The sequence below is a fragment of the Pinus tabuliformis genome, chromosome Q (assembly GCF_031772625.1).
Source record: "Pinus tabuliformis cultivar Carrire ecotype Pingquan chromosome Q, CPIR1, whole genome shotgun sequence".
NCBI lineage: Eukaryota > Viridiplantae > Streptophyta > Pinopsida > Pinales > Pinaceae > Pinus > Pinus tabuliformis.
Window position 1 is genome coordinate 439,281,910 of NC_142296.1, and position 1,153,433 is coordinate 440,435,342.

General features: G+C 38.6%; 4 protein-coding genes and 2 pseudogenes across 8 annotated transcripts in view; 1 reads left to right on the forward strand and 5 right to left on the reverse strand.

Annotated features, from left to right (window-relative positions):
- The window catches only part of LOC149220103 (uncharacterized), a 507,923-nt gene extending 218,272 nt beyond the window's left edge, over positions 1 to 289,651 (reverse strand). For both annotated transcript variants that reach the window (XM_089382726.1, XM_089382725.1), the window contains exons 1-4: positions 289,382 to 289,651; positions 243,805 to 243,899; positions 152,031 to 152,088; positions 73,691 to 73,882 (exon numbers count right to left, since the gene is read on the reverse strand). In XM_089382726.1, the coding sequence (XP_089238852.1) occupies positions 73,691 to 73,882; positions 152,031 to 152,088; positions 243,805 to 243,899; positions 289,382 to 289,487 (451 nt within the window). In that variant the 5' untranslated portion in view covers positions 289,488 to 289,651. The remainder of the gene's footprint in view (positions 1 to 73,690; positions 73,883 to 152,030; positions 152,089 to 243,804; positions 243,900 to 289,381) is intronic.
- Positions 289,652 to 321,290: 31,639 nt separating this feature from the next.
- LOC149220104 (putative calcium-binding protein CML27 pseudogene) lies at positions 321,291 to 322,199 on the reverse strand (annotated as a pseudogene).
- Positions 322,200 to 384,694: 62,495 nt separating this feature from the next.
- Positions 384,695 to 905,605, reverse strand: LOC149220105 (uncharacterized). Of its 3 annotated transcripts, XM_089382728.1 has the most exons (12): positions 904,922 to 905,600; positions 903,039 to 903,133; positions 817,327 to 817,384; positions 764,312 to 764,503; positions 725,873 to 725,949; positions 663,599 to 663,681; positions 604,726 to 604,777; positions 547,441 to 547,509; positions 490,395 to 490,481; positions 490,187 to 490,251; positions 489,950 to 490,044; positions 384,695 to 385,053 (listed from the first exon to the last, which is right to left on the reverse strand). In XM_089382728.1, exons 1-12 carry the CDS (start codon positions 905,040 to 905,042, stop codon positions 385,019 to 385,021), a joined length of 1,029 nt encoding a protein of 342 aa, XP_089238854.1. In that variant the 5' UTR covers positions 905,043 to 905,600; the 3' UTR covers positions 384,695 to 385,018. The 3 variants fall into 3 exon arrangements, with proteins under 3 accessions (XP_089238854.1, XP_089238855.1, XP_089238856.1); XM_089382729.1 differs by lacking the exon at positions 764,312 to 764,503 and having other exon boundaries at positions 904,922 to 905,605; XM_089382730.1 differs by lacking the exons at positions 384,695 to 385,053; positions 489,950 to 490,044; positions 490,187 to 490,251 and adding an exon at positions 545,465 to 545,523 and having other exon boundaries at positions 490,402 to 490,481; positions 904,922 to 905,601.
- Positions 905,606 to 996,656: 91,051 nt separating this feature from the next.
- LOC149220106 (uncharacterized) lies at positions 996,657 to 998,322 on the reverse strand. 2 transcript variants are annotated; one of them, XM_089382731.1, is made up of 2 exons: positions 998,222 to 998,322; positions 996,657 to 997,471 (listed from the first exon to the last, which is right to left on the reverse strand). In XM_089382731.1, exon 2 carries the CDS (start codon positions 997,458 to 997,460, stop codon positions 996,846 to 996,848), a length of 615 nt encoding a protein of 204 aa, XP_089238857.1. In that variant the 5' UTR covers positions 997,461 to 997,471; positions 998,222 to 998,322; the 3' UTR covers positions 996,657 to 996,845. The 2 variants fall into 2 exon arrangements, with proteins under 2 accessions (XP_089238857.1, XP_089238858.1); XM_089382732.1 differs by lacking the exon at positions 998,222 to 998,322 and adding an exon at positions 998,013 to 998,198.
- Positions 998,323 to 1,001,303: 2,981 nt separating this feature from the next.
- On the forward strand, positions 1,001,304 to 1,001,699 carry LOC149220107 (uncharacterized). Its single transcript, XM_089386995.1, has one exon. The coding sequence runs from the start codon at positions 1,001,304 to 1,001,306 to the stop codon at positions 1,001,697 to 1,001,699; it is 396 nt and encodes a 131-aa protein (XP_089243121.1).
- Positions 1,001,700 to 1,102,465: 100,766 nt separating this feature from the next.
- LOC149220108 (DEAD-box ATP-dependent RNA helicase 53 pseudogene) lies at positions 1,102,466 to 1,102,972 on the reverse strand (annotated as a pseudogene).
- Between the last annotated feature and the right edge of the window lie 50,461 nt (positions 1,102,973 to 1,153,433).

Below are 1,153,433 nucleotides of genomic sequence, written 5' to 3' on the forward strand. Positions count from 1 at the left end.
CATGATAAAATCCAATGGAAACATTGCAATCCCCCCAATCCTGAAATCCTGAAAAACAAATAAGTCTGCTGGATTTTGAGTGAGATCTAAAATTCTACTTTCTCCATATGAAATCCAATGAGGGCGAAACCACTCTCAAACATCCTGAGTCATTTCATGGTAATGTTAAAAATTTAAGTAAAAGGATATCCTTTTACTTTAAGAATTTAACATTAACATGAACTGCATATCAACACTAGGGCAAAAATTCACTTTTATAACTTTAGACACGCATCTAGAAAATTAAAAAACAAATTTGAAAAAAAAAAAATTTAAAAAAACACAATTCAATTGGGAAACGCGGGCTGTACGGTCGGGAAACGCGTTTCCGGCCGTACTGCCACGTTTCCGTTTCGGGAAACATGGCAGTACGGCCAGAAACGTGTTTCCTGGCCGTACCAAACGCATTTCTGCGTTTCGTCCCAGTTTCCAGCCGGAAACGCCCCCCCCCCCCCCCACGTTTCCTGCAACATAGCTTTCCACCTATCCATTGACATATAATTTAAAAGTGATCCCTACACTACCGGGACTCCTCCCATTGGTGAAAGTCCGTAAAGAGCAAGGAGACTTAGCTGTGGTGACAGTGGGCTAAGCCTCCACTGTTGCCCTTAACCTAGCAGTTGCCCTCTTAGGAACCCCTTTTAGGTCCCTCGCTGGTTTGAGTGGTAACACTGCCTAGAAATGACTTAATTAGATTATTAACCAGTTTTTAAATATTTCCTAAGTTTAAACTTAGGGAATATGGTTAATTAATCAGTATTAATTAAGTCAAGGCAAGAATCATCTAGAAAATCACATGGATCGATCCAAAGATGATCCTAGCCATCGATCATGTTCTAATATTGGTTGTTGGTGCTCTAACAGAGGATTATAAGAGGAGGTCAATGTGGTGATGGAGAATACACTTGAGAGGTTCGATTTCTGAGCAGATTGATTTCCAGAGTAGCAGCAGTCAGTTGCTGGAGAGAGCTAGAGATTGAAGAAATGTAAGAGGGGAAGAGACATTGAGGCTGGGGGAAGTATTCCAGATCCAGTGAGTGCATTCGCAAAAAGGAAGAAGAGCCATAGAGAAGCTGACGCAGGGGCAGCGCAACAACTTCTAGTGGCAAGTTCGATTTGTTGAAAGGGAAAGAGGTATTTAGTTACAGAGGTTGGGAAGGAGTCCCAGAGTGCTAGAGAATCATCTTTGTAGCCAGTAGAAGGCAGAACAACTTCATCAGAGACTAGTATGAGGCTAGACATCTAGCAAGTAGCGTAGAGGTTGACACAAAGGGTCAGAGGGCCGAATTTCTGAAGGCAAGTCGTGCCAGGAGTTTGCCTGTGGGGTGAAGAAAATTCCTCACTAGATTTTTGCTAGTATTTTTCTTTGTAGGATTGCCATATTTCGGCATCAAGTTGTACCCATATTTTCTCACTGCTGCTTATTAATAAAACCCTTAGACGTTGCACCGGTTTTCCCAAGTTGGGTTTTTTTGGAGAGTTTTGTCCAAAAATAATTGTGTTATTTTTATGTGTGTGTGATAAAATTTCTTCCAACATTTATTATTCCGCAGTTTTATTTGTGTATATTGCAGTGTGCTTTATTCAATATTTTCCGTAGCAAACAACAAATAAATTGTTAAATTAAATTAACAATTAGGAGAATAATTTCTAGTTGCTACAATAGGATTTCAGTTTGGAATTTTCACATGGTATCAAAGAGCAGTTGATCATCCAAAGAGCTCAAAGGCGAAAAGAGAAGGAATTTCGCTACTCATTGTGGGCAGCAGGCCGAAATTCCCAAGGGCAACGCAGTCATTCTGCTAGGAGGCCGAGTTACTTGTGGAGGTTCAATTTTTTTGAGTGGGGCAGAAAAAATTTGATCCCACTAGATCGAGTGATTCCATAGGCAGAGGGAGCAACTCAGATTTTTCGTTTAGCATATCTCTAGCTGGAGGCGGTGGTTTCTGCAGAAGTTTGCTAGAGCAGAGCCAGCGTCGGGTCGAAGAGAGAAGAGCACACACAGAGGGAAATTTTTCCTCGGAGAACTTCTAGTCTCAAGAAGTTTGATTTTTCTTTGCAAATCAACAGTCATTGTGAGTGGATCTTCTCACTCCTTAAGGGAGTGTGAATAGCAGAGCAACAGTTGAGCAAAAAGAAAGAGGAAGTTTTCGAAAGATCGTTGAGATGGTCGCTATTGGACTTCGTGATCAGGACAGGTTGGATGGAGCTTCCAACTATGTCATCTGCAAGGCGAGGATGTCCTACCTTCTAGATGAGTATGGCTTGAAAGCCTATATTGATGTGGTGGTAGCAGTTCCCAGGATCATATTGTCTCACATATAGCTGGCAAAGATACTGCCAAAGAGATATGGGAGACTCTCTCCACGCTATACCAAGTTACTTCCGAATAGCAGAATATGTACTTAGAGGAGAAGATAAGAAGCGTAGGATGCAGAAGGGGGAAGGCATAGACCCCTTCCTCACCAAGATTCAAGAGGTTCGGGACTAGTTGTCAACTGTTGGGGCAGCGCCTCAACCCACAGAGCTAGTATGATTGGCACTCAACAATGTCTCAGAGGAGTGGCATGTATTTGTCCAAAGCATCTTGGGCAGAGATACCCTGCCAAGGTGGGAAAGGATGTGGATCAATTTGCAGCAGCAGCGGATCGAAGCAGGTGAAGGAGCAAGAGGATGTGGCCCTTGCATCTAAGGGTCCCAGTTAGGGACATGGGGAGTAGAGGAAGAAGAAGAAGGACCTATCAAAGGTCAAATGCTTCAGATGTGGTGAGTTTGGTCACTACAGTACCCAGTGTCCTCTCAGGAAGAAGGACAAGGAGGAGAAGCAGGACTAGCAAGCAACTTCAGCAGAGATCGATAGTCTTTCCTCCAAGCTGGAGGAAGACTTCGCCATGTTTGCTGATATACCTCCAAGAGTGAGGTAGGGTGACTTGGTGTTGTAGCTCTAGAGCACTATAGATGGGAAGGATCCTTGAGGAGTCCACCTCATGGATCAATACCTTGCTACGGGACCCACAGTATTTAGTAGCAGGATGGATCTATGGCAGTTGTTGCAGTCAGAGCCAAGTGACAGTAGCGGAGACTAGTGGTAGTCAGATGCTAGGGAGCACAGTGCAGAGTCAGCAGTAGCACAAATTCTTTAGTAATAGTACAGATGCTAGTAGCAGTCAAAGACTGGGGAGACAAATGCATCACACTGATCACATTGTATTCAGTATTTTGGATGCTTTTCAGTTACATATGTTGCAGTTGCAGAACCGACATATGAGATGGAGTTGCATTGCAGATGTAGTGTTGGCAACAGTTTAGCAGCAACAAAGATGCAGCGTATATCAAAGTTGCACAGTGGTTGGTGGGCAGTATGGCCAGACATCAGCAGTGTGACAGGAGATGATGCAGAGACAGGGTGCTGCTATAGGGTGTGCAGTAGCACTAGAACGCATTCCTCTCTAAGAGGGAGTGTTAGTTTTTCTAGCATAGGATGTGTTCTAGCAACAAATTTTTTTGGAGAGACTAGAATACATGAGATCTCCAAAACCTAGAAATCGTTTCTCTAAATTCTGCCTAGAAATGTCTTAATTAGATCATTAACCAGTTTTTAAATATTTCCTCAGTCTAAACTTAGGGAATATGGTTAATTAATCCGTATTAATTAATTCAAGGCGAGAATCATCTAGAAACTCACATGGATCGATCCAGGGATGATCCTAGCCATCAATTATGTTTTAATCTTGGTCGTTGGTCCTCCAACAGAGGATTATAGGAGGAGGTCGATGTGGTGATGGAGAATACACTTGAGAGGTTCGATTTTTGAGCAGATTGATTTCCAGAGTAGCAGCAGTCAGTTGTTGGAGAGAGCTAGAGATCAAAGCAGTGTGAGAGGGGTAGAGACAGTGATGCTGGAGGAAGTATTCTATATCTAATGAGTGCATTTGCAGAGAGGCGGATTAGCCATAGAGAAGTTGATGCAAGGGCAACACAACAACTTCTAGGGGCAAGTTCAATTTGCTGAGAGGGAAATTCGTTTTCAGTTCAAGAGGTCTAAAAGGAGTCCCAGAGTGTCGGAGAAGCATCTTTCCAGCCAGCAGAAGGCAAAACGACTTCATTAGAGACCAGTCTAAGGCTAGACATCTAGCAAGCAACATAGAGGGTCAGAGGGCCGAATTTTGAAGGCAAGTCATGCTAGGAGTTTGCCTGTGGGGTGAGGAAAATTCCTCACTAGATTTTTGCCAATATTTTTCTCTGTGGGATTTCCATATTTCGGCATCCAATTGTACTCAAATTTTCTCATTGCTGCTTAATAATAAAACCCACAGCTGCTGCACCGATTTCCCAAGTTGGGTTTTTCTGGGGACTTTTGTCCAAAAATAATTGTGTTATTTTTATGTGTGTGCTAGTATTTCTTCCAGCGTTTATTCTTCTGAATTTTTATTTGTGTAGATTGCATTGTGATTTATTCAGTATTTTCCGTAACAAGCAACAAATAAATTGTTAAATTAAATTAACAATTAGGAGAATAATTTCCAGTTGCTGCAATAGGATTCCAATTTGGAATTTTCACATGGTATCAAAGAGAAATTTATCAGTCGGAGATCTCAGAAGTGAAAAGAGAAGGAATTTTGCTGCTCATTATGGGCAGTAGGTTGAAATTCCCAAGAAAAACATAGTCATTCTGCCAGGAGGCCGAGTTACTTGTGGAGGTTCGATTTTTCTGAGTAGAGCAAAAAAATTCGATCCTACCAGATCGAGTGATTCTAGAGGCAGAGGGAACAACTCAGATTTTTCATTGAGTGGATCTCTAGCTAGATGCAGTGGTTTTTGCAGCAATTCGCAAGAGCAGAGCTAGTGTCGGGTGGAAGAGAGAAGACCACACATAGACAGAAAATTTTCCTCAGAGAACTTCTAGTCTCAAGAAGTTCGATTTTTCTTTGTATATCAGCAGTCATTGTGAGCAAATCTTCTCACTCCAGAAGGGAGTGCGAATAGCAGAGAAGCAGCTGAGCAGACAGAAAGAGGAAATTTTCGACCAATCGTTGAGATGGTCATTGTTTGGCTTCGTGATCAAGATAGGTTGGATGGAGCTTCCAACTATGTCATCTGGAAGGTAAGGATGTCCTTCCTTCTAGATGAATATGGCTTGGAATCATCTATTGATGTGGTGGTAGCAGTTCCCATGAATGCAGATCAGATGAAAGAGTACAACAAGGAGATGGCACAGGAGAAGAGGTTGATCCTAGACAGAGTCTGGGGTCATATTGTCTCACATATAGCTGGCAAAGATACTGCGAAAGAGATGTGGGAGACTCTCTCCACGCTGTACCAAGGTACTTTCGAACAATGGAAGATGTACTTTGAGGAGAAGCTGAGATGCAGAAGGGGGAAGGCATATACCCCTTCCTCACCAGGAATCAGGAGGTCTAGGACCAATTGTCAGTTGGTGGGGCAGTGCCTCAACCCATGGAGTTAGTGCAATTGCCACTCAATAGTGTCTTAGAGGAGTGGCAGGTATTCGTCCAAAGTATCTTGGGCAGAGATACCTTGCCAAGGTGGGACAAGATGTGGGCCCAACAACGGATCGAAGTAGGTGAAGGAGGAGGAGAACGTGGCCCTCGCATCTAAGGGTCCCATTAAAGGACAGGGGGAGCAGAGGAAGAAGAAGAAGGACCTGTCAAAGGTCAAATGCTTCAGATGTGGTGAGCTTGGTCACTACAGTGCCTAGTGTCCTCTCAAGAAGAAGGACAAGGAGGAGAAGCAGGACCAACAGGAAGCTACAACAGAGATCGATATGCTTTCCTCCAGGCTGGAGGAAGACTTTGCCATGTTTGCTGATATACCTCCAGGAGTGAGGTGGGGTGACTTGGTGTTGTAGCTCCAGAGTGCTACAGATGGGCAGGATCCTTGAGGAGTCTACCTCATGGATCAATACCTTGCTACGGGGCCCACAATTTTCAGTAGCATGATGGATCAGTGGCAGTTGTTGCAGTTAGAGCCGAGTGACAGTAGCAGAGACTAGTGGTAGTTAAATGCTCGAGTGCGCAGTGCAGAGTTGGCAGCAGTGCAGTTCACATAGTGCAGAGTCAGCAGCAGTGCAAATTCTTCAGTATTAGTATAGATGCTAGTAGTAGTCAGAGACTTGGGAGACAGATGCATCATACAAATCACGGTTGATTCAGTATTTTGGATGTTTTTCAGTTGCAGATTTTGCAATTGCAGCAGCAACAGATGAGATGGAGTTGTAGTGCAGATGCAGTGTTGGTAGCAGTTCAGCAAAGTCAGCAGCAAGACAGATGCAGCGTATATTAGTGTTGCGTAGTGGTTAGTGGGTAGTATGGACATACATCGGCAGCATGACATGAGATGATGCATAGACAAGGTGCTGCTACAGGGTGTGCAGTAGCACTAGAACACATTCCTCTCTAAGAGGGAGTATTAGTTTTTGTAGCATTGGATGTGTTCTAGACACAAAAGTGGAGAGGCTAGAATACATAACATCTCCAAAACCCAGAAATCATTTTTGGAAATTCTGCCTAGAAATGACTTAATTATATTATTAACCAGTTTTTAAATATTTCCTAAGTCTAAACTTAGGGAATATGGTTAATTAATTAGTATTAATTAATTCAAGGCAAGAATCATCTAGAAACTCACATGGATCGATCCAGAGATGATCCTAGCCATCGATTATGTTTTAATCTTGGTCGTTGGTGCTCCAACAGAGGATTATAAGAGGAGATCGATGTGGTGATGGAGAATACACTTGAGAGGTTCGATTTCTAAGTAGATCGATTTCCAAACTAGCAACAGTCAGTTTCCAGAGAGAGCTAGAGATTGAAACAATGTGAGAGGGGCAGAGACCGTGAGGCTGGAGGAATTATTCCATATCTAGTGAGTGCATTTGCAGAGAGGTAGAAGAGCCACAGGGAAGCTGACACAGGGGCAGCCCAACTTCTTCTAGAGGCAAGTTTGATTTTCTGAGAGGGAAAGACGTCTTCAGTTCCGGAGACCGAGAAGGAGTCCCAAAGTGTTGGAGAAGCATATTTCCAGCCAACAGAAGCTAGAACGGCTTCATCAGAGACCAATCTGAGAACATGAAGTGCAGAGACTAACGCAGAGGGTCAGAGGGCCAAATTTCTGAAGGCAATTTTTGTCGGGAGTTTGCCTGTGGGATGAGGAAATTTCCTCACTAGATTTTTGTTAGTATTTTTCTCTGTAGGATTTTGAAATTTCAGCATCCAGTTGTACTCAGATTTTCTCACTGTTGCTTAATAATAAAAGCCTCAGTTGTTGTACCAATTTTCCCAAGTTGGGTTGTTACGGGGACTTTTGTCCAAAAATAATTGTGTTATTTTTATGTGTGTGCTAGCATTTCTTCAAGTGTTTATTCTTTCGTAGTTTTATTTGTGTAGATTACAGTGTGATTTATTCACTATTTTTCGTAGCAAACAACAAGTAAATTATTAAATTAAATTAACAATTAGGAGAATAATTTCCAGTTGCTGCAATAGGATTCCAATTTGGAATTTTCACAAAAGCCTTCTAGGTCATGTAATATTATGCATCATGGTTTCCTAGGCTTATCATTGTCAGCCATGGTTGGTTCTCTTTGACTCCACTCTTAGATCCTTTTGTCTGTCTTGGATTAGAGGGCTTAAGATGGACCTACTTCAACACTTGGTTTAGAGGGGCCAGGCTAGTCCATGTCTTGAGAGTACCTATGTCCTATCCACATGGTCATGTGTCATAGAGTCTATATGCATTCTTTGGCCTTGGTATATCATTCATTTTCAATTTTCAACATGGAAATCTCACAATTCACAACATTTCACATTTCCCAAGGCATTTCATGGATCCTAATGAGTAGGATCCTGAGGGTCAGAATTCAACAAAGGTTCAAAATTTATACTCTCCGTGCCACATGGAAATTTTGTCAAAATGTGAAGGCATCAAGGAGATATCTTCAATAAAAGGTAACCATCCTCCTTATATGGCATGTCTGGGCTCATTTTGGCATATTAGGGTCCATCCTTGATCAAATGTGACATGTTTTAAATCAAAGGTCATGTAAAGAATTATTCAAAGCAAACCCACATGCCCAAATTGGAAAATCCTACAAGGAATTGGAGATCTACCATTATGGCTCATTAAATGAAGGGACATCCCACACATGTGAATCTTCTTAAGGACATTTGCAAGGAAATCTAACTATTGGGGCTAGGTCAATAAAGAAAAAGTTCAAATTACTCAATGAAGTCAAGTTTCCAGGCATAAGGGAAGAAAAAGCATTACAAGTTAAGCAAATGGACTAGGTCGACTTCACAAATCTAGCCATCAAGCATCTCAAGGGTAATGTTGAAGATGTAAAAGTCACTCCAAGGGGATGTTGGACGTCAACTGGAAAAAATATAGCACTTGAAGATTGAGTGAGCCTCTACTCCAAGCAAAGAACCTTCAAATCAAGTCAAATCAAAGCACATTGAGCCTTCTTCAAGCAAGAGTTGTGAAAATTTCTAAACTAAAATTCTATTACTGCAGCAACTGATTTATTTCACCTACTTATTATTCTCAATAAGTTATTTACGAAATTCTTTCAGCAAATATTAAAATAAATTCTACTGCAGTTATCACACAATTACCCAAAGAAAAATACATGCACAAGAATAAATCACATCGACACAGTTATTTTTGGACAATTGTCCCTGGAAAAACCCAATGCGGGAAAATCGGTGCAGCAGATGAGGGCTTTATTAACCTTCAACAGCAATTACTTTTACAAAGAATGATTTTATAGAGAAACTAAAATAAAATACCTGAGACTTTCCCTCTAAGACCATCTGACACTTTGGAGACCCTGCTCCCTCTTCTGCGTCACTCTGATTGACCCAACGTGGCTCTGAGTAGCTCTGTGTCCCTCCTGCGTCAACCTACGTAAGCCCTGTGTCTCTCCTTTGGATTGCGTCTCTCTTTCTGCTTTGTCTTCCATTGCCCCTGCGTCACCTCCTCCTCAATCGTTTCCTACTGCTGAGGCCCTCCTCTTCCACCACCCTGCAACTCCCTTTGAAATCGATCTCCTCTTCCTTGAGAATCGAATTTCCTTGATATATTGAGTATCTACCAGTGTATTTCCAAATGACCCTCAAGTCTTCTTTTATACTTTTCCTATTGATGAATCAATGGTCGGGATTAAGTCCCTAATCAACAGCTAATATTAAAACAGACTTGATCCTCGTCTCTTAGAAGCTTCTCATCCTTATCTTTATTAATACCCATTAATATTTTTATTTTCCTAAGTTTAGACTTAGGAACCCATTAAAAATATTAATTATTTTAATAACTCCTCATCCGGATGGAATTTGTCTAAACAATTTTTGGGTCTTGGAGATCTCATGCGCCTTAGCCTCTCCTCCAAATTTCAAGGCTAGATCACATCCGATGCTACCAAAAATCAACACTCCCTCTTAGTGAGGAATGTGCTCTAGCAATGTTTCACTATAGAAACATCACACTGATCTTCCACATCAGTACCTGTGTTGATGTTTGGCTTGCTGCCTCACATCCCCTGCACTGCTACTTCCTCTACCGCTGCCCATGACCCTGCCACTACCACTACTGCTCTTGTACTGCAGCTTCCTCTCAACCTGTTGCATCATGCTACTCATAGCACTACCACTGCTAACTGCTTCACTGCAACTTTTGATACTTATCCATTATTGAAATGGATTCTTTACCATCCCCATCTTCTCCCTAAAATGAACAAACTTTGTTCTTCCTGGAGCCTTGGTGAGGATGTCTGCCACCTGTTCTCCTGTAGGAGTGTACCTCAACTGTACTGCCCCTCGTTGGACACGGTCTCTAACAAAGTGACACCTGATATCAACGTGCTTTGACCGATCATGAAATACTGGATTCTCAGAGAGCTTGATGCAACTCTGATTATCACACATGATCCTAGTCGTTTCCATCCTTCTCCTGAATAGATTCACAAGCAATTTCCTAAGCCATATGGCTTCGCACAAAGTTGTCCTAGCTACCATATATTCTACTCAGCTGAGATCAAAGTCACGGATTTCTATTTCCTACTACACAAGGAGGTCATTCTTGATCCAATGTTGAAACAGTACTCAGTTGTACTTTTCCGATCTACTGAACTTCTAGCCCGATCTGCATCAGTGAACCCACTCAGCCTGATGTCATTGCCTCTGGTGTACAATAGTACATGCTCGATTGTTCCTTGTATATACATGAGAACATGTTTGGCTGCTACCCAGTGCGCCCTCTTAGGTTCTACCATGAATTGACTGAGGGTGTTGACAATGTAACAAATGTCTGGCTTGGTCTTGACCAGATACATCAAGGACCCTATGAGCTGCCTGTACAAGGTGGGATCAACATTTTTATCTTCTGATGCTTCAATCTTCTTCCAGTTGGTGATCATTGGAGTAGCCATACATCTACAGTCCTGCATCCTGAATCTCTTCAAGATTTTTGTAGCATATCTCCCTTGTCCCAGGAAGATCTCACCCTTTTGCTACCAAACTTCCAACCCCAAGAAATAAGGCATTTGTCCCTGTTGTCGCACAGATTGTCACGATAACGCTCAGACCAGGAGCTGTCACCTTGATCCCCGATCTCTCCGTTTTAAGCCTGTCTCCCGCGGTTAAGGGGGTTAGACCCTATAGGAAAGTGGATGACCAACTGTGAACCAGTTGGGTTGGGAGACACGAAAGGAAACAAGCACTTAATTGATTTTATTAAATAAATAGACCAGTGACTTATGAAATAAATGACTAAACGATTATTTATCAAATGCTGCAGAAATATGGATTCACCAACAATCGTTTACCATCAAATAACTCAAACAAAGATTAACTTTTATCAAATGCTTAACGGCTTAATGATACTTCAGCAATTTAAAATTTCGAAAGATAAAGTTCGATACACAACCATGTAATTTTAAACGCTAACCAAATATCACATTCATGTAGCTAAACTTCAAAATGATCATTCAAGCATGCTAAATCACATAAAAATGATAAACATTAATTCCACATCAAAATTTTAGCCTCAGCAAAGAGATAAAAAGTAACAAATTCCTGAGCCAAGACTCAAACTGGCAAAGAAATTCCAGAAATATTTTTTTATATTTTTTTTTAAATGAAAATGAAACTTTAAATCCAAAAAAATGAACTAAAAAAAGGGAAACCTTTTATCAAATTTTTTTATTATTTACTTCTAACAAAATTAAATCTAAACTAAAAAAAAAACAAAACTCTAAAATCTATATCTAAAACTGAAGCAAGAAATTAAACAAAATATAAAACCAAAACCTTAACTGAAGACTAAAGAATTTTTATGAATTTTTTTAATTTTTATATTTTTTATGATTTTTTAAAACTTTAAACTCAAAATGAAACAAAACTAAAAAAACGAAAAATAAAATCTAATCTAATCTAATCTAAAACTATAAAAATCAAAACTAAAATCTAAAGCTTAAACTTTAATGTAAAACAAAAATTTAAAATTTTGAATGAAAGAAAAAGTATCTAAACTAAAACTATGTACTAAATTATTAAAACTTTAATCTATTTAAAAAAATGCTAACTCAAAGCTTAGAATCAAATCTAAATTCAAAATCAAATAGACCAAAATCCAAGTAGAAAATACAAAAATGAAAATCGAAATTTATTTTTTGATTTTTTAATATATATCAAAACCTACAACGAAATGAACTAAACCTAAACCTAAACAAAACTTAAATAAAGCTTGAAAATCGTATTTACGCTGCATAAATCGAATCTTACCTATGCATATACCCAAACGCAAATACAAACCAGCCTGTAAAAATAAAAAAAAAAACGTGGTCTTACTATCTTTGCAGGTTTTGTGACAGCGGAGAAGGGAACGCTTGAAGGTTGAAGATTCAGGCGAACAGTAGCTCGACGGGCAGAGGACTGAAGAGATGCACGCAGGCGAAGATTTTGCAAATGGGCGTGCACGTAGGAGGGGAAGGAAACGACGCAGGATTGCAAGTTAAGAAGCCGCAACAATGGAGAGGGAATCATTCACGAAGACAGCAAAATATTTGAAACGAAATGTTGGAGATGAGTGGGGTTTTGCGTGAGGGATGAGAGGATTGAGATGGAAAAATGCATGGAGGAGCTCGACTTCGACCAAATATGGAGCAGCGTACAGGTTTAAGGAGCGAACAACGTGAGGAGTATGCAGAAAAAAATTGATTTTTTGTGAGTGTTTTGAGTTTTTTGTCTTGCTGTGCGTGAGGAATGGTGGAGGTTTGATGCGTGATGATTCGATTCTGAGTAGGTAGCAACGTGGAGATGGAACTGATTGCCCAAAAAAAAAACAACTGAAGCTCTCCACAAAATCAATATTTGAAATTCCCTGCTCCAAATTTGCCTGATAAAACCCTGAAAATTTCTCAAAACCTGCACTTGTAACCTGCAAAAGAAAAGAAAGCCCAAAAATGATATGTGCATAAAACAAAATTAAAACCCTAGATCAGCTAAACAACATTTACAACTTTTGACTCTTAAACAGCCAGATTTATCAATAATCAACAGTAATATTATCAAAATCCCAGATTTACTATGAAAAACTTCAGAAATCTCTCATGTAAATTCAAAAAAAAACTTAAATGATAAACCCAGGATCGAAACTGGCTGGGCTCTGCAAGAAAATGCTTGCAGGAGTTGGCTGGCTCAGCCAAGAACTTCCCCAAACGCCCACTGATCTCCTTCAATAAGGGTTTCCTGCAAAACTCACTTCAACCATCAATAAAGAGAGAAAAACAGTACTAGATCTCAGATGCAATGGAGATACCTGCCATTATTTCAGAAATTCTAATACCATTCAAACCCTGGCAAGTGAACAAGATACCTGTGTTCAACAATACTCTACAATAAGCTGTTACTAATGGCTGAAAATAAAAATATGCAGAAAATAAAACAGCTCACAGCACTTCAAGAGAGTAACACCAGCAAGATTTCAACCCCAAAGTCTTTCTTTATTAGCACCAGAAAAAGTTTATAGGAGAGCTTTCTTCAGCACAAGACTCACAGATCCAATGATCTCAAATGACCCTTAGCACCCTATTTAAAGGAAAAAGTCCCAACAGCTAGTTCGAGTGATCCACGTCAAAATGATCTCGACCGTCGATGAGGATCAAGATATCTCTTAATCTCATCCGTCGAATTTTTAATGCATTAAAAAATTGAAATTCTGCATTTATTTACTCAAAATATTATTATTTTATTATTTTTTAAGTTTTTATTTTATTTTTTTTTTTTATTTTTTTTTTTTTTATTTTTTTTATATATTCCTTTTTATTTTTATTTTTATCTTTCAATTTTTAAATTTTAAATTTATTTTTTAAATGGATCCTCGAACTTAGCCTTTGGAAAAATCACCTAGGACCTAGGACTTAGGACTTATGAGGGGATTAAAACCTTTTCTAACCCTCAAGACACTTTACATCATGACTTTTACAACTTTACATCTCAAGGGGGAAAATCCATTTGACATAGACCCTCATAAACCACCCAGTTCTGCGACACAACTATAATCTAGCAAATTAACACACTAGGATTCTCCTAAGATTCTAATGACAAAATTCATTCTGGCTTTGGGGTTAGGCTGAAGGAAAACTCTGCCGATCATGGATCGGTGAGACAAAAAACCTTCCAGAATATAGATTATCACTAGAAAATTAGGTCCACCTAGGCAATTTACATACATGACTCATATCTGCTAAAATTATTTACAATTCACACATGCAGACTAGGTTTACAACATAATATGATCAAGTCGACGATGACTGTCGAATGGCACGGACATATCACTCAAGCGCTATCCCTTTTTGCAAAGAAAAGGGGGTTTACTGCTATGGGTAGTTGACACATAGTGGTCAACATCTGGCTCTACTTGGGGACACGTTGCTGCACTGTAGGAATGTGAGAATCCAGAATCTGCATCCACGCAACACACCACAAAACATAAGTAGCGTCCATTCAAGCATCATCATACAACATTTAAGCATAGGAAAGGTATAAGCTCTTCATTTATTAACTATTTAGTAACATGAAAAGTAAATCTAATTCTAAAATAGAAATAAAATGCTGAAATAATCAAGGAGTAGGGTTAGAAATACAATACAAAGGATGCCCTATGGCATCAGATATCATCTTTGAAGAACAGCTTGAGCATTTGGCCATTTGCAGGTAGATCAAGTGGTTCGCCATCCAATCTGCTCAAGTGGAATGAGTTTGGTCCAGCTACGTCTCGAATGATGTACGGTCCCAGCCACAAATTGTCAAACTTCTTATGTTTTCCTGGTTTTTCATTCTTGCGGTCCCAAAGCAGTACCATATCTCCCACCTGCAAAGATCTAGATCGAGAGAATTTATCAAAGCTTTTCTTAATGTTAGATTGATTTTTACATATAGCATCAAAAGCTGTTCTACGAGCTTCATCTAACTCCACAATCTGATCTATTCTATTCTGAACAACAAATTTATTAGTAGAGAAGTTCAGTAGGAGCTGATAAGCTAGTAATTTTAGGTGCACAGGTAAGGTTACATCCAAGCCATAAACTAATTCAAAGGGAGATTTACCAGTAGCTTTCTTCTTATTGATTCTATCTGCCCATAAAGCATACTTGATTTTGCTGTCCCATGATCTCTTATTATCTCCTACTACCTTCTTGATAATGGTTATGAGATTCTTGTTACTTGATTCAGCCAAACCATTACCCTGAGGATAGTAATCTGACGAATGAGATAAGACAATGCCATATTTGAAACAAAAAGATGAAAACTCTGAGGAACTAAAAGCTTTGGCATTGTCAGTAGTGATCTTAGCAGGGACACCAAATCTAGTAATGATATTATTTTCAATGAAATCCATAATAACCTTTTCAGTGGCATTCTTAGCAGGAATAGCTTCAACCCATTTAGTGAAATAATCCGTAGCAGTCAAAATCCATGAGTAGCCATTGCTAGAATTTTCATGGAACTTCCCTATGAAGTCCAGACCCCAATGCTGAAAAGGTGCCTCTACAATGACAGGTTGTAGGGGCAGGGTATCAAGCTTCTGTTTCCCAGTGAATAGTTGATAGGCTTGACAAGCTCTAACAAACTTGTGCACATCAGAAAAAATTGAAGGCCAATAATAACCAGCTCTCAGGATTTTGTGGGCGGTAGTTCTAGCAGCATAATGACCACCACAAAATCCTGAATGAAACTCAGAGATTAATTTCTTGGACTCAATGTCATCAACACACCTAAGCACTATGCCCTTAGGATTTCTCCACCCAAGGCCATCCTTCATAAGGAAATACTTAGCGACTTTTAGTCTAAGAGCCCTTCTCTTATGAGCAACTAAATGGTTAGGACATGCAAGATTCATCAAGTAATAAACTATGTCCTTGTACCACTCATGCTCTCCTAATCTTTGCAACTCCGGCGAAGATAGATCGCTAAGACAAAACAAATCAAGAGTCTTTTCGTTACCTTCAGTTGACATCTGAGCCAAACCTTGGCCTTTGACTAGCTTGGTGGGTCTAATCTCTAAATCATATTCTTGTATTTTAGTAACCCACCTAGCACGAGTCCCTAAGCAATTTGTTTGAGTTAATATATCTTTAACAGCAGAATGTGGGACGAAAACAATGATTTTAGAATAACCCACATAAGTTTTGAAGTGCTTAAGAGACTTGACCAAGGCATAAGCTTGCTTTTCCATGGTAACTTCAACTCGGAATTTTGAAGCGCTCTACTCATGAAAGCGATAGGCTACTCGTGACCATCTTTATTCTTTTGTAGCAGGACACCAGCAATGGTATATTCGGAAGCGAAAGAAAAAATCATGAAATCTTTGGAATAATCGGGACTAACTAAGACAGGAGCTCTTGCAATAGCACATTTGATTTCTTGGAAAGCCTTTTTGCTGTCTTCTTGCCAAAAAAAATTTGCATCTTTCTTTAGAACACTTTGAATAGGTTTAGCTATTTCTGCGTAATTTGGAATAAACCTTCTAATAAAATTTGTCTTTCCAAGGAAAGATTGAAGGGATTTAAGATTATGAGGGAGAGGAATCTTTTGGATTGCTTCAATTCTTTCAGGGTCAATCTTGATTCCTTCCTTAGAAATGATATGGCCAAGTAATTTCCCTTCTGTTACTCCAAAAACAGACTTAGCTGGATTCAAAGAAATCCCGTATTCTCTACATCTATCGAAAACATGCCTAAGATGATTTACATGAGTGATACCATCTTTAGAAAAAACAGTAAGATCATCTTGGTAAATTTCAATAAATTTCCCGATTAACCCCTTGAAAGCATAATCCATAGCCCTTTGGAATGTAGCCCCAGCGTTTGTTAACCCAAACGGCATTCTTATATATTCAAAGGTACCCCATGGTGTGGTGAATGTGGTTTTGTGACGATCTTCCTTTTTCACCCATACCTGATTGTATCCAGAAAAACCATCTAGCAACGACATCATTCCAGAATCGGTTACTCTTTGCAACAAAGTCTCCATGTTTGGCAAAGGGTAATTATCTTTCTTGCATGCTAGATTAAGGTTTCGAAAATCAACACAAAGCCTTATCATACCATTCTTTTTCCTAACAATCACCAGATTTGAACACCATGTTGAATGCCTTGTTTGAGCGATAATTCCTACTGCAAGCATTTTCGCAAGTTCTTTCTGAACTAAAGGGGCTAATTTAGGATTAATTTTCCTAAGTTTCTGGTGAAATGGTTTATCATTTTCATCTTTTAAGGGGATAGTATGTTCCATGACATCTTCCCTATAGCCCTTTAGTTCATCATAAGAAAAAGCTAAAACATCTCGATATTCGCGAAGTAAATCAATTAACTTTTTTCTTTCCTCCACACTAGGTACCAATGCTTATCTCGAGATATTCGCCTGGGTCCATCTTATTTTCTTCTCTCAACTTCGTGGCATCATGCCGATCAAAATGTTGCTCTAAGGAAACCACATTCCTAGGAGTAGGATTTATGATATGCTCATAATTTAAAGATCCATCCTCCTGAGAATCTATCCGGAAATCTTCAAACTCATCCAGACTATTAAGAAAACGAATGACCTGTTTTTCATCATTGAAGACCTGCCAATGCTCTGAGTTATCTGGAATAGATGGTCTAAATATTACTTCCATTTTTATCTTATCATTAATTAGCTCATCAGATAACTGGAAAGTAGTAGCAGCTACGACAAGTTCATCTGCCAAACTATTTTTCTCTCTTGGGATAGCTTTGAGGTCAAGAGCATCAAAGTGCTCCATAGTATCCCACACAACATTTCGATAATTCCTTAGTCTTTGATTTTTGCATGTGAATTTATTTTTAAGCTGCATGATAACTAAATCAGAATCCCCTTTAATGCTAAGCAACTTGATCTTCAAAGATTTTGCCAATTCAAGCCCCAACAATATAGCCTCATATTCAGCGACATTGTTGGTTGCTTCGAATTCTAATCGATAGGAAAACTTGAAAATGTGATCAAGGGGAGATTTAAGCACTATTCCAGCACCTTTACCATGCCTAGACGATGTACCATCGAAGTACATATACCAAACTTTATCCTTGAGATCCTTAATCTTATCATCGGGAGGAATTATGAAATTAGACATGATGGCATAGTTCCCAATGTCAGATTTCTCTTTGATTATCTCGTTGTGAGGTCTCTTAGGATCTTCGACATGAAATTTTCTTTCGGGCTCTCTATTTAGTCTTACAAAACCATCACCCCTAGGGGAAGGAATCATAGCATATGACCAGTTCATTTGAATACTTCCTCCTAGATCAGAGGCCCACTTTCTGGATAACAACATACCCCAGGCATCAGGCACATCCACAACAACAATATCCATGACAATCATGATGTCTGGGTAAACTGATAGATGAACTTGCAAATCTTTGATTAAACCATGCACTTCAATTTTCTTAGAATCCATGGCACATATGTTATAGTAGGGTCTAGAAACTCTTAAGTTAAGCTGTTCCATGACCCTTTTAGTCATTACACAAGCTGATGCACCAGAATCCAACATGCAATTATTCAATTTATATCCATTAACTAATAAGGTGATAAAGAAAGGCTGGTGATCTTTGTTATCAGCATCTAAGCTTTGCAGATATATGGGAGCATCGTGATAGTCCACTTCTCGAGTCTTCTGTTGAGAAGTGTTTACTTGAGAACCTTGAATAGCTTTTAGTAACTTGTCTCTTTGGGAAGGGATTTTAGCAATCTCGGAGACAGGAACCCAGATTTTTGCGTTGTTAAACCAACTTCCCAAATCGACATCTAATCCAGAGTTTATACCAGGGTTAAAAGTTCGAGGGGGAATTTGATTCCCGCTTTGATCCTTATCCCTTCTCTGGTATGTCAAACCCTTATCTCTAGCTATTTCCAAGATTTGCTCAGGAGAGGGTTTTTCACCATATAACCTAGCCAAAATGTCATCTTCATTTTCAAGGTTATTTATACTAAAAGCTGATGAAGGATTCATAATGTCACGACTCTTTTCCTTGACCTCTACCCAATCATCCATAGACAAAGGAAATTTGCTACCCACTACATTTATTTGATCACCTGCCCCAAACATTCCATTATCTAAAATTCTTCTAACGATGGGACAAGTGGCCTCTTCATGAAGAGCATCGCAAACTCGACAGTAAGGAGGAGCATTATCAACCAAATTAGTTAGCGGATTAGGAGGTCTTTGCTCACTAGATTGACCCTTCTTTTGCCAATTATTATTTCTATTATTATTATTTCGAGGCTGAAAATTTTGCGTTTGCGTTCTTTCCATTTGGATCAATCTATTCTGCAAAGTAGTTATCTCCTTATTATGATTGATTTCCATGGTTTCGATCTTTTGGAGCAATTTGAGAACAAGTTCGCTTTCAGGTTCTTGAACTGCTTTTCCTTTAGGTTCCTTTAGTTTCGTAGTAGCCCTATCGAAACCTGGGATCTCAAACTTCCCAGATGTTGCCTTGTCCTTTTCAAGCTCTATAGCCAAGGCTTGGCAATCTCTATAATCATTAAGCTTAGCACGCCTTAATTCATAAGATGGCTTAGGACTAAAGGCATCAACGTAAAAATATTGGAGAGATTTGTCTGTAGGTTTATAGTCTTGAGGTAATTCTCTAATAATACCATTAAACCTTTTATTAAATTCTTCAACAGTTTCATTCTCTCTCTTTTTTATTATGCTAATAGCTTTTACGAGGTGTCTTCCTTCTCTCTTATCTCCATATTTTTCTTTAAATGCATTAGTGATCGATTCTAAGGAATCAAATGAATTTTGAGGCTTTTCAGTAAACCATTCATGAGCATCGCCCCCCAAGGTTAAAATAAAAAGAGTCATTCTAACATCTTCATGATCGAAATCAGGAGACCTTGCATACTTAGCCATCCATATGCTAAAATCCCTCAGATGCGAATTTGCACTAATCGCATTATCTCCCTGAAAGCTAGGCAACTTATCTATCCCAACTGATGGAAGAGCATTGGGATACCCTGGAATGTTAGAAAAATTGCAAGGGGCATACATATCCATGATGTTGTGCCTAACTTGACTAGTAAAAAGCAAATGGATATCAGAGAGGGCTTCTTGTCCGAGGTTAACAAGAAGTGTACGAGAAGAGAGTTTGTGTAATCGTACCCTGAGGACCCTTTCAGGATCAGGAGTAGGATTGCACAGACTGCTTGGATGTCTTCTAGTATACACTCTTGAAGATAATATATGAAGTGGAGTCGCCACCTGGACAAGAAGTGAAACACGGAAAAGCTCGAAATGAAAGAACCAAGGATAGAAAAAACTCTGTCCCCGGCAACGGCGCCAAAAAATGTTGTCGCACAAATTATCACGACAACGCTCAGACCGGGGGATGTCACCCTAATCCCCATCTCTCCGTTTAAGCCTGTCTCCCACGGCTAAGGGGGGTAGACCCTATAGGGAAATGGATGACCAACTGTGAATCAATTGGTTTGGGAGACACGAAAGGAAACCAGCACTAAATAGATTTTATTAATTTAATGGACCAGTGCCTTATGAAATAAATGACTAAACGATTATTTATCAAATGCTGCAGAAATATGGATTCATCAACAATCGTTTACCATCAAATAACTCAAACAAAGATTAACTTTTATCAAATGCTTAACGGCTTAATGATACTCCAGCAATTTAAAATTTCGAAAGATAAAGTTCGATACACAACCATGTAATTTTAAACGCTAACCAAATATCACATTCATGTAGCTAATCTTCAAAATGATCATTCAAGCATGCTAAATCACATAAAAATGATAAACATTAATTCCACATCAAAATTTTAGCCTCAGTAGAAGAGATAAAAAGTAACAAATTCCTGAGCCAAGACTCAAACTGGCAAAGAAATTCTAGAAATTTTTTTTTTTTTTTTAATGAAAATGAAACTTTAAATCCAAAAAAATGAACTAAAAAAAAGGGAAACCTTTTATCAAAATTTTTTATTATTTACTTCTAACAAAATTAAATTTAAACTAAAACAAAAACAAAACTCTAAAATCTATATCTAAAACTAAAGCTAGAAATTAAACAAAATATAAAACCAAAACCTTAACTAAAGACTAAAGAATTTTTATGAATTTTTTTTATTTTTATATATTTTTATGATTTTTTAAAACTTTAAACTCAAAATGAAACAAAACTAAAAAAAACGAAAAATAAAATCTAATTTAATCTAATCTAAAACTATAAAAATCAAAACTAAAATCTAAAGCTTAAACTTTAATGTAAAACAAAAATTTAAAATTTTTAATGAAAGAAAAAGTATCTAAACTAAAACTATGTACTAAATTAATAAAACTTTAATCTATTTAAAAAAATGCTAACTCAAAGCTTAGAATCAAATCTAAATTCAAAATCAAATAGACCAAAATCCAAGTAGTAAATACAAAAATGAAAATGAAATTTATTTTTTGATTTTTTAATATATATCAAAACCTACAACGAAATGAACTAAACCTAAAACTAAACAAAACTTAAATAAAGCTTGAAAATCGTATTTACGCTGCATAAATCGAATCTTACCTATGCATATACCCAAACGCAAATACAAACCAGCCCATAAAAATAAAAATAAAAACATGGTCTTACTGTCTTTGCAGGTTTTGTGACGGCGGAGAAGGGAACGCTTGCAGGTTGAAGATTTAGGCGAACGGTAGCTCGGCGGGCAAAGCATTGAAGAGATGCACACAGGCGAAGATTTTGAAAATGGGCGTGCACGCAGGAGGGGAAGGAAACGACGCAGGATTGCAGGTTAAGAAGCCGAAACAATGGAGAGGGAATCATTCACGATGACAGCAGAAGATTTGAAACGAAATGTTGGAGATGAGTGGGGTTTCGCGTGAGGGATGAGAGGATTGAGATGGTAAAACGTGTGGAGGAGCTCGACTTCGACCAAATATGGAGCAGCGTACAGGTTTAAGGAGCGAACAGCGTGAGGAGTATGTAGAAAAAAATTGATTTTTTGTGAGTGTTTTGAGTTTTTTGTCTTGTTGTGCGTGAGGAATGGTGGAGGTTTGATGCGTGAGGATTCGATTTTGAGTAGGCAGCAACGTGGAGATGGAATGGATTGCCCAGATTGCCCAAAAAAACCACTGAATCTCTCCACAAAATCAATATTTGAAATTCCCTGCTCCAAATTTGCCTGATAAAACCCTAAAAATTTCTCAAAACCTGCACCTGTAACCTGCAAAAGAAAAGAAAGCCCAAAAATGATATGTGCATAAAACAAAATTAAAACCCTAGATCAGCTAAACAGCATTTACAACTTTTGACTATTAAATAGCCAGATTTATCAATAATCAGCAGTAATATTATCAAAATCCCATATTTACTATGAAAAACTTCATAAATCTCTCATGCAAATTCAGAAAAACAAACTTAAATAATAAACCTAGGATCGAAACTAGCTGGGCTCTGCGAGAAAATGCTTGCGGGAGTTGGCTGGTTTAGCCGAGAACTTCCCCAAACGCCCACTAATCTTCTTCAATAAGGGTTTCCTGCATAGCTCACTTCAACCATCAATAAAGAGAGAAAAACAGTACTAGATCTCAGATGCAATGGAGATACCTGCCATTATTTCAGAAATTCTAATACCATTCAAACCCTAGCAAGTGAACAAGATACCTGTGTTCAAAAATACTCTACAATAAGCTGTTACTAATGGCTGAAAATAAAAATATGCAGAAAATAAAACAGCTCACAGCACTTCAAGAGAGTAACACCAGCAAGATTTCAACCCCAAAGTCTTTCTTTATTAGCACCAGAAAAAGTTTACAGGAGAGCTTTTTCAGCACAAGACTCACAGATCCAATGATCTCAAATGACCCCTAGCACCCTATTTAAAGGAAAAAAATCCCAACAGCTAGTTCGAGTGATCCACGTCAAAATGATCTCGACCGTCGATGAGGATCAAGATATCTCTTAATCTCATCCGTCGAATTTTTAATGCATTAAAAAATTGAAATTCTGCATTTATTTACTCAAAATATTATTATTTTATTATTTTTTATGTTTTTATTTATTTATATATTCCTTTTTATTTTTATTTTTATCTTTTCAATTTTTAAATTTTTAAATTTTAAATTTATTTTTTAAATGGATCCTCGAACTTAGCCTTTGGAAAAATCACCTAGGACCTAGGACTTAGGACTTATGAGGGGATTAAAACATTTTCTAACCCTCAAGACACTTTACATCATGACTTTTACAACTTTACATCTCAAGGGGAAAAACCCATTTGACATAGACCCTCATAAACCACCCAGTTCTGCGACACAACTATAATCTAGCAGATTAACACACTAGGATTCTCCTAAGATTCTAATGACAAAATTCATTCCAGCTTTGGGGTTAGGCTAAAGGAAAACTCTGCCGATCATGGATCGGTGAGACAAAAAACCTTCCAGAATGTAGATTATCACTAGAAAATTAGGTCCACCTAGGCAATTTACATACATGACTCATATCTGCTAAGATTATTTACAATTCACACATGCAGACTGGGTTTACAACATAATATGATCAAGTCGACGATGACTGTCGAATGGCACGGACATATCAATCAAGCGCTATCCCTTTTTGCGAAGAAAAGGGGGTGTACTGCTATGGGTAGTTGACACGTAGTGGTCAACAGTCCCAAATCCTCCATGTTGAATTCTGTGGCTAGATTTTTCTTGTAGTCTTTGATGAGCCTGGATGATCCTGTCAAGAAGAGATCATCCACATATAACACTAGAGGCTCATTCTCTACAACTAGATAGTAGAGATTAGGGTCTGCGTCACTCTTCACGAACCCCATCTTCTGCAAGTAGCCATCAATTCGATCGTACCATGCCCTAGGTGCCTGTTTCAACCCATACATGGCTTTCCTTAATTTGCATACATGAGATTTCTTCTCATGTGCCTCAAAACCTTCCGGTTGTTCAATGTATACTTCCTCTTCTATTACCCCATTCAAGAATGTTGTCTTGACATCCATCTAATGAATCTCTCACCCCATCTGCGCTGCAAGAGATATCACGGTCCTAATAGAAGTATACCTGGCTACTGGGGTGAAGGTTTCTTCGTAGTCTATCCCTTCCTTCTGAGCATACCCCTTAGCCATGAACCTGGCTTTGTATTTCTCCACATTGCTATCTGCAGCATATTTGACCTTGTAGATCCATCCCGAACCTACCATTGATCTGTCCTGAGGCCTAGGTACCACTTCCCAGACATCATTGACCATTATAGAGTTGTATTCCTCCACCATAGCATCTACCCATACTTGATGTTGAACGGCCTCCTGAAAACTAGAAGGTTCCCCAACCTGAGCTACTAAGGCCTGGTATCTGTCTGGCTATCTTTGCTCCCTTTTACTATTCCTGGGTGCACCAATGAAGTCTTCTGCATCCCATAGAAATGTCAGATTTCCCAGCTCGTTCTTCCACTGATAGTAGGTACATCTATCAACTCCTCTTCTTCCTGAGATTCCTCCTGTTCTGAAGCCTTGTCTTTAGGAGGATTTATGGTACCAGTTTCCGCTAGTTGAAGTGGTCTGACCAACGGCTTGTCTTTCAACTGCTCCTTGGAAGGCATTTCTCGGGATTTTCTAAAAGCTCTATCCTCCATGAACTTTACATCCCGCTGAACTACCACCTTCCTACTCCCTAGATGATAGACTCTATATGCCTTAGCATTCTCACTATATCCCACAAGATATCATTTCTCAGCAGTTTGATCTAATTTCTTTCTCTTCTCTTCGAGTATACGACAATATGCTAAACTCCCAAATATCCTCAGATGACTGACTTCAGGTGTCTTCCCAGTGAAGACCTTCTCTGGACTGATCTTGCCCAATGCCCTGTGAGGAGTCTTGTTCTGGACATAAATTGCCATGTTGCATGCTTCTGCCCACAGGAATTTAGGCATATCCTGATCATACAACATTGCCCTAGCTGCGTCCACAATAGTCATGTTTTTCCTTTCTACTACTCCATTATGCTCTGGATTGTAGGAAGTTGTCCACTCTCTTCTGATGCCTTCCTTAGCACAAAAATCGGTGAAGTCCTTGTCAACATACTCTCCACCATTGTTTGAGCGCAACACTTTTATCTTCTTTCCTGTCAGATTCTCCACTAGAGCCTTAAACTCTTTGAATCGACCGAAAACCTCATCCTTGGTTTTCAGAAAGTAGATCCAAGTCTTCTTGGAATGGTCATCGATGAAGGTGACAAAGTATTTGGCACCACTAAGATCTTTTGTGGACATCGGTTCGCAGATTTTTGAGTGTATCAATCCTAGCACACTCTTTTCCCTATTGTTACTTCTAGAAAATGCAGCTTTGGCATACTTACTCAGAGTGCACCCTCTGCATACATCATCTCGTTCAGTACTTAGTTCTGGAACTCCTGATACTGTTTTCCTAAGAATTCTCAGAGCCCCATGGTGTAAGTGTCCCATCCTCCTGTGTCATAGCTCATTCAAGTCTTTGTCTCCATTACTGCCTATCAGTGCCATTGGTGATTCTAGCTGTAACCTTTACAACATGTTACTTTTGATTCCAATCTGAGCCTTCTTTTTCCAACTTGGGTGTTTGACATATAATTTCTCCTTAATGAAGAAAACGTCATAGCCCCTATTTTGAAGTTGAGATACAGAAAGTAAGTTCATCCCCAATCCCGGCACATGCAGCACATTGGTTTCCCAAAGTCTCTCTCCTGCTTCGGTTTGAAAAACTATGGTACCTTTTCCTACTGGAGTACACTTTGCCTTATTCCCCATGGGGATCTGGAAATTCATTCTTTCTTCCTGATTATCTGAAAAACGTTCTTGGATTCCTGTCATATGTCAGGAAGCTCCACTATCTATATACCAAACCTCTGAGGAGGTAGAGCTTGCAAGGCAAGCGACTTCTTCTTCCAATCTGGAAGCTAACATCGAATATTCGTCCCTTGTGCATTCTTCTAGAAATCTGTGCGAGTCCCCTTGAGTGGATGTCATTGCATTATGCTCTTGACCCATAATCGATTTTCCTTTCCTGTTGTCGGATCTCTGCTCTGATACCATGTGAAAATTTCTAAACTAAAATTCTATTACTGTAGCAACTGATTTATTTCACCTACTTATTATTCTCAATAAGTTATTTACGAAATTCTTTCAGCAAATATTAAAATAAATTCTACTGCAGTTATCACACAATTACCCAAAGAAAAATACATGCACAAGAATCAATCACATCGACATAGTTATTTTTGGACAATTGTCCCCGGAAAAACCCAATGCGGGAAAACGAGTGCAACAGATGAGGGTTTTAATAATCTTCAGTAGCAATTGCTTTTACAAGGAATTATTTTACATAGAAACTGAAAGAAAACACCTGAGACTTTCCCTCTGAAACCATCTGACACTTTGGAGACCCTGCTCCCTCTTCTGCGTCACCCTTGCGTCACTCTAATTGACCCAACATGGCTCTGAGTGGCTCTGCGTCCCTCCCGTGTAAGCTTATGTAGGTCTTGTGTCTCTCCTTTGGATTGCATCTCTCTTTCTACGCTCTCTTCCACTGCCCCTGCGTCACCTCCTCCTCGATCACTGCCTGCTGCTGAGGCCCTCCTCTTCCTCCACCCAACAACTCCCTCTGAAATCGATCTCCTCTTCCTTGAGAATCGAATTTCCTCAAGATACTGAGTATCTGCCGGTGTATTTCCAAATGACCCTCAAGTCTTATCTTATACTTTTCCTATTGATGAATCCAGGGGCCGAGATTAAGTCCCTAACCAATGGCTAAGATTAAAACAGATTTGATCATCGTCTCTTAGAAGCTTCTCATCCTTATCTTTATTAATACCCATTAATATTTTTATTTTCCTAAGTTTAGACTTAGGAACCCATTAAAAATATTATTTATTTTAATCACTCCTCATCTGGATGGAATTTCTCAAAACGATTGCTGGGTCTTGGAGATCTCATGTGTCGTAGCCTCTCTCCAAATTTCAAAGCTAGAGCACAACCGATGCTACCAAAATCAACATGAGCCTCCTATGCTAGCCGTTTGGCATATTGTAGCAAGTTGAACACTTTTTTAGGGCATTTTCTCATTGCAAAAATTATTCTCCATTGGAAAGACTTAGTCTCCAGGTTGTGGATGACAAGTCTAATCATTATTTTCAAGGAGGGTTTCAAACTAGCCATTATAAAGAAACTTCTATAAGGCTAGTCCGTCACCTTATTTGTTTGTTGTGGATTATGAGATCATCATGTCATAATAAGAACTTCTTGTGGTGCAAACAACTTGTCTTGTGGATTTTTCTATTCTTCTTCTTCTTAGCCATGTACAATTTTGTGTTTCATAAGATAATTGCAGGATTTTCCAAATTACACAAAGTTAGTGGATCAATCCATTGAAGGATTACATAGTCATGTGGAAGAGAAATATTAAGAAGCTACGCCTCACTTTCTCTTTGTTGGGTTAGGGTTATCAAAAAATGATCATTGGACTAGCCCTTATCAGTAGTTTCTCCTTCAAGGACAAGATCTCTCCTAATTTCATAATTGATCCATTGGTCAGAGGTATTCCAAGAGGGAATCATTCATAGTTGAATATGGCCACCAATACATCATCTTAGACTAGAGTGAAGGTGATTAGTCTCTTTGACTCCAAACTCACATCTTAGTCCAAAATACAAGGCTAATTTAGAAGGAGTTGTGATCACAATCTGATACCAGAAGAAGTGATTTGCAAGGAAAAGATAAGATTCAACTCATCTCCACCTATTTAAAAATCCAAAACTTTCTTTTCAAAATCTTATTTTATAAAATATAAAAAAACAAAAAAAATCAGAAAATATAAAAATACCAAAAACATTTCACTAGCTTGAGCTTAAATTCCATTTTCAGTCAATTTTATCACTTGGGTTCTGCTTAAATCTTATCCATTTTCCCAGAAATGGTATAGAAAGTTTCTCTTATGGACAAAAGTTGATTTGAAGCAAATCCAAGTGGCTATCCAAGGGTTTTTCACTAGCTTGAGCTTAATTTCCATTTTTCAACTAGTTTTATCACTTGGGTTATGCTTGAGTCTTATCCATTTGGCCCAAGAAAGGTATATCTTGTTTTTCTTGTGTAGGAAAAGCTGATTTGAAGCAAATTCATGTGGCTATCCAAGGGTATTATAGGTATGCAATATCATTTACAACAACAGATTTGAGTGTTAAATGAAACCTTTCTTCAAGGATTTGAGCCTAAAAGGTACATACTTGTAAACTTTTGTCATATTTTCACTTCAAGTAATAAATTATCATTATTTCAAGTAAATAATCAATTTTCAGCTTTCTGAAAATTAATTTTCTGCAAAAATACAAATATGGGTTTTGACCGGTTGGGCATTTGACCCCTCATTGGGTAACATTTTCCAGATTGTCATATCTTTCAAATTAATCATTCATTTTAAGGTTTGGATGTTCATATTGTTGTTTAATCATTGTCCTAACACTTCCACCCCTTAATTCCAACTTAATTTATCATTTGTACACTTGTGGGTGATCCCAAAAGGGGGTTTAGCTTGCTGGTTCATGCATTTTTTTGCAATTTTGCAGGTTTGAAGTTGCAGAACAACAAATTAAAATTCATTTTCAACCACATAACAAGGTCTATAGGAAGGTGTTTCATTTCAAGGTTGGTAAGGACTCTCAACACTCAATTACTGTGTTATTTCAAGGCTTATTTTCCATAATTTGAGTGTTGTTTTCTTGTTGGTCTGTGTTTTCTGCAATCGAATTTTCATCTTCAAATCAACGATATCTTTAAAAATAAACTTCTAGACTTCATTACACAAGAGGTAATATTAGAAATTGGTCTATTAACTAGTTTTGGAGGGTATTTAGTGTAGGGAATCCGCCCTTTTCTTTGTAGGAGTTGCCCTAAAGAGTGGGGACTCCTACCAAGGTGATAGTTGGCACTTGTCCTATGTGGTACCACCTTAGCATCTCATGAGGACCTTAACAAGACCTATTAATTTGGGTAGTAACATTTTTTGGCATCGTTACAAGGAAGGTTATCTACCCTAGTTGTTCAATGATATACCCTTGGGAAGTTTTATTTTGTTTGTACTTTGATGAGATTACTTTATTAGTACTAACTTGAAGGATCTCATCTGGAAACTTTATTTGATCAAAGCACAACAAAGAGGTATAGAACAAAATGAAACTTCCAAGGTGAGAGCGTATTTATCCTTTAGCCTGAGTTATATTATCAAAGAAGAAAACATAGATTAATGGCTAGGGAAGCTAATGATCAAGCATATTTCGATCCACTTCTTGCTATAAAAATTTATTTGTTGATCCTAATCCAAAATCAATGGCTGATCCATGGTTGATAGGTGTTTATAAACTATTTGATTATTCTAATATTTTTGTTCATTATCCTTTAGCCTGAGTTATATTTCAAAGAAGAAAACATAAATTAATGGCTAGGGAAGCTAATGATCAAGCATATTTCAATTCACTTCTTGCTTTAAGAAATTTATTTGTTGACCCTAATCTAAAATCAATGGATGATCCTGTTGATTTTTGGGTAGCATCAGATGTGCTCTAGCTCCAAAATTTTGTGGAGGGGCTAGAACCCATGAGATCTCCAAGACCATTAAATCGTTTGGAGAAATTTCAACCGGATTGTATTTTATTAAAATAATTAATATTTTTAATGGGGTTCCTAACCCTAAACTTAGGAAAATTAAAATATTAATGGGTATTAATGAAAATATGGGTGAGAAGCTTCTAAGAGACGAGGATCAAGTCTAGTTTAATCTTAGCCATTGATTAGAGATTAGATCACGATCGTCGATTTCTCAACAGGAAAAATATAAAAGGAGGCTTGGGGTCAGTTGGAGAACACACACAGATAGAGCAACACTTGAGCTAATTCAAAATTATGGGGCGTGGTTTGCTGAGAATTTCAGAGTAAGTTTTTAGTGTAGAGAGGGGCAGTTTGGCAAAGGGACTTTAGTCCAAGGCCAAGAATACATAGCAGATAGGCAGCACAGCACCAAGGAGAGACAGCGCAACTCCAGAAGGGTGACGCAGAGGCCAAAGGAGCTGATGCAGTCACTTAGAGGCACCATTGGGTTTTCTGTGAGGTAGATCAAGCAGCAATTCAACAAATCGATTTCTAAGATGGGAAGGCTCACTGAGAGGGTGACGCAGCTTCTAGAGGAGATGAGACAGTTCTAGCGCAGAGCTTGGAGCATCCATAGCTGCACAATGCTGGGGACAGCGGAGTCACCTTGGTGTTTGTTCATCCATTTGTTGGATTCGCCAAAATATTTGTCTCTGAATAGAGGTACTTATGCTGGGTTTATTCTCTATTGGGTGAGCCAGATATGGCACCCTAGTTGTATTTAGAAATCTGCTTAATAATATAACCCTCATATCTGTTGTGTTAGTGTCGGTCTAGTAGCCCTCCATCAGCGATCAAAGCTCTTTGCATTTGCATAAGTAGGTGTCTCATCAGTGTCAATTTTTGCATTCCATTAGGCATGCCATAACCCTGATGGAGGAGTTGGTGCCTTTGTCCCCCTCTTGGCATTGCTGGATCAAGGTTGTTTCAGTCCTTAGACTCTTTCAAGCTTACTTGTCTTGTCTTGAAGTCAAATTCTAGGTCTAGGGTTTTGGTCAAGTTTGTCTTCAAGGTCATTGTCTCTGAAGGTCAATAAGTGCCCAGCAAGCCAGAGGGATGTTTTTCAAAGTGTTTCTTCGAAAATTTCTATCTTGTACAGTTAAATTTCACCTTGGATTTAAAAACCCTGTTTTTAAAGCCAAGGTCATTTTTCAAAATTTTGTAAAAAATGGTAAAATTTCAAAAGGCTTCAAAGGACAGCATGTAACCCTGGCTCCCTTGCCAAGATCCCTCAGATGTTATCCCTGCAAAAGTATCGAGCAAAAACATCAAATTAGTCAATTTCAGGACAAAGGAAACCAAAAAAGTCAAATTTATAAAGTGTCAAAGAAAAACATTATAAAGTGGGTTTGGGCATGAAATTAATTCAAATCAAAGTTATAAGAGCCCAATCTCCCTCCATAGACCCTCATTGTGCATCTAAGTCACTTGCAAGAGAGATTGGGTGAGAAATTGGCCGAAGTTGAGAGCTGGACAGGCGCGCGACCCGTCAGACCAGGCGCGCGACCCGTCAGAGGCGCGCGACCCGTTGAGCGCCCTCCGACAGTGCAATTTTTTAACGGGCGCGACCCGTTGGGTGAGGCGCGCGACCCGTCAGCGCCCTCCTTATCAAACTGCCTGCAAATTCATCCAAGGAACCACCAAAATCGCCGAATTGCCTAAGGTAGGCCCTCCAACTTAAAAATTGTTGCTTGTTATGGTCAAAGGAAATCGTGATTGCATTTTTAAAGATCTATATTTGCAAGAGAAAAGCTCCATGTGGCTGTGGTTTAAAATTGTAAAAAATGGCTAGGGTTTTATGCTGTTTTAAGGTATTCCCTTGTAATCATTTTTTCCCCATTTCCCATTTCATTTTCCTTGTCTTCCTATGTAAATTTCCCTTTTAAATTTGTAAAGAAAACCTAAACCCTACCCCTCTTCCCTAAAAAATTAAAAAAATCAAGCCCTAATCCTACCTCTCATAATACCCATGTAAACAAATTTATATAATGATGCATGTGCAATGATTTTGCAATGATTTTTCCCAAAATCCCTATTTTATATATTTATTCCCATTTTCCCTTTAAAGTGTCCCTCCCCTAACATTCCCCTCGTGCTCCTTGTCCCCTTGAAACAGCATTTTAATCAGCATTTTACCAAGCAGAAACAGCAGTACATTTCAGCCACTTTGCTCCTTAAACAATGTCAGAAACCGAAACCAATTACGAGCAAAGTGATGACCAGGCATCAGCTTCAGAGATTGAGATACAGAGGAGACCTCATAAGGGTGGAAAGGGTGGTCATCATAGGCAAGAGGAGCCCACCTCTTTGACAGATTTACAAGCTTGTCCTATGGCAGTCTCATGTTTCCAGTACATGTCTTGCTATGAGTTTTGTGAGAGGATCTCTCGGATTCAGCACCACAGAGAGTTGGCTCGCCTATTTGTTTTACACTTGCATGATGGACATGTCAACCTTGCCGAGGTGGACTTTACATTGACACCCGAGGTGATTTCACAGGCCACAGGGATACCTAATGTCGGAGAGGTATGGAATAAGCGCAAGGTGCTGGACAGTGTTCATTTTGAACCTTTCATTAGACCAGCACTCATGAGACACTTGACAGGAGTGTTTCCCTTCAGATTTCTCAGGAGTGAGTATGCTCCCATGATGAGGCTCATCATGCTCTATTTTACCTGTGAGGGCAGATTTTCACAGGTATATTCGTACCATATTCGCCTATTGATGCACTTCACACGGGTACGAATGATGAACATCCCTGTTTTCTTCTATCAGAACATTGAGAGGATGGTGTCCATGATGCAGCGGAAGAGCCCAGCACAGCAATATAGGAGCCTTTACCATTATGGTTTGATTCAGCTTGTGGTCTTACATCAGTTGGCTCAGCAGGGCATCTCATGGGAGGAGTTTATCTCTCGTGAGCTTTTCACAGCACCACCACCGCCACATCCTGAGGTTATTCACGAGGAGGGAGGACCATCACAGCAGCATGACATCCTCGTGACTAGACATGTCAGCTCCTTACCATTGGTCACCTATCAGAGAGGCCAAAGGTCCTTATTTGCAGTAGCTCGGCGAGTACTTTCTCCACAGCATGTGGAAGGGGTCTCGCCTTCTTCATCGGCTCAGCGAGTGTTATCTCCACATCAGGTGGAAGGGGCCTCGCTTTCTTCAGCAGCACAGGTACCAGGGAGGGGCAAACAGCCCAAGATTGATGAGGGACCATCAGGTGTTCCGGATATAGAACTTATTGATCTTGATGTCAGTTCTCCTAGCCGAGAGTCCAAGGAGATCATTCAGCACCTTAGAGCTGAAAATGATGCATTGCAGAGGAGATTAGAGGGGGCACAATGGACAATCTCATACCTGGAGCAGCGCAACAAGCAGTTGGAGGATGAGCAAGCTCTTAATGAGTTGTGGAAGATTCGTAGTGACCGCAACTTGAATCGAAGAAGACCCGGTGATCTATTGCCCGCTGACCGAGAGTCCATGCTTATCCAGCTCAATGCGCACTTGGAGAGGCTGTTGGCTAAGGCCAACCAAGATAAGAAATTGTTAAGAAACATGAAGAACCATTATTGGGCGAGAATGCACGTGTGCAAGGCAAAGATGAAGATGTTCCAAAGGCGGTTGGCTAAGGCACAAAAAAGGAAAAAGAGGCCCGATCCCCTCCATATCTTGACTGAGGCTTCATTGAAGGACCAAGGCACTAAATAGCCTAGCCACAGCACAAATCCCAAAAAATTTTGAGCATTTTGGGTAAATTTTGGTTTTTTCAGGCAATTACAGGTTTTCTCCATTAACGGGTCTCACCCCCCGCGCGACCCTTCATCCTGGCAACTCCATTTTGCAAAAACTCAGCATTTCCAGATTTGTCATGAGAAGTTACATATGCTCATCAATGGACAAGAGATTTTATGAAGTTTTGGGCCTCCAGAAAGTCAAAAAAAAAGCAAAAAATGACTTTCTGCCACATTTTTGAGACACAGAAAGAAGTCTTGGGAGATTGCAATTTTGGAGGGGCAAATGACCACCAAATTTAGAAATTTCAGTTGGGTTGGAAAGTAGACTCACATACCTTTCCAACAAGCCTACTCATGCTCAATTTGGACACCTGGAAGTGCCCCAAAAGTGCCCTCAAAGGCGCGCGACCTATCAGGGAATTTTCTCAAAATTTCACTGTACAGCTCAGAAAAACGCAGATTTGACCATGTTTGACTTTTTGGAGTGGATTGTTATCCTCCTTGATGTAAATAATGTAATTTTTTGATACTTTTACACTTATGTATCTCTTCTAGAAGATTCATTCATGAAATAGGTGAAAATTAAATGAATGAATTGGTTTCCTAGCTTATAGAGGCAAGTTGTTTTGACTGCCTAGTTTTCAGTGCTTAGTTTAGAAGTGGTTGAAACAGCTCCTAGGATAGTGAGCTCGACCCCTAGAGGCAGGGAAAGATGTTAGATGATCTATATTATGTACTTTCTGGCTCATTTTCATGGTTGGACTCTTGAGGGGGAAGCTATCATTGTATTATTCACTGTATCTCTGCAATTTTTGGCTAAGGAAGACCAGGGTTTTGTAGTCCTTTTTGGGATTCTTGTGGTTATATGTATTGATGGTGTGTTTCTCTATGTACTTGTAAGTGTGTTATGTGAATCATTTCCTTTCTTTTCCTTCTGCACATTAAACAAATGAAGTGTTAAAGTAGAATTCATGACTGTCATGCTCTGCTTTTAAGTTTGTTTAATTTCAATGTTTTCTACTGTTTAAGGAGAATTCAAAGTTAATGTTTGCTCTCCTTAGCTCCTCACCTATCATTCCTGACCATCCACCTCAATCAAAGGCATCAATATTGTCTCCTACCTTGCCCCAAAGAACCCCCTGCAGAAACTGTGTCCAATCCCCGCACCCAAAATTGCCATCCCCTCAATTTGCCACCAAAAACCCTAAAAACCCTAAATCAACCCTTTTGATCAGTTTACTAGCCTAAAATCAGTGTTACCCTATTGGTCATCTCACCAATTGAAGATCTTTACCGAGATAGACCGGAGAGAGCCCTCTCCTGCCCCGTAGGGCTAGCTACGAGGCTAAGTGGTTTGATGTTGCCTTGAGGTTTACCTTTCTCAGCCTGAGGTGAAATTTCAAGTGCTAACATGTTGCACCAGTTTTCCCGCATTGGGTTTTTCTGGGGACGTTTAGTCCAAAAATAAGTGTCCTTTGTATGGTTGTCTCATTTATTTTTCAGTACTTGATCTGTATATTGGTGTAGGCTGCAGTGTATTTGCACTAATATTTTCTGAATATTTCTGGAAATAACTTGTTAAAATGTAGAACACAAGTAGGTGATGCAAATCAGTTTACTGCAGTAGGATTTCTGGTTTGTTAGATTCAAAAATTTTCACAGATCCATGGTTGATAGATGCTTATAAACCATTTGATTATTCTAATATTTTCATATAACCCCATGCCCTCCCCGATTCTTTTAAAGAGGTGCCCACTTTTAATAGATACCATTCTTAAGGGCTAGGGAATTCTAGCATAAATTTTCTCGGAGCATGAGAGTTATAAGAATAGGTCATCCAAATGTATTGTTTAAATGTTTTTTGGTGTCTATGATTGGTGATGCATCTAGCAGTTTGAAAGTTTTCTTGATGCTTGAATTAGTACATTTGAAGGACTGTTTTTTGTATTTTTTAAAAGATGGACTTAAAACAAAGACATTGTATTTCTTTTAAGCGAACTAACATTAAGCGGAAATATAATTAATGTATTGATGAGTTCAATGCTAGGTTTGGAAGAGTTGTGCAACAAACTTTACAGACACATCAATCTCCCGCTCAAGCCACATTGTCATATTACATGAATTTCTAGGGATCATTCAATTTATTCCTAAACCAATCCAAACTGAACACTATAGCTAAGGCAAAAGAAAATGTTAAATGTATTAATGAAAGTTGGACATTGTTTGGAAGGCTAGCTAACTTAGTTCTAGCCAGAGCTAAGCCTGAACTGAAGATGAAAACATCAACCTTGACAAAAGCTTCAGATCCCACATCTTTCTTGATTGGAAAGTTTGGTGAATTAGAAGTCTCTATCATGCAGAACCAGGCATCCATGGAAAACCAAAGAAATCAACAACAACCATTTAACTGGAATCCACAATAGAGGAGTGTATTTAGAGGTTCCTTTCAATATCAAAAACCCCCAAATAATCTTGAAACATCTAATGCAGTGGACCAACCATATCCACATTGGTGTAGGCCATGTCAATCCTTTCACGTAGAAGAAAACATGTCAAATAGTCCAAATCCTCAATTTAGAGAATCCAAAGGACACAAGTTTCATAGATACATGCAATATGATGTTGGGAAGTGGCACCAATATTACACAAGAATAAGTGAACACTTCACAGGTAGATACAATGACAGAGATGTTTCGAGAGATGCCATCCCCCGAAGAATGCATGAGAATGTTTGAATCTAGGTTCAAGGGATTGACATATAGCAAAAGGAACAAGAAGGAACCTGACATGAATAAAAAAGAGCCATCTTTTCTTCCAAGAAATGATTAAATTACATCTCTGCAAGTTCAGAGCACTCCTAAAGCCTCATCCTTGGGAAGAATAGAGTTTGACCTCACATGATAGGCCAATAATGCAAAGGTTCCAATGCCATTGGTAGAAATAGTTAATCTCCCAACATTTAAGAAGCATATTGGAAAGGCATTAGGATTCAAAGTGTTAAGTTTAGGTATGTTCTATGCTAAAGCAATTTATTTAAATTTTCACAGTTAGCAATCACATCAGCATTAAGATAAACTGCAGATAGAACATAAATATAATTTGCAGAAGACAAGCCAAGACAAGAGGACACAAGATGTGGTGCGAGCCAGGGACAAACCCCACAATGTGTGGGGAAACCCTTTGATCAAATCTTCTTTTATCTTCAAAGTTCAGTAGAGAAAGAGAGAGAGAGTACATTTACAATAGAAGTCAACACTTTGAATTTTGATTTCGGCATGAGATCAGTTGAAGACATATTGCTTCAACTGATTCTCTAAGGTGACTCGCTCACCTGTCACTGTGTTGCTCCTATCATTGAGCTACTCTTTGTCCCGGATTTGCACCTAATATTGCTGATCTGCATTTAATGACTGTTATGCTGTCCTCATCCTACAACATCCATCATCACTGCTGTACTACTGCATCACTGATATTTTCAGTATAGCGACCATCATTGATAACATCATTATTGTACCATGAATATCCCTTGAAATTACCACAGAGGTGATCTTTGCATCTTCAACGAGATCATGATCTTACAAGAACTAGATCATGACTTTGTCACTGATCATTCTTGACATAGCTTCTTCCATTATGCTGTAACTATCACTGTCATTACTATAGCAGCTCTTGACATTGCTTGAAACCTTCGTAACTGCTTCTCATTGTGCCCAGACTTCCAGTAATTTCCAAAAATCCTTTTCAACATGATTGTGTAGGATATTTATGCTGAGACTGAGGTTGTACCTTAAGGATCATAGTGATCTCCATTAATCCGAGACAGGGAGAACAGTAAGGGTTCTAAGTTCTTTACATCACATAGATTGCTTATGAAGTAGATCTAACGAGATTGTGATCTTACCTTCCATCTAGGCCGAGACTGTGATGGTTACTGCCTCTGTCATGAATCAGAGACTCACTATCACTGTCACCATTGATGCTGCGTCTCACCAATATGCCAAGTCTGTCTTACTGTTTTATGCCACTTAAAGTATGTTTGCTTGCTGAGATGCGAAGTCACTTTCTAGCTCTTTCAAGCCATCTGAGCTTTCTGCCCTTAAACCATCTGAGGTGCAAACAGACCTTTGATGCATGACTGTGGCTACCTTACATGACTGCGGCTACTGTGGCTCACTGCAATTACCTTACATGACTGCGGCTACCTTACATGACTGCGGCTACTGTGGCTCATTGCGGTTACCTTACATGACTGCGACTACTGTGGCTCACTACGGTTACATTACGTGACTACAACTATTGCGGCTCACTGCAGTTACCTTACGTGATTGTGGCTTCTACGACTTACTGTCGTTACCTTACGTGACTGCGGCTACTGCTCACTGCGGTTACCTTACGTGATTGCAGCTTCTACGGCTTACTGCGGCTATCTCACTTACTGCAGGATTATGACTGTGGCTCTAGTTACCTTTGACTGCGTTTAGAACCTCATATGATTGCGGCTGTTCCTTGTATGACTGCAACGATTCCTATTATGACAACAGATTAGATTAGGGCATCACGATGATTGTCTTCTGACCTATATATATATCAATCTTCATGAACAACATAGGATGGTCTCTATGATCAGCGTAGATATGTCTCTATGACCTGTGTATATCAGTCTCTATGAACAGCGTATGTATTTCTCCATGACCAGCGTAGATAAGGGCATCATCTGTAGCTAGGGCATCCAACATACTCTTTTTTTGTGTTTATCCTTCTCCAAAAACCCAAGACGTGGAGGGGAGATCCCATAAAGAGTGTGTTTCAAATGACTTCAAGTTCTCACTTATTTATACTAAAATTTAGATGATGAATAGACATGACTATTGGGCTTCTGAGCCTACTCAAGTCGTTGGTCGGCTTGATAATAATTCCATAATCAAAATAAATTCATATCTCCATAAATACTTATCGGAATTGGATGATCTTTAGATCAATTCTACACCTCTCGACGAGAGGGATCCAATAAAAATATCAGCTGCCATAAATAAGCTGACCCACATGGACTTTGGCCCTAGTTGCCAATTTAACACTCCCTCTCAACTACGGAGAACTCCATCCGTTGGTCCATAAGTCCAACTGTACTATCTCTGCCATCAGTGCCCCGCACTGCTCTGCCCAGCTCTGCTCAGTTCTCCTGTCTCAGCTGGCTCTGCTCTGTTCTGCTCAGCTCTACTGGCTCTGTTCAACTCTGCTAGTTCTGTTCAGCGCTGCTAGCTCTGCTCAGCTCTGTTGTCTTAGCTAGCTCTGTTCTGCTCTGATCAGCTCTGCTCTGCTAAACTATGAAGAAGAAGAATTGATCGAGAATGTCTCATACCATTCTCCATTGAACCGAAGTCAGTCTCAAAGTGCGTACCACTGGTCCCAGACCAGTCTCAACCGACCCAAAGTCAACGTCATAGTGGGTACCACTCCTACCACTGGTCCCAGACCAATATCGCAGTCTCAGAGAGTGTACCACTGGTCCCAGACCAGTCTCAGCCGACCTGAAGTCAGCATCATAGTATGTACCACTTTCACTGGTCCCAGACTAGTATTGTACTGACACGAAGTCAGTCTCAGAGTATGTACCACTGGTCACAGACCAGTCTCAACCGACCCGAAGTCAGGGTCATAGTATGGTAGAACTCCTACCACTGGTCCCAAACCAGTATCGCAGTCTTAGAGAGTGTACCACTGGTCCCAGACCAGTCTCAACTGACCCGAAGTCAGAGTCATAGTATGTACCACTCTCACTGGTCCCAGACCAGTACTGCACTGACACGAAGTCAGTCTCAGAGTATGTACCATTGGTCCTAGACCAGTCTCAACCGATCCGAAGTCAGCGTCATAGTATGGTACAACTCTCACTGGTCCCAGACCAGTATCATTGATCCCACATCAATGAAGGTCATCCTAGCGTAGGGAGTACAGTAGATACAACGATGTGTCCATCGGTACTACTATGGTCCCTAACTTCATTTCACTGCTCATTGATCAGATGAGAGGTACTTCCCATGAGTCCCAGACTCCATGGGTAGGATGCCTCGACAGGAGAACTTAATCAATCCTGTCCTCACAGGAGAACACATCAATCTTGCTATAATCGCCATGGAGAACACATCAATCCAGGCCTCATAGGAGAACTAATCATCCTGCTACACAGGAGAGCGAATCATCTTATTCCACAAGAGAGCAAATCATCTTGTCTCACAAGAGAGCGAATCATCTTGTCCCAGTGTGCACCACCAGGGGAGGGTGAGTCACCCTGTGGTCGTACGTTGCTCCAATAAGAACTGCAAGCCTCCAGAGCTCCCAGAGCTCAATGTATGCAATATGCAGGACCCTTGTACAAGGGTCTCTTGACGACTCCAAGTCGTTCGGGAAAATCATAGATTTGATCTTTCCCCCCGGGGCTTTAGCGACCTGTACATCATCTCAGTGCGATGGAGCCTCCTTGCTCATCGACTTACCATATACTAGATAAGGTAGTATCTGATGTCTATCTGCTGGAGCAATCGTCGAATACATCGAATCCCACCTCTGGTTGTTACAGAGAATCTCAGTGGTATTCATCATGTGTACAAACAGCTCACTGAAGAGCTTCCCCAAACAGTCAGCTTCATATGAGATCATACTCGAAGATATGTATCCGATCTCGGCGGTGCTTATAACAGTTGACTTCTGCTTCCTGCTTAGAAGTAGAATCCAAAGAGAACCAACACTAAGAAGTGCTCTCCACACTGCCTGCTCACTCAGCATTCGAATAATCATGCAGTTTCATATTTCTGGCAGTGTATCTCAATCCATGAGAGATTGTGCCACGAAGACATCTCAGAAGATTCTTGGCATCAATCCAGTGAGGCTCAACCGAATATGAGCTCACCATGCTAACTACAAAACATATGACCGGAATCAAACTCCCTCTTACTTCTGCAAATGAGAGGGTCTGCACCTGTCAGAAATAGTTCGTCTGCATAAGGTGTCGGTATGAGAGGTCTATCATCCACAACTTCGGGTAATGGTTTGGATTGGTGTCACTCCTAGTGAATCTCAACTTCATCAAACAGCTATCAATTCTCTCATACTACGTCCGGGGCGTTTGCTTCAAGCCATAGAGGGCTTTCTTCCACCTGTATACATGAGATTCCCATTCATGAATCTCAAACTCCACAAGTTGTTCCAAACCTGTGGACCTGCTACATGAGGGGAATGGTCCCTTGTAATATTTTCCTTTGGTATATCTCAGACATGTACCTTTATGCTCTTTTTGAATTCAGGTATCCCGGTCACCACTGACTCACAGACCTCCGGTGCTGAGTCAATGGACATGGTCCCCAGTGGACACGATACAACCCTGAACTCTAAAACATCTAGAAAAATCTATTTTCAAACATGTACCTTTGCATCGATGAGTGCCACCTTGAAACCTTTGACTTCCATTTCCGAGATGGATACTAGGTTCTTGCGATCAGGTACATAAAAGAGGTTCTGTAAATGAGTTGAGTTATCCCCATTCAGTTGAGGGATAACATTCCCAACATCCTTTCCGGGATAGGTGGCATCGGCTCCAAGTATAATCCCACGATTATCTATCCGATGAAGTGCCTAGGGTTCCTTGCTTTCTTTGAAGAGTCGACCATTTCTCCTTGATGAACTGTATTACCTGTCTTGACCCTGGAATGATTTGTTTATCTTCATCAAGAGAAGTGTCTCTGCCATTCAGACACTCCTTCGCATAATGGTCAAACTTAATGCAACCAAGGCATTTGCCTTTTCTTCCACCCTTAGATCCGTACTTCCCGATGAAGTGATCTTTACGAAGGCCATCAGAAACTTCTGCTGCGCCATTATGATAATATTCTCTGCTTCCATTTCACCCTGGGTGAATTATGAGGAACCCATTGATCCTTTTGTCTTGTCCCAACTGTCTTTGGTGATTTCTCTTTTACTCTTGCTTGGGCATTGTCTTCACCTCAACTCTGATACCATGTTAAGTTTAGGTATGTTCTATGCTAAAGCAATTTATTTAAATTTTCACAGTTAGCAATCACATCAACATTAAGATAAACTACAGACAGAACATAAATATAAATCGCAGAAGACAAGCCAAGACAAGAGGACACAAGATGTGGCGCGAGCCAGGGACAAACCCCACAATGTGTGGGGAAACCCTTTGATCAAATCTTCTTTTATCTTCAAAGTTCAGCAGAGAAAGAGAGAGAGAGTACATTTACAATAGAAGTCAACACTTTGACTTTTGATATCGGCATGAGATCAGTTGAAGACATATTGCTTCAACTGATTCTCTAAGGTGACTCGCTCACCTGTCACTGGGTTGCTCCTATCATTGAGCTACTCTTTGTCCCGGATCTACACCTAATATTCCTGATCTGCATTTAATGACTGTTATGCTGTCCTCATCCTACAACATCCATCATCACTGCTGTACTGCTGCATCACTGATATTTTCAGTACAGCTACCATCATTGATAACATCATTATTGTACCATGACTGTCCCTTGAAATTACCACAGAGGTGATCTCTGCATCTTCAACGAGATCATGATCTTACAAGAACTAGATCATGACTTTGGCACTGATCATTCTTGACATAGCTTCTTCCATTATGTTGTAACTATCACTGTCATTACTATAGCAGCTCTTGACATTGCTTGAAACCTTCGTAACTGCTTCTCATTGTGCCCAGACTTCCAGTAATTTCCAAAAATCCTTTTCAGCATGATTGTGTAAGATATTTATGTTGGGACTGAGGTTGTACCTTAAGGATCATAGTGATCTCCATTAATCCGAGACAGGGAGAACAGTAAGGGTTCTAAGTTCTTTACATCACATAGATTGCTTATGAAGTAGATCTAACGAGATTGTGATCTTACCTTCCATCTAGGTCGAGACTGTGATGGTTACTGCCTCTGTCATGAATCAGAGACTCACTATCACTATCACTATTGATGCTGTGTCTCACCAATATGCCAAGTCTGTCTTACTGTTTTATGCCAATTCAAGTATGTTTGCTTCCTGAGATGCGAAGTCACTTTCTAGCTCTTTCAAGCCATCCGAGCTTTCTGCCCTTAAACCATCTGAGGTGCAGACAGACCTTTGATGCATGACTGTGGCTACCTTACGTGACTACGGTTACCTTACGTGGCTGCGGCTACTGTGGCTCACTGCGGTTACGTTACGTGACTGCAGCTACTGCGGCTCATTGCGGTTACCTTACGTGATTGCGGCTTCTATGGCTTACTGCGGTTACCTTACATGACTGTGGCTACTGCTCACTACGGTTACCTTACGTGACAGCGGCTTCTACGGCTTACTGCGGCTATCTCACTTACTGCAGGATTATGACTGTGGCTCTAGTTACCTTTGACTGTGTTTAGAACCTCATATGACTGCAGTTGTTCCTTGTATGACTACAGCTATTCCTATTGTGACAATGGATTAGATTAGGGCATCACGTTGATTGTCTTTTGACCTATATATATATCAGTCTTCATGAACAGCATAGGATGGTCTCTATGATCAACGTAGATATGTCTCTATGACCTGTGTATATCAGTCTCCATGAATAACGTATGTATTTCTCCATGACCAGTGTAGATAAGGGCATCATCTGCAGCTAGGGCATCCAACATACTCTTTTTTTGTGTTTATCCTTCTCCAAAAACCCAAGACGTGGAGAGGAGATTCCATAAAGAGTGTGTTTCAAATGACTTCAAGTCCTCACTTATTTATACTAAAATGTAGATGATGAATAGACATGACTATTGGGCTTCTGAGCCTACTCAAGTCGTTGGTCGGCTTGATAATAATTCCATAATCAAAATAAATTCATATCTCCATAAATATTTATCGGAATCGGATGATCTTTAGATCAATCCTACACCTCTCGACGAGAGGGATCCAATAAAAATATCAGCTGCCATAAATAAGCTGACCCACATGGAGTTTGGCCCTAGTTTCCAATTTAACACAAAGCAACATGTAACCAGAGATCAGCACCAGAGAAGGAAGAAGATCCTCCCATTATTCCTTCATCAACCTTTGGCAGGTCAACCACCAACCCCTTGAACAAACCATTCTTTGTATCCTTGGTGGTAACAAAATTGAATTTACACAACTGTATGTTAGATTTCGGAGCTGCCATGAATGTAATGACTCTTGAGGTAGCAAAGAATATGGGATTAAAAACCTTGAGGCCTTACATGAATGTGTGCACTTTTTATTCCTAATAGATTCCATTTGTTAGCTAACTAAGGATCTCCAAGTCCATTTTGCAATACACTCAAATGTTTATGTCAACATGGACATAATGGTCCTAGATGTTCCAGCCGCGTGATGAATATTGTTATCCCATAAGTGGGCATGGGGGGGAATATTCAAATGGTTTTCTCATATGCAACCAACCCCACTCCATATGGTGAGATTGTTACATTATACAAAGAGAATTTTAGGCAGAATCATGTAGAAGATCCAAGAAAGCCATAAAAGGGTTTTATATGTCTAGAAGAAAGCATTGGTTCATACACAGTATTTGCAGCAGAGACTATAGCTCAAGTAGGTATTGGTTAAATGTGAGAAAATGAGTCGATGAGGCAAGCTCCAAGCAAGTTAAGGAGGCAGATATAATGTTCACTTCTTTTGATAATGAATTTCTTTTTTTTCTTATAGACTGGAATTTGAAGCTATTAACAATGTTGCCAATTATGAGGCACCTTTGCGTGGTTTGATTGCAGGTAGAGATTTAGGTATTAAAATTTTAAAGGTTATTGGTGATTCCGATCTCATTGTATGTCAAGTAAAAGGGTTGCATGCTTGCAAGAATGAGAAACCAAAAAGATATAAGAAAGAAATTCTAGAAGCAATAGAATCTTTTGATGCATTGGGATTAGAAACAATGCCTAGAACTTTGAATATGACAGTTGATGCATTGGCGGTCTCCGCTTCTATCTTCCAACCTTGTCCAAAAGGTTGCAAAATTGAAACAATCTATAGGCCTTTTGTGCTAGATATTATTGAGAACTGGCAAGTTTTTGAAGATGATGCATAGATCACCAAATTCCTCAATAACATGAAAGGATTTGCTGAGAATGAAGTAGACTAGCAGGAAGAAGATTCCATATAACAGTTGCCAACAAACAAAATCCCTTCAGGTCTAGTGCCTTTGGAAGCAACCTTTAGTAGAGATGATGCAATCAAGGGAAGGACTGAGACAATAAAGCCAGATGAATATGAAGAAACTAATTTTGGAACAAAGACAGATCCTATGCTAGTCAAAATTGGAAAAGAGATCACCTCAAAAGAAAAGCAGAAAATCAAAGCTTTGGTCACGGAATATAAAGATGTATTTTCTTGGACATACAATCACCTAAAAACATATAAAGGTGATATCATCCAACACATTATTCCATTGGTCAAGGATGCCAACCCATTTCATCAAAAATTGAGACAAATCAACCCAAAGCTAGCACCTTTGGTAAAGAAAGAGTTAGAGAAATTACTCAATGCAGGTATAATTGTTCTAGCAAGGAACACCACATGGTTTTCTAAGCCAGTAGTGGTTAAAAGAACACAAGACAGATCAGGTTGTGTGTAGGCTTCAGGAACTCAATATGGCTTCAATAAATGATAACTACCCATTCCCTAACATGGAGATGCCATTACAAAGAATCACAAGATCAGAAATAATGCCCTTATTAGATGGATTTTTTAGGTCACAATCAAGTTTTTGTGAAGGAATATTTGTTATAGAATTCCCTCTTTAATTTCTATGTAACTCCATTGCCCAAACAAGTAAGGCACTAGTCTCTCTTTCATCTATCACTCCCCAATTTTTCCTTTTCAATTTGTTCATCATTGCTAAGCTTTCTCATACTCCGATTACATACACATTATGTTTCATAACCCATAGGGAAGCCCCCCTTGGTTAGGATTCCATTTCCCCTAGCAAAACGTGCAAAGGAGATTTGGTGAGGTTAAAAATGACCAACCTTGTTGTTCCACAAATCTTCACATAAATTCTTGGACTTTATAATTTTGGGTGACATATTGTTTGATAATAGAGGTATTTCATAACAACTTCACAGATTACATCCTTTCATCCATTTTGGGACACTAGGGAAATAAAACATCCCATAGAGACTTTGTTGGATGACACTAGGACCATCCAACGTTGCTCTCCACCTTCCACCACTTGAACACAAACCATTCTATGTCTATGGGCTTTTAGAGGGATTAGAACCACTAGACAAAGCCACCAATGTCAAACACCAACGTGAAGATGCATTACTAGTAGTACTTCTTCTTCTTCTTCAAACTCCACTCCAATCGCCAACCCGAACATGCTAATGTCACCTAGGATTATTCCCCAAGTCCCTATTAGTGCAAGATACTCTCTAGAGGACATTAATTAAATGGAACTTGGTGTTGACATCAACACCATTTATTCAGATCATTAGCGAGGCTAACACCATTTATTCAGATCATTAGCGAGGCTAACTATCTCCTCCCCTTATGATAATTGCATCTTAGCTTATTTTATGTTTCTTTACTAGATCCCTTTCACATTCTAGTGTTTTCCTTCATTGGATATCTCAAGGTAGTAGGGGATCGTCGCCCCTCCCCCCCTGCACCTGCTCTTGAAGCGTGCTCCAAACAAAAGTGTTCAAACTTCAGGGAGCACCTTAGGGAGTGCGCTCCCTAGAGGTTCCAAGAGTGCTCCAAGAGTTTGCTACCCAGCAAAAAAAAATGCTCCCTGTCCATTTCACTCGCGTGTAGCCCAATATGGGATTTTTTTGGTTTTTGGAGGGAAATGGTTGGACCAAGGGGAATAAAAGGCCTCCTCCCCTCCCATTTAACATCATTTTATGAGTTTGTGAGATAGATTGAAAGGGTTTGAACCTTGAGGAGAATATTTGAGAGGATTGAGAAGCTAATATTGTGGGAGTAGGGAGATTGAAGGCTGCCACCACCAGCCAAAGAGGTAGGGACTAATCCGATTCTTGTTTTTTTCCATGTAACATTTGTGTTTTTAATATTGTTGAATGAATCTATCAAATATAGAAGTAGAAACTAGTTACTAGTCTCTTCTCCTACTCTTTCCCATTCCTTGCTCATTTTATTGCAGGAAACAATCTCAAGCTTCAATAATCATGACAGGTATATGGCTTAACTTTATCTTGTTTTAGCTATGATGATGGTGTTGGGAAACAGAATAAGAAGAAGTGATGAAGATGATGAAGAAGTGGGAAATGGCGGATTAGGGTAACCTGGAGAAGAGGAGTACCAAGAGGAAGAGAAGGGGGAGGATAATGGGAGTGAAGATGATGATGGAAAGAAAACCAAAATAGACCAAACACCCTTGTGGAAATATGTTACAATGCTTGGAGGAGGGAAAAGGGGTGGAACCACTAAATTTATATTCCCCCGTTGCAAATCTACTTACAGAGGTTCATATACCCGTGCGAGAAGCATCTATGTGGGAAAATGCCATGGGATGGGAATAAGCAAATAGGAATCAAAACATGTGCAAATATGCCAACACAATAGAGAGGCAAATATGTAAGGGAAGAGGAAGAAGCACAATACAAATAAAAAGATCAAACGTTGAACATGAGGCCACTAGCACAAATAGAGCATTCAATGGTTGAACAAGAAATCCATTGGCATCCACCCATGGTAGTGGATTCATAGCCATAGGCACAAACATCCCTTTAAGGCATAGAACAATATTAGAACTCCTTGATCAAGGTTGTAGGGATGACGTGGATGCAAAAGTTTACCGATTTCTCTTTGCATGTGGCATACCATTCAATGTTCTTCGCTCACCTTATTGGCATGAAATGGTTATCGCCATCAATGATGCCCTAAAGGATACAAGAGCCCTGTGTATGACAAAGCTAGAACTGTGGGACTTGATTGGGAAAAAGCCAAAATAAAAAATGCTTTGGGTAAATTCACAAATGCTTGAAATGAATATGGGGTATCCATTGTATCTGATGGTTGGACAAATGTAAAAGGAAAGCCATATTGATTTCTAGTGGCTAAAGTCGGTATTCAAGTCGGGCCTCAACAAGAATTAAAAGGAAGAAAATTATAATTTAAATTTGAATTTAATTTACCTCCAAAATGCTCAAGTCGGACCCAAAAGATCAGATCAACTCAGCCATAAAGACACACCTATTCAGACACCCTCAATCACTATATAAAGGCACTCGACCACATGACTTGGAGAAAAATTCAACCATCACATCATCTTCTGATTTTATGTTCACAAGTGCGAGTTAAGGAGGAGATTCTGAGGAAGTTTGAAGGAATATATTTTGATCTGAGTTGATCGAATTTCAAAGGCACGGTTGACTGAAATTTGGAGGCCAATTGATCGAATTTCAAAGGCAGTTGACTAAGTTTCCTAATGTCATTTTGATTGAGTTCTCTAAGGATTTGACCAAATCTGTTATGGGCAGTTTGACCAAGTTGCTTACCAAGGTTGGAATTATGAAATCTTGTGGTTTGTTTGACCTAATTTGACTTACGAATATCAGAATGTAAATTTGTTGAACTGAAGAATTTATCCTAGAAAATATTGCTAGGTTTTCTACAAAGTTTGGATTTTCCAAGTGAAAAATTTGTCTCTTTGTGTGCTTGGTTGTTTCTTCATGATCCTACTGTCATTATTGTTGAGATTTTCTATGTATAATTGTTTAATTATGTATGTGACATGATATGAATTAATGAAGAAATCATTGGGAGTAATTATCAAATTAAAAAATCATGAAAAATCAACAAACCATTGATAAGTGTTCTTGGTGTGTCTATTGTTGGTGCAGTCTTCCTTTCATCTCATGACTATTATGATAAGTTCAAGACGTACATCAACATTGCAAAACTATTAATTCAAACAATTGAAACTATTGGGCCATGTTACCGCTCAATCTAGCAGGGATCCTAGAGGGGTTCCAGAGGGACTACTACTAGACCAAGTGGCAACAATGGGACAAGGACCCACTATCACCTCATTCAATGTCCTATACTCTTTATGGAATTTCATCGATGGGAGGAGTCCCGGTATGGAGGAAATCACATGAATGATAGGATCAATGGCAAGGTATAACATTATTTCCAAGGCCCATTCAAAGGAGAGCCTCAAATAATGGTTCAAATGCTTAAAGAAAAGTTGAAAGGTCCCCAAGAAAGACCTATGAAGGATGAACTCAGGCTTAGGAATATTCAATAATGACGAATGCTTAAGATCAAAACTTTAAAAATCCCTCACTTGTGATTGATGTGTCTATACTCGGGTTCAAAGTGAGGCAAGGATGGCTCATTCAGTGGAAAGATTCAAATAAAGTGTGAGCTTTGGGAGAAGCTAGGGTGACTTTCCACGAAAAACCCCTTGAGAGAAATACTATAAGAGACCAAGGTTTAAGAGATATACTGTGGTAAAGGCTCATCCAATAATCACCTATAGTTAAGAGAAAATATTTTGAATGATGAATTACAAAGTGCAAACCTTCAAGAAATCTCCAAGTCAAAGCAACTTCAAGGGTTCCCTCTTGGTGTGATAGCTAGGGCATCAATTTATTGTTAATTTTTCTTAGGGATATATTTTCTTTGCTTTGATAATTGCATTTCTTTTTTTACATATTAAATTCACTCAAAAGCATCATATCATTATTCAGAGTTACATCATTATTTGGCAACATATGCAACTACATAGAAAGAAAAATATCATCATCAATGCAGCGGAACATAAAGGACCAATAGAAGAAAAGCATTCACACATAAAGACACCAGGATTGGTCAGAGACAAAGGCAAAACCCACTATGGGGAAAACCCTTTCAAATTCTTCTTCTTATTAGACTGTCAATGAATGATTCAACAAAAGAGAGTACAACGATCCATATCTTCATCCATACAACTAAACAATATCCATGAAGATGATCCTAGAAAAATGAATCGAAGGAAGATTCCAGCAAGAGTACTGATCAAATATCACTTCATCTCGCTGTAGTCAACTTCTATCATCTATGGTCAACTATGGTTAACTGCAGTAATTGACGAAAATCAAACCCTACTTTCCAACCGCAGGGAAGGCGTATTGTGCGTGCGGCTAAGAGGCTTCAAGTGCATGGATGAGCCGGCTTGCGTGTGGTTGCAACCGAGATTTATCCGTGACATGCCTGCAATTGAGACCCAAAACCCTAAAACAGAGATGCGAGCTTCAGACCCTATAATTTCACCTTCGTGCGAACCCATCCTCCACGGACCTGCCTCAAACCTGTGCAAACCAAAACCAAGGAAGAGAAATAGAAGAATGATCCCAGATGATTGTCCAAATGAGGGCCACTTGACTTATATTTATAGCCTTCAAAGGGTGTCCAATTTTCTTTAGGGCTGACCTAATCAAATGTGCACATGTGGGCTTTAATTCAAAAATACACTTTCCCTTGTCCAAATTGAGCGCTTCAATAGTCAAAATTGGTCCTCTTGAAAAGAGGAATCTTTTCCCATGGTTGGAATTTTTCATTGAGCTGCAAAATTAACACCCCCTCTCAGTGAACGAGAAATTCCAACTGCATCATGTAATCATTACAAGTACCTTGTCATTAAATCATATCCAATCTCAAGTATCTCATCATCAAATGTCGTCACTGTTCATCTCGATTCACCTCTACTTATTCTTGCTTATTTCTTGATTGTCGCTGCTCATATGCTGAACATTCTTGAATCTAAAAGAAGAAGAATTTGTCATTGGAGGGGAGCTTAAGCTACCACCATCAATTCATCTGCCAGTAGGGAGCCCAATGCTACAACCCGAGAAACATCAGAGACTTTATCATGAGGGAGCCCTACTCAACCTGAAACCACATCGGGGAGCTCAGTCTCAACCCGGAATCTAATGACAATGAGGAAGGTCCTATGGGAATCTCTCACCCCAATTCATCTCATAGGGGAGCAAACATCTTCCACCCTATTTCGAGCAATAAGAGTCACTTCATAGGGGAGAAACCATCTTCCTCCCTGTGTCAATGCAATATCCCATCCATCCTATTTCTCACTGATCTTCACAACAATTACCCTCAAGAGTCATGTGTTAGAACACCTACATCATAATCAACTTGCATGACACACCTCTAAGCACTCTCTCAACCCGTTGGCCAAACAGGGAGCGGTATTTCCAACAAGCCCAGCTTGTGGGTATGATGTCAACTGGGGTATACTCTGCATAGACCAAGATAGGGAAGCAACGTCTCCGACCCTATGGGTAACAGATAGGGATGATACCCTATTGTCTATAGATCCCTCAACCACAGGATCCCTCCATCTCAATTCCTCACGTTGGGAGCTCAGATAGGGGGGAAAGTCGACTCATTGTTCTCGATCAGTCCTGCTTTCTGTACATCATAAACATATCATTGTGCTCATATCTTGTATCAACATAAACAACTCACTAAAGAGTTCAATCATAATGTCTCAATAGCAGCAGACTTTTGTTCATGCAAGACATCAAACCAAATATTATAACAAATATATATATATATATATATCACAAAAATGATACCTTATTCATCCTCCCTCTGATGGAGATAGCAACCACAAGCCTAAGCTTTTCTCGTACAACAACATTGTCTCAATATATGAAGAGATATCAATTCCAACTATATATGGGATTCTTTTCCAATCATATCCCACTCTATATTATCGCAATGTATCGCTATCATATCCAGAACCTGTTCAAAAATAGCTTTCCAAAGAATTTTTTCAACCTGCCTCATAGCTAGCCATGCTAGCAACATCGTACTCAATCTTGGTCATGCTTAACACTACAGACATTTCATCAAAATATCATGGCAAATCTCATACTAAAGCAACACCCAGATGTGCTCATCCCATCAATAACGATCCCAAACAACATTAGTACATCCATGCAGTCACAGGTCATAGGAAGAATATCTCAGACCAAAGATTGATCGACCCATGCAAATATCTCGAAGGGTGCTCGTCGGCAACTCAATGCATATGAAGCGGCTTTATCATGAATTGATTCAAATTCTATGCAAAACATATATATACGGACGGGTGTTCACAATGAACATCAATGCTTCAATCAACTGTCAATTGCCAAGGCAGGTCCAGCAATATTTGTGCATAATTCAATCGGGGTGTCCAAGGATTTTCATTTCCAATTTCCAAAAACTCTTTAATAGCTTCACGATGTAGATTTTCTTTTCCAAACTTCAGAAAGTAATTTGTCATGCCATGATTCATCATTTCAAACTTTAGAGGCCAAATCCATATTACTTTGATCATCAGAGGCTCATTACCTGTCAAGAATAGACCATCGGTATATAAAACCAAAATCAAAGTCATACCTTGGACCGCTTTGAAGTAAAGGTTTGGATCGGCACATCTTCTTGGCTTCACCAGGTAACTGCCAATGCGGATATACCAAGCTCGAGGAGCTTGCTTCATACAATTATTTCTAAAACATAACACTTGACCAAACTAATATGCTCAACCTTGCACAAATCAATATTGTGCAAACAAATTACCTAAGTCAGCTTATCAAGCCTTAAATGCTAGATCAAAACTAATATCAAAGTCATAAAGTTTATGCCAATAACATTGTAACAAACTCTTTGGACTAGGTGTCAGATAGAATTCACATCCAAATACCAAGTCAAGACTTTATCTATTTTTATGTCATCAAATTGTTATTAAGAAATATCAAACTCCATCAGGTCATCCACATAATCATAATATGAATTATTTCTGTCGCTAGATATGAATGCATACATCATGGACAATGTCATATAAGTTCAATCCATTTATTGTGAGATTACTGCATTCTGAATCACAATTGTTTATACTTCAACCATTGTGCCAAAGCCAATGAAGGAAAATACAAAATCATTATTGAATACCAATATTAGTCACTGAAAGTCATTGTGCCCACATAGCATTATCATCAAGGCAAACCATCAGTTATCAAATCAAAACTCTAATTTGTTCACACTGAGTTCAATCAGGCATGTTACCACTCAAACTAGCAAGGGTCCTAGGAGGGGATCCTATAGAGCAACTACTAGGTCAAGGGGCAATAATGGAGCAATAGCCTATTGTCACCTCAGCTAAGCCTCCCTACTCTTTACAGACTTTCACGATGGGAGGATGTAGAAATTTCTGTTTTCCCACCCCGGTTTTCAGTTTCTCCTTATTTCTCCCATGTAGTTAAATGCCCATTCCCATAACCATACATTTAACAGACTGAAAAAATAAATATTGCTGAAAACACAAATTCTGGAAATTTTTCAGAACGCTGGAAATTGCAGAATTAAAAATCAGCAATCAAAAACAACCATTAAAACACTGATATTTTTGGTCAACTTGACCCTGGAAAAACCCCCTACAACTCTTGGGGAAAACCAGTTTGAGAGCTCTTCTTTATTTCTGAAAATTGCCTTTTTACAGTGAGAATTATTCAGCAAAAAATCAGCAAGCAAATTTACAACTTATCTCCTTTCCCGTGCCTCACACCAATCTGGAAATTACAGCAAACAGGACAGCAATAAATGTTGTACGGCCTCCGTTTTGTGTGCAGAAAAATCAGCAAACTGCTCCTCGATTTTTGTGCAAGAATCTGCCTTTCACTATGTGCTGAATCAGCTGTACAAATCTGCTCAACTGCTGCCTTGGAATGTGTGCCAAGCTGCTGTCTCCTTCTCCTCCCTGCTCAGAAATCTCTCTTGCTCTCTTGCTCTCCTTCTCCCAATCTGCTCATGAAAGAATGAATGACCTTTTCCTCCTTTTCCTCCTTTTCCTCCTTTAATATAACTCCAAGTGACTTTTGGGTGATCCAAGTGACTTTTGGGTGATCTCTAAATCCAATGGCTGAAATAGATTTAGATCAATGGCTGAGATTAAATGCTCATTTAAATCTCACTTTCTATTTTTTAATTCACCCCACTTTAATAAAGACCCACTTAGTCATTTATTTCCAAAGTCACTTTTCCTTTTTAATTTTTCATTTACTTTATAAAAGTTACTTTAAAATTAGACTTAGTAACTTTATCACTTAAAGTCACTTTTAAATTAAATTTAACTTTATAAAATTATAAAGTCACTTTAGGAGAAAAATTAAATTCTTTTGGACACTTTTCCCTAGGCCAAAGATCAAAGCCTAAGGGAACCACCTGTCCTCCGGTACCAAATTTCAACACTCCCTCTTACCGAGGAAGGTGTTCCTCACCACACCCATCTTGTCCCTGAAGTAGACATGCTTGCCCCGTGGTAAGGCTTTGGTAAGAATATCTGCAACCTGCTCATCAGTGGAAATATACTCAAGCTTCACAGCTCCCTTCTGAACATAGTCTCTGATGAAATGATATCTGATCCCGATATGCTTTGACCTGTCATGAAATACTGGATTCTCCGTGAGTTTAATGCAACTCTGATTATCACAATAAATCACTGAAGGTCTCAACGGCTGACCAAATAAGCCAAACAACATCTTGCGAAGCCAGATAGCCTCGCAACTAGCTAGACTGGCTGCCATATACTCTGCTTCCGCTAAACTCAGTGCTACTGACTGCTGCTTCCGGCTGAACCATGACACTACTACTAAACCCAACCCAAAACAGCACCCTGAAGTGCTCTTCCTATCAGAAGCACAACCTGCCCAATCAGAATCAGTGTATCCTGCCAATCTCACTCCATCTCCCTGCCTGTAGTCCAGACCATAATCCACTGTCCCCTGCAAGTACCACAAAATGTGTTTTGCAGCCACCCAGTGAACCTTCCTAGGCTCACACATAAACTGACTCATCGTGTTGACTGCAAAACAGATATCTGGTCTAGTGTTGACCAAATACATCAAGGAACCAATCAGCTGCCTGTACAATGTGGGATCCACCAACTCGGAATCCGAAGCATGAAGCTTCTTCCAGTTGGTGATCATCGGTGTCGACATGGGTCTACAATCCTCCATGTGGAATCTGCTAAGGATGTCCACAATATACTTCCCCTGCCCCAGGAAGAAATGCCCCTCCTCCTGCCACACCTCCAAACCCAAAAAGTAATGCATCAAGCCGATGTCCTTCATCTCAAACTCCGCCGCAAGATCTCTCTTGCAGTGCTCTATGAGTCTCTCTGCACCTGTAATGATCAAGTCATCCACATACAGCACCAGAATGAGAGGCTCCTCACCAATCACAATAAAGTAAAGGTTCGGATCTGCCTCACTCTTTGTGAAACCCATCCCCTGCAAGTATGCATCTATCCTGGAGTACCAAGCTCTGCTTCAGGCCATAAAGGGCCTTCTTCAATCTGCACACATGGGACTCCTTCCCATGCACCTCAAAGCCCTGTGGCTGCTCAATGTACACCTCCTCCTGTATGAAGCCATTGAGAAATGCGGTCTTCACATCCATCCGGTGGATCTTCCAACCCATCTCTGCTGCTATCGATATAATGGAGCGGATCGAAGTATATCGAGCCACGGGAGTGAAGGTCTCCTCATAATCAACTCCCTCTACCTGGGAGAACCCTCTAGCCACAAACCTCGCTTTGAATTTCTCAATGCTGCCATCTGCAGCATGCTTTACCTTGTAAAGCCATCTGGAAGTAACTACGGATTTGCCCTCAGGCCTCGGCACCACCTCCCAAACATCATTCTTCATGATAGAAGAATACTCCTCCTGCATGGCCTCTCTCCAGACCTGCTGGCTAGCTGCCTCCTCATAGCTAGAAGGCTCAGAGTCAAGGATGCTGGTAACCATCGCCATATAGCTACAAAACCTCTCAGGTGGTCTACTCTCTCTGACCGGCCTCTTCGGCTCAGCAACAGATGTGGCATCTCTCAAGGTGTCCTGAAGCCACTTGGGCTTCCTCTTCCCTGAGCGCACTTCTCCCACCGGAGAATGAAACTCCTCCTCCTCATCATCATCAGTAGCCTGAACTCCTGACTGTCTGTCTGCTGTCCTCCTGCCTGCACCTGAACCTGTAGAAGCTGAGGTACCGTGTGAACTGTCCATCAGTGGACTCCCTAATGAACTGCTCTGTGAACTGCTCTGCATGCTGCCCTGAGCACCACCCCTTTGGCTCGATGAGCCACTGCTCACTGACGGACCTGACATCCTCATAGATGTACCTCCTGATCCTTCTGATCCCTGCCCACTGGATCCCTGCGACTGACTCAACTGTTGCTGAGGGTCTGGCTGATCCAGATACTCTAACTCCCGTGACCTCCTAAAGGCCCTGTCCTCCTCGAACTTCACATCCCGTCTGACAACAACTCTCCTCTGTGCAGGAATGTAAATCCGAAAGGCCTTTGAGGTCTCACTGTAGCCCACAAAGATACCCTTCTCTGCGGTGGGCTCTAGTTTGGTCCTCTTCTCCTTGGGTATATAGGAGTATGTAATGCATCCAAAGATATGAAGATGACCAATATCAGGCTTCTTCCCAGAGAAAGCCTCCTCCGGAGTCATGTGCCCCAAGGCACGATGCGGACTCCTGTTCTGCAAATAAACAGCTGTGTTGCAGGCCTCTGCCCACAAGAACAATGGCAACCCCTGATCATGTAACATGGCTTTGGCAGCCCCTATGATGGATCTGTTCTTCCTCTCTGCAACCCCGTTCTGCTGGGGGTTGTAAGGAACAGTGAACTCCCTCCTAATGCCTGCCTCCGCACAATAGTCAACAAACTCTCCAAGGGTGTACTCTCCTCCATTGTCCGACCTCAAGGACTTGATCTTTCGACCTGTCTGAGTCTCCACAAGAGCTCTGAACTCCTGAAACCGCTTGAAGACCTCACTCTTGGTCTTCAAAAAATAAATCCAGGTCCTCCTGGAGTGATCATCAATGAATAAAACATAGTACTCATATCCACTCAAGGAAACATGAGACATCCGACCGCTCACATCGGAATGAATCAAATCAAGTATCCCCGTCGCTCTGTTGTCACTGTTGGGAAAAGGGGATTTGGCAAACTTGCCCATCGCACAACCTCTGCAAGTATCAAAGTGATCAGTACTGAAATCTGGCACACCTGTAGTGATCTCCCGCAATGTCCTCAAGGCTCCATGATACATATGTCCCATCCTGCGGTGCCAAATCTCACACAGCTCAGAACTGCTAGCTCTGCTGTCGGTACTACTGCTCAATGCCAAAAGGGGCTGAAATGCAAACTTGTACACCTTTGCATGGCGTACACCTATCACTCTAGCTGAATCAGCTGGAGTGCCCCTGGGATACATCAACACCTGTCCTTCCCTGAACAGTACCTCATATCCTCTGTCCTCCAAAGCTGAGATGGATATGAGGTTCTTCCTCATCCCTGGCACATAAAGAACCTCTGACACCTTCAAGGGAGGTTTGGACTCCCTCTGAAATGTCACTGTCCCCACCCCGACTACTCTAACAACTCTGTCATCACCGAGTACTACCTCAATATCAGTGCCACTCTCTGAAAGCTCTGAGAAGTACTCCCGGACTCCTGTCATGTGACGTGAAGCCCCACTATCCACATACCAGATACCTGTAGATGCTCCGCTAATCGAGGGAAAAGCATGCTCCCTCTGAACCTGTGTGGCAGGTGATCCTGCACTAGAGGACTCACACGTAGTGAACGCAAACTCTCGGTCAAAACGACCAGCAAAGTCCTCAATCTCTGCTGAAGCTGCCACGTCCTGGTTCTTCCCCTTCTTCCTCTTCTTCTCCGGACACACAACTGCATAGTGTCCCATCTTCTGACAATTCCAACACTTCACCTTGGAATAGTCCTTCTGTGTGTTACCCTGTTTACCTTTACCTTTGCCTTTGCCCCCACCACTGCTTGTGGAAGCCTGCTTCTTCCCTTTGCCTTTCTTGCCTCCTACCACCAGTGCTACATCCTCATCCTGCTCAACTGGCTTGGCTGCCCCAAGCTGACCTTTCCTGATCTCTGTCTGAATGCAATCATCCCAAAACCTCTCCCATGTGGGAAGGGTCTCACGTGCACAAACCCCATCAGCAAAGTTCAACCATGAACGGGGGAGGCCATTCACTGCAATCCGCACCAACTCAGTGGGTGGAATGGCCTCTCCAATCGCTGCCAACTCATCTCTCACATTGGTAATCTTTGTGAGATATCCAGCTGCACTATCATTCCCCATCTTAATGTTCTTCAGCTTCTCCTTCAGGACCATCTTCCGGTTCTCATTGGTACTCTGGTAGAGATTGGACAATGCTGTCCACATCTCATGGGCATTGCTCTTTCCTCTCACATGAGGAATGCAATGGTCTTTGATTCCGTCTAGAATCAACCTCTTACCCTTATTGTTCTTCTTTTTATACTCAGCCAACTGAGTAACATCAGTGGGCACAACAACAGGGTTCTGTGCGGTATGCACCATGATATCCCAGACTTCTGCCTCCTCAAAGATACTCTGCATTCTCTCCTTCCAAACACTATAATTTGTATGCCCATCCAACCTATCCTCCACCCTCAATCCCAATGACATCTTGCTGTCCTAAAACTGAAAGAATAGCACTGCTGTAGTAAAGATAAAACTGCTGTTTATGAAAAAATCAGCTTGCTGGAATTTTCTGAGTGAAAAATCAGCAACTGTATTTTTTCCTTTTGCTGTCCCAAACTGCCCTTCAGCGCTCAAGCTCTGATACCATGTAAAAAAATTTCGTTTTCCCACCCCGGTTTTCAGTTTCTCCTTATTTCTCCCTTGTAGTTAAATGCCCATTCCCATAACCATACATTTAACAGACTGAAAAAAATAAATATTGCTGAAAACACAAATTCTGGAAATTTTTCAGAATGCTGGAAATTGCAGAATTAAAAATCAGCAATCAAAAACAACCATTAAAACACTGATATTTTTGGTCAACTTGACCCTGGAAAAACCCCCTACAACTCTTGGGGAAAACCAGTTTGAGAGCTCTTCTTTATTTCTGAAAATTGCATTTTTACAGTGAGAATTATTCAGCAAAAAATCAGCAAGCAAATTTACAACTTATCTCCTTTCCCGTGCCTCACACCAATCTGGACATTACAGCAAACAGGACAGTAATAAATGTTGTACGACCTCCGTTTTATGTGCAGAAAAATCAGCAAACTGCTCCTCGATTTTTGTGCAAAAATCTACCTTTCACTATGTGCTGAATCAGCTGTACAAATCTGCTCAACTGCTGCCTTGGAATGTGTGCCAAGCTGCTGTCTCCTTCTCCTCCCTGCTCAGAAATCTCTCTTGCTCTCTTGCTCTCCTTCTCCCAATCTGCTCATGAAAGAATGAATGACCTTTTCCTCCTTTTCCTCCTTTAATATAACTCCAAGTGACTTTTGGGTGATCCAAGTGACTTTTGGGTGATCTCTAAATCCAATGGTTGAAATAGATTTAGATCAATGGCTGAGATTAAATGCTCATTTAAATCTCACTTTCTATTTTTTAATTCACCCCACTTTACTAAAGACCCACTTAGTCATTTATTTCCAAAGTCACTTTTCCTTTCTAATTTTTCATTTACTTTATAAAAGTTACTTTAAAATTAGACTTAGTAACTTTATCACTTAAAGTCACTTTTAAATTAAATTTAACTTTATAAAATTATAAAGTCACTTTAGGAGAAAAATTAAATTCTTTTGGACACTTTTCCCTAGGCCAAAGATCAAAGCCTAAGGGAACCACCTGTCCTCCGGTACCAAATTTCAACAGAGGAGAACTGGTATAAGGGGAATCACTAGATGAATGGATCAATAAGAGGATAAGAGTGATTCCTAATGCTTATTCACAAGAGAGGCTCAATTAGATAGCTTGCTTGCTTTGAAACCAAGGTCTTGGGCTCTCTAGGAAGGGCTAAGAGGATTCTTGGGCCTAGGTTTGGGAGATATGCCTTAACAAGGGGATTACTAGACCAAGGAATCGTTGGGGATATGAGGCTTCTATGTAATCATTGTGGAGTTGAACTTACAAAGTTGCAGGACCACACAGAGCCAAGTGGACCCAAAACTAGGTCAAGGGTGTGGAGTTGATCATCCAATGAGGTGCTTGACCTAATTAGGGTATGGAATAGGATCAAAGGACTAATTTTCTATTGAGATTTGTATGCAATGATTTTATTGAGGACACTAACCCAAGTCAGTCTAGGACAAGAATTGGTCTTGTAGCTAGGGCTTTCTATATCTTGAGATTCCATTGTTGGATTTGCCTCAAACTTGGAGGAGCTTTAAACAAAACCCCAGTGCAGTAGTGGACCAAAAATCGAGGTGATTGGATGGCTAGAATGGGATTCAATTGATGCCCTAGGAGACCTATAGGGCTAGGACTAGAAAGAGAAGGAGGAGGAAAGAAAAATATTCTTTTAAGTGACCACCAATGATTGGATCAATGCCTTCCCTTTGGAAGAAATGGATTCAAGGTGAACTTGTAATTTGGAGGGACTATACCCAATCAACGAGACATCTTGACAACTTCGCATGGCAATTAGAGCATGAGAGCAGCTGCCAGAAGATTTTATACTTCGATATGCAATAATTGATGACTTGTCAAGGTGTTTTCAACAAAGATAACATCTAGGAACATTCACCCATTCATACATGACGCGTGCAATGTATGAAATGCTTCAAAAGACCAAAATTCCCACCATTTCGCATAGGAAATCAGTAAATTTCAGACCTATATCGCGAAAATCCCAGCAACATTCATGTGACAAGGTAAATAAAAAGAATAAACATGAAATAGATGTTGATTTGTGGTAGCATCGGATGTGCTCTAGCCATGAAAATTGGTGGAGAGGCTAAGGCACATAAGATCTCCAAGACCCATAAATGGTTTCGGGAAATTCCACCCCGTTGGAGAAATATTAAAATAATTAATATTTTTAATAAGGTTCCTAAGTCTAAACTTAGGAAAATTAAAATATTAATGGGTATTAATATAAAACTGGGTGAGAATGTTCTAAATGACATGGATCAAGCCAAATCTAATCTTAGCCATTGATTAGAGACTTAATCTCGGCCGTTGAAGACTCAACAGGAAAAGTATAAGAGGAGGCTTGAGGGTCAGTTAGAGACACACCAAATTAATCAGTGAGTTCGATTTTCTGGAGCAGGGTTTTGCTGAGAGAATCGAGCTAGTGATCTGTTGCAGCAAGGGGAAGTTCGACACGAGGCCGAGAATACATAGCAGAGAGGCAGAGATAGTACCAGAGAGACAACACAGAGCCTGGAGAGGCTGACGTAGAGGCAACTGGGAGCTATGCAGAGGCTGAAGAGGCCAACATGGGTCACACAGAGGGTATGAGGGCTGATGCAGAGAGCCAAGGGGCTGACGCATAAGCTTTAGTTGCTACGCAGAGCTGACACTGGGCCTAGAGGAAATGCTAGGTGACTTTTCATGGGGCAGACTGAGTGCTAGTGAGCTGAGAGGGTGACGCAGTCCCTATCAGAGTGACGCAGAGCAGTGGAAGTTGCCATAGTTGCTGTGGGATCATTCATCCGGTGATTGATCAGCCGGAATATCTATCTTCGAGGAGAGGTACTACTGTCGAGGGTATTCTATGTTGTGTGATCCATTTCTGGCACCCTAGTTGTATTCAAAAATTGCATAATAATAAAACCCTCATAATTGTTGCACCAATTTTCCCACATTGGGTTTTTTCCAGGGACAATTGTTCAAAAATAACGGTGTCCCTTTTGTGTTTGTCTCAGTTATTTCAGTTGTTGATCTGTATATGAGTTAAGGCTACATTTGTGTTTATTTCAGTATTTATATTTATAAATAACTTGTTAATGGAATGAACAGGTAGGAGAAATTAAACCAGATAATGCAGTAGGGATTTCTAACGTGTCAGACTTAGAAATTTCAACAATAGATCACTTACATGTACAATGAGCATATCCAATCATCTAATTATGCCAATAATGAAGCTCCAAGACCAAGAAGATAGAATCCAAACATCAAAATTCATTCATGAAACCAAACTTGTCCTCCAAAAGGGAATGCAAAATTCTCCAAGTAGCCACTAAACCCAAATCCAGGTGATGATGAGAGAAATGAACCACCTCTCACCAATTTATGCCATATCTAATGAGTTTGATTTTCCTATTTGGCCTAATTAAGCCCCAAATAATAAAATAATGTGCAATAATAACATCCCTTGGTGACAAGCCCACAATGATAGCTCAATAACATAAAAATAAACCTCTCAAGAGGGCAAAATAATCAAAATAATGAGTCGTTGGGCCATTGAGAAGGCCTAATGAAATCCAAGTGTGCCATGGTAAGAGAATGGACTCCAAACATAGTGGACAAGGGGTTGGCCCCTTGTTTTCCAAGCAAGTCACTATGGTGCTCCCAAGTGGGTGTGGGAGCACAAGGACATCCTCATGAGTCTCCAACTGGATTGAAAATGCTTGTAAACCATCTATAAGGGCTAGGATGATGATATAATCCCTCCCTTTGTCTCCTACAGTGAGACACATCCTCATTTGGACCCTCGAATATCTGTCGAGTGTATGGTGCAAGTGTGGAGTTGGCTAGGCATGGTGAACTAGGTGCATCATCCTCATCCAAAAGGTGGAACACGAGCAATCAATGAGTAGTGTTCGGGATCCATGAAGTACTCTCTTATATGATGGAGGCCGATGGCTCTCAACACTCACCCTACAATTTCCAATGTGCCCTTTGGAGTGATAGAACCCCGTATAGGGAGACCAACCCCCAAATGGAGACCCACCTATAATCCTGCATAAGATCCAACGTGTCCCCTTTCCCTCCAATACAACAAATCATTAGAATAATCAAGTAAAAGAGCTTACAAGTCATGGAATCAATGGGGCACTTCATGGTGGCATGCCCTTCCATAGCAGGCTTTGGCATGTACAAGTGTCTCCAAGCTTAATAAAGGAGTTAATCAAGGACCCTATTAGGTGGTTTCAACCTTTAAAGGGGGTAACATGTCCATAGTACATCCATCAAGTGGCAAGTGGCAAATGATATAGTGATGAAACGGAGTCGGGTTCAAGGGAATTCTCCACGCCACATGCCATGGTACAAGGTTAGCTATGATAAGGGAAGCCCACACCTGGGTATATAAGTGTAGGAGGGAGAAAATCATGGTTCATGAGTTACCCTGACCTTTGTTTTTCCACCCTTCTTCATATGCCTTTTGCCTTTGATTGATTTTTCTTCATAACTACTCGAGGCTCCAGGAGATGAGAGCATGATGTGTAGGATGTAGCAATAGTAACCCCTTTTTGAGGTGGGCATTTCACTGCCCACCATGGATTGGAACAATCATGGGTTCCTTAATGATGAAGGGGGCTCATTTAGGGCCCATAGAAACCAGGGTGATGGCCATAAATAAGGGGTAGAGCTCATGTTTGGCTTTTTCCCACGTGCTAAATTTGTATGTCCCGGCCATATTTTTCATTTTTTGGTACATTTCTTATTGAGAGAGTGGCCAAATTATGATTTTTCTTTTCTTTTTAGCTACATCAACCTCTAGGGCATCATTCCAGGCCTGACCAAGGTGTGGACAAGGGGAGGGGAAGGCTAACCGTATGTGGACCCAGTGGACACATGTGGACCTGGATGGGAAAAATGATGAATGGGGTTAGAATGAGCGGAAGGGAGTGATGTATATGGTGTCTCGAAGCAGGACCACACAACCAAAATCAGGATTTCCCATGTAGTGTCAACCCTAAAGCTAATGGCCAGTAAAGGAGATCCCACGGGACTAGGATACAAGGGTAACCACCAGATCGAGTGGAGGAGGAAAGAGTACAGACCTAGCCCACTCTTTCTGCTAAATCCCCCCACCAAGCCCAAAATTGTCCATGAAAAGTAAGGAAAATTACTCAACTATACCAATGAAAAGTCATACCTTCAAGGTCGGGAGGCCCACCTTCAAACATGCAATCATATCAGATGGGTGAGGGACCACATGGCTAGCTCAGGTGGCAGAGATAATGGCACATCGATATATCTGGTGGCTGCAAGGGGTTGTTGGCTGTCGACTGAGGACCATCTAGGAAAAAAATTCTCCTATGCATACTACCCACAGGTGGTGGGTAACAAGTCCATAACCCAAAGCATATCTATGAACTATCAAGCATCAAGTCAAATTTCTAGAGCATCATCAATCAGCCAAGCTAATATGATCATTTATACTAAGTCAATTCAATAAGCCAAATCTTGTTAGACCCTTGCAATTGTTATTGAATACTATCATACACTAGCTTCAAATCAAAATGACATATTGATATGAATATTCCGGTCACCTGCAAACACAAGTTTAGTCAACACATTCACATTCTTTATAGCAAGTCAAACATTCAAACTTCCCTACCCATAGAACTTTCTGTTGTCTGCTCCATATCTATAGGATTGTCATACTCCTAGTGCATTCCCGATTTTATGCATAAAGCTTCAATTTTTGTGACCTACAGGCATAAGGTGTTCTTTTGTGCGGTTGGAGGCCTATAACCGCACTCTTGAGCCTTCTTTCGTGCGGTTGCGGCTAAGGGAAACCCTCTCTTCTCATACCAGAACTAGTTGTAGACCAACATCATCAAACATTTGTCTATTTATGTCAGAAAACTTCAACAATAAAGAATCTTCTATACATTTAATGCAAATGATAATAGGTGTAGGAATCTTATGGAGAGTTTCTCCCTCTGAATGGGAAGCCACTTCATTCATCATAATTCAAAACATCAATCTGTCTATCATAATACTGTCTTGCATCAACAGAATTGTTAGATCATGATATCCAACTATATCAAGTTTTAAACATATATCATGGTCATAACATGTCAGCATCAACTACTTCATCATCACATATTAATATGGCATCAAATTTTCATCAAGGGTTATATAACTAGGGCAGCTGACAAGTGTTTCATCAGACTTCAAGAATCATAATCACTACATCATATCTTTTACATTTATTCAATCATCAAGTCAGGACATTCAATTTTACCATATGCCATAATTACTAAGATAACCAAGGTCAACAAGAAGATCCTAAATATCAATCTTATTGTCACATTTTCATCATTAAGGTTACCATTCTTGTTACAAACATTATCAATAGTATCAAGCTATCGTATATAAAAAACAATGAGATAGCCTTCTTATGAAATCCATCATGTCTAAAATAAAATATGCTTGTCAAAAAAAAAATATAAAGTACACCAATATATCAAAGGATCAATGTTTCTATGTAGCTTTACCATGACTTAATAGAATGTAAGATACTTATCCAATACTAAGTTCACATCATAAGTACCATGAATCAAACTTACTTTCATATTCATATATGAGTCATTCATGAAGGTGATATTCCCATCATACCTTAGGGCTTACCTTGCCATCCAATATTGCCCCTGAAACATAACATTGAAACAATACACCATACATACCTTGTAGTATTTAGATACTTGTGTACCTTCTTATCTGACATTGGTAGCTGGAGCACTTTGTCAACTTTTTATCAGGTGCCTCTTTCCTTTTCTAGCACTAACTCTCCTCTTCCTGCACTAGCCATCTTTTCCTGCACCTCAGATGATCCTTAAGAAGGATCCATTTATCACATCTCATCAGGAGGTTAGAAGTATCCAAATATTCTAATATACATGCAGGAAGTATAATCAATGATTAAATCAATAAATCTAAACAAGAGTAAAGACATAAAGGAAGAGTATTTATCTTCAATGAAAGATGATCATCTCCCTCTTGAACCAGTCTTCAAGAATCATGACTGTCCATTGTCCATATAACATTGTTTCCTTCAATATTTCAACCAACTTCATCAGCAACCAAGCCTAATTGAGACTATACCATCTAGGGCTACATCAAATAAGTCACAAGTGCTAGAACATATTCACACTAATCATGCTAGGGTTTCTAGATTGCATATATCAAATCTTTGTCATAATTCAGGGTTTCTTCCAAACCCTAACCTCATAATATCCATCAAACCCTAATACACAAATTGCCTAGGGTTTCCTTCAAACCCTAGCATTCTTTTAAGTCTCCACCATTTTTCTCGCTTATATCAAAGGTGCCTTCATAGGGTTGATATTCAATGACTTTTCTTCAGCCCAGATCTGATACCATGTTAATTTTTCTTAGGGCTATATTGTTCTTTTCTTTGATAATTGCATTTCTTCTTTTACATATTAAATTCACCACAAAGCATCATATCATTATTCAACAACATATGTAACTGTATAGAAAGAACAATATCATCATAAATGCAACAGAACATAAAGGAACAATAGAAGAAAATAATTCACACATAGAGACACCAGGATTGGTCGGAGACGAGCAAAACCCACTATGGGCAAAACCCTTTCAAATTATTTTTCTTATTAAATTGTCATTGAATGATTCAACAAAAGAGAGTACAATGATCCATATCTTCATCCATACAAATAAATAATATCCATGAAAATGATCCCAGCAAAATCAATCAAAAGAAGATTCCAACAAGAGTACTGATCAAATATCACTTCATTAGGATGTAGTCAACTTCAGTCATTTGCAGTCAACTGCTGCAATTGACGAAAAACAAACCCTACTTTCCAATCGCAAGGAAAGCGTGTTGTGCGTGCGGCTGAGAGGCTTCAACCGCACGGATGAGCCGACCTGCATGCGGTTGCAGCTGAGATTTCTCCGTAACATGCATGTGGTTGAAACCCAAAACCCTAAAATAGACATGTGAGCTTCAGACCTTGCAATTTCACCTTCCGGTGAACCCATTCTCTGCGGACTTGCCTCAGACCTGTGAGAGCCAAAACGAAGGAAGAGAAATAGAATAATGATCCCAAATGATTGTCCAAATGAGGGTAACTTGACTTATATTTATAGCCTTCCAAGGGTGTCCAATTTGCTTTAGGGTCGACCTGATCAAGTGTGCACATGTGGGCTTTAATTCAAAAATACACTTTCCCTTGTCCAAATTGAGCACTTCAATAGCCAAAATTGGTCCTCTCGAAAAGAGGAATCTCATCCCATGGTTGGAATTTGTCACTGAGCTGCAAAATTAACATTTATTTGAAATTACATTGTCGGAATTTGTTCAAAACTGGAGGATGCCTAGAGGAGACATAAATGAAGAAACTTGTCTGGACAAAATCGTAAAATTCCTCCTCCCTAAAATTTTGCATCAAGCTCTAGAAAATATCCTTATCCTTAGAGGAAGAAGAAAAGAGGTGAAAGAATGATATTTCGTTAAGTTAATGTGACCACCAAGGATCTAGGACCAGTGCCTAGCTATTGGGAAGATTGGAGTCAAAATGATCAAGATTTGTGAACTTCGCTCTTTAAGGAGGCCTAAAGAAGCAACTTCACTAATAATGGATGAAGATACACAACAACTTTAGACCGTTATACTTTGATATGCAAGATTTGATGGAGTTTCAAGGTAAAAGGTGCACAACCCACCCTTAGGAAAATTTGCTCTTCTTGCCAAGATGAATAACATGTGCAACGAGCCAAGCTTGCAAGTGTTTCATAATTTTGTATTAAATTTTATGGCACAAGTAAAATCATGACATAGCATTCCATACATTATACATAATGCATTATGAAATTCGCATGAAAAGAGCACTTACATGACAAAAATAGTATATCCATCCATAAACTTGCCAAATAGAAGCTCCAAGAGAGATAGCGAAAATATTATGCATATCAAAATGCATTTAATGATCCAAATCATTCCACAAATTGTAGGTCCGAAATATTTAGAAAGATATATCCCAAATCCAAGTGATGATGAGGAATGAAATGAACCTCTCGTCAATTTATATGATCCTCTAAGGGATTTGAATTGCCTAATTGGACCTAATGATGCCCCTAATAATAAAATAATGTACAAATAACAACATTTTGGTGACAAGCCCACCAAATAGCTCCACAATATGAAAAATAAGCCTCTCAAGAAGGCCGAAATGATAATACAATAGCTAGGAGGGCCATTGGAAGGCCTGGTGAAGTCCAACATGTGCCAAAATGAATGGAAGGACTCCAAAAATAGTGATGAAGGGGATCGTCCCTTGATCTCCAAGCAAATGACCTGTGGTACTTCCAAGTGGTCGTGGGGGCACAAAGGCATCCTCATGGGTCCCCAACTGAATCAAACAAGCATGTATCCCATCTGCAAGGGCTAGAACAATGATGCAAGCCCTCCCTTTGTCTCCCATGGTGAGACACAACCCCATTTGGGCCTTGGATCAATTTCCAAGTGTGTGGTGCAAGGGTGTAGCCGGTTGGGCAAGGTGGTCCAGGTGCATCATCATCATCATCATCAAATAAGTGGGACATGAGCAAGCAATGAATAGTTTCGAGGGATCCCATGGCATGGCTATCTGCGCTTTGTTGTAGTGGAGGCCCATGGCTCTCAACACACACCCTATAAATGCCAATATGACCCTTTCGAGGGCTTGGACCCCGTATAGGGAGACAAAACCCCAAGATGAAGACCCACCCGCAATCGTGCATAAGATCTAATGCGTCTCCTCACCTTCTAGTAAAACAAATCATTAGTGTACTTGAGAAAATGAGCTTACAAAACATGGAACCAAGTGGGCATTTAACAGTGGCATGTCCTTCCATAATGGGCTTTAGAGTGTACAAGTGTCTCCAAGTTCAAGAAGGAGGTTAATCAAGGACCCTATTAAGTGTTTTCAACCTCTACGAGAGTGACAGTTCCATGGTACATCTGTCATATGGCCGGTGTCATGTGATATAATGATGGAACGGAGTGGGGCATCAAGAGAATGCTACAAGCCACGTGCCATGGTACAAGGGTAGCTATGATGAGCGAAGCCCACACTTGGGTATATAGATCTAGGAGGGAGAAACCGTGGTACATGAGTTAACTCGGCCTTTTTTTTTCCATCTTTCTTCATATTCCTTTTGCCTTTTATTGATTTTTCTTTTATCACTATTTGGGGCTCCAAGGAATTAGAGCACGATGTGTAAGATATTATCTTATAGCAATGATTACCACCTTAAGATTGGGCAATTCATTGCCCATGAGGGGTTGGGACAATCATGGGTTCCTTAATGATGCAAGGGGGCAATATGAGGGACCCTAGGAACCAGGGTGATAGCCATGATGATAGAGGTTGAGCTCATGATGACTTTTGACCACGTGCTAAATTTGTATGTCCCGACCATCTTCTGCATTTTATGGTACATTTCTTGTTGAGAGTGGCCAAATTATGATTTTTACTTTCCTTTTAGCTACATCAACCTCCAGGGCATAATTCCAGGCCCGACTCAAAGTGTGGACAAGGGAAGACGGAGTCTAAATCGTTGTGGACCCAATGGACAAATGTTGACCCGGATGGGAAACATGTGAAAAGGGGTTACAATGAGCGGAGGGGAGTGATGTATGTGGTGTTGGGAAGTGGGACCATGCAACCAAAATCGAGATTTCCCATGTAGTGCCACTCTAAAGCTAGTAGCCAATAAAGGAGATCCCATAGGACTAGGACACAAGGTTAACTACCAAGTTGGACAAGGGGACAAGAGTACAAACCAAGCCCATTCTTTCTACTGAATCCCCCCATAAATCCATGCCTATAAGGGTCCATAATAAGTAAGCAAAAATACCCAATTACATAATGAAAGCCATACCTTCGGGGTTGGAAGACCCACCTTCAAACATACGATCATGACAGATGGGCGAGGGTGCATAATGGTTGTCTCAGGTGGCAAAGATGGTGGCACATTGAGCTATCTGGTGGCTGTAAGGGGCTACTGGTTGTCGACTAAAGAAAATCTAGAAGAAAAATTTCTCCTATGGGTGTCACCCACTGGTGGTGGGTAACATGCCATACAATGTCATCCAAGTCATTACTGATAATGCTTCTAATTGTAAGGAAGCAAGCACAATCATTGAGAATAGATACCCCAAAATATTTTAGTTTGGGTGTTTGGTTCACACAATGAACTTTTTGATGCATGACATTATGAAGAAAAAGGAACATGAATACAAATGGATTGGTTCATTGTACAAGAGAGGAAAGTACATGATAAGATTTATTACCAATCATAGCAATGCCCATGGCTTTTCCATAGTCACTTAAGGTTGGAGCCATTAAAAATTGCAAAGGCTAGATTTGCTAGCTATTACCTCGCCTTCAGGCACCTTTTGAAGGTAAGAGAGGCATTGTCTAGCATGGTATCAAGTGAATCATGGCAGGTTTTTAAGCACAGGGTTGCAACCACATCTGACAGGGAAGATTTTCAAGAGGTGGAGGATATCGTTCTTGATGTTTAGTTTTTGACAAGTGTGAAGTATGATTTTTCAATTCACCAAGCCCATTTATAACATGATTTGTTTTGTAGATACAAATGCGTCGGTGATTGGGGAGGTGTATGAGCAAATGGATAGTGTGCTAGGGCAAATCAAAAATATTGTTTAGATGAAAGATGCCATCTTGTAAGATCATATTCACAAACATATGGTCAAAAGGTGTGATAATATTAATGTTCCACTCCATGCCTTGGCATATGTCGTCACGCTAAAATACTACTCTCCATCTTGGTTGGCCAAACCTGCACCTGGGGGTGGGATTAGGAGAAAACCCCATACAAATCCAGAGGTATAAAATGGGTACATGCTAGCTGTAATGTACCTCCTACTAAAATATACTATTATAACCCAATATAATTTTAAAAAATTCTTTGAAGACTTTTGTCAAACACTTTATGAGTAGAGAAATAAACACAAATAGAAAAAAAAATTCAAGAGCACAACCAATAATTCTATTAACTCAATTAGGGGGTTTACATGCAAATGAGAATTTGGAAACCTATGATACAGCCCCGGCAACTGGATAAACCAACGCAACCCTCTGAAAAGATGGGACAAACCCATAGAAAATGGACATGGCCCTCAAGGAAACACAACCTGGCAGATATGAGAACTTGACCCTCCTAAGGAAATCGACACTTCATAAAATAATCTTGTCATCCTGGTGAACTCGGCCCCTCCAAGAATGATCTTAGCCTCTAGAAATTAAATTAATCTTCAGTAAATATGTGAGCAAGCATTCGACCTCCAATGTGTGACAAATTTGGCCCTCCTTTTGCACTGGAAACTCAACCTCCAAGGAATGTAGTATTTGGGCCTCCAAATACTCAAACAATTCAACCCCAAAAATCAAGATTTGTTCTCTGACAAATAAATAATGGTTCAGCCCCAACAACAACAGTTTGATCTCCAACAAAGGAGCAACAATATAATCTTCGACAGATGAATATCAACTCGGCCCCAACAATAATAATATTATCTCTGGAAAATGATCAACTATGTAATCTTTGGCAGATGAATATCAACACGTCCCCAACAATAATAATATGACTTCAACAATTCGGTCCAATGTTTCAATGAAATTATCCCTTTGAATGTTCAACCTAGCAACAACAACTCAATCTTCTGGAAATAATAACAATTCGACACTTGAGAACTGCTACAAAAATCACCTACAATTTTGAGCACAAATGGAAAATCTGAATAATTTCTCCACAATCCCAATTAGGGTGGCTATGGATGACCATCAAAATCGACTAAATACTAGCTAGGGTGGCAATGAATGTCCACCGAAACTAGCTTGAGAGTCTTTCCTAAAACCCTCAAGAGGAAACTCGCTTGAGCTCCAAACCAATCATAAGAAATAATTATAAACCAAAATGAATAAGAAATGGGCTTCTCTCCCCTTTTATAAAATTTTGTTGGATCTTCTCCAATCTTCTAGATTTTTTAAATTATTTTATTAATAATCCACTTAGTGCATTTTCCTCCTATTTTCCAAGTGACTTTTGACCCCTTCTATTTACCCCTTAGATAAAAACACTTTTTCACATTTTATTTAATAAGTGATTTTCTATTACTAATTAAAATCACTTTTATCTCAAGAAAATGCTTAAACTACCACCATGATCACACTGACCTCCCAAATCACCTTCTTATCATTTGGTCTTGTAGATCTTTTTGCCCCCATTACACTAAGGTTTTTCTCCAATTAATCAGCCCAAAACAACAAGCGTAATTAGTTAAAATATGCCCATGAATAACTATGTTTTACGAAAACCATCAGAATGCAGCAGAACCAATATCAAACTGTGTGGAACTAATCCTGATGATGAAAAATAGCAAGTGATCCTAGTCGGCCCCCATAAAATTCCCTAAATCCCTCTGGGCCCACCAATAAGGTAATCCTACTCCCGTGATTTGGCTAACATAAGCTTTGGAAATCCCTCCTAATCTCACCACAAGGAAATCCAAAACTTAGGGACATTACACTGGCATTAGAAAAGTTGGTCCCTGATAAGGAGTAGTGTGCTAGATTGCATTGTGAATTAAGCAAATACCTCAGTCAAGCTGGAATGTTAGGTACTTTGCATGTGACATTGTGATCGATGATAGAGATAGACTGGATCTTGTTGAATGGTGGAACATGTATAGCTCTAGGGACCTTTAGCGAAATTGGTAGTTAAATTTCTTTCACAAGTGGTTAATACTTCTTCTACAAAGAGGTGTTGGAGCACCTATAGCTTCATCCACAATGTCAAAAGAAACTGCCTTAATGAAAACTGTGCAGAAAGCTTGGTTTATGTACACTACAACTTGAGGTTGTTGAAACATTATTGTGAGCGGGCTTGATTTGATAGAGCATATATCACTTGGGACAACCCGAAGGAGGATAATTTGGATGATGGAGCCTTACATTTAGAACAGTTGGAAGCATAACTTTTGGACGATGAGGATGACAGTCATTAAGCAACAACAACAACATTGCTACCCCCATCCACTAGCAAGGCTCAAGTTGCACCATCTTTGCCGCCACCTCCATCCACAACATTGCATGGAGGTCATGTGCATTCTAGTTCCGGATGTGGTTCACGACCATTGCAAAGTCAGACTATGCAGGAGGAGACTCCCATTGTTCATAGATCACGAGAAAAGAAATTAGAAGTTTCTCGTGGAAAGAAGAAATTTTAGTAGATAGTATATTTACTTGTCTTTTCTAGTTTCTAGTACTTTTTATAACTATTGACTCTTTCATATTTACCATGGTATTTTTTGTAAACAATATATGGCAATTTAAGTTTGAAGTTAGAAGTTGGCAATTATAACTCATTGGTAATGAAATATGAATATGACGCTTCTTGAAACATTTAATTTCATGTTTGATATTCTTTGTTATAGTTTGGTAATGGTTACAAGTACACCTTTAGTGATGAAAAATGTTATATATTGAATTTTGAAACTTTAAAAATTTAAGGTTGATGAGAATCAAGATGTTGTGGACCTATGGTTGATGATGATTATAATTACTAGACGATTGATGTTATATGGTTTAATCCATGATTTTATGCTTTTATAACTAATTCATCATTCTACATGCTTTTGTTGACATATAACATCAATATATATAAAAATATATATTATATAAAAAATGCTCCTGAAAAAGCTCCCAACCTGGAAGCTTCTGAAAATTGTCCCTCCCGCTCCCGCTTCCAAGCAGCCTTGGGATATCTTATTTCTATGTCTATGTTTACATCATTTCATTTCATGTTTTTTTTGTAAGTTCGGCATTGATGAAGCTACATCATGGCCATGTCCAAGAATAACACCCAAATAGGGCAGGGAATTGAACCAGTGACTTAACATCTAAGGGTGCCTTAACAACGCACCCGATCACTGTCTATCCAAGACCCTGTGGACATCATTTCATTACATGTTGCTCCTATACTCATTTATCATTTTATTTCAGAACACATCTCTTTTTCTTGGTTATTATGCTAGTTCTAGTCATTGATCCCTTTGACCTATGTTGGTCTTTTGCAGACATTAATACACAACTCCTTAGTCTCCAACTTTGATCTCCCTGGCTATCCTCCTTTGCTCTCCAACACATATGGTCTCTGATCTCATAAACCCCAGACCTAATTGATCTGGTACCATGTTGACTTATGCAGTTGCACATACAATAATATACACATATGAGCAGGATAATAAGTGTCTCAATATATTAATGTTGAAGCAAATACATCAGTGAAGTTTGGAAAAAAGATAAATTTAGACAAAGATATCAAACAATTAAAGAATATTAAGAACATTCACTATATATGCTCAGTCTCATATGTTAGTTGTTATGGCCTTGTTTGGAAGAGGCAGCGTTGAATTGCAAAATATGTAATTTTGTTATTTGGTAAAATGTAAGACTAGTGGCTGAAAAAAAGTTCTTAGGAAAGAATTTCAATTTGCTTGTAGTCATGGATTTCACTCAGAATTCATTCTAAGAACTAGATTATCAACCAACAAATGAATTTTTATTATTAAGCTTTTAATTCACGGTAAAAGGTAAATAGCTAAAAGCTTTCACTGACATTTCCATAAATCACATCACTGTCGGAGAGCTCTAAAAGTAATTACCTGAATGTAATAATGGATTTCACTCAGAATTCATTCTAAGAACTAGATTATCAACCAACAAATGAATTTTTATTATTAAGCTTTTAATTCACGGTAAAAGGTAAATAGCTAAAAGCTTTCACTGACATTTCCATAAATCACATCACTGTCGGAGAGCTCTAAAAGTAATTACCTGAATCAGATGTAGTCACATCTGAGAAAATAGTAAGAACAAGCCCAATAATACAAATAGCTGCCCCAATAAACTGCCATATAGTATATCTTGTCTTCATATAGAAACGAGTGAGAATCATAACCCATGGGATGGCCCAGCAGCTCAACAACGTTACACTAGTAATTGATGTGTACTGATACGCCTTCACATCTGTCATATAAATTTATAAAAAGATAAATACTTCTCAACGCAGATACCTAAAAGGTTCAGATTAATTGGTCAACACAAAATTTGAAACAACAAAGTGCAATGTGGGGGATTTCCTTTTCAAGGTTTTCTGATTTTCTGGTATCTTCTTAGATATCAAGAATACAGAAGTAAGGAATTTTCCTCCAAAACATCACAAATGAGACATTTTTCGCTCAATCGACCTCTAAAATCAAAGACCTTGAAACAATTTGACTGTTCTTCTTAAAAAAGAATCTACAAGTGCAACGGGCTGGAACTAATGTACAAATGAAATTAGGAAAATCAGTATGTTTGAATAAGCATGGAGTTGCAAGAAACAAAATGTGAGTGTCATAAATAATGTGTCATAACTCTTTACTTGAGGCTACAATATGTAAATGAAATGAGCTGGAACTAATGTACGAATGAAATTAGGAGCATCACTATCTTCGAAAAAAACATCGAGTGTCAAGAAACAAAATGTGCATGCGTTATAAATAATGTGACATAACCCCTTGAAGCTATAGCCGATACCTGGCAACTTGGACATACTTAAAAAAAAATCTTTTATTTTTGCATTTTCACATCAGAATGACTAATTACAACTATTTCATAAATGCTATAAATAGGCTAGTTACAATGTCTCCAAGAACTTGAACACAGACAACTGAAAACAAATTGTTCACCAAACCACTCGAGCTAGAATATTTTGATAAAGGAATATTTCATTTCATGACAATCTAGATTGGACATTTTCTCGTGAGTATCAATAATTTCTCTATTTTCTAGTCTGTCTCTAAGATGCTTTGTCCTTAGTCCTCTTTAGGCCACACAAGTCATTTTGGATCTATAAGGTTATAAATACATAGACTTCGCTACTCAGATAGAGCTCATGTCATTTCCAGTATCACAGGGATAAATGTTTTTAAAGGATTTTCCTTCACAATAAAAATAAACATATCGTTTTCAAACTACCACTCTTCCAGTTTCTTTAATGTCTTAAAAAAATTCTTCAAGTCATGGGAAGAACAAAGTACGAGATGTAGCCTAGGAGGTTATGGAGGATACATAAAAAGATAATAATGCCTGCCATCAACATGAATTCAAGACGGAGTCCATTTCGTTGCTATGTGATGCAATGTTGTGGGGGTGAGGCAGAACAAATTCAAATGACAACAAAAGTAATGGGACTCTGTAAAAAACAAACACATACTAAAAGGAAAGAAGTAATGGCAACAAAAATGTGTTGAAATGTATAGCTTGGGAGGTACTCCCACAACCCCTAGTGTACTGGGTTTGTGAGGAGTTGACCCACGAAATTGGAGCTTAATGGGCAGTGCACCCGAGTGGTGGGTTTTGTACCCAAAGGCGTGGGCAAAACACCCAAGTGAAAACTTAGTTGGTTATTCATTGAAAGCATGTGGGGCACCCTTGAAGGCCTAAGGGGCGCCTAGGGCTTCAATGGAGTGGCGAAAGAGAAATGAAAGAAATTTTATTTCTATCGATAATGGTGTTTAAGCATGTTTGGATTAGGTTGGCTTGGGCACAAGTGGTGAACCTTGGTGGCTAATGGACTCCACCATGAACACTATAAATAGAAGTCGAATTAAGCTCATTTGGATCATCAAGTGCAATCATCTTATGAAGGCATTTGCCTAAGGAAAGTCACAGATCCTTAAGAAGGTTGAGTTGGAAAAGGAAGACGAATAACTTTGTGATTTTTTGATCTAACCTAGGATGTGGAGGGTTGGATGTGTGTCTTGATATGGTTCTATGGAAGGGTGTTCTATTTTGTGTGTGAATCATCTAGGTCAAGTTTTTGTAGTATTTCAGTGAGGGTCGCAGACCTAAATCCTAGGTGAAAGAAGGCCACAAATCCTTGGTTGATGACTGGTTTTAGGGCGGAATACCCTTAGATCTAAACACAGTGATTAATCACATGGCTGAGGCTTAGAAGGTTTGAATGTAGCCAAAAATAAGGTGCAAACTGAGGTGGCCGCAGGTGGATCAGACCCTAGTTAGAGGTAGTCTTAGTACTATGGATCAGGGTCAAGTATTTCCTCAGTAAGGTGCCACATGACCGAGCTTCCTGAGGCTTGAGAAGAAGTCAATAAGGCACCTATTGTGGTTGTGTCTTGTGTTGATGATTGCAGGGATCATAGGAGTTTGTGTATAATAAATTAAAGGAACAAAATCATCGTGTTGCTAGAGTTGAAAGTGATTTTGTGTGTGTATATTCATTGTGTTGAAGCATTTGTTGAAGAGCCCTAAGAACAATGAATTAAAGGGGAAATTCATTGGCAAGTGGGCAGCTCGTAAAGACCCTAAGGATAGTCATCTTAGCGGAGCAAGGAGGTTGTTGTGAGGGCAATTATTGGTGCCCTAAGTTCTGTCACTTGACTCACTTTGTAGAAGCAAGTGGATAGTTGGTGGGCAGTCTTGTGAAGACCCTAAGTACAGTGACTTAGGAGGAGTTGAGTTATTGTTGGAGGGTAGTTTGTGTTGATTTGTGGTAACATCGGATGTGGTCTAGCCATGAAAATTGGTGGAGTTGCTAAGGCACATAAGATATCCAAGGCCCAAAAATCGTTTGGGGAAATTCCACCCAGTTGGAGAGATATTAAAATAATTAATATTTTTAATGGGGTTCCTAAGTCTAAACTTAGGATAATTAAAATATTAATGGGTATTAATATAAAACTGGGTGAGAATGTTCTAAATGACATGGATCAAGCCAAATCTAATCTTAGCCATTGATTAAGAACTTAATCTTGGCCATTGAAGACTCAACAGGAAAAGTATAGGAGGGGGCTTGAGGGTCAGTTGGAGATACACTAAATTGATCAGTCAGTTCGATTTTCTGGAGCGGGGTTTTGCTGAGAGAATCGAGCTAGTGATCTGTTGCAACGAGGGGAAGTTCGACACGAGGCCAAGAATACATATAAGAGAGGCAGAGATAGTGCCAGAGAGACAGCACAGAGCCTGGAGAGACGCGGAGGCTGAAGAGGCCAGCATGGGTGAAGCAGAGGGTGAGAAGGATGACACATAGAGCCAAGGGGCTGACACAGAGGCATTAGTAGCTACGCAAAGGCTAGCAGAGCTGACGCAAGGTCTAGAGGCAGTGTTGGGTGATTTTCGTGGGGCAGACTGAGTGTTGGTGAGCTGAGAGGGTGACGCAGTCCCTAGCAGAGTGACGTAGAGTAGTGGAAGTTGCCGTAGTTGCTGTGGGATCCATCATCCGATGACTGATCAGCCGGAATATCTATCTCCAAGGAGGGGTATTTCTGCTGAGGAAATTCTCTATTGGGTGAACCATTTCTGGAACCCTAGTTGTATTCAGAAGCTACATAATAATAAAACCCTCATATTTGTTGCACCGGTTTTCCCCCATTGGGTTTTTTCGGGGACATTTGTCCAAAAATAATGGTGTCCCTTGTGTGTTTGTCTCAATTATTTCAGTTGTTGATCTGTATATGAGTTAAGGTTGCATTTGTGTTTATTTCAGTATTTATATTTATAAATAACTTGTTAAAGGAAAGAACAAGTAGGAGAAATTAAACCAGATAATGTAGTAGGGATTTCTAACGTGTTAGACTTAGAAATTTCAACATGGTATCAGAGCATAGCAAATCACAGGAGAACTGAAGGCACCAGCAGAAATATGAAGAATTTGCAACAGTAGCAGTTGTCCCAAGAGACAACGTTGTTCCAAAGTAGAAGTAATAGAGAAGTGATGCAGAGGGCCTGTGTCATCATTTTGGGCTAGGAGGAGGGTCAGTGCAGAAGCAGAGAGAGGCAGATCAGACCTACATAGTGCCCGGTCATCTTTCTCAGCCAGGAAGGATCGACGTTGTGGCTAGGAGGAACAGATTTTGCCGTTGTCGGGATTGCGCAGAGCTTGAAAGGCTCAGTTTCTTCAATTGTCAGGGCTTGGGGAGCTGTGGGAAGATTGTGTTTGAGAAGATGGTGGGGTGTTGGTTCTATCAGAACATAACAGTGCCTAAGGAGATGGAACCAAGGTAGAGTGAGTCGCTACCTTGACGGATTTTTAGCCAAGAAATCCATATCCGAGTTGTAGTTGCAAGGAGGATTGGAGAGGAGTGGTTTGATAGCTAGCCAGAGAATTTCCAGGAGGGAAATCAGGACTTAGAGGGAGATTTCCAGGAGGAAAGTCGAATCTCAGAGGGAGTCCAGAAAAGGAGTTGAAATGGTAGTGAACAGACTAAGGGATCAGGACAGGTTGGACAGGGCCTCCAACTTTGTCATCTAGAAGGCCAGGATCCTGGTAGTCCTGGATCGACATTGCATCAAGTACTTTGCCTTGAGAGTTGTGGCTATCCCGGTCGACCTAGCTGAGAAAGAGAAGTATGAGGATGCAATGGCGAGGGCGAAGTGCATGATCCTAGACGGGATCAAAGATCATGTCATACCACATATTGCTAAAAAGAACACAGCAAAGGAGATGTGGGATACTTTGACAACCTTGTATCAGGGCACTTTCGTGTAGTGGAAGATGCTATTGGAGAATCAACAGCGATCGTATCAGATGCAGAAGGGAGAGTAGATAGATCCGTTCCTCCTCAGATTGCAAGAGATTCGTGACCAACTTACTTCAATGGGGTCTACACCGAATTTGGAGTTCATGGTGAGAACCGCCCTGAATGCAGTCTTTGAGGAGTGGGAGACATTTGTCCAAATATTTTGGGCAGGGCTACTCTTCCAAGTTGGGAGGAATTGTGGGCATCTCTCTGCCAAGAAGAGATCAGGAGGTTGACCAAGGCGGGGAGTAGTGGCAAGGGAAGTCGAATCAAGAAAGAGGAGGAGGAGGATGCGGCTCTAGCATCTATGGGACAGCAAGGGAAGAGGAAGAAGAAGGACATCTCCAAGGTGAAGTGCTTCCATTGTGGGGAGCTAGGACATTATGCATCCCAGTGTCCCAAGAAGAAAAACAAGGGAGAAGCTTTTGATTCTGAGGTAGCTCCAGCTAAGGCGAAGAAAGAAGTCGAGACTGATGACGACTGTGCCATGAGTGCTCATGCACCTCTAGAGAAGAGGTGGGGTGATATCGAGTTGTAGTCAGGAGGACTACATACTAGGGGTAGGATCCTTGAGGTGCCCAAACTCTTGGATCATATCCGGCTACAAGAGCCCTTAACGACAGTAGCATGATGACTGATGTCGGGTGGAGCAAAGTGTAGTGGAGCAGCAAGGCAGTGCTTGGGTGCAGAATTCTGAGGCAGCGTAGTGGAGGTTGCAGCAATGTGAGAGGCACAGAGGTGTATGCAACAATGCAGTAGCAGCAAAGGGAGCACAGGATAGCAGCAGAGGCAGCTTCAACATCACGAGGCTTCCAGACTAACTGGGATGTCAGTATTTGGGAGAATTCAGTTACCTACTTCTCGGTAACTGAGTTGCAGTGCAACAGTTAGCAGTGGTAGTGCTAGAGGCAGCATGGGCAACATATTGAGAGGGAGTTGTAGTACAGATGTAGCAGTGGTAGTGGCAGTGTCATGGGTAGCAATACAGGAAGTAGCAGTGCAGATGATGTGAGGAAGCAGGCCAAGCATCAGCACAAGTACCGATGCGGAGGATCAGTGTGATGTTTCAGTGATGGAGCATTACTAGAGCACATTCCTCACTAAGAGGTAGTGTTGATTTGTGGTAGCATCAGATGTGATCTAGCCATGAAAATTGGTGGAGAGGCTAAGGCACATAAGATCTCCAAGACCCAGAAATCGTTTGGGGAAATTCCACCCGATTGAGAGATATTAAAATAATTAATATTTTTAATGGGGTTCCTAAGTCTAAACTTAGGAAAATTAAATTATTAAAGGGTATTAATATAAAATTGGGTGAGAATGTTCTAAATGACATGGATCAAGCCAAATCTAATCTTAGCTGTTGATTAGGGACTTAATCTCGGCCGTTGAAGACTCGATAGGAAAAGTATAAGAGGAGGCTTGAGGGTCAGTTGGAGATACATCAAATTGATCAGTCAATTCGATTTTCTGGAGCGGGGATTTGCTGAGAGAATTGAGCTAGTGAGTTGTTGCAACCAGGGGCAGCTCAGCACGAGGTTGAGAATACATAGAAGAGAGGTAGAGATAATGCCAGAGAGACAGCGCAGAGCCTGGAGAGGCTAACGCAGAGGCAGTTGGGACTTACGCAAAGGCTGAAGAGGCCAGCGTGGGCGACACAGAGGGCTGACACAGAGAGCCAAGGGATTGACACAAAGGCATCAGTAGATGCGCAAAGGCTAGCAAAGCTGACGCAGGGCTTAGAGGCAGCGCTGGGTGATTTTCGTGGGGTAGACTGAGTGCTGGTGAGTTGAGAGGGTGACGCAGTCCCTAGTAGAGTGGCGCAGAGTAGTGGAAGTTGTCGTAGTTGTTGTGGGATTGATCATCCGGTGACTGATCAGTCAGAATATCTGTCTACGAGGAGAGGTACTTCTGCCGAGGGCATTCTCCATTGGGTGAGCCATTTCTGGGGAGTTATATTCAGAAACTGCATAATAATAAAACCCTCATATCTGCTGCACTGGTTTTCCCTCATTGGGTTTTTCCGGGGACGTTTGTGCAAAAATAACGGTGTCCCTTGTGTGTTTGTCTCAGTTATTTCAGTTGTTGGTCTGTATATGAGTTAAGGCTGCATTTGTATTTATTTCAGTATTTATATTTATAAATAACTTGTTAATGGAAAGAACAAGTAGGAGAAATTAAACCAGATAATGCAGTAGGGATTTCTAACGTGTTAGACTTAGAAATTTCAACAGTTTGGTCAGCTAAAGATGCAAGCAATTATGGAGAAGTAAAACTTCTTGTGAGCAGCAGTAGAGGTGGCAAAGGACTTTCCAAGTGTTCAAGGTGCGTGGAATGAAAGGGCCGGTTTGGGATCTCCTTCAACAAGTAAGTTAAGTGTGTCTTGTTCAAGGGTAGATTGATAGTCATATGTGTTTATATCAAGCCCTACTCTTTTCCTTGTATCAAGGCTAATTTTAAGGGCCATGATACTTGGTACGGGATCCCTGTGTTTTTTGTATTAAAGTTGTAATATAACAAGTTTTGGGTTGCAAAAAAATTCTTGTGTACCACTTTGATTCACTGTTGTACATTTTTTGTTGTGTAAAGTGCTTGTGTTGTGGCATTTTAGTGTGTTTGTGATCATGTTCTAGACATAGACCTAATTCTGAAGTGCCAAGGAAAAATCAACATGGTATTACAGCTACTTTGAAGGGACAGCTAAATTATAGTGTGCACAACATGTAGCTCAAGAGGGAGTTGGTTGCCTTGTTGTTGAAGGACCATCAGCATGGAAAAGTTGTCCACTGGTTTAAGGTATGAGAATAGGTTGGATGGGTTGTCAAACTATAGCCCTTAGAAGGACAGGATCAGGTTGGTCTTGTTAGTCAACATGATTCGGGAGTTCATTGACAAGGAGATTAAGAAGCCAAGTGACCCTAGGGAGTTGGAAGTGTATGAGGAGTTGGATACAAAGGCTAAGCTCATCATCCTAGACGGTGTCACAAATCACTTGATACCTCATCTGAATAGGAAGAACACTACCCATGAGATGTGGAAAGCCCTTTCTGTTCCAGAATAAGAACGAAAACTAGTTGTTGGTATTGAGAGATAATTTAAGAATACCAAGATGTTGGATGGCAAAGGAGTGGCTCTGTATCTGACGAGGATTACTCAAGTTCATGATGAGATTGCTACCATCGGAGTATCATTCCTAAGTTTGAGCTAGTGATGACTACTTTGAAGATCTTTACCAAGGAATGGAAGTCGTTTATCAAAGGGATTACCACTCAAGATAAGTTGTCGAATTGGAACAGGTTATGGGATGACTTCATCCAGGAAGAACTGTGGGATGAGGATCTTCACACGAAGAAGAAGTATGTTGAAGATAATGTGGCTCTTGCAAGTAAGGTGAAGGGAAAGGCAAAGAAGGACTTGAAAAAGATTAAGTGTTATACATGTGGCAAATATGGTCATTATGTGAGCAAGTGTCTACGAAAGAAGGGAGAAAATGAGAAGAGGAAAGGGAAGGAGGTAGTTGGTGCTACTACATCTTATGAGCTGGATGACTTCTCAAGAAGAATGGAGGAGGGATTTGTTGTAGTTTCTCATTTCTCTAAGGGTGTCATCGACGAGAATGCATGGTACATGGATAGTGGAGCATTGAAGCATATGACAAGTTTCGCGTGAAATTTTTGAGACTCTAACTAAATGGGACTGGAAGTTTCACAAGGAGGTTGGCGATAAGAGTTAGAATGTTGTTAGAGGGTTAAGTGTTTTTCCATTCAGGATGGAGTCAGGTGGATTGTTACAAGTTCAAGATGTACTATGGGTACCAGAACTTAGATACAACATGTTGTCTGTCTAAGTGATCGAGGAAAAAGAGTTTGAGGTGATCTTCCAAGATGGGAAAGCAAAACTTAGGCCCAAAGGCTCTAACTCTGTTGGAGCTATCATTAGAGTTAGGGAGCATGGTCTATATCAGCTTATGGGAAAGCCTATAGATAAGGGGAAGAAGCAGATTCTTGAGACTTAGAGGGAATCAAGTTCGAGTGGGAGTATGTAGGTTCGAAGGGAGAATTTGCAACCCAAGAAGAGTGCATGGTCAATGGGAAGCAAGGGGAATTTTGTTGGAAAGAAGGAATAGTGGAATGGCCTGAAAGCACTTTAGGATAAGAAGCGGGAAGCTTCGTGTGGCAGGGGCACTACCGAGGATAGTGTGGTTCATTCTACATGGTATGTTGCAGTGGTGAATGCTAGAGATTGGGCTAGTGTCGTTGACGATGATGAGTTACTTCTGAGTAGTGGAAGTACCTCCCTCACTAAGAGGGAGTGTTGAAATGTGTATCTTGGGAGGTACTCCCACAACCCCTGGGGTACTGGGTTTGTGAGGAGCTGACCCATGGAAATGGAGCTTCGTGGGTAGTGTACCCAAGTGGTGGCCTTTGTACCAAAAGTTGTGGGTGAAAGACCCAAGTTAAAAATTAGTTGTTTATTCATTGAAAGCATGTGGGTCACCCTTGAAGAGTTAAGGGGCACCTAGGGCTTCAATGGTGTGGCAAAAGACAAATGAAAGAAAAATAATTTCTATAGATAATGGTGTTTAAGCATGTTTGGCTAAGGTTGGCTTGGGCACAAGTGGTGACCCTTGGTGGCTAATGGACTCCACCATGAGCACAATAAATAGAAGTAGAATTGAGCTCATTTGGATCATCAAGTGCAATCATCTTATGAAGGCACTTTCCTAAGGAAAGTCACAGACCCTCAAGAAGGTCGAGTTGGAGAAGGAGGACGAATATCTTTGTGATTTTTTGATCTGATCTAGGATGTGGAGGGTTGGGAGTGTGTCTTGATATGGTTATGTGGAAGGGTGTTTTGTTTTGTGGGTGAATCATCTAGGCCAAGTTTTGTAGTATATCAGAGAGTGACGCAACCCTAAATCCCAAATGACATAAGGCCGCAAATCCTTGGTTGATGACTGGTTTGAGGGAAGAACGCCCTCATATTTGAGCACAGTGATTAAGCACAGGGCCAAGGCTTAGAAGGTGTGATGTAGGAAGAAATAAGGTGCAAATTGGGTGGTTGTAGGTGGATCAGACCCTAGTTTGAGGTAGCCACAGTACTGTGGATCAGGGTCGAGTATTTCCTCAGCAAGGTGCCATAGGACTGAGATTTCTAAGGCTTGAGCAGAAGTTAATAAGGTATGTATTGTGGTTGTGTCTTGTGTTGATGATTGCAGGGATCATAGGAGCTTGTGTATAGTGAATTGAAGGAGACAAAATCACTATGCGTTACTGGAGTTGACAGTGATTTTGTGTTTGCATATTCACTACGTTGAAGCATGTGTTAAAGAGCCCTGAGTACATTGAATTAAAGGGGTAATTCATTGGTAAGTGGGCAGCTTGTAAAGACCCTAAGGACAATCATCTTGGTGGAGCAAGGAGGTTGTTGTGAGGGTTGTTATTGGTACCCTAAGTTTTGTCACTTTGGAGAAGGAAGTGGACAGTTGGTGGGCAGTCTTGTGAAGGACCTAAGTAAACTGACTTAGGAGGAGTTGAGTTATAGTTGGAGGGCAGTTTGGTAAATTGAAGATGCAAGCAATTCTGGAGCAGCAAAACTACTTGTGAGTAGCAGAAGAGGTGGCAAAGGACCTACCTATTGTTCAAGTTACATGTACTAAAAGGGTTGGTGTGAGATCTCCTTCAGTAAGTAAGTCAAGTGTGTCTTATTCAAGGGTAGATTGATTGTCATATGTTGTTGACATCAAGCCCTAGTCTTTTCCTTGTATCAGTGCTAATTGTAAGGGCCATGATCTCTGGTACGAGAACCCTATGTTTGTTGCATCAAAGTTGTCATATAACAAGTTTTGCGTTGCAAAAAAATTCTTGTGTACTACTTTGATTCATTGTTGTACATTTTCTGTTGTGCAAAGTGCTTGTGTTGTGGCATTTTAGTGTCTTTATGATCATATTCTAGACATAGACCTGATTCTGAAGTGCCAAGGAAAAATCATCAAAATGAACGTGCTATTACAAATTAATACACAATTATCCCACAATTATAAAGTATATTATATCTAACAGAATAGATGGGCGTAGCCATATAAATTAAATAACTGATAAATGTGGATAGGTGTCAATCCATGACAATAATCAAAACACTTACTTGATCATACATAAATTAATAAAACTTTAAAAATCATAAAAATTAACAAAATTCTACCTTTATTTAAAATAATAATAATTATTGTTATTAATAAAAGGAATTAATTTATAAGTTAAACATATATACATTTAAAAAAAACGTATAACAAGATTCTTAACCATGGAGATTCACATTCACTTTATCATGGAGATTTTTAATTTGTAAATAGGCTTTGTTACAATAACATGTCTTGTTAATAGCACATGCTCAAAAAACTATAACTCATTTCATATGACACTTATTCATATGACATTTTTTTGTAATTAATGAATTTAATTAAAAGGGAAAAAGAACATAACTACTCTGGAAATAAGTCTCAATTTTTTATTTCTATATACTACAAAAAAATATTCTAGAATATGTTATGGAGCTTATATCTCTACTGTTAGCACTCCGTAAATCCCTTCAGGCTGAAAAAGGGCTACAGAGGTAACCACAAACCTCTTTGGGTCGGAAACTGGCCCTTTCCAACTGGAGGGGTGTTGATTTGGGGTAGCATCGAATGTGCTCTAGCCATGAAAACTGGTGGAGAGGCTAAAGCACATGAGATCTCCAAGACCCATAAATGGTTTAGACAGATTCTAACCAGTTTGGGAGATATTAAAATAATTAATATTTTTAATGGAGTTCCTAAGTCTAAACTTAGGAAAAATAAAATATTAATGGGTATTAATATAAAACTGGGTTAGAAGGTTCCAAAAGTCATGAATCAAGCCAAATCTAATCTTAGCCATTGATTAGAGATTTAATCTCGGTCTTTGAAAGACCAACAGGAAAAGTATAAGAAGAGATTTGAGGGTCAGTTGGAGAACACACTGAGGGAGACCAGTTAGTTCAATTTATGGAGCGGGGTTAGATGAGAAATTCGAACTAATGGTTTGGAGAGCAACAAGAGGTAGCGGGTATGGAACAGAGAGTTAGGAACAGCACGAGAAGACCAGCGCAGAGGTTGGAGAGGCAGACGCAGAGCCTCTCAAGCATAGTTTTCATAAATAACTTATTAAGAAATAAGTAGGTAAAATAAATCAATTGTTGCAATGATAGAATTTTCACATGGTATCAGAGCAAGTAATCAGAGATAGGAAGGGAAAATCAATTATGGGTCGAGATCATAATGCAGAGGCATCTACGTCAGGAGACTCGCAAAGATTTTCAGAAAATTGTACAAGAGACGGTAATTTCGATTTCTCTATGTTGGCTTCTACGTTGGAAGAAGAAGTGCCTTGTGTGACTAGCTTTGCATCATCAGAGGTATGTTATATAGACAGTGGAGCCTCTTGGCATATGATGGGAATCCGGGAATGTTTCTTAGATTATCAGGAGGAAAGGATGAACTTTCAAATCACCATGGGGAACAAGGCAAAGTGTACTCTAGTAGGGAGGGATACCATAGTTTTTCAAACAGAAACAGGAGAGTGGTTCCGTGCTACCAATGTGCTGCATGTACCAAGATTGGGGATGAACTTACCTTCTGTGTCGCAACTTCAAGGCAAAGTGTTAAGTTTAGGTATGTTCTATGCTAAAGCAATTTATTTAAATTTTCACAGTTAGCAATCACATCAGCACTAAGATAAACTGCAGATAGAACATAAATATAAATCACAGAAGACAAGCCAAGACAAGAGGACACAAGATGTGGCGCGAGCCAGGGACAAACCCCACAATGTGTGGGGAAACCCTTTGATCAAATCTTCTTTTATCTTCAAAGTTCAGCAGAGAAAGAGAGAGAGAGTACATTTACAATAGAAGTCAACACTTTGACTTTGGATATCCACATGAGATCAGTTAAAGACATATTGCTTCAACTAATTCTCTAAGGTGACTCGCTCACCTGTCACTAGGTTGCTCCTATCATTGAGCTACTCTTTGTCCCGGATCTGCACCTAATATTGTTGATCTGCATTTAATGACTGTTATGCTGTCCTCATCCTACAACATCCATCATCACTGTTGTACTGCTGCATCACTGATATTTTCAGTACAGCTACCATCATTGATAACATCATTATTGTACCATGACTGTCCCTTGAAATTACCACAGAGGTGATCTCTGCATCTTCAACGAGATCATGATCTTACAGGAACTAGATCATGACTTTGTCACTGATCATTCTTGACATAGCTTCTTCCATTATGCTGTAACTATCATTGTCATTACTATAGTAGCTCTTGACATTGCTTGAAACCTTCATAACTGCTTCTCATTGTGCCCAGACTTCCAGTAATTTCCAAAAGTCCTTTTCAACATGATTGTGTAAGATATTTATGATGAGACTGAGGTTGTACCTTAAGGATCATAGTGATCTCCATTAATCTGAGACAAGGAGAACAGTAAGGGTTCTAAGTTCTTTACATCACATAGATTGCTTATGAAGTAGATCTAACGAGATTGTGATCTTACCTTCCATCTAGGCCGAGACTATAATGGTTACTGCCTCTGTCATGAATCTGAGACTCACTATCACTATCACCATTGATGATGCGTCTCATCAATATGCCAAGTCTGTCTTACTGTTTTATGCCACTTCAAGTATGTTTGCTTCCTGAGATGCAAAGTCACTTTCTAGCTCTTTCAAGCCATCCGAGCTTTCTGCCCTTAAACCATCTGAGGTGCAGACAGACCTTTGATGCATGACTGCGGCTCACTGCGGTTACCTTACGTGACTGCGGCTACTGTGGCTCACTACGGTTATGTTACGTGACTGCAGCTACTGCGGCTCACTGCAGTTACCTTACATGACTGCGGCTTCTACGGCTTACTGCGGTTACCTTACGTGACTGCGGTTACCTTACGTGACTGCGGCTATCTCACTTACTGTAGAATTATGACCGTGGCTCTAGTTACCTTTGACTGCGTTTAGAACCTCATATGACTGCGGTTGTTCCTTGTATGACTGCAGCTATTCCTACTGTGACAACGGATTAGATTAGGGCATCACGTTGATTGTCTTCTGACCTATATATATATATATATATCAGTCTTCATGAACAGCATAGGATGGTCTCTATGATCAACGTAGATATGTCTCTATGACTTGTGTATATCAGTCTCCATGAACAACGTATGTATTTCTCCATGACCAGCGTAGATAAGGGCATCATCTGCAGCTAGGGCATCCAGCATACTCTTTTTTTGTGTTTATCCTTCTCCAAAAACCCAAGACGTGGAGAGGAGATCCCATAAAGAGTGTGTTTCAAATGACTTCAAGTCCTCACTTATTTTTACTAAAATGTAGATGATGAATAGACATGACTATTGGGCTTCTGAGCCTACTCAAGTTGTTGGTCAGCTTGATAATAATTCCATAATAAAAATAAATTCATATCTCCATAAATACTTATCGGAATCGGATGATCTTTAGATCAATCCTACACCTCTCGACGAGAGGGATCCATAAAAATATCAGCTGCCATAAATAAGCTGACCCACATGGAGTTTGGCCCTAGTTGCCAATTTAACACTCCCTCTCAACTAGGGAGAACTCCATCCGTTGGTCCATAAGTCCGACTGTACTATCTCTGCCATCAGTGCCCTGCACTACTCTGCCCAGCTCTGTTGTCTCAGCTGGCTCTACTCAGCTCTGCTAGCTCTGTTCAGCTCTGCTGGCTCTGTTCAGCTCTGTTGGCTTTGCTCTGCTCTGCTGAACTATGAAGAAGAAGAATTAATCGAGAATGTCTCATACCATTCTCCATTGACCCGAAGTCAGTCTCAGAGTGCGTACCATTGGTCCCAGACCAGTCTCAACCGACCCAAAGTCAACGTCATAGTGGGTGCCACTCCTACCACTGGTCCCAGACCAGTATCACAGTCTCAGAGAGTGTACCACTAGTCCCAGACCAGTCTTAGGCGACCCGAAGTCAGCGTCATAGTATGTACCACTCTCACTAGTCCCAGACCAGTATTGCACTGACATGAAGTCAGTCTCAGAGTATGTACCATTGATCCCAGACTTGTCTCAACAACCCGAAGTCAACGTCATAGTATGGTACAACTCCTACCACTGGTCCCAGACCAGTATTGCAGTCTCAGAGAGTGTACCACTGGTCCCAGACCAGTCTCAACCGACCCGAAGTCAGCATCATAGTATGTACCACTCTCACTGGTCCTAGACTAGTACTGCACTGACACAAAGTCAGTCTCAGAGTATGTACCACTAGTCCCAGACCAGTCTCAACTGACCCGAAGTCAGCGTCATAGTATGGTACAACTCTCACTGGTCCCAGACCAGTATCATTGATCCCAGATCAATGAAGGTCATCCTAGCGTAGGGAGTACGGTAGATATAGTGATGCGTCCATCGGTACTACTATGGTCCCTAGCTTCGTTTCCCTACTCATTGATCAGATGAGAGGTACTTCCCATGAGTCCCATACTACATGGGTAGGATTCCTCGACAGGAGAACTTAATCAATCCCATCCTCACAGGAGAACACATCAATCCTACTACAATCGCCATGGAGAACACATCAATCCAGGCCTCACAGGAGAACACATCAATCCTGCTACAATCGCCATGGAGAACACATCAATCGAGGCCTCACAAGAGAACTAATCATCCTGCTACACAGGAGAGTGAATCATCCTGTTCCACAAGAGAGCGAATCATCTTTTCTCACAAGAGAGCGAATCATCTTGTCCCAGTGCGCACCACCAGGGGAGGGTGAGTCACCCTGTGGTCGTATGTTGCTCCAATAAGAACTGCAAGCCTCCAGAGCTCCCAGAGCTCAATGTATGCAATATGCAAGACCTTGGTCCCTTGTACAAGGGTCTCTTGATGACTCCAAGTCGTTCGGGAAAATCATAGATTTGATCTTTCCCCCCGGGGCTTTAGTGACCTGTACATCATCTCAGTGCGATGGAGCCTCCTTGCTCATCGACTTACCATATACTAGATAAGGTAGTATCTGATGTCTATCTGCTGGAGCAATCGTCGAATACGAGATTCCTCAATAATCGAATCCCACCTCTGGTTGTTACAGAGAATCTCAGTGGTATTCATCATGTGTACAAATAGCTCACTGAAGAGCTTCCCCAACCAAGCAGCTTCATATGAGATCATACTCGAAGAAATGTATCCGATCTCGGCGGTGCTTATAACGGCCAACTTCTGCTTCCTGCTTGAAAGCAGAATCCGAAGAGAACCAGCACTGAGAAGTGCTCTCCACACTGCCTGCTCACTCAGCATTCGAATAATCATGCAGTTTCATATTTCCGGCAGTGTATCTCAATCCATTAGAGATTATGCCCTGAAGACATCTCAGAATATTCTTGGTATCAATCCAGTGAGGCTCAACCGAATATGAGCTCACCATGCTAACTGCAAAACATATGACTGGAATCCAACTCCCTCTTACTTCCGCAAATGAGAGGGTCTGCACCTGTCAGAAATAGTTCATCCGCATAAGGTGCCGGTATGAGAGGTCTATCATCCACAACCTCGGGTAATGGTTTGGATTGGTTTCACTCCTATTGAATCTCAACTTCATCAAACAACTATCAATTCTCTCATACTACGTCCGGGGTGTTTGCTTCAAGCCATAGAGGGCTTTCTTCCACCTATATGCATGAGATTCCCATTCATGAATCTCAAACTCCACAGGTTGTTCCAAACATGTGGACCTGCTACATGAGGGGAATGGTCCCCTTGTAAGATTTTCCTTTGGTATATCTCAGACATATACCTTTATGCTCTTTTTGAATTTAGGTATCTCAGTCACCATCTGACTTACAGACCTCCGGTGCTGAGTCAATGGACATGGTCCCCAGTGGACATGATACAACCTTGAACTCTAAAACATCTAGTAAAATCTATTTTCAAACACGTACCTTTCCATCGATGAGTGCCACCCTGAAACCTTTGATTTCCATTTCTGAGATGGACACTAGGTTCTTCTTGCGATCAGGTACATAAAGGAGGTTCTGTAAATGAGTTGAGTTATCCCCATTCAGTTGAGGGATAACATTCCCAACATCCTTTCCGGGATAGGTGGCATCAGCTCCAAGTATAATTCCACGATTATTTATCTGATGAAGTGCCTGGGGTTCCTTGCTTTCTTTGAAGAGTCAACCATTTCTCCTTGATGAACTGTATTACCTGTCTTGACCCTGGAATGATTTGTTTATCTTCATCAAGAGAAGTGTCTCTGCCATTCAGACACTCCTTCGCATAATGGTTGAACTTATTGCAACCAAGGCATCTGCCTTTTCTTCCACCCTTAGATCCGTACTTCCCGATGAAGTGACCTTTATGAAGGCCATCAGAAACTTCTACTGCGCCATTTTGATAATATTCTCTGCTTCCATTTCACCCTGGGTGAATGATGAGGAACCCATTGATCCTTTTGTCTTGTCCCAACTGTCTTTGGTGATTTCTCTTTTACTCTTGCTTGGGCATTGTCTTCACCTCAACTCTGATACCATGTTAAGTTTAGGTATGTTCTATGCTAAAGCAATTTATTTAAATTTTCACAGTTAGCTATCACATCAGCATTAAGATAAACTACAGATAGAACATAAATATAAATTGCAAAAGACAAGCCAAGACAAGAGGACACAAGATGTGGTGCGAGCCAGGGACAAACCCCACAATGTGTGGGGAAACCCTTTGATCAAATCTTCTTTTATCTTCAAAGTTCAGCAGAGAAAGAGAGAGAGAGTACATTTACAATAGAAGTCAACACTTTGACTTTTGATATCGGCATGAGATCAGTTGAAGACATATTGCTTCAACTGATTCTCTAAGGTGACTCGCTCACCTGTCACTAGGTTGCTCCTATCATTGAGCTACTCTTTGTCCCGGATTTGCACCTAATATTGCTGATCTGCATTTAATGTTTGTTATGTTGTCCTCATCCTACAACATCCATCATCACTGTTGTATTGTTGCATCACTGATGTTTTCAGTACAACTACCATCATTGATAACATCATTATTGTACCATGACTGTCCCTTGAAATTACCACAGAGGTGATCTCTGCATCTTCAACGAGATCATGATCTTACAAGAACTAGATCATGACTTTGTCACTGATCATTCTTGACATAGCTTCTTCCATTATGCTGTAACTATCACTGTCATTATTATAGCAGCTCTTGACATTGCTTGAAACCTTCGTAACTGCTTCTCATGGTGCCCAGACTTCCAGTAATTTCCAAAAATCCTTTTCAACATGATTGTGTAAGATATTTATGCTGAGACTGAGGTTGTACCTTAAGGATCATAGTGATCTCCATTAATCCAAGACAGGGAGAACAGTAAGGGTTCTAAGTTCTTTACATCACATAGATTGCTTATGAAGTAGATCTAACGAGATTGTGATCTTACCTTCCATCTAGGCCGAGACTGTGATGGTTACTGCCTCTGTCATGAATCTGAGACTCATTATCACTGTCACCATTGATGCTGCATCTCACCAATATGCCAAGTCTGTCTTACTGTTTTATGCCACTTCAAGTATGTTTGCTTCCTGAGATGCGAAGTCACTTTCTAGCTCTTTCAAGCCATCCGAGCTTTCTGTCCTTAAACCATCTGAGGTGTAGACAGACCTTTGATGCATGACTGCGGCTACTGCGGCTCACTACAGTTACCTTACGTGACTGCAGCTATTGTGGCTCACTGCGATTACGTTACGTGATTGCAGCTACTACGGCTCACTGCGGTTACCTTACGTGACTGCGGCTTCTACGACTCACTGCGGTTACCTTACGTGACTGCGGCTACTACTCACTGTGGTTACCTTACGTGACTGCGGCTATCTCACTTACTGCAGGATTATGACTGTGGCTCTAGTTACTTTTGATTGCGTTTAGAACCTCATATGACTGCGGTTGTTCCTTGTATGACTGCAACTATTCCTATTGTGACAACGAATTAGATTAGGGCATCACATTGATTGTCTTCTGACCTATATATATATATATATATATATATCAGTCTTCATGAACAGCATATGTTGGTCTCTATGATTAGTGTAGATATGTCTCTATGACCTGTGTATATCAGTCTCCATGAACAGTGTATGTATTTCTCCATGACCAGCGTAGATAAGGGCATGATCTGCAGCTAGGGCATCCAACATACTCTTTTTTTGTGTTTATCCTTCTCCAAAAACCCAAGACGTGGAGAGGAGATCCCATAAAGAGTGTGTTTCAAATGACTTCAAGTCCTCACTTATTTATACTAAAATGTAGATGATGAATAGACATGACTATTGGGCTTTTGAGCCTACTCAAGTCGTTGGTCGGCTTGATAATAATTCCATAATCAAAATAAATTCATATCTCCATAAATACTTATCGGAATCAGATGATCTTTAGATCAATCCTACACCTCTTGACTAGAGGGATCCAATAAAAATATCAGCTGCCATAAATAAGCTGACCCACATGGAGTTTGGCCTTAGTTTCCAATTTAACACAAAGGCTATGATGTTTTCTTCATCAAGGAGAAAGTATACATCAAACACCCGAGCTAGAAAATGAATGTGCAGATCGGGATCAAAAGTAACATGTTGTACAGACTACAACTAAAATCACTAATGGCACTAATAGGCAGTCATGGAGACAAGGATTTGAACGAACTACGGCACAGAAGAATGGGACATTTGCACCATGGGGCTCAGAGAATTCTCAGGAACGCTGTAACAAGAGATCTGGATCTTAGTACGGAACGAGATGATGTATGCAGAGGATGTGCTCTGGGAAAGTATGCTAAAGCAACATTTCCTAGAAGTAAAAATAGGGCCAAGAGTGTACTAGGATTGATACACTCAGATATCTGTGGACCTATGTCCACTAAAGCTCTTAGTGGTGCAGAGTACTTCCTTACCTTCATTAATGACCACTCAAGGAAAACTTGGATTTATTTTCTGAAAACCAAGGATAAGGTTTTCTGTCGATTCAAAGAGTTCAAGGCTCTAGTGGAGAATCTGACTCGGAAGAAAATAAAAGTTTTGCACTCAGATAATGGTGGAGAGCATGTCGATAAGGACTGCACTGATTTTTGCGCTAAGGAGGGCATCAGAAGAGAGTGGACAGCTCTTTACAATTTGGAGTAGAATGGAGTAGCAGAGAGGAAGAATAGGACTATCGTAGAAGTAGCTAGAGCCATGATGTATGATCAGGATATGCCAAAATTCCTGTAGGCAGAAGCATGCAACACGACAGTCTATGTTCAGAATAGGACTCTTTTTCAGGCATTGGGCAAGATTACTCCAGAGAAAGTCTTCACTGGGAAAACGCCTGAAGTTGGTCATTTCAAGATATTTGGGAGCTTAGCATATTGTCGCATACCCGAGGGAAAGAGGAAGAAGCTGGATCAAACTGCAGAGAAAGGATATCTAGTGGGATATAGAGAGAACGTTAAGGCATACAGAATATATCTTCCAGGGAGCAGAAAGGTAGTAGTTCGACGAGATGTGAAGTTCATGGAGGACAGGGATTTCAGAAAATCTCGAGAAATGCCTTCCAAGGAGCAGTCAAAAGAGGAGTCGTTGGTCAAACCTCTTCAACCAATGGAAGTAAAGAATTCTTCCTTGGATCAGGAAGAATCAGAGGAGGAGGAGGAGCTAACAGAAGCACCTGCTGGCAGAGGAAGAACAAGCAGGGAACTTCGTCAGATTCTGCGAGATGCAGAGGAGTTCATTAGTGCACCAAGGAATAATAAGAGGGAGCGAAAACAACCAGATTAATATCAGGCATTAGTAGCTCAGGATGGGGAGCTTTCCAATTTTCAGGAGGCTGCTCAACATCAGGTTTGGTTGGATGCGATGGTAGAGGAGTACAACTCCATAATGGTGAACGATGTCTGGGAGGTAGTACCAAGGCCTCAAGATAGATCGGTGGTAGGTTCGAGATGGATCTACAAGATTAAATACGCTACAGACAGCAGTGTGGAAAAATCCAAAGCCAGGTTTGTGGCTAAGGGATATGCTCAGAAGGAAGGAATTGACAACGAAGATACCTTCAACTCAGTAGCCAAGTATACATCTATTAGAACCGTGATATCTCTTGCAGCACAAATGGGATGGGAGATTCATCAGATGGATGTCAAAACGACATTTTAAAATGGGTTGATAGAAGAAGAGGTATCCATTGAACAGCCAGAAGGCTTTGAGACCTATGAGAAGAAGTCTCATGTATGTAGATTGAAGAAAGCCTTGTATGGGCTGAAACAGGCACCTAGAGCATGGTATGATTGAATTCATGGCTACTTGCAGAAGATGGGATTTGTCAAGAGTGACGCAGATCCAAATCTCTACTATTTGGTTGTAGAGAATAAGTCTCTAATCCTAGTATTATATGTGGACGATCTCTTCCTGACAAGATCATCCAGGCTCATTGGGGACTGCAAGAAGAATATAGCCACAGAATTTGACATGAAGGATTTGGCACAGATGCATTATTTCCTGGGGTTGGAAGCTTGGCAGAAAAAGGGGGATATTTTCCTTGGACAAGGGAGATATGCTACATAAATTCTGAAGAGATTAAGGATGGAGGATTGTATACCCATGGCTACTCCAATGATCACCAACTGGAAGACAATTGATGCATTAGAAGACAAGGATGTTTATCCCACCTTATACAAGTAGTTCATAGGGTCCCTGATGTATCTTGTTAATACTAGGGCAGACATTTGTTACGCTGTCAACACCCTCAGTCAGTTCATGGTGGAGCCGAAGAGGGCACACTAGGCAGCAACCAAACATGTTGATTATGGACTCTTGTACACCAGGAGTAAGGATATCAAATTGAGTGGATTTACTGATGCAGATTGGGCTGGAAGTTCAGTGGATCGGAAAAGTACCTCTGGGTACTGTTTCAACATTGGATCAGGAATGACCTCTTGGTGCAGTAGGAAATAAAAATCCGTAGCTCTGAGCTCAACTAAGGTAGAATATATGGCTGCAAGCACAGCTTCGTGCGAGGCCATATGGCTTAGAAAATTGTTTGTGAACCTATTCAGAAGAAATATGGAGGCGACCAAGATCATGTGTAATAATCAGAGTTGCATCAAGCTCTCTGAGAATCCAGTGTTTCACGATCGGTCAAAGCATATTGATATCCGGTGTCACTTTGTCAGAGACTGTGTCCAACGAGGAGCTGTACAATTGAGCTACACTCCTATAGGAGAACAGGTGGCAGACATACTCACCAAGGCCCATGGAAGAACAAAGTTTGATTATTTCAAGGAAAATATGGGGATGATAAGGAATCCATTTCAGTTGCAGAAATGGGGGTGATGTTACAATGCAGTAGTAGTCAACAGTAGCACAATGCAACATGATGAGAAGAGGTTGCAGTGCAGATGTAGTGTTGGGAAGAAGGACCAACAGCAACACGAATGCAGAGGGTGCTGTCGTATGGATGCAACAGTGTTAGAGGCAGAGCCATGGGAAACAGTACATGATACAATAGTGCAAAGGATATTGGGTAGGGAGGCCTAGCATCAGTATAGGTACTGGTGCCATATAGTCAGTGTGATGCTCAGTATGGAGTATTACTAGAGCACAATCCTCGCTAAGAGGGAGTGTTGATTTGGGGTAGCATCGGATGTGCTCTAGCCATGAAAATTGGTGGAGAGGCTAAAGCACATGAGATCTCCAAGACCCAAAAATGGTTTGGACAAATTCTAACCAGTTTGGGAGATATTAAAATAATTATTATTTTTAATGGAGTTCCTAAGTCTAAACTTAGGAAAAATAAAATATTAATGGGTATTAATATAAAATTGGGTTAGAAGGTTCCAAAAGTCATGGATCAAGACAAATCTAATCTTAGCCATTGATTAGAGATTTAATCTCAACCGTCGGAAGACCAACAAGAAAAGTATAAGAAGAGGCTTGAGGGTCAATTGGAGAACACACTGAGGGAGACCAGTCAGTTCGATTTCTGGAGCGGGGTTAGCTAAGAAATTCGAACTAGTGGTCTCGAGAGCAGCAAGAGGCAGCGGGTACAGAACAAAGAGTCAGGAACAGCACCAGAAGACCAACGCAGAGGTTGGAGAGGCAGATGCAGACACAGACGCAGAGCTTCTCAGGCAGACGTAGACGCAGCAGACTGCGTAGTCACTGGAGGGCCTACGTGGGTGACGCAGAGAGGCAGGAGCTGACACAAATGGTCTGGGATTTGCGCAGAGGCCAGAAAGCCTAACGCTGAGACTAGGAGAAGTGCTGGAGAATTTTTCTCTGTTGGGTAAGCCAATTTGGCACCCAGTTGTACTGAAGAATTGTTGAATAATAAAATTCTCCTCCGCTGCATCAGTTTTCCCACATTGAGTTTTTCTGGGGACAATTGTCCAAAATATCTTTGTTGATGTGTCGATTCTTGTGTATGTGTTTGTTTCTATATTATGGTGTGATATCTGTAGCAGAATTTCTTTTAATGTTTACTGAAGGGTTTTCATAAATAACTTATTGAGAAATAAGTAGGTAAAATAAATCAGTTGTTGCAGTGATAGAATTTTCACAAGGGGGCTCCCTCACTTTAAATAATGTCAAAATGTGAAAATAATAAGGCTTAAGGACATAAAACAAAGGCCAAATCTGTGACAAAAAGATATAACTCAATAATGGTGATTAACCAACTTAGGAGGAAGAGTTATTGGGCATGGAGTTATAATTCAGATCTTACAAGAAGTTATCAGGGCTTAATGGAGCACTTATGGAAACAGAGGCAAGATAGGTATGATATCAAGTTATTACATTTGTCATAGTATAGTGGCAGATAGAGTCTTTCATTACCTTCAAAGCACCTAATTGTGGGTGAGTTTTGACATAACTTGGATGTACACAAAATGATATTCAATCACATGAAACAGAGCATCCCTACCAGATGAATTCTGAAACATATATCTTTGATCAAATATCAGGAAGAAGAACAGTTCACCATAAAGGGGCTCCTAACCAAGGGTGAATTCTAGTATAGTTTTAGCAATCATTCAGAACACCAGCAAAGATGAATTATGAGATACTTACATCCAATTCAGACATGAAGAATTAACATTTAAATGGCATATACAAAACGTAAACATACACATAATAAGGGAAACACTTAACTAGAAAATCACACCACATGAATCTCTGGCAAAGTGCTGAATATTTTGCACTATGAATTTATTTATGTTCAGAAAACTAAAAACACATGCACAGCCTTCTACCAAGTCGAACCCCTTCTTCTTATATTCTTTAATATTAAATACAAATTAAAAATAAATAAATCCATTTGACTAGATATAGTGGATCTTTATCCAGCAAGTGGATCGAATCCACCTAGTTTAGAAACGTCATGTTTTTGGGATGAAATATTAAAAGAAAAGTCTATATGAAGTTCGCAAACTAATCCTAAAGCAAAACTCTATCTTTATCTCCGAATTATCTATTCATCCATTCCTATCTTATCTATCTACAATTATGATCATGTCACTTTTTTGAACTAATTACAAAATAGAAAAAACATGTATAACAACAATTGAAAAAATTGCGTAGCTAGTACCGCTAGGCATGCTCACATGTACTCTAACTGGTAGTAGACTGATGAGGATGCTGACTCGGTAGCTGAGGTGGAAAGTGGCCAATCTGATTGCTCTTGTATGTGAACAGGCTCCAAAACTGCCCAACCTTACCCTTTTGTAGCAACATTTCAAATTTGAATTTGGGCTGATCTCTCGCTCCATTTCAAAATTGAGACTAGTCAATTGATCACTGGATTTATTTCTAACATCCTTAAAAATTATTAGCCTTATCAAAACTACAAAATATACCCTACTACACAACTGGCAAATTCTGTTATATTACCTGCTCCTCTTCTTGCTGGTTAAAGGCTTGTTGGGTGTAGCTTTGACACCTATGTTGGAGGCTTTCTTGGCTTATGACTAGGCGTTAAGTAGACCTCTAAGTAGGAAATGGACCATTCCGTACGTTCTATTACAACTAGAAACCCAAAAGCATCCCTTTCACCTATGTGCAGCATGTGTGCAACAATTGCCAACACTCTGTAGCAAAATTTCAAAACTGTGTTTGGCACTTTCTTCCCGCCTCAAATCAATCAAGGTGGTTATAACTACTCCATTGAAGTTCTATTATACACCAGCAACCTCCAGAATGCAAAAATATCTATACATTTCCACATTTTCAAACCAAAATCCAAAAATTTCATCATTTTGTCAACAAAAACTATGAAAATGGGCCACCAAGTGACGTGTGTAACTCCCAAACGGTAGCACCTGTGTAAAATATGAGATATTTTTTTTGTATATGATATTGTTTTAAATAAAAAACTTTCTTAGTTTCTTCAAATTCTTCCCCTACTCCTCAGAAATTGTTCTGCAAAATCATGACTAAAACAGGAAAATACACAGTCTGAAAAATAGGCCTTAAAGATGCATTTGAAACTCCCGATCTATGACATCTATGAAGAAACTGGAAGAGGTTATTGTGCTTTGGTTCGTTCTTCAAAAAAACCTCTTTCATAGTTTTGAAATTCAACTCCATGTGGTCGGAATCAGTGTTTCAAACCGATGACTAAAACAGGGTATTTTGCGCAGCACTACGCAACGAACAATCTGAGTAGCACTGATGCGCAATGAATTTTCCACTGCCAGTGTAGCCTTGTTTCTTTTCAATTACTAACCGAGGATCAACCTATGGTCTTCTGAATTGATGGTTGATTAGCTCAGAACTAGCATGAAGGTACTGTGCATAAGATTAAGGCGGTATTCTGATTTAAATTACCCCCTGTCTTGTCCTGTAGTGCAATGATGATTTGAACTAATGACTTAGAGCATTCCACTTGATTTGGCATGAGTATAAAAGCATGGGAAATCATTAAAATGTTGGGAGTATAATGTCTCTTAGGTAATGGGGGGGGGGGAGGGGGTCAAGTAATATTATAAGTATTCAAACGTTGATGATGTTTGTCCACACCTGCTGAAAGTATATACACTAAGTGATCTCTTCTCTCCAATTTATCTAGTCAATCAAATGGCTACTTGACTGAGTTTTGCTCACAGTTTCCTTGAGCGGATAGAAGAAGAAAGATAGTGGCAACTCAAAATTCAACTGATTTTGAAAACCAACATCGGTAGAGACTACAAACTTTCATAAATCTTGCGACAAATTGGCTATGTGATGAAAAACCTCTTCTTTCAATGGTTCCAAGAGGCCAACAAAAGAATCTTCAAAAACATAATCGGTTACCTTCACCTGATGATCAGTGAGAGGACTCTGTTCTAGAGAAATGGGAGCATTCAGTTCATTAATCTTTCCCTCTTCAATTGAGGCAACCACCTTATCCACAACAATAATGTGCACATCCATAGGATCCAAGACAACCTAGTCTTCTTCGGCAGACTCTTCATTTTCTGAACCTGGAGGCATATCTTCATTTGCAAGAGGCTCTAAAACAACCCCTTATTTTTCGCTGCTCTCCTCTTCTTGATCATTGATCAGGCTCAAGAGAACAAACCCGCTGCATTTCTTCATTGACCTCTATCTGATCAGTTTCATCAGGCTCAAGAGACAAACTTGCTGCATTTCTTCATCGACCTCTATCTGATCAGTTTCATCTTCAGCTACAAAAATTGTTGCCTGCTAGGAATCTTCATGAATATTTGGGCAACAAACCTCTTATGTTTTCTGTTCTTGACATTGGGATGAAAATTCACAAAGTGCTTCTTTAATTTCATCATCCATACATTCTTCATCCCCATAAATATTTTCCAGATATTGGAAGAAATCTTCAAAACATGCACAACATTTTTTAGTTGGAGGCAAGGGAGGACAAAATTCCTTAAAATGCTCATAAAAGACTGTGTGAAAATCTGTAAGAGAACACAAACTGGCAGGTGGAAAACCTTCATACCAGGATCTAGCTTTGTCTTCTAAGGTTGCCATGAACATTTTCATTAAACAGTCCTCAGGAAACTTAACCCCAAGCTTATGTACATGCAAATGAAACTTGAACAGATGTAAAGCAGCATTGTCTCCTTTTTTATCTTTAAATAATGGAAGATAGGTTAACCAATCAACACGAGGCATAGGATTTGGAAAACCAGGAATACGAGATTTATCCATAGGTGCATACCTGGAATTTGTTCTTGAACCCATATTGAAAACAGTCAACCAAAATTAATGACCTTTGACTAGTGGAGTCACTGTGATCGTTTGATCTGCTGGATCCTTTGAAATCAGAGTTGTTAGGTAAATGATTCATCCTTTCTGTGTATGTTTGTTGTTCACCGTCAACAACTAGATTTGCAACTTGAGAATCTTTCCCGAGGAAGATTAAAAATTTCGTTCATTCCCTGGCAACGTCGCCAGAATGTTAGCACTACGTAAATTCCTTTAGGCTGAAGAAAGGGATACAGAGGTAACCAAAAACCTCTTTGGGCTGGAAAATGGCCCTTTCCAACTGGAGGGGGCTCCCTCACTTTAAATAATGTCAAAATGTGAAAACAATAAGGCTTAAGGACATAAAATAGAGGCCAGATCTGTGAAAGAAAGATATAACTCAATATGGTGATTAACCAACTTAGGAGGAAGAGTTATTGGGCATGGAGTTATAATTCAGATCTTACAAGAAATTATAAGGGCTTAATGGAGCACTTATGGAAACAGAGGCAAGATAGGCATGATTTCAAGTTATTATATTTGTCATAGTATAGTGGCAGAATGAGTCTTTCATTACCTTCAAAGCACATAATTGTGGGTGAGTTTTGAACATAACTTGGATGTACACAAAATGATATTCAATCACATGAAACAAAGCATCCCTAACAGATGAATTCTGAAACATATATCTTTGATCAAATATCAGGAAGAAGAACAGTGCACCATAAAGGAGCTCCTAACTGAGGGTGAATTCCAGTATAGTTTTAGCAAGCATTCAGAGCACCAACAAAGATGAATTTTGAGCTACTTACATCCAATTCAGACATGAAGAATTAACATTTAAATGGCATAGACAAAGAGTAAACATACACATAATAAGGGAAACACATAACTAGAAAATCACACCACATGAATCTCTGGCAAAGTGTTGAATGTTCTGCACTGATAAATTTATTTATGTTCAGAAAACTAAAAACACATACACAACCTTCTTCTCCCAAGTCGAACCCCTTCTTCCCCTTCTTCTTATGTTCTTTAAGATTAAATACAAAATTTAAAAAAAAAATCCATCTCACTAGATACAATGGATCTTTATCCAACAAGTCGATCGAATCCACCTAGTTTAGAAACATCATGTTTTTGGGATAAAAACTTAAAAGCAAAGTCTATATAAAGCTGGAAAACTAATCCTAAAGCAAAACTCTATTTTTATCTCCGAACTATCTATTCATCCATTCCTATCTTATCTATGTACAATTATGATAATGTCACTTTTTTGAACTAATTACAGAATAAAAAATACATGTATAACAATAACTGAAAAAATTGCGTAGCTAGTACAGCTTGGCATGCTCAGTGAACTCTAACTGGTAGTAGACTGATGAGGATGCTGACTCGGTAGCTGAGGTGGAAAGTGACCAATCTGATTGCTCTTGTATGTGAACAGGCTCCAAAACTTCCCAACCTTACCCTTTCGTAGCAACATTTCAAATTTGAATTTGGGCTGATCTCCCGCTCCATTTCAAAATTGAGACTAGTCAACTGATCACTGGATTTATTTCTAACATCCTTCAAAACTATCAGCCTTCTCAAAACTACAAAATATACCCTGCTACACAACTAGCAAATTCTGCTATATTACCTCCTCCTCTTCTTGTTGGATGAAGGCTTGTTGGGTGTAGCTTTGACACCTTTGCTGGAGGCTTTCTTGGCTGATGACTGGGCACTGAGTAGGCAATGGACCATTCCATATGTTCTATTACAACTGCCAACCTCAAAGCATCCCTTTCACCTGTGTGCAGCATGTGCGCAGCAATGTGCAGCAAAATTTCAAAACTGTGTTTGGAACTTTCTTCCCGCCTCAAATAAAACAAGGTGGTTATAGCTACTCCATTGAAGTTATGTTATAAACCATCAACCTCCAGAATGCAAAAATATCTATACATTTCCACATTTTCAAATCGAAATTCAAAAATTTCATCATTCTATCAACAACAAAAAATGCAAAAATGGGCCACCAAGTGACACATTTAACTCCCAAACAGTAGCACCTGTCTAAAATATGAGATAGGTTTTTGTATATGAGCTTGTTTTGAAAAAAAATGTCTCTCAGTTTCTTCAAATTCTTCCCCAGCTCCTCAGAAACTGTTATGCAAAATCATGACTAAAATAGGAGCACAGTCCCAAAAAAAGGCCTTAAAGACGCTTTCGAAACTCCTGATCTGTGACACCTATGCAGAAACTGGAAGAGGTTATTGTGATTTGGTTTGTGCTTGAGAAAAACCTCTTTCAGTTTTTTGAAATTCGGATCCATGTGGTCGGAATCAACGTTTCAAACTGATGTCTAAAACAGGGTATTTTGCGCAGCACTATGCAGCAAACAGTTTGAGTAGCACTGATGCGCAACGAATTTTCCACAGTGAGTGTAACCTTGTTTCTTGTCAATTACTAACTGGGGATCAACCTGTGGTCTTCTGAATTTATGGTTGATTAGCTCAGAACTAGCATGAAGGTATTGTGCATAATATTAAGGCGGTATTCTGATTTAAATTACCCCCTGTTGTCTTGTCCTGTAGCGCAATGATGATTTGAACTGATGACTTAGAGCATTCCACTTGATTTTTCATGAGTATAAAAGCATAGGAAATCATTAAAATGTTTTTTTTTAATCTAGGATAATCGGTAACTGGTGAGATTTATCCTAAATAGGTCCAGGATCAAATCCAACTCGCTGCCACTATAAACCTAGGCTAGGTGCAACAGCCTGCAAGCCGCACACAATAGCAATTAACTTATGCCTCAACAAGAGTCGAGACGTCCGCTCTGGGTCGCCTACTCTTCTAGCCAAGACACAACAGGCCATATACTCAATGAGATTTGAACCTTCATCTCGTGGGTTTCACCCAGCGAAACTCACCGTGGTGGTTAAGTAATATTATAAGTATGGAAAATGTGAGTGGTATCATGGGAAAATGGGTTGTAAAAATAGGGAAGCAAGGGTAGATAAGAATAGGGAATAAAATGTAGGATATTTTTAAGGACCATATCCCTTGAACATCAGAAATTTGACTGTAATAAACTCAATTGAACGATTTTGATAGACAGACGACTAACACATAACCCTTTCGGCTTGACGGTATAAAGATGTACGACCATGACTCCCATTGACTAAGACCCTTTCATGCTTTTGGTGAACCCTTTATGACAGAAACTTGACGATGTCGGACAGTGACCTTTGAGGCTATGACAACAACAGTGGTCATAGGCTCGACTTATTCAAAAACTGAAAATTAAAGGACATGGAAAATACATTTGACGATGAAAACTAATGACCCTATCATCTACCATCCACCTAATAGTAATTCTTCATAATTAAATTAAAATTCTAGAAGTCTAATTCCAAAAACGATATTCCTATCAACATAATTATATCTAACAAAATCAATAAATGCAATTTAACTTAATCATTTTGGAATACAAGTTCCCTCACCTTTTAGGCCGAGGCATGTACTGTTGATTATTTCTTGGCACTTCGAAATCAGGTTATGTCTAAGACATGATCACAAATACACTAAAATACCACAACATTAGCTCTTTGCACAGTGAAAAATGTACAACAGTGAATTAATGTAGTACATAAGAGTATTTTTCAACCCAAAACTTGTTATATTACAATTTTAATACAAAAAACATAGGGCTCCCATATCAAGGATCATGGCCCTTATAATTAGCCCTGATACAAGGAAAAGACTAGGGCTTGATGTCAACAACTTATGACTCCAATCTACCCTGAACAAAGTAAACTTGACTTGTTGACGTAACACTTCCATAGCCCTTTCAATCCACGTACCTTGAACACTTATGGCAGGTCCTTTGCCACCTCTTCTATTGCTTACAAGACTTCTACAACTTTTGAATACTTGCATCGTTAGCTGCTCAAACTACCACTATCAATCCTTTAAATGCTCCAATATGATTGATCTTAAGCCTCCAACAAAACAACCCTCTAGCAAATCTTTTTCACACCAAGGTCATTACTCATAAGGTCTTGAACTTCTGCCCTCTTTTTCAATGAGATCACTAAACTAGGGCATCACTAAAATCTGCCCTCACTCTATCTCTTTGTTGCCCCAAAGATGACAGATCTAGGGCTCAACAAACAACCCTCTTATCATTGATTTACCACACATGAAATCTTTAAACTAGGGCTCAAACAATGAGCCCTCACACAATGATGAGTCTGCTACTTTATCATTGAACTTAGTGCTTCTATTAAAGTTGTATAAAACTAGACATCAGCCGCTACCTCAACTTAACATTCACCAGATAGAAAACCAGTCTCTTACCTCTCAAGACACCTCCTCTAGTAGCCATGAAGGTCATAGTTTTGTGCACACAATATTGAGGTATTCGACCCTCTTTTATGGCTCCTATAATAACCATAGTTCTTCCCTGATTCGTCCTGTATATACCTCCAAACACCTGTGCAAACCTCACATCTAGGCACTAAACTTATTGTGTTCATCCTTAAGGATATGTGGCCCTTACTCCTACAACATACTGGGCCTTATGACCCTCCTAAACACACATTATAGGGGTATCATCCCTCTTCTAAGAATCAGAACTATAACGGCCTGTATCACAAAGAATTTATAACAGTTCTTAACCCAGAACCTTGTCCAATCACACGTCCAACAACTCCAGCTCAACCAATCCAAAACTTACGAAAACAGAAGAAACCATGTCCTTCTCCACTCTCGAGTTTGGCTCCTTAGGTATGTGGCTCCTCAGATTGGTTATCACTTTGATGAATGCACTTGTGATGTGCTCCAAATGATCACAACCTAACCTATACTTATAGTGTCTATGAGGGAATCGATTATCCCTCAAGGGGCATCACTCAAGCCCAAGTTGACTTGACTTTCTTTGACAAAACCCCAGCTAACTTTAGAAAAGATATGTTTTTCATTCGTTTAAGTCACCCATTGTAGCCTTGGGTCCCCTTTGTCCATTAAGGGTGCCCTCATGCAAACAATGTATAAACAAAAAATTCTCCACTTGGTCTCGCGCCCACAATTTTGGGTACAAAACCCACTGCTTGGCTACACTGCCCACAAACCACTTTTGTGGGTCAACTCCTCACAAACCTATTACCCCAAGGGTTGTGGGAGTACCTCCCAAAATACACAAATCAACATGTACCATATTTGCATGATCAGTGTAGCCATCTTTAATAGGTTTCCATTTGTAAGAAATAATTAGCCGACCTGTTTGGCATGTTATTGTATTCCTTTTTTTCATTCTATTATGTTCACACATTCTATTTTGTGTGCTACCATTCGTACCTTTATGTTGTTAGTATTGGTGAGTAAATTGTCTTATTCTTGTTGCATAATATCCCTAGATAGACCAAGTCATTGAGGCTTGAGAGATATATCAAAGAGTGCTACCTTCTCAGTGTGGAACAGTTCTCATCCAAGTCATCAAATTTACTTATAAGTTAGAAATTCAAAAATTTTCATGGGCGATCAAGTAACTTCCATGAAATTCCTTTAAATTCCAAATTCCTAAGTTGGGAATTAAATCAGTTTAAATTCCAGATTAAATTGGATTAATAACAATAACTTAATTTAAATTTTAAGTTCAAGTAATAAATTAAATTGGTGCATGAGACATAAGGGATTTGTCTTTGGGTGGGGATTTTAATACTAATGTTTATGGAGGGTATATATTCTACCCACTCTAGATTTGAACCTATGAAGGAAATGCATACTCATAACCATTAGATGCATTCAAATTAAGTTTGTTCAATCTAATTAAATTCAACTTTAACATTATATACTTCCAAACTTTAACTACAAATTTTATCTCAAAATTTATCACACTTATTTTTAAATAGGCAAATGAGAATTCATACAAAATTACATTTCAACTATTACAAACAAAAAATTGCACAAAGGTGTTAAAAATCTATTTATCACTACAAATGTACTAAAATCATAGGTATACTACCTATAGAAAATGTCCAAAATATATATAATTTTAAAAATCATTAGTTAAAATGGCGTTTCTAACTAGTTGCATTCTCCAAATAAGTTGGTTGATCTACTTCCATTGGTTCCATAAAATGTTTCCTGGCCTCTTGTTCTTTCAATTCCCCCTCTGAATGATTGGATTGTGATACCCATTTAATTACCCCAAATTGTTGAAAATGCAGCAAGAAAAGTCTCAATTTGATTTTTGCCTTAATTAAATTGAGGAAATTTGAAATTCCACATCAGTAGACAACTTGGAGGAGTTAACTGAGGTGACATGGCTCTTGTCACTCAGTTAAGAACACTCAATTTGAGTTAATGAGTTGAATTTCAGTTTACTTGAGTTGATTCCTAAAAAATAGGAGTCTAGCTCAGTTAATTCAAGTTAGGGACATGAAGTTTAGTTGTGTGTAGTGGGTTCCTAAATTTTAGGAGCCTAGGTTGAGTTAATTTATAGTTGTAGCAATTTAATTCAGTTAAATTGAGTTATGGTTAGTTAAACTAGTTCTAATTGTTGGAGGAACTAGTGGAAGGTCAAGTTGTGGAAGTGGAACTTCAACCACACTCAGTGATCATCCAGATAACTAATCAATCAACCTAAATTAGCTCATGCATGTAGAGAATTCGAGTTACCCAGTTGAGATGGAGATTCCAAGGCAATGTACTATCAGTTGTAGCATATTCCCATGTGTATAGGTGGTGCACGTAGTCAGAGGAAGGACCTAAAGGAATTGCGCAATCCAGATGAGGGAGTTTCCTAATTAATAGGGGCCTACTTTCTCAAGGATAGACCATATACTTGTAGGGTGTGCTCAAGCTTGAGCAAGCATATGTATTTCATCTCTATTCTCTGATTAATGCAAGATAGATAATAAGGGGTTTTGAGCAGTTGTTTTCCCCTAGATAAATCTTTATGCATATGTGATGTTTCTTTTTGCATGTCTATGATTCTTGTTCTAGATGGTGAATTAAATACTGCAGATCATTAGAGTAGCTTCATGTCTTGTGATTTAGCAAACTTAATGAGCAATGTTGAATTTACACATTCATTTCTATATGGTATCAGAGATTGAATCACTATAGAACAAATATTTCAAAGTTGTCATTGCAGGAGGTTCGAACTCGAATATCAGTGTTGCAGGTTTTCTTCAGGACTGAGAAGATGACTTTCAATGGACTCATGCTCGAGTATGCCTTGGAAGGCACCTAAAACTTTTTTGCATGGAAGGACTGCATGGAGGCAGTATTGGATGACAATGGGATGCTAGAATACATCAAGACAAATGTAGCAAAACCCCAAGCATCTGATGCCCAAAATCTTGCTCAGTGGAAGAAAGTGTGAACAAAGCGAGGAAAATCATATTAGAGGGAGTACGGGATCATATTGTCTCGAATCTCCACAGAAAAGAGACTTCGTTTGCGATGTGGAAAACACTAACATAATTGTTTGAGAATAATAGTGACCACAAGAAGTTGGCACTCAAGGACAAGCTTCGAAGTATCAAGATGAAAAAGAATGACACAATTCCACAGTATCTGAGCAAGTTTACACAATGTCATGATGAACTTGGCGGGGTCAGTGTTAATGTCCCTGAAGAAGACTTGGTAGATCTAGCCCTTTTGGGCCTTCCCAAGAGCTGGCATAACTATCAAGATTCAGTAAATGGTAGGGAGAAACTACCAAGTTGGGAGTGCTTATGGTCCGACCTGGTGCAGGAGGAAATAAGGTGGAATACCAGAGACAATACTTCATCCAAGGGCGAGGATGAGGAGAACTATGCCTTGGCTGGAAAGGCCAAGAAAGGGAAAGGGAAGAAAACCCAATCCAAAGCAAAATCTAGTCAAGGGGGCAAGAAGAAAGACTTGTCCATAATCAAGTGCTTTCCATGTCATGAATTTGGGCACTATGCCACAAAGTTTCCACATAGGAAGACAAGTAAGAAGACCTTAGTAGAAGAAGCGAGTGAAGCTTTGGATTCACAATTTGAGCTTGATTTTACTCTCATTGCATGCACGACCAACACAGTGCTGGGAAGTGTGTGGTACCTCGACAATAGTGCCTCATTCCACATGACAGGGAATAGAGAATTTTTCAATGACTTGCAGGAGAAAGATCTCCAAATGAACATTGACTTTGGAGACGAGCAAAAGTACAACGAGAACAAGATTGGTACAGTCACCTTTGAGAGTGATTCGGACTCCCCTCTCAGACTCAAGGATGTCATGTTCGTTCTAGGACTAAAGAAAAATCTCATCTTTGTAGAAGTGTTGGAAGATCGTGGTTATGATGTAATATTCAGTAAAGGAAAGGCATTCCTGAGACACATAGCCATAAGAAAATTGAATCAAATAGGGGTTCGAGTCAAGAACCTGTATGCACTTGAGGTAGAAGATGCATGCAAAGCCTTAAGGAGAAAGGCAAGGGTTAGAGACATGGTGGTTGAGAGGGAGCATGATTTACCTCTCAAAATGGAGCATCAGAAGTAGCCTCGGGAATTTGTGGAGCAACCATAAATGGAGAAGCAAAGAGGAGGAAAAGTGGAGACATCCACTCAAGCAGAGACCTCCAGCAAGGGGAGAGCTCGAGCCAAGTGGGCATAGGGAGAACGTGCAGCTCTACCTCCAGGAGCGAGGTGGAGCGATGTATATCCTTAGTCCAAGAGTTGTGGAAATTTGGGCAGGGTCCATTGAGGCGCTCTCCTCATGGATCATTACCTTGCTACAGGGGAACACAATATTCAGTAGCAGGAGGATCAGTGTCAGTCAGCTACTAAGGAGTGCAAAGGAGTGTTGATAAAAAAGTAGGAGGCTCAGTAGCAGCACAATTTTGCGAGTAGAGAATTGCAGACATAGTTGATTCAGTTTGTTTTTTTTTATGCTTCTCAGTTGCAGATGATGCAATAGAAACAACAATAGTGGGAGGTGTTCCATGCAATACATTCCACAGGTGCAGGATAGGGTTGGTTGATAATCCCTTTCTTGCTGAGAAGGATTGTTGAAAATGCAACAAGAAAAGTCTCAATTTAATTTTTTCCTTAATTAAATTGAGGAGATTCGAAATTCCACATTAGCAGACAACTTGAAGGAGTTAACTCAGGTGACATGGCTCTTGTCACTCAGTTAAGAACACTCAATTCGAGTTAACGAGTTGAAGTTTAGTTTACTTGAGTTGATTCCTAAAAAATAGGTTCCTAGCTCAGTTAATTCAAGTTAGGGACATGGATTTCAGTTGTGTGTAGTGGGTTCCTAAATTTTAGGAGCCTAGGTTGAGTTAATTTCAGTTGTAGCAATTTAATTAAGTTAAATTGAGTTATGGTCAGTTAAACTAGTTCTAACTATTGGAGGAACTAGTGGAAGGTTAAGTTGTGGAAGTGTAACTTCAACCACACTTAGTGATCATCCAGATAACTAATCAATCAGCCTAAATTAGCTCATGCATGCAGAGAATTTGAGTTACCCAGTTGAGATGGAGATTCCAAGGCAATGTAGTATCATTTGTAGCATATTCCCATGTGTACAAGTGGTGCATGCAGTTAGGGGAAGGACCTAAAGGAATTGCGGAATCTAGATGAGGGAATTTCCTAATTAATAGGGGCCTGATTCCTAAAGGAACGGCGAAAGGAAATAGGAGCTTGGAGGGATTTAAAATTGGCTAAGTGTTGGCCAGAGTCAGTTAGTCAGGTAGAGGGATAGATTATACACTTGCAGGGTGCGCTCAAGCTTGAGCAAGCATATGTATTTCGTCTCTATTCTATGATTAATGCAATATAGATAGTAAGGGGTTTTGATCGGTTTCTTTCCCCTAGATAAATCTTTGTGCATGTGTGATGTTTCATTTTGCATGTCTATGATTCTTGTTCTAGATGGTGATTTAACTTCCACAGATCAATAGAGTAGCTTCATGTATTGTTATTTAGAAAATTTCATGAGCAGTATTGAATATACACATTAATTTCTACACAAATTTTGTAATGCAATTAAGAACATATAATGCTAGGGTTCCAATATTGATGTTATGATTTCAAACTCTATTATATGATGTAATGTTTTTTTTTATTAATAGAAATGCTAGAGATGAATAAATAGGATATCCAATAGATTATGATGCCTTGGGGAGGGGGAAAACTTGACTTAAGAGGAAAAATATACCTTGGGTGAATATTTCACTTTGATGTGACGATTAGTCTTCTTAAAAAGCTAAAAGATTGGGAAGATGGAGGGTCAAAGTGTGTTTATAAAATGAAAGAGAAAATCCATTGAGGAGATTTTTCTTTTTGCCTTTTTGTTCTAATATTACTCCATTACTCTTCTCATACACTCATTTTGTTCCCTCTCTCACTCATAATTTCAATTTTGGCCTGAGAATTGGTGACAGTTTGTGTAACATAAATTGAATGTGTTGTAATGTTTTTTCCTTGGATTAGATGTCTTTATGTTAGGTCCCTATAATACTAGTGTATACCCCATATTGTTATTGTTTTTCCCCATGTAGCCCCCATATTGTTATTGTTGTGCCCCATAGAAGCCCAATATTGTTATTGTTTTACCCTTACATTATTATTTTTATGTAGGCCCTTGTTATATTGTGACTGATCTGAAAATCACCCTTGAGTGACCTCAGTTAATTAATTAATGAATGAAGGTATTACAGACTCATGTCTTGGTGTGTGTCTATGTCATTTTAGACAACGGATCGATCAGATTGCAAAATACACAGACACTGGAAATATGGAAAACAATAGAGAAACACAGTAAGCAATACAAAAACACAACAATTAATAAGGAGTTCACCCTATCCTCCAGGGATACGTCTCTGGTCCAACTCTCAGTGGTGGCCTTCTTTTATTGTGTCTTTAAAGCAGAGAATTACAATGAGGAGCTCAACCTGAGTCTCCTGAAACAGAATTGCTTGACAGGTGGTTCTTGGATTCCCCAAGCCACTAGAGTACACAGACTCTTTTCCTTACTAGCTCTTGACCTCTCTGGTCTTTAATGGGAGGAGCCCAATGTGGTGCTCAGTTCCCCGACAGATCCTCTCAGGGATGGCTCGATGCTGCCTTATGTTGCAGATTAGCTCGTCTCTCTATCTTTCTGCTCTTTCTTCACTGCCTCTTCGTTCTCTATCTTCATCTTCTTCTTTCTCCAGTTCTTCCTCTCGGTGTCCCATCTCTCTGTTTTTTGTTCTCTGTTCATGGCTTTAAAGCCAGTCGCTCTCATGACTGCTCGTTTCCTCTTCCGACCCCGTCAGATCGCTTGTTGTTGTTCACTTGGAGTCCCCTGTCTCGGCGTCATCATCAATGGCTCACCGGGAGTGACCACTTGTCCTCCTACGAACTGCGTCAGCTTTTCCTCGTCAGTTCAATTCTTTGGTTATGTCGAGAAATGACTCATCTGCCACCTCAACGGTCAAATCGGACCTCAAATCCTTATACATCGCAGCTCAATTGCCTGTCAAATCCGGTTCTTTCATCGAGCGCGTTCTCAGCCGTTACATCTAGAGCCCCCAGATTCAACGTCATTCGCTGATTTTGCATGGTTGACTTGCTCGACCATTAGCGTGCGATGAGCGGCAGTTTTCTCTCTCCTCCGCCTGCCATGCGTCGGGCGCTGAATGGAATCGCTAGGTTTCAGCCAAATCCGCTTACCGCCCAAGGGTGCCCCCGATATACTGCCGGTTTTGGAGCGTGGGTCCTGCCTTTAGCCTTTAGCATTTTCCCCATGGTTTTCCCGGCTTCCATGCAACCGAGCGCTCGGGGCCTCTCCTTCTCGAGGGGTTTTGCCCAGCGATGTGCGATCGCGCATCAGAAACTGCCTCCTTTTCCCAATCCAGGATTCCCAGGTGCTAGTTTCGCCTCCTGCACGGTCTCCATGGGCCTCGGTCCAATCTCTATCCACTTTGCACTGCTCGGCTTTGAACCCTTGAGTCCAATTCTGAGGTACTCAACATCTCCCCTGTGCGTTGTCCTCACCTTCCTATCTAAAACTGTGTCTTCCTGCAATTCATTAAGATATTCAGGTAGCAGGTCATCAATAGAAGGCAATTGACTCTACTCTTCAGGATCCTCAATTAGAGAGGGTTCAAACAATCTCAAGCAATCTGCATTTACGACTGAGTAGATGTGCATGTAAGTTGGTAGATCAAGGCGAAAAGCATTCTCACCAATCTTCTCAAGTATCCTAAAAGGTCCATACCTGATAGGCTTTAGCTTCTTACCTTCACCTTGCATTCTGTCTTTGCTGATATACAGCCAGACTTGGTCACCAACCTGAAAACTATGCTCCATCCGATGCTTGTCATGCCTAGCCTTATATTTGGCTTGGCTCTTTTCCAGCTATTCTTGTACTGCCTGGTGGATCTCTTAGATTTGTTCAATGAACCTAGTTGCCTTGTCCACATCACTGTGTCCATAAACTGTGGTATCTTTACCAAAGACAAAATCCAAAGGAGACCTTGGTGTGAAACCAAAACAGGTCTCAAAAGGAGATCTCTGGGTAGAAGAATGTTTTTCTCTATTGTAAGCATGCTCCACATAACACAAATGTTCATCCCAAGCTTAGGATGTTTGCTGCAATATCCTCTAAGTAGCTGGATCACTGTCCTCTTAACTACTTCTGTCTGGCCATCAGTTTGTGGATGAAAAGTTATGCTTTTCTTTAGTTTGGTGTCCATCAGTTCCCACAGACTTGACCAAAACTTTCCCACAAAGCGGGTGTCTCGATCAGTTATAATGGAAATGGGTAGTCCAAAATGAACCCATACATGTTCAAAGAACAGTTTTGCAGTTTGTTCAGTTGTAATCTGTTTATTACAAGGTATCAAAATACACATTTTGTTGAACCTATCCACAACAACATATAGATAATCATGACCTTTCCTAGATTTAGGCAGTCCTCCAACAAAATCCATGGAAACACTTTCCCAAGGGTGAGAAGGAACTGGTATTGGAGTGTATAAGTCTAGTTTTCTATTGTTGGGCTTGCTTTTAGCACACATAGTACACCCTCTTACATATCTAGAAACTGTCTCATTCATTTTTGGCCAATAACAAAATCTTTGCAGCTGTGCAACTGTTTTACTTACCCCAAAGTGACTTGATATCAGAGAAGTGTGTGCTTCTCTAATTATCTTTACTCTCTCAATTTGTGGAATGCAGAGTTTCCCACAATGGTATAAGAGTCGGTCCTTTACATGATAATCCAATTCTTCTACTCGTTTGCCTTGACTCAAAGTTGCATATACATCTTTAAAGTCTATATCTTGAGCATATTGTTCAATGTAGCTTTCATGTAGCACAGAATTATGCTCAAGTATAGTAGATGCATTTATAATGGGTCTAGATAACATGTCTGCAACTTTATTATGTATGCCTTTTTATATCTGATGACTAAATGAAACTGTTGTAGAAAACCCATCCATCTATAGTGTCTTGATTGCTGCAACTTAGTTTGGGAGTGTAGATATTGAAGTGGTTTATGATCAATATGTATTACTGTCTCTTTGCCCATTAAGTAATGTTTCCATTTTGCCACACTTTGAACTAATGCATACAATTCTTTATCATATGTAGGATAGTTAACTACTGCAGGATTAAAAGTCTTAGAATGATAACATATGGGTTTATCGTGCTGTGTCAACACTGCTCCCATGGCATAGTCACTGGCATCTGTTTGGATCTCAAATGGTCTTTGCAAATTAGGCAGTGCTAGTATAGGTGCTATACTAATTTTTTCTTTCAAGGTGTCGAAGGCTTTCTGATGTTTGCCTCCCCACTGAAACACCTTGTTCAATCCTGTTAAAGCATGTAATGGAGCTGCAATTGAGGAAAAGTTTGAAATGAACTTCCTCCAATACTGTGCTGCCCCTAAGAAGCTTCTCGCTTTTGTAGTAGACTTGGGTTTAGGCCAGTTTACATTGACTGCCACTTTAGAGGGATCTATTTTCAGTTCACCACCCCCTACTATATGACCCAAATAATTTCAAGATGTTTTGCCAAATTCACATTTTGAGAGTTTAACATGAAGTTTTTCTCTTTTCAAAACATCTAATGTCTGCTTAACATGATTCAAGTGTTCTTACCACGTTTTACTAAAAATCAGAATGTCATCCATATACACAATAACAAAATCATCAAGAAAAGGTCTGAGTACATCATTCATTAATCTCATGAAAGTAGCAGGAGCATTAGTTAAGCCAAAAGGCATAACCAGCTACTCATACAATCCCTGCTTTGTCTTGAAAGCAGTCTTCCATGCATCTTGTTCTGCAACCCTAACCTGATGGTATCCACTGTGCAATTCTAGCTTGGTGAAATAAACAGCTTCTTTCAATTGATCCAAAAGATCATCTATGCGAGGAAGGGGATAAAGATTTTTGATTGTTATCTTATTCAGTGCTCAGTAGTTAATGCACATTCTCCACGATCCATCTTTCTTTCTCACCAAAATGATTGGTGACCCACATGGTGATGTGCTAGGCCTGATGAACCCCTTCTCGAGCAACTCCTGCACCTGCTTCCTGATTTTAGCATTCTCTAAAGTAGGCAACCTGTACATTCCAATGTTAGGAAATGGAGCATCTTGCTGCAAAATAGTATCATGTACTATTTCCTTTTTGGGTGGCATACCTTTAGGTTCTTGAAACAAGATATCATACTTTGAAACAACCTTTTCTAAATCAGCTTGCTGTTTAGCATTACAGCCCTCAAATACATTGGTTTTTTCGGGTTCCTTTTCCTTTACAACCATCAGTAAGAATTGTTTGCATGAATTTATCATTATTTTCATCTGCTCTGAGTTTATGAGAGTATAATTATTCTTGAGCCTATGAGCTCTTACAAAGTATTCGATTCCATCTTTGACAAGTAGATACTTGTTCTCAACTCTATAGAAAATAGCTTTTCTATCATACAAGTAAGGACTTCCTAAAACAATTCCACATATATCCAAAGGAATTATGTCTAACTCAACCTCATCTACAAATGTTGACCTAAAAGAAAACTTGAGTTTGCACTGTCTAGTCACTTGTAGTTGTGCTTTGTCATTCAACCATCCTAATGGGTATGGTTTCTTGTGAGGTGTAGTTGCTAATCCCAATTTCTTTACAATTGCTTCATAAATTAAATTTACTTGTGAGCCACTATCAAACAAAGTATCAATATTTTGATGTTTGGAAATAACTCGAATATGGAAAACCTCATGTCTTTTTCTCTCATTCTCTTCATCAATAATAGATTGTGCAGAATTACTAGTAGATGCTTCAGAATTCTTACCTTTTATACTTGTGGCTGCAATGGTTGTTTCATCTCCCGAGTCTGAACCCAAATCTTTCTGAATAGCTGCAACAGTCTTCTTCTTGCCCTCGAACTTCTTAGGTCTCAGCTCTGGGCGTAGAATCCAACAATGCTCATCATCATGCCCATCCTTTTTACAGTGAGTGCATGAAGCCTTGATTTTCTGTGCAGTATTAGCCTTCCTTTCTTTCCATTTCTGCTTTCTTTTCCCCTTGATCTTGCTTGCAGTGGGTTGGGATGGTCCCCCAACTTCTGGATTTCCATTCTTTCCTCTAGCTTCTAGATGAGTAGCTTGTACAGATACCTAATCTATACTAGTGGGATTAAACATGAGGACGGTATGCCTCATGTAGCTATGTAGACCACCAATGTACTTCAAAAGATTTTCTGGTGAGTCTAATGAGATTCCTAGAATCAATGCTCTCTTTCTGAATTCTTGAGTGTACCCTTGCACACTTTTCTTTTTCAACTACCGAAGAGTTTGCCAACTCATCATGGCTTGTTGCATGTAGGCCAATGGATAGAACAACTTTTTGATTGCAGAAACAAATTCACTCTAGACAGAGATAGTCTTACCATGTCTTTTCATATCATCTTGAGTTCTGCCTTCCCACCAAACCAAGGCAGTGCCTCCTAGGCATAGGCTTGCCAGCTGAATCTTGCTCTTGTCTGAGTCGATGTTCTGTACTCTGCAATAAATATCAATTTGTCTAATCCAATTGTCCAACTTTTCTGCATTTAGCTCTCCATCATATATAGGTAAATCAAATTTAACATCTAGCTTGATCAAAGATGCTTTCTTTTTGTGTTCAAGGCTATTAGGAGGTGTGAGGAAGCTTTCCTCTTTCCCTTTTCCTTTGGAGTGGTCATGGAAGTGAGACTCATCTTCTTCTTTGTCTTGTTTAGAGCTTGATGAATATTCCTCCTTATGTTTTCTAAAGTCCCTATACATTTCTTCTACCATGGACATTATGGCTAGGAAACTTTCTATGAATTGAGGGTCTGGCCCCATAGAACCTTCCTCTGACATTGTCTTCCGAGGATAGACTCTCCAAATTTCGGGATTAGTTTCGACCAACTCTCCTTCTCCTAATTTGTGCTTTGATCTAGTGAGCATTCAACACAAGCTTGTCTAACCTTAACAACCTAAAGCTCTGATACCACTTGATCTGAAAATCACCCTTGAGTGACCTCAGTTAATTAATTAATTAATGAAGGTATTACAGACTCATGTCCTAGTGTGTGTCTATGTCATTTTAGGCAACGGATCGATCAGATTGCAAAATACATAGACACCGGAAATATGGAAAACAACGGAGAAACATAGTAAGCAATGAAAAAACACAACAATTAATAAGGAGTTTACCCTATCCTCTAGGGCTACGTCTCCGGTCTAGCTTTCAGTGGTGGCCTTCTTTTATTGTGTCTTTAAAGCAGAGAATTACAATGAGGAGCTCAACCTGAGTCAACCTGAGTCTCTTGAGTGGATTCCCCAAGCCACTAGAGTACACAGACTCTTTTTCTTACCAGCTCTTGACCTCGCTGGTCTTTAATGGGAGGAGCCCAATGTGGTGCTCAGTTCCCCAACAGATCCTCTCAGGGATGGCTCGATGCTGCCTTATGCTGCATGTCAGTTCGACTCTCTATCTTTCTGCTCTTTGCTTCACTGTCTCTTCATTCTCTGTCTTCGTCTTCTTCTTTCTCCAGTTCTTCCTCTCGGTGTCCCCTCTCTCTGTCTTTTGTTCTCTGTTCATGGCTTTAAAGCTAGTCGCTCTCATGACTGCTCGTTTCCTCTTCCACCCCCATCGGATCACTTGCTACTGTTGGCTTGGAGTCCCCTGTCTCGGCGTCATCATCAATGGCTCACAAGGAGTGGCCACTTGTCCTCCTACGAACTGCGTCAGCTTTTCCTTGTCAGTTCGGTTCTTTGGTTACGTCGGGAAATGACTCGTCTGCCACCTCAACTGTCAAATCAGACCTCAAATCCTTATACATCACGGCTCAATCCCCTGTCAAATCTGGTTCTTCCATCGAGCGCGTTCTCAACCGTTAGATCTGAAGCCCCCAGATCCGACGTAATTCGCTCAGTTCGCGCGGTTGACTTGCTCGACCGTTAGCGCGTGATGAGCGGCGGTTTTCTCTCTCCTCTGCTTGCCATGCGTCGGGCGCTGAATGGAATCACTAGGTTTCAGTCAAATCTGCTTACCACCCAAGGGAGCCCCCGATATACCGCCGGTTTTGGAGCACGGGTCCCGCCTTCAGCCTTTAGCATTTTCCCCACGGTTTTCCCGGCTTCCATGTGACCGAGTGCTTGGGGCCTCTCCTTCTCAAGGGGTTTTGCCCAGCGAAGCGCTAATCGCACATCAGAAACTGCCTCCTTTTCCTGATCCGGGCTTCCCAAGTGCTAGTTTTTCCTTCTGCGCAGTCTCCATGGGTCTCGGTCAGCGCGCTTTGACCGAGGTCCTCGTCGTTCCTCGCTGGCTGCCAACTTCCACTATTTAGAAGCCTTCCTAATCACTATGTGCTCATAATTCTTTGAAGTCTGTCCTGTTTTTTTACAACCATGGTGTGTTGATTATTCTTCATGGATCCAATTCAGATCAGTGACCCTTTAGAATCCTATATATACCAAGGAGGCCTTTTCATTTGTATCATTGAAGAATTGTTCAATTATGTGATGTAAAAGGAGGTTTCCCCCTTTAAGACACTTATTTTCAAGTTGTTAATCTATCTCTTCTTTTGTTTTGTGATCTAGTTATATAACCTTTGGTATCAGAGCTTTGGATCCTAGGGTTTTGTTGCTTCAAATATGTCATCTTGGAATTTTTACTATACTTTTTTTTTGCGAGGCTTCAGAAGTTGAACTTTTGACCACGTGGAGCTGAAATCTCAGTTAACATTGTACAAAAAATTTTAGAACTTGGTTTACTATAGTATAGGAGATATGATTCAAAAAAGTTAGGGTTTTTTTGTGTGCTCCTAAATTCTATCTCAAACAGGTGTCTCAGGGAAAAGCGTCATAACTTTCGTTTTAGACATCCAAATTGAATTTCGTCAAAAGTGGTTGAAAGTACACAAACTTTGATTTCATGGGTACCATTTTCAAGGCCAAATGCTGAAACAGTGACACATGGAATTTCATAGATGTTCCCTCTACTGAACTAGTCCATAAGCAGGTCATATTGGGAGCTTTGGCTTAACTATATATTGAAGAATCCAATCTTGGTCTAAGTGGTGGTGTTGGAAAGAGAACATAGAGTGATACCAAAGGAAGAAAGTTTAGACCTTGGGAGGCCGAAATTACAAATACACAACAATTTCATGAACGAGCTCCTAAAAACAAGAGAAATGTATGTATTTTTTTAAAATTTGCATAACTTTTGTTTGAAAAATCAATTTGAAGTGATTCAAAGGGAATATTGAAGAATAGTTATCATTATTTGGTTCTAAAATTCCTCAAAATAAAAAATAAAAAAAATGGATACACCTAGTAAACCAATAGAAAGATCTACTATGACACATGAAGAAGAGGAATAAAAGCAACATGATATATCAAAATTACGAGACCAAATGCAACAAATTTTTCTTTCGCAAAGAGTAACCAAAATTGAATTGGAAGTGATGATGAATGATTTAAAAGGGGACATGGATGGTTTAGAATTAAAAATAAAAAGGGACATGAAAGGTTTGAAGGATGGTTTAAAAGCAGAAATGGAAGGTTTGAAAAAATTGTTACGATAAATGCTTCCTGATGGCGACAAGGTGTTCCATGAAACTCATGATGAGAAAAAAAGGATTGTGAATCATGATTTTAGAGAGTCTAACTTTGGGTTGAAAACCAACCACATTCCAAAGATCGATATGAGGAAGTTTGATGGCAAGGATCTGGTAACTTGGATACTAGTGATGGAGTAGTTTTTTGATCTACACGATGTGCAATACACACAAAAGGTACACATTGCATCTTTATATTTAGAACCAATCAATTTGTATGGTATCGATGGATTTTTTCTCGTAAAACACTAGTCACCTGAACAATTTTTACGAAGGAGTTGATAGCACATTATGAGGATACAAAGAGAAATACATTCTTTAGCCAATTGATAAATCTCAAACAAAAGGGTTCAATGGCGAAGCACATTGAGGAAATCTAAAGATTGAATATCAAGGTAACTGATATTCCATAGGAGCATATTATTGATGTCTTCATAAGGAATTTAAAGGATAACATCCAACATGAGGTTTGCCTTTGGGAACCTAATTCCTCACAACTATAAATATGGTATACCACTCACAACTATCAAGATGGAAGTGTTGCTAGTCCTAGCCTCCCCAACCTACAAGGTTGACACCACAACAAGTGGAGGAAAAAAGAGAAAAAAGGGATTTGTTATAATTGTTATAGAAAATACAATAAAGGTCATAAGTATGCTGAGAAGAAATTATTTTACATAGATTGTGAAGAGGAGGAAGAAAATGAACAAGAAACATCAAAAGAAGAGGATATACACTAGGAACCAACCCTAGAGAAAGAAGAAATGAATCTGACAATATCTTGTAATGCATTGGTGGGAAATACCACTCCTCAAACTAGAGAAAATTTTAAGGATGGAATTTTATCTTAACGTTTAGAAACCTTGGTGAATCTTATTAGTCCCTAATATGCAAATTGTTAAATTTTTGGTGATATTTTTGTAGAAATATTTAGATTTCCAATGATTTTAAATTAGTTGATATAATATTTTAACGATTTTTAAAGTAAAATAATGGTGTACTATAAAATTTGGGCAAATCATTTTAGAAAAAGTGGAAATTGACGAAACTTTTTTTTGGAAAAAGCATGGAAAATTAGCCCACCTACGAATATTAGCCCCTAAAATTTTTCTTGCCTCAAACTCTCAATATAGAAGGATATGTCAAGAAGAAACAAATAATAGTGTTGACGGATTCGGATAATACCCATAATTTTATTCATTGTAAGGTAACCAAGGAATTGATTTGCTTGCTATATCCAACACTAGAGGGTCAAGTGATGGTTGCAAATGTAGGAACTATAAATTGCTCAGGGAAGTGCCATAATATCAAGTTAAAAATGGGGGAATATATATTGAATAGTCCAATGCTTTCCATTCCAATGGGAAGTGTTGATGTTGTATTAGGAGTCCAATGGTTACAATCTTTGGGGACGACAACTTTTAATTTTCAAGAATTTTTCTTGAATTCTTTTTGGGAAGGAAAGGAAATTGAATTAAGGGGTATCATAGGGAAACCAGGGAATATAATCGATCCTAATGGCATGACAAATCTTTTGAAGAAAGGACAATGAGGCGTAATTGCGCAATTATGATCACTCAGTGTTCAAACATTGAAATCATCCATTTCTCCATATATCCAAAGAGTCTTAGACAATCATTCCAAGGTATTTGAGACTCCCAAAGGTCTCCCACCTATTCGTGATCATGATCAGGTTATTCACTTGATTCCAATAAGTGTTCCTCCAAACATCAGACCTTACATCCCTATGCCCAAAAGAGTGAAATTGAATGTACAGTTGCAGAAATGCTAGAAGTAGGTATAATTCAACCTATCCAAAGTTATTTCTCTTCTCCAATAGTATTGGTGTACAAGAAGGATGGATCATGGCATATGTGTCCAAATTATAGAGAGCTCAAGAAGCTCACTATTAAAGATAAATTTCCCATTCCTATCATTGATGAATTATTGGATGACATACATGGAGAAATTTACTTCACCAAGTTGGATCTTTGTTCTGAATATCATCAAACTAGAATGAATACAAAAGACGTTCCAAAACAACATTCGGAACTCATGAAGATCATTATTATTTTTTGGCCATGCCTTTTGGCCTTACTAATGCACCTTCTAGATTTCAAGGTTTGATGAATTCCACTTTCAAACCCTTTCTTAGAAAATTTGTGTTAGTATTTTTTGATGATATACTTATCTACAACAAGTCTTGGAATGATCATGTTCAACATGTTGACAGGGTGCTTAAACTACTGGAGGAGAAACAATTGTATGCAAAACCCTCCAAATGTTTCTTTGGGGTGTTGGAGGTGGAATATTTGGGTCATATTGTATCTCATGAGGGTGTTATGGTAGACCCTAACAAAATTAAATCCATCAAGGATTCGAAAATCCCCACAACCCTAAAGTATCTTCAAGGATTTCTCGGGTTGACAGGGTATTATCGCAAGTTTGTTAAGAATTATGGGAAAATAACAACACCTCTAACAACATTATTGAGAAATTAAGATGAATTTTTTGGACTCCAAAAGCAACTGAGGCCTTTAAACATCTTAAAGAGGCAATGTGCCAAGCTCTGGTCTTAGCTAAACCAGACTTCACAAAATCCTTTATTGTGGAATGTGATGCCTCAAGAAATGGAATTGATTTTGTTTTAATGCAAGAAGGAAGACCCGTTGCTTTTGAAAGTCATCCAATCAAGGGAAAATATTTACGCAAACCTATTTATGAGAAGGAAATGTTGGCAATACTACATGCCCTAAAGAAATGGCGGCCTTACTAATGTAAAGACACTTCAAGTTAAAAACAAATCATGATAGTCTTAAATACTTTTTGGAACAAAGATTATCTTTGGAAGAGAAACAAAAATGGGTCAAAAAGGTGTTGGGTTGTGACTTTGAAATCATCTGCAAAAAGAGAAGGAAAATGTCATTGCACATGCACTCTCAAGAAGGGATGAGGATGTGGAAGCATTTCTCTATGCCATTTCTATTATCCAACCTAATTAGATAACTAAAGCAAGGTATGAATGGAAGAATGACGAAGAGGTGTGGACACTCATTCAAAAGTTGCGGCAAGATTCCAAGACATCTGATATATTCATTTAGAAAAATGATTTGTTATGGTAGAAAGATCACTTATATCTATGTAATAACTCCCAACTCAAACAAAGATTCTTTCGCAATTGCACACCTCTCCTTTAGGACGACACTCTAGATTTTTGAAAACTTACCACAGGGTCAAGAAGGATATTTTTTGGGATGACCTTAAAACTGATATTCAAAAATTTGTGGAGGAATGTTTGGTTTTCCAACAAAATAAGGTTGAGACAGTGAAAGCCCCAGGTCTGTTACAACCTTTATCCATTCCACATCAATGTTGGGAGGAGGTATCAATGGATTTTATCTCGATTTTACCCAAGTCTGAAGGAAAGAGTGTCATCACGTTGGTAGTTGATAAACTTACCAATTATGCACACTTTTGTGCACTATCTCATCCTTACAAAGCTAATATAGTGTCTACCATATTTATGGAAACTATTAAAAAGCTACATGGAAACCCAAAGATTATTGTAAGTGACATAGATCCCATTTTCACTAGAAAATTTTGGACAAAATTGTTTTCTTTTCTTGGTACTCAATTAGCTCATAGCTCATCTTATCAACCTCAATTTGATGAGCAAATTGAGATAGTGAGCAAAAGTTTGGAAGGATATCTTTTTGCTTTGAATTTGATAAACAAACACAATGGGTCAAGTGGTTACCTCTGGCAGAATGGTGGTATAATACTTCCTTCCATACCGCTACAAAAATGATCCCATTTATGGCACTTTATGGATATCATCCATCGTCTATCACATCGTCTTTAATATAAAATTGTAAGGTTCAAGAAGTGGAAGATCACATTGAGCATCAACGAGAAGTTCTCCAACTCTTAAAGGATAACCAAAATCTAGGGCATAATTGAATGAAACAACAGGCAAATCAACATTGCAGTGAAAGAAGTTTTGATGTAGGTGATTGGGTATTTTTACGGCTACAACAATACAAACAAATGTCCCTTAAGCAAGCTAAGAAGGATAATAAATTATCACCCAAGTACTATGGTCCTTACAAGGTGTTGCAAAAAATTGGTACTATGGCATACAAATTGGAGTTACCTGGATCTTCCCAAGTACACCCAGTTTTCCATGTTTCATGCGTAAAGAAGGTTATAGGTGACAAGCTTCCAATTCAAACAATATTGTCAGAATTTGACGAGGAAGGAAAAATCATATTGGAGCTTGAAGCAGTCATGGAAATAAGAACCAGTAAGTTATGGAATCAATTAATTTCAGAGTATCTCATGAAGTGGAAGAACTTACCTACTGAAGATTCCACGTGGGAGGATGAGTATTTTATACATAAGCATCCAAAACTACTCAAGCATTGTGGACAACACTTTTTTGAAGGAGAGAGGCACGTTAGGTCCCTATAATACTAGTGTAGCACCCATATTATTATTGTTGTGCCTTGTGTAGCTCCCATATTGTTATTTTTGTGCCCCACAGAAACTCACTATTATTATTGTTGTGCCCTTAGATTATTATTTTTATGTAGGCCCTTATTATATTGGCACCCTTTAGACTCTCATATATACCAAGGAGGTCCTGCTATTTGTATCATTGAAGAACTATTTAATTATGTGATGTAAAAGGAGGATTCCCCCTCGAAGAGGCTTATTTTCAAGTCGTTGATCTATCTCTTCTTCTATTTTGTGATCTAGTTACATAACACTTTGAGGACTGGAAGTTGTCATGTTTGTGTGTGGCATAGAGAACGCTAAAGAAGGGAGGGCCCAAGGAATGCAGAGATCAGAGAAGGACTCCCTTGTATTGTGCATGTTAGAATTCTAGTGAAAATGTGAATTCTTTGAACATGATAATTACTTGTGATCATTATTTTGATTCTTCTTATAAGTTTCTTAATCTTCTTCATCAAGAAATTATCAATAGATACAAGACAATATAGATCTTTGAACACAAGGAATAAGAGACACAAGAAATTTACCTCCAAGCCACGACAAAACCCCCACCATGGTGGAAACCCATTAATCCTTTCTTTATAGAATCTAGAGAAATCCAAGTCAAATACATATGCTTCAGTAACTAGCTTCTTCAATTGCCAAGTCAACCCTCCACTAAATATTTCCTTCAACTGTTCATAAGCTCAAATCAAAATTATCCTTCCAGCTCAGACTACTACAACAATATATCACAGTAGTATATCTTCTCCTTTCTATAGTAGCATGTTATAATAGCATATCACAACAACATTGGTTCCTTTTTCACAGAACTTTAGCTAGCAAGTATTTTGTAGAGCTCGAATAACTTTCTCGGGAAATCCACACATTTCAATAGTGTATCTACAGTAGAAACTCACATTTCTTTCTTAGATTCTTAAGCCATAGAAACCTCGCACAACTTGTCACAAGAAACTCACATTTCTTGCTACAAAACGTCAATGAACTTCCTCAGATGATGCTCCAACTTGCTGCCAAATGAATGAGCATGATGGCCTATATATAGTGGTTCCCACATTTGTTGAGCTGATCTTTCTCCTATGAAGGCCAAATTGGAAATTTTGAAGACAAATTTTCAATTTATAAAATTCAAATTTTATTTTTCTTTCATGTGTCCAAATGGGACATATACAAAATCAATTTTCTTTCTATAAAATAAATGTCTTCTTCAAACAATTGTGAAGACCGAACCTAGTTACAATTTCCAACAGTATAGACCTACATTTCCAATTGTGAATGTCTATGGGCCTGGTCAAGAAATGGAAATGTTGAACACTAGAATTATTTTATGTGTGTGGAGGAGAGTGTCTTTCACTTTTTATGCTAAATATGGTCCGAAAACTATGTGTTAAATCCTTTAGTTTTTCCCTCAAAACATCAAGATTTGGCTTGAGGGTGTTCAACTATGAGAAAGACTGCAACATAGTCAAGCCTATAGTTAGGTGGAGAATGGTTCATCCTTCTTTGATTCCAGATTACAAAATATTTGACTCAAGATAAGTATCTCTTATGCATGATTATTTAATTTATATTTTTAGCAAGTTTATATGTACATGCATTCGCCCTTCAACAAATTTATCATGGTTGTAGTTGTTATATTATTTAGTTGTAGCTTTTTATATGTATTAATTTTTGTGATAGCACTAGTTGAGGAATATAGGCTCTTAAATTCCTTCTTAAACAGGTCAAGTTGGAATTTCTGCTATAAATTTGATTCTGAGAGGTTCCGAAAGTAGAAACTTAGATCACAGTGAGGGGAAATCCCGTTAATCCTTTAGTTCAATTTTCAGATCTTGGGTCATGAAATTTTAGGAAATATGATCAAAGGAAGTTTGGATTCCTAAATGCATCTTTTAAAAGTTCATGTTTCTTCTACAAGGTTCTAGAAGTTGAAACTTGGACCATAGTGAGGAAAAATCCAACTAATCATCTGGTCCAACTTAAAGGTCCCATTGACATTTATGCTCTAACTTTTCTTCTGGGAGGTTCCAAAAGTTGAAACTTGGACCATAGTGCAAAGAAATACCACCAATCATTTGATCCAACTTTTAGATTTTGGGTCATGATATTTTAGGAGATATGATCATAGGAATTCAAGCTTCATGGATTCTCCCAAAATCATGGATCAAACAAGTAATTTTGAAATTTTTTCTATAACTTTTCATCTAGGAGGTTCCAGAGGCTGAAACTTGGACCATAGTGAGAGAAACTCACACTAATCATATGGTTCAATTTTTTGAACTTGTACTACTATAATTTAGGAGATATTCCCAGAGGAAATTGTTGTATTGGTTTGCATGCAAAGTGTTTGAAGAAATGTATGAATAGTTTAGTGATTCATTGCATACAAAATGTTGTTTTTTTGACGGGGATAATATTGTTGCATGATAACACTTCTATAGTTAATCTATGGCTATTTGCATGCAAAGCATTTGAAGATATATGTTAAAGGTGGTTTATTACAATTTGCATACAAATTATTTGATAGAATACCTCAAATCCAGAAATCAAAACTTACATGATTGAGTGGTATATTTCAATTAGTATGTTACAAGTGGAATCAAAGCAATGTTTCTTATCTAATTTCACCCAAAATATTTGACAAAATGTCTACAAGAAAAATACTACTTAATTGGTTGTATACAAATTATTTGAAGACAAGTTTGCATGTAAAGTGTTTGTCAAAATGTATGAGAGATGAAAATCAAGTTATTGCAAGTGTGGTTAGGATAAATTTAGCAGGTGTGTGTGATGAAATGGTATCCAAGCTTATTTTCAATCTAGTAAAAAGAAATAGAAAAATTTGAGTACCCCATAACCTTTGTAAGTCATTAAGGGAACTAGGTATGTGGAAAAGTGGTATCAGAGCACTATTCAACATTGAACCTAGATGGGCTCAAGAATAGATGAAATGGGAGATCTAATACTATGTGACAAAGTGGTATCAAAGTTAAGGTTCAACACTAAGCATGAATGGGCTAAATAAAAGATGAAATGATATAGTTATGCAGGCATGTGTATTTATATGTATTTTATTGTTGGATCTATGAATATATTGATGTTGTTTATAGACTGAATTGAGTTTGATGTAGCAAGGTAAACATGTAGGACACTGACTAGATTCCCTAGAGCAGTCCAATAGAATTGAAAAAGTTTATGGTTGAGTGGTGCAACCATAACTATGAGGGGGGATCTCTTAATTTATCTCTTGCTAGTTTAAATACTTTCCTTTAATGTTTTGAGAAGTTGTCATATGTTAATGAATAATAGCATAGGCATGATAAAAATTAAAGATATTAAATAATGATATGGTAGATGCATGAAGATATGTTGGGTGCATATAAAAGTGGATGGGCATGAACAAACACTCGAAGTTGTAGCACTCTCATCCCACAAATACCCAAGCAACTGGCCAACTGGGGTAAATATGCAACAAGAGGCCACTATAATGGGATTCAACCTCTTAGACACCTTAACGAAGTGGAATCAATGAAAACACACCACACATACATTCCACATCAGCATCAGAACTCCCAAGAGTCATCCAAACCACTCATGTAACCAGCCCCGGAGACCAACTGAAGTTTTAGACCATTAAACCCCCGGACGCTCCCTTGATATGGACGTGCATGCGCCCAGGAGGCTCCAAATGCTCCCACAACATGGGTATGCATGCGTCTCGGGGCTTTTATCCTTAGATATGTGCCCATGACTCCGATATTTGTGCTAATTTTCAAGCCCAGAGCCAATGTCACTGCCCATAACTCAATGACACTTTCAAAACTAAAAAAAAAAAGTTGATTCTGAGAGGTTCCAAATGGAGAAAATTAGATCATAGTGAGGGGAAATCCTGTTGATCCTTTAGTCCAATATTCAGATCTTCGGTCATGAAATTTTAGGAAATATGATCAGAGGAAGTTTGGCTTCCTAAATACGTCTTTAAAAAATTCATGTTGGAATTTCTACTATAACTTTCCTTCTAGAAGGTTCGAGAAGTTGAAACTTGGACCATAATGAGGAGAAATCCAACTAATCATCTTCTCCAACTTAAAGGTCTCGTTGACATTTCTGCTATAAATTTTCTTCTAGGAGGTTCCAAAAGTTGAAACTTGGACCATAGTGTAGAGAAATACCACCAATCATTTGATCCAACTTTTAGATTTTGGGTCATGATATTTTAGGAGATATGATCATAGGAATTCAAGCTTCATGGATGCTCCCAAAATCATGGATCAAACAAGAAATGTTGGAATTTTTTCTATAACTTTTCATTTGGGAGGTTCCAGAGGTTGAAACTTGGACCATAATGAGAGAAACTCACACTAATCATATGGTTCAATTTTTGGAACTTGGACTACTATAATTTAGGAGATACTCCCTGAGGAAATTGTTGTATTGGTTTGCATGCAAAGTGTTTGAAGAAACGTATGAATAGTTTAGTGATTCATTGCATACAAATTGTTTGATGAAATGCCCCAATGAAAATGTTGTTTTGTTGATAGGGATAATATTGTTGCATTTTAACATTGTTGCATGATAACACTTCTGAAGTTAATCTATAGCTATTTTCATGCAAATCATTTGAAGATATATGTCAAAGGTGGTTTATTACAATTTGCATACAAATTATCTGATAGAATACCTCAAAGCCAAAAATCAAAAGTTGCATGATTGAGTGGTTTATTTCAGTCAGTATGTTACAAGTGGAATCAAAGCAATGTTTCTGATCTAATTTCACACAAAATGTTTGACAAAATGTCTACAAGAAAAAGACTACTTAATTGGTTGTATACAAATTATTTGAAGACAGGTTTGCATGTAAAGTGTTTGACAAAATGTATAAGAGATGAAAATCAAGTTTTTGCAAGTGTGGTTAGGATAAATTTAGCAAGGGTGTGTGAAGAAGTGGTATCCAAGCTTATTTTCAATCTAGTAAAAATAAATAGAAAAATTTGAGTACCCCATAACCTTTGTAAGTTATTGAGGGAACTAAGTATGTGGAAAAGTGGTATCAGAGCATGATTCAACACTGAACCTAGATGGGCTCAAGAATAGATGAAATGGGAGCTTTGATACCATGTGACAAAGTGGTATCAAAGTTAAGGTTCAACACTAAGCATGAATGGGCTAAATTAAAGATGAAATGATATACTTATGCATGCATGTGTATTTATATGTATTTTATTTGTTGGATCTATGAATATATTGATGTTGTTTATAGACGGAATTGAGTTTGATGAAGAAAGATACACATGTAGGACATTGACTATATTCCCTAGAGTAGTCCAATAGAATTGAAAATTTTTATGGTTGAGTGGTGTAACCATAACTATGAGAGGGGATCTCTTAATTTATCTCTTGCTAGTTTAAATACTTTCCTTTAATGTTTTGAGAAGTTGTCATATGCTAATGAATAATAGCATAGGCATGATAAAAATTAAAGAGATGAACTAGTTCAAATATGCATTTCCATTGAATAGACATTAAATAATGATATGGTAAATGCATGAAAATATGTTGGGTGCATATAAAAATGGATGGGCATGAACAAACACTCGAAGTTGTAACACCCTCATCCCACATCTACCCAAGAAACCGGTCAACTAGGGTAAAATTGCGACAAGAGGCCACTATAATGGAATTCAACCTCGTGGGTGACCCTAAGGAAGTGGAATCAACGAAAACACACCACGCATACCTTCCACATCGGCAACAGAACTCCCAAGATCCATCCAAACCACTCAGGTAACCGGCCCTCGAGACCAACTGAATTTTTAGACCATTAAACCCTTGGGCGCTCCCTTGATATGGACATGCATGCGTCTAGGAGGCTCCGGATGCTCCCACAACATGGGTATGCATGTGTCTCAGGACTTTTATCCTCTGACCTATGCCTGCGACTTTGAGATTTGTGCCACTTTTTTAGGCCCAGAGCCCAGGTCACTACCCAGAACTCAATCACACTTTCAAAACTGAAAGATAACAATAGAATAAGGATACAAATGCAATTACTTGAACAAGTACTTGACTGGACCCCCACTAGCCATGACAGGCATTTCGTCAAACATGTCACAAATATGTAATCTATAGGTTTAAACAACAGATCTGAGCATAGGGGTCTTATACTTATCTGAGAATCATTGAGAAGCATTGTTCCCTTATATCATTAGTTTCATTATCATCTATTAGGTCATAGATACATTGTTCATTCATTTACAAATCAAAACATGAGAAGAGCCATACATCATCATTGTCATAATACATTCTTATAACCAACATAATAACAACATAAATATCAAGGATACATCAGCCATAGAATCCAAATATAAACCAATACATTTACACATAAGAATTCAAGGAAAGAACCTCTTATTAATGAATGCAAAATCTAACCCAAGATGGGACTACCACGTTCCACCATACCATAGATTGGCTGAGCCAAATCTCTCTTTAGCCAATCACCCACGTGCCTTATTCCAAGCATGAATGTGGGACTCAAACCAAAAGAACCAACCAGGGCATCCCGAGGCTAAACCACCTCACCCTCATCAACAAAAACTAGGCTTTACGACAATCCACACCGGATCATTATGCCAAAACAATAAACATGTAATAACATGCTTTACCATGATCTCCACAAGATCACTAGGCCAAAACAAGCATGGATGCCACCATATTTCTCCATCTACACCATGAGGAATTTTCTTGTATCCTAGTCTCTCAAGATTTACCACAATCCACAGTCTGATCCAGGGATCACTAGGCCCTAAACCGAGACTCCACCCTCTAGGCTTTACCATATATCCTGCAATTCACCGGCAAGGATTCCTAGGGCTAATCAAGGGTAACCACCTCTAGGATTTGCCATATATCCCGCCATTATTCGGTTGAGAATTCCTAGGCCCATCGAGGCACACAATACCTGGCTTTACTACAACCCATAGTCCGGTTCAGGGGTCCCTAGGTTAGTGGATTTACCGCAATCCACAGTATGGTGCAGGGATCACTAGGCCATGTGTTATTTTATTCAGAGATCTGCCTCACTCAACTTTGAATCCATCCGACAATCCATCTCAACCAAAACATGAGAACCCCATCAAACCATGGCTATTTGGAAATGACAAGGCTAGGCTGAAAACATTGTCACACCTGGAAAAACCCATGCCATAACAACAAATAACCACTTGCAACATCATACATGCCAAATCTAGCAAGGAAAACACACATGCAAATTGATACATACAAAGAATCTTGTTGTAGTCGCTTGATCTTGCTCTTCCTTGCTTGCTCGTTCCTTCCTCTTGCCTCCTTTTCATTTTTTGATCCAATGCCAAAGTTCTCTAAGAAAACTCTAAGTTTCCAAGAGTGAGAGAGAGAGAGAGAGAGAGAATAATGAGAGAGCTCCAAAACTGAATTGACAAAAGGTACCAACTGATCCTCAGAAGCCTTTTTATCAATTAGGCCTCTATTTTCTTCATTTTCCATTATTTTCCTTCATTTTCCTCCTCACATGCAACCTGTGACCTTTCACCTCCATTTTCTCCTAATTTCCATTATTTTCATAAATATATATGCCAAAAATGCCATTTTGCCTTTTCAAAGCCCTATCCATTACCTTTGCCAATTTGCTTAGCCATAATAAACCAATGAACACCCACTAGGATGTTTTTCCCAACATTCAGCTTGGAATAAGTGTCCCATCAACCGTGGTTATGATTTTGCCTTTATTAACTTTTGTTACATGGATTTTTCACCAGGGTTGTTACAGAAGCAGTCTACTATCATAACATGATTCAAATGAGTAATAGTGGTTAATGTTGAACATGTAACCAGGAACATGTTGACAACATGATTGGAAACCCAATGAAGGTGTTGCACGTAGTCTTGTAGAATCAAGGCTATGGAAGATAAGATGTTGATGAGAAAATCGTGCAAGTGACACTTATGCATGTTGATATGCATGTTGTGACAATGTTGTGAGTGCACTTCTCCTTGGGTTGCCTTATGGAAGGTTTGAGCCCTAGAGGGAGGATTTTAGGTACAAGTGTTTGTATGTGGGGTCAAGAGTACCTAGAGACCTAAAGGCAAGTGAAACCTTTATAAGCCACAAGGATATGAGACATCCTTGGCCAACCTAAGTTGGATACCCTAGAAGGATAGTGGCACAACCCGAGGGGTTGTTGTGATTAGAGAAGAGGGGTGCACTAACTTGGGTCAAGTGGGTTTATGGGAGGATGTCAGACTATTGGTTGGAGGTTGTCGGGGTTAGTACCCTGACCTTATTTGTCTCCAATATTGGTTATGCATCATATTTGGCTCTTGGTAAGTCGACTCCATTGTCGAGTCATGGCCTAGCCTAAGAATGACCCATTGTTGAACAAAACAGGAGCAACAAAACCTATGGATAAGAGAAAATAAGAGGTTTTCTTCCAATCAATGGTTTTCTCCGATTAAGTGTGCGATATGAGTATATGCTAGTGAGATTGCATGAAGGAATGATAATGTTATAAGACAATTGTACTGATATAATGTGTTTTGAAACAACTGATATGCACATAAGTGCAAGGGGGAGGGACCCCATAGCTATCACAAGAAAGAAATTTAGGTTGTCAGCCTACTAAGTAATTGAGATAATTTATTTCTTTGTTTAATAAAATTGCTATGTTTATTCATATGATGAAATTCCTAATGTGTTTGGAAGCTTTCCTTACAGAGTTGCATTAGAGGGAAGATGTAGATAAAGGATCAATCAAGGAGGGCTTAATTGGGTCAATATGAACTATATGGACAAAGAAATCACAATTGTGAAAATGGATTAAAAAGGGAGTTTCCCTTAACTAAAAATTATGTTTAGTCGATATATTTTATTTATGAAAATAATATGCATGCATTAATGGTAAGAAAATAGAAACTGGTACTTGTTATGTTTTGGGTAATATAGTAGGGTTGTCTAATGAATTCCATGTCACATGGAATGTTGATATTGCAAGTGTGCAAGAGTGATCTCTTGTTGTTAACTACCACGTGAAAGAAGTAGTGTGATTATGATTATGCTTATGAAACTTATCATGTGAATGATTGAAAACAAGAGAGGATAAAAAATAAATTTAAAAATAAATGTGTATGGATAGCATGGAATATGTGCAAGTATAGCACATGATTGAGAAGATGTATATGCACATGTTTAGGTTTATGATTGAAGCCATTGTTTGAATGTCTAAATTGGATACATAGTGCAAATGGCCTATATGAATATTAATTGAAAATTGTGTGTGAGCGGATGAAAAGATAGAGTTGTGACTAATATGAGAGGTTGAGATCATTTTAGGGGCTACTAAATGTTGCAAAATCAAGTATGCTAAGAAGCTATCTGAAGTCCTTGAAAATATATTATCTAATAATCCATGTGATGGTAGCCAAGTAAGTAGGGAAAGTAGCAAGGAAAGGTAAAAGGGTAAAAGAATTGGGTAAGAATTTCTTTCAACTAAATTTGATATCTTTTGTTTTTCAGATTAATGCATGTACTACATGGATGCTTAAGAAGGGTATGCTTAAGGTAGAAAATTATTAGCACAAAAAGTTTTAGTAAAATCTTAATAATGTGTGCATGCATTGAGCTTCCATGCTGAACAAATATTAAATGCATGAATAGTACACCCTTGAGATAAAATATGTTTGGTAATGCCTTGGGAGAATGCATGAAACTATGGGGATGTATGATTCAACAAATGTAGGGATTGCAATCATGTTCATGAGTCCATGAGTATTGGTCCAATAGTTTCTAAGCTTGAGACAAGTGATTCTATCATATAATGTTGAGTTTGTTGGTAAGAAACATGTAATCGAAGGATTGGTTTTTCCTAGTTAATGTGAAAATTGTATGGAATTGTTGATATATGAAAGCACTTTTATCATTAATACCTAGTGGGTTATGAAAAAGGCAAGAAGCCTTCAGTGTGTACAAATTTCTAGAATCTTTATGATTCGTCCATGAGTTACTATGGCATGATTTGGTCATGACACTCATATTATGAATCATGAAGGCACATATGCTTGGTGCATTGAGTGCATGCATGCTTGTATGAGACAATCAATTGCATGATTGAATGCCATGAAAATAATAATTTCTAATAAATTTGAGGAATTGTTGAGTAGTGAAATGAGTGGCATGAAGCCATCATCTTGCAAAGCAAAGTGGAAGCTAATCACTCATGAATTTCAATATATGTATATTTTAGTTTTGACCCTTTGGTTGTTGGAATAAAAATTTGAATGCATTATGGAATGCATGGAATGAATGTATGCAATAAAAAGCGTAACTATGGCTTCATTTCAATTTACTCTTAAATCAATTGAAATTAGTTTAATTACTGAGTATAATAATTATGAAATCACTTCAGAAGATGTTACAGATCTTGCAATGAAAATATTTTATGTATGAACACTTACCATTATTTGGATGAATGAAATTATAGATTCCAGTTGAAATGGCCTTGGTTATGATAATTAAAGTTGAGTACTACCATATTTAAGATTCAAATGTCATGAGAAGAATACCAAATTTATGAAATTTCATTTATATATGAAGCACGTATGGAAAATAAAAGAAAAAGGAAGAATAATTGATTTAAATTATTATGATTAATCTCATGAAAATTGTATGCTGACACAAGTGAGATGATGATCCATCCAGGAAGGATGAATGATGGTTGTGAAGCCGAAAAATCCTAGGGATAAGGCCATTGTGGTGACACTGGAACCCTATGAAATACATTGGTCACCATGAATTATGTTATGAAAAATGTGTTGTTCTATTTAGATCAAGTCAAAGGGATGCCTTGGATGGAAGACTCCATAAGTATCGAGACTCTTCTTGTGCAAAGAATCATTTCCAAGGAATGGATTGCCCAGGGGACTAGGGAGGCAGAGAAGGGGATGCTTGAACTTTCAAGATGTGTGACTGCAAGGAAGGGGAGACATAAATTAATTGGTTTTTAAAGATTCATGTACATACTCATTAGGATAATGAATGCATTGGGTATGTCCAAGAAAACAATGAGCTAAAATTTTTCCCTGTGGAACCCTTGTGAAGTAATGAACACCATGCAAGAATGGGCTAGAATGCTAAGAGGTCTAGAGGTAACTAGACTGTGAAGAATGAGTGAAATTTCTAAAAGTGGAAATTAAGTATAGGCAAAATGTTGCTCATGTGAAAGTGGCCTATCCCTTATTTTGCATATAATGGTTCTACACATAGCAAAACACCGAGAACAATGTTCCTAAAAGGGGGAGGGGATTGCAACACCCCTTTCATCACCCCAAATTTTGTAATGCAATTAAGAACATGTAATGCTAGGGTTTCAACATTGATGTTATGATGTCAAACTTTTTTATATGATGTAATGTTTGCTTTTATTAATAAAAATGTAAGAGCCAAAGAAATGTGACAACCAATAGATTATGATGCCTTCAAGAGGTGAAAAAAATTGACTTAAGAGAAAAATATATCTTGGGTGAATATTTCCCTTTGATGTGATGGTTAGTCTTCCCACGAAGCTAAAAGGTATGGAAGATGAAGGGTCAAGGTGTATTTATAAAAATGAAAAAGAAATTCATTGAGGAGTTTTTTATTTTTCCCTTTTTATTCTAAGAATTACTCCATTATTCTTCTCATACACAAAATCCCATCATAAATTCAAATATGCATGAGAATTGGTGATTGCTTGTGTAATGGGAATTGAATGTGTAGTAGTTATTTTTCCTTGGACTAGATGGATTTGAGGATTGGTAGTTGTCTTATTTTTGTGTGGCACAGACACCAATAAGGAAGGAGGGCCAAGGGACAACAGAGATCAAAAAATGACTCTCTTGTGCTATGCTAACCTGCATTGTCATTTTTAAATGTCTATGGGCCTAGTCAAAGAATAGAAAGGTTGAACACTGATATTTTTTCCTGTGTGTGGTGGAGAGCAACCTTCACTTTTTATGTTAAATTTGGTCTGAAAACTATGTGCTAAATCCCCAAGTTTGGTTTTTCTCTAAAGGCATCAAGATATGGCTAGGGGGTGGTCAACTATGAGAAAGACTGTAGCACAACTGAGCCTATGGTCGGGTGGAGAGTGGCTCACCCTTCTTCAATTCCATATTTCAAAATATTTGACTCAATATAAGTATCCCTTATGCATTATTATTTAATTTTTTTTTTTCAGCAAGTTTATATGTACATGCATTTACTCTTCATCAAATTTATCATGGTTGTAGTTGTTATACTATTTGGCTATAGCTTTTTATATGTATTAAATTTTGTAACAACATTGGTTGAGGAAGATAGGATTCCTAAATTCTTTTTTAAATATGCCATGTTGGCATTTATGCTATATATTTTCTTCGAGGAGGTTCCATAAGCCAAACCTTGGAGCATAGTGAGGGGAAATATTGTTAATCATTTGTTCCAAATTTTATATCTTGGGTTGTGCTATTTTAGGATATATGATCATAGGTATTCAAGATTCTTTGATGCTCCTAAAACCATGCATAAAAAAGGCCATGTTGGAATTTCTACTAAAACTTTTCTTTTGGGAGGTTCCAAAAGCTTAAACTTAGACCATAGTGAGGGGAAATATTATAATCATATGTTCCAAATTTTAAATACTATGTCATGATATTTTAGGAGATATGATCATAGGAAGTTGAGCTTTCTAGATGCTCCTAAAAGCATGCATCAAACATGTAATGTTGGAATTTCCCCTACAAATTTTCATATGGGAGGTTCCAAAGGCTAAAACTTGGAATATAGTGAGGGGAACTCCCACTGACCATCTAGTTTAGTTTTTAGAACTTGGATTGCTATAATTTAGGAGATATGCCCTGAGGAAGTTTTTATATTAGTTTGCATGCAAAGTGTTTGAAGAAATTCCTAAATGGTTTAATCATTCATTGCATACAAATAGTTTGATGAAATTGCCCAATGAAAATGTTGTTTTATGGATGGGGATTGTATTATTGTATGTTAGCATTGTTGTATGATAGTACTGTTGTAGTTAATCTATGCATATTTGCATGCAAAGCATTTGAAGAAATGTGTTAAAGTTGTTTTATTACAATTTGCACACAAACTATTTTATAGAATACCTCAATCACATAAATAAAAAGTTGCATGATTGAGTGCTATATTTCAGTTAGAATGTTACAAGTGGGATCAAAGCAATGTTTCTTATTTGATTTCATACAAAATATTGGACAAAATTTCTACAAGAAAAATATTACTTAATTGGTTGTATACAAAGAATTTGAAGAAAGGTTTACTTGTAAAGTATTTGAAAAAATGTATGAGAGATGAAAATCAAGTTTTTGCAAGGGTGGTTAGGACAAATTTTGTAGGGGTGTGTGCTAGAGTGGTATCGAAGCTTATTAACAAGCTGATAAAAAGAAAAAGAAAATTTGTGGGTACCTTGTATCCTCTGTAATTCATTAAGGGAATTGGATACGTGACATGGGTACATATTGGTTTGAGGCCTCTAATTGAATATTATTATGTAAGGTCAACACTAGGATCTTCAACATACAACACTTTGCCTTAAGATCCATGATTTTTTGCCTTTTCTCCTCGAAGAAACACATAATGTGTACATTTTGAACCTGAGATTGTTTCTCATTTTCATGGATTATGACTAAAAATTCCTTGATTAATATGTATTTTCTTTGCAAAGTTTCCTTATGTATTCACATGATCTTTTGAATTTCCATGAGGTCTCTCGGTTCCAAAGGATAATAATATAATTAACAAGGATAAACTCAAATAATGTTTGCCTAGTCTAAAAAGATCCCTAAAGAACAAAGAGGGTCTATCAGATATGCAAAGAGGATTCAAAATTAAAGTGAACCTACATATTGAGGATACTTAGTCCCAAGATGCCTTGAAGAGCCCACTAACAAAAAAATAATAATAGAACAAAAACCAGTTCCAAAGGCTTGGAAAAGCATACCAAATGAAAAATCACATAAAATCCATAAAGATGATTAATGAGAGGCCTAGCCCAGAAGCTAAAAGACTAACAAAGCCACTATAGAGACGACTAAAATATTAAAAGGTGTTGGGAGTTGATTTCTCAAGCCCTAACCCACTTGGAATTTCACTATAATTGAAACCCAAGCATATAACCCAATACTAAACATGAAAACTAGAAAGAGACGTGCTGAAAATGTCTCACATGTTAAACCATCGAAACATAAACTAGGTAAAAACACATTCTTACCAAGTCAGTAATTATGAATTAATTTCTATGTAACATGTAATATGTGCTCCATGAGTTTTAGTTCTATCTCCCACAAGAAGGAATAACAATAGAATGCAACACCAACCAAGGAAACTACAAATGGACCTTATTCTTGGCTAGAAAATATCTACAATAGTCCCACCTCTCATGCTGGGAATAAACGCCAAGGGATAACCAACTGAAATGTGTTTAACATTCACACACCATGCCCCATGGCCCTTGTCCTTGTTTCACAAATCAGGGTGAATGGAGCTTGCCTCTATTTAATTGATGCAGGAGAATCTACCAACCAAAATCATCCTTGAACTTCTTATGTCAAAATCCATTTACCAAAGGAAGTTCGTTTCCTTAATTTATTTAATTTTGTAATATTTTATGTTTTGTAACTCAAAAGAATCTATATTGTTAGGAATTTAGACAAGTGTCATTTGGCTTCTATGTAAAAGGGATAATCTAGCCAAATTGGGATTTTGTTAAATAATTTAGGAAACAATTTGAGTTTTTTGGTTTTGTACAGTAACTCTATGAAAATAGTTTTTATATATGTAGTAGAGAGTGTGAAATCCTTACCCATGGTTCTCTCACAAAATTCATTATACATATTTTTATAAATATGTTAAAAAAAGGGGGGACTGAATCAAAGGCACATGGATTCCATAGTTGGGGAGGAGGATTTCTTGCTTGGGATGACTGAGGTTTTCTTGTGTAGAGAAAGAAACTTGAATTGCCTGAACAACCATTAAAAGTTGTCTTGTGCATGAATTAATGAACTAGTTCTTAATTTAAATAGGTTGAAAGAGAAATTACAAAGCCCATGTTGCTTGAAAAATGGTAACAAGAAAAGAGGACAAGAAATTAACAAGGAGATTGTGCAGTGCAAGAAAGGGAGGATAGGACAGTAAATGTGAGACTACGTAAGTAGAGAGGACGTAAGGAGAATCCTTGTAGAACGAGTAAAAGAAGGTAGCAGAGGCATTCAAAAAAAAGAGGAAGCAAGCAACAGTTGGAAGAGAAAGCATGAGAATAAACAAAAATTTGAGCATTAGAGAAACAAAGAACTCTAGTCCAATCAGCAGGAAGTGCATAAGAGAACATAAGAGAAGAGAAGGGGATTGTCTCTCAAGTTCCCTAGAGGCTGTGCGTTGAGCTGCTAGTCTCAGGATCCCTATAACAACTTGGGTCCTTCGAGGCTATGGGTTGAGACAAGGTCTCTGGAGCCCTATAACAACTTAGGTCCCTAGAGGCTATGGGTTGGGATGTAATCTTTGGAGCCCTGTAACAACTTGGGTCCCTAGAGGCTATGGTTTGGAATGTAATATTTGGAGCCCTGTAACAGCTTGGTTCACCTAGAGCATGTGGGTTGATATAGCAGGCTTTGGAGCCCTGGACAGCTTGGGAAGAGGCTAATCTTAAAGCAGCATCAAAGGAAGACCTGATTGAAGACCTCTGGTTATTGCCTTACTATTACAATGGATTCTAGACTTCTTGGAAGAGAGTGAATCATTGTGTGCACACTTGGGGTGAGGTAGAGAACCTATGTACTCCTCATGCTAAAGAAGATGGTAGAAGTCAACTATGGGATTGAGGAAGAGGTCCTTTGGAATTCCCTATTTTTAGTTGATAGCTGGTGATCGATTACCTTAAGCAAGCATCCCCCTAAAACTCTGGAATCTAGCTCGGTGGTGACAACTGCAAGTAGGTGCGGTTGCAACTATCTATGGTTGGGTGGAGAGTCCTTGTCCAAGACTCAGTTTCTCTGCAAGTTTAAAACATAAGTAACTGTATGTGCTTGTTCACAAGTTGATTAATTTATGATGCATTTCTGGTTGAAATGGTCCTGGAATTTTGGACTGTGATAGTGTTGTTGATGCAATAGTATGTGGTTACTCTTTTGTGTGGATATGGATTTTATGGTTATGATAAATATGCATATATATGTATGTGTGTGTGTGTGTGTTGCATTTCTGGAAGTATTGTTGTAGTTAAATGATTTTCTCAAGCGTGTGCTTCTGGACTGTAAAGAGTTGATGTGTGAAGCACTTTCTAATGTCTTCATAACCTACAATATCCAATAGAATGTAAAAGAATAAACTTAATAACAAAGAATATGCCACTCCTTGACATAGGAATTTCATTTTGTATGAAATATATAACAATGTTGCTAATAGCATATATGTGAATAGCTTAATGACACCATGACTGCCACAGGTAATGAAATGATCCATGAGGATCTGGAATAATACTTGGAAGTATTGGGCATATAAACTCTTTTTATGAACATTAAATAATTACATAAGACACTGTTTGAAGGGTTACTTAAGAGACCTGTGCAAAAGACATTGTGTCAATGCTGGAAGGGTTATTCTTCCTTCAACTTTAGGGATAGTTGAAACCCATGCAGGTAGGCTTCCCCAGCCATACATTATCAGCAACCTGGTTGTCTTCTGTTAGCATTAGGGCGTAGCTAGCTCGGACCGAAGCTTTTGCTTAGTGCCATAGAGTTGTTTGCACCTTTGGCATGGATCTTGACACTCTTTACATGTGGTAGGTTAGGTGGATACCTTTCAAGAATCCACACCAAGCTCGTGGTAGGTAAGGGCTCTAGGAGCACCTACGCCAACATACCTGGAATTCCCTGTCTGAGAACGGAGAATACAAATGGGCCAGGAACACATTGGAGAATCTTTCATCTAATCTCAAGAGGGTAACATCATAGGGTGCCTTAATAAACCATTGACGTTGGCACCAAGTACCGACATTGATCCAGAGGTCTGCAGGATCGTTGAGACAGAGCCATGGTCAAAATAACCAGCTTAGTGAAATCATGACAGTATCCAGACTTGCTCTTATGACATTTGTAAATGTCCCTGCCTGATGCAACGCATAAGGTAGGGCCAAGACCCATTAGTCGAGCCATGGAAAAGACTGAGAAAATCTTGATGCGACCCATTGGCGAAACCTGATTTCCCTAACGTGATTGGACAAGGAAGGTTGATGTGGCCCAAAAGGTTCACCCTAGAACATTTGCGAGGGTGAAAGAGAGAGAGAGAGCCAAGTTAGCTCGTCGAGATGACATGGGCAAGTTGACATGAGCCCAACAGTAACCTCATTGGCCATAAAAGTGGTCCACAGGCCAGGTGGCCCAAAAGAATGAAAGGAAGGCGCACTGGGAAGCACCGAGAACACCAAGGCGGGATAACTTTAGAGGTCCTAACTGGTCTCTGGATCTATTGGCACATATTTAGGACAAGAGGACAATAAACAATCCTGATGTCACCCAAAAATAATAAAGTAAGGATTCAATATTAAGCGCTAGGAAGACACTAGCGTGATGGCACTGGAAAAGTGTGTAACTGATTGGTGGAGAAAGGGTCCCGCTGGTTAGTTCAGCCCGACGCTATGACCCAAATTCATCGATCCACCAGGGTAAACATGTGACAAAGAGTTACTATGATATGACATGACATTCTAGATCACATTAAGGAAATTGAGTCGACAAGATGAAACCTGATTGACCTTCCTCAGGGGCTACAAGACCCACAAGAGATAAACAACTAATCAAGGTGTCCAAACCCTGAGCTAACTTTCCCTTTTAGTGATTTGGACTCCTAATCGCTTGCATAAAAAGGAAAGCGATTGGTTGTGACCCTCCAGTCACATAGATAACCCTGCCTCCCAGTGACTACAATCTAGATTTCCTAGTTCTGAGCATGCGACCTCGGAATCTGAGCCACTTTTTCAGGGCTAGTATCCAAACCTCTGCCCAGAACTTGACAAAAATTTACAGAATGATGAATGACACAAGGACAAAGCCATTAATGCAAAACGGAGTCAAGAACTTTAACTAACCATGCCTAACCATGACAATCATTTCGTCAAACACATGGCGAACATGTAATCTACAAGTCATGAATGCATATTTAAACATAGGGGTCTGATACTTATCTGAGAATCATCAAGAAGGTCTAATTCCCTCCCATAATAGCTACAATAACATGTATTAGCTCATGAATTCATTATCCATTCATAAAAAAATCAAGACACATCAAGAGCCATAACCAGTATACATCTTATAACCAACCTATAAATAGTAAATGAACATCATATACACCATGATAAACCAACCATCAAAGGCACATAATAACACGTATAAATACTCATGAAAATACAAGAGGAAAGGAGCTCTTATTAACATATGCAAATCCAACCAAGTTAAGGACTTCCACGTACCACTCGAGCATAGATTGGGCTGAACCAAATCCCTCTTTCAGTTGGTCACCCTTATGCCATATTCCAAGCATGAATGTGGGATCTCATGAAATAAACCAAGCAAAACCAAACCAGGGATTCCAAAGGCCAAACCACCTCAACCGTCCACTAGTGATTCCACCTCATGTTCGAAAATCAGTAACCATCACCATATCGGTCTCTACCCAAGCTGTCCGGGGCTCCAGAGCATTTGTTCCAACCCGGCTCCAGGACTAGTAACTCAACCCACAACTACTACAGGGCTCCATAGCATTTTTCCAACCAAGGCTCCTGAACAGGTAACTCAACCCACCAAGGGCTCTACAGCATTTTTTCAACAAAGGTTTCCAGGACTAGTAACTCAACCCAAGTTATTCCAGGGCTTCCAAAGCATTTTTCCAATGAAGGCTCAGAGAACTAGTAACTCAACCCAAAACCATAAGGAACATGAGTAACAATAATAAAATAATCAAGTAGAAAACCCACAACACCGTGGTTATCTAGGAAATGGAAAGGCTAGGCAAACCACCATCAATCCAGGCAATCCTCCATGCCAATGATAGATCATAACCAAATAACCACATGCATATACCATGCATACCAAAACTAGCAAGGAAATCGTACATGAAACTCGATACCTGTAAAGTAATCCCATTGTAGTTGTTGATCTTGTTGTCCCCTTGCGCCTTCATGCTTTTCCTTTGCCTTATTTTCCAAATCCAATGAAAACTAGAGTGTTCCAAGCATGCTCCAACAATGCTCCAAGATTTCTCTAAGTGTGTAAGAGTATGAGAGAGAGAGATAATAAAATGAGTGTGCCAAAGACTGAACTGACAAAAGTTGTGAACTGATCCTCATAAGCCTTTTTATCATTAAGGCCTCTATTTTCTTCATTTTCCTCCATTTTTCCTTCAATTTTCCTCACATGCAATTATGTGGCCTTTCATCTTCCTCTTCTCCTATTTTCCGTTATTTTCATAAATAAATGCCAACAAATGCCACTTTGCCTTTGCCAAATCCTTTGCCAATTTCCATAGCCATTTATTAATCAATAGTGATCCCCATCATTATATTTTTCCCAACATTGAACTTGGAATACGTGTCCCTTGACCTTGGTTATTATTTTATTTATTTACATGGGAAATAAACCAGGGGTTGTTACATTTCATCTCCTATACATGCCTTGACTAGCATGAAACGAGACTTTCAGTGGGGAGGAAAGTAGCAAAAATCCTTTGATAGATTGAAATAAAATATCATTTCAACATCGGTGTTAGCATTACCAAATTTGCAACAGCCATTTGAGATAGAGACCAATGCAAGTGGATATGCCATGGGAGAAATTTTGATGCAGCAATGTAAGCCGGTCTGTTATCACTCTGAGACCTTTTCTAAAGTTGTTGTTAATTATCCTACATATGATAAAGAGTTGTATTATTTAGTACAAAGTTTTTAAAAATGGAAGAATTATTACTTAATGGGAAAGGAAACGATAATACATACATATCATCAACCATTACAGTATTTACAATCACAGACAAATATACAACAATCAAGACATATCAGGTGGATGGGATTTCTACAACAGTTTCATTTGGCCATCAAGTATATAAAGGGTGTTAGTAAGAAAGTGGTTGATATGCTATCTATACCTTCGATTAATGCATATATTGTCTTGTATAATGATTCTTTATCACTTGACAATTATGTTGAGAAATATGCTAGGGATCTAGACTTTAAGGATGTGTGCAAGAGGTTAACTCATGGTTAACAAGTGGAAGATTACCAGTTGTAAGGAAAGTTACTTTATCATGTTAATAAAATATGTATTCCAGAAAATGAAAGAATTCATGTGATTAGAGAAGCCCATACTTTTCATATTTCAGGGCATTTTGGTGTAGGAAAGATTGTAGCTCATTTGCAGAGATTTTGTTATTGGCCTTGAATGAGAGAAATAGTATCCAAATATGTTATAGATTTTGTATTTTGTGCCACTAGTAAACCCACTAACAAGAAATTGGGTTTGTATACATCACTTCTACTTCCTTCTCAGCGGTGGGAAAACATCTCTATGGATTTCGTAGGAGGTTTTCCTATAACCAAAAGAAGTCATGATTACTTGTATGTAGTTGTGGATAGATTCAACAAGATGTGTATTTTGATGCCTTGTAAGAAGCAAGTGACAACTGAATGGACTGCACAACTATTTTTCAACATGTTTGGGTTCACTTTGGATTTCCCACTTCTATTATATCAAATCGAGATTCCCAAATTATGGGAGAATCTTGGTCAAGCTTGTGGAGAATGATGGACACCAAGCTAAAGAGAAGTACTGCTTTTCATCCACATACCGATGGATGACGAAGGTGGTTAATAGGACCATGGTACATTTATTTTGAGGATACTGTAACAAGCATCATAATCTTTGAGATGAACAACTACATTATGTGCAACATGCCTACAATCGAGCATTACATTCATCTACACAGATCACTCCATTTGAAGTTTGTTTTGGATACTTGCAAAAGTCTCCATTGGATTGGGATTTTTGGAAAGACGTTGATTTTTATGAATAAATAGATGAATATAAGGCCCAAAAATTCATTTAAAAGATCCATATGGTGCATCAAGAAATCTAGGAACTATTAGAGAAGAGCCAAGCCTAGTATAAGGCTAAGCATGATAAACATAAGATGGATCACCATTTCCAAGTTGGTGATCGAGTTTGGTTACATATCAATAAAGATAGGTTAACAGGGGAAGGTAAGAAGCTCAATCCAATCCGATATGGCCCATTTACTATTTTGGAGAAGATTGGAACTAATACTTTCTGGTTATATCTACCACTATATCTTCAAATTTATTTAGTTGTAAATGTGGAGAATTTAAAACTGTACGAGTCACCGACGATCATAGATCAGGATGAGAATATTCAAGTTCCTTCCATTGACGATTTTTCTCTTGTGTATTTGGTTAAGTTGCAGGAAGATGTTATTCTAGACAGGGAGATGAGGACTTCATTTTGAGGAAATGTGGAATATATTTGAGTGGGTATTATGGGAATGAATCCAAGAAAGGCATGGTGGATTGATATAGGGAAAGTGAGGGAGAAATACCCTCACCTATTTGCTAAGTAATTTACCTTTTGATGGTCTAAAAAAATTCTAGTAGGCAGGATTGATCTAGGAGGATCCAGGATGGCCTAAAAATCAAAGTCCCCAAAATTATACGGAAGTCATGCCATGTTGAAAAGATCCATGAGATAATTCCAACACAACTTTAATCGCGTTGAATGAAGTTTGTATGAATAAGTTATCGCTTTCCAAAGTTTTGCGACAACAAGCAAAAAGGGAAGGACATAGTGACACGTGGAAGCCCCTCAGGGTGTTCTGTGGTAGGTCGTATGGATGACACTTGGCACAACATAGAGGTGATGTGGTAGTATTTGAGAATGACATGTGGCATGACATGGAAACACCTGGTCTCGACATGTGGCAGATGCAGGGTAAGTTGGCAGGTTAAGTGGACCAATCTGGTGGTGACACATGGCACAATCAAAAGGCATCATGTGGTACCTCGGAACGCAAAAATTAGGTTTGGTTCAAAAAAATAACACTTACGGGATTCAAATGTGAGACCTTTAGGATAACTGACCAATGGCTCCAACAATGCGCCACAACTAATGGTTATAATAGGCTTTAGGAATATTATATTTAAGGAATAATTGTTACTACATGCCATAAATGGGGGGGCTTACGGGCTTGACCCAAAGACCTTTTCCCAACCACTAGTGCAACCTCTATTGATCGGTACCTTTATCAAATGATGTATTAGACGTGGCCACATATTATTTGATGGCGTGGGATTAAATGTTTTATATATGGTATATTTGGTAAGGTTTGGTGTAACCAACATATGATGCACCAAGCTTTTTAATTATATGGTTCTAATGACATACGATATTTATCATATGGTTATAACAACATACCGATGTAACATGTTTAATATGCCAATTTTGTAATATGCCAACGGATGGGGGTCGCAACCTCTGTGGGCTCAACCCCGGGGTTGCAAACCCCAATGGCTATATATGTAAAATGTTTTTCCACTACGCCACAGAAGTGTGGTTGTGTTATTTTGGCTAAGCCCCTTTAATTTTGTAGCATGATTATCACTGAGCTTGTGGTAAATCATAGATTTTTTTTTCCCTTTTGTGGAATTTTGAAAGGAGATTTTTTGTGAGGGGTTATTAGAGGATTTTTAGATGTAGAGTAGATAGCCAGCTTTAAATATTTTGGAATTGATGTAATTTAAGTTATTTTGCATCATAATCAAAGAGGTCGCTCCACTGGAAACATACCCAGAGATGTAGCCCACATTGGGTGAACTTTGTTATCAATCTTGTTTGTGTTCTTTTATTTATCTACAGTTCTTTACTTTGATTATAATATTTTTTCTAATTTTTTCAAGCTTGGTATTTCTCATTCTATTTTAAGCCAGATAAATCATAGGCTCTTGATCAAAGATCACGATCAACTATCTCCACTAAAGCATCAAATTCATATTTTGCACTTTCTTTCAATCCAGATGTCAAGGGTGGCCATGCCTCCACAACCAATAATGTATTTGTATTTATCAGTGGTGGAACTATCCCCTCTTCCAATGACAACACACTATCCATCGTGAACCAACACCCATACATATATAGTCTGCACTTTACTATAATGGAATTCTCAAAGGGATATACACCCTGGAGCTTTTCAAAGGCCATGAGTATTGATCCAACAGTGGGAAATTGGATTTCCTTTTGCAAACTAAGCCTCTTGTTACTCTCCTATTAAAATTGATTGCTTTCATATTGTTAAGAGATGGGAAACAAATGATTAGGAATGTTTCTTTGCATATGAAGAGAAGCCTCAATTTGTATTGGAATAGAAGACAATGTCCAAGGTGCACATGCATTAAGGATACCTATCATCTCTTGATTCCAAAAGTGCTTGCTAATATTAATACTCTCTTTTCTCCCCTTTGATAGACTCAACCAAAGAAAACCATGCCCTTTTGTACCTATTCACTACCTCCCACTTTAATTCCTTTTTCCTCAGCATTGAGTGCTAAAAGACATTAGACAGTCTAAGAACATCTAGATGCTACAACAACATGAAGAGGGGTTATTATTATCATATCTGAATAATTTTCAACTACATGGACTGCAAACACCATATCTTCCTTGAAAACTTTTGAATTTCTTTTCTCCTCTTGAAAACATTGAACTCCCTTTAATACATCACACATGGAACCACCCAAAAATAAAATGGAACACATGACAAATAACTCCTCACAAAAAATCCTAGACTTCAATATCTTTCTTTATTTCTTCCTATATAAATTGGGCAACACTGCTAGAAAATGATGTAATTTCCAACACATGTGAACTTGGAAGATGTTCTATAGCCTTCAAAAAAGTTGATGCAACAACAAGTACTCTTTCCTGAGACAAATTCTCAAATACTTAAAGCTATAAACCTTCAATAGAGCCTCCAAGCATAAAAAAATTCAAGTAGCGAACATGTTGTAGCCACAACTACCAAGTTAAAGGGGCCAAGACTGGCACAGTTAGTTAATGCAAGAATATGCAGTCCAACACCAACAAAGATGTTATGATTTAACTTGTGCGGATGTAGACCTTTGTTGGTTTTTAAATCAATGCATTCTATCTCATTTAGAGAGGTATATAAGCAATCAATATGGAAAAATAAAATGGATTGTAGACATGACCCATTAACAACTGTTGCATCAAGCAAATTGCCGGCAATTATTGGTGCAGTTCCAAAGCACTGTTGAAAGCTAAAACGGCCAATATGTTTGCCGTAAATGATGTTATTTCAAACCTTCTTTCTACTATTAGCCTGCATGTGTAACCCATTAACTACAATGCTATTATGTGATATTCCTAGTTGATATTAACAGTGATAAAGAAAGCAAATACAACACAATCAACACAATAAATTGCACACATGACCATGTAACCAAAAAATGATCCAGAAACACACCAAAATGGGATAATTTCATTATATAATAGAGGGAGTACAATATGAAATGGAAGGAATGCACCTGGGCTTGCTCAAGGAAAGCTACAAGCCCCAGGTGATGAATAACAACTACCCAAATGTTGTAGAATGGCTCCCCTCCAAGAAGTCTGTGCTGGCCCTTATGGAAATTCACTATTGGATGGAAGAATTGAATATTTGACCCACTTCTATTGCTCAGAAAATTCTCCAAAATTATCCCCGGTCTCCTCTCACCAAAACCAAAAAAACCCAGAAATGGTTTGGGCTAATCTCGACCTCCCGGAATTACCCTATTTTGGAGCTATGCCCTCCTAGCCAAATATTATGTCCCCAGTAGCACAATATGCTGAAAAATACTCCTTATTCCTCCCCAAGTTGTTGTAGAAATGCTCAGGGAAATTCCTCCTGAAGCGAGAGAGTGATTCCACCACGAGTTTCAAGCACAAAATGGTTGAGCCCCAACACCACGAAATCTCTATCCAGTGACCCCCTGCGCAGGACCAAAGTTGAAAAATTTGTCTCCTTCAAAGGCAGTCACCCCTAGCTCCAATATTCTCCACAAATGCTGACCTACTCCTAAAGCAACTTCTCCAAATTTCTCCTTGCAAAACACCCCTAGGAACTCGCTGAAATGAGTGGCAGGAAATAGCTTATGCGTCCTCCTTGGAGTACGAACTGGTTAAGAGAATTGGTTGAAGATCACTCAAAGAATACACAAATCCCTCCCTCTATGGTAGTAGAATTTACCTCCCTATGGTGGCATTCGAAGTCCACTAAAAGTAGGGCGAGTTCCCCCTTTAGAAAACTATGTGCTAAGCAACACTTGTGACCTAGCTGAACAACTTGAGCAACAATGGAAGAGTTGAGTTAACAAAAATCCGCAATAGCTTCCATCCTCCTATTTATAATTTTCTCCTTGCCTCCTCATGCGGGTCCCTCCATCTAGCATTTCAACCTCCTTTCCTTAGCAATTCGAATTTCTCTCCAATGGGTGCATATTTCATGAGGGGGTGGCCCCCACATTCCACTAGCTAAGTAATTTCAACCTCCCCTTCTCCTAAATATTATTTCCAAAAACACATGGGTCCCCCATAATAGCAAAAAATGCAAAATTGTGAATCCTTCTTTAGCCAAAAGTGTTTTAGGAAGGGATATTACATATTAGACAACATATCAAGTTTACTTTTTAAGGTAGAATGAAAATCTAAGTTGCCTACAATTTACTTTTTAACATCCTAAACAATGTCATAGGGTCTCAACAATGCATTGATCACTAGCTTTTCCATATCATCTGCAGCAGAACTTCCTAATCGAAGTTCATTTTTCCTACACAAGAAACCATGATCTTCTTCACATAGACCAACAAGGTCAATAGCCTTTGGAATTGGATTATCAAATCATACATCAAGTTTAGATGACCCATTCTCTTCAAAAGTCACCAACAATTTCCCTTAGGAGCCATAATATGGACCTATCTTTGTACTGAATAGTTGTTGATTTTTGCAATCCCATACTTCCATTCTCCAAAATGCTTCAAAATGAGAAATGTTGCAACTCAACTTCACCCCACGTCATGCACAACTCTTGTTGTTGCATGTAGCATTGGCCCGGAACACTAATTCTAACCTTCTCTTGAAAATCCCATAGCACTCACAATAGGTGTATCTTTTGGGCACATTAGAATTTCCCATGGGATATATGTGGGAGCCTATGAATATCATACCCCACACTTACATGGTATAGGAGAATTATAATTATCCTCATCACATTTGCTTACAACATTTTCTAACCATTGTTGCAATATCTTTCTTCAAAGTCATTTATAAAGGCTACAAAATATTTATGGTCATTTTACATTTGAAACACTATTAAATCATATCCTTAATCTTCTAATGAGGATGCACCATGACCATGTCATGATAAGATTCCATTTACAAGACTTACATACTCAATCTTACATTCTTTGCTTGAAAATATCCAATGAATCCTATAGAGCTTTGATTTCCATTTGTAACAACATGGATGCTTTTGCTCATAAACAAGTATACTTTAATCCTTAAAAATAGATGAACCCAGATAATAGTAGGATTCAAGATTTCACATGGAGGGGAAACATATATTTGGTTATTCTATCCTTCAAAGGATTTTTTCCCAGTATCTACAACACTCTTCTATAATAGGAAATTATTTTTCCCATTAAGATGTATTTTGAATGGTCGTATTGATGATGTGACATTGTAATAATTTGTGGAAGATTATTTAAATATAACTTCAAGGATGAATTTTCTATGAGATGGATAAATATTATTCTCTCTCTCTCTCTCTCTCTCTCTCTCTCTCTCTCTCTCTCTCTCTCTCTCTCTCTCTCTATATATATATATATATATATATATATAGTTAGTTAGTTAGTTTTAGTATGGTGTAATATTTCAGAATGAGAAATGAAAAATACCCCATGATTTTAGCAATTATATTTCAATCTCTTCATTTCACCACTTGTATATTTTATTTTCCCACGATCCTAGGATTATCACCTAGTTAGGAATTAAAGAAAATACCCCAAGAATAGCCACAAAATCACATGAATTATGTAGAAAATAGGGTAATATATTATATTATGTATGTCTTATTTTCCATTTCATTTATTTATATTTAACATTATAAAATGAGGTACAAGATTTCTCCTTCTAATAACAATAGGATAAAGTAATTTATAATGCAATAATTCCATATCTAGTTCATGATTGATTTGGATATTTAATTGAATATAGATGATGTTGTTAAAGATGCATGTTACTAACCAAATTTTCATTAATAACCATTTTATAAGTCTTGATAGGCCTATTATATAGTTCATCCATGCACAAACCTAATGATATGTGTCCTTAAATTAACTTTTTATTCTATCATCAATAAATGTTCCATGGATGAATAAGTAATGAGATTTTGCGTTTCAACATGACATAAAAAACCATATAACTTTGGATTATACTTTCTAAAAAAACTTTTCATATACTAAAACATATAATGAATACAAATGTGAATTTACATACTAAGATAACTTCCTTCCAAGTCAACAAATGCCAATAAAGTATACCAATACCAAGGAACCTGCACAGGCCAAAAGATTGGATTGGAAAACTAAGCTATGATGACAATTTATCAAGAAACATATCTTAAATTGTTAATGTGTATAGTGTTCAACTTCAAAACAATAAATGATAGAAAATTCACACCTCATGAAAGTTTCAAACTGATGGGATTTTACAAACTAAGCTATGATGGATATCTATCAAGAAAATACATAGGTAGAACTAGTAATGAGTATTATTATAAATGTTCAAAACAATTATAAATGAAAGAAATCCCAGTGATGAAATTTTATAAACTAAGTTATGATGATAATTTATGAAACTGCATATATAAAATTGTGTGACTATATATTTTTTAGGTTAAAAAAACAATAAATTAAAGAAAAATTACACCCCATCAAGGTTTTTAAAGGTGAAATTGTCCCATTCCTTTACCTTTGTCACATTTATATAATACCAAACTTTCTATCCCAAAAGGTTAGTTCAAGTGATTTGACTTGCCATTCCAAATTTGTAAATGCCAAAGGAAGTGGAATTTACCCTAGATGTCATTCATGGAATGCGGGGAAACACATGGATGGTTTCCCCAAAGAAGTAGTTCATGGAAAAAATATAAAACAATTTTTTTATAATGTTATGTTTTCTAATATTTATTTAATATAATATTTTATCTAAACTAATATTACCTACTATTGTCTACGGGGTCTTGGATAGACGGTGATTGGGTGCTTTGTTAAGGCACCCCTTGATGTGAAGTCACAGGTTCAATTCCTCGCCCGATCGGGGTGATATATTAGACATGTTGAAAATGTAGTCCTACCAAGCTTACAAAAAAAAAATATTACCTAGTATTGACTAGCTATTATGCATGTGCATTTAATAGTTTGGATGTGTATAATGTTGTCCTAACTAATTAGAATTCATGCAAGGAGTGTTCCTATCTTATTTCATCAAAATTACAAGCAATAAATATATAAAACTATTTTTAAAATCTTCTATCTTTAACATAAACATTTACTAGGTTGATAAATGTTGTGCCTTGAGTAAATGGATGAGGGTTTATGGTTTATGATATCATAAGAATTTCCAATTTAGATTTTTTGTCACACTAAATCCATTAGCCATATATTGGAATTTACTACTTAGGTCCAATATGGCCCACATACTAGTGTATTTATCAACTCTCCTATCCTACCATAATGAAAGTAGGGGGTCACTATAATGGGCACCCTATTGCCAAACAATGACATTTTTGGAAGCTCTCAAGGAACAACCATGCAAAGAGGATGAGCTAAGAATCATTGTGTGAATGAATAATTTGATGAGGACTTGCCTAAACATTATCCACTAAGTATTGAAATTCCTTTTGATAAATTACCTAATAATGATATTAATTAGGAATATGTTGTTGTCTATGAAAATTTGAAAAAACATAACTTGTTAGGATATCATGCTGGTCCTATTCTACTAGAATCAATGATCAAAAATTGGTACAAAAGGTATTGGGAGCCGCGTGGTTGGACTTGCATAGGAATTCATATCTCTGCCAAAGCCTTTCCTAAAATTTATTTTACAGATGAGATACATCATGAAATGGTATCTGACAATGCATAGATGTGTCAAAATACCATGTACCTTTACCCTTTTTGAAATGATAATTCTTATATTAAGAAGAAATATATTTGCATATTTTTTTTTAAATAAAAATGGAAGGGTATATAAAATGCCACTCATGTCCTCCTCCTTAATGCTACTAACATAGAAATAAGGTATCAATATGAATCTAGCTCTAAAATATTTGCATCTTTGGTAAGAAGAAATGCATTAAGAAATGGTTTCATGAATATCTCATCCCTCCACATATGAATAAAAGTATACAAACTATTGACCTCCTTATAAAAAAACATAATGTATTTTCCAAAGGATAAATACTGAAGAAAAAAAACCTCATATAGTGCCAAATTCCACTAAAACAAGAGAGAATGGAATATCTAGAGTCACCAAACATAATTGCACAATATTGAAATCTCCATTCAAGAAGAATCAAATGTTTCATTTGCATGTGATCTTGACAACTCCTTGTAAATTGGCAATACCTCAACATATGCTTCATTATTTTGTAGTGGTTTCAAATAAGGCAAAGACGTTAAACAAACCGATTTTCACCAACCAAACCTTAGATGGAAGACCTTCATAGATAACCAAGCAACCAACCACATATAAATTATAAAAGACCCGCATCAAACAAACACTATGCAATTTTTAAATCCATTAACCCTGGACATCCATAAAAACCCACCATGAATTGAGCATAGGGCCAAGCTTGTTGCAATAACATAGATTGGAGTACACCTTCATGAATCATATTAAAGTAGTGGGTGCACAAAAATACAACCTTAATCACAACATATTGGTCCTATCACTACAAAATCTTGGACTTCTTAAGCCAAATTCTCAAAGCTCAAGTGAAAAACCCATTTCACCTCAAAGGGTTCTACTATAATCTCACCAACGCTCTTATCGTTTTTTTCTAACTCTCCTTCAGCTCAAGGGAGGTTATCCATAGGATAAGATTGTTATGACTTTGGTAAATCCAAGATTTGAGTTCAAAGGGAAGCTTCGAAAACACAGACAATCAAGGGATTACACAATTAGGGATTATCAAACTCAACTAATCGTGAAGTTCATCCAAGATAGAAAGCATAAATAATTTCCATAGTGATACCCAAAACCAAAAGATCCATTAATTCCAACCCAATTCTTGTGTTGTTCCCCAAAATTAATATATATGTTTCATTTTTATTTCTTACTTGAATATGTAGGCCAATGGGTTTTACTCTTTATTATAGGTTAAAAGTCGTGCTTTTGCGTGAAACCCTATAGACTAGTGAATGAAAAATGATTGGCTACTCACAACATAATTTGGTTCTTCAATCCAACTGACTCATTATTGAACCTCACTACTCATGACCAATGCAAATGGGTTAATTAAAGGGATAATGGAAAATTGTCATGCTTTTTCTAGGCCCAACATAAAACCTTGCTTGCCCAAGTAAGTATGTTGTAATGCTAGTAACATAAAAGAGGGGTTCACATCAGAGGGAGGTGGAGCAATGGAAACGTCTTCATATGGGGTTTCCATCTAGGGTTTGTAGGGTTTTTTAATCCTTTCTACTAGTATGACTAGCAGACATCCCCATTCTTGACATTTAATGGTTTGTTAAGGGTTTATACCCGTTTTTTTTTATTGTTTTTGTTGCTTTTGTGTGGCTGAATCTTGTGATTGTTAGTTTATTTTCCTAGTGGTGACTTTTAAATGGGGTTTTTTTTACCGTGCTTGTGGATTTTTTGGGTTCCTGGGTCTAGATATGTTGGTTGTCACTGACTTGGTGGGAATATAAGTGGTCCTTTTGGCTTATGTGGAGGTTGTGGATTATGATATGGTGAGCCCTATTAGGGGTTCCTCTCAAGAAGTGCGGTGGATACAAGCGGGGGTTTCATACAGTCCTCTGGGTTGTGGGTGCAGGTTTGAACCCCATGAATGGGTTAAATTGGAACCCTAGTTGTGTGGTTTCCAGGGTGTTAATTTTCCACTATTCTATGCTTAGTACAATCACTTAATGCAATTATTTCTTCAATTAGCAATCACTTAAAAATAAATAAAATAAAAAATCTTCCAATGACAGAAAGAAATTCTAGATAGAATTGCAAATCCAATATTCAATAGAAGACAACTAAGAGAAATGATAAGAGACACAATATTTGGTTAAAGACCAGGAAAAAAACCCCACGAAGCGGAAAACCCTTTCAAACTCTTCTTTTATTAGATTGTCATCAAATGTTTCATAGAGAGATACAATGTTCCAATTCAACAATAAAGAGTCAACGTCAATTCTTTGACTTATCCAATAATTCACTAACCAATATCCAAGAGATGAGCCCAAAAGTAAAATTTGGTCAAATTCAATAATAGTTAAAAGCAACAAATCATGCCCTAACCAATGAATGTTTACTTGTAAAATAATCTCCAAAAATTTTGGTCCTAGTAGTAGAAAACTCGGCCTCTTTTGTTGGTCAAAGTTAATTCAAAACAGTCCCAAAACAACTCAGTCAAAGGAGAGAGAATCCCTGCGGTCAACTTCAGATTTCTGTGGTCAAAGTCAACGGTCATCAATAGTCAAAGTACCCCAGAAAATTTCAATTCCTCCATAGAAAAACTCAGCCTCCTAAGATAAAAAAATTCCAAGTCAAAGTGATTCAAATGCTAATTCAAACTTGGTCAATGGTTGTTCAAACAAAATTTAACACAAAAATTTCAGAATGCCCTTCTTCCCTTCACATGTGTGAGCTTGACTTCCTTGATTGCAGACCTATACAAACCAATCACAAGAGGAGAGAGAAGAGAAGATGCATTGGTGTGATTTCCAAATGAGGTTGTCTTGATGTCTATTTATATGCTTCTTTGGAGACCCAATTATGACTTTAGGCCAACTTGTACTTTTGTGAACTTGTGGGTTTTCCACTAAAAATAATATTTTTCCTTGACCAAATTAAATTCTTCCAAGGGAAAGTAGGGGTCTCTCTTGATGAGGAAGGTTGTCCAAAGGAGGGAATTTGTCCCTAAGCTGCCAAATTATCACCCCCTCTCAGCTAGGGAGAAATTTCCGACTTGCATCAAGAATATCGTCATCTCAAATCAAATCATATCTCATCTCTTCTCATCTTTTCTCATCTCTGATCATCTCTTGAACACTCTCAAATCTAAAGAAGAAGAATTTGTCATCATAGGGGAGCTCAAGCTACCACCCTCTATCCAAGGACAATAGGTGAGATTACTTAAGGGTAAGGATCACACTCTATCCTATTGACCAGTGACAATAGGCGAGATCGACTTAAAGATCACACTTTATCCTATCATCTAATGACAATAGGGAAGATCGACTTAGGGGTCACACTTTATCCTATTGTTTGTTGATCTTCCCATATAGACCCTTAAGATTCAAGTGGTAGAACGTTTGCATCTCTTCACTTGAGAAATATACGACTTACCATTAAATGGTAAGGATCACACCCTATCTTAATCACCTCAACCCATTGGCTAAATGGGGAGGAACAATCCCAACAAGCCTAGCTTGTGGGTAGGATGCCAGCTGCAGTATACTCTGTCGAGTCCTAGACTTGATGGTAGGGGAGATACCAAATTTTCATAAATGACAAGGATTACACACACAAGCACCCTACAGTGAAAATAGGCGAGATCGACTTACCACGGGGGTAAGGATCACACCCTATATTATTTTCAAGAGTTCCCTCAACCCCATGAGCTCTCCAGGTCAATTCCTCTCCCTGTGAGCTCAAATAGGGGGGAAGATCATAACTCAATGTTCTTGATTAGGACCCTTGCCTTAGAGGGTCACCTCTATCAGTCAATGTTTCTCTCTGAAGTCTAAGAACTTCCCTTTCAATAAAGCCTTGGTGAGTATATCTGCTATCTGCTAATCAGTTGAAATGTGTCAGCATTACTTATTGTGAATCCAAGCTTCACCAGGTAACTATCAATGCAGGCATACCAAGCTATGGGGGTTTGCTTCAAACCATAAAGTTCCTTCTTCAACCTACAAACATGAGTCTTCCTATCTTGTACTTCAAAGCCCAATGGTTTCCCAACAAAATTATTCCTATATTATGCCATGAAGAAATGCATCTTCACATCCATCTGGTGAAGGGTCCATCCTTGACTAGTATCAATGGAAACAATAGACCTAATAGTGATATAGCGAGAAACAAGTACAAATGTATCATCATAGTCTTCTCCCTCTTTCTGGGAAAAATTTATAGCGATGAACCTTGCCTCATATTTCTTAATACTTCCAGAAGCTCTATGCTTGATCTTGTACAACCACTTCGAAATCACTATAGACTTTCCTTTGGGTATCATAACAACATCCCACACATTATTCTTCATAATAGACTCATATTATTTAGCCATGGCATCCTTCCAAACCTACTCTTTCATTGATTCTTCAAAGGTGGGAGGTTCGGCCTGTATGATGATGCTCATAACTACATCATATCTCTGGTACCAACACGGCTTCTTGATTTCTCTAAAGGTTCCTATGGAAATGGCATGTCTTTCAGCTTCCTGTAAGGTATCACAAGGCCAAAGGGGTCTCTTCCTGGTAAAGGGATCACTTGGAGGAGGATCCAAGGTGTCCATAGGCTCCATGGGATCATCAAGAATATCTGGCTCAGGCACAGAAGGGACATCTAAAAGGTCCATGTTATCATCTTTCTTCTCAATAAGAGGAGGAGGAGGAATATCCCTTGCTTTTCCAAGGACAGCATATTTATTGAATGCCACATCCCTGCTAAACTCTATATTCCTTTAACCAAGCATGTATATTCTAAAATATTTAGAATTATCACAATATCCAACAAAAGAACCTTCTTTCCAGTGGCTTCCAGCTTTTTCCTCTTGTCCTTCAGCACATGAAAATATACGGGGCAGCCAAATATCCTCAAATGTCCAACATCGGTCTTCACACACGTGAACACTTCTTCAAGATTATTTTCACCCAAGGCTTGATGAGGAACCCTAATTTTAACATAGACTATTGTATTTGTGGCTTCTCCCCAAAGGTACTTTGACGGTTTTTGATCATGCAACATGGCTCGAGAAAATTCCATGATATACATGTTCTTTCTTTCAGCCACACCATTTTGGTCGATATTATAGGGTACGGTGGTCTCCTTCTTAATTCCAACCTTCTTGCCAAAGTCAATGAACTCATTAGAAGTATATTCTCCACCATTGTCAAACCTGAAGACCTTGATCCTTTTCCTTGTTTGATTCTTTATTAGTGCCTTGAAGTTCTAGAACATATCAAATGTTTCGTCCTTATGCTTTAGGTAGAATATCCTTGTCTTTTAGGAGAAGTCATCCACAAATATTATATATTATAGATAGCCACCCAGAGATTTTATCAGCATGGGATGGCATAGATTAGACTTGATGAGTTGAAGAATATCACTAGTCTTTCTTTTGCTGGAGGGGAATGACCCCCCTTGAATTCTTTCCACTGGCACATCCTAAACATACTCCATCATGACTAGTTTGAACTTCAGGCATCCCATAAACTATCCTTCTAACTTTGGAAAGGGCTTCATAATGTAGATGTGCAAACCTTTGGTGCCATAATTCACTTTGATGATTGTTTTCATGTAGCATAGCTCGCAGTGGTCTTCCATTGAATCTATAGAGTTCTTCAATTCAAGATCTCAAGGTGAATTAATCCCTCATGCGAGATTCCATAGGCTAGGTGAGGACCTTTCCTCTTATGAAGTAAACTCTCATCCCTTTGTCTTTCAAGGAAGATATAGATACCAAGTTCTTCTTTAATCCCAAAACATACATAAAATCATGAAGAAGAACAGTTTCCCCATAATCCAAATGAGATTTTCCAGAACCAAAGCCCTTCACTGGATATGTAGAGTTGTCCCCAAGAATGATCTTTAGATTAGTTTCCCTCTCAACCAGATTTGGGAGGACTTCTTGATACCCATAGAAACGTCTAGAAGCCCCACTGTCTACCAACCAACTATCACATGAATCTAGAGTAGAGGAACTAGAAATTCCAGAAATAATAATATATTCAGATTGGGTGGCAGCTACATTATTTCCACACCTGGAGTTCCTTGATCTCTTTTGAGGATGATGGCCTTCTTCACGATCATCAAGAGCATCTCTTCTTCTTCTATCATCTCTTATTCTTCTATCATCTCCTCTTCTTTTGTCATTGAACTTGTTGTTGTTGAAGCCACGATTATTGTTGTAGTTGGATCTTGGAGCATCTCTATTTTCTTGACAGTCTCAAGCATAATGGCCATGTCTATGATAATTAAAGCATTCAATTCTCCTTCCTCTTCTATGGGATTCCTTTGATTCAGGGGCAAGCTTCCTTGAATAATATTGTCTCCCTCTTCCTTTTCTCTTCTTGTCTTGTGCAACAAATGTGGAGGGCCCTCATTCTTCATGCTTTTGAATTCTCCCTCTTGATATCATCCTAGTTCTTCTTGAGTACACTTACCAAAAATATCATCAAAAGATGGAAACTTATCATTATTTCTTATAGTAGTGATGAAGGTTTCCTAGATAGGAAGAAAACCTTGAAGAGTGACCAACACCAACTCTCTATCATATATAGGCTCACCAACTATCTGCAATTGATCCCTTAGTTGGGATATCCTCATGCCATAGGATTGCAAAGATTCCCCCTTATTCATCTTGATGTCCTTGAGTTGATTCTTCAAGGAAAGGATGTGATTCAAATTGTTGACCTTATACATCCCAACCATATTAGCATATATGTCCTTAGACTTCTTCAATTTTCCAACATAAGTAAGCAAATGATATTTCAAAGAATCAATAAGAATTTTGTTGGTTTTGAGCTTCCCTTTCTTTTATTTGGACTTGGAAGCAACAAGAGCATTTTCTAGTGGCTCAGGTATTTTTCCTTCCACATATTCCATGACATTATTATCATCAAAAATGACTTCTAACCTGATCTTCCAAGCAGCAAAATTTAATGAGTCACCCAACTTTTCTGTATCCTTGAAATAAGAGGTGGACATCTTGATTAGGTGGTTGCTTCCAAATAGATTCCTTCAAAGGTGATTGCTTTAGTCTCTTATTTCCTTGGGCTTATCTTCACCTTAGCTTTGACACCATGTTAATTTTCCATTTTTCTATGCTTAGTACAATCACTTAGCCCAATTATTTCTTCATTTAGTAATCACTTTTAAACAAAAAATAAATCTTTGTAGATATAACAATAAATCCAATATGCAATAGAAGACATCCAAGAGCAATGACAAGAGACATAATATTTGGTCAAATACCAGGGAAAAAACTCCAGAAGGGGGGGAACCCTTTCAAATTCTTCTTCTATTAGATTGTCATCAAATGTTTAACAAAGAGATACAATGTTCCAATTCAACAATAAAGAGCCAAAGCCAATTCTTTGACTTATCCAACAATTCACTAACCAATGTCCAAGATATGAGCCCAAAAGTCAAATCTGATCAAAGTCAACAACAACAAATCATGCCTTACCCAGTCAACACTTAGTGGTCAAATTAGCTCCAAAAAGTTCGATCCTGGCACAGAAAACTCGACCTCTTTTGTTGGTCAAAGTCAAGTCAAAACAGTCCCAAAACAACTATGTCAAAATAGAGAGAATTCCTGTGGTAAACTTCATATTTCTATGGTCAAAGTCAATAGTCATCAGTAGTCAAAGTAGCCCAAATTTTTTTGGTTCCTCAATAGAAAAAATCGGCCTCCTAAGATCGAAATTTTCCAAGTCAAAGTGAGTCAAAATGCCAAGTCAAACTTGGTCAACGACTACCCAAACAAGAGATAACATAGAAATTTTAGAATACCCTTCTTCCCTTCGAACCTGTGAGCTTGGCTTCCTTGATCATAGACCTGTATGAACCAATCACAAGAGGAGAGAGAAGAGAAGATGTGTTGATGTGATGTCCAAAGGAGGTTGCCTTGATGTGTATTTATATGCTTCTTTGGAGACCTAATTATGACTCCAGGTCGACCTGTACTTTTGTGTACTTGTAGGTTTTCCATTAAAAATAATACTTTTCCTTAACCAAATTAAGTTCTTTGAAGGGAAAGTAGGGGTCTTTCTTGATGAGGAAGGTTGTCCAAAGGAGGGAATTTGTCACTGAGATTCCAAATTAACATAGGGGTGTCCAAACTATTGCCACATGTCTGTTAAATGTTTATTTCATAGGTGTCATCTTGTGTAGGTTTTCCTTCCTCATTGGAGTTTCCACATGTGGAAACAATCAAAGTTATTTCTTAGTATTTCCTTAGTTTTACAAATGAGTTGTTTTTCGATCTATCCAAACCGATTCTTGGGGGTTTTAATGGTGTTGGTTTTATTTCTCGTGGTTCGAGCGGTGGCTCCTCCACTTTTTTCTTACCTCAAAAGTTGAATAATTTTGACTATGTTGAGGGTTTTATGTCAGGGGCTTCAAACATCCCAACTAATCACCCGTGCGAGGGGGGAATTCCTCAAACCTTTGTCAATCAGGAAGCTCATGTTGTGGATCCTCCTCTTGGTTTGGGGCTAAAAGTATCAGTGCATGAGATTTCTAATGAGGATATAAAGGAGGAAGGGGTATCAGGTCTTCCATCCAAAGTCAAGAAGGAACTTCAGGCCTTAAAGGGGCACCTCAATCCTGTGATGTATAGTCTATGTGTGGGGTACGAATTTGAAATGGTTGATTTTGTTGTCTTGGCTGAGAAATCACTTGTGTGCGAAAATTTCGACTTGGCACCATCATGGAGTGGCATGACACGTGCATCACACATGTTTTTTCTGAGGCTCTTGATGTTTTCCTCTTAGCCATGGGATGGATTTAATTGTCCTTTAATATAAAGGAGGATGCATGCATATTTGCAAATGATGTGTGGTCCGTTGATCTTTAAATTCTAGATGCCTCTTTTTGACACCCACGAGAAGAAGATGGATGAAATCCTAATGTGGGTTTGTTTTCCAAGTTTTCCCTCAAACATGTAGAATTATCATAGCTTCACTAACTTGGGCAATACTCTGGGGCATTTTCTGGATGTTGATTACTCCTTTCTAGCATCTTGGGATAAGTCTATTGTTAGGGTTTTGATTTCCTAGACCTTCGTAAAAATTTGCATGCCACTATGGATATTGTTAAAGGGGAGAGTTGGCTTCAGGATTTGGATTATGAAGGTCTACCCTTTCATTGTCAGAGATGCCATAAGCTTGTTCACCAGGTGGGTAATTGTAATCTCTCTTTCAAGGGTATATCAAATGAGGGGAAAAATTCAAAAAAGAAAAATATAAATGGGGTGGCCTCAAGGGCTGCTCGGGGAGATCCTTCTATGGACAACAACTAGGCTCAGGACACTGTGACCAATGTATCTACCATTCCAAGTTTAATCTTGCTCTCTCATTCAGAACCCTTATTAGTTGCATCTTCATTGTTGTCTGTGACACTAGATGCTCCATTTCTGGCGATCTCCTTGAATCCCAGTAATTCGGTACCTCTATCTCAAAAAAATTTACATATTGGTTCTTGTATGGACTCTTTGAGTATTGGTATTCATTTTATTTTGGGTTTGGTTTTTGAAAAAAATTATATTTCTGCTATCCTTACCCCTTTACAAAATGTCCCTTGTACTATGCCCTTTGGGTCATTAGACTATACTTCCCTGTGTGCCTCTGTGATCTTAGGTTGTTTTGGGGATTCGAGTGAGGGAGATATCCTACACATCTTGTGATCTCAACTTGTGATCTTGGGATATGGGGGTCCTCCTAGTCGTTTGGGTCTCATTTATTTTCCAAAATCCTTGGGTAAAGGGTGAGGGAGGAAATTAAATATTTCTCGAAGGTCATATCTCAAGAAATATTCAGTTTTTTAGAAGGGCATCAAATTCATGAGGCCATTGGTGTGGCCCAGGAGGGATCACAAAGTATAAAGTTGCTGAAATTGAAGGGTGTTGTTTTCAATATTGATTTATCTAAAGCATATGATAGAGTCAACTAGTCCTTTTTTCGATTACTTGCACATGTGGGCTTTAATATTCATTTCATAAATTGGATTATGGGACACTTAACCTAACTCCTTTGTAGTCTTGATAAATGAATCTGCCTCTCAATTTTTTTCAAGCACAACATGGTCTTCATCAGGGGTGCCCTTTATTCCCACTATTATTTGTTCTTGTTTCTAAGGGTCTCATTCTTATGATTAAGGATGCAGTTTGTCGAAGGGAATTTCAGGGTGTTGTTGTTGTTCAACTGGTGTCCATCACACACCTTCTATTTGTTAATGACATCCTTATTTTCTGCAATGGATCAGGCTGTGATATAACTAAATTGGCTGAGATTATGAGATTATTTGGTGTTGCGACAGGGATGGTGATCAATGTCAGGAAGTCCTCCATTGTTGTTCATAATTTGGAGGAGTAGGAGATTGTCTATATTCGATCCATTTTCCCTTATGAAATCTTAAAGCTTGATTCTAGGTTCAAGTATCTCTAATTCCATTTAAAGATGAACATTTACTTTAAATTTTATTGGCAATGACTATTGGCTAAGTTGGAGAAAAGGCTCAATGTTTGGTGTTTTTAGTGGTTGTCTAGGGTAGGCAGACTAGTACTAGTTAAAACAGTTATGGAAGCAAATCCGTTTTATTGGATCTCTCTAGCTTAGATTCCTAGGGGTATCTTGGAGAAAATCCAAACGTTGTGTTTCAAATTTCTGTAGGCAAGATCGATGGAACAATTTGTATTGTATTGGGTTTGTTGGAGCATGTTGGCTACTTCGAAACTCCTTGGGGTATGGGGACTCAAAAATATTTTCCTATTCTCAAAAGCCCTTGTTGCAAAAAGTGTGTGGAGGCTTCTATCCTCCCAGAGTCATTGGACTCGGGTGATTATTCAAAAATATGTTGCTCCTTTGTCACTAGAAGACTGGGTGCGATATCCAATCAAGCCGAGACATAATATCTCTGTCATATTTGGGGTAGTTCTCCACTTTTTCGATCCGGTGGCTTCTGGTTTAGTGTGGCAGGTTGGTAATGGCTATTGTTTGCGCATTGGTTATGATTTGTGGCCTAGATGTCTATAGGAACATATTATTTTTCCACTTTTTTTTTTGTTGATCAGGTAATTACTTGCCTGGCACATATCAATTCCCTTGATCGCACTACTCTGTGGATACTGGGATGGAAAGGTGCAAGGAATCTATTCTTAACTCAAATTCTTAGGGTGGAATGATTGTGTTATATTGTTGTGTTGCGTTTTGCACACATCCGACTCAGTAGTAGAGTGGATGAGCTTGCATGGGTATATGCTCCATATGGTATATATACTCCGAAGATTAGATATCTATGTCTTAGTTTGACAGTGCAGGAACAAACCATGGACTAGTGGTGGGTATTTTTGTGGAAGTCCAGGTGCCCGACAAAATCCAAATTATTAGTTTGCGCTATCATGGTGGGAAAGTTTCCTACGTGTGATATAACAGAATGTTGGTATAAAATTGGACCAGATTAGTGTGCTTTATGTATGACCAGTGGGGAATCAATTAAACACCTCTTCATACGCTGCCATTTTGTTGTTCAGTTTTAGGATACATGCAAATCTCTTGGGGGCTACATTGTCAGTGGTCTGTTTATCCTTTTCGGTTGCTTGGAGGTGTGGATGGTGAACAAGAAGACAAAAGACTATAATGCTCTCCCTCTGATCCTGAGCTGGGGTATTTCGATAGCACACAATATGGTGATTTTCTTGAACTCTCCTTTGTACCCAGGAAAACTGGAATAGAGGTTCTGACAATTCTTTCTCATTTTTCACAGGTGTGGTTTTCCCAAATCGGTAGGCCTATTGTCATTGAAGATCCTGATCAATCGAGGCCATGGGGATTTTTCGATGGTGCATCTCAGGGGAATGAACCCACTCATGGTGGGCGTTTTGTTCTTCACCTAAATGAAAACCATAACTTTCATGTAAATATGGGTTTGGGTCAGGGGTCAAACAATTGGGCTAAGGTTCATGCTTGTCGTGCTCTTATCACTTTCGTTGTTGAAAAAGGAGAGGAACAGGACCGTTGCCCGATTTTCTAAAGAGGTTCTACTCATGGATTAGGGATTATGGATAGTGATAGAGTTTTGTGGCCTTTAGCAGTTTTAGTATTTCCATCAACACTATGTTGATGGGAACCTTTTTTAATTTATGCATATACTCATATCTATATTGTTGCTCAATAACCATTTGTATGAATTATATTATAAACTGTTGTTTGGGTATATTTTCATGATACAATGATTTTTCAAAACAAGAATTTATTTTCTTGTTATATTTTTAATGAACTAGACTGATAGTATACTTTTATGTACACTCATATGATTTTTCTTGTATTGAGATGGCCATAGATGGATTAGGGATGATCCATACAGGATGTCTATGAAAATTGTGTATTTACAAAATGTATTTTCTTTTCTCTATAAATGGGAATACACGTTTATTTTTGCAGGAAAAAAAGTATGTTGTAATGCTTAGCCCAAAAGATAAAGGAAGGTGAACATTTATAAAATCGTATTAGTTTTCTAAAAATACATATGCATGAAAAAATGGTGAGAATAACAATATTATAAATATATAGATCACTCATACGTGTTTACTTTATGCATATTGTTGTGATGAAATTAAACCATAAATTACCAGGTATGCTTCCTCTGCTTCTTATCTAGTTGGAATTTGATTTTTTCGTTTACCTAGTAGATCATACAATTTTTGGTTATTGGAAGGCCATTGATTCAGACAACAAAAACACTTGTTGTAGCAACTACATCAACCCCCCTCAATTCATCCTAGTTCCTTGTTGCTTGGAGGAATCTAAGGAGTGCACCTAATAAAAGGCCTCTTAATCCATCTTACAAAGCCTGGATGACATTCTCCTAGCTATGATCAACATTTTGGGAATCCTAAGACCCCTTAGGGAGGATTTTAAGCTTGACTAACAACTATTTCTTATTCCAATGATACATGGGAGCACTAGTGGTTAGTTCAATGATACAATAAGCCTAACAACTCCTCAGACTAGTGAATTGACACAAAGAGAAAATATTTAACTTGATTTTTCTTGCAATTTTTTGCCTTTTCATGATAGTGTGTAGCTCACTTGATCCTTAGTGGAGAGATACCTCCCCCCTTTGAGCCTCATCCCAACAACTTGACATCAAATTTTCACTCGCAATCTACTTTGTGGCACCTTTTCACTTAGTGTATCATTCTCCTAAGCATTAAGATAGCATAATAACACCCCCTTGGCCATCAAGCTAGTGAAATAGGGCCAAAAACTTGGTCTTCAATCTCAACTTTCCTCTTCCATATCACTCCATTGAGCCTTTACCTAGAGACGTGGTGCATCACTGAGCCACTATGTAGCGATATAATCTCATAAGTGTTGGATGCTACAAATGTTTTTTTAAGACAATTAACAACACTCCACATTAAATATCAATCTGGGGGTCATCTTTTTTTTCAAGGTTACATGCAAATTCTATGTAGGCCTGAAATCCCTTTCTAATGTTGGTGGTTCTAATGGTCGTGTAGCTAGAAAAATCACACTTTCATATTAAATCTCACTCAAACGATAGAAAGACAGGAACTCAATGTAATATAAACTTCAATCCATCATGAGTAATATATATATTTAATCTATGGAAAAATTCTCAGGAACCATAACACTTAAAACATAGTCTTATCCCATTAGCAATTCATCCTCTGCAAGCAAGCAATTCATCCTTTGCAAGCAACAAAAAATGAGCTACTCTATAAGGATTTGATGATCAAACCACTCCGCAACAAAAATTAAACTATGCTGCAAGTAACAAGAAATAAACAAGCAACAACAATTGAATCACACTGCAAATAATAGGAAGTGAATAAATATGTAGGTAATCAGAAATAAACCAATCTATGAGTAAAGGCAATCAAGTCACCTTGCAAGTAACAACAGTTAAATCATTCCACAATTAATAGCAAACAATCACCCATCAACTGAATCACTTTGAAGATGGATATGGTAGTTTGTTATCTGTATGCAGGTATTTAACACAAAGAAACTAGGTTGAAGGACTATCCTGCTAGATGCTATAAGCATCCGCCTCTCGGTAGAAGGTGTCACATACTCTTTCCTCTTGCTATTTCCTTTATTTGCATATGCATGTGCTTGGTATTGGTTGGTTTTTAAGCATTTTTGTTTGTGAAAAGCCCTAGGAAGGCTTGTGGGTGCAAAGTATTTTATCAATGTAGGTGAAATCTCCATAAGAAGAATTAGTGGCTCCACTAGGGAAGTCCCAATGGTCCTTTTTCACGGTATTTGTTTGATTATTTAGTAGCATTTGTTTACTTTTATCATTTTTGTGTATTGAAAAGGAGTCATAGGACAACTTGTATCTGAAGCCCCTTTTTTCCTGAAAAATTCAAATTTGGGCTTAACCCTTTCACTTCTCCTCTACAGATCTAACAAGGAAATGTTTACCATTAACAATGCTCTGGTTTCTTCTGTGACATAGCATTGAAGCCTCCAACCAAGGTTTTTGACATGGTTTCTCTTGCAATTTCTCTAGTTTTCTTGCATTCATTTGTAAGTAGTTGTGGTTCATCTTCATATCAGATATTCATGCATCTTTTCTTATAATTGAAAATCTTAGATCTACCTCAAATAGGTGGATTTTTCTTCTTTGGTATGGTTTTGAATACTCTTGGGTTTGATTCTTGGAAGAGATATTGGGGGTTATATACCTCTTTGCCACCATTTTCTTGTAACCCTTCACATTTTTATCTGCTTGTGAGTGTCAGTGAATTATTGAATAATTTCTTTGAATGCATGATTTCTTGCTATTAGGGTTTTGTTTTTGAGTGTGTTTTCCTTGTGTTTCCTTTGGTTTCTTTTATTGTTTGCTTGCATTTGTGATCCTGATATTTGTTGTATGTTTGAATGATAAATGACAGGGTTTTAAGGACTATCTTTATTCTTGCATTTGAAATATCTAGCCTTCCCATAAATAGGTTTCATTGAAAGAGAAATATCGCATAATCATTTTTTTGCACAACTTTCTTTGAACACAAGTCATATCACCACCAAAGTTGCATGTTATTTACCCTTGACTTAAACAACAACCATTAAAATTAACGATTAATAAAAATTAATTTGACATCTTTTCTTTTCTCTATCATCACACCCACAATATCTTAGGTTTTAGGGCCTTGGAATAAGTTGGTGAGTTAAACTATCTAAGGCCACCAAAACAAACAATAGAATCTTGACTTAGGGAGAAGAAATCCATTTGCAGTTGCATGTTTCCTGGGAAGCTCTTTAAACATAATGGTCAATCATGAAGTCACATTTGGGCAAGTGGAGTGATTTACCCCACTTCACTTGGTCTTAATGATGTGGTATGTGCATACTCGAGGGGTCTACTTAAGTAGGCTTTGGGCTCGATACCCCGCATTTGTATGTAGATTTGACTAATAATTGTTCCCCCAGGTTAGGTAGTTGTATGTGGTAACCTTAGTGAACATAATCTTAGGGAATTTACATGGGTCATGGCAAATTGTATGCGCTTGTTGTATCTGGGGAAGACATTGGTCAATTCTCAGTCAGTTCTCCTACATGGTTCCCTCACATAATTAAGGGTAATTGCACAAGATGTAAGAGCCATTAAGAAAGAGGATAGTGTAAATATCCCAACCATATCTTCACAATTGACTTGCTAATTGATTAAACAAGCTCCAGATGTAGGAATATCCCTTTGATATCTTGGTTTACATGTTTTCTCCTTATATTTGATAAGCATGTGCAATTTATTCATGTCTAGTAGCCTTAGGATATTTATTTTATGCGTGTACACATATTTTTCTTCCACCATGATAGAGTTTAGTTTGCATTTTTCTCATCGCCCTGAAGGTCTTTCTCCCCACGAGGAGGGTCTGCTTTCTTGTAGACATATACTTAATCATTACACCACCATAGACACACATGTTTTAGGGGTCACTTTGGGCATGCTCATGGGTTCCGACATATTGGGAATGCTTTCTTGTAGACATACATTTATGGGGTCCACTGTCAGTTCTGACATATCAATAGGTAGTTCATTCAAACCCAATGGTGGATTTCCATTTGTTTGGAATCCTCATAAAAATTCCATGCCATTACCTAGCTCAACTAGGGGCACTTTTGTTTTTGGTGGGTTCACATCACCTTGGGGTAATCAATCATTAGGGGGATCTACTTTCCAAGGGACTATGTCATTTCCTTGGAATGTCCAAGGTTTGGTGAGACTTTCTATAATACCATGTTTATTCCTTAGGGTACCAAAATTTTTGGACAACCTTTTTGTCCAAGAGCATCTCCTCTTGACATACCCTTTGGTTTGAGAGGTCAATAACCTTTTGGGAAAACTTTTGCTTCTAGGGGCATTCACTATGGGGTAACTAAACCTTCACAATGTTTACATGGGAACCAGAGTTAACACCTCTAGTCAACCAACTTCCTAAATTCAAACCACCACTAGAAATCATGTTATGGGTGGAGCACCTCCTCCACTTGGGTCACAAGGGGAACCTACCCCCCCAGGCATTATTCAACTCAACCTTCTTGGCAACCCTGATGCTATTTGATCTTTCAAAGTTGATAAATGATCCCATAAAGCACAACCACGCATGCCCCCCATTCCCACCTAAACTATCAACAAACATACCCCAATTTGAGGGTAAACCTAGTGAAGACCTTACAACTCATATTACCACTTACCACTTATGGTGCTCGTCCAACTCTTTCATGGATGATAGAATTAGGTTGCGTATTTTCTAATGGAATCTCACCTATGGTGCCACTAAATGGTACATTGATCTAGCAAGTAACTCTTATGACAAGTTTATGTCTTTAGCTCAGGACTTTGTTAACCATTATCAACTACATGTTAGGTATGAAACTAGAAACAATAGACTCACTATCTTCCTTTAGGACACCTCCATCCACATTTTTTTATCATATTCATGAGTAGAGAACGAGATGAAGCCTATTCCAAACCAATTTCATTATGAGTTTCTACGTGAAGTGTTTGCCAAGTCCCTCTTGCCTAGGATTGTTGAAGATGTTGCTAAGGTAGGCATATAAACTGAGGCATAATCCATCATGCATTCCCATCAATTAAACTTGATCTATTCTAAAGCGGGTACTAGATATGAAATCATTCCTAACACTCCTCAGTCATCGATTGACATATCGAATCGCAAGCCAGGATCCCACACTGATGGTGTAGTGGGGTCCATATCCTCATGAGACATAGACCATCTAACCACTCAGATGGGCCAAATGTCCATCTCTTCTAGTACCCCAACTACTAGGCATACCACTCAAACTCATAATGCTCTTATTCTAGCATATAAGGTGAACTCTGTCCAGTCCACACCTGCAAAGAATCCTTAGCAACCAGGAGGGAATAAAAAGAAAAAAAATATAATAATCCTTTAAATATATAACAAGGATCACATCAAAACCAAGTGACCACTCGGGGTGACATCAGAGAATAAAATAAAAAGAATATTTTTCCTTGCAAGATTTGTGTGGAGGACCACATTAGTCATGAGTGTTCCCTAGATGGATGAGATACATTGTTATTTCTCACAGCCAAACATTGATTGTCAGCTTGTTGTCTTGACAAATCCATTTCCAACCCAACAACAACATATGGTTGCAAACCCTCCACCTCCATAGCAAGGGGGCATTGGGAGAAATACTTCTCATAATGCCTGATCATCCACACAACATATCTTCATAGTGAAACATCCAATCAATGTCATGACTAGAGTACATAACTATGAGAATCCTAAGAATGGTACTACCACATCGAAACTCGTGAAGCCTTCTCCCATTAGGGGAATTTTTAGGTCTAAAATGAGCCTCCTAAGAAAAAATGTGTAACCAAAATAAACTTTATAAGAACCAATAGAAGTCAAGATGATGATGTCAACCATGGGGGATGATTCACCATTTTTGGAGTAAAAAAGTAAAAAGATTAAAAAATATAAAATAATAAAACTACTTTTTCAACTCATAATTTCAACTTATCTCCCTAAGGTTTTAATCAAATTTCAAGCGGGAGTACTCGTTGGATGCAAAATTCAATTCCTCATTCAAGGAGTACCCATTTTGCATACTTTCGATGGACCTTGCTACACAGTAAATTAGAAATACATGAAAAAATGTGATTGCAATCATGTTTTTCATGTATTTCTCATTTTTCGTGTAGCAGGGTCCATCGAAAGTATGAAAGATGGATACTCCTTGGACGAGGAATCAAATTATGCATCCAATGAGTGTTTCCGATCGAAATTTGAGTAAACCCATAGGGAGATAAGTTGAAAATACGAGTTGATTTTTTTTTTCCCTCTAAAATTTGATGATGTAATCTAATATGTTTTTTTATTATTTCCATTATTATTTTATAATTTCCTTAGGAGGCCCATTTTAGACCTCAAAACTCCCCTAATGACTCGATGGTATTCTTCATTTTGATAAAGCCATTTTTAAACTCTATGTTACATCCTCCTAAAGGTGCACTTCGTAAGAATATGCATAATCCTAATGCAAGGGCTATTCACAACTATAGTATTCTCAAGGATCTAGCCCAAGCACCTGTTGGTATGTCTGCACTAAAAGTTTTACAAAGTTACCTAATTCAACGTAAGGCAGTCTTGACTGCTATTGGTGGAATGGATCCATTAGATTCGAATCTTATCACCTTGGATTCATCATCATGGAAACCATGTCTTCCACATCATTTGGCCTTCCTGATAATGGTCAACATATTTGGATAACATGTTCATTGGATAGTCTTTGGAAAAGGGGGAATCTACTTGTATTATGTCATCAAAATGTTGGAAAGATCTAGGTTCACTGAATTTGTCATCATCTAAGTATGTGTTAAAGGCCTTTGATGGGCATACCTTATAACCTCAATGGGTTTTTCCTAGTTTTCCTATCGATCTCGGGGAAATGCTGCCAATCAAATTTAAGGTCATTGATGCACCATTAGACTATAACTTCCTGCTCAGGTGAAGTTGATTTTATTCCATGACTGCTATTGTGTCGTTCGTATTTCACATCATGATGTTCCCCCACTAGGGTAAAATAGTCACTATTAATCATTTTACCTTCTACAGCCTAAATTGTGTTTCCACAATAACTATTTGGTTCCAATTGGAGTATATTCCCCTTCTATCACTGAAATCATTGGATCAATGATGTTCAAATACTCTTTGTTAATGGGCATTTTTCCCTTGCTTCCTCTTGAGATGTTGTAGTCAACCAACACAATTAACATGATCACGTATGTCAATTGTGATTATGATGTCTGTGATGATCCTTAGATAATCCCTTCTCCTTCAAACATTAACATGTATGATGATCAGATGCCTTTTATCCCTGTCAAGTTGGCCTATAAATCTATTCAAATGGTGATTATTGACCCCGAGCCAAGTTCTTCCCATGATGTTAAGGTTGATGAATACTCCTCACTCACATGGGCTATTGATCATTCTAGTTCCCATGAATTATTCGATATTATGATGCCATATGATGAAGCAATATTGGAAGCCATGATGATACCTGATTCAACTTGGGAAGCATCCCACCATCGCTTATCATTCCTCCCTTGCTCAAAACACCTAAATGACGACTTGCACAACCTCATTTAATCAAAAAATTTCAATTGGGAATGAGATCCTGACACGGCACATGATGTGTTCTCTGAAGGGAAATCTGAAAACTTTTCACTTATCATACCCATTGATATTTTTGTGAAACTTGGGGTCATGGAAAAAATAATGATCAGAGCGGGTTTCATTTTAGATGAGATCACTACTTACACCACTCTTTTCAAAAAAAATTCTGATATTTTCACTTGGTCCTACAAATGAATTCTTAGCATTTATCCTAAAATTGTAGAGCATGAAATCATCACCTATGAAGGGGCCAAGGTTATTCAAAAACAACTCTAGCTACTCCACCCTCGCAAAGTTGTTGCCATCAATGTAAAAGTAAAAAATTTGCTTAAAGCTAAGTTCATATATTTGGTTCTCTTTATGGGATGGGTTTCCAACATAATTCCTATCACCAAGAAATATGTTATTATTTCTGTTTGTGTCGCCTATAGGAATTTGAATCAAGCATGTCCAAAAGATAACTACCTAAACTTGTTCATTGATCATATTATCGATGAATTTGTTAACGGTGAGATCCTTTCCTTCATGGATGGTTTCTTTGGCTATAAACAGATATAGATATGTTTCCCTTGGGATATGTTTTCATATAAAAAATTTCCGTTTGGTCTTAAAAATGTTGGGGCTACCTTCCAGCAGGCCATGTCATATTTTTCATGACATCAAGCAAATTGTGAAGGCATACTTGGATGACCTTTCTTCTCACTTTAATCGACAAGTTGATCATATTGTGCATCTACGAGCCATGTTTATGCGCTGTCGCTAGTACAATGTTCTTTTGGATCCCCACAAAATCATCTTTTTTATTATTTCTAAATGAATGTTAGGATTCATTGTGTTCGAGTATGAAATAATGGTTGATCCTTTTATGGTTAAGGCAATCATCAATTTTCGTCCTTCTCGCACTATTAGTCAACTTCAAAATTTGCATGGAAAAGTGAACTTCTTACATCGATTCATTGCTAACCATGTTGAGACCACAAAGGGTTTCATAGACCTTCTATAAAAGGATACACCTTTCGAATGGGATGACCAAACATAATGATCTCTCGATGCCCTTGAAATAGACCTTAATGTCAGCCCCACTAATGAAGCCTCCTCACTACATTCAAGACTTCATTTTATATCTTGTTACCTTTGATTCAACCATTGAAATTGTTCTTGTCAAAGAGGATGAGGACCACCATGATCATGCCATCTATTACCTCAATAGAGAATTAGTAGGGGTAGAACTTCACTATCCATACATTGAAAAGTTGGCTCTACTTATTCTCTCCGTTTTTCAACAACTTAGAAATTACATCCTCTTGTGTAAGACTTTCATAGTCATTGAATCCAACCCTAGGTTTAATTTTCTCATTCAACAAGTACTTAGTGGAAAGTGCTCCAAATGGATATTTATCTCGCACGAATTTGATTTGGAGTTTGTGGTCCAAAAACCCAAGAAATATTTAGTCTTCATAGAGATGTTAGTTGACCTTCCCCCTTCTTCTGACATAATAGTGGTTACAAATTCATTCCCTGATGAGCCTTTGTTCCTCATTATCACATTTGATCCTTGTTATGGACATATCTTGCTTTATCTCCATATTCAAATGTTTAGGCCTGAGTTTTCTCATGATAATTGTCAACACATACACCACAACTCCAAACAGTACCTCATCATCGATGGCAACCTTTATCTCCATATAGTTGATTTGGTGCTACATTGATGTCTAACTCAGGAAGAGGCTAAATATGTTTTGAATGATTGTGATGCAGTGGCATGTGGCTATCATCTCTCTCGGTTAGCCATTGCTCAAAAAATATTGCATGTTGGGTATTTTTGATCGTCCATATTCAAGGATAGTATGGTTCCAGTCCAAAGGTGTCATCATTGTCATATTTTTTTACCTATAAAATGCTTGTCCATCATACTCTGCTTCATCCAGTGGTTTTTGTCATACCCTTCGCCAAATGGGATGTCGATTTATGTAGTGTAAACCTACCTCATTTGACATTCATAATTATGTCATTATGGTTGTATATTATTTCATCAAGTGGGTTGAGGCTATCGCTACCTACTCAAACGATGACACCATGACAAATATATTCTTCTTCAACCATATCATCACTAGGTTTGACGTATCCAAAGAGATTGTGAATGATCATGGATCCCACATTCACAACCATATGATCACTGAATTGGTAGCCAAGTTGGGGTTTCGTTATGAGAACTCCACTCCTTACTATTCTCAAGCTAATATTCAAGCTAAGGCCATCAATTATGTCTTGAATACTATGATTGTGACATACCTTGGGTGGTACCCCCTCATTGTAAATTGTGTAATCATGTAATTTTAATGAAAAAAATCCTGAGAATTGGGACACGAATTCTTGAGTTTGACGAAGGAGAATGCTTTGGGTTTAAGGAAAAACTTGATTGTTTCTTACAACCAAGGAGGGATAGAAAAGGTGCCATTAAATGTGACTACTATAACGATTAATGGGGAAGGAAAGAGGACAAAGAGTCCATACTTTATTGGATGAGTTTGCAAGGTAGAATAAGACTACAAATTAAAGAAATAAATGGGTCACGTTGGCAGGCCTGATAGTGAGGTCAACCAATTACAAGTGGAAGGGGAAGTTGGTAACGACATTCCCATGATTAACAGATAGGACACGATTACATCCAAGTGCATACAAGAAAAACATTTAGTCATGAACAGGATTTGAGAAAAAAAGGGAACCTTGAGAAGAACATTGTGAAGGAAGACGAGATGATAGCCTAAAAAAGGAAGAAAGGAAGAGATATGATTTCAGTAGAGAAGGAAAAACAAAATCTTGGGTGTTGCTACAATAATGGAAGAGAAAAAAATTCATTCAGTTGAGCTTTGGAAGGTTGGGAGAACATCTCTCAAGTGAAGGAAGTAGTCTCTGGATTGCCTGGATGGCTAGACGGTGGAGGTGAATGATCTTTGGATTCCCTTGACAGTTGAGGTGGAGGTTTGTCTCTCTGATTCCAGGTAAGGCGAGTTTTGAAGATTTCTTACTCGTTTCATGGTTTTTTGCAGTGCGTTCTGGATTTTTAGGCTTGGTTGGAAGCACTGTGTATGATTGTGATCGAGGATGGAGGTGTTGATCCTATAGACTCCCTTATTTACTTAAGTGTGGAGGTGTTGACCTCTCGATTCCCTTGTGCTATTAAGGGTGGGGATATTGAGCCTCTAGACTCCCTTTTTTATTTAAGGGTGGAGGGGTTGAGTTATGGATTCCCTTGTGTTGTTGACAGCAGAGGTGTTTGGGCCTCTGGATTTCCTTGTTTGGTTGATGGATGGAGACTAGGAGTTCTTTGGATTCCCTGTTTTAGCTAGTGGAAATAATAGTTGGTGGGTGGAGGTAGTTTACCTCTAGATTTCCTATTTTAGATGGTTACATTGAGTAGCCAGTAGGTGGAGGTGTTTGGGCCTTATTGACGGCGTTGAATATGCCAACATTCAGGGCATCTCCCTAAAATGAGGTCTCAATTAGACCTCACATCATTTGGTGTAGGAGTCCAATCCAGTATGATGACCCATTTTCCATATAATTAAAGATTTTCCTCGCCTCTTGATGTTCCATTCATGAGAGTGTTACACTGGTACCTTCGAAAAGCAAGATGAGTGTGCCTGGTGAGTGTGCAACGTAACTGTGTCTAGGTTCTCTTACTGCAAAAGGGGGAAAAAGAGTGAGCCTGTAAGTGAGAGGTAATAGTACCACCCAGAAAGAGACACACATGAACCAGGAAGGTTTGTCCAACATCCAGTGGAATATTCCATAATAGATGCAACGGTCGTTAAAATCAAAGTAAAGGGGAAGATCTGTCCACCATCTAGTGGAATAGTCCACAACAGATGTGACGGTTGTTATAATCAATAAGCGAGGACGGTGTTGTAGCTCCCAAAGACAACCTCGGATTGCTTACAAGAATAGTGCCTGTACACACCTAAATCTGGAGTGTCTCAAATGATTCACAATAAAGGGAGACCTCGCTTATATTCTATATGTATATATAATGGATTGGTTCATTCCTCTAAAGGAGTAAGCCATGAATTTCTTGGTACTTCTTCCCATATACAAATCTCAAAAATATGCATAAAACAATGGAGGCCAAGTAGTCCAAGGACTTATAGTTTAATAGACTTTTGCAGAGCAACGATAGAGGACAAGGAGAAGGATTAATTCATCATATGGAGCTTACAACATCAAGAATTCTATGACTAACACATACAGCTTGCAACTATAAGAATTCCTATACTTATCTATGTCAGAAGTAGATATAATGAGCAGAAGAGAGGTTTTGTGCTATGATTCATGAAGAGCAACTTTTAAAGATATAATTTCAATAATCCATGTAGGCACTAGCATTAACAATGTTGATACAAATGAATCTGTGAGGAACTTACAGGCACATGTATAACATATTGATACCAGTGAATCTATGAGGAAGTCTTGAAATATTTCTAACAGCTGTAATTTCGTGAATTCAGAGAAGAAACATGAACATAATGGGTTTTAACAGAGGGAGAACATATTGTAATACTTGGAGGGGGAATCACCACCATTTCCTTCATATTCTGGAAAATATTTATTGTAAATCCATATAGTCTGGAAATAACATGTAATGTTTTATTTAGAATTTTTGAACCTTTCTTAAGTCTTCTTTTCCCCTATTTATCTGGAGAGAGGCGGAAGAACATTCATGACAAAAAAATATCTTTGGCCTAGTCTCAGCTATCGGGTCGACTAGCTGTCTCAATCATAGATGGCTCTGTGGCCCAAAAAACATTACAGAATTAAATGCCTCCTTGAAAGGAGGCACATTACAGTACAATAAATAAGTAAACAATCAGATAAAAATCTCTCCTTGCCCATCTTGTGATCGTCTCTGCTACAAGAGCTAGTCTGCTCACAGTATAGCTTCCTATGATGCTTAACCCACTTCTGTCATTTCTATCTTTATTGCATTCAGCGCTAACCTCTGAATCTGTGTCACAAAAGGCCCTTTTGGGTCTGCCCATGCTTGGTGTTGAATGCTCCATCTCCCTTATTGAAAGCCACGACTACTTTCGGTGCTAACCCTGTCATTTCCGTGTCACAGTGAGACTTTCTGAATTAGCGCATCCCAGTTTTAAATGCACCACCTGCTTCCCTTAAAGCCACAACTTCCAACCCATCATGCCTTTAAATCCTTGTCTTGCACTATCAATGCCTTGATGTACCTAGTGATGCCATCTTGGTGGAAATATGGAGGACTCTCTCATATTGGCCTTTGGCTATAAAAAAACATTGTGAAATAGGTGAATCCTGATCTCCCTCGGCTCCTTACATTGCTGGTTTCTTTATGTGACCAGGGGCCGCGACCAAGGGCTTAGCCTTTGGGCGTTGGGACCTTTAAGCCTGTGTCTGGGTACCTATTTCCTTTGTAGCGCAAAATCCCGCATCCCAGTTGTTTATAGTGCTTGTCCTTGAGACTTCCCTTTGAAACATGCAATCGCTGATTTGCGAGGTCGGGCCCACTGGAGATATCACAATTACACTACGGGAGGGGAAAGGCCCATTACCTTTTTTCCATAGCGCACGCCAACTTGTCCAGATGGGAAATCCTCCTGAGGTAGAAAAAATAAAACATCACATCCAGGAGGATTTCCCACATATCGCAATCGCAGGTTGGGAGAGACTGAGGTGCAGGAGTGCCTTAACCTATGTGATCGCTAATCACCGACCTGCAGAGGGTGACATCATTACTACCATGTGTCACCCTGTGAATGGTGACACGTGTCACCCGGAAATGACCCTATAAGACCCCTAAAAACATTGAAACTGAGTGACATGTGTCCCCCATATGGCCACATCACCTTCCATACTGCCGCGTGGAGGAGAGAGAAAGGGTATGCTCGACCTTGGTTTTTCATGAAATTCCTTTGTAAACTGATTTCAACCTTCCCCGACGCTTTTGCACTAAGGCCCAAATTTTGGCGATTTTTAGTGTTATCGGCATTGATGGCTTCATGATCTGGTGTTTGTATGCACCCCTTTGTTTCTGCGATCGCTGATCTGCGATATCGACGATCCACATTACGAACCCCCGACCTGCTATGTGCAACATGCCCCTAATATGCGATTTTCCTTTATACTTGGTCACTTTCTTTGTTTTTTGGACTTTTCAAGGGTAACTCCAACATGCTCTAACTTCTGATCCAGAAGTCTAATCTTGGACTTCCATATATTGTTGGAAAGCTCTTTCTGAGCACTATGGAATGGAGAGGGCCTAATTAAGCTCTGAGATCTTCTTTGGCCTAGGAATATGGCTTCAAACTTCACTGCTCTTGGGAAACCTTGACCAACTGAAACCCACAGTGCAGTGAGTCACAACATTGGCTCCAACTGGGGACAGTGCCTTTTGGCAAGGTGTTGAGAACTTGCAGACCAGTAGCTTTCCTTCCATTGGGCATGAAGTCTTCTTAAAAAAAATATAAGTATATGAAAATGGACTTTTTCAATCATAAAATGAGAAATTCAAATAACAATTACAATACACACACACACCGGTATTTACAATGAGTGTAAAACATATACATCTAGTTTTGAAAATAAAATTTGAGAAACTGGCCATTTACAGGCAGTTCCAACAATTCACCATCCAAGTTTTCAAGTAGGTAAGTGTTATTTCCCCTCTCTTCTGCAATTTTGAATGGGATGAACCATAAAAGATCAAATTTCCCATGTCTTCCTTTGTCTTCTTGTCGGACATCCCACCTAAGAACTAAATCTCTTGGTTGAAGAGGTCGATCTTTCACCCTCTTGTCGAACAGAGATTTAATTTTCTGTTGGTAATTGGAAAATTTGGCCCCCGCTCGTTCTCTATTCTCATGAAGCTCGACTAGTTGATTTATCCTTCTAGTCATGGCGCTCGACTCTTCCTTGTCTTCTTGTAGTAACTTCGCTACTGGCATTGCTAATTGAATAGTGAAGACATCACCCTTGTCGTACACTAGCTCAAAAGGTGATTTCCCAGTGGATTGTTTAGGTTTTACTTGGTTAGACCACAAAGAAAACTTCAGTTGGGAGTCCCAGTTCTTTTGATTTTCAGTGATGGTCTTCTTCAGCAGCCTCACCAAAGTTTTATTTGATGACTCAGCCAAGCCATTACCTTGCGGGTAGTATGTAGTGGAGTGCTCAATAATGATATTGAATTTATGGTAGAAGTTGGTGAACTTGGCAGATTTGAAGACCTGAGCATTATCCGTGATAATTTTGAAAGGATACCCAAAGAAGGATAGTGTGTTCTTCTCTGTGAATTTTATCACTATTGAGTCTGTAGCATTTCTAACTGGGATGGCCTCTACCCACTTGGTGAAATAGTTAGTGGCTATCAGTATCCACTTGTGTTGGCCACTAGATGGTGGGTTTATTTCTCCAATGAAGTCTAGTCCCCACTATCTAAAATGTTCATCCACATGTACTGGAATCAGGGGGAGGGGAGAAAAATTCTGTCTTTCAACAAACAATTGGAATTTCTAGCACAAACTGACCTGAGAGTAAATATCTCCAAAAAATGTAGGCCAATATAATCTCGCCTTGAGGATTTTATGTGTAGTGGTCTTCCAGCTATAGTGTCCCCCACAAACTTCTTCGTGGAAATCCTCAATCACTTTATGGGTTTCTCCCTTTACCAAACTTAGCAGTAATACCCCCACCTGGTCCTTCCAGTAGAGTAGGCCATTGGATATGATATATTTTCGTGCTTGCGACTCAAACTTTGGTATTTGGATCTATCCAACCCCAACGGGCACCTTAGGAATAAGAGGTAATGAACAATGTTCTTATACCAAGTTGATCCCTCATATCTGGCATAAATCTTCTGCTCAACTGTTTTAATCCTGCTTTGATGATCCTCGGGTCTGCCCTCCTCCATGACCAGGCTTATCCTAAGAGCTTGGCAGTTGGATTCAGATAAAATCTTTGCCAACACCTAGCCTTTGATGATCTTGGTAGGCTTTATTTCTAGCTTATATTCTCGTATTTTAGCTATCCACCTACCCCTCTTTCCTTTGTTGTCTCCCTGCACCAGGATGTCCTTGACTGCTATCATTGGGAAAAATGTTGTGATTTCCAATTGCAGCACATACATATGAAATTATTTCAGAGCCTTGACTAGTGCGTAGGCTTGTTTCTATAATATATTATATTTCAGCTCAACATCCCTTAGGACTTGGCTGAAAAAGGCGATGGGTTTCTCATAACCTTCTTTATTTTTTTGTAGTAGCACAACAACAATAGCGGGTGGAGAGGCAAAAGAAAAGATGTAGAAAGGTACTGAGTAGTCGGGGTTGGCTAGCACCGAGGCCTCAGCCAATGCTTCTGTTAGGTAAACTTGACTAGGGATAGAGTCAAAGTTGACCAGGTTAAACAGTGATGGTTTTGGGGCACATGGTATTGTGCACCCATAGTATTCTACGCGTGGTATTATATGTAATGGAGTTTATAAAAACCTGGAAGGACTTCATTGTAATGCAAGACCTGGAGGTGAGTGGTGAAGGCTCACTTGGTCGGATTGGCCAGGGTTTTGGCCAATGCTAATGAGATCTTATTAGGTTGGGTTTTTCCCCGGATTTGGGGTTTTCCCGGATAAATTTTTTTGTTTATGTGTTTATGGTTGTTGCTGGTTATTTTTATATTTGTTTCTCTCAGTAATTCTCTGTAATTAATTTGTGTTCTCGGGTAAATTTCTTAACAACTGGTATCGGAGCCAAAGGTCTCGAGTTCGAAACACACCTGGCTCGCGTTGAGGGGGGAGATTGTTGCGCTCCCCGTTAATGGTGGTGTTAATCCAGCTCCCATGCATTTCGAGGAGAGCATGGGCATGAAGAGGTCAAAGATTGAAAATATGAAAGAGAGGATAGATCAGGATTGCAGCAGCAATAAACAAAAATAAATAAAAAATTAATGAAGTCAAAATTATTGCATGTAAATGGGCATACTACTGTAAGACCTGGTAAGGCATGTGTACCCCTCGGTGATCACCGGTAAAGTCTGGGTTAGACCTAGGTGATAGGGGGATGTCGGGTTAACAATACCCCAGGTAAAAACTCTGAGGGGGGTAAGAGCTAGAGTGAGCGGGATTGTCTCACGTAGCAGGTTTGGCTAGAGTTAGTCAAGGAACCCCAAGTCAAGTTTAAGGGGGGAATTGTTATGTAAACTTGACTAGGGATAGAGTCAAAGTTGACCAGGTTAAACAGTGATGGTTTTGGGGCACATGGTATTGTTCACCCATAGTATTATGCTCGTGGTATTATATGTAATGGAGCTTATAAAAGGCTGGAAGGAATTCATTGTAATGCAAGACCTGGAGGTGAGCGGTGAAGGCTCACTTGGTCGGATTGGCCAAGGTTTTGGCCAATGCTAATGAGATCTTATTAGGATGGGATTTTCCCTAGATTTGGGGTTTTCCTGGATAAACATTTGTGTTTATGTGTTTATGGTTGTTGATGGTTATTTTTATATTTATTCCTCTCAGTAATTATTTATGTTATGCAGTAAATTTCTTAACAACGTCTTTGATTTTGATGAAAGAATTTATAGGGGCAGATCTACACCTGACTTCATTTTCCTTCTTGAGCATGTCCGTAATACCCTTGAAAATTTCTATGTAGTTGGGTATGAACCTCGTCAAGAAATTTATTCTCCCCAGAAAGGCTTGAACTTCTTTCTTGTTTCTGGGCAGGGGAATAAGGTTGATGGCTTTGACTCATTCAGGATCGATCTTTACTCTTTCCTGTGCTACTATGTGTCCAAGTATCTTCCCCTCACTCGGGGTGAACTGGGATTTCTTAGGATTTAGAGAGAGACCATACCTCCTGCATTTTTCAAATGTGAGCTCTAAGTGGAGGATGTGCTCTTCATCAGTTTTGGAGAAAAATGTGATGTCATCCAAGTAGACTACCATGAATTTGTCTTTCTCTCCTATGAAAGCTATGTCCATGTCTCTCTGAAATGTGGCCCCTGAATTTATCAACCCAAAACGCATACGGGCATACTTGAACGTTCCTAGTGGGGTGGTGAAAGCAGTTTTATTTTGATCCTTAGGGTGGACTACCACTTGGTTGTAGCCAGAGAATCCATCCATCATGGACATTCTGGCTACCAACCACCTTCTGCAATATATGATCCATCTTTTGCAGCGGGTATTTATTATTCAACGACGCCATATTTAGATTTCGGAAATCAAGACACAACCTTATCTCTCTGCTCTTTTTCTGGACAGGGACTAGGTTGGCCACCCATTCAGAGTACCTTAAAGGCATTATGATATTTGCCTGTAGCAGCTTTCTCACCTCTTTTTCAATGGAGGGGAGTAAGAGTGAATTTATTTTCCCGATTTTCTGTTTGCACAGCTTCATTTCACTCTTAAAAGGAATCTTATGTTGAATGATGTTAGTATCAAACGCTTTCAAATCCTCATAAGACCAAGCAAATACATCCTTGTAAATTTTGAATAGATTTAAATACCTTTGTTTGTATTGCAAGGGGATTCCTTTTGATAGCTTGATCATCTAGGGTTCCTCCTCTGATCAGATGTTTTAGTATTCTACTTGAGCATCTATCTCCGAGGCTATTGGTTTGGAGACTATGTCGTCCTTAGTAAAAAACATTTCCAATGGGACCAGTTCGCGAGGGATGGTATTCCCTTTCAATTGCAAAATTTTGCGCCTAGCCACTGTGTCTTTCCACGGAGTGGCTTCTCGATCTTCTTCTTCTTCTTCTTCTTGATCGATGGTGGAGTGGGCAAACTCCCTAATGACTTCTATGAATCTTTTCACTTGCTCATCATCCTCGAATACATGCAAGTGCTTGACATTATCAGGTATTGAAGTTCTGTATCTGACTTCTACCTCATATCTGAGGAGCAAATTTTGCGGGGGCCTGAAAGTGCTTGCCGCTACTGCAAGAGAGTCAGCCATCGTGTTTTATTCCCTTGGTAGGAACTGGATATTAAAGGCCAAGAATAAATTATCGATTAGATCCCACACTTGATTTTGATACGTCCTTAGTCTGGGGTGTTTGGCCTGGCATCGATTTCTTATTTGGCTCAAGACCAACTCAAAGTCTCCATAGATAGCTAGGCATTCAATATTCATATTTTTTTCCTTTTGTAACCCATAGAGCAATGCTTCGTACTCCACTACGTTGTTGGTCGCCTCAAATTCCAACTTGAATGAGAGGGGTATCGGGCTACCCTATGCAGATACCAACAATATTCTAGTTCCATTTCCCTCTTTTAAGTTTTCTCCGTCGAAGTACAATTTCCATACTTCATTTTCATGTAAGTGTTGGTATACCAACTGCCTTGTCAGGTGTACTGATGCTTCTTAGAAGAGGTTCTCATATTCTTCTAAGAATAGGCAAGATAGGTCGCTTTCTTTTCCATGAAATAGGGAGTTTTCTGAGCCTTTAGTTGGGGTCACAGTTTGCACAAACCTGGATTCTCTGTAAAGCCTCCTTTGCTCGCCTCCAAAAGTGGGAATTATGGCATAGGTCAGATCTAGCTTGATGGAGACCCCCACCTTGGAACCCCAAGATATTGACAAGAGCATTCCGAAGCGAGGGGGAATATCAACCACCACTATGTCCATTACCACACTCTTCACTGAAATCTAAGCTAGGTTCATGACCAGGTCCTTTATGATCCCTAAGAACTTGACTCTCGTGGATTCGAAGGAGTACAAGCCCTTGTATGGTCTGGTGATCTCCAAGCCCAGCTGTTCCATTACCACTAGTGGCATGAGGTTGTGTGAGGCTGAGTCCAACATGTAGTTGTGTAATAAAAGATCATGGATCACCAAAGTCACATAGAAAGGTGTAGTAGAAGGATCAGGTTCATTTACATGCAGCCCAAAAAAACCATTGGCCCCTCCTCTTCGAGGTTTAAACTATCATGGGTTGGTACTGAGGTAGAGGGATGCATGAATTGAGAGACTTGAGATTTATGAGTAGGATGCTTTAGAAGCTCAATCATAGGGACATGAATCTTTACCTTTTCAAGCTCCTTTTGGAGATTGAATGTAGGTTGGACTTTTTATATACCTCCGGGCTTTGTTCCTTCTTCATTACCAGTAGCAGTTTTTAGCGGAGTAGGTGCCTCCTTGTCAATGTGTCCCTCTGCACTATTCCTTTCCTTATTTGCAGATACTTTCATCTTGGAAGGGTCAGGATTTAGCTTGCCTTTCCCTTTGTCTGGTACTAGAGGAATAACTTGGGGAGTAGTTTCCTCTTGTTTCTCTGGTTCTCTTGACCTCTTCTTTGAAGATCTTAGATTATATTTACGTTGTGGTCGTGCTTGCATGAACTTTGCAAACTATTTGTAATAATAATCTATATCTTCCTCATCTGTTGCTTCTCCATCATGACTGACCTCCTGGTGAACCATATTCTCCTATTCTTCTTCAAGGAAAGCGGAATATAAGTTTCCATGCATCTCTCTTGTATCTGAAAATTGCCCATCGGGACCATATTCTAAGTATAAAGGATGAGGGATCTGGTCGACCTACTCCTTTCTCTCCCTTGGAAGTATTTGCAATGGAGGTATTCTATACTGTAGGTTGTAACCTCAGTTGTTGACTTGAGCATTCTGTTTGGAGAGGCTTTTGTTCTCAATATCAATATTTCCAACCTTCTATGATAAACTCCTGATGAGTTTTTCTATGTAGAGAAACCTATAGATTCACAAGCTAATGCAATTTTTTAAAGCAAGAGACAAGAATATACTTCTACTCTTTACAATGGAAGCCCATAAACATCGAGAAAACAATAATAAATAGAGGAAGAGAATCAAAGGCACATAACACAATAAATATCCGAGGAAAGCCACAGCTCAAAACCCCACTATCTGTTTTGTATTAATATGGAAAATCAAGATGAAATTACAATGCTTGTTCTCTCTAGAACAATCCCAACACTCAACAAATTCAATCTCCAACTCATAAGCAAGCTCAAGGCCAAAGCTTAGCCTCTTCAAAAGCCCTCCAAGTCTCTATTCCAATGTGTAATTACTATGGAGGATAGCATGTATTTAAAGGGAAATAAAGCCTCTAAAAACTGTGCAATCCCTTAAGGATCAGTTCTTGATTGCATACACTATCAGTGAAACTCAGAAAAATATAAAAAAAATAGTACACTGTCCTTGCACTCTAGTCTCAACTAGATCTTTCTCATAATCGACATGCATGAGTTTCTGATGAGTAAATATTCAATCAACTATATTAGCACTGGTGGAGTTCATTAGTGTCACCACTGACTGTTAACTCACTATTAGTTCTCTCAATCAGTTTGAGAACTAATTTAACTAAACTAACTCATGAAACTAAGTCTTCTATTTTACAACTCACAATTAACTCACACTAGACTCCTACAAAGTAGGGAGAACATATACATGACTTCAAAAAGACTTCCACCTCGAATTTCCTAAGTTAAGTAAGTTTAATGAACTTAGTTTAACTATTTTAAGTTGTTATGAGAATAGAATTCAAATTTAATTCACAGTTTAATTCAAGGACAAATTAAATTGGAATTTCTTGTTGCCATTTCTCAACACTCCCTCTCAACAACAAAGGGGTTATCAACTACCCCGATCCTATCTTTGTGAAACTTGAATTTACATCTTGACAATGCCTTTGTCAAGATGTCAACATCTTGCTCCTCCATGGGAATGTAATCTAACAACAGGATCTGCCTCAATACACGATCTCAGAGATGATGATACCAGATATCAATATGCTTGGACTGATCATCAAGGACTGGATTTTTAGAGAGTTTGATAGAACTCTTATTATCACAATAAATAATTGTCGTATCCATCTACTAACCAAACAAACCAACCAGGATCTTCCTCATCCAGATAGCCTCACACGCTGCCTGACTTGCAACCATGTACTTTGCCTCTGCCGAATTGAGTGCAACTGATCTTTGTTTCCTATTGTACCAATAAACTGTTGTTGACCCAATACTAAAGATCCCTCTTGATGTGCTCTTCCTATTGGATGGACTCCCTGCCCAATCTGCATCGGTGAAGCCTTGAAGCTTCACTCCCTCTGTCTGTCTATACCATAACCCAAACTGAGTAGTGCCTCAGAGATATCTCAATGCATGCTTTGTCGCCTTCCAATACAGCTTGGTAGGCCTATCCATCGCTTGACTAAGCTGGTTAACTGCATAGCACATATCCGGTCGTGTGTTCACCAAGTACATGAGTGAACCCACAAGCTGCCTATAAATAGTAGCTTCCACTACTTCCCCTGAAGTAGCATCCTCCTTCCTCCAGTTACCAGCTAGAGGAGTCTCCATGGGTTTACTGCACTCCATGCAGAATATCCTAAGTATCTTGTTGACATACTTGCCCTAAGATACAAACAACTCCCCATCTCCCTGCCATACCTCCATGCCAAGAAAGTAATGCATGAGCCCCATGTCCTTCCTCTCAAACTCTCTACCAAGTTCCTCCTTGCACTATTTGATGATTCTCATTATATGTCAGTATGAGATCATCTACATAAAGTACAATGATCAACAACTTACCTTCCACAACTATGTGATACAGGTTTGCATCTACTTCACTCTTTGTGAAGTCCAACCTAGTGAAGTAGCTATCTATAATGGTGTACCAAGCATAGGGTTCTTGCTTTAGCCCATACAATGCTCTCTTGAGTTGGCACACATGTGACTCATGGTCCAAGGTTTCAAAACCTTTGGGTTGCCCTATCTACACCTCTTCCTCAATCATGCCATTGAGGAAGGCAGTCTTCACATCCATTTGATGGATCTTCCAACCCATCTGTGCTGATAGTGCCAAAATAGATTTGATTGATAAGTACCTTGCAACAGGAGCAAAGGTCTCATCATAGTCAATCCCCTCTACCTGTGAAGAGCCACAGGCCACAAATCTGGCCTTATGCTTCTCCACACTACCATCTAAAGCCAATGTGATCTCACAACTGAATTGTCCTCCAGTTTCGAGACCACATCCGAAACATTATTTCAAACTATGGAGTCATACTCCTCCACCATCACATCAACCCAAACTGGTTGTTGCATTGCTTCCTGAAAAAAAGATGGCTATGTCACAACACATGCACCCATAAGTGCCATGTATCCAGTGTACCTCTCTGGTGACCTCCTCTGTCTATGTTGAGAAGAGGGTGTTCCCACATTCTCCCGTGCATCATCCAACAATATGTCAGCCTCTCTAGTGCACTTTCTTCCCTCTCTGGAAGACTCTTCCTGAGTGGATGTCTTCACTCTTTGAACCTCTGCATGTGGCTGCTCCACATCAATCTAAGGTCCCTCAACCTTAGGAGCTAAAAGCTCCTCATCCGCATGTAGCTCAAGCTCCCTCTCAAGGGATACTGATATGAAAATGGGGCTCTTAAGCTTCTTATCTAACTTACAAGAACCTCTCCCACTTCCAAAGATTTAGATTTTTCCATGTCTTAATGATTAACCCATGCAGAATTAAGAAATGCTTGAAACTATAGGTGTATGCTTGTATTGTTTTTTTACTGTTGAGTGCTTATGTTAATTTGCTTATGCTGCTGTGAAACACAAATAATAGTAAATAAAGAAGCAACTCAACAAACCCATAAGACAACAATATGATATGGAGTTCACCCTGATATCTTGGGCTACGTCTCCTTGAGCTTTAAACAACTCGATTAGGCTCTCTGGGATTATGGCTTCAATTCTTTTACAAATGCTACACTTAACTCCATTGGTTTACAATTGAACCAATGGGCTTAGAATGCCATCTTACCCCTGGCTGTTCTTGTTCTACAGATAGGTCTAGGCTTCTCTATACTTGACTCCTTCAGTCAGTGCTCTGAGCTTCTCGAGCTTTTGGCTTCTCTGACTCCCTCATAATTCTGCATTTGTCTCTGGAACTCCGTCTCCTATCTTTGACACACCTCAGACAACCAGCCACAGCTCGATCATTCGATCTCTTGTTGTGCTGCAACTTCACTGCAGCCTCATGGCTCTTTAGAAGTCTATTAGAGCTCTCTGGCTCTTCCTCCAACCTTTGGTGGCTCTACATATTACAGTGAGCTCAATTTGAGTCTCACACAACAGATACAATCAATAGGTCTGTACTTGGATCCCCCAAGTCTCTCTAGAGTACACAGACTCTCTGGAGTACTCTCTTTGTCTCTGTCTTAACCCTGGCTCACTTGCTGCCTTTGCTTCTTCAGGTCAGCTTGGCTCTGGTTTCTTTGCTTCCAGGTCTGCTTACTGCTTCCTGGGCTACCCCTTCTCCTCTCTGTCAGTATGTGGCTTTTAAGCCAATCTGCTTTCTCACTTTTTGTTTCCGCTTCTCGACTTTCTGGTTCCCTGCCTCCACTCGTTCGAATCCCTTCTTTCGACGGTTATAGTAACTGCATAACGCCTTATAGGGAGGTGGCCACCTATTCCTTTAACGGATGAGCGTGTCAAGTTCGCCGAAAACATTCGATCGTTTGAAACAGCTGTTATTTCTATTTACTCCAAGAATGCCCGCGAAACACGAATCTCTGCCAACTCATCGTCCACGTCGGACTTCAGAATCTCGCACAATCTTCTTTATAACTTCATCAAATTCGGTCATCCATCGGGTCGCATCTCCGCCATTGATCTGGACCCTCCAGATCCTACGGTCATCGCACATATCAGGCAGATAACTTGCTCGACATTTACCCGTCCGATGTGAGCGGTTTTCTCTCTCTTCCGCCAGATGTGTGTCACTCGCTGTGTGGCATCAGGCGAGACTTGGTCTAAACTGCTTACCGCTCAAAGCCCTTCCAATATCCTGCCGGTTTATGTGGAATCTCGCCTCGAATGGAACCGAAACACTTTCCGCTGCATTTCATGATTTTTTGGGTCCGGGCGCATGTGGCTCTCCTTCTTCGAGGGGTTTGCCTTGCGATTGTCACTCATCACATATCAGATTCCTCCCCTGTTGACTCAAACCATCGCTGACTTTGATAATTCGCGACAGCGCGTGTTACCATGGCCTGCCGCCCTGCGCGCTTGATTGACAGCCCTGGTTGATTCGCGCTGATCGCAGTTAGCAATTGTCATGAGGATTCCTCTGATAAGCTTGATCTTCAAAAGATTTTTAATCTTTGGCATAAATTATAGAGAGTTCATGAAGACTTAGAGAGTTTCAGGATCCATTTTGGATCATGCCTTCCCACTAAAAGAACTTTTGCTCCACCAAAAGACTGATATACTGATCTAAGCAGTAAATGAGAGTAACAACACCCTCTTCTTTCAACCTCCCTACACTTGCCTTTGCATAGTGCCTCTGAACCAAAATCTCTGACCACTTCCCTTTTTGGATGGGTTGGTCGTCTCGGGAAGAACTATTTTCCTCCTTGACTTCATGCAGAACTTCTGTTATGAAGTTTACAGAAGGTAGTTTGAACTTCTTTGCCTTGATACTTGATCCAAGGTGGCTCAAACGAATGTGAAGTACATCTGCTCCACAAAACTTTCATCTGTACCTGTTTGAAAAGCTACCAACAACAACTATTAACAATAGCAGGCATACATACAACAACTAGATGGACTAACTCCTGCTTCAACAAAGAAACAGATTTAACATCTTGTGAACCCTTCCATGTCTTATATCTTCATACAAATGATCGACTAGATAACCAACCAATAAAACATGCCTTCACAACAAATGACTCTTCAAGTCAAGCATGTAGGAAAAAGACCTTTAGGAATCTTTTCCCAAAAGATGAAACACTTCATCATTATCTCCATTTTGGAGACCAAGTTAACTTCTCCCAAGCCAACATCACATGCATCTCATGCTCATGCATGCATTCCATCTTTCAACTTTCGTTTAAGTACAATGTACTTTTGAAGCTGAAATTAACATACTGTTGCAGCAATAAAGTGAGTTTCCTACTCAACTTCTTCCCATTTACCATTTTGGTAAGATCCTACAACTTGCATTTATTCCACAAAGAAATGCAAATAGATGCATCAATAGACATGCAATCTTAATTGGATAAGAATTCTAACCATTTCGTACCAATCCATTTCAAAGGTCCCTCCTGTTAGCGCTTGAAATTTCACCTCAGGCTGAGAAAGGTAAACCTCAAGGCAACATCAAACCACTTAGCCTCGTAGCTAGCCCTACGGGGCAGGAGAGGGCTCTCTCCGGTCTATCTCGATAAATATCTTCAATGGGCGAGATAACCAATAGGGTAACACTTATTTTAGGCTAGTAAACTGATCAAAAGGGTTGATTTGGGATTTTTAGGGTTTTTGGTGGCAAATTGAGGAGATGGCAATTTTGGGTGCGGGGATTGGACACAGTTTCTGCAGGGGGTTCTTTGGGGCGAGATAGGAGACAGTATTGATGCCTTAGATTGAGGTGAATGGATGAGAAAGACAGGTGAGGAGCTAAGGAGAGCAAACAATAACTTTGAATTCTCCTTAAACAATAGAAAACATTAAAATTAAGCAAACTTAAAAGCAGAGCATGACAATCATGAGTTCTACTTTAACACTTCATTTGCCTAATGTGCAGAAGGAAAGAAAGGAAATGATTCACATAACACACTTACAAGTACACAGAGAAACACACCATCAATACATGTAACCACAAGAATCCCAAAAAGGACTGCAAAACCCTGGTCTTCCTTAGCCAAAAATTGCAGAGATACAGTGAATAATACAATGATAGCTTCTCCCTCAAGAGTCCAACCATGAAAATGAGCAATAAAGTACATAATATAGATCATCTAGCATCTTTCCATGCCTCTAGGGGTCGAGCTCACTATCCTAGGAGCTGTTTCAACCACTTCTAAACTAAGCATTGAAAACTAGGCAGTCAAAACAACTTGCCTCTATAAGCTAGGAAACCAATTCATTCATTTAATTTTCACCTATTTCATGAATGAATCTTCTAGAAGAGATACATAAGTGTAAAAGTGTCATAAAATTACATTATTTACATCAAGGAGGATGACAATCCACTCCAAAAAGTCAAACATGGTCAAAACTGCGTTTTGCTGAGTTGTACACTGAAATTTTGAGAAATTTGCCTGATGGGTCGCGCGCCTCTGCCTGACGGGTCGCGCGCCTTTGAGGGCACTTTTGGGGCACTTCTAGGTGTCCAAATGAGGCAAGAGTAGGCTTGTTGGAAAGGTCTGGATGTCTACTTTCCAACCCAAGTGGAATTTCTGAATTTGGTGGTCATTTGCCCCTCCAAAATTGCAATCTCCCAAGACTTCTTTCTGTGTGTCAAAAATGTGGCAGAAAGTCATTTTTTGCTTGTTTTTTGACTTTTAGGAGGCCCAAAACTTCATAAAATCTCTTGGCAATGGATGAGCATATGTAACTTTTCATGACAAATCTGGAAATGCTGAGTTTTTGCAAAATGGAGTTGCCAAGAGAAAGGGTCGCGCGGGGGGTGAGACCCGTTAATGGACAAAACCTGTAAATTGCCTGAAAAAACCAAAATTGACCCAAAATGTTCAAAATTTCTTGGTATTTGTGCTGTGGCTGAGCTATTTAGTGCCTTGCTCCTTCAAGGAAGCTTCGGCCAAAATGTGGAGGGGATCGGGCCTCTTTCTCCTTTTTTGTGCCTTGGCCAACCGCCTTTGGAACATCTTCATCTTTGCCTTGCACACGTGCATCCTCGCCCAATAATGGTTCTTCATGTTTCTCAACAATTTCTTATCTTGGTTGGCCTTAGCCAATAGCCTCTCCAAGTGAGCATTGAGCCGGATAAGCATGGACTCTCGCTCAGCGGGCAATAGATCACCGGGTCTTCTTCTATTCAAGATGCGGTCTCCACGAATCCTCCACAACTCATCAAGAGCTTGCTCATCCTCCAACTGTTTGTTGCGCTGCTCTAGATATGAGATTGTCCATTGTGCCCCCTCTAATCTCCTCTGCAATGCATCATTTTCAGCTCTAAGGTGCTGAATGATCTCCTTTGACTCTAGGCTAGGAGAACTGACATCAAGATCAATAAGCTCTATATCTGGAACACCTGATGGTCCCTCATCAATCCTGGGCAGTTTGCCCCTCTCTGATACCTTTGCTGCTGAAGAAAGCGAGGCCCCTTCCACCTGATGTGGAGATAACACTCGCTGAGCCGATGAAGAAGGCGAGACCCCTTCCACATGCTGTGGAGAAAGTACTCGCCGAGCTGCTGCAAATAAGGCCCTTTGGCCTCTCTGATAAGTGACCAATGGTGAGGAGCTGACATGTCTAGTCACGGGGATGTCATGCTGCTGTGATGGTCCTCCCTCCTCGTGAATAACCTCAGGATGTGGCGGTGGTGGTGCTGTGAAAAGCTCACGAGAGATAAACTCCTCCCATGAGATGCCCTGCTGAGCCAACTGATGTAAGACCACAAGCTGAATCAAACCATAATGGTAAAGGCTCCTATACTGCTGTGCCGGGCTCTTCCTCTGCATCATGGAAACCATCCTCTCAATGTTCTGATAGAAGAAAATAGGGATGTTCATCATCCGTACCCGTGTGAAGTGCATCAATAGGCGAATATGGTACGAATATACCTGTGAAAATCTGCCCTCATAGGTAAAATAGAGCATGATAAGACTCATCATGGGAGCATACTCACTCCTGAGAAATCTGAAGGGAAACACACCTGTCAAGTGTCTCATGAATGCCGGTCTAACGAAAGGCTCAAACTGAACACTGTCCAACACCTTGCGCTTATTCCAGACCTCTCCGACATTAGGTATCCCTGTGGCCTGTGCAATCACCTCGGGTGTCAATGTAAAGTCCACCCCGGCAAGGTTGACATGTCCATCATGCAAATGTAAAACAAATAGGCGAGCTAACTCTCTGTGATGCTGAATCCGAGAGATCCTCTCGCAAAACTCATAACAAGACATATACTGGAAACATGAAACTGCCATAGGACAAGCCTATAAATCTGTCAAAGAAGTGGGCTCCTCTCTCTTATGATGACCACCCTTTCCACCCTTATGAGGCCTCCTCTGTACCTCAATCTCTGAAGCTGATGCCTGGTCATCACTCTGCTCATAGGTTTCGGTTTCTGACATTGTTTAAGGAGCAAAGTGGCCAAAATGTACTGTTGTTTCTGCCTTGCAAAATGCTGATCTATATGCTATTTCAAGGGGGACAAGGAGCATGAGGGGAATGTTAGGGGAGGGACACTTTAAAGGGAAAATGGGAATAAATATATAAAACAGGGATTTTGGGAAAAATCATTGCAAAATCATTGCATATACACCATTATACAAACTTATTAACATGGATATTATTAGAGGTAGGGTTAGGGTTTGATTTTTACTTGTTAGGGAAGAGGGGTAGGGTTTAGGGCTTTTCACTAATTTTGCAAGGGAAATTTACATGGAATGTCAAGAAAAAAGAAATGGGAATGGGGAAAAAATGATTACAAGGGAATACCTTAAAACAGCATAAAACCCTAGCCACTTTTACAATTTCAAACTACAGCAACATGGAGCTTTTCTCTTGCACATGGAGATCTTTGAAAATGTACTCATGATTTCTTTTAACCATAACAAGCAACAAATTTTTAAGCTTGAGGGCCTACCTCACACAATCCGGCGATTTTGTGGCTCCTTGGTGAAATTTGCAAGCGGTTTTATAAGGAGGGCGCTGACGGGTCGCGCGCCTCACCCAACGGGTCGCGCCCGTTATAAATTTGCACTGTCGGAGGGCGCTCAACGGGTCGCGCGCCTGTCCAGCTCAAAAACTTCGTCCAATCTCTCGCCCAATCTCTCTTGCAAGTGACTTAGATGCACAATGAGGCTCGATGGAGGGAGATTGGGCTTTTATAACCTTGATTTGAATTAATTTCATGCCCAAACCCACTTTATAATGTTTTTCTTTGACACTTTATAAACTTGATGTTTTTGGTTTCCTTTTCTCCTGAAATTGACTAATTTGATGCTTTTGCTCGATACTTTTTGCAGGGATAACATCTGAGGGATCTTGGCAAGGGAGCCAGGGTTACATGCTGTCCTTTGAAGCCTTTTGAAATTTTACCATTTTTTACAAAAATTTGAAAAATGACCTTAGCTTTAAAAACAGGGTTTTTAAATCCAAGGTGAAAATTAACTGTACAAGATAGAAATTTTCGAAGAAACATCTTGAAAATCATCCCTCTGGCTTGCTGAGCACTTATTGACCTTCAGAGACACGACCTTGAAGACAAACTTGACCAAAACCCTAGACCTAGAATTTTGACTTCAAGACAAGATAAGTAAGCTTTAAAAGAGTTTAAGGACTGAAACAACTTTGATCCAGCAATGCCAAGAGGGGGACAAAAACACCACCTCCTCCATCAGGGTTATGGCATGCCTAATGGAATGCAAAAATTGACACTGATGAGACACCTACTTATGCAAATGCAAAGAGTTTTGATCGCTGATGGAGGGCTACTAGACCGACTCTAACACCTCCTTTGTTTGCACATCAGCATCAATATGTGAATCATCCTAAAACACATCAATCATGGAATCTTTATTTCCATCCCTGCCATTTTATTTTTCCACCTTCTCCTTTAGCTTTGGTGGAAGCAGTGTTGGATTCAAAGTCCAACACCTTTCAGCAAGATGCCCTTGCTTATGGCAGTAAGTGCAACACATGTGCATCCTTTTGACAACATGATTTGCCTTGTCTTGTGGACCTTTGGCTTCTTGCTTCTTTTCCTTCAAAAGTTTCCTGTATGTGGCCATCCTCTTCCAACATCTAGAAACATAATGGTTATCCAAACCAGAAAAGGAACATGCAATTCTTTTTCCATGCTTTATAAAATCAAAAGGAATGTTTTTAGAACCAAATTTATACCTGCCTCTTTCACCTTTATTGCCTTCATGAGGAGGTGAAGCAAATGAAGAAGTGGCTCCCTTTGGAACACCATCACTTTCTTCAAGGTTGTCAGAGATTCCACGACTCTTTGGTTCAAGTGTGTGCTTCTGAACACCTGCATCCTGCGAATGATGTTTCGAGCTATTGCATTGCTCCTGAATATAATCCTCACACTTCTGAGGTAGAGGACCTGCAATGAAACTCCTTTTTGGAGCTGTTTCAATGGTCTTCATGGCAGCTTTGGAACTCTCTCCATAAGATTTTCCATAGCCAAGACCCAAATACTTAGGCCTTTCCTCAACCATTATTGGCTCAACAATACCTTGTGCACGTTTTCCCAATCCTTTTCCTTCATAGCCCATCTTGGACATTAGCTTGGAACCTATGCCTCTGGTATGTTTTTTAAAAGAACCAATATAAGTATTCTTAGAAGAATTTGAAGACAAACAGGAATGGTTTACCTCTTCTTCAAGTTGATACTTGGCCAAGGCTTATTTGGCAACAAAGAGTTGTGACTCCAACTCATGCATCTTTTTCAAGTTCATATTTGCAATACGAAGTTGCCTCTCCATTTCCTGCAATTTTCCAGAAAGAATCTACTTCTCTTCCTCCACGGAATTCAATTGCTCTCTAAGTATGCTGCTCTTCCTTCCCTCCTCATACACTTCTCTCACCATATCCATCATGGTGGACATCTTGCTTCATGTCTCCATTAAAGGAACTTGGGGAGCAAGAAGGATTTGAGAAATCACTTGTAGAAGTTGTCATTTTCAAAGCGCACAAAAGAAAATTAAACAAGATTATTAAAGAGCTTATTCAGTAACCTCTTGCAACGACCATCTGTGCTTCAAGGATTGCCCTGAGGTCCTTTGGGATAGAAGAATGCCTTCAGCCCTTCTTCCTTCTTGTCCTTCCTGGACTGAGCTATCAATAGCTTTCCCTTCACCTCTACAAACTCAAACAATAGTCAGTCTGCAACCAAGCATACAATCAATGAGGCAATCAATCCTTGACTGTCCAAACACCTTTCAGACAAGAAATCTTTGCCCTGTCAATCAAGCATTCTGATACAACCTTCTTTGAAGGTGGGGTTAATCAATCTTAAGCTCTGATACCACCTGATCTGAAAATGGGGCTCTTAGGCTTCTTATCTAACTTACAAGAACCTCTCCCACTTCCAAAGCTTTAAATTTTCCCAAGTCTTAATGATTAACCAATGCGGAATTAAGAAATGCTTGAAAATATAGGTGTATGCTTGTATTTGTTTTTTACTGTTGAGTGCTTATGTTCATTTGCTTATGCTGATGTGAAACACAAATAACAGTAAATAAAGCAGCAATTCGACAAACCCATAAGAAAACAATATGATATGGAGTTCACCCTGATATCTTGGGCTACGTCTCCTTGAGCTCTAATCAACTCGATTAGGCTCTCTGGGATTATGGCTTCAATTATTTTACAAGTGCTAGACTTAACTCCATTAGTTTACAGCTGAACCAATGGGCTTAGAATTCCATCTTACCCCTGGTTGTCCTTGTTCTGCAGACAGGTCTAGGCTTCTCTAGACTTGACTCCTTCAGTCAGTGCTTTGAGCTTCTCGAGCTTCTGGCTTCTCTAACTCCCTTAGAATTCTGCATTTGTCTCTGGAACTCCTTCTCCTATCTCCGACACACCTCAGACAACCAGCCACAGCTCGATCATTCGATCTCCTGCTGTGTTGCAACTTCTATGCAGCCTCATGGCTCTTTAGAAGTCTATTAGAGATCTCTGGCTCTATGGCTCTGCCTATTACAGTGAGCTCAATTTGAGTCTCACACAATACATACAATCAGTAGGACTGTACTTGGATCCCCCAAGTCTCTCTAGAGTACACAAAATCTCTAGAGTACTCTCTCTGTCTCTGTCTTAACCCTGGCTCACTTGCTGCCATTCTTATTTATGTCAGCTCGGCTCTGGTTTCTCTGCTTCCAGGCCTGCTTACTACTTCCTGGGCTGCCCCTTCTCCTCTCTATCAGTCTGTGGCTTTTAAGCCAATCTTCTTTCTCATTGTTCATTTCCACTTCTCGGCTTTCTGGTTCCCTGCCTCCATTCGTTCAAATCCCTTCTTTAGGCAGTTACAGTAACTGCATAACGCCTTATAGGGAGGTGGCCACCTATTCCTTTAATGGATGAGCGTGTTAGGTTCATTGAAAACACTTGATCGTTTAAAATGGTCGTTATTTCTGTTTACTCCAAGAATGCCCGCGAAACACAAATCTCTGCCAACTCATCGTCTACATCGGACTTCAGAATCCTGCACAATCTTCTTTATAATTTTTTCAAATCCAGTCATCCATCGGGTCGCATCTCCACCGTTGATCTGGACCCTCCAGATCCTACGGTCATTGCACATATCGGGCAGATAACTTGCTCGATGTTTACTCGTCCGATGTGAGCAGTTTTCTCTCTCTTCCGCCAGGCGCGTGTCACTCGTTGTGTGGCATCAGGTGGGACTTGGTCTAAACCGCTTATCGCTCGAAGCCCTTCCGATATCCTGTCAGTTTCTGTGGAATCCCGCCTCGGATAGAACCAAAACACTTTCCGCTGCATTTCATGATTTTTCGGGTCCAGCGCATGTGGCTCTCCTTCTTTGAGGGGTTTGCCCTACGATATGCGATTAGAAACTTGTCACTAATTGCATATCAGGTTACTCCCCCGTTGACTCAAACCATCACTGACTTTGCTGATTTGCAACAGCGAGCGTTACCATGGTCCGTCGTCGTGCATGCTTGATCGACGGCCTTGGTTGATTCGCGTTGATCGCAGTTAGCAACTGTCATGAGGATTCCTCTGATAAGCTTGATCTTCACAAGATTTTTAAACTTTGGCATAAATTATAGAGAGTTCATGAAGACTTAGAGAGTTTCAGGATCCATTTTGGATCAGATACTCGCATGGCCTTCTCCTCATCTGCATGTAGCTCAAGCTCCCTCTCAAGAGATACTCGCATGGCCTTCTCCTCATCAAAGTTGATATCCCTGTGAACCACTGTCATCTGACTGGTTGACATATACACCCGATAGTTGTGGGGTGTATCAGTGTACCCCAAAAATATCCCCAACTCTGTTGTTGGCTCAAGCTTCTTCCGTGCATCTTTGGTCACATAGCAATAAACTGATGACCCAAAAATCCTGAAGTGACCAACATCTGGCCTCTTACCGGAATAAACCTCCTCTGGTGTCTTCATCTCAAGTATCTGATGTCGATTATTGTTCTAAACATAAATCGTTGTATTTCATGCCTCAGCCCACAAGTGTAGTGGTAGGACTTGATCATGCAACATCGCCCTTTCTTCCCGTACTATGCTCATGTTCCTCCTCTCAGAAACCCCATTCTGCTAAGGATTATGGGGTGTCGTCAACTCTCATTTAATCCCTTCCGCTACACAGAAGTTCTTAAACTCATTGGAGACATACTCATCACCGTTATCACATAATACCTGTGTTTGGTGTGGATGTTGTCGAGAAAGGTCCACACACATATGAATGGACTCTCTCCAGAATAGACTTTGCTCGATTGTCTCTGTCTCCAAAGGAAGACTTGGAGTATTTTCCCAAAGTAACACCCTTGCATGTATCAACTTGCTCAAGTGTACCTTTGGGAAGGTTAGTAGAGATTTGTTGCAATATCTTTAAAGCCCCATGATGCAAGTGGCCTAATCACTTGTGCCACAACTCGTCAACATCTCGGCTCAACATCTTTTCTTCTTTTGAACTCAAAGCAGCACAATCCTCTACCTCTATCTTATAGAGATTCTGAACTCGAATCCCTATCTTCTTTACTTGACCTGTAGATATGTGTCGAAGGAACGCCTTTCCTTTCGAAAAGATCACATCATAGCCTCTATCCTCAAGCATGCCAACAGATACTAAGTTCTTCATCAGTCCAAGTACATGCATAACATTCTTCAAGGTGAGTGGAGCCGCATGCTCCCTCTGAAAAGTAATAGTGCCCACACCAATAACACTATACTTACCATCATCACCCATCTCAATATGCATCTTGAGATCTTTCTGCTCCAGTTCACTGAATAACTCTTTGTCGCTAGTCATGTGGAATGAAGCTCCATTGTCTACGCACTAGACACTTCCCATCATTGAATACACCATGCATGCAATGATGGAAAATTCCAATTTGAATTGGGAGGCTAAAGCCTCACCTGCTACTCCTCCTGAAGAATTCTCCTTGGACTTCTTCAATGGACAATTCGTAGCAAAGTGACCCATCTTGTGACAATGAGATCATTTAACTTTCGTCAGGTCCTTCTTCTTACCTCCATGATAAGAATCTGATTTGGAATGAGAAATTTTACCTTTCCCTTACTTGCCTTAATCGCTAAGGCACAGTTCTCTTCATCATCAGTCTTTGATGAAGATCCATCCCTGGTGTTCCTCCTGATGTCATCCTGCATCAAATCTAACCATTGTCGTTTCCAATCTGGTAGCTTCTCTTGACCATTGACAGAGTCCTGATAACTATACCAACTCTTTGGGAGTACAAGAAGAGAAAGACTCACCATATCCTCCTTGACAACTGTGATTCCAACACTTCCAAGTTCATCCTGACATTGAGTGAACTTAGTCAAGTACTTTGGAATCGTCTCGCCTTTCTCCATCTTGATTTTACGAAGTTTATCCTTCAGTGCCAACTTCCTTTGATCACTGCTATTCTGATACGTTCATCAATGTTTTCCACATAGCATGCGGGGTTTCCTTTCCATGGAAACTCGAGACAATATGATCTTGAACTCCCTCAAGGATTATCCGCCTTGTCTTCGCCACACACTTCTTCCACTTGGCCAAGTTTTGTGCATCAATAGCTACTGGCTTAGGAATTGCTTGTTCAACAATTTCCTTCAAGCCATTGTCCTCTAGCACAACCTCCATCCTGTCCCTCCAAGCTATGAAATTTGAGAAGCCTTCCAAGGCATACTCAATCCTGAACCCATGGAATGCCATATGCCGATCCTGAAGTATGTATGCAAATTTGACTTTCACCTGTAACACAAAAACTCAAACTTCGAAATCTCCTCTAGAGAGCTGATTTTAAATCAATGATATCTCCTTTATTCGAACTCCGATTCGACCGATTTTTTTTTTGAATTTGGGTATCTTTTCCCAAGGAATCTAGTTTTGTAATTTATTTCATAAAATTTTGCACAAAATGTTTCATATCTTCTCTGCAAATTCTCGGCCCAAAAAACAATTTTGCTCTGATACCATGTAGAAAATTCTGTAGATTCACAAGCTAATGCAATTTGCTAAAGCAAGAGACAAGAATATACTTCTACTCTTTACAATGGAAGCCCATAAACATCGAGAAAACAATAATCAATAGAGGAAGAGAATCACAGGCACATAACACAATAAATATCCGAGGAAAGCCACAACTCAAAACCCCACTATCTGTTTTGTATTAATCTGGAAAATCAAGATGAAACTACAATGCTTGTTCTCTCTAAAACAATCTAGCACTCAGCAAATTCAATCTCCAACTCATAAGAAATCTCAAGGCCAAATCTTAGCCTCTTCACAAGCTCTCCAAGTCTCTATTCCAATGTGTAATTCCCATGGAGGATAGCTTGTATTTAAAGGGAAATAAAGCCTTTAAAAACTGTGCAATCCCATAAGGATCAGTTCCTGATTGCATGCACAATCAGTGCAACTTGGAAAAATCTAAAACAAATAGTACACTGTCCCTACACTCTAGTCTCAATTGGGTCTTTCTCAGAATCGACATGCATGAGTTTCTGATGAGTAAATATTCAGGTAACTAGAGTAGCAATGGTGGAGTTCGTTACTGTCACCACTGACCGTTAACTCACTATTAGTTCTCTCAATCAGTTTGAGAACTAATTTAACTAAACTGACTCATGAAACTGAGTCTTCTATTTTACAACTCACAATTAACTCACACTGGTTTCCTATAAAGTAGGGAGAACATATACATGACTTCCAAAATACTTCCAACTCGAATTTCCTAAGTTAAGTAAGTTTAATAAACTTAATTTAACTATTTTAAGTTGCTATGAGAATAGAATTCAAATTTAATTCACAGTTTAATTCAAGGAAAAATTAAACTGGAATTTCTTGTTTCCATTTCTCAACATTCTAGTTCATTCATCTTCAGGTCTGGTGATTCTCTATCTCGACCAGAGGAAGATGCCTCTTCTTTCCCTCTTTTGTTCTCAGTAGGTTCTTGCTTTCCTCTTGACTTTCTTACTGAGGCGAAATTTTCCTCCACCTCAAGTGCATCGATTTGGAGTTGATCTAGAGTGATAGACTTCCTTTCCCATAGAGTAAAGCCAAATTCATACTCAAATGCTCCCAAAAATGATACTCGGGCAGCAACTGGAGTAGGCTTTATCTCAGCTGGCAAGTTATTGTATTTCTTGTTGAACCTCTTTATAAATTCTGAGATATCTTCTTTTGGTTTCTTATTTATGGCGTTAAACTCTATGAGGAGGTACTCATGATTTCTCTTTTCACCCTATTTCTGTGTGAAAGAGTTTTCAAGTTCCTCCCAGGTAGTGATGGAGGCATTGGGTAGGGATTTGAACCACTTTCTAGCCTCTCCATCGAGGGATTGTACAAAAAGTCTCATGACCACATCTAGTTGTTCCATGTTTATGTTCTCGGCAAAAGCACTAAAGGTTTCAATGTGACTCTATGCCGTGTTATCATCTTCCCCATTGAACCTAGGCAGATGCTTTAGGTAGTCTTAGGGCATTGCACTCAGAGGCTGAGGTAAATTAAGAGGTGCATATTTATTTAGAAAAAAACTTGGAAGAGCCATCTGGATTAATGGAGGGGGATTGAGACTTGACTGAGGAACTTGGCCCAAAAACACAGTGGTAGGAGTGGCTAGACTGAATGCAGGGTATGTCAGGGCCTTAGGAACAAATCCTAAGTAGTGAGTAACAGTGGGCTGAGAGCTGGATGAGGAAGCTTCAAAGGCTGGTGAGATGGTAGTATCAGCAGGGGGAGTTTTCTCTTTCCAGACTTTCCTGAAAATTAATTTTTATGGGTCATATACAAATGGGGCTTTCTGCTGAGATGTATCTGAGCGAGTGTGAGGTCTTTTAAAATCCATGATGATGAATGATAATGGGGGGTGTGGAGTCGCCAAGGTGATGTGGATGCAATCAGAGCAGACTTTACTCACCTACACAAATAGTGCTCAACTTGTCGTATCCCAGGGGAAAAATCCTTCAATATGTTCCTGACAATGATGCCAAAAGATGTTGTAGCTTCGAGAGATAGCCTCAAATTGCTTACAAGACCAGTGTCTGGGCACACCTAAATCTGGAGTGTCTCAAATGATTCACAGTAAAGGGAGACCTCACTTATATTCTATATGTATATATAATGGGTTGGTTCATTCCTCTAAAGGAGTAAGACATGAATTTCTTGGTACTTCTTCCCATATACAAATCTCAGAAATATGCATAAAACAGTGGAGGCCAAGTAGTCCAAGGACTTACAGTTTAATAGAATTTTGCAAAGCAACGATAGAGTATAAGGAGAAGGAGTAACTCATCATATGGAGCTTACAACATCAAGAATTATATGCCAACACATAGAGCTTGCAACTTTAAGAATTCCTATACTTATTTGAGTCAGAAGTAGATATAACGGGTAGAAGAGAGGTTATGTGCTATGATTCATGAAGAGAAAATTTTAAAGATATAATTTCAATAATCCATGTGGGAACTAGCATTAACAATGTCTATACAATGAATTTGTGAGGAACTTATAGGCACATGCATAACATATTGATACCATCGAATCTATGAGGAAGTCTTGAAATATTTCTAACAACTCTAATGGCATGAATTCAGAGAAGAAACATGAACATAATGGGTTTTAACAGAGGGAGAACATATTGTAATACTTGGAGGGGAAATCACCACCATTTTCTTCATAATCTAGAAAATTTGTATTGTAAAGCCATACAGTCTGAAAATAACATTTAATATTTTCTTTAGAATTTCTGAACCTTTCTTAAGTCTTACTTTCCCCTATTTATCTAGAGAGGCTGACAAGAACATTCATTACAACAAAATATCTCTAGCCTAGTCTCAGTTGTCGAGTCGACTAGTTGTCTTAGGCATAGATGGCTCTATGGCCCAAAAAAAATTATAGAATTAAATGCCTCCTTGAAAGGAGGTGCATTACAGTACAATAAATAAGTAAACAATAAGATAAACATCTCTCCTTTCCCATCCTGTGATCGTCTTTGCTTCAGGAGCTAGTCTGCTCACGGTATGGATTCCTGTGATGCTTAGCCCACTTCTGTCATTTATGTCTTTATTGAATTCGACACCGACCTCTGGATCTGTGTCACAAAAGGCCCTTTTGGGTCTGCCCATGCCTTGTGTTGAATGCTCCATCTCCCTTATTGAAAGCCACAACTACTTTCGGTGCCGACCCCATTGTTTCCGTGTCACAGTGAGCCTTTTTGAATTAGCTCATCCCGGTTTTGAATGCACCACCTTCTTCCCTTAAAGCCACACCTGTCAACCCATCACGCCTTTAAAGCCCTGTCCTGCACTGTCGGCGCCTTGATGTACCTGGTGATGCCCTCTTGGTGGCAATATGGAGGAATCTCTCATACTAGACTTTGGCTGTAAAAAAGCGTTGTGAAATAGGTGAATCATGATCTCCCTCAGCTCCTTACACTATTTCTTTCTTTATGTGATCGGGGGTTGTGACCAGGGGTTTAGCCTCCGGGCAGTGGGACCTTTAGGCTTGTGTCTGGGGACCTGTTTCCTTTGTAGCGCAAAATCCCGCATCCTGATGGTTTACATTGCTTATCCCTAAGACTTTCATTTTAACCTTGCGATCGCCGATCTGCGGGGTCGAGCCCACCGGAGATATCACAATCGCACCACGAGAAGGGAAAGACCCATTACCTTTTTTCCAATAGCGCAGGCTGACTTGTCCGGACACAAAATTATTCTGAGATAGAACAAATAAAACATCGCATCTTGAAGGATTTCCCGCATATCGCAATCGCAAGCTGAGAGAGACTAAGGTGCAAGAGTGCCTTAACCTGTGTGATCGTCGATCACCAATTTGCAGGGGGTGACGTCATTACTGCCACGTGTTAGCTAGAAATTCCCCTATAGCACCCTTGAAAATGCTGAAACTGAGTGACACATGTCCCCTATATGGCCACGTCACCTTCCATACTACCACGTGGAGGAGAGAGAAAGGGTCCACCCAGCCTTGGTTTTTCATGAAATTCCTTTGTAAAACGATTTCAACCTTCCCCGGTGCTTTTGCATTAAGGCCCAAATTTCAACGATTTTTAGTGTTATCGACATCAATGACTTCATGATCCAATGTTTATATGCACCCCTTTGTTTCTGCGATCGCTGATCTACGATATCAGTGATATGCATTGCGAATCCCCGACCTGCTATGTGCAACAGGCCCTCGATATGCGATTGGCCTTTATACTTGGTCACTTTCTTTGTTTTCTGGGCTTTTCAAGGGTAACTCCAACATGCATTAACTTATGATCCAGAAGTCCAATCTTGGACTACCATATACCGTTGAAAAGCTCTTTCTGAGCATTATGGAATGGAGAGGGTCTGATTAAGCTCTGAGATCTTTTGTGGCTGAGGAAGGTCACTTCAAAATTCACTGCTCTTGGGCAACCTTGACCAAATGAAACTGAAAATGCAGTGAGTGACAACAGACATTTGTCTAGTATCTTGCGGAGTAGTCGACAAAGATCAGACAACAGTGATAACCAATAGATCACATTCCCAACAAGGTAAGCACTAAAACAATCAAAATAGTTCAACTATATTAGTACATGTGAAATAAACATGAAATAAAAATTCTCAAATAATAGTCTTACCAACATCCACAAGTCATGCATGGAAACGTGTTGGCTTGAACCAACTTCTGTATTAAGAAAAAGTTCCAAGACACACATTTACATCATATATCACTAGCCCCAGTAGTGGGACATTGGAGCCACTCCTTGCTCCTCAAAGAACTGACTGAAACTCTTTATGCTTTGTGGGAAGAGCCAAGGTGAAAAGTCCTTGCTCATATAATGAGGGGGGCATATATAACCAAGGGTGATGCTTGACCCTTGTGACTCTTGAACTACCCTCATGACTGTTCAACTTCCTATGACTTTTAAAATGACATGACTCTTCATATCCATGTGTGTCCATTGGACTTCCACTTTACATTACATTCGATTTACAATAGAAATGGCCTATAATAGTGATGTGGCCTTTAACAACTCATGACATGACTTGACATGAGACTACTGACATGGACTAGCTTGCTAAGGTGGAAATGTCAAGTTGTTGTTGCTGAGTGATAGATGTGTTCTTGGATGTGCTCTCTCTTCACTACATAGCTTGATGATGTGGGTTATTCAATGATTTTTGGTCTTGAGAGGTGGTTGCATGCATGTGTTACCTTTTCTTGTTCTTGATGAGCTTCTTTGTTTGTCCATATGTGAGTGAGTCTTCTAGCATGTTCGCTCCTTCTTCTCCTTCTTCATCGTCTCACGATGATCTAACAATGTACGTGTTCTTGCAATTCACTCATGATGGGACGATGTAAAATACAAAAACTCCCTAGTCTAATATGATGCATTGTTATCCATGGATTGGGCTTGGGACATGTGACAAGCTCGGAAAGAGGGCCCAGTAACTGCACATTGCGTCGTTCTAGGTGACAGGGAGGGAGGTTGATCATTGATACTGCACAGAGCGCAGATTAGTCTTGGATGAGGAACTCCTAAGCACAACCTTCACTACTGGGAAAAATTGCATAGAGGCCAATGGGAGGCAGGTTTGTGCAACTTTCAGAGGCAAAACAGGACTTGGCAGCAGAGGGACCTGGGAGGATAGATCTATGCAGTTCTTGGGATTAGTGAGTTCCGAATGAGGGAGGACATTGGGAGACATTTCTCCACAGTTCTGGGAGGCAAGGAAGGATTGGGTCTCTGTGCATTGCGAGGTTCCAGTAGGCAAGGACGAAGCTTGATGAATGATCTTGCAAAATGCATAGTTCGGGTCAGGCTTGAAGAAGCTACTACACAATTCTGGGGAGGAAGGTAGTTTTCTTAGCTTTGGAATTGTGTAGTGAAACTATCCCCGAGGATAGTGACTGTGCACTGCACAAATCCAAATAGTAGGGTTTCATCACTGAGGGCTGAGACTGCGCAGTTCAGTTGGGTTCTGGTGAATGAGAGTTGTTCGGTCTGGAGGATTTTCGGAAAAATGGCTGTGTGGGAGGCAAGCGAAATTGTGATCACGCACTTCACATATTTTGACGACATGACAACATAGACCACCGGAACAAAAAGACAAAGCATTACCCTCTGTGAGATTGTCTAGAAAAAAGCGACACTTGAGATAGACCTTAGGACGACCGTGACGACACTTGTATGACAATGCTTAAAACTTTGTGTATGAGTGTGACCAATGTTTACCTAGCTAGGAAAAATTGAACACACAAAGACAAACCTTCAAACTCACCAGAAAAGGATCACAAGTGTGATAAAAGACTCCAACATGCCAAAATACGATAGTTGATCAAACAAGCAAAAGAGGTGAAAAGACTTTGAGGAAGCTCATGAAATGAGCTCAAGTGCTTGCAACAATAAATGAAAGACAAAGGAAGGCTACGGAATTTGAGTGCAAGCCAAAATTTTGGAGGGTGTTGCAGTCACTACAACACTTGGCGACACACTGGTTGAATACCAGCTTCCCTATCTTGGTTCATTTCTAGTGCAGGGCCTTGGTCCTTTGGGTAGTATTGATTCATCGTGAAGATTACTTTGTTTTCTCCACTTACCCCATCGCAGACATAGTTCTCTTTGTACCTTCTCAGTTGAAGAAAACATAAGATTCAGCCATATCACAGTGTTTCAAATTTGGAAGGGTAGTCTAGCTCGCGAGCTTAAGATTTTCATAATATAGTTTTCATCTCTAGTGTTCCTCCGCTGCCAGCAGGCCTGGGCAGTACCCCGATGAAGTCACGCAGGAACACAAGCATTGCTTCACTTCTAGCAAGCATGTTCAATACCCTGATGGAGTTTCCTACTTCACCTCTCTGTGCAAGAAGCATTTATGTTCTTATTCTTTATTATTTTTAAAAGAGAACTATGCATCGACACTTATTTATTTTTGGGGCGGAAGGGGGATCCCGACTTATTGAGATGAGGAGAGGTTGTTATTTCAGAGAAGCATATAAATACTTCTAATTTAGGTTTGCTCGTTTAGATTTTACCCTTCTCCATTTATACTAGTTGGATAAGCTTGAAAACACCAAAGTAGAAAGCTGAGTATAGACATGAGGTTCACAGACTTGACACAAGTTCATGGTTGGACCAAAAATCTCCTAACAGATGGATCATATTTTCCGTCAAGACTTCATCGGCCAAAAGTTACAACCAAATACAAAGAAGACAGACATAAGACTGACCAAGGGTTGCAGTGTGACAAGACTCTTTGAACTTCAGCCACACACACACTTGGAAGCCGGACTCAATAATACATGCCACTTATTTACATAAGAAACATGACAGAAAACCAAAGAAAACATAACAACATACAATGAAAGACTATGTACATAGTGCGGGGCGTGACCCCAGATCTCATTGAAAATAAAATTTTAAGTCTTGGCCATTGACAAGGAGAGAGTCAATCTTCCATCAAGTGATTGAAGAAGATACGTGTATTGTCCAAGCTTCTCGTGGATAGTGTAAGGACCAATCCACGTGCATTGAAAATTAGTGTGCTTGCCTTTTTCCTCATGGGACTTGTCCCACTTTAAGACTAAGTCACCCACACTGAAGCTAGTCTTCCTTGTAGACTTTCTTTCAAACCATCTCTTGATACGGTTCTGATGGAGTGAAATTTTTTTCTTTTTCTTTTAGCCTTTCTTCCTGTAACTTGTGTAAAGTGTCCATCCTATGTTGAACTAAAAGACATGGCCTGCCCTGAGATTCCTGGAACAACTGGAGAGCAGGCAAGTAAATGTTCAGCGAGAGGATGAATTCCTTTCCATACATCCAGAAGTAAGGGGAATTATTCAAAGAAGGATTAGGTGTGACTCGGTCAGCCCATAATGAATTCACCAAAGTGGAGTGTCAGTTTCACTGTTAAGAGAATATGGTCTTTTTGATGATGCGAATGACATTCTTATTTGTGGATTTGGCAAGACCATTTCCCTGTGGATAGTAGTTAGCAGAATGTTTCAAAACAATACCATTTTCCAATCAAACTCATAAAGCTTTAATGAAGAAAAGTATGTTGCATTGTAAAAAACAAGTGACGTAGGAATGTCGAACTTGGAAATGACATTATGTTGTAGAAAGCTAGTGACTTCCTGATCGTTCACTTGTTTCAGCAAAACTGCCTCTGTCCACCTCGTGAAGTAATTTGTAGCAGTTTGGATATCGCCGTGATGCTTTGATGTATGAGGGAAGATTTCCCCAATGATATCTAAGCCCCATTGTTGGAATGGTTCTTCCACTGCAACAGGGTACAACGAGGTTGTTGGCCTCCGATTCCTATCGGTTCACCTTTGACATACCGACACTTGCGGGTGTAAGCATGAGCATCCTTGAATAATGTAAGCTAGTAGAAACCAACTCACATGACTTTGTTTGTTCTGGTGTTACCTGCAAAGTGTCCCCCAACTGGTCTGTCATGGAGATCCCGTAAAACCTGTTTTGAATCCTGTGCCTCCAAGCACCTGAGAAAAATTCCATTATGGTTCTTTCTGTATAGCACCCAATGCATGAGTTGGTATGATAGAGCTTTGAGTCGGAGTACCCTCTTCTACCGCAAATAGAAATGATAGGACATAGTGGCATGCTCAAGGTACTAGCGCACATCTGCGTACCAAGAGTTTCCATTTGAAGTGGAAGAGGCTCACTCAACATTGTACATTTCTATTTCTTGCTCCCAACCGACAAGCTCTTCTTCTTCCTCTTGTGCATGAACTGCTTCTACTACTAACTTACAAAGACCATGACCCTTGATGGTGTGAACTGGTTTAATGTCAAGATCGTACTCTTGTAGTCATGTCATTCAGTTCGCTCTTCTCTCACCTAGCTCCTGCTGAACAAGCAGTTATCTAACTGTTGGGTGTGGCAAAAAGATAATGCAATGGGTTTTTAGTAAGTACGGTCTAAAATGATTCACCGCCTTGTGCACTTCATAATATTGTTTGTCCATGGCAAGATAGTTAAGTTCTGGTCCTTGCAAGTTTATGCTCATGAAGGAGACAGATTTCTCATTGTTCAACTCGTCCTTCTGAGTGAGTACAACATCGAGAGAAGTGTCGAAAGAAAAAGTGTAGAGAAAGAAATCTTTACTGAAGTCTGGGATGTATAGTGTTGGTGCTTCTACTATTGCTTGCTTTATATGGGCGAACGCATCCTTTTCCCTTTTTCCCCAACTATAGATTGCGTCCTTCTTGATCATCTCTTGTATGGGTTTAACAATCTGAGCATATTCAGAGATGAACTGTATGAGGAAGTTGATCTTCCCCAAGAAACACTGCATGGCTTTCTTGTTTACAGGGTGGTGAATTTGTGTGATTATCTGAACTTTGTCTGGATCTACCTACATACCCCACTTGGTACGGAATGTAGTTTTGAGTCTGTTAGGCTCTACTACCAGAACCTTGTTATAACCTGAAAAATCGTCGAGCAAAGAAAACATATATGCTCAAGATATTGTCTGCAATATATGCCCCATGGATGGCACTGGGTAGTTGTCCTTGTCCAAGGCGTGATTGAGGTTGCAGAAATATACACACAGGCGGATCTCCCCAGACTTCTTCCTGACATGGACTAATTTAGACACCCATGTCAAATATCACACTTTATAGATGATTCAAGCATCCAATAACTTGGTCATTTCTTTCGGTATAAGGGGCTCAAGTGTTGGATGAACTTTCCTCAGTTTCTGCTGAAAAGGCTTGGCCCCTTCTTTGATCGGTATAACGTGCTGGATAATTGGCATGTCATATGTCTTAAGATCATCGTATGTCCACGCAAATACATCACAATACTGCTTGAAGAGGTAGATAATATCTTGTCACTCTTGTGGTGTACAAAAAGTACTGATATTCACATAATTCAGATCTTCTTCTGTTCCCATATTGATTTGTTCATGCGACAATGTAGAGTTGTGGATCTTAGCATTCACAGGTCCCTGAAAATGGTTCTGCAGGTCATACATCTTCTCCAGTGATATTGTTATCACTAAGGTTGTTCCCCAGGAAAGCTCTAAGGGGGGAATACGGCTGAGGTAACCACTAACCAATCTTTTAGTTGCAGATTCTAGCCAATCTGCAACCAAAGAGGGCTCTCTCTTTGTAATTTAGCTTTGTTTTTGAAGTGTTTTAGGCTAGTTATGATGCATAGGGTTTGGTTTTAAGTTTGTTTGATGGTGATCTTAAACAGAGCTGGGATGCAAGTCTAAACAGTTTATTCCATTGGGCACATGGGGTCAATGAGGACGAACTGCTGAGAGTGTTTTCTTTGGTAAAGGGAAATACTATAGAGCAAGATAATCGATCTTGGAACAATTTTGAAATCTAGAAATTGATGGAATGTAAGCCAGTGGATGAAGGGCATTTAAGAATCCTTCATCATGCTAGCAGAGGGAAGGTGCATGAATATTACCAAGGAGCAACAAAGAATTCCTAGGCAATATTTAAAGTGAAAGAATCAGTGGAAACAAGAGCAGCCAAGAATTCCTGTTCATGCTAACTCTGAAGAAAACATAATTAACAACAGAGATTGAACGCAGAGTGTATTCAAACAAATTTTGGGCTATTCTTTTTCTTTATTACTAAGATTATGAAACATATATGAGTTTTGCAAACACAGAAGACATAAAACGCAGGTTAGAACAACTTATTGATCCATAGACAGACACAGGAATTCTGTAGCAGGTCCCAGAACATCAAATCCACATTCAGACGGTCCAACAGCAGTGAACTTCAACAACTTTTGTATTAAACAGTCTCAGAATTACAGCGCAGTTCAAAGAATAAATCACCAACCCCAAATACATCTCATGGGGAGGTATTTATACAAAAAGGAGATACAAAATATCATGTAGATAACCTATCACACAATAACTTCCTTCACCTACTCTACAGAAGAAGTAAATGAGAGAAATGAATGCAGCAGTAAATGTTGGTGTGCTGGTTGTTTAGTCTGTCAGATATATTTGACTTTTTGGACTGAGTGAGTCGGCTGGTAGCTGCATCTTTACTCTGCGTTCCTGCGTTTGCTGTCTTGCTGTGTTTCTGTCCCAGCCTTGTCATCAGTGCTTGGTCTTGCTTTAATGAGCTGTGGTCCCAACCTGATTTCCTCTTTCTGCTGTCTTTATTCTTTGACAGGTGGCCCGTGCATTTGAATTTGCTGACCTGTAGCTGATCAAAAAAGAAAAAGAACCGAAATTACCTTGGTAAAATCTCCAGCATCTCCTGCCACCATTGGTCTGTTGGCAACTGATGTCTTTGTATTTTTATTAGTGTCTCATCAGCTTCAGTATATCTATAGAAGTTGGGCTGGACTTCAAAAAGATGATTTATCTCATGTTCAATGTAGAACAGATTTTCTAGTTTGTCATATAATATCTGTCCAGAGGGAGGCCCTGTGTCTTCTGAGGTGCTTGATGATGCTGTAATTTGATTGGAAACATAGTTATTTACCCTATTAGCATATTGTTCATGTGTTAACAATCTCCCACTGCTGGTCAATAAACTGGGTAACCCTTTGCTCTGCAATATTGCAAACTTTTCTTTGAAGGCATTTATTTCTGTCTGCATTTCTTGGCACTTTCTTTCTAAAGTCTATACAAAATTCCTCAGGGTGAGCACCTTTTTCACTATCAAAATGGTGTCTGTTCTGTTCCTGATATCCAAAGCTGCTAGTTGTTCTCTGGTATGAGTATTCAAAAATTGAATCATTCTATTGGCCTGTTCAGGCATGTTTCCCAATAATGCTCTGGCCTTTTGAGTCTCAAATTGAGCTATGCCTATCAATTCTATTTGCTCATGTATCGTCTGAATTGATTGCCATTGGTCAGTGATAGATTGGCCAATTTTGGCCCACAAAATTGTCTTGATTTCAGCCAGAGTTTTATGAAGAGTAAGCTCTTTTTCTAAGGATTTTATTTTATTATCCAAGGCCTTTATTTCTCTTGTTTTTTCAGCCACTGTTATCTTGGACTTGTCATAGCTTACTTCCAGCTTGGCCAACTTTTCTTTGGCCTCTTTCAGCTCTGACATTTGGACTTCTAGCTCTTTTACTGCTTTCATCATTTCTTCCATACTCATGCTAGATTCTGGTGCTGTTATTGCTGCTGCTGCTGAAGCATCTGTGGTTGATGTACCTGTTGTTGATGCTGGGATGATAGGAGGGATTGCTGGTGCATGTGTGGGAGGGACAGTGGCAACGGTTGGAGTTGTTTTAGGTGGCTAGGAGGTCAACTCTCCCTGCTTGGCTTGCAATGCTTTCTCCAATTCTTTCTCCATTTGAATTATCCTTTGATTCATCCTCATTAGCAAATCCATTGTATCTCCTTCTGCCTTCTCTTCTGCAAGTTCTGTAGTTTGTGGGTGCATGGTTGCAGGTAGCCTCAATTGCTTTCTAAGTGCAACAATATCTTCTTCCTTTTTCCTTATGAGGGCTTTGATGCCCTTGGCATCCTTAGGATCATGCCCTAGCTCAACAATAATTTCCTCCAAGGTCTTTATTCTGTTGTCTTTAGCCAAGGAAGATATTCTTTCCAAATCCAATTAGGCAGATGTATTGCTTAATGACTCCTTCAATTGATGGGCCAACAATGCCTTGTCTGCCAATGTAGCATAGACCATTTTTCCTGTTTGCTTGTGTAGCTCAATTTGGTCCATTGGGTGTATGTCTTTGGCGAGGACCTCTAGATTTGTCTTTATGTAGTCCGCAACTGTCTGTGGTTGCTGAACTTTAGGCTTGAAATGACTTAAGATCATTTTGGCGGTTGAGCACAGGTGAATCACTGTTTGAAAGATAAGGCCTTAAATACGAATTAATCGTAATACCTCTGCTTTAACGGCTTTTTGAAGTTTGCGCTTTTGGCTTTATCGCAATCGGGTGTCGGGGAAAACTTAAATCTTCATATTGACACCTTTTGAAATCCCCGATCGCCGATAGCGATATCGCATCGCATCGCATTGGGAGTATGGGCACTTTAAAAGACATGCATGGTATATCGCCGATCGCCGATAGCGATATCGCATCGCATCGGGGCGAACGGGAGTTTATCGCATCGCATCGGATCGAAAGGCACTTTAATTATGGGAACTTATGATTGCCGATGTCTGATAAGCTATTGCATGTTATCGCGTCGGAGCAAACCAATGGGTTTTTAAGTTATGTCTCCTTTTTCATTGCGCTATGCGATCTTGCGATCGCTTTATCGCAATGATAAAAGATTGATTATTTATATTATAAGACCAAAATTGGTTTGTCAAAAAGGTTTTTGTAATGTTTTCATTTTGTTTTCGAACCTTTTTGAATAATACAAAGTTGATACCAATCAAAACTAAAACGGACCCATTTCATATGATAGTTTTATGAATAAAAATGATATGAAATGGGGGGTTGTTGTAGAGCACAACAATTGGCGATTCGCTGGAAGAAATAGTTATCTCTGAAAAGTATGGAAATACTTAAACTTTTTCAAAATAGAGTTCTAATCAAAGGGGAAAATTCTAATATAACTAGGTATATATGCATTCCGAGTAAAATGAAACTATCTTTGCTAATTTCCTCTCTTATTTAAAATTAGATACATTCTAAGTTTTAAATAGGCCTCTATTGGTTTATAATGATAAAACAGAAAACCTTTCCAAATCAGCTTTTATAGTTAACTCGTCTATCATAGGTAGAGCCTCTGCTGCCAGCAAACGTTCATAGTTTCGACAGGGATACCTTTTAACCATATTATTGTCCATTATTCCATCCATTTAAGAGTGTGATTAACAGAATGAATTCAAAACATGTTTTCATATTTTGTATTTCCTTTCCTTTTTCTGTTATTGCTAAGATAAAAAGCCATTGTCCTGGTTTGGTGGCCAGCTGTTTGACAATGCCATTCACTGGTAGTAATCTAACCGAACAAGTTGGCTCATGATGAGACCCCTTGTCTTATAATTCTAAGCCATTACCCTAGTTTGGTATGCAGTATTGGTAATGTCGGTTAAACTATTTCCCGATGATCATGGTAAGCAGGCTTGTAATAAGACCTCTTATCTTTTATATCAAATATTTTAGAATTACACTCTGAGTAACCATAAACTTTGGTGAATGGGATGGACAATTTTCTCCTTAAGAGTAAATGGATGACAGCCTAAGAGTTGAAGATGCTGAAATTGGATTAGTTTCTGTTTTGATATTGATAACCTTTTTGTGACCAATTTGAAAACAGAAAATGATTTACAATACCTCTAAACTTTGAGGAGAGTTCACAAAAATTGAAGTGTGGTTTTGGAATGCAATTATACCTAGTTTCCTAGAAATTGTTCCTCTTATCTAAGCCTTCTATTATCTTAAAAGTAAATATCATCACTACTTCTGTTGAGCAACTTTTAAGTACAACAAAGGTCAATGGAAGATACCTTACAACTTTATTTTCTAATGGTCCTACAAACTACAAAATTCTATTAAAAAGGAGAAGGGGTTACCTTCTCAATTGAAGAATTTCTTTAAGATAAGGCCATTAACAGGGAGAGAATCTCTCAAACCTAATAAATCTTGTAATATGAAGGTCGAATGGCCTATCTTCTCACAAATCTGAAATGGCCCAAGCCACATCTTTTGGAACTTTGTGTGTTTTCCCTTGTCTTCATGGGCTTTGTCCCATTTCAGAACTAAATCACCGACTTGAAATTGTTTTGAACCGGATGAGACTGAATCAAAGGATGACTTGATGATTTGCTAATGTTTTGCATGAATAACCTTGGCTTTTTCTCTTTCCTCTTCTAATTTTAGAATTTGGTCATGTCTAAGTTGAATAGAAGAAGAAGGGCTTTCCTCAATAAACTGAACTAGGGCTAGGGAAGGAAGAACAAGATTTGTTGGTAGTACTGCTTCTTTTCCATATACAAGGTTGAACGGAGAAGATCCTATGGAAGCCTTCTGTGTTATCCTATCAGCCCATAGTGCGAATATTAAGGATTTGTGCCATTTTTTATGATTCTGTTCGATGGTTCGCTTAATAATTTTAATCAGATTTTTATTTGTAGACTCTGCTAAACCATTACCCTGGGGATAGTAATTAGCAGAATATTTTAATTTAAATCCTCTTTTAATAGCGAAATCAAACATAGCATTGCCTGAAAAGTAAGATGCATTATAAAAAACAAGAGCATTTGGGACACCAAACTTGGTAATGATGAATTGATCTATGAATTCAATGATTGGCTCAGAATTTGTTGTCTTCAAAGGAATTGCTTCAACCCACTTAGTAAAATAATAAGTAGCAGTAAGGATATACTTATGCTGTTTGGAAGAATGAGGAGTAATTTCCCCAATGATATCTAATCCCCATTGCTCAAATGGTTGTTCAATGTTGACTGGTTGCAAAGGGAAAGCTGGTTTTCTTTGCCTTCCACTAGAAGTTTGACAATTTCGGCATTTCCTTACATATTCATGAGCATCTCTAAACAGAGTGGGCCAGTAATATCCAGCATGAATGATTTTATGGGCTGTTGTATCAGCTCCAAAATGTCCTCCTGCTGGTCCATCATGTAATTCCTGCAAGACCTTTTGTGCTTCAGGTTTTTCAAGGCATCTTAATAAGATTGAATCATAATTTTGCCTAAAAAGCACATCATCAATAATTGTGAAATTTTTTTCTTTTAATCTAATGGCCCTTTTGTTTTTGTAAGACAGGTTAGGAGGTGCATATCTATTTTTCAAATAAAATATTAAGTCAGCATATTGTGATTCCGAATCAGTAATACTTATCTGGTTGATTTCTTCGGTTTGATCTGTATCACCTGATTCTGGAATGTTGGACGCGCCTGCCAATAACCTGCAAAAACCTTGGCCTCTAACAATCTTTGCTGGTTTAATTTCTAAATCATATTCTTGAAGTGTTGTAACCCAGTTTGCCCTTTTTTCACCCAGTTCTCTTTGGATTAATAGTTGCCTTACTGCAGGGAAAGGAACTATAACTTTTGTGTGGGCTTTTAAAAGGAAGGGTCTGTAATGTTTGACAGCTTTATATACAACAAAGGCTTGTTTTTCTACCTCGGAGTAATTCAATTCAGCGCCCTGAAGATTTGAACTATAGAATGAAATGGGTGCTTCCAAATTGTGATCTTTAAGTTGTGTGAGTACTGTTGCATAAGACAAGTTGGATGCAATAGTATACAGTGTGAAATGATTAGAAAAATTAGGAGTATTTAAGGCTGGGGCATTGATTATTGATTGTTTGATTAAATCAAACGCTTCCTTTTCTGTTGATCCCCACTTAAAGACTGAATTTTTCTTAATCATAGTTTGAAGTGGCAAAATGATTTGAGAAAAGTCTGGAACAAATCTTTTGACAAAATTGATTTGGCCTAAAAATGACTGCATGGATTTCTTATTATGAGGGAAAGGGATTTCAGAGATTTCTTTGATCCTATCAGGATCAATATAAATGCCATCTTTAGACACAATAAAGCCTAAGAGCTTTCCTTGGTCAAGAGCGAAGAAAGATTTTTTAGGGTTAAGAGAAATACCATATCTTTTGCAGCGTTGAAAGATTTGATTTAAACCCCGCAAATGATTGGACTTCTCCTTAGAAAATACAGTAATATCGTCTAGGTAGACGACTACTGTTCTGTTAATCAACCCTTTAAAAGCTATATCCATCACTCTTTGGAACGTCGCTCCTACATTAATAAGTCCGAAAGGCATTTTATGATACGCATATGTTCCCCATTTTGTTCTGAATGTGGTTTTGAGTTGGTCATCAGGATGGACCAAAACTTGGTTATATCCTGAGAAACCGTCTAGAAAGGACATTAACTCAGAGCCTGCTACTGATTGGAGTATCTGCTCCATAGTAGGTAATGGGAAATTATATTTTAAGCTCGCCTTGTTCAAATTTCTGAAATCTATACAAATCCTAATGTCGCCATTTTTCTTTCTTACTGGCACCATATTGGAGACCCAGTTTGAGTGCCGAACGGGAAAAATAATCTTAGCTTTCAAGAGTTTATTAAGTTCATATTTTATTTGACTCTCTAAGTTCGGATGTATTTTTCTCAGCTTCTGCTGAATTGGTTTCTGTTCGGGAAGCATTGGAATGGCATGCTGGATGATGGATGTATCATATGTCTTTAAATCATCATATTTCCAAGCAAAAACCTGTTTATTTCTCCGTAACAGTCTAATGAATGCTTCCTTTTCTTCCAAGGAAAGTCCTAATCCTATATTAATGTTTTGAGGAGTTTTCTCAGTGCCAAGGTTTATCAACTCAAACCTTAGGGTAGAACTTTGGAGCTTTGTATTAGTCACAGGTTTAAACCTGTCTTTAATATCATAAAGATCCTCAAGCTTCACCACAGGCTTAGGGATTGAATTCTCCTCGGGTTTACCTCTCATTTGATGGTCATGCTCATTTTCCTCGATGATTTGATCATCATAGGACTTTTTGGAAGTTAAAAACTGTAAAATGTCTTCATCGTGGTTGAATACTCTCCAATTAGTTACATTGTCGGGAATTGATGGCCTAAAAAGCAATTCTACTGAAAATCTATCTGGGCTATAGTCTTCGGAAGGTAGGAGCTCGGAAGCAACATTGGCTAGTAGGTCAGCTGCCGAATTTTGAGACCTGGGAATAGAAGAAATATTGAATGCTGAAAAGTGGGAGGTGAGTTCCTGTACCAGTGATTGATAATGTTTGAGATGGGTGGAAAGACAATGAATTGTATTCCTTACCTATTTGATAATAATTTCAGAATCTCCAAACACTTTAAAATATTGGACCTTGAGGCCAATAGCTTTATATAGTTCTTGGACTAAGGCTTCATACTCTGCTGTATTATTCGTGCATTCAAATTCTAACCTACAGGACAACATTGTTTTTTCTCCTTGCGGGCTAATCAAAATACATCTTGCTCCTGAGCCCTCACTAGATTTGGACCCATCGAAATATAACGACCAAAATAAAGATGTATTAACAATTTTATCTACAGTTTTCTTAGTATCATTGAAACATCTTGACCTATCTGTTTGTGAATAATTTTCGATCTGAGATGTAAAATGGTTTACTGAGGAAGGGGATGGTTGGGCAGCGAAGTTGCCAAAGAATGACTCTGATGAATAATTCCCCAAAATGTTGTTATTAAATGCTATTGGTTGGTTTTCTTGTTCAAATTCAATAACTGTATGGGTCATATGCTTTTCCCGATCGATTCTTATTTGATTTGGCTTACCCTTATAGGGAAGCCACATATGTGACCAATCGGTAGAAATATACCAATGTAGTTTTTCAGACCAATCCCTACTCAAGATCAAACCATAAAATTCAGGTATATCAGCGATTAGGATATCAATTCTTTGTACTATTCTGGGATCAGCAGATAACCTGATAGTTACGGAGTTGATCTCTCCCAAAACCTGTACTTTAGTCCTGTCCAACTGTACAATATGAATAGCAGAGTTCTGGGGTTCAATGTTCAGTTTGGAACAAACTAAAGCTGGCATTATGTTAGAAGATGCCCCTGAGTCAATCAAGAAGTTGTGCAGGTTTATATTGTAGATCTCATAGGTTAGAAGGAAAGGTGGAGTATGAGAATTTGATCTATCTCCTATTAGGACTGCATCAGTAGCTTCGACCATACCAGAAGGTGGTTGACCTGTATCGTTTGCAGCTTTAGCACTGGGAAGAGGTGAAGTAGGAACAACATTTAATTATTTGAGAAGCAATTTTTGCTGATGTTTCAATTTACTAAGTTCAAACATGGTAATGTTTGCCTTGGTCTTTTTCATGTCATCAACAATATTGTAATCCATTGAATCAGACACTACCAGTGTCTTAGATGTTGATGGGATTGTTGAGGTTGAAGGTTGGTTTTGTGGAATTGTTACAAGTGGCTTCTTCGGGGGTACCTTTTCCTTTGTTATAGCAACACCTGCACTTCTTTTCTTCGAAGTTGTCTGAACGGGTTCGAAGGTACCTCTACTCCTGGTAGTGACAGGAAATGCTTCTTCTTCGTTTTCTGTATCGGAGTTAAGTAATATAAAATCCCACATTCCATGACATTCAACAACTTCCTCTTCTTCATCAGTTGGTGTAGCTGTTTCTTCTTCTCCTTCTTCAAGATCTGAATCTGCATTTGATATAACATTTGGTGGTTTTGATTCAGTTTTCTTATAATTTCTAAAGGGTCTTTTGGTTGAGGTTTCGGCTACTTGTTTTTTGATTTCAACCATTTCATTTGACATAGTCTTGAGGACCTTTTGAAGACCTTCCATGTCATATGGATCTTTAGGGGTTTTCTTCTTTGAATCATCTTTAAAAGAAACTTTTTTGGCTTTTCTGCCTTCCAGAGCAGCTTTCTTCTCTAGAGCATTAATACGTTTCTCCATAGCAAGTGCTTCTTTCATGTTTTCAGCTAAAGTAGGTTTTCCAGCCCTGTCTACAAAAATAGCTATATTGGTAGGTAGGGCAGTTATATACCATTCGCTTCAGATTTGATCACTTGGTTTGGAGGCCGTTGGGATTTTATTTAAGAGTTTATTGAATCACGCGTTAAATTCCTTAATTGGTTCCCTATGCTCTATCCTAAGATTGGAGAGATCGTTTATTGGTGTAGCCAAAGACCTATCATCTCCATACTTAGTAAGAAATTGTTCTTGGCAAGTCGTCCAACTGGTAATGGAACCAGAAGGTAAAGAAAAATACCAGGATCCTGTTGATCCTTGCAAAGTATAAGGGAAAAGCCTAACAACAACATCTTGCTCTTTTACTCCCTTCAAGTTAACTGCCAACATGAAGTTATTAATATGTTCCTCAGCTTGCATTCCATTATCTGGGTTAAACTTGGGTAGCCATTTTTCAGGAGCATCAGGTAATGCATGTAATGGTGCAGGCATATTGACTACACCAGGCCTGGTCCATGGATCTGCCATTATAACAGCAGTAGTAGATGATACTACTGTTGAAATTCCAGATGTCTGGGAAGGAATTGATGTTGCGGAGTGAGCAGGTTGGGATGTTGAAGTTCCTAATCCCTGATGAACAACAATATGTAATGGGGGAGTGGATGGTTGACTTCGCACGGGGGAAGGTGAGATGGAGGATGTGGATGAAAGCTCTTCACTGTCAGATCCTTCAGTGTTTTTCTTCGCCTTTTTCCTTTTGGGTAAAGGGAACTCAGTGGGTTCAATACCGAGCTTTCCGCTCTGAAGTCTGGTGAGAGGGTGAGGTAAATTAAACTGTGAAGTCGCACTGCTTTGAGATACCTCAGATTTCTATGGTGAAATCGAGAAGCTCTGAAGTTTGTGGATAAGAGACTGGACTTCAGGGGATTCAAGACTTAGTTGTTCTGGAGTATGATGGGTTTGAGCAGTGGTAGTTGATTCCTCTTCTTCTTGTTTGGATACTGGAGAACCAGCATGCAATTGGGAAGTACGAGGTGATGCGAAGGGAGAATTACTCTTAGAATGGCCTGCAGATTTGGGTTTGCTTGCCATTCACAGTTGAGGCCCTCCTTCTAGCGCCAAAAATGTTGATGCCCCGAAAATCGTTGTATCAACATTGGGGGATAACCACCCGGTCCGGACCTTAATACAGCTCCTTTTCCGTTTGGAATGGTGGCTCCGACTGGGGATAATGGGACCAGTTTCCCAGCAATGAATAAACGGAATGAATGAATGATTGATTGACTAATCTAATGATAGGCAAATAACTTAATTTATCAGCGAAATAAAAATTACTACTAATCCCGGGAACTATTGTAGTTTGAAGTGTAGCGCTTGATGATCTATGTTTATTAACAGGCATGTAGATGACTCCATCTAATAAACATGGACATTTACTCATTCAAGGATTACTTTGCTTAAATAGTTAAACAAGGTGATTAACGCAATATTGCTACAGTCATCATTTATATCATCAATACATATATGATCAAAAGAAAAGCATTACCATAAACATCCAATAGTGGAGGGAACAAAGAAATGCTGTTAGAACACATATATATATTCGATAATAGCAAAGGCGATCAAATAACAATTCATATAAAAAGGATGGATTCAGACATAGATAATAGTACCATATGAGCTGTGAGTCACTTTCCAATATCAATCGCTATTTGAAATTCTTCCTCTAACGCAGAAATACTTTCAAACAAAGACAGTAGTGCACATTTGCATAAAAGCTTCTTTGCCAAAATCAGAATTATTGGTCCAGTTTTATAAAAGAATATGCCTGAAGCACAGTAGTGCAACTTCAAGTTTTAAGTCAAGTACAAAACTTTACGACCCTTTCTAAAAACATGAAAGGGTCTATAAATACTGAATTAAACTAACTATCTATGAAACTGAAATCCTACTTAATTGGTATCAAATGATTTTGAATATCTCCTTCTCAGCAACCTGGAAGTCGGCGGCATGAATCATCAAGTAGGTTGTTTGCCTTTAAACTTGAGCTGACTTATCGCAAGCATTGGCTCCACTTCGGGCGGTCTGTTGAGGCGAGAGTTAAGCTGGGCGGCATAGGTGGCATCCTGAATATCGGGGATAATATACCCGATTGCATCTGTAAGGCATTTGAGGGCGGCTCTTTGAATGTGTGGTTTTACCAAGAAGAACCAATAGGTATCCCATGTTAAACTGTTAATCCCAGCAATTAATCTCCCCTTTTCCTCTAGATCTGGATAACATGACTGCTCTAATGTTTTGACCGCCGTCAATTTACCTGGAGTGCATTGGGAAATCATGTTTGACAAGTAGAGAGTATTATTAACCAATTCAACCAAATTACTTGTGGTTGATTTGCACCTTGAAATTGCCCTCTCTGCTTTCATTAACTGGGACTGCCATTCTGTAAACAATATTTCTTTATGTGACTCTAAAATTCTTGGTAAATTTGCCGCTTGTCCCTGATCGGTATCTTGCCAGTCAAGAAATTCAGTTAATGTTTCTTCAGCTTGATCTAATTCTGTTCTAGCCTTTTCTGTTCGTTTACTTATTGATGCCGTCAATTCGCATAGTGGTTTCGCCTGGGCGATTTGTTGACATAGAAGCTTGATTTGTGCTATTAATGCCTTATTTATCTGTAATGCTTCTAATTTGAATTCGGTTATTTGTGGAACGCCCTTTGTCTTCTCAAGCTGTGCTGATAGTTGAGCAATTTTCTCATCTTTTGACTTCAACATTTGTTCATTTGCTACCCTTAGTTGTGCCAAGGCTTCAGACAACTCTTTCTGCTTCTGGATTGCACTTTGATCAACCCTCTGTTTCTCTTCCCGCAATTGTTGAGTTAATTGATTATTTATTTGTTGTTGTGTTAACAATTGTTGTTCTGCCTGCTCCGCTTTCTGCTGTGCTTCTATTAGTTGTGCTTGCAATAAAAAGATTTCCTGGTCTTTTGTTTTTAATAAAAGACTCACCTCTGATGCCTTGTCTATTGTTGCTGCCGAATAAGCTCCAGCATACTATGATAGTTTTGTAAGGTCATCAGAGGGGTCAAATTCCTCCTTCCAAACCACATTGCCCGTTACCGTTTGTTCTGGGAAAAGGGAAGGTTGATCAGTCCTTCTTCTCTTCCTCTGTCGTTTTACCACAGCTTTGTGCCTTGGGCTATAGAAGACATCCAAGGGAGGAATTTCTTCTATCTGCAAAATGATTTGATCGGAGGGGTCCTTCGGGATTATTTCTACTTCCTTTGAACTGGGTAGGCCGCTGGTTCCACTTGGAACCTGTTGTGAAGTGGTTTCCTGTGTATCTGTTGCTTTCGAGGTTTCGGTGTCCTTTGAACATTCAAGACTACTGATAATTAAATCAAATTGCTGCCATTCCTGGAGCAATTTTGGATCAATATGAGTATCCACATTCACCTCTATGTTTCTTTGTTTCTGCTCTTCAATTTGGGTTTCCCCTCGTACCTTCTCCTGTTCTTTGTTCTGGGTTTCCTCCTGCACTTTCTCCTGTTCTTTTGTTGTAACCGGAGGTTCCTTTGAATGTTGTTGTTCAGGCTCGCTTGGTCTTGTTGCTGGGGTTGTTGCTAACAGATCTAGAGGCAGAGTTTGCAACCTCTGTTCTCTAAGTCTGTTGAATTCAGCTAACCCTTCATCTTTGTATTGCATTATGGCCAGCGATCTAACCTGATACATTGATTCAGCTGAAGAGAACAGGTCGTCAAACTTATCTTCTACATGATCAAACTTTGTTAATTTGGCCTGTTCAAGTGCATTATAGGCGACTTTGTTGGGATCAAATCGCCTATTTGGGAGAGTCGCTAGAGTTAATGATTTCATTTTCATAGCTTCGTTTTCTGCATGTTTGAAATCATGCAAAGTGTAGACACCACATCTCAGAGGAAAGGAGGGCCAGACCTGCTTCTTATTTTTCTTGAGAGTTTGTGTAACTCCCTCGGCAATAATCTGATAGGCTATCTCCCTTGGCATCAGTTTTTCAGGTATGTACAAAGGAAGGACATGAGGTTCGGCTTGGCTGCAGAAAATTCTTACATAAGTAAATTTATCCTCTCTGAACCATCTTCCTATTGATGTTAAATCAATCCTTGCTTGGTAAGAAATTTTGGGAGCAGGTTTATTAAAAATAGAATAATGAATGGGTAACATGAAGCCGTTGCAGACTTGGTACAAATGATGCTTACAGGAAGTCTTCCACAATTTCTGATGGTATATGTGAATAGGCGTGGGGTCTTGTGGAGTCCACCTCCAGCCGAGTACAGGAAACTTAGAATTAAAACACAAGGTATCTAGAATATAAGCACTTTAGTAGAATGGGGGAATAATCCTTTCTGAGACGGAAGTTTTAGTTCTAAAACTAAGAACTGTTGTCACTAGCTTATCTGACAGTATGGTTGCCCAATCCATTATCTCACTATTACATGCCGCTTCCATCAAGGGAACCATTTCTATAGTGAAATTAGCGGAATCGTGCAACCCCCACAATCTGCACATCATTATCCCAGCATAACAATATGGAGAACATAGAGAATCAACAGAGTACTTACCGGAAGTTTCATGCTTGTGTTTCACCGGATTTTGCCTCCATTCCCGAATGGGTTCGGATTCAATTTCGTTCTCATTTCGGAATTTCTCTAGAAATGCCTTGTTGTATTTCTTCTCTGGCTCAGGCAAATGATACATTTGCCTCAAATCTTCAGCCTTGAATGAACCGAAGATTCTCCCATCTTTGGTGCAGAAAGTTCTGTCTGTGATTGGGATTTCCTCAATTGCCCACTTTACTACATCCGTATATGGGAGAATTTGCTCCCGAGCCGCTATCCGATGAAGGAAAGAGTCGGCCAAGTCTTTCAAAGTACCATCAGATTTTCTACTGGAACCCGCTATAGCTTGTACTGCCGTCACCTTTGGTTCTTCGGCTTCGATCAAATTATAGGTACTTTGCCAAGTGGTCTTGGCAAGTCCTGAACATGTAGTATCAGATATTAAACCTTTCTTTTTATTTACTGGATCAGCGGCAGCTTGTCCTGTGGCTGGTGCAGTGGAAGCGACTGTGGTTTTCTTAGACTTCTTCCTCATTCTGCTTGAATCTATTACTTCGGAAGAATTCTGCACAAGAGTGGAAATAAGCGTAACGCAGAGAATTGGTAGCGAAAACCAAATACGAGTGAGATATATTGATCAATGCATGATGAGGGATTAACTTAAAAGTGGCTGCGGATACAATCTATGAGAAGATTTTTCAAGCTTACTATTTCATTAAATGGCCATTAAAACCTGTCAATCCTTTAAATGCTCATCATATCTCTTATCGGCCGCATGATTTGTTTAAGCGTGCCTTGGACGTTTTGGCGGTTGAGCGTAGGTGAATCACTGTTTGAAAGATAAGGCCTTAAATACGAATTAATCGTAATACCTCTGCTTTAACGGCTTTTTGAAGTTTGCGCTTTTGGCTTTATCACAATCGGGTGTCGGGGAAAACTTAAATCTTCATATTGACACCTTTTGAAATCCCCGATCGCCGATAGCGATATCGCATCGCATCGCATTGGGAGTATGGGCACTTTAAAAGGCATGCATGGTATATCGCCGATTGCCGATAGCGATATCGCATCGCATCGGGGCGAACGGGAGTTTATCGCATCGCATCGGATCGAATGACACTTTAATTATGGGAACTTATGATTGCCGATGTCCGATAAGCTATTGCATGTTATCGCGTCGGAGCAAACCAATGGGTTTTTAAGTTATGCCTCCTTTTTCATTGCGATATGCGATCTTGCGATCGCTTTATCGCAATGATAAAAGATTGATTATTTATATTATAAGACCAAAATTGGTTTGTCAAAAAGGTTTTTGTAATGTTTTCATTTTGTTTTCGAACCTTTTTGAATAATACAAAGTTGATACCAATCAAAACTAAAAGGGACCCATTTCATATGATAGTTTTATGAATAAAAATGATATGAAATGGGGGGTTGTTGTAGAGCACAACACAGTGGTAGGAATATTATGTATTTTTTGGGTTTTTTATATAGTTTTTTATAGAATAGGGGTGGAAAAAATGATAGAGGAGCTATATAATAAAGTTAATGTTAATATGACTTTATGGATAGGTAACGCCAAGTTTATAAGGTAATAACTTAGGTTTTTAGGGAAATGAAGTAAAATGATAAGATCTTTTACACAAGAAATGTGGCTTGTTTTAACTAAGTAAACTCAGAGTTCAACTTAGCATTTCTCATAAAATGAAGTGAACTAGGACTATTGGGCAAATCGCAATGCCCTTGAGGGGATGTCAATAAGGGTACTTGGGGAAATGAGAGGGGAAATTAGTCATGCTCCACTGTTTTACAACCAAACAACTGCCATGGTACTTATGTCATCCATGAGATAAGTCTTTCTTGGAAAGACAAAAAGTGATCACAAACTTGCTTCTGCAACCTCAAATTGCCTACCCAGCCTAATACACCTAGCATTTTTTCTTCCTTTTGATTGGGTGCATTTGGACTAGCAAACCCTGATTTTCCTCTTTTTCTTTTGAATGCCCTCCTATCTAAGTCTACCCTTATCTCTTCCAAGGGCCTAGATTAAGCAGTTGGGCTCCTTTGTTTCTCTACCTATTTACACATCTGCCAAACTTGAACTATTTGGACAGATCTCTATTCTTTATTCTAAAGACAAGTAAATTCAAACATGATCTAACCAGGATTGAATTGTCTGGCTATTCATCAACTGTATCAAGAATCAACCACCTGTACACAATGAAATTCTCCAACAATGGAACAATAGTGGCATTTAAACTAGCACACTTTCTTGGTCTTTTGGTTTGGGGTTCATTTTTATCATTTTTTCTGACCAATCCATTCTTTTTGCCCTTTGATTTTTCTTTTAGGGCATACCCTCTTTTCATTTTTTTATTTTCTTCATTTGTTTACAAAATATGGAACCTTTGCAGCATGCAAGGATAAACATATTTGGCTCTTCTATAGTCAATCATGAAAAATGAAACCTATTGGTATAGGAACCTAACAAATACCACACCCTTGGGGATGAGGTTTCCTTTTCTTACACTAGCTGCATCCTGCAGAGTCTGCTCGTGCTCGTCCTCGTCTATCGCTGCGTCCTTGAAGATGTCAGTGTTGGCCATGAAATGCAGTATTTGTTGATCATCATAGAAAATGCGTAAGTTAGCGATGTTGTCTGGGACATATGGTTTATACAAAATATCAATAGAAAAATTGTCCCTTAACAATAACATCCTAGCAGTCGCATTTACTAAGGCATCCACAATTGCATTATGCATTCTTGGCACTGAAATATATTGAAAGCTTGGAAATGAGAAATGATTTGCCATACCTCTTGTTCATAACTCTTAAGACGAGGTGGCACACAGTGTATAGTGTTACGTACTTGACGCACCACGATTTCAGAGTCACCTACCACTTTCAGAACAACAACCTTGAGGTCAATGGCTTTCTGTAAGCCCAAGATGAGTGCTTCATACTCTGTGGTGTTGTTCGTGCACTTGAACTCCAAGCGACTAGAGAGAAGATGTTTCCTATGTAGCTGGTCTATTAAAACACAACCCACTCAAAGCCCTCCTGCATTTTGGATCCGTCAAAGTACATGGTCCACATATCATTTGTACGGGATTGCTTACCGCACTAGTACTACTGCTACTACTACTACTACTACTACTACTACTACTTACTGTACAAGTTTCATTTTTTCCAGTTGTGCATGGAAGGAGGACCAACTATGTGTCTGGTGGGATAGGGGATGGTTTTGCAAGATATCACCCCAACTGTGTCTCTAAAAAAAAAGTTGAACACAAGTTCTGGGAAAGCCAACGACTCGTTTTCTCCATTCAATGGAGTCACATTGTGCTTCACGTATCTCTCTGACAACACTTGGATCTAGTTGTTAATGCCCTTATACAGAAGCCATAAGTGTGACCAATCAGTGGAAAAGTATCCTTGCAGCTTGCTTGACTAGTCTCTGCTGAGAAATACCCCGTATGCTTCCGGGATGTCCACAATTACAATATTGATGCATTAATGAACTCGTCCATTAGATGATATCTGAATGATCACATCCCTGAGTTCACCAATTGTTGGCACACAAGTTTTGTCCAGTTAGATGATCTGTGCACTTGTCTTACTCCATTGAGCGTTGATATTTTTGGTGATGGAGAGGCATGACATTGACCAATGCACCAGAATCAACCAAGTAGTTGTGAACATTGAAGTTAAAGATTTCAAATGATAACAAGAATTGTGGTCAGAGTGAGTTCGCCTCTTCCATGCGGAACACGTTAAGCACAAATGCGAGAGTGTCAGGAGACTTACTAGATCCCTTGTTTGAAGAGGTGGCTTGACCAGTAGAGGTTTCCCCAAGTGCTCACAGAAGAATGTCCCACTGAATTGTGATTTTTGTAAGTTCAAATAGAGAGATATTTGCAGAGGTCTTCTTCATATCTTCTACAATGTTATAGTATATTGCGGGAAGACTCACCGAGTTGTCCAGGGGTGGAACTGAATTCATGGTTTCCAGTGGGATGGTTCCATCTTTGTTGCTTGTGGAAACACTTTTCTGTGTTGATTCGACCAAAGGATCCACTTTCCTTAACAAATCTTGTATTATTTTCTTCTTCGGTATCTCAATCATAGTGGTGGCCCCTTGACTTCTCAAGTTATATCAGTTATTTTGCTTCAGGGTCAGACCGTCACTCGAAGACTCCTTATCAGTGGTGGTCTTCTGGGCTACGAGAGTGTACTTATACATGTTTACTACATGCCCAGTGCTTAGAGCTTCATCAGGTGCAGCAACTGCTTCTTCCTTGTCATCAGGCTCAGGTTTCTCATTAACCATGGTTGTGTTAAACAACTGTGTAGCTAGACTGCTCATTCCTTGATTCCATTCTGGGCACGTTGTTTCTGAATGATGTACGCCATGAAACATGCAGTATGAATCTGTAGCGATTTTCTCAAGGTTCAAATCCATGTTAGAGCTCTGCGCAGATTTTCCTGGCTGGTTGTTGCTACTGGAAGCTACATTCTTCTTTTGTTGGTACTTGGAAGGCCTGCTGCTCATGATAGTCTCACTTGTCCTTTGTTTAAGTTTGGCCACTTCGATAGCCAGGGACTTGACGAGACGAGTAAGGTTCTCAATATCACTTGCTTCCTTTTCCTTAGCCTTTCTCACAGAGGTCTAAGACCTCTTACCCGTGTCTTTGGAGTCCTTAGTGGGTTCATCATCTGCAATGACTCCAATAGCATGCAGGTCTTTCTCCATGACAATAGCCTCTTCATAATTTTTTGTTAATGATGGTTTCACAGCCTGCTTGATGAAATTCGCAATACTGGTCGACGGGGCAGAAGTGTAGTAGTCGATGGTGATGGAATCATGAGGTTTAGTGTCATTCGAGAACTTGTTCAGAATACAGTTGAACCTATGATTGAAATATTTGACCTTTTCTTTCTACTCCATCTTGAGACTACCCAACACCTTCAGTAACATGGCACAGGTCTTGTTTTCAAAAAACTTCTCAAGAAAGATCCTTTTGAATACCCCCCAATTATAGATGGAGTTTGGAGGAAGATTGTGGTACCACACAACTTCTCTACCATCCAAGGTACATGGAAACAATCTACATGCAACATCATCATAACGTACGTCGAGTGTCTTCAAGTGTAGGTAGAAAGTGTCTAAGTGATCTTCTTCCTTCACAGTCTTGTTAGGGTCATATTTCATTATGAGCTTCTCGTGTGCCTTGGAATCTTGTGCAGGACACCCAGAAGTTCCAATGGGCCCTGAGTCATCCAATCCAAATTTTGGTCTGCAATGTTGTCCTCTTCATTGTCCTCCTCCTCCTCTTTTGAATCTGATGATTCCTCATTTGAATTTGTTGGCTCCTCCTCTTCTTCTCTTCCTCCTTCATTTACTTCCCCTCCGCCTCCTCCACCGAAACTTGAACCCGAGAGTAATAGGTTGTCTTATTCTTCCTTTCGAAAGAGCAAGGGTTCCTCTTCTTTTTCCATGGCTTTTTCCAACTCCTTAAGAGTGGCAAAGAGCGCTTCTTCGACAGATGTAACTACTACTCCTGTGGGGTAGTCTTGTGCTTCTTTTGAGAGTATGGAAAAGAGTACACTCCCTGAATCAATCCAATAGCTTTTGCAAATTGACGGGTGATAGGACGAACAACCCGGATTTGATGGTACGGGATTTCACGTTCAGTTAAGGGAAGTGAGAAATTACCAACTTCAGAATTACGAGTAAGGGAGAGGGAGTGAATGCTACTACCTTGACTAGAAAATGGATGAGTGAGTTTAGTGGGACAATCAACCATAAACTACTAGCAGCCCTCCTAGCGCCAGAAATGTTGATGATGCTCGATCCGCCAACATTCAGGGGATCTCCCTGATATGAGGTCCCAATTAGACCTCACACTGTTTGGTGTAGGAGCCCCATTCGGTATGATGGCCCGATTGCCATATACTTAGATATTTTCCTCACCTCTTACTGTTAAGCACATGAGAGTGTTACACTGGTACCTTTGAAAAGCAATGTGAGTGTACCTGGTGAGTGTGCAATGTAACTATGTCTCTTACTACAAAAGGGGGAAAAAGAGTGAGCCTCTAAGTGAGAAGTAATAGCACCACCCAGGAAGAGACACATGTGAACGAGGAAGGTTTGTCCAACATCCAGTGGAATAGTCCACAACGGATGCGACAGTCGTTAAAGCCAAAGTAAAGGGGAAGATCTGTCAACCATCCAGTGCAATAGTCCACAATGGATGTGATGGCCGTTATAACCAATAAGCGAGGAAGGTCTATCTAGTATCCTGCGGAGTAGTCCACAAGGATGAGACAACAATGATAACCAATAGAGCACATTCCCAACAAGGTAAGCACTAAACCAACCGAAATAGTTCAACTATCTTAGTACATGTGAAACAAACGTGAATTACAAATGCTTAAATAATAGTCTTACAAACATCCACAAGTCATGCATGGAAACGTGCTGGCTTGAATAGGCTTCTGTACTAAACAAACACTCCAAGACACATATTTACATCATACATCACTAGCCCTAGTAGTGGGACATTAGAGCCACTCCTTTCTCCTCAAAGAACTGATTGAAACTCTCTATGCTTTGTGGGAGGAGCCAAGGTGAAAATTCCTTGCTCATACAATGAGGGGGGTATATATAACCAAGGGTGATGCTTGACCCTTATGACTCTTGGACTACCCTCATGATTGTTCAAATTCCTATGACTTTTAAACTGACATGACTCTTCATATTCATGTGTGTCCATTGGACTTCCACTTTACATTACATTCGATTTACAATAGATATGGCCCATAATAGTGATGTGGACTTTGACAACTCATGACACAACTTGACATGACACTACTGACATGGACTAGCTTGTTGAGGTGGCAATGTCAAGACGTTGTTATTGCTGAGTGATAGATGTGTTCTTGTATGTGCTCTCTCTTCTCCTCCGCATAGCTTGATGATGCGGGATCTTCAATGATCTTTGGTCTTGAGAGGTGGTTGCATACATGTGTTGCCTTTTCTTGTTCTTGATGAGCTTCTTTGTCCTTCTAGTTGTGAGTGCGTTTTCTAGCATGCTCTCTCCTTCTTCATTGTCTTGCCATGATCTAACAGTGTACCTGTTCCTGCAATTCACTCATGATGGGACGACATCCTATCCAAAAACTCCCTAATCTAATATGATGCATTGTTATCCATGGACTAGGCCCGGGACAGGTGATAGACTGGGAAAGAGGGCCCAATATGTGCAGTTCTAGGTGACATGGAGGGAGGTTGATCACTGAGATTTCACAAAGCGCAACTCAGTCTTGGTTGAGGAACTCCTAAGCACAACCTTCATTGTCGGGAAAAATTGAGTAGAGGCCATTGGGAGACATGATTGCGCAGTTGAGACCATCAGTGGATGCTATAAGGTGGGACCCTAGGAGGAAATTTTGCACAACTTTTATAGGCAAAGTAAGACTGGGCAGCAGAGGGACCTGGGAGGACAAATCTGCGCAGTTCTTGGGATCAGTGGGTCTCGACTGAGGGAGGACACTAGGAGACATTTATATGCAGTTCTGGGAGGCAAGGCAGGCTTGAGTCTATGTGCATTGTGGTGTTCCAACATGAAGGGAGGAAGCTTGATGAGTGATATTGTGAAATCTGATATTGTGAAATCTGCAGTTTAGGTCAGGCTTGAAGAAGCTACTGCACAATTATGGGGAGGAAGGCAGTTTGCTCAACTTTGGAATTGTGCAGTGCCCCGGGGGACAGTGACTGCGCACTATGTAGTTCCAGGCAGTAGGGTTGCATCATTGAGGGTTGAGACTGCACAATGCACAATTCAATTGGGATCCAGTGTATGAGAGTTGTTTGGTCGGGAGGATTTTTGGAAAAATGACTAAGTGTGGGAGGCAAGTGAACTTGTGAGGAACTTGAAATTGTGATCACACACTTAGCATATTTCGATGACATGACAACATAGACCATCAAAAAAACAAGACAAATCATTACCCTCTATGAGACTATCTAGAACAAAAAGTGACAAGTGCGACACTTGAGATAGACCCTAGGATGACTGTGACGACACTTGTGTGACAGTGCTTAAAACTTTGTGTATGAGTGCGACCGATGTTTACATAGCTAGGAAAACTCGAACACACAAAGAAAAACCTTCAAACTCACCAGAAAAGGATCGCAAGCATGATAAAACACTCCAACATGCCAAAAGATGACAATTGATCAAACAAGCAAAAGGGTTAAAAAGACTCTAAGGAAGCTCATGAAATGAGCTCAAGTGCTTGCAACAATAAAGGGAAAGACCAAGGAAGGCTCCAAAATTTGATTGCAAGCCAAAATTTTGGAGGGTGTTGCAGCCGCTACAACAAGCCTCTAGACTCCTTGTTCCAGATAATAGTATCGATCTATCCTTTCAGCAATCCTCCTCAAGCCCTAGAATCTAGCTTGGGGGTGATTGGATACAATAAAGTCTTTGGTGCAATCCAATCTAAGGTTGGGTGGAGAATCATAGTCCCAATCTCAATTTGTAGACTAAATTTATAAGATAAGTGTTTATTCAAGCTCATGTACATTTAAATGTCATGCATATGCCTAGTTTGTTGATTTAATACCTATGCTAATGTTGAGAAATGTTGAATTCTTGTGTGAACATATAATGCTAAATTCTTTGCAATTGCAGAGGAATGGGTAACTCCTGAATGATTGGTATGTTAATTCTTATTTATACTCCTTTAAATTGAATGTTACATGTTGGCCATAGTGTTGATAGCTTGTTTAGATTAACATCGAGAAATTCTAATTTCTTGCATTGCTTGAAGGGTTTAAATCCATGTGTTGCTTGAGCATAAGTCCTAGTTCATAGTGTGTAAGTAATGAATATGGAAATCTCTTATGGAATAAGTTTTAAATGTTGTCTAAGTTTCATAAGCATCAGATATGGGAAATCTCTGTTGATGATTAAATTATTGGAACTGGATGGAAATCTCTGTTGATTATTAGACCACTGACATTGAATGTTGTAAATCTGGCCCTTGTGTATAAACTGTAGAAATAACTTGAAATTTGCTGCTGCTAATGAGTTAAGACTAAAAACAATAGACACAAATTTATTCTACTCAATCTGCAGAAGGGAAAAGATACAATAGAAACACATGAAATCATTCAATCACAATGAACACAATTTTTATTGGGGAATCCAACTGGGAAAACCCCCTCCTTTTTTTGTATTATATCGGATGAGAATATAGATCTATTAAAATGATTGCCTCAATCCTTGAAGCTCAACCTACGCTGCAATACCGATCTCTTCCTCCTAATTATACTCTGGAAAATACTTAGCCAAATCTAGGCATCCTGCTCCTCCTATTTCCTTGTACAATTCCTGAGAAAACTAACTCCTAAAGAATAGGAAAAGCTCCTATTTGCTTGCACAAATCCTAAGATAAAATCCTCACCTGCTACATGCAACCACTGCGCACTGTCTAGTATACAACAATAAATACAATTATGCCTTTTCCCCCACTCAAATATGCAATTCGAATTCCATGCATGACTAGGGCTATTTTTAGTAAACTGGCTAGTTAACTAAGAGATCAGTGAGTTAACAATAGTTACAACTACTCAATTGAACTCCTATTGACTCTATTCATGGCTAGAGCTCAGATAACTAAGTTTCACTAACTATAACTCCACTAGATTTCTAGACCTTAGCAATCAACTCATGTGCAACTCTACTTCTTGCCCACAAACTCGAATTCACTGACTTAACTAAGTGACTTGGCTATGTCACTCCTGCTAACTGCAACTCAAGTCATCTTGCTGACTCGGAAATTCAAATTTATCCATTTGACAAAGGCACAATTCAAATGAACCTTTTCTTGCTACAATTTAACAATCCCTCTTAGCAAGAAAAGGGTTCTTCACAACCCCAATCCTGCTGCTTTGTAGGAATGTATTGTAACACAACTAAAACTCCCTCTCACTGTTGTTGTTTCTATTACAACAATAGCAACTAAAAGCATCAAAAATACTGAATCAACTATGTCTCTAAGTTGCAACTGTCTCCTAAGTCTCAAGCCGCTACTAGCCTCTGCAGCTGTCACTCAAGATTTGAATGCATCAACTGGCACTGATCCTTTTGCTACTAAATATTGTGGGCCCCTATAGTAAGGGTAATGATCCATGAGAAGAGTATACTGCATTTTATACTACTCTCCTATGGACCTTGCCCAATTCTTTGCAACTCTAGGACTAAGACTTTACATTGCCCCACCTCACTCCTAGAGGTATAGTTGCATACATGGCAAAATCTACCTTAGATTGTAGATATTTTTAACTCGAACACCAATTTTTTTTACTTTCCTAGTAGAAACATGCTTTAGATACGATTTTCCCTTATTGAACATCACATCATATCCATGATCTTCAAGTACAACTACAAAACTAGATTTTTCTTCAGGCCAGACACATACATTACATTCTTTAGGTGAAGATGAGAGCTTGACTCCCTCTTAAAGGAGACAAATTCCAATACCTTTGGTACTATATCTCCCATAATCTCCAAGATTTATGGGTAATTGTAGGTCCTTCTCCTCTAGGTTGCTGAAGAACTCTTTATTTCCTATCATATGATATGAAGCACCAGAATCTAGGTACCGTTGACTCCCTTTTTTTGTGCTTGCAAAGCAAGAAATGAGGTTGAAATCTAACTTGAATTTTGATGTGAGAGCATCATCTAATGCTACTGCTCTAGGTTCCTTACTAGAATTATTATGTGGACACTTGGTTGCATAGTGTCCATACTCAAGGAAGTGAAAGCATTTGATTTTACCAAGGTATTTCTTCTTGCCATGGTTCTGGCTAGATTATGCCTTGCCTTTGAAATTCTTTCCTTTTTCAAATAGAGCACAATATTATTCCTCATTAGATCTGGATGAGACTCCATCTCTAGTGTTTCTTCTAATCTCCTCCTACATCAAGTCAGGCCAAAGTATCACCCAATTTGGGAGCTTATCTCTTCCATTAAATGAATCCTGATAGTCGTGGTAGGACTTCGGAAGACCAAGGAGCACAAGGTCACAAGCTCATATGGTGGCATAGTCTCTCCTACTCCTCCAAGTTCATCTCTAACCTGAGTGAATCTGGATAGGTAATGAACAATGGTTTCATCTTTCTGCATTCGAATGTTCCTGAGCTTATCTTTCAATGCCAATTTCATGGCATCACTACTGCTTTTGAATAAATCTATGAGGATTTTCCACATTTTATAAGTAGTCTGCTTGCCATCCAAACTCAAAACCACATGGTCTCTGGCTCCCTCTAGGATAATCCCCATGTATTTTATAGTATCTTTCTTCCACTGAGCCAGTTGTTGTGCATCTAATGCTGTTGATTTTGGAATATCAATTTGTGTGTACTCCAATACTCCATTGTCATCTAGCACAACTTCCATCTTGTCTTTCCAAGATATGAAATTCGAAGTGCCATCCAATGCATACTCAAGCGTCAATCCATTGAAATACTTTGTTCCTGCAATGAATAAAATACCTAGACCAAAAATATGCTATTCAAAATTTCTCTGAGAGAAGATTTGGAACCTGGTGTCTATGTAGTTTTCAATAACTCTGATACCATGTAGAAATAAATTGAAATTTATAGCTGCTAATGAATTTAGACAGAAAACAATAGACACACATCTCTTTTACTCAATCTGCGGAAGGGAAAACATACAATAGACACACATGCAATCATTCAATCACAATGAACACATTTTTTACTAGGGAACCCAACTTGGAAAAACCCCTCCTCTGTTTTTATTATATCATATGAGAATATAGATCTATTACAATGACTACTTCAATCCTTGAAGCTCAACCTGCACTAAAATACTGATCTCTTCCTCTTAAGTCCACTCTGGAAAATACTTAGAAAAATCTAAGCCTCCTGCTCCTCCTATTTCCTTGCATAATTCCTGAGGAAATTAGCTCCTAAAGAATAGGAAAAGCTCCTATTTGCTTGCGCAATTCCCAAGAGAAAAACCTCACTTGCTACATGAAAAAAATTTACACTCTCTAGTATACAACAATAAATACCATTGTGCCTTTTCCCTCAACCCAACTAGGAAATTCAAATTCCATGCATGACTAGGGCTATTTTTAGTAAATTTACTAGTTAACTGAGAGATCGATGAGTTAACAATAGTTACAACTACTCAACTAAACTCCTACTGACTTTATTAATGACTAGAGCTCAGATAACTTAGTTTCACCAACTATAATTCCACTAGATTTCTAGATCTTAGCAATCAACTCATGCACAACTCTACTTCTTTGCCACAAAATCGAACTGACTGACTTAACTATGTTACTTGGCCATGTCACCCCTACTAACTACAACTCAAGTCATCCTGCTGATGTGGAAATTTGAATTTCTCCATTCGACTAAGGCACAAGTCAAATGAAGCCTTTTCTTGCTACAAATTTAACATAAACAAATAGCTCAGGAGGGACAACACTATATATATATATATATATATATATATATATATATATATATGAATGCATATCTAGATGAATGTGTGCATAGGCCAGGTCAAGTCTCGACAAGCTCAAGGGATAGGCCGAAGGAGTGTTATATATATAATCATATACACATTATTTGGGACTAAAACTCTTAAGGTTCCAAAGGAAATAGGCCTCAAACCTCGACCCACCATATAGGCAAGTGTTATGACCAAGCACTAAGGTAGAGGCCCGAACTATTATAACTATGCATATAATTTCGAGAAGGGCTAGGCTTAAGCCATGGTGCCATAAAATTAAGCGCTATAATCGAGTTCCAAGAAGGGAAAGGGCTTAAGGATGAGCCGATGATTTAAATTATGAATCAAGGATGGAGAATTAACATGGAACGAAATAGAGGGTATGTGTTCTATCATATATGTTGGAGTGTTTTGACGTTTCATTTTCATTGATGCATGGGTTCGTAATTGAATCTTTTACATCAAACACGTGGAGGCACCAGATTCATCAGATGACCCCAAACATCGTATAACAAAGAAATTCAATTTTGCGAGAAGTAAGCCCTTTGGTGGGACCCCAAGGCCACATAGGTCAGTGACATGGATAGGATGTGTCATGGTGCTCACATGGAATGACACATGGCACCCTAATTCGAGTCTTTGGTGGGTCCAAAGGGGATAAAGGCAAGTGACATGTGGCACTCCTAGGGTAGGACACGTGGATAGGTTGATGTCAGCATGGCGTCCCACCAACTAACATCATGCTAGGGCCTAAAAGGTTTGAAAACACGAAGGGGATCGACATATGGGAGAAAACGACAAAAATATCCACAACATTTGTTGGGAAATATCCAGGGAGATGATAGGTAGATAGAATTTGGGAGGGAGATTATCTTTGGCAAGTGACAACAAGGTTGTCTTCCGGGAGTGCTAAGCCACTAGTGAGAATGGTGAGATGTGAACAGGGTGTTGACTAACGTTGACAGAGGCTGACAGATGAATAATTGTCTAGTAATTGATGGGTTGGTTGACATCTCAAGGCTAAATGGCATGGCATGGACAACCAACAGTGATGGGTAGGTCTGCCACACATAATTGAGTTGATGACATGGAATATAGTTATACAACCACGTGGGTACCACATGGTAGGTCAAGATGATGTGAAAGAGTCTACTCGACTTGACTTCAAGTGGCCATAACTCTCAATCTAGAAATTGGATCGAGGAAAATTTTGTATCGTTGGAAAAGTATCGATGAGATAGATGCGATGGCATCATTTATTTTGTGTTTTGAAAAGTTTGAAAAAGAGTAAAAATTTAGACCCTATATCCATAACCATATATTGGATGCTGATCAACATATTAACATGCTTCCTTTCATCTTCATTAAGGCCTATGGGTGGTAAAGGGGTATGCTACAGAGTGGTATCAGAGGAAACGTTTCAACACTGGACCTTTGGAGACCAAATGAGGCCTTAGAGTAGTGTCATAGGTGTTAAAAACCTTATTGCTGTGTGGATTGACTGTATGTGTTGTTTGATGTGGTTCTATTGTGATTTATGCATGTATCATGGTACTGATGATTATTGATATTAATGTACTAACATGAAGTGTATTTTTTCAGCTAGCCCCACACTAGCCGACTCTCAATAACAAGCCAAAGTCATTATTAAGTTACACATTTGAATTTTGTTTATTCTAAAAATTATGTGTGTGTATGATAACACATAGGGAGATACTAAGGTTAGAAGAGATGAGGAACAAAATGGTGCAATACAACATTGACAACTCATAACATGGATATGAAGAGGAAGAATCAGTGAGGAAGAGATGAGAGATAAGTTTTCCTTATTCGATGGACACATTGAGAAGTTTAAGGGCTTAAATAAGGAGTTGCAAGGCCGACAATGAAAGAATTGTCAGGGCACAAGAGAGGCAAGCAAAAGTGAATGAAGTCATGTTGCAAATCCTCTCATACTTATAGAGGCAAAAACAACATGAGTTGGAAGCTAGCCATCGAGGTAGGAAGAGTTCCACAAAACAAGAAGAAAAGAATAATGGAGTAGATGAGATCAGATTCAAGAAAAGACACAGGTTTCCAAGTGAGGACATCATAAGAGGAGGTATTCAATTAGATACCCTAGAATAGAGAAAAAGTTGTGATAGGCAGTGATCCAGTGATTCTCGTAAGCATCATCAAAATCACCATGACACAGGGAAGGATAAGGAGAATCCACAACTATTTGGATAATATGAAGGAAAAGGTAGCTAAAAAACCTCAAGGAAGTCATGCACTTTGAAATACTTCTTCATTCCCAATAACCATGTTTCTGACTCTTCAACCTTCATGAATTCTCCATCAAAGGTATGAGATTATTCATTCTTAAATTCTCCCAACATTAAGTTTTTCTCATTCCTCATTTTCCAGTGATGTCTCTTAGTTGCAACACTAAACAATTACGCGTGATTGTTTGTTCTTCTCTCTATAGTGGAATTCCTTCTCTCATTATATCTTCACTTTCTTGCACATTCCTCTTCTTATATTTTCTACCTTCTATGCCATTAATTTCTAATTCATGCTTCAAAAGTCCACATGGGATCTACTTTGGTTTATGTTTTCCTAGGTCACTGGAACATAGATCATGTTTCTTCTGCCTTGCAGATTTGATAGGCTCTATAATATCATTGCATTTACTTCTTCCTACTTCTCTTGAGCTCTAACTATATTTTCATTGTCAACCTTAGAACTCCTCAACTCAACCCTTAAAATTCTAAGGGTATCCATCCAATCAAGGGAGTCTTCCTCTCTCCTTTTCCCAACTAAGTCTCCTTCTTGAAAATGACAAGATTTATCAGTGCTATATTACAACATTCTATGCTCATTCCTTTATTTCCCTATTGTTCCTCAATCTCATCTTATGTGTTATCATATACATATGAATATTAGCTAATTCAAAATGAAATTAGACATAATTATCCATCACCTTAGTGTGTTTGCAATAATCATGTTGATATGGAACTAACTGAGACATCAAATATTAGGTTAGTATGTCAGTTAGAGAACATAATAACATATAAGAAATTTTTTATATCATTAGTCACAACAGTTAACATTCCAAACCCAACACACATATACGTAGAACAACCAATGATTAGTCTAAATATTATTCTCTGATATTCACCCATGCATACATCATCCAGGCCAAAGGTATTTTCAAGTACGCCCCATTTCACTTCTACCCGAGCTCAGGGCTACACACACATAATCGTGGTCATGGCCCCTTCTAAAATATCACCCTTTTCGAATTTCCATTGAGAGCCTAGAGCCACAGGATACAAAACATATAAAGCCACATTTTTATTAGCAAATGGACATAGGTGAGACCACTCTGAGTTGTCATTCTTTGAGTTTATGGCTTAAAGGCCTTAGGTCAAAAGGGCGTTGATGGCAAGAAATTATCAATAAAGAGGGAAAGCACCCCAAAACACTAGAAAATAATTGTTTCCAAGACAGAAAAGTGGACAAGGCCCAACATCGATTTCATACATCATTCATAACTTAACTAGGGAAATACTCTTGTCTACTCATAGCATATTGGACTACTAGTAAACTCATTTAAGCAACCATGCTTAATCATGTAGCTAACATTGTAGCTTAAACAATGGTAACACCATAGAGTTCTATGAAACTAGCATAACCATGAGAACATACAAGGAAGCATTCTTGATAAGAATACAAGAGCATTAACATTCGTCAATTACTAGTGTTAATCCACGCAATTTCATATCACATATTAGACATTATTAATTATCTATGGCACAAGTATATACATAAGTAAATGCACTTATCTGATTAACTTGAATAGCTTGTGATTGAGGGAGGGACTTCAACTCTCCACCCAATATTAGGCTAGCTACACTGCAATCTTTCTTGAAACTCACCACCCATGAGCTAGATTTGGATTATGAGGAGTTAATTGCTCTAGGGAATTTCACACCAAGATCAATTCATCTAGACCAAATATGGAGTGCATTATCCAAGTCATTTATCAATTGCCTCACACAGTAAGCACCATGGTGACTCTTTTTCCTCTCTAAAGTCAATCCCAGGGATCCATTCAAGGCTTAATGAAGTTTTGCTCATTCTAGGAGAATGATCTCACTATAAGGGTGGTTTATCAACTAGATTTTCAAGCATATCACTGTAGGAGTATATATCCCACTATCCAGGTGGTTTATCAACTTACTTGGAAAGCACTTAAGTGATTTATCAACTCAACCCATTTCAACAAGCACCTGAGTGTCTCAGTTTTTCAAGTGGTTTGTCATCCTTCCAAAAATCACCATTGTGTTTTATCATCTCATTCAATAAGCTCTAAGTGGTTTATTAGCTCTCTAGAAAGTACTTAGAGGTTCATTATCTTACTCAGAAAGCACTAAGTGAGTCAGTGTTTCCATCGAGTCTTCACTTGCCCATCAGACATCGAAAAGAAACCAATGGCCACACCAAATTTATAGAGAATGACATCCCATTATGGGGAATTGGCTCATATCCTTCTCTTCTCTTCTCTTATGCGCTACACTCACTCATTGCTCCTCTTCTCACACCTTTGCATACTCTGCTCCTGCGTTCTCATTCTCTCTTCCTATCTCCACTGCTTACTCCCTTGTGTTTGCTTTTGCATGTTGGTTGTTCTCCCAACACATCCCATGAGAACAAGGATAACATGGGCCTCATCCTTTACTCATGCGGCCCATACACAACTTCAATGCATGCTGAGCAAACCGTTAATTCCTCAAGGAGATAGATGGGGAAAAATAAAGGAAGTGGGTTTGGTTTTGGGTTTAACACATCAGAAGCAACTCCTCCTCCTCAAACCTTTGAATCTGTGTCCACTCCTCCAACTCAACCATATTTGCATTTTTACATTTATTTACATAAACAAATATACATGATGACATTTACATGGGGGGTAGCAAAAAAGGCTATTACAGGCTGTGCATTGCTATATCCTGTCTCACTATAATTTCATAACCTACTAAATTAACCATTCAAAAATGCATTATTTTAAAATCATTTTTTAACTTTAACGATTTAGAAAAAGAAAGAAAGACATACACCAAGGAACTTTAGTCCCATCAACTTCTATAAAGACCAATAATAAAATGGCAATATAAATTTATAATAACTATGAAAATAAATTTTAATTAAAGGAAAAAAATGAATAGTTTTGAAAAAACTTTGGTTATGGTTTACAAAATCATTTAAACCAATTTAGGTCCAAGAGAGAGCTTTATCCACTAGGTAAAAGCTATAGTCCTTGGTGGTGGTAGGGGATCATAAAATGTTATAAATATAAGTATGCACTTAAGGAAAAAGTGTATGTGAGCTTACTACAAATTACCAAATTTGAAAAAACTTCAAATGAATAATAAAGAGCCAATCATATCTTTGTAAATGAACTTTGAAATGAAATATATAAGATAAAACATAAATTTGTATATGATTGTTGTTTTTTATTTTTATTTTTAAAATCATAAAAATAGTTACATAATTAAAAATAAGTTTAAATTTTTTATTATAAATTCACCAAATTATTGTACATATATATGCAAATTTTTCTTATTAACCCAGATCATCACATATTGAAGATATCCTTACCTGTAGTTTTTGACCACGAAATAAAAATACACCACCATAAACCAAAGCTATAAGAGTATAAACCAATAGTAACTGAGTGATTGGTGCATCAACCCCTGCACATGAAACACTTTAGTCAAGTTATAAAATAATCACAATAGGATTATTAATGTTATGTTATTTAATATTAAGGAAAAAGTCATTGAGGCTCTGTAAACGACTAAATCATGTTCATTCCTATGAAGAACGAAAGGTTAATTTCTATGAACAATGGAAGTTTAATATTTAACAAAGGAGATGATTTTTTAATAACAATTTCTATGATATGATGGTTTCTCATGATGCATTTGTGGCGATTTAAAAAAATAAAATTTGTTAACTGGATGGGAATTTGAATATGGTGCAAAAATATGGCTCTTAGATATCTAAGATATATAAATTAGATATATAGTATATATTATAGTTTGAATATATAATATATATAGAGTATATTTTAAATATTTAGATTGGATATTTTCAATTAGATTAATATTTAAATCCAATTCAACCTTTTTGGTGGCAACCAAACTCACATGATAGTAGATATCACTACCACAAATGACAGTGAGTTTATTGGGACTTTCCATTAGGTGATCCTCACTTGTTGTTGGTGCAATTTTCCTAGCCATCAACAATTTCAGCACTAGAAGGATGGCCTGAGGAGCTAACCCTGTGGATTTTGTCTTTTATTGTTTTTAATTAAAAATGGGTCCTACTATCTTTGTGTTGGAACATACTTTTAGTTTGTCAAGGCCTATTAGTAACATTTCCAAAAATATAAGAATTTGATTGTTAAAACTTGAAATTTAATAATGAGGGTGAAATTTTTGTGTTTGATCATATTTACCAATTTAACCACATATGCAATCTTCTTGACATATTTGATGATAATGAAGTGTGTAGACGACTTAGTCTCATGTTAAGAGGAAGAATTAAGGTATAGTACTAGGTATTTCCTCCAAATTTTATACACAACTAGGAACACTTTATGGTATTAGTTTTAGATACTTATCAAGATTATGATTATGAAGAATTGTGTTTGGAGTTAAAAAATATGCACAAGAATGAAGGTGAGTCTATAGAAGATTTCCTTTTCATATTTAAAATAATTTTCTTAGATTCCCTCTAGATGAGAAACCTTCTAGAAAAAATTAATGGAAGGTTTTCTCTATCTTTGTTCTCTTCCTTGAATATAGAAACAAGAAAATGATGATGAATTAGATGATAATTTCCAAAATATGAATTCATATATAAAGGCTAGTCCATCACTTGAGTTAAATTCTAAGTTTGATTCCTTGCAATTCATTGATGGCATTGGAAAATATTAATCAATTACACATGGTACAATTTCATGAATGTAAGGATATATTAGAAGATATCAATATCAAATCCAAAATTGGTTCAAATGGTTTTGTAACATATGTTAGTACTTATTGGGTTGAAGGAAATTTAGTGGAAATCAATTCAAAAGCTTTAACTCAAGCAATAGATTTTGATATTGAAAATAATGTTGATCATTTAATCAATAAAGAAGCATCTAAATGTTTATTTTCTGAAATATTTATTGATTTGTGTATCTTGATCCATTTGTTGATCATAATAGAATTTCTTATTTTCAAGTTAGCATTTCTTTGTGGAACAACTTTAATTCAAAAGAAAAAGAAACTTCTGAAAATCAAAGAGATAATAAAGCTTCTTGGAAACTAGTTTAGGATTTTGAAGCAGAAAATGATCTTCCTATTGACATGAATCATGAATTACATGCATAATTATTTAGTTCATTTGATAGTATTGATAGTTATAGTTTTTTCTATGACTTGGAGGAAATGGAAGTCATTTTTTATGATTCATTTGGTGCTTATGACATTGAGGCACTTCACCCTATGGTGATGGTTATGTCAGGTTTTAATGTTATCAATTCCAAACTCAAATCTGCAATGCAAAACTAGATACTCCAATGTACAGAGTTAGATATAACAAACTCTCATTTAGTCTCTCTTCAATATAAAAATAATTATGTTTCCTCTAAAAAACATTTCATCTATGCATAATTATGCAATTATAACTTATTATTGTGATGAGATATGTATTCTTCCTATGAACCCTTCTCAAGCATCAAATGATTTCCAATTAATTTATCATATACCAATTGATTTTGAACCGGAAAAAATATGTTTTTATAAGTTTTCATTATATAATAATAAACATGTTCTATTTATTGTAAATAAAAAGTTGGATTTATTTTTCTTTCTGCATTTACCATTAATTATTTTTTATGGACATATGACTGTAGAATATCAACTATTTACTAGGTTATGTCAGTATTATGGCTATATTAGTACTAATGACTTACCTTATGAAGTGGCAGAAGACTATATGTTATTTTATCCAATTGATTCATACCAAGTTGTTGATAATTTGAAATGTAAACTTACGAGGATATACCATAAGAATAGAGTATTGCAATTTCAGCCAATGATTATGTCTTATCATCTTGCTTCGTCTTCCAGGATTAGCAATACCATCATTTTTTTATACTCTTCCATAAGGTCTAGTACTTGAAATTTCTCCACATGATTCTTACTAGATATACTATCCATCCATAAAACCTTTACAATCTTTACTAGAATTCTAGTTTAATTTTAATGACCCAGCCGAGAATTTGTTGGCAAAATAATTTCTAAAGAAATTCCCATTGTATAACAATGTTAATATTTGTTTTCTTTAAATAGAATTAAAAATATCATAACACTAATATTCTTCCATAGTATATAGTACTTGGGGTTCCTTTAGATTATTCTCAATAAATATCCTACACATCTATATTTTTTCCTTCAATAATTTCATGTTTACCATAATAAGCTTCAAGATAGAAAATAAACATGGTTGGAGGAAATTTTTAAGGAAAAAATCTTGTAAATAATAATGATGTTATCTTACTTATGAGGAATAGCATGCTTAGTAATATAATTATTATATTTATACAGTGATATGGGGTTTAGCGGTGAGTTTCGTTGTGTGAAACCCATGAGATGAGGGTTCAAATCTCATTGAGTGTATACATGACCTGTTGTGTCTTGGCTAGAAGAGTAGGCGACCCCATAGTGGACGTCTCGGCTCTTGTTGAAGCATAAGTTACCTGCTATTGTGCGGCTTGCAGGTTGTTGCACGTAGCCTAGGTTTATAGTGGTAGCCAGTTAGATTTGATCCTAGGTCTGTTCAAGTTAACTCTCACCAGTTACCGATTATCCTAGATTCAATATATATATATATATCTATATATATATATATATATATATATATATATATATATATATATATATATATTATATTATATTTGTTTCATTTAGATTATTCCAAATTCACTGATATTTTTTTATGTACATATGATTGCATGTTTGGAGTTACTTAGATGGTTTCACTAGCATTATGATTTAATTTAGTTTATGTTTATCTAGTGTATAATAGGTGTAGTGTAGATTAAATTACATTGACTCAATTTCATTTCTTGTTGTTTACTTTGTTTTTCATCTTAGTATTTATTTATACTTTTAGATTATTTTTTTTTCTTCAATAAGTCAATCATTCAAGGATGAGTTTTCCTACCGGACTAGAAACTTGATTGAGGTTGTATTTAGGAATGATGAGAAACAGATTGTTATAGCCAATAGCATAAGACATTTTTCCTTAGAGATTGGAAATATGTTTGGATGGTTTAGGGAAGTGTGTTCTAAAATTGTCTACATTGAATACATTGAAAAAAAATTCTATAATATTTGGTTTTAGTTAATCATATTTTCACTAATTCAATCCCATTCATATCTTCCAATAATAATCTTTGATCTCTTCTTAGACACAATTTTAATGGAAGTTCCTGATAATTTTTTAAATTGTTGCTTGGAGTCATTTTTATCAAATTAACCTAGTTGTCTCCATGGTCTAGTATTGTTCCATTGCCTCATCACACCATTTGAAAGTTTGGATTTAATGATCATCTTTAATATTAAAGAGACTGTGAATACTTTGGTGAAAGGTAGTAAATATAATTTTTAATATTGAAGGCCCCACATTTTCAAAAAAAATAATTTACCAAGACCTTATCCATGGTGGTAAGCTTAAACAAATATGTATTTTTTTCGAGGAGTTCTTCATGTTGGGAATTGAATATCTTTCTCTTGTTTTAATTCTTGGTGGTGTAATGTAAATGTGTTTGTGCATATCATTTACACTCTATTGCTTCTCATGATTTGTCCCATGTTGCTGGGAATCCAAAATTTATTTTTTAGTTTGATTTATTTTACCTTTACTAACATTTGCTCTTTTAGGATTTATTTAGCTTAATTTTATTTTGTTTTAGCTTTCATTCTTATGATTGGATTTTGTTTTAGCTTCCATTCTTATGATTGGATTTTGTTTAAGTATTTCTCTTTATCATTTTCTTAAATTTTGATCATACATACTATACATTTTTATTTCTTTTCGAAATTCTTATAAAATTTCCATTTTATTTTCAATTGGTTTTGTGTAATTTTGTTGTAGTTTAGTTTTAATAATCTTATTTATTTATTTATTTTTATTTTTATTTATTATTTATTTATTATTATTATTATTTATTTATTTATTTTTCAGTTGAATGTACAAATTTTTAAGATTGCAGGTTGTTGTAGAAGAAATCTATTCTAGTGTACAACTGAAAACAATACTTAGATCATAGATCACTAAGGATGTTTCATGTGAAGTAAAACTATAACACTTTTAAACCTCAAACAAAAGTTTATTTTACTATAGTGAATCTTTAAATTTCATCAATACTTATTTCTAAAAGTTTGATTTATAAGAAAATCACTCATATATTGATTTTTATGAAATATTCATTTATTGAAACAATTAAAGAAATACAAAGAATGACTAAAAGTGAAAACGAGTCTGTAGACTAACTTTTTATGCCTCAATTGTTTTCCAATCAAAGTAACTCTTGTAGCACTCCACTTCATATCTCTCAATTTTATATGCAAAGCAAAAGGGTGAGTGAAAGGAATTATTTGGATAATAAAAAGTTGTAAGAATTTTATATAGTGTGGGAAGTACAAGAAAACTTGTTGGGGCTATGGACACTTGTTGGCAATGGGGCCGTGGTTGTATGATACTAATACAAACTCATCAAGGCTATGGATTCTCACTGGAAGAAAATCAATGTCGAGACATAAGGCTATGATGAATGCAAGTGTGTAAACATTGTGAATATAATAGCTTTGGCCTTTTGGCTAATTTCATAGTTGGTTAAATTAAAATTCAAAATTTAAGTAATACAAAAAAATCTATGAGAAAAATATTGAGTGATGAGTATTTGGAATTTATTAAAAGAAAAACTTGATATATGGTGGTCGATCAGTACTTGAGGTCCAATTCATGGAGCTACTCATTGAACTAAAGAGAAATGTTTATTTTGGAATTTCAAGATAATTTGAATAAAAAAATGATAAGATTTTGAATGAGTTAAATGCCTTGAAACAGGGTGGTTGATCAATACCCGAGGTCTAATTCATGGAGCTACTCAAATATGTACCCTACTTGAACAACAAAAAGTTAAGGGTAAACAAGTTTTTTTTATATATTGAACTTCAACATTTGGGCCATGATAAAAATTTTGATGCCTTTCATCATAGAAGAGGATATTTTGAGTAGTGGGAAATGTAGGCCACAAGGCCAACAAGTTCAAAAGAACCTAATGGGAATAGTTTAGAGCACATGAACCATTAGAAAGGACTGGTCCACAACATTCAAAGGTGGTAAATAGGGAACCACAAGCCACCATATTAGTCTCTAGCACAACAATCATAGTAATTAGCACAATGATCATGCATAACATAGTAGTATCGTCCTACGTAGCATTTTCACACCACATCTTAGTAGCACTCTGTCCAGTTCATATTAGCAAAGCTCAAGGCTAGCCTCCAGTTCAACCAGTAGTGGGAGCCAAGCGCCTAAGAGGGGAGTGTTGTACTTTTGAAGATCCACATTATGAGAGGGAATACCCTCGATGTCAAGGAAAGTTTGACCTGGAAAAACCATAAACTGTAATGGGAGATTTGGAGAAAGCTCATCAGATACATGTGACGGTGAACAACTTCCAAGTTGAGCACTAGTCCATTGTTCTTGAGACAAGAGGTGTGATTGATGGCATAGGTTTCATTATTTTAATATATCTAAGTGCCATTGATTCTTTTATTTTTCATATTGCATTATCAAAAATTAAGCTTGAAGCAATATAACGACATGATTTCAGGCATGTAGGATGAAACAAAATGTGGGAAAGTTGGTAAAGGATCGTGAAGTTGAGATAAGAATGTGTAAGACTAAAGTATCTTTATATACTACAATCTTAGGATCCTATGATATTGTCACATGAATGGATTGGTTAGAGAAATATGAGGAAACTTTAGCCTCTAAGAATAAGGTGTTGCATTTCACTAATAACAATGGTCAGAGGAAATCCTTGTTGGGGAAGAATCGAGGACTGTCTTTAAGGTTCATCTCATTGATGCAAATTATGAGATGTAGGTGAAAGCGGTGTTAGTGATATGGAATTGCATCACTGAAAGACAAAAAGTATGTAGAGGGTATAGAAAAGTATCCATTCTTACTGAACTAAAGGATGTGTTTCCAGAAGAGTTTCCTGGGATACCTCCTAATAGGGAGATCAATTTTAATATTGATCTTAAACCTAGAATGGAACCTATCACTAAAACACCATATAGTATTCCAACTCTCGAATTGAAGGAATTGTAGATTTAGTTGAAGCAATTACTAGATTTGGGATACATATGACCTAGTGTATTAACATGGGGAGTGCTAGTGATTTTTGTTAAAAATAAGGATGGATCCTTGAGGTTATGCATAGACTATCATCAATTGAACAAGGTGATGATCAAAAACCAATATTCTTTGCCAAGGATAGATTATTTGTTTGACCAAATGAAGGCAACAATTGTGTTTTCTAAGATAGATCTAAGATTTGGATATCATCAGTTCATAAGTAAAGAATAGTATATTCCAAAGATAGCCTTTGACATAAGATTTGGGAATTTCTAATTCATAGTGTTTCCTTTTGGACTAACCAATGCCCCATGTGTGTCCATGAGCATAACGAACATAATATTTCTAGAATATATAAACAACTTTGTGCAAGTCTTAATTGATGATATCTTGATCTACTCAAGGACATTAGAGGAGAATACTGAACATTTAAGGCTCTCTTTATAGTTCTGTAGAGAAAATTAGTTATATTGGAAATTATCTAATTGTTAATTTTACCAATCCAAGATTCATTCTCTAGGACACATCATTTTTGGGGAATGGATAGCAGTGGATCTTGTGAAGATTGAGGTGATTAAGGATTTGATAGCCCTAACAAATGTTCATGAAGTACATAGTTTTATGGGGATGGTAGGATATTATAATAGATTCGTCGAAGGATTCTTGAAGATAGCAAACCCCAATACCGATCTTCAAAAGAAAAATAAGAAGTTTATTTAAACAGAGAAGTATGAAGAGACCTTTAAAAAGCTAAAGGGATTATTAATGACTACATTGATCTTAAAATTACCATACATGGAGTAGGAATTTTTGGTATGCATTGATGTATCAAAGGAAGGTTTAGGATGTGTACTTCTGTAATATGGAAGGGTGATAGTGCATGCATCAAGGAAGCTCTGATTGCATGAGGAGAGTTATGCAACACATGATCTGGAAATCTTAGCTATTGTATACACATCAAAGATTTGGAGACACTACATAATCATAAGAAAATTTGAATGAAAAGCTAATCATTATGGGTTACAAAACATTTTCACACAAGAAAATTGAAATGCAAGACAAAGAAGATAACCATACATTAATTAGTGAATATGATCTTGATATTACATATATAAATAGAATAGTTAACAGGGTGACAAAATATTTGAGTCAAATACCATAGATCTTTTTTATTATCCCTTTGAAGACAAATTTAAGAAAAATACTACTTAGATTGCAAGTTGATGATGATTGGTACAAGGAGGTTAAATCAGAAATAGAAGAAAAAAAATGAGGATTCTGAAGTATGAAGTATATACATTGGACAGTGGCGGTCTACTATAATTTCATGTAAGGATTTCTGTGCAATTGAATGAAAAAGTACGTTAATATATTCTGAGTGAAGACCATTGAGTTGTATACATGGTGCATCTTGGTGTCAAGAAGATGATTGCGGACTTGAAACCGCTATTCTTTTGGAAGGGTGTGAAAAATGACATTGTGAATTGTGGCAAGGTGTTTAGAGTGCCAACAAGCAAAGGCTTAAGATAGACATATGGAAAGGCTATTGGAACCTCATGCAGTACCAGAGTTAGAGTGGGAGGTTATCTCAATGGAATTCATTATGGGACTACTAATGACAACAAAGAGGCATGATTCTATTTTAATGGTGGTGGATATTAACCAAAAGTCCTCACTTCATACCAGACAAGAGTGCATATAAGGCTCTTGAGATAACTTGAGTCTTCATTGATGAGATATTGATATTGTATGGAGTGCCAAAGAATACCATCTTGAATAGGGGAGATGTGTTTATTAAAATATTTTGGACTAATTTTCAAGAGGCCTTGGGGACCCACCTAAACTTAAGCACAACTTATCATCTTGAGACTCATGAGATAGATGGAAAGATGGAAAGGACCAACAAAATCCTAGAAGATATGTTGCACATGTGTGTAATGGATGAACAAAGAATACGGGAAGAGGTTTGACCATTGATATAATAAGCATACAAAGACAACTACCTGAGTTCCATTAAAATGGAACCCTTCAAGTTCCTATATGGAAGGCCTTGTAGGACACCTTTAAGTAGGAATAGACTCAAAGACATCATTTTAATAGGGCTTGAGTTGATACAATAAATGGATGATCAGATGACGATGATTAAAGCAATGGTGTAGAAAGCTCAAGATCGAGAAAGGATCTATGATGAAGCTCATCATATTGATCTAAGTTATGAGATTGGAGACAAAGTGTTTCTAAGGAAAAGCATTTAAAAGAGCTTCATAGTTTGGAAAGGGAGTGAAATTGTCTTTGGAATCATAGAAAAGAAGGGACTAGAAGCATATAAACTTGCATTATTTGTATCATTAACATGCATGCATGACATGTGTTATATCTCTATTTTACGTCATTACATTTTTTATCCTTCGAATGTTATTGACTTGAGTCATTTGCACTTCATGGAAGAGGGGACAATGTTGGCCAAGCTAGTCTACATATTATAATTGTGCACTCAACAACTTAGATGTCGACTAGTGGATTGAGTGAAGGTCTAATGGGATAGTTATAGTTCTAGTTTAGCTATTTGGGAGGACACAAAGGAGATGCATCATCTTTTTCCCTTATTATTTTTAGACTTTAGGATGAAGTCTAGATTTAAAGGGGTTGTGTGTAGTGCCCTTCTCTAGTTGACCTGAGACAAACACTGCTAGTCTTACTTTGTCGTCTGAGACAATACTCTGACATGCACATTATTACTTGAGGACATCAAAATTTGATGATCCAGTTATTATTATTCATGGATGATGACTTGTAATGTGCTTATTTCAATTTTTACTCTATATTATGATCATAGTTATGATATCTATTCTAATTGATAATTTAATGTTGCTTATCATGCATATATTTTGATGATTTATCTTTTTTATTAGATGTTACTAACAATTGTTTGAGTGTGGTAGGAAACCACCTTAGAGCACATATGCATGATGAGGTAGTAATTTTGGTCTGGTTAATTGAGCACAATTGATGTTAAAAGAATGAATTTATCTATAATATATTGTTACAAAGTACTTATGACATGTTAGTGGTTGCAAGCACAAGTCAAGTTCTTAACTGAATGACTCACACATGGGTGATGGGGTTTTACAAAGCATATTATATCTTCATGGGAGAGGTGGGACAATGTCCCTGATTCCACCCACTAGCACTCCCTTCGTGACTTGGGTTAAAAGGTGTTGGATGCCTTCACCTTGAAGTTGCATGATGTCACAAGGGTTGGATCACAGATTCAGTCACTCACGAGGTTTCATTGAGGGGAGAGAATCAAGGTAGACACCTTGACCCTTAGCCACCATTAGTTTCACAACATAGGATGACCTTAGAGTTAACAATGGTCTCCTCCATCATGCATATGTTTCCTATATTAGTCACAAATACCTGAAGGGAAACATTGTGGCACCATAGGAACCATGTGAGGAGTTCTTGAAGGGAAAATATGACTTGGCACCATTGGTATCATGAAAATAGAAATGATATTATAATCCAATAAAAAAAATATGGACTAAACAATAGAGTTAAAGAATACAAACACAAATTTAAATTAGTGTGAAATACAAAATTTAATTTAGATGGGACTTGGGGAAAGGGATTATGGATATATTTGAATCCAATCTTAGAGAAATAAAAGAATAAAAAAATTATGCTCCATTAAATGTCTATCTATACTAAAACATGTGGAGATAATATTCCAAATGAAAAAATTAATAATAATTGCAATAATTGTTGAATAAAATATAATGCTAAAAGGGTTGGTGTGCATGTGTGATATCCCTCTTAGAGAGATTACCCTTGGGATGAAATTCCGAGTTATGGTTTCAAATAAACACATGATAGAATTGAAATTTATAACAAAGTTGTAGTACTTCATCAATCTATAAAACAATGATAATATTTTATTGAATTCATAAGTAGTATAATAAATAACTCAAGCAACAATTGATTCCATAAGAAACCACTATAAAGTAGGGCCAATTCAACAAGAAAATAGCAAATGTACAAAGATCCACAACTTTCCTAATAGGGATATAAACACAAATGTAGTTTGTATGCTTACAAAACTGTAGCCATCCTTGCCTTATCCATAAATAGTTGGGGACACAAATTGCCCTAAAATTCCATTAACTAATGCCACTTAGTTTATTGCTATAGTCCCCCTGTGTGTTCCTTCCATATGTTTCTCAGACATTGGTTCAATAAGCGACACCCCTTATGGCCTTGTATGCCGCTACAAAACCGCACCAATCAGCCTCGCTACTACACTGCACAATTATTCAACCCTTTTCGCCTCAATCCTTAGTTAGTTGACACCTTGAATTCACCCTTAGTTCCCTGATGCCTCCATTAAATCCATTAGCATCATTGTTACCAACATTGCTCAGATTTTCCAAAATATGGGTAAGAATTTGGGCCACTTGTTGTTTCCCTTGTACCATATGTTGAGCCATCTGTTGTTGCCCTCTAGATAGCTCACCCAAGATGTCTAAGGGATTAATCTTTGGTGTCTGCTCTTCCCTTTTCTGCCATGATTGAATCTATATAACTATTTCTACCCTTCTTTTTCCTGACTGTAACGTTTCCCCTATCCTTTGAGAGCATCAATAAATCATATATTCATAGGTTGGCATGATGCATAACTCTGATACCACTATGATATCCCTCTTAGAGAGATTACCCTTGTGATGAAATCCTGAGTTAGGGTTTCAATAAAAACATGACATAATTGTATTTTATAATGATGTTGCAATACTTTATAAATCTATAAAACAATAGTGATCTTTTATTGAATCCACAAGTAGTATAATAAATAAATCAAGCAATAGTTGATTCCACAAGCAACCACTATAAAGTAGGGTCAATTTAACAAGCAAATAGGAGAAATACAAAGATCCAAAATTTTCCCAATATGGATATAGACAAAAATGTAGTTTCTAGGCTTAGAAAAATGTAGCCATCCCTGCCCTATCCATCAATAGTTGGGGAAACAAACTGCCTTAACCTTCGTTTAAGTAATTTTTCTCAACTTACTGCTACAGTCCCCCTGTGTGTTGTTGAGGCCCTGGTTCAATAAGCGGAGCCCCTTATGGCCTTTTTTGCTACCACAAAACCACACCAATATTCCTCACTACTACCCTAAACCGTTATTCAACCCTTGTTTCCTCAATCCATAGTCAGTCGATACCCTAAATTCACCTTTTGATATTTGTTGCCTCACTTTCCACCAACCATAATTTTAGAACCCTTAGTGCGGCCCCTTAGGCCACTTGCTACCTTGAACTTAGCCTTATGTTAGTTTGTTGTTGTAGGGACTAGAAACTAGCCCTTGGAATCATAGTTGGTGAAGTAGTTTATGAGTTGGAGTTGTTGGAGGGGAGAAAAATCCACAGTGCTTTCCATATATCATGCATCAAGAAGGCAATGGATCAGAAAGTTACTACTTCAACTGAGCTTCCCACTTTGGATGAGGAGGGACAATTTGTATTGATTCAAGAACCTATCATGGTTTCCAAGAGAAGATATTTAGGGGAAGGATGATATCAAAATACCTTATTAAGTGGAAAGATTTACTCGAGGAGGATGCCACATGGGAAGGAGAAAAAATCTTGCAAGACCTAAATTTACAGTTGCTTAAGGACAAGCAATGTCGATAAGGGGAGATTTTAATGTCCTCTTCGAGTTAATTTCCTAAGGAAGGATGTAGTAGCCTATCTAACTCTATAGGCTATAGCAATTTCAAAAGGGCCAATTAAAATTTAATGTACTTAGGTAACACTAGATAATAAAAATTAAATTGGGAAAAATGGAGGGAAACTTGCAAGTCACTCAAATTTGAATTTAGGAGGGAAAATCCCCAAGGAGAAACTATATGATGAAGGGAGGAGAGTCATTATTATGAATTATTGAACTTCCTGAGTGCTCTTGGAGGGTTATATGACCCTTGTATCTGATTGGTTTTGGTGGTGAAATATTCCACCCTAGCCAATCTTTCCATCTTTTCTTGATACAGATGACCGAGTTCTAGATGGAAATCTATATATTTTTAGGTAATGAGTGGTTAGAACCTATCTTTCTGAGGAAGTTAGTGGCTAGAATTTATCTTTTTGAGCCATCGAGTGGTAAGACACTATCTTTCTAAGGTAGAAAACAGATAGAACCTAATTTCCTAAGGGCAACGAGGACTAGAAAAGGATAGAGGATTAGGTTTTTCGAGGCAACAAAGGGAAATAAACTGTCTAAGGCAGCAGGGGGGTGGCTAGTTTCTAATCTACTACAATAGAAAATTGACATAAGGATAAGTTCAATATAGTGAGTGGCCTAAGGGGCCACACTCATGGTTCTAAGGTTGCAACTAGAGGAAAGCGAGGCAACGAGGATCTAAGGGTGAATTCAAGGTGCTAATTAACTAGGGATTGAGGCAACAAGGGTTGAATAAAAGTGAAGGATAGCCTGACTAGTGTAGTTTTGTGGCAGTAAACACAACCATAAGGGGTGTCGCTTGTTGAACCAAGGCCTAACCAACAAATGGGAGCACTGTAGTAGTTAGTTGAGTGACATCATTTAATCAAATATTAGGGCAATTTGTGTCCCTGACTATTGATGGTAGGGCAAGGATGGCTACAATTTTGTAAGCCTAGAAACTACATTTGTGTTGATATCCCTATTAGGAAAATTGTGGATCTTGGTAAGTCTTCTATTTGCTTGTTGAATTGGCCCTAGGTTATAGTGGTTTCTTGTGGAATCAACTGTTGCTTGAGTTCTTTATTGTGACTACTTGTGAATTCAATAAAATATCATCATTTTTTTATAGATTGATGAAGTACTGTAACACTATTATAAAATACAACTTTGTCATGTGTTTATTGAAACACTAACTCAAAAATTTCATCCCAAGGATAATCTCTCTAAGAGGGATATCACAACATGAAAATAAAAGAACCTAAAAGTGATATTCATGAGAACTGTCCATGTGGATGAAGCATAAAATAAGAATATCCAACTATATTTTGAAATTTAGAAAAAATATGGGTGGTTAGGGACTTATATCTGATGCCTACTTGTTCAATCTAGTGAAAAAAGCACTTAAGCACCAACATAGGGGAATATGATTTGGATCAAAGGAAACTAAGAGAAGAAATAAGAAACATGTTCTGGTGAGGGGATATATCGTTTTTAAAAGAAAATAAGAAAATGAAAAATGAAATTCACGAGATCCTCAATAAATTGGTGACACATGGATAGGTGAATAATAGAAATATTAAATTTAAGAAAATGATAATTTTTTATGAGAATCCAAGTATAATACTAGAAATTTCTATAAAAGGACGATCAAGCTATGAGAGACTCACCTTTATGCACCATAATGTTGTATGAATGTCCTAATGCTATTTGGATTTTGAGTGACTAGTTGAGATCTGTTTGTGAGTTTGGTATGCATGGAGTTCCTCTTAGTGGGAACTTCTTGAGTTGAGAGATCACCTCCACATTGCTATTGTACTAATCTCCCATACAACCCCATTGTAACTCTGTGGTCTGTGGGGAAGAAGAGTACCCAAGGAGCAGGCAAGGAGGTTCACAAGTGGGTTGATAACATCTAGAAAAAGAGAGTATCTCTAATAAAAAAGAAGTTGAAGGTTATGAGACTACCTCCAGGAGATATTTGGGTTTGCTATCATTTGATGCTTGGTACTTGAGAGTATTTAATTTGTACATTATTATATTTTTATATTTTGTTATCATAATGTTTTCACTAGTAAAAAGAAAGTATACATTTAAAAATTTCTATGGTTGAAATTTATTTGTTTAAGTGGATACTTTTAGTGTTAGTTTTTTAATACTACCCATTTAGTTGAAGGGAAATCTGAAAAGGAACAAATCGTATTATTTTATACAAAAATAAGCTGGTTCTCTTTTGTATATGCATGTGTGTGTTTATTACTCAATGTAGAAAATAATATTTATATGGCGTTATTAAATTGAGAAAAATCAATTAAGCATGGTGTTAATCTCATTCCTACAATGTGAAAAAACAAAAGAAAAAGAGTCTTTGGGTTCTCTAGTCCAATGAGTTGTTTCATTTTAATTAAATATGTTGATTTTCTTGAAATGTGATTGTCATTGACCTCACCAACCTCTGATGTCAAATATGACGAGAGAATTTAAGGTCTTTGTGGTCATGATCTTGATGACTCATAGCGTACCCTCTACAATCAACCCTCTCATTTGATCTTAATCATTTATTTTTATCATTAAAAGATATTTTAATTTTTGTATATTAATTTGCTTTTTCTTTTATAGATTAATTTCACAAATCTTACCATTTTTGTAATTGTTTTGTAACTTTAGTTTCAGATTTAATGATAAAATTAAGAACATGTATATAAATATAATATCAAACATTAAGTTTAATTTAATATAATTAAATTATTTTATATAGAAATAATATTACCATAGTTTAACTTTTTTATTATAATATATCTACTTTATAGCATTATAGAATAATATTCCTATAAATTTGCATAGGGTATATTAGTTTACATTAATATCTAAAATAATAATAATGAAAATTTAAAATAACATTATTTAATCTATATTAATAGAGGTAGCATTACTATATTATAATATAACAATATATTAAAATCTTATATATAATATTAATTAAATTAGCATAGTATTAGGACATATATTAGTGTTTTAATAATAACATTTTTTTAATATAATTTTATTACATCATAGTATAATATTATCACTGTAAAATAACATTAGTTTGATTGACTTAGTACTAATATGTAGTTAGATATATGTATATATGGTTTGGTAATATGTAATAATATATAATAGGTTAGATAATATTGGAAATTTATATAAACTAATTTGATCCAGTGTAGGAATAATAATTAGTACTAATTTAACATAATGTCATAGGGATAGTATTAATATTATTTTAATGTAACATTTTAGAGTTAGATTAGAACAATTCTTAATTTAAGTTAAGTTAATTTTAAATTAGTCTTAAATGAAAAGTAACTAGACCCATAATCAATCAAAATCACCAGTTTCAATGAAAAAGGTCTAATTAGAACCTGACCAGATATTCTCCTTTATATTGACGGAGGGCCTTTTTTTTTGCCCATGAACACCCTGGAAATCATACAAGTCGAATCCCTCAATATCTATAAAAGGGACACTCGCCTCACTTCTTAGACCTGATTTGAACGATAATCTAAGCCTTAAGGCAAGATAGCTCTGCGGCTAGGGTAATCTTGATTATTCTTGAAGGAGATCGAAACATTGCAGACGGGTTTATGGTTTTTGGTTGATTTTGGGTTAAGGTCTTTTGTGGGTTATATTTATCTACTTTCATCAATAAATCTCTGCGGCCTTTGTGCAATCCCATAGATCAGCGAAGGAGATTGACTCTGTTATGGCACAAACTAGAGTGTAAATCGTTTGTTGCAGAGACTGGTTCGACTCTCTTGACAACAAGTAAGGTGTGTTTGTTCAGGCTGCTTGGTACAGCGCTACGGTGGGCATCCAAGGCTATTTAGCCTTCTCTTTGGAGCGGATCCTGAGCATAATTCTGAGCACCAAAAAAGGGGAGCCAACAGCAAAATAATTCCCTGATCTGGTCTTCCTTGAACTTCGCTTCTCCTTTTCTTAGACGTTGAACATGGACGTGAGCTGATCTAGTGACAGAGCGAGGGTTTCTTAAACAAGATATATCTCTGTGGATATTCATGTACCTGCGGTCCTTTAAAGTTCTGAGTATCTTGCAAAGGAGAATCATTTTCGTGTTTTATTAGACAAATCGGTTGGAGCAGTCTACTTGTTGACATTCAGGCAAACTTGGAGCATCAGACCTGTAGGTATTTGTCCTCCCTTGAATTAACAGAACAATGACATGTTTGAAGTAATCTCTGTTCTAAGTCTACAGATTAATTGAGGGTTTCTTTGGATCAAGGTCTGTTCATTATGACTTCTAGTTAGATAGCCCTTAAAATATTCAGTCCAGGCAGTCTTTGCGATCTCATAATTAGAGTTACACATATGTGATTTGGGAGGTCACTAGAGGTCAAACTTTCAATCCTTTGCTCAGAGGAACTAGCCCTTGTGAAATCAATACAAATCTCTCCCTCAACACTGAACAACAGTTGTCCTATATATCTGGTCAGCATACTTGAAGTTTATCAGAATAGTTGGCAAAGAAACACGGAGTCAGGGTTTGACCATTGAAGGGTACCTAAGTCACAAACGTTTAGATCAACAGAGACTCCATCTACAACATAAAAGTGTGAAGATAACAAAAGTCATCTACAAGCATAGCAAAAAGAAGAGAAAAGTGTTTCTGATCTATGATTAGTTACTTAGCATCGAGGTAAATTTATGAGCATGGTTGATTATATTCTGAAGCTTCTAAGGTATGATAGTATTTCATTTAAGTCCTCCACCTATGACACATTTCTTGAGATATGTGTAATAAAATCCATAAATATGTGAAGAACACTTGAAGCTTATTTAAGTGCATCAGCCCTAGTCCGTATCAGAATACTTGAACTTTATAGTCCGATGTAAGTGCATCAGCCCTAGTCCGTATCAGAATACTTGAACTTTGTAGTCCGCAATGCCTGGTACGTTTTCACATGAAAGGAGAATTTGGACAGTGTCACAAACTATGGTACACCTTGCAAGATAGATCTCATTTACATGCTAGAACTTGAGCGATTCATCATTTTGTTTTTTTCTATGGTACTCCACTTCGAAAGCAGTATGAGGAGTGCTAAGAAAAGGCAGTGACCAGAGTTTTAGACAGTGGAATCTGCATAAGGCATTCACAGAAAGGCAGAGTTTGAAGACATCATTATAGATTGTTGATCAGTGTTTCATCCTCAAATATATTGTTGGCAACATCTTCAGGTACATCAAGGGCATTTAATTTATGATTTAAACATTCTGAAAGCAACAGTTTGATTGTTTGAAGTTGGGAATCATTGTTCATTTATTAGCGGTAATATAGCCTCATTGAATATCCTTATAAGTGGGTCATGATCCTTGGTACAGGAGACCACAATTATTTTTTCATCCTTAAATTTCAAGGGTGGTTTGGTGGTGCTAGGGCAAGTTGAAGCTTGTAGGGCATTGGAACGTCCTTCCGGTAGGAGCTGGTAAAATAGGGTGTAGGAGCATATTTTCAGGAGTCCGAGCTTCTTGATAAAACTTGAATGTTTTTCTAGAGTACTAGGAAGTTGGGGCTTCCTTTTCAGTTGGAGCTAAAGAATTGCACTCATAAACTATATTAGAAAAGCGTTCGATGGTTTTTCTCTTGGAAGGGTTTCCACCTAAATATTTCTTGTGCACTATTCTTTTGATGTGTTGAAATTTTCATTTATTATTAATGCTCTAAAAATTTAATAAATACTAATTGTAATAAGAAATATTGATTCACCCCCTCTCAGTGTTTCCAACAATTGATATCAAAGCAGGTCCCTACACAATTTGTCTAACCACTGAAGGGAAATCTTGGAGTACACTAAGAATGGAGTTCCATTGTTCAATGAGAAAAGCTATGCACTATGGAGTGGAAGGGTGCAGGTATATATACTTTCACAGGGATATGAAATTTGGAGCACTGTTGAAAATGGTTACACTGCACCAACCTCTCCTCCAATAGATGAAGTAGGTAAGAAACATGTTGAGAATGACGCTAAAGCTACGAATGCCATTTTGAGTGGCCTCTTGAAATCTGTTTATGTTATGGTAATGGGATTTAAAACAACTAAGGAACTTTGGGGGAAACTTCAAAACATATTTGAAGGAGACACGAAGGTCAAAGAGGAAAAACTTCAATTTTTCAGAGCACAATTTGAGCAACTGAAGATGAGAGAAGACAAGAACATTGCAGCCTATTTTCTTCGAGTAAATGAAGTAACAAATGCTCTGGAAGGATTGGGAGAACCATTAGATAAAAAGGTCATTGTTTGAAAGGTTATAAGATCTCTTCCAACAAGATTTAATCCTAAGGTCTTCGTTCTAGAAGATAGATCAGATTTAGACAAACTTAGCATGGACGAGCTACATGGGATTCTTACAGTTTATGAAATGAGGACTGAACAAGATGTATCTACAAGTGAAGCAACATTAAAAAAAAAAAACAAAGTGAAATAAAACAAGAATCAAAACAAAATCCCAACCAAAGCAACAACGAGGACTCATATGAAGAAATAGCCAACCTCGTAAGGAAACTCAAAAAGGGAATAGACAAGTACAAAGGTAAGCTCCCCCTAAAATGTTTTAATTGTGGAAGCAACATTCAAGGCCTCAAAGAAGACAAGTAAAAAAAAGCAAGAATCAAAACAAAATCCCAACCAAAGCAACAATGAGGACTCATATGAAGAAATAACCAACCTCGTAAGGAAACTCAAAAAGGGAATAGACAAGTACAAAGGTAAGCTCCCCCTAAAATGTTTTAATTGTGGAAGAATTGGTCATTTCATTGTAAAATGTCCCTAAGCAAAATGCCCTGATAGTGATGAAGAAGAGGCTCCCAAGAAGAAGAAAAATTAGAGGGGGAACAGGAACAAAGGAAAAAGAAGATGTCCAAGAAAATATTATTCTCAAAAGAAGATAGTTCCTCATCTGACAAAGAAAGTGATAGTGATAGTGACTCAAAACAAGTATTGTTTATGGCATTTGAAAATCAAGAAAATGCAGATGCCTCTAAAAATGAAAAAGATGAGAAAGGAGAAGTCAATTTAAAGAAGTAATTTATTTGTGCCCTTGAAGAACTAAAGATAGAAAGGAAGAACATCAAGAAGTTGCAAAAGGAACTAGATAAGGTGAAGGAGCACTCTAATGATCTCAAGAAAAAGGTCAAAGACTCTGAAAAGATAATCATAAACTTGAAAGTTCAATTAGAAGAAGAACAAAAGATTAAAGAAACACTCAACAAGGAGTTGTAAACGGGTACCAAAACACGGGAAAGTTTGGAAGCAGAGGTAGTTTCACTCTGAAAGGAAGCACAAAAGAAGGATGTCCAACAGAACTTCATGAACAACTCTAAAGTGTTGGACGAAATCATCAACAGTCAAAGGCCATGTGATGACAAGTCAAGACTAGGATATAAGACAACCTTTGTTAAAGGATCAAGTTCCATGACAGGAAATAAGGATGAATAGAAAATATATGCTAATGTCATAAAAGAACCAATAAATAAGTCGGAACACTCGCCCCCAACTCAGGGTCAAAGGATGCCTAAGCATCAATCAGCTAGAGATAATGTCTAATAGGAAGATTCTGGAGAACTACACCACCTAGAAGACCCCCTTCTCTCAGGTACCAAACCATTTTCTTGGTGTATGTTACTCTTACACAAATTTTGGGCACAAAGTTGTGAATTGCAATGCTTACGCTAGAAACAGAAGGAATTATGAAAACTACCTAAAGGGTAGCTACATCAAGAGGCCTCGTGAAGAGTACAACAGGAATTACAACAACTTTGGTTTATTAAGCAATGAAGTGGAATGCTACAAGTGAAATAACTTTGGGTATACAAAAAAAGAGTGTAGTATGATAACTCCCCCAAAGGAAACAAAGCAAGAGTTCAACATTCCTCCAAAAATGTGGAAAAAAGAAAGATGAAGTATGCAACATTGCTCTTACAACCCAATGTAAGAAAAGTGAATGGTTAATTGATAGTGGTTATTCAAAGCATATGACAAGGGATAAAGACAAATTTGTAACCTTGTGAAAGTACAAAGATGGAACAATCTCATTTGGAAATGACAACTCATCTAAAATTCTTGGGAAAGACACAATAAAGCTTGGAGAAAAGTATGCCAAAGCAGAAAATGTCTTTCTCATTGAGGATTTGAATCATTGTCTGTTAAGTGTAATTTAGATGTGTGATCAAAAGCACACAATTTTGTTCGACTCCAAGAAATGTGAGATAAGGAAAAAGTAATCAAGGGCTCCAAATAACATATACTTTCTAGATGACATCGGAAAAGAGAAATGTTGTTTGGGAAAATAAGATGAAAGTTGTATCTAGCACAGGAGAATGGGTCACACCCATTTTGATAATCTTTTCAAGGTCAGTAAAAATGAAGGAGTTAGAGAAATACCAGAAATCGCAAAGCCAACAAATTACATATGCAAACATTGTCGGCATGGAAAGCAAACTAGGGTCGAATTCAAAACTGAGTATTCTACCTCGAAGTCATTAGATTTGGTTCACACTGACTTATGTGGACTTATGAGAACTAAAGGACTGGAAGGTGAACTATACTTTATATTAGTCATTGACCATTACACTCGAATGACAACAATAAATTGCATAAAGAAAAAGTCAAAAGCCTTTGAACATTTCAGGATTTACAAGGAAATGGTGGAAAATGAAACTGACTTGAAGATAAAATGCTTAAGATTGGATAATGGAGGTGAATTTACATCTAAATAATTTCAACATTATTTTGAAGAACATGGCATAAAAAGGCAATTCTCAGTAGCCAAGACACCTCAACAAAATGGAGTCACTGAAAGAAAGAACAAGACTATAGTAGAGATGGCCAAGGCTATGTTAAGTGACTCAAAATTGAGAAATATCTTCTGGGTTCAAGTTATAGAGGCGAGAGTCCATATTCTGAACAGGGGAATGCTTAGAAGTAATACTGACAAGACCCGATATGAGCTATGGAAGGGGAGACCAGCTAACATCAAGCACTACAAAGTTTTCATGTCAAGCAAATGCTACATAAAGAAGGATGACTCAAATACTGACAAGCTAGACTCTCATGTAGATGAAGGCATATTTGTTGGGTACTCAAGAAACGAAAAAGCTTAAAAATGTTATAATTTGAGGCTCAACAAAATAGTGGAAAGCATCAATGTGACATTTGATGAAGGCTATGGGAAAAAAACCAAACAAGATTTAGTAGAGCAAGAAATTGAAGAGCTAGAGCAAGAAGTAAAGGTCAAGGAAGATAAACCATTAGAAGAAGAACCAACTGATGATCATGGACAAAAGATGGAAAGCACATGTGGCAGAAGAAAGACATATTACCTTATTATCCACCACTGAGCCTAGCAGTTTGATGAATGACACATGGGAATTGGTGCCAAGACCAATGGACAAAAATGTTATAGGTATAAAACGGGTCTTCAAGAACAACATGAATGATTACCAGGAATAAATCTAGATTGGTTTGTAAAGGATATGCACAAGTGGAAGGAGTCGATTTCGAAGAAACATTTGCTCCATGGCCAAAATGGAAGCCATCTGGGCATTCTTGGTGTCATTAGCAAATTTCTTGCTCAACCTATCATTGTCATTGCCAAAAATGATACCATGCACATATACTTCTATGAGTGTTAAGTTGTTGTGTTCAATCTTTATGTATAAGTTGTTGTCGATATTTCCTCTTCTGAAATCTTGCTTCTGCATATATTTGTCCAAGCAAGCATACCATGCTCTTGGGGCTTGCTTGAGACCATACAGAGCCTTCTTTAACCTATAAACATAATCCTTCTTGTCAGTAAGTAGAAATCCTTCAGGTTGTTCTATGTAGATAAAAAGAATCAAGGTATATCAGATGTACATTAAATCATCCTTCCTGAATGGAGAACTGGAAGAATAAGTCTACATAGAACAACCTGAAGGATTTCTACTTAATGACAAGAAGGATTATGTTTATAGGTTAAAGAAGGCTCTATATGGTCTCAAGCAAGCCCCAAGAGCATGGTATGCTTGCTTGGACAAATATATGCAGAAGCAAGATTTCAGAAGAGGAAATATCGACAACAACTTATACATAAATATTGAACACAACAACTTAACACTCATAGAAGTATATGTGCATGGTATCATTTTTGGCAATGACAATGATAGGTTGAGCAAGAAATTTGCTAATGACATGCATAACAAATTTGAGATGTCCTTACTTGGAGAATTGACTTACTTCTTGGGACTTCAAATTTCTCAAGAAGATAATGGAATATTCATCTCTCAATCCAAGCATATTAGGGACATGTTGAGGAGATTTCGAATGGAGGATTGCATACCAGCCATCACTCTCATGGTGACAAGTTGTAAGTTGAGCAAGGACGATGAATCCAAGGATGTTGATAAGAGGTTATATAGTTCAATGATTGGATGTCTATTATATGTGACAACTTCTAGACTAGATATGATACAGGCAGTTGGACAAGTTGCATGGTTTCAAGCAGCACCAAAAGAATTTCATGTTCTTGCTATGAAAGGATCTTCAGATACCTTAAGAGAACCATTGGTTTTAGCCTATAGTATCCTAAAGGAAATGAACTGATTTTAACAACCTATGTAGATGTAGATTGGGCAGGTTGCATTGATGATCGCAAGAGCACCAGTGGAGCAACCTTCTACCTTTGTGATTGTCTCGTATCATGGTTGGGAAAAAACAACCTTTAGTATCCTTATCCACAGTAGAGGCATAATATATAGCAGCGACAACATGTTGTACTCAGGTCCTCTGGATGAAACAAACCTTGTAGGATATCTAGGTGAAGTTCAATGAGGCCATTCGAATGTTCTCTGACAACACAAGTGCTATAAGTATTTCCAAGAATCCTGTCATGCATTCAAACACAAAACACATTCATATCAAATACCATTTTGTTCGAGAACAAGTTGCAGAGAAGAACATCAAGGTTGAATACATTGTGAAAAAGGAATAGATTGCTAATATTTTCACCACGCCTCTACCTTGAGAGACTTTTGAGTATCTTCAGGAGAAGCTTGGGATTCTACCAGGTGTACATTGACATGCATTGATATGCAAGAAGGGGGAGCAAATACATGTTAAAGGAAAAGAGAAGCAAACAACTTATCAAGGGGAGCTACCCTTCATCATTGATGTCAAAGGGGGACATAAAACAAGTAAAAGACATGGAGTTAGGGGGAGCATTGATCACAGGGGGAGTACATGTGTTTCCATCAATGAAAAAGGGGGAGAATGTTGAAATGTGATTGTCATTGATGTCAACCCAAGCAACACTAGAAGATGTCTTGCCTTTGATGTCAAATATGACGAAGAAATTTAAGTTCTTTGTGGTCACGATCACTTTGATTGGATTCTCCTCATCATGTTGATTCTGATGGTATGTGGCATGCCATGAGGGTCCTCACAGTTTGTAAGATATTCTTGTTCAAATATGAATCCCCCTCTTGTGGTCAAAGTCCCCAAAATGAGATGAGGTGGCAACTTAACATTGGCTACATTATTCAAGTCATAAGGTTCAAAAAGGATTTTTATTTTAGAATTAATTCAAATATTGCTATGGAAAAATAATTTATGGAGGGATTCTAAATTTAAATCAAGCGGCCTACATTTAAGAAGGGGATTTTGGCTCTAATTTGAAATTTAAATTTCAATCTTTCCCTCCAAGTCATACAAGTCAGTTCCCTCAAATGGAACCCTTAAGATCTATAAAAGGGATACTCACCTCACTTCTAGGGCATGTTTTGAACGTTGATTTGAGGTAAGATAGCTTTGTGGCCAATGTAGTCTTGATTATTCTTTGAAGAGGCCGAAACATTGCAGAATGGTTTATGGCACAAATTAGAGTGTAAATCGTTTGTGGAGAAGGCTGGTTCGACCCTCTTGACAACATTGGTTAATATGACCAATTGATGTATAAGAATGTGAGTGAAATTGTTTTATGAATATATATAAAACATTGATTAATATGACCAATTGATGTATAAGAATGTGAGTGAAATTGTTTTATGAATATTATTATAGAGATAATTTTATGGTTAATAGAATGAGTGCTTCCTTATATCTAAATTTGGAATTAAACTTGTGTGAATGTCAATTGAAACTCTCTTCATGCTAGTTGTTGGATATCTTTTCATGAAGTGTTTTATATCTAGATTTGGAAAGTGGTTTATTTTAAGTTATTTGAATGTCTTGGATGCTAGATATTGGATAACATTCTCTCTCAATTGCATCAAGATATGGAATAATTACTTATATGTAGTACCATATATACCGAATGCTACGGATCTTGGATGCTTTTCCACATGAGACTTGCATTTGGATATTTGGGCCATAATAATTAGAACTTTATTCGAGTTATATAAATATTTGATTACCTAGATATCCATATCTATGTATGGCATTTGGATGCTTGATTTGAAGCTCTATGTTAACTACCTGCCTTTTGCCACGCCATTTTATTTTCAATTATGTCGACAAGATTGGATCTATGTGGCAGTAAAGCTATCCTATGTATCAATGTTGAGGTGTACATGTTGACATGGAGGCAAAATTCATGGGTTTTCTATAAGTAGATTAGATATATGGTCGAGGTCAAAATAATATTAATTATACTATCAACTATATTATATGTTATGTCTCACATGAAATATCTTATGTTTGCAAATCATTATAAACCTCTTTTTTTCATTTAATCCAACTAGTGTGATTAATAAACCTCCACAATTATGCAAGTAGAAAATGGCAAGCCACTTGTCAGACGAACATCACATTTTCCCTCTATTGTGAAGTTCAGGTTCAATTACTCTAAAGACTAATTTGAACCAAGTACATTTTTCAAAGGACAAATCATGGAAACAAATTGATTACTAATAATTTTAATTTTGATTGTTGTAATAAAATTACTTGGATTGTCTACTTCGAAATAATTTTTGACAAGCATATTGGCAATATTGTTTTGTTTAACTTTTATAGATTTATAGATAGGAGAAATAGTCATAAAGACCAGGAGTATAGGTAGAGTGAGAGAATAAAGGGTGAATTGGACAAATGAAAATGAAGGTATCTACTTATTGATAAATAAGGGACAATACACTTGCGACATCATAAATCAAACACAATAACATGCATAACAAATTTTATTTTATTATACAACAAGAAATTACTTTAACAGAAGAAAAGACATGTGTCAATAATATTGATAGAAAGGAATAACCATATGATTTTCCAAATGATTCTCATTAAATTATTGTGAAATATGAGTTGGAAAATTGAGACTATTGTAACAAAAAGTTTCAAGAATTTGAACGAATATACTAAGTGATAGATTAGTTTAAAAGAAAACTCTTTCAATGGAGGAGGGGATATACTTTCTTGTGAAGAGGTCGGGACATCTAAGATTAGGCTTGTGTATGTGTACCAAGCTGAAAGGCAAGAAGAGTCAGAAATCCTTTGTATATTTCTTGTATATTTTTTCCTTTTCTTTTTTTACGAAAACTAGTAGATTTTATTTATATAAAATACCATGGAAAATGCACATAGATGGGTTACATAAGTAGATAATCCCTATAGTTCCAAGGAGCTACAATATATTTGCATTCATGATTTATAATTCCAAAACCATCCAAAATACACATTCTTATAAAGATTTACCATATATGAAAAGATTGGGACCCTCAAAAAACAGAAAAAAGTCACAGTGCTATTTGTGAGAGAAAGGCATGCTATTAGGAGGTGTGGCCTTGTTAGCTTGAGTCTAACCATTTTGAACTGAGGGAGAGGGAGCTTCTACATTGAGACCCAGAGACATCAATCCAATGAATAGAGGAAATTTCCCAGGAGGTTGCATTGTTAACTAGCTTGAATTAATAATCTTGGGGAACACCTGCTCAATTATATCCAATTAATACTTCTGGTGCAAAATACTCATAAGGAATTTCCATCTAGAGTCCAAGATGCCTTCTACCATTGTCAATAATTATTCCATGGCATATTCTAGGTTCTCTTTCGATTTCTTTATTGTCATGTCATGTTAATGCAAGGAATTCCAAGTTACACATATTTCCCTATAGTCCATAGTGACCACATTCCTATTTCTTCCAACTAGGATCCCTACAACTAGCTCTACCATATCGCACTAGCAGGGGTAGAAACCCCGTATTAACTCCTTAAAACATATAGCTCTAAGCAACTAAGTGGAGAGTGTATGGCCAAGTTTCCTGTCACAAAATTTTTCATGAGCAGAGGTTGATATATACCACAACCTCTACATGTCAAGAGATAGAGAGGATTATTACCTCATGTGACAGTGATACATAACATAATGGTGAGAAGTGAATATGAAATTGCATATCTAACTTCTTATGTAGAATTATAATTGTTCGTGTACCCTCATTGGTCCTCATCAACATGACACTTGGTGTATGTTCAGATTTAAGGTATTGGATGGTTGACAAGTTTCCCATTAACTAAAAACAATATTTTTAAATTTCCTAATTAAGTGGCCAAATTGGCTTGGGAGTCGGGAAATCTCTTGTTATGTCATCACGCATGGAACCATTCAATCTTGTCGTTCATTTGTTTGACAAATGTTTTGATTCTGCTAAGAATGGCTTCTAGTCTAAGATATTTGGCCTTTGTTCCAAAATGCAAGTGTCTCAAGATGATAAATGAGTCCCCAAGATCAAGAATATTCTATCCCACGAAATGTATGAGATAGGATAATGCCCTATAAAAGAGCACATGCCTTTGATAAATTGTTGGAAAGAACTCCTAGTTTCCATGCATATTATCCTTCAATTCTTCCTTCAAGGTGAAATAACCCCCTCTTCACACTTGCATCCCCAAGATTACCTTTCAAATATCCATCAAAGAATAGAATGTGGTAATCTTGTGATATCCACCATTTATTAAATTCATTAGGATCCAATTGAAGATGTCAGCATGATTTGGTTGGAAAAGTAGGGGATACCATATATGAAGGAAGGTTCAGTTTGGCCGAATGAAGCCACCAAGTCTACTTAGTGCTATCTAGTAAAGGATCATCCCAAAGAAACAGGTCATGATAGAAGTATTCCAATTGAAAATTTAGAGCTTTATTAGCTACATGCTCAGGAAGAAAGAAAAATTGCTCGAAGATAACTTTATTACAAGCCAACCATATCCTCCAAATTAGAAAAAATTGGGATTTTCATCCAGAATTTCTAGAAATTTGGCTTACCCTAAAATGAACCACAATATTGATGATGCTAATTTACAGAATGGCCTCTCTAGCTTCTTGGTGGAATAAATTTGTGGAGCATTTTTTAAAAATAAATAAGTAAATACAATTCCAAACTTGTTTTGCAAATTGACATTCTAGGAATAGGTTCTTTATTGTCTCAAAGGATACAATAAAAAGTTCTCATCTTGAAGGACCTTATGTGCATCTTTTAATTAAATTCTCAGTGTTAGAATTTTCCCATGGGCTAATGTCCAACAAAAGAAATTAAATTTTGGAGGAGTGTTGTTGAACCTAATTTTCCTTCACAAAATGTCTTAGATATCAAAATTACCTATTTAAGCTAGTTACCAATAATGTCCCGCTTTTAGTGTATATTTATGAATTCCCCAATAGTGGTTGTCCTTTATATTAATATATTTGGGTGCACTACTGAATAAAGAAAATTCAAAGAGGTAGCTGAAGTGATTAACCATCCGGGGGGTTGCCAACTTTCCAACCACACCATGCACATGTTGAATCCAAAATTGATATATCCAGAAGATACTTTTTTCCAGTTCTATTGAGCCATTATTTGAGGCGACTAAGGGATTCCGATTTCAAATTGTTGGGTGGGGGGGTAAGGGGATTTACCCATAATGTTGCCCATCCAAATATCAATATGTTTCCCATTTCCAAGTGTCCAAGAAATATTGTATTTGATAATAGGAATAACAACCTTGAGCATTCACCAAATTGAAGAACTAGGATTGTCTAATCGTGGGAGATATACAAATCTCTTCCATGGAACTTTGAAATATTTCTTTAGGATTCCCCCTCCACCCCCCAATGCTAAATTTACTAAATGAGGATCCTTTATTCCCAGTGCACCAACAATTGGTAGATCTTTAAATATGGCCCAATTAACAAGATGAAATTTATTTCGAGAGGATTTCCTAAGATGAAAGTTATTTGAAAGTTTTATCTTGAATACCAGAAGGACTTGATAAAGAATATAATTGGAGGATTATAAGAGCTAATAAAACTACTTTCAATAGAACTAGCCTACTAACTAATAGGAGAAAGACTGAAAACTAATAAGGAACCCAAAATAAATAAATAAAACCCCATTCATCTTTAAATGGTAATGATAAAATTCTTGCAATGGAGCTCAAAACATGTTTACTTACATTCCATCCATATATTTGAGACTCGTTCTTGTTGATTTTTCCTTTTGGGACCATGAGAAAAAAATCTAACACTTTCTTAAATTTGGTGATCATGATGATTGAAGCTCCTTTAAGAAGGATCATATCATCAACAAACTGTTAGTGATTGACTCTTTTGACTCCTTGAACTATCTTTATTCCTGGAATAGGCCCTATTAATCTTTGAATTTCCAATTTCCTACTCAAGGAATTCACCATTATGATGTATAGAATTGGGGAGAGCGGGAATCCTTGCCTTATCCATATTTGAACATCGAAAAAATAGGAGGGTTTACCATTCCTTACTGGAAAAATCTAAGGGCTACTAATACAAGCTTTGATCAAACAAATAAACTTAAAGCAAAATCCAATTTTGTTTAAGACTTGAAAAAGTAAAGAATGGTTTCCCCTGTCAAAGGCATTGAGTATATCTATTTTTATTGTCATGCCTTTGTTCCCTCTTGTCTCTCTTGAGTGAATGACCTCCTACACTACCACAATGTTGTCCAAAAGTTTCCTATTTGAAAGAAATCCCCCTTTCTTTTCTAAAATAATTCTTGGAAGGAGAAGTTTTAAATGATTAGCAATGATTTTTGTAAGAATATTATAGGATACATTGCAAAGGGATATGGCCATGGAGGAGAAAAAAGATTTTTTTACTTCTTTAGGAACTGAACTAGAAAAGTGGAATTTATGGATCCTTCGATTCTAAAGGATTTGTGGACATATCTCAACTTTCTAATTAGATCAAATTTGATAAGATACTAGTAAATATGAAAACACTGATGGTAAACACACATGGACCCATGGATTTATCCAACTTGAGATTCCAAACTACATTTCTAACATCACTTTCCTCAATTTCTTTCATAAGGGAGTCATTGTTCATAGTGGTTATTAGACCAAGAATGTGCTCTAGCATCTCCAATGTATCTCCTCGATTGAGATTTGGGGGGTTGAATAAAGGTCCTCAAAATGGAAACCAAGTTCTTTTTTATATCAATGAAGTCATTAAGTAATTGATATTCTACTAATCTGATGGACATACCATTGTTTTTCCACTTCTTGGCTTTTTCTTACTTATGGAAGTAATTAGTATTCTTCTTTCTTGTAGAAAACCATAGACTTCTTGATTTTAACCTCCATTCTATTTAATTTTTTTGAATGGATTTTTGATAGGATATATAAGTTTCTCTTTCAAGATGGAGAAGTTGGAAGGTAATTTATTCTTAGTCTAACTATTAGTAAATGCTTGCCAAGTTTTATTTGTAGGATGTAATTTCTTGTTTGGGAGGAATGCAGATTTTTTTTGTCCAATTTTTCATAGTGGATTTAGTAAGCTTAATCTTTTTTTTCCTAGAGGTAAGTTGATGAACATAGCATTCCAATCCCATTTTAAAGCCTCCATTATGTCCTTTCTTGAATCTAGAGTGGAATTAACTTTGAAAGGATAGGACAATATTTTTGTAGTTCCTACATTTCCAAACTGATTGAATGATGATCAAAGGTAGATCAAGGAATTATTCTTGAATATACTATATGAGAACCAATTAAAAAAGTGTGATGAATAAGGAATCTATCCATTTTAGCTATTATGTGCCATAGGCCAAGTCTTTTGTGTTAATTTTTCTTAGGGCTATATTGTTCTTTGCTTTGATAATTGCATTTCAACATTTTCATATTAAATTCACCCCATAGCATCATATCATTATTCAGATTTACAACATTATTCAACAACATATGCAATTATATAGAAAGAACAACATCATCATCAATGTAGCGGAACATAAAGGAACAATAGAAGAAAATCATTCACACATAGAGACACCAGGATTGGTCAGAGACTAGGGAAAAGCCCACTACGGGGAAAACCCTTTCAAATTCTTCTTCTTATTAGATTGTCATTGAATGATTTAGCAAAAGAGAGTACAATGATCCATATCTTCATCCATACAACTATCCAACAACATCAACTAAACAATATCCATGAAGATGATCCTAACAAAATCAATCTAACAAGATCCAAAAGACGATTCCAACAAAAGTACTAATCAGATGTCACTTCACCAGACTGTAGTCAACTTCAGTCATCTGCGGTCAACTGTGGAAATTGACGAAAAACAAACACTACTTTCCAACCTTAGGGAAGATGTGTTGTGCATGCCGCTGAAAGGCTTCATCCACACGAACGAGCCGACTAGTGCGCGGATGCAACCAAGAATTCACCGTGGAAAACCTACAGTTGAGACAGTCAAAACCCTAAAACATAGATGCGAACTTCAAACCCTACAATTTCACCTTCGTGCGAACCAATTCTCTGCCAACCTGCCTCAGACTTGTGCGAGCCAAAAATAAGGAAGAGAATAGAAGAATGCTTCATGATGATTGTCCAAATCAGGATCACTTGACTTATATTTATAGCCTTCCAAGGGAGTCCAATTTTATTTAGGGCCAACTTGATCAAATATGCTTAATTCGAAAATATATTGTCCCTTGTTCAAATTGAGCGCTTCAATAGTCAAAACTGGTCCTCTCAAAAAAGGAATTTCACCCCATGGTTGGAATTTGTCACTGAGTTGCCAAATTAACACTCCCTCCTAGCTAGGAAGAAATTAAAACTACATCATGCAATCATTGCAAGTGTCCTGTCATCAAATCATATCCTGTCTCAAGTATCTCGTCATCAAATGTTGTCACCGCTCCTATTTTCTCATCTCTGCAAATCTCTTGTTTGTCTCTGCTCATTTACTTAACATTCTCGAATCTAAAAGAAGAAGAATTTGATATGGGAGGGGAGCCTAAGCTACCACCCTCTATCCATCGGGGAGCCACTGCTACTACTTAGAATCACTGCCAATGGAAGCCCAAAGCTACCACCCGAGAAACATCAGAGAGCTTGTCATTAGGAGCCCTACCCAACCTCGAACCACATTAGGGAGCACATCTCAACCCGGAAACCAATGACAATGATGAAGGTCCTATTGAACACTCTAACCTCATGTCCATGATAGTGTAACATCCTACGAGACACTCTCACCCCATGTCAAGCAATGGGTGAGATACCACTTACTAAGCAAGGATCACAACCATCCCATGATGCAATCAATGGGTGAGATACCACTTGCTATATGAGGTAAGGATCACAACCATTCTATGTCCAACCAATCTTCCCAACAATGAAACTCAATAGTCATGTGGTATAACACCTGCATCATAATTAGCTTGGGTTGTATACCTCCAAGCACTCTCTCAACCTGTTGGCCAGATAGGGAGCGATATTCCCAACATACCCAACTTGTGTGTATGATGCTAATTGGGGTATAATTTGCATAGACTAAGATAGGGGATCTAGCATCTCCGACCCTATGGGTGACAGATAGGGGATAAAACATCTACGACCCTATTGTCCAAAGATCCCTCAACCCTAGGAGCCTTCCATCTCAATTCCTAACCCTGGGAGCTCAGACTAGGGGAAGAGTTGGCTCAGTGTTCTCGATTAATCCTACTCTCTGTAGATCAGAAACATATCATCGTGCTCATCTATGGTATCAACTTGAACAACTCACTAAAGAGTTCAATCATCATGTCTCAATAGCAACAGTCTCATGTTCATATAGGACATCTAATCGAATATTATATTAGACCAAAAATATATAACAAAAAAGGATACCTTATTCATCCTCCTATATAGAAACCACAAGCCTAACCTTGTCTCATATATCAGCACTGTCTCAATATATGAAGGTATCTTACTCTCAGCTATATATGTGATTCTCTTCCAATCAAATCCCAATCATTATTATCACAATGTATCCCTGTCATATCTAGAACCTACTCAAACAACTCTCCAAAGAGCTTCTTCAAATTGCCTCACAGCTAGCCATGCCAACAACATCGTACTCAACCTCGGTCATGCTTAAAGCTACAAACTTCTCATCCAAAAATATCATGGCAGATCTCATACTAAGGCAGCACCCAGATGTGTTCATCTTATCAATAACAATCCCAAACAACATCAATACATCCATGCAGTCACATATCATAGGAAGAATATCTCAGACCAAAAATTGATCGTCCCATGCAAATATCTCAAAGGGTGCTCGACGACAACTCAATGTGTATGAAGCAACTCAATCATGAATCCACTCAAGTTGTTCACATAGAACATCAATGCTTCAATCAACTATCGATTGCAAAGTCATGTTCAACACTATCTCTTCATAACTTCTTGAAATTCAATCAGAGTGTCCAAGGATTCACATTTCCAGTTTCTTTAATAGCTTCACAATATAGATTTTCTTTTCCAAACTTCAAAATGTAATTCATCATGCAATGATTCTTCATTTCGAATTTTAGTTGACCACAATTGACTTCCTATAGTAACCAAATGTTTTCGGGACTTTTTTCTTGCCCAAATGTTTATCCGTTTCTTCAAAATTCTCCTTAGATTCTATATTTGAAGGGTGACCCCTGTGCTTGGACCGATTTGTAGCTTTGTCTTCCCCTAAGTTAAAGAATACCCAAGGGATATTTGGGTTTGTACCTAAGGGGGGGATTAAGGAGGTATACAAACTACAAGTGGGGGAAGGAGAGGATAAAATAAAATTACATAAGAGAGGGGCATTGCTAGCTCTAGCTCCGAATTGAGAAAAATAATGAGGATTCATAGGTACTTGAGGGTCTTCGAAATATTCTAGGGCTCCAAAGCTATCATGAGTATGAAGAAAAATAAGTTAATTTTCTCATTGATTTCCTTTCATGGATGCATCCATATATTTTTCTCTTGTTCAAGTCGCTTCTTCATTTCCTTGACTTTCAAGAGGGTGATATTACTGTTTCGATTGATCTATGGGGGGTTCAATGCCATAGACTTTGGATGGGGGTTTTTTCTGGAGACATGGGGACGAACTTGAGCTACGTTCAACTGAGCGATTTCTATCCATTCTCCTCTTCACTATCTGCCATTGATTTATGTTCACTAGCACATCCTTTTCTGGAGGGAAAAGCTTAGGACATGTTCTTGCAAAATGCCCAAACTTGCGAAAATATCGACATTTAAATGATAATTTTTCATAGTATACATAATGTATATGCTTCCATTCCCCTAGATTTTTTCCATGTCTACTACAATGGAGATACAAGCATAGGAAAAGATATAGTCTTTAGGAATTGTGTAGTTTATGCATCTACCTAAAACATTACCAATGGATTTCAAGGATTGATCATTCCCGTAATGAAGTGGGAGATGAGGGAGATGTACCTAGACTAAAATAAATGAGGAGATATCATTTTCTTGGTTGAAATATGGGGTCTAATGGTTCAAGTAAATGCCTTGAACTCCATGAAAATATGGTCCACACTAAAAAATAAAATCTTGGTTCTCCTTGTTCTAAAAGAGAAAAGCAAAATAACCATGCCCACAGAACTAAAAGGATATCCTTCCTTGAGCTAAGGGTTCCTAATATTTTTGAACCCATGTTACCACCTGTACTACCATAACTTGGGAGAAGACCATAGTATAGTGAACTACTTGATGTAACCCTTACTTTCCATAGTGTTTTCCATCTTACGAGATTTTGGTGGTAAAGGGATAACTAATAGTTCATCAATATTCTTAACAAGGCCAAGAGGAGATTGTGTTACAATTTTGTCTAGAGATGTTAGCATGTCTGGATATAGATATTAAGGAGGGCCTCTCCCCTCGGTAACATAGGCTACCATGACTAGAAAGGTCATATAGGTGAATGCAACAACTAGGGTTTACACTGAAACCCATTAAACATGGATATTCTCGTCTTGTATACTTTTATCGAGAGAAAGAGAGGGGTTTTGTTTGGTGGTAAGAGTTTTCACTATTAGGAATACTTATCAACAAGAATTCTTGTGAGAGACTAAAAATCCTTTTGCATTTGAAGATTTTTATATTTTTATTAGGCTTTTAGTGAAAATTGAATGCCATATATCTTTGGATAAATCTTCAGTGTGAATGTGATATAGTATAATCTACATTTTTGTAAGTTGTAAAATTTTCATATTAATTATCTTTGTGAAATTCTTTTCACGATTTGTTTATTTATTCAATTGATATTTTATATTGGATACAAGAATATGTATGAGAATTTTTAATTAACTATTGATTTGAAAATTATCATACATGTTCTCCTAACTATCTAGGATATATTAATTCGATGAAGTATTTCTTATAGTTAGAATATATAATACAAATAGCATATTTTAAAGCCTTAGATAAGATATTTTCAATCAAATAGATATTTAAATTAAATCCAACCCTTTTGGTGGCAGCCGGGCCCACATACAAGTGAATATCATCACCCCAAATGAGAGTGAATTTAATTGGTACTTGTTTTCAGGCGATCCTCGCTTGCTACTAGTGATGGATGTTTTGTAGCCAACAACATTTTTTGAAAATATAATTTTATTAAAAGGTTTTTTATGACTGCGAATTTTTATGTTATTTTATTTTTATTATTATTTTTAAATACTGATATACTATACTAGTTTTCATGCAAAACATACTGCATATGTTCCCATTATACAAATGCTGAGTACCTAAATGATGGATATTCCTTTAAAAGAAATTAAAATTGTAGAGAATGCATTATTCTTGTGCACAACTATTTTTTAAAATTTATAACGTTTTTTTTTTAATTAATTATTTTACTGTTTTTATTTTAATTTTTTATATGGAAGTCATTATATCCTTGAAATTATAAGGCTATGCATTAGTGTAGGGTATGAGAGATTCAACATAACCAAACAATAATATTTTTGGATCGTTGATCTCTTTCTTTACTAGTGTAGCATACAACTTTTTAAAAAAGTTATAATAGGAATAAAAGATGTTTGTATTTTAGATTTTGATATATGTTAAAAAAAAAAATATTAAAGATAGTCAACAAAATATATATATATATATATATATATATATATATATATATATATATATATATATATATATATATATATATATATATATATATATATTTATTGATCTCTTTCTTTACTAGTGTAGCATACAATTTTTTCTAAAAATAGGTAAGGTGATAAAAAGTTATAATAGGAATAAAAGATGTTTGTATTTTAGATTTTGATATATGTCAAAATAAAAAAAAAATGAAAGATAGTAAACAATCAATAGAGTAATTTCCTTAAAATTAAGAAATAGAGTAATTATGATATAATTGCTATAATGTCATCATAGCTATTAAATAACTATAATATTCTTATTGTGTATTCTTTTATGTCTGAGAATTGACGTCAACACTTCCTTGTTTAGGTGGTTGGGTGGAGGGTTTGTTTTTCTCCCTAATAAACTTCAATTTCCCAAAAAAAATGATATGTTGATGATATGTTGGCTCGCTACTTGGTCAATGCGAAATGCAATAATGTATAAATAAACAAGGATGTGACCATGTTAATTAAAATGTCTAACCATAAAGCTTACAGGATGCTCCCCTTATATATTTTTTGGGGATCTGGAGGACCAAGAATGCCTCTATTTTCGAACATACAACCCCAAAGGTGAGGCTTACATGCATGAAGATCACTGCTTACTTTCAGGAGTCTGGTCCATGGTTACTTAAGCCACCTAGAAGGACCTATGTCTATAAGGAAATCGACCTGATATCCTCGGTTGGATTTTTTGATGGCGCCTCCTTAGAGGGAGTTTGCGGGCGCGGGGCTAACATTGTGATGCATAATGTCAAACATTATTATATCTATTGGAGTGCGGGAGATGGTTCCAACAACAGAGCAAAGATGGTTTCTCTGTGTGGAGTTCTGAGGTGTGCGTCTTGGTTGACAATTGAAGAGAATGAGATTGTCGGAGATTCCAAATCTATTATTGAATGGGCGCAGGGTCACTCCTCTTTTGAGACACCCTCTTTATTCCATTAGATGCAACAAATCAGAGCATTGATGGGGTCCTTCAAGAACATCTCCTTCACCCATGTTTATCGTGAACAAAATACGTTGGCCAACTCTCTCTCCAAAAGAGGTTGAACAACTCTGTCGAGGGTAATCAACTACTCTTTCATTGTTGACGACTCTGTAAGTGGGTCTGGAGCCTTTACTTTCTAAGAGGTAGAGCTTTTCTTTTTGGTTTCTTTAATCACAACTTATGCAGGTTCCAGATGTTGTTCTGATCTATTTCTCTCCTGTTTTTTCCCACGAGGATGGCCTCAGTGCTCCTTGTCTCTGTCGCTACATTTGCTCTTCTTTTTGTCTAAGACTATCTTTCCTGTATCGTTGATTAGGGACTTTTGCGAATTCTTTAGGTTGCTTTTTGTTTCTATTGAGAACAATGCTTATTTTAAGGACCTAAGTCACATGATTCAGGTTCAAGTTCGGGTTCGACAATGATTTGGTTCAGTTTGAGTTTGAATTTTTTGATGACGTTCAGATGAGGTTCGCCATTAGGTCACTCTCTCTCTCTCTCTCTATATATATATATATATATATATACACACACACACACACACACTTTAAATTGAAATATAACATAAAATTGTAAGAAATCATTGTCAATAAAAATAAAAAATGCTATCATAAATTTGGAAATTGCAAAGATATATTACTAGCTTGACTTGCAATATGAAGTCATGAGCTTGAGCTATAAACTTGGTCAAAGGTTACGAGGTTTGATGAGATTCTCTAAATCTTATTTTATTTAAGTTCGCCAAATTTTGAACTTCAAAGATGAAATCTGCTAAACTTTGTGACATAAATTAAGACTAGTCAAAATAAACTATTATTAATTTCTAGACCATATAAATTAAACGATATGATTATATAACTTCTTTGATTTTTAATGAAAAAAAAGTTGTTTTTTCCTTTATAAAAAAATTTAAAACATCCTTATCAACCCATCATATATCATATGGATATCAAAAATGCAAACAACAAACACTTGATCGCAAAGAAATTACGGATCAACCCTCCAGATCTTTAAAAAATGCAAATCAAGCTCCTTAAGGAATTAATCATTTATAAATTGCGGTATGTTGTCATTTTAGTAATGTTGAGATAATGTGATTTAGATTTATGAATGGTTGGATTTCTGCGTGTTCGATTTATTTAGGTACATCATGATTAATTTAGTGACTCTAAGAATTTGGGTTTGTGTGGATATATTAGCCATTCTCATATAAAGCATTGTTCGCTTGTTTTTAAAATTTGATTTTTAATATTTAATCATTTTTTATATATTAATTTTAATATTTTTATTTTTATTAAATAAAAACATGTGTTAAAAAAAATATAGTTTATAGATGTTTTTAAAGATAGTTTTTTGGAAAAGGAAAATATTTATATTTTAATTAGAAGTATTTTTGTAGCGGGAAAAAATATTATAATTTAGTTATCAAATTAGTGGTAGGGACATCCATCTTTAGTTATTATATGTGAATGTAAGCTAATTCAGTATTGTTATTCAAATGAAACCATGCCTCCTGGAATTACTTGTTGGTGGTCCGTAAGAAGGCGAGCTTTCACCCCTGCGAAATGCCTCTAAGTTGTGGGTCGTTAACCTATTTCCTTATGTCTGAGGAAGATGAGCTCTTAACCAAGTAAAATAAATTTTAGGGTATATTCCAACCTCATTTTAATTATGAATGTTACATGTAATATAATTTTGTTTAACAAATTTGAATATAAATTTAGGGCACACTATGGGCCCATTTTAATGATAAGTGTTACCCGTGATATTATTTTTGTTTAAAAATTTTGAATATAAATTTGTATAAATATTCGTTAATGATTTAATAATATTTGTAAATTTATTATTGTATAAATTTATTAAAAAATATTTTTTATTAATAAATTTTAATAAAAAGATTTAAGGGTTATTAATAATATAGAGATTTGTTAATGAAATTTAAGAATGTTATTAATAATATTAATAACTTTAGAATATATTTTAAATCTTAATAAATTTATAATAGGACATTCATAATTATATATTAACATATTAATCTATATATTAACAAATTAATAATACTTCTATCTACACGTAATAATAAATTAGTAGTTTATTAATTTACACATTAAGATATCATGTTATAAATTAATATAATAACATATACATTAGCATGTGTTAATCACGATTGATGTGGTCAACCATAGTTAACATGGACATAATGTTCAACCATGATTAATGATATGTATTATGTTCAACATGTCTATAATTAACCAAATACATCATGCCCAACATACCTATAGTTAACCCACAGTTAACCATAAGCATCATGCCCATAGCCAACATCAACATAGATGTTAATATAGTCTTTACGATTAATAAATTTAACTTTAATAACTTTAATATAACTTTACTATATTCACTAATTAAGTTTTTTTAATATAACTTTTATAACTTTTTTCAATAGTGAAACCATATTCAATCATAGTCAAACTAGCTCAACTATGGTCAACTATGGTCACCATGATCATCCATATTTAACATGGTCACCCATAGTGAATATGGTCAACCATATTCATTTCTAGTTAAACATTGAAAACCATGGTCATTAATGTTCACCCATAGTCAACCATAGAGAATCATGTTCAAAAATTGACATCACAATGTGACAAATAAATATCAACATCACAATGTATCAAACAAGAATCAATGTCATAACATGACAAACAAAAAATCAATGTCGCAATATGACAAACACAAAATCATTGTAGCAATGTGCAAAACAAATAATCAACATCACAATGTGACAAACAAAAAATCATGCATAACCATGCATCGTTTTACGAAACAAAATCTTAAAACGTGGACAAACCAATAATCATGGATATTAATAATACATTAATTTACGCCTTCATTAGGGAATTTTGAGGTCTAAAATGGGTCTCCTAAGGAAATTATAAAATAATAGTGAAAATAATAAAATAAGATTACATTACATCATCAAATTTTAGAGGTAAAAAAGAAAAGAAAAGAAAATTTCAACTCGTATTTTCAACTTATCTCCCTAAGGTTTTACTCAAATTTCGAGTGGGAGTACTCGTTGGATGCAAAATTTGATTCCTCATCCAAGGAGTACCCATGTTGCATACTTTCGATGGACCCTGCTACATGAAAAATGAGAAATACATGAAAAATGTATTTCTCATTTTTCGTGTAACAGGGTCTATCGAAAGTATTCAACATGGGTACTCCTTGGATGAGGAATCAAATTTTGCATCCAACGAGTACTCCCACTTGAAATTTGAGTAAAACCTTAGGGAAATAAGTTGAAAAAGTAGTTTTATCATTTTATCATTTTTTAATCTTTTTACTTTTTTACTCCAAAAATGGTGAACATCGCCCATGGTTGACATCACCATCTTGCATCTTATTGGTTCTTATAAAGTTTATTTTGATTGTACATTTTTTTTAGGAGACCCATTTTAGACCTCAAAATTTCCCTAAGGATCCTACACATTAATCTACATATTAACACATTGACAAGACATTAATAATACATAAATTTAAACATTAACACATTTCACAATAAAAAATTAAAATGTATAATATTTTAGACATTACCTATAGCATTGATTGCATAGAGTGAAAATTCTCCATCATATGGATGGATTGGTTAGGGTGGGGGGGGAGAGTGATGGGGAGGAGAGAGGGAGGGAGAGAGAGAGAGTGATGGGGAGGAGAGAGGGAGGGAGAGAGAGGGAAGGAAGAAAAAATACATAAAGATATAGAGGTAGAGAGAGAGGGAGTGACATGGGAGAGATCGAGAGAGAGGGAGAGAGCAAAGGAGGTAAGACAAAGAGAAGAAGAGGAGAAAGGGAAGAGAGAGAGGGAGACATAAAGATAGAGGGGGAGAGGGGGGGAGAGAGAAGGAAAGGGAGAGGGAGACAATGATACAATTGGAGCATAGAGAGAGATATGTGGGGAGAGATAGAAGGAGTTGGGAAAGAAAGGGAAGAGAGGAAGGAAAAGAGAGAGGAGTTGGGAGAGATAAGGAGAGAGGGAGGGAGGAGAGTAAAGCATGAGGGAAGAGAGAGAGAGAGAGGAGAGAGAGGGAGAGATGGATCCAACTTAAAATGAGGTTTATATCTCAAGAAATGTGATCCCAAAAGAGACTTGATCCCTCTCGACACTTGATAGATCCGGGGTTAAGATGGATCTAGGCTAGTCTATACATAAACACATGTCACCTATGGTTGACTATGGTTGGATATCTAGTTAACATGGTCAACCATAGTCAACACAGGTGCCATGGTGAACCATAGTCACCCTGGGAATCAACTTTAATATTTTTCCCAATGCAAGAAACAACAAATAACATCGCAATGTGAAAAGCAACAAACAATGTCACAATGTGATAAATAACAAACAAAGTCGCCATGTGGCAAACAATAAACAACGTTGTAATTGGAAAAAATAATGACATCACAATGTAATGAGCAAGAAAAAATGTTGTAATTTGAAATAGAAGAAATGGCATTGAAATGTGATGAACAACAAACAATGTTATAATGTGACCGTCAACAAACCATGTCACAATGTGATGAAATTGAAATGTGACAAACAAAAACATTTCAAATTTATAAAGAAAAAATGACATTGCACTTTGATGAACAACAAATGCCATTTTAATTTGACAAACAATAAATGTCACCAGAATCCGACCTAGGTTTACTAGGTAGACCTATGTTTGCCAGGTTTACTAGCTTGACTTAGGTTTATTAAATTTACTAGGTTGACCTAGGGTTACTAAGTTGACCTAAGCTTATTAGGGTTATAGGTTTACTAGGTTTACTAAGTTGACTTAGGTTTACTAGATTTACGAGGTTGATTATGTTTACTAATGTTTTCTGGTTGACTAGGTTTACTAAGTTTATTAGGTTGACCAAGGTTTACTAAGTTGATAAGGTTGACCAAAGTTTATTAGGTTTATTAAGTTTACTATGTTTATTCGATTGACCTAAGTTTATTAGGTTGACTTACATTTATTAAGTTTACTAGATTTACTAGGTTGATCTATGTTTACTAATTTGACCTACGTTCACTAGGTTTAGTAAATTTATACTTGGTGGACCTAGGCTTACGAGATTAACTAGGTTGACCTAAGTTTATTAGGGTGATCTACATTTACTGGGTTTACTAGGTTGACCTAGATTTACTAGGTTTAATAGGTTTACTAGGCTTACTAGGTTGACCTAGGTTTATAATGTTGACCTAGTCACTACTAGGTTGACCTAAGTGTACTAGGTTGACCTATTTTTACTAGGTTTATGAGGTCAACCATGGTCAAGCACACTTTACTAACTTTACTAGGGTGATGTAAGTTCACTAGTTTGACCTATGTTTTCTAGGTTAACAAAGGTTTATTAGGCTTATTAGGTCTACTGTGTTTACTAGGTTAACTAATGTTGATTAGATTTATGAGGTTTACTATGTTTACTAGGTTGACTAATGTTGATTAGATTTATGAGGGTTACTACGTTTACTCAGTTGACCTAGGTTTATTGACTTACATTTACTACATTTACTAAGTTGAACTAGGTTTACTAGCTTAACCATGGTTTACTAGGTTGACCTAGGTTTACTAGTTTTAACAGTTTTGCTAGTTTTACCTAGGTTTACTAAGTTAAACTAGGTAGACCTACATTTATCATTTGCTCGATGGTTTACTAGGTCGATCTAGGTTTATTAGGTTTAATAGGTTTGCTTGATTTACTAAGTTGACTAGGTTGACCTAGGTTTAATAGGTTGACCTTTATTTACTAGGTTTATTAGGTTTATTAGGTTGACCTAGGTGTACTCTGTTTACTAGGTTGACCTAGGTGTACGAAGAATACTATGTTGACCTAGTTTCACTAGGTTTACCAGGTTGACCTAGTTTTACCAGGTTGACTAGGTTAACCTAAGTTTTCTAGGTTTATTATGTTCACTAGGGTTGCTTGGTTGACCTAGATTTACTAGGTTTATTAGGCTTACTACGTTGACCTAGGTTTACTAGGTTGATTTTGGTTTACTAGCTTGATTAGGTTGACCTAAGTTTATTAGGTCTATTGGGTTCACTAGGTTTATTACATTGACCTAGGCTTATTAGGTTTAATAGGTTGACCTAGGTTAAAAAGGTTGATCTATGTTTACTAGGTTTGTGAAGTTAACCATAGTTAACCATGGTTTACTAGGTTGACCTATGTTTGTTAGGTTAACCAAGGTTTATTAGGTTTACTAGGTTGGCCTACGTTTATTAGATTAACCTACATTTATTACGTTTACTAGATTTACTAGGTTGAGCTAGGTTTACTAACTTAAACAAGGTTTACTAGGTTGACCTAAGTTTCCTAGGTTTACCAAGTTGACCTAGGTTTACTAAGTTGATTTAGGTTGACATAAGTTTAATAGGTGTACCTAAGTTTACTAGGCTTACTAGGTTGGGCTATAGTTTAATAGGTTTACTAAGTTAACCTAGATTTACTAGATTTACTAGGATGACTTACGCTTGCTAGGTTTGACCTACGTTTACTAGGTTATTAGGTTTACTAGGTTAACCTAGGTTTACTATGTTGACCTAATTTTATTAGGTTTACTAGGTTTACCTAAGTTTACTAGATTTACTAGGTTGACCTAGGTTTATTAGGTTGACCTATGTTTACTAGGTCAACTATAATCAACCATGGTCAAACACAATAAACTAGTCAACCATAGTCAACTAGACTAACCCAAGTTGATTAGGTTAACATAGGTTCACTAGGTTGACCTAATTTTACTAGGTTTAGTAGGTTTAAGGAGTCGTCTATCGAGGCGGAGGAATTGCCCGGACGACCAAAAGTGGTTGGAATCCGAGCAAAAAAATTTCAAAAAATCTTGTAAAGGCAGTGTTTAAGTCGTGTTTTTGATGGTGGAAATGGATTCAACACCATCAAAAATGTCTAGGACACCTAAAATTTTGAAGTTTAACAACTATAACTTGGATTTACAAAAATCTTTGCCAGATTTTCTTTAAATATAACCGGAATTTCCATAACTTTTCGGGCAATTCCTCTGACTAGTTAGACTACGACATAGGTTTAATAGGGGTACTATGTCAATCATGGTCAACCATAGTAAGTATGGTGACCATGGTTGACTATGATAAATCTTGGTTGGCCATTATCAACCATGGGTAACTATGGTCAACCATAATCAAACATGAACAACGATGATGAACAATAGTTAATCATAATCTATCATAGTCAACTATAAAAATGTGGACGACTTTGGTCAATTACATGTTGACTATAATAATTCCTCCTCAATCATAAAAAAATTTAACCATAGACAACCATAGCTTACTACTCTTCTCCACACACAAATAACACAACCACATTAATAAAGTCATTAAAATACTTAAATCATACCATTTTCCACACCAAACCACATTAAGAGAGTAGTTAAAATACTTAAATCAATATCATTTTCCAACTTCAAAGCGCTTTTCAACCGCTTTTAAAAAATAAATAGAAAATGACCGTTATTGAAGTATTTCAACAACTTTATACTGGTAATAATAATCTTAAACTTAAACCCCTTACGGATCCGTATATATTGAAAAAAAAAACCTAACAAGATTGGACGTTCGGAATAATCGTGACACGTGCCCTCCAATAAGCTTGCATGCGACTCTGACAACCGACGTCACGCACGTGATTTCCAAGATCACGATTGTTGTTTCCATAAATAAGTTTCCGGTCGTACCATAAAAAGTTTCCAGGCCTGTATTTCTACCTATTTTCAGTTCATAAATTCAAGTAGACTGGAAAATATATTTATTCCAAAATCTGCTCAAATTTGAGGTCAGTTGTATATATAATCAAGCAGTCTGCAAACAGATATATTCCAAAATTTGATCTCAGTTGCTATCGCAGAACTGCTAAAGAGAAAACTGGGTGAAGTTGAAAATAATTTGCACATTAGGTCCGTTGGATCAGTTAAATTTAAGATGTATATAAATAATTTATTATTCGATAAAAGTGAAAATGTTAAAAATATATATAAAATTTGTAAAAATTCTGTTGATTATAAATAAATTTGAATGGTAAAGAGTTCCTTAACAGTGCACCCATAAACTATAAGGTCATATTAATTACAACTATAATAAAACTAAAACCATATCATTTTTCTCTAAAGTATTTTGGCAAAGAGTATCTTAACAGTATAACCATCAATTATAACATCATTGTCTATTCTACAACGCAGTACGACAAGATGGGTAAGTATGTATTTCTCCAATATAATAATAATAGTAATGAAAAAAAAATAAAAATTCAAACCAAAACAAAAATGAAAATAACTATATAGATAAAAAAAACTACAATACAATTAAACACAAAAATTAAAAAAAATTGAATTTAAAAAAATTTAATCCCTCTCCAGCTACATGATAAATCCAAAATTAAATGAATATAAACGAGTATTAATTACAACTATAATTAACCACTAAAACTATATCATTTCTCTGTACAGTATTTTGAAATAAAATGCAGTGAACTGAAATGATCCTGTCTCTGAGAGGAAATAAAAACCAGCGCACCTTTGTATGCCAATGCCGAAGATGCAAAGCTGCCCCCAGACCCGCAGAGAGAAACCAGCTGACCAAGAGCTAGAGCTCCAAGAGTGTACCGTAGCTGTTCCTTCATAGCTGATGATAGATTAACAGGCCTATACAAATATACTCTGCAATTAACACAATTGAAGGGAGCTTAAAATAAAGGACTGCAAGCCATTATTCGGTGGTTTTCAAGCGCGGTTGGCTCAAATAAAGAAGGTGCAGAGCCGATGTGTTGGGCAGAATGCCAAATAATCTTACTGCATTGCAGCTTACAGATTCCAGTCTACTAAAGTTGGTGAGGAAGGGTCCACCTCTCCTTAGTATGCGTGGTACTAGTTGGGGAAGTGATGTTTTTCCGGGAATTAGCAGCAGGAATTGACCAGTATGCGGGGTACTAGTTGGGGAAGTGATGTTTCTCCGGGAATTAGCAGCAGGAATTGACCAGTAAACATCAAGTAACCAATAACCAAAGCTAGCCATAGCCATGGGTTGGAGCTCAATAATGGTTCAGGATCAATCATAAATTTATTTTTTTGTAAAGTTAGTCGTAATAGTGGTTAGGATGAACAGCAATATATATATTTTTTTGTTTAGTTAGTTACAGTGGGAGAATATGTCACAGGGTGGTTAATCTTTATTCATAGAAAAGTATAAAAGAAATAAAATAAGTGAGAACTTATAAAAATTTAATAAAAAATAAAGTCAAAGTGCAACTTTTCAGGTTTTTTAATAAACAAAATTCAATAAACACGATCGGAAGGTTTCCCATGTTTTTTTTCAAATTCTGTATTAAACTTTATTATTTTTTATCAATAAAATTAAGTTTAGTGTAAATAAATATAATTTTTTATTTTTTATCAATAAAATTAAGTTGTGTAAATAAGTGATGAATAGTTTTTTGGGCATGATTTTAATGAAATCAAAGAAATTTTTGGAAATTCAAGTTACAATTGTCAAGTTTTAGAATTTTAGGTGCTTTAGGGGTTTAGAGGTGCTAAATCTATTTCTAAAATTGAAAAAAATGATTTAAACACTCTTAGTTTCATTTTTTTTGAAAAAAAACACAAAATTCCAACAAGGAAATCCCCATCTATATCTAGGCCATTCACCTACTTAAACTAGTACATAAAATTATACTTTTGTAAATTTAAGGAAATCCTGATCTATATCTAGGCCATTCACCTACTTAAACTAGTACATAAAATTATATTTTTGTAAATTTATGTTTCATCTGAAACCTTCTTAACTAACATGAAATAAATAAAATTCTACAATTTACTAAAAAAAGGTATACTATTTACTTTTTAACAATGATTAACAATTGAATTCCTCCTCTTTTACATTTTTTACAAGTAATTTATGCATCCATTTCACGCAATCCATGTGATAGTTTATGACTTTGACATTTAACTTTAGCAAGCAATAGAGTGTCTAGAAGGGACATGGCAGTTGGAACCTTGTGTGAAGTCTGTTCTGTTGGTGTGGCGCGGAAAGGTTGACTCTCTGGGAGGGCAGTTGCTAGATCGATCTCGCCCGGGGTACCAAACGACTTTGAAATGTTAATAGATATACAAGCCAACAAGTTGCGAAAACTAGATCAAACCTTAGGTCATTTGAAGGATCCTAAATGGAAGCAATTCTTTAAAAGAGTTAAGGGTTTTGTGAAAATATTCCGCAATCGAAGGGACGTTAAAAAGTTAACTAATGTTCCCATAGCCACGGTATGGCCCGTGAAGGCAGTAAGTCTTGCTCCTGTGACAGGGATTGCGGTCCCCAAAGTTCCGATTTGGCAAAGGAGAAATTTGGCACTCCCGCCTCCGCTTAATATGCATAAGATGATACGATCCAGATTTGAAAACATGATACACTATTCTTACAAAACACTTTCTGTCCAAGATGCATCTGTCATGGCTTCCAAGTAGTTTTCAACATCGAAGCTCCTGGGTGACTGAGTACTGAAAGAGAAAACTTGCCTTGAGGGTTATAGGGGTTCTAAATCATATCGATACTGGGGAAGCTGCTGGTGAGAAGGCTGAGCCTGTCACCACATTAGATATTCAGAACCCTTTACAAATCTCGATCAAATCGATTTCAGGGCATTTGATAATTTTTTTCAGTCAGACTAACGGATCTAGTAAAAGACCCCAAGCTATTGCTGGAACTCAAAACAGGGTTACCCTCTAGATTACAACACCTTATTTTCGAAGATAAGCAAATGGAAGATTTCTATCCTCTCTCTGTTTATAATATATGCAGGGATGCCAAAATTTTCTTGCCCCTTCGATTGTGTGGGGGAGCTTTGGGAAAGCCTTCCTCTTCCCATGCCTTCTCTTACAAAGACGTGGTCTGAAACTAGGTTCCCCAAAGTGCAGTGTCGCCTCAATAATGTCCTCTGCCCTCAGGCAAGGTGGCTCAAGCCCAGGTTGCTCTAGGTCCTTTTATGTAGACAAGGTTGAGGATGTCCCTTTAGTCAAAATTACACATCCAAATCTGGATGGAATCTATGAGTTGTTGCCAGGTAATGGCCTCATCTACTGTTTCAATGGGCTATGGCCATGTACAACAAGCCTTTACCAATGGATCCATTTAACTTGGATCAAGGCATGCATGGTCCTCTTATATTCTAAGGGTTTCTTCATCATCATTTTTTACAACGATGCAGATTATAATAATGGTCTTTCCAAGGGGCCTTGGTTTTGGGGAACAGTTGGGCTCTTCCTGACCCCTTAGTTCCCATATTTTGACCCCTCCACAACTGTGATCACAAAGCTACCCATTTAGGTTCAGCTCTTGAATTTTCCAGCCCATCTATGACATTCTTCAGTGTTTAAGGGTATTGGAAACATCTTGGGTCATTTTCTGGCCTCATATCCCTCGCGAGGCTAGTGTGGAGTCTTCACCTATGGCAGGATTTGCGTAGAACTCAACATCAACAAAGGCTTGCTTGGAAAAAATTAATTTAAAAAAGGTGATTTTCACTGGACCCAACAACTAGATTACGAGAACACTTCCTTTTTGTGTCGACTTTGCCATGAAACAGGTAATCTTCAAAACTGTTGTTCTAAAAAATCAGTCAAACGAAAGCCCAAATCTAAAGCATGGAAGCCATGCAACTTGCCTCCTCGAGAAGAGAAGGATTCCTCTTCCTCGGATCAAGAAGATGATGAGTTTGATGACAACGTGGTCTCATTGGACGAGGCCCAAAATTTAGATCTTCAAAAGCCCAATAAAGGAGGTCAAGAGATCCAATTTTGTCAGCCATAAGAGAAGAAGTCAGTAATAATGCTCCGACAAGTGCCATGAAGCGCACCCATGAATCAACCTCCTCAGACTCTAACAAGGATGCCTCCTTAGATTGTCAAAACAATATTAAGGTAGCTTTGGTAGCCACACCTCCATAAGGTTGGATCAAAGTAGCAAAAAGTAAAGGAAAAAAAGGATGCACCGGTGATCAACCCAAGTTGGGTGATTTCAATGTTTTTGTTTTTCATTTTTTATATATGTTATGTACTTTGTTTCATGGCCATCCTTTAGGCCAATTCTCCTCTCCTCATATATATTTGTTTTCCGCAATAAAATAATATTTTTTATTAAAAAAAAGATAATTAGCCATGGTTCTTAAAATTCTCTTTTTAATATACTTGGAAAAATCACAGTGTCATGTAATTATAAAATATATTAATTATAAAATAGTATTTATAAGTTTTAAAAATTCATTTTAAATCTTTTTTTATCTATATTTAAAATATCTATCTATATATATATATAACCATGATTAATAATCATTTTTAAAAAACTTACTAATTTTTATGATGTATATTCCAAAAATATTATTATTAAAATAGTATTGAGATGTTTTAAAAAATATTCCAAAAATATTATATTTAAAAATATTGTTATAATAATTTTTCTATATTTTGAAATAAAATTTAATATTTTGAAATTTAAAAATGCATTTTAACTTATATCTCATTTAAGTAAATCATTTTATTATTAAATTGTATTTAATAATTAATTATTATTTTGAATATCTTGAAATTTTATTATTGATATGATATTATTTTGAATATAACATATTTCAAAATGAAAATTAGAAATAAATTAGGATAGATTCATGTTAATTTTAGATTTACTAAATATTTAGAGAAATCAAATCTTTCGAGATGCAATTTTTTTTTTAATATAAAATTTGAGAAAATAGTTTTACATCTAGAGATTTGATTCCTCTCAACTTAAGATAGATTTATGCTTGTTCTTAATAATAATATTTATGTTTATGTAAATTTTACATATCTATTTATATATAGAAATATTTTTACTTTTAATTTCATAAAAAACATGTTAGGTTTTATAAGCTTATAATTTTTTTTTAATGTGATATGCAAAATCCTGATGTGTTCTATAAATTTATAATATGTTTTTTAATGTGATATATATATATATATATATATATAACTTAAAAATTATGGTAAACATTGAGTTTTTATATTTAATAATTAAATTTAAATATTAAATTTTGAAATATAATGATTATGACTTTGAATCATTATTTTAACTTACATTATAAAATGGATCTTAATTTATAGTTATTATTTATATTTTATATTTCACATATATATAAAAATATTCTTATTTTTAATTATAGATTTATTAATTTTTTAATGTTATATTAACTATATGTTTTAATATGAACAATTATTACTTAAATTTATTTTAATGTGATATGCATACTATAAATTTTTTCTAGAAAAAAATGTTTGTAATTTTATTAATAAAAACAAAATTACAATACATCAGATTAAATTAAATTGCTTTATTATTTTTATTGATTTTTTTCAATTGAGTCATATTATGTTTTATTATTACTAACCATCAACAACAACAATTCACAACTTTAATTATCTGAAATTAACAGTCCAATCAAATTTCTTAATTCTAATTGTAAGTTCAGTAGACATCAACCTACGAAGACTCTAATCCCCTAATTAAACGCCAACTTATTGAATTTGTAAATTTATGATATCAATCTCTTATTTGAACACCAACTCAACAAACAAACAAAATTTATAGACACCAACCCATAAAAAAAACTCCAATCCCAGCTGAGCATCGGCTCTTCTCAGATGGTTCTCACTTCACCATGAATCAACAAATATTTTCACTCTCAAGTTTGATTACAGCCACCTGGCCTGGACAATGGGCTTCCTTTTGAGTATTAGTCCTCCACATTCATTCGAATTGACCTTGATCCTTCGAACAACACACCGCTCCCAATCTACCTTACTGTTAATCGATGCCTGAACTTAAGGATCCACAAACATATAATGTTAACTGATGACATAACTTAAGGATCCACAAACATATACTGCTAGAACTCGAGGGAACGACAGTTACAACTGCGTGAAGGGTTTACAACAAAGCTCTGGTTCTTTATAACGAAATATGTGCTCTCAGGGTTCGAATCTCATCCATTCAATCGGACAGAGGTTTCAAATAACTTCAAACTCGTTTGTAGATACAAAACTTATAAACATGTACCAACAAAACTAATTTTCACACGTTGTTGACCGAGAACAATGGAAAAAATACTCAATACTTTCAAATCACTTCATTTCCTTTTGAATCTTAATCATATATTGGGCCAATGTGCTTTTATAATTGACTTTACCTTCTCAATGCTTTAATTAATAACTACAAATCTGTTAGAGCAAGAACTCTTTTTTGTGATGATTTGAATTTATTAATTACAATCCATGTAAGAAGGCTAATGCTTTATCTTTATCTTGATGGTTCATTATTTTTCTTAATCCCCACTATATATATTCTTTATCTTGATTGTTCATTATTTTTCTTAATCCCCACTATATATATTCCTTTTGGATCAAAGATTATCTTATCTATTCTTAGATTTTTTTTAAGCTCTATACGAGAATAAGATTCATGAATTGATTGCAGAGCTTACTTTCCACTTCGATTATGGAAACTTAATGGTGGTTAACTTGCCTGTTATCCATTGATGTATATATTTTGGGAAAACTACGAGCTTTATCTTTGACTACTTGAGCTTCTTGAGCATTGTACAAATGTGGCCCGACATCCCTCTGTTGTGGACACTCTCTTTTGGCGGTGCTTTTCTCCATAAGTCCAACACTTCAATAGATCCCTTGTATCACCCTTATTTTGTCCTGCCACAGACTGATTTACAGAACCTCTCTCTATTGCATTCTTCTCTGTTGACCTTGTCTAGTTGAAGTTATATTTTCTTTCTTTCCCGCGGTTTGGCATTTCTAGCCAAGTTCTTATGCCCAAATTCTTTATATTTCAGGCTTCCTTTCACCTTCCAATCCCTATTGAATTTTGGGTCGTGCTTTGACTATTCATAATAGTGCTTTAGTTTCTTAATTGCATCCTTTGATGTCTTAGAGTCATCGAATTCAATTTTATCCTTGAAGGATTGTGGCAGTCCATTGACATACCTCTGAATCTTTTCTTTTTCTTCCTTATGGTAATGAACATATCTTAGCAACTATAAGAATTTGGTGGTATGCCCATCATCTGACATTTTTACCAATTTGAGCTCATGAAATTCCTTAGATTTGTTGTCAAAGTATCTCTCAGATAGATACTTGTTCTTGAAATATTCCTCGAATTCCTTCGACGACAACTCTTTTTCATTTATGACTTTTACATTCCTTAAATCTTCCCACTAGATGTTAGAGTTACCTTTCAAGCTAAAAGTAGTTACCCTTGCTTTCATGTTCTTTGAATAGCTATGAATCCTGAAGACCTTCTTCATCCCAAGGAGTTGTGATTCAACATTTTTTGATTTCTTCACTTCACCATCAAATGTAGGAGGCTTGGCCTTCCTAAAATATTATGACATATCCCTCGGCATTAATGTTGTGGTCTTCTGTGAGTATTCTCATGCAATTGCTCAGGGATGATTTCCCTCCTTTTAGGAGTATCCAACATAGTGCCTCCTTTCATAGTTTCTTCATTTGACAACTTGTGCCTTTTCCTGGATCCACTACCATTAGCCCCATTGGTTCTTTCTTCTTTTCCCAAAGGGATTTTCTTGTTTCTATGACTAGCTCCCAACTCATGATGTTCTTTCCTTTGCAAGTCTGAGAGGCTCTGCAATATGACAACATCCATTTCTACTTGCATTTCATGCACTTTTAAAAATCCTTTCTTGCGCCTCAATAAGCCTCTCATTATCATCTTTACAAGTCTTTATTTCAGCTCTTAATCCCTCAAAGTATCCATCCAATAAGGAGAGTCTTTTGTAGAAATTAATAGAATTTTTCTACTACTAATGAATTCGAACTAAAAACAAGAGATTACAAATTTCCTCTACTATTCTGCAGAATGGAAATCACAATTTAGAAACACGTGCAATGGCATGCAACCATTAAAACCTCAAGAATGTAATCATTTACAAGGGAATCCAACTGGGAAAATCCCTTTCGCTGCTTTTCATTAATCATATGAGAATGAGAAACTATTACAATGTATTTCTTTGATCCTGAAGCACACCCCGCACTGTAAACTTGTTCTCCTACTTACTGTCCTGCTCTGGCCAATACTTAGCCAATTCAAGGCCCCAACTTCCTCCTATTTCCTTGCACAAACTTTGAGGAAATTAACTCCTAAACCATAGGAATTTCCTCCTATTTGCTTGCACACTTCCCAAGGAATAATTCACCTATTTAAATTCCAAGCCTGTACACTCAACAAGTATACAATTTATGATTACAATGTGCCTTTTCCTCCACTCTAGCTAGGCAATTCGAATTCCACAGATGTTTGTGCTATTTTTAGCTAATTGACTAGTTTAACTGAGAGATCACTGAGTTAACAATAGTTCTACTACTCAACTGACTAAACTAATGACTTGAGTTCAATTAACTGAGTTCAACTGAAAATAACTAAACTAGATTGCTAAATTTTAGTAATCACTACATGCACAACTCTACTCCAAGCCTATAACTTGAATTTACTGAGTTAACTAGTAGACAAGGCCATGTCACTCTAGCTAACTGCCATCCAAGTCATCTTGCTAATGTGGAAAATCAAATTACTCAATTTGACTAAGGCAAAAGTCAAATTGAGCCTTTCTTGCTACAATTTCTAACACTCCCTCTTAGCAAGAAAGGGATTTTGCACCACCCCTATCCTACACCTGTGGAATTCGAATTTGCCTCTTGAAAATGCCTTTGTCAAGATATTTGCATCCTACTCCTCAATTGGAATGTACTATAGCATCATAATTCTCCTCTGCACACAATCCCACAAGTGATGGTACTTGATATCAATGTGCTTGGACTTGTCATGAAATACTAGATTCTTAGAGAGTTTGATACAACTCTGATTATCACAATAAATCATTGTCGGATCCATCTCCCGACTAAAAAGACCCACAAGTATTTTCCTCATCCATATGGCCTCACACGCTGCTTGACTTGCAACCATGTATTCAACCTTTGCTAAGTTGAGTGCCATAGACCTATGTTTCCTACTATACCAGGAAATAGTTGCAGACCCAACAATGAAGATAACACCCGAAGTACTTTTCCTGTCTGATGGACTCCCTGCCCAATCTGCATCAGTGAAGCCTTGAAACTTCACTCCCTCTATCCTCTTGTACCATAACACATACTTGGTTGTGCCTTTGAGGTATCTTAACACATTCTTTGCTTCCTTCCAATACAACTTGGTAGGCTTTACTATGGCTTGAATCAACTGATTAATTGCATAGCATATGTCGGGCCTTGTGTTCACTAGATGCATCAAGGATCCAACAAGTTGCATGTAGATGGTAACATCTACTGCCTCTCCTAAAGAGGCACTCTCCTTCCTCTAGTTTGTAGCTAGAGGTGTGTCCATAGGCTTGCATTTATCCATGTGAAATCTCTGAATTATTTCAGAGGAATACTTCCCCTGACTCACAAAAAACTCACCATCACCCTGCCATACTTCCAGCCCAAGGAAGTAATGCATCAAGCCCATGTCTTTCATCTCGAATTCTCTTTCAAGGTCCTCTTTGCAAGAGTGGATCAACTGCTCATCCCTTGTAAGTATAAAGTCATCAATATAAAGTACCAAGATAAGCAAATTTCCATCTACCACAATGCGATAGAGATTGGCATCTATTTCACTTTTGGTGAATCCCAATCCACTCAGATATATGTCAATATGAGTGTACCATGCTCGGGGAGCCTGTTTGAGACCATACAAGGCTCTCTTGAGTCTACACACATGTGTCTTCCTGTCATATGTCTCAAATCCATCTGGATGCTCTATGTAAATTTCTTCCTCAACAACACCATTGAGGAAGGCGGTCTTCACATCCATCTAGTCGATCTTCCATCATATTTGCATAATTATTACTAGAATGGTTATTACCAAGGAATATCTTGCCACTGGGGAAATTTTTTCCTCATAGTCCACTCCCTCTAACTGAGAGAAGCCTTTGGCCACAAATATGGCCTTGTACTTCTCGATTCTCCCATCAGGTACATGCTTCACTTTGTGAATTTATCTGGAACCAAAAACTGACTTGTTCTCTAGCATCGACACCACCTCCCATACACTATTCTTCATGATGGAGTCATACTCCTCCACCATGGCATCAACCCACACTGGTTGAGAAACTGCTTCTTCAAATGAGGAAGGCTATGTCTCAATGAGTTCTGTCACGAGAGCCATATACCTAGTGTACCTGTCTCGTTACCTCCTCTGCCTGCGCTGGGATGAAGGAGTTCCCACATGATCCTGTGCATCCTGTACCAATATGTCATCTTCTATGGTTCTCTTCCCTCCCTCTTTGGAAGATTCTGGTTGAGTGGGTGCCTCCACTCTTCTCCTCTTGTATGTTATTCCACACGTGGATGCTCCACAACACATTAAAGCTCTACATGAGGCTCCTCCTTTGCATCTAGAAGCTCCTCCTCTGGTGGGATACTCAACTTTTGCTCTAGAGAGCATCTCATAGCCTTATACATCAAATTTGACATCTTTCCTCACTAATGTCACCATGAGTAAGGGAAAATTGATCTGAATGGTAATTGACATCCACCCATGGTATTTATCCACTTATGAAATATACCCATGGTATTGTAAGTGGCATCCACCCATGGTATTCATCCACCCAAGGTATTTATCCACGCATGGTAGTGTAAGTGGCATCCACCCATGGTATTCATTCACCCATGGTATTTACCCATGGCATTGTGAGTGAGATCCATCCATGGTATTCAATCACCATGGTATCTACCCACCCATGAAATTTACCTATGGTATTATAACTAAAAAAAGTTTATAAGTAACATGTTGCATTTTGTAAAAGGAGACAAAGGTGTGCTCACAGGGTTCGAATCTCATCCATTCAATCGGACAAAGGTTTCAGATAACTTCAAACTCGTTTGTAGATACAAAACTTATAAACATGTACCAACAAAACTAATTTCCACACGTTGTTGACCGAGAACAATGGAACAAATACTCAATCCTTTCAAATCACTTCATTTCCTTTTGAATCTTAATCATATATTGGGCCAATGTGCTTTTATAATTGACTTTACCTCTTCTCAATGCTTTAATTAATAACTACAAATCTCCTAGAGCAAGAACTCTTTTTTGTGATGATTTGAATTTATTAATTACAATCCATGTAAGAGGGCTAATGCTTTATCTTTATCTTGATTGTTCATTATTTTTCTTAATCCCCACTATATATATATATTCTTTTTGGATCAAAGATTATCTTATCTATTTTTAGTATTTTTAGATTTTTTTTGAAGCTCTATACGAGAATAAGATTCATGAATTGATTGCAGAGCTTACTTTCCACTTCGATTATGGAAACTTAATGGTGGTCAACTTACCTATTATCCATTGATGTATATATTTTGGGAAAACTACGAGCTATATCTTTGACTGCTTGAGCTTCTTGAGCATTGTACAAATGTGGCCCGACATCCCTTTGCTGTGGACACTCTCTTTTGTGGTGATTTTCTCCATAAGTCCAACACTTCAATAGATCCCTTGTATCACCCTTATTTTGTCCTGCCACAGACTGATTTACACAACCTCTCTCTATTGCATTACTTCTCTGTTGACCTTGTCTAGTTGAAGTTATATTTTCTTTCGTTCCTGCGGTTTGGCATTTCTAGCCAAGTTCTTATGCCCAAATTCTTTATATTTCAGGCTTCCTTTCACCTTCCAATCCCTATTGAATTTTGGGTCGCGCTTTGACTATTCATAATAGTGCTTTAGTTTCTTAATTGCATCCTTTGATGTCTTAGAGTCATCGAATTCAATTTTATCCTTGAAGGATTGTGGCAGTCCATTGACATACCTCTGAATCTTTTCTTTTTCTTCCTTACAATAATGAACATGTCTTAGCAACTATAAGAATTTGGTGGTATGCCCCTCATCTGACATTTTTAGCAATCTGAGCTCAAGAAATTCCTTAGATTTGTTGTCAAAGTATCTCTCAGATAGATACTTGTTCTTGAAATATTCCTCGAATTCCTTCGACGACAACTCTTTTTCATTTATGACTTTTACATTCCTTAAATCTTCCCACTAGATGTTAGAGTTACCTTTCAAGCTAAAAGTAGTTACCCTTGCTTTCATGTTCTTTGAATAGCTATGAATCCTGAAGACCTTCTTCATCCCAAGGAGTCGTGATTCAACATTTTTTTATTTCTTCACTTCACCATCAAATGTAGGAGGCTTGGCCTTCCTAAAATATTATGACATATCCCTCGGCATTAATGTTGTGGTCTTCTGTGAGTATTCTCATGCAATTGCTCAGGGATGCTTTCCCTCCTTTTAGGAGTATCCAACATAGTGCCTCCTTTCATAGTTTCTTCATTTGACAACTTGTTCCTTTTCCTGGATCCACTACCATTAGCCCCATTGGTTCTTTCTTCTTGTCCCAAAGGGATTTTCTTGTTTCTATGACTAGCTCCCAACTAATGATGTTCTTTCCTTTGCAAGTCTGACAGGCTCTGCAATATGACAACATCCATTTCTACTTGCATTTCATGCACTTTTAAAAATCCTTTCTTGCGCCTCAATAAGCCTCTCATTATCATCTTTACAAGTCTTTATTTTGGCTCTTAATCCCTCAAAGTATCCATCCAATAAGGAGAGTCTTCTGTAGAAATTAATAGAATTTTTCTACTACTAATGAATTCGAACTAAAAACAAGAGATTACAAATTTCCTCTACTATTCTGTAGAATGGAAATCACAATTTAGAAACACGTGCAATGGCATGCAACCATTAAAACCTCAAGAACGTAATGATTTACAAGGGAATCCAACTGGGAAAATCCCTTTCGCTGCTTTTCATTAATCATATGAGAATGAGAAACTATTACAATGTATTTCTTTGATCCTGAAGCACACCCTACACTGTAAACTTGTTCTCCTACTTACTGTCCTACTCTGGCCAATACTTAGCCAATTCAAGGCCCCAACTTCCTCCTATTTCCTTGCACAAACTTTGAGGAAATTATCTCCTAAACCATAAGAATTTCCTCCTATTTGCTTGCACACTTCCCAAGGAATAATTCACCTATTTAAATTCCAAGCCTGTACACTCAACAAGTATACAATTTATGATTACAATGTGCCTTTTTCTCCACTCTAGCTAGGCAATTCGAATTCCACAGATGTTTGTGCTATTTTTAGCTAATTGACTAGTTTAACTGAGAGATCACTGAGTTAACAATAGTCCTACTACTCAACTGACTAAACTAATGACTTGAGCTCAATTAACTGAGTTCAACTGAAAATAACTAAACTAGATTGCTAAATTTTAGTAATCACTACATGCACAACTCTACTCCAAGCCTATAACTTGAATTTACTGAGTTAACTAGTAGACAAGGCCATGTCACTCTAGCTAACTGCCATCCAAGTCATCTTGCTAATGTGGAAAATCAAACTACTCAATTTGACTAAGGCAAAAGTCAAATTGAGCCTTTCTTGCTACAATTTCTAACACTTCCTCTTAGCAAGAAAGGGGTTTTGGACCACCCCTATCCTACACCTGTGGAATTCGAATTCGCCTCTTGAAAATGACTTTGTCAAGATATTTGCATCGTACTCCTCAATTGGGATGTACTATAGCATCATAATTCTCCTCTGCACACAATCCCACAAGTGATGGTACTTGATATCAATGTGTTTGGACTTGTCATGAAATACTAGATTCTTAGAGAGTTTGATACAACTCTCATTATCACAATAAATCATTGTCGGATCCATCTCACGACTAAAAAGACCCACAAGTATTTTCCTCATCCATATGGCCTCACACGCTGCTTGAGTTGCAACCATGTATTCAACCTTTGCTAAGTTGAGTGCCATAGACCTATGTTTCCTACTATACCAGGAAATAGTTGCAGAGCCAACAATGAAGATAACACCTGAAATACTTTTCCTGTCTGATGGACTCCCTGCCCAATCTGCATCAGTGAAGCCTTGAAACTTCATTCCCTCTATCCTCTTGTACCATAACACATACTTGGTTGTGCCTTTGAGGTATCTTAACACATGCTTTGCTTCCTTCCAATACAACTTGGTAGGCTTCACCATGGCTTGACTCAATTGATTAATTGCATAGCATATGTCGGGCCTTGTGTTCACTAGATGCATCAAGGATCCAACAAGTTGCATGTAGATGGTAACATCTACTGGCTCTCCTAAAGAGGCACTCTCCTTCCTCTAGTTTGTAGCTAGAGGTGTGTCCATAGGCTTGCATTTCTCCATGTGAAATCTCTGAATTATTTCAGAGGAATACTTCCCCTGACTCACAAACAACTCACCATCACCCTGCCATACTTCCATCCCAAGGAAGTAATGCATCAAGCCCATGTCTTTCATCTCGAATTCTCTTGCAAGGTCCTCTTTGCAAGAGTGGATCAACTTCTCATCCCTTCTAAGTATAAATTCATCAATATAAAGTACCAAGATAAGCAAATTGCCATCTACCACAATGCGATAGAGATTGGCATCTATTTCACTTTTGGTGAATCCGAATCCACTCAGATATATGTCAATCTGAGTGTACCATGCTCGGGGAGCCTGTTTGAGACCATACAAGGCTCTTTTGAGTCTACACACATGTGTCTTCCTGTCATATGTCTCAAATCCATCTAGATGCTCTATGTAGATTTCTTCCTCAACAACACCATTGAGGAAGGCGGTCTTCACATCCATCTAGTGGATCTTCCACCATATTTGCATAGCTATTGCTAGAATGGTTATGATCAAGGAATATCTTGCCACTGGGGAAATTTTTTCCTCATAGTCCACTCCCTCTAACTGAGAGAAGCCTTTGGCCACAAATATGGCCTTGTACTTCTTGATTCTCCCATCAGGTACATGCTTCACTTTGTGAATTTATCTGGAACCAAAAACTGACTTGTTCTCTAGCATCGACACCACCTCCCATACACTGTTCTTCATGATGGAGTCATACTCCTCCACCATGGCATCAACCCACACTGGTTGAGAAACTGCTTCTTCAAATGAAGAAGGCTATGTCTCAATGAGTTCTGTCACGAGAGCCATATACCTAGTGTACCTATCTCGTTACCTCCTCTGCCTGCGCTGAGATGAAGGAGATCCCACATGATCCTGTGCATCCTGTACCAATATGTCATCTTCTATGGTTCTCTTCCCTCCCTCTTTTGAAGATTCTGGTTGAGTGGGTGCCTCCACTCTTCTCCTCTTGTATGTTATTCCACATGTGGATGCTCCACAACACATTAAAGCTGTACATGGGGCTCCTCCTTTGCATCTAGAAGCTCCTCCTCCGGTGGGATACTCAACTTTCGCTCTAGAGAGCATCTCATAGCCTTATACATCAAATTTGACATCTTTCCTCACTATTGTCACCATGAGTAAGGGAAAATTGATTTGAATGGTAATTGACATCCACCCATGGTATTTATCCACTCATGAAATATACCCATGGTATTGTAAGTGGCATCCACCCATGGTATTCATCCACCCAAGGTATTTATCCACCCATGGTAGTGTAAGTGGCATCCACCCATGGTATTCATTCACCCATGGTATTTACCCATGGCATTGTGAGTGAGATCCATCCATGGTATTCAATGACCATGGTATCTACCCACCCATGAAATTTACCTATGGTATTATAACTAAAAAAAGTTTATAAGTAACATGTTGCATTTTGTAAAATGAGAGATTTTCCATCACACTGTATCTTTTACAGTTATTCTCTATTTTAATAAAAAAAATCTTTGCGGTTTTTATTATTATTGTGTGTTCTCCTATTTTCTTCTGACATTTCAATTTTTCAGATCTTGGGGGCCTCCCCCCAAGATCCAAATCAATGGTATTAGATTTAAGTTACGACTCCATGAGAATGAGGGTTTGATGCATATTTCAGTTTCAAAGTTTGGCAGCGATCTTCAACAAACTTCATGCATGTGCTACGAACTCCACAGAGCACTTTCTTGGGAAAAGCGGGATGATTTTTTTTTCATTTTTTTGCATGATTTTTTTGGGTGACGATTTTGTAGATCAGATCTGAAAATTTTGGTGCAAGAATTAAAAAAATAAATATATCTAGATTCCTTGTGAAAAAATACCCAAGTTAAAAAAAGAACCAGTTGAATCGGAGTCTGAATGAGGGAGATATCGTTGATTTAAAATCAATTGTGTTGCATAATTTTTTTTTTACGACAATTTGTGGACGACGAATCTCCTATCATTTTTTCCTTTTTTTATGCAGAATTTCAGAAAAATGATTGCATATTTGAGCTCGTCTTGAAAAAACACCCAATTTCAAAAAATAAAATTGGTCGAATCAAAGTTCAGATGAGGGAGACATCATTGATTTAAAATCAATTATTTTTTTCAGAAATTTTGTGACGACAGGACAATTGTAGTGCCCATCTGAGTTTCCAAAGTGTCCAGATATGGATTTCAATCACATAGGAAGATGCAGAATGGTCATTCTATTTCCAAAAACAGGTTATAATAAATAATATGGGTTATATTGGCCGATTTATGCCCATTTTAAATTAGTTTTTATATTTGGAGCAACATTCGGAGCGGGTTCCCTTTGGAGACGTGCCCTCCCACCCTGCTTTAGTAGGAATCTGCTTCACATTCATTGGTTTTAGCATAGCAACATCCAACTTGGGTTATTTGGAGGCGTGCCCTCCCACCCCAAGCTCTGTAGGCACCTACTACTTCACCAATAATCAACATCACAATTATGGGTCAACTGCACAAAATCCTTGTTATCGAAGTCCATTTGCTAGGCTGCACACTGTTAGTATCATAGTTGGTCACAAGCATTATAGGGTATCTCTATCCCCGGATCTTCGTTTGTCATGGTTATGGGTCATCCACAAACCCACACTTCATCGCAGTCCATTTGCTAGGCCACACACTGTCAGTATCACAGTTGGTCACAAGCATTACATGGTATCTCTATCCTCAGATCTTCGTTCATCACGGTTATGGATTAACCACACAAAACCCTTCTTTTCAATGGCTCTTCATATTCAACAAAGGCTTCTTAGGAGGAAACTTCACGCAATGGGGACCATTGCTTCTTAAGGAGGGAGGAATGATTTGAATGGAAATTGACATCCACCCATGATATTTATCCACTCATGAAATATACCCATGGTATTGTAAGTGGCATCCACCTATGGTATTCATCCACCCAAGGTATTTATCCACCCATGGAATTTACCCATAGTATTGTATGTTGGGTCCCTATAATACTAGTGATTACCCCATTACTATTGTAGTTATACCCCTTATTTATATTGTTGTGCCCCTATTACCCACATATTGTTATTTCTGTGCCCCATAGAATCCCTCTATTATTATTTTTGTGGCTTTATATTATTATTGTTAGGTCGGCTGGATTATATTGTGACTCCTTAGACTCCTATATATAGAAAGGAGGTTTTGTCATTTGTATCATCCAAGAATTGTTCATTTATGTAATGTAAAGGAGGTTGCCCCCTCGAAGAGGCTGAATTCTAAGGCCTTGATCTTTCTTTTCTATCTTTTCTTGAGCTGGTTTCATAACATTTGGTATCAGAGCTTTGGATTCTAGGGTTTCGCTGCTCCAAACAGGTCATAGTGGAATTTTCGCTATAAATTTTTTTCTGTGACGTTTCAGAAGTCGCAAAAAAAACCCATTTGAGAAGAAATCGCGCTGAACCTTGGGTCCGAATTTCAGAGTTTTTCGCGCGATATTTTCGGAGATATGATCTGAGGAATTTGGTCTTTTTGCAGACTCCTGAATTACACTCAAAACAGGTGACCTGGGGAAAATAGTCATAACTTTCTTTCTGAGCATCGGATTGAAATTTCGTAAGAAGTTACAGAAAGAGGACGGACTATAGTTTTCTTTTATATATTTTTCAGAGATAAAGGTTGAAACAGTGACACGTGGCACGTCGTACAAGTTCGCTCTACTGAACTAGTCTATAATCAAGTCACTGTGGGAGATTTCGCATAACTCTTCCTTGGAGAATCCAATTTGGGTCAGACTTGTGGCATTGGAAAGAGGACACAGAGGGCTACTACAGGTCACAAATTCAGAACTAGATAATCAGAAAGTACAGAGATACATCAGAGGCAATATCGAGCTCCTACAAAGTGAAAAAAGGTGTGTAGATTTTCTTTAATTTTTGCTTAAGCTTGGTTTGAAAATTTATTTTGAAGGAATTCAAAGGGAATATTAGAGAATTATTATCGGTAACTGATGCCCCGAGGAAAGAAAATGCAAACACCTAGTAAGGAACCTGAAAGCTCTAGCATGACTCATGAAGAAGAAGAAGAAATGCTATATGATATATCAAAATTACAAGAACAAGTGCAACAAGTGTCACTTGCACAAAAAGCAACAGAATCTAAAATGGATGGTTTAAGGAAAGATGTAGAAGCTAAGATGGATGGTTTAAAGAAAGGTGTAGAAGCTAAAATGGATGGCATGGAAGCTAAGGTGAATGGCATGGACGCTAAAATTGATGGCATGGATGATAAGATGGATAAGTTGCTACAAGAAATGGTCACTAAGGGTGAAAGAGTACTAAAGGAAACTCATGATGAGAACAAAAGAAATGTTAATCATGATTCCATAGACTCTAATGTTGGATCGAAGACTCACCATGTTCCAAAAATCGATATGAGGAAGTTTGATGGCAAGGATCCCGCCACATGGATATTACAGATGGAGCAATTTTCGATCTCAATAATGTGCAAAACACACAAAAGGTACGTATGGCAACTTTATATTTGGAACCAAATCAGTTTGTATGGTATCAATGGCTTTGTTCTCGTAAACAATTTATCACTTGGGCAATTTTTACGGAAGAATTGATAGCACATTATGAGGATACAAAAAGCAACACTTTTTTTAGCCAATTGATAAGTCTCAAACAAAAGGGTTCAATAATGGAGCACATTGAGGAGTTCCAAAAATTGAACATAAGGGTAAAAGATATTCCAGAGGAGCATAGGATTGATGTGTTCATAGGGTCTTTAAAGGATAATATCCAACATGATGTGCGCCTTTGGGAACCTGATTCATTAGAGAAGGCATTCAGGTTAGCAAGAAAAATGGAAAGCAAAATTATGGCAACTAGGAAGCATACCATTCACAACTATAAAGACGGAAGTGTTGTTGCCCATAGTCTTCCACAACCTACAAGGTTGACACCACAACAATTGGAAGAAAAAAGAGCAAAAGGGCTTTGTTACAATTGTGATAGCAAATACACAAAAGGTCATAAGTGTGCTGAGAAGAAATTATTCTACATAGATTGTGAAGAGGAAGAAGAAAAGGAGCAAGAAAGGTCAAAAGAAGAGGATATATTCCAGGAACAAAGCCTAGATGAAGAACAAATAAATCCGACCATATCTTGTAATGCATTGGCGGGAATTACCACTCCTCAAACCATCAAGATAGAAGGACAAATCAAGAAGAAAAAGGTAATAGTGTTGATTGATTCAGGAAGCACCCACAATTTTATTCATTGTAGGGTAGCAAAAGAATTGAATTGCTTCCTATATCCAGCACCAGAGTGTCAAGTGATGATTGCAAATGGAGGAACAATAAATTGTTCTGGAAAGTGCCATAATATCAAGCTATCCATGGGAGAATATGTATTGACTAGCCCAATGCTTTCCATTCCAATGGGAGGTGCTGATGTTGTACTAGGAGTCCAATGGCTACAATCCTTGGGTACAATAGCTTTTAATTTTCAAGAACTTTTCATGAAATTTTCTGTGGAAGGAAAGGAAGTTGAATTAAGGGGTATTGCAGGGAAACCAGGAAAGATAATCAGCTCTAATGGCATGACAAAGCTTCTAAAAAAGGAGCAAAGAGGTGTAATTGCACAATTATGTTCGCTAGATGTTTCCACATTGGAATCATCTATTTCTCCAGATCTCCAAAAAGTCCTGGACAATCATTCCAAGGTATTTGAGACTCCCAAAGGTCTCCCACCTATGCGTGATCATGATCATGCTATTCATCTGATTCCAGGAAGTGTTCCTCCAAACATCAGGCCGTACAGATATCCATATGTCCAAAAAAGTGAAATTGAACGTATGGTTGCAGAAATGCTAGAGGCTGGTATAATTCAACCGAGTCAAAGTTCTTTCTCAGCTCCAGTAGTATTGGTGCACAAGAAGGATGGATCATGGCGCATGTGTCCAGATTATAGGGAGCTCAACAAGCTCACTATTAAAGATAAGTTCCCCATTCCTGTCATTGATGAATTACTGGATGAATTGCATGGATCAATTTACTTCACCAAGTTGGATCTTCGTTCGGGATATCATCAAATCAGAATGAAGATTGAAGACATTCCGAAAACGGCATTTAGAACTCATGAGGGTCATTATGAATTTTTGGTCATGCCTTTTGGCCTTACCAATGCACCTTCAACATTTCAAGGTTTGATGAATTCAATTTTCAAACCATTCCTTAGAAAATTTGTGTTAGTATTTTTTGATGATATACTAATCTACAGCAAGTCTTGGAAGGATCATGTTGAACATGTTGACAAGGTGCTACAACTATTGGAGGAGAAACAATTATATGCAAAAAGATCCAAATGTTTCTTTGGAGTCCAGGAGGTGGAATATTTGGGTCATATTGTATCTCATGAAGGAGTTAAGGTAGACCCTAGCAAAATTAAAGCCATTAAGGAATGGAAAATCCCCACATCCATAAAGCATCTGCGAGGATTTCTTGGGTTGACAGGGTATTATCGCAAGTTTGTTAAGAATTATGGGAGAATAGCAGCACCTCTAACAACATTATTGAAGAAAGATTCATTTTCATGGACTCCGGAAGCAACAAAGGCCTTTAAACATCTTAAAGAGGCAATGTGCCAAGCACCGGTCTTAGCTACACCGGACTTCACAAAAACCTTTATTGTGGAATGTGATGCTTCAGGAAATGGAATTGGTGCTGTTCTAATGCAAGATGAAAGACCCATTGCTTTTGAAAGTCGTCCAATCAAGGGAAAGTTTTTAAGCAAAGCTATTTATGAGAAGGAAATGTTGGCAATACTCCATGCACTTAAGAAATGGCGACCCTACCTAATGGGAAGACACTTCAAGGTAAAAACGGATCATGATAGCCTTAAATACTTTTTAGAACAAAGATTATCCTCTGAAGAGCAACAAAAGTGGGTCACAAAGATGTTGGGTTATGACTTTGAAATCATCTACAAAAAAGGGAAGCAAAATGTGGTGGCAGATGCACTCTCAAGAAAGGATGAGGATGTGGAAGCATTGTTGTGTGCCATTTCTATTATCCAACCAGATTGGATAAACGAAGCAAAGGAGGAATGGAAGAATGACGAAGAAGTGTGGGCACTTATTCGAAAGCTACAACAAGATTCCAGTACTTCTGATACATTTAGCTGGAAAAATGATTCGTTATGGTACAAAGATCGCTTATACCTCTGTAAGAATTCCCAGCTAAAACAAAAGATTCTTATGGAATTGCACACTTCTCCCTTAGGAGGGCACTCAGGATTTTTAAAAACTTACCACAGGGTTAAGAAGGAATTTTTTTGGGATGGCCTTAAATCAGATATTCAAAAGTTTGTGGCGGAATGTTTGGTTTGCCAACAAAATAAAGTTGAAACAATTAAGACACCGGGTCTATTACAACCTTTATCCATTCCAAGCCAACGTTGGGAGGAGGTTTCAATGGATTTTATCACAGGTTTACCCAAGTCTGAGGGAAAGAGTGTCATCATGGTGGTAGTTGACAGACTTACCAAGTATGCACACTTTTGTGCATTATCACATCCATTTAAAGCCAGTACAGTTTCTACTGCATTTATGGAAACAGTTCAAAAGCTACATGGAAACCCAAAGATTATTGTAAGTGACAGAGATCCCATTTTCACTGGAAATTTTTGGACAGAATTATTTTCTTGTCTTGGTACTCAGTTAGCTCATAGCTCATCTTATCATCCTCAATCTGATGGGCAAACTGAGATAGTAAACAAATGTTTGGAAGGATATCTTCGTTGCTTTGTATCTGATAAACAGACACAATGGGTCAAATGGTTGCCTCTGGCTGAATGGTGGTATAACACTTCCTTCCATACAACAACAAAAATGACCCCATTTATGGCACTTTATGGGTATCAACCACCATCCATCACATCATATTTAAGAGAAAATTCTAAGGTTCAGGCAGTGGAACATCACATCGAACATCAACAACAAGTCCTCCAACTCTTAAAGGATAACCTCGTGTTGGCACAAAATAGAATGAAACAACAGGCAGATCAACATCGCAGTGAAAGAAGTTTTGATGTAGGTGATTGGGTATTCCTACGGCTACAACCATATAAGCAAATGTCCCTAAAGCAAGCTAAGAAGGATAATAAATTATCACCAAAGTATTATGGTCCGTACAAGGTGTTGGAAAAGATTGGTACTATGGCATACAAATTGGAGCTTCCTGCAGCTTCTCGATTGCACCCAGTTTTCCATGTTTCATGTTTAAAGAAGGTTATAGGCGACAAGCTCCCAGTTCAAACAATATTGCCAGAACTTGACGAGGAAGGAAAAATTATATTGGAACCGGAAGCAGTCACAGAAACAAGAACTCGACAGCTACGAAATCGATCAATTTCAGAGTATCTTATCAAGTGGAAGAACTTATCCGCTGAAGATTCCACATGGGAGGATGAGAATTTTATGCAGAAGTATCCAGAACTGCTCAAGCGTTGAGGACAACACTTTTTTGAAGGAGAGGGGCATGTTGGGTCCCTATAATACTAGTGATTACCCCATTACTATTGTAGTTATACCCCTTATTTATATTGTTGTGCCCCTATTACCCCCATATTGTTATTTCTGTGCCCCATAGAATCCCTCTATTGTTATTTTTGTGGCTTTATATTATTATTGTTAGGTCGGCTGGATTATATTGTGACTCCTTAGACTCCTATATATAGAAAGGAGGTTTTGTCATTTGTATCATCCAAGAATTGTTCATTTATGTAATGTAAAGGAGGTTGCCCCCTCGAAGAGGCTGAATTCTAAGGCGTTGATCTTTCTTTTCTATCTTTTCTTGAGCTGGTTTCATAACATTGTAAGTGGCATCCACCCATGGTATTCATTCACCCATGGTATTGTAAGTGAGATCCACCCATGGTATTCAATCACCCATGTTATTCAATCACCCATGGTATCTACTCACCCATGGAATTTGCCTATGGTATTATAACTAAAAAAAGACTATAAGTAACATGTTTCATTTTGTAAAAGGAGAGATTGTCCATCACAATGTAGCTTTTACAATTATTCTCTATTTTAATAAAAAAAATTCTTTATGGTTTTTTTTATTGTGTGTTCTCCTATTTTCTTCTGGAATTTCAATTTTTCATATCTTGGGGGCCTCCCTGCAAGATCTGAATCACAATTCCACATGGTATTTATGTGTTGTCTCTGTGTATCCTACAAAGACTCCCATCTAATTTGTAGGCTCAAGCTTCTGCCTACTATCCTTGAAGACATGGCAATACACAGGAGCTCCAAAAATTCAAAAATGAGATACATCTAACTTCCTCCTAAAGAAAGCTTCTTCAGGTGTGATCATGGCAAGTATTTTATGAATGTTCCTGTTCTACAAATAAGCTACAACGTTGCATGCTTTTTCCCATATGTAATGGAATCCCTTGATCATGCGACATGGCTCTTACCAGTCTCACTATGCTTCTGTTCTTCCTTTCAACCAACCCATTTTTTTGTGGGTTATGAGGTGCTATATGTTGTAGCTCCTAGAGACAACCCCTGGGCTGAAGAGAGACCAATGTCTAGGACATCTTGATGAGTGCTTATAATATATGCTAGATTGTTCCCTTACACTCAATATTTAACTAGATTTTAAGTCAGAATTGGTTCAAAATCTTCTTTATGAAGATAAATAAAAATTTGGATGTAAAGTAATACGCATAGAAGCATTAATGTCTAACTCCGATAGCCAACAATACATGAGCATGCAATTTTATCAGTCATTTGTAGTATATTGGAGAGAAGAATAAAGGAGGAAAGAAAACCAACACACAAAGATTAAATTAAGAATCTAGTGCACCGAATTTCAACATGAAGTGGATGAGGAAAACGTTCAAATGTGTGATAAGATACATGGAGCGCATTTTAAGGATAATAATTCTTATCAGTCCTCTTGTTAGCTATAATAACCATAGTAATATGTTGAATAAATTTCATTGTTTTGGATTCGATAATATGGTTAATATTAGTAAAATAAGAGATAATAATAATAATAATAATCTTTCTCTTAGTAATGGGTTAGTCAACCTGTCGAGTTTTTCATTTCCCCTTTTAGTTTATAGTCTTCTGGAGAAGGGATTAAATTTTTCCTTTGCTCCTAAGAAAATCCCGGTGGAAGATATTATGTGTGACATTGAGTTTGGGATCAGGGGCTTATCGGATAATACTAAGGATATAATACGACAAGACTACATTGTTGTCCTTAGGAAAGAAAATCCCCCTAAGAACAACATTAGCAAGGAAGATTTTGATGGCCTCAAATCTTTGAACAGGAACCAAGACATCGTTGTCCTAAAAGATGATAAAGGTGGGGCCACAGTAATCCTTGATAAGAAGGATTATTGGAAGAAGATGTTGGATCACCTTTGTAACAATGAAAGCTATAGAAAACTTAATAAGAATCCCTTGAAGAGGATCTCCAGAAAGGTTGCTCTAGCTATAAAGTCCAGTAGCACTGTTGGCACCTTTAGCCACAAACTTATCGAGAGTAACCCTATCACTCCTAGGATCTATGGGCTTCCAAAGATCCATAAGGATGCGGCCCCCTTGAGACCCATTGTCAACACCATAGGAGGGCCAACCTATCTTCTAGCTAAATATTTAGCCCTGAAGCTTAAGCCCCTTGTTGGCCTTACAAAGTCATTTGTCAAAGATTCTTCATCATTTGTGTAAGTACCAACATTCAGACGATTTACATTTTTTTTTTTTTGTTAACAGCAAATACAACCAGAAAAGAAACGCATTGAAATTTCAAATTTATTTAGCACACACATTCCTGACACTCATTTCAGGAAAACATATCATAACATTTACATACGTTTAACTAAGATCAATAGTAATGAAATACATGTGTACCGTTCACCAGAAGGCGAGACTCCACTTGCTCTGCTGTTACTGGTATTCCCTTGTAGCCACCGCGAGTGAATGATGACGCACTTGATCCGAATGCGAAGACCCACCGGTTAACCTCCCAGCCTACTCCTTGGGTACTCTTCTTCCCCGCGGACCCCCGAGCTGCAATGGGGTTGTACAATGGAGGAAAACACTAGCTGGTAGAGGAGAGCACACCTTGGCTCAAGAGTCCCCTCTCTAAAATCCTCTACCTCACCAAACTCACTATAGCTTCGTAATCACTGCTCTGACATCATCTCATCCATCCCACCATAGGGATCCCCAAAAAGTCCTTTCTCCCATGGCTTGCCCCTTCTTTTATAGGAATCCTCATAGGTGACACTTGTCATGTCATGCATAATTAATTATTATTATTATTTTTTTTTATAATGCAATAGCTTGATTATTCACTCACCCATGTGTCATTCTCACATCAAGGGTCTCCCAAAATTATTTACTTAAATTTTTATTTAAAACTAATATTTTCCTCACCTCAACAAGATTCCTATTTCTTCTCCTAGTTGTCTCTTTATTCCCCCCTTTTATTCCTTAATTTGTGTTCATTACTTGAAGTCAATTAATGAGTCAATATTTTATCCCCAATCTACTCCCTAATTTAACTCAGGTTATTTCCTAGATGGATATTCTTATGTTGGTTGTTGACACATGGAGCTTCTCTACATTTCTCTAAATTTAATTTATTAATCTCATTTTAATTCACCTTCCTCTTTTCTTAATTAGGTTTAAATTAGTTTAGGATTAATCTTTATCCTTACCATTATGTTTGTCTTTCCCCTTTTTCCTAATTAAACCACATAATCTTCCTAGTATTTTCCAAAATGGGAAGGGTAGAGTTTTTAAGGTACTCTATTTTAATTCTTCCTATGATCCTCCTTATTCCAAGTTTTATTTTTGATTTAATTACATTGGTTTCTAATCATCATTTACCCTTGATGTAAATTTACCTAGTTTTCATTCCTTGCTTATATTTATTTATTTTTAATGATTCCAAGGATGCCAAGTTTGGTTGTGCCCTTCAAGAACTTCCCTAGAAGTTCCAAGGGTGCCACACCTAATAGCTTATTTGTGATGTCAAGGGTGCCAGTTTGGTTGTGCCCTTCAAGAACTTCCCTAGAAGTTCCAAGGGTGCCACACCTAATAGTTTATTTGTGATGTCAAGGGTGCCAGTTTGGTTGTGCCCTTCAAGAACTTCCCTAGAAGTTCCAAGGCTGCCACACCTAATAGTTTATTTGTGATGTCAAGGGTGCCAGTTTGGTTGTGCCCTTCAAGAACTTCCCTAGAAGTTCCAAGGGTGCCACACCTAATAGTTTATTTGTGATGCCAAGGGTGCCAAGTTGGTCGTGCCCTTCAAGAAATTCCCCTGAAGTTCCAAGGGTGCCACACCACTTGCCCTTCAAGAATCCAGTGATTACGAGGGGAAAGTATAGTGCAACGTCATAGACCACTATCATCTCTTATGTTGCATGCTATAGTGAGACTAATGGTGTCGGGGATCAAGGAATCCGCCTTGATGCACGCCCCCCGGTAAAGTCCTCATGAGCGACCCAACTTTGGAACCTGCCCTCATGGCATCGTGATCTTCAAGGCGAAGGTGTTTCAACCCTTCCAGCCCAAGTCACGGCGGGAGTGCTAGTGGGTGAGATCAGGGACTCTGTCCCACCCCTCCCATGTAATTCCATCCACTTGTACAACCCCATCACCCATATGTGAGTCATTCGATCAAGCAACTAATCTGTGCATGCAACCATTAATATATCATCAGAATATAGTTAAACATATATGGCAGATTCCAAGATCGACTTAGACTTTCAAAGATAAAGTAATATAAATTTTCATCAAACCAGGTGTCATCGACATGTCATATGCGAGTGCCTCTGATGGTTTCCTGCCATACTCAATAATCATCAGTAACAAGGTTTCTCAATGTTAGTCAATTATCATAAAAGCATCATTAACAATTCCTGGTCATTCACATCATTGTCCATTGTAAGTTTGAACTAAAGGAAGTAGGTAACATAGGGGACACATCCCTCATGGCTATCATCAATAATCATCAATGGAAACATACATATTCATTAAGCTATCAACATCGTAACATCGTAGAAATATACCTATCCATAAAATTTATCCTCATTATGCTTTTAGTAGAGCGCATACACATTCTTTACTACCCTCGTCATAATTTCAAATAGAGACCAACTTAACTATTTAATATTGCAATCATCAGAATACTGATAGATAAGATACATAACCATTCATGCTACCATAATATCAATGGAAAGCATTCATAACATCACAACCATGAATATCTCAATCGCTAATAATAGTGTCATGGGTCCAGATCCTCAATCTGAGGTCCTCGAAGAATAGAGTGTCTAAGATAATGTCGTATTAGGGTCAGGAAACTAGAGTGGGCACTACATACACCCCCTCTTAACAATGGACTTCGTCCCGAAGTCCTTAGAACATAAAGGAGAAACGGCGACACATAATCTTAGGAACCCTTCCTGAAACTCTTGCCAACCTTCTGGTGGGCAGGTTAAAATTTTCCCAAGGTATCTATAACACGAATTCCATTATAACTGAAGGACTATATCTGGGGAACATTTCAACCCACTTTTTGTATAAATGTACAAAACATATATTATAGATATTATTAAAATTAATAGTTAAAGGAAGCGTCATACATAAAATTTTCCAACAAAATCATCATAATCAAAATCACAACTATTTAAAGCAACAATTAATAACACCCACCTTCCTTCAAATGACAAATTGACTAATTTAGGAGAAATTTCTCTAGTTTTATTCATTCAATCATGCAATTAAGATAGCAATAATTTTGTATTAACTCAAATTCATAGGGGATGCCTATGCCTTTTTCATAGGAGGAACTACCCACCTTAAGCTTGGACTTCAATATTTGTAATGGTCAATAATAATTGTGTTAATTATTGTTTGATATTTCACCTATGACGTAATCCACCTTTGTTTACCATGTTCTAAATCTTCAATTTTGTTAGGAACTACAATTAGTACTTTGAAAATAAACATATGCCACTGCTTGTTAGGGGGACCTAACAATGCCTACTACACCTTCTTAGAGACTTGATTTACCTTCATGATCCATGTACTGAAAGTTCAATGTTGTACAACTACCATTTGCACTTTAAAATAAATGCATACCACTCCTTTCTAGTGGATACCTAATGGTACACACTATCTAGAGATAAAAAGATGTTAACTACATAGAACGTAATCATCACTTGCAATGAATGAGTAGTCCAAACCTTCATCCCTTCAAACCTAGCTACCCTACTTCCTTTCGCTAGGGTAAGCGAGTGAGGCTATCTGGGGCCTATCTTTATTTAATCCTACTGAATCTAATGATAAGGAGTGCAATATTGTTGCAATCTTTAAAGGTGTTGTGACTATTAAGGCTCTTAATTTCCCGGTGATGAGGAATGCATATTCTCGCAGTTTGGCCATCCAAGCTAATGGAAGACAAAGCATATAGCAAGTTTCACTAGTGACCAAAGATGGCAGGCAGACATCATTTACCCGTCTTTGCTTGATTCCAAGCAGAACTAAAAACTATATGGATTGAAGCCAAAGATATGCACAGAATGTAAAACAATAGAGAGAACCTCATGTCTAAAATGATCATTGACTATATCGAATGGCATTGGTAGAAGTATGGTGCTCCAGATAACCATAAACCAATACTATAGCTCTATTCTGCATTAAGAACTAGCAAAGAATCCAAAGAGTCATAAAGGCAAAGTTTTCTTGTTACATTACAAAACATTGAACAAAGAAGTCAATCAAATCAAACAAAGAGAAGCTCAAACTCCCTGTGAGATTACAGGAAGAGAGCAAAGAAAGAACGACTAAGTTTGGCATCTAACATTCAAGGTGATGTAATTGAAAATCTGCTGCCTATGGTGGACAATTTTGAAAGAGCCAAAACACAGATTAAGATATAAATCATAAATATTACAATGTATAATATTATCATGATTGTAATATGCTCCTATGTTGCTTCTTGTTGTTCTGGTCCATTTTCAATTGTTCTAATTGGAATTAGTCTCAGTTAATCCTTTACCATTGATAAACAATAAGACCTATTTAGTCATTGTATGTACATAATCACTCTTTGCTGGATCATTCTTTGTTGTTGGATAAAATAAATCTTAAATAAGGCTGAACTCTTGGAATCAAACTTCATCTACCAGCAAGGGGTTTATTCCATTATAAATTTGATAAATTCTTTATAGAAGTTTCAAGAATAAATATAGTTCTATTACTACTATTATGATTTAAGTTTATATATTAGATTACTTTTTATTGTATCAATTTATAGGGAACCAAAATGAGCAAGCTAAACATCAAGAGAAAAATCACAATAAGTCAAGAAAGTTGAATACTTAATAGAAACTAAAATAATTAGAATTACACTGTAAATTTTTATTGGAAATTTTATTTCAATTAAAAATAATACCTTCAATATATCTCACTTAAATTCTCCATGGCAAAACAACCTGCTCGAAAACATTAAAATATCAAATAATTTACAGACCAAAATACTCGACCAACCGCACATGATCCATAAAATTGTAAACGCAATTGAAATGGAAAATCGTTGCGAAGAAAATTGAAATACAAATATCGAAGAAAGATATTTTAAATATTCTAGATTTACCAAATTTTAATGAATGGAAAATGTCGAATGTATATGATTACATGTTCCATGTTTTAATGAATGGAAAAGGCTTCTGAATACTCTTCAACAACTTTATTTTTTTTCTTTGCCAATAAAGCAGGGAAACAATATATGTAGGAATTAATTGTGACAACTGAGAGTTCTACGTCACCATATAACTGGTAAACCCAGAATACAAAGAGATATATGTTCAAGAATTCCTTAAAAAGAAAGCCAGTAAGATGGCTAATGTCAGGCAATTGGAAAATTGAATTGAAAATATAGAAACTGTTTAAGATATGCCTTGAACCCCTGTTATTTTCTTAAACTGTTTAAGATATGCCTTAAACTTTTTATCAATTATTTTTATAATGCTTGTTATTACTTTTATGAACCCCTGTACGAAAATAGTTTAGCAATGTAGGCACAAAAACAATTTAGAAATGAAGGAGTCGTCAATCCTATCATTCTAATTTACTTTACAGATTGGCTTCCATTAGACGCTAATAATGCTCCTAATTTGCCTGGAGTATTTATAAATAGTTCGTAGAAATCATGAAAGGATTTAATGTTAATGTGGTCAATACTGTTGGAAAACCATTTGATCCCATGCTACATGAAGCAATTATGCATGAGGAAGAAGACTGTCACTGACTACCATTTTTATGTACAAAATATCTCACTTTAAGTCATGACAATTACAATCACCTCCCTCGAAATTAATGACTGCCAGATCTACCAACTTCTTACCCTCATTGGGCCCTAAAGCACTGAATGTTTTTCTCCATTTGTCCAAAACAAATTTGCATAGATCTTGAGCATTGAGTCAAATCAAACACTTAACAAACAAAGCTAGACAGCGCTTTGTTGTAAATAATGAATTCATAATGTTCTCTCTTCTCAGAAAACGTGTTGAATGTCATGTGCTAGACCATGGAAGTAAAGCTATAACCTTGTCCTCCAAACCTATTGGAGTTCATCGACAAGAACCTCCTTAAAAACAAAACCATGTGAGCAAAAGCGAGAAGGATTTAAAGCAGAACAAAACTGTTTTTAATATCTAAGGGTAAGATGAATGCAGCGTATATTCAGATGCCCTCAAAATTCTGGAAGGCTTACCAATTCAAAAGCCACGTCAAGTTCACAAAGCACAATGTGCAAAGTTTATATGCATTTCTCGAGATCATCTAGGACAATATACTGAAACAAATAATGAGGAATGAAAACTTTAAAAGAATATTAATGTTCAAGAGGCAAAATTAATTGTGTTTCATATGCTCTGACATCTTGATCCATGGACTGCTAGACGACAGTTGTATGTAAAGGTGTGTAAAATCTCTTCTAATTGATCTAAATCCACAAAAATCTTCTCTTTCCATAAGTAGATGTAATTTTTTTTTTAACCATAATTTGAACCCAAAACCTTGAATCAATCACCATATGCGCTATATATATATATATATATATATATATATATATATATATATATATATATATATATATATATATATATATATATATATATATATATATATATATATATATATATAATATTCTATAAATACACATTATCTCTTTCGATCTTGAAAAGTAATGTAAAATCGTTTTATATATATAGCTTTCTATCTCTTTAACTAATTTTAAAAATAATTTCATTTTTATTTATAATTTTAAAATTATAAAATTTTAAATTTATATATCCCCATTACAAAATATTTTATTTAAATATATCAATACAATATATAGTTTTGTTAAAAATAGTCTTCAAAAGTCAAATGAGATTGAACTTCAAAGTGACCACCTATCCTAATTCCTATAGGCATATACAGGAGGTTTTTATTTCAAGGCAAAGGTTTGCATGTTAATGCTTATGTTTTGTGCATTCACTGCAAACTGACAACCTATCCCCATGGGCACATATAGGAGGTTACCTTCTTTTAAAAACAACACAATATTTAATATCAAAATCAAATAAAAAACAATTACCACCGAGAAACAGTCAAAAGTAAGTATTGGAATCTGAATTTAGACATTTACCAAAAGCATGTACTTCCAAAAGAGTATTTAATAACACATTGCCACATGCCTCGCACACTCGTTTCGATTGCCTTTTCTCGAACTCCTAAAACATGAGATCTCACATGGTTAAACCCTAACCTGTCCACCCACCCAACAGGGAAAATGGTCACGTTGAATGGAAGCTGTAAAGATTTATTTCTGTCGAAAACAAATCAATGGCAACCACAACCTGAAAATGGTCGCGTTGAATGGAATAAAATTTTTTTAAATTGTGGAAACGAGAGGATATTAGAGGCCTTGAAAGGTATTTGTTATCTTCCTTGGACTGGAGTTTTTTTTTTTTTTTTGCAATAAACCACTGGTTCAAATCCTGTTAATGAATGATAAATAAATATAAATATACTCATAATATAATTCTTTTTCTTTCTTGCAATAAATCACTGGTTTAAATCCTGTAAGTGTCCAAAAATAAGATTAGTTTAGACATTTTACAGACTGAATATGTCTCTCATGAACTTACAGTCAGCCAAAAATACGATTAGCTTATACATTTTACAGACTGTATAATTCTCTCATGAACTTACAGTCATCATTTTCTTGAATTCTTCAAAGTCCACAAACCCATCTCCGTCGGAATCGGCTACCCTGATCATGCGCAAGCAATCTTCAAGGCTCCTTCGGTCGCCCATACTCGCCATAACACTGCGCAGCTCCTCTGCAGAGATATAACTGTCATTATCGCTATCGAATATCCGAAAGGCATCTCGCAGCTCGTTTAGGGTCCCAAAACCCCCTTCTCCCTTTGTATTGAAATGGATGAATTCCTGGAGATCGATAATCCCATCGCCGTCTGAGTCAATTTCTTTCATTATCAGATCCAACTCTTCTTCGCTCGACGCATACTTGAAAAGAGAATTGATAACTGCGCCCAGCTCCGAAGCATATATCTTCCCGTCCCCATTAGCGTCGAAGTGCCTGAACACCAGTTCCAGCTCCTCTAAAACCTCCATGCCTGCACATTTCTCATCAGTATTTATCTCTCGCTCATGGGTGTTCACACTATTTTTCCTTATCTTCCATAGGACCCTGATTTTCCTCCTCAGAAACTTGGGGAAACGCATTTTCGCAATCCGAACTCCGAGTCTGAGAGCCCTAGCACAGTTCGGTGCTTTTCTGTAACAGCATTCATGAAAATTTAACCAGAGGCGAGCAGGGCGAAAACAGGGGAACTGATTTTTCGTGTGCGACAACACAAGTAGGGATTCCGAGCCTGAAAGCCTCACCTCAGTTTGGCGCTTTTTTTATAATAATATTCATGATGGGTTGAACTTGGGAGGTGGGATGAAACAATTCTTAAATCCAAATACGATTTCGGGTATGGACGAAAACCAAAATTCAAAACTGAGGATTCCATTTAATTGTCACGACATTTATAGGATAGATTTCAAAATCCTCACTCAGCCATTCAAAGTAAGAGAAGTCTTCTGCAACCGCTGATAGGGTTACTTCTTAAAGAATTTTACAGTCTTCGCATTAATTCCAATCGCCACAAGAATACAGATGGTTACTTCAGTTATTTTACAAAGCAACACCCTGTACAGACATTCTTAGAAACGAAAAATGTACAGGCATTAAATAGAATTAAATAGAAGCCATGTCGGCTTACACAACAGTTCACTTGATCAAGTCGACTAATTATAGACCACTAAATATACCCAGTGAGGGTCTGCGCAAAACAGAGACAGGAAAATCAGATTCCTCTGTGATTTTCGTGGGTACAGTATAGAGGAGAAACTCGGACATTCTGAATTAATTCGATGGGTGCAGGAGTCTGTAATTCGTATTACAGGAGGACACTATTTTGAGGTCTCTGAAATTTCATGGATATTTGCAGTGGCACAAGTTGCAGTCTCAGCATAATCATTCATGATGGAGGATCACAATGATCCTACTACAGTCTTGACAGCTGTTATATTACACTCTCGGCATAACTATAATCATAGTGTCTCTGTCTCGGCATACTTACAAGATGAAGTCATGGTCTCGGTATCTTCAACAATGAAGGGATACACACTGAGAATACTCTATAAGAACAGTCACAGTCAAGGCGTAAGTATGATGATAAGGATCTTAGCAAACACACCTTGTCTCACGTTCTGGACGCAGTTATAATCATGACACAGTGAGTTCATGACCGTAACGTAGATATAATTGCAAAGGCATAATCATAATAGAGTATCTCGGTGCAGTTTCAGTAGATAGACTTCGTAGCAAGAGTGATGATCTTCGTAATTACACAGTGATAATCTCAGGAAATATGCAGTGATGGTCTCAGTGAATGTACAGGCATTCTTAAAAACGGGGATAAATAAGAACCCAGTGATAAAATGCTGGAATGTTCACCATTGGATTAAAATGTAAACATTGATATCCCAATGTTGAAATTAGTGTAAGGACCAGATTCATGAAATTTAAACAGAGATGTTTTAGATTTCCTCGGCGGATAGAATTTCAAAGGAAAAAAAAAGGACAACAGCTAAAATTGACGAATTTGTGAGCAGAGATTTTTTTAAAATCCCCCGCCAGACGATATTGCAAGGGATAAACGAAGGAGGAGGTCGGAGTTCGTCACATTAGTTAGAGATTTTCATCATATTATTTAACAAAACTAGCCATACATGCATGGGCCCATAGGCCTCAAGGGTTCAACATAGCTCTGATACCAAGTGTAAGGACCAACATTCAGACTATTTACATTTTTTTTTTTTGGTTAACAACAAATACAACCAGAAAAGAAACGCATTGAAATTTCAAATTTATTTAGCACACACATTCCTGACACTCATTTCAGGAAAACATATCATAACATTTACATACGTTTAACTAAGATCAATAGTAATGAAATACATGTGTACCGTTCACCAGAAGGCGAGACTCCACTTGCTCTGCTGTTACTGGTATTCCATTGTAGCCACCACGAGTGAATGATGACACACTTGATCCGAATGCGAAGACCCACCGGTTAACCTCCCAGCCTACTCCTTGGGTACTCTTCTTCCTCGCGGACCCCCCCCCCCCCCCCGGAGCTGCAATGGGGTTGTACAATGGAGGAAAACACTAGCTGGTAGAGGAGAGCACACCTTGGCTCAAGAGTCCCCTCTCTAAAAACCTCTACCTCACCAAACTCACTATAGCTTCGTAATCACTGCTCTGACATCATCTCATCCATCCCACCATAGGGATCCCCAAAAAGTCCTTTCTCCCATGGCTTGCCCCTTATTTTATAGGAATCCTCATAGGTGACACTTGTCATGTCATGCATAATTAATTATTATTATTATTATTTTTTATAATGCAATAGCTTGATTATTCACCCACCCATGTGTCATTCTCACATCAAGGGTCTCCCAAAATTATTTACTTAAATTTTTATTTAAAACTAATATTTTCCTCACCTCAACAAGATTCCTATTTCTTCTCCTAGTTGTCTCTTTATTCCCCCCCTTTTATTCCTTAATTTGTGTTCATTACTTGAAGTCAATTAATGAGTCAATATTTTATCCCCAATCTACTCCCTAATTTAACTCAGGTTATCTCCTAGATGGATATTCTTATGTTGGTTGTTGACACATGGAGCTTCTCTACATTTCTCTAAATTTAATTTATTAATCTCATTTTAATTCACCTTCCTCTTTTCTTAATTAGGTTTAAATTAGTTTAGGATTAATCTTTATCCTTACCATTATGTTTGTCTTTCCCCTTTTTCCTAATTAAACCACATAATCTTCTTAGTATTTTCCAAAATGGGAAGGGTAGAGTTTTTAAGGTACTCTATTTTAATTCTTCCTATGATCCTCCTTATTCCAAGTTTTATTTTTGATTTAGTTACATTGGTTTCTAATCATCATTTACCCTTGATGTAAATTTACCTAGTTTTCATTCCTTGCTTATATTTATTTATTTTTAATGATTGCAAGGATGCCAAGTTTGGTTGTGCCCTTCAAGAACTTCCCTAGAAGTTCCAAGGGTGCCACACCTAATAGCTTATTTGTGATGTCAAGGGTGCCAGTTTGGTTGTGCCCTTCAAGAACTTCCCTAGAAGTTCCAAGGGTGCCACACCTAATAGTTTATTTGTGATGTCAAGGGTGCCAGTTTGGTTGTGCCCTTCAAGAACTTCCCTAGAAGTTCCAAGGGTGCCACACCTAATAGTTTATTTGTGATGTCAAGGGTGCCAGTTTGGTTGTGCCCTTCAAGAAATTCCCTAGAAGTTCCAAGGGTGCCACACCTAATAGTTTATTTGTGATGCCAAGGGTGCCAAGTTGGTCGTGCCCTTCAAGAAATTCCCCTGAAGTTCCAAGGGTGCCACACCACTTGCCCTTCAAGCATCCAGTGATTACGAAGGGAAAGTATAGTGCAACGTCATAGACCACTATCATCTCTTATGTTGCCTGCTATAGTGAGACTAATGGTGTCGGGGATCAAGGAATTCGCCTTGATGCGCGCCCCCTGGTAAAGTCCTCATGAGTGACCCAACTTTGGAACCTGCCCTCATGGCATTGTGATCTTCAAGGCGAAGGTGTTTCAACCCTTCCAGCCCAAGTCACGGCGGGAGTGCTAGTGGGTGAGATCAGGGACTCTATCCCACCCCTCCCATGTAGTTCCATCCACTTGTACAACCCCATCACCCATATGTGAGTCATTCAGTCAAGCAACTAATCTGTGCATGCAACCATTAATATATCATCATAATATAGTTAAACATATATGGCAGATTCCAAGATCGACTTAGACTTTCAAAGATAAAGTAATATAAATTTTCGTCAAACGAGGTGTCATCGACATGTCATATGCGAGTGCCTCTGATGGTTTCCTACCATACTCAATAATCATCAGTAACAAGGTTTCTCAATGTTAGTCAATTATCATAAAAGCATCATTAACAATTCCTGGTCATTCACATCATTGTCCATTGTAAGTCTGAACTAAAGGAAGTAGGTAACATAGGGGACACATCTCTCATGGCTATCATCAATAATCATCAATGGAAACATACATATTCATTAAGCTATCAACATCGTAACATCGTAGAAATATACCTATCCATAAAATTTATCCTCAGTATGCTTTTAGTAGAGCGCATACACATTCTTTACTACCCTCGTCATAATTTCAAATAGAGACCAACTTAACTATTTAATATTGCAATCATCAGAATACTGATAGATAAGATACATAACCATTCATGCTACCATAATATCAATGGAAAGCATTCATAACATCACAACCATGAATATCTCAATCACTAATAATAGTGTCATGGGTCCAGATCCTCAATCTGAGCTCCTCGAAGAATAGAGTGTCTAAGATAATGTCGTATTAGGGTCAGGAAACTAGAGAGGGCACTACAATTTGTTAATGAGTTAAAGGACATGAAGTTTGATCCTGGAGACAATCTTGTTAATTTCGATGTAGTTTCCCTTTACACTAACATCCCTATTAAGGAGGCCATTGAGTTCATTAATCACCTTAATGATCCTGACATTGCAAATTAGTCGTGATATGTCTTACTTCTACTTTTGTCTGCTTTGAAGGGGAATTCTATGAACATACTTGTGGTGTGTCCATAAGATCCCCCCTATCCCCTATTGTAGCTAACTTGTTTATGGAATACTTTAAATTCAAAGTTTTGGCCTCGGCTCGATTTAAGCCCAAGCTTTGGAAAATATTTGTGGATGACACTTGCATCATATGGACGCATGGTCAAGAAAAGTTAGATCTCTTCCTCCAACATCTCAACAATCAATCTAACTCCATAAAGTTTACTATGGAGCAGGAAGTTGATGGTTTCCTGCCTTTCCTTGATGTCCTTATTTCGAAGAAGGATGATGGTTCTTTCTCCCACTAGGTATTTTAGAAGAAAACTCATACTGAGCAGTATCTTCATGCCAAGTCTCATCATTTCCCTGCTCAAAAGCTAGGTGTTCTCAACACGTTAGCTACTCGTGCACTGAGAATTTCTGACGAAAACCACCTTTCTAAAGAGAAAACCCATCTCCTTAATGTTTTCATTAATAATGGATATAGTAGGCACCAGGGTCTTAAAGCTTTCCTTAAAGCTAGCAAAGGTCCTAAGGTTAAGAAAGACCCCAATGATCGAATTTCAGGGGTGCATCTCCCTTTCATCCAAGGGACCACAGACAATATTGCGAGAATCCTGAGGAAGCATAATGTTCCCTCAACCTTTAGACCCCTTAACATCATTCGAAGTTCCTTAAAATGTATAAAAGACCATGTGGACCCCATGTATATGAAAGGTCTTTATGTTATCCCTTGTTCTTGTGGAACCCCATACATTGGTGAAACTGGACGCTCTATAAATCAAAGGATTAATGAGCACATAGATGACATCAAGCATTGGAGGACACTCTCTTCAGCTTTGATGGAACATCCAGAAAAGACGAAGCATCATATATGCATTGAGGAGGCACGGGTTATTGCGAGGATTGCTCACTTTCGTCACTGCAAGTTTAAGGAGGCCATTGAAATTAAAAGGAGGCGAAGTAATCTAAATAGGGATGATGGATGGAAAATTAGCAGTTGTTGGATCCTTGCTCTTTCCTCTTAGCTTTTTTCCTTTCTTAATTCCCGTGGTTGTGTCAGTTTCTTTGTTTTTCCTTTTCCTTTTTATTTTTAATTTTATACCCTTGATTCCTTAATAAATTTTTTAAATTTCTCGATATTGGTGTCTTTTGATTTCTCCCCCTAGGGTTTATTGATTCATATTTGTTCCCTTTACCTTTTGTTAGTTTATTTTGTCCCTTCAGTGGATTCCCCTTTTATTTTTGTTATTTAACTTAATTTATTTTTATTCTTATTTTCAACTTTTGACTTTGGTTATTTTTATTATTTTTTGGGATTTCTTATTTATTAATCTTTGCAATAAAAATAATTATTTTACATTATTTATGATATATTTTTACAATTCCTCTTATATTTAATAAAGCATCCCAGGCCTCATATTGAGGATTGGGTTAAAAATCTCATCATGATTCCAAGATTATTTATATATAATATTATTATAAATAAAAATAATTTTTCTTCTAATTCTTAGTCGAGTCAAAAGTAACCTCCTATTATGAATTGGGTAAAATCTTATCGTAATTTCAAATATATACATAAAAATATCATATATATATATATATATATATATATATATATATATATATATATATAAGTAAATTAGTCCTTCCCCTAATTTTAGACCCAGTCAAAAGTAGTTGTTTCATTTTAGCCGTTGGAATGATTTGTCTCTCTATTTAACCCATTGCCATGATCTGATTCTTCATATGGTCCCGATGGTGAACCACACTGGTTGGCTTGAAATGTGTTGACAAATGAATCTTGATGTGATTATCACCGAAAAATATTTTCTATATATATATATATATAAATTAATCAGTAATTTAGTCCTTCCCCTAATTTTCGACCCAGTCAAAAGTAGTTGTTTCATTTTAGCCATTGGAATGATCTGTTTCTTTATTTAACCCATTTCCATGATTTGATTCTTCATATAGCCCCGACGGTGAACCACACTGGTTGGCTCGAAATGTGTTGACAAATGAATCTTGATGTGATTATCACCGAAAAATATTTCTTAGAAAATAATAATTCTTATAATTCATAGGTATCTTAGATTAGCATTAGACCTAGAAGAATCCATGAATTCATAAAAACATAATTCATAAAAACATATCCAACAACTGCTATTACATGTAATATGAGAAGAAGGGTGAGGGTATATGGAACAGACACAAGAGAGAATACATACTACACATTCACATGAGCTGGAATTGCCAAAAGATTTCATTAATCTTCAACAGGGCATACATTTCATTTACAATTTGTAGAGCTTCCCTCTTGAAAACAAAAGTCGGAACCCTTGGTTGTTAGGTCCCTATATTACTAGTGTAGCCCCTTATTGTTATTAGTGCAACCCCCTTATTGTATTGTTGTGCCCATGTAGTCCCCATGTTGTTATTATTATGCCCCATAGAAGCCCACTATTGTTATTGTTGCGCCCCTACAATATTATTGTTATTTAGGCTCTGATTATATTGGGACCACTTAGACTCCTATATATAGAAAGGAGGTATTGTCATTTGTATCATCCAAGAATAGTTCATTTGTGTAATGTAAAGGAGGTTTCCCCCTCTAAGAGGCTGATTAGTAAGTCGTTGATCTATCTTTTCTATCTTTTGGTGAGCTGGTTTCATAACATTTGGTATCAGAGCTTTGGATTCTAAGGTTTTGCTGCTCCAAACAGGCCATCGTGGAATTTTCGATATAACGTTTTCTCTACGAAGTTTCAGAAGCTAAAAAAAAAACTATTTGAGCTAAAATCGTTTTGAACCTCCGGTCCGAATTTTAGATCTTGTCTCGCTATATTTTCGAAGATATGATATGAGGAAGTTAGGGTTTTTGCAAGCTCCATAATTCCATCTAAAACAGGTCATCGTGGAATTTTCACTATAATTTTTTTTTCGAAGGTTTAGACTATGAAATTACAACCCATTTGAGCTGAAATCTTGGTGAAGCTTGGGCATGAGTTTAAGATCTTGTCTCGCTATATTTTCGGAGATATGATCTGAGGAAGTTAGGGTTTTTGCAAGCTCCATAATTCCATCATAAACAAGCCATCGTAGGAGATTTGGCATAACTCTTTATTGAAGAATCCAAAATTGATCAGAATGGTGAAAGAGGACTCAGTGGGCTACCAAAGGCCAAAATTTTAGAACTTAAAGATTTGGAATTACAGAGTTACAGTTGTTTAAATATCGAGCTCCTAAAAGAAAGAAAAATAATGATGCGAATGAAGAAAATAGAAACACCTAGTATGGATGGATGATTTGAAGAATGCGATCGAAGCTAAGATAAATAGTTTTATATGTTCCATGGAATCTAATATCGATGGTATGAAAAAAGATTTGAAGAAAGGCATGGAAGATTTGAAGAAATACATGGAAGGTTTGAAGGAAGGTGGGACAAAGCTGCTACAAGAAAGGCCTCCTAGTGATGAAAAGGTAGTAGAGGAAACTCATGATGAGAAAAGAAAAATGTTAATCATGATTTCATAGAATCTAACATTGGATTGAAGACCCATCATATTCCAAATATTGATATGAGGAAGTTTGATGGCAAGGATCCCATAACATGGATACTACAGATGGAGAAATATTTTGATCTACATGATGTGAAACTGTTACAAAAGGTACGTATTGCATCTTTATATTTAGAACCGAATCAATTTTTATGGTATAAAGGGATTTTTTCTCGTAAACCACTTGTCACTTGGTCAATTTTCACGGAGGAAATGATAGCACATTATGAGGATACAAAGAGAAACACCTTCTTTAGCCAATTGATAAATCACAAACAAAAGGGTTCAATGGCAGAGCACATTGAGAACTTCCAAAAATCAAAAATAAGGGTAAATGATATTCCAGAGAAGTAGAGGATTGATGTCTTCATAGGGACTTTAAAGGATAACATTCAACATGAGGTTTGAATTTGGGAACTTGATTCATTGGAGAAGGATTTCAGGTTGGAAAGAAAAATTATGGCAACAAGAAATCCTACCACTCACAATTATAAAGATGGAATTGTTGTTGCTCCTAGCTTTCCACAAAATACAAGGTTAACACCACAACAATTGGAATAAAAAGGAGAAAATGACCTTTGTTACAGTTTTGATAGCAAATACACTAAAGGTCATAAGTGTGTTGAGAAGAAATTATTTTACATTGATTATGAAGAGGAGGAAGAAAAGGACCAAGAAACATCAAAGGAAGAAGATATACACCAGGAACCAACCCTAGAGAAAGAAGAAATGAATATGACCATATCTTGTAATGCATTGGCATGAATTACCACTCCTCAAACTCTCAAGATAGAAGGACATATCAAGAAGAGAAAGGACATCCTCACTTTTGCACAGAATTGAATGAAACAACAGACGGAGCAACATCGAAGCAAAAGAAATTCTGATATAGGCTACTGGGTATTTTTACAACTACAACCATACCAACAAATGTCCCTCAAGCAAGTTAAGAAGGATAATAAATTATCACCAAAGTACTATGTTCCTTACAAAGTGCTGCAAAATATTGGTATTATGGCATACAAATTGGAGCTTCCTTCATCTTCCCAAGTGCCCTCAGTTTTCCATGTTTCATGCTTAAAGAAGGTTATAGGTGACAAGCTTCCAGTTCAAACAATATTGTCATAACTTGACAAGGAAGGTAAAATCATATTGGAACCTGAAGCAGTCATGGAAACAAGAACCCGACAGCTACAAAATTGATCAATTTCAGGGTATCTCATCAAGTGGAAGAACTTACCCGCTGAAGATTCCACATGGGAGGACCAGAAGTTTACACAGAAGTAGCTAGAACTACTCAAACATTGAGGACAACACTTTTTGAATAAGAGGGGCATGTTAGGTCCCTATACTACTAGTGTAGCCCCTTATTGTTATTAGTTCAACCACCTTATTGTATTGATGTGCCCATGTAGTTCCCATGTTGTTATTATTGTGCCCCATAGAAGCCCACTATTGTTATTGTTGTGCCCCTACAATATTATTGTTATGTAGACTCAGATTATATTGGGACCACTTAGACTCCTATATATAGAAAGGAGGTATTTTCATTTGTATCATCCAAGAATTGTTCATTTGTGTAATGTAAAGGAGGTTGCCCCCTCAAAGAGGCTGATTTCTAAGTCGTTGATCTATCTTTTCTATCTTTTTGTGAGATGGTTTCATAACTTGGTTCTCTATCATAAACTGTTTTTATAGTGCCTCAGGGAGAGAACCCCTTACAAAATATTTCTTCTTGATTTGGCAGTGAATCATCATAACAAAAATATCAACGTGCTTTAGGGGCACAACTATACTAGCTAGATCCTAACTAACTAGCATAGAGTCTCTGAAAACAAAATATTTACATAAAACATAAAATATCAGTGTCATGATATACAAAATCAACAATATCATTAGTCATGATAGACAGGTTTAGGAGGCAGCGTTGTTGGGTTGATGATCTGGAGCACTAGAGGATTGATGAACTGTTTGCATCTTTTCCACAATGTTGGAGTTCGTAGAGGAGCATGAAAGAATCAATAATATGCAATCTTAATATTTGTGAGCCCTATATAGTTCAACCTAGGGTGAAACAAGGTCTTCACCAATCCTAACAACTGAAAATCCCTTCTTAGATAATTAACCACAGTTTTACCTTTCAGGGTGGAAGTCTTCTCATGAGATGAATCCACCTTGCTCTTGGCCTCAACTAACATCTGATTGTATTTTTCCCACAGGATGAACACTCCCACAAAATCCCAACAGTTAGGAAGCCCTACTCCGACTCTCTCCTCAAACTCAGAGTTGAAGGTGGCCACACCCTTCAACACCATGTCTAGTCATTCTTCAACTTTTGCTCGGTCCTCCTCCTTCTGAAATACTTTGGAGATATCCATGATAGCAGACACCCTATCCACCACATCTATAGCCCTCAACTCACTGAGTAGCTTCTCATTTATAAACTGGATGAATTTCTTGGCAATCTGGGAATTATTTTTACCTTCTTCCTTAGCAACTAGGAAGAAGAACTCATGGTCCCTGATCACAATATTCTGCTCGTCCATCAGATTTATGTGCTCCCATTTTTTTTTCATCTCTGTTATGACTTCATCCTAGACTAGTTGCTTTACTTGTAGGAGGGACATACTTCGTTTCAATTTGCCTTTGAGCTCAGAGATCTCCTGATTGGTTGTCTGTAGGTTATTACTCATCAAATCTGCATTAGTCCTAGTAGTCTCAATCTGCGTTTCTTTGTGCCAGGGCTCGCTGGGCCGTGTCTAAGTCCTTTTGCACCTTCTTGAGCTCCCCTTCCGAGAGCTGGAGCTCAGTGAGGGTCTTTGTAAGTTGTTATGTGGGATTCTGAGGGTTCTCAGGCACCAACACTGCACAAATGTGAGTGTCTATTCTCAACTAAAGTTCTGCTACCTGTTGCTTAAGAGCCACCACCTCATTGTTTCTGTCTATCAACTCTTTTTCCAGGATTTATTTCTCTTCCTCCACCTGTGCAAGTTCCTTGGACTGCACATGTTCACTGGCTGGCATCTTCAACTTGTGTCTTAACTCCTGAACCTTTGCTTGTGAGCTTTGAAGAAGGGCCTCAAATGCAACTTTATCCTCTAGATTCACCCCCAGTTTCACAATCAACTCCTTGAAGTTCTCATTCTACATATGTAGAGCTCTAGAGTTATCTCTTTCCTGCTTTAATCTTGTTGCAACCTTCTCCAACATTTTCTCAACCTTGCTTATGGCCATTTCATTTCGATTAATCTCAATGTACAACATCTCTACCACTTTCCTATGGAAGTTGATCTTATCAGGTAGAGGGACACTTTACAAGTCTAAAGAAACATCTAGGGCCTTGAATTGGGAGCCTGGTGGTAGTGGTTGTGCTAGTGGATGATGTAATGAGAATTTCATTTGATTTCTCTCTAAGTCCATAGAAACCAGAAGTCTAGTCTGGTATGGTATTGATGGGATGCCATTTGATGCTGCATCTCCTCCCTTATTTTCTCGTTCCTTTCTCCAATTGACTTTCTAGTAGGCTAAATAGGTTTAATTGTAGTTGCACTTCCTGCTGAACTTAGAATGGCTACCTTTGAGGATGATGAGGCAGAAGCTTGCAATGGGTTTTCCAAAGTCACCTGGAAGCCTGGCTAGTCTGGTTTTGTCTCCACCAACCTAGTCTGAATTTCTTCTTATTCTATCTCTTGGGTCTTGGGATTTTTGTTGATGTGTACATCTTCCATTTCCAGATCCCCTGTCTCATCAATAATATTTTTCTATGCCTTGTCCTTTGTTGTTGGAGTCTCAATCTCCATCTCTGTGTTAATAGGCCATGAATCAAGGTTAGCTTTCCATTCAAGCTTAGGCCTACATTCATGCTCATAAGTTGAAGCCTTTATGCTTTCCCTTTTCTTTGCAATGACACCATGAGGATCATAATGCCAAACATCTCCCATATCAAAATTCATTTGTTTCAGTAATTCCTTAGCTGTTAGGAAGGTCTATCTGGAGTTAATAATAAAAGGACCTATAGGTTTACCAAACTTGAACATCCATTTTTGGAAGGGAAAAAGTGGACTTGGTCCAAATTAAGACTTTGTCTAATGAACTCAAGGGAGAATATCCTCATAGGCATGAATACAGGAAAGTGGTAAGGAGGAAGCTCATACCCATAGATCCCAATTTCTGTGTAATCCTTAAACAGATACCAGTCTCCCACCCTGGTGTCATTTCTTAGTTGAAGGATTGCTTTTTGCTAAGGGAGGATTCTTGGAGGGGAAACATTATGAATAATTTTATAAGAAATTTCCATGTAGGAGGATATGAACCGGGAATAACCATCATTATTTGGGCTCCTCCTAACAACAAGTCCTAGTAAAAAATTGTCTTTCTTTGTTTGTTTGGGGCCATTAGACTAAGACCCAGGCACTCAAACTCATCCACATGGGTGTACACAAATAGATAAAACAACAAAGAATAATACCTGAAGTAGGAGGTGGTAGGAAAATGGCATAATTGGAATTTTATGGACTCGGCCAAGTAAGAAGGTATGTCAAACAAATGGCCTGGCTACATCATCTCCCTTAGAAACCCTAGGGATGATTTATTGGCCATATTGGCATTATCATCCCCAAAAAGATGAGAAATTATAGACAAAATAGGCTGCACAGACTTAGAAAAGATAGTTATTGGGAAACTATCAGCAATGGGCAAGGACTGCAAGCCAGGGGCTAAGACCATTTGTAGAAAGGATTGTTGTTCAACAACTAAAAGGGTAGTATAATTATAAACCATAGTGGTTTTTGTGAATTGCTGGGGTTTAGGGGAGCTTGAGTAAATCAGAGCTTTTTGGATAAACTTTGGGGTCACCTCTAGGATTTTGGATCTAGTGAAGGAAACAAAACAATTCTTTTCTTCTATGTATGCAATAGTTAACCAAGAAATGAACACAGGGAAATGATGCATAGAAAGGGTGATCTGATAATATATCCCTAAATCAACAACACAGAGTGGGTCCTCTCCTCTGACGTGGTGTCCATACATGTCGAACTAGAGGTTTGGTAGGTGGTAAGGACAAGGGGGGTCTGAAATTTATGCCTCCGTGTTCATGAGAAGTTCAAAATTGGAGGAGGATTTGTCTTCCCGAGCTTTGGGGGTCTTGGGGGCCATTTTCTTCAATTTGAATGACTATCAAAAAAATTCGTAGGTGGAGGGGACTGACATGTTCCCTGATTGGCCTGACGACAACTGAAAATGACGTTGTAGGGGAGTTATAGACCAACTTGGTGATCGAATGGAATTGTAGAGCAAACGAATGACGGAAGGAGTTTACACCAGGGAAGCAAAAAAAAAATCAAAAATCTGCAGCGAGAAGGGTTTTTATAGGCGGAGAGGGTCAACGGTCGTATGACATCGGATGAAATCATAGGGGGGACATGTAGAAGAGGACGATTGGGCGATGAAAATGATAGGTGGACGGGAGTGGGGGGTAAGGAAGTTATCATTTTACCTTTACTTTCATCGCTCGCATGAAAAATGGTGTTGGCAGAACCATGATGTGGTGGATGGTCCCCACCTTCCTCCGGTGGTTACCCCTCATAATTAATTTGGGCTGTTGGATCGATGGGCCTGTTCATTTGACTATTTAACTTTGGGGGGTAGAATCAGTCTATCGTTCGCGCAAGTTACCCTTCGAAATGTTTCTGGGTGGTAGCATCGATCTATCGTTCGCGCGAGTTACCCCTTCGAAATGTTTCTAGGGGCTGATTGGGTAGAGATGGACGATGATCCGCCTGAGATCTACTCGAGCTTTAACCAAAAGGGGGTACCTGTGCTAATTTCACTGTTTATCCCACTGCGCTTGCTTGGTGGAATATTCCATGGATGAGGGTTCTGGTATAAGAGCTCATTATTATGGCACCAGGGCCTAAGGTTTTCCTTATCAGCAATTTGATTATTTTTTAAGCCAGAAGTCTTGAATGCAACCATTTAGCACCCCTACAAAAATAATTAAGGGAAACAACACTATCAGTTCTCTTCTAATACCCTCTTTGGTACAAAAGTCCTTGAAGGTGCTAGAAACAAATTCTCCTCCATTGTCACTTCTCAGGGCTTTCAATTTTTGACCAGTATCCTTTTCAACCAATGCATTGAATTCAACAAATTTTGAGAAAAATTCATCCTCCCACATGAAGAAGATCCAACATTTTTTAGAAAAGTCATAAGACAAAATCACACAATACCTGTGTTTTGTTGTAGAGCTTGTCGAAAATGGTCCACATACATCAGAGTGGATTCGGTCCAAGATTGTTCCCGCTCTGCTATCTCGACCCTGGAATGTGGATTTGACATATTTCCCTAATGTGCATCCCTTGTAGACATCATGCTGATCAAGGGTACATTTTGGGAGATCAATGGTAATCTGTTGCATGATTTTTAAGGCCCCATGGTGTAAGTGTCCCATGTTCCTGTGCCAGAGTTCTCCAACAACTTGACTCTGCACCTTTTCTTCCTTTCTACTCATCGTAGTGCAAGATTCCACCTCAAGTTTGTAGATATTTTTCACTCTAACTCTAATCTGTTTCACTTTCTTGGTAGCTACATGTCTCAGAAAGGATTTCCCTTTATTGAAAATAACATCATAGCCTTTATCCTCCAATACAGCTACAAATATCAAGTTCTTCTTCAACCCAGGTACATACATGACATCTTTGAAATGAAGATGGGAGCCTAACTCTCTCTCTAAGGTTATAATTCCAATTCCTTTGGTGCTGTACTGCCCATCATCCCTAAGTTCTATGTGCATCTGGAGATCCTTGTCCTCTAAGCAATTGAATGTTGGGTTGTGTTATATTCTTTCCACGACTAGCCCACGTAGTTAACTAGGGGTTAGAGGGGGGGAGGTCATAGGGGGTTTGAGGGGCACCCGTAACCCCACTTTATGGGGTCCAGGGTGTTGGTCCAGGGCAACACCCTGGAAAATTTTGGTTTTGGAACCTATGTTAGGTTGGGTGGACCCACCTATGGTTTTGTGCATGATTTTTGCACATGTTTTTTGGACGCAATGGTTTTCGGTCCATGGTATTGGATGCAATGGTTTTCGGTCCATGGTATTGGATGCTTCGACATGTATAAATATGTATTGTAACATTGAAAGGAATATAATGAAAAATCAAGATGGTAGTCCCGATTTTGGGATCCAGGGGAAAATCTCTATGTATATGTGTTTTATGTGTTATGCTCACGCATTGTTTATTTTCTGTGTTTTAGAATTCATATGCAGGTAATTTCTATATGGGGTTAAAACCTACATTTGGTATCAGAGCAAGTTTTGGCTTCAAGGGGACGCCTTTGTTGCTGAGGGGTTTTGCTCGGGCCTATGGTAGACCCTGATTAGTGGGAGATCTGCGAGATCGATTCTGGTGGTGAAAGAAGATGGCGAGCAGTGGAAAGATAGATATTGAGAAATTTAATGGTCAAAGTTTTAAGTTGTGGAAACTCAAGATGGAGGATCTGTTGGTGGATAAAGATCAGTGGATCACAGTAGATCCAAGTACTAAACCAACAGGAGTGTCCGATGAAGAATGGAAGAAGTTGGATCGAAAGGCAAAGAGCACAATATGATTGTGTGTCTTAGATTCAGTATTGCTGAATGTATCAGGGGAAGCTACGACGAAGGCTTTATGGGACAAGTTAGGGACTTTGTACCAATCTAAGTCTCTAGTGAATAAACTGTTCCTGCGAAAAAAGCTGTATAACCTAAGGATGAAAGATGGAGACTCGGTGACAGAGCATATGGATGCATTTAATACTGTGGTAAGTCAATTAGCATCTGTTGATATTAAAATTTCAGATGAAGATAAGTGCATCAGTTTGTTGTGTTCTCTACCAGATTCGTGGGATAGTCTGGTTATTGCAATAGGTAGCAATGCAACTGCCTTGCAGTTTGATGAAATAGTCTCAACCTTGCTGACGGAGGAGATGAGATGGAAAAATATGGAGAGCCAGAATGGTGATGCCTTGTCTGTATGAGCACTGTCCTAGAACAAAAACAAAAATAAGTCATCGAGTGGGAGATCTAAATCTAGAGGGAGATCTAAATCTCCAGGAAAACCTGTAAAGGTGGTGTGCTGGAAATGCGGAAAGGAAGGCCACTTCAAAAGGGACTGTAAATCTAAAGCTCCTGACAAAGGAAAGGGATCTGATGAGGCTCCTTCTGCAGAGGCGAAAACCACCTCAGATGAAGGTGGGTATGTGTACTTGGCTTCTTCAAGTACACATGTAGATCATGAGGCTTGGTTAATTGACTCAGGTGCATCCTTTCACTTCACTCCCCATAGAGAGTGGTTCTGCGAGTATGAGAAATATGATGGTGGTGATGTCTTCTTGGGGGATGACAGGAAGGCTAAAATCATTGGTCGCGGAAAGGTAAAGTTGAAGTTGCAAGGTGGAAGAGTTAGAACACTTCCGGGTGTTCTATATATTCTTGCATTGGCCAGAAATCTAATTTTTGTAAGCAAGCTGGATGATGTAGGTGTAAAAACAGTGTTCGAGAAGGATACCTGCAAGATCATTCGGGAAAACTAGTATTGATGCGGGGAGTTCGAATTGGAACTCTGTACAAGATGCAAGGTAGCACGGTTGTTGATGGGTGCAATAGTTTTGTGGTTCTTGGAAGTGAAGCAGAAAATCTAGTGGTCTCTGGAGAGAAGACCATGTTGTGGCATCAAAGGCTTGGACATATTGGAGAGAAAGGCCTTCGAATACTTCATAGTAAAGGTATGGTAGAAGGTATGCATAATAGCTCTCTGGATTTTGATTTCTGTGAAAATTTTGTATATGGGAAGCAGAATCGGGTGAGTTTCCCCTCTGGTGGTAAGAGGGCGAAACAGATATTAGAGCTTGTGCACAGTGATGTGTTTGGACCTGTGAAGGTTCCATCACTGGGTAAGTCTGTGTACTATGTATCATTTATAGATGACTTCTCAAGGAATACATGGATATATTTCCTTAAGAAGAAATCTGAAGTCTTTGACAGGTTTAAAGAATTTAAGGCTCTCATGGAAACTCAGACAGAGAAGAAGGTAAAGGTGCTGAGAACAAATAATGGTGGAGAGTTTTGCAGCAAGGAATTTGAAGAATTCTGTAAGAAGTGTGGTATAGCACGACAGAAGACTACTCCATATACACCTCAGCAAAATGGAGTTGTAGAAAGAATGAACAAGACGTTGATGGAAAGGGCAAGAAGCATGCTCAGTGGTGCCGAGTTAGGACAGGAATTCTGGGCAGAGGCGGTGGATACTGCATGTTACCTGGTCAATAGGTCACCTTCATCAGCGTTGGAGGATAAGACTCCACATGAGGTATGTATTGGTAAGAAACCCTCTCTTTCACATCTAAGGATATTTGGATGTGATGCATATGTACATGTTCCGAAGGAGAAACGAACCAAGTTGGATAGTAAATCTGAAAAGTGCATCTTTATTGGGTATAAGGATGTTTTAAAGGGTTATAAACTTTGGAACCCAGTAACAAGGAAGGTTGTGTACAGTCGAGATGTGGTGTTCAGAGAGGTGAAATATGTTATTAAACATGAAGTCCAACCAAAGGAACCTGAGAAGATAGAGTTTGAGCTAAAGGAGGAAGAATCAGACTCTACAGCAGAGGAAGGATCAGAAGATGAAGAGCCACAAACTCCAGCTGTGAGAAGATCAGCTCAAGAAAGAAGGTAGCTAGAGAGGTATAGTCCATCTGATTTCTGTTCAAATTTTGCTTTGTCTATTACTGATGATGATCCCAGAACTGTGAAGGAAGCAGTGGATTCAGAGGATGGAAAACTTTGGAAAGAAGCCATGGTTGATGAAATGGCATCTTTGCACAAAAATGAGGCTTGGGATCTGGTGGAGTTGCCGGCTGGGAGGAAACCCATTGGCAGCAAATGGGTGTTCAAAAAGAAGACAAATGCAGAAGGAAAAGTGGAGAAATACAAAGCTCGGTTGGTAGCAAAAGGTTATTCCCAGGTGCCGGGAATTGATTTTGGTGATATTTTTTCTCCTGTTGCAAGGTAACTTCTATTAGATTAATTTTATCTGTTGCTGCTGCTTTTGATTTTGAGGTACAATAGATGGATGTGAAGACAAGATTTCTTCACGGGGATTTGCAAGAGGAGATCTACATGAAGCAACTTGAAGGCTTTGCGATGAAGGGTAAGAAAGAACTAGTATGCAAGTTAAAGAAGTCTCTGTATGGTTTAAAACAGTCACCAAGGATGTGGTATCAGAAATTTGATACATTTATATGGAGACTTGGCTTCACCAGAAGCAAAGCAGATCACTGTGTGTATTTTAAATTAATTGGTGACCGTGTTATTTATCTGGTCTTGTATGTGGATGATATGTTGCTGGTTGGAAATGACAAAGAAATTATCCAGGATTTGAAGACCCAATTGTCCTCCAAATTTGACATGAAATATCTTGGTGCTGCAAACTATATTTTGGGCATGGAAATTAAAAGATAGGGAAGAGGAAGCTCTGGTTAAATCAGAGGAAGTATGTCGAGACAATACTACAGAGGTTTAATATGCAGGATAGTAAACCGATGAAGGTTCCTATTCCTGTAGGTATGAGGTTATCTGCTGAACATTGTCCCAAGACACAAGAAGAGGAAGAGGACATGTCCCGTGTTCCATATGCAAGTGCAGTCGGTAGCCTGATGTATGTAATGGTCTGTACTAGACCAGACATTGCACATGCAGTGGGAGTATTGAGCAGGTTTATGTCAAAACCAGGGAAGGAGCATTGGACAGCAGTGAAGCGGGTTTTCAGGTATTTGCGTGGCACTAGTGATTATGGTTTGTGCTACCAAGGAAGACTAGGATTGGACAAAGTGTTGGATATTCGTGGCTTTGTTGATGCAGACTGGGCTGGAGATCTAGATCAGAGAAGATATACAAGTGGGTATGTGTTTAACCTATTTGGAGGTGCAGTTAGTTGGATGAGTAAGAAACAATCTGTAGTGGCACTATCAACTACAAAGGCAGAATACATAGCAGCCACTCATGCAAGCAAGGAAGAAATTTGGTTGCAAAGATTGTGTTCAAGTATGGGATTAGTACAGGAAGCTATCAGGATAGACTGTGGCAGCCAAAGTGCAATTTTCTTGGCAAAGAACCCTGCATATCATTCAAAGACAAAGCACATTGATGTTCAGTATCACTTTGTGAGGGATATGATAGAAGACAAAAAGGTGTTGTTGGTAAAGGTGGACACTTAGAAGAATACTGCAGATGCATTGACAAAATCTGTGAGCTCTGAGAAGCTCTCTTGGTGTAGAGAAACAATGGGCATTGCAGGGTTGGATAAATGACTAAGCTCTCTTGTGGCCCCCTGTGGAAAGAAAACGACAAGTGGGAGAATGTTGGGTTGTGTTATATTCTTTCCACGACTAGCCCACGTAGTTAACCGGGGGTTAGAGGGGCACCCGCAATGGAAAATTTTGGTTTTGGAACCTATGTTAGGTTGGACGGACCCACCTATGGTTTTGTGCATGATTTTCGCACATGTTTTTTGGATGCGATGGTTTTCGGTCCATGGCATTGGATGCTTCAACATGTATAAATATGTATTGTAACATTGAAAGGAATATAATGAAAAATCAATCTGGTAGTCCCGATTTTGGGATCCAAGGGAAATATTTGTGTATATGTGTTTTATGTGTTATGCTCTCGCATTGTTTATTTTCTATGTTTTAGAATTCGTATGCAGGTAATTTTTGTATGGGGTTAAAACATACACTGAATAATTCTTTGGATCTTTTCATATGGAATGAGGCACGTGAATCTAGATACCACACACTCCCCATTACAATGTTGGCCATGCATGCAATTAGGGTGAAGTCTAATTCAAATTGTGAGGCAAGTGCTTCACCTCCTGCTCCTCTTGAAGGCTTCTTGTTAGACTTCTTGTGCAGACACTTTGTTGCATAGTGTCCATATTCATGGCAGTGAAAACATTTTATCTTGCTTAGGTCCTTCTTCTTGCCATTGTTCTGGCTAGACTTTGGCTTGCTTTGGGCCTTCTTTCCCTTAGCTTTTTTGCCCTTCCCAACTAGGGAAAAATTCTCTTCCTCCTCAAATTTGGATGTCATTCTATCTCTATTGTTCCTTCGAATTTCTTCCTGCACCATATTGGACCAAAGTCTCTCCCAATTTGGTAATTTGTCCCTTCCATTTATAGAGTCATGGTAGCTGTGCTAGTAGATGATTCTATCTATGATTCCATGCTTATACAAACACAAGAATCTTCTAGAGTAGACTATAATTCATGTTACTTTACTTTCTACTTAAAAAGAAAGACAAAATTCATAAATAACTTGACAGAGATGCAACTTCCTTCAAATAATAGAGATCTTTGGGATCTTCTCCTTTCAAATACTTCTTAGGTTCTCCCTTTTCTTCAACTAAGTGAGCTTCACTTCTTTCCTACCTTTTGTTGTTTATTTTATCATTTGGACAATCCCTTTTAAAGCGTCCATACTCATTGCACCCAAAGCATTGAATCTAGGATATGTATGTCGTCTTCTTGAACTTTCCAAACTTCCCTTTCTTCAGTTTTCTGGTCCTTGCAATGAAGGCTTGAGATCTTTCATTTGATTCAGTATCATCCTTTGCCTTGGTCCTAGATTTTTCCAAGATACATTTGGCCCATAATTCATCAGAGGGTGTAGTATATTTCTTTGAGTAGATGCTTGTTTCAAAAATACTTCAATCAGGTGGTAAGCATTTAATAGATAGATAATCATCTTAGAATCTATAACAGTCTCCCCAAGCCTTTGCAATTGGTCTCTTATTTGTGGTATCTTCATTAGGTAGGTAACCATGTCTTCATCTTTTGACTTCCTTATTCTATGTAGTTTATTCCTCAAAGATATCTTATGGCATGATGTACTTATAGAGTACAACTTTACCAACTTATCATACATAGACTTGGATGTCTTCAAATCAACAATGAAGGGAACTAAGTGATATTTAATGGATTCAAAAATGATTCTTTGTGCCTTTAATTCTACCTTCTTGTAATTTGCTAACTCTTGAGTCTTCTCTTTGTCTAGTACAACTACTTCTCCCAGGTCATAGTCCATGACTTCATTCTTTTCAACCAAGAGTCCTGCTTTTTGATGATGTCTCCAACCATATTGATGTTTTCAAGACCTTCCAAGAGACTTCAAAGATTCCCTAGAATGATGAATTCTAGGATGCCTTCAATAATGGTGTCTTCAAACAAATTCAAAGAGTGAGAGATGATATCGAGATCCTTTGATGCTTCCTTGTCTTCAAGATGACGCACTAGAGAATATTCAACAAATACTTGTCCTTCCTTCCTTTAATGAGACCTTGATAATGAGGTCTTCTTCAACAAAATCTTGATGTGGAAACCATTCTTCTAGATCAATAGGTATTCTTATTCTTTCCTTGTGTCCTTCTGCAAATGATTCCCCTTGACAAGAAAACCCTTCTTTGTGTCCTTCTATCTTCCTTCTCTTATTCACCTTAGCTCTTATACCATGTTGGAAAATGTAATATGGCAACTATTAATTCAAATTTTCCTTAACCTTAGTATTTTCTTGTGAACTTTACTTATCTTATTGTGTTTTACTTATTAGATATTTCTCATCAAACAAATATTAAGAGCATAATAGTGAATACAATGGGCACAAAAATTAGGGTCTAAGCTAGGGAAAAACCCCTTCAAGGGGAAAACCCAAAAAATATCTTTTCTTCTTATGGAATCTACTTCAAATGAGACAATCACGACCCAAACCCTAGACGAAGTCCTCCTCTAAGTACCAAGTCATCGCTTCACAAAATCCTTCCAATAGGATTAGATCAACAATGCTCAATCATGCATCAGTTAGCTTCCAACTACAACTTCGACCACAGACTTTGACCTTACAACTTTGACTTGCTGCTTCAACCTACAACTTCGGCTTTGTAGCTCTTATAGAAACCCTAATATAGTCCTTCAAGAGGTATTTCTTGAGAAAGATGATGTTTCCCAATAGCAATGAAGTCAAATCAATATTCACTCTTCCAACAACTTGATCATGTAACTTGATCTCCTGTAATTGATACCTACAATTTCGAACTTCTTGGAAGCTGTATAAACCTTAGATTTCGTATGTGTGAGAGAGATAGAGCCCAAAAACAAACTTTCCTCCTTCTTCTTCGCTTCTCCTTGTCTTCTAGACCTTCACTCTTCCTTTCTTGCTTCTCCTAGCTTCAAATCAAACTTCTTCTTGAGAGATCGAACTTGTGTGAGTGAGTGTGTCAAATGAGGTCGAAGCTGCTTGTATTTATAGCCTTTCTGAGGGGTCAAATTCCCTCCTTTAGGCCAGCTTGTAGCTAACAAGGCCGACTTGTACTTTGGAGGTTTCTAGGACCTTATAGACTCAAAATAAATTCTTTTACAAGGTACATCTTTCCCAAAAGGGTCTTATAATCATGATGTTGACTCTCTTGACTCATGACAATTAATCCTATGACCTAACAAACCCTAGACGCATGAAGAACACACTTTTACCTAAAAGACCATTAGTAAGAAACACGAAACCCATGCTTTAAAATAACAACTTTTCTTTCTTCTTTTGTTTGTTACATAAGATATACATATTGAAATGAGTACAATAACAATTATAAAGATCTAAACTAGTTACATTTCCAACACTCCTATCTCGTGACATATATGAATATGTGAATGTTTGGGGATTTTCCCCACCCTCAGAGTTCAGTCATGGTGGTTCTGTTTTATATGACCTATTATGATTCAAGGGTCAGGCCCTTAACACTTTAGGGTTTATCCCTGTGCGACTATGCATATATGTATGTATGTATTGTGGAACTCTATGGAGATATCCTTCCTAAGCTTAGTATTATTTAAATAGGGATTAATAGCTAATTATTTTTTATTTCATAACACATACAACAAATATCTGCCCATTCATTCTCTCCAAGGCCCATTAGACAAATTTCAAGCCCATAACAGTTCAGAAATCTATAGGTCTCTTAGGCTAACAATAAGCAAAAAACAAGCTTATGGATATATACAAGTGTTGGGTCTCCAAAATGTCATTCATTTCACCCTCTTTTCTTTCACTTTTCTTTAGAATTTACCATATTCCGCAACTCCATAACCATGCACTAAGACCATCTTCATAATTAAATATGGGTTTAAACACATTATTTTCCAATACATTTATTTTGGTATATTGAGTGAATTTATGGTTAAATATTAGGAAAATAACATGTATTCACTTATATATAAAAGTTGTATGAGTTTTATGATGTTTGTAGGCACATTTAAAGATTCCAGGACAATCATATTTGACCTCTAAGTCTCAAATTCGAATTTCCTCTTCAAACTCTTGAAGATTTAAGGAAGATTTGAGATCATTGGTCAAGCACATTTCATGGAGAAAAATCATGGAGGTTTTCATAAGTGTCTCCTATCAAAGCTAGGAGATATTTGTGAGAGGATATCAAGAGACGTTAATTGCTAGATGTCAACATGTGGTTTTAACCACATGAGATATTTGTGGATCTAAGAGATATTTTTGGATCTAAATTTATGAGATAGTTATCTTAGTTTTTATATAAATAGGAGTGCTTTCTCCTCTTAAATGTGTGAAAAGTTTTGGAGCTATGATCATGCTTCAATGTAGAGTTTTGGATGTTAAGGATTGGCTCTATGCTTATGATTGATGTAATGAATACCATTGTAGTTCACTTTGATATGGTTTGTGTTTGATCAATAGTTTTTTGAACTTTCCACCTCTCATGCACTTTAGAATGGCCACCTAATGAGTATGGGATGCATTTTAATGTTTCATTTTTTTAGATAGATTAGTTTCTTTTATGATTCATTTTAAGTCTTTTAATTAGATGCATTGTTTATTGTCTTTTCTTCTCATTCCATTTGTGTTCTTTTGTAGGTCAAGCTTTATTGATTTTATGTCATAGACTCATTGCTTTTCAATTTGTTTTCTTTTAGGTTCATAGATAGTCACGAATGATTATAATTTGATAATGCACACATTAATAATTTTAATTGATCTCTCACTGCTTTCAGAATAGGTTGCCTTTAAATTTCATAGATTAAGAATTCAATGCTTTCTTAGTATAGGATTTGTTGCTTTCTAGATTAAATTTACTTTCAAGTCATTAGAATAGATTTATTTTCCAGTTGATAATATAGATTTACTTTCATGTCACTAGAACATATTTATTTTCATGTCAATATAGTAATTTTACTTTCATGTCAATTGTTATTTCAATTTCGTAGATTAAAAGATTGTTTTTCAAGTTCCAAATTTGAGACTTTTGAAAAAGAAAGTGTGCATACTCATCTTAAACATTTTTCATGAATATGTTTTATTTTAGTCTTGCAATTTCTTTCAATAGAGTAGAATTTCCTTTTCGAAATTGAAAATTGATTCCTAGCATATATTTTGGAAGTGTACTTCAAAAGTATACGATCCTGGATTGACATTTAATGCAAGTAATTTAACTGACAATTAAATTACCCAACAACATGAATCCATTAATTTACTAAGGAAATACACATGAAATCTACGTTCCTAAAGCAGGAAGAAAATCACATTTCATAATATATCACAATCATTAAACCAACACATTGAATCAAGATCAATACAAGACTTAAGCCAACACATTAAACACATTTTGAGCATTCAAGGTGCAAAGCTTGAGTATCACTTATCTTAGAATTTGAGAGGTCTAACAACTGAGTTTGGGACTTCAAATCTCCACCCAACCTTATACACATTGAAGCCAAGCCTTTCTTGTAATAGTCACCCTCGATCCAGATTCTAGAGTTGAGGATGAGTGCTTAAGGGATTAAACCAATTCTTCTAGCTAAATAGGGGCTCCAAAGGACCATCCAACTCCACCCACCAACTATCTAGTGTAGTCAGTTTCTCATAGGGAATCCATAGGTCCACCACCTCCACCCTTCATCTACCTGAATAAGAACTGTAGCTCTACCATCACAAGCTAAAATAGGAAATCTAAAGGCTCACCTCCACCCACCATCCAAACAAGGGAATCTAGATGCTTATACCTCCACCCTCAAATGAACAAGGGAATCTAGAGGCTTATACCTCCACCCTCAAATCAACCAAGGAATCCAAAGGATTATACCTACACCCTCAAATCAACAAGGGAATCTAGAGGCTCATCTCCACCTTCCACAATTGTTTCACACAGTGGTTCCACCCAAGTATTGGGAATATATAACCCACTATATAAACCATAAAACAAGCAAAGGGGGCTAAAGAACTCTCCTTACCAGGAATCCAAGGAACGTGCCTCTACCCAAGTTGTCAAGGGAATCCATAGAAAACCATCTCTACCCTCCAGCCTTGTAGGGAATCCAAATATTATTTTCCTCACCTGAGAGATATTCCTACCACCTCCCAATGCTCAACTAAATGATTTTTCCACTCCTAGTGTTCCAATAATAATGCAAAGTTGTCTTCTCCTTTTCCTCTTGCACTATGCTTTTCTTTCCTCCTATGCAATGCAACAAATTCTTCTGCAATCGTCTTCTTGTGGCTTTCTTTTCTTAGTGTTGTTCCACTGAGCTTCTTTCTCTACTCTCCTAGTTTCTCTGTTGTTATTCAAAATTAGTCTTCCCTCAATGTGTGAGTGTGTGATGGAAGACATGCCCTTAGAGAATGCTTGTCCATCCATGCGTGGAGTGTGACGATCTCTCTCCATTACGTAGTTGCAACCATTTTTGGTTGCGTGGGCCGACATTGTTGTTGCCCCTTCCTTCCTAGCCATGATGGTTCTACCCTGAGAGGTGGTGGGGGATGTTGTTGTGTCAATACCCCTTCCTCCCCACTTCCTATTGGCTTATTTCACTATCCCCAACTGCCAATGCAACCAATTCTCCATTTAATTTTGTCCTTTCTTCCTTGTGGATTTATCCATGGTAGGCATGGTTCCTTTGTCCTCTTGACCAACTTCATTAACTAATATGATCAACCAAATTTAAATCATATATGCTAGCCATTCATGGCTGCAATAAACAAGTCAACATTCATTCCAATCCCAAGCAATCTCTTTCCTCAAACTCTAGAATATGTGTCCCAATTCTCAAGCCTTTTAATTAAAATCAAAATATATGAGATATATTTACGATGAAGGGGAATTATCCTGGGGGTTGTCAGTTTCCACATTTCTTTTAGAAAAATTCTTAAAAGATTCACAAGTATCCAAAATCGCTTCAAGTACAATATTTCTAGCTAGGATATTTGTTTTTGTATCCTACTTCCACATCAAAAGTGAATTGGAAAAGGAGGCATATTGAATGGAGAATGCCAAATCTACCTTGATCGAGCACTTTTTTTTAGCGATAGTAAAGGAACAATATGCCCTTCCCATTCCTTTATCTGGTTCCTTCTAAATGAGTAACTCACCTTATAGGGTATATGGTTATCAACATTGAAGGTGGGGTGTTTTTGCTTTCCACCTATTAAGTCTTATACATGCGAAGGATAGGAGGGTATTAAAATTTCACATTCATCTACCTTGATTTAACCCATCATATGGATAGGAGTTATTACCACCAATATCTCTGTATTTAACCTACTTACATGTGAACCTCCATACCCTATTATGAAGTTAATGCTAGTCTCATTCAACATGGTAAATTGTGATGGAATTGGATTATCAACAAGTATAGAAGGTAACTTACCATTCCTCTCTAGCTTTGGAGTGCTCTCTTGTTCAATTAAGGTCACATAAAAGGGGATGTGGGAGAACTTGGAGTGCCTGTAATTACTTACACTCTTTAGTATTAACTCAGTGCCTTTCCAGGATTCATTGGGATAGTTGTAACACACCATAATTATTAAAAATTATAAATATAACCAAATTTAATACAAGGAATGATTGTATACAAAACTTGATATGCAATTTATTTTCTATTGTCTCATTGTTCTACTCAATTACCAACTCTTTAATATACCCTACATAGATGGGGTATTCCTCTTCTTTTAAGAACTTTAAACTTCTTCTCTGAAATCACCATAGCCTTCTGCTTGTTGAGAGATTTCTAATAATAAAATTTTCATCCACATCTAAGTTTTGGAGATAATGTTATGACCCTCAAAAGTTCCATTGTCTTATGCCACATCAACATATGACGCATGGCCGACACATGGTAGCCTTATGCCTACATGACACCATTGCAGTATGCCTTGTCATCTAACATGTGGCTAAGACATGGTGATTCTTGTGCCCTCATGTCACCACCACATCATGCCACCTCCACAAAGTAGGCACATCATCTTACCTAGTCACATATGGATTTGAGAAAAATACTAAAAGAACATTTTTCAAAAATCCATATTTTTTAGTATTTGCTATGGTCAACGAGTCAAATCTCAGGATGTCTAGATATTGAGAAAAACCTAAATGACCATTTTTCAAAAAATGGAATTCTAGATTAATAGATTTGTTAGAACAAGGGAACACTCCATATTAATGGCAATTAATAGATTCTGGTTGGGGTTCTATTAATTATATATGGATTTGAAAAAAATGTTACTGGCCATTTTTCAAAAAGCTAGTTTTCTAGACTAACAATTTTTTCAGAAGACAAGAACACTCCAAGGTAACAATAACTAATAGATTTTGGTTTAGATTTAGTCACTCACATTTAGATCCAAAAATATTGAAAGTCCATTTTCCCAAAAAGCTATATTTTTGGATCTTGTGCCCCATTTCACACCTCCACGTCAACCCCACCATGTAGGTGCCACATAATCTTCCATGACATCTCTTTCATACTAAAATGCTACATAAACACATGATGATGACACACATCAACATACCATGTTAGCATCATCAAACCTAAAACTATCACTTCATCAGTAACATGTCATAAGCCATATCATATTCTAGGTTAAATGTCTCCATATTCCCACCACATATCCTACCTTGCTAACATCTAGATTTAGGTTTTTCCATAAAACATAGTTTAGTTAAGTTCTGTATTTTCATATTTACGAATCTATCAATTAATGGCCTCTAGATGTACAATAGACATGAAGAATCCTAGTAACTAACATGAAATAAATATTTTCTAGATTCTAGATCATTCAGATATTTGGATTTTATAATTTGTTGGGAAAATATGTTGGGACTCATGGAAAGATATCATTTAATATATTCTGGATCATCCAGTTATTTAGATTCTATCATTTGCTAGGGAAATACATGGTAACTCATGGAAAATGATTTTCTAGATATTTATATTTTTTTATTTATTCCCTTTTTAGTAATCTTGTAGTCATGACCCCCACTGACCCATGTGAACAAGGGCTAAGGATAAAAAGCTACAATCCCCAGATTTTCCAAAACTATTTATAGACCTTCAGGTAGAATCGTGAATGTAGAATACTTATATGACTTGACAAGATTCAAAGGACTTATATGCTATAGTCAAGTCTTATTTACACAACTAAACAAAATTTGTATTTCAATAAATATGTATGAAGGTTCTCCTTGTTTCTCATTAAAAGAAAGAAGAAATTTCTACAACCCAGAACTTGTTGGAAAATCAAGAGACTTATGTATTTAGATGATTTTCCTTAACTTGATAATTACTTCTGATATGTGTTGGCTTTTTATTATTTTATTAGATATTTTTTCATCAAGAATTTACCAAAACAATGAGTATCACAACAAGACAAAGTACATAAGATATAGGCTCCAAGCTAGGGAAAAACCCCTCCAAGGGGAAAACCAAGAAAATGCTTCTTTTCTTCTTTAGAATATGCTTACAAAAGACACTTCCAACACCTAGAGACCAAAGCAAATGTACCCTCCAAAGCCCAAGCCAACCCCCAACAAGATCTTCCTTGAGATAGTTTTCGGAACTTCGATATTGCTTCTTTTATGCTGCAAATTTGACCCCCTGCAACTGCTTCACATAATTTTGCCCCCCTGCAACAAAACTTAGGCCCCTTGCAGCCGCTTCAAAAAATTTCGCCCCTGGAACAAAACTTCAGCCCCCTGGAAACTTCACAAATCCTAGAGCAAAACAAGAGAAGATGATCTTTAGACAAATTTCGGCTTCTTTCCTTCTTCTTTGTCCCTTCAACTACTTTTTACCTTCTTTTCTATTACAGATTGAACTTTCTTGAGTGAGTGTGTCAAATGAGTCAAACTACTCTCCTTTATATAACCTTTATTGAGGGTCGAATTCCCTCCCTTTAGGCCAACTTGATCTGCTCCTTGGGCCGACTTGGTATTGGTTTTATCCATGGCTTTTTCTTGACAAAATAAATATTTTTCTTCATTACAATGAGTCCAAATGGGACTATGACACATGAAAAATAGTATTTTTTATCCTAAAAAGACAGGTTAGAAGACCTAAAAGCATGAAGAACATGCTTTTGACTCAAACTTGAGTATGAAACCCATACTCAAAAAATAAAATATATATATTTTTTCTTTATTTTTCTTTCTTTATAAAGAATATATAATGTTGTCATTACAATTACATCATAATGAAGACTGAAGCTAGTTACAATTTTCAACACTCCCTCTTAATTAGGGAGGTATTCATGGTACAAGGAATCTCAATCTTGAAGCATTCTCATAAGAAGCATTGGATTGATAAGCCATCTTTTGTCAAACATATTTATCATAACCAACACTATCCCTAAAGGCCTTAACTAGACAAGCTCATCTTTAATTATGAGCATTATGTTGGGAGGCTTTACGTGACCTTCCGCACTATGTCACAAGGCACATACCCAATCTAGATGTTTACAAGGTATGTCCTTTTAAGACTATTCTTATCTTGGATTCCCAAACCTGGGTCTTCAAAGCATATTGCTCCTCTTTGACTATTCTTATCTTGGATGCCCTACCTCATCCTCAAAGAGCATCGGTCAACAATTTCTTTCCCTTGATTCTACAATCCATAAGAAGTTCCAATCTAGATGCTTATCCAATCCTCCAAACTCCATTATTTCTTTATTGTAGTGCCCACTCTAGTTTCCTGACCCTAATACGACATTATCTTAGACACTCTATTCTTCGAGGGCCTCAGATTGAGGATCTGGACCCATGACACTATTATTAGCGATTGAGATATTCATGGTTGTGATGTTTAAGAATGCTTTCCAATGATATTATGGTAGCATGAATGGTTATGTATCTTATCTATCAGTATTCTGATGATTGCAATATTAAATAGTTAAGTTGGTCTCTATTTGAAATTATGATGAGGGTAGTAAAGAATATGTATGCGCTCTACTGAAAACATAATGAGGATAAATTTTATGGATAGGTATATTTCTACGATGTTACGATGTTGATAGCTTAATGAATATGTATGTTTCCATTGATGATTATTGATGATAGCCATGAGGGATGTGTCCCCTATGTTACCTGCTTTCTCTAGTTCAAACTTACAATGGACAATGATGTGAATGACTAGGAATTGTTAATGATGCTATTATGATAATTGACTAACATTGAGAAACCTTGTTATTGATAATTATTGAGTATGGCAGGAAACCATCAGAGGCACTCGCATATGACATGTCGATGACACCTGGTTTGATGAAAATTTATATTACTTTATTTGTGAAAGTCTAAGTCGATCTTGGAATCTGCCATATATGTTTAACTATATTCTGATGATATATTAATGGTTGCAGGCACAGATTAGTTGCTTGACCAAATGACTCACATATGGGTGATGGGGTTGTACAAGTGGATGGAATCTACATGGGAGGGGTGAGACAGAGTCCCTGATCTCACCCACTAGCACTCCCACCGTGACTTGGGCTGGAAGGGTTGAAACACCTTCGCCTTGAAGATCACGATGCCATGAGGGTAGGTTCCAAAGTTGGTTTGCTCATGAGGACTTTACCGGGGGGCGCACATCAAGGCGGATTCCTTGATCCCCGACACCATTAGTCTCACTATAGCAGGCAACATAAGAGATGACAGTGGTCTATGACGTTGCACTATACTTTCCCCTCGTAATCACTGGATGCTTGAAGGGCAAGTGGTGTGGCACCCTTGGAACTTCAAGGGAATTTCTTGAAGGGCACGACCAACTTGGCATCCTTGGCATCACAAATAAACTATTAGGTGTGGCACCCTTGGAACTTCTAGGGAAGTTCTTGAAGGGCACAACCAAACTGGCACCCCTGACGTCACAAATAAACTATTAGGTGTGGCACCCTTGGAACTTCTAGGGAAGTTCTTGAAGGGCACAACCAAACTGGCACCCTTGACATCACAAATAAGCTATTAGGTGTGGCACCCTTGGAACTTCTAGGGAAGTTCTTGAAGGGCACAACCAAACTTGGCATCCTTGGTATCATTAAAAAGAAATAATAATAAATAAATATAAGCAAGGAATGAAAACTAGGTAAATTTACATCAAGGGTAAATGATGATTAGAAACCAATATAATTAAATCAAAAATAAAACTTGGAATAAGGAGGATCATAGGAAGAATTAAAATAGAGTACCTTAAAAACTCTACCCTTCCCGTTTTGGAAAATACTAGGAAGATTATGTGGTTTAATTAGGAAAAGGGGAAAGACAAACATAATGGTAAGGATAAAGATTAATCCTAAACTAATTTAAACCTAATTAAGAAAAGGGGAAGGTGAATTAAAATGAGAATAATAAATTAAATTTAGAGAAATGTAGAGAAGCTCCAAGTGTCAACAACCAACATAAGAATATCCATCTAGGAGATAACTTGAGTTAAATTAGGGAGTAGATTGGGGATAAAATCTTGACTCATTAATTGATTTCAAGTAATGAACACAAATTAAGGAATAAAAGGAGGGAATAAAGAGACAACTAGGAGAAGAAATAGGAATCTTGTTGAGGTGAGGAAAATATTAGCTTTAAATAAAAATTTAAGTAAATAATTTTGGGAGACCCTTGATGTGAGAATGACACATGGGTGGGTGAATAATCAAGCTATTGAATTATAAAAAATAAAAATAAAAATAATTAATTATGCATGACATGACAAGTGTCACCTATGAGGACTTCTATAAAAGAAGGGGCAAGCCATGGAAGAGGGGACTTTTTGGGGAACCCTATTGTTGGAAGGATGCGATGTTGTGAGAGCAGTGATTACGAAGCTATAGTGAGTTTGGTGAGGTAGAGGATTTAGAGAGGGGACTCTTGAGCCAAGGTGTGCTCTCCTCTACCAACTAGTGTTTGTCTCCATTGTACAACCCCATTGCAGCTCGGGGGTCCGCGGGGAAGAAGAGTACCCAAGGAGTAGGTTGGGAGGTTAACCAGTGAGTCTTCGCATTCGGATCAAGTGCTTCATTATTCACTCGCGGAGGTGACCAGCTACAAGGGAATACCAGCAACAGCAGAGCAAGCAGAGTCTCGCCTTCTGGTGAACGGTACATATGTATTTCATTACTATTGATCTTAGTTAAAGGTATGAAAATGTTATGGTATGTTCCTGAAATAAGTGGTAGGAATGTGTGTGCTAAATAAATTTGAATCTCAATGCATTTCTTTTTGGTTGTATGTGCTGTAAAAATAAAAATAAAAATTGTATACAGTCTGGGTAGGGTCCTCACATTTATGGCCTTCACTAAGACTTACAATGGTTAGTCCTAGTCTAGTGCCTGACCCATAAAGATAAGAACTATCTGATATCACTCCCTCTTAATTAGGGAAGAGATATCAACCAAACCAAGCTTACCTTTTAGGTACTCAAGCTTATTGTTTGGTAATTCTTTAGTTAGTATGTTTGCTACCTATTCATCTATAGGTAGATAGTGTAGCTCCACGACCCCAACTCATACCGAGCTTCTGATGTAGTGGTACTTGTTGTTTATATGCTTTGTCTTAACATGAAACATCGTGTCTTCCATCAATTTTATGAAACTCTCATTATCACAATGTATCCATGTAGGGATAAACATTCCTTAAAACAAGTCTAATAACAACTTCCTGAGCCAAACTAATTTCCGACAAACCTTGATTGCAACAACATATTTAGCTTCAACACTACTCAAAGCAACTGTATCTTGCTTTATGCTCATCCATGAGACTATGGAAGATCTGAGGTTGAAGAATCCACCTATTGTGCTTATTCCATATGTCTCACTGCCACCCTAATCTGAATTTGTATATCCCATGAGTTGGATTTCATTACTAGTGTACCTGAGGAAATGATATATAGTCCCACACAAATATCTTACGATATGCTTGGCTGCAATCCAATGATAATGTTTTGGCTCCATTTGAAACTGACTTAGGATGTTCACTACAAAACAAATGCTTGGTCTTGTGTTTACCAGAGATATCAAGGACCCAATTAATCGTCTGCAGCAAGTAGGATTCATCGGACTAGATTATGAAATCCTCAACTTATTTAAATTGGTAATCATATGAGTCATCATAGGCTTTCAATCCATCATGCCAAACTTTTGAAGTATCTATATCACATACTTATCTTGACCAAGATATATGTATCCTGGCTTTTGCCATACTTCTAGTCCCAAGTAATAATGCATAGTCCTAATATCCTTCATATCGTAATCAACTGCTAACTGCTTATTGCATTCCTAAATGCGATGCTCTACACATGTGACTAGTAGATCATCCACATACAAGAGTATGATAACTGGTTCACCCTGGACTACCTTGACATATAGGTTAGGATCAACAATACTCTTGGTAAAACCAAGTCTCAATAGGTATACATCCATTCTTGCATACCAAGCTCTAGGTGCTTGCTTTAAGCCATATAGAGCCTTCTTCAATATGCAAACATGAGTCTCCTTCTGATTTATTTCAAATCCTTGAGGCTTCTCAATGTAAGCCTCCTCATCAATGGTCCCATTCAAAAAATTTGTCTAGACATCCATTTGATGGATGTTCCATCCCATAGTAGAAGCCAACAAAACACATGATATTATTGTTGTAAATATAGCTGAAGAAGCAAAGGTTTCCTTGTAATCAATTCCTTATTTCTATGAGAAGCCTCTTGCTACAAACCTTGCTTTGTATTTGTCGATGCTTCCATATACAACATGATTTATCTTGTAAATCCACTTTGAAGTGACTATAGATTTGTCACTTGGCCTAGGGACAATTTCCCAGACATCGTTCTTCATGATTGACTAGTATTATTCTTGCATAACATTCCTCCACTCTTGATGTTTAGCTACATCTTCATAGGAGGAAGGTTCTGCTTCAATAACCCTTGTCATGTATGCAACATACCTTGAATACCTTTTCGATCTTTCACTTTCCCTAGAGGTTCTCGATGTTGTGTGTCCTTCTGCTTCTTGAAGAGTAGTGTTTAACCAAATATGGCTGTTCCAATTTTTTGGGATAATTACTTGTTATATAGGTTCACAATAACCTTCAAAATTCTCTTGAGTGGATGTCTGATCTTCACTATCATTGCCCCTAGAGATATCCTCAAAGATAGGTATTTCTTCTTCATTAGAGTTAACCAGAACATCCTTTGATTTCTTGTAACCTACGCTCACATCAAAGATGACATGCCTTCTTACTTCAATTTGATGATCCTCCTTAATATAGATTCTATATGCCTTTGATGAAGCACTATACCAAAAAAAGATGCCCTTTAGACTAGTAGGATCCAACTTCTTTCTCTTGTCCTTAGGTACATGAATATACACAGGACACCCTAATATTCGAAGATGATCCACACTTGGCTTCTTTCCTATAAATTCTTCTTCTAGAGTCATATTGTTGAGAATCCTATGAGGACTTCGATTATGCAGGCAAATGGTTGTCATGCATGCCTCTCCCACACATTTCTTAATAGTTTGATTCTTCCTTTCTGCCACACCATTTTGTTAAGAATTATAAGGAATAATGAGCTCCCCCTTAAACCCTGCTTCCTTGCAGAAAGCTATTAATTCCTTGGAGGTGTATTCTCCACCATTGTCGGACCTCGGAGTTTTGATCTTTCTCTCGGTTAGGTTTTCCAATTCATTCTTTAACTCCTAAAACTTTGTGAATACCTCATCCTTATTCTTGAGAATGTATAACCAAGTATTCCTTGAGTAATCATCAATGAAGGTTACATAATATTGATGCCCAACAAGAGACTTGATTTCCATAGGTTGACATACATCTAAGTATATGATATCTAATATTTCCTTAGATCTTGTGTCACTACTTGCAAATGGTTTCTTTACGTTCTTTCTTGGAGAACATACCTTACAGGTCCCTTCATGTTCTTCCTTCAATTTTCAAATGCCATTGACGATTTTACTTAGAGCTGGAATTTTCTTATAATGAAGGTGTCCATACCTTCTATGCCATAGTTCAGAAGGACTCACATCCAAGTGAATTGGGGCCTGGTCTAGAGGTGTATAGAGTCTATACAATGTCCCCTCACAAATCCCAATTACCCTAGCATCATCAATACTTTATCCCTTACCCCAAACCAAAACCTTATCATCAACAAAAGCAAATCTATCACCCTTATCCTATAGACAAGAAATGGAAAGTAAGTTTTTATTCAAACCTAGAAATACAAAATGTTATTGAGGCGAATGCTCCCACCAGACTTGAGCTCCAACGAAGTAGATCCAATGTCTTTCATTGGATAGCTCTTATTGTCTCCAAGTTCGATTGGATGATATGAGTTACCCTTAGATAGGGTTTGGAATTGACTACATTATTTCGTCACATGTCTGGAGGCATCACTATCAATAACCCATATATTCTCATCCTTGAACATGCCAGATAAAGCGGAGAACAAACTTCCATCTACTACTTCCTTTGTGAGGTTGGAGACGATCTTCAATAGACAATTCTTGATAGACGTAGTGAGATTTCCAATAACCTTGAAACCCTTCCTTATAACCCTTGCCATATTTCCAAGAAATATGTGATCTTCAGTCTCCTTCTTGCACCTTAGCTCTAATACCATGTTGGAAAATCATGAGACTTATATATTTAAATGATTTTCCTTAACTTCCTAATTACTTATGATATGTATTGGCCTTTTATTATTTTATTAGATCTTTGTTCATGAAGAAATTACCAAAATAGTGAGGATCACAACAAGACAAAGTACATAAGATATAGGCTCCAAGCCAGGGAAAAACCCCTCCAAGGGGAAAACCCAAAAAATGCTTATCTTCTTCTTTAGAATCTGCTTACAAAATAGATTTCCAAGACCCAAAGACCAAAGCCAACAAACCCTCCAAGCCCCAAGCCAACCCCCAGCAAGATATTCCTTGAGATAACTTCCAGAACTTTGATACTACTTCTTTGATGTTGCAATTTTGACCCCCTACAATCACTTCATAGAATTTCGCCCCCCTGAAACTGCTTCACATAAATTCGCCCTCTCGCAACAAAACTTTCCTCCCCTGCAACTGGTACCTTCACAAACCCTAGAGAGAAACAAGAGAAGATGATCTTTAGACAAATTTTGGCTTCTATCCTTCTTATTCATCCCTCCAGCTACTATCTTCTTTCTTCACTATTGCAGATCGAACTTGCTTGACTGAGTTGCCAAATGAGTCGAATTGCTCTCCTTTATATAACATTTCTTGAGGATCAAATTCCCTCCCTTTATTCTGACTTGATTTTCTCCTTCAGTCAACTTCGTCTTGGGCTTATCCATGGATTTTTCTTGACAAATTTTTTTTTTTTCTTTATTACAATGAGTCCAAATGGGACTATGTTACATGACCAATATTATTCTTTATGCTAGAAATACCTAGAAAGTCCTAGAAGACCTAAAATCATGAAGAACATGCTTTTGAATCAAATGTGAGTATGAAACCCGTACTCCAAAAATAAAATATAAGTTCTTTTTGTTTATTTATAAAGAATATATAATGTCATGATTACAATTACATCATAATGAAGACCGAACCTAGTTACAATTTTTCAACATAACTAAACAATTCAATGATTCAAATATATTGAACAAGTAATTTTTATATACATAGTTTTTGAACATATCATAGGGAAGGAAGAAAAAGATCATTGGAAACTACTAAGAATGAAAACACTCGGTTATATAGGAATTATCATAGCAGAAAAGAGAAGAAACTACATAATGATCAAATAAGTGTTCCTTTAATCAACATGTCACAAATCTAATAGTTTAATAAGTCAAATTATAGATAGAAATTTCTTTATTTATTTACCCACAACATACTTTAGAATTAATAATAAGAATAGTAGAATGAATGAGCATATGTAGAAATATAAAGTTATCTGAATACGATAAACATTGTTAGCAATAAACAAATAACTAAGACATTCTACCCATTCATAGGTGGTTTTGTTGTAAAAATCCAATCCTTGGAAAGGCTATGATACGACAATGGTGAAGTAGCAACAATTTTCTTGAGTTCAATCTTTTAGAAATTTAATCAAGGTGACTTCCACTACCAAGTCTTTCATAGGATAGAGAAAATATAGACACCCACATTACTTTCCTCTCACAACACACAAAGACTTCCTTCTCTTATTCTCAGTCCCTCAGAAGTCTTTTTATCTTGTACTTTTACATAGAAAGGTCCAGATTTGTCACAAAACTTATTGTAGATTTTCCTAGTTTCCTAGATCTTTCAACAAGTATCTACACTTATTTTCATGGTTGGTCTGATATATATACTCCTGGCATTTTGTTTCGTCCCCTTCACTTCTCTAAAAATTCCTTTTTCTCCTATTTTCCCATCTTGTTTTTTTCCATTTGACTTTTCCATGCCTTTTTCCCCTAACAAGAAGCCCCCCATTACTTCTAATTGTTCTAAGAATGTAGGAGAAACACTTTTTTGAAGTATAAGAGTGATCGATTAAATTTAGGAATTGGTTTTCTCCACTACTCATAGCTTTAATAGGGTAAATATGATAAGGTAGGATAGATAAAGGAACAATAAAGAAATCCCTTAAACTCCCTTACCTCTCCCCTCTTGTCATATCACAATTCCTATAAGTGCTCATAGTATATTGGTCTTGGTCCTCATAATTTTATTAACTGCAAAAGTAAAATATTCACAATGCTTATAATGCTATGGTATATCTAACCCATTGTGATTAATGTATCATAAAATAAAAATATCCATGCATGGTTTTAAACAAGTTCAATTACAATTTTATTCCAAGGAGATAAATTGTGATGTTATATTCCCCCCCCCGGAATAACATTGTCCTTGGTTTTCTTTTAGTACAACAATGTTTGGTTCTTCATTCTTCAACTATACCTACAATGTAGTGCACACATTTTTAGTATTGTCTACAATAGTCATAAACATATATCATAACCATTTTCCTATATAGCCATTAAATTTACCATAGGAAATCTTAATTTTCCACAAGGAAAACATGCATTTGAATATATTGAGGTTCAATTAATTACTTCTCAATATGATTATCCTTTGCTTCACAAGGCCTCCACAAGAAACAAGTTTATTCCATTGTTTTTTTAGACACACCCAAATGCACTCATGATCATACCTAACATGTAACATGAATATCCCACAATAGGTTCATTCCAGTCTCCTCTTCTTTCCAATCAATCACCATCTAGGGTTAGGCATCCCATTGAATTTTGTACAATCCCTTGTGTGATCCATCATTGTCCGAGGTTTCCTTCCATAGAGAGGGTACAAGTAATTATAGAGTATTATATCCAAGGTGTTAGGCTTTAGCTTTCTTTAAGATAACATGTCATAATGTTCTAATGTCACCACAATGGCCTTGTTCCCAGGATTCATATTCACAACCATCATTTATCCTCCTTGGATATATACATCATCTCACCTATATCACATGCATACAATTCCCGTGATATTAATCATTATAATTCAAATAAAAATTCTATGATTTCAACCTATTTTGTACATAAATAAAATTTCACAAATATGAGACTATTTCTCATAATGTCTAGAACTTTTGTAGGTGATAATACCTAGCCTTCTTATGGAGATACAATCAATGTCATATCCATGGTCATTTTACCTACAATCTACATTTTCACTTAGCCAAACAATTATTAGTCTTCATACATAAAATCCTTTCAATATAATATTCATTACAACCACTAAAAGGACCTCCAAATTGTCATATACTCAACAATCCAATCATGTTCAATTGCATACCATTTCAAATTTAAAGGAAACATTCATTGCATTATATAAATACATATCATCATTATTACATCATGTATTTTCTTTTCAACCATTCCAACACTTCACAATGCATTCAAGCATTTATTTCAGCAATTAAAATAATTATACAAGGTTGAGAGTGTCATAATTACTCTCCCCACTAAGATGCATATCTTAGAATTTTCTTAGCAATTAATTTTCCTACTTGACTTTCTTTGGATGAAGAGTTCGCAACACTCATTTTTAAACTCAACAATTTCTCAAAAAAATAATAATCACTTCTTTTCATGACATCCATTCATGAAATTGCTTGTTCCATGCAAGCATGCATCCATTCAATGCATCAAACTTGTGCATTATTATCATTTTTCAACAATTTCTCCATATTCACAGCTTCATGCCTCTATCATACTCTAATGAGTATTAATTCCATACAAGTATTTACATATCAATAGTTCCATGCACATTCTCATCAATTAAGGATAATCAGAACAATTTCATGTTCATGTGATAGACCAATACTCATAGCATTAGCAATTTCCATGGTCACTCATATTAGCCTAGAACCTTCAAGAATTCATGCATATGGTACCATTTTAAACACTCATCATTATTTGATGAAATTTTTTTCTTTAAGGTTAGAAGTTCTTGTGCCATTACCCATAGCCTCATGCATACACTCCAATCATTGCATTCACTTCACACATAACCATGCATTTTTTGACAGAATATCGAACATACAATTTTTGCCTATGAGTGCATCACTAATTTATTTAGCTGTTGTCCATTATGATAGCTCACACATGCACATATTATTAATATTTTGACCAAATATCGCGTGCTAGAAGCTTCTTTCCTTGATCATATCTCAAGTGGGGTATCATGTAATTCATGCATCCAAATGGAAAAACATTTCATCAAAATATAAATTTATCTTGAAGGAATTCTTATCCAATTCCTTCAACTTACCCATTGTTTTTGCATGATAGGTTTCCATACTTACATGGATGCCATCATTGTGTATACTCAACTTCTTCTTGAAAAACATCCTCTTGTAATTGTCCTCAAGATATTTAATGGCCAAAGACACTTCTACTACCTCAAATTCCACTTCAAACAAATTGCCTTTAATATCAAATTTTGGAGAACAATATGTTTTTTTTTAATTAATGCACAACATCATCCACACATCAATTGTTAGTTAATCAATTAAATTATGTGTTATAACACTCCAAATCCACAACCCAATTCATTATATAATTCATTTTATATTAGAAACTAATACAACATTCTCAAGCTTAGTTCATTTCACAAATGATCATTTTCCATTTCTATGGAAGCATATCAACCAATAAAAAAATATCATTGAAGGGAAGGCTCCCTTCCTAGATTCCTCTCAATTGTGACTTCACTATCTAGATATCCACATTGACCCAATTATTCCCTCCTTGATTGATTATTTATTCAAATTTACCTTTGGTTCAGCTCAGTAAGGGAATTTTACAAGTTCAATCTAAAATTTAACATATCAATTGTACACAATAATTTATTAGAATTCATTATATTTTCCAACAATCTAAATAGTCCAATTATTTCTTTTAATGGCCCAAGGGACTCTCCCCATTACACTTCTATGCATACTAGTTGTCTCAACATAAATAATATCAATATTGTTATCTTTCAATTTGATGACCATTCAAGACATAATTAGTCTTTATTTGAGCATATGCTGCGTTTATCTTTTCTTATAACCATTTTCTCTTGAAAAGTATTGCCATAGTCCACACAAGGGACCATCTTCTATGAAATATCAATTTGTTGCATTTTGTTTGAACCGACATGATAAGACCATTCAATGTCTTGATTTGACCAACATTTACTCAATTGGCCTTCACATAGACCTATGTACAAACTTGTACTTCATAAGAGATTCAACTAGTTTTAAAATATTAAGTCATACCTTTTTTTCAAAGATGACAACATGTCCATTTTATTCAATTAAATAGTTGGACATTAGTTCTTAAAGCATAAGCATAAGCTTATAAAATTTAGCTCATCTTCTAAGAGATTTTCTCTTTCTCTCACACAACATCAAGGCATTCAACCTTTAGCCTTACAAACACTTACTCTATTGGTCTCCATATTCATTTATGTGAAATAACTTATTTCACATTAATACTTTAGGTTCTTTCTCATATGAAGGACATCATCAACATGTCATTCCAATATCTAATTTTTCTCTCACATCCTTTCCATGGCATTTCCTTTTTAATTTCAAAGAATCTTCAAGGTTTTTCCATTTCCCCATTGGTAATTCACATAAGAACTCTTACCAAGAGGCTTTTCTCTTCCATTAGAATACATGATATACATACAACAATCTCACTCATTTTCAAAGCGAGCACTTGCAAGAGATTATCTAAGGAGATCCTCATCTCCATTAAGCATAAATATTTAGTGAGGTCATAAATCATACCAATTGCATGTATTCATGTTATGCAAGATACACGACACTTAAGGGTACCTTTAGGTATGCTTTGCATACCTTCATGACTTTACCCATGATCATTCTCACTTAGATTTCCAAGCTAACCTAATATATAGGACTTCACCTTTGTATTCATCCACTCAATTATCCTCAACCATACTCTTCAACAATATATATTTCTTTTACCAAGAGAGTCTTCTCTTACACCCTTGTTTCCTTGAGAACCATGTCCCATGTAGCCTCCCATTGAGGCAACCAAGTAGTATTAAATTTTCCTTGAAATTAGTCAATTAAACCTTATGCTTTGCATATTAGCTAAACTAATCTATGAAAATACCCCCTTGCAATTCATTCATCACAATAAAGCACATCCCTTATTCAACATCTCACTTCATATTCCATGCTCTACAACATCCCTTATCCTTTCTCTTCAAGGCACCAATCCTTAGCCATATTGGTTATCTATTGGAACTAAAACCAAGGCCTTCTATTTTAGGCCTTTCCATTTTGTACACCCAGTTCAAGGACTATTTATCATCCGTAACATAACTAGCTTCAACCATTTAGGCCTTTTTACCATTTACCAAACTTCCCATCCTGAAGGGAATATTTAGTATAGCCACATCATCTATTCAAGGATGAAATATTTCAAGGATATTTAAGTATGACCAATGCCACACCACCCTCTCATAGAGAGCTATTCCTTAACCATTCTAAGGCATCCACAACCTTCAAAACAATGTTTCTAGGAAATATCCACATTTCCCAAGATTCCTGCAAGTCATAACTCTTGACCCTTCAACTAAAATGTGTGACATCTCCTTTTCATTTCCACGAAATTTGTGATGTAATTACTTACTTGTAATATTAGGTTACCAACATTTATATTATGTACTAAACTTCATTATGTAGTGTACTGTTCTATTTTATTAATAAAAATTCTAGAGCTAAAGGAAGGGAGCAACCAATAGATCATCATTCCTTGGGGAGGGGGGGAGGGAATTGACTAGGGAGGAAAATATGCAAGGTGTAGGAATTTACAGGGTAAGTTCCTCAGATAGAACACCAAAAGACACCGCTCACAAACAGATCACAAATCAATACACCAGTATTCTTGACGTGGTTAAAACACTCAAAGAGGGAAACAGTCCACGACCTGAGCCAACATGGCCACTTCAAGCAATTTATTAATAAAATAATGAAAATTTACATAAGCTTATCTCATGAACGGTCACCCTACAAATGACCCTCCATGTTATTTAAATAGAGATCATGGACCAATCGGGTGTTAAGTCACAGATCAAGTGTCAGTAATACCGAGGAGAGAATGAACCATCGGATCACTTCACGTCTAAAACATATCGTGACCGTCAGATTGTAAGTTACAAAAGTACATAGTAAAGAAACACACTTTACCTAACTCTACACTAGACCAAGTTATACTTAACTATTTCCTATGTGTCGGAATATCCTAACATCCCCCCTTAGGAACAACTTGGGATAAGATTGAAGTATGTACAAATATGACACAATAGGAGAAGGAAGGAGGAATTAGAGCCTATCCACCCTTAGTGACAACTTCCTGAACTCCAACCATAATTCAAAATTTAATAAACTTCGCCTCGATGAGAGCCTTTGTAAAGATGTCTACAACTTGATCATCGGTTGAACAATATTGCACTTCAAGAACATGGTCATGAATGAGATTTCTGATGAAGTGCATGTGTAGTTCAATGTGTTTGTTGCGCTGATGTTGGACTGGATCTTTGCATAGTTGAATGGTACTTTGATTATCAAATCAAAGTGTAGTTGGATGCTACTGCTGAAAGCCAAACTCTGACAGGATCTGATGAAGCCACAGGGCTTCCTTACTAGCTTCTATGGCGCCATGATAATCTGCTTCTACTGAAGAAAGAGATATGACACTTTGTTTCTTGCAAGCCCATGTAATAGGTCCAGAACCAAGAGTGAATACATAACCTACAATAGACTTCCAATCATCAGGGTCACCAGCCCAATCAGAATCAGTGAAACCAACCAATAGAGGAGATGTTTTTGCATTGTAATGAATCCCAAATTGAACTGTACCTCGAACATAATGAAGTATTGTTTTAGCAGCTTTCTAATGACTTTCATGTGGGTTTTGCATAAACTGAGAAATAAGGCCAACAACAAAGGAAACGTCAGGACGAGTATGAGTCAGATACAAAAGTTTTCCTACAAGTTGAAGGTATAAGGTAGCATCAACTTAAGGGGAAGCACAAGTGACTGGAATTTTGGCTCCAGACTGAAATGGAGAAGGATCTATCTTACAATCTTCCATGTGAAAGTGGCATAGAAGATCGCAGGCATACTTGGACTGGGAAAGGGATATACCTTCCTTGGATTGCAAGACTTGATGACCAAGAAAATAATGCAAGTGTCCTAAGTTTGTCATTTCAAACTACTTTTTAAGGCTGGAATTCACATGGTTTATAAGGTTGGGATCACTACCAGTAAGGATAAGATCATGAGCATAAAGAACAAGAATGATAAGAGACTTACACACTTTCTTGGTGTAGACAGTATTGTCAGAATGACACCTAGAAAAGTCAATATCTAAAAGAAAGCTATCCATTTTGGCATACCAAGCCCGAGGGGCTTGCTTGAGACCATAAAGGGGTTTATTAAGCTGACACACAAGGTTGGATTATGTTTGCATAAATCCAGGAGGTTGTTTCATATATATTTCTTCATGCATGTCCCCATGCAAGAAGGCGTATTTAACATCCATTTGATGGACTTCCCATTTGAAAGAGGCAGCAAGGGAAAGAACAAGGCGGATAGAGTTCATTTTGACAACAGGGGAGAAGGTTTTAGTATAGTCAATGCCTTCAACTTGTGAAAAACCCTTAGCAACAAGATGAGCTTTATGTTTATCAACTTTTCCATCTGGTCCAAACTTGGTTCTGTAAACCCATTTGCATCTAACAAGTCTTCATCATTTTGGAAGAGGAACAAGATCCCATGTATCATTTTCCAATAATGAATGATATTATTCATTCATAGCTGCGTCCCAATATTGATGGCCTGAAGCTTCTGCAAAGGTGTCAGGATCACAATTTGCTGAAGTTTGAGCCAATAAAGAAGAGGCTCTATTGAACTGAGAATGTGTATGTTGCTGATATATAGGATCACCTGCAAGAGCACTTGCTGCATATCGAGTAGCATAAACCCATTTTGGAAGCTGATGACTTGAAGGAGGATCCTGAGAAGGTGGGGGAGGATTGTCATCCTTGCTGTCATCATCTGAAGAAGAAATATTTTCAGAAGTAGAAGGGATAGAGAGAGGTGGCACATCCGTCGAACTAGGATCGTAGACCGATATATTTTCAGCAAACTTTACATCTCTTCTAATGATAACATTTTCGGACTTAAGTGGAATAAGTCTATATCCTTTGACATCTTCAGAATATAAAAAAAAAATACATTTTTCACTCTTAGGTTCTAAAGCTTTATGTTTCTCATCTGGAATATGGGCCCATGCTTCACTTACAAAAACACAAAAGTGACGTACATCTAGTTTAATTGAGCTCCATGCTTCTTTTGGAGTGATATTCTTTAAAACCTTAGTAGGAGTGCGATTTACTATGTAATTTGCACATTTAATTACTTTTGCCCAAAAATTAAGACTAAGTCCTTTAGATTAAAGCATACAATTAGCCATTTCCTTTAAGGTGTGATTCTTCCTTTTAGCTACACCATTTTGTTGTGGAGTATATGGAACAATATGTTGTATTGAATTCCATGCTCACTGCAAAATTTGATGAATTTGTTGTTAACATATTCTCCGCCATTATCATATCTTAGCTTAAGAATTTGATGTCCATATTTTCTTTCAACAAAGGTCTTAAAGGCTAAGAACATGTTAAATACTTCACTCTTGAGTTTTAAGAAGTATACCCAAGTGCGGCTGGAGAAATCATCAATGAAAGTTAAGAAATACTTGTAGCCAAAGAATGAAACAATTGGAAGTGGACCACATAAATCACTATGCACAAGCTGTAAAGGCACTGAGGCGTGCCAAGAGGCACGTTTTTCAAAACTATCTCGATGATGTTTTCCGAGTACACATCCGGAACAAACACCATCTCTGCAAGATACCATAGGAAGACCTTTCACCATATTTTCTTTACATAGATTTTGAAGGGAACAATAATTTAAGTGACCAAATCGCTCATGTCAAAGTTTTCTCACTTCATCATTATGAGCAACAAATACCAAGGGAAGAGTTGATGACCCAAAGTTGTTAAACTTATACAACCTTGTAGAATCATCAACAATGCCAGTAGCTAAAATCAGTTTAGGATCTCTTAGGTCCTTAATTACAACTTCGTGAGGTGAAAATTCAACGGTTTTACTTTACCTGAATGAGTTATCTGATATACAGATAGAAGGTTGCAGGATAAGGTTGGAACACATAATACATCATTAAATTGACCATTGTCTAAATGAACAGTTACAGCCCCTACAACACTAAGAGATCTATCATCACCAACATATATATTTTTGGTGGTACGATCATTTAAAGAAGAAAAGATGGCTTTGTTTTTGGCCATGTGATAAGAAGCTCCAAAATCAATGATCCACTCATGAGAATGAGAAGAAGAAGACACATTTAATGCATAACCAATCCGAGATGCTTGACAACCACATGCAAAAAGTGTTATTCTTGATGATGAAGTTGAAGTTGAAGAGTGCTCCAAATGGATGTTATGCTTCTCCATTGCTGCTTCCAAGGTTTCCATCTTCTTAAAGCATTTAGATTCTAAGTGGCAATGTCTATTAGTCTTCTTCCCTTTGTTTTTATTTGTCTTATCATTTTGTTGAAATGATTTTTCATTTTGAGATCGAAATTGCTTAGGACCCTTGTTTGGTTTAGGACCATTCCTTTTAGGATACTGCTTCTTAGGATTCTTTGAATTTGGTTGTTGCTAGGTGGCTAAGGCTTTCTTAGAAGAGTTTCCAAGATTAAGAAGACCAAGATGTAAGAGTTTTTCTTGTTTTCTTATTAAAGAATCACAAAAGGCATCAAAAGAGGGGGACTTGTAGTCTTGTCCTTGAGAAATAAAGGCTTTTCTAGTAGAATGGAAGGTGGAAACAAACACAGAGTAGGCTGGTCCCAACTTAGTAAGAATGGAATAGATAAGGCTACCATTTTCTTTCTTAACCTTAACACCTTCCAAGAGAAGTCTAAGGGTCTTGAACTTGGACAAAAAATCTTCAATAGAAGAAAAATTATTGGGGTCCAACGTAAGAAACTCATTTTCGAGTTGATGGGCTCTAATTTCATTTTTAATTCCAAAAAATTTAGTGAGTTGTTTCATTGCTTCATTAGGGGTATCAAGTTCTGTGATATGGAATCTAAAGTCTTGAGAAATATACATCCCTATCAAACCACATGCTTGATCTTGCCTATTTTCTCATTTGGCTGCCTTATCTCCATCTTTAGGTTTAGTTTCTTGGCCTGAGGCTATTCTGTAAAGACCTTTACTTCTAAGTAAATCCATAATGTAGGACCACCATTGGAAGTAGTTGGTGCTGTCAAGAATAACTTAGCATGGACTTTCCATTTTAATAGAAACTGAAGTTGTAGATGCTAAAATTAAGTGTTCCAATGGAAAAATCTCGAAAAATTAGGCTGATTAAAAAAAACGACTTCCGGATGAAGAAGTTATGGATTTTTGAAGAAAAGTTGTTGAAGATGCCGACGAAGTGCGTGAATGTGTGGAAGTGAATGATAATGTTATATAAAAAAAAAATTCCCCCCCTTTCCAAGCTTAATCTAATTAGCTCACTCAAAAAAAATTTATGTGACCTACTTTTATAAATCACTGAAAGTCACTTTTACAATGGTACTTTATGAGCTACCCACTAAATTGTAACTTAAATAAAAGATAAAAAGACTTTAGAATTATAAATGACTCACTTTTTATAATGGGTAATAACACTTTTACATAAAGTAACTTTAAAACATAAGTTACATGTGCTTTTTGAAAAAGTAACTCAACAAAAAGAAAGACTTGAACTCAAGACCTTTATTCTCGTAAAGTAACTTTAGACCAAGTGAGCTAGTTTAAAAGGTTAGTAATTTTTGGAAAAGAGGAAGGGGGGTTTTCTTTTTTAGTCACTCAAGCTTTGGGGTGTGTGCTTACTTGAAAAAGTTATTTTTTCCTACAAAACAAAAAACCACACAACCCAACAGGGACATACAAAAAAAACAAACCTTGTGGCTTGAAGTTAGCTTTAGCCAGAACCTAAATATTTTCCTCAATGTTTTTGATTTTCCAAGATCACACTAAGGCGTGGAAAAAAAGAGCATACATATGAGAAAAATCCTTTCTGTTTCTGATTTACCCAGATCGCACAGAGTTGCAGGGCAAAGAGCATACACATAAATGAAAGGTATAGATCTAGTAATTAAAAAAACAGAGAGCTAAATAAATCGAAATAAATAGAGAGATAAATAACTAAAACTGTAAATAAAGACTGTATACCTCCAGATATTAAAAATGATGTATATAGGGCTACCAGAAACCTTTTCGTGTGAAACGAAAGGGGTTCCTCACTGGAACATATGCTCCTAACACAATATAGCAGTCCTCTCGGCTTGAAAGTGGTTAGAATAAGTAGATCTAGGACATGATAGTCAGATGCAGTTGTACAGTCTTCGAATTTGGATCACCAACGAATGCGGCCCTCAAATAGCTCCAATACCATGTAGGAATTTAGAGGGTAAGTTCCTCAGATAGATCACCAAAGGACACCGCTCACAAACAGATCACAAATCAATACACTAGTATTTTTGATGTGGTTAAAACCCTCAAAGAGGGAAACAGTCCATGACCTGAGCCAACGTGGCCACTTCAGGCAATTTATTAATAAAATAATGAAAATTTACATAAGCTTCTCTCATGAACGGTCACCCTACAAATGAACCTTCATTCTTTTTATATAGAGATCATGGACCAATTGGGTGTTAAGCCACAGATCAAGTGTCGGTAATACCAAAGAGAAAATAAACTGTTAGATCACTTCATGTCTAGAACATATCATGACCGTCGGATTGTAAGTTACAAAAGTACATAGTAAAGAAACACACTTTACCTAACTCTATACTAAACCAAGTTATACTTAACTATTTCCTATATGTCGGAATATCCTAACACAAGGGGGGTGGAATATATCATATCCTTGCTTGAATAAATATTATTTTATATTGATGCAATGGTTAGTATTACTAAGAAGCTTCTAAACAAATATTGAGGAGATGAAGGGTCAAGGTGTGATTATAAAAATAAGAAGGAGAAACCATCAGGGGGTTCTTGGTTCTTATTTTCTGCTTGGATTTTCTGGCATATTCTCATGCTCAAAAAATTTATTTAGAAAGAGAAATAGTGGTAGAAACAAAAGAGGTTTGGACCTTGTGATTTGTTAAGAGCCACGAGTGACAATCTCTGTGAAAGAGAGAGTTTTTCTTATGTGTGAAGGAGATGACCTTCACCTTTTGTGTTAAATATGGTCTGAAAACTATGTGCTAAATCCATAAGTTTAGTTTTCCATCAAGGAATCAAGATTTGGCTCAAGGGTGGCTAGCTATGAGAAATACTACAACACAACTGAGCCTATGGTTGGGTGGAAAGTGGCTCACCCTTCAATTCAAATTACAAAAGATTTAACTCAAGAAAATAAAATGTTATGCATAATTATTTGATTTCTATTTTCAATAAGTTTATATGTACATGCATTTACCCTTCAACAAATTTGTTATGGTTATAGTTGTTATACTATTTAGCTATAGCTTTTTATATGTATTAAATTTTGTAACAACAATGGTTGAGGAATACATGCTTCCTAGATTCCTCTTTAAACAAGTCATGTTGGAGTTTTTGCTATAACGTTTCTTCTAAGAGGTTCAAGATGCTGAATCTTGGACCTTAGTGAAGGGAAATATTGCTAATCCTCTGGTCCAATTTTTAAATATTGGATCTCGAAATTTTCAAAAAAATGATTAGAGGAAGTTGGGTTTCCTAAATGCATCTTTAAATAGGTCATGTTGACATTTATGCTATAATTTTTCTTCTAGTAGGTTCCAAAATCTAAAACTTGGACCATAGTGAGGGGAAATCATAATTGTCATTTGGTCCAAATTTTAGATCTTCGGCCACGATATTGTAGGACATATTATTAGAGGAATTCAAGCTTCCTAAATGCTCCTAATATCGTGCATCAAATAGGTCATATTAGCATTTATGCCATAAATTTCTTTTGGGAGGTTCCAGAAACCAAACCTTGGACCATAGTGAGGGGAAATCTCATTGATAATCTAGTCCAAATTTCAGATCTTGGGTTGTGATTTTTTGGGAGATCTGTTTAGAGGAAGTGGAACTTCTTGGATTCTCCTAAAATCATGCATCAAACAAGTCATGTTGGAATTTCTTCTATAACTTTTCATCTAGGAAGTTCTAGAGGCTGAAAATTGGACCATAGTGAGGGGAGCTCCCACTAATAATATGGTTAAGTTTTCATTACCTAGACTACTATAATTTAGGATATATTTCCTAAGGAGGTTTCTATATTAGTTTGCATGCAAAGTGTTTGAAGGAATTCCTTAATGGTTTAATAATTCATTTCATACAAATTGTTTAATGAAATGTCCCAATGAAATTGTTGATTTGTGGATGGTGATAATATTGTTGTATGATAGTACTATTGTAGTTGATCTATGCATATTTTCATGCAAAGAATTTAAACAAATGTGTTAAACTTGGTTTATTACAATTGGCATACAAACTATTTGATAAAATACCTCAATGACATAAATCAAAAGTTGCATGATTGAGTGGTATATTGCAATTAGTATGTTACAAGTGGAAAACAAAGAAATGTTTCTTATTTGATTTCATAAAAATGTTTGACAAAATTTATACAAGAAAAAGACTACTTAATTGAAAGATATAAAGTATTTGAAGAAAGACTTACATGTAAAGTGTTTGACAAAATGTATGAGAGATGAAAATCAAGTTTTTGCTAGTGTGGTTAGGATAAATTTAGTAGGGTTATGTGACAAAGTGGTATTATAGCTTATTGTCAAGCTAGTAAAAAGAAAAATAAAATTTTGGGTAAGTTGTAACCTCTATAAGTCATTGAAGGAAATGGGTATGAGACAAAGTGGTATAAAAACATGGTTCAACACTGGACTTGAATGGGCTCAAGAACAAATGAAATAGAAGCTCTGATACTATGTTACAAAGTGATATCAAAGCATGGCTCAACACTATACTTGGATGGGATCAAGAAAAGATGAAAAAAGAGCTTTGATATTATGTGACAAAGTGGTATCAAAGCTAAGGCTAAACATTGAACCTTAATGGCCTCAATAAAAGATGAAATGATATAGCTATTCATGCATGTGTATTTATATGTGAAATTATTTTTTTGTATATATGAATACATTGATGTTAATTTAAACTAACTTGCGTTTGATGCAACAAAATAAACATGCAATATGTTGATTGGATTCCCTAGAGTACCCCGATATAATTCTAAAGGTTTATGGCCAAGTGATGCAACCATGATGTTAAATTGGCAACTAGGGCCAAACTCCATGTGGGTTAGCTTACTTCTGGCAGCTGATATTTTTATTGGATCCCTCTCGTCGAGAGGTGTAGGATTGATCCAAAGATCATCCGATTCCGAGAAGCATTTATGGAGATATGAATTTATTTGTTTATGTAATTATTATCAAGCCGACCAGCACTTATGTAGGCTCTAGAAGCCCAAACATCATGTCTATTCAACCAATACATTTTTGGTATAAATAGATGAGGATTTGATGTCTTTTGTAGACACAATTCTTGAGTGATCTCCTCCTCTCCACGTCTTGGGTTTTTGGAGAAGGAGTGAGACACCAAGAGAAACACACACTGGTCTTAAGATGATGCCCTACCAACCCATGATGATGCCATAAATGATAACGCAGTCATGAACTCACAAGCAATGGAGATGATACGTGAAGGGTAAGCCGCAGTTACGTGAAGGGTAGCCGTAGGTAGCCGCAGCAGAAACTCAACGTTGTAACGTTGGACACTTACCATGCAGTCCATAGAAACGCTGGACACTTACACGCAGTTGATACACTGGTAATGAACCGCTGTGATGAAGAGGTGCTGCAGTATATCATGGTAAACGCTGTTCATGACTAGGACGCAGGCAATATATGCACCAAGTGAAGCTGAGCCACAGTAATGAAGAGGCAACGCAGTTATGGTTATACGTTAGGCAGTCTGATATATGGAACACAGTCTTATACTTGGAACGCATACATGTAAACGGTCATATACATTGTAAACGCAGTCTTGGCAATTAACGCTGGAAATAATTATGAATACGCAGGCAATAGCAACGCAGTCTTGAAGACTGATTCCTCGCAGTCAACACATTGTAGACTCATTCACAGTTCATACACAGTCAACGTATCTGCTACCCTAATCCATTGTAATAGCCGCAGTCATAATCACAGTTAGATAGAGCCGCAGGCATAGAAGAGAAACCACCGTAGATGGAAGAGCCGCAGTCAAGCAATGGAAGAGGTGCAGTCAAGACCTCGCATGTATGGGAGCAAATCCGCACTGCAGGAAGAATGACGCTGATCTCAGGTGAGTACAGGTTCTTGGTGTCAAGTTGTAGGTTCAGTATTTCGTAAGAATACAATCTCGGTTAAGCATATATGATAAGGGTTTTGGTGAAGTAATGAGGATGAAAATCAAACCCTTGCAACCCGCACTACAGAAACATCACTTCGGACCTACCTTCTAAACAGCCTAAGCACATGTACATAAATGTATATGGGTACTCTCTCAACAGCATGTTATCTAGGCAGCCACTAACACTATCTCAGCTAAGTGATTATCTCAGTCTTACACATATATATATGTCTGTCTTGACATAATGATGAAATATGTGATACTTGGCATACCTGTAACCTGAAGGAAATATCTTCGGATGAATAAATCAGAGAAGGCTAATGATGATCTCAGTATATCTATGAGCAGCATCTATGATTTGGGCAATAATGTTGTATGATCTGGGCACATGTATATAATGCAGTCTTGGGCAGCAACATGATATACTGTAGATGGGCTATGCAACGAATACATGAAGCATGGGCAACAGCATGATGGGCAGCACTATGAAATCATGTGCATGGGCAGCCCATGATACATTAGCAGGGGCAGCAGCATGATAATGATGCACATTAGTCTGAGAAAGATCATGGAACTGGACAGCAGCATGGGGCAATATGCAGTAGTGCAACTAGAGGACGAGATGCAGCACGATGATAGGTATCAGTTGAAGCAGAATGTCTTCAACTGATCTCGTCGTTATAGGAGATGATCTATGCTTAGATCTAGACAAGTCAAAGTGTTGACTTCTGTTGTAATTGTACTATCTCTCTCTCTCTCTTTCTCTGCTGAACTTTGAAGATAAAAGAAGATTTGATCAAAGGGTTTCCCCACACATTGTGGGGTTTGTCCCTGGCTCGCGCCACATCTTGTGTCCTCTTGTCTTGGCTTGTCTTCTGCGTTTTATATTTATGTTCTATCTGCAGTTTATCGTAATGCTGATGTGATTGCTAACTGTGAAAATTTAAATAAATTGCTCTAGAATAGAACATACCTAATCTTAACATGGTATCAGAGCGGAGGTGAAGACAATGCCCAAGCAAGAGTGAAATAGCAATCACCGAAGACTGTTGGGACAAGACAGAAGGATCAATGGGTTCCTCATAATTCACCTAGGGTGAATTCAAAGCAAAGAATGTTATCAGAATGGCGCAACGGAAGATTTTGATGGTCCATCTTAAGATCACTTCATTAGGAAGTTCGGATCTAAGGGTGGAAGGAAAGGCGAATGCCTTGTTGAAATAAGTTTGACCGTTATGCGAAGGAGTGTCCGAATGGCAGAGACTCATCTCTTGATGAAGATAACAATGATCAAAAGAATGACTGGTAATGCAGGTCATCAAGGAAATGGTCGACTCTTCCACGAAAGCAAGGAACCCCAAAATCTCTTTTATGTACCTGATGAAACCTGATGTCCGTCTCGGAAATGGAAGTCAAAGGTTGCAGGGTGGCACTTATCGATGGAAAGGTACATGTTTGAAAATAGATCTTTTAAAGATGTTTTTGAGTTCAGGGTTGTATCAAGTTGCAGGAAGTCCACTGGGGACCATGTCCATTGACTCAGCTCTAGAGGTCTGTGAGTCAAGTGGTGACTAGGATGCCTGAATTCAAAAGGAAGCATGAAGGTACATGTCTGAAATGTACCAAAGGAAAATATTATAAGGGTACCATTCCCCTCATGCAGCAGGTTCACAGGTTTGGAACAACCGAGGAGTTTGAGAATCATGATCAAGGAATCTCATGTATACAGGTGGAAGAAAGCCCTCTATGGCTTGAAGAAAAACACCTCAGGCATAATATGAGAGGATTGATAGCTGTCTAATGCAGTTGAGATTCACTAGGAGTGAAACCGATCCAAACCATCACTCGAAGGTTGTGGATGATAAACCTCTCGTACCAGCACCTATGTCTGACAGGTGCAGACCCTCTCATTTATAAGAGAAGATAGAGTTGGATTCTGAATGTGGGAAGATAAGCTGCAAGCTTGTGACTGCCTCAAGGATCTTAACTTTCAGAAGTTATATGGTAATGATGTCGGACCAGATTTGGGAAATGCCTCTGAGTTTCATAAACTCATTCGCGTTGATGTTCTTGGAGAACCTCCGTCCGGACATCTGTGTTGCAGTTAGCATGGTGAGCTCATATTTGGTTGAGCCTCACTAGATTGGTGCCAAGAATCTTCTAAGATATCTTCAGGGCACAATCTCTCATGAATTGAGATACACTGCCGGAAATATGAAACCACATGATTATTCGAATGATGAGTGGGCAGGAAGTATGGAAGATCACTAGAGCACTTCTCAGTGCTGTTTGGAATCTACCTCGATATCCTGGATGAGAAGGAAGCAGAAGTCGGTGACTCTGAGCACCACCAAGGCAGAATACATTGCTGATAGCATGGCCTTCTGTGAGGCAGTCTGGTTGCTGAAGCTCTTCAGTGAGCTGTTTGTACACATGATGAATACCACTGTGAATTTCTATGACAACCAGAGATGGGATTCGATTATTGAGGAATCCCGTATTTGACAGATAGACATCAATTACTACCTTATCTGGGATATGGTAAGTCGATGATCAAGGAGGCTCCATCACACTGAGATGATGTACAGGACAGATCCCTGAGGAAAGATCAAATTTGTGATTTTCCCGAACGACTTGGAGTCGTCGAGAGACCTTTGTAAAAGTGTCCTGCATGCTGCATACATTGAGCTCTAGGAGCTTTGGGGGGCTTGCAGTTCTTTTCGAGCAACATATGACCACAGGGTGACTCACCCTCCCCTGATGGTGCACACTGAAACAAGATGATTCGCTCTCTTGTGGGACAAGATGATTCGCTCTCTTGTGGGACAAGATGATTCGCTCTCTTGTGGGACAAGATGATTCGCTCTCTTGTGTAGCAGGATTGATGTGTTCTCTTGTGAGGCCTGGATTGATGTGTTCTCCATGGCGATTGTAGCAGGATTGATGTGTTCTCCTGTGAGGCTTGGATTGATGTGTTCTCCATGGCGATTGTAGCAGGATTGATGTGTTCTCCTGTGAGGCCTGGATTGATGTGTTCTCCATGGCAGCCTGGATTGATGTGTTCTCCATGGCGATTGTAGCAGGATTGATGTGTTCTCCTGTGAGGACAGGATTGATTAAGTTCTCCTATCGAGGCATCCTACCCATGCAGTCTGGACTCATGGGAAGTACCTCTCATCTGATCAATGAGCAGGGAAATGAAGTTAGGGACCATAGTAGTACCGATGGATGCATCGTTGTATCTACCGTACTCCCTACGCTAGGATGTCCTCCATTGATCTGGGATCAATGATACTGGTCTGGGACCAGTGGTAGGAGTTGTACATGCTATGACGCTGACTTCGGGTCGGTTGAGACTGGTCTGGGACCGGTGGTACATACTCTGAGACTAACTTCATGCCAGTGCAGTACTGGTCTGGGACCAGTGAGAGTGGTACATACTATGACGCTGACTTCGGGTCGGTTGAGACTGGTCTGGGACCAGTGGTACACTCTCTGAGACTGCGATACTGGTCTGGGACCAGTGGTACTTACTATGAAGCTGACTTTGGGTCAGTTGAGACTGGGCTGGGACTAGTGGTATGCACTCTGAGACTGACTTCAGGTCAGTGGAGAATGATATGACTCATTCTCGATCAATTCTTCTTCTTCATAGTTCAGCGGAGATGAGCAGAGCCAGCAGCGCTGAGCAGAGCAGAGCTAGCAGAGCCAGCAGTGCTGAGCAGAGCAGAGCTAGCAGAGCCAGCAGCGCTGAGCAGAGCAGAGCTAGCAGAGCCAGCAGAGCTAGCAGAGCCAACAACGCTGAGCAGAGCAGAGCCAGCAGCGCTGAGCAGAGCAGAGCCGAGCCAGCATAGCTGAGCAGAGCAGAGCAAAGCCAACAGAGCTGAGTAGAGCTAGCAGAGCTAGGCAGAGTAGTGCAAGGCATTAATGGCAGAGATAGTACAGTCGTACATATGGATCAGCGGATGGAGTTCTCCCTAGTTGAGAGGGAGTGTTAAATTGGAAACTAGGGCCAAACTCCATGTGGGTTAGCTTACTTCTGGTAGCTGATATGTTTATTGGATCCCTCTCGTCGAGAGGTGTAGGATTGATCCAAAGATCATCCGATTCCGATAAGTATTTATGGAGATATGAATTTATTTTGTTTATGTAATTATTATCAAGCCAACCAGCACTTATGTAGGCTCTAGAAGCCCAAACGTCATGTCTATTCAACCAATACATTTTTGGTATAAATAGATGAGGATTTGATGTCTTTTGTAGACACAATTCTTGAGTGATCTCCTCCTCTCCACGTCTTGGGTTTTTGGAGAAGGAGTGAGACACCAAGAGAAACACACGCTGGTCTTAAGATGATGCCCTACCAACCCATGATGATGCCATAAATGATAACGCAGTCATGAACTCACAAGCAATGGAGATGATACGTGAAGGGTAAGCCGCAGTTACGTGAAGGGTAGCCGCAGGTAGCCGCAGCAGAAACTCAACGCTGTAACGTTGGACACTTACCATGCAGTCCATAGAAACGCTGGACACTTACACGCAGTTGATACGCTGGTAATGAACCGCCGTGATGAAGAGGTGTTGCAGTATATCATGGTAAACGCTGTTCATGACTAGGACGCAAGCAATATATGCACCAAGTGAAGCTGAGCCACAGTAATGAAGAGGCAACGCAGTTATGGTTATACGTTGGGCAGTCTGATATATGGAACGCAGTCTTATACTTGGAACGCAGTCCTATACTTGGAACGCATACATGTAAACGGTCATATACATTGTAAACGCAGTCCTGGCAATTAGTGCTGGAAATAATTATGAATACGCAGGCAATAACAACGCAGTCTTGAAGACTGATTCCTCGCAGTCAACACATTGTAGACTCATTCACAGTTCATACACAGTCAACGTATCTGCTACCCTAATCCATTGTAATAGCCGCAGTCATAATCGCAGTTAGATAGAGCCGCAGGCATAGAAGAGAAACCACCGTAGATGGAAGAGCCGCAGTCAAGAAATGGAAGAGGTGCAGTCAAGACCTTGCATATATGGGAGCAAATCCGCACTGCAAGAAGAATGGCGCTGATCTCAGGTGAGTACAGGTTCTTGGTGTCAAGTTGTAGGTTCAGTATTTCGTAAGAATACAATCTCGGTTAAGCATATATGATAAGGGTTTTGGTGAAGTAATGAGGATGAAAATCAAACCCTTGCAACCCGCACTACAGAATCATCACTTCGGACCTACCTTCTAAATAGCCTAAGCACATGTATATAAATGTATATGGGTACTCTCTCAACAGCATGTTATCTAGGCAGCCACTAACACTATCTCAGCTAAGTGATTATCTCAGTCTTACACACATATATATGACTGTCTTGACATAATGATGAAATATGTGATACTTGGCATACCTGTAACCTGAAGGAAATATCTTCGGATGAATAAATCAGAGAAGGCTAATGATGATCTCAGTATATCTATGAGCAGCATCTATGATCTGGGCAATAACGTTGTATGATCTGGGCACATATATATAATGCAGTCTTGGGCAGCAACATGATATACTGTAGATGGGTTGTGCAACGAATACATGAAGCATGGGCAGCAGCATGATGGGCAGCACTATGAAATCATGTGCATGGGCAGCCCAATGATACATTAGCAGGGGCAGCAGCATGATAATGATGCACATTAGTCTGAGAAAGATCATGGACCTGGACAACAGCATGGGGCAATATGCAGTAGTGCAACTAGAGGACGAGATGCAGCGCGATGATAGGTATCAGTTGAAGCAGAATGTCTTCAACTGATCTCGTCGTTATAGGAGATGATCTATGCTTAGATCTAGACAAGTCAAAGTGTTGACTTCTGTTGTAATTGTACTATCTCTCTCTCTCTCTTTCTCTTCTGAACTTTGAAGATAAAAGAAGATTTGATCAAAGGGTTTCCCCACACATTGTGGGGTTTGTCCCTGGCTCGCGCCACATCTTGTGTCCTCTTGTCTTGGCTTGTCTTCTGCGTTTTATATTTATGTTCTATCTGCAGTTTATCGTAATGCTGATGTGATTGCTAACTGTGAAAATTTAAATAAATTGCTCTAGCATAGAACATACCTAATCTTAACACATGACTATGAGAGGGTGTAGTGCCCTGATATGGTTGACTAACTCTGATATTACATTAACCTTGATATAACCTTAGGGTTCATAAATTATTCTTTGAGAACCTTGAAGCGACAAAACTTCTAGAGTGTTTGTGTTTTAAATGTAAAATACACAAAGATATTTGTAAACAATATTTTATTAATAATATGAAATGTACAAGGATGGTTGAATGTTACAATGAGGGCCTTCTTATACTTAGGCATGCGACCCTTCATGAATGGACATGTCCATTAAGACATGCCTCTTCATTAACTAATCATTACTTAACTAAAATTATAATTATTATTTTTTCAATCATATTTATTTTATTTTTATATAAATTGTATTCGTAACATTGCCTCTCTCTTCAAGAAGCTTTGTCCTCAAAGCTTAATTCTTGAGAAGGTCTAACCAAGTCTTCCTTGAGTAATCATCAATGAAGGTTACATAATACTGATGCCCACTAAGAGACTTGATTGTCGTAGGTTGACATACATCTGAGTGTATGATATCCAAAATTTCCTTAGATCTTATGTCACTACTTGCAAATGATTTCTTTATGTTCTTTCTTAGAGAACATACCTTACAAGTCCCTTCATGTTCTTCCTTCAATTTGGGGATGTCATTAACCATTTTACTTAGAGAAGGCAAAATATTATAATGAAGGTGTCCATACCTTCTATGCCATAGTTCAGAAGGACTCACATCCAAGTGAACTAGGGCCTTCTCTAAAGGTGTATAGAGTCTATACAATGTCCCCTCATGAATCCCAATTACCCTAGCATCATCAATATTTTAGCCCTTACCCCAAACCAAAACCTTACTGTTAACAAAAGAAACTCTATCACCCTTATCTTGTACACAAGAAATAGAAGGTAAGTTTTTCTTCAAACCTGGAACATATAAAATTTTATTGAGGTGAATGCTCCCACCAGACTTGAGCTCCAACGAAGTAGATCTAATGCCTTTCATTGGATAGCTCTTATTGTCTCCAAGTTCAATTGAATGATATGAGTTACCCTTAGATAGGGTTTGGAGTTGAATACATTCTCCCTTCAAATGTCTGGAGGCATCACTATCAATAACCCATACATTCTCGTCCTTGAACATGCCAAATAAAGCGGAGAACAAACTTCCATCATACATACTGAAATTGCTAAAATCATACTTTTCTCATGGCCTTCATTCATAGAGTAATCACTACGAGTGGATTCGATTCCAACAACCTTCTAAGTCCAATTCCTAGAGAAAATATTTATATGAGCTCTGACAAGAACGATTTCTGAGTGTTAGGCCAAGAGTTCCCGCACTGCATTCTTTGTAACTTTCTAAAAAATGGAATCTCCAATCAACTGACTTAAAATCCCATACTCCAAGGTAAGAGTGTCACCTCCAGCAGTTGAAGTGGCCTTGCTTTCGTTTTCATCAGCACCATATAGTAGGTTCACAGAACCAAAAGATATCCCTGTAGGAGTTTCGAATGAAGGTAACATCCTTCGAGCCAAATCTCGCTCCTTGATATTCACGTGCTTAGAGAATCTGCTCCATAATGCCTGAACTTCGATGAGATCTTGTCGATTGCTCTGTCCATTTGGATCACAATACACTTGTTTCACGACATAACAACAACCTTCTACTATGTTCACAATCCAATCACTCTCAATCTTGTCATTTGGCATGGAGGGGCGCAAATTTTTAAGCTTCGAAGGAGATTGTTGATCAGCCAATGAATCCATAGTGTTGATGTTATCCTCATGTGGTATATATCCTCGCACAACAGCTAAAGGAACAATGAATTCTACACTAATTTTGTCAACCAAAGACATTCCATTCTCGACAAAATTAGGTGGAGAGGTTTCTTTTGCTGGGAAGACTTGGGTGCGTGGGAGGATTTGGTGTGAAGCACTGCAACAAATTTGTGACACTCTGCTTTGATCATTGGGGGGGCATTTTTCCCGCATCCAAATGGAAAATCACAAAATATTGATACAGGGCGTGGAGGAAATTTAACGGGTATTGGTGTTGGAGGAAATTCAATGAGTGGCGTTGAAGAAGAAGATGCTTCAGTTAGTAGAAGGAAAATATTCATCTCAACATCAGAAGTAGGAGGAGGAGAAGCTGTAGATGAATATAGCTTGGTAATATTAATTAGAGCAACAACAGCAGGAGGAGGATATGGAGTCGAATATGGAGACACGGTATTATCACTCTCATTATTGTTTGTAGCAACAACAACATGAGGATGATGCGTTGGAGATGAAAATTCCTTGGGGTTATCACCTTTAGTATCATTTACAATGGCAGACAGAGGGGGAACAGGAGGAGAATGAGATGAAGATGACACTGAACATACTTTTGTTTTATCACTTAGTGTAGCAGAAGCAACAGGAGAAGATGGGGATGAAGATACCTTGATATTTTGATCTACCGTAGTGGAAGCAACAAGAGGAGATGTGATTGAAGACACCTTGGTAATATCATTTTCATTATCAGAAATTGACATAACCTCTTCTTGATCTTCTGCAGAATGTAGTGATTCTTCATGAATAATTTCTGCAGATTCATTTTCTTCCTCCCTAATTTCATCCTCATCTTCATATACCCAATTTGATTATCATTCTCAATCATGTCAATGTTTTCTTGTGTTAGACATGTTGCATATGCTTCCAAATGTTTTGTTGATTTTGCAAATGATCTTTTTATTTTTTGTAACGATTCTCACATTTCACTTAATTTCTTAATGATTTCAGGACATAAACTTAATGACATATTATGCAGCAAATAACATCCAAAGGCTTGCATGGCTCTAGTACCACTGAAGCGACAAAACTTATGGAGTGTTTGTGCTTTAAATGTAAAATACACAAATCTATTTGTAAATAATATTTTATTAATAATATGAAATGTACATGGATGGTTGAATGTTACAATGAGGGCCTGCTTATATACTTAGGCAGGTGCCCTTTCATGAATGATCATGTCCATTAAGACATGCCTCTTCATTAACTAATCATTAATTAACTATAATTATTATTTATTCACTCATATTTATTTTATTTTTATATAAATTGTATTCATAATAGACCTTAGGTTGAGTATACAATCATTTTACTTTTATTATTAGTGTATGTAATAGTAATTGTGATGTACCAATTTGATGTTATGATGATGATGGTTGTGATGGACCTATTTGATGGATATGTCCAATCATGTTGATAAATTCATTATGTTTTCTTGTTTACATATTCTGAGGATTAACTTCTTGCTTACAATTAACGATTATGTGGATGATTATGTCATAATGATAATTTAGGATGTGCAATTATATCAATGACTAATTTTATCAACAAATATTGCTGATGATTATTGAGTCTATCAAGATACCACCTAGATGCACTTGCATGTGATGAGTCAATATCCTCTAGTTTGATCAACTGCATACTAATGACACTAAAATTTAAAGTTCAATTTAATACTGTACTATGATTACTAATGACATGACATTGGTTGCAGGCACAGGTAAGTTGTTTGGTCGAATAAATCACACATGGGTGATGGGGTTGTACAAGATATATGGAACTTCATGGGAGGGGTGGGACAACGTCCATGATTCCACCCGCTAGCACTCCCGCTATGGCTTGGGTTGGAAGGTGTCAGTATGCCTTCGCCTTGAAGCTTACGATGCCATGGGGGCGAACCTCAAATTGGGTCGCTGACAATGATTTATTGGAGGGTACACATCAAGGAATATTCATCGACCCCTTACACCATTAGTCTCACCATAGATGATGACACAAGAGATGATAGTAGTCTCCATTGTCATCACCAATTTTTCCACTCATAGTCACAAGATGCTTGAAGGGAAAGTATTATGGCACCCATGGAATTTTGAAGGGAAGTTCTTAAAAGGTGCGATTGACTTGACACACTTGGCATCAGGAAGAAAAAAGTAAAAGATTTTAGGTAGAGGAGGAATATGTGATGCAGACCATCTAAATGATGAGCTTAACCATCTTCACAAGGTGTTTGAACTAAATGGATACAATAGAAATACCATCAAGAAAGCTATGCACCTATCACTAAACAAGATTAACAATGATATTAAAAATCAAAATTTATCCACTCCTCAAGTCTCCCTTCCATACATAAAAGGCACCACTGATAAAATCTCTAAAATTCTTAATAAACATAACATTAATGTAGCATTCACCCCTGCTAATACTATCAGACAATTATTCAACTCTGTCAAGGATCCCATAAACCCTAAACATCAAAAAGGTGTTTATGTGATTCCTTGCTCATGCGGTAAAGAATACATAGGCAAAACGGGTAGGCCTTTTAATATTAGAATTAAAGAACACACTGCTGACCTAAGAAGAGAAAGGACCTCTAAATCAGCCTTAGCTGAACATGTTCACTCTTCCTCTCATTACATCTGCATAGAAGACGTCAAACTGGTTAGAAAAGAAGACCACTATCTCAAAAGGAAAATCAAGGAAGCCATTGAAATAGAAAAAAGGAAGAATAACCTAAATCGGGACGATGGATTAAAACTAAGCAACACCTGGAAACCATTAATTGAAACCTTAAAAGCCAATAATTAACTATATTCCCTTAAAAAACTTTAAAAAGGTAAAAATAAACAAATATTAAAATCATCAATTATGTAATATCCTCCTTAAACAATACATTTAATTAACAATCATAAACATAATTTAGTTATAGATTTCTTCACATATAATCATTTGATATCATTAAAAAAAAATAACAAATAGAAGGCATATAGGTGTAATTACTCAAATCTTAATAATAATAATAATAATAATAATAATAATAAATAATAATAATAATAATAATAAATAAACTCTAGAAATTATAGATAAATAACTCACTAAAACCAAAAAAATAAAAAAAATAAATAAATAAAACATAAAAAAATAAAAATAAAAATAAATAAATAAATTAAGCAAATAAAACAAATTAATCAAATAAATAAATAATTAAACAAAGAAATAAGTACATTAAATTAAATTAATAAACTTATTAAAATATATATATATATATATATATATATATATATATATATATATATATAATAATAAATAATAAATTTGTTAACTAATCTATTCGTTTAATTAACTATCAAAAATTAGTTAATTAGTAAAACATAGTAATTAATCAATAAAAAATAAAAATAAATAAATAAATAAAAATTATTTTTTCATAAATTTATTAAACCTAATAATTAATTCAAGAAATAGAAAAATAAGTAATTAGTAAACTTATTAATTAATGAATTAATTAATCAAATTAATAAATTAATAATGTAAATAAATGAATAAACATATTAGTAAAGAATACATAATTAAATTAATTAATTTGATTAATCAAACAAATTAATTTATTATTTAAAAAAATTAATGGATCAATTGAACCAATTATTTAAAATAGATTAATAAACATAATAATTAATTCTGTAGATAATAAAATTATTCGATTAAGTTATCCCCTTGAATAAATAAATAAATAAATTAATAATAATAATAATAATAAAATAATTTAATTAATTAATTAAATAAAAAGATAAGAGCCGGCCTATTTTCTTATTTCTTTTGTTTAATAACTTATATATATACCCTAATTATAGCTCTTGGATACATCATTATGATTTTAAGAATATCTATTGACGCATTCTCCCCTGATGATGGACTCACTTGGTAGTCCGAAACGTTGGGTTCATAAAACTCTATAACAGGTCATTCCTCCTCTACCTAAAACTATCCTCACCTGTATGGATTCATTATTTAAAAAGTAAAAGATAATTAAGGGTTGATGATCATGCAATGATAGACACTAATTCAAAAAATGTAGTCAATGAGTTTTTAGAATCAAATTAATTAAATTAGAAGCAAACCTTGGGAAAAGGAAGAACATGAAGAATTATAAAAACTAGACTAAATGAGTAACTATGCCCTCCCCATTTTTGAAAAACCTGAAGTATATAATGTGTACTAAAATAACTCCAAAGTATGTTATTGTTATAATAACAAAAGGGGAAGGGGACATAGAGTTAAATAGAAACATTAATCCAATGATAGTTTAACCTCATTAAGAAAAGAGGTTGTGTATGAAATTAAAGAGTAATAATTTAAAATTAGAAAAATTTAGTTGATGAGAGAACTTCCACGTGGTAGGAGCATAACACAAAGATCTCCATCCAATTTTTCTACTTGAGATAAACTAGAGAGTAGTTGGGGAACAAAATCTAAGACCTACTAGTTGAATTCAATAATAAACACATAATACAGATTATAAAAGGGAGATCAAGGGTCAATGAGGAGAATAAATGAGGAATCATGTTCAGGTGAAGGAAAATATCATTTTTAATAAGAAATTAAGTAAATAATTTTAGGAGAGCCTTGGTGAGAGGCTGACACATGGATAGGTGAATAATCAAATTATTGGATTAATAAAAATAATTATTTTTGCATGAAGTGACTATTGTCACCTATGAAACCTCCTGTAAAAGGAGTAAACTATGAGAGAGGGGACGTTTTTTCCCTATTGTTGGATTACTATCTTAATACTAGTGTTTAGAGTGACTACTAAGTTCTATAGTGAGTTTGGTGGAGTAGAGGCTCTTGGAGTGAGAAATCTTGAGCTGGAGTGCTCTCCTCCATTTACTAGTGTTCTTCCTCCATCATACAACCTCATTACAACTCAAGGGTCCATGGGGAAGAAAAGTACCCAAGGAGTAGGATAGGATGTCAATCAATGAGTTAGAAACATTCAGTTGGGACACAAAAATTTCTACATGTGTACAAGAACTACATTAATAGAGCACAAGAACCAGTGGAACTAAGATCAAGATTCCATTTCTCCTTGGTGAACAATATCAATGGTTTTCGAAAAGTTCTCCTATGTGATTATTTTTGTTGTAATAAATTATTGGATTGTAAATGTTAATGAAGTGATGTAATTTTGTAAATTTCTTAATTGTTGGTATATGTGCCTTGAATTATTGTATGATTCTTATATTGGTTGTCATTATTCAATGAATGATTAATTTGAGGAAACCCTCCCATGCTTATTACCTTGTAATTCAGTAACCTGGAACACATTGTTGAAAATAGCAACAAGGAATGCTAAAAATAGCATTGCTATAAATAACATTTCAGGATATGCTCCAACTCTGTTGGAAATAACAAAAAATAGAAATGCTAAAAATAGCATTGTTATAAATAGCATTTTAGGATAGATTCCAATTTTAATTAGTCCCTAAATTAAAATTGAGAATTAAAATTCGAATTTAGTCTCACCAGCAGTTTGAAAAATAATTAATTAATTCATCTTGAGTTAATTAGTTGGTGAAAATCAAAGATGAAGTCTTTTTGAAGACATGCAAAAATTATTCCTTTGATTGAGGAAGTTATCCCTTAATTAAGGAGATAAGGATGAGTTGTATTTGAGTTGTAATTAGTTAGCTCAGTTAAATGAGTTAAGTCCAGTTAAATTAGTTCCAAATAGTTGGAGGAATTAATTGTGAGTTCAGTCAGTTAATGCATGCATGCATGCAACTAGTGTTCTCCAGATAACTGAATATTCTATCATAAATAACCAATGCATGTCAGTTTAGAGAAAGACCCAATTGAGATTAAAGACAGGGACATTGTACTATCAGTTGGAGGAATTTTCCTATAAATGAAACTCATCCATGTAGAAGGAATCAACTCATTCAGGATTGCACAGTTATTTCAGAGGTCAATGTTGTGTGTGAGGTGAGAATCACACATGTTGCAGCTAGAGGACCCATGAGAATTGCGCAAGGAAATAGGAGGCTTGGAGGACTGAAGGAAGGCATATGTGTTGTCTATTCTGTCTATGAGCAACAGTGAGAGATTGTACTGAGAGCTGGATAGCTTGAGAGCTAAAGCTTTGTGTAATCCAGAGATATTTCCACCTTGTATGATAATACAGATAGCAGGGTTTTTAGCTGAGGTTTTCCCCAGAGTATTCTTCTATGTTTCATGTGTATGATTTCTTCTTCTTTGTTATATGTGTTTCGATTGATCTTGCTCAAATTGATTAAGATTCTGCAAAGTTTGTTAGTAGAAGTAGATTGAGTATTTTGCTTTAGTACATTGCATAATCAGATTAATCTATAGTGAGAATTTCTACATGGTATCAGAGGTAGCTGATCTATAGAGAAATTTCTACACACACAACTTATTTTGCTAATAAAAATGCATGCATGGCATCGTGCATATAATAATTTGTGTGATATTATCTCATGCTCAGTTTTGGTTTTAAAAAATATATGTGTATGTGTGTGTGGTGTACTTAAGAATGGTTCCTACAAGGGGGAATCTCTTAACTTATCTCTTGCTAGTTTTAATACTTTTCTTTAATGTTTTGAGAAGTTGTCATATGATAATGAATAATAGCATAGGCATGATAAAAATGCAAGAGATGAAATAGTTCAAATATGCACGTCCATTGAATATATATTAAATAACAATATGCTAAGTGCATATAGTATTAGATGTGCATGGATAAATAATTGTGTCCTTTTCAGACTCTTTATTGGTGTTTCCTCCCCCATTTTGAGACTTATGCTCTAAGTGCTCTGACTCATGCGTAGATCTCTCTTGGGTTTCTTCTTTAGAGTTTTCTTTGGAGCTTCTCTTTAAGCTTACACTGGGAGTTGGCTCCCTTATTGGTTCAATTTGCAATAGGTCCAATGGGACCTTTAATAATCTCTTTTCCCTATACATATGGAAAGCCTTAACACCATCTAGGGTTAAAAGTACCAATGCCAAATGCAACACTTGCGAATATGTTTCTGCTTGTAGGAAGAGGTCATCAAATGCGTCCTCTTCATGGGTGATTGCTTTACTTTTACCATAGTAGTAAAATCTTTAACAATGCCGTTTGGGTCATACTGCCTTCCCAGAAATGTGGCTAGTTTCAGAGATTTAATAATTTCTGCTTCTTTACATGCATGTCCAAAATCATGTAGCACAAATGCACCACATTGTAATGGAAATGTAGGCCAAATGGCCTTCTTCTGCTCTTTCAGTCCTCTGCTTAATCCGCCTTCCCCTGCTGTTTGGTAGGCTATTTCTCTGGCCATTAGTATTTTAGGCACATAATATGGGAGAACATGCGGTGAAACAATGCTCCCAAATACTTTGATGTAGGTAAAGGTCTTTTCCCCAAACCATCTGGCTACTGGCAAGATATCTTCCTTGGCCTCTCTAGAAAACCTAGTGGCGGTTCTGTTGTATGCTTCTTTATGGATGGGTAGCATAAATCCTTGACATATTTTATAAACATGGGGATAAAAATGAGATTCCCACAAAATCTTATGGTACATATGGATGGGAAGCGGGTCCTGTAAAGTCCACTTCCATCCCATATTGGGAAATTTAGAACTAAAACAGATTGCATCCATTACAAAAGCACTCATGAAAAGGGGGGAAACATTCTTAGAGAAGAATTTCTCTTCCTTCTATATTATATAATGGCCATAGCCAAATTGTCTAATAGAATTTGAGCCTAGTTCATTATTGTTGCATTCACTACTGCATCTATCAATGGGAGCCATTTCGAGGAAAACTTGGTGCTATCGGGTTTACCGAACAATCTACATATCATTGTTGTTGCGAAACTATGAGTGGGAGAAATGGATGTTGTAGAGTACATACCCGTTTTATCCCATTTGAGCTTGCCTTCACTTGATTTCCAGGTCTGCGTGACGTCTACTGGGTCCTCATTTTCCTTGGAAAATTGCTCAAGGAATTATTTATTGTAAAACTTTTGTGGCTCAGGTAACTGGTATATTAGTCGTAGGCTATTTGCTCAGAGAGACCCATGACCTCTTGCCTGTGATTCTTGAATGTTCGGTCTGCAATGTCTACCTCGTCAATTACCCATTTGACCATGTCCGTGTATGGGATTATTTTTTGTCGTATATCTATGTAGTGTAGGAAAGAACACGCTGTTTCGAAATAGGAGGCATCAAATGACTCCTGAGCATTTGTCGTGGCCTTTCTTTTCCAGTGGCTTGGGTTGCTCCTCTTCTAACAAGTTGTACATGGCTTCCCATGTCGTAGTTCCTCTGTCTCTGTTGCACGTAGTATTGGAGAAAAGAGGGATCATTTCTGATTTCTCGGACGCAATTGCCTTTCCCTTCTTTCCCATTGTTTCTAACGATGCTCCTTGCGGATTTTTCCTGAAATGAAGCAAAGCGGAAGTTATCAGATAAACACAAGCAAGAATGACAATGAGAATGACTGATACAGATAACCTAAAAAGGTGACAAGAAATTAGTTTTAATCAAATGCACATGAAAATATATCGTATCACGTCGAGTCGCGTTTTAACATAAATGCCATTAACCTATATTAAATAGCCACTAATGGTTCCTTGTTGCTGCCTTTATTACTCATTAATGTACCACAATGCAAAAACAAGAAGGAAAACTTTTAAAGTGGTAGGCTTAATATGCGAGAATGCTGATTTTACGATTGCGATGCAATATCGCAAATCACATTATCACACATTTGGTTGCGCACTATTTTGAAGTTCATTAGGATTCTGCGAGATGTGAAATAACCAGGATATCCTTTACCCTAGGTAGATTTTATAAAAATGGGGGTGAAATTGAGATTCCCACAAAATCTGATGGTACACATGGATGAGAAGCGGGTCCTGTATAGTCCACTTCCATCCCATATTCAGAAATTTAGAACTAAAATAGATTGTTGGAAATACTGGGGGGGGGCTGAATTAGTATTCCTTTTCAATTGTAACTTTTACCAGTTAGATCACTTATATTTAGAACACAAAATGAACAATAGGAATAAATGTTTTTACTAATATAATCTTTACAATGAATCAAGTACAATATATATAGGGCTCCAACCCTAGATGAAGACACCGATCTTCAATCTTCGAGGCTCCAACCTGTTTTAAAACACCAACTTGGACTTATGTGAGGCTTCGACCTCTAGGGCACCAACCCTATCTTCTTAAGGCACCAACCTTGTGTTTAGAGGCTCCAACCCCTAGGGCACCAACCCTTCTCTGCTACAGGGTCCGACCTCGTTTCTTGAGGACACCGATCCTCTAGGGCCCCAACCCTATCCTCCAAGTCACTTCATGATGACATCAACACATCATGGTCTCCAATATTGTCTCCAAGATCGGCTTCAAGATGTCTTCAATAATGCCTCAAGGTGTCTTCAATAAATTTCCCAAGAACTATCCAAGACAATGAAGGCTTCTCCAAGGAATGCTCAAGAATGCTTCACAAGTCAATAGTTCTTCACTAGTCTTCACAATTGAACAAGTAGTTGTCTTCGAATGCTGGTCCAGAATGTGCTTCATCAAGTGTGTTTTCAATAGGTGTGCTTCAATGCTGCCTTCAGGGTCTTCAATTATTCAAGGGTCCTCGAATAAGATATCTTCTGCACAACTGCTTTATAAGATTGCATCAGACTTTCACCTTGTCCACTGTCCAAAAGCTTCAATTTATTTGTTGCCCATGTCTTCAAATACCTCACTGATCAAAGCCCTAAGTACTTAAATTCAAAGTTTGATTCAAATAATGACTATAATCCTAGACTGAATGATAGAAAATAGGACAATTTTGAGTTTCAAGGCTTCTGTGCAAAGGAGATTTCTTCAAGTGGACCAGGCTTCCTTCTGAAACTTGACCAAGACAAATAATAGATTCAAACTTTAGAAATTATCTCTTGGTTAGCTTCAGATTCTTGCCTTATTTCCACCGCAGAGAGTACCACAACACCTCTCCAAAATACTTGTATACTCTGTGAGGTAAGTGGTATGCTCTTCTTGACTGAGTTCAACAAGTCTGAGCTTCCTTGTACTTTCTGTGATTAGGTTCTGTTCTCAACACAATCTTTGACACCCAAAACATAAATATCATTAAGCTATTTTTCCTCAGCCTTCAGTTCAAGAGGTGTAAACCCTTTGTTGTTATCCAAGATCACTTCATCGAATTGGATAAGGCATATGATTAAACATTTAATCTTATTTTTCCTCCTCGGGTTCTGTCTCCTTCTAAGCCTCCTATCTATATTGATCATCGAGATTGGATAATATGAATGTTGAGTTTTAAACATTAATATATACTAGTTTTTTGAGTTATATGAATAGATATGTCAGTTGGAGGAGAGGCCAACTTTTGTTGAAGCCGACATATCTTTAGGATATATTTTTTTAACATTTTTATTTGTCTGCCATGTGATGTATGCATTACTTCTATTTGCCATGTGATGTATGCATTACATTTGTCTGCCATGTGAAATATGGATGATATAAGAACCATGCAAAAGAATGTCTGCCATGCGAGTGTTGTATCTCATCAAAAGACTTGTCTGCCATGTAAAAGGCCTTGTCTACCATTGTATCATGTACATGCTGCAATTATACATTGTCTGCCATGTATGGCCATAGGAAACATGTATGCCATGTTTGTCTTCCATTAAACAAAGTAATTTTATGTACATGGTAATGGTATAGATGTATGATGTTTGCATAGGTGTTTAGGAATTAAGATTTTAGAACTAATGTTTAGGATTTATAAAAACAAGTAGACATTAATATTTAGGGTCATAATGTCATCATGATATGCTTCATCCATGTCATCTTGATATGTATATTTTATGTGAAGTTAGCTTCCTTGTATCTGTTGTTTTTTTTTATTGCTGACAGAATGTAGTGTTTTTACCCTTGAATTTACCTTCACACAATTTTAGTTTATGTTAATCTAAAGATTTGATAAGTGCACACTAAACTTTCAGTTTTAGGGCCAAGCTTTCTTCAACTTATCACCAAGAGCATATTAGGGCAGTATGGGCTTCTTCTTTATCACCAAGTGTTTTTAAGTGAGGTCTCCACTTGTTATGTCTTTAATCATCATGTCATCATGATAGTGCAGTGATACATTATGAACAATAGGCATCTAGGACAAGACTTCTTCTTAGTAGCTTGACATCTTCATTCATGGTATCCTTGTCAAACAAGAGTCTTGACTATCATTAGCCATCTTACGAATATTGACATCTTGGTCAATGCCATATTGACATCAATGACAACCTTGATTAACAATCTCCCCCTTTGTCATTGATGGCAATAATTTTGTGCTTCCAACATTCTCTCCCCCTTTGACAATAATGGAAAATGGGGTGCCCAGGTACTCCCCCTGTCCTGGTGCTCTTCTTTCTGGCATTGTGGTCCATGATAAATGTGCTTACATTCCTGCACATGATGAACCAACTCCCCTGTCTATATGACCTCCTCTAGCTCATGAAATATTACCTGCTTAGTGATCAAGTCGAAGAGATCTTCAATAATAGATCATGGATGAATAAGGGATCATATTCTTCAATGGAATTGCTCCTGAGAGACGATCTTTCAAAGGATGATTGTCCATGTGGCTCATTAAGGATTTCAGAGGATCCATCCATGAATAGCTTCTGCAAGTATGCCTAATCATCATAAGATCTCCCTAACTGTATGCATGATATTCCTTTGGCAGAGTCTCCTTGTCAAATGCTTAGACTGTCAAAGATCAGGTCAACAACATGAGTTGTTGGTTGGAGAGTTTAGGAGATTTTGGGATTGTATTTGCTTCCTTCTCCATACTTGTGTAACTTTCTTCTTTGGCATGGTTCTAGCTTGTGTAGGTGATCCAGGTTCGGGTGTGAAGAAGGACCCTTTACAGACCTTTTACTTTCGTGATGTGTTAAAATTGCATTTTAAAAGAACATTAATAAATACATTTGCATGCTGTAAAGAAGAGGAACATAAAAATCATAAGCACATGAAAACATAAGCGTTGATAACGGAATTCGTCCATGAGGGACTACATCTCCGGGCCCGGGTGTCAAGATGGTGTAGGCTGCTGCATTATGTGTTGTCAATAAGGTAATGTACACGAGATGATGTCTCGATCATACAAGGAAAAAATGCCCTCACGCAGGAGTGGCTCTAAGAGATATTCCACAACTAGAACTCTCAATCAAAAGACTCCTATTAGTATGACACAAAAACATGCGTGGTGCGCATCCTGCCAATATGGCACAAAAGGGATGTTAAAACAAAACACATGCATGATGACAACAAGAGTATTCCAGCAACATACAACAAGAGATCTCAAAACATAACGTAAAGAGTTATGACAACAAGTACATAATATGAAAGATTCCGCATAACATGAAGCAAGGAATCATGACAACATGAAATAAACAAGATCCTGCATCAATATCAATCAAGGATCCATGCAACATAATGTAAAAGAAGAAGCACATGGACAATAACCATATACCTCACACCACAGGCCATCTGAAGAAGTGGATGTCACACGGCTGAAGCTGCTCAGACCATTGCTCTCAAGGCATTGATCTTCATGAAGATGGCTGCTTGCACAAGAAAGTGGACATATGAAACATAGCTATCAAAAATGCTAAAGCTTGCTGAATATCGATTTCACAACATCGATTACAAGAAGAATCGATCAAAGAAGAATCAATCAAGCAAAATTGATCAAAAAGAAGAATTGATCACAGAAGAATAACTGCTCTGGACTTCTCACTCTATAGCTTGCTAGCTATCTGGATCTGTAGCGCTCTGGCTTATGTCACTGCAACTCTGCGATCTATCAGAACTTCAAGCGCCCTCTAGCTTCCATGCTTCTCTGTGGCTCTGTGGATTTGAAGCATTGCTCTGGCTTCATGCTCCTCTGCATACTCAGGCTCTCAGGCCTTTCTCCACGCAGCCTCTCCACGCAACCTTTTGGGCTCTCTGTTACACCGCTCTCGCCCTCTGTTACGCAGCCTTTCGCCGCTCTTGGCTCTCTGCATCCATGCTCTTGGCACTCTAGCACAGGCTTTTGGGCTCTTGGGCACTCTCTGGCATGCAGGCTCTCTCTCCCCCTTCTCCCGCCTCAGCTCTCTGTCACCCATCGTGTTTTATAACACGTTTGGGACAAGACTGCTTCAAAATCGGAGGTCTGTTGCTTAAGAATAGAAGCCGTTTGTATAGAACAATCGGCGGGCGCAACAACCTTTAAAAAATAGACTTTTTATCGTTTTAAAATGATAATACAAAAACCCAAAAAACACTGAAACACATTGAAAAATCAGAATGTTCGGATTTCAAATTTTGTAAAATCGAACCTATAAATCGATCGGGTCCGTGCTATATCACTTATCGCTATCGCTTTAGCTCAGGGTCCTTCCCTCGGCATCCGCTGACGCCAATTGTCGATGCCGATCGTTCCGATCGCCGATATCGGCGATCGCTAATCGCATTCGCTGATATCCAGGGGTCCTGATCCTTGGCCTTTGGGTTTTTCCGATTGTCAGCGTTGACATTCCATCGCCGATTTGCAAGCACCGATATCGCCGATCACTGCCTGAATAGCGCTAATGTCAGTCATCGCTTGCCTCTGACTGCGATTTGCCTTATAAAGGCTTAAAGTCCATTTTTATGAAAAAACCTCATTTTTTCAAAGGAACCATAGCAACTCTTTTCGCGATAACTTCATCATTCGGACTCGGATTGATGAACCATTCGCACCTCCACAATCAGGACGACTAGGTCTTCGATATGGTCCTGGTTCAAAGTCATTCCCAACACTTTGATTTTTGAGCCATCTTTGTCCTATGTGTCTCTCTGGAGCCATCTGGATCAATCCTCCCCATTTAGGATCTTTTTGTCCTCCAAAAGCATGGAAAATATTCTGCATCTTTCTCTCTGTCCTGTCTGCATCAAAAATGTCCTGAAAAGGTCTCGCTTCCACCTCCTTCACCTTTGTTCTTCGGAGCCTTAAGCGACAAGCCGAAGCCTGCTACTTCTGCAACCTGTAGTACACTGTTTGCAAATTACATGCTTTGAAAGACATGACCAACCAAAGACCCAAACGTCCCATACTTGCCACGAGTTTATAACACATACTCGGTAGTCAAGTTTACAACAAGATGGATGTAATACCCCAGCTATGACACAAGGCCAACTCATCATGGTTGCTTCAAAAAGTGATGGAAAACACATCATCATTGCAACACATGATTTAAATACATAAGGCCAAAAAATATTGTTTCGACACGTGATGGAAAGATAACATCACTTTCAGAGTTTTAACATGCAACTCAAAATACGACTCAAAAGATGACCAGACATCATTGTTGCTGACTATGTGATGGAAACACATCATCACGTTTACATTTTAAAATGCAACAAGTGATTTACAAAAGAATGACCATGAAAAGACAACATGTCTAGAAACCATTTCTCACTGATCAAGGTGAATGGGTCACCTCCTTGAGGTGGTTTTACTTGTCGAACAATTGCTTTACTTGCTTCACACACCGACACTTTGTCTTTAAGGTGCTGCTCTCGATGGAGTCTCCAACAAATGGCTCTTTGATGGCCATTTCTGTCACAATGACTGCAGTAGGCTTTCTTCCTCCATATCTGCTTAACCTGTTTCTTCTCATGATGTTGAGAGGGTCTTTCATGCCTCATCCTTGTGAATGTTGCCATTCTTTTCCAACACTTTGAAAAGGTATGGTTAGGTAAACCACAAAAGGTACATGTTTTTCGATGCCTTGATATTCGTTCATTATTAACAACATGATCATAATCAAAATGAACATTCGAAGATCGAAAATGGTTATACATTGCCTTAGCTCTCTTCCTGCAATGAAAACTGCCATGTGATGATGGGGATGCTTTCCCATCATTCTCTTTCCTTGACAAAGTCTCGAACAAATCTAACACTTTTGAGCACTCTTCTTTGGTGTACCTCGAGCCTGCAAATCGAGGTTCATGCATAACCTCCAAAGGTTGAGTTATTGCATTGGTTATTAGCACTAAGTTCTTTCTCCTCGTGCCTTGTCTTTGTAAGGAGCCTCATATTTGTCCCTATAATCGGGATCTCCAAGTCTCCAACAGACATCATATTATCAGAAGATGAAATCGAAAGGAAATCAACATCTTTTACCTTCTCTTTCGATTTGGAAAGATCTGATGAGGGTTTCTCATCATCCATTGTTGGTGGTTTGCTAACTGTCTCAGCGCATTCCCCAACTTTTTTCCTGACATACCCAAGTCCTGCTTGACTGGGTAATTCCTCTATTTTGATGGGATTGAAAATGCCTTGGCCATTAACGCCCAAGCCTTTCCCTTCATACCCCATTCTCTTCAACAGTTTGGAGCCAATTCTTGTGGTATGATTTTCAAAAACAGCGAAATCATCATCAGGAAACATACATGAAGATGGAGAACTACTTTTTACCTCACATGGGCCTTGTTGTAGCTTTTCCAAGGCCTCGTCCTTTGCTTGCAACTGTAGTAGCAAACTTTGTTTTTCCTCTTTCTCTTCATGTAGACACATCTTAAATTCATCATTCTCTATTTGAAGATTACGTTTGTTTTGCTTCAGTTCTTCCATGGCCTCTTTTGTGGCTTGCAATTGAAGCTGCAATCACTCCTTTTCCTCTGTCTCTTTTTGTAGAGTTTCATACACAATTTCCACTTTCTTGGAAATGTGGAGCATGGTCTCCTACATTGCTTTTTCATCCTCTGTCATTGCATGTTCCATTGTTCGCTCCGCAATTCACATCAACGTAAAGACCGCTCTGATACCACTTGATCCAGGTCCGGATGTGAAGAAGGACCCTTCCAAGACCTTTTACTTTGATGATGTGTTAAAATTGCATTTTAAAAGAACATTAATGAATACATCTACATGTTTTAAAGAAGAGGAACATAACAATCATCAGCACATGAAAACATAAGCATTGATAATCGAGTTCGTCCAGGAGGGACTACGTCTCCGGGCCCTAGTGTCAAGATGGTGTAGGCCACTGCATTATGTGTTGTCAATAAGGTAATGTACACAAGAGATGATGTCTCGATCATACAAGGAAAAAATGCCCTCGTGCAGGAGTGGATCTAAGAGATATTCCACAACTAGAACTCTCAATCAAAAGACTCCTATCAGTATGACACAAAAACATGCATGGTGTGCATCCTGCCAATATGGCACAAAAGGGATGTCAAAACAAAACACATGCATGATGACAACAAGAGTATCCCAGCAACATAAAACAAGGGATCTTAAAGCATAATATAAATAGTTATGACAACAAGTACATCATATGAAAGATTCCGCATAACATGAAGCAAGGAATCATGACAACATGAAATAAACAAGATCCTACATCAATATCAATCAAGGATCCATGCAACATAATGTAAAAGAAGAAGCACATGACAAATAACCATATACCTCACACCATGGGTCATATGAAAAAGTGGATGTCACACGGCTGAAGCTGCTCAGACCATTGCTCTCAAGGCATCGATCTTCATGAAGATGACTGCTTGCGCAAGAAAGTGGACATTTAAAACATAGCTATCAAAAATGTTGAAGCTTGTTGAATATCGATTTCACAGCATCGATTGCAAGAAGAATCGATCAAAGAAGAATCAATCAAGAAGAATTGATCAAAAAGAAGAATTGATCACAGAAGAATAATTGCTCTGGACTTCTCGCTCTGTAGCTCGCTAGCTATCTAGCTCTGTAGCGCTCTGGCTTATGTCACTGCAGCTCTGCGATCTGTCAGAACTTCAAGCGCCCTCTGGCTTCCATGCTTCTCTGTAGCTCTGCGGCTCTGTGGATTTGAAGCGCTACTCTGGCTTCATTCTCCTCTGCGTACTCAGGCTCTTGGGCCTTTCTCCACGCAGCCTCTCCATGCAACCTTTTAGGCTCTCTATTACACTACTCTTGCCCTTTGTTACGCAACCTTTCGCCGCTCTTGGCTCTCTGCATCCATGCTCTCGGCACTCTAGCACAGGCTTTCGGGCTCTCGGGCACTCTCTGGCATGCAGGCTCTCTCTCTCCCTTCTCCCGTCTCGGCTCTCTATCACCCATCATGTTTTATAACACGTTTGGGCCAAGGCTGCTTCAAAATTGGAGGTCTGTTGCTTAAGAATATAAGCCATTTGTATAGAACAATCGGCATGCACAACAACCTTTAAAAAATAGCCTTTTTATTGTTTTAAAGCGATAATACAAAAACTCGAAAACACTGAAACACATTGAAAAATCGGAAAGTTCGAATTTCAAATTTTGTAAAATCGGACCTATAAATTGATTGGGTCTACACTATATCGCTTATCACTATCGCTTCATCTTGGGGTCCTTCCCTCGGCATCCGCCAACGCCGATCGCCAATATTGGCGATTGCTAATCTCATTCGCTGATATCCAAGGGTCCTGATCCTTGGCCTTTAGGTTTTGCTGATCATTGACGCCGACATTCCATCACCGATTTGCAAGCGCTGATATCGCCAATTGCTGCCTAAATAGCGCCGATATTGGTCATCGCTTGCCTTCGATTGTGATTTGCCTTATAAAGGCTTAAAGTATATTTTTATGAAAAAACCTCCTTTTTCAAAGGAACCATGACAACTCTTTTCGTGATAACTTGATCATTCGGACTCGGATTGACGAACTATTTGCACCTCCATGATCAGGACGACAAGGTCTTTGACCTGGTTCTGGTTCAAAGTCATTCCAAACACTTTGATTTTTGAGCCATCTTTGTTCTGTGTGTCTCTGTGGAGCCACCTGGCTCAATCCTCCCCACTGAGGAGCTTTTTGTCCTCCAAAAGCATGAAAAATAATTTGCATCTTTTTCTGTATCCTGTCTGCATAAAAAATGTCCTGAAAAGTTCTAGCTTCCATCTCCTTCACCTTTGTTCTTCGGAGCCTTAAGCGACGAGCCGACACATGCTACTTCTGCAACCTGTAGTACACTGTTTGCAAATTACATGCTTTGAATGACATGACCAACCAAAGACCCAAACATCCCATACTTGCCATGAGTTTATAACACATACTCGGTAGTCAAGTTTACAACAAGATGGGTGTAATACCCTAACTATGACACAAGGCCAACTCATCATGGTTGCTTCAAAAAGTGATGGAAAACACATCATCACTGCAACACATGATTTACATACATAAGGCCAAACACTATTGTTTCGACACGTGATGGAAACATAACATCACTTTCAGAGTTTTAACATGCAACTCAAAATACGACTCAAAACATGACCAAACATCATTGTTGCTGACTATGTGATGGAAACACATCATCACGTTTACATTTTAAAATGCAACAAGTGATTTACAAAAGAATGACCATGAAATGACAACATGTCTAGAAACCATTTCTCACGGATCAAGGTGAATGGGTCACCTCCTTGAGGTGGTTTTACTTGTCGAACAACTGCTTTATCTGCTTCACGCACCGACGCTTTGTCTTTAAGGCGCTGCTCTGGATGGAGCCTCCAACAAGTGGCTCTTTGATGGCCATTTCTGTCACAATGACTGCAGTAGGCTTTCTTCCTCCATATCTGCTTAACCTGTTTCTTCTCATGATGTTGAGAGGGTCTTTCATGCCTCATCCTTGTGAATGTTGCCATTCTTTTCCAACACTTTGAAAAGGTATGGTTAGGTAAACCACAAAAGGTACATGTTTTTCGATGCCTTGATATTCGTTCATTATTAACAACATGATCATAATCAAAATGAACATTTGAAGATCGAAAATGGTTATACATTGCCTTAGCTCTCTTCCTGCAATGAAAACTGCCATGTGATGATGGGGATGCTTTCCCATCATTCTCTTTCCTTGACAAAGTCTCGAACAAATCTAACACTTTTGAGCACTCTTCTTTGGTGTACCTCGAGCCTGCAAATCGAGGTTCATGCATAACCTCCAAAGGTTGAGTTATTGCCTTGGTTATTAGCACCAAGTTCTTTCTCCTCGTGCCTTGTCTTTGTAAGGAGCCTCATATTTGTCCCTGTAATCGGGATCTCCAAGTCTCCGACAGACATCATATTATCAGAAGATGAAATCGAAAGGAAATCAACATCTTTTACCTTCTCTTTCGATTTGGAAAGATCTGATGAGGGTTTCTCATCATCCATTGTTGGTGGTTCGCTAACTGTCTCAACTCATTCCCCAACTTTTTTCCTAACATACCCAAGTCCTGCTTGACGGGGTAATTCCTCTATTTTGATGGGATTGACAATGCCTTGGCCATTAACGCCCAAGCCTTTTCCTTCATATCCCATTCTCTTCAACAGTTTGGAGCCAATTCCTGTGGTATGATTTTCAAAAACAACGAAATCATCATCAGGAAACACACATGAATATGGAGAACTACTTTTTACCTCGCGTGGGTCTTGCTGCAGCTTTTCCAAGGCCTCGTCCTTTTCTTGCAGCAGAAGTAGCAAACTTTGTTTTTCCTCTTTCTCTTCATGTAGACGCATTTTTAATTCATCATTCTCTGTTTGAAGATTACATTTGTTTTGCTTCAATTCTTCCATGGCCTCTTTTGTGGCTTGCAACTAAAGCTGCAATTGCTCATTTTCCTCTGTCTCTTTCTATAGAGTTTCATACACAATTTCCACTTTCTTGGAAATGTCGAGCATGGTCTCGTACATTGCTCTTTCATCCTCTGTCATTGCATGTTCCATTGTTCACTCCGCAATTCACATCAACGCAAAGACCGCTCTGATACCACTTGATCTAGGTCCGGGTATGAAGAAGGACCCTTCAAAGACCTTTTACTTTCGTGATGTGTTAAAATTGCATTTTAAAAGAACATTAATTAATACATCTACATGATGTAAAGAAGAGGAACATAACAATCATTAGCACATGAAAACATAAGCGCTGATAATGGAGTTCGTCCAGGAGGGACTACGTCTCTGATATCCAGGGGTCTTGATCCTCGGCGTTTGGGTTTTACCGATCGCTGACGCCGACATTCCATTGCCGATTTGCAAGCGCTGATATCACTGATCGCTGCCTGAATAGCGCCAATATCGGTTATCGCTTGCCTCCGATTGTGATTTGCCTCATAAGGGCTTAAAGTCCATTTTTATGAAAAAACCTCCTTTTTTCAAAGGAACCATGGCAACTCTTTTCACAATAACTTCATCATCCGTACTCGGATTAACAAACCGTTCACACCTCCACGATCAGGACGACGGGGTCTTTGATCTGCTCTTGGTTTGAAGTCATTCCCAACACTTTGATTTTGAGCCATCTTTGTCCTATGTGTCTCTGTGAAGCCACCTGGATTAGTAGGAGCTCAAGTCAAGTTACAATCACATGCCATATGACAAATGTTATGACACTTGAAGCATTCTATGTTGTTCATGAATAAGAATTCATGATTTCTTGCAAAATTGCTTTTCGAAGATAGATGGGGACCATAATATTTATCTTTGTGATATGCCCTACAATCTTTTGCCATGTGTCGAAAGTTTGTACAAGCATAACAATAACCAAGAAATTAACTTTGGTACTTGGGAGATGGAGATTTCCTTGATGTACTTCTAAAGCCTTTCTTCCTTGGCATTCCTTGATAATATTCATCGCCTTTTGTATTCTTGACATCATTTGCAAGTCTTCTTGGAGTAGGATTTCCTCCATAGTTGTCTTGACTCTTCTCCTTGCCTTTGCTCGAACTGGGAGCATCAACATTTCTTCTAGGCTTCCTCACATCCTTCTTGTTTGAAGCATTAGGGGTTGCATCATTCTTGCTTGAGGATTCACCTGCATAGCCAAGACCTGATTTATCAAGGGAAGACCTTTGATGACATAGGATGTCATCTAGGGTTTGAGAACTTTTCAAGTTCTTATTCAGCAAGTCAACTTCCTTTTTAAGAAAGACAGTTTCTTCCTTTATTTTCTTGCGTTCTTCATCCTTCTTTGATAGAATGATCTCCATTTCTTCCTTCATATTGGTTGCTTCACACGATTGGGCCCTAGGAAAAGTGATTTTTTATTTTAACTTGGTGATGTCATCATCCTTTTCTTCTAGTTGGCATATCATGGTGTTTCTCTCCTTTTTTGCTTCATCAACTTGTCCTTCTATGAATGTCAAAGCTTCCATCACCTTCTCAGCTCCTTGTGCTTGTTTCCTTACTTCTTTTAGTTGACATCTAAGGGAGGAGACCTCTTCCTTGTATTGACCAATCTCAGCTTCAAGTTTGTTCAAGCTCTTGTGCCTTTGTTCAGGATGGCTTGACAAGGTATCTTCCCATTTCTTTGCCTTATCCAATTGATTTTTCATGGATATGATTTCTTCATGATGCTTTCTCTTGTTTTGATGAAATTCTTCCTTAATCTTGACAAGCTCCTCATCTCTTTCTTGTACTTGAAGCTTGAAAATGTTAACTTCCTTCCTTGTCTTGTCCTGGTCACCAACTTGTCTTTCTTCTTAAGTTCCTCATTTTCCTTTTTCAAATTGTTAATCTATTCCATTGTAGCCATAAGTTTAGTGAGGAGATCTTCTTCAAAATATTTTTCATTCTCTTCATCATCTAGGTCTTCTTTAGCTTTGATGTTATCACTCTTATCTTCACCTTCCTTGACGGGCTCTGGATTTCCTTCTTGTTTTCCATCATTTTCTTGACTAGAGATCATTGTCAATGCTCCTTTTTAGTGAGGATCATGAAGTTTATCCCATATGACTTTTGCTGACGAACAGTTTTCAAAATTGGTCTTCATAGAATCAGGTAGCGCATTCAAGATTGCTTTCATTGATCTTGTATTATGTTCCTTGGATTCTCCATCCATCATGCTGTCAGCAATCACCGATTTCCAGACTTCAATGCCTTGAGTCTTTAAGAAATTCCTCATTCTTGCTTCCCATATATCAAAGTTGCCATTGAACAATGGAGCCTTCACAAATTGATTGACTTCAATTTTGGTGGTTGAGGGAGACACATCTTTAGGAGGATTGGAGAATTTCTTCCTTGGCTTCGCCATTTGTGTTTTAATGATCAACCTTCAAGCTATTAAGCTTTGAGTGAAGGTATTGGCTGTGATACCAATTGTTGGAAATACTAGGGGGGGGGGTGAATCATTATTCCTTTTCAATTGTTACTTTTACCAGTTAGATCACTTATATTTAGAACACAAAATGAACAATAGGAATAAATGCTTTTATTAATATAATCTTTACGATGAATCAAGTATACTATATATAGGGCTCCAACCCTAGATGTAGACACTGATCTTTAATCTCCCATGCTCCAACCTGTTGCCAAGCACCAACTTGGACTTATGTGAGGCTCTGACCTCTAGGGCACCAACCCTATCTTCTCAAGGCACAAACATTGCGTTTAGAGGCTCCAACCCCTAGGGCACCAACCCTTCTCTGGTATAGGCTCTGACCTCGTTTCTTGAGGACACCGATCCTCTAGGGCCCCAACCCTATCCTCCAAGTCACTTCATGATGACATCAACGCATCATGGTCTCCAATATTGTCTCCAAGATCAGCTTCAAGATGTGTTTAGATGTCTTCAATAATTCCTCAAGGTGTCTTCAATAAATTTCCCAAGAACTATCCAAGACAATGAAGGCTTCTCCAAGGAATGCTCAAGAATGCTTCACAAGTCAATAGTTCTTCACTAGTCTTCACAAATGAAAAAGTAGTTGTCTTCAAATGTTGGTCTAGAATGTGCTTCAGCAAGTGTGTCTTCAATAGGTGTGCTTTAATTCTATCTTCAAGGTCTTCAATTATTCAAGGGTCCTCCAATAAGATATCTTTTGCACAACTGCTTTATAAGATTGCACCAGACTTTCACCTTGTCCACTGTCCAAAAGCTTCAATTTCTTTGTTGCCCATGTCTTCAAATACCTCACTGTTCAAATATCTAAGTATTTAACTTCAAAATCTGATTCAAATAATGACTATAATCCTAGACCGAATAATAGAAAATAGGACAGTTTGAGTTTCAAGGCTTCTGTCCAATGGAGATTTCTTCAAGTGGACCAGGCTTCCTTCTGCAACTTGACCGAGCCAAATAATAGATTCAAACTTCAGAAATTATCTCTTGGTCAGCTTCAGATTCTTGCCTTATTTCCACAGCAGAGAGTACCACAACACTTCTCCAAAATACTTGTATACTGTGTGAGGTAAGTGGTCTGCTCTTCTTGACCGAGTTCAACAAGTCCAAGCTTCCTTGTATTTTCTGTGATTAGGTTTTGTTCTCAACATGGTCTTTGACACTCAAAATAGAAATATCATTAAGCTCTTTTTTCTCAGCCTTCAGTTCATGAGGTGTAAACCCTTTATTGTTATTCGAGATCACTTCACCGAATTGGATAAGGCATATGCTTAAATATTTAATCTTCTTTTTCCTCCTCGGGTTCTGTCTCCTTCTAAGCCTCGTATCTGTATTGATCACCGAGATTGGATAATATGAATGTTGAGTTTTAAACATTAATATATACTAGTTTTTTGAGTTATATGAATAGATACATCAGTTGGAGGAGAGGCCGACTTTTGTTGAAGCCGACATATCTTTAGGATATATTTTTTTAACATTTTTATTTGTCTACCATGTGAAATATGGATGATATAAGAACCATGCAAAAGAATGTCTGCCATGCAAGTGTTGTATCTCATTAAAAGACTTGTCTGCAATGTAAAAGGCCTTGTCTGCCATTGTATCATGTACATGCTGCAATTATACATTGTCTGCAATGTATGGCCATAGGAAACATGTATGCCATGTTTGTTTGCCATTAAAAAAGTAATTTTATGTACATGGTAATGGTATAGATGTATGATGTTTGCGTAGGTGTTTAGGAATTAATATTTTAGAAGTAATGTTTAGGATTTATAAAAACAAGTCGAAATTAATATTTAGGGTCATAATGTCATCATGATATGCTTCATCCATGTCATCTTGATATGTATATTTTATGTGAAGTTAGCTTCCTTGTATCTGCTGTTTTTTTTTTATTGCTGACAAAATGTAGTGTTTTTACCCTTGAATTTACCTTCACACAGTTTTAGTTTATGTTAATCTAAAGATTTGATAAGTGCACACTAAACTTTCAGTTTTAGGGCCAAGCTTTCTTCAACTTATCACCAAGAGCATATTAGGGCAGTATGGGCTTCTTCTTTGTCACCAAGTGTTTTTAAGTGAGGTCTCCACTTGTTATGTCTTTAATCATCATGTCATCATGATAGTGCAGTGATACATTATGAACAATAGGCATCTAGGACAAGACTTCTTCTTAGTAGCTTGACATTTTCATTCATGGTATCCTTGTCAAGCAAGAGTCTTGACTATCATTAGCCATCTCACGAATATTGACATCTTGGTCAATTCCATGTTGACATCAATGACAACCTAGATTAACAGAGATAGCATCCATTACAAAAGCATTCATGAAAAAGGGGGGGAACATTCTTAGAGAAGAATTTCTCTTCCTTCTATATTCTATAATGGCCTTAGCCAAATTGTTTGATAGAATTTGAGCCGAATTCATTATTGTTGCATTCACTGCTACATCTATCAACGAGAGCCATTTCGAGGAAAACTTGGTGCTATTGGGTTTACCGAACAATCTACATATCATTGCTGCTGCAAAACTATGAGGGGTAGAAATGGATGCCGTAGAGTACATACTCGTTTTATCCCGTTTGAGATTGCCTTCGCTTGATTTCCAAGTCTACGTGACATCTGCTGGGTCCACATTTTCCTTGGAAAATTGCTCAAGGAATTGTTTATTGTAAAACTTTTGTGGCTCAAGTAACTGGTATATTAGTCGTAGGTTGTCTGCTAAGAAAGCCCCCATGACCTCTTGCCTGTTATTCTTGAATGTTCGGTCTACAATGTCTACCTCGTCAATTACCTATTTGACCATGTTCACGTATGGGATTATTTTTGGTCGTGCAGCTATTCAATGCAGGAAAGAACATGCCGTTTTGAAATAGGAGGCATTAGATGACACCTGAGCATCTGTCAACGCCTTTGTTTCCAATGGCCTGGGCTGATCCTCTTCTAACAAGTTGTACATGGCCTCCCATGTCATAGTTCCTTCGTCTCTATTGCACGTAGTATCAGAGAAAAGAGGGATCATTTCTGATTTCTTGGATGCAACTGCCTTTCCCTTCTTTCCCATTGTTTCTAATGATGCTCCCTGCAGATTTTTCCTGAAATGAAGTAAAACGAAAGTTATCGGATAAACACAAGCAAGAATGACAATGAGAATGAATGATACAGATAACCTGAAAAGGTGACAAGAAAGGAGTTTTAATCAAACGCAGATGAAAAGATATTGTATCACGTCGAGTCATTTTTTAACATAAATTCCATTAACCTATATTAAATAGCCACTAATGGTTCCTTATTGCTGCCTTTATTACTCATTAATGTACCGCATCGCAAAACAGGAAGGAAAACTTTTAAGGTGGCGGGCTTAAGCTGCAAGAATGCCGATTTTGCGATTGCGATGCAATATTGCAAATTGCATTATCGCACATTTGGTTGCGCACTATTTTGAAGTTCATTAGGATTCTGCGAGATGCGAGATAAGCGGGATATCCTTTACCGTTTAGAGCGTAGTTTGTCTGATGGAGTTATTACCTTATAAAGCGCTTTTCACTACATGGTGGACTTAACTCTCAATTTATAACACTAGCTTCTATCGGGTTCGGGCTTTATCACATTTTAGAAGCTCGTGCATTTCATAAGATTGGACTTTTTAAATAAATTGACACGATGCGATGAGGTTGACTTGTCCTATCGCAATATCACGTCTCACATGTTTCAACATGCTTTGTGGGTTTGCGTCCTTTGTGAGCGCCGATATGCGATTGCGATAAGAGCTTTATTTTATGTGAAATGCCTTAGGTCTTAGCTTTTGAATAAAAAGTCCAATGATATCTAAGTTAAGTGCGGTGATCCTTTTGATCGCAATTCGTGGGTTTTGTTCGTTAATAAGGCTTTTAACACACTTGGTCCAATGGTATGCGAAAAGGCAAGAATTGCTAGTTTTCAAAGGGTTTTGACTTGATATCCTAATTTATTCCTAAAAGTTCAAAGGAAAGTGCCTAAGTACTAAATTTCTTTTTTGGAGGGTTTTTTTTATCAAGGGTCCCCATTTATTAATGGAATATTAGCTATTAAACTAATAAATGGGGGGGTTGTTGAATAACACAACAATTGGCGATTCACTGGAAGAACCAGTTATCTCTGATAGTGTTTTGAAATTTCTAAAACTTCCAAAATAAAGATAGTTTAGAAAAATAGGAAACCCATGAAATATAAGATAAGTAACATTTTTATGGATAACAAAAATAAAATCTACCTAATTATCATCCATTTGATTATCCCCTCCAATATGAAAATTGCGTTGTCTACATCAGTCACTACTTAGTTTTAAAGATAAAAGCAGGGGGTTCTCGCAAATTAGCTTTTAGATGTACTCAATTGTCATAGGTAGAGCCTCTGCTGCCAGCAGGCGTCCATAGCTTCGACAGGGTTACCTTTTAACCAACAATGATTCTGTATCCCATCTAGATAAGAGTGCAATTTTTAGAGATAAATTCAGATTCATATACTTACTCCTTTTTCCTTTCTTTTCTAAACAATTCATTTTTCTTAAAAATTTCACTTTTTCTTCTTAAAGATCATTGTTATCACTAAAAAATTGATCATCTAGCCTAATTTACTAGATGGATTGAAGTATACCATGTAAAGCCAATTTTACCCTAGTAAAATTGCTTTCACTATGAGAAATTACCTAATAAACCACCTTTATTAAGTCACAACCTCAATAGGAACCAACTCCTGTTGCAAAAGCATCTAGCTAAGGGGGCAAAGCCAAAAGGAAAGATTCAAAGGACAAGGCTCCCCAACCCCCTCCAGCCCCTAAGGCCCCAAAGTTGACACCCCAGTGTGCTTTATGTGACGTTGTTGGGCACGCCAACAACAATTATCTTGAACTTCCTCAACTTACATCGTTGGTTCATGAAGCGTTTCTTGAGTCGAATATTCTAGAAGTCCATGTTAACATATCAGTCCCACCTAAGAAACTCAAAACGCTTCGCACAAACCACCCTTGTGCCCTGTGTGATCTTCATGGTCACTATTCCCATTGTTGCCCTCATCTCGATGAGTTTCGCTATTGCCTTGGGACGATTCGTGACTACGAGGCCACTCGTGGTGGAACCTTTGCTCCTCTACCTATGGATTTTGGTACCATCAGTGAACCAGAACAGGGAAACTTTGGCCCTACTATTGTGATCCCTCCCCACGATGTCGAGATGACGGACACCACATGCCCCATGCTTTACCTGTTGTCATCCTTGAGTTCCTCGCTGGCAAACCTTCCTGAGGTTGCTGCGCGTGTTTCTATCGAACCTCTTTCGACAAAATCCCAGGTCTCAACATCAGTAGATCCTCAATCTACCAGTCCGTCGTCTACCATTCCAGATGATGCATATGTGAACCTTATTTCTCAGGTTGATGCACCAAGTAATACCGCCGCATCATGTAGTCAGTCTTCCTCCCGTCCGCCCATCTCCCAGACTGATGAGGACACCATGGAAGCTATGTCTACCCCTGATTACCCCTACACTTAAGTAAGGGGGCATTCCTTCAATAGGATTTCGAAGGCCATTTCCTTCCTAATTCTCCCAATGTGCTCTACCTCTAGAAATGTTGCTCACAACACATCCCTTTGATTTGCATGTATTTATTTCTGCCATGTAGTTAGGTAGATTGCATCATCTCATCCATTGTCTTTTGCACCTTTTAGATGAATCCATCATCCACATCGTATATCGGTCATGCCGACGTTGCAAGTCGCTTCTCCCGGAAACTTGCCTCCGCAGCCTAGGCCATTTTTACCCCCTTGCATACGTTATTCCTTTCAAACGACGTGTGCATTGGATTTGCCACCAATAATCAGGCCGAATATGATGCAGTGATAGGTTTGTTAGTCGATGCCCTTGCTCATCGCATCCTTCATCTTCATGTTCATTTAGATTCTTTGCTACTTGTCATGCAATTGAATGGTGTGTATCATGTGCATAACCAAGTCCTATTCAGAAAATATTTAGAAGTGAAGCTATTGGTACGTGAATTTGAAACCATTACTTTTCAGTCGTGTGCCTAGAGCCCAAAATCACTATGTAGATACCATTGCAAACAACATTCCAAATTGGCATTTATCACATGTATACCATAGAAGATAACCAAACAAATGGCGAACCATCATCGTCATATAAAATGCATAATCATATTATGTATCATATAAGTGTTTGGAGCCCGTAGCTCTAAATACATCTAGTACGCCCATAGCATACTCGGGGGCACATAGGCCCATACATCTCCTTTAGAGGATCTCGTGCCAAGTTGGGCCGAGATGCTTGAATCCATTTTTCGAGCACTCAGAACACTATGGCGATCCACAAACTCCTCTTGCTAGGGGGCATCATTCCCACCTTTGCATACCAGATCAGTATCCCATGCTTGGGGGCATGATGGTTTTCCCATAGCCATCTTCTCAATTAAATCTCGGCCTAGATCCCACCAAATCTAGGTATGGTCGATTATCCTCCCATTCCTTGGATAGTTTGTCCTATTGACCTCCCTGACGAGCCATATGCACATCACATATCGTAGACATTCGATACCATTTCTTCAAACATTCTACTCTATGTCCACATAGTCCACATAGTCCCCATGTTTGACTTAGTAGGTGAAAATGATTCTAGACTTCCTCTAGTAGTTCATTTTCGTTTTCCTCTTCCCTTAATTCTTCACTAGGAACCATTGTTCCAAGAAGCATTTAGGCCATATTTAGACAAGTAATGCCACTTGCCTAAAAGTGGTAGATCCCGATTCTGATGGTTGGTTTGTCTACTATGATCTCCACAAGATTTAGGGCCTTCTCCTCTTCTCAAATTGGAGGGAAAACACCTTTTTTATAAAAAAAATCCTTAATTTTTCTATCGCCCATTGCAACTAGATCGTAGCTCAGTTTGACGAATCGTTAGAACTGTTGGAAAGCTCTCATCGAGCTCTAAAACAGGTTTTCCTCTTTTTTTGATGATTTGACACTTCACCTGAAAACCATTTTTCCAAGAAGGTCGCTTCGTCGTCAATCAAAGTCGAATTTTGTCACAAAGCGAAACTTGTACTTTGAGGTCCACCTCCTCTTAATATTTGTCATACCATATGTCGATTTTCGTCGTAACCATCATTTACTCGTGTTTTCATGGTCCCCATTGGGCCTAGTCTGTGTGGCAACGTCATCGAGTCACCCTTGGTCAGAGCATCCGCGATGAGTTACCCTTGCATTCTTGGAGTCTATTTCATGTCCCATCATCTCATGTGCCAATATTCTATCCATATTTGCATATCGTTCATCTTGTGTTGCCCATTTTGACTTCGAGTCATACTGTCCCCATCCCCTCCGGAGTTGAGTAAGTCGCTACCAGGTCAACCACGCACTTTATGCTCTGACAAGGGAAGTTGTCTGTTTGTCCCTCAGTCCCATATTCCCATTATCCCTGGTGTCAGTCCATCAGTCACGTTACTATTTTCCCTCATGCGTTAGTTGAGGATCATCATTGCCTCATCTATCGTAGGCCCTATTCTATTGACATCATCTCATTTATTCCAGAAGAACGGCCTAGAGGGCGGTGTATCTCGGTTCCATCTTCCATTCTTGTTTGACGCCTTGGATCAAGCAGAGGGTCTCATTATTTCCCTTTGACTTGGTTGTTTCATGTTCATGATCCATACACTTGATGGTCTAGTGATGCAACAGATTGTACCAGTGATTCCCGGGTGTGTGTGAGATGTTTCAGACCTCATGAGGGGATGGCCCTTCAAGTAGCCCCCCACATGCTCGGATGCATATCCACTATGCTACAACCTCAGATGCAGTTCCGTAGAGTTGATGGGGTCGGTCCCTACTGATCGTGGTGTCCATAGCATGCACATCTCCTTCAGATGATTCGTTCAATTTTGCAGAGCCCTTCCTTGTTCAGCAGGGCTTCTCCGGTTGTTCTACCCTCCCTCCCACCCACTTCTTGAGGGAAGGGGCTTTGTATCTCATGTACTCAAATATTATTTTATTTAGTCCTGGCTCATGTTTTTACTAGGTGCATTATGTATATGGGACACATTGTATTATTTTCTGGCTCTGTTATGCTAGCATGTCATGTACCATTCAACATGTACTTTATTTCTTAGTTTCATATTTCTGGGCGAACCATTATTTTTGTACTAAGTTATCTCGGCGGGTATGGGTATGCCTCCCCTGCCTCATTGAGGTCCAGTACCACAACATAAAAGGAGACTTGCAGTAGTCTCGCCGCCTCTATCACTATCCTCTCCCAGATTCAACTTCATTGGTCCTTCTCTCTCTCTCTTTGACTCCCCTGTGTTGTCTAAGTGATCGTGTCTTTACAACGTACTTCAATCATACGTTTTTCTCCTAACGCTCGTACTTTGGGCGGAAATATGTTATCACCAAAAAATTGATCATCTAGCCTAATTTACTAGATGGATCAAAGTATACCATGTAAAATCAATTTTACCCTAGTAAAATTGATTTCACTGTGATAAATTACCTAATAAACCACCTTTATTAAGTAATTTATAGTTAAACCCATGAAGAATAATTAAATAAATCATTATTTAGTTGATTTTCTTCTAGGAATAATTAATTTAACCACTATTTTATTATTATTCCTTGCCAAATTTGACCCAATCATGAAAAATAAACAGATAAATCATTATTTTTCTTATTTTTCTCTAAGAATAATTAATTAATCACTAATTAATTGTTTTTCTTTGTTAAATTTGATTAAATCCCTTAGGAATAATTAAATAAATCCTTATTTGTTTATTATTCCTTAACTAATTCATTGAGTTGATAAATAAATCATTGATTTATTTATTATTTCTAAATAAAAGTTTAAATACTTTTTCCCTCCTAAACAAATATAATAAAATATTCCAAGTGGTTATTCCAAGAATGGGATCAATAATATTTTATTATTGCTCATTATTCAAGGATAACTCAATATTTTATTATAAATAGAAGGGTTTTCCATTCATTATTCACTTTTGATTATTTTCATTGTTGCACTCACTGTTGTAACTTTGATTATTTTCATTGTCGCACACCATATTTTTGCTAGGTTTATGCATTATAGAGGAGAGAGACTCTACATAAGATGAAGACGTTTGAGGATAGCCAAGAACCCATCCCATAGAGGGGGACTAGTAACATTTATCTGTTCTCTTCACAGGTGTTATTATAAAATTATTCTTTACATATCTGGTTTCCATTGGATGTTTGGAGTTATTACTCTTCCTTTCACTGTTTAACTATGATCGTAGCATAGATCAGAATTTTGGCAGGGTTTGTTTCTATCAATAGTTGCAGATCTACAATGTTTAACAGTCATTTCTATTGTTGAGATTGTTTGTCATCCACAATCTTAAGTGGGTTCTTTTCGTACATCATTGAGAACAAAACACTACAACAATCATTATCTTGGTTTGGTGGTCAAAATTGAAAACACCATTCACTGGTTGTGACTTAACTGAACAAGCTAGCTCGTGATGAGACCCCTTGTCTTTTGATTAACATAATATTAAGCCATTACCTTGTTTTGATGTGCAGTATTGGTAATGTCAGCTTGTTACTTTCCTATTATCATGGTAAGTAGGCTCTTGATGAGACCTCTTATCCTTTAAGTTTAAGCATATTTTAGAATTACTCTCTAAAAAGAGAAAAGCTTACTAGATGGGGAGAATCATTGACTCCTTAAGAGTTTCTGGATGACAATTTTAGAGTTAAAGATTCTTTTCTGTAGAGAGTCTTGGCTTTGTTATAGATACTTTTCTTGACTGATGGTAAAACAAAGGTTTCTTTGTAAAGTTGAGGTTTAGCAAAGAACAAGTAATTTTGGTAACAAACAAGCAGATTTCAGAGTAATAGAACTTAGCTTATGTTTCAAATGTGAAAATCATCTTCTTAACAATCCCTACTTATACAAGCGAAAATTCAAAATATAAAAGAGATTATTATTGTAAAGGCCAAAAGTAAATGTTATTTAACTTTTATTTTCCTAGAAAAAGTAAAGACAATAGTGTACAAGGGATAGAAGAGGTTATCTTCTATGAAAAATATTTTTTCAGAATCTGCCCATTAATAGGCAGAGAATCTCTTTTGCCTGATAAATCTTGCAATAAAAAGGTTGATGGGCCTATTTGTTCCACAATCTGAAATGGGCCAAGCCACATTCTTTGGAATTTGGTATGCTTACCTTTTTCCTCGTGTGATTTATCCCACTTTAATACCAGGTCTCCGAGATGAAAGGATTTTGAACTTATAGAATTTGCATCAAATGATGATTTGACTAACTGTTGATGATGTGCATGTGTAATTTTGGCTTTTTCCCTTTCTTCTTTGAGCTTAAGAATTTGTGATTGTATTAATTGCATAGAAGAGGAAGGAGTTTCTTCAATAAATTGAACCAGGGCTAGAGAGGGAATAGTTACATTTGTAGGGAGGAGAACCTCTTTCCCATAGACCAAATTAAACGGAGCAGTGCCTATTGAGGCCTTCTGTGTTATTCGATTTGCCCATAGAAAAAATGTTAAAGATTTGTGCCAATTTTTCTAACTTTGGTCAACGATTTGTTTGATAATTCTTATGAATTTTTTGTTTGTTGATTCGGCCAAGCCATTTCCATGAGGATTATAGTTAGCATAATATTTAAGTTTAAAACCTCTTTTAAGAGCAAATTTTGTCATAACATTGCCTATAAAATAAGATGCATTGTCAAATATGAGGGCATATGGTAGACCAAATTTGGTAATAATAAACTGATCAATAAATTCAGTGATGTTTACAGAATGACTACCTTAAGTGGAATTGCTTCCACCCATTTTGTGAAGTAATCAGTTGTTGTAATGATATATCTATGCTGCTTTGAAGAGTGAGGAACGATATCACGTATTATGTCCAGTCCTCATTGTTCAAATGGATGTTCAATGTTGACTGGCTACAATGGCAATGCGAGTTTCCTCTGTCTCCCAGCAGCTGTCTGACAAATTTCACATTTCCTTACATATTCGTGTGCATCTTTGAATAAGGTTGGCCAATAATAGCCAACATGCATGATTTTATGTGTCGTTGTGTCTCATCCAAAATGTCCACCAACTGGTCCATCATGGAGTTCCTGCAAAACCTTTTCTACCTCAGAATTTTCAAGACATCTAAGAAAAATAGAATCATAATTTTTCCTAAACAACACATCATTGACGATTTCATATTGCTTAGCTTTCATCCTCAAAGCCCTTTTCCTTTTGTAACTTAGTTGCGTAGGGGCATATCCATTTTTCAAATAAAAGATAAGGTCAACATATTTGGATTCAGTGTCGTTGAGGCTTACCTCTTATACTTGTATATCATCACCTAAATCTTGTAGTGCTAGTAAGTTGGATGCTCCTTCTAACATTCTGCAAAAAAGCCTTGACCTTTAACAATTTTAGTTGGCCTGATCTCAATGTCATATTCTTGTAGTGTTGTTACCCAATTTTCTCTTTTCTCACCTACATCTCTTTGCATTAATAGATTTCTCACTGCTAGGAGTGAGACTACTATATTGGTGTGAGTTTTGAGGAGAAAGGGTCTGAAATGATTTATTGATTTGAAAACAGCAAAAGCTTGTTTTTCAACATCCGAGTACTTTAATTCAATCCCCTGCATATTGGAGCTAAAAAAAGAAATTGGTGCTTCGGCTTTGTCTTCATTGACCTATGTCAATATAGCTGCATATGATGTCTTAGAAGCAAAGGTATAAAGTGAAATGATTAGAAAAATTTGGGGTTGCTAAAGAGGGAGCATTTATGATTGCTTGTTTAATCAGATTAAAAGCTTCATGCTCAGTATGTCCCCATTTAAAAACATAATTTTTCTTAATCATAGATTGGAGAGGTAAAACAATTTGCGAAAAGTCAGGGACAAATCTTTTGACAAAATTTATCTGACCTAGGAAAGATTGCATGGATTTTTTGTTATGAGGTAAAGGGATCTCAGAAATTTCTCTTATCCTATCAGGATTGATAAGAATTCCTTCTTTGGATACGATAAATCCAAGGAGCTTTCCTTCACTCAAAGCAAAGAAAGATTTCTTAGGATTGAGAGAAATTCCATACCTCTGACAATGCTCAAAGATTTGTTTTAAATCCTTTAAATGATTACTGTGCTTTTTGGAATACACAGTTATGTCATCTAAATAAATTACCACTGATTTGTTCACCAAACCTTTGAAAGATATGTCCATGGCTCTCTAGAATGTTGCACCAGCATCGATTAATCCAAATGGCACAAGTGCCCCATTTGGTTCGAAATGTAGTCTTTAGTCGGTCATCTGAATGTACTAGAATCTGATTATAACCTGAAAATCCATCTAGAAAAGACATTAGTTCTGAGCCTGCAACGGATTGCAGTATCTATTCCATATGACGTAATGGGAAGTTGTCTTTCTGACAAGATTTGTTGAGATTGCGAAAGTCTATACATATTCGAATATCACCATTCTTTTTCTGACTAGGACAAGGTTAGAAACCCACTTTGAATGCCTTACAAGAAAAATTATTTTGGCTTTAGAAGCTTATTCAATTCAGATTTGATCTAGTTTTCTAATTTCGAATGAATCTTTCTCAACATCTGTTGCATAGGATTTTCATCAAATAACATGGGAATGATATGCTGAATGATGGAAATATCATATGTCTTGAGATCTTCATAATTCCATGCAAAAACATTTTTGTATTTTTTTAACAGTTGAACAAAGGCTGACCTTTCATCTAGCGTAAGACCGAGTCCTAGATTGATATTTTGAGGTTTAAGGTCAGTTCCAAGATTAACTAATTCAAATCTCAAAGTTGAACTTTGAAGCTTTGAGTTAGTGGGTTTCTTGAACCTGTCCTTAAGATCATATAAGTCTTCAAGCTTAACCACAGATTTAGGCATGGAATTTGCAGTCATTTCTTGCTTAAGTTGGCTGTCATGTTGATCTTCATCAATTATCTGGTCGTCGTAAGAGCCTTCGGATGTTAGAAAACTTATGATATCCAGATCATTATTAAAGACTCACCAATTGGTGATATTGTCGGGAATAGAAGGCCTAAAAATTAATTCAATAGAAAAGCGATCGGGGCTATAATCTCCTGGTGGAATGAGCTTGGATGCAACATTAGCCAAAAGATCAGCACTTGCATTTTGGAGTCTTGGGATAGGGGAAATGTTAAATGTTGTAAAATGAGAGGTGAGGTCCTGGACTAATGATTGATAATGTTTCAAGTGTCTAGAGAGGTAGTGTATAGTATTCCTCACCTGCTTAATTACAATTTCCGAATCTCCAAATACTTGAAGATATTTGATATTAAGGCCAATAACTTTATACAACCCTTGAACTAATGCTTCATATTCGACAGTGTTATTTGTGCATTCAAATTCAAGTCTACATGCTAACATAGTTTTTCCCCTTCTGGGCTAACTAATATGCATCCTGCTCCAGCTCCATCGTTAGATCTAGATCCATCAAAATATAATTTCCAAAATAAATATTTAACTAGAGGTCTATCTACAAAATTTATACATTTAGAAGCATCTGTTTGAGAGTAATTTTCAACTTGTGATGTAACAAAATTTTCCAAGAAGGGTGAAGTATTTGCATTAAAATTTCCTAGAAATGATTCAATTGAGTAATTTCCAATGATATTGCTACTGTATGCGATTGGTTCATTTTTTCCCTGCAATTCCGTGACGATATACTTTTGATGTTTCTCTCGGTCAACCCTTTTTTGATTCGGCTTACCGTTATATGGAAGCCACATGTCGGACCAGTCAATTGTGAAATAGCCATGAAGCTTTTCTGACCAGTCTCTACTGAGGATTAATTCATATAATTATGGGATATCAGCCACAAGGATGTCAATGACTTGACACACTTTCGGGTTTGATGAAAGTCGAATAGTGACTTGGTTGAGTTTCCCTATAACTTCGACTTGAGATCGATCTAATCACACAATGCGAACAACATATTTTTGTGTCTCCACATTCAATTTCGCACAAACTGTTCTTGGTAGAATGCTGGTTGAAGCTCCAGAATCAACTAAACAATTATGTAGATTTTTATTGAAAACTTCAAAAGTCAAAAGAAATGGAGCGTGGGATCTGGATCTTCCTCCTATTAGAGCAATATCAATTGAACTGATCTTATCTAATGAGGTAGTAGGAGGCCTTCCCATTTCTTGAGCAGTCTATGAGATAACAACAGTGGGAAGAGGAGAAGTAGGGACTGCTTTTAGATCTTTGAGCAATAGCTTCTGTTGATGTTTTAACTTGCTAAGCTCATGGAATGTAATATTTTCCCTGGTCTTTTTCATATCTTCTACAATGTTGTATTCCATTTCATCAGAGACTAACAGGGTTATAACTGAAGGTGAAGAATTTGATTGAGGAAGAGTGGTTTGAGTGGCTTTGGAGGAAGATTTCTTACCTATTACATTATCTTTGGGAGTTGGAGTTGATGCTTTCTGTTTTGGATTTGTTTGTGGAAAATCAATAATGCTTCTACTCTTGGTTGCGACAGGTAATGCTTCTTGTGCTTCTTCATTAGGAAGAATGAAATCCCACATTCCTTGTAATTCAACTACTTCTTCGTCATCAGTTTGTTCTTTAGTCGTTGAGACTTCTTCTTCCTCCACATCTGATTCAGCATTTGATATGGTACCTGGAGGATTTGGATCAGAGGAAGGGTTTCTTTTGTAAGGTTTGTAAGCTTTCCTTGAGGAAGTCTCTGCTACCTATTTCTTGATGTCAACCATTTCATTAGACATGGTTTTAAGGACTTTTTGTAGACCTTCAAGATCAAAAGGATCTTTAGGTGCTTTTTTCTTGGATTCATCCCTAAAAGTTACCTTCTTGGATTTTCATTCTTCTAATGCATTCTTTTTTTCTAAAGCTAAAATGCATTTTTCCACAGCTATGGCTTCTTTCATATTTTCTACCAAAGTTGGTTTGGCAGCCCTATCGACAAAAATAATTGTGTTTGAGGGAAGAGCAAAAATGTACCATTCATTTTGGACTTCATCACTGGGCTTGGATGCTGTCGGGATTTTATTCAATAACTTATTAAAACGTGAATTGAAGTCTTTAACCGGTTCTCTAGGTTCAACTTTCAAGTTGGAGAGATCATTGATAAGAGTAGTTGTCGATCGGTCATCTCCAAACTTAGTTAAGAATTGTTCCTGAATAGCATCCCAACTATTAATGGAACCAGATGGTAATGAAAAATACCACGATCCTGCTGATCCTTGTAAAGTATAAGGGGATAATCTTACAACTGCATCTTCTTCCACCACTGCATTCAGATTTATGGACAACATCAAATTGTTTATATGTTTTTCAGCAGGCAGACCATCATTAGGGTTAAATTTTGGCAACCATTTCATTGGATGGGCAGGTAATGGAAGTAATGGTCCTGCCATTCGAACAACTTCTGCATTTGTCCATGGTATTTGAGCCATAATGGGTATCTGTGTAGAGGAAGATGTTCCAGTAGTTGAAGGTGATTGGGTAGAGGAGGTTTGTGGTCCAGTACCAGTGTAACCACGATCTGGACTTGTGAGGTGGATGATTGATTTTGTGATGAAGTGGATGGAATGAATGAAGGTGTTTCAGGTGATGACAAGAGAACTTCACATGAGCTTCAAACTGTGTTTTCTTAGTTCTCCTTCGGTTTGGTAGAGGGAATTCAAGTGGTGGGATCCCAAATTTTTCACTTTGTGATCTAGTTAACCTTTGAAAGGAAGGAAACTGAGAGGTAACACTAGCTTGAGATAACTCAGATTCTTCTTGAGATATTGAATCCCTTGCAGTTTATGGATTAAAGACTGCACTTTAGGAGTTTCAATAGAAGAAGATTGATCTGACTTCTTTGGGACCTCAGTAGTGGATTCTAAGGATTTTTTTACAACTTCTCACTTAGGATTTGGGAATTTAGAATATGATCGAGAAGTTGGAAGTGATGGTGAGGGAGTTTTACTCTTGGAATGACTTATTGATTTAGATTTGTTTGCCATTCATAGTTAGGCCCTCCTTCTAGCGCCAAAATGATGCAGTCTCGAAAATCGTTGCGACAACATGGGGTAAAACCACCCGGTCTGGACCTTGGTTAGCATCTCCTTTTCCGTTTGGTGTAATGGCTCTCATTGGGGATAATGGGACTGGTTTCCCAGAAAATATTTTGATAATGTTGGCAGGTTGATATATGATGTAACGGGAAAGTGATTGAGCTAGGTGTAATTTAATCTAACTAATAAACACATGCATATATCCTAATTTAACACTATTTAACTATAGATATACCCAAGAATTAAATACAATATGCGATCTACAATAATTTCTTACAACAATTGGTAATAAAGATCATTCAACTGCAATAAGAAGTTAAATCGTTTAACAATAATCGTTTTGGATAAATAGTTAGACAAAATGATTGAGAGAAATATATCGCATATAAAATCGTTCATGTATTCAGAATAGAATCAAAGCTAACATCATACAAAAGTGCAATAATGCTAAACTATAATTCAGACTTTCATACATAAAACAATTGAAAGAAGAAGTATTGCTTGATACATAAATAAAACATAATCATAAGATAAAAGTACCATGTATGATAAGTCTTGCTCATGTGCTTCAGCAATATTGACCCAATTTCAATCAATCCAACACATTCTAAGAGTACAAAAGTGCATTTCAGTAGAGCATGCTAGATATTTAAAGAAAATAGATCCTATTCCATTCATTTCATCAAAACCTCCTCAAAAGTACAGAAGTGCAATGTTTTGAAAAGTGTTTCTGATAAAATTTCTGGACCCCTCTCTAAATGCATGAGAGGGGTTTAAATACTAAACTATATGTCTTAAAATAGATTATTACAAAAAATAGTTGAAGAGGTTCAAACGACCTTCCTCAGAATATGCAAAAATAAAACTAAAAGAAAAATAAATAAATGTCTAGTTCCTTTGAACTTGATCTCTAAGATCACAAACATCAGTGGTTGGCTTGAGCTGAGGCGGTTGGCCGATTGCAGATTTTAACTGCCCAACAAATAAAGCATCTGTTAGTGCTGGTACCATCTTTTGTGTAGATGTTATTAAACACCTCAAGGTCATCCACTGGATGTGTGGTTTCACTAAAAACTGCTAGTATGCTTCCCAATTCAGCTTGTTTACCTGTGTCATTTCCTCCTCCTTTTCCTGCGATGCTTGTCTCCAATGCTGCTCTAACTGTTTGACATTCGGAAGAAATCATAGTATACGTTCCTTAACAAGATTGGCGCCAGGAAGATTTTCATTGACGACTTCTATTATGTTGTTTGCTGCTGCCACTGCTATCGTTGTTGCCCTTTCCACTTGTTTCAGTTGAGAATCCCAATCTGTGAACAAGATGTCTTTATGAGATTCCTCCAGCTTCGGTAGGTCAACCTTTCTCCCCTCCTCTGATTTTTGCCAGGTGATAAGGTCAGAAATCCTTTTATGGATTTCATCGTACTTGAGCCTCATGTCAATAACCTGGTTTGTTAACTTATCACTGGTCTTGCAATAAGGACTTATCTACGAGATTTTCTGGCAAAGTACTTCCTTCTGCTGCAATAATAGGGAATTAAGGTTGAGTGCTTCCTTGATGAATTCGTCGATTTGCGGATTTTCCTTAAACTTATCTATTATAGCTTGTATCTGTGCATCTCTTTCCGCTAAGCTGGCTTGATGTTGTATTCTCATTTGTTCGAATTCCTTTTGGAGCTGGGCTACTTGTAATTCTGCTTGCTGATTAGACTTTTCTTGAGCTAATTGTTGTTCTAGCAACAGAATTCTCTGTTCCTTTTCTTTGAGCAGCATTTGGACCTCTGTTTCTTTGTCAATAGTTGTTGTGGCATAGGCTCCTGCGAATTGCGACAGTTTTGTGAGATTTTCAGATGGGTCCATGGGTGAGTCCTTCCATACGATGTCCATTGGTTCATTTTTCAAAGTTGTAACAACTACAACGTCCAGCTTTCTTTTCTTCCTTTGTCTCTTGACTACATCTTTGTGGGTAGGGCTATAGAATACATCTAGAGAAGGTATTTCTTCGATTCTTAGAACAATTTCTGAAGTAGGAGTAGCAAGAATGATCTCAACATGCTGAGTGCTTGCAGCACCTTCCCCTGTCGTCTCTAGATTTGACTTGTGCTGGGTGTGCTTAGGAGTCCTTATCTCAGATGTTTGCTCAGGGTTTGAATCTGTGTGAAGCTTTTTGTTCCACTGTTCCCATCCCTGTTCCAAGTCAATAATTGAGCTTTCCCCTGATTGATGCAGAGGCAACTTCTGCTTGTTTCTTTGCTGAGGTTTGCTCGGTCGTCTCTTCTGTAGTTCCAACTGTGTCCTTTTCAGACTCTTTATTGGTGTTTCCTCCCCCATTTTGAGACTGTTGCTCTAAGTGCTCTGACTCATGCATAGATCTCTCTTGGGTTTCTTCTTCAGAGTTTTCTTTGGAGCTGCCCTCCAAGCTTACACTGGGAGTTGGCTCCCTTATTGGTTCAATCTGCAATAGGTCCAATGGGACCTTCAATAATCTCTTTTCCCTATACACATGGAAAGCCTTAAAATCATCTGGGGTTAAAAGTACTGATGCCAAATGCAACACTTGTGAATATGTTTCTGCCTGTAGGAAGAGGTCATCAAAGGCATCCTCTTCGTGGGTGAACTGCTTTACTTTTACCATAGTAGTAAAATCCTTAACAATGTCGTTTGGGTCATACTGCCTTCCCGGAAATGTAGCTAATTTCAGAGATTTAATAATCTCTACTTCTTTGCATGCATGTCCAAAATCATGTAGTGCAAATGCACCACATTGTAATGGAAATGTAGGCCAAATGGCCTTCTTCTGCTCTTTCAGTCCTCTGCTTAATCCGCCTTCCTCTGCTGTTTGGTAGGATATATGGCCATTAGTATTTCAGGGACATAATATGGGAGAACATGTAGTGAAACAATGCTCCCAAATACTTTGATGTAGGTAAAGGTCCCCAAACCATCTTGCTACTAGCAAGATATCTACCTTGGCCTCTCTAGAAAACCTAGGGGCAGTTCTGTTGTATGCTTCTTTATGGATGGGTGGCATAACTCCTTGACAAATTTTATAAAAATGGGGGTGAAATTGAGATTCCCACAAAATCTTATGGTACATATGGATGGGAAGCGAGTCCTGTATAGTCCACTTCCATCCCATATTGGGAAATTTAGAACTAAAACAGATTGCATCCATTACAAAAGCACTCATGAAAAATGGGGGAACATTCTTAGAGAATAATTTCTCTTCCTTCTATATTCTATAATGGCCTTAGCCAAATTGTCTGATAGAATTTGAGCCTAGTTCATTATTGTTGCATTCACTGCTGCATCTATCAATGGGAGCCATTCCGGGGAAAACTTGGTGCTATTGGGTTTACCGAACAATCTACATATCATTGCTGTTGTGAAACTATGAGGGGGAGAAATGGATGCCGTAGAGTACATACCTGTTTTATCCCGTTTGAGCTTGCCTTCGCTTGATTTCCAGGTTTGCGTGATGTCTGCTGGGTCCTCATTTTCCTTGGAAAATTGCTCAAGGAACTGTTTATTGTAAAACTTTTGTGGCTCAGGTAACTGGTACATTAGTCGTAGGTTGTCTGCTGAGAAAGACCCCATGACCTCTTACCTATGATTCTTGAATGTTCGGTCTGCAATGTCTACCTTGTCAATTACCCATTTTACCATGTCCGTGTATGGGATTATTTTTTGTCCTGCATCTATGTAGTGCAAGAAAGAACATGCTGTTTCGAAATAGGAGGCATCAGATGACTCCTGAGCATTTGTCATGGCCTTTTTTTTCTAGTAGCTTGGGATGCTCCTCTTCTAACAAGTTGTACATGGCTTCCCATGTCGTAGTTCCTCTATCTCTGTTGCACGTAGTATCGGAGAAAAGAGGGATCATTTCTGATTTCTCGGATGCAATTGCCTTTCCCTTCTTTCCCATTGTAACGATGCTCCCTGCAGATTTTTTTTGAAATGAAGCAAAGTAGAAGTTATCGGATAAACACAAGCAAGAATGCTAATGAGAATGGCTGATACAGATAACCTAAAAAGGTGACAAGGAAGGAGTTTTAATCAAACTCACATGAAAATATATCGTATCACGTCAAGTCGTTTTTTAACATAAATGCCATTAACCTATATTAAATAGCCACTAATGGTTCCTTATTGCTGCCTTTATTACTCATTAATGTATTGTGTCGCAAAAACAAGAAGGAAAACTTTTAAGGTGGCAGGCTTAAGCTGCAAGAATGACAATTTTGAAATTGCGATGCAATATCGCAAGTCACATTATCGCACATTTGGTTGTGCACTATTTTGAAGTTCATTAGGATTCTGCCAAATGCGAGATAAGCGAGATATCATTTACCATATAGAGCGTAGTTTGTCTGATGGAGTTATTACCTTATAAAGCATTTTTCACTACGTGGCGGACTTAACTCTTAATTTATAACACTGACTTCTATCGGGTCCGAGCTTTATCACATTTCGGAAGCTCGCGCATTTCATAAGATTGGACTTTTTAAATAAATTGACGTGATGCGATGAGGTTGACTTGTCCTATCGCAATATCACGTCTCGCATGTTTTAACATGCTTTGTGGATTTGTCCTTTGTGAGCGCCGATATGCGATTGCGATAAGAGCTTTATTTTATGTGAAATGCCTTAGGTCTTAGCTTTTGAATAAAAAGTCCAGTGATATCTAAGTTAAGTGCGGTGATCCTTTTGATCGCAATTCGCAGGTTTTGTTCGTTAATAAGGCTTTTAACACACTTGGTCCAGCGGTATGCGAAAATGCGAGAATTGCTAGTTTTCAAAGGGTTTTGACTCAATATCCCGATTTATTCCTAAAAGTTCAAAGGAAAGTGCCTAAGTACTAAATTTATTTTTTGGAGGGTTTTTATCAAGGGTCCCCATCTATTAATGGAATACTAGCTATTAATCTAATATATGGGGGGGGGTTTGTTAAATAGCACAACACTTTCGTAACCTGAAAACCCATGTGGATTCTATTATTGATGTTGATTTTCAAATTTACTTTTTGTTATTTTATTTTAAAGGAATGGGTATGCTTGCATTATCAAAGATGTTACAACAAATGCTAAACAACTGAACATTACATCTTTTGTATGAACTTATCATAAGATAACTTGTGTATCAATAATATGACAATGTTCCAATCGCAAGTTTTAACTTTCAAACCAAAAATTTGATTTTGATTACTTATATATGGATATCCTTACAAAAACTTTGAACAAGAAGTATTTTTCACAAGGCATGGAAACTATACTAAAAAATCTTAAATCAATGCTCATCACATCTTGATTAGCCATTTTGTGGTTCAGTTCAGCCAGAATTTGTTAAATTGTCTCTTCTTTCTTATTCATAGAAGAACCAATTGAGGGGTGCACAATTTCTATAACAATTATCTGGAGGATGGATACATTGATAGCATGTCTGTTAAGAATAACCTATTTCCTTAATCACTATAATCTCCATCTATTGATGGTGAATCATTCCATTAATAAGGAATTCCCCTTGTCCTTGGTGTCATCTTGAATCCTTAGCATTTTTGTAAAATGTAACTAGGTTCGGTCTTCATAATGACATGTAATTGTGACTATTGTAAATGATGTAATGAAGAAAATAAAATTATTATTGTAAGCCTTGCTTCATGGGTTTCATGAGCAAGTGATTTTATTTGTCAATGGCTCCCATTAAGAGCCTTAGGATTTATTATTGAGTCAAAGAGTCAATGTCATGTATAAAGAGCTCTTCTTGAGCATATGTAAAATATATATGAGTCAACTTAGTGTCTAGAAAAGCCCTCCAAAAAGACAAGCACAATCCTCTTGATGTCAGCCTGCAAAATGAATTAAATGACACATGTTGGCTCACCTAAAATGTCACAACTATTCGGATGTTAAGGTCGGCTTAATATATGGTCGAACAACTATATATAGGAGGCTAGGCTCCTCACAGAAACACAAAATTTCGCATATCCCTCTGAGATTTCGGGTGAGCAGAGGCAACAAAGAAGTTTAGATTCTTCTGTGGTTTTCAAAGGACAGTTACAGTGAAGTAACTTCACATAGCTCTGAAGATTTAGGTGAACAAAGACAACAACAAAATTCAGATCATTTATGTTTCGGTGAAGACTACAAATCAAAGGTTACAAGGTTACAGTTCAACGAGGAAGGGAATTCAAATCCTTCTTAAATAAGAAATTAAAGTGACAACAAAGAAGAAGATTGGTCTTAGTTTGATATTCTTGAAGCGGTCATGTTTCCACAAGCATAAATTCAGTGGTATCTCTGAGTGATTTTGGAGGACAGAGATAGTGAACAATTCGAATATCTCTATTTAGGAGGCCTAAGTGCAGAAGACAAGTTCAGATACCTCTAATTATATTAAGGTGTCTTGGTGCTACCACAGGGAGAAGGATCTAATGCTAATCTCAATCTCAATAATGCCATAGTTTGAACATGAAGTCTCGGTGCTCCTAGAAAGTGACAAGATCTCAATGTCAAATGAGTGGTGAAGAGTTCGGTATCAAAGAATTAGTGAAGATCTCATGGTCAAGGTAATGATGAAAATCTCGGTGGAAGAGGAATCAAGAAGAGGATTGTCAAGGGAATGTGTGTCTTGAGCTTGGAGTGGTACTAGGTCAAGGGTCTTGGTCTTGGTATTCATCAATTGGAATCTCTATAAGAAGAATTTGTGTGGGTTTTCTTCTCAAAGAGTGAGAGGCTTTAGCCCTAGCATAAAGCCAACATCTTGTGTTCTTGTCTCTTTTGTTTTGGTAACTATTTGATGAAGTAAGAAAACACACTCTAATAATAACAAGAGAAGATTGTGCTAATAAGAAAAAGAAAGTACCTCACGAATAGTTATCATCGCGAGAAGAGTCTTATTAACCTAATTGCCCTAGATTCTTCAACATGGTATTAGAGCTAAGGTGTTGAAGTCAAAGGTAGGGCACCAAAGAGACATTCAAGGATCAAGTTTTTAGAAGGGCATCAAAGCAAGTGGAAGGTTATCAAATAAAAGGATCAAGATCTACATTGAATAATCAAACCCTAGATCGAAGAAGCAGTCTACAACAACAAGAGCTTTTCTTTATATAGTCATCATCAAGAGGCCACAAAGACCCTCATCAAGTTATCTACAAGGCAAGATAAGCTCAAAGCACTTTAAGGATAAATATCACATCATCTTGGAGAAAGTCGAAACCCTAGAAACATTTCTGATCTACACTACAAGAGAAGTCAAAGTATATTAAAGGCAAGAAGGCATTATCATCATCTTCAAAGCTATAAGGAAAGTTCCCTCTCATTCAAGCAAGGTTCCTCTCCTTTCCCTTGAAGAATATCATCCATTGGAGCAACAAGTATATCTTCTTCAACCATCATCAAAATGATCAAGTAAGAAGATTTCATCTTCACTTGTAAAGTAAGTATTTTTCATTATTTAATCAATTTGGTAAAACGACTTCATGGTTGCAAGGAGATCTATAAGTTGGATGGCTCATTAAAGTTCCTTGCATGAAAAAGGAGGATAGACATAGTCCTCTAAGGAGGTGAAGTCATTGAACATATTAAAAGGTCTCCTCTAAATTCATGGAAAGGGATTCTTATGAAAGATCCCCTCATATGGCAATATTGGAGACATCATAGAGATATATATGATAAAATCATAAGAATGTTCTTTGAAGTTGCGGGAAAGAAGGTCACGTGACTTAGATCTGATCTACACAAAAATTAAAGGTATCAAAGGATGAAGGATATCTTCATAAGATCTCATCTACAAGATCTAGGAAAGAAGATAATCATCATTGATCTATAATGCACTAACTAATAATCAAGGTAACAAATATCCATGGGATAAGAAAGTTACCTCATTCGACAACTTGTGATTTCTATGCAAGATAGAAGAAGACAAGTTGAGGGAAAAAGTGTTGAAGGTTAAGGACTCAAACATTTGCTGGAAGGAAAGGAAGTTTGGAAAATTCTGGTTCTCAGAAAGAAAAGAAAAGCATAGTTGAATGCTATGGATGCAAAGACTATGAACATTACAATTGTCCTTAGCTTAAGAAGGACAATATCAAGAAGGATAGAGAAGAATTCCACTTCATCGAAGAAGTGGAGGAAGCTAAAAGAAGGAAGTCCAAGGAAGAGAAGCATTAGAAGCAAGAGCTCGTGACATAACCATAGGAGACATGAAGGATGTCTGATGGTTAGAGGATATAGCTCTTGGTGACCTCATCAAAGGAAGAAGTCATATAGGGAAAGTCTCATCATACATCAGTTTAAAAGGGAAACACCTACTGAATAAGGATGTGCGAGATGAAATCCTCATTGAAGGATTCACCGATCTAGAAAGGAAGCAAGTGTTTCATCAGGAACTCCAAGTTGTGAAGTTCATGAGATGATGGTACGATGACAAGAGAGGTGAAGTAGATCAAGGGGTTGAAGATCTTTTTAATCAAGGAAGCTGCTAGAAGAAGACTAGATGACCTAAAGGTAAAATGAGGTATGTATGCTTGTATTTAATATTACAAAGTCATGCTGTATAGTTGTAGGAAACATGGATCATTACTTCTATCTTGAGAAGCATGATCAAGGGAAAAGGATCTCCTCCTCTGAAAGGATGCAGGAAGGAATAAGTCCCACTAGATGAAATCAACATAATATGTCCTCATATGAAGTATGAGGTGGTTGACTATAATTAAGGAACTCTAATTAGAAGCTCTTGGAAATGGAATGTGAAAGAGGAAGAGATTGTGAGATATGCAACCATGATAAAGGCAATCAACATCCAAAAGACCAAGAAGATTTGATTAGGAAATCTCCCAGAAAGATATGAAGACTCTGATGAGAGTTTGAAAAAGATGGAGACCCTTGACAATGGATATCTTTGGGAGATGTGTCAACATGTATGCAGGATGCTGATACCTACAAGAAGATGTCATGATGAAGAGCCATCTCATAAGTTAGTATTTGATTTAATGTTATGTTTTGATTTCTTGAATAATATCTGGATGAGTTCATGCAGGGCTATTGGAACAAGAGTTGTAAGCGCAAGTACAACTAGCATTCATGTGGTGAATGGAAATTCCTGAAAGAAGCATGATAAGAAAGAAGTAGCCATATGAAGAAGGTTCCATATATGTACTAAGAAGGCCACTTTCCATGAAGAAAGGAATGACATGACGAACCAAGGAGGAAAGTAATCAATGGCTAATGCCCTGTAAGGAAGAAGCTCAACTAAATTTCATGACATCAAGGAAAGAAATTGATCAAGCAGCTGAAGGACCCATGAAGAAGAAGATGATGATGAAAAGGAGAGTCCCTAGTTAAGATGTCGATATGCAAAATGAATTAAATGACACATGTCGGATCACCTAAAATGTCACAACTATTCGGATATTAAGGTCGGCTTAATATATGGTCGAACAACTATATATAGGAGGCTAGGATCCTCACAAAAAAACATAAAATTTTGCATATCCCTCTAAGATTTCGGGTAAGCAGAGGTAGCAAAGAAGTTTAGATTCTTCTGTGGTTTTTGGAGGACAGTTACAGTGACGTAACTTCGCATAGCTCTGAAGATTTTAGTGAACAGAGACAACAACAAAATTCAGATCATTTATGTTTCGATGAAGGTTACAGATCAAAGGTTACAAGGCTACAATTCAGTGGGGAAGAGAATTCAGGTCCTTCTTAAATAAGAAATTACAGTGACAACAAAGAAGAAGATTGGTCTTAGTTTGATATTCCTGAAGTAGTCATGTTTCCAGTGTCATAAATTCGGTGGTCTCTCTTAGTGATTTCAAAGGACAAAGACAATGAACAATTCAGATATATCTATTCAGGAGGCCTAAGTGCAGAAGACAAGTTCAGAAACTTCTGGTTAGATTAAGGAGTCTCAGTGTTTCCACAGGGAGAAGGATCCAATGCTAATCTCACTCTCGATAATGTCACAATTTGAACATGAAGTCTCGGTGCTCCTACAAAGTGACAAGATCTCGATGTCAAATCAATGGTGAAGAGTTTTGTATCAAAGCAATAGTGAAGATCTCATTGTCAAGGTAATGATGAAGATCTCGGTGGAAGAGGAATCAAGAAGAGGACTGTCAAGAGAATGTGTGTCTTGAGCTTGGAGTGGCTACTAGGTCAAGGGTCTTGGTCTTGGTCTTGGTCTTGGTATTTGTCAATTGGAATCTCTATAAGAAGAATTTGTGCGGGTTTTCCTCTCAAAGAGTGAGAGGTTTTGGCCCCAGCAGAAAGCCAACATCTTGTGTTCTTGTCTCTTTTGTTTTGGTAACTATGTGACAAAGTAAGAAAACACACTAATAATAACAAGAGAAGATTGTGCTAATAAGAAAAAATAAAAAGTACCTCAAAAATAGTTATCATCGTGAGAAGAATCTTATTAACCTAATTTCCCTAGATTCTTCAACAAGTGTTTCTCCCAATTTAACAATGTTTACCGTCGTTCCTTGTATGATTACATCTTGAACCTACAATTTCCTTTTAACCTTTACAATTTTACATTCCATACATCACCCTCCATGATTATTCCTAAGATCCATCACCAATGGAATTTCTGTGACTTTATCCACATAGTCCCTCACAATATCAACCCTTTGAAGAATACCAATTGCTACTATGTAGGTGCAATAGAAATATTTATTGAAAAGAGAACTTAACTCACACAAATTACAGAAAAACACATATAAAAACCAGAGACACAATATTGACGGAAAAAGGCTGAAGCCTCATGTATTCTCTCTCACTCTCATTCTTACATCAAAATAATTGAAATAGTGTTACAAATAAATAGATGAGAGACAATGTTCTCAAGATAGTGCGTGCTATCTTAGACACCTTTGGTTGAGATAATTTCTCCTTTGGTTGAGATAATTTCTCACCAGACACACCAATATAGGAGTTACCTAAACTAACTCCTATCTTAGAGGAACAACCCAAGAGTTAGGCACAAATTCCTAACTTGGAATTTTTAATTAATTTATTTATTTTGGATTTATTATTGTTTTATGAGAGAGGCTAACATTCCCCCCTTCAATGATAAATCCAAAATAAGAACGAGGAACCATCTTCCAAGTTCTCATGTTGATCCTCAAAAACATTGCCTGAAAAAACCGCCAAAACTGAATGCTGGAAAAACTCAAATCTGAAGAGAACATGAATCAGCTGCATGCTTGATTCATCTCTGAATGTTGCTTGACAACTCCATCACTTGCCAAGCCGCAAAAGGATCCAACTGTCCTTTGTTTGAAAACAACATCCAGTGTCCACTAACACAATTTGATGAACGCCCACTGGCGTGTTTGTTGATGATGATTGCCCACTGGCTGAAGATGTCGAAAAACAACTCAATGTTGCTTTTGCTATGATGAAAGCTGCTCACTGCTGCTTTGGCTGTCGATCGCCCAATGGCGAATTTGCTGAAGCTCACTGCTGATGAAGATGCCCACTGGCTGCTGATGAAGATGCCCACTGGCTACTTCGCTGATATTGTCGAGACTTTCAGTCTGACAACCACTTGTCAATTTCATTGACATTTTCCCCCCTTTGTCAGCGGAAAGGAGAGACAATCTTCAAAATATATTTGGAGCTGTTGGAGCGACTGTTATTTTTATTAATGTGTCCACAACTGCTACTCTCCCTCGGTCTGGTAGCACATGACGACTTTGCATCAGTCACGCCTTTCAAACCAGCATACAGATCCCTCGGTCTTGCTGCTCTGATACCACATATTGAAAAGAGAAATTAACTCACACAAATTATAGAAAAACACATATAAAAACCAGAGACACAATATTGACGGAAAAACGCTGAAGCCTCATGTATTCTCTCTCACTCTCATTCTTACATCAAAATAATTGAAATAGTGTTACAAATAAATAGATGAGAGACAGTGTTCTCAAGATAGTGCGTGCTATCTTAGACACCTTTGGTTGAGATAATTTCTCCTTTGGTTGAGATAATTTCTCACCAGACACACCAATATAGGAGTTACCTAAACTAACTCCTATCTTAGAGGAACAACCCAAGAGTTAGGCACAAATTCCTAACTTGGAATTTTTAATTAATTAATTTATTTTGGATTTATTATTGTTTTATGAGAGAGGCTAACAATATTGTATTTCCCAAGCATTCAAATTTCTTACTACATTCTCCAAAACTCTTGCTAGATTATGATAAATGCAATGCAAAATGCAAACCTCATGGAATACCATAGAATTGCAGTTTTTGGACCTAATAATGATTTATTTCCTTCATTCAATGCTCTTAACATTGATATACTTGAAATTCATATGTGGGTTATCATTATCCCACCCGATTTGTATAGAAATGTGGTAGATGATTGAAAATCTAGATCCATAACTACTCTTATGTGTGATGTACAACTACATGGAAGAGAACATATGCTACACCGAAGATGAAGCCTCCACTCTCGAACACAATTAATTCCATTAAAGATAAGTCATGTCCAAAAACCCTTAAACAATGCAATTTCAACATTTTTTTAATTATATACATAATAATTTTTGTATCCATAAGGGAATGGGTTTTGTGTTTATGCCTTTCTTGTCCTTCATTATTCCTTGTTCCATATAGCATGCTTCATTTTCCAATCTACCTACCCTTTCATTTAGGAACCTTAACACATGACAATACTCAATCCTTTCAAATCACTTCATTTCCTTTTGAATCTTAACTATATTTTGCGCTAATGTGCTTTTATAATTGACTTTACCTCTTCTCAATGCTTTAATTAATAACTTTGAATCTCCTATAGAAAGAACCTTTTTTGTGGCGATTTGAATTTATTAATTACAATCCACGTAAGAGGGCTAATGCTTCATCTTGATTGTTCATTATTCTTCCTAGTCCCCACAAAAATATAATTTCTTCTTTTCCTTTTGGATCAAAGATTATCCCACCCACTCCTACTACCCTTAGATTTCTTTTTGAGGCTCCATAAGAGAATAAGATTCATGACTTTTTTTTTCCTATATCCACTTTAGAAATTCAAAGGCTTCCATTTTTTAAGGAAAAAGAGTCTCAACCATAGAATCTATACTCTTAATTTCCTCTACTAACAAATTTCCCTATGGATGGTGGTCCAATAGTAACTAGCTTGCAAAATCTTGTAAGATGTCCTCTTGGATAAAGAGTTTCCCCCATAGGGTCCACCATGGAAGGCATCAAAAATGTCATGGACTTGATATTGTCTTATAAGATTTCTCAAAATATAATATGGGCCAATTTTGAACAAATATCCCTTAATCCATGTATACAAAACACATTTTCTGATGATTTTGCATCTCACCCTATAGTAGAAGTGTTGAGAAAACTTTCTTGTTGCTAAATAGTTTTATATATTAGAAAATCAAGGGGTCTCTACTAAAATTGCAAAAATATGTTTATTTGGAACTCATCATCTACTACCTCATCGTCTATAGTGTTAGTTAACCTTGATAGAAAATCTGCAACAACATTCTATTTTCTAGGTTTATCAAGTATGATGAGATCAAATTGTTGCAATAATAAAATCTGTCTAATAATCTAACCACTTATGTTAGGTTTATTCATCAATTACTTAGTTGTAGTGTTGCAACTACTACAACAACCCTCCTCAATTTCTCTCAAAGTTCCTTGACCTAAAAGGAATTAAGTGGCCCACCTAATTAAGTTAACCTAGAAACATGTCTCCCAAACCTTGGTTATAATTTGTAAGTGTGATCAACCTTTTGATGACCTGAGATAGTAAAGGAAGGCTTGTGAACCTATTGGGATATGATTATCAATCCAATATGATGGAGGAGCCCTAATCATGTGGTAGATAAAGACTTTATAACTCTATCACAATGACGTAACTCTTAGAGAGAGCTTATGACTTGATTTTTCTTGCGAATTTGATTCTTTATGTTTCAGTGTAGCACACCCTTGACCTTTTAGCTAGTGCATAACACCTAGTAGTGGTATGGTCTCATACTTGGTCTTGCTGCTTGAGTCTTAACCCTCCAAACTTTGTGTAGTGCTCTTTTGTACTCCAATGTTGCACCATAGTGCTCCGCCAACCCTTTGAGCGACACTATAGACTTAAAATTTTGTCTTCGAGCCAATTTTCATCCTCTTTGGAGCCTCCTTTGCACATCATTAAGTCTCTAGACTGAACCATAGTGCCTAGATGGCCCTCAATGGAGTGCTATGATGTCTTTCTCTCTCTCCCAAACTCATCCTTTCCCTCCCTATTGTGCATGATTGAGCCTATAAGGGACACTATAGTGCACCATTGAGCCTTAGTGGATCACTACAACACTACCTTAAGGCTTAATAATGCAAAAAAAAAGGTTAATTTTTAACTTTTCTCTTCCTTTCAAGGACTTTTCTTAAGCTTTCTCAAGTCACTTCAAGTTAACAAAAGGTACAAATTCCAAGTTAATTAAGAAATTACTCCAGTAATCAATGCAAAAAATCTTAAGAAACCCTTTAAAAGAATTCATAATGCTCTTCCTTCTTCACATCATTCGACTATCTTCCTTCAGGAGTCAAATCTCTTTAGTGACAATGCATTTCCCTTCAACTTTCCTTGGCCATAACTAGTTTTCCAGCTGTTGACAGTGCTAGATAATCTGCCAACACTAAGGGGGTCTCCTAAGTATGAAGTCCCAATTAGACCTCACATCGTTCGAGATAGGAGCCCTATATAAATACTAGTCTGAATGCCATTGTATGTGTGTTTTGGATCTTGGATATTGAATGCAGAGATGATGTGAGACAAAAAGCAATATGTTAGAAGATTGAGGACGAGATCGACTTTCCATTAATGGCTTATGGAACATGATATAAGAACATAACAACAACATCATGAGCAATAACATGCCTTAAGGAAGCGTCAGATAGCTTAAACTAACTAAGACACACACAAAGGGAAGGTGCTAGCAACCAGTTGCAAACTAGCTCACAATCAACTGCTAAAATTAACATTGAATTAAGAGCAAATATTCAAAGGCAACAAACAAGTTGCATGAAAATGAATTAGTTCATAAACATGTAACCGATGTGTAAACCTCATGCATTCATAATTGAAATACCAAATAGCCAATATAACAACAAAGGAATGCACCGGAATCAATGCAAGAACAAAAAAGCTTCTCATTGATAATACACATACAACACGCTTGTCAAAACCCAATAGTGGAACGAGAACATTTCATATCATCTTCACAACATAATGCTAGCTTCACAATCCCTCCACCTCAAAGCTACCAAGAGCGAAGGCTTTCAACTCCTCAAGCACAAAGATAGCTACCTAATTACTAGCCTAACTTAAGTGCTAAAAGTCCATATGCATGAGGCATGAGGTTACATTTATAAAAATGAGGAGGGTGACTTTTCACCTTTTCCTATGACCTTTGGACTCCCTCATGACCTTTCAACTTCCAATTGACTCTTTATCTCCCTAGGACTTTCAAACTTCCACAATGGCTCTTATATTCTCATGTAATCTTTGGCATTCTCTTTTGTCCTTTTCCACGATCTCAATAATTTTCATTTATGACAAATTAATACATTTACAAAACACACTCATAAAGTGTAATGATATTTGACATAGTTCCACATAGGAAAGTCATTTGTCTTCAAAACTTTTTTGATGCCCTCGTAACATTGTAAGGTCACCTTGGTGTTGATTGGATCTTTAACGATTGTCTCCAACTAGGATCAAGTATCCATGAAGTGTCTAGATGTAAATGACCAACAATTGCTTCGTTGTCCCAACCTTGCACACACATACAACCATTAATTAGGGTGCAAGGTAGACACATTTTAATAGGATAAGAACTAATTCTTATAAATAGTATTAATCCAGAAAATAAAATAAGAATTTATAGCCCTAAAATAGTGATCTTCAGATTGCTTGGCTTAGTCTTCCTCCTTCCTTTAAATGTTCATCAATGCTTCCCTTACAATGGCCCTCAACGCATCGTATTGTATCAACAACATGTCATTTGTACTGTCCCTTTAATATATTTACATGATTACTCTATCATTGTATTGAACATTGATGTCATTTTGCCTCTCCTTTTATATTGTCCCCCCTTTTCATGCATTGTACTACCACCTCTCTCCTTGCGTTATGTGTGAATGCTTTCACTGAATTTGCTTACGCATGTAATATCTCCCCTTTACCGACATGGCCAAATGTAATAAGTATCATTGTCTTATCAAGACCTTTGTAGTATCGAAAATTGCTCACTTATATCCGTAGGCTTCCAACATTCCTAGTTGTTCCTAGGGCATGGTTGCACGCAACATAATACAATTGGATCCCTTGGTTCATTGTATTGGCCATCAGACTCTTTCACACTCCAAGCCTTCTATTGCAACGGTGGATGTATAAACTTGGTAATGGTGAAATTGTTGTAGCACATTGCAACATTAGTATATCAACAATATTGTGAAGGTATTCAATATAGTTGACAAAGAATGAAGAACAAAACATGGAGCAAAAATTTCTCTTCTCAATATTCTGAAACAGTTAAATAAGATTATATTGGAGACATCAACAATAAGTGACTGCAGTGACACTGAAATAAACTGGGCTAAGTGACACTGAGCTATGACACTTGGATGGACGGTTTTCACACCTAGTAGGCGGTTGGAATTAAATTCTCCAACAATCCCCCTTAATTACAACCACATAAAAATTCAATTAAGATGCCTGTTGGTATATGACTTAGCTAGGCTTACAATTTAAAAAATTGACTTCAACTACATTTACTTTTCTTCTTCTCTTTTTCCAGATCATGTAGCCTCTAAATTGTTTGAGCTTTTCCTTCTTGTTGTATTGTTCAAACCTTAGTTTCTTCATTCGCTGGCACAATTTTCTATTGTTCCAAGTTGTTTAAGCATGTCCTCAACCTCTTCAAAAATCGGCTTTCATGTGGACTGCTGCCACATGTCATCTTTCGTTGTGTGATCTTCATCATCAATTTGCTGCAACATAAGTTTATAATAAAAAAATATTTCTTTAGGACTCCAATACCTGAAAATTTCATTGATGTTTTCATCATCCAAGTTGTCTTCAACATTCATTTCTGTAGCTTCTATGCAGACTTTATCAAGGCATGGTGTTGCAAGCTATGCTTGAAGGAAAATTAATTCTTCTTCACAATCATCTTGTTTACTTGCACATTGGAAATCAATGGTAAGTGTAAAAGCATTTGCAGAACCACATTGGTTTTGTTCCTTCTACTCTACAATGAGAGCTTTCTCTTGTTGTGTTTCTTTCTTTGCCTCTGCCTTTGCCTTTGTTTTCTCTTGTGGGCTTCCTTCTTTGCCTCTACCTCTATCTCTATTGTTGTCTCTTCCAGGTTGCCTTCCACTTGGTTTTTAGATTCAAGTGGGATTATCTCACCAAATAACATCATGTCAATATGATGTTTTTTTTGCATCATCTGCAACAATTCATCATAAAGTAAGAAGTCTTCATCAAACTTTACATTAGAAAATTGAATTGTTGGATTCACCATAACATTTGCTGCTCGAATGACAACTTCATTGTCATTAACAAGCTCTATCGCTGGATTCATCAAATTTTCATCCACTTGTGACTGTGCACACTAGGATTCAAGAGCATTTGTGTGCTCTTTCTCTGCTTCTTCTGCAAATTTTTCATAGTCGTCCACTTGTGGCTAAGCACAGTGGGATTCAACAAACTGTGCATCTCGTTGTAGATATGTTGCTATAGATCCACCTTCATCTTCAACTTCAATGCTCCCCTTACACCAAAATTCCTCTCAAGGGTATCCCAGGCCTCCTCGGTTGTCTTGGCATCTGAAATCAAGGGCAGAATGTTGCCATCTACAAATTCTTTTATACATTGCAATGCAAAGGCGTTCTTTTTCCTCTTCACTTCCAATTCTTTCAAAAAAGCTTCATACATCTCTTCTTGTTGCTTTGACTTTCCTAGCCTCTTGGCTTTTCCCATTTGTTGACTGTTCGTTGAGTGTGACTCAACAAGTAAATCGTTTTGTAGACATAGTGGCTTCTGTTTGTGGTGGCTTCTTTGTTGCTTAACTTCCATAAAATAGACGTGTATAAATTTGTAATAAACTGTGCTTCTTCATGCTTCGAATCAACGTGATGGCCCAATAGAATTTAGTGAACGCTCTTTTGGTGAAGAGCTGTAAACTTCCATGAACTTTTTCATTTAGTGAATGAAAATATTTCGAAGACTTTTCGTGGTTTAAAAAAAAATTGCTCCTTATCAGCGCTTCTCCCGAGAATGTACACCTGTGTTGAGCTGCCTTTTTCTTTTACTTTTGTAAGTTTGAGTGCATCAACGCACTTGCTACTAGAGCATGGGTGCGTTGGTCACTCAGATTTTTTTTTTTTAAACTAAATAAAATTTCTCCTGACCTTCTCTATCCGTTGAAGGAGGTAACAATCCGCTCCATCCTCTTCACTGAGCTGACTTCACGCAACTAGCTTCTTCAAAACAACATAAGCTTCTTCTCCTCTTCCTTCTTGGTTTCTGTTGCTCTCTATGGAGTGATGAGTCCTAAGCAGCTTGAAACTCTGATACCATGAAAAAGAATGAAGAGCAAAACATGGAGCAAAGATTACTCTTCTCAATATTCTGAAACAATTAAATAAGATTACATTGGAGACATCAACAATAAATTACTACAGTGAGAATGAACTAAACAGGACTAAGTGAAACTAAACTAGGACACTTGGATGGATGGTTTTGACACCTAGCAAGTGGTTGGAGTTAAATTCTCCAACAATAAAGTGGTTGTGTGGCTTATCTAGCATATGGCGCTATTACACCTTGCAATACACCTTGCAACAATACATTGATTTCAACTTGAAAGACTTAACATAGCGCTGTAAAGTGCAAAGTTTCAACACTTTGTATTTGCAGTGGTTTTGAACGCTAAATTTCAGAGATTCATTTGGTGTGTAAATATGAAGGTTGCATATATGCTGCCCTCCTTTTTTTGGTGTGATTTTACAACAATCCCAACCCTTTCGTTCCAATCCCTTGGCTAGTTAAGAACTTATTCCTAATGATTCAGGAAAGGGTCGGACTATCGACTTCCGGATATAGGCAGGCACCAAAAATAAATCAATGAACAAGGCGAAAGGCATATGTTGAGATATACTTCAGAGAGGTCCAAGGACCCCTATTATCAAGGCTCCTTATTCCCAGAGGAGTTGCTCACGTTGTGTGGTGCTTTCAACTTAATTATCTGCAATGGTCTAGATAAATGGAAAAAGTTTGGGAAGTTCACTTGCAACACATACAATGGGAAAAGCATTGTTGACTACATTATTTGTTCACAAGGCTTGATAGAAAGGATAGATGAAGTTAAGATAGGTGAGCATATGTGGGACTTAAAATCAGACCGTAACCCAATTTGTATAAAGCTATCTTGGTTAGAAGAAAGTCAAAATAGGAGGAAAACCCAATGTTCTCGACAATCAATATCAAGGGGCAAAATTCTTCTAACACAAGAAAATTGCACTATCTTCAAAACAATGTTGGAGAGATCGATTCAAAAAGGAAAGAGTGGTTCCCAAAGCCTCAATAGTCATGAGTTAACAAATATAATTCAGAGTGCACTTGAGAAGTGCAAAAGAGCAAAAAATAGGAAATTTGAATCAAATTATTTTCCTATAAATGCTTGGTTTGATGAGGAATGCAAAATGGCAAGGAAAACCTTGAAAAAGGCAGGCGAGGAGAAGATGAATGTAAAGTTATATAAGCATATTTAAAAAAAGGAAGAAAGATGAGTTCATGCAAACAAGGCGAGAAGAGTTAATATATCTAGGCAAGAATCACCCAAAGCGTTTTTGGTAGGAACTTCAACCAAGGAAGAAGCAAATTGAAAATAATATTACAGCTAATCAATGGTTTGATTATGCAAGACAACTCTATGAGAAAGAATCAAAGGAGAAGCCTCCTCCCAGGATCAACACAACCACAAAGCTTTTCACATTACAGGAAGTAGAGACAGGAATTAAGAAATTGAAAATAAGAAGGCAAAGGACTTGGTTGAACTTCAAGTAGAATATCTAAAGTGGGGAATGAACATTCTTGCACCGCACATCATGGAAATATTCAACAACGTCATTCGACAAGGATTCCCAAGAGATTGGACAACTAGTCTAGCAATACCCCTTTTAAAAAGTGGAGACATTAATAATCCTTCCAACTATAGAACCATTATGATCAATCCTTTATTTGCAAAGTTATTCAACAACATGGTGGAAAATAAATCAGTAAGTGGGCAGAAGTCAAAGAAAAGAGGGCAAAAGGGAAAGCAACTTTTAGGCCGAAGCTTTCTATAGTAGATCATGGTATCACGCTGAGACACATAATAGAAAAGGTTTGGGAGGGCAAAGAAGAGGTATTTTTCTATTTTGTTGACTTCAAAAAGGCATTTGACACAGTCCCTAGAGATAAGTTGTGGAGTAGAATGGAAAAACTTGAAATTCCTTTGCATTATAGAGTTGTTGTACATAGGCTTTATGAAAGTCAAAATTAGAACTTCAACAAGCATTTCAGAAAGCTTTAGAAGTGACATTAGAATCAAGCAAGGTTGCCCTTTATCCCCTACTCTTTTTGGTCTATATATTGATAAATTGGAAGAGTGGCTAAATCTACAAGGTGGGGATGGTGTTCAGTTGGGGGATTTTGTGATAAAGCTTCTTTTATATGTTGATAACATTGTATTGATTGCTAAATCGGCCTAGGGATTGCAAATGCACCTATATGCCCTTGAGCATTTTTGTAAAGAAGTGGGGATGCAAGTCAACACCAGCAAGGCCAAAATAATGATTTTCTCAAATAAAAAGAAGCAGAGTCAACATACGTTCTTCTTTGAAGGCAACATTATTGAAGAAGTAAAGGAATACAAATACCTCGGGTTTGATTTCAACCACAAGCTTAATTGGGAGCACTGTAGAAATAAGAGAATTTTAGGAGGGTGGAAAGCATTATATGCTCTTCAAAACAAATGTAGGGAGGTAGAGTTATGGGATTGGAAAACAATTAAAATGCTTTTTGGGCTCCTAGTTTGTCCAATGATATTATATGGGTGTGAATTGTGGACTAGTAGCATCTCTGTCTCAAAATGGAAGCAAATTGAGAAAATCCAAAAATGCTTGATCATGAGCAAATTTAAAATTAAAAAAATTAGGTTTCTTATGAGATAATGTTGAGTGAAACATGAGCAACTTCCATCGAAGAAATTGCAATGGTGCGTCTCATAAGGTCTCTTCAGAGAAGTGAACAAATGGAAGAAGGTAGATGGCCTAAAGTTATCTTCGACGAAGGAATGAGTGAAAGAAAGAAATCATGGATGAGACAAAACAACAAATTGATGCAAAAATTGAATATTTACATTAATGCATGTCCCACAAATAGCAAGAATTTTAAGAGTTATGTTATGGAGAAGTTTCGTAAGCATATGTGGGGAAAAGAGTTGGGTAGAAAGAAGACGTACTATGTTCAAGAATTCAACCCCACGTGTGATCTCCAACAAAAAAAGTACACTGGAGTTAGCATTCCATGGGGAGCAAAGATTCTTATTGCTCAATTAAGAACTAACTCGCATCAATTACGGTGCAAAACAAGTCGGTGGAAAAGACCTAAAGAAGCTTGGGAGGAGCGGGTGTGTAGTTTTTGCACTTCTGGGACAGTGGAATCGGAAAAACATTTCATTTTGGAATGTGATGCTTTCAGAGACATTAGAGACAATTACAACAACATGTTAAGTTCGGTTCCTTGGCATTGTCTTTTCAGTTAAGGCATTGTTAGAAGATTGGGTCAGCTCATCATTAATTTGAATAATAAGAGGATTGAATTGCCAAAGACAAAAACACAGAGAAGCTAATAATGTCATAGACTATATAGCTAGTCTCGTGGACTTTAAAATCTCATTTATTCATTCAAAGCTCGTTCTTCGGTGGGCTCCCTAATAATAATGTTCCAGGATCCTTTATTTGAACGTCTCTTTCGACGGCGAGGATGATTGAGCCGTTGGTGCAGTTCCATTTTCATTTTAGCTATTATTTTGACCATTTACGCTATGGCAACTTACACCCAGACAAACACTTTCCAATCACCTTACTCTTTCATTACCCTCAAAGCCGAACAAGCCTTTGCTCTTCAAACTCAAATTCCACTCAGTGATTTCATGGCGTAAGGAGGGGAATCTGAGTCTAATCTATTGCTGTAGAATTAAACTACTGTTGGCCCTATTCAACCGTCATCAATCTAACACCCCATTCAGAAGAATGTGATAGGAATTGTAGCCCACTGTAATAGCTTTAGGTAAAATGTCCCTCTTTCGCAAAGCAACCGTGTATTAATGTTTCATTGGAGCCTGCCTATGGAGTTACTATTGCGCCATCTTCCTTTCATTGCCGTTTGGTGTAGCACATTGTACAGTCTTTGCATTGCCTTAACGCTTGGTATACAACTTCTCGTGCACTTACTTCATGGTTCTCTGTTCTCATTCACTGCGCCATTTTTTAATGCGGAATTGAAATGCCTTATTTAATAAGCAGCTTATGGTGTATTATTCCCACAACAACTCTCTATTGCACCATTTCAAATGTGACTTTATAACGTGTTTTGGCGCTGTCTTTGTGCACATTCTTTAATGCATTCAACCCTATATTATTTTGCATGGATTCACTATTCTTGCTATCACTGTGCAGCTACCATCAATCAACCTCTCGCCATAATTTCATGATTTTCACTGTGAGATTTTAGCCGTGGGCGCTTAGCGCAATGACTGGAGGCAAGATCTCAAAAGACTAGGAACCAAAAGAGCGCAGTGCGCTTGAATGCAACGTTCTGTTGTTTATTTGACTGCACCAACAGGCATAGTTATCATCATTCATTCTTAATCAGCGCGAGGTTGCATTATTAAATGCGTTGGAGGATCAATTTATGAATGCATTTGATATAATTTTGTTGGCTTTGAATGTTGCTACAACATCATTTAATATAACAATGGGCGACATGGCTTTTATGTGTTGTGTATTGTCCTCTCGGCGCATGCGCTAAGCGTAGTGGCCCATTGAGTGCAGGGTTGTAGCTCTTGGTCCAGCATATGTGCTACTATATGGTGTCTTGCCTATATCTCTCAGCGTATAGAATTATATCCTTCGGCCAATGTGGTTTCTGAGACATGTTGAGATGCATTGCCAACCCAAAGGTTTCGACAGGTCTGGATTGTGTCACTTTCTATTTTCTGAGCTCCAAAAAGATATTTTTTCATCAAAACGAGGACCATATACTCTATCTTTTGCAAATGGTGTCCCCCATTTTACCATGACACCACTCTTTTGATCCCACGAGTTCGCACACATGCTGATTCCTGCAGTGATTCCATACTGCGGCGTCTCTGCGCGAGATAAGTGAGAGTATCGACTGAAAGATTCGATCGACCTATCGACCCACCTAGCTTTATTTCTCAGGAGAAAAAAACGTTATAACTTATATATTTATAAAAGAAAGTTCCGGTTACAAATTTCTTTTCTTGATCAGTATATAGATCTGTCATACAGTTCGGGAGTTACATAATTGTTCTTTGTCCAAAAATACCTGAAAAGTAGTCCTTAGCAAATTTAAAAAACAGTTCCCAGATAGATACATCTTTTTTTCTTTGTCAAAATAATGCCTAATAAGTAGTCCTTAGAGAGGACCTGTTTCTTTATACCCAACATTTTCCAAAACAGAATGTGAAAACTTGTAACAATGAAAGTGTAGTAGTCTCTATCCTGTGAAAAGAAGCAGAGGCTAAAGGATGGAAATACTGCATGTGTCAGTCCTGGTTTCATGATTGTATGCAGCATAAAAAATGACTCCTGGAGTTTTCCCAACTCCTCTTTTTGAAAGCTTGTCTGCAATATGATTATGTTCCCTGTAGATGTGCCTGTAAGTGATTTGCTGAAAAGTACCTTCAACTAATCTTATGCGCTTCATCCAATTTGTTAACAATGGAGGGTGGAAACTAGATAGGCCCGAAACCCAGTCAATGATGCACTTAGAGTCCCCGAATATCTGTAATTCGTTGATGTTGAGCCATTTTGCAGCGAAGAGAGTACCCCATAAAGCTATAATTTCTGCCCTGTTGTTGGAACCCCTGCCTCCCTCCCACCAAAACTGATAGAATGTGCCTAGTTCCGAAATGATGAGAGCACCGCAGCCACAATTATTGTTAGAGGAAGCTCCATCGAAAAATCAACCGGGAAACTTTGCCTCAAATCCAATGCTTGCGCGTTTCTCAATTTTTGTACTTTTTCCCTTGGTCCAATTTCTGATAAATAAGCCATGATCCCCAACATTGTTTTTATCACGTCCACCTTTTTATTCTAAAAAATATTTCGGTTCCTGCATCACCAGATGCCCCAGAAAATGTAGAGTGGTAAAGTGCAATGTTCTTTATGAGACTTGAACCAGTGTTTAAGGCATGACTCTAAAGAATTAGAATTCCATGTAGCCACAATCCCTAGAATGTTTAGGACAGAATTCTAGATATTTATGGTTGTAGGACACCTCATAAATAGGTGAAGAACATCCTCTGAGTTCTGCATACAAAGGGAGCAGATGCTAGGTCCAGAGAAGCCTCTATGTGAGATTTTCCCAAGTGAGAATTTTGTTGTGTAAGGACAGCCATCCAAAACACTTAAGTTTCAGTGGAAACTCCTTAGACCATACCTTTTGATACCATATGTGAGCCTCCGCAGTGGGTAAAGAGTGTAAGATACTCTTGTATATTTCTTTGATAGAAATCGAATTCTTGAGTGTTTGTCCCGCCCATAACATCTGATCCTGCTCCTCTGTAATAGTTATCCCTACATCATTAATCTGAGATATGTAATGCTCCCATTCTGTCGCCATACAACCAACAAGACCAATTTCAGCTGCACTAAGCCATGACTGAAAATAAAATGGATGTTCCCCAAGAGTAACAATATGTGAAAGGTAAATGATACCTCTACCACGCAGATTTAGAAGGAGAGGTGCCGATAGGGAATGATTGCCCTGCAATCCCCGAATAGCATCCAAACCTATTTCAACACGGGATCCATTCCCAACCTCCCAATAGAGGCCCCCAAATAACCAGTGCCTGTTCCTCATCATGCTTCGCCAAATGAAGGAGGATATTTGTGTGGATTTTGCACCATCCTTGATCCATACTTCATATTCCTTATATCCCATGTACTTACCTCTAATGATTTGTGACCAAATGCCCCTACCAGTTAGTCCTCTCCATAAGCTCTTGCATATTAAAGCCTTATTGAAATAAAGTGTGTCCAATATCCCCCATCCCCCCTCATTGACAACTTTTGCTAGTCGTGACAAGCTAACCAGGTGAATTTTTCCAGTTTGATTTGTACCGGTCCATAGGAATCTGGCCAAAATAGCATCTATCTTATGGATGATTTCCATTGGCAACATATATAAATGCATCCAGTATATCGAAAGAGACTGTAAAACAGATCTGATCAAAATTAGTCTGCCACCCATGGTAAGCCATCTAAACGACCAATTTGCTAATTTGCCAACAAATTTCTGAATAATCCAGCCCTAGTCTGAATTCAGATAGTGGTTAGGCTTAATGTGGAAACCTAAATAAACAAAACCAGAGTCCAAGGGTCGAGATGTAATTCCAAAAAGTTCACAAATCTACAAGTCACCTCTTCATCCTAATGAGCAGAGATCAGTTCTATTTTGTGCTTATTCATATCAAGTTCGGATGCCGAACCAAAGGTCAAGAGGAGATGATGAAAGTGGGACCATTCCAGGATAGTAGCCTCTCCACTAAAGAGAAGATTGTCGACAAATATCAGATGAGAAATTTGAATTTGTCTAGTCATCCTAATGCCCAAAATCAGTCCTCTATCTTGGAATTTAGAAATCCTCTTACTAAGTGCTTCCATGACAAGGAGAAAAAGAATGGGAGACAAAGAACATCCTTGACGCATACCTCTGTATGCTTTAAAAAAGGTTGTCGGATAGCCGTTTATGATGAAAACAAAGTTAGCAGTGATCACGCATGCCATAATCCAATTTATGTTCGACTGAGTGAGACTGATTTTATGTAAAATCAGTCTCAAAAATTCTCTGTCAACACTGTCGAAAGCTTTATTTAGATCAACCTTCATTAAACAAGCATTTAGGTTCCTCACCTTAATAGAATGAATGCATTCCTGTGCTATGGCCACGGTGTCTTGTATTTGTCTCCCTTACAGAAACCCAAATTGATTTGGTGAGATATGGTCCGACAGATAAATCTTAAGTTTGCATGCAATGAGCTTAGAGATCATTTTGTAGACCAAGTTACAAAGGGAGATGGGGCGAAAATCTTTGAAAGAAACAGGAGACTTCTTTTTTGGAATTAGTGCGATAAAAGTAGCATCTATGGCTCCAGAGACAAAACCCTTGTTCCTAGACTCTTCAGCCACCGCTAGAAGTTTTGAGGACATAAGCTAAAAGAAATTAATGTATAATTCCACCCCCCTTCCATCGGGGCCAGGACTTTTGTCCTTGGCACATGCAAGGAGAACGCTATGAATTTCCTCTTTCGTAACCGGTCTGCCTATTATCGTTTCATGGCTAGGTGTTGCATGTGTTGACATGGCGTGCTTACATGCATAACTTCAACACCATGCCATCAAATGAATCCTTAAAGTCACTTGATATGTGACTCCAACATCGACACCCTCATGCATTTAATATGGACATGTCCTGGTGATTGTGCATTGTATATATCCTTATTGGCCACCTTCCAACATGTGATCCTTACAAATGGGTCAGGGGAAATATGACTGATGCAAGTGGAAGAGATATGAATGACACGTCACATCCGCTATTAGGTGGCTCTCAGGTGCTATCGGCTAGATGAGATGAATAGGAGAAAAGCTCCTCTGAGGCATCACCCACTTTTAGTGGGTAACATCTGGCTCCAACTGGGACATAAGTTCACCGTAGAGCGCATGATCGATGTACTTGAGCAGGGAGGTCATGAGAACTCCAACTATCTCTTGGAACCGCAAACCTGTAACCTGCACATCACAATGTAACTATTGGAAGCATGTGCACTGGGCATACTTTATTCACCCATGTTTTTCATCAAAAATGATAGTCCATACATAAAATTAAATCTATGTTAAGGTGCAAGTCTAATATAGATGCAACTATTCTAGCATGAGAACATGATATGATGATGTTAGCTATGCAAACATAATATGCAATGCAACTACACTAACATGCATGCAATTATATAATGTATGTGCTAAGTATAATCATAAAACCAATGTAACTAGCATATCATCAAATCAACAATGCACTTCCTACCTCTATGATGATTTATGAAATAAGTCAAAGCACAAACATAATGATCATGACACTCATGTGCAAGATCATAAGGGTGGGAGGTGGGAAAAAAGGACAACCTAGGATCATGTGAAGGAATCATGGACAAAAAGGGAGAACATGAATCAGGTCCACACCATCGGATCTTTCCCTTTATCCTAAATATGGAAAAGTCAATAATCAAGCTCAATAACATATTCCCAAAAGTCTCCTTAGACATGCAACACTCCTTAAGTTTCTTAGATTCATGTTGGATGGTAAAAAGGGACAAAGGATCACAATAACTAGGTTGCTCAATGTGAGGATCATATTGAAAAGGGATAACCATAATGGGCTCTTTAATTTCAAGTCTAGGGTCCAAAGATGGCTGAAAAATATCAATGGTCATCTCATCTTGATGATACAAACTATGAGGCGAGACAAAGTTCCTATCAACATCATCATTGATATCATAATTTGGGTCTTTAAAGTGACGACTAATAATCTCCCACTTCCCCTCTTCAACGTGCAAGTAATCTCCAACATCAACTTTTAAGAGACAATGGGATCACCTTCCTCTTCAATGTTCTCCATAGGTAGATCATTAGAAATAACATCCTTGAAAAAGGGAGGGCTAACCTCAACTACATTTCCCACAAATTCTTCTTCATTAGTATCATTGACAGGATCTCCATTGAAATAATCACTGCTCATATCCCACTTTCCCTCTTGTACATGCAAGAAGTCACTAATGTCATCCTTTAGGGAATCAATGGGGTCCTCATTTTCAAGATCTTCAAAAGGAACATCATCAAATATCACTTATTGTGTCAAAGAACCACCTTTATCATGTTCTTCTTCATGGACCAAGGGCTTCACGGAGCTTTCCTCTTCTTTGTTATCGTATTCAATTCCCCAATCTGCAATCTAAAATTCTTCAATACATCCTTCATCTACTTGATGATGTTCTATATTTGTGATTGCTCAGATCATCCCAATACTCCTTTGGTATATCCAACTCTATGACCTCCAATGAAATTTTTGTATTTTCAGAAAGATGAAGACAAAATTGATGTATGGCCAAGATGTTGTTGAGAAATGTAACTAGTTTCGGTCTTCACAATTGTTGTTTTACTCATTTCAATATGTATCCTATGTAACAAACAAGAAAAGAAAAGAGAAAGTTATTATTATTAAAGCATGGGTTTCATGCTCATTATTGATCGTCTTTTAAGTAAAAGCATGTTCTTTGTGCTTCTAGGGTTTGTTAGGTCTTAGGATTTATTGTTTTGAGTCAAAAGGTCAACATCATGTTTATAAGACCATTCCGGGCAAAAATATATTTGTAAAAAGAATTATTTTTAGTTTATAAAGTCTTTGAAGCTACAAAGTACAAGTTGGCCTTGGGAACATCAAGTCGGCCTAAAGGAGGGAATTCGACCCTTTGAGAATGTTGATTTTGAGTAGCATCAGATGTGCTCTAACTTCGAAATTTTGTGGAGGGGCTAGAACACATGAGATCTCCAAAACCCAGAAATCGTTTGGAAAAATTCCACCTGGATGAAGGGTTATTAAAATAATTAATATTTTTAATGGGTTCCTTAGTTCAAACTTAGGAAAATAAAAATATTAATGAGTATTAATAAAAAATGGGTGAGAAACTTCTAAGTGACGAGGATCAAGTCTGTTTTAATCTTAGCCGTTGATTAGGGGCTTAATCTCGGCCGTTGATTCATCAACAGGAAAAGTATAAGAGGAGGCTTGAGGGTCAGTTGGAGATACACTTAAGAGATCAGTCAGTTCGATTTTTCTGAGGCGAGGTTTATTGAGAAAATCGAATAAGTGATCTGTTGCAGTGAGAGGGGCAGTAGCAGAGATTTGGATCGAAAAGGAGTTTTGAGCCAATGAGTACTAGGCAAAGAGGCACCAATAGCATCAGAGAGGCAGCATAGAGGCCTACGTAGCCCAGGAAGGGGCTCACGCAGAGCTGACTCAGGCCAAGAGGGTTCTTGCAATGGCAGTGCGAGATAATTGTCGGAAGTTCAAGATTTTGCTAGGAGTTCGATGTTTTGAGCCAGGAGGGCTGAAGTTGAAGCTCCTATGAGCAAATTGATCCAGCAGAGAAGTGAGGCAGTGTCCCAGAGGCAAGGAGCTGGCCCACACAGAGCAGATTGTGCTGGGATTTTCGTAGTGCTTGCCAAAGTCAGCCATTCAGTGGATCGGTTGTGACTTGGAGAGCGAGGTAAACCCTCGTATGTATTTCTTGCTACCGAGATTTCTCTGAAAGGTTAGCCGATGTGAGAGGAAACCTGTTGTACTTAGATTCTGCTTGCTTGATAATACAAACCCTCTATACGCTGTATCGGTTTTCCTGCATTGGGTTTTTCCAGGGACATGTTGTCCAAAAATAAAGACGTCCTTTGTGTATTTGTCTCGTTCTATTTTTAGTTCATGATCTGTATGTATGTGTAGTCTGCATAGTGTTTTCATTGCTGTTTAAATAATTAAATAAATTGTTGAATGTAAAACAAGTACGAGATGATAAATCAATGATTGTAGTAGGATTTCTGATGTGTAGATTCAGAAATTTTCACAAAGAAGGCTATATAAAAGAGAATTTCGACCTCATTTGAGACATACTCACTCCATGAGTTCGATCTATCAAGAAAGTGTTCGATCTGTAACTAGGAAGCTGGAAGAAGGAGAGTGAAGGTCTAAGAGAAGAAAGAAGGATGAAATATCTTTTTTTTGGGCTCTATCTCTCTCACACGTATGAAATTCTAGAGTTTATGGGCTGCCGGAAGAGGCCGAAGTTGCATGTCTGAGTTGTAGGAGGATGAAGAGCAATAAATTGTAGCTAGAAGAGAGAATACTTTGTCCAAACCTCTTTGACCTTGGGAAGAGTTGTCTTGCTCTAGGAAGGTCTTAGGAGGAGGTTGTATTAGGGCTTCTGAGGAAGCTGCAAGGCCGAAATTGCAGGGTCAAAGTTCCAAGACGAGTTGCAATATCGAAGGTAGCAGGTCGAAGTTGCAGTGTAGTAGTTTGGTGCAGAATCAAGGAAGGACTTGAGGAAGGGCTGATAGTAACAACCCCGGGTTAAAAGTTCATGTAATAAAGGATAATAAAGGAAAAGGAATAATACCAAGGTCATGGGACACATATTCCAAGCTGAATGTTGGGGAAAACATACTAGTTGGTGTCACCTTCGGTTTACTAATGGCTAAGGAAATTGAAAAAGGCATTGGAAAAGACAAGCATTAATTGACATTTATTTATGAAAAAAAGGAAAATAAGAGAAAAGGGAGATGAAGGGTCACAAATTTCCATGAGAGGGAAATTGAAAGAAAATAGGGAAAAATGAAGAAAATAGAGGCCTCAATAATAAAAAGGCTTCTGAGGATCAGTTCATAGTTTTTTGTAACTTTGGCTTTGGAATTAGTTTCAGAGAGAGAAGAGCACCAAGAGGAGAAAGCTAACAAGCAAGCAAAGGAAGGCAAAGGAAGGACAAGGAAAGCAAAGGACAAGCAAAGAAGGTTGGATCAAGCAACTTCAGTAGGAGGACTTTGCGGTAACATGTTGCATGTGTGATTTTCTTGCTAAAGTGTGAATGCATGGTACATGCATTTGTTTATTTGGTTCATTTGTTGTCATTGGCATGGGTTTTGCCGGGTTTGACAGTGGTTTCAGCCTTGCATTGGCATTTTTGGATAGCCATTGTGTGATGGGATTCTTTTCTGGTTGAGCTTTGGATTGCCAGAAGGTTTTGGAACACAGTGAGGTGGTCTCAGGAAAATTCCCAACGGTTGAGGGTGGAGTTGGTTTAATCTCCGGGAAGTCCTCGACAAGTGGGTGGAGATAGACAAATTCCTCAAGGGAATGGTGAAGAAACTTCGAGGCATCAAAGCTTGTTTTGGGCTTTGTGATCTCTTGACTAGTTTTGGCGAGATCCAGGTGGCTTGAGAGTGGAGGTGGTTTAATCTCTGGGAATCCCTAGTTGTTTATGTCTTGAGATCCCACATTCATGCTTGGAATATGGCACGGGGGTGATTGGCTGAAAGAAAGATTTGGTTAAGCCCAATCTATGGTCAGGTGGTATGTGGAAGTCCTTGACTTGGTTGGATTTTGCATAAGTTAATAAGAGTTATTTTCCTATTGTAATCTATGAGTACTTGTACTTGTTATTGTGATGATTTGATAGTTGTTATGTCATGGTTAATAATCTGGTTATAAGCATGGATTTATAATGTGCTCTAGCTATGACTTGTTTAAGATTTGATAAGTATTTGATGGTTAATGAATGCATGGGCTAACAAGTGTTATTGCAGCTTTTATGAGAGAGCATTAGACTTTCTTGGTGATTCTTAGATAAGTTTCAGATTCTTATGATCAATATGCATTCATAAATTGAACTTTACCTGTTCACCATATGTTTGACGAAATGACTGCCATGGTTAGGCCTAGTTAGGTCAAGTTCCTGTTCAAGTTTTGTATGAATAGCATTTTCATTAAGTCATTTATCATTCTGGAAAGTCTTAGGAAGTTTTGGGTAGTGGTTTGGAGGCTAGCCTGGAATTGTGGCTTAGATCTCAGGACCGCACCCTCTAAACTAAGGATTTTTGGATATAACCACAGGGAAGCAGTGTCATGTGTGCAGTTGGAGCCCTATAACCGCACCCTTGAAGGCTTGTGCATGCGGTTGGGAGTCTAGGTCAGTGAAAAAGCAATCCAACTCAGGTTTTGGTCACCAGTGGTGGTTCTTTGGCCCCTGAGTGTCCTGTAAGCCCTATAGGATGTCAGTTTATGGTCAGAAAGTCTCAGTTGTAGGCCCCACTTCCTTAACTAGAGCTAGGAGGTCGGGTCATGTCATAGTGGCACTCCGTTTCATATTATCCGGAGGGCTTGTAAAAGCGGGTAAATGTGGGGACTTGGTACTAGGAGAAGGACTAGTCTAAGGTTTGGGTCTATGTATCTTACTTGATGTAGATTCTAAGAAGAGAAGAGTTTTTGGGTTTTACCCTTGGAGCGGTTTTTCCCTAGCTGGACGCCTAATACCTGTGTACTCTATTGTTGTAGTTTATGTTCTTGATATTTGTTTGATGAAAGATTTAACTAAAAGAACACAAGAAAGCTAATAAGTTCACATGCAAATATTAAGGTTAAGGAAAATAAGATTAACAGTTGTCTCTTTCCATTTTACAACATGGAATCGGAGCTAAGGTGAACAAGGAAGACAATTGAAAGGACTCTAGAAAGAGCTACTTGTTAAGGGGAAGGGAAAAGGAAACTCTCAAGAAAAGACTGAAGAAGAAGACTTCAAGGAGGATTGAAGACTCATTGGTAGAAAACCGAGAAGTAGGGTTTCTACATTAAAAGAGATCAAGTCTACATCAAGCTCGCATCAAAAGAAGATTTGCAAGGAAGAGTGTTGATCTCTCTTTGGAAGAAGATCTATTTGGAAGGCATCTTTAAAGAAGGCATCAAGGATCTTGGAAGTTGTTTTTGTTGAAGACTCTTCAAGAATCTTGAAGGCATCAAAGAAGGTTGAAGACATCATCAAGGAGAATCTTGATCTCAAGTAACATATTATTACATCATGCCTGAATCTTCAATTCATATGGGTTCTTTCTGCAAGGAGAGAAACACACTCATTGGGGCATCAAACTATCTAGCATGGAAGAAAAGAATTGACTTGATACTCACAGAACAAAAAGTAATGGAAAATGTTATTGGGGAAATTACTGTACCTGAGAAAGATAAGACACAAGAACTATCGAAGTACAAGAAGGGGGAAATAAGAGCTCAAAGGATCATAGTGAAACTGGTTGTACAATTATGAATACCACCCTATTTAAGAGGGAGTGTTGAGAAATGTAACTAGTTTCGGTCTTCATAATTGTTGTTGTACTCATTTCAATATGTGTCCTATGTAACAAACAAGAAAAACAAAGAGAAATTATTATTAAAGCATGGGTTTCATGCTCATTATTGATGGTCTTTTAGGTAAAATGATGTTCTTCGTGCTTCTAGGGTTTGTTAGGTCTTAGGATTTATTGTCTTGAGTCAAAGGAGTCAACATCATTTTTATAAGAACCTTCCAAGAAAAAATATATTTGTAAAAAGAATTATTTTTTAGTCTAGAAAGTCTTAGAAGCTCCAAAGTACAAGTCAGCCCTGGGAACACTAAGTCGACCTAAAGGAGGGATTTCGACCCTTTGAGAAAGCTATATAAAGGAGCGATTCAACCTCATTTGAGACATTCTCACTTCACAAGTTCGATCTATCAAGAAAGAGTTTGATCTGTAGCTGGGAAGCTGCAAGAAGGAGAGTGAAAGTTTAAGAGAAGGAAGAAGGACAAAATATCTTATTTTTGGGCTCTCTCTCTCACATGTGCAAAAGTCTAGGGTTTTTGGGCTATAGGAAGAGGCCGAAGTTTTAAGTCCTGGGACAAGAGATTTTATGGATGAAATTTGAGTGGATTCCCACCAAATTGATAGGTTAGGTAGGCTCAGAGTTGCGGGGGAGCGTGCCCCCCCCCCTCGAACCCGCTCCCAAATCGCGCTCCGGGTGGGAGCGGCTCGGGAGCGCGCTTCCGAAATTGCTCCCGAAAAAAATTTGCGCTCCCTGCCATTTTCGGGAGCGCTGTAGGGAGCGATCGCTCCGTCGCTCCCGGAGCGAAATTTTAAGCCCGGGAGCGATCGGGAGCGATCGCTCCCGAACATTTAAAAATCGCTCTGGGAGCATTTTGGGCGGCGTCGGGAACGATCCCGCGGAAAAAAATTCTGTGGACCCGAAAAAAAATAAATTTAAAAAAAAATTGTTTTAAAAGCCCAATGGGCCTAAAAAAAATTCATTATCACTTCATTGAGTTGAGTTTCTTGCAGAGCAAGAGCAAAGGAGCAAGGAGGAGCGAGGAGCAAGCCTGCAAAGAGGTAAGTAACTTAGTAATTTAGTTAGTTTAGTTAGTTTAATTTAGTTAGGTAGTAATTTAGTTAATTTAGTTTAAAAATCATGAATTTAAATTAAATTAATAAATTAAATTAATTAATCCCAATAAATTAAATTAATTTGCAGATTCAAAACCCTACAAACATCAAACACCATGGACTTGGCTATATTTCTTGGCATTTGCCTCTTCTTGGTCCCTTTTATGGTTATTATGGTGCTGGAGAGTAGGAAACGGAGGGGCCAAACTGAAGAGGGGGATGAAGAAGCTGGAGAAAGTCGAATTGATGAAAACCCCGATGAGGAGGAGCTGGAGGAGGGTGAACATGACCCTCAAAAAACTAAACAAGACCAAACCCCATTGTGGAAATATATTAACAGGGCTGGAACAGGGAGAGGGGGTGGAACGACTAAATTTCATTGCCCCCATTGTAACAATGATTACATAGGTTTGTACACCCGTGCTAGAAGACACCTTTGCGGGAAAAGGCCATGGGATGGAGACAAACAAATAGGAATCAAAACTTGTCCAGTGGTGTCAGCAGGGGATAGAGCCAAATACATAAGGGAAGAGGAGGAAGCCTAATACAAATCAAAAAAATCAAGGGGTTTCTTTGAACCAAGCTCACAATCACAAAGAACTCCTTCAGCATCCTCCCAAGGCAGTGGATATGGAGGCACAGGGTCATCAGCATTAAGGCGTAGAACCATATCAGATTTCTTTGATGAGGGGTGTAGGAATGATGTGGATTCAAAGGTTTACAGGTTTCTCTATGCATGTGGGATACCATTCAATGTTCTTCGCTCACCTTATTGGCACGAAATGGTTTCTGCAATAAATGATGCCCCTAAAGGATACAAGAGCCCTGGGTATGACAAGGCAAGAACCGTTGGCCTTGATCATGAAAAAGCAAAAATATCACATTCTTTGAATAAAATGACAAGTTCTTGGACTGACCATGGGGTGTCCATTGTATCTGATGGATGGACAAATGTAAAAGGCAAGCCATTGATAAGTGTTCTTGTTGTGTCTGTTAGTGGTCCCATCTTTCTAACTGCACATGATTACTCAGACAAGTTCAAGACCGCCATCAACATTGCAGAAGCATTACTTGAAATGTTTGACCGTATTGGGCCATACAATGTCATCCAAGTCATCACTGATAATGCTCCTAATTGTAAGGCAGCGGGAGCAATTATTGAGGATAAATACCCCAACATATTTTGGTCTGCATGTTTGGTTCACACATTGAACCTTCTGATGCATGATGTTGTCAAAAACAAAAATGCACAATACCAATGGATTGGTGATTTGTACAAGAAAGGCAAACAAATGATAAAATTTATTACAAATCATAGCAATACCCATGGCCTTTTCCGTAGTCACTAGAGATTGGAGTTGTTGAAGATTGCGAAGACCATATTTGGTAGCTATTACCTCACCTTCAAGCGCCTTTTGAAGGTAAGAGAGTCATTGGCTAGCATGGTATCAAGTCCACATTGGCAGGTATTAAAGGAAAGGGCTACAAATGCAACGGATAGGCGAGGTTTTGAACTGGTGGAAGAGGCCGCTCTTGATGGTCATTTTTGGACAAGTGTGAGGCAAGTATTGGATTTCACCAAGCCCATTTATCACATGGTTCAGTTTGCAGATACAGACAAACCAGTGATTGGCGAGGTGTATGAGCAAATGGATACCATGTTGGGGGAAATAAAAGATATTTTTCATAACAGAGATCCCGACTTGTACAATCTGATTCATGATTGTGTGTGTGAACGGTGGAACAGACTTAATCTTCCACTACATTGCTTGGCGTATATCCTTACGCCAAAATACTACTCTACAGCTTGGTTGGGCCAACCTGCACCAGGGGGTGGGATTAGGACCAAACCCCATTTAGATGTAGAGGTAACTAGAGGATATTTGGAAGCATTAGAAAAGTTGATACCTAACAAGGAGGAATGTGCAGCTGTGTGCCTTGAAATAGGCAGATACTTCAGTGGCACTGGTTTGTATGGTAACTTCCATGCAATGGACGACAAAGATAGATTTGATACTCTCACATGGTGGGAAACATATGGCGGCCAGGGACTTTTGCCAAAATTGGCAAAAAAAGTTCTTTCACAGGTTGTAAATACTTCTTCTGCAGAGAGGTGTTGGAGCACCTACAGCTACATACATAATGTGAAAAGAAACAGACTCAATGAAAACTGAGTAGAAAGCTTGGTTTATGTGCACTACAACTTGAGGTTGTTGAGTCATTACTGTGATCGGGCTTATGAGGATCCCACATATAAAATTTGGGACAATCACCCAGAGGATGACAATTTGGAGGATGGCATTGTACATCTTGAAGAACTGGAAGAGGAACTTGTAAGGGATGAAGATGAAGCAGCTGCAGCAGCCATGCCACCTCCACCTCCACCATCCAGTAGCAGTGCTCGAGGTCCGAGTCTTGTTCCTTTGCTGTCGCCACCTCCATCTACACCCTCACGTGGAGGTTCTAGTTCTGGTCGTCGGTCTGTGTGGGAGACTCCTAGAAGACCACCACGACCTGCTTATACTCCTGGAGACTCTCGTGGCAAGGGCCACATGTAGATTTACAATTTACTTGTCTTTTTTAGTTTCTATTAGACTTTAGTTTTCATAACTGTTGAGTTTTGAGTCCTTGACTCTTGACCCTTGACTCTTTCATATCATAATGATATTTTTTGTAAACAATATATCACTGTGACAATGAAAATTTGAAGTTTGAAGTTGGGCCTTGGCAATTATAACTCATTGGTAATGATTGTGAATTATGAATATGATGCTTCATGAAAGACTAAAGTTGTTTCATTTCATTTCATTATTCATGCTTCATTTTATAAATTTATAACATTTCATATCATGTTAACAGTTAGAAGTTAGGACTTAGAAATATCTAAGGTATTACTTCTTGTAATGGTTAAACTTAGCTTACAAGTACAACTTTGGTGATCAATGATGATAAATGTTATTGAATTTTCAATTTTGAAAGCTTGAAGTTGAAACTTTAAGATTGAATTTGATGAATCATGATTCACGAGACTCATTATGTTGCTGTTGTAATATGTATTTTACTAACTTGTGGACATGGTTGATGAACTTGATGACGATTATAATTTCTAGATGATTGATGTGATATGGTTCAATGATCAATCTATGTTTTTTTATGTTTTTTATGTCTAATTCATCATTCTACATGTTTTTATTGACATATATGTATCAAAAATTAAAAAATATAAAAAATATATGTATTTTTAAAAAATCGCTCCCGGATTCGCTCCCAAACCGGGAGCTTCAGAAAATGGTCGCTCCTGCTCCCGTTTTTTCTCCCGCTCCCTGCTCCCGCTCCCGCTCCCAAGCAACATTGGGTAGGCTAAACCTATCTATTAATGTTTAGGCTCTAAAATCACCAAAAAACATCTTTCCTAAAATTTTGCTCTAAGCCCTAGTTTTTCTCCCTAGCCTTAAAAGGACCAAATTTGAGAAGAGAATTTATGGAGAAAATTTAAGGTCAGTTACCAAGTGAATGGACCTGTTGACCACTACCGGTCAACTGCCCCATAGCAGTACCCCCCCCTTTTTTCTTTGCAAAAAGGGTAGCGCTTGATCGACATGTCCGTGCCATCCTTCAGTCATCGACAACTTGATCAATTTATGTTGTAAAACCAGTCTGCATGTATAAATTGTAAATAATCTTAGCAGATATGAGTCATGTTTGTAAATTGCCTAGGTGGACCTAATTTTCTAAGTGATAATCTACGTTTCGGAAGGTTTTTCGTCTCACCGATCCATGATCGGCAAAGTTTTCCTTCAGCCTAACCCCAAAGCCAGGATGGATTTTGTCATTAGAATCTTAGGAGAATCCTAGTGTGTTAATCTACTAGATTATGTTATGTCGCAGAACTGGGTGGTTTATGAGGGTCTATGTTAAATGGGTTTTCCCCCTTAAGATGTAAAGTTGTAAAAGTCATGATGTAAAGTGTCTTGAGGGATAGAAAATGTTTTAGTCCCCTCATAAGTTTTAAGTCCTAAGTCCTAGGTCCTCGGTGTTTTTTCCAAAGGCTAAGTTCGAGGATCCATTTAAAAATAAATTAAAAATTAAAAAAATTAAAAAAAATAAATAAAATAAATAAATAAATAAAAATAAAAATAATAAAATAAAACAAAAACCCTAAAAATAATAAAATAATAATATTTTTGAGTAAATAAATGCAAATTTTCATTTTTTAATGAATTAACTAATTCGACGGATGAGATTAAGAGATATCTTGATTCTCATCGACAGTCGAGATCATTTCGACATGGATCACTCGAACTAGCCGTTGGGAATTTTTCCTTTAAATAGGGTGCTAGGGGTCATTTGAAATGAGATTGGATCTGTGAGTCTTGTGCTGAAGAAGCTCTCTTGTAGTTCATTTTTTTTGTGCAATAAAGAAGACTTTGGGGTTAAAAATCTTGATGGTGTTACTCTTCTGAAAATGCTGTAAGATTGTTCTATTTTTTCTGCATAATTTTATTTTCAGCCATTGATGATAGCTTAATGAAGATTGATCTAGGCACAGGTATCTTGTCTGATCTTTGGGGTTTGAATAATAGTTTAGATTCTGAAATATATTGGCAGGTATCTCCATTTGATCGGGGTTTCACTATTGTTTTCTCCTTCTATGTTGATGGTTGACTTTAAGCTGTGCAGGAAATCTTTTTTTTAGATTACCGGGCGTTAGGGGAAGTTCTCAGCTGAACCAGCCAACTCCCGGGTTGTGTTTTCTGAAAGAGCCCAGCGAGTTCTTGATCCCAGGCTTATCATTCGAAATATATTTTTTATGAATGCATGCAGGGTTTTCTGAAGCGTTTTATATTAAAATTAAATTCTGATAATATTACTGTTGTTATTGCTAAATCTGGCTGTTCAAGGGTCAAAATCTGTAAATTACTCAGCTGATCTGGGGTTCCAAATTTTGCTTTATACACAGATTTCATTAGGGTTTTATTTTCTTTTAACTGCAGGTGCAGGGTTTTGAGAAATTCTTTAGGATTATGGAGCTGGAAAGATTGAAAATTTTGTTACTGGATTTTAAACACTTTTACTCTCATCCTGCTGCCATCTCCTCAAAGCTCCTTCAGGCCACCTCTCTCTCTCCAGCTCAGCCATCCATAAACGGTTCTATCGATTCCCTCTGCCCAATAATTACGCCAATCTACAAGGGAAGACGCAGTGAAATAAATCGTTGGTTGCAGGAGCAGCTCAACAGGCTCTACGTAACTGAGGAATTCTTTCCTTTCTCTGTCAAATAAAAAAAAAAAGTCCCTGTTATCAAGCTGAAGCCCTCATCGTTTTGATCTGAGAAGTCGCCCCAACGCAATCCTGTTCAAATTCGATAAGCACAACTGCATTAAAATACTCGATTTGTCCTTGGGGTTTCTCAGAGCTGTGTCCTAATTCATGGTTTGTCAACGCAAATACGCCTTTCTCCACCCGTAATCCCACTGCATAGCTTTCTTTTCTCTGTTGGCGGAGGACTGCTGAGTAAATGGTGTTACGGCTGAGGCATTTCGTTTTGCCTCTGGTCACGTCTGCAATTCTTCCCTTCCGCAATTGATCTCTATCGCCGTTGTCCAGATCTTCGTCTCCCTTCCGTGCGGCTGCATAATCTCCTCGTTTTGCAACAAATTCATTACTACCTGTGCACTGCTCGCCCATCCGCATCCTTTCAGTCCGCCGTCGAGAGCTGGAAATCGCAGTAAGAGCACGTTTCTTCTTGTGGGTATATACGTTGGTTAGCATAAGTTAAGGCATATTTTTTTTATTTTTTATGAAGGAAACATCTAAAAGGTCATGCGTTATTTCGCATTTTACTTTAGTATTAAGTTACGTTTCCATTATTTAGATTTAGATTTCAATTTTTTACATAGTCTCATTTATAACTTTAGACTAGGTTATATTAGATTTTAGGTTTTGTTTATTAAATTTTAGATTTAGGTTTTATTTAATTTTTAGTTTAATATTTATCTTTTAATTTAGTTTAGTTTAAATTTCTTTTGAATCATAAAAAAAATAAAAATAAAAAAATAAAAAAATAAAAAAATTCAAGTATAGATTTAGATTTTATTTAGCTTTAGCTTAAAATCTTTTGTTGTATTTGAAAAGGATAAAAAATATTGGTGGGAAATTTTTCCCAGATTCAGTTTTTCTTGGGAAATTATCACGTCATATTTTTCATGTTGAGATTTAAGTTTTCGATTTCTGATTGGGTGCATGAATATGATATCTGGTTAATGATTCATAATTGCGTGATTGTTTAAAGCATTTATCTTTCGAAATTTTTTTCGCTGGGATATCATTATTGAACTTTAATCGCTGAATCATTATAAGAGCATTGTGGTTTTACTGGATATCTTGCATTGTTCGATTTATTTGATGATAAATGATTGTTGTTCATGGTTTATATTTCTACAACATCTAGCAAGTAATCGTTTAAACATCAATCCCACAAGGCACTGGTCTTTTAACTTAACAAAATCAATTTAGTGCTTGCTCCTTCGTGTCTCCCAACCCAACTGGTTCACAGTTGGTTTTCATCATTTCATAGGGTCTACCCCCCTTAGCCGCGGGAGACAGGCTTAAACGGAGAGATCGGGGATCAGGGTGACAGCCCCCGGTCTGAGCATTGTCATGTCAATCTGTGCGACAACATTTTTTGGCGCCGTTGTCGGGGACATTTTATTCTCGGCGTTTCAACAACAATCATCCTTCTCATTTCTTATCTTTTCATCTGGCCCGGCAACGCCAACATTTTCGGCGCCGTTGCCGGGGAAAGAGTTTTTCTGTTCCTGGCGTTTCAACGACATTCATCTTCTCATCATTCTTTCATTTTTCTCATCTCTCGTTTGAGTTGGCAGATTCAACATTTTTTGGCATCATTTGGATCTCTTTCATCACCTTATCTTTCGTCATATCAGCAACTTCTCTTCGATTTGTTTCTTGTTTGGGTAGCGACTCCATTTTCTTATTTTTCCCAGACAAGAAGCCTCCCTCATATCTACTTGTTGGTTGTTTTTTGGATCTTAGAATTAGATTCATTGTTCAAGTGGCGACTCCACTTCTTTCATCTCTTAATTTTCTTGAGCAGAAATCTCTTTCTATCATCCATTTGATCCCTTATTATTCATCATGGATTACTCATTTAAACCATGTCATTTTACTGATAATCTCCATGATTTTCCGAAAGAGGCCATTTGTAAATTACTTAAGTTCTCAGGTGGTGATTCGGTCGCTGTTAGACAGCATTTAAACAGGTTTACTTGTGTAATGATCATATATTGTAGACTTCCTCAATATAATCGTGAAGATTTCAAGATGCGTCTATTTGTCCATTCTTTAAAGGGTGATGCTTTGAACTGGTTTAATAGTTTTCCTGAAGATTCCTTCATTTCTTTGCAAGACATTGTCAATGCTTTTAAAGATAGATATGGTGATCCAGATAACTCGCCTTGTGCCCCTAAAATTGTGCAACAAAATGAAAGTAATCTTGTAAAAGGTCCAGCTATCCAAGACAATTCTTCATATCAGAATGTGCCATCCACTTGTACCATTGCAGATCATAGTAGTGTTGACAATGAAAAGGAAGATCATAAGCAAATTATACAAGATCTATTGCTACTGGTAAGAAATATGGAGATAAATCAAACTAATTACGCCAATGATGTGAGAACTTTATGCACTCACCTGGAAAAGCGTAAAAGGGAGATGGAGATCATGCAAAATCAACATAGTAAGGAAATTGAAGCCATGAAGACTAATCATGACGCAGAAATTAGATTCATGCAAAGCAAGATGTCAGGCTTAGAGGAAAATATGACGACCATGAAAGCTGATCATGATAAGGAAATTAATTCTATGCAGACCAAGTTATTAACTATGGATGAAGAAATGACTATCATGACGTTCAATCATAATAATCAGTTAGCTACCATGCAAGCAAATCATAAAGAAGAAATAAACTCCATGCAGTATTGCTTGATGAATATAAAGGAAAAGAACGATAAATTAATAAAAGATATGGAAGAAGACCATGCTAGGCAAATCAATGCTATAAAGGTTGAACATTCTAGTCAGATGGATGCCATTAAAATACAGATTCAAAAGTTTCAACAATGGTCAAAGGATGAGAGAAACCAGGGGACATCAACAGATCAAGAGCCTTCTCATTTGTTGCAACAAGTTCCATCTTATTATGAGGAGGTCATTGGTTCGATTGAAAGATGGTTAATTGAAGGTGATCCAGATAGACTTAAAAATGATAAAGATCAGATGCAGGATAAAGAAAGACATGTCACGCATATCTTACATACTTCATCTGATAGCTTTGAAACAGAAAGTTCCATGTCATCAGTGATACAACCTGCCATAAAGAAAAAGCGCAAGAGAAAGAAAATGAGAAGAAGATTTGATGCATCAGACAGCCGCAAGCAGCTTGATTTTCAGATAGGAAAAAGTCCTACCATATGTAGAATTGGACATGGCACATCCGACAAGCAGCCGACAGATTTGCCTGAAAGCAGGCAAATGCTCAGTATACACTATATTGAACACATCTGATGCCATGGGGCATCCTTTGTATTGTATTTCTAACCCTACTCGTTTTTTTTTCCCGCATTTTCATTTCTGTTTTAGGATTAGATTTGCTTTTCTAGATTAGTTAATAAATGAAGAGCTTATATCTTTCCTGTGCTTAATGTTATATGACGATTTTTTGGATGGACGCTACTTATGTTTTGTTGTGTGTTGCATGGGTGCAGATTCTGGATTCTCACATTCCTGCAGTGCAGCAATGTGTCCCCAAGTAGAGCCAGATGTTGACCACTACCGGTCAACTGCCCCATAGCAGTACCCCCCCTTTTTTCTTTGCAAAAAGGGTAGCGCTTGATCGACATGTCCGTGCCATCTTTCAGTCATCGATAGCTTGATCAATTTATGTTGTAAACCCAGTCTACATGTATAAATTGTAAATAATCTTAGCAGATATGAGTCATGTCTGTAAATTGCCTAGGTGGACCTAATTTTCTAAGTGATAATCTACGTCCCGGAAGGTTTTTTGTCTCACTAATCCATGATCGGTAGAGTTTTCCTTCAGCCTAACCCCAAATCCGGGATGGATTTTGTCATTAGAATCTTAGGAGAATCCTAGTGTGTTAATCTGCTAGATTATGTTATGTCGCAGAACTGGGTGGTTTATGAGGGTCTATGTTAAATGGGTTTTCCCCCTTAAGATGTAAAGTTGTAAAAGTCATGATGTAAAGTGTCTTGAGGGATAGAAAATGTTTTAGTCCCCTCATAAGTTTTAAGTCCTAAGTCCTAGGTCCTAGGTGTTTTTTCCAAAGGCTAAGTTCGAGGATCCATTTAAAAATAAATTAAAAATTAAAAAAATTAAAAAACATAAAAAATAAAATAAATAAATAAATAAAAATAAAAATAATAAAATAAAACAAAAACCCTAAAAATAATAAAATAATAATATTTTTGAGTAAATAAATGCAAATTTTCATTTTTTAATGAATTAACTAATTCGACGGATGAGATTAAGAGATATCTTGATTCTCATCGACGGTCGAGATCATTTCGACATGGATCACTCGAACTAGCCGTTGGGAATTTTTCTTTAAATAGGGTGCTAGGGGTCATTTGAAATGAGATTGGATTTGTGAGTCTTGTGCTGAAGAAGCTCTCTTGTAGTTCATTTTTTTTGTGCAATAAAGAAGACTTTGGGGTTAAAAACCTTGATGGTGTTACTCTTCTGAAAATGTTGTAAGATTGTTCTATTTTTTCTGCATAATTTTATTTTCAGCCATTGATGATAGCTTAATGAAGATTGATCTAGGCATAGTTATCTTGTCTGATCTTTGGGATTTGAATAATAGTTTAGATTCTGAAATATATTGGCAGGTATCTCCATTTGATCGGGGTTTCACTATTGTTTTCTCCTTCTATGTTGATGGTTGACTTTAAGCTGTGCAGGAAATCTTTTTTTTCGATTACCGGGCGTTAGGGGAAGTTCTCGACTGAACCAGCCAACTCCCGGGTTGTGTTTTCTGAAAGAGCCCAGCCAGTTCTTGATCCCAGGCTTATCATTCGAAATATATTTTTTATGAATGCATGCAGGGTTTTTTGAAGCGTTTTATATTAAAATTAAATTCTGATAATATTACTGCTGTTATTGCTAAATCTGGCTGTTCAAGGGTCAAAATCTGTAAATTACTTAGCTGATCTGGGGTTCCAAATTTTGCTTTATACACAGATTTCATTAGGGTTTTATTTTCTTTTAATTGCAGGTGCAGGGTTTTGAGAAATTCTTCAGGATTCTGGAGCTGGAAAGATTGAAAATTTTGTTACTGGATTTTAAACACTTTTACTCTCATCCTGCTGCCATCTCCTCAAAGCTCCTTCAGGCCACCTCTCTCTCTCTAGCTCAGCCATCCATAAACGGTTCTATCGATTCCCTCTGCCCAATAATTACGCCAATCTACAAGGGAAGACGCAGTGAAATAAATCGTTGGTTGCAGGAGCAGCTCAACAGGCTCTACGTAACTGAGGAATTCTTTCCTTTCTCTGTCAAATAAAAAAAAAAAAAGTCCCTGTTATCAAGCTGAAGCCCTCATCGTTTTGATCTGAGAAGTCGCCCCAACGCAATCCTGTTCAAATTCGATCAGCACAGCTGCATTAAAATACTCGATTTGTCCTTGGGGTTTCTCAGAGCTGCGTCCTAATTCATGGTTTGTCAACGCAAATACGCCTTTCTCCACCCGTAATCCCACTGCATAGCTTTCTTTTCTCTGCTGGCGGAGGAAACTGCTGAGTAAATGGTGTTACGGCTGAGGCATTTCGTTTTGCCTCTGGTCACGTCTGCAATTCTTCCCTTCCGCAATTGATCTCTATCGCCGCTGTCCAGATCTCCGTCTCCCTTCCGTGCGGCTGCATAATCTCCTCGTTCTGCAGCAAATTCATTACTACCTGTGCACTGCTCGCCCATCCGCATCCTTTCAGTCCGCCGTCGAAGAAACATCCCGCCGTCGAGAGCTGGAAATCGCAGTAAGAGCACGTTTCTTCTTGTGGGTATATACGTTGGTTAGCATAAGTTAAGGCGTATTTTTTTTTTATGAAGGAAACATCTAAAAGGTCACGCGTTATTTCGCATTTTACTTTAGTATTAAGTTACGTTTCCATTATTTAGATTTAGATTTCAATTTTTTACATAGTCTCATTTATAACTTTAGACTAGGTTATATTAGATTTTAGGTTTTGTTTATTAAATTTTAGATTTAGGTTTTATTTAATTTTTAGTTTAATATTTATCTTTTAATTTAGTTTAGTTTAAATTTCTTTTGAATCATAAAATATATATATATATATATATATATATATATATATATTCAAGTATAGATTTAGATTTTATTTAGCTTTAGCTTAAAATCTTTTGTCGTATTTGAAAAGGATAAAAAATATTGTGGGAAATTTTTGCCAGATTCAGTTTTTCTTGGGAAATTATCACGTCATATTTTTCATGCTGAGATTTAAGTTTTCGATTTATGATTAGCTGCATGAATATGATATCTGGTTAATGATTCATAATTGCGTGATTATTTAAAGCATTTATCTTTCGAAATTTTTTTCCCTGGGATATCATTATTGAACTTTAATCGCTGAATCATTATAAGAGCATTGTGGTTTTACTGGATATCTTGCATTGTTCGATTTATTTGATGATAAATGATTGTTGTTCATGGTTTATATTTCTACAACATCTAGCAAGTAATTGTTTAAACATCAATCCCACAAGGCACTGGTCTTTTAACTTAACAAAATCAATTTAGTGCTTGCTCCTTCGTGTCTCCCAACCCAACTGGTTCACAGTTGGTTTTCATCATTTCATAGGGTCTACCCCCCTTAGCCGCGGGAGACAGGCTTAAACGGAGAGATCAGGGATCAGGGTGACAGCCCCCGTTCTGAGCGTTCGCGTGTCAATCTGTGCGACAACAGGACCAATTCCTTGTCCTATGGGTGTATGGAGTCAAAGATGCTCTATATAAGCCTAATTTGTTTCTAAGGAGGCCAAAATTTTATCGCTTAGGTATCTGTTGACAGTGCTGGATACCACCAACATACAGGGGATCTCCCTGATATGAGGTCTCAATTAGACCTCACACCATTTGGTGTAGGAGTCCCATCTGGAATACGACCCAACTATCGTTTACTTAAATACTTGCCTTGGCTTAAACAATCAGCACAAGAGAGAAGCGCACATGCGCTTTTGAATGAGCAAGAGTGTGCCTTGTGAAATGTTCAATTGTCAATGTATCAAGGTTCTTTCACTGCAAGGGAGAGAAAGTGAGTCTCTAAAAGATAAGTAATAGTACTAATCTAGTGGAGACACACACACATAAACAAGAAAGAATCGTTGAACATCAAGCAAAATAGTTCACATAGATGCCACGATCGTTAAATCATTACAACACATTTCCAATAAGTTAAGCACCAAAGTCACCAAAATAGTTCAATTAATTCAGTACATATGAAAGCTGACATAAGTCGAAAATGTTAGAAGAATAGTCTTAAAACATCTACGATTCATGCATGAAAATGTGCTGGTTGAAAGGATTCAAGTATTAAGCGAAAGTTCCAAGATACATAAGTACAATGAACATCACTAGCTCCAATATTGGAGCATTAGAGCTACTACATGCTCTCCAAAAGTACTATCTCTATCTCTCTAATGCCTATGGGAGAGGCCAAGGTTAAAATTCCTTTGCATGAGAAATGAGGATCCTTTTATAACTTGAGGCATGACCTTTCATATCCGCATTGTGAAAACTTTTGAATCTACACATCAGAAATCCTACTGCAATCTTTGGTTTATCATCTCCTACTTGTTATTACATTCAACAAGTTATTCAATTTATAAATAGTGATGAAAAACACTAATGTAGACTACACTGACATACAGATCATAAACTAAAAATATATGAGACAAACACACAAGGGACACCATTATTTTTGGACAACACGTACCCGGAAAAACCCAATGTGGGAAAACCAGTGCAGCAGCTAGAGGGTTTGTATTATTAAGCAAGTAGAATCTGAGTACAACAGGTTTCCTCTCACACCGACTAACCTTTCAAAGAAATATCGACAACAAGAAATACATATGAGGGTTCACCTTGTTCTCCAAGTCACAATTGATCCACTGAGTGGCCTGACTCTGGCGAGCACTGCGAAATCCCAACACAATCCCTGCGTGGGCCAGCGTCTTGCCTCTAGGAGACTGTGTCACCCCTTCTGCTTGATCGATTTGCTCGAGGAATACTGTTGTTCAGCCCTCCCAGCTCAGAACTTCGCTTCTCCAACAAAATCTTGAACTTATAACAAATATCCTACACTGCCATTGCAAGAGACCCTCTTGGCCTATGTCAGTAGTGCGTGAGCCCCTTCTTGGGCTGCTTAGGCCTCTGCGCTGCCTCTCTGCCTGGTACTCTTTGGCTCAGAATTCCTTTCCAATCTAAATCTCTGCTTCTGCCCCTCTCACTGCAACTCAGATCACTGGTTCAATTTTCTCAGCAAACCACGCCTAAGAAAAGTCGAACTGATTTGATCAACTTGGTGTGTCTCCAACTGAACCTCAAGCCTCCTCTTCTACTTTTCTTGTTGATGAATCAACGATCGAGATTAAGTCCCTAATCAATGGCTAAGATTAAAACAGACTTGATCCTCGTCTCTTAGAAGCTTCTCACCCATATTTTTATTAATACCCATTAATATTTTTATTTTCCTATGTTTAGACTTAGGAACCCCATTAAAAATATTAATTATTTTAATAACTCACAATCCGGGTGGAATTTCTTCAAACGATTACTAGGCCTTGGAGATCTTATGTATTCTAGCCCCTCCACAAAATTTCGGAGCTAGAGCAAATCCGATGCTACCCAAAATCAACACTCCCTATTAGCGAGGAATGTGCTCTAACAATACTTTCCAACATAAGTATCACACTGATCCACGACATCAGTCTTTTGAGTTGTTGATGCTCAGCCTTGCTGCCCCTCATCTATTGCGCTATTGCATCCTGTACTGCTTTCCATGACACTGCCACTGTCACTGCTACATCTGTACTACAACTTCTTCTCAATATGATGCACCATGTTGCCCATAGCACTGCCACTGCTAACTGCCACACTGCAACTCAGTTGCTGAGAAGTAAGCAACTGAAATAAGTCCCCCAAAAGATGACATGCTGGTCAGTCTGGATACCCTGTGATGCTAAAGCTACCTCTGCTGCTAATCTATGTTGACCCTCTGGTGCTACTGCACTGTTGCGATCTGCTCTGTGCCTCTTGCACTACTGCAACCTCCACTACACTGCTTCAAAGTCTGGCACTCTAGCTCTGCAACTGTTGCTCCATCATCCCTTACACCAACTGACTCCCGTCATTCTGCTACTGTCATTCTGTATGTGATCCAAGAGTTTGGGCACCTCAAGGATCCTGCCCCCATGTAGTCCTCCTAACTACAAGTCTATATCGCCCCACCTCTTCTCTAGAGGTGCATGAGCACTCATGGCACAATCCTCATCATCATCCTCCTTGTCAACTTTCGCTGGAGCAGCCTTCGAGTTAGAGTTCTCTTCCTTGCCCTTCTTGCGAGGGAACTGAGTGGTGAAATGTCTCAATTCCCCACACCTGAAGCATCTGACTTTGGTTATGTCATTCTTTTTCGTTTGCCCTAAATGTCTCGCTGATGTAAGAGTTGCATCCTCCTCTTCCTCCTTCTTCACTTTGACTCCTTTGCCGCTACTTCCTGCCTTGGTTAACCGCCTAATCTCTTTCTATCGAAGAGCTGCCCACATCTCCTCCCAACTAGGGAGAGAAGCCCTGCCCAAGATGCTCTGGACAAAGGTATCCCAGTCTTCAATGACTGCATTTAGGGCAGTCCTGACCATGAACTCAGGATCTGGTGTAGATCCCATAGAAGTCAGCTGGCCTCGAATCCCTTGCAACTTGAGATGAAGGGGATCGATTTCTTCTCCCTTCTGCATCTGATACTGTCTTAGCTGGTTATCAAGCAACATCTTCCATTGGACGAAAGTTCCCTCATACAAGGTGGTCAAGGCCTCCCATATTTCCCTTGTTGTTTCTTTTTCAGCAATATGTGGGATCACATGATCCTTGACCTCGTCCAGGATCATGCACTTCGCCTTCACTTGAGCCTCGTATTTCTTGATAGGATCAACATCGACCAGTACAACCACCACTTTCAAGGCATAATCCTTGATGCGATTCTTATCCAAGACTACCATGATCCCAGCCTTTCAGATGACAAAGTTGGATGCTCCATCCAATTTGTCCTGATCCCTCGGTCCATTGATTGACATCTCTGCTCAAACAAGTGTAGAATAGGTTATGTTCTCCCTCTCTTATTGCTGCCCCAACAAGACTCGAATTTGGATTTCTTTGGCGCTAGAAATCCTCTAAGGAACAAGTTCTTTCTAGACTCCCTCTGAGTCCTGATTTCCTTCACAAAAATCCTCTTGCCAAATAATTTCGAATCACCCTTTCTCCAATCCTCCTTTGCTATTGCTCAGCAACCCGGATTTAGATTTCTTTTTGCAAGAAATTCGTTAAGGCAGTGACTCCCTCTACCTCGGCTTTGTCTCCACAGACATTGTTCTGCAACAACAACAACAACGTCCCACCAATACCACAGATCGAATCTGCACTGCTCCTTCTATACCAGCAACTGGTTGATCTGAGCCCCTCAGGCTCTGCGCTGGCCCAAAGAGTTGACGCAGACACTGCAGGAGCTTCTCTTGGCTACTGCGTCTCCTCTTCCTAGCTCAAAAAGTTGACGCAGGCACTGCGTGAGCTTCTACGTCACTCCTTCCGCTGCTTCTCTAGCTCTAAAACAACATTGTCACTCGGGACAACTGCCTCTCTGCAACAGATTTGTTGGATATTCCGGCTAATGGCTTCAATGTCCTATGATCTGCAATGCTCTGGTACCGTGTGAAAATTTCTGAATCTACACATTAGAAATCCTATTGCAATCATTGGTTTATCATCTCCTATTTGTTATTACATTCAACAAGTTATTTAATTTATAAACAACGATGAAAAACACTATTGTAGACTACACTGACATACAGATCATAAACTGAAAATATGAGACAAACACACAAGGGACGCCGTTATTTTTGGACAACACGTCCCTAGAAAAACCCAATGCGGGAAAATCGGTGCAACAGCTAGAGGGTTTGTATTATTAAGCAAACAAAATCTGAGTATAACAGGTTGCCTCTCACACCAGCTAACCTTTCAGAGAAATATCGACAACAAAAAATACATACGAGGGTTCACCTTGTTCTGCAAGTCACAACTGATCCATTGAGTGGCCAGACTCTAGTAAGCACTACGAAATCCCAGCGCAATCCCTGCTTGGGCTAGCGTCTTGCCTCTAGGAGACTGCGTCACCCCTTCTGCGGGATCAATTTGCTGGAGGAAGACTGTTGTTTAGCCCTCCCATCTCAGAACCTTGCTTCTTCAGCAAAATCTCAAACTTTTGATGAATATCCCGCACTGCCATTGCAAGAGACCCTCTTGGCCTGCGTCAGCACTGCGTGAGCCCCTTCTTGCACTGTGCTACCTCTCTGATGCTACTGCTGCCTCTCTGCCTAGTACTCTTTGGCTCGGAACTCCTTTCCGATCCAAATCTCTACTTTTGCCCCTCTCGCTGCAACTCAAATCACTGTTTTGATTTTCTTAGGAAACCACACCCCAGAAAAATCGAACTGATTTGATCAACTTGGTGTGTCTCCAATTGACCCTCAATCCTCCTCTTATACTTTTCCTGTTGATGAATCAACGACCGAGATTAAGTGCCTAATCAATGGCTAAGATTAAAACAAACTTGACCCTCGTCTCTTAGAAGCTTCTCACCCATATTTTTATTAATACCTATTAATATTTTTATTTTCCTATGTTTAACTTAGGAACCCATTAAAAATATTAATTATTTTAATAACTCACAATTTAGGTGGAATTTCTCGAAGCGATTTCTGGGTCTTGGAGATCTTATGCATTCTAGGCCCTCCACAAAATTTCGGAGCTAGAGCACATCCGATGCTACCCAAAATCAACACACATGACTCTTGGCTTTCCAGCTTCTAATGAACTTTGGACTTCTAGAACCTTTGGACTTCCAAATGACTTTTGGAATTACATATGACTCTTGGTATTACATGTATGTTGGACTTCTATACATGTCTCTTTTGTCCATATATGACTCTTGGACTTCCACTTCTTTGTCTTTACAATGATTACATGATTACATCATGACTTCCACATCATCATGTGATAAGGACATGACAAGTCACTACTATTGATGACTTGGACTTGTGGTGACTGATGACATCAACTTTCTTCAATGGTGACATGGCTGCCACTTGTGTCTTTGCTCTTGCATGCAACTTCCGATTGTTGATGTTTTCACCCTCCAAAGGGTCTTTGATCTTATAGAGTCTTCAGGGTGCTTCGATCTGTTGAAAAATGTGTAACTAAGTTTGGTCTTCATTAGCATGAAATGTATTCTTGTATATATAAAATGAAAAAGAAATTATTATTATTATTGGAGCATGGGTTTCATGCTCAAGTTCTTTTATTTTATAGGTCAAGCACCGATTGCGTGTTTCTAGGGCTTTTCCTAGGTATAAGAGTCATTGTCATATATGGAAGACCCTATGGGCACATTGTGGATTGTAAAAGAATTTATTTTGTCTTGAAAAATGTTAAAATTACCTCCAAGATCAAGTTGGCCAACATGAGCTGTCAAGTCGGCCTAAGTGAAGAGATGTGTCCACCCTTGAAGGAAGCCTATATATAAGAGGAACTCGTCCTCCATTTGGATCATTCACTCACTCATCTCTCATATGATGAAGGAAGCAGCAGAAGGACTAAGAAGGAAGTGCGAAGAAGAAGTCGAAGTGTTTGGATCTCTCTACTTTCTTCTAGGAATGCGATGTTAGGGTTTTTGTACTAGGCAAGTCTAGAAGTTCAATTTTGGAAGCAAGAAGGCAAGCGAAGGTCTCTTAGGGTTTCCTACTAGCCCAGTGTTGCGGGGGAGCGCCCCCCCCCCCCCCCCCCCCTCGCTCCCGCTCCCGATCCGCGCTCCGGGCGGGAGCGGGTCGGGAGCGCGCTCCCGAAATCGCTCCCGATTTCGGGAGTGTGCTCCCTAAAAAAAATTTCGCTCCCTGCCTTTTCGGGAGTGTTTTCGAGAGCGTTTTGCCTTTTTGCATTTTTTTTTTTGTAGTAATGTTCGAAATGCAATTTTTCTTGAAAGAAACAAATAGTTTTTGAGTGGGGCAACTTAATGATCAAGTCTAGGCCCTAGTATTGATATGCTATTCATGGTAATGTTAAATTCTTAAAGTAAAAGTGACATTTTCTTTAATTTTCATTTTCATCCTTTTACTTAAATTTTTAACATTACCATGAAATGACTCAGGATGTTTGAGAGTGGTTTCGTCCTCATTGGATTTCATATGGAGAAAGTAGAATTTTAGATTTCATTCAAAATCCAGCAGACTTATCAGTTTTTCAGGATTTCAGGATTGGGGGATTGCAATGTTTCCATTGAATTTTGTCATGTATTAGGGTATGGAACTCATATTTAATCAAGAGTACCAATCCCTCTATGTACCTTGATGTTAGTGACATTGGTTGTCGAACTCCTCTATCATGACCCTTCTAAAAATGTACGCATCACTCAAACAAAATCTTGACTTGACATGCTATGCTTTTTCTATCTTATGTTAATGCTTAGAGGGTGATATTAATGACAAAGATCCCTATACAGATACAAAGGTAATGACAAAGATACCTCTGGATATTAATGCTTGGAGGGTGATATTAATGACAAAGATCCTGATTTTGCAACAAGACTAAAAAATTAGACATTTCTCGTGGTGGCAAGAGGCCCAAGCATAAGAAATAGATAATAGATTTACTTCTCTTCTCTAGTTTCTAGTAGCTTTTATAACTATTGACTCTTTCATATTTATTATGATATTTTTTTAAACAATATATGACAATTTAAGTTTGAAGTTGGCAATTATAACTCATTAGTAATGAATTATGAATATGATGCTTCATGAAAGTTGAAAGTTGTTTCATTTCGTTTCATTTTATAACATTTCATTTCATGTTAGATATTATTTGTTGTAATGGTTACACTTAGCTTACAAGTACAACTTTGGTGATCAATGATGATAAATGTTATATATTGAATTTTGAAAGCTTGAAACTTTAAGATTGATGAATCATGAGACTCAATATGTTGTATGTTACTATGTTACTAACTTGCGGACGTGGTTGATGAAGATTATAACTTCTAGATGATTGTTGTTATATGGTTCAATCTATGCTTTTTTATGTTTTTTATATCTAATTCATCATTCTACATGTTTTTGTTGACATATATGTATCAAAAATTAAAAAATCTAAAAAATATATATATTTTTAAAAAATCGCTCCGGGATTCGCTCCCAAACCGGGAGCTTCTGAAAATGGTCGCTCCCGCTCCCGCTTCCGCTCCCGCTCCCGCTTCCGCTCCCGCTCCCCGCTTCCGCCCCCGCTCCCAAGTAACATTGTACTAGCCCTAAGACTCAAATCAAGGCAAGCGAGGTCAAAGGAAGAGCAACAAGAGGGAGATTGAAGTCTCCTAGTGAAGCAGCAATAGTTGTTGGGGCAGAATTTTAGATTTATTGGGGAGGTCGAAGATATTGCAGCAGGAGGTCGAGGAAGACTTGATCTTGGAGGGTACTTGTCTAAGTCTAGGTCATGGTATTCGTCAATTGAAAGATCTAAAAGATAAGAAGAGATTTTATTGGTTTTCCCCTCAAGAAGAGGGGTTTTGGCCCTAGCTTGGAGCCTACATACTGTGTCATTGTTCTTACTGTTTTGGTAGTTGTTTGAGGTTTTTCATATTGAACTAACAAAGATCAAAGCTAATAAGTAAAAAGCTAACACAAGCAATTATCAAATTAAGAGAATTAACATATACATTGCACTATTGAACTCTCAACATGGTATCAGAGCTTTCGTTTTCTAAGGGCATCAAGAAGATCTCCTCTACAATGAAGAAGATCATCAAAGTATTGTAAGCCATCTCAAGAAAGGCATCAAAGAGGTATGGAGTTTCATATTCTCTTCAAAGAAGGAATCACTCATAGAAAGGAATGAAGGACTTTTCTCAACTCTCTTTGGTGTTGAAATTTCTAAGTCTGACACGTTAGAAATCCCTACTACATTATCTGGTTTATTTCACCTACTTGTTTATTCCATTAACAAGTTATTTATACATATAAATACTAAAAATAAACACAAATGCAACCTTAACTCATATACAAATCAACAACTGAAATACTAGACAAACACACAAGGGACACCATTATTTTTGGACAATCATCCTTGGAAAAACCCAATGCGGGAAAATCGGTGCAACAGTTTTGAGGGTTTTATTATTATGCAGATTTCTTGAGTACAACTAGGGTGCCAAATTGGCTCACCCAACAGAGATTGTTACACGATAGTAATACTTCTTCTCAGAGACATATTCAGCTTCTCAGCACTAGTTTGCCCCACGAAAATCCTTCTAGCGCTTCTCCTAGGCTCTGCATCAACCCTGCTAGCCTCAGCGTAGCTCTTGAACCCTTTGCGTCAGCCTTCTGCCTCTCTATGTCATCTCTCTGGCCTTCTTCGTCACCCACGTAGGTCCCTCAGCCTTTGTGCAGTCTCTAGCTGCCTTTGCGTAGCTCTGGCTACCTCTATGTCAGCCTCTCTAGTCAATGCGCTAACCCTCAGGCACTATCTCTGTCTCTCTGCTATGTACTCGCTACCCATTGCTACAATAGATCACTTGTTCGAATTTTCTCAGCAAACCCCGCTCCAAAAAATCGAACTGACTAATCAATCTTGGTGTATCTCCAACTGACCCTCAAGCCTTCTCTTATCCTTTTCCTATTGAGTCTTCAATGGCTGAGATTAAGTCTCTAATCAACAGCTAAGATTAGATTTGGCTTGATCCATGTCATTTAGAACCTTCTCACCCAGTTTTATATTAATACCCATTAATATTTTAATTTTCCTAAGTTTAGACTTAGGAAGTCCATTAAAAATATTAATTATTTTAATATCTCTCTAATTGGGTGGAATTTCCCCAAACCATTTCTGGGTCTTGGAGATCTCATGTGCTTTAGCCTCTCCACCAATTTTCATGGCTAGAGCACATCCAATGCTACTACAAATCAACACTCCCTCTTAGCGAGGAATGTGCTCTAGTAATGCTCCACCACTGAACATCACGCTAATCCTTTCGCACCGGTACCTGTGCTGATGCTGGGCTTGCTACCCTACATCCACTGCACTGTTGCTTCTGTACTACTGCCCATGGCTCTACCACTGCCACTGCTACATCTGTACTGCAGCTCCCTCTCAACATGCTACCCATGCTGCCCATAGCATTGCCACTGCTAACTACTGCACTGCAACTTAGTTACCAAGAAGTAAGTAACTGATCTACCCAAGTACTGACATCGTTGTCTGTCCAGAAGCCTCCTGATGCTGAAGCTACCCCTGTTGTTATCTTGTGCTCCCTTTGCTGCCTTTGCACTGCCGCAAACACCTTTATGCCTCTCGCATTGCTGCAACCACCTCTGTGCATCTTGCACTGCTGCAAACACCTCTGTGCCTCTTGCATTGCTGCAACCCCCACTGCGCTACTACAAACCCCAACACTCTAGCACTGCCTTGTCGCTTCATCGCATCTTGCTTCTACTGACATTCATCATCTTGATACTGCCATTCGGAGCTCCCGTAGCCAGATATGATCCAAGAGTTTGGGCACCTCAAGGATCCTGCTCCTCATCTTCTGTAGTCCTCCTGACAACAGTTCGATGTCACCCCACCTCTTCTCTAGAGGTGCATGAGCACTTATCACACAGTCGTCATCAGTCTCGACTTCTTTCTCCGCCTTAGCTGGAGCTGCCTTGGAGTCAGAAGCCTCTCCCTTATTCTTCTTCCTGGGCCACTCGGTTGCATGATGACCCAGCTCCCCACAATGGAAGCACTTCACCTTGGAGATATCCTTCTTCTTCCTCTTCCCTTGCTATCCCGCAGATGCCAGAGCCGCATCCTCCTCCTCCACTTTCTTAATTCGACCTCCTTCGTTGCTACTCTTTGCCTTTTTCAACCGTTTGATCTCTTCTTGGCGAACCGCTATCCACATCTCTTCCCATCCTAGAAGAGTAGCTCTGCCCAAAATGCCTTTGACATATGTCTCCCACTCCTCAGAGACTACATTCAGGGCAGTCCTCAGCATGAACTCCTGACCTGGCGTGGCCCATATTGAAGTAAGTTGGTTCGGAATCTCCTGCAATCTGAGGAGATATAGATATATCTGCTCCCCCTTCTACATCTGATACAACCGCAGCTAATTCTCTAATAGCATCTTCCGTTGCACGGAAGTGCCCTGATACAATGTCGTCAAAGCATCCCACATCTCCTTTGCCATGTTCTTTTCGGCAATATGTGGTACGACATGATCCTTGACCCCATCAAGGATTATGCACTTTGCTTCACCAAGGATTATGCTCTTTGCTTCACCTTTGCATCCTCATACTTCTCATTATCAGCTAGGTCTACTGGGATATCCACGATTCTCAAGGCAAAGCCCTTGATGTGATGTTTATCCAGGATTGACAGGATCCTGGCCTTTTAGATGACAAAGTTGGAGGCCCTGTACAACCTGTCTTGATCCCTCAGTCCGTTCATTGCCATCTCCGCTCCTCTTTTTAACTCCCTCTGAGATTTGACTTTCCTCCTGGAAATCTCCCTCTAAGTCCTGATTTCCCCACTGGAAATATTCTTGCCAACTGTCGATCCGCTCCTCCAACTCGGATTTGGATTTCTTGGCTAGAAATTCGTCAAGGTAGCGACTCCCTCTACCTTGGTTTTGTCCTGTTAGGTATTGTTCTGCTCCGACAAAAACAACACCCCACGAGCTCCACAATCTGCCCACAACTCCCTAGGCCCCGGCAACTGAAGAGACTGAGCATTCCAGCTCTGTGCAATCCTGACAAAGGCTAAACCACTCCTCTGGCCAACTGCGTCAAGCCTACTTGGCTGAGTAGGATGACGTGGCTCTTCGTGAGCCTCTTTTGCTTCTCTCTGCCTCTGTGTTGGTCCTCTCTTTGGCTTGAAATGATGACGCAGGCCCTCTGCGTCACTCCTTCTCTGCTACCTTTTGCTTAGGAGCAACTCTGTCTCTCGGGACAACTGCTACTGCTGCAAATTTCTGATATTGTTGGTGCCTTCAGTCCTCCTGTGATCTGCAATCCTCTTATACCATGTTGAAATTTCTAAGTCTAACACATTAGAAATCCCTATTGCATTATCTGGTTTATTTCACCTACTTGTTTATTCCATTGACAAGTTATTTATACATATAAATACTGAAAATAAACACAAATGTAGCCTTAACTCATATACAGATCAACAACTGAAATACTAGACAAACACACAAGGGACATCGTTATTTTTGGACAATCGTCCCCGAAAAAACCCAATTTGGGAAAACTAGTGCAACAGTTCTGAGGGTTTTATTATTATGCAGATTTCTTGAGTACAACTAGGGTGCCGAACTGGCTCACCCAATAGAGATTGTTACACGGAAGTAATACCTCTTCTCGGAGACTGATATTCAGCTTCTCAGCACTAGTTTGCCCCACGAAAATCCTTCCGGCGCTTCTCCTAGGCTCTGTGTAAACCCTGCTAACCTTAGCGTAGCTCCTGAACCCTCTGCGTCAGCCTTTTGCCTCTCTGTGTTAGCTCTTTGGCCTTCTGCATCACTCACGCAGGCCCTTTAGCCTCTGTGCAGTCTCTAGCTGCCTCTGCGTGGCTCCTACTATCTCTGCGTAGCTCTGGTTGCCTCTGCGTTAGACTCTGTAGTCACTGCGCTGATTCTCAAGCACTATCTTTGCTTCTCTGTTATGTACTCACTGCCCCTCGCTGCAACATATCACTTGTTTGAATTTTCTCAGCAAACCCGCTCCAAAAAATTGAACTGATTGATCAATCTTGGTGTATCTCCAACTGACCCTCAAGCCTCCTCTTATACTTTTCCTGTTGAGTCTTCAATGACCGAGATTAAGTCTTTAATCAACAACTAAGATTAGATTTGGATTGGTCCATGTCATTTAGAATCTTCTCACCCATTTTTATATTAATACCCATTGATATTTTAATTTTCTTAAAGTTTAGACTTAGGAACTCCCTTAAAAATATTAATTATTTTAATATCTCTCTAACGGGGTGGAATTTCCCCAAACCATTTCTGGGTCTTGGAGATCTTATGTGCTTTAGACTTCTCACCAATTTTCATGGCTAGAGCACATCCAATGCTACCACAAATCAACATTTGAGACATTCCAAGATGAAGACATTTGGGTGATTGATAGCAATGCATCAAGGCACATGATTGGTCACTCCCACCAATTGAAGACCTTATCAAAAGGAAAATCAGCATATTTTGTGGAACTCGACAAGAGCTATCCTATGAAAAGCATTGAATCATCATCCATAAAGCTAGAAGATGGAAGCAACATCCACCTCAACAACATTTAGTTTGTTTCAATTTGTAGGTTTCCATCAAGCTTCGGAGGGAGCTCCCAACAACTCTCAAAGATAAGTATCTCATGTCCTTTCATTTTTGGGTTCATGTACTCATTTAGTTTTGATTATATTAAATACTAATCACCTTTCTCCCTCTTCAATCTCCCTCATGTCACCTTTGTCTTGATTAGGGAAAACATCTGCAAGAAGGAGGATCTCTAAAAAACAAGGTTAGTCAAAGGAAAAACATCTGCAAGGAGGATCTCTCAAAATAAGGTTAGTCAAATGTATGCTTTGAATACATTGATTAAAAGGATTATTCATTTGATAATCTATTACTAACTTTGTTATGTCTAGCTATATTGAATCTTAGTGATTCTTGTTTGGGTGATTCATGTGAAAATTCCTAGATCTAACAACCTTTGGAATCCTACTGCAACCAGTTGAACTTGCTTCACCTAGATCGTAAATTACATTAAAACTTATTTCAGATTTCTTCCTGAAATATTGTTAGAATTGGTAACTAGGGCCAAACTCCATGTGGATCATCTTATTTATGGCAACTAATATTTTTCTTGGACCCCTCTCATCGAGAGGTGTAGGATTGATCTAAAGATCATCCGATTCCGATAAGTATTCATGGAGTTATGAACTTATTTGCGCTATAAGACAATTCGTCAAGGTCGGCCATCAACCAATTAACCCCACATGTGCTCAATGTTTTAATATAAATAGAGGTGGCCTTCAAGTCATTTTAACACACTTGGGATCTCTTCCTCTCTCTACTTGTCTTTGGGTTTTAGTAGGAGGAGAGATCCTAAGGAATAATGTTGCCCTGATCCAGAGGGCAGAAAGCCGAAACTGCTGGAAAAGTTGGAAATGCCGGAAAAGCCAGAACTCCTAGAAAAGCCGGAAACGTCGGAAAAGCCAAAAATGTCGGAAAAGCCGGAAAAGTCAGAATTGTCGGAAAAGATGGAATTGCCGGGACTGGCAGAATTGCCAGGAACAACCGGGAACTGCCGGAACTACCGGGAACAGCCGGAACTACCAGAACTACCGGGAATCGCTGAAACAGCCAAAGCATTTATCTACGAAGGAGAGCAGCATGCAAGGGACAGCGAACTAACATTGGGACAGTTGTATGGTACTCAGCAGCAAATACACCAAGCATGCAATGTTACAGCTAGCATGCAAGGGACAACTAGCATGCAACAACAAGCATGCTAAGGACAACAAGCGTGCTAGGGACAACAAGCAAGTAAGGGACTACAAGCAAGAAAGGTGCAACCAACACATAGGTCAGGATGGCAACATGGTGCTGCAATGGCACATAATGCAATACAATGATGGGTACAGTCATGATTAATGAAGCGTGATGAGATGCAACATAGTGATGATGGGTGTAGCGCGGTGAGGTGCAGCATGATGACGAAATGCAGCACAACGATAGGTGAAGGAGTCACCTTGGAGAATTAGTTGAAGCAACATGAGTTCAACTGATCTCATGTATCATCTTCTTAGAGATGATCTATGCTCTTATCTAGATAAGTCAAAGTGTTGACTTCTGTTGTAAACGTATTATCTCTCTCTCTCTCTCTTTGTTGAACTATTGAAGAACATGTAAGAAGAATTGATCAAGGGTTTCCCCACATTGGGGTTTGTCCCTGGCTAGCGCCACATCTTGTGTCCTCTTGTCTTGGCTTGTCTTCTAGGATTTATGTTTATGTTCTATCTGCAGTTTACTTTAATGCTGATGTAATTGCTAATCTGGAAAAGATATGGAGCTAACTGTAAAAATTGAAATAAATTGCTCTAAGCATAGAACATACCTAAAATTAACATGGTATCAGAGTTGAGGTGAAGACAATGCCCAAGCAAGAGTGAAAGAGCAATCATCGAAGGCAGCTAGGAAAGGACAAAGGATCAGTGGATTCCTCATCCCCCTTCAAATTCACTAAGGGTGAAGTTGAAGCAGAGAATATTATCAGAATGGCGCAGCGGAATATGGCCTACCTAAAGATCAATTCATTGGAAGACTGAATCTCAGGGTAGAAGGAAAGGCAGATAACTAGTTCGGCCATTATGCGAAGGAGTGTCCGAATGGCAGGGACATATCACTTGATGATGATAATAATCATTGTAGGGACATATTCAATGATCAAAGGAATGACAGGTAATGCAGGTCATCAAGGAAATGGCCGACTCTTCATAGAAAGCAAGGAAACCCAGGTATGAAGAATCAAATGTTGTTTCTGATAAGATAAAGAAGCGTTATATTGTATTGGTCCTCTCCTTCAGATTCTTTGGGAATCTGGCTTATAGATTGTAGTGCTTCAAGGCACTTCATCAGATAGATGGGTGCACCCTCTAATTTGGTAGAGATGGAAACAATTGTGGGATTATACTTGGAGTCGATGCCACCTATCTCGGAAAGGGTGTAGGGAATGTTCACTCTCAATTGAATAAGGATAACTCAATTCATTTACAGAATCTCTTTTATGTACCTGATCGCAAGAAGAACTTGGTGTCCATCTTGGAAATGGAAGTCAAAGGTTTCAGGGTGGCATTCATCAATGGAAAGGTACGTGTTAAAAAAATATAATTTTCAAAGATGCTTTTTCTCATGGGTTAAGGGTTGGCAATTTGTATCAAGTTGCAGGATGGTCCATTGGGGATCATGTCAATTGACATATCGCATCTATAACACCGGAGGTCTACCTATGGGGCCCTACTTGATGTGAGTCAAATGGTGATAGGGATGTCTGAATTCAAGTAGAGCATGAAGGTAGATGTCTGAGATGTACCGAAGGAAAATCTTATAAGGGGACCATTCCCCTCATGCAGCAAGTCCACAGGTTTGGAACAACTCGAGGAGTTTGAGATTCATGATAGGGAATCTCATGTATACAGGTGGAAGAAAGCCCTCTATGGCTTGAAGCAAAACACCCCGGGCGTAGCATGAGAGGGTTGATAGCTGTCTGATGAAGCTGAGATTCACTAGGAGTGAAACCGATCCAAACCATTACTCGAAGGTTGTGGATGATAGACCTCTCATACTGGCACCTTATGAGGATGCCCTATTTATGATAGGTGCAGACCCTCTCATTTGCAGAAGTAAGAGGGAGTTGGATTCTGGATGTGGAATGATAAACTGCAAGCTTGTGACTACCTCGAGGATCTTAAATTTCAGAAGTTATATGGTAGTGATGTCGGACCAGATTTGAGAAATGCCTCTAAGTTTCATAAACTCATTCGCGTTGATGTTCTTGGTGAACTTCCGTCCGAACATATGTTTTGCAGTTAGCATGGTGAGCTCATATTTAGTTGAGCCTCACTAAATTGGTACCAAGAATCTTCTGAGATATCTTCGGGGCACAATCTCTCATGGATTGAGATACACTGCAGGAAATATGAAACTGCATGATTATTCGAATGCTGACTCGATAGGCAGTGTGGAGGATCACTAGAGCACTTCTTAGTGCTGGTTCTCTTTGGATTCTGCTTCGATATCATGGATGAGCAGGAAGCAGAAGTCAGTTGCTATAAGCACCGCCGAGACCGAATACATAGCTACGAGTATGATCTCATGTGAAGTTGCATGGTTGCAGAAGCTCTTAAGTGAGCTGTTTGTACACATGATGAATACCACTGTGATTCTCTGTGACAACCAGAGGGGGGATTCGATTATTGAGGAATCCTGTATTCGATGATTGCTCCAGCAAATAGACATCAGATACTGCCTTATCTGCGATATGGTAAGTCGATGAGCGAGGAGGCTCCATCGCATTGAGACTGATGTACAGGTTGCAAACATTTTGTCAAAGCCCCGGGGAAAGGTCAAATCTATGACTTTCCCGAATGACTTGGAGTCATTGAGAGACCTTCTTATAAGGGTCCTGCATGTTGCATGCATTGAGCTCTGGGAGCTCTGGGGGGCTTGGGGTACTTACTGGAGCAACATACGACCACAGGGCGACTCACCCTCCCCTGGTGGTGCGCTATGAACAGGATGATTAGTTCTTCTATGGGCCGGGATGATTAGTTCTCCTGTGGCAACTGTGGAACATGATGATTAGTTCTCTTGTGGGCCGGGATGATTAGTTCTCTCGTGGCAACTGTGGAACAGGATGATTAGTTCTCCTGTGGGCCAGGATGATTTGTTCTCTGTGGCAACTATGGAACAGGATGATTAGTTCTCCTGTGGGCTAGGATGATTTGTTCTTCGTGGCAACTGTGGAACAGGATGATTAGTTCTCCTGTGGGCCAGGATGATTAGTTCTCCGTGGCATCCACTGACAGGATGATTTGTTCTCCTGTGGACAGGATGATTAGTTCTCCTGTCGAGGCATCCTACCCATGCAGTCTGGGACTCATGGGAAGTACCTCTCATCTGATCAATGAGCAGGGAAATGAGGATAGGGACCATAGTAGTACTATCGATGGATGCATTGCTGTATCTACCGTACTCCCTATGCTAGGATGACCTCCATTGATCTGGGATCAGTATGAGTGGTTTGAGACACTCTCTTGTGACATTGATCTAGGATCAATGAAACTGATCTGGGATCAGTATGAGTGGTTTGAGACACTCTCTTGTGACATTGATCTGGGATCAGTATGAGTGGTTTGAGACACTCTCTTGTGACATTGATCTGGGATCAATGAAACTGATCTGGGATCAGTATGAGTGGTTTGAGACACTCTCTTGTGATATTGATCTGGGATCAATAAAACTGACTTCGGGTCAGTAAGAGTGATGTGACACACTCTCTTCAAATGAAACTGACTTCGGGTCAGTAGAGAATGGTATGAGACATTCTCGATCAATTCTTCTTCTTCATGGTTCAGCAAAGCAGAGCAAAGCATAGCAGAGCAGAGCTTAGCAAAGCAAAGCTCAGCAAATCAAAGCAGATCAGAGCAAAGCAGAGTAGTGCAGGGCACTGATGGCAGAGATAGTACAATCGGACATATGGATCAACGGATGGAGTTCTCCCTAGTTGAGAGGGAGTGTTAAAATTGCCAACTAGGGCCATACTCCATGTGGGTCATCTTATTTATGGCAGCTGATATTTTTCTTGGATCCCTCTCATTGAGACAAGTAGCACAGGTTCAGGGGGGCATTAGCCTTCACGTACATTCAGCATTGTTGGCATTATGGTTGCTGAGTCCAGCTATGGCTTCAAATATTTATACCATTTGTTGCTCAAGTCATGTAAAAGTCTAGGGTGTGACATGTCTTCTCATACATTTGAATGAGTCCTCTTGGACAAATGATGTAATTTGTACCCCCACTTTACATGGGATGGATGATGTAATATTTATTGGTTTTGTCATATATAAACAATTGGTATATCCTCACTTGGTTGGGTGGATGAGTAAAATTTTGGTATATCCCCACTTGGTTGGGAGATGGATGTATGTATGAGTCATTGGTGATAGGAAGGTCATATAGCCATGTTATTCTTTTAGAAAATATTTTTGCAGACTTTGCTTGTACTTAGGGGGAGCATGGACGGTTTTAGTGCAACTCAACATGTACAAAAGGGAGCTCAATCAGAGAATTCAACATGTACTCAGGGGGAGCATGAACAACATAATGTATGTCAAAGGGACAAACTATCTTGGTCCACCCATTGCCCTTGATGTCAAAGGGGGAGAGTGACTTGGTGTGGTTGTTGCCATCAAGTCCAAAGGGGGAGATTGTTGGCATTATGATACAAGTGTTGTCCTTGATGGCAACTCACTCAGATGAAAGATCACAGTGCAACATGTCAACAACAATGAATTACAGTTCAAACTACAAAAAATGAAGAAATAGAGGTATACGTAGGTTCACCTTGACCAAGCTGTGTATACATGCAGGTTTACTGAACAAAAGGAGCATATATGTACACACGCACTTTCACAGAAGGAAAAGTGTGTATATTGTGGGAAAACAAAGTTTTTGGTCCAAGGTATTTGACCCAAGGTAATTGGTCCGAGGTATTTGGTCCTAAGTAGTTTTGGTCCATGGTATTGAGAAAGGCCTAAAACTATATAAAGAGGAGAAGATCATTAGGCCAAGTGGTGCAAGGATCTGAATATCTTATGAAGTGTTGAATCATATATGCAGGTTAATGAGCTTCTGATGGTTTGCTTGATCTGATCTAAGGATGCACCTATAAGGCTGATGAAGGTTGATGGATCAGGATCATAAAGGCTTAAGAGTATTATCATTATGTGTTTTGATCTTGAACAGTCTAAATCTGAATACTGACGCATGTTTTATTTTGTAAATGTGAAGATCTGGGTATGACTGAAGTTTGGAATAGTTGTAATGCTTAAGTTATCATTCACAGATCTGTACGCAGGCTCGCCTTAGTAAAAGGGCGTATACACGCTGGTTCAGCATATCAAAGTAGCACATACATCATAAATTTGAATTTGCAGATCTATACGTTGGTTTCCTTTGCTAAAAGTGCGTATACACACAGGTTCAACACATGGAAGAAGCGTATAACTTATGAAGTCTGATGTTTAAAGTTTCAGTTGTTTCTGTTTGCTATTGCAGAGTTCTGGGTTTTTCTTTGTGTTCTGGTGACTGTATTCTGATGACAGTGTTTTGAATGCAGATTGATTGTGATTTAGTGATGATGGGTGATCAAGTGATTGATTGATTTAGTTGTGGCTGATTCATAAAATGATGATTGGGTTTCAGTGATTGGTTGATGCAGATGTAGATGGTAGTATTGCAGTTCTGATTTTCTGAGTTTCAATGTTGTTGATGGGTCTAGTATGAAAATTGGATGAAACGTGGCCTTCAGATTGTCGTGTTGTATTCCAAGAGTATGCAGTCTAAAAAATCATGAAATGTGGTCTCTAGTGGAAGAGTGGAGTTTTCTGTACGCTGGCACCTACGTATTAGTAAACATAATGGCTAGTATAAGAGCTAGGGGTTGTAGCTCCCTTCCAGTAGTAGCTGGAGAACGAGAGAAGGTTGTAGCCTTTTGCAGGTGGGTGCCTGTGTATTGGTATAAGTCTGCACTAGTACAAGATTGTAAACAGATTTTCTTATTATTAAAAAGAAGAGAGAGACGAAAGCAGCAGGTGGTTTTTACCCACATTCGGTTTCCACCTTATATCTTGGTGTTCATGTGTGTTGCTTATGTGTGATGCCTTATTCTGCTTTTACTGAATTGTCTAATAAATCTCTGATATACTGGTTTAAGCTCAATACATGATAAATTGTCTAAATCAAAAGTTCTCTGCATATACGCTGGTTGCTTTAAGTACAATCACGTGTATAAGCTAGTTCACTTCACTGAAGTGGCGTATATAAATCTGTTTGGGAAAATAAAATTATAGATCTGATAATACTGATTCACCCCCCTCTCAGTATTATTTCCAACACTTATAGATTATTTCTTTTTTGTTATGTGCTTTTGCATGTTGTAAATATGCATATCACAAATATCCTAGCTTATAATAGTTTTTCTTTAGTCTCTTAGGGTTGGTGGAAAAAGTACTTGAACATTTGTAACTCTTATATGGGCTTGCAAGGATTTTTCGGTAACTTATCTTGTAACCATTAGACTCTAATCACCCTTCAGCCCTCCTTTCCTGAAGAATTTTCTAGGTGATTCATCTCCAAGCTCCTTAAAGAGCCATTTGGCATGAAAACCTAGTCATCTAATCTCTAAGAGTCTTGTTAGAAAAGCCTCCCTTGTGGGGGTAACATAAAACCACATACCAATAGGAGAAATATTGTTGAGGTGACAATGGTGGTTAATCTCATTGTTGTCATAAGACCTGCATTGCCTAGTGAGGCTTTACGTCAGGCCTGCTAGATTTTGTGGTAATAGTAACTTAAAGGATGCTACCTATATGGACATGGAGGAGTATGAAGCAAAGGTCAAGTGTGTGCCAGATGAAGATCTAATATTTTTTTTAAATACTAAAATACCTAAAATGAGAGAGATAATTCTCATTTTAGTAACAATACCCTCTGAACATTAATTTTTAAATTTGTATAGCTTAAATCAGAATGACAAGGATATTGCATAAAAACTTCATGGGTTTGGGATATCATGTGGCGTGGATTTTAAAACCTATTCAAGACATTCAAACCATTCTCCATAATGGAACTTGGAATATTTCAAACTCTCTAATGTATGTTCCATCAGACAACTGACCCCAAGGACCTTAGTAAATCCAAATTCCACTTTGGATGGAATTCACAAGCATGCACACAACTACTGAGTTGTTTGTAATGAATATTATTGTAAATTGGTAAGGTATTGGTAAGATATTGGCAATCAACCTCAAGAATGCTACTTTAAAGAAATCCCTTAGGTGCGCATTGAACAAGATGTTGCTAAGAAATTCCACAAGCATGTCCAACTCATCATGTGTGGAAGAGAGGTGCTTTATAAGGAATGATATCTAAACTATCCAGATGCATGTTTTGTTCATTATATCCTTGATCATTATCAAATCTTATCCTATTAAGAAAGCAAGAGAAAGAAGAATCTAGAGCCCCAATAGCTAATCAAGAGAATGTGGATAAAATAGAAGAAACGAAAGGAAATTTGCTGGCAATGTTGCCTCTTATGATTGATCACTCTTTGGTTGAAAGTCTGAGTGATAAAGGTATTAAATAGTCAAATTATTTAGGGGGCATAGACTTTCATTCTCAATTTACTAATTCAAAGTGGCTTGTTAAGCATAGCGACATCAAGACGAAGGATGTAAATCTATAAAAATTGTTTTGAGAAGATCAATGACTAGTAAGGAGGAGATCAATGTCCCATGGACAATGGGGTAAATCCTACAAGGAGGTTACAACTAAAGTTGTTTCCCCATTTGGTGTTTATATTAATTAGCAACATATTTTTGGTTTTTTGGTGGCTATGACGTCCCATGCTAATGAATTTGAAACTTATATCATGTAAAATAAAGAGTAAGGATGTCAATGCAAAAAATTGTGTTTTGAGATAATCAATGGCTAATAAGGGGGAGGTCAATGCCCCATGGGCCATGAGGTGAATCCTACAAGGAGGTTACAACTAAAGTTGCTTCCCCATGTGGTGTTATATTAGTTAGCAAAAAAAATTCAGTTGTTTGGTGGCTATGATGTCCCATTATAATGAAGTTGAATCATCTAGCATGGAACATTAGGACGTTGACCCTGCCTAACTAAAAATCAATGGTTAAGAACTTCTTGTGTAAGCATATTTTGGATGTTCATTTTTGCAAGAGGTGAAAGCCTTTGGTTTTGATCAAATTTGATATTTGGAAACACAATTTTTTTATCATTAAGCACGCGGATGGAAGTGGAGGTGTTGTTGTAGGCTTCTACTCCTAGATGCAAATGAGATTTCAGTAGGTATGTTAAAGCCTTTGAATTCAAAATCCCCCATCCTTAATGATTGTATGCCTTTGGATGAAAATAATTTGTTAGGAGTTTGACACTATGTCAAGGTGATTTCTATAAATGTGCTTTGGAAAGTAAGATGCAATAACATATTATGAGGATCCCAATTTTTAAGAGAGTTTTAAGGCTATGTTGTTTAAGGAGTTATCCTCAATGCTTTTGGGTCAAATTTTTAGTTCTCTAAAATGATGTAACTCACTTGGATCTAAAGCATCATTCCAAACTCATTGTTTCTCTTATAGCTATAATCGAGAACATTTTCTTATAGTTTTCTTAATATATTGTCCTGCAGTTATAAGTTCAAAAGTTCTCTTATTATTTCTATATTATATTTTGTATATTCCAAATTTGTTTATTTTTTTCTAAAACGATGTAACTAACTTGAATCTAAAGTATCATTCCAAACTTATTGCTTCTCTTCTCATTGTAACGACAATTGAGAACATTTCTTTACAATTTTCTTAATGTATTTTCTTGTACTTATAAGTTCAAACGTTTTCTTTAAATTCATTTTTTCAAAGTAGTAAATTTTTTATTTTTCCTTCTAATTTTAGGTGTAGCTTATTATTTTACAATCTTAATAGAACAGAGAAAAAATTAAAACGAAAATTTCATTATAATATTCTTGTAATAAATTTCTTCAAAGAATGAATGCTTAAAAAAATAACGATGGAGGAGAGAAGCAAAATGCTACAGAGCGTGATTTTCTAATCATGAGGGAGTTACAATTATGCCTGGTATATTAGGCTCTCTCTCTTCATTGAGCTGTGTGTATGGTATGGTTTCATTTGGACCATTTTCAATCACAATAGTGGTCACTTTGTCGCTACTGCACAAATAAAGAGCACATGTTAGACCTTACCATATTCACATAGGAGAAAAAGGATTTTACTCACTTTTACATATTAAAATGTCTTTGAAAAGTTATTTTTATTTAAAAGAAAAAGTGAGAGAATAGTTTCAGCAATTACTAGAACGAATAGATGGTAAGGCCCACAACAACAACTGCAAAAGCAACGTAATATAACCAATCAACCTACATCAACAAAACATATGGTCTTGAATAAGCTTTTGGACACTTTACATATAAATGTACACCGTGGCAATGTATCTTATATACAACTTTAATGCATGTGATTAACCTTAACATTGACACAAATGGAATACAATTTTACTCACTGCTTTATGATAGAAAAATATGCGGATGAGTACTGCCCACATGTCGGAAGTCAAAAGGGATAGATTAAAAAGTGTTGCACCGGTCATCTATAAAAGATAAAATTAAAGAAGCATGACATATTAGTAATGCAAATTAGACATGCGTAATAATTATGTTCATACAACACAACAAATAGATAATTCAATACAAATGCCACATAGAAGTCATATTTATCTCATTAGCCTTCAACTTAAATTGTATATCTAGCATTACAATAAGCTATAAGAGATAAGTCTAAGAAGCATCAGATAACAATAATGTAAATTAAACATGTGTAACAATTATGTCGATGATAGTTCAATAAATAGATAATAGTACAAATGCTACCTCTAAGCTATATTTCATATAAGTAGATTTCAATTTAAATTTTATATCTAGTGTTAAATTATATAAAGAATAACAGTAATTCAAATTTTAAAAGAATATTTAGAGTTATTATAAAATGTGACATATAATTCGTTTACTTGGAAAAACATAGTTAGCCAGAGTTCAAAACTCATGCATTTGAATATAAAGAGGGTATACAAATGAGCAAGTAGATTTTTTCAAAGAATGAGGAAGTGAGGATTGATAGAGAGCCACACAAAATTGCAAATTCATACCTTAATAAAATTGTTTTCCTTTTAAGGAAAACAAAGTCATATAATCAGCTTTCATTGAATATATGATAAATTCAACACAATTTTATGAATAGTATATCATTTTTTACATTTCACACAATACAAATAGATAAATGTTACTTTAGTATTATTATAAAGATTTAACTACCTATTGAGATACGGCCAAGTGATTGAGACAGGGCATCATCACAATAAAAAACCAAGTACAAATCGTAGTAATCATAGACTCCTGCTTTACATTAGGTAGAATTGGGGTTCATGACTTACTATAGATAAAAACATTTACCCTTACCAAAAAATATATGATAAAAATTGACAAATTACATAAGCTTACTACATTTACCCTTACTACATAAGCTTAAGCTTAAGGGGATACAATCTGTCTTGCCTTCCATATAGATAATGAAAATGATTGTGCCTAGTCTCATCTTACTTTATAAACCTTGATGGGAAAGAAAAATAAGAGGTAACAAGAATTGTTAAAAAACATGAAGATAATCACCATGGCTTTAGTCAAGGACTCTCCATTTCTATATAGATTTCTCCCATTCATTACCTACTTATACCTAGCGAAAGTTTAGGTCCAAGCCATGAGGAATATGTTTATTCAACAATAATCCCCTCCCTCTCTAAGATGGGGTCAAACAAGGGAAGGGTGATAACATAACAATTCTACACCTGAATGTGGGAATAGTATGTCCTAAAATATGAATGACGATATGAACCTCAAAGCTAGAGTCCACCAATTCAATTTCTTGGGAGAGTAGATATTCAAGTGATACAAACACACCACTTATGTGCCTAAACGTAAGACATGAATGGAAAGAAATAGTCAAACAAGACAAAAAAAAGCGATAATAGATGAAAATATCCAAGAAGATTGTTTGGTGAAAATCTTATCTTGACAAGGCATTCCTCCTGATCATTCCTAAACTAGGAGTATTCACATCAATCCTTGAAATTCATTATCTACACAACACTAGAAAGTGGCCTATTTTAGTCTAGAACTATGCAAGCACATTAAAGCCTTAGTCACACTTATTTTTTGCCCCTTAAGAAAAATTTGGATATTTTATTTTATTTATACAAATATTCCAAAATACATGTGCATGTAAAATGTCAATAAGAATATGATATACATACTTGGGTGTTGTTGTTGGCTCACTTTGAGCATGGGTTTGTTGAAATATCATAGAAGAATGGCATTGTCGTGTAGTCTCAATGACTCAAGTGTGCATTTGGGAGGGCTAAGGTGCTGCTAACAAAACCAAATAGAAGACTCTCACTCATAAAATGTGGATCATTACTCTACTAAATTTTTAAATAAAGAGGGTATGACTAGGTATGTTTGGGTCTCTAAACAACCAATCCAAGTGGATTTCAAAACCTAGAATTGGATACTAAGCACCTAATTCAGGAGATTTGTGGATATTTCTAGGTTTAGGCATCTTGAATTGCTAGCTCTGCATATTTTAAGACTTAATCCAATCAATGTAAAGGACTCAACATTGTGTGTTTGGATTAAGGAATCCTTCAAGATAGGTAGTTGACCCTTTCTAGACATCATTTGGTGGATCTACCATCAAGAAAATAAGAATTACTATTAGTAATCATTGCATGCTAGAGGTAATGCACCTTATATGTAGTCTTCATTGTATATAATATGTGCACATGTTGGTTCAAAATAGAAGATTGGGGTCCACTAGATTGTCCAACAAAGGAGTTGTCTTCTAGCAGTGTCAATGAGCATATCAATCTCCAAAGATCAAGAAGGTCTCACCAAGGTGCATTGCTAAGACTTTAGATGATTAGGAGAAAACAATAAAGGACAATCACAACCATTATTATCCTTAATATCTAATGGACAATATTAGCATTTCCAAGGATAGACCTTTTGAATCCTAACAAATGATTTACACAAATGTAATGCCAAGGCAACTAATTGTTTACTAAAATTCCATTGAAATAATGGTAGTGGAATACATTAGAATAAAGTGGGCATCATCAACATATAATATCAATAGAACAAATAAATTTTTAAAACAAGGGCACTAATCCATTTATATTCATCATTGGAAATAACATTTCTATTGAACTTACTATTGTTGTAGAGGAGCTAAAGCATAGGAATAAAACTTGGAGGAAGCAAAATAACAAGTGGATGGACAAATGGGGAATTAATTTGCAAGATTGTCTTAATTTTAGAGATGAAATATAAAAAAATGGGTGCTTGAAAAATTCAAGACTACCATGTGGGAAAAACAGGGTGGCAAAAAGAAATCACTATATGCCAAAAATTGTTAATTTTTTATGACAATGGTATGTTTTATGCTTCGAGAAATTTTACTTCAATTTCTTTATTAGCCCAATATCAATATCCAGTTTAGCAGTCACATCATCATGATAGTAAAATGCAGATAGAACATAAACAATAACAATAGAAGACAATCCAAGACAAGAGGACACAAGATATGGCACCAGCCGGGACAAACCCCAATGTGGGGAAACCCTTGATCAATTCTTCTTATAATTCTTCAAAAGTTCAGCACAGAGAGAGAGAGTACAATATACAATATTCACTTGCCCAATCACAGAGAAATTTGATCAGTAAAACAACAGAAATAGAAAGCCCTAACGAGAAAGTCAACGTTGGTCAACAGGGTATAATTCTTCCTCCAATTCAGCTCGGTCAAACCCAATCAACTCGACCTCCAACAAAAAGTCAAATCAGCCCAAAAACAGTTTGAAAAAGTCCAGTCAAAACTAGTCAACAAAAGTCAATGCTGCAGCAAACCCTAACATAGTCAACACTAGTCAAACAAAGGTCAAACCGCCTCAGATTTCATTCTTAGAACTGCGGCCTGCCCAAACAAAAATCCCCCACACAAAACCACAGTCAAAGATGGTCAACGCTGGTCAAAACAACCTTCTGCAATTTTCAATCAATGCTGGTAAATGTAGGGACAACAAAAGAACAGTCCCTTCTTTGCACGTGTGGAGAGAGAGAGAAGCCTCATAAATCTGTACCCAATCAAGAGAGATGTGTGAGTGAATGAAGTGTCCAAATATGCAAACGTTGAGGATGAATAGACATCACTGTTAGGCTTCTGAGCCTACATGAGTTTGTTGGCTGACCTTGACAATTTGTCCATAATCAAAATAAATTAATAATTCCATTTGTGCATGTCAGAATGGGATGATCTTTAGATCAATCCTACACCTCTCAGAGAGAGGAATCTAATAAAAATATGAGCTTCCTCATATGAGTTGTCCATGGTGAAGTTTGGCCCTAGTTTCCAAAATTAACACTCCCTCTCAACTAGGGAGAACATCACCTGCCAAATTGTCTGACAATCTGTACCATCACTGTCTTTGCTCTCCTGAACCATGAAGAAAGAAGAAATCATCGAGAATGTATCATACCATTCTCCACTGACCCAAAGTTAGCCTCCAATAATAGGGAGTGTGTCATACCACTCTTAGTTGACCCAAAGTCAGTTTCCATTGATCCCAGATCAATATCAACATCCTAGCATAGGGAGTACGATAGTACACGATGTGTCCATCGGTAGTACTATGGTCCCTATCCTCATTTCCTTACTCATTGGCCAAATGATAGGTACTTTCCATGAGTCCCGGACTACATGGATAGGATGTGCCAGTAGGAGAAGGTGAACCACTCATCTTTCTCATATGCCATAGGAGAAGGTGAACAACTCAACCTATGCATATGTCACCATGGCGTATCACAAGGGAAGGTGAACCACTCACCCGGTAAATCGCGCACCATCAGGGGAGGTGAGCCACTCACCTTATGGTTGCTCATCCCTCCAAGAAGCACCCCAAGCCCCCCGGAGCTCCCAGAGCTCAACATCCATCTCATACGAGACCCTCATAAGAGGGTCTCTCCACGACTCCAAGTCGTTCACGAAAGGTTAAGAATTTGACCTTCCCCAGGGGCTTCGTAAGAATATCGGCAACCTGATCATCAGTCCCAATGTGTTGGAGCCTTGTTGCTTCCCGTTGTACCATATCCCGATAAAGTGGTACCTGATATCAATATGCTTGGAGCGGTCATGAAACACGGGATTCTCCGAAAGACGAATCCCACTCTAGTTGTCGCAGAAGATCACGGTGGTATCCAACACATGTCCAAACAACTCATTAAAGAGCTTCCTCAACCAAACAGCTCACTAAAGAGCTTCCTCAACCAAGCAGCTTCACAGGAGGCTGAACTAGCTACAATGTATTCAACTTCAGCGATGCTCAAGGCAACCGACTTCTGCTTCTTGCTCATCCATGATATCGAAGTAAAACCTAGAGAGAAGCAACATCCGAATGTGCTTTTACGATCCACCACACCGCCAGCCTAGTCTGCATCAGAGTAACCATGGAGCCTCACATTCCCGACAATGTATCTCAGTCCATAGCTGATTTTGCCCCGAAGATATCCCAAGAGATTCTTGGCAGCAATCCAATGTATGTGATGAGGCTCGACCATAAACTGACTCAATGTATTCACTGTAAAACATATGTCCGAATGGGAGTTCATCAAGAACATCAGGGCCCCCATGAGTTGACGATACTCAGAAGGATTTCCCAAATCGGGTCCAACAACACTTCCGCATAACTTCTTGAAGTTAAGTTCCATCGGAGTAGTCACGGACTTGCAGTCCACCATCCCAAATATTTCAAGTATCTTCACAATATATTTTCCTTGAGAAAGGAAAATCTCATCTGGCTTTTGCCAGACCTCCAACCCGAGGAAGTGATGCATCATTCCTAGGTCCTTCATCTCGAATTCAGAAGCCAACTCCCTCTTACATTGATGAATAAGAGTGTCTGCACTAGTTAGAAAGAGATCGTCCACATAGAGTACCAAGATGAGAGGTCTATCATTCTCAACCTTAAAATAAAGGTTTGGATCAGCTTCACTTCTTGTGATTCCCAGCTTCATTAGATAACTATCGATCCTCTCATACCAAGCCCAGGGTCCTTGCTTCAACCCACAAAGGGATTTCTTCAACTTGCATACATGTGTTTGACGATGTTGAACTTCGAACCCCTCAGGTTGTTCTACATAGACTTCCTCCTTAAGTGAACCATGCAAGAAGACATTCTTGACATCCATCTGGTGTAGATTCCATCCTTGTGAGGCAACGAGGGCAATGATCGAAAGGATGGTGGTGTAGCAGGCAACCGATGCAAATATCTCATCATAATCTACACCTTCCTTTTGAGAGAAGCCTCGAGCAACGAATCTAGCCTTGAACTTTTCAACACTTCCATCAGCTCCATGCTTGATCTTGTAGAGCCATTTCGAGGTGACAACGGATTTGTCCTTGGGTCTAGGAACCACATCCTAGACATCATTCTTCATAATCGACTCATACTCTTTGTTCATTGCATCCTTCCAAACTTGGTGTTTGGCAGCTTCTTTGAATGTGCAAGGCTCAGATTGAACAATGGTGCTCATTGCAGTTAAGTACCCTTGGTACCTATTCGGCTTCTTGCTTTCACGAAATGTCCCCCTAGGTGCAACATGTCTCTCGACATCTTCGAGAGTCTCCCTAAGCCATGAGGGTCTCCTTTTTGAGGAGGAGGGCTCATGAGGGGGTGGATCAATGGGATCCATTGGTCCTTCAACATCGGGCATCGACTCATCCTGCGATTCTCCCTACTTTCCTGAATCTGCTTCTTTGTCCTTCCTTGGAAGAGGAAGGTTACTAATCTTCCCAAGGGAAACATCCTCATCGAAGGTGACATCATGACTTATCTCCACTTCTCTTTGACCAGGCACATAGATTCTATATGCCTTAGAAGTTTCATTGTAGCCCACAAATGTTCCTTTCTTCCCAGAAGCACCCAATTTGCTTCTCTTTTCTTTCGGCACATGAAAATATACGGACTACCAAAAATTCTAAAGTGAGAAACATCAGGTTTCTTATCAATGAAAACTTCTTCAGGAGTTTTGGAGTTCAACGCTTGATGAGGGCCTCTATTTTGAAGATACACGGCAATGTTTGTAGCTTCGGCCCATAAGAACCTTGGAGGGCTTTAATCATGAAGCATGGCAAGAGTGGCTTCTATGATAGAATGGTTCTTCCTTTCAGCAATACCATTTTGCTCAGGAGTATATGCGGTAGTAGTCTCCCTCTTAATGCCAGCTTCTCTACAGTAATTTTTGAACCCATTTGATTCATATTTGGTTCCATTATCGGTCCTCAATATTTTGATCTTCTTCCCGGTTTGATTTTCGACCAAAGCTTTGAAAAAACGGAACCATGAGAATACTTCGTCCTTCTTCTTCAAGAAATATATCCAAGCCTTGCAAGAGAAATCATCCATAAAGATAGCATAATAAAAATATCCTCCTAATGAGTTCACGAGCATTGCACCAGAAATATCATAATGAATCAATTGCAATATGTTAGTAGTCTTGCTATCACTTGAGGGGAATGGTACCCTTGTATGCTTTCCTTTGGCACACCCTTGACAAACACCTTCATGTTCTACTTTAAATTCAGGCATACATGTCATCATCTTCCTTATATCGGGTAGAGCCTTATAATGTAGATGAGCAAACCTCCGATGCCATAATTCAGATTGAAGTGATGTGTTGCAAGACATAGCTCCCAATGGGCTTCCTCCAACTTGATATGAGCTATCAACCTTGAAGCCAAGTGTAAATGCATCTTTGAAATTTTTCTTCCACACAGGTACCTTCCCATTGATGAATGCCACCTCGAATCCTTTGTCCTCCATCGCTGAGATAGATACCAGGTTCTTGTTTAGATCAGGTACATATAGTACTTATTGTAGATGAATGGTGTTATCTTGATTCAATTGAAGAGTAACATTTCTAACTCCCTTCACGGGATAGGTGGCATTGTCTCCAAGGATAATTTCCAAATTTGTATCCTTTTCAATAAGATTTGAAAGAGCTTCCTTATACCCAGTGAAGTGCCTTGAGGCACCATTATCAATCAACCAATTTCCCAAAGTGTCTGGAGGAGGTGCAGTAGAAAGGGCATATATAAGATATAATTCCTTTTGCTTGTTATCAAAAACATTAGATTCATCATACCTAGTGTTTCTTGATCTCTTGGGAGGGCAACCATTTCCTTGATGAGGAACAGGAGCATTCCTTTTTCCTTAGTCGTTGAATTTGCCATTCCTTTGATTGTCGTTACCCTTGAAATTGTTGTTGTTGTAGTTGTCATCATCATGAGGTGTATCCCTTCTATTAGGACACTCCCTAGCATAGTGACCAAACTTGTTGCAAATGAAGCATCTTTCCTTCCTTCCATTTTTGAAACCCGACCTTCCTTGCCATTGCTTCTTTGAACTTGCATTGTTCTTCTTTTTAGCATGAGCAGAGAATGCAGTAGGATCATTCCTATTGGAACGCATATCTAGTTCCATCATCCTTGTTTCTTCTTGAGAACATCTAGTCAACAGTTCTTCGAAACTTGGAATCCAGTCGTTGTTAATAATAGTAGTGTTGAACACGTGCCATTCACGAGGGAGTCCTCCAAGGGCAATGAGAGTAAGCTCCCTATCAGCAATAGCTTCTCCAATCAAAAGAAGATCATTTTTTATCTCAGTAATCCTCATGAATTAGGATTGAATATCTTCATTTCTTCCTTTATTTATATCCTTCAGCTTGTTCTTGAGGAAAAGAATTTGGTTTGCATTGCGAGATTTGAACATGCCAACCAACTTGTCATATATCTCCTTTGATGTGTTCAAATCGGAGATGTAAGCAACTAAATGCTTATCAATAGAATCCCTAATGATCTTCTTGGCTTTGACTTCACCCTTCTTGTACTTTGTCTTAGTGGCAGCCGGTGCATTTGAAGGAGGTTCCTAAATTTTTCCCTGCACATAATCCATAACATCTTGCTCTTCTAATGTCAAATCAAGAGACATTTTCCATGCATGATAATCAAACTTATCATGAAGCTTATAATCAGAATTGAAGTAGGATGTGGAGGCCATTGAATCTTGTCCCTGATCAGTGATTGCTCCTCTTAGTGATTTCTCTTCTCACCCTTGCTCGGGCTTTGTATTCATCTCAGCTTTGATACCATGTTATTTTTTTATGACAATGGTATATATTCTATGGTTAGAGCAATTTTACTTCAATTTCTTTATTAGCCCAATACAAATATCCAATTTAGCAATCACATCATCTTGATAGTAAAATGTAGATAGAACATAAACAATAACAGTAGAAGACAATAGAAGAAATTAAAGAGAAGCAACATTCAGATGTTCTTTTACAATCCACCACACTGTCAGCCTAGTCTGCATCAGAGTAACCATGGAGCCTCACAATCCTGGCAGTGTATCTCAGTCCATAAGTGATTGTGCCCCGAAGATATCTCAAGAGATTCTTGGCAACAATCCAATGTATGTGATGAGGCTCGACCATAAATTGACTCAATGTATTCATTGCAAAACATATGTCCGGACAGGAGTTCACTAAGAACATTAGGGCCCCACGAGTTGACGATACTTAGAAGGATTTCCTAAATCGGGTCCAACAACACTTCTGCATAACTTCTTGAAGTTAAGTTCCATCAGAGTAGTCACGAACTTGCAGTCCACCATCCCAAATCTTTCAAGTATCTCCCTCTAGAAAGTCAACGTTGGTCAACAGGCCAAAATTCTTCCTCTAATTCAGCTTGGTCAAACCCAGTCGAGTTGGCCTCCAACAACGAGTCAAATTAGCCCAAAAACAATCCGAAAAAGTCTAATCAAAACTGGTCAACAAAAGTCAACATTGCAACAAACCTTAGCATAGTGAACATTGGTCAAACAACCTCGGATTTCATGCCCAAAACTGCGGCCTGCCCAAATAGAAATCCCCCACACAAAACCACAGTTAAAGATGGTCAACACTGATCAAAACAACCTTCTGCAATTTTCAGTCAATGCTAGTCAACACATGGGACAACAAAAGAACAATCCCTTCTTTGCACGTGTGGAGAGAGAGAAGCCTCAGAAATCCATAACCAATCCAAAGAGATGTGTGAGTGAATGAAGTGTCCAAATGAAGAGGAGGCACCTTGTATTTATATGGAAACATTGAGGATGAATAGACGTGATTGTTGGGCTTTTGAGCCTACATGAGTTTGCTGGCTGACCTTGACAATTTGTCCATAATCAAAATAAATTCATAATTCCATTTGTACATGTCAAAATGGGATGATCTTCAGATCAATCCTACACCTCTCGGAGAGAGGAATCCAATAAAAATATGAGTTGACTCATATGAGCTGTCCAAGGTGAAGTTTGGCTCTAGTTGCCAAATTTAACAAAAATTCAACCCAACATGGTCACATGATGAAAAGACTTATTTAAGTGCCACAATCAAGGGAAAGGCTAAAATTTTAATAACACAATTCAAGATCGGATCTCACTATCTTAGATGTGAAGCAGGTAGATGGATAACCCCCAAGGAAGAGTGGGAAGAAAGAACTTGGATCTTTTGTGGGAAAGGAGTGGTTGACACTTAATGGCACTTCATCATGGAATGTTCGGCTTATGAGGACATTAGTAATCATTTTGAAAGAAATATTTAGGTGGACAGTTTGAACAAGTTGTTTGAGGAAGCAAGGCTTCATAAAACTGGAAACCTTTTGATCTAGATTCATGGTAAAAGGGTTGTAACAGAGATAAATTTGAAAATGTGATGTTTTTTTTGTTTGGAGATCTAGGTCCCTTAGATCGCTTGTTCTTTTGGATGTCATTAAAATTCCTTCAATTCAATTAAAGGTAAAAGTTCATACAAGAAACGGTGCAAAGCTAATGATTGACAATGCACATACAAGCAACGACGGTGTATTAAATTCCATCGGTGAATTAAATAGGTATCTGTACAACGAACAATGATGACAACTAAATAAATTTTCACAATGGGCACAACAATGTATGCCAACTGGAATAAAAAAGTACAATGACTTTATAGTAAAAGGTACAATGACCAAATAGTGATGGTGCAGTAAGAATTTGACGACTATGTGTTCCAGTTGGTGGCTTGTTTTTCAATTACAATGCATTTCAAATTTTGTACATTAGATTCGAAAAGGAGTTATAAGCAATTAAAAAAAACAAATTTCAAAAAGGTAAAAAAGTTATTTTTTCTTAGATATAAGTAAAAAAAATTAGAAAAGAATATGGCTGATATTTTATAATGTCAAAGTTTCATAAGTTAAATGGATAAAATTTTCGTGCCTAGAAAAAGAAAATATGGAACAAATTTTGCCTTAGCATTACTTTTGGGAAATTGTTACAGGGACAATTCTAAAGCTAGAACCCATTACCAATGACTACAAGAAGAAAAACAAAAATGCATTACTTCTTCTCATCTTTGCCTAGATGGTATTCTTATATTCATGGTATTAACACTGCCAGTGAAGTTCAGATCAAATTGAAGCATTTGTACGAGACTTTGAATGAATTTGAAATTTTACTATTGCAAAACAAGTTAACAACTCTAAAGATGATAGCATCAGATTTTATGTTAATTTTAGATAACAATGGTATGTTCTATGTTTTAGCACAATTTACTTCAATGTTCCTTTAGCAGCCCAATGACAATATCCAATTATTTCCAGTAGCAATCACATTAACTTAATCATATTGACTGTAAATGTAGATAGAACATAAAAACATGTATAGAAGACAAGCCAAGAAAAGAGGACACAAGATTTGGCGGATGCTAAGGAAAAAAGTTAAAACCCACTGTGGGGAAAACTCTTTGATCAAATTTTCTTATTATTATTCAATAGTTCAGCAAAGAGAGAGAGTACATAGATCAAATGCACTTGCCCAATACATAGTCAAAACTACCCTGTCAAAATCAACAGTCAACTGCAACCCTAACCAAAAGGTCAATGCTGGTCAAATCAGCACCAAAACATCCTCCAAGTAGCTCGGTCAACAACAGTCCAATCTGGCCTGCCCAAAACACCTCAGTTTTTGTGCCCAACAACTCAGCCTAGGAAAATCATAATTCTGCCCTAAAAACCGAAGTCAAAGATGGTCAAATGAGCCCTGGTCAATGTTGGTTTATTTATCTGAAATTTCGGCTTGCACTTCACCCTGAAATTTTCTGCCTCCTGCCACACGTGTGGAGAAGAGAGAGAGGCTGCCCAAGTTGTACAAACCAATCAAGAGAAGAGAAAGAGGTGAATGATGTGATGAGTGATGTCCAAATGAGGAGAGAGGTCACTCCTATTTATACAATTCGTTGAGGGTGAGTAGACACATCCATTGGGCTTCTTGAGCCTACATTTGCCTGAGGTTGACCTAGTCAATTTGTGCATGAGAGAGAATGAATTCAAAATTCCACTTTTGCTTGTCAGAATGAGATGATTTTTATACCAAAATTGGACCTCTCGAAAAGAGGAATCCAATGCAATAATCATCTCCATCATATGAGTTGTCTTAAGGTGGAATTTGGCCCTAGTTGCCAATTTTAACATTTTGTTACAGAGCATGTTCAGAAGATACAAGAATTGAAAAATGAATTATCGATAATTGATTTAGATATAAAACATAAAATATTCCTCACCATTATGTTTAATAGCCTACCAAATGAGTGTCAACATTTTGTAACTTCACCCTAATGGGGGTGTTGAATTTTGGGTAGCATCAGATGTGCTCTAGCTCCGAAATTTTGTGGAGGGGCTAAAACACATGAGGTCTCCAAGACCCAGAAATCGTATGGAGAAATTTCACCCAGAGTGCATGTTATTCAAAAAATTAATTAACTTTAATGGTGTCTAAGTTAAAACTTAGGAAATTAAAATAATTAAAGTGAATTAATGTAAATATGGGTGAGCAGCTTCTAAGAGACGAGGATCAAGTCTGTTTTAATCTTACCTGTTGATTAGAGAATTGATCACAACCGTTGATATTTCAACATGAAAAGTATAAATGAAGACTTGAGGGTCATTTGGAGACACACTAAGGCAAATACTCAGTAACCAGAGGGAAGTCGATTCTCCAGAAGTAAGAGTTTGATTTCAAAGGGGGAGTTGCAGGGTGAAGGAAGAGGAGGGTATCAACATCAGTCGGAGACTAAGGAGGAGGGGACACAGTGCATCAAAGAGACAATGCAGAGGGACAACTCGAAGAGGCAGCCCAGCAGAGGACGTAGTTGTCACGCAGAAGATGACGCAGAGGTGACGCATTGGACGTTGGAGGGTCTTTTGAGTGTTAGAATTTCTCCAGTGATTAGAGGAAAATTATCTTAGGTGTTTTCACAAAGGTTTCTCTATGTTCTGCAAATCATTCATTGTAAAGAGATTGTTGTTGAAGAATAATAAATAAACCCTCATCTGCTGCACCGATTTTCCTGCATTGGGTTTTTCCAGGGACTATTGTCCAAAAACAACTGTATTTTACTGTTCTTTTCTCTATGCTATTATGTGACAACCGCAGTAGAATTTACTTTGATGTTTAGTGAAGGGTTTTGTAAATAACTTATTGTGGAAAATAAGTAGGAGAAATAAATTAGTTGCTATAGTAGAATTTCATGTTAGAAATTTTCACATGGTATCAGAGCTGAGATTGGGCAACAGGATTAGAGAATCTGCAATGAGTCGTGGACACGATGCTACTAGAGAAGAAACTCAAAGGGACTCACGCAGTTCTCCCAAGAAAGAGGAAAGCATGAATAACATAATGGATCACGATAGTTCTGTGTTGGCTTCCAGACTGGAAGAAGAAGTCGCTTGCTTGTCAAGTTCTGCTTCCACTGAGGTTTGGTATATTGATAGCGGGGCTTTTGCGCACATGACGGGAATATGAGAATGTTTCTCGAGCTATCAAGAAGAACATATGAACTTCCAAATCACCATGGGAAATAAGGCAAAATGTACCCCCGTAGGAAGAGGTACTGTAGTTTTTCAAACAGAAGCAGGGGATCAACTTCGAGCTACCAATGTGCTGCATGTGCCTGGATTGGGAATGAACTTACTCTCTATATCTCAGTTACAGAACAAGGGCTATGATGTATACTTCATTGGGAAGAAAGTATATGTCAAACATCCGAGTTGGAAGAAGAAGGCCCAAATTGGAGTCAGAAGCAACAAACTATATAAGTTATAGCTAGAGTCTCCAATGGCACTAATAGGCAGCAGTGATGAAAAATATTTGAATGAACTATTGCACTGAAGGATGGGGCACTTACACCATGTGACTCTAAGAATTCTCAGAGAAACCATCACAGGAGTTCCATAATTAAGTACCAAAGGAGACGATGTATGCAAAGGTTGCATACTAGGCAAGTATGCCAAAGCGGCTTATTCCAAAAGTAATAATAGGGCAAAGAGTGTTCAGGGATTAATACACTCAGATATCTACGGACCAATGTCCACAAAAGCTCTTAGTGGTGCCAAATACTTCGTCACCTTCATTGATGACCATTCCAGGACTTAGATCTACTTTCTATACACCAAGGATGAGGTTTTTGTCGATTCAACGAGTTTAAAGCTCTGGTTGAGAATCTGACAGGGAAGAGGATAAAAGTGTTGCGCTCAGAAAAAGATGGAGAATATATTGATAAAGACTTCACTGAGTTTTGCGCAAGGGAAGGCATCAAAAGAGAATGGACAACTCCATACAATCCGGAGCAGAATGGAGTAGCAGAGAGGAAGAACAGAACTATTGTTGAAGTAGCGAGGGCAATGTTGTATGATCAGGATATGCCCAAATTTCTATGGGTAGAAGCATGCAGCACAACAGTATATGTTCAAAACAAGACTCCTCACAGGGCATCAAGTAAGATTACCCTAGAGAGTGTCTTCACCAGCAAGAAGCCTAAAGTGAGTGATTTCAGGATATTTGGGAGCTTGGCATACTACCATATACTCGAAGAAAAGAGGAAGAAGTTGGATCAAACTGCAGAAAAAGGATATCTTGTGGGATATAACGAGAATGATAAGGCATATAGAATCTACCTTCCGGGCAATAGAAAAATTGTAGTATGATGGGATGTAAAGTTCATGGAGGACAGAGCTTTTAGGAAATCCCGAGAAATGCCTTTCGATGAGTAGTCAAAGGATGATCCATTGGTCCAGCCACTTCAACCAACAGAAACCAGCACCAATATTTCTCCAAGGCATAAGAATCCAAAAGCATCACAGCAGGTGGAATCTCAGGAGGAGGAGCAAATAGATCCACCAACTACTAGTGGAAGAACGAGCCGGGAACTTCAACAGATACTACGAGACACAGAGGATTTCATTAGAGCTCCTAGGAATGAGAAAAGGGAGCGTAGACAACTAGATAGATACCACGCTTTGGTGACTCACGTTGGAGAACCCTCTAGTTTTCAGGAGGTCGTTCAACATCAAGTATGGGTAGATGCTATGGTGGAGGAATACAATTCCATAATGACCAATGATGTCTAGGAAGTGATACCTAGACCTCATGACAGATTAGTTGTAGGGTTGAGATGGATCTACAAGGTCAAGTATGTTGTAGATGGAAACATGGAAAAATACAAAGCCAGATTCGTGGCTAAGGGGTATGCTAAGAAGGAAGGGATAGACTACGAAGAAACCTTCGCCCCAGTAGCCATGTATACTTCTATTAGATCCATGATATCCGTTGCAGCACAAATGGGGTGGGAGATTCACTAGATGGACATCAAGACTGCGCTCTTGAATGGGGTGATAAAAGAAGAAGTATACATTGAACAACCAGAGGGCTTTGAGACATGAGAAGAAACTTCATGTATGTAGGCTGAAGAAAGCCTTGTATGGGCTTAAACAAGTGCCTAGAGCATGGTACGCTCGAATTGATGGTTACTTGCAGAAGATGGGATTTGTCAAGAGTGAAGCACATCCCAACCTCTACTATCTGATTGTAGAGAATGAGCCTCTAATTCTGGTGTTATATGTATATGACCTATTTCTAATAGGTTCATCTAGGCTCATCAAAGATTGCAAGGAAAACCTAGCTACGGACTTTGACATGAAGGATTTAGGACGGATGCATTATTTTCTGGGTTGGAAGTTTGGTAGCAGAAGGGTGAGATTTTCATCGGACAAGGGAGATATGCTACAAATTTTTAAAGAGGTTCAAAATGCGGGACTGTAGACCCATGGCTACTCCAATGATTACCAACTGGAAGAAGATTGATGCGTCTGAAGATAAAGAGGTAGATCCCACCTTGTATAGGTAGCTCATAGGGTTCCTGATGTATCTGGTCAACACCAGGCCAGACATTTGTTATGCTATCAACACCCTCAGTCAGTTCATGGTGGAACCGAAGAGGCCACACTGGGCAACAGCCAAGCATGTTGTTAGATATATATGAGGAACAGTCAAGCATGGATTAATGTACACCCGAGGCAATGATATCAAATTGAGTGGGTTCACTGACACAAATTGGGCTGGAAGTTTAGTAGATCAGAAAAGTGCCACTGGGTGTTGTTTCAACATTGGATCTGGAATGACCTCCTAGTGCAGTAGCAAACATAAGTTTGTAGCTCTGAGCTCAGCTAAAGTTGAATATATGGTAGCTAGCACAACATCGTGTGAAGCCATATGGTTTAGAAAGTTGCTTGTGAATCTATTCTGGAGAGGGATGGAAGCGACCAACATTTTGTGTGATAATCAGAGTTGCATCAAGTTCTCTGAGAATCCAATTTTTCATGATCGGTCAAAGCACATTGACATCAAGTGTCACTTTATCAGAGACTGTGTCTAGTGGGGTGCAGTACCGTTACAGTACACTCCGACAGGAGAACAGGTAGCAGACATTCTCACCAAAGCTCTATAAAGAACAAAGTTTGTTTATTTCAGGGAGAAGATGGGGATGATTGAGAATCCATTTTAGTAGCAGAAATGGATAGTACAGTATTTAAGAGGGAGTTGCAGCACAGATGTAGCAGTGACAACAATAGTGTAATGGGAAACAATACAGTGGCAGCAACAACACAGTAGATGAAGGGCAACAAGCCAAGCATTAGCAGCGCAGAGAATTGATGTCGTGGATCAGTGTGATACTTCTGCTGGGAAGCACTGCTAGAGCACACTCCTTGCTAAGAGGGGGTGTTGATTTTTGGGTAGCATCGGATGTGCTCTAGCTCCGAAATTTTGTGGCGGGTCTAGAACACATGAGGTCTTCGAGACCCGGAAATCATTTGGAGAAATTCCACCCGAAGTGTAGGGTATTTAAAAAATTTATTATTTTTAATGGTGCCTAAGTTAAAACTTAGGAAATTAAAATAATTAAAGTGAATTAATGTAAATATGGGTGAGAAGCTTCTAAGAGAGGAGGATCAAATCTGTTTTAATCTTAGCCGTTGATTAGAGAATTGATCACGATCGTTGATATCTTAATAGGAAAAGTATAAATGAAGACTTGAGGGTCATTTGGAGACACATTGGGGCAAATACTCAGTAACCCAAGGGAAGTCGATTCTCCAGAAGTAAGAGTTCGATTTCAGAGGGAGAGTTGCAAGGTGAAGGAAGAGGAGGGTATGAGCATTAGTGAGAGACTATTAATTTTGGGTATGTTCTATGCTTAGAGCAATTTATTTCAATTTTCATAGTTAGCTCAATCTCTTTTCCAGATTAGCAATCACATTAGCATCAAAGTAAACTACAGATAGAACATAAAAATAAATCGCAAAAGACAAGCCAAGACAAGAGGACACAAGATGTGGTGCAAGCCAGGGACAAACCCTAATGTGGGAAAACTCTTGATCAATTCTTCTTATATGTTCTTCAATAGTTCAACAGAGAGAGAGAGAGAGAGATAGTACATTTACAACAGAAGTCAACACTTTGACTTATCTAGATAAGAGCATAGATCATCTCTAAGAAGATGATACATGAGATCAGTTGAAGACATGCTGCTTCAACTAATTCTCCAAGGTGACTCCTTCACCTATCATTGTGCTGCATCTCGTCATCATGCTACACCTTGCCTGCTACACCATGCTGCACCCATCATCACAATGCTAGACCTCATGACCATGTTGTACACTCATACTGTTGCACCTAATGTTGCACTGCTGTCCATTGTTGTACCATGCTAGTCACCACTGTCCTATGAGGCATACAATTGTCCCACTGTTCATTCCAAGTTTGCTTGCTGTTCCATGCATTTTTGCAGTGCTATGTAGCCTGCCATCCCATGCATCTTTGCTGCACTAGTCACCTTGTTGTCCCATTTACTTTGTTGTCCTATTTAGCATAATGTTGTCCCACTGTTAATGACATGGCCATTCCATGTTTGCTTGCTTGCCATGCTGTCCATGCTCTTTGCCCTAGCATACCTTTTTTGTTGTCCAATATCCTTGCCATACTGTTGTCCATGACGCTGCACTACTGCACTACATCACTGGTTAGGGCATCACCCTACAGCCCTTTATCTAGTTGTTGTCTACGGCCTCACACAACAGTTGCTGTAGCTTCAACCTCCCTCCAAGCCTTCACCACACTGCCCTAAAACATCGTCAATCTGTCCTTAAGCTTTGTGGCCTTACAACCCTTCAATCCAACCCTTAAACAATACTTGTGAAGCCCTAAAATAGATCTGTTGCACCAATAGCAACTCAGCTTCTCTTTCAGAACTGCCACGCTGCTCCTCGGCTTAGTCTGCCCTGTTGTTCTTTGGCCTAGTCTGCCCAGCAATATGCACTAGGAACAACCCTTAACTTACCCTAAAAAATGCTCTTTCTCACCACACTATCACCACAACCCCTTACGCTATCTAGGACAGCCTCCACGCTGTCCCTTTGACCCTTCATACTACAGCTAAGGCTCCACTGTCCACACAGCTCTTCACGCTGTCTAGGGCAGCCTCTTTTTGGCTATGTAGAGGCCAACGTATAGGCTAGGGCTTCTTCTTGATAGCGTTAGTGCTTAGGTAGCGTATTTCTTCTTCTAGACTGCGTAGATACTAGGGTTGTCCACCTTGTAGCGTTAAGGCTTCTCACTTGACTGCATCCTCTAGATTAGGGCAATGTTCTTCTTGATTGCAGCTAGGGCAGCCTCAATCCTCCAACATTTAGGGCTTCCACTCTTAGATTTATCTTCCACTAAAAACCCAAGAAAAGTGGAGAGAAATCAAGATAGAAGTGTGTGTGAGAAATGACTCTCAAGTCATCTCCTTTTATATTAAAACGTTGAGCACATGTGGGGTTTATTTGGTTGCTAGCGGACCTTGACGAATTGTCTTATAACACAAATAAATTCATAAGTCCATGAATACTTATTAGAATCGGATGATCTTTAGATCAATCCTACACCTCTCAATGAGAGGGATCTAAGAAAAATATCAGCTACCATAAATAAGATGACCCACATGGAGTTTGGACCTAGTTGTGAATTTTAACACTCCCTCTCAACTAAGGAGAACTCCATCCGCTGATCCATTTGTTTGACTGTACTATCTTTGCCATCAGTGCTCTGCTCTGCTCTACTCTGCTCTGCTATGCTCTGCTTTGTTATACTCTGCTGAACCATGAAGAAGAAGAATTGATCGAGAATGTCTCATACCATTCTCTACTGACCCGAAGTCAGTTCCATATGAAGAGAGTGTCATACCACTCTTAATGACCCGAAGTTACGTTCATGGATCCTAGATCAATATCTTAAAAGAGTGTCTCAAACCACTCATACTGATCCCATATCAGTTACATTGATCCCAGATCAATGGAGGTCATCCTAGCATAGGGAGTATGGTAGATACAATGATGCGTCCATCGATAGTACTACTATGGTCTGTAACCCCATTTCCATGTTCATTGGCTAGATGAGAGGTAGTTCCCATGAGTCCCAGACTGCATGGGTAGGATACCTCAACAGGAAAACCACTCATCCTGTCCCTAAGTCGCCTCGGGGAAACACAGGGGAAGGCTGAGCCATTCACCTTGTACACAACGCACCATTAGGGGAGGGTGAGTCGCCCTATGGTCGCTAGTTGCTCCAATAAGTACCCCAAGCCCCCCGGAGCTCCCGGAGCTTAATGCATGCAACATGAAAGACCCTCATAAGAGGGTCTCTCAAGTTTCAACGACTCCAAGTCATTCGGGAAAGTCACAAATTTGACCTTTCCCCAGGGCTTTGACAAAATCTCTGCGACCTGTACATCAGTCTCAATGCGATGGAGCCTCCTCGCTCATCGACGTACCATATCCCAGATAGGGTAGTATTTGATGTCTATCTGTTGGAGCAATCATAGAATACAGGATTCCTCAACAATTGAATCCCCCCCTGGTTGACATAGAGAATCACGGTAGTATCCGTCATGTGTACAAACTACTTGCTTAAGAGCTTCCACAACCAGGCAGCTTCACACGAGATCATACTCGTAGCTATGTATTCAATTTCAACGGTGCTTATAGCAACTGACTTCTGCTTCCTGCTCATCCATGATATCGAAGCAGAATCCAAAGAGCACATCACTCAGAAGTGCTCTTGCGATCCTCCACACTGCCTGCCCAGGGAGCATTCGAATAATAATGCAGCTTCACATTTCCAACAGTGTATCTCAATCCATGAGAGATTGTGCCCTGAAGATATCTCAGAAGATTCTTGGCACCAATCCAGTGAGGCTCAACCATATATGAGCTCATCATGCTAATTGCAAAACATATGTCCGGACGAAAGTTCACCAAGAACATCTACGTGAATGAGTTTATGAAACTCAGAGGCATTTCCCAAATTAGGTCCGGCATCACTACCATATAACTTTTGAAAGTTAAGATCCTCGAGGTAGTCACAGGCTTGCAATTTATCATTCCACATCCGGAATCCAACTCCCTCTTACTTTTGCAAATGAGAGGGTCTGCACCTATCAGAAATAGTTGTCGTTACAAGGTGCCGGTATGAGAGGTCTATCATCCACAACCTTCAAGCAATGGTTTGGATTGGCTTCACTCCTAGTGAATCTCAACTTCATCAGACAACTATCAATCCTCTCATACTACGCCTGAGGTGTTTTGCTTCAAGCCATAAAGGGCTTTCTTCCATCTGCATACATGAGGTTCTCGATCATGAATCTCAAACCCCTCGGGTTGTTCCAAACCCATGGACCTGCTACATGAGGGGAATGGTCCCCTTGTAAGATTTTCCTTCGGTACATCTCAGACATGTACCTTCATGTTCTTCTTGAATTCAGGCATCCCTGTCACCATCTGAATCACATCGGGTAGGGAACCATAATAAGTAGATCTCCGGTGCTATAGATGAGATGTGTCAACTAACATGGTCCCCAATGGACCATCCTGCAACTTGATACAAATTGCCAACCCTGAACCCATGAGTAAAAGCATCTTTGAAAATTCTATTTTCAAACATGTACCTTTCCATCGATGAATGCCACCCTAAAACCTTTGACTTCCATTGCCGAAATGGACACCAGGTTCTTCTTGCGATCAGGTACATAAAGAGATTCTTGTAAATGAATCGAGTTACCCTCATTCAATTGAGGGGTAACATTCCCTACACCCTTTCCGGGATAGGTGGCATCGGCTCCAAGTATAATCCCACGATTGTTTCCATCTCTACCAAATTAGAGAGAGCACTCTTCTATCCGATGAAGTGCCTTGAAGCACTACAATCAATAAGCCAAATTCCCATAGAATCTGAAGGAGAGGGCCAATACAAGATAACGCTTCTTTATCTTATTAGAAACAACATTTGATTCTTCATACCTGGGGTTCTTTTCTTTCTTTGAAGAGTCAGTCGTTCCCTTGATGACCTGCATTACCAGTCACTCCTCTGATCATTGAAGATGTCCCTGGAATGATTATTATCATCATCAAGTGATGTGTCCCTACCATTTAGACACTCCTTCGCATAATGGCCGGACTTATTATAACCAAGGCATTTGCCTTTCCTTCCACCCTTAGATCCGGACTTCCCATTGAAGTGATCTGAAGGCCATCAAAAACTTCCGTTGCAACATTCTGATAATATTCTTTGCTTCGACTTCACCCTCGGTGAATTTGAAGAGGGATGAGGAATCCATTGATCCTTTTGTCCTTTCCCAACTGTCTTGAATGATTGCTCTTTCACTCTTGCTCGGGCTTTGTCTACACCTCAGCTTTGATACCATGTTAATTTTAGGTATGTTCTATGCTTAGAGAAATTTATTTCAATTTTCACAGTTAGCTCAATATCTTTTTCGGATTAGCAATCACATCAGCATTAAAATAAACCACAGATAGAACATAAACATAAATCGCAGAAGACAAGCCAAGACAAAAGGACACAAGATGTGGCGCTAGCCAAGGACAAACCACAATGTGGGGAACACTTGATCAATTCTTCTTATATGTTCTTCAATAGTTCAGCAGAGAGAGAGAAAGAGATAGTACATTTACAACAGAAGTCAACACTTTGAATTATCTAGATAAGAGCATAGATCATCTCTAAGAAGATGATACATGAGATCAATTGAAGACATGCTGCTTCAACTGATTCCCCAAGGTGACTCCTTCATCTATCATTGTGTTGCATCTCGTCATCATGTTGCACCTCACCGTGCTGCACCCATCATCACAATGTTGGACCTCATGACCATGCTGTACACTTCATACTGCTGCACCTGATGTTGCACTGCTGTCCATTGTTGTACCATGCTAGTCATTGTTGTCCTATGAGGCATACAGTTGTCTCACTGTTCATTCCAAGTTTGCTTGCTGTCCCATGCATTTTTGCAGTGCTATGTAGCCTATTGTCCCATGCATCTTTGCTGCACTAGTCACCTTGTTGTCCCATTTACTTTGTTGCACTAGTTAGCAACACCATGTAGCCAGTTGTCCTATTTAGCATAATGTTGTCCCACTGTTAGTGACATGGCCATTCCATGTTTGCTTGCTTGCCATGCTGTCCATGCTCTTTGCCTTAGCATACCTTTGTTGCTGTCTAATAGCCTTGCCATACTGTTGTCCATGACATTGCACTACTGCACTGCATCATTAGTTAGGGCATCACCCTACAACCCTTTATCTAGTTGTTGGCTACGGCCTCACACAGCAGTTGTTGTAGCTTTCAGCCTCCCTCCAAACCTTCACCACACTGCCCTAAAACAATGTCAATCTGTCCTTAGGCTTTGCGGCCTTACAACCCTTCAATCCAGCCCTTAAACAATACTTGTGAAGCCCTAAAACAGATCTGTTGCACCTACAACAACTCGGCTTCTCTTCCAGAACTGCCATGCTGCTCCTCGGCCTCCACACTTGCTGTTCCTCGACCTAGTTTGCCCTGTTGTTCCTTGGCCTAATTTGCCCAACAATATGCACTAGGAATAACCCTTAACTTACCCTCAAAACTTCTCTTTCTCACCACGCTATCACTACAGCCCTTCAAGTTGTCTAGTATAGCCTCCACGCTGTCCCTTTGACCCTTCATACTGCGGCTAAGGCTCCGCTGTCCACATAGCTCTTCACGTTGTCTAGGGCAGCCTCTTTCTTAGCTACGTAGAAGCCAACGTATAGGCTAGGTGTTAAGTTATGGTATGTTCTATGCTTATAACAGTTTACTTCTTTTTCTTATTATATTCCACCGATTAGCAATCACATGTACATAAAGTAAAGTGCAGATAGGACATTAAACGATCGACAGAAAACAAGCCAAGACAAGAGACACAAGATGTGGTGGCTAGCCAGGGACAAACCCCACAATGTGTGGGGAAACCCTTTGATCAAATCTTCTTTTATCTTCAATAATTCAGCAGAGAGAAATAGTACAATAAATCTGATTCATATCAGCAGTAGCAAACCCTAGATCAGTAGCATTAGCATTAGCGGCTTCATTATCAAACTAGGGCAGACCATATCTCACAAACCGACAGTCGGATTGACTTCATTCCACCACCAAAAGTTTCGGCTTTCAAAGGAGGTTCAGATGAACCTACAGCGTAGTTCAGATGAGGAGATCTTCTAGGCCACGTAAGTCAATCTTTACTTCTGCAGTTGCAGCTTCAGTTTCAGCAGTTTCCGGCTTCAAACTAGGGCAGTCAATATCTTGCAAACCGTTCGTCGGATTGACTTCATTCCACCACCAAAAGTTGCGGCTTTCAAAGGAGGTTCAGATGAAGCTACAGCGCAGTTCCAAAGAGGAGATCTTCTAGGCCACGCAAGTCAATCTTTACTTCTGCAGTTGCAGCTTCAGTTTCAGCAGTTTCCGGCTTCACATGTGTGAGAAAGAGAGACCCATTTCAGCGCAGTAGAGAAGAGACTCATATCTGCGCAGTAGAGAGAGAGAGATGTGATGAGATGAGTGAGTCCAAATGAGGAAAAGTCCTCTTATATTTATACACAACGTTGGTGGGTGAATAGATGCGACTGTTGGGCTTCTGAGCCTACATGAGTTGTAGGTCACCTTGATAATAATTCCATAATCAAAATAAATTCATATCTCCATGAATACTTATCGGAATTGGATGATCTTTATATCAATCCTACACCTCTCAATGAGAGTAATCTAATAAAAATATTATCAGCCATGAATAAGATGACCCACATGAAGTTTTGCCCTGGTTGCCAATTTTAACACTCCCTCTCAACCATGGAGAACTTCATCTACAATCTGTCTATCGGTCGTTACTATTCATCCATCAAATGCACTGCCCTGTATAGCCTGACCCTTGCCCTGCTCTGCTCTATTATGCTTCTTCTGCTTTGTCTTGTTCTGCCCTGCACTGATCTGTACTGTTTTGCTTTGTTCTGCTCTGCTCTTGCATTGTTCTGTTCTACTCTGCTTTTGTCCGAATTATGAAGAAGAAGAAATGATCGAGGATGTATCATATTGACTCAAAGTCAGTCTTAGAGTATGTACCACTGGTCCCAGACCAGTCTCAACCAACCCAAAGTCAACGTCATAGTGAGTACAACTCCAATGGTCCCAGACCAATATCATCCTCCACTGACTCAAAGGAAGTCTCAGAGTATGTACCACTGATCCCAGACCAGTCTCAACCGACCCGAAGTCAGCGTCATAGTATGGTACAACTCCTACCACTGGTCCCAGACCAGTATCATTGATCCCAGATCAATGGAGGTCATCCTAGCGTAGGGAGTACGGTAGTTACAACGATGCGTCCATTGGTACTACTATGATCCCTAACTTCATTTCCCTGCTCATTGATCAGATGAGAGGTACTTTCCATGAGTCCCAGACTGCATGGGTAGGATGCCTCGACAGGAGAACTAATCAATCCTGTCCTCACAGGAGAACACATCAATCCTGCTACAATTGCCATGGAGAACACATCAATCCAGGCCTCACAGGAGAACACATCAATCCTGCTACAATTGCCATGGAGAAAACATCAATCCAGGCCGCCATGGAGAACAAATCAATCCAGGCCTCACAGGAGAACACATCAATCCTGCTACAATCGCCATGGAGAACACATCAATCCAGGCCTCACAGGAGAACTAATCATCCTGCTACACAGGAGAGCGAATCATCCTGTTCCACAAGAGAGCGAATCATCTTGTCCCACAAGAGAGCGAATCATCTTGTTCCAATGTGCACCACCAGGGGAGGGTGAGTCACCCTGTGGTCGTATGTTGCTCCAGTAATAACCGCAAGCCCTTAGAGCTCCCAGAGCTCAATGTATGCAACATGCAGGACCCTTGTACAAGGGTTTCTTACCGACTCCAAGTCGTTTGGGAAAATCACAGATTAGATCTTTCCTCGGGGCTTTGACAAGGTGTATCAACCTGTACATCATCTTAATGCGATGGAGCCTCCTTGCTCATCAGCTTACCATATCCAAGATGATGTCTATCTGCTGGAGCAATCGACGAATACGAGATTCCTCAATAATCGAATCCCACCTCTGGTTGTTATAGAGAATCACAGTGGTATCCAATGTAAATCCAAACAGTTCACTGAAGAGCTTTCGCAACCAGACTACCTCACACAAGGTTATGCTAGCAACAATATATCCTGCTTCGGCGGTGCTCAAAGCCACCGACTTCTGCTTCCTGCTCATCCAGGATATCGAAGCAGATCCCAAGGTGAAACAGCACCCGGAAGTGCTCTTACGGTCCACCACACTGCCTGCCGAATCAACATCAGTATATCCAAGTAGTCTCACATCTCCGGTAGTGTATCTTAATCCATGAGAGATTGTGTCCTGAAGACATCTCAGAAGATTCCTGGCATCAATCCAGTGAGGCTCAACCAAATATGAGCTCACAATGCTAACTGCAAAAAATATGTTCGGACGGAGGTTCACCAAGAACATCAATGCGAATGAGTTTATGAAACTCAGAGGCATTTCCCAAATCTGGTCCGACATCACTACCATATAACTTCTAAAAGTTAAGATCTTTGAGGTAGTCACAGGCTTGCAGTCCATCATACCAAATCTTTCCAATATCTTTACCACATATTTCCCTTGAGATAGGAAAATTTCCCTTGGCTTCTGCCATACTTCAAGTCCTAGGAAGTAGTGCATCAGTCCTAGGTCTTTCATTTCAAATTCAGAGGCCAGCTCCCTCTTACATTTGTGAATGAGAGGGTTTGCACCTGTTAGAAAGAGGTCATCCACATATAATACCAGTATGAGAGGCTTGTCATCTTCAACCTTAAAGTAAAGGTTAGGATCGGCTTCACTCCTAGTGAATCCCTGCTTCATCAAGTAGCTATCGATCCTCTCATACCATGCTCGGGGTGCTTGCTTCAGCCCATAGAGAGCTTTCTTCAACCTGCATACATGAGATTTTCGATCATAAATCTCAAATCCTTCGGGTTGCTCCACGTAGACCTCTTCTTTGATCGAGCCATGCGAGAACGCAGTCTTGACATCCATCTAATGTAGGTTCCATCCTTGTGAAGCGACAAGGGCTATGATCGAGCGGATGGTCGTATATCTGGCAATAGGTGCAAATATCTCATCATAGTCTATACCTTCCTTTTGGGATAAACCACGAGCAACAAAATGAACCTTATACTTTTCCATACTTCCATTTGCTGCATGCTTTATCTTGTAAAGCCATTTTGAAGTAACAATTGTCTTGTCCAGGCTCTAGGAACTACTTCCCAGACATCATTCTCCATAATAGACTCATATTCTACGGTCATAGCATCCTTCCATACTTGATGCTTGACAGCATCTGAGAATGACGAAGGCTCATTTTGTATGATCGTGCTCATGATGGTCAGGTATCCTTGATACCTATTAAGTTTCTTACTTTGACAGAAGGTTCCTCAGGGTGCAGCATGTCCTTTAGCATCATCAAGTATCCCCCTAAGCCATGAAGGCCTCTTCCTAGAAGAGGAAGGCTCATGTGGATGAGAATCTATTAGATCCATGGGTTCTTCTACATCAGGCATTGATTCATCATCATTTTCTTTCGGTTCCCTGGTGTTGGCTTCTTGAGAGCTCCTCAAAGTCGAAAGATTGTTCACCTTGCGGTGAACTTTTCTTTAGGAGTCTTGGAACCCAATGCTTGATGGGGGCATCAATTTTGTACATATACGACGGTGATTGTAGTTTTAGCCCATAGAAACATCAGAAGTCTTTGATCATGTAGCATGGCCCAAACAGCTTCCATCATCGTGCGGTTCTTCCTTCCCACCACACCATTCTGCTCAGGAGTATGTGGTGTAGTAGTCTCCCTCTTAATGCCAACCTCAGGTATGCCTGAGTGAACCAATTGTAATATATCAGAGGTCTTGCTTTGGCTTGAGGGGAATGGTCCCCTTTTGAGCTTTCCTTCAGCACATCCTGGACATACACCTTCATTCTCTATTCAGAATTCGGGCATCCCTATCACCATTTGTCTTACACCGAGTATAGCTTTATAATGAAAGGGGGAAAACCTCTAATGCCAAAGTTCGGACTGAAGAGATGTGTCATAAGACATGACACCTAGCAGACTTCCATCGACCTGATATAATGAATCAATACTAAACCCAAGAGTAAAAGCATCTTTAACATTATTTTTCCATATACATACCTTGCCATCGCTGAAGGTTACCTTGTAGCCTTTGTCTTCCATTCCTGAGATGGACACTAGGATCTTTTTGAGGTCAGGTGCATTTAATACATCCTGGAATTTCTGGCCTTCTTGAATGCTTGTCCTCTTCCTTGATTCCTAGCTCTCCTCTTACCTTTGCTGTTGAATTTGTCATACCTTTGATTGCCATCAGAGGGATTTTGATCATCGTCCTAGAGTGAGTCCTTTCTATCAGGGCACTCCGTTGCATAGTGACTTGCTTTATCGCAAATGTAACATCGTCATTTTCTTCTAGCCTTAGGTCCAGCCTTTCCTTTTGATTTAGTCCCGGAATTATTTCTTTTCTTTGCATGAAAAGAAAAGGCAGCAGGAGGACCTTTAGGCATGGGCATTTCTTACACTTCTTCCCTTGTTTCTTCTTGAATGCATCTAGCCATTAATTCCTCGAAACTAGGAATTACATTATTGTTCAGAAGAGTAGTCCTGAACACATACCATTCAGATGGTAATCCTCCAAGAGTTGTGAGTTCCATTTCTCTGTCAGTAATGGTTTCCCCAATAGATAGGAGATCGTTCTTGATCTCGGTGATCTTTAAGAAGTATGCTTGCATACTTTCATCTTTACCCTTCTTGATTTCCCTCAACTTATTTCTAAGAAACAAAACTTGATTTGCATCATTAACTTTAAATAAACTCACCAGTCTGTCGTAGATTTCCTTGGAGGTGTCTAGATCAGAGATGTAGGCCACCAAGCGCTTGTCGATAGAGTCTCAGATGATCTTCTTTGTTTTGACTTCTCCATTTTTCCATTTGTTCCAGGCAGCAGCAGATGCATTTGATGAAGGCTCAACAATATTGCCTCTTACATGGTCCAGCACTCCTTGATCTTCAAGGGTTAGATCGATAGACATCTTTCATCCGTGATAGTCAGCTTTCTCACGGAGCTTGTCTTCGGTAGGAAAGAGTGTTGAGGACCCCATAGTTCTTTTAGGATAGCCTTGCCAATCTTCTCTTCAATGATTGCTCTTGCTCTTTCTCGGGCTTTGTCTTCACCTCAGCTCTGATACCATGTTCTGTTATGGTATGTTCTATGCTTATAACAGTTTACTTCTTTTTCTTATTATATTCCACCGATTAGCAATCACATGTACATAAAGTAAAGTGCAGATAGAACATTAAACGATCGACAGAAAACAAGCCAAGACAAGAGACACAAGATGTGGCGGCTAGCCAGGGACAAACCCCACAATGTGTGGGGAAACCCTTTGATCAAATCTTCTTTTATCTTCAATAATTCAGCAGAGAGAAATAGTACAATAAATCTGATTCATATCATCAGTAGCAAACCCTAGATCAGTAGCATCAGCATTAGCGGCTTCATTATCAAACTAGGGCAGACCATATCTCACAAACCGACAGTCGGATTGACTTCATTCCACCACCAAAAGTTTCGGTTTTCAAAGGAGGTTCAGATGAACCTACAGCGCAGTTCAGATGAGGAGATCTTCTAGGCCACGCAAGTCAATCTTTACTTCTGCAGTTGCAGCTTCAGTTTCAGCAGTTTCCGGCTTCAAACTAGGGCAGTCGATATCTTGCAAACCGTTCGTCGGATTGACTTCATTCCACCACCAAAAGTTGCGGCTTTCAAAGGAGGTTCAGATGAACCTACAACGCAGTTCCAAAGAGGAGATCTTCTAGGCCACGCAAGTCAATCTTTACTTCTGCAGTTGCAGCTTCAGTTTCAGCAGTTTCTGGCTTCACATGTGTGAGAGAGAGAGACCCATTTCAGCGCAGTAGAGAAGAGACTCATATCTGCGCAATAGAGAGAGAGAGATGTGATGAGATGAGTGAGTCCAAATGAGGAAAAGTCCTCTTATATTTATACACAACGTTGGTGGGTGAATAGATGCGACTGTTGGGCTTCTGAGCCTACATGAGTTGTAGGTCAGCTTGATAATAATTCCATAATCAAAATAAATTCATATCTCCATGAATACTTATCGGAATCGGATGATCTTTATATCAATCCTACACCTCTCGACGAGAGGAATCTAATAAAAATATTATCAGCCATGAATAAGATGACCCACATGAAGTTTTGCCCTGGTTGCCAATTTTAACACTAGGGCTTCTTCTTGATAGCGTTAGTGCTTAGGAAGCATATTTCTTCTTCTAGACTGCGTAGATACTAGGGTTGTCCTCCTTGTAGCGTTAGGGCTTCTCACTTGACTGTGTCCTCTAGATTAGGGCAACATTCTTCTTCTTAACTGCGGCTAGGGCAGCCTCAATCCTCCAACGTCTAGGGCTTCCACTCCTAGATTTATCTTCCACTAAAAACCCAAGACAAGTGGAGAGAAATCAAGATAGAAGTGTGTGAGACATGACTCCCAAATCATCTCTTTTTATACTAAAACGTTGAGCACATGTGGGGTTTATTTGGTTGCTGGCCGACCTTGACGAATTGTCTTATAACACAAATAAATTCATAACTCCATGAATACTTATCGGAATCGGATGATTTTTAGATCAATCCTACACCTCTCAATGAGAGAGATTCAAGAAAAATATCAACTGCCATAAATAAGATGACCCACATGGAGTTTGGCCCTAGTTTCCAATTTCAACAGAGACTAAGGAAGGGACGCAGTGCATCAAAGGGACAACTCAGAGAGGCAGCGCAGCAAAGGACACAGTCCTCACGCAAAAGATGATGCAGAGGTGACGCAGTGGAGGCTGGAGGGTCTCTTGAGTGTCAGAATTTCTCCAGTGATTGGAGGACAATTATCTTAGGGGTTTTCACAAAGGTTTCTCAATGTTCTGCAAATCATTCCTTGTAAAGAGATTGTTGCTGAAGAATAATAAATAAACCCTCATCTGCTGCAATGGTTTTCCTGCATTGGGATTTTCTAGGGACTATTGTCCAAAAACAACTATGTTGATGTGATTGATTCTTGTGCGTGTATTTCACTGTTCTTTTCTCTATGCTATTATGTGACAACTGCAATAGAATTTACTTTGATGTTTACTGAAGGGTTTTGTAAATAACTTATTGTGGAAAATAAGTAGGAGAAATAAATAAGTTGCTGCAAAAGAATTTCATGTTAGAAATTTTCACAAGGGGTGGATTACTCGAGGATGTCAGAAGTGAGGCCATGCCTCCCGCCAGACTCTCCATGAGAATGACAGGCAAGTGGGTTGTGTGGTAGGGTATGCAACAACAAACTCGTCTAAAGTTTTCCATCAATGCTCAAACGCATTTATGCGGAGGCTAGTGGGCATTGGGTTTCATACAACAATTGAAGGGCATTGTAATGTTATTATGGCGATGGCAACTCAGGGTGTGCGTCCTAGACTGGCGCCTTATGCCCAACTCATGTCTCGCTGATGAGTGTTGGAGATTTACAGGGGTGACCTGCATACCTCAGCCTGTGACAAAGGTGTCATACGTTTGCAGCAGGGAGTCTGTGGGCCCTCAACTTTTTATTTATTCTTGTATTCTTTATGGCGTCCTCTAGACTAGGCGGGCTTCCGAAGGCCAAATTGTCAATGGCTCTCACTGGGAAATTTGTATGAATTGTGGTTTAACGCAAGATCTATTTCTGGAAAAGTTGGTGGAGTTGGGCAGAGTACTAGTTCGACATTGGGGAGGTATCTTCCCCAATTGCCTCTCATTGCATCGGATCTATGGTATATCATGGTTCTTAAACCCACTGGTGCTGGGGTATGTGGTTGTCAACAATTTTTTATCTATGAGCGCCACAGCTAGTGGTGGTGCACTCTGTTGGGGCCGAACCAATGTTGGGTGGCTAGCATTGGGAGTGGAAGGGGTTTAGTAGTGAAGTTCATTGTGCTCAGTGGTGGGATTTTGATATAGCCGCAACTTGATTTCTAGAGGAAGTTAGATGCATTGGTGGAGTTGGCGAGTACTATGGTGGTTTTGGTGGTCCAGGGAAGGATGGCAGGAGAAATAGGAGGTGGGTGTGCTTTGAGGCATGGAGTGCATTGGGGGGTAGCATGGGGTTTGCTGCTAGCGTGGTCACCTTGGACATTCTCAGTCATGGCTCTGCATCAGAGGTCTTGTCTCGAGGGTGGTGGCAACGGAGTGGCCATGGAGCCTATCCCTTGGCATCAATATGGGAAAAAGAGGATGTCGGGGCGAGCACGACTACATGGGGGAGCTCGTTGGGCCCCCGTCGAGGACGTCGTCCAACACAGAGGAAGAAGGGAAACTCCTCATGCACACAACAACAACACCATCGCAACCATCAATGAACATGTAGTTGGAGGCATATGAGAAAAATCGTCGTCAGGAACACAAGACAATAATGTCAAACCTTGCCCAACTTCAGTATTTCCAGTGTCAATTGCGGGAATGAGTGGTGGTGGTTTGGCGCGAACATATGCACATTCTGGACAAGCTGGAGTAGCTGGAGACCTGGTTGGCTCACCTGGAGCAACACATGAGCTGCCCGTTTTGCCCTCCCCCTCCACCAGGGATGGGACAGGACAACCCAACCTCTATCAACTTTGATGATTGAGTATGTCTTTTGGTGTCTTGCTTATTTTGTTAGTCTTTTGGCATTTTTTTCCCTTATGATTATGGTTCGTTAGCCTTAGTCTTTTTTGGAATGTATGTTTTGGACTGATGGAAATGGTCAACAAACCTGGTCGAGGTGAGACCAATAGAATTTTAAGAAACAACCCTGTAAATATTTACACTTGCAGCTAATAAAAAGCTCTAACTTACAAAAAAACATTTTGTAACTTCATTTTATATCTCTTCTCGAAATAAAAACCCCACATTTGAAGAAATTGTAAGCTTACTCCTTCACGAAGAGCAAAGACTCCAGAAGAATGAAAATGTTCTAGATCAAGCATTTTCAGGAAAGCACAAAGGAAGAGGTTGTGACAGAGGTCATCGAGGAGGAAGATCTAACTGGCATCAAGGTAAAAAATGGAAATCAAATTATTCAAGTCAGACAAGTACTTCTAAAAGTTCTAAGCATTTCAATTATTATAGCAAGAATAATGTTATCTTAAACAAAAACATAAAGTTGAAAGCAATGAAGGTAGAGGATATTGTAGAGGAAGAAGTAGAGGGAGTAGACATCAAGTCCTTTTCTAAAGAATAATATAGTTGTTCCTCCAGAACCTTCCATTGATTATTTATTTATGGCTTCTCATATTGATACCTATGCTTATCAATGTATTTGGCATATTGATTCAAGTGTGAAAAGTTCTAAACATAAATTCTATTACTGCGGCAACTGATTTATTTTACCTACTTATTTCTCAATAAGTTATTTATGAAATTCCTTCAGTAAATATTAAAATAAATTCTACTACAGATATCACACCAATATACAAAAACAAATATATGCACATATGCACAAGAATCAAACACATCAACACAGTTATTTTTGGACAATTGTCCCCGGAAAAACCCAATGTGGGAAAACCGGTCCAGCAGAGGAGGGTTTTATTAATCTTCAGCAACATTTGCTTTTATAGAAAAAATTGCATAGACACTGGGAGAAAACAGCTGAGACTGTTTTTCTAGACTTTCTGACACCCTGGAGGACTTCCTTTCCCTACTGCGTCAGCCCTGCGTCATTCTGCATGGCTCTGTGTTGCTCTGTCCTTCCTTGCATCATCACTACGTCTCTATGATCTGCGTCTCCCTCTGTGTTGTCTCTCAGAGTCCCTGCATCACCTCTTCTGAGCTCCCTGACTGCTGCTAATCACCCCCTCTTCCTCCACCTTGCAACTCTCCCTCTGAAATCAATTTCACTCTCTCTGAAAAATCGATTTTCCTTGGGATACTGAGTATCTGCTGGTGTGTCTCCAAATGACCCTCAAGTCTTCTCTTATACTTTTCCTATTGACGAATCAATGACCGAGATTAAGTCTCTAATCAATGGCTAGGATTAAAATAGACTTGATCCTCGTCTCTTAGAAGCTTCTCATCCTTATCTTTATTAATACCCATTAATATTTTTATTTTCCTAAGTTTAGACTTCGGAGCCCATTAAAAATATTAATTATTTTAATAACTCTTCATCCGGATGGAATTTCTCAAAACGATTTCTGGGTCTTGAAGATCTTATGTGCCTTAGCCTCTCCACCAATTTTCATGGCTAGAGTACATATGATGCTACCACAAATAAACACTCCCTCTTAGCAAGGAATGTGCTCTAGTAATGCTCCACCATTGAACATCACACTGATCCTCCAACACCAGTACCTGTGTTGATGCTTGGCCTACTACCCAACATCCTCTGCACTGCTGCCTCTTGTATTGTTCCCATGGCTCTGCTACTACCACTACTACATCTGTACTGCAGCTCCCTCTCAACATGATGCCCATAGCACTGACACTACTAACTGTTGCACTGCATCCCCTGATACTTATCCATTTCTGCTACTGAAATGGATTCTTTACCATCCCCATCTTCTCCCTAAAATAAATGAACTTTTCTCTTACTAGGGCCTTGGTGAGGATGTGTGTCAGCTGTTCTCCTATAGGAGTGTAGTTCAACTGTATTGCTCCTCGTTGGACACAGTCTCTGACAAAGTGACACTGAATATCAATGTGCTTTGACCGATCATGAAATACTGGATTCTCAGAGAGCTTGATGCAACTTTGATTATCACACATGATCCTAGTCGCCTCCATCCTTCTTCTGAATAGGTTCACAAGCAATTTTCTAAGCCATATGGCTTCGCACGAAGTTGTGCTAGCAACCATATATTCTACTTCAGCTGAGCTCAGAGCTACGGATTTATGTTTTCTACTGCACTAGGAGATCATCCCCGATCCAATGTTGAACCAGTACCCAAAGGTACTTTTCTGATCTACTGAACTTCCAGCCCAATCTGCATCAGTAAACCCACTTAGTCTGATGTCATTACTTCTGGTGTACAATAGTCCATACTCGACTGTTCCCTGTATATATTTGAGAACATGTTTCGCTGCTACCCAATGCGCCCTCTTAGGTTCCACCATGAACTGGCTGAGGGTGATGACATCACAAATGTCTGGCCTGGTATTGACCAGATACATCAGGGACCCTATGAGCTGCCTGTATAAGGTGGGATCAACATCTTTGTCTTCTGATGCATCAATTTTCTTCTAGTTTGTGATCATTGGAGTAGCCATAGGCCTACAGTCCTGCATCCGAAATCTCTTCAGGATTTCTGTAGCATATCTCCCTTGTCCAAGGAAGATCTCACCCTTCTGTTGCCAAACTTCCAACCCCAGGAAATAATGCATTTGTCCCAAATCCTTCATGTCGAATTTTGTGGCTAGATTCTTCTTGCAGTCCTCGATGAGCCTGAATGATCCTGTCAGGAAGAGATCATCCACATATAATACTAAGACTAGAGGATCATTCTCTACAACCAAATAGTAGAGATTGGGATCTGCATCACTCTTGATGAATCCCATCTTCTACAAGTAGCCATCAATTCGACCATACCATGCTCTAGGCGCCTGTTTGAGCCCATACAAGGCTTTCTTCAATCTTCATACATGAGATTTCTTCTCATGTGTCTCAAAGCCTTATGGCTGTTCAATGAATACTTCTTCTTCTATCACCCCGTCCAAGAATGTCGTCTTGACATCCATCTGATGAATCTCCCACCCCACTTGTGCTACAAGAGATATCACGGTTCTAATAGATGTATACCTGGTTGCTGGGGCGAAGGTCTCTTCGTAGTCTATCACTTCCTTCTGAGCATACCCCTTAGCCACAAACCTAGCTTTGTATTTTTCCACACTGTCGTCTACAACGTATTTGATCTTGTAGATCCATCTTGAACCTACCACTGATCTGTCCTGAGGCCTAAGTACTACTTCCCAGACATCATTCACCAATATGAAGTTGTATTCCTCCACCATCGCATCCATCCAAACTTGATGCTGAACGGTCTCCTGAAAACTGGAAGGTTCCCCAACCTGAGCTACTAAGGCCAGATATTTGTCTAGTTGTCTTCGCTCCCTTTTACTATCCCTGGGTACACCAATGACATCTTTTGCATCCCGTAGAATCTGTCGGAGTTCTCAGCTCGTTCTTCCTCTGGTAGTAGGTACATCTGTTAGCTCTTCCGCTTCTTGTGATTCCTCCTGTTCTAAAGGAGAATTTCTAGTACTGGCTTTTGCTGGTTGAAGTGGTTTGACCAACGAATCATCTTTTGACTGCTCCTCGGAAGGCATTTCTCGAGATTTTCTAAAGGCCCTATCCTCCATGAACTTCACATCTCGCCAAACTACTACCTTCCTGCTCCCTGGAAGATAGATTCTATATACCTTAGCATTCTCGCTATATCCCACAAGATATCCTTTCTCTGCAATTTGATCTAACTTCTTCCTCTTCTCCTCAGGTATACGACAATATGCTAAACTCCCAAATATCCTGAAATGACTAACTTCAGGTGTCTTCCCGGTGAAGACCTGCTCTAGAGTAATCTTGCCCAATGCCCTATGAGAAGTTCTATTCTAGACATAGATTAGCGTGTTGCATGCTTCTGTCCACAAGGATTTTGGCATATCCTGATCATACATCATTGCCCTAGCTGCTTCCACAATAGTCCTGTTCTTCCTTTCTGCTACTCCATTCTATTCCAGATTGTAGGGAATTGTCCACTCTCTTCTGATGCCCTCCCTAGTGCAAAAATCGGTGAAGTCCTTGTCGACATACTCTCCACAATTGTCTAAACATAACACTTTTATTTTCTTTCCTGTTAGATTCTCCACTAGAGCCTTGAATTCTTTGAATCGACAGAAAACCTCATCCTTGGTTTTTAGAAAATAGATCCAAGTCTTCGTGGAATGGTCATTGATGAAGGTGACGAAGTATTTGGCACCACTAAGAGCTTTTGTGGACATCAGTCCACAGATATCTGAGTGTATCAATCCTAGTACACTCTTGGCCCTATTGCTACTTCTAGGAAATGCTGCTTTGGCATACTTGCCCAGAGCACACCCTTTGCATACATCATCTCATTCAGTACTAAGATATGGAATTCCTGTTACACTTTTCCTGAGAATTCTCAGAGCCCCATGGTGCAAATTTCCCATCCTTCTATGCCATAGTTCATGCAAATCCTTGTCTCCATTATTGCCTATCAGTGCCATTGGTGATTCTAGCTGCAACCTGTACAACCTGTTACTTTTGATTCCGATCTGTACCTTCTTTTTCCAACTCAGGTGTTTGACGTATACTTTCTCCTTAATGAAGAAAATGTGATAGCCCTTTCTTTGAAGTTGAGATACGAAAAGTAAGTTCATCCCCAATCCTAATACATGCAGCACATTGATAGCTCGAAACCGCTCTGCTGTTTCTGTTTGAAAAACTATAGTACCCTTCCCTACTGGAGTACACTTTGCCTTATTCCCCATGGTGATCTGAAAATTCATTCTTTCCTCCTGATAATCTGAGAAACATTCCCGGATTCCTATCATATGCTAGGAGGCTCCACTATCTATATACCATACCCCTGATGATGCAGAGCTTGCTACACAAGCAACTTCTTCTTCCAATCTAGAAGCCAGCATAGAGAAATCGAAATTTCTATCTCTGGTGCATTCTTCTGAAAATTTGCATGAGTCTCCTCATCTGGATGGCTCTACATCATGCCCTAGACCCATAATTGATTTTCCCTTCCTGTCTCCAAATATTTCCTCTGATACCATGTGAAAATTTCTAAACAGAAATTCTATTACTACAGCAACTGATTTATTTTACCTACTTATTTCTCAATAAGTTATTTATGAAATTCCTTCAATAAATATTAAAATAAATTCTACTGCAGATATCACACCATTATATAGAAACAAATATATGCACAAGAATCAAACACGTCAACATAGTTATTTTTGGACAATTGTCCTCGGAAAAACCCAATGTGGGAAAACCGGTGCAGCAGAGGAGGGTTTTATTAATCTTCAGCAACAATTGCTTTTACAGAAAAAATTTGCATAGACACTGGGAGAAAACACCGGAGACTTTTTTTTCGAGACTTTCAGACACCGTGAAGGACTTCCTTTCCCTACTACGTCAGCCCCGCATCATTCTGTGTGGCTCTACGCTGCTCTATCCTTCTCTGTGTCATCCACTACGTCTCTATGATCTGTATCTCCCTCTGCACTATCTCTCAGAGTCCCTGCGTCACCTCTTCTGAGCTCCTTGACTGCTGCTAATCACCCCCTCTTTCTCCACCCTACAACTCTCCCTCTGAAATCAATTTCACTCTCTCTGAAAAATCGATTTTCCTTGGGATAATGAGTATTTGCTGGTGTGTCTCCAAATGACCCTCAAGTCTTCTCTTATACTTTTCCTGTTGACGAATCAACGGTCGAGATTAAGTCTCTAATCAACGGCTAAGATTAAAACAGACTTGATCCTCGTCTCTTAGAAGCTTCTCATCCTTATCTTTATTAATACCCATTCATATTTTTATTTTCCTAAGTTTAAACTTAGAAGCCCATTAAAAATATTAATTATTTTAATAACTCCTCAATTGGATGGAATTTCTCAAAACGATTGCTGGGTCCTGGAGATCTTATGTGCCTTAGCCTCTCCACTAATTTTCATGGCTAGAGTACATTTGATACTACCACAAATCAACATCGAGAACTACCAAGAATATGAGTCATGACTGGTAAACGAGAACTTTTTCAGAACTTGCTCCTTGCGATAATAAGATGATTATTCTTGGTGATAAAAGTTCTCATGAAGTACAGGGAAAAGATGATGTACCATGAGAGTTTCAGGATATAGTCTTAAAATTATACAATTTTTTTTTGTATGTTCCTGGCTTAACAACAAATATGCTTTTAATTACTAAAATCATTGATGAAAACTATATTGTTGTGCTTGATAAGCAGTGTTTGATTAAAGATTGTAACAATAATATTATTTCCAGAGGATTGCATATGGAAAATTTGATGGTGTTCCATAGCAACAACAAGCTTTTCTAACATGTTCCACCTCAAAAAATCAATTATGGCATGAAAGATATGACCATCTCAATTATTTTTATTTAAAGTTACTACATAAACATAATGCGGTGAATGAATTGTCAAATATTGAAGATGTGAAAATCTGGAAGACCTAAATTTCTACTGTAGCAACTGATTAAGTTTCCTCTATTCATCAAATAATAGAACAACTTATTTACTGTGTTCTACGGTAAATATCGAAACCAATACATTGCAACCTCCACTAATTAAATTATATGTGGAAAGAAGAAACTGCGCAAGAAAGAAATACACACATGACATCGTTATTATTGGACAAATGTCCCTGGAAAAACCCAATGCGGGAAAACCGATGCAACAGTTGAGGGTTTGTATTATTATGTAGTAGTTTCTGAATACAATCTTTGGATGCCTTGTTGGCTATCCAATACAAAGAATCTGTCTGGCAGAAGATTAGTGAGAAATACCTCACACTATCACTGGCGATCCGACATTGATCCAGGCCCTGGATGGCTAGTCCTACACTACCTTTGCGCAACAACTGTGTCAGCCTACACAGTTCTACGTCAACCTCTCTGGGGATCTACGTCACCTCTTCCTGTGAAAATTTCTGACTCTACACATAAGAAATCCTACTGCAATCCTACTGAAATCCTACTTGTTCTTTACATTCAACAAGTTATTTAATTATATAAACAATGATGAAAACACTATTGCAGACTACACATACATACAGATCATAAACTGAAAATAGAATGAGACAATCACACAAGGGACACCATTATTTTTGGACAATCGTCCTCGGAAAAACCCAATTCAGTAAACTGGTGCAACATATAGAGGGTTTGTATTATTAAGCAGATTTATGAATACAACTAGGGTGCCAAATCCAGCTCACCCAACAAAGAATAAATCTGGCAGAAGTACCTCTATCCAGAGACAGATGAACAAACCCCATAGGTGACTACGTTGTTCCCTGTGTTGGGCAGCGATGGCTACTCCAAGCTCTGCGCTAGAACTGTGTCACCTCCTCTAGGAGCTACGTCATTGAGACATTGCGTTAGAGCTCTCCCTCTGCATCACTGCATCAAAGCTCTCCCTTTGCATCACTGTGACATTGCATCACTGAGTCATAGCTCTCCCTTTGCATCACTGCGTCAAATCTCTCCCTCTGCATCACTGTGTCAGAGCTCTCCCTCTGCGTCAGAGCTCTCCCTTTACGTCATTGCGGCAGAGCTCTCTTGGTGCTTCTCTGCCTCTGCTATGTATTCTCGGCCTTGGACTGAAGTCCCTCTACCAAACTGCCTCCCTCACTACAACAGATCAATTGTTCGATTTTCTCAGCAAACCTCACCCCAGAAAAATTGAACTGACTGATCAACTTGGTGTATCTCCAACTGACCCTCAAGCCTCTTCCTATACTTTTCCTGTTGATGAATCAACGACCAAGATTAAGTCCCTAATCAACGACTAAGATTAAAACAGAATTGATCCCCGTCACTTAGAAGTTTCTCACCCATATTCTTATTAATACCCATTAATATTTTTATTTTCCTAAGTTTAGACTTAAGAACCCATTAAAAATATTAATTATTTTAATAACTCCTCATCCATGTGGAATTTCTCCAAACGATTTCTAGGTTCTGTAGATCTCATGTGTACTAGCCCCTCCACAAAATTTCAGAGCTAGGGCACATTCGATGCTACCCAAAATCAACACTTCTCGGATCTCTTGTTGTTTGGAGATTCGAACTTCAGGCCTTCTGGTCTCACACCATGACTTCCTGCACCGAAACTCATCTCTCTTGGCTGGAATTTGAACTCCCTTTGAATCTCTACACTTCCTCTACTAGGCCTTACGTTGCCCAGCGTGGCCTCTACGCTGCCTCTTCTGGATCTCTCTCTGCCTCCTCTGAAATGTATTCCCGAATCAGGAAACTCTCTAACTAGAACTATCCATGCCCCTCACTGCAAGAAATCACCTTGATCGATTCTCTAGCAACTGTTGCGTTGCCCTCTCTGAGAAATTCGATCTCTTGATCTCTCTTCGATGTATTTTCCAAATGCCCATTGAAGTCCTTATAATCCTCCAGTTGAGTAATCAACGGCCGAGATTAGATTCTAATCAATGGCTCAGATTATTTGGACTTGATCTCCGTCTTCTTCTAGACGTTTCACCCTCAATTTGATTAATACCCTTTAATTATTTTAATTTCTTATGTTTAGACTTAGGCACCCATTAAAAATAATTAATTATTTTAATAAAACTGTCTTCCGGTGGAATTTCCCAAAACAATTTCTGGGTATTGTGGAATATGTGTGTCCTAGCCTCCCTACAAAATTTGAGGCTTAGAGCACATTCGATCCTACCAAAAATCAACAAAAGACGAAGGAGTATGCAAGGTATGTCTAAAAGAAAAGCAACATCAATTCAAATTTGATAACAACAAAACAAGGGTAACTCAGGTACTTCAATTGTTTGTGGTCCCATGAGAACCAAATCTCTTGGAGGTGCTAAATATTTTGTCACATTCATTGATGATTTCTCACAGAAAATATGGGTGTTTTTGTTAAGAATAAATATGATGTTTTTTCCATTTTTAAGCATTTCAAAGCCATGGTTGAAAATGAAAGTGGTCAATGCATTAAGATGTTCCAAAGTGATAAAGGAGGTGAGTATGAATCAAATTCTTTTCATGATTTTTTCTATCATCATGGTATTCAAAAGAAAACATTTGTTGCCAAAACACCTCAACAAAATGGGGTAGCAAAGAGGAAAAACAGATCTATTATAGAGATGGATATGTGTATGCTAATAGGGCATCATCTTAGTAACTAGTTTTTGGCTGACGTAGAGCAGATAAAAATACTTTTGCTAAATCACAATCTGATAAAGGAAATTTGTGGACAAACCCCCTATGAAGCTTGATCAAGAAGGAAACTAGAAGTAACCAATCTCAAAGTTTTTGGTTGTTTAGCATATGTACATATTTATGATTCAGATAGACATAAATTGGAGGCTAAGAGTAGAAAATGCATATTTATTGGATATAGCATTGAATCAAATGCATATAAGATATATGATCCAATAAACAAAAAGGTTGTTATAAGTAGAGATGTCATGTTTGATAAAAGACTTCCACATGACAATACAATCCAAATAGAAAGGTAAAGATTTGCAAGGTAGTGATGATGAGCATGAGTTAAAAACTCCTATTACATATAAGAAACATAGAAGAGAAGAGGACAAAGAAGAGGAAGAAGATAAAGTAGAGTTGAAAGAACAAGATGGCCATCAAAAAGAAAATGATAGTCAATCTTTGAATGAACACAGACATAAAAGACCAAAATGGTACTATACAACTCTTCAAGATGCAAAGCCAGATGAAATATAACAAGGAAAGAGAAATACAAGGTCAAAATCGCCTCATTAGGTAAATTTTGCATTGATGAGCAAAGTTGTGCATTCTTATGATCCAGTTTCTTTTCATGAAACAAATTGAAAACAAGAATGGAGAAATGCTATGCAAACTGGATATGATGTTTTGATAAAAAACAACACGTGGAAGTTAATTGAATTACCTTCAACTAAGAAATCACTAGGTTGTACATGGGTGTATCGCACAAAATTCAAATAAGATGGCTCTAGTGATAAATATAAAGATAGGCTAGTTGCAAAAGGATATGCACAAAATCAAGGTATTGATTATGATGAAACATTTGCTCCTTGTTGTTGCCCGGATTGCATAGGCATCGCGACAACGCTCAAGACGGGGGTTGTCACTCTGATCTCTGCCTACTTTGTTCTAGCTGTCTCCCAATAGCACGTTGTGGGGGGTAGTGTTGGAATTTCTAAGTTTAACCCGTTAGAAATTCTTCCTGTACTATCTGATTTATTTCTTCCTACTTGTTCAATTACTTAACAAGTTATTTACCATGTAAATACTGAAAATAAATACAAGGATAGTATCAACACATACAAATCATCAACTAAAAGTAAACAAGCACACAAGTGACACTGTTGTTTTTGGACTAATGTCCCTGGAAAAACCCAATGCGGGAAAACCGGTGCAACTATTCAGAGGGTTTTATTATTATGCAATTTCAGAATACAACCTAGGTGCCAACAATGGCTCACCCAACAGCGAATGCCCTCAGCATTAGTACCTCTCAACTGGAGACAGATATTCTGGCTAAATCACCGGATGAATGATCCCACTGCAACAATGCAGCTTCTGCTGCTTTGCGTCACTCTGATAAGGACTGCGTCACCCTATCTGGCTCTCCAACTCCCAGTCATTTTTTTAAGAAACGGTCGTTTCAAAACCAAAACGGCCTGGTTGATCCGAGTCAATAGCAAAAATGATGACCCGGCCCTTGAAACGGTTCAGTTGGCCGAGTCACCCATGACTCGGCCGAGTCATTCAATGACTCGGCCAACTCGGCCGTTTCCGTTATGACTCGGCCGAGTCACAAACAAATGGCCCAGGCACACGTAAATAGCGTTTTATTATTTTTTTAATGGATTTTTTTGGAGTTTTTTGATTGGTTTGGAGTCAAGTAGTTATATGTATTTGCTAAATGATTTTTGGGGTCCATTCCCCCCCCCCCAAACCCTATTTAACACACCCAAGTGCTCTCATTCACTCACAGGAATCTTATGCATTTGAGTGAGAGTCTTCTTTGAGAGTTAGTGAGCAATTCTTGAGCTTGTTTTGGAGCAGCAGTGAGGAGTCTTGGAGGAGCATTGTAGCTGGAGTGAGGAGCTTCTTGGGCAGCCATTTGGAGCAGCATTGAGGAGCTGATTCTTGGAGCAAGCTTGAGGAGGCAATTTGTGCCTGGAGATATTTTTTTTCACCTCTATAAATCTGTTTTTGCTTAGTAAATTTTAGGTGCATATCTAGAAATCTTAGAGAGTGTTTTTTGTCAAATAAATGAACATTGAATCAAGGTTTTTTTTTTTCATTTTCAGATTGTTTGCTTTCATTTCCTAGTCAAAAAATGGCACCTAGAGCAAGAGATCCTGCTTGGGCATATGTTGAAATGCTTGATAGTCAAATGCAATGCAAATTTTGCCATAGAAAAATTAAGGAAGGTCCCGGGGGCATTAATAGGCTGAAACAACACTTGGCAGGGATTAGAGGCCAAATTACCCCATGTACCTCACCAGAAATTGGGGAGATTAGGAAGAATTTGTTGGCCAGCTTTGAGAAATTTAAAGAAGATAAGGCTAGGCAAAGAGACATACAGGCTGAAATTGGGAGGAAGAGGGAGATACAAAAAATGATGGCTGCCAACCCCCATTATGATTTTGAGGGTTCTTCCTCTATCCCTCAAACTGATACATCCAACCCTTTCCGATATGTTCCTCCCTCTTTTGGTTCTGTTCAAGATAAGGGAAAGGGTAGAATGAAAAAGGGTGATGTGACTATCAAAAGTTATTTCACTCCTTCCTCTCCATCAGATGCACATGGTCCTGAAGTTAGTAAAACTCAAATGCAGCCCACTTTAGCTGACCATTGGAAGAAAGAATTGAGGGAGACTGCTTGTGAGTACATAGCTAGATGGTGGTATGATGCTGATATCCCCTTTAATGCTGCTCGTTCACCATATTATGAGTCTATGTTTGATGCCATACATGCTACTGGAAAAGGCTTCAAAGGCCCTACTATGCATGAGCTAAGGGGGTTTCGTTTGCAGAAAGAAATTCAATCCATTAATGAGTATTTGCAAGAGTTCAGGGACTCATGGGCAAGAACAGGGTGTACCATCATGTCAGATGGATGGACTGATCAAAGAAACTGTACCATCATAAACTTTCTTGTCTTCTGCCCACAGGGAACCATGTTTTTAAAATCAGTTGATGCATCTGATAAGGTAAAAGATGGCCACTTGTTGTTTCAGCTATTGGATCAGGTTGTTGAGGAGGAGGGGGTGGCTAATGTTGTTCAAATCATCACAGATAATGCCTCTAACTATGTTCTTGCTGGTAAACTGTTAGAGGAAAAACACAAGACCATCTTTTGGACCCCATGCGCTGCACATTGCATAGACCTCATGCTTGAGGATATTGGAAAATTAGATTGGGTCAAAAACACTATAGATCATGCCAAAAGCATAACAATATTTATCTACAATCATACATTGGTTTTGAGCCTCATGAGGAAACACACTGGGGGCAAGGATATTATTAGGCCTGCCATCACTAGATTTGCTACACATTTTTTGACATTGCAATCTATGCTTTCCCAACATAGAAACTTGCAAAAGATGTTTTCCAGTGATGAATGGAATCAAAGCAATTGGTCTAACAAACCAGAAGGAAAAGAATTGAAAAGGAAAGTCCATGAAGAAACTTTTTGGAGAAAGGCAGCAGAGATTGTGAAGCTTGTTGAGCCACTAGTTAAGGTGTTGCGGTTGGTGGATGGGGAAAGGTTGGCTATGGGCTTCATTTATGAGGCTATGGATCAAGCAAAGGAGCAAATAAAGACGGTATACAAGGATAGAGTGGCAAAGTATGGGCCCATTTGGGCAATCATTGATGAAAGATGGAACAATCAACTCCATCGCCCTATACATGCAGCTGGGTATTTTTTGAACCCACGGTATCATTATAAAGCTAAGGAGTCAGGAGCTTTGAGGGGGGAGGTCAGAGATGGACTGGTTGATTGCATTGAACGCATGATCCCATTGGAGTCTGATCAGTTGGAGATACACCGACAGGCCAATATCTTCAGCAATGCAGTAGGTACCTTTGGAAGAACCTAGCAGAGATTGCAAGAGAAGCAGATGAGCCAGGTAAACAAAAATTTCAATTTTCAAATTCTTAATAGTTTTATTTTTTTTTTAAAGTTTGTTAAATCATTTATAATTTGAAAGTTAGATATAATTTGTAATTTTGTTGAGCTAACTCATTACACTCCTATGTTTTTTGCAGCACAATGGTGGGAGGCCTTTGGTGGCCATTGTCCTGAATTGCAAAGGTTTGCAATTCGTATTTTGAGGCAAACTTGCAGTGCATCTGGGTGTGAGCGCAATTGGTCTGTCTTTGAGAGGATTCACACAAAGAAGAGAAACCGTTTGGATCAAAAACGGTTAAATGATCTAGTTTATGTCCAATACAACCTTCGGCTCAGACGAAACCATTTGCTGAACAAAAGACTTGATTCAGATCCCATTGTGTTGGAAGACATTGATCCAACATCAGATTGGGTAGTGGAGAGTCGTCCAGCAGAGTTTGATCCTAATGAGGATCTTGATGTAGATTTAGATATGGAGACATCAGTTGAACTTGAACATGTTGTTCAACTTCAGCCTGTTCAGTTGAATGCAGATCCCAATCCACCAGCCTCAGTCTCATAGCCAGCAAGGACTCCAGTTGTAGGTGCTTCCTCTGCTCAGCCACGACAGAAGCGCAGCCACATATCTACTCTATCTCAGCTTGCATCTGCTGCAGTTGCACAACCTACTAGTGGTACCACTTCTACAGTTGCAGTTGGAGATGATGATGATGAGGAAGAGCCATGGGGCCCCCTGTCTGACTCTGATGATGATGATCCAGAGATTGATCTACATGATCTTGGCTCCTCTGACAGTAGCTACTAGCCAATAGTACTGTAGTACTAGTACTGGAGTCTGGTCACCGTCACAGTTTACTTTTGTTGTAGAGGCCATTTCTAGCCTCCTTGGTTATGTGTTTTTTGTTTTGAGTCTTTGATCATGTATGACAGTTGACTATGTATTGCCATTGGGTACCATTTTGATATAATGGATTGGTTCATGAGCCTACTTTGATCATATGTTGTCTTCCATCTATATTATAATGCTATGTGTTTGGAAACATGAATGAAAAACTTTAAAATTATGTTTTTTTATAAAAAAAAATAAATATTTAATGTATTTTTTACAACGACCGAGTCATTGAAATCGAGCTGGCCGAGTCATTACCGTTCGGAGTCGGAGTCGGAGTCGATCCTCGGCCGAGTCGGAGTCGGAGTCGGAGTCTTAAAATTATGCTCCCAGTCTGCCCCACGAAATTCTCCCAGCGTTGCCTCTAGGCACTGTGTCAGCCTCTCTGTGCTATACGTTAGCTTCTGGAGCCTCTGCGTCAGCCCCTGGACCCTTTGTGTCTCACACGCTGGCCCTCTCTAGCTCTGCACAGCTCCTAGCTACCTTTGCGTGGCCTCTAGCTAGCTCTGCGCTAATCCTCCTAGTACTAAATCTACCTCTCTGCTATGTATTTACTGCCCCTTAATTGCAACTCAGATCACTCACTCAATTTCCTCAGCAAACCCTACCCCAGAAAATCGAGTTTTTGATCTCTCTTGGTGTTTTCTCAAACTGACCCTCAAGCCTCCCCTTATACTTTTCTCATTGGTCCATCAACGGCCGAGATTAAATCTTTAATCAACAACTAAGATTAGATTTGGCTTGATCCATGACTTTTGGACCCTTCTATCCCAGTTTTATATTAATACCATTAATATTTTATTTTTCCTAAGTTTAGACTTAGGAACTCCATTAAAATATTAATTATTTTAATATCTCCCAAACTAGTTAGAATTTGCCCAAACCATTTTTGGTCTTGGAGATCTCATGTGCTTTAGGCTCTCAACCAATTTTCATGACTAGAGCACATCCGATGCTACCCCAAATCAACAGGTAGTCCCTGTGGAATGAAATGAAGGAAAGCAAGTTGGAAACCAGCTTGTTTGGGAGACACGGATGAGTCGCCTAGCCAATTGGTTGAATTCGAGCAAGATTATTGATTAGATTAGATTTTAAAGTATGAGACCAATGCCTTAATGGAGTTACAAATTATTGCTTATAATAAATGGAACCAAATGACCGGATGGACATCCGTTGCTTAAGATTGACTAACCTGAATGATATGCAAACCTATGACCAATGTGTGATGCAGAGATTTTGGTTATTTTTAGTTAAATGCCTAATCTAGATGTAATCTTCCTTTAACTCTTTTGAAGTTGGGCTCCAAGATAGGTTGTGGGAAGGAGGCCAATAGGAAGCAGGCTAATGATTGATTAATGATACCTTTTGTTGTGCTCCTCTCATTTGATGCCTCCGGTGCTATAGAGATTGTGGCTTTGACGACTGCAAGGTCAATGTGTTAACCACCGAAGAGTTGTCGAGGCCCCTCAAGCTAAGTGAGAAGGGTTGCCCTATATCTCTATCAACCTAGCTTATGTTAGCAGGCAAATTATTAATGGAGTCTAAACCTAGTATGGTTATGAAAGAGATTATGGGTGAGGTTATCTTGAGTTAAGATTGATTAAGTTACTTAAGTGCTTATGTGAGACTTATCTTAATGCAAGAGTAATTAACAATGTTGTGATGCAATATTAAACAAGATAAGTGCTTAGAGATAAAAAATGTAAATTTCAAATAACCAACTTTATCCAACAATTATCATTAACACTAGATATTATGCCAATCAAGAAAAGCAATGTCAGATTTTGAGTGCAGAGATGAGATTAGCCAATTTCATATCTATGACAATTTATATCAATAGTAAAAGTTCAAAAAATTTAGATTTAATCAATGTTATAACAGCAGTGAGGAAACCACTTCAAATCATGAAATTTGTCTTAGACATAAAACACAAAAATTCTCAATGACCAGCAAATGTAAATTAACTTATTTAGTCCACTTTACAATGATGTATTTAGTAATATTTCAGATCTAGTTGTTAATTTACGACAATAAACAACCCAGATCAACAAGCTAAAAATGCCAAAAGTAGATGGTTAATATGCCCAAAAATAGTAAAAATACACTCGAACTCAAAAATTTCAATATTTAGGGCTTTTAGGAAGTCTGATTCAGAAATCGCAGAACTGATAAATTTATTACAACACTAATTTAGTGACATATCAACAATCTAAAAATACTGAAGATGATGCCCAAAATGTCTAAAAAATATTAAGTTTTTGCCGGAAACTAAAATTCATTTTTTTATATTTATCAAGTGTATGCTTCAGAAATATTTCAGACTTGAATTTCACAGTTATGCAATAAATTCCAACAAGCTAAAAAGTTAGATCTAGGTCAAATTAGAGATGCCCAAGTGGCCAAAACTTGTGAAAAATTATATTTTGCAATTCTAATTGATTCTAACCAATTAAAATATGGTTTTAGGTCTTAGATATTAATGATTTCACTGTTGTAACAAAACTGAAGCAAAATAATGGTTTAGAGGTCAAACCCTAGGCCTAAGGCCTTATAGAAACACTTGCCCAAGTGACCCAAAATTTTGGATGAATATGCCACTTGAAAATCAGAATTTTTGAGCCTCAAAACTTGTAAAACACCAAGTATTTAGTCTTAAAAATTTTCAGATAAGGGTTTAGGGCAAATTAAGGCAAAAGAGGCCAAGAAAAGGCAAAACAAGGCCAAGGAAAGCCAATTTGTGTGGATAAAAGGGCCAAAATGATAGATTGGGCGCTGAAATGGAAAGGGTAGGCCAAAAACTGAAAACTTGTGTCTCAAATCTTTTTTTCTCTTTCGGATCTTCAGTAAATGTCCTTGCAAAATTGTCAGTTGATCCCTTGATCCAACCTGCAAAAATGAAAATAAAAACACCCAAACCCCAAATATATAAAAAATAGATCTAAAACCCAACCCAAGTTAGAAAAATAATTTACAAAATATACATGGGTTTTTAAAATAGATTCTAAGAAAATAATTTTTATAATACATTTTCCTTGAAAAAATGGCTAAAATGCATCAGAAAAATTAATGCTCACTATAGCCCAAGCGAAAATTCAATCTACCATATAAAAACTGGAGATCCAAGCAAAGTAACCCTTGCCCACAGTCTGTGCAACTTGGAGACCAAGGATCGGGTACCTACAAACACTATGTATTATCTTAAAATAACAATATAAAGCACCGCGTAGGAAGCCTGTAGTCAATACATACCACAGATCAACGAACAAGAACACCTCAAGTTGCACCCCAAAGTCTTTTATTATAGTAGAAAAAATAGTTCCTAGCGAGACAATAGTTTACAAAATGCTTTAAAAACAATTCTAGCCAAAGATCAAGATGATTAGAGACTCAAGTGGCTCTCTAATTTATAGATAAATCCCCCAAATGGAAAATTAATGACTAGTTTCTTTGATCACTGTCAAAATAACCTTGGCTGTTGATAAACCCTTCAATATTTTTTAATTTTGGCCCTTGATTTTTTATTTTTGAAGAATTTTCGAATTTATCATTTAATTTCATTTTAATTAACTCAAAATTAATTATTTTGAGCTAATTTTCTCAAAAATTGACTTTGACCTAACCACCAAGGTCCAAAGGTCCAAATTTTCTTGAAAAATACAATATTCCCTTGGTGGAAAACCTTTAAAAATTGACTTTTTTAAGATCCACGAATTTTTTAATTTGAAGAATTTATTTTCCTAAGACAATTTAACTTGACTCTAATTAATTAATTTATGGCGTGGATTTAATTTTATTTTACCAAAACAATTAATTAATTTACACATGGGATTTAATTATTTTTCCAACCCTCTAATACATATGATATTTCATTTATAAGACTTAAAGAGGGAATACACATTTGTATTAGACCCTCGAGACACATAACCCATTTGCGACTCAATATGATCTAGTAAACCAAGTGATTTGTAATAAAATAATTAAGTCAAAATTTCAAGTCGCTTAAATTATTCCCAAACCACTTTTACATCAAAATCAACTAAAACAATAGGAATCACCTAATAATCCGACAATAAATTTCACCTTAGCTTTGGGGGTTTAAGCTGGATGGAAAAATCTCTTCTGATTAGCCGTGTCAAAAAGCACAAGTAATCAATGAGGTTAAAAAACCTCCTAGGATGGAATTCGTCATCAAATTATAGGCTTACCTAGGTTGTTACATAGACTCAAAGTTTTACTAAGATCATTTACAATATATAACTTGCAAAAGGGAATGACCATGACACATGCACTGCTGATATGTGATTCGATCCTTGTTGAAAAATTTGGTATTTCCGCTTCCCTGGAACTTCAACAAATCGAGTGCAACACTCCTCATTAGAGAAAATGTGATGTCTAAAATGGGTCTCAAAACAAAAATGTACAACCAAAATCAACTTTATAAGAACCAATAGGATTCAAGATGATGATGTCAACCATAGGAGATGATCCACCATTTTTGGAGTAAAAGAGTGAAAAGATTAAAAAATAAAAGAATATTTTTTTAACTCATATTTTCAACTTATCTCCCTACGGTTTTACTCAAATTTCAAGCAAGAACACTCATTGGATGCAAAATTTAATTCCTCATCCAAGGAGTATCCATGTTGCATACTTTTGATGGACCCTGCTACACAAAAAATAAGAAATAGATGAATTATGATATTGCAATCACGGTTTTCATGTATTTCTCATTTTTCGTGTAGCAGGGTCCATCGAAAGTATGCAACATGGGTACACCTTGGATGTAAAATTAAATTTTTCATCCAATGAGTACTCTTGCTCGAAATTTGAGTAAAATCATAAGGAGATAAATTGAAAATACGAATTGAAAAAGTAGTTTTTTCTTTTTCCCTCTAAAATTTGATGATTAAATCTAATCTTATTTTATTATTTTCACTATTATTTTATAATATTCCTTAGGAGACCCATTTTAGACCTCAAAATTTCTCTAATGACTGCAAAATTAATAAGAATTAAAATATTTTTAGCTTTTGCAACACAATTTGGATGGCAAGTACAATAGATGGATGTTAAAAGTGCATTCTTGAATGGATATTTACAAGAAGAAGTATATATGGGGCAGCCTAAAGGATTTGTAGCTAAAGGAATAGAAACTTAGCATGTAAGTTGGTGAAGGTTTTGTATGGACCAGTGTTGCGGGGGAGCGCCCCCCCCCCCCTCGCTCCCGCTCCCGATCCGCGCTCCGGGCGGGAGCGACTCGGGAGCGGGTCGGGAGCGCGCTCCCTAAAAAAAATTTCGCTCCCTGCCTTTTCGGGAGCGTTTTGCCTTTTTTGCATTTTTTTTTTTGTAGTAATGTTCGAAATGCAATTTTTTTTGAAAGAAACAAATAGTTTTTGAGTGGGGCAACTTAATGATCAAGTCTAGGCCCTAGTATTGATATACTATTCATGGTAATGTTAAATTCTTAAAGTAAAAGTGACATTTTCTTTAATTTTCATTTTCATCCTTTTACTTAAATTTTTAACATTACCATGAAATGACTCAGGATGTTTGAGAGTGGTTTCGTCCTCATTGGATTTCATATGGAGAAAGTAGAATTTTAGATTTCATTCAAAATCCAGCAGACTTATCAGTTTTTCAGGATTTCAGGATTGGGGGATTGCAATGTTTCCATTGAATTTTGTCATGTATTAGGGTATGGAACTCATATTTAATCAAGAGTACCAATCCCTCTATGTACCTTGATGTTAGTGACATTGGTTGTCGAACTCCTCTATCATGACCCTTCTAAAAATGTACGCATCACTCAAACAAAATCTTGACTTGACATGCTATGCTTTTTCTATCTTATGTTAATGCTTAGAGGGTGATATTAATGACAAAGATCCCTATACAGATACAAAGGTAATGACAAAGATACCTCTGGATATTAATGCTTGGAGGGTGATATTAATGACAAAGATCCTGATTTTGCAACAAGACTAAAAAATTAGACATTTCTCGTGGTGGCAAGAGGCCCAAGCATAAGAAATAGATAATAGATTTACTTCTCTTTTCTAGTTTCTAGTAGCTTTTATAACTATTGACTCTTTCATATTTATTATGATATTTTTTTAAACAATATATGACAATTTAAGTTTGAAGTTGGCAATTATAACTCATTAGTAATGAATTATGAATATGATGCTTCATGAAAGTTGAAAGTTGTTTCATTTCATTTCATTTTATAACATTTCATTTCATGTTAGATATTATTTGTTGTAATGGTTACACTTAGCTTACAAGTACAACTTTGGTGATCAATGATGATAAATGTTATATATTGAATTTTGAAAGCTTGAAACTTTAAGATTGATGAATCATGAGACTCAATATGTTGTATGTTACTATGTTACTAACTTGCGGACGTGGTTGATGAAGATTATAACTTCTAGATGATTGTTGTTATATGGTTCAATCTATGCTTTTTTATGTTTTTTATATCTAATTCATCATTCTACATGTTTTTGTTGACATATATGTATCAAAAATTAAAAAATATAAAAAATATATATATTTTTAAAAAATCGCTCCGGGATTCGCTCCCAAACCGGGAGCTTCTGAAAATGGTCGCTCCCGCTCCCGCTTCCGCTCCCGCTTCCGCTCCCGCTTCCGCTCCCGCTCCCCGCTTCCGCTCCCGCTCCCGCTTCCGCTCCCGCTCCCAAGTAACATTGGTATGGACTAAAATAGGCCCCTTGAGCATGGAATGAAAAGATTAATCAACATCTTAAATCAAGAAATTTCAAAAGAAGTGATTTTGAACCTAACTTATATATCAAAGAAAGAGGTAAATAAATTATAATTGTGGTTGTATATGTTGATGATTTGATAATTACAAGCAACAATGATGATTTGATACAGGAAGAAAAAGATAGTTTTTGTAAATCATTTGATATGACTAACTTGGGATTGTAACAATATTGCTTGGGCATTGAATTTTAGCAATAACCACGCAGGATTTTTATCTCACAAACAAAGCATGCATCATAATTGTTGGGAATATTCAAAATGCAAGACTATAATCCAACCAAAACTCCAATGGAAGTATGTAATGTCCCAAACTAGGAAAAACAATGATAAGCAAAGCAAACAATAGAAACAACACCAAGAAATTGAAACATTCACTGCACACCCATAGAAAGTCCAGAAATATCCAACAACTGAGCCATTTTATTATAATCTGGGAGCAAAGTACAATAATGTGGAAGAGGTGCACCTGGGCTTGCCTCAAAGGCAAGCATGATCAAGCCCAGGTGATAGTATGTCAAGCCCAGATGGCATAAATAGCTGTTGCAATGATGCCCTGCGCTGCCCTTGTGAAACTGTGTTGTCTGCTGCAAAAATGTTGTTGGAAACCCAGTCTCTGGTGCTCAGAAAATTCTACCAAATTAGCCCACACTCCTCAAGCAAAACCCATCAAAACCCATAAAGGGTTTGACTTGGTTTTGACCCCAGAAATTCGGCCTCCCAAGAGTTGCATCCTCCTCTAAGTGTTGTAAGGTACGACCTGCCTGTAACTCTTAAATAAGTCCTCCCAAACACCCAAAAATGGTTGAGATAATCCTCCCTAAACTTTCCCTTATCTCTCCCGGCCAATACTCGCTCCACATACTGACCCATGAATTTCCACATGTGCCCAATGAGGAATTCTTGGTTGGCCCTGAGTGCTGGCTATCACGCTAATACCAAACAAAAATCTCCAACTCCCAAAATCCTCCCAAAGGCTGGTCTTCCCTTGTACTTCCTTCACCAAAACTCGTCCAACAATTGTTCCTTGAAAAGCCACTGAATTATCTATTGCGTGTTCCACTGATGCATCCTCCTGGAGTACGCATTGGCTGAATGATGGTTGAGTTGGGGGCTCTGAATATCCACCTACAATCTCTTGGAATGATAGAAAGAAACCTCACTAGGGTGGCACTCATGGTCCACCGAAGAGAGGGTGAGTTCTCCACTTGGAGAGCTCGTGCTAAATAGCAAGTGACCTAGCTAAGCAGCTCGAGCAACTAAGGTTGAGTTTAATATGTCAAAAAGATGCCTTGGTGAAGATGAGCTCCTCCTATTTATAATTTCGTGGACCTTCCTTCCCATGTGGGCCCCTTCTCCTTGCCATTCGACTTCCCTCCAAGACTATTCGAACTCTTCACTTGGCCAAGTGCATTTTTCCCATGTGGGTGGCCCCCACATTCCACTAACAAAGTAATTCAACCTCCTTTTCTTCCCTAAGTCCCTATGTCAAAATTGAGTGGGTTCCATGGTCTCCAAAATCATCCAAAATTGTGGGAAATTAAACCTGTAATAAAATAATTTAGGAAGGGACATTACAAAGTAAATTTAAAACTTTCGAAAGATGATAAATTTGAAGTAGTGAATGAATTTCTTTATTGTCAAATTGTTGGAGGATTAATTCATCTTACTACAGCCATACCAGACATAATTGCGATTTGAATGTTATCAATATTGTTAAATTGTCTGAGGAAAACACATTGGAATGTAGCAAAAAGAGTACTTAGATACATCAAAAGTACCTTATAGTTTGGTATTATATTGGAAAAATATGATAACTTCATGTTGAATGGTTTTTCAGATGCAAATTGGGCAGGTGATATAGATGATAGAAAATCTACAACAGGTTGTGCTTTTTCCCTTGGTAGTGGAGTAATTTCATGGGCAAGTAAAAAGAAAACTTCAATAACACTCTCAACAACACAAGCATAATGTAAAGTAATTGTTGGAGCAACCTGTGAAGCAGTGTGGTTACAAAGGATTTTAAATGACTTGAAGCTTCCACAAATGCAACCTACAATTTTACAATGTGACTATTAAAGCACAATCAAAATGATGAAGAATCCAATTTATCATTTGAAAATAAAACATGTTGAAATTCAATATCATTATATCAGAGAAAAAGTGTAGAACAAAGAAATAGAGCTGATTTATTGCAGGTCCCAAGATCAAGTAGCAGACATCTTCACCAAGACACTCAATAAGGAGAAGTTCGAAAAATTTCGAGAAATGTTAGGGGTTATGGAAAATGAAATCATCTTTAAGAGGGGATGTTAGATATTGTAATGATGATTTCATTAATAATATAATAAAGTTACATATGTAATTATTAATTAGGTAGATAGTTATTAATTAGATAATTGTGTCCTAATAAGAGTAACAGAATCTCCTAAATATTTATATGATACCATATTATGTAATTTTAAAATACATTGAAAAATGCATCTCTTTCTCATTCGTATTTTCTCGATTTTCACTCATATTCTCTTTAGTTCAACATTATGTGGTAACATAAATCAAAGCATATCCATGTAATGTAGCTCATTGTTCTATTTGTATGCTATGTTTGTTGGAAGATTTTGATTGCTTATGTGCTCCACCATCCTAACATTGCAATCTTGCATTCCTCTTTACATATTAAAAAATAACAAATGAAAATTGGTCAGCAACATATATAAACACATAATTTACGTTAAATAGATGTCACGTCCTCAGTGAGATTTTAAGGGAAACATGGTTTAGAAATGTGAGAATACATTTTTTGGATGGAATTTGTTTCCCACTTATAAAAGATTAAAACTCACCCATTAAAACATTTTTCACAAGATGTTAAAAAGCATCATTTTGTGATGTTTATTTATGCCACTATATAACACATGTCAAACTAGCTTTAAAGCAATACTTTAGCCCATCTTTTTATTACCAAGGGAAGTAAAAACTCATAAATAACATTTTTTTTTGGCTTAGTGTAGCACTATGTACTTGGCGTGAATAGAACATCAAGATAAAGACATAAAATGCCAATGCAAGATTCCTTTCCGGTCCAATCCTTTAAGGGGTAAGAATTGCATTTAAAAGATTTCGCAAAATGTCAAGATAATTTATCTCAAATCACTTTATTACAAGTAGCTTAACATAATCAATTCTTGAAAACAATAGGTATTTCTTATCAATGCACAGTGTATTACAGTAGAAGATGGAATCATTTGCATTTATCAAACAATGTTGGAAGATTATGATACTAGGTTTTAAATCCAAGAAAGCTCTACTTTAGGCTGTCCTTTGATTTCTTGTTTTCTGGCTAATGAAACCAAACATGTAAGATACAGTGTTATTCCTTATTTCCTTCAGACTTGGGGTGTAATAAATAATGTACTCGTAAGGTTTAACAGGTAAGCATCATAATAGTCTTTTCCTTTGCAGGTATACTTTAAAGTTCATTGCAGAACTTATCTTTATCTCTTTTATACATCTTATCAAGTAAAACTAAGCCATATCTCAATTTTCAACATTTTATGTGAGCACAAGATGATAGAGCTCATATCACATCTATTAGCATTTGTAAAAGTTAGTGAGTTTGTCTACTATTTCTTAAAGATGCTTGTGGATAATTTGGTGTACTGACAATCCTTTCGTAAATTTATCCTATTTGTAATGGCACTATATTGCAACCCTGTTTGTTAAAATTTCCATCTCCTATCACTTTATTCAGACTATAAGAGAAGAAGATAACGTGGATATCGTAATTTAATTTAGAAGCAATTGCGTTAACCCATTTTCTCTAATAAGGCCTAATGTTCAAACTTCATGCTATAAGAAAAAAAAGATAAAATGAGTGTTGCTCTATTTAATCTAGAAAATTCTATTCTATATTTATCCATTTCCAAGTATAAAGCCCGATGTCCTTAGAATTAAAGAAATGAAGGCTCACCTTCAGAAGGAATGGCACGAGAGTGTAGAATGCAAACATTGATAATCCAAATCCAAGAAAGAGTAGAACCTGCATACATAATAACGTGATGTTTATTGGGAATGACCATTGTCATCATTTAATTTTAGCAAAAACTGCATGTCTATAGTCTCATTAAAGCTTGTATCAACCTTTAAAAATGGAAAGTTGGGCAATGGTAATGCAGGACATGAACTAAGAGTCAACTCCCCGACAATCTAGTGACAATGCAATGGAGGGTTCCAGCAATGGCACAGACAGCATACGGCAGGTAAGAAAGTAAGGTAACAAATGTGTTCAGCACAAATAAATGTTATCAGAACTGAACCGGTGACCGAACTGGAAAACTTTGTGGACTGAAAACCAGTCGAAATCAGACTGGTACTGGCAAACAAAACCTGACCAAAAAACCGGTCGACTGAAAACACAACATATTCAAATTTTAAAGAAAAACTTATATATTCATGTGCACTATATGTATCCAAACCATTTATGCACAAATAAGCAAAACTTCTCATTCATATAGCATGTAAGGGCGCACAACCAAAGTAGCATCGAGTGCAATGCGTATCTGAACCAAAAATACATCATTAAACAGGATTTATATGGCCTCTAACATCCCAAAAAAATCATGCTACAACAAATACCTACCTATCATCAAAATCATTGCCCATATTGGAATATTTGTCATCAATATCACCATCTAAGCATTAAAATAAGATATAAAAAACGTAGCATGTCAAGTCAAGATTTTGTTTGAGTGATGGGTACATTTTTAGTAGTGTAAAGATAGAGGAGTTTGATAATCAATGCCGCTAACATCAAGGTACATACAGGGCTTGGTGCTCTTGATTAAATACTAGTTCCATACCCTCATACATGTAGGGCACTGTTTTTTTTTGGGAGATCTACAATTTTTACTGATTGAAGATTTAATTATACATACAGTTGTGAAAATTCCTCAAACCTGGAATACCTACTGCAGCAACTGATGATATTTCTTGTACTTGTTAGATTTACATGAACAAGTTATTTGCAGTTTTCTACGGCAAACATTGAAATACATACACTACAACCTACACCATTTAAAATAATATGCCGAAACAAGAAACTGAACAAGAGAAAGATACAACACAAATGACAGTTATTTTTGGACAAATGTCCTCGGAAAAACCCAATGCGGGAAAATCGGTGTAGCAGATCTGAGGGTTTTTATTATTAAGCAGAAGTTATTTTTGAATACAACCTCTGGACGCTTGGCTGGCAATCCAGTACAGAGAATATCACTCAACAGAAGAAATTAGTGAGATTACCTCACTCTACACTGCAAGTCCTGACTGATCCGGCAGCTGAACCAACGAGTTCCCGGCTACTTCTGCGTTGCCCCTGTGTAGTCACTGCATGGGCCTGTGTTAGCCTCTAAGGCACTGCATCACCTCTTTGCTAGATCAATTTTCTCTCAGGAGTTGACTCCAACCCTCCCAGCTCAGAACGTCAACCTCCTCAGCAAATTTCGGACCTTTGCGTGGAAGGCTTTTGCGTTGCTCTGTGTGAGCCCTTCCTGGCTCTGCGTCACCCTCTCTGGGCACTGCACTGCCTCCTCTATGTGTCTCTCTGCCTCTCTACTGAGTATTCTTGGCTCCAGAGAAGATCCTCCAACCAAAACTCTCTCTTCCCCTCTCTGTGTGATCACTACAAAATCACTACGTTGCCTCTAGCTTCAGGAATTCGATCTGACTGACCAACTCTCTGTGTGCCTTCCAAATGACCCTCAAGCCTCCTTAAATAATCTTCTCATTGACATTCAACAGCCCAGAGTAGAAGCTAATCAATGGTTAAGTGTAATATTCCTAATTAGCCCCAGCTAATTGGAATATTCAATTTTGCCAAATTTTGCCTTCTATAGTTATTTTGTAAATAAAAAAGTGAGAAAGGGGGACATAACTCACTTTTAGAATAAAAGTCACTTCCTAGTAGCACAACGTTGTGACTTAAAGGCAAAGCCAAGGGGGCCAAAAGGGGGACGCAGAAATGGAGCCCATGCAGACACATGGAGGGACTACGCAGGAGGGGAGGAACACGTGGCAAAAGGGGAATCATGCAGGAGAAGATGAGCATTGGGATTGAGAGAGGCAAAAGCTATAAAAGAGAGAGGAGCCCCCTCATTGTGATCATTCAGTTATGTGCATTTTGAGCTAGTCGTTTCGACTTCTGAGCACGCTGGCTGTTTAGCTAGTCTGCAGCACTGTTTAATGCATTGAGTATCTCCGTTCGGAGATCTCACCCTTAGCTCTGGGGACTTCGAGTGCCTACTCGGGCAAGGTATTTCCATTGGCGTTTCAACAGTAGTTTATCTGCATTTTCAGCAGCAGTTTCATCTGCTTTCTGGAGGACTGCGCAACACTGAGAGAGGGACACAGTTCTTTCTGGAAGTAGTGTTGGATTGGGGTTTTGCAGGAGGGTTTATGCTGGGTGATTGAGCAGGGGACCAGCCCTTGCCTATTAGAGGATTTTTGGCAGAGTTTCAGGCAGAGTTTAGAGGGGTTTCCTTCAGTGGCAGCGTAGAGCAATGGGGAACTGCGCAAAACCCCAAGGGGGTGATTTTCGGGGGTCGGCTATTTCAGGAGAGCTTTCTGGGTTTCTTGAGTAGAGCCTGAATCCAGAGTTTCAGCTGACGAGGCTCAAACAGACAAGGAGCCCAGAGACCTACATTGCAGATTTCTTGAGGGTCTTAGTGATGGTGCCAGATCTATCCACGGCATGGAGGATCTATATGTATGTTGAGGGGTTAGCAGAGCCACTTCAGGGTCTAGTCAGATCCGCTAGACCGACCACCCTTCAGGATGCTATCAGCAGGACCCGGGACCTACAGGATGTCTTACCCAGGACCCGGACACCTTACCCCCAGAGACAGACTTTCCAGTCTAAGGGGAAGGATGTGAGGATTCCACCTCCAAAGGGGAATCCAGGACGAGTGCAGATTGACGATGATGTCAAGAGGGAGCTGAAGAAGAAGCGGTTGTGCTTCACATGATAGGAGCCATGGGCACCAGGACATAGATGTGCTGCTGGCAAGCCGCATTTCATTGAGGTTTTCTCCAAGAGCAGTGGAGAAGAGGATGACGAGGATGGTGTGGAGGCAGGAGATAGCCATGATGGACAGGGACCTTTGCCACCTCCACCGCCAGCAGTAGGTGGTGCATCTTTTGCACCCACCGGAGGGGCCCTTGCCACATTGCGAGGAGTTCCCAAGTATCTGACGCTACGCGTACGAGGGACGGTATGTGGCCAGCGAGTGTCAGTTTTGGTTGACAATGGGGCGACCCACAACTTCATCGATGCACAGATGGTTGAGCGGAGAGGCATACAGACAGAGAGCTTCGATGGGTTTTCAGTCTTGGTCCCAGGAGATCAGACCATGACGTGTGCTTGATATGTTCTAGAGCTTTCAGTGACGATGGGCACCTACACATTGACTGACCACTTTTTCGTGGTCGATATTCGGGACACCAGCATGATATTGGGTGTTCAATGGCTCATCACTCTAGGGAAGGTCACAACGGATTGGAAGACCCTAGAGATGGAGTGGGATGATGAGAAGACAAGGAGGCATGAGAAGATACGGGGACAACATACGTATCTGCCTCAGACTGTTTCGACTCATCGGATGGAGGCAGTCTTCCGAAAAGGAGACATGGTGGGCAGTAGAGCTACGTGCATCGGAGGCAGGGACTACAGGGTAGACAGTGCACCTGGAGATACAGTCCATCCTTGACCGGTATGCCATAGTATTTGGGGAGATTTCACCGGGTCAACCACCGGACCGGGGGTTTGAGCACACTATTGAGCTTGAGCAAGGCATACAAGAAGTGATTACTACCCCCTATAGGCATCCCAAGGCCTATCGGGACGAGATAGAGCGGGCCATTCAGGAGTTGCTGGCTCTTGGGCACATCCGACCGAGCACGAGTCCTTTTGCTTCTTCTATGGTGTTGGTGAAGAAGAAGGATAGTACATTGAGGATGTGCATTGACTACAGGGCCCTGAACAAGAGGACACTGAAGAACAGGTACCCCATACCCAGGATCGATGAGTTGATGGATGAGTTGAGAGGAGCACGGTTCTTCTCAAAGATTGATTTGAGATCAGGGTACCATCAGATTCGCGTGAGGGAGCAGGACATTCCCAAGACTGCCTTCAGATGTCACTATGGGCACTTTGAGTTTTTGGTGATGCCCTTCGGGCTAACCAACGCCCCAGCTACATTCCAGTCTTGCATGAATCACATCTTCCATAGTCACTTGGGGAAGTTTGTGTTGGTGTTCTTTATACTCATTTACAGCAAGATGTGGGAGGAGCATCTCCAGCATATTGAGATAGTATTACGCATCTTGGAGGAGCAATAGTTCTATGCCAAGCTCTCCAAATGTGAGTTCAGGTTGACAGAGATGTTATACTTGGGACACATCATTGGAGTGGACGGAGTGAGGGTCCACGAGGAGAAGATTAGGGCCATCAGAGATTGGCCAAAGCCGAGAAACATGACGGAACTTTGAGGATTCATTGGCATTTGTACTTACTACTGGAAGTTCGTCAAAGGTTTCTCACAGCTTGCTACACCTCTGACAGATTTGACAAGGAAGGAGGCATTCAGTTGGTCGGATATAGCGCAGTGAGCCTTTGACAGGCTCAAGGAGGTTATGAGCAGCGGCCCAATGCTTGCATTGCCAGATTTTACGCAGCCATTTGTTTTGGAGCGTGATGTGTCGGGAGAGGGGATCGGCGCAGTGTTGATGTAGGGAGGTCACCCTATAGCCTTTGAGAGCTGGAAGCTCCTTCCACATGAGAGGTTGTATTCTATATACGACAAGGAGATGTTGGCCATCATGCATGCATTGGCTAAGAACCAGCAGTATTTGGTGGGGAACAAGTTCAAGGTGAGGACTGATCACAACAGCCTCAAGTTCTTTTTGGAGCAGAAGCAGTTGTAGGAGAGGCAGCAGAAGTGGATCAGTAAGATCCAAGCATATGACTTTGACATTGAGTATGTCAAGGGTAAGAACAACATGGTAGCAGATGCCCTTTCACGTAGACCAGCCATGTTGTCTCTTATGAGCTTGGATACAGACTAGAGGGCTCGACTCTTAGTAGAGTACTCCAAGGACAGGTTTGCATGGGAGATTCTGAACGGGCAAGTGGCAGATGACAGGTTCAGGGTGATCGATGAGATCATCTATTATAGGGATCAGATCTTCTTGACTGAGGGGTCTCAGCTCAAGAAGAAGATACTCCAGACATCACATGATTCACCATTGGTAGGCCATCAGGGCTTTACCAAAACCTACAGGGCCATTAGAGAGAGGTTCTCCTCGAAGGGCCTCAAGGAGGACGTACTCCGACATATCAAGGAGTGCGATGTTTGCCAGCGGAACAAGGGAGAGATGAGCCATCCCGCGGGTTTATTGCAGTCGCTACCCATTCCAGAGCGGAATGGGAGAGCATTTCGATGGACTTCATCACAGGATTGCCCACGGTACAGGGCAAGGATTGTATCTTTTTCGTCGTTGACCGACTAACAAAGTACGCGCATTTCTTTGCCATATCCACACACTACACAGTAGCACAGGTGGCCGAGCTGTTCTTCAGGGAGATCTTCAGGCTACATGGTCTTCCTAAGACCATTGTCGGTGACAGGGACAGCTGTTTCATGGGCGGGTTTTGGCAGGAGCTTTTCTGGTTGGTGGGCACGGAGTTGACTCCAAGTACCAGTTATCACCCACAGACAGATTGGCAGACAGTGATAGTTAACAAGTGGCTGGAGGGCTACTTGCGTAACTATGTCAGTGGGCAGCAGCGAGCATGGCTGAAGTGGCTGCATCTAGGGAGTATTGCTACAATACTTCACATCACATATCCATTGGTATGTGACCATTCTATGCCTTATATGGGTATCATCCTTTATCTTTTGTTGACGTGATGTTTGGTGACAGCAAGGCTCCTAGAGCCAAGATTTGGATCCAAGAGAGTCAGAATATCCTCCGAGCTCTCAAGGATAACATGGCTACAACGCAGAACCAGCAGAAGCTGTATGCCGACAAGGGTCGAGTAGAGAGGCAGTTCGAGGTGGGGGACATGGTCTACCTACGATTACAGCCATACCGACAGTCGTCACTGAAGCAGAAGGGGGATGAAAAGCACAAGTCCCGCTTTTATGGGCCATACAGGGTGATACACAGGATTGGACAGGTTGCATATGAGTTGGAGCTGCCCCAAGGCAGCAAGATTCATAACATTTTTCATGTATCATGCCTGAAAAAGGCATTGGGGCAACAGGTAACAGTGACAGATGAGCTACCACTTATGGATGATGAGGGGCATTTGGTATTGCAACCGGAGGCTATCATTGATACTAGGGAGAGGCAGCTGCAGAGCAGGACGGTCCAGGAATTCTTGGTGAGGTGGAAAAATTTGCCGGATGAGGATGCCACTTGGGAGAATGAGAAGATCTTACAGCATCCATCACTTCAGTTGCTTGAAAACAAGCAACATTTTGCCGGGGGAGACTGTAATATTCCTAATTAGCCCCAGCTAATTGGAATATTCAATTTTGCCAAATTTTGCCTTCTATAGTTATTTTGTAAATAAAAAAGTGAGAAAGGGGGACATAACTCACTTTTAGAATAAAAGTCACTTCCTAGTAGCACAACGTTGTGACTTAAAGGGAGAGCCAAGGGGGCCAAAAGGGGGACGCAGAAATGGAGCCCACGCAGACACATGGAGGCACTGTGCAGGAGGGGAGGAACACGTGGCAAAAGGGGAATCACGCAGGAGAAGGTGAGCATTGGGATTGAGAGAGGCAGAAGCTATAAAAGAGAGAGGAGCCCCCTCATTTTGATCATTCAGTTATGTGCATTTTGAGCTAGTTGTTTCAACTTCTGAGCACGCTGGCTGTTTAGCTAGTCTGCAGCACTGTTTAGTGCATCGAGTGTCTCCGTTCGAAGATCTCACCCTTAGCCCTGGGAGATTTTGAGTGCCTGCTCGGGCAAGGTATTTCCATGGGCGTTTCAGCGGTAGTTTATCCGCATTTTCAGCAACAGTTTCATCAGCTTTCTAGAGGACTGCGCAGCACTGAGAGAGGGACACAGTTCTTTCTGGCAGTAGTGTTGGATTGGGGTTTTGCAGGAGGGTTTATGCTGGGTGATTGAGCAGGGGACGAGCCCTTGCCTATTGGAGGATTTTTGGCAGAGTTTAGAGGGGTTTCCTTCAGTGGAAGCGCAGAGCAGTGAGGAACTGCGCAAAACCCCAAGGGGATGATTTTTGGGGGTCGGCGATTTTAGGAGAGCTTTCTGGGTTTCTTGAGTAGAACACGAATTCAAAGTTTCAGCTTTTTCCGAGGAAGGGAGCAGCCCCAAATCATTATTTGTTTCCTAGCAGCAGCAGCAACATCCATGCAGAGAGGCCATTCTTTGTTATTCTGAGAGTATTTCTCCACTTGCCTTCTGCAAGTTGATGTGCCATATTTTTTATCACCTCCTGTACTTATCTTATTGCTCAGTATAATAAAATGGCTTAGCATTTTACGCTGCATTTCTTGAGTATCTGCTTATATTTCCAGTTTACATTATTATATGTTGTACCACAGTTATTTTGTCATTTTTGGGTTATTATATCATTTGCATGTATTTAGTTGGAGTTTTGCTGGGGTTGGGGAATATTCCTGATAAGGGATATTACACTAAGATCAATTTTTCTTGATTCTCGTCTTCTTCTAGAAGTTACACCCATAGTTAGATTAATACCTATTAATTATTTTAATTTCCTAAGTTTAAACTTTAGACTTAGCGACCCATTAAAAATAATTAATTATTTTAATAAAACTGTCTCCGAGTGGAATTTCCCAAAACATTTTTTGGGTTCTTTGGAATACATGTGCCCAAGCCTCCTTGCAAAATTTGAGACTTAGAGCACATCCAATGCTACCAGAAATCAACAATAGTAACATCCTAAACACAATTTGTCAATTTAATATACAGTACATACCTGGATTTCACTGTTGATGTCGATCCTAGGTTGTCATCGCTCCAAATTCGTCTCTGTTACCAAATGACCAAATCCTCCCTGCCAAACTGGACACAATCCTTGGTACCCAGTTCCAAAATACTTCGCAATTGAGTATTCTGCCCCTCGTGCCCAAAATATTCAAGAACAATTCCTCAAGTCTCCATCTCCGATTCCATTCTCCAATTATTCTCCCCTAGTTCCCCTCCTCGATGTCTCTGTGTACTTGGATAAATACCTCTTCTTAGGCGGTCGCCGCCTTCTTCCACCGCCCTCATCCGATGATATGTACTAGTCACATGGTTTACGTGTAGCCTCAAGGTGAGGTACGTATATGTTAATATACTTGATTGTTTGTGTTAAATTAATAAGTTTAACATTTAACTTTTTAATTATAATATTTAAATAAAAGTTTAACGTTTAACTTTTTATAATATTTAAATAAATGAATAGTTATCATATAAATATATCAAGTGTTTGTTGCATTAAATTAATAATTTAACTTTTAAAATTTTTAATTATAATATTTAAATAAAAGGAATATTTAAACATATTTACATTAACATAATTGAAAGTGTTAATTTTATTTTATTTTATCTAACAACCTTATAATTACAAAATATTTAATATGTATATTTGAGAGTGTCGAATTTTAGGTAATACTTCCTTTCTTAATAATTTAGGTATTTAAACATCTTTCATAATTATTTAATAAGTATACTAGTGCAAGACATGCAATGTATGCATATGTAGCTATCATGTGCATACATCGTATACATGCTAATACCCTTTTGCCTATAAATCGAAGTGTGTCATTACAATACATGAGATAATCTGATGGAAACGTTGCAATCCCCCCAATCCTGATAAATTGTTAAGTCTGTTGGATTTTGAGTGAGATCTAAAATTCTACTTTCTCCATATGAAATCCAATGAGGTCGGAACCACTCTAAAAAATCCTGCGTCATTTCATGGTAATGTTAAAAATTTAAGTAAAAGGATCAAAAATTACCATGAAATGCATAGCATTACTAGGGCCATAGGCTTGAATATTAGGCTACCCCACTCAAAAATTCGTGTTTTTTCTTTAAAAAATTGTTCTCGGAACATCTTTGGTCGAATTGTATAGAACCAGCCAATTTGGTACAAAACCAGCCGATTAACTGAAAAATGGTTGGTTCGGTATCTGGTTTCGAACCTAAAACCGGACTGGTTTGACCCCCAAACCAGTGGGACTGACCAGTTCTGATTCGGTTTTGAGAACACTGGTACAAGTATAAGTGCCCTCAATTAGGTCATAGGAAATTGGATTCCAAACCACACATATGGTGCAAGGCTTTTTCTTGATTGAATTAGCGTTAGAAGAGCTTTCTTAGGTGTGTCCATAAAAGGAAGCAAGGAAAATATGGCTGACCATACAAGTGGTGCAAAAGGGATTGTAGGGAGTTTAATGAATGACCATTGGTGAGCTCCTATGAAACCAGATTCGTCCCCTAGGCCCTACGTGTCCCAAATCTAGCGAATCGAACATGATTTGGGTGGATTCGTGTCTGAAAATTGGGACACGTAGTGTCCGATCGGGACACGTTTGAATCTGGAATGTGTCCCGATCAGGACACGATGTGTCTCAATTTTCGGACACGAATCCAGAAATCAAGAACTCGCGCTACATTATAAAGGTGTATTGCCCCATTCTATTTTCACATTCAGTTGTTTAGTTTGTTGTGGGCTTGTTGTGGGTGTTTGGAAGCAAGGAGCAAAGGGTGTGGGAGCATTTTCAAGGAGATCCAAGGATGATGATGTTGATTTGGGGTAGCATCGGATGTGCTCTAGCCACGAAATTTGGTGGATAGGTTAGCGCACATGAGATCTCCAATACCCAGAAAGGGTTTGAGCAGATTCTAAACAGAGCAGGAGATATTAAAATAATTAATATTTTTTAAAGAGTCCCTAAGTCTAAACATAGGGAAAATAAAATATTAATGTGTATTAATATGAATCTGTGTTAGAGTGGTCCAAAAGACATGGATCAAGCCAGGGCTAATCTTAGTCATTGATTAGGGACTTAATCTCGGTCGTTGAGATGTCAACAGGAAAAGTATAAGAGTAGGCCTGAGGGCCACTTAGAGAACACACCAGAGTCATCAGTCATTCTATTCTCTAGAGCGGAGTTTGCTAAGAGAGATAGAATCAATGATCAGGAGAGCAGCCAAGGGGAATTGAGTACAGAGAGACAGAGAGGCAGAGATAGTGTCAAGATAGCAACAGAGTAGCCAAAGAGAGAGACGCAGGAGTAGCCAGCGCTCACGTAGGGCCACGCAGAGGCAGCTAAGTGCTGTGTAGAGCACCAGAGGGGCCAGCATAACTGACACAGAGGCTCAGAGAGCTAATGTAGGGCCTCCTGGGGCTGACGCAGGCCAAGATAGGCTGACGCAGGGCCAACGCTGGGCTAGGAGAGGCTGACACATTCCAGATTGGGAAGGCGTTGGGGTTTCAGGGGCAGATTGGTGCTGAGTAGCTGCCAAAAGGATTATTCGGAGTTTCAGCCAGTAGACTTGTCTGAAACGGAGAGGGATTACTGCTAAGGAATTTCTCTGTTGGGTAGGCCAATTTCGGCACCCAGATTGTACTATGATATTGCTTAATAAGAAAACCCTCAGATAGTTGCATCGGTTTTCCCGCATTGGGTTTTTTCCGGGACATTAGTCCAAAAATAATGGTGTCATATGGTGTGTTTGTTCTTGTTTCTTTTAGTTGTTTTTCTGTAATATATTGAGCGTGCACTGGTGTTTGTTTTTAGTATTTACTTTGTAAATAACTTGTTAAGGAAAAATAACAAGTAGGTAGGAATAAATCAAACAAAGTGCATGGAGGGTTTCTAAATTAGGTAGACTTAGAAACTTCAACATGGTATCAGAGCGTGATTGCAGATCACAGGAGGACTAAAGGACATCAGCCGAGCAGAGCAATAGCAGCAAAAAACAGTTGTCTCGAGGTGACAGAAGTTGTTTCTAGTAGAGCAGCAACAAGGAAGGGTGATGCAGTGCCTACATCATCAAGGGTGAGCTGGGAAGAGGCAGCGCAGAGGTGAAGGAAGGCAAGAGAAGCCTCTCGCAGAGCCACACAGTAGTTGGGAGGGTTGACGCAGTTGGCTGAGGAGGTCAGGTTGTAGTGTTGGGATTGCGCAGAGCCTAGGAGCTCTCACCTTCAGGTTACTGGGGTTTAGAAGGCCGCAGGAATATTGCAGAGTGGAGCTGGTGAGGTACTGTAGTCAGAACAGTACATGATAGAGCAAGGCCAAAGGAGTTGTTACCGAGGATTTCTAGCCGAACAGTCCGGATCAGCAGTGCAGTTGCACAAGATGATCGGAGTAGGGAGCATCTCAACAAGTGGCAGAAGGATTTCCAGGAGGGAAATCAGGACTCAGAGGGAGTCCAAAAGAGAACTTCCAGACAGGAAGTAGAGACTCAGAGGAGTCGAATAGAGAACTTCCAAGAGGGAAGTAGAGGAGCATCATGGCACTACACGAGGTAAGAGACCAAGATAGACTGGACGGAGCATCGAACTTCGCAGTCTGGAAGGCCAAAATCTTATCCGTGCTTGACAGGAATCGTGTCAAGAACTTCGCCTTGAAAGTAATAGTTGTCCCAGTCGACCCCAGTGATAATGACAGGTACGAGGAGGCAATGGCGAGGGCCAAGAGCATCATCCTTGATGGGGTCAAGGATGATGTAGTACCACATATAGTAGAGAAGGAAATGGAATTTGAGATGCAGGCGGCTCTCAAGAAGCTATACCAGCATACTTATGTGCAAAGAAGAATGCTACTTGAGAATCAGATGAGGTCGTATCAGATGAAGAAGGGACAATCGATTGACACCTTCCTCGGAGGACTGAATGAGATCCGAGACCAGTTGACTGCTATAGGGGCGACACCGGATCAGGAGCTTATGGTGAGGACAGCCCTGAATTCTATCTTAGAAAATTGGGAAGTATTTGTCCAGAGTTTCCTGGGCAGAGGGACTCTCCCACCTTGGGACGAGATGTGGGCAGCTCTTCACCAGGAAGAGATTAGATGGCAGTCGAAGACGGGTAGCAGCAGCAAGGGGATCAAAGTCAAGCAAGAGGAGGAAGATGTGGCCCTAGCATCTGAGGGAAAGCAGGAGAAGTAGAAGAATAAAGATATCTCCAAGATCAAGTGCTTCCACTGTGGGGCGCTGGGTCATTATGCAACCCAGTGTTCGAGGAAGAAGAGTAAGGGAAAGTCTTTCGAGACCAAAGCAGCGCCAGCAAGGGCAGAGAAGGAAGTTTTGACAGACGATGGTTGTGCCATGAGTGCACACGCACCACTTGAGAGGAAGTGGGGAGACATCGAGCTGTAGTCAGGCGGACTTTGGGCGATGAGGGGCAAGATCCTCGAGCTACCCAGCCTCTTTGATTAGACCTTGCTACGGGAGCCCCAAAGAGAAGTAGCAGGACTGGCTGAGTCGAGTAGAGATGGATGCGAATGGAGCGACAGAGAGTGCTACAGTGCAGGAGTCCTGAGACAGCGCGAGGCTAGCAGGCTGCAGCAGTGCAAGAGGCACAGGAGTGTTGCACCAGTGTAGGATGGCACAGAGAGGTGTGCAACGGTGCGAGATGCAGGGAGTTGTTGTAGCAACACAGAGGTCATAAGGGGAGCACTTGTCAGCGACAAAGGGAGCTTCAACATTAATGGGTGTCTCTAGCCCCACAAAGAGGTCAGATGGAGGATCGGTTACTTCTCAGTAAGTGAGTTGCACTGCAGCAGCGGGCAACACGATGCAACATGATAAGAGGAGGTGCAATGCGAATGCAGTGCTAGGAGAAAGGACCAGCAACAGCACGGATGTAGAGGGAGCTGTAGTACAGATGCAGCAGTAGCAGTGGCAGAACCATGGGCAGCAGTACAGGATGCAACAATGCAGAGGATGTTGGGCAGGAAGGCCTAACATCAGCACAGGTACCGATGCCGGATGATCAGAGTAATACTCAGTGAGTATTGCTAGAGCACAGCCCTCGTTAAGGAGTGTTGATTTGGGGTAGCATTGGATGCGCTCTAGCCATGAAATTTGGTGGATAGGTTTGTGCATGTGAGATCTCCAATACCCAGAAAGGGTTTGGGCAGATTCTAAACAGATAAGGAGATATTAAAATAATTAATATTTTTAATGGAATCCCTAAGTCTAAAGTTAGGGAAAATAAAATATTAATGTGTAATAATATGAATCTGTGTTAGAATGGTCCAAAAGACATGGATCAAGCAAGATCTAATCTTAACTGTTGATTAGGGACTTAATCTCGGCCGTTGAGATGTCAACAGAAAAAGTATAAGAGGAGGCTTGAGGGTCACTTGAAGAACATGCTAGAGTGATCAGTCATTCTATTCTCTAGAGCGGGGTTTGCTAAGAGAGATAAAATTAGTGATCAGGAGAGAAGCTGAGGGGCATTGAGTACAAAGAGACAGAGAGGCAGAGATAGTGTCGAGATAGCAGCAGAGCAGCTAGAGAGAGAGATGCAGGAGCAGCCAATGCTCACGCAGGTCCACGCAGAAGCAGCTATGTGCTGCGCAGAGCACCAGAGGCGCTAGCGTAGCTGACACAAAGGCTCAGAGCGCTGACGCGGGGCCTCCTGGGGCTGACGCAGGCCAAGATAGGCTAACGCAGGGCCAGCGCTGGGCTAGGAGAGGCTGACGTAGTCCAGATTGGGAAGACGCTAGGGTTTCAGGGGCAGATTGGTGCTGAGTAGCTGTCGGAAGGATTATCTGGGGTTTCATCCAATAGATTTGTCTGAAACGGAAAGGCATTACTGCTAAGGAATTTCTCTGTTGGGTAGGCTAGTTTGGGCACCTAGATTGTACTCTGATATTGCTTAATAAGAAAACCCTCAGATAGCTACACCAGTTTTCGCGCATTGGGTTTTTCCGGGGACATTAGTCCAAAAATAATGGTGTCATATGGTGTGTTTGTTCTTGTTTCTTTTAGTTGTTGATCTATAATATGTTGAGCATGCACTGGTGTTTATTTTCAGTATTTACTTTGGAAATAACTTGTTAAGGAAAAATAACAAGTAGGTAGGAATAAATCAGATAAAGTGCATGGAGGGTTTCTAAATTAGGTAGACTTAGAAACTTCAATAGATGACTATGAGGATTGATGACTCATGAGGCATGAGCTACCTACTACCTTGAGGCTTGTATACTTGTAGTTGTTTTGTATTTTCTATTTCTATTTCCATTGGCATTGCACTACCTATGTAACACATTTTGATATTGATGACTTAATGAGAAAGCTATAGTATCTTTATCTTACTATCTTGTCTTTCTCCTATTGGATCATTGACGAATTGAATATGTATTATGATTTATCATTTATGTCACAATTGTATTTGTATGCATACTGTTACTTTGTAAAACATACATCTAGATGAAGATCTATGTTTGAAATATATATATATATATATAGAACATATCCAAACGTGTCCTGTTCCGGAGGGTCAACATGTCCATATCCGACACTCGAATCCCCGTATCCGTCAAATCCCAAATCCCCGTGTCAGGCGACTTAGGTGAGCTCCTATAGTTGATAATGTCTATTAGAGGATAATCCAATCAAGGTAACACTCTCCTTCGAAGTCTATTGCACTTAATTATGTTGTTGGTGATGGCTCTACTCAAGATGTAGAATTTTTTTGAATTCTAAGTTTGTTTGTTCAGAGAGTGCCTCTCCAAAGAAATCCATAAAGGTGTGGGCATCCCTATCGACAATAGGTATTGTGCTTGATATGGAGAAGAAGCTTGGGAGCTTGGACACAAATGTTGTGATTAGTTCAAAGCCAATATTTGAGCCTTTGTGCCTTGAGGGCATATGCATTTCTAATGATGGACCAAGGCTTCTCATTCCATATTGGGATTCTAACTTGGTGATTATGGGTGAGGACCTGGTGATGGGGGATAGTCAATCAAATGCCAAAGGGAAGATAGTGTTCCCTATTACCCCACTTTTAGCAGGGATACTCTAGAACTTTTTGGCCATGCCATATAAGCCAAAAGGATGTGCCTTATAGCCTTATAAAGCCATGAGGGTGTGCGTTATTTTTTGAAAGTGACTCTTAGATCCCCGTTGGTGTGGACAAGCATGGCTACTCCTGATTTTGTGTATTTCATAGTATTTATGGCTTTGTGGCACTATTGAATTCCCCCTGGTGGGCAATAACTCCATGCCTTGATGGGTATTCTCATACCCTGGGATGGTGTTTTGGATATCATGGATTAGGCACTACTAGGACTCATGGTTGACGGGAGTGCTTGCATCATAAAGCCTTGTTAGGGTGATCACCATATATACTTTTCCCTGATGATATCCCTTCTAATCCTAGTGCATCCCCTCACCACATGTGCCATGTGTCATTATGTATTTTGCACTCCCCTTTGGCGTTGGCTATGCATCTTGATATCCTCATAGTGCCCAATGCACTTGCATCTCCCAAGGCATCATGCTATGTCTTTTGAGGCAAAGAGGGTGTACATTTGATTCTCTATGCCATGATGAACCACTTGTCTCTAGAAGAAGTCAAAATACCCTCATAGGTTTGTTGTTACAATAGTGGACCCACTTTTGGGACAAGAGGGATTTCCATGTGGCATCGCAAGCAACCATGTTTGGAGACTAATGATGGGGTGGACAAAGAAGAAGGGTCAAACATGTGCCATCACAATAAGTTATTTACAAAAAGCCTTCAATAAACATTAAAATAAATTCTACTGCAATTATCACATAATAGCATAGAGAAAATAATAGTGATATACAAGCACGAGAATCAATCACATCAACAAAGTTATTTTTGGACAATTGTCCTCGAAAAAACCCAATGCGGGAAAACTGGTGCAGCAAATGAGGGTTTATTTATTAATCTTCAGCAACAATCTCCTTACAAAGAAAGATTCTATAGAATACTGAGACACTTCTGAGAGAAAACACCTGGGGCAATTTTTCTCCTCCTCCTGAGAAGTTCTGACACCTTGGAGACCCTTTACCCTCCATGCGTCACTTCTGCGTCAGCCTGCTTGAGAACTATGTCTCCAGTTGTGCAGCCTCACTGCTCTTCCCTCTGTGTTGTCTCTCAAATGCTCTGCGTTACCTCTTCCTCAGTCTCTGACTAATGCTGATACGCCCCCCTTCCTTCACCGTGCTAATCTCCCTCTGAAATCGAACTTCTTCTCCTTGAGAATCGATTTCCCTCTGGTTACTGTGTATTTGCCCGATGTGCCTCCAAATGGCTCTCAAGTCTTCTCTTATACTTTTCCTGTTGATGAAGCAACGGCCGAGATTAAGTCCTTAATCAACGACTAAGATTAAAATAGACTTGATCCTCGTCTCTTAGAAGCTTCTCACCCATATCTTTATTAATACCCATTAATATTTTTATTTTCCTAAGTTTAGACTTAGGAACCCCATTAAAAATATTAATTATTTTAATAACTCATCATCTAGGTGGAATTTCTCCAAACGATTTCTGGGTCTTGGAGATCTCATGAATATTAGCCCCTCCACAAAATTTTGGAGCTAGATCACATCCGATGCTACCAAAAATCAACACTCCCTCTTAGCGAGGAATGTGTTCTAGCAATGCCTCCCAATAGAAGCATCACACTGATCCCTATCATCGATCCTCTGCGTTGTTGATGCTCGACCCACTACCCCTCATCTACTGTGCTGTTGCACCCTGTACTTCTGCCCATGACATTGCAACTGTTACTACTACATCTGTATTGCTACTCCCTCTGAATATGTTGCCCATAACACTGCCACTACTAACCACTGCACTGCAACTCCCTATACTATTCGCTTCTGCTACTGAAACGGATTCTTAACCATCCCCATCTTCTCCCTGAAATAAACAAACTTTGTTCTTCCTAGAGCCTTGGTGAGAATGTCTGCCACTTGTTCTCCTGTCGAGGTGTACCTCAACTATACGACCCCTCGTTGGACATAATCTCTGATAAAGTGACACCTGATGTCAATGTGCTTCAACCGATCATGAAAAACTGGATTCTCAGAGAGCTTGATGCAACTCTGATTATCACACAAAATATTGGTCGCTTCCATCCTTCTCCTGAATAGATTCACAAGCAATTTCCTAAGCCATATGGCTTCACACAAAGTTGTGCTAGCTGCCATATATTCAGCTTCAGCTGAGCTCAGAGCTATGGATTTATGTTTCCTACTACACCAGGAGGTCATTCCCGATCCAATGTTGAAACAGTACCCAGTGATACCTTTCTGATCTACTGAACTTCTAGCCCAATCTGCGTCAGTGAATCGACTTAGCCTGATTTCATGGCCTTGGGTGAACATTAGTCCATGCTTGACTGTTCCTCATATATATCTTAGAACATGCTTGGCTGCTGCCCAGTGCACCCTCTTTGGTTCCACCATGAACTGACTGAGGGTGTTGATAGTGTAATTGTTAAAATTGGAAACTAGGGCCAAACTCCATGTGGATCACCTTATTTATGGCTTCTAATATTTTTCCTAGATTCCTCTCATCGAAAGGTGTAGGATTCATCTAAAGATCATCCGATTCTGATAAGTATTTATGGAGATATGAATTTATTTTGATTATGGACAAATTGTCAAGGTCGGCCAGCAAACTTATGTAGGCTTAGAAGCCCAACAGTCACGTCTATTCATCCTCAACGTTTGCATATAAATACAAGGAGCATTCTCCTCATTTGGACAATTCAATTCACTCATCTTCTCTCTCTCTCTCCTAGGCATAAAAGGAGCCTCTCTCTCTCTCACACGTGTGGATGAAAGGAAGTCGTCCTAGGGCAAGGAAGATGCAGAAAGGACGCTACGACAACAAGTCATCTCTTTGACCAATGTTGACCAAGCGTTGACCATCCAAAAGTGCAGATTGGGTGTGGTTGCCTCTCCTAGGCAGGCCGCAATTTTTGGCACGAAAATCGAGGTGATCTAACCTCTGGTTTGACCGGTGTTGATTGCCCTAGTTTAGGCTGCAGTTGACTTCAGAAATCTGCAAATTGACTGTACTTTTGGGGCTGTTCAAAGACTATTTCTTCAGGCTGTTTGAGGACAAGTTGACCAGAAATTGACCAAGCATTTTAGAGGTCAATTTCAGCTAGCTTGACCAAGTTTGACTTTGTTGATCTAGGGTTTGCTGCTGCTGATATAAAATTATAGAATTCAAATTTTGTATTATTTCTCTCTGCTGAACTATTGAAGATAAAAGAAGATCTGATCAAAGGGTTTTCACCGCATTAGGGTTTGTCCCTGGCTAGCCGCCACATCTTATGTCTCTTGTCTTGGCTTGTTTTCTATTGATCATTTAATGTTCTATCTGCACTTTACTTAATGTATATGTGATTGCTAGTCTGTGGCTCATAAGAAGAAAAATAAGTAAGCTGCTCTAAGCATAGAACATACCATAATTTAACATGTTATCAGAGCTGAGGTGAAGACAAAGCCCAAGCAAGAGCAAGAGCAAGAGCAATCACCGAAGAGAAGGTTGGCAAGGCTATCTGAAATAAATCATGGGGTCCTCAACACACTTCTCTGCTGAAGACAAACTCCGTGAGAAGTCTGACTATCACGAATGGAAGATGTCTCTCGATCTAACATTAGAAGAACAGGAAGTGTTGGACCATGTGAGACGCCGAATTGTTGAGCCTCCATCAAATGCATCCGCTGCTGCTAGGAACAAATGGACCAAGGGAGAACTCAAAGCAAGGAAGATCATCCGAGACTCTATTGACAAGCGTTTGGTGGCCTATGTTTTCGAGTTGAACACCTCCAAGGAAATCTACGATAGAGTGCTGAGTTTATTTAAAGTTAATGATGCAAATCTTGTTTCTTAGAAATAAGCTGAAGGAAATTAAGAAGGGCAAAGATGAGAGTATGCAAGCATATTTCTTAAGAATCACTGAGATCAAGAACGATCTCCTATCTATTGGAGAAGTAATTCCTGACAGGGAAATGACACTCACAACTCTTGGAGGACTACAATATGAATGGTATATATTCAGGACTACTCTTCTCAACAATAACGTAATTCCTGGATTTGAGGAATTAATGGCCAGATGCATTCAAGAAGAAACGAGGATGGAAGAGCAAGAAATGTCCATACTTAACGGTCATCCCTCTGCCTTTTCTTCTCATACTAAAAGAAGAAACAATTCCGAGGCTAAATTCAAAGGAAAGGCTGGACCAAAGGGTGGAAGAAAAGGACGATGTTACAATTGCAATAAAACGGGTCACTATGCAAGGGAGTGCCCTGATAAAAGGGACTCACACTGGGACAATGATCAAAATCCCTCTCACGACAATCAAAGAAATGGCATGTCAAATGGCAGAGGTAAATGAATATTATCTACCAGCTGCTCTATCTATTACTGCTCCCCCGGACTCACTAGGAAATTGGCTTATCGATAGTGGTGCCTCAAGGCACTTCACTAGTTACAAAGAAGCTCTCTATAATCTGATAGAGAAAGAAACCAACCTGGAAATTGTTCTTGGAGATAATTCAAAATATCCCGTGAAGGGCGTAGGAAATGTCACTCTTCAATTGAATTAGGGTAATACCATCCACTTACAAGATGTATTATATGTCCCTGATCTAAAAAAGAACCTGGTGTCCATTTCAGAAATGGAAGACAAAGGCTACAAGGTGACTTTCAGCGATGGCAAGGTACGTGTATGGAAAAAGAACTTCAAGATGCTTTTACTCTTGGGTTTCAAGTTGATTCATTATATCATGTCAGAGGAAGTCCGTTGGGTGTCATGTCTTGTGACAACTCTCTTCAGTGCGAACTATGGCTTCGGAGGTTTGCTCACCTTCATTATAAAGCTCTACCCGATGTAAGAAAAATGGTGACCGAGATGCCCAAATTCAAATTAGAGAAAGAAGGTGTATGTCTAGGATGTGCCGAAGGAAAGCTCAAAAGGGGACCATTCCCCTCAAGCCAAAGCAAGACCTCTGATATATTGTTGTAAGTTCACTCAGACATATTCGGTATGATGCCTGTGAACTCCTTGGGAGGATATTTATATTACCTCACTTTTACAGATGATTATTCTCGCAAGACTTGGATATACTTCTTGAAAAATAAGGATGAAGTGTTCTCTTGGTTTCGACACTTCAAAGCCTTGATTGAGAATCAAATCGAAAAGAAGATCAAGACCTTAAGGACTAATAATGGCACTGAATATGAATCTAATGAGTCTCATGACTTTTGTAAAGAGGCTGGCATTAAGAGGGAGACTACTACACCATATACTCCTGAGCAGAATGGTGTGGCGGAAAGGAAGAATCGTACTATTGTGGAAGTTGTCCGTGCTATGCTCCATGATCAAAGACTTCCGAAGTTTCTATGGGCTGAAGCTGCAAATACCACCATCTATGTACAAAACTGATGCCCTCATCAAGCATTGGGTTCCAAGACTCCCGAAGAAATGTTCACCGGTAAGAAACCTGACGTGTCTCATTTTAGAATTTTTGGAAGCCCTGTATATTTTCATGTGTCGAAAGAGAAAAGGAATAAATTGGGTGCATCTGGAAAGAAAGGAATCTTCGTGGGCTATAGCGAAAATACTAAGGGCTATAGAATCTATGTAGCCGCTCAAAGGGAAGTTGAGATTAGTCATGATGTCACCTTTGACGAAGATATGGCTCTTAGCAAAGTAGACAATCTTCCTACTTTAAGGGGATCTAAAGAAGCTGACATCGGGGAACTGAAGGAAAAGGAAGATAAGACGATGCCTTCATGGCTTAGGGGGACACTTGATGATGCTGAAGGATACATTGCACCTAGAGGAACCTTCCGTGAAAGTAAGAAGCCTAACAGGTATCAGGGATACCTGACCATCATGAGCACGATCATCCAAAATGAGCCTTCGTCATTCACAGATGTTGTCAAGCATAAAGTATGGAAGGATGCTATGACCGAGGAATATGAGTATGGAAGGATGGAAGTATGCTTGAGTATGTTGTCAAGCATAAAGTATGGAAGGATGCTATGACAAGAATTGTACACCTTTACATTGTTTGGCTCACTCATTGAACCCAAAATACTATAGCTATGAGTGGCTGAATGGTGGACCTTTCTGCAGATTCCCTCCTCACATGGATGGTGAAATCTCACAGGGGAGGAAAGAGGCATTCAGGCGGGTTTTTCAGGATAGAGCATTGCTTGATGAGGTGGAGGATGCCTTTGTAGAGTTTGGCACTGGTCGATTTGCATGATATGATGTGATTAGAGACAGCGGGGCTAAGAAGCCCTATTCTTGGTTGGCAAATAATGGGGCAACAAGCCCTCCTCTTCAGCAGTTAGCCATGAGGCTCCTCTCTCAGGTGACTTCATCCTCTTATTGCGAGAGGAATTGGAGCACATATGGGAATTTGTATAGTGTGAAGAAGAGCAGGCTTGAGTAGTCCAGGGCAGAGACAATGGTGTATGTGCACACCAACCTTCGTCTTATTTACAGGCAGAGGGAAGAGTGGTTGAGGGGAAAGACAAAGATGTGGGATGTCTTTCCTGATGATATGGGTCTGGACAGCAGTGTTGAGTTGGCATTGGCCAACATGGATCTCAATGATCCAGTGCTAGATCCTGTTAGATTTGATGACGTGATATTTTAGAGGGGTCATCCTCCACACCAGCAGATGCAGAGGCGACTATGGATACAAAGGAGGAGGAGGATGCAGAGGAGAGCAGTGGTGATCATGATGATGAGGGCATTGATGTTGATTCTGATGATGACTATGAGGATTGATGACTACCTATTGCCTTGAGGCTTGTTTACCTGTAGTTGTTTTATATTTTCTATTTCTATTTGCCATTGGCATTGCACCAGCACTACCTATGTAACACATTTTGATTTGATGACTTAATGAGAAAACTACAGTTGTCAGTGTCTTTATCTTACTATCTTGTAGTTGTAAGTTGTCTTTCATTTATGAATTATGAATCATGATTTATGTGATCGCTGACATGTATTTGAATTTTGTATGTACTATGCATGCTATAGATGAAGATATATGTTTGAAATCAATGAGTTTGTATCATTAATTAGAATTTGTGTAAGAAATATCTAATTTTTAATATATATATATATATAATAAAATAATATATAACGAATCCTACGTGGCCTGTTCCGAGGGGTCAACGTGTCTGAATCTGACACTCAAATCCCCGTATCCTATGAATCCCGAATCCTAGTGTCAGGGGACTTAGGTGCTTCTGTGGCATTGGAGGCTAGTTCCAAACGTCTCTGTTCTTTTCCCCCTTTGTACAACTAGAACTCTTTTTGCAAAAGGTGACAACATTTTGGAGGCCCAAAAAGCCCAAAGTCTATACATCCCCCTTTGTTTTGCTTTATATTGCTATACTAACATCATTTCCAAGTGTTTCAAGGCTTATTATAGGTTCTAGAAATTATTTACAACAATTGGAGGTAATTAGAGGCAAACCCTTGCCTTGGGATATGTGAAATTCAAGCTTAATTCTCTTGTATCATTTACAGTTGATATAAAGTGGTTCTCTTTTGAATATTGATGGCTTTTAGATCATATATTGGCTTCCCAAAACAATTTGCAAGTCTGATCATTCTTTTGGGCTAAGTCAATTTTCAACCCTCACGATTGAGGGCCATTTTTCGAGTAGTTAACTTGCAAATTGAATATATTTTCAACTACTCATCCAAATTTGGTGTTCTTGTGCTCATTGGAAAGGATTTTCATAGTACTAACATTTCCAACCAAGTTCCTTGAGTTTCAGGTCCACCAAGAGCTAGGTTTGAACAGAAAACCTATCTCCTTCTTACATCCACATAAAATAGATATAACACTTCCAATTCCTTTCCTATTGTGGAAAGAAGTCCCTATACTCAATTTGTGGTATTTTCCAAGCTTATCTCATTAATCTATTGAGTATTTTCTTTGTTAGTCTGCAATATAGTTTTGTTGTTACATCTTTTATCAAATCAGATTTTGTTAATTTTAGGTATGTTCTATGCTTAGAGCAATTTATTTCAATTTTCACAGTTAGCTCAATACCTTTTCCAGATTAGCAATCACATCAACATAATAGTAAATTGCAGATAGAACATAAATATAAATCGCAGAAGACAAGCCAAAACAAGAGGACACAAGATGTGGCGCTAGCCAAGGACAAACCCCAATGCAAGGAAACCCTTGATCAATTCTTCTTATATGTTTTTCAATAGTTCAGGAGAGAGAGAGATAGTACATTTTCAACAGAAGTCAACACTTTGACTTATCTAAACAGGAGCATAGATCATCTCTAAGAATATGATACATGAGGTAGTTGAACTCAGTTGAAGACATGTTGCTTCAACTGATTCCAAGGTGACTCCATCACCATGTTGCACCTATCATTGTGCTGCACCTCATCATCATGCTGCACCCATCATCACTATGCCATTGCTACACCATGTACCATCAACACTGATCTACACCATGCTACACCATTACTTCTGTCATGTTGTCACATTGCTTTAGTCATGCTGCCATTTTGCCTTAGTTGTTGGTTATGGCCTATGGCCTAGCCCAACAGCAAGATAGACTATGATCCCATAGTCTTAGGATACACACAAGGCTGTCATCAACATGTACAATGCTAATCTATGTGTTATAGGAGCTTCTTCTCATCAAGATAGGGAGGTAGCAATTCCTTTAGCCCATGTAGTACAACCCTTCTAAACTGCTAATAAGAACCTCTTGTGACAACGATTAGGATCTCCTCATAAAACATCTGAAGAGACCTCTCCTATCAACCTGATCCAAAACAAGTCAAAGCAATGACCCAACACAAGTCACTAATGGAGAAGAATACATACTTCTGCACTTCTATTCATGGGAAGTGTTTTGGTCACTGGTTAGGGCTCCCAATGTAACCTACAACAACCCAACAATCATGCCCAAAAACACACCTTAAATTATGCGGCCTCCTCTCCTCTCCAAGTTAAGTGACCTCGCTGTTTGAGGAGGCGCCTACAATTCCTTGTATAGGGATGTTTGACCCTTCAAACAGTGCCTACAGGCCTACGACCTAATCACAACAGGAAAGTCCCTTACTCGGCTTGTTTCAGGAGGATATCCCTGCATTTTCTAGCCCAGAACTTCGGCTCTCCTTCCAGCACTCGGTCACCTGAAGTTGAACTTCAAGTGTCCCTTCAAAGCCTCGTTGGCCTGTCTTCCTTACTGCGGTTAGGGTCACCCTTGGGACAACATATTAGATGAGGGTTGTCTTCCTTGATAGCGTAGAGGGTTAGGGCATCTCTTCTTCCTAACATGACTGCGTCCTAGATCTAGGTCATGCGTAGAGCTATCATGAACTAGGGCTCTAATAGGATTACGTTTAGACTTCATGCTTAGGCTCCTTTCCTCCTGCGTCTAGGGCTTCCTCCTCTTAGACTTCTCTTCCACTAAAAACCCTTAGCACAAGAAATTTTTTTAAATTTGACAATGGAATTTCTTTTAAATGTGCTAGGCTTAAGAATTATTATTATTATTATTATTATTATTTTTTAATCAAAATAAAATAAATCTAAATCTAAATAAAACAAATAAAACTCAAATCTAGAACAAACAAAAATCTAACTTTTGGATTTTTTTATTTTTTTTTAGGTAAATAAAATCAAGATCAAAATTGAAACTCTAAAATAAAACAAAACTAAATAAAGGTTATAAAACCTAACACATGAATATATACAAAATGAAATGAAATCAAACGCATAAGGAAACTTAACACAAAAATCAAAGTGCTAACCATATATCACAAATATAACCCTAAAAGAAAATCGAATTTGTTTTGTTGTCGTTCTGTAGGTTTGTGGAGGGGCTCGACGGCGGCAGGAGAGCGAGGGAGGATAGAGCTTGGTTTGTGACTGCGTGGAAGACGTGGAATGAAGGTAACACGCAGGGATGGATAGCAGTAGATTCGTTTTGCAGGTGTGTTGATGAGGGACGGAGCAAGGAGCCACGATGGAGGTGGAATGGTGCGATGCCGGTTTGGCGAGTTGCTGACAGGTAGCGATAGAAGAGTTGGCGGGGTTCTATGGGAGAAAAACGCAGATTTGGAACTGCAGCAAAGGGAGCCACGAGGGATACGTAGAGGAGGAGTGATGAGAATGAGGGCAGATCAGATGGAGCAGCGTGATAAGGGTTTCGATGTCTTTGAGTTTTCTTGTGCAAGTAGATGCAGAGGAGCAACGATGAAAGGGAGTTGTGATTTCCTTGCAGATGGATGCTGCGCAGCAAAGAGCTGTGTGAAGGATTCGGATATGCAGGCAGCAGAATGGAGGGACGCAGAGTTAGCACGTGAGGCTGCGATCTTGTGAGTTGATGAGTGCGAGAACAACGTATAAGGAATGGCAATGGCAGCATTGAAGGCTGCGTGGAGCTAGCAGTGGATAAAGGAGGCTACGTAGGCAAAAAGGGGCAACAACGCAACTGAGGGTAGAAGGACGTGTTTAAAAAAAAAAAATCGAAATTTTTTAGTAAAATGAAACCCCAGGCAGTAGTGGATAGGTGGCCCAGGAAACCTTTAAAACTCTCCAGAAATCTTAATAAAAATTTTAAATTGTCCTAATTCAGATTTGCCTGATGAAAACCCGCAAAAAATTTCCAAATCTGAAATAAATACCCTTGCAAGCGCTAATTATGAGGCCAGATCCTACCGTCCAGGGCCTAGATCTGGCTTCAAACAAGAACCCCCCTTCAGATCTGCAACCTGCAATGGCAAAAACAAAACGACCAGAAATAATATATACAATGATGGAACTAGAAACCCCAAAAAAGGCTAAATAATTATAGTCATCACAAGCTAAAGGCTCTAAGCAGCTAGATCTATCATTATGCCACACATATTTTAAAATTTTAAATTTAAGGTGAGGTGCTTCAGAAAAACCCTTCATGCATCGATAATAAAACTTCTAATGATAAGCCCGAGATTCAGTCAAGCCGGACTCTTCAGAAAATGCAAATTGGGAGTTGGCTGGTCCAACTGAAAACTTCACCGAACGCCCAATGATCCCAAAATCAAGAAATTTCTTGCACAGCTCGATTCAACCATTAACATAGAGAGAGAAAACGACAGTAAAATTCAAAATTTAATAGAGATACCTGCCATTATATTCAGAATTTAAATTACCACTCAAACCCTAGTGATCAAGCAAGATACCTGTGCTTAAACCACTCTTTAAAAGAACTATCATCAATGGCTGAAAATGAATCTATGCATGAAAATAAAACATCTTATAGCATTCCCATGAAGAGTAACACCAACAGAGATTAACCCCAAAGTCTTTCTTTATTGCACATGAAAAACGACTACAAGAGAGCTTTCACTTAGCACACGACTCCAAGATCGAATGATCTCAACTGACAACTGATCGCATATTTAAAGACAAATCTTCCAACAGCTAGTTCAAGTGATCCTTGTCAAAACAATCTCGACCGTTGATGAGGATCAAAACTTCTTTTAATCTCATCCGTTGAAATTTTAAATATTGAGGAAATTTCGAAATTATAAATTAAATGCATTTTAATTAATTCAAAAATTAAATTTTTGAATTAATTTCCTCAAAATTTTGACTTTGACTTAACCTTAGGGACCAAGGGCATAAAATTTAGCAAAATAATCAATTAACCTTAGTCCCTGGACCTTTTAAAATTTAATTTTTTAAAGGACCCTTGAATTTAGCCTTTGGAAAATTTAAAATTACCTAGGACCTAGGACTTATGAGGGGATAAATTGTTTTTCTAACCCTCAAGACATTTTACATCATGATTTTTACATTTTCACATCTCAAAGGGGAAAAACCCGTTCGATATAGACCCTCACAGACTACCCAGTTCTGCAACACAAATATAATCTAGCAGATCAAGCAATTTGTAATAAAATAACCTAACTAAATAGTTAGGATTATTCTCAAATCACTTTTACATAGACTCGATCTAGCACACTAGGACTCCCCTAACATTCTAATGACAAAATCCATTCCGGCTTTGGGGTAAGGCTGAAGGAAAACTTTGCCGATCATGGATCGGTGAGACAAAAAACCTTCCGGAATGTAGATCGTCATCAAAAAATTAGGCTTACCTAGGCAATTACATATACGACACGGATCTGCTGAGATTATTTACAATTTACACATGTAGAAAGGGTTTACAATATAACATGATTAGGCTGATGATGATGGCAGGAACACATCGATTAGGCGCTATCTCTTTTGCGAAAAAAGGAGGTGTACTGCTATGGGCAGTCAACACGTTGTGGTCAACATCTGGCTCTACTTGGGGACACGACGTTGCACTGGAGGAATGTGAGAATCCAGAATCTGCATCCATGCAACACACAACATAATATAAGTAGCGTCCATCCAAAAATCATCATATAACGTTAAGCACGAGAAAGATATAAGCTCTTCATTTATTAACTAGTCTAACAACATGAAAAACCCAATCTAACTACAAAATGAAACATTAAAATAACAGGGCATAAGGTTAGAAATACAATACAAAAATGCCCCATGGCATCAGATGCATTCAATATAGTGCATACTGAGCATTTTCCTGCTTTCAGGCAAATTTGTCGGCTGTTTCTCGGATGTGCCATGTCCAATTCTGCATAAGGTAGGACTTTTTCCTATCCGAAAATCAAGCTGCTTACGGCTATCTGATGCATCAAATCGCTTTCTCGTTCTCTTTCTCTTGTGTTTTTTCTTTGTGGAACATTCTGCTTCAAAACTCTCAGATGAAGTATGTAAGATATGCGTGACATGTCTTTCTTCATTTTGCATCTGATCTTTATCGTTTTCAATTTTATCCGGGTCACCTTCAATTAACCACTTTTCAATGGAACAAATGACCTCCTCATAATAAGATGGAGCTTGTTGCAGCAAATAAGGAGGCTTCTGATCTATTGATGTCTCCTTGTTTCTTTCATCCTCTGACCGCTGTTGAAATTTTTGTACCTGTATTGTAATGGCATCCATTTGGCTAGAGTGTTCAAGCTTCATAGCACTAACTTCCTTGGCATGGTCTTCCTCCATGCTCAATAACTTATTCTGAAGACATATCTGACTAGCTTCCATATCTTTTATTACTTTATCGTTCTTTTCCTTTATGGTCATCAAGCAATGTTGCATAGAGTTTATCTCTTTCTTATGATTTGCTTGCATGGTAGCCAACTGATTATTATAATCGAATGTCATGATAGTCATTTCTTCATCCATAGTTAATAACTTGTTTTGCATAGAATTAATTTCCCTATCATGATTAGCTTTCATGGTTTCCATCTCCTTATCTTGCTTTTCCAGGTGGGTGTACAAAGTTCTCATATCATTGACATAATCAGTTACAAATTTTTCTTGATTAATCTCCATATTTTTTACCAGTTGCATTAGTTCCTCTATAATTTGCTTCTGATTTTCCCTTTCATTGTCAACACTGATTTGACAATTTGTCCCTGCTTTTCCACTATCATGGATTTGATCTGCAACGGTACAGGTGGATGGCACATTCTGATATGGAGAATTGTCTTGAAATCTTTCATCGACAGTTGAATCCTTCACAAAATCACTTTCATTCTGTTGCATAATTTTAGGGGCACAAGGCGAGCTATCTTGATAACCATATCTATCTTTAAAAGCATGAACGATGTCTTGTAAAGAAGTGAAAGAATCTTCAGGACAATTATTAAACCAATTCAAAGCATCACCCTCTAAAGAAAAGACAAATAGACGCATTTTGACATCTTCATGATCATACTGGGGAGAACTACAATATATGAGCATTATACGAGAAAACCTGCATAGATGCTTTCTAACAGCGACTGAATCACCACCCGAGAACAAAGACAATTTATGAATGGCCACTTCCGGAATATCATGGAGAACATCAGTAAAATGACACGGGGTAAACGAATAATCCATGATGAATAATGAGGGACCAAATGGATGATAGAGAGAGACCTCTGCTCAAGAAAATCAAGAGATCCACAAGAAGCGAGCTTCGAGTAGAAATTCTTGTAGAAATGAAAGAAGTGGAGTTGCCACTTGAACATGAATCTAACTCTAGGATCCAAAGAAAAACAACAACCGAATATAAGGGAGGGCTTCTTGTCTGAGAAATAATAAATGGAAGAAGTGGAGTCGCCACCCAAACAAGAAATGAACCGAGATGTCTAGGTGCTAAAGGTGCAGATGAAACGATTAACGAGATAACGAAAGATAGGGCAATGAAAAGATCAAATGACGCCAAGAAATGTTGTGGCACTTGACAAGCTAATGAATGGCGAAAATGATGATATGATTAAAAACGATGAATGTTGTGAGGACCAAGGACAGAAAAACTCTATCCCCGGCAACGGCGCCAAAAAATGTTGTCGCACAGAGTGTCTAGGCACCGTGACAACGCTCAAATTAGGGGTTGTCACCCTGATCCCCGATCTCTCCGTTTAAGCTGTCTCCCTACAGCAAGCTAAGGGGGGTGGACCCTACGAGATGAAGGAGAATCAGCTGGGAACCAACCGCCCGAGAGACATAGCGAGGCAATCAATTATCAAATACTTGATTAAGGCTTAGCGATGATTTAGATTCAATTTTAAATGATTAATACCAGTGCCTTATGGAGTTAATGAAAACCAAGTAATTGATTAGCTACTGTTGCTAATGAAAAAATTAACGATTGCTTGAAAAATATTTGCAAAATATCTAACATGTGACGAGCATCAAATAATTCAAGCAAAACGATCAATTGCACAATGACTTAACAATGTTCCAGCAATTAAATTTCTAAAGTTTAAATATTTGAAACAATCATGAAATTTAAATGCTTACTAATTTCAATCCTAGAAATAAAAGATTTATGCTTGGAGAGCCCAAATCTAGGAAAAATTCACCACTTTCAATAGTTAATCCTCAAATATTGAAATTTAAGCACATTTAACTATAGTAAAAAGGAAATGTTGATACCATAAAAATTTTCTTTCAAATTTTAACCTTAGCACAAGAAATTTTTTTAAATTTGACAACGGAATTTCTTTTAAATGTGCTAGGCTTAAGAATTATTATTATTATTATTATTATTATTATTATTATTATTTAATCCAAATAAAATAAATCTAAATCTAAATAAAACAAATAAAACTCAAATCTAGAACAAACAAAAATCTAACTTTTGGATTTTTTTTTATTTTTTTTAGGTAAATAAAATCAAAATCAAAATTGAAACTCTAAAATAAAACAAAACTAAATAAAGGTTATAAAACCTAACACATGAATATATACAAAACAAAATGAAATCAAACGCATAAGGAAAACTTAACACAAAAATCGAAGTGCTAACCATATATCACAAATATAACCCTAAAAGAAAATCGAATTCGTTTTGTTGTCGTTCTGCAGGTTTGTGGAGGGGCTCGACGGCGGCGGGAGAGCAAGGGAGGATAGAGCTTGGTTTGTCACTGCGTGGAAGATGTGGAATGAAGGTAACACGCAGGAATGGATAGCAGTAGATTCGTTTTGCAGGTGTGCTGATGAGGGATGGAGCAAGGAGCCACGATGGAGGTGGAATGGTGCGATGCCGGTTTGGCGAATTGCTGATAGGTAGCGATAGAAGAGTTGGCGGGGTTCTATGGGAGAAAAACGCAGATTTAGAACTGCAGCAAAGAGAGCCACGAGGGATACGTAGAGGAGTGATGACAATGAGGGCAGATCAGATGGAGCAGCATGATAAGGGTTTCGATGTCTTTTAGTTTTCTTATGCAGCTAGACGCAAAGGAGCAACGATGAAAGGGAGCTGTGATTTCCTTGCAGATGGATGCTGGGCAGCAAAGAGCTGTGTGAAGGATTCAGATATGCAGGCAGCAGAATGGAGGGACGCAGAGTTAGCACGTGAGGCTGCGATCTTGTGAGTTGATGAGTGCGAGAACAACGTATAAGGAATGGCAATGGCAGCATTGAAGGCTGCGTGGAGCTGGCAGCGGATGAAGGAGGCTACGTAGGCAGAAAGGGGCAACAATGCAACTGAGGGTAGAAGGACGTGTTTTAAAAAGAAAAATTGAAATTTTTCCGTAAAATGAAACTCCAGACAGTAGCAGACAAGTGGCCCAGGAAACCCTTAAAACTCTCCAGAAATCTTAATAAAAATTTTAAATTGTCCTGCTTCAGATTTGCCTGATGAAAACCTGCAAAAATTTTCCAGATCTGAAATAAATACCCCTGTAAGAGTTGATTCTGAGGCCAGATCCTACCCTCCAAGGCCTAGATCTGGCTTCAACCAAGGACCTCCTTCAGATCCGCAACCTACAATGGCAAAAACAAAACGACCAGAAATAATATATACAATGATAGAACTAGAAACCCCAAAAAAGGCTAAATAATTACAGTAATCACAAGCTAAAGGCTCTAAGCAGCCAGATCTATCATTATGCCACACATATTTTAAAATTTTAAATTTAAGGTGAGGTGCTTTAAAAAAAACCCTTCATGCATCGACAATAAAACTTCTAATGATAAGCCCGGGATTCAATCAAGTTGGGCTCTTCAGAAAATGCAAATCGGGAGTTGGCTGGTCCAACTGAAAACTTCCCCGAACGCCCGATGATCCCAAAATCAAGAAATTTCCTGCACAACTCGATTCAACCATTAACGTAGAGAGAGAAAACGACAATAAAATTCAGATTTAATGGAGATACTTGCCATTATATTCAGAATTTAAATTACCATTCAAACCCTAGTGATCAAGCAAGATACCTGTGCTTAAACCACTCTTTAAAAAAGCTATCATCAATGGCTGAAAATGAATCTATGCATGAAAATAAAACATCTTACAGCATTCCCATGAAGAGTAACACCAGCAGAGATTAACCCCAAAGTCTTTCTTTATTGCACATGAAAAATGATTACAAGAGAGCTTTCACTTAGCACACGACTCCAAGATCAAATGATTTCAACTGACAACTGACCTCCTATTTAAAGACAAATCTTCCAACAGCTAGTTCGAGTGATCCTTGTCAAAATGATCTCGACCATTGATGAGGATCAAAACTTCTTTTAATCTCATCCGTCGAAATTTTAAATATTGAGGAAATTTCGAAATTATCAATTAAATGCATTTTAATTAATTCAAAAATTAAATTTGATTCACAACATCACGACTCCTTTCCTTGACCTCTATCCAATCATCCATAGACAAAGGAAACTTGCTGCCTACTACATTTATTTGATCACCTGTTCCAAACATTCCATTATCTAAAATTCTTCTAACAATGGGACAAGTGGCCTCTTCATGAAGAGCATCACAAACCCGACAGTAAGGAGGAGCATTATCAACCAAATTAGTCAGCGGATTAGGAGGTCTCTGCTCACTAGTTTGACCCTTCCTTTGCCAATTGTTATTTCTATTATTATTGTTTCGAGGTTGAAAATTCTGCGTTTGCGATCTTTCCATTTGAATCAACCTATTCTACAAAGTGGTTATCTCCTTATTATGATTAATTTCCATAGTTTCAATTTTTTGAAGCAATTTGAGAACAAGCTCACTTTTAGGTTCTTGGACTGCTTTTCCCTTAGGTTCTTTTAGTTTCGTAGCAACCCTATCGAAACCTGGGATCTCAGACTTTCTAGATGCGACTTTGTCCTTTTCAAGCTCTATAGCTAAGGATTGGCAATCTCTATAATCATTAAGTTTAGCACGCCTTAATTCATAAGATGGCTCAGGACTAAAGGCATCAATGTAAAAATCTTGGAGAGTTTTATCTGTAGGTTTATAGTCTTGAGGTAATTCTCTAACAATACCATTAAACCTTTTATTAAATTCTTCAACAGTTTCATCATCTCTCTTTTTTATTAGGCTAAGAGCTTTTACGAGGTGTCTTCCTTCTCTCTTATCTCCATATTTTTCTTTAAATGCATTAATGATAGACTGTAAGGAGTTAAATGAATTCCGAGGTTTTTCTGCAAACCAATCATAAGCATCGCCTCCTAGAGTTAAGATGAAAAGAGTCATCCTGACATCCTCATGATCAAAATCAGCAGATCTTGCGTACTTAGCCATCCATATGCTAAAATCTCGCAAATGAGAGTTAGCACTAATCGCATTATTTCCTTGAAAATTAGGCAATTTATCGATCCCAATAGATGGAATATCGTTGGGATATCCTAGAATGTTAGAAAAATCACAAGGGGCATACATATCCATGATGCTGTGCCTAGCTTGACCTTTAAATAGCAAATGAATATCAAAGAGGGCTTCTTGTCCAAGGTTTACAAGAAGTGTACGAGAAGCGAGTTTGTGTAATCGTACCCTGAGGACCTTTTCAGGATCAGGAGTAGGGTTGCACAGACTGCTTGGATGTCTTCTAGTGTACACTCTTGAAGATAATATATGAAGTGGAGTCACCACCTGAACAAGAAGTAAAACACGAAATAGCTTGAGATGAAAGAACCAAGGACAGAAAAACTCTATCCCCGGCAACGGCGCCAAAAAATGTTGTCGCACAGATTGACACGACAATGCTCAGACCGGGGGCTGTCACCTTGATCCCCGATCTCTCCGTTTAAGCCTGTCTCCCACGGCTAAGGGGGGTGGACCCTATAGGAAAATGAGTGACCAACTGTGAACCAGTTGGGTTGGGAGACACGAAGAAACGAGCACTAAATTGATTTAGTTAAATTAAGAGACCAGTGCCTTATGGGTTTGATTTTTAAACGATCACTTAGTAAATATTTCAGAAATGTAAACCATGTGTAGCAATCCTTTATCATCAAATGACTAGAGCGGTGCAAGATATCTGTTAAAACCACAAAGTTCTTATAATGACCAAATCTCAATAACGATATCCAGTAATTAAAAATTTTTGCAGAGATGAATGCTTTAAACAACCACGCAAATCATGAATCATTAACCAGATATCACATTTATGCAACTAAATCTTCGAGATGATCATTCATGTGCAGACTTGCATAAATTGAAAATTTAACTCTCAGCATAAAAAAAATATAGCGTGATAATTTCCTGAGAAAAACTAAATCTTGGCAAAAATTTCCCACAAAATTTTTTATGCTTTTCAAATATGGCAAAAATTTTTTGCTAAGAAATAAAACTAAATAAAAGAAACTAAGTCTACACTTCAGAAGTGTTGTTGCTTTTTTTTTTTTTTTTTTTTTTCAGACAGAAATTTAAAGCAAAAATTAAAACTAAATGAAACTAAAAAATATAAATCTACACTAAAATTTTAGTTCTAAAAAATTAACCAAAACCCTAACTAAAGGGACCTTTTATATTTTTAAATTATTTTTATGATTTTAAAATTTTAAATTTTTTTTTTTATGATTAATAAAACTAAAATTTAGATTAAAAAAACAAAACTTTAATAAAACTAAAATCTAGACTAAAACATAACTTGCAATTATAAATAAAAAAGGAACCCTTTTATATTTTTTAAAAGAAATTAAACGAAACCTAAAGCTAGACTAAATAAGATTTAACATTTAAGTAAATATATACAAAAAAAGGCTTGTATGCAACACGTGAATGAATCAAACTATAACGAAAATCTTTTTAAAAAAAATACCTAGGCATATCTGAAAAACCTAACTATATCAAAAGAAAAAATGAAAATCATTCTTACGCTATACCAATCTAACAGTTCAAAACGTATTCCCTAGCCGCAAACGCTACGATCAAAGAAATTCACGCTGATCCTGAAGTAAAAAAAACCTTACCCATACAGTTTCGTCCACGCATCAAAAACACATTACCTGGTCTGCACGAAAAAGGGCGTGATCTCTTACAGAAGATTTCGACGGCGGAAATGAGTGTTTGCAAGTTGAAGAATTGATGGGCGGATGGACGCAGCAGAGTTTAAACACTTCAACGCACCAAATATATCACCCACGCATGTGATTTTACTGTTTTTCTTTGTGCTCTTTAGCCTGACGGTGGTAGGAGAGCCAAGAAAATGTGACTGCGCGGCGGTGTTTGAAAAACTCTTTGATATTTCCTTTCTGGCCAGGTTTGCAGGTGGCTCGATGGCCTTCACGTAGATAGCAGAAGGAACCACGCTGGCAGCTGGACGAGGACCTGAAGCACGCAGGAGGAATCGATTTGCAGGTACGTGGAGTTCTTCAACAACTGGATGGTGGCCACGGTGCAGCAGCGTGGGTCTAAAAATTTTAACCAGTGCTCAGAAAGCTTGAATCATTACCCACGATGTTTGGCGGCAACCATAAATTTTTAAAATTTTGAATCAACTGCTCCAAAAAACCCTTGAAACGTTTCTCAAACAAAAATGCACCTGTAACCTGCAAAAAAAAAAAGAAAAAACCCTAGCATAAAACAAAAATGAAACCCTAGATCAACTAAGTAATTTACAGATTTTGACCCTTTAACAGCCAGATTTAGCAATAACAGCAGTAATATTTTCAGAATATCAGATTTATTATGAAACTTCAAATTTGCTGTGAAAAGACTTAGAAAAATCTCTCATGCAAACCAGAAAAGTAAATTTAAATGATTAACCCAGGGTAAAAATTAGCTGGGCTCTGCAAGGAAGAGCCTGCGGGAGTTGGCTGGTTCAGCCTAGAACTTCCCCAAACGCCCACTAGTCTTCTTCAGTAAGGGTTTTCTGCACAACTTAAATCAACCATCAGTAAAGAGAGAAAAAATGATATTAGATCTCAACAATCAATGGAGATACCACTCCCCGATACAAACGTGAGCAAGCCCGCTTCGCTCTTATAAATCACAGCGAGTCCCTCAGCGCTACCACATCTCATTGCAATCTGAGACAGAGGCGAAGGGCTCTTAGGAGGCGGGGACAACAGTCAGAAGGCCTCTCTCAAGACAGCAAGATCAGTATCTGGGTTAAAGGAAACACCGAGCTCCTCTCGGTTGGCAGCAAATATCAGACTCCCTCTGCTTACACTGCCCTCTCTAATCTCAAGCAACGTTCGAAGGCGCCCTGCCCGTCCCGGGATACAGTCGACACTCCACTGCCCAGGGTAACCAACTCTCTTTATTTCTGTGCATTTATTAGTGCTAATAGTTTGGTTTTTGTTCTCAGTTGCGCCCTCACACAGCATCTGAGCCTCCCGTCACATATTCCTCCGAACAAGCAGCCCTGTAGCATCACCCTCACGCCCTCCATAACTCCAGACACTCCTCGAGGCACTGCTGAACCTGATTCATACAGGATGGCTGAGCAGCACAATCAGCCTGCCAATCAGTCTCAGCCTAGAAACTCTATGGGCAATATTTTCAACAACAAGGAGTGTAACATGTGTAAAGCACATGTAGTCATGATCAATGCCCTGAACAAGCAGGTGAAGGAGCTGACTGAGGATTACCACGCTGATAGAAATTCCAAACGCAAAAAACTGGAGAAAAGGAAGAAAGAGATCGAAGATTTAAAGGATCGTTGCATACATATGGAAGCTGCCATAGACCATCTTCGTTCCCTCACCGAAAGCCAGCAGGCTGAAGCCTCAACTAGAGTAAGCAGGAGGGAACACCTCCCGGATGACTCGGTCACCCAGCACTCTCCTTAATACTTATGCACTGTAAATTTAGTTGGCTAGGAGGCTCGTTCGTCAGGCAATATAGCCGTTGGCTTTTAGTTTTATGTTTAATCAAGAGAAGCTTTGAGGATTATGGGTCTGCGCACCCACTTTTGAACCTCAGCTCTCAGAGCTCTCCCTTTTTTGTACTAGATTTCTGAATTGCTGTTTTATAATATACAAGTAGACGACTTCGTTAAAAAAAAAAAAATGGAGATACCTGCCATTACTCCAGAAACCCTAATATCATTCAAACCCTAGCAAGTGAACAAGATACCTGTGCTCACAATACTCTATAATAAGCTGTTATTAATGGCTGAAAAAACAAAATATGCAGAAAATAAAATAGCTCACAGCACTTTGAGAGAGTAACACCAGCAAGATTTGAACCCCAAAGTCTTCTTTTATTAACCAGAAACAGATTACAAGAGAGCTTCTTCAGTACAAGACTCACAGATCGAATGATCTCAAATGACCCCTAGCACCCTATTTAAAGGAAAAGATCTCAATGGCTAGTTCGAGTGATCCATGTCGAAATGATCTCGACCGTCGATGAGGATCAAGACATCTCTTAATCTCATCCGTCGAATTTGTTAATTCATTAAAAAAAATGAAATTTTGCATGTATTTACTCAAAAATATTATTATTTTATTATTTTTTAGGGTTTTTGCTTTATTTTATAATTTTTTTATTTTTTATTATTTTTTTATTATTTTTTTATTTTTTTATTTTTTATTTTATTTTTCAGTTATTAATTTATTTATTTATTTATTTATTTTTTTAAAAATGGATCCTCGAACTTAGCCTTTGGAAAAATCACCTAGGACCTAGGACTTAGGACTCATGAGGGGATTTAAAACATTTTCCAACCCTCAAGACACTTTACATCATGACTTTTACAATTTTACATCTTAAGGGGAAAAAACCCATTTAACATAGACCCTCATAAACCACCCAGTTTTGCGACACAACTATAATCTAGCAGATTAACACACTAGGATTCTCCTAAGATTCTAGTGACAAAATCCATCCCGGCTTTGGGGTTAGGCTGAAGGAAAACTCTGCCAATCATGGATCGGTGAGACGAAAAACCTTCCGGGACGTAGATTATCATTTAGAAAATTAGGTCCACCTAGGCAATTGACAGACATGACTCATATCTGCTAAGATTATTTACAATTTATACATGCAGACTGGGTTTACAACATAAAATGATGAAGTTGGCGATGACTGAAGGATGGCACGGACATGTCGATCAAGCGCTACCCTTTTTGCAAAGAAAAAAGGGGATGTACTGCTATGGGCGGTTGACCGGTAGTGGTCAACATACCTTCACTTGAATGAGTTATCTGATATACAGATAGAAGGTTGCAGGATAAGGTTGGAACACATAATACATCATTAAATTGACCATTGTCTAGATTAACATTTCTAGTCCCTACAACACTAAGAGATCTATCATCACCAACATATATATTTTTGGTGTTACAATCATTTAAAGAAGAAGACATGGCTTTGTTTTTGTCCATGTGATAAGAAGCTCCAGAATCAATGAGCCACTCATGAAAATGAGAAGAAGAAGATACATTTAGTGCATAACCAGACCGAGATGCTTAACAACCACATGTAGAAAGTGTTATTCCCGAAGATGAACTTGAAGTTGAAGAGTGCTCCAAATGGATATTATGCTTCTTCATTGTTGCTTCCAAGGCTTCCATCTTCTTAAAGCATTTGGATTCTAAGTGGCCATCTCGATTACAAAAGTTGCAATGCCTATCGGTCTTCTTCCCTTTGTTTTTATTTGCCTTATCATTTTGATGAATTGATTTTTCATTTTGAGGCTGCAATTGCTTAGGACCCTTGTTTGGTTTAAGACCATTCTTTTTAGGATACTGCTTCTAGGATTCTTTGAATTTGGTTGTTGTTGGGCGGCTAAGGCTTTCTTAGAAGAGTTTCCAAGATGAAGAAGACCAAGATGTAAGAGTTTTTCTTTTTCTCTTATTAAAGAATCACAAAAGGTATCAAAAGAGGGGGACTTGTAGTCTTGTCCTTGAGAAATAAAGGCTTCTCTAGTAGAATGGAAGGTGGAAACAAACACAGAGTAGGCTGATCCCAACTCAGTAAGAATGGAGTAGATAAGTCTACCATCTTCCTTCTTAACCTTAACACCTTCCAAGAGAAGTCTAAGGGTCTTGAACTTGGACAAAAAATCTTCAATGGAAGAAAAATTATTGGGGTACAACATAAGCAACTCATTTTCAAGTTGATGAGCTCTAATTTCATTTTTAATTCCAAAAACTTCAGTGAGTTGTTTCATTGCTTCATTAGGGGTATCAAGTTCTACGATATGGAATCAAGGTCTAGAGAAATAGACATCCTATGATTCCTATCAACCCACGTGCTTGATCTTGCCTATTTTTCCATTTGGCTGCTTTATCTTCATCTTTAGGTTTAGTTTCTTAGTCTGAGGCTATTCCATAAAGACCTTTACTTCTAAGTAAATCCACAATGTAGGACCACCATTGGAAGTAGTTGGTGTTGTCAAGAATAACTTGGCATGGACATTCCATTTTAACAGAAACTGAAGTTGTAGATGCTGAAACTAAGTGTTCCAATGGAAAGATCTCGAAAAATTAGACCTATTAAAAAAAAAGGCTCTAAAAAAGGCTTTCGGATGAAGAAGTTATGGCTGTTTGAAGAAAAGTTGTTGAAGATGCCGACGAAATGCGTGAATGTGCGGAAGTGAATGATAATGTTATATTTTAAGTGACCAAATCACTCATGCCAAAGTTTGCTCACTTTATCATTATGAGCAACAAATACCGAGGGAAGAGTTGATGACCCAAAGTTGTTAAACTTATACAACCTTGTAGAATCATTAGCAATGCCAGTAGCTAAAATCTGTCTAGGATCTCTTAGGTCCTTAATTACAACATCGTGAGGTGAAAATTCAACGGTTTTACCTTCACCTAAATGAGTTATTTGATATACAGATAAAAGGTTGCAGGATAAGATTGGAACACATAATACATCATTAAATTGACCATTGTCTAGATTAACAATTCTAGTCCCTACAACACTAAGAGATCTATCATCACCAACATATATATTTTTGGTGTTACAATCATTTAAAGAATAAAACATGGTTTTGTTTTTGGCCATGTGATAAGAAGCTCCAAAATCAATGAGCCACTCATGAGAATGAGAAGAAGAAGATACATTTAGTGGATAACCAGACCGAGATGCTTAACAACCACAAGTAAAAAGTGTTATTCCCGAAGATGAACTTGAAGCTAAAGAGTGCTCTAAATGGATGTTATGCTTCTTCATTGCTGCTTCCAAGGCTTCCATCTTCTTAAAGCATTTGGATTCTAAGTGGTCATCTTGATTACAAAAGTTGCAATGTCTATTGGTCTTCTTCCATTTGTTTTTATTTGCCTTATCATTTTGATGAATTGATTTTTCATTTTGAGGTTGCAATTGCTTGGGACCTTTGTTTGGTTTAAGACCATCCTTTTTAGGATACTGCTTCTTAGGATTCTTTGAATTTGGTTGTTGTTGGGCGGCTAAGGCTTCTTAGAAGAGTTTCCAAGATGAAGAAGACCAAGATGTAAGAGTTTTTCTTTTTCTCTTATTAAAGAATCAGAAAAGGCATCAAAAGAGGGGGACTTGTATTCTTGTCTTTGAAAAATAAAGGCTTCTCTAGTAGAATGGAAGGTGGAAACAAACGCAGAGTAGGCTGGTCCCAACTTAGTAAGAATGGAGTAGATAAGGCTACCATCTTCTTTCTTAACCTTAACACCTTCCAAGAGAAGTCTAAGGGTCTTGAACTTGGACAAAAAATCTTCAATGGAAGAAAAATTATTGGGGTCCAACATAAAAAACTCATTTTCGAGATGATGAGCTCTAATTTCATTTTTAATTCCAAAAACTTCAATGAGTTGTTTCATTAGGGGTATCAAGTTCTACGATATGGAATCTAAGGTCTGGAGAAATAGACATCCTACGATTCCTATCAACCCACATGCTTGATCTTGCCTATTTTCCCATTTGGCTGCTTTATCTTCATCTTTAGGTTTAGTTTCTTGGCCTGAGGCTATTCTGTAAAGACCTTTACTTCGAAGTAAATCCACAATGTAGGACCACCATTGGAGGTAGTTGGTGTTGTCAAGAATAACTTAGCATGGACATTCCATTTTAACAGAAACTGAAGCTGTAGATGCTGAAACTAAGTGTTACAATGGAAAGATCTTGAAAAATTAGGCCAATTCAAAAAAACGGCTCTAAAAACGGCTTCCGGATGAAGAAGTTATGTTGTTTGAAGAAAAGTTGTTGAAGATGCCGACGAAGTGCGTGAATGTGCGGAAGTGAATGATAATGATATATTTTAAACTGCCCCCCCCCCCCCCCTTTCCAAACTTAATCTAATTAACCGACTTCAAAAAAAATTATGTGACCCACTTTTATAAATAAGTGAAAGTCACTTTTACAATGGTACTTTATGATCTAATCACTAAATTGTAACTTAAATAAAAGATAAAGAGACTTTAGAATTATAAGTAACTCACTTTTATAATGGGTGAGAACACTTTTACATAAAGTAACTTTAAAACATAAGATACAGGTACTTTTTGAAAAAGTAACTCAACAAAAAGAAAGACTTGAACCCAAGACCTCTATTCTCATAAAGTAACTTTGGACCAAGTGAGCTAGTTTAAAAGGTTAGTAATTTTTGAAAAAGAAGAAGGGGTTTTTTTTATTTAGTCACTAAAGCTTTGTGGTGCATGCTTGCTTGAAAAAACCCTTTTTTCCGACAAAACAAAAAACCACACAACCCAACACGGACATGCAAAAAAAAACCAAACCTTATGGCTTGAAGTTAGATTTCGCCAAAAAGTAATATTTTCCTCAATGTTTCTGATTTTCTGAGATCACACTAACGCGTGGAAGAAAAGAGCATACACATGAAAAAAATCCTTCCCTTTTGTTTCTGATTTGCCCAGATTGCACAGAGTCGCGAGGCAAAGAGCATATGCAGAAATGAAAGGTATAGATCTGATAATAAAAAAAACAGAGAGATAAATAAACCCAAAGAAACAGAGAGATAAATAACTAACACTGCAAATAAAGATTGTATACCTCCAGATCTTAAGAATGACGTAGCTAGGGTTACCGGAAACTTTTTCGCATGAAACGAAAGGGGTTCCTCACTACAACAGATGCTCCTAACACAATAAAGCAGTCCTCTCAGCTCAAAAGCGGTCAGAAACAGTAGATCTAGGAAATGATAGTCGGATGCAGTTGCATCGGGTTCGGATTTGGATCACCAATGAATGCGGCCCTCAAATAGCTTTGATACCATGTAGGAATTTATAGGGTAAGTTCCTCAGATAGAACACCAAAGGACACTGCTCACAAACAGATCACAGATCAATACACCATTATTCTTGACGTGGTTAAAACCCTCAAAGAGGGAAATAGTCCACGGTCTGAGCCAACGCGGCCACTTCAGGTAATTTATTAATGTAAAAGAAAGAAAACCTACATAAGCTTCTCTCATGAACGGTCACCCTACAAATGACCCTCCATGAACTATCATCATCAGCCTGATCATGTTATATTGTAAACCCTTTTTGCATGTGTAAATTGTAAATAATCTCAGCAGATTTGTGTCGTGTATGTAATTGCCTAGGTAAACCTAATTTTTTGATGACGATCTACATTCCAGAAGGTTTTTTGTCTCACCGATCCATGATCGGCAGAGTTTTCCTTCAGCCTTACCCCAAAGTCGGAATGGATTTTGTCATTAGAATGTTAGGGGAGTCCTAGTGTGCTAGATCGAGTCTATGTAAAAGTGATTTGGGAATAATCCTAACTATTTGGTTAGGTTATTTTATTACAAATTACTTGATCTGCTAGATTATATTTGTGTCGCAGAACTGGGTAGTCTGTGAGGGTCTATATCAAATGGGTTTTTCCCCCTTGAGATGTAAAAATGTAAAAATCATGATGTAAAATGTCTTGAGGGTTAGAAAAATAATTTATCCCCTCATAAGTCCTAGGTCCTAGGTAATTTTAAATTTTCCAAAGGCTAAATTCGAGGGTCCTTTAAAAAATTAAATTTTAAAAAGTCTAGGGACTAAGGTTAATTGATTATTTTGCTAAATTTTATGCCCTTGGTCCCTAAGGTTAAGTCAAAGTCAAAATTTTGAGGAAATTAATTCAAAAATTTAATTTTTGAATTAATTAAAATGCATTTAATTGATAATTTCGAAATTTCCTCAATATTTAAAATTTCGATGGATGAGATTAAAAGAAGTTTTGATCCTCATCAACGGTCAAGATCGTTTTGACAAGGATCACTCGAACTAGCTGTTGGCAGATTTGTCTTTAAATAGGAGGTCAGTTGCCAGTTGAGATCATCCGATCTTTTGATCATGTACTAAGCGAAAAGCTCTCTCTTGTAATCTTTTTTATGAGCAATAAAGAAAGGCTTTGGGGTTAACTTCTGCTGGTGTTACTCTTAATGGGAATGCTGTAAGATGTATTATTTTCATGCATATATTTCTTTTGGCCATTGATATAGCTTTCTGAAGAGCAATCTGAATATAGGTATCTTGCTCAGTCGCTAGGGTTTGAATGGTAATTTAAGTTTTGAATATAATAGCAGGTATCTCTATTAGATCTGAATTTTATTATTGTTCTCTTGCTCTATGATTGATGGCTGAATTGAGTTTTGCAGGAAAATCCTTGATTATCAGATCATCAGGCATTCGGGGAAGTTCTCAGCTGAACCAGCCAACTCCCGATCCGTGTTTTTTGAAGAGCTCAGTTTGAATTTGATCCCGGGCTTATCATAAGATAATACTTTTATGGGTGATGCACGAAGGGTTTCAAGCTTAGTACCTCCTCCAAAATTCAAAAAAAAATAATTTTTATGTGCTAAGTTGTTAGATTTGGCTGTCGAGAGCCGCAGATCATCAGATCTAGGAGCGGAGTCAGATTCACACTCCCTAGATCTGATAGATCTGCCATTTATGTACATAGATCTGTAATTTTTTTTATTTTTCTGACTTAGGGTTTCTGGGGTTTCATTTATTTTTTGCATATTCGGGTTCTGGCTGTTTGTTTTCAGGAATAGGTTGCAGATCTGAAGGTGAAGTTTAATTTTGAAGCCAGATCTAAGCCTTGGAGGGTAAGATCTGGCTTAGAACTAGCTTTTGCAGGAGCATTCTTTCTACAGTTTGAGGGTTTGAAATTTTTTTAAATCTGGAAATTTCTGAAATCATTTTGAATTTCTGTCTTCTGCCTGGGGTTTCAATTTTTCTAAAAAAAAAATCGAAATTTTTTTAAGCTGGAACCCTCACTCGCTCATCTCTCCCATAGCTACATTTTTGTTCCTCCAGCTCTTTGCCTGCTACCACACCTACTCCATACGCAACCTTCCCCATTATTCCGCTGCCCAGCCTTCTCTAAATCAATGTAACCCTCATGTTGTCCATTCATGCACCCTTCTCAAACACTGCAACCTCAACCCGCTTTCTTCTTCGTCTCTCCTCTTCTCCGCACATCTATTCCTCCTCCACGTGAGCTTCATCCACCTATCCATTCAACTGCCTTGTCCGCATCTAATCTGCGTTACTCCCTTGCTACTGTCAACCTTGCCCCTCCTTTGCTGCTCTCCAACGCTCTCAGTCTGCCCAGCTTTCCTCCCACTGCTCAATCAAGCCCTCATCGTTGCCTGCAATCTTCTCCATCGCTACCCATCTGCTAAAACTTTCTTCCGTCCAAGCTTGTATGCAATCCAGCAGTTGTCACCCCTCGCTGGTTGCCATCCACAACCTTCCGCGTCCATCGCTCTGTCAACTTGTAGGAATATCAAAACAAAACTCATTCGACTTCCCTTTTTTTTATGTGTTACGTTAGATTTTTGTTTAGTTCTGTTTTGTATATTTAGATTAGGGTTAGTTTATTTCTATGGTCATTGTGATATATGCGTAGGGTGTATTTTTTTTTAATTTCATTAAGTTTCAAAAAAAAAGGAAAACTGAAAAAAAATTTCGATTTTTATTTTTTGATTTTATGATTTTTATTTAGAAATTACAAGGTTTAAAAAATAAAAAATTCTAAAACTAAAAAAAAATATAAATTTCTAAAATTAAAAATCCTAAACATTAAAAAATTAAAAAAAACTTTAAAAAAATCTAAAAAATTAAAAAATTAAAAAAAAAAAAAATCTAAAAACATTTAAAAATAAATAAATTCTAAAAAATTTAAATTTGTGATTTACATTAAGGGGTTTTTCACTTAATCATTAAAAAATTTCAATGTGGCCTATGGCCCATTAAAATTTCGATTTTTGACCCATTGATTAATTTTAAATTCCTTGGTGTCTCTGATGTTAAACACTAAATCTTAAATTCTCATGATTTCTCTGTTGTCAAGTGCGAGAAATGTTTTAAATTATATTGGTACAGGAGAAAATTTATTAAATCTAGATCTTGGGCAGTTAATGAAAATCATTTAAAATCTAGAATATCTTGCGTGATAAAGTGTTCGGCATTTATATGGATTATTTATGATTGTCACTTTTCGTCACATATTGAAAATCGTTCTGGGTAACTTGTTTTATTGATGGTAAATTCAAATATCGAAGGCACTGGTCTATAATTGTTTCTATCTTGTGGTCGTGTCTTGTTTACATTGGCATTTAATCTATCAATCTAATTTAATCATTTAAGTTCATCAAGTTATCCATCATTAAAATCTCCTAGAGTTTGTTTTTCACAGGCTATCCTCATCTATTCACCTAGAGACTACCCCCCTTGACTTGTCTAGGAGAGAGTCTAAACAGAGTGAGTAAGGATTTAAGAGTGACAGCCCTTACTCTGAGCGTTGTCGCACTGCCTACACACTTTGTGCGACAACACCCAGGAAAAACCCTACTTGGGAAAATCGGTGCAGCAGTTCTGAGGGTTTTATTATTAAGCAACTCTATTGAGTACAACTAGGGTGCCAAACTGGCTCACCCAATAGAGATATCTATTTGGCAGTAATACCTCTCTTCGGAATTAGATATTCAGCAAGTCTGCTCCACAAAAATCCTTCCAATGCTTCTCTGAGGTTCTGCGTCAGCCCTCCTGGCCTCTGTGTAGCTCTGAAACCCCATGTGTCAGCCCTCTGCTGCTCTGCATTGGCTCTCTGGCCTTCTGCGTCACCCACACAAGCCCTGCTAGCCTCTACGCAGTCTCTCTGGCTGTGTGTGTGGCTCCTGCTGGCTCTTCGTAGCCTCCTCAATCATTGCACTGGCCCTTCGGCACTATCTTAGCCTCTCTGTTATGCACTCACTACCCCTCGCTGCAACTCAGATCACTTGTTCGAATTTTCTCAGCAAAGCCCGCTCCAGAAAATCGAACTGACTGATCGATCTTGGTATATCTCCAATTGACCCTCAAGCCTCCTCTTACACTTTCTTTGTTGAGTCTTCAATGGCTGAGATTAAATCTCTAATCAATGGCTAAGATTAGATTTGGCTTGATCCATGTCTTTTAGAACATTCTCACCCAATTTTATATTAATACCCATTAATATTTTAATTTTCCTAAGTTTAGACTTAGGAACTCCATTAAAAATATTAATTATTTTAATATCTCTCTAAACGGATGGAATTTTCCCAAACCATTTCTGTGTCTTGGAGATCTCATGTGCTTTAGCCTCTCCACCAATTTTCATGGCTAGAGTACATCCAATGCTACCCCAAATCAACACTCCCTCTTAGCAAGGAATGTGCTCTAGTAATGCTCCACCACTGAACATCACCTTGATCATCCGGCACTGACACCTATGCTGATGCTTGACCTGTTGCCCAACATCCTCTCCACTGTTGCCTCCTGTACTGCTACCCATGGCTCTGCCACTGCCACTGCTACATCTGTACTGCAACTCCCTCTGCATTCATGTTGTTGCTGGTCCTTCCTCCCAACACTGCATCTGCACTGCAACTCTCTCTCATTATGTTGCATCATGCTGCCCATAGCACTACCACTGCCACTGCTGCACTGCAACTCTGTCATTGAGAAGTAACTGTCTACCCAACTACTGACATCCTTATCAGGCTAGAAGCCCCCTGATGCTGAAGCTACCTCTACTGCTATCATGTCCTCCACCTGCTCCTCTGCGTTGCTGCAACATCTTTGTGCCTCTCGCACTACTGCAACCACTTCTGTGCCTTTCTGCACTGCTGCAACCACCTATGTGCCTCTCGCACTGCTGCAACCCTCACTGCGCTGCCAGAGACCACTACACTCTAGCACTGCCTTGTTGCTCCATCCACATCTTGCTTCTACAGACATCAGTCATCCTGCTACTATCTCTTGGGGCTCCTGTAGCCGGATATGATCCAAGAGTTTGGAACCTCAAGGATCCTGCCCCACATCTTTTGTAGTCCTCCTGACTACAACTCAATGTCTCCCCACCTCTTCTCTAGAGGTGCATGAGCACTCATGGCACAGTGATCATCTGTCTCAACTTCTTTCTCTATCTTAGCTGGAGCTGCCTTGGAGTCAGAAGCCTCTCCCTTATTCTTCTTCTTGGGACACTAGGTCGCATAATGACCCAACTCCCCACAATGGAAGCACTTTATCTTGGAGATGTCCTCCTTCCTCTTCCCCTGTTGTCCTGCAGATGCCAGAGCCACATCCTCCTCCTCTTTCTTGATTTGACCTCCTTTGTTGTAACTCCCCCGCCTTGGTCAACCGTCTGATCTCTTCTTGGCGAAGAGCTGCCCACATCTCTTCCCATCATGGAAGAGTTGCTCTGCCCAAAATGCTTTGTACAAATGTCTCACAATCCTTAGAGGCTGCATTTAGGGTGGCCCTCACCATGAACTCCCGATCTGGCGTGGCCCCTATGGAAGTAAGTTGGTCCCGAATCTCTTACAACCTGCTGAGGTATAGATCTATCTGCTCCCCCTTCTGCATCTGATACAACCGCAGTTGATTCTCCAGTAGCATCTTCCTCTACACAGAAGTGCCCTGATTCAATGTCGTCAAGGTATCCCACATCTCATTTGTTGTGTTCTTCTCAGAAATATGTACTACATGACCCTTGACCCCATCAAGGATTATGCACTTTTCCTTGGCCATTGCATCCTCATACCTTTCATTCTCAGCTGAGTCGACTGGGATAGCCACTGTTTTCAAGACGAAGCCCTTGATGTGATGTATGTCCAGAACAGACAGGATCCTGGCCTTCCAGATGACAAAGTTGGAGGCCCCGTCCAACCTGTCCTGATCCCTCAGTTCGTTCATTGCCATCTCCACTCTTCTTCTCGACTCCCTCTGAGTCTCGACTTCCCCCTAGAAGTTCTCTCCTAAACTCCTTCTGAGTCTCGATTTCCCTCTTGGAAATCCTCCTACCAACTGTCAAACTACTCCTCTTTGATACTCTATTCACCTACAACACGGGTCTGAATTTCTTGGCTAGAAATCCCTCAAGGCAATGACTCCCTCTACCTTCGTTTTGTCCCGTTAGGTACTGTTCTGCTTTGACAGCAACAACACCCTACCAGCTTCCTAATCCACAATCTTCCCGCAGCTCCCTAGGCCCCAGCAGCTGAAAAAACTGAGCCTCTTAGCTCTGCACAATCCCAGCAAGGCTGAAATGCTCCTCTGGCCAACTACGTCAAGCCTACCTAATTGAGTAGGATGATGTGGCTCTTCATGAGTGTTGGTGTCCAAGTATGAACAAATTATTCAATCCCGTTTCCTAGATTAATTCATCAATCCAGGTGCGTACACTTTTCAAGGTAACACGCAAGGTATAAGTAGGAGCAAGGTTACAATCTTACATTGACCAAGGGTTCGTGACTAATAAATTAAAGCATCATCATAACAGTAATGAAAACTAAATTGTACAAAGAAAAGCATTCACAACAATCTATGGAAATCTGTAACAACAATAAAGAAAATACAAGTAAAACAATATACATAAAAAGGACACACGCACAACACCTGATTAGAAGAGTGGGCCCAACTCCCTGGCAGGGCTGTGCTTAACTCACATATTTGAGAAAAATATCAGAAGGCTGGAAATTTCATTAACAAGAATTCCAATATTACAAGACTCAATTCTTACATCAGCTAGCTCCCCTCTCTCTGAATTGTGTCTTTTAAATATACAAACATCCAAAGGAAACTTGCAATAAACTGATTTCAATATTCAAGATGAGATCTGAGAAATTTGTCCATCATGATTCAGCTGGAACAAGTCGAATTTGGTTATTACAATTGGGCAATTCTGGAAAATGGCCACAAGAGTAAATCTGCAAATATGTCCATTGAAGAACCATGACTGTCTCCCAATACAAACCGAATTTCTAAAAACTGCTCATTGCGAAACTGATTTGGTCCGTTCTGAACAAAATCCATGTCTCGGATTTTCCAGATTTGCTTTCATTTGCCCAAAACGTCCAATGCAAAACTGTCACTTCTTATGCCAACGAATTCCTGAGTTGGAATATCTAATTATCTGTTGAAGACCAAATCTGCAATCTAGAAGAGATCTTGGAGGCTAAAATCATGAGTGAGGTTATAATGAATGAATAAACCAAAATCATGCATAATAATCATTAATTATTAAAAATAAATGAGATCAGATATTATTTATCCACAAGAGCATAAATGATTATGAAATGAAATTATATAATAAATTATGGTAAATAATGTGATAAAAGAATAGTGGAAATAGATGAAATGAATGTTAAGAAGTGGTAATAATAATGACAAATTAAGAGCCCAACAGTGAGCCTCTTCTGCCTCTCTCTACCTCTGCATTGGCCCTCTCTCTGGCTCGAAATGATGAAGCAGGCCCTCTGCATCACTCCTTTGTTGCCTTCTGCTTAGGAACAACTTTGTCTCTCGAGACAACTGTTTCTGCTGCAAATTTTTTGATTTAGTTGGTGCCTTCAGTTCTCCTATGATCTGCAATGCTCTGATACCATGTTGAAATTTCTTAGTCTAACACGTCAGAAATTCTTCCTGCATTATTTAGTTTATTTCACCTACTTATTTATTCCTTAACAAGTTATTTCACCATATAAATACTAAAAATAAACACAAATGCAGTCTCAACTCATATACAGATCATCAACTGAAATAACAGACAAACACACAAGGGACACCATTATTTTTGGACAATCATCCTCGAAAAAACCCAACTTGGGAAAACCAGTGCAGCGGTTCTCAGGGTTTTATTATTAAAAAGCTTTATTGAGTACAACTAGGGTGCCAAACTGGCTCACCCAACAGAGATATCTATCTGGCAGTAATACCTCTCTTCGGAAGCAGATATTCAGCAAGTCTGCTCGACAAAAATCCTTCCAACACTTCTCTGAGGCTCTGCGTCAGCCCTCCTGGCCTCTGCGTAGCTCTGAAACCCCCTGCATCAGCCCTCTGCTGCTCTGCGCTAGCTCTCTGGCCTTCTGCATCACCCACGCAGGCCCTGCTAGCCTCTATGCAGTCTCCCTGGCCCTCTATGTGGCTCTTGGTGGCTCTTCGTAGCCTCCTCAATCACTGTGCTGGCCCTCTGGCACTATCTTTGCCTCTCTGCTATGCACTCACTACCCCTTGCTGCAACTCATATCACTTGTTCGAATTTTCTCAGCAAACCCTGCTCCAGAAAATTGACCCAACTGATCAATCTTGGTGTATCTCCAACTGGCCCTCAAGCCTCCTCCTATACTTTTTCTGTTGAGTCTTCAACAACCGACATTAAATCTCTAATCAACGACTAAGATTAGATTTGGCTTGATCCATGTTTTTTAGAACATTCTCACCTAGTTTTATATTCATACCCAATAATAATTTAATTTTCCTAAGTTTAGACTGAGGAACTCCATTAAAAATATTAATTATTTTAATATCTCTCTAACCGGGTGGAATTTCACCAAACCATTTCTAGGTCTTGGAGATCTCATGTGCTTTAGCCTCTCCACCAATTTTCATGGCTAGAGCACATCCGATGCTACCCAAAATCAACATACTAGACTGCACAATTCCTTTGGGGATTCGATTTTCTGCCTATGCAACAATTTCGAACTCCCTCCTATTCAACGTTGGCTCTTCCGGTCTGCACTCCTGCTTAACTCAGCTCTGATACCATGTCAAAATTTTTGAATAGAAATTCAACTACAATGACTGATATTATTTCTTCTACTTATTAATTAAAAAATAAGTTATTCACAGTGTTTCTACAGCAAATATCGAAATAAATTCTACTGCAACCTTCACAATTAGAATACTGCAGAAAGTAAATGCAAAGAAAAATACTAGCACAAGTATAATCACAATGACACAGTTATTTTTGGACAATTGTCCCCAGAAAAACCCAATGTGGGAAAACCAGTGCAACAAATGAGGGTTTCTTTATTCATCTTCAGTGAAAATCTCATGTACAAGATACAACCACCAGAATAGAAGAGGAATTTCTATGAGAAATTTTACAAATAATATTCTCACGCTTCTCAACGAGATTCTGACTCTGAAGAGCACCTATTACCCCCTCTACATCTCACTGCGTTAGATTCTACGTAGGGACTGCGTAGTCCTAGCGTCATAGACTCTGTGTTGTCCCTCCTTTGCTCCGCATCTTCTTTCTGATCCTGCACTCCTAACTGATGTTAATGCCCTCTCTTCTTCTCACCTGCAACTCTCCCTCTTATTCGATTTCCTCTTGTCGAACTTCGACCAGTGAGAAAATCGATCATACTTGGGTAATTGAGTATCTGCCTAGGGTGTTTCCCAAATGCTCATCAAAGTCCTTCTTATAATCCTCTAGTTGTGTAATCAACGACCCAGATTAGATTTTTATCAATAGCTCAGATCATATTGACTTGATCCTCGTCTTCTTCTAGAAGTTTCACTCTTAGTTTAATTAATACCCTTTAATTATTTTAATTTCCTAAGTTTAGACATAGGCACCCATCAAAAATAATTAATTATTTTAATAAAATTGTCTCCCTGTGGAATTTCCCAAAATGATTTCTGGGTATTGTGGAATACATGTGTCTTAGCCTCCCTGCAAATTCTGAGGCTTAGAGCACATCCGATGCTACCATAAATCAACATATCACAAATAGAAGCCAATGGAATGGCCAAAGAGATGTGGGATACACTTTCCACGTTGTACCAAGGCACTTCCGAGTAGCAGCAGATGTACTTGGAGGAGAAACTGAGATGCATTATAGGATGTAGAAAGGGGAACGCATAGACCTCTTCCTCACCAAGATTCAGGAGATCTGTGATCAGTTGTCAGTTGTTGGGGTAGTGCCTCAAGCCACAAAGCTAGTGCGATTGGCACTCAGTGTCTCCGAGGAGTGGGGCAGGTATTCGTCCAAAGCATTTTGGGCAGAGAAACCTTGCAAAGGTGGGACAAGGTGTGGGCCGATTTGCAGCAGGAGGAGTTGAGACGAGACTTAGTGAAGAGCTCCATTAGTAGCAGCAACAACAAATCAAAGCTGGTGAAGGAGGAGGAAAATGTGGCCCTCGCATCAAAGAGACCCAGTCAGGGATAGGGGGAGTACCAAAAGAAGAAGAAGGACCTATCAAAGGTCAAGTGCTTCAGATGTGGTGAGCTTGGTCACTACAGCACCCAGTGTCCTCTCAGAAAGAAGGATAAGGAAGAGAAGCAGGACCAGTAGGCAGCCTCAACAGAGATCGATAGGCTTTCCTCCAGGTTGGAGGAAGACTTCGCCATGTTTGCTGAAATACCCCAGGAGTGAAATGGGGTGACTTGGTCCTATAGCCTTAGAGTGCTACAGATGGGCAGGATACTTGAAGAGGTCCACCTCTTGAATCAAAACCTTGCTATGGGGGCCCACAGTATTTTGTAGCAAGATGGATCAGTGGCAGTAGATGCAGCCAGATGCCAGAGTGACAGATGCAGAGTCCAGTTGCAGTCAGATGCTAGGCAACGCAATGTAAAGTTGGAAGTAGTGCAGAGTGGCACAATGCAGAGTCAGCAGCAGTGCAGATGCCTCAGTGACAGCGCAGATACTAGCAGCAGTGAGAGACTCGGTAACAAATGCATTATACTGATTATTGATTTGGGGTAGCATTGGATGTGCTCTAAGCCTCAAATTTTGCAAGGAGGCTTGGGCACAAGTATTCCAAAGAACCCAGAAAGCGTTTTGGGAAATTCCACCCAGAAGTTCTTTTATTAAAATAATTAATATTTTTAACGGGGTTCCTAAGTTTAAAAATTAAAATATTAATGGGTATTAATCTAATCAAGGGTGAAACTTCTAGAAAATGCCATGGATCAAGTCAAAACGATCTGAGCCTTTGATTATGTTTTAATCTAAGTCGTTGGTTGTCCAACAAAAAGATATAAGAAGGGACTTGAGGTCATTTGGAAAATACACCAGGTAGATACTCAGTTATCCAAGAGAAATCGATTTTCTCACTGGCCGAAGTTCGGCAAGAGAAAATCGATTGAGAGAGAGAGTTGCAAGTGGAGGAGAGCCAAAGAGGGTTCAACATCAATTAGGGAGACAGGGATGAAGACACAAAGCAACAGAAGGAACGACGCTAGGAGAGGCAGCGCTGGCCTGAGTGACAAAGGCATTGCGCATGCTAGTCCAGAGGCCAGAGAAATTGACGTTGGGCAAGCCAGGGAGACGCAGAGGGTCAAGGAACCTCTCTCTCGGGTTAGACACTTGTTCAAGAACGTCTGTAAATATTTCTCAGTTCTATACTGCTGGGTGAAATTTTGTACATGTTGATTTTTGCTGAAGAATAATAAAACCCTCATCTGCTACACCGGTTTTCCCGCATTGGGTTTTTCTCGGGACAATTGTCCAAATATAACTATGTTATGGTGCTTGTATATGTGCCAACATTTTTCTTACATTTAATTTCTGGAATGTTTTTATTTGTGAAGGCTGTAGTAGAATATGTTTCAATATTTGCCGTAAGAATACAGTAGATAACTTATCTCTAATGTAATAAGTAGAAGAAGTCATATTAATCACTATAGTAGGATTTCCATTTTAGAAATTTTCACACTGATCACAATTGATTTAGTATTTAGGATGTTTTTCAGATGCAGATGTTGCAGTTGCAGCAGCAATAGATGAAGAGGGAGTTGCAGCGCAGATGCAGTGTTGGCAGCAGTATCACAGTGTCAGCAATAGCACAGATGCCGCAGAAATTAGAGTTGTGCAGTAGTTGGTGGGCAACAGCAGCCAGGCATCAACAACGTGACAAGAGATGATGCAGAGACAGGATGTTGCTACAGGAGGTAACAACTCTAGAACACATTCCTTGCTAAGAGGGAGTATTAGTTTTTGTAACATCAAATGTGTTCTAGCCTTGAAATTTTGTGGAGAGGCTAGAATATATGAGATTTCCAAAAGCCAGAAATTGTTTCTGGAAATTCCACCTAAAAATGACTTAATTAGAATATTAGTCAATTTTTAAATATTTCCTAAGTCTAAACTTAGGGAATATGACTAAGTAATCAGAATTAATTAAGTTATGGTGTGAATGTTCTAGAAACTCACATGGATCGACTTCAAGCTAACCCTAGCCATCGTTTAATATCTAATCTTGGTCGTTGAAGTCTCAACAGAGAATTATAAGAAGTTGATGGGGCTTGGAGAAACAACTTGTGCAGTTCGATTTCATGAACAAATCGATTTCCTGAGTAGCAGCAGTTAGTTGCCGGAGAGAGAGCTAGTGAGATCGAAGTAGTGAGAGAGGGGCAGGCACAATGAAGCCGAAGGAAGGATTCCAGATCTGGTGAGTGCATTTGCAGAGAGGCAGAGAAGCCACAGTGAGGCTGACGCAGAGCAGCACAGTAGCCTCTAGAGGTAGAGTCGAAATTGCTGGGGAGAAGCAGAATTTCAGTGCCAGAAGTTTGGCAAAGGTTCCAGAGGATAGTAGAGACATTTTCTCAGACAATAGCTAATCGGACGGCTTGAGGAGAAGTTGTTCCGAGCTGAGTGCAGGAGGAACTATGCTAGGGTGACGCAGTGACTGCGCAGAGCCAGTTTGGATGGCTCAATTTGAGTTGAGGTCAGTGTTTGGATTTGCCTGTGGAGTGAGGAAATTTCCTCACTAGATTTTTCTTGCCAGTTTTTCTCTCTAGGATTGCCAGATTTGGCATCCAATTGTACCCAAATTATTTCACTGCTGCATAATAATAAAACCCTCAGCTGTGGCCCCTGTTTCCCTGAGTTGGGTTTTTCGGGGACATTAGTCCAAAAATAAAAGTGTCATTTTGTGTTTGTGTGCTAGTATTTCTTCCAATGTTTATTTCTTCCACAGTTTATTTGTGTAGTTTGTAGTGTTGTGAGTCAGTATTTGTTGTAGCAAACAGTAAATAAATTGTTAAGAATTAATTTAACAATTAGGAGAATTATTTCCAACTGCTGCAATAGGAATCGAGTTTTCGATTTTTCACAAGGTTCGGGGACAGATGCACGAGACAGTTGGTGGTGAGTCCTCACATGCAAAGGGCAAAGCCCCTACCATTGCATCAATGTTAGGATTCCCTAGGGATCACACTTTCAGAGTTAGAGGGGTTCTAGCAGGGAGCAAGGTGACAGTATTTATTGATAGTGGGGCTTCCCACAATTTCATAGATGTAGATTCGGCCTCCTATGATAACAAATTCAGCCTCCTAAATGAAGTAAATTTGGCTTCCACGGTGATAGTATACGCCTGCAAATACAATCAAAAATTGACCACCTTAAATGAATGGCAATAGCTGAAGCAACTTGGCCTTCTTAGGGAAATCACCTCCTACAAATAGATAAATTTGCTCCAATTCACCTGCAACAAGATTAGTGATAAGTATGAACAATACATGCAATCCCAAATAGGGTGGCAATGGTGTACACCGAAATAGGATGGGTACTAGCTATGGTCGCATTGATGTGCACCGAAACTAGAGTGAGAGTCTCACCTGAAACCCTAGAGTTGAAACCCAATTGAGCTCCAATCCAATCACAAGCTACAATGATGAAGAATGGCCTTCTCTTCCCCTTTTATAAGACTTAATCGAATCTTCACCAATCTTCTAGAACTCCCTTTCTATTATTCTTTTATTGATGACTTTTTGCCCCTTTTTTTAATTAATAATTATTTGCCCCTTTTATTAAGAATATTATCAAAATTGGACAAAACTCCTTAGTCCCTTTAGCAATTTCTGCTCTTGCTAGCCTAAAGGAGATAGTTAGGTAAGCGGGAATGATGATCTTGGTGCTCAAGAAGTTGGGGACATTACAAACCAACAATTTACTCTCAGTCACACCAACACTTTCCTAAAACCTGTAAACAATAGGTTGCAAGAAGAGAAAAAGGAGTGTTCTACCCTAAGGGAGGGCACAATCCTGCAAAATAAACCCTTAAAGCTGCTTTAAAACTTCTGAAAATGGCCAGCTAACAGCCAAGGAATGAGCATGCTGCTGGAAAAGAGGGTACAAAATGCTACAAAACAGTTTGTTATCCAAAAGAGAGTGCTGAAGCATAGTTTCAGCCCAGAGATAAACTTAAAACAACACAGTAACTCCTAGTTTCAGACCTGGAACAGCCCTGAAGCAAAGCTGGACAGAGAAAGAATAGACTGAATAGTCCACACTAGCTTCCATAGCATGTTGAGATCATGAGATAGTGGATTTACAAATGAGGACCTGTCTCTAATAACCTTAGCTTTTTATGAAATAACAGCTTGACTGAATGATTTATAAATGACAAGGATGGTGCTTTTATACACCTAAACCTCCATTAGGGTTTACAGCACTACCCCCAAGATGGTGACTAGGCTAACGTAGTCAAACATAGATAAGTATAGTAGGATGGGTTAATTAGCCATATATAGGCTCAATAAATTCACCAATACCTCCAATAGAGGATCATCACATGGCTGTAAGTAAGGATTAGCCATAATCTCAACAGTATGAATCATGTTTTCCATCTGAATTCTTGTCTTGTATTTGCATTCCAGTGTCATTCTTTATTTCTCCTAATTGACTGTCTACAAGGACTTCCCACAAGTTCCTTGTTTCTCTTAATTCACATTCTAAAAGGAACTAGTGGGAAGTCCTCATGTGGTCCCCCTCGAGATCCATTGTGCGACTCCGCTGTACCAAAAGGATAAGATTAACAATAACATCAAAAGACTCAACCAAGTCCTTTTTGCTATAACTTTTACCCCAAAACATGTCACTTTAATTTTGAATCTAAATACTTGGACCATCCTAACTATAGTATTGTAGACAATACTGAAGCAACAATCCATTGTCATCATAACCTACCGCATTTGTTTCCACTTTATGATCCTCATGATTCACGAGTAAATTATGATAACAATTTCAATAACAAAGTTAGCAATACAAAAATAATCAGGCAGAGTCATTTTAGATTATTCTTTTAAAAATGAGTTTCTTTTAATTTCAAGGGTATGTCTCACTAGATTACTGCATATACAACAAATTAAATGAATGCAATATCTTGAGTTAGGGGGAAATGTGTAATATTATCAGTAAGAAATATCATTGATTAGATGTGAAGTTTGACTTACAATACTGTAAGACCAATCCAGACTTTCTAATTCCTTCCTCTCCAATATTACACTGCAAAAATCTTCAGTCAAGGAAAAGGTAACAATATTCAAAATAAGATAAAAATTATGACTAGATGTGCTAGAAAATCTTTCCTTTATCTCTCTTTCTCAATTTAACAATGTGCGATAATATTGATCAGAAATTGAAGAACTAATCATTTGCAAATAGCCTTTTACAAAGAATGTTAACCTGCTATGACCAAAAGAGGAAAGCAAACTTTGGGAACGATTCTCACACTGTTGATTTTTCTAGGGCAATGCCAGCACAATTTTCTTATATAGGTCATAAGCATTAAAGAACATTTTACATCATTAAGCAGTTATAAGAAAATCCATTCATCAGCATGAAAGAGCAGTAGTAAATTACAGTAGAAACAAAAGAAATAACCAAGAAACCATGAAACAAGAGACACAGAAATTAAGCCCGAGGCCAGGGCAAAAGCCACAAATTCTTCATTATGAGAGAGAGAGAGAGAGAGTTCATAGTTCAACAATACATCAAAAACAACGCCAAACCAATACCCAAGAACAAGATGAAATGCCAGGCCTTCTTCCTGAAATTTCGGTCCCCTTCTTCCTCCTATTCTTTGCTGGAACAGAGCTCGTGTGAAGATAGACTGATGTGTCCAAATGATGAGAAGAGGTCTCCTTTATATAGACTTTTGAGGAGGTCGAATGGGTGCCGTTTGTGGCTTAGCGGACTTGAATTAATTGTGAAGCCTGTTGTCACGCGAAGTGTCTAGGCAGCGTGACAACGCTCAGAGTAAGGGCTGTCACTCTTAAATCCTTACTCACTCCGTTTAGACTCTCTCCTAGACAAGTCAAGGGGGGTAGTCCCTAGGTAAATGGATGAGGATAGCCTATGAAAAACAAACTGTAGGATATTTTAATGATGGACAACTTGATGAATCTAAACGATTAAATCAGATTGATAGATTAAACGCCAGCGTAAACAAGACATGACCACAAGATAGAAACAATTATAGACCAGTGCCTTCGATATTTGAATTAACCATCAATAAAACAAACTATCCAGAATGATTTTCAATATGTGACAAAAAATGACAATCATAAATAACCCATATAAATCCCGAACACCGCATCACACCAGATATTCTAGATTTAAAATGATTATCATTAATGACCAAGATCTAGATTCAATCAGTTTTCTCCAACAGTCAATATAAATTAAAAAAATTTATCCACCTTGACCATAGGAAAATCATAAAGATTGCATTTAATGACCAAATGGCATTAAGGAACTTTAGGTTAAAAAAAAATTATTATTCCTTAGGAATTTTATTTAATCGAAGGGTTAAAAAAAATCAAAATTTTTAATGGGCCATAGGCCACATTAAAAATTCTAGAGTTTAAGCAAAAAAAACCCTGAATTTTATTTTAAATCCTTAGTCACCAAATTTAGATTTATGATTTAAAGTGTTTTTTTTTATAGATTTTTTAATTTTTAAGTTTTAGAATTTTAGAATTTTAAAAGCTTTTAGATTTTTTTTATTTTTTAATTTTTAGATTTTTTTTAATTTTTTTTTATTTTTAGATTTTTTATTTTTAAGTTTTAGAATTTTTAGGATTTAAATAAATATGAAAATGAAAATCAAAGAAATGAAAAGAAAACAAAATTGATTTTCTTTTTTAATTTTTATAAAACCAAACCAAATTAAAAAAAGGGGGACCTACGCTAACCCTAACTCTAATAATATACAAAACCAAACTAACTTAATGCAATAAAAAAAAAGTCAAGGTGTATGTTAACGCAATGTTCTCTTGTTTGTTGTTGCAGTTCCACAGGTGAGAGCTCGACGAAGGCAGCGTGGAGGTAGCGTAGGTATGGCAGCGTGAGGAGCTCAGGTTTGAGGGAGCAGCAGATTGCAGGTCGAGGAAGGGAGAGAGGGTGCGGATATGGTTGGAGCGATGCAATGAAGGCAAAGATGGATGGAGCAGCAGCTGCAGGTTAGTAGAACAGAGGGAGCTGCAAATACGTGAGGGTTTGAAGGAAATACGCAGGTTTGGCAGCTCGACGGGGCTGAGGGATGGACGTGAGTGTTCGCAGGTGGAGCCACAGCATATGGAGCAGCGTGGGGATTTTGGACGTTGGTGGATCGAAGTTTAGTGTGTGAGGGAGTGGCTGCATGAGGAGCAGAGGAAGGAGCTGAGCAACAAGCATGCGTTTTTCCTTTTGAAGAAGAATGGATGGGCTGCGGTGATGGCTTGGAGCTTTGACGTGGGTGCTTGTAGCGAATGAAAGCGTTTGACGAGATTTGCGGGGAGGAAACATACAGTAGAGGGAGCTTGTGGCAGCACGCAGGTGAGGGGAGACTGCGTGGAGGTTAGGCAACAGACAGAACTCAGGCAGAAACTCAGATTTCTCCAGATCTTTTAAAAAAATTCAAAGCCCAAAAATAATTTCGAAATTTTCCAGGAAACAACAGAGAAAACAATTTCGAAATCTTGTTCTTAGGAAACCCCAGGCAGCAGAGAAACTACAGCCCAAGAACCGAGGAGAAATTTATACTTCAGCTTAAAATTTATCAATGAAACCCTTATTGAGATTTTCCAGATTTAATTAAAATTTTTAAATCCTTTTGCTTCAGATTGCTCAATGAAACCCTCATTAAATTTCCAAATTTGAAACTAAATTCAAACTTTTGGACTGCGAAATCTGGACATGATCCCTGCCAAAATGATGCTGATGAAAACCAGAAATCCAGATCTTACCTTTCAGGGCCTAGATCTGGACTCTGCACAACTTTCAGCTTCAGATTTGTCAGGCCAGGCAGTAACTCTCCAAGGGTAGAAAAACTGATTGGTGTGTTTATTTCATAGGTATGTTATTGTTTTATACATTAGGAGTGATTGTTCAGTTCATCTTCCGATGACTGTTCACATTCCTGATTTATTTATGTTACAAATTCCCCAATCATGAAGATTAGGTGTCAACATTCCCCCCCTTAATCTGAAGGGATGTTGGTGAGTCCAAGCATCATTCTGAATCGTTCAAGCTTTTCCTTTCCAAGTGCTTTGGTGAAGATGTCTGCAACTTGCTCATTTGTGGAACAATGACGGAGATGGATTGTTTTGGCCTCAACATGATGTCGAATCAGATGATATTTAGTATTGATATGCTTTGTTCGATCATGGAACTTTGGATTCTTGGCCAACTTTATTGCAGAGGTGTTATCAATCATGAGTGGAGTTGATTGTACTTGTTTTACCTGCAAATCTTCAAGAATTTTCCTAAGCCACACAATTTCTTTCGTTGCTTCAGCTGCTGCTACGTATTCTGCTTCAGTTGTGGAATCTGCTGGAACTGATTGTTTGTGTGATCTCCAGGAGACAGCTCCTGATCCAAGACTCATAGCATATCCTGAAGTAGATACCCCAGTTTCTTTGTCTCCATCGAAGTCTGAATCAGAGTATCCAATCAAGCTGAAGTCGTCCCCCTGTGTATACTTGATTCCAAGGTCTTGAGTTCCCTTCAAGTACCTTAGAACTCTTTCTGCAGCAGACCAATGTCCCTCACAAGGCTTTTGCATGAACCTGGAGAGGATTCCAACAGTAAATGAAATGTCTGGTCTGGTAGTAGTGAGGTAGATGAGACTTCCTACAAGCTGTCTATACTTTGTTGCATCCTCAAATTCGTTTCCTTCAATAGATGTGAGCTTTAAGTTTTGTTCCATTGGAGTAGAAAGAGGATTGCACTCTGTCATGCCAAATCTGTTTAACAAATCTCCAATGTATTTCTTTTGAGAAAGAAATATGGATTTTGGATGTTGGGTTACTTCAATGCCAAGATAATGATGAACATCGCCCAAATCAGTCATTTCAAAACTTTTCCCTAATTCCTTCTTTATGGATGCAATGTAGCTTTCATTGTTCCCTATCATTAAAAGATCATCTACATATACCACAAGATACACAACTGTTTTGCCAACTTTCTTGACAAATAATGTTGCATCATCAAGATCAAAATGATTGAAGTTGAGTTTCAGAAGATGCTTAGTTAGTTTTTCATACCAAGCTCGCGGTGCTTGTTTGAGGCCATACAAGGACTTCACAAGTTTGCATACTTTATGTTCATGTCCTTTCACAGCAAATCCTTCAGGCTGGGACATAAAAACATTTTCTTTTAGATCTCCATTCAAGAATGCAGTTTTTACATCCATTTGATGGACTTTCCAACCGTTCTGAGCAGCTAGTGCAAAGAGTGTCCGGATGGTGGCCCATTTTGCTGTGGGGGCAAAAGTTTCCTCATAATCGACCCCTTCCTTCTGTGCAAAGCCTTTTGCCACAAGCCTAGCTTTGTGCTTATCAAGTGAGCCATCAGCTTTGTACTTGTTCTTGTAGACCCACTTGCAGCCAATTGGTTTGGTTCCAAATGGAGGATCAACCAGCTTCCAAGTGCCATTCTTTATGAGGGCATCATACTCCTTTTTCATCGCTTCTTTCCATTCATCATGAGAAGCAGCTTCTTTGAAGGAAGTTGGTTCAAAATCTGTAGACAAGTTCAATTCACAATCATAAGTAACATCCATATCAACAGGTGAATTAGAGTCATCTACATCACCTCCATTTTGTCGGTTTGAATTTCTGGTTCCTATTTTTCCAATTTCATCAGGATGAACACTTTCAAGTGTCTTTGTCAGCCACTTTGGGGGACCTTTCTGAGATGGTCCAGGCTGCTCTGTTGATTGAGTTGGGACTGAATCAAGATTGAGTCTCCCAATTCTATCAATTACATCACTTAAAGCATCATCTGTTGTTGGAGTTTCATGCAGAGGAGATTGTTCTTCAGAAGAAGATTCCACATTTTGTTCTAGTATAGGAATCCCCCCTTCAAGATGTGGAATCTGATTATCAAATTCTTGAAATGATTTCGTTTTTGCGAATCTATCCAAGCGATCAAGTTGCCGCTCAACAACATTGTCAGATTTGGATGATTCAAGAAAAATGACATCTCTAGATACAACAAACTTTTTATTTACTTCATCATAGAGGCGGTATGCTTTAGAGGTGTTTGAATACCCCAGGAAGATACACTTACGACTTCTAGCACCAAGTTTGTTTCTATGTACCTTTGGTATCAAAGCATAACAGGTGGAACCAAAGATCCTGAGATGTTTTACCGAAGGAACATGTCCATACCACAATTCATAAGGAGTATTGTTTCTTATAGCATTAGATGGACATCTATTCTTTATATATGCAGCACATAGAATAGCATCAGCCCAAAACATTATCTTTACATTTTTGAAGAAAAGCATAGATCGTACCATATTCAAAATTGTTCTATTCATTCTTTCTGCTACACCATTCTATTGGGGATTATAAGGTACAGTTGTTTGATGTTTGATCCCATGTTGGCGAAGATAGTTTTCGAATTCATTTGATGTATATTCTTTTCCATTATCAGTGCGAATAGACCCAATATGAGATTGTGCATCATTTTCAATCCATTTATGAAAATTCTTGAATGTTTGAAAAGCATCAGATTTGTTCTTCAATAAATAAACCCAACACATTCTGGTGTAATCATCAATAAATGTCATGATATATTTATTTCCATTTGTAGAAGGAACAGGCATTGGACCACATAAATCAGAATGAATGAGTTCAAGCTTCCTATGTGCTCTTGAATGTGAATCATGAAAAGACTGTTTGCTATGCTTTCCTAGAGTGCAAGCATCACATTGCTTATGTTTCCTAGGAATTGTAGGCAAACCAGCAACACCATTTTTCTTCATTAAGCGGAGACTGTCATAGTTTAAATGTCCAAATCTAGCATGCCATAATAAACTTGATGGAAGTGTACCTTCTTCATGATGAGAAATATATGAGAAATGTTGTGCATGAGCAGAAGTTCCTTGCAATTTGAGAAGTCTTTCTTCTTCTATTCCCCTCATGACAAGTGAGTGGTCAGATGCTTTTCTTACCTCAAGTTTGCCATCAAACATATGAATGGAGTGACCTTGCTGGCGGATGTGGACCAAGGACAGCAAATTTCTCTTGAGCTATGGGAGATATAGAACATGATCCAGAAGAAAGTCTGGAAGACCAGGCAGTTTAAGCCTGATTGTGCCAAGCCCTGATGGCTTGATTTTTGACTGATCTGCAAAGTATACTGCTCCATCAACATTGTCAGTGAAATCTTCAAAAAAATCTTTCCTATGAGTCATATGACAGGTTGCTCCTGAATCAAGCAACCAATCATTTTTCGAAGAAGCAAGTGAAGCATTAAACAAATCTTCATTTACTCCAATGTTACATTGTGCCTCAATATAGTGAGCGGATTCAGGTGCTTTACCTTTGTCTGTATCATCAGTTTTACCTTTCTGCTGGTTTCTTTTCTACTCAATTTTGTCCCATGGTAGCTTGCATGTAGAAGCATCATGTGATCCATTTCGTTTGCAGCGAATGCAATGCAAATCTGCTTTTTCTCCTTGAGAATGTCTGCTCCCCCTGCCTCTAAAGTATCTTTCTCTTCTTCTTCGTCCACCTCTTCCTCTTGTAGAATCTTGAGCAGGATGCTTTTCTTTATGAGCAAGGCAAACAGTCTCTTCAGAAGATTCAGGGACTGTCTTCTTTCCAAAGGCTTTCTCTCTTTCAGCAAACTTTTTCACAAGAGAGTCAAAGGTTATATCTTTAAGATTTCCATTTGCTTGTAAAGACTCAAGATAATTGGAGTAAGTAGGATAGAGTGCCTTGAGAAAAGCAATAAGAGGGATATCCAGCTCAACCTTAGTGGATTTGATATCATGCATTATGGATTTTACTTCAGATGCAAGAGCAAGAGGATCATTATTTTTCAGTTCAAGAGTAAAGAGTTTAATCATGAGCTGAACAACTTCAAGTGCAGAATGTGAATCATAGAGTTATTTGAGCTTTTGTAAAGCTTCAAAGGCAGTGGAATATGATGAAATATGGCGACTTACTTCTTCATTTACAGATACTGCGATTAATGCATATGCTTTGCTGTTCTTGTTATCCCAAATGACGAGCTCTTTGTCTGATGTAGGCTGTACTGGGTCATTGTCTCCTTCTCCGACACACACTCCCTTCCACAACTCATTGAAGATGAGGGTGTGTTTTATCATCCGGGACCATTCAGGATAGTTCTCCTTGCCAGTGAGAACTATTCCTACCATAGAGATGATTGAATGCATTCTGTAAAAAAAACTTTTGCTGATAGAAAAGAATACTTCTGCCAGTGTACTCAAAAAAGCATTCTCAAAGGATTTCAAATCCACAATGTGACTCATATAAATCCATCATTGTATAAATTCACCTCACATAAACCTCATATAAGTTTTATATAAGTTCATCATATAAATCTCATAAAACTTTGCCTTATAAATCTTAAAAAAACTCCACCTTATAAATCTTATATATCTCATATGAATCCACCATATGAATCTCATATAAACTTCATATAAGTTTTATATAAATCCATATAAATCCACTATTATATATGCATATGGCATACGTCTCCTTTTAAAAACTCAATTACCACGTGAGATGGTAATTTCAAATATAATGACAACCACAAAAAAAAGGATCATACGACTTATATTCAGCTCGTACGATGAAGATGAATAAATAACCAGCTCTCACCATAAATTCCGAATCTGTGAAATGCTCAGAAATGTGATCAGTTAATAGATGATTGCATCGATTCTTCAATGTCCACGGATTACTGCTTAGTTTACCTTTCACGTGATTACAAATTCAATCTTGGAATTTATATAAAGCAGCGTTTTAACACAGCATTTCTGGAATTTATATAAAGCAGCGTTTAACACAGCTATTCTAGAATTTATATAAAGCAGCGTTTAACACAGCATGACAGGGTATAGCCAAAACACATTCAATGTATATATACCAGAACGGAGCAGCATTCTAGAGTGCATTCAAATCAGGAGCAGCATATTCAATATAGGGTTACCATTCAACTCAGGAGCAGCATTCAAATCAGGAGCAGCGTTCATACATTCCTTTGGCATGTAGATAGACTCATTCCAATGCGTGCTCGCTTCTGCCTGCCTCCAACGCCTACGATTGTCAAATCCTCTAACGCCTCTGACAACGTCTAGAATGTATTTCAGAGGATGAGCAGCACAACTTACAGTGAATATGAAAAAAAATGGTGAAATGTCAGGCACCAGTGTTAAGGTGACAGTGCGGAGCAGGCTACCATATTTATGAATAGGCAACATTTTTGAATGGAAAGCAGAGGAGCAGAGGAGCAGAATAGGGAGTTACAACAGCTAAAAAAAACCTGGCTCTGATACCATGTCAGGCCAGGCAGTAACTCTCCAAGGGCAGAAAAACTGATTGGTGTGTTTATTTCATAGGTATGTTATTGTTTTATACATTAGGAGTGATTGTTCAGTTCATCTTCCGATGACTGTTCACATTCCTGATTTATTTATGTTACAAATTCCCCAATCATGAAGATTAGGTGTCAACAAGATTTGTAGCTGCAATACAACAAAAAACACACAAACGATATACACAATGACCCAAAAAACACTAAAACCCTAAAAACCAAAATCAGAAAACTAAAATTAATTACAGATCTATGTACATAAATGGCAGATCTATCAGATCTAGGAAGTGTGAGTCCAATCCACTCCAAGATCTGATGATCTAAGGTTCTCAACAGTCAAATCTAACGATTTAGCACAAAAAAAAAAATTAAGTTTTTTGAATTTTTAAAGGAGGTACTGAGCTCAAAACCCTCATGCATCACCCATAAAAATATCTTATGATAAGCCCGTGATCAAATTCAAACTCGGCTCTTCAGAAAACACAGATCGGGAGTTGGTTGGTTCAGCCGAGAACTTCCCTAAACGCCCGATGATCTAATAATCAAGGATTTTCCTGCACAACTCAATTCAACCGTCAACATAGAGCGAAAGAACAATAATAAAATTCAGATCTAATAGAGATACCTGCTATTATATTTAAAACTTAAATTATCATTCAAACCCCAGTGACTGAGCAAGATACCTGTACTCAAATCGCTCTTCAGAAGCTATTATTAATGGCAAAAAAGAAATTACGCATGAAAATAATACATTTTACAGCATTTCCATGAAGAGTAACACCAGTAGAAATTAACCCCAAAGTCTTTCTTTATTGCTCATAAAAAGATTACAAGAGAGCTTTTCGCTTAGTACATGATCAAAAGATCGGATGATACTGACTGACAAATGACCTCCTATTTAAAGATAAATCTTCCAACGGCTAGTTCGAGTGATCCTTGTCAAAGTGATATCGACCATTGATGAGGATCAAAATTTCTTTTAATCTCATCCGTCGAAATTTTAAATATTGAGGAAATTTCGAATTTTTCAATTAAATGCATTTTAATAAATTCAAAAATTAAAATTTTGCATTTATTTCCTCAAAATTTTGACTTTGACTTAACCCCAGGGACCCAAGGCATAAAATTTAGCAAAATAATCAATTAACCTTAATCCCTGAACCTGTTAAGATTTAATTTTTTAAAGGATCCACGAATTTTACCTTTGGAAAACTTAAATTTACCTAGGACCTAGGACCTATGAGGGGATAAATTATTTTTCTAACCCTCAAGACACTTTACATCATGATTTTTTACATTTTTACATCTCAAGGGGGAAAACCCATTTGCAAAAGACTCTCACAAACTACCTAGTTCTTCGACACAAATATAATCTAGCAAATCAAGCAATTTGTAATAAAATAACCTAACCAAATAGTTAGGAATATTCCTAAATCACTTTTAGATAGACTCAATCTAGAACACTAGGACTCCCCTAAGATTCCAGTGACAAAATCCATTCCGGCTTTGAAGTAGGATGAAGGAAAACTCTGTTGACCATCCGAGAATGGATCCGTGAGACAAAAAACCTCCCGGAATGTAGACGTTATCAGAAAACTAGGTTTACCTAGGTGAATACATACACGACACGGATCTGCTGAGATTATTTACATTATACACACGCAGATTGGGTTTACATTATAAGATGATCCTCAGGCTGACGATGATAGCTGGATGGCAGGAACACGTCGATCAGGCACTATCCCGCGAAAAAGGGGGTTTAATGCTATGGGTCGTTGACACGTAGTGGTCAACATCTGGCTCTACTTGGGGACTTGTTGCTGCACTGGAGGAATGCGAGAATCCAGAATCTGCATTCACACAACACACAACAAAACATAAGTAGCGTCCATCCAAAAATCATCATATAATGTTAAGCACAGGAAAGATATAAGCTCTTCATTTATTAACTAGTCTAACAACATGAAAAACCAAATCTAACTACACAATGAAACACTGAAATAGCAGGGCATAAGATTAGAAATCCAATACAAAGGTGCCCTATGGCATCATATGCGTTCAATATAGTGTATACTGAGCATTTGCCTGCTTTCAGGCAAATCTGTCGGCCGTTTCTCGGATGTTCCATGTCCAATCCTGCATATAGTAGGCCTTTTTCCTATCCGAAAATCAAGTTGGTCGCGGCCATCTGATGCATCAAGTCACTTTCTCATTCTTTTTCTCTTGCGCTTTTTCTTTGTGGCAAGGTGTATCACTGATGACGTGGAACATTCTGTTTCAAAACTCTCAGATGAAGTATGTAGGGTATGCATGACATGTCTTTCTTCATTCTGCATTTGATTCTTATCAATTTCTGTTTTATCCGGGTCACCTTCAATTAGCCACTTTTCAATGGAGCAAATGACCTCCTCATAATAAGATGGAGCTTGCTGCAGCAGATAAGGAGGCTTCTGATCTATTGACGTCTCCTTATTTCTTTCATCATCTGACTGATGCTGAAATTTCTGTACCTGTATTGTTATGGCATCCATGTGGTTAGAGGGTTCAAGCTTCATAGCACTGACTTCCTTGGCATGGTTTTCCTCCATGGTCAATAACTTATTCTGAAGACATATCTGACCAACTTCTATGTCTTTTGTTACATTTTCATTCTCTTCTTTCATGCCACTGAAACAATTTTGTATATAGTTTATCTCTTTCTTATGATTTGCTTGCATGGTAGCCAACTGATCATTATAATCGAATGTCATGATGGTCATTTCTTCATCCATAGTTAATAACTTGTTTTGCATAGAATTAATTTCCTTGTCATGATTAGCTTTCATGGTTTCCATCTCCTTATCTCGCTTTTCCAAGTGGGTGTATAAAGTTCTCATATCCTTGACATAATCAGTTACAAATTTTTCTTGATTAAGCTCCATATTTTTAACCAACTGCGCTTGACTGAAATGCATGTCTTTAACCAACTGCTTTAGTTCTTCTATAATTTGCTTATCATTTTCCCTTTCATGGTCAACACTGATTTGATAGCTTGTCCCTGTTTTTTCACTATCATGGATTTGATCTGCAACAATGCAAGTGGATGGCACATTCTGATATGGAGAATTGTCTTGAAATCTTTCATCGACAGTTGAATCCTTCACAAAATCACTTTCATTCTGTTGCATAATTTTAGGGGCACCATATCTATCTTTAAAAGCATTGACGATGTCTTGTAAAGAAGCGAAAGAATCTTCAAGACAATTATTAAACCAATTCAAAGCATCACCCTCTAAAGAAAAGGCAAATAGACGCATTTTGACATCTTCATGATCATACTGGGGAGAACTACAATATATGAGCATTATACGAGTAAACCTGCATAAATGCTTTCTAACAGCGTCTGAATCACCACCTGAGAACAAAGACAATTTATGAATGGCCACTTCCAGAATATCATGGAGAACATTAGTAAAATGACACGGGGTAAACGAATAATCCATGATGAATAATGAGGGACCAAATGGATGATAGAGAGAGATCTTTGTTCAAGAAAATCAAGAGATCCACAAGAAGTGAGCTTCGAATAGAAATTCTTGTAGAAATGAAAGAAATGGAGTCACCGCTTGAACATGAATCTAACTCTAGGATCCAAAAGGCAACAAACAACCGGATATAAGGGAGGGCTTCTTGTCTGAGAAAAAATAAATGAAAAGAAATGGAGTCGCCACCCAAACAAGAAACGAACCGAGATGTCCAGGTGCTAAAGGTGCAGATGAAACGATTAATGAGATGACGAAAGATAGGGCGATGAAAAGATCAAATGACGCCAGGAAACGCTATGCCGCTTGACAGGCTAATGAATGGCGGAAAAGATGAGATGATTAAAACGATGTCGAAGAAATGTCGTTGAAACACCGAGAATAAAATGTCCTCGGCAACGGCGCCAAAAAATGTTGGCGTTGCCAGTAAAAATGATAAAGATGAAATGAGGAGAATGAAGATAAAATGTTGTTGAAGCGTCGAGAATAAAATATCCCCGGCAACGGCACCAAAAAATGTTGTCGTTGCCGGCTGAAATGAAAAGATGAGAAATGAGAAGAATGATGAGGAAATGTCGTTGAAACGCCGAGAATACTCTATCCCCGGCAACGACGCCAAAAATGTTGTCGCACAAAATGTCTAGGCACCATGACATCGGCTCAGATCGGGGGCTGTCACCCTGATCCCCAATCTCCCCCCTTAGCCTGCTGTAGGGAGACAGGTTAAACGAAGAGATTGGGGATTAGGGTGACAACCCCCGATCTAATCTGTTGTCGTGGTGCCTAGACATTCTGTGCGATAACAAGGCCGACTTGTAGATTTAATAGGGAAAATATAAATTCAAATTTCAATTCTCATCCTTTATTTTTTCTCCATCATTTTGCTAGATAAAATTCCGACCAAAGCTGCCAACCTTTAGCTAGGGAGGAATTATTTCAACTGCTCCATAGATTTCATCTCGGTTGAACAATGATGTCTCAATCCACAACTGATAGTAGGGGAGATCAATTTACAAAAACCAAGTCCATGGCAGTCATATATGACCTTGGTAAAGATCACACACACCCTATGGTCTCCAGGTCAAGCTCCATGACCTAAAGGAGTATATCATAGATCTCATCTCATCTCATCTTGGAAGAATGATCCACAATGACAATAGGGAAGATCGATTTACCACAACCAAGTCCATGGAAATCATAAATGACCTTTGTAAAGATCACACACCCCCTATGTCCATTGATTGATCCTCACCCAACTTGATCCTCAGTGATCAAGTGGTATAACATCTACATCCAATACTTAGGGAGATGAATTTACCATAACCAAGTCCATGGCAGTCGCTTCCGACTTTGCTAAACATCACACACACCTGATCCGTAAACTGTCATGGATATTCCACATGATAGTTCGTCACAACAGATCTGATAATATAATATTAAAAATCTGAGATTCTACAGTATTATAGTTTCATTTAATTTCTAGATCTGTAATATTAATTATAATTAGTGCATACATGTAAAAGTAAATCAAGCAAAAAAGTAGAGAACGAAAAAATAATCTCACACACACATAATACACAAGATATGCTCTCTAGGAAACCCTTTCGGGAGAAAACCCAACTAGAAGGTGAGGTCGCTTCGCTCTCTTTCTCTGTCTGGAAATATGGTTGCAGATACAAAGTAATGTTTGTGGCCCGTTAGCTGCTACAGTGCACAAATCCTCTCCGTGTGCTCTACCTCCTATCTCTCCTGGCTATTTTTGCTCAACTATGGAACAAAATGCTCTCGAAAGAATGGAATGCCTCTTCCTCCTAGTGGCCCGGTTATAACACAGCATGATAGCCAGTATACCATTGGTTAAGTTTGACTACATCAACTCTTAACTATAGTTACAAAATAGACTCTTCTAGAGTCTTTTACATCACAAACACGTGGCTAGCCCCTTTTCCATGAATAATGGGGGTTGATGCAGCATCCTCCCAAACTATAGGTGTGAAAACAAGAAGGTCGACTTTTGAGTGGCATAACTTTTGCATACGAACTCCGACTAATGCAATTCTTGCGCCATTGGAAATTCTTTTGTGTGTAGAATAGCATGAAAAGGTGTTGCACTTGAGCGGCAAATTTTTACCCTCAAAAAATGTCGTTTGATGCCTCAAAACACTCCCGAAAGGTTTCAGACCCCATTTCGCCAAACTGGGTCCCACCAGTAAAAATGGTCCCGTGAGTTGATTCCTCCACTTTTTTCACTCCAAATGCATCGAGATGGATGACAAACAATATAATGATCCAATCGGATCACACCTCCCCATTTTGGGAGGTTTTTGGGCCCCAAAAGCTTTTACTGAATGAGGTGAGGAAATTTTTCCTCCACCTTCTCCCTGGTGTACCATTTAACTTTGCCTGGAAGTTGTCCCTTCAACCCAATCTGCCAAAGGTCTTGTTGCTCTTGTGTTGTAGTTCTGGACCTCTTCTACAAAACTGTATCTTTTGTCAACTCTGCCTGAACGTCTAGGGCCAAATCCTCCACAGAAGGTAGGACTTGTTCCTCTTCCTGATCTAGCATGGAAGGTTCATAGAGTTTCAAATTCTTCACATTTACGACTGAGTAAATGCGCATATCTGGTGGTAAACTAAGTCGATAGGCATTATCACCCACCTTTTCCAGTATCTCAAAGGGACCGTATCTAAGAGCCTTGATTTTCTTACCAGGCCCCTACAACCTCTCCTTGTTCAACTGTAGCCATACTCTGTCTCCCACCTTGAATGATTTCTCTGTTCTGTGTTGATCATGTCTGGCCTTATACTTCTCCTGCGACTTTTGCAGTGTTTCCTGTACCTGTATATGGATCTGCCTGATCTTCTCTATAAATTTTTCAGCCCTCAAAGCATCTCCTGTAAGGTCTTCCTTCACTCCTCCTTGCTACCCATATGCAATATCCAAAGGTGAAGGTGGCAAATATCCAAAACAAGTTTCAAATGGGGACTTTCCTGTAGAAGTGTGGACTGCTCTGTTATAAGAATGTTGTATATATACCAGATTTTCATCCCAAGTCTTCGGATGCTTCTGGTTGTAACCCCTCAGAAGTTGCACCAAAGTCCTGTTGACTACTTTTGTCTGCCCATCTGTCTGTGGATGGAATGTTGTAGATCTCTTCAACTTTGTGTCCATCTTCTCCCACAATGTAGTCCAGAATGCACTGAGAAATCTCGTATCTGTTGGGTCCCTATAATACTAGTGATTACCCCATTACTATTGTAGTTATACCCCTTATTTATATTGTTGTGCCCCTATTACCCCCATGTTGTTATTTTTGTACCCCATAGAATCCCTCTATTGTTATTTTTGTGGCTTTATATTATTATTGTTAGGTCGGCTGGATTATATTGTGACTCCTTAGACTCCTATATATAGAAAGGAGGTTTTGTCATTTGTATCATCGAAAAATTGTTCATTTATGTAATGTAAAGGAGGTTGCCCCCTCGAAGAGACTGAATTCTAAGGCATTGATCTATCTTTTCTATCTTTTCTTGAGCTGGTTTCATAACATTTGGTATCAGAGCTTTGGATTCTAGGGTTTCGCTGCTCCAAACAGGTCATCGTGGCATTTTCGCTATAACTTTTTTCTGTGACGTTTCAGAAGTCGCAAAAAAAACCCATTTGAGAAGAAATCGCGCTGAACCTTGGGTCTGAATTTCAGAGCTTTTCGCGCGATACTTGCGAAGATATGATCTGAGGAAGTTGGTCTTTTTGCAGACTCCTGAATTACATTCAAAACAGGTGACCTGGGGAAAATCGTCATAACTTTCTCTCTGGGGATCGGATTGAAATTTCGTAAGAAGGTACAGAAAGAGGACGGACTGTAGTTTCTTGTATGCATGTTTCAGATTCAAAGGTTGAAACAGTGACTCGTGGCACGTCGTACAAGTTCGCTCTACTGAACTAGTCTAAAAGCAAGTCACTGTGGGAGATTTCACATAACTCTTCCTTGGAGAATCCAATTTGGGTCAGACTTGTGGCATTGGAAAGAGGACACAAAAGGCTACTACAAGTCGCAATTTCAGAACTTGATGATCTGAAATTACAGAGATACATCAGATTCAATATCAGGCTTCTATAAAGTGAAAAAAGGTGTGTAGTTTTTTTTAAATTTTTGTGTAAGCTTGGTTTAACGGAATTCAAAGGGCATAGTAAAGCATTATTATCGGTAACTGATGCCCCGAGGAAAGAAAATGAAAACACCTAGTAAGGAACCTGAAAGCTCTAGCATGACTCATGAAGAAGAGGAAGAAATGCTACATGATATATCAAAATTACAAGAACAAGTGCAACAAATGTCACGCTCACAAAAGCTAACAGAAGCTAAGATAAGTGGCGTGGAATCTAAGATAAATGGCGTGGAATCTAAGATAAAGGGCATGGAAGCTAAGATGGATGATTTGAGGACAGATTTGAAGACAGACATGGCAGATTTGAAGACAGATTTGACAAATTTTCTACAAAAAATACTTACTAATGGTGAAAAGGTTGTAAAGGAAACTCATGATGTGAACAAAAGTAATGTTAATCATGATTCCATAGACGCTAATGTTGGATCGAAGATCCACCATATTCCAAAAATCGATATGAGGAAGTTTGATGGCAAGGATCCCGCCACATGGATATTACAGATGGAGCAGTTCTTCGATCTCAATAATGTGCAAAACACACAAAAGGTACGTATGGCAACTGTATATTTGGAACCAAATCAGTTTGTATGGTATCAATGGCTTTGCTCTCGTAAAAAATTTATCACTTGGGCAATTTTTACGGAAGAATTGATAGCACATTATGAAGATACAAAAAGCAACACTTTTTTTAGCCAATTGATAAGTCTCAAACAAAAGGGTTCAATAATGGAGCACATTGAGGAGTTCCAAAAATTGAACATAAGGGTAAAAGATATTCCAGAGGAGCATAGGATTGATGTGTTCATAGGGTCTTTAAAGGATAATATCCAACATGATGTTCGCCTTTGGGAACCTGATTCATTAGAGAAGGCATTCAGGTTAGCAAGAAAAATGGAAAGCAAAATTATGGCAACCAGGAAGCATACCACTCACAACTATAAAGATGGAAGTGTTGTTGCCCCTAGTCTTCCACAACCTATAAGGTTGACACCACAACAATTGGAAGAAAAAAGAGCAAAAGGGCTTTGTTACAGTTGTGATAGCAAATACACTAAAGGTCATAAGTGTGCTGAGAAGAAATTATTCTACATAGATTGTGAAGAGGAAGAAGAAAAGGAGCAAGAAAGGTCAAAAGAAGAAGATATACTCCAGGAACAAAGCCTAGATGAAGAACAAATAAATCCGACCATATCTTGTAATGCATTGGCGGGAATTACCACTCCTCAAACCATCAAGATAGAAGGACAAATCAAGAAGAAAAAGGTAATAGTGTTGATTGATTCAGGAAGCACCCACAATTTTATTCATTGTAGGGTAGCAAAAGAATTGAATTGCTTCCTATATCCAGCACCAGAGTGTCAAGTGATGATTGCAAATGGAGGAACAATAAATTGCTCTGGAAAGTGCCATAATATCAAGCTATCCATGGGAGAATATGTATTGACTAGCCCAATGCTTTCCATTCCAATGGGAGGTGCTGATGTTGTACTAGGAGTCCAATGGCTACAATCCTTGGGTACAATAGCTTTTAATTTTCAAGAACTTTTCATCAAATTTTCTACGGAAGGAAAGGAAGTTGAATTAAGGGGTATTGCAGGGAAACCAGGAAAGATAATCAGCTCTAATGGTATGACAAAGCTTCTAAAAAAGGAGCAAAGAGGTGTAATTGCACAATTATGTTCGCTAGATGTTTCCACATTGGAATCATCTATTTCTCCAGATCTCCAAAAAGTCCTGGACAATCATTCCAAGGTATTTGAGACTCCCAAAGGTCTCCCACCTATGCGTGATCATGATCATGCTATTCATCTGATTCCAGGAAGTGTTCCTCCAAACATCAGGCCGTACAGATATCCCTATGTCCAAAAAAGTGAAATTGAACGTATGGTTGCAGAAATGCTAGAGGCTGGTATAATTCAACCGAGTCAAAGTTCTTTCTCTGCTCCAGTAGTATTGGTGCACAAGAAGGATGGATCATGGCGCATGTGTCCAGATTATAGGGAGCTCAACAAGCTCACTATTAAAGATAAGTTCCCCATTCCTGTCGTTGATGAATTACTGGATGAATTGCATGGAATTTACTTCACCAAGTTGGATCTTCGTTCGGGATATCATCAAATCAGAATGAAGATTGAAGACATTCCGAAAACGACATTTAGAACTCATGAGGGTCATTATGAATTTTTGGTCATGCCTTTTGGCCTTACCAATGCACCTTCAACATTTCAAGGTTTGATGAATTCAATTTTCAAACCATTCCTTAGAAAATTTGTGTTAGTATTTTTTGATGATATACTAATCTACAGCAAGTCTTGGAAGGATCATGTTGAACATGTTGACAGGGTGTTACAACTATTGGAGGAGAAACAATTATATGCAAAAAGATCCAAATGTTTCTTTGGAGTCCAGGAGGTGGAATATTTGGGTCATATTGTATCTCATGAAGGAGTTAAGGTAGACCCTAGCAAAATTAAAGCCATTAAGGAATGGAAAATCCCCACATCCATAAAGCATCTGCGAGGATTTCTTGGGTTGACAGGGTATTATCGCAAGTTTGTTAAGAATTATGGGAGAATAGCAGCACCTCTAACAACATTATTGAAGAAAGATGCATTTTCATGGACTCCGGAAGCAACAAAGGCCTTTGAACATCTTAAAGAGGCAATGTGCCAAGCACCGGTCTTAGCTACACCGGACTTCACAAAAACCTTTATTGTGGAATGTGATGCTTCAGGAAATGGAATTGGTGCTGTTCTAATGCAAGATGAAAGACCCATTGCTTTTGAAAGTCGTCCAATCAAGGGAAAGTTTTTAAGCAAAGCTATTTATGAGAAGGAAATGTTGGCAATACTCCATGCACTTAAGAAATGGCGACCCTACCTAATGGGAAGACACTTCAAGGTAAAAACGGATCATGATAGCCTTAAATACTTTTTAGAACAAAGATTATCCTCTGAAGAGCAACAAAAGTGGGTCACAAAGATGTTGGGTTATGACTTTGAAATCATCTACAAAAAAGGGAAGCAAAATGTGGTGGCAGATGCACTCTCAAGAAAGGATGAGGATGTGGAAGCATTGTTGTGCGCCATTTCTATTATCCAACCAGATTGGATAAACGAAGCAAGGGAGGAATGGAAGAATGACGAAGAAGTGTGGGCACTTATTCGAAAGCTACAACAAGATTCCAGTACGTCTGATACATTTAGCTGGCAAAATGATTCGTTATGGTACAAAGATCGCTTATACCTCTGTAAGAATTCCCAGCTAAAACAAAAGATTCTTATGGAATTGCACACTTCTCCCTTAGGAGGGCACTCAGGATTTTTAAAAACTTACCACAGGGTTAAGAAGGAATTTTTTTGGGATGGCCTTAAATCAGATATTCAAAAGTTTGTGGCGGAATGTTTGGTTTGCCAACAAAATAAAGTTGAAACAATTAAGACACCGGGTCTATTACAACCTTTATCCATTCCAAGCCAACGTTGGGAGGAGGTTTCAATGGATTTTATCACAGGTTTACCCAAGTCTGAGGGAAAGAGTGTCATCATGGTGGTAGTTGACAGACTTACCAAGTATGCACACTTTTGTGCATTATCACATCCATTTAAAGCCAGTACAGTTTCTACTGCATTTATGGAAACAATTCAAAAGCTACATGGAAACCCAAAGATTATTGTAAGTGACAGAGATCCCATTTTCACTGGAAATTTTTGGACAGAATTATTTTCTTGTCTTGGTACTCAGTTAGCTCATAGCTCATCTTATCATCCTCAATCTGATGGGCAAACTGAGATAGTAAACAAATGTTTGGAAGGATATCTTCGTTGCTTTGTATCTGATAAACAGACACAATGGGTCAAATGGTTGCCTCTGGCTGAATGGTGGTATAACACTTCCTTCCATACAGCAACAAAAATGACCCCATTTATGGCACTTTATGGGTATCAACCACCATCCATCACATCATATTTAAGAGAAAATTCTAAGGTTCAGGCAGTGGAACATCACATCGAACATCAACAACAAGTCCTCCAACTCTTAAAGGATAACCTCGTGTTGGCACAAAATAGAATGAAACAACAGGCAGATCAACATCGCAGTGAAAGAAGTTTTGATGTAGGTGATTGGGTATTCCTACGGCTACAACCATATAAGCAAATGTCCCTAAAGCAAGCTAAGAAGGATAATAAATTATCACCAAAGTATTATGGTCCGTACAAGGTGTTGCAAAAGATTGGTACTATGGCATACAAATTGGAGCTTCCTGCAGCTTCTCGATTGCACCCAGTTTTCCATGTTTCATGTTTAAAGAAGGTTATAGGCGACAAGCTCCCAGTTCAAACAATATTGCCAGAACTTGACGAGGAAGGAAAAATTATATTGGAACCGGAAGCAGTCACAGAAACAAGAACTCGACAGCTACGAAATCGATCAATTTCAGAGTATCTTATCAAGTGGAAGAACTTATCTACTGAAGATTCCACATGGGAGGATGAGAATTTTATGCAGAAGTATCCAGAACTACTCAAGCGTTGAGGACAACACTTTTTTGAAGGAGAGGGGCATGTTGGGTCCCTATAATACTAGTGATTACCCCATTACTATTGTAGTTATACCCCTTATTTATATTGTTGTGCCCCTATTACCCCCATATTGTTATTTCTGTGCCCCATAGAATCCCTCTATTGTTATTTTTGTGGCTTTATATTATTATTGTTAGGTCGGCTGGATTATATTGTGACTCCTTAGACTCCTATATATAGAAAGGAGGTTTTGTCATTTGTATCATCGAAGAATTGTTCATTTATGTAATGTAAAGGAGGTTGCCCCCTCGAAGAGGCTGAATTCTAAGGCATTGATCTATCTTTTCTATCTTTTCTTGAGCTGGTTTCATAACAGTATCCCTGTCTGAAATGATGCTCCTTGGTATCCCAAAGTGTACCCAGACCTGTCCAAAGAACAAGTTTGTTGTTTCTTGTTTGTTGATGGTCCTTTTACAGGGCATCAGAACACACATCTTGCTGAACCTATCAACTACCACAAACAAGTAGTCATGTCCCTTCCTGGTTGTCGGTAAACCTCCCAAAAAGTCCATAAAAATGCTTTCCCAAGGACAAGTAGGTACAAGTAAGGGATGATACAGACCCTGTTTCCTGTTGCTAGGTTTGCTGGTACAACAAAGCATGAATCCTCTTATGAACCTAGTTACCTGCTCTTACATCTTGGGCCAATACACATACCTCTGCAAGTTAGCCACGGTCTTCCCTACACCAAAGTGCCCTGCAACCTTGGAGGTGTGAGCCTCTCTAATCAGCTGCAAACGCTCACCTTTAGGAAAACATAGCTTATCCAACCTGTAGAGTAACCCATCCTAAAGATGGTAGTCAACGGTGTTGTCGCCATCGTGCATATGACTCTGACTTTGAAATTGTTGATACACCTCCTTGAAGTCCTCATCTTCTGAATATGCTTCTATGTATGCATCATGGGTGAATGGCTCCATGTGCATAAGAGTCCCCAAAGCTGTAATCTTTGATGTGGGTGGCCTGGAAAGCATATCGGCCAACTTGTTTGTGATGCCCTTTTTATACTTGATCACCAAATGAAACTGCTGTAAAAACCCCATCCACTTGTCATGCCTAGTCTATTGTAGCTTATTCTAGGCCTACAGGTAACTATAACTGATGGTGATCCGTGTGGCTTAGTGTCTCCTTTCCCATCAAATAGTACTTCCACTTCTTCACAGCTTGCACCATGGCGTAGAGCTCCTTATCGTAGGTAGGGTAGTTAAGCATTGCCCCATGAAAAACTTCAGAATGGTAACATACAAGCCTTCCTCCCTGCATCAAGACAACTCCCATAGCATACCCACTCGCATTTGTCTCCACTTCAAAGGGCTACTGCAAGTTTGGTAATGAAAGTACTGGTGCTTCACTGATCTTCTTCTTTAACTCATTAAAAGCCTTTTGCTGACCTTCTCCCCATTGGAAACTCTTGCCACTTGTTGTTATGGCATGGAGCGGTGCTGCTACCGCTGAAAACGAGGCTATGAATTTCCTCAGGTATTGTGCTGCTCCAATGAAACTCCTAACCTTAGTAACATTAGTAGGCACTGACCATTTCATGATGACCTCCATCTTGGAAGGATCTATCTTCAATTCTCCTCCACCAATCACATATCCCAAATCAATGTTGCGAACATCGGCATTGGGATAAAATCAGCAAGGGTCCGGAAAACCAAAAAAACATAAAAATGGGGAAATATTGGTAAAAAATCGGCAAACATCGACAAACTTAAGATACCATAAAAATATTTTAAAAAATCGGCAAACATCGACTAGGCCAAAAAATCGTGATTTCGAGATAAAATCGGGATGTTATCAAGATGTTCGCAACACTGTCCCAAATACACCAAGGACTGCTGCGCAAAATCACACTTCTAGAGATTTGCTAGCAGCTGGTGCTTCTTCAATGTTTCCAGCACCTGCGTCCAATATGAAACATGCTCCTCCCAAGTAGCAGTATATACCAGTATATCATCCAAATAGACAATAACAAATGAATCTATAAAAGGGCGCAGTACATCATTCATTAATCTCATAAATGTAGCTGGTGCATTACATAGGCCAAATGGCATAACTAAACACTCATACAAACCTTGCCTAGTTTTGAAGGTGGTCTTCCATGTATCTTCTTCTTTGACTCAAATCTGGTGATATCCAGACTTCAAGTCCAACTTAGTGAAATACTTTGCTTGCCGCAGTTGATCTAGCATATCATGTCTATTCAACGCCCTGTAATCTATACACATCCGCCAAGCCCCATCCTTCTTTAGCACAATGATGATGGGTGACCCACATGGTGATGTACTCAGTCAAATGACACCTTGTTCCAGCAGTTGCTGCAACTGTTTCTTCACCTCACTTGCTTCTATAACAGACTACCTGTACAACCCAATATTTGGCAATGGGGAGTCTGGCAATAGTTGGATCTCGTGCTCCACTTCTCTCTTAGGGGGTAACCCTTTAGGCTCTCAGAACACGTCCTTGTATGCCTGTAACAACTCCTCAAATTGTTGTTTTTGTTTCTTAGTACACCCCTCTAGGGATGCCTTGCCTCATATTGACTCCTCTACAAATTAATTTTCTCTTAAAAGCAATAAAACATACTTCTTGTTGGAACTGATCAATTTCTTGGCTTGGTTGGCACTTACCAATGAAATTTTCAACTTGCCTTTGCGCGCGTTGATGATGAATAATTTTCCATCATTGATGAGAAGATATTGGTTAGCTATCCTCATGAATATTGCATCATGCATGTACAAGTATGGACTCCTAAACACAACTCCATATACATCAAGGGGAACCACATCCAGATCTACTTCATCAATAAAATCAGCACTGATAGCAAATCTAATTTTGAAGTCTTTTGTTACCTTCAGCTCTGCATCCTTATGTGTTGATTTTGGGTAGCATCGGATGTGCTCTAGCTCTGAAATTTTGTGGAGGGGCTAGAATACATAAGATCTCCAAGACCCAGAAATCGTTTGGAGAAATCCCACCCAGATTGTGAGTTATTAAAATAATTAATATTTTTAATGGGGTTCCTAAGGCTAAACTTAGGAAAATAAAAATATTAATTGGTATTAAGAAAAATATGGGTGAGAAGCTTCTAAGAGACGAGGATTAAGTCTGTTTTAATTTTAGTTGTTGATTAGGGACTTAATCTCGGTCGTTGACTCATTAACATGTAAAGTATAAGAGGAGGCTCGAGGGTCAGTTGAAGATACACCGAGTGATCAAATCAATTCGATTTTCCCAGGGCATGGTTTGCTGAGAAAATTGAACTAGTGATCTGAGTTGTAGTGAAAGGGCCAGAAGCAGAGATTTGGATCGGGAAGGAGCATCAAGCCAAAGAGTACTAGGAAGAGAGGTAGCAGTAACATCAGAGAGGCAGTACAGAGGCCTACGCAGCCCAGGAAGGGGCTCACGCAGTGCTGACGTAGACCAAGAGGGTCTCTTGCAGTGGCAATACAGGATATTCGTCAAAAGTTTGAGATTTTGATGGAGAAGCGAGGTTCAGAGCCGGGAGGGTTGAACAACAAACTTCCTCCAGCAAATCGATCCAGCAGAAGGGGTGATGCAGTCTCCTAGAGGCAAGACGCTGGCCCAAGCAATGATTGCGCTGGGATTTCGTAGTGTTTTCCATAGTCGGGCCACTCAGTGGATCAGTTGTGACTTAGAGAACGAGGTAAACCCTCGTAGGTATTTCTTACTGTCGTGATTTCTCTGAAAGGTTAGCCAGTGTGAGAGGCAACCTGTTGTACTTAGATTCTGCTTGCTTAATAATACAAACCCTCTATCTGCTGAACCAATTTTCCCGCATTGGTTTTTTTCGAGGACGTGTTGTCCAAAAATAATGGTGTCCCTTGTGTGTTTGTCTCATATATTTTCAGTTTATGATTTGTATGCCAATGTACTCTACAGTAGTGTTTTTCATCACTGTTTATAAATTAAATAACTTGTTGAATGTAATAACAAGTAGGAGATGATAAACTAGTGATTGCAGTAGGATTTCTAATGTGTAGATTCAGAAATTTCACATGGTATCAGAGCATTGCAGATCATAGGACACTGAAGCCATCAACCGGGAGATCCAGTGAAACTGCTGCAGAGAAGCAGTTGTCCCAAGTGATAGCACTGTTTCAGAGCCAGAGGAGTAGCTAAAGGAGTGACGCAGAGGCTCACATAGTGCCTGTGTCAACATTTTGAGCCAGTGGAGGCTGATGCAATACTTGAGAGCCTGAGACGCTCAGGTCAGTGAGTTTTCGGGGCAGGAGAAGCAGTGCAATTTCGATCTGTGGTGCTGGTGAGACATTGTTGCTATTGGTGCATAATAGTGTGTGAGGAGACAAAGCCAAGGTAGAGGGAGTCACTACCTTAGTAGATTTCTTGCCAAAGATATCTAGATCTGGGTTGTTGAGCAGCAACAAAGGAGGATTGGAGAGGAGTGATTCGACATTTGGCAGGAGGATTTCCGTGAAGGAAATCAGTACTCAGAGATATTAAAATCATTAATATTTTTAATGGAGTTTCTAAGACTAAACTTAGGAAAAATAAAATATTAATGGGTATTAATATAAAACTGGGTTAGAAGGTTCCAAAAGTCGTGGATCAAGCCAAATCTAATCTTAGTCGTTGATTAGAGATTTAATCTCAGTCGTTGAAGGACCAACGAGAAAAGTATAAGAAGATGCTTGAGAGTCAGTTGGAAGATACACTAGAGTGATGAGTCATTCATTTTGCTAGAGCGGGGTTGTTAAGAAAATGTGAATCAGTGATTAGCACTGAGGGGCGGTGAGTACTGGATAGAGAGGCAGAGATAGTGCCAAGAGACCAGCGCAGAAGCAGAGAACGAGACCAGCAGCCAATTCAGGCCACACAGAATCTAGCAGAGATAGCGTAGAGGCCAGAGGGACTGCGTCATCCACGCAGAAGCTGCAGGAGTGATGCAGAGGGTCCTAGAGGCTACGCAGTGCCTCAGAGGGCATACGCAGAGGGTGTTGCGGTTGACACAGGTTAGCAGGAGGCTGATGCAGAGGCCAGAAGGGCCAGGGTTGAGGTTCAGAGTCACTAGAGAGGGTTTCGTGGGAGAGGTTTTCTGAATACCTATTTCCGAATAGAGAGGTATTACTGCCGTGTATTTTTCCTTTGTCAGGTGAGCCAGTTAGGCACCCAGTTGTACTCAAGGAAATACTGCATAATAATAGACCCTCAAAATAGTTGCACCGGTTTTCCTGCTTTGGGTTTTTCCGGGGACATTTGTCCAAAAATAACGGTGTCACTTGTGTGCTTGTTTTCTTTCAGCTAATGATCTGTAGATGTTGTGATTGTATTTTGTTTATTTCGGTATTTAAATGTTTTAAATAACTGGTTCAGAATTTACAAGTAGAAGAAATAAACCAACAGAATACAGATTAATTTTCTAACGGATAGACTTAGAAAATTCAACATATGCCAGCTTTTGGGTGGCCTTTCAGTTGCTTACTTCTCAGCAACTGAGTTGGAGTGCAGTAGTTAGCAGTGACAGTGCTATGGGCAGCATGATGCAACATATTGAGAGGGAGTTGCAGTACAGGATGCAGCAGTGCAGGAAGGGCAGCAAGCCAAGCATCAACAACACAGAGGACCGATGCAGTGGATCAGTGTGATGCTTCTATTGGGAAGTATTGTTGGAGCACATTCCTCGCTAAGAGGGAGTGTTGATTTTAGGTAGCATCAGATGTGCTCTAGCTCGAAAATTTTATGGAGGCGCTAGAATACATAAGATCTCCAAAACCTAGAAATCATTTGGAGAAATCCCACCCAGATTGTGAGTTATTAAAATAATTAATATTTTTAATGGGGTTCCTAAGTCTAAACTTAGGAAAATAAAAATATTAATAGGTATTAATAAAAATATGGGTGATAAGCCTCTAAGAGACGAGGATCAAGTATGTTTTAATCTTAGTCGTTGATTAGGGACTTAATCTCGGTGTTGACTTTTACTGGGGCGTGGTTTGCTAAGAAAATCGAACTAGTGATCTGAGTTGTAGTGAGAGGGGCAGAAGAAGAGATTTGGATTGGGAAAGAGTCCAGAGCCAAAGAGTATCAAGCAGAGAGGCAGTAGTAGCATCAGAGAGGCAGCGCAAAGGCCTACGCAGCCTAGGAAGGGGCTCACGTAGTGCTGATGCAGTCCAAGAGGGTCTCTTGCAGTGGCAGTGCAGGATATTCGTCAGAAGTTCGAGATTTTGCTGGAGAAGCGAGGTTCTAAGCTGAGAGGGATGGACAACAGACTTCCTCCAGCAAATCAATCTAGCAGAAGGGGTGACGCAGTCTCTTAGAAGCAAGATGCTAGCCCAAACAATGACTGCGCAGGGATTTCGTAGTGTTTGCCAGAGTCAGCCCACTCATTGGATCAATTGTGACTTGGAGAACGAGGTAAACCCTTGTATGTATTTCTTGCTACCATGATTTCTCTAAAAGGTTAGCCAGTGTGAGAGGCAACTTGTCGTACTCAGATTTTGCTTTCTTAATAATCCAAACCCTCTATCTGTTGCGCTGGTTTTCCCGCATTGGGTGTTTCTGGGGACGTGTTTTCCAAAAATAATGGTGTCCCTTATGTGTTTGTCTCATATATTTTCAGTTTATGATCTTTATGTCAATGTAGTCTGCAGTAGTGCTTTTCATCATTGTTTATAAATTAAATAACTTATTGAATGTAATAACTAGGAGATGATAAACTAGTGATTGCAGTAGGATTTCTGATGTGTAGATTCATTTCACATTATGTACCCATCCCAATGGATCTGAGCTTGGATGATCACGAACTTCTAGCCCCAACTTCTTGACCAAATCTGCTGCAATGAGATTTGCCTGCGATCTTGAGTCAAGGAGAGCATCAATCTTCGTCTTCTTGACCTGTATATTTACATGGAAGAGTTTGGTCATTTCTTTCTCTTCCTGTTGTTGAAGGCTACTCAGATTCACCTCCTTCTGCATTGACATACAAATGATCTTCTCATCCACGTCTGAGGTACTTTCAACTTGGTTACTCAAATCAGTGCCCATGATATTCTTCTTCTTATTATCTTTCTTCTTGTTTTTCGGGTTTAGCTTTGGATGCAATTTCCAGCACTTCTACTCCGTATGGCCATCAATGTTGCGGTGGTTGCAGTGGTTGTTAAGATCTTTGAACTGGTGTGTTGTGTTTGCTGTCTTTTTATCTTTCCCCCTTTTTGCTTCTTCGTCCACTCCTTAGAAGTTTCTTGTTGCTCCTTGCTTTCGCATAGAATGTCTAAGCACCGCGACAACGCTCAGACCGGGGGCTGTCACCCTGATCCCCAATCTCTCCGTTTAAGCCGTCTCCCTAGGCTAAGGGGGGTAGACCCTTTGGGATAAAAGAAGACCAACTGGCAGTCAGTTGGCTTGGGAGACACAGCGAGGGAAACAAGCACTTGATTGATTAAAACCTGATTAGATCTTGTTATGCTTAGTACCAGTGCCTTATGGAGTTAATGATTAAATAATTGTTTATCAATTGTTGCAAAAAATATGAAATTTGTAATTCCAAGATTAACAATTATTTACCATCAAATAACCCAAGCAATGCAAGATATTCAATAAATGCACAATGCTTTAACAATGTTCCAGCAATTAAACTTCAAAAAATCAAATGCTTTAAATGACCATAAAATTTAAACGCTGACCAATTCACAAAATGATTCACCACTTTTCAATAGTTAATCTTTAAATAAACATTTAAGCGTATTTAACTATAGAGAAGTGGAACATAAATACCACAAAAGACACAAAAATGAATTTTCAATTTTTAAGTTAATCTTTTTCAAAAAAAAAAAAAATTCTATAAAATTTTCTAAGATTAAAATAAAACAGGACTAAAATCTAAATAAATAAAATTTAAATCTAAAAGAAAATAAAAATCTAAACTATAAAACAAAATTCTAAACAAAAGCCTAAAGATAAACTTTTTATGCTTTTGGGATTTTTTAATTAAATTTCTAAATTTAAATTTTAAATAAAACTCAAAAAAAAAATCTACCTCTAAAATCAAATCCTAAATTAAACTAGGATCAAAATCTAATAAAACAAAATCAAATCCTAAGTTATGCCTCTTTTTTATATTTTTATACTTTTTTAATTAAAAAAAAAAGACTAAACTAAATTAAAATTTTAATAAATCTAAAACTAAACAAAACAAATCAAGTCTAACCTTCAGATTTTTTAATTTTGAAAATTTATGAGACCTAACTAAAAGTTAATGAAATTAAAAAAAATACGTACACCCTAGCTAAGACTAAACCAAATTAAAACAAACGCATATCTCACAATGAAATCAAATGTATGTTTGTGGTTTTGCAGCTGCAGGTACGCGTGAGGAGCAGAGGACGTAGGCGGAGAGGGTTCGATGGAGCTGGCAACAGAATGGAGGAAATACGTTGCAGGTTGGAGCTTGGACGCAGAATGGGCTCGATGGACAGAGCTGCGGATGAGGCTACGCTTGCGTGAGGAGCAACAGATAATGGAGGACGCAGGGTAGTTTGCAGTTTGAGGAGGAACGCGATAGGTAGGAAGCAACGTGGGATGGGTTGCGATGTGTGTGTGGAGGAGAACATAGTAGAGAGAGGAGACTGTCGGTTTGATGGAGAGCTAAGAGAGACACGACGGTGGACGAGGAAGAGAAATGCGGGTAGGGCTACGATGAGAGGTCGAAGTTGCAGCTACGGGCTTGAAGGAAACAATGAGGAGCGGATTGAAGAGCTGAGTGTTTGTTTGCAGGTGCGTGGAGTGACTGGCAGGTTGAAGGAATATGAGGCAGCGGAGGAGGGAAATGTAGGTATATCGAAGGGCTGGAAGAAATGTGTGGAGGAGAGCTGAGGTTTCCAGATGAGGAAGAGAGGGAAGACCTGGCGGCGTAGAGGATTTTTGAAGGCAAGAAAAACTGTAATTTCCTTGCAGGTGAATGCTAGGCAGCATGAAGTTTTTTTTGGCAACAGGTGGTGAACGCTGGGCAGCCTTGAACTTCTTCTAAAACCTTAAAAAATTTCAACTCCCTTTGCTTCTGATGAAAACCTTGCAATAAATTTCCAGATCTGAAAGTGACTGAAGTTGAAACCCTTGGACAGCAAAACAGTGCCCTTGTAAAAACTGGTTGTGAGGCCAGATCTTACCCCCCAGGGCCTAGATCTGGCTTCCAACGAGAATCTCTTCCTCAAATCAGCAACCTGCAAAAAACAGAAAACCCAGAGGCAAAATATGCAAGGAAATAACCCAAAATTTAACTAAATAATTACAGTATTCACAAACTAACGACTCTAAGCAGCCAGATTTGTCAATAATCCACAGAAATATTTTCAGAATTTTAGATTTACTATGAGATGCTTCAGAAAACCCCTCATGCATTCAGAAGAGAAATTTAAATGATAAACCCAAGATCAAAACTAGCTGGGCTCTTCAAAAAAGTGCTTCTCGGGAGTTGGCTGGTTCAGCCGAGAACTTCCCCAAACGCCCGTTGATCTTCGAAATCTAGATTTTCCTGCACAGCTTACTTCAACCATCAACAAAGAGGGAGAAAACAATACTAAAATCCAAATCTAATGGAGATACCTGCCATCATATTCAGAAATTCTACTACCATTCAAACCCTGGTGACCAAACAAGATACCTGAGTTTAAAATCACTCTTCATCAAGCTATTATCAATGGCTGAAATTAAAATCATGCACAAAAATAAAACATCTTACAGCATTTCCAGAAAAGTAACACCAGCAAGATTTCAACCCCAAAGTCTTTCTTTAATGCATATGAAAAATGACTACAAGAGAGCTTTCTTTAGCACAAGACTCACAGATTGAATGATTTCAAATGACCCGACACCCTATTTAAAGGAAAATTTCCCCAACGGCTAGTTCGAGTGATCCATGTCAAAATGATCGTGACCGTCGATGAGGATCAAAATCTCTTTTAATCTCATCCGTCGAAATTTTAAATGCATTTTAACATATTAAAAAATTAAAAGCTTGCATTTATTCCTCAAAACTTTGACTTATTATTATTTTATTATTTTATTTTATTTTTTATTTTTTATTTTTTTATTTTTTATTATTTATATTTTTTATTATTTTTACTAGACCCTCGAACTTAGCCTTTGGAAAAAAACACCTAGGACCTAGGACCTATGAGGGGATAAAACATTTTCTAACCCTCAAAACACTTTACATCATGATTTTTACATTTTTACATCTCAAGGGGGGAAAACCCATTTGACATAGACCCTCATAGACCACCCAATTCTGTGACACAAATATAATCTAGCAGATCAAGCAATTTGTAATAACCTAACCAAATAATTAGGATTATTTCCAAATTACTTTTACATAGACTCGAAGCACACTAGGATTCCCCTAAGATTCTAATGACAAAATCCATTTCGGCTTTGGGGTTAGGCTGAAGGAAAACTCTGCCGATCATGGATCGGTGAGACAAAAAACCTTCTGGAACATAGATTATCACTAGAAAATTAGGTTTGCCTAGGCAGTTTACATACATGACTCAGATCTGCTAAGATTATTTACAATTTACACATGCAGACTGGGTTTACAACATAACATGATCAAGTCGACGATGACTGTCAACTGGCACGGACATATCGATCAAGCGCTATCCCTTTTGCGAAAAAAGGGGGTGTACTGCTATGGGTAGTTGACACATAGTGGTCAACACTCCTTCTTCGATCCACTTGATTGCGCTCTTTTCAGGGCTATGTTCTCCAAGCACTGTGCCTGTACACAACCCTCATCCACCGTTTTGGGCTTGAACAACATCAGTTGCTCACGCTGATAGTGGTGCAAACCCCCCCAAATACTTGAGGAGTACATATGGGTTCTTTGGAGAGATACCCAACATTATAGCCATCTTTCTGAACTATGTGGTGTACTCTTGCATGCTTTGGCACGACTTTTGCCTAAAGTAATGCCACTAGAGCCACTAGTTTTCCATGTACCCAATGGGATAAAACTGTGACTTAATGAGGGTTTTGAAATCCTCCCACTTAGTCATTGGAGGTTCTCCCTCCAACCTCAAGGTTTCCGTGTGGCTCTCCCACCAAGTCAGTGCATGGCCCTCCAATTTCAACCGCACGAATGAGATCTTCTACCCTTCCTCAATCTAATGGACACTGAAATAAACTTCTAGTTGTTGCAACCAGTGGTTCAGCTTCAGAGCGTCGATCTCGTCGTGGTATGGCTTGATATCGACTTTTGCTTCCACTTTAAACAAGGATTGGTTCATGGCACTCAAACTGGGTTGATCTTTTATGGGTTCTTTCTTCGGCTGGTTATCTACGTCATTCCGATCTCCCAATCCCCCTTTTCATTTGTCCTCTGCATTCGAATCCCCTTCTTCTCCAAATATCCCCAGCTTATTGCTCAAGGCCGCCATGAGGAGGTTGACATTGCGGTTTATATTTGTGACTTGTCCTTCGAGTTGTGAAAACCTCACCTCTACAAGATCACGAGGTTTGTTTACAGATTCGTCGCCCATGATTAGGGTTTTACGATTTTTGGCCTCGCCAATCTAGATCCCTGCAATCTCCACAAAATACCCAAAGAAACCTGCTCTTATACCAAATGATCCGTAAACTGCCGTGGATATTCCACTGGACAATTCGTCACAACATATCTGATAATATTATATTAAAAATCTGAAATTCTACACTATTATAGTTTCATTTAATTTCTAGATCTATAAAATTAACTGTAATTAGTGCATGCATGTAAAAGTAAATCAAGGAGAAAAGTAGAGAACAACAAAATAATCTCACACACACATAATACACAAGATATGCTCTATGGGAAACCCTTTCGGGAGAAAACTCAGCTAGAAAGTGAGTGTTGATTTTGGGTAGCATCGGATGTGCTCTAGCCTCGAAATTTGGTGGAGAGGCTAAGGCACATGAGATCTCCAAGACCCAGAAATTGTTTGGAGAAATTCTAGCCAAATGAGGAGTTATTAAAATAATTAATATTTTTAATGGGTTCCTAAGTCTAAACTTAGGAAAATAAAAATATTAATGGGTATTAATAAAGGTAAGGGTGAGAAGCTTCTAAGAGACGAGGAACAAGTCTGTTTTAATCTTAGCCGCTGATTAGAGACTTAATCTCGGTCGTTGATTCATCAACAGGAAAAGTATAAGAGAAGACTTGAGGATCATTTTGGGGACACACTGACACATACTCAGTATCCCAAGGAAAATAGATTCTCAAAGAGAAGGAGATCGATTTTAGAGGGAGGGTTGCAGGGTGGAGGAAGAGGAGGGCATCAGCAGTAGTCAGTGACTGAGGAGGAGGTGATGCGGGGGCATTAAGAGACAGTGCAGAGGGAGACGCAGTCCAGGGGAGACGCAGCCCTCACACAGGCTAACGCAGAGGGATGCAAAACCACGTAGAGCGACACAGAAGTGGGAGAAGGGTCTCCAGGGTGTTAGAAAGTTTCCAAAGGAAAGTCTCAAGTGTTTCTCTCAGTTTCTCTGTTAAATCATTCCTTGTAAAGCGATTGTTGCTCAAGATTAATAAAACCCTCATCTGCTGCACCGGTTTTCGCACATTGCGTTTTTCTGAGGACAATTGTCCAAGAACAACTGTGTTGATGTGTTTGGTTCTCGTGCATGTATATCATGGTTATTTTCTCTGTGTAATTATGTGATAACTGCAATAACATTTATTTTAATGTTTTCTGAAGGGATTTCGTAAATAACTTATTGTGAAGAATAAGTAGGTGAAATAAATCAGTTGTTGCAGTAGAATTTCATATCAGAAATTTTCACATGGTATCAGAGCAGAGATCCGGCAACAAGAGAGAAGAATCGACTATGGGTCAAGAGCATGATGCAAAGGCATTAACTCAAAGGGACTCACGCAAATTTCCAGAAGAAAGCGTGAGGGACATGGATCACGATTATTCTATGTTAGCTTCCAGACTGGCAGAAGAAGTTGCTTGCCTAGCAAGCTCAGCCTCCTTCGAGGTTTGGTATATAGATAGTGGAGCTTCTTGGCATATAACAGGAATTCAATAATGTTTTTCAAATTATCAGGAAGAAAGGATGAATTTTCAGATCACTATGGGAAATAAGGCAAAGTGTACCCTCGTAGGAAGAGGTACTATAGCCCTTCAAACCAAAGCAAGAGAGTGGCTTCTAGCAACCAATGTGCTGCATGTGCCATGATTGGGGATGTGTTGATTTGGAGTAGCATCAAATGTGCTCTAGCCACGAAATTTGGTGGAGAGGTTGGGGCACATGGGATCTCCAACACCCAGAAAGGGTTTGGGAAGATTCTAAACAAATTAGGAGATATTAAATAATTAATATTTTTAATGGAGTCCCTAAGTCTAAACTTAGGGAAAATAAAATATTAATGTGTATTAATATGAATCTATGTTAGAGTGGTCCAAAAGACATGGATCAAGCCAGATCTAATCTTAGCCATTGATTAAAGACTTAATCTCGGTCACTGATATGTCAATAGGAAAAGTATAAGAAGAGGCTTGAGGGTCACTTGGAGAATACACTAGATGATCAGTCATTCTATTCTCTAAAGCGGGGTTTGCTAAGAGAAATAGAATTAGTGATCGGGAGTTGCAGCTGAGGGGCATTGAGTACAGAGAGACAGAGAGGCTGAGATAGTGCTGGGAGAGTTGCGCAGTAGCCGAGGAGAGTGACGCAGAGCCAGCTAGGGCTCACGCAGAGGGAGCTGGGAGCTGTGCAGAGCCTAAGAGAGGCCAGCGTTGCTGACACAAAGGGCCAGAGGGCTGACGCAGGGCTTCCTAAGGCTAACGCGGACCCATCCAAGGTGACGGACGGCTAGTGCTGGGCAGAGAGGGGCTGACGCAGTCCAGGGAGAGGCTGACGTTGGGTTTTTTGGGGCAAATTGGAGCTGAGTAGCTGTCGAAAGGATTATCCAGGGTTTCAGCCAAGAGATTTGTCAGAAATAGAGAGGTATTACTGCCAAGGAAATTCTTTGTTTGGTAGGCCAGTTTCAGCACCCAGATTGTACTCTGATATTGCTTAATAAGGAAACCCTTAGATAGTTGCAGCGGTTTTCCCACATTGGATTTTTTCCCGGGACATTCGTCCAAAAATAATGGTGTCATATGGTGTGATTGTTTCTGTTTCCTTTAGTTGCTAATCTGTAATATGTTGAGCATGCACTAGTGCTTATTTTCAGTATTTACATTGTAAATAACCTATTAAGTAAAATAACAAGTAGGTAGGAATAAATCAGATAAAGTGCATGGAGGATTTCTAACTAAGTAAACTTAGAAACTTCAGCATGGTATCAGAGCGTGATTGCAGATCAAAAGAGGACTAAGAGACATCAGCCGAGCAGAGCAATAGCAGCAGAAAACAGTTGTCCCGAGGTGACAGAAGCTGTTTCTAGCAGCGTAGAAGCCAAGGAAGTGTCACACAAAGCCAGCTAGAGCCACGCAGAAGAAGTCGGGAATTCCGCAGAGCCTCAGAGAGGCCAGCGTTGCTGACGTAGAGGGCTAGAGGGCTGACGGAGGGTATCCCAGGGCTGACACAGACCCATCCAGGGTGACGCAGAGCCAGCGTGAGGCAGAGAGGGGCTGATGCAGTTCACAAAGAGGCAGTTGCTGGAGTCTAGAAGGCTGCAGAAATATTGCCAAGTGGAGCTGGTGAGGTACTGTAGTCATAACAGTACCTGACAAAGTAGGGCCAAAGGAGTTGTTACCGAGGGTTTCTAGCCGAGGAACCTAGATCAACAGTGCAATTGCACAAGACGATCAAAGTAGAGGGCATCTCGACAAGTGGCAGAAGGATTTCCAAGAGGGAAATCGGGGCTCAGAGGGAATCCCAAAGAGAACTTCCAGACGAGAAGTAGAGACTCAGAGGAGTCGAACAGAGAACTTCCAGGAGGGAAGTAGAGGAGCGTCATGGCACTACACGGGGTAAGAGACCAGGATAGATTGGACAAAGCATTGAACTTCACAGTCTGGAAGGCCAGAATCTTATCAGTGCTTGACAGGAATCGTGTCAAGAACTTCGCCTTGAAGGTTATAGCTATCCCAGTCGACCCTAATGATAACGACAAGTATGAAGAGGCGATGGCGAGGGCCAAGTGCATTATCCTTGACGGGGTCAAGGATCATGTGGTACCACATATAGTCGAGAAAGAAACGGTAGTTGAGATGTGGGAGGTTCTCAAGAACCTATACCAGCATACTTTTGTGCAGAGAAGAACACTGCTCGAGAACCAGATGAGGTCGTATCAGATGAAAAAGGGTCAATCGATTGACACCTTCCTCAGAGGACTGAATGAGATCCGAGACTAGTTGACTGCTATAGGAGCAACACCAGATCAGGAACTTATGGTGAGGACAGCCCTGAATGCTGTCTTAGAAGATTAGAAAGTGTTTGTCTAGAGTATCCTGGGCAGAGGGACTCTCCCACCTTGGGACGAGATGTGGGCATCTCTTCACCAAGAAGAGAACAAACGACAATCGAAGGCAGGTAGCAGCAGCAAAGGGATCAAGGTCGAGCAGGAGGAGGAGGATGTGGCCCTAGCATCTAAGGGAAAGCAAGAGAAGCGGAAGAAGAAAGATCTCTCCAAGATCAAGTGCTTCCACCGGGGGGAGATGGGCCATTATGCGACCCAGTGTCCAAGGAAGAAAAGTAAGGGAGAGTCTTCCAAGACTAAGGCGACGCCAGCAAGGGCAGAGAAGGAAGTTTTGATAGAGGATGACTGTGCCATGAGTGCACATGCACCACTTGAGCGGAAGTGGAGAAACATCGAGCTGTAGTCAGGTGGACTACAGGCGATGAGGGGCAGGATCCTCGAGGTACCCAGCCTCTTGGATTAGACCTTGCTACGGGAGCCCCGACGAGGAGTAGCAGGACCTGTTGAGTGGGTAGAGACGGATGCAGATGGAGCAGCAGAGAGAGCTACAGTGCAAGAGTCCTGAGACAGCACAGAGCTAGCAGGTTGCAGCAGTGCGAGAGGCACGGGAGTGTTGCACCAGTGCAGAGAGGCACAGTGAGGTGTGCAACGATGCGAAATGCAAGGAGTTGTTGCAGCGGAGCAGAGGTTAGAGAGAGGGAGCACTTGTCAGCGACAGAGGGAGCTTCAGCATCAGTGGGTGTCTCTAGCCCAATAGAGAGGTCAGTTGGAGGATCAATTACTTACTTCTCAATAACTGAGTTGCAGTGCAGCACGATGCAACATGATGAGAGGAGGTGTAGTGCGGATGCAGTGTTGGGAGAAAGGACTAGCAGCAGCACAGATGCAAAGGGAGCTATCATACAGATGCAGCAGTGGCAGTGGTAGAACCTATGTTGCAGGAAACGTGGCATAGAGGTCCGTTTCCGTACGGAAACAGGTACGAAACGCGGAAACGCATTTGGTACAGCCGTGAAACGCGTTTCCGGCCGTAATACCACGTTTCCCGAAATGAAAACGTGGCCAGTACGGCCGGAAACGCGTTTCAGGGCCGTACGACCCACGTTTCCTCATTAACTTGTGTTTTTTTTATTTTTTATTTTTAATTTGTTTTTTAATTTACTTTTAGGGTATGTTAGTGACTTCTTGTTGCTTCTAGATGCGTCTCTAAAGTTATAAAAGTGAATTTTTGCCCTAGTGTTGATATGCAGTTCATGGTAATGTTAAATTCTTAAAGTAAAAGTGATATTCTCCTTTATTTTTCATTTTCATCCTTTTACTTAAATTTTTAACATTACCATGAAATGACTCAGGTTGTTTGAGAGTGGTTTCGACCTCATTGGATTTCATATGGAGAAAGTAGAATTTTAGATGTCACTCAAAATCCAGCAGACTTATTTGTTTTTCAGGATTTCAGGATTGGAGGGATTGCAATGTTTCCATTGGATTTTATCATGTACTAGGGTATGGAACTTGTATTTAATCAAGAGAACCAAGCCCTCTGTGCATGGGAAACTCCCAATAATCAAGATCATGTAGGGTTCTAGGGTATGAAACGTGTATTTAATCAAGAGCACTAAGGTCATTCGACAATGTAGGAGGAGACTCCCAATACAACAATGGTCATTCTAAAGAATGGGATGTGGATGCAGAAAATCCTGATTTGGATCTCTCTCTTGCAGCCTTATAGTCTTTATTGTTCTTGCAGCCTCATATATTAATATAAATAAAGGCTGATTTTGAGATTTTGATATATAATAAAGGTTGCTTTTGGATATTCCGATATTTTTATTTTCATTATGTGATCATTCATGAGTAAATGTGATGTAAATTAAATCTTAATGTTTAAGTGTAATAAATTATAATGTATCATTTATGCTTTATGATTGCACATATATATATATATATATATATTTAAATATTTTCAATATATATATATATATTCACGTTTCCCCGTTTCCAAAATTTGGGGAGGTCGTGTTTCGTATTGCTTCCCGTTTCGGAAACTCGTACCCGTTTCCCCGTTTCATGCAACTTAGGGTAGAACCATGGGCAGCAGTACAGGATGCAGTAGTGTAGAGGATGTTGGGCAGAAAGGCCTAGCATCAGCACAGGTACCGACACCGGATGATCAGAGTAATACTCAGTGAGGAGTATTGCTAGAGCATAGTCCTCGCTAAGAGGGAGTGTTGATTTCGGGTAGCATCGGTTGTGCTCTAGCCACGAAATTTGGTGGAGAGATTGGGGCACATGAGATCTCCAATACCTAGAAGAGTTTGGGCAGATTCTAAACAGATCAGGAGATATTAAAATAATTAATATTTCTAATGGAGTCCCTAAGTCTAAACTTAGGGAAAATAAAATATTAATGTGTATTAATATGAATCTGTGTTAGAGTGGTCCAAAAAACATGGATCAAGCCAAATCTAATCTTAGCCATTGATTAGGGACTTAATCTCGATCGTCGAGATGTCAACAGAAAAAGTATAAGAGGAGACTTGAGGGTCACTTGGAGAATACACCAGATGATCAATCATTCTATTCTCTAGAGCGGGGTTTGCTAAGAGAGATAGAATTAGTAATCGGGAGTTGCAGCTGAGGGGCATTGAGTACAGAGAGACAGAGAGGCAGAGATAGTGCCGGGAGAGGTGCGCAGTAGCCGGGGAGAGTGAAGCAGAGCCAGCCAGGGCTCATGCAGGGCCACGTAGAGGCAACCAAGAGTTGCGCAGAGCCTTAGAGAGGCCAGCGTTGCTGACATAGAGGGCCAGAGGGCTGATGCAGGGCCTCTTAAGGCTGACGCAGATCCATCCGGGGTGACGCAAGGCCAGTGCTGGGCAGAGAGGGGCTGATGTAGTCCAGAGAGAGGCTAACGCTGGGGTTTCTGGGGCAGATTGGAGCTGAGTAACTGCCGGAAGGATTATCTGGGGTTTCAGCCAGGAGATTTGTCAGAAACAGAGAGATATTACTACCAAGGAAATTCTTTGTTGGGTAGGCCGGTTTCGGTACCCAAATTGTACTCTGATATGCTTAATAAGAAAACCCTCAGATAATTGCACCGGTTTTCCCACATTGGGGTTTTTTCCCGGGACATTGGTCCAAAAATAATGGTGTCATATGGTGTGATTGTTTCTGTTTCCTTTAGTTGCTAATCTATAATATGTTGAGCATGCACTAGTGTTTATTTTTAGTATTTATATTGTAAATAGCTTGTTAAGTAAAATAACAAGTAGGTAGGAATAAATCAGATAAAGTGCATGGAGGGTTTCTAACTAAGTAAACTTAGAAACTTCAACAGGATGAACTTACTCTTTGTATCTCAACTTCAAAACAAGGGCTATGACATTTTCTTCATTAAGGAGAAAGTATATGTCAAACACCCAAGTTGGAAAAAGAAGGTCCAGATTCGAATCAGAAGAAATAGGTTGTATAGATTACAACTAGAGTCTCCAATGGCACTGATAGGCAGCAATGGAGAAAAAGATTTGAATGAACTATAGCACAGAAGGATCGGACACTTACACCATGGGGCTCTGAGAATTCTCAAGAACATAGTATCAAGAGTTCCAGAGTTAAGTACCAAACGAGATGATGTATGCAGAAGGTGCGCTCTAGGCAAGTACGCCAAAGCAGCGTTTTCCAAAAGTAACAATAGAGCTCAGAGTGTTCTAGGATTGATACACTCAGACATTTGCGGACCTATGTCGTCACCTTCATTGATGACCATTCCAAGAAGACTTGGATCTACTTTTTGAAAACCAAGGATGAGGTTTTTGATCGATTCAAAGAGTTCAAGGCTCTCATAGAGAATCTAACCGGAAAGAAGATAAAAGTGTTGCGCTCAGACAATGGTGGGGAGTACATTGACAAGGAATTCACCAATTTTTGCACTAGGGAAGGCATCAGAAGAGAGTGGACAACTCCCTACAATCCAGAGCAGAATGGAGTAGCAGAAAGGAAAAACAAGACTATTGTGGAAGCAGCTAGGGCAATGTTGTATGATCAGGATATGCCCAAATTCCTGTGGGCAGAAGCATGCAACACGGCAGCTTATGTCCAAAATAGGTCTCCACACAAGGCATTGGGAAAAATCACTCCGGAAAGGGTCTTCACCGGGAAGACACCTGAAGTTAGCCATTTCAGGATATTTGAGAGTTTGGCTTATTGTTGTATACCCACAGAAAAGAGAAAGAAATTAGATCAAACTATTGAGAAAGGATATCTTGTGGAATATAGTGAGAATGCTAAGGCGTATAGAGTCTATCTTCCAGGGAGTAGGAAGGTAGTAGTTCAGCGAGATGTAAAGTTCATGGAGGACAGAGCTTTCAGGAAATCCTGAGAAATGCCTTCCGAGGAGCAGTCAAAAGACAATCCGTTGGTCCAACCACTTCAACCAACAGAAACTAGTACCAGCAACTCTCCTAAAGGCAAAGCTTCAGGACGAGAGGAATCTCAAGAAGAGGAAGAGCTGATAGATGTACCTACTATTAGTGGAAGAACGAACCGGGAACTCCTACAGATTCTACGGGATGCAGAGGACTTCATTGGTGCACCCAGGAACGATAAAAGGGAGCGAAGATATCCAGACAGATACCAAGCCCTAGTAGCTCAAGTTGGGGAACCCTCTAGTTTTCAGGAGGCCGTTCAGCATCAAGTATGTGCAGATGCTATGGTGGAGGAATACAGATCTATAATGGTCAATGATGTCGGGGAAGTGGTACCTAGGCCTCGGGGCAGGTCAGTGGTAGGTTCAAGATGGATCTACAAAGTCAAATATGCTGTAGACGACAGTGTGGAGAAATACAAAGCCAGGTTTGTGGCTAAGGGGTATGCTCAGAAGGAAGGGATAGACTACAAAGAAACCTTTGCCCCAGTAGCCAGGTATACTTCTATTAGAACCGTGATATCCCTTGCAGCATAGATGGGGTGGGAGATTCACCAAATGGATGTCAAGACGACGTTCTTGAACGGGGTGATAGAAGAAGAAGTATACATTGAACAACCAGAGGGCTTTGAGACACATGAGAAGAAATCTCATGTATGCATATTAAAGAAAGCCTTGTATGGGCTTAAACAGGCACCTAGAGCATGGTACAGTCGAATTGATGGCTACTTGCAGAAGATGGGGTTCGTCAAGAGTGACGCAAATCCTAATCTCTACTATCTTGTCGTAGAGAATGAGCCTCTAATCTTGGTGTTATATGTGGATGATCTTTTCCTGATAGGATCATCCAGGCTCATCAAAGACTTCAAGAAGAACCTAGCAACAGAATTCAACATAAAAGATTTGGGAAAGATGCATTATTTCCTAGGGTTGGAAGTTTGGCAGTAGAAGGGTGAGATCTTCCTTGGACAAGGGAGATATGCTACAGAGACCTTGAAGAGATTCAGGATGCAGGACTGTAGACCTATGGCTACTCCAATGATCACCAACTGGAAAAAGATTGATGCATCAAAAGATAAAGACGTTGATCCCACCTTGTACAGGCGCTCTTATAGTCTCTGATGTATCTGGTCAATACTAGGCCAAACATTTGCTATGCTGTCAACACCCTCGGTCAGTTCATGGTGGAACCCAAGAGGGCGCGCTAGGCAGCAGCCAAACATGTTCTTAGGTATATACAAGGAACAGTCAAGCATGGACTATTGTACACCCAAGGCAATGACATCAAGCTAAGTGGGTTCACTTACACAGATTGGGCTGGAAGTTCAATAGATCGGAAAAGTACAATTGGGTATTGTTTTAACATTGGATCAGGAATGACCTCCTGGTGTAGTAGGAAACAGAAGTCTGTGGCTTTGAGCTAAGCTGAAGCAGAATATATGGTAGTTAGCACAACTTCGTGCGAAGCCATATGGCTTAGGAAATTGCTTGTGAATCTATTTAGGAGAAGGATGGAAGCGACCAGGAAATTGTGTGATAATCAGAGTTGCATCAAGCTCTCTGAGAATCCTATATTTCATGATCGGTCGAAGCACATTAATATCAGGTGTCACTTTGTCAAAGACTGTCCAACGAGGGGCAGTACACTCCTACAGGAGAACAGATGGCAAACATCCTCACCAAGGCTCTAGGAAGAAAAATGTTTTCTTATTTCAGGGAGAAGATGGGGATGGTGAAGAATTCATTTCAACAGCAGAAATGGATAAGTATCGGGAGTTGTAGTGCAGCAGTTAGCAATGGCAGTGCTATGGGCAGCATGATGCAGCATGTTGAGAGAGAGCTGCAGTACAGACGTAGCAGTGGCAGTGGAAGTGTCATGGGCAACAGTACAGGAAGCAACAGTGCAGTGGATGTGGGGCAGCAGGGCAAGCATCAGCACAGAGGACCGATGCGGAGGATTAGTGTGATGCTTCTACAGTGAAGCATTGCTAGAGCACATTCCTCGCTAAGAGGGAGTGTTGATTTTGGGTAGCATCAGATGTGCTTTAGCCTTGAAATTTGATGGAGAGGCTAAGGCACATGAGATCTCCAAGACCCAGAAATCATTTGGAGAAATTCCACCTAGATGAGGAGTTATTAAAGTTATTAAAATAATTAATATTTATAATGGGTTCCTAAGTCTAAACTTAGGAAAATAAAAATATTAATGGGTATTAATAAAGATAAGGGTGAAAAGCTTCTAAGAGATGAGGATCAAGTCTGTTTTAATCTTAGCCGTTGATTAGAGACTTAATCTCGGCCATTGATTCATCAACAGGAAAAGTATAAGAGAAGACTTCAGGATCATTTTGGGGACACACCAGCAGCTACTCAGTATCCCAAGGAAAATCGATTCTCAAAGAGAAGAAGATCGATTTCAGAGGGAGGGTTGCAGGGTGGAGGAACAGGAGGGCACCAACAGCAGTTAGTGACTAAGGAGGAGGTGATGCAGGGTCACTGAGAGACAGCGTAGAGGGAGACGCAGCCCTCACAAAGGCTGACGCAGAGGGACACAGAACCATGCAAAGTGATGCAGAAGTGACATAGAAGTGGGAGAAGGGTCTCCAGGGTGTCAAAAAGTTTCCAGGGGAAAGTCTCGGGAGTTTTCTCTCAGTTTCTCTGTAAAACCATTCCTTGTAAAGCGATTGTTTTTGAAGATTAATAAAACCCTCATCTGCTGCACCGGTTTTCCCACATTGGATTTTTCCGAGGACAGTTGTCCAAAAACAACTGTGTTGATGTGATTGGTTCTTGTGCATGTATATCGCTGCTATTTTCTCTGTGTAATTATGTGATAACTGGAGTAGAATTTATTTTAATGTTTGTTTAAGGGATTTCGTAAATAACTTATTGTGAAGAATAAGTAGGCGAAATAAATCAGTTGCTGCAGTAGAATTTCAGATCAGAAATTTTCACAGTGAGCCCGCTTTGCTCTCTTTTTCTATTTGGAAATATGGCTACAGATACAAAGAAGTAATCTTTGTGGCCCATGGGCTGCTACAATGCACAGATCCTCTTTGTGTGATCTACCTCCTATCTCTCCTGGCTATCTTTGCTCAACTATGGAACAAAATTCTCTTGAAAAAATGGAATGCCTCTTCCTCCTAGTGGCCCGGTTATAACACAGCTCGATAGCCTACTAGTGGTTAATTTTGACTACATCAACTCTTAACTAGAGTTACAAAATAGACTCTTCTAGAGTATTTTACATCACAAACACGTGGCTAGCCCCTTTTCCATGAATAATGGGGGTTGACGCGGCATCCTCCTGAACTATAGGTGTGAAAATAGGAAGGCCAACTTCTGAGTGGCATAACTTTTGCACATGGACTCCGATTAACCCGATTCTTGTGCCACTGGAAAGCTTTCTGTGTGTAGGATGGCATGGAAAGGTGTTGCGCTTTAGTGGCAAAGTTTTACCCCCAAAAAAAGTCGTTTGATGCCTCAAAACACTCCCGGAAGGTTTTAGACCTCGTTTCGCCAAACTGGGTCCCGCCGGTAAAAACGATCACGTGAGTTGATTCCTCCACTTTTTCCACTGCAAATGAATCGAGATGGGTGACAAACAATATAATGATCCAATTCGGAACAACACCTAAGTCTCCTCATCCATTGGCCAAATGGGTGGCAATCCTAGCATGCTTAACCATCTCAATATGGCCCTTGGTAAATAATGACTTGAAGGTGACTTGTGGGTAGGATGCATACTCGAGCATGTACTCAGCCAAGTGCATGGCTTCAAGGAGTACCCCCACACCCAGGAGCCTCACTACTCATCCCCCCCCCCCCGCCCCCACCAAGTCCATGGCTAGTTGAAAGACTAGGGGAAGAGCATATGCTCAGTGTTTTTGATTAGCAGTGTTCCCTCTTAAGGAAGGGCACATTCTCCTGCACTCCAAGCTAGTCTCTGAAGAACAAGAACTTCACTTTGGGCAATGGCTTGGTGAGAATGTCTGCAACCTGCTCATCAGTTGAGATGTGTTGGAGGCTCACCGCTCCTCTGTACCATATCTCTAGTGTAGTGGTATCTAATCTCGACGTGGTTGAACTTGTCATGGAATACTGGATTCTTTGAAAGTCTAATCCTGTTTTGATTGTCATATTATATCACAGTTGAATTTGGCACATGATCAAACAACACTGCAAGGAGCTTCCGCAACCACACTGCCTCAAAACTAGCTATACTAGCTGCAATATACTCTACCTCGACTATACAGGTCTTGGCTTCCTGCCCATCCAGGAAATCATGGCAGACTTCAAACTAAAGCAACACCCTGATGTGCCATAGTTGAATCCATTAGATAATAAGAGGATTCTCACAGAAGCAATCATCAACAACTACGGTCGATTCCAGCAAACAATAAGTGGTTTCTTATAGAAGCAAACATCAACAACCAACTTTACAAATCAGCTACATTTCCAACTTAAATCATGTTACATGGAGCAGAACCATCCATATCATTCAAACCAATACAACACTCAAAATTCATCTAGTCCAGATAGAGTCGGCAATTTCATGCATCAGGTGGTTCAACGAGCCAATCAGAGAATCAACCAAGTCAACAATAGAGTCTCGCAGTTTCTGCAAATTTTCATCAAACAAATGACCATGGACTCACAGTCCAATACACCACAACCTCAGTAGAGATTTCACTGGGTTCGTGCCATACTTTCAATCTTACAATTCTTCAATCATCTTCATCTTACATCGGACGAAGAGGACCTCAATCCTTGTTAGAAACACATCATCAACACATACCAGGAAAGTTACAGGCTCTTCTTTAATATATTCAAATAAGCATAAAACTTCTCTCCATTTTCATCAAAAACATGATTTGATCAGGATGATCTTGACTGCTCCCTCTGATTCCAAAGCCCATCCAATCATGAGTCTTCTTGTCACTTGTTCTTCCATTCATTTTTCAACGACTACCACAGCCCAGACATTAATACAATCCTATAATCCTCACTAGGAGGCAATGTAAGAACAAATACAGCCAAACAAGATATACAAAGACAAGAGACTCATAATGTAATAACAATAGAAGCAATCAAGAAAGTACTTATCTCTTGAGAATGTGTCAACAGAGATAGAGTTGATACTCTCACATGGTGGGAAACATATGGCGGCCAAGGACTTTTGCCAAAATTGGCAAAAAAAGTTCTTTCACAGGTTGTAAATACTTCTTTTGCAGAGAGGTGTTGGAGCACCTACAGCTACATACATAATATGAAAAGAAACAGACTCAATGAAAATCGAGCAGAAAGCTTGGTTTATGTGCACTACAACTTGAGGTTGTTGAGTCATTACTGTGATCGGGCTTATGAGGATCCCACATATAAAATTTGGGATAATCACCCAGAGGATGACAATTTGGAGGATGGCATTGTACATATTGAAGAACTGGAAGAGGAACTTGTAATGGATGAAGATGAAGCAGTTGCAGCAGCCATGCCACCTCCACCTCCACCTCCACCATCCAATAGCAGTGCTCTAGGTCCGAGTCTTGTTCCTTTGCTGTCGCTACCTCCATCTACACCCTCACGTGGAGGTTCTAGTTCTGGTCGTCGGTCTGTGCGAGAGACTCCTAGAAGACCACCACGACCTGCTTATACTCCTGGAGACTCTCGTGGCAAGGGCCACATGTAGATTTACAGTTTACTTGTCTTTTTTAGTTTCTATTAGACTTTAGTTTTCATAACTGTTGAGTTTTGAGTCCTTGACTCTTGACTCTTGACTCTTTCATATCATAATGATATTTTTTGTAAACAATATATCACTGTGACAATGAAAATTTGAAGTTTCAAGTTGGGCCTTGGCAATTATAACTCATTGGTAATGATTGTGAATTATGAATATGATGCTTCGTGAAAGACTAAAGTTGTTTCATTTCATTTCATTATTCATGTTTCATTTTATAAATTTATAACATTTCATATCATGTTAACAGTTAGAAGTTAGGACTTAGAAATATCTAAGATATTACTTCTTGTAATGGTTAAACTTAGCTTACAAGTACAACTTTGGTGATCAATGATGATAAATGTTATTGAATTTTCAATTTTGAAAGCTTGAAGTTGAAACTTTAAGATTGAAGTTGATGAATCATGATTCATGAGACTCAATATGTTGCAGTGGTAATATGTATTTTACTAACTTGTGGACATGGTTGATGACGATTATAATTTCTAGATGATTGATGTGATATGGTTCAATGATCAATCTATGTTTTTTATGTTTTTTATGTCTAATTCATCATTCTACATGTTTTTGTTGACATATATTTATCAAAAATTAAAAAATAAAAAATATATATATATTTTTAAAAAATTGCTCCCGGATTCGCTCCCAAACCGGGAGCTTCTGAAAATGGTCGCTCCCGCTCCCGTTTTCACTCCCGCTCCCCGCTCCTGCTCCCGCTCCCAAGCAACATTGATTAAGACATTATATAGCTGATCAATCTCATAACCTTCAATGGAAGGAACTACAGGTATCGGACGAGGGAATCATATCGGTCGAACCATTACGTATACTGGATCATAGGGTTCGACAGCTCAGGAATCGTCTGGTAGACCAAGATAAGGTCCAGTGGGACAAGTATAGTCCTGGATCAGCTACTTGGGAAGATACAGAGAACATATGTCAAAAATACCCTAATCTATGTTAATTTTAAAGAACTTTAAACTATGTTTTGTATATATTTACTTTTTTGCAAATCAGAGACTCAGAACCATTTTGAATGATCATATATAAACGTGAATTTTTATGACATAATATCTGTTTAAATTCCGCTGGTACATGGATACCAAGACGGAATATGTTATTGATCTTACTAAATCATAGTTGTCAAAGTAAAGTCTAAAATATTTAAGTGATTTTGCTTCTAATGGGAATTAAGATATCATAATTCTGTTTTTTCTGTTTTATTTATGTGTATCAATATGATTGATGAGATAGAAATCAAAGAATAATTACATTTTAATATGAAAATCAATGACATGAATAGAATATGGCAAAATATGTTATACTGTAGTTAATATATGTGAATTATACATGAGTTATTTTTGAATATGTTAATGCACATTTTATAAATGCATGGACAAGTGTTTATGATTGCAGATAATATCTGTTACCAAAATGACCATGTGATGACAGAACCTCAGAACAATTAAGGCTCAAAGAGATTCTATGATAGGGTATTAACCCTAATTCTATTGGGAGGGGTGGAAGTGTTGCCCACCATTTATCCTCCGAACCCTGGAGTCATGGGAGGACTGTGCGAATCACGCTCCCCTAGACGTGTGATGATGACTGCTGAATGCCTACTGGGAATCAGGTCGGTATAACCGACGTTGTCATCCTTAGAGTTTATGAATGGTTAGGTTAGTAAAACTAATGCCATGGCATACTCCAGTAGAGGAAGAATAGGATGGGAGCGGAAGAGATTAGGAAGGATAGGATGATTTTAGAATAGCTTGGGAACCTGGTTAGGGCAAGGCATGACCATTAAAATCATAAACGTAAAAGTATTCAAAACACCAATTTTATAGTATCTTACATTAAATAAAAATTTAACCTCGATTTACAATCCTTAAAAAAATGTACTAATTTCTATCATAAGTAATCAGATAAGATAAAAACACGAAGTTTTGTAAAGGGGGAGTGTATGTAATGACCTATCTATAAATATAGAGAATGCAAGAATAATAGCAAGCATACGATGCATGCATATGATAGCTACATATGCATGTGTCGCATACACCGCACTAGTATTTATATACTAAATTAACTGTAAGTATTAAATATCATGACACTTCTTCGAATGAAGGTTCTACTCATCCATTAACACCCATATTGCTTAATGTATCATGATTAATGGGTAAATACTAAAAGAGGGCTATATAAATTATATATTTCAGATTATTAATAAAAACTTATATTAATAAATTAATAAAATGATTAAAAATATATATATAAGAAATTAATATAATGTTATAATCTTAATATTAAAAGTACTTTAATAAATCATAAAGAAATATAATTAATTAAATTATAAATGAAATACATATATACGTGACCATAACAGAGTTATAGATGATACGTGACATGGAAGGTGTCACCAGAAGGTTAAGCGGTGGGCTGCTGGTGGAAGAGCGGCCACCGCCAAGAAACTTGATAAAAACCACCGAGAAGAATTTTAGAGGGGTCCGGGGCAAGGAAGGTAAAGAACGGAGGAAAGGAAAACTGAAGGAGGAAGAACATCATAAAGTGAAATTATCCACAAGAATATCGCGGATTTTTCTAAGGTTCTGGGCATGGGGGAACAGTCTGCTTCAACTCAGAAGCTTACTAGACTCAGTAGCCAGGGTCTGCTCAGTTTGGCTGGGTGGATTCGGTCTTTTGGTAACCGACGCAGGGAGCTGGAGGCATCATCAACCGCAGGTGCACAGGTAGGTACCTCAACAGTTCTGTTAGTTGATTTTGTAAGATTTCAGGATATTATTTACAGGTTCATGATATAAACTCCTTTACTGTATTTACATCTGTTTTATGGTCTTTACATCCCTTCCCTCTACTCAAATATTTCTTGATCTTTAGCCTTCTTGGGTCTAATCAACCTTGTTCAAATCTCAATCACATCATCATCATCAGTGAGTCCACATTACCCACATCATTAAGGAGAGATCATAATTTGGACCATAAGCCATAAATTTTCTTCCAAACCCTACCTAGGGTTCACAAACCATAAACAATTCAATGTCAGAAATGATTAAAACACTAAAGGAAATGCAAGAGGCTTATCTTGGGGATCGTGACAACTCTCTCTTGACCTTTAGTCTTCTGCATTCAACCTGCAAAACAACCTCATCATCAAGATGTCAAATCTTCCAGAAGCTAGGGTTCCTTTATTTAAGTGAAAGCAATCAATCCACAGGCCCTGGGCTTTCATTTCCAACCCCTTTTATCTTGATAAGATTTTGATCCCAAACTATAATACTGATCTTCATCATACTCAATCAGCATCCTTGTATTCTATTATTCTTGTTATCAATTGTTCATTTGCGGTAGCATCATATGTGCTCTATCCATCAAAATTGGTGGAGAGGCTAAAGCACATGAGATCTCCAAGACCCGGAAATGGTTTGGACACAGTTTGGGAGATACTAAAATAATTAATATTTTTAAAGGAGTTCCTAGGTCTAAACTTAGGAAAAATAAAATATTAATGGGTATTAATATAAAACTGGGTTAGAAGGTTCCAAAAGTCATGGATCAAGCCAAATCTAATCTTAGTCGTTCATTAGAGATGTAATCTCGACCGTTGAAGGATCAACAGGAAAGGTATAATAGGAGGCTTGAGGGTCAATTGGAGAACACACTAGAGTGATCAGTCATTCGATTTGCTAGAGCGGGGTTGCTAAGCAAAGTCGAATCAGTGATCAGCAGTGAGGGGCGGTGAGTACTGGAGAGAGAGGCAGAGATAGTTCCAAGAGACCAGCGCAAAAGCAGAGAGCGAGAGGCAGTAGCTAGTTTAGGCCAAGCAGAGCCCAGTAGAGACAGCGCAGAGGCCAGAGGGACTGCGTCATCCACGTAAAGGATTCAAGAGTGACGCAGAGGGTCCTTGAGGTTGCGCAATGCCTCAGAGGGCTGACACAGAGAGGTTTGAAACTGATGCAAGGCAGCAGGAGGCTGACGCAGAGGCCAGAAGAGCCAGCGCAGAGCTTTAGAGACGCTGGAAAGGGTTTCGTGGGACAGGTTTTCTGAATACCTGTTTCCAAACAGAGAGGTGTTGTTGCCATGTATTTTTTCTCTGTCGGGTGAACCAGTTAGGCACCTAGTTGTACTCAAGGAAATACTACATAATAATATACCCTCAAAATAGCTGCACTAGTTTTCCCGCATTGGGTTTTTCCGGGGACATTTGTCCAAAAATAACGGTGTCACTTGTGGGTTTGTTTTCTTTTAGTTGTTGATCTGTAGAAGTTGTGATTGTATTTTGTTTATTTCGGTATTTAAATGTTTTAAATAACTTGTTCGAATTTTAAAAAGTAGAATAAATAAACCAACAGAATACAGATTAATTTTCTAACAGACAGACTTAGAAAATTCAACATCAATTTTATGGTTTTCAAGTTCAAACCCTCACTAGGGTAAATTTGAAATAGGTCAACACTTTGTAGCCTTACAAGCCCTCAATTAGATGATTAGAAGCCATACAGACTCAACAGGTGTAAGATCAATTGCAATCTTTAAGAAGGACCCCGGTTTTCTTTAATAGAGGTATATTTTCGGAGAGGCATCATAACTTCAAACTCTAACAGCTTGAGCTCTTGTAATAGATCAAGTCTTAAATGTAAAGAGACTAAATATCTTCAAGAAGAGGGATTAGCAGACCTTGATCAATACTTGGGATTCCAAAACAATGTGTTATACCTTTAATTGCAGACTTGCAACTTGTCAGAAATGTGTTTTTGCTCATAGTTTGATCAATCTACAAGCTTGTAGAGTATCCTCTTGACATGTTCTAACATTTTGCATATATCCTCACGAAAAATTCTTCTATCACGTAACAACAGATTCCCTTATGAAATATCATTAAAGTATATATATATATATATATATATATATATCTAGACCTCAAGATTTCAAGACAAAGATCCCAAGTCTCCCATAAATCAAGTGTTTTGGTCCTGTATGAATTTGATCATATTCCATACTTAGGCACTAAACAACACATACAATAGCAGAGAGGTCGACCTTCAAGTCAGTTAGGTCAGCTTATGTCAGTTGCACTTACACTTACATATATATGAAAGATACAAGGATTGAGATTTGAATCAGACCTCTCAAATCATGCTTGATCTTTTGTCAGAAATGAGCTCTCGGTCTTGATCTTGTTCCACAGGTGACATAATAGGTTGGATCTAATGACTTCTTCATACAAGACTTGACTTAATAGATCACCTTCAGATCTTCCAACCTTCATGTACTTTGGATTTCATAAGGAGGTAAGGTAACATGGATCTGACCTTCGTAATCCATGAGGGAGCTCAAACTTTTACACAGAGTTTGTATAGTGTATATTATAGGGCTTGAAAACAATGGTAAAACGTTAATGAATAATGCATCGAGTTAACAAAAGTATAGAACCTTGTAACGCACAACCAAGAGAAAAGAAAAAGGACAACTACTTCTGTGAATCCATTGTTTGATTGATATACAAAGAAGAACGAAGAGGCTAGCATTAGGCTACTTCTAAAACCTTGAAAAGCACAACCAAAAGGAAAGAGAACAGACATGTATTTCTAGGAGTACATTGTTTAATGATATACAATGAAGAAAGAGGGAGGCTAATATTGTTTCATGCAATAGATAAGGAACTGACATGAACAAGTATATTGAATTGTTTAGAGGAAGGAAGAGACATTTTTTCTATTGAATTAAATAGAATGAAGCTTGTTATCACACAAACTCACACTTCTTGAGATAAAGTTCAAAAAGCTTAAGTAGTGATTCAAGTGAAAGTAATAGGGGGGCACTGTCACCTCACCAACTCTCTTTTGCTCTTCAAGATAGCTCTCCTCCAACTCAAGCGGGGTTCTCTAGGTTAAGATTGCTGGATTTTAGGGCAATGAGTTCCAAGGTGATTTGAAGAGTAAATCTGGAAAAATCATTTTGAAAGAATTTTAGTGCATGGTTTGATAGAAGAACCATAGACTAGTGCCTTATTCTACTGCTATTTTTGGGGGCATATGGAGTCAACTAGGGACTCCCTTGGGGGAAGGCAAGTGGATCTAGGGAAATATCTAGGACTTTCCACTGCTAACCCTAGAAGATCCACCTAGTTTCTTACAAAATCCAAGAAGTTCAAAGGAAGATTCAGAAAACATTTATCCAAGAAAAAACTAAGAGAACGCCCCCTATCCACCAGAAATGCACAATTACACTTAATATCAATCGATACCTAAATGCAACAAGATTAGACAGGCCACTTATGAAATCAAGATCATCCGTAAATCCTAGCCATGAAATTCCACGGAAGTGGCAAAATCATCTCCAAAAGAAGTTTCTCTAGTCATCCTCCATAGGCTTTTAGAAAATCAGAAAATATGTAGAAATTTCAGAACTAGCTAAGGGATTTCTCCCCTAATTCAATCATGACAAAACAATGAAGAAGTGCATCTCTATTTATAGGAGATGATCAACTTCTTTTACATTAAACTTGTAATATTCCTAACTGAAAATTTGACAGTAGATACCAAAAATAATCTCTAGACAACAAAATAATCGCAAATAAAAACAAAACCAGCAATTTTATGCACAAATAAGCGCCAATAAAATCACTGGGCCATTTTATTAATCCATTGGAAAGAGTACATCAACATGAAGGAATAGTGGAACCTAGGCTTTCCAAGCAAGCGAAGCAAAACCCAGAAAAAGATCTCTGACCAAAATGATGTATGACCCTGGCAATGATGTAGATGGCCCAGTGAGAAGACTGTTGCAAACCTACCACTATAAACTTTCTCTCTCCAAAACTCCAATGAAGCACTGTGATATTTCTGAGTGAAATCTCCTAAAGAGTGTTGGGTTTTTGTCCAACACCCACTAGCAAACCAAGGGTTTCTGTCTTGGGGCTATAGAAGCTAGGAACTAGGTTCTCCAAACATCGTCAATAGAAAATATCAACAATCCAAGTTGTCCTCAAATGTTCTCCTCTTTCTCTTTTTTAAAGATCTGATGGACCCCTCTAAAAGCCTTTATTTTATTATTTTCTTAATCACTAGTACCTTTTCCCTACTTTTATTTTAATTAAAATACCTTTTTAATTTGAGAAAATGTTAAAATTGGCCACCATTCCTCCTCAAGCCACTGAAAGTCACTTCCCATAATCTCATCTTGTAGATCTTCTCTTTTTGGTTCCAACAAGCTATTACACTAAGCTATTCCATCAAGTATTCCTCCCGGAATGCTACCTTAAGTGTACTTAATTGAGTTAGGCTCCATAATAACCCTATTTTCCAAAATTTATCGAAATGCAATGAAACAAAAGGCAAGTTGTGTAAATGATGGAATATGCCAAGTAAATGCCATCAAATCCCAAAGAAACTCCTCAAAGCCCCATAAAGCCTCTCCAGAAGGTCTTGAGCCCGCTGATGGAGTAAACCTTCTCTTGTGACCTAGCTGCCTCGAACCATGGAAGTCCATGTTGACCACACCAAAAGGGAAACCAGAAAAAGGAACATGACAAATCCTCTTGCCCAAAGATTGCTTGCCCTCAAGCAATCCCTATCTGTCGACTGACCTAGTGGTCTTGTTAAGCTAAGAACCAATACCTGTATCCCATAAAAACCACTAGGTGATACCATGCCTCCATGCCACCCAACCATGAACCGATCCCTCAATTGCCCGGATCCTAGACTAAAATCTTACTCGTTCCGCCATCAACAGATCCCCTAGATCCCAACACCACCATGGCCAATAATCAACACCCCTACCCCACACTGGTTTGTGGGCCCCGTGCTGGCTCTGCGCAATTACTGCGTCAGCCTCACTAAGGATCTGCGTCACCTCTTCCCGGATCTCCTGCTGTCTAAAGATTCGAACTTCAAGCAATCTTGTCTCACACCCCGGCTTCCTGCACTGAAACTTGTCTCTCCTGGCTGGAACTCGAACTCCCTCTGAAGCTTTGTGTTGCCTCTACTTGGCCTTACGCTGCCCAACATGGCCTCTGTGCTGCCTCTTCTGGATATTTCTCTGCCTCCTCTGTGACGTATTCTCGGATCAAGAAACTCTCCAACCAGAACTATCCCTACCCCTCACTACAAGAAATCTCCTCAATCAATTCGCTAGCAACTGTTGCACTGTCTTCTCTAGGAAATTCGATCTCTAATCTCTCACCTGATGTGTTTTCCAAATGCCCATCGAAGTCCTTATAATCCTCCAATTGAATAATCAATGGCCCAGACTAGATTCTAATCAATGGCTCAGATCATTTGGACTCAATCTCCGTCTTCTTCTAGAAGTTTCACCCTCAATTTGATTAATACCCTTTAATTATTTTAATTTCCTAAGCTTAGACTTAGACACCCATTAAAAATAATTAATTATTTTAATAAAACTGTCTCCAGGTTGAATTTTCCAAAACAGTTTTGTATTGTGGAATACATGTGTCCTAGCCTCCCTGCAAATTTTTAGGCTAAGAGCACATCTGATGCTACCAAAAATCAACACTCCCTCTTAGCAAGAAATGTGCTCTAGTAATGCAACTTGTTGAAGCATCAACCTTCTCTGTAACATCTCCCTCTGCGTTGTTGATATCTGACATTGCTGCCCACCAACTACTATGCAAATGTTGCATCTGTACTGTCGTTGACCCTGCCACTACCAATACTGCATCTGTACTGCAACCTTCATAATTTTTGCATCTATGTTGTTGTTGGCACTGCCACTGCCAACACTGCATCTACACTGCAACCATTTCCAATTTTTGTTGCTACTGCATCAGCAACAAAAGATCCAAAATTACTGAACAAGTGTTCAACATGATGCATCTGTTACTAGAGTTCTGACTGCTGCTAGTCTATGCGTTGACCCTCTAAAGCATCTACGTTGTGGCTGACGCTGCACTGCTACCAACTCTGCTCTGCGCTGCTCAATTTCTGGCACTCTTAGCTACTACATCACTCCGACACAACTCTACATCAACTGATCCTTGTCCATCCTGCTACTTCTTAGTTGGGCTCCTGTAGAAAGGTGTTGATCCAAGAGGTGGACTCCTCAAGGATCCTACCCATCTGTAGCTCTTTCGAACTATAGTACTAGATCACCCAACCTCTCCCCTAGAGGTATCTAAGCAACCATGGCAAACTCCTCCTCGATCTTTACAAATGCAACCTTCGGATCATGCTTCTCGTCCTTGTCCTTCTTCTTGAGAGGACACTACGTAGCGTAGTGACCAAGTTCACCACACCGGAAGCACTTGATCTTCAAGACATCTTTCTTCTTTCTCCACTACTCCTATTGCCCCTTAGATGCAAGGGTTGCATTCTCTTCGTCTTCCTTGGGCTTCGTCCCACTGTTGTTGCTGCCATCAAGTTTGCACTTGACTAAGTCTCTCCTTATCTCTTCCTGCTGAAGAGCGACCCACATACCTTCCTAATTTGGCAATCTCTCTCTTCCCAGGATACTCTAGACAAACACTTTCCATTCTTTCGAGATTGAATTTAGGGCCAGCCTCACCATCTCGGTAGGCTAAGGTGTTGACCCCACAGCTTCCAACAAGTCTCGTATTTCCTAAAGCTTCGTTAGGAATGGATCATTATGTTCCCCCTTCTGCATCTGTGTGGATCTCATCTTCTGCTCCAAGTACATCTTCTGTTGCTCGAAAGAACCTTCGTATAGCATAGCCAATGCTTCCCACATCTATCGGGCAATATCCTTGTCAACAATGTGACATACTACATGATCTCTCACTCAATCGAGGATCAATCGTTTGGCCTTTGCCATCTCAGCCTTGTACTTCTTAAGCAGATCTAGATCTGCGGGTATAGCTACCACACTGTCGACATAGGTTTGAGATCGTGCCCATCCATAAGGCATGAGATCCTTGCCTTCCAGATCACATAGTTGGATGCACCTTCCAACCGATCCTGATCTCTTAACCCACTAGCTGCCATCTCTGCCAACGAAATGTCGAACTGCCTCCTCTCTCCTCTGCATTGTTGCTGGACTAGCCTACGCACTCCCTGCTGGAGTTAGTAGATCTGCTACTCCCTACTACTGCTCAAAAAATGAGAATTCAGACTTCTTGGTTGAAAGTCCTCTGAGGAAGAATTCCCTCAAGGTAGTGTCTCCTTCTCTCTTTTGATGTTTTTCTGCCCCAGCAACTACTGTAGAAAACTGCGTCTCACCAAAACACTGCTCTGCATTGCTCCCTCTGACACTGGCAAACTTCGATCTGGAAATCTCTCTCTGTCGACTCACTTAGAGAGAGATTTTCCCACGAAATTTTGCCCTCCTAGCCTGGACTAAGCAATCCTCTGGGGATTCGATTTGCTGCCTACGCAGCACTTCGACTTCCCTCCTCCTCTTCAGCGCTGGGCTCTTCTGGCTATGCTCTCTTGCTTCACCTGCAGCTCTGATACCATGTGAAAATTTGGAGACCCAAATTTCTACTGCAGCAAGTGATTAAGTTCCTTCAATTTGTTAACTACTGAACAAATTATTTATTGCATCCTACAGCAAATACCAAAACTAATACACTGCAGCCTTCACCAATTAAATTAAATTCGAAACAAGAAGCTGAGCAAGAAAGAAATACACAACACATGACACCGTTATTTTTGGACAAATGTCCTTGGAAAAACCCAATGTGGGAAAGCCGGTGCAACCGCTGAGGGTTTGTATTATTAAGTAGTAGTTTTCTGAATACAATCTTTGGATGCCTTGTTGGCTATCCAATACAGAGAATTTGACTGACAGAGAGATGAGCGAAATATACCTCACACTATCATTGGTGAACCACGACCGATCCAAGCCCTGGTTTGTTAGCCCCACGCTGGCTCTGCGCAGCCACGTGTCAGTGTATGCAGTTCTACGTCAACCTCTCTAGGGATCTGTGTCACCTCTTCTCGGATCTCCTGTTGTCTAGAGATTCGAACTTCAGGCCTTCCAGTCTCACACCTTGGCTTCCTACACTGAAACTTGTCTCTCCTGGCTGGAATTCGAACTCCCTCTGAAGCTCTGCGTTGCCTCTACTTGGCCTTACGCTACCCAACGTGGCCTCTGCACTGCCTCTTCTGGATCTCTCTCTGCCTCCTTTGCAATGTATTCCTGGATCAGGAAACTCTCCAACCAAAACTATCCCTGCCCCTCACTGCAAGAAATCTCCTCAATCGATTCTCTAGCAACTGTTGCACTGCCCTGTCTGAGAAATTTGATCTTTGATCTCTCACCCGATGTGTTTTCCAAATGCCCATCGAAGTCCTTATAATCGTCCAGTTGAGTAATCAATGACCCAGATTAGATTCTAATCAATGGCTCAGATCATTTGGACTCGATCTTCGTCTTCTTCTAGAAGTTTCACCCTCAGTTTGATTAATGCCCTTTAAAAATTTTAGTTTCCTAAATTTAGATTTAGGCACCCATTAAAAATAATTAATTATTTTAATAAAACTGTCTCTGGGTGGAATTTCCCAAAACAATTTCTGGGTATTGTGGAATACATTTTTCCTAGTCTCCCTGCAAATTTTGATGCTAAGAGGACATCCAATGCTACCAGAAATCAACAATGAAGAGATCATCAAAGAAAAATAGGACCCAAAAAATAACAGTGAGAAAACACACAAAAGTACACAAAAACAATGATAGCATAGATAATAGAAAATTCATGCTTTCCAAAGAAGAAAACAAAAGAGAAAACAAGCCAATCAGTAGTGTAAACCTTAACTCTCACCCAAAGCTACCAACTTGGTTACAATGAATATTTATATTTGGGATTAGACTGACCACCATCTTGTATCTATGCATTTGAGCTTTCCATCAAAATTATGTAAATCTACAAAGGGTATAAGATAATTTTATTATTGCGCAATAAATGACAACAAAATTAGGTCAATGGGACTGAGTACATCCAGCAAAAAGAACAATGTGGGAGTGCAAAAGCATCTCCTAGGACAAAAGCAACAAGAAATGAACTAGGCAAATATGAGAGTAAAACTCATAAAAGATGAAGAAAAGAGATAATTCAGGTTCATTATCACCTCCAAATGCCTTATCCATTCAATTATCCTATCAGTATTGTCTTCTACATAAATAAATCTAGCTTGAAAACTGTAAGGGTACAAACAGCTGTTAGTTTTTGTAGCTCGGACAGGTATTCTAGTCTCAGATGGTGTCTATAAGGCTAGGAGCACAGGTGGAGTAGTGTTTTTCAGTATTTGCCGCATCTAAATTGCAAAAGACAAATAATCTTTTCAGATAGGTGAATAATAACCAGTGACTGCAGCAGTATTAAAATTTTACAACAGATAGCCACCGATTCAAGTTATCCCTAGTTCAATGGGTGTATCAATTGGCATGAGGGGTCGTCAACAAGCCCCAAAAGAAGGTCATTTAACATTGAGACTGCCATCTTAATGCCCTGCAATATGCTTGTTGAACAATCCATCTCATTAGAAATATCTTACAATACTTAAACAAACGACATGGGCTATTACTTGTCCACCTATAAAGCTAGACAGCACAGTCAGTGGTGTGATCTTGCAATAGACATGCAACTTTCTTCAAAAGATCAAATTTAGCACGAGTATACTAAGTAAACAATGAACATGCTTTTGTGTAAGAGAAGACTGCATTAAGGATACAGTTGGATTGTACTTATGAGTGCTCCAAAAACACCAAGCATTGCTACAACCTCAACACGATCTCTATTCTTTACACAGAACTCCTGCAAACAAAAACCAATTTAGTTGAACTTCATATGACGGAACTTTCAAAGTACACATTGTATGCTATTGATATTTGACAATAAATAGATGCACAAAATGCATTGTCTTCATCACAATATGATGTACATTCTTCATCAAGAAATTAAATTATGGAATATAAGTCTTAATAGTCTGAAAACAATGGTGATTGGCTTATATACCATATAGTTTCTACAAAACGCATTTGTTGGTCTATTCAAGCAAAAATTATGTACTTCGTTTATTGCATAGTTCATTCACTGGAAGTCTACTCAAAGGGTATAGACAACTATTCCATGCAATTGTCAACGAAATTCAAACTCAAAGGTTTATGATTATTCCACATATTTAGAATCATCATTTATTCTCATTGCATCTAAATTGATCAACATGCATTACAGCATTAGCTCTCCAAACGTAAATTGCCTATGAGGAATTAAACCTTTTCTTTTGAAAAATACATCTTATATTAACAGAAAATATTTACGAAAAGAAGTACAAAAAGTGGAAGGGTATAAACAATGAATATCATAACCACTTCTGCAATGCCACTAAAAATGAAATAAAATCAGAATACCCTGGCATAAACTATAAGGAATTAAACTTGCCAATGATCATCCAGAAAACAGGTTTTTGTTTTCATGGAACTTTGGAATTGTTTTGAGATCGCTACTTTTTATTCCCTTCGAAAGTATGGAGAAATTATATTTTTGATAATGATGTTAGCTCTGTTTCTTCCATAGGATTTGACACAGAAATATGTTTTCAGCTCCAAGGCAAGGGAGTTCTTTCAAAGCTGGACACCTATTGGGTGCAGGGTCATTACACGACTCACTGAACTGCAGCATCTTCCCTAGAGCATATTCCTTCCAGATCGGGCAGCTACTACCATCTGTGTTCTCTCACTTCCCTCCCCACTACTCATTCGTTCCCTAGGCTCTGAATAGACCGCTGGCAGGCCTTCTTTCCACAGTGCCTTAATTAACAAAGTAAACCTCTATTAGAGATGCCAAGAACGTTGAATTTCTTGCAAATTTGGATCATGTCTCAGCTTTGTTAGTGCTGACGAAAATGTCTTGACTGCATTCTTGGTTTCTGTACAATTGTACATATTTTATTGTTTGTGTATATATTTTCTGTATAATGTAAGATTTATTTCCTCAAAACAAAGCAATGATGCTATGATTAACAATGACATATCTCCTCAATAAATACAGACTCTCCATAATACAAACTCAGTATAAAGAATCTTGAAGATGGTGTATTTACTGTTAATTATCACCATAGACATCATATAAATAAAAAGATAGATAGATAGACAGACAGACAAATAGATGTGTGGACAAATTTGGCCAGCATGACTAGCAAAAACACAAGTTTTTAAACTAGTTTTGGAGGAACAAGGAAACAAGAGCTATGTATAGGCCAAAAGTATATGGAACTAAAAAAAATGATATTTTAGAGAGGTTGCTTAATGTTTGACACAAAAATAAGTTTATTGTAATCAAGAAAAGGAAAGGTCAATCACATGAGACAATCCTGTGTAGGCATTGTTACCCCATAGTTTCACTTTAGAGTATCTCATTTTCTTTGCCATCTATGTTTCAGCATATGAGTAAATCTTGTGCCTAACTTGAGCTGATGTCAAGGCCCAGAGTTCCATGATTAGTTATGGCATCACAATGATTTGAATATATCATGATCAGCCAAAAGTCTGACCATTGCATCTTATGTATTGTACTAGACCATGTTTGATGATCTATGTAAAATGTTTTCTTCATCTAGGTGGTTGCATTAGACAATTTACACTCTTTGTGGTTTATCATGGCGTGTCCTTTTAGTCCCCATTTCAAGATAGTTTCTACCCTTATGGATCATACTAACCATCTCATAGAGGCCATTTATGGCCAAGATGGGTGTGCAGCAGTGTTGAAGTTGATCTACTAGGACACATGACTTAAGGAACCCCTAGGTTTTTTTCACTTTACCTTTATCTAAAAGTGTTATTCATGTATTGTAAAGGATATTATGCCTAGAGAGCATGCTTATTTTATCCCCAAGCATGGATCTCTCTATATAATTGTCACACTTTGTGTTGGGTAATTATCTCCCTAGCAATTTGGGGACTCACTACATGTATTCATCATTCGAGATCACTATACATATTTTCATGCGAAGACACAACACCCGAGGTATCTTCACAATTCCCTAGGTAGCTCCACAACACCCTAGGTAGTTGAGCGTTATTTTGCATGCACTTTATCCATTCATGCCATGCCACGTCATAACTCATAGAGCACCCAGTAACATCAACATATCTGGAGGCACATCTCACACTTCTTGATCAATTGTCCACCTTGGGTAGTATCACTTCACTGTTAGACCATCCACATGGATTATGTCGACCTTTTTGACCCTCCTAGACTATAATATCCCATTTATTAATTTTTACAAATTTCTCAAGATTTAGCTTCAAAAAATTAAGTTGTCAATTTGAAAATTAAATTTCACAAATTATACAATGAAATTAATGGCAAAACTAGGAAACAAAAACTGCGATTCAAAATAGACAAGAGATACATTCAGTGAATCTTAGCCTTATATTATTAAAGTGAAATGAGATATTACATGCTAATACAAATATCTGGAAATGGCTGAGGTGATGGCCTCCTAAGAGATCTGCACAACACTGTATATGGCCTTCAAAACAAAAATTAAATTGATAAATGCATCTATGAATTCTAAACGAATTCACCAAGGGATGAGATGGGTTTTCATCCATTCTCACCAAATTACCCAAGAGTTTTTGTCCTGGGGCTTCTTAAGTTGAGAACCACATTCGCAAAACCTCTCCACAAAAAAATACTCAAATCCAAGATGTCCCAAATGATTGGCTTTCCCTCCTTTTAAAAATTGGATAGACCTCTCTCCGACCTTCTAGAAGTACTTTATTTTATTATTTTAATTTCCATTCTAGAAGATTCTCCTCCTTATTTTATCACTTTTTCCCCTTTTTGGCCTTTTTCATCAATTAAGCATTTTCCCCTTTTTTTATTTAATTGACTAATTAAAGTCACTTTTAATCTAGGAAAATCATAAATCCACCTATAAGTCTTCTCCAGCCACTGAAAGTCACTTTTCATCATCCTATCCTGTAGATCCCTTCGTTCTTATTCCAGCGAGCTATTACACTAAGGTCTTCCTCTAAATAATCTACTTCACACAACACCTTTAGTGATTTTAATTAACATATGTTGATTATAGCCCTGTTTTATAGGAATCATCAGAATGCAACAAAACCAAGAACGAAATATGCAAAGTTTATCCTCACAATGAAATATGCCAACCAAACTCGATCAGACCCCATAAAACTCCTCCAAAACCCTTCGGGCCCTTTGATGACGTAATCTTGCTCCTGTAAACTAGTTGCCACCAACCTTAGAAATCCATCGTGATTGCATCATAAGGGAAACTCAAAATGGGGACATTACAAATCCTCCTACCCCAAGATTGCTTGCCCTCAAGCAATCCATATGTGTTAACTATAATGGCATCTATACCCTGATGCCATGATCCCACAGAAACCATTGTACCACATCATGTCTGCGTGCCATCCAATCATGAGTGGACCCCTTGATACCTGGATCCCAAACTAACCTCTGACTAAACCTAGCATCAATAAATGACCTTGGCTACGAATATCCTCCCAAGAATCACCCCATCAATAGAATACCAACTCATAATCTCTCACCAATCCATCCTATGGGAAGGATTGAATGCATGAACTCCTGCACATGGAACAAGTCTATTATGTTGATGTTGCTCCATGCTCAACTCATGTTGATCCACCCAGTCAACCAACAAGATCCACCTAGAAAACTTTGCACCTCTCTCTCCAATGTACAGAGGTGGGCTGATAGTGTTGCAAGCCCTATCGATGTACTCCTAAAGAGGGTTGCTCTGAAACTCCCAAGTATACTCCTCTTGCTTCCTTGCTAGGGATTTTAGTCATCCCTCAATACTAGACAACTTGGTTGTTGACTCGGCACATACCACTCTAAGACCCTCAATTTTATTGTTTTGTTGCAAGATGGTGCCTTGGACCATTTGGATCTTATGCTTCAACACCATAAGGTTTGTCTTGAAATGCGCAATCTTCTCCTTGTGGTTATCATCTGAAAGTTCAAGAACTTTGTTGGATGTTGTTGCCTCTACTTGCACCTCGTCAAGGGTTGGTCCAAAAGACAGATGCTCAACTACCATGACCACGACTCTATCTTGAGCCTTTAACTGGCTCTACAAAGATGTCTCATCATGCACACTATGCCTATCATCCTCCCCATTCCCTTGCACCTCGGAGTGCTCTTCATGATGGATCATCACTAGTGGCTCATCCCTCAAGTCTCCCAGAATGTCTTCTTCTTGGCCTTCTTCACCCATGGAAACAATCTACTGCTCATCATCCTCAACCGTTAAACATGCATGTATAGCTAGATTGGTGTCAACATCTCTATAGTATTGCTCATGCTCTATACTCCCATCAGGACGATCACAAGGAGTCTCCTCCTGTTCTACCTCCGTCATCTGCTGCTAGTTTTTGTAGTATCGGATGTGTTCTAGCCTTGAAATTTTGTGTAGAGGCTAGAATACACGAGATCTCCAAAACCCAAAAATCGTTTCTGGAAATTCCACCTAGAAATGACTTAATTAGATTATTAACCAGTTTTTAAATATTTCCTAAGTCTAAACTTAGGAAATATTGTTAATTAATCAGTATTAATTAAGTCAAGGAGTGAATGATCTAAAAACTCAAATGGATCAACTTCAAGATGATCCTAGCCATCGATTAAGATTTAATCTTGGTCGTTGGAGTCCCAACAGAGGATTATAAGAAGAAGTCAATAGGCACTTGGAGAATACACTTGAGCAACTCGATTTCTTGAGCAAATCGATTTCTTGAGTAGCAACAGTCAATTGTCGGAGAGAGAGCTAGTGAGATCGGAGCAATGAGAGAGGGGTAGAGACAATGAAGTTGGAGGAAGGTTTCTAGATCCGGTGAGTGCATTTGCAAGGAGGCAGAAGAGCCACGGGGATGCTGATGCTAGGGCAGAGCAGAAGCCTCTAGAGGCAATTTCGATTTTGTTGTGGAAAGACGAGTTTCAGTGCCAGAAGCTGGACAGAGGTTCCAGAGGCCAAGAGAGACATTTTCCTAGACAACAGCAGGCCAAACGGCTTGAGGAGAAGCTGGTTCGAACCAAGTGCAGAAGGGACTATGCTAGTGTGACACAGTAGTTGTGTTGAGCCCGTTTGGACGACTCACCTAGAGCTAAGGTTAGAGCTCAGATTTTCCTGTGGAGTGAGGAAATTTCCTCACTAGATTTTTGCCAGCGTTTCTCTGTAGGATTGCCAGTTTCGGCATCCAATTGTACTCAGATTATTTCACCGCTACTTAATAATAAAACCCTTAACTATTGAACTGGTTTTCCCAAGTTGGGTTTTTCTGGGAAAAATTGTCCAATGTGTGTTAGCATTTCTTCCAGTGTTTATTCTTCCGCAGTTTTATTTGTGTAGGTTGCAATGTGATTTATTCAGTATTTGTTGTAGCAAACAATAAATAAATTGTTAAATTAAATTAACAATTAGGAGAATAATTTCCACTTGCTGCAATAGGATCCTGGTTTGGAATGTTCACATCTCCTCCATATCACTCAACCATGAGTGGCTAGGCCCCCAAGGCCCCTTGCAGATGAAGCAAAGACATTTCCTCCTTAACTCATTCTTGTTGATTGTTTGACCCTTTGCATCCTTTTCTTCACCACAAACCTGCATCCTCATCAACGCCTCCTTGGTCAATTGCCTTTTGAACAGTTTTAAGTTTTGCTTAACCAACCCTTCGGCTAGTTCATAAGCAGCAGGTGAGACAAACTGTTCCTTCCTCCAAATGGCCAACAACCTGGACTGCAACATCTTGTAAATATTATCATGGTTAGCCATAAGTCCAATCGAGATCTCTAAAATCTTGATTTTCTTCCCAAAGGTAGGAGCCAAGGTGTCAAGCAGCCCTTCAACATTTTCTTCTATCAATTGGAAAACTTCCCTCATAATGTCATCATTTAAAGGGGTGTTGCCACACAATCTAGCAAGGGTCCTAGGAGGGGAACCTATGGGACAACCACTAGACCAAATGACAACAATGGAACAAAGACCCGTTGTCACCTCAATTAGTATCCCCTGCCCTTTACGGACTTTCATTGATGGGAGGAGTTCCAGTAGGATAGGAATCACTTAAGAAAGGAAGGATCAATGATCTATGTGAAGTGATTCCACTAAGCCCATTTGACAAGAGGCTCATTTAAGGCTTGATGAATGAAAAGCTCTCCAAGAAAGACCTAGGATGGAAATCTAGACATAGGGCTCGAGATCTTTGTAATGAGGATAGGTATATCTAGCTCAAGACCTCCAAGATGAGATAAGACCACTCGAGAAGCTTTGCAAGATGATTTATCATGTCAAATGGGCTTTCGCTATACTTGAGAGGCCTAATTAGGGCCTACGCAAGACCTAGGGTTTTAGGATATTCGTGGGAACAAAATTCTTCCAAGGTGCTCACTAGGTCAAGGTAAGACAGAAGAAAGGGTCTAGTAAAATTTATTCCTCTGAATACTATGTTCATGAGACCCTCAAGAATGTTGAGAAATCAAGGGCAATGAGATTAGGGTGATTTCTCTTATTTTGATAACTTCTTGTGATGTTCTTTTCCTTAAACTTGAAGTACTTTATTGTTAGCTTCTTCTTTACATGATTATTATAGTGTTCTTATCATCAAACAGCTACCAAACTATGAAGATCAAAAGAACAAGAGGACACAAAATATAGGTTGCTAGCCAGGGCCAAAACCTCTCCTCTTGAGAGGAAAACCCACAAGAATTCTTCTCTTCTTATAAAATCTTCAAATGACGAATTCCAAAACCTAAGACCCTTGACAAAGACCCTTCCAAGACCAAGTCAACTTCTTCTTTGATGAGCCTTCTCTTCCACAAAGTCAACCCAAGTCAAACTAGCTTCACACTTCAGATTTCGGCCTTTGCTTCAGATTTTTGATCACTAATTCCGGTTTGCAACTTTTGGGCTCTACTGCAGAAACCCTAACTTCGCACGTATGGGAAATTATCATGAAATATGCTTTCTCTCTCCTTCACTTAGGGTGCTTCTCATTCCTTGATAACTCGGCCTACAAACTTGATCCTTATGACCCCAAATTTCAATTCCTTTTATGACTATAATTTCTACAACAAATGGTGCCCTAATCCTTTCACACGTGTGAGAATACGTAGCCCAAAATCAATTTTAAAACTTCGATTTCTTTCTCTTATTGTTCTTCTTCTCTTCGTTGGTTATTAGGCTTCTTGTCTTGTAGCCGAACTTTATTGGATGCTCCATCAAATGAGGTCGAGGTTCTCTTATATATAGGCTTCTTGGAAGCCCTCAATAGGCCAACTTGACATCTCTTGTACGACAATTTTTTGACTGCTGGGCCAACTTGATCTTGGAGGGTCTTTATGTTAGATTTTTGTAGCATCGGATGTGTTCTAACCACGAAATTTGGTGGAGAGGCTAGAATACATGAGATCTCCAAAACCCAGAAATAGATGTGTTCTAACCACGGAATTTGGTGGAGAGGCTAGAATACATGAAATTCCACCTAGAGATGACTTAATTAGATTATAAACCTATTTTTTTAATGTTTCCTAAGTCTAAACTTAGGAAAATTGGTTAATTAATTAGAATTAATTAATTCAAAGTGAGAATAGTCTAGAAACTCACACGGATCGATCCATAAATGATCTGAGCCATTGATTAAGATTTAATCTTGGTTGTTGGAGTGCCAACAAGAAGATATAACAAGGGATCGATGGGCACTTGGAGAATACAATAGTCACTTGGAGAAATCGATTTTCCAAATTAGCAGCAGTCAGTTGTCGGAGAGTTCCATCTTCAGTGAGGCAACAGAGATAGTAAGGGGGAGGGACAGTGATCTAGAGGAAGTTTTCCAGATCTGGAGAGGCAACAACAAGTGACAGAGGTGATCCACACAAAGGCAACACATAGGACTGTGCAATTGCCTAAGGCAGCGGTGCGATTTAGCTTAGGAGGAGGTCGATTCAGTTTCCAGAGGCCGGGAAAGTCTTCCAGAGGGTCGAAGAGTCACTTCCAGTAGCTGAGGCAGGCTAGACAACTTTCTCAAAGGCAGAATCGAGCCACATGTGTGAAAGACAACATAGAAGGGCTCATGCTAGGGTTTAGACGACTAGATTTCTGTAGAAGCTAGTGTTGGGATTGCTTGTGGAGAGAGAAACTCTCTCTAATTATTTTTGTCAAATACTTGTTGATTGGATTGCCTGTTGGGCATCCATAAATTGTACTCAAATTTCACTACTGCGTAATAATATAAAACCCCCACTGCTGCATCGATTTTCCCAAGTTGGGTTTTTCCAAGGACAATTGTTCAAAAATAATGGTGTCATTTTTTATTGTGTGCTAGATTTTCTTGCTTTCTAGCATTATTTTTCTTCCGCAACGTTTTTGTGAAGTTGGCAATAGTGAATCATTCCTTGTTTGTGTGGGAAAATAAATTGTTAAATTAAATTAACAATTAGAAGAATAATTTCCAATTGTTGCAATAAGATTTCAGTTTTGGAATTTTCACACTTTATGAAACAAATTGACTTACATAAATTCCTTTGACTTGATACATGATACCCAATAGGGTCTCTTACATATTATAATGACTCTGACTCCTTTGACTCTTTGAAACCCTAGAAGCACACAATGGGTGCTTGACCTAAATTCAACTTGACCTAGAGCATGAAACCATGCTATAAAAATAATAATAATATATTCTCTTTTTCTCTTTACATCAAATACAAAAATCAAGATTATGAAGACCGAACCTAGTTATATTTTCTAACAAAGAAGACAACCCAATCTCGGTTAAAATCAACTAGGGTTCCCTTTCAAAGGCACACCTCAGGCATAAAATTTCAGGGGATTTAACCATAAAAATTTCACCAAACTTTGAGATCCTTTTAACCTCGTTGATTATCTGTTTTTTCTAAACACGGCTAATCAGAAGAGTTTTTTCCTCTCCAACTTAAACCACCAAAGCTAGGGTGAAATTTATTATCGAAATATTAAGTGAGTCCTAGTGCTTTTAGTCGAGTCTAATGTAAAATTGATTCGAGAATAATTTAAGCTAGTTCGCTTAATTGTTTTATTACAAATCACTTGGTCTACTAGATCATACTGTGTCGTAGATGGGTTATGTGTCTTCGGGGTCTAAGCCAAATGTGTATTCCCCCTTTGAGGGTTGTAAACATAAAATCTTATGTATTAGAGGGTGGAAAATTAATTAAATCCCCTCATATGTAAATTAATAATTTTTCTGGCAAAATAAAATTAAATCCTAGGAGAAGATGGACATGGATCTGATGGCGATTAGGGTTTCGGTGGAGGGTCGCATCGGGAAGGAGAATTGTTAATTTTAGGTATGTTTTATGCTTAGAGAAATTTACTTCAATTTTTCATATTAGCCCAATGACAATATTCATATTAGCAATCACATCAGCATGATAGTAAAGTGCAGATAGAAAATAAACGTAAACAGTAGAAGACAAGCCAAGACAAGAGGACAGAAGATGTGGCACCAGCAAGGGACAAACCCCAATGTGGGGAAACCCTTGATCAATTCTTCTTATATTCTTCAATAGTTCAGCAGAGAGAAAGAGATAGAGTACAATGACTTGAAGTCAATACTTGACTTGGCAAATAGGAGATCAAAGATCTTCTCCATGACAATAACACAATGAGGTTGCAATTCTGATATCAAAGACTAAAGATATGCAGCAGATGATAGGCCTAGAATAGCTCGACCAATTACCTAGAATACTGAGATACTCCTTATTGTTGCGACTAGGTCCACTCTTCTTGTTGCATCTTCGGGTCCCTTTCAAGTTGAGATTAGGGCTCTTCTAACTACGGTTTGAGGCCTTGTTATGCTGCTGATAAGCGCCACACAAACTGAGACTAGGGCATGTCTAGATCTTCTATTAGAACAACGGCTAGACTTCCTCCATCAACTGCGTATCCCTTCCTCCAATGCATCTAGGGCTTCTCCCTCTTCATCTCTCTAGCCACCAAACCCAAACGAGCGGAGAGAGATCTTAGGAGAAGTGTATGTACAAAATGACTTGAAGACCTCTTCTATTTATAATGAAAAGTTGAGGATAAGTTGGGGTAATTTGGTTGTTGTCCGACCTTGACAAATTGTCAAGTAACACATAAATTCATATCTCCATGAATACATGTCAGAATCGGATGATCTTTAGATCAATCCTACACCTCTCAATGAGAGGAATCCAAGAAAAATATCAGCTGCCATAAATAAGAAGACCCACATGGAGTTTGGCCCTAGTTTCCAATTTTAACAAGGATGGTTAGCAGCAATAAAAGTACGAAAGATGTTCAATGGCAGGGACCAACCAACGCATGGCCCGTACATGGCAGCTTTACCTTGCACCTAGGGAATGTCATCGTTAGGAAATGAAGTAGGGTAGACAAGTGGTTTCAAAGGAGGTTTTTATAGCGTATATTGTTTTTCATACTGGTGGTTACCCTCAACTTCACACACCCGCTTCAGGAGCCCAACAGTAGGAGTGGTTACACTTTTTTTCTTACTCTACAGACAAAGACAGCAAATATGGTCAACCCTCAAGACTGTGTCGACCTAGAGCCCAAGCCGGAAGATGTCCTATCGGTTTGGGGACTGAAGCCTACTCAGCGAAACCTAGCCAAGGTGATTCCTCCAGCTAGATCCCCAGCTGGCAAATTGGGAGGCACAATTGTTAATTTTAGGTATGTTCTATGCTTAGAGCAATTTATTTCAATTTTCACAGTTAGCTCAATATCTTTTCCAGATTAGCAATCACATTAGCATTAAAGTAAACTGCAGATAGAACATATACATAAATCGCAGAAGACAAGCCAAGACAAGAGGACAAAAGATGTGGTGCTAGCCAAGGACAAACCCCAATGTGGGGAACCCTTGATCAATTCTTCTTATATGTTCTTCAATAGTTCAGCAGAGAACGAGAGATAGTACATTTACAACAGAAGTCGACTTTGACTTATCTAGATAAGAGCAGAGATCATCTCTAAGAAGATGATACCTGAGATCAGTTGAATACATGTTGCTTCAACTGATTCCCCAAGGTGACTCCTTCACCTATCGTTGTGCTGCATTTCGTCATCATGCTGCACCCATCATCATTATGCTGCATCTCATCACGCTTCATTAATCATGATTGTACCCATCATTGTATTGCATTATGTCCCATTGTTGCACCATGTTGCCATACTAACCTATGCGTTGGTTGCATCTTGCTTGCTTGTTGTCCCTAGCATGCTTGTTGTCCTTAGCATGCTCGCTGTTGCATATTAGTTGTTGCTTGCCTGCTAGCTGTAACATTGCATGCTTGGTGTATTTGCTGCTAAGTACCATACAACTGTCCCAATGTTAGTTAGTTTTCCCTTGCATGCTGCTCAGTTCCAGCAGCTCCGGCTGTTCCCGACAATTCCGGCAGTTCCCGACAGTCCCGACAGTTCCAGCAATTCTAGTTGTTCCTGGCAGTTTCGACAGTTCTAGCAGTTCCGGCTTTTCCCCAACAGTTCTGGCTTTTCCTTCGCATAATGGCCGAACTTATTACAACCAAGGCATCTGCCTTTCCTTCCACCCTTAGATCCAAACTTCCCATTGAAGTGATCTTTAGGTAGGCCATCAAAAAATTCTGCTGCGCCATTCTGATAATATTCTCTCCTTCGACTTCACCTTTGGTGAATTTGAAGAGGGATGAGGAATCCACTAATACTTTTGTCCTTTCCCAACTGTCTTCGATCATTGCTCTTTCACTCTTGCTTGGGCATTGTCTTCACCTCAGCTCTAATACCATGTTAAATTTTAGGTATGTTCTATGCTTAGAGCAATTTATTTCAATTTTCACTATTAGCTCAATATCATTTCCAGATTAGCAATCACATCAGCATTAAAGTAAACTGCAGATAGAACATAAACATAAATCGCAGAAGACAAGCCAAGACAAGAGGACACAAGATGTGGCGCTAGCCAAGGACAAGCCCCAATGTGGGGAAACCCTTGATCAATTCTTCTTATATGTTCTTCAATAGTTCAACAGAGAGAGAGACAGTACGTTTACAACAGAAGTCAACACTTTGACTTATCTAGATAAGAGCAGAGATTATCTCTAAGAAGATGATACATGAGATCAGTTGAAGACATGTTGCTTCAACTAATTCTCCAAGGTGACTCCTTCACCTTTCATTGTGTTGCATTTCGTCATCATGCTGCACCTCACCGCGCTGCACCATGCTGCACCTATCATCACTATGTTGCATCTCATCACACTTCATTAATCATGACTGTACCCATCACTGTATTGCATTATGTGCCATTGCTGCACCATGTTGCCATACTGACCTATGTCTTGGCTGCATCTTGCTTGCTTGTTGTCCCTAGCATGCTTGTTGTCCTTAGCATGCTTACTGTTGCATGCTAGTTGTCCCTTGCATGCTAGCTGTAACATTGCATGCTTGGTGTATTTGCTGCTAAGTACCATACAATTGTCCCAATGTTAGTTAGTTGTCCCTTGCATGCTGCTCTCCTTCGAAGACAGATGCTCTGGCTGTTCCGGCAGTTCTCGGCAGTTCCAGCTGTTCCCGCCAATTCTGACAGTTCCTGGCGTTCCCGGCAGTTCTAGCAGTTCCAGCAATTCCAGTTGTTCCCAACAATTTAGGCAGTTCCGGCAGTTCAGTCTTTTCCCTGGCAGTTCTGGCTTTTCCTAGCAGTTCCGACTTCTGCCCTCTAGATTAGGGCAGCGCTATCCCTTAGGATTTGTCCTCTTACTAAAACACAAAGACAAGTAGAGAGGAAGAGATCCCATGTGTGTTGAAATGACTTGAAGGCCACCTCTATTTATACTAAAACATTGAGCACAAGTGGGGTTTATTTGGTTGCTGGCCGACCTTGACGAACTATCCCATAACACAAATAAATTCATATCTCCATGAATACTTATCAGAATCGGATGATCTTTAGATCAATCCTACACCTCTCGATGAGAGGGATCCAAGAAAAATATCAACTTCCATTAATAAGATAACCCACATGGAGTTTGGCCCTAGTTACCAATTTTAACAACAATGTTAGATTGGAATTCGGAAGACAGATTAGGGTTTTTGGAAGCTGGAAACCCTGCGTTTCATAGGCAGGGGGATGGGGTTCTAACATCATTTTTCTGGAGGGTCAAGCAACAGCAGCGACATTGGCAGATCAAGTTGCAAGGAAGTCGGCGGAGATATGGGTAAGCTCAAAAAACCTCTCGTTGTTTCTAGTCTCGGGTCTTTTTTCAAGAGTTTTGGAAGACATTGTCATTAGCAGTGGCCTACGGGGAAATGAGGGCTTGAAATCATGTCTGGTTACGGATTTGGTGCAAAATGATGTCGGCACGGGTAAAAGGCTGAACAGAGCTCATGCATGCAAAATTTCTCTGAGCCAGAAGGCTAGTGAGACACCCAATCTCTGTTCGAATTTTAGTCTGAAAGCGGTGACAGGAGAGGGGGTTCTCCAAGAGATTCAAGCACTAAAAGGAGCAGGAACAAATTTAACTGGAAAGAGTGGAAGGGAAAGGGTTGGTGGTCCCTCTTCTGGTTTACTGGTATTCGAAGATGAAGGGTTTCAAGGTTTTGGCTCCCATGAGGCAGGGGAGTGGTTCTAGAATATCGACCCAAAGGTGGTGGGACATGTTAAAATTGGCAACTAGGGCCAAACTCCATGTGGGTCTTCTTTTTTATGGCAGCTGATATTTTTCCTGGATTCCTCTTGTCGAGAGGTGTAGGATTGATCTAAAGATCATCCGATCCCGACATGTATTCATGGAGATATGAATTTATTTGTGTTATGTGACAACTCGTCAAGGTTGGCCAGCAGCCAAATTACCCCCACTTATCCTCAACGTTTTATTATAAATAGAAGAGGTCTTCAAATCATTTTGACACACTCTTCTCCTAAGATCTCTCTCCACTTGTTTTGGTTTTGGTGGCTAGAGAGATCAAGAGGGAGAAGCCCTAGACGTAGGAGGAAAGGAGACTAAGGGAGCTTCCCTAGAGGAGATTCCCTAGCCCTAGATGCAGTCAAAAGGAGAAGGCTCTACACATGTTTATATGCATTTAAGAGGAGGCTCTTCTAGCAGCAAGGGGAGGGTTTCTATAGCTGTCAATCGAAGCCCTAGATGCTGTCAAAGAGAAGCCTAAATTGCAGTCAATGAAGCATGCCCTAGCCGCAGTCATGGAGGAGTCTTCTCACAGTAAGGAGAAGCTCCTACGCAGTCCTAATAGAGGCTTCTATAATGTAGCAAGGAGAGGCTTTAACGTTGTCCAAGATCACTATTTCAGGAAGCCCTAATGATGAGCTAAACACAGTCCTAAAGGAGGAGACACAACCGATGTCTTAGAAGTGCCCTTATTCCCTAAACGCAAGCCTTACTAGAGGCCTAATCAACTGCCCTTATATGTTGTTTAAGGAGGCTCTTATAACGCAGTCCCTTGTGCCCTAAACGCAGGTCAAGTAACGCAGCAACAACTGCCCTAATCTGCTGTCAAGAAGACACATGCGCAGGTCAGAAAGGCTCCTTATTATTGTCACAAAAAGGCCTTATACATAGCCCTCCTAACTGCAATTTGTGAGGCCCTAATCAGAAGGTTGAACCTAGTATTACAGCATGAAGGATCTGTGTTGATTTGCTGTAGGTGACAGCGTGTTCTATCAAGGCTGTTTGGGCACATTAGTATTGTTTTTGAGCTTGACTTGAAGGGCAGAAGAAGCCGCTGAAAGGAGGAACAAGAGACTGTAGCTTAAGGGCTGATTGAGGCACTAATCAAAGGGACCTAAGTCTCAGCCCACTGCTAGGCTAGGCCGTAGGCCATAGCCAGCAGTTGGAAGTATTTAAAGTGTTGTGTTAAGAAGGATAGCAACCCCTCAAGCAGCTAACAGTTGGAGCAAATGTGTGAAGGCAAGCCACAGTCAATAGGTGGACTATGGGATTTGTTTAGAGTGTTGTAGCACACAGCGTTTTGCATCAGTCCTTGCAGCATATGAAATGTGTCAGATAAGCAGCCTTGTCATGATCAGTGAAGCAGCAAAGGAAGGAGAGTCTTATTGAAGGACAGCCTCAGTATTCTGGGTAATTGGTTGAGTTGTGCTAGGCATATCATCTGCTGCATATCTTCAATATTTGTCATCATATCTACAACCTCATTGTGTCATCTTCATGGAGAAGATCTCTGATGTCTGATCTCTTAGTTTGGCAAGTCAAAGTGTTGATTTCAAATGTATTTGTACCATCTCTCTCTGCTGAACTATTGAAGAATATAAGAAGAATTGATCAAGGGTTTCCCCACATTGGGGTTTGTCCTTGGTTAGCGCCACATCTTGTGTCCTCTTGTCTTGGCTTGTTTTCTAATGTTTATGTTTATGTTCTACCTGCAATTTACTATCATGTTGATGTGATTGCTAATCTGGAATTGATATTGAGCTAATATGGAAAAATTGAAGTAAATTGCTCTAAGAATAGAACATACCTAAAATTAACAATGGTATCAGAGCTGAGGTGAAGACAAAGCCCAAGCAAGAGTGAAAGAGCAATCATCGAAGACAGTTAGACAAGGCCAAAGGCTCAATGGGTTCCTCATCCCACTTCCCAGCTGAATTGGAAGAGAAAGAAGTGTTGGATTTCGCAAAGGGCAAAATCCCTTAGCCTCCATCAAATGCACCAGCTGCTCCTAAGAACAAATACACCAAGGGTGAAGTCGAAGCGAAGAAGATTATCAAAGATTCCATTGACAAGCGTCTGGTGGCCTACCTTAAGGTCAGTTCCGGATCTAAGGGTGGAAGGAAGAGCAGATGCCTTGCTTGCAATGAGTTTGGGGATTAAGCGAGGGAGTGTCCAAATAGAAGAGACACATCACATGATGATGATCTCAATCATTCCGGGGGCATCTTCAATGATCGAAGGAATGACAGGTACAATGGCAAAGGAAAAAGGAATGCAGGACATCAAGGAAATGGCCGACTCTCCAAGAAAGCAAGGAACTCCAAGTACGAAGAACCAAATGTTGTTTTTGATAAGAAAAATAAGTATTACCTTATATTGGCCCTCTCCACTACCTCTCCTCCAAACTCGTTGGGAAATTAGCATATTGATAGTGGTGCCTCAAGGCACTTTACTGGATACAAGGAAGAGCTCTCTAATCTGATAGTTTAGGAAACAATCTTAGAGATTATCCTTGGAGATGATGCCACCTATCTCGAAAAGGGTGTAGGCAATGTTACTCTTCAATTCAATCAAAGTAACTCGATTCATTTACAAAAGGTTCTTTGTGTACTTGATCTCAAGACGAACCTAGTGTCCATTTCGGCAATGGAAGTCAAAGGTTTCAAGGTGGCATTCATCGATGGAAAGGTATGTGTTTGGAAAAGGAATTTTAAAGATGCTCTTGGGTTCAATGTTGGCAATTTGTATCAAGTTGCAAGAAATCCAATGGGGACCATGTCGTTTGACACATCTCTTGTATGGCACCGGAGGTCTGCCCATCTTCATTCTAAGGCCCTACTTGACGTGAGTCAGATGGTGACAGGGATGCCTGAATTCAAAGAAGAGCATAAAGGTACATGTTCGAGATGTACCAAAGGAAGTATTACAAGGGGACCATTCCCCTTATGTAATAGCAAGACCACAAATGTGGAACAACCTGAAGGATCTGAGATTCATGATCAAGAATCTCATGTATGTAGGTTGAAGAAAACTCTCTATGATTTAAAGCAAGCACCCCAGGCTTGGTGTGAGAGGAAAGACATCTATCTGATAAAGTTGAGATTCACTAGGAGTGAAGCCAATCCAAACCTTTGCTTAAAAGGTTGTGGATGATAGACCTCTCATACTAGTACCTTATGAGGACGACCTCTTTTTGACAGGTACAGACCCTCTCATTTGCAAAAGTAAGAGGGAGTTAGATTCCAAATTTGGAATGGTGAACTGCAAGCCCGTGACTACTTCGATGGAGCTTAACTTTAAGAAGTTATGTGGTAGTGCTACCAAACCTAATTTGGGAAATGCCTCTGAGTTTCGTCAAATCATAGTAGCATTGATGTTCTTGGTGAACTCCTATCCGGATAGATGTTTTACAGTTAGCATGTTGAGCCAACATATGGCTGAGCCTCATTGGATTGGTGTCAAGAATCCTTTGAGATATCTTCGGGGCACAATCAATCATGCACTGAGATACACTGCTGGAGCTGTGAGGTTGCATTATTATTCCGATGCTGATTGGACAAGCAATGTGGAGGATCGCAAGAGAACTTATGGGTGTTGGTTCTCTTGGGTTCTCCTTCGATATCCTGGATGAGCAGGAAGCAGAAGATGGTTGTTTTGAGCACTGCTGAGACCGAATACATAGCTGAGAGTATGGCCTCCTTTGAAGTTGTCTACTTGTGGAAGCTCTTCTATGAGTTGTTTGGACACATGTTGGCTACCATCGTGATCTTCTGTGACAACCAGAGTGGGATTCGATTGTTGAGGAATCTTGTATTCTATGATCGCTCCAAGCATATAGACATCAAGTACCACTTTATCTAGGACATGATACAACGAGGGACAAGAAGGCTCCATCACTCTAACACTGATGTGCAGGTCGCCGATATTCAGATAAAGCCCTTGGGATAGGTCACATTCTTGACTTTCCGAGAACAACTAGGAGTCATGGAGAGACTCTCTCCTAAAGGTCTTGTATGATATGGACTTTGAGCTCTGGGAGCTCCGGAGGGCTTGGCGGTACTTCTTGGAGCGATGAGCAACCATAGGGTGAGTGGTTCAGGCTTCCCCTAGCGGTTTGCTATGTAAGTAGGATGAGTAGTTCATCCTTCTCCTGCTGAGACACAGTCATAGGGTGAGTGGTTCAACCCTCCCCTAGTGATTTGTTGTGTACATGGTGAGTGGTTCAGCCTTCCCTTGGGATACCCCAGGCGACATGTAGGCAGAAAGAGTGGTTTATCCTTCTCCTGCTGAGACATCCTACCCATGCAGTCTGGGACTCATGGGAAGTACCTCTCATCTGGCCAATGAGTAGGGAAATGAGGATAGGGACCATAGTAGTACCGATGGATGCATCATGTAACTATCGTACTCCCTATTCTAGGATGAAATTGATTTGGGATCAATTGGAATTTGGAACTGACTTCGGGTCAGTAAGAGTGGTATGATACACTCTTTATTTGGAACTGATTTCGGATTAGTAAGAGTGGTATGATACACTCTCTTTATTTGGAACTGATTTCGGATCAGTAAGAGTGGTATGATACACTCTCTTTATTTGGAACTGATTTCGAATCAGTAAGAGTGGTATGAGACACTCTCTTTATATGGGACTGACTTCGAGTCAATAGAGAATGGTATGATACATTCTCGATCACTTCTTCTTCTTCATAGTTCAGCAGAGCAGTGCAGGGCACTGATGGCAGACATAGTACTGATTGGCAGATGGATTAGTAGATGGAGTTCTCCCTAGTTGAGAGGGAGTGTTAAAATTGGCAACTAGGGCCAAACTCCATATGGGTCTTCATATTTATGGCAGCTGATATTTTTCTTGGATTCCTCTCGTCAAGAGGTGTAGGATTGATCTAAAGATCATCCGATTCCGACATGTATTCATGGAGATATGAATTTATTTGTGTTATGTGACAGTTTGTCAAGGTCGGCCAGTGACCAAATTACCCCCACTTATCCTCAACGTTTTATTATAAATAGAAGAGGTCTTCAAGTCATTTTGACACACACTTCTCCTAAGATCTCCCTCCACTTGTTTTGGGTTTCGGTGGCTAGAGAGATCAAGAGGGAGAAGCCCTAGACGCAGGAGGGAAGGAGACTAAGGGAGCATATAGAACCTGGGGTTTTTCCTAATCGGAATCGAGTAGCAGACGAGTGGTTAGGGCCGCTCTCTGAGGAAGAAAATGATGTGCGGGAGGGGCAATTATCTTCAGGAGCAACCAAGAATGACCAGAACACCGGTTCGAAGAGAAAGAAAGGAAAAATTATAAGGAAGAAGGCGGCATGCCCAAATTTAGTTCTTGGGGTCGATATCCAGATTGACAAGGCCATGGAAGCCTCAGAATTAACACTAGTTGGAAGAGCAAAAGGAAAACACTACTCAGCAAATTATATATCAGAATGGACAGCCAAGGCATGGAGTGAGGCACCAAATAATCAGGTAGAAGTGACTATTTTGGCTAGGGGTTGGTTCATGGTCAAATTTTGTAAGGGCAAGACGTTGGAATGGGTGATGAAGCGCAACTAGTGCTTTGGGAGAGCGCCAATTCTATTCAAGAGGTGGACACCCTTGTTCGATGCACAGAGAGAAAAGGTTGCAGAGATCCTAGTATGGGTTCGTCTTCCAGCTCTGCCCCCACAGCTCTGGAAAGAGGATGTCTTCAAAGCCGTAGGTAACACATTGAGTATTTTCCTAGAGGCAGATATGTCATTTGTGGAGACAACAAATAGGATCACGGTATTTATCTTGGTAAGATTGGACCCAAGGGAGGGTTTGGTAAAAAAAATTCATCTTCAGCTTCAAGATTACTCTTACTCTCAGATCATTGACTACAAGCAGTTACCCTTTCGATGCCACAAATGTCATAAATATGGTCATCTAGCGCATGATTGTCCTCTGGGGTTTAGAAGGAGAAGAAGACAAAGAGGTGAACTAGGGACAGAGGGTCAACCACAGGCTGAAGAGGAGGATATTGCACAAATAGAGGAGATGGGGAATCAATAGGAGGGTGAGTAGGTGCCGATGGAGATTCAAGAAGATCAAAGTGTGTGCCCGGGCATACAAGTCTTACAGGAGTAGGACCATCACCAAGAAATCCATCAGGAGGCTCAGGATGAGGTGGTTACCATCGATCCAACACCCCAATCGGTGGGTACTTTTTCTCTCCCCCTCTCCTCTTTAAATGAATCTCTTCAATATTTGCTAAATGTGCTCCCTAGGCCTGGTCCCTCTAGGCCTTACATGATGGAAGATCCTTTTATTAATTCTGTCTCTATTGCCCTGGATAGTATAATAACCTCTATCCCAACTCTTAACATAGCCAATGCTCCTGCGGCCGGCCCTGTGCTTGTTGATTTCTGGTAGCATCGGGTGTGCTCTAAGTCTTAAATTTTCCATGGAGGCTTGGGCATATGTATTCCAAAGAACCCAGAAAGCGTTTGGGGAAATTCCACCCAAAAACAGTTTTATTAAAATAATTAATTATTCTTAAAGGAACCCTAAGTCTAAACTTAGGAAAATAAAATAATTAAAGGGAATTAATATAAACTGTGGGTGTAGCTTCTAGAAGAAGACGAGGATCAAGCAGAAATGATCTTAGCTATTGAATAGCTTCTAATTTGGGCCATTGATTTACAATGAGAAGTAAAGCTCAATAAATAATACAACTGTATTTACAGAAACAACAAGTTTCTACTAAGAAGGTAGAAACAGCAAGTTTCTACTAAGAATATAGAAACAACAAGTTTCTAACAAGAAACTGCTAATTACAATCATAGATGAATAGTAAACACTAAAATAGAATTATTTTAATACCCTCCCTTAATGCTCAATCTATTTACAACACCTATAGACCCTCTGAATTTTACAAACATATCAGGACCAAGAGGCTTGGTGAAGATGTCTGCTGGCTGTTCCGTTGTGGGAACATATAGCAACTGAATGGATCCGTCTTCAACACGCTGTCGAATGTAGTGACAATGAGTTTCCACATGCTTTGTTCGTTCATGGAAGATTGGATTGTTGGCGAGTTTGAGCACTCCCTGATTATCACGGAACGAGTAGGACCTACCTAGGAAACATGCATATCCGCAAGCATACGTCGAAGCCAAACTGCCTCGCAAGATGCCTTAACTACTCCCCGATACTCTGCTTCTGTCGAGGAGAGAGCCATTGCCTGCTGCTTCTTACTAGCCCATGTGACAGCATCGGATCCCAGACTAAACACATACCCAGCTGTAGATTTATGGTCATCAACCGAACCAGCCCAGTCTGAATCTGTGTAACCACTGAATGTAGGATCTGAACTCTGAGTGTACAGAAGTCCATAATCAGGAGTGCCTCTTACATACCGCAGCACACGCTTTGCTGCTATCCAATTATCAGCCTTAGGAGCTAACATGAAGCATGAAATGTAGCTTACTACAAAACTGATATCAGTTCAAGTGGCAGTAAGGTAGATGAGGCTGCCCACTAACTGCCTAAATAAAGTTTCATCCACAAGTGGTGAGGATGACTGAGCTGAAAGTTTGAGCCCTGGTTCCATAAGAGTCGTGGTAGGTTTGCAATCCCGCATTTTGAATCTGTCCACAAGATTTATGGCATGCTTGGACTGAGAGAAAAAGATGTTGTTCTCAGTTTGCCCGACTTCCACCCCTAAACAGTAATGAAGAAGTCCCAAATCTGTCATATCAAAAGTGTTGCACAAATCCTGTTTGATCCCATGGATCAAATGTGTTGAACTGCCAGTAATGATAAGATCATCCACATAGACAACCACAAACAAAATATCATCACCAGTATGTTTGATATACAGATTTGCATCAGATGGACTCCGCTGAAAACCATGATCTGTTAGGTACTTATCAATTTTCATGTACCAAGCCCGAGGGGCTTGTTTCAGACCATAGAGTGCTTTGACTAATCTACAAACTTTCTGTTCTTGACCGGTAACCTTGAATCCTGGAGGCTGCGTCATGTAGACTTCTTCCTGTAAGTCACCATTCAGAAAAGCACTCTTTACATCGATCTAATGGACTTTCCAATTGAACTGAGCTGCTAAGGCAAGGACAAACCGTATGGTACTCATCTTGGCTATAGGAGCAAAGGTCTCTTCATAGTCTATGCCTTCCTTCTGTGAGAATCCTCGAGCAACAAGGCGAGCCTTATACTTGTTGAGGGTCCCGTCAGCTTTGTATTTTACTTTATACACCCATTTGTAGCTAATGGGCTTCTTCCCTATAGGAAGATTAGAAAGGGTCCAAGTGTGATTCTTCTGAAGACTCTGGAATTCTGCTTCCATAACCTGTTCCCACTCAGGTATACCCTTAGCCTCTGAATAGGTTTGAGGCTCAAAAACACTCTGCAAGTTAACCATAAGAGCAAAATTTACTGTAGGCTGGTGTTTGCTCTTATTTCGGGAAGTTCTACCTTTAAGGAGCTCATTATCCCAGAGATCACCAATAGTTTTAGCCCACCATTTAGGCCAGAGGGTAGAAGAACTAATATCAGGAGTGGGTGGAGGCTCATGAACAACAAGAGCAGCAAGAGGAGGATTATTTTCCGGAGGAAGCTCAGGTAGTGCATCATCAAATACTAATGTTGCATCATCCCTCCCATCAGGTGGACCTAACGGAAGAAGAATACTGTGGGGCTGATCCTCAGAACACTAATCCAATGTTACTTGGGAGCGGGAGCGAGAGCGGGGAGCGGGAGCGGAAGCGGGAGCGGGAGCGACCATTTTCAGAAGCTCCCGGTTTGGGAGCGAATCCGGGAGTGATTTTTTAAAAATATATATATTTTTTAATTTTTGATACATATATGTCAACAAAAACATGTAGAATGATGAAATAGACATAAAAAACATAAAAAAACATAAATTGATCATTGAACCATATCACATTAATCATCTAGAAATTATAATCGTCATCAACCATGTCCACAAGTTAGTAAAATACATATTACAACTGCAACATATTGAGTCTTATAAATCATGATTCATCAAATTCAATATTAAAGTTTCAACTTCAAGCTTTCAGAATTGAAAATTCAATAACATTTATCATCATTGATCACCAAAGTTGTACTTGTAAGCCAAGTTTAACCATTACAAGAAGTAATATCGAAGATATTTCTAAGTCCTAACTTCTAACTGTTAACATGATATGAAATGTTAAAAATTTATAAAATGAAACATTAATAATGAGATGAAATGAAACAACTTTAGTCTTTCACAAAGCATCATATTCATAATTCACAATCATTACCAATGAGTTATAATTGCCAAGGCCCAACTTCAAACTTCAAATTTTCATTGTCACAGTGATATAATGTTTACAAAAAATATCATAATGTCATAATGATATGAAAGAGTCAAGAGTCAAGAGTCAAGGACTCAAAACTCAACAGTTATGAAAACTAAAGTCTAATAGAAACTAAAAAAGACAAGTAAACTGTAAATCTACAAGTGGCCCTTGCCACGAGAGTCTCCAGGAGTATAAGCAGGTCGTGGTGGTCTTCTAGGAGTCTCCCGCACAGACCGACGACCAGAACTAGAACCTCCACGCGAGGGTGTCGATGGAGGTGGCGACAACAATGGAACAAGACTCGGGCCTCGAGCACTGCTACTGGATGGTGGAGGTGGAGGTGGCATGGCTGCTGCACCTGCTTCATTTTCATCCCGTACAAGCTCCTCTTCTAGTTCTTCAATATGTACAATGCCATCCTCCAAATTGTCGTCCTCAGGGTGATAGTCCCAAATTTTATATGTGGGATCTTCATTAGCCCGATCACAGTAATGGCTCAACAACCTCAAGTTGTAGTGCACATAAACCAAGCTTTCTACTCGGTTTTCGTTGAGTCTGTTTCTTTTCACATTATGTATATAACTGTAGGTGCTCCAACACCTCTCTGCAGAAGAAGAATTTACAACCTGTGAAAGAACTTTTTTTGCCAATTTTGGCAAAAGTCCGTGGCCGCCATATGTTTCCCACCATGTGAGAGAATCAAATTTATCTTTGTCATCCATTGCATGGAAGTTTTCATACAAACCAGTGCCACTGAAGTATCTGCCTATTTCAAGGCGCACAGCTGCACATTCCTCCCTGTCAGGCACCAACTTTTCTAATGCTTCCAGATATCCTTTAGTTACCTCTTGATCTAAATGGGGTTTGGTCCTAACCCCACCCCCTGCTGCAGGTTGGCCCAACCAAGATGTAGAGTAGTATTTTGGCGTAAGGATATACGCCAAGCAATGTAGTGGAAGGTTAAGCCTATTCCACCGTTCACACACACAATCATGAATCAGTTTGTACAAGTTGGGATGTTTATTATGTAATATGAACAATGTCTTTTATTTCCCCCAACATGGTATCCATTTGCTCATACACCTCGCCAATCACTAGTTTGTCTGTATCTGCAAACCGAATCATGTGATAAATTGGCTTGGTGAAATCCAATACCTGCCTCACAGTTGTCCAAAACTGCCCATCAAGAGCGGCCTCCTCCACCGTTTCAAAACCTGCCATGTCAGCTACATTTGTAGCCCTTTCCTTTAACACCTGCCAATGTGGACTTGATACCATGCTAGCTAATGCCTCTCTTACCTTAAAAAGGCGCCTGAAGGTGAGGTAATAGCTATCAAATCTAGTCCTCGCAATCTTTAGCAACTCCAATCTCGAGTGACTGCGGAAAAGGCCATGGGTATTGCTAAGATTTGTAATAAATTTTATCATTTGTTTTCCTTTCTTGTACAAATCACCAATCCATTGGTATTGTTCATTTTTGTTTTTGACAATATCATGCAACAGAAGGTTCAATGTGTGAACCAAACATCCAGACCAAAATATGTTCGGGTATTTATCCTCAATAATTGCTCCCGCTGCCTTACAATTATGAGCATTATCAGTGATGACTTGGATGACATTGTATGGGCCAATACGCTCAATTGTTTCAAGTAATGCTTCTGCAATGTTGATAGCGGTCTTGAACTTGTCTGAGTAATCATGTGCAGCTAGAAAGATGGGACCACTAACAGACACAGCAAGAACACTTATCAATGGCTTGCCTTTTACATTTGTCCATCCATCAGATACAATGGACACCCCATTGTCAGTCCAAGAACTTGTCATTTTATTCAAAGAATGTGATATTTTTGCTTTTTCATGATCAAGGCCAACAGTTCTTGCCTTGTCATACCCAGGGCTCTTGTATCCTTTAGGGGCATCATTTATGGCAGAAACCATTTCGTGCCAATAAGGTGAGCGTAGAACATTGAATGGTATCCCACATGCATAGAGGAACCTGTAAACTTTTGAATCCACATCATTCCTACACCCCTCATCAAGGAAATTTGATATGGTTCTACGCCTTAAAGATGATGACCCTGTGCCTCCATGTCCATATCCACTGCCTTGGGAGGATGCTGAAGGAGTTCTTTGTGATTGTGAGCTTGGTTCAAAGAAACCCCTTGATCTTTTTGTTCTGTATTGGGCGTCCTCCTCTTCCTTTATGTATTTGGCTCTATCTGCTGTTGACACCGCTGCACAAGTTTTGATTCCTATTTGTTTCTCTCCATCCCATGGCCTTTTCCCGCAGAGGTGTCTTCTAGCACGGGTGTATGAGCCTGTGTAATCAGTGTTGCAATGGGGGCAATGAAATTTAGTGGTTCCACCCCCTCTCCCTGTTTCAGCCCTGTGAACATATTTCCACAATGGAGTTTGGTCTTGTTTAGTTTTTTGAGGGTCATGTTCACCCTCCTCCACCTCCTCCTCACTGGGGTTTTCACCCATTTGACTTCCTCCGGCTTCTTCATCCACCTTTTCAGTTTGAGGCCCCCTCCGTTTCCTACTCTCCACCACCATAATAACCATAAAAGGGACCAGGAAGAGGAAAATGCCAATAAATATCCCCAGGTCCATGGTGTTTGATGTTTGTAGGGTTTTGAGTCTTGAATCTGCAAATTAATTTAGTTTATTGGGATTAATTCATTTAATTTATTAATTTAATTTAAATACATGATTTTTAAACAGTTAAACTCAAACAACTAAATTAAATCAACTAAATTAACTACCTAACCAGCTAAACTAACTAGATTACTAAGTTACTTACCTCTGCAGGCTTGCTCCTCGCTCCTTGGCAGTTGGTCCTCGCTCCTCAGCACTTGCTCTTCGCTCCAATGCTCTTGCTCCAGCTCCAACTTGCTCAATGAAGTGATAATGAAAGTTTTTTTGGCCCATTGGCCTTATAAAACAAAAAAAAAAATCAAAAATTTTTATTTTTTTCGGGTCCGGCGGATTTTTTTCCGCCGAACCGCTCTCGGCCCGGCCCGATTCGCTCCCGGAGCGTTTTTTAATGCGCTCCCGGGCATTAAAAAAACGCTCCGGGAGCGCGGGAGCGATCGCTCCCTGAGTCGCTCCCTAACAGACCAGGGAGCGTAAATTTTTTTACGGGAGCGATTTTGGGAGCGCGCTTCGGGAGCGGGTTCGAAGGGGGGGGGGCGCTCCCCTGCAACACTGCACTACTCAAAAGTAGGAGACTGAAAGAATCCTCTGTCTTCATCAAACACTATGTCTCGACTGAAGCTAAGACGACCAGTGTCTATATCTATCAGCCTATAGGCCTTGTGGTGGTCACTGTACCCTGTCATCATGAGTTTTTGGCTTTTGGAATCCAACTTAGAGCGCTTAGCAGCTGGAATCCAAACATATGCAACCGAGCCAAACACTTTGAGGTGACTGATCTGAGGCTTACGGCCAGACCAAACCTCTTCTGGAGTCTTCCCCTTAACAGCCTGAGTAGGTGATCGATTAAGAAGATAGACAGCAATAAACACTGCTTTAGCCCAAAAATTTTCGGAACACTCTTATGTTGTAACATGGAACGAGCCATTTCAACAACCGTACGGTTGCGACGTTCGACAACACTGTTCTGCTGAGGAGTGTAGGGTGTAGTTAACTGGCGTTTGATGCCATGTGTATCACAGAAGTTAGAGAAAGCAGAAGAACAAAATTCCCCCCAGTTATCTGTCCTAAGAGTTATGATATTACAGCCTGTTGTCGCACAGATTGTCACGACAACACTCAGACCGGGGGCTGTCACCCTGATCCCCGATCTCTCCGTTTAAGCCTATCTCCCGCGGCTAAGGGGGGTAGACCCTATAGGAAAATGGATAACCAATTGTGAACCATTTGGGTTGGGAGACACGAAGGGAAACCAGAACTAAATTGATTTTATTAAATTAATAGACCAGTGCCTAATTAAACGATTATTTATCAAATGCTGCGGAGATATGAACTCATTAAAAATCGTTTTACCATCAAACAACAAAGATTAACGTTTACCACATGCGAGATAATCTGCTTAATGGCTTAATGATACTCCAGCAATTAAAATTTTGAAAGATAAAGTGCTTTAAACAACCACGTAAGACGCTAGCCAAAGATTACATTCATGTAGTTAATCTTCAAATGAACATTTAAGCATGTTAAAAATGATAAACATTAATTCCCACATCAAAATTTTAGCCTCAGCAGAAAAGACAAAACATAAGAAATTCCTGAGCCAAGACTAAAATTGGCAAAAAAATTCCCGAAATATTTTTATATTTTTCAGATAAAACAAAATTTAAAACTAAATGAAACCTTTTCTATTTTTTATGATTTTTTTTTTTTTCAAAATTTAAAATCAAAACCAAAACAAAGTGAAACAAAAAGAAAAATAAATAAGATAAAACAAATCTCTTTTTTATGCTTTTAATGAAACCAAACCCAGTTTTTAATTTTTTCAAAGGCTTTTTTTTTTAGTTTACTTTAAACAAAATCTAAACCTAAAGACAAGAAACTCTTAATCCTTTTTTTTTTAATTTTAAAATTTTTATGATTTTTAAATTTTAAAATGAAACAAAAATAAAATCTAATCTAAAACTAAACTAAAGAAACCCTTTTTAATGCCTTTTTTATGATTTTTTTTTTATATTTTTATGATTTTGAAATAGAAACAAAACCAAAACTTAAAATATAAAAATTAAAAAAAAAACTAAAACTTAACATACCTAAAGCTAAAACCTAACCATGTTACATAAATAACAATGAAGAAAACGAATTTTATTTTTTTGATTTATTTTAAAGATAAAACTAAAATCTAATAAATCTAAAACTAAAACTAAACTTTAATTTAAAATCTAAAATCTAAAAAAAATATTCAAATCTAAAACCTAAAAAGCAAACAAAAATCTAGAATTAAATTAAAGCCTAACCTAAAACTAAAACAACATACTAAAACTTTAAAACTTAACTGAATATATATATAAAAAAAAAAAAATTCGTAAATGTCAAAATCTAAACGAAAAAAAGAGCGTATATTTTTTTTTATATGCAGGTCTTCGACAACGGCAAAATGGAGCTCTGGCAGCGTGGAGCAGCAGCTGCTGGACTGCGTGTAGGCTTGGACGGCAGCTAAAGGTTGGACGGCAGAAGAGAAAACGCTGGAGATTTCACGCAGGTGGACTTAGCAACGTTGGAATTGCGTTGTGTATGAGGAAAAGGCAGCGTATGATTGAGGAAGGAGCCGCACAGGTAAAGGGAGCACGTGACAGGCTGAGAGAGTTGGCTGCGAGAAGCTGAATGCTGCTCGATGGATAGGGAAATCAATTTGTGATTGCAGGTTTGAAATCGTAGAGAAAGGTGATGAAATGGCTGCGGATTTGGAGGGACTGCGCATCGAAAGTTACGTGAGGAAGCGGGAACTGCGTGGGGAGTGGTGGCAAAAATCGATTTTTTTTTTGTTTTTACTGCTTGATGTGTGCAGGGTAGCGGCAGCAAGTAGGAGGACGCAACATTTGCGTGAAAATGAACAAGCAGAAAATGTGATTTTGGAGAGTTTTGCAGCAAAAATGCAGCAAGGTGAAAGGATGGCCAACGTAGGAGAATTGAAGGGTGAATGGCTAGTGCTGCAGCTTGAAGAATGCAGATCTGGAGGTTTGAAAAGCGCACACCTGAAACAAATTTCGCAATCCCTCTGCAAAAAGAAACCCTCCAGGCAGCAGCAGAAAACCCTTGAATTTCTTCAGAAATAGTAAAAAAGAATTAAAACAATCCGCTTCAGATTGCCCGATGGAAACCCTGAAAAAAAAATTAAAATCTATACCCGCAACCTGCAATGGCAAAAACAGAACACCGAGAAGTAAAATGTGCAAGAATTAAAATCTAAAACCCTACCAAAAACCAGCTAAATAGTTACAGTGATTACAAATTAAAGGCTCTAAATAGCCAGATTCACCATTATGCCACAGAAATATTTTCAGAATTTTAATTTAATGTGAGATGCTTCAGAAAAAACCCTACATGCATTCATAAAAAATTTCAGATGATAAGCCCGGGATTAAAAACTAGCTGGGCTCTCTCAGAAAACACAATCCAGGAGTTGGCTGGTTCAGCCGAGAACTTCCCCTAACGCCTAGTAAACTCAAAACTAAGATTTCCTACACAGCTTAAAATCAACCATTAAGATAGAGGGAGAAAACAATAGTGAAACCCAGATCAAATGGAGATACATGCCATTATGTTTCAGAATCTAAACTATCATTCAAACCCCAGAGATCAGAGAAGATACATGTGCCTAGATCAATCTTCATCAAGCTAAAATCAATGGCTGAAAATAAAATTATATAGAAACATGAATCATCTTACAGCACTTTCAGAAGAGTAACACCAACAAGATTTTTAACCCCAAAGTCTTCCTTTATTGCACAAAAATGACTAAAGAGAGCTTTCTTTAGCACCAGACTCTCAGATCCAATCTGATCTCAAATGACCCCTAGCACCCTATTTAAAGGCAAAATTCCCAACAGCTAGTTCGAGTGATCCATGTCAAACTAATCTCGACCGTCGATGAGGATCAAGATTTCTTTTAATCTCATTCGTCGAATTTTTAAATGCATTTTAATATATTAAAAAAGTTAAAACTCTGCATTTATTTACTCAAAAATTTGACTTATTATTATTTTATTATTTAAAAATATATATATATTTATTTTTTAAATTTTATTTTATTTTATTTTTTATTATTATTTTTTATTTTTTATTTTTTTTAATTTTATTATTATTTTTATCTATTTTTTAATTAATTAATTTTTTAAATTTTTATTTCTGGATCCTCAAACTTAGCCTTTGGAAAAATCACCTAGGACCTAGGACTTAGGACTTATGAGGGGATTAAAACATTTTCTAACCCTCAAGACACTTTACATCATGACTTTTACAATTTTACATCTCAAAGGGGAAAATCCATTTGACATAGACCCTCATAGACCACCCAGTTCTGCAACCAAATATAATCTAGCAGATCAACACACTAGGATTCGTCTAAGATTCTAATGACAAAATTCATTCCGGCTTTGGGGTTAGGCTGAAGGAAAACTCTGCCGATCATGAATCGGTGAGACAAAAAACCTTCCGGAATATAAATTATCACTAGAAAATTAGGTCCACCTAGGCAATTTACATACATGACTCAACTCTGCTAAAATTATTTACAATTCACACATGCAGACTGGGTTTACAACATAAATTGATCAAGTCGACGATGACTATCGAATGGCACGGACACGATCAAGCGCTATCCCTTTTGCGAAGAAAAGGGGGGGTAGTGCTATGGGTAGTTGACACGTAGTGGTCAACACAGCCATACTCTTTTTCAACCAAGGACTTAAACTTCTGAAAGATACTAAATACATCAGATTTATGTTTTAGAAAGTACACCCACATCTTTCTACTGAAATCATCTACAATAAGCAAAAAATATTTGCAACCAGTAACTGAAGATGTATTCATAGGACCACAAATATCAGCATGAATTAACTGGAGTACCTTAGATGCGCGCCAAGATTCTCCATCCTTGAATGAAGACCGATGTTGCTTGCCAGCTTGACAGGCGCCACACACTCCCAACTGCTGAGTCTGAATATCAGGTAACCCTGACACAAGTCCCTCCCGAGAGAGCTAAGAGAGATACTGAATGTTTAGATGCCCATATCGCTGATGCCACAGAGTGCTGATGGGAGAAACACGAGCTGCTAGAGCCACTTCTGGAGAATCACCAGTGTCAAGAAGCCTGTATAGACCATGATCCTCTAGGCCAACAACAACCGTAAGACGAGTCTCCCTGTCAATAATGGAGCACTTGTGCGCACTGAACACTACATCAAGCTGAGGAGAGTTCCTCATAATCTGGCTGACAAACAGCAGATTAATTTCCATACCAGGAACATAGTACACATTCAGGAAGATGAGTGTGCGCCCACCAGACTGGATCTGAACTGTACCTCTGCCAACCACTGTGTACTCTTCACCTCCGCCAAATACCACAGAATCACTGAAAGGTGAGAAGTCAATAAACCAGTCACGCTTGTGAGCAAAATGACGTGATGCACCAGAGTCAATGTAGCAGGCAGAAGACGGGGCATGATCTGAGGACCTCTTAGCCATAAAGGCGTAAAAAGCAGATTTCTTCTGCTCAGAATGTTCTGCAACATTTGCTTGTTGATAAGACCCTCCCTGCTTCTTCTGTTCAGAAGCAATCCTCTGTCAGCAATCTTTCTTCATGTGGCCGAACTTGTGACAGTAATTACACTACACATTTTTCTTCTTAGCAGGATCAGAAGGCTGAGAAGAACCTTTTTGCTGAAAGAACTGAGAGGACTGATATTTGGCAGCAAAAGCATTTTCTGAGGAGGCTGATGAAGCACAACTACCAAACTGTTGTTTCCAACGATCCTACTGCATGAGTTTGGTGCATAACTATGGAAACTTTAGATCAACATTAGTGGAGATAATGTTGAGTGTTTCTATGAAATGCTCATAAGGTTTTGGTAGACTTTTCAGAGTGATGACTACCATATCTTCTTCCTCCATGGTCCGACCAATGGCTTCGAGCTGATCTCGAATGTCTTTAATCTTGTTAAGATGTTCCTATAAATACATATGTTCTTCCATCATGATGGAGAACCACTGATTCTTGAGAAAAAAAAGCTCTACTCTTGTCGGATGTCTCGTGCAATTCTTTCAAATGTTGCCAGATTTCGGCAACTATCTTGCCAGAAGGAATCTGTGATAACTGATCATCAGTCATAGAGAGTTTGAGAAGCATAACAACCTCTCGATTTCAATCATCAAACTTATCTTGGTCAGCACCAACTGTACCAGGTCTGAGCTCTTTGCCCAAGACAAGCTGGTCAAGACGGCGATATTCAAAAATGGTCAACATTCTTTGTTTCCAGATGTTATAATTGGTGCCATTAAAGCGCTGACTGCCTTCCAACATCAGATTTGTTAGTGAGGCCATCTGCATGTTTCCCAAGACACAGAAAACAACAAAGGAATCCAGCATGGATTGCAAATGCCGACTGATCCAGACAAAATCTGACAGGTGCTGGTGCAATATGAAAGAGAACCAGAATGAAAACTTGGCCCTTGCAACCAGCCTTAGTAATCTCTGCCTCCTGCTGTCAGACCTGCACTAAAGAACCACCTCAGCCAGGAAAAGTGACCTCCAGAAGGGTCCACTGCCACCAACAGAGCCTCCAACGCTACTAGAGTTTGTGCCACAGAACTGCCTCAGGCAGTGTTACAAAGGTGAACTGTTATCACAAAGAGGCCTCAAAGTTCTTCTGCTGCCACAGGTAAGTATAAATAGGGCTGCTGGCTCAGAGAATAATTGTGCTGCCCAAACAGTGCCAAATACCCTACAGCGGCAGAAAATGTCGTCTGTAGCCTCAGGTGAAGACGTTGCCACAGAGGATTACGTTCAAATGGAATGCAGCCTCTCGCACAGGTTTATAAAGTCCACCTTGCCAAACGGTATACCTGAATTTATCGTAGAATTTGTAAACTGATGTGCCACGGAGTACACAATACGCAATATCCACGTGAAATGCGGCTCTTTTGCATCGACTGTACCCACTCTCAGTCGCTTCCGTCGAGTGCCTGTCTCGTAGACCCAACGGAGCCGTGGTCTCTCCGGAATTAGCGTCGGCGACACAATGTTCTCGATCGTGGATTCCGGTGAAGGCAGTGACGTATCAAGCAATCCACCAAGGTTCGATTCGATTGGAAGCACGAATAAACGATGGGAACCACAAGCATAAATGGTATCCCTCGGACCTGCATATAGTGCCGGCCCAGGTGTAACGTTTGTGGAATTCAAAAGAAGCGCTTGATAAAAACAAAATAAATCTCCTTCAATCGCCAATCCAACGGATCTCAATTAACTGTAAATGATTGGAATTCCGGATTAAAGAACCCAAAGTCGGAGTTATCAGCAAAATTCTTCAAAATTAAGAAATTTCAGATAGCGAATTATATCCAAACCCTGCTCTGTGGGAACATCAGCTCGCGCAACGAAATACTGGCAAATCGGCCACCGCCAGATACCGGACAAAACGCAGAATCCGAAAATCTTGTCTAGAACCTTTTCCCGATGACGATACTGCTCAAATACAGTAAATATCTAGTGCTCCTTCACATGTTGTGCTTTCAAACAGGATTGTTGTACGATTGAAGTTGGGTCAATGATAATGCGAAAATCCAGAGCCGCGCATGCAGATTTTAACAGCAACGTGATGCTAGGCAGACATGCAAGTGTTCAAACCATAGCACAAAATTTTCCAAACGAAAAAAAATTCGAAAAAAATACCTAAGCTCTGATACCATAATCAATGAATGAATTGAATTGATTTACAATGAGCAGTAAAGCTCAATAAATAATACAACTGTATTTACAGAAACAGCACGTTTCTACTAAGAAAGTAGAAACAACAAGTTTCTACTAAGAATATAGAAACAGCAAGTTTCTAACAAGAAACTGCTAATTACAATCATAGATGAGCAGTAAACACTAAAATAGAATTATTTTAATAGCTTGACGGTCACTTGGAAAGACACACAGAGAGTTCAGAAGTTCGATTTTCTGAAGCAGAGCAGCTGCCAGGAGATTTTTGATAGTGGGCTATTGTAGTGAGGGGCAGGGATAGTTGGGTTGGAGTATCTTCTCCAAGACCCAAGATACGCAGCAGAGAGGCAAAGAGACACCAGGAGGAGGCAGCGTAGACCCAGGAGGGGTTGACGTTGGGCCAGAAGGGCCCACGCAGAGCTTGACGCTGAGCCAGGAGGGCTCACGCAAAAGCTATGCAGTCTTCAGCGCAGAAGTCTAAGTTTGTTGAGGGAGCTAACATTTCTGAGCCGAGAGGGTTGGAAACTGCTCTAGAGGGCAAATGTTTCCCAATTGAGCCTTTTGAGGGTGGCGCAGGGCCTACGCAAGGCCAGCGCAGAGATAGTCGGGGACAGTTGGTTCAACTGTTGGAAAAGCCAAAATTCTTGGGTAGACTGAGGTAATCTCACTAAGTTTTTCTGCCAGTTTATTTTCTCTGTAACTGGATTGCCGGAAGGGCATCCAAAGTTGTATTCAGAAACTATTGCTTAATAATATAAAACCCTCAAAGCTACTGCATTGGCTTTCCCGCATTGGGTTTTTCTAGGGACATTTGTCCAAAAAAATACTGTGTCACTTGTGTATCTTTCTCTATTGTTTTGTTCTTGTTTTGGGCAAATTAATTAATTAAGTGAAGGCTGCAATTGTATTAGCTTCGACATTTCAATAATTAACAAATAGGAGAAGTTTAATCAGTTGTTGCAGTAGCAGATTCGGCTGGAATTCTTGAATTTTCACATGGTATCAGAGCAAGTGTAGGAGAAGCACGAAGAACAATGCTAGAGAACCCAACGCTGAGCAGAAGAGGGAGATCGAAATAGTTGCAGGAGGCAGCAGTTCGAAACCCTAGAGGGTTTGCGCAGTCCTAGCCAGAGGGTTGATTTTCGAGGCAATCTCTCTCTGAGTGAGTCGACAGAGAGGAAGGACTCCTAGTTCGAAAGTTTGTCGTGGCAGAGGGAGCAACATTGAAGCCTCAACATGAGGAGAAGCTGGTGGGACGCAGTATTTTCTGCAGGCCATTTTGCTGGGCAGAAAGACGTCAGAAGAGAAGGAAGAAGCACAGTTGAGGGAATTTCTTCCTCAGTAAGACTTCCCGCCAAGAAGTTCGTTTTCTTATTGGCTGAGCAGCAGCAGTAAGAACCAAAGAGGAGATTTTCGACATTTATGGTAGAGATGGCAACCTGTGGATTGAGGGATTAAGATAGGTTGGACGAAGCATCCAACTATGTCATCTAAAAGGCAAGGATGTCATTCATTCTAGATGAGCATGCCCTCAAGACATATGTTGACAGCATGGTGGCTATGCCTGCAGATGCAAATCCGTTGAAGAAGTACCGAGTTGAGATGGCGAGGGCAAAAAGAATGATCCTTGATGAAGTAAAGGATCATGTGATCAGTCACATCGCTAGCAGAGGGACTGCTAAGGAGATGTGGGATGCATTGTCTAAGTTATATCAGGGATCTTTCGAGCAACGGAAGATGTACTTGAAACAAAAGTTGAGATCTGCTCAGATGCAGAAGGGGGAGCGTGTGGATCCATTCCTCATGAAGCTTCAAGAGACTCGTGATGAGTTATCTGTTGTGGGGTCTACACCTCAAGACCTAGAGTTGGTTAGACTGGCCCTCAATTCTGTCTCGGATGGGTGGCAAGTCTTTGTCCAGAGTATCTTAGGCAAGGCAACTTTACCGAATTGGGATGAGATGTGGGCAACTCTCGAGCAAGAGGAGTTGAGAAGAGACTTGGTCAAATGTAAACTTGATGGAAGTAGCAGCAGTGGGTCGAAGCCCAAGGAGGAGAAGGATAATGCAGCCCTTGCATCGAAGGGACAACAAGAGCAGTGGAGACGTAAGAAGGATGTCTCAAAAATAAAGTGCTTCAGGGGTGGTGAGATGGGTCACTATGCAACTCAATGTCCTCTTAGGAAGAAGGAGAAATATGAGAAGCACGACCTGAACGCTGCGCCCGCGAAGATCGAGGAGGAGTTCGCCATGACAGCCGAGATACCTCTAGGAGGGAGGTGGGCTGATTTAGAGTTGTAGTTCAAAAGAGCTACAGATGGGCAGGATCCTTGAGGAACCCACCTCTTGGATCAATTCCTTGCTACGGGAGCCCAGATCAGAAGTAGCAGGATGGACTAGTGTCGGATGGTGCCGAGGAGTGTTGGAGAGACAGTTGCAGTGGCTAGGAGTGCCAAAGACTGAACAACGTAGAGCAGAGTTGGCAGTAGTGCAGATGGCACAGAGCAAAGGTCAGCAACAGCGCAGAAGATTTAGAGGGTCAGCGCAGAGACTAGCAGCAATCAAGCTCCAACATTCACATGGTATCATACTAAACACAGTTAGTTCAGTAATTTGGGATGTTTTTCCATTGTTGATGGAGTAGCAGCAACAGTTTGCAGTGCAATGGCAGTTGGCAACGATAGTGCCAGTAGCAGCACGGATGTAGAATTTCAGAGGGAGTTGCAGTATAAATGCAGTGTTGACAGTGGCAGGGTCAGCAGAAGTACAGATGCAACATTTGCGCAGTGGTTGGTGGATAGCATGTCAGACATCAACAGCATAGAGGGAGTTGTTATAGAACAGAGTAATCCTCCAGTAGGGTGCATTGCTAGAGCACATTCCTGGCTAAGAGGGAGTGTTGATTTCTGGTAGCATCAGATGTGCTCTAAGTTTCAAATTTTGCAAGGAGGCTTGGGCACATGTATTCCAAAGAACCCAGAAAGTGTTTTGGGAAATTCCACCCAGAAACAGTTTTATTAAAATAATTAATTATTTTTAAAGGGACCCTAAGTCTAAACTTAGGATGATTATTTGTTCCATTCAAGAAACAGTTCGCAGCAGGAGAAGATGGCTAGGGTTTCTGGAACGAATTGCGTTGCCGCCGTCGAACTGCATCAACCAGAGCAGCCAGAGTTAAACCCTGGCAGAAAATTTGTCACCCACAAGACTGCGTGAGAGCGGATAGGGACCAAGTGGCCTGCTACGTCCCAATATTCATCTGGACAGGCGAGGGCAGACAGAGAAGGCAGATCCAACAGATTGAGGTCTAGACAATGTGGATCCACCAGGTATGGAGGAAGATCTAATGCAAATTTTTATCAGATCGATAGGAGGCAGACATTATTGCATACAGATCAACAAGAGGATGAGCATAAAGGAGTTAAAAAATGAGATCCAAATAAAACTGGGAACCCCAACAACATACCAAAATATGATATATACAGGATACAGTCTGCAGGATAATCACACGCTTCAGGACTATGGCATCACCAAAGATTCAACCATCATACTAAATCTGAGACTACGAGGCGGATGCAAGGGAGCCAGCTCTAAAACTTCAGGCTCTTTCCGTGATGCAGTCAAAGGAAAGGAACACATGCAAAACAAACCAGCACCAACATCAGAACTACCAGGCCCCTACATTGTGGAACAGAAGCCGGAATCTCCAATGCTTACAGTATCTCTGCTGGAGGTAACTGATCTATACACAGATTTAGCCCAAAAATCTGTTATCTGTAGATTTAATGGTTTCTGGCCAAAGTCTGATGCACTGCATCAATGGATCTTCTCCACATGGTCACCCAACTGTGAAATTTATTTATGCCCAAAAGGGTTTTTCATAGTCAGATTCAACACAAAACAAGAACGAGATAACATCATCAATCAGGGGCCTTAGTTTTGGGGCAATGTTGGCCTCTTCATCACCCCCTAGTTCCTGGATTTCGATGCTAATACCATGGTAGTTTCAACAATGCCAATTTGGGTAAGGCTACATAACCTCCCACTTCATTTTGGCATCACAAAGTTTTAATAGCCATTGGGAACTCCTTGGGGAAGTTCCTAAAATTTGATGAAGATAGGATTACTCAGGGAATATTCACATATGCCAGAATATGCGTAGAAGTGGACTTGAGTCAAGGACTACCAAATCACATCACATTGAATTTTAATAATTCACTGTGGACTCAACTGCTTGATTATGAGAACACAGCTTTCAGATGTCGTAGATGCTTCCAAACAGGGCACCTCCACTACGCCTGTCCACTGGCTAGGAAGGAGCCTAAAGGAAATAAGAAACAACAGAAAAACCCAAAGGTTGGCAGCATACTGAACTGCTAGAAGAAGAGGAATTGAAGACAGAACCTACAGGAGAGCAAATGGGACAAGAAAACATACAGGAAGAAAAGACCCAGGAGACTAACTTGGGGCATAACAATATGGAACAGCAACAAGAATCTCAGCTGGAAGTAAGTGGCATCAAACGAACTCACGGCTCCGAAGGATCGGAATCTGACAAAGAACAACCAACGAATACAATGGAAAACCAACTTGCCATTATTGATACCACTACCAACACTAGAGGTTGGCGAAGAGTGGAGAAGAAGAAGGGCAGGAAAGCATAGGCTAGCTGGATCATTTTTTCTTTTCTTGTTGTTTTCCTGATTTCAAGAACAGCTCATTTCACGTTTCTTTGACAAGATAGTATATCTTACATCCTGTGGGCTCTATGATCTGCAAATCATACAGCAAAAATGAATGCTTAACGCATATACTATGTAACTTTTTATTTCAGTTAATAAAAAGTTCGATTTTTTCTTTGGAAAATAAAAAGTCTAAACTTAGGAAAATAAAATAATTAAAGGGCATTAATATAAAATGTGGGTGTAACTTCTAGAAGAAGACGAGGATCAAGTAGAAATGATCTTAGCCATTGATTAACTTCTAATCTGGGTCGTTGCATGTTGTTAAAATTGGAAACTAGGGCCAAACTCCATGTGGATCACCTTATTTATGGCTTTTGATATTTTTCCTTGATTCCTCTCATCGAGAGGTGTAGGATTGATCTAAAGATCATCCGATTTCGATAAGTATTTATGGAGATATGAATTTATTTTGATTATGGACAAATTGTCAAGGTCGGCCAGCAAACTTATGTAGGCTCAGAAGCCCAACAGTCACGTCTATTCACCCTCAACGTTTGCATATAAATACAAGGAGCCTCCTCCTCATTTGGACAATTCATTCACTCATCTTCTCTCTCTCTCTACTACGCATAAAAGGAGCCTCTCTCTCTCCCACATGTGTGGCTGAAAGGAAGACGTCCTAGGGCAAGGAAGACGAAGAAAGAAGGACGCAAGGGCAGCAGGTCATCTCTTTGACCAACGTTGACCAAGCGTTGACCATTTAGAAGTGCAGATTGGGTGTGGTTGCCTCTCCTAGCCAGGCCGCAATTTTTGGCATGAAAACCGAGGTGATCTGGCCTCTGGTTTCACCTGTGTTGACTGCCCTAGTTTAGGGCTGCAAGTTGACTTCAGATATCTACAAATTGATTGTACTTTTGGGGCTGTTCAAGGGCTATTTCTTCAAGTTGTTCGAGGACAAGTTGACCAGAAATTGAACAAACATTTTAGAGGTCAATTTCAACTAGTTTGACCAAGTTTGACTTTGTTGATCTAGGGTTTGCTACTACTGATATAAAATTACAGAATTCAGATTTTGTACTATTTCTCTCTGCTGAACTATTGAAGATAAAAGAAGATTTGATCAACGGGTTTCCCCGCATTAGGGTTTGTCCTTGGCTAGCCGCCACATCTTGTGTCTCTTGTCTTGGCTTGTTTTTTATTGATCATTTAATGTTCTATCTACACTTTACTTAATGTATATGTAATTGTTAATCTATGGGTAATAAGAAGAAAAATAAGTAAATTGCTCTAAGCATAGAACATACCATAATTTAACATGGTATCAGAGCTGAGGTGAAGACAAAGCCCAAGCAAGAGCAAGAGCAAGAGCGATCACCGAAGAGAAGGTTGGCAAGGCTATCTTAAAGAAATCATGGGGTCCTCAACACACTTCCCTACTAAAGACAAACTGCGTGAGAAGTCTGCCTATGACAGATGGAAGATGTCTCTCGATCTAACATTAGAAGAACAAGAAGTGTTGGACCATGCGAGAGGCGGATTTGTTGAGCCTCCATCAAATGCATCCGCTACTGCTAGGAACAAATGGACCAAGGGAGAAGTCAAAGCAAGGAAGATCATCCGGGACTCTATCGACAAGCACTTGGTGGCCTATATTTCCGAGCTGAACACCTCCAAGGAAATCTACGATAGACTGGTGAGTTTATTTAAAGTTAATGATGCAAATAAAGTCTTGTTTCTTAGAAATAAGCTAAAGGAAATTAAGAAGGGCAAAGATGAGAGTATGCAAGCATATTTCTTAAGGATCACCGAGATCAAGAACGATCTCCTATCTATTAGGGAAGTAATTCCTGACAGGGAAATGACATTCACAACTCTTGGAGGACTACCATCTGAATGGTATATATTCAAGACTACTCTTCTTAACAATAACGTAATTCCTGGATTTGAGGAATTAATGGCCAGATGCATTCAAGAAGAAATGAGGATGGAAGAGCAAGAAATGCCCATACTTAAAGGTCATCCCTCTGCCTTTTCTTCTTATACTAAAAGAAGAAACAATTCCGGAGCTAAATTCAAAGGAAAGGTTGGACCAAAGGGTGGAAGAAAAGGACGATGTTACAATTCCAATAAAACGGGTCACTATGCAAGGGAGTGCCCTCATAAAAGGGACTCACACCCGGACGATGATCAAAATCCCTCTCAAGGCAATCAAAGGAATGGCAGGTCAAATGGCAGAGGTAAAAGAAGTGCCGGGAATGAAGGAAGACGACAACCATTCAAGAAGGCAAGAAATTCCAGGTATGAATCTATAATTGTTAACAATAAGCAAGAAGAATATTATCTACCAGCAGCTCTATCTACTACTGCTCCCCCAGACTCGCTGGGAAATTGGCTTATTGATAATGGTGCCTCAAGGCACTTCACTGGTTATAAAGAAACTCTCTATAATCTGATAGAGAAGGAAACCAACATGGAAATTGTTCTTGGAGATAATTCAAAATATCCCGTGAAAGGCATAGGAAATGTCACTCTTCAATTGAATCAGGGTAATACCATCCACTTACAAGATGTATTATATGTACCTGATCTCAAAAAGAACCTGGTGTCCATTTCGGCAATGGAAGACAAAGGCTACAAGATGGCCTTCAGCAACGGCAAGGTACATGTATGCAAAAAGAACTTTAAAGATGCTTTTACTCTTGGGTTTCAAGTTGATTCATTATATCAGGTTGGAGGAAGTCCGCTGGGTGTCATGTCTTGTGAGTTGTGACACATCTCTTCAGTTCGAACTATGGCATCGGAGGTTTGCTCACCTTCATTATAAAGCTCTACCCGATGTAAGAAAAATGGTGACAGGGATGCCCGAGTTCAAAGTAGAGCAAGAAGGTCTATGTCCAGGATGTGCCGAAGGAAAGCTCAAAAGGGGACCATTCCCCTCAAGCAAAAGCAAGACCCCTGATATATTGCAGTTGGTTCACTCAGACATATCCAGTATGATGCCTATGAACTCCTTGGGAGGATATTTATATTACCTCACTTTTACAGATGATTATTCTTGCAAGACTTGGATATACTTCTTGAAAAAGAAGGATGAAGTGTCCTCTTGGTTTCGGCACTTCAAAGCCTTGATCGAGAATCAAACCGAAAAGAAGATCAAGACCTTAAGGATTGATAATGGGACTGAATATGAATCTAATGAGTTTCATGACTTTTGCAAAGAGACTGGCATTAAGAGGGAGACTACTACACCATATACTCCTGAGCAGAATGGTGTGGCGGAAAGGAAGAATCGTACAATTGTGGAAGCTTTTCGTGCCATGCTCCGTGATCAAAGACTTCCGAAGTTTCTATGGGCCGAAACTGCAAATACTGCCGTATATGTACAAAACCAATGCCCTCATCAAGCATTGGGTTCCAAGACTCCCGAAGAAATGTTCACCAGTAAGAAACCTGACGTATCTCATTTTAGAATTTTTGGAAGCCCTGTATATTTTCATGTGCCTAAAGAGAAAAGGAATAAATTGGGTGCATCTGGAAAGAAAGGAATCTTTGTGGGCTATAGCGAAAATACTAAGGGCTATAGAATCTATGTAGTTGGTCAAAGGGAAGTCGAGATTAATCATGATGTCACCTTTGACGAAGATATGGCTCTTAGCAAAGTAGACAATCTTCCTACTTTAAGGGGATCTAAAGAAGCTGACACCGGGGAACCGAAGGAAAAGGAAGATGAGATGATGCCCGATGTGGAAGAACCTATGGATCTTATTGATCCTCCTCCGCAAGAGCCTTCCTCTTCTAGGAAGAGGCCTTCATGACCTAGGGGGACACTTGATGAGGCTGAAGGACACATTGCACCCCAAGGAACCTTCCGTGAAAGTAAGAAGCCGAACAGGTATCAAGGATACCTGACCATCATGAGTACGATCATCCAAAATGAGCCTTCGTCATTCACAGATGTCGTCAAGCATAAAGTATGGAAGGATGCTATGACTGAGGAACATGAGTCCATTATGAAAAACGATGTTTGGGATGCGGTCCCCAGACCCCAGGACAAAGCAGTTGTACTTCAAAATGGCTTTACAAGATAAAGCATGCAGTTGATGGAAGTGCGGAAAAGTATAAGGCTCGTTTTGTTGCTCATGGCTTCTCCCAGAAGGAAGGTATAGACTATGACGAGATATTTGCACCTGTTGCCCGATATACCACCATCCACTCAATCATAGCCCTTGCTGCTTCGCAAGAATGGAACCTGCATCAGATGGATGTCAAGACTGCGTTCTTACAGGGTTCGATCAAAGAGGAGGTCTATGTGGAGCAACCCGAAGGATTTGAGATTTATGATCGAGAATCTCATGTGTGCACGTTGAAGAAGGCCCTCTATGGGCTAAAGCAACCACCCCAAGCATGGTATGAGAGGATCGATAGCTACTTGATGAAGCTAGGATTCACTAGGAATGAAACTAACCCTAACCTTTAATTTAAGGTTATAAATGACAAGCCTCTCATACTAGTGCTATATGTTGACAACCTCTTTCTAACAAGTGCAGACCCTCTCATTCATGCATGTAAGAGGGAGCTGGCTTCTGAGTTCGAGATGAAAGACCTAGGACTTAAGCATTATTTCCTAGGACTGGATGTCTGGCAAAAACCAGGGGAGATTTTCCTATCTCAAGGAAAATATGTGGTGAAGATATTGGAGAGATTCGGCATGGTGGACTGCAAGCCCGTAACTACCCAATGGAGCTTAACTTCAAGAAGTTAAGCGGTAGTGCTGCCGGACCTGTTTTACGAAATGCTACCGAGTATCGTCAACTTGTCGGAGCATTAATGTTCTTAGTGAACTCCCATCCGGATATATGCTTTGCAGTCAACACATTGAGTCATCATATTGTTGATCCTCACCACTCACATTGGATTGGTGCAAAGAATCTGTTGAAATATCTTCATGGCACAATCACTAATGGGTTGAGATGCACTGTCGGAGATGTGAGACTACTTGGGTATACTGATGCTGATTGGGCAGGCAGTGTGGTGGACCGAAAGAGCACTTCCGGGTGTTGTTTCTTTTTGAGATTTGCCTCGATATCCTGGATGAGCAAGAAGTAGAAGTCAGTGGCTTTGAGCACCGGCGAGGCAAAGTACATTGCTACTAGCATGGCCTCCTATGAAGCAGTCTGGTTGCGAAAGCTCTTCAGTGAGCTGCTTGGATTTACATTGGATACCACCGTGATCCTGTGTGACAACCACAGTAGGATCCGTTTATCAAAGAATCCCAAATTTCATGATCGCTCCAAGCATATCGATATCAGGCACCACTATATTCGAGATATGGTGCAACGAGGAGCAATAAGGCTCCAACATATCGTTACAGATGAATAGGTCGCCGACATTTTCACAAAGCCCCTAGGAAAGGTCAAATTCCTGACTTTCTGAGAACGACTTGGTGTCGTTCAGAGACCCTCTTATGAGGGTCGAGTATAATGTATCGAGCTCTAGGAGCTCCAAGGGGGCACGGGGTACTTCTTGGAGCGACATGTGACCACAGGGCGACTCACCATCCCCTGGTGGTGCACTATGTATAGGGTAAAGGTTCAACCTTCCCCTATGACACCCCATGGCGATTGTGGAACAGGATGATTAGTTCTCCTATGGGCTAGGATGATTCGTTCTTCGTGGCGACTGTGGAACAGGATGATTAGTTCTCCTATAGGCCAAGATGATTAGTTCTCCGTGGCATCCACTGGACAGGATGATTTGTTCTCCTGTGGACAGGATGATTAGTTCTCCTGTCGAGGCATCCTACCCATGCAGTCTGGGACTCATGGGAAGTACCTCTCATTTGATCAATGAGAAGGAAATGAGGACAGGGACCATAGTAGTACTATCGATGGACGCATCGTTGTATCTACCGTACTCCCTATGCTAGGATGATCGCCATTGATCTGGGATCAATGATACTAATCTGGGATCAGTGAGAGTGGTTCACACTCTGAGACTGACTTCGGGTCAGTGGAGAATGGTATGATACATCCTCGATCATTTCTTCTTCTTCATAGTTCGAGCAGAGCAGAGCAGAGTGGGGTCAAGCTGTACAGGACAATGCATTTGATGGATGGATAGCAGCGATGGTCTGACGGATTGCAGATGAAGTTCTCCCTAGTTGAGAGGGAGTGTTAAAATTGGCAACTAGGGCCAAACTCCATGTGGATCACCTTATTTATGGATTCTGATATTTTTTCTAGATTCCTCTCATCGAGAGGTGTAGGATTGATCTAAAGATCATCTGATTCCGATAAGTATTTATGGAGATATGAATTTATTTTGATTACGGACAAATTGTCAAGGTCGGCCAGCGAACTTATGTAGGCTCAAAAGCTCAACAGTCACGTCTATTCACCCTCAACGTTTGCATATAAATACAAGGAGCCTCCTCCTCATTTGGACAATTCATTCACTCATCTTCTCTCTCTCTCTCCTATGCATAAAAGGAGTCTCTCTCTCTCTCACACGTGTGGTTGAAAGGAAGACATCCTAGGGCAAGGAAGACACAAAAAGGACGCTAGGGCAGCAGGTCATCTCTTTGACCAGCGTTGACCAAGTGTTGACCATCCAGAAGTGTGGATTGGGTGTGGTTGCCTCTCCTAGGCAGGCCGCAATTTTTGGCATGAAAACTGAGGTGATCTGACCTTTGGTTTGACCGGTGTTGACTGCCCTAGTTTAGGGCTGCAAGTTGGCTTCAAAAATCTGCAAATTGATTGTAATTTTGGGGCTGTTCAAGGGTTGTTTCTTTAGGCTGTTCAAGGACAAGTTGACCGGAAATTGACCAAGCATTTTAGAGGTCAATTTCAACTAGTTTGACCAAGTTTGACTTTGTTGATCTAGGGTTTGCTGCTGCTGATATAAAATTACAAAATTCAGATTTTGTACTATTTATCTCTGTTGAACTATTGAAGATAAAAGAAGATTTGATCAAAGGGTTTCCCCGCATTGGGGTTTGTCCCTGACTAGCCGCCACATCTTGTGTCTCTTATCTTGGCTTGTTTTCTGTTGATCATTTAATGTTCTATCTGCACTTTACTTAATGTATATGTGATTGCTAATTTGTGGGTAATAAGAAGAAAAATAAGTAAACTGCTCTAAGCACAGAACATACCATAATTTAACAAATGTTAACAAAGAGAATATTTAAGGAGGCTTGAGGGTCACTTGGAAAGACACACAGAGAGTTCAAAAGTTCGATTTTTTGAAGAGTAGCTGCCAGGAGATTTTCAATAGTGGGTTATTATAGTGAGGGGCAGAGATATGTGGGTTCGAGTATCTTCTCCAGGACCCAGGATACGCAGCAGAGAGGTAGAGAGACACCAGGAGGAGGCAGCGCAGACCCAAGAGGGGTTGACGTTGGGCCAAAAGGGCCCATGCAAAGCTTGACGCTGAGCCAAGAGGACTCACGCAAAAGTTGTGCAATCTTTAGCTCAGAAGTCCAAGTTTCCTGACGGAGATGACATTTATGAGCCGGGAGGGCTGGAAACTGCTCCAGAGGGCAAACGTTTCCCAGTTGAGCTGACGCAGAGCCTTTTGAGGCTGACGCAGGGCCAGCGCAGAAATAGTCGGGGATAGTTGGTTCAGCTGCAAGAACAACCGGAATTTCCAAGTAGAGTGAGGTAATCTCACTAAGTTTTTCTGCCAATTTATTTTCTCTGTAACTGGATTGCCAGAAGGTCATCTAGAGTTGTATTCAGAAACTACTGCTTAATAATATAAAACCCTCAAAGCTGCTGCGTCGGTTTTCCCGCATTGGGTTTTTTCGGGGAAATTTGTCCAAAAAATACTGTGTCACTTGTGTATCTTTCTCTATTGTTCTGTTCTTGTTTCGGGCAAATTAATTAATTAAGTGAAGGTTATAGTTGTATTAGCTTCAATATTTGTTGTAGGAAACAGTAAATAATTTGTTTCAGTAATTAACAAATAGGATAAGTTTAATCAGTTGCTGCAGTAGCATATTCGGCTGGGATTCTCGAATTTTTACAGTGCTTACTTCTGTCCCTGCGGACTCTGCTGAGATACCTCACTATAATCTTCGACCTCGAGAAAGAAGGGATCCTCCTTGAGAAGTTGTAGGAGGCCTGGGAGACATCCAGGAGCCCTCATTGCCCCAGAAGATTCAAGGTAGGAAGTCTAATCTATCGAAGGCTCAATTAAGAGCCAAATTAGACATTGTTGATGGAAAACAATTATCACTTAAAGGGGCGCTTAGAGCAGCACAGGCCCCTGTCAAGGTTATCAAATGATTATTTTGTCCTTCAATTTTCATGGTTTTGCTAGCACCCATAAGAAGCTAGCTCTAAAAGATCTTTTTCTAAATTATTGTCTTAATGTTATTATGCTTCAAGAAACTCTTGGAGCTGGCAATTTAGTGAGGAATTCCCTTAGTAAAATGATGTCGGGTTGGTCCTTTGTGATGGTTGATGCAAAAGGGAGATCCGGGGGTTTGGCCCTGGGCGTCAAAGATAGTAGTGTGAAGTTGTTAAACTCATGGGGATCAGACCTGGTGTTGGGTGTTGAGGTCTACTCGTCGGAACTATGCATGAAATTTTCTCTCATCAACATTTATGGGCCGTGTCAGGATAGGGTTATGCTTGGGAATAACCTTCTTTCTAAGTCTTTTATGAAAAACCCCAATATGGTTGTGGGGGGTGATCTCAATTTTTCACTGGGAATGTCTGAGACTTGGGGTCCATTGGCCCAAGCTGACCCTCTGGCAAATTTTTTTTGAATAAACATGGGATAGGAAAGTTTATTAATGTAAACCTGATAAAATCTAGACCTACATGGAGGAATAGGTGTGCGGGGGAAGCCAGGGTAGAGAAGAGATTGGACCGTTTTCTATTGAAAGAAGATATGGCTAATCAAACTCCTTTTTTCAGGGAGTGATTTGGAACAGGAGGTGAATCAGACCATTTTCCTATCCTGCTGGAGCTGAAAGGGACCAATCAGAAGCTTGGCTCACCCTTCAAATTCAACCCAACATGGCTCAAAGAGCCCTCCTTTAACAGATTAGTCAAAGAAACTTGGAGGCCCCACGATAGACAACAGGAGTCATCTTTAGCTCAATCTTTCATGAAGAGGGCAACAATAGATTGGGCAAAACAGAAAAAGTTAAGGGATGAAGTTGAATTCAATCGTATTCTTGAGGAACTAGAATCTTTGGAGAGTCCCAACAAGGATGGGTATGAGACTGAGGAGAAGAGGGAAAGGATAAAAAAGTTGATGTTAGGAAGAAGGAAAATTCTTAATGATATTGAAGAATAGTGGAGTATCAAAAGTAGAGCAATATGGCTTTCAACTGGTGATGAGAATTCAAAATTACATAAAGGGAAGGAAAAATACAAATACTATCTAGGGAATGAATCAAGCAGACGGGGGCTCCAGAAAAGGCTTCAATTATAGAGTTTATCCGGGTGACTCAATTGTTCCCTAGATATGCGAAGGAGGAAGAAAATGAGATGTTAATGGCTCCTGTGGCAAAAGGGGAAGTTGAAGGGGTTTTAAAATCTATGCAGAAAGATAAGAGTCCAAGGCCTGATGGCTGGACTGTGGAATTTTTCCAACATTTTTTTGAGCTAATTGGGGAAGAGCTTACTGGGGTGGTGGAGGAATCTCGTCTCAGAGTTTATCAAGGTTATGTTTATGAACCCTTCAACTCTACCTTCTTGGCTTTAATCCCTAAAACTGATGATCCCTCATCCTTTGAGGAGTTCAGGCCTATATCCCTCTGTAACTATATTTATAAAATCATCGCCAAAATTATTGTTGTTCGTCTGAAACCAATTCTTTCAAGCAATATATCCAAGGAACAATTTGGGTTCCTCGATGGTAGACAGATTCATGAAGCTATCGGGGTAGCTCAGGAGTCGTTGCATAGCATTAAGAGGAGCAGGAAAAAAGGCTTGATAGTTAAAATTGACCTATCAAAGGCATATGACAGAATTCGTTGGTTATACCTATGCTTGTTGCTGACTCACTTGGGTTTTACTATCGATTTCATCATTTGGGTCATGGGATCCATCTCAAATGTTAGCTTTATAGTCCTAATAAATGGTGCAGCATTCCCCTTCTTCCACAGCTAAAGAGGGCTTAGACAGGGTTGTCCTATGTCTCTGCTCCTCTTTTTACTGGCAGCACAAGGCCTAAGTCAACTGATTCTGGCCGAAGTCGCAATCAATATGCTTATCACACACCTGCTATTTGTGGATGACATACTTTTGTTCAATAATGGAACTAGCGTTGATATACAGCAATTGAAACTTTCTCTTGTTTTGTTTCTACAAGCAACTGGGATGTGCATTAATGCTTAGAAATTCACAATAGTCTATGAAGGCTTCTCGAGGAATGAGGTAAACAGGATCATTTTGGTACTCCCCTTTGAAGCAAAACCCATGAAGGACAGCTTCAAGTATCTAAGTTTCCATCTCAATCCCAATACTTACAGTAAACATGTTAAAATTGGAAACTAGGGCCAAACTCCATGTGGATCACCTTATTTATGGCTTCTGATATTTTTCCTAGATTCCTCTCATCGAGAGGTGTAGGATTGATCTAAAGATCATCCGATTCCGACAAGTATTTATGGAGATATGAATTTATTTTGATTATGGACAAATTGTCAAGGTCGGCCAGCAAACTTATGTAGGCTCAGAAGCCCAACAGCCATGTCTATTCATCCTCAACGTTTGCATATAAATACAAGGAGCATTCTCCTCATTTGCATAATTCATTCACTCATCTTCTCTCTCTCTCTCCTACGCATAAAAGGAGCCTCTCTCTCTCTCTCACATGTGGCTGAAAGGAAGACGTAGAAAGAAGGACGCTAGGGTAGCAGGTCATCTCTTTGACCAGCGTTGACCAAGCGTTGACCTTCCAGAAGTGCAGATTGGGTGTGGTTGCCTCTCCTAGGCAGGCCACAATTTTTGGCACGAAAACCGAGGTGATCTGACCTCTAGTTTGACCGGTGTTGACTGCCCTAGTTTAGGGTTGTAGTTGACTTCAGAAATCTGCAAATTGACTGAACTTTTGGGGCTGTTCAAGGGTTGTTTCTTCAGGCTGTTCGAGGACAAGTTGACCAGAAATTGACCAAGTATTTTTGAGGTCAATTTCAACTAGTTTGACCAAGTTTGACTTTGCTGATCTAGGGTTTGTTGCTGCTGATATAAAATTACAGAATTCAGATTTTGTACTATTTCTCTCTGCTGAACTATTGAAGATAAAAGAAGATTTGATCAAAGGGTTTCCCCACATTGGGGTTTGTCCCTGGCTAACCACCACATCTTGTGTCTCTTGTCTTGGCTTGTTTTCTGTTGATCATTTAATGTTCTATCTGCACTTTACTTAATGTATATGTGATTGCTAATATGTGGCTAATAAGAAGAAAAATAAGTAAACTGCTCTAAGCATAGAACATACCATAATTTAAAAAAACATGATTGGAATTGGCTTTTGGAAAAACTTCAAAATCGTATAAGACATTGGAGTTTTAAGTGGCTTTCGAGAGCTGGGAGACTGATTTTATTTAAATCAGTTCTTCTAGCTATTCCAGTCTATTGGACGCTCTCACATGGGTTCCAAAAGGCATTCTCACTCAGATAAGGAAAGTGTTGAAATTTATAAGTCTGACAAGTTAGAAATCCCTACTGCATTATTTGGTTTAATTTCTCCTACTTGTTTATTCCATTAACAAGTTATTTATAAATATAAATACTGAAATAAACACAAATGCAACCTTAACTCACACAGATTGTTAATTTTAGGTATGTTCTATGGTTAGAGCAATTTATTTCAATTTTCACAGTTAGTTCCATATCTTTTCCAAATTAGCAATCACATCAGCATTAAAGTAAACTGCAGATAGAACAAAAACATAAATCGCAGAAGACAAGCGAAGACAAGAGGACACAAGATGTGGCGCTAGCTAGGGACAAACCCCAATGTGGGGAAACCCTTGATCAATTCTTCTTATATGTTCTTCAATAGTTCAGCGGAGAGAGAGAAAGAGAGATAGTACGTTTACAACAGAAGTCAACACTTTGACTTATCTAGATAAGAGCATGCCACCATGAAGTGCCCCATTGATTCCATGACTTGTAAGCTCTTTTACTTGATTATTCTAATGATTTGTTCTATTGGACGGCAAGGGGATGCATTGGATCTTATGCAGGATTACAGGTGGGTCTCCATTTGGGGCTTGGTCTCCCTGTATGGGGTCCTAGCCCTCCAGAGAGCCACATTGGCGCTTGTAGGGTGAGCGTTGAGAGTCCTGGGCCTCCACCATAGCAGAAAGTACTTCATGGATCCCCATCACCACTCACTGATTTCTCACCTTTTGGATGAGGATGATGCACCTAGTTCACCATGCCTAACTGGCTCCACACTTACACCATACACTTGGCAGATGATCTGGGGTCTAGATGAGCACCACAGAGTACTTGTGACATCATCCTAGCCCTTACAGATGGTTTACAGGCATTTTCGATCTGGATTCCATGAAGATGTCCTTGTGCCCCTCACAGCCACTTGGGGGCACCATAGAGATTTGCTTGGAAAACAAGGGGCCAACCCCTTGTCCACTATGTTTGAGGTCCATTTTCACATCATGGCATACTATGGACTTCATTAGGCCTCCTCAAAGGCCCAACGACTCACTTTATTGATCATTCGACTCTCTTGAGAGGCTTATTATTATGTTATTGAGCTATCTTGGTGGGCTTGTCACCAAGGAATGTTGTTGTTGCACATTATTTTATTATTTGGGGCTCAATTAGGCAAATCGAACTCACTAGTGATTGCATAAATAGAAGTGAGGTGATTCATTCTAATCATCATCACTTGGATTGGGTTATTAGCTCTAGTGAGATTTTCGCTATTCCTTTTGGAGGACGAGTTTTGATGAATTTTGATGTGTTGATACCTCTCTCTTGTCTTCGAGCTTCATTATTGACATAGTTTGATGATTGGATATACTCTTTTGTACATGTAAGTGATCTTTTCACGCTTATTCTTGTTATTTACTCTTTTCACAGGAATGTTCCTGGGATTTTCGCTATACAAGTCTGAAATTTACTGTGTTTCTACATGAATTGGTGGAAATTATGATCTTTTATAGCGTTGCATCATGTCATGGGCCATGTATGAATGGGTGAATGTTCCTAGAGATAATTTGTGCTAAATACATCTCGATAAGTCATCAATTATTGCAAATCAAAGTATAAATCCCTTGAAGCAGCTGCTCTCATGCCCTAATGCCATGCAAAGTTGTTTGAAGGCCTCCTTGACTGGGTGAATCCTTTCCAAACAATAAATTCTCCTTGACTCCATCTCTCCCAAAGGACAAGGCACTAATCCTCCATAGGTGATCACTTTCAAAGCTTATTTCTCTCACCTCTCCTTCTCTTTCTAGGCCTAGCCTCCATAGGTCACCTAGGGCATCAATTATCTCACGTTCTAGCCATCAAAAGACTTTGATTTCTTGTCCTCTACTGCACTGGGGTTTTCTCTAGAGGCTCTCCAAATTTCACGAAATTCCAACGGTGGGATCTCGAGATATTGCAATCCCTAGCCCAAGGATTGTCTCTTGCACTAGGTTTCCCTTGGCTAGTGACCACATTTGGATCATTGCATTCTATTCTAAGAATATTTTTCAATTGATCTTCTTCTCTTCCACAATTAGGTCAAGCCTTTCCTTAAGTGATCAATTCCACTTCCTTGACCTAATTCTAGGTTCACTTGTGCTTATGTGGTCCCGTAACTTTATAACTCTCAGTTCGCAAAGATCACATAAAGACCAAGTCTTCATAAGGATTTCTAGGCTTAGGAATCATCTTTTCAAGATAGATTCCCAAACCCTAGCCTCGAGAATCCTTTTAGCCCTTCCTAGAGAGCCTACCACCTTGCTTCCAAAGCAAGCAACCCATTCAATTGAGTTTCTCTTGTGAATAGGCCTAGAAACAACTTCTTTATCTTATAATTGATTGTATATTCTTGTGATTCCTCATATATCGGGACTCCTCCCATCGGTTAAATTTTGTAAAGAGCAGGGAGCCTTAATTGAGGTGACAGTGGGCTATTGCTCCATTGTTGCCCCCTAGGACCCCTGCTAGTTTGAGCAGTAATAGAACCCAAGTGCAAAAATCCAATTCCCTATCTCATTTTTTTTTAAGGTCCCTCAACTGCTCCAGTTATAGAATAGTATGGATTCCTTTTGAGAAGAGTCAATTGTTTGTTCTTTGGCCCAAGGAAGCATTGCGACCCAAAAAACCAATTGTTGCTAAGTTATTTAGGGTATTTTCTAAGGCCTTCTCCCAACCATCCATATTTTAGTCCAACAATGGTGACAATACTCTACATAAGGTTGGCATCCCTCATCCACTCAATGGGACAAATCATAAACATTGTACTCTCTTACTCTCGACATACAAGTTACAGGAGTATACATTATTTTATGGACTCCATACAATAGTGATGGCTACTGACACAACTCATACCTACCTTAGCTAACACATTTTGACTGTCAACAATAATGCATAGCAATAAACCTTGCTTAGATGATCAGTTGACTCAGCCCTTACAAGTCACACTCATAAATTACACAAATGTTTAAATGCAGACTCACCAATTCATAACAACTACAGTAGCATATAGAAGTTTGACCTTATAGTTTCTTTTACAATCTTAGCATAGGTACAAATCCATGATTGAAGTTCAATCCACACTTATGACTACATACACTCTCAATAGCAGCGCACTCTCAAGTTTCAACATAGTCAACCATGGATGGCATCACAATCAGGTAGCATTACAGTATTATGACAGTAGCATGCATCTTTGCAATCAAGACATGACACCAATCATCAAACAGGGCCATACACATGGCATCCTTCACTCAGTCATGCACACTTGACACCAACATACATGACCATGAATAGGGACCCAATACTAACTATACATCAACATATACTCTTATCAAAGTCATATGGCAATGGATGTGTTGACCACTGGAGTGGCACGTGATGATTATATGAAGACTCCATGCCCAAGGATGATCCATAGGACACTTGTACCATCGTATATAATCAGTCAACAAAGTTTTTTAACTCTACTTCTATCTTCTCATCATCTTTCTTGTACCCAAATTCCACACCCTGCGGAGAATTGTAATAAGTGATACTAGTAATGATGAGTTTTTGAGTCTGTAACAACCCTAGGATGTTGGGACTCGATCAGCGAATGAGTACACCTTGGAGTGTTTTCTTTATCCGATTAATTATCCATTCTTTTTCAGAGGCGGATAATTTTCTAGGTTTTTTCACTCACTTTTTACCCCAAAGTCAGGGTGACGGTTTGAAGGTTGAACCCCTAACACATTTTAGTGTCTAGAGTCGATGTATATTACCATACTAGATCACACAAAAACTTTCGTGGAATTTGGCTAGGTATAAGTAATATTTTTTAATAATTAAAAATTTCCCGCAAAACGGGATTTATTAATTATTTTCTATGTAATGATGTAAATAAGTGGCCTTAGGAAATATCTGGGGTGTGTGACTACTTAAAATTCATCCTCAGAGACCCAAAATTATCCTAGGACCCACTTTGAGGGTCAAAAATACTTATAGACCCTCAGAAGCCGATTTTCCTAATGACAGTGGAAAAAAAATGAGAAAATTCAATAATTGGAAAATTTTCTAAATTTTTCTAAAGTCAAAGAAAGTCAACCAAATGAAATGGCAGTCAAATATGATGTGGTAATTATGTGGGGCCCACCACATGAAGCCACAACTCAAGTCAAAAGCATAAGTCATAGTCAAAGTTCCAAGTCAAATGGTCCAACCATGAGTTCATAAGGCACAACGAAAAAGTTTTTTAACATGTTGAAAATATACGGTGCACATTAAAAGTTTAAAGGGGGCCAAAATATATGACATGGCAGCCACATGAGGCCCACAAGTAGTGGGGGACAAATCAGCCAAGTCATCAATTAGTGTTGGAGGTCCATGAATTATTTAAAAGGGTTCAAAAAATCATTTTTAAAATGTAACGGATTTGGAAAAGTTTAAGTGGGGACAGAACTGCCACATGGGACAGTTCTCTTCCACTTATCTCCCACTAACAGCCAATAAAAAAGCTAGATATGCAGATCTGTTTGGGAGTTAACACAGCAGTCAACGCTGCCAGCCCACATGAGGATATACGCACAACAATTAAGGTTACACGCGGGCAGCCACACGCAGTTCATTACAACACTCTACAGGCAGTTATATGTTGATGATAACACACAGATTTCTACACATGGCCAGCAAGAGGATATGCTGATCCTCACAAGGAATACACACAGCAGATCTGAAGATATTCGATGGACAGTCAAGCAGTCAAGGCTGCCACCTACAACAGTCAAGCAGCCACTTGGAAATTCGTTGGAGCATTGAGATCTTCACCATTGCTACACTTGTCATTGGAATTTTCCTTGGGATCATCTTCCATTTTCTTATTTAAATGAGCTTTGGCTCTCATCTTTGTATCTTTAGAATGAGCTGTTGGGCTTGCGGAGACTCTGCTGGATTTTGTATTCATCTTTCATATAATAAAAGAGACTTTGGGGTACTATTGTGTTGGTGTTCTCCTTCCATTTCTTGAGGTGATGTTATTTCAATTTTTGTGCTTTACATTCTACATGTATGTTGGATTATGCTAGTTATCATTTTGCCACTTGTTTGGATTAACATATGCAAGCTATCTTGTATGGTTTTTGGGTTAGAGAAATACTCTAGGAAGAGGAGCACTAGAAGATTTTTGGTGAAATCTCTAGCCTTCTCCTCCATTGTATAATCTAATCCCTTATGATTGCTGACATATTTTTCCAAGTGTGTAGAGATCCTTAGATTTGGTTGAAGAATTTACTTGGGCGTGGGGTAGCTCTCCAATAGACGAACTAACTCCCAAGATCAAGAATAGAAGGACCCGATCGGTTTGCCTCAAAGATCTCATCAAATGATTTTGAAAGAGGGAGTTTCCTTTCCTCTAGCTTATTAAGATCACATAAATTCTATGTTGCGGGGGAGCGCCCCCCCCCCCCCCCCACCCCTTCGCTCCCGCTCCCAATCCGCGCTCCGGGCGGGAGCGACTCGGGAGCGCGCTCCTTAAAAAAATTTTCGCTCCCTGCCTTTTCTGGAGCGTTTTGCCTTTTTGCATTTTTTTTTTTGTAGTAATGTTCAAAATGCAATTTTTTTTTAAAGAAACAAATAGTTTTTGAGTGGGGCAGCTTAATGATCAAGTCTAGGCCCTAGTATTGATATGTTATTCATGGTAATGTTAAATTCTTAAAGTAAAAGGATGAAAATGAAGATTAAGGAGAATGTCACTTTCTTTTACTTAATCTTCATTTTCATCCTTTTACTTAAATTTTTAACATTACCATGAAATGACTCAGGATGTTTGAGAGTGGTTTCGTCCTCATTGGATTTCATATGGAGAAAGTAGAATTTTAGATTTCATTCAAAATACAGCAGACTTATCAGTTTTTCAGGATTTCAGGATTGGGGATTGCAATGTTTCCATTGAATTTTGTCATGTATTAGGGTATGGAACTCGTATTTAATCAAGAGCACCAATCCCTCTACGTACCTTGATGTTAGTGACATTGGTTGTCGAACTCCTCTATCATGACCCTCCTAAAAATGTACACATCACTCAAACAAAATCTTGACTTGACATGCTATGCTTTTTCTATCTTATGTTAATGCTTAGAGGGTGATATTAATGACAAAGATCCCTATACAGATACAAATGTAATGACAAAGATACCTCTGGATATTAATGCTTGGAGGGTGATATTAATGACAAAGATCCTGATTTTGCAACAAGACTAAAAAATTAGACATTTCTCGTGGTGGCAAGAGGCCCAAGCATAAGAAATAGATAATATATTTACTTCTCTTTTCTAGTTTCTAGTAGCTTTTATAACTATTGACTCTTTCATATTTATTATGATATTTGTTTAAACAATATATGACAACTTAAGTTTGAAGTTGGCAATTATAACTCATTAGTAATGAATTATGAATATGATGCTTCATGAAAGTTGAAAGTTGTTTCATTTCATTTCATTTTATAACATTTCATTTCATGTTAGATATTATTTGTTGTAATGGTTACACTTAGCTTACAAGTACAACTTTGGTGATCAATGATGATAAATGTTATATATTGAATTTTGAAAGCTTGAAACTTTAAGATTGATGAATCATGAGACTTAATATGTTGTATGTTACTATGTTACTAACTTGCGGACGTGGTTGATGAAGATTATAACTTCTAGATGATTGTTGTTATATGGTTCAATCTATGTTTTTTTATGTTTTTTTTATATCTAATTCATCATTCTACATGTTTTTGTTGACATATATGTATCAAAAATTAAAAAATATATATATATTTTTAAAAAATCGCTCCAGGATTCGCTCCCAAACCGGGAGCTTTTGAAAATGGTCGCTCCCGCTCCCCGCTCCCAAGTAACATAGCATAAATTTAAATTTAATATTTTTTTTGATCAATATCTTGTGCTTTCAAGGATTTTATTTGTTACCTAGAGCATTGTTTTAACTAGACAAGTATGGAGTTTTACTTGCATGTCTTGATATAGTTCTTGTACACTAATTGTAGATTATCAATTTGACTATTTCATGTTATCTTTGTCTCCATTTCAGGATTGCTTTGCTTTCAATTTTTGAAGCATTCTACTTTTGTTTTAAGAAAAATACAATTTCATTTCTTAAAGAGAAAATACTTGGAAGGCACTAGTTGTTTATATATTTCACGCTTATCTTATGATGGTTATTGCTCATATCAGTTTTTTGCTTATAAATCTTTAAGAAATAATCTATTTAACTCTAACAATTCTCCTAGAAACTCACATCTCTTTTTTTTAACTTAACTTTTCATTAGGGACCAACCCCCTAGCTAACTTAGGAGATAGCTTAAACGGAGAGAGAAGGGATTCAGTGTGACAGCCCCTTCTCTGAGTTCCCTACCACCAACCACACCTTGTGAGGTTGAAAGCTTTTCTCACTAACTTGTAGGTAGGTGTAGGCTGCAGGGTCAACAGGATGATTGTAGTACAAGCATAGTGAAGTACCTCAACAACACAATGACCATTTTGTCTCCAACAGAAATTAGTCTACACTTCAGCTACAACAACGACAAATTCGGCCCTCTTTAGATCAAGAATTTAACTCAGCGAATGGACAAACTTGTTCTTCAATGCCAATAAAGCCTTCAATATGTTAGTTTTTGATAGCATCGAAAGTGCTCTAGCCTTGAAAATTGGTGGAGGGTAAGGCACGTGAGTTCTAAAGAACCCAGAAATCGTTTGGTGAAATTCCACTCAGATTGTATTTTATTAAAATAATTAATATTTTTAATGGAGTTCCTACATATAAACTTAGGGAAATTAAAATATTAATGGGTATTAATCAAAATATGGGTGAGAATGATCTAGAAGGCAGATCAAGTCATGTTTTAATCTTAGCCATTGATTAGAGACTTAATCTCGATCGTTGAAGACTCAACAGGAAAAGTATAAAATGGAGGCTTGGGGTTCATTTGAAAATACAAACAGAGAGATTGAGGAAATCGATTCTCTGAGGTGAGAGGTTCTCAGGAGGAAAATCGATTGGGGAGATCTTGCAGCTGAGGGGCAGAGAGAATCCAAAGGAAGGACTTTCCAGAGAATACTGACAGAGAGGCGGAGAGAGCTTGCAGAGAGGTAGCGCAATAGCCGGGAGAGCTGACATTGGGCCAGTCTGGGCCCACGCAACCTTGACGCAGAGCCAGAAGGGCCAATGCAGAGCAGAAAAGTTGTCTGTCACGCAGAAGACAGAACTGTCGGGAACAGTCGAAACTGTCGGCAACTACCGAAACAGTCGGGACAGCTGACGCAGAGGGCAAAAGAGGTGACGCAGAGCATGAAAGGTTGACGCAGGGCCAACGCACAAATAGTCAGGGTTAGCTAGTCTTGTACTGGATCAGCCGGAATTCTACCAAGTGAAGTGAGGTAAAACTCACTCAGATCTTCCGCCAGTATTTTTCTCTGTAAAGGATTGCTAGATGAGCATCCTAGATTTGTATTCTGATATTTCTCATGCATAATAATAAAGCCTCAAAACAGCTACACCGGTTTTCCCACATTGGGTTTTTCCGGGGACTATTGTGTCAAAAAATAAGTGTGTCCTATGTATCTTGCTCTTTGCTCTATTTTTTGTTTCATGAGACCAAATATTTAATTAGTGTAGGCTACAGAAGTAATATGCTTCAATATTCAGAAGAATAACTTGATGAATGTAATTTAAAAATCAAGTAGTTGAAGTAGATTCAGATTTGCTGCAGCAGGGGTTCCTTCGAGTCTAGGAATTTTCACACAATAATCGACACACAACTATGACCTTGACATGCAATTTAAAACCTGGGACTTCCACTTTGGCCTATCAATAAGAATTGAAAAATTAACTCTGCCACACAGTCGTCTGCTATAGGGAATTTGGCCAGGCAAATATGGCTTAATGCGTACTCCAACAGAAGTAGAAGCTTCAGCAATACGATCCTCTGTCACAATGGATTCGACCAGCAAATATGGCTTAAATGAACCCTCCCTTTTGGTAGCAAAAAATGATAAACCTGAGACAATTTGGCCTGATTGTAGCGATGAATATGATCAGATCTGATACAAGGGATTCGACCTTCTGAGGACATAAATTCTCTATGGATTTGACCTTCTTCAAGAATGATTTTTGTCTACAAATAGAATAGGTTCGGCCTTGACACTCAAGAACTCGATCTCTGCCAAGAAATCTGATCTCAACAAGTGAAACTTGGCCCCTAGAGAATTTTAATCACTAGAAACTCAACTCTACTATAAACTCGGTCCTCCAAAGAATTGAGCAATTCAACCTTACAGCAACACAAGGAAGGAATCGGCTCCTTGATAGATAATTTGTTCTCAATAGAAGATCACAATCCAATGGACAAATTGAATCCTCAGATGACAAGACAAACTAAAGAAATCGTCCCTCCAACAATTATGAATTCAGCCTCAATAATCAAATGCAAGAACAATGAGAAAACCTCGACTCACACTCTGGAAATCCACTGAAAATGAACACATCCTTTACCAAAGATAACCCTTAGATCTAAAGCAACTCAGTCTTCACACATTGAGATAATTTCGGCTTCATGTAATGTAAGAGCTCAGCTTCTGGAATATAAGAAATTGACCTCTAAATAATGATCAGAAATTTGACCTTCCAAGAGAGGTAATTCAACCTCCTAGATAATGCAACTCGTCCCTCTGAATCAATGGTTCTCAAGCTCAATAACTTGGAATTTGTCCTTCTTCAAAGAATGATTCAATCTGCAAATAATAGGTTCAATCCTCCTTAAATAACATAAAGTCGATCCTCGAGGAAGCTGAGATCCCTAACTAAATATCTTACACAAAAATTTGGCAAGTGTACTCTCAAATATGTAGGGGTGTCTCAGGCCTATCATCAACAAAACTAGGCCTCTATTGCTGAGCCTCCACTAATATGCTTCTCGGCCTTCTCATTGAAACAAGATATTTGCCTCAATGAGAAGATATTCTTGACCTTCCTGAAGAAAACATGATCCAAATGGAAGATACTTGGTCTGCTAAATAACGGAACTAAACCTCCAAAATAGAAAGACTCGTCCTGCCATCAAATGGCACTAAGTCCCTAATAATTTTATCCTCACGGCCCTCAATGAAGATGTACTCTCAGCCTGCAACAATAGTGACTCTCGAGACAATAGTGAACCTCATAGAGACAAGGTTGGTGCCTTGGAAGATAGGGTTGGAGCCCTAGAGGATAGGAGTCATCAAGAAGACCAGGTTCGAGTCTGTACCAAAGATAGGGTTGGAGCCCTAGAGGTTGGTGCCTCAAAGTGACAAGGTTGGAGCCTTGGGAAGTCCAAGTCGATGCTTGGCAAACTACAGGTTGGAGACTGGGAGATTGAAGATTGGTGTCTTCATCTAAGGTTGGAGCCCTACACAATATTGTATTGAATTTATCGTAAAGAAGAGATTAATAAAAGTATTTATTCTTATTGTTCATTTTGTGTTCTAACTATAAGTGACCTAACTGGTAAAAATAACAATTGAAAGAAATATTGATTCACCCCCCCCCAGTATTTCCAACAGGTCTCTGACCTAAATCCTGGTCTCTCTATTGTGTATGCTTTTCTTCTACTGTTCCTTACTATTTTGCTACATTGTTGATGTTAATGTCCTCTCTACATAATTGCTAATGATGATATGATGTTATGGGTTAAATGTAATGTGAAAATGTTGAAAAGTTTTAAAAATGCAATTATCTACAACAAAGAACTATCTAGCCCTAAAATGAACAGGTTATAGGACCGAATTTTAATTGGGGCATCCTTTGGGTTGATGTTGGAGCTCGTTTAGCCTTAATTCGTCTTTGTTGATCCTTTGTAGTCAAAATATATCACTTTGGATGGTTGAGTTTGTTGGAAATTTAACTAGTTTCGAACTTCATAATTGTTATTGTACTCATTTCAATATGTATATCATATGTAACGAACAAAAGAAGAAAGAAAAGTTATTATTTTAAGCATGGGTTTCATGCTTTTTATTGATGGTCTTCTAGGTAAAAGCATGTTCTTCATGCTTCTAGGGTTTGTTAGATCATAGGATTTATTGTCATGAGTCAAGAGAGTCAACATCATGATTATAAGACCCTTCTAGGCAAGATGTACCTTGTAAAATAATTTATTTTGAGTCTAGAAAGTCCTGGAAACCTCCAAAGTACAAGTCGGCCCTGGCAGCTACAAGTCGGCCTAAAGGAGGGGATTTGACCCCTTGGAAAGGCTATAAATACAGACAACTTCGACCTCATTAGTCACTCATTCGATTCTCTCTCATAAGAAGTTCGATCTGAAGTTGGGAGCTAGAAGAAAGGAAGAGCGAAGGTCTAGAAGGCAAGGAGAATTCAAGAAGAAGAAGAAAATATTGTTTTTGGGCTCTATCTCTCTCACACATGCAAAAACTAGGGTTTCTACAGCTTCAAGGAAGGCTGAAATTGTAGGTCTGAATTGCAGGAGATCAAGTTGTAGGATCAAGTTGTTGGAAGAGCGAATATTCTGATTTGACTTCATTGACCTTGGAAAGACATTATCTTGCTCAAAGGAGGATCTCTTGAAGAACTGTCTTGTGCCAGAATTAGGGTTTCTGCAGTAGCTACAAGATCGAAGTTGCAAGGTTGAAGTTGGGGTCGAAGTTGTAGCTAAAAGCTAGTTGAACCAAGATCAAACCTTATTGATCTAATCCTATTGGAAGGGCTTTTGGAGGGTTGACTTGGTGCTTGGAATTTCCCAAATCCCAAGGAATAGTAAAGACTATATAAGGACCTTTTCTTCTTGATCAAACTACATCTTTAGATTATATTATATAAAATGTATAATATGCATTGTACAAAAAATCTATGAATCTGTGTTGTATTAATATTTAATGCCCAAAAAATACCCAAAAAGGCACATGTTCGAAATTTTTCATTACAAAAGTGAAATCAACAACCCTTTGAATTTATCATACAACCAACTTGCATATCAAGTTGTATCCATGCTCCTCATTTATTAAGATGGTCATTGCTATGATCAAGTAGACTTTTTTGTAAAACACAAAAAATAGACGAATAAATGCACTATTGAGAAAGGAAAATAATTACATATGTGATCATACCTCACCAACATTACTCATTGCATAAAAAATAGTTCCTCCAATAACAAGAATGTCACCTAGAATTGGTTCGCTTCCACCTGCACATCATTCAACTCAAATTTGTCAGACATGTATTCGTCAAAAACTTGGTTTCCCTTTGACTCAACAAGACTCATTGACTCCATAAATACAAAGAAACTCAAAATACAATAAATTTTGTTCACAAATAATATATTAATGCGATTTCCAATCCATATATATCTATCTATATATATATATATATATATATATATATATATATATATATATATATATATAGATATATATATATATATATAATGTGTGCAATTCATAAAATCATCTCATAAAACTCAAAACTGTCAGACATGTATTCGTCAAAAACTTGGTTTCCCTTTGACTCAACAAGACTCGTTGACTCCATAAATACAAAGAAACTCAAAATACAATAAATTTTGTTCACAAAAAATATATTAATGCTATTTCCAATCCATATATATATAATGTGTGCAATTCATAAAACCATCTCATAAAATATGATAATAAAACATTTGACACTCATTTCTTTTGGCAAGACAATGAATTGAAAGATGATTACACAATCAAATTGACAAATAATATCAAGTTCAACAAATTATTAATAAAAAGGTCAATTAGATAACGTGTACTATAATTCAAAAATCAAAATAAACAATGTCTCCTAGTCCTATCTTGAGTTTCATGCATGAATATGAGGACACGTAGAATAAGGCTTGAGGAGCTAGTGCCAACATTGCTAGATTAAAGCACACCTATGATGTAGGTGTATTTGGTGTTTGCATTTGAGATAATTGCATACTAGAGAGGTCAAAAGTCTATTTGTTAGGCCAACTCAAATCATTAGTAGGGGAATTTATTAATAAAAAATCAATTACATAACTCATAACATATCTAGAAAATCAAAGTAAGCAATATCTCTTAGTCCCATCTTGAGTGTCATGCAAGATAACGAGGACACCTAGAATAAGTCTTTGAGGACCTAGTGCCAACATCATTAGACTAAAGCAATGATTATGATGTAGGTGCATTTGGTGTTTGCATTTGAATTAATAGCACACTAGAGAGATTTTGAGTCTCTTTTTCAAACTAACTAAAATTATTACCAGGAGAATTGCCTTCCAAGACCCATTCAAAGTCTAGATCAATTTTATCCAATATAATAGGATCAAGATCCTTTGGCTGCAGATGTTTTGTGAGCAACCGAATGTTGTATCAAATGAACACCAACTTCTCCAATTGCTCATGTTGCAACCTATTGTGCATCTTGGTGTGCATGTCCTCAAATACTAACCAATTGTGCTCACAACCTGAATTGTTGTAGGGATGACTAAGAATTATAATGGAAAATTATTGTAGTTTTGGTGTCTCAAAGCCACAATCTGACCACCAATGTGTTGTTATTAAAAAAAAGGCAAATATTACAAGTTTTGCAATGCCAATCTTGAAAAAGAAAAATGGGATGTTATAATGTAACAATTTACAAATTGAATCTTACCTAGCATTTTCTTCTCACTAAGACATCGAATTGAACTAAATCCAACCAAATCAGATGATTCCTTGCACAAAACTCGCTACATATTGATCTTTTCTTGAATGTCTTAATGCAAGTACATCTTCCCAATGCAAACCATCACACCTATCATCACCACAAGATCTTTTCAAATTTTCAACCCCTTATAATAAAATATGCTCGAATTGAAATATCCTCCAATGACATGTATGTAGCTTCCTATCCCACCAATAATCAATAATTGCCCAAAAGAGGTGATATTTAGATGAATCCCCCTTATATAAAATCTTGATGGAGTCTTTAGCATTGTACATGCATTCATAAATGTATTCCATTAGCAGTTTGTCTTTGTCCCCAATGATGCTCGTTACCAACCAATGTGGGTGATCCCTAGGAGAAATGTGAAAAATCCTTGAAATGCAACAACTAGAATTAATTCTCCTAACTGCTTAGCAGTTTATTAATTTTCTGAATTAATATCGAATTAATCACACTACAATTTCTTCACCAAATTAAATAAACGTTGCGGAAAATAAAATGTTGGAACTGGAAATGCTAGCACACACACACAAAATTACCAATTATTTTTGGACAAATGTCCCCAGAAAAACCCAATGTGGGAAAACCAGTGCAGCATCTAAAGTTTTATTATTATGCAGCAGTGAATTCTGAGTACAATAAATTTGGATGCCCAACTACCTATCCAATCTGAGAGAAATACTGGAAAAATCATCTGAGGGAATTTACCCTCGTCTCCAAGCAATCCCAGCTCATACTGACAACTATAAAGAAAGTTGTCTAAACCCTCTCCGAAGGCTGTACATTACCTCTACACAGCCTACCACACGCTTAGCCTAGAACTGATGCTAATCAAGTCGTCCTACTTGCTGTTGACTGGGGAAGTGTCTCTCCTGCCTACTGGAAAATCCTCCCCGCCATCGGAAACTAAAACAACCCCACTCCTGCTAAATCTAACTACCTTATTAAGGCGCTACGAAATCCCTGCGTAGCCTCCTAGAGAAATAATTCAGCCTCCTCTCTTGCCTCTCCAAAACTGGAAAATCTTCCTCTAGATCACCCTCTCTAGCCTTGTATCCTCTCTCTGGCTCGAACTTTGCTATTGGCTAGCTTCTACTACCCAAGGAACTCGCACTGTTGGCTCTCTTTTGCGTTGTATATTTCTCCATCTACCCATCGACATCTTTGTATAATATCTAGTTAGGACTCCAATGGCCAAGATTAAACTTAATCGATTGCTAAGGTCATCTCTAAGTCGATCTGTGTGAACTTCTAAAGAATTCTCACCTTTCTCAATTAATACTATTTAACCAGTTTTCCTAAGTTAGACTTAGGAAAAATTTAAATGATAGTCAATTAATTTAATTGAGTTATCTCTAGGTGGAATTTCATGTGAAAAATCGCAAACTCAATTCCTATTGCAGCAACTGGAAATAATTCTCCTAATTGTTAAATTAATTCTTAACAATTTACTTACTATTTGCAACAACAAATACTGAATCAATCACACTGCAACCTACACAAATAAACTACGGAAGAAATAAACATTGGAAGAAATGCTAGCACACACACATAAAATGATAGTTATTTTTGGCCCAATGTCCCCAGAAAAACCCAATTCGGGAAAACTAGTGCAGCAGCTGAGGGTTTTATTATTATGCAGCAGTGAAATAATTTGAGTATAACTGGATGCCGAAACTGGAAATCCTACAAAGAAATACTGGCAAGAAATTCTAGCGAGGAGAAATTCCTCACTCCATAGGCAAATCTGAGCACTGACCTCAACTCAAATTGAGTCGTCCAAAGTGCCTTTGCACAGTCACTGCGTCACCATAGCGTAGTTGCTTCTACTCTCAGCTTGGAACAACTTCTCCTCAAGCCGTTTGACCAACTGTTGTCTAGGAAAATGTCTCTCCTGGCCTCTATAACCTTTGCCCAACTTTTGGCACTAAAACTCAGCTTCTCCCCAACAATTCGACTTTGCCTCTAGAGGTTACTGCCTTGCTCTGTGTCAACCTCACTGTGGCTTCTCTACCTCTCTGCAAATGCACTCACCAGAACTGGAATCCTTTCTTCGGCTTCACTGTCCCTGCCCCTCTCATTGCTTCGATTTCTCTAGCTCTCTCTCCAGCAATTTAATGTTGCTACTCAGGAAATCGATCTGCTCATGAAATTGAACTGCACAAGTTGTTTCTCCAAGCCCCATCGACTTCTTCTTATAATCCTGTGTTGAGACTTCAATGGCCAAGATTAGATCTTAATCGATAGCTAAGATTAACTTGAAGTCGATCCGTGTGAGTTTCTAGAACATTCACGCCATAACTTATTTAATTATGATTAATTAGTCATATTCCCTAAGTTTAGACTTAGGAAATATTTAAAAAACTGAATAATAATCTAATTAAGTCATTTCTAGGTGGAATTTCCATAAACGATTTCTGGGTTTTGGAAATCTCATGTATTCTAGCCTCTCCACAAAATTTCAAGGCTAGAACACATCCGATTCTACAAAAACTAACACTCCCTCTTAGCAAGGAATGTGTTCTAGTGTTGTTGTCCCCTGTAGCAACACCCTGTCTCTGCATCATCTCCTGTCACGCTATTGATGTTTGGCTGCACCAACTACTGTGCAACTCTAGTATCTGTTGCATATGTATTGTTGCTGACCCGTCCATACTGCTGCCAACACTGCATCTGCACTGCAACTCCCTCTCATTTGTTGTTGTTGCAACTGAAAAGCATCCAAAATACTGAATCAATTGTGTTCAGTATGATGCATCTGTCTCTCGAGTCTCTAATTGCTACTAGTATCTGTGTTGTCACTGAGGCATCTGCGCTGCTACAGACTCTGCACCGTGCCAACTGCACTGCTGCCAATTCTACACTGCACTCCCCAGCATCTAACTACAACTAGACTTTGCATATGTCACTCTAGCATCTGACTGCATCTATTGCCATTGATCCATCCTGCTACTGAAATATTGTCAGCGCCCGTAGCAAGGTATTGATTCAATAGGTGGATATCCTCAAGAATCCTGCCCATCTGGCACACTGGGGCTACAGCAGCAAGTCACCCCGCCTCACTCCTGGGGGTATGTCAGCAAACATGGGGAAGTCTTCTTCCAACTTGGAGGACAGGCTATCGATCTCTGTTGATGTTGCTTGCTTCTCCTCCTTGTCCTTGCGAAAATTCCTGAATCTAACACATCAGAAACCCCTACTGCATTTTCAAGTTTACTATCTCCTACTTGGTCTTTGCATTAACAAGTTATTTAAGTGCATAAATATCGAAGTAAACACAAATGCAGCATTCACAAATATATAGATCAACAACTGAAATAAACTAAAACAACACAAGGGACAACGTTATTTTTGGACAATCGTCCCCGGAAAAACCCAATGCGGGAAAACCAATGCAGCATATAGAGGGTTTTATTATTAAGCAGATTCTGAATACAACTAGGGTGCCAGAAATGCCTCACCCTTCAGAGAATATCCATGGCAGAAATACCTCTACTTGGACACAGATATTCCAGTTGATCAGCAACCGGATGAATGATCCCACAGCAACTCCGGCTATTCCTTGTGCTGGACAGCGAAAGCTGCTCCACGCACTCTCTGGAACTGCGTCACCCTCTCTAGCTTTGCGTAAGCCAATCAACTCTCAGTTTGTCCCACTGAATCACCTCAGCGCAGCCTCTAAAGCCCTTTGCGTCAACTGCGTCAGCTCCTTTGGCCCTCTACGTCCTCTACACTGGCCTCCTTAGCCTCTGTGTCAATCCTTGTTGCCTCTGCATCAGCGTTCCTAGGCTTTGCGCTGCCTCTTCTGGCACTCTGTTGCCTCTCTGATATGTATTCCTCGACCTCCTGCCGAGCTGCCCCTCATTGCAACTGATCACTTGTTTGATTTCCTCAGCAAACCTCGCCCCAAAAAATCGAACTAACTGATCTCTCTTGGTGTCTTGGTGTATCTCCAACTAACCCTCAAGCCTCCTCTTCTACTTTTCCTATTGAGATTAAGTCCCTAATCAACGACTAAGATTAGATCTGGCTTGATCCTCGTTATTTAGAACTTTCTCACTCATATTATATTAATACACATTAATATTTTAATTTTCCTAAGTTTAGACTTAGGGTCTCATTAAAAATATTAATTATTTTAATATCTCTCCATTCGGGCGGAATTTCCCCAAACAATTATTGGGTCTTGGAGATCTCATGTGCCATAGCCTCTCCGCCAATTTTCATGGCTAGATCACATTCGATGCTGCCAAAAATCAACACTCCCTCTTAGCGAGGAATGTGCTCTAGTAATGCTTCACCATAGAAACGTCACACTAATCCTCCACATCAATACCTATGTTGACGCTTGGCATGCTGCCTCACACCCTCTGCACTATTGCTTTTTGTACTGTTACCCATGACACTGCCACTGCTACATCTGTATTGCAGCTCCCTTTCAACATCCTGCATCATGTTGCCCATAGCACTGCCACTGCTAACTGTTGCACTACAACCCAGTTACTGAAAAGTAGGTAACTGACTTCCCCAAATACTGACATCCTGATCAGTCTGGAAGCCTCATGATGCTGAAGCTACCTTTGTTGCCACTGCGTTGCTACAACACATTTGTAACTCTCGCACTACTGCAACCTCTGTTGCACTACTACAGACTTCTACACTCTAGCACTGCCTTGTCACTCCATCACACCTTGCTCCACCCAACACCTGTCATCATGCTACTATCATTAAGGGTTCCCGTAGCCGAATGTGATCCAAGAGTTTGGGAACCTCAAGGATCCTTCCCTCACATGTAGTCCTCCTGACTACAACTCAATGTCACCCCACCTCTTCTCTAGAGGTTCATGAGCACTCATGGCACAATCGTCATCAGTCTCGACATCCTTCTCCGCCTTAGTTGGAGCTGCCTTTGAGTCGGAAGCTTCTCCCTTGCCTTTCTTCCTAGGGTACAGAGATGCATAATGTCCTAGTTCCCCACGGTTGAAGCACTTGACCTTGGAGATCTCCTTCTTCTTCCTCTTCTCTTGATGTCCCGTAGATGCTAGAGTCGCATCCTCCTCCTCCTCTTTCTTGACTCGAACTCCCTTACCACTACTCCCCACCTTGGTCATCCTCCTGATCTCTTCCTGTCGAAGAGCTTCCCACATCTCCTCCCAGTTGGGGAGAGTCATTCTGCCCAAGATGCTTTGGACAAATGTCTCCCAATCCTCAGAGACTGCATTCAAAGTAGTAGTGACCATAAACTCTGGATCTGGTGTAAACCCTGTTGACCACTACGTGTCAACTACCCATAGCAGTACACCCCCTTTTCTTTGCAAAAAAGGTAGCGCTTGATCGACATGTCCGTGCCATTCGACAGTCATCGACAGCTTGATCAATCTATGTTGTAAACCCAATCTGCATGTATAAATTGTAAATAATCTTAGCAGATACGAGTCATGTATTAAATTGCCTAGGTGGACCTAATTTTCTAAGTGATAATCTACGTTCCGGAAGGTTTTTCGTCTCACCGATCCATGATCAGCAGAGTTTTCCTTCAGCCTAACCCCAAAGCCGGAATGGATTTTGTCATTAGAATCTTAGGAGAATCCTAATGTGTTAATCTGCTAGATTATAGTTGTGTCGCAGAACTAGGTGGTTTATGAGGGTCTATGTCAAATGGGTTTTCCCCCTTTGGGATGTAAAGTTGTAAAAGTCATGATGTAAAGTATCTTGAGGGTTAAGAAATGTTTTAATCCCCTCATAAGTCCTAAGTCCCAAGTCCTAGGTGATTTTTTCCAAAAGCTAAGTTCGAGGATCCATTTAAAATAAATTTAAAAAATAAAAAAAAAAAATAAAATAAAATAAAAAATAATAAAAATAAAAATAAAATAAAAAATTTAAAAATAAAAAATAAAAATAAAAATAATTAAAAAAAATAAAAATATAAAAATATAAAGTAAAAAACCTAAAAATAATAAAATAATAATATTTTGAGTAAATAAATTTTTTAATACATTAAAAAATTCGATGGATGAGATTAAGAGATATCTTGATCCTCATCGACGGTCGAGATCATTTTGACGTGAATCACTCGAACTAGCTGTTGGGAATTTTTCCTTTAAATAGGGTGCTAGGGGTCATTTGAGATCATTCGATCTGTGAGTCTTGTGCTGAAGAAGCTCTCTTGTAATCTGTTTCTGGTGCTAATAAAGAAAGACTTTGGGGTTGAAATCTTGCTGGTGTTACTCTCTGGAAGTGCTGTGAGCTATTTTATTTTCTGCATATTTTAATTTTCAGCCATTAGTAACAGCTTTTTTGAAGAGTATTGTTGAGCATAGGTATCTTGTTCACTTGCTAGGGTTTGAATGGTATTAGATTTTCTGAAGTAATGGCAGGTATCTCCATTGCTTTTGAGATCTAGTACTGCTTTTTCTCTCTTTATTGATGGTTGAAGTGAGCTGTGCAGGAAACCCTTATCAGAGAAAACCAGCGGGCGTTTGGGGAAGTTCTCGGCTGAACCAGCCAACTCCCGCAAGCATTTTCTTGCAGAGCCCAGCTAGTTTTGATCCTGGGTTTATCATTTAGTTTATTTTTCTGAATTGCATGAGAGATTTTCTGAAGTTTTTCATAGTAAATCTGGAATTTTCGATAATATTACCACTGATTATCATTGATAAATGTGGCTGTTAAAGAGTCAAAAGTTGTAAATTGTTTAGCTGATCTAGGGTTTAAATTTTGTTTTATACATAGATTTCATTAGGGTTTTCCTTTCTTCTGCAGGTTACAGGTGCTGGTTATTGAGAAATTTTTGGTGTTTTCATCAATAAAATATGAAGCAAGGAAAGCTTAAAATTTTTTCTTCAAGGGTTTCTGAGTTGTTGTTCTGCAAGCGTGCCGAATCTTTCAGCAAACCTGCAATCAGCAGCAAAGCACCTTTTCCCTTGCCCTCCTCACGTGGTGCTCCCAATCACTGCCTATCCGGGCTACCTACGCCTTCCCCTTACTCCAGCTCCTTGGCTTGCAGTTCTTTTTCCTCCCTCAACTGCATTCTCATTTGCAGATCCAGCCTACCCACGCTGCCTCCAAACACTGTCCACGCTAATCACTGCGTATTTCTCTTTTTTCTCACGCCATCCCTTCACACAGTTTATCCTGCGGTTTTCTTTGCTCATTGCTTGATCTTCTCCAGTCTCCACGCACCTGCAAAATTTTCACATCTTTTGGCTGTCCACCTGCAAAACACGTAAGGTAAACAATGAACTGTATGCGTGGGTAAAGAAATCACGTTTTACTGTTACGGACCAAGCAATCGTCACAACGTGGGCGTCAGGGAAGTCTCTCAGTTTCAAATACGATCCTGGGTTTAAGATCTGCGCCATTAAAAAACACTCCAACCTGCAAGCGTTCTCTGTCCGCCATCAAAGAAATCTGCAGAACACACTAAAAGAGTTCGCGTTTTCGTTTATGCACGGGCCAGGTGATATTTTTTGTGGTGTTACGCTGCATGCTCACCTATCCGCTTGATCTCCAAACTGCAAGCGTATCTACAACCTACAACCACCTGCAAAGACTGCCTGCGTGCTGCGTCCCATCTGCGTTCTCTTTCCAGTCGTCAAACCTGCAGCTGCACATTCGGTTGAGCGTAGGTATTTTATTAGGCGTATGGTAAGTCGTTGGCAAATTCTTTTTTTAGATTTCATTTAAATTAGATTTAGAATCTTGTTTAAGTTTTGGGTAACGTGGGTCTTGTTAATTCTTTTTTTTTAGAACTTCATAAAATTTTTAGATTTGGTTTATAATTAGATTATTTTTAGTTTTAAAATTTTTAAGTTAATTAGATTTCAATTTAAATTTTTGTTTTGTTTTATTTATAATTCATAAAATTTTATTTTTAGGACTTTGGTTAGCATTTTAGTTCAGGTTATATTTTAGATTTTAGTTTAGATTTAATTTTTGTTTATTCAGGTTTTAATTTTGCACATTTAGAATTTTAAATGAAAAGAGTTTATTTTTATATTTTATAAATATAAAAAAATCAAATAAAAATATATATATATATAAAAAGGCAAAAAAGGATTTTCTTTTCTTTTAGTTTAGATCTTAATATTTAGATTTTTTAAATTAAAGTTTCATTTAGTCTTTAATTTTCATTTGAAAAACATAAAAATATTTTGGGAAATTTTTTCCAGTTTCAGTCTTGGCTTGGAAATTTTTTAAGGTTTCATCTTTTACGCTGAGGCTAAAATTTTGATGTGGGAATAAATGTTTAAATATGATTTAATGTTCATCTGAAGATTAACTGCATGAATATGATATCTGGTTAATATTACGTGGTTGTGTATCAAGCTTTATCTTTCGAAGTTTTAAAATTGCTAGATCATCGTTAAAGCATTGTGAATTTACTGGATATCTTGCATCGTTCAAGTTATTTGATGGTAATTGATTGCTGTACACGGTTTACATTTCTGCAACATCTAGTAAGTAATCGTTTAAACATCAAGTCCGTAAGGCACTGGTCCATTAAATTAATAAAATCAATTTAGTGCTTGTTCCTTCATGTCTCCCAATCCAACTGGTTCATAGTTGGGCGTCCATTTCCCTATAGGATCTACCCCCCTTAGCCGCGGGAGACAGGCTTAAATGGAGAGATCGGGGATAAGGGTGACAGCCCCCGGTCTGAGCGTTGTCGTAACAATTTGTGTGACAACATTTTTTGGCGCCGTTGCCGGGGATAGAGTTTTTCTGTCCTTGGTTCTTTCATTTCGAGCTTTTTCGTGTTTCACTTCTTGTTCAGGTGGCGACTCCACTTCATATATTATATTCAAGAGTGTATACTAGAAGACATCCAAGCAGTCTGTGCAATCCTACTCCTGATCCTGAAAAGGTCCTCAGGGTCCGATTACACAAACTCTCTTCTCGTACACTTCTTGTTAACCTTGGACAAGAAGCCCTCTCTGATATTCATTTGCTTTTTAAAGGTCAAGTTAGGCACAACATCATGGATATGTATGCCCCTTGCATTTTTTCTAACATTCCAAGGTATCCCAATGCTATTCCATAAGTTGGGATAGATAAATTGCCTAACTTTCAGGGAGATAATGCTATTAGTGCAAATTCGCATCTACGAGACTTTAGTATATGGATGGCTAAATATGCAAGGTCTCCTGATTTCGATCATGAAGATGTTAGAATTACTCTTTTCATTTTAACCTTGGGGGGTGATGCTCATGAATGGTTTACTGAAAAACCCCAGAATTCATTTGATTCCTTAGAATCGATCACTAATGCATTTAAAGAAAAATATGGAGATACGAGAGAAGGAAGACACCTCGTAAAAGCTATTAGCCTAATAAAAAAGAGAGAGGATGAAACTGTTGAAGAATTTAATAAAAGGTTTAATGGTATTGTTAGAGAATTACCTCAAGACTATAAACCTACAGACAAAACTCTCCAAGATTTTTACATTGATGCCTTTAGTCCTGAGCCATCGTATGAATTAAGCCGTGCTAAACTTAATGATTATAGAGATTGCCAAGCCTTAGCTATAGAGCTTGAAAAGGACAAGGCCGCATCTGGGAAGTCTGAGATCCCAGGTTTCGATAGGGCTGCTACGAAACTAAAGGAACCTAAAGGAAAAGCAGTTCAAGAACCTGAAAGTGAGCTTATTCTCAAATTGCTTCAAAAAATTGAAACTATGGAAATTAATCATAATAAGGAGATAACCACTTTGCAGAATAGGTTGATCCAAATGGAAAGAGCGCAAATGTAGAATTTTCAACCTCGAAATAATAATAATAGAAATAACAATTGGCAAAGGAAGGGTCAATCTAGTGAGCAGAGACCTCCTAATCTGCTAACTAATTTGGTTGATAATGCTCCTCCTTGTTGTCGGGTTTGTGATGCTCTTCATGAAGAGGCCACTTGTCCCATCGTTAGAAGAATTTTAGATAATGGAATGTTTGGAACAGGTGATCAAATAAATGTAGTAGGCAGCAAGTTTCCTCTGTCTATGGATGATTGGATAGAGGTCAAGGAAAAAAGTCGTGATGTTGTGAATCCTTCATCAGCTTTTAGTATAAATAACCTTGAAAATGAAGATGATATTTTGGCTAGGTTATATGGTGAAAAACCCTCTCCCGAGCAAATCTTGGAAATTGCTAGAGATAAGGGTTTGACCTATCAGAGAAGGGATAAAGATCAAAGCGGGAATCAAATTCCCCCTCGAACTTTTAAACCTGGTGTAAACCCTGGAATAGATGTCGATTTGGGAAGTTGGTTTAACAATGCAAAAATCTGGGTTCCTGTCTCCGAGATTGCTAAAATCCCTTCCCAAAGAGACAAGTTACTAAAAGCGATTCAAGGTCCTCAAGTCAATACTTCTCAACAGAAGACTCGGGAAGTTGACTATCATGATGCTCCCATATATCTGCAAAGCTTAGATGCTGATAACAAAGATCACCAGCCTTTCTTTATCACCTTATTAGTTGATGGGTATAAATTGAATAATTGCATGTTGGATTCTGGTGCATCAGCTTGTGTTATGACTAAAAGGGTCATGGAACAGCTTAACTTAAGAGTTTCTAGACCCTACTATAACATATGCGCCATGGATTCTAAGAAAATCGAAGTACATGGTTTAATCAAAGATTTGCAAGTTCATCTTTCAATTTACCTAGACATCATGGTTGTCATGGATATTGTTGTTGTGGATGTGCCTGATGCCTGGGGTATGTTGTTATCTAGAAAGTGGGCCTCTGATCTAGGAGGAAGTATTCAAATGAATTGGTCATATGCTATGATTCCTTCTCCTAGGGGTGATGGTTTTGTAAGACTAAATAGAGAGCCCGAAAGAAAATTTCATGTTGAAGATCCTAAGAGACCTCACAACGAAATAATCAAAGAGCAATCTGACATTGGGAACTATGCCATCATGTCTAATTTTATAATTCTTCCCGATGATAAGATTTGGGATCTCAAGGGTAAAGTTTGGTATATGTACTTCGATGGTGCATCGTCTAGGCATGGTAAAGGTGTTGGAATAGTGCTTAAATCTCCCCTTGGTCACATTTTCAAGTTTGCCTATCAATTAGAATTTGAAGCAACCAACAATGTCGCTGAATATGAGGCTATATTGTTGGGGCTTGAGTTGGCCAAGTCTTTGAAGGTTAAATTGCTTAGCATTAAGGGGGATTCTGATTTAGTTATCATGCAGCTTAAAAATAAATTCACATGCAGAAATCAAAGATTAAGAAATTATCGAAATGCTGTGTGGGATACTATGGAGCATTTTGATGCCCTTGACCTCGAAGCAATTCCAAGAGAGCAAAATAGTTTGGCTGATGAACTTGCCGTAGCTGCTACCACTTTCCAGTTATCTGATGAGTTAATTAAAGATAAGATCAAAATGGAAGTAATATTCAAACCATCTGTTCCAGATAACTCAGAGCATTGGCAGGTCTTCAATGATGAAAAGCAAGTCATTCATTTTCTTAATAGTTTGGATGAGTTTGAGGATTTCCGGATAGTTTCTGAGGAGGATGGATCTTTAAATCATGAGCATATCATAAATCCTACTCCTAGGAATGTGGTTGCCTTAGAGCAACATTTTGATCGGCATGATGCCACGAAGTTGAGAGAAGAAAATAAGATGGACCCAGGCAAATATCTCGAGATAAATATTGGTACTTCTGAAAACCCAAAGATCGTTAAAATTGGTAGAGGTACTAGTGTGGAGGAAAGAAAAAGGTTAACTGATTTACTTCACGAATATCGAGATATTTTAGCTTTTTCTTATGATGAATTAAAGGGCTATGGATTATGCCTTCAAAGGGTTAATCGGGAAATTTATTGAAATTTACCAAGATGATCTTACTGTTTTCTCTAAAGATGGTATCAATCATGTAAATCATCTTAGGCAGGTTTTCGATAGATGTAGAGAATACGGGATTTCTTTGAATCCAGTTAAGTCTGCTTTTGGAGTAACGGAAGGGAAATTACTCGGCCATATCATTTCTAAGGAAGGAATCAAGATTGATCCTGAAAGAATTGAAGCAATCCAAAAGATTCCTCTCCCTCATAATCTTAAATCCCTTCAGTCTTTCCTAGGAAAGATAAATTTTATTAGAAGGTTTATTCCAAATTACGCAGAAATAGCTAAGCCTATTCAAAATCTTCTAAAGAAAGATGCAAAATTTGTTTGGCAAGAAGACGGCAAAAAGGCTTTCCAAGAAATCAAATGTGCTATCGCAAGAGCTCCTGTCTTAGTTAGTCCCGATTATTCCAAGGATTTCATGATTTTTTCTTTCGCTTCCAAAGATACCATTGCTAGTGTCCCGCTTCAAAAGAATAAAGATGGTCACAAGCAGCCTATTGCTTTCATGAGTAGAGCACTTCAAAACTCTGAATTGAAGTACAATACCATGGAAAAGCAGGCTTATGCCCTGGTCAAGTCTCTTAAGCACTTTAAAACTTATGTGGGTTATTCTAAAATCATTGCTTTTGTCCCACATTCTGTTGTTAAGGATATATTAACTCAAACTGATTGCTTAGGGACTCGCGCTAGGTGGGTTACTAAAATACAAGAGTATGATTTAGAAATCAGACCCACCAAGTTGGTCAAAGGCCAAGGTTTACCTCGGATGTTAACTGAAGGTAACAAAAGGACTCTTGGTTTGTTCTGTCTTAGCGATCTATCTTCGCCGGAGCTGCAAAGATTAGCAAAGCATGAGTGGTACAAGGACATAGTTTATTACTTGATGAATCTTGCATGTCCTAACCATTTAGTTGCTCATAAGAGAACGGCTCTTAGACTAAAAGCCACTAAGTATTGCCTTATGAAGGATGGCCTTGGGTGGAGAAATCCTGAGGGCATAGTGCTTAGGTGTGTTGATGACGTTGAGTCCAAGAAATTAATCTCTGAGTTTCATTCAAGATTTTGTGGTGGTCATTATGCTGCTAGAACTACCGCCCACAAAATCCTGAGAGCTGGCTATTATTGGCCTTCAATTTTTTCTGATGTGCACAAGTTTGTTAGAGCCTGTCAAGCCTGTCAACTATTCACTAGGAAACAGAAGCTTGTTGCCCTGCCTCTACAACCTGTCATTGTAGAGGCACCTTTTCAGCATTGGGGTCTGGACTTCATAGGGAAGTTCCATGAAAATTCTAGCAATGGCTACTCATGGATTTTAACTGCTACGGATTATTTTACTAAATGGGTTGAAGCCATTCCTGCTAAGAATGCCACTGAAAAGGTTATTATGGATTTCATTGAAAATAACATCATTACTAGATTTGGTGTCCCCGCTAAGATCACTACTGACAATGCCAAAGTTTTTAGTTCCTTAGAGTTTTCATCTTTTTATTTCAAGTATGGCATTGTCTTATCTCATTCGTCAAATTACTATCCTCAGGGTAATGGCCTGGCTGAATCAAGTAACAAGAATCTCATAACCATTATCAAGAAGATAGTAGGAGATAATAAGAGATCATGGGACAGCAAAATTAAGTATGCTTTATGGGCAGATAGAATCACTAAGAAGAAAGCTACTGGTAAATCTCCCTTTGAATTAGTTTATGGCTTGGATATAACGTTACCTATGCACCTCAAATTGCTAGCTTATCAGCTCCTCCAGAATTTTTCTACTAATAAAGATGTTGTTCAGAATAGAATAGATCAGATTGTGGAGTTAGATGAAACTCGTAGGACAGCTTTTGATGCTATATGTAAAAATCAATCTAACATTAAGAAAAGCTTTGATAAAGTCTCTCGATCTAGATCTTTGCAGGTGGGAGATATCGTATTGCTTTGGGACCGCAAGAATGAGAAACCAGGAAAACATAAGAAGTTTGACAGTTTGTGGCTGGGACCTTACAACATTCGAGATATAGCTGGACCAAACTCATTCCACTTGAGCAGACTGGATGGCGAACCACTTGATCTACCGGCGAATGGCCAGATGCTCAAGCTGTTCTTCAAATATGATATCTGATGCCATAGGGCATCCTTTGTATTGTATTTCTATCCCTACTCCTTGTCATTTCAGCATTTCATTTCTATTTTAGATTAGATTTACTTTTCATAGTTAAAGAGCTTTTATCTTTTATGTGCTTAAATGTTATATGATGATTTTTGAATGGACGCTACTTATTTATGTTGTGTGTTGCGTGGATGCAGATTCTGGATTCTCACATTCCTACAGTGCAACAACGTGTCCCCAAGTAGAGCCAGATGTTGACCACGTGTCAACTACTCATAGCAGTACACCCCCTTTTCTTTGCAAAAAGGGTAGCGCTTGATCAACGGTCATCGACAGCTTGATCAATCTATGTTGTAAACCCAGTCTGCATGTATAAATTGTAAATAATCTTAGCAGGTATGAGTCATGTACGTAAATTGCCTAGATGGACCTAATTTTCTAAGTGATAATCTACGTTCCGGAAGGTTTTTCGTCTCACCGATCCATGATCGGCAGAGTTTTCCTTCAGCCTAACCCCAAAGCCGGAATGGATTTTGTCATTAGAATCTTAGGAGAATCCTAGTGTGTTAATCTGCTAGATTATAGTTGTGTCGCAGAACTGGGTGGTTTATGAGGGTCTATGTCAAATGGGTTTTCCCCCTTTGGGATGTAAAGTTGTAAAAGTCATGATGTAAAGTGTCTTGAGGGTTAAGAAATGTTTTAATCCCCTCATAAGTCCTAAGTCCTAGGTCCTAGGTGATTTTTTCCAAAAGCTAAATTCGAGGATCCATTTAAAAAAAATTTAAAAAAATTCAAAAAAAATAAAAAATTAAGGTAAAATTAAAAAAAAATTAAAATAATTAAAAAAATTAAAAAAAATATAAAGTAAAAAACCTAAAAATAATAAAATAATAATATTTTGAGTAAATAAATTTTTTAATACATTAAAAAATTCGACGGATGAGATTAAGAGATATCTTGATCCTCATCGACGGTTGAGATCATTTTGACGTGGATCACTCGAACTAGCTGTTGGGAATTTTTCCTTTAAATAGGGTGCTAGGGGTCATTTGAGATCATTCGATCTGTGAGTCTTGTGCTGAAGAAGCTCTCTTGTAATCTGTTTCTGGTGCTAATAAAGAAAGATTTTGGGGTTGAAATCTTGCTGGTGTTACTCTCTGGAAGTGCTGTGAGCTATTTTATTTTCTGCATATTTTAATTTTCAGCCATTAGTAACAGCTTTTTTGAAGAGTATTGTTGAGCATAGGTATCTTGTTCACTTGCTAGGGTTTGAATGGTATTAGATTTTCTGAAGTAATGGCAGGTATCTCCATTGCTTTTGAGATCTAGTACTGTTTTTTCTCTCTTTATTGATGGTTGAAGTGAGCTGTGCAGGAAACCCTTATCAGAGAAAACCAGCGGGCGTTTGGGGAAGTTCTCAGCTGAACCAGCCAACTCCTGCAAGCATTTTCTTGCAGAGTCCAGCTAGTTTTGATCTTGGGTTTATCATTTAGTTTATTTTTCTGAATTGCATGAGAGATTTTCTAAAGTTTTTCATAGTAAATCTGGAATTTTCGATAATATTACTAGTGATTATCATTGATAAATGTGGTTGTTAAAGAGTCAAAAGCTGTAAATTGTTTAGCTGATCTAGGGTTTAAATTTTGTTTTATACACAGATTTCATTAGGGTTTTCCTTTCTTCTGTAGGTTATAGGTGCTGGTTATTGAGAAATTTTTGGGGTTTTCATCAATAAAATCTGAAGCAGGGAAAGCTTAAATTTTTTTCTTCAAGGGTTTCTGAGTTGTTGTTCTGCAAACGTGCCGAATCTTTCAGCAAACCTGCAATCAGCAGCAAAGCACCTTTTCCCTTACCCTCCTCACGTGGTGCTCCCAATCACTGCCTATCCGGGCTACCTACGCCTTCCCCTTACTCCAGCTCCTTGGCTTGCAGTTCTTTTTCCTCCCTCAACTGCATTCTCATTTGCGGATCCAGCCTACCCACGCTGCCTCCAAACACTGTCCACGCTAATCACTACGTATTTCTCTTTTTTCTCACACCATCCCTTCACACAGTTTATCCTGCGGTTTTCTTTGCTCATTGCTTGATCTTCTCCAGTCTCCACGCACCTGCAAAATTTTCACATCTTTTGGCCGTCCACCTGCAAAACACATAAGGTAAACAAAGAACTGTATGCGTGGGTAAAGAAATCACGTTTTACTGTTACGGACCAAGCAATCATCACAGCATGGGCGTCAGGGAAGTCTCTCAGTTTCAAATACGATCCTGGGTTTAAGATCTGCGCCATTAAAAAACACTCCAACCTGCAAGCGTTCTCTGTCCGCCATCAAATAAATCTACAGAACGCACTGAAAGAATTCGCGTTTTCGTTTATGCACGGGCCAGGTGACATTTTTTGTGGTGTTACGCTGCGTGCTCACCTATCTGCTTGATCTCCAAACTGCAAGCGTATCTGCAACCTACAGCCACCTGCAAAAACTGCCTACGTGCTGCGTCCCATCTGCGTTCTCTTTCCGGCCGTCAAACCTGCAGCTGCACATTCGGTTGAGCGTAGGTATTTTATTAGGCGTATGGTAAGTCGTTGGCAAATTTTTTTTTAGATTTAGAATCTTGTTTAAGTTTCGGGTAACGTGGGTCTTGTTAATTCTTTTTTTTTAGAACTTCATAAAATTTTTAGATTTGGTTTATAATTAGATTATTTTTAGTTTTAAAATTTTTAAGTTAATTAGATTTCAATTTAAATTTTTGTTTTGTTTTATTTATAATTCATAAAATTTTATTTTTAGGACTTTGGTTAGCATTTTAGTTCAGGTTATATTTTAGATTTTAGTTTAGATCTAATTTTTGTTTATTCAGGTTTTAATTTTGCACATTTAGAATTTTAAATGAAAAGAGTTTATTTTTATGTTAGAGAAAGATTTCGGCGAAAATCACATGGAAAATCATTTGTCGACGCGTTTCGAACCAACTAGTGTGGTTCATCGTCAGGACAAGTTGAAGAACAGATCTAGCGAAGCATGTTAAATAGACCGAGTAGAGCCTCCAACGGCTAGTTGACCAGCCGCTAATATGACCAAGGGACCAGGATCAAAAAATTAGTTGCAACAGATTACTAAATTAAGGGAGAATGAAATAAAAGTTAAAACGCTCATGGATCAATGGAATAAAACACCTACCAATAGTAAAAATAAAATAAAACAAATTAATTAATTAATTAATTAATAAATTAAAACTTAGTAATGCAAAATAATACTAAAGCTCTAAGAATAATGAAACCAAATAATAACTAAAGGGGGAATAATGACCAAAGGTAAAGAATAAATAAAAATAAATAATAAAATAATTAAAGTAATAATAATATTAATAATAATGAATTAATTAATTCAAACTAAAAATTTAATAATAAATTAATAAGTGAATAAAAATAATGTCAAATAATACTAAAGCTCTAAGAATAATGAAAAAATAATAAATAAAGGGGGAATAATGACCAAAGGTAAAGAATAAATAAATAATAAAATAATTAAAGTAATAATAATATTAATAATAATGAATTAATTAATTCAAACTAAAAGTTAATAATAAATTAATAAGTGAATAAAAATGAAAACTAATAAAATAAAACTAAATTGAATAACCAAAGGGGATAAAACAAAACTGAAAATAAAGGTATAAATAAATAAATAAATAATAAAAATAAATTAAAATAACTATATTAATAATAATAATAATAATAATAATAATAATAATACTAATAATAATACAAACAAATAAAGTAATCCAGTAATAAATAAAGGGGGAGTAAAACCTAACTGAAGGGCCAAAGGTAAAGAATAAATACCTAAATGAAAATAAATTAATTAATAAAAAGGTAATAATAATATTAATAATAGTAATAATAATAATAAAATTAATTAGTTAAAACTAAAAATTAATAAGTGAATTAAAATAAAATAATACGAAAAATAAAAAGAATAAAATAAAATGAATAACCCATGGGGACAAAATTAAAAATAATAGTATGAATAAATAAATAAATAAATAAATAAAAATAATAATAAAATAAATAAAAATTACTAATAATAGTAATAATAATAATAACAAATAAAGTAAGATATATAAAAAAATCAAATAAAAAAAAATATATATATATATAAAAAGGCAAAAAAGGATTTTCTTTTCTTTTAGTTTAGATCTTAATATTTAGATTTTTTAAATTAAAGTTTCATTTAATCTTTAATTTTCATTTGAAAAACATAAAAATATTTTGGAAATTTTTTTCCAGTTTCAGTCTTGGCTTGGAAATTTTTTAAGGTTTTATCTTTTACGCTAAGGCTAAAATTTTGATGTGGGAACAAATGTTTAAATATGATTTAATGTTCATCTGAAGATTAACTGCATGAATATGATATCTGATTAATATTACGTGGTTGTGTATCAAGCTTTATCTTTCGAAGTTTTAAAATTGCTAGATCATCGTTAAAGCATTGTGAATTTACTGGATATCTTGCATCATTCAAGTTATTTGATGGTAATTGATTGCTGTACGCGGTTTACATTTTTGCAACATCTAGTAAGTAATCGTTTAAACATCAAGTCCGTAAGGCACTGGTCCATTAAATTAATAAAATCAATTTAGTGCTTGTTCCTTCGTGTCTCCCAATCCAACCGGTTCATAGTTGGGCGTCCATTTCCCTACAGGGTCTACCCCCCTTAGCCGCGGGAGACCGGCTTAAACGGAGAGATCGGGGATCAGGGTGACAGCCCCCAGTCTGAGCGTTGTCGTGACAATTTGTGCGACAACAGACCCCACCGAAGTAAGTTGGTCCCGAATTTCTTGCAACATGAGGAGGAAGGGATCTATCTCCTCTCCCTTCTGCATCTAATATGACCTCAGTTGATTCTCTAATAGCATCTTCCGCAACACGGAAGAGCCCTACTATAAGGTGGTCAGGGTGTCCCACATTGCCTTTGTTGTGTTCTTCTCAGCGATATGTGCTATGACATGATCTTTGACCCTGTCTAGGATCATGCACTTCGCCCTCGCCTAGGCCTCCTCATACTTCTCATTCTCAACTGGGTCAACTAGGATAGTTACTATTTTCAAGGCATAATCCTTAATGCGATTTCTATCGAGGATTACCATGATCCTAGCCTTCCAGATGACAAAATTGGAAGCCCCGTCCTATCTGTCCTGATCCCTTAGTCCGTTCACTGCCATCTTTGCTCCTCTTCAGGACTCCCTCTGAGTCCTGATTTCCATCCTGGGAATCCTCTGGCCAACTATCGAACCACTCCTCTCCATTCCTCCTTTGCAACTGCAACTCATATCTGGATTCCTTGGCTAGAAATCCGTCGAGGTAGTGATTCCCTCTACCTTGGTTCTGTCTTCTTAGACAATGTTCTACACATACAAAAACAACATCCCACCAGCTCCTCAAATCACAATCTGCACAGCTCCCTTAGCCTTGGCAACTGAAGAATCTGAGCCCTTCAAGCTCTACGCAATCACGGCAAATGTTGAATCTGCTCCTCCAGCCAACTGCGTCAATCCTACCTCGCTGAGAAGGATGACGTGGCTCTACGTGAGCCTCTTCTTCCTCTGCGCAGGCCCTTCCCTTGGCTCGAAATGCTGACGTAGGCTCTGTGTGAGCCTCTACATCACCCTCTAAGCACTACGTCACCTCTTCTCTTGTCGCTTCAGCTCTGGAACAATGCTATCTCTCGAGACAGCTGCTTCTGCTGCAGATTTTCAGATTTCTTCTACTGGCGTCTTCAGTCCTCCTATGATCTGCAATTGCTCTAATACCATGTGAAAATTCCCGAATCTAACACATCATAAACCCCTATTGCATTTTGTGGTTTACTATCTCCTACTTGTTCTTTGCATTAACAAGTTATTTAAGTGCATAAATATCGAAGTAAACACAAACGCAGCCTTCACAAATATATAGATCAACAACTGAAATAAACTGAGACAACACAAGGGACACCGTTATTTTTGGACAATTGTCCCCGGGAAAACCCAATGCGGGAAAACTAGTGCAGCATATAGAGGGTTTTATTATTATGCAGATTCTAAAGACAACTAGGGTGCCAGAAATGGGTCACCCTTCAGAGAATATCCATTGCAGCAATACCTCTATCCGGAGACAGATATTCTCACTGATCAGCAACTGGATGAATGATCCCACAACAACTCCGGCTATTCCTTGTGTTGGACAGCGAAAGCTGCTCCACGCACTCTCTGGAACTGTGTCACCCTCTCTGGCTCTGCGTCAGCGAATCAGCGCTCAGACTGTCCCACTGCATCAACTCAACGCAGCCTTTGAAGCCCTCTGCGTCAATTGCATCATCTCCTTTGGCCCTCTACATCATTTGCGCTGGCCTCCTTAGCCTCTGTGTCAACCCTTGTTGCCTCTGTGTCAGCCTTACTAGGCTTTGTGCTGCCTCCTCCAGCACTCTGTTGCCTCTCTGATATGTATTCCTCGACCTCCTCCTGAGCTGCCCCTCACTACAGCTAATCACTTGTTCGATTTCCTCAGCAAACCTCGCCCCAGAAAATCGAATTGACTAATCTCTCTTGGTGTCTTGGTGTATCTCCAACTGAACCTCAAGCCTCCTCTTATACTTTTCCTGTTAACAATTCAATGACCGAGATTAAGTCCCTAATCAACGACTAAGATTAGATCTGACTTGATCCTCGTTATCTAGAACTTTCTCACCCATATTATATTAATACACATTAATATTTTAATTTTCCTAAGTTTAGACTTAGGGTCTCATTAAAAATATTAATTATTTTAATATCTTTCCATCCGGGTGGAATTTCCCCAAACGATTTTTGGGTCATGGAGATCTCATGTGCCTTAGCCTCTCCACTAATTTTCATGGCTAAAGCACATCTGATGCTACCAAAAATCAACATTCCTTCTTTCTTAGAGGACACTGGGTGTTGTAGTGACCAAGCTCACCACATCTGAAGCACTTGACCTTTGACATGCCCTTCTTCTTCTTTCGTTGCTCCCTCTGTCCCTAATTGGGACCCTTTAATGCGAGGACCACATTTTCCTCCTTCACCTACTTCGATCCGCTGTTGCTGCCACTGATGGAGCTCTTCACTAAGTCTCATCTCAACTCCTCCTGCTGCAAATCGGCCCACATCCTATCCCACCTTGGCAAGGTTTCTCTACCCAAAATGCTTTGGACAAATACCTGCCACTCCTCAGAGACACTGTTAAGTGCTAATCGCACTAGCTTTGTGGCTTGAGGCGTTGCCCCAATAGCTGACAACTGATCCCGAATCTCCTAAATCCTAGTGAGAAAGGGGTCTATGCATTCCCCTTTCTACACCCTGGTGCATCTCAACTTCTCCTCCAAGTACATCTTCCACTACTCGGAAGTGCCCGGATATAGCATGGAAAGTGTATCCCACGTCTCTTTGGTCGTTCCCTAGCTCGCTATGTGTGATACAATGTGATCTCAAACACCGTCAAGAATCAACCTCTTTGCCCTCACCATCTCCTTTCTGTACTCCTTCAGTTGATCTACATCCTGGGGAATAGCTACCACTGCATCAATATATGGCTTCAAGCCATATTCATCTAGAAGGAAGGACATCCTTGCCTTCTAGATGACATAGTTGGAAGCACTGTCCAACCTGTCCTGATCTCGTAGTCCGACAGTGGCCATCTCAAATGATGTCGAAAATCTCCTCTTCCCTTCTACTCAGCTGTTGTTAGGCTATTCGCACTCCCTTCTGGAGTGAGAAAAACTGCTCACAACGACTGTTGATCTGCAAGGGAATTCGAGCTTCTTGAGACTAGAAGTTCCCTAAGGAAAATTTCCCCTTAGTGTATGCTCTTCTTCGTCCCGACACTAGTTCTGCTCTAGCAAACTGCAGCAAAATTGTTGCTTCCAGCTAGAGATCTGTTCTGTGAAAAAAACTGGCTGCTCCCCCTGCCTCTGGAATCCTTCGATCTGGAGAGATCGAATATTTTTGTCCCTCAGAAAAATCAATTATCCTCAAGAATTCGACTTCTTGGCCAAGGTGACTGCGCCGCCTCTAGGGTTTCGATCTGTTGCCCCTCAATGAACAACAAAACTCCCTCTTTCTTCACTACTAAGCTCTCTAGCTGATCATTTGTGCTCTGATACCATGTGAAAAATCGGAAACTCGATTCCTATTGCAGCAACTGGAAATAATTCTCCTAATTGTTAAATTAATTCTTAACAATTTATTTATTGTTTGCTACAGCAAATACTGAATCAATCACACTGCAACCTACACAAATAAATTGCGGAAGAAATAAAAACTGGAAGAAATGCTAGTACAAACACATAGAATGACACAGTTATTTTTTGACAAATGTCCCCGGAAAAACCCAACTCGGGAAAACTGGTGTAGCAGCTCAGGGTTTTATTATTATGTAGTAGTGAAATAATCTGAGTACAATTGGATGCCAAAATTGGCAATCCTATAGAGAAATACTGGCAAGAAATTCTAGTGAGGAGAAATTCCTCACTCCACAGGCAAACCTGGGCACTACCCTCAACTCAAATTGAGTCGTCCAACTGCCTTTGCGCAGTCACTACGTCACCCTAGCGCAATTGTTCTTGCTCTCAGCTTCGAACAACTTCTCCTCAAGCAATCTGACCAGTTGTTGTCTGGGAAAATGTCTCTCCTGGCCTTTGGAACCTCTACCCAGCTTCTGGCACTGAAACTCAGCTTCTCCCCAGTAATTCGACTTTGACTCTAGAGGCTATTTCCCTGCTCTACGTCAATCTCGCTGTAGCTTCTCTGCCTCTCTGCAAATGCACTCACCAGAACTAGAATCCTTCTTCCATCTTCATTGTCCCCGCCCCTCTCTCATTGCTTCAATTTCTTTGGCTCTCTCTCCGGCAACTGAATGCTGCTACTCAGGAAATCGATTTGCTCATGAAATCGAACTACCTAAGTGAGTTTTCCAAGTGCCATCAACTTCTTATTATCCTCTGTTGAGACTTCAACGACCAATATTAGATCTTAATCGATGGCTAGGATTAATTTGAAATCGATCCGTGTGAGTTTCTAGAACATTCACACCATAACTTAATTAATTCTGATTAACTAGTCATATTCGTAAACCAAACATTTTGCCACAAATTTTGAATATCAAAGTTAAGGCCCTCCCAAAAAAAATCCTTCTTGACCCTGTGGTAAGTTTTTAAAATTCCTGAGTGCCCTCCTAAGGGAGAGGTGTGCAATTCCAAAATAATCTTTTGTTTGAGTTGGGAATTCTTACAAAGATATAAGCGATCTTTGTACCATAATGAATCATTTTTCCAGTTAAATGTATCAGATATACTGGGATCTTGTTGCAACTCTTGAATGAGCGTCCACACTACTTCGTCATTCTTCCATTCATCCCTTGCTTCGGTTAGTATAACTTGACTATTGTTGATACCCTCTCTCTCTCACCTGCAACTCACCCTCTAATTCGATTTCCTCTTGCCGAACTTCAACCAATGAGAAAATCGATCTACTTGGGCAACTGAGTATTTGCCTAGTGTGTTTTCCAAATGCCCATCGAAGTCCTTATAATCTTCTCGTTGAATAATCAATGGCCCAGATTAAATTCTAATCAATGGCTCAGATCATATTGACTCGATCTCTATCTTTTTCTAGAAGATTCACACCCAGTTTTATTAATACCCTTTAATTATTTTAATTTCCTAAGTTTAGACTTAGGCATCCATTAAAAATAATTAATTATTTTAATAAAATTGTCTCCAGGTGGAATTTCCCAAAACAATTTCTGGGTATTCTGGAATACATGTGTCCTAGCCTCCCTGCAAATTTTGAGGCTTAGAGCACATCCGATGCTACTAGAAATCAACATGCACTACCCTGGAAATTTTGCTCAGTCTGCCAGAAAGAACCTGTTGAATGACCCACCTTCGATACTCAGAAAATTCCAAGAAATTAGCACTGGACTCCTCTAAAATTACCCACCAAAACCCAAAAAGGGTTTGGCCAACTTCCAACCCCCAAAATTGACCCCAATTTTAGTGTGCTCCTCCACTAACTGGGAATTTCGGCCCACCTGATAAGACACTTCTCCAGCCCTCCAAAAACACTGCAAAATGCTAGGGAATTACTCCTCCAAAAATCTCCCCAAATCCCTAGCTCACATCAACCCCAAGTGGTCACTCCCTTAGCTCCCACGTGTGCCCAGAAATTCCTCTTGTGCAGGCCCACGCAATCACCCAGATGGCCACGCTGCTACAACAAAAACTCCTCTTGGATTAGGCTAACCTTTCCCCCAAAATCTCCAGCAAATGGAAGTGTAAGGCTCCCTCAAAAACCTCAACAATATCTCTGCTCTTTGCTGGCCACTCCAAGCAAATCGTGCTCCTCTCCTACGCCCAGGAAACTGCAAGCAAACTCCCACGAAGGGCCTGAAGAAGGGGCTAAACAAACTCACAAGTAAATCGACCTCCCTCCTTGGGCTGGCACTCGAAGTCCACCGAAGCAAGGGTTGAGAAACTCGCTTGAGAATCTCGGGTGCAAACTTGGCTAAGCAGCTCAAGCATGCTAAGTGCAAATAATTGTCAAAGTGTCAAAAGCCCCTATAGCTTCCATCCTCCTATTTATAATTTTCTCCTTGCCTCCTCATGTGGGTCCCTCCATCTAGCATTTCGGCCTCCTTCCCTTAGCAATTCGAGTTTCTCTCCAAGGGGGTGCATATTTCATGAGGGGTGGCCCCCACGTTCCACTAGCCAAATGATTTCGGCCTCCCCTTCTCCTAAGTATTATTTCCAAAAACACCTTGGTCCCTATTGACCCTGCCGCCTACACCTACCTACAAGTCAGTGAGAAAAGCTTTCAACCCCACAAGGTGTGGTTGGTGGCAGGGAACTTAGAAAAGGGGTTGTCACACTAATCCCAACTCTCTCCATTTGAGCTATCTCCTAGGTTAGCTAAGGGGGGTGGTCCCTAATGAAAAGTTAATTTAAAAAGGATGTGAGTTTCTAGGAGAATTGTTAGAGTTAAATAGATTATCTCTTTAAGATTTATAAGCAAAAAGTTGATATGAGCAATAACCATCATAAGATAAGCAAGAAATACATAAACAACCAGTGCCTTCGAAGTATTTGATCTTTAAGAAATGAAATTGTATTTTGCTTAAAATGAAGTGAAACGCTTTCAAATGGAAAAACAAAATAGCCCTGAAAAGTGAAACACTAAATTGTTAGCACAAGATATTATAAATGTTTTCAAGATGAATAAGTCTACAAATCAAAGCATGGAAACTATCTTGTTCAAAAGGATACAAAAATAACTCAAATGTTGGACTAAAATGACAACAAAGTATGTTACAAAAATAATATACAAGAGGCTAGGCCAAAGAGTATGACCAAACTCTCTTCTTTGACTAGCCATGACTTAGCTCTTTGAAATAGTCAGATCAGTGTTGCAGAGGAGCGCGCTGCCCCTCCCCCCCCCCCCCCCCGGCTCTTGATCCATCTCCCAATCCATGCTCCGGGCGGGAGCGACTCGGGAGCAGGTCGGGAGCGCGCTCCCTTAAAAAAAATTCAGCTCCCTAGTTTTTTCAAGTCAATATAGGGTGCGTCACTCCCATCACTCTGGGAGCGATTTTTATAACCCAGGAGAGGTCGGGGAGCAATCGCTCCAAACCGCTCTCGGGTTATAATAATTGCTCCTGGCGGTGGTGAGTGACGCCCGGAAAAACACGCGGATAAAAAAAAAATCGCGTACAAAAATAAAAAAAAAAAAAAAAAAACCGCGATTTGTGTGGAAATAAAGTGAGGGAGGGAGGGAAAGAATATAAATAGACCCTCCCTCATTCATTTCAACATTGTTTGAGAGTGAGAGTGAGAGTGAGAGAGTGGGGAGCAAGGAGAGAGCAAGAGAGAGCAAGGAGCAAGGAGCAAGAGAGTGAGAGAGCAAGAGAAAGCAAGGAGCAAGGGGAGATTGAAGAGCTTGCAAGGGGAGATTGGACGCCAAAGAGGTAGGCTCTACAATATTGAATAGAGTGTCTAGCAATTTTTTTTTAATGTTCATTCCTAAATAAATAAATAAATTTTTCTCTATTTCCCATTCCCATTTCATTTTTTAAAATTTTGCAAATTCAAAACTTCAAATTTCAAACATCATGGTTATATTTCTTGGCATTTTCTTCTTCTTGGTTCCTTTTTTTGGTTATTATGATGTTGGAGAGTAGAAAAAGGAGGGTTGAAAATGAAGAAGGGGGTCATAGTGGATTTGATGAAAACCCTGGTGAGGAGGAGCTGGAGGAGAGTGAACATGAGTCAGCTCAAAAAACTAAACAAGACCAAACCCCATTGTGGAAATATGTTAATAGGCCTGAAGCAGGGAAAGGGGGTGGAACCACTAAATTTCATTGCCCCCATTGCAACAATAATTACACAGGTTCATACACCCGTGCCAGAAAGCACCTCTACGGGAAAAGGCCATGGGATGGAGATAAACAAATAGGAATCAAAACTTGTACAGGTGTGTCAGCAGCAGATAGAGCCAAATACATAAGGGAAGAGGAGGAAGCCCAATACAAATCTAAAAAATCAAAGGGTTTCTTTGAACCAAGCAAAAAGAACTCTGTCAGCATCCTCCCAAGGCAGTGGGTATGGAGGTACAGGGTCACCAAGTTTAAGGCGTAGAAACATATCAGATTTCCTTGATGAAGGGTGTAGGAATGATGTGGATTCAAAAGTTTACAGGTTTCTCTATGCATGTGGGATACCATTCAATGTTCTTCGCTCACCTTATTGGCACGAAATGGTTTCTGCCATAAATGATGCCCCTAAAGGATACAAGAGCCCTGGGTATGACAAGGCAAAAACCGTTGGACTTGATCTTGCAAAAGCAAAAATATCACATTCTTTGAATAGAATGACAAGTTCTTGGACTGACCATGGGGTGTCCATTGTATCTAATGGATGGACAAATGTAAAAGGCAAGCCATTGATAAATGTTCTTGTTGTGTCTGTTAGTGGTGCCATCTTTCTTTCAGCATATGATTACTCAGACAAGTTCAAGACCGGCATCAACATTGCAGAACCATTACTTGAAACAATTGAGCGTATTGGGCCATACAATTTCATCCAAGTCATCACTGATAATGCTCCTAATTGTAAGGCAGCGGGAGCAATTATTGAGGATAAATACCCCAACATATTTTGATTTGGGTGTTTGGTTCACACAATAAACCTTTTGATGCATGATATTGTTAAGAACAAAAACGAACAATACAAATGGATTGGTGATTTGTACAAGAGAGACAAAGAAATGATAAAATTTATTACAAATCATAGCAATACCCATGGCCTTTTCCACAATCACTCAAGATTGGAGTTGTTGAAGATTGCGAGGACTAGATTTGGTAGCTATTACCTCACCTTCAGGCGCCTTTTGAAGGTAAGAGAGCCATTGCCTAGAATGGTATCAAGTCCACACTGGCAGGTATTAAAGGAAAGGGCTACAAATGCCGCTGACAGGCAAGGTTTTGAACAGGTGGAGGAGGCCGCTCTTGATGGTATGTTTTGGGCACCTATGAGGCAAGTATTGGATTTCACCAAGCCCGTTTATCACATCATTCGGTTTGCAAATACAGATAAACCAGTGATTGGCGAGGTGTATGAGCATATGGATACCATGTTGGGGCAAATAAAAGATATTGTTCATAACAATGATCCCAACTTGTATAAATTAATTCACGATTGTGTGTGTATACGATGGGATAAACTTAATGTTCCACTACATTGCTTGGCGTATATCCTTACGCCAAAATACTACTCTACATCTTGGTTGGGAAACCTGCACCAGGGGGTGGGGTTAGGGTCAAACCCCATATAGATGAAGAGGTATCCATAGGATATTTGCAAGCATTAGAAAAGTTGATACCTGAAAGGAAGGAATGTGCTAGTGTGCGTCTTGAATTAGGCAAATACTTCAGTTGCACTAGTTTGTTTGGTACCTTTCATGCAATGGAAAATAGAGACAGATTTGATGCTCTCATATGGTGGGGAATCATATGGCGGCCAGGGACTTTTGCCAAAATTGGCAAAAAAATTTCTCTCACAGGTTGTAAATACTTCTTCTGTAGAGAGTTGTTGGAGCACCTACAGCTTCATACATAATGTGAAAAGAAACAGACTCAATGAAAACCGAGCAGAAAGCTTGGTTTATGTGCACTACAACTTGAGGTTGTTGAGTCATTACTGTGATCGGGCTTATGAGGATCCAACATATAAAATTTGGGACAACCACCCTGAGGATGATAATTTGGAGGATGGCACTATACATCTTGAAGAACTAAAAGCGGAACTTATGAGAGGTGAAGATGAAGCAATAACCATGCCACCTCCACCATCCAATAGCAGTGCTCGAGTTCCGAGTCTGGTTCCTTTGTTGTCCCCGCCTCCATCTACACCCTCACGTGGAGGGCATGTGCCTTCTAGTTCTGGTCGTCGGTCTGTGTAGGAGGAGATTCCTAGAAGACCACCGCGACCTGCTCATACATCAGACACTTCTCGTAGCAAGGGCCACATGAAGTAGTAGATAATAGATTTACAATTTACGTGTCTTTTCTAGTTTCTATTAGTTTTCATAACTGTTGAGTCTTGACTCTTTCATATCATAATGATATTTTTTGTAAACAATATATGATTGTGACAATTTAAGTTTGAAGTTTGAAGTTGGCAATTATAACTCATTGGTAATGATTCTGAATTATGAATATGATGCTTTGTGAAAGTTGTTTCATTTCATTTCATAATTCATTTTATAACATTTCATTTCATGTTAGATATTTTTTCTTGTAATGGTTAAACTTAGCTTAGAAGTACAACTTTGGTGATCAATGATGATAAATGTTATATATTGAATTTTCAATTTTGAAAGCTTGAAGTTGAAACTTTAAGGTTGATGAATCATGATTCACGAGACTCAATATGTTGTATGTTACTAACTTGTGGACGTGGTTGATGAAGATTATAACTTCTAGATGATTGATGTTATATGGTTCAATGATAATCTATGTCTTAAAGTTTTTTATATGTATCAAAATATAAAAAAATATATATATTATATAAAAATCGCTCCGGGATTCGCTCCCAAACCGGGAGCTTTTGAAAATGTTGCTTCCGCTCCCAAGTAACACTGAGCCAGATATTGATATATGAAGTACAATACGTAAAAAATAATTTTTCCCAAGTTTGATATTTTGATGCAAGAAATAAAATCCTTACGAAACTTGAAAGAATCACTACAAGACACAAATAAGATATAGATGAGACTTTGGAATTCAAAACATGCGAGTTCTCCTTGAATATTTTTCAAGAATGGTTTGATTCCTCTGAGAATTTCCCCTCACGCTTGAAAAGTTTGACCAAATAATTATTCATCTACAAAACTTCACCACAAATCATTAAATCGACATCAAATTAAATAAGTGAAGTGAAAAGAATTCCTAGAGATACATCTATTATCCACTAAAAGATTTCTTTTCCTAAATCAAATAATTAATTCTTATGCTAATATGAGATAGTTGCATATTAACATAACTTGAAACAAGCATGAAAGAAATAATGACATGACATGAGGAAATAAATAGAAGCATAACAACAAGTCAAGAATTTACCACACATGCAAGGAGAACACCATCATGCTTTACCCCAAAGACTGTTGTATTATATTGCAAGTAGTGAATACAATACCGCAGAGTCTCCTCAAGCACAATAGCCCGTATTACACGATACAATGTGAGAGTCCATGGCTCTATTATATAGAGAGTTGGGAACAAATCCCAATGAAGAATAACAATGACAAATGGCATTGGAGCCAATCCTAATGTAGAAGTGATTAAACAGGTGGCATGAGGTGACAATCCCAAAGAGAAATTGAATTTGTTGAATGGAGCTCCAATGCCAAGTGTAAAAATCAAATTTTGGCAAGCGGACATCATTTTCCTCTTCCCTTATGTGCCAAATTTGAATTTTATGATAGAATGACAAGTGTATATGGGTGGTAACCCATGTGAGGACAATTTCCCACAAAAATATCCACCAAATATTCTCTCAAATCCTCCCAAATGTGCATTAACTTCACAAATTCGAATTTCCAAGTAAACAACTTTCTCCTTTAATGCCAGAAATTCAATTTTATTTGAGCACGTCTTTTCCTTGATTTTAAGAGTCCATATCACCTTGGGACTTCATTTTAACTCCCCCATAATTTTCCACCTCATTTCCACAACATTTAGCATGTGTGGATATTTATTTTTCTCCATTTATTTAATTTCTGGCTTAATTAATTGTCAGATTTCCCACTAAACTTAGGAAAAGTGGGTTTTGAGGGTTCAAAACACATTTTTAACCCATCAAAGTGTGTCATAGTAGAAAGTTGAGGGTGAGAGGTGTAAATTTCATTACTCATACCCCATACAACTTCTCTAGACATCACTTATTACATTACAAGTACAATTTTATTAGCAATTTCCGCAGTGCAGAAAATCTAAAAAAATAAAAAATGACTACCTAGACCTAACCAAATTCCACGAAATTTTTTGTGTGATCTAGTATGGTAATATACATCGACTCTAGACACTAAGATGTGTTAAGGGCTCAACATTCAAACCGTCACCCCGGCTTTGGGGTAAAAAGTGAGTGAAAAAACCTAGAAAATTATCCGCCTCTGAAAAAGAAAGGATAATTAACCAAATAAAAAAACACTCCAAGGTGTACTCATTTGTTAATCGAGTCCCAACATCCTAGGCCTGTTACATACTCAAAACTCATCATTACTAGTATCACTTATTACAATGCATGGGTGTGGAATCTGGGTACAAGAAAGATGATGAGAAAATAGAACTAGAGTTAAAAGCCTCTGATGACTGATGATATCTAATGGTACAAGTGTCATCTGGATCATCCTTGGGCATTGAGTCTTCATATAATCATCAAGTGCCACTCCAATGGTCAACATTTGGCTCCATATGGGGATGCATGCTAGATATGAAGTGATAGTGTGCAAGAACCTGGAATCTGCATCCACCGACAAAAGACATATATCAGCAATATCCATTCAAAAATATCATCAAGTACATAAATGAAGCAATGGAAATTTATTCTAAAAGCATAAATGACAATTTATTCATGAAATAAAATGACGAGGGATAAGGTTAGAAATATGATACAGAAAGATGCCCCATAGCATCAGATGTCCTTAATGAAGTTCATGCTGAGAACCTGCTTACTTTCAGGCAAATCCATGGGCTGCTTTTCTGATGTGCCCTGTCCAATTTTGAATATTTGAGGACTTTGATCAATCCCAACACTGTGTTGTACATGGTCATCAGATTTACCAAATCCTTTCTGCTTTTTTCTTTTCTTCTTAATAGATTGTGATGTTGATGTTGAGGTGATCAAAGTAGACCTTTCTGTCTGATTTTGAAGATGATCTGATGGAAAATTCGAAGTATCCAAGACTTCTTTGACTTTCCTTTGTCCATTCTGCTTATGCTCTGACATGGGTGATGGATCAATCTCATAAGTATAAACCTGATTCTCCTCAATTTCCTTGCTATCCAAGTCTCCATCAATTAGCCATTTTTCAATGGAGTAAATGACCTCCTCATAATGAGATGAAGATTGCTTCAGTGGATCAGGAGGTTTATGATTTGTTTCTTTGTTCTTTTCCCATTCGTCATTTAACCTAAGTTGGAATTTTTGTACCTGTAATCTTTCCATTTCATCCAACTTATTCTGAAAAGTGACCTGATTAGCCTTCATAACACTTATTTCCTTGGCATGATTCGTTTCCATGGTGTTGATTAATTGCACTTGTTTTTCTTCCATGGCGAGCAACCTGTTTTGAATAGAGGTCATCTGATTAGAATGATTGACTTCCATGGACTTTATTGCTTGTGCATGATTTACCTCCATGGTCTTAACTTGGTTGAGTTGCATATCCTTAATCATTTGAGTAAAACCCTTTATGAGATCCTTATCATTCTCATTAGCTTTCGCTTTGATCTTCCTTTCATCTCCGTATTTTTCTTCAAAAGTGCCAAAGATTGATTCTAGAGAATCAAAACTGTTAGTAGGTAAGTCTATGAACCAATGCATAGCATCGCCATCTAATGAAAAGATGAAAAGCCTCATTTTAACGTCCTCATGGTTAATATCATGGCACCATTTTCTCACACAAAGGTGGAAATTCCTAAGGTGAGTTTCAGTATTGATGGCATTGTTACCTAGAAAACTAGGCAACTCTTCAATAGTCTCAATGACTTCATCTGGAATGAAATTCGGATAGCCTAAAATGTTATTAAAATCACAAGGGGCGAACAAATCATTCATGATGTCATGCTCACTTGACCCTGAAAGAGCACATGGATACCAGAGAGAGGTTCTTGTCCAAGATTAGCAAGAAATCTACAAGAAGCAAGCTTCAAGCAGAAATCCTTGCAGGAAATGAAATAAGTGGAGTCGTCACTTGAACAGGAATCTAACTCTAAAATCCAACATGCAAAAACCAAAAGTTAGTAAATTTCCCACGTACAAGAAGACTTGTCCCCGGCAACGGCGCCAAAAATGTTGACCCTGCCGCCTACACCTACCTACAAGTCAGTGAGAAAAGCATTCAACCCCACAAGGTGTGGTTGGTGGCAGGGAACTTAGAGAAGGAATTGTCACACTAATCCCGACTCTCTCCGTTTGAGCTATCTCCTAGGTTAGCTAAGGGGGGTGGTCCCTAATGAAAAGTTAATTTAAAAAAGATGTGAGTTTCTAGGAGAATTGTTAGAGTTAAATAGATTACCTCTTTAAAATTTAGAAGCAAAAAAATCATATGAGCAATAACCATCATAAGATAAGCATGAAATACATAAACAACCAATGCCTTCTAAATATTTGCTCTTAAAGAAATGAAATTGTATTTTGCTTAAAATGAAGTGAAATGTGTTCAAATGGAAAGCCAAAATAACCGTGAAAAGTGAAACACTAAATTGTTAGCACCAGATATTATAAATGCTTTCAAGATGAATAAGTCTAAAAATCAGAGCATGGAAACTATCTTGCTCAAATGGATACAAAAATAACTCAAATGTTAGATCAAGATGACAACAAAGTATGTTACAAAAATAATCTACAAGAGGCTAGGTCAAAGAGTATGAGCAAGCTCTCCTCTTTGACTAGCCATGACTTAGCTCTTTGAAATAACCAGATATTGATAAATGAAGTACAATACGTAAAAAATAAATTTTTCCAAGTTTGATATTTTGATGCAAGAAATAAAATCTTTAAGAAACTTGAAAGAATCACTACAAGACACAAATATCATATAGATGAGACTTTGGAATTCAAAACATATGAGTTCTCCTTGAATATTTTTCAAGAATGTGTTGATTCCTCTGAGAATTTCCCCTCACACTTGAAAAGCTTGACCAAATAATGATTCATCTACAAAACTTCACCACAAATCATTAAATTGACATGAAATTAAATAAGTGCAGTGGAAAGAATTCCTAGAGATACATCTATTATCCACTAGAAGATTTCTTTTCCTAAAGCAAATAATTAATTATTATGCTAATATGAGATAGCTACATACTAACATAACTTGAAACTAGCATGAAATAAATAATGACATGACATGAGGAAATAAATAGAAGCATAATAACAAGTCAAAAATTTACCACACATGCAAGGAGAAGAACCACCATCACGCTTTTACCCCAAAGACTGTTGTATTATATTGCAAATAGTGAATGCAATCCCGCAGAGTCTCTTCAAGCACAATAACTCGTATTACATGATACAATGTGAGAGCCCATGGCTGTATTATATAGAGATTTGGGAGTAAATCCCAATGAAGAATAACAATGACAAATGGCATTGGAGTCAATCCCGATGTAGAAGTGATTAAACAAGTGGCATGAGGTGACAATACCAAAGAGAAATTTGAATTTGTTGAATGGAGCTCCAATGCCAAGTGTAAAAATCGAATTCTGGCAAGTGGACATCATTTCCTTTTTTCCTTATGTGCCAAATTCGAATTTTATGATAGAATGACAAGGGTATATGGGTGGTAACCCATGTGGGGACAATTTCCCACAAAAATATCCACCAAATATTCTCTCAAATCCTCCCAAATATGCATTAACTTCACAAATTCGAATTTCCAAGTAAGCAGCTTTCTCTTTTAATGCTAGACATTCGATTTTATTTGAGCACATATCATTTCCTTGATTTTAGGAATCCACATCACCTTGGGACTTCACTTTAACTCCCCCATAATTTTCCACAACATTTAGCATGTGTGGATTTTTATTTTTCTCCATTTATTTAATTTATGGCTTAATTAATTGCCAGATTTCCCACTAAATTTAGGAAAAGTGGGTTTTGAGGGTTCAAAACACATTTTTAACCCATCAAAGTGTGTCATAGTAGAAAGTTGAGGGTAAGAGGTATAAATTTCATTACTCATAACCCATACAACTTCTCTAGACATCACTTATTACATTACAAATACAATTTTATTAGCAATTTCTGCAGTGCGAAAAATCTAAAAAATTAAAAAATAACTACCCAGACCTAACCAAATTCCACAAAATTTTTTGTGTGATCTAGTATGGTAATATACATCGACTCTAGACACTAATATATGTTAGGGGTTCAACCTTCAAAACGCCACCTTGGCTTTGGAGTAAAAAGTGAGTGAAAAAACCCAGAAAATTATCCGACTCTAAAAAATAAATGATGATTAACCAGATAAAAAAACACTCCAAGGTCTACTCATTTGTTGATCGAGTCCCAACATCTTAAGCCTGTTACATACTCAAAACTCATTGTTAGTATCACTTATTACAATTCCTCGCAGGGTGTGGAATCTGGGTACAAGAAAGATGATGAAAAAATAGAAGTAGAGTTAAAAAACTTTGTTGATTGATGATATCTAATGGTACAAGTGTCTTCTAGATCATGCTTGGGCATGGAGTCTTCATATAATCATCAGGTGTCACTCCAGTGGTCAACAGTCCCCAACATAGTCAAAAATGCAAGATTGTGAATCTTTCCTTAACAAAATTATTTTAGGAAGGAACATTACATACTTTCACACTGCTGGTTATAATCCTAAAAAATCAAACTCAATAGCAACATCATAAAATTCTTTGAGCATTAATTTTACACGTTTGGGGGATTCATTCCATTTCTTCAAGCAATTGATTAGCAATTTTCATTTTCAACACTCAAGTAAGGAATCAAGCCACTTAATAATGACATTTAAAACTCTGCCAACACTTTTATGTGGTTGATTTTTCTTGGTATACGCATTGCTGATAATAATGCAGGTCATTTCTTCAAGGAACTTAATTTGTACTTGCAACATTTTTATGTGTCGAAGATTCATTGATGCCAATGCTATCTCTAAGCACCTTTTAATAATCCTGGAATATATCATCAGTGAAATTCGGCATTCTATAACTAATTTACAGTTCTTGGATACTCCCTTATTTCATGCTCTTAAGTCATTTCAACATCCTTTTCACGGTTACCTGGTTTGATCTCTAAATCTTACGTTCCTGGAAGCAATATTGTGGCATCTAATACTCATTTGCAAGTGCACATAATGGTTCAACATACACAGATGAACTAAAAACACATGAAAGAATTTTTTCATTTGTGTGTTTCACAGATTGCCACTGATGGTTTAATTGCTACATGGGCATATCATTCTCCTTGGTGTAAATGCGACTCTATGGCGTGTTGTAAGGTTGAAATATCTCTCTAAGCAAGTCACACTTTGAGCATTCATTTTTTAATATCATAAGATAATTTTGCATACTTCAAAACACTTAATATCATTTATTGCAAATCAACTTGTTTGGTTAAGTCATCAATCTAAGCTAGTGTTTCACTGCAACAATATAACGAATTAGCTAGGCTGACTTTTGGGACACCCCCTTAGGCTAGGAACATTTTCTCATTAGTCTGAAGTGAAAGGCAAGGCCACTAAGGTGATAGTGGATGGCTTGCCTAGTAGTTGCCTCTAGGCTCTCCCGTTGAAGTTAGAACTTTTCCTTTAGTGAGACTTTGAGCGGTAAAATTTACAAATAAATCAAAGATATAAATTCCATAGCATTTTTAAAAAATTAACTTGCCTTTTAATTTTCTTGAACTTGCATCTCATTTTTTTTCTTTGTTACAAGAACGTTTTCTCTCCCACAAGGACCTTCCTCACGAAATTTCTTATGCACATCCAAACTCCTTGGTGACTAACTTTGATCTCCTTCAGTCTCCACAGTCCACATTCAGTCTTTCAAACAAATTGTCTTTGATGTCACAACTTCCGGACCTTTTTATCTGATACCATGTTGATTTATGTGGGTGCACATACAATAACATCGACACATATATATGGCGGGAAAAATAAATATCTCAATATACTAGTACTGCAGCAAATACATCATCAGAGTTAGGGAAAAAAAAACAAATTTAGAGAAAGATAGCCAAAACACAATGAACACTAAGAATATATGGCATTCTGACTATGGCATTCAGTCTGATATGATAGCTCTTCTGGCCTCGGTTGGAAGAGGGAGCATTAAATTGTATATTATGTCTTTTTGTAATGTTGATAATATAAGACTCAGCTTTCTTGAAAAAGGAAAAGATAAAATGATTTCAGGAAAGACTTTCACATCGCCACCATTCATAGATTGGACACGGAATCTACTAAAAGAGCTAGATTATTGAACAAATACTATTTTACTATTTAAATTGAATTCACTATAAATGGACGATAGCTCAAAGCTGGCATTGACATTTTCCTAAATCGCCCAAGTATAATGGAGCTTTGCAAGTAACTACCTGAATCAGAGGTACTCGCATCAGAGAAAAGAACAAGAACAAGACCAGCAATACAAATAACTCCACCAGCAAACTGCCAACAGGTATATTTTGTCTTGATAAAGAAAAAAGTGAGAATCATAACCCATGGGATGGTCCAGCAGTCCAACAATGTTACACTAGTAATTGATGTGTACTGATATGCCTTCACAACTGCCATACACAATTATACAAAAAGATAAATATTCTTTAAAGCACATAATAAGTTGAGATTAATTCGTCAACACAATATTATGAAGTACAAATTTCAGTGGGAAGGAAAGTTCCTTTCCATGGTTTTCCAATTTTCTTGTAACTTCTTAGAGATAGGAATAACGAACTAAGGAATTTAGATTCCATTAGAAAACATAACAATTGAAACATATCCTGTCAATCCACCTGTGAATCAAATACCTGAAAATAATATGACTATGCTTCTTAAAAAACAATATGTAATTGCAATGACCTGGAACCAGGAACTAATGTACAAATGAAATTGGGAAAATTTATTATGTTCAAAAAAAAATATTGAAACAGTGTCAAGAAACAAAATGTGCACATCATACAAATAATATGACAAGTATCTTTGACACGACTTAGAGATAAAAGATATTTCTGTCAGCCTTATGCAACATATACCTTGCTTGAGGCTAGCCCATCCCAGCCAACTTGCACATACTGAAAAAGATGGCATCTTTTATCTACGACTATCCAGATTGCATAACATTGCCTGCTGAGGATCACTGATTTCTCTGTTTTTTTTAAATTTAGACTATCACCAACATATTCTGTCCTCAGCCACTTTAGGCCAGATTCCAGAGTGAAAACTCACAGCAATTAGGTTCTCTAAATTTAGAAATGTACCGAAACTCACCACTAAGGCAGAGTTCATGTTGTTTCCAGCATCACAACCAGAACAACTTCTTAGAGATTGTTCCCTAGCAATAAAAGAAATGTATCTTTTTCAAGTTGATGGTATTCCATTTTCTTTAATGTCTAACTAACGTTAATTTTTGTAGCTTGAACAGGTGTTCTAGTCTCAAATGGTGTCTATGAGACTAAGGAACTACTACCCACCAAAAGTGGAAGACCCCATCGGAGAAATTTTCTCCTAGATTTGTCTTCAGCCAGCGGCCAACAGCCCCTGACAGCCACCAATATAGCTGATATATTGTGCCATTTGATCTCCGCTCCCTGAGCTAGTCATATGTCCCCTCACCCATCTATCGAGAGCGTATGTTTGAAGGTGGGTCATCCAATCCTAAAGGTTTGTCTTTCATTGTGCGATCGGGTGTTTATGCATGTTTCTCCTTGGGTACTTTGGGTATCGATTATTGGGTGACTTGGAAGGAGGAAGGGTTTTGAAGTCTGCTCCTAGGGCTACCAAAACTACCCTAACTCTATGAAAAATCACAGCTCCCATCACTTTTCTTATGGTTTTCAAATCTGCCCATCTTGTCAACAATCTGACTGTTCCAGAAATGTTGAACCTAGGATTTTCACAGCCAGCCCTCTAAACATCTTTCCAACTTCACTGAAAGGCTGCTTCTTAGGGCTTTCAGATTTGCCCCAATACAGTCAATGCTTGATTGATCTAGGGCTCCAAATCTTCAAATCTCAGTTTTGCAATTTGTCTCTTAAATCACATTGACCTTATTGTTGTTCATAACCTTAAAAACTCTTCCCTACAGGCTAGCTCTTTTTCACTCATCCAAGCCATACCATACATTTGAAAAGGAACACTGGTTGCAGCCATTCTTAGGTTTGATCTCCCCACTCATATCTCTGCACTCACTTCTGAAGACTGCGACCCTAATTTCTAGATTACATGTCCTTTCTTTTAGGTTCTTAGTCTTCCTTTTGTGCACAAAACCTGGGGTTGATAAACACATCTAAGAGCTACTACTTTAGACAACTAATCTAGCTTGGAAGAAGCCCTAACTAGGGCATACAAACTCTAGTCTAAACCCTTTAGAACAAACCCTTCACACTTAGCAATAGCACCAAACACAAGCTTACCTCTCTGGAAAGTTGACACAGCTCCTAAAGCTCCACAGATTTGGTCACCTCATAGTCTGAATTTTGGCTTATACACAGTCCTAAACAGCTCCGATCTCTACCCTTATTTCAAACACAAAACATCCCTTCATTTACTGTGTTAAGACACTGACAGAAATCTACTTGTTACTTGAACTTGTTACCCACCACCTGTGGGTGATATCCATACAAGAATTTTTTCCTCCTAGATGGTCCTCAACCGGTAGCCAGTAGCCCCTTGCAGCCACCAGATAGCTCTGTTGTCGCTCAAATTGTACAGGCACCGCGACAACGACTCAAGTCGAGGGTTGTCACCCTGATCCCCAACCTCTCTGTTCTAGTTGTCTCCCAACAGCAGGCTATGGGGGGTAGACCCTGTGGAAATGAAATGATGAAGGACAAGTTGGAAACCAACGAGTCTAGGAGACACAGTTGAGTGGCCTAGCACTTGGTTAAATCTAGCAAGATTTTAAGGATTAGATTGAATTTATATATTTGAGACCAATTCCTTATGGAGTCAATACTCTTGCTTTATAAAATTGGGACCAAGTACCGGATGGACAACTGCTGCTTTGATGCTTTACTAACCTAAACGAAATGCAATTCCTAAGACCTACATGAAATGCAAAAATCTTGGTTAGTTTTAATTAAATGCTAATCTAAGTGTGACCTCCCCTTAACTATTTTGAAGCTAGGCTCCAAGGTAGGTTGTGGGAAGGAGGCCAACAAAAAGCAAGCAAGGGCTTGATTAATGATACCTTTTGTTAGGCTCCTATCACTTTATTCTTCTAGCATTGCAGAGACTATGGCTCTGACGACTGCAAGTTCACAATGTTAACTACCGAAGCGTTGCCTAGGCCCCTCAAGCTAGATGAGAAGGGTTGTCCTAGAAATCTATCAACCAAGCCTATGCTTGGAGGTAAGTTTTTAGATGCAAGACTAGCTTAAAATGATATGCAAGGTGAAATTAGTGAATGATTCTTAAGGTGAGATTATTAATGCTTTAAGTACTTTAATTATGGTTAATCTTGAGTTATATCGACAAGTACTTATTAACGATATTCAAGAGACGATCTCAACCATAAGAATAAATGCTAAAGGTGCCAACAAGAGATGTCCACAAAGAACAATGAGGATGAAACCTACTCAATTAATTTCTTAGAAAAATCACCAACCAATGAACCAAGACAATTGATAGAATGCTAGAGATAAATCTAATGCTCTTCCAATGGCTTACTTATCCAACTTTAAACAAGAATCATAAAACCATGAACAATTATAGCACTTAGATATTTAGCCAATGAGATAAATGCAAATATCCCTAACCAATATTAATCTCCAAGCTAAACCTTTGATGCCAAATGTTGATCCACAATATGCTTTAATTAAATGGTAAGGAAGAGAAATAGAGCACTTCAACAATTATTCAAGTAACGATATGACAATTATCCCAAAAAGTAATGCTGTTAAAATGTTCTAACACAAGATGCCAATGTTTGTGATTATCAATGATACTATCGATGCTCAATTAGATACCTCCAGATATGTCCCTTCAGACTCTGAATGCAAATGAAAGATTATCTTTAAAGTCTATTAGCAATAAGATAACAGAGTTACACTAAGGCTATTGTATCAGACATTCAACAAAATATCAATGTTAACAGCCTTGAGAGCAGATGAGAGCAATTAAAGTACTGTATTCAGAATTTCAAATGACACAAATGAGTGACCTTTAGAACAGCAGTAAGATAGCTATATTTCATTGAACTTTTTGTGATGCAATTTAGTGCCAAAATAGTCCCAAAGCCCTTGTTTCTTTGAATTTAGTGTGTTTGAAAGAGAGGAACAACAGTGAAGAAGACTTATGCAAACTGATGGATTTTAGACGTCTGAAACCCTTCTAACAGTCACTGAAACTTGCTATTTAATCCAAGCAAAAGATGTCCAGATATGCTTAAGTGTCTTGTCAATGCACAAGATGGTTTTCAAATTTATTTTAGGCTATTTATATGAGTTATTTGTCACTGCAATGAAATATTTACTTTGCTGTAAGTGAACAGTGAAATAGAGAGAGTTTATTAGAAAAACAAAACCTTGAGGCCCAAGGCCTAGAATGAGCTCAGAGACCTGTCCACCAATCCTTCAAGGCCAAAGGCACCTGTAACCACAACAACTTGTACAAAAGTTATTGAAATTGTTAGCTCAGAAATCGTATACTTGTTTAGTAACTTAGGAGAGGCAGAGATGAGGGTTTCAAGGTTGATTATGCCAAAGGAGAGGGCAGAGGCTTGATGGTTAAGCCAAGGAGGTGATGGCAGGCCTAAATGACGCCTATAGGGCCTGTGTTAAGGCTTGAAAGAGGCTGCGCTGAAGAAGCGAGGGCCCTTGAGGGCAACACAGGGGAAAGAAGGCCTTACGGCCAAGGAAAATAGGACAGAACAGGCAGCAGAAGGAAGGAGGGATAGGGAAGGAGCTGTGGTAGATGAGAAAGGAGAGGAGGAAGGTTTGGAGAGGATTAATGGAGGCTGGAGGAGGTTGCGGCAAGCCTGGCAGAGAAGGAGAAGGGCTGTCGCAGGAGAATAAGAGGCAGAAGAGGGCTTTGGAAGGGTATAGGAGGCAACGCAGGGCAGAACGGAACACGGCAGAGGTGAAAGGCCACAAAAGACCTGCAGTGAAGAAGAAATAAGGGCAGGGGAAAGGATAAACAAGGCTGTGATGAAGAAAAGAGATGAAGGATGGGTGCCGCAGGGAAAGAGAGGCTTGGGGAAGGCAGCAGATGGCTTGGGAGGAGAGAATGAAACTACAGCAAGGCTTGAAGCCTCAAAAATCACTGAAACCACTGTCAAATTCAGAGAAGAATTTACAGATCTCGAAATTCTTTTTCAAACAGTCACAAAATTTCCCTGAAGCTTGACGTTGAATTTGGGAGAATAATAGAGGGTGAATCTTGCCTTCCAAGGCCTTGAAATTCACCTACACAAATAATATTTTTAAAAGCTCAAATCCCAAATATATACAAAAAAGAAAAAATAGACCCAAAAACTCCAAAAACCCTAGCTGCAAACAAGGGTTAGAAGCTAAAATTATTTGCAAAATCTATTTTACAATATTCACAATAAATTTCAAGCTCTAATTAGCTGATCTATCTTTATTTGCACAATTAAATTGGAGATAAATTAGTAAAATAAGAGTTTTCTATTTTGAGCCATGATCAAGGTCTCTGCAAAACCAATCACTAGATAGATCTTGAAAATTTAACACAATGGGCTCTTATGTCTCTGGACTTGGGAGTTGGTTGGTCCAACAGAAGACTTCCCCTCATGCCCAAGATCTGAATCTTGATTAGATCTCTACACACTTAAGATTAACTTTTTAGCTTCAAAAGGGACCAGATACATGTAAAAACCCTCGTGATCTAGAGATGCCTGCTAGATCTATCAAGTTAAAACATTTTTCTAAAACCCAATACCTAATGCAAGGTACTTGTGCAAATAGATAATCCAATTGATGGCTAACGAAACGAAAAACTTATCAAATTTAATTCAATAAAGCATTTAGGCACATGATTCCGAAAAATATTACCAATAGACAGAAATGGAACACCACCATGAATAAACCCCAAAGTCTTCTTTATTAATTCCAGAGAAATATTATAGTAGTAGAGCTTGACTCAAAGCTTCCTCAAAAAATTTTGGTAACTTGAGAAGCAAATGAATTCTAATTTATAGATAAATCCTCCAAGTGGAATATAACAGCTAATTGGCTTGATCCCCATCGAAGTAATCTCGACCGTTGATAAATATTTGATCATATTTTAATCGTCACCGTCGAAAATCTTTATTTTTTGAGAAATTTTCTAAGTTCTCATTTAACCCATTTTTTATTAGCTAAAAAATAAGTATTTTGAGCTAATTTCCTCAAAAATTTGACTTTGACTTAACAACCAAGGCCCAAAGGTCCATTTTTTCTTGAAATTTCCAATATTCCCTTGGTGGGGGACTTCCAAAAATTAATTTCTTTAAAACCCACGAATTTTTCCACTTTGAGACTTTAACTTCTCTAGGATTTTAATTTTGACTCTAATTAATTAAATTTCTAGCTTAGGATTTTAACTTATTTTTGCCAGAAAATTTAAATAATTGACACTTGAGAGAATTAAAAATTTTTCCACCCTCTAATATTTTAGCCAAGGTGTCTAAATGTGAGGGACCATGCACCAAATATTTTTTATATCAAGATATTACAATTTCAACCCTCAAAGAGGGAACACCTGTTTTTTGCAGACCCTCAATTTATTACCCAATTCTGCGACTCAATATGATCTAGTAGACCAAGTGATTTGTAATAAAATAATTTAGTCAATTAGCTTAAATTATTCTTAAATCACTTTTACAAAAGACTCTACTAAAACACTAGGACTCACCTAAGACCTTAACGATAATTCCACCCTAGCTTTGGGATGAGGTTGGAGGGAGAACTCTGTCGATGATCTATGTTTAGAAACAAAGATTAATCAATGAGACGAAAAACCTCCTAGGATGACATTTGTCGCCAAAATAGTAGGCTTCCCTAGGTTGTCACATACATATATGGTCTTACTAGCATCATTTACATTAAAATTTTGTAGAAAGGGTTTACAACTCTGACAAACTGACGACAGATGATGATGAATCCAGGATGATCTGAATGCTTGAGCATGATGGAATTCCTTTACGAAAAAGTGTACAACTATAAGGTAGTTGACACGGAGTGGTCAACACACTAGATGTACCACCATCTTCGCCACTTGAGCCAGCCATTATGCTCCCTCGCCCATCTGTTATGATCGTATGTTTAAAGGTGGGCATTTCAACCCTAAAGGTATAGCCTTTCATTATGTAGTTGGGTATTTTGGCTTACTTATCATGGACACTTTTGGAAATGGATTAGAGGGGGGATTCGGAGGAAAGAATGGGCTTGGTTTGTACTCTTGTCTCCTCTCTCCAACTTGGTAGTTAACCTTGTATCCTAGTCCTGTGGGATCTCCTTTATTGGCTACTAGCTTTAGGACTAAGGAATGGCACTACATGGGAAATCCCGATTTTGGTTGTGTGGTTCCATTTCCCAACACCACATAAATCACTCCCCTCCGCTCATTATAACTCTTTTCACAATATTTCCCATCCAGGTCCACATTTTTCCATTGGGTCTGTTACCAGTCAAACTAGCAAGGGGTCCTAGAGCGACACTTGTTAGGTCAAAAGCAACAATGAAGCTAAAGCCCACTGTCACCATAGCTAAAGCTTCCTACTCTTTACGGACTTTCACCAATGGGAGGAGACCCGATATATAGAGAATCACTTATGAAGGATAGATCAACTAAGATGGACGTGAAGTGATCTTGGGGACCCTTTCCTAGGGGAGACTCAAGAATGGGACTTGCTTGCTTCTTAAGCAAGGTACAAAGCTTTCTAGGAAAAGGGGATGAGGATTTAAGGGCTAGGTTTAAGGAGTGTGAATTGTAAAGGAGCTTCCCAATCCCTAAAATCCTTATGGAACTTGGTTTCCAAATGGTTTTTGAAGAATTAATTTTGATGAGGTATGGGACCACACGAGACCAAGTGGACCTAGGCTAGGTCAAGAGGAGGGAATTTAGCAACCAATGATGAACTTGACCTAAACAAGGAGGAGAAGGGGATCAAAGAAATGATTTTCACTTAAAGGTGCAAAATGATCCCTATGAGGAACTAGCCTAGGGAAACTTAGGGCAAAAACCAATCTCGAGGCTAGGGCTTGGGATATCTCACAACCTCACCGTCGAAATTTCTTCAAATTTGGAGGGGGCCTAAGATACACATCAACGCAGTAGAGGCCAAGAGATCGAAGTTTTTCTATGGGTAGTTTGTTGGCAAAACAATGCCCTAGGAGCGCTAATGTGGCTAGACCTAGAATAAAGGAGAGATGAAGAAAAATGGTTCTTGAAGTGATCACCTTATGGTAGACCAGTGCCTAATGGGGAGATTGGAGTGAAGAAGAATATGAGAATGGACTTCGTTTCTAAGTCAACGAGGCTTCAAGATCAACTTCGCTTGTCATTAGGGCAAAGGAGAGTGACCTTGCAAGATGAGATGGCTTATCAAGATAAAATCAACCAAAGAATTATCCCTAGGAAAAATCGTTCAACCTACATGGCCGATACATAGAGAGATGTTATATAAAAACATAATTCCACAATTTCGCAGTAAATACATGCAGTGATTAGCCCTAGTATAGCGAAAATCCCATCACCAATGCAAGTGACAAAGTAAAAGAATGAATAGCATTAAATTTTGTACTTACATGTAAGAGAATATATCCAACCATCAACAAATTGCCAATCAAGAATCTCCAAGACAAGAAGAGATAATCCAAACATCAAAATGCATCCATGCTAAAAAATTTCATCCACCAAGAAGGGATAGCAAAAATCTCTAAAGAGATACAAATTCAAACCAAGTGATGATGAGAAATGAACTCTCGTTATTTGTATTTATACACTCCTAATGAGTTTGATTTAGCTACTTAGGCCTACATTAGCCCCTAAAATAAAAATAATGTGCAAATAACTAACCTTTGGTGACAAGCCCACCAAACTGCTCATAAACAAAATAACAAGCCGCTCAAGAGGTCAAATGATCAATAATACAAGTCGTTGGGCTCTATAAAAAGCTTGATGAAGTCCATAAGTGCCATAATGATGAATAGGATTGCCAAAAGTAATGGACAAGGGGTTCGCCCGTTGTTCTCCACATAATAAGTCTATGGTGCTCCCAATGGGTGTGAAGGCACACAAGTGACCTCACGGGTCTCCAATTAAGTCAAACATATATGTAGACCATTTGTAAGGGCTCAGATGATGGTCTAAGTGATGCCACATTAGCATACAAGTCTAGAGTCATTTGCCAAGTCCCTGGTACAACTGTGGGCTTGGTTGGGCAAAGGTGAACCAGGTGCATCTTCCTCGTCCAATAGGTGAATGTCGAGCAATCTTTGAACATCTCTGGGGATCCATGGAGCGTTTTCTACTGCTGTGGAGGCTCATGGCTCTCAATACACACCCTATATGTGCCAATGTAGGCAGGTTAGGACCCCGTATAGGGAGAACAAACCCAAAATAGAGACCACCTACAATCCTGCATAAGATTCAATGCATCCCCTAGCCTTTCAGTACAACAAGTCATCAAGAAAATCAAGTAAAAGAGCTTACAAACATGGACAACAGGTGGGCACTTCATAATGGCATGCCCTTCCATAGTGGGCTTTGGCATGTGTTAATGTCTCCAAGCTCCAAATGGGGTTAACCAAGTATCATATTAGGTGGATTCTACTACTAAAAGGGATAGTATGTCCAAGGTACATCTTTTAAAGGGTGGTGGCATGTGATAAAGAGATGAATGGAGTAGGGAGCTAATAAAAGGGAAGCCCACACTTTGGTATATAATGTATAGGAGGGAGAAATCGTGGTACATGAGGTGCCCCGGCCTTGATTTCCACCCTTGTTTATATGCCTTTTACGTTTTATGATTTTTCTTTAGTTGATTGCTTGGGGCTCAAGGGATAAGAGCATGGTGTGTGGAATATAGCAGTGGATACCCCCTTTAAGATAGGGCAGTTTATTTACCACCAGGGGTTGGGACAATCATGGGTTCCTGAAAGATAGAGGCTCATCTAGGGCCTGTAGGAACCAGGGTAATGGCCATGATGATGGGGTAGAGCTCATGTATTGGCTTTTGCCCACGTGCTAAATGTGTTTGTCTCGACCATCATTTGCATTTTGTGGTACATTTCCCAGTTGAATGTGGCCAATTATGCTTTTACTTTTCTTTTCAACTACAACCTCTGGGGCATCATTCCAAGCCCGACCCGAGGTGTGGGCAAGGGGAAGGGGAAGGCTAACTCTATGTGGACCCACTGGAGGAATGTGGACCCAGATGGGATAAATGATGAATGGGGTTATAATGAGTGGAAGGAGAGTAATATAAGTGGATGAGGGAGCAGGATCACATAACCAAAATCAGGGTTTCCATGTAGTACCATCCCTAAAGCCCAAGGGTCAGTAAAAGAGATCCCACGGGACTAGGGTCCAAGGTTAACATCCAAAAGAGGTCTAGGGGACAAAAACACAGACTTAGCCCACTCTTTCCGCCGAATCCCCCCATTAATCCATTCCTAGAAGTGTCCATTATAAGCAAACTACAACACTCAATTACCAAATAACAAGGCATACTGTTAGGTTTGGGAGGTCCACCTTCAAACATACAATCATAACAAACGGGTCAGGGACCACATGGCTGGCTCAGGTGGTGGAGAAATGGCACAACGAGCTAGTTGGTTGGTTGAAAGGGGTTGTTGGCTGCCGGTTGAAGACCATCTTGAAGAAAAAAATTCTCCTAGGGATATCACCCACAAAATGGTGGGTAACAGGGTCCAGAGCAAGTTAGCCTCCCCCTCGCCTTGTCCACACTTTGGGTCGGGCCTAGAATGATGCCCCAGAGGTTGATGTAGCTAAAAAGAAAACAAAAAACATAATTTGGCCACTCTCAACATCAAATGTACCATAAGATGCAAAAGATGTTCAGGACATACAAATTTAGCACGTGGGCAAAAGCCAACATGAGCTCTACCTTCTATCATTATGGCCATCATCGTGGTTCATAGGGCCCCTGTATGAGCAACCTGCATCACTAAGGAACCCATGATTGTTCCAACCCCTGGTGGGCGATGAACTGCCCAACCTTAATGGGGTATTCACTACTACATCACTCACATCATGCTCTCATCCCTTGGAGCCCCGAGCAGTGATATAAGAAAAATAAGGCAAAAGGCATATGAAAAAGGGCGGGAAAACAAAGGTCGAGGTAACTCATATACCACGATTGCTCCCTCCTACATTCATACACCCAAGTGTAGGCTTCCCTCATCATGGCTACCCTTGTAACGAGGCATGTGGCTTGAAGCCTTCCCCCGATGTCCCATTTGGTTCCATCATTATATCACATGACACCTACCACATAAGGGTTGTAACATGGACTTGTCACTCCCTTAGAGGTTGAAAACACTTAATAGTGTCCTTGATTAACTTCCTTCTTGAACTTGGAGACACTTGTACGTTAGAAAGCTCATTATGGAAGGGCATGTCACTATGAAGTGTCCACTTGGTTCCATGATTTGTAAGCTCATTTACTCAATTGTGCTAATGATTTGGTGTACTAGAAGGTGAGGAGACACATTGGATCTTATACAGTATTGCAGGTGGCTTTTTGTCTTGGGGTTTGGTATCCCTATACGAGGTCCAAGCCCTCCAGAGGGTCATATTGGCATTTGTCGGGTGAGCATAGAGAGCCATGGGCCTCCACTATAGCAGAGAAAATAGCCACATCATGGGATTCGTCAGCTCCACTCAATGCTCGCTCGTGTACCATTTATTTGATGATGATGATGTACCTGGCCCACCTTGCCCAATTGGCTACACACTTGCACCACACACTTGGCAATTTTTCCAAGGCCCAGATGACGATGTGTCTCACCATGGTAGACAAAGGGAGGGATTGCATCATTGTTCTAGCCCTTAAAGATGGGATACAGGCTTGTTCGATCCACTTGGAGACCCATGAGGATGTTTTTGTGCCCCCACAACCACTTGGGAGCACCACAAGTCATTTGCTTGGAGATCAAAGGGCCACCTCCTTCATCACTATTTTTGGAGCCCTTCCATCCATTTTGGCACATGTTGGACTTCACTAGGCCTTCCAATGACCCTCCTAGCTATTGTATTATCATTTCGGCCCTCCTGAAAGGCTTATTTTTCATGTTATGGAGTTATTTGGTGGGCTTGTCACCAATTAGGGTGTTATTTTGCACATTAGAGACACTTTTATGGGTTTGTTAGGCTAGTTAGACCCACTGCAGTATTAGAGGCTCATATAAATAAAAGTGAGGCCTCATTTTTATCTCATCATCACTTGGATTTGGATCATTGTTTCTTCTGGAATTTCGCTATAGCTATTAAAGGACGAATTGGAGATTCTTTAATGCATTTTGATGTTTGGGTTAATGTTATTCTATTTTGGAGCTTCTCTCTTGCAAATGTGATGGATGGATATATTTTTTCTGCCATGCAAGTTTCTCTTTTATGCGAAATTTTCATTATATGTTTAATGTATGGAATATTGCATCATGATGTTGCTTGTGCTCTAAATTATGCAAAAATATTGAATCACTTTGGTAGTCTTGATCTATTGCATGCATTATTCATTGGGCAAGAAAAAGTGAATGTTCATAGGGGTTGTCTTTGAAAACCTAACCCTAAAACTCCATTATTTGAGAAGTCGAAGTATAAATCCTTGTTGTTGTTGGGTGATTGCTTCATTAGGGCATGTGAAGCTACAATTAGGCTCCTTAATAGAACAAAACCCTCAATCAATCTCATTCTTGACTCCATTCTCCCAATAGACTAGGCATTGGTCCTAGATCCATGGTGATCACATTAACTTAACAAAATATCATTCTTTCACCTCTTTTCTTCCTCTTTTTTTCATCCCTGGAAGGTGCCCAAAAAACCGCCCAGAAAATTATGTCCTTTCAGCCTTAGACTCCTTGGACAAAACCCAGAAAACCCAGAAGGGAATTTCTCTAATTTTGACTTTGGATTTTTGGCCTCCTTGGAGCCCCTCTCCAGCTACTACTGCCAAATTCGATTTGCAGGAAACAACCTGCAAATCCACCTGAAAACACCCCTCAAATGCTGGTTTCACCTGTGATAACTGATTCCTTGCTCCCCAGATGATCCTTGGCCCGGATGGTTGCTCTCCTAAGCCCCACGAATTTGCTGCCAGAGGCCTCTACACAGTCCCTCTGCCCAGAAATGCGTACTGCTGTAATCACTGACTGGTTGGCTGCAAAACTCAGAGAAAATGTCCTCAGCCCACTACCTTTCCTGCTCCCAGAACTCCCAGCAAGCTAGGGACCTCCCGGCTGGCTCACTCCTCTTCTGCGTGTTTCTAGCTACCCAAAAAGTACACAGTCTCCTCCTCTGCGTGGTTGGATGGGTTGTATGTCGATGCTGGAACTCCTGCAATCTCTGTGGAACAGCCTCCCTAGGGCGAACACGGATAGTCCCCCAAAGTAGAGGTTGAATCTTCCCTACGGAAGACTCGTGGCTAAACAATTGGTAGACTCGCTAAGCAGCAGAGCATCCAAAAGTAAGTTTGTTTGTCAAATGATCAGAATGCTGCAAAATGAGAGCTCCTTTCTCTTTTATCACTTTGGGTCCCCTTAGCCTCTTGTGGGACCCTCCTTCCACTAGTTCAATTTCCCTCCAATGCATTCCTTTGCCAAGTTCGAATTACTCATGTGGGTGGCCCCCACATTCCACTAGCTGCCAGAAATAAAGTCGAATTGCCTATAGTCCCTAAGTTCTACGTGTGGGGTCCTCCTTGTAAGCCAAAAATGATGTCAAAATTGTGTAGCTACACCCCGTGACTAATTCATTTGAGAAGGGACATGACATAAAACAAGTGATGGGTTTCAGTGTTTCACCCCCATCACTTGATTTGGTTTCTTGAATACTATTTGTATTATATTTATTTGTTTCACATGTTCTCTCTACACTAATTGTCTCTTGATTTTGCAGCGCTAAGTTGGAGTGTTGGTGACGAGTGTATTGAAGAAAAATCACTCAAATTCTAACCATTGTCTTGTAGGACCTACCAAGATTATTTGAAGTTCATCTTCTAGGAGGTCGTGGGCATAGAAGGTTGGCTCCTTTCTCTTGCAAAGCTTTGTTCACCATTGGAGGCTAAGCTTTGGAACACCAAGAGACATCTAACATCTTCAGTCTTTTGAGCATTCTTATTGTACTTACTTTAGTTTCTAATTTTATCTTTCAAGAAGGAAGTCTAGTGCTTGAAGAGCCTCTTATATTGTAAATATTCCTGTTGAAGTTTTATTTGAAACCTTTTGGGAAGGTTTCTCATCTTTGTAAAAGTCTAATAAAAGGCTTAGTTTTTCTTGCAGGAGCTTGGGTTTCACCCAAGGCCTCATTTTCTCCTTGTTTAGAAGGAGAAACATGTGGGTGGATTGATTTTGCATTGTTTTTCTTAGTTTTTATTTTTGCATGCATTAAGAATTAACACAATCTCACCATCACAATCTAACTTTATAAATTTAATTTTGCTACTAGTTCTCATTTTATGCATTTGAAGTTTTTCTTTTAAGCACAACTTGGAATTTCACATTTTTTTTAACAACTTGCTCATCATATGCAAACATTTCAATTCATGTGGCAAAGTTAAATTTAGTTAATTTCACAATTTGCTTCATGTTTACCTCACTATAGGCTCATTTCGTTATTTGCTCATTTATTTTAAGTTATTTGCTCACTTTGCAAACATTTTATATTTTGAAGCTTCATCTCATTTCATTGGTTTAGTTAGTGGATCATTGATATATCATATGTTAAAGCACTTACTTTGAGCAACTTACAATCTTATGTGCTTATGAAGCTTATGTTCTATATCTTGTACAATTTTCAGCAATTACCTAAGTTATCTCATTGAACACATTTTCATTTACTTGAGGCATTTTCTTTTACAAACACTAATAAACTCACTTGCATTCCATTTAGGCATATTAGTATAGCTTGCATCTCTAATAAAATTTACCTCCAAGCATAAGCTTGGTTGAAATACATCTCTTAGGGACCCCTTTACTTCAACTTGAGGGACACAAACCCTCTTATGTGGTTAACACGGTGACTTTGCAGTCATCAGAGCCACAGTCTCTGCAGCCGTAGGCATCGGGTGTGTTAGGCAATGCAAGGGAGGCATCGTTCATATAGCCTTGGTTGTCTTTCCTTGGACCCCTTCCACAACTTACATAAGAGACTTGTTTCAAAACAGTGGAAAGAAAGGTCACATCTAGACTAGGCATTTAGATTAAAATTAACCAAGATAATTGCATCTAAATCTTAATTTAAGTGCATTTAATGCTAACACGTTTTACTATTTTACTTGCAAATTATTTCATGTACTTGTCATTGATACAAATGTCTTAAATTGATCATCTTATTTAGGCAAGTATCATCTAGTTCACTTTTGCAAGTAAAGTTTAATTTTTTTCATTTGCAAGTCATTCTATATTGCTTCCTTACATGCTTTGGATTTGTGAATGATTATATATTTTGAGAGCATTTCTTGAAAGCAAATTTTATATCTTACATGTGATATCATATCTTGCTAGCATTTTTTGTTTGATTGACAAGGTTACTTGTGTTTCAATTTGAAACATTTCATTTTTCTTGAGCAAGTATTATTTTTTTAAAGCAATATTGAAGGCATTGGTTCTATGAATGCTAATATTTGATTTATGTGTTGATGGTTATATACTTCATATTGCTCATCATTTTTTTGTTCATAATCTCAAGTGATCCAAATTAACCTTTACATCTCCTAGACAACTCACATCCCCCCTTTTAACTTAGATTTCTATTTAGGGACCAACCCCCTTTGCTTACCTATGAGAGAGCTTAAACAGAGAGAGAGCTGGGAATATGTTGTAATATCCCCAATTTTGTGAGCATGAGAATTTTGACCGATTTTGGTAATATTAATTAAGGGGCAACTAATATTTTGGAGAAAGGTGACAAGTATTATTTTATTGCAGATTGGTGGCAAATTATTATTTTATTAAAATGGTGGAAAAAGTAACTAAGTGGAAAATGGCCCCCACCGATATAATTATATTAAAAGGAACCTAGAAGAATGGAGAGAAAATATAAAGGAGGGACTCATTTTGTGGATCATCTTTTTGCTATTACACTTCATACTTCATCTTCTCTTGGAGTTGTTTAGCACAATGGCCAAAGTCTTGTTTAGCACCAGGAATTCCAAGTGGAATTCCACCTGCATTTCAGAGAACTTCAAGTGCCTCCCTAGTGAGGCAATTTGGGGAGCTCAATTCAAACCTTCCATTGGACATTATCGCAGGAGTTTAATCAGTAGTGTTGTTTTCTTGAGCGCAGAGGTATTTTGTGGAGCACATTGTGGGAGAAAACGTGGGTTAGAGGCTCTAAGATTTTGCAAGGAATTTTGTTATTGTTAGACTGGAGTTTGAACAGGGATTTGCCGAGCTAGATTGGAGGCTATTACTTGGTTCGATTTTTCTATCTTTTGGTAAGGGTGCAGAAGCTATTGACCAAGTGTTGTGCAAGAGTTTAGAGAAGTAGAGTCAAGAGAGATAAGGACTGGAGATAGGAGGTATTGCTCAATGGAGAATTTAGCCGAAGCTGGAACAAATTTCTAGTGGTAGATTTGGGCATAATTCAATAGTATCAAAACTATGGGGCATTTTCTGGCCAGATTGGGCAATTCACACTTATTGGAGGTCACCGGGGGTCGGTGGATTCAGCCAAAACCCTTTCTAGGTTTTTATAGGTTTATTGAGAGGAGTCTCCGACTAATTTTACAGAATTTTCTGGGCAATATTCGGGCCTAAAATCCTCATTCTTATAGCAATACGTATTGTTGATTAGCTGATAAATTTGCATCATTATGGGTCAATTTTGGTTTGGGGTTGGGCCAAACCATTGCTGGGTATTTTTGGGTATGAGGAGTGGAGCCCGTGGCTGCAATTTCAGGGTTATCCAACATTCTTCAGAGCAAAATATTTAGTCCCATTCTAGCAGTTGTAACAGTAATTTCCTAAGTAGTGCACAGTCCTAGTTTGGGCCAGTGTTTCCTCCAGATCAGAGTTGTCTCACCTAGGTTTTGCATAGCTTGCAATAGCAAGCCCAAGTTCCATTTTCCTTACTCATTGTACTCATCATTCTCGAGATTAATAAAATGGCTCAGTTGTTCTGCGTTATTTTCCTGGTATTTTGATATGCATGTGCGGTATTTGTTCATGGTTGTTGTTCCTTGTACATGTTTCTATTATTTGCTATAAATTTTCAATTTGGAATATTACATAGGTGACAGCCCCACCTCTTAAATTTGCCACCAACCACACCTTGTGGAGTTAAGGGATTTTCTCACTAACTTAGGTGTGTGTGACGGGCATCAAACATCAACAAGTCCCTTTGGAACCCCTCCTAGGACCCTTGCTAAATTAAGCGGTAACATTTTTGGCATTGTTGTCAGGGTAACGAGACGTGTGTCTTGTTCCCCATACGATATATTGACATATCATTCTTGGCGACTCCATTGGAAGAACGAAGCCCTAGTTCTTCATTGAACTTTAAGGTTAATGCTTGTAGGGTGAGGCAAGCATTTCTTTAGGCATCTCTAAATTCACCCTAGCGACTCCCACATAATTTACATGTATATCTTAATAGGATGTCTTTCTTTGATGAATTCCCTGCCTTGGACATCGTTCGCATTCTTGGATGCCCTAAGTGTCTTACCTAGACTATCATATGTGGGGTACCCAAGTTTGATGGTGATCCACTATTTGTAGTTGATCATGTGGCAAAATTTGTCGCATATGCCTCACAAGCTAAGTTGGCTCATCACAATGTCCTCATGATGTTGTTCATGAGATCCCTCCATGGTCATAATTCATGGTTACATAATTGCAAACCTCGGAGCATCTCATCTATTGAGGAATTCTTTGATAGCTTCCTTGAGCATTTCCAAGTTTGCCAAGTAATTGACATTCAAGAGGAAGCCTTTAATAAGCATGAGGAGAATCATGAAGAAGGGGATTCCCTTTGAGGGAAATGGCTCTGCTAACCCCTCGGGCGTTGACATCAATGAGTACTTACATATTAAAGAGGGAAAATGGGAAGTTCATGCGCATTATTTTGACAAGGACCCTATCTATGACACCGATGATGACGATATCAATAGGATCCTTATCTTTCCTCACAATCCTGGGGTTATAATTGAGTCTTATGTGGACCCTTTCCTCAACCCTCCATGCGCTATCGCTAATGAGGAGGAATTCTCTCTCTCTCCTACGTGTGATCATCATGAGTAACATGCTTGTTGTATATCTCCATGTCATCGATCTCCCTTTCATTCCTATCATGACCTAGTGGTGGCCACAAAGCCCGATATAAATGATAGGGACCATAACTAAGATGATATGCCTGAGGTTGCCATTCATCGAAGATTTATAAGCTTGATTGTTGATATCTCTATCCTTTGGTTAAAGAAGAGTGTGTCATATGGAGTAGGTTGCATCCCGTCATTCCCTTTTCACCCATGATTCCCCATGTATGGTCATTTCGTTTTCCCACCTCCTGCCCTTGAGACCTTCCATATGGCCATTCCTGCCCTTACCTTTGGATCTATTGCAAATCATGAAGGAAATATCCCAGACTTTCAAGTTGATGTCCATGATTGAAGAGGCTTTCTCTGCAGAGGAAGCAATATGTATGATTGAATGCAACATTTCGATGAGATGGAGCAATATGTCCTTAATGCAAGGATCATTCTTGATGACAGATATGTTGCAATGTCAGCTCCTTCCGCAATATTAAATAGTGTTAAATTGGCAACTAGGGCCAAACTCCATGTGGGTCGACTTATTTATGGCAGCTGATATTTTTATTGGAACCCTCTCATCGAGAGGTGAAGGATTGATCCAAAGATCATCCGATTTCGATAAGTATTTATGGAGATATGAATTTATTTTGTTTATGTAATTATTATCAAGCCGACTAGCTCTTATGTAGGCTCTAGAAGCCCAAACGTCATGACTATTCATTATATACATTTTAGTATAAATAGAAGAAGACTTTAAGTCATTCTACACACTCACTTTCGGAATCTCTCTTCATCTTGTTTTGGGTTTGATGGAGAAAGAGATCTAAAAGGAGTGCCCTAATATCTACGATGCCCTAATGGAGAATGCAATCATCTTCGAATAAAGGCGCAGGGATATAAGTAAACAAAGGACATAAAGCGCAATTATGTAGAAAACGCAAGACATAATGTTATATATCTATACGTTGTTCATGTTACATATTCAATGTTGTTCATGTTATATACGCGATATGGAACCACGTTATACGCAGTCATGAGGAATGGTCATATGAATATGGAACCAGATATATATATACGCTGATCCGGGAGACACCTACAATGTACATGATGATACGTTGTTCAGTAATGAAGATATATATACGCAGATCTGGGAGCCACCTACATTGTACATGATCATACGTTGTCATGGAATGCATATACGCACAACAATGAAGACTCCATACGCTGTCATGGAAGCATTAGCACATACGCAGCAATGGAGACTACGCATAGCAATGAAGACTCCATACGTTGTCATTGAATGCATATACGCACAGCAATGAAGACTCCATAAGCTGTCATGGAAGCATTAGCATATATGCAGCAATGGAGACTACGCACAGCATGAAGAAATGTTCTACAAGGACATGAAGAGTCATGACTCAAACGCAGCCAATGGTGAATGCAGTCATGGCATTAACCTAACTCAGCGACACGCAGTCTAGGGATAAAAATAGTCAATGGAACACAGTCATACGGAACGCAGTCACATGATGAAGCTGCAGTGGAGGAAATGACACATCGCAACATTCAGAACATATATATACGCAGGCTATACTACACGTTGTTCAGCATATATATATACACAGGCATAAATGATGCAGTCAAGGCAGCGTGATGTATGATTTGGGCATACATATACGTTGTCATCTTTGAAGGGCAACAATTAATGGGACTACGTGGAGGATAGCCTAGTTGCTTTGCTAGGCTGCAAGCCATAGCAAGCAGCTAAGGCTGATAATTGTATGAACTCCATAATGAAGGAACAGAAGGTCAGCATGGGCAGCATTATGAGCAGCATGATGGGCAGCCTTATGAGCAGCATGATGTATGATACATGGAGCATGGACAGTATCATGATAAATGTAATCATAAGTATGGGCAGTATGATGAAATCATGAAGCAGCACGACACATGGGCAGCTTAAAGTATGAGGTCATGGACAACTTGATGTATGGGCAGCACATTAATCATGAGCAGCATGATGATACATGATGCAGCATGATGGTGCTGCACGGTAAGTTGCAGCAGATAAACGAAATGGATAGGTGAAGCCGTCACCTAGGAGAATCAGTTGAAGCAGAATGTCTTCAACTGATCTCATGTATCATCATTGTAGGAGATGATCTATGCTCAGATCTAGATAAGTCTAAGTATTGACTTCTGATGTAAATGTATTATCTCTCTCTCTCTCTCTCTTTCTCTGCTGAACTTTGAAGATAAAAGAAGATTTGATCAAAGGGTTTCCCCACACATTGTGGGGTTTGTCCCTGGCTCGCGCCATATATTGTGTCCTCTTGTCTTGGCTTGTCTTCTGCGTTTTATATTTATGTTCTATCTGCAGTTTAACGTAATTCTGATGTGATTGCTAACTGTGAAAATTTAAATAAATTGCTCTAGCATAGAACATACCTAATCTTAACATGGTATCAGAGCTGAGGTGAAGACAATGCCCAAGCAAGAGTGAAAGAACAATCACCGAAGACAGTTGGGACAAGACAGACGGATTAATGGGATCATTATCCCGCTTCTCATTCACTAAGGAGAAGTTGAAGCGGCGAATGTTATCAGAATGGCGCAGCGGAAGTTTCTGATGGCCCATCTAAAAGATCACTTCATTGGGAAGTTCGGATCTAAGGGTGGAAGGAAAGGCGAATGCCTTGTTGAAATAAGTTCGGTCGTTATGCGAAGGAGTGTCCGAATGGCAGAGACACATCTCTTGATGAAGATAACAATCATTCCTGGGACATCTTCAATGATCAAAGGAATGACTGGTAATGCAGGTCATCAAGGAAATGGTCGACTCTTCCACGAAAGCAAGGAACCCCAGAATCTCTTTTATGTACCTGATCGCAAGAAGAACCTGGTGTCCATCTCCGAAATGGAATTCAAAGGTTACAGGGTGACACTTATCGATGGAAAGGTACGTGTTTGAAAATAGATCTTTCAAAGATGTTTTTGAGTTCAGGGTTGTATCAAGTTGCAGGAAATCCACTGGGGACCATGTCCATTGACTCAGCACCGGAGGTCTGTGAGTCAGATGGTGACTAGGATGCCTGAATTCAAAAAGGAGCATGAAGGTACATGTCTGAAATGTACCGAAGGAAAATATTATAAGGGGACCATTCCCCTCATGCAGCAAGTCCATAGGTTTGGAACAACCCGAGGAGTTTGATTCATGATCGGGAATCTCATGCATGCAGGTGATAGAAAGCCCTTTATGGCTTGAAGCAAAACACCTCGGGCATAGTATGAGAGGATTGATAGCTGTCTAATGCAGCTGAGATTCACTAGGAGTGAACCGATCCAAACCATTACTCGAAGGTTGTGGATGATAAACCTCTCATACCGGCACCTATGTTTGACAGGTGCAGACCCTCTCATTTATAGGAGACAGAGGGAGTTGGATTCTGAATGTGGAGCCTGTGACTACCTCGAGGATCTTAACTTTCAAGAAGTTATATGGTAGTGATGTCGGACCTGATTTGGGAAATGCCTCTGAGTTTCATAAACTCATTTGCGTTGATGTTCTTGGAGAACCTCCGTCCGGACATATGTGTTGCAGTTAGCATGGTGAGCTCATATTTGGTTGAGCCTCACTAGATTGGTGCCAAGAATCTTCTAAGATATCTTCAGGGCACAATCTCTCATGAATTGAGATACACTGCTAGAAATATGAAACCACATGATTATTCGAATGATGAGTGGGCAGGCAGTATGGAGGATCACTAGAGCACTTCTCAGTGCTGTTTCTTTTTGCAATTTGCCTAGATATCCTGGATGAGCAAGAAGCAGAAGTCGGTGACTCTGAGCACCACCAAGGCAGAGTACATTGCTGATAGTATGGCCTTCTGTGAGGCAGTCTGGTTGTTGAAGCCCACTGTGATTCTCTATGACAACTAGAGGTGGGATTCGATTATTGAGGAATCCCGTATTCGACAATTGCTCTAGCAGATAGACATCAAATACTGCCTTATCTGGGATATGGTAAGTCGATGATCAAGGAGGCTCCATTGAACTGAGATGATGTACAGGACAGAGCCCCGAGGAAAGATCAAATTTGTGATTTTCCCGAACGACTTGGAGTCATCGAGAGACCTTTGTAAAAGGGTCCTGCATGTTGCATACATTGAGCTCTAGGAGCTCTGGGGGGCTTGCAGTTCTACTGGAGCAACATATGACCACAGGGTGACTCACCCTCCCCTGGTGGTGCGCGCTGGAACAAGATGATTCGCTCTCTTGTGGGACAAGATGATTCGCTCTCTTGTGTAGCAGGATGATTAGTTCTCCTGTGAGGCCTGGATTGATGTGTTCTCCATGGCAGCTTGGATTGATGTGTTCTCCATGGCGATTGTAGCAGGATTGATGTGTTCTCCTGTGAGGACAGGATTGATTAAGTTCTCCTGTCGAGGCATCCTACCCATGCAGTCTGGGACTCATGGGAAGTACCTCTCATCTGATCAATGAGCAGGGAAATGAAGTTAGGGACCATAGTAGTACCGATAGACGCATCGTTGTATCTACCGTACTCCCTACGCTAGGATGTCCTCCATTGATCTGGGATCAATGATACTGGTCTGGGACCAGTGGTAGGAGTTGTACATACTATGACGCTGACTTCGGGTCGGCTGAGACTGGTCTGGGACCAGTGGTACATACTCCGAGACTGACTTCGTGTCAGTGCAGGACTGGTCTGGGACCAGTGAGAGTCGTACATACTATGACGCTGACTTCGGGTCGGTTGAGACTGGTCTGGGACTAGTAGTACACTCTCTGAGCCTACGATACTGGTCTGGGACCAGTGGTAGGAGTTGTACATGCTATGACGCTGACTTCGGGTCAGCTGAGACTGGTCTGGGACCAATGGTACATACTCAAAGACTGACTTCGTGTCAGTGCAGTACTGGTCTAGGACCAGTGAGAGTGGTACATTCTATGACACTGACTTCGGGTCCGCTGAGACTGGTCTGGGACCAGTGGTACACTCTCTGAAACTGCGATACTAGTCTGGGACCAGTAGTAGGAGTGGTACCTACTATGACGCTAACTTTGGGTCGGTTGAGACTGGTCTAGGACCAGTGGTACGCACTCTGAGTCTGACTTCGGGTCAGTGGAGAATGGTATGAGACATTCTCGATCAATTCTTCTTCTTCATAGTTCAGCAGAGCAGAGCTAGCAAAGCCAGCAGAGCTAAGTTGAGCAGAACAAAGCCAGCAGAGTTGAGAAGAGCAAGCAGAGCTGGGCAGAGCAGTGCAGGGCGTTGATGGCAGAGATAGTACAGTCGGACTTATGGATCAACGAATGGAGTTCTCCCTAGTTGAGAGGGAGTGTTAAATTGGCAACTAGGGTCAAACTCCATGTGGGTCGACTTATTTATGGCAGCTGATATTTTTATTGGAACCCTCTCGTCGAGAGGTGTAGGATTGATCCAAAGATCATCCGATTCAGTTAAGTATTTATGGAGATATGAATTTATTTTGTTTATGTAATTATTATCAAGCCAACCAGCTCTTATGTAGGCTCTAGAAGCCCAAACGTCATGACTATTCATTATATACATTTTAGTATAAATAGAAGACGACTTTAAGTCATTCTACACACTCACTTTCGGAATCTCTCTTCATCCTGATTTGGGTTTGATGGAGAAAGAGATATAAAAGGAGTGCCCTAATATCTACAATGCCCTAATGGAGAATGCAGTCATCTTCGAATAAAGGCGCAGGGATATAAGTAAACAGAGGACATAAAGCGCAATTATGAAGAAAACGCAAGACATAATGTTATATATCTATACGTTGTTCATGTTATATATTCAATGTTGTTCATGTTATATACGCGATATGGAACCACGTTATACGCAATCATGAGGAATGGTCATATGAATATGGAACCAGATATATATATATATATACGCAGATCCAGATATACGTTGATCCGGGAGACACCTACGATGTACATGATGATACGTTGTTCAGTAATGAAGATATATATACGCAGATCTGGGAGCCACCTACATTGTACATGATCATACGTTGTCATGGAATGCATATACGCATAACAATGAAGACTCCATACGCTGTCATGGAAGCATTAGCACATACGCAGCAATGGAGACTACGCATAGCAATGAAGACTCCATACGTCGTCATTGAATGCATATACGCACAGCAATGAAGACTCCATAAGCTGTCATGGAAGCATTAGCATATATGCAGCAATGGAGACTATGCACAGCATGAAGAAATGTTCTACAAGGACATGAAGAGTCATGACTCATACGCAGCCAATGGTGAATGCAGTCATGGCATTAACCTAACTTAGCAACACGCAGTCTAGGGATAAACATAGTCAGTGGAACACAGTTATATGGAACGCAGTCACATGATGAAGCTGCAGTGGAGGAAATGACACATCGCAACATTCAGAACATATATATACGCAGGCTATACTACATGTTGTTCAGCATATATATATACACAGGCATAAATGATGCAGTCAAGGCAGCATGATGTATGATTTGGGCATACATATACGTTGTCATCTTTGAAGGGCAACAATTAATGGGACTACATGGAGGATAGCCTAGTTGCTTTGCTAGGCTGCAAGCCATAGCAAGCAGCTAAGGCTGATAATTTTATGAACTCCATAATGAAGGAACAGAAGGTCAGCATGGGCAGCATTATGAGCAGCATGATGGGCAGCCTTATGAGCAACATGATCTATGATACATGGAGCATGGACAGTATCATGATAAATGTAATCATAAGTATGGGCAGTATGATGAAATCATGAAGCAGCACGACACATGGGCAGCTTAAAGTATGAGGTCATGGACAACTTGATGTATGGGCAGCACATCAATCATGAGCAGCATGATGATACATGATGCAGCATGATGGTGCTGCACGGTAAGTTGCAGCAGATAAACGAAATGGATAGGTGAAGCTGTCACCTAGGAGAATCAGTTGAAGCAAAATGTCTTCAACTGATCTCATGTATCATCATTGTAGGAGATGATCTATGCTCAGATCTAGATAAGTCTAAGTATTGACTTCTGATGTAAATGTATTATCTCTCTCTCTCTCTCTTTCTCTGCTGAACTTTGAAGATAAAAGAAGATTTGATCAAAGGGTTTCCCCACACATTGTGGGGTTTGTCCCTGGGTCGCGCCATATCTTGTGTCCTCTTGTCTTGGCTTGTCTTCTACGTTTTATATTTATGTTCTATCTGCAGTTTATCGTAATGCTGATGTGATTGCTAACTATGAAAATTTAAATAAATTGCTCTAGCATAGAACATACCTAATCTTAACAAATAGTGATAAGGAATATATTCTTAGAGGGAGAAGACTTATGATGTGATTCCAACACCTGTTATCTGATATGTGTAAAGATGGTTTCTCCATGTTGTACTTAAAGAAGAAACATGTTTGGAGCTACCTTAGGGTTTTGAGGTGTATGAGTGGAAGGCTCATGATTGCATATTGGAGTAAGTCTCATATGGACTCGAGCAAGCCCTTTGGTTTTGGCATACTTGAATTGATAGTCACGTGATGTAGACTTCGACCTGTTTTCAAGGTTGCAGGTACATATTTGATATTTGGTTTTATATGCTGACAACTTATTTCTCACAGGATCGAATCATCTTAGTGTTTAGTACTAGAGGGAGTTGACCTCTGAGGCCAAATGATCAACATCTCGAGATTGGTGATGAGCAATTCCTTGTTAAGAAAAATATATTGACAAAGATTTGGCATGATGATTTACACTGAAGCAATTGAGAGAGAGACTCCTCTACAGATACATATTTCAATGAATCCTGCAATGAGCAAGCAATCTGATGGATCCTTGTTTTATATACTCTGAGCCAGATAGAACTTTGACATGTATATTGTGTTGGAATTTCTAAGTCTAACACGTTAGAAAACCTTTATGCACTTTACTGATTTATTCCTACCTACTTGTTCTGTTAATTAACAAGTTATTTACCATGTAAATATTGGAAATAAATACAAGTACATGCTCAACACATTACAGATCATCAATTGAAGGAAATAGAAACAAGCACACAAGTGACAACATTGTTTTTGCACTAATGTCCCCGGAAAAACCCAATGCGAGAAAACCGGTGCAACTATTTGAGGGTTTGATTTATTAAGCAATTTCAGAAGACAATTTGGGTGCCAAAAACGGCATACCCAATAGAGAAAACTCTCGGCAGTATTACCTCTCCTTCGGAGACAGATGCTCGGGCTGAAACCCCGGATAAACACTCCAGCAACTCCTCAGCTCCAATTTTCCCCACGAAAAACCCCCAACGTCAGCCACGAGGGAGTGCGTCACCCTCTTCTACCCTCTGCGTCAGCTTTCCCGGCAGTTCCGGTTGTTCCCGACAATTCTGGCTTCTGCCCTCTACGTCAACTTTCCCAGCAGTTCCGGCTTCTGCCCTCTACGTCAGTTTTCCCAATTGTTCCGACATTTCCCGGCAGTTCGGACTTTTGCGTCTGCGTCAGCTTTCCCGGCTGCTGCGCTAATCCTCCCAGCACTATTTCTGCCTCTGTGCTTCTGTATTCACTGCACCTCAGCTGCAATTTCGATCATTCTCTCAACTTTCTCAGCAAACCCAGCCCCAGAAAGTTGAAACCTTTGATCTCTTGGTGTGTTCTACAAGTGACCCTCAAGCCTCCTCTTATACTTTTCTCGTTGACAAATCAACGGCCGAGATTAAGTCCCTAATCAACGACTAAGATTAGATCTGGCTTGATCCATGACTTTTAGACCATTCTAATACAGTTTTATATTAATTCACATTAATATTTTATTTTCACTAAGTTTAGACTTAGGGACTCCATTAAAAATATTAAATATTTTAATATCTCCCAAACTGTTTAGAATTTGCCCAAACCCTTTCTGGGTATTGGAAATCTCATGTGCCTTAGCCTCTCCACCAAATTTCGTTGCTAGAGCACATCCGATGCTACCCCAAATCAGCACTCCCTCTTAGCGAGGACTATGCTCTAGCAATACTCCTCACTGAGTATTACTCTGATCATCTGGCATCGGTCCCTGATGCTAGGCCTGTTGCCCATCATCTGCACTGTTGTATCTCGTACTGCCACCCATGGCTCTGCCACTGCCACTGCTACATCTGTACGACAACTCCCTCTGCATCCATGCTGATGCCCATGCCCCAGCCACTGCCACTATTGCATCTGCACTCCATCCCCTCTCATCATGTTGCATCGTGCTGCCCATAGCACCGCATATGCTAACTGTTGCACTGCAACTCAATTACTAAGAAGTAAGTAACTGATCTCCCAACTCTGACATCTCTGTCACCCTAGAGACACTCCCGATGCTAAAGCTCCCTCTGTCACTGACAAGTCTCCCTCTCTGACCTCTGTGCTGCTGCAACAACTCCTTGCATCTCGCACCGTTGCACACCTTTGTGCCATCCTGCACTGGTGCAACACTCCCATGCCTCTCGCACTATTGCAACCTGCTAGCCTTGCGTTGTCCTGGGAATCCTGCACTGTCGCTCCCTCTGCTACTCCATCCTCATTCGTCTCTACCGACATCTGCCAGTACTGCTACTCCTCATCGGGGCTCCCATAGCAAGGTATAATCCAAGAGGTTGGGTACCTCGAGGATCCTACCCCTCATCGCCTGTAGTCCGCCTGACTACAACTCGATGTCTCCCCACTTCTTCTCAAGTGGCACATGAGTACTCATGGCACAATCGTCATCCCTCAAGGTGAAGGCCTTGATACGATGTTTATCTAGAATGGACAGGATCCTGGCCTTCCAGACCACAAAGTTGGACGCTCCGTCCAGCCTATCCTGATCCCTCATCCCATTCATGGCCATCTCTCTACTCTTCTCTGTCGACTCCTCTGAGTCTCTCTACTTCCCGCCTGGAAGTTCTTGGTTCGACTCCTGCTGAGTCTCTCTACTTCCCATCTGGAAGTTCTCTATTCGACTCCTCTAAGTCTCTCTACTTCCCATCTGGAAGTTCTCTTCTGAACTCCCTCTGAGTCCCGATTTCCCTCTTGGAAATCCTTCTGCCAACCGTCAGGTTGCCCCTCTCCAATCGTATGTGCAACTACACCACTGATCTGGATTCCTTGGCTAGAAATCTGCCTCGGCAACAACTCCCTCTACCTTGGTCTTGCCCTGTTAGGTATTGTTCTAACTATAGTTCCCCACCAGCCGCACTCTGCAACTTACCCACAACCTCCTAAACCCCAGCAACCTGAAGGTTAGAGCTCCTAGGCTCTACGCAATCCTGGCACCAGCAAATCAGCCTCCTCAACCGACTGTGTCAGCCCTCCTGGCCTCTGCGTGGCTTTGCATGAGACTGCCTTTGCCTCCCTCGGCCTCTGCGTTGCCTCTTCCTGGCTCAATCTTGATGACGCGGGCACTGCGTCACCCCTTCCTTGTTGCTACTCTGCTAGGGACAGCTTTTGTCACTCGGAACAACTGTTTTCTGTTGCTGCTGCTTTGTTCGGCTGATGTCCTCAGTTCTCCTATGATCTGCAACCACACTCTGATACCATGTTGGAATTTCTAAGTCTGACACGTTAGAAACCCTTCATGCACTTTACTGATTTATTCCTACCTACTTGTTCTGTTAATTAACAAGTTATTTACCATGTAAATACTGGAAATAAATACAAGTACATGCTCAACACATTACATATCATCAACTGAAGGAAATAGAAACAAGCACACAAGTGACACCGTTGTTTTTGGACTAATGTCCCCGAAAAAACCCAATGTGGGAAAACGGTGCAGCTATCTGAGGATTTGATTTATTAAGCAGTTTCAGAATACAATCTGGGTGCCAAATCTGGCATACCCAACAAAGAAAACTCTCGGCAGTAGTACCTCTCCTTCGGAGACAGATGCTCCAGCTGAAACCCTGGATAAACACTCTGGCAGCTCCTCAGCTCCAATCTGCCCCATGAAAAACCCTAGCATCAGCCTCTAGGGACTGTGTCAGCCTCTTCTGCCCTCTGCGTCAGCTTTCCCGGCAGTTCTGGTAGTTCCAGTTGTTCCCGACAGTTCCAGCTTCTGCCCTCTACGTCAGCTTTCCTGGCAGTTCCAGCTTCTGCCCTCTGTGTTAGCTTTCCCGACTATTCCGGCATTTCCCAGCAAATCCGGCTTCTGCTCTCTATGTCAGCTTTCCCGGCAGTTCCGGCTTCTAACCTCTGCGTCAGCTTTCCCGGCTGCTGCGCTGATCCTCCCGGCACTATCTCTGCCTCTTTGCTTCTGTATTCACTGCCCCTCAGTTGCAATTCTGATCACTCTCTCAACTTTCTCAGCAAACCCAGCCCCAAGTGACTACAGAAGCAAACCCTCAAGCCTCCTCTTATACTTTTCTCGTTGACAAATCAACAGTCGAGATTAAGTCCCTAATCAACGGCTAAGATTAGATCTGGATTAATCCATGACTTTTGGAACATTCTAACACACTTTTATATTAATTCACATTAATATTTTATTTTCCCTAAGTTTAGACTTAGGGACTCCATTTAAAATATTAATTATTTTAATATCTCCCAAACTGTTTAGAATCTGCCCAAACCCTTTCTAGGTATCGGAGATCTCATGTGCCTTAGCCTCTCCACAAAATTTCGTGGCTAGAGCACATCCGATGCTACCCCAAATCAACATAATGGATTGTTGATTAAACACGTGTTGAAATATATACATGAAACTATTGGTTATCGACTGAGACACACTGCCGGAAATTTGATGGATACTTGTTGACTAAAAACATTGGTGTCAAAGCACAGGTGTGGCTTGGGATCTGCCATGTATGAAAGTTTGTTGATTCTTGTACGACTAAGGCAAAGCAAATTGATGCTAGCATGGCTAGCTGTGAAGCAATGTGATTAACACCTGGTTGAGCATGTGTTGGGCATGATTGTGATACTGTGAGAATATGAGTAGGATTTGACTTTCAGGGAATTCCATTTTCCGTGACAAGTCCAAGCATATTGATTTGATGTAGAGGGAGCAATGAGGCTCTGACAGTGGATTGTTGTGGAATTGGAACAATGAGACTCAAACATGTCAGCACTGATTATCAAATTGTAGATATACTCACCAAGGCTGTGTCGAAAGGGAAGTTCTTGGTCTTCAGAGAGCAGCTTAGACCGATGGATCCTTGTGTTACAGCATGTAAGCTTGTGGTTGACCCAATATTCTCTAGGTGTCATGCACTATGGCCAGGACTAACAGTCGTAAGCCTAGTGAAGGCACTGATGAGAGGAAGGGGTCACAGTTGATCGAGGACATTGAGCAATGCTCTTCCCCCCCGATTGATCTTACAGGGAGAGGAACTTAGCCAGAGAACTCTTGGGGTTAAGGGAACTCTTGATAGTAGGATAGTTTGTGATCTTTACCTTGCATGGTAAGTCGTATACTGCCTCAGTCGTATCGTACTCAAGCTTATTTTGATTGTGCATTATTCTTCTTCTATGAGACAAGTCTAGATGCAATGATGATGTAGTTGCATGCCTTCATAATTTGAGTCATCACATCTGAGATGAAATTTATGATGCTAATGGAAATTCCTCCCTAGCTGAGAGGGAGTGTCGAAAATTGGGGCAGCTTCAGGATGAATTTCTCCGAAGGAAACCCATCTTCCCTAAGAGAAAACAATATTGCCCCAAAGAGTCAAAACGAAATAATATTTAATGAAGGACAAAATATTGATTGGGCAAGTAATAATTAAAAGAATAGATATGTGTGTGTGTGTGTGTTGATTTCTGGTAGCATTGGATGTGCACTTAGCTTCAAAATTTGCAGGAAGGCTAGGACGCATGTATCCCACAATACCGAGAAATCATTTTGGGAAATTCCACCCAGAGTCGGTTTTATTAAAATAATTAATTATTTTTTATGGGTGCTTAAGTCTAAACTTAGGAAATTAAAATAATTAAAGGGTATTAATCAAACTCAGGGTGAAACTTCTAGAAGAAGAAGGAGATCGATTCCAAATAAATTGAGCCATTGATTAGAATCAAATTTGGGTCGTTAATTACTCAACTGGAGGATTATAAGAAGGACTTCGATGGGCATTTGGAAAACACATCGGGTGAGAGATCAGAGATCAAATTTCTCAGAGAGGGCAGCGCAACAATTGCTAGAGAATCAATTGAGGAGATTTATTGCAGTGAGGGGCAAGGATAGTTGATCCAAAATGGATCCAAAACACCCTCTAAGTCTTCAAACATTCAAAGCTATCGCCTAAGAAGAACCTTTTAAAAAGGCGGATTACACTATTAGGAGGCAAAAACATGAAGAAAACAGTGAAATAAGGCCTATCGAAGGCTTAAAACAACTTTGCACAGGAGCCGTCGGATCTGGCCGATCAACGGTCCAGATCCGATCGGCATATCGCAATTAGCGAAGGCAGGCAGAGTCTATCGGAGGCGGCTATATGGGAAGCGCGACAGCGATCAACGCAATTAAACGAGAGTCGTTGATCTATGCGCGCAGATCAACGGTCCAAATTCGATCGCGTTATCGCATCGCTAATATATATATATATGGACTTAACCGCGATCCAAAGGATCGGTGATATCGCAATATCGCATCGGAGCTACACAAAGGAGCGGGGCCGATACATGCGACTATGACAGCCGGACCCGACGGAATTATAAATGAAAGCATATATATTTTGGGTTCTGGAAAACAGGGTTTTCCTTTGTATTTCGCGTTTTCGTTAAATAAACAAAATACAAAGAACAAAGCGCCGATGCGATGAAAACGGACCCGATAGGATTATGGGTGAAATTTGATAATATTTCAAGTCCGGTAAAAGGGTTTTTTTAATGTAAATCGCATTTTCGTTAAATAAACGAAAAACAAAAGAAATGCGAATAAAGCAATGAAACCGGACCCGAAAGGGTTTATACATGCAGGTGTATATGTTTTGAGATCCGAAACAAGCGGGATTTCGGGCGGGCCGTAGGTGGTAAGTGGTTTTGGCCGGGCTCCGCCTGAGCCCATACACTGGCTGCCACGTGGCCAGGCCCCGGAGAGAGAAAACCACCCTTTTCGGGCGGTTAACTCCCGTACGCATGAGCCGCCCGAAATGAACCTCAGCGTTGGATCAAGATCTCTCAGATCAACGGTGGAGATGCGATAAGCGATATAAAGGCGGACTCGATAGGAGTTATAAGGCAGAATTTATAATATTTCAAATCCGATAAACGGCAGATTGGCGGATTTTCACAGTTTTACATGTATTTCTCTGTGTAAACAAAGAATGACCATTTTTGGATTTCAAAGGCCCGATGGTCCCTTCCGTTGCAAAACAGGGTGGCCACCTTCCCTGAAGACGTTATGCCATGATTGCTAACGCTCAGAAGGGGATTCGAGCAGACAGAGGCCAAGAGCCAGAGAGCCCGAGAAGGGGAAACGAACAGACAGCGTCGATTGGCTTTAAAGCCACAGACTGACAGAGACAGAGACAGGCAGTGCCGAGATAGAGAGAAGACAGAGACAGAGAGTGATAGAAAGAGTCTGTGTACTCAGAGAGGCTTGAGGGATTCAAGCAAAACTCCTGTTGTTGTATCTATTGTGTTGAGACTCAATTTGAGCTCACACTTTGTAAAACTTTGCTCTTGAAGACATAATAGAGAGGCCACCACTAAAGGCTGGACCAGGAGACGTAGCCCAAGAGTTTTGGGTGAACTCCAGATTAAACTTGTTGTGTTATGTGTGTTGTCTATTATGTTTCTTTAACTACTTCATTGTCTATGTTATTCGCAATCTTATCGATCCATTGCACTAAGTAATATAGGCAAATCCATGCACATGAGTCTGTAATACCTTAATAATTGTCTAAGATCTCATTATCAGATCAATAGTTCCAGTTGGAGAGTTTCCTGATCGGGAATACATCGCAGAGGAAGCAGAGAGAGATCCAAAAGAGGTAGCACAAAAGCCATGTTGGCAGCATAAGCCCAAGTAGAGGCAGCGTGGAGCTTCAGAGGGAGTTCAAATTCCAACGAGGAGAGACGAGTTTCAGTGCAGGAAGTCGGGGTCTGAGACTGGAAGGCATGAAGTTCGAATCTCCAAACAACAGGATATCCGGGAAGAGGTGACGCAGATCCCCAGAGACGCTGATGCAGTAGCTGCGCAGAGACAGCGTGGGGCCAACAAACCAGGGCCTAGATCAGTCATGGATCACCACTAATAGTCTGAGGTATATCTCACTCATCTCTCTATCAGTCAAATTCTCTGTATTGGATAGCCAGCAAGGCATCCAAAGATTGTATTCAAAAAACTATTGCTTAATAATACATACCCTCAGCTGCTGTACCGGTTTTCCCACATTGGGATTTTCCGAGGACATTTGTCCAAAAATAACAGTGTCATGTGTTGTGTATTTCTTTCTTGCTTAGTTTCTTGTTTCCGCATTTAATTTAATTAGTGAAGGCTACAGTGTATTAGTTTTGGTATTTGCTGTAGGATTCAGTAAATAATTTGTTTAGTAATTAACAAATAGAAGGAACTTAATCAGTTGTTGTAGTAGAAATTTGGGTCTCCAAATTTTCACATGGTATCAAAGCTACAGGTGAAGCAAGAGAGCAGAGCTGGAAGAGCCCAGCATTGAAGAGAAGGAGGGAAGTCGAAGTGTTGCGTAGGCAGCAAATCGAATCCTCGGAGGGATTGCGCAGTCCACCCCGAGAGGACAAAATTTTCGTGTTAAAATCTCTCTGAGTGAGTCGACAGAGAGAAAGATTTCCATATCGAAGTTTGCCAGTGTTAGAGGGAGCATCACAAAAGCATAAGCGCAAAGCAGTGTTCTGGTGAGACGCAGTTTTCTGCAGCAGTTGCTAGGACAGAAAAACGTCAGAAGAGAGGAGACACTACCTTGAGGGAATTCTTCCTCAGAGGACTTTTAGCCAAGAAGTCTGAATTCTCATTTGCTGAGAAAATCTACTATCTCCAGCAGGGAGTGCGTAGGCTAGTCTAGCAATAGCGTAGAGGAGAGAGGAGGCAGTTCAACATTTCGTTGGCAGAGATGGCAGCTAGTGGCTTGAGAGATCAGGATTGGTTGGAAGGTACATCCAACTATGTGATCCGAAAGGCAAGGATCTCATGCCTTCTGGATGAGCACGATCTCAAAACCTATGTGGACAGTGTGGTAGTTGTACCGACGGATCTAGATCTTCTCAAGAAGTACAAGGTTGAGATGGCAAAGGCCAAACGATTGATCCTCGACGGAGTGAGAGATCACGTAGTATGTCACATTGTCAGCAAGGATACTACCCGGCAAATGTGGGAAGCATTGGCTACGCTATACGAAGGTTTTTCCAAGCAGCGGAAGATGTAATTGGAGCGGAAGATGAGATCCACGCAGATGCAGAAGGGCAAATGCATTGATCTGTTCCTAACAAAGCTTTAGGAAATCCGAGACTCGTTGGCAGCTGTGGGGTCAACACCTCAGCCTACCGAGATGGTGAGGTTGGCCCTGAATTCAGTCTTAGAAGAATGGCAAGTGCTTGTCCAGAGTATCCTGGGCAGAGAGAGATTGCCAGATTGGGAAAGGACGTGGGCCGCTCTTCAACAAGAAGAGATGAGGAGAGACTTAGTTAAATGGAAACTTGATGGCAGCAGCAACAGTGGGACGAAGCCTGAGGAGGAGGAAGAGAATGCAGCGCTTGCATCTAAGGGGCAGTAGAAGCAACAGAGAAAGAAGAAAGATGTATCAAAGATCGAGTGCTTCCAATGTGGTGAACTTGGTCACTACGCTATGTAGTGTCCTCTCAAGAAGAAGGACAAGGACGAGAAGCATGATCCAAAAGCTACATCCGCAAAGGTCAAGGAGGAGTTTTCCATGGTTGCTCAGATACCTCTAGGGGAGAGGTGGGGTGATCTAGTACTATAGTTCGAAAGAACTGCAAATGCACAGGATCCTTGAGGACTCCACCTCTCGAATCAACACCTTGCTACGGGAGCCCAGATCAGTAGTAGTAGGATGGACAAGGATCAGTTGATACAGAGGAGTGTCGGAGTGACAGTTGCAGTAGCTAGGAGCGCCAAAAACTGGGCAGTGCAAAGTAGAGTTGGCAGCAGTGCAGTTGGCATAGTGCAGATTCAACAGCAGCGCAGAGGCTTCAGAGGGTCATCGCAGAGACTAGTCTCTAGGTGGAATTTCCCAAGACAAATTTCCCAAAACAATTTGTGGGTATTGTGGAATACACGTGTCCTAGCCTCCCTGCAAATTTTGAGGCTAAGAGCACATCCGATGCTACAATAAATCATCACTCCCTCTTAGCGAGGAATGTCCTCTAGTAATGCAACCTGCTAAAGCATCATTCTGATTCTGTGACATCTCTCTCTGTGTTGTTGATGTCTGACACCACTGTCCATCAACCACTGCACAAATGTTGCATTTGTACTGCTGTTGGCCCTGCCACCGCCAACACTGCATCTATACTGCAACTCCCTCTCATTTCCCGCCATTGCAACTAAGGAACCATCTATTTCTATTATTGAAACAGAATCTCCACCATACCCATCTGCTCCCTAAACTGGATGAACTTAGCTCTTCCTAAAGCTTTCGTGAGTATGTCTGCTACCTGATTTCCTATGGAGACATATTGCAACTATATTGCCCCACGTTGAACACAGCCCCTGACAAAGTGACATCTGATATCAATGTGTTTCGACCGATCATGAAATACTAGATTCTCAGAGAGTTTAATACAACTCTGATTATCGCAAAAAATACTGGTCGATTCCATCCTCTTCCTGAACACACTCATAAGCAGATTTCTAAGCCATATAGCTTCGCACGTAGTTGTGTTGGCCGCCATATATTCTGCTTCTGCTGAGCTCAGAGCTACTGAATTATGCTTCCTGTTGCACCAAGAGATCATTCCTGATCCAACGTTGAAGCAATACCCAGAGGTATTTTTCCGGTCTACTGAACTACCTGCCCAATCTGCATCTGTGAATCCATTCAATCTGACATCATCTCCTCGAGTGTATTTCAACCCATATCCAACTATTCCACGCACATATCTAAGAATGTGCCTAGTTGCTGCCCAATGCACCCTTTTCAGTTCAACCATGAACTGACTAAGGGTGTTGACAGCGAAGCAAATGTCTGGCCTAGTGTTGACCAGATACAGGAGTGACCCAATGAGCTATCTGTACAAGGTGGGATCCACCTCATCTCCTGATGCATCTATTTTCTTCCAGTTGGTGATCATGGGCGTAGCCATGGGTCGGCAATCTTGCATTCTAAATCTCTTCAGAACCTCTATAGCATATCTTCCTTGCCCAAGGAAGATCTCCCCATTCTTCTGAAAAACTTCCAACCCTAGAAAATAATGCATCAACCCATATCCTTCATGTCGAATTCTGCTTCAAGATTCCTCTTGCAATCCTTTATGAGCCTAGATGACCATGTTAGAAGCAAGTCATCCACATATAATACCAGAATAAGTGGCTCATTCTCCACCATTAGATAGTAGAGATTGGGATCAGCATCACTCTTGACAAATCCCAATTGTTGCAAGTAACTATCAATCCGACCATACCATGCTCTGAGTGCCTACTTGAGCCCATACCGGGCTTTTTTTAACTTGCATACATGAGTTCTCTTTTCATGAGTTTCGAAGCCTTTGAACTATTCTATATACACCTCTTCTTCTATCACCCCATTCAGGAATGTTGTCTTGACATCCATCTAGTGAATCTCCCATCCCATTTGAGCTGCTAGGGATATAATGGATCTGATAGAGGTATATTTGGCTACTAGGGTGAAGGTCTCCTCATAGTCTATTCCTTCCTTTTGTGCGTACCCCTTTGCCACAAACCTAGCCTTGTACTTCTCTATACTGCCATCTGTAGCATACTTGATCTTGTAGATCCACCTTGATCCTACAATTGATCTATCCTCTGGTCTAGGTACCACTTCCCAGACATCATTCGTCATGATAGAACTATACTCTTCTACCATGGCATCCACCCAAACTTGGTGTTGTACGGCTTCCTGAAAGCTGGAGGGTTCTTCAACCTGTGCTACCAAGGCTTGGTACCTGTCAGGCTATCTACACTGCCTCTTCTCGGTTCTAGGAGCTCCGACAAACTCCTCTGCATCCCTCAGCGTCTTCCGTACTTCCCTGCTGGTTCTACCACTGGTGGTGGGAGGCTCAATCAAATCCCCCTCCTATTCCTGTTGTTCCATCTGCTGAGAACTGCCTAGATTTCCTACTTCTGAGGAAATACTGGTGTTGGTCACTATGCTCGATCCAGGTGTCTGTCCTCCTGCTTGTCCTCCTTGTTTCCCTTGCTGTTGTTGGACTAATGGAACATCTACTGACTGACCTTCTGCTGGCATCTCTCGAGATTTCCTAAAAGCTCTATCCTCCATGAACTTTGCATCTTGTCTTACTACAATCTTCCTGCTGCTAGGAATGTAGATTTTGTATGCCTTCGAGGTCTCACTATATCCTACGAGGTACCCCTTTTCTGTAATCTGATCCAGTTTACTACGCTTCTCATCTGGAATGTGACAATATGCCACACTTCCGAATATCTTGAGATGACTCACCTCCGACTTCTTCCCTATGAAGACACCTTCAGGCGTTTTCTTCCCCAATGCTCTATGAGGATTTCTATTATGGATATACACCACTGTGTTACAAGCCTCTGCCCATAAGAATCTAGGCAAGTCCTAGTCATACAACATATCCTTTGCCGCCCCAAAAATAGTTCTATTCTCTCTTTGCTACTCCATTCTACTCTGGATTATATGGAGTTGTCCATTCTCTTTTGATGCCCTCCTTTGCACAGAAATCTGTGAAGTCTTTGTCCGTATACTCTCCACCATTATCTGAACGCAATACCTTTATCTTTTTCCCTGTCATGTTCTCCACAGGAGCCTTAAACTCTCTGAACCGATCAAAGAACTCATCCTTGGTCTTTAAGCAATAGATCCAGGTTTTTCTAGAGTGATCATCAACAAAAGTTGACGAAGTATTCACCACCACTAAGAGCTCTTGTGGGCATTGGGCCTCAAATATCTGAGTGTATCAATCCCAATACGACTTCCGCTTTGTTGTTACTTCTGGAAAAAATTGTTTTTGCGTACTTTCCTAGTACACATCCTCTGCATACATCATCATGCTCAGTGCTAAGGACTGGAACTCCTGTAACAGTCTCTCTGAGCATCCTCAGTGCTCCATGGTGTAAGTGTCCCGTTCGCCTGTGCCATAGTTCATTCAGTTCCTTTTCACCATTATGATTGTTGCCTATCAGTGCCATTGGAGACTCGAGCTACAATCTATACAGTCTGTTGCTTTGAGCTCCAATTTGTCTCTTCTTCTTCTAGCTTGGATGTTTGACGTATACTTTCCTTCCAATGAAGTATACATCATATCCCTTGTCCTTTAACTGGGACACTGAAATCAAATTCATTCCTAATCCGGGCACATGCAAAACGTTAGTGGCTCGAATGTTGGTTCCTGCTTCAATCTGAAATGCTTTGGTGCCTCTCCCTACCAGAGTACACTTCGTTATGTTTCCCATAGTAATCTAGAAGTCCATTTGCTCTTCTTGATAGCTCGAGAAATATTCTCGTACTCCAGTCATATGGGCTGAAGCCCCGCTATCAATATACCAAACAATTGTTGACGCTGAACTTGACAAGAATGCGAATTCTTCTTCCAATTTGGAAGATAATTCAGAGGCATCTTGATTTTCCATCCTTCTTTGTGTTATTTTTCCTATCGATTTCTGACACTTTTCTGCCCCAGCAACTGCTGCATTAAAATTGCGTCTTCACCTGAAGAACTTCTGCATTGCTCTCTCTGTCACTGGCACACTTCAATCTGGAAATCTCTCTCTCTGTCGACTCTCTCAGAGAGAGATTTTCCTATGAAAATTTGCCCTCCTAGACTGGACTGTGCAATTTCTCTGGGGATTCGATTTCCTGCCTAGCAGCAATTTCGTACTCCCTCCTCTTCAACGCTAGCTCTTCCGATCTGCACTCCTGCTTAACTCACCTCTGATACCACGTGAAAATTTCTGAATAGAAATCCAACTGCAATGACTGATATTATTTCTTCTACTTATTAATTCAGAAATAAGTTATTCACAGTGTTTCTACAGCAAATATCGAAATAAATTCTACTGCAGCCTTCACAATTAAAACACTGAAGAAAGTAAATGCAAGGAAAAACACTAGCACAAGTATAATCACAATGACAGTTATTTTTGAACAATTGTCCTCGGAAAAACCCAATTTTTGCAGCAGATGAGGGTTTCTTTATTGATCTTCAGCAAAAATCTCATGTACAAGATACAACCAGCAGAATAGAAGAGGAATTTATATGAGAAATTTTACAGACAATATTCTCATGCTCCTCAGCGAGACTTCTTACTTTGGAGAGGACTTGCTGCCCCCTCTGCGTCTCATTACGTCAGCTTCTACGTAGGGACTGCGCAGTCTCAGCATCACAGCCTCTACGTTGTCCCTCCTCCGCTCTGCATCTTCTTTCTGCTCCTGCACTCCCGACTAATGTTGATGCCCTCTCCCCATCTCACCTGCAACTCTCCCTCTGATTCGATTTCCTCTTGTCGAACTTTGACTAGTGAGAAAATCGAAGTCCTTCTTATAATCTTCCAGTTGAGTAATCAACAACCCAGATTAGATTCTAATCAATGGCTCAGATCATATTGATTTGATCCTCGTGTTCTTCTAGAAGTTTCACCCTCAATTTAATTAATACCCTTTCATTATTTTAATTTCCAAAGTTTAGACTTAGGCACCCATTAAAAATAATTAATTATTTTAATAAAACTGTCTTCGGGTGGAATTTCCCAAAACAATTTATGGGTATTGTGGAATACATGTGCCCTAGCCTCCCTGCAAATTTTGAGGCTAAGAGCACATCCGATGCTACCATAAATCAACAGTCAGAACTCTAGCAACATATGCATCATGTTGAACACCTGTTCAATCATTTTGGATGTTTTTTCGTTGTTGATGCAGTAGCAGCAGCAGTTGGAGGAGGTTGCAGTGCAAATGCAGTGTTGGCAGTGGCAGTGTCAGCAGCAGCATAGATGCAGAACTTATGAGGGTTGCAGTACAGATGCAGTGTTGGCAGTGGCACGGTCAGCAACAGTACAAATGCAACATTTGCGCAGTAGTTGGTGGGCAGTGATGTCAGACATCAGCAGCGCAGAGGGACATGTTACAAAGAAGGGTGATGCTTCAGCAGGTTGCATTACTAGAGCACATTCCTCGCTAAGAGGAAGTGTTGATTTCTAGTAGCATCGGATGTGCTCTTAGCCTCAAAATTTGCAGGGAGGCTAGGACACATGTATTCCAAAATACCCAAAAATCGTTTTGGGAAATTCCACGCGGAGAGAGTTTTATTAAAATAATTAATTAATTTTAATAGGTGCCTAAGTCTAAACTCATGAAATTAAAATAATTAAGGGGTATTAATCAAACTAACGCTAAAACTTCTAGAAGAAGACGAAGATGGAGTCCAAATGATCTGAGCCATTGATTAGAATCTAATATGGGTCGTTGATTACTCAACTGGAGGATTATAAGGACTTCGATGGGCATTTGGAAAACACATCGGGTGAGAGATTAGAGATCGAATTTCTCAGAGAAGGCAGCGCAGCAGTTGCTAGAGAATCGATTGAGGAGATTTCTTGTAGTGAGGGGCAAGGATAGTTCCGGCTGGAGAGTTTCCTGATCCGAGAATACATCGCAGAGGAGGCAGAGGGAGATCCATAGGAGGAAGCACAGAAGCCATGTTGGGCAGCATAAGGCCAAGCAGAGGCAGCGCAGAGCTTCAGAGGAAGTTCGAATTCCAGCCAGGAGAGACGAGTTTCAGTGCAGGAAGCCGGGGTGTGAGACCGAAAGGCCTGAAGTTCGAATCTCCAGACAACAGGAGATCCGGGAAGAGGTGACGCAGATCCCCAAAGAGGCTAACACAAAACTGCGTAGGCTGACGCAATAGCTGTCGCAGAGCCAGCGTGGGGCCAGCAAACCAGGGCCTGGATCAGTCGTGGATCACCAATGATAGTGTGAGGTATATCTCAGTCATCTCTCTGTCAGTCAGATTCTCTATATTGGATAGCCAGCAAGGCATCCAAAGATTGTATTCAAAAAACTATTGCTTAATAATACAAACCCTCAGCTGTTACACCGGTTTTCCCACATTGGGTTTTTCTGGGGACATTTGTCTAAAAATAACGGTGTCATGTGTTGTGTATTTCTTTCTTGCTCAGTTTCTTGTTTCCGCATTTAATTTAATTGGTGAAGGTTGCAGTGTATTAGTTTCGGTATTTGTTGTAGGATGCAGTAAATAATTTGTTCAGTAATTAACAAATAGAAGGAACTTAATCAGTTGCTGCAGTAGAAATTTGTGTCTCCAAATTTTCACAATACATACACACACACACACAGATATATATATATATATATATATATATATATATATAGATATATAGATATATATATATGATTTTGAATTTCCCTCCAACTGTCTAAATCGGCCTCATGTTGGCTTTACCCTAATGAGGCACCTTTTTGCATAGGAAAATTACTATAAATACCCTGTTGGGTTGTTCTCCAAAAACACTTCGCATAACACGTTTTTCTCTGATATTTTCGAACTATTACTTCTGAGATTTTCGGATCATTTGAGACACTTCATAGGGCATCCTCTCTAGGTTATATTTGAGGTTTTTATGAGGATTTCTTGTTTGGATTATTGAGCTTTGTCGGGGTTACAATCCCTACATATACTACAGTGATTTGATGAATGTGAGTTATGTCAACAGACCCTAATAGTGATGCGAAGTGATACACTTACATTATGATGTAAGTTGCAGACTCATAAGCAAGTTGTAGACCATATACTATGAAGTGAGTTGCAGATCTTACATTATGATGCAATTTGCAGACTTGTAAGCGAGTTGCAGATCTTACATTATGATGCAATTTGCAGACTTGTAAGCTAGTTGTAGACCTTACATTATGATGCAAGTTGCAGTCTTGTATGCGAGTAGTAGACCTCATATTATGATCTCATGTGAAAGTGTAGACCTTTTGTATTGCATGATGTGGAGACTTGAAGAGCAGATCAATTGTATTGCTAGTGATGTATACCGAAGTGATTACTGTTGATTTTTGTGTAGCTTGGGAGGTACTCCAAGCCCTAGTGTTCAAGGGTTGGAGGTCAAAGCGCCACAAGTAGGCTTGTGGGCTTAGAACCCAAGCCTGAGGTTTTGCACCCAATCGTGTTTGGGGCAATTCCGAAAGCACATTTCTATATGTGATGAAATGAGACAATAGAGGGAGGAAAGGAGAATCCAATGCTTCAAGAATCGTCGAATTCCGAGTTGTAGAAGTCGAGAAATGAATTTTTGAAGTTGACAAGTAATTATTGGTTTTCAAGTCATGTAGGCTTGAAGTAAAATTTGGCCAATAGATGTCTCTTCACTAATTCGTGGAGCCCTTTATATTGTGTATAAATATAAGGTGGAGGAGAGTAATTTAACACATCCAAGAAGCATCTTTCATAGTCTACACATCAAGAAAGCCAGCTCAAGTGCAGGAACGCGCGAGTGCATGAACGCACGAGTGTAGGAATGCAAGTACAGGAATGTGTGAGTGCAGGAATGTGCAAATTGTAGAAACACGAGTGCAGAAACGCGTGAGTGCAAGAATGCGCGAAGTGCAAGAAGGCGTGGGTGCAGGAATGCGAGTGCAGGAATGCGAGTACAGGAATGCAAGTGCAGGAACGCGCGAGTGCAGGAACGCGTAAGTGCAGGAACACATGAGTGCAGGAACGCGAGTGCAAGAACACACGAGTGCAAGAACGCGAGTACAGGAATGTGCGAGTGCAGGAACAGGCTAGGTATGTATTGTATTGATGTGTTAAGGTTGAATTGATGCTAGTGGATGATGTCCTAGGACAGGACAGTTTGGAAGTCTGTTAGCAGCCATGTGGAAGGGTTTCCTAGGTGTTGGATGCCCTAACTAGGAGCAGATGCTACAGCGAGGATTGGTCACTCGTGGACTGTTGGAGGGCAGCGTGAGAGTGGACCAAGTGTGGACGTGATTGGGCACTTATGGTCTGCTGGAGGACAGTGAGATAGTGTCCAAGTTGGAGCCCGATGAGCAACACCTTGATGGACAAAGGTAGTTGCGAGAGAGGCAGTTCTTGAGCTCAAGGGTCTAATCAACCAGGAGCAGTTTGTGGAGCCCGAGACATGTGTGTGGAGAAGGACATCTATAGCAGAAGATGGGCAGTCCTCCTAGCCCGTGTTCATTGTGGGAGATGGACATCTTGCAGTGATAGGTGGCATCCCTTCGTGCCCTATGTTGGTCTTCATTGGAGCAACGCAGGAAGACCATAGTGGGTTGAAGTCCTTGAGTAGCTGAGGAGTAGCAGTGGGCAGTTGAGAGTTGTTCACAAGTGGAGCTGTGAACAACTCGACAAGAGTCTCGATGTGTTGATGCGTTGATGGATGAACGATCAACTAGCAAGCAGATTGGATAGCCAAGGTTCAGTGGCCAGATGGACTTGGAGCATTGATAGAGGCAGGGGCTGCAAATCGGGAGCCGAAGAACCAGGCAGGTACAAGGTATAGCTAAGAGGAGTTGAGAGAGTTGACTTCATCAACCAGATGGTCAGAGTATCTTGTTGAGGGTAGATTGATTGTCGATGGACTGACACCAAGCCCCAGTTTTGTATCTTGTACTAGTGGATGTATGAGGGCCATTATCCCTGGTACAGGAGCTCTAGACTATTGTATTATATGTTGTTTTATATAACGAAGTTGGGTTTAAAATTGTAAAAACTTATCTATGTTTTGTGCATGTGTGATTTACTGCTTTATATTTCTGTTGTGCAAAGTAGTATCGTTGAGATTATTGGTTTGGTAGCGTCAAAGATTTTAAGATTCTATCCTAGACCCAAGATCGTGGAAAAACAACAATTGCAATATTGAACAGACCCAAAATCCTTGTTGATTTGGATGCTACTATAGACCTAGATCTGGAAGTGCGAAATGACTTCAATAGTATACAGATTAGGGGAGAATACAGATCTGTGTTTTGCCACAATCCTAGCCTATGCCTCTGATGATAGTATGGACAGACCCTAATGAGAGAGTCTACAAGACAAACAAAATGAATCTATATGTGAAGTATAGAAGCGATACAAGAAGTTGCATCTACAATATACAACTTGCATTTGCTATATATGATGTTGCTTGAATGGAGATACGATGTTGTTGTACAGTGATACGACGTTACAATATTGATATACTACGTATCTACAATGTTGCTACAGACCTACGATGTGGCTATGCACTGACCCTATGATGTTACAGTGACCTTATATAGGGATTATGATATAGTGACGTTGTTGCAGTGACCTTGCTCCATGATGACAGTGACTTTTCTATTATTGATGATAGTATTGTATGGCAGTATTGACAATGAATCTGGTTCATAAACGCAGTTGTGAACAAGGTATGTATAGGCCCTAGGTAGCCTAATGTGTTGGATTATGTCTCATGATATTTGTACCTTGTATCTCAACTAAACATTTGATGAATATCTAATAGAAGAAGAAGAACTGCTTTTAGTTTTCCCCCTTGTGGGGTATTTCCTTGGTCTCCGACCTAAATCATGGTGTCTCTATTGAGTATGCTTTCCTTCTGTTGTTCTTTATTGTTCCATTGTATTGTTGATGTTATTGTCCTCTCTACATAGTTGTTATTGATGATTTGATGATTGATGATATGGTGTTATGGCGTGAATGTAAAGAAAATGTTTTGAAATGGAATTATCTAAGCAGTGAACAATATATCCCTATAAAATTAACAGTAGTTTCCTACATACTAACTCATTAACTTCCTTAGAGTCAATCTTGGCTAGACGTTTCAACCCTTTCTCCATAGGTGTAGATGAGATTTTGCAATCTGTCATTCTGAACCCATCAAGCAAACTTATGGCATATTTTGTTTGGGAGATATAAATGCTCCTACATGTTTGCCAAATTTCTACACCAAGATATTAGTATAGAAGGCCTAGATCAGTCATGACAAAAGTTTTTCTCATATGCGATTCGATTTGTTTTATGACACTTTCCTCACTACCTGTAAGAATAATATCATCTACATATACAACCAGAAGAATGAAATTATTGCCAACTCTTTTGTCATACATATTAGAATCTAAAGGACTCCGTTGGAACCCCCGTTTATCCGAGTATCTAGCAATATTGGTGTACGACGCCCTATATGCATACTTCAAACCATATATGTTGATTTGGGGTAGCATCGGATGTGCTCTAGCCATGAAACTTGGTGGAGAGGCTAAATCACATGAGATCTCCAAAACCCAAAAATCGTTTTGGAAAAATCCATCCGAATGAAGAGTTATTAAAATAATTAATATTTTTAATGAGTTCCTAAGTCTAAACTTAGGGAAATAAAAATATTAATGGGTATTAATAAAGATAAGGATGAGAAGCTTCCAAAAGATAAGGATAAAGTCTATTTTAATCTTAGTCATTGATTAGGGACTTAATCTCGACTATGGATTTATCAACAAGAAAAGTATAAGAGGGGACTTGAGGGTCAGTTGGAGACACACTGAGGGAGACTAGTCAGTTCGATTTCTGGAGCGGGGTTATTGAGAAATTCGAACTAGAGGCATGGATTGCAGCAAGAGGTAGCGAGTATGGATCTAAGAGGCAGCGACAGTGCCAAAGGATCAGCACAGAGGTCAGAAAGGCAAAAGCAAAGCCACTCAGAGAGACGCAGAGGCAGCAGGACTGCGCAGTCACTGAGGGCCTGCGTGGGTGACACAGAGAGACCCAGTGCTGACGCAGAGAGGTAAATTGTTGACGCAAAGGGTCTGGGAGTTGTGTAGAGGCTAGCAGGTCAGACGTTGAGCCTAGGAGAGGTGTCAGAGAACTTATCTCAGTCAGGTGAGCCAGTTTGGCACCCAGTGTACTCAGAAAAGTTGTTTAATAATAAAATCCTTCTTTGTTGCACCGGTTTTCCCAAGTTGGGTTTTTCCGGGGACATTCGTCCAAAAATAACTGTGTTGATGTGTTTGTTTTTGTGCATGTTTTGTTTCTATTCTATGGTGTGATATATGTAGTAGAGTTTATTTTAATATTTACTGAAGCGATTTCATAAATAACTTATTGAAGAATAAGTAGGAAAAATAAATCAGTTGCTGCAGTAATAGAATTTTCACATGGTATCAGAGCAAAGAATCAGAGACATGAAGGGAAAATCAATTATGGGTCGAGATCATGATGCAGAGGCATCAACATCAGGAGACTCATGCATATTTTCAAAAAGTTGCACAAGGGATAGAAATTTCGATTTCTCTATGTTGGCTTCCAGATTGGAAGAAGAAGTTGCTTGTATAACAAGCTCGACATCATCTGAGGTATGGTATATAGACAGTGGAGCCTCCTGGCATATGACAGGAATCCGAGAATGTTTCTCTGAGTATCAGGAGGAAAGGATGAATTTTCAGATCACCATGGGGAATAAGGCAAAGTGTACTCTAGTAGGAAAGGGGACCATAGTATTTCAAACAGAAACGGGAGAGCGGTTTCAAGCCACCAATGTGCTGCATGTGCCAGGACTAGGGATGAACTTACTTTCTGTATCACAACTTCAAAGCAAGGGCTATGACATTTTCTTCATCAAGGAGAAAGTGTACATCAAACACCCAAGCTGGAAAAAGAAAGTGCAGATCGGAATAAAAAATAACATGTTGTACAGGTTACAGCTAGAATCACCAATGGCATTGATAGGCAGTCATGGGGACAAGGATCTGAATGAACTATGGCATAGACGAATGGGACATTTGCACCATGGGGCGTTGAGAATTCTCAGGAAAACTGTAACAGGAGTTTCAGATCTTAGTACAAAAAGAGATGATGTATGCAGAGGATGTGCTCTGGGCAAGTATGCCAAAGCAGCATTTCCTAGAAGTAAAAACAGGGCCAAGAGTGTACTAGGATTGATACACTCAGATATCTACGGACCTATGTCCACTAAATCTCTTAGTGGTGCTGAATACTTCGTTACTTTCATTGATGACCACTCCAAGAAAACTTGGATTTATTTTCTGAAAACCAAGGATGAGGTTTTCTATCGATTCAAAGAGTTCAAGGCTCTGGTGGAGAATCTGACTAGAAAGAAAATAAAAGTTTTGCGCTTAGACAATGGTGGAGAATATGTCAACAAGGACTTCACAGAATTTTGCACTGGGGAGGGCATCAGAAGAGAGTGGACAGCTTCGTACAATCCGGAGCAAAATGGAGTAGCAGAAAGGAAGAACCGAACTATCGTGGAAGCAACCAAGGCCGTGATGTATGATCAGGATATGCCAAAATTCCTGTCGGAAGAAGCATGCAACACGACAGTCTATGTTCAACATAGAACTCCTCATCGGGCATTGGGCAAGGTTACTCAAGAGAAAGTCTTCACAGGGAAGACACCTGAAGTCAGTCATTTCAGGATATTTGGGAGCTTAGCATATTGCCGCATACCCGAGGAAAAGAGGAAGAAGCTAGATCAAACTGCAGAGAAAGGATATCTAGTGGGATATAGCAAGAACGCTAAGGCATACAGAATCTATCTTCTAGGGACCAGGAAGGTAGTAGTTCGACAAGATGTGAAGTTCATGGAGGATAGGGCCTCCAGAAAATCTCGAGAAATGCCTTCCGAAGTGCAGTCAAAAGATGAGTCGTTGGTCAAACCACTTCAACCAACAGAAGACAAGAATTCTTCCTCAGAACAGGAAGAATCACAGGAGGAGGAGCTAACAGAAGCACCTGCTACTAGAGGAAGAACGAGCAGGGAACGAACTTAGATTCTGCGAGATGCAAAGGATTTCATCGGTGCACCAAGAAACAATAAAAGGGAGTGAAAACAGCCAGATAGATATCAAGCATTAGTAGCTCAGGATGGGGAGCTTGCCAGTTTCCAGGAGGCTACCCAACATCAGTTTTGGTTGGATGCAATGGTAGAAGAATACAACTCTATAATGGTGAACGTTGTCTAGGAAGTAGTGCCGAGGCCTCAAGACAGATTGGTGGTAGGTTCGAGATGGATCTACAAGATTAATACGCTGCAGACGGCAGTGTGGAAAAATACAAAGCCAGGTTTGTGGCTAAGGAGTATGCTCAGAAGGAAGGAATTGACTACAAAGAGACCTTCGCCCCAGTAGCCAGGTATACATCTATCAGAACCGTGATATCTCTTGCAGCACAAATGGGATGGGAGATTCATCAGATGGATGTTAAAATAGCCAGAAGGCTTTGAGACACATGAGAAGAAGTCTCATGTATGGAGATTGAAGAAAGCCTTGTATGGGCTAAAACATGCACCTAGAGCGTGGTATGGTCGAATTGATGGCTACTTGCAGAAGACGGGGTTTGTCAAGAGTGACGCAGATCCAAATCTCTATTATCTGGTTGTAGAGAATGAACCTCTAATCCTAGTATTATATGTGGATGATCTCTTCCTGACAGGATCATCCAGGCTCATCGGGGACTGCAAGAAGAATCTAGCCATAGAATTCGACATGAAGGATTTGGGACAGATGCATTATTTCCTAGGGTTGGAAGTTTGGCAGCAGAAGGGGGAGATCTTCCTTGGACAAGGGAGATATGCTACAGAAATTCTGAAGAGATTCAGGATGCAGGATTGTAGACCCATGGCTACTCCAATGATCACCAACTGGAAGAAAATTGATGCATCAGAAGACAAGGATGTTGATCCCACCTTATACAGGCATCTCATAGGATCCCTGATGTATCTGGTCAATACCAGGCCAGACATTTGTTACGCTGTCAACACCCTCAGTCAATTCATGGTGGAACTGAAGAGGGCGCACTGGGCAACAGCGGAACATGTTCTCAGATATTTACAGGGAACAATCGATTATGGACTCTTGTACACGAGGAGCAAGGATATCAGATTGAGTGGATTTACTGATGCAGATTGGGCAGGAAGTTCAACAGACCGGAAAAGTAATTCTCAGTACTGTTTCAACATTGGATCGAGAATGACCTCCTAGTGCAGTAGAAAACAAAAATCCTAGCTCTGACCTCAACTGAAGCAGAATATATGGCTGCAAGCATAGCTTCGTGCGAAGCCATATGGCTTAGAAAATTGCTTCTGAACCTATTCAGAAGAAAGATTGAGGTGACCAGGATCATGTGTGATAATCAAAGTTGCATCAAGCTCTCTGAGAATCCAATATTTCACGATCGGTCAAAGCACATTGATATTCGGTGTCACTTTATCAGAGACTGTGTCCAACGAGGAGCTATACAATTAAGCTACACTCCTACAGGAGAACATGTGGCAGACATCCTTACCAAGGCCCTTGGAAGAACAAAGTTTGATTATTTCAAGGAGAAGATGGGGATGATAAAGAACTCATTTCAGTAGCAGAAATGGGTATGATGTTGCAGTGCAGTAGCAATTAGCAGTAGCACGATGCAGCATAATGATAAGAGGTTGCAATGTTGGGAAAAAGGACTAGCTGCAACACGAATGCAGAGGGAGTTGCAGTGCAGATGCAGTGTTGGGAAGAAGGACCAGCAACAACACGGATGCAGAGGGAGTTGTCGTACGGATGCAGCAGTGGCAGTGGCAAAGCCATGGGCAGTAGTACAGGATGCAGCAGTGCAGAGGATGTTGGGCGGGGAGGCCTAGCATCAGCACAGGTACTGGTGCCATATAATCAGAGTGATGCTCAGTGTGGAGTATTACTATAGCACATTCCTCGCTAAGAGGGAGTGTTGATTTGGGGTAGCATCGGATGTGCTCTAGCCATGAAAATTGGTGGAGAGGCTAAAGCACATGAGATCTCCAAAACCCAGAAATCGTTTTGGAAAAATCCATCCAGATGAAGAGTTATTAAAATAATTAATATTTTTAATGAGTTCCTAAGTCTAAACTTAGGGAAATAAAAATATTAATGGGTATTAATAAAGATAAGGATGAGAAGCTTCCAAAAGGTAAGGATCAAGTCTATTTTAATCTTAGTCGTTGATTAGGGACTTAATCTCGACCGTTGATTCATCAACAGGAAAAGTATAAGAGGGGACTTGAGGGTCAGTTGGTGACACACTGAGGGAGACCAGTGAGTTCAATTTTTGGAGTGGGGTTGCTGAGAAATTCGAACTAGAGGTCTGGATTGCAGCAAGAGGTAGCGAGTACAAAGCTGAGAGGCAGGGACAGTGCCAGAGGATTAGTGTAGAGGTCAAAAAGGCAGAAGCAAAGCCACTCAGAGAGACACAGAGGCAGCAGGACTGCACGTCACTAAGGGTCTGTGTGGGTGACGCAGAGAGGCCCAGTGTTGATGCAGAGAGGAAAATTGCTGACACAGAGGGTCTGGGAGCTGCACAGAGGCTAGCAGGTCAGACGCTGAGCCTAGGAGAGGTGCTGGAGAATTTATCTCAGTCAGGTGAGCCAGTTTGGCACCCAGTGTACTCAGAAAAGTTGTTTAATAATAAAATCCTCCTCTGCTGCACCAGTTTTCCCAAGTTGGGTTTTTCTGGGGACATTTGTCCAAAAATAACTGTGTTGATGTATTTGTTTTTGTGCATGTTTTGTTTCTACTCTATGGTGTGATATCTGCAGTAGAGTTTATTTTAATATTTACTGAAGCGATTTCATAAATATCGTATTGAAGAATAAGTAGGAAAAATAAATCATTTGCTGCAGTAACAGAATTTTCACAATATAGAGCCTTCTTCAGTCTACAAACTAGATTCTCCTAAATGTAGACCTCTTCCTACAAAACTCCATTCAGAAAAGCACTCTTCACGTCCATCTGATGAACCTTCCATCCAAACTGTGCCGCCATGGCTATAACAAATCAAATGGTGTTCATCTTTGTTGTAGGAGCAAAGGTCTCCTCATAGTCAATGCCTTCTTGCTAAGAGAACCATTTTGCAACCAACCATGCTGATAGGTTTCATCATGTACTTCATAAATACCAGACCTAACATTTATTTTGCAGTCAACGCCTTGAGCCAGTATATGATGGAGGCCATGCAAGTTCATTGGATTGTCACAAAACATGTTCTCTAGTACTTTAAGGTCACCTTGCATTTTGCTCTGAGGTAGTTAGGTGACAAACAGATGGTGCTACATGGGGTTACAGATTTTAATTAGGTAGGCAGTGCTAGTGATGAGAGGAATTCTTTAGGGTGTTGCTTCAATTGGGTTCAAGTATAGTTTCTTGGTTCAACAAGATTCAGGCATTAGTGGCATTTAGTTCAAAGAGGCAGAGTACATGACAGCTAGCTCTACTAGTGGTGAAGACATCTGTCTTTGTAATTTATTAGCAAAGTTGACATATCAGAGCTTGGACACTACCATGACTTACTGTGGCAATCAGAGCTGTATCAAACTCTCTGAGAGTCCAGTATTTCATGACCAGTCCAAGCATATTGAGATCAAGTACCACTTCATCAAACACAGGGTCCAGAAGGGAACAGTGGTTCATCAGTGCATTGCTACAAATTAGTTGCAGATATCTTGATCAAGCCCCTGACAATGGGGGAGTTTGAGATGCTCAAGGAGAGGTGTGGTAAGGGGAGAACGCTTTCTTCAGAAAGAGGGAGTGTTAGCTTTACCTGTGCATAGCTTAAATGGTATTCCACCTTCCTCTTCTAGCAGAGCAGGCAGCAACCGTATACAACATTCCCCCTTCAGCAAAGCCATACAACATTGATTAGGGTACACTAGTATTTATAGAGAAGAGAGAGATAAGGGGTGCATGCAAGCAAAAAGCATGAATTCAACATTTTCAGTGCATTTCTAGTTTTAGATGCTTTTTTTTATATTCAATGATTCAAATTTCAGTTCTGAATCTATTTTTGTTTTATTTAGTTTTGCATGCACACGTTAGAGTGTGTAGCTCCCTAAGTTAGTAAGGGTGCCCATGCATGTGGATTCCCATCTCAGTGCAAGCTAGGTGCAGTAGGGTTGCATTTTACACTGCTAGTTAAGGCACTATTGTGGTGTGTCCAGATTCATTGTACGTCTCTTTCTCCTAGTTCATAAAGGAGAAGTGGATGGCACCATTTTGTGGTTTGAGAGTTCTAGTTTTGAGCTGTAACTTGAGCTTTCTGTTTTCAGATTTAATAGAAAATCAATGATGTCGTTTAGACTCTAGAGTGTTCAAATTAGTGTGTTTTCTATTTTAATTATCGGCAGTGTGCATTTGCAGGTTAAAGTACTCTATAGCAGAGATTTTGATTGATGTTTTCAGTTTTAGTTATCTGTGGTTTTAAGATAGTTTCTAAAGTGCAGAATCTGTTCACCATGGTCTGAATTTTGACAATAAAAAGCACCCAACAATAGTCCAACACAACTTAAAACGTGTAGAGATTAGGGTGAGATGTTATAGTATGCATTCCTTGCTGATGTTCTACTTCTCATTGCTTTAAATTTTAGGAACAGCATTGTTCCATTCATTAACGATAGGGAAAAGTGCTTCAAAGTTATAATGCAATAATTCAAGATCTAGTTTGGTATTGATTTTTATATCTGTTTGGATATAGTTGATATTCGCGGAAGATTCATGTTGCTAACCAAATTCCCATTGATATCCCTTTATAACGTTTATAGTATATACACTCCTATTATATAGTCCAACGACACACAAAACCTAATATATATGTAACTAAAAGTGGCATTTTATTTCATTCTCAGTAAATGTTCTATCGATGAACTACTATTGAGCTCCTATGGTAAATCATAAGATACCAAGCATACTTTGGACTACACTTAGTGAGTAAAATTTTAATCTACTCAAAAATCTAATGAATATAAATGTGACTTTACATACCAAGAAAATTTCCTTCCACGTCTACCAACGCCAATAAAATGTACCAATACCAAGAAACCTGCATGTGCCAAAATATGGATCAAAACCAAGCTACAGTGGCAATTTATTAAGAAACTACATATATAAAATTCTTAACAAGTGCATTATGTTGAAGTTGAAAACAACAATAAATGAAGGAGCACACACACAAGTGATCAAAAGTGAGTTGACATTGGGAAATATAATGACTTGAGCAGTTGATGTGTGAAAATTCCTACTACTCGAAGGAACCCCTACTACAGCAAATCTAAATCTACTTCACCTACTTGATTTTTAAATTACATTCATCAAGTTATTCTTCTGAATACTGAAGCAAATTACTTCTGCAGCCTACACTAATTAAATATTTGATCTCATGAAACAGAAAACAGAGCAAAGAACAATATACATAGCACACACTTATTTTTGGATACAATAGTCCTCGGAAAAACCCAATGCGGGAAAACTGGTGCAACAGTTCTGAGGGTTTATTATTATGCAGGAGAAATATCTGAATACAAATCTAGGATGCTCATCTAGCAATCCTTTATAGAGAAAATACTGGCGGAAAATCTGAGTGAATTTTACCTCACTTCACCCGGTAGAATTCCGACTGATCTGGCACAAGACTGGCTAACCCCGACTATTTTTGCACTAGCTTTGCGTTGTTGGAAATATTGAGAGGGGGGGTGAATCAGTATTCCTTAGCAATTAGCACTTTTAAATCTTTTCAGAGCATTAGTTAATCTTCAATTATTATTAATGTTTATACAGTAATAGCAGTAAATAAAATAACACAGTAGGCACAAGAATTTTAGGTGGAAAACCCCCTCCGGGTCAAAAACCACCGAACGCTTTTATAATAAATTCTTTAATCTTCAGCCCCAATTGAAATGAAAGCAACAACTTCCTATAATTCTAGAAAAGCATTCTTCTCCAACTCCCACTGGAAGGACGCCCCAACGCCCTGGTTTCTTCATTAATCAACTGAATGGATGCCCCAACACCCTAGCGAGCCACAACTCGCCCTAGCACCACCCTACCACCCTGAAGTGTTCACAGGCTCCAACCTGTAGGCGACTTCATGCACCAGCCTAGCACCTCCCTACCACCCTATAATGACTGAAATGAGACAAGAGTGTGGATTCCCGTACCAGGGACAACGATCCATGATACAATATGATTTACAATGATTTTGACCGAACACCCAATCACACTATGACCTACAACCCAACCATGACATCATCCCAACAAAGACTCCTATACCTCCCAATAATGTCTTTCCGACTCTAGGCAGATTGAATCTTTTAAAATAATGACTCTTCCAACGATGACATTTTTACAACTTTACAATGATGACTCTTGGCCTTGACACCTCTTCACAATATACGGATCGCTGTCATGTCTTCAAAGGATGTCCCCTTGCAATGCTTCCTTTGATTTGATACTTCTGCTTTTGAATTCTTGCTTGAAGTTGTACTTGAATCTTCTTCTACCTGCATGAAAAAATTGCCCAGCGAAACCAATCCCAAAACAAAACAAAATACCCTTCAACTTACCTCTGCCTGCAAAACACATGTAAGTGCATAATAATGAATAAATGCAAATTAAAATTACAATGCGTACCTGAAGGGTTCTTGTCACTTTTGTTGTGGACTTGTTGCAGCAATAGGAGAAGACTCCCACTCTTGATATAGGCCTGGACTCTATGCAAGACTATATCCAAAACTGACCTAAATATATATACAATAGAAACTGATGACAGACCCTAGACTTGTGATGAACCAAGTTCTAAGTACAACAATAGAGACCATTCTATCAACTATGACAAGACAAGTAACATGAACTTACAACATCATAGAGATTTAGCAAACTTGGTGTAGCATCAAATGTGTAGTATCAAGAATAGGACATCTGAAATGTTGTATCAAAACTAACTGTGGCATATAGAGACATAGAGATATAACGAGACACTGTATATACTTATGTTTTCCTGCAAAAACATATGTCAAACATGATACTCAAAATTCAAATGTAAACACTAATCATACATACCTTGTTGCAGGGGACTTACCCTTGACTGTTGATGTGTGGTCCTTACTGCAATGATCCTTGAATGCATGCTTTTTCTTGCATTCTAGGAGCTCAAAATTGAACCTGTTGTATCTATGTAATTTCGGATCTCTAGGGTCTGAAATTTCGTCCTGTGGTAGTCCTCTGAGTCCGCTTTCCAACCCCACAGGTCTGATCAAGATTGGATTCTTCAAGAAAGAATTATGCCCAATCTCCCACGATGACTTGATTATAGAATATTTCAATAGAGCGAACTTGTACGAAGTGCCATGTGTCACTGTTGCGACCTTCGGCCCTAAAAACGATACCCAACAAACTACAGTTCGTCCTATTTCTGTCACTATTTACGAAATTTGAATCCAATGCTCAGAGAGAAAGTTATGATGATTTTCCCAACGTCAACTGTTTGACAAGGCATTTGGGAGCCTACAAAACCCTAACTTCCTCAGATCATATCTCCGAACATATCGCAGACCAAGATCTGAAATTTGGTCACGAGGTCTATCAAGATCTTGACTCAAATGGGTTTTAATTTCAGCTTCTGAAGCTTCGTAGAAAAAACGTTATAGCGAAAATGAAAGGATGACCTGTTTTAAGCCACAAAATCCCTACTAAAGGAGGATATGAGGCTCATTATTTATATGAATGTCTTGAGTTGAGAGGTTCCTCAACAAGTGAATGTTGGAGAGATTTTAGGAGCAATTTTTTTTATTAATTATTGACTATTCAATGACCACAACCAATTATGAGTGCCATGCCACAACCCCATAGGGTTTTAGCCCACTAACTGGGGTTACTAACTTCAAACATGAATATCTCTCAAACCGTGAAGAATTACTTGGCGTACCATATATCAACGGAAACATCTCGGCGGGTAGAATCCATCTAGAAGATCCTTGACTCAAAATAGAGTAAGTTGTCAAGTCAACATGCCCATGAAAGAGCGGGGTAGCCCTTGGTGCTTCTTGGGTTGACATCAATGACAACCATTAATCAACAATCAGCCCTACATCACCTTCTCTGCCCTCTACGTCAGCTATCCCGGTTCTTCCGGCAGTTTCGGCAATTCCTAGCAATTCTGGTTGTTCCGACAGTTCTGGATTTTGCGTGGCAGGCAGCTTTTCTGCTCTGCGCAGGACCTTTTGGCTCTGCATCAGGATTGTGTGGGCCCAGACTAGCCCAGCATCAGCTCTCCCAGCTACTACGTTGCCACTGTGCAACCTCTCTCCGCCTCTCTGTCAGTATTCTCCGGAAAGCCCTTCTTTCGGATTCTCTCTGCCCCTCAGCTACAAGATCCCCCCAATCAATTTTCCTCCTAAGAACTTCTCATCTCAGAAAATCGATTTCCTCAATCTCTCTGTGTGTGCTTCTAAATGAACCCTAAGCCTCCATTTTATACTTTTCCTGTTGAGTCTTCAACTGCCGAGATTAAGTCTCTAATCAACGGCGAAGATTAAAACATGACTTGATCTGCCTTCTAGATCATTCTCACTGATATTTTGATTATACCCATTAATATTTTAATTTCCATAAGTTTAGACTTAGGAACTCCATTAAAAATATTAATTATTTAATAAAATACAATCCGGGTGGAATTTCACCAAACGGTTTCTGAGTTCTTCAGAACTCATGCGCCTTAGCCTCTCCACCAATTTTCAAGGCTAGAGCACTTCCGATGCTACCAAAAACTAACACTCCCTTTTAGAAGGAAAGTGCTCTAGCAACAATGTCCACCTGCATGTTGCTCTGTTTCTAAAGCACCTCCTTTCTGCACTGTTGTTGCCACCACCACTGTGCTACTGTTGCTACTGTACTACTACCCATGACACTGACACTGCCACTGCTGCATCTGTACTACAACTCCCTCCCAAATGCTGCATATGCTATACTGCTAGCACTGCCACTGCTAACATTGCATCCGTACTGCAACTCAGTTGCTAAGAGAAGAAACTAAAAAACATCCAAAATTAGTTGAACTTAATTGTGTTCAGCATAATACAATGAATGTTGGAATCTGACTACTATTGATTCTGACCCTCTAAATCTTTTGCGTTGCTGCTGACTCCTACATTGTGCCAACTGCACTGCTGCCAACCTTGCTTTGCGCTGATCAGTCTTTGGTCCCTAGCTACTGCATCTGTCCTCCAAACACTCTATTGCATCATCTGACACTAAGTCCATCTCGCTACTGCTGAATCTTGTGCTCCCATACCAAGGAATTGATCCAAGAGGTGGACTCATCAAGGATCCTGCCCACATGTAGTCCTCCCAACTACAGCTCAATATCGCCCCATCTCCCTCCTAGAGATGCGTGGGCACTCATGGCAAACTTACCCTCATCAATCTTTGCTGAAGCAGCCTTAGGATCATGTTTCTCATCCTTATCCTTTTTCTTCAAAGGACACTGGGATGCATAGTGGCCCATCTCACCACAAATGAAACATTTCACCTTCGAAATGTCCTTTTGCTTTGGCTTCTATTGTCCCTTCGATGCTAGAGCTGCGTTCTCCTCCTCCTTCGTCTTTGTGCCACTCCCACTGCTACCTGCTAAGGTTGACCTTCACTAGGTCTCTCCTTAAATCTGTTGAAGAGTCGCCCGCATCTCCTCCCATGAAGGTAGTTTTTCTCTGCCCAATATGCTTTGGATGAAAACTTGTCATTCATCCGAGACTCCATTCAGGGCTATCCTCACCATCGCGGTTGGCTGAGGAGTGGACCCCACTACAGCAAGCTGGTCTCTAATGTCCTGAAGACGCTGAAGATATAGGTTCACCTCTTCTCCTTTCTGCATCAAAGTCCATTGCAACTTCTGCTCTAAATACATCTTCCATTGTTCAGAAGAGCCTTCATACAGAGAAGACAAGGCTTCCCACATCTCTCGGGTTGTATCCTTGCCCTGCAAGTGTGAGACCACATGATCTCGAACTCCATCGAGAATGAGCCTCTTTGCCTTCCCCTCCTCAGCCTTGTACTTCTTCTTTTGATCGTTGTTTGTTATCGTTGTCAGCAAGAACAGCTACAACACTTTTGACGTAGGCCTCGAGATCATACTCCTCCAAAACAGCGAAGATGTTGGTCTTCCATATGACATAGTTGGAGGCTTTGTCCAATCTGTCCTAATGTCTAAGCCCATGCAATGTCATCTCACCCAACTGTCGAACTGACTCCTTTAGTCACTGCTCAGCTGATCAGCAAGTGAGAAATTCGAACTTTCTGGAAGAAAGTTCTCTGAGGATCTGCAATATGCTACTTCGAATCTGCAATTTTCCCAGACAAATAGACAAGAATAAAAACTTAACTTACTTGCTAATGTAGCCCTTTTGGATCAGCCCTTTCAGTACACTTTTGTCTTAGTACCTGGCAAGTCCTTTTGCCTCCTTTAAACACAGAGAAATACCCCTCTGTCCACTAGCTACTCATAGTGTATTTTCTCCTTCAAATGCATTGTACATCATCCCTTAAACATCAGACCCTCACAGTGGATCTTGTCCTTCAGACCACTGCATAACAACCCTTGAAATACTTCAGCAACTCAACAAATTTACCCATCAAATTCACTACATATTAGCTTACGAAAACTTCTTGTTCACAATTGCATTTGGGAACAAAATTCACAAATATACCTCTAAAATTATCCAACACAAAATAGCAGCCTTTAATAATCTTTCATAGACTTCATCCTTCTCTGTCCAAGGTTCCAAGCCTTCTTACTGGTCACGATCTTCCATTGGTGTAATCAATCCAATCTAAGGTCATCTGAAGCCCTTATTTCTTGTTTGTGCATGGTATTGAGGCCCATCGTCCCTCTACTAGTCACTCGAGGCTTGCAGCCTTCTTGTAACAAATATTTAGGGTTGCGGCTCTCTCACATAACACAAAACCAATCCTTCAAAGCTTTGGCCCTCTTAACAAGACAGAAAAACAACCTTTGTCCAACCCTAATATGGCTCGGTCTTCTTAATAAATACACAAAGATGAATGTGGCCCTCTTCTAGAGATTCTTTTAACACAAAAATACTCCAACTTGTCTCTCCTTTAGGTTTGTGGATCTCCTATTCACAAATGGATGAGTTGCAATGTGTTTTAGCTCTACCCTCAACCCTTCCTTATACTTTTGTTCACAGCGTCTTCTTCAAACACAACAGAAACATGGGAAAGACTTCCATGTTGGCCTTAGACCAGGCCTTAAACTCTCGACTTTGCTCTTCGGCCCTCAACACCCTTGCTCCCTTGACTCGGCCTTCTCGAAACAGGATTATCTCAGCCTCTTTCAACAACTTGGACAAATCTTCTTCTTGGCCTAGATTGGGCCCTAAATAAACTCAACCAGATCTCAGCCCTCCAAACCCTTGGTCCTCTTGCTAATTTAGGAGTTGTAGCCTTCTCCATGAGCAAAACTTTGCACTCTTAACACAAGAGAGCTCACATCTCTCTTACACATAATGTATGAGAACTCACCTTAGGTCTCCTCTATTTATCGTTTTCCTTCGGTCACTTAGGAAACCTCTAGACTAGCCTCTTTACCCTTAAGAATAAATAATTAGTTTTCTTTTGGTCCTAAACCCACTGCTTGGGTCCAAAACCCCACTTTTGGGTAAATTGCCCAACCAACAACTTATGTCGGGTATCCTTCACGAAAATACCTTCCGAGCTACCCAAAATTCCAACACGACCTAGCTCTTATGGCCTATTACTCTTGTGGAGATATGATCTTTGTGGATATTTTCGGTTTTGGAGACTAGTTCTTGTTGCGGAGACATCACTTTGGGATAATGAAGGATTGTTCATGGATATCTTGTGAGTATTTTTTGTTGAATATCTTTTAATGGTTATTGTATGCAATATATTTGCTAGGGTTTTCTATGTTCTTTAATTGCATATCTTTATATGAAATTTTGGTAAAATATTGTATATGCTTTAATTGAAGAATCTTGGACATCCTTCAGAACCTCCTAGAGAGCTTTTCTCTTGATTTTATCCCCTCATTGAGTGATAGCTAGGGTTTTGAAAGTGGAAAACTAGGTTTTCCCCCCTTACTCCCTTCTAGGGTTTGATATCTCCATAGTAATTTTTCCCTTAGACTCCATCACCCAAGAAGTAGGCACTAGCTTCCACATAGATGATCAAACCATACCATAACCTTGTAAATTTCTCTTTCTCTCTCAATTTTAGGCCTTCAAGGCAAGCCGCTAATGCTAGGGCATAGGGACAAATTCAACTAGGGCCAAGTCATTGGCTTGTTGTGAGGTTTTTCCTATGGATTGAACCTTATAGCATCAAAATCTAGCCTTTTCCACGGTTGGAATAGCCTCCCTAGGGCTAACGTCACTAACCCCTAGGCAATTTTGCTCTAGGAAACCCTAGTTTAGCATTAAGGCTTCAACTTAGGGCTTATTGAAGGCTTGTGGTTCCTTTTTGTTGATTATACATATTTTTCACAAGCCTTTTCTTGGTCTTATATGCCTATGAGAGCCAATTTTATTGCATAACCCTAAAACCCTACACTATAAGTGTCCTTGATAGGTTTCATGGAGAGCAAGTTGCTCCATGTTTCATTGGATTGAACCTTGTCCTCTAAGTGACCTCTTTGATCTTATCCAATCTGTCACCTCTGAACCATTGCCTTAGAATATTTTTAGGTGACTTGTACCAAGAAGCCTCCCTTGTGGTGAAAATCCACTAAAGAACAAGAGGTGGTGCGTTGTGGTGGCAGTGGGCCTCCACCTCGTTGTTGTCCCACGGTTTAGTTCTTGCTTTGTGAGGCCTCTCACAAGGCCTACTAGACTTTGAGGCAACAACTTCTAGCATCGTTGCCGACGAGGATTTGAGTCGACCTCCTCGTTATTTGAAGATTAAGCTTCATCTCCCTTTGAAGAGAACATTTAAGATGACAAAATAGCTTCTCTTCTGACGACTCCTGATACTGATCCAACTAGATCCCCTCGTAGTTACTCTAACGATACCATAGCTTCAAGAAAGAAGAAGACTACCCGTAAAACAACCAACGCAACTACATCCCCTGTGATCCCAAAAAGTCTTGTTGATAGAAGCTTATTTATGGATAATACCACTCCTAACACCGCGGACAAACCCTAGCTCATTGCAGCATTTAGGCCATTAAATGTTAGCGAATTCCCTGATGCACCACATCCACTACCTGAGAAGTATAGAAAATGGTTGCCTAAATTCAATGGTACAAATGTTATTACTGTTGAGAAACATATGCATGAGTTTTATTACGCAGTGGATACTAAGTTGATTATGAAGGAGGATATCATTATGATGTTATGTAATATACCAAGCAAGCCTTCTAGGCTCTAGCTATTTAGAGCACAACTGTAGACTTCTTCAAGCAAATGTTTCCAAAAATAATTAAAAACACTTGTTGAAACTTTTCCACAAACAGTTTGAGTGCAAACTCGAGAATTTCTCTCCAATAGATAACTCAGAGAATCCGTCAAACAATTTGTATGCAAATTGGAATAAGAGAAATTTTGAGGAAAAGGTTGATCTTCATTTAGAGCAAATGACAAGTTCACAATGCAATTGAAGAGATAACACCTGGAACAAACTTCTGCCAATAGAACTTGACTCTAGAAACTCACTTGGCCTCTCCAAATAGGATGCTACAGGCATATGAATTGGGGTTTCTGATCTGGACATAAGAATCCAACGATTCTATAGCTCTGCAATTTGATCTCGTTTTATTTGTGATTGGTACCAATCTCCTCAAGCAATTGCTTCTCAGCCTCTTCAAGATAATTGTTGAACATTACTATGATTCGGTCCCCTCTTATAGACAAAGATGGAACAGTTCTGCTACAATAATATGACCAGGGAAATATAAATTATGAGACCAATTTATCAGTCCCAAGCATATAATGCAACAATTCAGTCTTCCAAATCCACTACTGGTACACCAAATAATTCAGCCTTCCTTATAGTGCAACAATTTGGCCTAGAATTTACTGCTAGGACACCAAATAATGGCTTCTGTTAATGGAGCTCTGGAAAAACTCGTGGAGGTATGGCACTGAAACACTTGATTCAGCTGAAGAAGAAGCATGGCCTCAACTGGAAAAATTGTACTTCAAGATAACAATCAAGTTCAGCCTCTAAATCTGGAAATAGATTGTTTGCTTGGTCTCACTTATGCGTCCTTTCCTTGGCCGCAAATAAGAAACTCGACCTCCTATTCTTCTGCAATTCGTCCCAGCCTGGAGATAGATTTCAGTCTGGAGATCTAACTCTAGAATCACAGGGAGATCCCTTCAAATATTGACTCCTCAATCCTTGTACTCGGTCCCCTCTGGAAAAGTGAATGCACTTGGCCCTTGATATAGGAGAGGCAGGCCTGCAATACTGAATCAAGATGCCAACAATCTCCTACAACAAATATGATCAAAACCTCAGAACATAAATCAAACAACCAATCCAACTAGGGTGCCAGAAGTGTCCACCGAAGAAGGAGAAGATCTAGCTAGGGTGGCAAGAGACCTACCGAAACTAGAGAGAGAGTTACGCTTGAAACTCTCAAATGGAAACTCGCTTGAGTCCCTCACCAATGACAAAAGATATGTTGCAATAGAATGATCAACCATTGAGCTCCACCCTCCATTTATAATTTTTCGTTGAGCATTTCCCAAGCTTCTAAATCTTCTTGTTAATATTATTTTATTGGTGGGGACCATTTTCCACTAAGTTACTTTTGTCGCCATTTTAATAAAATAATAGTCACCCTTTCCTAATAAAATAATATTTTGCCAACCTTTCTAATAAGATAATATTTGCCTATTTCATCGAAATTGGGCAAATTCCTTAGTAACCTCTGCATTCAAAAATCAGAGATATTACAGTCCTCCCCGCCAAAAATTGCTTGTCCTCAAGCAATTTGGAACTGTATGCCCATATCCCACACATACCTAGGAAACTCTTGTTGTAAATGATTCAGAATTTGCATATCTATGTCAGGATCCCAAATCCACTTGTTGAATGCCTTTGTACAACTGAACCCCATCTGCTCAATAATTTCTTGTTTCGATGAACCTCCTCTGCTTGCTGGAGTAGTTGTTCTATCAACCTGCATGGAAGTATTTGCAAATGGAAGGCTAACAAATTTCAAATGGCCCTTTGTTCAACCATTAGCATGTTAGGTGAAACACCCCTGCAACCCATTATGTCCTTGCGCAACAGTTCTGCAACTAAAGCAGGCATAAAATGAGTGGAGTCTTATTTTGATGGTGTCTGTGGAATGGTTGCCAATGAACAACTTAGACTCGTGTCTATAGCAGCAAGTGCTTAATTAGCATATGTATAAAGGGTTTATGGCTCAAATAACGAGGGACGCAGCCTCTTCACTAGAGTCTTTTCCTTGTTTGACTATGTTCCTAAAGAACAGGCTTCCATCAGCTGCCAGCAAGTTTCTAAATCTAGGATGTGTGCACAATTCACATGAGGAGACTTGAACCGTTGTCCTAACGTATCAATGATGGGTCTTGTTACCTACCACCAGTGGGTGACCCCATAGGAGAAATTTTTCTCCTAGATTTGTCTTCAGTCGACAACCCTGAAAGCAACCAATGTAGTCGATATTGTGTCAGTTGATCTCCACTCCCTGAGCCAGTCATTTGTCTCCTCGCCCATCTATCGAAAGCGTATGTTTCAAGGTGGGTCATCCAATCCTAACAATATGTCTTTCATTGTGCAATCAAGTGTTTATGCTTGTTGATCCTTGGGCACACTTGGTATGGATTATTGGGTGACTTGGAAGAAGGAAGGATTTTGATTGTGGTCTTGTTTCCTCACGTTAAATGGTGGGTTAATCCTCAACCCTAGTCCCATGGGGTCTCCCCTACTTGCTTATAGCTTCAGGATGGGCACTACTTAGGAAACCCCAATTTTGGTAGCACGGTCTTGTTTTTCCTATTCCACATTTTTCACTCCCCTCCACACCTTACATGCCTTATTTCACCATCTTCCCTATCTAGGTCCACATGACCACTGGGTCCACAAAGCTCTGGTACTCCAGGTCAATGCAGGTAAAAAAATGATAAAAGCATATGATGGCCACATACAAAAGGAAATAGTACCAAGAAATGCAAAAGATGGTCGGCACAATAAAATTTAGCATGTGGGCAAAAGCCAAGCATGAGCTCTACCCCTTATCCTTATGGCCATCACCCTGGTTCCTAGAGCCCCCTATGAGTGCCCCCTGCATCATTAAGGAACCCATGCATGTCCCACGCTATGGTGGGTGATGAACTGCCCCACCTCAAGTTGTTAATCATTGTTATATTATACACAACATTCTCCCATCCCTTGGAGCCCTGAGCAGTAAAATTTAAGAAAAATCAATAAAAAGGCAAAAGGCAAATGAAGGGTGGAAAAACAAAGGTCGGGGTAACTCATGTACCATGATTTCTCCCTCCTACATTCATGCACTCAAATATGTGGGCATCCCTCATCATTACCACCCCTGAGCCCATGGCATTTGGCCTTGAGACCCCTGTGTCCCAATCCACCTCATCTTTATCCACATGACACCTACGACTTGAAGGATGTACCTTGGACATGTCTTTCCCTTTAAGGGTTGGGAACATCTAATAGGGTTGTTTATTAGCCACTCCTACCTAGGGAGGTAACACCATTACATGCTCAAAGCCCCAAGTTTGGAAGGGAAACCCATTATGAAGTCTCATTTGTGCCCTTGACTAACAAGCTTGATTCACTTAGATGCACTAATGAATTATTGTACCTGAAGGTGAGGAGACGCATTGGATCTTATGCGTAATTGGCAGGTGGTTTCATCATGGGCTAAGAAACTTAATTGGGGCCCAAACCCATTAGAGGATCATATTGACACTTGTAGGGGATGCGTTGAGATCCATGGGACTCTATCATGTGATATAGCATTGTCTTATCTTATGGGCGCCCTCAGCACCTTCAGCAGCTTGTTGATTGCCTCACATTATATGTGAGATGATGCACTTGGACCAACAGTGCCCCCAGCCAACTTAGCAGTATATACAGGGTTTGGCAGTTGATCTGAGGCCCAGAGGAGGTTTGTCTCTCATGCCCTCATTTGGAGCGATCTATGTGAAAATTCCAATATGGAATCCTATTGCAACAACTGGAATTTATTTTTCTAATTGTTACTTATTTTAACACTTTATCCACTACGACAAATATCAAATAAATCACACTACAACCTACACGAATAAAAATATGGAAATAATAGTGTTGGAAACTGATAAAATACTAGCACACACATAATAAAAATGACACCGATATGTTTGGACAATTGTCCCCAGAAAAAACCAACTTGGGAAAATAGGTGCAGAAGTCAGGGTTTTTATTATTATGCAGTAGTGAAAATCTGAGTACAATCTGGATGCCTAAAACTGGCAATCCACAGCAAGAAAATCTGGGCAAAATTATTGAAGGGAATTACCCTTCCTCCACAAGCAATCCCAGCACAACCTGCCTACAGAGAACTCAGCCTCCTGAAGCCTCTGCACTGCATTGCGCAGTCTCTATGACGGCAAGCCTCTAACTGGTCTCTAATGAAGTCGTTTTGCCTTCCACTGCTGAGGAAATCATCTCTCGAGCCCTCTGGAACCTTTGCCCAGCCACTAGAACTGAGAACGAAATTTCTCCTCAACAAATCGAACTGCCCTCTCTGAAGAATCTTCGCAATCCTCTGCGCTGCCTCACTGGGAAAACTCGGCCCTATTACTGTCGCCTCTCCAGATCTGGAAAAACTTCCTCCAGATCACGATCCCTGCCCTATGAAAATTCTATCACTGCAACAATTGATTTACTTTTCCTACTTATTTCACCATAAGTTATTCATGAAATTACTTCAACAAACATTAAAATAAATACTATTGCAGATATCACACTGTAATACAGAAACAAACATATGCACAAGAATCAACACATTGACACAGTTATTTTGGACTAATGTCCCCGGAAAAACCCAATGTGGGAAAACCAGTGCAGCAAGGGAGGATTTTATTATTCAGCAATTTTCTAGTACAACAGGGTGCCAAACTGGCTTACCCACAGATAGACAAATTTTCCAGCACTTCTTCTGAACCCAACGTAGGCCCTACTGACCTCTGTGTCAGCCTGAAACCCTCTGCGTCAGCCTACTGAGGCTCTGTGCAGCCTCTCTAGCCTTCTGCGTCACTCCTGCAGCCTCTGCGTGGATGACGCAGGCCTTGCTAGCTCTGCGCAGTCTCTGCTGCCTCTACGTGGCTTCCTCTAGCCCTGCGTCTACCTCTTCTGCCTCTGCGCTGATCTCCCGTCTCTCTATTCCATACTTGCTGCCTCCTGACTGCTCTCCAGACCACTGGTTCAATCTCTCAACCAACCCTGCTCCAGAAATTGAACTAACTAGTCTCTCTCAGTGTGTTCTCCAAGTGACCCTCAAGCCTCCTCTTATACTTTTCTTGTTGACAAATCAACGGCCGAGATTAAGTCTCTAATCAACGGCTAAGATTAGATCAGGCTTGATCCATGTCTTTTGGACCATTCTAACACAGTTTCATATTAACACACAATAATATTTTATTTTTCCTAAGTTTAGACTTAGGGACTCCATTAAAAATATTAATTATTTTAATATCTCTCAAACTGTTTAGAATCTGCCCAAACCCTTTATGGGTATTGGATATCTCATGTGCCCCAACCTCTCCACCAAATTTCGTGGCTAGAGCACATCTGATGCTACCCCAAATCAACATGCCCCTCACTCACTACTTCGATCTCTGGCTGTCTTCGGCAACTGACTGTTGCTACTCAGGAAATCGATCTGCCAAGGAAATCGAACTGCTCAAGTGTATTCTCCATCACCACATCGATCTCTTCTTATAATCCACTGTTGGAGCACCAACGGCCAAGATTAAAACTTAATCAATGGCTAGGATCATCTCTGGATCGATCCGTGTGAGTTTCTAGATGATTCTCACCTTATCTTAATTAATATTGATTAATTAACCATATTCCATAAGTTAAGACTTAGGAAATATTTAAAAATCGTTTAATAATCTACTTGAGACACTTCTAGGCGGAATTTCCAAAAACAATTTATGGGTTTTGGAGATCTCACGTATTCTAGCCTCTCCACCAAATTTCGTGGCTAGAACACATCTGATGCTACATAAACTAACACTCCCTCTTAGCAAGGAATGTGTTCTATTGTTACACAACCTGCACAACACTTTGTCTTTGTATCATCTCCTGTCATGCTACTGATGTTTGGCTGTTGTAGCCCACCAATCACTGCGCAACTCTGATATACATTGCATCTGTGCTGCTGCTGACACTGCCATATTGCTGCCAACACTGCGTCTGCATTGCAACTCCCTCTCATATGTTGTTGTTGCAACTGCAACATCTACAACTGAAAAGCATCCAAAATACTGAATCAATTGTGTTCAGTATGATGCATCTGTCTCCTGAGTCCTAATTGCTACTAGCATCTATACTATCACTGAAGAATCTGCGTTGTTGCTAACTCTGCACTGCTGCCAACTCTACATTGCACTCCCAGCATCTGACTGCTACTAGTCTCTGCAACTGTCACTTGGTCTCTAACTGCATCAATTGCCACTGATCCATCCTACTACTGAATATTGTGGGCCCCCATAGCTAGGTAATGATCCATGAGGTAGACTCCTCAAGGACCCTGCCCAATCTTTGTAGTTCTCTGGGATTACAGTACTAAATCTCCCCACCTCACTCCCGGAGGTATATCTGTGAACATCATGAAGTCTTCCTCCAACCTGGAGAACAGCCTGTCAATCTCTGCTGAAGCTGCCTGTTGGTCCTGCTTCTCATCCTTGTCTTTCTTCCTGAGAGGACACTAAGTACTGTAGTGACCAAGCTCACCACACCTGAAGCATTTGAAATTTGATAGGTCCTTCTTTCTTTGCTCCCCTTGCCCCTGACTGGGACCCTTTGATGCGAGGGCCACATTCTCCTCCTCCTTCACCCCCTTCGATATGATGTTGTTGTTGCCACTGATGGAGCTCTTTAACAGAGCTCGTTTCAACTCCTCCTGCTGCAAATCGGCTGACATCCTGTCCCACTCTGGTAACCTATCTCTGCCAAATATGCTTTGGACAAAGACCTACCAATCCTCTAAGACATTGTTGAGTGCCAAGGGCACCAGCTCCATGGGTTGAGGCACAGCCCCAACAGTTGACAGTTGGTCTCGGACCTCCTAAATCCTGCTAAGGAAGGGATCTATGCCTTCCCCCTTCTACATCTGGATGCATCTTAGCTTCTCCTCAAGAAACATCTTCCGCTGCTCGAAAGTTCCGTGGTATAACGTGGAGAGAGCATCCCACATTTGTTTGGCAATATCTTTGCCAGCTATATGTGAGACTATATGATCCCTGACTCCATCCAGGATCAACCACTTCGCCCACGCCATCTCCTTCTTGTATTATTTTTGTTGATCTGCATCTTGGGGAATTGCCACTACATTATCAATGTTGGATTTCAGGCCATATTCATCTAAAAGGAAGGACACCCTAGCCTCCCAGATGACATAGTTGGGAGCTCCATCCAACCTATCCTAATCTCTAATCCCGGAACTGGCCATCTCTGAAAATGTCGAAAACTCCCTCTTTCCCTATGCTCGGTTGCTACTCTGCTACTCACACTCCCTTCTGGAATGCATGATCATGCAAGCTGCTACTACCAATCTGCAACTAGAAATTCGAACCTCTGAGACTCGAAGTTCCCTAAGGAAAATTTTCCCTCTTTTGTGTGTGCTTTTCTCTCTTCCACCTGATGTTGATCTGCTCTAGCAAATTGCTGCAAAATGCTCTGCGTCAAGCAGAAATCTGCCCAACGAAAAATCCGAGTTGCTCCCTCTGCCTATGGAATCACTCGATCTGGCAAAATCGAATTTTTCTGCCTCTCTACTCTGAAAAATTAAACTTCCTCAAGCAACTCGACCTGCCTGGAAATGGACTGCGATGCTCCTGGGAATTTTGGCCTGCTGCTCTTATTGAACAACAAAATTCCTTCTTTTGCCTCTGAGCTCCTTGCTGATCAACTGCGCTCTGACACCATGTGAAAATTCCAATATGGAATCCTATTGCAGCAACTGGAATTTATTTTTCTAATTGTTAACTATTTTAACATCTTATCTGCTACGGCAAATATCAAATAAATCACAGTGCAACCTTCACAAATAAAACTATGGAAATAATAGCATTGGAAACTAAGAAAATACCAGCACGCACGTAATAAAAATGACACCATTATTTTTGAACAATTGTCCCCAGAAAAAACACAACTTGAAAAAAGCAATGCAGCAATGAGGGTTTTTATTATTATGCAGCAGTGAAAATCTGAGTATAATCTGGATGCCTGAAACTGGAAATCCACAACAAGAAAATATGGGCAAAATTATCGAAGGGAATTACCCTTCCTCCACAAGCAATCCCGGCACAACCTATCTATAGAAAACTCGACCTCCTAAAGCCTTTGCGTCAGCCTCTGCGCTGCACTGCACAGTCTCTATGACGTCAAGCCTCTGACTGGTCTCTGATGAAGTCGTTATGCCTTCCATTGTTGAGGAAATCATCTCTCCAACCCTCTAGAACCTTTGCCCAGCCACTGGAACTGAGAACAAATTTTCTCCTCAACAAATCGAACTGCCCTGCCTGAAGCAACTGCGCTGCCTCACTTGGAAAACTCGGCCCTCTTGTTGCTGCCTCTCTGGATGTTTAAAAACTTCCTCTAAATCATTGTCCTTGCCCCTCACCGACTGCTTCGATCTTTAGCTCTCTCCTGAAACTGACGGCTGCTACTCAGGAAATCGATCTGCCACAGAAATCAAACTACTCAAGTGCTAGATAACCGGATTCGTCCTAGAGGCCCCTCGAATCCCGAATCCAGCGTGTCCGACGCGATTCTGCCCTGATTTGTGTCCAAATCCAATGACACGTCGAATCCGACTGCGTGTCACGATTTTGGCAGCGTGTCCTGTTTTCCAGGACTCGTTAGGCGGCAAAAGTGACCTGCGCGGGTATGAAAAGGCCGCATTTGGTCATTACAGCCACGCATATTTTCATTTGGCAAGCGTTTTGGCAGCTTAATGATCAAGTCTAGGCCCTAGTATTGATATGCTATTCATGGTAATGTTAAATTCTTAAAGTAAAAGGATGAAAATGAAGAACTTTTACTTAAATTTTTAACATTACCATGAAATGACTCAGGATGTTTGAGAGTGGTTCCAGCCTCATTGGATTTCATATGGAGAAAGTAGAATTTTAGATTTCATTCAAAATCCAGCAGACTTATCAGTTTTTCAGGATTTTAGGATTGGGGGATTGCAATGTTTCCATTGAATTTTGTCATGTATTAGGGTATGGAACTCGTATTTAATCAAGAGCACCAATCCCTCTATGTACCTTGATGTTAGTGACATTGATTGTCGAACTCTTGTATCATGACCCTCCTAAAAATGTATGCATCACTCAAACAAAATCTTGACTTGACATGTTATGCTTGTTCTATCTTATGTTAATGCTTAAAGGGTGACATTCATGACAAAGATCCCTATACAGATACAGAGGTAATGACAAAGATACCTCTGCATATTAATGCTTAGAGCGTGATATTAATGACAAAGATCCTAATTTTCCAACAAGGCTAAAAAATTAGACATTTCTCGTGGTGGCAAGAGGGCCAAGCATAAGAAATAGATAATAGATTGACATGTATTTGAATTTTGTATGTACTATGCATGCTAATAGCTATAGATGAAGATCTATATTTGAAATCAATAAATTTGTATCATTAATTAAAATTTGTATAAGAAATATCTAATTTTTAATATATATATATTAATAAAATAATATATAACGAATCCTACATGACCTGTTCCGGGGGGTCAACGTGTCCGAATCCGACACCACGAATCCCGAATCCTACGAATCCCGAATCCCCGTGTCAGGTGACTTAGCTCAAGTGTATTCTCCATCACCACATCGATCTCTTCTTATGATCCACTATTGGAGCACCAACAGCCAAGATTAAAACTTAATCAATGACTAGGATCATCTCTGGATCGATCTATGTGAGTTTCTAGATAATTCTCACCTTATCTCAATTAATACTGCTTAATTAACCATATTCCCTAACTTTAGACTCAGGAAATATTGAAAAGTTGATTAATAATCTAACTGAGACAATTCTACACAGAATTTCCAGAAACGATTTCTGGTTTTTGGAAATCTCATGCATTCTAGCTTCACCAAACTTTGTGGCTAGAACACATCCAATGCTACAAAAACTAACAGTCTACAGCCTTATTTTTCATCAGGAGACCCATGAGACCATTACTTGTGCCCAGATCCACTTTGGAGCACCAGATGATCATTTCCATAGAGATTATGAGGCCAAGCCCTTGTCCATCATTCATGGAGCCCTCTCTTTCTCTATCCCACCTTGAGGACTCAACTCGGCCTTCCGACCTTCTATGCCACGATTTCATCATTTTCGTTCACTTATGGATGGCTTCATCATCACTTTATGAGCTACTTGGTGGGCTTCTTTGTTGACTTCTGGTAGCATCGGATGTGCTGTAAGTCTCAAATTTTGCAGGGAGGCTTAGGCACATGTATTCCCAAGAACCCGGAAATCGTTTTGGGAAATTCCACCCAAAAATAGTTGTATTAAAATAATTAATTATTTTTAATGGGACCCTAAGTCTAAACTTAGGAAAATAAAATAATTAAAGGGTATTAATATAAACTGTGGGTGTAACTTCTAGAAGAAGACGAGATCAATTAGATATGATCTTAGCCTTCAATTAGCTTCTAATCTGGGCCGTTGAATGTCAATGAGGAGATTATTTAAAGAGGCTTGAGGGTCACTTGGAAAGACACACAGAGAGTTCAAAAGATCAAATTTCTGAAGCAGAGAAACTGTCAGAGAGAGATTCAAAGTGAGCTTTTGTAGTGAGGGGCAAGGATAGTATCCGAAGGGAATTCTTCCTGGTCGAAGAATACTCAGCACAGAATACAAAGGGAGATCCAGCAGTGGTAGTGCAGAGCCAGAGAGGCTGACGCGGAGCTACGCAGGCCCACGCAGAGGCAGTGTAGGCTGATGTAGAGGCAGCGCAGAAGCCAAGAGGAAGTCTGAAAATCTGTTGGGAGATCGATTTCTGTGGCTGGATTCCAACATGTGAGACCGGGAGAGCAGCTAGAGGCAAATCGAGCAGCCGGGAAGAGTGATGCAGTTCCTAGATAGTGAGACGTTGGGCTTGTGCAGACACTGCGCAGAGGCAACGCAGATGCAGCCAAGGGTTGTTCACTCAAGGGCTGGATCAACCAGGATTTCCAATGATAGAGTGAAGTAATCTCACTTATCCTTTTGTCAGTGACATTTCTCTGTAACTCGGTTACCGGGAGGGTATCCAGTGATTGTATTCAGATTTACTACTGCATAATAATAAAAACCTCAAAGTTGTTGCACCGGTTTTCCCGCATTGGGTTTTTTCGGGGACATTTGCCCAAAAATAACGGTGTCAATTGTATTGTATTTTCTTTCTTGCTTAGTCTCTTGTTTCCGCATATAATTTAGTTAAGTGAAGGCTGTAGTGTATGTATTATGATATTTGCCATAGGAAACTGCAAGTAATTTGTTTAAAGGAATTTAACAAATAGGAGTAATATCATCAGTTGTTGCAGTATGGATTCTGGTTGAGGAATTTTCACATGGTATCAGAGCTGCAGGTGAAGCAAGAAGAGCAAAGCTGGTAGATCTAGCGCTGAGCAGAAGAGGGAAATCGAAAAGCTGCAGGAGGCAGCAGTTCGAAACCCCAGAGGGTTTGCGCAGTTCTTAGCCGGAGGGCTGAAATTTCGAGGCAGTCTCTCTCCGAGTGAGTCGACAGAGAGAAGGGCTTCCAGATCGAGTTTTTGCCAAGGCAAAGGGAGCAGCGCAGAAGCCTTAGCGTGAGGAGAGCAGGTGGGACGCAGATTTTCCTGCAAGCTGTTTGCTATGCAGAAAATCATCAGAAGAAAAGAGGAGAAGCACGATTGAGGGAATTTCTTCCTCAGAGAGTTCCTAGCCAAGGAATTCGAATTCTCTAGAGCTGAGCAGCTGCAAGGGGCAGCAGTTTTACTAGCTTTGGCAGGGAGTGCGTAGGATAGCCCAACAACAACATAGAGGAGAGAGGAGGTCATTCAACTTTATATTTTTTGCAGAAATGGCAACTAGTGGCTTGAGGGATCACGACAGGTTGGATGGAGCATCCAACTACGTCATCTGGAAGGCTAGAATGTCATTCCTTCTAGATGAGCATGCCCTCAAGACATATGTCGACAGCGTGGTGGTTGTGCCTACAGATGCAAATCCGTTGAAGAAGTACCAAGCTAAAATGGCAAAGGCCAAGAGGATGATCCTTGATGAAGTGTCATGTCGCTAGCAAAGGGACTGCTAAGGAGATGTGGGATGCCTTGGCAATGCTATATCAGGGATCTTCTGAGCAGTGGAAGACGTACTTGGAGCAGAAACTGAGATCTGCTCAGATGCAGAAGGGGGAGTGTGTGGATCCATTCCTCACAAAGTTGAAGGAAACCCGTGATGAGTTGTTTGCTGCGAGGCATACACCTCAAGATTTAGAGTTGGTTAGACTGGCCCTCAATTCTGTCTCAGATGAGTGGCAAGTCTTTGTCCAGAGTATCCTGGGCAGAGCAGCATTGCCAAATTGGGATGAGATGTGGGCAGCTCTAAAACAAGAGGAACTGAGGAGAGACTTAGTCAAGGTCAAACTTGACGAAAGCAGCAGCAGCAGTGGGTCGAAGCCCAAGGAGGAGGAGGATAATGCAGCCCTTGCATCGAAGGGACAACAGGAGCAACGGAGACGTAAGAAAGACGTCTCAAAGATCAAGTGTTTCAGGTGTGGTGAGATGGGTCACTACGCTACTCAGTGTCCTCTCAAGAAGGACAAGGATGAGAAACATGATCCGAAGGCTACGCCTACGAAGATCGAAGAGGAGGAATTCGCCATGACAGTCGAGATACCTCCAGGAGGGAGGTGGGATGATTTAGAGTTGTAGTTTGAAGGAGCTACAGATGGGCAGGATCCTTGAGGAGCCCACCTCTTGGATCATTACCTTGCTACTGGAGCCTAGTTTTGTGGTAGTAGGATGGACTAATGTCCGATGGTGTCGAGGAGTGTCGGAGAGACAGTTGCAGTGGCTAGGAGCGCCAGAGTTTGAGCAGCGCATAGCAGAGTTGGCAACAGTGCAGATAGCACAGAGTAGAGGTCAACAGCAGCGCAGTAGATTCAGAGGGTCAGCGTAGAGGCTCGCAACAGTCAGGTTCCAGCATTCACATGGTATCATACTGAACACAGTTAGTTCAGTAATTTGGATGTTTTTACATTGCTGATGGAGTAGCAGTAGCAGTTGGCAGTGGCAGTGCCAGCAGCAGCACGGATGCAAAAATTCAATGGGAGTTGCAGTACAGATGTAGTGTTGACAGTGGCAGGGTCCGCAGCAGTACAAATGCAGCATTTGCACAAAAGTTGGTGGACAATATGTCAAACATTAGCAGCACAGAGGGAGATGTTACAAAACAGTGTGATGGTTCAGTTGGAGGCATTACTAGAGCACATTCCTCGCTAAGAGGGAGTGTTGAGTTCTGGTAGCATCAGATGTGCTCTAAGTCTCAAATTTTGCAGGGAGGCTTATGCATATGTATTCCAAAGAACCCAGAAATTGTTTTGGGAAATTCCACCCAAAAACAGTTGTATTAAAATAATTAATTATTTTTAGTTGGACCCTAAGTCTAAACTTAGGAAAATAAAATAATTAAAGGATATTAATATAAATTGTGGGTGTAACTTCTAGAAGAAGATTGGGATCAACCAGAAATGATCTTAGCCTTTGATTAGCTTCTAATCTAGGCCGTTGAATGTCAACGAGGAGATTATTTAAAGAGGCTTGAGGGTCACTTGGAAAGACACACAGAGAGAGTTCAGAAGATCAAACTTCTAAAGCAAAGCAGCTAACAGAGAGAGATCCGAAGTGAGCTTTTGTAGTGAGGGGCAGGGATAGTATCCGAAGGGAATTCTTCTCGATCGGAGAATACTCAACAGAGAAGACAGAGGGAGATCTAGCAGTGGCAAGGCAGAGCCAAAGAGGCCCACGCAGAGCTACGCAGGCCCACGCAGAGGCAGCGTAGGCTGACGCAGAAGTAGCGCAAAAGGCAAGAGAAAGTCTGAAAATCTGCTGGGAGATCGATTTTTGTGGCTGGATTCTAGGGTGTGAGACCGGGAGAGTAGAAGTCAGATTTCCGAAGGCAAATCGAGTAGCTAGGAAGAGTGACGTAGTTCCTAGATGATGAGACACTGAGCTGATGCAGACACTGCACAGAGGCAACGTACAGGCAGCGAGGGGTTGTTCACTCAAGGGTTGGATCAACAAGGATTTCTAGTGATAGGGTGAAGTAATCTCACTTATCCTTTTGTTAGTGACATTTCTTTGTAACTGGATTACCAGGAGGGTATCCAGTGATTGTATTCAGATTTACTACTGCATAATAATAAAACCCTCAGAGTTGTTGCACCGGTTTTCCCGCATTTGGTTTTTCCGAGGATGTTTGTCCAAAAACAACTGTCATTTGTGTTTCGCTATTGTTCGATTTCTTGTTTCGGCATATAATTTAAATGGTGTAGGTTGCAGTGTATGTATTTCGCTGTTTTTCATAGGAAACTGCAAATAGCTTGTTCATGTAAATCTAACAAGTAGAAGAAATATCATCAGTGTTGCAGTAGCAATTCCCGGGTTTAAGGAATTTTCACATTGTCACCAAGGATTAGTATTTTGCACATTATTTTATTATTGTTGGGGCTAGTTAGGCTTGTTCGAATTAGGAAAGGTCTCATATAAATAAAACTCTCTCCCATTGTGAGAGAGCATCATCACTTGGGATTTTCGCACTACAAAAGAATTCGGACCTGCAATTTGGGATTGTTTTGGATGTTTATAGATGCACTTTAATATTTGGAGTTGGTTTGGCATCGTTTTAGAGCCTCTTTTTCATGGTTTAATGGATGGATATACTTCATATTGTCTAGTAAGTGCTTCTTTTTGTTGGATATCTTTATGTAAATGTCTAATGCATGGAATGTTGTGTTTCCACGATCTGGTTGTCTAGGATAGAATCTTAAATCTCTAATGCTACCAAACCAAGAATCACAATGAAGCTACTTTGCACAGCGGAACAATAGACAGCAGTAAATCTACTAGTGCACAAAATATACACAGCTTTTTACACAATTTCGTACAATAACCCAACTCCGTTATATTAATCCAACTGAATAATACAACAGTCTAGGGCTCATGTACCAGGGATAATGGCCCTCAAATATCCACAAGTACAAGAATACAAAACTGGGTTTGGTGTAAGTCCATCGACAACCAATCTACCCTCAACAAGATACTTTGACCATTTGGTTGATGTAGTGCACTCTCTCAGCTCCTCTCATTCATATCATGTACCTGCCAAGTCCTTCGGCTCGCGATCTGCAACATTTGCCTCTATCAATGGTCCAAGACCATCTAACCACTGAACCTCGACTACCCAATCTGCTCACTAGTTGTACCTTAGTCCATCAAGGGCACAACACTTCAAGACTCTTGTCGAGTTGTTCACAACATCGTCTGTGAACAACTCTCATCTACCCACTGTTGCTCCTTAGCTACTTAGGGATTTGAACCCACTATAGTCTTCCTATGTTGCTCCAATGAAGACTAACATAGGGCACGGAGGGATGCCACCTATCACTGTTAGAAGTCCTTCTCCAACAATGAACACGACCTAGGAGGACTACCCAAATTCTGTTGTAGATGTCCTCCACAACGCAAGTCTACGGCTGCACAACTACTCTCGATGATCAGACCCTTGAGCTCTTCTTCTGCCACTCTAGCAGCTACTTTTGTGCATCAAAGTGCTACACATCGGGCTCTAACTTGGGCACTATCACACTGCCCTCCAATAGACCATAAATGCCCAATCCACTGTCCACACTTGGTCCACTCTCACGTTGCCCTCATACAAACCATGAGTGACCAATCCTTTTTGTAGCATCTGCACTCTGGTTAGGGCATCCAAACCTAGGATGACCCTTCCTCTTGGCTGCTAATAGTCTCTTATAAATTGTCCTTTCCTAGGACACCATCCACCTAGCATCCATCCATCAACAAGGAGCCATCTACAACGTACTGTTGTTGCCTCCTTGCCTAGGGTTTGTGCATGTACTAGTCTGGTTAGGGCACACCAACATCCCTACACCAGTGCCCAATCTCTATGTTCACCTTCTCCAACTAGGCTGCTTCACTTGTTGTTCATTCTAGGCACCAAAGCACAGTAGTAAAGCATGAGGATCCTCTTCACAACACCTTACAGTGTACCTGTACCTTCCAACAATACAAATCTACCTAAACTCATGGAGGAAAGGTTTGTTTAGGTTGTGGCCTTCAAGAGATGAATGTGGTTGGGTTAGAGGGTCTCTCCTAGGCCTCTCAACCCACTCAAATCTCCCTCCTCAACGTTGCTACAACTTCCCTAATCTGCGGCCCAAACAACATGCAAAAACACACTTAAATAATGCACAAAACAGTCCCTAGCTCACCTCTAACCCAACAGCTTAGGATATGCACTTATGGACTCCTTCAACCAAGCCAAGACATGTCCCAATTGCTCCTATACATGCTTCAAACCTACAGCTCTGTTCCTCATAAATATGCACTCCTAAAACAGGCCCAAACTCATGCTCCTAGCCTCTTTCGTCCTTCCTTAATCTTGTTGTCCAATCGCAGAGGTATTTGATGATTAGATACTTATGTGATATGCAAAATGACTCCAAACTCACCTCAATTTATATCTTTATTGAGGGCTTCATCAAAACACACATGTGGGCTTGACAACTTGTCACAAGGCCTCTAATCACCTAGCCAACCTTGACCAAACCCACTCATTAACTTCAAAAATTAATTTCTCCACATAGGCAACTCGAATTTCGATGATTTTCGATAGCGTTCAGTTCATCTTGGCGTCTGCTATCATCTCAATCCATCATATGTCTAATAACCCTCACGGATTCATACCCACATGCTTGGGTGCAAAGCCCACAGGCTTGGGTTCTAAGCCCACAAGGTCACTTGTGGAGCTCCTTCCTCCAAACCCTTGAATCCTAGGGCTTGGAGTACCTCCCAAGCTACAAATCTCCACACTCCCTCTTATCGAGGGAGGTACTTCCAACACTAGGAAGTCTCCAACAACATCATCATCGGTGGCACTAACCCATCTGACGTCCATCACTACAACATTCTTTGTAGAATGAACCCTAAAATCTTGGTAGTCCTTCTACCTCATTAATCTAAACCTGAAGATCCCAAACCTCCAGAGTGTTGAAAAAAGTGTAACTAGGTTCGATCTTCATGACATTGTAATTATGATTTTTAAGAAAATGAATTTATCATTATGCCTTGTTGCATGGGTTTCATGAGCAAGAGGTTTATTTTATAGATGGCTCCCATTGAGAGCCTTAGGATTTATTATTAAAGAGTCAAAGTCATGAAGAGATCTTCTTGAGCATTTATGTAATGTATATGAGTCAACCTAGAGTCCAGATCAACCCTCCAAGACAAGCACAATCCTCTTGAAGAAGGCAGCAAGCTAAACGATGAAGAGAACAGTCATGTCGGCCTCAAAATATATATAACTATCAAGTCGGCTTATAAAAGGTGACACATCGGTTCAGTGGACATGTCGGCTCAAATACAGGGACAAACACCTATATAAAGGAGCTTGTACCCTCGCAGTTTCACAGTCACATCTTTGCATTCCTCTCTGAAATCTTGGTTAAGTTAAGTGTTACAGGAATCTCGGATGGAGACATTATTACAGTATTTCAGTTGGAGAAAGGGTCTATGGTTCTCAGATGAATATTATAGGAGTACACACTCTCGGCATAAGTATTACAGTGATGTATGCACAACATGACAATGACAAGGATGATCTCAGTGAAAAGAACACAGTCATATACTCAGTGAAGTTCTCAATGCAGTCATAGTCCTGGTAACAAGGATGATCACAGTCTCAACATAGAGAAAGGATCTCAACATACATCAAGGTGTCGTCATAGTCATGAAAGATTATAATGAAGACTTCAGTGCAGCAATCACATTATGGAAACCTCATCTACATGATGATGATCTCAGTGAGCAGTAATGAACTAAGCAAAGATGGAGATATGGTGCAGCAATCATGCTCTCATGAATATCTCAATGAAGGAAGCATGAATGATGATCTCGGTGAAGCATTAATGATGATGATGATCTCAACAACAAGAAGAGGATTGATGTCTTGGTCTTGGAGTGGCCTAGTAGGTCAAGGGTCATGGTCTTGGTATTCGTCAATTGGAATCTCTATAAGAAGAATTTTGTGCGGGTTTTCCTCTCCAAGAGGGAGAGGTTTTGGCCCTGGCAGAAAGCCAACATCGTGTGTTCTTGTCTCTTTGTTTTGGTAGCTATTTGATGAACTAAGAAGACACACTCTAATAATAATAACAAGTGAAGATTGTGCTAAGAAGTAAAGTTAAAATACCTCACAAATAGTTATCATGCAAGAATAATCTCATTAACTATATTAGCCCTAGATTCTTCAACATGGTATCAGAGCTAAGGTGTTGAAGTCAAAGAAAGGGCAGCAAAGAGACATTCAAGGATCAGCTTCAAGAAGGGCATCAAAGCAAGTTGAAGGGTTTTGTCAAGATTGAAGGATCAAGTCTACAACAAGCAATCTACAATAACAAGAACTTGTGTCTCCACATCAGTCATCATCAAAAGACCACCAAGACTCTCATCAAGATATCTACAAAGCTATGAAACTCAAAGGACCTCAAAATAAATATCTCATCATCTTGGAAAATATTGAAGCATTCCTGACCTACTCTACAAAAGAAGGCAGAGCAGATTGAAGGTGAGAAGGCATTGTCATCTTCAAGGTTATAATCAAGCAAGGATCATATCCTTATCCAAGAAGAAGATCATCCAAGGAAGCAACAAATCATCCCTATCAAAAGGAGCAACCTTTTATATTAAGGAAAGGCTTTCTCGCTTGAAAGAAGATCATCCAAGAAGAAGCCCTCATACATCTTCTTCAACCACCATCAAGCAATCAAGGTGAAGATTTCAACTTCACATGACAAGTATCTTTTCATTCTATAATCAAGTCTAGTTAAATGACTTTATGATTGCAAGGACATCTATAAGTTGGATGGGTCATCAAGATTCCTTGCATAAAGAAGGAAGATAGACATAGTCATCTAGATAGCTGAAGTCATTGAACATATCAAAAGGTCTCCTTTGAATTCATGAAAAGGGATACTTATGAAAGATCCCCTCGTATAGCAATATTGGAAACATCAACGAAGATGTATAAGATAAACTCATTCTCTGAAGGTGCAATGAAGAAGGTCACATGAAATCTGATCTACATGGAAGTAAAGGTATCAAAGGATGTAGGATATCTTCACAAGGTCCCATCTACAAGATCTAGGAAGGAAGATATCCATCACTGATTGTTAAAATTAGCAACTAGGGCCAAACTCCATGAGGATCACCTTATTCATGACTGAATATTTTATCTAGATTCCTCTCGTCGAGAGGTGTAGGATTGATCTAAAGATCATCCAATTTCGATAAATATTTATGGAGATATGAATTTATTTTGATTATGGACAAATTGTCAAAGTCGGCCAGCAACTTATGTAAGCTTAGAAACCCAATAGACACATCTATTCATCATCAACATTTGCATATAAATACAGGATGTCTCCTCCTCATTTGGACACACACTTCTCATCCATCTCTCTCTCTCTTCTGCGTAGAAAAGAGTCTCTCTCTCTCTCCTGCGCAGATAGGTCTCTCTCTCACACGTGGGAAGGAAGGACGCAGTTTTCTAAGGGTTTACAAACTGCAGATTGGAACTTTGACCAGTGTTGACCAGCATTCTCTCTCTTGACTGTGCAATAGGTGAAGCTGACTCTCCTTGGAAATCCGCAATTTTTGGCACATGAATCGAGGTGATCTGACCTCCGGTTTGGAAGATATTGATTGCCCTAGTTTAGGGCTGATGCCGATGATACTGATGCCGCTGATGCCGCTGATGCCGATGATACTGATGCCGATGATGCTAATGCCGATGATGCCGATGATGCTAATGCCGATGATGCCGATGATGCCGATGATGCTGATGCCGCTAATGCTGATGCCGCTGATCTAGGGTTTGCTGCTACTGATATAAATCAGATTTTTGTACTATTTCTCTCTGCTGAATTATTGAAGATAAAAGAAGATTTGATCAAAGGGTTTCCCCATATTGGGGTTTGTCCCTGGCTAGCTGCCACATCTTGTGTCTCTTGTCTTGGCTTGTTTTCTGTTGATCGTTTAATGTTCTATCTGCACTTTACTTATGTACGTGTGATTACTAATCTATGGATAATAATAAGAAAGATAAGTAAACTGCTCTAAGCATAGAACATACCATAATTTAACATGGTATCAGAGCTGATGTGAAAACAAAGCCCAAGCAAAAGCAAGAGCAAGAGCAATCACCGAAGAGAAGGTTCGCAAGGCTATCTAAAAATAACTATGGGGTCCTCAACACTCTTCGTCGCCGAAGACAAGCTCCATGAAAAGTCTGACTATCACAGATGGAAGATGTCTCTCGATCTGACTTTAGAAGATCAAGAAGTGTTGGACCATGTGAGAGGCATTATTGTTGAGCCTCCATCAAATGCATCCATTGCTGCCAAGAACAAATGGAAATCCGGAGAAGTCAAAGCAAAGAAGATCATCTGTGTTAAGTTATGGTATGTTCTATGCTTATAACAGTTTACTTTTTTTTCTTATTATATTCCACAGATTAGCAATCACATCTACATAAAGTAAAATGCAGATAGAACATTAAACGATTGACTAAAAACAAGCCAAGACAAAAGACACAAGATGTGGCGGCTAGCCAGGGACAAACCCCACAATGTGTGGGGAAACCCTTTGATCAAATCTTCTTTTATCTTCAATAATTCAACAGAGAGAAATAGTACAATAAATCTGATTCATATCAGCAGTAGCAAACCCTAGATCAGCAGCATTGGCATTAGCGACTTCATTATCAAACTAGGGCAGACGATATCTCACAAACCAACCGTCGGATTGACTTCATTCCACCACGGCTTCCAGAGGAGCTTCAAATGAACCTACGGCGTAGTTCAGATGAGGAGATCTTCTAGGCCACGCAGGTCAATCTTTACTGTTGCAGTTGCATCTTCAGTTTCAGCAGTTTCTGGCTTCAAACTAGGGCAGTCGATATCTTGCAAACCGTTCGTTGGATTGACTTCATTCCACCACCAAAAGTTGCGGCTTTCAGAGGAGAACCAGATGGACCTACAACGCAGTTCCAAAGAGGAGATATTCTAGGCCACGCAAGTCAATCTTTGCTTCTGCAGTTGCAGCTTCAGGTTCAGCAGTTTCCGGCTTCAAATGTGTGAGAGAGAGACCCATTTCTGCGCAGTAGAGAGAGAGAGATATGATGAGAAGTGTGTGTGCAAATGAGGAAAAGTACTCTTATATTTATACACAACGTTGGTGTTTGAATAGATGCGACTGTTGGGCTTCTGAGCCTACATGAGTTGTAGGTCGGCTTGATAATAATTCCATAATCAAAATAAATTCATATCTCCATGAATACTTATTGCAATCAGATGATCTTTATATCAATCCTACACCTCTCGACGAGAGGAATCTGATAAAAATATTATCAGCCATGAATAAGATGACCCACATGAAGTTTTGCCCTGGTTGCCAATTTTAACACTCCCTCTCAAACAGGGAGAACTTCATCTGCAATCTGTCTATCGGTCGTTACTATTCATCTGTCAAAAGCACTGCCCTGTATAGCCTGACCCTTGCCCTACTCTGCTCTATTCTACCTGTTCTGCTTTATCTTGTTATGCCCTATACTGATCAATATTGTTTTGCTCTGTTCTGCTCTGCTCTTGCATTGTTTTGTTCTACTCTGCTTTTGTCTGAATTATGAAGAAGAAGAAATGATCGAGGATGTATCATATTGACTCAAAGTTAGTCTCAGAGTATGTACCACTAGTCCCAGACCAGTCTCAACCAACCCGAAGTCAGCGTCATAGTGAGTGCAACTCCACTGGTCCTAGACCAGTATCATCCTCCACTGACTCAAAGTCAGTGTCAGAGTGCATACCACTAGTCCCAGACCAATCTCAGCCAACCCGAAGTCAGCTTCATAGTAAGTACCACTCCTACCACTGGTCCCAGACCAATATCGCAGTCTCAAAGAGTGTACCACTAGTCCCAGACCAGTCTCAACCGACCCGAAGTCAGCGTCCTAGTATGTACCACTCTCACTGGTCCCAGACCAGTACTGCACTGACACGAAGTCAGTCTCGGAGTATGTACCACTAGTCCCAGACCAGTCTCAACCGACCCGAAGTCAGCGTCATAGTATGGTACAACTCCTACCACTGGTCTCAGACCAGTATCATTGATCCCAGATCAACGGAGGTCATCCTAGCATAGGGAGTACGGTAGATACAACGATGCGTCCATCAGTACTACTATGGTCCCTAACTTCATTTCCCTGCTCATTGATCAGATGAGAGGTACTTCCCATGAGTCTCAGACTGCATGGGTAGGATGCCTTGACAGGAGAACTAATCAATCCTATCCTCATAAAAGAACACATCAATCCTACTACAATCGCCATGGAGAACACATCAATCCAGGCCACCATGGAGAACACATCAATCCAGGCCTCACAGGAGAACACATCAATCATGCTACAATCGTCGTGGAGAACACATCAATCCAAGCCTCATAGGAGAACACATTAATCCTGCTACACAGGAGAGCAAATCATCCTGTTCCACAAGAGAGCGAATCATATTGTCCCACAAGAGAGTGAGCCATCTTGTTCCAGTGCGCACCACCAGGGGAGGGTGAGTCACCCTATGGTTGTATGTTGCTCCAATAAGAACCGCAAGCCCTCAAAGCTCCCAGAGCTCAATGTATGCAACATGCAGGACCCTTGTACAAGGGTTTCTTGATGACTCCAAGTCGTTTGGGAAAATCACAGATTAGATCTTTCCTCGGGGCTTTGACAAGGTGTATCGACCTGTACATCATCTTAATGCGATGGAGCCTCCTTGCTCATCGACTTACCATATCCCAGATGATGTCTATCTGCTGGAGCAATCGACGAATATGGGATTCCTCAATAATCGAATCCCACCTCTGGTTGTTACAGAGAATCACAATGGTATGTGTTCAAACAGCGCACTGAAGAGCTTCCCCAACCAGACAGATTCATACGAGATCATACTCGTAGATATGTATCCGGTCTCGGTGGTGCTTATGGCAACTGACTTCTGCTTCCTGCTCATCCATTATATCGAAGCAGAATCCAAAGAGAAACAGCACTAAAAAGTGCTCCAGTGATCCTCCACACTACCTGCCTAATCAGCATTCGAATAATCATGCAATTTCATATTTCCGGTAGTGTATCTCAATCCATTAGTAATTGTGCCATGAAGATATCTTAGAAGATTCTTGGCATCAATGCAGTGAGGCTCAACCAAATATGAGCTCACAGTGCTAACTGCAAAACATATGTTCGGACGAAGGTTCACCAAGAACATCAACGCAAATGAGTTTTTGAAACTCAGAGGCATTTCCCAAATCTGGTCCGACATCACTACCATATAACTTCTAAAAGTTAAGATCCTCGAGGTAGTCACAGGCTTGCAGTCCATCATACCAAATCTTTCCAATATCTTTACCACATATTTTCCTTGAGATAGGAAAATTTCCCTTGGCTTCTGCCATACTTCAAGTCCTTGGTCCTTCATTTCAAATTCAGAAGCCAACTCCCTCTTACATTTGTGAATGAGAGGATCTACACCTGTTAGAAAGAGGTCATCCACAACAGCACTAGTATGAGAGGTTTGTCATCTTCAACCTTAAAGTAAAGGTTATGATCGGCTTAGTGAATCCCAGCTTCATCAAGTAGTTGTCAATCCTCTCATACCATGCTCAGGGTGCTTGCTTCAGCCCATAGAGAGCCTTCTTCAACCTGCATACATGAGATTTTCGATCATAAATTTCAAATCCTTCGGGTTGCTCCATGTAGACCTCTTCTTTGATCGAGCCATGTAAGAACGCAGTCTTGACATCCATCTGATGTAGGTTCCATCCTTGTGAAGCGGTAAGGGCTATGATCGAGCGGATGGTCGTATATCTGGCAACAGGTGCAAATATCACATCATAGTCTATACCTTCCTTCTGGGAGAAACCACGAGCAACAAAACGAGCCTTATACTTTTCCATACTTTCATTTGTTGCATGCTTTATCTTGTAAAGCCATTTAGAAGTGACAATGGTCTTGTCCTGGGGTCTGGGAACTACTTCCCAGACATCATTCTCCATAATAGACTCATATTCTTTGGTCATAGCATCCTTCCATACTTGATGCTTGACGACATCTAAGAATGATGGAGGCTTATTTTGTATGATCGTGCTCATGATGGTCAGGTATCCCTGATACCTATTAGGTTTCTTACTTTCACGGAAGGTTCCTCGGGGTGCAGCATGTCCTTCAACATCATCAAGTAGCCCCCTAAGCCATGAAGGCCTCTTCCTAGAACAGGAAGGCTCATGTGGAGGAGAATCAATAGGATCCATGGGTTCTTCTACATCAGGCATTGATTCATCATCCTTTTCTTTCGGTTCCCTGGTGTCGGCTTCTTGAGAGCTCCTCAAAGTCGGAAGATTGTTCACCTTGCTAAGAGCCATATCTTCGTCAAAGGTGACATCATGACTAATTACGACTTCCCTTTGACCGGCTACATAGATTCTATAGCCTTTAGTATTTTCACCATAGCCCACGAAAATTCCCTTCTTTCCAGATGCACCCAATTTATTTCTTTTCTCTTTCGGCACATGAAATATATAGGGCTTCCAAAAATTCTAAAATGAGAAACATCAGGTTTCTTACCAGTGAACTTTTCTTCAGGAGTCTTGGAACCCAATGCTATATGGCAGTGTTTGTAGTTTCAGCCCATAGAAACTTCGGAAGTCTTTGATCATGTAGCATGGCCCGGACAGCTTCCACAATCGTGCGGTTCTTCCTTCCCGCCACACCATTCTGCTCAAGAGTACGTGGTGTAGTAGTCTCCCTGTTAGGGTCCCACCCTAACCCCCTTATTTATGTCATGGGATCACGTCATAGTCAAGAGTCAATAAAGCCCATATTAATATTTGTAAGTGGTTAACCCGCAATTAATGACGGGACCACAGTTAGTTGGGCCGTAGTATTAGATAGATGGTATTAATAAAACCCACGGTATTGGCCCGTGGTATTGCATGTATGAGTCATATATAAAGGATAGAGACTCCCTGCGAGGAGCATCGTGTCTTATTTTGTAATCGAGCTCTGCTCTATTGGAGGTTGCCCCCTCGAAGAGGCATGTGAACATTGCTCTTTGAATAATAAAATCATTGCTATTCTGTGTTCTGGGTATCTTTTCTTCGCATATTCTGTGTTCTGGGTATCTTTTCTTCGCATATTCTGTATCTGGGTATTATTTTGCAGGTTAAGAGCATAACAAGTGGTATCAGAGCACTTTCCAGGGCTCGGTGGGATCTCCAATTTTTAGCAAAAAAAAATTTTGGCTAGAGACGTGTTCCAGCGTCTTTAAACCACGGGATCTGTCGTTGAGCGCATAAACCTGCGGATTTGGGGAGGCATGCACGCAGGAAATACAAGAGGTGGTCACGTCTGTTGGACTCCCTTGTAACCCCTGTGGGTACCCCTTCCAGTAGTAGCGCATTAGACAGAACCGCGCACGGACTGTCTTCCACATACCCTCTGGGTATATAGAAAGCCCCCTAGGCTCCTTGGAAACCTCGCCATAGATAAACCTTCGGCCGTCTTGTGGCTACAGTACACCGAGAACAGCACTCGGAGAGATTACTCGCCCGTACGATAGGGTAGTCGGGTTGTACGGCTAAGGGTACGGTCGATCCTCCTTAGTTAGAGCCCTGAAACATTGGGCCGAGTACTACTGTCAGACCCTTATGTATATTGCGATCTGTAGCACCTGACACTCCTCAAGACCATAGTTCCCTTTTCTATCGGGGGATCACACATCATCTATTCCAGATCCGCATGTGCAAAGCAGTGCCGCAGCAGCCGACATCAGTCCCGCCGCTCCATCAGATCCGTAGCAGCAGTTGTTCCACCATTCAGATCTCTCAGATCCACCAGATCGGAGTTGTTGTGAAGGGTTCCTATACCGAGGTATACTTTTCACAGGACTTTTGGCAGCATTGACATTTTGAGGATTTGGCGACTGCAGTATTGATCAAGGAGTAAAACTCCGTTAGGAGTTTTCCAAAAAAAAAAAAAAAAGTCTGAGATCTTCCGAGGCGCTTATTGGTGATCTAGCCCATCAGCATCAGGACGACGAGCTGAGCAAGGTGGTACCATTCAATTTATTAGAACAAAAAAAAAAAAAAAAAAAAAAAAATTGGCAGTCCCAATTTTTCATCAAGTTGGTGTATGGTAGAAACTAGAGCTCAAGCGATGGCCAATGAAAGGCTAGACAAAATTGAAGAAGATCTGAACTCCCTCAACCGTCTGATTGGCGGACTAAGTATCCAGGTACAGAAAGTACTCGAGAAGGGCAAGGAGCCAGCCCAAGAGGAGGCGTCTAATGGCCATGAATACCATGAGGGTGAGTCTAGCCATTCTCCTCATGTCTGGCACACCCATCCACCACCCAGTCAGCGACCTCCCAAGTTGGATATGCATAAATTTGACGGTTCTCACACGTCCGCATGGCTAGCACAAATGGAGCAGTATTTCAAATTGAATCGTATCCTAGATGATGGGACTAAGCTTATGGTGGGAACCATGTACTTGGACAATGAACGATGGCAATGGGGGGAATGGCATCAACGTTGCAATGGACCTTTTCAGAATTGGGCCCAATTTACCAAAGCTCTTCGAGATCGCTTTGAACAGGAAGACTCTTTTTTGGGGCGTCTCACTAAGCTCCGACAGACGGGTACAGTGGATGAATATATTACCGCTTTTGAAGCCTTAGCCTTCCGCACTAAGGGTCTCACAGATGAGTTCTACACGGAATGTTTTATCAGCGGTCTTAAAGAAGCCATCAAAGCTCAAGTTCTACTCCACCACCCTCCCACGTGGACGGAGGCTTGCCAGGTAGCTCGTAAGGTGGAACGTGCAATAGCAGCCCAATACAGCCGCCCCAATTTCCCCGCTAAAGGTCGTTCCCCACAAGCTCACAACACGACTCAGACACTTAAGATCCAAAAGGTGTCACCTGCGGAAATGGCCGAAAGAAGGAAGCAAGGACTATGTTACTACTGTGATGAAAAATATTCCCCGGGTCATAAATGCAAGGAGCCCAAGTTTTTTCAAATAGATGCCACTGACTACAGCTCAACCGAGGAAGATCCACCACTTGAGGAACCTGAGGCGATAGAAGAGGACAACCAAAAGGAGATTGTATCTGACGAACCCGTTATTTCGCTAAATGCGTTGGCAGGAATTTCTTCCCCTCAAACTCTCAAAATCAGGGGTTTTCTTAAACATCGCCCAGTAGTAGTCTTGATTGATAGTGGAAGTACCCATAACTTCATCCATCAAAAAGTCGCAGACGCAGTGCATTGTTTTGTACATGCAGTTTCTAACTTCCAAGTCCAAATCGCGGATGGGGGCACCATGAAATGTGAAGGCCGCTGTGAAAATGTCAAACTTCAAATGGGGGATTATCAGTTGAAAACACACATGTTTGCCATCCACATGGGGGGATGCAACATTGTCCTCGGTGCAGAATGGCTCCGCACTCTTGGGCCAATCACAATGGATTTCCAGGAGTTATATATGAGTTTTAAACAAAACAACTGCACACATACCCTCCGTGGACTCCAGGCGGGAGCCCCCTCGATCATCAGCTCGCATAGGATGGAAAAATTGTTAAAAAAGGGCAATCATGGAGTGGTAGCTCAATTTAATGCTATCCAGGTCGTTGAAACCCAGTCCCCGCAAATTCATCCTGAGATGCAACAAATTTTAAATAAACATCGGCAGGTCTTTGACAAGCCTAAGGAGCTCCCACCCTCGCGAGGGGAACATGATCATAGCATCACATTGGTTCCAGGGGCCCAACCCCCAAATGTGCGGCCATACAGATATCCATTCACCCAAAAGAATGAAATAGAAAAGATAATCAAGGAACTTTTGGAAGCAGGTGTCATTCGTCCCAGCATTAGTCCTTATTCATCCCCAGTCGTCATGGTGCTCAAGAAAGACGGAGAGTGGCGGATGTGTCCCGACTTCAGGGCCCTCAATAAGTTGACAGTCAAAGATAAATTTCCCATCCCGGTGGTTGACGATTTGCTGGACGAACTCAATGGGGCTCAATTCTTCACTAAGCTGGATCTTCGCTCAGGCTACCACCAAATTCGCATGAAGGAAGTCGACATTCCCAAGACTGCTTTCCGAACTCATGAAGGCCATTATGAGTTCCTGGTCATGCCATTTGGTCTTTGTAATGCCCCTTCTACTTTTCAGAGCCTTATGAATCACATTCTTAAACCATATCTCAGAAAATTTGTCCTGGTCTTCTTCGATGACATCCTCATCTATAGTGGCACTTGGGCTGCACATCTTCAGCATGTAGATCTACTCTTGCAGCTGCTCCGCCAACATAAATTATTTGTCAAGATGTCCAAGTGTTCGTTTGGCATGGAAGAAGTTGAGTATTTGGGCCACATTGTGGGGCGGGAAGGTGTCAAGGTGGACCCCAAAAAGATCCAGGCAATGCAAGAATGGCCTCAACCTAAGACCTTGAAGAGCTTGAGAGGATTTTTGGGACTCACCGGCTATTATCGTAAATTTGTCCGCAACTATGGCCGCATAGCGAAGCCCCTCACTCAACTCCTAAAGAAAAATTCCTTCTTCTGGAATGAGGAAGCCCAACAGGCATTTACAGCTCTCAAAAATGCCATGTGTTCCACTCCAGTCTTAGCACTACCTGACTTCACCAAATCTTTTGTCATTGAATGTGATGCTTCGGGGACAGGTATTGGGGCAGTCTTAATACAGGAAGGGCGACCCTTGGCCTTCACAAGCCAACAACTAAGTGGGAGGAATCTGGGCCAATCTACCTATGAAAAAGAAATGATGGCCATCTTACATGCAGTCGACACCTGGCGACCTTACTTATTGGGGCGACGTTTCCAAATCCGCACAGATCATCACAGTCTTAAATATTTTCTGGAGCAACGCCTATCTTCCCCACAACAAAATAAATGGCTCGCCAAAATGCTGGGATATGATTATGAGATCATTTACAAGAAAGGGAAAGACAATAGGGTAGCAGATGCATTATCTCGCCAATTTGAGGAAGAAAGTACTCTGCTAGCAATTTCCCTCCCCATTCCAGAATGGATTGAAGAAGCTCGCAGAGAATGGTTTTCACACCCAGGGCTATCCCAACTCATTTCTCAATTGCAGGTAGATCCAAATTCCATCAAGGGCTACTCCTGGCAGGATGATATTCTTCGCTACAGGGACAGAGTCGTAATATCACCAACATCAACCCTCAAAAGTCGCATATTGGCCGAATTGCACTCATCTCCCATTGCAGGACATTCGGGCTTTCAGAAAACTTATGCTCGCACCAGAAGATCATTTTTTTGGACCGGCATGAAAAAGGACATCCTTACTTTTGTAGCAGAATGTGATGTCTGTCAACGCCACAAAGGGGAAACGGTCAACACACCAGGCACATTACAACCATTGCCCATTCCGACATCAATTTGGACGGAGGTTTCTATGGATTTCATTACAGGTCTTCCAAAATCAGGGAACAAGTCAGTCATCATGGTGGTGGTGGACCGCCTGTCGAAGTATGCTCATTTTTGTGCCCTACCCCACCCGTTCACACCAACTTTGGTTGCTCAATCTTTCATGGATCAGATATTTAAACTGCATGGCATGCCCACTTCTATTGTGTCTGATCACGACCCGATCTTCACCAGTAATTTTTGGCAGGAACTCTTCAGAATACAAGGCACTCAACTCAAACTCAGTACTTCATATCATCCGCAAACAGATGGTCAAACCGAAGCCGTCAACAAATGTCTAGAAACTTACCTTAGGTGTTTCACCTCAGAAAAGCAACACCTTTGGGTACAGTGGTTACCTCTGGCTGAATGGTGGTATAAAACCAACTATCATGCCACCACCAAAATGACTCCCTATGAAGCTGTATATGGTCAACTTCCGCCTTCCCCTACTTCTTATCTCAAGGGGTGCTCCAAAGTACAACCAGTGGATCAACTCCTACAACACCGCGCAACCATTCTCGCCCATCTTAGAGAGAATCTTCATCAAGCTCAGAACCGCATGAAGCAACAGGCCGACCAACATCGCTCAGAGCACCAATTTCAAGAAGGGGATCAGGTCTTTTTTGAAGCTGCAACCATATAAGCAAACATCACTCAAAGACAAGGGTTGTCAAAAGCTCTCTCCAAAATTCTACGGACCATACCAAGTACTTCAGCGCATTGGAGAAGTGGCTTACAAGCTGGCTTTGCCACCGACGGCAAAAATCCATCCAGTTTTCCATGTATCGTGACTCAAGAAAGTGATTGGGAACAATTGCCGAGTTCAAACCAGTCTACCTGAATTAGACGACGAAGGGTCAATCTGGCTTCAACCCGAACAGGTTCTAGACACACGAGACAAGCACCTGCGCGGCCGCATGATTAAGGAAGTCCTCGTCAAATGGAAAGACACCTCTCCGGAAGATGCAACTTGGGAACCAGCCACTATTCTTCAGCAGTTTCCGCAGCTTCAGCCTTGAGGACAAGGCTAGTCTTAAGGGGGAGGGCATGTTAGGGTCCCACCCTAACACCCTTATTTATGTCATGGGATCACGTCATAGTCAAGAGTCAATAAAGCCCATATTAATATTTGTAAGTGGTTAACCCGCAATTAATGACGGGACCACAGTTAGTTGGGCCGTAGTATTAGATAGATGGTATTAATAAAACCCACGGTATTGGCCCGTGGTATTGCATGTATGAGTCATATATAAAGGATAGAGACTCCCTGCGAGGAGCATCGTGTCTTATTTTGTAATCGAGCTCTGCTCTATTGGAGGTTGCCCCCTCGAAGAGGCATGTGAACATTGCTCTTTGAATAATAAAATCATTGCTATTCTGTGTTCTGGGTATCTTTTCTTCGCATATTCTGTGTTCTGGGTATCTTTTCTTCACATATTCTGTATCTGGGTATTATTTTGCAGGTTAAGAATATAACACTCCCTCTTAATGTCAGCCTCAGATATGCCTGAGTGAACCAACTGTAATATATCGGAGGTCTTGCTTTGGCTTGAGGGGAATGGTCCCCTTTTGAGCTTTCCTTCGGCACATCCCGGACATACACCTTCTCTCTCTACTTGGAATTCAGGCATCCCTGTTACCATCTGTCTTACATCGGGTAGAGCTTTGTAATGAAGGTGGGCAAACCTCCGATGCCAAAGTTCGAACTGAAGAGTTGTGTCACAAGACATGATACCTAGCGGACTTCCATCGAACTGATATAATGAATCAACACTAAACCCAAGAGTAAAGGCATCTTTAACATTATTTTTCCATATACATACCTTGCCATTGCTGAAGGTTACCTTGTAGCCTTTGTCTTCCATTGCCGAGATGGACACTAGGTTCTTTTTGAGGTCAGGTGCATTTAATACATCCTGGACTTTCTAGCCTTCTTGAATGGTTGTCCTCTTCCTCGATCGCCAGCTCTCCTCTTACCTTTGCTGTTGAATTTGTCATTCCTTTGATTTTCTATCAGAGGGATTTTGATCATCGTCCTAGTGTGAGTCCTTTCTATCAAGGCACTCCCTTGCATAGTGACCTGCTTTATCGCAGATGTAACATCGTCCTTTTCTTCCACCCTTAGGTCCAGCCTTTCCTTTTGATTTAGTCCCAGAATTATTTCTTTTCTTAGCATGAGAAGAAAAGGCAGCAGGAGGACCTTTAGGCATGGGCATTTCTTGCTCTTCTTCCCTTGTTTCTTCTTGAATGCATCTAGCCATTAATTCCTCGAAACCAGGAATTACATTATAGTTCAGAAGAGTAGTCCTGAACACGTACCATTCAGATGGTAATCCTCCAAGAGTCGTGAGTGCCATTTCCTAGTCTATCGTAGATTTCCTTGGAGGTGTCCAGTTCAGAGATGTAGGCCACCAAGTGCTTGTCGATAGAGTCCCGGATGATCTTCTATTTTGACTTCTTCGGTTTTCCATTTGTTCCATGCAGCAGCGGATGCATTTGATGGAGGCTCAACAATATTGCCTCTTACATGGTCTAGCACTCCTGGATCTTCTAGGGTTAGATCGATAGACATCTTCCATGCATGATAGTCATCTTTCTCACGAAGCTTGTCTTCGGCAAGAAAGAGTGTTGAGGACCCCATAGTTCTTTTAGGATAGCCTTGCCAATATTTTCTTCGGTGATTGCTCTTGCTCTTGCTCGGGCTTTGTCTTCACCTCAGCTCCGACACCATGTTAAGTTATGGTATGTTCTATGCTTATAACAGTTTACTTTTTTTTCTTATTATATTCCACAGATTAGCAATCACATGTACATAAAGTAAAGTGCAGATAGAACATTAAACGATCGACAGAAAACAAGCCAAGACAAGAAACACAAGTGTGGCGGCTAGCCAGGGATAAACCCCACAATGTGTGGGGAAACCCTTTGATCAAATCTTCTTTTATCTTCAATAATTCAGCAGAGAGAAATAGTACAATAAATCTAATTCATATCAGCAGTAGCAAACCCTAGATCGGCAGCATTAGCATTAGCGGCTTCATTATCAAACTAGAGCAGACGATATTTCACAAACCGACCGTCGGATTGACTTCATTCCACCACCAAAAGTTGCAGCTTCCAGAGGAGGTTCAGATGAACCTACAGCGCAGTTCAGATGAGGAGATCTTCTAGGCCACGCAGGTCAATCTTTACTTCTGCAGTTGCAGCTTCAATTTCAGCAGTTTCCGGCTTCAAACTAGGGCAGTCGATATCTTGTAAACCGTTCGTCGGATTGGCTTCATTCCACCACCAAAAGTTGCAGCTTTCAGAGGAGATCCAGATGGACCTACAACGCAATTCCAAAGAGGAGATATTCTAGGCCATGCAGGTCAATCTTTGCTTCTGCAGTTGCAGCTTCAGGTTCAGCAGTTTCCGGCTTCAAATGTGTGAAAGAGAGACCCATTTTTGCGCAGTAGATAAGAGACTCATTTATGCGCAGTAGATAAGAGACTCATTTTTGCGCAATAGAGAGAGAGAGAGATGTGATGAGAAGTGCGTGTGCAAATGAGGAAAAGTCATCTTATATTTATACACAACGTTGGTGTTTGAATAGATGCGATTGTTGGGCTTCTGAGCCTACATGAGTTGTAGGTCGGCTTGATAATAATTCCATAATCAAAATAAATTCATATCTCCATGAATACTTATCGGAATCAGATGATCTTTATATCAATCCTACACCTCTTGACGAGACGAATCTAATAAAAATATTATCAGCCATGAATAAGATGACCCACATGAAGTTTTGCCCTGGTTGCCAATTTTAACAATCTGGGACTCTATCGACAAGCGCTTAGTGGCCTATGTTTCTAAACTGAACACCTCCAAGGAAATCTATGATAGACTGGTGAGTTTATTTAAAGTTAATGATGCAAATCAAGTTCTGTTTCTTAGAAATATGCTGAAGGACACACTGCACCCCGAGGAACCTCCCGTGAAAGGTGTAGGCAATGTCTCTCTTAAATTGAATCAAGGTAATACAATCCACCTACAGGATGTATTATATGTACCTGATCTCAAAAAGAACCTGGTGTCCATTTCGGCAATGGAAGACAAAGGCTACAAGGTGGCTTTCAGCGATGGCAAGGTACGTGTATGGAAAAACAATATTAAAGATGCCTTCACTCTTGGGTTTCGAGTTGATTCATTATATCAGGTCGGAGGAAGTCCGCTAGGTGTCATGTCTTGTGACACATCTCTTCAATCTGAACTATGGCATCGGAGGTTTGCTCACCTTCATTATAAAGCTCTACCTGATGTAAGAAAAATGGTGACCGGGATGCCCGAGTTCAGAATAGAGCAAGAAGGTGTATGTCCCGGATGTGCCGAAGGAAAGCTAAAAAGGGGACCATTCCCCTCAAGCCAAAGCAAGACCTCCGATATATTGCAGTTAGTTCACTCAGACATATCTAGTATGATGCCTGTGAACTCCTTGGGAGGATATTCATATTACCTCACTTTTACAGATGACTATTCTCGCAAGACTTGGATATACTTCTTGAAAAAGAAGGATGAAGTGTTCTCCTGGTTTCAACACTTCAAAGCCTTGATCGAGAATCAAACCGAAAAGAAGATCAAGATCTTAAGGACTGATAATGGGACTGAATATGAATCTAATGAGTTTCATGACTTTTGTAAAGAGGTTGGCATTAAGAGGGAGACTACTACACTGTACACTCCTGAACATAATGGTGTGGCGGAAAGGAAGAACCATACGATTGTGGAAGTTGTCCGTGTTATGCTCCATGATCAAAGACTTTCGAAGTTTCTATGGGCCGAAGCTGCAAACACCACCGTATATGTACAAAACCGATGCCCCCATCAAGCATTGGGTTCCAAAACTCCTGAAGAAATGTTCACCGGTAAGAAACCTGATGTATCTCATTTTAGAATTTTTGGAAGCCCTGTATATTTTCATGTGCCGAAAGAGAAAAGGAATAAATTGGGTGCATCTGGAAAGAAAGGAATCTTCGTGGGCTATAGTGAAAATACTAAGGGCTATAGAATCTATGTAGCCGGTCAAAGGGAAGTCGTGATTAGTCATGATGTCACCTTTGACGAAGATATGGCTCTCAGCAAGGTGAACAATCTTCCTACTGTGAGGAGCTCTCAAGAAGCTGACATCAGGGAACCGAAAGAAAAAGACGATGAAACTATGCCCGATGTGGAAGAACCCATGGATCCTATTGATCCTCCTCCACCTGAGCCTTCCTCTTCTAGGAAGAGGCCTTCATGACTTAGGGGGACACTTGATGATGCTGAAGGACACACTGCACCCCGAGGAACCTTCTGTGAAAGCAAGAAACCAAGCAGGTATTAGGGATACCTGACCATCATGAGCACGATCATTCAAAATGAGCCTTCATCATTCTCAAATGTCGTCAAGCATCAAGTATGGAAGGATGCTATGACCGAAGAATATGAGTCTATTATGAAGAATGATGTCTGGGAAGTGGTTCCCAGACCCCTGGACAAGACAATTGTCACTTCTAAATGGCTTTACAAGATAAAGCATGCAGCTGATGGAAGTACGGAAAAGTATAAGGCTCGTTTTGTCGCTCGTGGCTTCTCCCAGAAGGAAGGTATAGACTATGACGAGATATTTGCACCTGTTGCCAAATATACCACCATCCGCTCGATCATAGCCCTTGCAGCTTCACAAGGATGGAAACTACATCAGATGGATGTTAAGACTGCGTTCTTGCATGGTTCAATCAAAGAAGAGGTCTACGTGGAGCAACCCGAAGGATTTGAGATTTATGATCGAAAATCTCATGTGTGCAGGTTGAAGAAGGCCCTCTATGGGTTGAAGCAAGCACCCTGAGCATGGTATGAGAGGATCGATAGCTACTTGATGAAGCTGGGATTCACTAGGAGTGAAGTCGATCCTAATCTTTACTTTAAGGTTGAAGATGACAAACCTCTCATACTGGTGCTGTATGTTGACGACCTCTTTCTAACTGGTGCAGACCCTCTCATTCACAAATGTAAGAGGGAGTTGGCTTCTGAATTTGAAATGAAGGACCTAGGATGGATGCACTATTTCCTAGGACTTGAGTTTTGGCAGAAGCCAGGGGAAATTTTCCTATCTCAAGGAAAATATGTGGTGAAGATATTGGAAAGAATCGGTATGGTGGACTACAAGCCTGTAACTACCCGATGGAGCTTGACTTCAAAAAGTTAAGCGGTAGTGTTGCTGGACCTGTTTTACGAAATGCCACTGAGTATCATCAACTCATCGGAGCATTAATGTTCTTAGTGAACTCCCATCCAGATATATGCTTTGCAGTCAACACATTGAGTCAACATATGGTTGAACCTCACCACATACATTGGATTGGTGCCAAGAATCTGTTGAGATATCTTCGTGGAACAATTTCTTATGGGTTAAGGTACACTGTCGAAGATGTGAGACTACTTGGATATACTGATGTTGATTGGGCAGGCAGTGTGGTGGACCGTAAGAGAACTTCCGGGTGTTGTTTCTCCTTGGGATCTGCTTCGATATCCTGGATGAGCAGGAAGCAGAAGTCAGTAACTTTGAGCACCGCCGAGGCAGAGTATATTGCTGCTAGCATGGCCCCCTGTGAGGCAGTCTGGTTGCAAAAGCTCTTCAGTGAGCTATTTGGATTTACATTGGATACCACTGTGATTATATGTGACAACCAGAGCGAGATCCGTCTATTAGAAAATCTCGTATCTCATGATCGCTCCAAGCATATTGATATCAGGTACCACTATATTCGAGATATGGTGCAGTGAGGAGCAATAAGGCTCCAACATATCGGTACAGATGAACAGGTCGCCGACATTCTGACAAAGCCCCTAGGAAAGGTCAAATTCCTGACTTTCCGAGAACAACTTGGTGTCGTTCAGAGACCCTCTGATGAGGGTCAAGTATGATGTACTGAGCTCTGGGAGCTCCAAGGGGGCGCAGGGTACTTCTTGGAGCGACATATGACCACAAGGTGACTCACCATCCCCTGTTGGTTCACTTTGTATAGGGTAAAAGGTTCAACCTTCCCCTATGACACTCTGTGGCGACTATGGAATAGGATGATTAGTTCTCCTGTGGGCCAGGATGATTCGTTCTCCGTGGCGACTATGGAACGGGATGATTAGTTTTCCTGTGGGTCTGGATGATGTGTTCTCCATGGCAATTGTGGAATAGGATGATTCGTTTTCCTGTAGGCCAGGATGATTAGTTCTTTGTGGCATCCACTGGATAGGATGATTTGCTCTCCTGTGGACAGGATGATTCGCTCTCCTGTGGACAAGATGATTCGCTCTCTTATGGGACAGGATGATTCGCTCTCCTGTGGACAGGATGATTCGCTCTCTTGTGGACAAGATGATTCGCTCTCTTGTGGGACAGGATGATTCGCTCTCCTGTGGACAGGATGATTCGCTCTCCTGTGGACAAGATGATTCGCTCTCTTATGAGACAGGCTGATTCGCTCTCCTGTGGACAGGATGATTAGTTCTGTCGAGGCATCCTACCCATGCAGTCTGGGACTCATGGGAAGTACCTCTCATCTGATCAATGAGCAGGAAAATGAGGATAGGGACCATAGTAGTACCGATGGATGCATCGTTGTATCTACCGTACTCCCTATGCTAGGATGACCTTCATTGATCTGGGATCAATGATACTGGTATGGGACCAATGAGAGTGGTACCCACTATGACACTGACTTCGGGTCAGTAGAGGATTGGTCTGGGACCAGTGGTACACACTCTGAGACTGACTTCGGGTCAGTGGAGGATGGTATGATACATCCTCGATCACTTCTTCTTCTTCATAGTTCGAGCATAGCATAGCATAGCAAGGCAGAGCAGAGCAGGGGTCAAGTTGTTCAGGGCAGTGCATTTGATGGATGAATAGTAGCGACGGTCAGACGAATTGCAGATGGAGTTCTCCCTAGTTGAGAGGGAGTGTTAAAATTGGCAACTAGGGCCAAACTCCATGAGGATCACCTTATTCATGGCTAATAATATTTTATCTAGATTCCTCTTGTCGAGAGGTGTAGGATTGATCTAAAGATCATCCGATTCCGATAAGTATTTATGGAGATATGAATTTATTTTGATTATGGACAAATTGTCAAAGTCGGCCAGCAACTTATGTAGGCTCAGAAGCCCAATAGACACATCTATTCATCATCAATGTTTGCATATAAATATAGGATGTCTCCTCTTCATTTGGACACACACTTCTCATCCATCTCTCTCTCTCTTTTGTGCAGAAAAGAGTCTCTCTCTCTCCTGCACAGATAGGTCTCTCTCTCACGCGTGGGAAGAAAGGACGCAATTTTCTAAGGGTTTACAAACTGCATATTGGAACTTTGACCAGCGTTGACCAGCATTCTCTCTCTCTCTTGACTGCGCAGTAGGTGAAGCTGACTCTCCTTGGAAATCCGCAATTTTTGGCACATGAATCGAGGTGATCTGACCTCCAGTTTGGAAGATATTGACTGCCCTAGTTTAGCGCTGATGTTGTTGATGCCGATGATACTGATGTCGCTGATGCCGATGATGTTGATGTCGCTGATGTCAATGATATTGATGCCGCTGATGCTGATGATGTTGATGCCGCTAATGTTGATGTCGTTGATCTAGGGATTGCTGCTACTGATATAAATCAGATTTTTGTACTATTTCTCTCTGCTAAATTATTGAAGATAAAAGAAGATTTGATCAAAGGGTTTCCCCATATTGGGGCTTGTCCCTGGCTAGCCGCCACATCTTGTGTCTCTTGTCTTGGCTTGTTTTCTGTTGATCATTTAATGTTCTATCTGCACTTTACTTATGTACATATGATTGCTAATCTGTGGATAATAATAAGAAAAACAAGTAAATTGCTCTAAGCATAGAACATACCACAATTTAACACTGATCTATAATGCACTAACAGATAATCAAGATAACAAATATCCATAGTTACCTCTTTCGACAACTTATGGTCTCTATGCTAAATAGAGAAACACAAGTTGATGGCAAAAGTATTAAAGGTTAAAGCTAAGTTGCACGAAATGGGGAAACGGGTACGAGTTTCCAAAATGGGAAGCAATACGAAACGCGACCTCCCCAAATTTTGGAAACGGGGAAACGCGAATATATATATATATATATATATATATATTTAAAATATTTAAATATATATATATATATGTGCAATCATAAAGCATAAATCATAGATTATAATTTATTACACTTAAACATTAAGATTTAATTTACATCACATTTGCTCATGAATGATCACATAATGAAAATAAAAATATCGGAATATCCAAAAGCAACCTTTATTATATATCCAAATCTCAAAATCAGCCTTTATTTATATTAATATATGAGGCTACAAGTACAATAAAGACTATAAGGCTGCAAGAGAGAGATCCAAATCAGGATTTTTTGCATCCACATCCCATTCTTTAGAAGGACCACTGTTGTATTGGGAGTCTCCTCCTACATAGTCAAACGACCTTAGTGCTCTTGATTAGATACACGTTTCATACCCTAGTACCCTACATGATCTTGATTATTGGGAGTTTCCCCTGCATAGAGGGCTTGGTTCTCTTGATTAAATACAAGTTCCATGCCCTAGTATAATATAAAATCCAACGGAAACATTGCAATCCCTCCAATCCTGAAATCCTGAAAAACAAATAAGTCTACTGGATTTTGAGTGAGATCTAAAATTCTACTTTCTCCATATGAAATCCAATGAGGGCGAAACCACTCTCAAACATCCTAAGTCATTTCATGGTAATGTTAAAAATTTAAGTAAAAGGATGAAAATGAAAAATAAAGGAGAATATCACTTTTACTTTAAGAATTTAACATTACCATGAACTGCATATCCCTCAAACTTCCTGATGAACTACATATCAACACTAGGGCAAAAATTCACTTTCATAACTTTAGACACACATCTAGAAGCAACAAGAAGTCACTAACATACCCTAAAAGTAAATTAAAAAACAAATTAAAAAAACACAACTTAATGAGGAAACGTGGGTCGTACAGCCCTGAAACGCGTTTTCGACCGTACTGGCCACGTTTCCGTTTCGGGAAACGTGGCAGTATGGTCGGAAATGCGTTTCACAGCCATACCAAACGCGTTTCCGCGTTTCGTACCCGTTTCCGTATGGAAACGGACCTCTATACCACGTTTCCTGCAACATAGGGTTAAAGGACTTGTTATCACCTGCTGCCTACACCTACCTACAAGTCAGTGAGAAAAGCCTTCAACCCCACAAGGTGTGGTTGGTGGCAAGGAACTAAGAGAAGGGGTTGTCAGACTAATCCCGACTCTCTCTGTTTGAGCTATCTCCTAAGTTAGCTAAGGGGGGTGGTCCCTAATGAAAATTTAAATTAAAAAGATGTGAGTTTCTAGGAGAATTGTTAGAGTTAAATAGATTATTTCTTTAAGATTTATAAGCAAAACTGATATGAGCAATAACCATAAATACATAAAATAAGCATGAAATACATAAACAACCAGTGCCTTCAAAGTATTTCTCTTTAAGAAATGAAATTGTATTTGCTTAGAATGAAGTGAAATGCTTTCAAATGGAAAGCCAAAATAACCTTGAAAAATGAAACAACAAATTGTTAGCACAAGATATTATAAATGCTTTCAAGATAAATAAGTCTACAAATCAAAGCATGGAAACTATCTTGCTCAAAATGATACAAAAAGAACTCCAATGTTAGACCAAGATGACAATATGCAATTAAGTTTGCAACCCGGAATAATAGTACTTGAAAGTGAAATCAACCATTCATGACAATATGCAATTAAACCAAATGATAAGCCAATTTCCAAGTACAAGAAAATTAAACTTGTTGCAAAATTAAAAGAGATTAAAATGCTTGCATCCAAAGTGCCTCTTGAAATAAGATTTGCATGTGGGACTTTAAACCATCAATATAACAAGAAATTTAATAACTTTGCAAACAAAGCAAATGTGATGGATTAAGTTCTTGGTTTATTTCATTAATTAGTGCTAAGGCAAAGTTACAATTAAACTTCAGTCCTCAGACCTCATCCTCGCCCAAATATTTGGATCTCACAATGAGGAGTCAATAGAGGTAGAGGGTCTCTAAAAGTCTATTCAACCAACTTAAATTGGAGGTAAGTTTTAGTGAGGCTTGGGGCCTTCCTATACTAAAAATCCTAAATGAAGTGCAAATTATGTTAATTCCCCATATTAAACTAATGCTTTATGCAAATGCTTCGAAGAGAAATAGTTTGCAAAACTTGAGAACGTATGCATGTGGAAATTTAAATACAACATTAGTAAAATTTTGCATGTGGAGTGAAATGTGTTGATTTTAAGCATGCATAATATGAAATTAAAAGCTAGAAAGCTAAGAAAAACTAAAAGCAAGATGGGATGCCATGGGAAAAATGCCAAGCTCCCTCCAACAAATTTTTTTATCTTTTATTAGAGCTTAAAGCAAGTAAAAATGCCTCTAAGAGGGCAACCCACGATGCGAAAGAGATCTTTACAAAGATGGGACTCTAACAAAGCTAGACTCTCTCCCCAAAAAATATAGCCACAACAAACTTGAAGATGGAAAAAAATCTCCAAAAGAGATTCACAAGGCTCAAAAGGCCCACGACCTCGATGAGTTTGCAACTCTCTCCACTGTCCAGAGGAAGGGCCTCACCACAACAAAGTTTGAGGGCCCACTGTCCACTAGTACCGACACCCTCTGTCCCTGTACCATACCTCTGATCCTGAGTGTCAAAAACTTAGGAATCCCGCATAGAGAAGCAAGGACTCCCCCTGATGAGGCAAGAGATGCCCCTCCCTGTGGAGGTGGTGGTAGTGGTGGCCCTCTGTCCCCTGAACTCTCTCCATTTGTCCCACCACAATCCTACTCCACCTCGTCCTCCTGGTCACTATCAAAAAAGACCTCAATGTAATGTGCTCTACCCGCTGTGCACCTATGGCCTGGTGCCCAGGGCTCTCTGCATGTGAAGCATAGCTTCCTCCTCCGGAGGTCCTTCCGTGTCTCCTCATCTAGCTGCCCCCTCCCCTGTGTGGTCCTCGGTGGTGGGGGTCTAGTCTCATGCCCCTTTTGTGGGAAAGGGGTCCGTGCAGGAAATGACGCTCTAGTCTTGGGGATGACCCCCTGCAAATCTCTAACGGACACCACTACCTCCTACAGCGTGGAGGGTCTGCGTGACTTCACCAATCCACGCAGAGGCTCAAGCAAACCCTCAATGAAGGTGTATACCCTCCTGGACTCGGACAGATCCGAGACCATCACAGGCACACACAGAAAATCGAAAAAGTATTGCTTTGGGTTGCCTGTCTTGCGCAGTTGTGTCAGCTCCCTGAAAGATGCCTCTAGATCCCTCTAATCAAACCGCTCCACCACACTCCTGGTGAAGTCCTCATACGAAACTATCTGGGCATGCCCCAAAGTGGTTAGGTCGTGAAACCACCGATCATGGGCTTCCCCCTCCAAGTGCAGTGCTGCCATATTAATGGCCTCCTGCTCCGTCATTTGGTCGAGTTGAAAGTATGTGTCCATCTTTTCAACCGAAGCCCTGGTTGTGCACTTTGCAGTGCCATCAAATGTAGGGAAGTACATCCTCCCTATAGTTCTCTACAGCTCATAGTTTTGGGTCCCTATCCTCCGTACCCCTTGTTCCTCTCACTCTGCTTGAGCTTGCAGTAATCTCTGAAGGAGAGGGCTTCTTTGAAATCTTCGTCCATCGCCTGCCACTCTTTGAAGTAATCCCCCATCTGGGGAGTGTCCTCCTCCCTTGCTAGTTCGATTTGTGCTATTGGCACGAAGGAGGGTAGTGTAGCCCTAGTGGGTACACTCACTAAAGGGTGTTGCGCTGCTGGTGAGGGATGATCGAAAGGCTGAGAAGCACTGGAATTTTCTCCACACAAAAACCCTCTAGGTGTGGCTCAGTCTCGACTCTGAGATTTGATCTCCTCCAGCATGTCTTTCTGCCCCTTGGCCAAGTCACTCAAAGCCCTCAAGAGGCTATCGAAAGCCATCTCCTCCCTGCTCTTATCTCTCCGGCCACTATTTTCCCTCTTTCCTCCGTGTCTGGTGTAATTTCCAGCTCCCTTTCTTTGCTCATGTACCTCTGCCTCCGGTAAGTGATTTTCTCCCGACTTCTCCCGACCTTCTCCTCTCATAGGAAACCAACCCCACAGCTGAGCCAAGAATTAGGCTCTGATACCACTATAATGTTCCTAAACAAGAATTTAAGTGATATTCCAAATAAATAAACAGTGCAACAGTACAAAATTAAAAACATACATCAAACACCCATGAAACACTGTAAAACTAGAACTGCTGAGCCATATATTATGAAATATGAGAGCATGAGTACAATATATAAATGAAGTGGTGCACCTGGGCTTGTCTCAAGGACAAGCTAGACCAAACCCAGGTGATGGAATAGCTGAAATGATGGTTGTTCAATTGCTGCACCACTCTGCACTGCGTTGTCCCAGTAAACTGTTGATCTGTTGACTTCGACCTGCTGGAATGTGCCCAAAAACCGCCCAGAAAATTCTTCTCTTTCATCCTTAGACTCCTTGGACAAAACCCAGAAAAACCCAAAAGGGAATTTCTCTGATTTTGACTTTGGATTTTTGGCCTCCTTGGAGCCCCTCTCCGGCTACTACTGCCAAATTCGATTTGCAGGAAACAGCCTGCAAATCCACCTGGAAACACCCCTCAAATGTTGCTTTCACCTGTGATAGTTGATTCCTTGCTCCTCGAATGATCCTTGGCCTAGATGACTGCTCTCCTAAGCCCCACGAAATTGCTGCCAGAGGCCACTGCGCAGTCCCTCTGCCCAGAAATGCGTACTGCTGTAACTACTGACTGGTTGGCTGCAAAACTCTGAGAAAATGTCCTCAGCCCTCTACCTTTCTTGCTCCCGGAACCCCCAGCAAGCTAGGGACCTCCTGGTTGTCTCAATCCTCTTCTGTGTATTTCTGGCTGCCCAGAAAACACACAGTCTCCTCCTCTGCATGGTTGGGTGAACTGTAAATCGATGCTGGAACTCCTGCAATCTCTATGGAACTGCCTCCCTAGGGCAGGCATGAATAGTCCCCCGAAGTAGAGGTTGAATCCTCCCTGCGGAAGACTCGTGGCTAAACAACCAGTAGACTCGTTGAGCAGCAGAGCGTACAAGGTAAGTTTGTTTGTCAAATGATAAGAATGCTCCAAAATGAGAGCTCCTTCCTCTTTGATCACTTTGGGCCCCATTTGCCGCTTGTGGGCCCCTCCTTCCACTAATTCGAATTCCCTCTAACACATTCCTTGGCCAAGTTCGAATTATGCATGTGGGTGGCCCCCACATTCCACTAGCTACCAGAAATAAAGTCAAATTGCCTATAGTTCCTAAGTTTTGCGTGTAGGGTCCTCCTCCTAAGTCAAAAATGATGCCAAAATTGTGTAGCTACACCCTGTGACTAATTCATTTGAGAAGGGACATGACAGAGGTTCTGGAGGCCAGGAGAGCAATTTTCCCAGACAGCAGCAGACTAGCCAACTTGAGGAGAAGTTGGTTTGAGATGAGTGCAGAAGTGATTGCGCTAAGGTGACGCAGTAGCTGCACAGAGCCAGTTTGGATGACTCAATTTGAGTTGAGGTCAAAGCCCATATTTTCCTGTGGAGTGAGGAGATTTCCTCACTAGATTTTTCTTGCCAATATTTCTCTGTAGGATTGCCAGTTACGGCATCCAATTGTACTCAAATTATTTCACTGTTGCTTAATAAATAAAACCCTCATTGCTGCACTGATTTTCCCAAGTTGGGTTTTTCCGGGGACATTGGTCCAAAAATAACTGTGAAATTTATGTGTGAGTGCTAGCATTTCTTCCGCAGTTTTATTTGTGTAGATTGCAATGTGAGTTATTCAGTATTTGTTGTAGGAAACAATAAATAAATTGTTAAATTTAATCAACAATTAGGAGATTAATTTCCAATCGCTGCAATAGGATTCTGGTTTCCGAATTTTCACATGAAACACCTGCTAGAATGTTGATTTGCTTCCCTTAACCAACCCGAAATCCTTGCAGATTCCATAGGAAATAGGCCCTTGTTTCCTAGCGCATTCCTAGCTCCTGAAAAATAGGAATTTATCCTATCTTCGTGCGCACTTCCAAGGGAAATCTTCTCCAACAAGTCGCACAAGAGAAAACTTCTTGGCTCATTCCTCCACAAACTCCACAAGCTCACAAACTCGTGCTCAATTATGAATACAAGGTGTGCCTTCGATCTCCTTATAAGCACTTTGATTTGGCTATTGTTAGTAAGTTCTATGTTTGGGAAGTCGAACTAGTGCTTTTCTAGTTAGAAAAAGTCAACACAAGTTGTTAACTAGTTCCTCCTAAAATTTAGGAGGCTAACTCCACAAATTCTTTTAGTTCCCAAACCAACTCACACTAGAAGACAATTAACTCGGTCTTCCACAAACTCGCACTAGTCAAACTGCTTCTTGAACTCGTCCACATCACTAGAACTTGTATATGACTAAGGAGAACACAAATTTGATTCCTTGAATTAAGCAACAAATCAAGGAATCCATTCCATCATTACTTTTCAACACTCCCTCTTAGCAAGGAAGGGATTTTGTACAACAACTCCCAACTGATCTCTATGATGAACAAAACTGCTTCTTGTCAATGCCTTGGTCAAGATGTTTGTTGGTTGCTCCCTTGTTGGAATGTACGGTAGATTTCTATCAACCTAGCTTATGCTAGGAGATAAGTTTTAATGCAAGCTAGATCTAGGATGCTTATGCAAGAGATTATGAGTGAGATTATCTTGAATTAAGATTGTTTGTTACTTAAGTACTTAGTGTGAATTAGCTTATAGTGAAAGTACTTAACAGTGATGAGATGACAATCTTGAACAAGATAAATTGCTTTAGAGACACAAGTGCAAAACTTCAACAAAGTCTCACAAGATGTAAAATGCCAATTTTTCAACAATGTTCGATACCACTTTAAGATAAACAAATCACCATTCAAGATAGCCAAACGAAAACTTACATGCAAATATTTAGAGTGATTACCAAAGACAGATTAGAATTAGATTTTAACTATCACAAGATCAGATTTAGAGCTTAAATGTAGGAGTGCTTTAGATGCCAAATTCCAGAAATTTTACAAACTTACAGTGAACAACACAAGTGTTAGATTTCAACAGTGAAATCAGCAATAATACATCAGAAAATTTCAGCACTTATTAATGCTATGACAGCAATAGCAAAATCACTCTAAATTATAAAATTTACCCCAACATATGAAGTACAAAACTTTCCAATGACTAGTAGAAGTAAATTTATGTGTCTAGCTTACTTTATGAAGATGTATTCAGTAATATTTGAGATCTGTAATAAGTTATTATAACAGTAAATTGACCCACAGATCAGCAAGCTAAAGATGTCACAAACAATGCCCAATATACCCTAAAATAGTAAAATTCACCCAACTTGAAAAAAAATCAATTTTTAGGGTTTTAGAGACTGTTATTCAGAAAATTTCAAATCTGATCTATTTACTACAACAATGAATAATTGACAGATCAACAAGCTAATGCAGTTACAATCAAAATTGCCTAGAAATAGGAAAATTTACCGGAAACTAAAAATTTTAAGTTTTAGACCCTTATTAAGTGTATGCTTCAGAAATTTCAAATCTGAAAACTTCAGTTATGCAGTAAATTCCAGCAAGCATAAAAGTTGTATCTAGGGTAAATCTAAGATGCCCAAGTAGCCAAAATTTATGAAAATGAAGATTTTGTAATTTTAAACAATTTGGACCATGTAGCATGTAATTTTAGGGCTTAATTGTTGTTGATTTGACTGTTGTAATAAATCAGAGAGAAAACTAGTGTTTAGAGGTCAAACCCTAGGCCCAAGGCCTTGATGATCCCTTGGTCAAAATTCGTTGAAACTTTGGGATCAAGATGTCACCTGAAAAATAGAATTTTTGAGCCTCAAAACCTACAAAACCACCAAGTATTCAATGTTGAAAAATCAGAGGAGGGTTATAGGGTAGATTAGGGCAAAAGAGGCCAAAAAAGGCAATGCTAGACCAAGGAAGGCCAGCATTTGGGGATAAGGAGGCTAGAAAGGTAGATCGGGGGTCAACAAGGCTAGAGGAGGCCACAAAAAGGGAACGTTGAAGGAGGAGCCTCAAAGGCTTGACACAAGGGAAAAGCGCCAAAATGCTAGGGTTTAAGGGCCAAAAAGCCCACGGCAAGCCTAGAAGGCTATCGTCTAGGTTAAAGGAGGCAATTCGGGGCCTCTTAGGCCCACGACTAGGCCTAAAAAGGCCTAAAACCCTTGACGCAAGCCCAAATAGGGAAGTTCGAGGCCCCTAGAGGCTACGACTAGCCCTAGAAGGGCCTAAAAATGTGACGTTGAGGGCTCTAGGGGTGACGCTGGCCAAGAGAAGGTTGACGTTGGGCTTGGAGGGGCCGGATCTGGTCCCGGGGAGGCCAAAAACTGAAACCCTTGTCTCAAAAAAAAAAAATCTTCTTTGTATCTGAATTTTGCCGAAAAATCTTCAGTGAATGGCCCTGCAAAATTGTCTAGAGACTAGATCTTACCCTCAAAGGCCTAGATCTAGCTCTTCTTCCACTTGATCCCTTGATCCAACCTGCAAAAATGAAAATAAGACACCCAAACCCCAAATATATACAAAATACTAAAAATCTCCAAAACCCAAGTTAGAAAAAATAATTTACAAGTTAGATCTACAAAATTATTTACAAGATTTACAAATATACAAGGGTTTTGAAAAATTTTAAATTTTGAGAAAAATCTTTTTATGTAGTTTTTTCCTTTGAAGAATGACTAAATGTACTTTAGAAACATCAATGTATACTATAGCCTTAGCAAAGATTTAATCCACCATATAAATATTTGAAATCCAAGCAACAGTGATTCTTGCCCAAGTTTGTGAACTTGGAGGCCAAGGACTGAAGTACTTGCAAGCACTATGAATTTATCTCAAAAAAAATGTGCTAGATCACATGGGGAATCAAACAACCTAAAATTAGCCGAAAACTATCAATGGTATGGTTTTATCTTCATCTAATGAAAAAACAAATCTTACCAATATTCAGCGCAACATAGAGATGCCCTTAGTCAGCACATACCACAAATCAATAAGCAAGAACACTGAAGTACTTGCAAGCACTATGAATTTATCTCAAAAAAAATGTGCTAGATCACATGGGGAATCAAACAACCTAAAATTAGCCGAAAACTATCAATGGTATGGTTTTATCTTCATCTAATGAAAAAACAAATCTTACCAATATTCAGCACAACATAGAGATGCCCTTAGTCAGCATATACCACAAATTAATAAGCAAGAACACCTTGAATTGCACGCCAAAGTCTTTATTATGATTGAAAAAATAGTTCCCAAAGGGAAAATAGTTCCAAAGTTGCTTTCGCAGTAATTTTCTAGCCAGAGATCAAGATGTTAGAAACTCAAATGACTCTATAATTTATAGATTTATCCTCCAAGTGGAAAAATAACGGCTAGTTTCTTTGATCATTGTCAAAATAATATTGTTCATTGATAAACACTTCAAGATCTTTTAATCGATTTTTTATTTTTGAAGAATTTTCGAATTTATCATTTAATTCCATTTTTATTAGTTCAAAATTAATTATTTTGAGTTAATTTCCTCAAAAATTTGATTGACTTAACCACCAAGGTCTAAGAGTCCAAATTTTCTTGAAATATACAATATTCCCTTGGTGGAGGACTTTTAAAAATTGATTCCTTTAAGACCCACAAATTTTTCCACTTGGAAAATTATTTTTGCTAAATTTGACTCTAATTAATTATTTTTCTGGCTTAGGATTTAATTTTATTTTGCCAGAAAATTTAATTAATTTACACGAGGGGATTTAATTATTCTTCCACCCTCTAATACATAAGATTTTACATTTTCAACCCTCGAAGGGGGAATACACATTAAGTGTAGGAATTTACAGGGTAAGTTCCTCAAAAAGAATACCAAAAGGACACCGCTCACAACCAGATCACAGATCAATACACCAGTATTTTTGACGTGGTTAAAACCCTCAAAGAGGGAAACAGTCCACGGCCTGAGCCAACGCGGCCACTTCAGGGAATTTATTAATCAAAGAATGAAAATTTACATGAGCTTCTCTCATGCACGGATTACCCTACAAATGACCCTCCATGCGCTTTAAATAGAATTCATGGACCAATCGGGTGTCAAGCCACGGATCAAGTGTCGGTAATACCGAGGAGAGAATGAACCGTCGGATCACTACATATCGTGACCGTCGGATTGTAAGTTACAAAATGTACAACGGTAAAGAAACACACTTTACCTAACTCTATACCTAACTCTACACTAGACCAAGTTGAACTTAACTATTTCCTATGTGTCGGAATATCCTAACATTAAGCTTAGACCCTCAAGACACATAACCCATTTGCGACGCAATATGATCTAGTAGACCAAGTGATTTGTAATAAAATAATTAAGCCAACTAGCTTAAATTATTCCCAAATCACTTTTACATCAGACTCAACTAAAAACACTAGGACTCACCTAAGATTCCGACAATAAATTTCACCCTAGCTTTGGAGTTTAAGCTGGAGGGAAAAAACTCTTCCGATTAGTTGTGTCTCGAAACAAAGGTAATTAGTGAGGTTAAAAAACCTCCTAGGATGAAATTTGTCCTCAAAATTATAGGCTTACCTAGGTTGTTACATATATTCAAGGTCTTACTAGGATCATTTACATCATACAACCTGCAAAATGGGTTTACAACGACATGTAAATTGTTGATAGATGACCCGATCATGTTGAAAAAACGGGCACTTCCGCTTCCTTGGAATTTTGACAAAATGTGTGCAACATCTAGCTCCATATGGGGACATGTTGCTTTTGTGAAGTAACATGAGAACCCCAGAATCTTGTATCCAAGAAAACAGAAGTCTATCAAATAGATATCCATTGAACATCGAAATCATCATGCATATATAGAAAATACCGCTGGAATAGAGAATCTAATCTAACAAAGTGAAATATAAAAGACATAATATAAATACGTGAAATAAAAACTATCTAACGACATGAAATAAAAGGGGAATAGGGTTAGAGATACTATACAAAACGATGCCCTATGGCATCATATGTCATCGATGAGGCATGATCTCGGGCATCTGTCCGCTGACTGGTAGATCAATGGGTTGCTTCTCAGATGTCCCGTGTTGAAATTTGACCCTCTTAGGTTGGTGCGACTGCTCATCATTGTGCTGCATATTTTTGTCAATCTGGAATCTTCCCCTTTTTCTGCTTGGCGGAGGGGATGGGTGGTGGAAAAAGTGACACACTGGCTGGATGAATTCTGACTCAAAGTGAGGTGGATGCTCCTGTGGCACAACCTGTTCCCCATTCTCCAACTTCTTCGGGACTTCTACGTGGTATCTTCTTTCCACTTCTTTGTACAACCTAACCATGCCACCTGTCGTTGTTGGAATAGTAGCATAAGATAAATCCATCTGAATGTACCCACCTAAATCAGTTGCAAACTTCCGAAAGAGGAGCATTCCCCATACATTTGGCGCATCAATGACTGCTATATCCATGGTAATGATTCTATACGGATAATCAGCTAAGGCAACCTATAAATCTTTAACCACACCAAGGACTTCAACCTTTCTAGAGTCCATTGAACAAATGTTATGGTATGGTCTAGAAATCCTTAAGTTTAATTGTTCCATGACCTTCTTGGTCATAACATTCTTGGATGCACCAGAATCTAGCATGCAATTGTGAAGCAATCTATCATTTATGTCCAAAGTAAGAAAGAACGGCTCATGATTTTCATTAGTCATATAACAATTGATATCCTTTAACTTAATTTCTTCATCCTGATGGTTATTTTCGTCATCTTTTTGTTGAAGAATACCCAAAGCCTTGAAGAAAGATGCCCTTTGAGAAGGAATTTTTAACAGTTCAAGTACTGGAACCGACATCTTGATGTTATTTATCCATGCTGCCCAATCTACTTTTAAAGCAGGTTTATATCTTTCAGAAGGAACTTGCTTATCTTGACTTTGGCCTTTACCTTTTCTTTGATAAGTGTAACCTTTACTTTTGGCAAGTTCTAAAATTTGTTCCTGCAATGGTTTTTCACCATATGCCTAAGTAATGGGGTCCTTTTCTTCATCGAAAGTATTAATGGCAAAGGATGAAGAAATCATGTTTGCACATCGGCCTTCCTTAGAGTCTTCTTGATTTGCTTTGTTATTTTGTTGATTCTTACTTTCTTCCAAGATTCTTCTAGCAAATGCACACGTACCTTCTTCATGAAACTCTCACAAGGTCTATAGAAAGGGATAGCCTCATCAACCATGTTGGCAGACTCAAGCGGTGTAGGGGGCCTTTGATCACTTGGGGGATTCCTTCTTGGCCACGAATTATTATTATTACTCCTGTTATTATGGTTATTCCTGGGTGGCGTGTTCTGCATGTGCATCCTTTCTATCTGTATTAACTGATTGTGCATTTCATTTATTTGTTTGACATGCTCAATCTTCATTTTTCTTACCAATCTGGTTAATTTCTTAACACTTTCAAATTCTTCATCTTTGACTTCTTTTCCTTTGGACTTAAGTTGGACTCTTTCATAACTAGGGATTTCTGATTTCCCAGAGGCTTTCTTATCCTTTTCCAATTCCTCAGTCGTGCTTTGGGCAATTGCTAGAGTATTGGGATGAGCACGTCTGATTTCATATTGGGTTTCCACGGGATAAGCTTCAAGGTATTGTTCTAGAATAGTCTTGTCAGGAGGCTTGTAATCCTGAGTCATATCCCTTAGAAGCTTATTGAATCTTTGGTTGAATTCTTCCACCATTTCATTTTCTTTTTTCTTAATCGTGTTGAATTCTTTAACCAAATATTTTCCTTCTCTTTTGTCCCCATATTTATCTCTGAAAGCATCAAGGAGAGTCTCCAAAGAATCGAAAGCATTATTGTAATGACCCATTGAATTACAGGGAACATAGGAATATTAGCATGCATACGAGGCATGCATATGATAGCTACATATGCATGCATCGCATGTACTGCACTAGTATACGTACTAACTAATTATGAAAAGTCCAAGTATAGGGTAATAAAGTAATTATTAAAGTACTAAGTAAATACCTAACTCACCAGGATATAATGAATATATTGTGAGGTACCCGTTATATATACCACCATCATAATATAACTAGTAATTGCTCAAAGAAAAGTAAACGTAATGACTTATGCAAATAAAAGAGAATTATTATATAAACTCAAAATTGCAAGGGCATCAATGCAATATATAATATACAAAGGAATTATAATATATTAATTATTATACAAACAAAAAATGTGACATTATATATATATATAAATATATATATATATATATATATATATTATAAAGATTAAAATAAGAATCTATAACATATACATTAAGTAATCAAAAGTGAATATGCCATAAAATCATAAAATAATTTTATAATAGAGTGAAAACATTATTATAAATAGCAACAAGGGCGGTGACCGTTTGATATTTTGGAGCAATATTTTATTAGAAGGCGGTGAAGAGATGAGGGTGGTGAAAAGAGGTCTAGATGAGAAAGGACCTTGGCAAATATAAATATATGAAAGGGGTTCTCAAGGAAGGGGAGGATTTGGAGAGTCTCACAATGAAGGGAAGACAATGGATTTTAAACTTAGAAGTAATAGACAGAGGGACAGAGTGAGTCTGTAGAGAGAAATTTGATATTTGAGTAATTGTTCTTGGAATTTTGGGCACGGGGGCCAGAAGATTTGTTTTCCGGATCTCGGGACCGTATAGGTAGACCCCAGATAGGCTGGGAGGAAAAGGGCGATTTGGTAACTATAGCAGCGGAAACAACCACAGTCCAAAACACCTCCAACTAATTTCCAGGTATTCTTCTGCATTTAAATTTTAAATTCCAGTTACTCTCTTGATTTAGTTACACAGATAGGGCTTTACATTATCTGGTTAAAATTGCACAAGAGCTCTACAATTATCAACCCTATCTTGAAACTAGTCCAGAGCATCATCTTCTAGAGAAAGCACAAATAACTTCATTCGAACATCATTATTATAATCAGTAGCATGAAAAAATTTGTGGATGAAGTTGTTGAAATTCTTTATATGTGCTTAGCATTTATAGCATTGTTCCCCTGGAAAAGCGGTAACTTGCTCATGGTAGATTCATTTGGAAAGTCATGCAAATACCCTTGGATATTTGTGAAGTTGCAAGGCCTGTAAAAGTCACCCATGATGTCAAGACTTATAGGATGATTGATAAAAAGCAAATGGAGGTCAAGGAGGGCTTCCTGTCCGAGAAAATTTAAACGATCTCTAGAATGTAACTTGTTTAACCGAGCTCTTAGAACCTTTTCAGGATCGGGAGCAGGGTTAACCAGGCTACCAGGATTCCTTCTAGAGTACGTTCTTGTAAATGGATGAATAAGTGGAGTCGCCACCCAAACAGGAAACCAACCTAAATGTCCAGGTGCTAAATGTGAGAATGAACAAGATGAGAGGATTAGTGAGAGGAAAAATGATAAGGTGATGAGAAGATGAAGAATGATGAGAGATGGAAGGTGATTAGAAGATTATGAGAAATTGTCGTAAAGCCAAGGTCCAACAAAATGGTCCCCGGCAACGGCACCAAAAATGTTGTGGCGTTGACGGGACAATGAATGAAGGATGAAAAATCACAGAATGATAGAATGTCGTAAACCCCGACAACGAGCAAACTCGTCCCCGAAAACGGCACCAAAAAATGTTGTCCCTGGATTATATAGGCACCACGACAACCACTTACGGCAGGGGTTATCACTCTGATCCTTGCCCACTTCGTTCTAGTTGTCTCCCAACAGCAAACTATGGGGTTAGTCCCTATGGAATGAGGTGAAATAAAAACAAGTTCGAAACCAACTTGTTTGGAAGACACTGATGAGTGGCCTAGTTACTTGGTTAAATTTAGCAAGAATAATGATTAGGTTAGATTTTAAGTATAAGACCAGTGCCTTAATGGAATCACAATTCTTGTTTATGGTAATTTGAAACCAAGTGACCAGATGGACACCCACTGCTTGAATGATTAACTATCCTATATGATGTGCAAGTCCTAGGATCTATGTGAGATGCGGTGATCTTGGATTATTTTAATTATATGCCTAGTCTAAGTATGGCCTTCCTTAACTATTTTGAAGTTGGACTCCAAGATAGCTTGTGGGAAGGAGGCCAACAAGAAGCAGGTTAGGGCATGATTAACAATACCTTATGTTGTTCTCCTATCACCCAATGTCTCCAGTGTTGCAGAGGTTGTGGCTCTGACAACTACAAGGTCACCGTGTTAACCACCGAATAGTTGCCAAGCCCCCCAAGCTAGATGAGAAGAGTTTCCCTAGATTTCTATCAACCTAGGTTATGCTAGGAGGTAAGTTTTAATGCAAGCTAGATCTAGGATGCTTATGCAAGAGATTATGAGTGATATTATCTTGAATTAAGATTGTTTGTTACTTAAGTACTTAGTGTATAGTAGCTTGTAGTGAGAGTACTTAACGTGATGATATGACAATCTTGAACAAGACAAATTGCTTTAGAGACACAAGTGCAAAACTTCAACAAATTCTCACAAGATGTAAAATGCCAAATTTTCAACAATGTTCGGTACCACTTTAAGATAAACTAATCACCATTCAAGATAGACAAGCGAAAACTTAGATGCCAAGATTTAGAGTGAATGGTCCTACAAAATTGTCTAGAAACTAGATCTTACCCTCAAGGGCCTATATCTAGCACTTCTTCCACTTGATCCCTTGATCCAACCTACAAAAAAGAAAATAAGACACCCAAACCCCAAATATATACAAAATACTAAAAATCCCCAAAACCCAAATTAGAAAAAATAATTTACAAGTTAGATCTACAAAATTATTTACAAGATTTACAAATATACAGGGTTTTGAAAATTTTTAAATTTTGAGAAAAATATTTTTATGGAGTTTTTACCTTTGAAGAATAACTAAAAATACTTTAGAAACCCCAATGTATACTATAGTCTTAGCAAAGATTTAATCCACCATATAAATATTTGAGGCCAGGCACTGAAGCATTTGCTAGCGCTATGAATTTATCTCAAAAATAATTTGTTAGATCACATGGGGAATCAAACCACCTAAAATTAGCCCAAAACTATCAATAGTATGGTTTTATCTCCATCTAATGAAAAAACAAATCTTACCAATATTCAACACAACATAGAGATGCCCATAGTCAGCACATACCACAAATCAATAAGCAAGAACACCTTGAATTGCACCCCAAAGTCTTTATTATGATTGAAAAAATAGTTCCCAGCGGGACAATAGTTACAAAGTTGCTTCAGCAGCAATTTTCTAGCCAGAGATCAAGATGCTAGAGACTCAAATGACTCTCTAATTTATAGATTTATCCTCCAAGTGGAAAAATAACGATTAGTTTCTTTGATCCTTGTCAAAATAATCTTGTTCGTTGATAAACACTTCAAGATCTTTTAATCTTGGCCCTTGATTTTTTATTTTTGAGGAATTTTCGAATTTATCATTTAATTTCATTTTTATTAGCTCAAAATTAATTATTTTGAGCTAATTTCCTTAAAATTGACTTTGACTTAATCACCAAGATCCAAAGGTCCAAATTTTCTTGAATTATACAATATTCCCTTGATGGAGGCCTTTTAAAATATGATTCTTTTAAACCCACGAATTTTTCCACTTGGAAAAATATTTTTCCTAAGAAAATTTTATTTTGACTCTAATTAATTAATTTTCTAGCTTAGAATTTAATTTTATTTTGGCAGAAAAATTAATTAATTTACACATGAGGGGATTTACCCTCTAATACATAAGATTTTACATTTTCAACCCTCAAAGGTGGAATACGCATTAGACTTAGACCCTCAAGACACAACCCATTTGCAACACAATATGATCTAGTAGACCAAGTGATTTGTAATAAAATAATTAAGCCAACTAGCTTAAATTATTCCCAAATCACTTTTACATCGGACTCGACTAAAAACACTAGGACTCACCTAAGATTCCGACAATAAATTTCACCCTAGTTTTGGGGTTTAAGTTGGAGGGAAAAAACTCTTCTAATTAGCCGTGTCTAGAAACACATGTAATTAGCGAGGTTAAAAACCCTCCTAGGATGAAATTTGACATCAAAATTATAGGCTTATCTAGGTTGTTTCATATACTCAAGGTCTTACTAGGATCATTTACATCATACAACCTGCAGAATGGATTTACAAGGACATGTAAACTGCTGATAGAAGATCCGATCATGTTGAAAAATGGGCACTTCCGCTTCCTTGGAACTTTGACAAAATGTGTGCCTTAGTACCAAGAAACAGTTGTTGACCTATTGACCATTTATGTCAACATTCCAAGAAGCATAGTAAAGAAGTGTGGACAAAATTTTTTTTTAGTCATATCATCATTGTAATCCCAAATTCTGCAAAAAATTAATATAAATGATTCTAGTATGACTATTAAGCCATGCAATAACACCTAGGTAAGTCTATGATTCTTCTCAAAGGGTTTCATCTTAGGGAGGTTTTTAAACTCCCCAAATTATGCGTTTGTAAACACAGATACTTTGCAGATTTTTCCTCCCAAATATACCTCAAAGCTAGGGTGGAACTCATTAACGAGGTCTTAAGCGAGTCCTAGTGTTTATCGATTCTATATATTTTTCATACTAGATGATGTGTCTTGTCGCAAAATTTGGCAAAGTCTCAAGAATCTGTGTCTATAAGCATTTCCCCTTCCAAGAATTGAAATTGTAATATTTGATGTAAAAGTGTGTCTAGGAATAATTTAGTGTGGTTACTCATACTTAGACACCATGGCTAAATTATTTTTTTAGATACACCTAGAGGGTGGAAAAATAATTAATCCCCTCTTGAGTCTTTAATTTTAATTTCTGGCAAGAATAAAATTAATATTAGACAAATATTATCCAAAAAAATAAAATGAAGGGATAAATTACACTCCAAGTGGAAAATCATCAAAAATTATTAAAATTTCATAGGTCTAGAAAAAAATAATTTTGTAGGTCCTCCAACAAAGGAAAAGTCAATTTTTTTAGAAAATTAAAGTCTTTGGACCATGGTGGTTGAGTCAAGGATCAATTTTCAAGGAAAAAGACTTGGAAATTTTATTTTTTGGACCAGGATCAAGGCCTTCATCAACAAATACGATTTTTTTTCAAGATCGAGGGATAGGATTTGATTTTGGCATGGATCAAGAAGCAACTAGTCGTTATGCACCAGGATCAAGTCAAACTAGTTGTTATTTCCACTTGGAGGGGTTATTTCCTCTAATTTTTTCTATATAAGGAAGCAATCAAGCTCCTCATTGTATCGAAGCATGATCTAACTAGATCGAAATTATCTTTGTACTAAGCAAGGCTCTGCTGGATTTTGTAATAAAAGCATAAGACTTTGGGGTTCAATTCGAAGTGTCTCTCACTTGTTGATTTGTGGTATGTGTTGGATGATTTATTTTTATATGCTTTGAGCTAATATATTGCATGATTATTATTTCAATTGTCAGTAGTAGGAACATCTATTAGCACAAGTATCTTGCTTTAGGTGTTGGGCTAGAGTAAGCACTCTGGGTCTAGGGGATCTGGCAGGGATCTCCAAGTTTCTAAATCTCTTGTGTTAATCGAACCCCATTGATCTAATAATCTATTTTTCGAAGTGCATTGAGCTACAAGTTGCTCCAGCCCTTGGAAACCCCAAGTTCACAAACTGTGAGGGGATAACACTTCATTTGGCTTCAAATTTTAAATTTAACGAATATTTGATGCAGGGGAGTTTTGCCAAAATTTAAAATTTATTCAAATCCTTTCATCTATTTAACTGTGCTACAAAGATTTAATATGTTAATAAGAGCAATTTTAATTTTATAAATATTGTAAATAGTTTTTTTCTAGCCCTTGTATTTTAAATGAGTGTTGATAACATTGGCAATATTTGAAAATATTGTGATATTTAAGCAAAACGATATATCGCCAAGAAAATATCGCGATATTTTCAAAAAATCGTGCAACGATGAAAAATATCGCCAAGCGCAGGGGTCGAGCTACAAAAGTGATTTTTGTTGTTTTTTCTTGTCATTTTGCTTTTTTGGTCTTGGAGAAGGAAGGGGAAGAGCTTTGTGGTGGTTTTCAAGGAGGGATTGAGGATCAAACAGCCATTATCATCACCAACCAAAAAAATTTTGTGGATCAAAGATTCAAGAACAGTGAGACAAACTTCATTTCTTCCATTAACAAGTATGTTCTTAAAAACCTCTATGTTAAAGATTTTTTTCATAGATTTATGGTTATGCTTGCTTGCCTCTTTGCCTACCAACATTTTGCTTCTTTGTGTTTTTTTTCCATTTGCTATGATTTTCATGCCCATGAGCCAATGCAAGGGTTTTCTCCATATTTGGACAGCAAGCTTCATTTTTCTTTTTTAACTTTCTTATGCACCCTCTTATTGCCATTTTTCATTGCAAGTAATGTAGTAAAAAATTATTTTTTAAAATGAGGTGGTTGTTATTTTTTGTGTATGGGGTTTAATGCCAATTTTTTGTTTTTTTGGTGCCCTAGGTTTGAATTAATCCACTACAAATATGCCAAAGCCCTTGGACCCATTTTGGGAGTATGGGGAACCTGATGGTGGGACAAATCGGGCATATCTAACATGCAAATTGTGTGGGGACAAGATGACAGGAGGGGTTACGTAATTGAAATACCATCTGGCTAGACTCCCTGGACATGAAGTTGGGCTTTGTAAGGAATCTAGTGCGGAGCTTATACAAAAATCTCTTCAAGCAATTGAGGAAAAAGACAGAAAGAAAGAAGAGGCAGAAAGAAACAAGGTTGAACGTGCAGGTAAATCTTTTGGGATATCTTCTTCCAATTTTGAGGCTGAGGGTAGTGGGAGGGGCTCCACAGCGTCACCTGCTAGTGCTAATGTTACTAGGAGTGGGAGGTCATCCTTTTTTGTTCCACAAATCGGACATGGAGCACAACCTTCCATAAAATCAGTTGTTAAAAAAAAGGAGAAGCAAGAAGCAGATAGAGTTATGGGGAGGTGTCTTTTCTAGAGCGACTTACCTCTCAGCATCACCAAAACCAATCCATTTTGGCAGTCAATGTGTGATGCTATTGCTATTGTGGGCCCAGGGTACAAAAGTGCTACATATGAGGAGTTGTGGGGGCCAATCCTTCAAGCAAAAAAGTAAGACATCAACTCTAGATTGGCAGAGTTGAAACAGACATGGGAGGTGTCTGGATGCACAAGGATGTCTGATGGTTGGATAGAGAGGAAGGATAGGACCCTTCTAAATTTCTTGGTACAATGTTCTAAAGGTACCATGTTTATTAAATCAGTGGATGCATCAACACATATAAAAGATGCAACATTGATATGTGAGTTGTTAAATGGGTTCATCCGAGAGATTGGTGTGCAGAATGTGGTGCAAATCATAACAAATAATGCCGCTACTTATGTGTTTGTCGGCAATTTGCTTATGGAGAGGCACCACACATTGTTCTAAACTCCATGTGCAGCACATTGTATCAATTTGTTGCTTGAGGATATGGGGAAACTCTCCTTCATCAAGGAGGTGATTGATATGACTAGGAACATCCCCAAGTTTATATATAACCATGCTTTTGTTCTTAGCCTCATGAGGAGATACACTAGAAACAAAGAGTTACGGCGTCCTGCAATCACACATTTTGCCACCAACTTTATTACTCTTCAGTCTTTGCTTCGATGTCAGTTTGAGTTGAAACAAATGTTTGTTTCTAATGAATGGAATGATTGTAGATACAATAGGAGACAGGATGGGAGAGCCATTGCAAAAATGGTGTACATCGACACATTTTGGCAGGGAGTAGAAGAAGTGTGCTCAGTTAGTGAAGCTATAATAAAGGTTCTGAGATTCGTAGATGGGAAGAAGCCTGCAATGGCTTATTTGTATGAGACCATGGATAGGGCCAAGGAGACCATTCATGCTTATTATGTAGCCAAGGGTTATGTTGGGCTTAATAGACAGATGATGTTATGGGATGCGATTGATAGTTGGTGGATAGGGATGCTTCATTGACCCATTCACACAGCATCCCTCTTCCTCAATCTTGCATTTTCATACAAATGCAGCTTTGATTTTGATGGCAAGTTGATGGAAGGGATCCATTCCTATGTTCATAGAATGATACCTGATCCTGAGCTTCGTAGCAAAATCCATCAAGAAATACAGTTTTATCGGGATTGTGTTGGCCTATTTGGCTTTGATGATGCTATTAGAGAAAGGACCCTCTTCATGCCACGTAAGTGACAAGTCATGACTCATAGGATTTTCAATTTAGAATTTACTTATTTATAATTCTAGATTTTTAAAATTCAATTATGTTTTATTTAAAAATTTAATTATGTTTTGACTTTTTAACTATTTTATTTCTTTATTTTGTTGTAGATATTTGGTGGCAAAACTATGGCACAAGGGCACCAAATTTGCAAAAATTGGCCATAAGAATCCTGAGTCAAACATGTAGCTCTTTAGGGTGTGAGCACAATTGGAGTGTATTGAGAAAAACACTCAAAAAAGCGCAACAGGTATAACTTTGAGCTTCAGCCTTCAGTTGAGCAATTACATGTATTGTAATTTTAATTTATGACCCTCAATGTCAAGAGTCAAGACTCATTAGTTTTTTTGACACTCTTATAGGTTGGAGTTCTAATGCCTCAATGATTTAGTGCATGTGCACTACAATCTCCGACTTCGAGTGAAACAAATAGAAACACCAATGGATCCAGATGCCATTTCCTTAGACAATATTGATGGATTGTCTTAGTAGAGGGTGGAGTCAGAGGTGCCCATCTTGGAGAAGTCACCTACATGCTTAGAGCCAGAGAAACCATTAGAACAGGGGTAGCAATAGGAGGAGGACTTGGGGGAGGAGCAACACAAGGAGGAGGAGGAGACTATGGGAGCATCAGCGTCAACACCATCTGCTATAAATATAGGAGAGCACAGCTCCATACCCAGCGTTCATTATTTGACATTAGGTGTAGGGTCAGGGCCTTCTACTACTAGGGGCAGGCCTAGCAAACAACCCATCATGTTTTCCCGTAAAAGGGGGAGAGGGCACTGATCTCAGATAGATATCAGCTAGTTTATTTGTTTTGCTACATATAACTCATGATGATGAGCTACTTTTATATATGTGATGTTATTTTGTATTGGTTTCCACATTTGAGTTCTTGATTGGACAATTATCAGAGATCAGTTGGATTTGGTATTGCCTTTGATGTATCATTTTTATTTTACATCCACTACATCATATATATTAGTGTTTTCTTCATATTTATGTGCCAATGTGTTTATTTCATGTTGTTATTGCTTTATATGTTTAAAAAACTTTAAAAAAAATGTATATATTATGCATTTTTTCTGTTTGTCGATATTTTCGTTGATATTGCCAATAAGATGTTTTCAGGACCCTCATCGATATTTTTCCGATACTGATATTTTCAACACTATAATACTAACCCATTGTTTCTATTTTGTATAGCATTAGGGTTTTGGGGTTTATTTGCAATTTTTTGTATATATTGGATATTTGGGCTTTCCATTTCTTAGTTCTTAAAATAACTTGTTAAAATGAAGAACACAAGTAGGTAACGCAAATCAGTTTACTGCAGCAGGATTTCTGATTTGTTAGATTCAGAAATTTTCACAATACGGACCTCTTGAAGGAACTCGCACGTGTTTCTTTGTGGCTATTGGAGATTCTTGGAATGCATTTTGATGTGTGGAAGCTAAATTTGGATCGTCTTTGGAGTTATTTATTTGGTGAATGGATGGATATACTACATGTTATCTTGTAAGTGCCTATTATTGAGTATTTTTACTTTGAATTGTCTACTGTATGGAATTGTTGCTTCTAGATTATGCTTGTTTATGCCCTAATTTGTGAAAATAAATTTTAAAGGCTATCTAGTTGAGAATTGCATATGTTACTCATATATAACATGTAATGAATGTTCCTATTGGTGAATCTTTTCAAAGCTCTCCCAAGAAACTCCATTTATCATTAAGTGGGTAAATGTTGGAATTTTGATACATAAGGCATAAAATTTCGGCCTTCTTAGCAACGAATTAGGCTTATCTAGAGCAACCTTGACTCCATATGCCCAAAGGAAAAGGCACTTGTCCAAGTCTTTGGTGATCAACCTTAAACTCTATCCATAATTTCTTCTTCTCAAATTTGCTCCTTTTAAGGCTAGGGCAAAAATCTAGGGCTTGTAGCGAAATTTTAGGGAGGTGACTTTTTGGTGATTTGAGAGCCTAAACATCAAGAAATATGTCTAGGCTACCTAACCTATCAAGTTGGTGGGAATCCATTCAAATTTCATCCACAAAATCTCTTGCCCTAGGTGTTGCTCTATGAGGGAAACCCAAGTTTCTTTTCCCTCAACTTGAGGGCTTTCTTGAGCCTTGGATTAGTTGAATATCATTACAAGAAACCCTTTCCCATGGGCCTTGACCTTGTGAATACCTATTACCATGGAAAACCTGAAAACCCTAGGCTTTGAGCCTTCTTTTCTAGGGCTTTTCTTGGAGAGCGATTTGCTTCTTTGAAGCCTTGGGCCATTATTGAACCTCTTTTTCAAATGAACTCAGCTTGATCACTTTGTGCCTTGTACCTAGCATATCTATTCTAAGTGATCTCCTTCCTACTATGACTCCTCCCATCAGTGAAAGTCCATAAAGAGTAGGTGCTTTTCACTGAGGTGACATTGGGCCTCTACCCTATTGTTAGCACTTTGTTTAGACTCTAGTTCGTCTTGTAGGGTTTCCGTCTCCAAGACCAGATAGATTTTGTGGTAACAGTACCAAAACCTAAAATCTTATACTAAGGACAACATCCAACATACTATTGTTGGGCGCGGGATCCCCCAAGGGTAGTTTTGGAGCTAAAAGCCCATATTTTGGTCAAATTTTGTAATCCAAGTGTAAAGACTCCGCATTTTGTGGTCGCGGAGAGCGTAGATGTTAAAGAGTCATAGGGTTGTCCGCCCTTATTTTGGAAATGTAATGTCGGTTGTAAAATAGAGCTAAGCTCTAAGTATTTTGATAGCAAGAATAGAAGATAGACACACGAAGATATGATGTAGGAGAGATAGCTCTGAGGTAGAAGTCTAAGTTTGGGTCGTAGTGTAGGTAGAGGCTCTGCAGCTGAGTGCGTAGAGGCCTAGGGTAGAAGTCTGCAGCTGAGTGCGCGGACCCCTGCAGCTAAGTGCGCAGGGCGGGTCGAGTCTGTAATCATCCGAAATTATCAATAAAGAGAAGTATTCTACAATTTCTGCATCTTTATTTCTTGTTTATGCATCTTGTTATGTTGGGTATGAATTTCACTTATAATGCTTATATGATGCGCGAATGTATGTAAATGTGTTGGTTAAGTGAACGCAAGTAAGAACATCTGTTTACACGAAGCTAAGATTAGTTAATAAGATAAGTAAGACACTTAGCCTAGTTTGGGAGATATTGCAGTTCGCTGCCCTAGCAGCGCGAAAGTCCCTGAGCCACAAGTTAGGGCTGCGCGAAAGCCAATTGTACCCTTTCGTGAAGGTACTAAAGGGTGGAACAGAGGGCTAAACAACCTATGTGAAGGCAGGTATAGCCGGAATAAACCAATATCACAACCATCTCTAGGTGCGGAAACTTGGTTCCAGCATCCCCCCATACTGCTTCATGTGAGACTTCAGTCCGCCCTCCACGGTTGATGCTAAAAGGACCAGTAGTGTAGGGTTTTGTTTGGCTAACTAACACTGAACCTGGGTCAGGCCCCCTCAAGCCAACAAATGGTTCCGTTGCCGGGACCGGAATCTGCATAAGAGATGTGTGATGTCGTATCACTGGAATCCAACTAAGAAGGAGATTGGAAACTGGTTGGATAGAAAAATCCACGAATTCACGGCACAGGAGAACAGAAACCCGCGACTGACAAAGGAACAGTGGTTGGACCGGTACCTGTATACAAAGATCCACGAGATCTTTTTCTACTCTTTCCCTATTGAGCTATACGAGTGGATCGTGAAGCTAGCAAATAGCCAAGGAAGGTGGAAACTTGATGATCCTATTGTGTGGACCCCAAAGCTAGTGCGAAGGTTGGAAGCATCGGAGGATAAGATCGCCCGCGCTGTCGATCATTGGCTCGATCACGTCATAGAAGGATTTGTTATTGAATTCGCGATCAACACCTCACTCAACTATAGAGAGGCGGAGCGACGCTTTTTCAAAGGACCGCGAGATAAGTATGTAAAATCTTTGAATACTTGGATTAAAATGTTGTTGTGCGAAAAACGAGTTATGCAACTACCTTGATGTTCGAGACTACGCGAAGCGGAAAAATTTACAAAAACGAAGGAAATAAGGGTCCAGAGTATAGCCCCTTGATTTCACCTCCATGAAGGGACGAAGAAGCGATAGCGAAGGTTTCTCTGCAAAGCGCTATTCAGTTAATAAGACAAGGATTCCCGCCCACACCACCTCCGACTTCACCGCCATCGCCTCCAACTTCACCCGTACCACCTCCACCTCCATCGCGATTCGGTATGGCAAATACAGTGAAGTTGCCTTTGTTCAAAGGCTTGGGAAATGAGGAGTCGGACCAATTCTGGTTCGTTGTGAGGGCTGTATGGGAAGCTCAACGTATTACAGATGATCACATAAAGAAGGCGACACTGATTAGTGCTATGCAAGATTGCGCGCTAACCTGGTATATTAAGTACTCTAACGATAACCCGAATGCTGGAGTAGCAGACATCCAAGCAGCACTAAATAGGGAATTTAGCAGGCCTAAATCTGAGGTGCAGTCGATTGTGGGATTCAAAGAGATCGTGATGCGACCAGACGAGACGCCTTGGGAACTAGATCAAAGGTTGAAATGTACAATCCGCGAAGCCAACATGAATTTGACAGATGGACAGCATCGCGAGTGGTTTGTGGCTTCGCTACTACCACACTTAAGAAGTGCGTTGTCGCAACAGAAGATAACAACTCAGGTAGAGGCCTTGGAGATTGCCATGAGACTACATGAGACTCTGATGCAAGATCCTAATCTAGGAGTTCAGCAGATCCATGCACAGCTGAAGAATCTGTGCCTTGAGATGCAAGGTCTGAAGCAGGATAGGACGGTTCGACTAGAGGTACGCGAGGAAGTATGGTGCTTGAAATGCAAGAGTCAAGGTCATGACAAAGACCATTGCCCGGTCTTTGCGAATTACCTTGCAGGGGGAGGACCGATGCCTTTAAGGCCGGAAGCTCAAGCAGGACCTAGCACGGGGCCTGCATTATGGTGCGCTATCTGTCAAGTAGCCAGAAAACATGCCATGGATAACTGTCACTTGCTACAGAAGTATGTACAAGCACCGCAACAACTGTTCTGCAACTTTTGTAGGTCGGTAGGACATGATGAGCGTGTACTTGCAGAAGCTATGAATTGATGATGGATAGAACTCCCGCCTACAGGGTTCAGGCCGAAACACGACCCCTTGACCAGAATGCAGGGATGGCACGGACGAGGCCGAGGCAAAGGAGGACCTAGTAGAGGTCGAGGACAGTTGATTTGCTACAATTACGAAGGACCGGGATACTGCCCGCGATTGCATTAATCCAATGCGTCCGTCGTGCAAGTATTGCACGTTGTTTGATCATGAAACAGAAGACTATCCTACACTGATAGCTAGGATATAAGACAAAGGGGTGCTACCACCTCCATCGACTCAAAACCTGCAGATGATGAGGTCTGAACCGCACGAGGAGGATCCGAATGTAAACATAGTGCTCAGGAGTGGGATCGCGACAGGGGATGACAAGGGGAAACAACCAGAAGACAGTACATGGGAAAGCCTCGGCAAAAGAGGTTGAATTCAACTTGGAGCGCGCTCGTGAAACCTTCATGGAAGCTAAGAAGAGCTTCGTTGAGGCCTCCACCTCAGGAAGCAAGGATAAGCCTGAGCCGGAGATGGACCCTTCTATGCTCACAACTTTCCTGGAAACCTGTATGAAGTTACTGCGCGACAGTAAGGTTGTGAAAGGGTTACAAGAACTCATCAATAGATGTGCTGGGACCGCACCAGGTGATCCGCGCGTAGTACAAAAAATTGGTAAGTATAAAACGAGGACAGGACGAGAGATGAGACTGACCGCACAACTAGGAGAATATGAAATGGATCAGGTCATTTTAGACTTGGGGTCAAATGCGAATGTCCTACCAAAACAGATTTGGAAGCGAGTGGTGAGACCTGTGTTGCAATAGTCTCTGATTCAACTAAGGATGGTGAATCAGCAGAAAATCATCCCCATGGGGTGGCTACAAGGGGTGACCGTGGACATTGAGGGAGCGAGTGCGCTGGCGGATTTTGAAATAATAGAGATAGTGGATGATAGCAATCCCTACCTGCGCTCCTGGGAATTGACTAGGCTACTGATATGAACGGGGTAATCAATCTGAAGAAGCGAAAGATGATCTTTGAGAAGAAATCATTGTGCGTAATAATACCCCTGGATCCTGTTGAAGGATCGCGCTATACGGAACCAGTCCGCGATTATGAGAGTGATGATGATCTGGACTGCATCTATAAGATAACAGCGCGAGACCAAGACTGGGTGAATCCCACCGCGAATGGATGGATTACATGGGATCGCAAGAGTTCCTGCACTTCAGATTCCGACGAAGAAATAGAACGCTGGTAGAATCGGTTACACGAAGTAACTACGCTGAATTGCAACATGATGACCCGGTCATTGTGTTGTGTGTCGTTAGAGGCAAGAAATCTGCCTATTTATGATGGTCTAAATGAGGTAGATATCTTTTTGGATGCATTTGAAAGGGAGATACCAGAAAAGTAGCACTTCCAGGCCTTGCACTGGGCATTGCGCGCTACGCCCGCAGGATGGTGGGGTAGGCATAAGGGAAGCTTTGGTGATTGGTGCAAATGTAGGAGGATGATGAGAACACGATTTGGGAAGCCTAAGATGCGACTGACAGACAAGTACGATGGGCAGAATGATCCGCGCGCACATCTGGCCAAATGGACGCAGGCTTATGGAGAAAAGCCCCAACCTGAGTGGGTGCACCTGTTCTATCATACCCTGGATGTTATCCCAATGAATTGGTATATAGAAACAGAGCTCTGCCATGGGACAGGCGACTGGGATATCCTACACGAAGGATTCATGATGACATTCAGTTTTGAGGACGGGTTTGACAGTATTGATGAGGCGCTACAAGAGGTGAAAGCAACCATCTTTAGGATACCGTAGGATCCTTTAGACCTAATTCAGCCTGAATGGGCTACTCAGCTGAGTCACGCGCTCGAATGTTATAATGTAACTGCTGAAGATGAGGATGAGGATCCGCAGAAGATTAACATTCCGGAAACAGAAGGGCACCACGAAGTTCAAGGACCGCAGATTGAGAACCCTGATATAACCGCGCCAGTGAAAACAAAACAAGTGAACATTGGTATGGAGGCAGAACCCAAATTCACGAAGATTGGAGACTACTGGGACGACGCGATGGTGGATAAGGTCGTTGAATTGCTCCACGAATACCAAGACTTATTCCCTACCAAGTTTACGGATCTGAAAGGAATAATCGGAGACCTAGGAGTGATGAAGATCACGTTAAAACCCGACGCAAAGCCAATTAAGCAGAGGCCTTACCGCCTCAATCCAAAATACAAGGAGAAGGTCTGCTCAGAGCTAGACAAGATGCTAGCAGCAGACATCATTGAGCCTATGGAAGAATCTGATTAGGTAAGCCCTATGGTGGTGCAAGAGAAAAAGAAGAAGGATGAGATAAGGATATGCGTGGATCTCAGAAAACTGAATGACGCTTATCTGTATGATCCTTTCCCGACTCCGTTCATGGATGAAGTGTTGGACAATGTAGGTGGCTAGGAAGCATATTCCTTCATTGATGGATTCTCTGGGTACCACCAAATCAAAATCGCGCCAGAGGATAGGAGCAAGGCAACCTTCGCGACTGAGTGGGGTTGTTTTCAATACACCGTAATGTCGTTTGCCTTGAAGAATGCGTCTGCAATATTTTCGCGCGTGCTTGTTGCAGCATTTAAGGAATTTATTCATAAGTTCTTGGAGGTATATTTTGATGACTGGACTATATTTGGGTTGGTTAAGCGCCACGTAGCAAGCTTGCGCCTGATGCCGGATATCTGTCGAAGATACCAAATCGCGCTCAATCTCAAGAAGTGTCTGTTTTGCGTTCCTTTTGGGAACCTATTGGGGTATGTGGTTTGCAGTCAAGGACTGATGGTAGACCCAGCGAAGATCGCGGTGATATTGAACTTGGAAGCTTCGAGAAGTGTGAAACAGCGGTGCGCTACTCTAGGACATACGGGATATTACAGAAAGTTTATCAAAGGCTATGTCCAGATCACGGCGCCGATGGAAAAATTGTTGAAGAAGGATGTCACATTCTGCTGGAACGACGACTATAAGAAAAGCTTGGATATATTGAAAGAAAAGATGGCTACCGCGCCAATTCTAATCTTCCCAAACTAGAAGAAAGAGTTTCATGTACATGTTGACGCGTCATGTATAGCGCTGGGGGTAGTACTAACACAGGATGGAGGCGAAGGCTTGAACCATCCTATCACGTTCGCAACCCGCAGATTATCCAAAGCAGAGAAGAACTATTCTAACGCTGAACGTGAGAGGCTAGCTATGGTGTATGCGCTCCAGAAGTACCAGCACTACTTGCTAGGAGGCCATTTTAAAATGTATACGGATCACTCCACGCTGAAGTACCTGGTCAATAAGCCTGTGTTGGGGGGGCGAATCTGCAAATGGCTCTTATTGTTCAAACAATACGATTTTGAAGTTGTTGTGAAGCCTGGAAAATTGAATGCGGGACCAGATCATCTGTCGCGCATCGAAACAAGGGAGGAACCTACCAACTTGGAAGAAGGATTGCCTAGCATGCAACTATTTGCAGTACATGTCGCGGATGGTCATTTTGAGGATATAATACACTTCCTAACAACAAGAACTGCACTGGAAGGATACTCTATCCAGCAAAAGAAGGAATTAGTAGTGTGCGCGGCAGATTTCTCTGTCATTGTTGGGCATCTATACAAGATGGGAACTTATGAGATATTGCGACAGGATGTACCTAAGTTCGAACGAAGCAGCATCCTTGCGGACGTTTATGGAGGCGCCGCGGGAGGATATTATGCAGGGAGAGCAACCGCACAGAAGATGCTACGCACAGGGTTGTGGTGGCCAACCCTTCATGAGGATTCAAAAGCATATTGCAAGGCGTGTGATGTATGTCAAAGAACAAGTAGGCCATTGCAGAGGTATGAAATGCCTTTGAATCCACAAATGACTTTGCAACCTTTCGAGAAGTGGAAAATAGATTTTGTAGGACCCATTCAGCCACAAGGAAAGACAAGGGCGAGGTACATTATCACTGCGACGGAGTATTTGACTCATTGGGCAGAAGCGCAGCTAGTGAAGGATTGCACGGGCACGACGGCCGCGAAGTTCCTATTTGAGCATGTACTGACACGATTTGGATGTCCAAGGATCTTGATGAGTGATCGTGGTATGCACTTCCTGAATGAGACAATCAGCACACCAACGGAGGAATTTCAGGTATATCACCAGAAGAGCACACCTTATCACCACAGGCTAATGGAACAGTGGAGGTGTTCAACAAAGTGCTTGAAAACGCGCTGACCAAGGTTTGCAATGCTCAACGAAGTGATTGGGACCTACGCATACCTGCAATATTGTGGGCTTATCGAACAACATGAAAAAGCTGACGAGACAAACCCCTTCTAGGCTTGTCTATGGTGTAAAAGTCGCAATGCCTATGGAATACATCGTGCCTAGTTTGCACATAGCAACGCTCACAGGTATGACGGATCGCGGAGCCCTAGAAGAGAGGCTCGCGCAGCTAGATGAGCTCGAAGAAGAAAGATTTTTGGTTGGGTTTCACCAACAGGTCCAAAAGCAGTGTGAAAAGGCATGGCATGATCAACACATCAAGTTGCGCACATTTAAGGTAAACGATCTGGTTTTGTTGTATGATAGTAAGTTTGATAAATTCCCCGGAAAATTCAGGATGCACTAGTTAGGGCCTTATGTTATTAAGAAGATTACCGACAGAGGAGCGGTACAGCTGGTCAAGTTAAATGGAGAACCCTTCCCAGGAAAGGTGAATGGCAGTCACTTGAAGCCATACACTGGCGGTCCAACCATGTGACTAAATGAAAGTAGCACAGTCTTAGCGCTCCAGGCAGCTGAAAGGAGGCGCGGGACTATAAACTACACTGCCCGAGTTGGGGAGTTGCGCGATTTCAAGACTGCGTGAAGCAGGGAAGTGTCACAGGGTTCGCGACAGCGCAAAGGCAGTTGCGCTACTCGTAGAAATAGCGCCCAGGTCTGCCGGAAAGTGACCGTTAAAGTTACTGTTCACGATTTGATGGTCGAATTGTGGCCAAATGGAGCAGGCGATAGGCACTTAAGGTGAAATTTATGGATTAGATTCTTGAAAATCTGCCGCCAATCTAGCATTAATGGGCCGAATGTGGGGGGAACAGTTGGATTTGAATTCAAAAGGCCCTATAAATTACAAGTGGTTGTCCAGCGAAAACATTTGGCATTTTGAAAATTCAGTTGTCGCGCTATCAGGTGTGTATGGACTATGCGAATTTTGAGGCTTTGAGAGCAAGTTCAACGTTTGAGAGATTGCTGAAGGAGACGCAGGACCTCCTAAATAGAATGATGTCGACACCTGCGGAAGCCATGGACACAGAAGCAGTGACAACCGAGGAAGCCGCACAGGAAATTGAGGTAGTAGAAGCTGCCCCAGAGAGTGCCGAAGTGGTAGTCGAAGTCCCTAAATCACCCAAGACACCGAGACCAAAGAAGGATAAGCAAACTATGCTACCAGTGCACATCTCACCAAGAAACCCATAGAGGACCAAGCTCACTTTGCAGGAAAAGGGGAAGGCCATTAATCTGGAGGTAGACAAGGAAGAATCTGAAGAAATCCTGGTGGATGAGGAGGATTTGGAAATGGAAGTTGAAACCCAGGGTGCGGACCCTATTACCAGGTTACCAGAATATGTTCCTCTGCGCAAGGGCAAAGCCAAGGTGCCAAAGGACATAGATGAGAGCAAGAGCTCCCTGCAAACTCCGTTGCTCCCGGATGACATTGTTTTTGAGGGGTCGCGCTTAGGGCGGGTTCTTGTACTAAAGTTCGAAGATTGGGACCTCGCAGATCACGAGAAATTCCCGCATTTAGCGACTGAGCAACTAATGCGCTCACTGATTAACACAACTGCTGGAACAATCGAATTAGAGTCGCGGACATGGATCAAGGGTGTAGAGAAAGTCGGGCTGCTCAACTTGCTCTGGGTACCACATTACCACCGCGCCCCAGTGACCGTCTTCGTCATCAGGCAGCTACTCTGCTTGGTGCATGATGGGTGTTTGTGGCTGGAGGAGCCCATTCCCATCACAAACCACTTGATCCATCGGATCACACGGCTGCCTTACTCAAGGGAGGATCCAGCCAATATATCAGAAGGAAAAGGTGGTGAGTTGGCCCTCGTGGAAGCTATGAAGAAGAAATTCAAGTTGGAGAAGCAAGGATATGCCATCTCCAGCATTAACAACCCTGCAGTCAAGGTAGCAACGCAAATATTAGCAGGGAAGGTGATGCGGAAGTGCTGCGTGGATGAGGTGCCCGCGCCTGTGATTGCACTAGCAGCCCAATGCACTGAAGGAGTCCAGTTCAACTGGGCAAATTATCTATGCGACGAGTTCCTTGCGAACTGTTGCGAGGCACAGGAGCAGGGCAAGACATTCCACTACGTGTGGCTCTTGCTGTCGATTATACTGATGGCATGGGAGTTGCCAGAAGACAGCCAATTCCCTTTGGTCGCGCCAAACCTTCTAGAGGTAGCGAAGTATGCTTTGCTGTGGGCGACCAAGGACGCGCAGCACGTAAAAGAAAGCAAGATCTTTTGGATCTTGATGGAGATGAGTATCCGGATGGGGATCAATCACAAGCCGCGGTTGTCGCCCACAATATATGCTAGTTTGCAGAGCTTTGCAGAGTTCAAAGCGGATTTCCACCATGTCTTTATCAGGGCGCGGAAGGACCCCACGAAGACATGGCATAGCTTACCTTATCTGGCAATAGATGATGTTATCTTTGCAGTCCTCGAGTCTTGGCCGTCAGAGTGGTGCGCTACAACAGGCTCCGCGGTGGAAACAGACAAGTCTGTCGCGCAGCGTAAGAAGGAAGAAACAAAGCTCAAAATGGCGCAGCTGGCTAAGAAGCACAGAAAAGAGGAAGTGGAGGCTAAGACCTAGGCAGCGCGCGACGCCGCAAAATTGGCAGAACAACAGGAGACAGGAGGAGAAGAGCGCAAAGGACAAAAGTCACCTTCACCCGAGGCTGAGGCAGAAACAGAGGAGCCGACAGAACAAGGTGGCGCGGACCCGCAGACAACGTCCACCCAACTCAAGCGTCAGCGACTGCAAGAGAAGGCAGTGTCACGAAAGAAAACCAAGGCTTCAAAGACATCCTTGGACCCAATCACCCTCACTGAGGGGGATTTGCACAATATTGGAGAAACGGTGAGGGATGTCACCGCGGAGGCCCTCTAACAGTTTGAAGAGCAGCAGCAATTGGTATTAGCGGCTCTCCAGACAGACCTGCAGGAATTGCAAGCTGGCACAGTGTCCACCAGCCTCGCGATCGACACTTCAGCTGCCACAAAGATGTTGCACACAAGGGTGACCAACGCAATACTGCTACCAGATGGGGCACTTACTACAGAAAATGAGGCCGACAGGCCCACGGTCAGCAGCCTGAAAGGGGTGGGATTGAATATGGCCACGCTCCCTCGAGAGATGCTCCACCTCTTGCAGGATGGAGTCACCACGAAACTTAGGGCCCGGGAGAGTCACGCTCTGCAAGTGATGAGCGAGCAGTGCATCAATATCGAGCAGTTGAGCCTGACGCGCAACGAGTCAGTGAAACAGAATAAGCAAATCATGCAGGTAGTGGAGGAAGCCTGCCGAATGGTCCCGGAGTTGGACATTCAAGCAGAAGAACCAGTTGAGGCGCGCGTCCGCAAGTTGGCCACAGGGGTGCGCAACGCTCGAACAGAGATGGCCAGGATTCAGCTGGAGCTGAACCTGCAGATCGCAGAATTGCAGTTGAGGGATCAGCCTTCAACTCCGCCGGAAGTCAGGGAACAGCATGCCACTGCTATTACAACAGCAATAGTGACGGTCGACAGTGCAGTAGCAAACTGCACGCGACTTTTTGAATAGTCATTCGAGGTCCTGACCACCTTGCAGGAGGACCTGAATGTAGAGCACCTGGAGACAGAGGCGCGCAAGCTACAACAAAGATATGACGAGGTCAAAGGGACCACGCAAACGGTCGCCCTTACATAGAGGCTCGCACAGATGCAGGAGGCAAAGGCGCTTAAGGAACAGGTGGATGTCGCTCGACACAAAGAAGCGGTCCTAAAAGCGTGCCTACAGCCATGGATAGACAAGGCATATACGATCACAGCTTCCATTGAAGGAAAGCTCGCGACACTGCAGGCAACTCAACAGAATATTCAGGGTGGCAGTTCAGCGGCAGTCACCGAGCAGAGAGTGGAAGAATTCTAGCAGGCGGCCGCTCAGTGCACTGTCGAGGTTGCGATCATCCAAACGGAGCTGGGAGGTCTTCACACTAAGATCTCTGCACCTGCAAAGTGACTCGAGGGCAAGTCACGATGTTTGTGTTGGGGACCTGTTGGGCACGAGATCCCCCAAGGGTAGTTTTGGGGCTAAAAGCCCATATTTTGGTCAAATTTTGTAATCCAAGTGTAAAGACTACGCATTTTGTAGTCGTGGAGCGCATAGGTGTTAAAGAGTCATAGGGTTGTTCGCCCTTATTTTGGAAATGTAATGTCGGCGATAAAAGATCTACCTATGGTCCGCGGACCATGGGATTGTATAAATAGAGCTAAGCACTAAGTAGTTTGATAGCAAGAATAGAGGATAAACACACAAAAATATGATGTAGGAGAGATAGCTCTGAAGTAAAAGTCTAAGTTTGGGTTGTAGCGTAGGTAGAGGCTCTGCAGTTGAGTGCATAGAGGCATAGGGTAGAAGTCCGCAGCTGAGTGCGCAGACCCCTACAGCTGAGTGCGCAGGGCGGGTCGAGTCTGTAATTGTCCAGAATTATCAATAAAGAGAAGTATTCTACAATTTTTGCGTCTTTATTTCCTGTTTATGCATCTTGTTATGTTGGGTATGAATTTCACTTATAATGCTTATATGATGTGTGAATATATGTAAATGTGTTGGTTAAGTGAACGCAAGTAAGAACATCTGTTTACGCGAAGCTAACTAAGATCAGTTAATAAGATAAGTAAGACACTTAGCCTAGTTTGGGAGATATCACAGTTCGCTGCCCTAGCAGCGTGAAAGTCCCTAAGCCGTAGGTTAGGGCTGCACGAAAGCCAATTGTACCCTTTCGCAAAGGTACTGAAGGGTGGAACAGAGGGCTAAGCAACCTGTGCGAAGGCAAGTATAGCCAAAATAAACCGACATCACAACCATCTCTGGGTGTGGAAACTTGGTTCCAGCATCCCCCCATACTGCTTCGGGTGAGACTTCAGTCCGTGCTCCACGCGTTGATGCCGAAAGGGCCAATAGTGTAGGGATTTGTTTGGCTAACTAACATTGAACCTGGGTTAGGCCCCCTCAAGCCAACAACTATCCCTTTGAAAGATGATGTTAATCTAGTTAGACAAAAGCTAAGACATATCAACCCTAAGCTAGCAACCTTGTCCAAAAGGAGTTGCAAAAAATGCTAGATGTTGGGATTATCACTCATATCAGACACTCATCTTGGTTAGCCAACCTTGTAGCCACTAGGAAGAAGACAAGGGATATCCACTTATGTGTTGATTCTCATGATCTGAACCAATCTTGTTTGAAATACAATTATCCCATTCCTAACATGGATAACCTCTTACAAAGGGTGATTAGGGTTGGGATATTGTCCATGCTCAATGGATTTTCAGGATGCAATAAAGTCTTGGTCAAGAGGTGGACCAATTGAAGACTACTTTTACTACGCCTTAGGGAGCATATAAGTACCTAAGAATGCCATTTGGTCTTCTCAATGTCGAATCTATCTTTCAGAGAGCTATGGATTTTTCCTTTAGGAACCTCATTGGAAAGATGATTGAGATATAACACGGTGATATGATTGTCTTCTCCAAGGAAAGAGATACCCATGTCCAGCATTTAAGAAGGATATTTGACAAATGTAGGAAATATGGAATCTTCCTAATCCTAAAAGGTCCATTTTCAGGGTAAACAAAGGGAAGTTGTCGGGGCATGTTGTTTCAAGGGATGGGATTATTATAGATCCTATGTGAATCCAATCCATAATATCTATCCTTCCTCCCATAGATAAAAAGGCCTTGTGATCATTCTTCGAGAAGATGAATTTCATCAGAAAATTTGATCCTAATTTTGTCAAGATCGTCAAACCTTTAAATGATATACTTAAGAAAGTCAAATCAAAAATTATTTCAATGCTATCAAAGACCATATAACCTCTGCCCCTATCTTAATCAACCCCGATTACTCTAGGGACTTTATCATTTATTCCTTGGCCTCCCAAAACACTATAGCTGGCATATTATTGCAAAAGGATGAGGTGGGGAATGAGAGGCCAGTTGCATTCATCAGTAAAGTCCTTAGGGATGTTGTGTTGAGGTATACTATCACAGAAAAGCAAGCCTATGCCCTTGTGAAATCCTTGAAGTATTTTAGGGCCTATGTTGGGTATAATACGAATTTGGCCTATGTCACTTATCCTACAGTGAACTATGTATTAACCCAGCAAGGTTCTCTAGGAACTAGGGGGAAGTGGATCTCAAAAATCAAACCCAAGAAAGTGATCAAAGGCCAAGGTTTAGCTGAGATGTTAACAGAAGAAAATGATAGGGCTTTGCATTTAGAACAAGATGAATAGGTGTGTGTGGTGATCAATGAGTTGGAACATGATGATTGGCACATTGATATTGTTTATTATTTGAGAAACCTATCACGTCCTTCCCACATTGTTGATCTTAAGAGAAGGGATTTAAGGTTGAAAGAAACCAAGTACTAAATAACTCAAAATGGACTTCGATGGAGGAACCCTGAGGAAATGATTCTCATATGTGTAATCATTAGAGCATCTTATTCCAACAAGAAGACGTTAGAGCATCTTATTGTAATCGTTGTGTATATTGAAGGATATATGCTGTTGTAATGCGCTGGTTAGGGCTGCTCACTCTATTTTGAGGGCTGCCCTAGCTATGGTTGAAGGATAAGTGTGACCCATTTAGGCCCTCTTGATCTTGTGGTGAAATGAGACTTGAAGAATGATATATTGTTGGTTGTTTGTTTCATACACAGGGCTTTATACTTTTTTCTAATTCATTTATGGTTTCATAAGTGACTGTCCTTCAATTATTCATGGTTGCACATTATTACTTGACTGATTTTGTACTTGTTGTGAGGAGCATCTTTGGAAGGGGTTTCCCTTAATTTGCTACATATATAAGTAGATCCATGTGATTAGTTAGAGCATGTTTATAACAGCCTAACTACAAATCCTTCCACACCATTCGAACCATCTTAATTGTGGATACCAATTTCATTGCCCCATTGGATAGGTATTGGTCTTGACAATCCACCATCTAAAGAACATCTTAAACATTATTTTCTAGCCCCCCCCCCTTCCCCGTCGCCGTCCCTATGCCGATGGAGAACAAATCTAAAGTGAGAGGAAGAGTCATTGTGGTGACAGTGGGAAACCTTTTTAAGTGCCTCGAGGATTGCACTTACTTCATGACTTGAATATCTTTCAGTGCAGGTTTGGGAGGTAACAGGATGAACCTATTGTTCCAAGATGACAACAAAGGTAATATTGATGAAAGACTTCTTCCTTTAAAAAGTATAAATAGAGGCAATAACTTCTTAGCATGTAAGTGTCATAGATGTAAACACACACTAATGGTGAAAGTCCATGTGGTTTCACCATAAGCTATCAGATATGGCAAAATCCAAGTGAATCTTTTGAACTTTGAAATAACATGCATAGCATCCATGCAAATCCTTATAGAAAATTTTCACTTGCATCTTAATCTATATTTTGAGAAATTATAAAAGGTGGTGAATTGATAAATGAGAGCCATAAAAATATATCATGTATCCATTCAATCCACAAAATTTAAACCATGTTTCCAAATTTCCCGATTTTATGAAACATTTAGGTGGATCGCCTTACACTGAAGATGATACTACCTGTAGCTTTTGACCACGATATAGCAGTAAACCGCCAAAGACCAAAGCTAGAAGAATATAAACAATTAAAGACTGAGTGACCGGTGCATCAACCCCTGCACATGAAACATTTGAGTCAAGTTATAAGAAATACACCATAATATCTTTTATGTTGGATATTAGGGGCAATGTAAAGATTGAAGCCCCTTCATTTCCATTTAGAAAAGAAGTTTACGATCTGAAGGGGGGCTATGTTTTAAGTAAAGCTTAAAAAGCATAAAATGGTTGTGGGAAGCAATTGCAATATTTAAGGGTCGGCTAGGAATAGAATATGTTGTTACTGACCTAAGGGCATCAAATGCAACAAAACTAGATGGGACCACCAAACAAAGATCGACAGCACCTAAGATTCATCAACCATTCCATTAGAACTAAAGTGCTGTGGTCAAACTATTCAAGGTTGTATTTAATCAAGATTAAGGCTGGGTAGTCCATAACAGAAAAGCGGTGCAGCAACTATGAAAGTTCAATAAGAAAGGGTTACTTTCTACATAAAGTTAAGTTCCAGTTACACTAATTGTGCCATTATCATTAACGTGAAGCACTACTGCTCAAATTTCTGGAAATCGGAAGTGGCAATGAGGACTGCTTTGGATAGAATATTGTGGTGAGAGAAGTAATGTGTACTAGCTACTGAGTTTCATCTCCGAAAAAGGCCACTCCATGCTGACCATCAAATAATTTCAATAATATAAATTTTGTCTACGTAGACTAACGGTAATACCGTAATTCTCAGTAGGTAGTAAGCTCCTTTACAAGTGAATAGCTTTATTTTTATTTAAAGTATCTTGACTGATTTCACTGTGAAGAGGTAGTTTTAGGTTTTGTCTGTAATTGGATTAGTTGCCAGAAGACCAGTTTCTAGTTCCATTCTCGTTCCCATTTCCGTCTTGATATTACATCAATACATTATTTGTCAAATTTTTATCCATAATATATGGTGAAAAATAGTAAATGTGAATTGGCAATGTTACTATGTTGTATATTTTATTGCAACTCCTAAATTAGAGAAACAATCTGTAATTAGTCACCCATTTGCAACTTCACCCATAATTCCAATCACTTCACAAATTACTCCATTAATCACTCTGTTGATTTATCAATTTTTTAGGTTTTTGAACGCTGTGCTTTATATACACTAAATATTATAAAGTGTGTAGTTATACGGTTCAGCAATTTCTATTGTTCATGTGCAGATGCTTTCTCTTAGGGTTTCTCTCTTTATTCATATATAGTGCTGTCTTTCTCTAACTGTGAACATATCACTATGCATGTTTCTTATCAGCCTAAACCCTCTCTCCCTGTTTCTTGTTACGGTCCTGGTTCCCTATCAGTTACCCATTTCCCGTTTCTGGTGACTCTTAAGATTCTTTTCCATTGCACTATGGCACTGAATGAAATAAATTGCTTTGTAAATACAGTAAAACAGTTACTCAAGTAATTCAGGAGGGGCTGAAAAACAAATCTATCCCAAATTTGGCCTGAGAGAAGGGTGAATCTGCAAATAACAGTACAAAGCTGTAACCAAGTTGCTTCAATTTATGTATCAATTGAGTTTCTTTCATCAATCATATTGAACTCACTATATATTCGAATAATTATTCGGAACATTTATCAAGGTTACGATTGTAAAAACCTTGAAAAGAACTCGACGGGAATTGCAATTAGGTCGATCAAGATTCAAAACAAAAAATTATACCAACTCTGTAAAGTATTTTGAAATTAAATGATCCTAATTCTGAGCAGAAAACTAAAGCTATATCGTTTCTCTGCAAAGGATTTTCAAATTAAATGCAGCGACATGAAATGATCCTAATTCTGAGCAGAAAACAAAGCCAACGCACCTTTGTCTGACAAGGCTGAAGACGCGAAGCTGGCCCCGGTCATGCAGAGCGAAACCAGCTGACCAAGAGCTATACCTCCAAGAGCGTACCGAAGACGCTCATTCATAGTTGATAATAGCATAAAAGACTTATACCAGTATACTCTGTATTGTGAACGATACTACTCCGGCTTAAAGACCTTTAACAGAATAAAAGGGAACTGTAAAAAAAAGCTATTTCATTTTCCCAACAAACTGTAAGCCTGTAAACCTTTATTCAGCGACTTGCGCAGCCGATCTCTCAGACGCAATACCAAACAATCTTATTATAAATGAAGATTCAAATAGTGCGATTGAGGAGTGGAGTGTTAGTTGGGGAATGCATGCTCAAAGTCAGCGACGGAACTCTATCAGTCAACCTCATGATGGTGGTAGTTATTGGGACGGCCTCCCTGTAAGTACAACAAATCTGCCCTGGACGAGCAGATCCCTGTCCCTCTGATCGGATTCCGCCCCTGCAGTAATCATTGCAAGAAATCCATCCAATGGTTAATCGATTCGTTTTGTCTTCTTATTAGTCAGTGTGTAAGAGCTCAAATTTCATATACGATAAAGCATTTTATCGTGGCATGTTATGCACTGATCAAGATTTATCAGTATTTATCAAGTATTAGTGATCAAATCTCTGATACGAGGAACAATTTTGAGAATGCGAAAGTGCCGGCAAGTTTGGAAGATATAAAGATTTGAATTTTATTTAAAATGATCTCTTAATGAATCAATATTAAGGTTCAAATCACAAACTGACCCAGATCAAATCTCCTATATTATAAAGAGTTTTATTTAATAGAATTTTTATTATTTGATTAAGATTGAAAAACAAATCACGATTTAGTATTTTATTTAATAAAGTTATGATATTAAAATGTTATATATACCTTTAATAATGCAAAAATTTATTTATCATTTTTATTTTAATAATTAATTTTAGAGAGATATAAATATTTTGATGTTTGATAAATTTAAAAGTATTATTTTTTTAATAAATTATAAAAATCACTTTTTCTTGATATTATTTTATTACAATTTATGATGCGATGAACTTTTAGCTAATACTTTTTAAATTTCAATATTAGTCTTTCCTTAAAAAATCACAAATCACAAATAGAATGTTGAGTGTATGTTTATATAAGTAATTTTTTTTAATAAATTATGAAAAACCTTTTTTTATATTATTTTATTATAATTTAGGATGAGAAAAACTTTTAGATAATACTTATTAAATTTTAATATTAGTTTTCAAAAAAGTCTTTCTCAAAAAAAAATCACAAATAGAGTGCGAATCACCTAGTGTGGCTTATGGTCGGGATTAAAATGGAGAATCTCATCCTTGCAAACAAATAAACCGTTAATTAAGTTTATAACGATTAACAAAAATAAAGAATAAAAAAAATATAATAAAGTCATCATTAATTCATATTTGTTTTAAAATAAAGAATAAGAATAAAAACAAAATGACCTGGACAAGAATAAAAACTATAAAATTAATTAAAAAAATACACTATAAATATATGGTAATACAAACTAATATAAATATATAACTAAAAAAAATATTCAATTAAACATAATATCATATATAAATTATATAACTATAAAAAAATATCCAACTAAACGTAATATCAGTGGAATATATATAATTCCATGTCTAATTAAATATAGTATTGGAAATGAAGATAAGAAACTTAAAAAAAAAGAGAAATACTAAATATACAATTAAATAAATAAACTAAAAAGAATAAAAATAAATATTTGAAAAGATTCAACAATCATTCTAAATCTACGATTGTGCGGGGGATGCAATGGAGCCAGCTCAAAAAATACAGGTTCCTTTCAGGATGCAGTCAAAGGAAAAGAAAAAATGCAAAATAAACAAGCACCACCACCAAAGTTACCAGGCCCCTACATTGTCGAACAAAAACTGGAATCACCAACGCTACAAGTCTTTTTGCCGGAGGTAACTAATCTACACACAGATCTATCCAAAAATGTCGTTATTTGTAGATTTAATGGGTTTTGGCCAAAATCAGATGCTCTGCACCAATGGATCTTTTCAACATGGACATCTAACTGTGAAATTTACCTATGCCCAAAAGGGTTTTTTATAGTTAGATTTAACACAAAACAAGAACGAGATAGCATTATCAATTAGGGGCCTTGGTTTTGGGGTAGTGCTGGCCTCTTCACCACCCCCTGGTTTCCTAATTTTGATGCCAATACAATGAAAGTCTCAACAATGCCTGTTTGGGTAAGGCTACATAGTCTCCCTCTACATTTTTGGCATCACAAAGTTTTAATAGCCATTGGGAACTCCTTGGGGAAATTCCTAAAAATGGATGAAGACAGAGCTATCAGGGGAATATTCACATTTGCCAGAATATGTGTAGAAGTGGACCTGAGTCAGGGGCTACCTGATCACATCACTTTGAACTTCAATAATTCTCTGTGGATACAACCGCTTGACTACGAGAACACAACATTCAGATGTCGGGGTTGCATGCAAACAGGGCACCTTCAATATGCCTGCCCACTGGCTCGAAAGGACCCCAAAAGGAACAAGAAACAACAAAAAAAGCCCAAAGGATGGTAGCATACCGACCCGCTGGAAGAAGAGGACATGAACACAGATCCTACAGAGAACCAGACAGAACCTGACACTCAAATGAGACAGAAATACACACAGGAAGAGAATGCCCCAGTTACTCATTTGGGGCCACACAATTTAGAACAGCAACAAGAACCACAACTGGAAGTGAGCGGCATCAAACGAACTCATGGATCCGAGGGCTTGGAATCTGACAAAGAACTTCCATTGATCACAATGGAAAACCAGCTAGCTATTATTGCACCCACTCCCAACCCCGGAGGTTGGAGACGAGTGGAGAAGAAGAAGGGCAGAAAAGTATAGGCTAGCTGGAACTTTTTTTTTCTTTTTTCTTTTGATTCCTGTCATTACAGGAACAGCCATCTGCATATGCTTCAAGCATCTACAAAATGTAATTTTTTCATATGAATAAAATTACGACTTTTTCTACGGGAAAAAAAATTGAGAAAAACTAAATTTATAATTATGTAAATGAGAAATTAAATAATTATAGAAAAAATAATTAATATGGGATATATATATATATATATATAAGATCAAAAAATATAAATTTCTATAAACTAAGAATTATGAATATTCAAAATGACAAGAAATACATATATATATATATCTATAAAAATAAATGCAAACAATAAAAAATAAAAATTATTATAAGTTAATTGATAATTATTAAAATTTTATACAGGATTAATATTAGTTTTTTTTATTATATTATAAAAGTGAAGAAGAATGATGAGAAAAAGTGAAGAAGAACGATGAGGAATGGTTTTGTCTAGAGTAGTTAGGGTTTTGCCTTAGTCATGCACACAATTCCTCTTATGCTCTATTCGAGCTTCATATGGTCTCTCTCTTCTTTGAGGTCAGCTTTTTCAACTTCTTCTTTTATGGCTACAATTCAATGTAGCTCTTTCCTTTCCGATGGTTTTGTCCAAGAATGATGACAACGATCACCATTCCCTCAATGCTCCCCTCCTCTCATTTCCCAAATTCTCAACCAAATGCCCATCTTGGTGACTTCGGAAAGTCTAGGGGAGAATATTTGCACAGATCTTGCTCTTTGATTGCTAATATGGCCAACGATTACAAATCAAGTTCTCTTCCTTCTAATGGTAATGTGGGTAAAACATCTTTATGGGATATTGTGAAGAATGTTCCTCATTCTCCCAATCTCCTCATTCACGAAGCTCTCACAACCATTACTTCTATAGTGGAAGATGTTGATTTTTAGGAGGTGTTATATGATTCAAATGGGTTTGTTTGTTGTTTCAATGGCCTTATTACCTACCACCAATGGGTGACCCCTATAGGAGAATTTTTTTCTCCTAGAATTGTCTTCAGCCGATAGCCAGCCATCAGATAGCTCAATGTGCCACCATTCTCCACCACCTGAGCCAGCCATCAGATAACTCAATGTGCCACCATTCTCTCCCACCTGAGCCAGCCATTGTGTGCCCTCGCCCATCTGTTATGATTATATGTTTGAAGGTGGGCCTTCCAACCCCAAAGGTATGATTTTTCATTATGTAATTGGGTGTTGATGCTTGCTTTTCTTAAACACATTTGGACATGGATTAGTAGGGGGATTTGGCAGAAAGAATGGGCTTAGATTGTATTATTGTTCCCTTGTCCCAACTTGGTGGTTAATCTTGTATCCTAGTCTTGTGAGACCTTCTCTATTGGCTACCAGCGTTAGGGGTGGCACTATACTGGAAACCCTAATTTTGGTTGTGTGGTCCTGCTTCCTGATACCATATATATATCACTCCCCTTTGCTCATTATAACCTCGTTTCACACTTTTCCCGTATGGGTCCACATTTGTCCATTTAGTTCATAACGATTTAGCCTCCCCCTCCCCTTGTTGTCACTTTGGGTCAAGCCTGGAAAGATGCCCAGGAGGTTGATGCATCTAAAAAGAAAGATAATAGCATAATTTACCGACTTACAACAGGAACTGTACCACAAAATGCAAAAGATGGTCGGGACATAAAAATGTAGCACGTGGGAAAAAGCCAAGCATGAGCTCTACCCCCTATCACTATGGTCATCACCTTGGTTCCTAAGGCCCCTATGAGTACCCCTGCATCATTAAGGAACCCATCATTGTCCCAACCCCTGGTGGGCAATGAATTTCCCAACCTTAAAGGGGTAATCACTGCTTTATCATACACCTCATGGTTGCATCCCTTAGAGCCCTAAGCAATTAAAAGAAAGAAAAACCAATAAAAGGTAGAAAGGCACATGAAGAAGGGTGGAAAAATGAAGGTCGTGGTAACTCATGTACCACGATTTCTCCCTCTTACATCCATACACCTAACGTGTGGGCTTCCCTCATTATAGCTACCCTTGTACCATGGCATGTGGCTTGGAGCCTTCTGTGTTGCCCCACTCTATTCCACCATCATTTTACATGATACCTGCCATTTGACAAATGTACCATGGACTTGTTACTCCCTTAGCAGTTGGAAACACCTAATAGGGTCCTTTATTAACATCTCTTATTGAGCTTGGTGACACCTATACATTCTAAAGCTCATTTGGAGGGGCATGCCACTATGAAGTGTCCACTTTTGCCCCTGGTTAGCATGCTTATTTACTCAATTGCACTAATGGATTATTGTACTAGAAGGTGTGGAGATGCATTGTATCTTATACAGGATTGCAGGCGGGGCTCCATCTAGACTTAGTCTTCTTCTACGAAGTCATCCAGAGGGTCATAATGGCACTTCTACGGTGAGCGTTGAGAGCCATGGGCCTCCACCACAACAAAGCATTGATTGCCACACCATGGGCTTCTTCAGCACCACATGGAGGGCTTGTGTCATCTTCTAGCCCACATTGATGGAGCATCGACTTGATACTGATCCACTGGAGACCCATGAGACCATTGATTGTGCCCCACAGCCACTTAGAAGAACCACGGGATGTTTTTCTCATAAATCAAGGGTCTACCCCTTTAATCATCATTTTTGGAGCCCTCCTCATCATCATGGCACATTGAGGACTCAACTTGCCTTCCAGTGACATTTTGCACCATTATTTTATCATTTCGGACTCATTAGGAAGGCTTATTTTACACACTTGAGCTATTTAGTGGGCTTGTCACCAATAGGGTTGTTATTTTGCACATTAAAACATTTTTAGGGGCTTCAATAGGCTAATTAGGCTATTCGAACTTACGAGAGGCTCATATAAATTGAAGGAGAGCCTCATTTGTAAATCACCATCACTTGGATTTGGGATATCTCTCTCTAAAGAATCCGGACCTACAATTGTGGAATGATTTTAATGAATAAATGCCTTTTGATGTGTGGAAAAATTTCGCTATCTCTCTTGGAGCTTCTTGTTGGCAATATTTTGGATGGATATACTCTTATTTGTCTTGTAAGTTCAATATAATGCTATATTTATGTTTTAATAGATGTCTAATGCATGGAATCATTTTCTTATGGTGAAATAATGTGCCTTGATTAATGTGAATTAGTGGAAGCATTGAAACAATTAGAGATTTTTGCATGTGTTACTCATTCGAAAAACAATGAATGAATGTTCCTAGAGGATTATTTGCATTGCATCCTCAAAACTCCATAATAATTTCCATCAAAATATAAAAGTCTAAAGTTGTCATGTAGATGCATCCATAGGGTTAGTGAAGCTACTTCTTTACGCCTCCTTCAAGAGCTAGGAACTAGTACTAGATCATTTTGACTCCAATCTTCCCAATAGCTAGGCACTAGTACTATATCCTTGGTGATCACGTTAACACAACAAAACATCATTATTTTCACCTCTTTTCTTTCTCTTTTCTTCGTCCCTTTAAGGATAAGGAGGTTTTCTAGGGATTGATACGAAATTTTAGGGAGGAGGAATTTTGGGAGACAAATTTCTTCATTCATGTCTCCTCTAGGCATCCTCCAATTTTGAATGAATTCCTACAATGGAATTTCAAATAAATTGATGCCCTAGCTATCACACCAAGTGGGAACCCTAGAATCTAGTCCTTCAACTTAGGGATTTCTTGAAGGTTTATGCTTAAATACTTATTGAAGTATATCATACGAAACCTTTTCTCTTAACTATCTTAACCTTGGATGAACTCTTACCTTGCCAAATTTCTCAACCCTAGGTCTCATATAACATTTATTTCAAGGCTTTTTTGTGGAAAGTCTTACTAACTTCTCCCAAAGCTCACACTTTAATTGAACCTTTTTGAATGACCAATATTGTCCTCACTTTTAACCCTATCATAGACATATTAATCACAAGTGAGGGATATTAGGACTCCTCCCATCAGTGGAAATCCGAGAAAAAAAAGGGACATAGGTTATGGTTGTAACAGCCCTGGGTTGATTTTCCATGTAAATGAAATAAAAGGTCATGGGAAATGTATTCCAAGCTGAATGGAAGGAAAAACACTATAATGGGCATCACTTATGGTTTATTAATGGCTATGGAAATTAGCAAAGGCAAAAGGGAATAAACGAAAATTTAATATGAGAAATAAGGGAAAACAAGAGAAAAGGAAGATGAATAGACGCAAATATGCATGGAAGGGAAATTGGAGAGTAAATGAGGGGAAATGAAGAAAAACAGGAAAAAGGAAAGGAAGAGACTAGACATCAATGATAAAAAGGCATCAAAGAAACAATTCACAACTTTTGACAGTTCTAGCTTTGATCACTTTTAGAAACAGAACTCTAAGAGGAGAGAGGAAGCACTTGGACACAAGAAAGCAAATGATAAGCAAAGTAAAGAAAGGGAGCACAAGGAAAAGGTTGGAAAAGCAGCTACAACAAGAGGACATTACAGGTAACAAGTCGCATGTGTGATTTAATTATTGAGATTTGGATGCATGATACATGCATTTGGTTATTTGGTTGCCTTGTTGTCATTAGCATAGGATTTTCCTGGATTGACAGTGGTTTTCAGCCTTACCTTGCCATTTCCTAGATAGCCATTGTGTTGTGGGTTCCTTGTTTGCTTTAAGCTTTGGATAGTTGGTAGACTTTGGATCTCGGTGAGGTGGTCTTGGGAAATTCCCAAGGGTCAAGGGTGGAGATTCGATTTCTCCTGGAACTTTTGACGGATGGGTGGAGACAAGAAAATTCCTCTGGGTATGGTGAAGAAATTTGGAGGCATCCAAGCTTGTTTGGTGTTACTGATTTCTAGACCAGTTTAGGTGAAATCACTGTGGTTGAGGGTTGAGGTGGTTTGGCCTTTGGAAGCCATGGTTGGTTATGTTTTGATATATCCATGAGATTCCACATTCATGCTTCAAATATGGCACATTGGTGATTGGCTTAAAGAGAGATTCAGTTCATCCCAATCTATGGTCAGGTGATATGTAGAAGTCCCTAAATTGGTTGGCAATTGCATATGTTAATATGAGTTATTTTCTTATTGTGATCAATAAGCACATGTACTGGTTATTATGTTGATTTTATGGTTGATTTATCATGGATTCATTCTAGTTATATGCTAGTTATAAGCCTGATTAAATGATGTTCTCTGGTTATGGATCATATTTGTGATTTGATAAGTTACTGAATGGTTATGTGAATGCATGGGCTAACAAGTGTTGTTGCAGCTAATTTCAGAGGGAATTGGGCCTTCTTGATGATTCCTTGATGAAGTTAAGGAGGCATTGAACATTTATGCATTCCTAACCTATAGTTACTATGTTTACTGTGTATTTTACCAAATGTTCTCATTTGTTTGGAAACTTCTGAGCAAGATCTAGCCTTAGTACTTATCATATAGACTTGTCATCACCTTAAACTTGATTCTGGAATGTTATGGATTGATCTGGGCAGTGGCCTGTATGCTAGTCCAAAAAATGTGGCACAAATTTTACGTATGCATGCATTGAACTAGGAAATTTCAGTTGCAACCGCACAAAGGGAGGCATGTGCATGCAGCTGGAGCCTTCCATCCGCACTCACAATGGCTTGTGTGTGCGGTTGCATTGTGAGATCGGTTAAAAAGAAGTTATAGCTCAAGGTCTGATCACCAAGGGTTGTGGTATGTCACCTAGGTGATATGGTGTAACACCCTCCTCCCACATCTACCCAAGTAACCGCCCAACCAAGGTAAACATGTGACGAGAGGCTACTATGATTAGATCTAATCTCCTATGTGACTTTAAGGAAGTGGAATTGACGGAAATACAACACACATACCTTCCACATCAGCTATAGGACTCCCAAAAACCATCCCAACCACTCAGGTAACTAGCCCCTGGGTCCCACTGAGGTTTTAGACTACTTGACCCCCGGACACTCCCATGGTATGGACTTGACACCGTCCAGGAGGCTCTCATGCCAAGGCATGTTAGCATCCATGGACTTTTTTTCCTAGTGTTGTGCCAGCACCCCCAGGATTTGAGCCAATTTTTTAGGCCCAGAGCCCAGGTCACTGCCCATAATTGAATGACACCTTCAGAACAGAAAGATAACAGGGAAACAATGATGCAAATGTAAATACTTAAACAAGCCCTTAACCAGACCCCCACTAGCCATGACAAGCATTTCATCAAACATATCACAAATATGCAATCTATAGGTGTAAACAACATATTTAAGCATATGGGTCTCATACTTATCTAAGAATCGTTATGAAGTATTGTTCCCTTATATCATTTGTTGCATTATCATCTATTAGGTCATACATACATTGTTCATCCATATACAAGTAAAAACATGATGAGAGCCATACATAGCCACTGCCATAAAACATATACATAACCAGCATAATAGCAATACAAATACCAAGGAAATCACAGCCATATGATCCAGATATAAACCAATATAATACTCATAGAAATACAAGGTGAAATAACCTCATATTGATGATGCAAAATCCAAACCTGAGATGGGACTACCACGTTCCACTCGACCATAGAATGGTTGAGCCAAATTTCTCTTCATCTATTCACCCCTGTGTTATATTCCAAACATGAATGTGGGACTCGAACCAAAAGAACCAACCAGGGCATCCAAAAGCCAAACCACCTCACCCTCATCAATAGAAACCAGGCTTTACCGTAATCCATCCCAGATCACTAGGCCAATACAATAAACATGTAATAACAATCTTTACCATGATCTCCACCTGATCGCTAGGCCAAACAAACATGGATGCCACTAGATCTCTCCACCTACACAATGAGGAATTTTCCCGTCTCTCGGGCTTTATCGCAATCCACACTGGATCACTAGGCCCTAAACCGAGACCCACTCTCCAGTCTTTACTGCATATCCCAACCCAAGTTACTAGGCCCAATGGAGAGCAATCCACTTGTTGGCTTTATTGTATATCCTGCCATTCACCAAAAAGGATGCTTAGGCCAACTAAGGCAACACAATCCTGGATTTACAACAACCCATAGTTTGGCTCAGGGGTTACCAGGCCAATTGATATACCGTGATCCACAGTCTAGTGCAGGGAACACTAGGCCATGCGCTCTATCATTTGGAGATCCACCTCACTCAGCTTCGAATCCATCCTGCAATCCATCTCAACCAAAACATGAGAACCCCATCACACCATGGCTATCCAGAAATGGCAAGGCTAGGCTGAAAACACTGTCACACCTGGTAAAACCCATGCCATAACATAAAATAACCACATTCAATACCATGCATGCCAAATCTAGCAAGGAAAATACACATGCAAATCGATACCTGTAAAGAATATTGTTGTAAATGCTTGATCCTACTCTTCCTTGCTTGCTCCTTCCTTCTTCTTGCCTTCTTTGCCTTTCTTGATCTGATGCCAAAATGCTCGAACAGAACTCTAAGTGTCCAAGAGCGAGAGAGAGAGAGAGAGAATTGAGAAAGCTCCAAAATTGAACTGACAAAAGGTTACAAACTAATCCTCATAAGCCTTTTTATCTTTAGGCCTCTATTTTCTTCATTTTCCATTATTTTCCTTCATTTTCCTCCTCACATGCAACTTTTGACCTTTCACCGTCCTTTTCTCCTATTTTCCATTATTTTCATAAATAAATGTGCCAAAAATTCCATTATGCCTTTCCAAAGCCTTGGCCATTGTCTTTGACAAATTCCTTAGCCATAATAAACCAAATGAACACTCATTAGGATGTTTTTCCCAACATTCAACTTGGAATAAGTGTCCCACCAACCATCGTTATTATTTTTTCCTTTATTAACTTTTATTACATGGAATTTTCACCAAGGTTGTTACATAACCCTCCCCCTTAGGGGACACCGTCCTCGGTGTTCAACCACACCTATACCTCAACAAAACTACTGAAAAGAAAACATATTTCCCATGGAGCTTTATAACATAGCTCGATGTAGTATTTATAATGATCACCCTGCTGAGAAGCAAACTAACATGAAAACATAACATCATAATGACATGACACCCATACTGCTTATTGGAGCTTTATAACATAGCTCATGGCAGTATTTACATCCATATACATATGTACATATACCAAAACATAATCAAACATGTACCAAAGCATATACCAAAACACCATACCAAAACTGCTTTGCCTTAACAGATAAACATGAAGGATACATAGCTCGCATTTGATCTGCCATCTCCCATGTAGCTTCATCGGGACCAAAGTGCTTCCACTACACTTAACCTTCTCGGTTGCTCAGTTACGGAGCATGAGCACCTTTTTCTACAATATAAACTAAGGCTTTGGTTGGTATTCTCCATCTGGTTCCACTTGTAATACAGACTAGTCAATCACATGATCAACATATTTAACATAATTATTAGGCAATAACACATGGAAAACATCATGGACTTTTACTATCGAAGGAAATGCAATTCAATAGGATACTAGCCTAACCCTCTCAACAATACTGAAGGGTCCACAAAACGGTGGTGCCAGCTTGGATCATGATCCAATCTGTAAGGAGCTCTTCTTTGGCTTGATGCACAAGTACACATGTTCCCCAACCTGGAACTCCTTGAACAACCTATTCTAATATGCATAGCTCTTCTGCCTAGCCTGTGTTTCCTTTAGCTTCTTCTTTATAACCTGCATTTCTTGTTCCATGTATGCCAACATTTCCAATCCAATCAACACCCTATTAACTAGATCACTCCAACTGATGGGAGTATTGCAACTCCGCTCATACAATGCCTCAAACAGACTCATCCTCAGTTATTCATGGTACCCATTGTTATAAGTGAACTCTACCAATGTAAGACACTCTTCCCACTTTTGTTGCTGATGCATCACATACATCCTCAACATGTCCTCCAATATCCTGTTGACCCTCTCAATTTGTCCATCTGTCTGCGGATGATAAGTTATACTGAAGGCCAACTTTATGCCCAAACATGCAAACAACTCCTTCCAAAACTTGGAAGTGAAATTTGCATCCATGTCTGACACAATATTCTTTGGAACTCCATGCAATCTGACCACATCTCTAATGAATACATGTGCTACATTGCTAGTTGAGAATGTAGACTTCACTAGAATGAAGTGTGCAACCTTTGTCAACCTGTCCACAACAACCATGATGGAATCATGTTGTCTCACTGTCCTCGGAAAACTTGTGATAAATTCCATGGAAATGACCTCCCATTTCCATTTAGGAAACGCATTTGGTTGTATCAATCCACTTGGATGCTTACACTTTGCCTTCACATGATGACAATTGAAACACCTAGCCACAAAATCTGCTACATCCTTCTTCATATTCGACCAAAAATAAAATTTCTTCACTATGGTCAATGTCTTTTGATAGCCTGGGTGACTTGAATATGGTTTCGCATGAAACTCCTCATGATCACCTTCATGAACTCACTGTTGTACGACACATATGCCCTATCCCTAAATCTAACCAATCCATTTGCCATAAGAAAATAATCCACAACCTATGCACCTACACTTATACTTTGCTGCAACCTGTGCACAATCTCCATATACCTGATATCCTGCTGACCCGCTTGCAAGATCCTATCATGTAATTTTGTCCCATAGGAGCTCATAGTTTCTAAGTGATTTACCTGTACTCGCTTGCTAAGAGCATCTACCACCTTGTTCTCCTTTCCTTTGATGTACCTGATCTCGAAATCAAACTCATTGATTGTGGCCAACCATCTAGCTTGTCAGGCGTTCAGATTCAGTTGGTCAAACAAAGACCTCAACCCAATGTGATCATTCATCAATACAAACCTCCTACCAAGAAGATAGTGCTTCCACATCTTCAATGCATCTATGATCTTTGCTAACTCAAGATCATGTGTCGGGTAGTTCTGTTAGTGCTCGTTTAGTTTTCGTGACTCATAGCATACCACCTATCCTTCCTGCATAACAAATCCACAAAGTCCTCTCTTGCAAGCATCTATACATACCACAAACTCCTTGTCCAGATATGCAATCTTTAACATTGGATCATGTGTCAACAACTGCTTAAGCTGCTCAAAGCTAGCCTCACACTCCTCTGTCCATTCAAACTTCTTACCTTTCCTCAACAATGATGTAATAGGATAAGAAATCTGTGAGAAGTTCTTGATGAACCTCTTGTAATAGCCTGCCAACCCCATGAAAGATCTCACCTCATCAACATTCCTTGGAGCTACCGACTCCATGATGGCCCTTATCTTTTCCGGATCTACTACAATTCCCTCCTTGGAGAAAACATGTCCCAACTAATGTACCTCAGTCTCAAAGAAACTACACTTGCTAAGCTTAGCATACAACTGATGCTCTCTCAACAACCTCAACACTGATGCTAAATGCTTGGCATGCTCTTCCTCATTTTTAGAATATACTAATATGTCATCAATAAATACAATAACAAACTTATCCAAATATGGACGCAACATACTATTCATCAAGCACATAAATGTAGCTGGAGCATTAATCAAACCAAATGGAACTACAACAAACTCATAATGCCCATACCTAGTCTGGAAAGTTGTCTTGTAAATGTCCTCCTCTTTGATGCGTACCTGATGGTATCCCGATCTCAAATCAATCTTTGAGAACACTGTTGCTCCCTTCAACTGATCGAACAAGTCATCAATCCTTGGTAACAGATACCTATTCTTGATAGTCACTTTGTTCAACTGCCTATAGTCAATGCATAATTTGAGAGTACCATCTTTGTTCTTCACAAACAATATCGGTGCGCCCCATGGTGATACACTTGGCCTAATGTATCCCTTCTCCAACATTTCCTTCAATTTAAACTTCAACTCTACCAATTCAGGTGTGCTCATCTTGTAAGTTGCTTTTGATGCTCGAACTGCCCCTAGCACTAACTCAATAGAAAAGTCTACCTCCCCGTGAGGTGGCAACTCTGAAATCTCCTCAGGGAATACATCCTGAAATTGTTGTAAACTCCGCACATATAGTGTAGCATATTGAAGTTTACGAACACCCTGGTTGACACTTTATGTTAGAGTGAATGAATCGTTTTTAATAGACAATTAATTTTCCCAATAATAATATCCATTTTGCTTTTGTTCTATTGTGTATTAATGATTAACCTAGTTATTTTACAAAAGTAGTAAACTCTAAAGAGATCAAACTTTGGAAAAAGGCCATGGTAGAAAAATGGAGGCCTTGAAGAAAAATGGTGCTTGGGATGTGGTAAAATTATCTGATGGAAGGAAACCCGTTGGTGGAAAATGGGCGTTCAAAAAAAAATTAAATGCAGTAGGAAAGCTCAAGAATGTGAAATTTTAATAATGTTACAATTAACTGGTTATTATTCTCCTATCAATTGATTATTTTTCTTCTGCAATTTCTTTGTGACAAAGACTTAATAAAACACTACTGCAACTTCCCAAAAAATAAATAAACCATAAAAACTGAGAAAATATTGCGTGCACATACACACAAGTAATGAACACCAATATTTTTGGACAAATGTCTCTGGAAAAACCCTAGTGTGGGGAAAACTAGTTCTGCAAATGAGTATTTTATTTATTCTTCATCAAAATTACAATCGTTTGTCGTAAATTAGCAAACCTTTAGAAAAGTGTTTCCTTCACTTCTGCAAGTTGATTTGCGCCCTTGCTATCACTATGAATCTGTCTTTGATTGTGTTCTCCAAATGCCCATCAATTTCCTCTTATAATCTATTGTTAAGCAATCAACGACCATGATTTAATCTCAAGTGATGGCTAAGATCATCTTGACCGCATTGCATGACTTTTCTGGATGTCACTAGAGGAAAATTGATCTATCTCAATTATTCCCGATTAATTAAGCCATTTCCCTAAGTTAGACTTAGGAAAATTAATAACTGAGTAATTAATTCTAATTAAGGTTATTTTCCTTTGAAATTTTTTTCTGGGTATTGGAGAAAACCAATCCACTGTGTTCCTTAGCCTCATGGACACCATATGAAACTAGAACACTTACCTGAGATACATAAACTAACACTCCCTCTTCACGGGGAAGGTGTTTTACATAACACCCATCTTATATCTAAAAAAGATGAATCTCGCCTTCCCCAAAGCCTTCATCAGTGTATCTACTACCTTCTCATATGTGGGTATATACTGTAGTTGAACAATCCTGCATTGTAGACAATCCTCGATGAAGTGGTATATGATGTCTATATGTTTGGACATGTTGTGAAACACCCTATTCTCAGACAATTTCATGCAACCCTGATTTTCACAACGTATCACCATCATCTCAACCTTCTAACCAAACAAGGATACTAGAAGATTTTGAAGCCATATGGCCTCACATGTAGCCATGCTCGCTGCTATGTACTCTGCCTCTGTAGAACTTAATGCCGCATATTTCCGCTTCTGACTGTACCGAGAAAAAACTACAAATCCCATGTTGAAGCAACACCCTAAAGTTTTTTTTCTGATCCAATGTATTAACTTCATAGTCTACATCAGTATAGCCAAACAAACTCACACCATACCCTCAAGCATATCTGATGCCATGTGTTAGGATATTCTGACACATAGGAAATATTTAAGTATAACTTGGTCTAGTGTAGAGTTAGGTAAAGTGTGTTTATTTACTTTGTACTTTTGTAACTTACAATCCGACAATCACGATATATTCTACACATGAAGTGATCCGATGGTTCATTCTCTCCTCGGTATTACCGACACTTGATTTGTGGATTAACACCCGATTGGTCTATGATCTCTATTTAAAGAGCATGGAGGGTCATTTGTAAGGTGACTGTTCATGAGAGAAGCTTATGTAAATTTTCTTTCTTTTACATTAATAAATTGCTTGAAGTGGCCGCGTTGGCTCAGGCCATGGACTGTTTCCCTCTTTGAGGGTTTTAACCACGTCAAGAATATTGGTGTACTGATTTGTGATATGTTTGTGAGCGATTTCCCTTGGTTTTCTATCTAAGGAACTTACCATGTAAATTCCTACATGGTACCAGAGCTATTTGAGGGCCACATCCGTTGGTGATCCAAATCCGAAGTTGGTACAACTGCATCCGATTGTCGTTTCCTAGATCTACTATTTCTGACTGCTTTCGGGCTAAGAGGACTGCTCTATTATGTTAGGAGCATCTGTTCTAGTGAGGAACCCCTTTCGTTTCACACGAAAAGGTTTCCGGTAGCCCTAGCTACGTCATTTTTAAGATTTGGAGGTATACAATCTTTATTTGCAGTTTTAGTTATTTATCTCTTTGTTTATTTCGGTTTATTTATCTCTCTGTTTTTATTACCGGATCTATACCTTTCATTTATACATATGCTCTTTGCCTCGCGACTCTGTGCGATCTGGCCCTTTCAAGTCTTTCTTTTTGTTGAGTTACTTTTTCAAAAAGCACATGTAACTTATGTTTTAAACTTACTTTATGTAAAAGTGTTCTCACTCATTACAAAAAGTGACTCACTTATAATTCTAAAGTCACTTTATCTTTTATTTAAGTTACAATTTAGTGGGTAGCTCATAAAGTACTGTTGTAAAAGTGGCTTTCACTTATTTATAAAAGTGGGTCACATATAGTACTCTTTTTTAAAAGTGAGCTAATTAGATTAAGTTTGAAAAGGGGGGGCGGGGGATGGAATTTTTTTTTAAAATATAACATTATCATTCACTTCCGAACATTCACGTGCTTCATCAACATCTTCAACAACTTTTCTTCAAAAAGTCATAACTTCTTCATTTAGAAGCCATTTTCAGAGCCATTTTTTTTTAATTAACCTAATTTGTCGAGATCTTTCTATTGAAACACTTAGTTTCAGCATCTACAGTTTCAGTTTCTGTTAAAATGGAAAGTCCATGCCAAGTTATTATTGACAGCGCCAACTACTTCCAATGGTTGTCCTACATTGTGTATTTACTTAGAAGTAAAGGTCTTTATAGAACAACCTCAGGCCAAGAGTCTAAACCTAAAGATGAAAATAATCAAGCCAAATGGGAAAATAAGCAAGATTAAGCATGTGGGTTGATAGAGATGTCTATTTCTCCAGATCTTAGATTCCATATCGCAAAACTTAATATGCCTGATGAAGCAATGAAACAACTCAATAAAGTTTTTGGAATTAAAAACGAAATTAGAGCCCATCAACTCGAAAATGAGTTGCTTACGTTGGACTCCAACAATTTTTCCTCCATTGAAGATTTTTTGTCCAAGTTCAAGATGCTTAGACTTCTCTTGGAAGGTGTTAAGGTTAAGAAAGAATATGGTGGCCTTATCTATTCCATTCTTACGAAGTTAGGACCAACCTACTCTGTGTTTGTTTCCACCTTCCATCTATTAGAGAAGCCTTTATTTCTCAAGGACAAGCCTACAAGTCCCCCTCTTTTGATGCCTTTTGTGATTCTTTAATAGGAGAACAAGAAAAAATCTTACATCTTAGTCTTCTTAATACTGGAAGCTCTTCTAAGAAAGCTTTCGCAACCCAGCAAAAATCAAATTCAAAGAATCCTAAGAAGCAGTATCCTAAAAAGAATGGTCCTAAACCAAACAAGGGTCCTAAGCAATTTTAGTTTCAAAATGAAAAATCAATTCAACAAAATGATAAGGAAAATAAAAACAAAGGGAAGAAGACTGATAGACATTGCAACTTTTGTAATCGAGATGGCCACTTAGAATCCAAATGCTTTAATAAGATGGAAGCCATGCAAGAAACAATGAAGAAACATAACATCCATTTGGATCACTCTTCAACTTCAACTTCATCTTTAGGAATAACACTTTCTGCATGTGGTTGTCAAGAATCTCGGTCTAGTTATGCACTAAATGTATCTACTTCTTCTCATTCTCATGAGTGGCTCATTGATTCTGGAGCTTCTTATCACATGGCCAAAAACAAAGCCATGTTTTCTTCTTTAGATGATTGTAACACCAAAAATATATATGTTGGTAATGATAGATCTCTTAGTGTTGTAGGGACTGAAACTATTCATCTAGACAATGGTCAATTTAATTATGTATTATGTGTTCCTACCTTATCCTGCAACCTTCTATCTGTATATCGGATAACTCATTCAGGTGAAGGTAAAATCGTTGAATTTTCACCCCATGATGTTGTAATCAAGGACCTAAGATATCATAGACAGATTTTAGCTATTGGAATTGCTGATGATTCTACAAGGTTGTATAAGTTTAACAACTTTGGGTCATCAACTCTTCTCTCGGTATTTTTTGCTCATATTGATGAAGTGAGCAAACTTTGGCATGAGTGATTTGGTCACTTAAACTATCGCTCCCTTCAAAATCTATGTAAAGACAATATGGTGATAGGTCTTCCTATGGTATCTTGCAGAGATAGTGTTTGTTCCATATGTGTACTCGGAAAACATCATCATGATAGTTTTGAAAAACATGCCTCTTGGCACGCCTCAATCCCTTTAGAGCTTGTGCATAGTGATTTATGTGGTTCACTTCTAGTTGTTTCATTCTATGGCTACGAGTATTTCTTAACTTTCATTGTTGATTTCTCCAGACGCACTTGGGTATACTTCTTAAAACTCAAGAGTGAAGTCTTTAACATGTTCTTGGCCTTTAAGGCCTTGATTGAGAAATAATATGGACATCGAATTCTTAAGCTAAGATCTGATAATGGAGGAGAATATGTTAACAACACATTCATCAAATTTTGCACTGAGCATGTAATTAAATTGCAACATATTGTTCCATATACTCCACAACAAAATGGTGGATCGACCGGAAACTCTTACATTCATTCATCCCTTCCACAGAATATTTTGACCATATAGAGAACGGAACTTCTAGGACGTGTAACTAAAAGGAAGAATCACACCTTAAAGAAATGGATAATTGTATGCTTCAATATAAAGGACTTAGTCTTAATTTTTGGGCATAAGCAATTAACTGTGAAAATTACATAGTAAATCGTACTCCGAATAAGGTTTTAAAGAATATCACTCTAGAAGAAGCATGGAGCTCAATTAAACCAGATGTAAGTCAATTTCGTGTTTTTGGAAGTGAAGCATGGGCCCATATTCCAGATGAGAAACATAAAGCCTTAGAACCTAAGAGTGAAAAATATATTTTTGTTGGATATTCTAAAGATGTCAAAGGATATAAACTTCTTCCACCTAAATCCAAAAATGTTATCATTAGAAGAGATGTAAAGTTTGTTGAAAATATATCAGCTTGAGCCTAGTTCGGAGGATGTGCCACCTCTCTCTATCCCTTATACTTCTGAAAATATTTCTTCTTTAGATGATGACATCAAGGATGACAATCCTCCCTCATCTTCTCAAGATCCTCCTTCAGCTCCTCAGCTTCCAAAATGGATCCGCACTACTCGGGATGCAGCAGGTGCTCTTGCAGGTGATCCTACAAATCAACATCACACACGTTCTCAGTTTGAAAGAGACTCTTCTTTACTGGCTCAAGCTTGAGAAAATTATGATCTTGACACCTTTGCAGAAGCTTCAGGCCATATAGATTGGGACACAGCTATGAATGAATAATATCGTTCACTATTGGTAAATGATACATGGGACCTTGTTCCTCTTCCAAAGGGACGAAAATTTGTTAAATGCAAATGGGTTTACAGAACCAAGTTTGGACAAGATGGAAACGTTGATAAACATAAAGCTCGTCTTGTTGGTAAGGGTTTTTCACAAGTTGAAGGCATTAACTATACTAAAACCTTCACCCCTGCCTCTTTCAAATGGGAAGTCCATCAGATGGATGTTAAATCCGCCCTCTTGCATGGGGACTTGCATTAAGAAATCTATATGGAACAACCTCTTGGCTTTATACAAACAGACTCTAGGCTTGTATGTTAGCTTAAGAAATCCCTTTATGGTCTCAAGCAAGCCCCTTGGGTTTGGTATTCCAAAATGGATAGATTTCTTTGAGATACTGGATTTTCTAGGTGTCATTCTAATAATACTGTCTACACCAAGAAAGTGGGTAGTCCCTTATCATTCTTATTCTTTATGTTGATTATCTTATCCTTACTGATAGTGATCCCAATAAACCATGTGAAGTCCAACCTTATAAAGAAGTTTGAAATGACGGACTTAGGACACTTGCATTATTTTTTTGGTCTTCAAGTCTTGGAATCCAAAGAAGGTATTTCCCTTTCCCAATCCAAGTATGCATGTGATCTTCTATGCCACTTTCACATGGAAGACTGTAAGCCAACCCCTTATCCCTTTAAACCTGGAGCCAAACTTTCAGTCACTTGTACTTCCCCTGAAGTTGATGCTACCTTATACCGTTAGCTTATAGGAAAACTTTTGTATCTGACCCATACCCATCCTGACCTTTCCTTTGATGTTGGCATTATTGCTCGATTTATGCAAAACCCACATGAAAGTCATTGGAAAGTAGCTAAAAGAATACGTCATTATGTTTGAGGTACAATTCAATTTGGGATTCATTACAGTGCAGAAGCATCTTCTCTATTGGTCGGTTTCACAGATTCCAATTGGGCTAGTGACCTTGATGATCGAAAGTTTACTGCAGGTTATGTCTTCACTCTTGGTTTTGGAGCTATTACATGGGCTTGTAAGAAACAAAGTGCCATTTCTCTTTCTGCAGCAAAAGCAGAGTATCATGGCACCGTAAAAGCTAGTAAGGAAGCCCTGTGGCTTCGTCAGATCCTGTCAGAGTTTGGCTTTCAACAAAATCATTCGACTACAATTTGGTGTGATAATCAAAGTGTCATTCAACTATGCAATGACCTAGTCCAACATTAGAGAAACAAACACATTGAACTACACATGCACTTCATCGGAAATCTCATTCATGACCATGTTATTGAAGTGCAATATTGTTCAACTGATGATCAAGTTGCAGACATCTTTACAAAGGCTCTCACAGAGGCGAAGTTTACTAAACTTCGATTTATGGTTGGAGTTTAGGAAGTTGTCACTAGCGGGGGGTAGGCTCTAATGCCTTCTTCCTTCTCCTATTGTGTCATATTTTTACATCCTTCAATCCTATCCCAAGTTGTTCTTAAGGGGGGATGTTAGGATATTCCGACATAGAGGAAATAGTTAAGTATAACTTGGTCTAGTGTAGAGTTAGGTAAAGTGTGTTTCTTTACTTTATACTTTTGTAACTTACAATCTGACGGTCACGATATTCTAGACATGAAGTGATATGACGGTTCATTCTCTCCTCGGTATTGCCGACACTTGATTCGTGGCTTAACACCCGATTGGTCCATGATCTCTATTTAAAGATCATGGAGGGTCATTTGTAAGGTGACCGTTCATGAGAGAAGATTATGTAAATTTTCTTTCTTTTACATTAATAAATTTCTTGAAGTGGCCGCATTGGCTTAGGCTGTCGACTGTTTCCCTCTTTGAGGGTTTTAACCACGTCAAGAATACTGGTGTACTGATCTGTGATCTCTTTGTGAGAGGTGTCCCTTGGTGTTCTATCTAAGGAACATACCCTGTAAATTACTACACCATGCTCAATAGTGTCGCGCAAATAGTGTGCAACTGATTGAGAGAGTTTACTACATAGGATATATCTAGCCTGTTGTTGATGAAATACATGAGAGATTCTATTAACTACCTGTATAAGGTGGGGTATACATCCTTCTCCTTGGATGCATCTATCTTCCTCCAATTAGTGATCATGGGTGTAGACATGGATCTGCAATCCTCCTTAAGATCTCGATGTAGTATTTCCCTTGTTCAAGAAAAATATCCCCATCTTTCTACCACACATCCATGCCTAGAAAATAGTGAATAAGCCCCAAATCCTTCATCTCAAACTTAGTTGCAAGATCCCTCTTGCACTCCTCTGTGATCCCCAATGAACCTGTAAGAAAGAAGTCACCCACGTACAAGATAAGAGTGAGAACCTTAACCCCAAACACCAAGTAGTAGAGGTTCATGTACGCCTCACTCTTCACAAATCCCATGCCCTGCAAGTACCTATCAATGTGCTCATACCATGCCCCAAGAGCTTGATTGAGCATGTACAACACTCTCTTCAACTTGCACACCTGGATCTCTATTTTGTGTGTTATAAATCCCTTTGGTTGTTCAATGTATACCCCCTCTTCCATCTCACCATTTAGGAACGTTTTCTTGACATCCATCTGATGGATCTTCCATCCCATCTGTGTTGCTAATGAGATCACGACCATTATATAAGTATACCTGACCATAGGAGCGAATGTCTCCTCATAGTTTGTTATCACTTGACCATAAGATGCATGGAAAATTTTATTTTTAGGTTAAATAATTTTTCTTTTGTCTTTTATTAACAACTGGTATCAGAGTGAGGTTGTTCTATTTAATTTTTAGTGTATGCCAAGTTATTGTTGGGAAGAATTATGAGCATGGAGATAGTGACATTAAGTGATGTGGAGAAATTAAATGGGGCTAATTTTTCCCTATGGAAGGTGCAGATGGAGGACATACTGATTTTAAAGGATCAATATTTGTTGATTGAGGGAGTAGCGAAGAATCCCTCATCAATGACAGATGAAGAATGGAATAAGCTGGATAGAAATACTATCGCCACAATTTGTCAGTATTTGGAAAAGAATGTATATTTTAATGTCGTTGGAGAAAAGACAACAGAAGGGTTGTGGAAAAAATTGCATGATTTATATGAGAAGAACACAACATCGAACAAAGTCTTCTTGATGAAGAAGTTGTAAAATCTCAAGATGAAGGAAGGTTCTTCAATGGCAGAGCATTTGAACGAATTTAATATAATAACAAGTCAACTTGCCTCTGTCAAAATTATTTTGGATGACGAGATTAGAGCCATCTTATTATTGTGCTCTATGCCAAATAGCTGGGAGAATTTGATAGTAGCTATTATCACTTCAGCACCTACAGGGACCCTGAAGTTTGATGACGTCAGTAGTAGTTTAATGAACGAGGAGTTGCATCGCAAATCAATTGCAGAAAACTAGGGAGGAGAAGCTCTAGTCTTAGCTGATCGTGGAAGGAAAATTGAATGTGGTAGACAGGGGCATTCAAAATCAAGAGGTAGATCGAAATCAAGAATGGGAAGACTCACTTGTTTTCACTGTGGAAGAGCAAGACACAAGAGAAAGGATTGTTGGTTTTGGAAGAAGGAACAAAAGGAGCAGAAGGAACAAAAATCAATCAACACAAATAAAAAATCTAGCAACACAAAGGAAGGTGAGACTATTGTTGTAGCTTCTAAAAGTGATGTTTTATTAACTGTTTCAGTAGAAGAAGCATGTTTATATATTTCTAGTAATAGAATTGATTGGGTACTTGACTCTGAAGCATCTCACACGTGACTCCATGTAAAAACAATTTTGTTACATATGAAGAAGTTGATCATGGTAAAGTACATCTAGGAAATTATCATTTTTGTATCTTACAAGGTATCTTACTAAAATAGGTTAGGAAATTCCCAGAGATGCGTATGAGTTTGATCTCTATGGGACAATTGGATGATGAAGGCTGCTCCACAACCTTTGGGAAAGGTGGATGGAAAATTACTAAAGGGTCATTGGTGTTGGCTAAAGGATCCAAGACAGGAACCTTGTATACAATGAAGTAAAAAGTAGAGATATCAGATACACTTGCTATTGCAAAAGAAGAAAACTTGGTGGAGTTATGGCATAAGCACTTGGGCCACATGAGTGAAAAGGGGCTAAAAGTTCTTGTTGGTAAAAATATACTTCCAGGTTTGAAATCCTATGAACTTGATCTTTGTGAACATTGTATTTGTGGTAAGCAAAGAAGGGTTTCTTTTATCAGAGGTGGTCATGAAAGGAAAATAAATTTGTTAGAATTAATACACTATGATGTGTTTGGGCTGATGAATATTAAGTCTTTAGGAGGAGCTTCATATTTTGTTACATTCATAGATGATGCATCTAGGAAGGTTTGGGCCTACCCTATGAAAAGTAAAGGTGAGGTGTTTGAGATATTTTAGAAATTTCATGTTGTTATTGAAAGGGAGACTAATAAATTGCTCAAGTGTTTGAGAACAAATAATGGTGGGGAGTATTGCTCCAATGCATTCAATAATTATTGTAATAAGTTTGGCATTAAACATGAGAAGACTGTGCTTGGTACTCCACAACAAAATGGTATTGCTGAAAGAATGAACTACACTATTATGGAGAAGGTGAGGAGTATGTTGTCGAATTATAGATTGGAAAATAATTTTTTGGCAGAAGAAGTAAGGACAATTTGTTACCTCGTCAATCACTCCCCTTCTACAGTTCTAAATGGTGGTATTCCTGAAGAAGTTTGGACCATTAAAAAGGTAAATTATTCTCACCCATTTTTTTTTGGATGTGAAGCATTTATGCATATTCGCAAAAAGCATAGAAGCAAATTAGATGATAAATTGGGGAATTACATTTTTCTGGGACATGCGGATGGTGAGTTTGGTTAATGTCTATGGGATGCAATTAATCACAAAATTGTTAGAAGTAGGGATGTAATATTTAATGAATATGAGATTTATAAAAGGCCTGCAGTTGAAACAAAGGTCAAGAAAATTGTTGAAAGGTTTATAGAACAACGAGAAAATATCCCACCATTGGAAGAATCTGAGCAACAAACTCAAGAACAGGATGGAAAACGAGAATAAGAAAACTTGATGTAGCCATTATAAGAGTTTCAAGTGGAAAACACACTCACACAGTTGGTTCATAGGTCTACTAGGCCTCAAAAGTAGTGACAAAAGTATCCACCCTCATATTATATTTTTTTAACTAATGAAGGTGAACCAAACTGTTTTGAGGAAGCTTGTAAAGTGGAAAGTAGCAAAAAGTGGAAGAAAGAAATGGACTCTTTATTGAAAAATAAAACTTGGGAGCTAGTGAAGCTTCCAAAAGGAAGAAATGCCTTACAAAACAAATGGGTATACAAGATTAAACATGAGGGTGAGGAGAAGAAGGAAAGATACAAAGCAAGGTTAGTGGTGAAGGGATTTGCACAAAAAGAAGGTATTGAATTTACATAATTTTTTTCACCTGTTGTTAAAATGTCTTCCATAAGAGTTATTCTTGGTCTTGCTGCTGCTTTAGACTTGGAATGTGAACAATTAGATGTGAAGACAACTTTTCTTCATGGAGAATTGAAGGAAGAAATTTATATGGAACAACTGGAAGGATTCAAGGTAAAAGGTAAAGAACAACTTGTCTGCAGATTGAAAAAGAGCCTTTATGGGCTGAAATAGGAACCTCACCAATAATATAATAAATTTGATTCATTTATGTTAGAACATAGATTAAAAAGACTAGAGGTTGATCATTGTGTCTATATCAAGATGTATGAAAAAGAAAGGTATATTATGCTATTGTTGTATGTGGATGATATACTTGTTGTTGGACATGATAGAACATGATTAATAAGTTGAAGAAAGACTTGAGAAATAAATTTGCAATGAAATATCTAATTCCAACACAACAAATATTGGGCATGAGGATTATACGTGATAGAAAGAAAAAAAGTTGTGGCTATCATAAGAAAAATATATTGAAAAGGTGTTATACAGGTTCAATATGAAGGATGCCAAACTAGTTGGTACACCCCTAGCATCACACTTCAAACTTAGTGTTGATTTGTGCCCTTATGATAACAAGAAGGAGGAGGAAATGAGTAAAATCCCTTATGCTTCAACCATTGGTAGCTTGATGTATGCCATGGTATGTACTCGTCCAGATATTGCACATTTAGTGGGAGTAGTGAGCAGGTTCCTTGCAAATCCAAACAAACAACATTGGCAAGCAGTAAAGTGGATTTTGAGGTATCTCAAGGGTACTAGTAATTATTGTTTATGTTTTGGTAATAATAATGTTGTTCTTGAAGGTTACACAGATGCAAACATGGTTGGAGATGTGGATACTAGAAAGTCCACCACTGGTTATTTATGTACTTTTGCAGGTGCAGTAGTATCCTAGATGTCCAAATTGCATAAAGTAGTGGCCCTCTCCACAACAGAGGCATAATACATCGTTGCCATAGAAGCTTGCAAATAGATTTGTGGATGCACCAATTTTTAGGAGAGTTGGGAATAAACCAAGATAACTATTTGTTGCACTATGATAGTCAAAGCGTTATATTTTTAGCAAAAACCCAACATATCATTCTAAGACAAATCACATTGATGTTTGATATCATTGGATTTGTGAAGTGTTAAATGACAGGCTACTACAATTGGAGAAAATACACATTACAGAAAATCGAGCTGATTTGTTAACAAAGACTTTGTCAAGGGATAAACAAGAACTTTGTAGAACCTTGGTTGGAGTAATGAAAACGTGATAAAAATGCATCTTAGGAAAGGGTTAGTAGCCAGAAGAGAAAATAATGTCAAAAACATCCACTCAAGCTTCTATTTGGACTCAAGTGGGATATTGTTAGGCATGATACCAAATCAAGTCAAAGTTGTTAGTACCCATGGTATTCACAATCTATGGTATTATAATGAAATATTTGTATATATAGGGGTGTGAGTAAAAAAGGAAATGTAAGGGGCGAGAAAGAATGAAGTGAGTGGAATGTATAAATATTTTCATTGTGATAATAAAAATCTACTAAACCCTTTCCCCATGGTTTTTCCCCAAAATGGGGGTTTCCACATAAATATAGCGTTACGTGTTTGAGTAAATTTTCTGGGTTATTTCTTGTTTCAGTGCATGCTTTTTTATTTATTTTTCTCGCTTAAATAATTTTTCTTGTTGTTTTTTATTAACAAATATCACATGTTTAGTTAGTATACTTAATCTATTCATGGCTAAGCCTCATGATAGTCATTCAAAAGCATCAAAGGGAGTCCTTTGATATTGGAAAGGGACTATGAATTTTGATATTAAATATACTGATGGTTTTAATGTTGAGTTGACAAGTCTTTTAGATTTGATTGGGCAGGATATCCTAATAATAGAGAATCAACCACATGTCACGCATTCAGAATAAGATCTAGCATCATGTCATGGAGCAATAAGAAGCAACCAACTATTTCCTTGTCATCAATTTAAGTTGAGTACAAAGCTTTATGTAGTTCCCCTTGTGAGGCAATTTGGTTGAGGTGAATTATTGAAGATATGGGTGAAAAGAAACTGGTTTCAACCGTTACCAAATGTGATAACCAAAGTTCCATCAAACTGGAAAACAACCCAATATATCATACCAACTTAAAGAGTATTCAGACACAACAAGAATATTAAGATACAACATCATTTGTAAGAGAGAAAACATAATCAAAATAAATTGACTTGATCTATTAAACTAGCATTTGCACCAGATGTTGCAAAGGAAATGTTGTAAGTCGATAACACATATGGAAGAAGAGAATAGACGAAGAAATAAGCGATATGTTATGTAATCTAGCTATATCCCAATTTGAGTGAAAAATAAACCTTAATGTTAAATTTAATAAAATCAAACAATCTACTCAAAATAGAGGCATATGCAACTTCCTTCCCAAGTGCTCAATCCAAGAGCTTATTTTCATTGACAATTGCATCCCAGACCAGACCTTTGTCTTTCATTGCCTCAGCCAGACTGAACCCTTCACCTGTAGAACATCCTGTAGATTCACAAGCTCATGCAATGTACTAAAGCACAGGACAAGAATCTACTTCTACTTTCAACCAACAAAAGCCAATAGATCAATGGAAACAATAATCGACAAGAGGAAGATAAATCAATGGCACATAACAAAATAATTTTTCCTGATGAAATTCACAACTCAAAACCCCTACTATATATATTGCATTAATCAGAAATCCAAGATGATAATACAATGCTTGTTCTCATAATAACAATCCCAACAATCAGTATAATCAATCTCCAACTCACAAGAAAACTCTTGGCCAACACTTAGCCAATTCTCTGGCTCTCCAAGTCCCTATTTCCTTGCACCCTTGGTCAAAGAATTTGGATGAATAAAATATGCTCTTATCAACCTTGAGCTTAACCTGCACAAGTATTTCCTATCCTCCGCCTAATGACTTCCTTTGGCCAATACTTAGCAAAATTTCCAAGCCTCTAAGCTTCTAATTCTTTGCACAATTCCTGAGAGAATTAGCTTGTATTTAAAGGGAAATTCCTCATCCATAACTGCGCAATCCAAAATAAGGTCCTTCCCTGATTTCATGCATGATCTGTACAACTCAGAAAATTATACAACAAGTAGTACATTGTCCTTGCACTCTAGTCTCAACTGGGTCTTTCTCATAATTAACATGCATGAGTTTCTGATGAGGGAATCTTCAGTTGATTGGAGTAGCACTAGTTGAGTGCATTAGTGCACCAACTGATTGTTAACTTGCTATTAGGTCCTCAAACAGTTTGGAACTAATTTAACTAGACTTAACTCAGTAAACTGAGTTAACTAATTACAACTCATACTTAACTCATTTTGGACCCCTATAATATAGGGAGAACATATACGTGACTTCAGAAAGACTTCCAACTCAAAATTCCTAAGTTAGCTAAGTCAACTCACTCTAGTTAACTATTACAAGTTGCTATGAGAATAGAATTCAATTTTAATTCAAGGAGAAATTAAAATGGAATTTCTGGATTCTATTTTTATCATTTATTGTTGCTATTTTCAACATCACCCTCATATGGTAATGGTTCTAGATCAAATTTCTCTGCAAGTATTCTCCAAAGGTGTTTTGATTTATACATGTCTCCATTAGCATAATTAAATGTCTATTTATTTGCATAACGATTTGTCGCAGCTCACAATTCCTGTTATGCAATCAATTTTGCATCAGATACATTCATAAATTATTCCCACAAAATATTGTTCCCTTGGTAATTGAAGGAAACCCCTCGTGTTTGCAATTGGTAGTGTAAACACACAATGTGCCTAGAACATTCATCAAGCTCCAAGGAGAGAAGCAAAATATGTGTGCTAGACGTTGAATGGACCAAGTTAATTGTTATTTCTTCTTTGTAGCCTCATATACAATATTCTATAATGTCATATTAATGTATTGTAGCAAAACAATTAAAATAATGAGTCAATGATTGAAATTTCCATGGATTTCTGTTAAATTCTTACTTAAGAAATGATCCAAATGAATTGAATGAGAACGAGTTGTGATTTCCAAATAGGATTGATGTTGTAGATAAGAAATGAAAATATTTGAGTAGAGATACAGATTAGATGGATTAGGTTCCTGCAACAAATTCACTCACTTGAGAAAAGGGAATGAACGAAGGGCATGGCAGAACAGAGATAAAAATCAAGTTATCTTGAGATTTATATGTGTGAACTAGGATGGATGATAGATCTTTGGGTATTGCTAATACAAGTCCCCTTAAGCTAGATTTGACTACAAATTCATCACTACATGTACATGGTTCTTATCGGTTGGGTAATGTGAGTTAGTCCAATGGAGTTATCCCAAGATTGCATTTGCATTAACTGAAAAGGGCAGACTTGTTTGTGAATGAGCAAAAGAAATTTATTTTCAGTATGTACCTGTCTTTCACCTTTTACAAATAAAGCTAACTTGTGAAATTTAAAGTGCCACAAACTAGGCACGGGTATCTATATTATTATACCCCCAACCCTTGAAATCTTGTTTTGCCAATATTCTGCAACTCCATGATTTTGCTTCTTTTCTTTGCAGATTGTTGATGCTAATATGTCTTGTATCACTTTGTTTGTTCTTCATATGATGCATTGGCCATCCCAATAATGATGCAATGTGGATATGGGGAATTTCAGTGGTGAGATTTGGTTTGCTTTATCATGGGTTCTATATCAACTCCCCAAGCATTGTCCTGTAAATATAATGATTGATTTGAATGTTCTCAAGAATATATTTGAGCGTCCAAGCCCTCAAAACCCAAGGGTGAGATTTGATCATCTAGGGATTGATGTGTTTGTATCTACTACTGATACACATAAGAAGCCTCCTCTCGATACTGCCAATACTATTCTTTTTATTCTTGTAGTTGACTATTTTGTAGAGAATCTTGCTTGCTACTTATTTGATGATGGTGGGTTTCTTCTCACATTTGAAGCTCTTGCAGAAGATGCAAGATTTTCCATAATCTAGGTGCCTTTTTGTAAAAAGCATAGCATAGAGCCTTGCAATCCCAAGAGTTATTTCAACCTAAAATGTGACTTCAAAAATAAAGTGAAACTCAATTTTACTTTAACATTTTTGCAAGGATCTGAATGTGATGGTAGCTCATCAATTGTGAGGTACTATGGCATTTTAGGTGTCTGATTTTGAATGATTGTTCATAGTTTAATTGTCAAGTTTTACTTGATAGGTGATGCTGGATCCTAGACATTCCAACGTTGCAAACAATACTCTTGAAATCCCTCCTCTTATCTACTTTGGAAACCTCCTTTGCAGTCATTCCAACATGTTATAAACATCGCAATCTTGACCTTTTTTCCCATCACTTCTAATCTTAACTGCAACCAACCAACCAACCAAACAAATCCACATAAAATCCATGGTTCATAATTAGAGAGCATTCAAAATACTGCCATTTTTTTTGTTCATATCTTGTTGATTTTATTATTTACAATTTGGGCAGCGGGGAGGGAATATTTTTGTTAAACTGGCCAATCAAGAGATATATCTAGTAAAAGTAGAAACCCCAAATTTCAATAACAATGCTTCAACAGATTTTGCTATGTTTCTTCATTTTTTATATATGTTTGGAATTGCTATTAGTATTTTTTATGATTTCATCCTTACTCAACCACAATAAACATGGTTATCCATAGTCATCATGTTCACTCATGGCCGGCCATAACAAGCCATATTCAAAAGAGGTCAACCACCTTCAACCATGGCCACTAATAGTTTAACATTGTCATTCATATTCAACCAAGTCAACCAAATTCAATATTAGTAGACAATGATTTACTAAAGTTAAAACATAGTCACACATAATGAACCATGGCTAACTAAAGTCATATGTGATCAAGCATGTCCAAACATGGTCTAACATACTCAACCATGCCAAATTGTAGCTCAAAATAGTTGTTAGAAAAATATTATATATGACAAAGAAATGCAAGACATATAATATGCAGAAAAACACAAACACATAAAACCAGAGAGACACAGATATATGTGGTTCACCCAGTTTGGGCTACGTCCACCTCGAATAGCCAATCCTTCCTTTCTACTATCCAACAAAATGAACAGACACAACCTACAACAGATCCGCTGTAATATCCTCTATTTTCTCTCACAGTCTCACCTCTTTGTTTCTCGCTCTGAGAATACACATATCTTCCACAGCCTCAATACAATACCCTCATACAAAGAGAGGGGTTGCCTTCTAGGGCAAAAAACCCTAAACTAAACATAAATTCTACCGTCAGATCATCTACCTAATGAACGACCTAGATTGACTAGAAATTACTATACTTTTACAAGGAAATTTTACATCTGTTTTTAGCTTCGGGGGTGCTGCCCCCGAAACCCCCGTCGGGGGACCGCTGGCCCCTGGACCCCCCAGCTGGGGGGGGATGGTCCCCCCCGAACCCCTGCGAGGGGGGACAAGTCCCCCTCGCACCCCCTCGCATGGAGGGGTGTACAATCTTCCTGGGGTATACATCTGGCTGAAACAAAGACCTCTAAATATGGATGATAATCATTCTCCACACCCAACAATCCATAGGCATCCATATCATAGATATTTCATAGCAACCTACAACCTAGCATAATTAACCATAATCAATTATGATAAATCATAATCAACCTTAACTATCCATGATTAATAAGGTATCCCGCCTTTTCTGTCTTTTATAATTCAAATAATTTAAATTGTTTTCAAGTTGAGGGAAAATTTCTAGGACGACAACAACTGCAATATCGACGATGACAATAACAATGGAAACAACCGTGAAGGGGATGGTGGTGACAAGTACAATGATTTTAATAATAAAAATTCTCCGACGTCTTACTTTATATTTTAAGAAATCACAATCCCACTAAATATTTTATTACTTAACTTTAGCTAAAAAACGAAAAGAAAAAGAAAGACTACAACTTTTTTAAATTATCACAATTTTAACCCCCAATCAGGGTGTGAGCTAGTTGTGGATCGCTGGTGGGCTCCAGTATTGTAGCAATAATGCTACAACTCCTGGAGCTTCCTTCTCTAATTTTATCAACCCGGTAGTTCGTAACAAACTTGGAAGCGACGGTGCTGTATGCACAAGTACTAGCTCTTGTCGCAGCTGTCACTTGGTCAGCTGGCACAAGTCCGCTAGGGCTCAAGCCAACTTCTATATGTTCTCAGAAGAAGCTTTTTAAGTGATGAACGAGAGCTATCTCAAAGGAAATTAACCTACTTTGCAAGAATGAACTGAAAGCCAACAAAACATGGAAACCCTAGTAAACCCTAATCTGACCAGCTTAATCCTTACGATGCAATGGTGGGAATGCAACTCCTAAAAATGATGCCATTACTTCTAGTGAGATGAGATGCATGAGTTTAAACTACTTCCATTGAAGAGAACATGTTTTTGTATTTTTGCTCAAGTGGTTGGAGTTATTATGATTGTGCTTCTTACTGGGTCTTGACTGTGCAGGGGTAGTTCAAAGGGGAGGAAGGCTTGGGAAAGGTCAGGAGGACTCTGAGAGGTTCCAGGGGATCCCTAACATCATTCTACAGAGGTTCACAATGTTCAGGTGCCTGGCAACCGTGTTTGCAAGCTTCTACAGGATGTCTGCAGGGGATCCTACAGGAAGCTCGGGATTTCTACAGGAAGTCTGCTAACTTCTACAGGATGTTCTGCAGTCGGAGTTTTGGGTGATGGAGGAGTGAATGAGCTGTATGGGTGGATAGGTAGGATGAGAGGGGAGCTTGTGATGGCTCATGGACAGAGAGATGAGATGGAGAGAGGGTGTGTAAAGCCGGTTGGTCGATAGAAGGGTAGAGGCAATGGAAGGCCGAAAAGATAAAACAACGTGGATAATAGAAGAGTTGGTGGGCAAAGGATCTAGCTGGGAGGTAAGGAGATGGCTTGGGCACGGCTGAGAAGGATAAGGAAGTGTTGAAGTGGTGCTGCGCAGTGTAAATGAAACAAATCACCTCTGTCTTGCACAAAACCGAGAATTCATCAACCTATTCTAACTGTTTTATTAAAAACCAAAGAACAGTGATGGAAGTTAAGATAGAAATCGTGCATGGTGCTGAAACAAGGAGTTATTGCTCAAGATCTAAATGCATGGACACTTCTACCAATGGAAATATGACTTTAAAGCTTGCATGAACATGTAAAACTGCGTTTTTTTGGTGGTTGGCACGGTCTACACTCCCAATCTCTAAACAGAGGTGGAAGTGAGTGTACGATCAACCTTTTCTTGGAACTCTGATGAATTCTAATCCTCCTACTCTAATCTAAGCTGCTGAAAGCACTTTATCCATAAACTAACCTACTTAATCACATCAAGAAATTTGAATCAGCAGACTGTGTTTTCCAAATGCATGTCAAGGCAAAGAAATGAAATGCTGAAAGGAAAGACAAGTAACCATACAAAGAAAGGAGGCCTATTGCTCTCAGGTTGGGCCCAAACCTGAGAGCTATAGCTCCTCTAAGAACTCAGAATTGAACTCAAATCTGCCTGCCTTTTATTAAAAGATCATAATCATAAGTCTAACAACATGCCAAAAATGGCTTACAAAGAGCAAAACAGAGCTATAGCTCGTGATTCAAAATCTGCAACAAAGGTTCAAAAGTCCCCATCGAAGGCTACAACCTCAAGATTTATACATTATGAGGGCCAAGCTGGCCTCCTAAATTAGTGGGGCTTGGCTGTCCAACTAAAAGTAAACTGCTGTTCCTGTAGAATCTGTTGGCTGCCTTCTAGCTCGGTGGTGATAGCTGTTGGAGCTCGGAGTTGGGGTGGAGATCACGAGGAAGGTCATTCAAGGCTGTGGACAACCTTCCTACAAACCCGCAATGCCACCTTGGCTGTCTCCTTGCCTCCATCTGCGTGGTTTTTGCTCCATTTAATGTCAAAAAACCTGAAATACACATGTATTAGCCACATAGGCATAATGACTGCCCTCCTTCCTACAAATAACATGAATATACTAAGAAATGATGCATAAGTGATAAAAAATGAAGGGTTGAGCAAGGTAAGTAGGCCAAATGAGCCCAAAATGTTACCAAAATTTGGGGCTCATCATCACCCCCCAACTAAAGTATTTGCTCATCCTTGAGCAACTAGTCCAACTCTTCATCCTTCATTGCCTTTACTGCTACCCTTACATCCCAAGCCTCTGTAGTAGTGTCCTCCTTGCTGATATGAAACCCAGCCCTTCTGTTTACCTCTTCCCACTGTTCATTATCATCTTTCTCTGTGCTGCCTTCCATCAATCCTAGCAGCAGTGGTGGGCTGAGTTTAAGGCCAATCCAGCTGGCCTGGAGGTTTTGCATGGATTTCTTATAGGCCAATCCAGCTGGCCTGGACCCGACCAAGATCCAAGTCATTCAGGACTAGCTAGCCCCGACCACTCTAACGGAGCTTCGCAACTTTTTAGGCCTTGCAAATTCCTATCGGAAGTTTGTGTTGGGATTGTCCCATATCACTTGGCCTTTGAGTCAGATTACTAAGGGTGGGGCGAAAGAAAAGTTTTCCTAGTCTGAGTCCCAACAAAAGGCATTCGTTGAGTTGAATCATTGCCTTTGCTCTGCACCGGTATCACACTGCCAATCCTGCAACAACCATTTAAAATTGAGATAGATGCCTCAGACTATGCTATTGGTGCAATCCTCACCTAGCAAGGGCATCCAATAGCCTATCATAGTGAGACACTTTCTGATATAATTTGGAAGTACCCCACCTATGATAAACAGATTTATTCCATCGTGCAGGCTTGTCGATAATGGAAGCACTACGTTTTGGGGAAGGATATGGTCATCCACACTGATCAACGACCTCTTCAGTTTATATAGGCACAGGGGAAGTTGCAGAACGATCACCATCAAAAGTGGTCTACATATGTGAAAAAATTCCACCTGAACATTAAATACAAAAAGGGCAGTACCAATCATGTTGCAAAATGCCTCAGTGGGCCCCTAGTTCCAACACTGACTACTGTTCTCAACTATTGTGGTCATGAGACCTCTGGATGGCCGCAACTATACAAAAATGATGCAGAGTTCGCCTCGACATACTAGATGCTAGCAGCTGGAAAGCAAGTTCATGATTTCCACCTCTAGGGCGCATTATTATGCTACCTAGGCCACCTTTGTGTTCCTTAAAGCAAGCGTGCCAAACTTATTTGGGAGGCGCACTACAGTCAGGTAGCAGGACACTTTGGTGTGGAGAAAACTGTGGTTGTACTACAAAAGTACTTTTATTGGCCCAAACTCTGACTGGATGTTGGGAAATATATCAGATCTTGCACTGCCTGTGTCATCGCTAAGCCAACCATCAAGAAGAAAGGCATGTACACTCCTCTACCTACTCCCAACCAACCGTGGGAATCCATCTCCATGGACTATATGTCTGGCCTCCCTTCTACCAAGCATGGTAATTATTGTGTATTTGTGGTCGTGGACAAATTTTCTAAGATGGCTATATTGGCGGTCTGCAAGAAGAGTATCACAACAGAGGACACTGCCAAACTCTTCTTTGAACGAGTATGGGTACATTTTGTGGATCTCGCAGACCATTATATCAGATCAGGATAACAGGTTCCTGAGCACATTCTGGTCAAGCCTCTACACACTATTAGACACCAAGCTCACCAAATCAACTTCCTTCCATCCCCAGACTGATGGTCAGACGAAGGTTGTTAATAGGATGATAGTGCACATACTCCGCATGTAAAACTCCAAGCATCCTCGAACTTGGGATGACAATATTCCATATGTGTAACACATTTATAATAGATCTCTCCATAGCTTGACTGGTTGCAGTCCCTTTCAAGTGGGTCTAAGATTTCAACCATTGTGTCTGATTGATGTTGCCATGCCTCATGCGACTACGCAAACAAAATCCACACATGTACTATATGAGGATGATAAAGTGATCAGAGTTATTGAACGTATCCAACACATCCACCAACAGGTTCATGACATCCTGGAGAAGTCAAATGCCAAGTATAAGCATCGACATGATCAAAATCAAGTGCTACACAAGTTTCAAGTGGGCGATAAAATCTGGTTGTATTTACAGACAAAAAGCCTTACCGGAGCCCATCGAAAGCTCAAACCACTCTAATATGGTCCTTACATCATTACCAAGGCCGTGGGAGATACTGCTGTTGAGATCAACATTCCCCCATTCCTTGGCCCGCACCTAATGTTCAATGTGCACCGCCTTCGACCATACTTCCCACCATTGATGGACACATTAAACATTGCAGAAGAGCTCACACCAACAGAGTTAAACTTAGTTTGCATGGAACATGCCACAACTGAATGGATTATGGACACATAGGTTAAGAACACTCACCAGCAAAAGATCCAACTATATCGAGTTGTCAAAGCTGGCAAACTCCTACACAAAGGCAAGTGGCTCACCAGGGACCAGGTTCAAAAAAAGTTTCCTCACCTCATGGAGGCTCTGAATGTAATGGGGACCATTGCTTCCTAAGGGGGGAGGAATGATCTAGTTGGAAATTTGTGGCCACCCACCTATCCCACCTAGAAATCTAGTCAATTTCTTTTGTTTCCTTGTTTATTTCAGCATTTACTATTTTTAGCAGTTTTTCGGGTCTTGAACTTCCGGAGAAATTTTGACCCCTAAACGACGTTTTTTTAGGTCTGCTGCAAGTATGGACCTGCGGAAAAACCTGTAGTACTCAGAGAGACCTTTCCAACAAGGTGTCAGACATGCCAAACAGAGATAATATGACCAAGTTATGACCTCGGGAAGTTGGCTGCCCAACTAACCCCAATGGGGCCCACAAACTCTTGGCGTTACATCTCCTAGGGTTAGGGTTTTCTCATGTTTTTCAATAATAAAGAGGCCCTTGAGCCTCATTGTAACACAATTCAAAGGCACGTAGCTGCCACATCTTTTCTCAGAGATAAGCTACCATCACTCAAGCTAGTCTTATTTCCATTCTGTTTGTAAGCATATTTCAATATTTGATATTAATGAAATGAAGTGTTATTTTTGCTGCATCTTTGTATTTATGGTTATATCTGTAATTTGTTGTGTTCCCGTTTAAATTCGGATAACTTACTGCTTGAGAGAAATAGAGTGGACCAATTCGAAACATCTAGCGATTCTACAATATCCGTCATCTTTATGAATTTGTCAGTTGTAAAAACTTAGTTTATTCTTTATGGTAGTGGATTCTAAATATGTTAAATGTCTCGTTCATATTTCTATTTGATTGATAAAATTTGTGCTTATCCAATTTCATACCATAAATTTTCTTGATTTCATGGATGGATTTCTGTTCACCTGAGTGAGCGACTTCACACAAATATTTCTGAGCTCTTTTTTTTTTATCATTTCTCTAAACTCCATATAGTTAGATATTTTGGCATAAAAAGCAAAATGGGAATGCATTCCTCATCTTGAATGGTCTTATAGTTCTTTTTTACGATAAAAGCATCTCACTACCTGCAACAAACCGTTATCTTATACTGCAAACCTTATCAGGGGTCAAAATATTAGAATATTTGTACATATTTCTAAATAAAAATTACATCCTAAATATAAACTATATCTTTCTCTCTCGAATAACTCTATTGGTAAACTCAACCATTCTCCTTGGTTCACTATTAATGCGTGCTTATAATAACATATATGTATCCCCGTTGTTCCCTTTCTTTGCTGAAACCCACCATGAGAGATGTTCATGAGTTATAATTATTATTTTAAAGATCAACAAGTTGAATGGTTACACAAATCAATATTTGGTTGACAGTTAAAACAATGAGATCTAAGGGTGGAAGAACTCTCAATAGTCTAACAATAGATCTAATGGTGCAAAAGAGTGCAAAGTGACAACTAGGGGAGTTCTTCTCAAAGGGAAACACCTTATGGCATAAATATGGATAATAATGTGGAAGACATTTTTACTTTGTCTCTTGGAAAGGCTAAATTAGAAATTTGTTAAGATAATTTAGGTGTTGTAAAGAATACATTTTTCAATTAAGAGGAAATGTAAATTTAAATTTAGAAATATATTGATGTTAATGAATAAGTATCAAAAAAATTTAGTTTAGTTTAAATAAATATTTTTGTTATTAAATTCAAATTCAAAATTCAAAATTTTTTTTAAATTAAATTTATGTATTATATTTCGAAACAATAAAATTTAGAATGTATATAAAAATTCTATCTTACTTATAAAAAAAAAAATTTTTTTTTTTTTTTTTTTAACTCTAAGTATTTTGATCTCTAATTTATATGCATTACCATTTATTAAAATAAATGAATATATACATATAATTTTCAATCAACAAATATTACAAATATGAACACTTCCCAATATCCTAGTGAAAACACTAGCATAACCACACAACATAATTAGCATAACAACCCAACATAATGTAAGATGTTTCAAAAGTGAATCAATGTACACCATAGCACTAAAAAATTGTAAGATATTTCAAAAGTGAATCGATCTACAACACGATCTAAGGACCATTCGTAAAACTGAATTTGATATTGAAAATATTAACTTTTTCCTTTTTATAAAAATATTTCATAGTTTGAAATTAAAATTATTACTCTAATAATATGAAGGTATTTAAGTAAATATAAATATGAAAAATAAAGATATTTTTTATGCATTTATCAAATTTGGTTGAATCAAATTTGAACTTATAATTAAAAGAACCGAGTAAACAGTGTGTTTTTCTTACGAGTATAGATTTATTTATCGAATAAACACTTTAACCATAAAAATTTAAAATTTTCATGATATATACATAACTTTTTTAAATGAAATATATTAAATTAATATTAAAGCAAATTATTAGTTAATATAGATCTTCAAATTTATTTAAATTTTTTGTTCAAATATTTTTGAAAAGTATATTTTTTTATTTCTATTCATTTTTTTTAATTATAGTTGATATTATTTTTCTATTTAGAACATAATTTTTATTTTTGAGTTCAGGCTCATTCTACAGCCTAGTGTGATGTGTAATTGGATTCTTCTAGGTTTATGTTAGATCCATATTTAAGATGGATCTATACTGGTCTAATTTTATTTTAAAAGGAAGACAAATTTACACATCTCCTCATACTAAGTTGTAAAATAAACCTTTCGATTCAACCAAATTTGAATTCACAATTTACAAAATACCCAAAAAAAGCCGGGGATATAGTCTCTCCCTTTATTCTGGTCTATTTTTATTTTAAAAGAAAGACAAATTTACACATCTCATACTAAGTTGTAAAATAAACCTTTCGATTCAACCAAATTTGAATTCACAATTTACAAAATACCAAAAAAAAAGAGCCAGGGATATAGTCTATTCTGGGATGCCAGTAGTGATCGACAAGGTTTGGATTCATCATTTTAAAGGAAGCATAACGCTGTTTAGGCAAGTTTATGGTTTTATTGTGACGATCCCTTAAATATGGTTTTCAGTTCTGAAATCTGATAAAAACAACGAAAGGAAATGAAGAGAATAATTGTGCGTCAATGTTTTGTGACATGCCATGACAAAACAAAGGTGAAAGGCCTTGACATTGACCTTAGAGTTGGGGCTGGTGAAGTTATTGTGAACGCTACAATTAGTTCAAACACTGTTACCGACGTTTCTGGTCGTTCTTGAATTTATTGCGTCAGCACGCTCTCTTGATGTTAGTAGACTGCCAAACTCAAATTGGGTGGGGAGAAAAATCGACCATTTATTGCACGACATGTGAACATGCTAGGATGCTTGCATGATGTATTTATGTTTTTCGCAGATGCATTGAATATCGATACATGGATGATATCAACAGTGTTGCATGGCCGCGGAATATGCTGCGTTAAGTTTTATACTAAAATAGTATAGGATTTATTTTATGATGATTATTTATTTATTTTTTAAATTAGCGAACATTTTTAAAGGTGTAAAGATATACATAAATAATAGAAGATTTGGGAAGTTTATCTTGCCACGAATAGTGCAGTGTTGAATGCACACATATAAGGTTTTTCAAACTCTCTAATACATGCGCCACAAGGCAAGTCTACTACTCACAACATATGCATGTGCACAAAGTGTTGACATACCTTTCCCTAGATTAGATAAATAACTTCAAGTATGAGGCCCCTTTGAGGGGAAACCTTCTCCTTGTAGATGAAATCCATGACTTTTGTTTCTAATTTGATATGACCAAACCATTAGAGATTTCTATACGTGGGAAGTTAATTCATTGAAGGTTTCCTTATAGCATATTATGTCATCAACAAGGATGTTATAATGCATTTGCTCTTAAGCCTTTTGGAGGAGCCCTAGGTGCCACTGCACCCTCCACTTACCAACCCTATTCATTCAAGGATGCAATGAAGAATGTGCTATTATCATTTCATTAGAATTTGGAAATTTGTGTTAGCACTTTATGGGTGGTTGAATCAACCAAAACTCCTAACTATGAGCCTCTCATCTACTCCAAAGGTTTTATTAATTGCAAAATTTAAAACTCTGAAGGATTTCGAAAAGTGTTCGATGAAGGACCTTAGTTTTGAGGTAGAGCAAACATCCCCTTTCAACCATGGCTCCTAAAATTTGACCAACCTCCATCATTGTCACAACAACTCCAATGTGTAAGACTTCCAAATCTTCCTCTTCACTTGTGGTATTTGACATTAACTTGAAGTTATTGGAAACTCCCTATGTTACTTTGTTAGAATAGATGGAGATTGTATTTCACAAGGTCTTGTCACCTTTACTCATATTGGTGTGGACCTCAATCATTGTTTACCCAACAAGATACTCATAGAATGGGATGATCTCACTTTTACCCAGTTGTTAGATTATGAAAGCATAGCTTTCAAATGTAGATCATTCTAGCAAACCAAACACCTTTAGGAAGTCCAATCATCTTCTTATGTCTCTTCTCCATCTAATGGTATTAGGATAAATTGTAGAGGATAGAAATTAATTAAAAAAAATATTTGAACCAAAATGTAAACAATACTCAAAGCAACTATAAACAAATTTGATAGAGAAGATGGCCTAGTTGAAAACAAAGGAGCATATTCTGGTTCCACACCCCTCCCCCATGCTATCTATGGGGAGAAGGATACAACTTAATTCTATTGAATCCCTTTAGGGTTTAGAAGACCTCCATTAATTGGACAAGTTAGATGTAGAAAGGGAGGCATAATGCATATAGTTGTGAGCCTTCGATTCCTTTTGGAAAAATTAGTCTTTGTAATTACTCCACCATCCCATGTGAACAAAGTTTAGTGGATTGGCATTTGAAAGGAGATTTCTACGCTTACCTACCAACCATCCAGAGGGCATAAGAGGACCTTTACCATAATGAAATTTCTTACCTTGCTAACCTGCCTTACAAGGAAGATGTATACACCCTCCTTTCATGGAGTTTTGTGGGGTTCTATTCTTTTATCCTTGGATAAAACCCTAAATTAAATCAAGCGGTAAATGAGATAATTTTCATATTTCATATCAAACAAGGTGGAGGGAGACTACTCACCATGGTGTTGACTTTCTATGTAGAATGATATGGAAATACAAGTGCTTAGCTTTCTTATTTGGACCCAAAATAAGGGCTCCAGATTAAATGCAATTAGTGCTTCAATGGGAGACCTACATGTGGCTTGGTGGTTGGATAAGACACAATAACATAATTTTATCACTAATTACTTTGGAAGATAAAGAAAAAAAGGATTTATATATGACAAATCACAACACTCAATGACTGTGTAATTACATAACATCCGAATGATCTCAATATGCATATTGGTTTGTAGCCCAGTTTGAAAGGGGAAGATAAACCATGATATTACTAGTCATTAATAGACACCAATCAGATAAACGCAACCAACAACAAGAAGGGACACAAAAAGCATAAGTTGATCCATAGGCAATTTACATTTTGGGCTTATATAAAAAACCTATTGTTACAGATCTAAATCATCGAAGTGTTTGAGATAAAAAACAAGGGGCTAGAGGGGAAACAAACTAACCGAACTGGAAACACGTCGATTTATAAAGGATCTCCCTATGAATTCAAGAGGTTAAAAATAATCGTGCAACGTTTGTTCACCAGGATGAATAATTCCCCTACAACAACATCTAGTGCTTTGTTCATGATCACAGTGCAAGTGATTAGTAAGTGTGTATGGTTTAGTTGCCTTAAAGACTAATACCCTTTAAGACGCTTTGGGTCTCCCTTACTTTTTATCCCAGTTCTTTCTTCCCCTTAAAGCTAATATGTTAGTAATTCCCAACTTTTAATATATCTATGTTACATCTAGATTCCTATATATGCGTAGCCATGTAATTTATGGTTTATTTAATTCAAATAGTTTTCCTAAAAGAAAATCAAGGTAACATGTTTCGAGCTTCCCTGCTATGGCACTCATTGGGTGAAAATAAGCATCCCTGAAAGGGAACTAACTGTTGAAAGGCACAAAGTTGGAGGGGCGAACTTCTATTGAACTACCAAAGAAATGGATTGTCTAATTAAAGTAATATAGATTTGGACCAGTGCGCAGTAGTGCATAGAATAATAATTCCATACTCTTAGATGCGACCATTGAAGTTTTCATGTACAAATGGGTGTATTTATAAGTTGTAAGTTGGCATGGGACATAATAATAAATGCTAGTGAGAGAGACACATGGAAAAATGATTATTAATATTATGATTCATTCACAAGGCTACCCTATCACACAATAAACATTCATCACCTCCTGGTCTTTTGCGTTGTGTTCTTCATGCAAGGAAATCCAGTGAGAGAGAGTGTCACATGTCTATTTGTTTTTAGCTTCGAAATCTACTCGTCTATGTAGAGCTTGAGAAATTTTGATGTATTTTGAGCTGGAAAAAATTGGGAAATGATAAATTGGTGAGAGCTCTCAAGGTGATGAAGCCTCTAGGCCTTACGAGAAATGATTTCTCTCCACTCCTGAAGCGTTTGCTAGAGGTATACTTGCATTTCCTTTGTTGGGTTTGCAGTCACTTTACAAAATCACTGATGATTTTCCTGATTTTCCTTGTTAGATTGGTCTTTAGGTTAACTGCAATTTCATCTCTGGCTTAAATTACTGCTGCATCACCTTCTTACTCTTCTAGTAGTTCTGCTCTACATTTACTCAAACTGTGCTCTCCTTCCTTTTCTTTCTTGTTTATGTAATTATTGTCTTCTTCCCTCATCTCACTTCTCCGTTTTCTACCTTTGATGTATAAGCCAGATACTTGTTGTTTCCTTCTGACTCCCACTACTGGCACTTTGCTTCACTCAAGCCATTGGACTTATTCTGCTCAACGACTTAGTCACTAGAAAATTATTCCACTGATGCAAACTTTTCTCTATTCTACACAGCTGAGAGATAATTTGTTGAACCTACCTACCATCTAGTGCCATCAAATGTAGTTGAAGACCAAGAAATTCATCCATGTCGATCAAATAACTCACTACATAGAAATCATGTGAAGAAGTGAATAAAGGGACCCTACTTACAACACGTTAACCCTTTGATGAATGGTAGCGGTAGAAGGGAGGACTAGTTGATGAATGACCAAGGCTTGCAAATGGATTTTGGCCTTTGTTGTCAAGCCACAATCCCCTTCCTGTTGTAAACACCGTAGTTTGTCCGATGGAGGAATATCCAATGGCCCAATTATCTACGGATAGGAAATGGATTGACTTTACCTGACTCCTCAAGATCTCCATAATAATTCCAACAGAGGATCTTGACGGTCCACCGTCTAAATCTTGTTGCACTCCTTGGGTATTGCACTGAAAAAATGAAAGGTTTCTCGTATATGAATTCATGCTTTAGAGGATGTTGAGCCAACACTTTTTCCATTTGGAGCATAATGGGCTCGAGCCTCTCAGTTTTAACAATCCACCTGCTACTTATTACTTTGGATGTAGCTCATGGGATGCAATACTTACATAACATGGCTTTCCAAATAATCATTCACAATGACTTGAAGCCTTCAAATATTATGTTGGATCAAAAGTTGTGAGCATAATTATGTGATTTTGGTCTTGCAAATCCTTCTCCCAAGGATTAAACATATGTGGAAATAAGATTGGCTAGAAAATTTGGATATCTTGCCCCATAGTATGTAGGCAAGTTTTGATTGTAGTGCCTTTGAATGTTTGTTTTATTAGGCAAACTATTCATGTTTTTCTTGACTGTTTGTTTTATTAGACAAACTTTGGATGCTTTTTTCCTCAAGGTTAAGTATAAAATATTCATTATGTTTTGCTTAATTATTGCAGCCAACGAATGTGTAACTACAAAATCATATGTTTATAGTTTTGGAGTTGTGCTTATGGAGCTGATAACATGTTAGAAGGCCTTGGATGCGAAGCTATATGAAGATAAGGTTGATATGGTGCCTTGGTTTAAACACATAGGTAGGGATCAGGAACACCTCAATACATTTATAGATCCAATACTTTGATCAACGAATGAGAACTTGATACCATGGTCGAGCTTTCTGTGCAAAGGCTCACCAGAATGACTATGTCGCATAATAGAAACTGATCGTCTTGCATAATAGAAACTAATTGTCGGGAAAATGGCTCGTGCAAAATCCTTTCCACTTGTCAGATTTTAACTCGACAGAGGACGATGAAAATAGAGATATGAGATTGAATAGGATGAACAATGTTTTCCCATCCCAACCCCACAAAAAGAACACCTTCGATGTAATTAAATACTATTATATCAAAAAACAAGGCTACATTAAGAAATCAAATATTTCAAGGAGTATCTTCAACATTTCTGATATCATAAACCAAATGTTTTGGGGTTTTTCTTTCTTTCCCTTTTCTTCTATGTACATCTACCCAACCTACAAAGTTATAGATTAAAACTAAGGATAAAGCCATATCCTCATTTTTTTAGAAAGCTTCATCACTTCCGGCTCAACAGAGCTCGAGATATCTTTGTCACTGTCTGAATGATCAAATTCATGGGAGTGCTTTTGCTTGCCAATTGCAGGCACGATTAATGTTGTTACTCTTTCACTCTCCTTTGTAGGAGGATTCTCCTCTACTAAGGGGTGGGGTGGATCCATAGGGGTTTGCATTGGATCTTGAGGAGCTGAGGTGTTAAGGGTTGACTTATGCTATTGAGAGTAGTCTTTCTTATGACTTGCCATGTTCTTGACACTTGTTGTTGTCTTATGATCCCGCCATTTGCAATTGGAATCCTTAGGTCTTGGGAGCCGGACAACCTATTTGAGGTTGGGATGCATTTCTTAAGATGTCCGGGCTGCTGATAAATTCTGCACCTGAAGGCAATGTTTTTGTAATCCAAAGGTTGAATATATTCCTTGCCATCCTAGTTTATAATGACTTTATCTGGTAATCTTTCACTTAAGTCTAGTTGAACATATATTCAAATGAAAGAGATGAACCCGTTAGCCAACCTTTCACTGTCTATTTTGATGAAGCGTCTAATTGAGTTTCCAATAACTTCAAGGAAGTCTAGCCAGATCCACTGGAGGGGTAAGTTTGGGAGTCGTACCCATACTAGAGTAGTGAGAGACTTCATGGAAAGGGGGTTAAACTTTGGAAACTGGTTGAATCGAAAGGTGTGTGCGACCCTAGAACCAGGGCCACTGGTCGAAAACCCTTTGCCAATCTTTAAGATCCTTGAAGACAACCATAAAAAATCCTTTGGAACATAATATAAGTTATGTGTCCAATTTTGGTGAAACCAAGCTCGAAGGGCTGAAGTCGAGGGCCATAAACCATTGAACCGACAAATAAGAGCTCACCAGTCATAATCAATTATCTTAATCTTAGTAAAAAATTCATTCATCTGCAACATTCAGGTGTCCATTGAATCCCCCACCAAAAAGCTTGGCCTGAAAGACCCTGAGAGGGTTGGGAACATGATCTTGTCTTAAAAGTGTCTTTGAATGACAAGGGTTATGATTTTCTTATAATTTTATTTTAAATTATTATTATTATTAACTATAAAAAAATTAATAGATGAGTTAAATAAACATTTCTCGGGTTCATCTTGACACATGTTCATATGATAATGTAATTAAAAGTGAAAAAAGAAAACATAACACATTTGAATATAAATCTTAATTATTAAATTGTGACCACTACAAAAAAAAAAAATTCTAAAATATTTTATAAAAATTAAATCTTCCCATCTACCAAATAATTTTAATAATTAAAATAAAATTTAAAAAACTTTATTCCAAAATAAACAAAGTTGTCTTTAGTGTGACTTTTTGGACTTTCCGGTGCGGCAATTCGGTCGAAAAAAATAAGGTGAAATCTTGATTTCTGTTATTTAAACTAGTTTTTTGTTTGTATATATGGATTCAACACCCTGAAAAACCCCTAAGGCACTTCCATTGTGCAATTGTTACCCATCAAACTTACAATTTCAAGAAAAATTAAACCAGAAAACACACAAGAAAAACTTCCAAAAAATTTCACAAAAACAACTCGAAAATAAACACATTTATCAACCTAATTAATATACCATTAATTATAAATTTAATATAACCTATTATATAACGTATCATTTGGTTTTAGTTTTATCGAGAGCTGCTTCAAATGTTTGAAAGCAGCATCGCCTGAAAACAAGAATGTAAGTAGTTTAAATATTTAAAATCAGCATCGTGTAAAAACAAGAATGCAATAGTTTTATGTTAAACTTGTAAATTAATATATAAATATATATAAGTTTAATGCAACCTATTATATCGTTTGAACTTGATGTTTCTTCAAATATTTAAGAACAGTCACGGGTGATATTTATTCCACCATTCCGTCAAACTATTCACATTCTCAACAATTGAATGGACCCACGTATATCCATTCTCTGCCATAATTTAGAAATTTAAAATAAATTAATACTTTTAACATGTGGCTATTAAAACAAAAAAATAGTAATATTAATTAAAAATTAAAAATCATTTTTCAAGAAAGGTGACTACGTGTTAGTATTAATTTTCGCTTTGATATGATGTCAGCTTATATGAAAGGGGTTGAGTCTCTTATTATATTTAGTGCATTACATGTACTCTTATCACTTTCTCGATCATAAAATTGACACAAGGTTAAACATTTTCTAAATAATATAGGTAGCATAGGGAGGTACAAGAGGACCCAATAAAAGAATTCTTATAGGTAGCATAGGGACAAGAGGACCCAATAAAAGAATTCTATCAGAATGGTAGAGCTCGAGAAAATAATTGGCAGTATAGGTTTGAAGCTGGCCATTCTAGAGAGGAGATCAATCAACTTTTCCTTTAAGCCTCAAGCTCACCATTCTAGAGAGGAGATCAATCAACCTCTCCCTCTAGTAGAGAGGAGATCAATCAACTTCTCCTTTAAGCCTCAAGCTCACCATTCTAGAGAGGAGATCAATCAACCTCTCCCTCTCGTTGAATGAAGATAGTGACCAGCAAGTGCACATGCGAGATTCCGCCTAATAATTGTTATGATTCTGATTTTCTTCTTCCAAAGCTAATAGTCTTTTTCGTATTCTCATGTTGATGTATGTCAAAGTAAGTAACACATTTTTATAAAATTTTATTGACAAGATACTCTAGATAGACGAGATCTTAACAACCTTAAACTTTAAATTTATGTTACTCGTCTGATTTCCCTTTAAACAGAGTAATAACAAAAAAAGTTTGATCTATATAATCATCATTTGATATAATACAAAATACCTAACTTCATAAATATAAACATAAATTATAATAAACTTACAACTAAATAAATATTACATAAAAATATTACATACTTCACTTCACCTTGCCTTACCTTGCTCCCATATCTAGAAAAAGTTATATTAGATTAAATGTTGGTTATATCAGATTAAATGTTTTTTTTTGATGAATGCAAATTTTCACTACTCTTAAAAATAATATAAATAATCACTTATGAAAAATATAAATATATTATAATATAGTAATTATAATAATGTTACTTTTGAAATGTATACATTTTATAACATAATTAATTTAGAAAGAGACGTTAAGTGAACAAATCTTATGAATGAGTAATGTTTTATAATTTTTAATACAATGATGAATTAAGAAAAAAATGGATTTAAATTGGTATTCTTGTATTCTATAATGGATTTTTTTCAAGCTTTTAAATAAGCTTTATCATAACAAACACCATGAACATATAAACCATAGTAATTTTATAGTTAATATTAATATTAATATTATTATTATTATAAGTATTGATGGGTTTCTGTAGTGCATTATATTAGATATATTTTTGGGATTCAACTGTGTTAAGTAAGTCATTCATCTATGACCATTTAAGCGCGCTTGAGCCAGAGGTGATCTGGGATGGGTGACCTCCCGGGAAGTCTTGGTTACCGGGTGCAAGCCCCGGAAGTGATGATTGAAGCTAAGTGATTCATTTCACTAGTTTCAATCCAACTTCTTCACCCGTGTTAGCATCACCCGATGCAATGAGTGCTAAGTGAACTATTCAAAAGTCATGAGAAATTAGTCGGTTAGGACTACCTCTCATGGAAATGGTCACAGATGAATGACTTACTCAACGCAGTTGAATCCCAAAAATGATATCTAATATAATTATTATTGTTATTTTAATTTTAATTATTGAAATATTTATATATCTTATTTATTTTATTTTATTTTTGACCAAATAAATTATAAATAAACCTGTCATTTATTGTAAATATAGTAAAAATAACCCTGATTATTTTTTAAAGATTCAAAAATAAAAACTCCAAAAAAATGTAGAGTAATAATTATAATTATAATTATAATATAATTTGATTTCATATTAATTTTTATTAATTAAATTCAAAGTGATTAATTATCAAGAAAGATCGCTCGGTGGTTATTAATTAAATTCGAAGTAATTAACTCTAGGAAAAATAGATGGGTGGTTTTAGTAATTAATAAATCAAAAATATAACACATTGTATATCAGGCTAATTTAAATATAAATTAAAAATAATGATTTAAAAAACATGTATCAGATAGATATACACTAAAACATAAAAATAATGATTTAAAAAACATGTATCAGATAGATATACACTAAAACATAATATGATTGTATATATGAGTGGAGGTTTAATAATATTATTGTGATAAATTACACCATTAATTTCAAATAACTCATATTTATTTATATAAAATTATAATAAATTTATGTATGAAACAATGATATTAATTTGTTGGTATGTACATACCTATAATTCAATAGGAGCTCAACTACTTGTTATTAATGAGGTTAGAAATTTATTTAATTTTGTGTTAAGGAGTATTCAGTTTGAATCCTTTTAGGTAAGGTATATAAATTTGTATTAATGAGTTTATTATAGATGATATCTACATTCACAAATATGTGGAAATATTTTTTGGTTTTGTTTACGAGGTTTATTTTATAATACATATTAAGAGTTAGTTTAGATGATGGTCAACAATGTTTTTGGGTATTGTTAAGCTCTATAGAAGACCATGTTAACTTTAAAACTTTTTTTTAAGTCATATATATAGAGTTATTATATTTCTATTGTTATATTGTTGTTAGCTGAAACCTTTCATTTTATCATTTTATTATATTAATTGTACGCTTTGTCTCTATATATATATTAAGGAGACTTAGTCTTATGAACATCTCACATTGTCTTATACATTGTATTCATTGTAAAATGAAGTCTCCCTCTTGAAGTGGATTATAATTATTTTAGATTTTTGTTCATTATACTTTTGGAGTTAAACCCTATGGAAGTTAGGGTTCATGAATGGTCTTGAAATCAGTTTTGAACGAGTGATTTTGAATGAATATATATATATATATATATATATATAATGAAGATTCAAACCGTGAAATTTTGATCATAGTGAGAAAACATCTCAAGGTATCTTTGATAAATATTTTATATTATGGTTCACTATAATTTTGGAGATATCTCTTGTGGAAGTTAGGGTCTTCCAATAGTCTTGAAATCTTGAAATAAGTTTCAAATGAATGATCATGGAATTTTTACAATAATTTTTTAGGACATTTCAGACTATGAAATTTTCAAAGATTTGAGGATACATATCAAAATATATCAAGTAAAAATTTGAAAATCATACATGGCATGCTATACAATTTTGGTCTTGGGAAAAGACCAAAAATCAACAAGTCTTGGGAAAATTATCATAACTTTCACTTGGCACATCAAAGTTTTACATTGTGGAATTGTAAAGAAGACATACTAGAGAGTATCGTGGGCCAAAATTTCAGATTTAAAAGGGCTCAAAGTTCAAAGTTGTATGAGGACAAAGTTCAACTATCTAAATAATCTACATATCAAGGTTTTGAAAGGTACGTAACTGACAATTGGCATAACTTTTGATTAGAAGATCCATTTTTGGTGATTCAAAGTTTTTAATAAAGAAAAACAATTTGAATAATAATATTTACTCATATAGCTCCTAAGGGTGCTTCAAAAGTTACTTCACCATTTAAACCTCCAGAATGCTCATCCTTTACTTGCCTTATATACTTTTGTATTTAGATTATCAATAGGAATTTCATCTCTGTACAGAAAACCATGTGTATGAAAGGTATTTTTCAATATATCTGGTATTATCCCAAAACTCTAGTCTAAAGGAGTTACCAGGTTTTTAATCATATGAGAATTTAACCATTGGCATCATACCACCCCATCTCTTGGGTTCAAGCATGGTTCTCTTGGGGTTATGCTAGCTCTATCTAAAGCTAACCTAGAAGACTAAGATGAAAAACTCCATTAACCTTGATTCATTCAACCTCCAAGAAGAGAGGTGATATTTTCTGAGGAAAATAATGAGCTTTGAGATTCGTTTAAAGTGTTTTACTCAATTTTTTACATGGATAACTTGAGTAATTTCTTTCACACAATTAACTTTTTCTCCTTTTAATCTTTGTTAACACAAAGTTTAAAAACAAATAAAACCTCAAAAATATAACATTAAAAAAAAGAAAAAACATTTTTGAACTCCATTACCTTCCACTAGCAGATGAAGACACTCTTGGGTAGGGTACTAAAGGAGAAACATGAAGATTGCAATGATATAATACTCTTGTTTTTTAACAAAGTCGGTTATCTGTTTTCATTCCAAAAAATGGCGGCTAAGAGTAGTGATCCAATGATTCATACTGATGGGACCAGCCCAATGCTTTTCAGACTTTAGGCAATTAAAATGATTGTGTGGTGATTATATAATTGGTTAAATATTCGGTTGTGATTACATGTGTGAGGAGTACACCATTGGATATTTTGGATTTGCGTTATGTGGCATTCAATTACACAATTATGCCTCTGTGTACTTGCCTCGGATTGCGTCTTCCCGCTCCTTGCTATGCGAATACTCTCTGTTCGTCGTTCACTTGGTCATTTGTTGTTGGGTTTGCCAAGGGTTTGTTTTGCTGTGCTCTGTAAGTTTGAGTAGGCAGCTTTGCTGTGAGTCTTGGGCGCGCTTCTTGGTGTTACCTATACTGGTTCCTTGATGTATGCTGGTTGCCCTTAGGCCTGGTTTGTTGGGCAGGTGTGGTTTTCCCTGTCGTCGCCTGGGTAAGTGGTTCTCTGTTATTGTTTGTTTCTTCTGCTGTTGGTTCAATAGACTGTCGTGTTTCGAGTTATGTGCTGGTATTTCTTGTTCTTGTTGGCAACTCAGTGATTGGCTTGCATCCAGGCTCGAATCAATGGCGTCCTTTTGTCCTCGGCTTCAAATGCAGGTAGCCCTCCTTCCTTGATTCAATTTGTGGTTCTCTTTCCTCAACTTCTAACCTTGTTCGCTCCTTCGCCTCCACAGTTGGTCGACAACCTTGGGTGGAATGTTTGTCCTCGGCTCTCACTACAAATTCTCAGGTAAATTGAATGCGACTTCCATTATTTACTTCTTTTCAGGCTCTGTAACTTAACTTTTGTAACAATATATTTCTGACACCTGTGTTTTGTTTGCTATGCAGGTGTTGAGGGTCTGCGGTTGGAGGTCTCGGCAATGTATGTTTCAGTCTTGTCCGATAGGCTTTGCTTCTTTGAATTTCCTTCAGTCCTCGTTTTGGTTTTAATTCAGGCCTTCTAGTCGTATGGGTTTGTCTCCCTCGTTTCTTGTCAATCGACTCACGCTATGAGTAGTGTCCTGTTGCATTAGAGTTCTAGGCTTCCACTATTTGGTGATTTATTTGACTGTAATTTCCTGTGTATGGACGCAATTTTTCCAAAACCCTCGCCTAGGGTTTGTCGTCCACGGGCTTATGCATCTATGGCTATGTATGAGACAGTTGTTTTTTTGAAACTCTCACCTAGGGTTTGTCGTCCACGGCTTATGCGTCTATGGCTTTATCTTGCAGTGCTACTATGTAATTATTATACACTTGTCTTTGCAATTTTGAAAGAGAAATTCTTCAGTAAAGATAAATTGGTTTGGTTTACCTGAATGACATTGATGTAATCATGCTGTCGTGCCTTTGGTTTACTCTGGATTCTTAGCCTGAACTGTAATTATGATTCTTCGGTTTGCTTGTGATGTTTTATATGAAAATGCGTGAATGTTGTAGGTACTCTAGTAATTTTGTTTGACTGTCAATTTAAAAGAACGATGGAAATTTTCGTCTGGCTATTAAGACTGGTTCTTTTTCTCAGGAAAACAAAAAGAATTAAACCCAATAATCTGTGTACAGTAGGTTATCTGGTCAGTTGCTCATTAATTAGAAAACACAATAAAATATACAGTAGGACATACAGATGGATTGAATTGGTTTCTCTGTTATTGATATTATTTGAGTGCAAGAGGTACTGAACTTTTTACATGACTTTTGTTGTTACATTTATATGTTTCTTGTTCCAGTTAATGAAACTGTACAGTTGCTTTTCGGTTATAGACTTTACAGTTACATGGTCATTAGTCATTCGGTTCTGTCCTTATGACAAGATTTTCCTTTTAGACACATTTGTCTTTTCCTTTTAAAATAACAGGACAATTATTAATCCGTGATTTACTAGTAACAAACAAGCAAATAACCCTAACTGATCAAACTACCTTTGACTAATTTAGAGATTAAGATAAAAATAAAAATCCTACCTCCTATTCTGTCAAACTAACATAAAAGACAAATAAAATGTTAACTCAACTTTTTGACCTGGCAGAGACCGACACCCGGTCATGGTGCCTGAGCTGGATGCTCCTGCATCAGGCTCCTGGGCAAAAGAAAATCATGACTCTGGTCCATGAGCTCCTTGACTGAAGAACCTGTCTGCTCAATCTGCTTGGCATCAAGCCATGAACTGTCCTCAATAGGACGGTTCTTCCACTTGACCAGGTATTGCAGATACTCCTTCCGCCGAGTTCGTTTGGCCACCTGAGTGTCGAGAATGCGCTCGATCTCAGGAGGTTGAACATAAGGCATCTGTCTCATCCAAGCTTCTCCTCCATCCTGGGTATTCCATGTAGGCTGCATGGTTCCATCTTCTTCCTTTTCTTCTGGGTCAGCCGTGTAGGGGAACAGGTCTACTACATTAAATATAGGTGACATGCCTATTCCGGGTGGCAACTGTATCTCATAGGCATTTGCCGAAAATTTCTGAAGGACTTTGTAGGGTCCTATCTTCTTATACTTTAACTTATTGTATGCACCCCTAGGGAAGCATTCCTTGCGTAAATGCGTGAGGACTTCATCTCCCATGTTAAACTATACTTCCTTTCTCTTCAAATCTGCTTGTTGTTCAAATCTTCCCCATCTGCACTTCGTCTTTCCTGCAGTCCAAGATCCCGCAACTTATGCACTCCATGAGGATGCATGCTGTACAGGATTTGAAATGGACTGAAGCCTGTGTTGTGGTTAGGCGAGTCGTTATAAGCGAACTCTGCCTGCGCAAGCACTCGATCCCACATTCGCGAATTGTCTCCAACCAACCTTCGTAATAGGTTTCCCAGACTCTTGTTTACCACCTCTATTTGTCCGTCGGTTTGCGGGTGATAAGAAGAACTGTAACTCAGCTGTGTATCCATTTTCTTCCAGAGGGTTCACTAAAAGTGTCTTGTAAACTTCACATCCCTGTCCGAAAGGATAGACTTAGGCAACCCATGTAACCTGACAATCTCTTTGAAAAACAAGTGGGCCACGTGAGTGGCATCACTGGTTTTTCTGCAAGGGATGAAATGCACCATCTTCGAGAATCTATCCACTACTGCCATCACCGAATCATAACCTCACTGTGTTTTAGGTAGACCTAAGACAAAGTCTAAGCTGACTGAGTCCCACGGTCTGCCTGGAACAGGTAACGGTGTGTACAGTCCCGTGTTTTGACTGTGACCCTTCGCCAACTAGCACACTTTACATCTGGTCACAAATCGTTGTACATCCCTCCGCATCTTTGGCCAAAAGTAGAAATGACTGAGCTGCTCGAGTGTCTTGTCCATGCCGAAATGTCCGACCAGACCTCCACTATGCTTCTCCTAGATAATATTCTCTCTCATCGAGTTGTCAGGTATACATAGTTGTCCTCCCTTAAACAACAGTTTCTCTTGTAAGTTGTAGTCCAACCATGGACTGTTATATCTCACCAAGGGATTCTGACATGCCTCATAGGCCTCCTTAAAATCTGTATTAGTCTGGTATAAATCTCTTAAGTGCTCAAAACCCAACACTTGCACAATACTTTTTTGCAGAAGTAAAGCTCTCCTACTTAGTGCATCCGCCACCTTGTTGGCCTGCCCGCTGATATGTTTCAACACGAAGTTGAAACTCTGCAAATACTCCACCCATTTGGCGTGTTTGTGGTTCAACTTGTGCTATTGCATAACATATTGTAGTGCAGAATTATCTGAAAACAACACAAATTCGTTTCCCAACAGATAATGCCTCCAGTGTTTCAATGCCTGTATAACAGCATAGAACTCCTTGTCATAAGACGAATATTTCTGTCTGCTTTCATTTAGCTTCTCGCTGAAGAACGCCACAGGCTTATCCTCCTGGCTGAGTACAACTCCAATAGCTGTACCGCTAGCATCACAGCGAACCTGAAAAAGCTTCTTGAAATATGGCAATCTCAGGATCGACCTCTCAGTGATCTTCCTCTTTAATAGCTGGAAACTTCTCTCCACTGCATCCATCCATCGAAAAGGCTGACTGGCCTTTTTAATGGTGTCCAACATAGGTGCACAAATTTCGCTAAAATTCCTTATGAATTTCCGGTAAAAACTCGCTAGTCCATGAAAGCTACGTACCTCGAATAAATTTTTCGGAGATGGCCAATTAACTATTGCCGCAACCTTCTCCGGATCCATCTTCAGTTCATTTTTTGCTATTACAAAACCAAATTAATCAATTTCTTCTGCAGAAAGGTACATTTATTCAAATTTATTAGCAGTTTATTCTGCTGTAATTTTTCCAGCACTTTCTGTACGTGTTGAAGGTGCTCCTCCCTTGTCCTGCTGAAAATTAGTATGTCGTCCAGGTACACTATCACAAATTTTTCGATGTACTCCTTTAGCATCTCATTCATTAACCTCATAAATGTACTGCGCGCATTGCTCAGTCCAAATGGCATGACCAGCCATTCGTATAGTCCCTCATTCATTTTAAAGGCTGTCTTCCATTCGCCCCCTCTCGTATCCGGATCTGATGATACCCGCTCTTCAAGTTTATCTTAGAGAAAAATGCCACCTCGCTTAAACAATCCATCATATCATCCATCCATGGCAGTGGAAACTTGTATCGGATAGTGATTTTGTTGATGGCCCTCGAGTCTGTGCACGTCCGCCACTCTCCTCCCTTCTTGGGAGTGAGAAGGGACTGTGCAAGGGCTCAAACTTTCCCTTATCAATCCCTTGTCTAGCAGCTCTTGCACCTGCTTCCTAATCTCTTCATTATCCTTGGGGCTCATTCGGTATGCCGCTTTGTTCGGCAAACTGGCTCCGGGTATGAAGTCAATATGATGACTTATGCCTCTTTTAGGGGTAATTTATCTGGCAAGTCATCCACCACTATATCCGTAAATTTCTGCAGCGTTTGTTGGATTTCTGTAGGTAAATCTGATACCTCTGTATGCAACAACACTGTCCTTGCTTTCTTTACAACTGCATAACCCATCTCACTGTCCTCAACTTGTTTCAGAAACTGTTTTCCACTAACCAACAATGCTCTTGGTTCACTCATCCCTGCTGTCCCTTCCTCTTTGATGGGCACAAGCGTATGCTTGATTCCATCCTTGACAAACTTATAACAGTTCGTCAATCCATCGTGTACCACCTTCCTGTCGTACTGCCAAGGCCTGCCTAGCAGTATGTGACATACATCCATCGGCATGATGTCACAAATGACTTTATCCTTATATCTGCCTATTTGAAACTCCACCTCGCACTGTTCATCCACTAGCAACTAATGGCATTTTTGCAGCCATGAAACTTTGTAAGGGGTGGGATGTTTCAAGCGCTTCAATTCCAACTTTTCCACCATCTCTGTGGACACCAAGTTATCAGTACTACCGTTGTCAATAATTAACTTACAACACTTACCATGTGACTTACAAACTGTTCTAAACAAAGCCTTCCGCTGTGTCTGTTCAATGACCTCCTTAGCTGGTTTTAACAACACCTTGTTCAGTACCAGGGCTTCCCCTGTCTCTAGAGCATTTTTCGCTTCTTGGGGAGGTGCCTCTGCTTCCTCTGGTTGTGCAACATATGCACCCCTTTGTCTAGCTTGATCTGCCTCTGGACATTCAAATGATCTGTGTCCCCATTTATGACACCTGTAACATTGGTAACCACTCTACCTTGGTCATTTCCCCTGCCTCGCTGGAATGACCTACTGCCTCTCGCATTATCACCTCTGTCCGCTGATCCGGAAGCTTTGGAACTGCTGCCTTCCTCATTATTATTAGTAGTCCGCCCTCTGCCATATGATTAACCTTTTCCCCTGCCGACTCCTCATCCTCTCCGGGAATTCTGCCTTCTAGTATTTTTCTCTTCAGCTATCATCGCACTCTGATACACTTCTTCAGTGTTCTTCAGAGATAAAACACTGATTTCATCTAAAATTTCTAGTCTTAAACCATTTACGTACCTGGTTTTCCTTTCTGTGGTATCCTCTGTATATCGGCTCTTAAGTTCACTCGATAGAACGCCTCCGTGTACTCCCTTACTGTCATTCCTTTCTGTCTCAGATTCTACACTTGCTTGTGTAGTGCAATCTGATAGTCTTTCCGTAGAAATCTTCCCTTCAACTTGGCCACCATCCTTGACCAGGTTTTGATTGGCAAGTTGTTCAATCTCTTTCTCTCTGTTTGGACACTATCCCACCATAGGGCTGCGTGTCCCTTCAATTTCGTCGCAGCGAACCTAACTCTGCGGTCTTCGCTGACTTCCTCACACTTGAAATACTTATCCATCTCACTGATCCAATCCAATAAAACCTCTATGGACAGGCTGCCGTCATAGGTTGGAAGTTCTGGTTTGGGTTTACTGCTTGCCACTAAAACAAACCTCAACAATCTCACTTCTGGGGTCTCGCCTTCCGGTCCATCTGTTGCTACTTCAGCTTCCTCTTCACTGTCATCGCCTACCTTTGGGTCTCTTCTTCTCCTTGCCTCTACTGCCTCCAAACGGGTAGTAAGAATTCTGATCTCCTCTCTCAGCCCTTCCTCCACTATCCTTCGAGCACCTCTGCCACGACCTCGCCTTCCTCTCTCCATTTCTTCAATCAATTTCACCTGCTCTAATACCACTATGATGGGACCAGCCCAATGCTTTTCAGACTTTAGGCAATTAAAATGATTATGTGGTGATTATATAATTGGTTAAATATTCGGTTGTGATTACATGTGTGAGGAGTACACCATCGAATATTTTGGATTTGCGTTATGTGGCATTCAATTACACAATTATGACTCTGAGTACTTGCCTCGGATTGCGTCTTCCCGCTCCTTGCTATGCCAATACTCTCTGTTCGTCATTCACTTGGTCATTTGTTGTTGGGTTTGCCGAGGGTTTGTTCTGTTGTGCTCTGCAAGTTTGAGTAGGCAGCTTTGCTGCGAGTCTTGGGCATGCCTCTTGGTGTTACCTGTACTGGTTCCTTGATGTATGCATGGTTGCTCTTAGGCCTGGTTCATTGGGCAGGTGTGGTTTTCCCTGTCGTCGCCTGGGTAAGTGGTTCTCTGTTATTGTTTGTTTCTTCTGCTGTTGGTTCAACAGACCATCGTGTTCCGAGTTATGTGCTGGTATTTCTTGTTCTTGTTGGCAACTCAGTGATTGGCTTGCATCCAGGCTTGAATCAATGGCGTCCTTTTGTCCTCGGCTTCAAATGCAGGTAGCCCTCCTTCCTTGATTCAATTTGTGGTTCTCTTTCCTCAGCTTCTAACCTTGTTCGCTCCTTCGCCTCCGTAGTTGGTCGGAAACCTTGGGTGGAATGTTTATCCTCAGCTCTCACTGCAAATTCTCAGGTAAATTGAATGTGACTTCCATTATTTACTTCTTTTTCATGCTCTGTAACTTAACTTCTATAACAATATATTTCTGACAACTGTGTTTCGTTTGCTATGCAGGTGTTGACGGTTTGCGGTTGGAGATCTCGTCAATGTATGTTTCGGTCTTGTCCAGTAGGCTCTGCTTCTTTGAATTTCCTTCAGTCCTCATTCTGGTTTTAATTCAGGCCTTCTGGTCGTATGGGTTTGTCTCCCTCATTGCTTGTCAATCGACTCACACTGTGAGTAGTGTCCTGTTGCATTAGAGTTCTGGGCTTCCACTATTTGGTTATTTCTTTGACTGTAATTTCTTGTGTATGGACACAATTTTTCCAAAACCCTCGCCTAGGGTTTGTCATCCACGGGCTAATGCGTCTATGGCTATGTATGAGACAGTTGTTTTTTTGAAACCCTCACCTAGGGTTTGTCATCCACGGCTTATGCGTCTATGGCTTTGTCTTGCAGTGCTACTGTGTAATTATTATACACTTGTCTTTGCAATTTTCAAAGAGAAATTCTCCAGTAAAGATAAATTGGTTTGGTTTACCTGAATGACATTGATGTAATCATGCTGTCGTGCTTTTGGTTTACTCTGGATTCTCAGCCTGAACTGCAATTATGATTCTTCGGTTTGCTTGTGATGTTTTATACGAACATGCGTGAATGCTGTAGGTACTCTGGTAATTTTGTCTAACTGTCAATTTAAAAGAATGATGGAAATTTTCGTCTGGCCTGTGTATGCTTGCCCTGTACCAGAATCTGTTTGTGTCACTCTCTGTCTGTCTTCACTGTTTGCTTCAAAGGAAATATAAACCCTCGTCTGGCATATGTTCTTTTGTCTTGCTATTAAGACTGGTTCTTTTTCTCAGGAAAACAAAAAAGAATTAAACCCAATAATCTGTGTATAGTAGGTTATCTATTCAGTTGCTCATTAATTAGAAAACACAATAAAAAATACAGTAGGACATAAAGATGGACTGAATTGGTTTCTCTATTATTGATATTATTCGAGTGCAAGAGGTACTGAACTTTTTACATGACTTTTGTTGTTACATTTATATGTTTCTTGTTCGAGTTAATGAAACTGTACAGTTTCTTTTCGGTTATAGACTTTACAGTTACATGGTCATTAGTCATTCGGTTATGTCCTTATGACAAGATTTTCCTTTTAGACACATTTGTCTTTTCCTTTTAAAATAACAGGACAATTATTAATCTGTGATTTACTAGTAACAGACAAGCAAATAACCCTAACCGATCAAACTACCTTTGACTAATTTAGAGATTAAGATAAAAATAAAAATCCTACCTCTTATTCTGTGAAACTAACATAAAAGACAAATAAAATGTTAACTCAACTTTTCGACCTGGCAGAGACCGACACCCGGTCATGGTGCCTGAGGTGGATGCTCCTGCATCATATACAAGCTAGAGTTAATTTCTAGGATTATAACTCCATGCCTACAATTTCTAATTATTACATAGACGAGGCTAAAAACGACACACCCTATAGCACTGATTACATAGATTCTAACAAGTTGATACAATAAAAAACTATACTTGCATTTCATGAGACATATCTGCAAAAAAGGCGAATTGCTGGGGAAACTTGTTGTAGATTCAAAGTTTATCCTTGATGGTCCCGGTTGATGGAGCACTATTTTGTTTGAGGGAGGGTGTCATTTCGATTGTTGGATCCCGATTTCTCTGCAGTCTTCCTTTCCACGAGTGTAACAAGAAATTCCAGCCTTCCAACGTGCCTGTCATGTGCATCCACAACTTCATGTAGAGAGGATAAGGCATGTTCAATGTGGGAGCAACATTGATTTGACTTGCTAAGAACCTCACTAAGTGGGGGTGTTGTTGCATATTGAAAACCGTGCTCTACTTTGCATGCTGCTCACTCCATTTCTTTTAGAGATTTTTAACCTGCTCCAACTCATCTTTGAGGGAAGCATAGTGTAGGCAAGAGGGGCTTGATGCCATGGTAATATGGAGAGAAGATAAGGGAATAGCACAAGGGATAGAAGGGGAAGGAGAATGACACTTGACGAAGAGATAAAGGAGACAAGATTACCATAGGAGATATTTAAATAAGTTTGAGCTCGGAGAGGGAAGATGGATTTGGGATCAGGTCCTATGCACTCAATCACATGGAACATTGTGGGTGGTACCAACACCTAAGTGAATCGACCAATGAGGACACATAGATCCATATTGAAAGTTGTAACTTGACCTTTGAAGAATTGTTTATTGTTAATTAGACTATGCATGTTGCTGATTTTGAGGATAACTAACTCAATTTCTAAGGAAATCATATCAAATTTCAGGATTGCACGTGATTAGATATCATTTTACAGAATATGGAGGGTGCTTACCTTTGCATTGAATCTTCCCTTATATCAAAATTCATGATTGCACGCGATTAGAGATCATTTTAGGGAATATGGAGGGTGCTTAACTCTGCATTGACTCTGGCTTCACCTTGAGGACACTGACAAGCACAATTTTCTTGATCGTCTGTTTTGGCATTATTTCCCTTCAGGACATGTTAGAAGGTGGTATTCTCAAGATATTTCAGATGATGCTAGATTCAAATCACAATTTGACTGAGGTTAATGTTATGGGGCCTAGTGACTTTGACCATTTGCTGAATGAGGATCGCAGAGTAACCAATCACTATAGGGTTTCTGAGGCCGAGATTGCAGAGAATCTTAGTTCCCAGGAGGAGCCCAAGCCATTACTCTATTATTTGTATCGTTGGCCAATCCCCATTCATAGGAAGTTTCTTATTTTCCTTAAGAATTGAATATGATTCCCCTTCCCCAGCTCTTCCGGGATTTTATTTGGAGGCCCTGTCAAAGAAGAGGCAAGGTTGATTTTGTTCCTTTAACCAATCTACAAATTCCTCATCCTTTAACTTGATCTTCCAATTGGTGAGAGTAGGTTGGCTTCTCTTTGGGTTGAGTATGTTATGGGGAGTTTTATCCATGAAGATTTTAAACCACAACGCTTCTTCCACTTGCAAGCTTTGCTAGTCTAGATTGTTGTTTCCTTTAGAGAGGACAATTTCTACTAAGAGGCCCCATACTTTAGCTATAATTCTCATTTTCTCTAGTTTTTTATTTTGGAATATGCATTTATTCCAGGCTAACCAGATCTACCAGCATAGATATGTAGGTGGGATGATCTAAAAGTCCTTGATCAAATTCTTATTTTTAAAGGCAAGGAAAATTTTAAGGATGGAAAATTTTCTTGAAGTTTAAAACATTGGCGAATCTCACTAATCCCTAATATGCAAATTATAAATGTTTATTGATATATTTGTAAAATTAATCAAATTTATAATTATTTTATATATAGTCTCTCTATAATGTTGGCGATTTTTAAGGTAAAATAATTTTATATTCTAAAATTTGGGCGAATCGTCTTTTATAAAATTGGAAATTGGCGAATCTTTTTTTGGAAAAATCATCTATTAGCCCCTAAAATTTTCCATGTTTAAAGGATTAAGGATAACTTGAATTCCAATGAGCAAAAAACTCATCCATATTCTTCTCAAAGTATACTTGTACTGGGAGAGTATGATACATAACTTTCCAACAATTTTGGGAGAATGAACATGAGAGAAATAAACGTTGGATGGTTTCCTCCGCATTTAGGCATAGAGGGTAGATGAATGGGCCCTATATGCTGCATTTTTTGAGATTATCAGTAGTCAGAATCTTCCCCCTAAGGAGGGTCTAGATGAAGAGTTTTATTTTTGGTGGACTTTCCGTCTTCCATAGCACTTTCCAGTAAGGCCATGGGGATTTTGGCTCTTGATCTCCTTGGAGGGAATTGTAGCCACTTTTAATAGTATAATTCCCCCTGTAAGATTCCATTTAAATTTGTCCTGATGTTTCAATTGAGCACGTGCTACACCCTTTAATGCTGAAGAAGAAGGTGCTATTGATGCTGAAGCTCGACTGGGATGATGAAAGATTTCTAGTCTTTCCAGGAGTTGTCATTTTGATGCAAGTTTGAAAGTTGATCTAGATTTGTGATGCCTTTTCGTACAACCTAATTTCTAAGGTGTTGTATTTCTAGAATGGAGGATAGCTTTGGATTGCTCATGATGCTTTCATCCCAAATATTTATATCTTGTCCTCCCTTGGAATTCTGAAGGTGTGGGCTTGAATGAGAGGAAGGGTTTTTTACATAATTTCCAAATTTGGGAATAGGGTCTGGAGGGAATCTGAGCATGAAGGAGTTAATGTTGATAGGTAATAATCTATTTCCCTTCTAAGAATTCCTTCCACCACGCTGGTCGTTCAATTATTAGCATCCATGTAATTTTCGTTCCCATGGCTAAATTCATTAGTCCTGGATGTTTAATGGTTATTCCTCCTCTTTCATATGGTGTTATAACTTTTTTTCCAACTGAGAAGACTAGATTTTTTTGCTTCTTTTCTTCCTCCCTGCCATAAGAATTTCCTTATGGTAAACTCCATTTGCTTTTATATGCATGCATGAGCTTTCAAAATTGTAAATTGATATAATGGGAGGGATGATAATATAAATTTGATTAGAATGACCTTGCCTGCTAGATTTAGCCAATGCATTCCCCATTGCTGTAGTTTCCTTTTCATTTTGTCTATGATCTCAATCCAAATCTTAGTTTTCAGCATTTTCTTGGAGATTGGAATGCATAAGCATTTGAATTGTGTCCAATCCATTTTGTAGGGTATCCCAAATATTTGAGATATGCGCTGAAAAATTATAGGAGAGGTGTTCCAACCATATATGCAACTCTTTAAACTATTGAGAAGTCCTCCTGAATCCTCCAAGAATTGGTCTGGGGTGGACTTGAATCTTCTCACCATTATGGGGGATGCTCCACCTATGAGAAAGTGTCATAAAACAATTGGGAATGGTTCATGCTTTTAATACCTCTGTTGTACTAAACTCCTATAAGAAGCCTTCTTTGTTTGTCATGCTTCAACTTCCTGCAAAGAGTTTTTGCCATGATAATGTAGAGGAATGGAGAGATTGGACATCCTTGCATTAGCCCCTAGGTAATCTAATTTTTTTCCTGGCCTACCATTTTCCTAGCTTGTAGATGCATGCCTTGATGAGATCAATAAATTCCCTAACAAAATCAAATTTCTCTAAGACAACAAAGATGAATGAGTGTCTAAACCTATCGAAGGCATTGACCATGTCAAGCTCTTGAATGAAACCTTGTTCATCCTGGGATAGGATAGACTGGATGGTTTCTTGGACTAAGAGAATATTGTCCACAATCTATCTATTTGTAATGAATCCACCTTGGTTTTCAGAGATCGGCTGGAGGAGAAGGATTTAAGAAGATTAGCAAGGATCTTGGTTATGATTTTGTAAGAAGAGTTACATAAGGAGATGGGATGAAAACGATTAAAGGAAGTGGGCCTAGATTCTTTAGGTATAAGAGAAAGACAAGTAGAGTTGGTGTTACCTCCTATTTTGCACTTGATTTGACTCCATTGAATCATCTTGAGTAAATATTTTTTGATGAGATCCCAGTACATGCGGTAGAAGGCTATGGTGAAGCCATCTGTCCCCGATGCTTTATTTGGATGCATGCTCCAAATATATTTTTGCAATTCATCTTCATCCACTTACTTAGTTAGTGATGCATTGGCCTCCTTCGTCACCATTTTAGGAGTTGTTCTAAGGAGGTCTTCGAAGTTGTCCAACTCTAAATCTTTTGTTAGGAGCCTTTTATAATGCTGATGTTCTTCCATCTTGATTGATTCTTTCCCTTCGATGGTGATGTTTCCTTCACCAATTATCACATCTACTATGTTTTTATTCTTCGTGCTTTGGTTTGGTTATGGAAAAAGCTTGTGTTCTTGTCACCAACTTGTAACCATAGACTTCTAGAATTAATCCTCTAGCTCTCTTCTTATTTTCTGTTACTTTGGTATAATCTCTAGTATATCTCTTTTTCTTTGGCCTGTAGGTCTATAGTTCCTTCTTTTGTTTCCAACATTGCCTGTACGATTTCAAGCTCTTTTTGTAGCTTGATTTTCTCATGTGTTGGCTCCTTGTAGCTCATTCTTTGCCAACCTTTGGGTGCTACTATAACACGATTTAACTTGGTTTCCCATGTGAATTCAGGTGACTTGTTAATTCTGGTCTTCCATGTAGTTTGTTCCAGCTACTTTACCTCTTCTATGGTGGACCAATGGGGATTGTAGCAGAAAGGAAGAGGTCCCAAACTAAAGCTTTCACCCATAAATAAGGTAATGTGTTTATGATATGATGTTACAACATCCTTGTCTTAGCCCCTGGGTAATGTGAAATTTTTTTCCTGGCCTACCATTTGCCAAGGGTGCTATCTATGGCTTTCAGATGCATGCCTTGATGAGATCAATAAATTCCCTAACAAAATCAAATTTCTCTAAGACAACAAAGAGGAATGAGTGTCTAAACCTATCGAAGGCATTGACCATGTCAAGCTCTAGAATGAAACCTTGTTCATCCTGGGACAGGCTAGATTGAATGGCTTCTTGGACTAAGAGAATATTGTCCACAATCTGTCTATTGTAATGAATCCACCTTGGTTTTTAGAGATCGGCCGGGGGAGAAGGATTTAAGACGACTAGCAAGGATCTTGGTTATGATTTTGTAAGAAGAGTTACACAAGGAGATGGGACGAAAACAATTAAAGGAAGTGGGCCTAGATTCTTTAGGTATAAGAGCAAGACAAGTAGAGTTGGTGTTACCTCCCATTTTGCACTTGATTTGACTCCATTGGATCATCTTGAGTAAATATTTTTTGATGAGATCCCAATACATGCAGTAGAAGGCTATGGTGAAGCCATCTATCCCCGATGCTTTATCTGGATGCATGCTCCAAATATATTTTTGCTATTCATCTTCATCCACTTGCTTAGTTAGAGATGCATTGGCCTCCTTCGTCACCATTTTAGGAGTTGTTCTAAGGAGGTCTTCGAAGTTGTCTAATTCTAAATCTTCTGTTAGGAGCCTTTTATAATGTTGATGTTATTCCATCTTGATTGATTCTTTCCCTTCGATGGTGATTTTTCCTTCACCAATTATCACATCTACTCTGTTTTTATTCTTCTTGCTTTGGTTTGGTTATGGAAGAAGCTTGTGTTCTTGTCACCAACTTGTAACCATAGACTTCTGGAATTAATCCTCCAACTCTCTTCTTATTTTCTGTTACTTTGGTATAATCTCTAGTATATCTCTTTTTCTTTGGCCTACAGGTCTATAGTTCCTTCATTTGTTTCCAATATTGCCTGTACGATTTCAAGCTCTTTCTGTAGCTTGATTTTCCACTGTGTTGGCTACTTTTAGCTCGTTATTTCCCATCATTTGAGTGCTACTCTAACAAGATTTAACTTGGTTTTCCATGTTAATTCAGGTGACCTGTTAATTCTGGTCTTCCAAGTAGTTTGTACCATCTACTTGACCTCTTCTATGGTGGACCAATGGGGATTGTAGCTGAAAGGAAGAGGTCCAAAACTAAAGCTTTCACCATAAATAAGGTAATGTATTTATGATCTGATGCTACAACACCCTTCTCTTAGTCCCTGGGTAATCTGAATTTTTTTTCCTGGCCTACCATTTGCCAAGGGTGCTATCTATGGCTTGCAGATGCATTCCTTGATGAGATCAATAAATTCCCTAACAAAACCAAATTTCTCTATGACAACAAAGAGAAATGAGTGTCTAAACCTATCGAAGGCATTGACCATGTCAAGCTCTAGAATGAAACCTTGTTCATTTTGGGATAGGCTGGATTATATGGCTCCATGGACTAAGAGAATATTATCCACAATCTGTCTATTTGTAATGAATCCACCTTGGTTTTCACAGATCGGCTGGGGGAGAAGAATTTAAGACGATTAGCAAGGATCTTGGTTATGATTTTGTAAGAAGAGTTACACAAGGAGATGGGACGAAAACATTTAAAGGAAGTGGGCCTAGATTCTTTAGGTATAAGAGAAAGAAACGTAGAGTTGGTGTTACCTCCTATTTTGCACATGATTTGACTCCATTGAATCATCTTGAGTAAATATTTCTTGATGAGATCCCAGTACATGCGGGAGAAGGCTATGGTGAAGCCATCTTTCCTCGATGCTTTATCTGGATGCATGCTCCAAATATATTTTTGCAATTCACCTTCATCCACTTGCTTAGTTAGTGATGCATTGGCCTCATTCGTCACCATTTTAGGAGTTGTTTTAAGGAGGTCTTCGAAGTTGTCCAACTCTAAATCTTCTGTTAGGAGCCTTTTACAATGTTGATGTTCTTCCATCTTAATTGATTCTTTCCCTTCGATGGTGATGTTTCCTTCACCAATTATCACATCTACTCTGTTTTTATTCTTATTGCTTTGGTTTGCTTATGGAAGAAGCTTGTGTTCTTGTCACCAACTTGTAACCATAGAATTTTGGAATTAATCCTCCAACTCTCTTCTTATTTTCTGTTACTTTGGTATAATCTCTAGTATATCTCTTTTTCTTTGGCATGCAGGTCTATAGTTCTTTTGTTTCCAATATTTCCTGGACGATTTCAAGCTCTTTTTGTAGCATGATTTTATCCTGTTTTGGCTCCTTGTAGCTCGTTCTTGCCAACCTTTGAGTGCTACTCTAACAAGATTTAACTTGGTTTCCCATGTGAATTCAGGTGACCTATTAATTCTGGTCTTCCATGTAGTTTGTACCAGCTACTTGACCTCTTCTATGGTGGACCAATGGAAATTGTAGCACAAAGGAAGAGGTCCCAAACTAAAGATTTCACCCATAAATAAGGTAATGTGTTTATGATCTGATGCTACAACATCCTTGTCTTAGCCCCTAGGTAATCTGAATTTTTTTTCCTGGCCTACCATTTGCCAAGGGTGCTATCTATGGCTTGCAGATGCATGCCTTGATGAGATCAATAAATTCCCTAACAAAACCAAATTTCTCTAAGACAACAAAGAGGAATGAGTGTCTAAACCTATTGAAGGCATTGACCATGTCAAGCTCTAGAATGAAACCTTGTTCATCCTAGGATAGGCTGGACTGGATGGCTTCTTGGACTAAGAGAATATTATCCACAATCTGTCTATTTGTAATGAATCCACCTTGGTTTTCAGAGATCAGCTGGGGGAGAAGGATTTAAGACGACTAGCAAGGATCTTGGTTATGATTTTGTAAGAAGAGTTACACAAGGAGATCAGGCAAAAACGATTAAAGGAAGATGACCTAGATTCTTTAGGTATAAGAGCAAGAAAAATAGAGATGGTGTTACCTCCTATTTTGCACTTGATTCGACTCCATTGAATCATCTTGAGTAAATATTTTTTGATGGGATCCCAGTACATGTGGTAGAAGGCTATGGTGAAGCCATCTATCCCTGATGCTTTATCTGCATGCATGCTCCAAATATATTTTTTCTATTCATCTTCATCCACTTGCTTAGTTAGAGATGCATTGGCCTCCTTCGTCACCATTTTAGGAGTTGTTCTAAGGAGTTCTTCAAAGCTGTCCAACTCTAAATCTTTTGTTAGGACCCTTTTATAATGCTGATGTTCTTCCATCTTGATTGATTCTTTCCCTTCGATGGTGATGTTTCCTTCACCAATTATCACATCTACTCTGTTTTTATTCTTCTTGCTTTGGTTTGGTTACGGAAGAAGCTTGTGTTCTTGTCACCAACTTGTAACCATAGACTTCTGGAATTAATCCTCCAACTCTCTTCTTATTTTCTGTTACTTTGGTATAATCTCTAGTATATCTCTTTTTCTTTGGCATGCAGGTCTATAGTTTCTTCTTTTGTTTCCAATATTTCATGTATGATTTCAAGCTCTTTTTGTAGCTTGATTTTCTCCTTGTGTTGGTTCCTTGTAGCTTGTTCTTGCCAACCTTCGAGTGTTACTCTAACAAGATTTAACTTGGTTTCCCATTTGAATTCAGGTGACCTGTTAATTCTGTTCTTCCATGTAGTTTGCACTAGCTACTTGACCTCTTCTATGGTGGACCAATGGGGATTGTAGCAGAAAGGAAGAGGTCTCAAACTAAAGCTTTCACCCATAAATAGGTAATGTGTTTATGATCTGATGCTACAACATCCTTGTCTTAGCGCCTGGGTAATCTGAAATTTTTTCTTGGCCTACCATTTGCCAAGGGTGCTATCTATGGCTTGTAGATGCATGCCTTGATGAGATCAATAAATTCCCTTAAAAAACCAAATTTCTCAAAGACAACAAAGAGGAATGAGTTTCTAAACCTATCGAAGGTATTGACCATGTCAATCTCTAGAATGAAACCTTGTTCATCTTGGGATAGGCTGGACTAGATGGCTTCCTGGACTAAGAGAATATTGTCCACAATCTGTCTATTTGTAATGAATCCACCTTGGTTTTCAGAGATCGTCTGGGGGAGAAGGATTTAAGATGACTAGCAAGGATCTTGGTTATGATTTTGTAAGAAGAGTTACACAAGGAGATGGGATGAAAACGATTAAAGGAAGTGGGCCTAGATTCTTTAGGTATAAGAGAAAGAAAAGTAGAGTTGGTGTTACCTCCTATTTTGCACTTGAATTGAATCTATTGAATCAACTTGAGTAAATATTTTTTGATGAGATCCCAGTACATGCTGTAGAAGGCTATAGTGAAGCCATCTGTCCCTGATGCTTTATCTAGATGCATGCTCCAAATATATTTTTGCAATTCATCTTCATCCACTTTTTTAGTTAGTGATGCATTTGCCTCCTTCGTCACCATTTTAGGAGTTGTTCTAAGGAGGTCTTTGAAGTTGTCCGACTCTAAATCTTCTGTTAGGAGCCTTTTATAATGCTGATGTTCTTCCATCTTGATTGATTCTTTCCCTTCGATGGTGATGTTTCCTTCACCAATTATCACATCTACTATGTTTTTATTCTTCTTGCTTTGGTTTGGTTATGGAAGAAGCTTGTGTTCTTTTCACCAACTTGTAACCATAGACTTCTGGAATTAATCCTCCAACTCTCTTCTTATTTTCTGTTACTTTGGTATAATCTCTAGTATATCTCTTTTTCTTTGGGCTGCAAGTCTATAATTACTTCTTTTGTTTCCAATATTGCCTATACGATTTCAAGCTCTTTTTATAGCTTGATTTTCACCTGTGTTGGCTCCTTGTAGCTCGTTATTTCCCATCCTTTGAGTGCTACTCTAACAACATTTAACTTGGTTTCCCATGTGAATTCAGGAAACCTGTTAATTTTGGTCTTCCATGTAGTTTGTACCAACTACTTTACCTCTTCTATGGTGGACCAATGGGGATTGTAGCGAAATGGAAGAGGTCCCAAACTAAAGCTTTCACCCATAAATAAGGTAATGTGTTTATGATATGATGCTACAACATCCTTGTCTTAGCCCTTGGGTAATCTGAATTTTTTTTCCTGGACTACCATTTGCTAAGGGTGTTTTCTATGGCTTGTAGATGCATGCCTTGATGAGATCAATAAATTCCCTAACAAAACCAAATTTCTCTAAGAAAACAAAGAGGAATGAGTGTCTAAACCTATCGAAGGAATTGACCATGTCAAGCTCTAGAATGAAACCTTGTTAATCCTGGGATAGGCTGGACTGGATGGCTTCCTAGACTAAGAGAATATTGTCCACAATCTGTCTATTTGAAATTAATCCACCTTGGTTTTCAGAGATCGGCTGGGGGAGAAGGATTTAAGACGACTAGCAAGGATCTTGGTTATGATTTTGTAAGAAGAGTTACACAAGGAGATGGGACAAAAACAATTAAAGGAAGTGGGCCTAGATTCTTTAGGTATAAGAGCAAGAAAAGTAGAGTTAGTGTTACCTCCTATTTTGCACTTGATTTGACTCCATTGAATTATCTTGAGTAAATATTTTTTGATGGGATCCCAGTACATGCGGTAGAAGGCTATGGTGAAGCCATCTGTCCCCGATACTTTATCTCGATGCATGCTCCAAATATATTTTTGCAATTCATCTTCGTCCACTTGCTTAGTTAGTGATGCATTGGCCTCCTTCGTCACCATTTTAGGAGTTGTTCTAAGGAGGTCTTCGAAGTTGTCCGACTCTAAATCTTCTGTTAGGATCCTTTTATAATGCTGATGTTCTTCCATCTTGATTGATTCTTTCCCTTCGATGGTGATGTTTCCTTCACCAATTATCGCATCTACTGTGTTTTTATTCTTCTGGTTTTGTTTTGGTTATGGAAGAAGCTTGTGTTCTTGTCACCAACATGTAACCATAGACTTCTAGAATTAATCCTCCAACTCTCTTCTTATTTTCTGTTAATTTGGTATAATCTCTAGTATATCTCTTTTTCTTTGGCATGCAGGTCTATAGTTCCTTCTTTTGTTTCCAATATTGCCTGTACGATTTCAAGCTCTTTTTGTAGCTTGATTTTCTCCTGTGTTGGCTCCTTGTAGCTCGTTATTTCCTAGCCTTTGAGTGCTACTCTAACAAGATTTAACTTGGTTTCCCATGTGAATTTAGGTGGCCTATTAATTCTGGTCTTCCATGTAGTTTGTACCAGCTACTTGACCTCTTCTATGGTGGACCAATGGGGATTGTAGCAGAAAGGAAGAGGTCCCAAACTAAATATTTCACCCATAAATAAGGCAGTGTGTTTATGATTTGATGCTACAACTAAGAGGATTGTTGAGGAAGCAATTATGGTTCATGCCATAAAACTTGCATGGATTAAAAAGAGATTCAATCTTTCTTTTATGTTGCATGTTCTCGTTCTTCTATTGTTCCAGGTGAATTTACCATTCTTTGGAATGATGTCCATTAGATTATGCTCTACGATTATGCTTTGTAGCTTGTCTCTGCTTGGATCTGGGAGAAAGGATCCACCTCTCTTTTCTCGGACATTCATGACTAAATTGAAATCACCTCATACTATAATGTTTTGCCTATCTTCTTCTGCTAATTTTCCTGCTGATGATTGTCAACATTGTTCTTTGTCCCTGTAGTGCACAAGGGCATAAATGTTGTATGATGTGATGCTTTTCCCAGTCTCTTTATTTTGAAAACAAGTCTTGATCCAATGATGACCTTTGTAGACTCCTTTTAGATCCATGATTGTTTGGTTCCAAATTGTACACACACCTCCTGATGTTACTCAGAGATGACTGCTACTTTAGTGAAGTTTTCTGTTCTTTTTGTTGCTGTCATTTCTTCCTCGCTTAATTTGGTCTCCTGCAGTAGAAGGATTTTCGAGCTTTCTGATTTGATGAGGTTTTTGATTATGTTTGTTTCGGAAGCGTGCCCCAAACCTCTACAGTTCTAGGGTACTAAATTCATTATTTACCTTGTGAGGGCATGGCAAAGTCCTTACCTCTCCCTACCTGGTGTTGTATCTATTTCTTGAAGGCAATTTATTGGTTGGAAACAACACAAAGAAGCCAACTCGACTACTTTAGGTCCAAGCTGGCTGTTGAACCAAAGGGGTCTCTCTCAAGTGTTACAAGGCTTTAATGTTGATCACTGTCACTGAACAACAACCTATGAAGCACAATGACCATATCTAGGGGTTGTTATATAGGTGGTTGCTAATGAATTACAAATTCTTGTTTAATGGATAAAACCCTACCTACAAAGACCTAATCAAAGTTCTTATTTTCAACAGTAGCAACACAGAATTCTTTCAAAGGTAATGACAAAAGAATGAAGGACATATTAGAAGATCAAATATCCTCCCTGAATATCCAATCATCTAAAATAAGTAGAAGCGTATATAAGAACCTCTATAGCAAACAAAAATACATATAAGAATTGATATAGAAGCAACAATCTAGTGATGTAGAGTAATCAAATCAAACACATTGTATAATCAATTTACTCAGTAAAGAACATAGCTTTCTAGTGGGATGTCAGGGAGGTTGACACTCGACCCAACCTTTCTCAAAAATCTACATAACCTCAAATGTATGCAAATGTATGCAGAAACAAATTAGGAATACTAAAAGCACATACATATAAACAATACTGCTATAAATTGAAGCCAGAAACCTTTAATTAAAATTCTGAAAATATTAAGCTATTACAAAAATATGAGGGTTTTGGCCCAAAAGCCAACCCTTTTTACTTAAAAATCAATGAATATATAACAATTACATACAAATTTCATAGAAACAAAATCAAATAATAAACTAAATCTAAATATGGTTACCATATGTATCGAATGTTTTGGAGATGGAACAAATCCCTTTTGGAATAGAAATGCTCAAAAGCTGCCCTTTTTTACATTTTTTATTAAATACCACGTGTGCCTTTGACTGCTGAATTTTCTGCTGCTAGGTGTCTCTTTCATTAATGATTCATCCTCTTGAAATATGGAACTACTGATTTCATGGCTCAAAACTCTACCACGTAATCCTCGGTTATTGATTATGTGCGTAAAAATATGGGATTAATCCTCAACTGCCTGCCTGGAAATCTGGAGATGATCTTTGCCCAAGATATGCTCGACTGCTGCTTTAGAATGTGGATTAAATATTTTGAAATCTGTAATTGCAAAGTATTTTGTCAGCGGTCTCTTCTTGCTCCTTATAACATGCTAAGAAAGTTGCTTTGTTTGATGTATCCATCATATCCATTAGATAGAATGGAATCTCCTTTTGGACCCTAGAATCCTCCATATTTATACCAAGCTGGCATGTTTAATCTCAACAAAGGCTGGAATAGTTGTCTTCAAAACTGAAATGACCACTTGGAATCATGTAGCTGCTAGATGCTTATGATCCGTGGTACTTGGTTATTCTATTAGAATACATTTTGACCAGTGATCCATCTTTAAAATACATCTTCCACAAACAGAGCAATGGTGACAGCCTGAAGGCTTCATATGGTTGCATTTCCTACAATACTGAATTCTTGAAGATGGGGTTCCTTCAGGATCATTTGCGACTGTAATCCCAACCTTCACTAGCCCCTTAAACTTTGACCCAATTGAGTATCTAGTAAGTGTTGGCAAAAGAGGAATATAATTGTTTTTTTGGATCCACATCCGGATTTAGTTTGTGAAATATAGAGCACCATCCTTATCATGCCATAAAAAACTATCCTCATGGATAAAAATAGCCCTGCACCTAATTTTCCAAAGAACAAATAAGACAGAGTTCATCAAACAATGCCAATTCCATGCAAACATAAGATGAACCTATAAGGAGCAATCTTCAAACAATGCCGATCACCAGTGAACCCTATGCTGTAATAAACTTGAATATTGATCTTCAAGAGACCTCAAACACTGCTTGACAAAATAACACTCACATTATTGTCTGCGCTATTTTGACAGGTAAGTGTTTCTTAGTTCCAGCTGGCAAGGGTGTACATTAGATCTACTAAAATTACCTATCTACTAAATACCCTGTATTCTAAAATTCACCCTTTGATTGCTGATCCTTTGCCACAAATATCTTTTACAATGTTTTGCCACTTTTGTTGGGAATTTGTTGCATGGCTCAAAGCATATGCAAATACATTAGACAATCTACTAAGCGACCATAAATTCAGAGAATATGCCAATGATCCTTCACTATAAAGCAAACATTGGATGACTCTGTAAATAGACTTCCCTTCATAATTATATTTTGTGCCTTTAAGACTAGGGATATATACCTTAACATATGCGTTATACTCTGCCACATATTCTGGAATGAAACTCGAGCCCAAAATTCATAACCTATATCTGATTAGCAAATTATGAATCTCGATCAAGCTGATTCACTTCCTTCGAATCTAAATCTGTTGGAACAATTTGACTACGAAAATTTCATCCAGACTATATTGACATGCATTAAGTAAAATGTGAAAACCGTGAATTGAAATTATGGAGGCCAATTCTCAAAGTGCCTCTGGACAGTGTGAGTTTTTAAAAAGTTGACTTGTGGATATTGTCCCCACAAATTTCCCACTAAACCACTAATCTGTCCAGCTCTCACAGCCAGGATGGGGAAGACTCTAGAATCATGTAGTTTTTGAAACTGCTGAACTTTCTTGAAACTGAAGATAACTATGTGAAAACTGAGGCCAGTAAGACCAAGTTGAATTCGATGGTTTAAATCCGGTGTGGTCCTGAACAATCTACTAGAACTTGTGATCTTTCTATATACATAGTGTCTTCATTTTTGAAGATTTTCTTGATACATTAATCCTTCAAAACTATACTGATCATTGTTTCTCGCTAGAGCACCTTCTGCCAGAGCCTTTATCAGCTTTGACCCCACAATACATGCGAACAAGGATGGATCGATTGACTATCAATAGTGAGCAAGGTATTTACTAAACAAAGGGAAATTCCACCGCTGAACATTTTGGATAGGTGTTAGATCCCTCCAAGTATCATTAATCGAGATGTCTTGTATTCAACAGACAAGTAAGCGAAGAGAGCACTGACATATCATATGAATACCAAAGCAAAAAAGAAATGACAAATGCCCTCTACTAACAATAGCTACTACTGAGACATGTTCATCCGGCAATTTTTAACAGTTTCATTGACATATAAAGGTCTTGCAAAACATAAACTTACTCTTGTACCACAAGCTTATCTTTACTCGTATGAAATTGCTTCATCATATGCAATTCGAAACTCAGAACCTGGGAAAACCTCAGCTTTCGCAGCAAGCTTTGCAAGAAACTAATCGTAAAGAATATCAAAGCATTTATGTGCTGTTTCTCTTCATATCAGTGGCTCACACCAGGTCCTCACCTATTTTTCCATAGTGACACTTCACAAAAATAGCAGCTACAGCAAGGTCGTGACTTCTCTCTTATTACACAGTGGTTAGATAGGTTACTTCACTATACATTGCCATGTCAAGTTCTGACTGTGTGAGGAAGCTGTGCAACTCAGTATCAAAAGCATCATGACTCCATAAATTACTAAAATATTCAGCAGTATTCAACACAATGACAACTTCATGATCACTTGATTATGGACAAAAAGATATGCACTTTTCAAAATTCTTCGCCAATGCGTAGCCTTGGATATACTGAAGAAAATGCAGATCCATTTATTACAACAATAGACATTGCTCCTTCCTGAAAATCTGAGATCGGCTTGATTTACAACGATTTCTTGCTCCTCCTTTCATTTTTGGCTCCGCTAGAAACCCTGCGCCCATGTTAACACAATGACATTGCAAAATCCAGAAGTGGATTGCACAAGGGGGTGTAGTGGTAAGCGGTTGTGATAAAGGGTTGCGCAATTCACCACAAAGCACCACGTAGCATATGTGGTTTCACCAAAACAAACAAGCTATTGCAGAACCCCTCCCTCCGTTAAAGCTCAAAAAGCAAGGGGGTGCGCAATTCATCCTCCACCGTTGATTTCTGAGACCCAACACTAACCACTCAAAACCATAATTGTTTTATTGAAACATTGTTCAATCCCTTAGCATGTGAGTGGTTCTCCTTGTTTGATTGATACAAATGATCCCCGATAGCAATTATCTTGGCCGAATCGTAGAGATGGGCACTCGATAAACCCAATTATCAAACCACTATAGAGACTGGTCACGACGAAATAAATGAGGTCACCGAGCTCCCCTCACAGTTGTAAATGTCTCCTCGACAACTGGTTGTTCACACTTGGCATTCGAAAATGTTGTTTCAACAATCGGTCTGGATTTGAATGCTTTACGGGCACTTATGGTCACTCTATATCCCATCTGGCAGTTTGCAAACTTGTGAGATTTTGCGTTCTGCACTTGTGGGATTATCCTGCATGGCATAAAAAAACTTTTCCGATACTCCAACGCTTCATATGCATTCTGCAATGTATGGGCCCTTGTGGGCTCCTCGCTTCAGCTTGGTTATTTAAGCTTATAATTATTCAACACTAGAGGCTAGTATCACATTTTGACGAGACATCTTGTTTCGAGTATTTTTGGATCTGATTACATTCATAATAAAACATAAATAGATAATATTATTATATTCATAATTAAAATATAAATAGGTAATATTAAGTTATAAAGCTCCTTCTATTTAAGTTTATAATTATTCAATATTGGAGGTTAGTGTCACAATTTGATATGACATTCTCTCCCAAGTACAGTTAGATTTGATTACATTCATAATTAAAATATAAATAGATAATATTATTACATTCGTAATTAAAATATAAATAGATAATATTATTACATTCGTAATTAAAATATAAATAGATAATATTAAGTTATATAAGTTATTCAAATATGTCCAAAATGGGTCCATATATTGATTGGTATCACAATTTGACAAGATATCTTGTCCCAAGTACATCAAATACCTCCAAAGCTGATTTAGAAAACAAGACAAAATTAACAAGCAAAACTTCCATCCCATATTATCCAACATGACACATATCACATCAGACCAACCCCAATAAATATAAGTTGGAGTAGCTATGACCAAAGTTCATTGCTACCTACACAAGAATAGAGAATGTATGTCTCAGCCATAACTGCATATATGTTCATCAATGCAACTTTCTTAAAGCTATAAATGACACCAACACACAAGATTAAGGAATTAAACATAGGATTACGAAATTAAACACAAGAAAACACAAAGGAAAGCACAATGATCAACCATAAGAGTTTATCAGCCATTGGATGACATCCAAATCAATCCACAACACACATTTGAATTTGGAAAAAAACAATCCATGTCAATCCTCCCTTCCAATCAAATTCAACAACAAAAATCTATAAAACCACCTCACAATTGCTTCATAAACTTTTATTCTACTCATTTGCAGCTGGATTCACTCCATCGCATACTGTGCAGATTGTAATCAGGTTTGAATAATTCAAGTATTTTCTTTCTGTTTTTTTAAATCTTCCATTAGTTTACAGTATAAACTTCAATTTTTATTTTTTTTTAATCTTCCAAATCTTCCATTAATTTACCATATGAAAAAACTGTGTGTGCAATTTAGCTTATGTGTGTGAAATTGCAAACAAAAAACCATAGCATCTGAGTCAACAAAGAACAAATTAATCATGCCCAACATGCAATTTAGCTTCTGTGTGTGAAATTCGGCTTTTGTGTGTGAAATTGTAGACAAAAAACCATAGCATCTGAGTCAACAAAGACAAAAAATTATTTTTTTGAGAAGAGTTTTCGGTGAAAATCACATCATAATTATGATGTGATTTTTGCCAAAAACTCTTCTCAAAAAACTTGATATGGATCATAGAAGCCTAAATTCAACAACAAAAAATTAATCATGCCCAACAAAGACAACAGAGACAAAAATACGAGAGCATCTCAGTCAAAACACATAGGCCTAATATTTCTATCAAACACATAGGCTTGATATTTTTGTCAAAATAATGCTGAAGTCTAGTCTTGCCATAATGCGAAAGTTTAATGTATAAGGCAGTCTTGCCATAATGCGAAAGTTTAATGCATAAGGCAGTTTTGCCATAATGTGAAAGTCTAATGTATAAGGTAGTGAAACCGGTCTTGTGTTCCATACTTGCTAAATTGTGAGTATGGATTAGATCATATCTAAAAGATGTTTTCCATCAACAGAATCAAACTTGCAAGTTTGTCTCTGTGACCCACCAAAGGTGCCAAATTCACTCATTCTATCGACTCCATGCATTTTTCTCTCCCACGATCACTGCAAGCCACAATCTAAGATAAGGATATCTATGACATCATAACATTGACATATTGTCAACATTTATTGTTTCACAGTGCAACAAGCAACTATGGTTTCATATTAGTGATTGTTACAACATCTTCTTCAACGCAAGAAGCACCTTTACATGCTTATCTTTTCATTTTTTCTCCTATTACGGTTTTAAGGTTTATAGGTACTGTTTTTAAGCTTGTTTTACTTTTTATTTTTATTTTATTTTATTTTATTTTTATTTTAAGGCTACGTCATAACAACATAAACTAGAGAATACCATAAATTAGAAATTGTAAACAAAAATTGGCTTATGTGTGTGAAATTGCAGACAAAAAACCATAGCATCTGAGTCAATAGAGACAAAAAATTAATCATGCCCAACAAAGATAATAGAGACAAAAATACCAGAGCATCTGAGTCAAAACACATAGGCCTGATCATTCCTTAATGACAACAATTTGGCAGCTTGTATGCAATAACATGGATGTTTGGTCATGTCATGCCTCTACAAAAAAATGAATAAATTTGTTTCAAAATCACTTGGAAGTTTCTGGTCTATTTTAAAAGGAAACTGTAGTATGTTAGTTTTCAGTTAGTTGAGACACAAATGGAAAATGAACACAAGGTAGTTACAATGGAGGAGACATCTTCACAGTTGCTAAGGAATTCAGTTTTGTATGAGCAACAAAAGCCTCTTCCATTGCAAGATGTCAAGGCTTTAGTTATCATTTTAAAGGAGGCATGGTGGCAATTGTTATGGGTAATCCCCTCTAAAACTTCTACATCTCAGAAGACTAATCATTCTGAATCAAATCAAAGGAGATTTCCATTACAATCTATCATAAGACTAATCATTCTAAATCAAATCAAAGGAGATTTCCATTACAATCTATCATAAGACTAATCATTTTGAATCAAATCAAAGGAGATTTCCATTACAATCTATCAGAAGACTAATCATTCTGAATCAAATCAAAGGAGATTTCCATTACAATCTATCCAAAGAGAGAGTCAACATGTTAGCAGCTAAACTCATGGCACAATTACAGAATTGGAAGCAGTTGTAGCTGATAATGTAGAGAATTGGAGTGTTTTAAGATACGGTCAAACACTGCAACTTTTAGTCACCTTTTTGAGTGACCTTAACAACAAATTAATTTAAAACTTATTTCAATTAATCGACACCCATTCCTAGCATTTGTAAGGAGACAGTTTTCAATACTCTTCCATCTTTTTTTTTTCTTTTTTTTTTTTTGAGGTTGATCAGGATATTATGGAGTTAATGCCTTGCTCAGGATACATGATTATGTTCAAGTTAAATTTAGGCTTGATATTTCTATCAAACACACAGGCCTGATATTTATATCAAATTAAGTCCCAATATATGTGGATGGAGATTCAAGTCAATGCAAACGCATAAATTTCTTATTCAAATATATTTGGGTTGCAAGTATTGATTAACCTGTTCATATTTAAATTTTAGGAAATAAATAAGACTAAGTTTCTATTATGTAGGTTGTTATTATTGATTACCCTTTTCATATTTAAATTTCTTATTCAAATAAGACTAAGTTTCTATTGCTGAAACAACTTCCATTGACAAAAATAAATTTTAACAATTTGCATGTTGTTGCAGCCACACCATGAGTTTCAATTGCATATCGTATAAGAAACAAGAGGAGGCGAGGGACCTAGGGTGCCCAATTGCAATGCAATTCATCAAAAGAGGAAAATGTCAATGATGTCAATGTTTCCAATGCTCCATGCAATGATGTTGAGAATGTCCAATGTGGTGGTTGATCCTACTGTCCAACGATCTACCACATAGCCATCCTCAAACACAATACAAGGCACAAGTTCAATGAAGAAGATTAGTTCCATAAGAGGGTGGACAAAGGAAGACATGCTAGGTGAAATTGATGACATAGAGTTCAAGGGATATTCAGTATGTGCATCTGCAAAAAAACATGGAATTACAACCTCAAGCATGCATTATTGGAATAATGGGCTCACTCATACAAAGTGTAGAGGGCTTGTTACTATTTTGACTGAAGAGGAGGAGGCTGAGGTGGTTGTGTGGTGTAAGGAGATGGCCTAAATGGGACATGGGTTAGATTTGATACAAATCAAATCCACAATAGCTAAAATCTGCTAGGGAGGCCAAACCCCTTCAAAGATGGGTTTCCTAGCAAATCTTGGTGGAGTGGGTTTAAAAAAAGGCACCCAGACCTTGTCTTACGAAGAGTGGAGTGTCTTGATAGAGACATGGCTTTAAATTTATGCCCTATAATTGTGTCTAAGTTCTATGACACCCTTTCCTACGCATATGAGAAACACTCTTATGCCCCAAACCATATCTGGAACTATGATGAAACATGCTTACATGCTGGAAGGAATTGTGGCATGCGGGTAATTGCCAAGAGAGGGAGCATAAATGTGCCAAATTTTTTTCTTAGGAGCAGGGAGTGGATATCTATACTTTGTTATGTTAATGAAACTGGTTCTTCAATTCCAGGTTTTGATTTATTCAAAGGAAAAACACAACTTAAAAACTATATACAAAATTGTGAACCAGGTGCATCTATGGTTACACATGTCCATGCATGGATGACAAAATAAATCTTCTTGAATTGGATTTTTCACTTTGCTGCAATTGTGTCAGGTGGTGTCTTGCCTGAGAATAGACACCTACTAATTTTAGATTGCCATGGAAGCCACATGGTCGTGTAGATAATTAAGGAGGCCAACCATTTGGGCATTGACCTATTAACACTGCCAGCTCATACCACTCACAGATTGCAACCCCTTGATGTCAATGTGTTTGGGCCTTTCAAGAACTATTTCAGGGCAGAGCAAGCTTCATGGATGGCAAAGAATCCAGGGGTGGAGGTAAAAATATTTGAGTTAGCTGAGATTGCAAGTAAAGCATTTAAAAGGGATCTAACACTTTCTAATATCAACGCTGGATTTAGGAGGACTGTAATTTGGCCATTGAATGTTGATGCTCTTATTAATGATACTAGTTGTAGCTAGGCATTTATTGTGGAAGGTCAGGAAGCAGAGGACTTACATGACTAGGTTGATGCCCAAGAAGATGTGGATTGGCATGAAGATGTTATTGCTGCTGAAGGTATGATATCCCTTTCTCAAGGGAACTTCTATGATGATGAACATGTATGTGAGACACGATTAAGTAATGAACCATTTGTCAATAACATGGAGGATTCCACACCCACTGAAGCACCTACTAATTCTGCATGTGATATTCCAAATGAGATAGTTGATCATGAAAATAACAATGTAAATGTGGTTTCAAATGAGAATGTAGCAAGAATCAACAATGATCAATTGAGCATGCCAACCCAAGTAACCCCACCATCATGGTTGGAAGAGGTCATGATGAATAACAACAAACATAATGTGTCATCCACCAATGATGAAAGCATGGAAATGCCTTCTCAATCAATGGGTCTCTTTTCGACTTTGCATGACTCTTTGTACAACAAGTGGGTCTCTTGGACTTCCATGTTACATTACATTTATTTGACAACATGGCCCACAGTGGAGATGTGGAAAAAATGACTCATGACATGACTCGACATGACAGTGCTGGTACATTCGTGCTGTTGTTGGAGTGCATGTCGAGATGTAGTGCTGCTAGTTGATGGATGTCTTCATGGTGTATCACAGCTTCACCTCCACATGGCAAGATGCGCGGAGTCTTCGATGGCCATTGGTTCGCTTGATGTTGCTTTGGCACATTGCTCCTTGCTTGTATGTTGGAAAGCTTGATAGGTTCGTGTGTTCGCGAAAGGCGCATGTTCATCCATTCGTCCATCCGTGAACATATCTTTGCATGATCATCCGTTCGTGATCACATTTCTTTGCATGCATCGTTCGTCCGTTGGAGAACTTGTCCTTTTGCATGTGCTCCCTTCGTTCATCCCTTTCGTTATCATGCCATGTTTGTTAGTGTACCTGTGCTTGCACTCACTCATGACAAGACAACGTCAAATCCAAAAATCTCCTAGTCTACCATGACACATGATCATTTCGGATGCAGGTGACTGGGAGAGGCAGCAAGGTTGCGAAGCGGGATGATGGCTCCGGGCATTGTTGATGAAAACTACACAAGAGTCATTGAGTGATGAAGATGGGCAATCCAAGTTGACAATGACTGCATGTGAGGTACGGCTCGACTGGAAGGCAAAATTGCGCAAATTTGGGAGGGACAGTTCGGGCTGCAGGAAGGCAAGGTAGGCAGAATCTACGTAGTTTCTCGAACGAGCAGGTAGCAAGGGCTGGAAGGAAAAATTTGCACAATTTTATGGAGGAACAAACCGGGCTACAACGAGGATCAATAGGCAGAAATTACGCAGTTTTTGGGAGGAACTAGCTAGGATCCTGACAGTAAAAACTGCGCTATTCCCAGAGGGAATTGGCAGTTGGCTACTAGGTCATTGACAACAGAAACTACACAATTCCCAAGGGGAACATGCAATCAGTTGTTGGGAGCTTGGCAGCAAAAACTGCGCAATTCTTGGAGGGAGGGAACTGGCAGTCTGCTGCTAAGAGCTGTTGGTGAGGAAAACTGCACTGAGACTGACAGACTGTTCTACTGATCATCTCTCCATAGTTTCTTAGCTGAGCGGACTGCTGTCCAGCAGAAGGCCTGCTCATGAAAACTGCGTAATTTCCTGGATGAGCAGCCGGTTGACTGTCGGGAGGACTGACTGGGAAAATTATGTAATTTTCCGAGGGAAACAAGGACGGGCACTTGGTGTTTGTCCATCCTGTCTGCACAATTCCTCAGTTAGCATAGCGGGCAAGGTCAACAGCCTCATCGCAATTTTTGAGGGGAGTCAGTCCCGGGGTGGCTGCCGGGTCTGACTGTCCGGGTGGTCAACATGAAAGCTGATTGGATTGCTTGCGATCAACGTAGCTTGGAAATACTTGCTTGGTGCTTCTGCGTTGTTCAGGGTGACAGTCGATCGAGTCGATGGTGGGGTGATGGTTCGGCTGTCAGAGGGGAGTCCGGTTGTCAGAACTTCAACAAAATGACTAAGTGTGTGAACGATCAAAATATGCATAGGTGATCATGCAAACACACACTCACGTGACTCGACGACGAAACGACTCAAAACATCTAGACACACATGTTCAACATGACTGACCGATGGTGCAAGCGACACTCGTGATTGATCGTTGATCAACCGTGACATCACTTGTGCGACAATGAATGTGACTTCGTGTGTGAGTGCGAAATATGATTTCGTAGCGAACACAACAAGTACACACAAAGCGAAGACTTTGAGCATAACCAGAACATGGTTGCAAGCATGACTTAGACACCAACATGCAAAAAATTGGGTGAAATGAACAAGCAAGGCATATGCAAAGAATCCCACGGGCTCACGGAGTGAAGCTGAGGGTGTGCAGTCATCAAGCAAAATTTTGGAGGGTGGTTGTAGTCGCTACAATAGGGGGAGGACTGATCCATGTGGATATTGCTGGCCACCCACCTATTCCACCTAGACCTCCAATCAGTTTCATCAATTTCCTTGATTATAGCAACATTTACTATTTTTAGCAGTTTTTCGTGTCTTGAACTTCTGGAGCTATTTTGACCTCCTAAACGATGTTCTTTTAGGTTCGTAGCAAGCTCGTAATGATAGGCAAGATCTTGTCGCAAATCCTATACTACTCGGATAGATCTTCCTAACAAGGTATCGTACATGCCAAACAAAGATCATATGACCAAGTTACAATCCCTGGAATTTGCTTGCCCAACTGACCCCAATGGGGACCACAAACTTTTGGTGTTCCATCTCCTAGGGTTAGGTTTTTGGTTGTTTATGGTTTCCCCTTGTTGTTCAATAATAAAAATTCCCTTGAACTTCATTGTAATATAGTTCAGAGGCATGTATCCACCACATCTCTTCTCAAAGATAAGTTACAATAGCTCGAGCTAGTTTATTTCCATTCTGTATGTAAGCACATTTCAGTTCTTTGAGGTTAATAAAATGAAATTTTATTTCTGTTGCATCTCTGTATTTATGTTTATATTTGTGTTATGTTGCGTTCTTGCATAAGTTCGAATCATCTACAATTAAGTTGTCCAATAATCCCAAATTCCATGATCAAACTAAATATATCAAGACAAAGTATCATTTGATTAAGTATCATATAGAGGCCAAGACTATTCATCTATGACATTGTTCCACAAATGAGAAATTTGCAGATATCTTCACTAGAGCACTTGGAATAGAAAAGTTTGAAATATTCAAAATGATGTTTGGACTCACAAACAACCCCTCAGATTAAGGGGGGAATGTCAGACACCTAATCATTGGGATTGGGGGAATGAATTGTAAATACATAAATAAAAAGAAATTTGAAATGTTAGAATATGAACCGACCTTAGATGATGAATCCCAAGGGTCACACTCTGTTGTTATAATTTTACTCTCTTTAATGCAATGACATCTGAGTTTTGGGTGTGATTCCTTCGCTCGACAATTTCTACATCAATACTTGCACATAACAGGAGGAGAAGGTCATTCATGATAATATATATATATATATATATATATATATATATTTAGAAGATGAAAACATGTGTACACCTCAACCAATTACAAGGTGCCATGTGGCAATGAAAGAAAACCAAAATTACACGAGTTCTACAAAATTTAGAATGACAAGTAAACATTCTAGGGTATTGTAACTATTTCTTAAAAAAAATATTAAAAGGTCATTGGCCTTTGCATAACCAGGAGCAGCAAGGATAAAAGACAAGTCTTTGAAAAGAAAGAGTTTTGAACATGCTTAAGACGAAGGGGAGAAGAAAGTTGATGAGAAGTTTGTACTAGAGGTTCAATTGGTTTATACAATGATATAGTAGATAGAGGAATAGACCACAAGTCAAGTTGACATAATGTAATTTGCACTATTTGTATACAGGTTTGAGAGATCATCTTAGATAAGAAGCTATTGATTAGTTTGTGGAAGAGGTCTAATTTAGTGAGTCCAATACTTATCACTATAAATTGCATTTTCCTTTATTGATATTTAGAGAGAGGGTCATATAATTGCAAAAGCAAAACTAATGATAACCAACACAATGACCATTTTGAAGATGGAGCTTTTCCATATGGAGTTTCTCTAGGTTACTTATTTTGTACTTCATTAAGAGGTGCTCACAACCCATCATTAGATCAAATAATAATAATAATAAAACATAATGTGGAACCCAATTTAAAAGGTAATACAAAATAAAAATTAATAAAAATAATAATTCAACTCAATTTAATTCGTGATATTGCACTTTATTTTTATTAATGACTATTTATTCTCGAAAAAATAAAATCATAATATACATATCACATTAAAAGAAATTTAAATAATAATGATTCATATGCATAACCATGATATTTTTAGTGTTTAAATTGAGTGGATAAAGACATAAAAACTCATACTGTCAATACATTTTTTCCAATAGCCCCCTCTCTAACATGTAAATGAAAATGACCCCTCTTTATATTTATATATATATATATATATATATATGAAAATAACATCTTTTTAAAAATATCTCTCTATATAACAATTAAAATGTCATGTACAAATATACATAATTATCCATGGAGATATATATATATATATATATATTTATATTTATATATATCTTAATTCAATCTATCAAATATTTCATGGAAGTGCAAATTTTCTTTAGAAATTACACTTAAAAAATAGTTTGCATGGTAAGAAAATTGATCTCTTGATTTTTGGTAGACTCCTAATTAAAATAAATCTATATTTATCCATCATTTAATTATATCAAAATATACTTGTTAAAAAAACAAAATTACCATTAATACACACCATATTATTTTAAAAAAATTATTGTTATTATTATTCTTCATATTAAACTGTATTTTGATAAACCTTTTTGACCAGGCCTTTAATTATGGATCAGATTCACTAAGGAATCATGTCATGGGTAGAAAACGTCGAATCCTTAACCAAAATGTTTCGCCGGGAAATTTAACCCATTAAAATTGTATGTAAAATGATCATAATATGCAAACACTATAGATACCTACCAAAGAGAAAGGAGTGGTATTGAATTCTAAACTTTTACTTATCCTAAAATCAGGGACTCGACAAAATATATACGTTATTTGTTGAAATTCAACTTATAACAGTCTGTGAAATTGTAACAGACTACGTAATCACCTGAGAAATTCAATGTCACAACCAACTGAGAATATCAGTACGGAACGACAGTGCTCTCTTTTGCTATTATATCTTCTTTTCCAATGCCATTGACTAAATTTGTTACTAATATAGTAATGATTATTGGACGAGGCAACCCATTGCTTACAGATTTCGTCTTGCCATATTGTTGTGCATAAAACTATTATTTATTTTGATAAAATATATTGGAGTTGTTTTTAGTGTGATTTTTTGGAGATTTCGATGATGGAATCTGGCGGAAATAATTGATGTTAAATTTTGATTTGTATTATTTAAAATGGTTTTTTAATTTCATATTTAGATTCAGCACCCTGAAAAACCCCTGCGGCGCTTTGATTGTGCAGAAATTAGCTATCAAACTTGAGATTTCAATAAATTGCTGCCGGATTTTGACCAGAAAATCCACCGGAAAAACTTCCAAAAAATCTATTTAAAAACAACTCCAAATACATTATTTAACAATAAACATATACAACTCGATTATCTAGCAATGAATATATACAACCCTAAATAACTCTTGACATTTACCACACCAAGGTGGCCATCAATTTAAACATGCCACTGTAAAATAAAAGCCAGGGAATCCTGACGAGCAGCTTTAGAGTACTTGAGAGACGAGACAAACTCCACTTGCGCAGCCTCTAAATCAAACACTTGTACAACATGCACGTGGACATGGGCTAAAATGGGCCAAGCTGTTGGAATCAGAGGGAACTATACCATGACCGGTGACGTCTAATAATATATTTTGTGAGGAATACCAAGGTGCTATTCAAAAGAAAGAGTGTCATTATATGAATGCGCATAGGGACACAGTTTATGTTTGCAGATCTCAAAACAACATAAGCTGTTCTGATGCAAATCTCGAAGCCAAAACAATAATAACTGCGACACTTACTCAAACGTACACAGGTCCCAATAACCCATATTTGTCTCTGACCAAGATAGTAACTGGTTCCTCTGAAAGACTTCCCGCAATTACTGGTATGGTACCTTTGAAAAAATGACCTGAATCGCATCGTTGAGTACAGATACCAACGGAGCCTGGCCATACAATAGATGCGTTGAAAAATGTAATATTATTTTAAGTTTATTTTTTAAATGAAATATATAAGATGATTGAAATTGTGATTTTTAGTTAATTTAAAATGTGTTTTTAATAATTTAACTTTTTTTTTATATATCTGTTTTTCGGATTAATTACATTGTTAAGATTGGGTGGACTTTTCGAACCAACTAATATGGTTCATCCGAACCAACTAATGTGGTTCACAGGCGACGATGAACCATATTAGTTGGTTTGAAACATCGACCCAATCTTAAAGATGTGATTAATTCTAAAGTGAGGATGAACCATATTAGTTGGTTCCAAAGGTCGACCCAGTCTTAATGATGTGATTAATTCGAAAAACTGATATCTACATTATAGATCACAAAAGTCCTAGATCTAAGTTTAAACAATTGTTTAATTATTCTATATTTAAAAAAATAAATTATATTAATTGTCAAAATTGTAATCTTTACTTATTTAAAATGTATTTTGATTATAATGAAATGAAATGATATTTTAAGGTTTGCCAGACTAAAAATAGTCTATGAGACCATTAGTTCCCTGTTTTTTGCTTTTTATAATTCAATTTTTTCCCTATTCAAATTGATTATGAGCTGGCCCAACCTTCCAACAATCTTGTTGCTAAAAAGAAAATGCCAATAAACTGACGCTAACATGTTCTCATAACTTTCTCTTTCTCTGATGTCTTTGAATACATCACATTCCCAAGCTTCTTTTAAAATTAACTTTGAGAGTTAGTTCAATTGGTTGAGTTCCCATCCATTCAAGTGGATTTGACCATATCCTTGAAAAACACATTCTTTTTAAATAATTTCTAACTATTCTACATTTTTTTTTTTTAAATTTAGCTGAAGCTCTCCCTATATTTACCTTGATATTATGCTAGTTCACACTAAAGAAACTGAGACTCTCCCTATATTTAGCCCATTGCACGCACTCCGGTCATGACACAAAGTCGATACAAGGTTAATTTGCATTTGAATATTGCAGGGGAATACTATCAAATTGGTAGAGATGAAGGAAACAATCAATAGTGTAGCTTGCAAGCTAACCATTATAGCCTCGAGATTACCCAACATTTCCTTCTCCCAAGATCATGATAGTGACAAACCAAGACTGATACCTAGAAATTCTGCTTAATAGTTATTATGATTCACTGGTTTTTAACTTGTAACAATAGTAGTGTTTTTTGTCTTCTCAGGGGCATGTATGTCATGGTATGGCATAACTAGCTTATTTTAATAAGTTTTTATTTGCTGTATTGAGGCTTCTGTGATCCAAATTGAGTTTAAGAGAGATTCTTTCGGTCTAAATCACATGATGTTTCATTTGTCACGCATTTCGAACCAACTAGTGTGGTTCATCGTTAGGACAAGTTGAATGAACAGATCTCGCTTATGCATATTAAATAGATAGCAAAACATTCTAGACCAGGTAACGACTATAATGACAACGGTTAGATTTGACTGGGAACGGCTAATTGACTTGGATAAGGGTTAAAAACTTTATTAAATAAGTCAATATTCTTATTAAAATACGAAATGGATCATTTTATAATTATAAAAATATATTAGAATAAGTAAAATTTGAATGCATACATCATAAAATAAATTAATCTAAAGTTGTTAGTTATCAAAGTTATTATAAATATTAGTTAGTTATAGAGTAATCCAAAATTAGTTAAATTATATTTTAATCAAAATATAAGTTAAAAGGACATGTATTTATAAATATATATTGAAATAAATTAATTTAAATTAATTTTAAATTAATATATATTAAAATAAATTAACTTAAAATTGTTAGTTATAAAGTTATTATATATAATTATTAGTTAGTTATAAAAGTAAATTAGATAATCTATAAATAGTTAAATATATTTTGATCAAATAATAAGTTAAAGGGACATATATTTATAAATATATATTAACATAAATTAATTATAAAATAAATCAATTTTAAATTAACAGTTAAAAAGTTTTTAAATATTTAAATTAATGGTAAGTGAATTAAATCTAAAAATTATTAAACTCATTAGGTATAGGAATATATAGTTATATTTATTGAAAAGGGACAAACACTTATAAATAAAATAAATTAATTCTAATTTAATATTTAATATATAAATATTAAAGTAATTTAATGTGAGGAAAGAAAACTCTAATAACTAAAATTTTATTTTAAAAATTAAGGTTGATTTAAGGGTTAAAATTATCATAGATTAATTTCCAGATAATTTTCTATGCCAGCTAAATCAATCATGCAGAACAAAAGGCCACAAGAAACAGAAAACCGGGGAAAAATTTAAAAAGCAAAAAGAAAAAACCTAGACAAAGGGAGGGGAAGACAGAAGACAACAACTAGGAGGAGAGGGTTGGGACCCAGCAACTACTGATCTTCTAGCCATCCTCCCTATTGAGATTGTTCGGCCTTTTTTCAATCTCAAGCGCTTCCCTAAATTTTCGGTGATGGAATTGGGACACTCCAGCAATAACACTAGCCTCTTCGATGCAGATATGATGATTGGTTTTCTCCACATGCTCTGCTAACGCAGAAGACTTAGCGCTCCTATGCTTAAGGTTAGCTGTGTGATCACTAATCCTTTGATTAATGGAGCGACCAACCTCACCAATATAGGGGGTCCCACACGAACAAGGAATAATATAAACCCCTTTCATGTCCTTGGGGTTGATAGGATCCTTCACCGATCTTAGGGACTTATGAATGGTGTTGAGAGGTCTAAAGGTCGAGGGGACATTATGCTTCTTAAGAATCCTCGCAATCCTATCCGTGGTCCCCTGAACAAACGGAAGGTGGACACCAGGAATCCGCTCCTTCTTATCCCTTTTAGTGAATGAATTCTTAGCAACTTTGAGGAAAGCCTTCTGTCCCAAGTGTCTACTATAACCGTTCTCAACAAAGACATTAAGGAGATGAGATTTCTCCTCCTCGAAGCACTTTTCATCAGGGATCCTTAAGGCATGAGTAGCAAGGGTGTTGAGAACCCCCAACTTCTGAGCAGGGAAATGGTGGGAACTAGCATGAAGATACTGCTCCGTATGAGTTTTCTTACGAAACACACAGTGGGAGAGGGAACCATCACTATTCTTAGAGATAAGAATATCCAGGAAAGGGAGGCAGCCATCGGTTTCTTGCTCCATAGTGAACTTAATGGCCGAGGATTGACTATTGAGATGATCAAAGAAGAGGTCTAACTCCTCTTGGCCATGAGACTAGATGACATTAGTGTCATCTACATATCTCTTCCAAAGCTTAGGCAGGAGGCAGGCTGAGTTAAGAGCCTTGGATTCAAAATCCTCCATAAAAAGATTCGCAACGACAGGGGAAAGGGGAGAGCCCATAGTGACCCCACAGGTTTGCTCAAAGAACTCACCTTCAAAACTGAAAAAGGTCGAAGTGAGGCAGATCTCAACTAACCGAGCGGTATCAGGATCGGTTAGATGGTTGATCACTTCCATGGCCTCATTTATAGGGATGCAAGTGCATAGGGAAACAACATCAAAACTGACGAGAATGTCAGTCCAGCCTAATGTCCTTAAGCTCCTCAATAAAGGAAGCCGAGTCTTTAACATAGGACCCTATACGACCTACCAAAGGTTTAAGCTACAAAATGCTATAGTTAGACAAGGTCTTAGCAACTTCAAGACCTTATCCATTAATATGATTTCCCTTAATATAAACCAATAACAAAAAAATTAATCAGTATAATCTTCATTTGAAATAATACAAACTACCTAATATAAAAAATAGAAAAACAAAAATAGCCCTGAAATCAAACCATTGATGGAAAGCTATGTTATGTAAGGACTAAACATTGGAGATCAAACTATGCATGGAAACTTGGAAAACTATGTAAGGACGTGTAGCGATTTAGCTAAAGTTTCTCCCATATTGATCAGTAAAACTCCATTGGAAATGCAAACTGCAAAAACAAACTCCCAAAAAAAATATAAAGCTGGTGATCGTGGCTGTTGCTCAGACTGAGCACAAAAACAAAAATAAGTAAAAACTGTACGGTCGGGCAAAATATTTACATTAATTTCTCTGCAACATTTATTGTCATTCACGAGGCCAGTAAAATAGAAATGAACAAACTGGCAAATATTAACTATACCCTGCAAATTTTAACAATACCCTACCAATTTCTTCTTAGACCATTCATGAGAAATCTGCCTGCACAATGAATTTGACATAAATCTGAACAACACATAGTGTGAACTCACGAATACAATACAGCCTTCAGATTGGTTTTTTTCACTGTAATGCACAAATACAAAGTTTTGTATTGAAAACTATTCATTACATGGCAGGCCGATCGAACAGTTTGATGAACTGGCTCCCTGCTATAATCATCCTGCACACAGAAGAGTAACAGTGGCAGACACCATGAAGCCGAAAGTAATGACAAGGAACAGAAAGCAGAGAGCCCATTTCCTCTTGAACTTATTAAAATACCCCTCGGAGGGTTCCTGATAATGGACCTCGTACTCGCTTTCCGGGACAGAATCGGCATTTATAAGCTTCAAGCGCTTCAGATTTTCTGTGGCCAAGCCCAGCGTGAGCTTATGGCACCTTCTCTGATACTTGAAACCATTAATGCACCTCAAGGTCTGGGCCATGGCCACATAGAATATCAGGTGCCCCATGGCGCAGAGAGAAACGGGCATCCACCAGTGCTTGCACTCCAGCCTTGTGGACTGCACCACCCCGCCGAAGAGAATTGCGAGAAACACAAACAAGACCTGGAAAAGCTTCCAGAGCTCCTTTTTCTGGAGATCCACGGCTCTCTTTTTCTCCAATGTCTTCTCGAAATGGACCTGCACGATCGTGTTCAGTGCTTGCAGAGCTGTTTCTCTTGGAACAAGTATAATGTTGTTGCTGTTATTGTTTATGTCTGATTCGCTGCTATCGACATACAGGGCCGTGGAGTCCCCTGCAGGTCTCTGATCGCCTGCAGCTGCCATTGCTGATCAGACTGCAAGAAATAGAGTGAAATCACATGGATTCAATGTAAGGAATCCGGAAGATGTAACTCAAATCAGAGAAGCCTCAATATAGTGAAATCACATGGATTCTTTTATAAATATAGAAGAATCTGTAAAATGTAAACTCAAATCAGAGAAGCCTCAATATAGTGAAATCACATGGATTCTTCTATAAATATAGAAGAATCGGGAAAATGTAAACTCAAATCACAGAAGCTTTAAATCACCTAGATTCTTTTTATAGAAAATCTGGAAAAATGAACTCAAATCACAACAACCTTAATCACATGAATTTTTTTAATGATTTTTTCTGATAAAGATAAAGAATTTCTAAAATAAAACTCAAATCACAAAAGCCTCCATTCCCAAAAATGTAAAAATCTTTTTCTTCTGAATCTTCTTTCCCATTTGACATTATCAATACTATAAATGTATTCAAATCACAAAAACCTCATTCACATAGATTTTTCTAATATATTTTTTTCTGACAAAAATAAAAAATCTCTAAAATTAAATTCAAATCACAAAAACCTCAATTCAGAAAAATATAAAAATCTTTTTCTTCTGAGCCTTCTTCCCCATTTGACATTATCACTGCTACAGATCACAACAGCCTGAGTCTGAAAAATGTAAACAATCCTTTTCTTCTGAATCTTCTCCAGCATTTGGCATTATCACTGCTGTGATTCGGGTAGTGTGTATGTATGTATGAGTTTAGTCAAAGAGAGAGTGAAGATTACCGTTGTCTGGAGTGTACATTACCGTTGTAGAAACAGCCTCTCCTCTCCACACGTCCAATACATGCAGCGTTATACTCTGAGTAGCATCTCTAGACTTTTGCTTAAGCCATAGAAATTTCCATTTCCAAGATTTTCTATATATATCGTTTTTCAAAGTCACTTCCCGTACTGACAAAGCGCGATAGATAAAGAAATTATTTTTCAACAATTTCATTATCACCGAATCTAACATACCACATGGTTGGACCCATAAAGACAGCGTCAGCTCTCATTCAATGGATGGTTCCAATTTGTCATTCCTCGTGTTAAAATTTTCTCATTGAGATGGTTGGTAAATAGTATTTGATATTGATTTTTCAGCCTAAAATTTAAATATAGAAAGAAAAAAAGAAAAAAGAAATTATTTTTAATGTCTACGAAGTTAAAGATAGTTTATGGGAGATTGCTTCTTCATTTGCTTGATGTATTCAGTTTTTTTTTTTTTTTTTATTCCTGTGAAGCTTCAAAATAAATGCTCTCAGTGTTTCGACAAACCCCTCACTAAATAGATTATCCCAAGAGCTAGTTGCCAGCATATTTGCATAACTTTTCCTGTTGTCTTTGAAAGCCTCACATTCTAAAATGAAATGTTCTTTTGTTTCCACTTTTCCGAAAGAACAAAAACATACTCTTTCCTCCCATGCTTCCTTTGGCCTTTTCTAGAGTTGATGAGAATTAGTCTTTAACTGAGCAATAAGAATTTTGGCTCTCCAAAAGATATTGGCTTCTATGTATGCTTTTGGTTGATGACTATGAGTGAGATTAAACACTTCAATATAGTATTTTTTCTTTCTTCTTAGCTCCTTATCTCAAGTACGCTTGTGGAACTTTTCCATAACAAAAACTTTATCTCTTTGCTATCTATGGGACACGCATTCAAGCCAATACCCCATTTACTAAACCATTTGTTATTTTGCCGCATCCAAGTTGTTTTGCTCTTGCACAATCTATCATTAAAGACAACCTTATGCCATCTACCCTCTTCCTTTTGCTCAATTCTTTTTAAATATCTTATAACTCGCACCATAGAAATTGCTTCAATAGGAGCAGTCCCTGTTTCACTTAACAAGATATCACAAGGAACTGCACTTTTAATCTTAAATTTGTTTGTAATCAAACGCTTTTGAATTTTCTCAATTTGTCTCCACTGCATGTCAGATGCACTGTTGGCCCATAGTTCAGAATCATAGAGAATCACCGAAATCACTAGAAGTCCAAAAAAAGTTTGAGTGGTTTTCCAGTCCCATAACTTTGCCTCTCTACACCTATTTTGAAAAACATAAAATGCTTTCCAACCCCCCAAAGTTCTTTTTTCCTACAACCATTCCAGCTTAGATTTTTGTTGAAGTCAATTTCGAGGTATTTGTAATCCGCAACTTCATCCAGAATGTTGCCTTCAAAGTAGAACTTACGTTGGTTATGCTTTTTTTCTTAGAGAAGATCACTACTTTTGTTTTGCTGATATTGACTTGCATCCCCACACTTCTACAAAAATGCTCAAGGGATAGTAAGTGCTCTTGCAAACCAAGAGCCAATTTAGCAATCAGAATAAGGTCATTTGCATACAAAAGAAGCATTATAACAAACTTGTCCAAATAGATACCATCACCCCTTTGCGAATTTAACCACTCCTCAAGCTTGTCGATATATAAACCAAAAAGGGTAGGAGATAGTGGGCAACCTTGCTTGACTCTGATATCGCTTCTAAAACTTTCAGAAATGCCTGCTGAAGTTCTAATTTTGACTTTCATCTCTTCATACAACCTATGCATAGATCCTCTCAAATGTTTAGGAACCCCAAGTTCCTCTATTCTATGCCAAAGCTTTATCCGTAGGAATCGAGTCAAATGCAAAGCAACAAAAGACTTCTTCCTTTTTCTCCCAAACTTTTTCAATGATGTGCCTTAAAGTTATACAATGATCAACTGTGGAATGTTTAGGTCTACAACCGGCTTGCCCTTTAGCACGCTTATCTCTTTCTTCTACCCACTTCCTAATTTTGTTTTCTAGCATGCTTCCAAAAAGCTTTGCAAACAAAGGGTTTATCATGATCGTCCTATAATTGGAGGGATTATTGATGTTACCGCTCTTGAAAAGAGGTATTGCCAGACTAGTTGTCCAATCTGTGGGGATCCCTTGTTGTATGATGTTGTTGAAAATTTTTGTAACGTGAGGTGTAAGAATCTTTGAACCCCACTTTAGATATTTTGCTTGGAGTTCAGCTAAGTCTTTTGCTTTTCCAACACCCAACTTATCAATACGTATCTCTACCTCTTGTACTGTGAAGAGTTCAGTATCAGTGTTGACCAAGGGGGAGGGTCAACCTTGGGAACCTGCTCATAGAGTTGTCTTGCATAGTCAAACCATTTAGAAGAAGTAATATTATTTCCAAGTTATATGATTTTGTGGTAGTTTAAATAAATTGATTTTTTGTTTGGAAAATTATAGAAATTTTGTCAAGATTTTGATAAAATCCGGAGATTTTGGGTGTCTCATTTTTTATGGTGCTGAATCCATTTCCACCATTGAAAACATGATTTTAAACACGACCACTACAAGTTTTTTTGAAATTTTTTTGCCCACGACCATTTTAACTTATAAAGTTTTTGAAGTTAGCTGTTTGTTTGTTTGTTTGTTTTTTTTTTTCAAGGAATTTTAACCAAAATTTCAAAAATTTGAATTTAAGTTGTTTAATGTGTAAAATTCTAATGCTCTAGGGTTTTCACGGTGTTGAATCCATTTGTGTATTCAAACAAGAAAAATTCACATTCTTACTTGAAATTATTTCGCAATCCAGTGAAAAAAACTATTTCATCTATAAATTAAACTATACCTACAATTTTTTTTGGCTATCAAATTAATATATAAAATCTTTTTATTTATGACAACATATCATATCCATCTATGATTCCGTACTGAAAAAGCAACCCAAATCGAAAACTGTCAACAAAATGTGCAAGAAGATTATCTCTCTAGGACCCCAAGGGCATTTTTTGATGGCGCTGCTCAGCAAAACTCTTGTGGCTGCGGGATACACATTATAATGGACGAGAATCTTCAATATTGTATTTCATGGAATGCAGGAAAGGGCACTAATAGCATGGCTGAGGCGAGGGCCCTTGTGGGTCTTCTTGCTTTCTGTATTTTTTTTGATATACAGCCCATTTCAATTTTTGGGGACTCCAAGATCATGGTCGATCATGTCAAAGGAAAATGCCATATCAGGAGCCCACACCTCGCAGGTTGGATGGACAGGATTATGTTTTTTTGGGGACTTATGAGAGATTGCTCCATTCAACACATTTTCAGAGCTCAGAACCAGCAAGCGGACAGCCTGTCAAAGGATGGTCTTCTACTAGAAACAGGTACCTGGTCCATGAAGGTAATATATGGCGAGGAATCCTTTATCATTCAGGATTTCTCTATCCCTGGCTTTTAATCTCCTTTCATTATCTCCAGGTCTGCTATTTTCATCCTTTTTGTTTTATCATGGCATATGTATGGTATATGAATGATTTTAAACAATCTCTGAATTTCATCCCAGAATCCGCATGTGGTGTATAATCAACTTGTAACTGTTTTTGATGTGCAGCAGCACAAATCGCCTTTTCCTTCATAGAGGGACTCATCCTCTAGTTTTTGTTCCTTATGTATTAGACTTTCCAGCTTCAAAAGCTTGACAATGTACTATCTGGAACCTTTATATAGTCTCGATATAATACAATTATGCTTTTTCTTTCTGAAAAAAAATTCACTTCCACACCAAAATATAACTACAAATAAAAATCTTAATTTAATTTTATATTAATTATAAGAAAATAATCAAAATTAATTAATTATTAAAAAATATTATAAAATTAAATTACTCTACTAAACATAAATACAATAAATTTATTTTAACTTAATTTAATTTTATATTAGTTATAAGAAAATAATCAAAATTAATTAATTATTAAAAAATATTATAAAATTAAATTACTCTACTAAACATAAATACAATAAATTTATTTTAAAAATAAATTCTTTTTATTATATCAGTTAAAATATTCATTTTCACTATTCAAAAATTCAATCTCTTTTATCAATAACTTTTAATATTTAAAAATTTAATTATTTTACTTTAACTCATTTCAATGCATGTGAATAGTGTCAAAGTCAATAAATATGACTTTCTCAATAAAGCCACTTTCCCATACAACTATGGGTAAAGAACATTCGCTTAAAATATTTATCCAATATCAATCTTTCTTAGTTTACTCTTCCCAACGTTAATAAAGATTATATATTATATTATTTCATGATTATTTTATAATTTTAACTTTGAAATATAAAATATATTGTATTTTTATTTATAATAATTTTATTTCGTTAATTTATTAATAAATTTTTTATATAATTTATTTACTTTTATTTTTATTTTTAAATTAAAGTTTTATTAATTTATCGAGAATTGAGTATATAGATATAAAAATGCAAGTAATCTCTTCCTGATCGGGTTTGTTGACTAGAGCTAATAGCATATGGCAAATAAACATAAGCAAAACTAAGGGAACAATCCATAAGTTGAGAGGCCAAAAGAACCAAAAGACAAACAAGACTAGAAAAACACTTGTAACCATGCTCAATTATAAGAAGTAATAGACGCAGGGTTGTCTGGCTTAATCCCTGGAGGAGGAGGGGGACGATAATGGCACTAAACATGCTGCTCGAAGTACGCCATCCATGTTTCCAACTTTTCCACCTTTTTAGATAGCAGATTTGACCACGTCAAACCACCATGATCCTTTCCCTAACATGGCATTGAAAGTAATGTAGCTAGTTGAGCGTGGAAATAACAACCTTGTGTTCTTCCTTCCTGGCCTTATTGTACGTTTCCATGCGATCTATAACTGATTGGACCAAATCTCGACATGCCACGGAACACCGTTGTTGCCCAACAACCCCTACAATTCCAGACCGACATTGTCAGCCTCACCCACCGTTCCAACCCCGCGTGACCAACTGCTCTTCTTGTGATTTCCATTTGCACGACCACCTCGAGCAGCTTTAGCACCACCTTTTCCCCCAGGCCCCCGAGGCTGCGCGAACCACACTTCTAGCAGATTTACCACCCCATAATGAATGCTCAGCCATTCGGCCTGCCACTTGTACCTTCAACTCAGAGCAACTACCACCCTGGCTAGCCAAAGCTCCCCTCTGCAGGGGTTTGGAGTGGGAATTGCGCGTCATAGGCCGCATGGCCTAGGAATACACTTCTAAGGCAGGAACACCACTGAACAACAACACTGTTAGACGCCCTGTGAATCACAACACCTCTCGACGAACTTTGAACCTCCAAGGAGCTACAAGTGGTCATGAACAATCCAACAACCTACTACCCTGTGTGATTGCTGACCTTCTTTCACCAGATCGAGAAATGACAAAAGAAACCACAACTAAAGAATAGACCAACCAAACTATGACCTTATGAGCGCCTCTACCAGAGGAAGCACCTGGTAGCAGAGACACAGACAAAAGGATTGGGCACCCAAACACAAACAAACTAGTTACAAACCCAAGATGAAATCCCATCAGTGCAGACCCCTTCAGACATATATCCAACTATTAGACCCAATTTCTTCTCATCCAACTATGGGACGCAAACATCCACAGAATAACCACACAGACAGGAGTACCCCAAAGATATCAAATCGATACTGGTATCAGACGCCCTCTCAAGCTTAGAAGACAACCAAGAAAAGAGCAAATTATTAGCACAAGAAAAGTGTCACAGACCGTCTCTATTACCATGCAGAGTTCTCCCAAAATTCTGAAGACAATGAGAAACCGAATGCAAGTAGAGGAACTTATCACTTTTGTGAGCCAAAGGAAAAAGAGGAGCCGTCGGCAAAATCGCCACCATACCTAGACAAGCTAAGAGCCAAAGACACCCGTTACACTACTAGAGCGCAAACCACAAACATCCACCCACCGAATGAACACAACATAATAACAATCCTAGAGCACGACAGGTGCCCTAAAGCAACTTCCCTCACCCGTTCTCAATCCCACAAAGACATAATGAACCTTCACATGCTGCATCGTTAACTTCCCGTACAACAATCGTAATGGAAGAACAAGGGGGTTGTCCTCCTTACCAACTACCAAATGTTCACCTTCATGGAATACATGTCTAACTATTCTCAAAGTTCGTCACCCCCATCGAGGAACCTTCTTCTGAGGCCACTATCCTATAGAAAGGCCAGTCTTGAATAAATTCTTGACTTTGGTTATGACTGCCCCAATTGGCTAACTTATTTGCCACCTGATTCCCCTGTCGTCTCACATGTTCCATGATGACACAGTCGAAGGAGGAGAGAAGAGGGTGGATATGCTCGCCAATAAGCTCAAGACTCCATCTTTTTATCACCTTATCTAGAGAGGACTCGTTAATAAGCTTTTGAAGCATAGAAATTGCAATTTGGGAGTCCATAGAGACCTGCAAATTGGCCAATCTTATCTAAGCGACGATTTGAACACCTTTCTCAAGAGCTAGGAATTCAGCGACATTATTTGTAGAGTTGCTACACGAAGCCACAAAAAGTTTCACAACCTTCCCCCTATCATCGTGAATATAGCCACCCAAGCTAGTTAGACCAAGGTTGCCTTTGGATGCGCCATCAAAGTTTAACTTGAAAAACCCAGGCGTAGGACCAAGATAGGAATTAAGCGAGATTCCTCTCATGGAAGGCGAGTGAGTGGACCCCGGGGCAAGAGAATCAGGGCCAAGAGCCAAGATCCTCATAATGTCTTGCTTCCTACCCTTAGCTTTCCAATCCTCCTCTGACCAACGAAAAATAGAGATAGTTCTTTGATATTACATTTTGTTACTTCCCATATCCGATTGACCCTGCTGACCTCTAAGTGGAACAATGCTCTATTTCTGGCTTTCCAAAGGATGAAACCTTGTGAGAGGCACCAAGCTCTATTCACAATGGGATTCTTGAAGAGCTTCCAACACCACGTTTCCAATGATTCTCTCACACTATTCACAGATTGATCTACAACCCCAAAAAGTGAGGCAATTCAGTTCCAGAGATCCACGACCACGAGACAGAAATTAAGAAGGTGGTCCATTGTTCTTCCGCGTTGGTACAAAGAGGACAATGGGAAGGACCATAGAACCTTTTTTTCTAAATCTTATCCCAAGTAAGAAGTTTTCCATGCCCAATTAGCCATAGGAAGAACGAGACTTTTGGCCAGAGCTTGAACTACTAGATTCTTTTCCATAAGGGATTTGGGGCCAAATCCCCTAAAGAGGAAAGAATAGAGTAAGCTCCTTTGAGAGAAAACATTCCCCTCAGGAGATGCCCCCATCTGAGTTTATCTAGCTCCCCATTGTTTAATATGGGTCGTTGCTGAAGGATCAAGACCAAGGCCTCCCAAGCCAAGAGGAGATCATGTTCTGGCCAATGCGTTGAAGTCTTCCACTCTCTCCATTTTGACGAGTTGTTATTATCCGACCAGAAATCGTTAACCAACATTGCTCCCAATTGAGAGGTGAATGTCTGGATATCCCATAAGTTCTCTTCTTGTTTAAGCTTGGGGTGTTGCATCCAATACTCCTCCCAAAATCTGGCCTTACATCCGTTCCTGACTTCCTATAAGCCATGGTCCTTTATGATGTCATGATTAGATTTAGCCAAATTCCAGATAGAGGATCCATTCGAATTTTTTTGATGAATTGACAAAGGGTCAAGGTTGCTAGACGAGTCGTATTTGTGTGACTAGAGGGTTTTCCGGATTTCTTGTCCACCCTACACCCAACGACACCAAATTTTTTTCACCTAGAGATTTTGATAAGATCTCTAGGTCTTTTAAGCCAAGACGATCGTGGATCTTTGGTTTGCATAATTTATCCCAGGCCACTAATGCCCACTTTCTACTAACCTAAGCTCCCGACCAAAGGAATCGCCAAAATTTTGCGGTTATGTCCTTGTAGATACTTTGGGGGGCTGGAAGGGATGAAAGTCGATAAACCAAGATAGCCTGCAGGAATGCCTTTAAGAGTAGTCATCCAACAAGGTTCAAAACCCTGAAGGACTAGCTAGATAACTTACAATCAATGCGGCTCAACAACTCTTTCCAACATTTCATTTTAAGGGAGTTAGAGACCAAGGGAATTCCTAGATTTTTGCTAGGGAGCATGTCGATACAAAACCCAAGGGTTCGAGCTAAATGACTCTGAACCCGAGGGTGGGTGTTGAAAAGGAAAATATATTAATTTTCCCCATTAATGAGTGTGCCTGAAGCCTGCTAAAACTCCTCCAAGATGAAACCGAGTTTCTTTGCTTCTTTTAAAGTTGGCTTCCCATATAACATGTTATCATGAACAAATTGCTGATGAGTTATAGGAGGAGCCTCTCGCGAAAGCCTTAGGCCTTGGAGACGACTGTACTTGGAGGAATCTTTGATAAGGCGACCTAGGCCCTCAGCTACAACAATGAAAAGAAAAGGGAAGAGGGGATCCCCTTGTCTCATGCCTCTAGAACCTCGAAAAGTACAATATGGCGAACCATTTACTATGATGGAGTAGAATAGAGTCTCAATCATATATTTTACCCAAGTGGTCCACGTAGAAAATAACCATTCAAACCACATCCTTGAGAGCCTCGTTGTATGCAAATTCCAGTCGAGGTTGTGTGCAATGAAAACCCCAAGCCAAACTAGCATAAAAGATGATGGTGAATTCCCAAAATCCATCCTTTTTAGGATTTTCCACCTTGCGAGTTGCATAATTTCCTTATAGCCTGGCTTCAAGTCTTGTACCCACCATTGAAAGCATTGAAACCTCGTCCAATACTAAGTTGCGGGCTAATGTCAAGGCAGGTAGTAAGTCACCCTAGTCTATTGTGTGGGGTGAAGTCGCCCTAATTTATTGTGTGGGTTGACTACTGCCTTATTACCTTCCACCTAGATAATGTGATTTAATGATATTAACACTATATTTAATATTATGTTAAGTTCTATAAATATAACTAACACTTATTAAATTTAAATTTTAAAATTAATATAATAATATATGTTTTATTTTAATATTAACGTTATTAATCATTTAATATCATCAATTTTTATTTATAATGATTATTTGATGATGATGATGATGATTAACGTCCACTAAGACGAACACAGTAAGATCATAAACTGTGGTGCTAAAATCGTATATTTGTATGCTATGTTTTTCCCTTATATTAATAACATCCTCATTCTACAACCCAGTATGAGGGGATGTGTAAGTTTGTTCGTCAGTCTGTGACCCTTTAAAATGGAGTTGTCTTTAGTGCGAATTTTTGGAAGCTTTTCCAATGGGTCTTTCCAATCAAATTTCTAAAAAATCCGGCAGCAATTTATTGAAATCGCAAGCTTGGTGGGTAATCCCTGCACAATCAAAGTGTCCTAGGGGTTTTTCAAGGTGCTGAATCGAAATATGCAATTAAAAAACCAGTTTAAATAACACAAATCAAGATTTAACCTCAATTTGTTTCCAGCTGGCACCAGAAAGTCCAAAAAGTTGCACTAAAGACAACTCCCTTTAAAATAAAATAAAAAATTATGTTCTAAATAGAAAAATAATGTCGGTTATAATTAAAAAAAATGAATATGCTGTAAAGTAATTACAGTTAAAAAAATATATGAATGATATTTAAATTTTATACTTGAAAAAAAAAATTCAACAAGAAATTTAAATAAACTATTTGAAAATCTATGTTAACTAATTTATGTCCATATCAACTTCCTATATATCTATATATAGAAAAAAAAAGTTTTTATGGTTAAAATTTTTATTTAGTCCTATACATACTCTATTTAACATTCAAAAATACAATTTAAACAATGAAATAACACATTGTATTTTCCACTCTTAAAAAATTTACGAGTAAAAAAATACTTTGCACTCTAAAAAATTTTAGAAGTGAAGAAGTTTGATCTCTCTCTTTATGTTAAATCCACACTTAAAATGGATCTATGCTAATATTATATCTTAATACTAATTTTTTATCTAATATATTAAAAAATATTAATATAATAATATAATTTTATTTTATATAAATAATTATTTTATTTATTATTTAATTTAAAAAAACAAATTGATTTATTAAAAAAATTACCTTTAATTTCTTTAATACCTTTATAAAAGCATTAAAACTTCGTTTGGAGCTTTGCGAAGCATAAAACTTTAATAACTAAACCAACATTACAAAGTTTGTTAGCCTATGATATTTTCATAAAAGTTTAAATCATATCACCATACAAATTATGCGAATATAATGTCTTTGCGGAAATACAACAATTTATTACAATAATAATATATTTTGATAATGAAATTCATTTTATTTAAATAATTATTTTATTTCTTATTTTAAATAAAATGTAAAAAGAATTGAGTAAAAACATTATATTTGATTTTTTCATTCAGAATTTTGAGAAACATAACATCTGGGTTCACACGTGTTTAAATCATAACACCACAAATTATTTTTTGTATTCAAGTTTCTGCGATTCATAATGAATTAAACAAAGTCTTTCCGTAGAAATTACATGAGAGAATTTTTTGGCCAACCCTTTTCGAACCAACAAGTGTGGTTCATCATCAAGACGAAATAAAGGCTTAAATAGAGAGCAATGTAAAGACATAATTTCAAGTAACGGCTATATTTGAACAATAATGTTTAACTTATAATATTAATTTATTAATATAGTAAAAACAAATATTTTAAGGAAAGACTTTATTTAAACCACAAATTATGTTATTGTAATGCCTTTATTTGAATTTCTTTTGGAATTTTGAAAAACATAAAACCTTAACTCGACTAACATGACACAATTTTTTAGCCAATGATATTTCATAAATTTAAATCATAACACTAAATTCGGAAAAGATGAATTAATTTTTTAATTTAATTTAAATATTAATAAAATATTATTATGTATTAATTTTTATATTTTTTAATTTTTGTTATATATATATATATATATATTCAAATTTGGAATTATTGATGATTACTAATCAAACTTTAAATGTCATAAATTCCTAAGTTGTTATCATTAAAAGAAAAAGTAGCTTTTCTTAAAATGTATAGTTACAATATTTTTACGTTTACCTCAAGTTTATGATAATTTCAATATTGAAAAAATTATGAAGTCACACATCTCATCTAGTAACATCTCTTGTTCTAGAGGTCTTAGATAGGGATGCTCGCTGTCACTTATCCTTTTTCTACTTGTAATGGAAGGATTGAGTCGTTTTCTTCTTGAAGAAAAGCAGAAGGGCAAAATCTCTGGTATAAAATTTTCTCCAAAATATTATATTTCACATCTATTGTTTGTGGACGGTGTTCTCTTTATAAGTATTGGCACAGTGGCAGAATGACAAGCATTTCATAAAGCTATCAACGTTTTCTACAACGCATCTGGTATGGAGATTAACTTGAATAAATCATCCTTTCATTACTTTTCTATTGATCCTAACATCCTTTTGGCCATCCAGACTTTTCTTCCTCTGTAAGCTATTCCTCTAAACATTGGATTTAAATATCTTGGTTATTTTATTAAACCAAATGATTACCATATAGGAGACTGGAGATGGCTGATCAGAAAGGTTGAGAAGAAAATAAATATTTGGTGTTATAATTGGCTATCATTAAGGGGCAGAATGATACTAGTCAAAGCGATGTTGGAAAACATCCCTGTTTATTGGCTATCACTTGCCAAGATACCTTCTTCCACTTTAAAAGCTATTAGGCAGTTGATGTTCATATTTTTATGGACAGGAAAAAAATCTAAGGAAGGATATCATCTTGCCAGCTGGAAAACATTATCTTCTCCCAAACATCTTGGAGGATGGGGTTTCAAAAATCTCCCCTGTTTTTCCAAAGCCTTATCACTTAAAAATCTGTGGAGAGCTTTATTTGGAAAGGGACTATGGAGCCAGACTATAAGAAGGAAGTATCTTCATCAAAAGTCGGTGGTGGATTGGATCAAAAATTTTGCAAAAAAACCAATCAATGGAGGATCTATAGTATGGCGAGGCCTAATTGCAGCGTTTCCTTATCTTTATAGTTGGCTTGCCTGGCAAGTTGGGGATGGTAGGCAGGTTCTTCTAGGTAAGGACCCTTTCATTGGAGGGGCTCGAGTCTATAAGTTCTCTCTTGAATTATCCTCACTCCTATCCTCCAAAACTTCCCTAAATGATATTAAATCTGGAGACCCTTTTCGGAATGACCAAAATTACTGGCTTACTTCATCAGAATTGGCGCTGGAAGATAATCTGTCAGAGGAATGGTCGGATTTCATATATGAATTATATTTGAACAGTGTTAGACTGGTAACTCAAATGACAATTTAATATGGAGTTGGGACATTGTGTTGGGGGATGTAAAAGCTCGTCTGACTTATGAGGCCATAACCATCTTAGAAATTGACCCAAATAGAAAATGGTGGAACAAGTACATTTGGAATTGGCACATCCCAGCTAAGCTAAAATGTTTCGCTTGGCTGGTTCTCCATAATTAAATTCTAGCTTGGGAGAATCTTCAAAAAGAGGATTTACTGGGCCAGATTGTTGTATTCTATGCAATCAGCAAGAATAAGCCATGGATCACCTATTTATAGATTTCCATATTACACAGGTGATCTGGGAAATTGTTTACATGTCAATGGGAATCAATGTTTGCAACAGAAAGTCCACATTTGAAGAAGCGCTATGCTTTTGGATCAAGAAATCAAAACATCTTGGTCCACTTCCAATCTTTGTTGCTTGGGGTATTTGGCTCCTTAGAAATGGAATCATCTTCTGAGATGATAGACCTAGCCTTCATACTTTTTCTTCGAAGATAGTTGCTCACTTTAGAGAATATATCCATCAATTCCCTATCAAGAAATCTAGAAGTCATCGTTTTCTTGAGATTCTATCAAATGTTCCAGTTGGAATTTTCGATGGGGTTGCCCAGGAAAATTAGTGTGGAGGAGGGGGATTGATAAAATTGTTTGATTCCAGATCTTTTCAGTATGAAATTGGTATTGGTCATGGCACTAATACCAAAGCAACGCTCATTGCTTCTTGGACCCTTATGACTGTTGCAAAGCTTAGAAACATTAGAAATCTCATGATCTTGGGGGTTTCAAAATGTGTTATAGATTGGCTTTGAGGAGCAGAAAAGCTAGAGGTCTTGAATTTCGCTACCTAGAAACAATGAATTGGTGAAATCAGAGGTCTCTTCTAGGGTATTCAATTCCAACATATCTACACAGAATTCAACAATTGTGCAGACATTTGATCAAAAAGAGCATTAACACTGGGGCCAAGACACATTATAATTGAGGAACTGTCTGGTTGTCAGATTATAAATACAACCTACACTTCTCTATCACAACTGGACAACCTTTTAGTGTTTCAATAGGAGTAGAAGCAGATTTCAAGCCAAGAAAATATGAAAACAACAATTCAATTTCTTCATATGACAGAAAAAAGACTCCAACAAATTACTATGCAGGCCTATTATTCTTGTAATAACAACTAATAGACAATTAAATTTTATGATATAAGCATGATTGATACATGCCTACACATAATAGTCTACCAGCCAAAAATATAGAAGTCTAGATCAATAAATTAAAGTATTATAAACCCTCTTACAAAGTGAATGAAATGATAATCAAACTTGTTAAATGAATTTATCATGATTGATACAGGCCTACACATAGTATTCTACCAATCAAAAATATAGAAGTCTAAATCAATAAATTAAAATATTATAAACCCTCTTACAAAGTGAATGAGATGATAATCAAACTTGTTAAATGAATCTATCGTTATCTCCATTTTAATATTATATTTAAAAAATTATGCATCATGTGCTCATCTAAATCATATATTGACTATGGGATGTGTCCTTGTGCTACAATGATGCTTGGACACAATAGTCCAAATACGTCTTACCTATCATAAGTCCTTTTTCATTTCAATACGGTAATGTCAATAACATTACATGACATGTTGTGGAATCTAAGTTATAAATATAATATATAATGACTTTTGTATTTGCTATAAAGTACCTACAATATTGATAATATTCTTAAGAACTCGTACTAAAAATAATGATTTATATATTGTTATCTAATAGCTACCATACCTACAATGTTATAATATTCTTAAATGTCATATTAAATTTTTTTATCAAGAACAATTATTTTGGGTATGTTTGGCAAATTTATAACTAAGGATTTAGGTATTAATAGAAGTTTTAGAAGTTTTAACTTTGTGAAATGAGTGAAAAGTTTGCGATTTAATTTATATTTTTAAGAATTTAATTAATTTGAAAATAAAATTTAACTTGTTTTAAAATTATCATGGTAGAGAAAATAACAATTATGCATCCGAGTGCATGGTTCGCGTGGTGGGGGTTGTCAATTTTCTCGCACCCCGTCCACGATCGATTCCCGTTAATGTGGCGCTGCGCGGCTATCATAGTGCAGCGATATATCAGAGTAAATGTGTCTGATGTGACTGTTGATGTATATGTAAATATTGTACAATTGGGCCTAATATATAAAGCTTCTTCAGGGGGCTAGCCCCCCCCTAAAAACAATTTTGGATAAGTTTATTAATAAGATGTTTATATGATTAAAATTTTAATTAATTATTTAATCAACTTTAAAATTATTATTTTGGAGAAAATAATAATTTTTGATAAGTTTATGAAATGAAATGATATATTAATATTTATGAGACTAAAAATAGTTTATGAGACTATTAATTTCATGTTTTTCCATCCTTATTATTTAAATTGATGATGAGCTGCCCCAACTTTCACACAATCTCCTCCCTGAAAAGATAATTGTTTTAATAAACTTCTAACATGGATAATTTATTAAGGAGATGATTTTATTTATTTTATTTATTTTCAATTATGAAAAGAGATAAGTTATTTTTATTTATTTTTAATTATGAGAGAAGGATATGGTGATTTTTTTAATAAACTTTTAACATGGATAATTTTATTAAAAAGATGGATTTTTTTAAATATATATATTTATTAATTTTAATTATAAGAAGAGGATAAGATGGTTTTTTAATTAAAAGTTTAATATAAATTGAATGTATAGATGTAAAACAATAAATTATATTAAAAAATATAAGCTTTGAATAATAAAAATTCATATTAACTAAAAGCTTATAATAATAATAATAAATTGTAAATTTATAAAAGGAGGTATAATACTTATATTATAAAATATAATTCAAGAAACTTTTTGCATATAAGCAATTTTTTATCTCGTCATAAGAATCTAAGTTGGATTATGAGGCCACTTGGGTAAAGGAATCAAGCTATGGGCTTCTAATGTACTCAAACCAACTCATTTTATCTCATGGCTCAATCAATGTGCTCACTATAGCATATTCTAGGCATCTTTCTAGCCATAAAATAACCACGTCACTCTCTTTCACTCAGTAACCTTATACAACATAAGGGAGATCTTCCTTTTCTCTACTCTTCAACCCCTTAGGGATATGCAATGTGCCAATTTTTTACCATTTTGAGTATTCCAAATTCAATTATGCAATTTCCTAGTTTTTGACCCTTTTGAACATTACAAATTCAAATATGCAATGTTGTGCTTATTTAATAAAAGAATCAATATTGACTAATCATGATTGTAGTGCTGTTTTAATCAATCTTAATTGACCGAGACTGCAACATTTAATTGTCAACCCAGGGTAGGTCTTGCTGTTTCAATGGAGTTCGCACTGTCTGTATCGATACACTCCAGCCAAGGATAAGGAAATGCAGAAAACAGTAAAAGATGATGTCGTTTATCTAAATTGCTGAATCAAACCATGCATGTAGACATAAAAACACTCTACAAGATTAAATCACGTTTCACAACTATCAAAGTAAAGGCGTGCCACACAGGAACTAATATCTACTCCAGCTGGTTACTACCATTCCGTTGATTAACTAAATGTAACAACATAATATAAATGGAAATAACATCGAATGTAATCTACGATTTGTACAACAACAACGAGAAACCATAAATCAATTAGCTAAACTAGAATGTACACTACCTCTATCACTACAATCCTTGCCAAAGAGGAGGGCCCTTACTCCTTAGCAGGGCGCAGGAGTAACACAAAAGTAATTAGCGAATCAGCTGATGAGCAGTAAAAACATCACTGTGCTGATTAATATTAAAAATAAACTCAGAATTACAGAAGTAGAGTAACAATACTTTTCTATATGCCATGTCCTTGTACATGAAAAATCGAGTTCCTTTATAGTTATTACAACCTGAAATTAGAAAACAGATTAGTCATGAGAATCTCACGATTCTCATGTTGATAAAAAATAAAAGTAGTTACAACCTATTTCTAAATAAATATACATTAGTTATGATTGCAACCGCTTGGGTCTTGTTGCTTCCAAAATAAACAATCCCTACTGCCGACAGTTGTTATGTGGAATAGTACCCACATTTGCCAGCTTCGGCGCAACAACATCGAGTGAATGGCAGTTCGGGATGTCATGGCATCACTGGCGACAACACTTTTGGTGTGACAACGGACTCTTGTATTAGCACGTAGTGTAATAACATCCTGTAACAACATCCAATGTGTAACAACATCCTATAACAACATCCAATGTGTAACAACAACCTGTAACAACATCTAGGGTGTAACAACGAACCATTTTACCCTTCTTTATAGTTAATCTGTGCTGTCTGTCTACTCCATAGCTTTGTTCTCACAATCCATCACCTGAAAAGAAGAAGAGCTTCCCAAAATACTTCTTCAATACTCTCCCAGTTAGCCAAAAAAAGGAATAAAGCCTCGTATTATTCGGTAAAATACAACAAAGTAACATGACAGTAAAATAGGTTAAAAAGGTGAGAAAACAGGGAAATGGATCATGTAAAGTCATAGGCATGGAGGACAGAAAGGTCAAAACTGGGGAAAGAATGTGTAGAAAATAGGTAAAAAACCACACCCAACATCTCCCCCAATTGAAGCAACGACATGTCCCCATGCAGAACCTCAACTCCTTCTACTATACCCCCGATGCAAGTATGTGAAATTGTAGGCACCAGCAGTGTCTTCGCCCAGATCTCTGAACCCTTGATTGGCCATCAACTGATGTGGCCAAGATTCCTCTTCATAGTCACATAGGTGGCAATCCAGCTGCTACTCCTCTACTAGCAATTATATCAAAGGAAATTTGAATCTGAGGCTAATCCAGAATGCCCCTAGTGTCTGCAAAATCTGAGTATATTCGGGCACCCATATAATAACAACCAAAAAGTTCATGTACACAAAAGGATCCCCTTCTTGTACTTCAACGCTACAGGCCTCAATGCACTTGAGACATCATGTTAGCGCTTGAATTTTCATATTTGCATACAGGTTGAGGCAGATTCTCACGATCCTTTTTCTATAGGTGGCCGATTGTTCTTTGATTTCTGGAGTGCTCAGGAACAACTTAAACTCACGCCTAAGTTCATAAACCATCCCTGGTTTAGCTCTGACCCACAATGTTGTTCTCTCCTCATTGGCTTTTGTTGATTTCTTGGCCAGGTGCCACTCAATCTGATTCCTCATGAATGAAAGGAAGGCCCACAACTGCAAATCCCCCATGGAGGAGAAGACACTCGCCACCATCTTCATGTTGACATATTCACACATGATATTGTGCAAGAACAACTCACACAGCAAGCTTTGGTCATCAAAGTCGCAGGAGCAAAAAATATCTAGAAAAGTACGGGTTGAAGAACCCAAGTAGGACCTATTTTAAAAAACAACTTTTAATTGAAATAAATAATATTGTTCCCAGAGGAACACTAGATATGACAAGGATGGAAATAAATAATATAGTTTCCTTGTGCCTTCGTGCTTCCTCTTCTCTTTTCCATTCTTCTTTTAACCATTTTTCTCTCAGCGAATCCATCATTATTTTATGTACTTTGAGTGAGACCACTCCCTCTTGTAGAGAGAGCACCAACTGCTTCCATTTTTGCAGCTCTAGCAACAACAACATCTTCTCAGAACACCATCCTTCATCAAGACCCGGTGTTCTTCCACATGCACTATCAATTGAGGGTGTAATAGCCTCCTGAGGGTGAAACTATTCCACCTCAGCTGCTAGTTATTATGTAATAGTAGCTTCGCCAGTGGATTTTATCACAATTTCTTTATCTTCCTGGTTAGCTTCCATTTTCACTGCTAGTTCTTGTGCAACAACAATGTTATCCACGTAATTCTGTACATCATTTTTCCCCAGGTCGACTTTTGTCTTCATTGTTGGTTCTAGTGTAACAACAATGTTGACCGTAAGCTCATGGATGTTAGCTTCCCCTTCCTTCCCTTAGTTGACTTCCTCCTCCACTGTCGGTTCTGATGAAACAACAGTGTCAGCCAAGGGCTCCTATACCTGATCACTTTCTGTGGATTGTGCCATCTCGGTTGCTGGTTCTTTTGTAACAATAACATCCTCAACAATTTCTTATGTATTAACTTCCCAAATTTCAGTTTGGGTCTCCCTCGAGGTGGTGTCTACTACACAAACCTTAAATCTTGTTGCCACTAGCTTCTCAGCACAGGCTGCGCACACAGTGCCTGAAACATCTCCCTTTCTAGTCCTATCCATGACCTCAGCCAAAGTATCTAGCCCTGGGGCTCTTGGCTCTGCCTTTCCTTCTGCTAGCTGTTCCCTCAGCTCTCTATTTTCTTTTTCTAGAATTTCAATTTTTGATAGCAAGGATTGGGTTTCGCTCTTACTAGGTGAAGAAGGTTCTTCTGGTTGAGCCTGCTCCTTGTCCTTCTGCTTTACTGCTTCTTTGTTCTTCCTTTACATGGATGGGGACTCTAGGTGCCCGCTAACCCTTATCCTCTGCTTCAGCCGCCTGTCACCAATTGGTTTATCAACCAGCCTCTTGCTAACCCTTACTGTCAAGGGCTGGGGTTGCTCCTTTGTCACCGTTGGAGCTTCCTCAGACATCTCGGTTTGCCTCCTGTGGGTGGTCCTGGGCCTCTTCCTCATGAATTCTTCCCAATTCTTTCCCTGGTGGCTCAAAGCGTCCAACACAATGAGTTTGATAAGGCCATGGTTGGTGACACACGTTTCTAGATGCGCAGCTGTTTTCACAGCTGCGGCCATATGCCTAATGTTGCCCAACAAGAAGTAAGGAAGGTTGACCAGCTGCTGATGCTGGAGGTGGTTCAACAATGGAAAGTGGTAATTAAACACAATTGTTGCCCTTCCCTCACAAGTAATGTACTTGATGAGGTAGAGGGAAACATCAGCCCATGGCTGGGGGAGTGACAGTCTATCAATTCCCCTTCCTTTCTTTACTAGTGACTCTTCTTCTTAGAGGAAATCCCCTTTTAGTGAGGGGTCATTGAAATTCTTGTTGAACAACCTCTTTCCTTCCACTGGTAATCCTGTTACTCTAGCAATCACCTCTTCCGTGACCTCCAGCTTCAACCCTCTGACCTCTGTCTAGTTTCTCTCCAAATTCTTTGCAAATTCCATGGCAACACCACCATTTGATCCTTCCAACCTCTGGAAGAATTCAAACCAGTCTGCATCCTTGAAAATTTGTCATGCTTCTGGGTAATCCTCCAAGGATTCTGTGGACCCTAGCTCGTGCCGTATTGCTGCTCCACCCATTGCTTATGAAAATTCAGTGCTATTCACCTCCTTCTCCCTTCCTCTAGATGCTCTGGGGTCGTTGACACACAACTTAGTTGTTTCAGCTTGCACTATTATCTTCCAATTCTCTGAGCACTCTAAATGGGGATTCAATGCTTCCAGCAGGGGTAAATGGTAGGGTGGTAGGGTGGCACAGGTGAGGATTTCGAATTGGGATTTTGCACTTATGATTTGTACTGCATGGTCAATTTTCCTTATTAATGGTGAGTCATGGGAGGCCTCGTCGAAGGTACATTTCCCCTTTTTGGCATAATCGGAATTAAGTAACAATAACTACCCAGTCATCATCCCTTAATTGCATAATTTTTCAAATAATCACAAATCATGCGACATTCATGTCACAATATGATTCGCTCCCCCCTGGCTTAAATATGAAAGCCATCCTTGGCCATCAAAAGTCATGTTAAGTTGCCATAATTACCAAATAAAGCAAATTCAATATTACCTTTTGATGACGTACCTGGGTGACGTGGGGCGAAGTCATGGGCGGCGCGATGCGCGAACCAAGCTCTGGCAGCGAGACGTGCGAACTTAATTCTGATGACGAGGATCATGGTGATGTCTACTATTTATTACAATAAAATATCTCGTTTATTTCTGAAAATTCATCGACTGTTACAGATGTAATAACCAAGACGACTAATATATATTATTTTAATTTCTACAAAAAGATAAAGAAGAAAAGATCATGTAACAACACTTATCGTAAGATATGCTTTGAAATGACATATGTTGTTATCAAGTGTGTAATAGCCACCACCAGGTGGTTTTCAACTGCTACAAAAGTTGTTTGTTTGTGCCTGGGAAAGGTTTTCACAGCGAGATTATTATTATTATTATTTTTTATTTTTTTTAGAGTTTGAAGGTGTAACAACCGCCAACCGTAGTTGATTTTCAGTTGTTACACTTATTGGAAAAATTATTTTTTTTGCAACACAGGGGGGGTTTCCCCTAATCCTGTAATATGTAGATCCGAATTTGTGACAATGTTGACAAATCAATCCCTTGAGGCAGGTTTTTGATATAACCGAAGACGATGCCCATTTGCAAGCAACGGTGTCCTCGCACTACCAATGGTCACCAAATTTACAGTCCCATTGTCAAAGACTGCATCTACCTCATAGGGACCTAGCCATCTGGTGCAGAGCTTACCCTTGAAGTCTTTAAATCTTGAGTCATATAAGAGAGCCCACTCTCCTTTCTGGAACTTCTTCTTCATGAATCTGTCATGCCACTTAGCTCCCTGCTGCTGGATAATCTCTATTTGCTAGATAGCAACTAACCATTTCTCCTCCAATTCATTGAGCTAATTCAATCTCTATTTTTGTGCTGTAGCCAAATCCAAATTGACCTGCAATGCTATTCTTAGTGTCTTGATTTGAAATTCAATGGGGAATAAAGGGTTCTTACCATACACAGGTTCATATGGTGAGAATCCAGTAGTATTCCTCCATGTAGTCCTGTATGCCCACAACACTTCTGGGAGTTTATTAGCCCAATTTCTTCGCTGACTGGCCACAGTCTTAGTAAGGATCCCCTAAATGACTTTGTTAGTGCTTTCCACTTGGCCATTTTCTTGTGGATGATAAGGTGTTGTGATTCTATGATGGATTTTATATTTTTCAACCAACTCTTGGATCTTATGAGATGTGAACTGGGGCCCTCCATCTGTGACTATCTCCCTGGGTATGCCAAACTGGACAAAGATGTCTTCAAACAAAAAGTCTGAGACAGCCTGCTCCATGGCTCTAGTTAGTGCCTTCGCCTCTACCCATTTTGTGACATAGTCAGTGCAGACCAAGATGTAAGATCTCTGTCTAGATGAAGGATTAATTGGTCCCACAAAATCTAGAGCCCATTTCTCAAAAGGTTCTAAGACAATTTGGGGCTGTAACGACATCTCATCTGATTGCAGTGGTTGGCCCATCCTTTGACAACTATCACATCCCTTCACAAAATTCTTGGCATCCTGAAATATTGTTGGCCAATAATACCCTGTTGAAAGGACTTTGTATCTTGTCCGTTTGTCTGCGAAGTTCCCTCCACAAGGTTCCTCATGACATGCTTTAAGGATATCAAAGACCTCATCTTATCTAACACAACGCCTGATATGGAAATCTGGTCCAGTGTGATAGAGGTTCCCATCTATCTAGGTATATGTAGCACTTTGCTGTATGATCTTTCTTTTCTCCTTGGAGGAAAAATACTGTGGAAACTTCCCTGTAGCAAGATAACTGGTTATATCTGTATACCAAGGTGAGTAAGTAGAAATAACAAAAAGATATTTATCAAGGAAAGAATCCTCAGTGGGAATGCAACTGTCATCAATAGTTAGCCTAGAAATAAATTCAGCTACTACATTATCTTTTCCAGGCTTATCTACAATAGTGATATCAAATTCTTGTAACAACAATAACTAGCGTGTAATCCTACCATTGGTAATTGGCTTATTCATTAAAAAAAAAATGGCAGAATGGTCAGTGTGTACAAATACTTGATACTCGGTGATATAATGTCTGAATTTATTGATGGCATGCACGACTGCTAAGAACTCCTTCTCGGTCACTGTGTAATTGAGCTCAGCCGGGGTTAGATTTTTTCTTATGTAGTAAATAGCATAAGGTTTCTTATCCTCCAGTTGGCCCAAAACAACACCTACAACAATATCAGATGCATCCGTAGCTATGTGAAATGACAGTTCCCAATTAGGTCCTTACAAGACCGGAGCTGCTGATACACAACATTTCAACTTTAAAAAGGCATGCTCACACTTCCCTGTCCACAAGAAATCAACATCCTTCATGAGCAAGGAAAATAATGGCAATGCAATTTTTGAATTTTTTCTATAAATTTCCTGTAATACCCTACATGCCCCAAAAAACTACATGCCTCTTTTTGCATTTTGGGGGTTGGAATTTTTAGAATTACCTCTATTTTTGCAGGGTCTATCTTGATTCCGTTAATAGAAATGCAGTGTCCAAGCACGATCCCTTCAATCATCATCATGTGACATTTTTCAGTGCTCAAAGCAACATTAGTTTGTACACACCGTTCCAACACTTTTTCTAGATTGACTAATGTTGTTTCAAAAGCATCTCCATAAGGTGTAAAATCGTCCATGAAGATTTCCAGGCAGTCATTCAACAAGTCAGGAAAAATTCCCAGTATTGCCCTTTGAAAGGTTGCTGGTGCATTACAGAGTCCAAAAGGAAGTACTCTGTATGTGTAGGTTCCCCAAGGACAAGTAAAGGTCATTTTATCCTGGTCTTCTGGGGCAATCTGTATCTGATTGTAGCCACTAAATCTGTCCAAAAATGAAAAGAATTTCTTTCTGGAGAGGGTATCAAGGACCTGATCTATAAATGGTAAGGGAAAATGGTCCTTCTGAGTGGCCTTATTGAGTTCTCTGTAATCAACATAGACTCTCCACTTGCCATTCTTTTTAGGAACGATGACAAGCGGTGACACCCACTGACTGTCAGATATTGGATAAATAAAATTAGCACTCAAGAGTTTTTGTAGTTCTTCTTTCACCACCTCCTTTAGTGTAGGGTTCATGTGGTGCTGTGGTTGTTTGACTGGTTTGTAGCCATCCTTCAAATAAATACGATGAGTGCATAGGTTAGGGTGGATCCCTTTCATATCCGTATAGTCCCATGCAAATTCCTTTTTGTATTTCTGTAACAGCTATAACAACAGTTGGTTTTGCTCGGTAGTCAGGTTGGGGTTAACATTCAAAAACTTTCCAGATTCTATCTCAATTGGACTGCTGTCAATATTCAGAGCGGTTCTCATTTATTCAAAATCTATATCTTCCACCTCTTCTTCCTCATTCACATTCTTAACAGAAGCGACAGAAAGTGAGTTACTAATAAAACCATTAATGACATCATCTTCTCTCTCATTTTTGAAATACTGGGCTTTCCCTAGAGTGAGGAGTGGTAGGGAAAGATTTGACGTAGGCTCAAACTCATCCCACCAAGGGTTGTATACATCCATATTTGGTTTTTGGGGGTAAAGGCTAAGGTTATTTGTTGCCTGGCCATCCGAGATCACCATAGACCCAAATATGCAGCCTATAAATGCATCTGCAGTGGCCAGCCAAGGTATCCCTAGGAGCAAAGGATGTCCCCCCAAATTGGATTTGGGCTATAAGATAATAAAGTCAGCTGGATACCTCCAGGAAGCTATTGTAATCACTATATCACCTAACATCCCCTCAGGTTTAACATGGGACCTGTCTGCTAATTCAAGTATAGTAGGAGTATGTCTAAGTCCCTGTAGCTCGAGAGCGACAAAGAGGTCCTTTGTCATTACATTTATGGCAGCCTCGAGATCGATCAACGTGTTGGCTATGGGCTGATCATTAATGTAGACAGTGACCGTAGGATTTCCTAGACCATTGTACTTAGTTAGGAGAGAATGAGCATATATTAATTCGCATAATTTCCCCATCACATGTATGGTGGCAGGGTCTTTAGGCTTCTTCCCAGGTTTCTTGATGCACAAAACTCTCATTGTTTTAGCATAAATAAGTACTTATTTAAGGGCTTGTATCAGAGGAATTCATACATGCAAATTTTGCAACTCCCTAAGAAAATCAGATTCAGGCTGTGAAGTCATCCTAGGTTCGGCCAATCTTTGAGGATACAGAGGGTCTTGCATTACAAAAATCGAATCTGTTGTTATAGGTGTATCCGCCTTCCCTGAGTTGGTTGTTACAGTAGTAACAGTTCTTCGCGGGTCGGCTGTTACAGATGTAACAAATTCCTCTATATCAATTGTTGTAGGCATAGTAGCCACCTCAGAGCCTCCGACATCTCCTGTGGATGGTTCACATTCCTCCTCTGTAATGATAGGGAAGTGACTTGGTTTAATTACCTTGCCCGATCGCAGTTGTATTTCATTAAGTCCCATGGGGGTAATAAGATAGGTCTGGAAGGTAGTTAGAGCCTCTATGCCCTGATCTACTTTATTATTTGGATTTAGGTTAGGTTGCACAGGTAGTTGGGGTCGCACAGGTGGTGGAGGAGCAGGAGCTTGGAAAGGAGGTAACTGCAGCTGTTGTTGCATGGGTAGTCCAGGAAGAGCTGAATTCTGGGTATTTCCTCTCCAATTCTGGTTCCAAGGATATGGTTGAGATTGAGGATATTGAATAGGAGGAGATGGAGACCATTGGTTCTAGGGTGAAGGAAACTGTACTGAAGGAGGGTAGGATATTTCCATGGATATTGTTGAGTATTATATGCATTTTTACACGAATTGAAAGAGGGAAAGTCTTGAGACCTACCTGGAGGTCGTAGTTGCCATGGCTTCCTTGGTGTGATGAAATAAGAGGACTGCACTTTCTCATTTAATTCTCTGAATACTGCCTTTAGTCTAGGAAGCTTCGGACATTGCCCTATCGAATGCTCCAACTCACAAATATTACACAAGGTGATGCTGTTCAATTCACATTCCCTCAAAGGATGTTTCTTTCGAAAATTCGGGCATAACACAACCAGAGGTGTGTCAGCGTCTGCTTGTGTCTTATTAGTCTGTGCTGTCATTATCTGGGTAAAGAGAGTACTGAGGATATCAGTCTTGAAATTTTTAAACAAATTCTCGATCTCCGCTCTGGTTACTCCTCCGCTTGCAGATTTTTGTATTCGAGCAGAGGCATCTAGAATTGTACTCCTCCCCTTGGATGATCCTCGAGAGCATCTTAGGCATAGCTTTACAATTTCAGCGAATGGCTCTTGCGATATATCCCCTTTTCCTAATAGGTTTAGGGTGTCAAGACAATCATCCCTCATTCCCCTGATAAATATAGTCTTCAAGATTTCCTGGTCTAAAACGCTATGTTTAGACCTCTACAAATTATAGTGGAAGCGTTCCACATAATCTTCTAGGCTTTCATCCTCCTTCGGTGTCATTCTAAATATCTCCTCCCTTAATTCCGTGGTTTTGCAATAGTCCTGGTACTTTGATAAGAACATCTCCTTCATATCATTCCATGTTCGAATAGAATCAGAACCCAATCCCATGAACCATCACAAGGATGACCCTTTTAAAGTAGCAGGGAATAATTTTAATTTCTATGCATCTGAGGTATAATCATAACTTCTACATAAGACATCGAACTCAATTAAAAAGGTGTTTGGATCTTCCACAATCATCCCCTGGAAGGATGGTAAGGATGATAGAGGAATATTTTTCATAGGAGCTTCACCTTTGATATCCCCGATTGGGAACTCAAAGCTGGTGATAGTAGCATCTATTTTAGCATTGTTGTCATTATTGTCCTCCATGACTAATTCTTCTAATCCTTGTTGTAGCAGATGTCCTTCAAACTGCTCTTGTGATGGCCTTGTAGACGTAATTAGTGCCTCAGATACCCTTGGGGGTGGTTGTTTCACTGCACTACCTGTATCTGGATATTGATAAACCAACAAGTGCTTTTCCATCTCAGGTGTTTGATGTTCCCCCTCAGTTTCCCCTTGACCCTCGCTCCTCAAGTTCTGGTTACTAGCTTCCCCTTCCTGCTCATGAATTAGATTCTTGATCTTGGGGGTATGGGTGCTAGCCTTAGAATGATATGGTCCTGAGAGAGAGGAATCAGAGGTCTTTGCTTTCACTATGGGAGTAACAAATTTCTGTGGCCCTATTTTCCTTGCATCCCTTTGAGAGCTGGACTGTTCTTTTTCAGCCTTGGAGATTAGTTCCTAGATAAATGTCTTCCTTCCCAAATCTACACTCTTGATTTCCATTTTACGATCCGTTTTTCCTATGACTAATTAGAGTGGGGGTGATTTTAGTATCTCTGTAATTCCTACAATTTCACACATGGACCCTATGTGTATTAACTGACACCCTAAGTGTCTTAGTCTTCGACAGTGGTGAGCCTGCCCAGGTATGGTAGAGCGATACACAGGTTCTTACCTATCGTCTTATCGCCCAGCAACTGAAGAATTGAAGACACGCCTAACAAAACACCAAAATGCCCTAAGTGCCCTAGTAATCACAATGGTGATCCTGCCTAGGTATGTTAGAGTGATGCGCAAGTTCTTACCTCTCGTCTTACCGCCCAACAACTATGGACTAGGGACACTCTATATCAAACAAACAATTTGGCTGACTGTATCATCAACTTCCATCCCCGGCAACAACGCCAAAATGCAGTGTTTTTTTAATCAATATTAATTGACTGAGACTGCAATATTTAATTGTCAACCCAAGGTAGGTCTTGCTGTTTCAATGGAGTTCTCACTGTTTGTGCCTATACACTCCAGCCAAGAATAAGGAAATGCAGAAAACAGTAAAAGATGTCACTGATCTAAATTGCTTAATCAAATCATGCATGTAGACATAAAAACACTCTACAGGATTAAATCACACATTGCAGCTATTGAAGTAAAGGCGTGCCACACAGGAACTAATATCTACTCCAGCTTGTTACTACCATTTTGTTTATTAACTCAGTGTAACATCATAATATAAATGGAAACAATAATGAATGTAATCTACGATTTGTACAACAACAACGAGAAACCATAAATCAAACTAGATTGTACATTACCTTTATCATTGCAATACCTGCTAAAGAGCAGGGTCCTTCATCCTCAGCAGGGCGCACGAGTAACACAAAAGTAAATAACAAATCAGCTGAAGAGCAGTAACATCATCACTGTGCTGATTAATATTAAAAATAAACTCAGAATTACAGAAGCAAAGTAGCAATACTTTTCTATGTGCCATGTCCTTGTACATGAAAAATTGAGTTCCTTTATAGTTATTACAACCCGAAATTAGAAAATAGATCAGTCATGAGAATATCATGATTCTCATGCTGATAAAAAATAAAAGTAGTTACAACCTACTTCTAAATAAATATATGTTAGTTATGATTGCAACCACTTTGGTCTTGTTGCTTCCAAAATAAACAATCCCTATTGCCGACAGTTGTTATGTGGAATAGTACCCACATTTGTCAGCTTCGGCGCAACAACATCGAGTGAATGGCAGTTCGGGATGTCACGACATCACTGGTGATAACACTTTTGGCGTGACAACGGACTCTTATATCAGCGTGTTGTGTAACAACATCCAATGTGTAACAACAACCTGTAACAACATCTAGGGTGTAACAGCGAACCGTTCTACCCTTCTCTGCAGTTAATCCACGCTGCCTGTCTACTCCATAGATTTGTTCTCACAAGCCATCACCTGAAAAGAAGAAGAGCTTCCCAAAATACTTCTTCAATACTCTCCCAGTTAGCCACAAAAAGGAATAAAGCCTCGTATTATTCGGTAAAATACAACAAAGTAACATGACAGTAGAATAGGTTAAAAAGGTGAGAAAACAGGGAAATGGATCATGTAAAGTCATGGCCTCGAGGACAAAAAGGTCAAAATTGGGGAAATAATGTGCAGAAAATAGGTAAAAAACCACACCCAATAATGATCACCTAAAGGGGTCATGATACCACAAAATGGGAAATGTGAGGGGGTCCGTCGGGAGATTATATACCTTATTACTTTGATACCTTACTTATGCCTTCCTTATCCATCTTGCCATTACTTTATCCCTTTACTCTTTTATAATATTGATATCAACTCTAATTTATTAATGGGCCCTAACAATGCATATTCAAAGGCTCCTCTACAACCCTCTATCCACCTTAAAACATGCATTTTTTACCTTGTTAATTATACATTTTGATGGTTTATGTGTTTTACCTTGGGTTGAGTAAGCACTTGGGTAATATAATCACACTCATCATTTTTATGATCTTTTGTAGTATAAGTACACTGATTTGAAAAGTTTTTGGAGAAAACTATATTCTACTAGAAACCTACCATAAAAATAGGAACCATTTTGATTTAAGTGGATACTGGTGGCCACCCACATATTCCACTAGTTCAAAGCATAATTTTCCACCTTGGAAATTTTGTCTATAACTTTTTGGTTCCTAAACTTCTCCAGCTATTTTGAGGTCCTATATGATATTTTTTTGATGCAGCGGCCCAGGCCAAGGTGATAGCAATAGGCTCTTTCCTAAACCTGAATCAGAATGTGTAATTCTCCATTAGACCTTTCGAATGGGATACCAAGCACACCAAACATAAATCGTATGCAAAAGTTATGACCTTGAGAAGTTGACATACTAGCTAACCCCATTAGGTTCTAGAAATCTTTTGGCATTTCATCTTCTAGGGTTAGGTTTTTAGAGCTATAGGGTTATTTCTTTATGTTAAAAGGGCATTAAGTGAGCCGCTTGTAATAGGGTTTATACGCACATAGCCACAATCTCTTTATGTTTAGAGATAACTACTAGCATTCAAGCTAGTATGTCTTCTACAACATTTTTTTATTTCATTTATTAATGAAAGTTAGGTTTCAACCACATTATTCCAATATCTACTATATTTCTCTGTGCATGTTCTGTTTACTTTCCTATATTTTCATTTCATTCTTTGTACACCCTGGATCACATTTTACCTCGACTACCCAGGTAAAACTCAACATTGTTCGAGTTACAAGCCATAACAACAATAAAACACAAGTGTACCTACATAGCACACCCCAGGGGACAAACTGCATATGATATAAGGATTTTTGGAGAGGGAAATAACCCCTCCAACGAAGGATTTTTTTCCCTGTACTTATGTATAAAAAGTGACTCGAGGCTAGGCCTCAAGAACATTATCAATTTTCTTTTATCTCGTCTCTGCAACTTTTCAAGCTTTCATATTCAAACTTATGTATTTTTTATTCAAGTTAATGGAGTAGAAGTTTTACTTGTAAGGCAACTAGTGTTGATTTTTCAGTATGCCTCTGAGCACCTTGGGAAGGGCCCACATGGGATTTTCAAAGACCCCTATGTACCATTTACATCTTCCATTTCATGCCCATTTGTCATGTTGTTTATAACATTCTTTTCAAGCTGCAATAGTTTAACAAATGACATCTTTACATGTTCCTATAGAATATTGGTAATTTAGAATTTCTAATTTTATGAGTTTCTCGTATGAATTATACATGCAAGAAATAGGTTCCTTTATGACTTCCAAACATTGAGTTTCTTTTTTGATTTCAAATACGGATTTTTATGTATAATTTCCTATAGTATAGTCTTGAAACCTTCTCTTTTGGCATTTTAATCATGTTAATAAATATTTCACCTGTCAATCAATAAAATGGTACTTGTTAATGTGGTTTAGTGAATAGGGGATTCGAGGAGTGTTGTAGTGTTTTCTTCTCAATGATGTACGAAAAGAACCCACTTAAGATCGTGGATGACAAACGATCTCAAGAATAGAAATGACTGCTAAACATTGTAGATCTGCAGCTATTGATAGAAACAAAACCTGCCAAAATTTTGATCTATGCTACAATCATAGTTAAAGAGTGAAATAAAGAGTAATAACCCCAAAAAATCCAATGGAAACAAGATATGTAAAGAATGATTTTATTATAACACCTATGGAGGGAACAAATATATGTTACCAGTCCCCCTCTATGGGATGGGTTCTTGGCTATCCTTAAATGCTTTAAGCTTATGTAGAGTCTCTCTCCTCTATAACGCATAAACTCAACAAAAATATGGTGTGCAACAATGAAAATAACGAGAGTTACAACAGTAAGTGCAACAACAAAAATAATCAAAAGTGAATAATGAATGGAAAACCCTCCTATTTATAACAAAATATTGAGTTATCCTCGAATAATGAGCAATAATAAAATATTATTGATCCCATTCTTGGAATAACCACCTAAAATATATTATTATATTTGTTTAGGAGGGAAAAAGTATTTAAACTTTTATTTAGAAATAATAAATAAATCCAGTTAGTTAAGGAATAATAAACAAATAATGATTTATTTAATTATTCCTAAGCGATTTAGTCAAATTTAACAAAGAATAGTAATTAATTAGTCATTCTTAAAGAAAAATAAGATAACTAATGATATTTGCTTATTTTTCATGATTGGGTCTAATTTAACAAGGAATAATAATAAAACAAAGGTTTAATTAATTATTCCTAGAAGAAAATCAAATAGATAGTGATTTATTTAATTATTCTTCATGGGTTTAACTATAAATTACTTAATAAAGGTGGTTTATTAGGTCATTTCTCATAGTGAAAGCAATTTTACTAGGGTGAAATTGGCTTTACATGGTATACTTCGATCCATCTAGTAAATTAGGCTAGATGATCAATTTTTTGGTGATAACAGATTGCCCCCCAACGTATGAGTGTTAGGAGAAAAACGTATGACCGAAGTACATTGTAAATACACAATCACTTAGACAACACAAGGGAGTAAAGGAGAGAGAGAGAGACCAATGAAGTTGAAGCTGAGAGATGATAGTGACAGAGGGGGTGAGACTAAAGCAAGTCTCCTTTTTTGTTGTGGTACTAGACCTCAATGAGGCGGGGAGGAATACCCATACCTGTTGAGATAACTTAGTAAAAAAATAATGGTTCGCCCAGAAATATGAAATTGAGCAATAAAGTACATGATGAATGGTACATGACACGCTGGCATAACAAAGCCAGAAAATAATACAATCCCATATACATAATGCACCTAGTAAAAACATGAGCCAGGACTAAATACAATAATATCTGAATAAGGAAGGGCTTTGCAAAACTGAATGGATCATCTGGAGAAGATATGCATGCTATGAACACTGCAATCGGTAGGAACCGAACCCATCAACTCTACGGAACTGCATCTGAGGCTGTAGCATAGTAGGTATGCATCTGGGCATGTGGGGGGCTACCTGAAGGGCCACACACTCATGAGGTTTGAAATATATCACACATACCCGGGAATCACTAGTACAATCTGCTGCATCACTAGACCATCAAGTGTATGGATCATGAACATGAAACGATCAATTATAAGATAAATAATGAGACCTTCTGCTCAATCCAAGGCATCGAACAAGAATGGAAGCTGGAACCGAGATACACGGCCCTCTAGGTCGTTCTTCTGGAATAGATGAGCTGATGTCGACAGAATAGGGCTCGCGATAGATGAGGCAATGAGGATCCTCAACTAAAGCACGAGGGGAAATAGTAATGTTACTGATGGATTGACACCAGGGATAATGGGAAAAAGTGGGACTGAGGGAAAAACAGACGACTACCCTTGTTAGAGCATAAAGTGCATGGTGGACCTGGCAACAACTGACTCGACTCTAGAGGGGATGGGGACAATATGACTGGAGGCCAAAATGGGCAACATAGGATGAACGATATGCGAATATGGATGGGATACTATGACTTGATATGATGGGGCATGAAATAGACTCCAAGAATGCAAGGGTGACTCATCGCAGATGCTCTGAACAAGGGTGACTCGATGACATTGCGACACAGACTAGGCTAGGTGGAGACCATCAAAACATGAGTAAATGATGGTTACTCATGACAAAAATTGACATATGGTACGACAAATATTAATAGTAGGTGGACCTAAAATTACAAGTGTCACTTTATGACGAAATTCGATTTTGAGAGACGACGAATTGACCTTGCTTAGAAAAATGACTTCCTGGTGAAGTATTAAATCATCAAAAACTGAGGAAGACCCATTATAGCACTTGGTGAGGGCTTTCCAATGGTACTGATAGTTCATCAAACAGAGCTACGATTTGGTCACAATGTGCGAAATAAAATTAAAAAAAAAATTGTGGGTTTTCCTGTAAAAGGGTGTGTTACCTCCAATTTGAGAGGAGGAGAAGGCCCTAAACCTTGTGGAGATCATAGCAGACAAATTGACCATTAGAATCAGCATCTACAACTTTCAGGCAAGTGGCCTTACTTGTCTAAAGATGGCTTTAATGCTTCTTCGAAGGATGGTTCCTGGTGAAGAATCAAGGGGAGAGGAAAATGAGAATGAACTACCAAAGGAGGTCTAGAATCATTCTCATCCATTAAGTAAAACATGGGGACTATGTGGACATAGATTAGAATATTTGAAGATATGATAGCAAACATCTACGATATGCGATGTGCATATGGCTCGCCGGAGAGGCCGGTAGGACAAACTATCCAAGGAATGGGAGGATAATTGACCGTATCCAATACTTAACTGAGAAGATGGCTAGCGGAAAGCAAATCATGCCCCCAAGCATGGGATATTGATATGGTATGCAAAGGTTGGAATGATGCCGCTTAGCAAGAGGAGTTTGTGGAGTGCCATTGTGTTCCAAGTGCTCGAAAAAGGGATTCAAGCATATCAGCCAAGCTTGCACGAGTTCCTCCAAAGGAGATGTAGGGGCTTATGTGCCCCCCAATATGTTATGGGCGTACTGGATGTATTTAGAGTTTAGGGCTCCAAACACTTATATGATACACAATATGATTATGCATGACAATGATGGTTCACCATTTGTTTAGTTATCTTCTGTGGTATACATGTGATAAATGCCAATCTAGAATGTTGTTTGCAATGGTATCTACATAGTGATTTTGGGCTCTAGGCACATGACTGAAAGTAATGGTTTCAAATTCACATACCAACAACTTAACTCATAAATATTTTCTAAATAGGACTTGGTTATGTACATGATACACACCATTCAATTGCATGACAAGTAGCAAGGAATGATGAACATGAAGATGAAGGATGCGATGAGTGAGGGCATCGACTAACAAACCTATCACTACATCATATTTGACCTGAGTATTGGTGGATTCCAATGCACATGCCGTTTGAAAGGACTAACGTATGCAAGGGGGTAAAAATGGCCTAGGCTGTCAAGGCTAGATTCCGGGAAAAGCGACTCGCACCATCGGCATGGTCGATATATGGTGTGGATGATGGATGCATCTAGAAGGTGCAAAATACAACGAATGAGATGATGCAATCTATCTAACTTCATGGCAGAAATAAAGACACGCAAATCAAAGGGATGTGCTATGAGCAAAATTTCTTGAGGTAGAGTGCATTAAGAGAATTAGGAAGGAAACGGCCTTCAAAATCCTCTAAATAAATGCTCCCTTACTTAAGGGTATGGGTAATTAGGGGTATACGTAGCTTCCATGGTGTCCTCATCAGGCTGGGAGATGGGAGGACGGGAGGAATACTGACTACATGATGCAGCAGCATTACCTGCTGCATCAACCTGAGGAATAAGGTTCACATACACATTGTCTTGAATGGTAGATGATGGACTGGTAGACAGAGGGTCTACTGATATTGAGACCTCGGATTCTGTCGAAAAAGTTTCGATAGAAATGTGCGCAACACCCTTAGGAAGGTTTTCCGACGAGGAACTCAAGGATGACGATAGGTAAAGCATGGGGCCTGTGGTGTCCGTCATCTCGACATTGGGGGGAGGGATCACAATAGAAGGGCAATAGTTTCCCTGTTTTGGTTGATTGGTGCTGCCATAATCCATAGGTAGAGGAGCAAAGGTTCCACTATGAGTGACCTCGTAGTCACGAATTGCCCCAAGGAAATCGCGAAACTCATCGAGACAAGGGAAAAAATAGGAATAATGACCATGAAGATCACAAAGGGCACAAGGGTGGTTTGTGCAAAGTGTTTTGAGTTTCTTAGGTGGGACTGGTAAGTTAACATGGACTTTTGGGATATTTGACTCAGGGAACGCTTCATGAACCAAAATTTTAAGTTGAGGAAGTTCAGGACAATTATTGGTGGCATGCCCAACAACTTCACACAAAGCGCACATATGTGATGACTTTGGGGCTTTGGGGGTTGGAGAAGCTTGCAGAGCCTTTTCCTTAGGTTCTTTCCTCTTGGCTTTGCCCCCCATGTCCAGATGATTTTGCAACAGGAATGGGCTCCTGTTTAGGTTGCGATGGAACCGAAGCAGCGATAGGGGTCATAGGGACTACTTGAATCAGGGTGAAAGCATGATATGGTCATAGCTGACCAGTTGGAGTGCTTGCTGGGGGATCAATGTACCATACTGGGATCCCCAAAGTCATGTTAGGAAGGACCAGGGAAGCCATGACAGGGACAGAAAATACTCCCGGAGGGGGAAACAAGAAAGGTATCTGTCCTACAAGGAAATGTCCCGATGGAATAACTCCTGGATGGTTAAGACTTGGAGGAGCAGTTCCTGGGGGAGTCATAGGAGAGGAACCCACAAATGGAGGAGGTCCTAGGTGGGTGGATTCGGATGACTCACTTGAGATGGTAACAACAGAGTGCTGAGGAGCTGGTTGTTGATCAAAGGTATTGACCTCGTTAGAATCCATCATGAGGATCTGGTAGTCACTAGGACCATACGGTTGGGGGGGATGGGCTGCTTAACCTGGTTGAGGTTGAGCAACAAAAAATCCTTGTTGAGGGAAACGATTTGTGAGCACTACCGGTTGAGGTGGCGCAAGATTCTGAGGTGATTTTTGACCTCTAGAAGCTGCTTGGGCTTCCCACATTTGACACATCTGGGGTAAAAGAGGACACTCATGTGTATAATGGCCAAATACACCACAACATTCACAAGGGTTGTTCATATGAATAACCTTGTTTTGCTTGGGTTGGCCGCCCTGTTGCTGGTTGTTGGTGTTAGGCTAGTTCCCCTTGGGTTCACTAGGTCAGTTACCTTAGTTACCCTGGTTACCCTTCCCCTTATTCTATTTCTTCGAATTTTGGGGATTGGTATCTCTGTTGCGCAAACACCTAGCTCTGAGGGGGTGGTTGCTGCTGGGGCTGAGGATGCTGCGGCGCTAATGCTTGAGGGCCTAGAGTGTCAGGCTGTACATAAGAAGAAACAATAGTTTGGTAGACAGGTTGGTGCCCTGGAAACTTTTTGCTAGTAGGAGGGGCATAAATGTTGGAGGAACATGGTCAAAAAAGCGAGTGGTGGAGGAATAACGGAATGTGGTCAATAGCTACGTACCAGTGTCATACCGGAGAGGTAACTGGAAATATGATAAGAACGCTTTAGCAAGTGTCGAGAAAACGGGATGAGAGGCGGAGGGCTAGTCTACATACCATTTTGCAGCGTCTCCAGTGAGTGTGTGTTGGAAGAGCCGAAGACGAATGGAGTCATTGGTTATGGAGTTGGACAAATACACATGTGGAAGGATCGAACATGGTTGGTAGGATCCTCTCTAGCAATACCCTCGAACTTTGGGATGTCTGAGGGAAGCTTAGTCGACATAGAGGGCCAACCAGCATCATGGTGTATGGGGTCGTTTATCAACTAGTTAAGATCCGGTAGACTTAACCCAACCATAAATGGGAGCATGGGGGCTGCTAGAATGGTTCCTGAGATTGTTCCGCCTGATGTGACCATCTGTATAACACCAGAGCCACCACCAGTTTGGGTTCCTGCACTAGCTGTGGGTCTAGACATGGTGACGATATGCGGTGAAGGAGGCTTGGAATCAGATGAGGAATCAAAAGGACCAGGAGAAGAGTCGGTATGGGGACTTAGAGGGCTATGAACTCGAACCTGACAGGGAGGAGTAATACGCCTAAGCGGAAACTGGGGGTGAAGGCCTAATAGTCTCCGCGACTCATGCCTTGGTGGCACAATGATGGAAGGACACACAGAACATGGAAATGGTGAAGGGAGATCAACAATATATATTTTGTCTCTGATGCGGTGAGATAAATTTATTATGTTAAGTCTTGGCTTGGCGGTGTAAACCAAGTGCCCTTCGCTTAAGGTGTGCTTGTGTGTGCAAGTGTATTAATTGATTAAGCCCAGATCATGTTTGTAAAAAATAAAAAAGCTTTTTGCAAATAAATTGAAATAAATAACAGAAAATGAACAACAAAACAATTAACTAAACCCCACCCAAACTGGGTTTGCAAACACTGTATTTCTTGGTGGCTAAACCGATGGAAAATACATTGAAACGGTCAAGATATTTAAATGTCGGTGTCGCTGGGATCAAGTGACTCTAAGATGCTGGAAAGTGGTGCAACAACAGAAAAAAACCAAAGGGGAAGATTGCTGCAAAAAGATAGGGAGATGGGTGAAACCCATTGGGCAACCGATGGGACCCTAAGGGAATGACCAAACAAGTTTAGATGTGAAACTATGGATGGTAGCAACCTATCTTAATAGATTTGAAACAACAGGTTATAGATCTGGAAAATGTGGCTAAAAGTGTTGCAAAAACTCAAACTTCTCACTCAGCTAAACTCCTCCTAGAAAGGCGAAAGTGTACTAGAAGCCCTAAGGGAGGCTAAATTCGACTTCGACGAATAAAACATAATGGATCAAGGCCTAAGTGGGATGAGACAAAGTCAGACACCCAACAGACTGCTCTCAGCAAAACCCAGAAACAGATTTGAGAAAAACCTAAAACCTAGAAATCACACTTTTTGTGCAGAACGCTGCGTTCTAGAGCCCAGATCACACCTTTGGGGCTGAAAACTGTGATTTCTGCTCCGAGACTTATGGTCTACAAATTTCAGAACAAAGTGTTGCCTTTGCCACAACTAGTTCCCATGACCTGCAAAAATGATCAGAAAACTTACGGAAGTCAGAAATTTATCAGATCTAGGGTTAAAACACTAGGAAACATTAATAGAATTGAAAAAAGAAGAAACCCTAAGCTGAAAACCAAAGGTCACCCAGGTTTCTAGATTTGAAGTATAAAACCCAACGAAGTCGCCAATTTGTTGTAGTGTTTTCTTCTCAATGATGTACGAAAAGAACCCACTTAAGATCGTGGATGACAAATGATCTCAATAATAGAAATGATTGCTAAACATTGTAGATCTGCAGCTATTGATAGAAACAAAACCTGCCAAAATTTTGATCTATGTTGCAATCATAGTTAAACAGTGAAATAAAGAGTAATAACCCCAAAACATCTAATGGAAACCGGATATGTAAAGAATGATTTTATTATAGCACCTGTGAAGGGAACAAATATATGTTACCAACCCCCTTCTATGGGATGGGTTCTTGGCTATTATCAAATGCTTTTAGCTTCTGTAGAGTCTCTCTCCTCTATAATGCATAAACCCAACAAAAATATGGTGTGCGACAATGAAAATAATCAGAGTTACAACAGTGAGTGCAACAATGAAAATAATCAAAAGTGAATAATGAATGGAAAACCCTCCTATTTATAACAAAATATTGAGTTATCCTCAAATAATGAGCAATAATAAAATATTATTGATCCCATTCTTGGAATAACCACCCGGAATATTTTTTTTATATTTGTTTATAAGGGAAAAAATATTTAAACTTTTATTTAGAAATAATAAATAAATAAATGATTTATTTATTATCTCAATGAGTTAGTTAAGGAATAATAAACAAATAATGATTTATTTAATTATTCCTAAGGGATTTAGTCAAATTTAACAAAGAATAGTAATTAATTAATGATTAATTAACTATTCTTAGAGAAAAATAAGAAAAATCATGATTTATCTGCTTATTTTTCATGACTGGTTCCAATTTAACAAGGAATAATAATAAAACAAAGGTTTAATTAATTATTCCTAGAAGAAAATCAAATAAATAGTGATTTATTTAATTATTCTTCATGGGTTTAACTATAAATTACTTAATAGAGGTGGTTTACTAGGTAATTTCTCAGAGTGAAAGCAATTTTACTAGGGTAAAATTGGCTTTACATGGTATACTTCGATCCATCTAGTAAATTAGGCTAGATGATCAATTTTTTGGTGATAACAATGATATTGAAGGTTTTAACGATGTACATAAATTACTTGCAAACGAATCCTTAAAAACATAAAAATATACAATGGCGAGAACATAAAATATACACAAATATTTTTCTCCTAGAACCTAAAACCAAGACCATATTGATTTTTCATTATATTCCTTTCAATGTTACAATACATTATATACATGTGGAAGCATTCATAAACCCCCAATCCATTAAACTTAGATAAGAACATAATTGTAGTTCCCTTGACTGAATGTGTAAAGTATCATGGGAAAAACCATCATTTCGTAAAACCATGTGTGGGTCCACCCACCATCTTTGGGTCTTTCCAATCATCCTTGGGTTTGCACAGAGGGGGCCACAAGGGTACACAGTCATCGGCCCAGGGCCGCAACACCCATTATTTATCTACACCAAGAAAACTTCTTAGTGCTCATAGACTTTGACAATGCATATGCAACATTCTTCAAAATGTCCACCTTTACCAGAAACACCTTTTTGTCTTCAACCATATCCCTCACAATTTGATACTAAACATCGATATGATTTGTCTTCAAATGATAAACAAGGTTCCTTTCCAAGAAAATTTCAATTTGGCTATTGCAATCTATCCTTATAGCTCGTTGTACCGATCTTGTACCCGAACACAATCTATGCAGCCAAATTGTTTCCTTGCTTGCATGAGTGGATGCCATATATTTAAACTCTATAGTTGAGAGTGACACTGCAGACTGTCTCTAATCCATCCAAATAATTTCTCCTCCAAATAGGTTAAACACATACACATTTGTAGATATTCTTTGATCTAGATCTCTAGCCCAAACAACATCAACAAGGTCGTGGATGTCCAACACTCTATCTATTCTTGGTCTTCCTTGGTAGCATAAACCATAATTACTAGTGCCACATAGATACCTGAAAACCTACTTTACTATTGTCCAATGCTCCTTCCTTGGTTTTGACATAAACCTGCTCAATATTCCCACTGCATGTGGAATGTCTAGTCTTGTATAACCCATTCCACACATCAAACTACCAACTGCACTTGCATATGGAACACGGGACATGTCCTCTTCCTCTTCTTATGTCTTGGGACACTATTTTGCAAACAACTTCACACCTACATGAATAGGAACCTTCATGTATTCACTATCTTGCATATTAAACCCTTGTAATATTGTATCAAAATCCTTCCTCTGGTTTATCTAGAGCTTTCTCTTTGCCTGATCTTGTTTAATTCCAATTCCCAAAATGAAGTTTGCAACACCAAGATCCTTCATGTCAAATTTATAGGACAATTTGGTTTTCACGTCCTGGATAATTTCTCTGTCATTTCCAATCAACAACATATCATCTACATACAAGACCAAATAAATTACATGGTCCCCAACTAATTTATAATACACACATTGATCTTCTTTGCTCCTTGTGAATCCAAGTCCTTGCATATATGTATTAAATTTTTGATAGCACATCCTTAGTGATTGTTTTAACCCATACAAAAACTTTGTTAACCTACACACTAATTCTTTTTTACCCTTCACTGCAAATCCTTCCAGCTACTTCATGTAGATGTATTCTTCCAAATCCCCATGTAGGAATGTTGTCTTTACATCCATCTATTCTACCTCAAAATCAAAAGCAACAACAACAAATAAAAGTAGTCTAATGGAAGCTAAATTGGCAACAAGAGAAAAAATATCACCAGAATCAATCCCTGACACTTGGGAATAACCTTTTGCTACCAAATGATCTTTGTGTTTCTCCACTTTGCCTTCTGCATTCATCTTCTTCTTAAACCCCATTTGTTTCCAATGGGTTTTCTCTCGGCTGGAAACTCCACTAGATCCCAAGCCTCATTTTGGTCCAAGGATGCCATTTCTTCAACCATGACCCTTTTCTTGAGTTTTCCATCCTTTGAATCCAATGCCTCCCTAATAGTTATGGGATCATCAGATGTAATAAATAAAGCTAAATTTGAACGAAAATCAGATGGAGTATACCTCTTTGGCCTCCTTCTTTCCAGAACTAATCTCCTCAAAACTAGAGTGTGTGGTTCTTCTTCTTTTGATTCATATTATTCCGTGGAGTCAAAATTTTCATCCTGCATAACAAACTCTATATTCTACGGTTACTTTACCCTTGGTAGGACTTCCTATTTCATGGCACCCTTAACTTCTCTAAATATTGGAAATAGCAACAAGAAATGCTAAAAATATCATTGCTATAAATAGCATTTTAGGCACCAATGTTGGACATAGCAACAAGGAATGAAAAATGGAAATGCTAAAAATAACATTGCTATAAATAGTATTTTGGGTTAGATTCCAATTTTAGTTAGTCCCTGAACTAAAATTGAGAAGTAAAATTCGAATTTGATCTTAGCAGCGGTTTGTAAAATAATTAATTAATTCATCTTGAGTTAATTAGTTGTAGAAAATCAAACATGAAATCTATGTGAAGACATGCAACAGTTTCTCCATTGATTGAGGAATTTATCCCTTGATTAAAGTAGACCAGGATGAGTTGTACTTTGAGTTGTAATTAGTTAGCTCAATTAACTGAGTTAAGTCCAGTTAGATTAGTTCAAATAGTTTGTTGAACTAATTGTGAGTGTTAATGCATGCATGTAACTACTGCACTTCAGATAACTGAATATTCTCTCATAAATAAATCATGCATGTCATTTTAGTTAGAGACCCAGTTGAGATCAGAGGAAGGGACAATGTACTATCGGTTAGAGGATTTTTCCTATATAGGAAACTTATCCATGCAGAAGGAATTATCTCCTTCAGGATTGTGCAGTTACTTCTGTGTTTAGTGAGCAGTGTGAGAGGTGAATTCACACAAGTGGCAGCATTGGACACCAGGAGAAATTGAGCAAGGAAATAGGAGGCTTGGAGGGCAGAGGAGAAGGTTTGTGAGAAGCCTTTGACTTTCTATGAGCAACAAAGGGATTGTACTGAGAGCATGATAGCTTGTGAGCTGATGCTTTGTGTAATCTGAAAATATTTCCACTTGTATGATAATACAGAGATCAAGTTTTTTAGCTGAGGCTTTCCTTGGAGTATTCTTCTGTGTTTCAAGTGTATGATTTATTCTTCTCTGTCATATGTGTTTTGATTGATCTAGCTCATATTGATTAAGCTTCCGCAAAGTTTGATTGTAGAAGTAGATCTAGTATTTTGCTTTAGTATATTGCATTATCAGGGGATCTATAGTGGGAAAATTCTACATGGTATCAGAGCAAAGGTGATCAAAGTGAAGAATAGCATACAAAGAAGGGAGAAGTTCGAAGTTTGAAGTTCCTGATTATAGAATTTGAATTCTGATCACATCTCAAATTTCCCCAATGGCGTTCAACGGTTTAAGACTCAAGTATGCTCTTGATGGCAGCTCGAATTATATAGCCTGGAAGGATTGCATGGAAGCAATATTAGAGGAAAACGGTCTAAAGGAATTCATTAATCAAGAAGTCCCCAAGCCGGCAGCAGCTAATACCACAAAATTGGCGGAATGGAAGAAATGTGTGGCTAGAGCAAGGAGAATCCTTCTGGAGGGAGTTTGAGACCACATAGTCTCAAGTCTCCATGGGAAGGAGACACCATTTTCAATGTGGAAAACATTGAAGGATCTATATCAGAACAACAACGATTAGAGGAAGCTGGCGCTGAAAGACAAGCTTCGGAAAATCAAGTGTGAAAAGGGCGACACGATCTCTACATATCTGAACAAGCTCACCACCTGCAGGGATGAGCTTGGAAGTGTATGGATCATGACTGCCAATGATGAAATGGTGAGTCTTGCTCTCCTCGGTCTTCCTAAGTGCTGGCAAAGCTACCAAGACTCGGTAAATGGAAGAGAGAAACTGCCAGATTGGGAATGACTTTGATCGGATCTGATGCAGGGGGAGATAAGAAGAAGCACCATAGATGGTTCTTCATCCAAGGAGGATGAAGAAAACTGCGCCTTAGCGAGTAAGTCAAAGAAAGGGAAGGAGAAGGATTCTCATCCCAAATCAAGTTCTTCCCATGGTGGGAAGAAGTTTGACAAATCGAAAGTGCGATGCTTTCATTGTCATGAGGTGGGCCATTTTGCAATAAATTGTCCATTGAAGAAATCCAAGATGGGATCCAAGGAAGGATCTGAAGGTGAGGCATTGGCCTCACAGTTAGAGTTATATTTTACCCTCTTTGCATGCATGGTTTCATCCATGGTGGGATGTGTTTGGTTTCTTGATAGTGGAGCTTCATTCCACATGACCGGCAATAAGAGTTTGTTCAGTACCTTGGAGGAGAAAGATCTCCAGATACTCATAGCGATGTGTAATGATGAAAAGTATAGTGTCTTAGGAGTAGGCACATTTTTTTTTCAGAGGGAGCATGGAGCTCGCATTACCTTGACAGATGTGAAGTATGTTCCAGGACTGAAGAAAAACTTGGTATCGATCGCAATGCTGGAAGACAAAGGCTATGATGTAGTCTTCAATAAGGGAGAGTTTTTCCTTAGACACATCACCACGAGACAGGTGAAGCAGATTGGTTCATGAGTCAAGAATCTGTATGCTCTTGAGGTTCAAGATGCATGCAAAGCCTTGAGGAGTAAGGCAACTGTTGGAGACTTGGTGGTTGAGAGGGAGAGTACATTACCTCTCAACATGCAGCGCCAGAAGAAGTTTCAGAAAATTTTGAAGGAACCACAATTGGTGAAGCAGCTTCAGGAGGTTGTGGAGTAGCCACAAATAGAGAAGATGAGAGGAGATCGAGTGGAGGCATCCACTGATGTAGAGACCTCCGGTAGGGGGAAATTTCGAGCCAAGTGGGTAGAGGGATCACATGCATTCATACCTCTAGGTTGGAGTTGGGGCGATGTGGAGTGACAGTCCCAAGAAGGCTGGAATAGGGGCAGGATCATTGAGGTACCCAACCTCTTTGATTAGACCTTGCTATGCCCCGACGAGGAGTAGCAGGACTGGCTGAGTGGGTAGAGACGAATGTGGATGTAGCGGCAGAGAGAGCTACAGTGCAGGAGTCCCAAGACAGCGCAGAGCTAGCAGGTTGCAGCAATGCGAGAGGCACAGGAGTGTTGCACCAGTGCAGGATGGCACAGAGAGGTGTGCAACGGTGTGAGATGCAGGGAGTTTTTGCAGCAACACAGAGGTCAGAGAGGGAGCACTTATTAGTGGCAGAGGGAGATTCAACATAAGAGGGTGTTTCTAGCCCAACAGGGAGGCCAGTTTCTTACTTCTTAGTAATTGAGTTGTAGTGCAACATTAGGAAACACGATGCGACATGATGAGAGGAGGTGCAGTGTGGATGCAGTGCTGGGAGATAGAACCAGTAGCAGCACGGATGTAGCGAGAGGAATCAATGGGATTGATGCAGTTAGAGATCAAAGTGACAGAGGCTAGAGCAGTAAGATACTGAAGAGGACATAGTTGCAGAGTTTTCAGTCGACAGAGGCAACAACAGTCAGAGACTTTGATGATAGAGGCATCATTCTGATTCAGGTTGTATATTTTTTGTTTCTAGAGTTGCAGCAGCAACAACACTTGAGAGAAGTGTTGCATGCATAACATTCCAAAGGTTCAGGATCGGGTTTGAGTTGAATGCCTTTCTTGTTGAGAGGGAGTTTTGTAAATAGAAACAAGAAATGATAAAAATATCATTGCTATAAATAGCATTTTAGGTACTAGTGTTGGGCATAGCAACAAGGAATGAAAAATGGAAATGCTAAAAATAACATTTCTATAAATAGTATTTCGGGATAGATTCCAATTTTAGTTAGTCCCTGAACTAAAATTGAGAAGTAAAATTCGAATTTGATATTAGCAATTGTTTGTAAAATAATTAATTGATTCATCTTGAGTTAATTAGTTGTAGAAAATCAAACATGAAGTCTATGTGAATACATGCAATAGTTTCTCCATTGATTGAGGAAGTTATCCCTTGATTAAAGGAAATCAGGATGAGTTGTACTTTGAGTTGTAATTAGTTAGCTCAGTTAACTGAGTTAAGTCCAGTTAGATTAGTTCAAATAGTTTGTTGAACTAATTGTAATTCAGTTAGTTAATGCACGCATGCATGTAACTGCTGCACTTCAGATAACTGAATATTCTCTCATAAATAACTCATGCATGTCAGTTCAGTCAGAGATCCAGTTGAGATCAGAGGAAGGGAAAATGTACTATCAATTGGAGGATTTTTCCTATATAGGAAACTCATCCATGCAGAAGGAATTATCTCCTTTAGGATTGTGTAGTTACTTCTGAGTTTAGTGAGCAGTGTGAGAGGTGAATTCACACAGGTGGCAGCATTGGACCCTAGGAGAAACCGCGCAAGGAAATAGGAGGCTTGGAGGGAAGAGAAGAAGGTTTGTGAGAAGCCTTTGACTGTCTATGAGCAACAGAGGGATTGTACTGGGAGTAGGATATATTTTGTAATTTGAAAATATTTCCATTTGTATGATAATACAGAGATCGAGGTTTGTAGCTGAGGCTTTCCCTAGAGTATTATTTTGTGTTTCATCTGTATGATTTCTTCTTCTCTGTTATATGTGTTCCGATTGATCTAGATCAAATTGATTGAGCTTCCGCAAAGTTTGATTGTAGAATTAGATCTATTTTAAACCATATTTATACCCATAAAAGAGGCACCTTTCAAATTTACTATCCAACTTGGTTCTCTTCTCCTTTGGAACATGAACATGTGCATCACAGTGAAATACCTTGAGATGTGAGAGAGAGGATTTCTTACTAGTCCATACGTCATGAGAAGTCTTGTCCTCCAACGTTAATGAAGGTGATCTTTTACATAAGTATCCACAACCTATACCTAAAATTCCTACCCTAATCTAGCGCCACTTACCATGTTTCTTTCCTTTTCCATCAATTTCTTGTTCATTGTTTCTACTACTTAATTTTGCTACGGTGTGTAGGGATTAGTCTTCTACCGTGCTATACCACACTTATTACAAAAATCTTCGAATTCCTTATTGCAAATCTCTCCACCATTATCTATCCTCAACACCTTAATCTTCTTCTTTGAATAATTTTTCTCTAGAGTCTTAAATTCTTTAAACCTATCAAAGGCTTCAAATTTCTTCTTGAGAAAATATATTTATGTATTTCTCGATAAGTCATCTAAAAACAAGACATATTAAACAAATTTACCCAGTGATGGAACTAACACAGTTCCAAACACATCACTGTGCAAAATCTCTAATATTCATTCTGCCCTCTCAGCACCTAAGGAAAAACTCACCTGATTCTGCTTCCCATATCCACAATGTTCATAGAAATCAAAATCTAGAGAGAAATTAGACATATCTTCTACCATACCATTATGATGTAATATGAAAAGGCCCCTCTCTCCAAAATGTCCGAGTCTTTGATGCCACAACATTTTTTTTCACTAGAGACTACAAGATTTTTTGATCCACTTTAAGAACAATAGAATTGTTGCACCCATCAATAATAATACTTCCCAACAGCTAGTATAGCTGTCCAATTCGAATTTCCTGCATCGAATCTAATGCTCCTTGGGCCATCTTGCAGGTATATTTCTTGAACATTACCTTTACAGCTCATCCATCTTTCTTATATAAATTAGATTTCTAACCAATCCTGGAATGTGCAGAACACTAGGAAGTGTTATAATCCTTCCACCTATAAACTTCATCATGTATTTTCCTCGTCTTATGATTATTTTCTTCTTGTCATAAACTAAGAATACATCACATTTCTTGTATTCGCAGAACCACTCCCTATGGGGATTCAGATGAAAGCATGCACCTTAGTCAATCAATCATGCCTTATGATTTACATGTGTACTTGAAGAAGAAGTCAAGTACACATCCCCACCTTCATCTAAGGTAGTTTTTGCCTCTATAGAAGGAGAATCATAAGACCCCTTTCCTTTCTTAGGATTTTTAGATCTACAAACTTTCTTGTAGTTCCCTTCTTTTCCACATTTCCAACATACTTAACAAATTTACCTAGATATTTACATCTCCCTCTAGATTTAGATCTCCCACTTGAGGACTTATTTCTTTTCTAGGAACTCCCTCTTATAGACAAGGCACCTCCATTCTGGCTCTCCATGTTTTCTCGTTTCATCTCCTCCAATAATAAAGATTAGAATATTTCATAAAATTTCAAGGTAGTTTTATTGCCACCTATGGCAGCAAGCAAACTATCTGACAAGCCTAGTACATAACACAACAAACTGATGCATTTATCTTCATATGAAATTTTAATATCAATAGATAATAACTTACTTTCTACATTATTGAAGGCATTCAAATGCTCTGTCACTGAGTCTCCATCCCTCATCCTCAGGTTATACAACTTCTTTCTCAGTAACAATTTATTTACCAAGGACTTAGACTGACACAAAGTCCCTAACTTGTCCCACAAAGCTTTCAATATAACTTCTCCTGAAACATTCAGTAATACTCAATCTGAGACACACAACTGTATTGTGCTCTTTTCCTGATGATCCAACTTGGTCCAGTGTTATATTGACATTATTGTTGGTTCAATACCTAGATCCACTGATCTTTATCCACCAACAGATCCTCCATATCGATTTTCCACAACTCAAAACTCTATTTGTTGAATTTCTCGATCTCTATCTTTGCATTGTTCGCCATCTCCTATTACCACAAGAATCAATCCCATAGATCTCCCATTATAACAGGGTCTATCACAGGCTCATGAAAAATGCCTCAGTCGCAAAGGCATCCCCTTGAAGCCAAAACTACTATAATACCAAATGAAGGTTTTAACTCTGTATAGAAATTAACTACAAACAAATTCTTAAAATAGAAAAATATACAATGGCGAGAACAAAAAATATACATAGATATTTTTCTCCTGTAATCTGAAACCAAGAAAACTAGATTGATTTTTCATGATTCCTTTCAATGTTACAATACATTATATACATGCCAAAACATTCATAAAACCCGAATCCATTAACCCTATATTAGAACATAATCGTAGTTCCCTTGACCAAATCTACAAAATACCATGGGAAAAACCATCATGTGTAAAACTGTTTGAATTCTAATTGTTTTGTAGTTAGTGATTGCACTTTTATTCTTGCAAAAGTAGTGTTAGGATTTACATTCTTGCAAGGTATAATATAAATTTCTCTTTGTTCAACTTTCCCTTTCTGCAATTAGAAAGAGTTATTTCTTCTTGCAAACCAGCAATTTAACGTTTAATTTCCTTTAAGTCTATTTCTATGGTTCCTTTCCTACCATTTTAAGTTAGTAGGAGTTTACATTGGTTGAGTGACTAGCCATGAAATGCTTCCCCCTTTTCCATTTGATAATCAAAGATACATTATTAGTAGATGCATTAAGGAGAGAGAATAAGTGTGGCTTGTGCATAGAGTGCAAGACACCTCTTAAGTTTGTATGAACTGCGGGTTGACATTTAATGATGAAGCCTTAACGAGTACAACATTGTTGTTGTAATACTTGAGGCCATCACTTTTTGGTGTGATTGTCAGGGAGGTGTCAAAAGCTTGCAGTATTTCTTTCTCATCATGCATTAGCTTTATTTAAAAAACAAAAAAATCAGCCTTTCGTACCAACTTTGTTTCAAAGAAAAAAACTAGAAATTTCCACATTTTGAAATCAACATGCATGCCTCCGTGACTTAGAAATAATTCATGGATTTTTTTACCTAAACCCCCCACTTCTAATTCTAGAGGTAGAAATCGACATTAGTCAGATAATTATGAAACATTATGTTTAAATACGTTTTGAGGACCTTCTAGATGAGAAAACCACAAAATTTGGGATCCTCTCAAAAGGAGGCAATTCTCCATATCATTACACAATTGTTGAAATGAATATTGGTCAAAGATATTTGAATTTACCATTAGGAAAACCAAACAAAAAGTAAGAATGAAAAACATTAATCCATCTACACTCCCTCATTTTTATGGACTAACCACTAAAGATCCAAATACTTTTTTGTTTGAGTTTGATATCACATGGAGAACTTATGATAATGTTATTAATGAGAAGGAACTCAAATGTTTCCCCTCCACTTTAAAATATGCATACTTGAGATGGTTCATGAGTTTCAAGTGGAACAATATCAGTAATTGGGATCAAATGAAACACACTTTCATCAACAAGTACATAGATTATTGTTGAGATTAAGACACAAGAGATGAAATCTTCAGAATGAGCAAAGGAAACAATGAATCCTTGGAGGATTTTGAAGAAATATTCCAACTCAGATACAATAGGGCACATAATTATACACTTGATGAAAATTCTTTGGATCTTGTTCTATTTAGATAAGTGAGGGAAGATTTGATGGAAACACTCAAACTCTTTGCTAATAAGGACATTTATTAGTTGGATTATGGAACCATCAAGAAAATATTCGAGAACCATTCCACACCAAAAAAATGGGCAAATATTGTAGGAATATGGTATGTTCTCCTTCTTCCTCCTACGTTCTTACAAAGAATGAGATAGGGGGAATGTTAGAAGACATGAAAATATAAATTTGCACTCATTAGTTGTGAAAGTGGATACAATATAGATAAAGAAGAAGCAAGAAGAGGCAGAAAGGGCATTGCCTATCTTTTGTCCGTAATGCCTTGAAATACACCCACAGAATGAGTATCCAATTAACAATGTTGATATGTTGGGTATGCATTAAGGTTTTTCCATGACTATCCCCACATGCTATAAAAATGAATGAGGCACAACATGGGAGTCATAGGGGGTTGAAAACACCCTGCTCGGTGGGTTTTAAGGGGGCGAAAGCCCTCGTACGTGGGGGTTTAGGGGTAGTTCCCCCTTCCCTGCCCCCCCCTCACAAAAAAAAATGGGCGATTTTTTTCATCTACTTTTGGTAATTTTTGACACATGAATTATTGCTAAAATTAGTTTTGTGGCGCACAATGGGTTTGTAGTTTTGTTTAAGGAAATACGATTGTATTCTAATCTAGGGTAAATGGATTAGAAGTTCATGGATTCAACAAGATATATATTGTATTGTAATAATATGTAGAAGAATATATATTGAAAAAAAATCTTGTTGGTTTTCCAGGATTGGGTTTCCATAATAAAATATGTGTTAATGTGTGTGTTTTCCATTCCATATTTTATGTTTTAATTAAGAATATGTTTGCAATAATTAATTTTATATGGTTATAACCTACATTTGGTATTAGATCTAGATTCTCTTGAACTCCCTAATAAAGACTGGATTGTATATTGGTTTCTCAGCCCTATAAGCACAAGTCCAGAGAAAGGGGTTAGGAGATCAAGTCTATGAGCCTAGAGAGATTGGATGCAATGTATGTTAGGAATAAGTTGTCAAGATAGAGAGAACCAAATCATTTGCAAGACAAATCTACATAGATCACCCTCATCAATCATGGAGGTCATCTCACATTTTTGGGTGGCTGTGTTGGTTAAAAGATAATGAACATGAAATAAATCATGTAATGGTTTAACAATGCTATAAATGTTAATTCATGATGGCCTAGGAAATCAGGGGCATAACCTTATGTGCAATTTCTAGTCATAGGTTTATGAGGGCACGATCCTGAAACTATAGGTTAGAAAAAAACATTATTTAGTCACAAGATTATGAGAGTGTGATAATGAATCTGCAGGTCGAAAAAAGGTGCCACAGAGGTCCATTTATCAATGGAAGAAATCCAATGAGAATGTAGTGGGAATGTCGAAAAATAAACTAGGGTTTGATGTTGAGGAAGAAGTGGAAGTCGAGGACTCAAAACACCATGCACAAATAAAGAAGGAACCACCATGGAAGTGAATATTGTGGCCATAGATGATCTATGTATAAGCTAAAATTGTGGGTTTGTGTCAAAAATACTTTATAGTGAGCTTCCCAATCTATGGGAGTATACATCAAACCCTAAGTAAAATTCCATTGTGAAGTGAAGAAGCCATGAGAACATGATGTTGATTTTTGATGATGGAGAGATTTAGGATGGAAAGCCTAATCTGCAGGTGTGAGCAATTTCATGTAACCCGATGACACTGGACGTGGAATAGGATGTGTAGCGAAAGGGAACCATGCCTAACGATATGAGAATGGAACTTCCCATGTGGTTTATATGGGGTGTGATCTGTAAGGGAAGTCAATTGGGGCATTAGAGTCATGACACATGTTTGTTTAGGAAAAATAGGTGGATTAACTTACCATACTATGGGAGACATTATTGAGGCATTGGCTCAAAGCCACCAACATGTTCTCCATGTGTTAAGTGGTGCATATCTCAACCTAAAAAGACACATGTTTCACACAAGGAATATCCTCAATGGAGTGCAGGCCATTGCATAAAAACTCATAAATATTTAGGTGACTATGACAATAAGTGATGATGGTAGTCAAGTCCAAAGGTGATCTATTTTCTCCTCTCTAGCTATGTAAAAATTCAGTGTGTTGGTGCACTCACATGTTGGTTGCATTTGGAAGCACAAGAAAATTATAAAAAAGTGGATTAATCAAATTCAAGTTGAGATGATGGTGGCATGGAAAGAATGAAAGAAACACACACACACACACACATACATAATGGAGCTGAAAATTTATTTCTTGTAAATGGGCATACAACTGTAAGACCGGGTAAGGCATGCATACCCCTAGGAGATTACTATTCTAGAGTTAGATCTAGGTGATTGGGGGGAATGCCAAATTATCAAATACTTTGGATATAAGCATTAAGTGGGTAGGCCCTAGAGGTGAGTAGTGCTAGCCCACGTGGCTAGTTTGGTTGGATTTGGTTAAGGGAAACCACAAGACAAGGTTTAAGGGTGGATTGCTAGGTAAAACTTGACTTGGTGAAACAATCAAGGTTGCTTGGTCAAGCATTGGTGGTTTTGGGAACATGGTTTTGGTTTCCCATTACATGTAATGTTTCATTTTAATAGGATAGGGAACTCTTCATTTTAATGGGCTAGGGAATACTTCATTTTAATAGGCTAGGGAATACTTGATTTTAATGGGCTAAGGATGTGAGCAGTGAAGGCTCACTTGGCCAACTTGGACAAGTTTGGCCAAGGGACACTATTATAATATTTTGTTAGCTAGCTTTTTTTCCTAAATTGGATTTTTCTAGGGAATATATTATGTTTCTCTGATTTTTGTTACTAGTTAATATTCTCTTACTTTCTTTATTTTCAACAGTGTATTAGATCCTTGGCCGAAGATCAATTCCCCCGAGTTACGTTTGTTGGAATAACCATTACACCTATGGGAATCAATCACATGGACTAACCACCCCCTTGGGAACACGAGACTAACCACCCACTCAAGATAATGTTACAGGTTTGGAATTTTACTATTTCCTATGGGTTTTGGTGTAATGGAAAACCTCAAAATGGTATCCCAATCCCCATGTAGAAATGTTGTATTCACATCCATTTGTTCTATTCAAAATCAAAAGAAACAACAATATAAAAAAAAAAATCTACATGAAGCAAGTAGAAGGCTTTGTTGTGAAAGGAAAGAAAGAGCTAGAATGTAGGTTGAAAATTTCCCTATATGGGTTAAAGCAATCACCAAGGATGTGGTACCAAAAACTTGATACATATATATTAGGACTTGGATTCATAAGGAGAAAAGTGGATCATTATGTGCATTTCAAATTAGTTGGTGATCATATTATTTATTCGGTCTTGTATGTGGATGATATGTTGTTGATTAGGAATTACTAGCGAATCATAAAGGAAGTGAAAACTCAAATTTCCTCTAAATTTGGCATGAAGGGTCTCAATGCTGGTAATTTCATCTTGGGCATGGAAATTAGAAGAGATCAAGAAAATAAGAAACTTTGGTTAAGTCAGAAAAAGTATTTCAAGGCAATATTGTAGAGTTTTAATATGCAAAAATGTTAACTGATAAAGGTGTTTATTCATGTGCATATTAGTGTCCTAAGACACATGAAGAGTAAGAGGACATGTCTCATGTTTCGTATGCCAGTGCAGTTGGAAGCTTGATGTATGTAATGGTCTAAAATGGACTGGACATTGTGTTAGCACTCATAACTTTTCCCTAGAAGCTTTCAGAAGAAGGAAAGGACCGAGGTAACCACAAACCAACTTTTAAGCATAGGCTCTAGCAAACATATAGCTCAGAGAGGGTTCTCTCTATATGATTTAGCTTTGTTTGCTAGGATTTTAGGCTAGTTCTGAAGGTTCAGGGGGTTTTTATTTGTATTGAAAGTTGGATGGTGGAATCCTTAAAACAGATGGATAGAATGATGTATTTGGACCATTGGGCTATGGAGTCAGAGAAGGGCAGCAGAACTAGAATTAACTGACTAAAGGGAGTGTTCAAAGGGCAAGCTAGTAGAGTAAAGTGCAGGTCTTTGGGCCAGATGGGTGAAGTGATCTTAACCAGGGTGAGATAGCACTTAAGAATTCTCAGATCGAGATTAAAATGAGGAACAGAGGATAATCATGAACAAAGGGAAATTAAGAATCCTTTGCTATAGATTACAGGGAGACTACCTAAACTAAGGAGCAATCAAGAATTCCTTAACTTAGATAATTAGCAGAAAAAATTAAAATGCATAATAGTTAAAACAGAGTGCAATGAAGCAAATTCTGAGATATCATTCCATATTATAGCATTCATATTTCAGATACATTAAAGATTGTGGAAAAACTTTTAAAGAAAGATAACAACACAAGAGAAAGTACTTGTTTGCACTTCACTCTACACATGAATTCTGTGAATTGTCTTGTCTTAATTCATTAATCCAACTTGCTGGTCCAAACAATGATACAATAGCTTACAGTCTTTTGATCAAAAGGTCTATAGAAATTTCTAAGAATCCACACTACATACTTCGAATTATGAAGTATTTATACATAAATTATTACAAAATATCTCAAAACAAACTTCAGATTTAATCTAGGAAATACAAAATATATTCTTGTAGGAAGATAGAGAGAGCTATTGAACTGTTTCATGCTATCCCTTTTATTGTGGTGCTGCTGGAATTATGGTTGGATTTGTAGCCCTTTATGCTGGCTTTCCTTTGTGGTCTTTTATGCTGGAATCTTCTTTAGCTTTTATCTTTCATCTGATACTCTTTGAAATTGATACACTTTGGCATGCTGATATGTTTTCATCTGTTTACCTGGATGTTCTACTTTTACGGTGCAGTAACTTTTTTACTGTAATTTCTCACAGTAAATCAGTCATCTTTTCCCACCGTTCTGCATCAGGTAATTTGACATTCATCAACTGCCTATATATCTCATCAGCTTCGGTATACTTGGCAAAATTGGGTTGTCTACAACATCTTCTGGAACAAATTTGGAGGTATGTTGGTCAATTTGACGTTTGTAGGAGTCGCAAAGGTTTTCTCAGTTTTATAGGGAAAACGAGTGAAAAGGGAGAAAAGAGGGCTCTTCGGCTTTTTAAAGAAAAACAATGGTTTTTTGGCGGGTTCATTTACAAATGAACATTTGGCAATTTATTCGGTTAAGCGAGGAAGCGGTATTGGTGGACTGTCACACAACTTTTATGGCGAGGGTGGTCTTTAAGAGGGGTTTCCCAATGTGCTTTAGAGCACGACACGTAGCATTCAGGGGGTCGGGGGAAACCACCTTATCTAGAAGGTAAAGGTTGGTGATCGGGTTCGGCCGATATGGATGTAGGCCGTTAGATGAAGCGGATGTTGATCGGACGACAATCGAGCAAGGGAAACGTGCAGGTTATAAAGTTTGGCTTTAGGGAGGGGCCCGACGCTTTAAACTTTGGTGGTTTGGGATTTAACTTAGGAGTTAATCCTGGGTTAAGTGATCGGGCGGGGCTTTAATCGCGGGTTTATGGAATCGGGTGAGGTTAATGATGGGATCAACTTAGGTTTACCGGGATTAGGTAAACTCAGTAAGATTGTATCAAGACAGGGGCAATTTATATAGTTTTTATTAAAACTAAGGGTTGGGATATTTAATTAAGGGGTTTAATTAATATACGGGATAATGGAATTTTCGGGGTTATATAATAAAATTAGAAAATAATATGAAATGTGATGGGTGGAGTGAATATTCCTTAAATAAAAGGGTAAAGTGTATTATTTTCGTACTTCGCTTTATATTTAGGATAAAGTGTTTTTGTGGTTTTTTTAGTAAAATAGGATTTACATGGGGGTGGTTCACTTTTCCTAGGTAAATAGAGTTTAACTTCAGGAAAATGGGGTTTTATTAGGGAAATGAGGGAAAATGAAGGGAGATGAATATTCACGAAGGGGATTCTAGCACCTATTGTCCATAAGTCATCAAGCCGAGGGTCTGGTCCCTCCAAAAGTCAGAGAAATGCTCTGAGCCTCTTTGACTTGTAGGATTCAAAGTACTAGAACTTATTTATGGGAAATTAGTAAGTAGAGGGGTGAAATGAGTGAGGGGATGTTAAATAAACAAAATTGTAAACCATTGTCCTTGCTTTGTTTATTGCTTATGCCCATTTGAAAGATGCATTTAAAACATGACATAAGTGCTTTTGTGTAATCACTTTATATTTCTGCAACCTTTCTACTACTTACCCATTTACTCATCCTACCATTTTTTCTTCATTTTATTTGGGTGCATTTAGGCTAGAAAACCCTTATCAATCCCTTTTCTTTTACAAAGTAGACTATCTAATTCTAACCTTATATCATCCAAGGGATCAGATTAAACTGATGAGCTCCTTTTATTTACTATACCTATCTAATGATCTGCCAAGATTAAACTATTTGGTCAGATTTTATTTTCTAACTATAAACATAAAATTCAAAGCATGGTATAATCAAGATTAAATAGTTTGATTACCATGGATTGTGGCATGAATAACAAACTGCACACAATGATTATTATGCATAAAATTAAATAGTAGTGGCATTTTGACTTGCACACTTTCATGGTCTCTTCTTTTTTGGGGTTCATATATTTTCATTTTTTGACCTTTTCTTATTCTTTTGTCCTTTGATTATCCTTTTAAGACATACCCTCTTTACATTTTTTAACTTTTTAATATGGAAAACATTTGTAGAAAGAAAAGGTATGTACAATATTACAAGGCTTTACCTTATTCATTCAAAATTATGACTCCTATTGGTATAGGAACCTAATAGTGGCTCCACTTGGGGATGACATTTTCTAGTGAAATGTCAAGAAGTTTCAAGATTAGTGGCCTCTGAATTGTTGTTGATGTTACCTTGCAAAGTGTTCCTCTATGCATCTGCATTATTGATAATTATGACAATATATCTTTCAAAGCTTAGGCCTTCTCTTCGGACTTCCACTTCAAAAATAACCATCCAATCCAAACTAGACTTTTGAAAATAGAATATGTACAAATGGGAAATGAAAATTAGTAACTAGGTTCAAAGTAGTGCTTTAGCATTCGACCATTCACTGGTCCACCTTTATCTTCTGTACCATCAAGTTCTTTCAGGAAGAAAGCATTATTTCCTCTGTAAGCATAGATGACATAGGGACCTTTCCATAGGAAATCAAATTTCCCATGTTTACCTTTGTCTTCCCTCCCAGAATCCCACTTGAGCACCTTGTCACCTAGGTAGAAATCTTTAGCCTTGGTTCTCTTTTCAAAAATATTTTTAACCCTTTCTTGCACAACTTGAGACCTGATGTAGACCTCTTCTCTGGTTTGTTGAAGATCAATAGTTTGATTGATTCTTCTTTGGATACTATTGGGTTCAACTTGCAATTCTTGAAGTATCTTCATTACTGGTACTCCCAAAGAGGATGGAGAGACAGATTCCATCCCATAAACTAGTTGATAGGGAGAAGTACCAATTGATTTCTTAGTAGTCAATATGTCTGCCCACAAGGCATTGACCAGCTTCTTATTCCAAGTTTTCTTATTGTCCTCTAGTAACTTCTTGATGATGTTTACTAGGCTTTTGTTTGAGGGATTTTCCAGTCCATTTCCTTGAGGGTAATAGGCTGTAGAATGGCCCAAGGTGATATGATACTTATTGCAGAAATATATCATTCTTTTGGATTTAAAGGTTGCTGCATTATCAGTAATGAGCTTAGTTGGACATCCAAATCTTGATAGAATATTGGTTTCAAGGAAGGTTATGATAACAGTGTTTGTGGCTTGCCTTGAAGATATGGCCTCTATCCATTTTGTGAAGTAGTCTGTGGCTGTGAGGATCCATTTATGCTAGGCAGAGGAGGGTGGTTGAATTTCACCAATGAAGTCTAAACCCCATTGTTGAAAAGGTATTTCAGCAGAGATTGGCTTGAGGGGTAAAGGTAAAAGCTTTTTCCTTCCCTCAAAAATTTGAAAATGTGATAGGAGGTCACATATTTCTTGACATCAGAAAACAAGGTAGGCCAGTAGAAACCAACTCTAAGGATTTTATCTGCAGTGGTCTTCCAGTAAAGGTGTCCTCCACAGTCACTTGCATGAAACTCTTGTAAAAATCTGTCATATTCATCTTTTAATAAGCAATTAAGAAGAATACCTTCACGATCTCTCCAAAACAAAGCATTGTCTAAAATACAAAATTTCAAGGATTTCATCTTTAAAAACCTGCTTTTAGCCCTAGATAATTTAGGAGGATCTTGTAAGTTCTGTAAAACATAAATAATATCAGCATACCAAGGTCATTCAATAAAGGCCTGGCTGATTAGTGGAGTCGCCATCTCCTCTCCATCATCTATTGCTGCAATAAAGTTTATATCCAAGGCCTGACAGTTCGATTCAACCATGAGCTTGGCTAAACCTTGGCCCTTGATTAACTTACTAGGTTTGATTTCTATATCATACTCTAAAATACTAGCAATCCACTTCCCCTCTTGCCATCAGGACCATCCTGAGTTAGGATATCTTTGACTACTGAATTTGGAATGTAGGCTACTATATGAGAATATAATATGTATTTCAAGGGGGCATCTCTCAAGGCTTTGCTAAAGAAAGCAATAGGTTGTTCATAGCCCTGGTCATTTTTCTGCAGTAGAATTGCAGCTATTGTGTGCTTAGAAGCAAAGGAAAACAAGATGAAATCTCTGTCAAATTTAAGACTAATTAACACAAGTGTTTTAGTTAAGGCTAGTTTAATTTCTTCAAAGGATTTTTTAGCCTCAACAGTGCATTTTATGGTCAAATCGTTTTTCAGCATATTGTTAAGTGATCTAATTATTTATGCTAGATTAGATATAAATCTTCTAAGAAAGTTAATTTTTCCTAAAAAATCTTGTAACTCTCTAATGTTCCTCGGGTGTTGTATCCGCAAGATGGCTTCTATTCTCGCATGGTATATTCTTATACCATCTTTTGAAATTATGTGACCTAACAACTTTCCTTCCTCTAACCCAAACAAAGGCTTCTTGGGGTTTAAGGAGATTCCAAATTTCCTGCATTTAATAAAAACTTGTCTTAGATGATCCAAATGTTGATTGTCAGATTTTGAAAAAATAGTAATATCATCTAGACATATCACAAGGAAATCATGAATTTCTTTTGCAAAGGTTATATTCATAGCCCTTTGGAAAGTGGCTCCTGCATTCATTAGCCCAAAAGGCATTTTCACATACATAAACGTGCCCCAAGGAGTAGTAAAGGCAGTTTTGGGTTGGTCATCTGGATGAACCAAGATTTAATTGTAACTAGAAAAACCATCCAACAATGAGATTCTGGTTGATCCAAATACCCTCTGTAAAATGTGATCCATTTTGGGGAGAGGGTAATTGTCTTCTAGTGACACTTTGTTGAGGTTTTTGAGATCCACATAGAGTCTGATCTCACTAGTTTTTTTCTAGTTGGCTCCAAGTTTGGGACCCAATCAGAAAATCTGATTGGTGCAATTATTTTGGCATCATACATCCTCTGAATTTGTTTTTCAATTGCAGGTAATAAGACAGGATTGATCCTTCTAAGTTTTTGTTTGAAAGGCTTTTGATTTTCCTTAATGAGAATTGTGTGCTGGATGATGTTGGTGTCATAGGATTTAAGGTCCTCGTAATTCCAAGCAAAGACATCTTGAAAGTATTTCAACAACTCATGTATTTTACTTTTTTAGTGGGAGGTAATGATTTTGAAAGTTTGACTAGTTTAGAATTTTCATCGGTGCTTATATTACATTCCTCTATATCAGACCTTAATGGTTCCATTTTAGGTTTCATAGGAACATCATTTGAATCAAATAAATCTTCGAAAGGGGTTAATCCCTTTGGTAAGAAGTTATCCTTGAGATTAATTATTTCGGTTTCTTCACTGATTATTTCATCAATCTCAATTTGCTCTAAGTTATCTACATCTGATTTAGAAAATTTAGTTGGGTTAAATATATCTATTTCATCACTTTCTATCTCATTTATCACTAACTCATCCTTAGAGTCAGGATCTATGGATGTATCGGTATCTATGTTGTTATTTACAAACTCTTCTTCTGAAATTAAAAGGGTTTTTATCTGATTTTCATTAGAGAATATTTGCCAATTCTTCAAATTATCTGGAATTGCAGGTCTATGCCTAACTTCAGCAGTGTATTGATGGTTAGGTTGGAAGGGTAATTTGCAAGTGCTGGCAAACATTGCTAAACTATGGGCTTGCATATTGTGTTTTCTAGGGATTACTGCAAGCTTTGTTTCTAGGAAAGTGTTAAGTATTTCTACAATAGTTCCTCTATAACAACTTAATCTAGGGTCCTTTGTCATATATACAACATCTATTTGTTTTATAATTAGTTCAGAGTCTCCCATGACAGAAACTCTTTTAGCTCCTAGATTCCTAACTAACTTAAGACCTAAAATTAATGCCTCATACTCGGCCATATTATTAGTACATTTAAAATTCAATCTATATGCATGGCCTTCTGAGTGATTATTTTCCAAATTGTATATCCACACTCCTGCTCCTGCTCCAAACTTATTGACTGACCCATCAAATTCAAGATGCCATAATATCTCATGCTCATAATTTTCACTATCTGGTGCAACAAACTTTTCATCACTTACAACAGTTTGTCCATCTTGTTCATTGAAAAATTCTGAAGTTTGGTTAGTTTCATTTTGTGTAGAAACTGCAATTTCTTTTGGTTCTGTATTAATACTATTTGAAATTTCTTTTGGTGTTTGATCAACAATATACAAGATAAAAGAATCGATGTCTGAGTGTATGGAGTAGATGGGAAAGTTTTGAGGCCGATCCTGGCTACTTACCATATATTTAATTAAGGTTTCTCGTTATAGTTTCTTAGGTTGTCCAAAAACAGAAATTGTTGCATATCACATATTTAGTTGTAAGGATCCTTGAAGTTTGGATCCTCATGATCTAGATAATAGCATGCCATACTTTGGTGGGATGTCAACAACGACAATATCCATAAGGATGCTTTTGGCAGGATATTGGACTAAAGTAACACACAAAACTTTTATCAATCCTAGACACTTTACTTGACTGGAGTCAAATGAGAATAAGTATTTGTAAGGCCTTGTAATGTCTAGGTTTAATTTCTCCATCACTAATTTGGGCATTAAGTTGTGAGAGGCCCCAGAATCCAACATTGCATTGTGTAGAATTTTATCATGGATACTAAGGCTGATGTAAAAAAGTGGAACTCCTCGTTCCAATGGTTTGCCATTAACATTTGTACCAAATATGAGTTCTGGTTGGTCATCAAACAAGTTGACAGAATCCTCATTTTCAGCAATGTTTAAGGTCTGGTTTATCTGTGATTTGTAAGTTTCATTCTTGATTAGTTCTGTTAAAGGGATTGAAATCTTAAGCTTTGCTATCTCTGCTCCCAGATTGAATGGTGAAGAAACTTTTTCTGTTTGAAGGTTTTGGATTTTTGAAGCAGGGATCTGAGTAGACTTATCTTCCTTTCCTTTATTGGGGATCTCCTTATGTGGATTTTCAGATTTGGTGTTTTGAGTTTTGTCCACTGGTTCCTTAGGTGGAATTGAGGTGGATGGTTGATCAACAGAAGGTTGATTAGAGATTATATTTGCAATGGTGGGACTAGAATGATTTGGGTTCTGCCTAGGGAGAATTTGGAGGATCTTTGAAACAGGGGCTTCTTTTATTTCTTAGGTTGATGTTGTACTGTTTTCTCGGTTTGGTCAGGGACATCAACATTTTTTCTGCTTCTTATATTATACTATTTATGTACTTCAAAAATGGCAGAATCATATCCCTGTTTGAAATCAAATGACTCTCCAGACTGGATTTGTAATTGCTGCAACATATGCAGTTCCTTCTCATCTTGGGTAAGAAAAACAGTGTCCTCATCATTTATTCCCATTAAGTTTATTTGTGTGTCTTGTTCTGGATCTTCAGGATGGGATGTTTCTGCATAATTTTCTTGAAAAGGAGGCCTAATGTTTTGATCCGATCCATTTTCCCAATGTTTTGATTTTGGTTTTTTCTAAAATTTGGGTTTCTAACTGGAGGTGCTTGTTGGTTATCCCATTGGGGTTTCCTTTCTATGTTATCTATTCTATCCATTAGTATTTTCATACTTTTGGCTAAACTGTCTATTTTAACGTCAGATGGTGAAGCTTCATCCTTAGCAGTTCCTCTTTTTTCATTTTTAACTCTAGCCCCTTTAGCTAACAAATTAGCTTCAACACTAATAGCTACACTTTGCATTTCTTCTAATGTTGGGGGGTTTCTTTCCTTAAGTTGGTATGCCATATCTGTGTCAAAACCATCACGGAATTTTATTAATGCTAAGTCAGGTGGGGGTCTAAGATTAACTGGGATGGCGTTATATATACTATTGAATCTAGTGCAGTAATCTTGAAAAGTTTCATTAGGCCCCTCCTAATATTTTCATATTCTGAAAGGATTTGTAGGGGGTTCTTTTTCTTTTCCCATCTGTTCAAAAATTGCTGAAGGAATGCTTCTAAACTATCAATACTATTAACAGGAAATTCTCTAAACCATTTCCTAACATCACCAGCTAGAGTCTGAGCAAAGAGTCTCATTTGAACATTATCTGTGTCAATCTCGTGTAACTCAAAGTAATATGTTATCTTGTTGACATGTTGCTGAGCAGTGTAATGTCTTGTGCCATCAAATTGAACAATTTTACTTTGGTAGTCTGTTGGAATAGCACCAAATTGGGCAGGTAACACAAGAGGAGCATATCTATTTGCCATGGCTGTAGGCTGGGAGGGGTTAAGATGTGGATGAAGAGTGGATGAAGAACTAGGACTAGTAGGTGATGAATGGGAGATGATAGGTTGGTGAGGAAGAGTAGGTACAAATGGTGGTGAAGAATGGACTTCAGAAGGTATTATTGATGAAGTTGAAGGGAACAATGGTGAACTCAAAGTAATGGATGATTGTTTAGAAAGCTCATGGGCTATGGAAGTATTAATGGATGATTGTGGAGATTTCAGAATGTACTCATCAATGGATTTGTTGGCCTGTTGAACTTCAAGGTCTGTGATAAAGTCAGGATCTAGAACAGTTTCACTGAGTGCATTTTCGGATTTTGTTCTAAATAATGACTGTTCAAATGGCACATCAAAGGGAAGTTCTTCTAAAAATAACCACTCATCAGGACATGAATTAGCTTTAACTAATGGGATTTGGCTAACTGAACTTTCTTCTTTTTTAGATTTTCTTGAAATTAGGTTGGGATTATCAACCACGCGGGTAGGATTTGGGTCTAGATTAGCCCTAGTAAAATGAGTCTTCCTGGAAGCCAAAATTTCAAACTTTTTAATTGTTTTTATGAGATTTTTCAAGAGAACTTCTAACAAATGACTTTAAGAGGCTTAAAATGAAGATTTAGGATTTTCTTAAAGCTTTATTAAGATTGAGGATTCGAAATCCCCAGTATGGTCGCCACTATGTTATCACTCAGAACTTTTCCCTAGAAGTTTTCAGAAGAAGGAAAGGACCGAGGTAACCACAAACCAACTTTTAAGCATAGGCTCTAGCCAACCTATGGCTCAGAGAGGGCTCTCTCTATATGATTTAGCTTTGTTTGCTGGGATTTTAGGCTAGTTCTGAAGGTTCAGGGGGTTTTGATTTGTATTGAAAGTTGGATGGTGGAATCCTTAAAACAAATGGATAGAATGATGTATTTGGACCATTGGGCTATGGAGTCAAAGAAGGGCAGCAGAACTGGAATTAATTGACTAAAGGGAGTGTTCAAAGGGCAAGGTAGTAGAGTAAAGTGCAGGTCTTTGGGCCAGATGGGTGAAATGATCTTAACCAAGGTGAGAGAGCACTTAATAATTCTCAGACCGGGATTAAAATAAGGAACAGAGGATAATCATGAACAAAGGGCAATTAAGAATCCTTTGCTATAGGTTACAGGGAGACTACCTAAACTAAGGAGCAATCGAGAATTCCTTAACTTAGATAATTAGTAGAAAACATTAAAATGCATAATAGTTAAAACAGAGTGCAAGGAAGAAAATTCTGAGATATCATTCCATATTATAGAATTCAGATTTCAGATACATTAAAGATTGTGGAAAAACTTTTAAAGAGAGATAAAAACACAAGAAAAAATACTTGTCTGCCCTTCGCTCTACACATGAATCCTGTGAAATGTCTTGTCTTTATTCATTAATACATCTTGTTGGTCCAAACAATGATACAATAGCTTATAGTCTTTTGATCAAAAGGTCTATAGAAATGTCTAAGAATCCACACTACATACTTCAAATTATGAAGTATTTATACATAAATTATTACAAAATATCTCAGAACAAACTTGAGATTTAAACTAGGAAATACAAAATATCTTCTCATAGGAAGATAGAAACAACTATTGAACTATTTCATGCTGTCCCTTTTATTGTGGTACTGCTAGCTTTATGGTTGGATTTGTAGCCCTTTATGTTGTCTTGTTGTTGTGGTCTTTTACGCTGGAATCATCTTTAGCTTTTATCTTTCACCTGATACTCTTTGACATTGATACACTTTGGCATGCTGTTCTATTTACATCTGTTTACCTGGTTGTTCTACTTTTACTGTTTTTAAGAGGGGTCGCCTGATGTGCTTTAGAGTGCTACACGTAACATTCAGGGGGTCCGGGAAAACCGCCTTATCGGGTGGGTAAAGGTCGGTGATCGGGTTCGAACGATATGGATGCAGGCCATTAGATGAAGCGGATGTTGATCAAACGACAATCGCGCAAGGGAAATGCACGGGTTATAAAGTTTGGCTTTAGGGAGGGGCCCAACGCTTTAAACTTTGGTGGTTTGGGATTTAACTTTAGGAGTTAATCCTGGGTTAAGTGATCGGGCGGGGCTTTAATCACAGGTTTAGGGAATCGGGTGAGGTTAATGATGGGATTAACTTAGGTTTACCAAGATTAGGTAAACTAAGTAAGATTGTATTGAGATAGGGGCAATTTATATAGTTTTTATTAAAACTAAGTGTTGGGATATTTAATTAAGGGGTTTAATTAATATACAGGATAATGGAATTTTGGGGATTATATTATAAAATTAGATATTAATATGAAATGTGATGGGTGGAGTGAATATTCTTTAAATAAAAGGGTAAAGTGTATTATTTTCGTACTTCGCTTTATACTTAAGATAAATTGTTTTTGTGGGTTTTTTAGTAAAATAGGATTTACATGGGGGTGGTTCACTTTTCCTAGGTAAATAGAGTTTAACCTTAGGAAAAGGGGGTTTTATTAGGGAAATGAGGGAAAATGAAGGGAGATGAATATTCATGAAGGGGATTCTAGCACCTGTTGTCCATAAGTCATCAAGCTGAGGGTCTGGTCCCTCCAAAAGTCAGAGAAATGCTGTTAGCCTCTTTGACTTGTAGGATTCAAAGTACTAGAACTTATTTATGGGAAATTAGTAAGTAGAGGGGTGAAATGAGTGAGGAGATGTTAAATAAACCAATTTGTAAACCATTGTCCTTGCTTTGTTTACTTCTTATGCCCATTTGAAAGATGCATTTAAAACATGACATAACTGCTTTTGTGTAATCACTTGATATTTCTGCAACCTTTCTACTAAGGAATTTAGACTTCTGTGATCCATAACAATGTTTAGAAAATCTTCGGCAAAATCACATAAACCATCTTTTGTCGACGCGTTTCGAACCAACCAGTGTGGTTCATCGTCAGGACAAGTTGAAGAACCAATCCGGCTTAGCTGATTAAATAGAGTGTGCAGAGACTCCAACGGCTATATTGCCAACGGCTAATTTTGACCTAATGATCCTAGTCAAACCCTTAATTTAATTATTAATATTCCTATAAATAGCTAAACCCGGTAAATAAAAGAATTCAATTGTTAATTTAAATAAATGTATATGTATATCTAAAATTAAATATAATTCAGTATTAAGATAATTCATTCGTTAATTTGAGTATATTAAATAATATAATATCCATATTTATTAAATATAATGGTCATTATATCTCGTATAATAGTCCAAATTTATTAATTAATCTATAATTATTATTATTCTAATATTATTTAAATACAAATAAATGGTATTAAAATACTCTTACTCTTAGAATTTAGTTACATTAGGTAATTGAGTGTTCATTTAATAATAATTAATTAATGGTCCGTTGGTAAGTTAAATTTATTTGTTCTTTAAAATAAATCATTCTTATTTATTATTTAAATATAATGGACCATAAGTTATATACACCAATACAGGTTTATTAAATAAACTATATTTCCTTAATAATTTATAATTCCAATATTATTAAAAAATAATATAAATAGTATTATTATTCTTAGAATTTAGATGCATTAGGTAAATACCATAATTGAGGGTTGTTAAAGTCCATTTCTATTAATAATAGTATAACTCATCTTCTTGGTTTATCATATATTTATTTATAATACTTTCTTATTTATACTTTAAACCTAATGGTCATTATATCTCCTCTTATAATTAAATTATTAATTTATATTCATTAAATATTCAATATTTATTCAATCATCTGTTATTAAAGTTCATTAGGTAAATATATTATTACTTAAAAGGTCCAAAAAGGTTTTTTAGATATTAGATAAAGGGAATTTTAATTCTAAAGGTATAGTAGAATTAAATATAAATGCATAACTAATTGAAATTATGGAAACAAAAGATCTAATCTAATTATAATATACCCAATAGTATCATAAACGGGATAAGGTTAATACAATAATTAGCCCGAAATTAATTAATAACTTATTAACAAATCAAACACTCCATAATAGAAGGACTAACCTGCCAAAAACGAAACTTAAGGAGAGGGAAGACAGAAACCCTAAGACCTAACAAAAGGGAAATGAGGAGACTAGGAAGATAAGGCTGGGACCCAACAACTGCTAATCTTCCAGCCATCATCCCTATTAAGATTGATCGGCCTTTTCTCAATCTCCAGGGCCTCTCTAAATTTGTGATGGTGAAACTGCGCAACTTTGGCAATGACTAGAGCCTCCTCTATACAAACATGATGCAAAGTCTTCCCTGCATGCTCAGCCAGGGCTGAGGACTTGGTCCTACCATGTCTCAAGTCAGTCGAATGCTCACTAATCCGTTGATTGATAGAGCGACCAGTCTCACCAATATAAGGGGTCCCACAGGAACAGGGAATGACATAGACGCCCTTCATGTCCTTAGGGTCAATCGGGTCTTTCACAGACCTGAGGGAGCCACGGATAGTGTTGAGAGGTCTAAAAGTCGCGGGCACATCGTATTTCCTCAGAATCCTCGCAATCCTGTCCGTGGTCCCCTAGATGTAAGGAAGGTTCACACCCATGATATGATCTTTAGGAACCCTTCGGATTGAAGGCTCCTTCTTGGCCCTGAGGAAGGCTTTTTGACCGAGGTGCCTATTGTAACCATTCTTCTCAAAGACATCTAGGAGATGAGCCTTCTCCGTTTCCAGGCTCTCCTCATCCGAAATTCTTACAGCTCGGGTGGCAAGCGTGCTAAGGACCCCTAACTTCTGAGCGGGGAAATGATGCGAAGAAGCATGTAAGTATTGCTCAGTATGCGTCTTCTTTCTAAACACCTGATGAGAAAAGGAACCATCCACCTTCTTAGAGATGAGAACATCCAAGAACGGAAGACAACCATTATCTTCTTTTTCCATCGTGAATTTAATGGCGGTGGATTGGTTATTAAGGTGACTGAAGAAACGATCCAGCTCGTCAGGACCATGAGGCCAGACAACACCAGTGTCATCAACGAATCTTTTCCAAAGCTTCGGTAAGAGACGAGAGGAGGCCAAAGCCTTAGACTCAAACTCCTCCATGAAGAGATTGGCGACGACAGGGGACAAGGGGGAGCCCATGGCCACTCCGCAAGTCTGCTCATAGAATTCTCCCTCGAAGCTGAAAAAGGTAGAGGTAAGGCAAAGCTCAACTAACTTAGCCGTATCAGGGTCAGTTAGCTTATTAATTACCTTCATGGCCTCATTGATAGGAATACAAGTATAAAGAGAGACCACGTCGAAACTTACCAGAATGTCCTCGGGCTCAAGTTTAATTCTCTTAAGATCCTCAATAAACGACGCTGAGTCTTTGACAAAGGACTCAGTCTGCCCAACCAAGGGTCTCAACTTTGCAGCGAGGAACTTGGCCAGGAGGTAAGTCGGACCACCGATGGTATTGAAAATGGGTCTTAGGGGGACCCCATCCTTATGGATTTTAGGAATACCATATATCCTAGGAGTGATGGGGTTTCCCTTAATAAGTTTCTGGGCTAGAGGAATCGTGGAATTGCACGACTTGATCGCAAGAGCGACCGCTCTGGAAACCTTTTTGAGGGGATTTTTCGAAAGCTTCTTATAACTCCCACTATTACATAGATGGTCAAGCATCTTATGGTTTATGTGATTTTGCCGAAGATTTTCTAAACCTTTCTACTACTTACCCATTTACTCATCCTACCATTTTTTCTTCATTTTATTTGGGTGCATTTAGGCTAGAAAACCCTTATCAATCCCTTTTCTTTTACAAAGTATACTATCTAATTATAACCTTATATCATCCAAGGGCTCAGATTAAACTAATGAGCTCCTTTTATTTACTCTACCTATCTAATGATCTGCCAAGATTAAACTGTTTGGTCAGATTTTATTTTCTAACTATAAACATAACATTCGAAGCATGGTATAATCAAGATTAAACAGTTTGATTACCATGGATTGTGGCATGAATAACAAGCTGCACCTAATGATTATTATGCATAAAAGTAAAGAGTAGTGGCATTTTGACTTGCACACTTTCATGGTCTCTTCTTTTTTGGGGTTCATATATTTTCATTTTTTGACCTTTTCTTATTCTTTTGTCCTTTGATTATTCTTTTAGGACATACCCTCTTTACATTTTTTTTTTTTAATATGGAAAACATTTGCAAAAAGCAAAGGTATGTACAATATTACAAGGCTTTACTTTAGTCATTCAAAATTATGACTCCTATTGGTATAGGAACCTAACACATTGCACATGCAGTTGGAGTATTGAATAAACATATATCAAAACTAGGGAGGGAGCATTAGACATCAGTAAAGAGGGTGTTTAGGTATTTGTGTGGAATTACTAGATATTGATTGTGCTACAAGGGAGGACCGAGATTGGACAAAGTGTTGGACATACACGGATTTGTTGATGCAGACTAGGTTAGAGATCTAGATCATAGAATATCTACAATTGGGTATGTGTTTAACCTATTTGGAGGAGAATCAAACAATTTGCAGTGGAACTCTGGACTATAGAAGCTGAACACATGCCAACCACTCATGCAAGGAAGGAAGCATTATGGTTATAGAGGTGTGTTTAAGTATTGGGTTGGTACAACATGCTATAAGGATAGATTGTGATAGCTAGAGAGTAATATTCCTAGCAAAGAACCCATTTTATCATTCTTATATAAAGCATATTAATGTTTAGTATCACTTTGTAAGAGATATAATTGAAGACAAGAAGGTACTACTGGAAAAAGTGGACACATTGAAGAATGATGCAGATTCATTAACAAGTATGTGAGAATTGAGAAGTTCTCTTGTTGTAGAGAAACAATGGGCATTGTTGCTCTAGATAGGTAATCATATACTCATGTGACTCCCTATCTGCAAAGAAAATAATATGTGTGAGAATGTTAGGTATGTGTTATATCCCTTGCATGACCATCCCCACACACTATAAAAATCGATGATGTGAAATAGGGAAGTGTTAGTGGGGATGTCATCCCCCCTGTTTAAGGGGTTTGGAGTGGGGAGGAAGCCCCCTGGTGTGTGGCTTCGGTGTTAGCGCACCCACAAAAAGAAATTGGGCATTTTTTTGTTTTTTTTAGCACATGAGTTTTGTTGGAATTGTAGCCAGGTTTGGTATTCATAATGTATGATGTTGTAAAGATTAAAAAATAATTTATTTAAGTCAAAAGATTTTTATTTTTTTTTATGTCCCATTTTGACATTTGAAAGAAAACAAAAATTAAAATTTTATGTATCTTTTAGTCAAATCCTAACTACCAAGTCGACTCTCCTGATGACAAGTTGACTTAGCCTTTAGAGACAGATTTTCATACATAGAAACAACTATATATTGACATCTATTCTCCACCATTTTGCATCCAATTCATACTTCATGTGTGGAAACGAATTTGGGTCTATGACATGTGAGTTAGGAGCACAATATATGGTAATACTTCTCTTTGGAGTACGAGTATCCTATGGAAACACTTCTTTGTGGAATGTGAGTTTCCTGTGGCTACATCTTTGCAATTATGGGAGCCTTATGTGACATTTCACTTCTATGACATACAAGCTACCATACTTCTATGATATGCGAGATATATGAGGCACCAAGACTATGTGGTATCTGAGTTATTTGAGGGACCAATCCTCTGTGGTATGGAAGCTATCAAAGGCACATACATATTGTGAATTGAGACAGATTGATGACATCTAATGAATGAACTTATGGACCATATTGTGATAGAATTCAATTTGAGATTTGGTGGAGGGTTGGCTTGGCATTTGGATTATTGGTTAGTTTACCTATGACTTGGATCTCTCATGTTGACTAAAGATTCTATAAGGAAAGGATTGATGAGTTTTCTCCTTGTGGGTTTTTCCCTAGCCTCTGGCATAATTTATGGTGTCTCTTGTCTTTTTTGTGCATTGTACTTGTATAATTACTTGATGACCTAATGAATGAAGTGAATGATAAATGAAAACATATATAAATAGTCACAAGTAATTATCATGTCTAGAAATTCTAGTTTGCACTTGAATTTCAACATGGTATCAGAGCTAGGATATAAGAGAAATCTTGAACTATATTTTAAAGGTCAGCAATAATTCAAAAAGAAAATTGAATCCATGTTTCTCTAGTCTCTAGTGTGTCTCATGTCCTCAAATCTTAATTCAGTTCATATATTAACTAGTCAAAATCCTCAGATTTGAAGTGTTACTATAAGGATAAAGAATCCTCAAATCATTTGTTCCATGTAGGTAGTGAAGGTATCAAGTCAGACTATAAAGGATTGAAACAATTCACAAATGAAAGAAAATAAATGCCTCATATAATTGGAAGAAGGTCAATCTTAGAGAGTTTTAGAAGTCCGAGAACTTCTTAATGATATGCTTCAAAAGGTAGAGGTTGTAAAGAGATCAAGATCGAAATCATAAGGTCATCTTTGTCTAAGATCATACTCAAGGATACATTTTCTTAGTTTTTTTGAATTTCCCTATCAATATATCAGATCTTGAATGAATTTTGCTTCATATTGATGCCTACTTCGTGCAAGATATGTCTTTTGTTAATGTATTTTTTTATGATTACGCATCACATTGAAGAATATATTTTCCTTTGAAGTAGGTGTACATCACATTAAGGAGGATATTGGTATGTGTCTTAATAAACGAAGTGATGGAGGTTTGGAATTGTGCGGAACTAGTCCAATTTTTGACAATGTTCCAAGAAGACTTGAGGTCACAATTCTGGACCATTATATTGCATGCCGAACTTTTAAAAAATGCTAAAGTAAGGGTAAGTTTTCCACCTGTTTCCCTAATCTGGATTGGCAACAACCACAATTAGAACAAGGTCATATGATCACAGAAATTTGAGGCCTAGAATATTTCGGTATTGTATTCACATGTGGAGCAATTATCATAGCTACTGGAATCAATATTACACATCAAGTTGTTCTGACAGTTGTCTAACGTTTGAAGAAGGAACTAAACTTTTTGATCTCATAGATTTTTTTTTGATATTTCTGTCCTAGTTCGAGAGCTTAAGTGTGAAGGTTAATGTCTTCTAGAACCACATAAATCTGAGATACACTATATTAAGATATTGATAACAATCTTGATGACTGGTATTATGTATTCAAGTTTGATATGAGTTGTGTCATAAGTTCTAGAAATACAAAATACTAACTCATGTTTCCGTGAACCTTGTTGCGCATCAGTGAAAAGGGATTCACTGTCACTAAGTAGAAAAGAGGTCAATATCATATTTGAGAGTAAAATATAAAGTTATCGAAGATGTATGTATATCATCCCTAAATAATGGAATAAGATGAAGCGATTACAATGAATGTGAAGGACAATTATTGACATGATCTGCTTGATAATGTCAATGATAATTTTCATCACATGAAGGATTACTGACTTCTAAAGTTTTTTTTTTCTAGGGTTTGTAAACCCTACGTGATTTGAAAAAGAAAAAACCTAGGGTTTAGTAATAAAACCCCATGATTGGACATTTACGATGAAAGAAGTAGAAACTCTAACCTATGCATGATGATGTGGATGAGGTTGTCTAACAAGATGCATGCCAGATGGAGTTGACAAAGTTACAGTTGAATGCAAGAAACCCATATATTAAGAGGGAGTTAACTCTTCTCAAAAGATAAGTATTCTATACCTTTTTCTCTTTAATTAAGACAATTGTTATTATGTTTAATTTATTTTTTTGTTTAATCTTGTAATGGCCCACCTACAATTACAACCAAATACGAATATTAGCATACATATGGGACATCCATGTGATAGTTACATATGCATGGGCTTGCACCTATCACACACACTATATATATATGGGCTAATATAGGGAAATGTCTAAATTAAGGTAATGAATTGATTATCGAAATAAACTCTTATCTCACCAAGATATAATTAGTATATCAAGTTAAATATTTGATATGCATACCACTTTATATACATATATATGATAAATCCTTAATCAAAAGAAAATTTGAATTTAACTTTACAAATTATATTTGATTAAAATAAATAAAATAATAATTTAATTTAATTAAAATTATAAATTAAATTAATTAAAAATAAAATAAAATTTATTAAAATAATATAAATCTTAATCAAACTAAATCTTACGTAGCTTCACCTTTTTAAAAGTATGATACTTATTCAATAAAATCTATGAAAATCAAATAAGATTTGATTTCATGTGAAGTTCCACGTATCAAACACGGAGACACGAAGATGGGAGGAAGTCGGTGGCCAGAGAAATATAAGGAGTAGGGGATGCTGCTGAAAGCGATTCAGAATCTTGGGGAATGGAAATGTAGAAAGGGAACTTTGTCCAACAAAGAGTTACAGATAGAGTGAGGATCACTGAGCCTTGATTGTTCTTGATGCTTTTGGGCACGGGGTCCAGAGCATTGAAATTATGAAGTATTCTAGAACTGGGCACCAAAGTTGTGTCGAGTTTGGCAATGAGGTTTTGGTCATTTTGGTAACGAAATCGAATTTGGAGCTACAACAGTTGGATATTGATTTCAAACATAGAAATCAAATATGTATGAGTGCATTGTCACATGGTTTCTTCAACTGCGATATCTAGCTAAAAACAATTGTTGGGAGTAAAGAATATGATTACTTGTTAGCAGCAAAGGTTGCAACTTCTCACATAGAGTGAAAAGCTCGATACCTTGCTCTCTCGAAGATCAAAACTTTTCTTATAACTAACTATTAGATGTTCAACAAATTTAAATTTAATTTTAGTAACAATGCTTGAATATTAAACGACATGGAAATTTAAGTATTAGTATTCAAATCATAAACACAAAAATAATATATGTAATAAATGTATGTGACCCTTTTATTAAAAAAATTAATTTAATTATTTTGTATATATGAAAACCTTTTAATATTTTAGGGAGAACCTGTGGAGTTCACGTTGCGGATTGTAATATATAGGTAGCAGTTTATTATCCTGCCGCAGGCAGGTATTACGCGTTCAAAATAATTTTGATTATGAATTACTTTGCTAGTTGACTAAAAATTATATAGTTTTTTGCAAAGTTTTTTTTTTTAACAGAAACGGTTATGGAGTGTTTGTATTCATCTTGGCTTGAATGCCGAAATTCTGATTACATTGGAGATTTCTTTATTCTGTTGCCTCTCATTGCAGTGAGTGAGGATGCAGCTGGAGCTTGGAGATTTCTTCCTTGCTAAGGAATCCATGGAATCAATTTCAGAGATTTTCCCCCACTTGAAGATACATACAAATTATTTAATAACAAACAGTAGAACATGGCATCAGTCAAATTATGGAATGGGTTCCCATGATTCTTCTTCATCTTTCATCTTGACCCCAACAGAGAGGAGGGCAGCTTTGTTGGCTTCAATGTCCACCTCTTTATTATGAGTTCTCAGCACATCATAGTAATTCAAGTTCTGAAAAATTCTTTCCAAGCCTTTGATTCTGGTTATCAGCCTTGCTAGTTTAAGATCTAGAGCTGGGGATTTGAGAGCCACTGCGTTTATAATGATCTTGGAGTCACCTATAACATTATCTTCTTTTATGTTTAAATCTTTGAGGATCTTAAGGCCTTGAAAGAGGGCTAAGGCCTCCGCTTGAATGCTGGAAGAATATCCAAGTCCCCAAGCATAGGAATGGATTTTTTCCCCAATTGGATTTACAACAACACCACCTGCACCAGCTTTGCCCGGATTGCCCTTTGCTGCCCCATCAAAAAAAAGGGAGTGTATTGCTTGCGTTTTGATCCAGTCTTGAAAGTCAGTTTCAGACTTCCTTATTTGCCAGTGTTTAGTGATATGGGTATTTTTGACTGCTGGTTGAAATTGCAGTTCTAGAATCGATCCCCAAATGATGTCCTGTTGGCTGAGATTGGAGTCATCTTTTATATTAGTCAAGCACTACTTAATGTGGCATTTGATCTTGATTTCTAAGGCCTTGTGATTCTGCTTTGTATTTCTGAAGATTTTTCTGTTACGTTCTAGCCATATCTGCCAACAAATAATCTTTGGAAGGACTGCCCACGCAGTTTTAATAATCTGGTTTTTAGGAGTTGGGCCAGGATATCTGGTTGCCCAATTTGAAAAGAGATCCACCGTGGTGCAATGAAGCATGAAATTAGGATCCAAATTATGTATAAAGGAAAACCATATCTGCTTGGAGAAGTTACATTCTAGAATTAAATGAACTGTTGTCTCTACATTTTCACTGCACAATGAGCAGATGGAGGGACCGTAGAATCCTTTCCTCTGCAAGGTGTCATAAGTTAAGATTTTACCGTGGCAGAGAAGCCAGGTAAAGAAGTCAATTTTGGGCCATGAAGGAGTGCGCCAGACACCTCGCCAAGGAGCTGGGTTAGGGGGGACATATGGACTCTCGTTCAATTTGACGTACCCCAGGGAGACTGCGTAACCTCTGGCATTCGGCCCCCAACCTTTCAGGTCTCTTTTCCTCATGTGCGTGGGCGCCAATCCATGCAAGCAATCAAGCAACGTGGCCCATTCATTGGTCAAATGATCTGGCACCTCGATGCGTTTCCATCCTGCCCAAAAAGAGTTGTTCCATAGAGAAATATCCCACAACGTTCATAGTCCCTCTCTGTCCATCCAGCAACGCAGTGTTCTAATGGAGGCTATGTCTTCAATTGGATCCTTGTTCATGATTTTGTCAGTCCAAATGCTGACCTTTTTGCCATTACCTGGGATCCAGTAGGAGTGTGCAGTAATTAGAGGGGCAACTTTAGCATACAGTTTCAGGAATGCCGAGTTAGGCCATTGAGTTACGTTTTCTAAACATCTGTTGCGAGGTCCTCTGAAATACTTTTTCCAGAGAGCCACCTGGGCCCAGCCAGGGTTGGGTGCAATGATTTTCTGTATAATATTTGCTGCCATTGCCACATTCTACTAACAGAGATTTTTAAAATTTAAACCACCCTCCCACGGTGGCTTGGAGATGGTTTCCCAACTGATAAGTGGAATCTTGTTTTCTTTTTGTTTTCCTCCCTTCCAAAATAACCTCTGTATGTATTCTTCCATTTTTTTTAAGATGATTTCCGGAGCAAGAAGCCTAGTAAATTGGAATAAAGGAAGGCTGGTAACCACAGATTTAATTAAGACTGATTTTCCAGCAGTATTGAGCCAGGAGTAGCCCCAGGCTTGAATCTTAGACTTGAATTTTTCCAGCTGTGGGAGCTAGTCTTTGTTGCAGGTCTCTTATGATATATAGGGGGACCCAAGTATTTGAAAGATGACCAGGAGGAGGAGGCTGCAAAGCCCAAACATCTAGAAATGTCAGAGAGAAATCTGGGCGTAGTATTCCAGCTGTAGATGTGGCATTTGCTCTTATTTATAGCACTGCTTGAGGCCTTACTAAATTCATCCAAAACCACTTTAAATTTTGAAGCAGAGGAGAGAGTGGTAGAACCCAGTAAATGAGTGTCATCTGCGAATAAGGCGTGATTTATGTTTTTGACCCCTCTTGCAATACACAATCCATTGATATCTTGATCTTGCATCTTTTTGTCTAACAGGAAGCTGAGGACAGAAGCTTGGATGAAAAAAAGCAGAGGGGATAGAGGACACCCATGTCTAAGTCCTCCCTAAGCTTTGAAAAAATCAGTGGCTCTTCCATTTACTAGAGGAGAAATCCATGGCTCCGAGATGCATGCCCGGATCCATTTAATGAAATTTTCTCCAAAACCCAACTTGCTCATAACATTTAAAAGAAAGCTATGATTTACTCTCGATCAAAATCATTGGCTAAATCAAGTTTAATCACCATACCTTGCTCTTTTCGGAGAATACTTGAATGAATTGCCTCTTGTACGAGAATGAAGTTGTCCACGATTTGCCTTCCTTGGATGAAGCCTCCTTGATTCTCAATGATTATTTTGGGTAGAATGAGCTTCAGTCTGTTTGCAATTACTTTGGTGATTAATTTGTATCCAGTGTTACATAAGGAAATCAGACGGAATTTGATGAAGTTGTTGGCGCCTTTTTCCTTGGGTATGAGGGCTAAGAAAGCAGAATTTGTGCTGCCTCCTATTTTCTGAATGTTTTGAGACTTTTGCACCATTTTGAGCAGGTCCTTTTCAATAATCGACCAGCAAGCTTGAAGAAATATGGCAGAGAAACCATCCAGCCCAGGGGCCTTATCCGGATCCATATCAAAGAGGGCCTTTTTCACTTCATCTTTAGTGACTTTGGCCTCAAGAGTTTCATTTATAAGTTGAGAGATTATAGAGGGTATAACGTCTAGCAGATCTGAATATTGATTTAGATCCTTGTCTTCACTATACAAGTTTTGAAAGTGCGAAAAGGCTACTTTCTTTATGTACTCAAAATCCTTATGAGTATCATTATCCTCTTTAATCTTAGAGATAGTGTTGAAGCATTTCTTTACCTGGGTTTGTTTGTGGAAAAATGCAGTGTTCCTATCCCCTGCTTTGAGCCAGAGATTACGGGATTTTAATCTCCAATATTCTTCTTCAGCTAAGCAAGCCTTTTGGAAGCACTGTTGCAAATGAGCTTCCTGATCTAATAACTCCTTTGTGATTATAGCATTCTCCATACGCTTTTGATGGGAGGCAAGAGATGCTTTAATGGATTTCCTTTCTGTAGCTGGATTGGACAAAGTTTTAACCCATCTTTTTAGAGCTCCTTTTACCCTTCTAAGCTTTTCCTCCCAGATATAGAAAGGCGAACCTTTGACAGGCTAATTCCAGCAATCCTTGACAATTTGCATGAAGTCTAGCTCCTTTGCCCAAAGAGGGCTAAATCTAAAGGGGATAGGTCCCAGATCAAGATGAGCTAGGAGCACTAGTTTTATGAACTTATGGTCCGAGATGTTGTTAGCAAGAATATGCATTCTGGGTTCTAGGCCTAGCAACAAATAGGAACTTTGAATAAAAAATCTATCTAGCCTGGCAGCAATATGTCCAGGGCCCATTCTTTTATTAGACCAAGAGTACTTACCGAAAGAGGGTTTGATATCCAGCAAGTCCCAATCCTGCATAATGTCCTCCATCCATTCCCTTGCCGGATCTCGTACTACGCTGCCTCCCCTTTTTTCAGATGGATGGAGAGTGATATTGAGGTCTCCAGCAATAATTATATTTTCCATGTTTGTCAAGTCTACTTGTTGCCTTATGGAATCCCAACATTCCTTTTTTTCCCCGACATTGACTGGAGAGTAAACATTAAAAAGACAAAAAATTTCCTTGGTGTCTAGATTCTGCATTTTTAGCAGCAACCAGTGAGTATTCCTCGCCTCAAATAGGACTGCAAATTTGCTAGTGTTCCATAAAGTGCCAATTCCTCCCAAGGCACCTCGAGCAGAGATTGCTCTTGCTTCACTTTTGAACCAAAGTTTCTTGCTTGCTTGAAGGAAGACTATGTCTTCCAAATTTGTCTCCTGGATGAGAAGTATGTCTGGAGTTTCTGTTCTGATTAAGCTTCTGATGGCTTCTTCCTTAGCTTTACTCCCCATACCTCTACAATTCCAGGAGATGACCTTCATTATTTGTGTTTCTGGTGGGCTCCCTTGGAGCCTTGGGGCTGATTTTTCAACATCTTAGACTTTGGAGCTAGCAGTTTTTCCAAAGTTGGTTGGCTGCCCTGAAGTTTTTCTTTGTAAGTCTCCTGCTCCCTTTTTTCCCTGTCAGTTTTCCAGCCTCTTGTAGATCTTCTTACCGAGGTTTGGGACTCTCCTATTTCCCCTTCCTCTTCTGATTCGTCCGTTTCCTGTTCTTCTTCCTCCTCTTCTAAAATCTTACCTTTGGGGTCTTCAACACTGGCTCCTTTGGGGGAGGCTGAGGGAGTACCTTTGCCTGAAGGAGCTGTTTTATGGATCTCGGTCTCCTGAGTAACTTCTGTCTCCTTTTGTACCACGACCTCCTGGGTGCCCTCTGTTTGCGAGCTCAGAAGATCGAACTTATTTTCTGGAGCAGGCTTGGACGGGATCTGGTGAGCAGTGGTCTGATGAGGCCCTTTGCCATTAGGGCCTCTCGGCTTCTAATTCTTGAGATATAGTTTGGATCGCTTGACTTGATTCCATCTGTCCTCCTTCCCCTGCGCAGCCTCATTGTTGGTCGGGTAGTCTTTGGCGAAGTGTCTATAAACATGGAATTTTCGGCATTTGAAGGGCAGCTGCTCATAATCCAATTTCTGTAAATGCGTCCAACTTCCAACCTTTATTATGATGGCCTCTAGTAGTCCCACCTCCAGATCTACTTCTACACAGATCCTGGCACAGTCATATTGGTCTTTATTATTTGCTCGGTCTATAAATTTCCCCAGGGCATTTCCAATGTGTCTTAGTGAGTCCCAATTCCAACAATGTACTGGAAGATTTGGAAGTCTGACCCACACCGGGACTGCTTTGGGCACATCTACTGTCAGATCGAAGTCCGGGGTCCAATTGTTCAAATACAAACCCTGAGGGCCCATGAAGTAGGGGCCGTTTTGGAAGATCAGATCTTTGTCGTCCTTTGATGTGAATTCGAAGAGGAAGTATCCTCTCCCCAGAAAGTAGAGGTGACACTTTCTTTGATCAACGGCGCCCAATTTCTGATGAGCAGCTCTCAGTGGATTTTGGATACGGCCATAGCCTAGTGAACTGGTCGATGAGAGCCCGTTCAGCAAAAGGCAGAGCAACTTGGATCGGGGTTTCTAGAGGAAGGGAGATCACCGGAATGTCATCCAGTTTTTTTACAAACTTCGCAGCTTCAACATTTTTCTTCTTTGGGAGTCCAGCCAAGAGCTGATTGAAGGCCTCAGAAGGTGAGATCAGCGGAGGAGGCGGGAGAGCCGCTTGGGGAGTGCCCAACCCCTCCATAGTCTCAATCCCCAGGATCGGGACTGTCAAAATCTAGCAGATCGACCCATGAATCAACACAACCGCAGCATGCAGAAGTCCGCAGGAGTCAGACCGGCAGAGGACGGGCACGCTCGCTACTTGCAGATCGCACAAGATGCGGGCCTTAGGGTTTAGAGCCGAAGGTTGCAGAGCGTGCAGGCCGGAAATGAAATCTGTAATAGATCTATATAGTTTTTTGCAAAGTTAACCTTAAAAAAAAACTAAATTTAATTTTTAAAATATTTTAATTTATTTTTCTCTATTCTTATTAGCTATAGTCTTATTTTACACTGATTTCTTTTAGTACGTGAGTTATTATTGCTGTCATAAGAATGTTGTTCTCATGCTGCAAGTTGTACAATTTATTAATAAAGCAACATTTAATGATACAGACTAATTAATTAGTTGAGGCTCCGCATGGAAACAAGCCCTAGACTAGCATCATTGTTCCATTATCAAACCTGCCTAGTCACCAATCTCGTATTGCAGAGCAGGATCAGGATGTCTGTGATATTTTGGCAGACGAGAGACATTAATGAGGAAATTTCTCAGGTCGTCTTTATTATCACTACTGCAAATTCACACCAGCCAACCTGTCAATTCCTCTATCTATGTTGGACGAGCTTCTCATTTAACTAAGAATTTCCGCGAGGTTTTCTTCAACGTTAAAAGAAATTGGTTTTTAATTAGGGTGATTGGTGCCTTTCTAGGTAAGGTCAGTGTATTAATCTTGTTTCGAATTATTAATTCTAATTTTATAATAAAATGAATGTGATTAGGAATGAAAGATGTTTGATGAATTTTCCAATAATAATTTGTTGAATCTTTAAATTTACAGATGAATTTTTCAAGAATAATTTTTTGAATAATCTTATTGTTGAATATCTAAATTCGGACATTCAAGTTTTCAATAATAATTTCTTGAAATTGGTGAATGAAGTTTTTAATAATATTTTATGTATTTTTAAATTTGTATTTAAATTTCTAGGTTCACTTAATATAGATAAGTATTTTGTTTGTCAATTATTATTCTGTCATGATGATGTTTGCACCGCCAAGATTGAGGTTTGTTAAGCTACTCTACTTTATTTCCCTTCACTCCAGTAAACTAATTCTGACATGGCAGAGTAGTTTTGGCCAGCTCCACTGAATCTGTGTGGATTCTCACAAGATTCCCACGTGCCAACAAAAAGGTTAGCTGTGTGAACATTTATGTCTATTTCTTTATCCATAGTTTAATGGTGGTTTATTTCTATTTCTATGCTTTTATTTTTCAATATAATCAAGAAGATAAAAGCTTTGTTGCGGGTATAACCTTGGGTGAAACAATAATTAAGTAGGTTTAATGGGTGTTTATATGAGCAATTTAACAATTTTTTTAATTAAAATTTATTTATTTATTTAACCATACAATTTGTGATGTGATTATAAATTTAAATAAATTTAAGAAAAACATTTAAGATCAAAGTATTAATATTTCATTTGACTTAATACAATGATAAATGATCAATTATAGCTTAATATATTTACTAACAAGGAATAGAATTGACAATTATTATTTATGATTAATTACGTTAGCCATTAATAATTATGTTAGCCACATTAACCATTTTTTTAATTAATTGATAAAATATATTAACTTATTACATCTAATAATACTATTAAATAATTTATTAATAATGTATTACTGATGTTATTAATAATAAAAATGTTATTATTATTATTATTAAACCTAGTATACACTTTGATATAAACCTAATATTATTATTTAAAATAATACTAAAACTTAATATTAAAACATAAACATCGTAATCTATTTTAGTTTAAACGCTAAATTAATATTAAAATCTAAAATTAATATTGAAATAATAGTTTTAATATCAACAATAAAACAAATATTACTTTTTAGATATTAAAACCAGAATTAAAATTATTTTTAACATTTAAAATAATATTAAAATATTAACTTTAAAACTATTAATTTCAAAATCTAAAATTAATATTAAAATTAAAATATCAATTCTAATATTAATTTTAAAAATATTAATATTTTATTTTAAAAAGACAACTAAATCTAAATAACAAAACTAAACACAAATCACAAAATAGACATCTTAATCGTTTTATACTTTTCAAATTTCAATAATTACACAAAGCGACAAGAATGCTAACTATGCGAACTTGTTAAATAAAATAGTTAGAAAATAAACTCTCTTCCAACTTTGCATATGAATTTTAAACCCTTTATCCTTAACTCATTTTAAAAAAGACATAATGGAGTTTTGATATATATTTATGATGAGTCCTTAATTGAGAAAAAGGTTTAATTTTTATTAATGTCAAATAAAGATAAGTACCATAAAATAACTATTATAAAAATAAGCGTTAAATATTAGCAAACACTAAGGACAAAATGAATTATTATCAGCGCTCTTCGAATTTATTACTTTACATGTTAATGTAAAGTGTTTGGATTGCATTCTATAGGTAATATGCAAATTTTATTATTATTTTCAATGGTGGGTTAATACATCTAGATTATGACATCTAAGAAGCAATGTGTAGCATCAATTTACATTTTAAATATTTTATTATTATATATTTAAAATAAAGTAACATTGTCTTATTAGTTAGTTTTAAATCTATCTTCATTCAAGATTTATGAAACTTTCAGGAATAAATCTTTCAAGGTATGTATAATCTTAAAATATATAATATTGATTATTTTATTAGGGAATATAAATTTCTATTAATTATAAATATAGGTAATAGGTAATAAAATTAAAATTGTATAGATAATTTTAGTAAGTTATATATTTTCTAATAACATTGAAATATACTAAAATAATGCTCCAGGTTGAAAATTTTAAATAATTGGGAATGTAAATTATACATGTTGAAGAAGAAAATGTTTGAGAAGACCAATTTTATATAAGTTCAATTTGATAGGCTAAATCCATAAAACTATTTATTTATATTTCATATTTCTTTATTAAATATAGATTTGTCAAATTTTTTATAGATAACTTTTGATGAACTATAAAGAACCTATGCATTTTTTTAGTATTATTACGCATCAGGATAGATCACCATGCATTAGGAAAAGGAGGTAGCTACATCACCCTCCTTGACCTTGGTACCAATAAGACCTGCCTGCATGTAATAATAACAAAAAGACTATACCCGTTTGTGAGTTTGAATTTACAAAATTATATTGATTAAATCTAAAAATGTGCCTCAGATTTTCATAATTTTATTATATATCCAGGAAAAGTTACGATGGCAAGGACATATCAACGACAATGACGTGATCGGTTAGCATCGCTATCGCTAACAAAACCACCATCGTCATCACCATCGTCATCGCCACCACCAAGACCATTATCAATGCCAATCACTTCAACACCTGAGTTAACGTTATAATGTGCTCATTGGAAGCCATATTGGAAACACTAAAAGGGTTGCCAATAACTAATGCCAAAGAAGATAAACCTCAACTCGAAGAAACAAATCCAACAGAGACCAAAGGTTTTGATTATAGACAATCAAAGGAAAACATTTCTAGGGAGCTGCAGAAAATAAAACTCCCATAATTTTCAGGAGGACGAGCTGGAGAACGTGTTGAAGCATGGTTAGAAGGAATGAACAAATGTTTTGCGCTAAGAGAGTACTTTTCTACTTCCAAGATGAAAATTTTCGTATTTGAGTTAAAGGAAAGTGCCTTGATTTGGTGGGGAATTTGGAAAAGCAATTACACCTCAACGTATAATGTTCCTTAGGAATTGTTTGAGGAAAGATTCCACACCAAGTACTTACCTCCATATTTTCAAGAGCAGCAAGTCGGGGCCTTTCATACGCTAGTCCAAGGTAGAAAAAAAATGGAAGAATATGAGATAAGGTTTATGGAGCTTGTGAAATATATTCACTATCTAGATATGACAAACGTCAAGCTGAGCGCTTCGTATATGGGCTAAATCCTCAAATCATGGCCATGGTTAGGATGTGGAATCCATCATCAGTAGCCGAAGAAGTTGAATGTAGTCGTTATGTAGAGGAGCATCTGGGGATAAAAGGGATATCATGCCGACATAATCCCTTCAACCAAGATTTCCAAGAAAGACTCCCCGAAACTTCTTCAGGGGAAGTAGCTCGAGACTAGCTCCTTATGATAATAGATTTACCCCAAGAGGAGTAGGAGCAAGAGCTCCCATGAAATTTAATACTATAGCTGGTGAATCATCAAATACAAGTCCATGGAAATCTCAAGGAACTGCTAATAGAGGAATAAACATGAAAGGAAGTGGCACAAGATGACAAAGTTCCTTGTCTAGAAACTCGCAATTTGACTCAAGGGGACCACCCCAAGTTAATTGTTGAGGATGCGGAGGACCAAATTTTTGACATGATTGTCTGGAAGCTTCGTCAAGTATAATGTATAGAATAGGAAAATAGCCATCATCAAATACCCAAGCCAATCATAGAATCCATGTTGTAGTCAACAACAACCAAGCAACACATCAATCCATTGTAGTGGAATCCTCAGGTATTACTAATGATATAAAACTCAAAATATTATTTGATATTGGTGCCACTGGTAGTTTCATTTCATCATATGCATTAAATAAATGTGGGTTGACAGCTTGCAAGAAAAAAGATTTCAGATAGGTAGAAATGGCTTCAACAGAACTTCAATATGTAGACTTAAGTGTGGGAAGTGAAAAATTGATCTAGGGATATGTACGACTAAGTTAAAAGTTTATGTCACAGCCCTAGGAACTTATGAAATCGTCATAGGTATGGATTGGTTAGAATCTCATCAAGCTTGGGTAGAATGTTATGGGAAAATAATTCTTTGTGTAAATAATGAAGGAGAGATGATCCAAATCCAAGGTATCAAGAGAAAGGTATCTTTTTGCTTCATCTTAGCAATGCAAATGAAGCGTTGCTTAAGGAAAGGTTGTTAGGCATATGAAGTTCAATAAGTAATCAAAGAAAAATGACCATCCTTAGAACAATATCTGGTGTTATCCGAATTTTCAGATGTTTTTCTAAAGGAACTACCAAGATTACCTCCTAAAAGAGAGTTGGATCTCACAATAGAATTGAAATTTGGTACATAACCAATCTCTAAAACACCTTACATAATGGCAACTCCAGAAATTCAAGAATTACAAATTCAGTTGAAGGAACTATTGGATATAGGACACATTTGACCTAATATTTCACCTTGGGGTGCTCCTGTAATTTTTTTAAGAAGAAGGATGGTTCATTGCGATTATGCATAGGCTATCAAGACTTAAATCGAGATATAATAAAGAACCAATATCCAATGCCTCGAATTGATGACCTCTACGACCAAATGAAGGGAGCTGCTATCTTTTGAAAAATCGATCTACGATTAGGTTATCATCAATTAAGAATAAAAGAAAGCGATATATCTAAGACTGCATTCTGAACATGCTTCGGCCATTATGAGTTTACCATGGTACCATTTGGGTTAACCAATGCATCAGTAATATTCATGAATCTTATGAACAAATTTTTTCGCAAATATCTCTATCAATTTATACAATTCTTATTAGATGATATTCTCATCTACTCCAAAAATGAGAAAGGGAATGAAGAACATCTAATAGATGTCATCTATGGATAGCATTATCTTGACTCGGAGAGCACCAATTATATGGAAATTTATCCAAGTGTTCCTTCTTTCAGAAAAAAGATTCATTACTTGGGTCATATTATATCTGGTGAAGGGATCTCAGTGGACCCTAAGAAAGTAAAGGAAATCATGGAATGGCCGATACCGAAAAATGAACAGGAAGTGAAAAGATTTATGGGTTTAGTTGGCTACTACCGAAGGTTTGTAGAAGGATTCTCCAAAATTGCAAAACCTATCACAACTCTCCAGCGTAAAGGAGTTAGGTATGAATGGACTGAAGAATGTTATAGATAATTCTCTGAACTTAAAAGATTGTTGACTAGTGCACCAATCTTACGAATACCTAATATGGACAAAGATTTTACTGTGTGTACTGATGCATCCAAGTAAGGATTAGGTGCAGTATTAATGCAGGATAAAGGCATAATAGAATATACCTCAAGGAAATTAAATCCTCATGAAGAACTCTACGCCACACATGATTTAGAGTTAGTCAATATAGTGCTAGCTCTAAATATATGGATACATTATCTAGTAGGGAGGAGCTTTATGCTCAAAAGGGACCATCAGAGTCTACAATATTTATTTACTCAAAGAGACTTGAATTCTAAGCAAAGATGATGGAGTGAATTCCTAAGTGAGTATGACTTTCGAATTTCATACATTAAAAGAAAAGAGAATGTGGTAGCAGATTATTTAAGTAGAAGACCACATATATTTTCCCTCATACCTATCAAGGTAGATTTGAGAAAGTGAGTACTAGAACATCTCTTGAGAGATAGTTGGTATTTAAAAGTGAGATCTGACCTTGATTGTAAAAATCCAAAAGAACCTAAGTTTGAGGGATATGAACTAGAGGATGACAAAATTTTGCGATTTCATGGAAGGGTCTACATTCCTGATAATTTGGACTTCTAAGACACCATCCTTAAATAAGCCCACAGGGAAATGTATTGTGCACATCCCAGTGTAAAGAAATTGTAAGATGATACAAAGAAATGCTTCTTTTGGGCAAGTATGAAACATAATATTGTCCAATTCGTGGAAAAATGTCTTGAATGTCAACAAGTGAACGCTGACCATTGTCACCCAACAAGTCTCCTACAACCTCACGACATTCCTATGACCAAATGGGATATAATTTCCATGATTTTATCGTCAGACTACCTCTTACTCCACAAAGACATAATTCCATTCTAGTTGTGGTGGATAAATTAACGAAAAGTGCCAATTTTATCCCCGTAAGAGATATTTATGAAGTTTCTGACATAGCTTGGGTATTTATAAATGAAATTATCAGATTTCATGGAGTACCTAAAAAGATCATATCATATAGAGACTCACGATTCACTTCAAGATTTTGGACTTGTATGAAATCATCCTTAGGAACTCAATTAAATTTAAGCACTTATCATCCTAAGACTGATGGAAAAACAGAAAGGGTAAACAAAGTACTAGAAGATATGTCGAGGATGTACGTTATGGATCAACAATCACAATGGGAAAAATACTTACCCTTAGTTGAATTTGCATACAATAACAGTTATCATAGTTCAATTGGAATGCTTCCATTTGAAGCATTGTACGATAGACCTTGCAAAACACCGTTAAGTTGGGACATGTTAGAAGATCGGGTAATAATGAGACCATAATTAACTCAAGAGCTGGAAGAAGATGTGAAATAAATCAGGCAACGGTTGAAAGAGGCACAAGATAGAAAAAAGAGCTATGTTGATGCACATAGGGCATATATAAATTATGAAGTAGGAGATCAGGTTTTCGTTCACATTAGACTAAATAAAAGCACTATCCGATTTGAAAAAGGGATGAAGTTGTCACCCCAATTTATTGGACCATTCAAAGTCCTAGAAAAAGTTGGACCTATCGCCTATCATCTTGCACTGCCACCCCACTTGCATAAAGTTCATAATTTGTTTCATGTATCTGTATTAAGACATTACATAGATGAAAAATCCCATAACTTTCAATGGAAGGAATTGCAGGTATCAGATGAGGGAACCATTTTGGTCAACCATTACGTATACTAGAACGTAGGGTTCAACGGCTCAGGAACCGTCTGGTAGACCAAGTTAATGTTCAGTGGGATAAGTATAGTTCTAGATCAGCTACCTTGGAAGATATAAAGATCATATGTCTGAAATACCCCAACTTGTGTTAATTTTGAGAAACTTAGAGCCATATTTTTTTATATAATCACTCTATTTTAATCAAATGCTTAAAACTATTTTGGGATGATCACATGTAAAAATGAACCTTTATATTACTAGAACATGATATATGCTATTTTCTTAATTCTACTGGTATGTGGATACCAATGCTGAAATGTGGATACCAATATGAATTTTAATATTTGATTAACCTTGCTATGAAATCTAAATCATGAATTATGTTATGAATGAATATGTCTATAATTTTATTTGATTTCTGCAAATTGATATGACTAACGAGATGGAAATAAAAGAATAACCACATTCTAATATGAAAGCTAACTTACAAACATATGGGCTGGACAAAACCAAATCCATATGTGAACATCAATATCATAAATAACAACATATGTGGAATACATAGAAAATATTATTTAAATACAATTTATTTTGAATATCTTGATGCATATGTTATAATGTATGGACAAGTATTTACATTGCAAATAACATCATTACCATAATGACCACGTGATGAAAAAAGCTCCAAGAATAATTAAGGCTCAATGAGATTCCATGATAGGGTGTTGACCCTGGTCCCACTAGGAGGGGTGGAGGTATTGCCACCATTTATCCTCCAAAACCTGGATCCATGGGAGGATTGTGATAGGTCCCTATAATACTAGTGATTACCCCATTACTGTTGCAATTGTATCCCTTATTAATATTGTTGTGCCCCTATTGTCCCCATATTTTTATTATTGTGCCCCATAGAATCCCTCTATTTTATTTTTGTGGATTTATATTATTATTGTTAGGTCGGCTGGGTTATATTGTGACTCCTTAGACTCCTATATATAGAAAGGAGGTTTTGTCATTTGAATCATCCAAAAATTGCTCATTTATGTAATGTAAAGGAGGTTGCCCCCTCGAAGAGGCTGAATTCTAAGGCGTTGATCTATATTTTCTATCTTTTTCTTGAGCTAGTTTCATAACATTTGGTATCAAAGCTTTGGGATTCTAGGGTTTTGATGCTCCAAACAGGTCATCGTGGCATTTTCGCTATACATTTTTTTCTGCGACGTTTCAGAAGCTAAAAAAAAAAACCCAATTGAGAAGAAATCGCACTGAATCTCGGGTCCGAATTTCAGATATTTTCGCGCTATATTTGCGGAGATATGATCTAAGGAAGTTGGTCTTTTTGCAGACTCCTGAATTACATTCCAAACAGGTGACCTGGGGAAAATCGTCATAACTTTCTTTCTGAGCATTGGATTGAAATTTTGTAAGAAGGTCTGTGGGAGATTGTGCATAACTCTTTCTTGGAGAATCCAATTTGGATCAGACTGGTGGCATTGGAAAGAGGACGTAGAGGGCTACTACAGGTTGTAATTTCAGAACTAGATGATCCGAAATTACAGAGATACATCAGATTCAATATCGAGCTCCTACAAAGTGAAAAAAGGTGTGTAGTTTTTTTAAATTTTTTGCATAAGTTTGGTTCGAAAAATTAGTTTGAAGGAATTCAAAGGGCATAGTAAAGCATTATTATCGGTAATTGATGCTCCAGGGAAAGAAATTGCAAACACCTAGTAGGCAACCTGAAAGCTCTAGCATGACTCATGAAGAAGAGGAATAAATGCAACATGATATATCAAAATTACGTGACCAAGTGCAACAAGTGTCACTTGCACAAAAAGGAACATAATCTAAGATGGATGGTTTAAAGAAAGATGTAGAAGCTAAGATGGATGGTTTAAAGAAAGGCGTAGAAGCTAAGATGGATTGTTTAAAGAAAGGCGTAGAAGCTAAGATGAATGATGTGGAAGAATGATGAAGAATTGTGGGAACTTATTCGAAAGTTACAACAAGCTTCGAGTACATCTGATACATTTAGGTGGCAAAATGATTCGTTATGGTACAAAGATCGATTATACCTCTGTAAGAATTCGCAACTCAAACAAAAGATTCTTATGGAATTGCACACTTCTCCCTTAGGAGGGCACTCAGGATTTTTAAAAACTTACCACAGGGTTAAGAAGGAATTTTTTGGGATGGCCTTAAATCAGATATTCAAAAGTTTGTGGCGGAATGTTTGGTTTGCCAACAAAATAAAGTTGAAACAATTAAGACCTCGGGTCTATTACAACCTTTATCCATTCCAAGCCAACGTTGGGAGGAGGTTTCAATGGATTTTATCACATGTTTACCCAAATCTGAGGGAAAGAGTGTCATCATGGTGGTAGTTGACAGACTTACCAAGTATGAACACTTTTGTGCATTATCAAATCCATTGAAAGCCAGTACAATTTCTACTGCATTTATGGAAACAATTCAAAAGCTACATGGAAACCCAAAGATTATTGTAAGTGACAGAGATCCCATTTTTACTGGAAATTTTTGGACAAAATTATTTTCTTGTCTTGGTACTCAGTTAGCTCATAGCTCATCTTATCATCCTCAATTTGATGGGCAAACTGAGATAGTAAACAAATGTTTGGAAGGATATCTTCGTTGCTTTGTATCTGATAAACAAACACAATAGGTGAAATGGTTGCCTCTGGCTGAATGGTGGTATAACACTTCCTTCCATACAGCAACAAAAATGACCCCATTTATGGCACTTTATGGATATCAGCCACCATCCATCACATCATATTTAAGAGAAAATTCTAAGGTTCAAGCAGTGGAACATCACAACTCTTAAAGGATAACCTCATGTTGGCACAGAATAGAATGAAACAACAGGCCGATCAACATCGCATCGAAAGAAGTTTTGATGTAGGCGATTAGGTATTCCTACGACTACAACCATATAAACAAATGTCCCTCAAGCAAGCTAAGAAGGATAATAAATTATCACCAAAGTATTATGGTTCGTACAAGGTGTTGCAAAAGATTGGTACTATGGCATACAAATTGGAGCTTCCTGCAGCGTCTCAAGTGCACCCATTTTTCCATGTTTCATGTTTAAAGAAGGTTATAGGCGACAAGCTCCTAGTTCAAACAATATTGCTAGAACTTGACGAGGAAGGAAAAATTATATTGGAACCGGAAGCAGTCACAGAAACAAGAACTAGACAACTACGAAATCGATCAATCTCGGAGTATCTCATCAAGTGGAAGAACTTATCCGCTGAAGATTCCACATGGGATGATGAGAATTTTATACAGAAGCATCCAAAACTACTCAAGCGTTGAGGACAACACTTTTTTTTTGGAGAGGGGCATGATAGGTCCCTATAATACTAGTGATTACCCCATTACTATTATAGTTGTATCCCTTATTAATATTGTTGTGCCCCTATTGTCCCCATATTTTTATTACTGTGCCCCATAGAATCCCTCTATTGTTATTTTTGTGGCTTTATATTATTATTGTTAGGTCGGCTAGGTTATATTGTGACTCCTTAGACTCCTATATATAGAAAGGAGGTTTTGTCATTTGAATCATCCAAGAATTGCTCATTTATGTAATGTAAAGGAGGCTGCCCCCTCGAAGAGGCTGAATTCTAAGGCGTTGATCTATCTTTTCTATCTTTTTCTTGAGCTAGTTTCATAACAGATTGTGTGTGTCACACTCCCCTGGACAAGTGATGATGACTGCCAGATGCCTACTGGTAAGTTAGAATGATATAGTCGATGTTGTCATCCTTAAGAGTCTATGAATGGTTAGATAGTATAGTTGGCATCATGGCATACTCTAGTAAAGGATGGATAGGATGGGAGCGAAGATATTATGAAGGATAGGATGATTCTAGAGTAGCTTGGGAATCCAACAAGGGAAGAACATGAATATTATAGTTGTAAAATTTTAAAATATTCAAGAACAAAAATTTAAATACCCCATGTCAAACAACTTCAATTCTGAAATACAAAGGCTTATGTGATTGTACTAATCACTAATATACTATGTAAATCCTAACTTCGGGACGAAGTTTTTGGAAGGATGGATGTATGTAATGGTCCACCTACAATTACAAACAAAATACGAATATTAGCATACATACGAGACATCCATATGATAATTACGTATGCATGGGAGCACATGTATTGAACTATATATATATGGGCTAATACAGGGAAATGTCTAAATTAAGATAATGAATTGATTATCGAAATAAATTCCTATCTCATCGGGATATAATGAGTATATCAAGTTAAATATTTGATATGTATACCACCTTTTATATATATATATATATATATATATATATATATATATGATAAATACTTAATTAAAAGAAAAATCTAATTTTAATTTACAAATTATATTTAATGAAAATAAATAAATAAATAAAATAATAATATAATTTAATTAAAATTATAAATTAAATTAAATGTATTAAACTAATATAAATCTTAATCAAACTAAATCTTTTATAGGTTCACCTTTTTAAAAGTATGCTATGTAATCAATAAAATATATGAAAATCAAATAAGATTTGATTTCATGTGGAGTTCCATTTAGCAAAAACAGAGACATGGAGATGGGAGGAAGGTGGTGGCCAAAGAAATATGAGGAGGGGATGCTACTGAAAGAAATTTAGAATATTGGGGAATGGAAGTGCAGAAAGGGAAATTTGTCCAACAAAGAGTTATAGATAGAGTGAGGATCACTGAGCCTTTATTGTTCTTGATGCTTTTGGGCATGAGAGCCAGAGTACTGAAACTCTTAAGTATTATGGAGCTGGGTACCAAGGTTGTGCCCCACTTTGGAAGAGATTTTTTGGTAATCTTGGTAATGAGAGAGAATTTGGAGCTACAACAACTGAGGATCGACTTCAAACATGGAAACCAGGTATGTATGAGTGCATTAAATTTATAAAATCTTTCTTAAATTACAAGTGTTGAATTCTAACATGATTTAGGGAATTAATTCTAGTTGGGTCTCTACAAATATCTTGTCTATGTATCCTTCAATTGGTTATAATTGTTCTTTTATATCCTCCCAGTAAGGTTTGCAGGTCAACAACAAGGATTGCTTAGACTTTGGAAACAAATGGAAGAACTGGAAGAATGGAAGCAAAATATAATGATTTTTTCCAATGTATACTAAAGAATAAAATTTAATATATGAGAGAAGTCAAGGATGCAACTAATAATAACATTGAAGCAAGAGTAAGAACGTAAGGATCATTTTCTTGATCTATATGGGTTACCCCACATTTTGATGGAGCCTCATGCTTAAATAAGAGATACTACTTTGGGAAGAAGGACTCATGAGTCAAAGGAAAAAATATTGAATTCAAAGCATGTTGGAAGCAGAATTTGACATGAAGGATCTTAAAACTTGGGACTTGAGGATACATTGATTGGGTTGGCAGTGTTAATGTTAACTAGAGATGCTACTGATGGTTGGGATCTGGTATGGTTTCTTAGAAAGGCGTGACATAGGATTTTGTTGCACTACAGAGGAAGAAGATATGGAAGTTTGTACAATTAGGTCTAAAGTAGTTTATCTCTGTAAAATGTTTGATGGACTATTTGACGACTTACTAGATTCGATCATGTTACTCTATACAAATTGTCAGAGAACCTGGTTTTTCGTGGAAGATCGAAGCACTTTATGATTCAAGAGTATGGTTCATATAGGAGCCTAGAAGATACAATGGATATCCATGGATGAACAAGTAGTTGACATAAGGGAAGTATGAGTACTTCTGAGACAAGCTTGGGCTTGCGGATATATTCTCTCGGATTGAGAGGGAGTGAGGATGGACACCTTATTCTCCATGTGTCATGTATTATGTCTAGGAACAACAATGTAAATCTAGTACATGAACACATATAGGGAGAATGGTGGATTGGATAAGAATAAGGTTCAAAAATTATTGAGATATGTATTGTGACTAGGACTAATAGTCATAAGTAAAGTAGATTGATCTAATATAAGAAGGGTATGGAGGACCTCCATTTCCTTGTGTCAAGTATTGTGACAATGGATTAGGAAATGGTCATGTGAGGACATACTTTGGTGAACCTAGGTGGAGTAAGTTCCTCGGAGAGGCACTGGTGTCCTATTGAATGCCTCCTCGAATTATGCTTTGATCTAGTGGACAGATAGCACTTAATTTTCAAGGCCTTGGTAGTTTGACAATGTTGGTTATGATGAAGTTGTCATCATTGATGCTTATCAATCCATATCCTTTCTTATAGAAGTTGTCAACTAAAAAAATCCCATTGATTCATTATGAATACCTCTCTAGTTAAGAGGGAGTGTTGGAATTGTAACTAGGTTTGGTCTTCAAAATGCATGATGTTGTAAACAGTTAAAAAATTTACTTCAGTCAAGAAAAATTAATTTTTTCATGTCCCATTTGGAAATTTGAAAGAAAAGAATAATTAATTTTTTTATGTATCATTTGGTCAAATCCTAACTGCCATGTTGACCTTATTGATGACAAGTCAGCTCAACCTTTAGAGGCACCTTTTTGGACATAGAAACAACTATATATTAGAATCTATTCTCCACCATTTGGAAATCAATTTAGACTTCATTTGTGGAAACAAATTCATGTCTACGACATGTGAATTAGGAGAAATTTTTATGGCAATACTTCTTTATGGGGTACGAGTTTCCTATGGAAATACTTCTTTTTGGTATGTGAGTTTCGGATGGCTACATATCTAGAATTATGTGAGCCTTATGTTGCAATGCACTTTTGTGACATACGTTCTACCATACTTTTGTGATATGTGAGATATCTGAGGCACCGAAATTCTGTGGCATGTGAGCAATTTGAGGGACCAATCCTCTGTGGAGTGCAAGCTATCAAAGGCACATAAATCCTTTGAACCGAGACAAACTGATGACATATTATGAACATACTTATGGACTATGTTGTGACAAATTCATGTTGAGATTTGGTTGAGGGTTGAATTGGCACTTGGATTACTGGTTAGTGTACCTATGACTTGGATTTCTCCTGTTGATTAAAGATTCTATAAGGAAAGGATTGTTGGGTTTTCAACTTCGGGTGTTCCCCTAGCCTCTAGCCTAATTTCTGGTGTCTCTTGTCTTTTTTGTGCATTTTACTTATATAATTTCTTGATGACCTAATGAATGAAGTGAATGCTAAATGAAAACATACATAAATAGACACAAGTAATTATCATGTGTATAAATTCTAGTTTGTACTCGCATTTTAACAATTTTTGCTAAAAGCAATTTTGTGGCACATGGTGGTTTTTCACATTGTTTTTTTAGTTTTGGTTAAATAATTATGGTTTTATTCTAATCCAGGGTAAATGAATTGGTAGTTCATGGATGTTGTGAGATATATATTGTATTTTAATACCATACATAACAATATATTGAAAAAAAATATTTCCAATTTCCCGAGTTTGGGTTTTTGGGATAAAATCTTTGCATTAATGTGTGTATTCCATTACATCATTTCTATTTTAATTAAGAATATGTTTGTAGCAATTAATTGTATAGGGTTAAAACCCATAAGAGATATATGCACTTTGTGAAGAACAAAATCTTACTGGAAAATTCCCTTCATTTCCATGTCTAAGGGTTGTATACCAAGGAAGAAAAGGAAGCATGGAATTATATGCATCATCAACCAGAACATGCCAACAATACCAAAACCCTATCAACAAGATATGAACTACAATATTATGATCGTAAATTTGGCATACGATCTTTGTTTGGCACACGTGACAACCTGTTAGAAAGGTTTATTTGAGGACAAAAAATTCTAACTACAAATGTGAATCTTTGACTTAGGTTTGCTCATTTCCTAAAAAAAATCCATTTAGGGCCTCAAAACAACTCTAAAAGTTTAGGACTTGAAAAATTGCCAAAATAGGAAATTGTGCTAAAAAATAGGAAACTGATAGAAAACAATGTTGGGGGTCTAAATGGAATAGGCATATGGCCACCAATATCCACCGAGGTCATTCCTCTCCCCTTAGGAAAAATGGTCCCCATTGCATTGAGTGCCACCATGTGATGGGGAAACTTCTGTTGAACTTGATCCCTGGTGAGCCACTTGCCTTGGTGCAGGAGATGACCAACTTTAATAACCCGATATAGTTCAATCCTTTATTGGTGGGTGTTTTTAATCCGTGTGTCCATGATTCGATTAATTGTGGCTTGTTCAATGAAATATGGGTTGAGATTTGTTGGTGTCAACTCCTCGAGAATGTATGATGTGTCCAACAATGGTCGAAATCGTTGTCACCCACAACCTTGGTGATGGTGTAAGTTCCATATCAAAGTGGTTGAAGCTTTTGATGGGCTCTTACAAGGTGTTCCTTCTACAAATGTAACCAAACATTTTATCCCACTTGAAACTTATGTGGCACCCGATGTTCATCACGATGTTGTTTGTATTTAGTATTGGATTTATCCAATATATCATGAACCTGCTGGTGGATGTGTTTAATGCATTCAATAAAATTGTTGGATCAACTTCTGATTGAACATGTGCATATTCTTCCTGTGTAGTTGCAAGAGCCATTGCAACATCAATGGGATAGAATTGTTGAAATCCCAAGCCCACCTGAAAGGGGTTGTGGTCAGTTGAGATATAGAGAGCTATGTTGTAGTTATGTTGAACATAGGGGAGGATCTCATCCCATGTCTGTGGATTCTTAGAGTTGTACATGCATAGAATGTGCACTATCATCCTATTTACGACCTTTGTCTGGTCATCAGTTTAGGGGTGGAAGGCAATCAACTTGGTGAGCTTGGTATCTATCAATGACCAGAGGATTGACCAAAATGTGCTAAGGAACCTACTATCCCGATCTAATATGATGGTCTACAGGATCCCAAAATGTATCCACGCCTATTTGAAGAAGAGATTGGCAGTGGCTTTAATTGTGACACTCTTCTTACAAGCAACCAATATGGCCATCTTAGAAAATCTATCAATAACCACAAACACACAATCATTAACATGCTTGGAAAAGAAGGCCAGACATATAGCCCATGAACATGGATTCCGAAGGCTGATTAGGAGTATGCAGAGGGATGTACATGCCTTGCTTCTTAATGGTTGGCTTGGCGATGGGACAAGCAGTGAAAGATCAAATATATTTTCAAACGCCCTATAATATTTTCAGCCAATAAAAATACTTCTACAATACCACCATTTTTTTCTCCACGCAAAAATTCCCTCATACTTGATTGTTATGTGCCTCCCAAATTAGCTTGGCACACTCTCTTAAAGGAACATAAAAGTTTCTTAGGTAGCACAACAGTGCATCCTATAGGTGGAAGTCTAGAATATTCTTAACTTCCATCTACATTTAGTATATGGTGGTGAATTATAGATCATATTTGTATAGTTGTGTCCATCTGGAAGTCTCATGCCCACAAGAGTTGATAACAGTGGCCAGTGCTACAATCGGGGGTTGATTGAGGCAATATGCAACGTGATTGGTGTTACCCTTCTTGTATTTAATGTACAAATGGATTTTTTGTAGATATGTGTACCATTTCTAATGGTGATCATTCTACGCCTTTCCCCGTGTCTGCATAAATTGAAGAGGTTAGTGATCTATGTGGATGATCGTTCCCTTCCTTAGAATGTATTGTTTACACTACCCACAGGCTTACACGATGGAATAGATCTCCTTATCATAGGTGGGGTGTGGTATAACTAAGGGGGATAATATGGGATAGAGAGGGGGGTACCCAAGAGAATAATGTAATAATGTGATGTAATAAGGGGCCATATTTAATAAATAAAGTGGTTAACCCACATTATGTAAGGGACCACAAGTAGTTAGGGATTAATGTGATAAGCCCATTGTAATGGATGTATGATATTGGGATACCCATGGTAATTACAAATAGTTTTTTATGTATGAAGCCTATATAGAAGCTAGAGGCTCCCTATTAAGGGATGTCAAGTGTTATTGTATTGGCAAGTGTATGGCTTGTGGAGTGTTCTCCTTCCATAAGGAGTAGTTGTATGGTGTTACCCTACCTCAAGGGTTTGACTAATACAGAGAAACATTTCTATCTTATTTGTGTATTGTCTCTTGGGTTTATTCTATCAGATAATTTTAATATATTTGCAGTTCAGTTATATTACAATTCGAATCAAATTTTTTTGGGCAAAGATGGAATACATTTTTTTTCATTTTTTTACAGGAATTTTTTGGGCGGTGAGTTTTTAGATCAGATCTGAAAATTTAAGTGAAAAATTTACAAAAAAAGAAATTACAGATCTTCATTCTTTGCGAAAAAATACCCAAATTCAAAAAAAAATCGGTCAAACCAGAGTTCAGATGAGGGAGATATCGTTGATTTAAAATCATTTTTGTTGCTGAAATTTTTCTAATGACAATTCGTGGATGACGTATCTCTAGTTATATTTTGTAGTTTTTGTGCAAAAATTCTTAAAAATTCTTATAGAACTGAGCTCCTCTTGAAAATTCACCCAATTTAAAAAAAAAAAATAAAAAAAAAAAATAAAAAAAAAATAAAATAAAATATTTGGTATAATCTTAGTTTAGATGAGGGAGATATCACTAATTTAAAATCAATTTTGTATTTCAGAAATTTTTGTGACGACGGGACAATTGTCGTGGGAATCTAAGTTTTCAGAGTGTCCAGATTGGGATGTCAGTTAAATACAAAGATGCATGGTCATTCCATTTTCGAAAACAGGTTATAATAAGTATTTTGAGTTATATTGACTAAGTTATGCCCATTTTAAATTTTTTCCAAAGTAAGTGATTTTTTAAAAAAACCTTCACTCTATTTTAGAGTTCTAGCAAGATGATTTTTACAAGAAAATATGACAAACCTCCTATTGAAGAATTCCTAAAAGTGGAAAAGTCAACATATCTGAAATTTTAGAAATCTTTAGCATGCCTTATTTTTAGAGATGAGGCTGCCATATGGTGGAGCTCACTTGACAAAAATCAGTTGATGAGACTTTTCGATAAAGAATTTGAAAAAGTCCTTTTGGACAAATGGTATCATGCTAGAAAACATGATAATGAGAAACATAAGGGATTATTTTCTGTTGGTATCTCCTTATTACATGTTGATGGATATATTCAGAAAGAAGAGATCATTGTGTCTATCAATCCTAGTTGTTAACATAGTTTTATGAATGTTAATTTGGCAAAAAAATTGCAAGTTCCAACAAAACACATTGAAAACACACAGATTGATAATGTGGATGTTCAAATTTTTAAATATTTGAATATTTCTATAGATAAGTATCTGTTGCATTCAGATTTTTATACTTTAGATATGGATAATGTGGATGTTGTTTTGGGATACCCTTGGATGGAATTCGTTGGTACTATCAATATTAATGTGCAAAAGAAATTTCTAAAGCTCTGGTACAAAAAGAAGAAAATTACATTACAAGATATTTCCATGAGTAAACAGTTAGAGTCCAAGGAGACCCAAGCAGAAAACTCTACAGGCACTGACACATCAGATGAGGAGTCCATGGTGGAAGTAATAATGGAAGACAAGAAACAAAAGAAGGTACCAAAAAAGGCACCTGATACCACTTAGGATCCATCAGGTGGGGACTTGAAGGAAGCTACACCATCAATTAATGCTTCAACATATCACCACCCGCACCACTCAACAAGACAACAAACAACAAAGTGGCAAAGAATTAGCAGCAAGGATGGCAACACCTTGAAGGCACACATAGAGGTACGACGATCCACCCACAACATATCAACACAGAGGAACCACAAGAACCAACTTCCATCTCAAGAAAGTGAGGCACCAACAAATCAAGTGTTCACCTTTCTTTGGGATGGCTAGATGCACGTACATGGTACCAATGGACGACTCTTTTGAGTAGATATTATTATTTGTATTCTTCTCATGTTTCAGGGATGAAACATGTTTAAGGGGGGTGGAATGTAGTATCCGTAAGGGGAAAATATGGGGTACATAGGGAGGTACCCAAAGGACTAATGTAATAATTTGATGTAATAATGGGCCATATTTAATAAATAAAGTGGTTAATCCACATTATGTAAGGGAGAACAGGTAGTTAGCGAATAATGTGATAATCCCATTGTAATGGATGTATGGTATTGAGAGACCCATGGTATTGTATGTATGAAGCCTATAAAGAGACTAGAGGCTCCCCATTGAGAGATGTCAAGCATTATTGTATTGACAAGTGTATGGCTTGTGGAGTGTTCTCCTTTCTTAAGGATTAGTTTTATGGTGTTACCCTAACTCAAGGGTTCGCTTAATAAAAATAATAATTTCTATATTATTCGTGTATTGTCTTTGATACCACTTGTAATAGATCTGACCTGCAAATATATAAAATTATCTGATCAAATAAGCCCAAGAGCCAATACAAGAGATTGCTAGAATGAAAATGCTTCTTTATTGATATTTTTAGAAAAGCCCTTGAGGTCGGGTAACATAATACAATTACTTGTTAAGGAAGGAGATCAATCCACAAACCATACGCTTGCCAATACAACAATACTTGAAATCCTCAATAGGGAGTCTCTAGCCTCTATATAGGTTTCATACATACAATACCATGGGTAATTACCATGGGTCTATCAATACCATACATCCATTACAGTGGGCTTATCAAATTATTCCCCAACTACTTGTGGTCCCTTACATAATGTCAGTTAAAAACTTTATTTATTACATATGGCCCATTATTCCATCACATTATTACATTATTCCCTTGGGTACCTCCCTATGTAACCCATATTATCCCCCCTAGGTATACGACAATATCTTTGAATAGTATCTGAGAGTATCTCACTATGATAGGTCATTAGATGCCTTTGCTGAGGGAGGATTACAACAATAACATCGTCATAGGAATTGGTCTCAATCTGAATTATTTTTTGGGGATATGGAAATGTGAGGATTGATGCAGAGAAAAGGTTGCGTTTCAACTCAATGAATGCCTTTTGTTGTGACCTAAACCATTTTTTTTTTTTCTTTCACTCCACCCTTAGTAACTTGACTTAAGGGGCGGTGATATGAGAGAATCCCAACATGAATCTGTGGTAGAAATTAACAAGGTCTAAGAATTTTCAAAGCTCTGAGACTCGTTGGGGTTATCCAATCCCGAATCACTTGGATATTAGTTGGATCCACATTCATAGCTTGTTAATCAATAATGTAACCTAGATAGTGGACCTTGTCCATTCAAAAGGAGAATTTTTCTAAGTTTTCACATAGCTTGTGCTACCACAGAGTATCAAGGACCTGTTGAATATGTTACAAGTGCTCTTCCAAAATCTTGATAAAGATGAGGATATCATCAAGATATACAATCATGAACAAGTTGGTGAAAGGTCACAAATTTCATCCATCAACCTCATGAAAGTGGTGGGGACATTTTTCAAACTGAAGGGCATGACCAACCACTCGAAAAGACACTCCTTGGACTTGAAAGCAATCTTCCACACATCCACGAGTTCTATTGGAACTTGGTGATAACCAAACTTCAAATAAATCTTGCTAAATTTTTTGGCCCCCTTGAGTTGATCAAGAAGGTTCTCAATCCATGGAATCAGGTATCTATTCCTGTTGGGTTTTGTTATATTATTTCCATGACTAGCTCCCCTAGTTAACCGGGGGGTTAGAAGGGGGGAAGAGCCCCCCCTTCGTTGCACCGATTTCACAGTGGGGGGGTCATAGGGGGTTTGAGGGAGGCGGGTAGCCCACCTCTACGGGATCCAGGGCAGCGCCCTGTTTAGTCAATTTAATGTCTTAAATTGCTCTACATAAATTATCAATCTGGGTATCGTAAACTGATGAAGTGTGGTGCACTATATGTGCTTAGTTAACCTTTCTCTTACTTCGTTGTTTTATAGTTTATGTTCAACTCTTCCTAAAACTCTGCTTCAAACACATGTGCTGTGTAAAGCACGATTAAGAAGTAGTCAGAAATAAGTCCAAAAAGTAGTCAAGCTCTAAGGTGACAAGTAAGAAAAACCACTTTAAAGACCAGTTATAATGTTCAACTCTTCCTAAAACTCTGCTTCAAACACATGTGCTGTGTAAAGCACGATTAGGAAGTAGTTAGAAATAAGTCTAGAAAGTAATCAAACTTTTAAACTTACAAAGAAAGAGCTTGAAAGAAATAACTTGAAATGAAACTGAAAGCAAAGAACTTGAAATGACTTGAAAGTAAATGACCACTTCCAATGGCACTAGACACCATTCATGCTGCTGCAAATAAAAGAAAAGAAAGTCACTTTTAAAACCAAAGATAATGATTATCTCTCTCTAACTCGATGCTTCTAAGCACATGTACTGTGTAAAGCACGGATAGAAAGTAGCTTAAGTTGAATTAGAAAAGTGAGAAAAATCTGCTTTAAAGACTAATGATAATATTTTGCTCTTTCTAATTCTCTACTTCAGCCATATGTACTATGCAAAGTATGATTAGAAAGTAGTGAAAGATTAGTCTAAGAAGCACTTAAAACCAAAAATCTACTTTAAAGACTAGTAATAATATTTTGCTCTTTCTAACTCTCTACTTCAGCCATATGTACTATGCAAAGTATGGTTAGAAAGTAGTGAAAGAACAGTCTGAAAAGCACTCAAAGCCAGCTGCAAGTTAGTGATATTTTGATCTTAAAATATAACAATTTATGATGAAGATCATTTATGTGTTAGCAGCTCTTTGAGAAATAAAATTAAAAATCAGCTATAAAAACAAAGGCAGCAGCTTGAACCTGTCAACTTCAAATACCATTAGTTTGTAAAGCAAATACATAAACATAAAAACAAATCCCGGGAAAAAATAAAATGCAATAATTCAAACTGTACAAGGCAGGGGCCCCCTTCTACCTATGAAATCAAAGCATACTTAAAATTGCATGAATGAAAATCTAATCTACCTTACACTCTACAAAGCAATATTTACAAAATGAAATCTAATCTACTTACATCCTAATATGCTCCATGACATCTACTTCACATCTCCTTCCATGTTGAGAACATCAAAGCTTCATTCAATTTCTTCAAAAGTGCAAAGTACAACAAAGCTCTCCAAAGAGAGACTAAAAAGAGACTAAAAAGACTAACTAATGAAGGAGAGAGACCTCCTATTTATACAAAAAGATGAGAGCCTTCTCATTAATGATAATCCATGAATCTCTCCCTCTACCTCTAGAGTCCTAATCAAAATAGGAACTGATAAGACACATGTCTTTTAGAGTTACAATACAATTAGGAGATGTGACACATATCCTCATGATCCCATGATTCTTTCCAACCAAATTCGAATTTGGCCTTAGAGTGCCACATAAGGGTCTTCTAGAAGTCTCCTTTCAACCTACACATGTCAACAAACTCAACCCATTGGTTAGGTATAAGCATATGCACATTATTTTCTAATGTTTAACCACAAATTCACTTAAAAGGCTTAGAAATAATAAATATTGGAAAAACATAAAGGTAGCCCAATGACAATGAAAGTGGGATGAATGTGGTGACATAGTAGTGAAATGGAGGTGAAATGGAGGTGATATAATGGACATAATAGTGAAAGTGTAATGCAAATGAATGACATTTTCAAGACTCAACATACCCCCCAACTGAAGCTATTGCATGTCCTCATGCAACATATATTACATTGACTCTTTTGATTCTTGAGCTTTGGCTTAACTTTGCATGATATCATTTGATAACTTCATATTTCTGCAAAGTGTTTCACTTGAATTGCAACATGGTTGGTTCTTGTGTTACAACCATTTTTTTTTTTTTTTTGCCTTCTATTTTGATCTTTGAACTTTGCGTAATGATATTTTGATTATTGTTGCTAAGTATATCTTTATTGGATTGCATGATGGTTGGTTCTTGTGTGACAACCATGATTTTGTTTGTATCCAATTTATCCTTTAAGCACTTTTTCAAAAGCCATTGTATGCTCATAATAGCAATGTAATAATTAATATATATTGGAAGTATGTGAGCTCTTGAATATGTTATGGACATGGAAAGATATGAATATGAATATATTCCCCCCCCAACTGATGGTATTGGCAATTTTATGCAATGAGGAAGAGAAATGTTTTTCCAACAAGTATCATTCTAGCTTTTTATGGAATTCTATGGTTAAAAGTTAGAAAATGCCGTACCTTTACTTACCCTTTGGAATGGATGAGTTGTATGTGTGTGGTGGCTGAAAACTTCTGATCATATTCTTCTTCAAGTGGCTGAACAAGAGGAGTCATGGATAGAGAGATAAGATGGCTTTTTATTGCTTCTACTAAAACTTGCTGAATCTGCTCCAAAATGCTGAAAATAATAGTCTTCATGTCTTCAAAACTCATTGGCACAATTCCTACTATGTGAAAAGATGTTCTGATGTCGAACATAGTAGGAAATTGTTGGCTTAGTGGCCATTAATGGATGCCACTAGTCAACACGAGTACTCTCACCATTGATGTCAATGAGAGTCAAGATGCCCAAACACATCTTGCTAGGTACGAATGAATTTGATGATGTCGAGTCACCTAGAAGATCTAACGAACAAGGGACATTAATGTATTCCCATTGTTTGTCAGCATGAGAACTTGCCATTAAGGCATGCAAGTCTCAAGGTGTTTTTACAAAGAACTTAGACTCAAAGGACTATGGACTAATTTGCATTGAAGCAGGGCTTATTTGCAGAATGAAAATGACAAGGAATGGAAAGTGAAAATGGAAAATGGCAATGGAGAACAGAAATGACAATGGGCAATAAGCATGTGAATGAGCCTTTTGCTTTTATTGGTGAGTTATGAATGGACAAAAAGAGATGGAAAGTGTATGTGAATGAAAATGGAAAATATGGAGTGAAATGAGGTGAATGGTTTATTATGGAGTATGGATGTGATGGATGGATGTGATGGAGACAATAATATCTGAAAGTTTTTCAAGTATTTGGATATGATTTTACATCAGCATATTTCCTCTTTGTTGCGGATCAACCTCTTATGAAACAAATTGGTCTCTTAGAGAGACATCATTCCCTTGTAGTCATTTGTCCTTCCTCCTAGAACCTGCAAAAAAACTAATACTTCTTCCGCAATGGAATGTAAGATTATCAAAGGAGAGAGGTGATCAATCTCTCTAGTTATGATATTTACACACAAAACTAAGAATTTGTATTAATGAAACAAGTTCTCAAAGGAAAAATCAAAAGAATTTATACATGCTTTGGAATTAGTGCCTCAAGTTGATGTTGCTTCTTTTCAGCAATTTATTTCATTATTTGCCATTTCAAACTCTAATGATATATTTCTCATTGTATAGATCTTGTTGAGATCTTTCCAATGGTACTTAAATCATCAAAATCTGATTTTGTATGAGAAAGATAGGCTGATTTGAACAATGAGGTTTTTCTGGCTGCGGAATTGAGGAACAGCTCTGTAGCTAAAAATCTTGAATAAAAAGTTAGCCATTCAATTTTCATTATCAGTCCAAAATTAATCAATACCTTCAAAAAAGTGAGAAAAAAACTTGTTCATTTCATTGATTCAAAATTATTGTTTTTTTCTTGACATGCAGCGATTTAGTGTGGCGACTCAGTGTGGCGACTTTGTGATAACACCCAATTTGACTTCCCTTTGACCGGGGTCTTTTTCAGCAAATTTGACCGAATGGATAGGACACCATCCATGTACTGAAATTTCCCTAGCTACCCATGTGACCTGTTTTGCCTGATGACACCTACAACCTAGAGTTTAACAAAACAGCTGCGGGATCACTAAATGGCTGCGGGATCGCTAAATGGCTGCGGGATTGCAGAGTGTAGAAAGTGCAGTGAAATGGAGTGGCTGTGTGCGAACTAAGCAGTTTCTCCATCTCAAGCTTCGGCTGAAAAATGGAACTGTGGAGTTTGAAACATGAAAACCAATTTCATACCTAGGAGTTTCAATCGCTGATCAAAAAGATTAAATTTATGCTACTAAACTCCTTCAAATATTTTAATGTCTCATCTAGTCACTAAGAGCGGTCTCCATAGTCTCCAAACCTGCTACTGGAACCTGTCTGAGAACTAGAAGACTCCCCATAGTCACTAAAACGGCGGGATCCAGAATCACCGAAACCACCAAATCTATCGTCTATTTCCTCTTTCATCCTAGCCAGCTCTTTAAACTTGGAACCTATATCACTTTCAATCATCTTAACTTTTCTAATCTGTTGGTCAGTATGGATAAGGATAGCATTGCCCGTCCTACCAGCACGCCCTGTTCGCCCAGATCTATGCACAAAAATCTCTGAAGTTGTTGGGAGCTCATAATGAATAACCAGATCCACATTAGGAATATCAAGACCGCGTGCAGCTACATCGGTAGCAATCAGCACATTAAAAGGGCTCTCATGAAATCCAGCAAGAGTCTTCTCTCGCTGATTCTGTGAAATATCACCATGAAGAGGTTCACATGGAAGTACCCGACCCAGTGCCACCGACAGACTATCCGCATCTCGCTTTGTTTGAGTGAAAACCATACATTTGCCTAAATTGCTCCACCTTAGTTCCATTTCTTCCCAACATTTAACCGGCAGCGATTAATGACAGAGAGTCGTGTTTAATTGAAACACGTCTCTAAACAGGTGTAAAGTCATGTAATTTATTGTTTATGCTAGCATGTAATTGATCCTCATTAGAACTCTTTCCCTCAGGCACGCGGAGTTATTCAAACAACCAGTTAATAACCCAATTTTCACGCGCGGCAGTCAAAAACGGGCTCCAAAGAACCGAATATTTCTCCCAGACCACCACGAATTTTCCAAATCGGTTTCTGGGTTATCTAATTAACCCACTTGGCAACAAAACCCATGTTTTATTTTTTTGAAATTCGCTACCATTTGGGCAAATAGAGCGTGTAAAGTTTGACGTTTTTCTGTTATTTGCGTTTTTTTCCTGAGTTAATTTTTCTGTTCTGCACTCGGCTGTTTATGAATTTTCTTTTCTGATCTATTGTTTTGCAAGTGTGTTGGATACCACTGGAGTGCTTGAAGATGGTGAAAGGGATTGAAACGACTTACTGTCCATCAGGCTCTTATTAGTCTTACAATTGCACTGAAACGATTTCGAACTGGGAGGTTTGGCAAGCTGAACAAGAGGGTAACATTCCCTGAAACACTAGATTTGTCACCTTAGATGAGTGGAAAGGGAAATGGTTTGCTCATATACAAGCTTTATGCTGTTGTTGTGCACGTCGATATGCTTAATGCGTCCTTTTTTTTTTTTTTGGCATTATGTTTGTTATGCAAAGGACCTGCATGGATCATGGTATAGAATACTGCTCAGTCATCAGCGGCAGAACCAAGAACACTCAGTAATGATAAAGACTTTGTTGACTCCCAATTTAATTTGGCATTATTCAGAAGCTTTGACATCAACCAGTTTTCCAAATGGATTACAGGGATTATTGCAGTACTTCAATTTGGTTGAGGTCTTAGTTGAGAAAATAAAGGATGATTTAGTAAAGCAATGGGAAGTTTCACAACCAGATGCTCAACTATCTCTTCCATATGCTCTTGCCCATCATTAGTAAGTTTAATTCTCTGCTTCTAATTGATAAGGTAGCTATCCAAATATGAAATCAACTCAGAAATCTGCCACTAAATGATGAATGCCTCCTACAGGAATCAACAGGTCAAAGCTTGAACAGGGAGGCATATTTTTTTTTTTATTGAAGCCACAGTGAAAACTAAGAATGGAGATAGCCCTAGATTGTTTTTCTCTTTTTTTTTCTTCTCTGAAATTGTAAAATTTTTATAAAAAGGATTAATGATTTTCAATTTCAGGCAGCAAATACTTCAAGAAAAACATGTTAAAAACAAGACTTTGACTGAGGTCCTAGGCTGGTTTTTCATCGATCTGAGCTGGGTGACTAGGATAGGATCCATGTCGGGACAATTCTGGAGATGCCCATGTGGTCGGTTTTTTTATTAGATGCCTGTAACTTGTTAAACCTTGAAACAGCTGCGGGATTGTCAGATAGCTGCGGGATCAGGGCAGTTTCTGCAACTAAGTTGCAAAACCTTATTTGAACAAGATACAGTGTTTTGAAGACCACTACAAAGCATAACCAGACAATTTTGGACAATTTGAACCTATCAAAGCACTTGAGTTTTATTTTTTCATTTTTTTTTTTATTGAATCAATTGAAGTGATGAAGTTTATTTTGTCTCCTATTTTTTTTTTTTTGTAACAATTCTTTTTCTGATCCTCCAGATCACACAAAGTGCAGGAGGAGAGCATACTCAAGAATTATTGTTTTGTCTTTTTTACTTAACAATCCATTTTCTGATCCTCCAGATCACACAAAGTGCAAGAGGAGAGCATACTCAAGGATTATTAATTTTTTTTCCAGATGTAAGAAATAAGGTCTCCTAATTACACTTCCCCGGCAACGGCGCCAAAATGTTTAGTCAATTTAATGTCTTAAATTGCTCTACATAAATTATCAATCCGGGTATCGTAAACTGATGAAGTGTGGTGCACTATATGTGCTTAGTTAACCTTTCTCTTACTTCGTTGTTTTATAGTTTATGTTCAACTCTTCCTAAAACTCTGCTTCAAACACATGTGCTGTGTAAAGCACGATTAAGAAGTAGTCAGAAATAAGTCCAAAAAGTAGTCAAGCTCTAAGGTGACAAGTAAGAAAAACCACTTTAAAGACCAGTTATAATGTTCAACTCTTCCTAAAACTCTGCTTCAAACACATGTGCTGTGTAAAGCACGATTAGGAAGTAGTTAGAAATAAGTCTAGAAAGTAATCAAACTTTTAAACTTGCAAAGAAAGAGCTTGAAAGAAATAACTTGAAATGAAACTGAAAGCAAAGAACTTGAAATGACTTGAAAGTAAATGACCACTTCCAATGGCACTAGACACCATTCATGCTGCTGCAAATAAAAGAAAAGAAAGTCACTTTTAAAACCAAAGATAATGATTATCTCTCTCTAACTCGATGCTTCTAAGCACATGTACTGTGTAAAGCACGGATAGAAAGTAGCTTAAGTTGAATTAGAAAAGTGAGAAAAATCTGCTTTAAAGACTAATGATAATATTTTGCTCTTTCTAATTCTCTACTTCAGCCATATGTACTATGCAAAGTATGATTAGAAAGTAGTGAAAGATTAGTCTAAGAAGCACTTAAAACCAAAAATCTACTTTAAAGACTAGTAATAATATTTTGCTCTTTCTAACTCTCTACTTCAGCCATATGTACTATGCAAAGTATGGTTAGAAAGTAGTGAAAGAACAGTCTGAAAAGCACTCAAAGCCAGCTGCAAGTTAGTGATATTTTGATCTTAAAATATAACAATTTATGATGAAGATCATTTATGTGTTAGCAACTCTTTGAGAAATAAAATTAAAAATCAGCTATAAAAACAAAGGCGGCAGCTTGAACCTGTCAACTTCAAATACCATTAGTTTGTAAAGCAAATACATAAACATAAAAACAAATCCCGGGAAAAAATAAAATGCAATAATTCAAACTGTACAAGGCAGGGGCCCCCTTCTACCTATGAAATCAAAGCATACTTAAAATTGCATGAATGAAAATCTAATCTACCTTACACTCTACAAAGCAATATTTACAAAATGAAATCTAATCTACTTACATCCTAATATGCTCCATGACATCTACTTCACATCTCCTTCCATGTTGAGAACATCAAAGCTTCATTCAATTTCTTCAAAAGTGCAAAGTACAACAAAGCTCTCCAAAGAGAGACTAAAAAGAGACTAAAAAGACTAACTAATGAAGGAGAGAGACCTCCTATTTATACAAAAAGATGAGAGCCTTCTCATTAATGATAATCCATGAATCTCTCCCTCTACCTCTAGAGTCCTAATCAAAATAGGAACTGATAAGACACATGTCTTTTAGAGTTACAATACAATTAGGAGATGTGACACATATCCTCATGATCCCATGATTCTTTCCAACCAAATTCGAATTTGGCCTTAGAGTGCCACATAAGGGTCTTCTAGAAGTCTCCTTTCAACCTACACATGTCAACAAACTCAACCCATTGGTTAGGTATAAGCATATGCACATTATTTTCTAATGTTTAACCACAAATTCACTTAAAAGGCTTAGAAATAATAAATATTGGAAAAACATAAAGGTAGCCCAATGACAATGAAAGTGGGATGAATGTGGTGACATAGTAGTGAAATGGAGGTGAAATGGAGGTGATATAATGGACATAATAGTGAAAGTGTAATGCAAATGAATGACATTTTCAAGACTCAACACGCCCCGGGGAATTTTTTTTGGGACCCTATATTAGGTGGGTAGACCTACCTATGGTTTTGTGCATGGTTTTCGTACATGGTTTTGGTCGCGATGGTTTTCGGTCCATGGTATTGGATGCTTCGACATGTATATATGTATTGTAACATTGAAAGGAACATAATGAATAATCAAGCTAGTAGTCCTGGTTTTTGGATCTAGGGGAAAACCTCTGTGTATATGTGTTTTATGTGTTATGCTCTCGCCTTTGTTTATTTTTTGTTTTAGTATGCAAGTAATTTCTTTACGAGGTTAAAACCTACAGTTCCTGACTATGATTTTGTTCAGGACTCAATAATCAATGCAGAGCCTCCAAGTCCTATCCTTCTTTTGCACGAGTACAATTGGGCTCCCACAAGGTGAAGAAATTGGTTGGATGTGCCCTTTTTGTAGAAATTCTTGGACTTCCCACTTGATTTCATGGTTTTCTAGAAGAGAGCAATGGTAGATTGACCCATTGGGTAGAGGTGCATCAGGGGTTAGATCAATGATTTGCTTGACCTAACAATCCAGAGGTACCCCTATGGATGAGGAGAAGATGTCTCTGTACTCTTCCACGACCTTATCCACTTGTCTTTTCTATGCAAAGGGGCCTTGCGTGGAGGCCATGGATGTGGTTGTGATCTTCCCCTTACTTTGAGAGTGAATTAGGAGGAATCCAAATTTCCCAGTCCAAGAAATGATCTTACTGCATTGCTTAGTAGATATCAGATAAATAGTAGTAGGCAGTGCTACTTATGGTATCCAATACCATTTTCTACCTAAAGTAATAATAACAATATTCGGTTTAGACTCATACACAACATGATGCTTCCATAAGTATGATTGGCTGTACCAAACATCACAAACTTCACTGGGAGAAACAACACACAATGCCTTGTTTTTTAAGGGCTTAATGTTGTAGGGTAGGTGGCAATGTTGGTTGACATGGAGATCTCTCCCTTGGTGGACTCTTAGACTTCATTTTGTCACCATGAAAAATGATCATCAAATTGGATCTCTCGTCATCCATCCAAGTGTCATGAAGCACTCCCTTGCAAGTCAACAACTTATATACCTTGAATAAAGTGTAAATTCTGGGAAACATGGTCCATAAACCCACTTTTAGTCTCTTGTGTAGTTTCCAAGTCAGTTTCTGTGCATACGTAGTTATTTACATTGATCCCTACACAGATGTGTGCTCTTTCTGCCACTAAAAATTGTGCATGTGGCTCAATAAAAAGTAAAAATAAAAAGTGAGATCTAGAAGCATTGTTGGGTGAATCATTCCCAACAAAAATCCTCGAACTCATGTTTATTTGAGCCTAACCTCATTTTTGATGGAGCTAATCCCCATTCTTCAAGGAGCCCTCATCCCTCTTTTAGTGGATCTCATCCTTGGACTAAGGATCTCAAACTACTTCCTTTTGGCCTATTAATCAAGCCATAGGTAGGGGAGTTGAAGGAGGCTGCTGAGAGTAAGTTTATGCTGGAGAAATTAGGTTGGAGAGCTTATCATTATTAGAGAGGATTGAGATCAATGGGAGGAGCTTCACAACATCAAGGCACAACTTTTGTAGCTCTTTTATGTTTATGAAATTAATATAAACAAACATTTATTCTAACTTCATTGTTTAATGGATTAATTGATGAATTTCATGAATGGTTTATGTTATTTCTATTTTCCCATTAGAATGATGTTTGTCACTAGTCTCCTTGATCACTAGTTTGAAATATTGAATCATTTATGTTACATATGCCTTTGATCCTTTGTTGTTCCCATGTGTACAGGTCTGGATTCAAGCTTGGAGGAGTTGCACTAAAGCACAAAGGGGGATCTTCATCAAGCATTTTGTAATAAGGTACGAATTTCCTTTTCTCACATTTTTAGCTTATGATTCAAGAAAAGATATATTCGAGGAAGGAATTAGCTTGATTGTTTGCTTGTTAATAGGTTTTGTTGGAAACCTAGGGAGATTTCTTGTGTCTACACTTGCGATTAGTCCTCATAAAAAATTGGCGACCATGCTAGGGAACGCCTTGTTCTCTTCCATCTCCTTGTTTTTTATTCTCGAACCTTTTTGATATCTTTATCTGAGTCTTGACAAGTTAATTATTTTTTAGATTTTGTGATTTGTTTGGATATTTTTATTTATTTTTCTTTAAGTTTCTCGATCTGCGTTGTTTCTGTTTAGAAATAGAGCGCATATCTGCACATATGACCTTTAGCACAAGTGCGTATATGCACTGTAATATATTGTCTGCCTACGCATACTCTGAGAATATTTGAAAAAATAGCTTTTACTCTCATTAAATTCTGAATTTTTGCTCTTTAAGGTTTCATTACACTTGTCTATGCCTTCAGCCAGTCTTCGTGTGTTTAATCAAGTGTTGTGAAGGAGTTTTCTAGAGTTTTTTTCGTTTTCAAGGATTGAAAGGTAAGGTTTCTAAAGAATTAGTGTTTTTGTGAGATGTGCTTCTTGTGCTGCATTGAAAACATAAGTCATTTTTATTCCAATACTGAATTTTAATCAAAGTTACACTTTAAGCGTTGATTTCATAAAATTCATTCAAGCATTTTCATTTTAAGGATTTCATTGGGTGTTTTGAATTTGATTTCATTTGGTCTTTGCTCAAAGGTTTATCTTTGTTTCTTAAGAATTTTTGCATGTTTTTTCTTTCATTTTTGCAAAAAAAGTTCCCCCCTAGTCATCGGGGAGGGGGTTGAATTGTGTTCGAGTGTTAATCACCTTTGAGTGTCATTATTTTTTATCTTTGGAATTTTCACCAGATTTCCTTTACTTACACTTCATTGGTTCTTTAGTTTTATTTGTGAAGGGAAATAGTCTTTTTGTTTTTCTCTAATTTGGAATCATCTTGTGTTTATTTTGAAGAATTCTCTTGCATAGATTACATTTGCATGGTTAGAATTCTCATTTCATGAATGAAAATTGTGCATAGATTACATTTGCATAGTGTTCATAGAACTTATGCATAGATTACATTTACATAGTTTTCAAGCAAATTGCACATAGATTACATTGCGTGGTTTGTAACTTAGAGCTTTGAATTTCATTGAAAAATTAGAAGTGGTACATTCTAGAGTTAATATTTTAAAGAAGAACATCATTACTTTAACTAGAATTCATCGAAATGAAGAGATTACAAATTTCATATTTGATGCATTAGAGTTTTGAGTCAAGTCATAATACCATCAATTTCACGTCCATTTACCCTTTTAGTAAATAACAACTTAATAACACAACATTAATAAAATTCATCTAGAATTTTTATTATTTTTAGGGCTCTTTCCACCTACAGTAGATTAGGTTGTAGGGATTTGTAATAGGGAAGTGAGTAAAATTTCCAACGCTGCAGACAAACATTAGAATCTTGTGATAGGGAGATAAATCCTGTTATTACAATTTTGTTATGGGAAGCTCCCCTTACAAAGGATTCAAGCACAAGATCACATCAGACCTGGTGGAGTGATCATACCCACTTTATTGGCTATGGTACGATTATTTACACGTATTACAAATGGTGTCGAAAGGTACGTGGGGTTACTTTAAAGTAAACCTCCAATTAACCATGTTGAGGAGATTTCAAGGGGATTGATCTTTGCTACTCTTCCCTTACGTGTATGCCTAATCTGCAACTATTCCCTCGGGTTGAATTTTTGTAGTTGGTAACCTTAGAGACCATAATATTAGGGCTATTACCTGAGGTGACTATACATGGAAGGTCTCGTTGTAGCTAGAATAGATGTTGACTAAACTCACATGGAATTTTTGGAGGGTGATCATCACTCGAGATGGCATAAGTGAAGTTATATGCACCATATTATTTCATTAAGAAGGTTGTCGGTGTAACTGGTTCCATACGCTCTATAATTATTCACTTTTCACTTTGATCTCTGCGACATTGGATTTCATTACCAACTAGTGATTTTGTCGTGAAAAATCTATTTCATGGTTTGACTCTTTAGATTTACTAGCGTGTGTTATATGTTTGTTTTTATTTATTTTTACAAGAACTTAGGTGTGGATTGTGAATATGATTTAATTTTAATAATAAAAACTTATTTGGATTGAATCTAATGGCTACAAATCTGGAAGTTACCAACCAAGGAATCCCCATTAACGAGAATCCTAGTCCTTTTCCCAATCTTGGATATGTCGGTCCTCCTTATATAGCCACATTGTCACTTCCTAGATTCACGATAGGTTTACCTGTATGGATGTTCTTAACTTCTTTAATTCCAAATAATCCAATTGTACTATCTCAACCGAGTTTTTCACCTCATCTGAGCTCACATCTCAACATTACCAACCTACTGTTGACCCTTTACCTTCTTCATCTAACATGTCCTCCTCCCTTTCTTCCTCTTTCCTTTGTAAAAGACGATGCTAGTAACCATGTGACTAAGAAGAAGAAGAAAGGGAGTGAGAAGAAGAAGAGGGATAAGAAAGTAGTCAACCAACCAACAATGGTTGTAAGTATTGGTAATGTTGAGGAAACTTCTAAAATGCATCGTAAGCCAAAATACCCTTGCAAGCTTTGTAAGGGTGACCACTTCCTTATCAACTGTCCTAGTATTCCTAAGGTTTTGGAAGTATGGTCAAATAATTATCATAAACTTAACATTGATCCATCAACCAATGATTCTCAGATTCCAGGGAAAAATGTTAAAGTTAGGTTTCCTTGTAGGTTATGCAAAGGGACTCATCATAGTCACCTTTGAGTCACCTTTTCCCTCACATGGATGAAGCCTCAAAATTGTTGGAAAAACATATTGTTTCACGACAACAACTTCCAACTAATTATAACAAACTTTCTCCCCACCTACTGTAAGTTGATGAAGTGATTGATCTAAATCCAACTACAATCAATCGCACTGTTCCATTGGAGAGTGAAACATGTATCACTCAAGTTGATGGACCGTTTGTTGTTCAATTGGTCGAATTGATTCCATCTTCAGTTGATCCCATTCTCCCTTTAGAGAGTGAAACTCATACCACTCAAGTTCTTCATGTTACCTCAGATTCTTCTACACATGGGGGAATTTCATCTGCGGATTTTGAACCCCATCCAAGTAATGAGGCTATTTCTTTTGATTGGAGTAGACTGACAAAACCTCGTCTTCCTTCTTCCACCCATTTCCAAATGATTGTGAAGGCTTATGGTAAGAATATGCATCGAAAAAATGTAGATGAAGTTTCTTCTGTTAGTATTTTATCCTCGACCACTTGGCAAGATTTGAGTTCTCCTCATCTTGTACCTAGTACATAGAATATTTTGGCTGTTAACAAAACCATTAGCGAACATTTAGGGTATCTTCCTAAGTTACTTACTACTCTAGAAGGCAAAAATGTTTGTATTGATCTTATGGTAGTCCAAGGCCCCCTGGATTTCAATTTTTTCCTTGGGCGAGACTATGTCTATGCCATGAAAGTTGTCGTATCGACACTCTTTCACGTGATGTATTTTCCTCACAATGGAAACATTGTGACTATTGACCAACTTTCATTCGTTGATCTTGATTCGACTACCAACCATTCGACATCCCTGAATGTTCCTTATCTACAAGTGGTATCCACCCCGCCATGGGTTAATTATGTGGCAACCACTCCCATGTCTTCAGTTATCGATGCAAGCGAGCCTCTCACTATTTGCTTGACTTCTTATGACTTAGATCTGGTAATTGACATAGGGAACCTTATGGGGGGATTTGAAATGAAGTTTCTTACGCCTTTTGATTCTCTTCAGATGTATTCCTTCCATAGAGCTATTCTTCCTTCTGATGAAGATCTCTTGGAAGCCATGGTCGAGAAGTATACCTTGGCATGCGTTTCTTCCAAATGGAATCCATGATCCAAGTGCATGAGGATAATTTTTTACTGTGTCAATCTCGTTAAAAAATCGAACAGATCCTTATGAGGATAGTTCTTTTCCTCTGTCAACCTCATTAAAAAATGAAACATGTTATTTGATGATAATTCTTTTGCTGTGTCAACCTCGTTAAAAAATGAAACAACACCCTTGAGGATAGATATTTTACTATGTCAACCTCATTAAAAAATGAAATAGGTCCCTTGAGGATAGTTCTTTTATCGTGTCAACCTCGTTAAAAAATGAAATAACACCCTTGAGGATAGTTCTTCTACTATGTCAACCTCCTTAAGAAATGAAATAGGTCTCTTAAGGATAGTTCTTTTACTATGTCAACCTTGCTAAAAAAATGAAATAGATCCTTATGAGGATAGTTCTTTTACTGTGTCAACCTCATTAAAAAATTAAGTAGGTTCTCTGAGGATCGTTCTTTTACATGTCAACGTTGTTAAAAAATGAAACAGGTCATTGTGAGCATAATTATTTTCTTGTGTCAAGCTCATTAAAAAATGAAACAAATCCTCCCCTATTTGAGTTGAGTCTTTAACTAGATATCATAAATGTTAAGTCGAGTATTTCATCTAATCTCGTAAACAAGCCTTCATTACATCCACCTATTAGTAACCTATAGTATAGTTAGGTGAATGAAATAAATTTTGGGGGGCATGTGCCCTTGCAGTCATGCTGGGGGCATGAAAACTTATCTCAATCACAATTTTCTCTGTTTCAAGCTTGTGTAAAAATGAAACCACTTTCAAGCAAAGTTTTCTTTGTTAATCTTATGCAAAATGAAACCACCCTCAAGCACATTTTTTCTTTGTTTCAAGCTTATGTAAAAATGAAACCTATTTCGAGTCCATTTTGGTTATTATTTTCAAGAATCGTTAAACTCATGAAAATATTGAGCTTCTTTTTGCTATATTTTCATACTCGTAAAATGTACATGAAAATTTCGAGTTCTTTCTGTCTTTTCTTGCTCGTTAATTAAATTGAAAGTCAGTGATATGAGTATATTTTTATCACTTTTTCAAACTCGTTAAAACTTACGAAAAACTAAAAACGAGTTCTATTATGCCCTTTTCAGACTCCCTAAACACGAAAATATCACTGAGTACTTGATTATTCGAAATCGTAAAAGTAAATGAACAATCGTCTATTCAGTATAAGTTTACCCTTTTTACGAACTGAACCATACTATTTACGAAAATGGTATACGTTGAAAAATCATGGTCAATAGAGTTCTCTCTCGCATTATTTTACCCTTTTTCGGGCTTGAGGGACTAAATTTATGAAAAATAACATTGTGGAGTTTACTTATATTTTTCTCCTGACTCCCTAAAACTGAAAAACACAAAGCTTTATTTTCTCTGGGCTCATTAAAATTTATGTTGAAAGAACTAAACGAGTTTTATTTTCGCATCTTTTCAAACTCTTTAAATATGAAAATGATATTGAGTTACCCCTTTACTGGACTCGTAAAATCTAAACAGTACAAGACTCATTAGGCATGATGAGACCGAACCTCTCCTTCCTAGGGTTCATTAAAAATAATTCAAAGGACTCATCCAAAAAATGAGATTACATTACATGCATATGTTATCCTTCTCAAGCTTGTAAAAAATAAAGAGGTACTTTCCAGTAATGGTGGGGATAATTGAGAAGAAAAGTTTGTTTCTTGTATTTTAGGAAGTATGTCGTTCTTGAACATGACACTCCGTCACATATCTATTTAGGTTGGGGAATCCATTTGTCTCACAGTTAATCAAACCTCATTTAAATTCTTTAGTTGGTTTTGGGTATTATCATTGAGTCAAATGTTGCCAAGTCATTTTTTTGTGTCACTAATATGTTCAAGAGAAGTCTAAACCTCAGTTCAAATTACCTTGGAATTTGTAGCCTTCAATCACATCGGCCATCCTTGAGTCAGTGCTTGCAAACTATTATTCAAAACTTGACATTGAGTTTCATGTTGTAGGTCCTCCTACGACAAGTTTCTTCCTATTGAATTCAGTCCATTATCTAGGAAGTTGATCTAGAAACCTTTTTTAGTACCTTGGAGCCTGCATGCCTCAATGGAAAGTTTCTCGCCTTCGACAACATGTTCTCATCATTGACCCTCGATCAAACGATTCTATGAGTGCTTGACTTCAGATCATATTTTCACACTCTACTGAGAGTACCTTAAGGACCATTGTCATTAATGGTGGTTTCTATAGCACTTGTTAATGGTTCATTTCATTGACCAGTAATCAAGTGGTTTCTGCCATGTTCGACTTCAAGACATCTACTCGCATGGTTAGATTCATACTATGGATCGAGAGATGGAGATCAAGACCCTGGATCTAGTTTCATCTATCCACGCTGCGAGGAGTTTTGTATCCATGATTATACACAGAGTTTTATGCTTGATGGATGTGTTCATCCTATATCTACTTTGACATGATGTATTACCCTACTGATTCATCGAGTTATCTTTACTTTGAGTATGGGAATTCCTACCCGAGTGATGATTATTATATTGCATTATAATCCTTGATTGATTGTTGCACGTTTCCAACCATGATCTCTAGTCCAATCCTTGATATGATAAATTACTTCATTCCTCAAAATTTTCTGACTTTTCTCTTTAGGGGAAATTGTTACACTTCATTTTGTCACCATGACAAATGATCATCGAATTGGATCTCTCGACATCCATCCAAGTGTCATGAAGCACTCCATTGCCAGTCAACAACTTATATACCCTGAATAAAGTGTGTTAGCACCTAAATCTGCCCTAGGCTGAAGGAAGGAAAAAATCAGGGTAACCACAAACCATGCTCAGTCTGGTAGCTAGCCCTACCAGAACAGGAGAGGGCTCTCTCAGAGTCACCCTCAGTGAATAGATAAGCAAAAACAGTCTGAGATGACTTACAATGAAATATTGATCTTAGGCTAGTAAGTGAATATGGATACAAGAAACAATTTTTATGAATGATCGAGCTTCTGGGATGGTATGGGACCAACGGTCAGCAAAGAACAGAGAATTTAATACAAAGGCACAGATTACTTCGTGAGGCAAGGCAGGCAGAAAGTGTAGCAATTTAGTTTGGAATAACGCGGAACGGAGAGATTGTTGAGGAGTGTGAAAAGGGCATAGGAACATGAATCCTTTTCAACGGAAGAAGAACACTGAACATGAAATTTTCCCACAGGCAGAGCAATAAAATTGAATTCTACCTAATCTCACTCAGAAAATTTCACTGGAAATGAACATGAATTGAATTATGAAACATAACGAAATACATATGAAAACATAAGAGACACATTTGCTACACTCACAACCACAAGAATCTCATGAAATAGAGCCGCTGCCTTTCATTAATTCTATGTCAAAAATACACAGTGAAGAAACATAGTTTCTTTCCCACAGTCTCCCAGAAGTGACAAACTAACCAACCCTTTGCAAATGGTTTGCATACAATATATAGAATGTGCCATGAAGAGATAGAATGCCCAAGGGTTGGGGAGTTACTCGAATCATTACAAAATGGAGATGAAGAGCCAACCATCAGCTACAGGTGCAGCGTTACAAACATGACAAATGGCTTGGGTGACCGTATGCCTTCTTTTGCCACTTGGATAGAAGCCAATCTAGAGAGAAAATACTTTAAATGCCGCCTTTGGTGCCAAAAAACCGAAGTGTAGATGAGTGGGCCCACTTGGAGAAGTCGTGAATCGAAAATTCACGAAACGGAAGCAAATTTGGCAATTTTTCCTCTGTGCATCGCGCCATTTTCTCTGTGCGCCGCGCTACTTTGGGGCCTATTTTGGGGCACTTGCAGGTGTCCAAAATGTGCCCAAGTGGGCTTGTTGGAAAGCCTGTCCTGTCTACTTTCTAACCCCACTAGAATTTTTGAATTTGGTGCTCATTTGCCCCTCCAAATCTCCATTCTCCCAAGACTGCTTCCTGTGTGTCAAAAAAGGGGCAGAGAGGCCATTTTTGGGTGTTTTTTGACCTTTTGGAGACTCATATCTTGCCCAAATTTCTTGTCCGAGCACTAGTAGTCGTGATTTTCCATGCTGAATCCAAAAATGCAAACCATTCCTCATTTGGAGCTCCCGATTTTTAGCACCGCGCCACAGGGAGAAAAAACCTGTGTTTTGCACAAAAATGTCTAGGTCCGCACTTTTTCTTCACATTACCTGCAGTCCCGCACCTAATGGTCATGGATCCTGCGGACCTGACCGCACCTTTTCTTTGTGACAGGTGCGGACCCTGAGTGCACCGTGCCTTCTTGCAGACCAATTTTGGAGGCCTTCCCGGTGTCCAAATTGGGTGCAGGATAGCTCGTTGGAAAGGTCTTTGAGTCTACTTTCCAACCCAACTAGAATTTTTCAATTTGGAGTTCATTTTCCCTGTCAAAAGTCAAATCTCCCAAGACTGGTCAAAATGTGCAGAATGAGGCTGCCTCAAGGCAGAGTGATGTTGCAGTCAACTTTTGAAGGTCTTCCTCAACTCCAAATTGAGCTCATGATAGCTCATTGGAAATCTATTTGTGTCTAGTCATCATATGACTCATCAAGAAAGTCATTTTTCCAAAAAAGCTAGGAGAAAACTTGATTTTCCCAAGGTCCCTGAAGCAACGGTATTTTTGACATTTCTCTTAAACCATGACACCTGTGAAAAAAGTGAAGGAGGTTTTTCTTCCTAGACCTGCTTTAGAAAAAAACCTCTCTCATTTTTTCCAAATTCATCTTTTATTGCTTAGAAACATCATTTGAGTAAAACCTACCCCGATGTGTGGAACAGGGGATTTGTTGAAATGAAGCGAAATGAAGGGGATAAGGGGCTTCTAAATTCTTGAGGAAATTTTGGGAAGTAGGGAGGGATGTTAGGAAGTAGGGGAAAGTGTAATCTCTGAAATTGAGTGAGGGGAAGGGGTCCAAAAGGGCAAAACACAGGCCTAGCCTTGAAAATTGTCAAGTTGTAGCAAGAAACTAGGGTTTGTGTGAAAATGACGAATTTGTGGGATCTCAATGATGGGAAATGTTTAATAAGGTACATTAAGGATAGGGGAAGGTGGATGAACATCAGGATACAAGCTTTGCTGGTGATTTGACCATCCAAGAGAAATTGCCTTCAAAACCCTAGGAGAGGGAAATGAACCTTGCCTAGGCACAACTGAAGCTTGAACAAGGTGTAAAATGACCCAATGGAACCTGACATGATAAAGACAACCCTTTGAATGATGGCACACTCAGCTGAACGGTGACATGGACTGACATTTGGACAACTTTGACAGGAGTAAAAGCAAACCCTAGACCTAGTACCTAGTGACCAAATTTTGCTTGAAGACTCTCTAAAATGATAAAATTTGACCTTGACACCTTAAAATCACTTTGTAAGAGCATGTTTGATCTCTGTCGGAGGATTGACAAGACCGACTCTAACAAAGTGTAAATTCTAGGAAACATGGTCCATAAACCCACTTGTAGTCTCTTGCACAGTTTCCTAGTCAGTTCCTATGCATACATAGTTATTGACATTGATCCCTGTGCAGATGTGTGCTCTGTCTGCCACTAAAAAATGCGCACATGAATCAATAAAAAGTAAAAATAAAAAGTGAGATCTAGAAGCATTGTTCGGTGACTCATTCCTAATAGAAAACCTCAAACTCATGTTTATTCAAGCCTAACCTCATTTTTTATGGAGCTAATCCCCATTCTTCAAGGATCCCTCATCCCTCTTTTAGTGGATCTTATCCTTCGACGAAGGATCTCAAACTACTTCATTTTGGCCTATTAATCAAGCCATAGGTGGGGGAGTTGAAGGAGGTTGCTGAGAGTAATTTTATGCTGGAGAAATTAGGTTGGAGAGCTTCTTGGAGATGAGCGAGATCAATGGGAGGAGATTAACAACATCAAGGCTCAGGTTTTGTAGCTCTTTTATGTTTTTGAAATTAATACAAACAATCATTTCTTCTCACTGCATTGTTTAATTGATTATTTGATGAATTTCATGGATGGTTTATGTTATTTATATTTTTCCATTGGAATGATGTTTGTTACTAGTCTCCTTGATCATTAGTTTGAATTATTGAATCATGTATGCTCAATATTCCTTTGATCCTTTATTGCTTCCATGCGTGTAGGTCTGGATTCAAGCATGGAGGAGCTGCAATGAAGCACAAAGGGGGGTATTCATCAACCATGTCATAATAAGCTATGAATTTGCTTTTCTCACCTTGTTAGCTTATGATTCAAGAAAATACAGATTTAAGGAAGGAATTAGATTGATTGTTTGCTTGTTACTAGGTTTCGTTGGAAACCTAGGGAGATTGCTTGTGTCCGCACTTGCAATTATTCCTCATAACATGGAGCCACATAATATTGTATGGTTATGCATGTGGTGTTTTTGGCAGGCCCAATCGCATAATGACCAATGTTGAGATGAGGTTCTTTTTATTCCCGCTATCGAAAATGAAATGAAATGGAGCCCCCTTTACCCATATCTATGAGTGGAAGAGATGCTCACCTTCCTCTAGATCTTCAAGCTCCTTTTGTTGGACTTTGGTGGTAGCAACGATGACACTAGAATCTGCATCAATGATATTTTTACCCTTGGGGTTTGATTTAGAGTTGGAACCTGCATCTGACTTTGAAGCTTTCATGTCGATCATTGGTGACTACTTCGTGCGACACTCATTTTTGTTATGAGTGGACTCTTGTGGAACTCACACCACTTTCCAATGTCCTTCTTCATCTTCCCATTGTTATTATTTGATTGCAGCTTTAATGAGTTGCCCTGGGCTATTCCAACTTGGCTCTGCCCTTTGTTCTGTGGTTTGGGGGCGCCCTTGCCCTGTTTTAGATTTGAAAAACCAAAGTCTCACTTCTTCTGTTTAATGTTTTACTCAATTCAGGTAGCATATCATAATGTTGCACCAAACAAGGAGATGCCCATGAACTCCATCTTCATCTAGATTTATTTGTGTAGACAACCATGATACTTGAGCACCAGATGTTGCTCAAAATCCTTGATACCAAACTTTGTGCACAAAGTATGAAATATATTCATGAACTATACCACATCTTGGTCCCTTTCTTGCCATAGTGTGGTCCATTCTATATATTTGTCTTCATAGCTTCCAGTAGGGTAATAGTGTTCCTTAACAACATCCTTTAAAGAGCTAAACTAGTGTGTGACTGAAAATAGTGCAGACTCCTATGTGGCCTCTTTCTCATAATAAGTTTCCCATAAATCCTTAACACGGGGGGCAACTTCAAGCAATGCAAAAGTAATATTTTCTATATCGGATAAGTTATGGACTGAAAAATATCCTTCCAACGTATTTTACCATTTATCTAAAACATATGTATCTATCTGGCCTTTGAATATAGGAATATCAAATTACACTTGTACCTTAAAGGGGGTAGCACCCCCGAAGTTATTGTTGGATGAAGATGTGTCGCCTATTAGTAACCACTGAAGTATTTTGGAAATTTTATCCATTATTTCATTCCTCTGTTGCTTGAGGGCTTCTTCAAGAAAAAATTTGAAAGAATCTCCTCCCCCCTCGTATTTATTTTGTTCTGCCATGGGAGGCCAACAGGGTTGCAAGGATGGTCTTGCAAGGGTTCAATTAGTTCGAGTCCCAACTCCTTATACCCCGAACTAGTTGGGGACATGCACAAGAAAACAGAGAAAGAGAAAAAAATTTCTGATACCATTGATTTGGATTTATGAAGGATTGAAATTAAATACAGATTTAAACCAAAAATATAGAGACACAACGAAACTATACTTCAATTAATAAATAACAAATGATGAAAACTATTTACATGTAGAATGAAATCAAATTAGCACTTATCTTTGAGAAGAGATGTGACAACTACATGTGTTCTGAATTTTGTTACAATGACATTATGAGGCCTTTTTTATAATGAAGAAATAATGGGAAAACCTAAAGATCCAAAAACCTAACCCTAGGAGATGAAGCGCAAAAATCTTATGGGCTCCGATGGGGTTAGTTGGAACATCAAGAGTCTCGAGGTTGTAACTTTGGCATATGATATTCGTTTGTCACGCAAAATATCTTGTTAGAAAGGTTTATCCAACGATAACAACTTTCAACTAGAAATATTATTCTCTGACTTATGTTTTCCTATTTCCCAAAAAAACATTGTTTAGGGCCTCAAAACAGTGTCGAAAGTTTAGGACCTGAAAAACTACCAAAAACAGAAAATTTTCCAAATAGGAATTGTGCTAAAAAAATAGGAAATTGATAGGAAACCATGCTAGGGGTCCAAGTGGAATAGGCAAGTGGCTACTAATACCCACCTGGATCAACTATTGACCTCTTTGCATTCCAACTAAAGCAATTCGTTTCCCATGTTGCGAAGCTCTTCGCATTCTAGAACTGAATCAATTTGATTCCTCATAGTACGTGGACAAACCAAAATTTGTAGCCTACACTATGTTCTATTCTTGTAGCATTTCTAATAGTGGTTGTCCTGTAGAAAAACTATTGGTTTGGGTGTGTCAACAACTCTACACAACAAAAGTATTAGCACACAATCTTGAGGGCATTAGCAACTCCACACAACATGGGTATAAGCATGTGATCTTTTAATGAGAGTGTCAACAACTCAAACGTAATCATCGCTTTGGTAAAACGTAGCTACATGAGTAGAAATAATTATTAAGTGGGTGTATCATTAGCTAACATAACAAGAGTATCAACAACTCAAAATACATGGGAGTAGCGACACTTATTTTCCTACATTACAAACTCAAACATAAACTTGTTTTTGGTTGATGAGGATTTCCTGAGGCCAAGGATGCTCTTGCATGACATGTCTTGCTCATTTCTATACAACTAGGATGTCCAATAGGGCCATATTTAGGTGACATGTGTCACCCATGTAGTTTTTGCATATCCTTACTTGTGATGTCATGTTAATGCTATCTTTCCAAAAATTTATTACTTTTTTATCCAATATCATCGTGGGTGTTAACTGATAGATTTGGTAGACAAGAATGGGGTTGTTAATTGATAGTTTGTTTCTCGAGCTACGAAATATCAAATATTTCTCCATACACCATTCAACACATTCATCTAGGGACTAATATGTGATTAATAACCCTTATAGGCTATCTACCAATCTTAGTTTCCATTATCCCATGTGATTAGGGGCTAAGGATGAGGCCTATGTAAACTCCAAATTTTGGATTTTCTACCATAGTTACTGGGGAATTCCATCCCCAAAGTTTCAAGGGATTTTGTGCCTAATCTGTCTCCATTAATCATAATATCCTTCAATCACCTTCAACAATGACCACCACCTTTAACCATGCAACCTTCACATAGTTGATAATTACATCCATGGACATCAAGGCTGGCATTTCCCACTTATGAACATATAGCACACAATAAACACATCCATAAAATATTTACTTGAACATTCAAGAAAGTTGGATCATTTCTCAATTCATTATAATCATTCAATATAACATTGTAATGGCCTTCAACCTTTTATTTATACACATACATAATGAATATAGAACAACATCTAAACATAAATCATTGAACAACATTAAAATTTCATATATAAAGAAGGAAGATACATATATTTGTTCCACTTAGTTTCTATTGGCAATTGAAGAAGGGATTTCAAATCTCCACCCAGTTGTAGGCAAAACACTACAAATTTCTTGCAATTGGCCATCCCCAAGCTAGATCTAATGCCTGAAGGATGCTTCACTTAGGGTATTATACAAAAGTTCAATTTAGTGATAGATAATGAGGCCAATCTCTTTCACTGGCTAGGAAATAGAGATGCCACCTCTTAACCACTGAGTATGGGCTAAATACAAATAAAAATATGGCCTTTAAGGGCCTACATAGCATAGAGGGAGACCCCTTCATTTCTTCCCCACAACTCCATTGGTAATCCTCCCTCCTTCCAATACTTCACATGCAAGAACATAATCAATGGGGTCGATTTCTTCTTGGTCTTCCTAACTCGGGTGGAAAGTACTCTCACTAGTTTCCTCAACTACCTACCACAATTCAAGCCTAGACTTTGTGCTCCAATGTTTAAACATAAGCTTCAAGGGTTACAGGTTCACCATGGATCTAGGTTTACATAGTTCAAAGAATTCATCTCCAATTTACTACAATTCTCATCATATAACTTCCAAACCTAACTCAAGATTGATGACCTTCTCCACAAGCACTTGCTTCATGCAGGAGCCCAAGGTTTCTTTCTCAGGATGGAGAGTTGACCTAATGTTTCCATGAGGTAGGAAACCCCTGCTTGGTGGCTCCAATTCATTTCCCCCCATTCCTCATAGCTATCAGTGAAAGTTGGTAGCTTAATGAGCACATCATGGGGGTTAGAACATTAAATTCAGGGACAATTGAAAAGCTTGCCAATATCCTTCATAGGATTCCTAAGAAAGCTACCCTTTTGGACATTGGGATCCATATATGCATTTCCTTTTCTTTAGATTTAATAATTTATAGTTTAAATAAAAAATATTTACATCAAACAATTTAGCCATACAGTCATCCTCGTTCTCCAGTATTATCATCCTTTAGTTACATTAAAAAACCTAGGGATTAGAAAAGGGATATTATAATCATGCACTAATGCAACTCTCAATGACATGTTTTCATGAGGCCTCAACATAAACAACTTCTTCTACTTCTCTTCTCCATGCAATGAGTGAAGCTCCTCCCAAATAGTCATTTGACTGTTACAATTTGAGGAGCAAGGGACCTGTTTCTGAGCATGAGATTAAGAAAAAATTATTGTGCATAATTCTGCTACCTTCAAATCTCACTTAGAATTCACAAAACAAGTACGGAGGTACTTCTTCTTCAAAGAACACTTCCACAAATGAAAAAAATTCCATCATTCCTACCGCAAAAGATAAATTTACACCTCTTGACTCATCGACACAAACCATTGCGATGGTAAACACAAATTATAACATTGTTGAAGACATGGAAGAGAGCTCATGCTAACATTTCACTCTTCAAGCTCGCAAGGATAATGGGATATCATGAACATATTCTCCAAGAACTCTCATCACTCACTCTAACAGGTAAAGAAGTTTCTACATCGCAAGTAATGTTCGGTAACTCTCTTGATATCCTCAAATCTGTTGTAAATGATGTATATTTAAATTATAACACTCTCTGCCCTCCATTTTTTGTTGACATTCAAAATTTTCAAATTATAATGTTCACAATTGTTTAGTTAACTTTAGTGCATCCACGAACGTTATGCCATTGTTGGTTTCTAAAAAAATCAATGCACAATGGGATAAGGCTGATGCACGGATTATACAACTGGATAGAACTTTTGTCCAGGCTATCGATGAACTCAAGTATGTTCTTATCTTATTTTCATATGATCATAGAGTTCACCAATGTATAAATATTATAGTTGTGGACATCCTAGATGCTTATGGATTACTACTAAGCAGGGATTGGCCTAGCAAACTTCAAGGATATTTTGTGACAGACTAGTTTCAATCATGGCTTTTGTACGAGGGTAGAAATAATCATATTCAAGTTGATAGTGAGCCATATATGAAGCATACCATGACAAAAAATGAAGAAAAAAATGAACTAATGGGTTTTGCAGATATATATATATATATATATATATATTTTCAGAAATTGCTTTATGGAAGTAGTTCACATATGTTATCTAGCTCAACCTTCACCAATCCCACTAGATTAATAGTTGGAACTCCTTCCTAGAAATCCAACTGGTGATAATGACCTATGTACAATAGACATAGTAGTACTAGTGTAGGACATAGCTCTAATATTTCTAATTCTTGGGTTTTATATTTCAATGATTCGAACACAGGAGGGATTTGGAGCTAGTTGTGTTTTAGTAGACCTACAACAAAGAAAACATTTGATCTCTTGCCACTTGGAATTTGAGTGCACCAACAATACCGTAGAATACGAAACACTCATATTGGGTTTGAAGAAATCCATTTACCTAAAAATTGGTGTTCTAAAAGAAATAGGTGACTTTGAAATCGTCATACGACAGTTAGGAAGTACTATACATTGCGTGTCACCTAATATCAAAAGTTATCAACAAGAGGTATGACATTTGATTTCACAATTCCAAGATTTCAACATTGTTTATGTTCCTAGAATACGTAATGTTGCTACATTCACATTAGCAAATGTTGTTGTTAGGTTGCTATCGCTTAGATATGGTTTTTCTATTAAAATTCTTTATAAGCCATTTGTCCTTGATAATATCACTAATTTTCATGTTTTCAATGATGACCAACAAATACTGGACTTTAAGTGAATGTTGAAGTATTCAAGGATGCAACCATCGATGAGGACGAGCACGATAAAGCACTACAAGATGCAACTCGAGAAAGTGATCACAAAAGCACCAACATTATATAGTCATAAATTCAACAAAGATTTTTTTCTCTACACCTTCGTTTCTGATAGTTCTCTTGTCGTAGTGCTTACATCCAAAGCTGATCAGAATAATGAGAAGCCTTTATCATTCATGGGTGCCATCTTGTAAGAACTTGAACTAAATTACCTTGCCATCAATAAACAAGCGTATGTAGTCTACAAGGTGGTAAAAGACTCTCAATCTTATCTTCTCTAAAATCATTGTATGATCTTTGTGCCATGCCCAACAGTAAGATCATTGTTTGTTGAACAAGAGCTAGGTGAAAGAAGGATGAATTCGTTGATTGGTTCATAGAAATATGATCTTGAGTTCAAATCTATGCCAACTAGCAACAAAAGTGGTAAATGAACTAGAGGACGATTCTTCTGGATGGGAGCAGGAGATTGAAATGTACAATATTGAACGCGCTACCCCGAATGACACATCGACCTCTTGGTATGCAGACATGCAACAATATCTTGAGCATGGTACTCAGCCCTCCCATTTATTAGTGAGACATAAGAGGGAAATCAAATTAAAATATTTATCTTATCAGTTGGTATACGAAGTGATTTTCAGAAAGCACCACAACATCGTCCTGCTCAGATGCTTAGAAGCACCAGATTTGAAAAAGGTATTGCATGACCTCAATGATGGACCAGTCGAAGGACACTTCGCAAGTGACACTACTGTGCACAAAGTTATGCAGGCCAATTTCTATTTTCTCACACTCTTCAAAGATGCTCACGCTTATGCCCACAAGTGTCCAGCCTATCAGAAATGTGTCGGTCGAGAAAAGAAGTCAACTACCCCATTGCAACCCATCATTGTAGAAGAACCATTCCAACAATGGGGGTTAGATGTTATCAGTGAGATTTTTTTGCATTCATCGAAGCAATGGAACTATATCCTTACTACTACAAACTACTTTATATGGTGGAAAAAAGTGGTTCTCCTCAAGAAACTGAACGATCAAGAAGTCATCAACTTCCTCAGGCATAATATTATTACCAGGTTCATTATTCTGATTTCAGTTGTTTTTACAATGCAACATACTTTTCATCGCTAAAACTTTATGATTTTGCATTGGAAAGTGGTATTGTATTGAAACATTAAGCTAATTACTATCCATAGGGAAATGATCTTGCTATGTCAACCAATAAGAACCTCATTTGTATTATTAAAAATATTGTCTTCTCTGAACAAAGGAACTGGCACTCTGTTTTGGTGAAAACCCTATGGGTTGACCGTGTCATGCCTAAGAATTCTCTGAATACTTCTCCTTACTTCCTAGTGTATGGAAAATTAGCCATCCTACCTTCAAACATGTACTTTCCTTCCCTTCAAATTTCGCAACAATCTCAGGGTAAGATTTACCTCTTGGTTTAGAGTAGGATAGACACCCTCCTTAAGCTACAGGAAGAAAGAAAGAAAGAAAATGAAAATTTTTCTCTCCACCAGAGTCATATCAAGAGATGGTTGACAAGAAGTCTGTGGGGAAAATTGAATTCAATGTGGGTGACCTAGTCTTGAAGTGGGATAAAGTCGAGGAAGACAAAGGGAAACATATTAAGTTCCAATCCTTGTGGATCAGACCATATGTTGTTCATGAGAATCTTGGCCATCACACTTACCGTCTCCAATATTTAGATGGGAAGACTGACTCTCTTTGTGTAAATAGAAAAGATTTGGAACAATACTTTTGTTTATGTGAATAAGTTTCATATGTAAGTGTTTTTTCTAGTTCCAATGTATGTGGTGGAATTGAAAACAGTCTTGTGACACTGCAACATTTTGCTAACCTTCAATCCTTCTTATTCGTATTGGTTACACCTTTTGGTCGATGATGTTCTGACAAAAAATATGATCCATGCATAAATAAAGCTTTTTGTTGAACCATGATATCCATGTTTATTCTAGAAAACCTTACACATACACTCATTTCTTTATGTTTTGGTGTTTTCCACACGAATCTGATCAAGTAGAGAAGGATAAGGCGAAAATCTAAATGAGCAAAAAAATATCAGAGGATTTTCATATGCTTCTCTGAAGGAACAACCTATTCTTCTCTCAATAAGTCAGGATCCCTCTTCTACCCATGAAATAAATAAGTGTCAATGCATAGTCCTATATAAAATAAATAAACGAAGGGTGAAAGAAGAGAAAGGCTTCTGACGCAGTGAGGTGAAGCAAGCGGCTCCGTTGGGGTACTATCTAGGATCGCTGGAAGTGGAGCAATGTTTGTGTTCCTGAAGTGACTTCGTCGAGGTATTGTCCAGGCTTGTTGGAAGTGGAGAAACACCAGAGATGAAATATTATACTCTAAAAATCTAAAGCTTATGAACAACATTACCCTTCTTCCAATTCGAAACGTTGTGGTGTGGTTGGCTCTATGATTGTGTTTAAACGAGGAAGGAAAAAGGGGACTATGTTTATGCATGGGGTAAGTGGGTAAACTGAAGTAATCTGAACAATGAATCAATACTCCCTGAGGAATTAGACTCTACACAAAAGAATTAACCAAGGCAGAGAATCTGGAATTCTACCAATGTGTCATCAAGTGTTGTTGCTGCTACAACACCCTCCAAAATTTTAGCCTACATTCGAATTTTGGATCCTACTTTGACTTTGCATGTTGGCATCACTAGTATTAAGAGTTATCGCATGTGTTTTATCTAAGTATTCTTGTCCCATTTTGAATAAAATCAAAGTGTTGTCTTTAGCATAGGAAAGCGTTGCACATCACATATATGTGGTTTTGGTTTGTTTCAAGGGATGATATTTGTGTTAATGAGTCATTATTATCATGTATACATGTATACATGTATTGCACTCATTTCAAAAGTTTCAAGCATTGTCGCATAAGTTTCATCACTGTCGTTGCAGAGTGTATCTTTAGTGTCGCACTCAGGGTAAACCATTGCAATGTCATCACATTGAGGAAAGTATGTGGTTCATGTGTTCTTGGTAATCTATGTTGTGTCATTAAGTATTCTAAGTGTGTGATTATACTCAAGCCTTATCATTGTTCACTTTGGCCTCAATGATCCCACACTTAGCCAATCCGAAAAACTTCTCGACTGAGCAACTTCGTATCACTCAGCCCTCTTGAACTGCACATTGTGTAGTCTCAGTCCTCAAGCCTCAACCTTGCCTCTTGGATCTACACAATGCGTAGTCCCCGCCTCCCAGCAATGTGCATTGTGCAGTCACATTGCTCAGTCCCAATCCTTGAGCTCCATAATTGAGGAATCCCTACCTAGAACCAGTCTCATTTGTGTATTGCATAGTCTCAAGCATCAATCCTCAGGTTTGAGTTCTTGAACTACATAATTCATTGACCTTTGCCTTTCTAGAACTGTGCATTGGGCATCCTCAAGCCTCAAGTCGTCAACCTAGCCCCATAAGCCCCTTAACTACGTAGATGATAGGCTCTCGGTTTCTTGAACTCTGCACTACGTAGTCTCATGGCTCAAACCTGACCCCTGACCTCCTGAGTTGTGCAATTGCTAAATACTTGAGTATGTCTCCCAGCCTACCACCCAGCTCTAGCTTAGTCAGTGGTTATCACGAAGCATGTTAGACTAGGGGTTTATCGGACTTATGTCACCTTGTCATGAGTGGATTCCAGTTGCAAGTTTTTTATCATGTTATGATAGGATGACGATGAAGGAGATCAAGAAGGAGACCCTACTAGGAGACACCTTTGAAGCTCCAAAAATAAGTTGATCAATCAAGAGAGGCAAAGATATAACAGATTATGACAACAACTGAAGAGCAAGATCATATTGAAGACTCCTTATCTTCAAGACACAAGGAGGAGAGCATGTTCCATCTCTCAATAAGATAGAAATAAAGCAATAGAAAAGAGTGGCTTGAAATTTCCATGTCATCATGAAGTCCATGTCATATCCTTCATATCATGTCAGGTCATGAGTCATCATGTGCCACATCATTTTTTAGATTATGTAAATTCAATTTTGGAGAAATTTAATGTAAAGTGGAAGTTCAAGAGTCATCCATGTAATGTGAAAAGTCACGTGGGAATTCAAAAGGTCATAGAGAAGTCAAACAGTGATGAGGGTAGTCCAAGAGTCACAAGGGAGGTGAATGATCACCCCATTTGTTATATATACACCCTCATATCTCATGTAAAGGAATTTTCACCTTGGCTCCTCCTACCAGGAATTAGAGAGGAAGATAGTTCTTTGGAGGAGCAAGTGGTTTCTCTAATGCTATATTATATGAGCTAGTGGTTTTCATTGCCTTGATGTATCTTGGAACTTTTTTTAATTCAGAAGCTCATTGAGCCAACTCACTTTTAGGCATATGTCATAAATATTATAAGACCATTCTTTAAATGTTTGTGATGTATGTTGTTTTCATCTCTACTAAGGAAATTGAACTATTTTAGTGGCTTTGGTACTTATCTTGTTGAAGGTGTGTTGTATATGTTTTAAGAATCATTGATTCTATGTGAAATATTTCACTAATTGTCCAAAAATTCATTTACCTATACATGCTCGTGTGTATTTTCTAGATTAGTACTATTACTTGTCTTTAAAAGGCTCACTTTTCTTTCCCCTTTCGGTAGAATAACCTGGATACATTCCACAGTTGAACATTCCACAAGGCATACTCACTTTCTAATCCGAAATTGCCTTTGTATTACTCTCTCATGTTGAACAATGAAGCCAAAGCATATATTTAATAATTTGGCAACCAAACCTTATTTCTGGAAGGGCTTCCACACCAAACTATGCGAAGTCTGATTGGGACTTTTCATTAAGTGATTACAACTTACACAATTGATCACTCATATTCTTAAACCATTCTTTAATTTCTCATTTCTTTCAATAATTTGTAAATGTTTTCCTTATATTTATTGAATTCATCTTCAATTGTATGCATTGTTTCTATTTTTTTTGTCCTTGATCCATTTTTTCAAGAACAATTTTTCAGATACTTCATATGTGATGTTTCATTTAATACCGTTATCAATGCTCATTTACCACTTTGGAGCTTCACCATTAAATGATTACTTTCCCAAAAATTAGTGTTATAAGTTTTTCTAGTCATCCTCAACCATTTCTTATGATTGATTTCTTCTTTTTTTTTTGTCTCCACTAAAATAAGTTATTTCCATTAGTTCTACTGGGGGTCTAACCAAAAACCTCAAATTCCAACCTCAATATCTTAACAATAATTATCCAAAAATAATATTAATATTTTTCCAACATATTATCATGTGTGTCTTATTTCCTATAGCTTTTGAATCACCTAAAATGGACCCTTGAGTCAAAAGTTATTCAAATTTCGAGATAACATACACTTTAAAACCCTAATTTAGATTGTCTTGACGACTAACCATTATCATTATATATCTACAAAATTTTGGTTTTTATAGGTTTAATTTTTTTTCATGTACTATCTTGATATGTCTTCTCTATAATGCCATAAATTTTACCAGATTCTAAAGTGCCAAGAGATTTATGATAACTTTCTTAAAAAAATAAAAATTGTGAACTTGTATAGACTGCCATGGCATGCCCATATTTTTTAGATCTACTCTTAAAACTTTGTACATAAATACTATGATATGTCTTCTTTCAAATGGATCTTTTGATACTCTATTTTACCATCATTGATTTGAAACTATTTCAAAGCTAGTAAAAAAACCTAATTTCCACAACTTGTATTTCTAAAATTATAACATATTAGGACTTGAAATTTTTGTCATGATTTGTTATGTCTTCTCAAGCTGCTAAAGCTTTCATCATTTGAAACTTCCTAGAAAAAATTATAAACAAAATACCAAGATGACTCATTAAAAGGAGCAAAACCTAAGATTGTATGCTCTAATACCAAATGTTATGTGCCAAAAATTTTACATATCATGAGAAACTAAAGTACTTACCATGTGCTCCAAAGGTAAGAATGGAGGACAACTCCAAGATATATAAGAAAGATAAGTTACACAATAACTCCATAAATAATAGGAAAAATTACTCCATATAACCCAATACATTTATACATACAAATAACATGTTCTTCCCCATGTTGAATATATAGCATATTCACACATTGCATATGTGGCCCCTTTATTAGGCTAACCATTATTACCTATATAGTTACATTCCATATACATTTAACCTCATATAAACTTTTGTTGGGATCATACCATATATATTATATTTAAACCCATATATATGCCCTATTTTGTGTAAAGACATTTACTACAACCCAATATGAGGGAAATGTGTAATTTCTTCCATGATCAATAGGGAATTGACATATGAAAATTATAAATATATTGATAACAAAAAAATATAATTCAGTGCTAGACATAGATAAAATATTCCAATAACCACTTGAAGTTTATATATATATATATATATATATATATATATATATATATATTTGCTTTATACATGCAAGTGATGTGTAATTCTATTAGCGTTTAATGTGGAGTTAATACATGGCATATATCATGTACCAATAAATGATCATATATCATGAACCACACTTGTTGGTTCGAAACGCGTCAACAAATATATCATAATGTGATTTACGTCGAAATATTTTCTCATAAAATGATCAAATCTTTCAAGGTGCAAACCTTTTTTCAAGTGAAGAACTTGAGGAAATGATTGTACCCTAAGGGATTTGATCCCTCTCAATGCTTGATAGATTTGGAGTTAAGATGGATCTTTGTTAGAACATTTTCAATGGTTTGGGTATGAGGGAGATGTTCAATTCCATCTGTGCTCAACATGAAGTTGACATGTGGGCTGTGTGCATAGAGATATAAAAGAAGTAGTGTATATCCATATTAACTCTGGATCTATCATTTGCGAAGAGGGATAAAATCCCTTGAGATGAAATTATCTCCTCAAGTTTTTCACTCTTAAGAAAATTTACAGTTCAAAGGATTTGAGATCTCTTAATACGTGATAATCTAGAGTTAATATAGATGCTAGCTGGTATCATCCACCCCTTATAGAAAGTTTCACATGGACCAAATATAAGTCAAAATTTGGATTTTCTAGGATTCATTTCGCACACTAACTCCTTATTGAAAGAAAAGGTGTCAAATTCATCAAGTCCCTTCATTCTTCACGATGGAACTTAATTTAGAACTAGTACTCTCAAATAGGAAATACTAATGTTTAACTTGCATTGCATATTATGTATATAATAAATAAAGTAAGAATCATCAAATAAATGAGATATGGATACCATGATAGATTCATTTAAGAATCATATGATATAAATCAAAGACGCCATCAACAACAATATTATTCATGATATTTCTAAGTAAGGTTGTAGAATAACGTCTTTTTACAGAGATTGAAGGTTGGATCTCTTTATCTTTCTTAAAAAAAGGAATAGTATTTTCATGAAATTTGTTCCTAAACCTCATCAAATAAACGAAATATGGATATTATTAGTGTACATCCATCTTAAATCTATATGTATCATGGGCCAATAACCAAATCTCTCCAGACTTAATCCTTTCCTCAATTTTTTTTTTCATTTAAAAAACGTTTTCACCTTAAGGGACTTTATCCCACATGTTAACTCCATCTTGAGCATAGAAGGAATTATAGATCTACCTCATACTAAGAAACACACCATTATGTTAATTGGGGTTATCTTAGGTGGTTAGGGGAATGGTCATTATATTCCCTACTATTGTAGCAGCTACAACCACCCTCCAGAATTTTGGCTCGCATGCAAATTTTAGAGTCTACCTTAGATCCTACGATCGATTATCCCTAGTTGCTTGATTAGTAAACTAGTGATTTCAAGCTCCCCTCCTTGATATTAAGAGTTGTCCGTGTTCTCATCTTCATGCATCATGTGTCATATTTGGGCACAGGGGTTGTTTTTTTTCATGCAAAGGGTATGTTGTCTTGCTTCAAGGGAACTATGTGCGTATGAGTGGTTGTCATCACATAGACATGTTTCACACTCACCTCACGCACTCACGTCATGAAGGTTGTTGCATTAAGAAAAGTATGTCTTATGTATTCTGGATGGTCTATATTGTGTCACTAAGTGTCCATGTGCGATCACAATCGATTCCTATCAATGTTTGCATATATTTCACTGATCTCACACTTAGTCATTTTCCCAAGAAACCTAGCCTCATCCAGCTTCCAGGAACTATGTGCTTTGTTTCTACAACCATCAATCTTCCTCCCTTGCTTGCTAAAACCCCACAGTGCGCAGAGACACCAACCTGCGTTGCCTTCAGAAACCCCGCAACTCGCAGAGGTCCCAGCCAAAACTGCTCTCTAGAAATGCGCAGAGAAATCAAGTTGCACTGCACTCAGAAATTGCACAGAGGTGTCCTCCCAGGAACCCTGTCTCGCAGTAGTGCTTTGAGCCTCAAAACTGTGCAATGTTGTACAAGTTGTCTTGTTCGTATTGCATGCATAAATTGTGGAGACGGGCCTCCCAGGGCCAAATTCTAGCAGTAGTCACTTTCCGCTGAAATTGCACAGATCTACCTCTCAGTGACTATAGAAAAAGGTGACATGCTGAAATCACTTCCAAGGAGTTGAGGAGAAGGACCAACAGAGTAATGGAAAAGATCAGGACTGCATGCAAACTCTATCGGATGCATGATCATATTGAGGGTAAGAATGGTAACCACGGAACATCTTTCGAAGTACACTTCTTAGTTGAGTTTGCAGGACTGCTTGTCATTGTCATATCACCATGTCCTTAGTAACATGCATGTGCGCAAACACGAAAAGTCATCTTATGTGTTTCTTCTACATGTCTTGCTTCTTTTTCACTTGTTCGACCAATTGTCGTCTTCTACATGTTGATTGCTATGTCATGCTTGCGACCTTGTTCTAGTGATGTTGAAGGTTGTGTTTGAGTTGTGTTCATTACGTAAACATCTATCACACTCACACATGATGTTGTATGCATTATCGCGCAAGCGTTTTCACGGTCGTTCAACAATCTATCATAAGTGTCACACTTATCGCTCGCATCGTCGGTCAGTCACATTGAGTATATGTTGTATTGATGGTTTTAGGTTTCTTGTCGTCGAGTCATGTTGAGTGTGTGTTCACAAGGTCATGTATACACAAGTCCAATCGCTCACACACTGTCATTTTGTTGAAATTTTGATGAACGGATCACCCTCCAACAGTTGGACCTTCGCTGAGATACATTGCTCAATTTCAGCCCTGAGTGAACATGTACTGTTGCCCATAATTGCGAAGAGCTTGAGGTTGTCTCCCAGGCATCCTGCACTGCACAATCCTGAAATCGACTAGACTGACTGTTATCCAGAACAGTGCAGAAGTTCCTCAGCAAGCCATCTCAATCTGCGATGCCCGTGAGCAAATCAACCAACCCTCATGCTGGTCAACTGAAGAGTTTGAACAGGTAGTCACCCCGGGACTCACTCCCCTCAAAAATTATGTAGAAGAAGCAGGCCTTGCTTGCTCCACTGACTTATAAATTTGCGTACACAGGTCGGACAGACACCAAGTGCTTGTCCCTTTTTCCCTCCAGAAATTGCGTAGCTTTTCCAGCCAACCACCCAAACAGTCATCCCGCTGCTCACCCCGAAAACTGTGCAGATTTCATGAGCAAGCCCCTCACAACATCCCACTCAGCTCAAAAATTGCGTAGAAGTGTTTAGGAGGAAAGCCTCCCAGCAATTGCGTAGTTTTTGTCTCCAACAACCCTGTAACCCGCTGCAAGCTCCATCCAGGAATTGTGTAGTTTTTGCTGCCAAGCCTCCTGAAGCCTGTAGCCAGATCCCTCCAGGAATTGTGTAGTTTTTTATTCCAGGCCCTCTGCTACCCGAACTGCTTCCCTTCAAAAATTGTGCAAATCTGCCCTCCAGCCAAGCCAAATCCCGTGGACAGCCACTGCTGATCTGGATTGTCCATCTTAGTCTCCTAGTGACCTCTGCGCAATTTTCACCAACAGTGCCCGGAGCTTGCATCCTAGCTTGAAACTCGTCCTGCGCAATTTCGCAGCCTTGTCCTCCCTCTTGGTCACCTCCATCCCAAAGGGAACAATCATGCATCATGGTAGACTAGGAGATTTATGGATTTGATGTCGTCTCGTCATGAATGATTGCAGATACAGGTACATGAACAGACATGACGTGATGACAGATGGGATGAATAAAGAGAGTACTTGCAAAAGGATGTGTTCACGATTGGACGAACGAATGATGCATGTGAGGAGATATGTTTGCGAACAGACGACCATGCGAAGATGTGTTCACAAATAGACGAATGGACGAACATGCAAAGATGTGTTCATGAACGGACGAATGAGTGAAAATGCGAGGAGATATTTTCGCGAACAGAGGGACATGTCAAGCATGCCAAAGTACAAGTGAGGAGCAATGTGCACATGCAACATCAAGTGAACCCATTGACCATTGAGGACTCTGCACACCTTGTCATGCGGAGGTGAAGTTGTGATACACCAAGAGGACATCCATTAGCAACACTGCAACTCGACATGCACACCAACAACAACATGAACATACCAACATTGTCATGTCAATTCATGTCATGAGTCATGTTGGCCACATCACTATTGTGGGCCATATTGTTGTCAATCAATGTAATGTAATGTGGAAGTCCAAGAGACCCACTTGTAATCTGAAGAGTGATTTAATCTGAAAACTCATGAAAGTCAAAGAGTCATGAGGGAAGTTGAACAGTCACAAGGGCCAATTTCACCATTGGCTATAAATACCCCCTCATATGTGCATGCAAAGGAATTTTTCACCTTGGATCCTCCCACATAACCTTGAGAGTCTGTAACCTTTTCTTTGAGGAGCGAGCAGTGGCTCCAACGCCCCACCCACGGGGTTAGTGATGTATGGTGTATCGATGTGTCTTGGAAATTTTTCTTAATTCAGAAACCTACTCACAGGCCAGCACGTTTTCATACATGTGTTGTAACTGTTTATAAGAATTAATCTGGAACACTTGTAATACATGTTGCTTTAACCTATGTTAAAAAATTGAACTCATTCGGTTGTTGTAATGCATCTATTTATGAAAGTTTGTTGTATAAGTCCTGCCCGTGTCGGTTACCTCCCCGAACATCATAAAAAACCTTTCATGTAAACTTGTTATAATGACCATCATACTCACTCAGACTGCCCCGTTGGGTGTTGTGCGTACAATCTTCCTTTTTGTTTTGTGATTGCCGCATCCGTGTGGATTTCTCTTCTGGAAGTTGTGCATGTCTTGTTGTGTTATGTGTCTCTAACGGAGTTGGGACTTCCTCTCTTCCGACTAGAGACTCACTCCCACCCTCTCTCTCTGTTGTGAAAGAACATTGACACAATTAAAACTAGCACTCACCAGATGCATGAACTTCGATGTTCGAAGACGAAGTAGACCACTCTCACGTGCTGACAAGCAAGAGCTAAGGCATATCTTTAGGATAATGGAAACGGGCCATCATACCAGATGGGACTCCCACACCAAACAGTGTGAGGTCTAGTTGGGACTTCATGCTGGGGAGATGCCCTGATGTTGGTGGGTCCAGCACCATCAACATTCTGGCGCTAGAAGGAGGGTCAGATGACAAGTTGAGTCCTCACAATCTATGTTGAATCTTCGCACATCTATCATGTAGTTTGTTATAGTTCACCCTCCAAAATTTTGTCCAACGGACATACCTTTCATGTCGAGAGGGAGTTCTGGGATGAATTGTCACAAATCACGTATGATGGTGAAGGCAAAGTGGCCTGGCCTAAGCACTTAGATGACTTCCATGTGCTCATGGAGAACGTGGAAGGTTCTAATGAAACGGAGGTCTGTTCGTTGCTCACACACAAACTTCGTGACCACCAATTGTGATGGTGTGGCATACTGCCTCATAACTCTGTGCACTCATTCAAGTAGTTCAATGATCTAATTGAATATGTTTTTCACCATTTTGATCCTGAAGCACTTGACAAAAAATTGTTAAGACAACGAAAGGCCCCGCATGAATCACCTATGGATTTTTCGCAACACATCCGTCTATTCATGTTTGAAGCTCCGAAAATTCAGATGAAATTCCAGTATCTCATGTATAGATCTGAATATTACCTTACCAAGTCACTCTGTCCCAAGATGAAGTTGAAGTTCAAACCCTGCTTAGCATACTTTGGTGATGGAGCTACATAATCACAAGCAGACACATTCGCTGTCACAAGTGACTGTCCACCTTCCCCTCATAAAACAACTCCACCATCGCAAAGTGATGTGGGAGAACATACGCGCACGTCTGTTCAACTGTCACATCCTCCCACCCTCACTACTCTCAATATCTGTGCATATTTGGTTGGGAATCCCATGAGTTGCCAAACACACTTGTTACCTCAACCTCCGTCTTCACGTTCTGCTGATCCTCTGGATTGAACTCTCTTGCGTTCTTCCGTTCTAAATTCTACACTTGTTGTGAATGATGATCAAGGCATCAACGGAGTTGATGTTTCACAACCAACATGCATTGTCATCCACGAAGAGTATGACTGAGCATTTGAGAATGAACCTGCGGTGAAGGATGACCTCCTTCTGTCCGTGCCTCCTCCACTTTTTCCTGACATTATTGGTGATTATGTTATCTCTAATTTTCCTTGTGTAAATCCATCCATGGATGCATCTACTTCCGATCATTCACAGAACACACCGGATGTCATTACATCATTTGACAGTGGAGTGGTCAAATTCTTCATTGAACATCCACTTGATTTTTCATCTACTTTTTTTGGAAACGCAGAGGGTGAACATTCTTTCTTCTCATCTACCCCTCTATATGATTCATCAAATCATGAGAGTGCCGACAAACATCCTAAATTCTCCTATCTTGGTTATCGTGATCTTTGTACCTTCATCTGATCACAATGTTGATTCACTCATTGTTAATCTGGCTAAGGCACTGGTCTTTAATGATCTATCTATCGACGAAGTGGAAACCCCGCAGGATGTCAAGGCACTTCAGCCTGACCTGATGGTTATTTCAGGCCCTCACTATCTTGAGGTTAGTTCCACTTCTGACCAAAAAATTTGCAAAACACTGGAGGCTCCTCATCACTCTCTACTTTGCATTAAAGATCAACCAACCACCTAGATTCTACTTCCTCCACTCAAATTGCATGATCCCATCGCTCAAGCTTTGGAGGAATCTTATGCAGCGAGTGCATTTGAAAAGCATAGGTTGTTAGTCTCTCTCAATTTCGCTCGTATGTCACAGTACAAAGAGTGTGCATGCTTATCATCTGCATGCAGTGTGTCACAGCACCACGTTAAGTCCGCAAAATGTCTGTCATATGCATTCACTATTTTATTTTTTGTGGATGTTTAGGAACTCAGAGCGTGTTGGTTTTCATTGTTGTGTATTTTATGTTTATTGGTTCGCTTGACTATGCTTCTCGTGAACCATTCCTTCACCAACATGGGCCAGCCAATGCAACGGTGGTTGCATTGAAAATATCACTTCATGTAAGTAGGAACATGCACTGTTTAGCATGGGAGTAGGAGTAGTGTTTTCTTCTTTGCGTTGCTTTTATTTGCATTCTAGTTTGCATGTTTTCTTGCTTTTTTCTTTTGCTTTACTTCTGCTTTTTCTTTTTTCTTTCTTTTCTTGCTTGTACCCGTAGGTTAGACTCTCGTAAAACCATGTTTGGCTCACGAGACAGGTTGGCGAATTTAAGAGCTATCAACATCTGTTTATCTGTTGTCCTCTCTCTTTATGAAGAAATTTTTCTCTTCAGTCGATGATTCCTTGATGGAAAATACATTCTATTCAGAGTGAGTCTTGGTGAAAACACAACACTTGCGCTCTAACTAGCACCACCTCCTCTAGTTAGTTGTTTTGGGTTAACCCTTGTCAACTCAGTCAAGTAGAGTAAGGTGAGCGGGAAAACCTTAACAAGTATGTCAGAGGTATACATAACATACTTCTATGAAGTAACAACCTCTTCTCTCAATAAGTTGGGATCCCTCTTCCACCCCTGAAATAAATAAGTGCCTATGCACAATTCTATGAAAATATGAAAATTTTGAAAAAAATAATAAGGAGAAAGAAGAGAAAGAATTCTTGCGCAGAGAGGTGATGCAAGTAACTCCGTCGGGGTACTGACCAAGCTCACTGGCAGCGGAGTCATGCTTTTGTTTCTGCGTGACTCCGTCGGGGTACTAGGCCTGCTAGTAGTGGAGCAACACCAGAGATGAAACTTAAACTCTAACTGTCATATTACTTGTGCACCAATATACCCCTCATCCCTAATCGAAACAAATGGGTTGAATTGTCTTGGAATGTGTGTTGACCGATCAAGAGAATGGTAGGGACTACATCTTTCAACCAGACTCGTGTGGGAACTACCATGATCAAAGAACCGAACAATACTTTCGGAAGGGTTAGACTCGCTTTTCATGAAACCAGGTCCATACAGAGAGTTGGAGTTCTACACGTGTGTTGCCAAGTGTTTTAGCGGCTACAACCACCCTCCAAAATTTTGGCTCGCATGCAATTTCGTAGCCTACCTTGGATCTTGCGATCAATTATTCTTGGTCGCTTAATTGGTAAGCTGATGATTTCAAGCTCCCCTCCTTGATCTTAAGAGTTGTCTGTGTTCTCATCTTCATGCAACATGTGTCATATTTGGGCACAGGGGTTTTTGTTTGTCATGAAAAGGGGATGTTGTCTTGCTTCAAGGGAATTGTGTGCGTATGAGTGGTTGTCATCACATAGACATGTTTCACACTCACCTCATGCACTCACGTCACGAAGGTTTTTGCATCAAGAAAAGTATGTCTTATGTATTCTGGATGGTCTACGTTGTGTCACTAAATTTCCGTGTACGATCACAATAGAGTCCTATCAATGTTTGCATATGTTTCACTGATCTCAAACTTAGCCATTTTCCTAAGCAACCTGGCCTCATCCAGCTTCCCAGAACTATGCGCTTTGTTTCTACAACCATCAAGCTTCCTCCATTGCCTATTGAAACTCGGCAATGCGCAGATAAACCAACCTCCCTTGTCTGTTGAAACCCCACAACCCGTAGAGGCCCTAGCTAGCACTGCTCTCCATAACTGCGCAGAGTAGTCTAGCTGCACTACACTCAGAAATTGCGCAGAGGTGTCCTCCCGGGACCCCTGTCTCGCAGTAGTGCTTTGAGCCTCAAAACTGCATAATGTTGTCCAAGTTGTCTTGTTGGTTTTGCATGCAGAAATTGCGCAGACAAACCTCCCAGGGCCTCATTTCGATAGTAGTCACTGTCCGCTGAATTTGCACAAATCTACCTCTCATTGAATACAGGAAAAGGTGACATGATGAAATCGCTTCCAAGGAGTTGAGGAGAATGACCAAGGAACCGAGTAATGGAAAAGATCAAGACTACATGCAAACTTCGTCGAATGCATGATCATCTTGAGGGTAAGTATGGTAAGTACATAACATCTTTCGAAGTACACTTCTTAGTTGAGTTTGCAGGACTGCTTGTCATTGTCATATCACCCTATCCTCAGTAACATGCATGTGCGCAAACACGAAAAATCATCTTATGTGTTTCTTCTACTTGTCTTGCTTCTTTTTCACTTGTTCAACACAATTGTCATCTTCTGCATGTTGATTTCTATTTCATGCTTGCAACCTTGTTCTAGTAATGTTCAAGGTTGTGTTTGAGTTGTGTTCGCTATGTAAACATCTATGGCACTCACATACGATGTTTTATGCACTGTCGTGCAAGCGTTGACACGGTTTTTCAATGATTTATCATAAGTGTCACACTTGTCGCTCTCACTGTCGGTCAGTCACACTGACTATATGTTGTCTTGATGGTTTGAGGTTTCTTGTCGTCGAGTCATGTTGAGTGTGTTTTCGCAAGGTCATGTATGCACAAGTTCAGTCACTCACACACTTAGTCATTTTGCTGAAATTCTAACAACCGGATCACCCTCCAACAGTCGGACCTTCGCTGAGCTGCATTGTGTAGTTTCAACCCTCAGTGAACATGTACTGCTGCCCAGAATTGCGCGAAGCTTAAGGCTATCTCCGAAGCATCTTGCACTGCGCAATCTTGAAATCGACTGAACTGAATGTCACCTAGAACAACATAGAAGTTCCTCAGCAAGCCATCTTAATCTGTGTTGCTCGCAAGAAAATCAACCAGCCCTCATGCTGTTTAACCGGAGAGTTTGACCGAGTAGTCACCTCGGGACTCACTCCCTTTAAAAATTACGCAGAAGTTGTAGACCTTGCCCGCTCTATTGACTGAGAAAATTGCGCAGACAGGACGGACAGACACCATGTGCTCATCCCTGTCTCCCTCTAGAAATTGCATAGTTTTTGCAGCCAACCACCCAGACGCCGCCTAGCTGCTCTCCTAGAAAAATGTGCAGATTTCATGAGCAAGCCCCTCAGCTACCTAGTTCAGAAATTGCGCAGAAGTGTTCAGCAGGAAAGCCTCCCAACAATTGCATAGTTTTGTCTCCAGCAACCCCGCAGCCCGCTGTTAGCTCCCTCCAGGAATTGCGCAATTTTTGCTACCAAGTCATCTCGTAACCCGCTATTAGCTCCCTCCAGGAATTGCACAGTTTTTGCTGCCAAGCCTCCTGAAGCCTGCATCCAGCTCCCTCCAGGAATTGCACAGTTTTTGCTTCCAAGGCCCTCTGCTGCTCGAGATGCTTCCCTCCATAAATTGCGCAGATCTGCCCTCCAGTCAAGCCAGTTCCCATGGATAGTCACTATTGATATGGATTGTCCATCTCACTCTCCCAGTGACATCTGCACAGTTTTCACCAGTAGTGCCTGGAGCTCGCATCCCAGCTTGAAACTCATCCCGCACAATTTTGCAGACTTGTCCTCTCTCCCATTCACCTGCATTCGAAAGCGAACAATCATGCATCATGCTAGACTATGAGGTTTATGGATTTGATGTCGTCTCATCATGAGTGATTGCAGATACAAGTACATGAACATACATGACGCGACGATGGATGGGATGAACAAGGAGAGTACATTCAAAAGGATGTGTTCGCAAATGAACAAACGATGCATGTGAGGAGATGTGTTCGCGAACGAACGACCATGTGAAGATGTGTTTGTGAATGTACGAACGGACAAACATGTAAGGATGTGTTCGCAAACGGATGGACAAGCGAACATGCGAGGAGATATTTTTGCGAATGGATGGACATGTTAATCATGCCAAACTACAATCGAGGAGCAACGCGCACACGCAACATCAAGCGAACCCAATGACCATCGAGGACTCCACACACCTTGTCATGCGAAGGTGAAGTTGTGATACACCAAGAGGACATCCATCACTTAGTAACATTGCATCTCGACATGCACACCAACAGCAGCATGAACATACCAGCACTATCATGTCGATTCATGTCATGAGTCATGTCGGCCACATCACTATTGTGGGCCATACTATTGTTAATCAATGTATTGTAACGTGGAAGTCCAAGGGACCCACTTGTAATTTGAAGCGTGATGTAATATGAAAAGTCATGAAAGTCAAATAGTCATGAGGGAAGTCGAAGAGTCGCAAGGGCCAATTTCACCCTTGGCTATAAATACCCCCTCATTTGTACATGCAAAGGACTTTTTCACCTTGGCTCCTCCCACATAGCCTTAAGAGTCTGTAACATTTTCTTTGAGGAGCGAGCAGTGGCTCCAATGCCCCGCCCATGAGATTAGTGATGTATGGTGTATATATGTGTCTTGGAACTTTCACTTAATTCAGAAGCCTGCTCACAGCCAAGTATGTTTTCACACATGTGTTGTAATTATTTGTAAGAATTAACCTAGAACACTTGTGATACATGTTGCGTTAACCTGTGTTAAAGAATTGAACTCATTCAACTGTTCTAATGCATCTATTATGAAAATGTGTTGTATAAGTTGTTAATGTTGACATGTCCGTGTTGGTTACGTCTCCAGGCATCAAACAGAACCTTTCACGTAAACTTGTTATAATGACCATCACACTCGCGTAGACTTCCCCGCTCGGTGTTGAACATGCTATCTTCCTTTGTAGTGTTGTAATTGCTGCATCCATGTGGATTTCTCTTTCGGAAGCTCTGCATGTCCTATTGTGTTGTGTGTCTCTAAAAAGGTTGGGACTTCCTCTCTTCCGACTGGAGACCCACTCCCACCCTCTCTCTTTATTTTGAAATAACCTTGACACAAGTAACACTAGCACTCACCAGGCGCACAAACTTCGTTGTTCGAAGACAAAGCAGACCACTCTCACGTGTTGATAAGTAAGAGCTAAGGCATATCTTTAAGATAATGGAAATCGGGCCATCGTGCTGGATGAGACTCCCACACCAAACGATGTGAGGTCTAGTTGGGACTTCATACCGGGGAGATCCCCTGATGTTGGCAGGTCCAACACCATCAACACCTACCTAGGTTCAAATATTTGCTATTAACATAATGAGTTATAATGCTTAGATAAATATTGTTGTTGTTGCAATGGCTTCATATTGATAATGAAAAAGTATTTCAAGTCAATTTTATATATATATGTATATATATATAACAAGAAATCCAAACTTGAAGATCCTTAGTTAAGAATATTTTATGATGTGTAATTTTTTTTTGGTTCTTAACACAAAATTCACAAATGGAATTTAAAAAATATTAATACTCAAAAAAATATTTCAAATCCATTTTCTATATATATATAATAAGAAAGCGTTTAGTAACCTAGACTTGAGGATCCTCGGCTAAGATTTTATCTCATAATAATATTGAATATAAAAAAAATATACCTCTTATATTAAAAAAGACATCATTAAATAGAAATTACTATTATAATATTTTATAATAATAATTTATTTATTTATTTTGAATATTATGTGGCAATTTTATTTATGAATATTTTCATTAAATTTATAGTTAATATATTTTAATTATATAAGAAAATGAATTTATTTCTTTTTATCTTTCTAAAAAATAATATTCTCTTAAAAAAAATTCAAATAAATATTTTAGAACATGAAAAAATAAGTGTAACCTCTTTCTTATACAAAAAGTAATAATAACAATTATTGAATGCATGAAAAAATTCATAAATCCAATAAAGAAATACATTTGAATATGACAAAGGGAAGAAACAGAAGTAATTAATGGACTAGATAACATTGGAGCAAAATAGAGATAGGTGCATACATAATTTTGGATGAAGCATTAGGTTTATACATTAGCCCCAAGAGCTCTCATAAAAAAATTCAAATAAATACTTTAGAACATGAAAAAATAAGTGTAAGCTCTTTCTTATGCAAAAAGTAATAATAATAATTATTGAATGCATGAAAAAAAATCATAAATCTAATAAGGAAACACATTTGAATATGACAAAGGGAAGTAACTAAAGTAATTAATGGACTAGAACGAAAGTAATTAATAGACTAGATAACATTGGAGCAAAATAGAGATAGATGCATATATAATTTTGGAGTTCGATGCATTAGCCCTAACATCATGGTTTGTTACGAAAGTTAAGATTTTATAGAAATGTGGTTGTGCACATTTTATTCCATCTTAAGGAGAGAAATATATATATATATATATATATATATATATATATATATATATATATATATATATATATATATATATATTGTAACAAGTTATTTATTTAACTTTAAATTTGTACTCATCCTAATTCAGGGGCAAATAAATAATCTATGGTAGAATTTCTATGTCGAAGAAATCAAATTAATATGAAGTATCTGGCGTGGTCTTAATCATGTGACAAAGCATTCATATGTAATGAAATATCTAATATAAAACATTACAATAGTATATTCAAATAATAAAAAATTTAGTTATACAAAGGCTTAAGTGTGAGTGCAAAATATTCCTAAAAAAAAAAAAATTTATTCTATATGTTTAAATTATGATTAAAATTGTGAAGACAGAAGAATTTTTTTTATAGCGTTGGCTTAATTTTTTTTTATAGGTTGCATCATGATTTAAAATTGAATTGTGAAAACATTTAATATAGGTATTGGGGAAAATGATTGAACCAAGTCCATTCAATAATAAAAATCAGCAAGGGAAAAACATGGAGAAAATCAGCGAGGGAAAAATCAGTGTAAGTTGCTACTTTTGTTTTTAAATTGTCGAGTTTCCATGGTTAGTAAAACCATGAAACATAATGATAACTATTTTTTTTATGGAAAAGAAAGTATTAAATATCGAAAAATCCATATTGATAATCAATTTATGAGGACACTTTGCAATTAGATGTTTTCTTTTCTAACAATTTTTAATTTTGAAAATTTGATTTTAAACCAAATAAACCAATAAAAAAAATTCAAATTCAAAAAAAGAGAGTTTAATATTTAATTTTAGAAAAACTTTAATAAAATTTGGAAATAGTTTCTAAATTTTTGTAAATTAATTAAAAGTCAAAGCATTTTGACCCAAATTGATACTACCTTCGATAGGTATAAAAAGGTCCAATTACACATTAAATGGGATTAGTGATTGTTTATATGGAGAGAGTCGAAGGCATATGCTTAAACCAAAATTGAGAATTAAAATATATATATATTTTTTTGTTAAATTTGGCAGGACTACATCTTCAACATGTCCAATATATCACCCGGATGCGGGTGACACGGATGAGAAGGACGGCTCGCCACCTGGTGACCATGGGCGGCCTTAAGTTTGGAAGGGTCATTAACAGCTCTCCGCCGCCCTGGATGGCAAGCGTGAGAGCAGAGGCTCGGGAGGACGGCAATTCATTGCCGGGTCTGAGCTCCATTAAGTGTTTCAGAGGGGAGTTATGGCATACCAGGATCGAGGCAGACCAGCGCAGCATAAATATGGTAAGAATTTGGAATGTTATGCATCGGATCAAGGTCGAATTCTGGAATTGGGTTTCTGGACGTCAGTTCTCCGAGCTCAGAGTCAAGAGCTCCCTTCGGCAATTCGAGGTGGACACAGGGCAGCAAGGGTGGGGGAAAGCAGTTTCACACCCTCCATATCCGTCTCCCCTGCTCTGTTACGCTCATTGGGCATTAAGGAAAGCATGGTTCCGCCAAGACAGAGGCTCATTAGCCGTCGAGGCTCTGGAAGAGGGGGAACTTCACGCCCCCCGGTTGCCAATCCACCTGCAAGCTGATGTCGTTGTATGTGCCACCAAGTGGCTGAAGCACACCCCATTCAGTCGAACCCATTTATGGACGCCAGGCCTCCAGACTCGAGCTCTGCCCCGCTACCTGCGTTTGGAACAACGGTATTCTCCTTCAGCAGCGCCCAGGGCAATTCTAACATCAATGCTCATGTCTCGGTCCTATTCCTGGAGGAACCGAAAGAGGAGGTTGGGGAGCAACCCCGTGCCCAAGTTCATCCTGCTGAAAGCTCCAGAGCTGCTGAGGGAAAAGCAGAGGTTCCACCTGAGCCGGAGGTTGTTCCACCATCATCTCAACCGGCGTCTGCTTCAGGCAAGGCCAAGGTTGACTGGGGACCCCCCCCGGAAGGCGAGTACTGGATTTATGAAGAAGAGTCGGACGAATAGGAGTCCGCTCAATCAAGCTCATGCCCTCAGAAAATGCTCAGGTTTTTTTGTGAACTGCTACTCTTATCACAAGTGCTCAATGTATGTCGTGAATGTCTTTGTTTGGCTTGTTAATTACGTAGTTCTGTGTTTGATTACGCCCTCGCGAGGGATTCTAATGAAGAACTTCCTTTTCTCTCTTTTGCCCCTACGTGGGATAGAAAATTTTGCTTTCTCGGCTCCCCAAAGGTCTACGGCCCCTGCATGGGTAACCCGTCTCAGTCATGGTGCCCTTGCATGGGTTTTTTGGTCTCATTGGTGTTGCCCCTGCGTGGGCGTTCAGTGGCGATGAGGATGCCCCTGCGCGGGCAGTTTTCTGTGAGCACTATCATCCCAGATTGCCATCCTTGGCCTCTGGCGACATGAACTCTTGGATGTAACTGTTTTCTCTTGTTAATGTAAATAATAGAAATAGCATAGTATTAACGATAAAAAAAAAAAAAAAAAAAAAAAAAAAAAACATGTCCAATATATCACCCCCATCGGTCAGGGAATTGAACTAGTGACTTAGTGACTTATCACCCCCATCAGTAAGGGAATTGAAGGAGTGACTTAGTGACTTATCACCCTGATCGGTCAGGGAATTGAACCAGTGACTTCACATCAAGGAGTGCCTTAACAGAGCACACGATTATCATCTATCCAAGACCCATGGAAAAAAAATGAGATTAAAATATTAATTCATATTAAATATTATGAAATTATTTAATAAATAAATAAATAATATTCAAATAAATGAGACATATCATATTATATAGAAAGTTATAGTCCATTTATTATATATTTTGAAATTTGTCTCGACATATTTTTCTAGTGGAAATTGTCGAAAATTTGACAGGGATTTGTAGGAATAATAAGTTTGAGTTATGAAGTCTCCATAATCCAAGTGCCCGAGGTATTGTTTAGGGTGTTAAACCCATATATGCACTCCAAAATGCATTTGAAACAACAAAATATCATAATTTTACCAAAAAAAATCTCTAGATTCCTATCAAAAACTCTGAAAGGTATTTTTTAGGGTGTTGAACCCATACATGCAGTCCAAAATGCATTTTAAATAACAAAAGATCATGATTTTACCAAAAAAAATTTATATGGATTCCCATCAAAAACTCCAAAAGTTATAATAGTTAAACAACCCCAAATAGAAATACAAACCCTTTTCTTTTTATAGACTATGGTAAATTGGTAACTTGTTGGAGTAACCTTAACAAGATCCAAGATCAAACCATTTGGTTGCCACTATAACATCAAGAGGATATCTAAGAACCCTCAAGCCAAATATACCAATAACTTATGACTTAGCAAGAGTATAGGTCTGGACACCACTAGAGTGGGATCTATCCTAGGATCGAAATAATCTAGGCAAGGCCCATGATCAAACATTTTCTCTGCCACTATAATGCTAAAAGTATATATAAAATCCAAAAAGTCCCAACCCTACTGAAGTGGGATCTACCCAAGGTTCGAGCAATCTAAACAAGACCAAGGATCAAATCTTTTAACTACCACTAGAATAGCCTACTCTTCTAACCTTATCAAAATAGATTAAACATATCCATAAAATTATACTCACGTGAATAAAAAAACAAACCAAACTACTCTAACTACTAACCATAAACAATTATTAAAGATATATCTACATAGTTAAAAAATGAAGAGTAAAAAATAAAATTATTTCTCTTCTTCACATAAATACCTTACCTTTTAAGTTAAAATGAATAATTAAAAATTGAAATCTTTCTTTTAGTTATTAACCTTAAGATTTTAAAGTATATTAACATAAAAAGATATATAATTAAATTATATAGAGGGGTGTGTAATAGGAGAGAAAGAGTATAGCTAATTAGTAATTACCAGATGATTTATTAAGTATTTGTAGTTAAAATATCTTAAAAAAATTAAAATTAGTATAATAATTATTATTTAAAATTTAAGTGTTTAACATTTTTAAAATAAATTTTAACAGTAATAAAGTAATAAATTAAAAATTATTGAAATGATAAATTTGGATTTAAATTAAAAATGAGGGAAATAATAAATTTTATAATTTTAATCAATTTTATTCGAAATATTAAAATAATAAATTTAAATAAAATGTATAATAAAGACATTATTGAAATGATAAATTTATAATTTTAACACACTTGTTGGTTCGAAATGTGTTGGTCAAAAAATTCTTTCATGTGATTTTTATCGAAAGACTTTGTTTAATTTATTCAAAATTATTAAAATGATAAACTTAAATAAAATGTATAATAAAAACTAGAGAATAATTAAATGATTTATAACTTTTAGAAAAACTTTTAATTATAATTTATAAAATTGTAAAAAAAAATAAAATTGATTAAATATTAATAAAAAGTTGAAAGTAATTAAATTTTAGCCATTTAAATTATTTTAAATTTAATTTTTATGGTAATTTGAAATTTTTTAATTTATTTTTATTTCAATTTTATTCATACTTTTTTTTCAAGGGGAAGGATCCCACTAAAGAAGCCACATGTTACAATCATATTACATCATATACGTCTGTACAACGGGACCATATGTCCAACGGGACAACCACATTACATCAAATATATGCTGCGCAAACACATTACATCGCAGCAGCATCGCGATCGAAAACTGCGTCGGGATCGAAACCTGGTGGGGAGCGTGGCAACCGATAGCCCCCACCATCATATCATGCACTTCGCGTGCAATTTTATTCATACTTATACCATTGCAATTTTCAATATTTATATGACAAAACCCTAAATATCATTAAATGTAAAGGAAGTTGTAAGAGTTAGGTGGTTAAAGCACTTTGTTATAGCCTAGTCTAATAAGGTGGAGGAGTTGCCGTGAAAGTTTTGGAAATCCTTGTTATTTTTAGAGAAAATCAGACAACGATTTTTGTAAATTTAAGTTATAATTGTTAAACTTCGAAATTTTAAGTGTATAAACGTTTTTGATAGCAAAAACAAATTTTTTATTCATTATTTGACACATTAAAAATTAAGTCATGAATAATTTGTTCCATTGAACCTCCCTAATTTTTTGGGGAATAAATAAATAAATAAATAATAGTAGTAAAACTCAAATTAGAAAATCCAGAAGCTAGGAAACATTTCTGTATTCTAGGATAGGTTACGAACATTGTGGCTCTTGTAACCGACCTCCCCCTCGTATCGCACGCTAAGTAACAACCTTCACCATCTTTAGAAGCAAGTTCCTAAATTCCGACGGATGAAGAGCTATATAGAGGTGTCAAAGACGCTGTCCACAGATATGCACTCCTCCTCTAAATCTATCGGTTCCACTACCAGAAAGGCAGAAAGAAGCGAGTGAACTCGTGACGATGGGCTTTGAGTCGGGTGGACGCCGCGGCCTGATGGCATTGTTGCTTGCCATATTCCTGGCTCCTCTGACAATTACTGCCCAGACATCGCCCTCTCCACCTCCACCATTTCCACCTCTCACTGGCCCATTTCGCTTTCTATCTCCTCCACCACCATCCCCACCTCTGACGGGCCCATTTCGCTTTCTATCTCCTCCACCACCATCCCCACCTCCCCGCACCCTCGGGTATCTCTCTGCTCTGCCACCCGGGTCTTTTCGTCTGCCCTCTCCTCCACCACCATCCCCACCTTTAACGGGCCCATTTCGCTACCTATCTCCTCCACCACCATCTCCACCTCCCCGCACCCTCGGGTATTTCTCTGCTCTGCCACCCGGGTCTTTTCGGCTGCCCTCTCCTCCACCACCATCCCCACCTCTCAGCGGCCCCTTTCGCTTCCTATCTCCTCCACCACCATCCCCACCTCTGACGGGCCCATTTCGCTACCTATCTCCTCCACCACCATCCCCACCTCCCCGCACCCTCGGGTATTTCTCTGCTCTACCACCCGGGGCTTTTCGGCTGCCCTCTCCTCCACCACCATCCCCACCTCTCAGCGGCCCATTTCGCTACCTATCTCCTCCACCACCGTCCCCACCTCTCAGAGGCCCATTCCGCTACCTATCTCCTCCACCACCATCCCCACCTCCCCTCCTCGTCTAAACGACCATAAATCTGTATTGCAAACATGTAAAAGCTCCGCATGCAGAATCCAAATATGGTAGGCGGAGCCGCGCTATTCAACTGTGGTTAGACAATTGAGATATGTCGTAAATAGAGTGTTCACCTTGTTGTATGAAGTCTGTAATCTCCATGGCCAAGTCTGCAATAAGCATGGGGATTTCTAAGTTTAGTATGAAACTAAGTTGTCCATATAAATGTTTGTTTTTATGTTTCCCAACATAGCGTCCACCCTATCAAATTTTGAAGTGTGTAATCTCCATGGCCTAGTCTGCAATAAGCATGGGATAGCTGTATTGATTTATAAAGTGCAACATTTCACTGATTTGCATGTGCATGGCCGCGATATGTTTGCAACTATCATTATTTCAATAGTTGATTTTGGAAGTAATGTAAAATTAAGAATCTCATCATTATTTCAATGGTTGACTTTCGAATTATTGGGACAGTCAATAGTGGTTGGATAAATTTGGAAAAATTAAATATAAGAATGAAATTTGTTTTTACTGTTTGAACTCATGTTGTCTAACAAATAAACTTTATGTGTGGGGAATTTGGAACTCCCACAGGTTCAACTACCAACTGTAACTATCAATGAGACTCTTATTATTTACCGGACGCGGAACGCAGTGTAACTCGAAACTTTGTTAAGTTAATCTCTGCTTCTCTCCAGTGTATTAATTGGTAAAAATTATTCACTTTAAAATATAGTTTTACAATTTGGAAGTGTTTTGAATAATCCAGAAAAATATATACCATTAGGTATTTTTTAAATAATGATAACCCCCCAAATTTGACTAGGCAATGTGCGGTGGTTACGGTAACGGTTAGGGCACTTGTAAGTCGACAACAAAGCCGCCGTGCTTCAGAAATCCGTCGCGGGATTCTCCTGCCATGGAGGAGAAAGAAAGGTGAAGTAAGTAAATGATATTGATACGATGTCCTTTCTGTCATGGCGGCCACGTTGGAGGCGCTGAAAATAAGTATCTTGTTAATGAGCACTAAATGAGTTGCAGGTTTTTGAATTTGCTGTCAATTTTTCGGAAATTCTTATTTCCAATTTCATAGAAAAGTAAATGCTGCCTGACATGCGAGGCATGCGAGGCATTTAGTTTTTGTCCTCTGAGTGACAACACGCCAATCGAAATAACAGCCTGGAAAGAAGAGGAAAGCTAAATGCCTCGCTAAATACCTTGAAAATAAGAGTTTCCTCAATTCTTCTACTAAATTAATGTTGTTTGAATTTGTTAGATGTTCTGATATAGAAGTTGACATCGATAAGTACAATAGTGAATGCTCACTGCGTCTTCAATAAAGAGTAATATACTAGCATTTACACCAAAAATTATTTAATAGGATTTTGGTTTTTATTTTTATTATTATATATAATAATATTTGAAACATATGCCAATATAGATATATGGTCATGGTCCTGTTAGATGCATATTATATTTAGCATTTACACCAAAAGCCATTTAATAATGTTTTGGGTTTTTTTTAACCTACATATATAATAATATTTGAAATATATGCAGATGTAGATGTATGGTCATGATCCATGTAAATGTATGGTCATGATCCATGTAAATGTATGGTCATGATCCAGGTAGATGCATATTCTGTTTACAAGCTTAAGAGAATGTAGCCCATATATTCTTTTAGTGTTTTTTTGGGTCATGATCCATGTAGATGTATGGTCATGATCTGGGTAGATGCATATTATGTTTACAAGCATAAGAGAATGTGGCCCATATATTCTTTTATAGTTTTTTTGGGTCATGATCCATGTAGATGTATGGTCATGATCCGGGTAGATGCATATTATGTTTACAAGATTAAGAGAATGTGGCCCATATATTCTTTTATTGTTTTGGGTTTCTATTTGTTTTGTTGTATTAAACCATTTAAAACTTATGACCAATTGGAATCGGTCCTATTTGGAAGCTTTGTCTTCGTGATTGGAAAAGTTTTCGGTATTTTTTTTTCTCTATCATAGGGGGAATTTAGAGATGCATGAATGAGGGTATTTTTGATAATGAAAATTAGAATATTTATAATATTTTCATAAAAATTTGGGTATATTTTAATGAAATTGGTTTTGAGGTATTTTGCAAAATATCTGTCATATGGGGAAGTTATCTTGTGGTTTTTTTATCGACATTAAACTTAGTGAATACTTCCATTAAACATGGTTAATATTTTCATTTTAGTTGTCTTTGTTTAACTTAGTCAATATTTCCATTTTTGGTTTCCATTTTTGGTTTAGTGGCCTCGTCATTAAACCTAGTCAATACTTCCTCGTCATTAAACCTAGTCAATACTTCCATTCCATTTTTGGTTTAGTGGCCTGTCATTGCATTATGGGGTGTATTATTTTGTGTTAAATGGCTTTCTCTCAAAAAGTTGATAGTTTTGGTGACTCAAGAATGGTGATTAGGAAGTTGGTATTTTTTCTTACAAGAGATCAATCATTATGGGGTGTATTATTTTGTGTTAAATGGCTTTGTCTCGGAAAGTTGGATGGTTTTGGTGACTTAAGAATGGTGATTAGGAAGTTGGTATCTTTTCAACTCACAAGAGATCAATTATGCCTACTTAGTTGGTATATTTTCAACTCAGAGATCAATTATGCCTAATTTTTCAATGATTGATTTCAAGGATCTTGGAAATTTCTAATTACCTAGTATTTTGCTAAT

Excerpts from the sequence above, each read along its gene's own strand:
- LOC149220106 (XM_089382731.1), bottom strand. The coding sequence starts at position 997,460 with ATGGCAGCTGCAGGCGATCAGAGACCTGCAGGGGACTCCACGGCCCTG.
- LOC149220105 (XM_089382728.1), bottom strand. The coding sequence starts at position 905,042 with ATGCTATTATCAACTATGAATGAGCGTCTTCGGTACGCTCTTGGAGGT. Across the intron at positions 490,482-547,440 it reads TCGTGCCATTCCTTCTGAAG|ATGACCGGTGCAACACTTTT; the intron begins GTGAGCCTTCAT and ends TATCTTTTATAG. Across the intron at positions 490,045-490,186 it reads CTTACCATCTATTCGTTCTA|TAGCGACAAAGTGACCACTA; the intron begins GTAATTGCTGAA and ends TTATTTGTGCAG.
- LOC149220107 (XM_089386995.1), top strand. The coding sequence starts at position 1,001,304 with ATGGACGAGAATCTTCAATATTGTATTTCATGGAATGCAGGAAAGGGC.